At 42.9% G+C, this 1153433-nt stretch overlaps 1 non-coding gene and 1 pseudogene across 1 annotated transcript; one reads left to right on the top strand and one right to left on the bottom strand.

Annotated features, from left to right (window-relative positions):
• Window positions 1-464765: 464765 nt before the first annotated feature.
• Trnat-cgu (transfer RNA threonine (anticodon CGU)) lies at window positions 464766-464838 on the bottom strand. The gene has a single exon. It is a non-coding gene; the product is annotated as a tRNA-Thr (tRNA).
• Window positions 464839-615773: 150935 nt separating this feature from the next.
• Window positions 615774-615891, top strand: LOC126089973 (5S ribosomal RNA; annotated as a pseudogene).
• Window positions 615892-1153433: the final 537542 nt, after the last annotated feature.

Genomic DNA, 1153433 nt, shown 5'->3' with positions numbered 1-1153433 from the left:
TCTGGGGAACGCGATGGATACTCCACAGCACCTCTACGGCCTATCCATCTTCCTGGTAGATTTTCGTCGAGATACGTCTTAACACGATTTTGGTAGTGGGCTGGGGCAACATCTTGTTGAAAGTAAACTCTTCCGTCTCCATACAAGTCTCGGATGGCAGGTAAAATGGATGTCTGAAGCTTCTGAAGGTACACCTCACCGGTAAATAATCTACCAGGAAGATGGATAAGCCGTAGAGGTGCTGTGGAGTATCCATCACGTTCCCCAGACCAAAGTCCTCTGGACTTATACCTGTGGGGAATTCTAAAGGACGTCGTTTATCGACAAAAGCCACACACATTGGATGAACTTCGAGAATCCATCGTACATTCATGTGTAAATATCCAACTGAACACGTTGCTGTCAGTAGTTCGTGCTGCAGTTCGGCGGCATCGTTTGTGTGTAGATGTTAATGGTGACCATTTCGAACACCTACAGTGATATCTTAAATTTGGACTTTAAGCTACACTTTCATAAAAAATGAGACAATTCCGTCAATTAGTTTGCAAGTTAGGGAGTTTTAAACAGTGGATAAAATTTTTTGGACCCCTCTCTCTCTATATATATTTGCAACAACTATCTTTTACTACATAGTAAACAATAAAATTTTGAAAGCATTTGTTCAGTGCCTTTTACAAGTCCTCTGTCCATCTGCCAGCCCCGCTAGTAAGTCTCAGAAGAAACGCGATCTAACGTGGTTGGCTACCTTGAGCTTCCACCTAACAAGCCAGTGATTGATAGCGCTGTTGCGACGCGACGAGAATGATGGTCGTGCTGGCCTACGTGAGCGATTACTTTGCTCGGCGGCGAGGAAGGCGGACCTCCTCACTGAAGTAAATAGCGTCGCCTTTGCAGAGTTCTCGGCTCTCCCAAGGCGAGGTCGAGTGTCGGAGTGGCGCAGATAAACGCTAATGGGCGGCAGGAGTCACGACGCGCCATCCAGGAGGCGGCGGGCACCGAGGAACCCAGCCAGCGCCTCGCGATGCGACGCGGCGCGGCGCGACCCCCGACATCGGGCCATAACGCAGTCTGCGGCCGCGATAGTCACGGGCCTCGAGCGACTAATTAATTGCGTAACCGACTGCGGAGTGTGCCAGCTCCCCTACCACCGTGCGTGCTGGCGCTTCTGTCGTAGCGCCGCGGAAGAGCGACGCGGAAGAAGAGTCGGCCGGAGTCAAAGGTAAGCCGGCCCCGGCAGAAACGTGACGTCGCGCTTAGGCCGCCCCCGGGTCACGGAAAGCCGCGCAGGGTTCCGCAATCTCTAGCCGCGTAAGGGAGGCCGGCGGGCGCCGACGTCCTGCCTGCTGCAACATCGATTTCCGTATGTATTTCCGTCCAAAGGCGATTTACTCGTAAAGGAAGAACAGTCAAGCAGTTTTAATCATCATCTCTAATAAATAAAAGTTACGGTCAGTATCAGACACGTAAGCTTTCTCGACATTCATATATTTACCGAAAGTTGTAATGGGAAACTCTTTCACACTGAACAATACCCTAATACATTACCTTAATCTCTCTATATAAAAGACCGTGAAGAGTTTGACAGAGAACTGAAAGACCTAAGTCGAAACAACGCCCCGGGAGTAGACAACATTCCATTAGGACTACTGACAGCCTTGGGAGAGGCAGCCCTGACAAAACTCTACCATCTGGTGAGCAAGATGTATGAGACAGGCGAAATACCCTCAGACTTCAAAAAGAATATAATAATTCCAATCCCAAAGAAAGCAGGGGCTCACAGATGTGAAAATTACCGAACTATAAGTTTAATAAGCCACGGCTGCAAAATACTAACACGGATTCTTTACAGACGAATGGAAAAACTGGTAGAAGCCGACCTCGTGGAAGATCACTTTGGATTCCATAGAAATGTTGGAACACGTGAGGCAATACTGAACCTACGACTTATCTTATAAAGTAGATTAAGGTAAGGCAAACCTACGTTTCTAGCATTTGTAGACTTAGAGAAAGCTTTTGACAATGTTGACTGGAATACTCTCTTTCAAATTCTAAAGGTGGCATGGGTAAAATACAGGGAGCGACAGGCTATTTACAATTTGTACAGAAACCAGATGGCAGTTATAATTGTCGGGGGCATGAAAGGGAAGCCGTGGTTAGGAAGAGAGTGAGACAGGGTTGTAGCCTGTCCCTGACGTTATTCAATCTATATATTGAGCAAGCAATAAAGGAAACAAAGGAAAAATTCGGAGTAGGAATTAAAATCCACGGAGAAGAAATAAAAACTTTGAGGTTCGCCGATGACATTGTAATTCTGTCAGAGACAGCAAAGGACCTGGAAGAGCAGTTGAACGGAATGGACTGTGTCTTGAAAGGACATAAAATGAACATCAACAAAAGCGAAACGAGGATAATGGAATGTAGTCGAATTAAATCGGGTGATGCTGCGGGAATTAGATTAGGAAATGAGACGCATAAAGTAGTAAATGAGTTTTGCTATTTGCGGAGTAAAATAACTGATGATGGTCGAAGTAGAGAGGATATAAAAATGTAGACTGGCAATGGCAAGAAAAGCGTTTCTGGAGAACAGAAATTTGTTAACATCAAGTATAGATTTAAGTGCCAGGAAGTCTTTTCTGAAAGTATTTGTATGGGGTGTAGCCATGTATGAAAGTGAAACGTGGACGATAAATAGTTTAGACAAAAGGAGAATAGAAGCTTTCGAAATGTGGTGCTACAGAAGAATGTTGAAGATTAGATGGGTAGATCACATAACTAATGAGGAGGTATTGAATAGAATTGGGGAAAAGATAAATTTGTGGCACAACTTGACTAGAAGAAGGGATCGGTTGGTAGGACATGTTCTGAGGCATAAAGAGATCACCAATTGGAGGGCAGCGTGGAGGGTAAAAATCATAGAGGGAGACCAAGAGATGAATACACTAAACAGATTCAGAAGGATGTAGGTTGCAGTAGCTACTGGGAGATGAAGAAGCTTGCACAGGATAGAGTAGCATGGAGAGCTGCATCAAACCAGTCTCTGGAATGAGGACCACAACAACAACATAAAAGACCATTACATAAATCTCTATATACACTGAAGAACCAAAGAAACTGGTACACCTACCTAATATCGTGTAGGGCTCCCGAAAGCATGCAAAAGTGCCGCACACGACGTGGTATGGATTCGACTAATGTCTGAAGTAGTGCTGGAGGGAACTGACATCATAAATCTGTTAGAGTACGACGGGATGGAAAACTCTTCTGAACATAGTACGACGGGATGGAGAACTCTTCTGAACAGTGCGGTCCATGGCATCCCAGATATACTCAATAATGCTCATGTCTGGGAAGTGTGGTGGGCAACGGAAAAGTGTAAACTCAGAAGAGTGTTCGTGGAGCCATTCTGTGGCAATTCTGGACGTGTGGGGTCTCGCGTTGCGTGCTGGAATTGTCCAAGTGCGTCGGAATGCACAATGGACGTGAATGGATGCAGGTGATCAGACAGGATGCTTACGCACGTGTCACCTGTCAGAGTCGTATCCAGACGTGTGGTGGGTCTCATATCACTCAAACTGCACACGTCCCACATCATTACAGAGCCGCCTCCTTCTTGAGCCTTCTGGCATGCAGGATCCACGGATTTATGAGGTTCTCTCCATACCCGCACGCGTCCATCCGCTCAATACAATTTGAACGAGACTCGTCCGACCAGGCAACATGTTTCCAGTCATCAAGAGTCCAATGTCGGTGTTGACGGGCCCAGACGACGTGTGAAGCTTTGTGTCGTGCAATCATCAAGGACACACGAGAGGAGCTTCGGCTCCGAAAACCGATATCGATGATGTTTCGTTGAATGGTTCGCACGCTGGCGCTTGTTGATGGCCCAGCATTGCAGGGTATTTTTCCAGCAGCAGCGAAGTCGGAGATTTGATGTTTTACCGGATTCCTGATATTCACAGTACACTCGTGAAACAGTCGAACGGGAAAATGCCCACTTCATAGCTACCTCGGAGATTCTGTGTCCCACCGCTCTTGCGCCGACTATAACTCCCCGTTCACACTCATTTAGATCTTGATAACCTGCCACTGTAGCAGCAGTAACCGATCTAACATCTGCGCCAGACACTTGTTGTCTTATATAGGCACTGCCGATCGCATCACCGTATTCTGCCTGTATACATATCTCTATATTTGAATATGCATGGCTATGCTAGTTTCTTTGGCGCTCCAGCAATGTCACTGGCTGACTCAAGTCACTTACTCGCCCAGTCCAAACCGCTGAGGATAGATACTTGAAATTTCGAGAGCCTGTTGAGTTTATACTGTAGGCATCGTGTAAGAGGGGATTTTTTGAAATTCCACCGCTAAGGGGGTGAAATTGTGGATGAAGAACTTTTTGAAAATATGTCGCCATTGAGGCAATTTTGAAGCCAGACCTACGAAAATTGGAATTTGGCTTCTCAATCAGAAATAAAGAAACACGTGTTTCAGCTATTTTGGAAATTTAACTCCTGTGGAGGTGGAATAATGAGTGGAAGGTTTTTTTGTGAAAGAACTGCTAAAGCATTTTTAAAGCTGCAACACTGAAAATTGTTATTTCACTTCTCAGTTACAAATAAAAGAAGGTTTTGGAAATTCAGCCCCTAACGGGGTGAAATAGAGCGATGAAGTGTTTTCTGAAAATATTTCAATATGAAAGCATTTTTGAAGCTAAATCTGTAAAAATCTGAATTTGGATTCTCAGCAAGATACGGAAAAGAAGCATTTTTAAAGCTACAACACTGAAAATTGTTATTTCACTTCTCAGTTACAAATAAAAGAAGGTTTTGGAAATTCAGCCCCTAACGGGGTGAAATAGAGCGATGAAGTGTTTTCTGAAAATATTTCAATATGAAAGCATTTTTGAAGCTAAATCTGTAAAAATCTGAATTTGGATTCTCAGCAAGATACGAAATAGAAATTTTATTATTTTTGGATATTCAATACATTAGGAGGAAAAATAGGGGATGAACGTATTCACGAAAATGTTTCTCTCTATGCAATCGTTTTTGAAGCTTAATACATGAAAATGTGTTTTGATTTCTCTCTTAGAAATAAAAAAAACGCAATTCACTGCGTTTGGAAATTCGACCCCTAAGTGAGTTTGAAAGGTGGCTGAAATGTTTTATGAAAATATTTCATCGTGAAAACATTTCTAAAACTAAATCTTTGAAAATTACTGTTTAGCTTCTTGAATGGATATGAAAAAATATGTGTTTCTGGAAACTCAGGCAATAACGGGGTGAATAGGACCAGACCTCACTGACTCTTCAACGCCTAGCCAAAACCGCTAAGGTGAGAAACTTGAAATTTTGATAGGGTGTGGATTTTATGCAGTAGGCCTCGATTAAGAATGGATTTACGAAATTCCACTTCTAAGTGGGTGAAATAGGGGATGAAAGCCTTTCTGAAAATGTGTCGCTATTAAGGCTATTCTGGAGCTAGAACTACGAAAACTGGTATTTGGTTTCTGACACAGAAATAATAAAAAAAGTGTTTCAGCATTTTTTGAAATTGAGCCCCTATGGGGGTGAAACAGTGAATGAAGAGTTTTATGAAAATATTTCATTACGAAAGCATTTTTAAGGCTAAATCTATGAAAATTTGAATTTGGCTCCTCAGCTGGAAGTAAAAAAGGGTTTTACTGTTTCTGGGAATTAGACACTTAAGGAGGCGAAATAGGGGATTAAGATTCTTAATAAAATATTTATTTACATTAAAAAATTTGAAGCTAAATCTGTAAAAAAATCTGTAAAAAATAATATTACACTTCTCAATTAGATACAAAGAAAGTGTTTTAGGGGATGAAAGATCCTATGGAAATACCTCCACAAGAACTCAAAAGGCTTGACGAAGAAAAGCTTCGGACTCCAGGTACTAGAATCGCCTTTTAGTCAAAACTACATTCGCGAAAGACCTTGCTTCTATGGCCTTAATTAGCGAAAGACCTTGCTTCTATGGCCTTAATTAGCGTGAAAAGCTTAAAAGGTGTTGCAATTTGAAAACGACATAAAAATTCGATTTTAAAAAAATAAGCAAAACATAAAAAAATCTATGCTGGCCATACAGTCTAAGCGAGTGAAGAAGAAGGTGCTAAGCTAGTCTCTATGTACAACTAGATTAAATTTGCTAGAAGAAGGGTCGTGCTCATTTTCCTGTAGGACTAATAGCTTGCGGATGGCGAGAGGGACAATATGAAACTCTTCATTCGAAACCATTGCAGGTTGCTTAAAACCCATTTATAGTGGCAGCTGAACAACCCTGCATAAAAAAAATTAATGGATGTGTGTGTGTGTGTGTGTGTGTTTTCCACATCTCCTCGTAGATCATTCATCAGTTTAAAATGAATCTGACACACATACCACTTATTGTCTGGAAGGCAATACTGTGGGGGTAAGAACCACTTACCATTCGAGTGGGGGTGGGGGTAGAAATGGGGTGACATAAGAGATGGAAGACAGAGAGAAGGGGTAGAAAGAGATGGATAGAGAGAGGGGGAGTAGGAGCTGGACTGAGGGAAGGGGAAGGACTTTATCTTATTCAGCTGGTAATTGATTTTTAGTTGCTATGCTTATTTGTACATTACATTTAAGAACTCATCTTTGATAAGACGCATACCGGCAATCTAAATGTTCAGCATTATCCTGCAATATACTATTCATCGTTAAATGTTCTCTTGAAAAAATTGTTGTTTCCTGAAACAGATTTGACGGCCGCATCTTTATTAAGCCTGTCAGTTAATGCAGTCTTGCAATTGAATATTTCTCTTTCGCTTGCCTTACTGTCGTTTCTAGAAGTCTGAGTCCTTCTACGGCTTCCTTCCCCTTATTTTCATCCCATTTACATCCCATTTGTTGTTACAGAAAAAACGGAAAAAATTAAGTTTAATGCTATTAGTTTTTTACTGTATAACTTTAAACTGTTTGGTATGATAAAACCCGAACGTACCGCTGTGGTAGTTTAACATTTCCATTATTATTACTTAGGTTAGACATCAAGAAAGAAGTGCTCCCATTAAAAAGGGGGACTCCCATGCAATGGTACCAGAGGGAGCTGTAGAGGGCAAAAACTGTAGAGGAAGACAGAGATTGGAATACATCCAGCAAATAATTGACGACGTAGGTCTCAGGTACTACCTGCGAGATGAAGAGGTAGGGCACTGGAGAGGAATTCGTTGCTAGCCGCACCAATCAGAAGACTGGTGACTCAAAAGTTTGACATTGTCACCGCCTGCAGCACAGGGAATAACATCAATCAAGTTCCCTCCAGATACACAACTATTGTCACTTGCTTTCATAGTGTAGCTGATAGCACACGAGATGGCTCAGCCTTTGGCTCGGGTTCGAGCCTTACTACTATTCCATGTCCAATTTTTGTGTTGCTCTTTTGTTCAGTTTTGGAAACCAAACGAAGACCCCTACTCTGGCGAGTCGCTTGAACGGCCCGATTGGCTAACTTCAGTGCTAATTAACTGGGAAACGGTGCAAACTATCGAATTTTTTTCTTAACAATTATTTTTAGAGCAACCTATCCTGCAACACCCTTACAAGCTTTTCAGACTGTTTCTAAGCGCCCTGTATATCCCATTCTGGGCCTCCAGATGTCACACCCAGCACGTTAAATGGGATACCCTGAAACGTTTTGACACATATATTCATAACATATTTATCTATCAAGATAATTTTTAAAAAATGTAACCATGTTCTGTTTCGAGCGGCGTTTGACTGATCCCGCTTATTCAAATAACTTTTCTGCTTTACTTCAGTTATTTATTTCTTACAATAACATATCACACATGCCACAGTGGGACGCTTTCAGTATTCTACATCCTTAACTCTGTTGCAGACATTAATTAATATCAATATATAGTAAGATTTTTACAAAGGTATCATTTGTTGTTGTCAGCCTAACTGCATGTGATTATATCTTCGTTCTTCAGAGGCAACAGCTTTTAGTTCTGATTTAAACTCGTGTGAAGTATTTCTAATGCTTAATACGAAGTTATATAAAATTGATGTATTTAAGGTGAAAATTAAAGATATAAACTCAATTAAAAATAAATTATGAAAGGGAAGAAAAATTATGAAAGGTAAATATATTGATAAAAATTACTTGAAATGAACTTATTGGCAAAAGTACACCTAAAAATTATAATTATCACTGTCGCAACAGCGGAGCTTTTCTTACATTGTCGTGTAAACGTTGGATATGGGGGCTATGTGTACAGACTTTTTCGACCTCAGATTTATCAGATTTTTCTGTTATTTCAGTCAATCGTTTCACTACGAACAAACAAGTATTACATTAATACACTTCTTCCATTAAAAGTTATGGTTCAAATGGCTCTGAGCACTATGCGACTTAACTTCTGAGGTCATCATCGCCTCGAACATAGAACTAATTAAACCTAACTAACCTAAGGACATCACACACATCCATGCCCTAGGCAGGATTCGAACCTGCGACCGTAGCGGTCGCTCGGCTCTAGACTGTAGCGCCTAGAACCGCACGGCCACTCCGGCCGGCATTAAGAGTTATAGACAGACAGCTATAGACAGACACAGAGTTTCACTTTAAAAAAAAGTCGTAGGTGCTTTGGTTTAGTACAGGTAAGTTAGTTATACTTACTACAAAAACAGTGCGAAACGCTAGTCATGTCACTTGCAGAAAAATTTCTTTCGTTATCATAGTCTGCTTAAAAATTGAGTAGTGAACATTCTTTCCTCTGGATTAATTCAGTCATGTCTTCCTATCGTGTGTCAATATTTACTCACCACTTACTTGTAAACCTAATAATGAGAAAGAGGATTCTCAAACGAGATTGTCTGATTGATATCATGTTTAACGGGAAACACAGTATTTGTGTGTAATATCAGCTTCTGTAATAAGTATCAAACGACTATTTTTCCTCCTGTTCTGTTTACTGTGTCGGTTGTCAATCAGTTTATCACCTGAAAACGTGTCTTGTGATAAGATTTGGTAGTCAGTTACCGGTCCAACAGAAAACTGTAAGCAGTCGCACAAAAGGTTGTTTGGATAATGGAAATCTGAATTCCCGTAATTCATATCCACTTTCTTGAGTGTGCTATTCATGCTGAAATTCTGAATAGTACCTCAAGCTAGTCGGCTGGTCGCTACAACAGCCAAGTGCACAGGAAAGCACGCGAACCCTGTCTGAATTAAGCTTTTGTCTATATTTGGTAAAGTAGTCAGATGTTTGTTGAACCTCTTCTTCTGACCAGAAGCGTGGGAAGGGAGGGGAAGGGGAGGCTGTTTTCCAATTCCATAAGTTAGTCGTCGAAGTCTCTGCGTACGTCAGAATCCTCGCCAAATGATACCTCTGTACATATTTTTACTCGCTCCGGAAATATTTGCGTTGACCTATAGACCTATTTTAGGTGCCTCAGGCTGTATACAATAAGTCCTGGTAGGTCAGATGACGGTTTACTTTGTTTTGATAATGTGTGCTACGTACATTTCTTTTATGCAGTATATGAAGTTGCTGTGCTGAAACATGTAATTGATAGGTATCATCTGAACGATCTAGACGGAACATATCCATTGACACGCAATACGATCTCAGTCTTATATGGAATCCGTTTCCTTCGGTGAAATGTAACATAAGTGTTAGAGGCACCTTCAGTTCCATCTTAATAACACATGATGTGGCGCTTGTTACCTCATGGAAACACTGTGTACTGTAGCCCCAACTTGTCGCGGAGCAAAGTAGGATCTTACACTGTAAATACATCTGGTACCACTTGTTTATTTTGGCATAGGAAGTGTCACAGCTTTTTAAAGAATCGTCTCTGTGCCATGAGATGCATAACTCGATTTTCAAGGGGTAATCATTGGATATTGCATAACTACAAACTGAGTGATAGTAGTAGTTAACTTATTGCTCGTTCGTAAAGGCCGTTTGCTTTTAAGTTGCACGCCAGAGATGTGCTGTTCTTAATAGGCATATCATTTCACTTGTTTCTTCTTTTGTTTCATTGCGGGCGAACTTGAAATGTGTGAAATTAAGCTGCAAGATTTTTTTCCACAAGGATTACATTACCAAGTAACTTTACAGTGCTGTTCAGTGTTATGCGCTACCTCCACATGTCTTGCGTTACTGATCCAATCGAATGTATGATGTGTTGGCTATTCCTATATGGAAATGAGCTGCCGAACAACTACAAGAAATTCTTTGTCTTAAAAGCCTTTGTCATCGTCGATTATTGCTCGCTCTGTTTTTCTTTGTCTCAGCTCATTTGAACTCATTTTTTCGTAGCTCGCAGATAAAACTGACATATTTATGCTTGTTAAGTTTGTTATTACTAACAAGAATTATCATTCACTTTTCTCTATGCTACATCCACAAAGTGCAACAGGTGGCAAAGGTGGGTGGATTAGAAACGAAATTGTTGAAAAGTTCGTCTAGAAAGTTCAAAGGGATGAACCGGGCATCATGTATTCCCCACTAGGCTTTTAACTGAGTTTATTCTATTACTTGTTCCTCAGGTATTCAGTCTGGAGGCGACAAACGTTCTTGTAGAGAAATGGCTCGTCTAAATTTCAGACATTAATGCCGTAAATCACGTTGACAGCACTAATTACACTCAGAATGATACATTGTGTATTAAGCAGATAATGATGGCTGTAGCTTATGCGCACTGAAGTTTATCAGAGATTTTATCGAGATATCAGCTAAAAGTCTCGTCCGTAGGCAACTCACATACCACAGCGTTTAATAGCAAAGGTTTGAAAATCAGATAATGAGCAGGTTAAAGCTTGTTACACTGTGTTGTAAGGTAGTGGACAGCCAGCGACGAGGAAAGGTGAAGGTTTCCGCCACGAAAGATAAACGGCGGACAATGGAAGCAACAACGGCTCCCTCCTCACTGCCGCATTGTTGCAGTCATTGTCATCATTTCGACGGCAGCTGTTCACTCCAGTACTTGGAACTAAGTAACACTGTAATTCAGCCCACGTTGAACCCTGAATTATACACCATATGTAACTGACAAGGTTGTTGTTGTTTAGTTATTTTGTACATAAGCGTTGTATATAGTTCTTGTCACGTACTTGTTTGCTGTTCTTAGATTAGGAAAATACACTGAAAGTGGCAAAACGGATATTTCTGCAGTGGTACCGGATAGCAGTCTGTCCGCCTAACGGAGAGTGACGAGTGTGTTAACTGATGAAATTGTTACGAATAACGTTGTAAGCCTGTAACTAGCCACTACTGGCTGTTGTATGCCAATTAGAAAACATTTCTGTTAGCACAGCCTCTAGGTATGGCGCTAGCTCTGCTGTTATATGTAAGTTTTACTGAAAACCATATTTCCTTTACATTTTAGTGATGTGCACTTCGCTGCGTTTAAGACCCCTTGTTCACTCTGAGCTATGACTGTGAAATGAAAGACATGATGAAATATGTTTCGTTTTATATAGTCGCAGCTCTGCCAAATGTCACACTATGAAATCAAGCCACACAATAGCGTAAGAGAGAGATAGGCGGAAATACAAAGAAAGGGAATTAAAGATCATGATATTTTGTTGAAAACTGACATATCTGAGACCGTGGCTATGTACAAAAATGGTTCAAATGGCTCTGAAAACTATGGGACTTAGCATCTAAGGTCATCAGTCCCCTAGACTTAGAAGTACTTAAACCTAACTAACCTAAGGACATCACACACATCCATGCCCGAGGCAGGATTCGAAACTGCGGTTCTGGACTGAAACGCCTAGAGCCGCTCGGCCACAACGGCCGGCTGTGTACAAAATACAAGCTGATTTTTGCAAAGAAGAAAACAGCAACCAGCTCATGTTACCGATGCTCTTTATTTATGCAAACAGCGCCGGTTACCGATTTGGAATCGACAGGTTCATCTTCAGTGCGTGTTCGCGTTTGGATTACATTTTTTGTTGTTGTTTATATTTGTTTTCGGCTGTTAATTCGCCCCTTGTGGTGAAACTTTCTTTGGTGGGGTGAGATAGAGCAAAATGATGTGAGAGATGGTCTATTTAAAAATTTAAAACATTACACTAGACTATAACAGCCTGTTTAGTCATACATTAATACCACAGTTAAATTAAACTTTCAGCTAGCTATCACATGTTAATATAATGTACATTGTCGTAATATTTATGTAAGTACAATAGTTTTATCATTTACTTTGTTCCTTTCGTGCACCATAATGTTTACATAATATTTATTTCAATAACATTCTATAACAATGTTTTCTTTATTCGTTTAATTTAATTGAAACTGATGCTTATTTAATGTAAGTGGTATGTAATGCAGCGTTTATATTTTGTAAATTCTCTTCTGTCGGCTGAATGTATCTGCTGTCAGCTCAATGTACGTATCGTAACATCTCCGAGAGAGAAATTCTTTGGTGCTGTATCTGTGATATCGCCATCTTTGTATACAAAACAATTCGTTGTGTGTGTGTGTGTGTGTGTGTGTGTGTGTGTGTGTGTGTGTGTGTGTGGTGCTGTACATTATGTGCACATAAATATGTGTTTCATATACTTTTTACATTTTTTGGACAAAAGCTGTGAACAATGCAACATAACGACGCAGGAATCTCGACGTTAGCCAAAAAATAATCTAGTTTCTATTTTTTCCCATTTGTTATTAGCAACAGCTATAGTTGAAAAGACCACTCCTCACATTGTTTACTTCCGTAGCGCACCACCATGATGAGCAGTTTTCACCACAAGAGAGAAAGAAACAGTCAACAGATAATGCAAACACAACCACAAATGCCTACGTAAACATGAACAGCCGTCTGGAGATAAAACTACCAGTTCGATACTTGTAATGGCGCTATTTGTATAAATAAATAGCATCAACAGTGGCCTGTTGCTGTTTTCTCCTTTGCAAGAGTAACTTACTGTTAAATTTCAGATTAAACTGCAAGAACAGCAGCCAGACTGTAAACCATGCGTCCTTGAAACAGTCGAAGATATGAAGCAGGTGATTCTCCCTACGGAAGTTGTTCTCCGATAACAAGCTCCCACTGAAATATATGTGCACTGAAAGACTTCCAAGATGTAGTCCGTAGCTGTGTGTTAATGCAATGCATAACGTAAGAACACTAGGCTACAGGAGTACTGCAGGTTGCTTCGTTTGCTCGTCTCATATCTTCTTTAAGTCTGCGTTATTGGCCACTGAACGGGTTACACGTGCAGATTTTTACTTTTCTAGAGTGGACTCATCTCCGCTTAGTGTGTCCAACTTCAAGGTACAGAGTCCTGCTGACATAAGAACGTTACATACGTCGAACAGCTGCAATACACGTTAGAAATTGTCCGCAGCTCGTGGTCTAGTGGCTAGAGTTTCTGCCGCTGGATCACGGGGTCCCGGGTTCGATTCCCGGCCGGGTTGGGGTTTTTCCCTGCCCGAGGACTGTATGTTGTCCTCATCATTCATGACAGTGGATAGATTGGATTGTGAAAAAAATTGGACTGTGTCAAAATTGGGACCTTGTATGGGCTCCGATGACCGCGCAGTTGAGCGCCCCACAAACCAAACATTATCATCACATTAGAAATGATATCCATTAGCTCATAACTGAGAATCGGCAAACTGAAAGAAAAAAAAATAATGTTACAATTTATCGTCCTGTATACATTGAAAGCTAATTGTTGTCTTTTTTTTAAAAAAAATTCAGTACTCAACCAAAATAAATCTCAATCACATGTAACTGATAAAAATGCATCTGGCTATAAATTATGTATCACCAACAGTTAACTTTCGCAAGTGTAACGGAAAACAGACGCGTTTGTCTCAGTTAGAAATAATATAATGCTGCCAGGGGAATAAATGTAATTCAGGGAGGTCTCAGAGGACTGTTGCGTATCGCTTTTCGATTTGTTTCACATTACTCATGACTACTCAATACTTAATTTTCTGAGCTTTGCGCATTTTCTTGGGAGTGGAAACTATTCAGTTTCTCGTCAGAAGTGAGGCTCGATGGTCCTATAACGTAGGCAGAAGGCTTTTCACGGTGTCTCAATATCGGGGAACAGGCGCCTTCCGGGTAACCGACAGTTTTCTCAGACATGGTCTTGTTTCACGAAATGCTTATTGTGGACGGTTGTTGGTAGCAATCCGGTTTCCACAGACACAGATGCCACCGAACACCACAGCTTTTCCCTGCGGGTGCTTGAGCGTCAAATTGTTCGTCTGCAGAAAATTTGGTTTCTTTCGTCGAAAAATTATTTAGTGTCCAGTTCCAAACTGACACCCCCGCCATCAGACGCAGTGCAGTCGATCCCGGCCAAATACTTGTTCAAAACCAGTACCAAAATCGCGAATCGTATTAATGCTTTTTGCAAAGTTTGAGTGGAAAATATCCGTTGGCCTCCTCAGTTTCTACGTAGGAAATATAACATTTCGTTCATCGCACTGACAGCAGCATTCAGTCTCCCCTCCACGTGGAGCTTGTACTGGTGAGGGTTCTCGACAGAAATTTTTTGAAGAGAGAGGGTTCTCTTCTCAGCTCCCTTCTGGTGCTGAACGGCGCCCTCTCGAGCTGTACTGGAAAAATGTAGGTTTCACCCACGTAGTAGGGCAACCCATCTTCTTAGTAGCTCGTATGTAACTTATTTGGATATACAGGGTGATCAAAAATTCAGTATAAATTTGAAAACTTAATAAACCACGGAATTATATAAATGGAGAGGTAAAAATTAACACACATGGTTTGAATGACATGGGGTTTATTAGAACAAAAAAAGTTCACAAAATGTTCGACAGATGGCGCTTGTAACGGAACATATTTAAGGCTTTACTGTACCGAAGTATGCGATACCCTCCAAATTCAACCAGTTTAACGAGTATTTATGATTATAGAAAAGTTATTGTGTATGTTAACAATGATTGCATAACATGTCTGCATAAACAGTCAACACATTAAATTATACTGAATAACTGACCCACACAAAAGTTTATATCACTTGATCACTGATACAGCAAATGTCATCATGTAAAAACACTAAGTTCATCTTAAATAATTAGTATGAAGTATGAAAAATAGTGGCCAACTTAGGTATTTTGGATCTCCTTAAATAAAAATCACCCAGTGAAACCTATTTGTTCACTAGGAGCGTTTTCACTCAGTATTCACGAAATCAATCATATTTTAGACGAAAACCAATGTAATTCTGAATAATTCATGTTATTTACTTATTTATGCAAATTAGAGGAGTCAATTGACAAACTTCTAAAAAACAGCCTTTTTGTAACAAAGAATTATTCTGTCAAGTCAACAAATCTGTCTGTCATTTTAAAAACATGTTAAATTATGTCACTCGATGCAAATTAATAACTTTTCTGCACAAATTATGATAACAGATGTACATGTGACTTATAAACTATATCTCTTTTTAGTAGTTCTTTGACAATGTTATAAATACAAGCAGCAAGAACGGTCGAAAGGCAGTCGGAATGTCACTTTGGTAAAGTGTGTTTGTGTGTTATTGTTTGAGGTGGATAAACAATGCAAAGAACATGTAACGGAAGTTCTACTTTGTGTTGAGTCATGGTCTTTGGTGGACAGTGGAATTAAGATGGCCACCAGAGTAATAAATAATTGATGTTTACATATTTGTTGGTTTCGCTCGCTCTTTATCATCAAAAGCACATAAAAATCACGGGACCTCATGTTTTTAACCCTAGACAACCAGATTTAGAGCCAGCATCAACATCGAGACACAGCAGCGATCCAGCAAGCAGCAGTGATTACTACAATGCATTTTAATGGCGCCAACCTAACATCAAGTGTTAACAAGCTCCGTAAATGGGAGTGAAATAGTGCGATTATAGCAATTAGCAACATCTACGACCAGGCGACCGTTACACGCTGGACAGCAAAACTGCTGCCGTGACGGGTGAGAGGTACGCCGATATGTTACAGAATCGCATCATCCCCAGCCTGGCTGTTAAACGCCTGCTGGAACGTACGATGTTTTGCAGGATGGCGCTCCACCCCATATTGCTAGACGCGTGAAAGATCTCTTGCGCGCGTCGTTTGGTGATGGTCGTGTGCTCAGCTGCCACTTTCGTCATGTTTGGCCTCCGAGGTCCCCAGACCTCAGTCCGTGAGATTATTGGCTTTGGGGTTACCTGAAGTCGCAAGTGTATCGTGATCGACCGACCTCTCTAGGGATGCTGAAAGACAACATGCGACGCCAATGCCTCACTCCGGACATGCTTTACACTGCTGTTCACAACATTATTTCTCGACTACAGCTATTGTTGGAGAATGATGGTGGACATATTGAGCATTTCCTGTAAAGAACATCATCTTTGCTTTGTCTTACTTTGTTATGCTAATTATTGTTATTCTGATCAGATGAAGCGCCATCCGTCGGACATTTTTTGAACGTTTGTATTTTTTTGGTTCTAATAAAACCCCATGTCATTCCAAGCATGTGTGTCAATTTGTACCTCTCTATCTACATTATTCCGTGATTTATTCAGTTTTCAAATTTATACTGACTTTTTGATCACCCGGTATATCTTGGATGCTAGATTAGTTATGCTGAATATCTGTCTTTGTGAGCTGGCCGGACGTGGAGGTCTTACACCGTTCGCTTCCTACAGTCTCCCAATTGACAGTGAGTGGACAAAGTTTAGAGTCATTTTATTTTATTCCATGAAATTTCGGGACAACTGCCAGTTGTCTGCAATTTCCTGTCATGATATTTAGGCGCAAGGTCTTCTGGCCATCGTTTGGTGAATACTTACGAAAATGCTCTGAACTCACGTGTTTACTTTTTTGAGATTCTTAACGTCCCACAGTTTCCCCATGATTAGGCGACCCTTAATTACTAAATAGAATCAGCTGCATTTCCAGGAGGTTTGCATCATTGTGACGAGTTCCCGTTGCTTGCAGTGGCCAACTATTATTTTTAGGGTTATAAGAAATACAGAGGTGGTAACGACTGTCTTTTGTGTTATATATAAGTGGAGCCCCTCGACGCCCGCACAAGGATGGTGACCACATTAAAAGATCGCCCGTCACCTCTGCAATTTGTTACTATTTATATCGAGGAGATCACAGGACTGGCATCTGTGATGTTGTGCGTACATCTGGATAGGATTACACACTATGCAAGCTTTCTATAAAAATGTATCTATAATTGAAAATACTGAACATCATTTTTCAAAAACATTCTCCTCGTGTAAGTGTGCTTTAGATATTGTATGCAACTGTTGACCAATACTGGCTGTTGGTTGGCCCTTTGTTGCACACGTGAACAGATTTGTGATACTAAACTTTAAACGCAGTGAAATAATGAATTTGATATAATGAAACTAATCTAATGAAATGTCAGAAATAACTAATTGAGTGCTTAGTGAAAACTATTTGGCTGCATCTCAACAGTGAAGTTCATTACTAAAGCTGCGTAACATGAAGTGCGATTTCTGACTTGAGATATCGACAAAAATAAAATACTGCTCTACTCAGAAGAAAAACAGCTGTTTAAGATTACCTACAGTGTTCACTGAAAATTAATCTGCTTACTTAGCGCAACAACTGATAAGTCTGACTGCGAACTGTTTATTCATAAGAATGCAAAGTGAGATCTGCCCTGAAATAAAAGTAACTTACTTCATTCTCCGCATGTTGCTTTGTGTCTGGTGTACTGACGTTCTCGACAGCAACCAGAAATCAGCAAATAAAGCAACTAAAGAAAAATAAACAAACCGCTCACTAAAAAGTTCGTTTTTTCATAACTTTCGACAACATTGTCCATGCAGTACAGGGATCTGGTGCTATATTTAGGTTAAAATCAACAGTTGAGATCGCAACAATATTTGTTTATTTACCGGTTTCGTCTTATGTTGAAGCCATCTTCAGAATTTTTGCCCCCTATGGCTGGTGCTGGTGGCTCCTCGGTTTTCTCGTGATACCTCGGTCGTACACTGTTTTGCTTGTCAGGAATAATCTGTGGCTTCGTGTGACGTAAGATACAATGCGCACACGACAAAATATGCAAAGCTTTATTAAGAATGAGGGAAGAGCGTTTTACTTAAAGTAAAGTCGCTCTCAAAAAATTAAATTCTGTTGATTGTCAAAGAAGACTGTACAACATAAGAAGACCCTAAAATTACGAAATTCTATCAGTACCAAAATTACAGACATTCCAGACAACTATGTTATTTGTGGCATAAGAAAAACAGAGTTAAAATTAACATTAACCATGAATTTTTCAGTTACCTGAGGGACAAAGATTTCCTTCAGTTATTAATTCTGACGAACATACATTTCATTCTTGCTCTTGCATTGGTTACCTTGAAAAATTCCTCCAAAATCTCTTCTCATCAGTGGAATCAAAAACATATGTTTACAAACAAGTTTTCATCTCCATAATAAAGTGTGCCAGATAATTTCTCTCAGATTCACAGATACGAAACCGCCTTCTCTGAAAACTTAATGCTTGCTGATCTGCCTCAGATAAGACTGCTCCAGCGCTGCACAACTGACTGGCAAGCAAGCGAACCACAGATAATATTAAAAACAATCAATGATCTTATTCACTACTCGTGCAGCGCTTATCCATCTTTTCTTTTTCACAGTACAGTAGAAATAAATTATTTACAATGACAGAAAACATATGAATACCTTACAACTAATATGGGTACATGGGGAGACCGTAAGTGGTCGAAAAGCCTGAAAGAAGAACAGGTTTAAGAGCAGAGCGAAAAAAGTGCTAAGGTAAGCAAAAAGAAAAAAAAACACTGCGATATTCTGGATTGACAGTAAGAACAATAGCAGATTTCTTGCTATCGGCGACAGACCATCCAAAGATAGTTCTGTTAGTAACGGGAATCATGGAGCTGGATACCGTGTCAATGCCCTCTGTACGTTGTAGTGAGGTCGGCCAGCGCTCCTTTGCAGCCCTTCTATTTCAATTTGTCTGTACTCGGTAGCGAGTGTCAAGCGCTCACAGGTTTTTTATAACAGGAATCGTTAATGCCAACCTAGTGAGCCTTATTTAGTCTTCTCACAGGTCTGTTTATTGTGTCAGTATTTATGATAATTGTGTCCAGCCGGGCGGAATTTTTGAGTAAATTACGGAGTTCATTAATAAGGAGCTTTCTGGACCTTAGACGATAGCTAAGGCAGAGAAAATGAAGGAAATAATGCTCCTTTTGGGCAACTCAACAAGCTACCGTAATGGGGAGATTACAGCAAATTGAACGAGAAAATGAGTGTCAGAAAGCCGACGGGGGAGGGGGAGGGAGGGAGGGAGGGAGCGAGAGAGAGAGAGAACATCTTACGCCAGTCTAGCGGTTAGACAATCCAGTGCAGCAAAGGAAACGGTAAATATGACCAACAAATTAACGTAGCAGTTAAGAAACATAGCAATGATATTTTTATGAGCTCTACTACAAACGAGGATGCAAAGTGGTGCAGCGGAAAGATTCTTTTATCGTGGAAACAACGTCAGAAGAAGATACTGCAAAATTAGTGAATAATACTAAACTACCACGAAAGAGGGAACCTTTAGTCGTAAGGTACAGTTTCCCTTCTGACTTAGAGGTGCAGCAACTGGAGATCATGCACGAGAAAAATCTTAGAGGGGAACTAGAAAGGCATCTTTTTGACTCACAGTTTATTCAAAAATTTGAGAGTGTGTCGCAAAAAAGGAATGTAGTTCATCACGTAGTGGAGGTAAAAGCTAACAAGAAGAACGCTCTTCTCCACAAGCAGGAGGTATTTGTAGGCTTCGAAGCTATACAAGTGAAGGACTACTTAGTAGTATCCCGCTGCCACACGTGGCAGGATTATGATAAAGAACTGCGCCAGATTAGAAATCACTCGTACTCACCGCTGGGAAAGCGGGCATAGGAAAGCAGACTGTGGAAATAACAAACAGAGCCCAACGTATGTACCGTATTGCAGAAGGGGAGCCGGCAGAGGTGGCCGAGCGGTTCTAGGCGCTACAGTCTCAAACCGCGCGACCGCTACGGTCGCAGGCTCGAATCCAGCCTCGGGCATGAATGTGTGTGATGTCCTTAGGTTAGTTAGGTTTAAGCAGTTCTAAGTTCTAGGGGACCTCAGAAGTTAAGTCCCATAGTGCTCAGAGCCATTTGAAAAATTTTCAGAAGGGGAACGGCTTGGAATATAAATCGAAGTGACTGTCCGAAGTGTCAGATGTTCCTAGGTAGACTTATCATCCACATCGATTATGGGTAAAAGATCAATGATACTTGATATACTTCATGACAGAGCACTACCGGATGAGAAGATAACTTGCCGAGTATTCTGTAAGCAGAAATTTCCGCCCAAGAGAAAGTGAAATGCTGTGAGAGCACGGAATTTTTCGGCAGAAAATATAAAAACAGGGGTTATAGTAGAGATACAGCTACTCAGAATGAGAACCACTCATAAGCAAACTATAGCAACGACTGTAATACGTACAGAATTTGGCATGGTTGGAAACGTGTGTTGCACATCGGGAAAGGGTACAATAACGCTCCAACAAGTGAAGGTACTGAAATTAAGTACAATGAGGTATCGAACACAAATAGTAAATACGAAAAACACCGCGCAGCAGAATTCCACTGCAGCCAAGCACTATTAAATGAATAGAACCACCCATGACGAGAAATGGCAATTTACAAAGAAGAGAAGCCGTAGCGCTTTAAAGTCACGAGTCTGTACAGTCAATAATTCGTAACACAAGCACTGAGACAGAGATGTACAGCCGGACGGTGTGGCCGTGCGGTTCTAGGCGCTTCAGTCTGGAACCGCGTGACCGCTACGGTCGCAGGTTCGAATCCTACGTCGGGCATGGATGTATGTGATGTCTTTAGGTTAGTTAGGTTTAAGTGGTTCTAAGTTCTAGGGGACTGATGACCACAGATGTTAAGTCCCATAGTGGTCAGAGCCATTTGAACCATTTGAACAGAGATGTACAACTTTAACTGAGAGAAAAATGGGCACATATCTGCGACGGATCTGTCAAGGATGTGAAGATGCACTCCGCCTTGTCAGACTGGAAGAACTTCAAACCTACTAACAGCACTGAGACTAATAAGAAGAACCAAACAACCGAAAGGAAAATCTACAATGTTTCCTCTACCCGATGCACTTGGAATCGAATAACAATCCGTCTACTTAGACCCAGTTTCTGGAGAACTTACTGCTTCAGGTTATTCATAGAAGAAATAGAGCATGTGATACTGAGAAGCTGCATAAGCACTTCTTTATGACGTATGGTAGAACAGCATTTGACCCTTAGTAACGGTGCCCACCTTGCCATTTCCACATACATTATCCATAGATGAGCGCAAGGTGTTTAAAAATAGCCGAGCTAAGTTATATGAGAAGTCATGATGTCAATCATGAAATTCGCAGAGCAGCTGAGGAAATAAAGTTCGACATTCTACGATTACAGAAACAATATACAAAACGAGGATAAATCCTTGGAAAACGTATCGCAGCTCAGGTCGTCGTACACGGTCCAAAATCGATGGCAACCATTGTCATATTTGATAAGAATATCTTATCTATAAAAATAGGACAAAACTGTAATGAACACGAAAATTGTGTTGGAGTTCAGACATTCACGGAAGTTTGATTTTTGTCTCAATGTATTTCCTGTGCAGTGACGTCATAGATGACTACGTACAGCAATTTGAAGACACCATTTACCTCACACAAAGGAAGCCACTAATCTATACCATGGATGCGAACGATAAGTCACCATTATACATTAGTTCAGTGCAGAATAAAAGACATTATACCACAGAAAGCCATAACGGAATTAAATATGGAAGTGGCACACGGAAGAGGAAATCTATCGACGTATCAAAGGAGGGCTGGTGTGCAGTCCAGTAAAGATGTCACAATAGTTAACGAACATGCTGTCAGAAAAATCAGAACCCGGAAAGCTCAAATTGGTCTGACCAAAATATTCAAATGGTTCAAAATGGCTCTGAGCACTATGGGGCTCAACTTCTGAGGTCATTAGTCCCCTAGAACTTAGAACTAGTTAAACCTAACTAACCTAAGGACATCATACACATCCATGCCAGAGGCAGGATTCGAACCTGCGACCGTAGCGGTCTCGCGGTTCCAGACTGCAGCGCTTAGAACCGTACGGCCACTTCGGCCGGCTCCAAAATGTTATTCACTGACAAAAGTCATGGCGCAGCGATATGCACATATACCGGGTGTCCCAGCTATCTTGTCCACCCAAAATATCTCTGGAACAATAACAGCTATTGGGAAACGACTTTCACCGGTATCAATGTAGGGCTGGGGCCCATGAATGTACATATATGGAAACATTCTAAAACGAGAGCATATGTGTTTTTTAGCACAAACTTATGTTTTTTTAAATGGACCTCCTGTATTTTATCTTCAGCAATCCCTAGCATGACAAAGTACATACACAATGGCGTTGATTGCATCGCATTATTGCCATTATATTCCGAGATATTGAGACGCGAAGTTGACGCTTGAAACACCCGACATGCGCTGCTATCGCACGTCCTGAGGCTCAGGCGTGAACCCCATGCTGGCCGTAATCGCAGCAGGATGGCAGCAGATCGTATTATTCGTTTCGGACCTCTTGATAGGTATGGAAGTGTGATTACGCATAACAATCACTTCGCGATTACGGGCAGCATGGGGTTCACGCCTGAGCCTCAGGACGTGCGCTAGCAGCGCATGTCGGGTGTTTCAAGGGTCAACTTCGCGTCTTAATATCTCGGGATGTAATGGGAATATTGCGACGCAATCAACGCCATTGTGTATGTGCTTTGTCATGCTATGGATTGCTGAAGAAAAAATATAGGAGGTCCATTTAAAAAAAACATAAGTTTGTGTTAAAAAACACATATGCTTTCGTTTTAGAATGTTTCCAAATATGTACATTCATGGACCCCAGCCCTACATTGATACCGGTGCAAGTCGTTTTCCAATAGCTGTTATTGTTCCAGAGATATTTTGGGTGGACAAGATAGCTGCGACACCCTGTACAGGCGGCTGTAGTATCGCATACACAAGGTGTAAAAGAGAAGTGCATTGGGGGGAGCTGTCTTTTGTATGTGAAAATGTTTCCGACATCATTATGAACGCATGACGGGGATTAGCAGACTTTGAACGCGAAAGTTTGAGCTAGTCGCGTGGAACAGTATATTTGGGAAATCGTTAGGGAATTCAGTATTCCGAGATCAACAGTGTGAAGAGCGTGCCGAAAGTACAGAAATTCAGGCATCTTATCCCACCACGAACAGCGCAGTGGCCGACGGCCTTCACTTAACGACCGAGAGCAGAGTAGAGTTGTCAGTGCTAAAAGACAAGCAAGACAGCGTGAAATAACGGCATAAATTTGTAAGTAGGCTGTTTATATTTTCTTATTGGCAACGTTACGTAGCGCTCTGTATGAAAATCACTGGCTGTGCTGTGTGCAGTCTGTGGCTAGTTTGCATTGTTGTCTGCCATTGTAGTGTTGGGCAGCGATAGCTGGATGTGAACAGCGCGTAGCGTTGCGCAGTTGGAGGTGAGCCGCCAGCAGTGGTGGATGTGGGGAGAGAAATGGCGGAGTTTTGAAATTTGTAAAAATGGATGTCATGAACTGCTGTATATATTATGATTTTTCAACACTATTAAGGTAAATACATTGTTTGTTCTCTATCAAAATCTTTCATTTGCTAACTATGCCTATCAGTAGTTAGTGCCTTCCGTAGTTTGAACCTTTTATTTAGCTGGCAGTAGCGGCGCTCGATGTATTGCAGTAGTTCGAGTAACCAAGATTTTTGGGAGGTAAGCGATTTGTGAAATGCATAGGTTAATGTAAGTCAGGGCCATTCTTTTGTAGGGATTTCTGAAAGTCAGATTGCGTTGTGCTAAAAATATTGTGTGTCACTTTAGTGAATGTTTGAGTACGTTCAGTTTTGCTCAACTGTTTGAAAAGCAAATAGTGTAAGAGGTTTATCAGCACAGTCGTGTATAATTGTTCTAAGGGGACGTTTCATATGGCGACCCTGCCAGGATACCTCACTGGAATCTTCTGATTTTTTCTTGTAGTTTGTGTAATTAGTGTAGCTTTTGTTTATTGCTAGTGCGTAATTGTAGAGAGAATTTCCTTTGTAGTTGCTGTTTTTCATTGTTGTACAGTAAAACACTTGTGGCATGCCTGCAGATTTGCACCAAGTATTTCGCAGCTGCGCTTGCAATTAACTAGATATTATTTTCAGTGCTATGTTAATGTGTTCCCCTATTTTTGCTCTTCAAATTGTGTTTTTCTGTGTTTTCATGTGAAATATTGTGACAATAATGGCGTGTGAAAAACGTAATACTAGGCTCCAAAGTAAACTGAGAAATGACTGTGAAGACGAAAGCAGTGTGTTAGCGCCACCGTGTAATGAATTAACTAATGTTCAACATAGTAATTTGGTAATTGTGCATAGGGAAATGGAGCGGGCGGCAAACAATGGCGTAGGCAGTGAAACAATTTGTTTACAGAGAAGCATTATCGATCGAACGGTCGGCAACAGCTCGCCTCAGGAATCCGAAATGACAGAACACAATATTGCAAATACTGTAGATTCAGGTTTTGCGTCCTCACCGTTTTCTCAAATAAGTCAAGACACATTTTCTGCTTGTCAAAATGTGAATGTTGCCGGTGCAACCGCACTGCCGAAAAGCGTAGAGGAACAGATTCCAGACACTAATGCATTGTTATTACAGCTAATGCAACAAATGGAACAAAATCAGAGACAAACACAGCAAAAGCTTCAAAAGTTAGACACAATGGAACAAAATCTTCAAAAGTTAGACACAATGGAACAACACCAGAGACAAACACAGCAACAGTTAGACACAATGGAACAAAATCTTCAAAAGTTAGACACCACGCTTGAACAAACACGTGAAGATTTAACTACTGAGTTACATAACATCGAATCGAAATGTCAAAAAGTCTGTAATGACGTAAAAACACAAATTTGTGAGCATTTTCAACCTATTTTTTCGCGTCATGAAATTGCATTACAGAATCACGAAGCAGCCATAAAAGAACTGCAGACTATTGTTCATGAAAATCATGAGACCTTGCAAGCTAAAATGGACTCTGTTGCATCTACCGATTCGGTTACGCAACTTGCAAAAACTCAGGAAAACTTAAAGGACACAGTAGAAAGACACATGGAGGAAATTAGTTCATTATCAGAGAAAGTAGTTGAACTTTCGGATCAGCTAAATAATTTATCTACGAAGGTAGTTGATAATCTGAATGACACAAAACCAGTAGTCTTTAATGACACAGAAGAGTGCGAACAAATTAGGAAACTGAAACAAAATCTGAATCCAATTAATACGCAACACCAAAGAGAAATCCGCGAAGTACAAGATCAGCTGACACAGGTAACACAAGAATTACGTATTTCAGAGGACACTCGCGCTCCAATACGGGAAGAGGGACATAGAAATACGGAACAGCCACAAAATAATAACACACTTCGGAAATTATGAAAGAAATTGGCAAGGTACACCGAATTTTGAGATGGAACCGCCGAAACGAAGTAACAATGACCGACATGCAACTCGCCGACATGATGATTTTGACTATAAGCTGTTCATTACTACACGTAAATTCAAAACGTTTAAGAATTCTGCCAACGACATTCATCCACAAGTGTGGCTCCATCAATTCTCTCATTGTTTTCCTCCCAACTGGTCATTAGAACACAGATTAGAATTTATGTGTGGCTACTTAGAGAATGAACCAGCTGTAAGAATGCGATCGGTCATTCACGATTGCCACAGTGAAGGAGAATTTTATCATGCCTTCCTCCCAGCATATTGGTCTCAAGCCACACAAGACTGAGTAAAACATGGCATCATAATGATGAAACATTTCGAACAATCTGAATTTTCCAGTCTTGTGAAATACTTTGAAGACATGTTGCACAAGAATCAGTACCTGTCAAACCCATACAGCCCCTCAGAACTCATCCGCATTTGCTTAATCAAATTACCTGAACATTTACAACATATTATTTTAGCAGGACGTTGCAAAGACGACATTGAAGCTTTTCAGGGACTCTTACAAGAATTAGAAATTGATACTGACAATCGCGGAACGCGAAAACAGGAACACAACAATTACAGATCATATCCGTCACATTTCCGTGATGAAAGAAATAATAAGTGGACACGACAAGGCTTTTCTTATAATGCAAATTGTGACCAAAACAGACACCACCTGTATGACAACCACTGGCAGAGTAATAGCTACAGAGGAAGATCGCATTTCTGTAGTAATGAACATGACAGAGATAACAATAGAAACAGACAATATGGGAACCAAAACAATTATTATCAAGGGAGACAGAATAACTTCAGACGCAACGGTCCACCACGCAGTTACGATTCTGGGAGAAATTCTCCACCACATGACCGACAAACAAGAAACTATGTAAACTACCGACAAAACGACAGACCTGAATTCCATCAGAACTGGCGAGCTTCAAACAGGGCAGGACCCTCTCGGCAGGGTGAATTTGTAGAAGTTAGGTCTCCAAATCCCAATAACGACGCGCGCCAACAAAGAGATAGCAGACAATGACTCGCAACGCAGGCAGCCACGTGCGCCGGCTGGGTCAGGGAAAAATAACATTGACGCTAACCTTGAGAAAAATTCCAGTATTCTTTACCAACGTATACCGCATGATAAGTGCATTCAAATTCAAACTCTGAGAACTATGAAGAGTAAAGAATTGCACCACATTTCACTTGTAAAACCGTTTATTGAGAGATAATCTGTTTTTTTTATTTAGTCATTGTATAAAATTTTTCACTTCACGTTACTAGTACTCTTTGTCACACTTACAAACTGTTAATATGCAACTATGTTTTAAAGCTAACTAACTATCCAGTCAAGAACATAGGTAACTTAAAAAAGTAATTGCAAATGCATTGTTATAGTGAACAGACGACACAGTGGTTAGTTTATGTGACAGCTACACGATTTTATCACGACATTACTAATGAGTGACAATTTATAATGTTGCTTTTGTGGTGTTTCTGTTTTATATCTGCACAGTTTTTCTGAATTATTGTGGAAAATAAAACATGTTTTAGTAGTAACTTTTGTAGTATAGCTACAATGAGACAGACTTTCCGTAGCACAACAATACGTTACAGCACAGTACTTTCTTCATCACAGCAACAAGCGTAATAACTGAGATATCTATACGCAAAGCATTTCACTTTTGTTTATCATGAGGTAAGTACATTGACTTCTGCAGAACTTAGCTTTCGGAGGACGATAACTACGACACTTCCACAGAGATTATCTTACAACAAGATGCACAGTTTAGCGCTACAGCACACGTATTTGAGTGATTAATTTTGTACTTAAAACATTTATCTTTAGAGATATTTGAAGTACAATGATAAAAGGTTTTCCGTGATACATTTCGTTCCATTGCTGTAATCTGTAACACCTGAGGGTATAACTACATTCATCCTCAGGGGGTACACGCTTACTTTGTGTACCATGTGTTTGGCAAGCACAAGGAGCCCTAGCTAATATGGTATTTGCTTACACAACTTTACACATCGGTACCATATTTCTCTGACACATAATTACACAGCTATCTGATCATTTAACTGAGAGAGACAAACTTTTTTACTACATCAGTGACAGATTTTTACGTAATTACACCGTTGTATAACTTCACACTTACGAAATTGTATTTTGTCTGTACTTTGTGAACTGTTCATATTTTTTCAGACCCATTGTGATATTATGAGAACTTTGAATGATATATTTGGTATGGGATCACGACTTTTAAAGTACGTTTGAGGCAGATGACACTTTTGACGTGAGCAGAGAATTTTTTTTAATTATTGAAGGAAGCTACGACAATTTTGAGAGTTGACTGAGGTGTTATGATGTTATTATTACGATAACTATGTGTATTATGCTGTTGCGGTATGTTTATGATCAATAAGCTGATGCTATATGAGTTATTTGATTATGCTATGCATCTTTTATGGTGAAATATTGAAGACATGTCGACAAATATATATATATGTGTAATAAGGTAAGGAGTAATGAATAGTGGTTAGGGACTCTGACTTGTGAAAAAGGATGTTGGAAACCAAGAATCGTGCTTTAAGAGTTATGAAATGTGTGTAAATGTGTGAATGTATCTCAATGATGGCGAAAATTTTTTGGACACTGTTATATTCATAAGATTTTGTTTCTACACATTTGCAACGCAAATTCTCGACCCGTGAAATTTTGTATATGAGAATGTCACTGTAGCGGAAACTGCTGTCGTAAATATTTCGGTAAGAAAGTTAAGTGACCACCTTCACGTAATGTGTCGTGGGCACCCAGCTGCGCGAAAGACGCCTGGAAAAAAGCCATTAGTGTGTGCTTTTCAGAGGCACACGTAGAAAAAAAAAGGGAGGCCATTATCCTCGCTATTGACATTCCTTTGTAGAAAGCATCGTAAATACGACACTCTCAAACTTGAAAACATGATTATACTGTGGAGCTCTTAATTCATGATATTTACTAAAATTCCTAATGAAACGATGAGAAACATTTCACAGCTATTGTCTTGCTAGTTGAGAGAAATGCCATATGGCTAATGAATGAAGTTTCATGCCTTCATTTGTACATATTTTCATTTTTTTAATATCTAGTTTCTAGCTGCACTGCAGCATTGGTTAAAATAAAATTTAATAGATGTACTAATATAAATATTTTATGCCTACAGATCCAGTAAATAATTTTATGATCTATTCAAAAAAACGAAGGAGCATAAAAAGACATTTCCCTTCACAGGAATTGCATATGGAATTTTCTTTTCAACTACTTGGTAATTTTTTTGGTAGAATAACTTCTTGTGGTGCACCACTTTAATTACATAGACATTAAGATGTTTAGACATAAGTTATTTAATTTGCTGCTGCTGTTTGCCAGGCATAATGTTACTGAATTTGACTGTTTATTACTCTGTTAAGCTAGTTTTACTACTGATTTATTTTTCTTGTTTGCTGCACAGTGCTTTATATTAGTTGTAATATTGTGACTGCTTTGCCTATTTAAATTTTTTGTCATTGATGTTTGTGTTAATTGTTTTGTGCTGCTGCATTGCCTCGTCCCTTAGTTTAGCATCTGAGCTCAGTAGATTTAAGTTAGCTTAAGAGGGGGTAGCCTATAAGAGAATGAGTTGCGATGAATTTGAAGAAATGCACTGACAGGCTATACGAGAAAAGTACAGAAAGCAGGTATAGATAGGACTTTTGGAAATAATGAAGAACGAAGGGAGATCTCCGAGAAGTAAAGAAAGTTTTGTTTGCAAAATACTGCAGTAAAACAAACCCGGTCCTTTTGTAACACCACAGCTCTTATGCTGTATAGATTTATTTATTGTATTTTTTTTCGCTTTATTTATTGTTACATTGTTGATCGTCTGTAAATGTGTTTAAATCGATAACATAAAATTGTGTACTCTTTTATTTGTTAAAAACTTTGGTGTCTTGATTTAATTCTATGCAAAGTAGTGTATCTGCAATTTATATTCTTTGTCCCATTTGGAGGGAACAAAACTTGCTGTATATGATTGTAATTTTGTGTGAATAATTTTTTGTAGAAGTTTCAATATGTGAAAATGTTCTGTTTTATTTAATGCATTTGTTTGCTGTTATGTAAACTGCTGACCTTCACTTAGGGTTCTTAGTTAATTTGTATGTAAATGGTGTAGTAGTTCCCCTCGGGAACGGAACTGTGTAGCGTGCGCAAATTGTGGTTGGCCTAGGTGGAAAAGGTGGAACTGATAGTCAGTCGGGAACGAGCAATCAGTCGGGGACGAGCAACCAGTCAGAGACGAGCTACGAGTCTGTGCACTGCTATTGTAAAGGTGCATATTGTGCTGATTCAGAGAGAGGCTTTTCCTGCTTCTTTCCAATGCCTCGGATGGGTGGATAAACCGCTGGAACTATTCTGGAATTTGTATTTATCATCGCCACCAAGAAATGACAAGAGTCCAGCAATTCTACCTGCAATTCCACCTACCAACATGCAGTTGCCACCACATTGCGCAATCATTGTATCGGAATACTGCATTGATGTACAGTGAAGGATCAGCCTAATGGATGTGTTAGTGTGCTGAAATATAAGGTAATTCATATCTGAATTTATGTACCTACCTTGATTTTTTCCTTATCATAACACCTCTCAGGTTCCTCTCCTTTTGAACTAAAATGATTACCGAGTGTCCCTACTGAAAGAACATTAATAACCAGTGTTTTCTTTTTTTAATTAATACCTTTGAACATAGTAGTGAGAAAGTTAAAGTCAATGATGCTTGCTGAAAACAATTTTCCTAGTAAAACTGCTCATTAAAGTACTGTTGCTAACTGCAAAATTAAAAGTCCTTAAGACTGAGGCTTATAAAGTAAATGAACACATTGTTGACTGTAGTAAATTCTAAAAGGTGAGTCAGTTTTTTGCAATCTGGTCAGCATTGTGTTTCGCTGTAGTAAAAGTGAGAAAACTGCAGTCGTGAAACAATATATATATTCATGTTTGCTAAGTGTTTGTGTCTGTTGTGTATTAGAAGTGCATATTAATAATAATGTTATAAAGACCATTCACTTTGTGTAAACCCTGAAAGTAATATTGTGTTTCGGTATCTGTTATAATTTTGAAAATAGTTCCTGCTGCTCTAACTGTTAGCTTCAATCTTAAAACATATGTGTGTCAGAGTTCATTGCACTCAGGTGTGGCTGTCTAGGTTGTGTTGTCCGTTTTAGTTACTTATACCTGCTTTCTTAAACGAGAACGTTAATCTTTCTCTTGCCTAATTAGGTTGGCGACCGTTTCCTTTATTTTATAAACAGTATAGCTAGGCAAAATTTTGTTTGTTACTATACAAATATTTACGTAATTCTGACTTTCATTTCCGATAAGCCACCTCCATTAGGAACAACACAGTCAACATAACAAAATTCCTCTCAGAGGGTAACACTGCTCTGTTGCTTTGTGCCATAGTTGCTTTTACAAATTGGTTTTATGTCACAACCTGTTTCTGGCATTGAGGTTATGGTACAGTAGTAGCAGGTAGGAGTGTTATACTTTCCTTGTATTATTCCGCTATATGTTTGTGTACCCTTGTGTATTTATGTTCTTCCTGTATTTATATGTGTATCTGATAAGATTTATGTTGTAGAATTTTTCTGGTACTAAGCTACATTCACTAATGACGAGGAATACTGTTATCCTCAAATATAATTTGCATTTATAATATGTAATTTTCTTTGTAAAGATGTTTACACATTATTAATTCTGTTCTGTTTCAATTCTCATGTGTGAAATTAATGTTTCGAAAACTATTCTCATTATCTTATTTATTTACTTATGTCATAATTCCTGTAACACTGATGTATATGTTATTTCTATTCTTTTGTAAAGCTTGTACTACAAATGTTATCTGTATTGTTATGTTCTTTAATGATGTATTTTCTACCTTTGTTATTGTATTCTTATGTTATAAAATTGTAATTGACACCAGTTCATCAAATTAAGTAACTTGTAAGCTACATTTCACTGCACACGTTTCTGTTGGTCATAGTATACGGACAATATGTGAGAAGCAGAGACTGTTAGTGTTTGCATGTGTGTTGATAATTCAGCAAGGGACTGGATAACAGCATTGCTGGTTCTAAGGACAATTCCAAAAACTTTGTGAGTGCACAAGTGGTGGTTATGGACTTGCTATATTATCCGCAAGACTCTTCAATGGTGATTGTGCACCTGCCCAATCACAACAGATGGTTGCTGGCCATCTCTACAAGGACTACAGTGGGTCTGCATCTTTGATGACCCACCAGTACCATTATTTCTACAAGGACTACAGTGGGTCTACACCTTTGCTGACTCACCAGTACCATCATTTCTACAAGGACTGCAATGGGTCTGCACCTCTGGTGGCCCACCAATACCACAATCTCTACCAGGACTACAGTGGGTCTACTCTGTGATGACCTACCTACCAATCTTCTTCAAAGCGTCGAATGACTCTGCTGTGGGTTTACTCTGTTGTGGTCCATTACCTGTCTGCATGTCAAGAGTCAGCACTGTCTTTCCGTTGGAAAGACAACACGACTTCTTCAAGACTGCATGGAAATCCACTATTTCTGTGTGCAATTTCTTTTACTATTGAGACTTTGTGAAAAAAAACTGTAATTACTGTTATGATGAATGATCAGGATTGTCTTTATGCACTGTGAGCAAATTTTAGCTTTTGACCAACATTGTATTAATAAGTGTGTGCATTTGATATCTTTGTTATTGTAATTATGAAAAATTTTATCAAATCATTATTGGCCACTGCCCAAAACAATTTGTAAAATTTTTTGTGGGGAGCATGTGGGCTATGTAAGTAGGCTGTTTATATTTTCTTATTGGCAACGTTACGTAGCGCTCTGTATGAAAATCACTTGCAGTGCTGTGTGGAGTCTGTGGCTAGTTTTCATTGTTGTCTGCCATTGTAGTGTTGGGCAGCGGTAGCTGGATGTGAACAGCGCGTAGCGTTGCGCAGTTGGAGGTGAGCCGCCAGCAGTGGTGGATGTGGGGAGAGAAATGGCGGAGTTTTGAAATTTGTAAAAATGGATGTCATGAACTGCTGTATATATTATGATTTTTCAACACTATTAAGGTAAATACATTGTTTGTTCTCTATCAAAATCTTTCATTTGCTAACTATGCCTATCAGTAGTTAGTGCCTTCCGTAGTTTGAATCTTTTATTTAGCTGGCAGTAGTGGCGCTCGCTGTATTGCAGTAGTTCGAGTAACCAAGATTTTTGTGAGGTAAGCGATTCGTGAAACGCATAGGTTAGTGTTAGTCAGGGCCATTCTTTTGTAGGGATTTCTGAAAGTCAGATTGCGTTGCGCTAAAAATATTGTGTGTCACTTTAGTGAATGTTTGAGTACGTTCAGTTTTGCTCAGCTGTTTGAAAAGCAAATAGTGTAAGAGTTTTATCAGCACAGTCGTGTATAATTGTTCTAAGGGGACGTTTCAAATTTATCTGGGTCGTACGACGAACATATCTGCTAGGAAAGTTGGAAGAAATTTGGCGTTAATGGGCTATGGCAGCAGACGATCTGCGCGAGTGCGTTTGGTATCAGCACGACATCGCCCGCAGCGCCCCTGCTGAGCTCGTGACCATGTGGCTTGGACCCTAGGGGACAATAAAACCGTGGTCTGGTCAGTTGAGTTCCAGTTTTAGTTGTTAAGAACTGTTGGTAGGTTTCAAGTACGGCGTAGACCCCACGAAGCCATGGACCTATGTTGTCAACAAGGCACTGTGCAAGCTGGTGGTGGCTCCATAATGCTGCGAGCTGTGTTTACAGGGAACTGATCATTGACTGGAAATGGTTATGTTCGGCTACTTGGGAATCATTTGCAGCCATTCATGGACTTCACTTTCCCAAACAACGATGGAATTTTTATGGATGATAAGGCACCATGTCGCCGGCCACCGTTGTTTGCGATTGTCTTGAAAAACATTCAGGACCATTCCAGCGAATGATTTGGCCATCCATATCGCCTGACATGAATCCCATTAAATATTTTTGAGACATGTTCGAGAGGTGAGCTAGTGCACAAAACACTGAACCGGCAACACTTTCACAATATTATGGAAGGCTATTGATGATATTAGGGATATATCACGACTTTTATCACTTCAGCGTAATCTTCACAACTGACTCCTGCAGAAATGAAATCGGAGATGACGATGCCTTAAATACCTTAAAATCACGGTACACGAGCTACGTCGATTCGAACTATCTGAGAAGTAAGGTGGGAACAGATGACATCGTGCACACAAATGCTTCGAGAGCTCGTCACTGCAGTGCAAGAGGCCATGTAATGTGTAACACCAGCCGTAAGATAAACGGGTTGGAGTTCACAAGTGTCATAGAAAAAGGGTCCCCAAAGACTGAGGACAGAAGTCACAAAGGCAATAAGATTCTGCCAGGAAGGCTGCACTGCGGAAGAAAGATCCCGCGGACTTGGTATACATAGAGACTTGAGCAGAAATTTAAAGACCGCCTGAAGCAGGCAAGAACAGAGAGCTGGTACCGATTTGTGACACATAATCCACATCTTGACCCATAGAGTACGCCGTATAAAATGGTCGTCAAAAGATAACGGCTCTGACAATGTTGTCAAATATAAAACGAGCCGATGGAGCATGACAGAAATCTGGAAGCATTCTCCTCAGTTACTGAATGACTTTTTTTTTCAGGCGACACTGCAGAAGGCGACTTGGATGAGCACAGAGGAATGAGGAATAAACGTAGGGCAGCATACTTTGGAGACGGGACAGTTTCTCCGTTTTCGGTTGAGGAGGTGAGAAAGAAGTCCTAAAACTGAAAGGTATAAATCACATGTTCCTGACTGCACTCCTGCTGAGGTTATGCATGTTTTTCATACGCAAATAACTTCATATTTGTGCCAACTCTATAACGTGTGTGTATTGTACGAGGGCTATTCGAAAAGTAAGGAACGATAGGTCGCGAAATGGAAAACACAGTGAAAATCAAAACTATTTTATTTGCTACAGTTAGCTACAACTTCCAGCTACTTATCTCCGTTGTCGCCGATCCGACTTAGAAGTTTGCGTAGCGTTGTACCAACTTTCCAATACCCTCGTTATAGAAGGCAGCCGCCAGTGCTTTCCGCCAATTCTCTACGCTGGCCTACAACTCGTTGTCTGTGCCAAAATGTTGTCTTCATAACCAGATGTTCAAGTGAGCAGAGATGAAACTCAGAGGGAGACAATTATCGGCTGTACTGTGGGTAATCAAACATTTCAAACTGAAAACGATGCAGGAGCACCTTCATTGCCCCTGCAGAATGTGGCTGAGAATTGTCCTGAAGAAGAAAACGCACGACAGTTATGTAATGTTGGCTGCATCGCTTCAGGCGCAATTTCTCACCAGGGCCTCGTACTTGGCGGGAGACACTATTGTTCTAGGTATCTTTATGTGCCCCATGTGTGCTCAGAACTAAAAAGACGACGTAACGCGATCGACGGGTATACTAGAGATACTTCCCAACTCACCTGTGCAAAACTTCATTGGATTTTCGTTGTAGTTTCCATTTCGTGACCGATCGTCCTTACTTTCCGAACAACCCTCGTAGATAAATATATATAGACGATATATAGAAGAAAGCAAATGTCAGCATCTTGAAGCATGGTGAAGACAAGTATCCCTTAGCTGCAAAGTCGTACAAACCAATTTGTCTATTCGATACTTTAGTGAAAGTCCTGAAGAACCTTCTATGTGGTAGACTATGAACTCCTAACAATACGGATTCATAAGTCGTAGGTCAGCAGAAGATGCTGAAAACGACGCGAGTAGACTTGTAAAAAAGCTCCTCATAAATCTCTGAGTGTCTACGAGCGCCATACATCTGTTTCAAGAAGTAAAATAATAGAATTTGTGCCTCGCAGAGCTATGAATGAAATTAACTGGTTGCATCTTTCTAGCCTGAGGGCTATGAAGGCGTTCAAGAAAGTGCGTTTCAAAAGAAAATGTTTATCTTACAGTGTTACAGTTAACTAAGAAAACTTAAGAGGAAAAATTGTTCAGCAAAGTTTCATAAGATAATACATAGGTGTGAAGTGGCTCTCGTCAAAGGTAAGCTTCCCAATGGTTACAGGATAGAAGCCATAATGATTCAGAAAGCGTTCTATCTTCAGTGTTGTTTAGAGCATTTGATTCCTTAGGCAGACTTCTCTAAGGTTTTTAATTCGTCACCTGACGCTATTGAGTATGAAAAAGAGAAGGTTTTTCATAGATAGGAACGTAAACTGTCCAGACTGTGTGATTACTACAGGTATGATGCTTGACACACCACGAGTGTTCATAAATTTGCAGATCTTGTAGGTAATCTTTATAAAGTTATATTTTTCCCAAATGAATTACATATCTTGAATAAAGGTCTCAAACATAACGTCGTTCCTCGTATGAATAGACAGACTGTAAAAAATACAATTGCGGAGGTTGAAACAGTATGAGTATGCTAAGATTTCAAAGGGTCAACAAGCCGAAGTTGCGGTAGCGCCAGATAGGGCACTCAGGTTTCAACGCTTTACCCAAGTATACATTAGACTGCAGACGCATTTTAAAACAGCTTAATAAAAGCTCGATGACGAGCATGTTATTGTCACGAAATCAGCTAATGGTAATTCTGTGATTCTTCCTTCTGACATATATTACGTAAGAAAAATTGAAAATTTCTTCAAGGACACAGAAATAGTTGAGATCAAACGCAGTCCAGTGCATAGATTTCGCTATGAGGTAAATGTAATTATCAGAAGCTGTAACTTCTTGTTTCAAACTGGTTTTGAGAAGAAAAGCGTTATTATGGTGAACCCAAAAATACCAAATTTTGGTTCTCAAGTGTGAAGTTACGTAAGTAACTTTTCCTATATGGGCAATTGTTAATATTTATTCCAGCCCCAGTCATAAAGAAGCTTACTCTCCTCCAAAGACGTTCTGCATAAAAAGAAATTCCTATGAACTGATGGACAAAATCAAAACCCTTCATGTCCCAAATGTCACCCGTTTAGCTTGAAAGGATACTGTCAACTTGAACTCACGTATACCAATTAATAAAACTCTTGATGTAGTTAGAAATAATTTATAGGCCCATAATATGGTTTCTCATGGTGAGGTTGTTGATCTGACTGAGTTACTGGAGCCGTCTTTATCTTTCAATGCCTTTACCTTTAGTAATAAATCCTACTCACTGCCAAATGGCTCACCTATGGGTAATTCATTTGCTGGTACTCTGGCAGACATTTTTGGCAATCACTTGGAACACACATCCCGTTCAGAATTCATGCCAAAAATTAAAATATGTCATCGTTATGTAAATGACATTATTATTCTATGAAGGATGTGATGAGGATATTTACAAATTTTGTGGCCACTTCAGGTCCATGTATCATAACATTAAATTCACTTTTGTAGAGGAAGTGAATGATTCATTAAATTAGTTAGATCTCTTTATTACTAGGAAAGTCAATAACCTTCTGAAACGTCCCCTTAGAAAAATTATACATGACTGTGCATAATCTGACACACAATATTTTTTTTAGCGCAACGCAATCTGACTTTCAATAATCCCTACAAAAGAATGGCCCTGACTAACATTAACCTATACCTTTCACAAATCACTTACCTCACAAAAATCTTCATTACTCGAACTACTGCAATACAGTGAGCGCCACTACTGCCAGCTAAGTAAAAGGTTCAAACTACAGAAGGCACTAACTACTGATAGGGATAGTTAGCAAATGAAAGATTTTAATAGAGAACAAACAATGTATTTACCTTAATAGTGTCGAAAAATCATAATATGCATAGCAGTTCATGACATCCAGTCTTACAAATTTCAAAACTCCGCCATTTCTCTCCCCACATCCACCACTGCTGGCGGCTCACCTCCAACTGTGCAACGCTACGCGCTGTTCACATCCAGCTGCCCAACACTACAATGGCAGACAACAATGCAAACTAACCACAGACTGCACACAGCACAGACAGTGATTTTCATACAGGGCGCTACGTAACTTTGCCAATAAGAAAACATAAACAGCCTACTTACATAGACCCCATGCTTCCCACAAAAAATTTTACAAATTGTTTTGGGCAGTGGCCGTAATGATTTGATAAAAGTCCGCCGCTCCTGGTCTCGCGGTAGCGTTCTCGCTTCCCGAGCACGGGGTCCCGGGTTCGATTCCCGGCGGGGTCAGGGATTTTCACCTGCCTCGAGATGACTGGGTGTTTGTGTTGTCCTCATCATTTCATCATCATCCAGGAAAGTGGCGAAATTGGACTGAGCAAAGGTTGGGAAATTGTACGGGCGCTGATAACCACGCAGTTGAGCGCCCTGCAAACCAAACATCATCATCATCAGATTTGATAAAATTTTTCATAATTACAATAACAAAGATATCAAATGCACACCCTTATTGATACAATGTTGGTCAAAAGCTAAAATTTTCTCACAGTCCATAAAGACAATTCTGATCATTCATTGTGGCAAAATTGCAGTGTTTTTCTCAAAGTCTGAGCAGAAAAAGAAAATGCACACGGAAGTAGTGGATTTCCATGCCATCTTGAAGAAGTAGTGTTGTCCTTCCAACGGAAAGACGGTGCTGACTCTTGACATGCACACAGGTAATGGGCCACAACAGAGCAAACCCACAGCAGAGTCAGTCGAAGTTTTGAAGAATATTGGTAGGTAGGTCATCACAGAGCAGACCACTGTAGTCCTGTTAGAGATTACGGTATTGGTGGGCCACCAGAGGTGCAGAGCCACTGCAGTCCTTGTAGAAATAATGGTATTGGTAGACCATCAAAGATGCAGACCCACTGTAGTCCTTGTAGAGACGTCCAGCAGCCATTTGTTGCGACTGTGCAGGTGCCACAATCACCATCGAAGAGTCTTGTGAACAATATAGCAAGTCCATGAACCACCACTTGTGCACTCACAAAATTTTTTTTGAAATGTCCTTAGAACCAGCAATGCTGTTATCCAGTCCCTTGCAGAATTATTAACACACGTGCAAACACTAACAGTCCCAACTTCTCACATATTGTGTATTACTATGACCAACAGAAACGTGTGCAGTGAAATGTAACTCAATTTGAAGAACTGGTGTCTATATTATTATAAATTTACAACATAAGAATACAATCACAAAGGTACAAAAAACATCATTAAAGAACATAATAGTACAGATAACATTTGTAGTAATACAGGCTTTACAAAAGAATAGAAATAGACATATACATCAGTGTTACAGGAAGTATGACATAAGTAAATAAATAAAATAATGAGAATAGTTCTTGAAACATTAATTTCACACATGATCATTAAAACAAAACAGAATAAATAATGTCTAAACATCTTTACAAAGAAAATAACATAGTATTTGAAAAATTCTACAACATAAATCTTATTAGCTAAACACATAAAGACAGGAAAAACATAAATATACAAGAGTACACAAACACATAGCAGAATAACACAGGGGGAAGGACAGGGTTTGTTTTCAGTGTAACATTTGGTACTGCAGTCCAACCCAAAACTTCATTCCATAGATCTTTCATCTTATTTCAACATTTGTTTCCACAAAAAAAAAAATCCTATCCAAGCATGCTTTTTGTATTTATATGTTCACATATATCTCACCTCATTATTTTTTTTCCAATATCTTATCTCATCATTTATTTCCAAGAAAATCCTACCTATACCTGCTTTCTGTACTTTTTTCGTATAACTTCTCAATGCATTTCTTCCAATGCATCGCAACTCATTCTCTTATATAGTCTACTCCCTCTTAAGCTAACTTAAATCTACTGAGCTCAGATGCTAAACTAAGAGACGAGGTAATGCAGCAGCGCAAACCAATTAACACAAACAGCAATGATAAAAAATGCAAATTGGCAAAGCAAGCAGCATAAATTAGCAAAGCAAATGCAATATTACAACTAATATAAGGCAATGCGCAGCAAACAAGAAAAATAAGTCAGTAGTAAAATTAGCTTAACAGAGTAATACAAAGTGAAATTTAGTAGCACTATGGCTGGCAAACAGCAGCAGCAAATGCAATAACTTATATCTAAACATGACAAAGCTCAAGTAGAAAAAAATATTACACTAAAGATGCCCATGTCTGATACCTATGTCACATCTTAACACTAGAGTGATGCATCACAATTTATTGTACAAAAGAAATTACCAAGTACTTGAAAAGAAAATTCTGTATGCAATTCCTGTTAAGGGAAATGTCTTTTTGTGATCCTTCGTTTTTTTTAAGTACATCATAATGTTATTCTTTACTGGATCTGTAGGCATAAAATATTTATATTAGTACATCTATAAAATTTTATTTTAACCAATGCTGCAGGGCAGCTAGAAACTAGATATTAAACAAATTGAGCAATCTCTCAACTAGAAAGACAACAGATGTAAAAATGTTTCTCATCATTTCATTAGGCATTTTAGTAAATATCATAAATTAAGAGCTCCACAGTGTAATCATATGTTTTCAAGTTTGAGCGTGTCGTATTTGCGATGCTTTCGACAAAGAAATGTCAGCCGGCCGCGGTGGCCGTGTGGTTCTAGGCACGTCAGTCCGGAACCGCGTGACTGCTACGGTCGCAGGTTCGAATCCTGCCTCGGGCATGGATGTGTGTGATGTCCTTAGGTTAGTTAGATTTAATTAGTTCTAAGTTCTAGGGGACTGATGACCTCAGATGTTGAGTCCCATAGTGCTCAGAGCCATTTGAACCATTTTTGAAAGAAATGTCAATAGCGAGTATAATGGCCTCTTTTTTTTTTCTACCTGTGCCTCTGACAAGGCACACACTAATGGCTTTTTCTCCAGGCATCTGACACACCTGGCCGCTCTAGACGCATTACGTCAAGGTCACTTGGCTTTCTTACCGAAATATTTACGACACCAGTTTGCACTACAGTAACAGTCTCATATAAAAAATTTCACAGGTCTAGAATTTGCGTTACAAATCTGTAGAAACAAAATCCTGTAAATATAACAGTGTCCAAAAAATTTTCGTCGGCATTGTGGTACATTCACGCATTTACACACATTTCATAATTCTTAACGTACGATTCTTGGTTTCCAACATCCTTCTTCACAAGTCAGAGTCCCTAACCACTACTCATTATTCCTTACCTTATTACACATATAAATATTCGTTGACACTTCTTCAATATTTTATCATAATAAATATGTAGCATAATCAAATTCCTCATATAGCATCAGCTTATTGATCATAAACATACCTCAGCACCATAATACACATCGTCATCGTAATAATAAGATCATAACACCTCAGTCAAATCTCAAAATCGTTGTAGCTTCCTCCAATAATTTCAAAACCTAAAAAAAATTCTCTGCTCATTTCAATAGTGTCATCTACCTCAATCGCACTTTAAAAATCGTGCTCCCATACCAAATACATCATTCAAAGCTCTCATAATACCACAATGGTTCCAAAAAAATATGAACAGTTCACAAAGTACAGACAACATACAATTTCGTAAGTGTGAAGCTATCCAACAGTGTAATTACGTAAACATGTGTCACTGATGTAAAATAAATGTTTGTGTCTCTCAGTTAAATGATGAGATATCTGTGCAATTTATGTGTTAGAGAAATATGGTACCGATGTCTAAAGTTGTATAAGCAAATACCATATTAGCTAGGGCTCCTTGTGCTTGCCAGACACATGGTACACAAAGTAAGCGTGTACCCCCCTGAGGATTAATGTAATTATACCCTCAGGTGTACAGATTACAGCAATGGAATGAAATGTATCACGGAAAACCTTTGTATCATTGTCCTTCAAATATCTTTAAAAATAAATGTTTTAAGTACAAAATTAATCACTCAAATACGTGTCCTTTAGCGCTAAATGTGCGTCTTGCTGTAAGATAATCTTTATGGAAGTGTCGTAGTTATCGTCCTCCGAAAGCTAAGTTCTGCAGAAGTCAATGTACTTACCTCATGATAAACAACAGTGAAATGCTTTGCGTATACATATCTTAGTTATTACGCTTATTGCCGTGATGAAGAAAGTACTGTGCTGTAACGTATTGTTGTGCTACGGAAAAGGCTGTCTCATTGTAGCTATACCACAAAAGTTACTACTAAAACATGTTTTACTTTCCAGAAGAATTCAGAAAAACTGTGCAGATATAAAACAGATACACTGCAAAAGCAACATTGTAAATTGTCACTCATTAGTAGCGTCGTGATAAAATCGTGTAGCTGTCACATAAACTAACCACTGTGTCATCTGGTATCTCACAGAAAGTACTTTAAATTAAGAATGTATTTTCAAGTAAACCAAAATGTTGCATTAAAATCTCATTAGCAGTCTATGTTCTACGTATGTGAGCCTTATAGTCGTTACGTAATCGTGCAACTAACAAGCAAGAATGTACACACACAATAACACTGTGTCGTCTATTCACAATAACAATGCATACGTAATTTCTGTTTAAATAAGTTCTCTTGGTTCTTGACTGGGTATTTAACTTCAAACATTGTTGCATGTTAACAGATTCTAAGTCTGACAAAGCATACTAGTAATGTAAAGTGAAAAGTTATATGGCAAAGACAAAGTTAAAAAGCAAATTATCTTTCAAGAAACGATTTTACATGTGAAGTGTGGTGTAAACCTTTACTCTTCCTAGTATGCAGAGTTTCAACTTCAACGCAATTATCATGTGGTATACGTCGGATTCTGTAAGGTCCATTGTAAACTAGAAAGAATTTGTGACTCAAGTGTTTCTTCTTATGTGACAATGAATGAGCTTTAATGAGAACTTTCTGACCAATATATAATTTCTTCGCATTTGTTTTACCGTGTAGTTTTCTCCTTTTGTCTGCTGCAGATTTTATATTTTTAAGAGCCAAATCAATTATGTCTTTGTGTCGAAGTTTACGTGTATTCGGGAAAGGTACAAGCTCTCTGATTCTGTTCGGTGGTTCTTCATTCTTCAGTACAAGAGTAGGTGGTAAAGCAGTGGAGTCATGAGGCATTTCATTCAGCACGTTTTGAAAGAAGTGTAAATATCTGTCCCAATGCTGATGCTTTCTGTGACAATAAAGTCTACAAAGCTTATTGATTTCTTTCATAATCCGTTCGGAGGGGTTACAGTGTGGTGAGTACAATGAAATAAAAACAGGCTTTATTTTATGATTCCGAAGCATACGTGACTAAACAACAGATCTGAAATGACTTTACTAACGTGTCCAACTTCACGTAAGAAATTTTTAACAAATGCGTTGGATACAGACCGTCCAGTGGCTTTACGCAACGGTGTGAAAGAAACAAATTTTGAAGTAAGTTCAACAGCGACTAGAACGTACGAAAATCCATTCGATGTTCTGACAATCGGTCCCAAGAGATCAACAGCAGCAAATTCTTTTAATTTAGACGGGATGATAGGAAACAGCGGAGCACGATGTGAGATAGTAGATGGTTTCGCCTTTTGACAAAGTTTACAAATAGACAAGACTCTTCGAAATCTCTTTTCCATATTGTTGAAATAACAAGTCGTTCGAAGAATATGATAACATTTTTGTGGGCCAAAATGTGCATAGCTGAAATGAATGTACCAAATGAGCTTATTAACAAAATCGTCAGGAATGCAAAGTACCCATAGCTTGTCATCAACAGTGCAGCGTTTGAAGAGTATGTTGTATCTAACCAGGTAATAATGCCGAATCTGAGTGTGTGTCTTTTCATGCCATTTACTTTTGATGTCTTTCCAAATCGGATCTTTATCTTGTTCATGAGCAATGTTCTTTAAAGATTTGGTGATGAAGTTTTCAAAGGCGACTTTCTGTATATAAAGAATACTGAAATTTTTCTCGAGGTTGCCTTCTGTGTTACTTTTCTCAAGCCCAGCCAGTGCGCGTGACAGTGCGTCCGCAACAATGTTCTCCTTGCCGGGAATGAAGACTATTGTGAAGTGGAATTCTTGCAGAAACAATGCCCAACGTTTTAACCTGTCATGATTTAATTTTGAAGACATAAGAAATTGTAATGCACGATGATCACTGTATACTTTTACGTGCTTACCAGAAAGAAAGAAACGGAATTTGTTAAATGCCCAAACGATAGTTAAAGCTTCTAATTCAGTAACGGAATAATTTTTTTCAGATTTTGTTAGCACTCGGCTAGCTAAAGCAATGGTTTTCTGAACGGTACTGTCATTTTCTATGGCTTCTTGAAATAAATGGGCACTAAGACCGACTTTAGAAGAATCCGTGCTAAGGCAGAAATCTTGTCACAGATCTGGATGAGCTAGTATTGGCGCGTTAAGTAGCGATTCTTTCAAAGAATTGAATGCCAACTGTGCTTGTTCGTCCCAGTTCCAAATAGTATTTTTTCCAGTGAGAGAACAAAGTTTTGGTGTAACAAGAATTGCGTATTCAGAAAACGACGGTAAAAATTTACGAGACCTAGAAAACTGCGGACTTGTTTTTATGTGGATGGAACTGGAATGGCTCTGATTGCTTCTAACTTTTCAGGATCCGGTTGAATGCCTTCAGAAGATATAATATGTCCCAAAAACCTCACTTTTGACCTATCGAATTCAGACTTTTCCAAGTTAACTGTAATTCCAGATTCTGCGAAAATACGTAACGAACTGTTGAGGATGCGATTATGTTGTTCCCATGAAGCTTCTGCTATTAGAATATCGTCCACATATAAGGTGCTGTGACGTTTTAAGAACTCAGGTAATATGGAATATATCCCACGAATGAATGCTGCGTAAGAAATGTTCAAACCAAAAGGAAGTTTCCGAAACTGATAACAAATGCCGAAACAAAGGAAAGCTGTGTATTTTCTACATTCTGGATGAAGTTCGATGTGATAAAAGCTGGATCTGAGATCAATGGAAGACAACACTTTTACACCATTAAAATTTTGAAGAAGTTCTTCCAACGTATGCGGCCTGTCTGTTTCAGGAATAATGATAGTATTGATTTGTCTCGAATCTAAGACAAGCCTGATCGATCCATTTTTCTTTTCAACAACATGTAATGGATTGTTGTATGAGCTTACTGCCGGCTCAATAATGCCCTCGTCAAGCATAGATTGTATTTCTGTTCTAACACGGTCCCTATAATGTGCTGGAATTACGTATGGTCTAACACAAAACTTAGTATGCTCACGAACACGAAATTGGTATTGAAATCCCTTGATTTTTTATGTTTTGTGAGTAAAAACTGTGGAATGTACTTGTAAAATCTCAAAAAGGTCCTGCCTATCAGTGTCATTACAATTCTCAATTTTTTGAATTTTATTCTGAATTAAATCATTAGTTTCAAATATGCCGTCAATATCATCCCTGTCAGTACTTGCAGAGTGATTGTTAGTGTCTAGTTCCGTAGAAAATTCCGAACTGTTGTCTAACAGAAGGTAAAGCCGATTAATTTCCTCGTCATGGTTTGAGAGCCAATCTTCAAATTTCAAAGCTATTGACTTACCTTCTTTCTCTAAACTTATTTCAGCGTCGTGAAAGTTTAAGATTGCTCTGTATTCATTCAAAACGTCTACTCCCACTATAATTTCCGTCGACAATGACGGAATAATAAGAAAGTTCATAGAGAAGCTGTGGCTTTGACAAAAGAATTGGTTTGTTGGCGTATCTACACTTTTTCCAAAGATTGCACCTTGTAATTTAATTTTACGTAACGGAAGTGTGGGACAATCGTTCGATTTATTGCATTTTCTAATAGCTGTATCACTAATTACTGAAATGGGACTGCCAGAGTCAAGTACTGCCGTAAATTTTACGTCATTTACAGTAATGTGTATCACAGGATATGCAATATTGTTATGTTTTACATCGTGTTCCTGGAGTAAGATGTCCCTAATGTCTTCCATTTTTACGTAATTACTAGCTACGGCAGCTGTGTCGTCAGTTTCATAAGTACGTTTTGTGGCTGCCAGCGGTATGAGTCATTGCCTATTGTGCCTTTGTTGGCGCGCGTCGTTATTGGGATTTGGAGACCTAACTTCTACAAATTCACCTTGTCGAGAGGGCCCTGCTCTGTTTGAATCCCGCCAGTCCTGATGCAATTCAGGTCTGTCATCACGATCATATCGTCTGTCGTCATGTCATTAGATTACATAGTTTCTTTCTTGTCGGTCACATGGTGGAGAAGTTCTCCCTGAATCGTAACTGCACGCTGAACCGTTGCGCCTAAAGTTATTCTGTCTCTCTTGATAATTATTTTGGTTCCCAAATTGTCTGTTTCTCTGATTGTCTCTGTGATAGTTACTACCGCGGAGAGGTGATCTTTCCCTATAATCACTACTCCTCTGCCAACGGTTGTCATACAGGTGGTGTCTCTTTTGGTCACGATTTACGTTGTAAGAATAGCCTTGTCGTGTATTATTTCTGTCATCGCGGAATTGTGACGGATGTGACCTGTAATTGTTGTGTTCCTGTTTTCGCGTTCCGCAATTGTCAGTGCCGATTTCCAGTTCTTGTAAGAGTCCCTGAAAAGCTTCAATGTCGTCTTTGCAACGTCCTGCCAAAATAATATGTCGTAAATGTTCAGGCAATTTGATTAAGCAAATGCGGATGAGTTCTGAGGGGCTGTATGGGTTTGAAAGATACTGATTCTTGTGCAACATGTCTTCAAAATATTTGACAAGACTGGAAAAGTCAGATTGTTCGAAATGTGTCATCATTATGATGCTATGTTTTACTCGGTCTTGTGTAGTTTGCGACCAATATGCTGAGAGGAAGGCATGATAAGATTCTCCTTCACTGTGGCAATCGTGAATGACCGATCGCATTCTTACAGCTGGTTCATTCTCTAAATAGCCACACATAAATTCTAATCTGTGCTCTAATGACCAGTTGGGAGGAAAACAATGAGAGAATTGATGAAGCCACGCTTGTGGATGAATGTCGTTGCCGGAATTCTTAAATGTTTTGAATTTACGTGTAGTAATAAACAGCTTATAGTCAAATTCATCATGTCGGCGAGTCGCATGTCGGTCATTGTTACTTCGTTTCGGCGGTTCCATTTCAAAATTCGGTGCACCTTGCCAATTTCTTTCATAATTTCCGAAATGTCCTGTATTATTATTTTGTGGTTGTTCCGTATTTCTATGTCCATCTTCCCGTACTGGAGCGCGAGTGTCCTCTGAAATATGTAATTCTTGTATTACTTGTGCCAACTGATCTTGTACTTCCCGGATTTCTCTTTTGTACTGTGTATTGATTTGAGTTTGATTTTGTTTGAATTTTCTAATTTGTCCATACTCTTCAGTGTCCGTGAAGGCTACAGGTCCAGTGTCATTCAGATCATCATCTGCCTTTGTAGATAAGTTAGTGAACTGATCTGAAAGTTCGGCTACTTTATCCGATAGTGAAATTATTTCCTCTGTGTGTTTTTCTGAACCAAGTTTCAGAGTGTCCATTTGTGTTGAAATCGTATCTACTGTGTCCTTTAAGTTTTCCTGAGTTTTTGCAAGTTACGTAACCTAATCGGTAGATGCAACTGAGTCAATTTTAGCTTGCAAGGTGTCGTGATTTTCATGAACAACAGTTTGCAGTTCTTTTATGGCTGCTTCGTGATTCTGTAATGCATTTTCATGACGCGAAAAAATATGTTGGAAATGCTCACAAATTTGTGTTTTTACGTCATTACAGACTTTTTGACATTTCGATTCGATGTTATGTAACTGAGTAGTTAAATCTTCACGTGTTTGTTCAAGTGTGATGTCTAACTTCCGATGATTTTGTTCCATTGTGTCTATCTTTTTAAGATTTTGTTCCACTGTGTCTAACTTTTGAAGATTTTGTTCCATTGTGTCTAACTGTTGCTGTGTTTGTCTCTGATTTTGTTTCATTTGTTGCATTAATTGCAATAATAATGTATTTGTGTCTGGAATCTGTTCCTCTATGATTTTCGGCAGTGAATTTGCACCGGCAACTTAAACATTTTGACAAGCGGGAAATGTGTCTTGACTCATTTGAGAAAACGGTGAGAACCCAAAACCTGAGTCTACAGTATTTGCAATAATGTGTTCTGTCATTCCCGATTCCTGAGGCGAGCTGTTGCCGACCGATCGATCGATAACGCTTCCCTGTTCACTACCTGTTTCACTGTCTACACCATTATTTGACGCCCGCTCCATTTCCCTATGCACAATTACCAAATTACTACTTTGAATGTATGTTAATTCATTAGACAGTGGTGCTGGTAAGCTACGCTCGTCGTCACTATTATTTCTCAGTTTACTTTGGAGCCTAGTGTTACGTTTTTCACACGCCATTATTGAAACAATATTTCACACGATAACACAGAAAAGCACAATTTGAAGAGCAAAAATAAGAGAACACATTAACATAGCACTGAAAATAATATGTAGTTAATTGCAAGCGCAGCTGCGAAATACTTGGTGCAAATCTACATGCATGCCACAACTGTTTTACTGTACAACAATGAAAGACTGCAACTACAAAAGAGATTCTCTCTACAATTACGCGCTAGCAATAAACAAAAGCTACACTAATTACACAAACTACAAGAAAAAATCAAAAGATTCCAGTGAGGTATCCTCGGCTAAGAGTCGACATATGAAACGTCCCCTTAGAAAAATTATACATGACTGTAACCTATACCTTTCACAAATCACTTACCTCACAAAAATCTTCGTTACTCGAACTACTGCAATACAGCGGGCGCCACTACTGCCAGCTAAATAAAAGATTCAGACTACTGAAGGTACTAACTACTGATAGGCATAGTTAGCAAATGAAAGATTTTAACAGAGAACGAACAATGCATTTACCTTAATAATGTTGAAAAATGATAATATACATAGCAGTTCATGACATCCAGTCTTACAAATTTCAAAACTCCGCCATTTCTCTCCCCACATCCACCACTGCTGGCGGCTCACCTCCAACTGCGCAACGCTACGCGCTGTTAACATCCAGCTGCCCAACACTACAATGGCGGACAACAATGAAAACTAGCCACAGACTGCACACAGCACTGCAAGTGATTTTCATACAGAGCGCTACGTAACGTTGCCAATAAGAAAACATAAACAGCCTATTTACACTTCTTTTCGGAGTATTTCGTAAATTTGCTTGCACCGATGTTATAATTAAAGATTCATGTCATTCGAGCACCTAGGATGAGGCGTATCTTCGCTCCATGATACACAGAATTTTGAAGTTAGATATAAGTCAGGAGGAAAGATACAAGGACTAGCAAATGACTGTAAGCTAATTGTGTTCGTAAACTGTTTTGTTCTATACAGAAAATGAAATCATAAATGATTAAAAAAAGAATAAAAAGGTCTTATTGTTAGTCTAATCTACAATGCTCCCGACTGTGACAGAATTGAGAAAGTTTTGAAAAAGGCTAATATCAACGTTTTGTTTAAAACCAGAGGTAATTTACACATGCGATTAAGGGGTGACATGGGACAGAAACCATGAAGTTTTTTTGGTAAACCAGGTATATAAAGGGTGAAGGTCAACAAAAGCGACAAGCAGCAGGGAGGATTACTGACTGAAAATGGAGGAAAGGATATCCTATGAACATGTCTCCAGAAATGCATCGTTGACACGTGAGATGTGGCTGATGAATAACAGTTCCTCTGTCCACGTGCTGCGTTCCTTGTGTGTTGCAGGCTGTGAGATTGACGCAGCGTACTGTAAGCAGGAGAATGGTTCGGAATTCATGTCGGGAACAAGCCGAGATGGTGTTTGTGTACGACCAAGCAGAGGGAAACGGTCGAGAGGCACCACGGCTCTACCAAAACAGGTACCCTCACAGACACCAACCACATCACACAACATTTCAAGCCCTTTTTGGACGTTTGTGTGATCATGGATCATTTCAGACAGGCGAATGTACGGGGAGGCGGTGGACTGTGCGTTCACCATATTTGGTGGACCGGGTTCTACGAGGTGCATTCAAGTTCTAAGGCCTCCGATTTTTTTTTCTCCGGACTGGAAAGAGATAGAAACATGCGCATTGTTTTAAAATGAGGCCGCGTTCATTATCAATACGTTCCAGAGATGGCAGCACCGTACGGCAGATGAAATTTTACCGCCAGCGGCGAGAATGAGAACTGTTTTAAATACTTAAAATGAAGACGTTTTCCTTACTTGAACAGCGTGCAATCATTCGTTTTCTGAATTTGCATGGTGTGAAACCAACTGAAATTCATCGACAGTTGAAGGAGACATGTGGTGATGGAGTTATGGATGTGTCGAAAGTGCGTTCGTGGGTGCGACAGTTTAATGAAGGCAGAACATCGTGTGACAACAAACCGAAACAACCTCGGGCTCGCACAAGCCGGTCTGACGACATGCTCGAGAAAGTGGAGAGAATTGTTTTGGGGGATCGCCGAATGACTGTTGAACAGATCGCCTCCACAGTTGGCATTTCTGTGGGTTCTGTGCACACAATCCTGCATGACGACCTGAATATGCGAAAAGTGTCATCCAGGTGGGTGCCACGAATGCTGACGGACGACCACACGGCTGCCCGTGTGGCATGTTGCCAAGCAATGTTGACGCGCAACGACAGCATGAATGGGACTTTCTTTTCGTCGGTTATGACAATGGATGAGACGTGGATGCCATTTTTCAATCCAGAAACAAAGCGCCAGTCAGCTCAATGGTAGCACACAGATTCACCGCCACCAAAAAAATTTCGGGTAACCGCCAGTGCTGCAAAATGATGGTGTCCATGTTCTGGGACAGCGAGGGCCTAATCCTTACCCATTGCGTTCCAAATGGCACTACGGTAACAGGTGCATCCTACGAAAATGTTTTGAAGAACAAATTCCTTCCTGCACTGCAGCAAAAACATCCGGGAAGGGCTGCGCGTGTGCTGTTTCACCAAGACAACGCACCCGCACATCGAGCTAACGTTACGCAATAGTTTCTTCGTGATAACAACTTTGAAGTGATTCCTCATGCTCCCTACTCACCTGACCTGGCTTCTAGTGACTTTTGGCTTTTTTCAACAATGAAAGACACTCTACGTGGCCGCACATTCACCAGCCGTGCTGCTATTGCCTCAGCGATTTTCCAGTGGTCAAAACAGACTCCTAAAGCAGCCTTCGCCGCTGCCATGGAATCATGGCGTCAGTATTGTGAAAAATGTGTACGTCTGCAGGGTGATTACGTCGAGAAGTAACGCCAGTTTCATCGATTTCGGGTGAGCAGTTAATTAGAAAAAAAATCGGAGGCCTTAGAACTTTAATGCACCTCGTGTAGCATGTTTTGACGAACCCTAGCACAAGCTCCAGGCAGGTGACCTGCCAACATGGTGTAAGCCAAAGTTGGATTATCGTGTATCCTGCATGACATCCACCACTATCCCTGTCACGGACGTCACTTTGAACATTTCTTGTGACGTCCTGTCGTTCCAAGCACACCGTCCATTTCCAGACATAAGTCTATATTACCTTTTTCCCTCCAATTCTAGTCAGGAATCCGTCCCTGCAGTTTGTCGGTTTTATTAATGTTCACCCTGTATAAGAAACAGTGTGGTAATTGCGATAATTTCTATATCGGTAAGAGGGGGAGGGATTTCACTACTAAATAGACGGATCAGTCATGTCCTATTAATGCTAGTGCTCTGGGACAACATTTAAAAACTAAGGAGGATACTGTGTTCCCGACAGCTGATGGGCTTGAGGTTTCGCACGTCGCCCTCGTAGTCTTGTTTTAGACACGCTGGAAGAATTTGACATACGTATATACGTACTGAATTTTCCAATCACATCGATTACTTAATGAGCAGGAGTGTTTCAGTAGGAACTGGTTCTTGAATTTATTTGAAGACACTATACGGAATTTATGTTGGACTAGACCTAGTTGTTCTGTTACAGGTTAGATTAGCCATAATCATCTCGTTTTCGTGAGCTGTATGTGATGCAACCATTACAGCTGTATGTTCGTTGGTTATCTTCCGCCCTGTTAGAAGGTGCCACAGTGTTTATGGGCCGTACTGATGTGGCTATCTCGCCAGGCTTCCTCTGTAGATTCAGTCCGCCCCAAGTAATGGAAACACAGTTCTGGCAGGCCGCCAGGATTTACCTGCCTCGCTGTGCAGCTCCATTAAGTACAGACGATGCGTATCCATCGGCACTTTGCATCCTGCCAACGCTGGTACTTCATACTATTAATTTGACTTACTTTACAGTTTTACCGCTATATGTGTATGCGATGTGAACGTCGCCTTGCAGGGAGTCGGTAAACGGATGCCACCGCTGGAGTTTGCGGCGGATCTACTAAGGGTATTGAAGTCTGCAGCAATCATATAGACGCGAAAGGTACGATTTATGTGAGTGGGGAAGTCATAGACGATACGGTGATGAGGCTGAATGTAGATGGTGGGACAGATAATGTTTAGGGTTTGGTGAAGAGGGTAAGATGTTCAGTGGGAGTGTTGTGTAAGGGTTGTCGCCGAAGGAGGATGTTCTTGTTGTGGCCAATTGCAACCCCACCTCTGGCTTGAGGAAGGGGGTTATCTCTGTGGCGGACGATATAGGGAGAGGTTTTGATGGTGTGATAGGATTGGAAGAACGTTTCATTCAGGATAAATGTAAGGATGTTGTGTTGGAATAGGGTATGCATCAAAAGATATTTATTGGAAGGGAGGTTGCGGGTGTTGTGAGACAGGATTTTGTACTGTTGTCACATCTTTATAATGATTTAGATTAGTTTGTGTGGATGAGGCCTGAGGAGACAAGAGTGTCAAGATTTGTGAAGACGATGAGCATCTGGTTGTGAGTGTAGGTAGCTTGAGTGTTGACATGGAAGATGGAGTGGGCAGCAAAGGAGGTTTGTTGGAGGCGGTGTGGACACTGGAATGAACGGATGTTTTAGAGGACAACTGTAACGATAATATCTTCAGTAGTGGGAGTTGGACGAGGAGAATTGTTGAGGTGTGTGGGGTTACCAATGGGATGGATTGGGACAGTGAGCTCAGGTTTGGTAGGTTGTGGCTGTAGGAGTAACAAGATGAAAACGCTTACGGCGGGGCCGACTGAGTTTCAGTAAAAGGGCGACACTAACGTCATCTGTTGAATGTGGGCGTCCATGCCCGGCCAAGTACAGTGCCGGAGCGCTGACTGTTTTGTGCGTACAATTCCCCATTGTCCTTGGCGGAGCAATCGCAACACATCTTTTTGCAACGCTTTAGGAATAAGCACACGCGACTGTCCAGAGTCATTTCGCAATAAAATTACAGCCTGCTGGACGGAGAGGCTATGCTGACGAGCAAAATATCGGGGCACAAAAGAATTCTGAATATTTTTCCCTGAGCGAAACCAAGCAGTATGGCTGTAGTGCAACGAAAGATTAAAGCCAGGGTCCGTTTCTATGGCCTGTGCAATTTTCCTATAGTTCAGTGGAAAAGTCTATAAAAGTTAAGTGTCCTGCGCATCGATCTGATAACAAGATGCGGCAGTAGCATCGAATTCAGAACAGGACCGGCAGGAAGGCGAGAAAAGGGCTTCAGGATGTACGTACTTCGACGTGGCACTGCTACTGTGACAATAACACAGCCCAACGTTGCAGCTTCTGAGCCGTGCGTGGCGAAACAGTGAAACGACGACAGAAGTGGCTTACAGTCCGTCACTAGGTAAAACTTCCGACCAAACAGATCAAGGTGAAACTTCGTCACACCGTAAATAATCCTGAGTGCTTCCTTCTCGATTTGGGAATAGTTGCAATGAGTCATTGTCAATAATTGGAAGCGAAGGGAACTGGCCTGTCCTGCTAACCAAATCTGTGCGGGAGCGCAGCTCCGGTTCCGAACGAAGAAGCGCCAACTGCCATAACCACAGGCTTAGCGGGGTCGAAATGAACAAAGCATCTGTCACTCAGCAAGGCATTTTTAAGTTTGTGGAATGCATTCTGACATCCTTTGGTCGAAACAAAATGCACATTTTTCTGGTGCAAACGATGAAACGAAGCCGTGATCAGGGCTGCGTTGTGTATAAACCGGATATAATATGTCAATTTCCCGAGAAATAACTTCAATTCCGTCACGTTCCGTGGCGCAGGGAGGTCCCGGATGGCCAGTAAATGTGACTGAAGTGGATGAACACCTTGGCTATAAAGAAAATGGCCTAAGTACTGAATTTTAATCCGAAAATGGTTTATGTGAGACATCAAATCTGCAGTTGAAAGTACTTGAAAAAGTGTACGAAGGTTACTGACGTGTTCATCCAGCGTACGTCCTGACACCACAATATCGTCTAAGTAGTTTGAACGGACTGGATCTTTTGCAGTGAGCTGTTGGTAGCGTTGGAATACGGAAGGCGTGGAATCGCTCCCAAAGGGTAAGCGTAAAAATTTGAACAACCCTTGTGTTTGTTGAGACTCCTCGTCTAGCGGAATCTGCAAATACACATCGCCTAAGAAAATTTTTCAAAACATGGTTCAAATGGCTCTAAGCACTATGGTACTTAAGATCTGAGGTCATCAGTCCCCTAGAACTTACAACTACTTAAACCTAACTAACCTAAGGACATCACACACAGCCATGCCCGAGGCAGGATTCGAACCTGCAACAGCAGCAGCAGCGCGGTTCCGGACTGAAGCGCCTAGAGCCTCTCGGCCACAGCGGCCTGCCAATTTTTGAAAAATAGCGCTCTACACCAAGCCTGTCCATTAATTCCTCGGTGTGAGGTAATAGGTAAGTATCAGTTATTGTTTGTGAATTCACAGAGAATTTTAAGTCAACACAAAGATGAAGTCTTCCAGAAGGCTTTGTTAAGATTCATAAGGGAGAAACCCATTGGCTAGCCTGCGTAGGAGCAAACACCATTATCTTCACATTCTTTAAGTTCACTTGCAACTTTGTCTCTAAGTGCATGAGGGACAGGATGCGCCCGAAAAATGTTAGGTCACACATTGTCTTTCATCGTAACGTGCCCTAAAAAGTTATTAGCTCTGCCAAGCCCTTCAGAAAATAAATCAGGAAACTCCTCAGTCAAATGCGTAACTCTGTCTTTTGAGTTGAAATCAGAAACATTGTCCTGCATACGAAGATCGAACAAACCAAATGAATCTAATCCGAAAATATTTTGACAGTCTAGCGAATGCAAAATTGTAAATGTCACTGTTCTCGTGTGGGACTGGAATGTGAGAGACAAACTACATGTAACAAGCACTGGCGTGTCCTAACCATTATACGCAGTAAGTTTCATTCAAGATTTTGGCAACTGTGACAAGCCCTGCTGTTCATAAGTGGCTCGATTAAGCAATGTAACGGAAGCGCGAGCGTCTAACTGAAGTTGCACACAGTGTCTGGCAATGACTAAGTTCACAAACAATTTGATTGACTGTCGGTGCACGGCACATGGGTGGGTTGAAGACACCTACTGAATTTGGCCATTACTAGTACCAATAGGCGGTTTCGAAGAAACTACAATCGTGTGAGAAGATGCTCCGCACTTACGAGAGGAAATGTGGGTAGAGTTCTTGTTTTGTTGCAAGAAATCAGACTGTACATCACCTGGCTTTCCACAAGCAAGGCAAGTCGCGTTGCAAGAAGGGCAGTTTCGTCTTTCATGCGTGAATAAGCAGCGGAGACACGATTTCACAGCAGACATGCGGTGACACTTGTTTATTGTGGCCGCGGCGCGGAGGCCTATTTGCGCGTGGTGGTTGGTCACATAGTCATACCTGTTCATCAGTCTGCGTTACACTGCCAATGGGAGCTACATCAAAATTTTCCATGGCACTGTCACATGAGTCCTGATGTTCGATAATTTATAACACTTGCTTCAAAATAGGATCAGAATATTTAGAAATTTGGTCACGAATCCTACTGTCTGACACATTGTACATAATGGAGTTACAAATCATTGCATATTGTAGTACTTCCCACAGCTACATTGAAAGCGACACTGTCATGTGAAACCCTGAAGTACAGCGACCCAATGACGGTTGTCTGTTCTTGCTTTTTCAGCAATCGAGAGAACTTGTAACCTGCTGCAGCATCCAGGACATGGTCCTCGTAATACTTAGTGAGGGCGTAAACTAAATCTTCAAAAACTAGAAACTCCGACCTACTAGTCGGGAAAAACTTCCGAGCAAAGCGGTAAACTTCTGTGCCATCCGTCGACAAGAAATAAGGAAGTTTCACATTACCTTGCACTTGATGTGTTGCACACTGAGCGTCGAACTGAACCTAGTACTCGTTCCACTCCTCTTGCTGTGCATCGAAGGCTCCGGGCGGTGGAGTGCAGGGAGCCGGTGCTGTGGATGTGGCTGTCTGTTGTTGATGCATCAGCGGCTTGAGCAATAAAGAGCTGCTGGACGGCCAGGATCAACTGCGACATTTGTTGCTTCTGAAACTGAATAAGCTGCCTTAGGACAAAGCCAACAGATGTAGGAACAGCTGGTGTAGGAGGTGGGTTACAAGCCATTTTAATGAGAGGGGCACCGCAACAAATTACACTTCTGGCCATTGAAATTGCTACACCAAGAAAAAATGCAGATGATAAACGGGTATTCATTGGACAAATATATTATACTAGAACTAACATGTGATTACATTTTCACGCAATTTGGATGCATAGATCCTTAGAAATCAGTACCCAGAACAACCACCTCTGGCCGCAATAACGGCCTTGATATGCCTCGGCATTGAGTCAAACAGAGCTTGGATGGCGTGTACAGGTACAGCTGCCCATGCAGCTTAAACGCGATACCAGAGTTCATGAAGAGTAGTGACTGACGTATTGTGACGAGCCAGTTGCTCGGCCACCACTGACCAGACGTTTTCAGTTGGAGAGAGATCTGGAGAATGTGCTGGCCAGGGCAGCAGTCGACCATTTTCTGTATACAGAAAGGCCCGTACAGGACCTGCAACATGCGGTCGTGCATTAGCCTGTTGAAATGTAGGGTTTCGTAGGAATCGAATGAAGGGTAGAGCCACGGGTCGTAACACGTCTGAAATGTGACGTCCACTGTTCAAAGTGCCGTCAATGCGAACAAGAGGTGACCGAGACGTGTAACCAATGGCACCCCATACCATCACGCCGGGTGATTAGCCAGTCTGGCGATGACGAATACACGCTTTCAATGTGCGTTCACCGTGATGTCGTCAAACACGGATGAGACCATAATGATGCTGTAAGCAGAACCTGGATTCATCCGAAAAAATGACGTTTTGCTATTCGTGCAACCAGGTTCGTCGTTGAGTACATCATCGCAGGCGCTCCTGTCTGTAATGCAGCGTCAAGGGCAACCACAGCCATCGTCTCCTAGCTGATAGTCCATGCTGCTGCAAACGTCATCGAACTGTTCGTGCAGATGATTGTTGTCTTGCAAACGTCCCCATCTGTTGACTCAGGGATCGAGACATGGCTGCATGATCCGTTACAGCCATGCGGATGAGATGCCTGTCATCTTGACTGCTAGTGATTCGAGGCCGTTGGAATCCAGCACGGCGTTCCGTATTACCCTCCTGAACCCACCGATTACATATTCTGCTAACAGTCATTGGATCTCGGCCAACGCGAGCAGCAATGTCGCGATACGATTAACCGCAATCGCGACAGGCTACAATCCGACCTTTATCAAAGTCGGAAACGTGATGGTACGCATTTCTTCTCCTTTCACGAGGCATCACAACAGCGTTTCACCAGGCAACGCCGGTCAACTGCTGTATGTGTATGAGAAATCGGTTGGAAACTTTCCTCATGTCAGCACGTTGTAGGTGTCGCTACCGGCGCCAACCTTGTGTGAATGCTCTGAAAAGCTAATCATTTGCATATCACAGCATCTTCTTCCTGTCGGTTAAATTGTCGCATCTGTAGCGCGTCATCTTCGTGGTGTAGCAATTTTAATGGCCAGTAGGGTACATAAGTAAGGGCAAGGCAAAAGAAAAAGTAGTTATTAACAATGCACCTCTGAAATGAGAAATATTCGTGACAAGCTGTGACTGAGTGACGTGGAGAGAAGAAAGTGTTCGTTCCGGAATCCGGATGTTTTGACTGCTATTGTACGAGTCAGCACTGCCACAAACAAGGAGAGTAGTTGCCATGGCTGGCGGCAGGATCCAAAAAATGACCTAGGCATTAAACTTTCAAATTATAAGGACGCTTTTTTTTTCTAGAAAGAAAGTAAACAAAACCTTTCCTTATGAAGTGGCTTCTGTGCCTCCTTCTGTCAGGTACTTTAGCTACTATTACCATTCACAGAACGGAGGCTAAGTATCATCTTCCTATTAATACTGATGCGACCGAACTGGGCCGACAAGCGATTGGGGGACTGATTATGTCACTGTTGACAGAGGGCGCTGTCTTCCTGGAGCTGCGGCAATGCCTACTCTTTCCATTAGTACACGGGTTAGCTAGCCTTCCTGATGCCGCTTCGCGGCACTGTGCTGGTTGGTGTTCAGTCTATGCTTTAGGACTGCAGAACTACAATAACAGAAGAATAAGTGACATTCATTACTCCACATTAAGGTTGTCTTGGTTCGCGCGGCTAACCCCGTCGGAGGTTCGTCTTCCCTCGGGCATGGGTGTGTCTTGTCCTTAGCGTAAGTTAATTTAAGTTAGACTAAGTAGTGTGTAAGACTAGGGACCGATGACCTTTACAATTTGGTCCCATAGGAACGTACCACAAATTTCCAAATTTTCCGAAAAGGAGCACATAGTAGCCACCAAAATTTTTGATCACTTACCCAATGATATAAAAGGACTGACAGTCAGCAAAATCAAATTTAAAATCTAGCTGAAAAAGTTTCTCCTTGATAACTTCTTATAATCCGTAGAATAACTTCTACTCTTGTAATGTGTAGAAGGTCATGGGTAGCAATAAGTAAGTCACCTTATTACAGGTAAGCATGTAGCCATATTTACATATGAATGTGTAATGTGAACGTAGAATGACTCGTCCCACGCAATTTCGATTGATCGTGCAAATGATACATATAATATGTAAGTAGCGACCTGACATATTCTCACAAAAGTTTCCTTGCACCTATTTTAATGACATTAATTCTATAATATTTGTATTACCGTTTCATTTGGACATTATTGAAGTTTTCTCAACTTTCACTGAAATTTTCTTTTAGTCTACTTAAACTCCTTGATTCCTGCAATGTTTCATGTGTGTAGGGATTATATGGTTTAACGATAAGGTGCTTAGTGTCCTCCAGATAAATTCTGCCTAGCAGCAGAGCATTGCGACGGTGATGTTTTATGATGTCTGGAAACATTTTTTGTAGCCTGGAAAGTCGGCTTCACTTCAGTTGACTGCCCCCGAATTAATATTTATTTTGGCATTGCTGATGTTATGGTGATAAACGGGTAGAGAGTATTGATTTCACGCGATTTCAGTAAAAGGTCAAGTTCGTAGGCCCTAATTAGACTAACTCGCAATAACGGAGAGAGACTATTTTTTTACTATTAATTCGGCCAGATATGTCTCCGAAGAAGGCAGCACCTGTATTCTGGTTCCACAGTCGCGACTGGTGGCCAGGAAACAGGTGCGTGTGCTGGCGTGTAGCGTGTAGCCGGGCAGCTTGCCCACATGATCCGTCGCGAGTCACAGAGCTATGCTGAAGCTGGCAGATAATTTCTACAAATGGGCTGTATTTGTAAGTGCCAGAGATTGGCTCGAAGCCCTCCGTTTGTTGTTCTGCTAGTTCTGTGCACAGAGATCAATGAGTCTTACCGAAATTAAATCGCCCTTATAATGGCTGACACCATGCTCTGCGAGTGGCTTACGAAGCATTGTCCATGTTTATAGAACCGCTTACAACAGTAATTTGTCTTTTAATTCTCCTTTCCTCTTACAGATACTAAGTCATAGCATTCGTTCCTGAATTTTTCATCGCATATTAAAGGAATAAGGATGTTTCTGGTCGTTAAGAATACACAGATACCTGTCACCATCATTGATGGCTTTTACATGGGTTTCTAGAGATAACGTTTGAATGAATTAAAAAAATTTTTACGTTTTCCCAAGCTTAAAGTATTTTCAGAAATTTCAAAGAGTTGCTGAAAGAATATAGCACTTCAAAGGAATCAACATTGATGGCAGAGCAGCGAACTAAGTGTGTGATCTGCAAACAAAAGAGGAAGAGACATAGGGTGTGCGCCGGCCGTAGTGGCCGAGCGGTTCTAGGCGCTACAGTCTGGAGCCGCGCGACCGCTACGGTCGCAGGTTCGAATCCTGCTTTGGGCATGGATGTGTGTGATGTCCTTAGGTTAGTTACGTTTAAGTAGTTCTAAGTTCTAGGGGACTGATGACGTAAGAAGTAAAGTCAAATAGCGCTCAGAGCCATTTGAACCATAGGGTGTGCAGGACTTAATATGGAACTACTGATAAAATTAGAATTACTTGCTGTACACGTGTACTTTCGAATTAGAAAAGAGAAGACAGAAAAAGAAGAAGAAAGTAGATTATGAGGAAGACAACAACACAAGCTCGTATTGGTTTTGGATGGAGAAGGAAGGAAGAAAGACTGGGTTTAACGTCCCATCGACATCGAGATCATCAGAGACGGAGCACAAGCTCGGATTGTGTCGAGGATGCGGAAGGAAATAGGCCGTGCCCGTTCAAAAGAACCATCCCAGCATTTGTCTGGAGTGAGTTAGGGTAATCACGGAAAACGTAAATTGAATGGCTGGTTGCGAGTTTTAACCGCCGTCTTCCCTAATGCCATTCCAGCGTGCTGACTACTGAGCCACTTCGCTCGGTTTTGGGTGGAGACGACAAGTGACATCGTTCCTTGACTCCTGAAGGCGTTCGACACACCGGCCTGACACAAAATACAAGCGTCGGAATATGAGACTAGCTCTGTGGTTGGACTGAAGAGTTCTTAGAAAATGAAACGCAGCATGTCATTCTTAACGGAGATAAATCTTCAGACGTAAAAGTAACTTCGTGCGAACGGCAAGGAAGTATTTTAGGGCAATTACGAGGTGCATTCAAGTTCTAAGGCCTCCGATTGTTTTTCTCCGGACTGGAAAGAGATAGAAACATGCGCATTGTTTTAAAATGAAGCCGCGTTCATTGTCAATACGTCCCAGAGATGGCAGCACCGTACGGCAGAGGGAATTTTACCGCCAGCGGCGAGAATGAGAACTGTTTTAAATACTTAAAATGGCGACGTTTTCCTTACTTGAACAGCGTGCAATCATTCGTTTTCTGAATTTGCGTGGTGTGAAACCAATTGAAATTCATCGACAGTTGAAGGAGACATGTGGTGATAGAGTTATGGATATGTAGAAAATGCGTTCGTGGGTGCGACAGTTTAATGAAGGCAGAACATCGTGTGACAACAAACCGAAACAACCTCGGGCTCGTACAAGCCGGTCTGAGGACGTGATCGAGAAAGTGGAGAGAATTGTTTTGGGGGATCGCCGAATGACTGTTGAACAGATCACCTCCAGAGTTGGCATTTCTGTGGGTTCTGTGCACACAATCCTGCATGACGACCTGAAAATGCGAAAAGTGTCATCCAGGTGGGTGCCACGAATGCTGACGGATGACCACATGGCTGTCCGTGTGGCATGTTGCCAAGCAATGTTGACGCGCAACGACAGCATGAATGGGGCTTCCTTTTCGTCGGTTGTGACAATGGATGACGCTCTCCGTGGCCTCACATTCACTAGCCGTGCTGCTATTGCCTCAGCGATTCTCCAGTGGTCAAAACAGACTCCTAAAGAAGCCTTCGCCGGTGCCATGGAATCATGGCGTCAGCGTTCTGAAAAATGTGTACGTCTGCAGGGTGATTACGTCGAGAAGTAACGCCAGTTTCATCGATTTCGGGTGAGTAGTTAATAAGAAAAAAAATCGGAGGCCTTAGAACTTGAATGCGCCTCGTACTGTTCACAATATACAGGGGCTGTACAGTGACATGGAAACACAGCGAGAAATGCATGTCTGAACATATACGCAGATGGTAGCCAAGCCTGAAGGCTGCGCTGTTGTATTCGAGCACGAGCGGCGCCTGTGCAATGTTCTCAACAGCCACGCGGTCTCAGGCGCCTTGTCACGGCCCACGCGGCTTCCCCCGTCCGAGGTTCGAGTCCTCCCTCGGGCATGGGTGTGTGTGTCATCCTTAGCGTATGTTACTTTAAGTTAGATTAAGTAGTGAGTAAGCTTAGGGACTGATGACTTCAGCAGTTTGGTCCCATAAGACCTTACCACAAATTTCCAAAAAAATGTTCTCAATACGTTGCAAGTGTCATTCGTGGTCAGAACATTATACTGTGTAGGTGCGTATGCATTCTGTCTGAGCTAAGTGAATTCGAAAGTGAGAAAATTATTGGTGCTCGTATGGGGGGTGCTACCGTAACTATGGTAGCTGTAGTTTTTGGTACCTCAAAAGGCAAGGTACCGAATATTGACACCGCGTACAGGGAGAGCGGAAAAACATCATCCGCTAAGTCACAATGCGGACGATAGTGTGTGTTGAGTGGTCACTACAGACGGTCATTGAAGAGGATTGTGAGGAAAGATACACTCCTGGAAATTGAAATAAGAACACCGTGAATTCATTGTCCCAGGAAGGGGAAACTTTATTGACACATTCCTGGGGTCAATTACATCACATGATCACACTGACAGAACCACAGGCACATAGACACAGGCAACAGAGCATGCACAATGTCGGCACTAGTACAATGTATATCCACCTTTCGCAGCAATGCAGGCTGCTATTCTCCCATGGAGACGATCGTAGAGATGCTGGATGTAGTCCTGTGGAACGGCTTGCCATGCCATTTCCACCTGGCGCCTCAGTTGGACCAGCGTTCGTGCTGGACGTGCAGACCGCGTGAGACGACGCTTCATCCAGTCCCAAACATGCTCAATGGGGGACAGATCCGGAGATCTTGCTGGCCAGGGTAGTTGACTTCTAGAGCACGTTGGGTGGCACGGGATACATGCGGACGTGCATTGTCCTGTTGGAACAGCAAGTTCCCTTGCCGGTCTAGGAATGGTAGAACGATGGGTTCGATGACGGTTTGGATGTACCGTGCACTATTCAGTGTCCCCTCGACGATCACCAGTGGTGTACGGCCAGTGTAGGAGATCGCTCCCCACACCATGATGCCGGGTGTTGGCCCTGTGTGCCTCGGTCGTATGCAGTCCTGATTGTGGCGCTCACCTGCACGGCGCCAAACACGCATACGACCATCATTGGCACCAAGGCACAAGCGACTCTCATCGCTGAAGACGACACGTCTCCATTCGTCCCTCCATTCACGCCTGTCGCGACACCACTGGAAGCGGGCTGCACGATGTTGGGGCGTGAGCGGAAGACGGCCTAACGGTGTGCGGGACCGTAGCCCAGCTTCATGGAGACGGTTGCGAATGGTCCTCGCCGATACCCCAGGAGCAACAGTGTCCCTAATTTGCTGGGAAGTGGCGGTGCGGCCCCCTACGGCACTGCGTAGGATCCTACGGTCTTGGCGTGCATCCGTGCGTCGCTGCGGTCCGGTCCCAGGTCGACGGGCACGTGCACCTTCCGCCGACCACTGGCGACAACATCGATGTACTGTGGAGACCTCACGCCCCACGTGTTGAGCAATTCGGCGGTACGTCCACCCGGCCTCCCGCATGCCCACTATACGCCCTCGCTCAAAGTCCGTCAACTGCACATACGGTTCACGTCCACGCTGTCGCGGCGTGCTACCAGTGTTAAAGACTGCGATGGAGCTCCGTATGCCATGGCAAACTGGCTGACACTGACGGCGCCGGTGCACAAATGCTGCGCAGCTAGCGCCATTCGACGGCCAACACCGCGGTTCCTGGTGTGTCCGCTGTGCCGTGCGTGTGATCATTGCTTGTACAGCCCTCTCGCAGTGTCCGGAGCAAGTATGGTGGGTCTGACACACCGGTGTCAATGTGTTCTTTTTTCCATTTCCAGGAGTGTATAAAGACGTCGGCTGAAAAGTCACTGCAGACCGGAACGTCGCGCTCGAGGATCCTGACACCATCAAAATAACACGAAGGGAACTCCATAAACATGGAATAGCGTAGCGAGCTAAATTCCAAAACCACACGTCGGTGATGCAAATGCACGTAACAAGAAAAGGTGGTGCCGATACCATAAAACATGGTCTGTGGAGCAATGGAAGAATTTCATCTGGTCGGATGAGTCTTGTTTTACAACGCCTACAACTTCGGGCCAAGTTCATTTCCCAAGAGTGAAACATGGCGAGCGTTCGGAAATGGTATGGGTAGCCGTACTCTGGTACGGCAGGCACCATGGTAACTCTGCAAGGTCGCATTATTGCAAAGGATTCTGTGACCATTCCGTGTGATCATGTCCATTCTATGCTACATTGTCTGTTCCCCAACGGTGATGCTGTGTTTCAAGCCGACAGGAGCCACTGTGCACGTAGCTCGGATGGCGTGGACTGCTTTTGTGGGCAGGAGATTGAACTGTTGCGTTTCTCCAAGCCACCACGGTCAGCAGATCTCAATTTTATTGAGCCTTTAGAGAGAAGTGAGCGTAATCGCTATTCACCCCCATCGTCATTACCTGAACTTGTCACTATTTTCCAGGAAGAAAATAGTAACCGTATTAGGCGCGGTAATTTGTTGAGTTTTGCTGTATTTTTGTCCAATCCCTGTATGTAAACGACCTGATGGAATTTCAGTGAGGCTGTTAGCGGATACTAGTGTTGTATAGGCCCATACAAGAGTGACAACGCTAGAAAACTGTAGCAAAAATGCAGGATGACCTGCAAATAACCAACGCTTAATGCAGGGATTACCAGTTAACCCTCAAAACAAACAAATATATTGTGTTGCACATAAATAGCTACAAAGAGTTGTTATTGCCAGACAGTCTCTGGAGACAGCTAGGTCCATTGAATATATGGGAGCATGTGAACGGAGCGATTTAAAGTGATACAATCACACAAAATTAACCTCAGGAAAGGTAGATGCCAGAGAGATTCCTTGGAAGAAAGTGTTGCCCACTTACGAAACACTCATTTCACCAATACTTGAACATTGCTCCTCAGTTTGTGACCGTACCATGTAGGACTGACAAGCGAAATAGAGAAAATTCGAAGAAGAGGAGCACGTTTAGGCTCAAGTTTGCTTGCTAAGAGTGAAAGCGTTACTGAGATGGTCATCCAACTCTACTGGCAGCTGTTACAAAACAGGCGTCATGCAACACTATATGATTTACCTTCAAAATTCCGGGTGCATGTGTTCCTAGTAGAGTTAACGAACTTATTACTTTCGCCTACGTATATCTCGAAAAAAGTCAACGAAGAAACGGTTAGACATCAGCTCCCACGGACCCTAACCAACTATTCTCCTCCCCGCTCACCGTTTCTATCTGGAACAGGCTCGGGCGAAAGTGACGTCTGGGCGAAAGGTTTCGCTCTTGCAATACAAGGCAAAGTTCATGAATCACGTCATAAACATTCCTTTGAAGCAAGTAGTTCATGCTATTGTATTATGTTCGAATGAATTTGTGATTGCAGTCCGACCTCGTCTCTAGTGTCCTGCAGCGTGAAGTAAGTTGTTAATCGCAGGAAATTGTGATTTCTACATAAGCTTCGGAACCAGAGTATTACGGACACAGAGCGTCATGCTTTCAATATAACGCTGATTTCTTTCTTCCAAAATAAATGTATATCATCGAGTCTTCAACGCAGAACAAGTTATAGAGAATCAATATCATAAGAGTGCTCTTGACTGCAAGCATCAGCCCGCAACATGCTAGCAACTGGATATGTGATGCCTTTGGGAAAGTTCTGTCTAGTAATTCAGCGAATGTTTCTGAAGGTCTTGCAAAGCTCCAAGAGAGTAGTAAACAGTGTTTTCTGAATTTTTTTTCTCTCAAATGTGAAGCAACAGATATCGTCTGAACAATCTCAGAACTTATTCCTTGACATAGGTTACTGTTTCTCTCTTTAGTAATGACTGAAAAGCATTTATTTGAAAGAAAATGCTAAAAGAACAATTGTATGAAGAAAATAAGAGTAGAAATACTTCTTTATATGCAACTTGAGTCACCCAGCATCATTTTCTATTGTTAGCTCTTGTTCGTCTGCCAGTTTTGACGAGCTGCCAGTATTCCTGGAGCCCTTCACTCAGTGCCATCTTCCAGTCTCCTGAGGGAGGCCACTTTCAAGTTCTTCTCCCAGCTTAAAACCTCGGTAGTGTTACATCATTCGCTAAATTCTTTCGTATCTTTGATTTTGTACTCTGGGATATGTATTCCTATAAGATCTTCATCACGTTTTGGAACCATTCCAGTCTTTTCGTCTTTAGCCTTATGAAATTCGAGATTTTCTTTGTTAGACGATCATCGAACGTTCTAAAAATGTGCCCGCAGAACAACAACCTTTTCCTTTCAACCGTTGGTGTTACTAGTTCTATCATTCTGTGCAGTCCCTTCTTTTCTCTCAAACATGTGTCCCCATTAATGAATATGTTGCCTAAATTCGTCCTGAATATTATGCGTTCTCTTTTGACTACTACATCGATCAGTCTCGACTGTTTACAGTCAGAGTCTCTGAGCACATAATCCTTACGATATGACAACCGTATCATAGTTTCTTAAGTTCGCTCTAATGGTCAGCGATTTCCTATTACAGAAGTTTTTCGCCAGGTGACGCTCTCGATCCACTTTCCTTATCCTAAGTTTGATCTTTTCCAGTTCTACGCTATTCCGTCGAATTACCTACCGTAGGTATCTGAATTTCTTCAAACGATTGTTCTTCCTTTGGTTTAAAATCGTCCAGTCTGGTCCATCGTTGATGTTTGTCATGTATTTTGTCTTCCCAAAGAAGACCTGTACTCGTACTTTCTCACAATCTTCGTCAATCCATCAATCTCTATGAATGCTGCGATAATATTGTCGCCAAATATTACTAGGTCGTCCGTACAGGACGAGCAGTCTGCGTACACCCCTTTCAGTTTCGACCATACTCTGAACGATTGTTCATTCCCGTCTTTTTTTACTCAATATGTTCCTTCACTCTCGAATGACATTTTCCAAGACACAGTTAAAAGAGTGGCGAGTCTCCGTCACATTGTCTGACACAAGTTTTGATTTTACAATGGGGTCCAATATCTCGCCAACGAATTTCACTTTTAACACTGTGTCGGTTAGGGTCTCTTTTATCAGGTACCAGGCTGCATCAGGCATCCCAGCTTCTCTCAGAGCATTCAATTACGACTCATGGTCAGCTGAGTCGTACACTTTGTGAAAGCCAATTTTAATATAGCCACACATCATTACCTACCACCGTCTTGTACCTGATTATATGTTTCAGGTCAGAAATATGCTCTGGGCAGGAACGTCCTTCTCTGAAACCGGCCAGGTACTTACCAGTCTGCTTACTGAGACGATCTTCAGTTCTGCTCTGGAGTGCTTTGGACAGGATCTTGAAGACAGTAATAAAACGCTGCCCTAATTATCGACGCGTACACTACCATCTTGCAGTCCTTGCACTACTTGATGTATGTACAAAGTGCGTTGTCCTATGAGTAACTGCGGGAAACAAAAAATTACGTTGTTTTTTTACGTAAGACGCAGACCTTATCTGAAAGATTAATATGTTTTTTCTTGCCCTCTTATTGCGTGCGTCGCACATGTGAAGGAACCGCACATGAAGAGCTAATAGTTGGGACTAACGAAAAGTTGCAGTGGAAACGGCATAGATGGTTCAGATGGCTCTGAGCACTATGGGACTTAACTTCTGAGGTCATCAGTCCCCTAGAACTTAGAACTACTTAAATCTAACTAACCTAAGGACATCACACACATCCATGCCCGAGGCAGGATTCGAACCTGCGACCGTAGCGGTCGCGCGGTTCCAGACTGTAGCGCCTAGAACCGCTCGGCCACTCCGGCCGGCGAAACGGCATAGAGGTCAGGCATCTAACAACTGGTTAAAAAGCTTCGGAACAGTTGGCAGGACTCGTATAAGGTATTCTGAATACCAAATGTGTTTTCTACACTGAGCCTGAATGGAAAGAGGATAGCATCTGTGAGAGAACTATGCAGTTATGCTTGTCAACTTCCAGAAAAAATGGGATAAATTACTAGAGAGCGAAAAAGGGCTAGATGCCGAGGAAGGGGGAATGAGAGAGATGGAGTGGGGCTCGGATGGCGAGGCTGAGATATGCCCCCGGAAGAAGCCCAGATCGTAGAGCCGGATCGTAAAGCCGTGGCGGGGCATCTTCCGATCGCCTCTCCGGTACCTCACGGCAGGGCAGGGCTGTAAATAACGGCGGCCCTTCCTGCTCGCTTACCGAAATTCCTGCGCCGTGTCGCGACAAAGTGGCCCGCGACGTACGACCCTGTCGGACACTTCCTTACAACACGCCACTCGGGGCCGGGCCGAGCGGGCTTCCTCAGGCACGGAGCTCGCCGGTTGCGCAACTGTGTGGAGACTCGTTGGGAGATCTTCATCTGTGACGTCCACAAATCGTACGCGACACTCTTGATGCCCTCTTCCGTAGGTATTCTTTCTATTCATCCGCTTACTCTGTACGTTGACTCTGTTATTACCGTAACACTAGCTCCATGTTCTCATTCAACAGCTCATTAATAATATTAACTCACTTTTTCCGTTGTTACACTACTGGCCATTAAAATTGCTACACCAAGAAGAAATGCAGATGATAAACGGGTATTCTTTGCACAATATATTATACTAGAACTGACAAGTGTTTACATTTTCACGCAATTTGGGTGGTGCATAGATCCTGAGAAATCAGTACCCAGAACAACCACCTCTGGACGTAATAACGGCCTTGATACGCCTGGGCTTGGACGGCGTGTACAGGTACAGCTGCCTATGCAGCTTCAACACGATACCACAGTTCAACAATAGTAGTGACTGGCCCATTGTGACGAGCCAGTTGCTCGGCCACCATTGACCAGATGTTTTCAATTGGTGAGACATCTGGAGAATGTGCTGGCCAGGGCAGCAGTCGAACATTTTCTGTATCCAGAAAGGTCCGTACAGAACCTGTAACATTCGATCGTGCATTATCCTTCTGAAATGTGGGGTTTCGCAGGGATCGAATGAAGGGTAGAGCCACGGGTCGTAACACATCTAAAATGTAACGTCCACTGTTCAAAGTGCCGTCAATGAGAACAAGAGGTGACCGAGACGTCTAACCAATGGCACCCCATAAATTCACGCCGGATGATACGCCAGTATGGCGTTGACGAATACACGCTTCCAATGTGCGTTCACAGCGATGTCGCCAAACACGGATGCGACCATCATGAGGCTGTAAACAGAACCTGGATTCATCCGAAAAAATGACGTTTTTCCATTCGTGCACCCAGGTTCGTAGTTGAGTACACCATCGCAGGCGCTCCCGTCTGTGATGCAGCGACAAGGGTAACCGCAGCCATGGTCTCCGAGCTGATAGTCCATGCTGCTGCAAACGTCGTTGAACTGTTCGTGCAGATGGTTGTTGTCTTGCAAACGTCCTCATCTGTTGACTCAGGGATCGACACGTGGCTGCACGATCTGTTACAGCTATGCGGGTAAGATGGCTGTCATCTCGACTGCTAGTGATACGAGGCCGTTGGGATCCAGCACGGCGTTCTGTATTACCCTCCTGAACCCACCGATTCCATTTATGCTAACAGTCATTGGATGTTGACCAACGCAAGCAGCAATGTCGCGATACGATTAACCGCAATCCCGACAGGCTACTATCCGACCTTTATCAAACTCGGAAACGTGATGGTACGCATTTCTCCTCCTTACACGAGGCATCAAAACGACGTTTCACCCGGCAACACCGGTCAACTGCTGTTTGTGTATGAGAAATCGGTTGGAAACTGTCCTCATGTCAGCACGTTGTAGGTGTCGCCACTGGCACCAACCTTGTGTGAATGCTCTGATACGCGAATCATTTGCATATAACAGCATCTTCTTCCTGTAGGCTAAATTTCGCGTCTGTAGCACGTCATCTTCGTGGTGTAGCAATTTTAATGGCCAGTAGTGTACTTGATAGAACATGACGACAGCATTAAATAGAAAACACTTTCCCAATGTTGCGAAAAAATTATTTTTATTTGGTCACCTACCAGCGAGTCCTTAGTCCCTCGTGAGATGGCAACAGCAAATATGTATGCGACATACAAATTTACTTATACAGAAGATACGAAACATACCAAACGATGAATATGTAGTTTGTAAAGTAATTACAGATGGACAAAAAGTGGACTTTAGAATTGTAATGTAATTTTTGTGCAGCTAAAACTTAATTTAATGGAAGGTAAAAACGTGGCTTCAAGCACCGTATCATTTTCTCTTCTATTACCAATCCCCGTACGCTACGATACATACACCTGCACGTCTACATCTAAGTACATACGCTGCAAACCAACACACGGAGCATGACGGAGGGTATCTTCTACCACTTCTAGTCATTTCTTTTAGTGTTCCACTCACAGATAGAGCGAGGGAAAAACAAGTCCAGGATCCTCCATACGACCCGCAACTCCTCGCACCTTGTCTTCATGGTACTTCCGCTAAGTGTACCTAGACGGTAATAGAATCGTTCTGCAGTCAGCCTCAAGTGCCGGTTCAATAAATTTGCCCAATAGTGGCTTGCGGAAAGGGTGTCGTCTTTCCGCCAAGGACTCGCATTAGACATCACGGAGAATCTCCCTAATAGTTGTGTGCTGATCGAAAATAACGGTAACAAATCTAGTAGCACGCCTCTGAGTTGCTTTGAATGTCGCCCTTTAAACACACCTGGCAGGGATCCCAAACACTCGAGCAGTACTCAATAACATGTCGCACTAGCGTTCCATACGCCGTCTCTTTCAACGATGAGCTGTACGTTACCAAAACTCTTCCAATAAAACGAAGCCGAGCATTCGCCTTCCTTCCTGCTGATCCGACAAGCTCATTCCGCTTCACATAGCTCTGTATCGTTACATCTAGATTTTTAATCGAATTGACTGTGTCAAGCTGCACCCTAGTAATGCTGTATTCGAACATTACAGGTCTCCCTTGCCTACTCATTCGCGTTAACTTACAGTTTTCAACATTTACAACAAGTTGCCATTCATCATACCGAACAGAAATTTTGACTCAACTACGCCACCTGACGGTACAATTCACCGTCGTCAACAATCAGCCGCACATTGCTGTTCTCCCTGCCCTTATAAGGTCATTTGCGTTTATAAAGATTAAAAGCAGTCTTGCCACACCTTCCTGGGACCTCCTCACGATGCCATTGTCTCTCATCAACACTCGCTGTCGAGCACCACGTACTGGGTTCTATTACTCACAACGTTTTCGAGCTACTCACATATCTGGGAATCTAAACGATGCTCGGACCTTCGCCAACGGTCTGTAGTGGGGCACCGCGTCAAATGCTTCCCGAAAATTTAGGAATATGGAACATGCCTGTTGTCATCCATCAACGATCCGTAAGATATAATGTGACAAAATGTCAAGCTAACACCGATAATTTCTAAATACACGCCGATTTATGGACGGAAGCTTTTCTGTCTCAAGGTAATGTACAATATTGGAACTCAGAGCGTGTTCAGGAATTCTGCAGAAAACCGATGTTAAGGATATTGAAACCTGGTAGTCAAGGAAGGCAGGATTCGGTTACGATAGTGGATGCGGCAGTAATCAGTTACTATTGGTTCCCTTTTGTAATTACACATATTTATTTTAAAACGCCAATCCGAGACTCAGCAATAAATAAAGATATCACATGTCGTTAATGTAAGAATAAACAACTGTGTAATTAATAGTGCTTTCAGTGGCTACAATTTACCAAATGAGCATAAAATACAGACACAGCAAATAATGTTTTAAAAACAAGCCAATGTGATCCCAATTAGAATTTTAAGGCAAATAAACACAGTCAAGGCTGAAGGCCTTTAACGCCAAGAACGGCAGTTATTAAAAATTTAACAAACACACTGTAAAACAGCAATACAATAGCAAAGGTTAATTTAAAAAGACAGGCAACTGATCAGCAAACGGATGAGACAAAAATGATGGTAAACTTGGTAGCACAATCATTTAAACCTGCTGTAACGCCAAGAATGGCAATTATATAAAACATTTTAGAAACATACAATAAAACAGCAAATGCAATAATAAAACACAAGGGCCAGTCACAGATGGTGCACCAGGAATCGACCTCTCAGTGCGGCAAAACACTTTCGCGAGCGATGAGATAGGCAGCCAAGAGGTGCATTCACTTCACAAGATGGTAATTCATACTAGTGGCAGTCTAACGAATGACTAATGATAATCTTGCTGAGGCTACTTGACGTCCAATGAAACAAATGCAAAGATGTAAAAATATGCCAAAGCCGGAACCGGTGGTATGGTCCCCGTCCACAGAATACTGTGCTTAGAGGGCCCGGAACGAGAATGGAATCACTACCACCAGAGTAGAAGAATCACCAACCAACCTACAATCAAGAAAGCTGTCAAAAAAACACGCCTCACCGGACAGCAGTGGCAAGGAGAGGAAACGTATAAATGTATACTGCCATCACATACTAACCGCCGGCCGGTGTGGCCGAGCGCTTCTAGGCGCTTCAATCTGGAACCGCGCGACCACTACGGTCGCAGGTTCGAATCCTGCCTCGCGCATGGATGTGTGTGATGTCATTAGGTTAGTTAGGTTTAAGTAGCTCTAAGTTCTAGGGGGACTGATGACCTCAGATGTTAAGTACCATAGTGCTCAGAGCCACTTGAACCATTTTTTTGAACATACACTAACCCCAGTGCAGGTAACTGGGGCGTTAGCGGCCACGAGGCAGGAAAAATATCGCTGGTTGACTCAACAAATAGTAACAAACTGAATGCAGTGAATAGCAATTAGAAGTCCAGGAAAGCTAATCAGATCCGCCTTCCGCAAGCACTGCACTCGCGGGTCTTCGCGTCGGCAACACGACGAGCAGTAACACGAACCCAAGTCACTGGAGAATCGGAAGATCTCACAATGTTGGAGGTTTCTCTACTTGGATTGAAATGCACTCATCTTAAAGCTTGCAGGATCCGGTTTACGACGAGGTCGTACACCCTCGTAAACACAGGCCTTCGATCTGGCAGTCCATGCGAGCCGCCAGCGGTCCCGGCATGTTCTCTCACTGCGCGGACCTGGCTCCTCCTGAGTCCCCAACCGAACTGCACACTGACACGACCCGGAAGAACCACAGTTGATACACACCGATAACCGCCGCTGCTGCCACTAGCGGACAAGCAACGCTTGTGAAACCAAGTGGCGCCAGTCAACACGAGAATAACCGACCATGTCAACTAAGCCATACGGTCTGGCCTCCAACAAAGAACGGAAACCTACAAACAGCACCAACACTAGCAGCAGCGTGGCTCAGTTACTGGACTGTAATTATGAGGCCGAGTTCTTTTACCTTTCTTGTATACAGGAATCACCGGTGCTTTTCTCCATTCACTTGGGGCTTCTCGCTTGGCGAAAGATTCCCGATAAATGCAGGCTAAGTAACATATTTTCGACATTCGACGGCTGGTTAACTGTCATCCATTACGTGACAATAAAATGAGGAGAGACTTGTGTATCTGTTATGATGTAACAGGACCCTTCGTTTCCTCTGCGTGTCAGATTTCCTCTGCTACTCACTGCTCTCCTTACAAAATTTGGATCAGGGTTCGTTTTGTGATCATATCAGCCCCTTCATTTTCGCAACACTGCGCCCCCCCACGAAAACCGAAAGCACTTCTCTCTTTCACCAAACTTAAGGTAAGGTCGGTTAAGACTAGGCGTCTGGTAAGAGTTCGCAATGGCATTTTCTCTACGTTGGCAATACTGACCGACAGTGATACACTACATTCAGTTGTTGGTTCTATAGAGACGCCGTAACAAGTAATCTTGAAGAGCTCCGCCAGATTTGTTGGCTGTAGCTGGTACACATAAATTGTAGTTTTAAAATAATGTAATCTTAAAGTTGTATGTCGTAAGTAATCAGCACTATCTGGGTATGCACTAGAAAATAAATTTATTAGCCAAAAGAATCACCGTTCTGTGAGGCGTGACAAACAGCGGAACCAACCAATGAGTGCGATTTGTGATATTTTTTAAACCATGTGGTGCGTCGGTTAAGAGTAGCTTTAAGATAGCGGGAAAGACTACGTGCGTACTGCTAACCCTCCACCCTCTTCGCTTCTAACGGTTGCTAATACACCCATTAGGCAGACAGATGTGAATGTTTTGTTTCGAGTTGCACACTCTAGAGTAGCTGCAATTCAAACAGCTGAGAAATCCTTCTAGTCGTTGTATTTCCGTTCAATCTGGGTGTCTCCATCAGAAATCACTGAGAGAACAGAATTTCCAACAACTGAAGAACGCAAAGTAGTTGAACAGAAGCCCAAGGACAATTGCTGCTCCTTAGTGACAAATTATTTGTCTGTGCAGTCACCAGGAAAAAATGAAGTACGTGACAAAATGAAGTTCAGAGAGCTGATGTACGAACATGTGTGAACCTATCCATTATTTATCTACTGCCAAAATATGATCGACCCACAACAAAGAAGAAAATGGCAAAAAAATCCGATACTTTGTATAGGTCACCGTACAAAAATACATTGGTAGATACACAAGATGAACCAGACAAAACCAAGAAGAGACAAAATACCAGTACCAACAATGTAGAATCTCTTGCGCTAATCCGGACTTAACCTAGCCGTCATCTTCAGAAGCAACCAGGTACAAATCCAAGAACGGATCTGATGTTTTTAATTGCCCAGGGTGTGGTGAAGTCTACAAGGAACGTAACAAGGAAGACTGGATTAAGTGTGATAATTGCTCCCAATGGAGGCACGAAGAATGCACAGGTTATGGAGCACATGGTGAATTTTCTTGTGATTATGTTAGAGCGTTCTCTTTGACTATATTTCACGTGCTCTTACCAGACGACGCAGCTATGAGTGCGAAAGAGCAATGTCTTACATGTGTTGACATTTAACATTTGCTTTAAAAGTTAGGCAGGTGTGCCTGATGTATGTTGCTCCCAAAAAAAAACAACAATAATTTATTATAAGAAAAGTTTTTTTTAACCTTTACATCTGCAAGATGTCAGCGGTTAAATATTAAGTGCGTACCCTGTCCGGACTTTCCCCTGTACTTACTACGCACCTCATCTTCAAATCCTAGAAATTCCCACTGCTTATTTCTTTAAAATTAGTTTCGTTGTCGAGCGGATGTAAATTTTACTGCTTCCACTAGCCCCCAAACCCCCCCCCCCCCATCTCCTACTCCCCTCTCACATATGTAAAAAGATTTGCAATAGTGTGGGGAATGAAAATACAACTAACTGAAAGAAACCCAGTCTTTACAGGTTGTGGCTGAATTGACGTCTTGTAGGCGATATTTGCCGCACATCAGAGAGAAGGAAGTTCGAGAGAATAAATTACAACATTTTCAAACGGGCATTCCTCTGGAATCCCTCAGAATAGATTCTAACATGGCAGGTGCCATCGCACATGTCTTTACGGCATTTCATATGCTTTCCCCGACAGGTTGAAAGTACTATACGAAGGGGCACCCAAAGAAATCGGAATAACATTGCCGTAGGAGGAACTTGTGTAATACCCATTTCTGCTGCTATGCCTGTATGGCGGAAATCATTGCCCATTTCAGTACTGCCTGTGTTATAGACCTGACTTTTTCTGTTCATCTACAGTGATTGTTTTTACTAGCGCTGTTTTCTTCTCGTTTCGTTTTTATGATGACAAGTTTATGTGAACAATGTGCAGCTATGAAAAGTTGTTTTCGGCTCGGTAAGAATGCTGCTGTAACTGTTTTATTTAATGTTGCCGTCCGCGGTGGCCGAGCGGTTCTAAGTGCTTCAGTCCGGAACCACACGACTGCTACGGTCGCAGTTTCGAATCCTGCCTCGGACATGTATGTGTGTGATTTCCTTAGGTTAGTTAGGTTTAATTAGTTCCAAGTTCTAGGGGACTGATGACCCCAGATGTTAAGTCCCATAGTGCTCAGAGCCCATTCTTTAATGTTGAAAATAGCTTACTAAGATGGCGCTATGGGAAAAACTCAAGAGTACGAATACGAGTGGTTTGCTCGAATTAGAAATGGCGACATGTCGATTGTTGACAAACCTCGTTCTGGTCGTCCATCGACTGCCCAAATCGACGAAAATGTTGAAAAATTTCGAGAGCTTGCGCTCACAGACCATCGACAGACAATTGATCAACTGTCAGAGATTAGTGGGCTATCCTGAAGCTCGGTTCAGCGAAGTTTAACGGATGATTTGGAAATGAAAAGAGTCGCTACCAAGTCTGTTCCTCCGGTTCTGTCTGACAATCAAAAGCAACATTTAGTTGAAACATGTCGTGCTTCGAAACAACAGCTTGAAACTGATCCAGATTTTCTGTCAAAGGTCATCTATTGATGGTGAGTCGTGGTGCTATGGTTACGATGGACAAACAAAGCAACAGTCAAGCCATCGTCATCGAATCCATAAAAAATGTCAAGTCAAACCAAGCATCAAACTGTGCTGACTTGCTTTTTTGATGCTAAGAGAGCAGTTCATTCAGTTTGTTCCCCCACGTCCCACCGTCAATCAGACATTTTATTTTGAAGCTTAATAATATTGCGTAACAGTGTTCGTCAAAAAAGAGCCGATTTGTGGCAGACTGGTTCTTCCACAACGACAACGCACTTGCACACGCAGCCACCTCTGTTACACAGTTTGTGGATAAAAATGGCATGGTTCTGCTGCCCCACGGACCTTACTCACCTGACCTGGTTCCGTGCGACATTTTCTTATTTCAAAAAAATGGTTCAAATGGCTCTGAGCACTATGGTACTTAACTGCTGAGGTCATCAGTCCCCTAGAACTTAGAACTACTTAAACCTAACTAACCTAAGGACATCACACACATCCATGCCCGAGGCAGGATTCGAACCAGCGACCGTAGCGGTCACGCGGTTCCAGACTGTAGCGCCCAGAACCGCTCGGCCACACCGGCCGGCTTTTCTTATTTCCACACATGACAAGAGCTATGGAAGGACAACAGTGAAGAAGCAAGGGAGGAGCCGTCAGCCATTTCTAAGGGTGAGTAAAAAAAAAAAAAAAAAAAATACTTCGAACAGTGGAAGCACTGGAGGGACAAACGTATCAGTTGTAATAGAGAGCATTTCGAAGGGGATAAGGTTGCTTTGTCAACAATTTAGAAAATATATCTACAGGGCTATTACAAATGATTGAAGCGATTTCATAAATTCACTGTAGCTCCATTCATTGACATATGGTCACGACACTACAGATACGTAGAAAAACTCATTAAGTTTTGTACGGCTGAAGCCGCACTTCAGGTTTCTGCCGTCAGAGCGCTCGAGAGCGCAGTGAGACAAAATGGCGACAGGAGCCGAGAAAGCGTATGTCGTGCTTGAAATGCACTCACATCAGTCAGTCATAACAGTGCAACGACACTTCAGGACGAAGTTCAACAGAGATCCACCAACTGCTAAGTCCATTCGGCGATGGTATGCGCAGTTTAAAGCTTCTGGATGCCTCTGTAAGGAGAAATCAACGGGTCGGCCTGCAGTGAGCGAAGAAACGGTTGAACGCGTGCAGGGAAGTTTCACGCGTAGCCCTCGGAAAATTGGCTCATGCCACAACTGGAGACCGACAGCGCCGACTTCATCTTTCAACAGGATGGTGCTTCACCGCAGTTCCATCATGATGTTCGGCATTTCTTAAACAGGAGATTGGAAAACCAATGGATCGGTCGTGATGGAGATCATGATCAGCAATTCATGTCATGGCCTCCACGCTCTCCCGACTTAACCCCATGCGATTTCTTTCTGTGGGGTTATGTGAATGATTCAGTGTTTAAACCTCCTCTACCAAGAAACGTGCCAGAACTGCGAGCTTGCATCAACGATGCTTTGGAACTCATTGATGGGGACATGCTGCGCCGAGTGTGGGAGGAACTTGATTATCGGCTTGATGTCTGCCGAATCACTAAAGGGGCACATATCGAACATTTGTGAATGCCTAAAAGAACTTTTTGAGTTTTTGTATGTGTGTGCAAAGCATTGTGAAAATATCTCAAATAATAAAATTATTGTAGAGCTGTGAAATCGCTTCAATCATTTGTAATAACCCTGTACATCTACATGGATACTCTGCAAATCGCATTTAAGTGCCTGGCAGAGGGTTCATAGAACCACCTTCACTATTCTCTATTATTCCAAGCGTCGTATAGCTCGCGGAAATAATGAACACTTATGTCTTTCCGTACGAGCTCTGATTTCCCTTATTTTATGGTGCTGATCGTTCCGCCCTATGTAGGTCGGTGTCAACAAAATATTTTCGCATTCGGAGGAGAAAGTTGATGATTGGAATTTAGTGAGAAGATTCCGTCGCAACGAAAAACGCCATTCTTTTAATTACGTTCATCCCAAATCACGTATCATTTCCGTGACACTGTCTCCCACATTTCGCGATAATACAAAACGTGGTGCCTTTCTTTGAACTTTTTCGATATACTCCGTCGTTCCTATCTGGTAAGGATCCCACACCACGCAGCAGTATTCTAAAAGAGGACGGACAAGCGTAGTGTAGGCAGTCTCCTTGGTAGGTCTGTTACATTTTCTAAGTGTCCTCCAATAAAACGCAGTGTTCGGTTAGCCTTCCCCACAACATAGTCTGTGTGTTCCTTCCAATTTAAGTTGTTCGTTATTGTAATACCTAGGTATTTAGTTGAATTTATGGATTTTAGATTAGACTGATTTATCGTATAACCGAAGTTTAACGAGTTCCTTTTAGCAATCATGTGGATGATCTCGCACTTTTCGTTATTTAAGGTCAACTGCCACTTTTCGCACCATTCCGATATTTCTTCTAAATCCCTTTGCGGTTTGTTTTGATCTTCTGATGACTTTATTAGTCGATAAACGACAGCGTCATCTGCAAACAACCGAAGACGGTTGCTCAGATTGTCTCCCAAATCGTTTATATGGATAAGGAACAGTATAGGGCCTATGAAACTACCTTAGGGAACGCCTGAAATTCCTTTTGTTTTACTCGATGACTTTCCGTCAATTACTACGAACTGTGACCTCTGTGACAGGAAATCGCAAATCCAGTCACATAACTGAGAGGATATTCCAATAGCACGCAATTTCACTACGAGCCGCTTGTGTGGTACAGTGTCAAAAGCCTTATATAGCTTTTAAAAAATAATTCCGGCCCTTTTTCGTTACCCCCTCCAACACTGAATGATCCGTTGCAACGAGTGGAAGGTGGCTAGAGAGGTCAGCTCGCCTTAGATGTCGCGCCACGCCTCGCAGCGTACCTGCGGGACACGGTCCCGTAGCCGCCACCAGATGCTGAACTCGTGTGTAACGCCGGCAGCTTTCTATGGCGGCTAATCGAGTCGCAAAGCAGCTGGTCACGGAGGAGGCGGGTCGTGAAAACGCCGTCACGCGAGGAGCGGCCGCTGGGATGACGCGGATGCAAATTGGAGCGCAGATTGGCACAGCTTACAGATTCGCCACGGACGCCGGCCACCGCTACCGGCGGAGGATCCGCGCGTGCGCGCTAAAGCGACGCCGTCAGGCCGCAGCGATCGGTTAATCACCGGGCCGTGTGACCGCTCCGCTGCGTGTTTTTGGAAACACGGCTCTCCACTGAGTATCGCCGAATCAAAACGGGAAACGCATACAGTGTGACAGCAAAAATGGGAATGGCTCCACACCAGCTATGAAATTATAATACCAAGCTATTTTTTATTAGTTATTTAATTGTAGTGGATAGAAATGATACAGGCCAAAATGTTTACAAACTATTTTTTTGCACCATACAACATGAACAGTTTCCAAACGAAACGGTCACCAGTTCATTTTGACAGAATCGAATAGTGGCGCACGTGTCCTATAATCCCATGTGCATTAAAATTACGAAAAATTTTAGCACGCTTTCTGGCACAGATTGTTAATAATGAACAGCAATTGCACTGAATCACCTTACCTAAGAATCTGAAACTCAAACTTGTGTCTGATAATGCAATGACGTTGGAATAAACAATCACTCACAGAGTGACAATTATTGAACAACGAGGGTCACTCCAAAAGAAATGCACATTATTTTGGTAAAAATATAGCTTTCATTCTACACGTGTGAAAGTTTTACAGTGTGTAGATACATTCTTCCCACTTGTTTTCAAACTTAGTTCAACCTGTTCCCGTGAGTGGCGCCGTCACAGCATGTCTTCAAAATGGCTGATACACTTAGCGTTCGTCAGAAGCAACCTGCTGTCGTAGAATTCCTATGCTGTGAAAACGAGACAGTGGGAAACATCCATAAGAGGTTGAAAATGGTATATGGAGGTGCTGCTGTCGATCGCAGTACAGTTAGTCGGTGGACAAGCAGGTTACGTGACGAAAGTGGGCACGGCAATATTGAGGATTGTCCTCGCAGCGGCAGGCCCCGTACTGCACACACTCCAGACAATGTGTAGAGTGTTAACGAAATGGTGACTGCTGACAGACGAATCACAGTGAACGAATTGTCACGCTACGTTGGGATAGGGGAAGGAAGTGTTTGCAGAATACTGAAAGTGTTGGCGTTAAGAAAGGTTTGTGCCAGGTGGGTTCCCAGGGAGTTGAGAGTGACTCACAAAGAAACAAGAAAAACGGTATGCAGCGAACTTTTGGAACAGTACGAGAATGGTGGAGGTGAATTTCTTGTAAGAATTGTGACAGGTGATGAAACATGGCTCCATCATTTTTCACCAAAGACGAAGAGGCAATCAATGGAGTGGGATCATGCAAATTCACCCAAGAAAAAAAAAATTCAGAACCACACCTTCTATTGTAAAAGTTAGGGCCAGGGTGTTTTTCGATTCCAAAGGACTCTTGCTTGTGGACATCATGCTAAGTGGAACCACCATAAATTCTGATGCATATGTGATGACACTGAAGAAACTTCAAGCAACTTCAAGCTAGACTGAGTCGTGTTCGGCCACATCGGCAAAAACAGGATGTTTTGCTGTTGCACGACAATGCACAGCACATGTCAGTCAAAAAACCATGGAAGCGATCACAAAACTCGGATGGACAACACTGAAACACCCGCCTTACAGTCCTGACCTGGCTCCATGTGACTATCATCTCTTCGGGAAACTGAAAGACTCTCTTCGTGGAACAAGGTTTGAAGATGATGACTCCCTTCTGTATGCTGCCAAACAGTGGCTCCAACAGGTTAGTCCAGAATTTTTCCGTGCGGGTATACAGGCGCTGGTTCCAAGATGGCGTAAGGCAGTTGAGAGGGATGGAAATTATGTGGAGAAATGAAAATATTGGTCCTAAAGGATGTATCTAAACACTGTAAAACTTTCAAACATGTAGAATAAAAGATGGATTTAAAAAAAATAGTGTGCATTTCTTTTGGAGTGACCCCCGCATATTAAAAAAGCATAAATTAGTTACAAACTACGGCCGACACTCACTTTATTCAAAATATAAACGTCACTACAGATATTCGGATTTGGGTTATGATATGTTCGATTGCCTGTCATCGTTGGCGATAATGTGGCGTAGACGAATAGCGAGCTTCTGCATGACCTGCTGAAGTGTCGCAACATCGATGTTGTCGATGACCTCCTGAATGGCTGTTTCCAGCTCAGCAATGGTTTGGGGTTATTGCTGTGCGCCTTGTCTTTAATATAGCCCCACAAAAAGGAGTCGCACATGTTCAGATCCAGAGAATATGGCGGCCGATCGAGGCCTATTCCAGTGGCCTCCGAGTACTCCAGAGCCAGAATGCGGTCCCCAAAGTGCTCCTCCAGGACATCAAACACTCACCAATGGGGTCGAGCTCCGTCTTGCGAGAATCGCATCTTGTCTAAATCAGGGTCACTTTCTATAATGGGGATGAAATTATCTTACTAAGCCTTGACGTACCGTTCGGTAGTCACCGTGCCATCAAGGAATATCGCACCGATTATTCCGTGACTGGACCTTGCACATCACATAGTTACCTGTGTAAGTAGGCTGTTTATGTTTTCTTATTGGCAACGTTACGTAGCGCTCTGTATGAAAATCACTGGCTGTGCTGTGTGCAGTCTGTGGCTAGTTTGCATTGTTGTGTGCCATTGTAGTGTTGGGTAGCTGGATGTGAACAGCGCGTAGCGTTGCGCAGTTGGAGGTGAGCCGCCAGCAGTGGTGGATGTGGGGAGAGAAATGGCGGAGTTTTGAAATTTGTAATACTGGATATCATGAACTGCTATATACATTATGACTTTTGAACTCTATTGAGGTAAATACATTGTTTGTTCTCTATTAAAGTCTTTCATTTGCTAACTATGCCTATCAGTAGTTAGTGCCTTCCGTAGTTTGAATCTTTTATTTAGCTGGCAGTAGTGGCGCTCGCTGTATTGCGGTAGCTTGAGTAACGAAGATTTTTGTGAGGTAAGTGATTTGTGAAAGGTATAGGTTAATGTTAGTCAGGGCCATTCTTTTGTAGGGATTTTTGAAAGTCAGATTGCGTTGCGCTAAAAATATTGTGTGTCACCTTAGTGAATGTTTGAGTACGTTCAGTTTTGCTCAGCTGTTTTAAAAGCAAATAGTGTAAGAGGTTTATCAGCACAGTAATTCAGAAATTGTTCTAAGGGGGACATTTCACATGTTGAGGGTGAAGAGATTTCTCGATCGCGAAATGCGGATTCTCAGTGCCCCAAATGCGGCAATTTTGCTTTCTGACGAACCCATCCAAATGAAAGTGGGCTTCGTCGCTAAAACAAACCATACAGCGCATACTAATTCCCGTCATGCCCCGCGGCCAACCGTGCAATTTGAACGTCCTAACGCAAACTGTTCAGAAGTTATGACGATTTTATTTCATGTAGTTCAATAATTACAACCCTGTATTTTCACAGATTTAATCCTCCCCAGATGAACGATAACTTTTAATTCTCATTCGGAGTATTATTTGAAAAGGCTTAAAACGCTTGATGACATAGAAATGATGAAGCAACCCTGACAAACTGCACAGCAATTGAGAAACAAACCACTGTACAGCGCAAAATATAGATAGACCCATGAAGTATGCAAGTAGTTTAAAAAATACTGACACATCCTTGATTTAGAACTGAAGTCATATTTAATATCCTTTATTCATTGGTCCAGCAGGCTAACTGTGTTTTACTCCTGGAAACTGAACTCTAACTTGTGTTCAGTGGTTTACATCTCTCGATATCGTTTTCGTTTTCCTTCTGGGACTCTCCTCCTTACTTTATTTAGTCATCTATTATCATCCTTTCATTCATTCTAAATGGCCATACCATAGCATCCTGTTCTACTGAAGACGCGCGGAGTGGCCGCGTGGTTTGAGGCGCCATGTCACGGATTGCCCTGCCCCTCCCGCCGGAGGTTCGAGTCCTCCCTCGGGCATGGATGTGTGTGTTGTCCTTAGCATAAGTTAGTGTAAGTAGTGTGTAAGCCTAGGCACCGATGACCTCAGCAGATTGGTCCCTTAGGAATTCACACATATTTGAACATTTTTGTTCTGCTGAGGAGCTTCCACGTTATTGCTTTCGACGTTCATAATTTTTCTAATTTCTTCGTTACTGATGTGGTCTACTATTGAGACACCAGAAATCATCACATATATACATAAACTTTTTGCTTCTGGTTTATATGTAATACTTCTACATTTATTTGCTTCAAAAATTATTTTTTAAGCATTTTCTTTCAAATAAATGTTTCTCGGCAATGTAAATAGCAGAGAGGAAAACGGGAACCTATTCCAAGTAATAATTCCTGAGTTAAATTAGAGGGTGAGTTGTTAATTTACGTTTGGGCGAAAACACGATTTACTACTGTGTTGGAGCTTCATATGACCACCAGCAACAGTTGCTAAATCACCGGACAGAACTTTTCCAAAGCTGTCTCGCTCTATGCACTTATGGGCGTCGTGCACGACACTGTCACTGACGTATCACTTCTGCCTCAATTCTGTTTTTTCTCCCTCCTACAGCTTGCGTCTGTATGCCCCACTGGATGAGTCTTAATGGCTTGACTAGCACACCACATGGTCTACCGGACCAGGCGCTCCGTTTCCCCTGAGTCCTGCAAACGTTTAGTCGCACCATTTTGTTTGGCAGCTTTTTATGATAGACTTCCTCTGCAGCTCGTATAACAGCTGAAAAAGCATGATAACGGGAAAGAAGAGGAATAATTAAATAACAAAAAAATACAATATCGTTTTTTTTTTTTTTTTTTTGAGTCATCAGTCTTCCGACTGGTTTGATGCAGCCCACCACCGTGCCACCGATTCCTCTCCTGTGCCAATCTCTTGATCTCAGAGCAGCACTTGCAACTTATGTTCTCAATTATTTGCTGGATGTAGTCCAGTTTCTGTCTTCCTCTACATTTTTTCCCTCTACAGCTCCCTCTAGTACCATGAAAGTCATTTCCTGATGTCTTAACAGATGCCCTATCTTCTTCTAGTCAGTGTTTTTCACATATTCCTTTCCCCTCCGATTCTGCGTAGAACCTCCTAATTCTTTACCTTATCAGTCCCCCTAATTTTCAACATTCGGCTGCAGCATCACATCTCAAATTCTTCGATTCTCTGTTCCAGTTTTCCCACAGTACATGTTTCACTACCATATAATACTGTACTCTAGACGTACGTTCTCAGACATTTCTTTCTCAAATTAAGGCCTGTGTTTGATACTTGTAAACTGTTCTTGTCCTCCTTGCTCCGTCCGTCATTGGTCATATTAATGCCTAGGTTGCTGAATTCCTTAACTTCATCAACGTACTTCGTGACTATCAATCCTGATGTTAAGTTTTTCGTTGTTCTTATTTCTGCTATTTCTCATTACTTTCGTCTTTCTTCGATTTACTCTCAATCCATATTGTGTACTCATTAGATTGTTCATCCCGTTCAGCAGATCACGAAATTCTTCTTCTCTTTCACTCAGGATAGCAATGAAATCAGCGAATCATATCACTGGAATCCTTTATTTCACCTTAAATTTTAATTCCACTCCTGACTCTGTCTTTTATTTCCATCATTGCTTCTTCGATGTACAGATTGAACAGTAGGGAGAAAGACTACATCCCTGTCTTACACCCTTTTTAATACGAACACTTCCTTCTTGGTCGTCCACTCTTATTAGTCCCTCTAGGCTCTTGTGCATATTGTATATCACCCATCTCTCCCTATAGCTTACCACTATTTTCGTCAGAATTTCGAACGTCTTGCACCATTTTACATTGTAAAAAGCTTTTTCCAGGTCGACAGATCCTATGAGCGTGTCTCGATTTTTCTTTAGTCTCGCTTCCATTATCAACTGCAACTGCCTCTCTCGTGCTTTTACCTTTTCTAAAGCCAAAATGATCGTCATATGGCACATCCTCAATTTTCTTTTCTATTCTTATATGTATTATTATTATCAGCAGCTTCGATGCAAGAGCTGTTAAGCTGATTGTGCGGTATTCTCGCACATGTCAGCTCTTGCCGTCTTCGGAATTATGTGGATGATTCTTTTCCGAAAGTCAGATAGTATGTCGCCAGAGTCATACATTCTACACACCAACGTGAATAGTCGTTTTGTTACACTTCCCACAATGATTTTAGAAATTCTGATGGAATGTTATCAATCGCTTCTGCCTTATCTGATCTTGAGTCCTCCAAAGCTCTTTAAATTCTGATTCTAATACTGGATCCCCTATCTCTTCTAAATCGACTCCTGTTTCCTCTTCTAACACAACATACAAATCATCCTCCTCATAGAGGCTTTCAGTGTATTCTTTCCACCTATCCGCTCTCTGCTCTGCATTTAGCAGAGGAATTCCCGTTGCACTCTTAATGCTGCCGCCCTTGCTTTTAAAGTCACCGAAGGTTGTTTTGACTTTCCTGTATGCTGAATCTGTCCTTCCAACAATCATTTTTCTTACAATTTCTTTACATTTTTGATGCAGCTATTTCGTCTTAACTTCCCTGCAGTTCTATTTACAGGGTGTCCGAAAAGTCTTTCCCTGATTATATAAATTGATAACTCAGGCTAGAAGTAAGATACAAATATGAAACTGGTGTCTAATTGTTTACAAACTATCAAAGTTTTTTTCACACATCAGTAATCTTCCACATGAGCGCTCTTGGTAGCAGGTAGCACATCTAGGCGATATTCAATTTCCGTCCACACATTAGCCAACATCACTGGAGGGATCGATTCAACGACTGTGGTTATCCGTTGCCGCAGGGTTTCAAGATCTGGTTCAAGTGTTCGGTAGACCTCGTCCTTGACATAATCCCCTAAAAAAGAAGTATAATGGGGTTATGTCAGGAGAGCGTGGAGACCAAACCGTTGGCCCATCACGACCAATCCATCGCCCAGGAAAGGTCATATCGATATAGGCACTGACGTCCAAACCCCAATGAGGCGGTGCACCGTCTTGCTGAAACAAGACATCGGGGTGATACTGAAGCAGCTGTCGAACAGCATACAGTTGCAACATGTCCAAATACACTGCAGATGTGTTGGTAGCCTTGGCGAAGAAGAATGGCCCGACAATTCGATCGTGCAATAGCGCGCACCAAACATTCACCTTTGGACTGCCTCTGGTGCTCTCCATGACCTCGCCAGGGGGTTGTGAACCCCAAATCGCACATTATGGCGATTCACTACTCCACTGACAAAAAAGGTCGCTTCGTCGGAAAAGGCAATTCGTCTGAGATAACTATCATCGTCCTCAATACGTGATAGCATTTCGACCCCAAAGTCATATCGACGTGTACTGTCATTGGGCAACAAGGCCTTAACGATTTGCACATTGTATGCACGAAACAATAAACATTTGTGTAAAATGTCATGGAGAGAGCTTTTTGGCATCTGTAATTCAATGAGGCCCTGCGCACCGATTTCCTCGGACTTTGCAGAAAAGACTGCCTTACAGCTTCCACCCTGTCTGCTGAGGTTCTTGGTCGACCAGACCTCGGAAGGTCAGCAACCGATCCTGTGTTCTTGAACCTCTCATACCAGGTTTTAATGCTCTTGACATCAGGTGGATTCCTTCCAAATGTTGTCTGGAAGTGTCTCTGCACTGTGGTTGGTGGTCATGTCTTATGGTACCACAGGACACACTGTGCCTTCTCCTGATTGGTTAACATGGCTTCTTGGGCACTGCACCTCATCCACTACTTACGTACTGCGAACCTAAAACAGAAAAAAACTTTGATAGTTTGTAAACAATTCGACAGAAGTTTCATATTTGTATCTCACTTCTAGCCTAACTTATCAATTTATGTAATCAGGGAAAGACTTTTCGGACACCCTGTATTTCATTCCTCGGTGACTTGAATTTCTATATTCCTGAGTTCCCCTGAACATTTTTGGACTGCCTTCTTTCATCAATCAACGGAATTATTTCCTATAGTTTCTTCACAGTTACCTTCTTTGTACCAATGTTTTTCTTTCCAACTTCTGTGATGGCTGTTTTTAGACATGTATATTCCTCTTCAATTGTACTGACTAGTGAGCTATTCTTTATTGCTGTATCTATAGCCTTAGAGAACTTCAAGAGTATCTCGTCATTCCTCAGTACTTCTGTATCCCACTTCTTTGCGTGTTCATTCTTCCTGACTAATGTCTTAAACTTCAGCCTACTTTTCATCACTACCACATTGTGATCTGAGTCCATATTTGCTCCTAGTTACGCCTTACAATTCAGTATCTGATTTCGGAAGCTCTTTCTGACCACTATGTGATCTAACTGAAATCTTCCCGTATAACCCGGCCTTTTCCAAGTATACCTTCTCCTCTTGTGATTCGCTATTACTAGCTGAAACTTGTTACAGTACTCAATTAGTCTTTCACCTCTCTCATTCCTTGTACCAACCCCATATTCTCCAGTAATCTCTTTTTTCTACTCCTTCCCCTACAACTGCAGCCGACAGCTTGTCTCCCTTTCTCTCGGTCCCGTAGTACAGGTGTCAAGAAACTGTTACACTGGAAGACGACGGATTCGCGCCCTCCCATCTGCATGATGGAGAAGGTGTGGGGATTCATCAGACCATGCAACGCTCTGCCACTGCGACAATATCCAGTGTCGATGGTCATGTGCCCATTTCAGTCGTATTTGCCGATGTCGTGGTGTTACTATTGGCACATGCGTGGGTCGTCGGCTGTGGAAACCCATCGTTAGGAGTGTTCGGTGCACTGTGTGTTCAGACACGCTTTCACTGTGTCCAGAATTAAAGTCTGATGTTAGTTTCGCCACAGTCCTCCAGCTGTACTGTTTTACAAATCTTCCCTGCCATCTGTAATGAAGGGTGGCAGCCCACTCCCACGACGTCTGGACATGGTTTCACTTGGTTTTGCCACATGCTGCAGACACTCACCACAGCACTCCTCGAACACCCGACAAGTTGTGCAGCTTCCGAAATGCTCGTGGCGATCCTCAGGACCATCGCAATCTCATACAGATCGCGCGCCTGTGCCATTCTACACACGGACAGCACACTCTCTGATACGACATGCACCGTGCGTGTGTCTGACCAACAGTCATTCCTCGCCAGGTGGCGCTCCTATATCCTGGACGGGTTTATATCGATAGTAGGTCATTGGTCATAATGTTCTGGTTGATCAGTATTTGTAAGTTAAACGTGTTTACTCTTGAAATGGTTAGTCAAAAGACAACGCAATGTCCTCTGTGATACAACGCTGTTTGGTGCTTTCAGTGTTTTATCCACTGCATGTTCGTTAAATATTTTAAGTTAATTAATGCAGCATTTTATATGCATACTATAAGCGCATCTCTTTCTCTATTGTTTACCGTGCAGTTGTGCCTAAATTTGTCCAGAAAGTGAGAAATCCACAGGTGCAACGAATTTCTTTGGCAATTTAACGTCGAGAACGTCTATTAAAATTACCCCACCTGTGGTCCCAACAGAAAGTTGTCATAAATTTTTGCGTGACAGCGGCAAGTCGTGCCTTCTCTCTACGCACAAATCGTGAAATCTCCCATCAACGACCTTTTGTTCTCAGGTTTCGTCATAACCACTTGCACTGTCTCCGTTGGCAATAGCACCGAACGGGCACAACTTTGTCGACAGTACGAACGACAGATTACCGTTGACATGGACATTTCATAATATGCGTGTGTTCCGTAAACTATATTCTAGAGAATCATGTATCACTTTGGATGAGTTTAGCATTGAATGGTACGTTTCCGTCGATAGTGATGACGTAGTCATCAACTTCCTAAAATGTCTCACGTCAACTAAACGCACAAGTTAACTCCACTGTCTTGCCTCCATAGGTTAACAACGCGTCTACGTAGCCGAATAATACATCACCTAGGTTTTTGAAACAGCTAAGACTACTGCGTCTTGTAGTATTGCATCAAGTTTATCTAACAACAACACCAACCAAAGATAGTACTAGGATGAGCGGCGAAAGACTGATTCCACCCCGAAAGAAATTTCGTTTCCCTAGTACTTACAATGTCCTACATTTGATAATGCATTACCTTTTGGCCGACCCATAATCTTCAAAGGCATGCACCTAGATACTAAATATAAAAGGCCAGTGGTGAGCAAAAGCGATGATAACTTGAAACCAATTAAAGATAATATTACGTTCATCCCTTGTCAGCAAAGATTTTTACCTCTGTAGAGGAAGGTAAAAGATAAAACTTTTTAAAAAATGGTTCAAATGGCTCTGAGCAGTATGGGACTCAACTTCTGAGGTCATTAGTCGCCTAGAACTTAGAACTAGTTAAACCTAACTAACCTAAGGACATCACACACATCCATGCCCGAGGCAGGATTCGAACCTGCGACCGTAGCGGTCTCGCGGTTCCAGACTGCAACGCCTAGAACCGCACGACCACTTCGGCCGGCAACTTTCAAAACAACGCGGTTTTGCAGGATAGGTAAATCCACAGAATTACTTGTAACATAGGAATAATCGATGTCATCGGTACTCCAGACACAGAAGAAACAGTCCTGGTTGTTTAGGGTATGCCTACAAAAATGGCAGCACTAAGAGTGATGATGTTGTATCTCGCTAAAGCACACTACGGACTCCTCCGTTCAATTAATGGAATCTCATTTCTGTCACTGTCTTTTAACTGAATGTGAGAAAAGGAACCTGAAGTTCTAACTTAGGTAAAGCTGCCGTATAAATCAATATTTACTACCTCACCATGCAAACTTTCTGGATTATGTAAAAATTAGCTACGCATTACATAATTAGGGTAATTAAGTATTACTGAAATTATGACCCCATATTCTAACTATAATAAACAGCCAAATTATGATGGTGCGTTAAATAACTAAACAATAGTCTACACAAGTGAAACTTACGACGCTTCCTACTAATAATCGAGCGAGGTGGTGTAATTGTAGGCACTGTATTCATGTTCAAGAGTACGGTGGCGCAAGGCCCCACCCGAACATCTAGACAGGTATTTTTATGATTTCTCAAAATCAGGGCGTATACCGCAACGGTTTTTTGAAAGGTCATGGCCGATCAGAGGGTATGTAAGGGCTTTCCAGCGAAACTTCTTCAGCGTAGTCCAAACAACCTGCCAGGAAAATCGTCGCTCACATGTTGTTCGCTGCACACGTTTTGCTACGAAGCCCGTACACATGCTCCTTACACTCTCGATCTCTCGCCATACGATTTCCATATTTTTTGAGTCCTTCAGAAAGACATCCGTGGCCGTTGATTTGCTGCGGACGAAGAGGTCCACGCCTTTGTCAATCAAGTTTCTGGAGGTCATAGCAAACATTTTTTTTTATGAAGACACTGACCGTCTTGTCCACAGTGGGATAAATTTATTAACAGCTATAGCGATTGCTTTTGAAATAATAAACAGTTTACTTACTTTTCTTCTGCCTGACTCGTTTTCATTTGAGTGTCCCTTACATTACTCGGACGAGCTGTAAGAATAGTGTCCCAATAAAATGCAGGAGCGGAAACTAACGACTAACCGATTTTCTAAAGTGTTTAAACAGCACCGTTGGTTGTCTGAGCGACAGGAAAAGTCAGTTACTGAATATTACGACAATTTTTTGAGAGTAGCCAAAGGAAGCAATTTTCCTTTCTTTACCGTTGAGAGTTATTAATAAGTACCTCCAGGTTTTCTGAAGTTGACTGAGCGCCAACTACAACACACAGAGAAAAATGACACATATCAGTGAATAGAATATGTCTCCAATTTTCGATTCGCAATACCCACCGGGCCACAGTTGAACTAGAGATCAGGCATGTCAAAACGTGTAGACGAATCACCCGCTTCGTATTGCTGCGACGAATTAGTTCACACCTGCCAAGAAGCAAACCAATGAACAGATTGTCAAAGCCGGCTGTCGTCCCACCCCAATATCATCGACTTAAATGAATTACACGCACATTCTGATGTCATTAACGGTGCCCATATCGAGCACTGTGATTTGAATTATACAAGTTCTGTTCAAACAATTCTGGAACATTCGTAATTTCGCGCCAGTGGTGTGTTGAAGCGAAATGCGCTCGGCATCCCTGCACACGTCCGTGTTTGATGTGTAACTGCCGGAAGTTTCATTGTTGTGTGTCTGTGTTTTATTGTTCAATGCCGTATTGAGTAGAATGTTGTGTTGTACAGTTTGCGAATTTCGAGATGGCAGAGTTAGGGGAACAAAGCGACTCCATTAATTTTGTGTGAAACACAAGAATACGTTTACAGAGACATACCAAATTATGCAGGAACCGTACAGGGATGTGTGCGAACACCGTACTCAGTGTTACGAATGGTTCCAACCAGAATGAGTTTCCACTCTGCAGCGGAGTGTGCGCTGATATGAAACTTCCTGGCAGATCAGAACTGTGTGCCGGACCGAGACTCGAAGTCGGGACCTTTGCCTTTCGCGGGCAAGTGCTCTACCATCTGAGCTACCCAAGCACGACTCACGCCCCGTCCTCGCACAAGAGCTTCTGTGAAGTATGGAAGGTAGGAGACGAGATACTGGCAGAAGTATAGCTGTGAGGACGGGGCGTGAGTCGTGCTTGGGTAGCTCAGATGGTAGAGCACTTGCCCGCGAAAGGCAAAGGTCCCGACTTCGAGTCTCGGTCCGGCACACAGTTTTAATCTGCGAGGAAGTTTCGAATGTTTCTCACGTTTTAAAAATGGACGGACGGAAATTAAAGATGATCCTCTTTCAGGAGACCCTACGTCTACCTACGACGCTCATGTCAGGAATGTCAACGAAATTGCGCGTACCAGTCGAAAAGTGACTGTCCGGGAGATTACAGGAGAAAGTAACATTTTACTTGAATCATGTTATGAACTGCTGACACACCACCTTGGAATGCATCGTGTTGCCGCCAAGTTCGTCCCACGGCTCAAGAGTCAAGACCAGAAAGACTTTTGGTTTGCAATCTGTGAAGAGCTTTTCGATCTCACAAATGAGAACGAGATGTTCCTTAAGAGAATCATAACTAGTGATGAGACGTGGGTCTATGGATATGACGTTGAGACCAAAATTCAATCTCCACAACGTATTAGAAAAGGTTACCCAAGACCAAACAGCACTCGTCAGGAATTCGTACCACAGGGACAAACTCTTAATCTATGGTACTATCGGGACGCCTTGAGAAAAAAATGGTTCAAATGGCTCTGAGCACTATGGGACTTAACATATATGGTCATCAGTCCCCTAGAACTTAGAAGTACTTAAACCTAACTAACCTAAGGACATCACACAACACCCAGCCATCACGAGGCAGAGAAAATCCCTGACCCCGCCGGGAATCGAACCCGGGAACCCGGGCGTGGGAAGCGAGAACGCTACCGCACGACCACGAGATGCGGGCGACGCCTTGAGACGCCTGCGAGAAAATGTGAGAAGGAAACGACCTGAAATGTGGCGACATGCGTCCAGCATCACGATAACGCACCCGCGCATACATCCCTGTTGGTGCGTGACTATTGCACAAAAAACGAAATCACTTTGCTGCCCCATCCTTCGAAATCTTCATACCTGGCCCCTGCGGACTTGACGAGATAGAAAGTTCGCAGGCTGCGCTTCACGCGATCCATCGACAGGCGTACCAAGACTGCTTCCGAGGTGGAAACGGCTTTGGGAGCGGTGTATCTATTGTTGAGGAAAGTGTTTCGAAGGAGATCAAGCACAACAAATACACTACTGGCCATTAAAATTGCTACACCAAGAAGAAATGCAGATGCTAAATCGGTATTCATTGGACAAACATATTATACTAGAACTGACATGTGATCACATTTTCACGCAATTTCGATGCATAGATCCTGAGAAATCAGTACCCAGAACAATAACCTCTGGCCGTAATAACGGCCTTGATACGCCTGGGCAATGAGTCAAAAAGACCTTGGATGGAGTGTTCAGGTTCAGCTGCCCATGCAGCTTCAACACGATACCACAGTTGATCAAGAGTAGTGACTGGCGTATTGAGACGAGCCAGTTGGTCAGCCACCATTGACCAGACGTTTTCAGTTGGTGTGAGATATTGAGGATGTGCTGGCCAGGGCAGCAGTCGAACATTTTCTGTATCCAGAAAGGCCCGTATAGGACGAGCAACATGCGGTCGTGCGTTATCCTGCTGAAATGTAGGGTTTCGCAGGGATCGAATGAAGGGTAGAGCCACGGGTCGTAACACATCTGAAACGTAACATCCACTGTTCAAAGTGCCGTCAATGCTAACAAGAGGTGACGGAGACGTCTAACCAATGGCACCCCATACCATCACGCCGGGTTATAAGCCAGTCTGGCGATGACGAATACACGCTTCCAATGTGCGTTCACCGCGATGTCGCCATCACGGATGTGACCATCATGCTGCTGTAAACAGAACCTGGATCCATCCGAAAAAAATGACGTTTTGCCATTCGTGCAACCAGGTTCGTCATTGAGTACACCATCGCAGGCGCTTCTGTCTGTGATGCAGCGTCAAGGGATACCGCAGCCATGGTCTCCGAGCCGATAGTCCATGCTGCTGCAAACGTCGTCGAACTGTTCGTGCAGATGGTTGTTGTTTTGCAAACGTCCCCATCTGTTGACTCAGGGATCGACACGTGGCTGCACGATCCGTTACAGCCATGCAAATAAGATGCCTGTCATTTCGATTGCTAGTGATATGAGGCCGTTGGGATCCAGCACGGCGTTCCGTATTACCATCCTAAACCCACCGATTCCATATTCTGCTAACAGTCATTGTATCTCGACCAACGCGAGCAGCAATGTCGCGATACGATAAACCGCGCGATAGGCTACAATCCGACCTTTATCAAAGTCGGAAACGTGATGGTACTCATTTCTCCTCCGTACACGAGGTATCACAACAACGTTTCACCATGCAACACCGGTCAACTGCTGTTTGTGTATGAGAAATCGGTTGGAAACGTTCCTCATGTCAGCACGTTGCAGGTGTCGCCATCGGCGCCAACCTTGTGTGAATGGTCTGAAAAGCTAATCATTTCCATATCATAGCATCTTCTTCGTGCCGGTTAAATTTCGCGTCTCTAGCACGTCATCTTCGTGGTGTAGCAATTTTAATGGCCAGTAGTGTAAAAGGTAAGAGTAGAAAAATTTTGTGGACAAAGTTCCAGAATTTTTTGAACAGACCTCGGACTCCTGACATGTGTTCTTCTTTCCGTAAGCTTTGTGTTGTAGTTTTGCGCATCCGTCTTCTTCCCAGAGGTTCCTCAAATGAGGTGAACCTTCAAATATTCACGAAATTAACTGCCTATAGTCAAATTTTACCGACTATCAGACGAAGTTGCTGTGGTGTGAGGACGGCACGCTGTCATAACATCTTAAACAACATTCTTGACCATCGTTTGGTTTTCGAAAGGGACCTCTTACCAGACTGCAGACGGCCACCACAAACTGGTCCACAGAGAGTGAGTACGAGGGCAGCTCGGATAAGAGGTTCGCCACCCGCTGGCAGCTGTAGCGATCTCGCGTGTCTCGCACCCAATGAGGAAGTCACGCAGCGGTTTGGCTCGCCGCCGTATCCCAAACGGCCGGAACCGCCCGCCCGCCGCAATTACGTGGAGCGCGCGTGCCGCGCTGGCCGGCCCCGCACCAAATAACGGTCGCCCGAGGACGCCGCAGGAGCGCCGAAACTGGCGATTAAAACGGCGGCCGGAGAATAAATTCATTAATAAAGATTCGGCGTCCGGGAATGTGGAGAGCAGGCGCGCGCGCCCCAAAAGGCGGCCTGGGCTGCGGCTGCGCGGCGCGGCACGGCGAGATACGATCTATAATAAATATAATCACGTCCGCCGGCCGTAATGGAGGGCGCGGCCGATCGCCGGCCGGCATCTGCGGATAGCGTTAATTAGATTATCTCGCGCGGCACGCCGGCCCGCACCGGCCGCCCGAGATCTGGCGGGCTGCGCCGATTCCGCCCAACACTCGCCTCCAGTCTCCACCGCCAGCTCGCTTGCACCAGAGGTCGCTGGTATCCTAATGTCGACACATGTAGCAGCAAGTAGGACACAGCGAGTCAGTCTTAACATTAAGACGTACGAGTAACTTCGGTCGTACCACAAAGGGGTGTAGGTCCTCACAATATACACAGGACTTCTATAAATGATTCATTCGTTCTATATATTCTAAAGTACGAGGGTTGTTTTTTAAGTAAGGGCCGTTTGTATTTTTAAAAAAAAGATACAAATACTTTTGTAAAAAAACTTTTATTTTCTGATTCTACACACTTTTACCTATTTTTCTACATAGTTGCCTTGTTTATTTACGCACTTGTCATACCGTACAACTAAGTTTTTAATTCCCTCTTCAAAGAATTCGGCCGCCTGCTCCGACAGCCAAGAGTTCATGGCTGCTTTCACTTCATCGTCGTCATTGAAGCGCTGCCCGCCAAGATGGTGTTTCAGGTACCGGAAAAGGTGAAAATCGCAGGAGCAAGGTCGGGGCTGTATGGTGCATGGTCCAAAACTTCCCAGCCAAAAGAATCAATCAAATCCCGAGTCTTTTGAGCGGTGTGAGGCCTAGCGTTATCGTGCAGGAGCAAAACTCCTTTTGTCAGCATGCCGCGCCTTTTGTTTTGAATTGCTCTGCGGAGCTTCTTTAGAGTTGCACAGTAGGCATCTGAGTTGATTGTCGTTCCTCGTAGCATAAAGTCCATTAGCAAAACACCGCGCCGGTCCCAGAACACAGTTGCCATAATCTTGCGCTTTGACAGCGTCTGTTTGGCTTTGACCTTGACGGGTGAGGTTGTGCGTCGCCATTCCATCGATTGTCGCTTGCTTTCGGGAGTGATATGGGATACCCATGTTTCATCTCCAGTGACAATTTGACTCAGCATGTCATCCCCTTCTTCCTCGTAACGAATCAAAAAGTCCAATGAAGTGGCAAATCTCTTCCCTTTGTGATCCTCTGTGAGGAGTCTGGGTACCCACCGACAACACAGTTTCCTAAAGTTTAGGTTTTCAGACACAATTTTCTACAAAACCGATCTTCAAACTTGTGGAAATTCCAAAGAAAGAGTGGAAATTGTGAATCTTCTATCCTCACGAATCTTTGTTTCGACTGCAGCCACCAAATCATCAGTCATCACAGAGAGCCAGCCTGAGCGTTCTTCGTCATGGACGTTTTGACGGCCATTTTTGAACTCTCTAACCCATTGACGCACTTAACCTGCACTCATTGCATTCAAGCCATAAACTTCTATTAACTGACGATGAATTTCTGCAGCTGATAGGCTTCTCGCGATAAAAAAACGTATCACTGACCGTATTTCACACGCGGCGGGCGATTCAATAATCGTAAACATTATAATGTAGCACAGCGAGGCGTACACGTCAGCTACAGAGCTGAGACTGGCATCAGTGTGAACGGGAAGGATGCCGGCAAGTGGCGCGGTGGCTTGTTGCGGCGTCCGCGCGAACTACCGGACTATACGCGCGAACGGCCCTTACTTAAAAAAACAACCCTCGTATTTCATGCGCAAATACCCCTATGGAAACTGAAAATAGCGCACCCAGAGGGAACAAAGGTACAATGGCGAAACTTTGCAGATAAGCGCAGAAATTTACGATATACAAATAATCGGAGTTTGCTGCCAATTTTGACGGTACAAACCCCCGTTACTAGATGAATATTTCTAGTATGCAAGGATTGTTTGGTGGAGAGCGACCGCGCTACATGGTGCGTGATTCGCGGAATCGCGTGGTGCGCCCACGCGAGGTTTGCAACGGTCGGTGTGATGTCTCCGCGACCGGGCGACCACGTGGCCCGCAGCTTGGGGCATTGTTTGGTTTTTCTCACATTACACTAAAACTATGTAACTTACGGTGAAGAGCGATGGGGCAGTGGATTGTGGTCAGCAATATGCACCTTCTGAAAGATCGATCTTTATTTCAAGTCACGAGACGCCACAGTTATAATAACCTCAAAATCGGTTAATACCACGAATATTGAAAGATTAATAAAAATAGTAAATAACAACTTACAGGGATACGTGAGCACTCATTAAAAACGTTTCGTCATAGCGGATCGAGTGCCGTAGTCATATGTGAAGATCATAAATAATTAATCCCGTAAAGAGCAGTAAACAAAGTTTGAGGGAAAATTGTTTGTAAAATTCAATAGAAAATTCATGACGTGAAGAACGGCAATATATAATATTTTGGGTGGCATCACACGTATTTTAAACTAGTTAAGTAATACTATACACTTAACTTGCAATAGTTTACATTGTTTGCAAATTATTATTAACATTTATCGCCCATGATTAATTAGTTATTATAGATATGAAGATTTTGAGCACCGAAATGTGTAGACCGCTACAGATTACGTCTAAAAACGGTGCTATATTAAAACTTTGCAGCACAGATGTAAACAAACAAATTTGGGCTAAGTGGCGAAACTTGCAAAAACTAAAACTTAATTTGCGGGCGATACAATAATCCTAGAAATTAATGTGACATAGTAAATAAGATGTACTTTTTAGCGCGGTTCCGATGTCGAGGGATGTATGTATCAAAATTTGTAACCTTAACTCGTTCGATTCGTACTTGCATAACCAGGGGGTTGACGTCCGAGCCTATACAAGCGAGCGGCCATCTTGGCCAGGGGTCAGTCGTTGGTCTGTCGTTTTGGAGAGTGGGTGGCGAGCGAGCCCCACTTGAGGGTGGCCCATGTGGTCGTTTGAGAATTCTTTTTCGCGCCGATTTATTTCGACAAAGAGTATTGTTTAATAGTGCAAGTGTGCAAGCATATATTTGGTGAACTGGAAGTGCTACGATTATTTGTGTGAGTGCGATTTACGAGGTATACATCGTCGTAAGTGAAAATGGGGCGTACTGTGATTTCGCGGCAAAACTGTTAGAACAAAGAGGACAGTGGGACTTGTGGTTCTGTTCGAATTGATTGAATAACTTTCGATTGTAGCAGCCTACATTACTGCTATTGGGGGCTCGGAGTCAAATTATTATTAAAGTAAAACTGTAAACCGTCTCACCAGTTAAATTTCTTGTGTGAAAGGAATGGACAACGCCAATAAATAGTGATTGAACTGTGTCGTGAAAAACTGATTTTAATATAATGATCACCTAATTCTTGTTCCCTAGCATAAACTTTACTTATGTCTGAGTGAATAATTAATTTAAAACTATAATAAATGCACGGGTGTGGAAGTGTATTAATGCACCAAGTGTGGAAATCATTCCTCGAGACTCACGTGAGAGCCAAAATTTGCAGTAACATTTTTAACCAACATTTGTATATGCACATTCTTGTGAAAACGCTGCAACCGCACTTCTTCTTTTTATTTTTACCGCCCCGTCGCGCAATGCACATGCACACAGACCCCGCAGTGGCGCTGCAATCGGGCGAAGGACTCTGTAATGGCGCATAGTGGACCAGCCATACACGTGACGATCACATCCAGACTCAGGTGCAGAATGCTAAGTAGGGGTGTCAGGCGACATTGGTCACAGATAAGACAGTATGAGAGGCGCCTAACTATCGGCATGAACCTCCCGCCGGAGGTTCGAGTCCTCCCTCGGACATGGGTGTGTGTTTTGTCCTTAGCGTAAGTTAGTTTAAGTAGTGTGTAAGTCTAGGGAACGATGACCTAAGCAGTCCGGTCCCTTAGGAATTCACACACATTTGAACATTTTGAACATCGGCATGAAAACCACAGGCTGGTCGACACGGCCTGTGGTTCGCCGGGTCGATCGGTCGGAGTGTTCCGTCAGAAGAAGTTTGGAGCAGCGGGTACGAGATGACACCCACGTGCGATGTACCAGGTCTGGAGCGACTAGGTGAGGGGATCGAAGGTTCGTGCAGTAAGCGATCAGAGATCACACAGTGACTCGCTCTACGACACAAGCAGACCTACGGGTCCCAGTTGTTTGAAAACCCATTTCCAGACAGTTTGCTGATGTGAATTTGCGGTCCAGGCACGCTTCTCGTATAGTGCAGCGCGGACGTCAATATGAAATACGTATTATAGCTTCCACAACGAAACGTTGTCTTGAAACCTGCAGAAAACCAACAGAAATTCTCTTCGTATGTAAAGTATATTAGCGGCAAGACACAATCAGTGCCTTCTCTGTGCGATAGCAATGGAAATACTATCGACGACAGTGCTGCCAAAGTATAGTTCCGAAATTCCTTCACCAAAGAAGACCAACTAAACATTCCAGAATTCGAATCGAGAACAGCTGCCAACACGAGTAGCTTAGAAGTAGATATCCTCAGAGTAGTGAAGCAACTTAAATCACTTTACAAAAACAAGTCTTCCGGTTCAGACTGTATACTAGATATGTTCCTTTCAGAGTATGCTGATACACTGGCTCATTCGTTAGATGTAAGATGCGTACCCAAAGACTGGAAAGTGGCACAGGTCACACCAATATTCAAGACAGTAGTAGGAGTAATCCACTAAATTACAGGCCCGTATCATTAACGTAGATATGCAGTAGGATCTTGGAACATATATTGTATTAGAACATTATGAATTACCTCGAGCAGAACGGTCTATTGACACACAGTCGTTCTTGTGAAACAGAACTAGTTCTATTTATGGATGTCCATCCTATTGCATGGACGATGGACTTCTGCTGATGATATGTACGAGAAAAAGTACCACCACAGCCATATCTTGAGCATGTCGTTATTGCCCCACACGACCAGTTTTGGCGGCACGTTACCGCCACCCTCACGCTCTATCACTACTAGAGTACTAGATTTCCTGGGCACATTTATTGTAGAGTCCTTGTTACTAGCGCACGTGGGCTAACGTTCCTCAGGAGTCTCTACACCCAAAGGCGTTTTTCGCTGCAGCGGGATCTTCTCACGAAATTCCAATTACCAACTTTCTCTTCCTAATGCGTAAATATTTTGTTGGCGCTGACCTATATAGGGAGAAATAAACTTCATAATAAAATAAGAGTAATCAGAGCTCGCATTGAAAGATGTGGGTGTTCGTTTTCCCGCGCGCTGTTCGAAATTTGAATAACAGAGAATTATTGTGAAGGTAGTTCGATGAACCCTCTGCCAGTGTGATTTGCAGAGTATCTTTGTAGATGTAGATGCAGTTAACACCAAGACATCGCCGACACCGTCTACAGTGGTACCAAAACAGAGCGACATGAATTGACGCGGACAGGCAAAACGTGTTGCTTAGTAACGATTCACCATTCATTTTGGGGACAGATGATAACCGCATACGGGTGTGAGAGCAGCTTGGTGAACGGTTCAGTTCCAAACACGCTGCGCGCCTTATACCACCCGCCTACATGGCGTAATGGTCTGGGGGCATGGCCTACGATAGCAGACACCTCTAATTGTGGTACGTGTGTCCTCAATGGACCAGCGTTATTCTTCGACACCATGATGGATCTTTCCTACTGGTGTACCAGGGGCACTTTTCCAGCAAAATAATACTCGTCTGCATACAGCTCGAGTTCCTCAAGACTTCCTACGTCATATTCCTACTCTTCCATGACCGGCCTGCTAACCAGAATTGTCTCCTAAAGAGCTTGTGTGGGACCAGCGGAAAAAGCAGAACCCTCCGTGTTACTCTGTACGTTGTTCGGAGGTGGCTGTTCAGGATTGGTGGGAAAATCTGCCTCAGGACATCAGACTCCAAGCAACTCGATGCCGAAACGTGTTGCGCGTGTATTGCAGAAAAAAGTGGTGAAACGCCTTATTGATGTACTGTATCTGTCTACTTGTACTCAGTGTACTTGTTTCATGTCTTGATTTTGGGATCAAGTGAATCTCTTATCTGTATTGTTATGTCTAATAAATTTCATTTCCATCCAATGCTCCCCTCTGGGTACGCTATTTCCAATGCTCCTGAGTGTATGACTGATGCTTGAATAGAGCGACAAACTCACCAAGTTTGCAACGTGTTCACCAGTTGGTGTTACGACTGCATTGCCTTGACAAAACGGCGACAAAGCAAGAAAAGAGCTTTTGTGTGTTTGAGTTTGCGTGGCGAGAGTGAAGTAAAGTGTAGTACGCAGTTCAAAAAATCAACGTCCCATGTAGACCACGAACAAGGAATAGGGCTGCAAGTACTGTGGAACATTTTGTGATTGCAGTTAAGTTTCAAACGGTACTGTCTGCAACTTGTGCAACAATTAAAACGGGAACATTACGTCCGGCGCTTTCAATTTCGCATCACAATACAGAAAGCATTCAACGTACAGTTCGCAGCTCGTGGTCTCGCGGTCGCGTTGTCGCTTCCCGAGCACGGGGTCCCGGGTTCGATGCCCAGCGGGGTCAGGGATTTTCACCTGCCTCGAGGTGACTGGGTGTTTGTGTTGTCCTCATCATTTCATTATCATTCATGAAAGTTGCGAGAAAGGTTGGGAATTTGTACGGGCGCTGATAACCGCGCAGTTGAGTGCCCAACAAACTAGACATCATCATTATCATTCGATGAACATTTTGTCTCCCTGCAGATATTCAGGGACGAAGCAAACTTCCAGTTATCTGAAGAAATTAATCGAGGACAATGAACACACACATGAAATTGTGGCGTATTGTGAAAAAAATGGTTCAAATGGCTCTGAGCACTATGGGACTTAACATCTGTGGTCATCAGTCCCCTAGAACTTAGAACTTCTTAAACCTAACTAACCTAAGGACATCACACACATCCATGCCCGAGGCAGGATTCGAACCTGCGACCGTAGCAGTCGCGCGGTTCCGGACTGAGCGCCTAGAACCGCTAGACCACCGCCGCCGGCCGTATTGTGAAGCTGTGTTTGTGTGGGCAATTTTTCTGCTCCAAGAAGGCTGTAGCGGATACCTCTTATCTTTATACGTTGCAACTGTGGTTGTTTCTACAACAGAATGCTGATTCCGAGAATTTCATCTTCCAACAAGACGGGGCACGCCGTTATTGGAGCATCGATGTTCGTCGCCCCCTAAACGACGAATTTACCCATCGCTGGTCTGACAGTAGTTGTGAAGCGGATGTGCTTCTTTTTCCTCGGCTCCCTATCTCGCCTGACCTAACGCGCTCTGAGTTTGTCCTTTGGGGATACATTAAGAACTGTGATTACGCGCTCCCGCTGCCAAGAACACCGGAACAGCTCAGAGAATGCGCCAGTGCTGCTGTGGTGGCCATTTACAGGATGTTGCTGTGTTGCTACACGACGAAAGGAACGAACGTCACTGCTGCTTGGACGTGTGTCGTGTAACCAGAGGGGCACTCACAGAACATTCGTAGTGTGTAAAATGCAAACTTGGCGGTTTTACTCATGCAACAATCTTATTTATACATGCAATATTTTTGAAAATGTAGAGTTTTGGAAACCATGCATCGTTTACTGGAGCCCTGCATATGAATGACTCAGTCGACAACATTAGAAGCTCCGTGAGGCTCTCCACAGATGGTACTGTTGCATACAGAGAAACTTCAGCTCTCCGAAGTCGTGCTATAATGCTGCAACAAGGGTCGATGCTTGCTGGAGGGATTGGTAGTTTACCTTCAAAGTAAAAAAAAAAAAAAAAAATTGACGTATTGCTCATAAATAGGAGGAATAGGCCGAAAGACCCAACTGCAGAACAATCGCTGGAAACTGTCATATCCATAAAATACCTAGGAGTATGAGTAAGGGGCGATTTAAAGTAGGACGACGTCATAAAATTAATCGCAGGTAAGGTAATGCCAGACAGATTCCTTGGTAGAATCCTCAGGATTTGTAGTCCGACCAGAAAGGATTCACGTTACAAAACTCCCATTCGACCAACGTTTGAACTTTGCTCGTCAGTCTGCGATCATAATGTGGTTTACTGTTGAAATTATGAGAGGATACAGTCTTAGAACAGTGTATGCATACATTGCTTCATCCAACGTAAATCGCGAGAAAAGACCAAGAACGTAAAAGCAGAGTGATTCTTCGGATTACCAATAACCGTACTTCCTGCGATCTACTCGCGACTGGAGCAGGGGAAAAGGGTGAAGGGCTGTGGTACACTCCACCACACACCGCAAGGTGACTCATGGATGATAGATACAGATATACACTCCTGGAAATTGAAATAAGAACATCGTGAATTCATTATCCCAGGAAGGGGAAACTTTATTGACACATTCCTGGGGTCAGATACATCACATGATCACACTGACAGAACCACAGGCACATAGACACAGGCAACAGTGCATGCACAATGTCGGCACTAGTACAGTGTATATCCACCTTTCGCAGCAATGCAGGCTGCTATTCTCCCATGGAGACGATCGTAGAGATGCTGGATGTAGTCCTGTGGAACGGCTTGCCATGCCATTTCCACCTGGCGCCTCAGTTGGACCAGCGTTCGTGCTGGACGTGCAGACCGCGTGAGACGACGCTTCATCCAGTCACAAACATGCTCAATGGGGGACAGATCCGGAGATCTTGCTGGCCAGGGTAGTTGACTTACACCTTCTAGAGCACGTTGGGTGGCACGGGATACATGCGGACGAGCATTGTCCTGTTGGAACAGCAAGTTCCCTAGCCGGTCTAGGAATGGTAGAACGATGGGTTCGATGACGGTTTGGATGTACCGTGCACTATTCAGTGTCCCCTCGACGATCACCAGTGGTGTACGGCCAGTGTAGGAGATCGCTCCCCACACCATGATGCCGGGTGTTGGCCCTGTGTGCCTCGGTCGTATGCAGTCCTGATTGTGGCGCTCACCTGCACGGCGCCAAACACGCATACGACCATCATTGGCACCAAGGCAGAAGCGACTCTCATCGCTGAAGACGACACGTCTCCATTCGTCCCTCCATTCACGCCTGTCGCGACACCACTGGAGGCGGGCTGCACGATGTTGGGGCGTGAGCGGAAGACGGCCTAACGGTGTGCGGGACCGTAGCCCAGCTTCATGGAGACGGTTGCGAATGGTCCTCGCCGATACCCCAGGAGCAACAGTGTCCCTAATTTGCTGGGAAGTGGCGGTGCGGTCCCCTACGGCACTGCGTAGGATCCTACGGTCTTGGCGTGCATCCGTGCGTCGCTGCGGTCCGGTCCCAGGTCGACGGGCACGTGTACCTTCCGCCGACCACTGGCGACAACATCGATGTAATGTGGAGACCTCATGCCCCACGTGTTGAGCAATTCGGCGGTACGTCCACCCGGCCTCCCGCATGCCCACTATACGCCCTCGCTCAAAGTCCGTCAACTGCACATACGGTTCACGTCCACGCTGTCGCGGCATGCTACCAGTGTTAAAGACTGCGATGGAGCTCCGTATGCCACGGCAAACTGGCTGACACTGACGGCGGCGGTGCACAAATGCTGCGCAGCTAGCGCCATTCGACGGCCAACACCGCGGTTCCTGGTGTGTCCGCTGTGCCGTGCGTGTGATCATTGCTTGTACAGCCCTCTCGCAGTGTCCGGAGCAAGTATGGTGGGTCTGACACACCGGTGTCAATGTGGTCTTTTTTCCATTTCCAGGAGTGTAGATGTAAACGGCAACTGCTCGGGTGAAGTGCAGCTGATAGCTGTTTTGTGCAGCCTGCTACCCACTGGCGGGAAACAGTAAAACAACAAGCAAACAAAACACTCGTGACTCAAGTTGACACCCGCATCTTCTTTAGAGAGCAAGAGAAATGGGGTTTGTCTGCAACTCGAAGTCGAGCGAACATTTTGTTTCTTTCGCACTATCAGGGAGACCCGACAGTTCGTATAGAGCCAACTATTTGAAAAGGCTTGGTCCCTAAGTGGAATATTTGTGTATAATTTAAAAAAAAAGGGAGCGGCTCTGGTGAAACTGTGGAACAAGGCGTACACATCCCTCTAAATCACCAGTCTATGGAATTGGAGAGGATTTCGAGGCCGTTTACTGACGTACTGCCTATTGGCTTCCGTCTTACGATCTTCCCAACATTAATTTGTCGGTTTTCCCGTAAAATTTTTTTATGTTTCCTGTTCGATACTTTTATAGGTGTTGTGTACATGTGTGGTCCGCGGTTCTGCAGTGATAACTGCAAGCTGTCTGCCTTGCTTGCAAATCATCACACTGTATGTAATACGAGGGATATTCGGAAAGTAAGGTCCGATGGGGTGCGAAATGCAAATCACAGTGAAAATCAGATGAAGCTTTGCACAGATGTGTTGGTCAGTATTTCTAGTATGCCCGTCGATCTCGTCACGTCGCTCTTTTCAGTTCAGAACGCAAAGTGAGCACATACAGAGGCTTAGAACAAAAGTGTCTCCCGCCACATACAAGTGCCTGGTGTGAGATTTCACCTGATGTCATGCAGCCCAGATGACATAACTGTCATGCGTTTCCTTCTGCATGACAATTGTCGGCCGCACTCTGAAGGGGCAATGAACATGCTCCTGCAGCGTTTTCTATGGGAAGTGTTTGATCACCCAAAATCATCCTTTCTGGCCGGACTGCAAATCCTGAGGATTCTACCAATGAATCTCTCTGGTATCACCTTACCTGTGATTAATTTCTTGACGTCGTCCCACTTTAAATCACCCCGTACGCATACTCCTAAGTATTTTATGGATATATCGGTTTCCCGTGATTGTTCTGCAGTTGGGTTTTTCCGCCTATAAACTGTGATATTATTGTGACGCTATTTTTCCCTTGTAAAATAGATACCATTATTAGGAAATAATGGTATCCGTTTTACAAGGGAAAAGTAGCGTCATAATAACACCACAGTTTAGAAATATAGAAATCAATTTGTAATGTTTGTAAACTATCGGATCTACTCATAAATTAGTTGCAAGGAAGAAAAGATGATACCAAAGCCACTCATATTCAATTAAAATATCGCTTGGAGGGAAGGACTTGTAAATTTTGCATCACTGACAATCGAGATCGAAATACCCGGAAATTAACGCAGAATTTTCTCAGTAGTGAAATGTAGTATATTCGTAAAGTCACTAGGGGTAGGCACTGTACGAGGCTCTCGCCGTCACTGGCTGAGAATTTTCCTGAACAAGGAGGCAGCTGTTTTGCCACGATGTGTATAGATGACTGATATATGTTCTGATGTGCATATTCAAGTGGGGGAGTCCTTGGCCCGTTCTTCCGTCTCTAAGGGCCTCTCCACGGTCCTCGTGCCTTTTTGAACCACAGTTCCTATCCCCGGCTTAGCGACGCCACCCCATTAAGCGAGAACATTCAAGTCGTTCGGTCACGGAAGCACGCGTATCCTTTCCCGTAGTCCTTGCCATGTATGAGCGTTACCCGAATGAATGCCGTCAGCTACTTCCGCGTCGCACCACCAGTGGATAAATTCTACTCTCACATTCCAAACTTGACAGACTTTGCTCTTTTTCCCAGGTAAGTCACACGTAAAACCATAGCAATCAATTTATCTGCTGGATCACTGCGACATGTGACTAAACAGTTACGTCAGCAAACATTCACCGTCCATCCGCCACGAGCAGTAGAGAGTGCTTCATTGACAATACCAGCCACTCATGTTGGTGAAATGCCAGAAAAAATCGTCATACGTCGGCCAGAAATCCAGATTTGCGACGGACAAAACATCAACCTATGAAATTCCCATGGCTGAGGGGAGACAGCTTCTACAGAATTGACACATTCACGACATATTGTACACCGCTCGTCCAAAGAGGTCCGAGACTGATTTTATTCCTGGCGCACAAGCAACATCAGCGCAGTAACTACCTCAGCAGATTGCATTAACAACTGGAAACAACAGATGTTCATTCGGTTCTGAAAAGGGCAGCGTCAAGCAGAGCACTTGCGACCATAGTGTGTTAACGTTGCTGTGTCGCAAATCGCTATGGAGTAACGAACTGAACATCTCCAAATCAAGAGTTCAAGACATTATTCAGAATCTTTTTAAGAAGTGAAAAGTGTGTGTAAAGAGTCTCCTTCACACCTTAACTCCCGAACAAAACGCATGGGCGCCTGCTGCGACTTGTCTGAAAAGAAAAACGTGGACAATTCTTTCCTGGAAAAAAAATCATCACGGGTGACGAGAGTTGGTGTTATCGATACGAACTTACCACAAAACAACACAGTGCAGAATGGGACTCTGATACCTCGCAAAGGCCCAAGCTGGCAGTTCATGTGTTGTAGTCAGGTGGGGGAAGGGGAGGGGGGGGGACTATGTAGAACACCAAAAGCATCGATACCACCATCTTAACTTTCCTCTCGAAACTTTCTGGACATACATGATATGATGGGTAGAAATTTAGCTTCGTAAGATCAAGATGTACAGTATAAACCAATAAATGTTCCATTGGTTTTTATGTGGAGGTGCAACGTGGAAGTTTACCCAAAGAATGGAGAGAACTCTGAAGGTCTTCAAAAATGTTGACTTAGACGTTGAGAATCAGCAAAAACGGAGAGGTGTGGAAAAAGAAAGTAGCACCGAACATAACAACCAAACTGAAACAAAACTTATGAACTTGAAAACGTAGTGAAATGAGACGAGGAAATTGTACGAGAAGTGTTGATAAGAAATATTGATTCGATAAGACGATAGGGGAACACCAACACAATGATTGCTAACTAACGATAGAAAGTACGTAAGGTGGCAGTAGATGAAGAGGAGCAGACTGGCAAGAGAAAATGCCGGAGAGTTGTTGGCGAGGCAAGGGACGACTTACACTCCTGGAAATGGAAAAAAGAACACATTGACACCGGTGTGTCAGACCCACCACACTTGCTCCGGACACTGCGAGAGGGCTGTACAAGCAATGATCACACGCACGGCACAGCGGACACACCAGGAACCGCGGTGTTGGCCGTCGAATGGCGCTAGCTGCGCAGCATTTGTGCACCGCCGCCGTCAGTGTCAGCCCGTTTGCCGTGGCATAAGGAGCTCCATCGCAGTCTTTAACACTGGTAGCATGCCGCGACAGCGTGGACGTGAACCGTATGTGCAGTTGACGGACTTTGAGCGAGGGCGTATAGTGGGCATGCGGGAGGCCGGGTGGACGTACCGCCGAATTGCTCAACACGTGGGGCGTGAGGTCTCCACAGTACATCGATGTTGTCGCCAGTGGTCGGCGGAAGGTGCACGTGCCCGTCGACCTGGGACCGGACCGCAGCGACGCACGGATGCACGCCAAGACCGTAGGATCCTACGCAGTGCCGGAGGGGACCGCACCGCCACTTCCCAGCAAATTAGGGACACTGTTGCTCATGGGCTATCAGCGAGGACCATTCGCAACCGTCTCCATGAAGCTGGGCTACGGTCCCGCACACCGTTAGGCCGTCTTCCGCTCACGCCCCAACATCGTGCAGCCCGCCTCCAGTGGTGTCGCGACAGGCGTGAATGGAGGGACGAATGGAGACGTGTCGTCATCAGCGATGAGAGTCGCTTCTGCCTTGGTGCCAATGATGGTAGTATGCGTGTTTGGCGCCGTGCAGGTGAGCGCCACAATCAGGACTGCATACGACCGAGGCACACAGGGCCAACACCCGGCATCATGGTGTGGGGAGCGATCTCCTACACTGGCCGTACACCACTGGTGATCGTCGAGGGGACACTGAATAGTGCACGGTACATCCAAACCGTCATCGAACCCATCGTTCTACCATTCCTAGACCGGCAAGGGAACTTGCTGTTCCAACAGGACAATGCACGTCCGCATGTATCCCGTGTCACCCAACGTGCTCTAGAAGGTGTAAGTCAACTACCCTGGCCAGCAAGATCTCCGGATCTGTCCCCCATTGAGAATGTTTGTGACTGGATGAAGCGTCGTCTCACGCGGTCTGCACGTCCAGCACGAACGCTGGTCCAACTGAGGCGCCAGGTGGAAATGGCATGGCAAGCCGTTCCACAGGACTACATCCAGCATCTCTACGATCGTCTCCATGGGAGAATAGCAGCCTGCATGCTGCGAAAGGTGGATATACACTGTACTAGTGCCGACATTGTGCATGCTCTGTTGCCTGCGTCCATGTGCCTGTGGTTCTGTCAGTGTGATCATGTGATGTATCTGACCCCAGGAATGTGTCAATAAAGTTTCCCCTTCCTGGGACAATTAATTCACGGTGTTCTTATTTCAATTTCCAGGAGTGTAGTTTCACTGGTCACAGCAGGAAATATTACAATATTAGGGAGTATAAGGCTATATAAATACATATTCATCCTTGTTGTCAGATATAACTACATCCTTAGTTAGTAAAATATTTATATTCACTTCCTGTATTATTATTACTGTCCACACGTTTTCTGTTAACGATATTGACTGAATAACGTTTCGCCAAAGCATAGTCGACCGTACTCGGTAATAAGTAAAAGAGCTTCTGAACAGTGAAGATTAATATTGGCAATACCACCCAACATTTATTTCCATCCGAATAACAGTAATTTCCATTTTTATGGCCAAGAATTAATTACATAATACTCTTAATTTCCTAAAACATTATTCCTAGGTACAAAATTTATGTTACTCCACGAAAATTCCGAAGGTTAAAAAAATGTGCCAAGCTCCTTGTGCATCAATCTTTCTTCATTGTTTGTTACTCTTACGAGCTTTATTGTATTAGAAGTTTCCCATGGTCTATAGAATATTTTAATTTTACGGATCACAACCACTTCGTCCACGACAACTCTTGCCTTAGATCCAAAATTATCAGCTCTGAGAGTCACCTTGAGATCGTTACATGTGCTCATGTAGCCTATTCTAGGCTGTAACTCGAAATGTTTGGAAGACTTTCAATGTAATTACGTGAACCACTGATTATGCCTTCAACATCAGGAGACAAAAGCGCTAGGTCGACAACAGTTTGAATTTCAGATTGCTGCCTATCAGCTCTCCTATGTAACGCACACTGGACTCGTATTCCAGAGAGCAGTGGTTCTACTCCTCCTCCACGCATTCAGGTTTTTCGTGACTTCTCTAAGTCGCTGAAGGCGAGTGCCTTTGAAACGGCACAATCCAAGGTTTCGGACCGTCTGTAATGATCTCATCGTCGAAGGAATGTTAAATCTTAATCTTCATTTCTTCCTTTCAAATGTAATGCAAATAATATCACACATGAAGTGCGCTACAGAAAGTATGCATATGCGAAGGAAAAAATATTTGCAGGCGAAAGCCATCTGAGGAGCCTCTTTTTAAAATGCTACAAGCAAAATATGAGTTACTATTCCTTTCAGCGCTTATTTTTTCCTTTAAAAGTAGAGAGAGTAGCGTCCATTTTACTTATACCATCCAACCAGTATACTGAGCAAGACAAAACGAAATAAGTGGAGCTTGCTGGAAGGACACAGCGATTTATTGAAGTTGAGGAAGTGTGAATTTTTTCCTGAGGTGGTGAGAGGAAATAGCAGTCAGAAGTTTTACGAAGTAGCATGAATAGAAATAGGTTGTCAAACATGAGAAGAACGCGGTTCTTCCAAGTGCGGCAGTCCGCCATGGGCTGTTAGATGCTTCGTTAAGAACCTACAGATGAAGTTTTATTCTCATTCCTTCAGCTCCGACAGCAAACGGCGCCATTAAGTCACGTTAGCGGCGTAGTATCATTTGGCCTTCCGTACGTCTGTTCTTCCTGTCAAACAAGCGGCAGTTACTCGAGAACCAGAGGCACGTCTCGAGGCATCTGCGCTGATTTATGGAGACATCTGAGTGATTCGACACCTGTATATTTTACTTCCTCTTACTCATTATCTTTACTGCTTGTGTGAGGGCACTTGCGTGACTACCACTTGTTCATTGAACGAATTGGACGCCAGGAATTCTGATACTAACACTTACTCAAAAACAAGAGCTAGATCTCGTCATACGTTTCTTATTCCCAGTTATCTTTATATCTGTATGCTACTAAAAATACGTGTCCAGCACTGCAAATGTCGATAGTATGCGCTGTGTACCTTGTTTGGAAACAAACTCGTTCCATTCAGTAGCCGTAACTGCTCTGGACGACAGTAATCCGCACTTTACTCACCAGATTCAAGCTTTGATTCAGTAACTCTAGATTCTGTCTCGGAATTTTATTTTATTTTATTTTATTTTATTTATTTATTTATATTTTTTTGCGGCGTTCTTAGTACTACAGTAATTGTGACAGTCAGCAGTATTGATAGTTTTACTGATGAAGAATTTGCCGATATTTCCCTCGTGTATGGCTTCACTGAGTATCATCATGCTAAGCTTTTTCCCGCCGCGAAGGCGACCACACCGCAGTAATTTTGCATCAGTAGATAAGTTGTACGTTTTGATGACAGCATATTGCAGGACTTTTCACTGCTTCAAAAGAGTATGCAATGCTCCGTCCCCTATATGTACCACTAAAATCAGGTTAATTGCTATTGAAAGCCTTTCATATCCACTCTCCCGTCACCGATAATTCTAATTATTGTGGGTTGCCAGCCTCACTATAAAAGGTTCACCGCGGCAGAAAATGGGAATTATTCTAAACGGAAATCGCTGCCTCGTCTGACAGTCGCAAGGACTCAACGTCCATTCGTACGGTTTGTCGAATCGATGGGAAATCAATGCAGTAATATATACAAACATAGCTTAACATCACACACAGATTACGGCAGACACTGAGAAAGTAATGGTGGAAAATAGGAAACATAACACTTACTGATGAGAGACTAAATGTTAAAAAGACTTGCCAATGTAATTTAAACACGATATCCTTAAGTAACCGTTCCCATCCTTTCACACTTCGACGAGTAAGGTTCCATCTAATCTCTGTATTTATCCTGCTTGACAAATAAGATTTAATCTAGCCTCTATTATACCCATAGGTACTTCTAGCTCTTCCTGAAAACTAGTGAAACCCACAACTACCTGTCCCGACGGATCAGAAAAAAATTAATACATCCTTTTAGAGTTTTATAATTCACTCAAGATTTATTGTTGCAGCAGTACATACGGAATACATGAAACGATAACGCTTACAGATTAGTAGCACAAGCGGTTCTGAGGTACCAGTTTACGACCCGTGCTAAAACAGCCATATTAGGTCGTGGTGTCGCAAGCGGTTACTCTGGCATCAAGCTGTGGCGAAACAAGCGCTGTAACATTTGATACAGAGGCGAGACTTCTAGTAGCGCCACGCCACCACAACGCGTCTGTGCGTAGCACATAAGTACTGCACCATAATTTAAGAATGAAATTAATAGCAAAATTTGCTCTTCCAAACTTTGTCAACATATGCTTCGGTGTATTAACGTTTAAATTGCCAAATCTCAGATTGATCAGATGAATATCTTTCCCTGAATACATAGTTTTCAGAAAAAAATAAGTGGCGCTAGATAATAAAGCTAGGAAGACAAAAACTGGTCATAATGTGCAAATGTAAGTCAAAATTAACTGTTACAAGTTCCGGCTTGATTAGAGGAATATTTTGGTCAGAATCCACGTATTTCAGAAAATTTGAAGGCGCTAAATATTAGACTTGGAAATATTTAAATTTTTATGACGCTCCAGTTCAACAGGAAAAGAGTAACTAGGTGTCCCCATTGAGCTATCACTAATAGTTTTCGCGTAATGTACTGAAAACTAAATTTAGAACAAAATGTCCTTGTTTGTAGTAGATTAAGTATCAGTTATATTAATGCTAGAAAGTTCTGGTTACAGCACGTGATGAAATCTATTAAACAAATTTCTAGGTCTCTTAAAGTTGTAGTTCAGAGGTCATGTTCAGCTGTCAGTTACGTTCTAAAAATTCTAGACGGCAAAGTTTACATGTAGGCGAGCTAAAACATTTTCTGTGATTAAAACCTACTCACCTACAGTCAAACAAAAATTAAGAAGATTCTAAATTGATTCATGACATTGTTATAAAACATTGTGTGTCTGAGAAAGCGACCGTTTAGACGCTACTACCGTGGGCATACAGCGGATAACAGCAAGTTTTCCCTTGGTCGTCCGCTGCGTCCGTATATAAAGACGGCCGGAGAGGCAACACTTCGCACCCAGCTAACGTACGGTCCACGTCAGTCAAACGCTGGAGTACGCGATGCCTCGGATGACGTCACAGCCAGACCGCAACTAAACTCATGTTTTCAGTACAAATAGGAAATGAAATCGCGAGGACTCTACACCGACCTGGATCTCTTAGATTTTGTGGAAGTAACTGTAACGGTGCCGCCCGTAATGCTGACAGATCCGTGTGGCAAGAGGCGACAATTATTTTCCACTTTATATTATTTAGATTATCTGAAGTCAGGGCGAAAGACAATTTAATGGGGACTTACCATAGAGGTCGCCTCTGAACTGCTCATAGTGCTGTTTAGGATAGAGAGCTTTATTATTAGTGTTAACATAATGAGTATTACAATGTTGTGCATGTGAAAATTTACGAAATCTATCTATCATTTAGAACTAAAAATCTTTATTTATACTCATAGTCCTGATCCTAGTGAGTAAACAGAGAATAGAAACATTTCTTTGCGTGGTCTGGACAATACGAGTACTGTGGACTTGCAGACTGGGAACTATGGTCAGTATGTTCTTCATCGCATTCTGGCTGACCACAGAAATAGTTTACAGGTTCTCGTAAAAGAAAAAAATTGTTCAAATGGCTCTAAGCGCTATGGGACTTAACATCTGGGGTCATCACTCCCCTAGACTTAGAACTACTTAAACCTAACTAACCTAAGGATATCACACACATCCATGCCCGAGGCAGGATTCGAACCTGCGACCGTAGCAGCAGCGCGGTTCCGGACTGAATCGCCTAGAACCGCTCGGTCACAACGGCCGGCTCTCGTAAAAGAAGGCGAACAATATTCTAATATTTCCTATTACTTATGATTTATTAATGTTATTGCCGCGCGGGATTAGCCGAGCGGTCTCAGGCGCTGCAGTCATGGCCTGAGAGGCTGGTCCCGGCGGAGGTTCGAGTCCTCCCTCGGGCATAGGTGTGTGTGTGTGTGTGTGTGTGTGTGTGTGTGTGTGTGTGTCCTTAGCATAATTAGGTTAAGTAGTGTGTAAGCTTAGGGAATGATGACCTTAGCAGTTAAGTCCCATAAGATTTCACTCACATTTGAACATTTTTTTTATTAATGTTATTAATCCACCGCTCTACTCATTCGATCGAATAGATGGCGGATACTGTCCTGAGATATGTTCCGCCACGTCCTCTCGAACTGTAAGAGTTGTTGGATAACCAGTCGCACGAGTCACTTATCGTACCATCATATCCCACGCGTTCTCGGCTGTAAACATATCCGGAGATCGTGTTGGCTGGGATAAGTTGCTGCACGTCTTACAGAGCACATAGGGTTTCACGAACAGTGCGTGTACAACCATTATCCTTTTGGAACATCACATCACCTTCCGTTTGCAAGAACAGCTAAAGAGTCGGGACACAACGTTCTGCAGGTACCGAACGCTGGGTACAGTCACCTCCAGAACACCAAAGTTGAACGAGAGTTGTAGCTTATCGCACTCAACGAGACATAGCTCACCAAGTCCACGTCGAACGCGTAAACCACCATCGCTTACGTGCAGGCAGGATCTGTTTCGATCACTGAAGACCACGGCGCTCCATTCCACCTGGCAAGTGCTCTTCTGACGGGAGCAGTTGAGCCGTGCGGCTACGCCGCGGCGTGAATGAAAGGCGGGCTAGAGGTGTGCGTGCCAGTAGTCCCAGTGCCAATTACCCGTTCGTAGAGTTCGTGCTGACACGTCTGGACTCACAAGCCCTCTTACCTGTGCTGTGGTTGCTGTACGATTAGCCACTGCTGCCCTTACAATAAGGCGGTCCTGGCAGCCGTCTGCGGTGCTGCGTGGACGTCCAGAACCTCGTCTACTGATGTTAGGATGTTCACGTGACCACTGATACCATCATCGCTGTACAAATGACGCACCACGTCCAATTTGCGTCGCAATTCTCGGAAAGGTCCATCCCACCACTCTGAAGGCCACAATTTGACCCCTTTCACATTCACTCAGTTGGCTGTAGAAAGCACGAGTGCGTCTCATTGGCATGGTTGCCTGCTTGCTTCATACGTCTGCACCACACTGAGTCTTCTGGCTGTCAGAATTCCCTATTAAAGAGTAGACTCAGATGGCGCCCCAGTAGCGAAACCACTACACTATCTGTTGGTGAACGACGTTGAAACCATTACCAGTACATCTACTATCCTCCAGATGTCATATACCAGCATCGGATCAAAATCAACGTCATCTTTCCAGGTGTAATATTTGTTTCCAGCAGTGTATTTGGTTCCACCCTTAAATGAAAGAACAGAAAGTTTGCTACCGTGCTTCACATTTGTCAGTGAGCGCCGTGCCACACCGTTCTCCAGCGGCCTTTGTCGAACTGCTATCCTCGTCCTCCCGCGGCTACTTCCAACCCCTCACAGCCTGTCATCACTTCACAATTACAGTACGGGCACCGTCTCTGACCCCTGACCAAGACTTCTATACGCTGTACACAAATCTTGGTCTCTGCCCTTTTTCGAATGGCTGTCTCACAAACAACCACAATGACGAGCTGACCACTCAGTTTCCTGCAACCCTCACTGCCTCTCTTTATCCTCCCAGGTAAATTTCCTGGTACAACGGAGCCATGTGAAACAGATTTTACTGTCAACGGAACGTAACACTTGTCAGCTGCCGGCACACCTCCATTCTGGCTTGCAAAATAGCCTCGGAATTCCCAGTGCCACTATGGTTCCATAATAACCCCCGGGGTCGCAAGGCATCGTCCCAAATACTTTCGGGAGCAGTTTAACTTGGCTGTGTCTGGTGTTTGGCAGCTCCCAGGAGATCTCCGTGTTATGTATGCAAAACAGCTTCGGAGTTCTCTCATTCGCTACGGTTCCGTAGCGACTGCAGGGTCGCAAGGAATCTTCACAAACATTTCCGAGAATGGAATTAATTCTCTGCGTCAAGCGTTCCCAGGTCTCTCGTCACCGAGCGAGCGACCAGCCACCCTCTCCATCGCAGGCAGTCGTTATCTAACCAGGTATTCTCCACACGGTCGAAGCAGCAGGTATTCCACCTGCTCCTTCTGACTGAAGCATGATCTATATCGGGCTTAACTACATCTCCAGACTAGTTCCACTGAAAGAGCTTTCACAGGTTCTCATAGAAACGTTGGTAACCGGGGTAATTAACCAATCTAAGGCGCTGCAGTCATGAACTGTGAGGCTGGTCCCGGTGGAGGTTCGAGGCCTCCCTCGGGCATGGGTGTGTGTGTTTGTCCTTAGGATAATTTATGTTAAGTAGTGTGTAAGCTTACGGACTGATGACTTTAGCAGTTAAGTCCCATACTATTTCACACACATTTGAACACAATAAACCGAATTAATCATAATTACATGACTAATCTGTAGCGATCCACGGGAGACCACAGGCTCTTATACCAAATAATCAGAAAAGAAGAATGTCCGAAATTTTGTCGGTGAAATTGGTGTTCATCTTGTATACAAACTTGTCTTATCCTCTTATTCGTAGGAACATTCCCCCTGACGTTACCATCTTGTATCCCACATCTTGACATGCAAACACAAGTCAAATACAAAATTCGTACCACAATATTTCAGATTCAGCATAAAATTAGAAATTTGTGGTAAGGTCTTATGGACCGAACTGCTGAGGTCATCGGTCCCTAAGCCTACACACTACTTCATCTAACATAAACCAACTTACGCTACGGACACACACCCATGCCCGAGGCAGGGACTCGAACCTCCGACGGGGGGGGGGGGGGGGGGGGGGGCGCGGGAGCGGGGATCGGGACAAGGCGCCACAGACGGCATTGCTACCCCGCTCGGCAAACTCAGTATAAATAAGATTTGTGTGTGTTGAGATATTCGTTAATCTACCGAATATTGATTGCCCTGTGCGTGTGCCATTTAGCGAAAAACGTCTGCGCGTTGTAATTGGTTTTAAGTTCGCATTTATCTGGACGGTAATGGCCGACCGGACCTCGAGCCGCAGTTCCCGTGGGCAGCGCCCAGCGGGGGTTCCCCTGCTGCCTCCCCGGCAGGAAACCGCGCGACGCCCGGCCGATCGCCAGATACGAGTGCGCCGAGATTTACGGCGCCGGCCGTGGCTAATTTGTGCTCTTCAATTGGCTGCTGCCGAGCGGCTCGGTCGCCCAATTAAGGAAACAAACGGCCAGATTATCAGCGGATTTGTATTCAATTGGACCTAAATGATTCACCAGATACGAGTGCGCGCTCGGTGCGCGCGTGGTCGCCCCAGGCGACAACGCCCGTCTGCTCCGTGGAACCACAGCCGGTGCCAGCCCGACCTCACGTGTGAGCGCTGCAGACAGCGGTGGAACAGGCTTGAAGCTGGAATCATGTGCCAGGTGTATCTTCGTCACTTAGTCTGGACGAATTTCATGGATGTGTGTAATCAGGCGTCAGTTCCTAAACACACACTTGCTCGTACAGTAGTGAAAATCGGTAGGAATGCATGGATATTTGTAGGAAAACTAACATTGTCGCTTGGAGTAGTTGTGCACAGTGTATATGTAATAATACGAGATCCAGTATACTGATCCAGTCAAATGGTATCAGATTCGAAGTCAGTATCACAGTATATATCAACATACCAACGATTCACATACACTACTAGCCATTAAAACTGCTACACCACGAAGATGACGTGCTACAGACGCGAAATTTAACCGTCAGATGCTGTGATATGCAAATGATTAGCTTTTCAGATCATTCACACAAGGGTGGCACCGGTAGCGACACCTACACCGTGCTGACATGAGGAAAATTTCCAGCCGATTTCTCATACACAAACAGCAGTTGACCGGCGTTGCCTGCGGAAACGTTGTTGTGATGCCTCGTGTAAGGAGGAGAAATGCGTACCATCGCGTTTCCGACTTTGATAAAGGTCGGATTGTAGCCTATAGCGATTGCGGTTTATCGTATCGCGACATTGCTGCTCGCGTTGGTCGAGATCCAATGACTGTTACCAGAAAATGCAATCGATGGGTTCAGGAGGGTAATACGGAACTCTGTGCTGGATCCCAACGGCCTCGTATCACTAGCAGTCAAGATGACAGGCATCTTATTCGCATGGCTGTAAAAGATCGTGCAGCCACGTCTCGATCTCTGAATCAACAGATGGGGACGTTTGCAAGACAACAACCATCTGCACGAACAGTTCGACGACGTTTGCAGCAGGGTGGACTGTCAACTCGAAGACCATGGTTGAGGGCACCCTTGGCGCTGCATCACAGACAGAAGCGCCTGTGATGGTGTACTCAACGACGAACCTCGGTGCACAAATGGCAAAACGTCATTTTTCCGGATGAATCCAGGTTCTGTTTACAGCATCATGATGGTCGCATCCGTGTTTGGCGACATCGATTGAACGCACATTGGAAGCGTGTATTCGTCATCGCCATACTAGCGTATCACCCGGCGTGATGGTATCGGATGCCATTGGTTACACGTCTCGGTCACCTCTTGATCGCATTGACGGCACTTTGAAGAGTGGACGTTACATTTAAGATGTGTTACGACCCGTGGCTCTACCCTTCATTCGATCCCCGTAAAATCCTAAATTTCAGCAGGATAATGCACGACCGCATGTTGCAGGTCCTGTACGGGCGTTTCTGGACACAGAAAATGTTCGACTGCTGCCCTGGCCAGCACATTCTCCCGACCTCTCACCAACTGAAAACGTCTGGCCAATGGTGGCCGACAAACTGGCTCGTCACGATACACCAGTCACTTGTCTTGATGAACTGTGGTATCGTGTTGAAGCTGCATGGGCAGCTGTACCTGTACACGCCATCCAAGCTCCGTTTGAGTCAATGCCCAGGCGTATCAAGGCCGTTATTACGGCCATAGGTGGTTGTTCTGGGTACTGATTTCTCAGTATCTATCCACCCAAATTGCGTGAAAATGTAATCACATGTCAGTTGTAGTATAATATATTTGTCCAATGAATATCCGTTTATCATCTGTATTTTTTCTTTTTCTTCATCTGTATTTTAATTGCCAGTAGTGTAATAGAGGGCGGAACTCAGTACAAAGGCAGTCGGCTCTGCGTGGTGTTAGTGTGTGAGTGTATGCCTTTACTGCAGGTGGGAAACAGACACCATTAGTGGCAGCGTGTGTTGTGTACATAAACAATGTTTGTGACAGCGCCACGCGGAAAAACAGTTATCGTCAGATGAGAAAGCAAAAACTGGTGAGTACAACGAAATTATACTTTGTAATTGTCAAATTGCGAAGAAGTTGAACCGTTCAAGTTCAGTGATTGATAATTTCTTTAGACTGGGCGAGAAAATCAATTGAGGCATCGAGACGGTTCGTTTTGCTCAAAGCAATGTCCACAAAACGTTATTCTTCTCAGCTTGTTGCTGATTACAGTTGTCAGTAACTGCACGACGTGTACGACACATTTTGTCAAATGACAAACATTTTGCACTCAAGAAACGGTGGCAGAAACGTGCTTTAACACCCACAAATAAATAGTCTGTGTTGGAATCTGCTGAAAAACATACAGGGTAAACATTAATAAAACAGCCAAACTGCAGGATCTGATTCCTGACTGCAAATGGAGGAAAAAAAGTCCTATGAACATATGCCCAGAAACGCATAGTTGCCGGGGTAGATCGCTCTGACGAATGAAGGTTCCTCTGACCGCTGCACTTGTTGCAGGTGACAGGGGTTGTGGCGATCGTCATTGCAGGATACACGTAATCATACTTTGGCTTGCACCACGTTGGCAGGCCACTTGCCTGAACCTTGTACGAGGGTTATTCCAAAAGTAAGGTCCGATCGGTCGCGAAATGGAAACGACTATGAAAATCCGATAAAGCTTTGCACAGATGTGTTGGGTAGTGTCTCTAGTACAACCCCAGTTAGCATCACGTCGCTCTTCTCATTTCTGAGCTCGCAGTGAGTGCGTAAAGATGTCTAGAAAATAGTGTCTGCCGCCAAGTACGAGGGCCTGGTGAGAAATTTCGCCTGAAGCTATGCAGCCAACATTACATAACTGTCGTGCTGTTTCGTCTTCACGACAATTCTCAGCCGCATTCTGCAGGGGCAATGAAGATGCTCCTGCATCGTTTTCAAATGGAAATGTTAGATTAACCACAATACAGTCCGCAATTGTCTCCCCCTGAGTTTCATCTCTGGTCACATGAACCGCTGTCTTTGAAGACAACATTTTGACACAGACAACGAGGTGTAGGCCAGCGTGGAGAATTGGCGGAAAGCACTGGCGGCTGCCTTCTATGATGAGGCTATTGAAACGTTGGTACAACGCTATGACAAAAGTCTACGTCAGAACGGCGACTACGTAGAGAAGTAGCTGAAAGGTGTAGCTAATTGTTACAAGTAAAACATTTCTGATGTTCACTGTGGTTTCAATTTGGCAATCAATCGGACCTTACTTTTGGAATAACCCTCGTACTTGGATTCGTCTCAAAATCCTGTAGAAGCCGGTCCTCCAAATCTGGCGCACTCACAGTTTACCTCTTCCCTGCGAGCGAGTGATTTTACACCAATTTCCACCCAGGAAATTTAACGCCATATTCCGTTACTTGTGTTTCGAAATAAATGGCTCTGAGCACTATGGGACTTAACATCTGATGTCATCAGTCCCTTAGAACTACTTAAACCTAACTAACTTAAGGACATCACACACATCCATGCCCGAGGCAGGATTCGAACCTGCGACCATAGCGGTCGCGCGGTTCCAGACTGTAGCGCCTAGAACCGCTCGGCCACACCGGACGGCGTTTCGAAATAAACTACGTAATTCCGTCATGATCGTTTATGTCTTAGATGTATCTACTACTTCCATAATAAATTCGATACAATATACTGTAAAGATTTTACTATTTCTTTCGTGGGAAACTTGCCTTTACACTTATTTCTGCTACTGTAAACGTCTTGGAAAGTTTTCACGGCGTGTCAGCGCAGCAAAAGCGTCACGTAGTTTTTTTCTCATACGTTTCAGAAAGACTGCTCTCTGTTTCCATCCCCTGACATGGATCGGTATATCATCGTTATATAGAGTGGTCAGAAACAGATGGAAAATTGCAGGATAGGTTGTACTGAGAAATAATTGTTAAGAAAAATATTCGATATATTGCACTGTTTCAGATTTAATTAGAGTTGAGGTTAGCCAGTTCGGTCACTACACGCGTAAATTTAAGCAGCCTGCCACAGATAGTGTCGCCAAACGTGTTCTTCGTTTGGTTCCCTGACACCGAACACACGTAGCTTTTGCTCACCTGGCTTAAATTTATCACTTCCGAAAAAGGCACATTTTAACTGGTAATGAGCATTTTACCCACAGATATCTGTGCATTACCCCTTTTTAGCGCGTGCAAGTGCACGAAATTGGGCTCGCAACGACCTGATTGGCTATCAATGCCAAACGGAAACAGCGCAATGTATCGAATTTTTTTCTAAACAGTTGTTTCTCAGCATAACCTACCCTCTAGCATCCTAACAAGCTTTCCACACTATTTCTGACGACTCTGCATAGACACTGGAGTGGGACATTTAAATCTCACAACGTCTGCTCCACGGCAGTTTTACAGTGGCCCGACTAATTGTTTAATATCTTTCGCAATTCGAGTTCACCGTCGACCACTTCCCTAAGAAAAGCAGTCTGCGACCCCTCCAGACTAATTGCTACAAAGGCTGCTTGCCTAAGGCGCCGAGGCCAAAGCCCACATCTCGATTAATAAGATACGTCGACACTCGCGTCTCGATTGTCTCCTTAATAACACTATCCTGGAAACAATTAGGTGAGCAGATGACAGACGTCTTTCCGAAATCGAAATCTCTTACATCTGTCGTTGACCAGACCAGATTTATCTTCGTACCCCAGTTTTACGTTGCGTATGTGTTGAGCGTTGTGCGTGGATATACAACGCTCCGTTTGTCCGACGTAAGATTTTCCCCTTTCGCGCGGAATGTGAGAAACCTGGTGGCGAAGTTCGAAGATACTTCTCACGCTGCCCACCGGGGCTTGATAAATTTCTCAGACAGAGCTCTACTGGTTCTTTTGGAAGCTGCGCTAACATACGGTAGGAAAACAATATTCTGTTCCCGTTCATTGTTTTACCCTTGGAGCCTGCTATTGCGTCTATGTGCCCCCAGCGTCTTCTTATTTTAAACATTTCTATAGCTGTTGGAAAGAAAGTCTCTTTTAGATGGTCTATATCCTTCAGTAAGTTGTTATAATCACTTACGGTCTGCGACCTACGAATTAGCACCATCCGACTAGAGTATCTCTGTCCTGGATGTTGACAGCTAGTCGCTAGAAGATACATGACTAGTCGTTTGCTTTGCTATGTAGTCCATGTCTCAGAGTGCCGTCATGGACATCCAGAAACGGGAGATAATTGCTCTCCTCTAGCGAGATGGTAAATTTAATGTTTTGATGAATCTTGTTGAGCTGGTCGAGGATTTCGTCTAGAAAGTCCCTACCATATTGCCACATTATGAGCATGCATGTCGCCCACGTTTGTACAGAAGGGCTTCGATTGGCGACGCGCTACCCTTAGGCAAGCTTTTCAGATTCTTCCAGGGTAAAGTTCGCCAACAACAGGTGACAGAGGTGGGCCCATCGGAACACCGTTTACTTGTTAGTTTCCGCTATTCAAGAAGTATGGGACTTTATTTATAAATTTATTTATTTATTCGTATGGCGTACGTGGTCATTTTACAGGATTATTTAAGAACTTCATATATAAAACATTAAATACACTACTGGCCATTAAAATTGCTACACCATGAAGATGACGTGCTACAGACGCGAAATGTAACCAACAGGAAGAAGATGCCGTGATATGCAAATGATTAGCTTCTCAGAGCATTCACACAAGATTGGCGCCGGTGGCGACACCTACAACGTGCTCACATGAGGAAAGTTTCCAACCGATTTCTCATACACAAATAGCAGTTGACCGGCGTAGCCTGGTGAAACGTCGTGATGCCTCGTGTAAGGAGGAGAAATGCGTACCATCACGTTTCCGACTTTGATAAAGCTCGGATTGTTACCTATCGCGATTGCGATTTATCGTATCGTGACATTGGACATTGCTGCTCGCGTTGGTCGAGATACAATGACTGTTAGGAGAATATGAAATCGATTGGTTCAGGAGGGTAATACGGAACGCCGTGCTGGATCCCAACGGCTTCGTAGCACTAGCAGTCGAGATGACAGGCATCTTATCCGCATGGCTGTAACGGATCGTGAGCCACGTCTCGATCCCTGAGTCAACAGATGGGGACGTTTGCAAGACAACAACCATCTGCACGAACAGTTCGACGACGTTTGCAGCAGCATGGACCATCAGCTCGGAGACCATGGCTGCGGTTACGATTGACGCTGCATCGCAGACAGGAGCGCCTGCGATAGTGTACTCAACGACGAACCTGGGTGCACGAATGGCAAAACGTCATTTTTTCGGATGAATCCAGGTTCTGTTTACAGCATCATGATGGTCGCATCCGTGTTTGGCGACACCGCAGTGAACGCACATTGGAAGCGTGTATTCGTCATCGCCATATTGGCGTAGCACCCGGCGTGATGGTGGGGTGCCATTGGTTGCACGTCTCGGTCACCTCTTGTTCGCATTGACGGCACTTTAAACAGTGGACGTTTCATTTCAAATGTGTTACGACCCGTGGCTCTACCCTTCATTCGATCCCTGCGAAACGCTACATTTCAGCAGGATAATGCACGACCGCATGTTGCATGTCCTGTACGGGCCTTTCTCGATACAGAAAATGTTTGACTGCTGTCCTGGCCAGCACATTCTCAAGATCTCTCACCAATTGAAAACGTCTGGTCAATGGTGGCCGAGCAACTGGCTCGTCACAATACGCCAGTCACTAGTCTTGATGAACTATGGTATCGTGTTGAAGCTGCATGGGCAGCTGTACCTGTACACGCCATCCAAGCTCTGTTTGACTCAATTCCCAGGCATATCAAGGCCGTTATTATAGTCAGAGGTGGATGTTCTGGGTACTGATTACTCAGGATCTATGCACCCAAATTGCTTGAAAATGTAATCAAATGTCAGTTCTAGTATAATATATTGGTCCAATGAATACCCGTTTATCATCTGCATTTTTTCCTGGTTTAGCAATTTTAAAGGCCAGTAGTGTATATTCATAAATGTACCTAATATCAAGAAGCAAACAAACTATCCAGGGCAAATATCTCTTAACCACTCTACAATTCTTTGTGTCGTCAAATACAGCTCGCTGCATCCACCAGGAAATTTTCGTTGTATACACTTTTCAACCAGGTGCTGCATAGTTTGTACAGGGTCACTACAGTCAAAAGCCGATACATTTCATTCATACAAACAGGCACCATATCTTCCATGCCTCGTATGGATTAGATTCAGGGGTGTCCATAGTTTTCTGGGAAGACCACCTCGATTTACACGTTTATTAGGGTCAGTTTTAATATCGTAATTAGTCGGGGAACTTCTATAGGGGGAACTACTCCCAAACCTCTGTCCATTCTCCACGAACATCATATACAAGATTCGTATCTTGAGTTGACCAGGGTGGTTTTCCAGTTTTGAGTCTGCTAGCAAGTTTATTATGTAGCTGACGATATAGAAATGAGTTCTGTTGAGCGGACCCCTTTTGGAACACTCTTATAGCTGCTGCTTCTCGCCTTATTGATGGAGGTACAGTATTACATAATAGAGGCAGCCATGGAATTGCTGCAGATTTAGTAGTGCCACTGATTATTCTCATTGTTTGATGCAATTCGACGTCAAGTATGTGTACAAGTCAACTATTTTTCCATACAGGAGCAGAGTATTCTGCAGTGGAGTAAACTAATGCCAATGCAACAGTACGAAGACTTCTGAAACTGTACCCCATCCTGGCGCAGCCTATTTTGTCACAATATCAAGTCTTTTTTGCTACGTTTTCTAAATGGTTCTTAAAGGTAAGAACCAGGTCTAAAATGATCGCCAAGTATTTTGGGATTGGGTTATGTTCCAGGGGGCCGTTTTACAAGATCACATTTCATATGCGATTTGCCTCACGGTTATTAAGATGGTAACCATTTACCTCCATTTTATATGGAATTGACTTCAACATCCAGTTCCTGAAATAGTTGCCCATTATGTGAAAATTTGCGGTCGAAGATCCTTCACACTCTTCCAGCTTTCTTGCTTGATAAGTAAGTGCTATGTCCTCATCAAATTCTATCTTTTTAGCACTAGTTGGGCATATCGCTGGTATAGAGATTAAAAAGGATTAGTGATAATATAGAACCATGCAGTGAGCGCATCAATATGCCTTCGCCATCTGCTCCCTCTGTCTCCAAGGAATACTTCCGAAATCGTTGTTGCTTAGCATCCTACCCATCATATTAACTAACTTTTTTACATGATATGATTTCTGCAAATTTCAGTAGCAGGCCATGACGCCATACGGTGTCAAATGCGGCCGTAAGGTCAACAAATGCTACTGTAGTCTTTAATTTGCATTGGTACCCTGCTTCGATGAAAGATGTTTTGAACCCAAAAATTGCGATCCTTTCGAAAACCGGCTTGACTGATTGGATTCAGTTTAGCAACATTCTTTCTAGTAGTTTATAAACTACGCTAAGTAGTGATATCGGTCGGGGATTTAATTCTTCGTTGCCATCTTTACCATGTCTTTGGCAGCTAATACCTTTGCTGTCCTAAGTTTAGTTGGAAATTTTCCAGTAATCAGTATCATAGTATATAGCCAATGTTTAGTTTTCGGGCGGCGTTTTTCAGGAACTGAGGATACATTTCATGGGAACCAGCCGCTTTGTTTCTACGCACACTTGCCAAAGCTTCCTCCAGCTCATCGGTTGTGAACTCACGCGCGACTCTGGGTGGGGGACTTGCTGAGAGCGTTTTGATCGTAACTGTGTCTTAACAAGCCCAGTGCGGTTCTTGTTCATAGCTGCTATAGAGTTCTGCAATAAACGTGTCGCGACTTCGTTTCGTGTGATGTTGTGTTGGCATCTCTCAGGCTTAGAATCTGCAACCAATTTCTTCGTTACCTGCCACGATTTACGACTCGAGTGAGTGAAGTCAAGGAACTCTGTAGCTTCTTCCCATTTCCTTCTTCTGTTGCCATTAAGAGCTTGAAGAATTTTGTCTCCTATTTTATTTGAATTGTGGAATAGGCACCGATTTTTGTAAGTTATCGACGTGCACGTCAGAGTGAGAGCAAGTTACGCTATTGTTAAGGGGAGCCGGAACGATCCATCTCCTCCATGTTAATTTTAGCAAATAGAAGGAACATTTTTTCTAAAACCATTAAACATATTGCTCTGAAATTTGGACTACATGTTCAGTGAATATTTTCTACAAACTTATAATGCCATGTTAAGAAATATTTATTGGTTTTTGTTTTACAATTTTTTAAAACAGATGCTTATTTTTTACTCTAAAATTTTGCAGTTTTCCTTCTATAACTCCTGAATTATACAATATTTTTTTACAATTTGTAATAAAAATTAAGGAAAAGAAGTAAACAATGTTGTGTACAAATTTCATTGATATAATATTAGCAGTTTTTAAGAAAATGTTCCCCAAAGATGAAAATTTTAAAGTTAGGGGAAATGTTTCCAAAGTTTTTTAATACATTCCTGCCCCATATGATGGATTATCAGCATCCTCTTCTTTTTCCAGTGTTAGTTTCCTTTTCACTGGTCTTTTCTTCGCTTTTGCTGCATGTTGTAGGCTTTTGTCTCTTCTTCCTGCACCTCTTAGTCTTTCTTCATCAATAGGCGCATTGTGGAAATGGTGTTGTGTCCTGGGTGGAAACCTAAATGTTTCAGCACATCACATATGTTTCCACTGCATCATACACTCCAAAATGCAATGTTTTATCTGTACTGACACTCTTTTGGAAATCCTAATCCAATTTAAATTATTTACACTTTCATTTGAATTTTGTGTTTTCCCATGTAAACACTTTTCCAATACACTTGGCTGTGATAAATCTCTGAATATGGGCTTAATTACATCAATTACAGCATTTGGCAACTGTTTTATGGGCATATTCCTTTCCTGATTGGTACTTACACCATGAGTCATCACCTGTGGGGCAGAGTGCATGTTGTGGGTGCTCATTTGTTGATGCAGTATGAAAAAATAATGCCAATACTGCTCTCTTCATATGCTCAAAGCTTTTCTTATTTTGCCTAATTACATACCTATAATACCTCTGCAATCTATCAATTGCTTCATCTGTCAATCTTCCTCTTCCTCCAAGGGTCTTATCATCATTAAGCTTCTGGGATCCTAATGTCTGCTTTAGTTTGCGCAAGCGAGCCCCCACGCGCTTCTGCACATGTCCAGTGCACTCCTATTTTTTAATGTGAGTTTCACTGCCATAAGGTTTGAGTTCCTCTACAGCTTTATATCCCTTACAATCACCATCTTCTAGATAGTCAGTGTATCGTACATTATACCACTTCAATGATCTAAAAAAAATTGATTTCACTCCCTCTACTTCCATCGCTCCACACATTCCGTGAAAATTTGCTTCACAACTTTCACTATGTTCGTCCTTAGTATTGCCCCTACATCTACAATGTTTAGAGATAACAGCAACATCAATTACTTTGCAACTGTCTCTACTGGTAGCTGTCATAACTCCATTCAGAGATTTATGACCTCTACGTTGCCATAATCCATTTAAAGCACCAGTTAAATCTCTACAATTCCCATTATCTGTCATAGTTTCTTCAACTGCCTTCTTCACTGTTGCTTGAATAATATCTTCAGAAGAAGATCCCATCAATTGATTATAAAATCCAAACTTTGTTGGTGGTTTTGGGAAGTTCATAATTCCACATAACATTGTCCCTGCAGCACTGCCCTGGCCAATGCAACGCAAGCCATACACTAGCCTAACATATATATCATACACTTTATTTCCGCAATTACCACTACGAGGAATACTGTTAGAATTAGTAAACGAAACTTCTGTAGCACATTGTTACACTTCAATAACATTTTACGTGCCAAACCAATGTGTGAAGTTTTTTTTAAATTCCAGTCCTCTTTCTTTGCAAACTTGGCATAATACGTTATGTTTCAAAATATTAGAGAGGAAGGAAATGTTGATTCTTTCATTCACATCATTACTGTCACATTCATAGTTCTCAAATTTTTCTTTGCTGTCACAAAGTTTCTTGCTGGAAGAAGTTCTATCACATTCATTTGGAGTAGTCGGTGAAGCAGTCTGATCAGCATCTCCCTTCTTCCACTCATTTGTACCTTTTCTTAAACACTCGATTGCTGAAACGGGGCATATTGATATCCAAAAACCAAATAAGTAAAACAGGTACTAGCAAAATTCGTTAAATACGCAAAATTGAACAGCTAAACAACACAAAGCCAACTCCACAAGTCAACACACACGGTATAGCGTTTATGTTTACCGATATGAACAGTCACTTGTCACAGAGATAAAGCCATACAACGTTGGAAAACAAAACACTGACTAATTCCACAAAGATACCCTGCTTGCTGCCAGCGAGCGGCCGTCAGAGGTGACACACCAAGTCGCTACAACCATTTACCGTGCGCGTAAACTTTGCAGCGATAAAAAACACACTTAGAATTCAGTTAGAAAGGTGAAACTTGATTTGTTTTATTCAGAAAACACCAAATAACTTTATAAGGAAAAAAGCAGAAAACGTTAATTTTGTCATTTTCATCGTTCCGGCTCCCCTTAAACGATCTTTGGTGTTGTTGTGGCACAGTCTTTGCCTCTGAGGAGTCTTATACTTTCTTAGTTGAAGTGTGGCAGCTGATCGACTTATTCAGCAGTGCCGTGATGACGTGTGGTTGTACCTGTTAGGTGAAGAAAGATTTGTTGTAAAGGACAACGATGAAGATAATGCATATACTGGAAGGCGAAAATGATGTAAATTTCGAGTAACGTTATTATTTTCAAAGAGAAGGAGTTTGAGGTAAGACAGCAGCACTGCGCAGCTAGGAATGGTTACTGTCAGCTAGTTAACTTGGTGAGAGCTGAGGGAGAGACGATCCCACTACCCTGAAGCATGCATTAACATATCACCTGATTAAACTGCTTGGTTTATATAGAAATTTTATGTTGGCAATATACCCTTTTCAGATCATTGTTCACTTTGTTAAACATAGTACTGTTCAGACCAATGTTATGTGTGAACATCACGCGAAATTTTACTCTGTCTCTTTGAATCCATACTTCATACTAAAATCTTTGGCTTGGAAAATCATTTCATAGAGATGGTTACTCTCCCGATCCCACAGTTTAAAGAAGGTTTATCATTACGCATTACCACACTGCACCACGTGGTACGCAACAGTTTGAATATTTATCTAGAAATAGAAGTCTATCTTAACCGCTGTCTGCTTGCTGTTTGCAGATGTGCTTTCGAGAAATCTGAAACAATGTTGTCAAGACGCGAGGTAAGTGGAATTTTTGATTAGGGCCAGAGAATTGTTTTACTTCAGTTGCGCATTTCATATAAAGACGAGCTGTATTCAGACCAATTACAGTTCAACTCCAGGTTCTGTTTAGTGAACGGTCAGCATACGACTTAAAGTTGGATAACAGATTGTGGGTATATAGTTTTGATAATACGTATGTTTTTGTAGGATGTGAGGTAAATGTGGTCTAAATTTCATACAGAAACGTGTAGTGAGGTTACAGGACGTGTGAACTGATATTCCTCATAATCTCATCACACTCTTATGAGCATTCTGGAACGTACTGTGACTCCGGGTATCGATCGTTTTGTACCTCTTTGACAGCATTAATAACTCTGTCATAGTTCTTAATTTGCACGGAATGAAATAAAGAATCTCGTCGAGTTTGTCAGAATATTGTTGTCAGCTCGCTTTTTTTAATAATTCCGGCGAGCTTTAGCAGTTGAATTTACTAACGGTATCTGTATGCCATAATCAAAGAGAATGGGCCTAATTTGGCTGTATGGGAAAGAGTCTAAATTTTCCTGTTTGCCAGTTCATTTCCAAAAGTTTCATCGGTAGCGATAAAGCACAGGTCTTGTAATGCGTCTTTCTGCCATATTGCCGATCGGAACGTTCCTTTGTCCTTTACGCTAAATACCAAATAAGAGGTTACTCAAGGACAGCCGATCGCGTAAGATGTTGCCATTCATGTCATTATCCTTATATCCCCAAGCATGGTGGTGGCTATTAAAGTCTCCAACATAGACAGTGAAAAGTCTGAATGGGGATATGGGCTAGATTAAACTATTGGAGGTTTGTAGATGTTGATACCTCTACTGTGGAGATCACTGTCGTCTTTTGCTTGTGTGTATATTATAGCCACATTGTTCTCACAGCACGGACCTGAGAGATATTCACATTTGCTTCTAGAGATTCCTTCGAATTTCAGGCCACAGATCTTCAAAACTGTACCCAGTGTCAGAATTTTGAGGTCTTGAGGAAGACCATTTGACTTTAATGTTGTAGAGACCATGCCTGCTGTGTTGCAGAGACGGCTGGAAGGATTAGCCAGTGAACCACTGTTGCCCAGGGAAGCCCGAATATGATAACGATGTCTAGCACACTCTTCGGAGAGGCTCCTTCCTTGTCCCCCAGTATGTGGCTGTATATGTTCTCTTTCAGTATGTTGCCGTTAACCAGTGACGGAAAATGTTTAATATGCAGAGTTCAAAACTTCGTTCCAGTAAAAATGCAGTTAGCACTTGCCTCAGCCCTGTGTGTGAGAGTAGTAGAATTGCTGGATTTGGAAATGTTAGTAAATGGCCTTAGTTTTTTTCCTTTCTGTTGCTTGACTGTTCTGATTCCTACTGACGTAAAAGGGTCACGGCTGGTTGATTTTTTATTCAGATGTTGTTTTGTAATGATCCTGACGGATATTAAATAACATCGTGTAACTGTTCTCATTCGCAGTAGAAAACTAGTTTCGGAATTTTAAAAATACTTTTTTAACTCAAATTGAAGAAGGAAGGAAGTTGAGACCTTAACGTCCTGTCGACGACATGGTCTTCAGAGACGGAGCACAAGATAGGAAACGGCCAATATTCTTGCCAAATGAAGCACATCCGTGTTGTTCCTTAAGTATTTTAAGGGAATCCGTGTAAACTGAATCCGGATGGCCATAGAAATGATGAAATCTCTGTAAAGTAATTTTTTTGTAATTCCCACTTAACAAGGAATTTGCTGAATCATGACAAAATTGTCTAAAATTTCAAGAAGCTTTATTCTCTATACTGAACCTTCGTATCCATCCAAGCGCGCTCGTATATCATTTGTAAGCAAGGAGGAATATGGCATGGAAAAAATGCAGACTTTCAGTTAAGGCTATCACGAGTTTAACTTGTTTCTGTTTGGTACATTCTGTTTCAAGCCAAATGTAGTGCACATTTGAGATTTACATGAAATATTTTGGATGTGATCAATAGCCAACAAATATTCGAAATTTATGCTAAGGTTGTTGTCACGCTCTAAAATCAGTGCGAAGATGTACGAAACAGAAACGAGAATAAAAGCAAACAGACAATGGTAAAAACAAAAGCACTGTGCAATGCTGAAAACAGGAATACGCGAGTGTGTTGAAGAGAGAGATATAAAAGACCAAATACACTCCTGGAAATGGAAAAAAGAACACATTGACACCGGTGTGTCAGACCCACCATACTTGCTCCCGACACTGCGAGAGGGCTGTACAAGCAATGATCACACGCACGGCACAGCGGACACACCAGGAACCGCGGTGTTGGCCGTCGAATGGCGCTAGCTGCGCAGCATTTGTGCACCGCCGCCGTCAGTGTCAGCCAGTTTGCCGTGGCATACGGAGCTCCATCGCAGTCTTTAACACTGGTAGCATGCCGCGACAGCGTGGACGTGAACCGTATGTGCAGTTGACGGACTTTGAGCGAGGGCGTATAGTGGGCATGCGGGAGGCCGGGTGGACGTACCGCCGAATTGCTCAACACGTGGGGCGTGAGGTCTCCACAGTACATCGATGTTGTCGCCAGTGGTCGGCGGAAGGTGCACGGGCCCGTCGACCTGGGACCGGACCGCAGCGGCGCACGGATGCACGCCAAGACCGTAGGATCCTACGCAGTGCCGTAGGGGACCGCACCGCCACTTCCCAGCAAATTAGGGACACTGTTGCTCCTGGGGTATCGGCGAGGACCATTTGCAACCGTCTCCATGAAGCTGGGCTACGGTCCCGCACACCGTTAGGCCGTCTTCCGCTCACGCCCCAACATCGTGCAGCCCGCCTCCAGTGGTGTCGCGACAGGCGTGAATGGAGGGACGAATGGAGACGTGCCGTCTTCAGCGATGAGAGTCGCTTCTGCCTTGGTGTCAATGATGGTCGTACGCGTGTTTGGCGCCGTGCAGGTGAGCGCCACAATCAGGACTGCATACGACCGAGGCACACAGGGCCAACACCCGGCATCATGGTGTGGGGAGCGATCTCCTACACTGGCCGTACACCACTGGTGATCGTCGAGGGGACACTGAATAGTGCACGGTACATCCAAACCGTCATCGAACCCATCGTTCTACCATTCCTAGACCGGCAAGGGAACTTGGTGTTCCAACAGGACAATGCACGTCCGCATGTATCCCGTGCCACCCAACGTGCTCTAGAAGGTGTACGTCAACTACCCTGGCCAGCAAGATCTCCGAATCTGTCCCCCATTGAGCATGTTTGGGACTGGATGAAGCGTCGTCTCACGCGGTCTGCACGTCCAGCACGAACGCTGGTCCAACTGAGGCGCCAGGTGGAAATGGCATGGCAAGCCGTTCCACAGGACTACATCCAGCATCTCTACGATCGTCTCCATGGGAGAATAGCAGCCTGCATTGCTGCGAAAGGTGGATATACACTGTACTAGTGCCGACATTGTGCATGCTCTGTTGCCTGTGTCTATGTGCCTGTGGTTCTGTCAGTGTGATCATGTGATGTATCTGACCCCAGGAATGTGTCAATAAAGTTTCCCCTTCCTGGGACAATGAATTCACGGTGTTCTTATTTCAATTTCCAGGAGTGTAGTTCATGAAAAAGAACGTTTCTTCAACATATGTATGACAATCAAGAAGCGTAACTCCGTCTAACGGAGAAATATGGACTGTCATTTGACAGTACTAGAGAGCGCATGAAACAGTTCACTTGGAGTGCGTGCTATCCTTCAGACGCTGGCGTAGTTCAAGCGATTATTTTTTTCTAGTTCCTTCCTTGTGCTAATCGCATAGTCAAGATTAGTTCAGACTTCAGCTCCTCTTATCGTACGTGTATAAGAATAAAATGTGTATAAACAGTTCATCAGTGCTTCTATAAGAAAAATGGTTGCTCTACACGTTCCATTTAGAATCCTATTTGGTAGCCAAAGCCTGAAATCCGCTACCCAGCCAAGCAGTGACTACCCTCCTCCCTGCTGTGTCAACGTCAGTTTTTTAATATGACTTGAGTTTGCTGTGACCAGACGAAATTACATGCATCCGGCCACAGCTGTGGGTTCTTTGATTGCTCTGGGAGAAGTCTCATCAAATTAGAACATATATTAGTTCACTTTATTACACAAATGAATAGTAGATTTACTTACGCTGGCACAGTTATTTGCCACAGGAGTGCTGATACTTTACAACTGACATTTACTATTACAGCATTACTTTAAGCACTAATTAATAAGCTGTTGTCTTGACATACAATGTTCCACATTTCGAAAGTACATCTAAAACTTCAGCAACTCTTTGGTCCTGCACTATCGTGCTGGCTCCTTCACACGAGGCCACGAACTGGGATGAGCTTTTTGCATGCTCGACACTATACTGAAATCAGTCAGCTGCTATGCTGAGAGGAATGTGCGGTATTCTGGAGTGCTTTCCACCGCCTGTTGCGGATTGCAGCGTGTCCTCGCTAGTGCCTGTGGTATCGATTCTCGTTGCCGACTTTCCTGTAGTATTACGACCTCAGGACGATACCACAGAGCAGTATAGAACTTTGCTCTCTTTTAATGTCATTTTGATTTGTTTCAATCATTAGAGCAAACAAATAACAGTTAGCCAAAGTCTTGGCCTTGATGTCAAGATCCTTTAACTTATTCTACAACTTTTCTTGGTTATCTGACTCATTAAAAAACAAATACGAGGTATTTCCACGAATTAAGTTCCGTTTGGTTATATAAAACAAACCTGTACAGATACATAAAAAATATTTACTGTACAAAAATTTACAACTGTTAAACTACTTTCCTACATAGCTTCCGAAATTTTGGAGGCACTTGTCATAGCGTGGCACATGTTTTTGTATGCCTTCTTCATAGAAGGTTGCCACCAGTGTATTTAACCATGTGGTAACATGTTCTTTCAGCTCAACATCATCGTTGAAGTGTTGACTACCAAGGACAAGAACAGGGCTCTGAGCACTATGGGACATAACATCTTAGGTAATCAGTCCCCTAGAACTTAGAACTACTTAAACCTAACTAACCCAAGGACATCACACACATCCATGCCCGAGGCAGGATTCGAACCTGCGACCGTAGCAGTCACGCGGTTCCGGACTGAAGCGCCTAGAACCGCTCGGCCAAGGCGGCCGGCCACCAAGGACAGACTTTACGTGTAAGAAGAGATGAAAGTCGCTAGGAGCGAGGTCCGGACTGTACAGAGGATGATCAAACGCCTCCGAGTGAAATTCCCGTGAAAGTTCTTTGGTCACTTTCGCCGTGTGAGGTTGGGCATTGTCGTGGATAAAAACACCACCTTTTGACGGTAATCCTAGGCGTTTGTTCTGTATTGCGCGGCGCAGTATCTTAATGGCCTCGCAGTAACCATGTGCATTGATTGTTTGGGCTTTTGGTAAGAAATCAATCAACAAAATGCCTTTTCTCTCCCAAAAAACGGTGCACATGATTTTTTAGGCTTAACCTTCGTTGGGGATGAAGTGTGCCTCCATTCCATTGATTGCCGTTTTGTTACAGGGGTGTCGTACTATACCCAAGTTTCATACCGCGTGACTATCCGAGAAAGAAAACCATCGCCTTCTTCATTTTACCCTGTCAAAAACTGAAGTGCACTGCCCATCCGTTGTTTCTTGTGTTGTTCAGTAAGAATTTTGGGTACCAACATGAGCAAAGTTTTCGAAATTTGTTTTTCAGTAACAATTTCATGAATTAGTGATCGTGAGATTTGCGGAACTTCCATAGCTAGGGCACCAAGTGTAAACTTACGGTTGTGCTTAATCTTCTCTTCAATCGTGTGAACCAGTTCATCAGTAACCACAGACGGGCGTCCACGTCGTTCTTCATCGTGTACTTGATCACGTCCTTCATTGGACAGTCTGACCCATCTTCTAACCGTTGTATCACCCATAGCATTTTGTCCGTAAGCCTCGCAGATTTTCCGATGAATTACCTTTGGTTTAACTTTCTTTGCATTTAGAAAGCGAATCACAGATCTGATTTCACACGCGGTAGCATTTCCAATTACGGCTGACATTATAAAGAAGCACTATAAAGCACATGTCGGCAGCAGCGATCTGAAAATGGCGTACATGTCTTCTCCTTGTGTCAGAGTAACTGCCGCGCATGCTCCGACCCGCGACCGTAGTGCTGCCGCGGATAGAAATAGAAACGGAACTTACTTTGTGGACGACCCTCGTATAACGTGTTTCATATCCAAATGGTTCACATCACTGTGTTAGGGTTGTCATTGCGCACAGTGGCCACATAAAAGATGATTTACTTGCTAAGTTGTGAAGCCAATGAGTACTGCATTCGCTCGACTTACATCAGTACGATGTAGTTTTACGTGTTGACATGTGCCAGCATTTCTCGTCTTGTTTTTGTTAACAAATGGAGTAGGACTTGCATTTATAACTAAAAAAAAACTCCATCTGTTTCACTCCTAAAGACAATACGATAGAGTATATTAGTCTCCTCTCTATCAAGTAAATATTTCCCTTGATCGAACTGTATTTGTTTTTTAGGATTCCTGTAACTGTGCACTACATGGTCGTTTATTGTTATCTTCTGTTTATCATTTGATTTCAGTATGATCATAGTCAACATATATTCCTGGGACCGCGTGGGGTAGCGACGCGGTTTAGAGCGCCTTGTCACGGCCCTCGCGGCTCCCTCCTTCGGAGGTTCTAGTCCTCCCTCGGGAATGGGTGTCTGTGGTGTCCTTAGCGCCGGCCGGAGTGGCCGAGTGGTTCTAGGCGCTACAGTCTGGAACCACGCGACCGCTACTGTCGCAGGTTCGAATCCTGCCTCGGGTATGGATGTGTGTGATGTCCTTAGGTTAGTTAGGTTTAAGTAGTTGTAAGTCTAGGGGACTGATGACTTCAGATGTTAAGTCTCACAGTGCTTAGAGCCATTTGAACATGGGGTGAGTTGCCCGACACTGTTCCTCTCCTTGCCTGCTGGAGTTGTACTTCTTTACATGAAATGTATTCTCAGTTGCGAATGTGGACAAGCACCAGATGTATAATATGAAGTCCGCAGCTCGTGGGCTAGTGGCTAGCGTTGCTGCCTCTGGATCCCGGGTTCGAGTCCCGGCCGGGTCGGGGATTTTATCCTCCTGGGGACTGAGTGTTTGTGTTGTCCTCTTCATCTCATCAGCATTCGGGAAGAGACGAGACTGGAAAATGGAAGGATTGGGTAGTTGTAAGGGCGCTGATGACCACGATTCTGAGCGCCCCACAAACCGACACCATCATCATCATCACCATCATCAGCTGCACAATGGAATGACGACATGAAAATCTGTGCCGAAGTGGGAATCGAACCCGGATTTCCCGCTTATCACGAGCGGTCGCCGTACAATTAGGCTAGCGGAGCACACTTCGCATCTGCCATATATCACCAAACATGCGTCTACAACCCGCCCTCGTACATCCATTATGTGTATTCCCGTACAGGGGAGACAATTTAACTGAAAGTAGCTTGCGCAGTGTTGGCGGATAAATGTCGTATCCGGGTTCGAGTCCCGTTCAGCACATATTTTCATTGTCGTCATTTCATTACACAGCTGATGGTTGTTCATATTCGCAAGTGCGAATGCATTTCATGTATTTCATAACGGCTGTTCCTTCGGACACACTCTTACGGTGGTAGTGTTGTATACCGGCATTTGCAGGCATATAAACTGCAGATGGATTCGTTGGGCGCTCTAGCCACTCATCGCTCCCTGACGGGGCACGGCGGGTGCAGCAGGAAGCAGACAACTGCTGTAATGAACTCATAACGTCAGAGCCGGCTGCACGCCCGCTGCGGCTGCTCCGGTAGGCAGTGAAGGACGAAGTACCACGGCGCAGTGCAGTGCAGTGCTGGGCCTCCCTGCGGATGAAGCCATTATGCATCTGAGAGCTAGCGGGCCGCGGAACTGATGGGGGTGCTGTGTGATTCGTTACAACTGCCGCCGATTCAGACTGCATTAATGCGCAGTGAGAATGCTTTGCACGGAGCAGGCTCGGAACGGAATGCTGCAGGGTTCGCGAATGGGGCATAATAACATAAAGAACCCGTTACAGCATCTGCGGCAGCCATTCGTTACGGGATGAATTGTAATTTGCCGATGTGATTAATACGATGTCTTACAGCCAATAAAGCAGTGACGTGCAGCGGTGAGCACAAGAATGGAGGCATTTAGACGTCTAATTTTCCTCTCAAGAATATTAACTGTTCCTGGTGAAAGTAGTTTTCCACCTCTTGTCTGTTAACGACTGCAAGAGAAGAATTAGTCTGGTACATACTTAAACTCTAAGACCAAAGACACGACGCACAACGAAGGAATTATCCGAATGGGAAGAAGTCGATGTATGTGATGTACATGAGCCGGCCGGTGTGGCCGAACGGCTCTAGGCGCTACAGTCTGGAACCGCGCGACCGCTACGGTCGCAGGTTCGAATCCTGCCTCGGGCATGGATGTGTGTGTTGTCCTTAGGTTAGTTAGGTTTAAGTAGTTCTAAGTTCTAGGGGACTGATGACCTCAGACGTTGAGTCCCATAGTACTCAGAGCCATTTTTTTTGTGATGTAGATGTACAGACAAACAAATTATTACAGTTTCAGAAAAACTGGACGATTTATTCAAGAGAAAGAGCTTCCTGAACTGAACAAGTTAATAACGCGTTGGTCCAACTCTGGCTCTTATGCAAGCAGTTATTCAGCTCGGCATCGTTTGACACAGTTGTTGGATGTCCCCCTGAGAGACATCATGCCAAAATCTGTCCAGTTGGCAATATATCGAATACAAAAAATTTCTAGGATAGGTGTAAAATGTGTCTTATTTAATATTTGCCTAGGAATTTAACAGAACCAATTTAAATATTTTGACAGTTACGAGATCGACAGGTATCATAGTTGTAACAGTTTCAATCCAGTTCGAGTTCAGTTGTCTCAGAGCGTCACTTCCGCTAAAATGGAGACGGCGCGTGATGATTGTCAAAATGTGGCTGATGAACGTGCAAACGCAATGAAATAATGATTCTGTAGACAGTTACAGACAATTAGCAGCAATTCTGCAAAAAAATAGCGTTTTTGCAACGCTATAAGGAAATACTAATGGAAGTAAATACTTCACAGTTCACGGCATGCAAGAAATCTCCTGAGCTTTGAAGATGTTCCAGTGAAAAAATAAGTATTTCTCATATCAGCTGCATCTCAGCAATTTACCGGGACTGAACAAGAATTTGTGAAGTACATGTGCAAAAATTAATGACAGAATAACAAAGGAGTGTGTGTAAAAAGAAAAGTTATTTGAAATTCAAAATGTCACTTCAGATCTGCTTGCTGCAACAAAATAAATTGTTACAGAAGTGCAGTTTCGAAGTACATGAAAACTGGAAGTTTACATTCAGTTATTGTTCATTATACATTTGTAATAATTATTAGAACATGTTTTTGTCAATTGTTTATTACATATTAGTAATTATTAAAAACTATTAAAACACATCTATTTCAGGATAAGCCAGTTTTCAGACAAATACATTTCTGATAATATCAGTATTTTAATTTCTATCTCTCTCTATTCGTTTAGTCTGTTCTGACTCTTCGTGACCACATGAACCAAATCACGCCACTTTTTCCTGTCTTGCACTTTCTCCCGTAGACCTTCCAGGTTGGAATACATTGTTTCTGTGATGCCATCGATCCATCTCATCCTCTGACGTCCTCTTCTTCTAGTTCCTTCAATCTTCCCCAGCATTAATGTTTTTTCCAGCGAGGCATGCCTTCGCATTGTGTGTCCAAAGTAGGTCAGCTTTTGTTTTAACATTAGACCTTCCAGGGAGAAATCTGGTTTTATTTGCTCCAATATTGATCTGTTGGTTCTCTTTGCAGTCCATGGAACTCTAAGAAGTTTCCTCCAACACCACAATTCGAAGGAGTCAATTCTTCGCCGTTCAGCCTTTCTAATGGTCCAGGTCTCACATCCATACATCACAACTGGAAAGACCATAGCCCTCACAATACGGGTCTTTGTTGCTAGTGTTATATCTCTGGACCTTATAACCTTGCCAAGGTTTGACATCGCCTGTCTACCGAGCAACAGGCGTCTCCGGATTTCATGGCTGCAGTCGCCATCAGCAGAGATCTGGGAACCAAGATAACTGAATGAGGTCACTACCTCCATCGTTTCTGCTGCTATATCCCACGAATTTGTAGGTGTACTTGCCATAATTTTCGTTTGGCAACTACACCTACCAATTCGTGGGATATAGCAGGAGAAACCATGGAGGTAGCGACCTCATTCAGTTATGTTGGTATTTTAATTTAACTTTCACTAAATATATAAATTTCTAATTTGATCATATTATTTCGTTGTAATTTAATACTTTGCCTGTATTCATTTTGCATTTTATAAAACACCTAATCATTTTATACATTCCCTAGGATAATTTTCAAGGTAAAATGAAATTAAACATCTTGCCACGAAGTTCTACGCATTCTATATATTGCCTAGGCATTCTACACAATGGCTTGATTTGACACTTTGCCGGTAGCATATACGCAGTGAGATTATGGTACTGTGCGACGACTTTAGGAAAGAAAGGCCATAATTTTGTTTTCAGTATTCCACGAATCACACAATGAAGTAAAACCCATATTAGATGATATACCACATATGGGATGCGGAAAGTTCGACATGGAAGTTTGGTTTGCGTTGCAAATCTCCAGAAAATTGGTAAGTTAGTACTGAATGAAAAACCGATTTAGCAAAAAATTCAACAGAATCTAGGTGTTTACTGGTAATACTATAATCTGAAATGCTGTGTACAATGCGCTTACGGATTAAAGTAGATTTTGGTCGGTAATTAGACTGACAGAAAACACTGCAGTCTTGTTCTACAATGCATATTGTATAACGCAAATTGTTACCATATTAATAATGAGTTCACAATACCATTACCAAGTGTTGAATTTCTTTATTACAGCTAGAGTGATATATCCTAAGAATTCATCATTTAAGCGCTTGAAAAAATATCAAATGGTTCAAATGGCTCTGAGCACTATGGGACTTAACATCTGTGGTCATCAGTCCCCTAGAACTTAGAACTACTTAAACCTAACTAACCTAAGGACATCACACACAGCCATGCCCGAGGCAGGATTCGAACCTGCGACCGTAGCAGTCACGCGGTACCGGACTGAGCGCCTAGAACCGCGAGACCACCGCGGCCGGCAAAAAATATCAGTTTTATGTTAAGTAGCTTTAAGTAGACATGCCTTGCTGCAAAAGCATTCCGACCCGGTGTTCCTAGAGGTAACAGTGCTCCGTACTAACATATTCACTAAAATTGTAGAGTACATTACTACAGTGAGGCTACTGTCATATTTCTCTTTTCCATGTTACAGTATGAAGTCCACTGAAAGTGGATCAGCCTCAAACTCTGTTTCATTCTTTGAGTGTCGGATAACCACCTCGTGATAAGGAAAATTTTCTTGGTATCAGTAATAACAATAACTCCGTGTGGCTCAACGGGATGGTGCAGTTCTTTTCTGGACGCCACTTCGAAACTTGTGTGATCCTAAACTACCGCAGTATCCTTAGTGAGGTAAGGGGACCTACAGTTTGGCGTGGAATCCGAAGCACTTGCATTTACCAGGGATTCTTCACATTAGTGAAAGGCGAGCGATAGCTTAAAGGCAGGCTGAAATATTTCACAGCCTGACCGCGATTAAATCCTAAAACTGCCTCATAGGTCTAAGAGGGGCACGGTGGCATCTAAAACATAATTCACACCAGAGTCCTCAAGAACTGGCTTTTGTGTGAGTTACTGTCGTCTGATTTCTATGAATCCTGCGATCGTCGCAAATACTACTTGAATACCCAGTAGTGCTCCAGCTGCCGAAAAGGAAGCAGGGCTGTGAGTAGCAGCAACAGCAGCATTGTTTGTGCCGCTTGGCCACACATTCCAGTTGTCACGGGGATGTCTCGCGCTGTGCAGTGGCGCCACAGGTATGCTGTGACTGGGGAGACTGCCTACTCCCCAGAAGTACGAGGAGCATTCAAGTTCTAAGGCCTCCGATTTTTTTTCTAATTAACTACTCATCCGAAATCGATGAAACTGGCGTTACTTCTCGACGTAATCACCCTGCAGACGTACACATTTTTCACAACGCTGACGCCATGATTCCATGGCAGCGGCGAAGGCTTCTTTAGGAGTCTGTTTTGACCACTGGAAAATCGCTGAGGCAATTTGTTGCTGCCATCTCTGGGACGTATTGACAATGAATGCGGCCTCATTTTAAAACAATGCGCATGTTTCTATCTCTTTCCAGTCTGGAGAAAAAAATCGGAGGCCTTAGAACATGAATGCACCTCTTATTTGTAGACATCCAGCAGTCGGTTAAATACATGAAGTGCGCCGTGATAGTCATCTGGCTTTTGGCCACGTTTTCGGCAGCACGTTGTTGTGTTGCATTTGCGTTGGAATTCGGACTAGCGCCCAGCACTGTATGAACTGTAATTATTTACTATACCCTGGAGTATGATATGAGTACAGCTGAACTTCCAGGATGAGGAAATCTTTCGTCATTAGATTCATGACACTGCAAGTATTATAAAATTCCACTTGTACGTGTCTTCTGTTAAGTGATTTGTTTTCTCTAGACTGTGTTCGGGTGTATTACCTCTCTGGGATTATGGATCAATACTGGGGGCTCTGAGGTTTCATTTCCAAACGCAAATAACGAAATTTGTTCCGAGGTTGCAGACGGCGCCACCGTTTTGGTAATAGCTGTTAGTGACATAACTAACTAGGCACTGGGGCTTCCATTTGCACTGCGGGGATTGGTCTTTAATATTTTATGGCCCAGTTGTAAGTAGTTGTACCTTGATATAAGTTTTACCCTGGTGCTTGTGTATTTAACTGGTTCAGTAGTGTGGACCACATGTGGTGACCAGGGAATGTGATGTAAAAGTTGGTGAATTATATTTAAGAAGTATCTTACAGTTGTCAGTAGTTCGGTTTTCTAAGATATTTTATATCTACTTCGTTGCATTGGTGTTTTAGAATGTAAGTGAAGCTCCTCATGATAGTAATTTGCTGAAATGTTTTATTTTATGGTTCGAATGGCTCTAAGCACAATGGGACTTAACATCGGAGGTCATCAGTCCCCTAGACTTAGAACTACTTAAAACCTAACTAACCTAAGGACATCACACACATCCATGCCCGAGGCAGGATTCGAACCTGCGACCGCAGCAGTAGGGCCTAGAACCGCTCGGCCACAACGGCCGGGTAGTGTTCTTATGGACATGTTTGTTAAATTTTAATCTGTGATGAAGAAGCTTTGTTTTAAGTCATATTCTCCTGTATATAATAATTATTTTATGGAATATTGTTTGTGGATTTGTTAACGTTTCCTTAAGACCTTAACTGCGAGTTGGAACTGAGTTACAATATCTGTATCTGGGTTGGGACTGGGAGGAAGCTAATAGTTACACGTGCAAGTTAGCTGGATAAGAATTTTAACCTTCCGTCTTGAACAATGCCAGTATCGTATATTTGTCAAATGATAGTCATTTTCTTCTAGAACCTGCAACTTAATGCCCAATATACAACTTAAGTAGCGACGACTTGTATCCTGTGGACGCACCCTCCAACAAAGAAGTATTTATGTAAATTGTTTTACTATATTCCTTGCCACATAACCATTGTTTTTCTAAAATTTTATTTGACAAATCGTAAGTCCTTAGTTAATAAATGTTTGAGTTGTCATTCTGCATTTTAAAAACCCAGACAGTACAGGGCTCTTAGATTAGCGTTTTCTCACAAGTCTGTTCGAAGAAGTGACAATATCTGTGGGTTTATCTGGGCTGATTAGTGTTCAATTAAATTTTCTAGATGCTTGCATATTTTTTAATGCGTTTGTTTTCGTGTGCGTTGTCTTTCTAGAGAAAATTAATAGTTTCTATATCTTTATTCATTAGTGTGATTTATTTTTGTCTCAAAAATTTTCGGATTTCGCTGTTTTAATGTAGAGTGAGCACTTTATACATCGGATTTTACTTCTTGTTCTTTTACTTTTCTCATATGCACTTCGTGCGCATCGCAACATTAGTAGCGTCCCATTTGGGTAATTTTGTCTCTTTTTTTAAGTCCGTTTGTTAGTTCTCAGTTAGTCCTGACTAACTGTATTTCTCGTGATTTTATAAAGCTTTAGTACGAAATCGAAAGGGACTGGGCTTATGTGCAGACACATTGAGAACTGGCCACTGTCCGAAAACGGTTGGAAGCTGATTTGCCCACTGTCGACGGCTTCAGGCCATGGCTCTAAGCTGCAACGACACTGAGGCACCAGTAGCGAATGCTGCAGCACCCTAGGTGACGTTGGTGCCTCTTGGACACCGCAGTGTCACTGCGCTTTGTGATGTGTGGCACATGACCGCTCCGTCTTCGTACTTCGCCCGTTGATCCCAGTGATTAACATACCTGCTCTCTGCAGTTGTCCCAACTGGGCAGGAAAATCTTCGTGCCCAGTACGGAAAAGGGCGGGTATGTAAGTCACTGGGATCCCAGTGTTAAGCGGACAATGAAACCATACAGGGAAATAGCTGGCACGTCGAGGTAGAAGGACAGTGTACACTCGGTACGATCACAAGGCGTTTTCGTCCGAAATTTGAACGAGACCCTGACAGCGGCTGTTGAGTACATTGGGTGCAACCGGCTGCAAATTGTGACTCATGTCGGCAGGTATGACAACTACTGCTTGGGTTCTCAGACCGACCTCATTCGGTGGTTGGCTGTGTTACTGAAGGCAGCTATCAGCGCATGTGGGATGCAAACACGGCTTACTATTTGTAGCATCGTAGCCAAGTAGACAGTGGTCCTCTGGTTTGCAGCATATGCGAATTTCTCAACATACATTATCAGGTGCGGAACTGTACAGCCCACCTCAGTATGCCAAGCGTGAACTGCACGCAGGAAGCACCTACCAGTACTAAAGTAGTGGATTACCTGTCGCGTATACGTGGGTGTGTTTTAGGTTAAGTTACACCCCTCTTCTTAGATTGAGTGATGAAGTGCCTCGCGAAACGCAAGATACACCTTAGTTACATTAGAAGACGTTCTTCTTCTTAGATAAGAAATAAGAAAAAACTTTAATATAATATTAGTAAACTGCAGGAGCGTCCATGGTCAGGTCCAGAATAAGTATCGCTTATTGAGCCTAATAACTTTCGAATTAGTATTGCTTATTAAAGGCAATAATGCCCAGATAGCATTCGGAATAGTAAGCTGAATGAAACTGAAAGCAAATGGTAACGAAATCCATACTTTATGTATATGGTAAGGACAGGTTAGACGCCAGTGGCGGCGTGCTTATTTCAATGAAGTATTCGATAATATCTGGTGAGTTTATTATGGATTTGGAATGTGAAAGAGTATGAGTGAAGTGAAGCAGCAAAGATGGGTCAAATATAGTAATCGGATACTTTTGCAGACCACCTGCGTCAGGCGCTGTAGTGGCTGAATGCTTTAGAGAGAAACTGCGGAATGTCGTGAGTAAGTTTCTTAATCACGCTATTGTAATAGGGGGAGACTTCTATTTCACAGCTAAATTCTGGGAGAGTCATACGATCAAAACTGGTGCCATTCGTGTCTTGTGCGAAAATTACTACTAGCAGACAATTAGAGAATCAGCTGATGAGGATAACGCCTTAGCCATCCTAGCAACAAACAAAAATGGTTCAAATTCCTCTCAGCACTATGGGACTTAACATCTCAGGTCATCAGTCCCCTAGAACTTAAAACTACTTAAACCTAACTAACCTAAGGACATCACACACATCCATGCCCGAGGCAGAATTCGAACCTGCGACCGTAGCGGTCGCGCGGTTCCAGACTGAAGCGCCTAGAACCGCTCGGCCACCGGCGGCTGGCTAGCAACAAACAGACCTGAACTTTTCGAATCAGTTAACATAGAGGAAATCATCAGTAATCACAAGTCTGTAACAACATCAGTGACTGTGAGTGTCACATGAAATGTTAATAAAGGTACGAAAATATATTTGCTTAGCAATAGTGCCAGGTTACAAATCGCTGACTATCCGTGTAGTCAACATCAAATATCAGGTCTGAGGCCGAAGATGCGGAGAACAAATGGATCAAATTCAGATCAGCGTTCAATACACTCTACACAAGTATGTTCCGAACAAAGTCTTAAGGATCGAAAGAGATTAATGGCCATGTTACAATCTTTCTGCAATACTAGCGACAGATTCACCACAGATTCAAGAGAAGTCAACACCTATCTGACAAACAAATGCTTAACAATACGGAAATGAGCGTAAGGAGAGCAGTGACAGAGGCAATTAATGAGTTGGAGAGTAAAATTATATCATCCTATCTGACTAAAAACTCTATGAAGTTTCGGTCTGATATAAAATTACTAAGCGGATCGAAACCATATGTTCAGTCGCTCAGTGATTGCACTGGCAGAAAAAGGTAAGATGACAGAGACAAGGGCGAAATACTGAACTCGGTCTTTCAGAACTGTTTCACTGCGGGAGATCGTAACACAGTTCCTGCTTTCAATCATCGGACAAACGCAGAAAATTTAGATATTGAAATAGGTGATTGCGGAATAGAAAGGCAACTACAATCTCGCAGACGCCAGGCTGAGATTCATAGAAGGATTCTCAAGAAAATATAATAAAAGCATGAAATACGTGGCTTACAAATCACATGTGCGACCAGCTCTTGAGTATTTCTCATCAGAGAGGAAATGGACAAGATCCAACAAAGAGCGGCGTGTTTCGTTACGGCATCATTTAGTCGGAGCGTGATCATTACGGAGATGGTCAGCATATTCCAATGGCAGAGGCTGCAAGAGAGGTGTTGCGCATTACGAAGAGATATGCTGTTTAATTTCCTACAGAGTATGTTCCGAGAAGACTCGGGAAACAAATTGCTTCCTCCCACAAACGTCTCGCGAAGTGACCACAACGAGAAAATGCGAGAAATTACAGCTAATGTGGAGCTTTACTTACGCCGTTCGCGCCGAGGATGAGATAGTGGTACGAATAGTACCCTCCATCATATGCCGTCAGGTGGTTTGCGGAGTGTAGATGTAGACGTTGACGTAGATGTAGCCATTTAGACGGAATTAATCAAGAAAACCCTACATCGAACGTCTGGTCCTGGCTCCTCGAAGAGGCTCACAAAAATCCTGTTATATTACACTGAAGACCCAAATAAATTGGTACACCTGCCTAATATCGTGCAGTCCGCAGCTCGTGGTCGTGCGGTAACGTTCTCGTTTCCCGCGCCCGTGTTCCCGGGTTCGATTCCCGGCGGGGTCAGGGATTTTCTCTGCCTCGTGATGACTGGGTGTTGTGTGATGTCCTTAGGTTAGTTAGGTTTAAGTAGTTCTAAGTTCTAGGGGACTGATGACCATAGATGTTAAGTCCCATAGTGCTCAGAGCCATTTAATATCGTGCAGGGCCCCCGCGAGCACGCAGAAGTGCCACAACACGAGTGGCATGGACTCGACTAATGTCTGAAGTAGTACTGGAGGGAATTGACACCATGAATCCTGCAGCGCTGATCATAAATCCGTAAGAGTGCGAGGGGTGAAGATCTCATCTGAACAGCACATTGCAAGGCATCCCAGATATGCTCAATAATGTTCATGTCTGGGGACTTTGGTGGCCAGCGGAAGTATTTAAGATCAGAAGAGCGTTCCTGGTGCCACTCTGTAGCAACTCAGGACGTGTGGGGTGTCGCACAGTTCTGCTGAAATTGCTCAAGTCCGTCGAAATGCACAGTGGACATGAATGGACGCACGTTTTCAGACAGGATGCTTATGTACGTGTCACCAGTCACAGTCGTATGTAGACGTCTCAGGAGTCCCATATCACTCCAACTGCGCACGACCAACACCATTACAGAGCCTCCACCAAATTGAACAGTCCCCTGTTGACACAGAGGGTCAACTGATTCTTGAAGTTGTCTCCATACCCGTACACGTCCATCCGTTCGATACATTTTGAAACGAGGCTCGTCCTACGAGGCAACATGTTTCCAGTCATCAACAGTCCAATTTTGGTGTTGCCGGGCCCAGGGAGGCGTAAAGCTTTGTGTCGTGCAGTCGTCAAGGGTATACGAGTGGGCCTTCGGCTCCGAAAGCCCAAATCGATGGTGTTTCGTTAAATGGTTCGCACGCTGGCGCTTGTTGATGGCCCAGCAATGAAATCTGTAGCATTTTGCGAAAGGGCTGCACTTCTGTCACGTTGAACGATTCTCTTCAGTCCTCGTTGGTCCCGTTCTTGCACGATCTTTTTCCGGTCGCAGCGATGTCAGAGATTTAATGTTTTACCGGATTCCTGATATTCACGGTATTGGAGGTAGCACCTCATCGCTACCTCGGAGATGCTGTGTCCCATTGCTCGTGCGCCGTCTATAACACCACGTTCAAACTCACTTAAATCTTGATAACCTGCCATAGTAGCAGCAGTAATCGACCTAACAACTGTGCCAGACACTTGCTTTTTTATATAGGCGTTGCCGACAGCGGCACCGTATTCTGCCTGTTTAGCTACCTCTGTATTTGAATACGCGTTCCTATACTAGTTTCTTTGGCACTTCAGTTTAATAGTTATTCGTCACTGGTCTTCCATAAGCAACGATGTTGTCTGAAAGGGCACGTCCTGATCTTGTCGTAACACCTAGTGATGTTATTCCTACTGCAGCGATCGTTAAAACTTGTTAGTCTGTTATTCTCAATAAACTCTTTTGACCTCACGTTCTTTCTGGAGAGTTCTAATGCCTACCTAATTTAGTGTTAAGTTGGCTCCTTTCATCTCATAAGGAACTGAAACACATTCACGATGAGAGATCATGTCTACTCCCCGTCAAGATTCAGAATGTTTGTCAAATTCAAATAACGTATGTTCAGGGGAGTGTTTGAGGAACAGGGGAGTATTTATGATTTGGATAAAATTTCGGTGGACTAAGGGGAGTCATAGGTGAACGGCGTCTTCCATCTTCAACAACGGCCGTAGAGGGTGCTTCAGAACCTGACCGACAAACCCTCAAAAACGGTGGAACACATAAAAGGATTCTTTTTTTCTCTTCGCGGATGATAACTCTCTTCATACCGTCGTGAATGAGATAGACACTGCGTTGTCCATAATGTTCTGAGGCTGGATAACGTCGTACCCAAACTATACGTTATTAAAGGCATGGTGGAATCAATTTACAAGAGGTAGTCAAGCAGTCTGTGCTGAGAATAATTAAATGCATTATAGCTTCGCCGCTTCTCTGTCGAGTACCGCAATACTCATATTCGTTTAGGGAAACACTTTATTGATTTTTGCAATCTGCTCTCCTCTGGTGGCTATCGTAGTAATGTACGCTACACCTTTGACCAATCATCAAACGGAAAAATAAAAAAGTTGAACCAACTACAACAAGTGTTAAATCAAACGACATCACGACTGTGCGATCTGACCCAACTTCCCGGAAATCGACAAATGGGTGTGCTCGCAATATGACATGTGCTGGGTCTCCGTACCGAAGCTGTCCTACGCAGTTCTGTAAGCGTTTTCAGAGCAAATCGACAACAAATAGCTTATGCTAAACAAGCTTTCAGTGGTACGACGATTACGAACAATTCCAGTCCAGATGTTCACGGAAGACCTTTGCTAAAGTGTAATAGCGATTAAATTTGCGACTATTGCAGTAAGGGACAGTCTGTGAACAGTACGTGTGTGTGTGAAGACATCATTGCATAAATTCCATATGTACAGAACTGAATCGTCCTCAAACCTACAGCATGTTCTGAAAAGCTGCCATACCTGCCTATCTGTCGGCTGTACTCTTGCGAGACTCTTCAGTCGGTTCATGGTTTGTACTCATAACACGTTCCACACAGGTAGCAGAGTTTTTGAGAACCCATAGCTAAAACCATCATAACCTCCTGAAAATTAGTTTTCCTCGTGGCACGCCTTCCACCGTCAAAATTTTCACTAAGATTTCTTCCTGTTCCTCCAAGGTGTCGATAAAATGCAGCAAAGGTACACTGGCCTGAAATCGTTACGCGGTTTATAAACGACTGTGGTGGTTCAAAAGGCTCTCTCAGTTTTTTTCTCACGTCCACTGCGGCCTGCGGTCGCAAAGTATATTCTCACTGACCAATATGTCTATATGTTGAGAAGAGCGTGCCACCTGAATCGCAAAGGCTGCCCGTTATGCCAACGAGTTTTTAACACTCTTCTGGATGTATGGTATGTCTTACCAGAAGCCTGTACAATTGTTCGCTTTGCTGTTAGACGTCAGACGACCATGTTTAAGGAAGTATCTTGATGAGGTAGTTTCCTGTTATTCCTGTTGCCGATTCAAAATAAATGGGGAGGTGATCGGTGGCGTTCTACGCAAACAGTCGTCATTAGAATACGATCGTTTACGCAACTGTATGTCCTCTGTATTGCTCAGTCGCGCTACGTGAGCAGTTGTTATTACGGTTCTTAATCTGAAGGTATCAATCATTTTAGATGAACCTGTAAAATGTTTTTTCAAAATGGTTCAAATGGCTCTGAGCACTATGGGACTTAACTTATGAGGTCATCAGTCCCCTAGAACTTAGAACTAGTTAAACCTAACTAATCTAAGGACATCACACACATCCATGCCCGAGGCAGGATTCGAACCTGCGACCGTAGTGGTCGCGCGGTTCCAGACTGCAGCGCCTAGAACCGCTCGGCCACTCCGGCCGGCAAAATGTTTTTTGAGTATTTCGTTGCCGAAGGGAATGGTGCGTAATTTACTCCTTTAGTAGTGTGTACTATAAGCCATTATGGGATACTACTTGTCTATTCTGTGTAACTGAAAATTTGCAAAGTTTCTCTGAAAATTAACTCAGCTATAGAGCAACATGTTCAGAATGCTGATACTCTACAGTTTACATAAGAAAGCATTTTTTCGTTTTTCCATGCAGTCTTGTATATGCGTATTACTTATTGTACATATGCAGTAATACCGAGCACTTGCAATTACTAACATGGTGCAGTATCTTTTCAGTACCTTCCTTCTATAGGTAATCTTTATTTACACTTGACACACGGCTGCAAACGGCCGATTATGCACTACAAGAGTTAGATTTACGTAACATTCCAACTGATGATGAAGTTTGTTGTGGACAAAATGAATTAGTAACTGTCGTAAAATACAGGGTGTATCAAAAAGAATCATCCGATATGGCACGTCTATATTTCTGAACCTAATAAACATATACAATGAAATACATTTTTGGATGAACGGGAAAGTCAAACAGTTTTTTCTCCATACCTTTTCATAAGTGTTCAGTATGCCTCCTTGAGATGCACGGCATATGTCAATGAGGTATTCAAGTTGGTCCCACACAGGACCGAGCGTGTCTTGAGTTACAGCTTCCACAGCTGCTGCTATGCGATGTCTCAGTTCATTCATTGTTGATGACGGAGGCACATAAACGGGGTCTTCTACAAATCCCTACAAGAAATAATCACATACAGTCAGGTCCGCTGACCTTGGAGACCAGTAGTGTAAAGGCTGAATCATTTGGTCCAGTACGCCCGATCCATCGTTCAGTAAGTAATCCTTTGACTCAAAAATTTCGGCACTTCCTGATGTCGGTATGGCGGTGCCCAATCCTGTTGGTAAATGAAGTCGTTCTAATCAGTCTATAAATGTGGAAAAAGAAAGTTCTCAAGCACATCGAGATGTGTGCTTCTTGTAACAGTGGCGCATCCGTTCGACGTCTATATCAGACACTTGCGATCGCCCCGGCGATTTTATTTACACAAACAACCTGTTCCTCGGAATTGTTCATGCCATCGTCTAATGCTCTGTGCTGTAGAAGGATCCACACCATACGTAGTACGAAAGTTATTACTGACCCTCACTGCGCAAAACGTAGAACAAAAAACACTTTGTGTTGTTCCGACACCATTTTCACTAGAACTGAAGTGGGCACTCACTGCTGCTGCCTAGCGGGAACCATGTAATATTCCACATTTTGCTATTTCCAATAGTATGTTGTTCACTCACATATCTCAAATAACATAATACACTCCTGGAAATGGAAAAAAGAACACATTGACACCGGTGTGTCAGACCAACCATACTTGCTCCGGACACTGCGAGAGGGCTGTACAAGCAATGATCACACGCACGGCACAGCGGACACACCAGGAACCGCGGTGTTGGCCGTCGAATGGCGCTAGCTGCGCAGCATTTGTGCACCGCCGCCGTCAGTGGCAGCCAGTTTGCCGTGGCATACGGAGCTCCATCGCAGTCTTTAACACTGGTAGCATGCCGCGACAGCGTGGACGTGAACCGTATGTGCAGTTGACGGACTTTGAGCGAGGCGTATAGTGGGCATGCGGGAGGCCGGGTGGACGTACCGCCGAATTGCTCAACACGTGGGGCGTGAGGTCTCCACAGTACATCGATGTTGTCGCCAGTGGTCGGCGGAAGGTGCACGTGCCCGTCGACCTGGGACCGGACCGCAGCGACGCACGGATGCACGCCAAGACCGTAGGATCCTACGCAGTGCCGTAGGGGACCGCACCGCCACTTCCCAGCAAATTAGGGACACTGTTGCTCCTGGGGTATCGGCGAGGACCATTCGCAACCGTCTCCATGAAGCTGGGCTACGGTCCCGCACACCGTTAGGCCGTCTTCCGCTCACGCCCCAACATCGTGCAGCCCGCCTCCAGTGGTGTCGCGACAGGCGTGAATGGAGGGACGAATGGAGACGTGTTGTCTTCAGCGATGAGAGTCGCTTCTGCCTTGGTGCCAATGATGGTCGTATGCGTGTTTGGCGCCGTGCAGGTGAGCGCCACAATCAGGACTGCATACGACCGAGGCACACAGGGCCAACACCCGGCATCATGGTGTGGGGAGCGATCTCCTACACTGGCCGTACACCACTGGTGATCGTCGAGGGGACACTGAATAGTGCACGGTACATCCAAACCGTCATCGAACCCATCGTTCTACCATTCCTAGACCGGCAAGGGAACTTGCTGTTCCAACAGGACAATGCACGTCCGCATGTATCCCGTGCCACCCAACGTGCTCTAGAGGGTGTAAGTCAACTATCCTGGCCAGCAAGATCTCCGGATCTGTCCCCCATTGAGCATGTTTGGGACTGGATGAAGCGTCGTCTCACGCGGTCTGCACGTCCAGCACGAACGCTGGTCCAACTGAGGCGCCAGGTGGAAATGGCATGGCAAGCCGTTCCACAGGACTACATCCAGCATCTCTACGATCGTCTCCATGGGAGAATAGCAGCCTGCATTGCTGCGAAAGGTGGATATACACTGTACTAGTGCCGACATTGTGCATGCTCTGTTGCCTGTGTCTATGTGCCTGTGGTTCTGTCAGTGTGATCATGTGATGTATCTGACCCCAGGAATGTGTCAATAAAGTTTCTCCTTCCTGGGACAATGGATTCACGGTGTTCTTATTTCAATTTCCAGGAGTGTAGTTATGATTTTTTTAAATCGAATGCTTTTTTTATACACCTTCTATTACTTTCATGGTTTGATTATGAATCACAGCCTCAAAGCGGACTAGAGAAATAGATTAAACTGTCATTCGGATGCTTATGTTCACCACATCGCTAGCTGTAGATTGCGTTTTACTGAAAGTATTGAACCATTTTTCTGAGTATAGCAGAATAACGCTTCATTCTAGAGTGGATGTCGTGACGGTATCACCGACTGAACGTGTGTCCACTACCGACGTGGCAGTACTTCAGATACACAGAACACGCAGACAGTTTGAAGTTTTAAACTGCAGAAGTTTATAACGCCGCCCCTTGGGTTTCCCTGGACAGAATCCAAGAGAGCGAAGCTCAAGTTCTGAGTTCTTTCCCCCTCTAGCACTCATTTCGCCACGAGTACCATTTCAGCGCTGTAAAGCGGGAGTCCATATATCTTTCATACCTCGTGTCAACGTCATGGCGTATACGAGCTTGCACTCCACAACATCCAGTTTTATTTTTATTCATGTTCACTTATTTTTATTCCGCTATACCCGTGTGTCAAAGAAATGAAAACACAGATTACGTAGGGGAGAGTGCTGTACCTTAGACTGTAGCCTCTAGCTAGCTCTGTAATAGAAGTTTAATACATTTTCTTAATCAGTTTGAAATGATAACATTCACTTTATGTGTGCCGCAGTAATTTTCTGAAATAACAAAAATGAAACCGTAAACATGTTTCTAGGTACAACGTGGCCATACACCTAGGAACAAATATTCTGTTGAACTTTAAATGCGTTACAATCGAGGAAATCTTGACAATAATGTATTTAGTTGTCTATTTGCTACATTATTACTCTCCTACACACTAATAATGAGTAAATGAAATGAAATGAAGCATAACTTTTATATAGAGCCAGTTACAAGTTAAATATGTCTTGAAACAGAAGCTATTGGAAACTAACAAATATAACACACTTAATTTGCAAATATCCCATGCTCCACAATAAAAGACTTTGTTCTGTTTGAAGATAGGACTTACATATGCACGACCACACGTTGTATAACTCGTTTCAAAAATGTATAGAATTTTACTTGCCACAAAATTCTGTAACTGAAAAATTAACGGTATATTACAAATAGATTTAATGTAGTGTACAGCACATAAACGTATAGACCACGAAATTTACAAGTCCTTCAAAAACACGATCTCATCTCTAGCAACAATAAAAACTGTGAAAATGGCAGAAACTGCTTATGGCGATCTCAAGTGCCCATTTCTTCGTGTGATTCAAAAACCAGTCACTACATTGAAACACTGGCCAATAAACATCATGTGTTCCGAAGTATACTATCCTCTAGGTACAACAATCTCCCCTACGTTATCACATCTGTAACCATTATTAACAGAAAATGATCAGAATAGTAAAACTGTGAATTAAAGAGTAAAAACACGTTCACGGTGAACATTTTTGTAATATATTTGGTCGTACTCGTCTACGACTGTACCCATCATCATTATCAGCGACTTGACACCCAATGTAGACAAAGCCCCCAATAGACTTCATCCATACGATTCCACATTGCACCTACTTTTTTACCTACGTCATCTATTTACTTTCCATTATTGCATGGTTTCTTGTCTCTTGGAATCAGCGAATAACTTACTTGGTCCATTTATCATACATTCTTATGTACGTCTCCATTTCACTTTCATTACAACCGTCATTACTTCCATTCTATTCTTTATCCTCCTTCATCTGTTTGTCTTTCTGTTCCTTTCCTAATAATTTACAGCGTACATCTATCCATTATTCTCTAGCTGATAACTCACCAACTGTTCCAAGGGATTTATTATTAACTTTTTGCAGTTTCTTCTTGAAATGTTCATTGTACACTATTATGATCATATTATAATCTGTTTTCAAGCATACTTTCAAACTGCCGCCGTTAAGTTCTTTTTCTTGTTTAACTCCACTGTAGGCAAACAGTACAACGTCATCAGCAAAACGAGCCTAGTTCAAATGTCTTGAGTTTAACATGTACGTACTTTTTGTTTCCATGGTTAAAATATCTTAACACTTTTACGTTATTTATGGAATCCGTTTAACTGACTTTCTTTCAGTTCTGAAGCTCTCATTAACCCACAAGTTCCCAGTTTATTGCAATGTTAATTTTTTGCAATTATTAGTTTAACCTTGTTGGTTATCCTGAAAACAACCATTTAAGTTGAAAACGCTATTTTTATCGTTCTATGTTTAATGTGTCATGGGTGACTGCAATTCGGCATTAGGAAAAGGGAGAGAAGGAAACGTAGTAGGTGAATATGGATTGGGGGTAAGAAATGAAAGAGGAAGCCGTCTGGTAGAATTTTGCACAGAGCACAACTTAATCATAGCTAGCACTTGGTTCAAGAATCATAAAAGAATGTTGTATACATGGAGGAAGCCTGGAGATAATAACAGGTTTCAAATAGATTACATAATGGTAAGACAGAGATTTAGGAACGAGGTTTTAAATTGTAAGACATTTCCAGGGGCAGATGTGGACTCTGACCACAATCTACTGGTTATGAACTGTAGATTAAAACTGAAGAAACTGCAAAAAGGTGGGAATTTAAGAAGATGGAACCAGGATAAACTGAAAGAACCAGAGGTTGTACAGAGTTTCAAGGGAGAGCATAAGGGAACAATTCACAGAAATGGAGGAAAGAAATACAGTAGAAGAAGAATGGGTAGCTTCGAGGGATGAAATAGTGAAGGCAGCAGAGGGTCAAGTAGGCAAAAAGACGAGGGCTAGTAGAAATCCTTAGGTAACAGAAGAAATATTGAATTTAATTGATGAAAAGAGAAAATATAAAAATGCAGTAAATGAAGCAGGTAAAAAGGAATACAAATGTCTCAAAAATGAGATCGACAGGAAGTGCAAAATGGCTTAGGAGGGATGGCTAGAGGACAAATGTAAGGATGTAGAGGCTTATCTCACTAGGGGTGAGATAGATACTGCCTACAGGAAAATTAAAGAGACCTTTGGAGAAAAGAGATCAACTTGTATGGATATCAAGAGCTCAGATGGAAACCCAGTTCTAAGAAAAGAACGGAAAACAGAAAGGTGGGAGGAATATATACAGCGTCTATGCAAGGGCGATGTACTTGAGGGCAATATTATGGGAATGGAAGAGGATGTAGATGAAGATGAAATGGGAGATATGATACTGCGTGAAAAGTTTGACAAAGCACTGAAAGATCTAAGTCGAAACAAGGAACCCGGAGTAGACAACATTCCATGAGAACTACTAACAGCCTTGGGAGAGCCAGACCTGACAAAACTCTACCATCTGGTGAGCAAGATGTATGAAACAGGCGAAATACCCTCAGACTTCAGGAAAAATATAATAATTCCAATCCCAAAGAAAGCAGGTTTTGACAGATGTGAAAATTACCGAACTTTCAGTTTAATAAGTCACGGCTGCAAAATACTAACGCGAATTCCTTACAGATGAATGGAAAAACTAGTAGAAGCCGACCTCGGCGAAGATCAGTTTGGATTCCGTAGAAATATTGGAACACGAGAGACAATACTGACCCTACGACTTATCTTAGAAGCTAGATTAAGGAAAGACAAACCTACGTTTCTAGCATTTGTAGACTTAGAGAAAGCTTTTGACGATGTTGACTGGAATACTCTCTTTCAAATTCTGAAGGTGGCAGGGGTAAAATACAGGGAGCGAAAGGCTATTTACAATTTGTACAGAAACCAGATGGCAGTTATAAGAGTCGAGGGGCAGTGTTTGGGAAGGGAGTGAGACAGGGTTGTAGCCTATCCCCGATGTTATTCAATCTGTATACTGAGCAAGCAGTGAAGGAAACCAAAGAAAAATTCGGAGTAGGTATTAAAATCCATGGAGAAGAAATAAAAACTTTGAGGTTCGCCGATGACACTGTAATTCTGTCAGAGACAGCAAAGGACTTGGAAGAGCAATTGAACGGAATGGATAGTTGTTAGAAAGGAGGATGTAAGATGACCATCAACAAAAGCAAAACGAGGATAATGGAATGTAGTCGAATTAAGTCGGGTGATGCTGAGGGAATTTGATTAGAAAATGAGACACTTAAAGTAGTAGATGAGTTTTTCTATTTGGGTAGCAAAATAACTGCTAATGGTCGAAGTAGAGAGGATGCAGACGCAATGGCAAGGAAAGCGTTTCTAAAGTAGAGAAATTTGTTAGCATCGAGTATAGATTTAAGCGTCAGGAAGTCGTTTCTGAAAGTATTTGTACGTAGTGTAGCAATGTATGGAAGTGAAACATGGACAATAAATAGTTTGGACGAGAAGGGAATAGATGCATTCGAAATGTGGAGGAAGAATGCTGAAGATTAGATGGAGAGATCACATAACTAATGTAGAGTTATTGAATAGAATTGGGGAGAAGAGGAGTTTGTGGCACAACTTGACTAGAAGAAGGGATCGGTTGGTAGGACATGTTCTGATGCATCAAGGGATCACCAATTTAGTATTGGAGGGCAGCGTGGAGGGTAAAAATCGTAGAGGGAGACCAAGATATTAATACACTAAGCAGATTCAGAGGGGTGTAGGTTGCAGTAGGTACTGGGAGATAAGGAAGCTTGCACAGGATACAGTAGCATGGAGAACTGTATCAAACCAGTTTCAGGACTGAAGACCACAACAACAACAACAACATGTTTAATATAATATATCGTACCATAATGTAACGCTCAGCACAAATGAGTACAAAGCAGACATTTTTATGAAAACGTGACTCTTTTTTGTAGGTGATGAAACAAAAAAAAAACATGACCACATATGGCAAACAAAAAAAGGAAATAAAAATTACCTGCTATGATATGCGGCAAAACACTCAACACACAGACTCACTTTACGTTTCCTGTACTCATGGCTCAAATGGCTCTGAGCACTATGGGCCTTAACATCTGAGGTCATCAGTCTCCTAGAACTTGGAACTACTTAAACCTAACTAATCTAAAGTCATCACACACATCCATGTCCCAGGCAGAAATCGAACCTGCGACCGTAGCAGTCGCACGGTTCCGGACTGGGGCGCGTAGAACCGCTCGGCCACCACGGCCAGCCTTTCCTGTACTAAGTACGTGCTGATTCCCTGCTGTTTATTCCAGCACATTGTCCTCTTTTGAGTTCCTGTATATTCAGAATAAGATGATTCATTTCATTAACTGGAGTTGATCTGCTATAGTACTGGTGTTTGCTCAAGTCCTTTCGGTGGCGTCACATATCTCCTCAGGTATACCTGCAGAACTTCTCATCGAAAATTTACATCAGCGAATGTATTTCCATTCCTGCGGTAGAGAATCCAGACTTTTGTACAGTGACATCCAAAAACCACGTGGAAAGATCCCATTACCATTTCCTGTTACAGGTATTGACCCACATTTTGGTCCATTCGATTAGTTCTACGGACATGCTTGCTGTATACTATAACGATGGTGGGTTGAGGAACATCAACATGATACCTTGATCGCTGAGGATACCTTTTAACATAAGTTACTTGGCGCACGCCACTTGTATTTGATACTGCAGAAACAACGTTGTTGTCATGCCGTTTACACAGAAACAGGCCGTGTTTTTAAAGTAAGGCGGAATGAGTAGTACCACTTTCATCTTTTTCTGTTCCCCTCTTCTTTCGAAGGATACAGTTTTCTGTCCCAGCGACCCCAAAACCTTGTCCTCTACGAAAAATCATAACAACGGCAGTCATAGTAGGATGAAGCATAAAAATTATTAAAACGCTGTCATGAGTGCTTAGCGTTTCTTTTATTTAACGCTGAAAAATTAGCACGCGCCCCTGTGACACAAATAACGTTGCGTAAATTTAAATGAATGGCATGTGATTGTTGGGTTATTCATAAACTATTTACAGTTTTTGAACCTGAATGAAAGATTATTTTACTAGGTATAGTATTCCAAATCCAAGATGTGATGAGATTCAGGCTTTAGAAATAATGTGTGAATTCAATTGCCAAATGTTCCTAGTAATGTACTGCTTCTCGCAAGTATTATCACAGAAATGAAAGAAAAGAGGTTCAACAGTCAGCAAACGAACAGAACGAGATTATAGACGTTCATTGTTGTCTAAAAAATGAGTAAAAGTGCAGTCCTGTTGTGTTTACCAATAATGTAACGCTGGGGATTAAGGGGCTAACGTAATAAAAGAGGAGCATTCTTCAGTATACTAACATTAGTTTAATCACCGCCTTAATATGTCATTGGCTTTCGTACAAAATTTATTGTGAACCGGAGGCAAATGCTTCCTAAAAACATTTCATTCTCAGACAAAGTAATAATTCAGTACACTAAAATTAGTTTAATCACTGCCTTAACATGTCAATGGCTTTTGTACAATATTTATTGAACTGGAGCCAAAGCTTGCTCAAAATGTATCATTCTCAAAGTAGTAACTCATGCACGTTGCTGACTTCTCCGCGATCTGCAAATGTTCTGTGGTGTTAGATCCACTTTTTAGGTCATCCTAATCCTCTGCCTGTTTAAAAGCAAGAAGACGCTTATATGTCCGTAGTTTTTTGTTAAATACTGCCTGTGTGTGTCACACATATAGTCACCTGTATTCCCTGTCGTTCATGATACCTGCATAAGGTAGGACTTTCGTCCAAACGGTTTTTGGTTACACGATGTCGCTTATCGTGACCCCAAGTAATATATGATTGAAAGCTTAACGTAGATGCATTTATAGTACGTGAAGATAAGATTCGCATCTCGAAATGGGAATTGTAATAAATTATGTGAGCATGTTATTAGTGAGTTGTACCTCTTATCAGACATAACACATTTAAAAGTAAATATACTATCACAACGAGGGGTAGAAGTTCATGTGATCATACGTAAAATGAACGTATGTGAACACACACGTGTATATCAGATGCAACAACAGCTGGTGTGTGCTCATATCCATTCATTCCCCGTCTACTGCTGCGAGTGCAGTGGAGTGCAGATGTAAGTATAAAGATGTCGTGCTGGTCCCGTAATGAACTCATAAAGTTACGTCGCTTCGCGGCAGGCGCATTCCTATGCAGCTGCGTAACGAAGTAATGAAGTCTCGCAGGCTGGAGGAACGCCACCTCGTACCAATAACGCCCAGCTGCTACGTGACATTTTGGTGTGTCTGCAACGACATAGTAACTAAAATGATCAATCAGTTCTGTACAAGCAGCAATGATTCCAAGTATTTCGACGAAGTCGTACGCTTCATGACAGAAGCGGAGCCTCGCGAAACAGTTTGACTTAATGTGGTCGAGTAGAATTTTACCGTTGAGAAGAAGACTGTTCATTTTTGTCCGTACACGGCTGAACATGTGTTTAGTGTTTGTAGCTTTGCACATTAATTCGGGTACGGTAATTTTATGTTGCGCAGGATATCTAAACAATATTGTGTTTCTACCTGCATGCACTATGCAGCAAACCACGTCATTCAAATGGCCTCAGAAAAATATTCCAACGATATGCAGTTTAGTACCTACGTAAAATATTGTATTCTAAGACTTCATCACTGGGAAAACTTGTCAGTAAGAACATTTCTGAGTTCCCGTTGAAAAGCTATTGTAAGGCATAGTGTTGAAAAATATTTGACTCTATTGTTATTTGACTTATGCAAATCAAACAATGGTAGCTCAGCTCGATAATTATGATTTATAACAGTTTTTGTCTGCGAAAAGCCGATTGCACACTTGGACTTCAAGCGGATAGCGAACGTAGTTTCCTATTTCTTTTCATAGCTGCGAAACTCAAATGCACCCGTTGTGCCGATTTGACTTACCACGAGCGTGAAAACTACGTTGTAATGTTGCCTAACAAATTTCCAAACTGAACTTGTATTATAAGAGGAGGCTCAACCATTTTTTGACGTTGTTCCATTTTGTGATGTGTAATGACACTAGCTTGCGCATTACATCACGGAAAGTCGTTAAGTCATGGAAAGTTGGTTTAGAATTATGAAGCTGAAGCCTAAATTCTACGACTTATTATTTTGGGCATTGGATTTATAACTGTGCAAAGTGCTGCACAGTCTCTTCTAGTGCGTCATTGTTAATAACTTTCTCGTGACAGCCTTCCAGCTTCATGAACTGCGGCAAACAATCACCCCTGTGCGAGAGGTGCGTGGAACACACTAACCATACCTATCATCATCAATGGCGCTCTGCGATCATACCAAACATCTTGTCTACGAGTACTAGTAGGGCTAGAGAGGCAGAGGCAAGGATAATAACTTCCCACTAGTGTGAACACTTTTATTAGCAGCTACTTATGTGGCGGTCTACGAGACATGTCTTCAACCTTTTAGCAGCTGGGCAGCTGGGTATCTGAAGTGTCATATCCTATATCTTAGATCATTAAGCATGTGTTTTGTGCCTGCGTGTAGGTCTGTGTGTATGCCTGTAGGTGTGTGTATGTGTGAGTTTGTATGTGCGAGTGCGTGTGAGCAAATGTGCCACTTATAATGTGACTTAACGGGTGGTTAAAATTAAACTTTACCTGTTTAACACGTTACTATCTTATGAGTATCTAACTTGGTAGCATTAATGGTTCAAATGGTTCAAATGGCTCTGAGCACTATGGGACTTAACTACTGAGGTCATCAGTCCCCTAGAACTTAGAACTACTTAAACCTAACTAACGTAAGGACATCACACACATCCATGCCCGAGGCAGGATTCGAACCTGCGACCGTAGCGGTCACGCGGTTCCAAACTGACGCGCTTAGAACCGCACGGCCACACCGGCCGGCGGTAGCATTAATGTCCAGAGTATGGAGTACAGGATTTTCATGCGTCACAACGTCACCGTCCAGTTCCAACTATGGCTACCGGGTGCCGTTGTTAGTCACCGTGATTCATACTCTCATACACCTGACCAATCGCAGTGCACTTGTTGATGTGTCAATGTGAGCTTGGACGAAAGTGATCTCACTCCCTGTGATTTTTGGTTATGGGGCTACCTGAAGGACGGGATTTACCAGGGCAACATTCACACATGTGCTGAACTGAAGCGCAGAATATCAAGAGATGTAGCCAGCATACCTATGGACATGCTTCGTTCTACTGTGCAGAACGGAATCCTGGACACTGATGGACGCCATATTGAACCAATTTTGTAGCAGTAATAGTACCAGTATGCAATTATTGGTTAAACTCTGTTATCAAAACAGTTGTAGTTGCACTTCGAGAATATCGCCAGCTGAAAGGATTGCGGAAGGGACCTCTTTCTCCACGTGCTGTGCAAAGCATGATGAAGAAGTTCGAATCAACTGGAGAACTGGGCGTCGCTCCGGGAAGAGGCTGACGACCGATTGCAGCACAGGTGGTTGATTGAATCACCGTTGGTATGGCAGACAACGCTGCGAGTAATTCCCGGTCGTCAGGCAGTGCGCGTGCTGTGTCACGACAGTCGAACATCCCGTGGTGCACTGTACGGAAGGTGTTTCGAACCATTCTCAAATGGTATCCGTACAAGATCCATATCGTACAGGACGTACAGCGAGGTGCTGACTTCGCTCTCCACTTCCTCGCAAGCACTTGAGTCGATGAGGGTTGGTCCCAGACCATCCTATGGACACACGAAGCTATTTTTTCACTGACAGGTGAGATGCACACACAGAGTTGCCGAGTGTAGCGATCTTCAGCTCCAGTCACTGGTGAAAGTGTCACCGTAGGGTGTGGCTTCACGGCTATGTTCATCACTGGCCCATTCTTTTTTGAGCAGGTTGGAGCTCAAAGACCAAAGACGTGCAGTGTGACTGGCTAGCGTTACTGCGATATGCTTCGCAGCATGTCATCCCGCCTTACGGGACAGAGACGCATTTAACTCAATAGTTTTCATGTAAGATGGGGCACCACCGCACATCGACCGTGAAGTTCACTTGTACATTTGGAAGCGATTGAATTATCAGCCGATCGTTTCCAAATGCTTGGCCAGCACGATCACCTGGTCTCATTCCCTGTGATTTCTGATTGTGGGGCTACCAGAAGGACAGGCTTTACCTGGGCGACATTCACACATATGCTGCTCTGAAGCGCAGCATATCAAGAGAGGTAGCCAGCATACCTACTGACATGTTTCATTCTACTGTGCAGAATGTAATCCTGCGCTTTCAGACTCTTCTGGATACTGATGGCGCCATATTGAACTCCTTTTGTAGCAGTAATGGTACCGGTATGTAATGGTACGATGTACCGTAGCAGCACATTAAAAGTTTTTCAATTGAACTGATTCTGCATTATTTGTCTTCCCCATGTCCTTGACATTAATGCTACCATGTTTGGTCCTCGTACTGTAATTAGTTTCCGTATTATAACATGTAATATAGGGAAAGTTTAATTATAACCACCCAGTATATAATAAGTTATTTTCAGTTTTGATATATTAGAGGGTGGTTGAATGTATGTTGCCTGGTGGGAAGAGAGGATGGGGCAGGATTTTTTTTTTCAGTCTTTTACTCCAAGGGATAGAGAGAGTTACTTGAGGTGCAGCCCGTCCTACATCCTCGGTTTGCTTCACTCAAACACCAAGTGAGCTGTTACTGGGACACAGCGACTCCCAGTCACTTGGGAATAAATTTGGGGGAGGGAGAAATTATCAGTTGCGGCATTTGCCTCGTATCCCAGGGCAAGTTCCCAGAAACCTTGGTCGGAACTGAGGGACTGGAATTATTTTTACTTCATTTCTTCGACAATGTTGTCAGACTTACCAGACAAAAATTAAAACTGTGTGTGTGTGTGTGTGTGTGTGTGTGTGTGTGTGTGTGTGTCATCGACCTTTTCCAACGTTACAGATTCCGAAATTGTCATAATAAAGTTTCTGAAGAGTACAGCTGTTACGTGGCAGATTATTCCCAAACTGTCACGAAACCTGTTTTATAATGTAATACGCAGGTCCCGATAGTCAGGGTAGTACAGTCAGTATATTCGCTACTGTCAATGATTCCACTGTTGATTCCTCCTTTCCTTTTATTATAGTGAGCGAGATCTATTTTTTTCTGTGGCCTTGGGCACTTTCTTTAGCTGGCTCGCAACAGGGAAGTTAACTTAGAAAGACTGAAGTCCCCTACACTTGCGTTGAAAGCCACCTCCAAGCAGGTATAGAACACGGAAGTCAAAGTTTCCCATATCCAAACAGCAGGCGCTTGGAAGTGTGGTCTGTGTTCTATAAAAACTTCGTTGTGAGAGACGCTAGAACGATTCTTTTGTAGTGAGATCTGAAAGCCAGACGAAGAACTCAGAGCTTGAGATCATGGAACTGGCCATTCATCACAGTCATTCCATGCAGGAATTTAAACCAACATGCAGGAATGTTGGTTTAAATTTTAGACAGATAGTCTTTCGTTGATTGACAGTAATTGTTTCGGTAGGCGGCCCATTTTCCCATCAAAGACTATGTGCAAGGGTTTCCGAAGCTAATTGAGAGTTCTTCGCCTGGCTTTCAGATCTCACTACAAAAGATTCTTTCTAGCGTCTCACACAACGAAGTTTTTATAGAACAGGCCACTCTTCCAAGTACGGCAGCCTTACAGCACAGCAGTACATCGACGATACGCCATGTTCCGTTGTCCCTGATAGCAAGCCATCCTGGACTTACATTTCAGCAAGACAATGCCCGCCCGCACAGGGGGAGAGTTTCTAGTGCCTATCTTCATACTTGCCAAACCTTACCTAGTCCAGCAAGATCTCGGGACCCCTCCCCAGTGGTGAACGTTTCGAGCATTATGGGCAGACCCTCGAACCAGCTCGGGATTTTGACGATCTAACATGCCAGTTGCACACAATTTGATACGATTCCTTCAGGAAGACATCCAGTAACTCTGTCAATCAATGCCAAGCCGAACAGCTGCTTGTATAAGGGCAGAGGTGGACTACTGCATGACAGATATGGTCAAATCGTGATGTAGCGCAAGAGATTCTCTGCCTTCCTACACATGCCGGCCGGAGTGGCCATGCGGTTCTAGGCGCTACAGTCTGGAGCCGAGCGACCGCTACGGTCGCAGGTTCGAATCCTGCCTCGGGCAGTTAGGTTTAATTAGTTCTAAGTTCTAGGCGACTGATGACCTCATAAGTTAAGTCGCATAGTGCTCAGAGCCATTTTTGAACCTTACTACATTATTTGTTACTCCCAAAACTTAGCTGGCACTGGCAGCATAAGAATCTCGTCGGTCAGTTGTAACAGAGCTTGTGATTTCCAGCCCATAATAATTTCATAAACAAGTTTAATTCCTACTCTCTACTTAGAAAGACTGAAGTGCCCTACACTTGCTTGCGTTGAAAGCCGCCTCCAAGCAGTTACAGAACACGGGAGTCAAAGTGTCCCATATCCACCCACCTGTGCCAAGGCTATAATTCATAATTACCATAATTACAATCTTTTTATTTTGAGTAAATAATTTTGTTTGATCACATATGGCAATATACCAAATTAGTATCGTGACCGCTAGTTTCCGTTTGAATTAGACAAGTCCCTTCATTAATGTATCCATATGAGGTGTAGTACATGTATTTGCATGCCTAAATGGGCCACTGCTCATAATTGCTGTTATCCCATTCCGCGACATTGTTTCTCACAAATCTTCACGATCTCATGGGGAGCTTCCCTTCCCTGTAGGTCGCCGGGGACCAGACTTGTGGCAGCTTAGGGGTATGCTAATCAGTTGAACTGACACGTCACATATGCTATAGATATTCATCCGAAGCATAAACAAATCAGTCATCCGTCGAAGTTTGCAGCTGTACAGTTCGAAACCTGGCAGCTCGAAGACATGCGTCGTTGATAAGCGTTCTCACTGCTCTATAACAGGTATACGTAAGTTCGCGCTGACCTGTAACAACAGGCAAGAGGTTACATCAAGTATAAGATGCGCAGGCTACTTATTTCCGGCCGGTCGTGGTGGCCGAGCGGTTCTAGGCGCTACAGTCTGGAACCGCGCGACCGCTACGGTCGCAGGTTCGAATCGTGCCTCGGACATGGATGTGTGTGATGTCCTTAGGTTAGTTAGGTTTAAGTAGTTCTAAGTTCTAGGGGACTGATGATCTCAGAAGTTAAGTCCCATAGTACTCTGAACCATTTGAAGTTATTTCCACGAATTCTGTGTTGAAATACACATTCCTGGCTACATATACCGAGTGGCATTATTCGGATGACGCACGTACATTTCCGCCACACACAGCAGCCAGGCGAGCTGCAAGTAACAGTCGGGCGCTGTTGGTGTCGGGAGCAATGCTTTGCATTCTACTAGAGGCGGTACGTGACAAACGGCAGCGCTCCTGCCAAGAGCGCAAGGGTGAAAGGCTGCCAACAGCGCCGGGCACGTTAGATCACCGAAAAAACGTCGGTTCTCGTAAGCTGTTTGTCTCCTTACAACATACGCGCATGAAAGTACACTACTGCCCACGAAAATTTCTACACCAAGAAGAAATGCAGATGATAAACGTTTATTCATTGGACAAATATATAATACTAAAACTGACATGTGATTACATTTTCACGCAATTTGGGTGCATCGATCCTGAGAAATCGGTTCCCAGAACAAACACCTCTGGCCGTAATAACGGCCTTGATACGCCTGGGCACTGAGTCAATCAGGCCTTGGATGGCGTGTACAGGTACAGCTGCCCATGCAGCTTCAACACGATATCCAGTTCATCAAGAGTAGTGACTGGCGTATTGTGACGAGCCAGTTGCTCGGCCACCATTGGCCAGACATTTTCAATTGGTGAGAGATCTGGAGATTGTGCTGGCCAGGGCAGCAGTCGAACATTTGTGTATCCAGAAAGGCCCGTACTGGACCTGCAACATGCGGTCGTGCATTATCCTGCTGAAATGTAGGGTTTCGCAGGGATCGAATGAAGGGTAGAGCCACAGGTTGTAACACATCTGAAATGTAACGTCCACTGTCCAAAGTGCCGTCAATGCGAACAAGTGGTGACCGAGACGTGTAACCAATGGCAACCCATACCATCACGCCGGGTTATAAGCCAGTATGGCGATGACGAATACACGCTTCCAATGTGCGTTCACAGCGATGTTGCCAAACTCGGATGCGACCATCATGATGCTGTAAACAGTACCTGGATTCATCCGAAAAAATGACGTTTTGCCATTCGTGCACGCACGTTCGTCGTCGTGTACACCATCGCAGGCGCTCCTGTCTGTGATGCAGCGTCAAGGGTAACCGCAGCCATGGTCTCCGAGCTGATAATCCATGCTGCTGGAAACGTCGTCTAACTGTTCGTACAGATGGTTGTATTGCAAACGTCCCCATCTGTTGACTCATGGATCCAGACGTGGCTGCACGATCCGTTACAGCCATGATGATAAGATGCCTGTCATCTCGACTGCTAGTGATACGAGGCCGTTGGGATCCAGCACGGCTTTCCGTATTACCCTCCTGAACCCACCGATTCCATATTCTGCTAACAGTCATTGGATCTCGACCAACACGAGCAGCAGTGTCGCGATACGATAAACCGCAATCGCGATAGGCTACAATCCGACCTTTATCAAAGTCGGGAACGTGATGGTACGCATTTCTCCTCCTTACACGAGGCATCACAACAACGTTTCACCAGCCAACGCCGGTCAACTGGTGTTTGTGTATAAGAAATCGGTTGGAAACTTTCCTCATGTCAGCACGTTGTAGGTGTCGCCACCGGCGCCAACCTTGTGTGAATGCTCTGAAAAGCTAATCATCTGCATATCACAGCATCTTCTTCCTGTCGGTTAAATTTCGCGTCTGTTGCACGTCATCTTCGTGGTGTAGCAATTTTAATGGCCAGTAGTGTAGCTTTTCAGTACTTAAGGAGAACAGCCAGAAGCACAAGCATTACGTACAAAATATCGAATTTTCGATATTATCTTTAATATTTTTTTAAGGGAACGGAAAATCAAGTTCGTCATCATCTTACTGCTATTCGCTCGTCATGACTGTAGTGACTCAGCTGTCTTCGATTCTGTTGTCCTTATCGTCTGAGAAACAAATATACTTTGCCTGCCAAAAGAAGTGGAGCACCTAGAAGGGGAAGATCAAACGACATGAAACATTACCGGTTGAGAAGGTATGCAAAGTTGTTTCAGTGATTACGAAATCGAGTCAAATTTACAAGGAACTTTGCAGTATATGCCCACTTATCAGGATGATATTGCACCATGTCTGACCTGGATGGATGCAATAATTTGGATGGGAAGGGCGTCAAAAGCCGTGGTATCCTTTCCTGACGGAAGCTGTCCCACTACTGTTGCTAACTCATCCTTGATATGCTGGGACGAAGATGACTTCCGATCTGGTCTCTCTCCATATTCTATCGGGTACAGATCTAGAGTTCTCAAGGGTCACGGTAGTACCTCAGTACTTTATAGAGACAAGTCCCATGCGGACGAGCATTGTCCGGTCGAAAAATAGCACCGCAAAACTATCACGTGAGAGGCAACACTTAAAGAAACTGTACGTCTCCGACATGCCGTTGTGCCGTCAGAATGCCCTCAATCACTATCAACCGTTATCTGAAGCAAAATCCGACGACTCCACACACCACGACATCAGGAATAACCTCTTCAAATATTGGAAGAACAGAACCTCTTCCCAAAATGCCGCCATACTCGCTGACGATGTCTTATGAGATACTGCAGAACCGCTGTTTATCGCTGACCTCACTGCAATGCCATTCATCGGCTGTCCATGCTTCCCAATCACGGCAACATTCCAAACACAGTCCTTTGTGCGGTGGTGTTAACGGCGGGCTACACATAAGGCGATGGTTGAGTCCCTAGTAATGCTGTTAGTCTGCGACTTGAAACGTCCCCTTTGGAAAATTATGAATTACTGTGCTGGTAAACCTCTTACGTTATTTGATTTTCAAACAGCTCAGAAAAACTGAACGTTCTCAGACAGTTCTCTTTTTACTTATTCTGATCATCACTAAACTGACACACAATATTTTTAGCGCAACGCAGTCTGACTTCCAAAAATCCCTACAAAAGAATGGCCCTGACTAACAATAACCTATACCTTTCATGAATCAATTACCTCACAAAAATCTTCGTTACTCGAGCTACTGCAGTACAGCGTGCGCCAATACTGCCAGCTAAATAAAAGGTTCTAACTACTGAAGGCACTAACTACGGATAGGCATAGTTATAAAATGAAAGATTTTGACAGAGAACAAACAATGTATTTACCCTAATAATGTTCAAAAGACATCATATCAATTTATGACCTCCATCTTTACAAATTTCCTTTTTCTGGCGGACACATGGCCAGATCGTCCGCTTATCAAAACTCTGGGCTCTCTCTCTCCACATCCACCACTGCTGGCGTCTCACCTCCAACTGCCCAACGCTACGCGCTGTTCACATCCAACCACCCAACACTACACAAGCGAATGAATATTCCAACAGTGAGTCCAACCAGCCACAGACTGCACACAGCACAGTCACTGATTTTCATACAGAGCGCTACGTGGGTTACCAACATAAAAACCTAAACAGCTTGCTTACAGACTAATCGGCGGGATGTCACAGAATTTTGCAGCGATTGTTTTACTTCTCGGATGGCAGGCACATATGTGAAAGGGCTACGACTTGATTCGTGCACAATATAGCGATCCAACCTTGCGGCCGCGATTATGATGTTTAGTTTGTTGGGCGCTCAACTGCGCGGTCATCAGCGCCTGTACAAAGTCCCAATTTTTATGCAGTCCAATTATTTCACAATCCATTCTAGCCACTGTCATGAATGATGATGGTGATGATGAAATGATGAGGACAATACAAACACCCAGTCTCTAGGTAGAGAAAAATCCCCAACCCGGCCGGGAATCGAACGCGGGACCCCGTGATCCAGAGGCAGCAACGCTAGCCACTAGACCACGAGCTGCGGACCTTGCAGTCGTAAGATCGGAAACTTTATGGTGAGTATGCTGCCCTAATGCTCCTAATGCAGTCCAGCATCGGGCCACTGCCACATCCAAATGCATCACAGATCTCTACCAGACATCCAAGCAGAGACCTACAGTGATGCTCCTTTCAAACTCTGTCATGTGCTCATAACGCTGTCTCACATGCGTACGCAGCAAATGCGTGTCCTTCACAGTGACCCCACAACTTCAGACGCTGTCCATGCCCCTTCTGTACCATACCGCGCCTTGTAACAATACTCTAACGCAAGTGCGCTCTAGTGACCATTCTGCCTGTGAGAGAACTGTAATTCGAACCATTTACATTCCCATCGATCATGTGTACGTGTACCCAGTTGCACTGAGGTCCTACATCGTCTTCTTGGTGGTTTCTTTTCCTTCTTCGAACTTTCGATATCAATCGTTGCATGGTTCGCTGTTATTCTTTCATATATCTGAGTTTATTCATGTTACGACCTGAGTCACCCGTCTCCATTGTATCGGAATGTAAACGTTTTATTTCGTTCCACATTTCTGCTTTAATCTGACCTCAGACCAGTTCGATAATACTGAGGTTAGAGCCATACGTTTCCGGCCGTGTTTCTGTGTTAATGAATAAACTACGCCTTACATTTGATGTGATTCGCACCTTTTCACTAGAAGTTCAGACTCTTTCATATTCAGTTCAAGCTTTAGTCTTTCTTTGTAGAAACAGGAGACGGTTTGTGTGATCGTACGTAATGCAGTGACGCATTGTCAAATACAGCTGATATTTGGTTGGAATGGAGGAAGCAGTTTATCTTTAAATGCATCAGCTTTGATTTATTCGTTTCACCTAAGACTTTTTATTTCAAAATTACCGTAGCGCAGTAAACAGAGTCTATCATACAGCCCCATGAACAAAAAAAAGTTGCTCGCACTTTGCTCTCCGCACATCCATTGTGTCGTGGTGAGTGTTACTACATCATCAAGTGACAACGTCAACGCGTTTCACTAATGTCTTTCTTCGTGAGAACCTTTGCCGCCTGAAGGCAATAAAGCTCAAAACAATGCAGGAGGTTTGTTGCACTTTCTGTGAACAAAACACTTTCCGACAGTGAAATAATCGTTATTATTTGAGACTCTCTTTCCTACCGTATACACATAATTATATATCTTATTTGGTTGCCTTTTCGTGATAGTTGGCAATACCTGCCACACAGGATGAATTTTTCCTTTATTTTCCAGGCATCGCAAGGCCAGATGTTCCAACTCAATATCCGGTTCTTACTGGTTCGTCAGTTTCTTTGAAAGGGTACAGTACCGCCCGACATTGAATATAGGTACAACATACTTCAGTATTTTTGTCAGAACAACACTTTTTTTTTGTAAAATAACTCAATTTCAATTGATACAGCGAAGCCGGATACCAGTGTAGGAAATGAATGACAATTTATTTATTTAATTTATCATATGTGCACTCCCACAAAATAAATCCCTACATCCAGTTTGGTGAGATCTTTTGAAATGAATGAATGTATGGTCGTCTGCTAACCGCAGATAGTGAATGTGAATATATGATCATCTTTGAGTCGATCCTTTGGCCACCTTTGGTGGGACCAAAGACATGAAATTTGCCAGAGCTTTGAGCGCCTGAAATGTGGCTGACCAATAAGGTAGCAAGGTGCTTCTCCCACTTCGACAGAGGTGCGAGAGAACCTGAATACGGCCATGTTTCAGCACTCTGCCGCTGGATCCTGTGCTGTTAACACCTGTTTTAGTTGTGCTACGTAAAGACGAAAGAATGGAGGCATGGTATGCATGTGGAATATTTAAGAGTAGTTTGAAATAATAATTTCTCTATTTCAGGATCTTTTGTGGGGAGAATTAAATGTCAGGCAGGTAATATTAATGGGAGTGTAGTAATCTTCGGAAGTGACCAACGGTCACAAAGAAACCACGTGTAGCAATAAGTTGAAATACTTCCGTGTGCTTAAGCTAAGCTGAATTACTAGCGTGTGTACAATAAGTTGAAATATTTAAGAAATAGCGTGTGTACCATAAGTTGAAATATTTAAGAAATGGCGTGTGGAGGACTTGAAATTAGAGACGAGTACTTCCACGTGGTGAGTACTGTGTGAGTCTCAATCTGTGTATGAGACAAAGGATAAAGAGAAGTACTCGTCCATGGCATCAGTTCGCGTGTGTGATGAATATCTTAATACTACATTGCGTGTGACGCTAAATTCAAACTCTGAGAGAGAAGTAAGGTGAGTCGGCCGTCTATCCAGCAACGCCACATGGCTTGCATTGCACAGGAAGACGTGCATTTATCTCCAGAGTTCACAGTAGGAAAGTAGAATTACAAAGTGGGGCAGTGTCGTGTGAAACTGGGATCAATATTAATTGAAGTGGGAAAGCGGAAAGTGATAATGTTGTAACCATTCTCTGTGTAGTATTTCATATTGTTGTGTAGTGTATGTCATGTAATTTGGGTATGTGTGGTTTCCATGGGTGTGTAGCGAAGTAGTTTCAAAAGATTAGCGGGTTATGCTTGTTCCTTCTGTACCGCTCGGTCTGGAGGAAAGTTTCGTGATGATGATTGTGAGAGTCGAAGTGTGAGGTATAATAAAAGATCCACCAACCTATCCAGAAAGTGCACTGTAGCGTTAAATAAATTACGAGACCATAATATAGAGATTCACTAATGTAAAGCCATGCCCACTGGGCGGAATTTCTCATATGTTATTGTTGTAGGTTATAGAATTTGTGTGTTTAGGTTAGGGAATTTATCAGAATAAATCAGTTAGTGAAAAGAAAGATTGGTAGACTATTCCTTCAAATTGTATGTTGTCATAATGTCCCGAATTTATAAAGTGTGCGCCATTCATATTCAGTGGGATGGCCACATGTTAATAAAAGCCGTCAAATAAAAGACAAAAAGAAAATGTGGTACTGCCAGTGCGTAGTGTACAGTCAGAGTTCTGTAAATCACTGATAGTCAGATATGCGTTTCCGTTGCGTAGTAATCATATAGGAGGATAACTTGTAACGAAGTGTGAGTACTAGAGTTCATGTTACTCGTTAAATTAAGAAAGAATCCACTCGCTTGGCAGACCACTCATCTTGCAGGCCTGACTGCTTGATGCCACAGTATGAGCAAGGCATGTGGGTGCCTCTCATAATTTCGACCCTGCCAGGATATTTTGCTGTTAGAATTTCCTGTTAATTTTTTTTTTATTTTTTGGTGGAATATATTGTGATAGCGCTAAGAAGTAAATTTTTTTTCTGTTTGCGATTTCTTTCTGGATTGGTGAGGATCTTTTATTTTTTATGTAATTAATTGCTATATCGTCCTAGGCTGGAAGATCGTGGTATAATTTTTTTGCGTAATGTCCGTAGTAACTAGGTCAGGTATGCAGTGAAAGTGCAGCTACCCTTAGCGAAGCTATGGTTTCTCAGACGAACCGAGGTGAGCTCACCGAAAGTAGCAAATGACAGTGTGCTACTGCAGTTGTTACAGCAGATGAATAGAGACAATAAGGAGAGAGATAGGGAGAATAAGGAAAGATTTGAAGCAACTAAGGAAAGATTGGAAGCAAATAAGGAAAGATTGGAGGCAATGGATAAGGGGAATAAAGAGGCAATGAGGAAGCTACACACAGTTATCGATGAGCGTCTGTCCGCAGTTAATAATCGGTTAGATGAGGGGGAGAAGAATCTGGGTGCGTTGAGGCAAGTATGTGATGGCGTGAAAGAAAAAGCCAATAATTTGGAGGTACGAATAATTGCAATAGAGAGCGATATTACAGAACATAGGGGCGTGTGGGCGGATGAGCGAATCAAAGAGATAGTGGAGGAATTACTTGCAGATAAACAAGGGGCATTAGACAGCGTGGAAGCTCAAGTCACACGGCAGGAAGTGGCGCTAAATAAACACAGGGATAAAGTTGCGGAGGTAGTGGTCAGAATGAATGCGATTAGCGCAGATGTGGAAAAGATCAGTATGAGAGGGGAAACAGGCTCTGACAGTACGCAGCGAGAGGTTTATGCCGACCAGGAGGAGATACAGTCACTATTACAGTTTAGAGAGGCACAATTAGAAACAAATAGGAAACATAGGGAAGAACTTGCACAGTTGCAATTAGCGTGCAGAAGTGAAGGAGAAACACCACCAGGTAGACTGCAGAGGGAGAGTGAGATAAATTCAAAAAACGAAAATAGACAGAAAGAGGAAGACGAACTCAGAGATTTAGAAGAACGGTTGTGTCGGATAAAACAGGTGGCAAACCCGACTGGGTATGGTCCAAGGTCGGAAAACATAAGTGCGGAAGAAGAATGTAGGAGGCACTTCGTGTCGGTACAAACGTACACTTGTTTTCCGGATCCTGATAATTACCAACATCCATGCCTGTGGCTGTCTCAGTTTCAAGATTCATTACCTTCATCGTGGGGACCGCTCCTCAAAATGAAGTTTGTGTGTAACCATTTGAGGGACGAGGCTAGAGCGAAAATGCAGGAAGTTATTAAAGATTGTAGTAGCTACAAGATATTTTGTGACAAGTTTTTAAATGAATTCTGGTCGAAAAGTAAGCAGGACCAGGTTAAGCAAAGCATATTGATGATGCCAAATTGTAATGAAGGTGGTATAAGAGATCCAGTGTCGTGCTATCAGGAAATGCTGAGACGAAATAGGTATTTGGATGTGCCATACGAAACTGGGGAGCTCATTAGGATCTGTATAACGAAGTTGCCAGTGAGATTGCGCAGAGATATAGTGATAGCAGGCAGAGGCATAGACGATTCCGCGTCATTTCAGCACTTGTTACAGGAACTGGGTAATGAGAGCAACATTGTGAACGGCGACACGACTCATAGGTCAGACAGAGTTGAGGATAGGAACGGCAGAAACTATCATAATGACAGGAGAGCATGGAATCAGAGGAATGACGGAAATGGAAGATGGCGAGGAAATAGGGGGCAGAATTCATGGGGACATCGACCGGCAAACCGGGAAAATAGAAGATGGGACAGAGATGGAAGAAGAAGGGAAAATGAAAATGATGGGCGAAGAGAGGATAGGCAGTCATTGGGTTCACGAGAGGACAGTCACTCTCACAATGACGGAGGGACAAGAAGGTGACTACATGATAGACGGGTAAAAACCAGGGCTATAAATGACGTAAATATTAGGTATATCGATTACGGAAAACTAAGGGAGAATCTGTTAGAGGAGGTAGGAGATGTGGGGAGTGAAGTCCACCCAATAATTAGCGTAGAAATAAATAATATAATCGTACCTTGTGTCATCGACACAGGCAGTGTAATGAGTGTTTTGAGGGAAGATGTGTTTAAGTGTTGTAGTCTTACAAAACCATGGCCAACGTTGCCATTGCAAAGGACAACAGTGAGAGGGGCAATTACAGGAAAGGGAATTGAGGTGAAGTTACAAGCGCAGGTAGACTTTGTGTGCCAAGCGAAGAGGTTTAGTACAGTGTTCATGATTGTGTCGTCTCTAACTGTTGAAGGGATATTAGGCGTTAATTTTTTGAACCAATATAAAGCAGTCGTTAACATGAGAAATGGTTCGATGGAGTTGAAACGAGATTCGGAGGAAATTACATTAAGATTCGACGATTGCTTATATGCTAAAGATAACGCACACTTAGCGTTATGTCTGGCGGTAAAGTCCGGTAGACAGGCACAGAATACGGGGTTCGAACAAGAGGAGAAGGAAATTCATAAATGTTTGGAGGAGGAGATCAGGGAGAAAATCTGGCATTTACGAGGGACCACGGTCTACGGGGAATTGCAGAAAATTTTATACGAGAATAGAAAGGTATTTAAACATGCTGCGGGTACAATAAGAAATTTTGTGTATAGATTCAAGGTCAAGCCACATAAACAGTTTAGGGCCCAAGTGTACCCGATACCCGTTGTGTACAAAGAAAGAGTGGAAGCTGAGATCGAAAGCATGCTACAACAAGGGATTATCGAACCAGCATCCAGTCCGTACAACAGCCCTTTAGTTTGTGTTGAAAAAAAGGATGGGTCAATTAGATTAGTTTTGGACGCAAGAAGGATTAATAAGATAATAGAGCCAGAGACAGATCGGCCGCTGACACTTGACGAATTGCTACAAAAGTTCCACGGGATCAGAGTCCTCAGCTCAGTTGATTTGAGAATGAGTTTCTGGCAGGTGGAGTTAGATAGGGGGTGTAGAAAATACACTGCTTTCTTGTGCTACGGGAAATCATATCAATTTCGGAAACTACCATTTGGGTTAAATGTATCATCCGCGGCATTTATCAGGGCGCTAAGTACGGTCATTCCTAATGAAATAAAAGATAAGGTAACACAGTACGTGGATGATGTCCTGATAGCCGAAAGAAACTGGGAAGACCACAATAGAACGTTAAGCATATTGCTCGGTGCATTGGAGAAACATGGGGTAACCGTGAATTTGGGAAAGTCAGAATTTGGACGAAAAGAAATCGAGTTTTTAGGTCACATTGTGACACCAGAGGGAATAAGACCAAATCCAGACAAACTCGAAGCAATCAGGGATTTTCCGGTGCCAAGAACAAAACGTCAGCTACGGGGTTATTTAGGATTAATCAACTTTTACAGGAGGTTCATTAAGATTGGGGGTGCAGCGACACCCAGACTATGTCAGCTGACTGGAAAGAAAACGGTATGGAATTGGGACTCTGTCGCGCAGAAAGAGTATGAGGCGTTAAAGAAGGCACTGCTATCGGCACCTCTTCTCGGGCATCCAGACCTAGGGAAAGAGTTTTGTATGGCCACGGACAGTTCCCGTAGTGGACTTGGGGTAACATTGTTCCAAGAGCAAGAGCAAGGAGGAGAAGTAATACAACAACCTATTGCATTTGCGAGCCGAGTGCTTAGCAAAGCTGAGAGAAATTACACGGTAACTGAGCTTGAAGCTTTGGCAATAGTATGGGGTTTTAGTAAGTTTAGATACTATTTGTATGGGAGGCATACTAAAATCTATACTGACCACAAGTCACTACAGTTTCTGATGTCGGCCAAACTTAATCATAGACGACTCGCTAGGTGGGCACTCTATTTACAGGAGTTTCAGTTTTCGGTCATGTATATTCCTGGGCCACAGAATATAGTGGCAGATGCGTTGTCAAGGAGCCCAGTAGGTCATGGTCAATGCTTTGATGAGGAGGTAAACGAGAACAGATATGATATATTGTATATGCAGGGCGTGCCGTTCGAGAAATACATAGGGGCGGTACTCACAAATATCGCGAAAGAGCAGGATAAAGACGCGTCATGGAGAATGGTGAAGGACAGAGTTAGAGCGAACTCAGATGCCAATATAGCGCGCTTTTATACAATTCAGAACGGGGTCCTTTTCTACCGTAGAAATCCGAACACACAGGACTGGGTGTTGTGTATACCAAATGAAATAGTCAACAAGTTGATCTGGTACACACACCTAAGTTACGGGCATTACGGGGCAAGGAAATGTTGTAAGAAGTTAAGGGAATCAGTTTATTTCATTAGTATGGAGAGGAGGATCAAGAACGTGCTTGGTAGTTGCAAATTGTGCCAGAAGGCAAAATCGTTAACTATCTCATGCAAAGCACCGCTTTTTCCGATAGTGCCAGGTAGATTGAGGGAATTCGGAGCAACAGATTTGTTTGGCCCGCTACCTAAGTCAGTGCAGGGATATAGATATGTTTTAGTAGCAGTAGAATTGGTGTCAAAGTATGTGACATTTACCGCATTGAAACGTGCGACGGGAAGGACAGTAGCAGCAGCGATCGTTAAAAACTTTTTGCGAGAAGTAGGAACTGTAGAAAAGTTCATAGCTGACAATGGACCACAATATAGATCCAGACAATGGCTAACCACACTGAAGAGAAGAAGGATAAAACCGGTGTTCATATCCCGATACCATGCTGCGAGTAACCCCAGTGAAAGAGTAGTAAAAGAACTGGGAAAGTTGTGTAAGATCTATTGCCATAGGCAACATAGAAGTTGGAGTATTTTTCTCAAAGATTTTCAGGACATCCTCAATGAGCTACCACATGGAGCAACTGGTTTATCACCAATTACGGTACTAAAGAATGAACCACCACCAGATCGAGTCAGGGAGCTGGTAGATTTTCCGCGATCAGGAAAGCAGAGGCACACAGAAATTGTCAAGGTTGCGATAGAGCGTATTAAGAAAGCAGCTAAGGATAGGCAGGAGAAGCAGAAAGGAAAGATCCGTAAGATCGAATTGGCAGTAGGAGACAAGGTTCTAATTAAAACTCATCGATTATCAAAGAAGCACAGATTCCTAACTAGCAAATTCTTTACGGTGTATAGTGGACCATTCAGAGTGAGGCGGATTGTCCATGAAAATGCTGTACTGATTGAGACGATCAAGGGAAAACAATCTCGTGGGCTTCATCACATTTCTAACATCAAATTATGGAAAAGTTAAGGATAGATCTAAAATAGGCAATTTATGGTAGCTAGTCAGTGTATTTATTTGTGGTGTGTAACGTTGTGCAGGGTCAAATCGAACATAAGAATTTTCAGGCGGGATGTCAGGAAGTATGACGGAATAGACTGGTCGAATGAGTCATGAACAGGAGTCGACAGAGTGGTGTATGTACGTATTTTTTTGTCATATGAATAAGGATCAAGCAGAAACGACGTGATGATTAATGAGTGGATAAAGATGGTAGATAGAGAAGCGACGTGATAAATAGTAGTAGATAAAGGTGATATTTAAGGAAAGAAGCGACGTGAAGCAGTGTGATTAATAAAAAGAGATTCGACGGGATGAAACAGTGGTAAATAAAGGTGAGTAGAATTAATAATGTCGAGATGTCTTAGATGTATGTTACAGAGAGGCCTGGGTATGCTGCAATAGAGATTGATGTCAATGGCGAAGGAAGACCAGGAAATGATGGAGTAATGGACGGACGGAGAGCCGAAATACGAATGAAGAGATGAGGACAACTGCACAATGTGAAGGGACATGAAGGGAGTATGAGATTCAGATGGTGAACGTTGTGGAATACTGACGTAAGATGTAATATAAGTGTAGATCTAATTCTTACCATAAGATTTGCAATTTGGTGAAAATAATATTTTTTGTTGTGGTTGAAGCCTGGTACCAGTATAACTAATTAAAACGGTACCAAGAATGTGTACAGTTATTTTGCAGGATGAGTAATTTGTGTATTTTTTGTTCTTAGATGAAATGTCGCAATTCTAAGTGATATTTAGCAGGAGGAATGCAGAGGTAAGCCGATGGAGAGAGGTGCCAGAGTGAAAGGACGAATTTGGAGACTGGAAAGCTATCTCCGAAACAGCTTCATGTGTTATGTGGTTGAGTATAAGGGAGCGAAGGTATGGTATGTTGTCGTGAGAGTGGTGGTGTTATGAGTATAAGGGAGCGAAGGTATGGTATGTTGTCGTGAGTGTGGTGGTGTTAAGGTTAGCTGACTTCTAGACCTATTCTGTTAGTGTATTAATGGATTGAATGAGAAGGAAAATGTGATGTCTGGCGAGTGAGAGTCGTAGAATTTAGTGTGATCAATGCCCACACTCCTGTAAAGGGGATGCTACCGATCCATAACCAAAACATTATTGTGTTTTATTGTTTGATTGGGATGAACCTCGATGGCAGGTCAGGATCTGATATGTGGATGGTACATACGTGTCCTAGAAATGTTGTTATATATAATAAAATGTAAAATATATAAAGAGATACTAATATCAGTCTGTCACAGGCACAAAGGTGCATTGTATGTTGTAGATTTAGAGTCATCAGTTTCTGAAATGTTTATTGTGTTAGGATGTTAAAGTAGTTTACCACTTAATAACATGTGATGGGTAATTGTGAGCTGTGTAGATGATTTCTTATTTTTTTTGTTGGAACATTTTCAAGGGGTATTAATTTCAGTCTGTCACAAGCACAAAGGTGCGTTGTATATTGTAGTATTAGGAGAACAGTTTCTAATATTTTCACTATGATAGGATGTTAAAGTAGTCTACTATTTGATATTGTAATTATGAGCTGTATAGATTGTTTCTTATTCCTTTTTTTTAACACTTTCATGTTTTGTATGAAGGACGACAGGTACAATCAGTAGCACAAGTATGGGCTGTATATAGAAAAGAGATAAATGTTGATGTTGTATGTGTAGAAAACTAGGGTGTATAATTTTATGTTTTTTTAGAACAAAGATTCTTTTATTACCAATGTATCTAATAGATCATACATGTAATCAATGAGTATTTAAATAATGTAACAATATCCTTTTGTCTGTAATGTTGCGAGATGCACGGAAGGGTCTGACTGATTGGGTGTCGTAGCGCTGAGAGGCTACACAGAACACGCCCGTACCACATAAGCCAAGCAGGCGACGGGCGACAGAGCCGCGGCACTCCCCACTCCACTGCTGGTCGAGGTACCCTCCACGCGCCCGCTACAGCAGGTCAACGGCCTGGGGCGACACGCACGTACCACTGGCCATTCATAAGTTCCGCCACCCTTTCGACTAGGGAAAGTATCCCGCGGAGGCAACAGCGGGTGGTTTCTTCTGCTCAACGGGGCGCGCGCGGCGGCGCCACGGCAGAATGGACGACGCGCGGCAGAGCCCGGCGGGCATTTTTTACCAGCAACTATTAACTAGTACTGGACTGTGGAGCCGTGAAACAAGATGACTGCCCGTATGTCTCCATAAGGTGGAAAGTGAAGGACTGGTGTTTCCACGTTGTGAGTGGTGGAAAAGATTTTGTCTTTAGCAGACAGGACGATCGTTTTGTTTTGTCTTGACCACTGAACGGTGGGATCCATAAACTTTTGGCAGTGACTTGTTAAATGTGCTTTGTGAATTGCATGTGGGACGCTTGGTATTCTTGAAGAGGACAGTTGTCGTTTGGTGACTAATTATTGTATGAAAGCAAGAAACTAGAGTGGGACATTGACATTTGCGTCTGTAGTAGGAGTTATTTCTTGAATTGGTGCGGGAATAAGTGCTGTTTGTTGGAACTTACGACTTTTAATTACACCATGAACTGAAAGGACAGAACCGTGGGTAATAGTAGTTGTAGGGCCATTTCTGGACGACCAGATTCGTGTGGATGGTACGCTGAGTGTGACTATGACACTTGTGTTTATGTGAGATACAGTTTACTGTTCAGTGCGTGTTCAAAATGCTGATTTGAGTGACTTAAAGACTTTCGTCCGGGTAACCATGGGAGAGCTTTGACACCGAGACAGTGTTTCTAGGGACCCTGTCAGCAACTTTTTTGACCCCAAGAAAATCACAGAATGAAATGATTCCGTGTGACTCGCAAGATAGGGAATAATGTACTTGTAATTGTGTAAATTTTTTTTATATGTTTCATTCCTGAAGGGACAGCAAGTGTAATTGTATTTCATTAACATTTGTGTTTAGAATAGATAGTGTGTTTTTTTTGTTTGTTCTGGGTTATCAAGTACACGTAACATGTTTATTAGAATATTTGGTACAATGATGCTTTCATTATTAGCCAGTGGCGTAATACTAACGTAGCGGCTCTTGTTGCATTGGTCAGTAAGGTTGTCACAGGGGACAAGAATTTGCATTGCACAACAAATATCGGAATTAACTGATGCATTTTGATGTCGTGGACAGTATTGATCTTGTTGGTGTGTTGACTGAAGCCACTTATTTGCATTATCACAGTGGTGATATTTCCCATTAAAGTGTAACAAAGGCTAGTCGAAATGCAAGTTCTTGTCGTCTAAATGTGTAACAACAGAGAAATGAGCAGTAGAGTAAGATACGAGAGCTACTGGTGGATTCAAGTACTTATTGCTAACTATTTATTGCGTGTATTGATCAAAGTTGATGGACTGACTGGCTCAGCAGCAGGTATTTGTACTGGTGGATAAGGATAAGGTTAAACTCACTGTCGAGTAGTTGTGGCAATTGCTTAAGTGATGATAGTTAACGAGGTATGACATGATGTCTTAGGTTGACTATATTACGTAACCAGTATGTAACTTGCGGTATATTTCATTGTTTTTCTTCTCAGTTTTATTTCTCTGTAGGTTTGATGTATATTTTAGAGTAATGGTATGGAGCCTGACATTCTACATGTAACTAGTGTACGAAATTTTTTCTTTTGTTGATTTTGTTTTGCATTTAGACTTTGCTGAGTAAAGGGTTTTACCCCGCAATTTATGAATGTCAGATTACTTGCTCTGTGTTTGGACGGTGAGCTATTTAAAATTTCATGAGTACAATTAGTATTTTTTTTTATTTGTCATAGAATTAGTGAAGTTTGGATTACTCATAAAACTAAGCAAATTTTTATCTCACCATTATTTTTTTATTTGTATGATGTAATGTTTTATTTGTCATGTGGATTGTTGTAAATTTGTATGTGTACGTTACTCCGGATTGTGGAGAGTACAATAATGCAACAACAGTGTCAACAGTTTGGTATAGTAACGACATTTGGTCGTCTATTTGAGGTCACCAGGGGCTAAGGTCTCCTCCTGGTTACTTTGATGACTTGCTATGTTTGTTCTAATACAGTTTTCTTAAAAAAATGTTCGGAACTACCCTCGCATTGCAAGGATAGTACCGTGCCATTTTTTTCTGCATGGGTAGCCGGTGGTGAAAGGGTACAGTACCGCCCGACATTGAATATAGGTACAACATACTTCAGTATTTTTGTCAGAACAACACTTTTTTTTGTAAAATAACTCAATTTCAATTGATACAGCGAAGCCGGATACCAGTGTAGGAAATGAATGACAATTTATTTATTTAATTTATCATATGTGCACTCCCACAAAATAAATCCCTACATCCAGTTTGGTGAGATCTTTTGAAATGAATGAATGTATGGTCGTCTGCTAACCGCAGATAGTGAATGTGAATATATGATCATCTTTGAGTCGATCCTTTGGCCACCTTTGGTGGGACCAAAGACATGAAATTTGCCAGAGCTTTGAGCGCCTGAAATGTGGCTGACCAATAAGGTAGCAAGGTGCTTCTCCCACTTCGACAGAGGTGCGAGAGAACCTGAATACGGCCATGTTTCAGCACTCTGCCGCTGGATCCTGTGCTGTTAACACCTGTTTTAGTTGTGCTACGTAAAGACGAAAGAATGGAGGCATGGTATGCATGTGGAATATTTAAGAGTAGTTTGAAATAATAATTTCTCTATTTCAGGATCTTTTGTGGGGAGAATTAAATGTCAGGCAGGTAATATTAATGGGAGTGTAGTAATCTTCGGAAGTGACCAACGGTCACAAAGAAACCACGTGTAGCAATAAGTTGAAATACTTCCGTGTGCTTAAGCTAAGCTGAATTACTAGCGTGTGTACAATAAGTTGAAATATTTAAGAAATAGCGTGTGTACCATAAGTTGAAATATTTAAGAAATGGCGTGTGGAGGACTTGAAATTAGAGACGAGTACTTCCACGTGGTGAGTACTGTGTGAGTCTCAATCTGTGTATGAGACAAAGGATAAAGAGAAGTACTCGTCCATGGCATCAGTTCGCGTGTGTGATGAATATCTTAATACTACATTGCGTGTGACGCTAAATTCAAACTCTGAGAGAGAAGTAAGGTGAGTCGGCCGTCTATCCAGCAACGCCACATGGCTTGCATTGCACAGGAAGACGTGCATTTATCTCCAGAGTTCACAGTAGGAAAGTAGAATTACAAAGTGGGGCAGTGTCGTGTGAAACTGGGATCAATATTAATTGAAGTGGGAAAGCGGAAAGTGATAATGTTGTAACCATTCTCTGTGTAGTATTTCATATTGTTGTGTAGTGTATGTCATGTAATTTGGGTATGTGTGGTTTCCATGGGTGTGTAGCGAAGTAGTTTCAAAAGATTAGCGGGTTATGCTTGTTCCTTCTGTACCGCTCGGTCTGGAGGAAAGTTTCGTGATGATGATTGTGAGAGTCGAAGTGTGAGGTATAATAAAAGATCCACCAACCTATCCAGAAAGTGCACTGTAGCGTTAAATAAATTACGAGACCATAATATAGAGATTCACTAATGTAAAGCCATGCCCACTGGGCGGAATTTCTCATATGTTATTGTTGTAGGTTATAGAATTTGTGTGTTTAGGTTAGGGAATTTATCAGAATAAATCAGTTAGTGAAAAGAAAGATTGGTAGACTATTCCTTCAAATTGTATGTTGTCATAATGTCCCGAATTTATAAAGTGTGCGCCATTCATATTCAGTGGGATGGCCACATGTTAATAAAAGCCGTCAAATAAAAGACAAAAAGAAAATGTGGTACTGCCAGTGCGTAGTGTACAGTCAGAGTTCTGTAAATCACTGATAGTCAGATATGCGTTTCCGTTGCGTAGTAATCATATAGGAGGATAACTTGTAACGAAGTGTGAGTACTAGAGTTCATGTTACTCGTTAAATTAAGAAAGAATCCACTCGCTTGGCAGACCACTCATCTTGCAGGCCTGACTGCTTGATGCCACAGTATGAGCAAGGCATGTGGGTGCCTCTCATCTTAACTATAACTACAAAGATATTCAAGTCTTCTATCATTCTGTGTGTTACTTTACTGACTAGTTTCATAGGATAATTTCGTCCTTTCCCCTCTACAAACAAACACATAATCAATATAGAAAATAGTAATTCTGTTAGTTCTTTTTTTTCTTAAACTGCTCTTCGCTGCTTCACAAAAGCCGTTTTCTGCTTACATGACAAGAAATTCTACCACATAAGTATAGGAGATGTAAGTATATTCTCAAACTCATGTACATATACCACAAAATGGCAAGAACAGTCGCCCAGAACAGACTCGTTTTCAAATGAAAGTAAACAAAATCTCTTTTCATCACTGGTCGTGGTAGACACACAAACCCCCGCTACGAAAACGATTGTCGCGAGACTCTGATTTGGCATAAACAGGGGTATCCAACCCGCGGGCCGCGTGTGGCCCAATGTATGTATTAATTCTGCCGAAGAAGTGAGCATCTATTGCATTATCGGCCCAGAAATACTCGTCTTCTTCCAATGATGTGGGCCAAGTACGCTAAAGGGTTGAACACTTTTGGCCTATAGCAATATCTCATATCACTCTTTAAGCATGCAGTGCGAGGGAATCGCACAACAGACGAAACGATCTGATGGTTCCGTAATTATTCCCTAATAGTTCCGCATACATTCGTTCTTATTTGACCTTATAGATAGTTTCATACAGCTGTTGAAATATGCATGGCGAGGGAATTAGACACAAGAAGAGACGGTCTAATGGTCACACAGATACTTTGGGGGATACTGATGGATCATTTGGGTGTCGGTGAGGAAGCCTACACCGGTAACCTGATTTTGGTTACCTTTTTTCTTTCTTGCACGTGGGACTCTGACACGTGACGTGTTTTCAGAACTTGACCTTCCATAATCGATCACTCCTTTTTACCATAATAACAGTGGGCGTAATCATACAATGAAGGCTTTCACGACCGGATGGTACTATTGTATTATCAACAACAGTGGACGTAATATGTACATATACCTCTAACCTCTAATTCATATCGCAGAAATACCACTGGACTATGTTCATCAGGCTTGCTGTTGATCTTAAATAAATTTTAGGTTGTTTGTAATCTTAATCGTCGTGAAACCGTATTCCTCACGGTGTCTAATCTGGGACAGTGTGGTAGGTGTTGAGCCTTATCGAATGATATAATATAAGGAATGGAATGGAAGCTTTCGCAGAGATATTTTATGACTTACATTTGATGACATCATAGAAGGATGGTTATCCAGACCTCAAATACTGTATAGGTTCTTGATACACACCCTACGCCGTCGGCAATAGCGGGCAAGTTACTGCTTTGCAATTGAAACTTATTTTGTGTGTATACCTTGCCTTGAACAGCTATAGGCTTCAGTATTACAATTTTATTTCTCATTTTAACAATTCTATGTTTCAAGTGTTCATAAAATGTGCGCAGACAACAGGTAAAGAACCTCACACAGGTCTAGAGGCGAGTTAATATGTCACATAAAATTAACTGTATTATGTACTTTTGGAATTCGACATTAAATACTATTAATTATGTCGATACAGCATGCATATATTTTAATATGGACTCTAAAAGTTTTTGTGGTACTTCTGAAAGTAAAGCAGCTACATTTTTTCAGTTGCAACTACACTTTTTATTAAACTTGTGTATGTGTAGAAACGCACGAGATGAAATTTGGACATGCAAGCCGTACGACAACCGTGCCAAACAGCTATCACGCGAACCCCCAGGCTAACACAAGGGGACGAACGTTCACTGTGCACAGTAATTCGAAAACGAGAGATTCTCTAGGAATGTGTGTATGCATCAATCATTGTATAATTACATGAATTATGAATGTTTCCTATATCTTCATTATTTTCTAAATGAAAAATCTTTAAAATATGCTGGAAATAAGACAGATATAGGCACGTTTTGCATTGCATTATTACAGTAACTAAGGCTGAGAAAAACTGAATCAATAACCAGCGAACAGGCGAGCCGAAGGATTGTTTTGTTACTCGCAGGATGCAATTTTTCTGTTGGTGTTGAGGCCAGAACATCTGAAAACGAACGGAGAACATATTCTTTTCGGACGTTGCACTGTCCTACGTTTGATCAATGAGTGGCCACTAACGTGAAAGAACGACAGCATTACTGGCTTCGAATAGAATCGCCTCGGCCTGCACTACTTTCGTTAAATCTGACCTGCTTGAGACTATAAACATTTTTTTACCCATAATTCTTGTCGTCGGGCACGTAAATCGGCCAGTTCATTATTCCACTGTCACATGAAACATAAATAATTGCACATTATTAAATTTACATGTAGTAAAAGCTCAACATCGTAACTGCCAGTACTAAATTAACTCTTTTTTCTTACAGCTAGCCGATGATCCACTGCTATGCACAAAACCTGCGTGAGTAATACTTTGAAACGGGATAAAAATTATCGAGTGCAGTATCAATGATGACACATTACACTGTCGAGATTTATGTAGCCAGTGATTACACTCAATACAGTTTGTTCTTAAGTGTGTCTAAACTGTGAAAGTGCTGTGTATTTGTAATTTATGTTCAACCTTGTTCCAGATTCTACGGCAAAGGTGGCACAGTGGTTAACAAACTAGACTCGTATTCGGGACGGTGGCGGTTCAAATCCTAGTCTGGACATTCACATTTAGATTTCTCGTGCTTTCCTTAAATCGCTTAAGGTAAGTGGAAGGACTGGTCCTTTAAAAAGGCACTGCCGATTGCCTTCTACCGCTTTCGTGAATCTGAACATGTTCTCCATCTCCTGACCACGTCATAGACGAGACGTTAATTAGTAACCTTCGTACCTTCTTTTTGTTCCTAATTCTTGCCGTAGTACCCTGCTTCTATCTGCGTTGCCGATCATTATGAAACTGTGAGGTAGGAGAGATTCGATAATTTTCTGTGTAGTGAATCTCAGATGTGGCTAGACTTTTTGAGATATTTGTAGCAAACAGATTGGCTGGTTTCCTAGCATGCATGAATATCTGAGAGTCTTGACCTTCTTGTAAACCAGACAAACTATAATATTTCGCGCTACTACTTTGCAGATTACAGGAAAGCATGAAGTACCATGTGTACGTTTCTCTGTAGACCTGCCAAGTTAGTTATTCATTAATCTCAGCACTACGCTACGAAATCAGCTTCACCATTCTTTTAAATGTGCTTTGTGTTATCGGTCATTTCTCGCACGCTTCGTACGAAGTGCCCTGTCTTACCAAAGACACCCTTATATTCCAGAATGTAAATTTCATTCTGCCGCGGAGTGTGCACTGATGTGAAACTTCCTGGCAGTTTGAAACTGTGTCCCGGACCGAGACTCGAACTCGGGACCCTTTCCTTTGGCGGCCAAGTGCTCTACCATCCGAACTACCCAAGCGCGATTCACGGTCCGTCCTCACAGCTTCAGTTCCGCCAATACCTCGTCACCTACCTTCCAAACTTCACAGAAGTTCTCCTGCATTATCTAAGGAGATGATCCGCTGGTTGTAAATAAGCAGTTCCAACTAGTGTAGTGTGAAGTTTGTTTCTGTCTGAGCGTCCTTCAAAGTATCTGAGCTCTACGATTGAGTGCTACTGTTTATTAGACGAGCAATATACACTGGTTGGCACAAAAAAGGAAGCACCCACATGACATGAACGAATATGGGTTGGGTTTTGATTCTTTAGTTTCTCCCGGCGTATTTCTTGCTTGAACAGTCCACGGGTGTACTGTCGGTGCATAGTGTCCAACGGGCGACTAGGGCGGACGAGGCAACTGCACCGACGCCACCACCCACAGCTGACACGCGGGCGCGGACCGCGGAGAGAACGCCTCGCGGGAGGAGGGGATTTAAGACGGCTAAAAAATGGCTCTGAGCACTATGGGACTCAACATCTTAGGTCATAAGTCCCCTAGAACTTAGAACTACTTAAACCTAACTAACCTAAGGACATCACACACACCCATGCCCGAGGCAGAATTCGAACCTGCGACCGTAGCAGTCCCGCGGTTCCGGACTGCAGCGCCAGAACCGCTAGACCACCGCGGCCGGCCTTAAGACGGCCGCCCGCCCTCAGGATCTCAGTTCGTCAGCGCATGCCTGATCGTCGAAATATTGTGCCCGTTGAACACTATGGACCGGCAGAACACCCGTGGACTGTTCGGGCATGGTTTGGGTTGTTTTGGGGAGGAGACCAAACAGTGATGTCATCAGTCTCATCGGATTAGGGAAGAATGGGGAAGGAATTCCGCCATACCCTTTGAAAGCAACCATCCCAGCATTTTCTTGGATCGGATTAGGGAAATCACGGAAAACCTAAATCAGGATGTCCAGACACGGGACTGAACTGTCGTCCTCCCGGATGTGAGTCCAGTGTGCTAGCCATTACGCCACCCCGCTCGGTGAACGAATATCAATGTAAGTTTATACACGTACACGCCATTGGCGGCATTGTAAATGATCAGAGTTGCAGTTCCATGTGAGGGGTAGAGCGGTCACCAGAGTGCATTATCGTTGTTACCAGACTCAGTAAGGTATGTAAGGGGCGTGAACTGCGTCAGATGTCGAGTGATCGCTGTGAGGGACATGGAGATGCAGGATATTCGTGCGACACAGCGTTATCAGGACACTGACAGAGTTTGCTAGGGACCTCATTGTGAGTCTCCATTTGACCAGGTGGTCAAACTGTCCAGTAACGGGATTTGTGAGACGCTCGGGTGTGACAGTTGGTTGGTTGGTTGGTTGGGGAAGGAGACCAGACAGCGAGGTCATCGGTCTCATCGGATTAGGGAAGGACGGGGAAGGAAGTCGGCCGTGCCCTTTGAAAGGAACCATCCCGGCATTTGCCTGGAGCGATTTAGCGAAATCACGGAAAACCTAAATCAGGATGGCCGGACGCGGGATTGAACCGTCGTCCTCCCGAATGCGAGTCCAGTGTCTAACCACTGCGCCACCTCGCTCGGTGATGTGACAGTGATCCAATGTTGGACTGCATGGGAACATAAGGCCAGGCATACCGTCGTCAGGTTTCCGGTCGACCATGTCCGACCACCATGTGGGAGGACAGGATCTCCATATTCCTACTGTGCACCCAGCACATCGTAGAATAAGTCATGGCCTTCCTGCAACATTCTGCGTCGTACTGCACCACTGGTTGCAGAGTACTAGCAGCCTGATCAGGAAATGAACGGCCCATCGGTAGGCTGCTGTTAACGGCACAAAACAAATGGCTGCGTTTGGAGTGCTGCTGTGGCTGGGAGGCATGGACTGCTGATGAACGACACCACAGCGTATTCAGCGATGACATGCCGTATGACCATCGCCGGAGACTGTAGTGGCATTCTGGGGAGAGGACCCATTCTTCCAATTATTTGGAGAGGCACAGCGATAATGTTCCTCGCGCCATTGTGCGACAAGCCTTGTTCCAGGAAACGCTGGCAGTACAGCGGACGCCCTGTGCCCTCACGACGCGACAGCATCGTCATGCCAGGTTTTAACAGGGCAACCTCGTGTCTCCATCTGGCTGTGTAATATTAGGGTACTGTCGCATAAAGCAAGATCCCCTGATCTCGTTCCGATAGAACATGTTGTGCCATTAGCAACTCCACTGCAGCCCAGTATCCGGGATATCGAGGAACACTTCCAATGGTGAAACACTTATATCGATTAGATGTTGGTTTATATTATGTAAATCCGCGAGGTGCCGGGGTGCAGAAGAGTTTGTACCTCTTTCATTCTGACGAATGTTGCATGAGAACGAGACATGCACTCGACTCCCTCCTCATCTACCACCTAATTAATTGTACGCACTGTGGTAAAGAAAGGAAATGATGGTGGAACCTGCTAGTTGGTAAAATAAGGAGTGCACACCCACAATTATTTAATAAAAATCGTACTCTACTCAGAGATAAAAAAAATATAAGTTTATCGTAATAAACAACAGGAAATCGGATTCTGCATATATCTAAGAAATAACATGGAGATTAAATATTACAATGACATTTACTATACATTAGAACATAAAGGCAAATGATTATCGACACAAACAGTAGGTTAAAGGATAGGGTATACTGAACTGTTACGAATAAGAATTGGCTCAAGAACAAGGGGATACTACTCTCTGTGATGCAATACATTGACGATAGTGACTGGAGGTCCTAATGAATCAAATATTACTCTCCCGACTATATAGCAGGATCGTAATTAGTAGTGAGAGCTCAAATGGGATCACATGGAGAAACACAAGCAAGGTGGACTTGTAGCAAAGCGAGCGCGTGTGCTTCTGAGGGATTCAGTATAAAAATGATACGTCCTACAATACCGAAGCAGCAAAACACTGTACCAGACCTGAACTCTGCAACGTCGTCGGTAGGCAGCGTTCTAATGATGTAGGCGCCGACTTCTACTGTGCAGCAACGCTATTTCAAACCCTGGCCTCGAAGGCTGTCCGAGAATTCTAAGTTCTGCCGAAAAAGTACAACTAAGTCGCAAGACCATCCGATTCCGACGAAAATCGGATCCCGAATCCCTGTGCCCACGCAACGCAAGAGCAAGCCAACATTGCTCAGCTCCCTAATATCCTCGAAAACCGCGAATCAGCATTCAGTGTTGTTGTTGTTGTGGTCTTCAGTCCTGAGACTGGTTTGATGCAGCTCTCCATGCTACTCTATCCTGTGCAAGCTTCTTCATCTCCCAGTACCTACTGCAACCGACATCCTTCTGAATCTGCTTAGTGTATTCATCTCTTGGTCTCCCTCTACGATTTTCACCCTCCACGCTGCCCTCCAATACTAAATTGGTGATCCCTTGATGCCTCATAACATGTCCTACCAACCAATCCCTTCTTCTAGTCAAGTTGTGCCACAAACTCCTCTTCCTCCTTTCAAGACACTGTCCATTCCATTCAACTGCTCTTCCAAGTCCTTTGCTGTCTCTGACAGAATTACAATGTCATCGGCGAACCTCAAAGTTTTTATTTCTTCTCCATGGATTTTAATACCTACTCCGAATTTTTCTTTTGTTTCCCTTACTGCTTGCCCAATATACAGATTGAATAGAATCGGGGAGAGGCTACAACCCAGTCTTACTCCCTTCCCAACCACTGCTTCCCTTTCATGTCCCTCGACTCTTATAACTGCCATCTGGTTTCTGTACAAATTGTAAATAGCCTTTCGCTCCCTGTATTTTACCCCTGCCACCTTTAGAATTTGAAAGAGAGTATTCCAGTCAACATTGTCAAAAGCTTTCTCTAAGTCTACAAATGCTAGAAACGTAGGTTTGCCTTTCCTCAATCTTTCTTCTAAGGTAAGCATTCAGTGCTGATTCCAAAATTCCCCCCACACTGTCTGAGAACATCTTTCACGCCAATAGCCACCGTTCCCTCCAATTTCGAGCAGGGCTTTATGACGTAACTAGCCTCAATTTAAGTTGACTAATCATGCTTCTCCTACTCATCTGTGGGCACTGAACTTGCCGTTTGACCGGTTACGACAACAGCCTAGACCACCGGCCATCCGGCGCCAGACAGTCACGCCCAGCAGGGCACAGTCCACAAGTATTCTCAGAATCATGAGGACAATGCAGTCAGTCAGTGCCAGGAATCTTCGTTCCGGACGCGCCGGAACGGTAAACACATAAACTGCGGCGGCACTCAGACGTCTCGCAGGTCGTTTCGGCCTGCATACAATAGGCGAGACTCGACCGACGTCAGTCGTTCCGCCAGGCGCTTAAGTCCGTCGACGTATGACCCGCTCAGTATTCGCAGAAGTGCAGCCTATAACCGGAAACGCAGTGTGCCGCGTCCTCCGTCGCTCGCTTCGCACAGGCCACCCAGGGAAGTAAAACATGCATAGCAATCAAGTGCCGGCCGCGGTGGTCTAGCGGTTCTAGGCGCTCAGTCCCGAACTGCGCGACTGCTATGGTCGCAGGTTCGAAACCTGCCTCGTGCATGGATGTGTGTAGTGTCCTTAGGTTAGTTAGGTTTAAGTAGTTCTAAGTTCTAGGGGACTGATGACCACAGATGTTAAGTCCCATAGTGCCCAGAGCCATTTGAACCATAGCAATCAAGTGAAAAATGTTTTGAGCTCTCAGTACAAATACTCTCATTACAATAACCTTATTCGGCCTCCTACGACCGTGCCATGACACAAAACGTGAATAAAATTTATGAAAATGAGAGGCGACATGCAAAAGAGGGCATGGAACCTCTCAACTGTATATCTGTAATTCTGAAGTGTTTATTCTTTGTTAGTTAAGGTCATTGGTTTGTGACAGGAAATTTCAAGTTTGTGATGTTTATATGGAAAGAGAAAATTGGCTGTTTAAAATAATGTTTTATAATATGTGTATATTTATAAGAAAAACAATGTATATTGGAAGCTGGTTCATGCTTAGGACACTTGAATCGTAAAATGTAAAAGATTTAGTGAAGTCCCTCCACAACGGAAGTGGCATGGCGCGATGTAAAAGGTGGTTTTGGCGATCGAACTGGCCTGCTCCTTGGTGTGAACAGAACGCAGTCAGTGGGTAACCATTGCACGGTACACATCGACGGTGCCAAGGGAGGCAATTGCAAGCCGCTTTGCAAGGAATTTTGCCTCGGATGTGGATTTGGATGTTGAATGGTACTCTCCGCAATAAGGAATCGATCTGACACATTAAAAATCCGTCGCTAAGAAGAAATTTGATAGAGTATACAAACATCAAGAGCCGTGAGTACAGTTAGCCGCCATGTCGCTTGCCACCACAACTTCGTCACTGCTCCACTTACTTCATAAACACAGCATGTACCAGTTAATTTGTGTGAGTGATTTAATAATAATCCAAATGCTATAAATCTGTGGTTGGAACCATATCTTCTTTCATGATCATGAACCTGTGCAGCCTCCTCTCCTAATTGTTTATGAAACCGAGTATCCTGTTTCAAATGAACTAGTGACTTATTTATGTTGGTCAAATGTGTAAAGATTAGCAGGAGTTGCAGTTAAAACCACAAAGGTGAAGTTAGTTAGAAATTTGCCAAGTGAATCTAAGAATTAACTTTGGATGAACTAACTTTTGCTACTGAAATAATCATAGTTTAACTACTGATACTATACCAGTTTATGGGTTCCCATCAATTCTTCTCATATTAGGAAGATAATTGGAATATTATTGCTACTAAGGAAATCTGATATACGAGGGTAAATCAATAATTATCCGCAATTTAGTTATATTTTTGTTTATTTTGATAGTACTGTCGTTTTACGTTGATGACGCATGCTTTGCTTATTTGTTGTTATATCTTTGCAATTTTCAAGCTGCTAGGTTAATTTCGTTATCGCTGCCGTGCTGCTAATCATGCCTGCTCCACTGTCTATTTGCACCAAAGAAGAGCAACGTTCAGTGATCCGTTTTTTTGTGGTCGGAAGGCGTATCAGGGGCCGAAATTCATAGAAGACTTTCGGTACGGTACGGAAACAATGTTTTGCGATAACGGAGTGTCTACGAATTGATTAAAAAATTCCGAAATGGACGCACAAGCTTTACGCACGATGAAGGAGCCGGACGACCGTTTACCGCCACAATTGAGCCTTCACCTGAAATTATTCTCTTAGAAAGACGATTAACTATTGAAACTGGCACATCGTCTGCAAATTAGTCACGGTTCTGCCTACGGAATCATCCACAACAAACCTGGGTTTCATAAAGTTTGTACCAGTTGGGTCCCAAAACAACTCACACAGTTGCATAAACAAACGCGCTTGGAGATCTGCAAAAAACACATTTGGATCGCTGTGGTAACGATGGGGACAACTTCTTAGACAGAATCATTAATGATGACGAAATATGGGTCCATCATTACGAGCCGGAGAGTAAACGGCAGAATATGGAATGGAAAAATCCAAATTCACCATGAAAGAAAAAGTTAAAGACCCAACAGTCCGCAGGAAAACTGATGCTTACGGTTTTTTGGGACGCACAAGATCCAGTACAGGAACATTATGGTGAAAGGGCCACAACGGTAAACAGTGTACGTAACAATGAGATGCCTATTGCCAGGATAAAGCCTGCAATTCGAAGCAAACGCCGAGGATTGCTGTCAAATGATGTCGTGTTGTTGCACGACAATGCCCGTCCGCATACGGCTGCCCACACTGCTGAAACGCTCCAGAAACTCAAATTTGAAGTACTGGATCATCCTCCATATAGTCCCGATCTTGCCCCTGCTGACTATCACTTGTTTGGTCCACTCAAACAGGCATTAAGGTGCCTTCGATTTCTCTCGGACGAAGCAGTGAAAGAAGCGGTGCATTCCTGGCTCGCAGCTCAACCAAGAACCTTCTTTTATGAGAGCATCAAGAGGCTTGTACAACGATGGACCAAGTGCGTTGAAACGTAAGGTGCCTATGTCAAAAAATGATGTTCTTATAAGTTTCCTGTTTGAATACAATAAAATTTTATAACAACTTTGCGTGTAATAATTGACTTACCCTCGTATTTCTTTAAATGGGGGTATAAACAATGTAATTGTGATATTATTATTTTTTGGTGGTTGTTACATGTCAGTTAAGTTAGAAGCGTCCCCATGTCAAACTTAAGTTCTGTACGTCCTGCAGTAACATCTCAGTACTGAGTCAAGTAATGATCTTGATTGTAGCTGTTATTTGTATGAGTTTGGTACATGTTTGCTTTCTATGGTTTGTGCATTATTGGTAACTACTGTTACCCATAGCTCAGAGTGCCCTGTGTCCATTTGTATCCTGTGTGCTATTCAAAGGTAATACTAATGAAAGTAACTTCAATAACTGATATTCAATTTTTTTAACTTATATTTCCAAATTAATATGTCTAATTAGGCTGGCGACCGTTCGTTTTTTTTTCAATCACGTATGAATTTTACTACACTTATTAACCCCCAACGTTAAAGTCTGTTTAGTTTTTCTGTTAACTGTATCATATTCAAAATTATAGTCCGATATCTTCATCCATTAGACACACGCACGTTCAAAATTCAAAATTATAAATACTCTCAGAGGGTAACATTAGCTTATGTCGCGGCAAGTTAGTGTTATACGTGGCTTTTCCCGTGACATGACTTAAGGTTAGGTTGTCAGGGAAGAGTGGCGTATAACGAAGCTAGTGTTATAACGGGGCCTGAAGATCGCAAGCACTGAAACTGGCTGCACAGATGAAATAACAACTGAAAATTTAGACGCTTCGACGTGTTTTGATTCGACATTTTCTACTGAACAGTAGAGGTCCCGCAACTATCTTTGTAAATCAAATTAGTGAAAAGCAGTGTAGATCTCAATGGCCATTTTACAGGTCCGTACTACGAGTGTGACTACCTCTTTGCTGGCAGCTTATAGAAAAATGAATTGTACTGGCGCCACTTCAGAAGGCACCATACTGATTATCTCCGACATCTGCGATTGACGTCGGTCGTTATAGTAACACATGGCGTCCTTGATATTCGCTGACCATCTTATGACGACGTCTCCATGGCAACGGCGTCCGTACGTGTCATTTTCAGGCCAGAAAAGTGCGTCAATGTTCTACTAAATTTTGTATTATTCAGAACATAGTGTAATTTCTATATAATTATCACAGATGATAATTATTTTACATAAATTCATTTCTTTATTCGATGCACACGTTCTGTTGATTAAGTATTCGTTAATTATTTCCGTCAGATGGTACTACAAGAAATAAGAGAAATAATTTTTAAATGATCTTATTGCAGTTACTCTCTATCTTTAACAACTTGTTCTGTCCTAAAAACACTACTTTTTTATAACTATTCACTTTTAGATAAACTGTATCTTCAAATGATACGTAATTTGTGTAAACGGTTCCTTATCAGCTGACGTCATACAACACAAACAGTCCCTCGCCAGATGTATATAAAGCAGTGCTGCCAAACCAGCAGCGGCAGTTTCAGCGACTGAACCACTGACTGTTTCGGACATCGTCAAAAAAAAAAAAAAAGAAAAAAAAAGAAATTGGTTCAAATGGCTCTGAGCATTATGGGACTTAACATCTATGGTCATCAGTCCCCTAGAACTTAGAACTACTTAAACCTAAGTAACCTAACGACATCGTCAACCTCGGCTGATGGGTAGTGATTCTTCGATTTCAGTAAGAGTAAATTAATTTTAAGTCACTGATTTCTTTATGTAACTAGTACGATTTCTACCCATCAGAGCGCTGTTCTGAAGATAGCCTAAGACTATGCCGAAACCGGTCTTTTAAATAAAATAACCATTGCGAAGTAGACTGTTTTTCACTAATTTTATACAGCTTACAGGTCTGCGGTGCTTCGAAAATGTTGCCAAAAATTCATCTGTACAAAAATGAACTTACAGAGATTTAAGGCGGTTGAATTGCTATTTATTTATTTAATGGATTATAATAATTATTAAAAGGTGGCAATTCTATTTAAGCACCGTTTTGTCTCTTTCGATTGTTGCGAGTCAGCGATAGTGCAATGCTGCTCGCTTTGGAGAATACACATTTTATAAGAATTATTTGGTCCAGGAAACACTTTTGCGATCACGGTTGCGATTTGGACGGTATTCGCGTTATTGTACTGATTAAAAGTTATCGTTTCCGAAAGACGCAGGTTCGATTAAAGCTGTGTGCACTTTTGCGCGTATAATGAAAATATTCATAACACGTCGCGTAACAAAAAGAAACATGCGAATCACAACCGTGATCAAACGAAGAAAATATATGATAACATAAATGTTCTTCGCTGTTATTCAGGACAGGCTCAGATTAGACCTTGCAATTTTTATTTATAGGAAATGACGAGACGTTACACTCAGGAGATATTTGTTTTGAATAACTTGTATTTACCTTCTCTCTCTCTCTTTTTTACAGCCTTTATACCTTCACATCGATTAAGGAACTTTTCCTTCTCTATCGACCAGTACGAGAACAAAATTCAGGCTCAATAAAATGTCTTCCATCTAATTATTACATGTTTAACCCTTAACAGTCACATATAGTTTCGTAGTAAAAACAATGCTAATTTATTTCGTGCACTAGAAAGTCTTTGATACGCTGAGCACAAAAATGAAAATAATAAAATTATAATTACATTTTTAATATCATGAATACTTAGTTAAATCATGAGAATAAGGTTTGACATCGTCGTAATATTAATTTTCATCGTTGTAGCACTACACGGTTGTGGACCATCTACCCTCCGGAGAGGATGCTACGACTTTGTGACGCACATTCTAGCCGAATTAGTGCACGCATTCATGCCGCCTGAACTGTAGCGTCACACTGATGCGTTGACCCACAGCGGCAAGGTCATTATAAATCTGACTAGATATTGTAATAATCGAAACTTCGTTACATACCCTCTCAACCCATGAAGTTTTATTTCATTTCGTTCTTCTCCTCTTGGTGCTTCATGTTTTTCTGGCAGTGTTGTGGGACGTAGTGCGGGAAAGAAAGTAAAGTCATGTCACATTGTTGCCAGGGAATCGCTGAGTAGTAGGTTCGGATGTCTATTTGGAGAGGTTGCCTTTCTTCGCGCACAATGGCAACAATCCTTCGCGAGATGTGAGAGTAGTTTCTAAAGTGTATCTATAGCAGGGTGACAATGATGAGTGCGTGTAAAAGGTACATTAGGTTTAACATCATTAGAGGCGCAGTGTCGTGTAATGGATGCTGAAGGCAAGTCTCACTATTAACATTAGGCACTCGAAAGGCAGAGAGTTCGTGCCATGCTGTCGGATATCGTGCGAAGCTGAGAAGGACTTCCTTTCGACTGATGAAGTCACCCATTTTTTAACGTACGTAAGCATTCAGACTTGGCATGTAGTAATTCCTCACTCAATATTGTAAGTACTTAGCGTCCATGTGTATTTTCGCTCCTGATATTGCATTGTTCTTGTAGTACTTATATACAAGCTTTTCTATTTTTGTCTTTAGTGTTAATTTTGGCCACGATGACGATTACTATAAACGCGTCGTAAGTCAAGTTGTAGCGATCAAGACGTTCCCAAGGCATTAATACAAGCCAGGTGAGAAGGACTGTTTCGTTTCGCCGGCCGGGGTGGCTGAGCGATTCTAGGCGCTACAGTCTGGAACCGCGCGACCGCTACGGTCGCAGGTTCGAATCCTGCCTCGGCCATGGATGTGTGTGATGTCCTTAGGTTAGTTAAGTCCTATAGTGCTCAGAGCCATTTGTTTCCTTTTAATGAAAGCAGGAGTGTTAGTAGGAAGTGTGAAGATAAAAGTAAGTGCGCTTGCTCGAAATTCTGGGATCAGTTTAGCGGATATAATGTTTATTGAATAGAAAATCTCACAGGATCATGGGTGGCAAATGCATTGAGTTGCAGTTTGTTCCGGCTTCCATACAAAATATTTACAGCACAAAATATACTAATTCAGCCGGTACCTAGTCAGCATGCCTCAGCATGTCGCCGCTTCTATTGATGTCCATCAGTGGATGAAAATTTCCCGCAACTGTCATAGCTGCGTACAGTATAGCCCACTGTCTGCACTTGCTCCGTCATTTGCCTACGTCCACAGGCTACAATATTCTCCTGGCCCTAACTTAATTCGATTGCACGAGATTACACTACCAACAGCTAATAATGCCAGTGACCGTGATCAGTACAGACAATACTCTCTCTCTCTTTTAATTTGAGGTGGGCCCTTTTGTACCTTTCGCATGACGTGGGACCTTCCCCTTCAAGTATGATGTGAACATTCTGGTGATTTCGAAAGGTTATAAGCCACCTGCCTTGCTTCCTCCCAACAACAAGTTCCTTGTCATGACTGGAGATATGTGGGACACATGATTTTCATCGTTTTTTTATCTACACTCCTGGAAATGGAAAATAGAACACATTGACACCGGTGTGTCAGACCCACCATACTTGCTCCAGACACTGCGAGAGGGCTGTACAAGCTATGATCACACGCACGGCACAGCGGACACACCAGGAACCGCGGTGTTGGCCGTCGAATGGCGCTAGCTGCGCAGCATTTGTGCACCGCCGCCGTCAGTGTCAGCCAGTTTGCCGTGGCATACGGAGCTCAATCGCAGTCTTTAACACTGGTAGCATGCCGCGACTGCGTGGACGTGAATTATGTGCAGTGCAATTATGTGCAGTTGACGGACTTTGAGCGAGGGCGTATAGTGGGCATGCGGGAGGCCGGGTGGACGTACCGCCGAATTGCTCAACACGTGGGGCGTGAGGTCTCCACAGTACATCGATGTTGTCGCCAGTGGTCGGCGGAAGGTGCACGTGCCCGTCGACCTGGGACCGGACCGCAGCGACGCACGGATGCACGCCAAGACCATAGGATCCTACGCAGTGCCGTAGGGGACCGCACCGCCACTTCCCAGCAAATTAGGGACACTGTTGCTCCTGGGGTATCGGCGAGGACCATTCGCAACCGTCTCCATGAAGCTGGGCTACGGTCCCGCACACCGATAGACCGTCTTCCGCTCACGCCCCAACATCGTGCAGCCCGCCTCCAGTGGTGTCGCGACAGGCGTGAATGGAGGGACGAATGGAGACGTGTCGTCTTCAGCGATGAGAGTCGCTTCTGCCTTGGTGCCAATGATGGTCGTATGCGTGTTTGGCGCCGTGCAGGTGAGCGCCACAATCAGGACTGCATACGACCGAGGCACACAGGGCCAACACCCGGCATCATGGTGTGGGGAGCGATCTCCTACACTGGCCGTACACCACTGGTGATCGTCGAGGGGACACTGAATAGTGCACGGTACATCCAAACCGTCATCGAACCCATCGTTCTACCATTCCTAGACCGGCAAGGGAACTTGCTGTTCCAACAGGACAATGCACGTCCGCATGTATCCCGTGCCACCCAATGTGCTCTAGAAGGTGTAAGTCAGCTACCCTGGCCAGCAAGATCTCCGGATCTGTCCCCCATTGAGCATGTTTGGGACTGGATGAAGCGTCGTCTCACGCGGTCTGCACGTCCAGCACGAACGCTGGTCCAACTGAGGCGCCAGGTGGAAATGGCATGGCAAGCCGTTCCACAGGACTACATCCAGCATCTCTACGATCGTCTCCATGGGAGAATAGCAGCCTGCATTGCTGCGAAAGGTGGATATACACTGTACTAGTGCCGACATTGTGCATGCTCTGTTGCCTGTGTCTATGTGCCTGCGGTTCTGTCAGTGTGATCATGTGATGTATCTGACCCCAGGAATGTGTCAAACTTTCCCCTTCCTGGGACAATGAATTCATGGTGTTCTTATTTCAATTTCCAGGAGTGTAACTCTGATTATCACACTTGATTCTGAGTACTGTATTCGATAAAAGTGCGGGATTTGTCCCTCTGAACTTAAGTCGCTTCGTCCAAGAGAGTCCATGGGGGCCTTTGCAGTTCGTTTCTCCAGCATTAGGGGAACGGCCGATGTACTCAACACTGAGAGTGACGGGGCAGTGCGCTCGCTTAGAGGATTAAGTCGCTGGCTTACGAGGGCGCTAGAGCAACGTGGGTGAGACTTGCCTGACTCTCACGTCACTCAAAAAGGGACGGGATTTTCGGTGTCGTGGCGTACGGCACTGTCCGGTGCCCGGCTAGCGGGTTTGAGTCTTAAGGGCTGGCCCGCCACCTGGTAACATCTGCAGAGAACTCACTAGACCAGGCCTGCTGCTGAGGGAACGGGACCTGGTGGATTCCCCATCGCGTTCGCTTTGCGTGTTAAAAATTATGAGACGTTTAAACAGCGCTCTGATTCGACTATCCGTGTCTAGATCTACATACATACTCCGCAAGCCACCGTGTGGTATAAGGCGGAGGGTACTCTGTACAACAACTAGCCGCTTCCTTTACTGTTCCACTCGCAGACCGGTAGAGGAAAAAGCGACTCACTATATGCCTCCGTGTCAGCCCTAATTTCTCGTACCTTATCTTCGTAGCCCCTACGCGAAACGTATGTTGCCGACAATAGGATCGTACTGCAGTCAGCTTCAAATGCCGGTTCCCTAAACTTTCTCAGTAGTGTTCTTGGAAATGAATGTCTTCTTCCCTCCAGGGAATTCCCATTTGAATTCCCGCAGTACATCTGTAGCACTTGCATGCTGAACGAACCTACCGGTAAAAAATCCAGCAGCTCGCTCTGAATTGCTTCAATGTTTTCTTTCAATCTGACCTGATGCGGGTCTCAAATGATTAAAATGGCTCTGAGCACTATGGGACTTAACATCTGAGGTCATCAGTCCCCTAGAACTCAGTACTTAAACCTAAATAACCTAAGGAAATCACACACATCCATGCTCGAGGCAGGATTCGAACCTGCGACCGTAGCGGTCGAGCGATTGCAGACTGAAGCGCCTAGAACCCCTCGGAGACTCCGGCCGGCCTATGCGAGTCCCAAACACTCGAGCAGTACTCAAGAACAGGTCGCACTAGCGTCCTATATGCGGTCTCCTTTAAGGGTGAACCACTCTTTCCTGGAAATCGAAGTCGACCATTCGCCTTCCATACCAAAATTCTCACATCCTCGTCCCATTTCAGATCGCTTCGCAACGTTACGCCAGGTATTTATACGAAGTGACTGTGTCAAGCACAACACTACTAATGTGGTATCCGAACATTACGTATTTTTTTTTCCTACTCATCCGCATAAACTTACATTTTTCTAATTGAAGAGCCAGTTGTAATTCATCGCCTCTTGAAGTAGGCGGGAATTTCCGCAATAAACTTTGAGAAGAGAGTGTGCCCCAACTGGCCTACTACTTGATATATTCAGAGGTGGGAAATTCTTTAACATGATTGTTTCTCAAAATGTACGGGAGTAAATAACGTTTTGTCTGGTTAGTGCTTCATGCTGTGCCGGCGCAGATGGCGGTGTCAGGTGAAGAGATACATAATCGAAAACACTCTTGGATCGGTAGTCTTAGAGCAGACTTCACGTGGTCGATCTCTCGACGACTTAGCGCTGCCGGCGGATTCCGCGGCGATGCAGATTTCAAGCTGACCCACGTCTTCACGTCTGTCGAGACAAGAGACTGGGCAGCATATTGTGAGGCACTGGCTCGTTAGGCAGAAGTTCGCCATTTTATAATGGTACACTGACGCCACAGTACCGTTAGATTACACTTATAAAGATAGGTTCTATCCATTTCAGTTCGGCAACCAACCACTGCTTACAAGGGAACCTCCCCATCGCACCCCCCCCCCCCCCCCCCAGATTTAGTTATAAGTTGGCACAGTGGATAAACCTTGAAAAACTGAACACAGATCAATCGAGAAAACAGGAAGAAGTTGTGTAGAACTATGAAAAAATAAGCAAAATATACAAACTGAGTAGTCCATGCGCAAGATAGGCAACATCAAGGATACTCTGAGCTTAGGAGCTCCGTGGTCCCGTGGTTAGCGTGAGCAGCTCCGGAACGACAAGTCCGTGGTTCAAGTCTTCCCTCAAGTGGAAAGTTTAGTTTCTTTATTTTCGCAAAGTTATGATCTGTCCGTTGGCTCATTGACGTCTCTGTTCACTGTAATAAGTTTAGTGTCTGTGTTTTGCGACCGCACCGCAAAACCCCACGGAATACATCTCACGTATTTAATGCACTCTCGTCCAAAGTAGCGAACAGTCAACTGCCAGCCAGGGAGCCTCGTTAGCAGGAATACTCTCTCTTCCGTTCGCTTTAGTTGACTGACGTCGTGTGTTTCGAAGTTTGTTTAGGTGTAGCGTCCCCATACTACGGCGCAGTTACCTCGCATCGGACGGACAGATAATAATTGTCTGAAAATAAAAAAACTAAACTTTTCGCTTGAGGGAAGACTTGAACCAAGAACCTCTCATCCCGCAGCTGCTCACGCTAACCATGGGACCACGACACTCCCGAGCTCAGACTATCCTTGATGTTGACTACGTTGCACATTCCCTACTCAGTTCGCATATTTTACTTATTTTTTTCATAGTTCCACACAACTTCTTCCTGTTTTCTCGACTGATCTGTGTTTAGCTTTTCAAGGCCTATCCACTGTGCCAACTTATAACTAAATCTGAGGGGGGTGCGATGGGAAGGTTCCCTTGTTAGTAAAATTCAGATTCTTGGCGTTCATTCACATAATTGAGGTAATGTGCACCTTGAATCCATTATCGTTCCCTGGATGTCATACTGGTGCTAATTAATTGTCTATCATGTTAGATTCAGACTGTCAGTATGTTCGGTTTCATTATGTATGAAGACGAAATTTTGTAATAAATCACCAGTTTATTTTGATTTGAATTTTATTTAAAGTAGGTTGTGTTTCCATCATCTTAGTTTCATTATCAGTTGATTTGAAAATATAGTTATGAACGATTTTATAGTAATTCTCCACCTTGTGGTCTCATGCTGAGATAAATAACGGAGCCTACATAACAGAGAGATTTAAATAATGTTAATCGAACAAATGTAATTCCAACACTTACGTCCTCTCAGTTTGAGGTCCAAATGATAAAAAATGAAACTAAAAGGAGAATATAAAAGAACAGTGTTCTTTCATTTATTCTCAGTGGCTTCACATTCACCAGTTTTACAACTTATGAAAGTTTCGACTTGTTACACGCAGTCTTTGAACCTATGTCAAACTCATAACGCCTTTATCAGTAAAATACAGCATTCCTTTTCACACAACTTCACATTATCAATTATGAGGAAAAAAATGAAACATTTTAGAGATTTGTATGAGCACTTCTATGGAGGTTGGAAGGTAGGAGATGAGGTACTGGAGGAAGTAAAGCTGTGAGGGCAGGTCGTGAGCTGTGTTTGGATAAAGCACCTGCCCGCGAAAGGCAAAGGTCCTCTGTTCGAATCGCACACAGTTTCAATCCGCCACGAAGTTCCAGCAGTCCAACTGGCTACCTAGGAAGTGAGCGCCGCTGTACCAACGTGCATTAGCTAGCACGGCTGCGAAACTTACTAACAAGAGTTCACTGTAGGCCGAGTATGAGAGCGACGACAATTCCGATCGTCTGAGTTACACATGCGTTACTTTACTGTAGGCCTGTTTATAAAATATCGATATACAGATATTTTATCAAAAAAACAACGTTATAATATACTTTTTTCTCGATAAATCAATCTACCGATATCGAAATGGCAATATCGACTGCCGATATTTTTACTTTATATTTTTTCACAGTCTTCGGTAAATATGTGAAGTTGTTCCTTTGAAATTTTAAAAGCACATAATTTGAGCTTTCATTGTCTCCAAACATTATGACTCACCTCGAAGGGAACGATCTATTGGTACGTAATCAGCATGGTTTCAGAAAACATCGTTCTTGTGCAACGCAGCTAGCTCTTTATTCGCACGAAGTAATGGCCGCTATCGACAAGGGATCTCAAGTTGATTCCGTATTTCTAGATTTCCGGAAAGCTTTTGACACCGTTCCTCACAAGCGACTTCTAATCAAGCTGCGGGCCTATTGGGTATCGTCTCAGTTGTGCAACTGGATTAGTGATTTCCTGACAGGAAGGTCGCAGTTCGTAGTAATAGACGGCAAATCATCGAGTAAAACTGAACTGATATCAGGTGTTCCCCAGGGAAGCGTCCTGGGACCTCTGCTGTTCCTGATCAGTTCTCTTAGGTTGTTCGCAGATGATGCTGTAATTTGCCGTCTAGTAAGGTCATCCGAAGACCAGTATCAGTTGCAAAGCGATTTAGAAAAGATTGCTAAATAACGAAAAGTGTGAGGTGATCCACATGAGTTCCAAAAGAAATCCGTTGGAATTCGATTACTCGATAAATAGTACAATTCTCAAGGCTGTCAATTCAACTAAGTACCTGGGTGTTAAAATTACGAACAACTTCAGTTGGAAAGACCACATAGATAATATTATGGGGAAGGCGAGCCAAAGGTTGCGCTTCATTGGCAGGACACTTAGAAGATGCAACAAGTCCACTGAAGAGACAGCTTACACTATACTCGTGCGTCCTCTGTTAGAATATTGCTGCGCGGTGTGGGATCCTTACCAGGTGGGATTGACGGAGGACATCGAAAGGGTGCAAAAAAGGGCAGCTCGTTTTTTATTATCACGTAATAGGGGAGAGAGTGTGGCAGATATGATACGCGAGTTGGGATGGAAGACATTAAAGCAAAGACGTTTTTCGTCGCGGCGAGATCTATTTACAAAATTTCAGTCACCAACTTTCTCTTCCGAATGCGAAAATATTTTGTTGAGCCCAACCTACATAGGTAGGAATGATCATCAAAATAAAATAAGAGAAATCAGAGCTCGAACAGAAAGGTTTAGGTGTTCGTATTTCCCGCGCGCTGTTCGGGAGTGGAATGGTGGAGAGATAGTATGAGTGTAGTTCGATGAACCCTCTGCCAAGCACTTAAATGTGAATTGCAGAGTAATCATGTAGATGTAGATGTAGAAATCTTTCTTTTTGTGTGAAGCAAGTGTATCTGGTACAAAAGGAGTCCGATTGTCCTGGAGGGAGGGGGGGGGGCGGTGTGAATGGAATAATAAGATTTCCGATGTGAAGAAATACCATACCAGTTGCGTTAAAGTCAGTTTCTAACGCAACTACTGTACTGTTTCTTCACATCTGCATTCATCAAAAACGATTGTTGAATGATGAACAAAAATCTAAATGACAAGATTCGTCTTTACGGTTGGTAGCGAAATGCTGACGTAATAGGCGCTAGGGGCTACAAATAGAAACTGCAACGTTCAGCTTCACAACGCAAATGTGAGAGAACTACTGCTAGATCACTTGCGTTGACAGAAAAAAAAACAAGGAAGTCACTTGAAGTATTCCGGACATATCCGACATGTGACGAAACCGAACGACGCACCCATAGGATACCTTTTATTGTGCCTCCCATATGCAGTTACTAGTGTTAGCAAAGTGGTTATCACCAAGCACAAATCTGCATCGTTTCCCTTTCAATTTTTGCTCAAAAAGGGGATAGACTAGCTGCTAGCTTGTTGATGCACAGATCTAATAATAAATTCATACTTAAACGTACAGTTCTAAAACCGGCAGTGTATTTAAAATGTGAAGCCGATATTTTTATAGGCATGTACACTATGTGACGAAAAGTATCCGGATACTCCAAAAAACATACGTTTTTCATATTAGGTGCATTGTGCTGCCACCTACTAGCAGATACTCTATATCAGCGACCTCAGTCGTTACTAGAAATCGTGAGAGAGCAGAATGGGGCGCTCCGCAGAACTCACGGACTTCGAACATGGTTAGGTGATGGGGTGTCACTTGCGTCATACGTCTGTACGCGAGATTTCCACAGTCCTAAACAGCGCCAGGTCAACTGTTTCCGATGTGATAGTGAAGTGTAAGCGTGAAGGGACACGTACACCACAAAAGCCTACAGACCTATCTAGTCTGTTGACTGACAGAGACTGCCGACAGTTGAAGAGGGCGTAATAATGTAATAGGCAGACATCTATCCAGACCATCACACAGGAGTTCCAAACTGCATCAGGTCTACTGCAAGTACTACGACAGTTAGGCAGGAGGTGAGAAAACCTGGATTTCATGGTCGAGAGGCTGCTCATAAGCCACACATCACGCCGGTAAATGCCTCGCTTCTTGTAAGGAGCGTAAACGTTAGAGTACTGAATAGTGGAAAAACGTTATGTGGAGTGACGAATCACGGTAGAAAAAAAAGGCTCAGAGCGCTATGGGACTCAACATCTGAGGTCATCAGTCCCCTAGAACTTAGAACTACTTAAACGTAACTAACCTAAGGACATCACACACATCCATGCCCGAGGCAGGATTCGAACCTGCGACCGTAGCAGTCACGCGGTTCCGGACTGAAGTGCGTAGAACCGCACGGCCACCGCGGCCGGTGAATGATGGTACAAAATGAGGCGATCCGATGGCAGGATGTGGGTATGACGAATGTCCAGTGATCGTCATCTGCCAGCGTGTGTAGTGCCAACAGTAAAATTCGGAGCCAATGGTGTTATGGTGGGGCCGTGTTTTTCGTGGAGGGGGCTTGCAGCCCTTGTTTTGCGTGGCACTATCGCAGCACAGGCCTACATTGATATTTTAAGCACCTTCTTGCTTCCCACTGTTGAAGAGCAATTCGGGGATGGCGATTGCATCTTTCAACACGACCGAGCAGCTGTTCATAATGCACGGCCTGTGGCGGAGTGGTTACACGACAATAACATCTCTGTAATGCTGTAATGGACTGTCCTGCACAGAGTCCTGACCTGAATGCTATGGAACACCTTTTGGACGTTTTAGAATGCCGACTTCGTGCCAGGCGTCACTGGCCGACATCGATACGTCTCTTGAGTGCAGCACTCGGTGAAGAAAGGGCTGCCATTCCCCTAGAAATCTTCCAGCACCTGATTGAACGCCTGCGAGAGTGGAAACTGTTATCAAGGCTAAGGATGGGCCAAGAGCATACTGAATTCTCGCATTACCGATGGGGGGTGCCACGAACTTGTAAATGATTTTGAGCCAGATATGCCGCGCGGTTTGGCCGCGCAGTTTGAGGCGCCATGTCACGGAGTGCATGGCAGCTCCCGCCGGTAGTTCGAGTCCTCACTTGGGCATAGGTGTGTGTGTTGCTCTTAGCCTAAGTTAGTTTAAGTAGTTTGTAAGTGTAGGGACCGATGACCTCAGCAGTTTGATCCCTTAGAAATTCACACACGTTTGAACATTGGAACAGCCAGGTGTCCGGATACTTTTTGATCACATAGTGCATGTCGATATTTCCTCCTTCGATATACGGATATATAGAAACATTTTTCCTACATATCGAGAGCCGATAGTGATACAGTTTCAAAATCTGTATATCGGATTCGCCATATTTTTAAAAATATCAACGGTATTAAGTTTACACTCCAAACACTGTCTTTCCTTTCCGGGAACACCGTGCTATATGCGGCTGCCAGCGTGGGCGGACGACTGCTTCGTATTTTGGACGGAGGGCCGGGCAGGAGTCCGCTGGCGGTAATTGGTGCAGCGGCAGCTCTGCGGCCAGCAGCGATAGGTATCGATAGCGGGAGCGCTCGCGGCGGCCGAGCCACGGTACGGTGCGACCGGCTCGCCAATTAGGCGCGGAAAAAAGCGCGGATGTATAATTTATCTGCGGTAATTGCGGCACTTAGCGTCATTATGCGTGACACGGCGGGCCAGCCATTGTGCGCGGGAATGCAGCGCGGCCGCCGTAATAGGACCGGGGGCGGGCCGCGCCGCGCTGCGGTCTTCGCCGGCCATTCATCTGCTGCGAGCCCGCGACTAATTAACTGGCACCGGCCGCTGCCCGGCCCGCTCCCGCTACTTGCGCCGTAATAGCGCGCGTTTCGGCCGCGCCTAGACTCGGAACCAATCAGCACCGCGAGTGGTACAGAAAACTCTCAGCTATGTTACTGGATATGAATACCTCAATTAGTTTTGTCGGCAGCTACTGAACAAATCTTACATTCTCTCCCTTAGGCCTTCCCTCTCCTAGTAGTGTCTGCTTCCCTGCTCGACGTTGGCAATGAACGAAGCCGGTTCGAATCCTGGTGGCTGCATAGACTCTGACGGAAAAAAATCGCAACACCAAAAATTAATTAATATACACTAATGAAATTTCGGGGATACATTTGTTTGAATAACATACACTCCTGGTAATGGAAAAAAGAACACACTGACACCGGTGTGTCAGACCCACCATACTTGCTCCGGACACTACGAGAGGGCTGTACAAGCTATGATCACACGCACGGCACAGCGGACACACCAGGAACCGCGGTGTTGGCCGTCGAATGGCGCTAGCTGCGCAGCATTTGTGCACCGCCGCCGTCAGTGTCAGCCAGTTTGCCGTGGCATACGGAGCTCCATCGCAGTCTTTAACACTGGTAGCATGCCGCGACAGCGTGGACGTGAACCGTATGTGCAGTTGACGGACTTTGAGCGAGGGCGTATAGTGGGCATGCGGGAGGCCGGGTGGACGTACCGCCGAATTGCTCAACACGTGGGGCGTGAGGTCTCCACAGTACATCGATGTTGTCGCCAGTGGTCGGCGGAAGGTGCACGTGCCCGTCGACCTGGGACCGGACCGCAGCGACGCACGGATGCACGCCAAGACCGTAGGATCCTACGCAGTGCCGTAGGGGACCGCACCGCCACTTCCCAGCAAATTAGGGACACTGTTGCTCCTGGGGTATCGGCGAGGACCATTCGCAACCGTCTCCATGAAGCTGGGCTACGGTCCCGCACACCGTTAGGCCGTCTTCCGCTCACGCCCCAACATCGTGCAGCCCGCCTCCAGTGGTGTCGCGACAGGCGTGTATGGAGGGACGAATGGAGACGTGTCGTCTTCAGCGATGAGAGTCGCTTCTGCCTTGGTGCCAATGATGGTCGTATGCGTGTTTGGCGCCGTGCAGGTGAGCGCCACAATCAGGACTGCATACGACCGAGGCACACAGGGCCAGCACCAGGCATCATGGTGTGGGGAGCGATCTCCTATACTGGCCGTACACCACTGGTGATCGTCGAGGGGACACTGAATAGTGCACGGTACATCCAAATCGTCATCGAACCCATTGTTCTACCATTCCAAGACCGGCAAGGGAACTTGCTGTTCCAACAGGACAATGCACGTCCGCATGTATCCCGTGCCACCCAACGTGCTCTAGAAGGTGTAATTCAACTACCCTGGCCAGCAAGATCTCCGGATCTGTCCCCCATTGAGCATGTTTGGGACTGGATGAAGCGTCGTCTCACGCGGTCTGCACGTCCAGCACGAACGCTGGTCCAACTGAGGCGCCAGGTGGAAATGGCATGGCAAGCCGTTCCACAGGACTACATCCAGCATCTCTACGATCGTCTCCATGGGAGAATAGCAGCCTGCATTGCTGCGAAAGGTGGATTATACACTGTACTAGTGCCGACATTGTGCATGCTCTGTTTGCTGTGTCTATGTGCCTGTGGTTCTGTCAGTGTGATCATGTGATGTATCTGACCCCAGGAATGTGTCAATAAAGTTTCCCCTTCCTGGGACGATGAATTCACGGTGTTCTTATTTCAATTTCCAGGAGTGTATTTAAGTGATTAACATTGCAAGATCACGAATTAAAGTAACCGCCAGGTAAGCCGTTGCAAATGTGAAATGGTGGTACATTAATAACCGCTGTAACAGCCACAGTATTGAATACAACCATGCAAACGTACAAGCGCACGTGCTGGACGTCAGTCTGTGCGCTGGAGTTCCATGCCTATTGCACTTGCTCGGTCAATAATAGGATGGTTAATGTGCTTTGTAGATGACACTACACTTTTCGTCCGTTGATGTCCTATATGTGCTCAATTAGAGACAGATCTGCTGATCGAGCAGGCCAGGGCAACATGTCAGCAATCTGTAGAGCATGTTGGCTTACAACAGAAGCATGTGGGTGAGCGTTAGCCTGCTGGAAAACATCCCTTGCAATGTTGTTCATGAATGACAGCACAAGAGATCAAAATCACCAGACTGATGTGCAGTTTTGCATTTTGGGTGCATGGGATAAGCATGAGAGTGGTCCTGCTGTCATACGAAATCGCAACCCAGGCCATAACTCCAGTGTAGGTCCAGTGTGTCTAGCACGCAGACAGGATCATTTCAGGCTATCAACTGGCCTCCTTCTAACCAACACACGACCATCACTGGCACTGAGGAAGAACCAGATTTCCACCCTGCCCTCCAATGAGCTCTCACTTGATACCACAGAAGTCGCAAATGGCGGCCGTTTTGGATCAGTGGAATTCGGCTGGCTCAGAGTTGTTCTTGAGTTTGTAACAGTTCGTTGTGTCACTGTGGTGCCTACTGCTACTCACATTCCTACTGCAGAGGCAATACAATGCGCCAGAGCTATACACGGAACACAGTGGTCTTCCCTCTAGGCAGTGCGTCCGGAATTCGGTCTTCTTGCAACTGTATATTCTCGCGACTGCTGCTGCCATTAGTCATGTACAGTGGTTACAATCCTGCCATGTCTTGCAGCATCTAACAACCCAACCACAACAAAGGTCAAAATTTAATAATGATTGTGGTGTTGCCCACGCTGCTAAATACTGCATTTTAGGGTAACAACAAAGTTATTAAGTGGCAGGTGTCATTAGAGCACAGTTAATAAAGTCATTTCATGTAATAATGAATAAACTAGGCACTCATCTTTTCGTGTTTCCCACGCTGGTCTCGTTGTAAAATCATGGCTCAATCGTCGAAAATCTAGGTGGTGATGATTCCAAGCTCGGATGCAAAGAGGCCTAGGTTTTATTATGCGATATTCAAAAGTTTTAAGATGTGTTTCACAAACCATGCTTGAAGATTACACTTTTGCAGGGCAATGGTGATGTAAAAAATAATCAATTTAAGTTACACCTCCGTTTTATTGCTTTTGTTGCAGTATCACGTAGCACACAAAACATCACTTCACAATACAAAACATACTTGAAAACATCTTCCTCACTGTTAAAGTTCACATTTTATAAGCTGACTACAATATGTGTCTTTCCAACATGACATCCAAGACTTGACTTTCTCAAGGTCCGACTCTCTAACAAACTAACAATCGCTTACGCGCCAAAAAATCAGAGTTACAAGTACGTCAAAGATCATAGTAACAAAAGAAAGAATACACATACGAACAATATCATTGCAATAGAAACACATCGATGTATCGAAGTACCTCTGCATTAATGAAATCAAATCTGAATGTTGTCTCAGAAATATGTCAACTACTTCACAGAAACACAGTAGAATATTGCTGGTATCGAGAGGTTCAGGTGAGTTGCCGTAATGGTTACGTAATTCGAGTACCATTACAAGCAGTATCACAAAAAGAACATCCAGCTTGTCCTAGCCCTGTCACATGACCTCATTCAAACTCAGCAAGGTGTTGTTAATGGCGTCTTTGTCGCCTTAAAAGCTTTCTTCATTAACATCACCTCACCACGACCAATCTGAAAGGTAACTAATGATCACTACTGTTACACCATATACGAGGGTTGTTCAAAAAGTAAGTTCCAATCGGTCGCGGAATGGACACCACAGTGAAAACCCCATGAAGCTTTGCACAGATGTGGTGGTTAGTGTCTCTAGTATGACCGTCGATCGCATCAAGACGCTCTTTTCAGTTGTGAGCGGGTAAAGATGCCTAGAACAAAGATGTCTCCTGCCAAGTAGGAGGGCCCACTAAGAGGCTTCGCCTTAACGAATGCAGCCCTCATAACACAACTGCTGCGCACTTCTTTCTTCGTGGCAATTCTCAGCTGCTCTCTGCAGGGGAAATGAAGATGCTCCTGCAGCGTTTTCGATGGGAAGTGTTCGATCACCCACAACACAGCCCTAACTGGCTCGATCTACATCTACATCTACATCTACATCTACATCCATACTCCGCAAGCCACCTGACGGTGTGTGGCGGAGGGTACCTTGAGTACCTCTATCGGTTCTCCCTTCTATTCCAGTCTCGTATTGTTCGTGGAAAGAAGGATTGTCGGTATACCTCTGTGTGGGCTCTAATCTCTCTGATTTTATCCTCATGGTCTCTTCGCGAGATATACGTAGCAGGGAGCAATATACTGCTTGACTCTTCGGTGAAGGTATGTTCTCGAAACTTTGACAAAAGCCCGTACCGAGCTACTGAGCGTCTCTCCTGCAGAGTCTTCCACTGGAGTTTATCTATCATCTCCGTAACGCTTTCGCGATTACTACATGATCCTGTAACGAAGCGCGCTGCTCTCCGTTGGATCTTCTCTATCTCTTCTATCAACCCTATCTGGTACGGATCCCACACTGCTGAGCAGTATTCAAGCAGTGGGCGAACGAGCGTACTGTAACCTACTTCCTTTGTTTTCGGATTGCATTTCCTTAGGATTCTTCCACTGAATCTCAGTCTGGCATCTGCTTTACCGACGATCAACATTATATGATCATTCCATTTTAAATCACTCCTAATGCGTACTCCCAGATAATTTATGGTATTAACTGCTTCCAGTTGCTGACCTGCTATTTTGTAGCTAAATGATAAAGGATCTATCTTTCTGTGTATTCGCAGCACATTACACTTGTCTACAATGAGATTCAATTGCCATTCCCTGCACCATGCGTCAATTCGCTGCAGATCCTCCTACATTTCAGTACAATTTTCCATTGTTACAACCTCTCGATATACTACAGCATCATCTGCAAAAAGTCTCAGTGAACTTCCGATGTCATCCACCAGGTCATTTATGTATATTGTGAATAGCAACGGTCTATCATATCTGTTCACGTGAAACGCTGGATACGAGGGCAACACTTGGGCACAGGCTACGCGCTATAGACCAGCGTAGAGAATTATCGGAAAGCACAGGCGGCTGCCTTCTATTTTAAAGGTGCCAGTGGAACAATGATGCCAATGCAGCCAGCAGCTGTGGCCGAGTGGTTCTAGGTGCTTCAGTCCGGAACCGCGCTGCTGCAGCGATCGCAGGTTCGAATCTTGCCTTGGGCATGGATGTGTGTGATGTCCTTAGGTTAGTTAGGTTTAGTAGTTCTAAGTCTAGGGGACTGATGACCTCAGATGTTAAGTCCGACAGTGCTTAGAGCCATTTGAACCATTTGTCAATGCAACAGTTTGACATCTCCAAATATAGTATGACCAAAGTGACTCATACTCATCCATGTCATTACTCTTCTTGCTCTGAAAGACAGTCATGGCAAAATGTCACAGTTTTCAAAAGAGGGAGGGTCATAGCTGATGTATGACATGTCACACTTCATCTGAAAGATCAACCATACCTGCCAGCTGTAAAACAGAAAGATCTGTTGATGGCATTTCCTTTTTCCTGAACAGCACATGGCTTTTACAGCAAATTTTGCAACATCTGAAGCCAAAAATTTAATTGTGTTGTAAGGGATCTGGATTTGATAAACCTTACATGAGCTTAAGCCCTAACGACAGTATAATATGGTATGAAATCCTCAGAAAATAATTATTATATCAACAAAAGGCAATTGCAGTAATTGCATGTACCAAAAACAAACAAAACAATATCTACAAAGATATGGACAGGGGCATGAATAAACTAGTTCAAGTGAAATGCATTTTGGAGATGAACCGAGCAAGTGGTTGGTGGCATCAGAAACTCCACCTAACAAGAGAATGACGAGCTTCAGCACAGAAATGGATGAGGCCACAACAATATATTATTCCTTTTAATGTCAATACGGCTATAACCAATGGTAAGTGGCTGCACGGCTTTAACAGGGCTAGGCTGTGCCAAGAAAAATAAAAATCGGCTCTAACGAGACAGTGATTGGCTGAAGCCGATCCCTATTATATAAAAGCATTTTGAGAACTAGAATTTCTAGATATCTCTCTCGTCTCACAGTCGACTGCACAAGTGTGTGTAAAATAGCGAGGGCATTAAGAGCTTTGCTTTCTGTGAAGTGTGAATGATATGCTTCACGTATCGTAATGATAGACAGCAAAGAGTTAGTTAATTATTCCTATGGGTATTTTTGTGGGCAGAGAAATTGTGCATGTAACTCCAACCCTTAGCAAGTGTGCAATAGCCATTACTTCAACTAGGGAAAAATTAACGTTCTACGGAATGCAGGAAAGTTTGAGTGAATTCATTTAAAGCCAGAGTAGGGAAATAGCGTTTGAGATCCAGCAAGGAGACAATGTCATTGCAGATGCCACTTGGTAAAGTACCATTGCACATTAGGCCACAGTAAATGTTGCGTCCAGATTTTGCTCACTCCAACTTGACTATGCTTTGACCACTGAATATCAAAAACTAGGTATGGCTCTAATGGTTCAAATGGCTCTGAGCACTATGGGACTTAACTTCTGAGGTCATCAGTCCCCTAGAACGTAGAACTACTTAAACCTAACTAACCTAAGGACATCACACACATCCATGCCCGAAGCAGGATTCGAACCTGCGACCGTAGCGGTCGCGCGGTTCCATACTGTAGCGCCCAGAACCGCTCGGCCACTCCGGCCGGCGACCACTGAGTGTGCCGCAGCAGCCACTGGTTTCCGCGACGCTGTGTGCCGCCCAGCGGCTGAAGGAAAAAACTAGGTACTAACCTACCCACACATTGAGTACATGAGAGCATTTTCAAAAGTAAATTTACTCTCTACCCACACAGTGCATTGACCAGCTACGACATCGTAGATGTAAATGAGCTAATGAAGATTTTAATCAGTCTTTCCTGTGAAAAAAATTTTCATATATAGAGATAAAGATTTTAATAATAGTCAATTTGAAACGTCCCCTTTGAACAATTTATACAGGACTGTGCTTAACCTGACACACAATATTTTTAGCGCAACGCAATCTGACTTTCAAAAATCCCTACAAAAGAATGTAAAGAATGTCCCTGACTAACATTAACCTACACCTTTCACAAATCACTTACCTCACAAAAATCTGCATTACTCGAACTACTGCAATACAGCGAGAGCCACTACTGCCAGCTAAATAACAGATTCAAACTACGGAAGGCACTAACTACTGATAGGCATAGTTAGAAAATGAAAGATTTTAATAGAGAACAAGCAATGTATTTACCTTAATAGTCATAATATATATAGCAGTTCATGACAAATTTCAAAACTCCGCCATCTCTCTCCCAACATCTACCACTGCTGGCAGCTCATCTCCAACTGCGCAACGCTACGCGCTGTTCACATCCAGCTGCTGCTGCCCAACACTACAATGGCAGACAACAATGCAAACTAGCCACAGACTGTGCACAGCACAGCCAGTGATTATTCATACAGAGCGCTACGTAACGTTGCCGATAAGAAAACATAAACAGCCTACTTACATAGCCCCCATGCTCCCCAAAAAAAATTTTACAAATTGTTTTGGGCACTGACCAATAATGATTTGATAAAATTTTTCATAATTACAATACCAAAGATATCAAATGCACACACTTATTGATACAATGTTGGTCAAAAGCTAAAATTTTCTCACAGTCCATAAATTACAGTTTTTTTTTCACAAAGTCTCATTAGTAAAAGAAATTGCACACAGAAGTAGTGGATTTCCATGCAGGCTTGAAGAAGTAGTGTTGTCCTTCCAACGGAAAGACAGTGCTGACTCTTGACATGCAGACAGGTAATGGGCCACAACAGAGCAAACCCACAGCAGAGTCATTCGACGTTTTGAAGAATATTGGTAGGTAGGTCATCACAGAGCAGACCCACTGTGCCACAACTGTTTTACTGTACAACAATGAAAAACTACAACTACAATGGAAATTCTCTCTATAATTACGCGCTGGCAATAAACAAAAGCTACACTAATCACACAAACTACAAGAAAAAAATCCGAAGATTCCAGTGAGGTATCCTCGGCTAAGGGTCGACATATGAAACGTCCCCTTTGAACAATTTATACAGGACTGTGCTTAACCTGACACACAATATTTTTAGCGCAACGCAATCTGACTTTCAAAAATCCCTACAAAAGAATGGCCCTGACTAACATTAACCTATACCTTTCACAAATCACTTACCTCACAAAAATCTTCATTACTCGAACTACTGCAATACAGCGAGCGCCACTACTGCCAGCTAAATAACAGATTCTAACTACGGAAGGCACTAACTACTGATAGGCATAGTTAGCAAATGAAAGATTTTAATAGAGAACAAGCAATGTATTTACTTTAATAGTCATGATATATATAGCAGTTCATGGACAAATTTCAAAACTCCGCCATCTCTCTCCCCACATCCACCACTGCTGGCGGCTCACCTCCAACTGCGCAACGCTACGCGCTGTTCACATCCAGCTGCCGCTGCCCAACACTACAATGGCAGACAACAATGCAAACTAGCCACAGACTGTGCACAGCACAGACAGTGATTTTTCATACAGAGCGCTACGTAACGTTGCCGATAAGAAAACATAAACAGCCTACTTACAAATTCAGTATATCAAAGATTTAAAAATTTTGTTATTGAGTGTCAAAAGTAATTGAACATGATTGTTGCGTATCACCTGATACCTGAAAGCACAGTTGATAAATTATATGTAGCAAGACAAGGGAATAGCTGTTTTGTATTTCTAGAATAGATCCCAAACTTTCACTTTTATTAGCTCATGCTTTCTAGTTGCCATGGCAGCAGAATTTCTAATAAATTTTATTACGATCCACACCTGATATTAGCTTCCTTACAGGGCCATATTTATATAGAATGTCTGTTTAACACCCTGGGCTTGAGAAGACAGTCCAGATATTTTATCCATTTGTGCGCTAAGTGGTACGCTAAATTTGCACACATTAGGCCACCTTCTGTGCAGATACAAAGTGCGGACAATCTCACAGAGTAAGAAACAAAAGCCAATACCGAGAGATTTTTTCTTGGACTTAATTTTGTTTTTCTCTCGTGATACACTTTGAAAGATATGAGAAACGGCTTTTAGTGATTGCATTTCTATTGGTTAAAACATTACTGCTGTATTTCTTTACTTACATTAACACAAATAAAGCATGTGTCTCAATACTAATGGTACTTGAAGCAAAAACTTTCTTATTGGCACTTAGAACAAGTCACTTCCCTGGTATGTCACTTAGAACGTTTCTAATTTACATTGTAATTTGGCTCATTATTTATCACACTGATGAAATGAACACAATAATTCTGTGTTACCAGAATATCTTCCCATTTTTAAGCACACTAAGTTACAAAGCAAAGAAGATACATTGTTACATGATTCTCCTGACAAAAACGAGATTTGGCGCTTAGAACGTTTGACAGTTTTATTCTTTACATCAGTATTGCCTTACATTTCACTATTTTAAGAGTTAATTGCTAATTTTTGCTTCAATTTTATATTTTGAGAGGTTGTAAGGGGATATCGTTTTGATTTTAGGAACCAGTCATTACTAGTAGTACAAAAAGTTTCTCCAGCATATTTAAAAGAATAAAAATACCTAAATTAGTTTATTAGTAAAGTTTTCTTTACAGCTACATTCTGGTGCTTTTCCTCTCAGTTTCCTCCTAATATCAATCTCGGTAGATGAGGTTGCTGGTTCTAAACTTGTGGTTGAATGTGCAGGTTATACCATAGTTAACAGCGGAAACCGACGCGAACGTAAGTATGCGATCATCATTATTCTCTTGCGCCTTTGTCCTGCATTGACGCAGGGTTCGCATCGTTATTAACAGATGTAACATGGTCAGTGTAAGGGCTGGCTGTGTAACACAACAACGGTCTAGATTAATAACTTCTTTCTTTCAATTTTGCTGTTACGAGGTGTTCTTTTTTCTCTGTGAAACGAAGGTTGTAAATACTTGTACAAATATTTTTCTCATGAAATGTTATACTGTTTTTCTATCGTAAAACTGAATGGATATTAAATGTAAACTAGCTATATGTAGAGCCTGTGGCTTATTCAGGGCTATACGTTGTTGTCAAAGAGTGTAATGAAGTTGCAATCGTGTTATCACTAGGCGTCCGAGCGCCCCGGCAGTGTAATTTTGAAAGGTGACCGATGTTCAGATGTCTGCAGTCGAATTTACTCGTGCACAGAAGGTGGTGGAGATTTATTTATTTCATTAACATTACTGAGTAACCCACCGCGTTTAAGTGTAAAGTGGGTCGGATGCTTCTGAATCTAATAGGAAAGATTTCTTATTATTGCAATCTCTGGTATGCAGTTGTAATGCTTTCTTTAATAATATAAAGAACATACTATAAAAAATGTGTCTGACGTCACAGAGAATTGAATGCTCAACAATTGTCAGAGTGATTCTACACATACTGTTTCTACAAAGTTAACCAGAATATAATGTATATAACGCAAATGCAGAAGAAAGCAATGCAGTAAGCGTGGTGAGAATAAGCTGCAGTATATAGGAGGAAGTGGTATATTATATTTGGATGTGTAATATAGTCTAAGTAGCTTGTTGGTTGACAAAGCCTCTTTTTACCTATTTCAGATGAGAAGGTCTTGGTTGAACCTCGAGCTATTCTCATCTGCAATGGTTTGTGTTAATTGTTGTTTTTGTGGACTGTTGCAAGTCAAGACACTACATATACTCAATAGTTGTTTGTTTGTCTGATTGTTGGTAGTTGTGGTATATTTTGTGTGACACCTCACATACATACACAACTGGTTTTATACAAATTATATACTGATTGAGGATCTGATACATGGATTAAATTAATTTTAGCTTTACATGAAGAATACATTAATGGTTATAAAGTTATCAGTAGAAATAGAATATTGTCCATTTCTACTTGAGTTCAGTATTCCTAAAATAACTTAATATACACTCCTGGAAATTGAAATAAGAACACCGTGAATTCATTGTCCCAGGAAGGGGAAACTTTATTGACACATTCCTGGGGTCAGATACATCACATGATCACACTGACAGAACCACAGGCACATAGACACAGGCAACAGAGCATGCACAATGTCGGCACTAGTACAGTGTATAATCCACCTTTCGCAGCAATGCAGGCTGCTATTCTCCCATGGAGACGATCGTAGAGATGCTGGATGTAGTCCTGTGGAACGGCTTGCCATGCCATTTCCACCTGGCGCCTCAGTTGGACCAGCGTTCGTGCTGGACGTGCAGACCGCGTGAGACGACGCTTCATCCAGTCCCAAACATGCTCAATGGGGGACAGATCCGGAGATCTTGCTGGCCAGGGTAGTTGACTTACACCTTCTAGAGCACGTTGGGTGGCACGGGATACATGCGGACGTGCATTGTCCTGTTGGAACAGCAAGTTCCCTTGCCGGTCTAGGAATGGTAGAACGATGGGTTCGATGACGGTTTGGATGTACCGTGCACTATTCAGTGTCCCCTCGACGATCACCAGTAGTGTACGGCCAGTGTAGGAGATCGCTCCCCACACCATGATGCCGGGTGTTGGCCCTGTGTGCTTCGGTCGTATGCAGTCCTGATTGTGGCGCTCACCTGGACGGCGCCAAACACGCATACGACCATCATTGGCACCAAGGCAGAAGCGACTCTCATCGCTGAAGACGACACGTCTCCATTCGTCCCTCCATTCACGCCTGTCGCGACACCACTGGAGGCGGGCTGCACGATGTCGGGGCGTGAGCGGAAGACGGCCTAACGGTGTGCGGGACCGTAGCCCAGCTTCATGGAGACGGTTGCGAATGGTCCTCGCCGATACCCCAGGAGCAACAGTGTCCCTAATTTGCTGGGAAGTGGCGGTGCGGTCCCCTACGGCACTGCATAGGATCCTACGGTCTTGGCGTGCATCCTTGCGTCGCTGGGGTCCGGGTCCCAGGTCGACGGGCACGTGCACCTTCCGCCGACCACTGGCGACAACATCGATGTACTGTGGAGACCTCACGCCCCACGTGTTGAGCAATTCGGCGGTACGTCCACCCGGCCTCCCGCATGCCCACTATACGCCCTCGCTCAAAGTCCGTCAACTGCACATACGGTTCACGTCCACGCTGTCGCGGCATGCTACCAGCGTTAAAGACTGCGATGGAGCTCCGTATGCCACGGCAAACTGGCTGACACTGACGGCGGCGGTGCACAAATGCTGCGCAGCTAGCGCCATTCGACGGCCAACACCGCGGTTCCTGGTGTGTCCGCTGTGCCGTGCGTGTGATCATAGCTTGTACAGCCCTCTCGCAGTGTCTGGAGCAAGTATGGTGGGTCTGACACACTGGTGTCAATGTGTTCTTTTTTCCATTTCCAGGAGTGTATTTTTAGTTTTATACATAGTTTATACAGCAGATACATTTGATATATAAAATACATTGATTGTAGCTGTACATGAAGAAGAGAATATGCTTCTGGCTACATGTATCAAGATGAATAATACATTATTGCTTGTGTACAGTATACTTTAAACAACATGCAGTGTGTCGTTGGGGAAGAGGAGCCTCGGAACAATAGTTCGTCGAGCCTTCTCCAGCCGAGCGACGTTACCTTACTACTAGAGTCTTAGTATGTGGTGTCACAGCTACTGCCGGTGTTCCTTTGTTTTAAGCTTGTTACTGTCTGTTGTGCTGTTTGTCAGTGTGTGATGACATGCAGTGTCATGTGTTCTTGGTTTGAGTCTCTTACGTGTTGATCCCCTCTGAGTCACGTTCGCTTATCGTGTTCGTTGCTTCCTCGGTTTGATGCGTTGCTCGTGCTTGTCTACGCCTCCTTCCATATGGATTATGACGCGTTTATTCTTGGTGCCGAATGTACGGTACAATATCGGCTACCTTATTTATTATGGTCCAATCATCGGCATTACGTATTATTCCGTCGATGTCACTGTCTAACATGTGTTAACGTGTTGTGCAGTAATGTGACATTTTTGGCGTCCCAGTTTTTCCGCAAATGCCTATTCATCGACAGTCAGAGTCATGCGGTTTAGTTGTCTTTTGCGCACCTCTCGTCAGGAAAGCAAGAGTGTACTCTGCAACCATTGTCGAACGCCGCCATCTCTCTGTGCCACATTTGAATCCACCATTGTTTCATTTTTGTTTTTTTTTTAATAATATTGGCTCTTGTAAACTCGGTGATTTTGTCGAGCCTGTCCCTCGTAAGCCAGTAAAGTGAAGCTCTACAACGTACTTTTGTAGGGCAGGTCCTCATCACAACGCATAGTGCCTCTAGTGATGTGGTGCTGAAGGCTCCACCCATTCTCAGGAGTACACTACGTTGACCTTGTCTTGCAATTGTCTTGCTAGTCTGCATGTTCAGTCTGTGGACCCAAGCACTTGCAGCGAAGCATGCGATGGATTCAGATATCGCAATGTGGTAGGTCCTTATCGTCTTAATAGGTAGTTTGTACTGAGTTGTGTTGAGGCTTGCTGGTTTCTGCATAATTTTGGGGCCTTTGTCAATTACACTGTTCGACAAGGGTTCTATTTCTGATATTAAAGTATGTGCTTCTAAACCAGTTTACCTTGGTAAATTCAAATATGTAAACAAAATATAGTTGTCAGGGATACTTTTTATATACATATCCACAATTCCTGGCAAACACTGGGACGTTATAGAGAAATACAGGTAAGTTGCCGAATCCAGTAGTGATGGAATGTGACAATTTCTTGTTCACCAGCAGGTGGGAATAATCAGACGTCATTGGGTTATCCTCCGCCACACCTACGTCATTAAGACCACCTGCAATAGCTCATTAGCTCGAACGGCGACAGCCGGTTGCTGCTTCGGCAGTAAACCTTCACGCTTCCCTGTGGCAGGTGCATCGAGTTTGCAACAGTGGTGTCAGTCGTAATTAGTGTCAGTATTAACGAGTGGGTGATTTGGCTGACAAGTAACCGCCTCTGTCATATTTCTGAGCACAGTTGAACTTATAAGTTCCTGTGTTTAAACTGATTTAGCCTGGTGCTGAAGGTAGATTGACTGCTTATTTTTACATTTCTCTAGTTTTCTACTACTAATGTAGTACAGGTGTATTACTGAAGAGGTATTTTTTAAATTTTCAGAAATGCCACGTCGTCGTGGATGTTCATATAAGCCAGACAACTTCTGCTATATATGTGGGAAGTTCACATTTGTCAGAAATAGGAAGAAAATTTCAACAGTCATAAACATTACTTTGTAGGAAGCCAAGATAAAGAATGGGCACCACATTTATGTTGTGCTACATGTTACTCCAAACTAATTCAGTGGTGGAAAGGTAAAGAGAATGTGGCGTTGTTGCCGGCCGCTGTGGCCGAGCTGTTCTAGGCGCGCGACCGCTGTGGTCGCAGGTTCGGATCCTGCCTCAGGCATGGATGTGTGTGATGTCCTTAGGTTAGTTAGGCTTAAGTAGTTCTAAGTTCTAGGGGACCGATGACCTCAGATGTTAAGTCTCATAGTGCTCAGAGCCATTTGAACCTCCTTTTTTTGCGTTGTTCGCTGTGTCCATGGCGTGGAGAGAGCCCAAGGACCACGTTACTCATAGTTATTTCTGTCCAACCAAAGTTCAGGGTTTTACAAACAAAAAATCGAATAGGCACATTGTTTACCCAGATCTGCCTCCAGCGAGAATGCCAGTGCAGCATTCTGACAGCCTTCCACTACCTTCAAGAACTCCAGGTCAAATTCGGAGTGAGAGTGAAGTAAGTAGCACTGAAGAAATCACAGATGATGATCCTTTACGTCACTGCACAAGTGAATCATCGCCGCATTTGTTGACACAAGCGGATAAATGACTTAGTGCGTGATCTACGACTAAATAAACTAAAGCTGCAGCTACTTGGTTCAAGATAACAAGAGTATAATCTATTCCACTGAAGTACTAAAAGCAGTGTGGTCAGGCACGGAGAACATACCTTTATTTCCTATTTTGCAACTGACAGAGCACTGAGATTTTGCAATGACGTTGCTGGCCTAATGAAAGTGTTGCTATATTTCACAGAAGTGGAGACTTTCCATAGATGCTTGGAAAACAAATCTCAAGGGTGTTTTGCTCCATAACGGAAATGAAATACCCTCTGTTCCAGTAGCGTAGGCCAGCATGACCAAAGAGAATTACGGATTCGTAAAAAGTATGCTAAATTCATTACAATGCAATGAATACAAACGGAAAATAAGTGCAGATTTCAAAGTAATTGCTATGGTAGTGGGAATGCGACAAGGCTACACGAAATATGCCTGTTTTCTTTGCGAGTGGAATAATCGAGATAGATTCCCTTGTCTTTCAGCTGCAAAAATAAAGAGAGGTGTATCTGGTGGCCCACAAATCAAGGAGCTGCAGAAAGATGCAAATTTTGAAGCACGTTTAACTGACAAAGGAAAGACAGCATGAGACTGTTTCAAGATGGTGTCAGAGAACTTACTCGGAAGAAGAAGAACTAGTAACTACAAAGCAACGGTGAATGACATGATCAAATCATACCAAGATCTGGGGTGCAATATGTCTTTGAAGGTACATATGATACACTCTCATCTGGACTACTTCAGAGAGGGTTGTAGGGACGTATCAGATAAACATGGCCAAAGATTCCATAAAGACATTTCTACTATAGAAAGGCTTTATGAAGGGAAGTGGGTACCTTTTATGTTAGCAGATTATTGCTGGAATATCATTCGAGAGAAGGAAGGTTCATAATACAAGAGAAAAAAGTGACGTGCATTACAATACAGTGGACCATTTTTTGTCAATTTTCTGTAATTTCTAATGTCAAATAACTGCTACAAAGCGTATACACAAAGATTACTGTGTTATATGTTAGATATCACCATCCATTAATGTGATGAACTTATTACATCATAAAAACGTGAATTTGTTTATCGAATTTCACGTCATGTTTGCTGCACTATATCAGAAACAGAAAAGAGAAATAAAAATGCGATTACTCATAAACTATCCCTGACAGAAAAAAACTAAAAACATTTTTGAATTCAGCACTCGAAATACAACTACGATCACAACGTATTTTTTCAGAAATAGATAAAAAGTTTTTTTTTTTTTTAGAACAGTGTTATCAGTATGACGTGATCGTTGAAAGTCAGTTTCTTGTCAAGATGCTGTCTAAGATAGCGTGTGACTTTCTTCCTCCCGTATGCTAGTATTGCCTAATCTTAGAACTGGGTTCCTCTGTAGTGTCACTCTGACCAATAAATAAACAGTTTTGTTCGACTATATTTTTAGTTTATTTTCTGTGCACCAATTGTACATGTTCCTGAATTCGTTACGTGCCTTTTATCTCTTGTGCTGTTCTCGAGTTGGCTGGTGGAGTGTGGCGGCGCTGCGTGTGTGTTCAGAGATGATCGTAAGGCAAAGCTGCTAAAATATGTAATGTCTCGGCGGTAGTTTGGTGTGGCCAGGCACAGTATAAGTCATTAAGCGTACATAGCACAATCACTCTCAGAGGATATCAATTAACATGAAAAGTACTGTGCGTCTAGTTTTATTTATTGTGGAGCTTCAAGAAGAAGAGCCTGTGCCATACATTGTCTATGAACAATGCCTTACATGCACCGATGACGACTAGACACAAAGTAAGGCTGACAAATTATTTGATTAGACTTGTTAACCGCTATCCAGCGTCGTGGTTAAATTTTGTGAGTGAATAATAGCAAGATATTCCAAAGCGTTTATTATCAGTTCTAACTAAGACAATTTACCAAAGTACGTTCCATCCCATCCATTACTTTTAACCCTTGAAAATCCTGATGAATGAGAAGCAATTGCAATGTTCAAACTTTTTGCTATGCTGAAAGAAGTAACAGTAAAGTTTCATTTGTTTGCAAGAAAGTAATCAATCAAAGTGTTAAAGGCTAGTAATTTGAAAAGTGATTTGAAACACATGGCTTAACAAAGCAAAACTCAGTAAAATATGTTTTTGTGTATTTTTTCACTGATAAATAAGTTTCCGTTTTACGCAACTGCAGTCAATAAGAAGTGTTTTTAAGTCTTCAGCAAATAGCGGTAGTAATTTTCTGTAACTATTTACGAATAATAGTGAAAGTTGAGTTTATTTGAGGTCAACAAGCCAGAAAAATCGTTTCTTGTGGTGTGACATACTTTTGTAATTAATACTTAGCTTTGCACATCATTCAATTACTCAAAAGTGATTATTAAAAATGGCTCTCTTCATTACGATGTCTTTCAGCTTAAATGACAGCATTTGGGACAAATATGTATAAATGCATTTTGCACAAAATCCACCGACAATAAGCATTACAGTGAATGACATCACAATTTTTGTATTTTACGTAGCCATTCCCAGTTAACGAAATTTTTTTCTTCTCCATTCGTTACTAAATTGTTTCCATGCTTTATGATATAATAGAAAAGTGTTTGGCCACTGTGACGTATCTGTTTGAAGCTAACGTAATGTGTAACAATTATGTACTATTTTTGCCTGGTAGTAGACCAGTCCTTACATGAATTTACATTGATACAAATCAGCAAATACAGAAAGAGTAATTCTGCTTACGTGTTGGGCTGGCGAGCATTTTTTCATTTTTTTCTTTATTCATTAACTAAATTCATAACATTTTTCCAAAGTTTTCTAACTACCGTGATTCCACTCGTTCTTTATTTTCATTTTACTTGAAACAAAATTAATTTTCGTATTGGCATTGCTAAAAGCACTGGGCATTACCGTTTCGGTTATCGGTTATAGCAGCACTTTCATTTCACGGATTTATTTATTCTTCGGAGTAGACGCCTTACCCGCAGAACAGGAGACTTTACCAGCACGATTCATTTAAACCCTCATTAATCGGTAACGTAATGGACTGTTATGCCCAGATGTCCTTCCAGTCACCACACAGTTCCCCACGGGACGGAGTACATGACCCAATAGCCTGCATGTAGTGTTATCCATGTGAATGGGAGCGAGAGCTTTCTAAATGTTTGAGAATTGTGTAACTGAGGCGGGAGAAGGGTAGCAGCCAGGTATTGATCTGCTGGGGTTTGGAAAACCGCCTAAAAACCGCATCCAGTCGGGCCAGCATACCGATCCCCGTGGTTAATCCACTGTTCAGGTTCTGTCAGCGGACGGCGCATCTCCCTGTCGCGGAAACGGCGCTTTAGCACGCACAGCTATCTGGGCGGGAAGAATGTTAAGTATACAACAACACAAGCAAAACAGATCCAGTATAAATGTGTCCGCAAACAAGCCGTTTGAGAGTAAACTGTGAATATGTGGTTAAAGGCAGTGATTAGTTGGTACAAATGTATACTACTGGCCATTAAAATTGCTACACCACGAATAAGACGTGCTACAGACGCGAAATTTAACCGACAGGAAGAAGATGCTGTGATATGCAAATGATTAGCTATTCAGAGCATTCACACAAGTTTGGCGCCGGTGGCGACACCTACAACGTGCTGACATGAGGAAAGTTTCCAACCGATTTCTCATACACAAATAGCAGTTGACTGGTGTTCCCTGGTGAAATGTTGTTGCGATGCCTCGTGTAAGGAGGAGAAATGCGTACCCGTTTGCGACTTTGATAAAGGTCGGATTGTAGCCTATCGCGATTGCGGTTTATCGTATCACGACATTACTGCTCACGTTGGTCGATATCCAATGACTGTTATGGAATCGATGGGTTCAGGAGAGTAATACGGAATGCCGTGCTGGATCCCAACGGCCTCGTATCACTAGCAGTCGAGATGACAGGAATCTTATCCGTATGGCTGTAACGGATCGTGCAGCCACGGCTCGATCCCTGAGTCAACAGATGGGGACATTTGCAACATAATAACCATTTGCACGAACAGTTCGACGACGTTTGCAGCAGCATAGACTATCAGCTCGGAGACCATGGCTGCGGTTACCCTTGACGCTGCATCACAGACAGGAGCGCATGTGATGGTGTATCAACGACTAACCTGGGTGCACGAATGGCAAAACGTCATTTTTTCGGATGAATCCAGGTTCTGTTTACAGCATCATGATGGTCGCATCCGTGTTTGGCGACATCGCGGTGAACGCACATTGTAAGCGTGTATTCGTCATCGCCATACTGGCCTATCACCCGGCGTGATGTTATGAGGTGTACACGTCTCGGTCACCTCTTGTTCCATTGACGGCACTTTGAACAGTCGACGTTACATTTCAGATGTGTTACGACCCGTGGCTCTACCCTTCATTCGATCCCTGCGGAATCCTACATTTCAGCAGGATAATGCACGACCGCATGTTGCAGGCCCTGTACGGGCCTTTCTGGATACAGAAAACGTTCGACTGCTGCCCTGGCCAGCACAGTCTCTTGATCTCTCACCAACTGAAAACGCCTGGTCAGTGGTGGCCGGAGCAACTGGCTCGTCACAATACGCCAATCACTACTCTTGATGAACTGGGTATCGTGTTGAAGCTGCATGATCAGCTGTACCTGTACACGGCATCCAAACTCTGTTTGACTCAATGCCCAGGCGTATCAAGGCCGTTATTACGGCCAGAGGTGGTTGTTCTGTGTACCGATTTCTTAGGATCTATGCACCCAAATTGCGTGAAAATGTAATCACGTGACAGTTCTAGTATAATATATTTGTCCAATGAATACCCGTTTATCATCTGCATTTCTTCTTGGTGTAGCAATTTTAATGGCCAGTAGTGTACATTGTTTGGAGACTGTGGTAGATGCATGACAGGGAACTGGTACCTTTTTTCGTTGTTGTGCTGATGTAAGACGACACCCAACATACTCAAAGACAGATGGGTAGAACAGGCCTGTACCTTAACCTGCTGGATAAATTGAGCTGAATCCTCTGGACGTTTTGGTCTGCGATCATCTCAGATGTAAAGTGTACTGTACTCCTGTCATTGCGATTGAAGAATTAGAGCATCAGTTTGTGCAGCCTTTTCAAGAATTGAGAGTTTATCCGGGGCTGTTTGAAAGAATTCGTAGCTCACTGTGAGACGAGAGCAGCATTGAATCCAAATGAGGGGACGAGACGTAGTACGTTTTTAGCAGGTGTGAGTATGTTGTAAATAGTAACATGTAATGTACTGAAGCAGCATCGCAACTCTTGTAAAGACAGACCATGGGTGAAGTTTCAGCCCAGTTAGATGAGGTCTTGATCGAAAAGCTTACATTTGAAGTACATTTATGCCAACTAGGACAATGTCATACTGAAGTCAGTGGTGGTCCTTAACTACGTATTCGCGGACTTAACTACGTATTTGCGGACCCATATTTACTTGGATTTCTGTCCTTGTATTGTCGTATACTTTTACCTCTGTCATTTTTCTCTGCTGATTACGGCACACCGTGTGTTATCAGCTTCCGCATTTAGTCAACAGGGCGATTACTCCTTAAAGCGTACGTTTCTTGATCAGCAGGTTATACATCAATGGTAGTAGTAGTTGTTGCTATCAACTATTATGGTGCCACTGGTAGACAAACAGCTTCTCCCAAATTCTTTTAGCTGTCTCTGTCCCGTGCTGTCTTTCGAAACACGCTCCTCGTGTGGCGGCAGTTCTCTCCTTCTGTTTTGTCTTTCCCTTACCTTCCTTTCTTCTAGAGGCAGCCATTCTGTAGTCGATTTGCTCCAACTATAATCGTATCTCCTCATTACATATGCTGTCCACTACCACTTTTTTTATTTTCCTCTTTAAGTGTGTTCAAATGTGTGTGAAATCTTATGGGACTTAACTGCTAAGGCCATCAGTCCCTAAGCTTACACACTACTTAACCTAAATTATCCTAAGGACAAACACACACACCCTTGCCCGAGGGAGGACTCGAACCTCCGCCTGGACCAGCCGCACAGTTCATGACTGCAGCGCCCTAGACCGCTCGGCGAATCCCGCGCGGCTCCTCTTTAAGTGCCTTCATAAGTGATCTCAATCTCGAGTACTGATCCCGTGTATTCTTACAGCAGGTTTTAATGTCCAGTTGTAGATAGTCGCTTAAGGATAGCTCCTGTCTAAGGTTCGTACACTGCTGTGTGTATTCACGTCGAGTTTTCTTTACCAGCACCAATGATTCAGCCAGTTAGTTAGTCACGATCATTATTTTTAATAGGTTAATACGCAGACCAGCTTGGTTACTCAATTCACTTAGTGCCCAAGGTTAAATTCCACACTTTACATCAGGGTCTTGCGAAGCGAGAGTATCTGACAAGGATGGTGACCAAATCATCACAACGTGATATGAGACTCGGTGATCCTTTAGCGTTATTCTGGTCCGTTAGATCCTCTCTCTTTTGCCTCGTCATAACCAAAACACAAAGCGACCGTATACTTTAGGAGCATGCATCTCAGACATCATAATTAATCACCTGCTCACGTGCCAGTATATGTACACAAGTACTCCACAAGCAATCTTATGAATTGTGGCTCAAGTGCATCATTTCCATTCTCTTTCTCGGATGGTGAGCAAAAAGAAATATTGTTGACATTCCTTTGTAATTGCCAGACTTCTGCAATTTTAACGTCGTGCGCACTACGCAAGATATTGGTAGAGTTAAAATGTTCTCTCACTACGTAGTATTGGCACATGTGCTCTCGTGATTTCGAGAGTAAGATTTCTGGTAGAGTTCGCCCTGACTAAACAAACTTGTGTCGAATCACGCAGCTCTTCTTTGAATCTTCCGTCTCTTCGATTAATCCAAACCGTCGAACAATACTCAGGAATTAGAGGAACAGGGATTTCGTAAGCATCATCATCCGTCACAGGTAAGCATCATCCATCACAGGGAAATTCAGCTTCTAAGAAATTCAGCTTCTAAGTCTTGTGCATACATTCCTCACAACTATATTTTATATGGTCTTTTTCGCCACTAAATGTAAATGTCGTGTGACTAGGGCCTCCCGTCGGGTAGACCGTTCGCCGGGTGCAGGTATTTCGATTTGACGCCACTTCGGCGACTTGCACGTCGATGGGGATGAAATGATGATGATTAGAACAACACAACACCCAGTCCCTTAGCGGAGAAAATCTCCGACTCAGCCGGGAATCGAACCCGGGCCCTTAATATTGACGTTTTATCGTGCTGAGCACTAAGCTACCGGGGGCGGACTTCGCCACTAAATTGCCCCAAATAGATCTTCTCAGTTTCTTGACGGATGTTCGCTGATCACGTAGTCAAACGATACAGAGACATACACGACAAAAATTCATCTTCATTTACCATTAATATGAGAACAAACCCATCAAATGGTTACATCTATGGATCTTGCATGGAACGTACTTGTAAGTAATTGAATTATCTTATATGTAATTTTAGTTTGCAGCTTTGCGGGAAAATATGAAACTTAAAAGTAAATAATGTAATGCTAAAAGCGTTAAGCGGTAAAACATACTGTAACTACGATGTAACATATACTATGACATAACGGAAGTACTACAGTGAAGGAAATGTAGAAAGCTTCCTGTCTGAGTACACGAAATACTTCGTCAGCCCAAAAAGTTTCGACACTAGATTAACAAAAACTAGGTGGTAGTTTTAATGCTTCATATGTTGTACATAATCTCCGCCTCCCCCCCCCCCCCCTTGACTACAATGCACACAAAGCTCATGCAAGCATGTGAAACTGGCAGAAAAATTCTCATTTGGGATGTTGCTCAACTTGCACGTCACATTGGCTTGAATGTCGGTTATGACGTCAAAGCGTTGACACTTCATGTAAATTTCTACTCTTCGGCGTTTTGTGATTGGTCCGTCACTCGTGAGGATTTTCCAGTGAAAAAAATTGTCCACACTTTTAGTGTAAATCAAGTCGAGGCAGGCATTCATACGTCCTTCTTTTTGTTCGGGTCTCACGATGTGCGGCGCAAACTTTGCCCAAACTTTTCTCTTCTTTAAAACATGTCTTTAACACTTGATTTAGAGATGTTCCACCACTGCGATTTGTGGTACAACAACGTTGACACATTACGGCCGCACGTCCATTACGTAACACTGCCTGTTCACAACTGGCTGGTCGAATTCACATCTGTTGTTTACAGTTATTAGTTCTTGCTGGTGACGTCGTTACTCCGTTGACGCCGCCAGGAATAAAACTAGTCACGGAACGTTTTTTGACAGACATTGTATGTGGCTTGAAAAAAATGTCCTGAAAAAGGGTCCCTTTTATAGAAAATATTGTCCCAAGACTGAATGAGATGCTTTCAATGCACAGTACGAAAGAAACAGGGGCATGAACAAATCTACGACTGAATCTAATATCATGATTACACACAGTACTGACCCACCATGACTGAGAAGTGCGGATGTGCTCTCCCTCTCTCCCTTATAGGCAGTCACGTGCAATGAGGATGTATAGACACACCGTGCAAGGCTAACGTCTATCCCTCCCCCCCCCCCCCCCCCCCCGAAAAAAAAAACAACGAAATGTAACAGTGACATCGAACATGATCTCGAACAGTACGACGTCTCCTAATCTCGGCAATACAGGTTTACTTTTATAAGCTGTAAATGCACGCAAAGAATTCTAATCTTTCCTGCTGATATCAGATGCTTGCACCTTCACTCATAATTCCACTGACGGAATAATTCATAGTTCAGATCGTGCTCAAATCAAGTAGAATCGCAAGAACAAATATTAGAACACGTGCACCATCTAAATATTGTGCTAATTTCATAAATGTTTGGGGAAGGAAAATGTATCAAAGATGCTTTAGAGAAACTCCTGATTATTAATAAGCAAATCTATGATTAATGACAGACAATGAATTACACTTGCCCTATGTGGATCACGTTATATACAAGTTAAAGGTATATGAAAATGGGAGCAAATGAAAGCTCCATTCACACCGGAATACTTTAAGCAATATTAAATCAGTGGAGGTGTAACGAAGCAGGTACACAAACCTCACAGATGGACGACTGCAATACCGACTTGTACCACGAGCGAGGAACAGGATCTATATCTTTGAACAATGGAAGTCTCAACATGACTGGAGGTATATCTACAGACTTGTTAGCATTGCAAACAAAATATGACACCAAGCAGCTAGACCACACCGTGATCTGACCGTAATCCTTGTACTATAGTCCGATCCACGAACACTTGTAGTATAGTCCGATCCTCGAATGTTGACGATTCCAAGCGATAGTTCCGGTACGCTCATGCGTGTGCTTTCCGCTTGAAGCAAGCGTATTTCTTGAAATTATGTCTCTCGCTTCCTTATTCACAATTTATCACCTAACGTCAAAATCAGCGATAACAACTTGCAACAAATGAAATAGAAAGTCACTAAAAAACTCGCTACGATCACGTCTAGTGCTCGCATTACCTAAGGCACTCAGAGTAGAGCGCTCAGAACACTACTGAACGCTCATTGGCTGCCGGAGTATGAGTGACGCATGTGCGCAGAGCCATCCTAAACTCGACCGCCATCGTTCGTGACTCCAACTATAGTCGACCAAAACAGTATTGCACCTGGGCGAGAGCGCGATTCGGTCGGCTGATCGTGAACATGCGCATAATCTGGTTTCATGGTATATGTGGTGTTACCGCCAGACACCACACTTGCTAGGTGATAGCCTTTAAATCGGCCGCGGTCCGTTAGTATACGTCGGACCCGCGTGTCGCCACTGTCAGTGATTGCAGACCGAGCGCCGCCACACGGCAGGTCTAGAGACACTTCCTAGCACTCGCCCCAGTTGTACAGCCGACTTTGCTAGCGATGGTTCACTGACAAATTACGCTCTCATTTGCCGAGACGATAGTTAGCATAGCCTTCAGCTACGTCATTTGCTACGACCTAGCAAGGTGCCATTATCATTTGCTATTTATCTTGTGATGCATGTACCGTCAGACCGATGTTCACCAATTATGAATTAAAGTTAAGTATTCCAGTAGTTACTTACGTTCTTTGCTACTATAAATTCCCTTAACTGTTCCAGACCTCACGCCAGCCTGCGTGAGCTTAAACGCGTGCCTTTCGGCTTCCTCAGAGTGGCTTGGTTGTCTTGCCAAGTCACAACAGTATATGCGCAACTAAAAATAAATGTCATGTGACTAGGGCCTCCCGTCGGGAAGACCGTTCGCCGGGTGCAAGTCTTTCGATTTTTTTAACGCCACTTCGGCGACTTGCGCAACTGACCTGAAAGCATTGACACTGTCATGCGTTTTGCTTAGTTATCGCTGGACGTGTTTCCTGTAATGTCATCGTGTGTTTCCGGTATCGGCCAAGTGCAATAATATCGTGGTCGAGTAGAAGACTGTAGCATGAGGATGGCCATCGGAAAATACCCTTAAGTCAGGTATACATATTCCATAAACCAGCTCCTACAAGTGCCGAGAAGCAGGAAAACTAGTCGTCCGTAGCAGTGAACTGAAACTGAATGATTAAAGCCTTATCTCGCATTGAATAGGGCACGCCAACATGCCACTCTGCCCGTGGTCGGTTTGCTAGTTCGCTCTAGCTTCAAAGTATCGCCTAGATGATGATGATGATGTTTGGTTTGTGGGGCGCTCAACTGCGTGGTTATCAGCGCCCGTACAATTACCCAATCTTTGCTCAGTCCAATTTCGCCACTTTCCGGGATGATGATGAAATGATGAGGACAACACAAACACCTAGTCATCTCGAGGCAGGTGAAAAATCCCTGACCCCGCCGGGAATCGAACCCGGGACCCCGTGCTCGGGAAGCGAGAACGCTACCGCGAGACCACGAGCGGCGGACGTATCGCCTAGAGACGTACCTTCACTGTACCACCCAGAGACCGCAATATGCTCAGCAATCGATAACTCGTGTATAGAATGTCTCTGCATCAGCTTAGCAACTCAGAACTCTCGTAAAATGAATAATTTTCAGTATGACTGTTCAATGAATGTCTCTCATAGTTAGCAGAGAAAGACTTAAAATGTATCTATAGTTAGTTCCGATCCAGTTTCATATCCTACACCACTTGCCCTCTCTCGTGGAAACTTTCTCAGCAAAACCATTCCTCTCTTACACTCTTTTTTGTAAACCTAACCTACTGTTATTATAGCTTACTGAAACAACTAAATGCTCCCACAGGTTTTTCACTACTTAGGAGAACAACAAGTACGTTGTTTCTGCTGAGATATAGTATTAAAAACAAATTTCAGTCTGTCGAAATTTTGTTTCTTCTTAACTGGTTAATGATGTCTTAGGAGGCGAGTTTTATGATGTAATAGTTCACGTCCTCGGCAAAGCCAATCGCTGAGTGATGGTGGCAGCGCCTTACTACCCTCCCGGTAGTGCACGACACAATTCATGTTACACTATTGTACATCCAGTCCTCACTCACACACACTCACACACATAGTCCACATTCAGTCCTAGGTCGACACTATCTCTTTGAGCCCACTGCAACGTTCTACTCACCGTGAGAGCTGGTGGAGTATAAACGTGATCAAGATGAGTGTATACTTTTGCAACCCTATGTTATTAACACTTTTTTTTCATCCAGGTGGTTCAGAAAACTAGCAGAGTTCACAAGTTATTAATTAACTTTTTCCCATAACTGTAAGAATCTCTTCATCATCTCTGAAAAACTGCTCATAACCTTTTCAGGATCTTTAACTTCATGCTTTTTTGATGCAAGAACACAGATCAAACCAAAGCATTGTTTGCTGTTTGGATTACGGTGTGAAGTGATGGATATAAATCTCACTAAAGGTAACAAATGGGCGAAGAGAATGAGTTTCATTTTCTGTTAAAGCAGTGCACACATTACTTAGAAATTCTAGTTTGCTTTCGCTCACATTCACGTGACAACCCACATGTTAGAAAGCTTTCCATTGCTCATTCCTCGCGTATAATCTATCTTCCTGAATACATACAGTATCAAGCACATTATTTATGTTTTATCGCTAATCGTCCGATACTACGATGCGCTTTTCTCTATGACTGCAACCGTGCTGGTAGTTTTAAGAAGACCGTCATGTGGGTCATCAGCAAAAGAAGTACAGCCACGTTTGAACTCTATTGCCCATTTCTCAGCTGCTGAAAATGAAGGATCAGACGTCATATAAGCCTTCGCCACCTTTTGATGGATTTCAGTTGGTGGTAATTAAAACCGGGAAATAACACAGACTTAAGACGGTACGGTATTCCACTCTGTAAACGTTCAAAATTAGTGGTGCGTCTAATCGCTAGCTTAGACCACACTACTAATACTTCTTTATTACAGGCGTCGTCAACTCTGTACATAGAAACTGTTATTACATGTATTTGCTTCTTATTAGTATTGTAGAGTTTAGTTAAGATATACAGTGTTTCATATATTTTATTTTCAACTATTTAGTTTAGATCCATTTTCGTAGCATTTCTGTTAAGAAACGCGAAATATCTAAACTAGAAGACTAAAAATATTTACAGCAAGAAAAGAAATACAATAATCATTAGCATTGTAAACCAACGAGGGTCCTTAGAAAACTGAGAGAAATATGTTTGGTTAAGAATAAAAGTCCATTTGCAAAATACGAGTAATAATTGTTACTATCGACAAGATAAACAGCAATAAACCAGCATGAGAAGAAATATTATCACGATAACAGTTAATAACTAGTATCAAAAAAGCTTGACAACAACCATCAGAAAATATACGCGTTCGTGACTAGTTAAACTACAAAAGCAGAAGACTGCCAAATATTAATCAACTAAAATCTCAGACAAACTTTTCATTTATATATAGTTTTGTGGTTGCCTTAACTACACCAAACAGCATACACGAAAATTTTGTGAGACAAATGAGTACAGGGCTGTAAAACCAATAAACATGTAGCTACGAATTTTCATCTCGAACTAAGGAAAAGACTACTTCTTCCTCCCGCATACTGAGAATTAGCACTAAGAGATGCAAAGAACATGTGTAATATAGAAGATATCTATTCCTGTTCCAATTAGGATATGTTGTGCGAATGTACAGCGTAATGCTGTGTTTCTGTCATGGTCGACTATACTTCAACACTTAAACGGAGGCCGAGAAGGAAATATGATTCACAGTTTCAGAGCGTGCCCTGCCACGATCGCCGACAGTGGCTCGTAAAGCCGAGAGTGGATGGCCGGACTTGATATGGCGTGAGCAATGCGCACGACAAGCGTCGGGGAAACGATGCAGCACAAGGAATAAAAATGAAAAAAAAAACGAAGATTACAGGGCCGTGAGGTGATAAAAAAAGCAAGAAAGGAGGACGCGTTCAGGGTTTGCACGACCATATGCAGCAGAATCCTTCGGCAGCCCACGTCTGCCTCTTACGGGCGGCTAATTGGGAAATATCGATGGTTATTTACCGCTCCGGCGAGCAGCACCACATGTCGCGGTGACAGCAGCGAGCAATCAATTTGGCCGAATATTAGTACAACACGAGCGCCGCCTATACATCTCCCTCTGTGCGGCATTAAGGAAGGGATTTGTTACCGCGAGCCAACAGCGGAAACTTCATTTCGGCACCTTAGATTTACGAGCGGGCATGTAAAAGCCGCTGAACGTTTATAGAAATGAGTCACGCGATCACGACTGACGCCATACACAGAAAGTAAACGTGTTAAGTCGCACGACCCTAACGAAGACTACCGTGACATATTTTTCATGGTCACGGGCACTCAACAAAACATGTACTACCAACTACTTTTGTTGAAACTGCTCTTAACCCTAGGACGTCCAAGCCTTTTTTTCTAACTTGGATGCCTAAGGGGAGGGGTTCGTCGAGCCCATAGGTATTACATAAGTTTACTGACGAAAAATTACAACTTTCAACATGGTTTATGTATTTTAACTAAGGCATCGGTTTAATAATGTTGTTAATTGTTATAAATACTGGATTGAGTGAATAAAAAATTGACAAATTACAATACAAAATACAGATGTGTTCATATACAATAGACTACTCTGAGTCCTCAACTTCAATGCAAGAGACACACTTCACAATTTTTTCTGAATGTGTGTTACACACATGTTTATGACACTGTCCACAATACTGTTTTGGTTTACTTAGAATATTGAACTTCTGCTTCTTTGTTTTAGCTTTTCTTACACAAATATGGCACCGACCTTTCCCTGCAGGAGGCTGACGTGCTTCTGTTGTCACTTCTTTGATTTTCTTTTGTAGAATAGTCTTTGATTGAACAATTTGGTTAGATAACCCTCTTGCATTTGCACTTCTTTCTTCTACCTGCAATTTCACTAGTTCCATCCCAGCTTGCAGAAGATAAAGTTTCCGTTTGTTGTGTTTCTTCTCATCCCATCTTGGATGTTGCTGGATGAGTATGGTGGTTGCACTGATAGCACAAATGTCGATGAGAGAGTAAAATACAGATAGAGGCCATCTCTTTGTTCCCCTCTTGCAGGTGTATATACGCACCATTTGATCAATGGCATCAATTCCACCTTTAGTGGAATTATAATATGCATTTATCTCGGTTTTATTCTTCTCTCCTCCAACAGTGCCTTTATCTTGGTGCATTGTTGACATCAGCAAGTTTTTACTTGGTTCCGTTTTTGCTGTGTAGGACACCAAAGTTACTGGAGACCTACGTGTTGGGAACTGCACTAACTCACTGCACGTTTACAAGATAAATAACAGCTGACTGACATCAACAATCACTTCCTCTGAAAGTAAACCTATTGTTGTCAATATCAAGGATACCAACCAACAAGAAACTAACTTGCATTGTTGTAGAGATGAGAAACACGAAATCCTACGAAGGGTCATTTTCTATAGCATGAAAGCCTAAGGGGGGGGGGGGGGGGTTGTTGGACCCATAATAAGTTTATTTATTTTTTCTTTCAAAGCAGGAATTTTCTATAAAATATATTGACACTAACGTTTCATAAAATACCCAACAAAGAATAACTCAAAGGGAATATCTAGTATGAAACTTACTTGGGCAAAAGCAGGGGACATAAAAAAATTATGGGTTCAATGAACCCCCCCCCCCTTAGGCGTCCTAGGGTTAAAAAAGTATTTCGCAAAACTGTAGTAACTTTGGCGTAATTGGTACAACAATGTATGAAATTGGATCACCTTTGACAGCACAAAAAAGTACTGTTCTTCGGTGAACACAGCGCGCACACAAACACTTACAAATAGAAATAATTCTTCCCCTCCCTACAATATACAGTTTACTCGATTTCGATGTAAGGCCACAACATATACCAAATTTCTCTGAAGAATACTGGTACCAACAGGGCTCTGAATTATTCTCATCACATTTAGGTATAGAAAGTCCACTGTCTGTATCATCCCGTCGTTAACTGAAAATAAGCCGTGGGAGGTGGGGGGGGGGGGGGCGGGTGGGGGGAGGATAGGGAAGGAACTCGTCCGGTAATTTTCAGAGGAATTGTCACACATATTCCTTAGTGACTTTGGGAAACCATCCGCTGTGTTCGACAAAAATTTCAACAAGAAATGCCATAAAAATATTTCCACGTCCTGAATGAAACGAAATAGGGTGTTTCTGGACATTTGTAATGAACAATATGGGAGAAATTCTAGGATCAAAAGAAGACAAAATGCAACCAATAATTTTGTGTCTACATCTACTTTTACATCTACAATTTGCGAATCACCATGAGCAGCATGGCGGAGGGTCCATTCCATTGTACCAGTTATAAGAGTTTCTTCCCTTTCCATTCACGTATGGAGCGTGGAAAGAATGAATATCTGAATGCCTCTGTGCGTGGTGTAATTATTCTAATCTCATCCTTACGATCCCTATGTGAGTGATTCGTATGCGGTTGTAGCATATTCCTGCAGTCATCATTTAAAACCGGTTCTTGAAACTTTGTTAATAGACTTTCTCGCGATAGTTTCATCTATCTTCAAGAGCCTGCCAGCTCCGTTCAGATGTTCAAATGTGTGTGAATCCCTAAGGGACCAAACTGCTTAGGTCATCGGTCCCTAGACTTACACACTATTTAAACTAACTTAAAATATCTTATGCTAAGAACAACACACACACCCATGCCCGAGGGAGGACTCGAACCTCCGGCGGGAGGGTCGCGCAGTCCGTGACATGACGCCACAAACCGCGCGACCACTCCGCGCGGCGCCAGCTTAGTTCCTTCAGTATCTCTGCGACACTCTCCCATGGATCAAACAGACCTGTGACCATTGGTCCTGTCCTTCTCTGTATACGTTCAATATCTCCTGTTAGTCCTCTTTGGCACAAGTCCCACACACTTGACCAATATTCTAGAATGATTCGCACGAGCGATTTGTAAGCAGTCTCCTTTGTAGGCTGATTGCACTTCCTTAGTATTCTACCGATAAACCGAAGTCTACCACCTGCTTCTCCCACAACTGTGTCTTTGTGATGATATCATTTCACATCCTTACAACGTGTTACATCCAGGTATTGGTATGAATTGGCCAATTCCAGCAGTGAGTCACTGTTATTATACGCATAGTATATTATGTTTTTTACTTTCTGAACATTTAAAACAACTTGCCAATCTTTGCACCACTTTGAAATCTTCTCAAGATCTGACTGGATATTTATGCAGCTTCTTTCAGACAGTACTTCATCGCAGACAAGTGAATCACCTGCAAAAAGCCTGATGTTATTGTTAATATTGTCTGCAAGGTCATTAGTATACAACATGAACAGCAAGGCTCCCAACACACACCTGAAGTTACTTCTACACCTGACGATGACCCTCCATCCAATATAACATGTTGCGTCCCGCCTACTAAAAAGTCCTCAATCTGGTCACAAATTTCACTTGATACCCCGAATCGTAGGTGTGGTACTGAGTGAAATGCTTTTCGGAAATCAAGAAATACTGCCTCTACCTGACTGCCTCGATCCAAAGTATTCAGTACGTCATGTGAGAAAAGTCTGAGTTGTGTTTCATACGATCGATGTTTTCGGAATCCGTACTGGCTGGCATAGAGGAAGTCATTCTGTTCAAGATAACTCATTACGTTCAAGCTCAGAAGATTCTACAACAAATCGATGTCAGGGATACTGGATGGTAGTTTTGCAGATCACTTCTGCTACCCTTCATATAGACAGGTGTGACCTGTGGTTTCTTCCAAGAATCTGGCACGTTTTTGTTCAAGGCATCTACGATAGATTATAGTTAAAAGAGTTGCTAGCTCAGTCACTAATTCAGTACAGAATCTGATAGGAATTTCATCGGGCCCTGTATATTTGTAGAGTTCTAACGGTTTCAGTTGATTCTCAACGCCACTGACACTAATACTTATTTCATTCACCTTTTCACTTGTACGAGTATTGAATTGGGGCAATTCTGCTAGGTATTACTTTTTAAAGAAATATTTGTAAACGGAGTTAAGCATTTCTCCTTTTGCTTTTGCTTCTTGTCGCATTCGCTAGGGACTCGACACTAACTTTGCTGCTACGAACAGCCTTTACATGGGACCAGAATTTCTTTGGGTTTTGTGAAAGATCATTCGACAATATTCTGCCACAGTAGTCACTGAAGGCGCCACGCGTTGCTCTCCTGACAGCCAAACGCGTTTCATTCGGCATCGCCGGCCGGGGTGGCAAAGCGGTTCTAGGCGCTTCAGTCTGGAACTGTGCGACTGCTACGGTCGCAGGTTCGAATCCTGCCTCGGGCATGGATGTGTGTGATGTCCTTAGGTTAGTTAGGTTTAAGTAGTTTTAAGTTCTAGGGGACTGATGACCTCAGATGTTAAGTCCCATAGTGCTCAGAGCCATTTGAACCACATAATCCCCATCGATGATTGGAGAATATGTGTACAAGAAAACTGTATTTTCTCTAAAGTTTTCGGTTACATTACGAGATGAGTGGATGGCAATAAATGGATCCGATTATCGTTTTGTGCTCACCCCTGAGTCTTGCAGTCTCACATGCAGCTTTAATTTCTATCTCGGGGCATCTCAGTTTCTCGTCTACTGCGACAAATACGCCCCCTCCTTTTCCCATTTGCCTATCCTTTCGATATACATTAAATTTTTCCCCAAAAATCACACTGCTATCAATTTCAGGTTTCAACTAACTTTCTGTACCCATTATTATGTGAGCTTCAGTGCTTTCCAACAGCCCTTCAAACTCTGTCATAACGTTGTAATGCTTCGGCAGTTAACCGTTAGGATTTTAACACTATTGCCTTTGGGAGGCATTTATTTCGATCTCACACTGATACTTTTGAGTTTCCTACTGCTCTCGTTATTTGGATTGCATGGAGGATCGCCTAATCTAGAAAACCCTTGTGTGCACCCCACACAGAGTCAGCTACCTGTGTAACAGTCTCTGACGTGTAGCGCACAACTGACTCACTTAGGGGTACCCTACACTTCTCAACCCTATGGTGAAAGTCCAGGAAGCTTTCCACAGAATATACGACGTCTTTGGTTCAGTCATTCCACTCGACCCACAAAGGGACAATGCTGAAAATTGTGAGCTTCGCGAAACTCCATGCACAGGGTTGGTCTTCTCAATCTTCTCTGCCAGTCGCTCAAATCACTCACGTATGAGCTCGGAGCCCAGACGACAGGCGTCATTTGTTCCAACGTGCGCACAATCAACAGTCGGTCGCACATCGTTCCCGCAATGGCTGCTAGGATAGCCGCTTCAGCAAGCTGAATGAGGTCCCAAGGCATACACTTGGTGTCATTTCCTGTCTCTTGCTGCCATTTCCGTAAGGGGTACCATCATTCGCCGTACGTTCGACCTGCTAACGATTAGTAGACCCCTATCGTTTTCCTTTTGCGTACTCTTACACCCGACAGAAGAGGTCTCCCCAAAACAGATGAGGTGGGTGCCAACGGCTCAGCTTCAGTTTCAGTGAAAGACACCACCTCTAGCTTGTTGGTTAGCGGGATCGGTACGTCACCCTGAGTCTTCCCTATTCGCTGTCCACCCTCTACAGGACGCCCAGGACGTTTAGATCCACCACTGAGACGCCACTTGCATTCAAGTGAACGAGTAATGACGGATATTGCAGGTTCGGCAGGGGAGACAGGATCCACAGAAGAGGATAATACTTCAGGTACAGTCGTGCTCAAACGTATCCGAACGACCTGAATTGCATTTCGCCTGATTCGCATGCAACCCACATAACGCAGCTGTCTAGCAGGTCCTCTAATCGCTCCTTGGTACAACCGTTTGAATATTGAAAATGGCTCCAACAAGTCACCACTAGAAAACTCGGCTATGTATCGCAATAACTCAAGATGTAAGTAATACCACGATACTACAAATATCAGGGAACACCTTGTCACAGATAAGACTGTCTTGTAAGCTCACATTTATTGCAATAAATGACATACCTGAAATGTTACCACTCTCATTATTACGTCAGATAGGTAATGCACATAGTAAGTTCGTCGTATTCATGATTTCCTTTTCAAAGTAACATACCGTACTTGTTATTTAACACAAAATGACATTAAAAATTTAAGTTATTCACGAGCAGCTCGTTCAGAATATGTATGAGCTTCAAATGACACGACGAACCGTCTCGTTCTGCATTTGGATTCAAACCCAGGTCATACAGACTAAGATTTCGTGACTGAGGGAAACTAACAGTCACTCCTGACTAGGCATACAGACAGTGACATACCTCGATTTTAGACAGTATCAGTTAGCAAATATCGCCGGCCGAAGTGGCCGTGCGGTTAAAGGCGCTGCAGTCTGGAACCGCAAGACCGCTACGGTCGCAGGTTCGAATCCTGCCTCGGGCATGGATGTTGTGATGTCCTTAGGTTAGTTAAGTTTAACTAGTTCTAAGTTCTAGGGGACTAATGACCTCAGCAGTTGAGTCCCATAGTGCTCAGAGCCATTTGAACCATTTTTAGTTAGCAAATATCAACTTTAAAATACATAACGTAAACATTTTTAACGGACGCGAATTCCTACCCAGCATCTATTGTCCTTGCTAACGAACTACGAGCGATGTTAAACATTGCTTCTTCACAAGTAACTTACTTGAAATGCCGTGATGTAAAGCTTTGTGTTGGACAGGGATTCGAACCCAGAACCTCATCGGATTGTTATCGAAGCACAATCAACTGTGACATATCGGATTTTCTCGGCAGTAGCTGGATGTTTTAACTGAAATGACGAGACGAAACATTAATTTTTTCCTTCCCAGGACTCCAACCCGTAACCTATCGCTGTTATATTCTAGAGAAAACGAACGATAAATTCGGGTTTGTTACATCAGCAACGACATGTGAGCATGTTTGAACTAGAAATAATATGACGAAGAGTTCAGTGCAGACTGGGAATCGAACCCCACACATACCGTTGTTGACTACACACAAAGAGACGTCAGCTACAGAATTTTTCTCCACCAGAAGCTCGGAATAACATCCTTGAACTTACAGTGATCTCTGAAATAGTTCTCACTGGGAGTCAAAAACGTCAGATATCGTTAGTGTTGACAACGAATGAAAATGCATTAAAAATCAAAATTATTATACACCAGCAGATAGTTGTTCTCATGCTAGAGCTTGATAATACATAATGAAAACTTTAGTGCTGGGCCAGCATACGAACCCATTCACGTGCAATATGTGGAGATGTTGAGGAATCTGCAGTTTTGAACAAACAACAAATTGTAGTCGAGCTGTATTGTCACGAAGGGATCAAATTCCGCGTTAAGGGCAGTCTGAGTTGCATTCCAAGTTCAGAACCAATTTTATCGGCATACAGAAGCTCAAATAAAAGATGGAATAGGGGTCCTGTGACCCTACATAGCGTTTTTTTCGTCACTAGAAATAAATAACTAGCATAAGAAACGTTTCTGGTGATAGAATTCCCACATTTCGCCACTCCTGACTTTATTGTGGTTCAACCTAACATCTATATGGTAGAGAAGGAATATCATGTTTAATGGGAATTTCAGACCACAATGCCATTATACCTTCTTCACTTGGCGTAACCAGAAGAGAATAGAATCTGTCTCTCCCTATTAAAAATCATCGTCAGAAGTTGGAATCGAACCCGGACCAGCACCAAATGACACTATCATCAATCCAACAGATCACTAAACCGTCCCCTGTATGACTCATTTTTCTATCATAACAGCGTTGCGGCACACTCGATGAGAATTCTGACACACAGGCTGCCTGTAGTGGTTTTTAGCATGTTCAGTACATTCATTTACTTGGTTGACCGAATGGCCATGAACTAGCTGCCTCGGCTACCCAGTGCATATATTCGACTCTATTTTGTAATCACTGAAATAAAATCATGTAACTGGCACCTACACAGAACTGCCAACAGTGTAGGATGCAGAAATTTAAATAGGAAGTGTTCCTTTCCATTTGAGCTACTCTATTGCGCTATCTGTTTGTCTAAAACGTCCAGCAGTGCAAAAGAAAAGCTGTACCTGTCTGCCTCTCAGAAGTCTAGATCCGGCCATATGCATTATCTCGGAGCACTGTGGAATGCGAAAGTTCTGGAGGAACTGTTGTTGACTACTGGAGGTGCTGTACGTAAATGACAGCTAGTAGCGTCACGGTAAGTGTCACGTACAGTAGATAAGACGTCACGAGGTCTATTACATTCGCTGCTACATTTCTTACAACGCAATTCTGCTGTCTGCTGAAGTTACCAATTTCATGGAACTTTGAACATAATTCCCTTCACTTCTCAACCAAAAATAGCCACATGTGGAAAAAGGGCTAACTTCTGCGACATTTTGTTCTTTTCAGGTTTAATAGACGGCCTGGCAGCAGTTGCATCTCGAAGCTTTTGTATTATGTATGGGGAGAACGCATAGTGCCAAAATAGTCAGAAAAGTATTTACGACATTAGCTATCGTCTGGTAGTGGCATTTTATTTTTCTTCAAACCCATTTTGACAGCTTTAACTCAGAACATGTAATCAATAAACTGCATGTGCAATGTCAGACTGTTATAAATAACATCAGAGAATTAGCATATATCGTTGATGGTTAATTTCTCTCTCATTTCTTGCGATTTCCTTATCGATCTACATCTACATCTACATTTATACTCCGCAAGCCACCCAATGGTGTGTGGCGGAGGGCACTTTACGTGCCACTGTCATTACCTCTCTTTTCTGTTCCAGTCGCGTATGGTTCGCGGGAAGTACGACTGTCTGAAAGCCTCCGTGCGCGCTCTAATCTCTCTAATTTTACATTCTTGATCTCCTCGGGAGGTATAAGTAGGGGGAAGCAATATATTCGATACCTCATCCAGAAACGCACCCTCTCGAAACCTGGCGAGCAAGCTACACCGCGATGCAGAGCGCCTCTCTTGCAGAGTCTGCCACTTGAGTTTGCTAAACATCTCCGTAACGCTATCACGATTCCCAAATAACCCTGTGACGAAACGCGCTGCTCTTCTTTGGATCTTCTCTATCTCCTCCGTCAACCCGATCTGGTACGGATCCCACACTGATGAGCAATACTCAAGTATAGGTCGAACGAGTGTTTTGTAAGCCATCTCCTTTGTTAATGGACTACATTTTCAAAGGACTCTCCCAATGAATCTCAACCTGGTACCCGCCTTACCAACAATTAATTTTATGTGATCATTCCACTTCAAATCGTTCCGCACGCATACTCCCAGATATTTTACAGAAGTAACTGCTATCAGTGTTTGTTCCGCTATCATTGTTATTGTAAAATCCTGAAGTTTAATTTATCCTAGTATATGGTACTCTCTCTATTATTATTATTATTATTATTATTATACAACACTCTTACATAATTCCTGTTCCGCTGAGATGTCTCGCTGCACGCCGCTATAGACGACAGTGATGTGTGCGCCGTACGACATGGCCTCCGAGTTCTCACTACGCCTCACTGAAACTCCAGAGACTGGGTTAGCCACTATATAAGACAATAAATTTATAGTTGCAACTTCTTTTTTTATGTTATGCAGTATTCGCGATCAAAGCACACTTTTCCAGAGGCAATGTAATATGACCAAGCCAGGACTGGTTCCTGTTGAGGATTCCGTCGCCCACCACACATCAGCTACACAGTATGTCACGAATTTCCAAGTATAATTCCTTGGTTATTCATCTGTGACAGTCACAAGCAGCACGCTAAATCCCCAACCAGCATATTGGCATGGTAGGCTTTATGCCCTCATTTCTACCGTCTAGGCCCTAGGGCACCATTGGAGTCAAACGCTCACAGGTTCACCCCGACTTGCAAGACAACGATGCTGGCGCATCACTGTAAAAACTATACTGCACATGTTCATCCTCGAAATCACGCAATATACCACAATCTTGCAGTGAACTGGCGCGTGCCTGCAAGCATTGGTATGAATGTCTCCCGAACTGGTTGTGGCCGCTATGGAGCGTATCACGACTTCTCAGAACGCTTCTAAGAGCACGTTCTTGTATGCGCCCGTTTGTGCGACATCTCCTCACTCATCATTATCCCTCAACATGGACACCAGACAGGAAAGGACTAAAACATTGCATCATGGAAAGATAGTGTCTCCAACTCCACCGACATTGGAAGTCGCGAACAGAAAAAAAAAAGGATAGCAGCAGCAAATTCTTGTGCGAGACAACGCAGCGTGTTAATACTTTAGCAATCTTAATCTATTAATGCAACGATTATTGTTCCCCGAAGGAAGGTTCATATATTTGCCTATTCTACTATGTACACGACTTAAACTACTATTATTCCACGAACTTCTTTGTGTAAGAGAAGTGGGGGAGTCCTATGGACTAGCGCCAATCCCTTCTTAGACTCCCCCTCTTCTGATGTGCATTAGGATTTGGAGGTCTAATTTCAATCTCCTGGTTCTCCTGTTGTCCTTGATTTCGCTCTCTCCAATTACGGTCGCTTTGCCGTTCGTCATTCCTCCTGTCCCAGATTGCTTGTCTAGATTGACCCTGTTCCCTGACGTTCTGGTTTCCGTATCTCTGGTTTCCATAACCTTGAATAGCGTAACCTTGATTTCCGTAACCCTGGTTTCCTAACTGACCAGTGCGATTATGCGATCTGTTGTCGTCTTCCCTTGCTGGCCCGTGGTATTTGTTATTTTGCGCCTTCTTCCTGTCCTTAGCGTCTTGTTTATCGAAGACTACTTCGAGTTCGCGCAGTAGACTCTTGAATGCATCTACGTCAGACCCACACTTCCCGACAAGTGTCTGTTGATACCTAACTGGCAATTTGGAAAAGCAAAATTTAATGATTTCTCCGTTGCTAAATGGACTATCTAAAAACTGATTCTTCTTGAGTAAATCATCAAAACATTTGGTTGCGCTTCTATGCCCGGACACTTCCAGTTCAGGACAAAATATTATTTCCTCTTTAATCCTGTCTTGCGTTTCCTTTGACCAGTAGGTCCGCAGGAATGCACCAACAAATTCCTGATAAGTCCGACACGTCGCTGCCACGCCCCGCATCTTTTCCGCAGCTTGGCCTTCGATATGTCCACACATGAATTCTAATTTGGCCTGGGTTGGCCATGACGACGGTAATGAATTTGTAAACTGCATCACCCAGCTCTTCGGATGCTTCGACCCTCCATTATCTTTGAACTTCTGGAATTTTAGTATCGACAGGAAGTGATTGTGATCAAAATCCTGTCTGATCCTCGCACTGGTGTTGTCACTCGTTTCCGATACTTGCACGTCTGCTGAGTGTCCTGATCTATCTTGCTGATAACTGTGATTTGCTACCTCTGTATCACAGTGGCACTCAGAATTCACTCTCCTAAGTGGGCTACAATTATTGGATCTATTATTCGCTGTTTCTGCGTGTGCATTGTTAGTTCCGTACTCGGTCATTGGGCTAGAGCACGGCGGGCTTTTCCTCGGAGACACAATTCTGTGTACTCCATCATTGGTATCCGAACGCGCAGTGCTCGTGTGCCCGTTTTGCTCTAGTTTTGCTATCCGACTCTCTACTTCTTCCATTCGTTTCGTGTTGTTCGCAACCGCGATATTACCCTGAGTTTTTAAGAACGCTAGGGATTTTGAGTGGGATTGTGTTGTACGTCGCAAGCGCCCTGCGAGTTTAGAAGTTGCTTCCGCGACTTTCATTGCCCCTGTTGCTGTCGTTTTGGCTAGGCCTGCTACTTTTTGTGCTACCAGTGACGTTTGTTTTGCTTCTCCACATTCTTTCTTCATTGTTAGTAATTTCCCACGAATTTTCCCTACATGCGAAATTATTGCCTGAGTGTCCTTCTTACGCTGTTCGTCAGCTTCTTCCTTCTCCTTCTTATGTTACGTTGTTTGTCAGCTTCTTCTTTCATTGATCGTAGGAAGCTCAGTATTGGGTTAATGTCATCATTTTGATCCTCGTCACACATGGGTGATGTAACTCTGGACACCTGGGCGCTAGAGCTCTGACGTGGCCGAGCTGGCCCCTGTCTGCTCTCGTTCGTTTGATTATAAACATCTGCTACCGTCTCGGCCTGTGTGCCTGTCTCTGTTTCATCCTCTACCTCACTATCATAATCACGGCCGCAACGCTGCTCTAAGATCGCGTCCAAATCACCTTCCTCATCAATGACCCTGGCGTCCTGTCCTGCTAAAAATGTGCCCATCTCATCTCCGAACCTATTCCCGTCGGTAAACTGCCCCTTATCCATTATGCTATCCTCTTTTGTTTTAGCGTCGCTCGATAATAGTCGTACCTCACTTCTCGTTATCATTCATGAAAAACAAATTTATCTAAAATGCACAATAAAATTAATCTACTCCATATATTTTTTACACATAGACATAAAGTTTCAACAACGCCGCTCCAACGCTGTAATTATACGCACGATTTGTTGTGGTACAGAAACCGCACACAAACCCAACAAAGTGTGATGTGATACGGACGCACCATCAAAGGAACACAAAAACAATGAACAAAAAATATATATACACTGAAAACAAAAACTGTAATCATGCGCCGCTACTTAAAACTAAACGCCGAACTACCAGAAAAAAACTTGGGTATTAATCAATAAAAAAATTAGAGAAAAAAATTTGAATGTTCGTACTAAGAATACTGTTTGTTAATCAGTGATTCTCAGGAAAGATCCGAGGCTAAGGGTCGCCATTTTATGCGAGGTGCCGGAGCTAGCAGTGTATTTAACACTCAATTCTTCTAGAATCTACATATGTACTTGATGCTCTAAGCCCCCCCCCCCATTTCTAACTCCAACTTTTGCTGTTGCACAAGGATAAAAAAAATACGCGAACTGACTCTAATCAACCCTGCCAGTGGAGTAGAAGAGAGTTTGGCACCTGCAATAATTTAATTTGATAAATAAGTTAAATAAACGAAGGTTTCATTAACATAGTGAGGAATGATGGGGTTGCTCTACCGATTAACAGAATGAAAGTTCTGTCCAAAATAACAATATGATTTATTAAGACTAAACACAAAATAATAAACAAAAACACATGAAACATTTACAATACATCAAATTGGCTCAAATTTGATACTCAAACAAACACTGTGAATGTGAAGTTGTCCCTAAACTAGATTGTGAGGATTATGACGAAGTGGTATGTGCAGCCAATCCCTTGCAACTCAAATCTTAGAGAAAACACATAGCCAACCCAACATTAATTGCTGCTACCCAAGACAGAACAAAGTTAGAAAAAAGACGAACAGGCGCGCTCTGCTGAGCTCTGATTATCACCTAGGAAAATTCCTATCTGCCGGTGCTGCGGACATACATTACCAAACTGTCTTCTTGACTGCCAGGACACGATCTGGCATACCGGAGCCATTGGCTGGTTGCTTCGACGTCCTCGACCGAAAGGCCAGAGCCGACTACTTACAAGAGCACCCATACAAAACCGAACACAGAACATTCCCGCCCCCACGACAGTGGCCGTGGTTAAACGTTCCAATCAGCAACTCGAAAACCGGCGGAAAATTCACTCCATTGCCGGAACGCTACCATTCCACCAATGGAGATTCTTGGCGCCAATTTCTGCGCCGATCTTGCTACGTCACGGAGCTATGCCCTGAGCAAGCCAATCACAGCTACTATTTTGCAGAAAGCGCGGGAATTTTCCCGCCACAGCTGCCTGGGTACACAAGTCATTCCCACGCCTCGCTGGTAGCCCGCCAGAAAGTGTTTTCGCTAAGTTTCTGCGAAGTAACGGAACCTCTAGCCCAGCCGCTACTTCAGGCCCTGCGGGCGTGCCTCTTGACAATGTCGGCGTCTGGAAAGCATTCACTCGACTCCCTCACACCTGTCGGCTTACCCTTTCAAAGTCAAACAGAGCCCGCCTGTCACTGAACCACCCGGGTGACGAGAGACGCTGCGTGGGAAGTCCGCGTGTGAAGGAATAGCAACTTTCCACCGCATGCAATTAGAGAGGAGAATCGTAAGATAGAAATATGAGAGGGGGCTCATGCCACCTCTCATCCTTGATGTCCATTTTTATGTTGTTCATGGTAAACCAAGATCCCAAGTATTTGAAGTGGTCTACTCTCTTGAACCTCTTGCCATCTATCTCAAGAAGCCTCGTGTTGACTGGGTGTTGTGTGATGTCCTTAGGTTAGTTAGGTTTAAGTAGTTCTAAGTTCTAGGGGATTGATGACCATAGCTGTTAAGTCCCATAGTGCTCAGAGCCATTTGAACCATTTTATCTCAAGAAATTCTAACTGCTCTTGTCTTCGTCCTAATTGCATGAACTCTGTTTTGTCTCGATTCACTTTGAGCCCTACCTTCTGTGCATTATTGTCCATTTCCTGGTACATTTCTTTCAACTCGTCCTTTGATTCACTTAATAGTACTATGTCATCTGCATATGCGAACAATTGAAGTTACCGTACATCTCTACTCCAGCCCACTCCTGTTGCCTGCACTGTTTTATTACTTTCTCTAAGATGACATTGAATAGAACACGTGAGAGAGCATCCCCTTGTCTGAGGCCTGTCTCAATCTCGAATGTTTCTCATGTGGCTCCTCGGAATTAGGAAAAGCAGAAACGAAACGAGTAAAAAAAAGATTTCTGGCACAACTTGGATAAAAGAAGGGATCGGTTGACAGGACACATCTTGAAGTATCAAGAAATCTTCAATTTAGTAGTGGAGGGATGCGTGGGTGGTAAAAATTGTAGAGGGAGACCAAGTGACGAGTACAGTCAGCAGATTCAAACGGATGTAGGTTGCAGTAGTTATTCGGACAAGATGAGGCTTGCACAGATGCCATGCACCTCACGGTGGTTCGTAGAGTATAGATGTCGACAGATGTAGGACAGAGTGAGTGTGGAGTCTTTGGACTTACGACCACAACAACAAGAATAACAACACCAACAACAGCTACAACAACAACACCTGCACTTAGAGTTGTTATTTTTTCTGCAGATTCCTTGCGTGAAACCTCTCTCTTTTTTTTTTTTTTTTACATGCAGGATGTTACAATGTCATAGTTGCCGTTTCGACGACTGCCTAGAAACCCCCGTCGCATTACGGCTAATCTGGTGAGGCTGTCGCACAGAGAGCACCCGGCTCGCGTCCGCGGCCGCTCTCCGTACCTGGTCGTCCGTCACGGCGGCGCGGCGCGGCGTGCCACCAGCTTCCAGAATTTTGACCAGCCGCAGGCGCGACAAATGGCGGCCGTGAGGCGACACCGCGAGCAGCTGACGTCACGGCGCGGGAATGGCCACCTGCCGCTGGCGGACAGGCCGTCCTTCTTCGCTCGTCTGCTTCCTTTTTGCCGCCGTTTCCAAAAGCATTGGAAGCTTATGGCCCCGCGACGTGATGGAAATAACCGTTCGGCTTCGAGTATAAGGAGCTGGCGGCATCGGCTGAGGTCTGCGTCATCTTCTCCACTGCCGCTCCTACATTGGATTGTAATCCTGTTCACTTCTCCTTTCGGCGTTGCCGATGCTTTTTTTTTAGCTTTTACTGACAATGTTTTCAACTAAAGGCGAGGAAGTTTGCGTCTGAAACAACTATCCAAAGATGACGCTATGTCACATGAGAAAAAGAAACTCAGAATTAACGAAATTTTCTGAAACCAAATTTTTGTTTGTATTCGTGGGTTCGTCTTAGTTTCGTTTTTCTTTATTTTTATCCAACAGAATATCTTCAACAGAATCATAAGATCTTAGGCTGCGTCATGAAATAAGTGTTCTGAAAGAGAATAAATCGCATTAAAAATAGAGGATTAAACTACGAAACTGCATGATAAAAACAGCAGTGAACACAACCACGTTGATAATATTAGTGAACAAATTTCTCAAAAAAAAAAAAAAAAAGGAAGTTCAAATGGCTCTGAGCACTATGGGACTTAACGTCTGAGGTCATCAATCCCCTAGAACTTAGAACTACTTAAACGTAATTAACCTAAGGACATCACAAACATCCATACCCGAGGCAGGATTCGAACCTGCGAGCGTAGCGATCGCGCGGTTCCAGACTGAAGCGCCTAGAACCGCTTTTTTTTTTTTTTGAAGAAACCGAAACCTTTATTATTCACAAAATAAACATAGTACATCCTGACACATGATAACTGTCCTGGAAGGAACCTCGCTGCCTTCCTACCATGCAGCATGAAATAACAACAAAATCAAAGTGGGGCCACCTCCGGCACCCTAAAGAAAAGTATTTGTAGATATGAAAACAAAATTTGAAGGACATCCATTTGCTAACTGTGCAAGCGTTAGTTTTTCCTAGGTCGCATACTCGCATAGTGTTCTTAGTCGATCACATTACTTGGTCGGTTTCACAACGAAAGCACCGCCGCTCATCTTTGCGCACCCAGCACACCCCAAGTATATGGCGGGTCCGCGAAAACAGTTACTAGGAAATTGGCATACTAATCCTTGTACTTTTGTAGTCGTAATAGTTTTGTGTGTCCATCTTGCAAGTATTGCCAGTAATCCAGGACGTTCAGTAAGTTCGTACGGATTACTCTATAGCTATAATGGACCGTCATACCAGTGATCCACGCCACTGCGTTCGTCTTATGACGCGGAAAATACGTTTCCTCTGGAAAAAATACTATGTCAGAACAGACTGCCGTATAGATAGTGCGCAGCATGAGCGTTATTATCTTTCTTGCGAGAGTCCAGACAGCCAATGCCTCGCCGCAGACCAGCCAACGGTCGTCCGTATCCAGCACGCCGCATTGCTGACACAAGGGCGAATCCGCCAAATGTATTGCGTACTTTTTATCATTTGTATGGTATTTTCGGTTGACGACAATGTGCCATGTTGATCTGACTGTTGTAGGTAGGTGGGGGTGGTGGACCGTGCGCCACACCACGTGCCAATTAACAGCTGGATGTTTCCGTTCCACCTTATTCCGGGCGATCTGTCGAAGAAGCAGATGGTACACGTCCTTCGATGTCAACTGTCGGGTCGTCGGTAAACGCTTTCGAACGTAACTGTGTTCCACGATGAACGTGCGCACATACGTTAAAAGGGGCGATATATGGCCGACACTGACTGGAGGAAGATGAGATGTTGGTACTAGTTCTTCCATGATCGTCCCCGTAAGCGAGTGATTCCTGTTGCGCCACCGTTTGAGCATAGTATTAATATACACTCCTGGAAATGGAAAAAAGAACACATTGACACCGGTGTGTCAGACCCACCATACTTGCTCCGGACACTGCGAGAGGGCTGTACAAGCAATGATCACACGCACGGCACAGCGGACACACCAGGAACCGCGGTGTTGGCCGTTGAATGGCGCTAGCTGCGCAGCATTTGTGCACCGCCGCCGTCAGTGTCAGCCAGTTTGCCGTGGCATACGGAGCTCCATCGCATTCTTTAACACTGGTAGCATGCCGCGACAGCGTGGACGTGAACCGTATGTGCAGTTGACGGACTTTGAGCGAGGGCGTATAGTGGCATGCGGGAGGCCGTGTGGACGTACCGCCGAATTGCTCAACACGTGGGGCGTGAGGTCTCCACAGTACATCGATGTTGTCGCCAGTGGTCGGCGGAAGGTGCACGTGCCCGTCGACCTGGGACCGGACCGCAGCGACGCACGGATGCACGCTAAGACCGTAGGATCCTACGCAGTGCCGTAGGGGACCGCACCGCCACTTCACAGCAAATTAGGGACACTGTTGCTCCTGGGGTATCGGCGAGGACCATTCGCAACCGTCTCCATGAAGCTGGGCTACGGTCCCGCACACCGTTAGGCCGTCTTCCGCTCACGCCCCAACATCGTGCAGCCCGCCTCCAGTGGTGTCGCGACAGGCGTGAATGGAGGGACGAGTGGAGACGTGTCGTCTTCAACGATGAGAGTCGCTTCTGCCTTGGTGCCAATGATGGTCGTATGTGTGTTTGGCGCCGTGCAGGTGAGCGCCACAATCAGGACTGCATACGACCGAGGCACACAGGGCCAACACCCGGCATCATGGTGTGGGGAGCGATCTCCTACACTGGCCGTACACCACTGGTGATCGTCGAGGGGACACTGAATAGTGCACGGTACATCCAAACCGTCATCGAACCCATCGTTCTACCATTCCTAGACCGGCAAGGGAACTTGCTGTTCCAACAGGACAATGCACGTCCGCATGTATCCCGTGCCACCCAACGTGCTCTAGAAGGTGTAAGTCAACTACCCTGGCCAGCAAGATCTCCGGATCTGTCCCCCATTGAGCATGTTTGGGACTGGATGAAGCGTCGTCTCACGCGGTCTGCACGTCCAGCACGAACGCTGGTCCAACTGAGGCGCCAGGTGGAAATGGCATGGCACGCCGTTCCACAGGACTACATCCAGCATCTCTACGATCGTCTCCATGGGAGAATAGCAGCCTGCATTGCTGCGAAAGGTGGATATACACTGTACTAGTGCCGACATTGTGCATGCTCTGTTGCCTGTGTCTATGTGCATGTGGTTCTGTCAGTGTGATCATGTGATGTATCTGACCCCAGGAATGTGTCAATAAAGTTTCCCCTTCCTGGGACAATGAATTTACGGTGTTCTTATTTCAATTTCCAGGAGTGTACATGGCACGCGCCTTCTCGTGCACGTTCACTAAACCAACGCCCCCCTCTCGCGCTGGGAGGGTAAGCGTGTTGTACTGTACCTTAAAGAGTGGTCCCAGGCACACATAGTACCCAAAAGCCGCCTGAATCCTCATAGCTACCGTGCGCGTCAAGGGGAGAAGGTGTGTCAGGTTGCACATCATGGGCGCGAGATAAAGGTTGACGAGTAACACTCGCTGCAGCATATCCATCGACCGTAGGCCGTTTAGTCGTACTGCCGTGCGGACTCTGAGTAACAGCCTTCGGTAGTTGTCCGCAGCCGTTCCCGCTGTCTCTTTATGAAAGGTGATACCCAAACAGCGGAGGGTTTGCACCGCAGGTAAGGGTCCTTCCGTTCCTGGTTCTAGTCCACGCCCCACATGCATGAATTGCGATTTTCGGTAGTTGACCACACTTCCAGCTGCCATCCCATACGTCTATAGTCAATCCAGTGCTGTTTGAGTCTCCCACTCATTCCGTACGAGGAACACAATGCCATCCGCGTATGCTCTGCATTTGAATGTTAAATGCCGTAGGGAGATCCCGGTAAGACGGCGGCGAAGGCCTGCGAGGCACGGTTCTAAGGCGATCGCATAAAGGAGGATCGACAAGCGGCAACCCTGTCTCATTGATCTTAAGATCTTAAAATGCTCAGTCCTCCCTCCGTTGACCACCATCGCTGATCTGGCGCCATGCAACAGCCGCATCACAGCAGTGGTCAATAATGGCGAGACACCCATCCTGTTCATCACCGCCGCGAGGTATACATGATCCACGCGATCAAAAGCATGATCGAAATCTACTGCAACCATCGCCCCGCGGAGGCGGCATGCAGCCGCGAGGGCGACGACGTCACGATAGTCTCCCAAGGCTGTGTGGATATTACTGATGCCGCCAAGACAAGTCTGTTCGGCATGTATTCGATTCTCCAGCGACTGCCCAGGATGCGCATCAAGATCTTGTAGTCACTATTAAGGAGGGTCAAGGAGCGATAATCACAAGGCCGTTTGCCACCACGGGGCTTCGGTATCGGTATCATGAGCCCTTCCGTGAACTGAATGTGAACCGGTACTTCTTGCCGCAGAAGCTCATTAAACATGCATAGCCACATCGTTGTCATAATGGTCACAAAGGCACGGTAAAATTCCAACGGGAATCCGTCTGGACCTGGGGACTTGTTGCAGGCACCTCGTGTAATCGCTGCCTCCAGCTCTTCACACGTAATTTCAGATAACCCGTCCGCTTCCGCGTTCACACTCGTCGCGTCTGGGATCTCTTCCAGGACGTTCCCCAGCTCCCTCTGACCCTCCCCGTTGCTCGCATAGAATCTGCTGAAATGATCCGTGAACGCCTGTGCTATGCCCCTTTGTGATGTAAAACGACGGCCATCGCCGAGATCGATCTCATGTATTAAATTCCTGCGTCTTCTTCGTCTTTCGTTTAACACATAATGCATCGAGGGAACCTCGTTGGGCAGGAAATCCTGCGACCTCGCGCGTATCATCGTACCTGCCATTCTGAGCGTCGCAAGTTGTACCAGCTTCGCCTTAACTCGGTGGGCGGCCGTCTGGTGCAGGTGGCTGAGCTAACAGTTCCCGGAGAGCCGTAAAGTAAAACTCAGTGGTCGTGCGCTGCCATTGAGAAACCTCCTTCCCGTAACCTATTAACGTCCTCCGTAAAGCCGGCTTTGCGCACTCGATCCACCACTGCAGCACAGAACCGAAAGAATTTCGTCGACGGAGGCATCCATGCCACGCGTCCTCCACCAAGCGTCGGCATTCTGCATCTCGCAGGTGGGAGACGTTCATCTTCCAATTACCCCTCCGTCTCCATACCTGCTGTCTATCAAGGTTAACCGTACAAATATATGCCTCGTGGTCTGTAAACACTGTCGGCCATATTTCTGCGTCCACCGTCGACATTGCTAACGCCCTTGAAACGTAGATCCGATCCAAACGGCTCGCGAAGTGGCTAGTAAAAAATGTATATCCTGGTTGGTTGCGATACTTCAGGTCCCATGTATCGACTAATTCCATCCCATTGACCAGCTTCCTAAGTTCTTGGCTAGTAGTGTAGTTAGGCTGTTGGTCCTTTCTGTCGAGCACACAATTAAAATCTCCGCCGAGTATGCAACCATTGTATCGTCCCTGGAACAACGGTGTAACCTCATGGGCGAAAAAATCTGCTCTGTCCCTTCTCTTATCCGAGCCTGACGGTGCATATATGTTGATCAAACGTATTCCACCTATGGACACGGCTGTACCACGGACAGAAGGCAAATACTCTACTTCGTCTGCACGTATCCCTTCCTTAAATAGTATAGCTGTGCCAACGCCTCTCTCGTCACACGGGGAACAGTAAATGTCGTAACCGTAAAAGTCCGCGGGGGGGAAGTACCCGAACTTCCTGTAATAGTGCTATGTCTAAATCCGCAGCCTTTATAATGTCACTGAGCATCTTGATTTTTACCGGCGTCCCAATGCTATTGATGTTAAAAGACCCTATCCGATAAGCTTGTTGCATGGCGGTCAACGTAGACAGGGTACCGTACGGTCGCTAATTTTTCCGTACATAGGCTGCTGTCGTACTCCCCCTCCGCCCCCTCATACGGTCTGCCGTTATTCCGTGCACTTACACCGGGAGAGTGCTTGGGAGCAGTTCCTCCGGCATCATCCGTTCCCCACGGGGGTGGGTCTTCTGACCAGTCCCCTAGTGTCCCATCGTTGTCGTGCGGTGCAGGCGCCGTAGCCTCCTCAGTAGCTCGTTGCCGTCGATCGAGCTCCTTCGCTGCGTCTGGAGCATCGTGTCGCCGTCCCGCTGGCCACCGTTACATCCACGCTAGGCAGTTCTGCTGTATCCATGGTCGTCTGTTCTGTACCCGTAAACGTCTCAGAATCGTCTGCTAGATCAGAGTGGTCGTTCTCCACCGTGAGGCGGCGCTTCTTCCGGCGTTTTGGTGATCGCTGTTTACGTTGCCGGGCCTCGGAATCAGAGGCCAGCATGGTCTCCAGTTGTTCGTGGAGGACGTCGGAATCGTGCGCCGTCATATTATCGACATCTCCAAGTGCCTTATCTGATGGGGCCGCAAGCGGCACCGAAGAGAGGGCGTCCTGTGGCTGCTGCAGGCGATCCAGCGCAACGTCGTCCTGCCATGGCTCGCCACGATCCGCCGCTGTCTGTGTGTTATGGTAAGCGTCTGTCTCGAGGCCCACGTCATCGCGTAATGCGGTGACATAAGTCATGCGGAGCAGAGTCGGATGCTCGGCCACACGGGCCGGCCAAATTTCTCATTTTCTCTCACAATATACACTTAACAACAATAGAGATATATTACTCATTTTAATTCAGTTAGCACTTCCTGAGTTGCCACTGAATTCTTGTTCAAGTAAACCATAGACATACGAGGGGTGTCCAGAAAGTAAGTTCCGATCGATCGCGAAATGGAAACCACTATGAAAATCCGATAAAGCTTTGCACAGGTGTGTTGGGCAGTGTCTCTAGTATGGCCCTAGATAGCATCACGTCGCTCTTCTCATTTCTGATCTCACAGGGAGCACATAAAGATACATAGAACGATATTGTCTCCCGCCCAGTAGGAGGGTCTGGTGAGAAACTTCGCCTGAAGCTATGCAGCCAACATTACATAACTGTCGTGCGGTTTCTTCTTCGAGACAATTCATAGCCACATTCTGCAGGGGCAATGAAGATGCTCCTATATCGTTTGGCGGCTGCCTTCTATGATGAGGGTATTGGGAAGTTGGTACAACGCTACGAAAAATGTGTAAGACAGAACGGCGACTACGTAGAGAAGTAGCTGGAAGGTGTAGCTAACTGTTACAAGTAAAACATATCTGATTTTCACTGCGGTTTCCGTCTCGCGATCAATCGGAACTTACTTTCTGGACAGCCCTCGTATATATGAGACCTGAGTTTCTCCTGGCGTGTACAACTTTCAAATAACTTCCGGGAATTCAGCCAGGTTACTATTTCGGCGGGAGAACACCCCGCCATTTTCAAGGCAAACTGCAACGGACCGGCGACGTACATGCAAATTTAAAACCTCAGTTCTCGGACTGAAGCAGGAAAGATAACACACACACACTGAACACTACTGCCACCAAAGATGACCAAAGTCAGAGCTATCGATAGTGAGACTACGAATTCGCAGGTGAGGTAGCATTGACTATGTCCCTCTGTTTTTTGGCAAGGGAGAGATCCGGATTCCAAACAGAGTTTAAACAGAAACCTCCATCCCTGTTAACGAGGTTGCTCGCTAATTTAATCTCAACTGCCTTCTTAATAACACTGTCCCAATAGCTGGACGTGCATACCAATATCTCGGTGTTATTATATAACATGGGGTGACCAGTATCCAAGCAATGTTCGGCAATAGCAGATCTACTTGGCTGCTGTAATCGTGTGTGCCGTTTATGCTCAGTACATCGGTCTTCCACGGTCCTGGTAGTTTGACCAATATATGCCATGCTGCAACTACGAGAAATATGATTCACACCCGCCTTACGCAGACTAAGATCATCCTTAACAGAACTCAAAAGCGCTCTAATTTTAGATGGAGTTCGGAAAACATATTTCACATCTTATTTCCGTAAAATACGACCGATCTTGTTGGAAGTGTATCCTACGTAAGGCAAAGAGGCAGTAAACTTAGGTGTTGACTCGGAATTATCATCAATCACCCGGTGTACAGTTGGTCGATAGCGCAAGGCACGTTCAATCCGTCTATCACCATAACCATTTTGACGAAATGTAACTTCAAGATGGGACAGCTCAGCTGGCAAAGTCTCAGCATCGGAAACGACTTGTGCCCTATGTACTAAGGTACGAAGTACCCCTTAACGCTGTGCCGGATGGTGACAACTATTAGCCTGTAAGTACAAGTCGGTGTGAGTACTTTTCCTGTAGACTGCATGTTCCAATGATCCATCGTCCTTCCTCCTAACCAACACGTCAAGAAAACAAATGTTCGGGTGGATCGAGATCAGCTGTTCTAGAAAGGCATCTTAGACATATATAGTTCACTTCGCCACGCGGTTTGAGGCTCCATGTCACGGATTGTGCGGCCTCTCCCGCCGGAGGTTCGACTCCTCCCTCGGGCATGGGTGTGTGTTGTTCTTAGCGTAGGTTAGTTTAAGTTTGTTTAAGTAGTGTGTAAGTCTAGGGACCGATGACTTCGGCAGTTTGGTACCTTAGGAATTCACACGCAGTTGAACACAATTCGTTTCCTGTTCTCGCGAATAGCTCAGTATGTATCCCTGGGGACCTCATTTGACGAGACAAAGGGACAGTTCTGGCATCCATTGAGGAAAGACGACGCCCGTCATCATCACTCTGGAATTTCAAAGAACCCCACAATGTGCAGCACTGCCCCCATAATTAATACTGTCCACTGCTTCGCAATCGAGTGGGACACGGGGTGAATGGGACAAGTTTGATTGGAAACAGCCCATAACGTCGAAATTTGCACTGTTGTACAAATACTTTGACTGTAACAGATGTACAGAGATAAATGGGAACAGAAAATCAAACGAACTGGAACTGCGCTGGAACGAGCCACCGGAGAACAGAAAGTATCCCTGAACACTCCCGAAGTTTTGTCGGTGTCGTTACGGTTCAGCTTGTGTGTTCATCATCTTTACCGTGATTCCCTCGTTATCGAATGCAACAAACTACCACCCTTATAAAAATTTAGTAATGATTCATTATGAATCAAACTGCATGCTATCACTACACGCAGATTCACTTTTATGAACTTCGTTCTCTATTCCTCTAAACTCTTGCAGCTGTCGAAGAACGAAATTACAATGAAATCCAGACCATTAGTTGCTTACAGGCGTTGATAAATATCAACAGGGACAGTTGAACATGTGTGCCCTGACCGGGACTCGATCCCGGGATCTCCTGCTTATATGGCAGACGCTCTATACGACTGAGCCATCGAGGACACAGAGGATAGTGCGACTGCAGGGACTTACCTCTGGAAAGCTCCCCGCGAGACCCACATTTCCAGCTTACTGTCCACACAGTACATTTGTAGTGCCCTTGCCCACTACAATCATTACTCGCGCTAGTCAATCTACCGATTCCCGTCATCCGCACTGTTATGTTTGTCGAGATATTCTGATGATAAGGACCTTATTTTTTCTCCATTGCCAGTAATGAATGGCGACTTCTTTACAATTCTAGACACTTCTGACGACAAGAGAATATACACAACGTGCTGGTGCACCCTTACAGGTAAAAACAAAGGAAATTAATGAGCGTCCTCCAGTTTCTCTCACAAGTGAATCCACAAGTAATTTACACTGCCATTAACGTATAACAATGAAAATCTAGCCCGCGTTATCCCATTTAAACGTATCAATTATTTATGAAATCCTCCTTCGGTTCTTGAACGAACAAGGACACATTAAAAACTTGAATACACAGCGTTAATGTTCGATAATAATATTTATTTAATGGTAGGTCATGAATCGGCTTTCGGCTTCATCGGCCATTGTCAGATAACTTAATAGTAAACAGATAGATTTCTACAGCTTCTCCATCCAAAAACACGCGAACAGTTTCAACAAGAAAGAGGAAAGCCTTAAGGTAAACGGATCCTGGCTTCCCGTACTGCAGCGAACGACCGTCGCAGGTAGCAAGAGGAGAACCGCACCGGAAATGACCGCGGAGAAGCCCTCGGACGTTGGCGCGCCAGGTACACATAGTCTGCGGCTGCGAGCTCGCCTCCAGTTCACCACCGGCAATGGAGGGTGAAGCTTTGACAATGCCAGCCACTCGTGCTGGCGAAACGTCAGAAAAATCATTAGATGAACGTCGGCCGAAGAACCCGAGACAGAAGCCAATAGGCAGTTTGTCAACAAGTGGCCACGAAAGCCTTAACAATTTTGTAATAGAACTGTGTTTGGTAATTAAGGATGAGGTCAGGATTATTCCGTTGGTTGTTATTAATAGACATAATTTCGCGTGATGTTAGTTTTCCACATTCTGTTCCTTTATAAAGAAGATCAAATTTTGTATCATATGAATGAGATTCATTCAGAGCATGTTCAGCAAAGGTGTAATTTTTCTCTGAATGAAAGTCATTAATGTGACATGAAATATGTTGCTCGAAATTCTGTCGATGAATAAACACCGATCAAAGAATCCTGACCTGATACTTATACTTACTAACGTAGCAGCAGCCAGTTATTATTCCTCTAATCGATAAATAATAAGCCGGTTATAGCAGTTGTAATGTTGTTGCATTAATTTGTTCTGATAGCGGTGCTGATATTCGAGACCATAAAAGTGGGTTAAAAGCTGTGAGTTATGTGAGGAAGTTAACCTTGCACTACTGCGCAACTGTTTCACCAGGTATCCAGTCTAGCTTGCCAAATTCCCAACCAGACTAACACTAATTATAATCTTTTAGTACTCATCTTACGATAACCGGTGGACAATTTAAATAGAAGAAATAAATCAGTTTATATTTGGACATTTATTTTAACATTGATCATTGTTCCGTTAAAATTTCAGCATATCAAACTTGATTCATAACTAAACTGGTGCCTTATTTAGGATTGTGAAAATGTGAGTTTGTAATCTTACGGAACACATCAAATAGGGAGCCAAGATTGGGAGACTACATACAACACTGCATTCATAAAATAACACACGAAGAATGTTGAAACATATCCAAGTGGAAATCACCCAACCGATTCAATTTTCACCCAAAGAAGTTACGTTCGTAGCGCAATCCTGTCCGCCATAAAATTACCACACACCGGTATACTAAATTCATACTAACTCTCTGTGAAATCTTCCCGAAAAGAATATCAGAGGGCTACTTTGATGCTTACACCACATGCTTCACGTGGTCAACTTGGTTTACACAAAGAGTGTAACTCCACAATAATTTTGATAATTAAAATAAATTACATCGAAACGCAATTTACAAAAGAAAAACCTGTAACTGGTTACTATCGTCTTACTATTAACCTGATGGGTCAAACAATTGTATAAGCACGTGGTACTATTCTCACAAAGTACACCCCACGTGGGTTGAACATAAAGAAAAGTTGATATATTGAAAAATATTGTCGAGACGAGATGTTATAATCTCACGCACATTCCCATTTAAGACTGATGATCTTAGTTAGAGTTACTGATCAACACGTGGTTCCACTTTACTCACAAAGTAGTGACAAAGCAACTACCGGAAGATATTCTGAACTTCACACTCGAATTACACTGCGTTGCAATTTAAGATAACATTAGATATTTTAGAGCTAAACCTGAAATAAAGGTGATTAAATTTTCAGTTAGGCTGAACTTAAGAAATCCATTGTCCTACGGACTTAGCAGACACGCGCTTAGCTGGAGATGTTACCACTTCAGACACTCGCCGCGGACAGACTGACCTGGGCCCCTACCGAGCGTGCTTAACAGATACAAACGGAAGTGACCAGAGAGGCAGCTTCCTATACCAACATGACAAGGGACGGACAGGACCATACTACGAATAGAAACCTCTCTGCTTTTAGAAATCGTAGCTACCTGTTCCGACATTGGTCCTACTGTTCTCTAGCAGACAGGCTTGTCTGCTACCATCAAGCATGCAACTAGAAATACATTTGTTCATTCATTCTCTCACACAGAAGGGAAGGGGGATGACAGTATCTTATAATATACAGTATATAAAAGAAAGTGGATGTAGGTTCCGTATGAGACTGTGTGACATGAATTACTTATAAACTGTGTTTTAAAGTGTAGTAGTGTGACAGATCGTTCTTGTTTATGTGTAAAAGTAACACGTTTCATTGCTCAGTCTCCTCCCAGATAGTCAGAAACACCACAGTAAATTTAGAAGAGGAATTTATGCCGTAAATGACAACAGATTTAAGAAATTAACATGAAAGGAATCTAACAGAGACGTTTCACAGTTCAACACCCACCCAACCCTCTTTTTCGTCCTGTTCATCACCACATTCACCAGTTTGTTCCTATAACATAGTAGCCTGTGCTATTATTCGCTTGTACAACATATTTGACTTACACATTCGTATAGTTCTAGTATTTGAATATACTGCAAAATAAGATACATTTGTGCAGAGTCTCTTTGGGTACTGCTTTATGCTTGTGTTTTGTGTCGTAAACATTAGATGTCATATATCTTCACACAACAACGTTTGTACGGGTATGAAGTCTCGCTGAAGTTGTGTGGACTGTTTGGTTAGTATTAACTTATCTGACGATGGTGTAAGAACCTGAAAGCCGGTTCATAATGAACTATTAGATAAGTATTAGTGTGGCATATTAATACTGTGTATTCGTGTTTGTAATATATCAGTTACTCTCTGTGATTTTACAAATTAACGTCTTCACCCAACTGAAAAAGAGCTTCTCAAAATCAACTCTTGTGGACGGACCGAAATTCGCGTCACCTGATCTAGGGGCGTCGTTTGTGTTACACGGCGAAGTGAGTTTTGAAAGAAATGTCCCATAACAGGGTCAAACTGATTTATTGCTGTGAGAGGATCAACACCAAGATCACGAGTAACCATGTGTCGCCAGGAAGTATTCAAGTTGTCTGTTGAGATTTTTGAGGTCAGTAGACGATAAAAATAACAGTTAAGCTTTTTATCGTCAGGTTTACTTTACCTTGGTTTCGTCTGTATCTGAGTATCGAAAATTTTGGTGTGGACAGTAAGCCTATTACTGTATGTTAACGTCAAGTGCACGCGCTGAAAGGAGTTCCATCTTATCCACACTCAAAAAGGCTGTGATCTGCTAACACATTCACTTGCATAATGAAATAACTACAGGTTCAAATGTTCAAATGTGTGTGAAACCTTACGGGACTTAACTGCTAAGGTCATCAGTCCCTAAGCTTACACACTACTTAACCTAAATTAACCTAAGGACAAACACACACAGCCATGCCCGAGGGAGGACTCGAACCTCCGCCGGGACCAGCCGCACAGTGCAGGACTGCAGCTCCCCCAGACCGATTTTTTTTTTTTTACATTCTGTTCGTTGTTGATCGTTGTCTTTAGTCGTTACGGACGTCATGTGACATCCGTTCAAGTTCGTTTGTTGATCCTTCCACTCAGGTTTTTTATTACAGAGGCCAACCAGCTCTCTGACCGAACACGCTGAGCTACCGTGACGGCTAGGCCGCTCGGCTAATCCCGCGCGGCAACTACGAGTACCTTGAACTCCATTTTGGAACAAAGTAGATTCGTAGCCCTGAGGTAACGGTAAAATGATAGACATATGCAGTCGTCGCAACATAACAGGATTCCTCGTCTAGACGGATTAAGATTTAAACTCAAGTTCTCCTAAATTACTTGTCCCGTATAATGGTTATGTTTTGCTGAGATAACTTTCAAAACTCAGTTCGGGATAGGAGTGTACGCGACACTAATTTCACCACAAAGCAGTTCTCCTTCGCGTGGGGAAGAGCAAAAAAATACGGGAAAATAGAAGAAAGGCGGTGATTCCTGTTCTGTGGACACGTGAAATATTTGCCGTAGGCCACAAAAAGATGCCGTTGTGCGCAGGCTAGTAAACAAGCCACCAGGGCCGGGGGCTCGCGCAGACAGCGCAGCGCAGCGAAGCGACCCACGACGGGGTTTGGTCTCGGGTTTCGCACGCCGGGACCCCGTCTCCGACTCTGGGACGGGTTTGGGAGGGAGCTAAGTGTGCCGAGTGCCGGCCGGTCCCCGTAAATCACGCGGCGCCCGGTCGGCCATCGCGTCGCCGGCTCCGGACTCGGCTGCAGGGCGACGTGGCCACGAGGCTCGCCACGGCTGTCTACCCACTTACGTAGGGTCTGAACAGGCCGCGAGGATGGCTTCAGCAGCTGAGGCCGACCGCTCTGTGACACATCTCGACGCGGCTCTCACCGTCGGCAGCTGCAGTGAATGATCTAGCCCTCCATTTTTTAAACGCACTAAGCAGGTATGGTGATCGTCTCAGTAAAGTCAACTAGGTCACAGACGTCGACAAATTCCCTGTCCGGTTCAACGAGATAATTGCTTCTATTCTTAATAACAATTTATGCAAGAACCCTTAAACAGATAAATATTTCCTGACACTGAAAGTATTATTAACTAATTTTTAACATGTTCATGCAGTGACAGAAACTGATATTGTTCACATAGGAATATACAGCCTACAGTTGCAGGTAAACTTTATCGTTTACCTAGGTTTCAACGTTAGTAATAACGTCTTCTTCAGAATCTGCAATAAGTTAATATTATAATGTGCTAGTAAATTACACTCCTGGAAATTGAAATAAGAACACCGTGAATTCATTGTCCCAGGAAGGGGAAACTTTAGTGACACATTCCTGGGGTCAGATACATCACATGATCACACTGACAGAACCACAGGGACATAGACACAGGCAACAGAGCATGCACAATGTCGGCACTAGTACAGTGTATATCCACCTTTCGCAGCAATGCAGGCTGCTATTCTCCCATGGAGACGATCGTAGAGATGCTGGATGTAGTCCTGTGGAACGGCTTGCCATGCCATTTCCACCTGGCGCCTCAGTTGCACCAGCGTTCGTGCTGGACGTGCAGACCGCGTGAGACGACGCTTCATCCAGTCCCAAACATGCTCAATGGGGGACAGATCCGGAGATCTTGCTGGCCAGGGTAGTTGACTTACACCTTCTAGAACACGTTGGGTGGCACGGGATACATGCGGACGTGCATTGTCCTGTTGGAACAGCAAGTTCCCCTGCCGGTCTAGGAATGGTAGAACGATGGGTTCGATGACGGTTTGGATGTACCGTGAACTATTCAGTGTCCCCTCGACGATCACCAGTGGTGTACGGCCAGTGTAGGAGATCGCTCCCCACACCATGTGCCGGGTGTTGGCCCTGTGTGCCTCGGTCGTATGCAGTCCTGATTGTGGCGCTCACCTGCACGGCGCCAAACACGCATACGACCATCATTGGCACCAAGGCAGAAGCTACTCTCATCGCTGAAGACGACACGTCTCCACTTGTCCCTCCATTCACGCCTGTCGCGACACCACTGGAGGCGGGCTGCACGATGTTGGGGCGTGAGCGGAAGATGCGCAGCTAGCGCCATTCGACGGCCAACACCGCGGTTCCTGGTGTGTCCGCTGTGCCGTGCGTGTGATCATTGCTTGTACAGCCCTCTCGCAGTGTCCGGAGCAAGTATGGTGGGTCTGACACACCGGTGTCAATGTGTTCTTTTTTCCATTTCCAAGGGTGTATATTAGATATGGTCATCCTACAGGATGCAACGTGTACTACTTACATAAAATATTATTTAAATGTTTGCCTAAAACAAACCATGTCCTAAGTCAACTTTACAAAACTTGGATAACGATAAGGTTTTGTCACTTCTATCAAACAAGCTGTAGAAAATTCACTTTAAGCCCGTTGTATGGGCCTCGTCGTGTGACTAGAGACTGCGGACCACAACGGCTTCGCGGTCTTCTCACAGAGGGCGGCGCGCATGCGCGAGACGTATAGAATAAAACACTTACTACGCACGCGTCAGATAACATTTTTACTATGAATTAATTTTATACTTTACTATTTTAAGTTAATTACAGTATCCAGCATGACTACGTTTTACATTCTACTACAGAGTCTTATAAACTGACTAACAAATCTCGTATGAACATCTGTAGGAAAGGTTCTTTTATTACAGAAACTGTAATGGTCACATGCATTATGAATTATTGTAAACCTATAAGATTATGTGTGATGATTACCCATGTTAGTACATAGGTCAAACAGGCAGAGCTATAGCAGTAAGGTTTAAAGAACATCTTCCAATAAAGGGCGTAGGAACACGGGGGTCAGCCTTTGCGGAAGATCTGGCGCAAATAGCTCACACACCTAAACCTTTACGTGACATAGAGCTACTACATCATGAAGTTAAGGGATATAGACTCGACACGCTTGAGAAACTACAAATTTATGCACACCTAATTACAGATAGAGGCAATTTTCTGATCGATCAACTGACCTAAAAAATAGGGCATACTTCGAAGACTTCCAGCCTACATTAGGTTTTCAATAATTCATAATTCATGTGACCATTACAGTTTCTGTAATAAAACAACCTTTCCTACAGATGTTCATACGAGATTTGTTAGTCAGTTTACAAGGCTCTGTAGTGGAATGTAAAACGTAGTCATGCTGGATACTGTAATTAACTTAAAATAGTAAAGTATAACATTAATTCATAGCAAAAACGTTATCTGATGCGTGCGTAATAAGAGTTTGATTCTATACGTCTCGCACATGCGCGCCGCCCTCTGTGAGGCAGACCGCGAAGCCCTCGCGGTCCGCCGTCTCTAGTCACACGACGAGGCCCATACAACGGGCTTAAAGTGAATTTGCTACAGCTTCTTTAATAGAAGTGACAAAACCTTATGGATATGCATCAAGTTTTATAAAGTTGACTTAGGACGTGGCTTGTTTTAGGCAAACATTTAAATAATATTTTATGTAAGTACTACACGTTGCATCCTGTAGGATGACCATATCTAATATAATTTACTAGCACATTATAATATTAACTATTTGCAGGTTCTGAAGAAGACGTTATTACCAACGTTGAAACCTAGGTAAACAATAAAGTTAACCTGCAACTGTAGGCTGTATATTCTTATATAGTATTATTAACGTTTGGACCCTACTGCACCACGAGGGTCACTCCAAAAGAAATGCACGCTATTTTTGTAAAACTACAGTTTTCATTCTGCATAAGTGAAAGTTTTACAGTGTGTAGATACATCCTTCCCGCTTGTTTTCAAACTTAGTTCAACCTGTTCCCGTGAGTGGCGCCGTCACAGCATGTCTTCAAGGTGGCTGCTACACTTGAAGTTCGTCAGAAGCAACGTGCTGTCGTAGAATTCTTGTGCTGTGAAAACGAGACAGTGGGAAATATCCACAAGAGGTTGAAAATGGTATATGGAGATGCTGCTGTCGATCGCAGTACAGTTAGTCGGTGGACAAGCAGGTTACGTGACGAAAGTGGGCACGGCAATATTGAGGATTGTCCTCGCAGCGGCAGGCCTCGTACTGCACACACTCCAGACAATGTGCAGAGAGTTAACGAATTGGTGACTGCTGACAGACGCATCGCAGTGAACGAATTGTCACGCTACGTTGGGATAGGGGAAGGAAGTGTTTGCAGAATACTGAAAGTGCTGGCGTTAAAAAAAGTTTGTGCCCGGTGGCTTCCCAGTATGTTGACAGTGGCTCACAAAGAAACAAGAAAAACGGTATGCAGCGAACTTTTGGAACAGTACGAGAATGGTGGAGATGAATTTCTTGGAAGAATTGTGACAGGTGATGAAACATGGTTCCATCATTTTTCACCAGAGACGAAGAGGCAATCACTGGAATAGCATCATGCAAATTCACCCAAGAAAAAAAATTTCAAAACCACACCTTCTGCTGGAAAAGATATGGCTACGGTGTTTTTCCATTCCAAAGGACTCTTACTTGGGGACAGCATGCCAAGTGGAACCACCATAAATTCTAATGTATATATGACGACACTGAAGAAACTCGACTGAGTCGTGTTCCACAACATCGGCAAAAACAGGGTGTTTTGCTGTTGCACGACAGTGCACGGCCACACGTCAGTCAAAAACCATGGAAGCGATCACAGAACTCGGATGGACAACACTGAAACACCCGCCTTACAGTCCTGACCTGGCTCCATGTGACTATCATCTCTTTTGGAAACTGAAAGACTCTCTTCGTGGATCAAGGTTCGAAGATGATGACTCCCTTGTGCACGCTGCCAAACAGTGGCTCCAACAGGTTGGTCCAGAATTTTACCGTGCGGGTATACAGGCGCTGGTTCCAAGATGGCGAAAGGCAGTTGAGTGGGATGGAAATTATGTGGAGAAATGAAAATATTGTTCCTAAAGGATGTATCTACACACTGTAAAACTTTCAAACATGTAGAATAAAAGATGGATTTTTTTTTAAAAAAAATAGTGTGCATTTCTTTTGGAGTGACCCTCGTACTACAAGGGAAATGTTTCGAGTTTTGTTTTAGCCGTCCTTAGTGCCCTCAATACCTTCGTTCTCTCAGAACAGGTTCTCTTCTGCCTGTTCCTGTTTTCTTGGGTTTCTCCGGCTGGTCAGAAGTCCAGTCGTAAATTTTCTGTCTAAATACGCTGTAATATACACACACACAAACAAATAAACAAAAGACGCACCATAAAGGAATTATCAGAATGGGACAAAAATCGGTAGAAGTGATGTACGTGCACAGATAAACAAACGTTTACAGTTTCAGAAAAATTGGATGATCAATTCAAGAGAAAGAACTTCACAAATTGAGCAAGTCAGGAACGCGTTCCGCATCTCGTCCTTAATGCAAGCAGTTATCCAGCTTGGCCTTGATTAACAGAGTTACTGAGTGTCCTCCTGAGGGATATCGTGTCGAATTCCGCCCAGTTGGTGCGTGAGATAGTCAAAATCCAGAGCTGCTTGGAAGACTCTGCCCGTAATGCTCCCAGTGTTCTCCATTGTGATGAGATCTGGACAAGCAGCAGAAACTCTCGCCGCGTGCGGTCGAGCATTATCTTGCTGAAATGTAAGCCCAGGATGGCTTGCCATGAAGGGCAATAAAACGGGACGTAGAATATCGTCGTCGTACAGCTGCGCTGTTTGGGTGCGGTGGATGACAACCGAAAGGGTTCTGCTGTGAAAAGAAATGTCGCCCCTGACCTCAGTCCTGGCTGTCGAGCGGTACGGCGGGCGACTGTCAGATTGGTATGCCACCGCTGTCCATGGTATCACCAGACACGCCTTCGCTGGTCGTCGGGGCTCAGTTCGAAGGGGGTCTCATCACTGTAGACCTACTCCAGTCAACGAGATTCCAGGCTGGAGACGTTGTCCGTTGGGCAAGATATCAAGTTTGAAAGGATGACGCCACTATCTCAGACCCCATGGAAGCCCGCCTAACTGTCCCCCTTAGCATAATACTGTCCCCAGTGATCTGCGTCAGTGTCACGTTGCACGTTGTGAGCAGCCGTTCGCCTAGATGGTGGCGTTCTCACACAAAATGGCTCACCCGACCATCAGACGCGTTTCCACTGACCCACGGCCGGTGTCCACATCTACATACATCTACATACATACTCCACAATCCACCATACGGTGCGTGGCGGAGGGTACCTCGTACCACAACTAGCATCTTCTCTCCCTGTTCCACTCCCAAACAGAACGAGGGAAAAATGACTGCCTGTATGCCTCCGTACGAGCCCCAATCTCTCTTATCTTATCTTTGTGGTCTTTCCGTGAAATGTGAGTTGGCGGCAGTAAAATTGTACTGCAGTCAGCCTCAGATGCTGGTTCTTTAAATTTCCTCAGTAGCGATTCACGAAAAGAACGCCTCCTTTCCTCTAGAGACTACCACCCGAGTTCCTGAAGCATTTCCGTAACACTCGCGTGATGGTCAAAACTACCAGTAACAAATCTAGCAGCCCGCCTCTGAATTGCTTCTATGTCCTCCCTCAATCCGACCTGATAGGGATCCCAAACGCTCGAGCAGTACTCAAGAATAGGTCGTATTAGTGTTTTATAAGCGGTCTCCTTTACAGATGAACCACATCTTCCCAAAATTCTACCAATGAACCGAAGACGACTATCCGCCTTCCCCACAACTGCCATTACATGCTCGTCCCACTTCAGATCGCTCTGCAATGTTACGCCCAAATATTTAATCGACGTGACTGTGTCAAGCGCGACACTACTAATGGAGTATTCAAACATTACGGGATTCTTTTTCCTATTCATCTGCATTAATTTACATTTATCTATATTTAGAGTTAGTTGCCATTCTTTACACCAATCACAAATCCTGTCCAAGTCATCTTGTATCCTCCTACAGTCACTCAACGACGACACCTTCCCGTACACCACAGCATCATCAGCAAACAGCCGCACATTGCTATCCACCCAATCCAAAAGATCATTTTATGTAGATAGAAAACAACAGCGGACCTACCACACTTTCCTGGGGCACTCCAGATGATACCCTCACCTCCGATGAACACTCACCACCGATGACGTCGTGCCTACTACAATCCTAAATGACGATGTCGGGTCAACATGGGAACACTTAGGGGTCTTCTGCTGTGCAGCCCAACGTTCGAGAATGTGCACTGAACGGTGTGCCCCGAAAGAATTCTGATTGCAACTGCACCGTACTCTTTCGTCAGGTCAGCCACACATCAATCCCTTTCCCGATTTACAGATCGGGCAGTATTATGATGAAGAGTGGACGTCCAACACACTGACGCCTACTCGCTTTTCCACCGTCCTTAACCACTATCCGTAGACGCTCATGGCAGCTGCAAGCTAACAGCCGTGTTTACAGCTCTGTTCTGAGTTGGAAATTCGTCGATCGCGTCTCGAGGTTACAGTATTCTCAGGGATCCGAGCTTTTCGGGGAGTCGCGTGGTATCTGGAGCAGAGTTTTGACATCAGAGTGAACGCTGAAGCCGGCGGAAGTGCAACATTCACGTAGACAAGTGTTATGATGGTGAGGATAATGACATCATGAGGGCACTTAAAGAGAAGTTACGGTGTATGACTGGGATTTATTAGTACGTTGGTTAATAACGTTCAGCAGAGTGTAACGGCCACAGCAACATTGTAGTCAACAACTGTACTGGAAAGTGGCTTAAACTGGACTTCGCCTTCACCCCCGCCCCTAAAGCCAACCCTCCTGCTCTCTTGGTTCTGTATTCTCCTGAATGCTAGTGGTACCAAATGTGAACAGTAGTTTAGGCTTCTACCATTCTCTAGCAGAATACGTAGGTCGCCCCATTCACTTGTTACTTATCAGTTCGCCATTGGATGTTTTAACAACGGATCCAGTTTTATCAGTGTGCTATATTTTTCTCTGTTTCTCATACACATTGGTAGGTAAGCCTTTCAAATTATATCTACTGTTGAATAGTAAGATGTAAGGTTAATGGGCCGCGCGGAGTGGCTGCGCTGTTTGAGGCACAATGTCACGGATTGCGCGACCACTCCCACCGGAGGTTCGAGTCCTCCCTCGGGCATGAGTGAGTGTGTTGTTCTTAGCATAAGTCAGTTTAAGTTAGTTTAAGTAGTGTGTAAGTCTAGGGACCGATGTCCTCAGCAGTTTGGTCTCTTAGAAATTCACACACGTTTAAATATTTCTGTGATTAAACCGTTTCGTTTAGATGTATGGTTAAAACATATTTGGTCAGCAAAATTTGCGTGAACTAGACCCCCTTCAGTTGCTTAAACCGGAACTTCTACTTTTTTATTTTTAAAGTCTGCCTGTTTTAGTACACACTCTGCCTGGAATTTTATTTCAGATACCAAGAGGATAACTGGGAAAGTTGGTGAAACAAAGTAGAGTCATTCTATAATGAATAATTCTATAATGAATGACGCAGTTCAGAAAAAGATGGGGTGGAGGAAGTTAGCAAACGGTTTAATGTCGCAAAAAAAAAGTACTTACGAAGTTGTCTAACGTAGACGTACGCTATACCAGGGAAAACAGCAACACCAAAAAGTAGCCGACCTACAATTTTGGAAAAGACCTTGAAGAAGAGCTTGTTTACAATTTTCTTGCTATGAAAGCTACTTTCTTTGGAGCTACTCGTGTTGACTTGTGGAAGATGGCTGTATAGCTGGCAGAGAGAAATAACTTTGAACACCCTTAAAGCCGGAATTGCTGGTAAGACGTGGGTTAGTCTCCTTGTTAAAGGCGACAAAATCAAACTCTCAGAAATGAAGCCTACAGGAACATCCTATTGCAGGGGTCTTGAGTTCAGCAAAGAAAACACAGAGAAATTCTGTATTCTGATGGAAGATGTTATACTATTCCTGCTTTTAAACTAGATTATTTCCCTTGATTTAATACCTTTTTCTTATTTTGCTTAGTACTATTTTGATATTTGTATAAGCGGTCTCATCCTGAAAACTATTTTTCAAACTCGCCAAGTGTAAGGAGAGCCACGATTGCTGCGTCAGCAACAGGTTTTTATGTATCACATTGGTATCGTATGGTCCGTTCATATATGATGAGTTACTTTGCCGTGTTGAGGCTGCTTACCAGCTACATCGATGAGTTACTTGGTCACTAGAGTAGAAATGAAAATGGATGGCTGGTGTTGTGCAATTGGTAATATTTGAATAGACTTCGCGATGCCAAAGTGTAATGAGCTGCTGAAGAAAAATTAATAGTATTACACGCATTGTAGTGAAAGCGCTGTGACTCAGTGTAGCCACCTTTCAGTAGTTTTGGGGCACGCAACGTAACCAAACGCGGAGGAGTGATAGGTTGAAGGCTTCAAAATTCTGCTACTGTCTTCAGCAGTAAACTCTTTCACTCTATAGAACTGGGGTACTGCAAGTAATGTTAACAAATCTCTATCTACTCGCTTGCCCATAATTCTGCATTGTTTAAATATTTAACTACTGTTGTTATTTATTCTCATCAGTCTCAGAAGAATAAAATACCGACACTGCTTGTAACAGATGCACTGACGTCAAAGAGGACTGCTTCAGACCAAATCCAGCAAAAGAAATCCTGTGCCGTCAAAAAATTCCTGTTAGTATTGTTTATAGTTAACGGAAATACATTCAAAGCTGGTGACGGTTTATTAGGAAGGTATGTCTCTATTTTCACCAACTAAGAAATGGGTATCAACGTTCAATGGTGGCTGTACTTTCTATTAGAATAATCCACGTGAAGGATGTAACAAATTAACAGCCACACAATAAAAGCTAAAGTACTCTGTGTGATACTGAACGTAAGCAATGAAACATGTATGAAATGGGTGACGTCAAAGACTTATCAGACAAGTTTTATGCAATATGGATGTACATACTTTCAGTGTTGACTGAAAGTCATGCAAAACTGAATTCGTTAACAGTATTTAGATTGTTTGATGAAAAGATTAGGCTACAATCTATTATTTCAAACTATTTATTTTTCTGGCTCAGAAATGGATCTATCACTTCTTCTCAGAAATGAAAGGGCAGTCAAAACCGTAAGCGGCAGATACTGTTCCCATATCAAAAACGCGAAATTGACTTCATCTGCTGGAAAATGGAACGAAAGATGATCTTTCTTACTGATTACCATAGTATATTACGTAAATATTCTTTAGCAACGAGATAATAAAAAAGAAACATAAGGACAGTGTATCTCTTCAAAAAGGTGCTTTAATGATGAGAAAATGAACGGTTTGAAATAGGATTAGTGTTACATGCACTCTGTTCTTCATCTTTGACACTCTCCTACTTCCACCAGTCCCGAAAACTAACGAGATTTCCTGCGATAATATTTTTAGCTCTACTAAGAGGTTATGTCAGCCATTACGTGTATTTTTGCAGATCTTCCAGAATAGCATTTCTGAGAGGGAATCAGCATCCTGTCGAAACAACGGACAAAGTTCAGACACGTATTCGACAGTTAAGTACATTTACAATCTAAAAACTTAAGTTTTTGATTGCTAGGTCGAGATTTTTGCACCTCGTAACTTTCCCCATTTTATGCAACAAGAGTGAAACATCCACTGCCAGTGGTGAAAATCGCGTTTAAGAATCAATATAAAGCCGTAGGATCAACTGTGATAAAACATCCAACATTTGAATTTATGAACTGACTATTACTTCGCAAAATATGACATCTTTTAACTCCTAATTGCAGTCAATTGCTGTACTGCTGCGAGCAATATTCTTTCGAATATTGCTTGCTCAACAATACGGAGGTGTAACACATCTTCCAAGGGCTCGAGTAACCTTCGCTTCGATGCCAGAATAAGATCGGCGTATCAGTCATCTCTGCTGGGCAGTAAGAAAGGCGAAGTACCCAATCACGAGCAACTGAAGCTCGCAATGTGTGCCAAATGCATAATTACCTGTGACTGGCCACGGCTTCGTTCGAGCAGAACTTATCGTAGTCCAGTTATCCGAGGTCACCAACGGCGGCGCTCCACAGAATCTTGACGACTTCCAGTCCCGTCGTAGTAAGCAGTTTCTTCAAACGGGAAAATTTGAGAGGCTCGCCAGATTGCTCAGCCACGTCCTGAAACAAATACCAAACTGTTTCATAGGTTATATTGTAAAAAGGGCCTTAATTTAGAGAGCAAATGTGTGACTACAACAAGGGAAAGTGCCAGACTACATGCCGAAACATGCACTGTAATTTTTTCGCAGGAAGAATACAGCTAAAGGAAAGCAAATTCAGAATTGCAGCTGCTAAGATAGGTATTTTTAAAAAAATATTTAAAATTGCCAAGTTCATAGCTCGCTCGGCAGCTGGAGGAATGTAACATCCCTGCTGTACTTGTAACAGACAGAGCATGTGCCACAAGCAGGGCACATATCCTTGGTTGATGGCACATCGGTAAACAGATAACACGGCACAACGCGATCGTAATTTCTAAAGCGAATTTCAGTTTCCGTTGGTAGTTTCTCTGACACAGTTGTTCGGTTACTGTTAGTTCGAAACTGCAGTTCATTTAATATCCGTAATAATTAGCAGTTGCCACTGAAAACTGGCTAAAGTCGGATATAAACTCAGGCGAAATTTTTGCCAAGAACCTAACGGTGTTAAGAAAAGATAGGCTAAACAGGATTGGCGGTGGCCTGTTTGTTGCTGTTAGATGTAGTTTAACTTGTCGCTAAATTGAAGTAGATACTTCCTGTGAGTTAATATGGGCAGAGGTCATTGTTGGCAACCGGAATAAAATAATAATTGGATCCTTTTACCGACCTCCGAGTATAGATGATACAGTTGCTGAAAGGTTTAAAGAAAACTTGAGTTTGATTTCAAACACGTACCCGACTCATACGATAATTGTTGGTGGTGACTTTAATTTACCCTCGATATGTTGGCGAAAATACATGTATAATTCCGGAGGTACGCATAAAATATCATCCGAAATTGTGCTAAACGCATTCTCTTAAAATTATTTCCAGCAGTTAGTTCATGAGCCCACACGAATAGTAAACGGTTGTGAACACACACTTGACATCTTAGCAACAAACAATCCTGAGTTAATAACCAGCATCATAACCGATATAGGCGTTAGTGAACACAGAGTTGTCGTAGCGAGACTGAGTATTGTAATCCCCAAATCCTCGAAAATTAAGCGAAAAATATACCTACTCAAAAAACAGATAAAAATTCACTTGACGCCTTACTGAGAGACAATCTCCACTCATTCCAAATTTATAATATAAGTGTAGACCAGATGTGGCTTAAATTCAAAGAAATAGTATCGGCAGCAATTGAAATGTTTATACCAAATAAACTAACAAACGACGGAACTGATCCTCCCTGGTACAGCAAACGGGTTAGAACACTGTTGCAGAAACAACGAACAAACATGCCAAATTTAAACAGACGCAAAATCCCCAACATTGGCGATCCTTTTCAGAAGCTCGAAACTTAGCGTGGAATTCTATGCGAGACGCCTATAACAGTTTTCACAACTAAACTTTGTCTGGAAACCTGACAGAAAATCCAAAGAGATTCTGGTCTTATGTGAAGTTTGTTAGCGTCAAGAAACAATCAATGCCTTCTCTGCGCAATAACAATGGAGATACTATCGAAGACAGTGATGCCATAGCAGATTTACTAAACACAGCCTTCCGAAATGCCTTCACAAAAGAACACGAAGTAAATATTCCAGAATTCGAATAGAGAACAGCTGCCAACATGAGTAACGTAGAAGTAAATAGCCTCGGAGTAGTGAAGCAACTCAAATCATTTAATAAAATCAAGTCTTTTGGTCCAGACTGTATACCAATTAGGTTCCTTTCGGAGTATGCTGATGCATTAGCTCCATACTTAACAATCATATACAACCGTTCGCTCGACGAAAGATCAGTACCGAAAGACTGGAGAGTTGCACAGTTCACACCAATATTCAAGAAAGTTAGTAGGAGTAATCCACTAAATTACAGGCCCATATCGTTAACGTCGATATGCAGCAGGATTTTAGAACACATATTGTGTTCGAACATTATGAACTACCTCGAAGGAAACGGTCTATTGACATACAGTCAACATTTGTTTAGAAAACATCGTTCCTGTGGAACACAACTAGTTCTTTATTCACATGAAGTGCTGAGCGCTATTGACAAGGGATTTCAGATAGATTCCGTATTCCTGGATCTCCGGAAGGCTTTTGACACTGTACCAGACAAGCGGCTCGTAGTGAAATTGCGTGCTTATGGAATATCGTCTCAGTTATGCGACTGGATTCGCAATTTCCTGTTAGATAGGTCACAGTTCGTAGTAACTGACAGAAAGTCATCGAGTAAAACAGAAGCGATTTCAGGCGTTCCCCAAGGTAGTGTTATAGGCCCTTTGCTGTTCCTTATCTGTATAAACGATTTGGGAGACAATCTGAGCAGCCGTCTTGGGTTGTTTGCAGATGACAGCCGTCTTGGGTTGTTTGCAGATGACGCTGACGTTTATCGACTAAGAAAGCCATCAGAAGATCAAAACAAACTGCAAAACGATTTAGAAAAAATATCTGAATGGTGCGAAAAGTGGCAGTTGACACTAAATAACGAAAAGTGTGAGGTCATCCATATGAGTGCTAAAAGGAACTCATTAAACTTCGGTTACACGATAAATCAGTCTAATCTAAAAGCCGTAAATTCAACTAAATACCTAGGTATTACAATTACGAACGAACAACTTAAATTGGAAAGAACACATAGAAAATGTTGTGGGGAAGACTAACCAAAGGCTGCGTTTTATTGCAGGACACTTAGAAAATGTAACAGACCTACTAAGGAGACTGCCTACACTACGCTTGTCCGTCCTCTTTTAGAATACTGCTGCATGGTGTGGGATCCTTACCAGGTAGGACTGACGGAGTACATCGAAAAAGTTCAAAGAAAGGCAGAACGTTTTGTATTATCGCGAAATATGGGAGATAGTGTCACAGAAATGATACAGGATTTGGGCTGGAAATCATTAAAAGAAAGGCGTTTTTCGTTGCAGCGGAATCTTCTCACTAAATTCCAATCATCAACTTTCTCCTCCGATTGCGAAAATATTTTGTTGACACCAACTTACATAGGGAGGAACGATCAGCAAGATAAAATAAGGGAAATCAGAACTCGTACGGAAAGCTATAGGTGTTCATTCTTTCCGCGCGCTATACGAGATTGGAATAATAGAGAATTGTGAAGGTGGTTCGATGAACCCTCTGCCAGGGACTTAAATGTGATTTGCCGAGTATCCATGTAGATGTTGCTGTAGATGAGGTATCGCTAGATATTGAGAATGAAGATAACAGTGAAATGATTTTCTTTGTGATTTCTTCGTACGCGCTCGCCAATAGCATCTTTGTGCAGGATGCGGAGTTTCACAGTCATGTGGAATCCAAATTAAAAGCGTAGAGGAGTTGTCATAAACAGAGAACACTACAGAAACTTTCTCAGCTGACGTGAAGACGAAGTCTCTTGCTATCCCCCAAAACCCTCTGCAGAAAGCCAATTAGGTTTCGTGTAAGAATTCCTCTTAATCATTTCAAGAGAAAAAAGACAGTTGCTTGTGCAGTCTGTGAACGCTAAGACACATTCATATAAATTAATGTCAGTGATAAGTATTAATGGATTACTGTTCCTGGACATTTAAGTCCGTTTTCAGGGCATCAAGACAAGCTAAGAAAAATGATTAAAACAGGACTGTTAACGTGCAAAAAATCCTTTAATCGATGTACCAAAACCTGAAGAAAAAGGGAAAGAATAGTTTTCCGAAACGTCTTCCTATCATCTGTAGAAAATAATTCATTGCTTTTGTTGGACTCTTGATCTGACCATAACGACACATCTGTCTGTAGCAGGACGACGAAATGACATAATGTAATTCGGAACCCACACGGAACTAATAGTGTAATTCAGCCTCTCGATAAAAATAATTTCAACAGTGTAAAGCATTTTTCAGAAAACTGTCGTACGATGTAATTTCAGAGAGCTCTTCGTCATTTTAGGTTAATCAGCGGAACAGCATTGTTAAACTTCAGCTTTTTCTACATCCTCAGTCTGCATCGCCACACTTTGCAAATTGCATCAAGTGTGTCCGGCACTCTGCACAGTATTCAGGACAACGGCCACGACCGTGACAAACTCCATTACAGTTCTGTATAAATAAAACTAAAAATTGCTGTAAATTACTGAATGCATTAAGGTTTCTTTTGTCAGGTGTGCTTGGCCTAAGGCAAATGTTGCCTTCGTTATTCACTAGATACTTCGCATTTTTGTGACGATTACAGGGGGAATAAACAAGGAACTGTTTACTTTTTAATAAACTATACATTATAGAAAAATTATAAGACCTGTGTAATAAGAATTGTGATAAAATATTTAATGTCAACAAATTAAAGTCCCAAATGATGAAAAGCGTCTGTAATGTAACATTATGCATCGCCTCTATTTGCTTTCCTCTGCTAGTCACTTGGGGAACAATTACATCTGCAAAAGTTAAGCTGTCGTTATAACCTACAAGTTATTAAAGAAAGTTAATGATTTGAGAAGTTTTTAGTGTGCCTTAAGTGCTTAAAATTCGCAGCCTGCTCTTTGGACTTGGCGTTACGCGGCGGTACGTTCTCTTGTCACGGCCGCGTCTGCTTGTCTACTGATTCGCGTACTAGGCAGGATGGGCTACACAAACCACTGTAATGAGCGGTTCCACGTGCGGCAAAAATGAGGAACATAAAAAAAATAGTTGCAGTGTGCCTTAGCAGATATAATTTTGACAATGCGTTTCTTTCGGTGTATTACTGCTCTGTGAAAATTTTCAGGGTTGATTTCGGCTTACCGGATTTCACCATTCCCTTGCAAGTCCCTGTGTCAATTGTAAACAAGTAATCCAATTCTCTGCTACGCTTTCCTCTAAACAAAAAAAAAAAATTAATGCGTCCAGACTGCGATGACTGTTTTGAACAGCGCACTGTGCTAATAGGTACCACGTGTTTTCTTTTTTGAAACAATTACCTATAAATTGGCTCCTATAGGGGTATCTACAGTTTATCGTGAACTCTTGAAACACGCTGCATTCTGGCGTTTCCCGCGATAAACACTCATTCCCTACGGTGAAAGAAGAGGTAAGTGTCAGAAATAATCGTATGATCTAATGGGGATAGAAACTCAGAATTAAAGACTCGCACATAACAACAGTCATCGCACCCTCCAAACTATACGCCAATTATTTGTTGCCTTCTGCATCATATGATTACCATTTTTCAGTGTCTGAAAGAGTACTGAACAATTTATGATTCTACCTTACTCCAAAAATCTCAGTTATGAGACCGACCGTATATCCCAACAGCTTGAAGAATTTTGCAGTAACGCGTTTTACTTCGTGTTGACGAAATTGCCGAGCGATGCTTTAAAGAATATATGAGGATGCTCGAGTCTGTTCATCGAAACTAATCAGTACATCAAATAATACGCGAGCCGTGGCAGCTTATCTGGATGCTACACACAGCAAAAAAAGTTTTGCGTCACCTCGGTTCCGAGAGTTCCGGAGCCTGTACGGAAAATTGGAATACATATCAACATAAACATCATTTCCGCCCATTTTATTTCTCATGAAAACCACACATTGCATGTTGTACCACCATACAGCGAGACCTTCAGAGGTGGTGGTCCACATTGCTGTACACATCGGTACCTCTAACACCCAGTAGCACGTCCTCTCGCATTGATGCATGCATGTATTCGTTGTGGGATACTATCCACAAGTTCATCAACGCACTGTTGGTCCAGACTGTCCCACTCCTCAACGGCGATTCGGCGTAGATCCCTCAGAGTGGTTAGTGAATCACGTGGTCCATAAACAGCCCTTTTCAGTATATCCCAGGCATGTTTGATACGGTTCATGTTTCGAGAACATGCTGACCACTGTAGTCGAGCGATGTCGTTATCCTGAAGGAACTCAATCACAAGATGTGCACGATGGGGGCGCGAATTGTCGTCCATGTAGAATAATGCCTCGCCAATGTGCTGCCGATGTGGTTGCACTATCGGCCGGAGGATGGCATTCACTTATCGTGCAGCCGATACGGCGCCTTCCATGACCACCAGCGGCGTACGTCGTCCCCACATAATGCCACCCCACAACAGCAGGGAACCTCCACCTTGCTGCACTCGCTGGACAGTGTGTCTAAGGCGTTCAGCCTGACCGAGTTGCCTCCAGACACGTCTCCGACGATTGTCTGGTTGAAGGCATACGCGACACTCATCGATGAAGAGAACGTGATGCCAATCCTGGTCCATTTGCTATGTTGTTGGGCCCCTATGTACCGCGCTGCATGGTGTCGTGGTTGCAAAGATGGACCTCGCCATGGACATCGGGAGTAAAGTTGCGCATTATGCAGCCTATTGCGCACAGTTTGACTCGCATCACGACGTCTTGTGGCTTCACGAGAAGCATTATTCAACATGGTGGCGTTGCTGTCAGGGTTCCTCCGAGCCATAAACCGTAGGTAGTGGTCATCCACTGCAGTAGTTTACCTTGGGCGAGGAATGTCATCGACAGTTCCTGTCTCTCTGTGTCTTCTACATGTCCGAACAACATTGCTTTGTTTCACTCCGAGAGGCCTGGACTCATCCCTTGTTGAGAGCCCTTCCCGTCGCAAATTAACAATGCGGACGCGATTGAACAACTTATAGCACAGATGAAGCAAGGAGCTACCAGCGGTGTCTCGTTAACGACCGTTTACGAACGTTGCTGCGTATGGATGTCCGCAGTATGCATCAATGCTGACTGCTGTTCATAGGCGACGAAGGCTGGATTTCGCACGCCAGTACTGCCGCTGGACGCCCACTGAGTACCGACAGATGGCCTTCTGAGATGTATCGCGTTATGCTCCATCGGCATGAAACTTCTGGAAGCAAACCACCCTACGCATATTTTCCTCGGCACGATGGCATTTACCAGCAGGACAGTGCAACGTATCACACAGTTTGAGCGTATGTGCGTTTTTTGAAGTGTACTAGGATGATTTTACCGTACTCTTCTGGCCAACAACTAAACTAAACTCCGCCAGAAGCTCACGGGATTTCACCTTCATCGAAAATCTGTGGGATCACCTCGATCGGGCTTTAAGCGCCATGGATCCTCAACCGAGAAACCTAGAGCAGCTGGCCACAGCAAGTGGAGTCGGCGTGGCTCCACATCCCTGTGGGTGCCTCTCAGAACGCCATTGACACCCTCCCTGCTCGTCTGGCAGCGGCCCGCGCTGCAAAAGGTGATTATCCAGGCTTCTGACAGGTGGTCACGTCAACGTGACTGGACGGTGTAATAACTTACGTCTGTAACGAGATTCGACCATAAAAACGTTCGTTATGCTATCAAGGCGAATACAAACTGTGTTACCACACTTGTTCAGTTAGTTGCAAACAAGAAAGGGAAAAGTAGTTGCATATCAACTTTTGTCAGAAACTGCATTTTTTAATGATTAGCAGAACTTTAAAGTCATGGAACTCACTGCCGGAAATGAATGCACTTTACAGGAAAAAGCTGTTCAATCCACAACAACCAGTCAGTTGCATGATCTGTTGATATTGTCTGTTTACGTTCTTATATTGGTAACGCCATGTAGCGCTCTGTATGAACATCACTGGCTATGCTGTGTGCAATCTGCGGCTGGTTTGCATTGTTGGAATTTGCTGTTGTAGTGTTGGGCAGTTGGCTGTTAGAGCGTAGCGTTGCGCAGTTGGAGGTGAGCCGCCAGCAGTGGTGGATGTGGGGTGAGAGATGGCGGAATTTTGAGAGCGCATGATCTGGACGTGTGTCCGTCAGAAAAAAGAAATTTGTAAGACTGGATGTCATGAACTCATATACATGACTTTTGAACACTATTAAGGTAAATACATTGTTTGTTCTCTATCAAAATTTTTCATTTGCTAACTATGCCTATCAGTAGTTAGTGCCTTCAGTAGTTAGAATCTTTTATTTAGCTGGCAGTAGGTGCGCTCGCTGCGTTGCAGTAGTTCGAGTAACGAATATTTTTGTGAGGTAAGTGATTCATGAAACGTATAGATTATTGTTAGTCAGGGCCATTCTTTTGTAGGGATTTTTTAAAGTCAAATTGCATTGCGCTACAAATATTGTTTGTCAGTTTAAGCACAGTCATTTATAATTTTGCTAAGGGGATGTTTCAATATCATGTGACCGTGACGTCGTCAAATGGCAGCCGGGTCAGTGAGATATGCGGATGCTGTGGCGTTAATCACAGCGACAGGTCACGTGGCACTACTAGTCTTACGACTTCTAGCTACCGTCTACGGCGTGCGTATTTAAATGCACGCAAGCTCTCGATAACGCAGGACAAAGTTAATCCCTTTAGTGGGTTCCTTAAATTTCGATGACATATTGGTTACAGGAGCGTAGTAAGCCTTCTATTAATGCAAACTGTATTTCAATACTGACTCTTGTATATTTTCTGCCTGCAATAAAAAGGATCAAAAGTATAAACTTACCTTCTGAATTGCTTCCCGATAGAACACATTTCCAACGCCAGTCATTCAATGTACACTGTATGCAGTTCATTATATATAACGGCTCTCTTTTTAAATGAAAGTTATGGTCAATAGATACAAAATTAAACAAAAAATTATATAAATCAATGACGTAGCGAGTAAATATCAGAAAACTGACTTCCACGTCACTCAGATAGTTGTTTCCACACCAGTACATAAGCATACTATACTTAAATACTGTACTGTTATACAAAGTCATATCGATAACAACTTCAGACTTTATAGAAATTGCACGAACCCTTGTAAAAACAGATACAGTGTCATCTTCAGGTAATTTACGTTTACGGTGAGTAGGTACACCCAACAGTTTATGAACAAAAAAAAAATCCCTGCAATATTAGATGTAGTCGCCTCTTATGGTTGAGTAACCATAAAATTTTGCTATGCAATAAAATAAAGTGGCAGAAAACTTTCTAAACTTCTATCACATGAACGTAATACAGAACATCAATATCAGTAATCAATCAGTAATCACTGAATTCACAGAGAAATCCGGAGGACAGGATACTGAGGTGAGGTGAGGTGCAAGGAAGTCTAAACAGAGAAAGGAAGAAATCTCTTCTCGACTATTGACAAGATCTATACGTAGTTCAGTTAATGATTTGTTACTTCTCTAACTTCTTGGACTATACTTAAATACTACGATACAGAGTCATATCACCACTTCATAGAACTTCCACGACTCCTGATACAAACAGATACTGTACCATCTTTAGATAATTTACACATACGATGAGTTCGTACGCACATAGATTTATCAATAAATATTTCCCTGAAACATTAGTTCCAGTCGCCACTTCAGACTGGGTAATATGAATGTTGGTACTGCAAATGTGCAAATGTTGTTGATGTTCCATATGATTCAACTGTGCTTCGAAGTGGGAGTGTTGATTTGGCATTAACTGGTGTTGATATTCAATCTGGTCAAGTTTAGCTTACTGTCACTATTGTTCGTGTGAATTCTGCATTACGTTCAAGTACTACCAGCTTGGAAATTTTTCACCTCGTGATTCGGTTACTTCCCGAACCTTTTTGGTTACTGAATCTGAAGCGGCGACTGGAATTCATGTTTCGTACACGTCGTTCACTGAAAAATTCAAATACTACTGGCCTGTGGAGTGCAGCTCAGTTCAGTGGTCCAGACAAGCCAACCAACGTGTTGTCATAAGCTTGTTGCGAAACCCGCCTCAACAGCAGCTCTCAACGTGAACGCCGTCTTTTGCCTCACGGGGACTGTAAAGCTCGATGAAAACTCGGTGGCGCGACTTCACTTTCCATCCCCAGTCACTGCAAGTGTCCAACAGGCCGCACATGTTTATCGACAGGCCACAGACACTATCGCCCAGCCGTCGAAAACATCGCGCACTTGTGGCATGACGACTAATGGCGTCGACTGCAGATCCTCACAAGTAGAAAGTTCTCCCTGAATTAAGTATCTCTTCAAGAAGTAAGAACAGGGGTGCACTCGCCTCGATGTGACTTGGATTCTTTCGGGTTCTCTGCCGAAGAGATTAAACGACATTACGGAGAAAACATAATTCTGCGTTTTTTAAAAATATTTTGTAGACTTGTACGAATACGTATTAACAAAAGCTTTTCTGTGCGAACAAACGTAATTCATTTTGGTTTCATTAAAACTTTTGTTTCGTTGATGCTTGTTTAGAGCATTTTCAAGCAAATGTCTTGGCTTTGTGAAAAGCGTGATTTAGAATGATGTGTAACAGAAGATTCCAGTGTTGGAGACATGAGTACTTATATCCATGTTTGTGTTAAGGCTTTATATGGGTCCCAATGATATTGTACTGACTGCTACGGTTCATTAAACTAATGAGCCGAGTAAGTTATTAAAGAAATTAATAATCAAAATACAGAAATCATCACAAATTAACAATAAGGTCATAGAATCTGTTAATGCAGTTTTGCGTTTAGGGCAGTTAAGGACAACGGGCAATAAAGACAGCTGTAAAAATGGTCTTGAATGCCACGCGGGGTAGCCGCGTGGTCTAGGACGCCTTGCCGTGGTTCGCGCGGCTTCCCCCGTAAGAGATTCGAGTCATTCCTCTGGCATGGGTGTGTGTGTTGTCCTTAGCGTAAGTTAGCTTAAGTTAGGTTAAGTAGTGTATAAGCATAGGGACCGATGACCTGAGCAGTTTGGTCCCATAATAACTTACCACAAATTTACAAAAATTTCTTGCATGTGTGCGGTAAAATAAAACGAGGTTCCAAAACCAATCTTCCAGCTTGTCTGAAATGGAGAGTTGACTGTCAGTGTGTGATATCAGTTTTTACACAGGCATTCAATCAGAAAACCAGTTAAGATCTGAAGGCTGATCAGCAAACAATGGAGAGATGCATGATGGAACTTACTGGACAAGACAAGAAACCAAACAAATGGATCAGGATTAAAACTGGAGTGTTCGACGCAAGTGTGTGTGTCATGAAACTAAAATATTGTTAAGTAGCATGTACAGTGGGATGAATCGATGGTAGCCGACTGAGGAAGTTCTCTGCTCGATCCAAGAGGTGAGAAAACCGAGAGGACGGAAAAATAGAAGGTGAGGAGAAGGCAGTTGAAAACACGCAGTGCCAAAAGAGACCATATCGCTGGAGAATGAAATTCCTGAAAGCCCTGTAGCACATCTTCTTGCAATGAAAGTCGATTGGCTGTTGAGGATGAAGAAGGGTCCTCATCTACATCTACACCTATACTTCCCAAGTCACCTTACAGTGTGTGGCCCAGGGGTATTTCTGGTACAATTCTCTGCTCCCCCTTCCCTGTTCCATTCGAGAATGGCATGTGGGAAAAACGATTGCCGGCAAACCTCCATATTAGCAATAATTTGTCGGATATTCTCGTTGGGTCATTTGGCGAGACGTATATAAAACAAAGCAATACGTTGCCTAGTGTTGGTGGAACGCACTCTGTCGAAATTTCAACAGTAAAACTCTGCGTCATGCACAAATCCTTTCTTGTAACGTCTTGTAGCGTTTTTCGAGCCTCACCGTAGCGTTCTCGCACTGATTAAATGATCCCGTGCCGACGCGCTGCATTTCGTTCGATATCATCTATCTCTTTCATTAATCCAACCTGGTAGGGGTCAAAGAGTAAACAACAATTCTGAGGAATAAGTCGACCTAGTGTTTAGTGAGAGTACGAAACGTCTAAACATTATTCATTGGGAATTACCTTGGTGTTTTTTTAACAACACGAATGGAACTAACTTTTGCCGGCATCGACAATGTGCAGAATCGTGTTTGGAAGAAATTCTCTAATATACAATTATGCGATATCTAGCTTCGAAAGTGACTTATATTTGCAGCTTGGCCGGCCGGTGTGGCCGAGCGATTCTAGGCGCTTCAGTCCGTAACAGCGCGACTGCTACGGTCGCAGGTTTGAATCATGCCTCGGCATGGATGTGTGTGCTGTCCTTGGGTTAGTTAGGTTTAAGTAGTTCTAAGTTCTGGGGGACTGATGACCTCAGATGTTAAGTCCCATAGTGCTCAGAGCCAACTGAGTCATTTGCAGCCGCCGCAGTTGAGTGGACAGCGCGCCGGCTTGTCAAACCGAGAGGGCCCCGGGTTCGATCCTGGCTGGGTCGGAGATATTCTCCGCTCAGGGAATGGGTGCTTGTGTCATCTTCATCATCAGCATTTCATCCTCATCGATGTGCAAGTCGCCAGTAGTAGTAAAAGGGTTTTTGTAACATTTTTGATATGAAATCGATATGAAATTAATTAAATTGATCAATTAATCACTCCCCCAAACCACCCCCGCCCCCCCACCACGTCCACTCCCACCCCCAGATGACGTCTCGTGTTTTCTCAGCTGCATGTGATCCCCGGCTCCCTACTGCCCCCCCCCTCCCCGCCCCCACCACATCTCTCACAAACCTACCCTATTGGTGGGAACTACGAATTTTGGCGGCAATTTCGAATTTTGGTGGGAATTTCTAATTTTGGCGGAAATTCATTGTCCCAGGGCTGTGCTGAATTCCAGCCCCACCCAGGAACTGATGATAAATTAAAATTGGTGGTACCCTTTCCGAGACTCGAACCCTGGTCCACCTGGGCCGAAAGCCCAAGTGTATCCCCCTAACACAACTAAACCTCCAGAGGCGCTTGGAATTGATGGGAAATTAAAATTGGCAGTACCCTTTCTAGGACTCGAACTCTGGTGCTCCTGGATGCAGCACCAGAGTTCGAGTCCCAGAAAGGGTACTGCCAATTTTAATTTTCCGTCAATTCCTGGGTTCTGGGTTGAGAGGGATGCCGGCAGAGCCCTGGGACAAAGAAATTCCCGCCAAAATTCGAAATTCCCACCAAAATTCGAAATTCCCACCAAAATTCGAAGTTCCCGCTAAAATTCCTGCCAATTGGGTAGGTTGCTCAGAGGGGGTGGGGAGGGGGGTAGGAGGGGGCTGGGGCACACATGCAACTGAGGAAACACATGACATCATGTGGGGGTGGAAGTGGGCGGGTTTGGTTGGGGGTGGGCGGGGGGCGGTGTGATTAAATGATCAATTTATTTGATTTTCATATCAATTTGATATCAAAAGTGTGCTACAAACGCCTTTATACTACTACTACTGTCGCCGAAGTGGCGTCCCCTCAAAGTACTTGCACCAGACGCTCAGGCCTACACGCCGGGAGGCCCTCGCCACACGACATTTCATTTCATCGTTTATTATTCAAATAGCGTTGCAATCCACAACTAGGAATGACTTACGTCGACTGAAACACACTATTTGGGATTATGAAGTTATTTAGGATAAAACATAAGAAGCGAAAGACTGTCTAGAACTTTAATGGAAACCAAACTGCAGTCAGCTGAGAGAAGGGGCAATAACTGAGAAGGGAGTAGACAGGGTTGTACCCCGCCCCCTCCCCCCATGTAATACAGTCTGTCCATTAAGCAAGCAGTAAAGGAAATTAAATAGAAGTTTCTAAAGGGAACCAGAATTAATGGAAGAGAAATGAAATACTCAAAGTGATATCTCAGATTTTCTCGGAACAAGTGATTAATAGTGTGTTTCAGATGTTATGCTGATTTGTTATTTCCACTTCATGCACAATATCCACAAAATGGGAACAAAAACTCAGCATAACACAGAAGCACACTATTAGAAGTTTTAAATGTTTGCCAACGATATAGTAAATCTGGCAGTGACGGCCAAGGCCTTGAGAGATCAGTTGACTTGAATGTATTGGTTTCTTGAAAATGAGTTACAACAAGAATAGCGACAAAATTATAACAATAGTAATGGATTGTAAGTGGATTAAATCGGGTGATGCTGAAGGAATTAAATTACTAAAGAGATGCTAAAAGTAGTCGATCAGTTTTGTTATTTGGGTGATGGCCGTAACAGAGAGGATATACAGGGCTATTACAAATGATTGAAGCGATTTCATAAATTCACTGTAGCTCCATTCATTGACATATGGTCACGACACACTACAGATACATAGAAAAACTCATAAAGGTTTGTTCGGCTGAAGCCGCGTTTCAGGTTTCTGCCGCCAGAGCGCTCGAGAGCGCAGTGAGACAAAATGGCAGGAGCCGAGAAAGCGTATGTCGTGCTTGAAATGCACTCACATCAGTCAGTCATAACAGTGCAACGACACTTCAGGAAGAAGTTCAACAAAGATCCACCAACTGCTAACTCCATTCGGCGATGGTATGCGCAGTTTAAAGCTTCTGGATGCCTCTGTAAGGGGAAATCAACGGGTCGGCCTGCAGTGAGCGCCGAGTGTGCGAGGCTTGATGTCTGCCGAATCACTAAAGGGGCACATAGCGAACATTTGTGAATGCCTAAAAAAACTTTTTGAGTTTTTGTATGTGTGTGCAAAGCATTGTGAAAATATCTCAAATAATAAAGTTATTGTAGAGCTGTGAAATCGCTTCAATCATTTGTAATAACCCTGTAAAATCCAGACTGGCAACAGCAGAAAAATGTTTCTGAAAAAGAGACATTTATTAAGAAACAATATAAATTTAAGTATATGTTGACTGGTACAGAGAGCACAACAGCAACCAGCCACTATTTACAATGCTATTTATTTATTTAAATAGTACCGTTGCCGGTTTAGACCCGAAAGGTTCATCTTCAACGGCTAGTTCACGTTAAGATACATTTTACATCAGCTTTCACTTTTTTTTTTTCCCAAGTGATGAAATATCCTTTGGGTGGTGGTGTCCTACAACCAAAACAAGCTGTGAGACAATGTCTTTTTAACTGTAATCATGCCTCACAACTCTTTTAAATGACGCAAACAAATTATTCTAGTGGGGATGTTTTGGTTACTTACGTTGAAAGAAACCGCATCATTACGTTCCAGGTTCCAGTGCTGACTACCTGTGATCATGCAGCAGGGAATAGTGTATACACACTTTCTTAAGCGTACTTGTACACATAATCTGAAGCACCAGTCATACCAACCAAGAAATTTCACCTCAAGGAAGTATGTACACAAAGATGGCGACATCGCAACGATAACAATGCCAAATACTTCCACTTTCGTATGTATATTGTGTGTGTGTGTGTGTGTGTGTGTGTGTGCGTGTGTGTGTGTGTGTGTGTGTGTGTGTGTGTGTGTGACAGTAGGAATTTGCAAATTACTGATGTTCCATTACTTATTACTGATATTAAAAGAAACTGATTAAAATTAAGATAAATAAATAAATCATCCAGTTTGTTGTTAAGTGATACAGTAGTATTATGGTGTACATTGGAACCATAAATCATAAGGGATAGATGAAATTTATTGGTGTGTGAATGGTCCTTCAGATTATTTGTATAAATATACTTAAAAAGTGCATCATACAGTCTTCGCTGTTGCATGATCATAGGCAGTCAGCACTGGAACGTAATGACGCAGTTTTTTCAACATACGTAACCAAACCATCTGCACTAGAATAATTTGTTTACATCATTAAAATCGTTGTGAGGCACAATTACAGTTGAAAAGACATAGTCTCACATCTTGTTTTGGTTGTAGGACACCACCACTCCACGGAAATTTAGTCATTTGGAAAAATAATAAGTGAAAGCTAATGTAAAAAGTGTCTTAAAGTCAACTAGCCGTCTGAAGATAAACCTTTTGGTTCGAAACCGGTAACGGCGCTATTTAAATAAATAAATAGCATCGTAAAAACTGGATGGTTGCTGTTGTCTTCTCTGTAAAAGTCAGCCTATATTTTGTACACAGCCACGGGCTCAGAACGTCAGTTTTCGACAAAGTAGCATAAAGTTGAGTGTTAGGAAGTCTTTTCTGAAGATATCTGGAGTGTAGCCTTGCTCAGGAGTGAAATTTTGACGATAAGGATTCCAGACAAGAAGAGAATAGTAGCTTCTGAAGTGTGATGTTACAAAGGAATGCTGAATATAAGAATTGTAAGATAGAATAATTACTGAAGGGTTAATTAATCGAGTTGGGGGGGGGGGAAGGTGGAGGGAAGCGAAGAGCTTTGAGGTTCAATTTAACAAGGGAAACGATAGGTTCATAGAACATTTCCTGCGGCATCTAGGAGTCACTAATTTGGTCATGGAAGGAAGCTGGAAGGGAAGGGGGGCACAGAAGTTGGAGAGGGAGGCAAAGACTCGGTAATAAGTTCAAATGGATGTGGGAAGCAGTAGCTACGAAGAGACTTCCGCAGTACAGACTACGGAGCTGCTTCAAAGCAGTCTTCCGACCAAGGACCACGACAACACGAACTGGTTCAAAAGGGACATAACTGCACTGAGGCTGCAAGCGCTACTGCCCGTTATTGTTTCACATGAGGGTGCGTAGCAGTCATGAGTCTTGTATTAATGCCCTGAAAACATTACCATTTGTATAAAAATTGATCCAAGGATGAAAAACAGTGTTATCCGACTGCTATTAATGAAATATGAGGTAGTAAACATACGTGCTTAGTGCAACAAAATATGTAAAGGGAGATCTTTAACATGAATTACAGGAAACCAGTTCATATCTAATATCTTCAACGCTTCTAGTACATCCTAAAAGTGTAACTGCATCTCCTGCTGAAGAAAGGACTCGTGGAACGTCGATGTGATTGCACCCTGTAAGCTTTAATTCCTAACGACAAGAAGCACAAATCAAACAAACACAAAACGTCTATGTATCGAGGACTGCAATACGTGTTTTGAAGTTCTCTGCAACTCACACCGACCTTGTTTGGCTGAAAAATTACATATAAAGAAGAAAATAATTTGTGTGATGCAGGCAGTTTAAAGAACTTTTAATTCTGCTGAAGGCAGATCATTTGCATTAAGCTTTGCTCGCACTAGCTACTAACGCGAAAAAAGGCTAGACGAGCACATATTCAAATGAACATAAAAGATCGTAAGACTGAGAAATGACTTCAGGAGGAAAATAATTCAAGAGAGATTTGAAGTTAACTTCACTTATTATTCTACAAACGGGCATGAAAGTTCTCGAACAGGTACACATATACTCCAAGGGATATACATGTATATACAAAGCAAACCTTAACGAAAGCATAAAACTAATCCCACATGCTTTCAAACCAAAAAGCAGCTGATACGTGCAGATGAGTGAAGCAAGAATATATACGAATCCTCGCAAAATCAGGCAAAAACGCGAATCGAAAGAAAGGCTGACTTTGCTTGCGTAAAATCACATTTGCAAACCTGAAAATTACGTAACAAAGAATTATGCCAATGCAACGACAAAAAGCAACGCTCTCACCATAAAGCTTTAACGCTGCAACTTTTAAACGCCCATATTAGTAATAAACAAGACAAAATGTCTGAAGTTAACAAACCGTCTGCAGACGGCGTCTCCACATGACAGTATTCGAGCTCGAAACTCGGTGTCGAGCAACATAAATGGCTGACATAGTTTTGAACTCAGACTACAGCTTGCAGATATGCTTATCACCATACAACAAGAGGCACGAGTTCTGTAACGAGATCATGGACTGTATAATCTTTGAACCATGTGAGTAACTCGCAACTCACTAAATGAAACGTAATATGAAATACGATTCTAACTGATGGTTTTCGAGGCATACGGCTATAAAAATTTTCGTGGATGTGTACCCTTTGTAAACGCTACCATCCTTAACACCAGAAAGCCATGACAAAACTATGAAGAAAAATTGTAGTCAGACAAAAGGGATGAAAAGCTACAGTATGTAAGCTCAGACGCAGTCGAGAGCGAAATAAATACACAAATTAGTGTAAGCCAGTAAACAGAAGTTCCCTCTTCAAAACTTCAGAGAATCTGAAGGAGAAAATCACTACCGTTATTTGTGTGTAAATCATGGTTTCTAAAACAATTCCGCGGGGATTGAATAAGTGCCCCGCGAAGAACTTTTAATGACACGATTTTTTGACGTCACTAATTATTTTTTGAAAATTTTAGTATTGTTTTTGTATAATTAATTATGGTTTATAACTGAAGTAATCATTTTACAAAATATGTTTTTCTGGTTTTTTAAATATTAACCTTCAAAATAAACAAGGTGTTCAGAGTACCAGAATTTTCAGTGTTCCGTGAGATGAAACACTAGGGATATCCATGGTGTACATGAAAATACCATAAACCTCATTAGCCTAAGATCGCTCTAGTGATCAACTAGGTGGTGTTAATAGTCCAGTAGGATTATGATTTGGGTTTGCGACTGGTAATTATGTAAAAAAAAATCAAATTAAAACACTTATCTATGTTAGATACTTTCATTTTCTTACACAACTCTTTTCCAGGGCGTTATTGTTTATAATGTATGAACTTCGTACCATAGTATATAAAGAAGTTGTGAAAGGAAGTGCAATGTGGACAACTGGCTATATCCAGAAAACGAAATTCTCATGTACTCGGCTATTCGACAAGAAGATGAGGGTGTAAGCCGTCGAAACGCATCATCGAAGAAAATAAGTGACTGACACTCAAATAAGCGTTTCAATTTGCCTTTCACGGTAGGTAGTGTTCTAGTGGCATCACATTTGTAGTTCCTGCGAGCAGGACTGACCGGCTTTGCCCGTTGTAACCACCGGGGCAGACTCTCAGACGCTGAAAGAAACGCAGAGTACCGTAAGCCCTTGTGCTAGACTGGTACAGTACCAGAGCGTTACGTCGGAGCTGGTTGAACGAGGCCGTGCTCCAACGAAAGCAAGAAATATGAAAGGAAAGTGGCTGTTCTTATTTGAGTGCGCTCAAAGGAAATACCTAGAAGATATTTCGAGGATGTTACTGCAGCTTTTGAGTAGCAACTGTATCCGTTAGTTGGCGCGAAGGTCGTAAAAGTGTCGACAGCGCGTAACAGATGACGGCAAATTGTCTAGCACAAAGCTGGGCCCGTTTTCCTTTTTTGCGGCGGCTGGTCGGACGCCTCGGTTCAGGGCTGCGACCTCTGGCCGCGCACGTATTGTGCACGTGCACGTGAACGAGAGCGGAGGAGCGCTGGAAATGCAGGCTGGAGCCTCTATGCGGCGAGTTCTCTGCTTATGCTCGTTTGTGACTCTTCTCGTCCACGTGATCTTGGGAAATGTAACGGTACAGAATATATCTTTCTACGTTTCACCTGCATTCTTAGCTTTGGTAACCATTCTCCTTGGAATAGTCTCATCGTCGCCGACAAGAGGATGTCCTCAAAGAGGTCTATTTGTAGCCATTATATCTTATGTATTTCTGTCATGTGTGTGCTTTTGCATTATCTGCTCTAAATGGAGACAATATGTTTTTTACATACCCTTTACACTAAATTTTGCACTAGTGATCTTGCACGCACCTCAGCTTCTGTCTCGGTGGACCTGGGTTTCTTATCATTAGCAACGAACACACCTACCCTTTAGTCACCCTTAAGATACGCTTGTACGCATAATTAAAATCTCGCTGACGATCAGTTCCAGGTGTTACTCAACTTGCTACAACAAATATTATGACGAGAGGTCTATTACTATTTTGCAGTGCTTCGAACTCTGATAGCTTTTGAAGACTATGTCAGCAGCTTAACACTAGGATTTTAATAGTCTGATGGAATTTCCTTGTGTCTTACACTAAAACAAAGGGGACTTCAGTAATGGACGGAGACTCTAATCAGAAAAACCTTTGTGTGGACTTCACACATAGTCAGCTACATACGTAGCAGCGTTGCGCGGGGAATTTTTACCCCTGTGAGTTGCCATTCCTGCCAGACGCAACGGTGACTGAAGATAAGGGATGGGCAAATCTACCGTGGATGAAGAACTAGTATGTCCGGCTGCAAGACATTCGACTTGGGTTCACGGCGCTGATGCCACCACTAATAGCCAATGCGTGTACTCTCACAACCGCAGTCTCTAAGGAAGTTAACCTTTTTTATCATTTTCATTTACTAAGAAAACACTGACTATCTTTGCCTTATCATGTCTACCTTTGCGTTACAATCTTTGGAATCAGTAACATACTTGAACGTGGGCTTCTCAACCGAAACCTAGGTTGTGCAGTAACCATAATAAAATTTGTGAAACAAGGAAAAAACTGTGTTTTTAGTGAATTAAACCATTCTCCCAACAATGTGATTTTTTTCTAGACCTTTCTCATTCCTTTTTCGGCACCGCGACAAACAGAAGTTACGATGTCAGAGCAACTGAAACCACTAGCGTGGCAATTACAACGAAATATGAGCAGTGATGCAGGGAGTTAAAAGCATTACATATGCAACAACGCAAGGTACCTCAGCTTTTAATAGTTTCGGATTCGAATGATTACTTCAACTGCTCTACTCCCAGCTGCTTGTTGGTTGTTATGAAATGAAGCAATGTTAATGTTTTAGCGGAATCATGACAAAAAGAAAATGTGTTTTTAGTGGCGAATTACAAAAACAAATTCCTGACTTTAGGCCGGGAAAATCAGCTTCAAGGCAGAGTTCATATTTTCCTATCTGGTACTGAAACGACCCTTTAGAAAAATTATGAATGACTGTGCTAGTAAACTTCTACATTATTTGATTTTCAAACAGCTGAGCAAAACTCACCGTACTCAAACAATTGTATCTTTACTTATTCTGATCATCACTAAACTGACACACAATATTTTTAGCGCAACGCAATCTGACTTTCAAAAATCCCCACAAAAGAATGGCCCTCCAGCTACTGCAATACAGTGAGCACCAATACTGCCAGCTAAATAACAGATTCTAACTGCTGAAGGCACTAACTATGGATAGGCATAGTTAGCAAATGAAAGATTTTGATAGAGAACAAACAGTTTTTAGTGGACACACGTCCAGATCGTGCGATTATAGCAACCTCTCAAAACTCTGGCATCTCTCTCTCCACATCCACCACTGCTGGCGGCTCACCTCCAACTGCCCAACGCTACGCGCTGTTCACATCCCACTGCCCAACACTACACAAGCGAATATACCAACAATGAGTACAACCAGCCACAGACTGCACACAGCGCAGTCAGCGATTTTCATACAGAGCACTACGCGGCGTTACCAACATAAAAACCTAAACAGCCTACTTACAGTACATTCGTTTGAGTTCCTAATAAAGATAAGGTTTATTACTGAATTAGCCTTTAGTAGTTCAGTTTTTATTATGCTAGATAATTCATAATACGAAGTGTAATTATTATTTAGCAGGAAGGGGGGAGGGAGGATGTTAGACCGAGAAGCTCACCAGAAGACTGGTAAACACAAAACGCAGTTTAGTACTGCTGTATCTTCGTCTAAAGTTGAGACTTTTTCTGATAAAAAGGATTTCAGATTTAGTAATCTCGCCCATGCAGATGGAGGCACCCCACTTTTCACACTGTCAAACATCATCAGAGTTTTAAATCCATGGAATGTGCAGGAAAACTGCAGGAAGTGTTATTCAAAGACTCAAATGTATTGAAACAATTAGTATGTCTTCGCACAAAAATAGAAGCAGTTATTAATTCTGTATGGTCACCTTACCCTGTTAATGTGTCTGTTGTCATTTTAGAGTTTGTTTCATGTTTTGGTGTTGCAACAGGCAGCAGTAACCACGGTTCTGTGAAACTATTTCTTATTCTAATTCAATACTGTGACTTTAAATCTGGGGGGAATTCATACAAACGTGATAGAACGCAAAAGCACTCCAAATGAAAAAGGATTGCATCTTACATATGTGGACTCTTAGAAGTAGAGGTATTGACAGCAAATGTATTGCTTTTTCTGGGAAAAATACCAATACAAATTTTGGTAGAAATAGTGGAATTGTTAAGAGGTCTTGCAATATTGTTTCTGCCCAACTGAAAAATAATTTAAATGAGAGGTTAGTAGGAGTAGGCTGCCCATTCAAGTTTTTTCATAACTATATTCAGCACGATATTGATGCAGGTCTTACATCATATATTGATTCCTTAGTATTAAAAATATATAATTATTTTTCTATGTACACAGGATGCACTGAAAGTCTTAAGGACTTCCATGAATTTGTAGATGTACAATATAGACAACTGTTGAGTCATTCTAAGACTATGTGCTAGGTGGCTGTCTCTTGTCCCTTGTGTCACAAGACTAATTGAAATGTATCCTGCACTGAAATCATATTTCGTTACTCAGGATGAAATTCCAATTTTTATTAAAATGGTTTTTCAACACGAGCTTAGTGAAATGTGATTATGGTTCGCTCATTCTCTTATGTTATTTTCTTCACCATAACATTATAGCCCTAGTACCAGAGAAAAATTCACTTGTGGAAATGATATATATTCTTCAGAGTGTGCTGAATGTTCTTCAAGAAAGGGAAATCTTGACTTTCAAATCTTTGAAACTAAAAGAAATTTTGAGAAAAAAGAGGTATGAAGGGCATAGTTCTAATGTGATACTCTAAAAGGAGAAACAGCGCATGTGTATTATGCTACAATTAAATAAAGAAATGTTTAGTTCAATATCGAAAGTTTTTTGTATTTACATGGATGGGGGGGAAGAATTTTCCAAATTGGTAAGTGTAACAAAGAGTTCTATATCTAAATGATAAACTTAATATTAAAACAGATGATATAAAGTTATTTGACCAGTTCTACAATTCTCAGAAGTTTTTGATGAACCAGGCTAATGATAATGGAGGAGATAAGTAGACAAGTTGTTGTCAAATGATATATGGTGTAACTATTGCCAAGAGACAAAAATGCTGCTTGTTTCTCAGACCTACTAACAACTGCAGAGCTTTTCTTTGCTATCCCTAGTCAGGATGCTAGTATAGAACTGATCTTTTTCGTTAGTAAATACTCAGTGGACCAAGAGTGCAATATAATTATAAGGATTTCTCTTGAGCATATTTTTTATAATTATTTGTTACAAAACAAGAAATTACATTCACAAATTTGGTATGAGTACTTGAGAAAATAATGATATAGAAGAAAATGACTAGTTACTAATGATGACTTTTTTATAGTTTATATTAAAGTCGTCCACAAATTATTGTAACATTGCATTATTAAATAAACTGACATGAAATTCGACTTGTTGAATTCTACATGATACGAAATTCTACCTGTCTCGGTTGCAAATCACATGGTGTGGTATATTTTCATGATGTAAGAGTGTAATTGTAAAATATGTAATTCATCTCAATGCCACTTAGTTAAATGTCGAATAAACAATAGCACTTTTGCAAATTTTTGTATCAGTCTAGAAAATCCCTCTTTCTTGAAGACTGTCATCTGGTAACCTTAAATCATTCAATGACTTATGTATGAACCTGTGGCCAAGAGGCATACAATACGAAAAAATCCGTCTTGTGGTAACTGTCCAACAATTGATGAGCATGTACCCCCAACTTCAACCATGTGACATGGATTGCATTTAGTCTACACCATGTTTGCGAAAGTATCAGGGAGAATTACTGCAGAGTAAATGACTTTATTTCTGCTCTGAAGAAAGTTCTGTTAAAAGCTCCTAGTCGTCAAGTTTTATATCACAAATGACAGGACTCCACCTTCCACAGTTTCCTGTCATCACAAGATGCTTCAAGGTTACTTTGACAAAATTGAACACTTCATATGTACCCTAGACTCATTGGACACAGCAGCCATCAAGCAAGCCCAACAATTAGTCAACAACAAAGACCTAGAGTTGGAACGTTTCTGCAGTGTATAGCTACAAGTATGTACCTGATGTGATTCAGAGTTTGGAAGAAGGTATGGAGAAGGAGAAACAGTGGAAGAAATTGATGTGTGTAAGAGACATCTTTGATGGATTTACTAAAGACAACTTCGAATTAAATTTGAAGAACAATTCAGATCCGGAAACCTTTGCAGCTTTGACTGAATTTTCTTTATTGGTGCCCACAATGGTCCATTGGTTTCTGTAGATGTTGAGAGGAGTTTCTCCGAGTCTAAGGGGCTATTGATTTCAAAACGCCAGCGACTTAGTGTCAAAAACACTGAAATTATTTGTGTAACCCAGTAAAACAAAACTCTGTAAATTGGACAAAGTAAGTTAAAATCAAATAACTTAATTTCATCACTACTTTTTTGCACCTTTTGTACTCTCCTTTTTTTAACCATAACATGCAGCTTAAAATCCTTTCGCTAGTGATAATGCAAATGATAATCTCAATGTTTCACTGTCAGTTTATTTGAGTTAGGCAGCATGAGAGTTGTTAATTTGCAGAAAAAACCTTCAGAATAGAACTCGCGATATCATTTGCGCGCACCCATTTCTACGACAACAGTTGTACAGCCTGTATCCGTCGGCAACTTTTCTGCAGTATCAAAATAATGAAGCATTTACATGTCACTGTTGTTGTGAATTAGTTCAACTACTCTGTCTTAAAAATAAAATAAAAGTTCTTGGACGTGCCTAAAACGTTTATGTTGCGAAATGATACACACTTAGCCCGCGTAGATTGCACAGATGAGGTTTTGACTGTTTGAACAAGAAGAGTTGCAATTTTTGCAACAGTCGTAGAAACCTATTCCCGCCCTAAAGATGAGGGAAAGAATAAAACGAGATCGTAATTACATGAATAAATGACGTTAACGCCTGGTTCGTATGACCATTAGAGTTTCAGAACAATATGCCGAACACCATCGACTTATTATATGTCGAGACTAGGAAGCCTCACACATAAACGAAAAATTACGTTTGATTAACTTTGCTCCAACCCAAAACAGCGAGCTATTGGAATGAAACAGGCGGAATACAAAACTAATACCTTTGTATTTGCTGACGATGACAACTTCATGAAGCTAACCGGCACTCCGTTACAAAAATACAAGCAAAACATTGAGCAACATTTTTAAAACGTCTCACAAATGCTCTCAAAAAACAAAATTATTGTTGGTGTTGTAGTTGTTGTTGTTCTTGTGGTCTTAAGTCCGAAGACCGGTTTGGTGCAGCTCTCTATGTTACTCTATCCTGTGCAAGCCTCTTCACCCTTGAATAACTACCGCAACCTACACCCATCTGAATCTGCTTACTGTATTCATGTCTTGGCCTCCATATACGAGTTTCACCCCCCACACCTCCAATACCAAATTTGTGAGTCCTGTCAACCAACCCTTCTATTATCCAAGTTATGCCACATATTTCTTGTCTTTCCAATTGTATTCTGTACCTCCTCATTAGTTACGTGATCTACAATGTAATCATCATAATTCTTCTGTAGCACCACATTTCAAAACTTCTATACTCTAATTGTCTGAACTGTTTATCGTCCACGTTTCACTTCCATACAAGGCTGCACTTCAAACAAATACTTTCAGGACAGACTTCCTAATACTTAAGTCTATATTTGATGTTAACAAATTTCTCTTGAGGAACACTTTTCTTGCCATTGCCAGCCTACATTTTATATCCTCTCTTCTTCAGCAATCATCAGTTATTCTGCTGGCCAAACAGCAAAACTCAATTACCACTTTAATATCTCGTTCTCTAATCTAATCCCCTCAGCATCACCTGATTTAATTCGACTACGTTCCATTATCTTTGTTTTGATTTTGTTGATTTTCATCTATTATTATTTTATCCTCCTTTCAAGACTCAAGACACTGTTCATTCCGTTCAGCTGCTCTTCCAAATCCTTTGCTGTCTCTCACAGAATAAAAATGTCATCGGCAAACTTCAAAGGTTTTATGTCTTCGCCTTGAACTGTAACTCCTACTTCAAATTTCTCTTTAGTTTTCTTTACTCCTTGTTCAATGTACAGATTGAATACATCGGGGATAGGTCAACCCTGTCTCACTCTTTTCAACAACTGCTTCCCTTTCATGCTCCTCGATTCTTACAACTGCCACCTGGTTTCTGTACAAATTGTAAATAGCCGTTCCCTCTCTGTATTTTACCCATGTTACCTTCAGAATTTCGAAGAGAGTATTCCAGTCAGCATAGTCAAAAGCTTTCTCTAACCGTACAGATGTTATAAACGTAGTTTTGTCTTTCCTTGACCTATCTTCTAAGATAAGACGTAGGGTCAGTACTGCCTCGCGTGTTCCTACATTCCTCCGAAATTGAAAAAGATCTACGGCGAGGTACGCTGCTTTTCCAGTCTTCTCTACAGAACTCGTGTTAGTATTTTCCGTGACTTACTAAATTGATAATCCGGTAGTTTAGAACCTGTCAGTAAGTTTGAAACTGGAAGTATTACATTCTTCCTTAAGTCTGAAGGTATTTCGCCTGTCTCATGTATCTTGCACACCAGAAGAAGAGGCTATCAGTAGTTCTGACAGAATGTTGCCTACTCCTGGAGCTTGTTTCGGCCTAGGTCTTTCAGTGCCCTGTCCAATTCTTCTCCCATCTCAACTTCATTACGTCCTCTTCCATTTCTATAATTGCATTCAAGATTATCTTCTTTGTATAGACCCTCTCTACACTCCTTCCACATTTCAGCTTTCGCTTCTCTGCTTAGGACTGGTTTGCCATCTGGGCTCTCGATGTTCACATGCCTGCGACTCTTTCGGCCAAAGACCTCTTTAGTTTTCCAGTGGATGACATCTGTCTTTCCCCTAGCGAAATATACTTCTATATCCGTATATTCGTTCTCTAGCCCTCCCCGTTTAGCCATTTTAGTCTCATTTTTAGTTGTTTGTATTTCCTTTTACCCGCTTCATTTGTTGCATTCGTTGCTTAAAATCAGTATCACGTGTGTCATCCAAGGATTTCTACCATGCCTCATCTTTTTATCTGTTTGATCCTCTACTGCCTTCACTATTTCGTCTCTTAAAGCTAGCCATTTATCTTCTACTGCATTCTTTTCCCCTGGTCTAGCTGGCTAATGCTCCCTTTGAAATTCTCAACAATCTCTGGTTCTTTCAAATTATGAAGGTCCCATCTCCTTAATTTCCTACGAGTACATTTTTGCAGTTTCTTTGGCTTTAATCTACAGTTCGTAACCAATAAATTGCGGTCAGAGTCCACATCTGCCCTTGGAAATGTCTTATAGTTTAAAATCTGGTTCCGAAATCTCTGTCTTACTATTATATAATCAGTCTGAAACCTTCTGGTGCCTCCAGCTCTCTTCCACGTATACAACCTTCTTTTATGATTCTTAAACCTAGTGTTAGCGATGATTAGATTATGGTCTGTGCAAGATCCTACTAGTCGGCTTCCTCTATCATTCCTTCCCCCTCCCTCCCCGTCCAAATTCATGTACTATTTTTCATCTCTCCCTTTTCCTATTATCGAATTCCAGTCCTCCACTACAATTAAATTTTCGTCTCTCTTAACTATCTGAATAATTTCTTTTATCTCATCATACTTTTCTTCGATGTCTTCATCTGCGGAGCTAGTTGGCGTATAAACTGATACTACTGTGGCAGGTGTGAGCTACGATAATACGTTCACAATGCTGTTCATAGTAGCTTACCGGCATTTCTATTTTCCTTTTCGTTATTAAACCCACTCCTTCGTTACCCCTGTTTGACTTTGTATTTATAACCCTGAATTCCACCTGACCAAAACACCTGCTCCTCCTACCGCCAAACTACACTAATTCCCATTGTATCTAACTCGAATCTACTCATTTCCGTTTTTTAGTTTTATAACCTACCTGCCCGATTAAGGGATCTAACATTCTGCGCTGCGATTCGTAGAACGCCAGTTTTGCTTCTCCTGATGACGACATCCTCCTGAGTAGTCCCCACCCGAGATCCGAATGGGAGACATTTTACCTTCGGGGTATTTTATCCAAGATGACGCCGTCATCATTGAACCATAAAACAGAGCTGCATGCCCCAGAGAATAATTACGGGTGTAGTTTTCCCCTTGCTTTCAGCAGTTCGCAGTACCAGCACACCAAGGCCGTGTTGGTTGCGTCACAAGACCAGGTCAGTCAATCATCCACACTGTTTCTCCTGCAACTACTGAAAAGGAAGCTGCTCCTCTTCAGGAACCACACTATTGTACGACATCTCAATAGATGCCCCTCTGTTGTCATTGCACCTACGATACGGCTAAGAGGGGGGCAGGTGCGGGGGGCGGGGGGGGGAATTAAATCGCTAATATAAAACCAGGCCTGTTAAAAACTTCAGTAGTGAATCTAATAATCAGCTAACTGGAAAATTACATTCATATTTACATATGGAAACGCTGTGCATTCAGACAAAGCCTAACTCTGGTATATCTTGAGAAACTTTTACTTAAGGGAGTAGGCATCAAATGCACGTTCAGTTTTTAACTTCCATTCGGCTGTTCCTGTATTAGATTTGCATCGACAGTATTGTACCGAACGTGTTTCTTAGACGCTGCGACTGCAGAGGTACAAGGTGCGATATGTGAGTGTGCGAGCTCTACAGCGTCCTCGCATTAGTGCTTCTTGGTAGGTGAACTGTCCGCGCGGGGCGCTAATGCTTCGTTATCGCGTTGAGCTGGCCCCTAGCTGTAAAGAACACCGATTCAATTAGTCCTCGTAAGCACCCGGTGTAAGGCGACACCTCGCAGTTTCATAACTGACCTCGGGGGCATTAAATTGCAATTAGCTTCAGCCAACGTCGATAAGCACTCGAGGAGGTTGCTCGCCCCTGTAACAGCCACGGTGGCGAGGCTAAAATACCCTCCAACGAAAGACAAGCAGGGAAACACACAAAGCACCATCTTGCCTCAACTGCTCAATACTCAAAGTAACTTAAGGAACGAATATAAATCAGATAATGCCAAAAAAATTGAAGGTGTAGATATACTTGCAACCAAGATAACTCTATCAATACGTACGAAGAACGACAAAATACAGATCTCGCTCGGAAAATAATGCTTAAAATCCTTCTGTCCAACGAGGGGATTGTGAAAGAGGCGACCTACTATGAGTACTGAAGTATCACCGATTTCAATAAATCTGCTCATATCCCTGAAGTTAAAAATGAGGATATGCAGCGTAAGGAAATACAATGATAGAGACGTTGCCAGTACCATAACATGTAGCCTGCTCTCTCAGAAACACAACACGGCGTCTAGCTTCAGTAATACACTCCTGGAAATGGAAAAAAAAAACACATTGACACCGGTGTGTCAGACCCACCATACTTGCTCCGGACACTGCGAGAGGGCTGTACAAGCAATGATCACACGCACGGCACAGCGGACACACCAGGAACCGCGGTGTTGGCCGTCGAATGGCGCTAGCTGCGCAGCATTTGTGCACCGCCGCCGTCAGTGTCAGCCAGTTTGCCGTGGCATACGGAGCTCCATCGCAGTCTTTAACACTGGTAGCATGCCGCGACAGCGTGGACGTGAACCGTATGTGCAGTTGACGGACTTTGAGCGAGGGCGTATAGTGGGCATGCGGGAGGCCGGGTGGACGTACCGCCGAATTGCTCAACACGTGGGGCGTGAGGTCTCCACAGTACATCGATGTTGTCGCCAGTGGTCGGCGGAAGGTGCACGTGCCCGTCGACCTGGGACCGGACCGCAGCGACGCACGGATGCACGCCAAGACCGTAGGATCCTACGTAGTGCCGTAGGGGACAGCACCGCCACTTCCCAGCAAACTAGGGACACTGTTGCTCCTGGGGTATCGGCGAGGACCATTCGCAACCGTCTCCATGAAGCTGGGCTACGGTCCTGCACACCGTTAGGCCGTCTTCCGCTCACGCCCCAACATCGTGCAGCCCGCCTCCAGTGGTGTCGCGACAGGCGTGAATGGAGGGACGAATGGAGACGTGTCGTCTTCAGCGATGAGAGTCGCTTCTGCCTTGGTGCCAATGATGGTCGTATGCGTGTTTGGCGCCGTGCACGTGAGCGCCACAATCAGGACTGCATACGACCGAGGCACACAGGGCCAACACCCGGCATTATGGTGTGGGGAGCGATCTCCTACACTGGCCGTACACCACTGGTGATCGTCGAGGGGACACTGAATAGTGCACGGTACATCCAAACCGTCATCGAACCCATCGTTCTACCATTCCTAGACCGGCAAGGGAACTTGCTGTTCCAACAGGACAATGCACGTCCGCATGTATCCCGTGCCACCCAACGTGCTCTAGAAGGTGTAAGTCAACTACCCTGGCCAGCAAGATCTCCGGATCTGTCCCCCATTGAGCATGTTTGGGACTGGATGAAGCGTCGTCTCACGCGGTCTGCACGTCCAGCACGAACGCTGGTCCAACTGAGGCGCCAGGTGGAAATGGCATGGCAAGCCGTTCCACAGGACTACATCCAGCATCTCTACGATCGTCTCCATGGGAGAATAGCAGCCTGCATTGCTGCGAAAGGTGGATATACACTGTACTAGTGCCGACATTGTGCATGCTCTGTTGCGTGTGTCTATGTGCCTGTGGTTCTGTCAGTGTGATCATGTGATGTATCTGACCCCAGGAATGTGTCAATAAAGTTTCCCCTTCCTGGGACAATGAATTCACGGTGTTCTTATTTCAATTTCCAGTAGTGTAAAAATGCGTTTCCATCATGCAAATTTATCCAACACCTTCATATGATAGATGTTAGAAAGTATATAGCTTGTTTTGCGACACAACACTGGAAAGCGATTAATGGAAATATTCGTTTCATGTTACTGGTATGGACATTAGCAAGTAATTTTGTGCAAAAGATTAATCAAATTGAAAAGCTAATTTCCCTCTAACATCACCACTTTCCTTCCGTCAGGAAATAATAACTACCTTTTCAACGCATATATGATACCGAGTGTATGTTCACCTGCATGACGTCTGTACCATATTACCGATAGTCTGTTAAATGATAAGTGTTATATCTACGTATTGCCTTTTGGGAACCATTGCCCAGTCTGATGATAACGTCGTAGTAATAGTGCAGAACAATCTAAGCGTGTTAGTGCTGTACTTCATTTCCTCAACGAATCGTATTTGTTGCCCATTACCTTGATGTATCATATGTTAGCAACCTCTATGTTGTAACCATCAGAAGTACTACTACGTAATATGGTGCCGGCTGCATGTTATGTACACCAAGAAAGAATAAAATAAATTTAAAAATGTGTTAATAATATTTTACTACGAATTCACTAATTTGATGAGTATAAACAACATCGTGCGACACTGGCCGCTGTTACAGACTGTACGACATCACTCTAAAGTTACGTTGTGCAAGACGCGACAATTGGCTGCGACTGCGACGCTGCCCCCTCCTCTTTTCCCACCCTGGCAGACGGCGACACGGCCGCAACACGACTGGAGTCGTCGCTGTTTCCCAAGCTGCGGTCGGCGGCGGCGGATTCAAATACATAAGAAAAATAAGAATTCCGATTTTCTTGCTGTAAAAAATACTGTATGTTAATGCAACAAAGTTACATCGGCTCCCAGAGGTAGTTTTTCGATACAGATTCTCCTTTTACTTTAAAAAATTGAAAAGTATCTCTTTCGGTTTTGCGTGTTTTTTTTTTTTCGCTGTATATTACTTCTCTATCAATTGCGAGGAAAGTAAATGGCACAAAAAATTGATGTTTGCGTATCTTACAGTTTCACATCACAGCTTGATAATGAGGTGTCTATTTTTCCGATATTCGTCACAGTTATTCCGATACTTAATTTACAAGTAACCTACTGCATAAAATTTGAATTGTGTACAGTGAAAAATGTGGTCGCTGGCTACTTTACGTATGGTTCACGTTAGGTCACACATCGTTGCCGATGAAAAGAAGCTAACATATCGAAATTATTTTTAAAGTTGAGATCAGAATGATATCGATCTCCGTTTCCGAGATTTGGGCTCATATATCTCCGGGAGCGTCCCGACTACCCGCCAGTTCTGTCGACGCGCAACGAGAATCGTGTGGTCATTACACGATAGAGAATGCATTTGTTTTGTTTCGCTGACACATTTGGACCTAATGAAACCATTTTATGTCATATATTTCTGCGGTATGAATTACTAATATTTCTCCATATGCTCTTGACAATTTCATTTAAAATGCCACGAAATGTAGGTTTCTTAAAGCCAAGTGATCAAGCAGAACCCATTTTCTTGGTTTTGCTGAGGCATCTGAACCTGTTCCAAGCTTTCTTTCTCGTTTATTTCTCTGATACTAGTCCCGAATATTCCTCCATCTGTTTTTGCACATTTCACCTAAAATTCCAATGAAAGATAAGTTTATTAACAATACGCGCACGCTAGCGTCATTGCATTGTTTCAAGTTCTTGACAACAAGATAGGGTTACACCTTAAACATCTCTAGAATTTTCATTCTGGACGTCTACAGTATACACTGGCAGAAATGTGGAAGAAATAATGTCTGTGCTTGTTCACAAAATTTCCCCAAATTATACTTGTCAGTTTCTCCCATGCAGAAACTTTTGGAACAAGCTAAGGCAACTTTCATAGCCGACTGACTCTTTATTCCCATCCTAATGAACTTCTATATTCTTATATTCTGACAGCATACATCGTTATGGATGACATGAACATTTAATCTTGCCAAGCTGCACTCAAAAGATGACTCCAGGATTTACAAAAGACGAATTTCAATTGTGAACTGTGTCAGACCAGAAGGGCCTTGTAAAACAGTAGTGCACTTTTGGCACAAGTTTTTTGAGCACCATCTTCTACCAATGAATTGAAGTGAATGTCACAAATTACTTATTGCAGCATACTGTTTGCGCAATCTGTTGAGAAACGCCTTCCTCAAAAACGAACATCTATTGATTACAGAAAGCTGTACAACAATCTGGAGGTGGTTTTTCACAACTAGAAGGTATCATCAAGACACCAATCTACCGTTTACTTTCAAAGTGAAGGTACTGTAAAATGTAACTTTCTCGTTGTACTTTAGATTGTTCATTTTATAATGTACTTGCCGTTTTCAATTTTTATCGTCACAAAAAAAGAGTAATGCGAAAATTGACCTTCAAGTTCATTTTCATCATTCTAATTCTACATCTGCATAGATTATACTGATTTTCATAACAGGCCTGAAAAATTTGCATGTGCCAGCAGGCAACTTCTCACGTCACGTAGCGACCCGTCGCAGTCGCTAGTGTGCGTCGCGCCTTGGACAACGCACCTTAAGACTGCAGCCTCGACTTTTGAGACAATTTCGCTGTCGCTACAGGGTACGTGGAGAGAGGAAAGACGTACAGCCGATCGAGGTGATGCGTTGGTTGAAACCTACTATTCGCACTCTGAGAGACTGAGTTCGTATTGAGTTTTCTTTTTTTCCCCTTAATCTGTTAACGAAAATGCTTGCATGACTTCATACAAAAGAACACAATCTATTTCCTACCCAAAACTGTGTAATGTCTCTAATAACTTCGTTAAATTATCTTCAGTACTCCTAACAAATTTTTCTCTATCCATATTTGATACACCACCTGAGCTGAAGATTTTATATAATTAACGTATTGTTAAAATATGCGTGTCAGACAAAGATCATAAAGTAGATATGACAAACAGCAGATATACCATAATACGAGAGGGAGGTCCTCTGTGGTGCAACCCTCAGTCTTCGATTAGGAACCTCATGGTACCAGCCTGGAGATCCATTTAGGGCAATTTTACTAATACAGGTTGACTGGTAGGTGACGTCACTTCCTATCACAATCACTTTTTAAATTAATTCTATTGTGTTATGAAACTACGATTTCCGCTCTGTCAATCGGGAATAACTTTCCGAATCAATCAATCGATCGATATTCCACTCACTGGGTGTCGAAGCCAGGGCCTCGAGTCCAAGCCTAGGTCTGAGAACAGCGAAATGCTGTCAGCTGCAGCGTGCTATAGAACAGGGGTAGTGCACAACGAACACACACCTCAACACAGGTCTGAAAATCTCTCATTTATGTTGCAACTCTACAGAAAATTTGCAGAGAACATATTGTAAGTAGGCTGTTTAGGTTTCTTTATTGGTAACGCCACGTAGCGCTCTGTATGAAAATCACTGGCTGTGCTGTGTGCAGTCTGTGGCTGGTTGGCATTGTTGCAATAGTCGCTATTGTAGTGTTGGGCAGTTGGCTGTTAACAGCGCGTAGCGTTGTGCAGTTGGAGGTGAGCCGCCAGCAGTGGTGGATGTGGGGAAGTGAGATGAGGGATTTTTGAGAATGGATAATCTGGAGGTGTGTCCATCAGAAACAGTACATTTGTAAGAATGGATGTCATGAACTGCTATATATATTATGACTATTAAGGTAAATACATTGTTTGTTATCTATCGAAATCTTTCATTTGCTAACCATGCCTATGAGTAGTTAGTGCCTTCTGTAGTTTGAATCTTTTATTTAGCTGGCAGTATTGGTGCTCGCTGTATTGCAGTAGTTTGAGTAACGAAGATTTTTGTGAGGTAAGTGATTTGTGATACATATAGGTTAATTTAGTCAGGGCCATTCTCTTGTAGGGATTGTTGAAAGTCAGATTGCGTTGCGCTAAAAAATATTGTGTGTCAGTTTAGTGTTGATCAGAATAGGTAAAGAGCGAAATGTCTGAGTAAGTTCAGTTTTGCTCAGCTGTTTGAAAATCAAATAACGAAAGGGATTTACCAGCACAGTAATTCAATAATTTTTCTAAGGGGACGTTTCAATATGTGAGCTTGGTAGCGAAGAGTAATTATTATTTTTCTCTCTCTGTAGGTGATTGGGCGCTCTTCCTTATGAAAGAATTCACATAATAAATCATACATCCAGTGAAGGATGACTTTACCTCGACAGAAAAGAAGTCATACCGTATGACTCCCCACATCATGGCGCCATGGAACACCGCTGTGCCTCTCCCAAAACTTTGGAAGAATTGGATCCCTTCCCACGTTGCTGCCATACTTACTGTCAATGGTCATCCGCGGTACTGCAGAACAGCGATTCATCGCTGAGCGCAATTCGATGCCATTATGAATTAAGTCCAAAAAGATGCTTCTTTTTTTGAGGTGTTTATTTAATCACGACAGGCCTGTTTCAGCACTATTCCCATCACCAGACGTTCTGAAAGTAATGGTTGTATTATATACTATTTTCTAGGACAGACGGTATCCTAAGGTCGTATATGAGATTGATAACCATACATTTATGGAATTCTTAACTTACCCATAACATCACTGGTTAGTCACCTAAGCGTTTTTCTTGTGTTGTTGTTGTGGTCTTCAGTCCAGAGACTGGTTTCATGCGGCTATCCATGCTACTCTATCCTGTGCAAGCTTCTTCATCTCCCAGTACCTACTGCAACCTACATCCTTCTAAATCTGTTTAGCGTATTCACTCTTGGTCTCCCTCTGCGATTTTTACCCTCCACGCTGCCCTCCAATACAATCTCTGACGCTGTTCACATCTCTTATGAACCTTAGCTTGCTTAGTAACAACACTAAACTCGAACAACACAAATGCACTCCAGTGGTATCTCTACCTACCACAGAGAATAGCAGCTCTAATCGCTTACATACCCGCCTACGGCGTGTTTGACTACGAATTTACGTTAACACCTTCTGGATACCTTACTTTTCTTTTTCAGGTACTCTACACTCACATTGCACCGTCTGGATAGGCTTGAATCTGCCACACATAATTCATATGACGGTAGACAGTAGCTGGTGTGGGAAGTGTTTACATCTGCAGCGCGAAGTCCAAAGCAGAGGAAAATTAGCGAGGAGTGAAATATTTGTGAACAGACTGGAGTTTGGGTACACTTCAAATGCAATGAAAATTTGTTGATCGGAGCACGCCTACGGCTGCTATGTAGTTGATGTGGGTGGGGAGAGGTCTGTCTTGCTATTGTAGACTAAAATTGTAGTTTGTTACTTCTGCTGTCAGCAGACCTGTTGCAGACTGCGTAGTGAAATAGAACACTCCTACAAACATTCACTCACCAGCCTCCAAATTGTGCCTTCACTCTTCCCAGAAAGCTAATTCAACCGAGGTGTCTTAAATACTAGTTAGCTCCATTCTGAAGGGACCCATCTTGTGGTGTAGGCTAACTGCTAAAAACCAAAACCGCCGTGGACCGATCTAATTAACTATTTACATAGAGCGCTACTTGAACTCTAAGATTTCCTTCTCTCTTCGCCATAATCTCACTGATATACTGTTGTCACTATGGACGATCAAATAAATGCTGCACTGAGCGACGCTGAATTCCAAACCATTTACATGAGTCCACAAACACATAACCCCTGGATTGTTTAAATGACTATTAGGCCTGCTTGTACACAATACCTATAATTCATTGGCAATAGCGCGTATAGGCCTCTAATTTTGAAAAGTGACTAATCTGAATTATGACAAAGATAATTGAACGTTAGTATATATGATGGAACACTATACAACAGTGTGTATTTGTGTGCAGCATCACAAATCTCACATTAATGGAAATAAATTTTGTGCAGGCCGGTGTGGCCTTGCGGTTCTAGGGGCTTCAGTCCGTAACCGCGCGACTGCTACGGTCGCAGGTTCGAATCCTGCCTCGGCATGGATGTGTGTGCTGTCCTTGGGTTAGTTAGGTTTAACTAGTTATAAGTTCTAGGGGACTGATGACCTCCGATGTTAAGCCCCATAGTGCTCAGAGCCATTTGAACCATTTTTGAAATAAATTTTGTAACTCATTTCCAACTACATCGAGAGATATTGCAGAATATTATTATTTACCAAAAGTTTTGCCCTAAACCCTGAGCGAGATAGTGAAGTAGCGTGTTTCGCTCTTTGACTACTCTATTGAAACAATGTGCACATAACTTAACTTTGCTTCTATCTTTTTAGAGAAAATGTTAAGTTATTACCGTTCTGTGCTTTTCAGAATCTAGACTACAGCTTTGTTCTTTGTTTATTTCTTAGATGGAATAGATAAATTACGACGTCAACGTGTAATCTGCAGTCTTATTGCTATCTGCCTTCCCCCAACGACGACGATCAAAGATGGCGAGTGGCAGTCCACTGTTTTACCCTATGTTATTAGGACTCGCCATCCTTTCTGAATTTAAAAGCGAAAATCTCCACAGTTTAGTTAATTATTTCGCTGGATAATCTTCATTTGAGACTGAAGACCTTTGTCTTTCGTAAAAACGTTTCTGTAAATTCAAAAGTCTGCACAACGGAAGACGAAATACAGAAGTAGAATAAGTTACAGGCTTTCCGTACGCTCGATTGTTATACACTGTGCAAGATGGTCATGTCATTTGGTTTTTGTATGCCATCGATGTGCACATCAGAGATATAGAGAGCAAGTTACTTTACTGTTAAGCAATCTGTGGTCTTGCCGTGGCACAGCCTTTGCCTCTGCGCAATCTGTATCATTCTTACTCGAAGTGTGGCAGGTGAAGGATGTATTTAGTAGTACTGTGTCACTTGTGATTGTATCTGATAGATGAAGAAAGGACAGTAAGGACGAATAGACGAATATGGTGTGTACATTGAAAGGAGAAATGGATATACGTTTTTATAATGTTATTATTTTTGAAACGGAGAAGTTTGTGGTAAGATTGCAGCATTGTGCAGCTAGGAAACTTTGTCAGCTAATTAACTTGCTCAGAGCTGAGAGAAAGACACCGCACTTCCGTGTGTCACGCAATAACATGCATTAACTGATTAGCCGGTTTGGTTTTCATAGATGAATTCAGATTAGCTACAGTTCAGTTCATATTAGGTTCTGTTTAGTCCAAGTTTAGCATACGAGTTTAAGTTGGATAACTGTTTGTGGGTACATAGTTCTAGTGATATGTAGACTTTTATATAGCGGGAGGTAAAGTTGGACTGTATTTCAGACAGTTACAAATATAGTGGGGAGGTTACAACTGCCTGACAAGAGAAGTGAAGCACATAGAAGATATGATCGGATATCAGTGGAAGTTCGTATACTTTTACACCATCAACAGACTGCAAAAGGTTAGAGTTGAAAATCCCTGTTACAGGTAGAACGGCCACCTGTGCCAGAATGGAGCATATCAAGGACGAGTTAAACGACAGTTGTGGACAACCATACCTCACGAGGGGATACAGTGGCTTTATAATAACACAAGCTGCGACATGGTCGCGAATTGAACAGTGACTCGAATATAGAATAAATTTCCGTTACTTCACGTCTATGGTCACAAATTTTTTGTCATCAGACTACCGGTTTCGTTCCATAATGACAAAAGATATTTATATTAGGACATGTTTTTTGTAAAACAGATCTGAAGATGGTCATTATAGACCGAAACCGATAGTCTGATCAAAAAATTTGTGACCAAAGACTTGAAGTAAAGGAAATTTCATTTATGATATCATTGCCAACCGAATCTGCGCATGCATCCAGACGGAGTGCAGCTTCAAATACTACAGGAAAATGGGATCACACAGGTAAGTTCTCGGTAAATTTGAATCGCTTTTAGTAATGACTGGAATAATATCACGTACCGTCTTAATTTGCGAAGTTTCGTTTCGTCTCGTCTCTCCTGAGCGCATCACTTCTTTTGTCAACCATGTCAACCACTTTAGTTCGAGCAAGTTAGGAATTTTTTAAATGAGAAGCGGACACTCAAAAAGTTCTGCCTTTTAAGGTAAACTATTAAACTCGGTACGATTGCTTCTTCCATCACTCTAGAATCTCGTACTCCAATGCGTACACTCTCTATATCGCACTATGCTTTCGTTGGTCTTCACTCTTACCCCTTTTAATGCTTCTGTAAGGCATGAAGCTTTTTGTGCAAGTATTACGTTGGTACATAAGTTCGTGGCGTTTTTGTTTTGCGTATTGATATTCCGTTTACTGTGGGTTTATTTATCCGTTGTCAGTTTTTATTTGTATTCCACTGTTGCTATATGAGTTTATCATATTGCCATTCTGTTAATTGGAGATAGTGAGTGAAGCTGTGGACGCTAGAAAATGGAGAGCCAAGTCGAGAAATCGCATCATTTCTTCTGTTTGAGTTCAGTAAAGCGGTAACAGCAACGAAGGCAGCTAGAAGCGTTTGCTGTAGGCTGTGTGGGGATAATGCTACTGGGCACAGCACGGCAAGAAAATGATTTTGTCATTTTAAGGAGGAGTGTTTTGATATTAGTGACTCTCCACAATGAGGAATACGTTCAGGGTTAGATAAAGATCATTTAAACTTGTTAATTCACAATGATCTACATCGGTTGTATTCCAGTACTGGCAGATGTGGTGAACTGTGATCTTTCCACCATCGCGCGACATTTGCATGCAATGGGGAAGGTTCAAACATCGGGTGTGTGGGTACGGCGTGCTGTATGTCAAAATCACAGAAATCTGTGGGTGACCGTATGTGTATCTCTGCTTGCTTTTCATCAGTTGGCTCGTGAACAACACCGACCATTCCTATCCTGTATCATTACTGGTGACGAGAAGTGGTGTCTTTATGCTAACATAACGAAAAGAAAGGGGTGGTTGAGCCCAAACAAAGCAGCAACTCCCCGTATAAAGGCTTCACAAAACATAATGTTATGCATGTGGTGAACAGAGACCGAGTGGCGATGTGAAGGTAATCCACGACAACGCCCTCCCGCTTTCTACTAGACAGACAAAAAACACCATACAGGAATTGGATTGGGAAGTCATTCCACACCCACCTTATTCACCTGATCTTGCACCCTCAAATTTTTCCTCTCTTCTGCTCTCTACGAACAGCTTTCAAGGAACTTGCTTTCCGGATGAAAATGCGCTCTGAACATGGCTCGCGAAATTCTTCGGCTCAAAACCACATCATTTCTACAGTCGCAGAGTCGAAAAGCTACTCCAGGGTTGACAGACTATTGTAGATACTGGAGAATATATTATTGGTGACTAAAGTCTCTGCTATGTGTATCTGTTGTGTTTATTAAACTTATACAAAACACTACGAACTTAAGCACCAACGCTAATTCACCTCCCATATAGGCTTTCTTCCACCAAGGAACAAGTTTCTCAAAACTCTTAGACATTAGTCAGAACAACTGTAAGGGCGTCAGAGATGAGCGTCGGATTGCAGCAATGAATTGACAGATTGCCGGCCAGATCGTAGATCGCAAGTGTGCGTAAGGGCGCGTCGGATTTGAGCGATAGATCGTTGATCACTGGTGATCCCCACGGAACCCGACGAATTGCCGTCGATGACGATATCTCTGGCTCTCTAAGATAGTTTATTTAGCTATTTTTCCGCAGTGTGGCTTTCATTATAGATCATGCTACATACAACATAAATATAATATTCACTCCGATACACTCCCAGCGTATCTCAGCAACAAACTTTTTAAACTGACTATGTCAGAAACTGCTCTCAGAGCTGTTTTTGAATCAGTGGCTCATACTGACTTCCTTAAGGACTATCGTCTGACATACAATCCTTTTCTGAAGTTCGGAGTGAATAACGAGTTTGAGGATTGAGCTGTCATCGTGTCTCCCAGGAATGAATAACTCTACCTCTCCAGAAGATGCTCGGTATGGTATTTCGCAGCCATAAGTGAACTTGGCCGTGTCTGGATTTGAGGCTGTCTTTCTCATATTGAGGAAATCAGTGCTCACCCCTCAACTGTGGTTATTCATCCATTTACCTTACAAATTCATCCCGTACAGTTGTTGTAAATATGTCTTAGAAAGGTATTAATTACAGTGAATTATTGTGTTTCACATACAGGTAATATTAGGGTTTTCTTCAGGATTTCGAATAAAAATAAGTAATAACGTGTAAAATGAGGAGATCAGTTCGTAATGACTACCACTTCAGTGAGATACTGTTCTGCACAACAAATGTGACATGCAGTTACATTGGATTCCGAAAAAGGAAGCAGCTGCAAAACGCCCTGATGCCGGTATCAAATTCAGTAAAGCGTTAACCTGCATAAGCGGAACAGCCAGTTAAGGAACGGAGTACAGTTCTCGTTAATGCGTTTTCTGCATTTAGAGCTCCATCCAGTGATACGCGTCGCAGTTTCCGGCGGCACACACTTACCAGTTTCCATCGTAAAACAGCACGAAATATTGAGTAACAGCTAAGCATACGCTAGAAATCAGGACAAAAATTCTCAGTAATCAGGGAACGCCCAATATTTCGCAAGTCAATGTGGACGCAATAATCGTATGTCTGTAGTCACCGAGGGCAGTGTAAATTGTAGAAGCGATTCAGTATTAAGTATGCAACAATAGTAAACCGCAACACGTTTCATCGAGAGCGTGGAACATAAATTTTGCCATACTTTAAGATGCACGACCTTGTAACACACCCCACCCATGTAATTAAACACCAGAAAAAATGACAACAAAGATACGAATCCGTTGAACACCTTGCTATCCATTTGGATACCTTGAAATAATAGGTTTACTAGGTGAAAAGTACAGTTGCCCTCGTCCTGAAGCCTCATTTGAATGATCCTTTTCTACCTTCCTCCGACTTTTGAACTGACAATTACGCAGCTATAGGGAATCTATAATTTGACGTAGATTCCGAAACACAGACAAATTTATCGTTTTTCCCGTTAACAGTTCATTACCTAAGACGAAAAAATTGACAGCAAGCAATCCTAGGATAACCGAAGATTGAACTCCGGGTTTGTAGCCTCCGTCTTTATTTCTTTGTTCCTTTTTTTTTATTTATTTATTTTTTCACACCGTGATTTCAACATGTCTTTAATATTTATTGTTGTGGGTCTGTGTCCGCTGACTGGAGTTTGCATTCAGTGCCTTGGGAAATTACACGATCTGCTTGAATTCACTAGCAGCCAAGGGATAAAAAGGAAATCGGAATATTAGACATCAGATTTTATCAGTTACTTAGTGAACATGCATCAGGCATCGTAAACAACAGGGCGGTATTAACACCTTATCCTTAACTATATTTTGAAGCATAAATAAAACAGATACTTTTGGTTGCGAGGATTAACAGCAGCGAGAAAAAAGTATAATTACATCTACGTATGGACTTCAGGAGGTTACAAATGTCGCCCTGCGCCAAGGCTATTGTCCAGCGTTGTCTGACGGAAGTACAAGTTCCGGGTGTCCCGCAGAAACAGTTAGTTCTGCTGCGGTGTGTATAACAGGTGTATCGTAAGTATACGACTGAAATGGCACAGCAGCTGCGAACATAAACGAAAGTTGAAGTACGCGGGACAGTATGATTCGTGTGGTCAAAACGTCTAAACTGCACACAGATCCACGGCGAAATTACGGCGGTGTATGGACCAAATACAATTTCGCTTCTAGCCGTGGTGAATTGGTGCCAACAATTTGCCCAAGGCCGGACAGACGTGGCTGACGTCGATGGGAAAGTCCAGGTCTTGCACCATTCGATTTCCATGTTTTTGGAAAGCTGAAATAACGTGTGGAGGAAAGAGATTTTCCAACGATGAGTACGTTCGCGCAGTGATCCTCGAATGGCTTCGTGACCAAGGAGCGCGTTTCGGTTATCCGGGAACTGAACGATTGGTAAAACGTTCCGGCCGTTTTTCGCAGAGACTTGGTGGCTATGTTGGAAAACAGTATCACGTGTCTGTGCTACTTGGAAGTGTAGCGCAACATTTAATAAAAATGACTCAACCTGCCACGATAATGTGTAACGTACTTTTTTAACCACCCTTGTAAAGTGCCCAGACACAGATTCATAAGAGAAATATTTATCTGACAGCAAGCGAATCGAATACTGCGAAAAAATCTTTACGGCTGTTATGGATTGCACGAAACACACTACGAATTAAAGTGAATTTTGAGATACTAGCTTCGATTCAGCCATGTAGCTCGAGTAACTACTGTGATACGCAGTTTCGAATGTATTAACCTGAAGTAAATTGAAAGGTTTACCACAAGAAAATTTGAAGGAAGGAAACAAATCGAGTGACGTAAAATTAATTCCGTAGTGCGAATAAAAAATATTTAGCTGAAAGGAAAAATACTGATAAATGAATTTAATATTCGAATTACAGCCGAAACAGAAAAAAAATGTTCAAATGTGTGTGAAATCTTATGGGACTTAACTGCTAAGGTCATCAGTCCCGCCGGCCGCTGTGGCCGTGCGGTTCTAGGCGCTTCAGTCGGGAACCGCGCGACCGCTACGGTCGCAGGTTCGAATCCTGCCTCGGGCATGGATGTGTGTGATGTCCTTAGGTTAGTTAGGTTTAAGTAGTTCTAAGTTCTAGGGGACTGATGACCTCAGATGTTAAGTCCCATAGTCCTCAGAGCCATTTGAACCATCATCAGTCCCCAAGCTTACACACTACTTAACCTAAATGATCCTAAGGACAAACACATACACCCATGCCTGAGAGAGCCGAAACAGAAGAGACAATATTCTATTTCTTATATGCAGCAGACATCAAGAAAATAATTTCTCTCACAGCACGAACAACGCTATAATGAAATTCAAATCAGAATACGCACAAAGAAATGACGCCACAGGAGCCATTGCCTACCAAGTCCTTTATTCACTTATTTTTTGGCAGAATGAGATTATCTGCGTTAGAAGTATAGAACTCGTCCTCGGTAGCGAACGTTAATTGTGGTTAGAGTGATGAATATCAAGCGCTGGCTCTAGGCCACATGCTGCGGTACTTTGTTGGTGCAGCAGTCAGAGATGTTGGACGACGAGTGAGATTCACTAGCATCCGTTTTTCCTTCAGGTACACGTTGTCGCTCCTAGGCGGCTGTTGTGGAAGGTTAAATCCCTTGCACATAGAGGTACACAAACAGAAAAGAAGTGCGGCAGAGATAACGCACAAGCACCACAGTGACTCATCAAACCTGGAAAGAGAAATCACATCAACGTCAGTAGTTACACACTGATGTTCCTAACTTAAGGACGAAAGTAACATTCGCGTCGCATGTCACTGCCAAATAACATAGCCCCACGAAACTTGGGCCACACAGAGAAAGAACTGCTATATATAGTACAAAAGGTAACTGAAAGAAATCCGCTGTGAGACGAACAGCGATTTATCCCCTTGGCATTACAAAACGTTGGACGTCGTTTTTATTGGGGTATGTCGTCACCACGGACGGCATTGCAACGTGTCCATGCTGGTCTCAAGGTTGTAAGCAGTTCTTGTGGTAGAGCGTACCATTCCTATATCAGCGCGGTTGACAACTTTTGGGCGATCGTTGGTAGGCGCTATGCTGCAGTACGTCTCCTGAAGGCATCCAACACATGCTCCATGGTATTTAACTCTGGGAGGTGGGGGGAGGGGGTGGAGAGGGGGGGGGGGAAGGCGGGAAGGGGGGAAGGGCAGGCCAGTCAATTCGCCGAATATCCCTCCACCTGCGATTTTCAATGTGGTCAAGCACTATCAACAACAAACATGAAATAGGGCCAAATACACCCCTGAAAAGATGCACGTGGGGAAAGAGTACAGAGTCAAAATAACGTTCTCCAGTGAGGATATCGTATTCAAAGGTTTGGAGATCAGTACTTCCACTTCATGCCTCCCCACACCATAACAACTGGATCACCAAGACGATCATGGTCGACGATCCTAGACTTACAGATATTTCCTCGTATGGCCATAGTTGTGAGTGTTGCAAGAAAACTATGAATTCCGGCGTTTTGTGGAATACCTAGCCAACACATCTGATATGTGTGTGAGTGGTTCTGATCTATCTTCCTACCACAGTTGCGCAAGGACGCTCTGTGAGTGTTTCAGGTATTTGGTATTGAACTTACGGTCTGCAAGGTAGGAAAATACCATCTCACGCATGCAGAGTTCGGAAGAGTGCAGTAGTACCGACAGTGACGAAACCAGACAGTGATATCAATGTCGGTTCCACTACACTCCCTGTTAATGAAACGTTATAGCTAATAGAAGTTAGTGTACGGGTTCAGGCTTAACTATATGTTAGCAAAAATGAAAATCTTAGATTTTCGTTATTAAGGTTTATTTTTCCTCTAAGTATGACTTCATGACACAGAAATTTACGCACAGGATGGTAAAATATTGATATTTGGTGCTCACAATTGTAAAGCGAAATTCCTAACTACTCGTATTATAAGGTTCTTTAATGGTAAGATGGTTGACGGCCATGTCTGGGGGTCAATAAAAAATAAATTAAATACAATTCGGGCCAGAGATATCAATTACGATAAAATGCACAATGAAAATGCCCAAAATTGAGTGTGGGTCTGTAAAGAGCGATCAAAAAGAAGTACACAATTAAAACAACTCAACAAATCCATAGTACAAAGCACTGTGCAGTGGCTGATCAATCCTTTTCGTTACAACGGATATCTTGCGTTTCTGCTTCAAATAAGTCCAACAGTCGTGAATATGTTTAACTACAGGTCATGGTTGAATGTAAAAAAATTTAGGAGAGGCGGAGACGACCGCAGTTCTGAGTGTCAGTTGGATATCACTTGCTGGTGAAGCGCAAACGCGCGTGTTTACCTTTTGTCAGAGGCAGCAGTGGCTGTTGTCGGCGCGAGCTGTGAACCTGAGAACCTTTTCTAAATCTCTCTCGACTGTTAAACACCAGTTGGCTACATTTCCTACACCTTTGGTGAGAGTCTGCAGCTCGTGGTCTACTGGCTCTGGATCACGGGGTCCCGGATTCGATTCCTGGCTGGGGCTGGGGATGTGCTCTGCCCAGGGACTGGGTGTTTGTGTTGTCCTCATCATTTCATCCTCATCGTCATCATTGTGATTCGACTGTGTAAAAACTGGGACTTTGTACAGGCGCTTATGACCGCGCAGTTGAGCACCCCACAAACCAGACATCATCATCGTCACATCTTTGGTAAGGTCGATAATCCTAGTTATTCCCTAGCTAAGTTAACTGGCATGGTACACACAATTTGGCCGGAAAAGCGCATACGCCGTTGCCCTCAGAGCTCTGACAGGCGTTAACTCTCAGCGCTCCGTGCGATTCTCCATAATAGGAGACTTTGCAGTTTAACTTCTTAAAAGTTAAGACGAGCCTGTGAACTGTGCTTCTCGCAATCGTCTCAGCGCGGCGCGAGTCGCCTTGCCCAGACACTCGATGACTTTTTGCAACAGAAGAAGCGAATTACTCTCTCTGATAGTTTACTATATCAAAGTTGGTGCCCAAGTGTTTCCTTTCTGGCCAATCAGAGAGTTTGCACTCGTTATAACTCCACCCACAACAGATTTTGTAGCGTATCACAGGCGTCGTTTCTTTCGTAGGCAGAGCTTAACTTCTGCTACGTAATACTGAGATAAACAGCTTTTTCTTTCATGTGAGTTTTAACACATGTGGCTACAGTGAGTCACCAATGTTTTGAGATGGGTTTCTCCAGACATTTATCTTCCATCTCTGGCCGTGTTCCTGTACAAAGGCTTTCTGAAGGGTCGTTGTTAAAAGTAGGGATAAGGGGAGACTTTTGCCGACGGCCTACACAGTGGCTCCAGCGTCTCATTATATCCCATAGAGCCGGCCGCTGTGACCGAGCGTTTCTAGGTGCTTCATTCCAGAACCACGCTTCTGCTACGGTCGCAGGTTCACGTCCTGCCTCGGGCATGGATGTGTGTGATGTCCTTAGGTTAGTTAGGTTTAAGTAGTTCTAAGACTAGGGGATTGGTGACCTCAGATGTTAAGTCCCATAGTGCTTAGAGCCATTTGACCCTCTGAAAACGATCCTAATTTCGTGGAAACAGTGATAACATGTGACGACTCCGGAGTCCAGAAACTAAGCGCCAATCCATGCACTGGAATTTGTTGAGGGAACTTGGATTCAACAATGGGCACGTTGCTGCAGCTGGGTCCTGCTGCCTTCGACGAAATGCAGTTATATGCAGTCATCGCTGTACCGAGTCCGAAACGGGATGACGAGGCGTCACCCTTCATCTCCGCGCGTTTCCCATGGCAGTGGCTCCAGCTGCGAGCTTTCTGGTGCAGTGACGAAGTGTGTTCCTCGAAATGGAAGGTCCGTTCCATATTAAGAGGTAATTTTTCCTCGCACCATTACATCTGGCTGTGTGTAGCTCTGGTGGCAGATGTCAACAGGGACATAGTTATTTACGAAGAATGCCGTAATAAACTTAGAATTGCGAATGTGACAGGACTGTATAGAAGTGTAAATGATACAGGCATACGAGCCCATAATTCCATTCTTCTCTTTCCACTTCTCTGTTCCACACTTTCATCGGCAGTTTTTGCCGTTGGTTACTTCGAATTCCAAATTATAGAATATTTATGCTGATACTGTTCATTGCAATAACAATATAGAGATTCTTTAAATTAAATTCTAGTTCCTATTGTATAAACTAGTTTTAAAGAAGATATCAATATCTCAACATTGGAAGATATTCAGTTTCTACCTCACTCTATATCGGCATATCAGCAACCATCCGCTGCTCTACCTTAGAGGGACGACTCAAAGACAGTTGATACAGTCATTTCGAGGCAGTGTTAGACGGAGAACATACCCAGATGAAATAGGCGGAACGCTCACTTGTAGGATAAGGAAGCCCAGCTGTTTATCTTTAAATGAGACATCAATATCCGACCCATCAAATACAGTTTACGTTGTTTTAAGCTGTTTTTCAATCAACCATCCATGATTTTGACACTGTGACATATCCATCACTAGTCTCGCTTCAGCCTCGAGATTATTGTAACTTCTTTAGGTGACTTAGCTCAGTTCAGTTGGAATAAACTCAGAGGAACCGGTTCGATTTCAGGTTCTTAGAAAGCCTTCGGGTGTCCTGTGTTTCTAGCGTGTAGAACTAATACTGTAGTGATGTCCTATTGTTTTGACTTCCGTGAAAGATTATAACGTGAAACGGAAATTAAATGAGATGCGACAGTCAAACAGTTAAAAGTTATTGGATAAGGTTATCATCTTCCGCTATCTTTATTGAGTCGATTACATGAGAATTAATCATACAGAATTGGATCGTTACTGCAGGTGACTGCACTATACATTACTGTACTAAAAAGCGGATCTCTTATAATTGTAGGAATATACGTGAGCCTGGCGGGGATGAGTCGTGAGTTAAATCACTTAGTAAATCACAGTAGACACAAAATGTACGTGTAATCCATATGCGTCCGAGCTTATCAGTAGCTATGTTGACATGACGGAAATCTGACGCTCGTTTTCAAATCGCTCCTTTAGAAATCAACTTACAACGCTCGTTAACGCTGTGTTTAGACAAAAATCCTGAGACGCAGAAAAACGCTCGTTCACGCTCGGTTAGAAGGACAAATTGCGCCCCTGTGCCGTTCAGTTGACCATGCGGATCCGTGGTGACCAGATGTATTTTCTGTGTTTCTATTACGTTTGTTTGTTGGATGTTGCGATAAATGAGTGAAACTGAAGGCGAGAATATTCACATCGAGCTACTAACTAATTCATGAACTGGAAAAATAGCATCGGAATCTTATAAAAATTAAATTTTGAAACGGCGAACTTGGGAGGATATCCCTGTGAAGGAAATGACTCAAGAAAATAATATAGGTAAGAAATAAAACGCTATCGTTAACAAGCATATTTTCGTTCATATCATACGATCTGCATATTCAAGTCCGCCGACCGGAATGTAGGTTTAAGTAGTTCTAAGTTCTAGGGAACTCATGATCTCAGAAGTTAAGTCCCATAGTGTTCAGAGCCATTTGAACCATTTTATTCAAGTCTACCATCATTGCCAAAATAGTTGGTAAATTTATCTCGAACCTTATCCGCTGATGAAGTGAGTACCATTTATGCTTGTAAGGGTAGCTTCTGAGATATCTTCGTGTTTAATCCATCTCTCATTCTAACATATTCTTGAAGTACTGTCTGTAAGCGCTTTTTCAGTGTGTTCGACACAATCCACACTGATATCTAATGACCAAAGTAGAATTATCCACTTATTACGCAGTATACCGATAGTACCTCAGCATACCTAGGTGCTGAAGTTAGCCGCTAGTTCATAATAGTTCCTTCATAAGTCGCTTGGTTACCCCGTAGAATCTCATTAAATTTTCCGTCAGCCAAAATACATCACCTACGGTCACGTAAGGAAGTGCCATGCCGTGGTTTTCTGTTAAAGGTTTTTGTTTCGGTACGTCCCAGAATTTTTCCAGTGCATTTTTCATATAGAACAGATTCTCTGAAAATTCCGGAACTGCTGTCTTTTCCGTAAGCGCAAATGTCTACCCAGCTAAAGCGACAGTCAGGGATATACAAAGGCAATAGCAGCAGTGGAAAATATTTGTAAGTGAATTATAGGAAAAATGTTCTGGATTTTGTATTCTGACATGCTTACCATTGAGAGTTCCGATGCGATGATGAAGAAACATTGTGTACTGTTCAAATCTTTGAGATATTTTAATCCATTTTTCTTCATCTCATGTTAGCATCACAATCTCTTTTAATTTCTCAATATTAAATAAATGGTGTAGCTCCTCCGCTGAACAACCGCTTGCAAAACTCCGCGACTTAAAAATACTGCATCTAACACACTCTACCGCTCGTAATCCGATGTCCTCTTGTAATTCAGTCGCACGTTGGCGTGCGTCAACGCGCATTACATATGAAGTTAGCCTTAAACTAGTGACTGATACGGTTGATTCTAGCGCGGGCAGCCGTCAACACCGCTAAACTCAAAACCCAGTTGTCGGTGAGAAAAAGATTTCCCCAACTGGAGGAACAAAACTACTGAAATTTTTCTCAGACACTACGTTTCAGGGTACAGGGTCATCAAATTTTGTACTTAGAAATGTTGATTTCCTTTTGGCTAAGCGTTGAGAAGAATTAGGTGACTACTTCTTGTTCGATTTACTGATAGAGTATTTTCGTTTTGTTCGTGGTTTATTGAAGGATATTTTCATACAACGTTATAGCGGTATCACCATGTTATCACGTCGTTCAGTGTTTCATCCATTTATCCTTATTCAGGTCTAGTATTAATTTCAGGTGCTGCATCGTCTATCGATCTGAAGTTGTCCATCAGCTTTTATCAGCAGGAACTCTTCTCGTTTTCATCAAACTACCAACATTCCAACGAGTCTCTTCTGAGTTCGACCAACGGTATATACGGAGGAATAGTAAATTGTACTTGTGATTTAAGGTGAATTTTGCTGTCGCGTCGCATGTGAGTATACCAATTTGGTGTATGTGAAAGGATTTTGTAACGGAATCGTTATTGTTGCTTGAAGAGAATGCGACAGACAGTTTCCTAACCGCAGAGTACCAGATTCAAGAGTGTTAACTCGTGTTTTCACTAAACTGTGCTACACCGGTGCAATGCCCAGCCGTCACATTTCAGCTGAAATGAACGGAGTGTGAATGAAGTAGGAGACATTATTCATTTCACAGAAAGTAGTACTTTCACAAGCAGACGCCGAGTTTTTAGACGTATTGGCGTCCCAGAAACAAGCATTTGGTGAGCATTATGTATGCATGGCGTCCATCCTAATCATTTACTGTGGATTCAACGCCTTCGAGAAGGAGATGGTGGAAAATAGGTATTTTGTCGTAGGATAACTGTGATTGTATCAATAGCATTCGTAACTCCCATCGGCGATCCGACGAAAACCGACATGCCTTTGTGTCAACAAATTATCAAGAAAGCTACTCTGTAAATGTGTAGTGTGGTGTGATTAACACCGCCTGGTGTCTTCTGTGTTCATGCATCGTCTTTCGGAGCCCAGTTATTGAAACTTTCTTGGAAAAAATTTCCGGAGTTTTTGGAAGAGGTTCCTTTGGCTACAGGGAGCGTAGGTATTTCAGTTTGACGAGGCCCCTCTACATTCTGGACATCAGGTGACACATCATCTACATCTTACACTCCCCGGAGATGAATAGTCAGAAATGGTCACGTTTCTTCGCTACTGAGATTCCAGGACCTTACCCTATAGATTTTAGCCTATATTGATGGTTTAACGACTAAGTCCACAAAGAAAAAAAATCACAAGACACGAATTGGCAGTACGGATTATGAATAGTGTCGCTTCATAAAAGAACGCCAGGACGATCTTAGAAGATCTACACGTGGTATTGTCAAGAGAAATGGGAAGTGCACTGAAGTCGGAGGTGTAATTTATGAAAATCAAGTCTGAACTTAATCATTTTCGTTTGGTTAATACCGTCTGTCAGTGTTTGTTTGGTTACATTCCAACAGCATTATCCCTAAAACCACTAAAAATTGGAAGCGTGCTGTATGGAAAGTTTCATTCGAATTGTTGTTGTTGTGGTCTTCAGTCATGAGACTGGTTTGATGCACCTCTCCATGCTACTCTATCCTGTGCAAGCTTCTTCATTTCCCAGTACCTACTGCAGCCTACGTCCTTCTGAATCTGCTTAGTGTATTCATCTCTTGGTCTCCCTCTACGATTTTTACCCTCCACGCTGCCCTCCAATGCTAAATTTGTAATCCCTTGATGCCTCAAAACATGTCCTACCAACCGGTCCCTTGTTTTTGTCAAGTTGTGCCACAAACTCCTCTTCTCCCCAATCCTATTCAATACCTCCTCATTAGTTATGTGATCTGCCCATCTAATCTTCAGCATTCTTCTGTAGCACCACATTTCGAAAGCTTCTATTCTCTTCTTGTCCAAACTATTTATCGTCCACGTTTCACTGCCATACATGGCTACACTCCATACAAATACTTTCAGAAACGGCATCCTGACATTTAAATCTATACTCGATGTTAACAAATTTTTCTTATTCAGAAACGCTTTCCTTGCCATTGCCAGTCACATTTTATATCCTCTCTACTTCGACCATCATCAGTTATTTTGCTCCCCAAATAGCAAAACTCATTTACTACTTTAAGTGTCTCATTTCCTAATCTAATTCCCTCAGCATCACCCGACTTAATTCGACTACATTCCATTATCCTTGTTTTGCTTTTGTTGATGTTCATCTTATATCCTCCTTTAAAGACACTGTCCATTCCGTTCAACTGCTCTTCCAAGTCCTTTGCTGTCTCTGACAGAATTACAATGTCGTCGGCGAACCTCAAAGTTTTTATTTCTTCTCCACGGATTTTAATACCTACTCCGAATTTTTCTTTTGTTTCCTTTACTGATTGCTCAATATACAGATTGAATAACATCGGGGAGAGGCTACAACCCTGTCTCACTCCCTTCCCAACCACTGCTTCTCTTTCATGCCCCTCGACTCTTATAATTGCCATCTGGTTTCTGTACAAATTGTAAATAGCCTTACGCTCCCTGTATTTTACCCCTGCCACCTTCAGAATTTGAAAGAGAGTATTCTAGTTAACATTGTCAAAAGCTTTCTCTAAGTCTACAAATGCTAGAAACGTAGGTTTGCCTTTTCTTAATATTTCTTCTAAGATAAGTCTTAAGGTTAGTATTGCCTCATGTGTTCCAACATTTCTACGGAATCCAAACTGATCTTCGCCGAGATTGGCTTCTACCAGTTTTTCCATTCGTCTGTAAAGAATTCGCGTTAGTATTTTGCAGCTGTGACTTATTAAACTGATAGTTCGGTAATTTTCACATTTGTCAACACCTGCTTTCTTTGGGATTGGAATTATTATATTCTTCTTGAAGTCTGAGGGTATTTCGCCTGTCTCATACATCTTGCTTACCAGATGGTAGAGTTTTGCCAGGATTGGCTCTCCCAAGGCTATCAGTAGTTCTAATGGAATGTTGTCTACTTCTGGGGCCTTGTTTCGACTCAGGTCTTTCAATGCTCTGTCAAACTCTTCACGCAATATCATATCTCCCATTTCATCTTCATCTACATCCTCTTCCATTTCCATAATATTGTCCTCACGTACATCACCCTTGTATAGACCCTCTATATACTCCTTCCACCTTTCTGCTTTCCCTTCTTTGCTTAGAACTGAGTTTCCATCAAAGCTCTTGATATTCATGCAAGTGGTTCTCCTTCCTCCAAAGGTCTCTTTAATTTTGCTGTAGGCAGTATCTATCTTACCCCTAGTGAGGTAAGAAAAATATTGTATTCTAGTCATAAGAGCACCTTGTCGTGTAAACCATTTTTGTTTAAAATTATATATAAGAAGGAAGAATATTTTTGGAAGAAAGAATTGCCTCATGGTTTAAGTGTCCTGATATCTAAGTTAAAACGGACTACGAGAAAGGAAATTAAATCGCACATTTGCACAGGAAAGCATTATATTTCTCGCAGCTGGTTTTAACAGAAAATCTGTACATTATTGTTTAAAACTATTGTGCCGTAATTTGAAGTAAACGTATCAGAATATTTTCGAGATACATGTTGATAATGATTTTCTTTTGGGTACTCTATATATACATTTATGTATTACACGTATTTGCAAATTACACAGCTAGTGTCTGTTCAACGATATGAAGTAAAACTATGAGAACCTTTTAGAGATACCTGTTGACAATGTTTTTCTTTTGGGTACTATATACCATGAACCATGGACCTTGCCGTTGGTGGGGAGGCTTGCGTGCCTCAGCGATACAGATGGCCGTACCGTAGGTACAACCACAACGGAGGGGTATCTGTTGAGAGGCCAGACAAACGTGTGGTTCCTGACGAGGGGCAGCAGCCTTTTCAGTAGTTGCAAGGGCAACAGTCTGGATGATTGACTGATCTGGCCTTGTAACAATAACCAAAACTGCATTGCTGTGCTGGTACTGCGAACGGCTGAAAGCAAGGGGAAACTACGGCCGTAATCTTTCCCGAGGGCATGCAGCTTTACTGTATGGTTAAATGATTATGGCGTCCTCTTGGGTAAAATATTCCGGAGGTAAAATAGTCCCCCATTCGGATCTCCGGGCGGGGACTACTCAAGAGGATGTCGTTATCAGGAGAAAGAAAACTGGCGTACTACGGATCGGAGCGTGGAATGTCAGATCCCTTAATCGGGCAGGTAGGTTAGAAAATTTAAAAAGGGAAATGGATAGGTTAAAGTTAGATATAGTGGGAACTGGTGAAGTTCGGTGGCAGGAGGAACAAGACTTCTGGTCAGGTGACTACAGGGTTATAAACACAAAGTCAAATAGGGGTAATGCAGGAGTAGGTTTAATAATGAATAGGAAAATAGGAATGAGGGTAAGCTACTACAAACAGCATAGTGAACGCATTATTGTGGCCAAGATAGATACGAAGCCCACGCCTACTACAGTAGTACATGTTTATATGCCAACTAGTTCTGCAGATGACGAAGAAATTGAAGAAATGTATGATGATATAAAAGAAATTATTCAGATAGTGAAGGGAGACGAAAATTTAATAGTCATGGGTGACTGGAATTCGAGTGTAGGAAAAGGGAGAGAAGGAAACGTAGTAGGTGAATATGGATTGGGGCTAAGAAATGAAAGAGGAAGCCGCCTGGTAGAATTTTGCACAGAGCACAACTTAATTATAGCTAACATTTGGTTTAAGAATCATGATAGAAGGTTGTATACATGGAAGAACCCTGGAGATACTAGAAGGTATCAGATAGATTATATAATGGTAAGACAGAGATTTAGGAACCAGGTTTTAAATTGTAAGACATTTCCAGGGGCAGATGTGGACTCTGACCACAATCTATTGGTTATGACCTGTAGATTAAAACTGAAGAAACTGCAAAAAGGTGGGAATTTAAGGAGATGGGACCTGGATAAACTGAAAGAACCAGAGGTTGTACAGAGTTTTAGGGAGAGCATAAGGGAACAATTGACAGGAATGGGAGAAAGAAATACAGTAGAAGAAGAATGGGTAGCTTTGAGGGATGAAGTAGTGAAGGCAGCAGAGGATCAAGTAGGTAAAAAGACCAGGGCTCTTAGAAATGCTTGGGTAACAGAAGAAATATTGAATTTAATTGATGAAAGGAGAAAATATAAAAATGCAGTTAATGAAGCAGGCAAAAAGGAATACAAACGTCTCAAAAATGAGATCGACAGGAAATGCAAAATGGCTAAGCAGGGATGGCTAGAGGACAAATGTAAGGATGTAGAGGCTTATTTCACTAGGGGATAGATAGATACTGCCTACAGGAAAATTAAAGAGACCTTTGGAGATAAGAGAACCACTTGTATGAACATCAAGAGCTCAGATGGAAACCCAGTTCTCCGCAACGAAGGGAAAGCAGAAAGGTGGAAGGAGAATATAGAGAGTCTATACAAGGACGATGTACTTGAGGACAATATTATGGAAATGGAAGAGGATGTAGATGAAGATGAAATGGGAGATACGATACTGCGTGAAGAGTTTGACAGAGCACTGAAAGACCTGAGTCGATACAAGGCCCCCGGAGTAGACAACATTCCATTGGAACTACTGACGGCCTTGGGAGAGCCAGTCCTGACAAAACTCTACCATCTGGTGAGCAAGATGTATGAAACAGGCGAAATACCCTCAGACTTCAAGAAGAATATAATAATTCCAATCCCAAAGAAAGCAGGTGTTGACAGATGTGAAAATTATCGAACAATCAGTTTAATAAGTCACAGCTGCAAAATACTAACACGAATTCTTTACAGACGAATGGAAAAACTAGTAGAAGCCGACCTCGGGGAAGATCAGTTTGGATTCCGTAGAAATACTGGAACACGTGAGGCAATACTGACCTTACGACTTATCTTAGAAGAAAGATTAAGAAAAGGCAATCCTACGTTTCTAGCATTTGTAGACTTAGAGAAAGCTTTTGACAATGTTGACTGGAATACTCTCTTTCAAATTCTAAAGGTGGCAGGGGTAAAATACAGAGAGCGAAAGGCTATTTACAATTTGTACAGAAACCAGATGGCAGTTATAAGAGTCGAGGGACATGAAAGGGAAGCAGTGGTTGGGAAGGGAGTGAGACAGGGGTGTAGCCTCTCCCCGATGTTATTCAATCTGTATATCGAGCAAGCAGTAAAGGAAACAAAAGAGAAATTCGGAGTAGGTATTAAAATCCATGGAGAAGAAATAAAAACCTTGAGGTTTGCCGATGACATTGTAATTCTGTCAGAGACAGCAAAGGACCTGGAAGTGCAGTTGAACGGAATGGACAGTGTCTTGAAAGGAGGATATCAGATGAACATCAACAAAAGCGAAACGAGGATAATGGAATGTAGTCGAATTAAGTCGGGTGATGTTGAGGGTATTAGATTAGGAAATGAGACACTTAAAGTAGTAAAGGAGTTTTGCTATTTGGGGAGCAAAATAACTGATGATGGTCGAAGTAGAGAGGATATAAAATGTAGACTGGCAATGGCAAGGAAAGCGTTTCTGAAGAAGAGAAATTTGTTAACATCGAGTATAGATTTAAGTGTCAGGAAGTCATTTCTGAAAGTATTTGTATGGAGTGTAGCCATGTATGGAAGTGAAACATGGACGGTAAATAGTTTTTACAAGAAGAGAATAGAAGCTTTCGAAATGTGGTGCTACAGAAGAATGCTGAAGATTAGATGGGTAGATCACATAACTAATGAGGAAGTATTGAATAGGATTGGGGAGAAGAGAAGTTTGTGGAACAACTTGACCAGAAGAATGGATCGGTTAGTAGGACATGTTCTGAGGCATCAAGGGATCACCAATTTAGTATTGGAGGGCAGCGTGGAGGGTAAAAATCGTAGGGGGAGACCAAGAGATGAATACATTAAGCAGATTCAGAAGGATGTAGGTTGCAGTAGGTACTGGGAGATGAAGAAGCTTGCACAGGATAGAGTAGCATGGAGAACTGCATCAAACCAGTCTCAGGACTGAAGACCACAACAACTAACAAAAAAAAAAAATGGTTCAAATGGCTCTGAGCACTATGGGACTCAACTGCTGTGGTCATAAGTCCCCTAGAACTTAGAACTACTTAAACCTAACTAACCTAAGGACAGCACACAACACCCAGCCATCACGAGGCAGAGAAAATCCCTGACCCCGCCGGGAATCGAACCCGGGAACCCGGGCGTGGGAAGCGAGAACGCTACCGCACGACCACGAGATGCGGGCAACAACAACTAACAACATATATATTACACGTATTTAAAAATTACACAGCCAGTTTCTGTTTAATCGTTTATTGGAGTATCGTGTAAAATTTGAAGTAAATCAGCCAAGAACTTTCCGAAATTTTTGGTAACAACAATAAACTCTGACTTCTTTTTACATAGCAATATAGATCGTTGCAGCCTTACTGATTTCTATTTTTAATTCTTACCTTCATTTGTTTTCCGGAAATGTGGAAAGTAATTACGCTCTAATACATGTTTTACTCAGTGGTTGTGGTGCTCTTTCATGGCAATGAATATTTCAAAACGCCTCCAGAGCCGAAGAGTTAGGCCACACTTCAAATAGAAAATCTACTGCTCTCGTACCCTCTCCGTCAAGCAAGAATATTACTTGCGGCATACGGGAAAGGAAGAACTGTGTGCATCTGTTAAGGACCGTCACACGTAACGGCAAACCGAGTATGTTTTATTAAGGAAAATATTAAAGAATCCCCCTTCCCCTGCCTCTTTGTCTTTGTCCCGAGTTCAGCTTACACCCACGTACTCGCTGAGCGGAAAATTTGCTCCGCCGGTCCCTGGCGCCATAAACAGTAGCGTTCCGTTTAATTCCAGCCGGCCCTGGACGCAAGCGATAGCTCGCGGTTTTGCAACCGGCGACATGGCAGCTACCTTAAATTACGCTTTCGCAGTTTTCCTTGCATTTATAACACAAACTGTCAGCGTGGCTTTCGCCTTGATATCGTTTAGAGCCGCAACGCGACCTAATTAAATCTGTTTCTAATGCTCGGTTCCACTTGTGCGACCAGAGTGTGGGCGCACCCTATGGCATTGCGCACACTTGGTACACACACAGCCGACGCCTACACAGCAGATGATATCGGGGGCGATTCCCGCCGACATCTTTACAAGTTTCACTATTCAGCTTGACCGTCCTCGTTAGAGCGTGTTTTTGCGGAGACTAACAACTGTGCTAATAGAGCAGTGTGCATTACTGTTATTCATTCGGACTGTTAGGAAGGACCTTAACGTATTTCCGTTCATTCTTCACATACAGCACGGTTTATGTTCTCTCGGCTTCCGATGACGTGCAAACAAATGGCACTGTACCTTGCTCCACTTAGGAGGTATAGCTCGTTTGCGTAGCATTACCGCAAGTGTTTGTTGACATAGTGGTCTCTCCACAGCTAAGGCAGAGGGGATTTTAGCTACACTCCTTGTCTACCCATTACTGACAGTGGAGAAATATTAGTGTAATATCGCAATCTTGTAAGTCGTAGGAGCAAACATTTTACATAGCGAAAGTGCTGCTTATTGAGTACTGCACGCAGTCGTAAATCCTGTAGGAAGTGGCAAGACTTTTAATAGTGCCTTCCCCATCATTGTAAGCAGATTCAGTTACCTTATCGGCATAACTTCGTTCCTTTGCTGAAGTCTACTGGCTGTCCTAGACCTCGTCAACTTCAGATAATGCTATTCTGAAGATGGCCTAAGACTAGGCCGAAACCGGTCATTTTAATAAAAGAATCATCGCGATCTAGATTGATTTTTCACTGATCTGGATTTGTAGATGTTTGTATTATAATTTCTATGTACAAGGCTATAGCGTTCACTTCATCCGTTTCAACACATGAATGCCATCTTCAGATGTGATTAATTCACTATCAGCTTCGTCAAGATATATTACAATTCCAGTTAAGCGTTCTGAACATATGAAGTTTAACAATACATGTCACTGAATACATTAAATCGACACATATTAATAGAGACTGAGGTCCCATGTTTCACAAAGTCGCCAAGGAAGCGTAACCCGTGGCTAACAGGGACGAATAGAGACCCTCTTTAGGAATAAGAAACCTGTATAGGACAATTTGTAACACATTACCAGCGTCATTGTCTAGTACAAATTTTCAGCTCGTCACAAATGCCCATCACCGTTATAGTCCACTAAAGAGTCGTCTTAATCCAGTCTCTTAAAAACTACAGTTCCAGTATGACGGAGCAACGCCCCAGTACCATGAAACAGTTGTATTTTCCGCACACTTATTTGGAAGAAAAAAACTCTGTTGTCTGTACTCTTCAGTTCGTAAGATCTTAATCTTATGCATTATTTCCTACAAAGCTACCTATTGTGCACTATTTCTGATGTCTCATTTCACAGAAGTACGAGTTTAGTTACAGTACTTATGGTACCTCGTCGTGAGATTCGAAACACGTCAGAGTTATTTAAAAGAATGCCGCGCCTCTATCATCTGCTTTCCTGAAACTCGGTTCCAGTTGCGTGAAGTAACGTAGGATCACTAAATCTTTATTTTGAGTAATGTGCAACTAATTTTCTCATGTAAATAACTGTGTGTCATAATGTAATTATGCGTGCGGAAACGCTAATATGTCCAGGTGAAAACTCTTGGGCTCTCGTACAGGCGGTGTTAATGTCAAAGAATGTTTGCTTTCGTTTCGTTGGTACGTGCTGCACAACAGCGTAACGTTGAACAGCTTTGGAAATATGGCTGTTTAATGCAGCCGCGTTGTGTATACTTCGATCCAGAGGAGAACCTGTGTTCCAGAACGTCATAAAATTTTTAATTTGGACTGCTCATCTGCAAAGTAAATTCATCTAACGTTGGTAAAACTTTGTAAGCAGTCTGTTCTTTCTTTTTTGAGGTTTAATAAATCGTTTACTAAAATCAAACTTATCATACTTACCTTGGAAATGATGCATGTGTAGGACGTTGCTAAAGAAGAATTAACTAAGAGGAAGCTTTGTTCGATGTGTGGCGTATTTACTGACAGCTGACCAACATTAATTACGTGAAGTTATTTCTCATTTCTGAAAAAGATTCCGACTCATTTTGCTCCCAGATTTGTTAAAGGGGTGAGATCATGTCTCTACGGCGGAAATGTTACAGCAATCAAAGCGGTGGGCCGATGCCCTTCACCAAAACCGCGTGGGTGGCACAGTGATTAAGGCTCTGGAACGGAATTCAACTCAAAGTCCAAATAATCAACTTTACAGATTCTTCTTCTTGATACTTTTCAATTGACAAAACAATGGCAGATGGAGGGTTTAAGAAACCGCAATAGCCGACGAGTGGTATGCATATCTTGTGCAGCCAGTGGATGAAAAATTCGCGACAAGAAGCCTGAATTGCAAAAGAAGGAAACAAGTTGGCAACACTACAAAGCAAAAACCACAGTCCACACTTAGAAGTATACAAATAGAGAGAAAACAGTGGTGTGCGAAAAAGTGTGCCATGTAAAACATAAGAAATGCATAGCCCTTCAGAGTAACTAAAAACTGCAAGTATAAGAGTCTAATGAAAAACATCAAAGACATGGTATCAGACAGCATTTCCCGATGTAGGCGAGGAACCAAGCTGAAATCACCGTAAGTAAAAAGCAACATATTGTTAACAAAATGTTTCTCGATCTTAAAAAATCGAAATGTAAATATCTTTAATTGCAGACCACTGTGATGCTTTACCTCAATAAAGAGAGCGTAACCCGTCTGGTGAAAAAAACACACATTTTCTTGAAGCTGCAACGACAGAGCGAAAACAACCTCGGGGACGTCATCCGCAAATAGGCCTACCCACAAATATACATCTGTACTGCGAGACTGAGAAATTTGACGTGCCATTAGTTAAATCGTCCAGCTCATTCACCGGATTTTACCATCGTACCTTTGCCCACATCTACAGAAATTTTTGGCTGGAAGACTCATCGAGTCCAATGAGCAGGTTATGGCAATTATGGCCGCCGAAATCGCAACTCATGGATGCAGTTCACTCACTCTAAAGGTTTTGTACAAACCGTATTGCCCTGGAAAAATACGCTTTTTTAACTGAGATGCCATGCACATTCATGCTGGGAAACTTTGTCACTTGCTACTTCATATATAGTTTCTATCGTGAAGCGTTGTTGGCCAAGTTTAGAGAACCAGTATTGTATACTTACTGTGAAAAGACTGTGCCGTCAGTATCAACAAAAGAAGAAGATAGGGTACTCCGAGATAATCTCATTTTTTATTTTCTCCTGCATTTCCTTCTATAGGAAAGCAGAAAAACTGAGAAATAATAGGACGAAGTAGTCTCCACTAAGAAGCGTACAATGAAGTCTCGTGTGCGTACGTGGATGTAGAAATAATTAATGAACCGGATGCGCCAGAATCAGCCCCAGCAGCATATAATTTATCAGTGGCATGACACAGGAAAAAGGGGGTAGTACAGGCGCCGACAGGGATAACATTACAGCAACACCGCGAAACGTCGTCCCAGCTGAGAGAGCTTCCCGGTATTTCCCGGTGGACGCTCCACGTCGTGAAGTCAATTAGTTGATATCGTCCGATCGGCTTCGTCACGTAAAGATGGGTCCGGATCGTGGGACGCTGCTGGCTAATTGGGCTCTAATGACGGTGCCAGAAGTTCCGTGCAGCTTCTTTTGCTGGGACGGGAGGCTTTTCCTGCAGTGGACGCCGGCAGCACCGGCTGTATGCAACTTCCTCTTGACGCTGGCCATAGGAGGGGCTCTAATCACTACCTTGCAAACTCCCGGCCATTCTGTCTGTCTTTAGTTACTGTTCATTCGGTTCACCTATTATTTGCTGCCGTATTGATTCGGCATCGAACTAATTGTTGACAGCATTAATGGATAAACCTGCTCCCAAGATTCATGTATCACTGTAATAACTCCCATAACGCTGTTGGTACATGTCCTCAGGAATAAGATCTGTCTCGGAACTGTTTGGGCGGACGATATATTCATATATTGTCGCTCTTGTTGGGAATTACACTTAATATTCCATACTGTCGTCAATAATGAAGAATATACTGATTCACGTTTCGCAAAATTAACCGCAAAACGAATACTTCACGCCCCTGCTCGCGCCTGGAGGGGCCAAGTCCGAACTCGTACATCTTCATTTCATGAGACGAGCTGAATAATTACTTACCCAGCTTTGCTGCTGGCGCCAAGAACTTATCCTCCTCATCCTGCATCACGTGTGATCTTCGGTGCAGCAGATTGGTAAAGGTAACATTCGATACATCGTGACGGTATCGATACCTGTACCCTTGCAAGGTTTTTATTCAAGTTAACGCAAGCTACGGAGGTTTTCGACAGCGCGAGGAACGTAGCCAGGAATTTAAGACATCTACTTCAATACTCCACAAGCCACCTAACTTTGAGTGGTGGATGGTTGATTGGTTGATTCGGGGGAAGGGCCTAAAGAGCGCGGTCATCGGTCCCATGGGATTAGGGAAGGATTGAGAAGGAAGTCGGCCGTGTCCCTTTCAAGGAACCGTCCCGGCATTTGCCTGAAGCAATTTAGGGAAATCACGGAAAACCTAAATCAGGATACCCGGACAGAGGTTTGAACCGTCGTCCTCCCGAATGCGAGTCCAGTGCGTTAAGCACTGCGCCAACTCGCTCGGTAACTATAACTGTTCTCGAACTCCAAAAGCCGGCCGGGGTGGCCGAGCGGTTCTAGGCGCTACAGTCTGGAACCGCGCGACCGCTACGGTCGCAGGTTCGAATCCTGCCTCGGGCATGGTTGTGTGTGACGTCCTTAGGTTAGTTAGGTTTAAATAGTTTTAAGTTCTAGGGGACTGGTGACTTCAGAAGTTAAGTCCCATAGTGCTCAGAGCCATTTGAGCTCCAAAAATCCCAATATGTCAACTCTATTGGTAGGGTAAAACGTGGAAACCATACAAATTTTCCGGAATTCTTCATTGAAAATTGGGCTGGACTCACCACCTTACGAACCTGTTTCAGCGAGAACCGCTCCCGATTTCTTACGTGGTACATACGGTTTGATTATGTAAAAACTAGGAAAGTCCAAATAAATATTGATAAACTAGCATCATTTTATGGAAATGTTCACTGCACTGATCGATAACTGTCAAAAATCTTACTCTCTTGGCGAATCTATGAGAATAGACGAGATGTTGGTTTCCTTCAGAGTGAGATGCAGCTTCATTCAGTGTACGGCAAAGAAACATGCTACATACGGAATCAAAATGTACGCCCTGAGGGACGGGCCAAAACATTATGACCACCTGCTTAATAGCTTGTTTGTCCGTCCGTGGAACGAAATACATCGTTGATTCTGCGTATCAGCGATCCGACAATTTTTTGCTAGGTTTGTGGAGATACGTGGCATTAGGTTCCTAAGCCCAGGTCATGTGTAAATAACGGCTCGCTGATTTGCTACGCGGTGGAGCCGCCCGACAACTTCATCTGCTTCTTGACCATCACTGTTAAGTTTTCCACTATTCTCATTTCTGCTACTTCTCATTACTTTCGTATTTCTTAAGTTTATTCTCAGTCCATATCCTGTACTCATTAGACTTTTCATCCCATTCAGCGTATCCTGTAATTCTTCTTCACTTTCACTGAGGATAGCAACGTCATCAGCAAATTTTATACTGATATCCGTTCACATTGAATTTCTGTTCCACTCTTGAACCTCTCTTTTATTTCCATCATTGCTTCTTCGAAGTACAGATTGAACAGTAGGAGCGAAAGACTACATCCCTGTTTTACAACCTTTTTAATTCGAATTCTTCCAACACTGTCTATTAAAAGTATCTGGACCCCTATTAGTGGACATTGATGTGGACTGTGTCCACCATTCGCTTTTATGACGGCTTGAACTCTGCTGGGGACACTTTCAATGAGGCGTCTGAATGTCTGTGGAAGAATGACAGTCTATTCTCTCTCAACGGCCGATCCAGAGAAGGTAACGATGATGGATGCTGGGGTCTGGAGCAAGCTGACGCTCTAACTCATCCCAAAGACGTTCCACTGGGTTCAAATCGGGAGTCCATCCAGGTATGTTATTGTCCACAAACCATTAACTTACAGATGCTGATTTTGTCATGTTGATACGGTCATTTTCTCCAGACTGTTCCTCTAATGCATGCGGCACACAATGCCGAGAAATGTTTTCATATCCTTCTACACTAGCCCAATTAGCCGATCATGCGCTAACCGCAAAGAACACCTTCCCCCCCCCCCCCCAAACCGTAGCACCACCTATTCTATACTTTAATTTGGGCACTAGACATGATGGCACGTTATGTTCTTCAGACATCCGCCAAACCCAAATCCTTCGATCGGACTGCAGCAAGGCATAGCGTGACTCATTACTGCAGTCACTCGTTCTCAATCATTCACTATCCAGTTTCGTCGCTCATTACATCATCTCAAGCACCTATTAGCATTCACTACAGAAATATGGCGCTTAAGAGGAGCTGCTGGGCCATTTGACCCCATTATTTTTAACTCTCTATGCGCGGTCATTGTGCTAGCTAAACTGCTCTTAGCATTTTGTAATTCACGCGTGATTCCTTCCACTGATTTCATGCAATTTTTACAACCAACCTCCGCAATGGTCTGCGATCTCTGTCCGTGAGGACATGAGGTCCGCCTGATCTTGCTTTAGGTGTGCTTATTCCGTCGCGTTTCCACTTCACAATCACATACGAACAGTCGACTTGGGCAGCTTTACAAGGGATGGATTTGTTACACAAGTGGTATCCAGTGACCGGTAGATTTTCGATGTCCCTGACGTCTCCTGACCCACCCATTCTGCTGTTACTGTTATTTTACTCATAACGCAATGCTCGCTGCATCGTTTTGTACCGATGGATCCGCCTGTCGTGACGTCTAGTGGTCAATTCCACATTAGATAGGTGTGGCCAGATACTATTGATCAGTTAGTTTATCTGGGGCAGGTGGAATGTTTTGGTACTGGCCCAGCAGCTTGCTAGAACTCATTACTAGGAAGGAAACAAAGGGTTTATTATCCTGGTTTTTTTTTTTCAGGATGAACAGTAAATAGGAGAGTTACGGTATGGAAGAGGCGGGTGAGGGATTTGATGAGCTGATAAATGATTCCAATAGAAGAGGATCAGGCGGAGGAGGAAAGCAACGTCGTGTGACTGACATTCAAGAATTTGTAGGGACTGATAAAAACCGTGGTGGATCAAGACTTTGTAATTGTGGTGAATGGTGAAGGTATGAAATCCGCATATTCCGACGGTTAGTAGTTTAAGAGCATTTTAACCTTTCTGTTGAATGATTCGTAGGTAGAAGTTTGCTTATTGGAGTATAGAAGGGGTTATTCCGTAGTAGGACAATGAATATCAACTGTTTATTACAATTACAAGTGAGAGTTTCTTCTCTCAAACGATCAGATCCGTCTTCTGACATACACTGTCAAGATCCACTTCGACATTTTATGTGTCCATATTCTTCCAGGGGCACAGATTCAGTTTCTTTCAAGAGACATCTTTTAGTGATTCCTGCAGTTGCTGTACAGCCGTTGTTTCCTGAGTACGTGTGTGAAGTACCGCGTCTTCTTTGATCGTCATTGTCCCGTTTTAACACTGGGCTGGCCCAAAGACAGCAGGTGGAAGGAGCAGAGTTCGAATCCAGCCGTTCTGAGATAGCTTCCTTGTGTTTCACTCAAACCCCTTCTGGTGAATGCCAATGTCTTTCCTAATACAAAGCCACGATCCCGTGCGTTCCAATCCTTGGCCAATATGAATTAATGATCCGCCGCTAACCAGCGAGACATCGACAGAACGTACAAACGGTACACTTTGTTCCTTTCATGTCAACGTAATACAAGCTCACTTCAATTTTTTTTAAGAAATAGTGGCCTCTCATTCTTCTTGTATATCGTCAAGAATTTGGAAACAAGCAAGAAACTACCACAAAATTTTTATAACTTATCCGGAATTTGTATTTATCTAAACCACACCCCTCGTTCATAGGATCTGTCGACCTGGAAAAGGCGTTCGACAGTGTAAAATGGTGCAATATGTTCTAAATTGTGAGGAAAATGGGGATAAGTTATAGGGAAAGACGAGTAGTAGACAATATGTCCAAGAACCAAGAAGGAACGGAAGACAGGAAGAACTAGAACGAAGTGCTCGGATTAAAAAGGGTGTAAGACAGGGATGTGGTCTTCCACCTCTGTTTTTCAATCTATATATCGAAAAAGAAATGACGAAAACAAAAGAAACATTCATGGCTGGGATTAAAATTCAAAGTGAAAGGACATCAATGATAAGATTCGCTGATAACATTGCTGTCCTCGGTGAAAGTGAAGAGGAATTAGAGAATCTCTTGAACTGAATGCGCAATATAATGGTATACAATACGGATTAAGAGTAAATCGAAGAAAGGCGAAAATAATGAGAAGTAGCAAAATGAGAAGAGTGAGAGAGTTAACAGCAGGATCGCTCATCATAAAGTAGATGAAGTTAAGGAATTCTCCTACTTAGGTAGCAAAATAATCAATGAAGGACGAAGCAAAGAGGAAATAAAAAACAGGCTAGCACAGGTAAAAAGGGCATTCCTGGTCAATATCAAACATACCCTTAATTTGAGGAAGAGATTTCTGAAAATGTTCGTATGGACACAGAAGTGTATGGTAGTGAAACGTAAACTGTGTTAAAACAGGAAGAGAAGAGAATCGAGGCATTTGAGACTTGGTGCTACAGAAGAACGTTGAAAATTAGGTTACTGATAAGGTAAGGAATGAGGAGGTTCTTCACAAAATCGTCGTGAAAAGAAATACATGGAAAACACTGACAAGAAGAAGGGACAGGATAATAGAATACCTGTTAAGATACAGGGAATAATTTCCTTGGTGCTAGACGAAGCTGTAGAGTGTAAAAACTGTAGAGGAAGACAGGAACTGGAATACATCTAGTAAATAAATGAGGACGTAGGTTGCAAGTGCTACATTGAGATGAGAAAATTATTACGCACACACACACACACACACACACACACACACACACATACACACACACACACACACACACACACATACACACATGAAAAAAAAAGGTTGTCGAAGTCAACTGGAACCCTAAACCATACTAAGAAAGGTATATCTTCCTTTGGGCGGTTTTCCACAGATTGCCTTTCTAGCGCCCTCCGTCTTTCTCCTCCACCCCCTCCAAATTCAGATACACTAAATGATACATACAATCTCGCAGTTACAAAGTACTGATGTCTCTAGTTGCTGCTAGTACTGATCCTCCTCAAGCTATTGAGAGTCATACTGTTGAACGATTTCTCAGAGGATCGATAAAAACTGAGAGTAGTAACTAATCACGCGTCCGCAGCTCGTGGTCGTGCGATAGCGTTCTCGCTTCCCACGCCCGGGTTCCCGGGTTCGATTCCCGGCGGGGCCAGGGATTTTCTCTGCCTCGTGATGACTGGGTGTTGTGTGATGTCCTTAGGTTAGTTAGGTTTGAGCAGTTCTAAGTTCTAGGGCACTGATGACCATAGATGTTAAGTCCCATAGTGCTCAGAGCCATTTGAACCGTTTTTGAACTAATCACGTCTTCCTTGCTCTAGAGTTCATACATAAGAATAAAGTGTGCCGTGCACTCCCTTTGAAGATTTTCCCAGCAAATCTTGATTTACTTCCTGCGTACTGGACACACAATTTTGTGCAACGTATATTACAAAGTCGCCTAGAGATGCACACACGGCTAGTTCACATTACAGCTCGTGAGAACCTGTGGCAGACTTGACTGAGCTTTCCTTTCTTATAAACAATAAGCAACGCTTTTTACAAAAGTACATGCGTATAAGAGAATAAATGTCCAACGTAGCATTTTTATCACGTAGAGAGTTGTTCATGGGAACGAAAGTGACATTCACATAAATCCAGATCAAGGAACATATTGATATATCTCATTATCTCTACTACCCTCCAAATTCATAAGTTTTAGCAGACTCAAGCACAAAAATGGCAACTCAACAAATGTTTCACCTGCACTGTGGTAATAAGGGTCACATTCTGTGCAACGTTATCGGCCACTAACAGTCGCTTTCGCAGGGATCATCATCTTCATTATCATTTAAGAGTAACAGGGTACAGTTCTGTATGATATGAAAACGAAGATCCACAGGGTATTGTGTGAATATCAACAGCAACGGTGTCGATGCATTTTGCCCAAAGCGCACTCTATCTCAAAAGTGCTGTGCCCGGGTATTAACAGCACTCTAAAATTCACAGTCGTACAACCACTAACTACAACCCAGCGCTATAGTTCGCGCAGAAAGCCTCTGACCTCAAACACTTGACGTACACTTTCCTAGCAGGCACGGGAAAGTATCCCACGACAACGCCTTAAATAACCCAAGTTATTCTGCTTTAGCCGAAAGTGGTGTAGACATTTGGAGGTGTTTCTAGTAAACAAATGACTGAAGTAAACAAAGTGCATTAGTTTTCTATAGCAGGCACGCGAAAGTATCCCACGACAACGCCTTAAATAACCCAAGTTATTCTGCTTTAGCCGAAAGTGGTGTAGACATTTGGAGGTGTTTCTAGTAAACAAATGACTGAAGTAAACAAAGTGCATTAGTTTTCTATGTCACAATAAATAACATCGAATGATTCTGTCTTGCGCGATATGCATGTGTACAGCTCAAAAACATCCGATCACCGAGGAGATGTGCACACGGCGAACAGTATTTCTAGAGGAACTGGAAATTCTATATGAACCGCCTTTGGAAAGTATAATTTGGTTATTGCATTGGAGAATTACTGTTTAACGGTCAGTCCTCTGTTTATTTTCTGCATCGTTCTGCTTTGCGCATATACGGTATTCACGCGCCTTTCTGTTATTTAAAGAAGTACATGTAATAATTTATCGAGGCTGTAGGGCCCATCGAGAATAAATTGACCTTGGTGGTACGACAATATTAATATATTAATGATAATAGTTCTAAAAATTAGAACTGGTTTAGGCTGGATATTGTTTTTCCCAGTGAAATTTCGTATGCCAAAAAATGATCACGAAGTAAAACTTTCCGTAATCAGGAACTATTCAATAAAGACGTTAATAAAGAGAAGAAATTACGTTTACCTAGCATATGATCACTAGTGTGGTAAAGTAGTTCAAATGTTCAAATGGCTCTGAGCACTATGGGACTTAACATCCATGGTCATCAGTTCCCTAGAACTTAGAACTACTTAAGCCTAACTAACCTAAGGACATCACACAACACCCAGTCATCACGAGGCAGAGAAAAGCCCTGACCCCGCCGGGAATCGAACCCGGGAACCCGGGCGCGGGAGGTAAAGTAGTTTTCTTTTTTAGAAATAGCATAATTCAAAATTTTGCAAGAGTAAGACAAACTGTTTGCTGTGAAGTAGTGGTAGGCGTGTTCATTAATGGTTCGCTTGAGAGTTCACTTAGCAATTAGCACTGATTGCAGTTTTTGACTGGTACGTATCTGAAAAGTCGCTTCTATAGATCAAGAACGGAAACAAACCCAACACAATATGTTTATTATGAACTCTAATATATTATGTTATTGATGAGCTAGTGTATCTCTTACCCGTGACAGCTATTACTGGTTCAGAAAACCTGGAGTTATTAGTAAAAACGTTCCTAAATTTGTCTGTAAAAAAGGTAAATTTGTAATTATTATGTAAGCAAGTAATAGCCCTTAAATTAAAAGAATTTTCCATATGTTGTGAAAGTAACATCTCTGATCTGTCGAAAAACTGTAAAACTATATCTCTGTATTTCGTTTGTTTACGCTTTTGTTTTTAACGTGTATGCTGTATCTCTGGGTCTTGATTTTATATTCTTCGATATTCAGTGACACAGATGATGATTAGCACGTAAAGTTTCTACGTAACAGAAGAGACAAAATTCAGTAACTAAAATTACATTGTACAGTTTCTACCAGTAGTATTAGAAACTGAAAGTCCCTTTAAAACAGATTTTCCTTTTTCCTATTAGGCCTAATTGAAGATTCCATAACATCACAGTAGCTCACGCACAAGTAACATATTTAAGCCTTTAGTATTATTAAAAACATAAAAACGTAATTGCCAATGATACTTACTTCCTAAAACATGTCATGCGCAAAAGAAAATAACACGTACTCGTGACTGGCTGCAACTAATGTACTGAAAATGAAAATGAAACGATTGGTTTACATTCCAAAGCTTTCGCAACAGTTTTATGACGGATAAAATAAAGCAATTGTTTATATTGCTGTTGTAATGTTATCGTCCAAACCAGCTTTGCAAATAATTAGAAACATTGACACTATGTGCGTGCAATAGTTGTTACACAACAGAAAGCTATAATTATATACATATTATATCGATCGCGCGACCCTCTTGGCGGCAAATATGGATGCTATTCATTGTGGTGACTAGAACGATGATAAAAGACAAACGTTTATTAAGTTATCATTAATTATAAAGGTAGCTATTAATTTTCAGATTTCGACAAGCGCTCTGTATTGCGTGTGTGGACAGTTGGATCGTCCGGAGAAACAAATTCCACAGAATAATTTTCAAATTCGTGTTGTTGGAATTCTTCTTTCTTCAAGCTGTTGTAGGATTTAAAGCTGTCTGTTATAACTTCGGTCTCTGGCAAGATGAAGTGCTTCGTGAGAGAGACACTAAAGTTTTCTTGCATCTCGACTACACTCCAGCTATGAAGCATTTCCAGGGGGTTCACTTTCAGTGCCTCCGAAAATCCATATATTTTAAATTTGGTTTTTTAGTGATAGTCCTTTCTCGTATTTCCAAGTGGCTTTATGCGATTCGTCCATTCAACTATCTTGTTTTGTCCACCGATAGGAACACTGTCATTCGTGACTGACACTTCTCGGCAGAACCCTTAGTAGTCACGAATAGTGTTTGTCGATAACTCAGTTTCGGAAGCGGTCGCTTGTAGGGGATAGCGTCTTACCCAGCACGAGACTAAAATAAGGCTCTTTTTGATGATCAACTTTTAGTTGTCGAACCATGTGTTTCTCCTTATCGACATCCTTTTCTAACTCCCCCGCGCAGTACAACGTAAATAGAAAATCAACATTGGCGCCTTTCTTACGAATTTTCACATAGATGTCTCCATGAAAAATCACACAATTCCGGAAACCGTCATTTGGCAGCAATTATTGTTCCCAACAGAAATCCAAACAATATTTCACACTACACAATCGAAGAATTAAGTTTCGCCAGGTACGAGTGCCGGGACTCGAAATTACGACGGCTTCATTCATTCGTATTCACAACGCTAAACGTTACACGATGTCCCTTGACAACGCTCTAAACACTTCCCATATATCCCGCCACGACACCCGTGTTGCTTAAATCGTCATACCACTTGAGAATATATATACAGGGTGTTACAAAAAGGTACGGCCAAACTTTCAGGAAACATTCCTCACACACAAAGAAAGAAAATACGTTATTTGGATATGTGTCCGGAAACGCTTACTTTCCATGTTAGAGCTCATTTTATTACTTCTCTTCAAATCACATTAATCATGGAATGGAAACACACAGCAACAGAACGTACCAGCGTGACTTCAAACACTTTGTTACAGGAAATGTTCAAAATGTCCTCCGTCAGCGAGGATACATGCATCCACCCTCCGTCGCATGGAATCCCTGATGCGCTGATGCAGCCCTGGAGAATGGCGTATTGTATCACAGCCGTCCACAATACGAGCTCGAAGAGTCTCTATACTTGGTACCGGGGTTGCGTAGACAAGAGCTTTCAAATGCCCCCATAAATGAAAGTCAGGAGGGTTGAGGTCAGGAGAGCGTGGAGGCCATGGACCGAATCTGTTGTTGAGAAGCGTACGAACACTTCGACTGAAATGTGCAGGAGCTCCATCGTGCATGAACCACATGTTGTGTCGTACTTGTAGAGGCTCATGTTCTAGCAGCACAGGTAGAGTATCCCGTATGAAATCATGGCGGTGAATCGAGGCAGTACAGTAGATACTGACGAAACTAAAATGAGCTCTAACATGGAAATTAAGCGTTTCCGGACACATGTCCACATAACATCTTTTCTTTATTTGTGTGTGAGGAATGTTTCCTGAAAGTTTGGCCGTACCTTTTTGTAACACGAGAACGCGCGTTCGATAGCAAACGCTTTTGGAAATTACCGGTGAAGCTAAGTAACTTGATGAAATTCTAAACCATATTCAGGTATGTAATCGACAGGGTGAATACCGTATTTATTTGTATCACGAAAGCACTACACACCAATTTTGTTGCATCATAAGAACAACGCAATTACGTATGTTCCTTTTATTTAAAGCCGCGCGGAGTAACCGCGCCGTCTGAGGGCATTTTGTCATGATCCGAGCGGCTTCCCCCATCGGAGGTTCGAGACCTACCTCGGGCAAGGGCGTGTGTGTGTCGTCCTTACTGTAAGTTAGTTTATGTTAGGTTAAGCAGAGGACCGATGACCTCTGCAGTTCGGTCCCATAAGACTTTACCACAAATTTCCAAAATTTTTTATTTAAGTGATTTGTAGTATATGTTACAAAGAAATTGAGTTTATGTCATTTACAGAGCGCACGCGCAAGTACTGTGGAAAAATATATTAAAATACGTGAAGGTGAACCTAAATGTTAGCTCTGGTGTTGCATTAATCGTCATAACACTTGAGAATTCCGATACTAGACTCTTTCCACGTAAAGCGAGAAGGCTGAATACTAGTACTTAGTAACTGTTCTAAATTTTGAGCATAGCAGTTAACATATTTCGTTGCCATTGCTTAGCATAGATGAACAGGTCCGAAGCCTTACTTCATGCTACACATGGCTTACTTATTATTAAGCTAATCTACAGAATGAAAATGATTTAAACTGACAAACTGTGGGAGGTTGCACGGGGCACGTAAGCAAATATTTTTGTCTCATGTCATATTTTCTTGTGAGGATTTTTGAAACCGATACAGAGAGTTTTCCTGGATAGATTCTGGACAGACTCTGGGAGGTTGCGTGGACAATGAATACAGTTTTTCTAATGCTTTTTTCCTGTCAAGACAAAGTGTAACATAAACAAGTTTCGCCGGCCGAAGTGGCCGTGCGGTTAAAGGCGCTGCAGTCTGGAACCGCAAGACCGCTACGGTCGCAGGTTCGATTCCTGCCTCGGGCATGGATGTTTGTGATGTCCTTAGGTTAGTTAGGTTTAACTAGTTCTAAGTTCTAGGGGACTAATGACCTCAGCAGTTGAGTCCCATAGTGCTCAGAGCCATAAACAAGTTTCAACTCTTTATTACCCAGAGACAACAACATCAACACAACTTAACTTCAGCGACAGAATAGGTTTAAAAACGCCTCCGTTCCCTTGTAAACAGAAGTTACACTAGTGGGTCATGTTCTATCTAACAAGGTCAGATTACTAAAATGTCCTTCGTCACTACTGCGGCTGCTGCTATCCAGGCAACTAGATCACATTCAACAGAGGTTTTGTAAACAAGACTCTTGTCACACAAAAAGGTCCAAAGTGGTGAAATCAGGAAATCGGGTAGGTCGTGATACAGGGCTACCACTGCCAGCCGGTTCAAGAATCGACACACAGGGCGACTGCTAGCACCCCGTCGTGATGGAATCACATAGCAGCTATCTTGTAGCGAGTGGCACACCATCCAGCAACTCTGCCGATGCTCTGGCGAGGATACTGTATTAATGCTTGTCATTTAACGACTTAGACAGCAGACATGGTTCAATTAAACTGTTACCAGCAACATGTGCCCACACATTCACGGAGAACCGTAACTGATGTGCGCGAGTAAATGAGGCATATGGATTAACCTCAGTCGAAACATGCGAACTGTGGATATTGAAGACCCCATCAACGCCGAGTGTTGCTTCATCTGTAAACTGCACAGAGCACAGAAATGTGGGATGCATTTGGCACTGTTCCAGGTACCATTGCATAAACTGTGCTCTGAGTGGATCATCATCTGGTTCCAGGTTGTGCAGACGCTATAAGTGAAATGAATTAACAATTGCGCATGAAGGACGTCTTTTACATTCATCTGATTCGTCCCCTCGTTATGCGTAACTGTACGAGTGGTGAGAGCGATTATGCCCTTTACCGGATTAAACAATGATCACAGGTAATTATGACAATAGAGAAAAACATGTCTCTTTTGGTGTCCCGTGCAACTTCCCATAGTTGGTTTAAATTATTTTCTCCCTGTATACTTGAAATTTCCTGGTACATTGCACCACTATAAGTAGTAATCCCTGTGCTATGGTAGGAGCTGTGCAGGAGTGGTAAGGTACCGAGCTAATATGAATTCAGTCGTCCTTTGGAACAACTTTATTAACAAACAGTTCTCACTAAACAGTTATTAGAAAACACATTCTCCGAGCCCTTTATATTTTGTTGTTAAAGGGTACCCATTACATGGCTTACTTTTAATAATATTTACACTTAAACACCATCAAGGGTAAAATACTAGTAATACAGTAGCGGCAAATTTGTGGCCATAGTTATAACATCAATTAAAAGTTTCAACTCAAGTTCGATAACTATTTATGTCAAAAGGTTTAAAATGCTCTAGGCTATTTCAAAAATGCATGTAGTAACCTTTAAACAAATTTATAATAACAAACTAACAGCAATTCAAACCTAAAAACAGTATTCAGATAAATCCAAAAAAAATGGTTCAAATGGCTCTAAGCACTATGGGACTTAACGTCTGGGGTAATCAGTCCCCTAGACTTAGAACTACTTAAACCTAACTAACCTAAGGACACCACACACAGCCATACCCGTGGCAGGATTCGAACGTGCGACTGTAGCAGAAGCGCGGTTACGGACTGAAGCGCCTAGAACCGCTAGGCCACAGCGGCCGGCAGATAAATCCAATTTAACGAATCACTTGAAATATACAACACATTACAGCGGGACCACCTTATCACAAGTTTTTTACACGCCAGTTTTTCTCGTGCCACCGTTTAAAATTCGCCCATTTACTGTAAAGGAGTACCGAACAATTTCAACCAAGTCTAGGTGCAAACTTCTTCAGATGAACGACAAATTAAAAGGCGTGAATAGCTAAATTACAAAAGGCAATTACTTATCTCCAGAACAAATTTGTAGCAGTAGAATTCATCCGCTGCTACCTCAGTGGGTTTACAGAGCCGTAATCTTGCCATCTTTTTTTATTTCATACGTCAGTCTTGTGCACACTTGTATGTATGTATGTACTGAACTAGAAACGAAGTAGAGGCTTCGTCCCCGCCGTAGCCCAGAGTGGTACACAACCTCACAACAGGCTACAGCAGTCCACTCACCCCACCGCCGCCCCTCACCGAACCCAGGGTTATTGCGCGGTTCGGGACCCAGTGGATCCCTTGGGAATGTCTCACACCAGACGAGCGTAACCCCAATGTTTGCGTGGTAGAGTAATTATGGTATACGGGTACGTGGTGACAACGATAAGAGGAACCAGCCCGTATTCGCCTTAAAAACCAGCCACAAGCTGACCGGCTGCGGCCGGGCGGATTCGTGCCGGGGACCGGCATGCCTTCACGACGCCGTGTGGGCATTGCGCACACTTTCTGGCAATACATTACACACATCACTAAATTGACATGATAAGACCTGGAACATAAAGCAGTTACCATGTGCATACAAATAATGGGCCGCACCAGGGCAAGGTCAATGTCGACCTTGTAACACGAACAGTTAAAACAAGAAATGACCAGTCACGAAATAATGGAACTAATGGCGCCCCATAAGAGCAGACTCAGTTACAATTTCGCAAGACGAACAAGTAAAACACGCAGATAGGCAAGTATTCAATAACAAGGTTACTCAGCTTCAAGTGGATTTATCCAGGAACCGTGTATGAACGCAGCCAGAGCGAAGCGACAGTGCAGTGACAACTGCACAGACCACCAACCGTTGCTTTAACTCCGATCTCCTTCGGGCAACACCACTATTGCGCAACCGAAAGACTCTTTCAAGCAAAGTGGAGCTTCTTTCCAAATTACAGCTTCCCAAACGACGGCTCTCAACTACAACTAGGCCGCGTTATCACTCTAGGCGCGCCCACAGCATTTCCCGGCACATGCACAGGCTGCTCCCAGCACAGGACTCCCCTTGCCAACTTCCTCGTGCCGCTGCTAACTCCAGAATTCTTCGCACCACAAGCCATTCTGGCAAAGAGATTCTACACAACCAGAGATTCCATCAGAGAGGCACAAAGTCGACAAATACCAAACATTGAGGGAGGTTTCGACGCACGGCTCAACCTGGTTAGATAATTGTTTGTTGACAGGCTTCATTAGGTCTACCGAATGTGACTATAGGTTTCGTAGCTCTGATGTAATGGTTATTTCAGTAACTTTTATAAATTTCTGTCGGAAAGGCCATCGAACTAGGAACCTTGTCTTTCGAGGGCGCCACTCTACTAACTGAGCTATCCAGGTGCGATTCACTACTCGCTATCACAGCTTCAGTTTCTCCAGACCCTCTCTTCTACAGGGTTATTACAAATGATTGAAGCGATTTCACAGCTCTACAGTAACTTTATTGTTTGAGATATTTTCACAATGCTTTGCACACACATACAAAAACTCAAAAAGTTTTTTTAGGCATTCACAAATGTTCGATATGTGCCCCTTTAGTGATTCGGCAGACATCAAGCCGATAATCAAGTTCCTCCCACACTCGGCGCTCACTGCAGGCCGACCCGTTGATTTCCTCTTACAGAGGCATCCAGAAGCTTTAAACTGCGCATACCATCGCCGAATGGAGTTAGCAGTTGGTGGATCTTTGTTGAACTTCGTCCTGAAGCGTCGTTGCACTCTTATGACTGACTGATGTGAGTGCATTTCAAGCACGACATACGCTTTCTCGGCTCCTGTCGCCATTTTGTCTCACTGCGCTCTCGAGCGCTCTGGCGGCAGAAACCTGAAGTGCGGCTTCAGCCGGGCAAAACTTTATGAGTTTTTCTACGTATCTGTAGTGTGTCGTGACCATATGTCAATGAATGGAGCTACAGTCAATTTATGAAATCGCTTCAATCATTTGTAATAGTCCTGTACTTGCTAAGCTCGTCGGAGGTCATCGGCATATCACTATTGACAGAAAGAATATGGCGGAGAACTGCCTTAGTCACGTCGTAGTGATCGTTTCCCGAGTGAATATTTGTAAAAGATTCATTTCAGCTGAGAGTACACCGTTTCTGAGGTGCCTCGCAGACTGAAATTGTAGACCTTGAACAGGACTCGAACCCCACAAGCCGCCTAAGACGGGCAATGCGTTTCCCGATTGAGCTATGCAGGCAAAGCTCTGGACCACATGGAGAGCGAAAGAATAGTTCTACAAACAATTGCTAAGCCGTGGGTAGCTCATTTCTCTGCGATATTGGCTCAAAAGGCTCTGACCACTATGTGACTTAACATCTGAAGTCATCAGTCCCCCAGAACTTAGAACTACTTAAACCTAACCAACCTAAGGACATCTCACACATCCATGCCCGAGGCAGGATTCGAACCTGCGACCGTAGTGGTCGCGCGGTTCCAGACTGAAGCGCCTAGAACCGGCTCTGCGATATTCTTTCTTACAAATTCACAGGGTGGCAAGAGGACTTCTGTGAAGTTTTGGAAGTAACAAAGAAATAACAGTCGAATGTAATCTGTGACTCCTCCATCGCGAAGAGGTTTGCCGGTAAAGGGAAGGGTCCGGATCCGAGCCCCGATTTAGAGCGTAATTTTAATGCGCCCGCAGTTCGTAAACATTGCACAATAAACTGCAGCGTGAAAGACTCATCCTATAATATGCATGGTATAGCGCTGCAAACTGATTGGGCAGTGTGAGTCAGGAGGGAACGTACATGCTTTGAGAGATGAAACTATTAGTGATTCTGAATGGAAAACTTCACATGAAGATATGCACTTTTGCCGGCCGCGGTGGACCGGGACTACTACGGTCACAGGTTCGAATCCTGCCTCGGGCATGGGTGTGTGTGATGTCCTTAGGTTAGTTAGGTTTAAGTAGTTCTAAGTTCTAGGGGACTTATGACCTAACATGTTGAGTCCCGCAGTGCTCAGAGCCATTTGAACCATTTTTTACGCACTTTTCTTAACCGTATCCGACGTATGTCTGTTTGAAAATAACGTGCATCAGTCGCATTTCCTTCACCAGCACTGACATGCCAATACACCCAAATCGACATCAGGCTACGCAGTTTCGTCTTTACTAACGATTTCAATGCACGCTTCACCTGCGCATTGATCGGCGAGGAGTCTGAGGAGTCATTTCTTGACCAACGAGGTTACTCGATCTTACTCTTTTGGATTACTGTTTGTGGGGTTGGCTTAAAAGCGAAGTCAACCGGCGCAGAATGGACACAAAGGAGGGACTCCAGCTTATGTTTTACATGCGTGTGCTCAAGTAAAGGATAATTCTATCCCGAAAGGCTCGCCTCCGCGAATGAGTTCTGATTAATAACACAGCAGCTGTCTACAAGAGCTGCAAAATGCATTGCAGTTGACGGTGGAGTTTTTGAACGTCTTTTGTGAGGAAATTTACCAATTAGACAAAACATTTACATCACAACGTTTCACTTACTACCACCTGCATATGTCCTGTTCCCCACTGTTTTCATCAGTTTCCTCCGAAACTTTTAAGAACAGGACATACGTTCACGTGACGTTTCTTGCTCATAATCACAAGTATTAACCACACTCCCCAAAGCATGTCCCTTTCCTTATGACTTAGCTGTACAACTTAATTCAAACGATTGTCTGTAGGCCGGGCGGGCAGACAAGACAGTCAAGAGTATATTGCTCATGTTGCCAATTCGTAATAGCACTGAACTGTTTGATTACACCATGTTCTGAGTCCGCATCACTTCTCTGGCGCATTTTCTTAATGTGAGCCTCGCTATTCTCTTATGACGGTAACACTCCGTACATGCACAAGGAATGGCACTAATCCCACATTTCACCTCACCACAGTCTCGAGTACTGCTACTAACGACCTAGCTTTCATAACCGGCCTCTATAGTGCACACAGTGGAGGTGTACGCACATTACGCACAAAAAGAATCGGAATAAAATCAGATAACGTGAAACATTTAAGCCCAGAGCAAAAACGGACGGGATAGCGTTCTCAAACGTCGTCTCGGGTAATGACATTGGCGGTAAGGGGAGCGTAATTAGTCAACTGTGAGGTCGCAGAGCGGGAGCAGAATGTTGTAAGTGCGCCGTATCGCGTACCTCGGGCAAAAAAGGAAAGGACGGAACCTGCGGCGGCGGCAGCGCGCCGGCCGTCCAGATAACCGCAAATGGTCGCGCCGCTACACGGCTCCTGGAGGCGGCGCATGCGCCCTCAGGTATGTGGCCGCACGCGCTGCGGAAAAACTCGGCAACACGAGCTGCCACTCGAATGTTGTGCTCGCCAGAAGTCTGTCGAGTAACTTCCGGACAGTGCAAGCTTTTGAGAAAAACACGGAGACGGGGAATGTATCACATAAAGCAGACAGCACCTTAAAACTTTGTGTTTCAGCACAGCGCCATGAAATTTGGAAGAGCTATAGCTTACGCAGAGGACATGTTCTCTCATGGAATATACAGGGTGGTCCACTGATAGTGACCGGGCCAAATATCTCACGAAATAAGCGCCAAACGAAAAAACTACAAAGAACGAAACTTGTCTAGCTTGAAGAGGGAAACCAGATGGCGCTATGGTTGGCCCGCTAGATGGCGCTGCCATAGGTCAAACGGATATCAATTGCGTTTTTTTTATTTTTTTAATAGGAACCCCCATTTTTATTACATATTCTTGTAGTACGTAAAGAAATATGAATGTTTTAGTTGGACCACTTTTTTCGCTTTGTGATAGATGGACCTGTAATAGTCACAAACATATGGCTCACAATTTTAGACGAATAGTTGGTTTTTTAAATTAAAATACAGAGCGTAGGTACGTTTGAACATTTTATTTCGGTTGTTCCAATGTGATACATGTACCTTTCTAAATTTATCATTTCTGAGAACGCATGCTGTTACAGCGTGATTAACTGTAAATACCACATTAATGCAATAAATGTTCAGAACGATGTCCGTCAACCTCAATGCATTGGGCAATACGTGTAACGACATTCCTCTCAACAGCGGGTAGTTCGCCTTCCGTAATGTTCGCACATGCATTGACAATGCGCTGACGCATGTTGTCAGGCGCTGTCGGTGGGTCAAGATAGCAAATATCCTACAACTTTCCCCACAGAAAGAAATCCGGGGACGTCAGATCCGGAGAACGTGCGGGCCATGGTATGGTGATTCGATGACCAATCCACCTGTCATGAAATATGCTATTCAATACCGCTTCAACCGCACGCGAGCTATGTGCCGGACATCCATGATGTTGGAAGTACATCGCCATTCTGTCATGCAGTGAAACATCTTGTAGTAACATCGGCCGAACATTACGTAAGAAATCAGCATACACTGCACCATTTAGATTGCCATCGATAAAATGGGGGCCAATTGTCCTTCCTCCCATAATGCCGCACCATACATTAACCCGCCAAGGTCGCTGATGTTCCACTTGTCGCAGTCATCGTGGATTTCCGTTGCCCAAAAGTGCATATTATGCCGGTTTACGTTACCGCTGTTGGTGGATGACGCTTCGTCGCTAAATAGAACGCGTGCAAAAAATATGTCATCGTCCCGTAATTTCTCTTGTGCCCAGTGACAGAACTGTACCCGACGTTCAAAGTCGTCGCCACGCAACTCCTGGTGCATAGAAATAAGGGACCGGTGCAATCGATGTTGATGTACCATTCTCAACACCGACGTTTTTGAGAGTCCCGATTCTCGTGCAGTTTGTCTGCTACTGATGTGCGGATTAGCCGCGACAGCAGATAAAACACTGTAAGTAGGCTGTTTAGGTTTTCTTATTGGTAACGCCACGTAGCGCTCTGTATGAAAATCACTGCTCTGGCTGTGCTGTGTGCAGTCTGTGGCTAGTTTGCATTGTTGTTGGCTATTGTAGTGTTGGGCAGCTGGATGTTAACAGCGCATAGCGTTTCGCAGTTGGAGGTGAGCCGCCAGCAGTGGTGGATGTGGGGAGAGAGATGGCGGAGTTTTGAAATTTGTAATACTGGATGGCATGAACTGCTATATATATTATGATTATTAAGGTAAATACATTGTTTGTTCTCTATTAAAATCTTTCATTTGCTAACTATGCCTATCAGTAGTTAGTGCCTTCTGTAGTTTGAATCTTTTATTTAGCTGGCAGTAGTGGCGCTTGCTGTATTGCAGTAGTTCGAGTAATGATGATTTTTGTGAGGTAAGTGATTTGTGAAAGGTATAGGTTAATGTTAGTCAGGGCCATCCTTTTGTAGGGATTTTTGAAAGTCAGATTGCGTTGCGCTAAAAATATTATGTGTCAGTTTAAGCTCAGTCCTGTACAATTGTTCAAAGGGGACGTTTCATATGTCGACCCTTAGCCGAGGATACCTCACTGGAATCTTCTGATTTTTTCTTGTAGTTTGTGTAATTAGTGTAGATTTTGTTTATTGCTAGCGCGTAATTGTAGAGAGAATCTCCTTTGTAGTTGCAGTCTTTCATTGTTGTACAGTAAAGCAGTTGTGGCATGCATGTAGATTTGCACCAAGTATTTCGCAGCTGCGCTTGCAATTACTAGATATTATTTTCAGTGCTATGTTAATGTGTTCTCTTATTTTTGCTCTTCAAATTGTGCTTTTCTGTGTTGTCGTGTGAAATATTGTGACAATAATGGCGTGTGAAAAACGTAATACTAGGCTCCAAAGTAAACTGAGAAATGACAGTGAAGACGAAAGCAGTGTGTTAGCGCCACTGTGTAATGAATTAACTAATATTCAAAGTAGTAATTTGGTAACTGTGCATAGGGAAATGGAGCGGGCGTCAAATAATGGAGTAGACAGTGAAACAGGTAGTGAACAGGGGAGCATTATCGATCGATCGGCCGGCAACAGCTCGCCTCAGGAATCGGGAATGACAGAACACAATATTGCAAACACTGTAGACTTAGGTTTTGGGTCCTCACTGTTTTCTCAAATAAGTCAAGACAAATTTTCTGCTTTTCAAACTGCGAATATTGCCGGTTCAAATGCATTGCCGAATAGCACTGAGGAACATGTTTCAGACACCAGTGCATTGTTATTACAATTAATGCAATAAATGGGACAAAAGCTTCAAAAGTTAGACACAATGGAACAAAATCTTCAAACGTTAGACACAATGGAACAAAATCTTCAAAAGTTAGACACAATGGAACAAAATCTTCAAAAGTTAGACACAATGGAACAAAATCAGAGACAAACACAGCAACAGTTAGACACAATGGAACAAAATCAGAGACAAACACAGCAAAAGCTTCAAAAGTTAGACACCACACTTGAACAAACACGTGAAGATTTAACTACTGAGTTACATAACATTGAATCGAAATGTCAAAAAGTCTGTAATGACGTAAAAACACAAATTTGTGAGCATTTTCAACCTATTTTTTCGCGGCATGAAAATGTATTACAGAATCACGAAGCGGCCATAAAAGAACTGCAAACTATTGTTCATCAAAATCATGAGACCCTGCAAGCTAAAATTGACTCAGTTGCATCTACCGATTCGGTTACGCAACTTGCAAAAACTCAAGAAAACTTAAAGGACACAGTAGATACTCTGAAAATTGGTTCAGAGAGACACATGGAGGAAATTAGTTCATTATCAGAGAAAGTAGTTGAACTTTCGGATCAGCTAAATAATTTATCTACGAAGGTAGATGATAATCTGAATGACACAAAACCGGTAGTCTTTAATGACACAGAAGAGTGCGAACAAATTAGGAAACTGAAACAAAATCTGAATCAAATTAATACGCAACACCAAAGAGAAATTCAGGAAGTACAAGATCAGCTGACACAGGTAATACAAGAATTACGTATTTCAGAGGACACTCGCGCTCCAATACGGGAAGAGGGACATAGAAATACGGAACAGCCACAAAATAATAACACAGGGCACTTCGGAAATTATGAAATAAATTGGCAAGATACACCGAATTTTGAGATGGAACCGCCGAAACGACGTAACATTGACCGACATGCGACTCGCCGACATGATGATTTTGACTATAAGCTGTTCATTACTACACGTAAATTCAAAACGTTTAAGAATTCTGCCAACGACATTCATCCACAAGCGTGGCTCCATCAATTCTCTCATTGTTTTCCTCCCAACTGGTCATTAGAACACAGATTAGAATTTATGTGAGGCTACTTAGAGAATGAACCAGCTGTAAGAATGCGATCGGTCATTCACGATTGCCACAGTGAAGGAGAATTTTATCATGCCTTCCTCTCAGCATATTGGTCTCAATCCACACAAGACCGAGTAAAACATGGCATCATAATGATGAAACATTTCGAACAATCTGAATCTTCCAGTTTTGTGAAATATTTTGAAGACATGTTGCATAAGAATCAGTATCTTTCAAACCCATACAGCCCCTCAGAACTCATCCACATTTGCTTAATGAAATTACCTGAACATTTACAAGATTATTTTGGCAGGACGTTGCAAAGACGACATTGAAGCTTTTCAGGGACTGTTACAAGAATTGGAAATTGACAGTGACAATCGCGGAACAGGAAAACAGGAGCACAACAATTACAGGTCACATCCATCACAATTCCACGATGACAGAAATAATACCTGGACATGACAAGGCTATTCTTACAACGTAAATCGTGACCAAAACAGACACCACCCCTATGACAACCGTTGGCAGAGTAATAATAATTACAAAGAAAGATCGCATTTCCGTAGTCATGAATGTGACAGAGACAACCATAGAAACAGACAATATGGGAACCAAAACAATTATTATCAAGGGAGACAGAATAACTTTAGACGCAACGGTCCAGCGCACAGTTACGATTCAGGGAGAAATTCTCCACCACGTGACCGACAAGAAAGAAACTATGGAACCTACCGACATGACGACAGACGATATGATCATAACGACAGAGCTGAATTGCATCAGAAATGGCGAGCTTCAAATAGGGCAGGGCCTTGTCGTCAAGGAGAATTTGTAGAAGTTAGGTCTCCTAATCCCAATAACGACGCACGCCAACAAAGAGATAGCAGACAATGACTCGCACCGCAGGCACCCACGTGCGCCGGCTGGCTCAGAGAAAAATAACATAGACGCTAACATTGAGAAAAATTCCAGTATTCTTTACCGACGTATACCATATGATAATTGCGTTCAAGTTGAAACTCTGTGTACTAGGAAGAGTAAAGGTTTAACACCACATTTCACATGTAAAACCGTTTATTGAAAGATAATCTGCTTTTTAACTTTGTCTTTGCCATATAACTTTTCACTTTACATTGCTAGTATGCTTTGTCAGACTTAGAATCTGTTAAGATGCTACAATGTTTGAAGTTAAATATCCAGTCAAGAACCAAGAGAACTTATTTAAACTGAAATTACGAATGCATTGTTATTGTGAACAGACGACACAGTGTTATTGTGTGTGTGCATTCTTGCTTGTTAGTTGCACAATTACATAACGACTATAAGGCTCACATACTTAGAACATTTACCAGTACTGCTAATGAGATTTTAATGCAACATTTTGGTTTACTTGAAAATACATTCTGGATTTTAAGTACTTTCTGTGAGATACCAGATGACACAGTGGTTAGTTTATTTGACAGCTACACGACTATATCACGATCCTACTAATGTGTGAGACAATTTACATTGTTGCTTTTGCGGTGTATCTGTTTTATATCTGCACAGTTTTTCTGAATTCTTCTGGAAAGGAAAACATGTTTTAGTAGTAACGTTTGTGGTATAGCTACAATGAGACAGACTTTTCTGTGGCACAACAATACGTTACAGTACAGTACTTACTTCATCACGGCAGTAAGCGTAACAACTACGATGTCTATAAGCATAGCAATTCACTTTTGTTTATCATGAGGTAAGTACATTGGCTTCTGCAGAACTTAGCTTTCGGAGGACGATAACTACGACACTTCCATGGAGATTATCTTACAGCAAGACGCACATTTAGCGCTACAGGACACGTATTTGAGTGATTAATTTTGTACTTAAATCATTTATTTTTAAAGATATTTGAAGTACAATGATACAAAGGTTTTCCATAATACATTTCATTCCATTGTTGTAATCTGTAACACTGATGTATATGTTATTTAGATCCTCAGGGGGGTACACGCCTACTTTGTGTACCATGTGTTTGGCAAGCACAAGGAGCCCTAGCTAATATGGTATTTGCTTATACAACTTTACACATCGATACCATATTTCTCTAACACATAAATTACACAGCTATCTGATCATTTAACTGAGAGATAAACTTTTTTTACATCAGTTACACATTTTTACACAATTACACAGTTGGATAACTTCACACTTATAAAACTGTATTTTGTCTGTACTGTGTGAATTGTTCATATTTTTTCGGAACCATTGTGATACTATGAGAGCTTTGAATGATGTATTTGGTATCAGGGGGGTACACGCCTACATTGTGTACTATGTGTTTGGCAAGCACAAGGAGCCCTAGCTAATATGGTATTTGCTTATACAACTTTACACATCGGTACCATATTTCTCTAACACACAAATTACACACCTATCTAATCATTTAACTAAGAGATAAACATTTTTTTTACTACATCAGTGACACATGTTTACGTAATTACACAGTTGAATAACTTCACACTTATGAAACTGTACTTTGTCTGTACTTTGTGAACTGTTCATATTTTTTCGGAACCATTGTGATACTATGAGAGCTTTGAATGATGTATTTGGTATGAGATCATGATTTTTAAAGTACGTTTGAGGTAGATGACACTACTGAAATGAGCAGAGAATTTTCTTTAGGTTTTGAAATTATTGCAGAAAGCTACGAAGTTTTTGAGACTTGACTGAGGTGTTATGATGTTATTTTTATGACGACGATGTGTATTATGCTGTTGAGGTATGTTTATGATCAATAAGCCGATGTTATATGAGGAATTTGATTATGCTACATATTTATTAAGTTGAAATATTGAAGAAGTGTCGACGAATATGTATATGTGTAGTAAGGTAAGGAATAAGGAGTAGTGTTTAGGGACCCTGATTTATGAAAAGGATGTTGGAAACCAAGAATCATACTTTAAGAGTTATGAAATGTATGTAAATGCGTGAATGTATTACAATACCGACAAAATTTTTTTGGAAAATGTTATATTCATAGGATTTTGTTTCTACACATTTGCAACGCAAATTCTTGACCTGTGAAATATTTTTATATGAGACTGTCACTGTAGCAGAAACTGCTGTCGTAAATATTTCCGTAAGAAAGTTAAGTGATCACCTGCACGTAATGTGTCATGGGCACCCAGCTGTGTCAGACGCCTGGAGAACAAGCCATTAGTGTGTGACTTTTCAGAGGCGCAGGTAAAAAAAAAGGGGAGGCCATTATCCTCGCTATTGACATTTCCTTGTTGAAAGCATACTGTGGAGCTCGTAATTTATGATATTTACTAAAATGCCTAATGAAATGATGAGAAACATTTTACATCTATTGTCTTTGTAGTTGAGAGATTGCTCATTTTGTTTAATATCTGGTATCCAGCTGTGTTGCAGCATTAGTTTTATAAAATAAACTTAGATGCATTTGCTAATGTGAACACTTTCTGTCAACAGATCTATTAAATAATTATTTTATAATCCACACTCTTAGAAAAAGGAGCTCTTGGAATGGAAAGAACAATAAGAAGGGACTGATAACAATAACTGCATATATAATTTTCTTTTCAAGTACTTGGTAATTTTTTGTAGAATTAGTTTTTGTGGTGCACCACTTTAATTACATAGACATTAAGATGTGAATATACATTTCCCTTGTCTGCACTGTTGTCTTTAGTGTAATGTTTTTTTCTGCTTGAGCTATGTCATGTTTAGATATAAGTTATTTCATTTGCTGCTGCTGTTTGCCAGGCATAGTGTTACTGAATTTGACTTTGTGTTACTCTTCTAAACCAGTTTACTACTGATTTATTTTTCTTGTTTGCTGCACATTGACTTATATTAGTTGTAATATTGCAATTGCTTTGCTAATTTCTATAATGCTGCTTGCGTCGCAAATCTACATTTTTTTATTGCTGTTTGCGTTAATTGTTTTGTGCTGCTGCATTGCCTCGTCCCTTAGTTTAGCATCTGGGCTCAGTAGATTTAAGTTAGCTTAAGGGGGGTAGACTATATAAGAAACTGACTATGGAGAATAGGTAAAGAATGCATTGCGAAGTTATATGAAAAAGATTTGGGCCAAAATGAGTATTGTACAATCAGAAATAATTATTTTGAAATAAATATGAATAGAATACAGGAAGGAGGTATAGATAGGACTTTTTGGGAATAATGATGAATGAAGGGAGATCTCCAAGAAGCAAAGGAAGTTTTGTTTGCAAAATACTGCAATAAAACAAAACCTGTCCTTTCCTTGTGTTATCCCACTATGTGTTTATGTACCCTTGTTTATTTGTCTTTTTCCTGTCTTTATGTGTTTAGCTGATGAGAGCTATGTTGTGGAATCTTTCTGATAATATCTTATTTTCTTTGTAAAGATGTTTAGACATTATGTATTCTGTTCTGTTTTAATGCTCATGTGTGAAGTTGATGTTTCGAAAGTTATTCTGATCTTTTATGTATCTACTTATCTCATAATTCCTGTAACACTGGTGTATATGTTTATTTCTATTGTTTGGTAAAGCCTGTATTACTACAAATGTTATCTGTATTATTATGTTTTTAATGATGTATTTTCTACCTTTGTTATTGTATTCTTATGTTATAAAATTGTAATTGACACCAGTTCATCAAATTAAGTAACTTGTATGTTACATTTCACTGCACACATTTCTATTGGTCATAGTGTATGGACAATATATTTGAAGTAGGGACTGATAGTGTTTGCACGTGTGTTAATAATTCAGCAAGGGACTGGATAACAGCATTGCTGGTTCAAAGGACATTTCAAAAAAAAATTTGTGAGTGCACAGGTGGTGGTTATGGACTTGCTATATTATCCACAAGACTTGTCAATGGTGATTGTGCACCTGCACAGTCACAACAAATGGCTGCTGGCCATCTCTACAAGGACTACAGTGGGTCTGCACCTCTGGTGGCCCACCAATACCATTATTTCTACAAGGACTACAGTGGGTCTACACCTCTGGTGGCCCACCAATACCATAATCTCTACCAGGACTACAGTGGGTCTACTTTGTGATGACCTACCTACCAATATTCTTCAAAACGTCGAATGACTCTGCTGTGGGTTTTCTCTGTTGTGGCCCATTACCTGCCTGCATGTCAAGAGTCAGCACTGTCTTTCCGTTTGAAGGACAACACTACTTCTTCAAGACTGCATGGAAATCCACTACTTCCGTGTGCATTTTCTTTTACTGCTCAGACTTTGAGAAAAACACTGCAATTTTACTGTGATGAATGATCAGGACTGTCTTTATGGACTGTGAGAAAATTTTAGCTTTTGACCAACATTGTATCAATAAGTGTGTGCATTTGATATCTTTCTTATTGTAATTATGAAAAATTTTATCAAATCATTATTGGCCATTGCACAAAACAATTTGTAAAATTTTTTGTGGGTAGCATGGGGGCTATGTAAGTAGGCTGTTTAGGTTTTCTTATTGGTAACGCCACGTAGCGCTCTGTATGAAAATCACTGCACTGGCTGTGCTGTGTGCAGTCTGTGGCTAGTTTGCATTGTTGTTGGCTATGTGTTGGGCAGCTGGATGTTAACAGCGCATAGCGTTGCACAGTTGGAGGTGAGCCGCCAGCAGTGGTGGATGTGGGGAGAGAGATGGCGGAGTTTTAAAATTTGTAATACTGGATGGCATGAACTGCTATATATATTATGATTATTAAGGTAAATACATTGTTTGTTCTCTATTAAAGTCTTTCATTTGCTAACTATGCCTATCAGTAGTTAGTGCCTTCCGTAGTTTGAATCTTTTATTTAGCTGGCAGTAGTGGCGCTCGCTGTATTGCAGTAGTTCGAGTAATGAAGATTTTTGTGAGGTAAGTGATTTGTGAAAGGTATAGGTTAATGTTAGTCAGGGCCATTCTTTTGTAGGGATTTTTGAAAGTCAGATTGCGTTGCGCTAAAAATATTATGTGTCAGTTTAAGCTGAGTCCTGTACAATTGTTCAAAGGGGACGTTTCAACACCTACTTGGGCATCATCATTTGTTTGAGGTCGTGGGTGACGTTTCACATGTGGCTAAACACTTCCTGTTTCCTTAAATAACGGAACTATCCGGCGAACGGTTCGGACACTTGGATGATGTCGTCCAGGATACCGAGCAGCATACATAGAACATGCCCATTGGGCATTTTGATCCCAATAGCCATACATCAACACGATATCGACCTTTTCTGCAATTGGTAAACGGTCCATTTTAACACGGTTCATGTATCACGAAGCAAATACCGTTCGCACTGGCTGAGTGTTACGTGATACCTCGTACTTGTACGTTTGTGACTACTATAGCGCCATTTATTACAAAGTGAAAAAAGTGGTCCAACTAAAACATTCATATTATTTTACGTACTACACGAATATGTAATAAAAATCGGGATTCCTATTTAAAAAACACATTTGATATTTGTTTGACCCGTGGCAGTGTCATCTAGGGGGCCAACCATAGCGCCATCTGGTTTCCCCCTTCAAGCTAGAGGAGTTTCGTTCTTTGTAGTTTTTTTGTTTGATGCTTATTTCGTGAGATATTTGGCCCGGTCACTATCAATGGACCTCCCTGTATAGTGTATATTACACACTCTGAGACAGAAAAACGACGCATCACGAAGGAGTTACGTAAACTGGTCAAGAACTGATATTCATACAGGTATTGACAGAAAATGCAAAATTGTAAACTTTGCCGGGTGCCTGATGAATGTGCGGCGCTGCAGCGCAATTCCACCGCGCAGATGGCAATATTAGTAAACTAGGGACATGTCGATACCAGAGCATAAAATATTTGCAAATTTCATTCCGTGTACTCGGTTGGACAGTGACTTTGTCTCGCACATAGGCGCTTGAACAATACAAGCATGTATCAGCGTGTGAGAGAGGACGTGTGTTTAGGCTCAAAGAAGCCGGTTTGAGTAAGCGGCGAATTGTGCGACATCTGAACAGGAGCGATGCCGCTATTCGACGAATGTGTGAACCATGGTCCAACACAGCGTCAAGAAGGATGCGGTCGAGCTAGAGAGACGGCAGAAAGACAGGATCGAGCAACGGTCAGATAGGCACCCAGAGCGCCGGAATCATCATTATCAGCGATCCGACGTGCAAGAGGTGCTTCAGGCGGCTGACAGAAAGGAGGTGAGCTCACCTTGCCGCTTGCGCCGCCAGCCACTGACTTGTGTACACGAACAATCCCCTTTAGTGTCGGACACATTAGGCTTTGAATCTCATTGACTGGAGTGTAATTGTCTTCAGCGATGAATCCCGCTTCGAAATAAGATGCCCCGGACAGCGGTGGGTTAGCAACTTGTCTGTCGCCCATCATACGGCCCGACTATCAGCTGTGATGGTCTGGGCTGGTATTTCTCTCCATAGCAGGACCCCTTTGGTTGTCATCCGTGAGACCCTCACAGCACAATGGTAAGTCGACGATACTGTACGCTCCGTTTTGTTGCCCTGCATGGCAAGCCCTCCTGGGTTTACGTTTCTGCAATATAATGGTCGCCCACACTCGGCGAGAGTTACTACTGCTGTCTTCGTGCTTGCCAAACCGTACATTGACCGACAAGGCACCAGATCTCTTGCCAATTGAGAACGTTCGGAGCGTTATCGGTAGGGCAGTCCAACCATCTTGAGGTTTTGACGATCTAACCTGAAAATTGGACAGAACTTGGCATGATATCCGCAAGGGGACATCCAAAACTTCTATCAATGCAAAGCCAAATAAATATTTGGATAAGAGTCAGAGGTCGACCAATGCGTTATTGACTTGATCAATTTGTCACATCAGAGATGACCAATGTGTCATTGACTTGCTCAATCTGTGATATTCTTTCTCCTTGAATAAATCATCCAAATTTTCTGAAATTGGAATTATTTGCTTGTCTGTACATATACATTACGTCAACGGTTTTCCGCCCCATTCGAATTAATCCTTCGTAGTGCGTCATTTTTGTTTGTCTTAGCGTGTATTATTTTTAACCCCAGTGTACAAGAGTTACATGCCTAGAACGTTCATGTGGTTCTGAGAACGAATAATAAAAACTGTATACGGATTATTGTCGTGGTCTTCAATACGTAGACTCATTTAATACGGCACTCCGTCCTGAGTAGTCCTCTTCATCTCTGGGTAACTACAGCAACCTACATTCTCGCCTTGGTCTCCATCCACAAATTTACCCCCCCCCCACTCCCCCATGGTGCTCTTTACTGTTTGCTCAGTGTTCAGATATAAAAAAAGTCGGGCTTGGGCTACAACTTGGTCTCATTCCCTTCCCAACTACAGCTCCCCTTTCGTGTCCTTCGACTCTTGTAACAGCAGTCTGGTTTCTGTACGAGTTGTATATGAACTTAAGCTCCTTTTATTTTACCCACACTACTTTTACAATTTGAAAGAGTGTTGTCCGATCAACACTGTGAAACGCTTTATCTAAATCTACAAATGCTATAAACGTAGGTTTGTCTTTCTTCAGTTTATCTTCTACAATAAGTCGTAGGGTCATTACTGCCTCGCGTATTCCAGCATTTCTCTGGAACCCAAACTGCTCTTCCGCTACGTTGGCTTCTAACAGTTTACTCATTCTGTTGTAAGTAATTCATGTCAATATTTTGCCATTATAATTTATTAAAGTGATGGTTTGTTAGTATTAACACGTGTTACCGCCTTCCTTCTTTGGAACTGGTACTTTCACATTTTTTCTAAAGTTTGAAGGTATTTCGACTGTCCCATATTTCTTGCTCAACCAAAAATTTCAGTCGTTCTGAAAGAATGTTGTCTTTTTCAAGGGTCTTGTTTCCACTTAGATCATTCGGTGGTCTTACATATCCAGTATCACACCTCCCGTCTCATTTTCACATATTTTCTCTTCTCTTTCTATAACATTGTCTTTAAGTTTGTTTCCTTATATAGATACTGTACATATTCCTTCCACAACGTTGACAGTGTTGAATGGAATACACTCTTTGAAACTTTGAAAGTAGCAGGGATAAAATACAGGGTGGGAAAAGCATCTACAGTTCGTGCGGAAACCAGATTAAAGTTAAAAGAGTCGATGGACATGAGAGGGAAGCAGTAATTAAGAAGGGAGTGATATCTTGTTTTACCTTGTACCCGATGTTATTTAGTCTGTAGATTGAGAAACGAAACTAATGAAAAATTTGGAAAGGGAACTAATGTTCATGGAAAACAGATTTACCAGTGACACTTTAATTCTGCCAAAGACGGAAAAGGACTTATAAAGCAGATGAACGGAATGGATAGCGTCTGGAAAAGGGGCTATAAAATGAACATCAACGAAAGTAAAACGACTATAATCGACTATAATTAAGTACATTCTGTCCACACGTCCTGGTGGGCCAAACGGTAACGACCGACCGCCGTGTCTTCCCCTGCCAATGGCATCATTGGATGCAGTATGAAAGAGCTTGGTGTCAGCACACAGCTCTGTCGGCCGTTTTCAATTTCCGTGATTTGCAGGCGCTATTGCTCGAAGTAGCTCCTCAGCTGGCCTCACGGTGCTGAGACCACCTCTTTCCAGTCCTCCCACCAAGGACAAATCCCTAGCAGTACCGATAATCGAACCCAGGTCCTCGTCATGGCAGTCAGCCGCACTGACCAATCAACTGTGAAAGTGAACTTTAATGGAATATAGTCCAGTTGAATCAGAAGATATTTAAGAAATTAGATTAAGAAATAAGACATGAAAAGTAATAGATGAGCAAAATATGTATTATGAGTGAAGTAGGAAGGGTATAAAATACTGATTAGCAACAAGCAGAGAAGCGCCTCTGAAAAATAAAAATTTTTTGACATCAGGTACCGTTTTAAGATTAGATGGTTAGTTTGAGTAACTAATGAAGTGGTACTGAATCGAATTGCGAAGAAAAATAATTTATGTTAAAACTTAACTAAAGAATGCTTCGGATGATAGGATACATGTTGAGACATCAAAGAATTGTCAGTTTCATAATGGACAAAAGCGTGTGGGGAGGGAGGGGCGGAGGGTAAAATTAAAATTATAGAGGTATATTAAGGCTTGATCATAGTATGTATGTTCCAGTGGATGTAGGCTACAGTAGTTAATGCAGAAATGTAGAAGATTCATCATATTAGACTAGTGTGGAGTTCCGCGTCCAACCAGTTCGCGAATAATAAAAACAGTAACAACAGTGGTTACTTTTGCACACCCCACGTCGGACGGCAATTATGGCGTGACCCTCCTGTGATATAGGCTGTATTTGATAAACGATATCTTGGCTCTACACGCTAAAAGAGAAAAAAAAGAGAAAACTTTTACATTTAGAGAACTGCATACATTACGACAAACAAGAGCACTATTAATTTTTATCTTTTAATGCAACATAAATATAAACCAATTGTTCAGTACACATCAAAGTGCTTGGCCGATGTGGAAGACCTTTTATATGTTAATTATTATACGCTTTCCGAATGCAGTTGCACGTGTACTTTACAAACATCCTTAGAGTTGCTGAGTGAGGTGTCGTTACCGGCTAAACAGGCAAATTTCTCCCTCTAGATGTGTAGCAGTGACTAGTATCGTCCAGGGGAAGGGCGTTGCTAATGTGTCGGACAAATGATGCTAGTCACGCTGTATCTCAGTGTTGTGTGAATCAGTGCACCGTGGCAGAAACTTACATGGCGAATGACTGTCAGTAGGCGAAGCCAAGGCGAAGTCAAGCAAGTGCTGCAAAACCTTCTTGTGCCTTTAGCCCTTTTCAGTTGATCGGTTTTCCCTTTTCTCTATCTTCTGGGACACTAACATTACTACACATATCAAAAAAGGTTTGCATCACCTCGGTTCCGAGAGTTCCGAAACCTGTACTGGAAATTGGAATAGAGATCAACATAAACATCATTTCCGCCCTTTTTATAGCTCATCAAAACCACACATTGCATGTTGTACCACCATACAGCGAGACCTTCAGAGGTGGTGGTCCAGATTGTTGTACACACTGGTACCTCTAATATCCAGTAGAACACCCTCTTGCATTGATGCATGCCTTTCTTCATCGTGGCATACTATCCATAAGTTCATCATCGCACTGTTGGTCCAGATTGTCCCACTCCTCAATGGAGATTAGGCGTAGATCCCTCAGAGTGGTTGGTCGGTCACGTCGTCCATAAACAGCCCGTTTCAATCTATTCCAGGCATGTTCGAAATGGTTCATGTCTGAAAAACATGCTGGCCACTCTAGTCGAGCGATGTCGTTGTCCTGAAGGCACTCATTCACAAGATGTGCATGATGGGGGCGCGAATTGTCGTCCATGAAGACGAATGCCTCGCCAATATGCTGCCGATATGGTTGCGCTATCCGTCGGAGGATGGCATTCACGTATCGTACAGCCGTTACGACGCCTTCCATGACAATCAGTGGCGTACGTCGCCCCCCGCCCCCCATAATGCCACCCCAAAACAGCAGAGAACCTCCACCTTGATGCGCTCGCTGGTCAGTGTGTCTAAGGCGTACAGCCTGACCGGATTGCCTCCAAACACGGCTCCGACGATTGTCTGGTTGAAGGCATATGCGACACTCATCGGTGAAGAGAACGTGATGCCAATCCTGAGCGGTCCATTCGGTATGTTGCTGGGCCCATCTGTACCCCGCTGTATAGTGTCATGGTTGCAAAGATGGACCTCACCGCGGACATCGGGATTGAAGTTGCGCATCATACAGCCTATTGCGCACAGTTTGAGTCGTAACACGACGTCCTGTGGCTGCACGAAAAGCATTATTCAACATGGCGTTGAGGTCAGGGTTCCTCCTAGCTATAATCGTTAAGCAGCGGTCATCCACTGCAGTAGTAGCCCTCGAGCGGCCTGAGCGACGCATGTCATTGACAGTTCCTGTCTCTCTGTCTCTCCTCCATGTCCGAACACCATCGCTTTGCTTCACTCCGAGACGCCTGGACATTTCCCTTGTTGAGAGCCCTTCCTGGTACAAAGTAACAATGCGGGCGCGATCAAACAGCGGTATTGACCGTCTTGGCATGGTTGAACTACAGACAACAAAAGCTGTGTACCTCCTTCCTGGTGGAATGACTGAAACTGACCGGCCGTCGGACCCCCTCCGTCAATGGGCGATGATCATGCATGGTTGTTTACATCTTTGGGCAGGTTTTGTGACATCTCTGGGCAGTCAAAGAGACTGCGATACAATATCCACGGTCAACGTCTATCTTCAGGGGTTATGGAAACCGGGGTGATGCAATACTTTTTATGATGTGTGTAGAACGAACCACTCACTCTGCAGAGGAGAACGTGCTGGTTTGAAACTTCGTGGCAGAATAAAAGTGTGTGAGTGCCGGGAAGCGAGGTTTAGAGGGTAAGAGAGAGACACTGGCGGAAGCGAAACTGTGAGCGTTCTTCGCGCGTTGAACGCCGATAGCTCAGTCTGTAGAGCAGTGGCCGCAAAAGACGAAGTACCGTGTTCGAATTCTGGTCCAGAAAACATATTTAATTTGCTGGCAAGTTTCACACCAGTACTGGACTTACCAGGAATACATTTGTCTTGCAAATGTTGGAAGTATTTACGTCATTTGCGTCATTTGCAGACTGATGATTGTAGTTATCACGAGTTGTATGTTTTTAGGTTCATTAGTACCACCAAGTACATGTGGCAAGTGCAAGTCGTTAATGCTTATTTTCCCTTTGGCAGTTGTTCAGGTGTCGAAGAGTGGAACGACTGTACCCAAAACGTTTAGTCTATACTGACCGGTGTAGTCCACTTATAGGTGCAGTACGACTGCGCGGAAAACATCAGGTCGTAAAGCTTGTGATATATTTGTGGGAAGATTGTTCGACGTAGAGAAAAACAACCAGCAGATTGATGTGTATACGTATTAAGGTACCGCATACAAAAATGTCTTCACTTATACCCGTTACCCCTGTGTAGCACTCAAAATGGTGGTCTGGGCTTAAACTGAACGTTAGGTTATTAGTCACCAATCCATATCATTTGGTGTCCTGATACTTGCTCACGCTAAACGAAGCTGCAAAAGGGTGAGGAACGCTGCAGGTATTGCTACCGTCCTTTATTCCAAAAACTCGGTGGAAACAATATCGATTTGCTGATGGACAGTGATTTTACGGGTGTCCTTTGGAAGGATTTTTAGATGGAAGGTTATAAAGCAGACATCACAAGCAGGGCAGGCATTGCAAAATATTGAAATAAATTTGCTGGAATTGTTCCAGTAGTCTGGCCTGGGTTTCACTCATGGTTGGCCAAATAATCGAGTGTGTAAGGATTCTGTTTCTCGTTGTCAAACGCATCATTTACACATTAGCCTTGGTCTTAGATGCTATAATGTGCACCATTTTCTTGACACACGCTCTGGAACAAATTCAGGTGGAGTTAACTCAGACGAACACACCGGCCACGCAACAAGTCTTGTTCGAAATACCCAGCATGCTGAGAAGTTGGAATTACAGGATATACAAGATGATTAGCAGCCTTTCCAGTACAATATTCAAGCGAAACGATTTTTCGTGGTATCTAACCGCAAAAAGTGTAAGTTATCTTAGTTTCAAAGACGATTAGCGAACTTTGACAATAACTAGAAGTGCGGAGTAGGCTTCATACGTCGGTGTGAAAGGAAGCATAGTAACTGTTTAATGCAGAAATACCTGGAAACACCCTTCTTACTATCAATATACCCCAACAGTCTTCGAAATAAGCCAGACATTTTTCTCCAAGTGTCTGAGGACGACTGATCATATTTGTAGTCTCACGTCTAGAGCAGATCTTCATCGTTGAACATCGAGTCGCAGGTTGTACTTTTAAAAATTCATACCACTACTGTAGCTAGGAAGTCAGTACTTGTATCTAACGTGCTCGAGCTTTATTGTCGTTGAGTCTCGATCACGACAGATGACGGACAGTTTTGAACGCTGTTAGGAATTTACCATTTTGTTCCACGCTCCACTACACAATAACACTTATATTTATTCTGTTTCTTTTTTAAAAATCGAGTGCAACACGTTTCCCACACATATAACTGCATAAAGTTTCCGGATTTTAGCTTCATTCCCCATTGCGACGAAGCGAAATATAAATGCAATTAGTCATATTTCTGAATAGTTACTGTATGACTGTTGCAGTAACTGCGTTTGAATGGGCAATCACAAATACCTTTCACGCTGAGAGCTATTTTAGACCTGATTATAAAATTCAGCAGAATCAATAATTGTAGCAGAATTGGCACGGAAGGAACACAAGCTGTAAGCAATATTTGTTAAGTGATACGTTCATTTGCTTGAATGGTATGTTTTACGGCTTCTAGCTGAATTAGCCCAGACTCCTATGGAAACAAGCTTCCAGTGGAATTCATCATCATCAGTTATCTGCTATATTAGCAGGTCCTTTGCCTCTCCATTTTCTGCAATCCATTGCTTCCTTCTTAAGGCTGCTGTATGTTGTGCCGTCCATCATGTCATCCAGTATCTGGAATCTCTTCCTTCCTCGCTTCCTTTTCCCTTCTACATAACCTTCTACAACTGTTTTTACCAGTCCGTCATTCTTTCTTAACATATGCCCAATCCAATTTCTTTTTCTTCTCTTTATTACATCTAGTAACTGTCTTTTCTCTCCCACTATTCTCAGTACCTCTTCATTTTTTACTCTGTCCATCCAACTTATTCTTTCCATCTTCCGCCATGTCCAGATCTCAAAAGCCTCCAGCCTTTCTCTGTCTTTTTTCCTCATAGTCCATGTTTCAGCGCCATATAGAAGAACACTCCATACAAGACATTTTATGAGTCTCTTTCTGAGTTCTCTGTCCAGACCGCTGCAGAAGATTCTCCTTTTCTTATAAAACGCCTCTTTTGCCATTGCTATCCTTGTTTTAATTTCTGTGGTGCACTTCCAGTCGGTGTCTATCCTGCTTCCAAGATACTTAAAATTTTGCACCTGTTCCAGTGTTTCTCCATTCAGCACAATTTTTATTTCCTTATTTCCTCCTATTGCCAGTACTTTTGTTTTATTTGTGTTAATTTTCATTCCATATTTTTTTCCGTTAGTTGCAATGGTGTCCACCAAATCCTGTAATTCTTTTTCCCCTGTGGCTAGAAGGACCATGTCATCAGCAAATCTCAAGCACCCTACTCTTCTTCCTCCAATTTCTACTCCTTTGTCATCTAATGAGCATTGGTCAATCATATTTTCCAAGTACAGGTTGAAAAGAGTAGGTGATAAACAGCATCCTTGTCTTACTCCTTTCCCTAGTCTGATCCAGTTTGTACTTTCTCCTCTCACTTTAATTGAAACTTTTTGATTAAGGTATAATGAGTTTATAAGTCTTCTGGTTTTCCAGTCCACTCTCTTTTCCCTCATAATAGTCGCCAGCTTGTCCCAAACCACATTGTCAAATGCCTTTTCTAAATCGATGAAGCACATATATAGGTCTCTTCCTTTTTCAATAAACCTTTCTCCCAAGATTCGTAGGAGCCCTATTGCATCTCTGGTGCCCGTATTCCGTCTAAAACCAAACTGCTCCTCGCCGAGATTCTCCTCTATTACTTTTTCAAGTCTTTTATTAATTATTCTTAACATCACTTTGGCTGCATGTGAAATGAGGTTGATTGTCCTGTGCTCGCTGCATTTCTTGGTTCCTTGTTTTTTCGGTAATGGAATCATTACTGTTGTCAAAAAGTCCTCAGGCCATTAACCACTGTCATATATTTTATTACATAATCTCAATATTTCTCTTATTCCATTATGGTTCAAGCATTTTAGTATTTCTCCCGGTATTGTATCTGTACCTACTGTTTTGCCATTTTTCATTGCAGCAATGGCAGTCTTTACTTCTTCCATTATGATGGTCGGTCCTTTCTCTTCATCACTTACACTGTTGTGTGATTCAAGCTCCAGAGTTTCTGGTTTGCTACTTGTGTCATATAGCTCTTTTATATATTCTTCCCATCTCTGGAGGACATCGTCACGATCTTTGTACACTACCTCTTCGTCTTTACTCAAAATTTCCATAGTAGCGCTTCCTGCTCTGTTTTGTTCCCATGTCATAGTCTTTACTCTGTCGTATAGTAAGTCGTATCTTCCCTTCCTGTCCAGTTCTTCAATTTCATCACATTCCTCTTTTAGCCATTTTTTCCTAGCCTGCTCTGTTTCTCTTCGCAGTTCGTTATTTAACCTTCGGTATACCTTTCTTGCATCTTCAGTGTTCTTGTTTTATAATTTTCTTCTCTCCTCCATCTTGGAAATCATTTCTTGTGTGACCCATGGTTTTTTGACCTTTTCCCTTTTACATATCCTACATTTTGCTGTCCTGCTTTAATGATTCCTTCTTTCAGCATATTCCAGTACTCGTTGGCATTGTCAGGTGCTTCTTTGTCTCGTAATGTGTTTAGAAAGTCCCGAGACAGCATTTCTGTAATTTGTTCTTTGTTGGACCTTATCTCCTTTAAATCCCACTTCTTCACCATTGTCGCCTTTTTCAGTTTTTTCATTCTTATTTCTATTTCTGCCATTAGTAAGTTGTGGTCACTGTTAATATCTGCACCTGGTAATGTGTGCACCTTCTTGATTCCATTCCTGTATCTTTCTTCTACCAGTATAAAATCGATTTGGTTTCTGTATTTATCCCCTGGTGATATCCAAGTGTATAGCCTCCTCTTATGGTTCTTGAACCATGTGTTTGCTGCTATCAGCTGCCTTTCCCTGCAGAAGTCAATTAACCATTCACCTCTGTCATTTCTCTTTCCAAGACCATGACTGCCTACTATGTTTCCCTCTTTCCCTTCTCCCACAATGGCGTTCCAGTCTCCCATTACTATTTTGCAGCATTTTTTATTTTCGTCCATTATTCTCTCTATTACATTGTACGTTTCCTCTACAATTTGGTCATCATGTTCTGAAGTTGGCATATACACCTGGACAATCAGTAAATCTTTTTGTGCTCCTTTCAGCCTTACACCAATAACCCGGTCATTTGCATAGTCTACATATTCCACACATTTAGCCAATTCCTTTGTCATAATCATTCCTACTCCATTAATTCCTTTTACTTCTCCTCCTGAGTAGTAGAATATATATTCATCTGACTGCAACTCTCCATGTCCATTCCATCTTACCTCAGCAACTCCTACGAGGTCCATATGATTCTTTTCCATCTCTCTTTTAAGGTTTTCTAGTTTTCCTGCTTGTAGCAGAGTTCTGACGTTCCAGGTACCAATTCTCGTTTTGATTTTTTGCCTCCTTTCAAGTTGTCCCCCCCGGAGATCCGAATGGGGGACTATTTTACCTCCGGTCACTGATTTAACATGACAGTAAGCCATTTTTGTGCATAAAATGGAGACTGCATTATGCAGGGAAGATAATCTGCGGTGGTATTCCGTTGCCTTCCGCAGTTCTGGAGGCCGCCCCTAACATGGGATACAGACGCCTTTTGCAGCCGCACGCTCCAGGTCAGACGCTGCATGAGAAGTATAGGTTGGAAAATGAAAGACCCCTAGCCCTCGAAACCTAATAGCGTCAGGGTCGGAAAAGAACAAGAGCTGGCCGAGGGTGGCCAGATAGGAAAGATAAAAGTGAGGAGCCTGGCATAAGTAAGTGGAAGCAATGCCAGGACTCAGCTCGGGGCCCCGTGGTCGCCAGCCACGTATCACTAGGTGTGACTCCCTGAGGAGTGGAATTCACAGCCATCAAAAACCATGTCTCGTTAAAAATTAAAGGCTTTATAGAATCAAGCTGTAGGTTCCAAATTTCTAGAATAGCGTAATGAAGAAGTCTAGAGAAGTAAGTATGCCAGAGCCTCCAACAAACAAGGGCAGAAATTTCAATTTAAGCGAGGCTTCAGATCCAGTACCCAATTTATGAAGATCTATCCGCTTATTCCGAACGGTAGATCTCGGAAACACCTGGGAGATGGTCGTATCGTTGAATAGGGGCACGAGAACAGGAAGAGAAATGCTCAATAAGAGGCAGTCGAACCTGGAAATAAGTAAGAGCTCGACGCCTTACAGTAACTAAAAATGTCTGGAATCCAAGTAGTGAGCACACACATGGTTAATGCTAAGAGCACCCCAACAAGGTTGTAGCTACATCTGTAGTAGCGTCAAAACTGAACCGTCTACTCGTCTACTACCAATCAATTACTCCTAGAAAACCTCTAATTATTCTGGTCTTCTTTCCTTTCTTCCTGAAATGACTGCTCTAAAACCTTATTTCTAGCATACGTCATAAACAACTATTTGTATTTTCCGTCGAATGGCCATTGCTGCAGTGATCAGTCTCAATCGCATTTTTATTAATACTCCCACTCCCACATATGAAGTGGCTGTCATGTCTACTACTTGTTCAACAGCTCTGTGTTTACCAGTGAGACAATGTCATGGAGGAACGGTCACTGGACAATGGCAGCAATTGTCGAGCACAGAAGTGGGTCCGTTATTCGTATTAAAGACACAATTGTGATAAATAAATAAAAGTAAAGATGTGGCTTACGAGCTGAATTCGAATGCAGGACAACTTTGGGGAGTTTGGAGGTTTCGGAAGATGCTGTGGTATCCCAATGAGAAACAGCTTATATCTTGGGATAGTAGACTCTGTAATCCCGCACCAGTGACGTGTGAATGGGTCGAGTTAGAATTATATACTCAACGCAAGAAGGAAGTCAGGAGTCTAAACGGAAACTGGGAACCACTACAACTGAAACATTTAAATCTGAGGGGAATTAGAACTGAAGGTTAACGAGCTTAAATGTTCAAGAGATGGAAGTTAATTACCACATTTCTCATTCGAAGCTGTGAAATTTAGTGCAGCTCTAAAGATTAAAGTGAATTTGAAGCCATGAGTACAGGTTTGACGTCTAATTCTGGAGGGGACTGGAAAACGAAAAGAATTATGAAAGCGAGAACGATATTTACTGTGGACTGCTGTAATTATTGGACTTGATAATGGCTGCAAAGTCGAAATCGGTAATCACTTTTAATAAAGCAACATGTGACAAAGACAGCGAGTTACAATCTATTTCTTTATTTTGTAAAACTGTCAGTGTTACGTGTGACAGATCTGATACCTTTATAATGACTGATACAAGTATGATAAGCTTGAAATTTGAGCTTTCGGCGATGTCATAGATACACACCTATCTACGCAATACTTTAGGGCTCTGCTAAACGTGAAGTGTCCCCAAAAAGCAATAAACTTTATTTAGTTGTCAGCATACTGCACAGTTGATATCGTGAATGAACGAAACGTCGGTGTTGTAAAACAAAACCACGTTTTCTCGAATTGTTTCAAGTCGTACTGGCTGAAGGTACACCTTCCACCAACATTTACGTCTCTGAACGTTAACGAGCTTCCGACTGTGTGCCACTGGAAGTACCCGAAAGCAGAACCGGTTCCTCTGCTGATACTGAAATACGAGCTGCCGCTTCAGCACGTATAATCCAATTAGGCGAATTTTCCGGTTTGCGAAAATCTGCAGCTTCCATCATTTGAATGGATGGCCTGACATCGTGATCACTTAGCTGGTTCGTACCCAGAGGAACGTCTTATTAGTGCGAGCGCTGCGTGCGGCAGAAAAGCCATCCTAAATCGCAGCGACGAATACGAAGGCACGCATTCGCCCTCTGTAACATCGTAATCAAAACATGCGTGACAGTATTTTTGTGTGGAAATTGATCTACTCAAGGCGAAAGGGAATTTATTACTAACAGGAATATTTCTTCTGTGCGGGTGTATAAATAGGGCCAGTATCACTTATCATCATTTTGAACCTCAAAATAGACAAGTCCACTATGAATAAGATTTCATCGTTTACTGAACGATCCTCAATAACTGATGCCGAAGTAGATTTACAAATCGGAAGAAGTCCTGTAGGATCTTGCCTAGTAAAGCACTGTGGCACTCCACACATCTTAAACGTTGAACACTTCGCTATTTCTACTTCAATTTCAATGAGAAACACGGTAAACAGAAGAGTTGCAGGAAGTTTTTCCGTGATACGAAAGAGAGGAAATTCTACTTTTCATCACATTTAGCTTAGTTTCTTTAAGGGCTTTTGTTTATAACTGAACAACAAACAGATTTTGACTGTATTAGAGCTTTTACTTTATTTATTGTCTATTGAATTTGTGAGAAGAAGAATCATGTTCAATTTTCACCAATAAATCTGGCTTGCGATTATGGTCCTGCAGGCTCTTGACGGAAGGTTTCACTGCTGTTACTGAAGTTGATGGAAGGTTTCCCTGCCTTTGCTGAACACATGATAACTACGTTGGCAGTTACGGCTAAGCTTCATATAGTCGCTCTGTATTTCGCCAGAGATAGAGTGCCGCCGGCCGGGGTGGCCGAGCGGTTCTAGGCGCTACAGTCTGGAACCGCGCGACCGCTCCTGTCGTAAGGTTCGAATCCTGCCTCGGCATGGATGTGTGTGATGTTCTTAGGTTAGTTAGGTTTAAATAGTTCTAAGTTCTAGGGGACTGATGACCTCAGAAGTTAAGTCCCATAGTGCTCAGAGCCATTTGAACCATTTTTGATAGAGTGCGTCACTGGATTGCAGTTCTCTAAAACGGCTTGCAGGGTTTCCCAGTTGCCGACGCGACCTGCAGAGAACTCCGATCTAGGACTTATTGGCGATCGTTTGATTACGACTGGTGGGACGCGCCCAGATCTGGAGCTGTTTCACAGGGAAGACTGTGTCTGCCAAATGACTGAAAGCGTAGCCATCCTCAAACCCCCAATAAATAGATTCTATCCATTCATTGCCTCTCACTGATACTGCCGTATAGTCAGCTGGACTTGTCTCTTTTATTTGAGTAGCGGCCTGTCGTTTGTCAACGTCTGCGTGGTCACAGAGGGGAATGAAAGTTACGTTAACAGCAGGTAGAACAAATGTTAGCCGCGTCGTTGCCTTAGGGGTAGCGTCACGGAATGGTGCTAACCCAATGTGCTCTCCGTCCACCAGGTAGTACTGACTGTCCTAGGAGAAATCGAAAGAGCAGGATACGATTTGCTGAACACCATCGCCCGCGTCTGAACGAAGAATCTCTGTCACCTAGGGTCTATGTGGAGACTGAAGGACTCAGCGAAAACTATTGACCTCAATCGTGGGATGTCAGACAGCAGTCGATTTGCAGCAGCGTTTCAAGGACAGGTTGGATCGCTCTGGTATCGAACTGACTTGGTCTACACCAGGGACTACGTCATTGAGCTATAAACAACACCTTGTAAACACTGCTGAAAAAGTCAGAACTAGAAACAACATTGTCCAAAAGCTTTGTGGCACTAGTTGGGGGTCCACTGCCTCCGTTCTGCGTAGCTCTGCGCTAGGACTTGTCTATTCTGCAGCAGAGTACTGTTCCCCAATATGGTTAAATAGTGCTCACATCAAGAAGGTAGATGCAGTCTTGAACCAAACGATGAGGATTATCTCTGGAACGATCAGGTCAACTCCTGTCCAATGGCTGCCTGTATTGAGCCATATCCCGCCGCCACATTTGCGCAGAGAACACGCACTTGTCAGGGAGTGTCGAAAAATCCAAAATAGCCCAGATCTTCCTATCCACACCCTGAGTAATGGAATTGAGCAAAATAGATTGAAATCCAGACACCCCCCTCTCGCAAGTGCCAAAGATCTGGTAAAGAACGCTTTTATTCTTGAGGACCGCTGGAGAGAAGAATGGGAGGAAAAGACACCGCCTCAGGTTAACACCTTATTGGGAACATCTAACAGACCTCGGGGCTTTGACTTGCCCCGCAAAATCTGGTCTACCCTTAACAGGATCAGGACGAGCCACGGCCGCTGTGCGGACTCCTTGTATAAATGGAGCATAGTGCCATCACCACAGTGCGACTACGGCGCCGACAGGCAGACAATTCACCATATCGTGGTAGAATGCCCTCTGAGGGCCTACCCTGGGCCAACAAGGGACTTCATGGATGCGACTAACAGTGCAATCGATTATATTTCTAACCTAGATGTTTGTTTGTGATATTGTAACTGTTTTGTGTGTTATGTACTTTTAGATTTTTCGTACGTGATTTGTACTTGCCATACGCTAAATAAATAAAAAAAAATAACTACGTCTCGTATATGAGGTACTCAGCTGTAGATTCCTCGACCTGTAGTACAGAGGGAAGACTTGTCGTGTGAATCTGTATTGGTCACATGTGCAATAAAAACTATTAGTATGACACAAATGTGGCATAAAGTCATACAGGTGGCAGGAGACATTATTATAATAATTAGTAGTTCTGCATTCCGCCGGACTGGGTCGCAATGGTAAAACTCAGGCATCAGGCAAGGAATGACTTTATTGCACACATGACGCGTTTCGGAATTTATCCATCATCAGACATCTAGGAGCGACTGCTGCACATAGATATAACGTTTCCAGTTGTATGTGACTGGACTCAGCGCAGGATACAGTGGCCGATGCGCAAGGACTAATTTTCGTCCAAAATCGCTCAGCGAGTTAAGTCGTTTGAACGGAACGGTTAGGCCGACAGTGTTTGCCCTCGTTCGATCGGTCGGTGGTGATAGATTTGAGGCGCAAGCCCTGCAACCTTCCTCAAACAATTTTACAGGAACTATACGGTAAAAAATTTTATTTTTGCGTTACTTATACGTAGCTTTATAAGTCAGCTTCGTGATAATACGCCCATAATTTCGTTAATTGTCATAGCTGTTGTGATATTCGCATAGAAATGAGGCACTGCACGAAATTCGAAAAAGTTCGCAATGAAAAATAAGGGTCGCTATGATTTTGCGTCTAGTTCACATTGCATAATATGTTGCTATGTATGAAATTAAGCTAAGATATTTAGCTTTTCTTAGACTTATTTGGAGGTTTCTATCTGCCACCAATCTAGAGAAAGTTCATCTGATATAGTACACTCATTTACAATCGCAAACGCCAGCGATAAAGCCAGAGTGAAATATCCACAACATTCCTCATTTTGCTAAACGGTTTGGGATATCGAAATGAGGTTTTGGCAAATGATAGCACGCAAATTACAGAGTATTTTTCCATGTGGTTATTATGAAAACTTCATTGTCTACCATGTTAATCCACTAATTACAGACTTTTTCCATGACAGAATGCGATTTTTAAAGGCCACCGGTAGAAATGCTATGGGTTTTAGAACAACATAAGTTATTGTTGTACCGAGGTTTACTTTTTCATAAGCTGCTGACCTTACTTTTTCTCAGCACCTCACTTAATAAATCACTGTTTCAGAATTCCCTCTCAATTACATCTGCACAACACGTTAGTGAGGTGGCACTACGCAAACAACGACGTGTGTTGGCAGAAGAAGCAAATTTTAAAATGGGAACAAAAGAAAAGCGTAGATTTTAGTCAAAATTCGCCACTCATGACGGTTTTCTGAAGGTTACAAACGGTTATAAGGCCAGGCGAAAATAAATGGCTGCTTTTGTTAAATTTTCAGTGGAATGTTTTTAGATAGTAACCAAAGCAGAGGTGACAGATCTTTTGGAACAGTTCCCATGCAAATGTGGCCACAGAGCAGCTCCACTTAATACTTACAAGAAATGTGAGCATAGGCTTCAGAATAGAACGGCACTTCCCTCCAGCACTCGGCATTTCCCCTGCAGCGCCTGCCTGTAGCCCTCACCATTGCCGCTCTCCTCACGCCTGTCCTTGTGCATCTACCGGCCACGTTAATCTGCTTGGACTCTACTGAGTAGTCTGCGAATATTTGTTTCACATATAACTGGAAATGCAACATCTACATGCAGGAATTGCTCCTGGATATCTGATGATGGATAAGTTCTGAAACACATCATATGTGCCATAAAGTCATTCCTCCTAGCCTGATGTATGATTTTAATCATTGCACCCCAATCAACCAGAATGCAGAACTACCGATTACTACCAGTACGGCAGACTTAAGGCTGGAATACACATGCTTAGCCTTTTCCGTTTTTTTTTTTTTTTTCAAACGTATTTCCAAGATACCCAGATGAAAAGCTGGCCATCTGAGAAAAAGCCGTGAACGTTGGCAGAATATAAAATACCAATAAACTCCCAAACCCGAGTTTTAAGGAATCGAACTCCCGGCGTATAAAACGTCATATCTCCTGAATTATGTATCGTCCAAAGATGTAATTTTGCAGGTACATTTAGTGACATAAGTGGATACTGTCTGCAAAATGTGTTGTGAATAGATTTAGTAGCAAAGCAGTAATATATTAAAATGTAATGCCTGATGTTGATCTTTCACTGCAACGTGAGTACACCATTGGGCTGTCGAAGCAAAGTTCGAGCTGTTTCTTGACACTCTGGACCTAGTTTTGCAGGGAGCAACGCAGCAACATAAACTTAGTGCTTAATTACTGTTTTCCGTGAACAAAAGCTAATAAATCCCTACTTGCATACAATTAAGGAAGCGGCCGCGACAAATAAATTAATGTGGTGGGTTCCCTAGTATAGTGAAGGTGGTCACACTATGTACGAAATGAAAATCAGTGATATACACTCCTGGAAATGGAAAAAAGAACACATTGACACCGGTGTGTCAGACCCACCATACTTGCTCCGGACACTGCGAGAGGGCTGTACAAGCAATGATCACACGCACGGCACAGCGGACACACCAGGAACCGCGGTGTTGGCCGTCGAATGGCGCTAGCTGCGCAGCATTTGTGCACCGCCGCCGTCAGTGTCAGCCAGTTTGCCGTGGCATACGGAGCTCCATCGCAGTCTTTAACACTGGTAGCATGCCGCGACAGCGTGGACGTGAACCGTATGTGCAGTTGACGGACTTTGAGCGATGGCGTATAGTGGGCATGCGGGAGGCCGGGTGGACGTACCGCCGAATTGCTCTACACGTGGGGCGTGAGGTCTCCACAGTACATCGATGTTGTCGCCAGTGGTCGGCGGAAGGTGCACGTGCCCGTCGACCTGGGACCGGACCGCAGCGACGCACGGATGCACGCCAAGACCGTAGGATCCTACGCAGTGCCGTAGGGGACCGCACCGCCACTTCCCAGCAAATTAGGGACACTGTTGCTCCTGGGGTATCGGCGAGGACCATTCGCAACCGTCTCCATGAAGCTGGGCTACGGTCCCGCACACCGTTAGGCCGTCTTCCGCTCACGCCCCAACATCGTGCAGCCCACCTCCAGTGGTGTCGCGACAGGCGTGAATGGAGGGACGAATGGAGACGTGTCGTCTTCAGCGATGAGAGTCGCTTCTGCCTTGGTGCCAATGATGGTCGTATGCGTGTTTGGCGCCGTGCAGGTGAGCGCCACAATCAGGACTGCATACGACCGAGGCACACAGGGCCAACACCCGGCATCATGGTGTGGGGAGCGATCTCCTACACTGGCCGTACACCACTGGTGATCGTCGAGGGGACACTGAATAGTGCACGGTACATCCAAACCGTCATCGAACCCATCGTTCTACCATTCCTAGACCGGCAAGGGAACTTGCTGTTCCAACAGGACAATGCACGTCCGCATGTATCCCGTGCCACCCAACGTGCTCTAGAAGGTGTAAGTCAACTACCCTGGCCAGCAAGATCTCCGGATCTGTCCCCCATTGAGCATGTTTGGGACTGGATGAAGCGTCGTCTCATGCGGTCTGCACGTCCAGCACGAACGCTGGTCCAACTGAGGCGCCAGGTGGAAATGGCATGGCAAGCCGTTCCACAGGACTACATCCAGCATCTCTACGATCGTCTCCATGGGAGAATAGCAGCCAGCATTGCTGCGAAAGGTGGATATACACTGTACTAGTGCCGACATTGTGCAGCTCTGTTGCCTGTGTCTATGTGCCTGTGGTTCTGTCAGTGTGATCATGTGATGTATCTGACCCCAGGAATGTGTCAATAAAGTTTCCCCTTCCTGGGACAATGAATTCACGGTGTTCTTATTTCAATTTCCAGGAGTGTAGTATTAGCAATTTGTTTGCAAATACACAAGAAAAACAGAGTTGCCACAAGCAAAAGACGATTGAAAACAATGAACTATACTGAAACCTCTGATACAAGAAACACATAACCTACATTTATCTTAAATCTGTGAGATGCAAGACTGTGGTTGTTATGGTTAAGGAAAGAAATGCAGTTATCTTTCCCATGTCGGGACAATACCTATTCCCACGACTTTAACTGTCAAAAATGAGAATTTACTCGATTCAAACAATACAAGGAGAAAAGTGTGTCTGCACAAACTCATATAAGTGTTAATCTAACCCCCACGTCGTATAATCTGAAGTCTAGCCATCCTGCCCCCCGCTTCCAGCATAAACTTCAAAGCTTCGCATCGTATGCGGTTCTTAAGTTTAAGCCAGCCTTTCGCAGACCGACCAGTCAGCCAACCCCCTCTGCCGAGCGGGTCTGTCCCGACCTGTTCACACGAACTCCGCAACTTTTACCTGGTCAGCAGAGCAATTCAGCAAAAAGTATTAAAATGTTCAAATGCGTGTGAATTCCTATGGGACCAAACTGCTGAGGTCATCGGTCCCTAGACTTACACACTACTTAAACTAACTAAGAACAACACACACGTCAATGCCCGAGGGAGGACTCGAACCTCCGGCGGGAAGGGCCGCGCAGTCCGTGACATGGCGCCTCAAACCTCGCGGCCACTCAGCGCGGCGGAATTCAGCAACTTGGCAAAAACGGTCCTCACCACCAGTACATGAAGTCTGCAACTAACCTGCAGACTCGCAGTTTTCCCTTGGTCATTAGTAACCCACATAGAATAAGTGTAACAACTTTATTACATTTTGCTATAAAATGTGCACAACGGTAAAACATGAAAGGTGTCAGAATAAAGTATATAATAAAGAGCTTGAGTTACAAATAATTTTATTCAGTAAATATTTTAAAGCTAAAGAAAATATTTAATTTTGTATAAAACGCACTTCAAAAAGGGCAAACCATCAATTTCACCATATTGCAATTGCACAGTTTCTCTCTGGATGAAGTGTTGGCCGTCTTTGGTTTTCTTGTCCGTTTCTTGTAAGAAAAAAATCCGCCACTATTTAGTCAAACGTAAGAGTATGTTTGTAGTCTTCTCAAACTACTAACAAAAATGTAAATCTTAGGGTGAGTGGATTCAAAGAAAAAGTGAAAACGAGAACGAACTCTCACATGCCTATGTCGTTCTCCAAAGCGCCGAAGGCTCCTCTATCCACACAGGTGAAAAAAAGGCATTTTCCTCTCAATATAATTTTCCAATCAGAAAAAGTGCCTTGACACTAGATTCATCACTACTACTACGCTCTTCCCTGCCAGCAGATGTAAGCTTACTATATCTAAAGCGACGTTGTTGGTCGCACCCGTTAGGCGGAAAACCCTTCTGCCTGAAGGTTCAAATGGCTCTGAGCACTATGGAACTTAACTGCTGTGGTCATCAGTCCCCTAGAACTTAGAACTACTTAAACCTAACTAACCTAAGGACATCACACACATCCACGCCCGAGGCAGGATTCGAACCTGCGACCGTTGCGGTCACGCGGTTCCAGACTGTAGCGCCTAGAACCGCACGGCCACTCCGGCCGGCCTGCCTCAAGGGAAAGTTGCGAAACTCGAGTACGGGGATTAGTGAGGCCTATCTCGACCTAATCGACCTAATTCGGTATAATTCAGGGACAAACGAGTAGCTAAATTCCAATCTTCTCCTGTAGCTTTGGCATTCAGTAGCTTCTGAAAGGGTTTCTACGTTCATTGTTGCAAAGCAATAATTCGAAGGTGAAGTAAATTTATTGATGAATGCTCTGCAGATCTTTATTTATAATAAACTAACAAATTAATGACATTTAATTCTTATTCGACTAGTGACTCACTCCCTTGTCGTTTGAAATGTATTTAATAGCAAAATTGTGATTCCCCACCTTAAGTGACGGCCGCGGTGGTCTAGCGGTTCTGGCGCTGCAGTCCGGAACCGCGGGACTGCTACGGTCGCAGGTTCGAATCCTGCCTCGGGCATGGGTGTGTGTGATGTCCTTAGGTTAGTTAGGTTTAAGTAGTTCTAAGTTCTAGGGGACTTATGACCTAAGATGTTGAGTCCCATAGTGCTCAGAGCCATTTGAACCATTTTGAACCCACCTTAAGTTTTGATTGTAGTGCCGCGTCTTTCTTTACGTTTTTAGATACATTTCACCAGCTTTTAATCTTAAGTTTGTGTTTGAATTATGACTACCTCTGATTCAATTAACAGTAACAACTCATACAAGTGGTGTTTTGCGTAAATTGGCGGACGCTGCCGCTATCAAGTTTTTGGATTTTCTGGGAAGCCGTCAGGTCAATAACATTGAAATAATGGTATGCATTAAGTAGGGTATATTGAGCCAAGGTCATTAATAAATTACTACGCAATCAGATAATTTTTTTCTCATTTTTGTTGTGCTGACTTTCGTTGTTTTAATAACTTAAGTTTTGTTTTAAAAACAAAATTAACAGCACTTAAACCCGCGGTAGCACACAGGAGGCTACGAGTCGTGAATGTAATCTTGTATGGTATTGTAAGTCGTGTTTAGAATTTTCATAGAAGTGTTTTAAAATTTTTTTTTTAAATCGATTTTTCAATGGAGGTTCGTTTTTTGTTTTGAGTGTCACGGTGAAATAAACTTAAGAATTATTTATATGGCGTTGTCCGCACTTACTTTGAAAGGGATCGGTGGCACTGAGCCACCCCTCTCATATATGACACACATCGTCCTGTTGAACCGAGGAGTGAACACTACGGTGGCAGAATACGTTGGTCTAATTTTCGGATACTCGATTTGCGAGCTTATCATATGCGTAACGCGTTATTATATCCTCAATAAAGCTGGACACCTTGACGTACATGAGGCGTACTGTCCAGATGAGAGCCTGGCGGAGGATGAACGGAAGGAAAGGAAGTTATTGCGAATTAGCAGTCAGAATTGCGCAGCTCAAGAGACTGCCAGTCAGGCAGAGGATGAGCTGGTAGATCACTCGGAGAGAATGTTCGATGACGAAAATAATGAAGAAAAGCAGAATGAAGAAGAAGACGAGGCCGCTTAAGGACCCACTGAAGATACGATAGAAAATCAAAATTCTCAAGTGCAAGAATTGCGGCACATGTGATTCGCCGTTAAGAGGAGATGCTCCAATGAATCCGAGGCTCCGTCATCAGAGAGAAGAACGAACATGAGAAATCAAAACTTTATGATACTAAAACTTACAAAAGAAATGGGCGTACAAGCACAAAAGGGGGCAGAAGAGGCAGAGAGGAGGGACAAGGAAACACAGGGTAGCACTGCTGAATATAGTTACGACGTAAAAGAAATGACGAAAGAAATAAAAGACAAGGTAGAAAGCTCGAAAATAGTGTAGGACAAGCGATAGATTTGGCTAATGCAGTGTGTGATTTAGCGAAAGAAGGGTTGGAGGAAGCAAGAGAAATAACGAAGAAATAACAGGACGAATTGAAGGAAATGCTCCGCAGAATGAGTGACGGAAAACAGAAAAAGGAACTGTCGGGTGTGCATCGAGAACAAACGCAGTCAGTAAAGTGACAGGAGGGTATAGATGAAGGAATTGATCACATAGAGGAGCAGACTGAGAGAAAAGTAAATGAAATGACAGAACTGTTAGCATACCGGAATCAGAAAGTCGTGTGAGAAGCAATAAGTAAATCTGGAAAGTATTTCGTACCAGCATCAATACGAGAAACCAATGAGACACAGTCGCTACCTACGACTGATCAGCCTCAGTATACCATGAATCCCATTTAGAATTAGGGCAGAAAACTGGCGGTGAGAGGATAGAAGATCGTGGGCAAGCCTTGTATCAGAATGAGCCATACTTCGGAGAAGATTAACATGGGACAGTAGACAGTTGTTAACGAAGGTGTGAAGGAAGAGGTAGTGATTTATACCGGCAACAAGATAAGCACGGCGAGAAGGAAAGAAAAGATGGATCAGTGACTTTATGAGAATATATATGCGTTTAAAGACTTCGAAGATGTCATGATACATGGAACATCCGATGGTATGGCTTCACCAGTTTGACAATTCACTTCCCACTCTTGATCAGAACGACGGTGGCTCGATTTTATGCGACCTTCGCATGAAGTCGTATAGAAGAGTCTACAGTACCATTCAGAGACATCAAACGGTCGCGGCATTTGGGGAGAAATTTTTGGCAATATACTGCTCTCATATGGATCGGGACAAGATCAAGTAGCTGATAATTATTTTACCAGGTGTAATGGAGAGACAATCGGAGGTGTTAGGTGAATGGGAGAAGAATGATGTTCGTCATGAATCATTCTCCGAATCAGACACCATGTAATTGTTTAGTGACAAACTGCCATTGGAGTTTAGAGACGTTTTTATCATTGAGAAACCAGATAAAGTGAAAAAATTCAGACAATTATTGGAAGAGTCATGAATATATGATTCTCAAGAGAGAGAAGAGAGTAAAAAATAGGAACGACGTACGTATCTCTATCGTCCCAGTTCTAGGAATAACATGTAATTTGTACAGCAGAACAATTGACAGAACATGTGTTGCTGGAGGAGACATGAGGAAACACATGGAGGAAGCACGGGGACCTGGCATCCTAATCCTCGATGGAAGACGAGACGAGCAAATCGGGACGCTGGGGAGAGGTGTTTATATTAAGGCAGAAGATGGTTACAGCGTAGAGACAGTGTAAATTTGTAGTATCTAAATTCATAAAAATATATGTTTTTGACCGTTATAGAGCAGCTCTAATGTGGTATGGAAGAATGTGTTATATTCGGGATAGAGACCTTAGCGCATCGTTAACGAATGGTTGACATAATGTATGACGATGATTATGTCGTAAGTAAGTTAATCGTGGCCATGATATATTTCTTTTTCTTTCCTTGCTCCCACGTAACTTTATACTAATGTCTTGCTTCATTAAACTTGGGCATATTTTTATGTTTAGAGCTAAGTATATGAGTGTATAAGAACAAAGGAACAAGGCAGATTTGTCTCAGTATATAAAGAAGCGTCGTTGAGTCGAGTATGAGGTAAACCTGACCGTGTAAAACGTAATACATGGGAGTACGGTCCATGTCTCTAATGAAAGTGGAAAATCACTTTAAGGAAGAAAGTTTAAGTGAATTAAGACGCACCGTCGTCGACATGAGATGTTGATACATCAAGAGACGGTCAAGAGTTCTAAGATGCACCGTCGCTAACATGAAGTTTCATGTTCATGTTATAAGAGTGTCACAAGTTCGTGACTAAGCTGGGTTACATCCGTTAAGGCGTTTTGTTTCGATTTTGATGTTATTTAGATTATTCAACGGAACAGAGATATGAGAAGGGACAAATGTCATGAAGGCATGAGAGTTTATAGACACTATAAAATGAAGCAAGGACGACCAGCCACTAAAAGATAAACGATAAGTCAAAAGAACTGAATTTGAATTAAGGAGACTGTAAAAAATAAATGAGTAAGTAGACTTCTTGACATATATAACTGATTAATGTTCTATGAGAATATCGAAAGCTCTACTGTTAATATAACGTACGGTTCATGTGGGCAATATATAGTTGTTTGGAAATAGTAATGTTCGCAGACGCAGTGTATGACAACGTATATGGTCAAACATAATAAGAGCTTATTTATTCGCGTGTGAAGGATGTTGGATAACGGACAGACATATGTGCCTCAAAGAAAAATAAAAGAAAACAAAATACGGGCAACAGTAAGAATGATATGATGCGGGAATTTGTTGTGACGGCTTTGCATCTTTATTTCATGTAACCTTAATAGAATTGGTGAAAGCGGACAGTTTTTGATAACATGGTGTGCATGTAAATAATCTAACCGTAAAAGGGTTGATTATCTGGATAACTAATTAACCTAACCTGCCTAGCAAAATTAACCAGTAACACATCCGTTAAGAACGTGTGTGTATGTGTATGTTTGTGTGTGTGTGTGTGTGTGTGTGTGTGTGTGTGTGTGTGAAACTGTTGTCACTATCTTATAATTGTGTACAAATTTCTCTATGTCAAAAAAGTGCAGTTATAATTGGATTATATTGGCGTTATGTAAAGTTAAACTGAGTCCAAATTTTAAAAATAAATCATCATACAGTAATTGCTCTTTAAGGAAACTAATGTTGTTTATGCATGTGATTTCGTATTGGGGTTGGTTTTTTTGTAGTTGAAGGAATAGGTTAAGCACTGAGCAGATCACGACGATGGATGAGACACCACAACAAGACACGAAAGCAACGCGTGGGCAGGCGACATACAATAAATGGTTCAAATGGCTCTTAGCACTATGGCACTTAACATCTGAAGTCATCAGTCTCCTAGAACTTAGAACTACTTAAACCTAACTAACCTAAGGACATCACACACATCCAAGCCCGAGGCAGGATTCGAACCTGCGACCGTAGCAGCAGCGCGGTTCCAGACTGAAGCGCCTAGAACCGCTCGGTCACAGAGGCCGGTGACACACAATAGGCGTAGGTGGAGACAGCCCAGCCGGCCTACTGCCAAGTGGCACACGAACGCCACAGGGGGTGACCACATGACTATGGCAAGTGGCTGGTGAGCGACAAGCACATTACAACACCGGGCGGTTACCATGTCTGAGGCCGGTCCCGGGAGAACTCTCAGGCTGATACATTGGAGAACACAAGCTTGGCCCCACACCAAAACATGATGGAATTCTGTGTTTACATAGGGAACCTAGTGTTTCCAGTGTAACAACAACTTGCTTGCATGGGCCAGTGTACAGCAGGTAATGAACATTACACGACAGATCTGCTTGTACAGAAGGATTAAGAGGTATGCCAGTCTGTACATCATCACAATATAGTGATAGGCATCGGTTAGACGACCATAATTTATCCCTCAGGGATCAGTCTATTGCAATGACCCGTGACAGGAGGTACTGGTCAGCTAACCACTTTATTAGCACCCCCTGAGATAGTAAAAAGGAGCCTGTTCCAGATACTCTACAACTGTAACCCGTTCAGCTCCTGTCGAGCAACTAGCACCGCGCTGCCATAGTACAGTTGAGATGACAATACGTCACTCTAAAGATTCAGCGAATAACATATCAGAGGGAAATTTGTTGCTCCATGACCTGCAAACTCATGCTGTCCATGAGCACAGGAGAAGGATAAGAGTGGCTTCCTTGTCACTGTCTGACTGCGCGGTACCACAACACTTCATGAATCTTTTAGGCACCTTGTTCTGAACAGGTCTCGTCCAAGAAGAATATGGTCTAACGTTCTGCCTCTGGCCACAGATACATAGACCAGACATGCTTCGAGCAGTCCACAAACTTCGAGCCATACTTGAACGCCGAGACTCGTTTCACTTTGTCGCCAAAGCAACTGTGCTAGTGCAGCAAGCCCCCTTCGCGTGTAACAGTGAAATGCCCCCTTCACATGTAACACTCAAACGCCTCCTTCTCATGTAACAGTGATGACAATTTTCTGCATTGTTTATAGAATAGATCACTACCATTTAACGTCTGTTTATTGCCGTGATTATTACAATCTTTTTTGTTCATTTATGTATATGTCTATATAGTACTTGTTTACATTTCCAATTGATGCAATTTTCTTATTGGTTAACTTTTCACTTTTTTCAATTATTATCACTTTTTTATACTTGAAATAATCTTTGATGACAATTTCATGTACGGCGTGTATACTGGTGTCAATCATGGTGTGAAATCTAACGTAAGTGTGTATTGACCTTAAACCAGTTTGCCCCTTGTCTCTATCAAGAATTATTAGGAAGCCACACATGTGAATAAAGACAGAATATAATTGACAATTTTTTTACTGATTATAACTCCAGCCTATGTTAAAGAGAATAGTTTGACAAGCTGGACATTCGAGACAGCATTTTGATAACTTATTAGTATCACAGTCTTCAGTGGCAGCAACAAAGTTGCCTTCAGCCATATGACCAGCCTTAAATAATGTAGACGAGAGTTCTGAGATTAATTGAGTGTTGTGTGAGATTTTTAGTAAATATCAATAAGCCATCCTTTTTCCAGCTCTTTACTTTCAACGGCATAAGGTCAGACATGTAACGATCAGCAAGGACATGTAACCTAATCAATTTTGCTCGTAGATGACCCACTATCCTTCTTTAGTGTGACATCTCCCATCCAAAATTTTGCTGGAGGTGAGATGTAATAAAAAGCGGCAAGCCATCTCCCCCCCTCTCGTTTCATAATTATTCAGTTGCGTAATGAGATTTGGAAGAAGTAGCTGATATGAAATTAAAGGAAAGATTGCTACTCGCCGTATAGTGGACATGTTGAGTCGCAGATAGGCACAGCAAAGATACTGTCAAACAAATAAGCTTGCTGCCAAAAGGCCTTCTTCTGTATTGTTGTCTAATCCAGAAGAAGGCCTTCTTGCCAAAAATTTACTTGTTTGATAGTCATTTTGTTGTGCTTATCTGCGACTCAACATCTCCGCTCTTTGGTGAATAACAATCTGTTCTTTTCATAATATTGTCATTATTTCAGGATGGATTTTCCTTTGCTTAACTAAATGAAAAATTTATTTCCATTACAGTGGTTGGTCGGAAGGATTTTCATTTTCTAATTAACACTTCAAAACATTTGGTGTTGGTAACTTGTTCTTCTGAATTTGAAAGCGTGCTATGACCTGTGTTGGTGCTGAGGACAGACTATTGGTATGGATAGGACGGTTTGGAGGAAGCGCCCCCCCCCCCCCCCCTCGTCAAGAAAATCCCTCTGGAACCTGCAGCATGAAGAGCAGGGAAATAACCATTTCCGACCAGGCACTCTGTATTGAAACTCGCGACCATCGAACAGCTTTCTCTTTGGGGACCGAAGTGGCAATACGCCTGATTTAAGGGTTTGCGGTTTCTCAAAGTCGCCCCTGTGATAAAAATCGACCAACTGTCGGAATTCTTCTGCAGATGCGCAACACAGAATACGAGTTAGGGAAGAGCAGTGAGTGTGAGGAGCTAGCCTCTCGTCCAGCCCCTCCGCTTTCTCGCAGAATGTGTGGCGAGGCTAGATATTTTTACAGAAGGCACCGATTGGTCAACTGCTCTATTTCGTCGGATGGAGATCTCTTGAACATACGGTTAGCTCTTGTAACGCTTGGTGGGAAGTAACAGGAAGGCTGTTTAAGGACAATCTAGAAAAAAACACTTGATTGTGGGGGGAAGAGGTGTACTGGTTCGCATCCCGTCACCTCGACACCTCTCAATTCATACGGCAGCGAATGTTATGGTGAGCATGAATGCAGCACCGGAATGTTAGAGAAGTTATGATATTAGAATCACATCAGCGGTTGGGGCGAGAGTTTTCAGTCTAGCAGCGCACGCTAACATCCATGACTCTCTTTCATAACTTCTAGCAGATGGTCACCCAATGTAATCAACATGTAGGCAGGGCAAACATGCGGTATAGTGTAGTGACAAACGAGCTGCTACGTTTCAATATCCTTCCGTAACTTGGCCATTCAGTAGCTTCTAGAATGATTTTTATATTCGTTATTCCACAGTCAAGTACATTTGATTAATGAATGTTCTGCAGATCTTTGTTTACAACAAACCAACAAATTAATTGCATTTGATTCATATTCAAGTAATTAGTCACTGCCTCCTCATTTGCGAAGAATTTTATAGCATAATTGTGATTCCTTTCCTTACGTTTCAATGCCAGAGCCGCGTTCTTCTTTGCGTTTTTAAATCGGTCGTGCACATTTTTACCAGCATCATATCTTAAGCGTGTAACTAAATTATGACTATGCATGATTCAGTTAACAGTACCAATTCTCATAAGATGGATTTCGAAGCATTGGCTTAAATACTGTCTAACATCCTACGCTGATTTCTCAAACGCTGTTAGTATACATTTTGTTGGAGCTGAAGCAACAGCTTTTCCAGAAACTATCAATCTCGGAGAGTGTGGTGTTTCGTACTCTTTTTTCAATTTCTTTTATTTTCATTCACGGCGTTTCAGTGGTCGTTTGTTCCATATCCACTTTTAAAGCCAATTTGCTGAAATGCTTGATTGAGGTGTAGTGGCTCGTAAATTTGTTAATATTTTTATAAATATCTTGTACGATACAGAGAGGTCGCTGTTATATCTATGATTTTTTCAGCCATATAGATGTCGTTATTACTGGAGTGCGCCATGAGCATTTTTTTCACGGCTGATAATTGCGCTTTTTGACATAAATGGCATAGTTATGACTCCCGTTTTTAGTAATGAAGGAAATCTTTTACCAGTGAGAAAAGTGGGGCAGCGGTGGGGCACTGGAAACTTGTTATGAATGAGCAAGCTTCAAGTCTCCGTCCTGCCACACGGGTTTAGGTTTCTCTGTGAGCTCCCAAAATCAATTAAGGCGACTGCCGTGATAGTTTCTTAGAAACGAACAAGGCTCTTCCTTGCCCAGTCGCTTCACGAAATGTTTGATGAGAAGTTAACCCCTAAATAAGCATCATTGTTTTCGTCTTTTGTTCTAGAGATAAATAAAACCACGTTTTATTTAAACTGTAAGTAGCTTCAGTATTTTTCTTGCTCACATTCATATTTTACATTAATTTGGAATTAATTGGTGTGTATTAACGATGAAGCGAACATTGAGCTACTTCTAACTTAAATAATTTTTTTTTAATTTCACGGTACATTTTTTACGTATTGTGTAAAAAGCATCATACTGCCACATTAATACACCCGTTTAACAACCTCATTCGATAACATAATCCTTTCCACACTTCTTAGAAATATAATAACGTCGTCGCAACATTTATATCTTGGTAGTTTACTCCTTTCGTCAATAGAGTGTCCGGTGAATAGCTGTGATACCAGTACATTTAATCGGCTTTAGAAATACTATCTGCGCTGCGGGAGCAAGAATAGGAAACGTGAAACAACAAGAGAGAACCTTGTCGTTTCTGTGAAGGCAAGACATAACTATACGAAGAGTGACTATACAATCATTTTCTCGCCATTACAGTATTGAAGAATTTACGCATGTAACCAAGGGACGCACAAGAGTGAGTGTAGCACGATGGCTTAAAATATTACTTAATCGTGTGTTCCATATAATTTAGGAATGCGACGTGTGTCCTCAGTGCTAAAAAGAGACCTGCGTGTTCCCGAGCAGGTTTTCTGGCAATTTCCACAAGGAAGGCGACACGTCAGCACCATAAAATAAAACTTGTTTCCATTTGGAGCAAATGATTCAACTCGGCCGAGATCGTGAGGTTTCGTGAACACGTATAAGATGCGACCTTCGGTACACAGCAAAAGGAAACTCGTGTTAACACAAGTGACTTGGAAGCAAGGCCGAGAAATATCCGGCGGAGAACTGGTAGGCCACGAGTGGTCCTGTCGCGCGTGGTTGTTCCAGTTGGAGACCTAACGAACGCTGCGTTATCGCTTAGTGGCCGTGTTCGCCACAACAACGATTGCTCTGCAAGAATATAAAACCGTATCAACGTCGAAGAAGACATGTCGTATCTCACCCGTCTCCTTCCAGATCAACTTCAGCATTATGAATGGTACGGACAAAAGAAAGTTATTACGGAAACCAACCGTTATGTTATCAACGTGGAAACTTTCACTGACCACCAATCTGCAATCAAATCAGGAGATATTTCATTATCCAAAGGATGTTCAAACAGATACATAGGAATAATTTTAATAAAAACTAATCTTGAATGCCCATGTTGTTGTTGTTATGGTCGTCAGTCCAGAGACTGGTTTTATGCAGCTCTCCATTCTACTCTATCCTGTGCAAGCTTCTTCATCGCCCAGTACCTACTGCAACCTACATCCTTCTGAACCTGCTTAGTGTACTCATCTATTGGTCTCACTCTACAATTGTTACCCTCCACGCTGCCCTCCAATACTAAATTGGTGATCCCTTTATGCCCACAACATGTCCCTTCTTCTAGTCAAGTTGTGACATAAATTTCTCTTCTGCCCAATTCTATTCAGTACCTCCTCATTAGTTATGTAATTTACCCACGTAATCTTCAGCATTCTTCTGTAGCACCGCATTTCGAAAGCTTCTATTCTCTTCTTGTCCAAACTGTTTATCGTCCATGTTAAATTTCACTTCCATACATGGCTACACTGCATACGAATACTTTCAGAAATCACTTCATGACACTTAAATCTATACTCGATGTTACCAAATTTCTTTTCTTCAGGAACGCTTTCTTGCCATTGCTAGTCTACATTTTACATCCTCTCTTCGACCATCATCAGTTATTTTGTTCCCCAAATAGCAAAACTCCTTTACTACTTTAAGTGTCTCGTTTCCTAATCTACTTCCCTCAGCATCACCCGAGTTAACTCGACTACATTCCATTATCTTCGTTTTGCTTTTGTTGATGTTCATCTTATATCCTCCTGTAAAGACATTGTCCATTCCATTCAACTGCTCTTCCAGGCACTTTGCTGTCTCTGACAGAATTACAATGACATCGGCGAACCTCAAAATTTTTATTTCTTCTCCATGGATTTTAATTCCTACGCCAAATTTTTCTTTTGTTTCCTTTACTGCTTGCTCAATATACAGATTGAATAACATCGGGGATAGGCTACAACCCTATCTCACTCCCTTTCCAACCACTGCTTCCCTTTCATGCCCCTCGACTCTTATGACTGCCATCTGGTTTCTGTACAAATTGTAAATAGCGTTTCGCTCCCTGTATTTTATCCCCGCCACTTTCAGAATTTGAAAGAGAGTATTCCAGTCAACAGTCACATTAATACCTGAATTCCGTCATCGTTATTTTATTTACTGAAACGTCTACTTTTACCGAAATAATCTCGCCATCAACAGCCAGACTTTTCGTAGAAAGCGAAGTTCGTGTGTAAGTGCTCTTAATACACTACAGCTGTGATAAAAACTTTTAACACACAGTTCGAGTGCTACAAACAGCAATGGTAGATCTTAAAAATACCGGTGTTTAAATACAGATATACGGTGCGAATGCTTCCCTCGACTGAAACTTAAGGAAATTTAGTCTATCCTAGATGAAGGAAGAGGTCATAAGAGACAGAGAAAAGGCTTCGGATGGGGACAGGATGGGGAAGAAAATTGATCATCTCCTTTGAAAGGAAGCGTTCCAGCATTCACTTTAAGAGATCTGGGGAAATAGGGGAAGAACTAAATCTAGTCTAGCGTGTTACCACTGCCTCACCTCAATGGGTCTAGCTGACACTGATGCTCCACGCGGTCCAGTCACGTTAATGTGACCACCGCATGTGTTAATAGCCAACGCCCAAATAACCATTCACAGACGGCAGGTGGCAGCACTAGCAGTGGAGGGAATATAAACCGTGACGGGGGACGCGGAAAACAGTGCAGTCGTCGACATAATGCAGAAACGGAGTGATTTATCTGGTTTCCGAAAGGGCATGGTCATTGTTTTTCGGGGCAAGGCTAAGTCTGTAAACTGTTAGCTTGCCTCTGTGCTTGAGTTATACCACGAGTGGGAAAATAGCGCTAGCCAAAACCAACACCAAGGAAAACTATGCTGCACCACGGGCTATAAATGATAGGGTCGAACGACGGCTGTGGAGATGGGTAGGGGCGAACAGGCGAGCAACTGTTGAGCAACTGACCGCCAGATGAACCAAGGGGCTACCAACGAATCCCCTCAACGAACGTTTAGCGAACATGGCAGCTTATGGACCTCCACCATAGGTGCCTGTTTCATGAGCTCATCCTGATTGCTGTTCATCGTCAACGAAGGCTGCATTTTGAACGTCACTACCAAAACTGGACATCCACTGAGCGGACTTCCCAGATGGCGCATTGCCGTTAGCATGGACGGAGTGAAAGCGAACACCCTGCAACAATCGTAGGAAGGGTCCAGGCCGGAGCAGGAAGCTTATGGTCTGGGGAATGTTTTTGTGACATACCTTATGTGATCCCGTGGTTCTGGATGGCATAACGGAATCAGCATAAGTATGCATTAATTTTTGGGGACCGTGTCTCCCACATACGAAGTTTGTTTTTTCTCGGCAAGGTGGCATCTACCGCAGGACAATGCAACGTGTTACATGCAACTTGTATGTGCGTGGGTCGAAGAGCACCAACATGAGTTTACCGTACTCCCCTGGCCACAAAAGTCCCCGGATTTAAGCCCAATCGAGAATCTGTGGAGACACCTGGATGGAGCTGTTCGTCGTGCCACGGATCCTCAACCGATAAACCTAGCGCAGCTACCCACGGCAATGGAGTTGGCGTGGCTCCACATCCCTGTTGGTACCTTCCAGAACCTCACTGACTCCCTTTCTGCACGTCTCGTAGCGGTCTGTAGTGCGAAATGTAATTACTCAGCCTTTCGACAGATGGTCACATTAATGTGGCTGGACAGTGTAAAAACAGTGTGTCACCTTGACTAACACCAGACAGTTTGCCACATATTAGCGTACGTATGTTCAGTAATTAGTAATGTAGGGATCTCACGAACACTCAATTATGTTACCGCGCCTCGAAAACCGCGCTAAACCACCCGATGTTATTCGTATAGAAAATGTCTGAGACTGTTTGGAGCAGCATTTTGGTTGCTCTGCGAGATTTAATCATGAATAAGTGGCTTCATCTCAATGTGGCATACCCCAAGAAATTTATGGACATTCTCCCTAACCTCATTGAGACCGTTATCAAGGTTATAGGAGATGTTACTTGATGTAAGCATGATGTCACTTACGGGGACTAATTTTTTACCTGGTGTGTTCGAAACAGATGAGCTTCTCATATTAGTGAAGGATAATACCAATCAATGCACAAGAAAACATATTTATTTATTTATTTATCGTATGGCAACAACGGCAAACATTGACAAGTACATAAAGTTTAATTTTACATTCATGTCTAGTTAAGTATTTACATATACTTTAGTTTTACTTTTTGACACTAATTTTACACAAATTTTTAAATTGTGAAAATTACAAATATAATATTACTGACTACTTTGACTGATGTAATTGTAAGTTAAAAAAGGCAGATACAGTTATTCATAGTTCAATATCTAATGATTGAAGCCAACTAACAGGAGAGGGAGTAGCATAAATAAACTCACTATATGGTCCAGGATACTTCCTCTGAGAACATTCTCTAACAATATGTTGAACAGTTTGTTCTTCGGTCCCACAATCACAGGCTGGAGAATGTCGGAGTCCCCACTTGTGCATCATAGCGTTACACCTGGCGTGGCCAATTCTTATTCTGTTCAGCCTTGTCCACTCACTTCTCTGTAGATGAAATCCTGGTAGGCTGGCAGTTGGGTCTTGGAAAGCTCGATGTGCTATTGTGGCAGTATTGCACTTCTTGCGCCACTCTTCTTTAATGTCGAACTTCTTATCGTTCCTTCCACTACGCCACAGTGGATTGCGAGCTTTTAAGCGATCTGGGGGAGGGTTGTTTAAGACTGTATGAACTGGGAGATCTTGTGGGTATTCGGGGTGATGTAGTTTCCTCCATTCTCAATCGATTGTTTCTTGGCGTCGTAAGTCAGGTGGTGGGATGTTGCTGATTGTATACAGCCAGGAGATCGGGGTGGATTTGTATGTGCCCCTAATAATCCTCATTCACTCGTTCAGGTGTTCGTCTAGCTTCCTCGTATGGGCACTATGATGCCACACTGGAGCACACTATTCAGCAGCTGCGTACACAAGCGTTAGTAGTGTGGTACGTAGAGTCGATGCGTTGGCACCCCATGTTGTACCAGCTAATTTCTTTACGATGTTGTTTCGGGTCTTTAGTTTTAGGCTTGTTTTTTCCAAGTGTTTTTATAGGTCAGAGACCGATCTAGTGTGACACCAAGGTATTTAGGCTGGAAATTATGTCTAACCTTTTGTTGGCAGAAGCTCACATTCAATTGCTGGTTTTCAGTTCTGTTGTTTGGATGGAATGCGCAGACTTCTGTCTTTGCTGCATTTGGATGGAGTCTCCATGCTTTGTAGTATGTGTTGAGAGTTTCTAGGTCCCTAGATGACATATCTTCTCCTTCCTCCAGTGTGCTGGTCTGTACGGCTATGGCAAGGTCGTCGGCATAGAAAAACTTTGCGCTAGCAGTGTTTGGCATGTCACTGGTGAACAGATTGAAGAGTAGGGGTGCTGGGACGGACCCTTTGGGGAGCCCATTTTTCAAGGTAAATGACTTGCTCTGTTTTTGTCCAATGCTAACCTTAAAGTAGCGGTTGGTTAACATATTTCCCAGAAGTGTCGTCAGTTTCTTACTTGGGACATGCTTTTTTAACTTCAGCAGGAGTCCATCTAGCCACACAGTGTCATATGCTGCTGACAGATCAACAAAGTCCACTGATGTCTTTAGTTTCTTTTGGAATCCAGCCTCGATGTAGGATTTCAAGACTAGGACCTGCTCACAGCAACTCCGCTTGCTCATGAATCCAGCCTGATATGTTGGGGTTATGTTGTTTATTATTCCTTGTATTCTGTTATGGATAAGTCGTTCCAGTAGTTTGAAGCACATGCTCAGCAGTGCAATTGGTCGGTAACTTGAGGGGTCATGTACTGGCTTTCCAGATTTGAGGATTGCTAATGTGTGTGCGATCTTGAACTGTTGAGGCACCCTTCCGGTCTTGAGTATATCGTTATAGAACTTCTTCAGCCAAGCTCTTCCATGTTCCCCTATGTGTTTTATAAATTCAGGGAATATGCCATCCAGCCCTGCGCCTTTTCTCATTTTCAATATTTTGATGGCTCCATTTATATCTGTTTCAGAAAAGGGGTCCGATAGTGTGGTGTTGTCATGTACGTGCCTATTGACTTCATTGAGTTCGTTCTTTACTTTTTCTTTCATTGTTGTGTCTACAGGGACCTTCTCAGCTCTTGATTTTATGTGTAGTGCCAGTTCTGATGGTGTTATCTGGTTACTGATTTCAGACGTTGTTTGCAATGCAAAGTTTTCTTAATAATGCCCATGCCTTTCTGTTTGAATGGGTGAAATTTACACTAGACGTCAGGTTCATCCATTTCTGCTTTCTTGCTTCATTTAGCTGTTCTAGTATTATTTTACCAGTATCAGGGTTCGGTGGTTTGTAGACTGACACCACAGTTAAGCCACTCAGCTCCAGGGTTATCACTGCTGTGTCACTGAACACCTGGCATTACACTCCTTTAATATCAGAAACGCTGTTTTTGGCGTACGTGATAGAGCCATGTGTAGATGATGGCAAGTATGCTATCATTTTGTAACCTGTAACCTTTCCCTTTGCTATATTGTCTTCGTTTAGATGGGATTTCTGGAGGGCTATGACATCAGTGCCATGGTCTGGCCAGTTTGCTCAAGTAGTCACTTTTCTCTTTTGTCAATCGTTCTACATTGATTTGTAAAACACTAACACTTTGTACAAAATTCTTCATACGCTTTGCCTGGCTCTGAGAAGAGTCTTTGTTGTAGTTTGTTTTCTTGTGCTGTTGACAACAAAACATAATTTAGAAGTCACAGAAATTGAACAGTTGCACCTAGGCGGATACAAAGTAGTGTCACATTACTGTGTCCTTAATATAAGCAATTCTATTTAATCCTCTATGACCTGCAGCAGTCGATACAAAGATTCCACACTAATTCTTGAGAAATTGAAAAACTTAACATTTTATGTAACTTTTGTAAATCGTCACAGAGCAGTCGAAACGCAAATTTTTTGCCAAGTTCCAGTACCGTCGACTGTCTTTTTGGTTTTCTTTACGATGACAAACAAGATGAGTAACAGAGTTTCTACCTCCGCAGCCTCCATTGCGAAACTTCCAGCACTCTTACTGTGCACAGTCGTTTGTAATAATTCGCGCAGCGGGCCGGAGTGGCCGAGCGGTTCTAGGCGCTACAGCCTGGAACCGCGCGGTTCGAATCCTGCCTCGGGCATGGATGTGTGTGATATCTTTAGGTTAGTTAGGTTTAAGTATTCTAAGTTCTATGGGACTGATGACCTCAGATGTTAAGTCCCATAGTGCTCAGAGCCATTTGAACCATTTAACTCGTGCAATGAAAGTCGCACTTGATCAGCTCAGTTGTATCAGACTCGCGATGTTAAAAATATTTCTCAAACCATGACAACTTGAATGGTGATGGATCAAACTTTTATTTTTGTTTGATTTTATTTTTAATTATTATTTCAATACTTTTTTATCCTTGAACTCAACTGAGGAAAGCGACTGAACATACACTGAAGGGCCAAAGAAACTGGTACACCTGCCTAACATCGTATGCAGCGTCTCCGTGAGCACGCAGAAGTGCCGCTACTTGACATGGCATGGACTCGACTAATGTCTGAAGTAGTGCTGGAGGGAACTGACATCATGGATCCTGCGGGGCTGTCCATAAATCCGTAAGAGTACGAGGGGGTGGACATGTCTTCTGAACAGCACGTTGCAAGCCATCACAGATATGCTCAATAATGTTCATGTCTGGGGAGTTTGGTGCCCAACGGAAGCGTTTAAAATCAGAAGGGTGTTTCTGTAGCCACTCTGTAGCAATTATGGATGTGTGAGGTGTTGCACTATCCTGCTGGAATTGCCCAAGTCCGTTGGAATGCACAGTGGACATGAATGGATGCAGGTGATCAGACAGGATGCTTACGTGTCACTTCTCAGATTCGTATCTAGACGCATCAGGGGTTCCAATCACTCCAGCTGCACATGCTTCACACCATTACAGAGCCTCCACCAGCTTGATCAGTCCCCTGCTGAAATGCAGGGTCCAAGATTCATGAGGATGTGTCCATAACCGTATACGTCCATGCGCTCGATACAATTTGAAACGAGACTCGTCCTACCATGCAACATGTTTCCTGTCATCAACAGTCCAATATCGGTGTTGATGGGCCCAGGAGATACGTAAAGCTTTGTATTGTGTTCAGCTCCGAAAGCCGATATCGATGATGTTTCATTGACTGGTTCGCACGCTGACACTTTTGATGGCATTGAAATCTGCAGCAATTTGCGGAAGGGTTGCGCTTCTGTCACTTTGAATAGTTCTGTTCAGTCGTCGTTGGCCCCAGTCTCGAAGGATCTCTTTCCGGCAGCAGCGATGTCGGAGATTTCATGTTCTACTGGATTCCTGATAATCGTGGTACGCTTGTGATACGGCCGTAAAGGAAAACCCCAAATTCATGGTTACCTCAGAGGTGCTGTGTCCCATCGCTCGTGCGTCGACTATAACACCACGTTCAAACTCATTTATATCTTGACAGTCTGCCTTTTCAGCAGCAGTAACCGATCTAACAACTGCGTCAGACACTTGTTGTCATATACAGGGTGTTACAAAAGGTACGGCCAAACTTTCAGGAAACATTCCTCACACACAAAGAAAGAAAATATGTTATGTCGACATGTGTCCAGAAACTCTTACTTTTCATGTTAGAGCTCATTTTATTACTTCTCTTCAAATCACATTAATCATTGAATGGAAACACACAGCAACAGAACGTACCAGCGTGACTTCAAAGAATTTGTTACAGGAAATGTTCAAAATGTCCTCCGTTAGCGAGGATACATGCATCCACCCTCCGTCGCATGGAATCCCTGATGCGCTGATGCAGCCCTGGAGAATGGCGTATTGTATCACAGCCGTCCACAATACGAGCACGAAGAGTCTCTACATTTGGTACCGTGGTTGCGTAGACAGGAGCTTTCAAATGCCCCCATAAATGAAAGTCAAGAGGGTTGAGGTCAGGAGAGCGTGGAGGCCATGGAATTGGTCCGTGTCTACCAATCCATCGGTCACCGAATCTGTTGTTGAGAAGCGTACGAACACTTCGACTGAAATGTGCAGGAGCTCCATCGTGCATGAACCACATGTTGTGTCGTACTTGTAAAGGCACATGTTCTAGCAGCACAGGTAGAGTATCCCGTATGAAATGATGGCGGTGAATCGAGGAAGTACAGTACATACTGACGAAACTAAAATGAGCTCTAACATGGAAATTAAGCGTTTCCAGACACATGTCCACGTAACATCTTTTCTTTATTTGTGTGTTTCCTGAAAGTTTGGCCGTACCTTTTTGTAACACCCTGTATAGGTGTTGCCGACCAGCGCCGTATTCTGCCTGTTTACATATCTTTGTATTTGAATATGAATGCGTATACCAGTTTCTTTGACGCTTCGGTATAATTAGCCTGTAACTTGGCTTTCTTCTTCATCTCTCTCAAGATTCTGTTCCGTTATTCTGTCCAAGGTCTCTTCGCCTCAGTTTTCAGTTTGTCTGTAAACTGATTATTCTCGACAACCATTTGGAACTCAGATCTATCCTTTGCTGTGCCATCTGTGACGCCGATGAAAATCTTTTTCATATCAGGTGACTACTCGCTGTTGACTTCTATTGAGCTGGGGAGGTTAAGGATTCTGCTGGCCATCCTATTGTCATTCATTCTGAGCATGTAACCGCAAAAATTTTAATCGTCTCTTCCCGAAAATGTGAAAGCTTTTCTCACTATGTTCTGCCTTCATACATACTTCGCAAGCCACCGTATGGTGGATGGCAAGAGTAGGTTGTACTGTTGTTAGAACCCTTTCCTGTTCCATTATGAAATGGTGCGACGAATAAACCTCTGTACTAACTGTAATTTCTCTTATTTTTGTGCGGTTCATAAGCGAAATGTACGTTGACGGAAATAGAATCGTTCTGCAGTCAGACGCAAAAGCCGGCTTTCTAGATGTTCTCAACAGTGTTTCGCGAAAGGAAAGTCACCTTCCCACCAGGGCTTCCCATTTGAGATCACGAAGCATTTCCGTAATACCAACATGTTGATCGAACGTTCCGGTAAAAATATAGGAACACGCCTCTGAATTTATTCTACGTTTTCCTTTGATCCGATACTGTGGGATCCTAAACTCTCGAGCAGTACTCAAAAATGAATCTCCTTTATAGAGGAGCGACACTTTCCTACAGTTCTCCCAATAAATTCAAATGATCCATGAGCCTTTCCTGCTACCGAACTTCTTTGCTCGTTCCATTTCATATTGTTTTGAATTGTTGCGCCTAGATGTTTAGAGGATGTGACTGTGTAAAGATCTAATCGGTATTCGAACGTCAAAGGATTGTTTTTTCTATTTAACTGCTTAACTTACATTTTTCTACATTTACAGCAAGTTAGAATTCAGCTCAACAAATACTAACTCTAAGTCATTCTGAATCCTCCTCCCATCATTCTACGACGGTTCTCTTCCGTTCACCACAGCGTCAGCCGCAAACAGCCGCAGAATGCGGTTCACCTTACGCATCAAATCGTTTTTGTACGAGTATATATCGAACAAAATTGGTCCTGTCACGCTTCCCTGAGGCACTCCTAACGATACTTTTGTGTCTCATTCACCGTCCAAGACAACGTACTTTTTTGAGCCATTCACGTATGTGTGTTCCTATTCCGTATACTCGAGCCTTCGTTCACAGTCTTCAGTTGGGCACCGTGTTAAACACTTTCCGGAAATCTAGGCATATGGAAATAGCCCGTTGCGATCCGTGCATGGTTCGCAGGGTACCAGGTGAGAAAAGGGCAAGCTGAGTTTCGCAAGGGCGATGCTTTCTAAAGGCGTTTTGACTTGTGGACAGGTTTTCCGTCTGAAGGAAATTTATTGTATTCGAACTCAGAATATGTTCGAGAATTCTGCAGCAAACTCATGTTAAGCGTACTGACCTGTAGTTTGTTACCCTTCCTGTGTACAGGATTCTTGTATATAGGAGTCACCGAAGTTTTTATCCAGTCTCTTCCTATTTTACGTCGAGCCGAAAATTGGCGTGATATTTAAGCAAAGTAAGCGGCCAATGCGAAGAATTCTGTCTGTAAAATCAAACTGAGATTGCATCCGGACCTGGTCTGTTTTCAAATCTTTCAGTTGCTTCTTAACGCCAAGATGCTTGTTTCTATGTCTTCCATGTTTGAGTCCGTGCGACGGTCAACCAGTGGTATGTCTATACGGTACTCCCGTGTGAATGCTTTTTTAAACACCAAATTTAAACGTCAGCTCTCATTTTCTGACTTTTATTGCCACACCCGACTGAATAAAATCTTTGACCAGCTTTTGCTGACATAATTTCTGAGTTTCTCTTTAACCCAAGTTTCACCTACGCACTTACTTGTGTCTAGCACCTGATATGCAATTACGGCTCCGCAGATCCGTTCTAACAAGGGAAGAGATGACACTGTACGAGACAGCAGACGGAAGACACGCACCACACAGTGGTTTGTTGCCTGACTTCGATAACTTTCATGCTGTTAATAACGCAACCCACGAATGCACGAAGAAGGGAATAAGTAGATGAGAATATTGTGTCTTCGGATTTAAATCAATAGGAGGAGGAAACGAAGCAATAAATTGCTGATCTTATCGCCGCAATATTTTCTCCAAAGCAACTGAAGGGTTTAAAACGCCCCATGCTTTTACTGTTATGGTGCAATCTCACTAATGTATTTTGTTGACTCTTTATCTGGATAAATTATGTTTTATATTTTGTAATGAAACATGCTAGTGTCCTGTTCGTATCATTATGTGAAATAATTGTGTCTGGTGAAATCGGCTCTGCCTGAAACCAAATAACATAAATTCAAAAAAATTACAAATATACAGCCTCAAAGTAACATTAGCTAGTGGCAATTACAACGGACATCATGGACGGCTAGCCCCCGGATTGCTGCACCAAGAAAACAAAGTACACAGGGACAGAGAAGGCTGTTCGCTACACAGAAGAGGAGAAAGATGCAGTGGTACAGCAGTGACTTTTGGAGAACCCATGTACAACTGAGGCACAAGACATTACTGCGGCTGTATTGCAAGGTTGTTACCAGACACGACGACGTTTGTACATTGCAGATGTGTTTCTCACATACTTTTTCGTAAAATTTCATAGTGCTTCGCAATACTCGTCACGATTCGGCGCTTGCTATTATATTTCATTAAGTAACGCAAAACGTGAATATTTTCCGTTAGTGGGTTTAAAAAACTTGAATTTGTGCTTTGCTCTCTGAAGGACGATGTTGTATTTTCTTTTCTTTCTTAAAAGTTCTGATTTTACGCTGTGTTCTTAACTGAAACGGTAACAACACCTTCAGCGGCTCGAGTGTCAAGAATACGAAAGAAGAAGCGACTTTGTGTACCACTATTCTGTAGTCAGCTGCTGTCGTCAGCAAAGATAAAATACATAAAGCAGTCAGTAGCAAACCTTTCTTTTGCAAGTTAACTTCACTTTGTCCATAAATTATTCGAATGATCTTACAGTATAGTAGTCATATATCAAAATCAGGTTACTTTCGTGCTCCACAACACTAAATCACTGAAACTCGTACGTCCTGCCGAAGCTCGACTCGCTTCGAGAGCCTGAAGACGCCATCGCTCACCAGAGCTAGACACAAGTTACACGAACTGGTCCAAAATTATTATAGACGTTTTGTTCTAGTTTTAAATGTCTGGAATAAATCATCTGCTTCCAGTTATTAATGTTTCCGATTGGTATAATACTTGCGGTCTGAGTACTCTGTTGTAGTGTCTTAGTTTTACGATCCAGGATACTGTTTTTTTGTTATATTTGTTCCAAGTTATTCTGTAGGCTTTTCTTTAAATTTAGAGATTCTCTCTTCGTTTGCTCCATCATTCAATCTTGAACGTTGGGTGACTTAGCCTAGTATATGATTTAGGTTTCTCAGATATTTTGCCGACTTGCGGTGATATAGTTGTTCATCAAGGAAGCAGACCTCCGTGCATCTTCTGAGTTTTTATGTATGAGATTTAGGATCCAGTATTGTATGTAAATTAGCGGTGGTTTTTTTAAGGCGTGAATGGGCTCTTTCTTATTGTTCAAGAGAATTGCTCAGTCGTGTGCGAACAGTCAGTCGTCTGTACAGGATCTGCCTATCCTGAATCCAGCTTGATATTTACCAGTCAGATGGTCTGTCCTTCAAGTATCTTAAAACATTTGACATAAATTTGTAAGTAACTGCCAGCACGCATTTCCTGTGTAGTTATTGATTACTTTTTATCCTTTATATAGAAAAGAGTCAATTAGGGCACATTTTCAGTCATAAGACTTTTTTCCCTCAGCTTGATATCTGTGATAATCGAGGAAAGGGACATATATTTTCCTCACTTCGGCAATTACACCATTTCCTATAACACTTAGTTATGTTTCAGTTCACATATGGTTTGCTCAGTTTCCTCTGATGTGGAAGAATCTGTGTTTGCTTCAGGTTTTGCGACGGTGAGTCGGTTTTTAAGTGATTCACAATTTAAAAGTCTTTGAAGTAATCTGTATAATCATTTTTAGATCTTCTGTGTAAATTGCATTGCTTCTTTTTTAAATTTTATTCAGTTTATATCAGTCTGTTTTGATCGTAGTGGTGTGTTTCTGATGTGGTTATGTCTGATGACTGTTTCCGGATTTTAATGAACTCTTGTCACTTTTTAGTTGTCTCATGTGAATGCCAGATTAGCCCGTTTCCATTTGAAGTTCTGTGTGTCAGGTAATGTGTTATATTTACATTTTTCTCAGGAATTATCTTCAACTTGTAACCAGTTGAAGGGATAAGTGCCAGTTTTGTTTAAGAAATTCTATGTCAATTCGTGAGTTTCGGCTAGTTCTACGTTTGTTCCTGTTACGTTGAAACTTCACGGTAATTAAACTGGTTGTGGTCGGGATGAATTACTCTTTTGTCGACCAATATATTCATATTTTTTCTAAATTTATCTTGGAAATGCCTACAGGATCAATTTTCAATTCTCCAAAGTGAATGATTCTTCCTTGTGTAGACGTACTCGAAAATGAGTTCAAATTGATTTTAAATAAAAGGCATCACATAAACGAATTTATCTTTCATTACTTTCTATTGGTTCGTTTGTGGGTAGAGTACAGTCCTACTGTAGTTCTGTAGACCTATATATTTTTTCACATTGTTTAGTTTTTTTGAGGAAGTATGGCATAGCAAGCAAGTAAGAAGAAGCAATATATATGGTCAAAACACTGAACTGTAGCAGAAGATGTATACTTCCATAAACCTCATCACCTGTAGCTTAATACCCGAACTCTAGTTATACAATGACGGAAAAAGGCGGAACAACAACAAAAAATTGATGCAGAGTAATGAAATTGCGGGAATACATCTGTCTAGGTAACATATTTAAATGATTAACATTGTAAGATCATAGCTTAATGCAAGTGCGAGATGAGCCTTTGGAAATGTGAAATGTTGACACATTAACAACAGGTGTAACCACTAGAACGTTGAATGCAAGCATGCAAACGTGCTTGGATTGTGTTGTACGGGTGCCGGATGTCACTTTTTGGGATGGGGTTCCATGCCTGTTGCACTTGGCCGTTCAATACAGGGACAGCTAATGCTGGTTGTCGTCCGATTGTGTCCGGTATGTGCTCTATTGGAGACAGATCTGATGACTGAGCAGGCCAATGTGATATGTTGACACTCTGTAGCAAATGTTGGGTTGCAACAGCGGTATGTGGGCGAGCGTTATCCTGTTGGACAACACCCCCTGGAATGCTGTTCATGTATGGCAGCACAACAGATCGAATTACCATATTGACGTACAGATTTGCAGCCATGGTGCGTGGGATAACCACGAGAGTGGTCCTGCTCCCATACGAAATCGCTTCCCAGACCATAATTCCAGGTGTAGGTACGGTGTCTCCAGAACGCAGATAGGTTGCTTGCAGGCTCTCAACTGGCCTCCTCCTATCCAACACACGGCCATCACCGACACCGAGGCAGAACCAGCTTTCATCAGAAAATACAACACACCCCCATTCTGCTCTCCAATGAGCTCTCGCTTGACACCACAGAAGTCGCAAATGGCGGTGTTTTAGTGTTGGTGGAATGCGCGCGACAGGGCGTCTGTCTCAGAGGGAAATGAAGAGTTTTAAAATACAACTGAAAGGCAGTACATTCGTGGCATTGTGTTGTAATAAGAAAATTTATATAAGATTTTCATACCAATCTTTACGAGAGTGCAGCAGAATGGGTGCAGTATCTCACAAGACAATACACGGAAGACGACTCTTATAAGATTATTCGAAACATCAGGAGAACAAAAATAGCGGACGTACAAAATTAGTCCATCGTTTACATTTTTCTTGTAGACATGAAGTTTTAGAGATTGATAAACTAAAATAAGTGAGTAAATTCAGAATAAGTGCACAGGTGCATCGTTTACATAGTTATTGTATGAACAATTCATACAAATTCTGGTAGACAAAATCTAATAGTGCAAGCTTTGTGCCGAGGTAAACGTAGGTGATAAACGACTTAGACTAGAGGAGAACAGTGGTTTTTTCATCATGAATGCTGAATTTTAGATGGATTGATCGAATAACTAATGAGGAGGTGCTAAATCAAATTGGGGACAAAAGAAATTTATGGCACAACTTGAGTAACAAGCGTTCAATTGGTAGGACACATCCTACGATCAAGAAATCGTCTGTTTCATAATGGAAGAGGACGTAAATTGTGGAGGAAGACCAAAGCTTGACTGCAGTGAGCATCTTCAGGTGGATGCAGGTTGGGTTAGCTACGTTGAGATGAAGAGGCTTGCACAGAATAGACTATCATGTTGAGCTGCATCACACTGGTCTTCGAGTTGAAACCGTGACGACAACAGGTTATTCTTTTTTTTTTAAATGTCATACCCCTTTCTGCTATAATGAGATATTTTCATAATGCGGTTGATAATGCTTTTTGAATTAAAAAATAATGACATTCATCCGATCGTTTTCGAATGCCATACGTAACCAGAAAAATAATTCCCATTGTTGTAAAGACAGAGTAAAGCAAAAAAGGAATTTTGTGTTTAAAACTAAAGAGACATAGCTCTTCAGTCTTGACAATATGTGACGAAAGACAAGCGCTGCCAAGTAAAGGCATTGTTTCCGATCTCCGTTGTAATCTGTGCAGTGATTTCCTCAGCAGGGTGTTCGTGATGCATACTTCCACATACACGTCTTACTGTCAGATGAGGCATACGCGCCAGTAATTTACTCAGTGAGATCCCACGTACCATAGCAATTAGAGCCCTCAAACAAACGTTATTCGCAAACCCTTGAACGTGGAGTGATTGGTAATAACTTCCTAGAATATGTGCTTCTGCCATTGTGCTTACGTGGAGCTTTCTACACTCAGCTTTTTTGTACCCATTAATGTCCTGCAACTTCCATTACTGCTAGCTGTTCGCAGCATTCTCTGACTACGGTAGGCTACAGCTAATCGAAATTTCTGTGTTGATATACGAGCACAGCTTAACTGTCGACTACTGAGTATCATTCGATACATCAAGCAAGAGCTCCTGCGTACCCCGCGCGTGTGCTTCATTTAGCGCTCGTTGAATTTTTTCTCTGAGGCAGTAAATCAAACGTGTAGTTTACAAAGGGAGAAAATCTGGGAGATTGCACAGCAAAACAATCATTTTCCTCTAATGTCAGAAATGTCTGTGAGCTCTTTTTAATCCGATAGAGGGCGTAATCGCTCTCAACAGTCTTGCAATTGCGCATAACATGAGAAGTGATCAGATAAATGTAATAAACGTCCCTCATGAGCAATTTTTAATGCATTTCATTTACGGCGTGTGCACAACCTGGAACCAGATGATTATCCACTCAGAGCACAGTTTTTGCAGTGGTACCTGGGACAGTGTCAAATGCATCCTCCACTTCCGTCGTATGTGCTGTTTACAGATAAAGCAACGTTTTGGCGTGATGGGGTCTTCAACATCCCCAATTCGCATGTTTTGAGCGAGATTAATCCACATACCTCACTTGCTCGCGCTCATCCGGTGCGGATGTGTGAGCAGATGTTGTTGGTGGCTATTCAGTTGAACCATACCTTCTACCTATGCCATTAAATGACAGGCATTATTACAATTTACTCGCCAGAGCATTGCCAGAGTTGCTGGATGATGTGCCAATCGCTACATGACACCGCATACGGTTCCAGCATGACGGGGCGCCAGCACATTTCGGTCGTAGTGTGCGTCTATTCTTGAACGACAGATTTCAGAAAAGTGAGCTGGCAGTGGTACCTTGGCCTACTCGAGTCCCGATTTGAGCGCTCTTGACTTCTCAGAGTGACGCATTTTTGAATGCCTACTCTAATTGAAGAAATTCTGTTGTGTTAATATTGTTATCCCTAGGAAATAAAAAATTAAAACTTTTTTGTGTTGCATTTTGTCCTCATAGGAAAACACAATAGAAAAATTGTTTTCATTGCCCCATGCAATCTCCCAGAGTTTGTCGATTTACATAATTTTCACCCTATAAAACTCCATTCTCCACAGGAACTGAGCTAAGGGCGTGAATCAGCGATGCAATTTGCGATGTGGAACAGAACCCTGCCATGTACAACCGAGATGGACGAACATAGGTGCGTATTTGTCAATCACGTACTGAGGTTTAGAGAAGACTGTTTCAGCACCTGTAATAGATATGTTTACTCATTGCTTTAAAAATTGATTTTTTGTACAACAGATGTTACCCACTCCAATAACTACATCAAAGTCTCAAGCTCACAACTCGAAGACAATCGTTTAAGAAGTGTGTATGCCTCAACAAAAGCTCTGTGCCCAATAGTGCATCAAAATTTGTTACTGGTGAGCCGCGCGTGGCTCGTGTTCCCGCCACCACGTATTTTACACCCTGTTTTTAACGTACTTCTACTTCACTATATTAATTTAAATTACTACTGTCACTGAGTTGCTGCTCTGCCTGACAGTGACCGTGTATCGATATATCCCCTCTCGTAGTATCTTTGCTTGACTGCTATTACTTCCCGGTCGTTGTCTGTCGTAAGCCAGTTCGGGTCGCGAGTTCGGGCTGCCAGTCAGTTGGAACGCGTCTGAAACGCAGTCGGGGAGTTGCAATGCGACACTAGCGCAAGCCGGGTTGGAGCAGTGAAGTCTGCGTCGACATGGCTCGCCCGACCATTGCCGCCACGCATCACATTAGCCGGCCCACGGCCTTGGTGGATCGGCAGTCGGTCGTCCTACCAGTCGACGTGCTTTGGCTCACCGATCGTTCATGAGTCGGGTGTGTGTGTGTGTGTGTGTGTGTGTGTGTGTGTGTATCGACTGCCGATTTGTCTTAGTGCGTGCTTAGTTACTGTTGCGTATCGTTCAGGTCTTCGTGCAAGTGTTTGTCAGGTTGTGTGTGTAGTTGGCGTTGTTTCCACTGACGACTATTTTAGATGTTGTCGGTATTCTAAGGGCAGTCGGTCGGTTGGTGCGGACCAGGGAGGATATCTCCGTGCGGCGCAGTCGCCTGGGTCTTCTGGCAGTCCCTGTGCAGTGCCGGAGCGTGTGTGGAGCTGTCCGATCGCTACGAGCTTCGTGGCTCACCGACCCAGGACGTCAAAGTTGAGTGGTGTCTTAAGAACCCAAGCCACGTCCGTTCATGTTGTGTCGTTCGTTTCTGTGGTTCGTTGTTGGGGACTTTTCCTGTGAGCAACACAGAGTGCTTGCAGATGTGAAATCGAGCTGCCCGTGCAGCAATTCAAGTGCACCAGCGGAATTTTCTGCCTTGTGGCCGTTAGTGTTCTGGTTACCTGCCCTGGCCACTGACGTAAATTCAGACAGTGTCCTTTCCTCGCCTGTTGTCGCTGTCCAACACAGTGTGTAGTTTTGACAGCTTAATACATATTTCATTTTGGATAATCAGGTCCGTAACATTTTGGTCTTTGAGTTTTCATGTACCGATTGGTGGCTAGCAAGTTGTTTTGTTGGTCGGTCCGTGACTGTCTCTTGGTTGGACCAAGTGTAGTTGGGCCCACCACCTGTATCACCTCGCCCCCACCCCACCCGCCCTCCCCCCGGTGGGGTCAGAGTGCCGTAGTCCATACTGTCCTTTTTGTGGATGTTTAATGGTCTGTTGGTAATCTATTATAGCCATTGCCTTAAAAGAAAAAAAATTATTGTGTTTTATGTAAATCAAGGGACTTCAGCCCGTATAAGTAAGTTTGAATTTTGGAAAGTGGATATTTTGCTATCTTTTCACTTAGTGCGCTGTCAGTCACTCGAAACTCAAAGGTTTAAGGTATTTTGAAATTTTGGAAAATCATTTGTGGGCCTGCAGCCGCTTAAAGCCTCATTCTCATAATTTCCCCTTATGCGAAAACATTGCGGCCTTCTGCCTTAAAAGATTATGGTAATATATTTTTAAATTTTGAAATTTAATTGTGGCCTTCAGCCGATTGTATTGCACCTTGTATACGTTTATTGTATCCACTTTTGCTTTGAGGCGTTGACCCTAGCTGATATATATGTATGAAATTTATCTTGTTGATTTTTAAGATTTCTTGTTTGAAGGCCTTCAGCGGTGAAAGAATTGGGTTTTGAAACTCGTAGTTGTAAAGGCTCGGCTATGTGCCGTTTTGGTTTAAATGTGTTATTAAATTATAATAGATTACAATTTTGAACTGAAACTGATTGCCACCGTATTTGGCCCTTTCCACAGTCCTAATCACCTGTTCTGCCCAGAGGGTTAAGCGGGCGTTTCAACGGATGTCCTCAGTATTTCGTGAGAGCCCTTGTGAACAGAACAATGTCTATCAGATCAGTGCATATCGAGCATAGAAATAGTGCATTTGTAGATAGGCAGTAATTTATGCAATGTATACAGCAATCCTAGTGTGTTAACAGAATGAGATTTTCACTCTGCAGCGGAGTGTGCACTGATATGAAACTTCCTGGCAGATTAAAACTCTGTGCCGGAGCGAGACTCGAACTCGGGACCTTTGCCCTTCGCGGGAAACTGCTGTCCCTCAGCTGTGGCGAAGCCATGTCTCCGCAATATCTATTCTTCCAGGAGTGCTAGTCCTGCAAGGATCGCAGGAGAGCTTCTGTGAAGTTTGGAAGGTAGGAGACGAGGTACTGGCAGAAGTGAAGCTGTGAGGACGGGTCGTGAGTCGTGCTTTGGGAGCTCATTCGGCGCCAGCACGGCAGCTCAGCGTGTTCGGTCAGAGGGTTGGTTACATTACACAGGTTTTATGAATTGTAGAAATATTTCGCGTGAAACGTTGAGTTACTGTTCAATTTATCCTATATTGTGCTACGTTTTCGGTCAAATGAAAATAACCAGACAGATTTTTGTCAATAGCAGGAGCACATAAGTAGAAAATAATATTAAAACTACAACATTTGTAAATAATGTTTAGTCATGCAGCAATGAATGACATTCCATCCAATAGCTCAGCATGACTAAACTTTATTTATAAATATTATCTCCTCGAAATTAGGTGTTTTGATGTGTGTATCATTTGCTGTTAACAAAAATGTGATCTGACTAGTTTCTGGCCGAAATCGGTCTTATAATAAAAAATTAACTAAACCGCGGCTTAATGTGTGACAAGATGTAAATTCTACAATACAGGGTGATTCAAAAAGAATACCACAACTTTAGGAATTTAAAACTCTGCAACGACAAAAGGCAGAGCTAAGCACTATCTGTCGGCGAATTAAGGGAGCTATAAAGTTTCATTTAGTTGTACATTTGTTCGCTTGAGGCGCTGTTGACTAGGCGTCAGCGTCAGTTGATGCTAAGATGGCGACCGCTCAACAGAAAGCTTTTCGTGTTATTGAGTACGGCAGAAGTGAATCGACGACAGTTGTTCAGCGTGAATTTCGAACGAAGTATGGTGTTAAACCTCCTGATAGGTGGTGTATTAAACGTTGGTATAAACAGTTTACAGAGAATGGGTGTTTGTGCAAAGGGAAAAGTTCTGGACGGCCTAGAACGAGTGATGAAAATGTTGCACACATCCAGCAAGCATTTGTTCGCAGCCCAGGAAAATCGACTCGCAGAGCTAGCAGAGAGCTGCAAATTCCACAATCAACTGTATGTAGAGTCCTACGAAAAAGGTTAGTTATGAAACGTCAACTACCCGAGGCGATGGATCGGCCGCCAGGCAGCCCGTGACTGAGCACTTCATCACTGGCCTCCAAGAAGCCCTGATCTTACCCCCTGCGATTTTTTCTTATGGGGGTATGTTAAGGATATGGTGTTTCGGCCACCTCTCCCAGCCACCATTGATGATTTGAAACGAGAAATAACAGCAGCTATCCAAACTGTTACGCCTGATATGCTACAGAGAGTGTGGAACGAGTTGGAGTATCGGGTTGATATTGCTCGAATGTCTGGAGGGGGCCATATTGAACATCTCTGAACTTGTTTTTGAGTGAAGAAAAACCTTTTTAAATACTCTTTGTAATTATGTATAACAGAAGGTTATATTATGTTTCTTTCATTAAATACACATTTTTAAAGTTGCGGTATTCTTTTTGAATCACCCTGTATAATATTATTGGTGGAAGAGTATATATCCCGAAATAATTGAAAGAAATTAAGTACACTGACCAAACTGAAGACCGTAATGTGTAGCTGTGGAATTTGTATCTTGAAAAACAGGCACGTGATAGCGCTAACCCTGAATTCGCTGTGCCATTCTGAGCCCTGTGCCTCTGAGAAAGGAGCTGTCGACCTGCGCTGTCGGACGCCTGCATCCCGCGAGTTGTGCTGTCAGCTGTTTATGGTGAGCGCAACGGCAGCGCCGCGACTTCGTCAGAACCCTTCTGTAATAAAAAATGAAGAAAACTGAGTTCCCGGGTCAACGTCGGACTTGGACGGTTGTCATGGGACGTCCGCAGCGAACAAATGAAACGACCAAAATCAGATTTTTTAAAAGAATCGGTAGAGCAGTTGCCCGCGAAAGGAAAAGGTCCCGAGTTCGAGTCTCGGTGCGGTACACAGTTTTAATTTGGCCGAAAGTTTCATACTAGTGTGTTCAAATGGTTCAAATGGCTCCAAACACTATGGGACTTAACATCTGAGGTCATCAGTCCCCTAGACTTAGAACTACTGAAACCTAACTAACCTAAGGACATCACACACATCCATGCCCGAGGCAGCATTGGAACCTGCGACCGCAGCAGGAGCGCGGTTCCGGACTGAAGCGCCTAGAGCCGCTTAGTAGTGTGTTAACTCTGACACAACATAATAAGTGAGAAAATTTTATCAAGGGAAAGGGACTAACATTACCGCACAGGCTGTGTGAGGTGTAGTGTAAGTAGGCTGTTTATGTTTTCTTATTGGCAACGTTACGTAGCGCTCTGTATGAAAATCACTGGCTGTGCTGTGTGCAGTCTGTGGCTAGTTTGCATTGTTGTCTGCCATTGTAGTGTTGGGCAGCGGCAGCTGGATGTGAACAGCGCGTAGCGTTGCGCAGTTACAGGTGAGCCGCCAGCAGTGGTGGATGTGTGGAAGGAAATGGCGGAGTTTTGAAATTACATATATTATGACTTTTGATGATATTAAGGTAAATACATTGTTTGTTCTCTATTAAAATCTTTCATTTGCTAACAATGCCTACTAGTAGTTAGTGCCTTCCGTAGTTTGAATCTTTTATTTAGCTGGCAGTAGTGGCGCTCGCTGTATTGCAGTAGTTCGAGTAACCAAGATTTTTATGAGGTAAGCGATTTGTGAAACACATAGGTTAATGTTAGTCAGGGCCATTCTTTTGTAGGGATTTGTGAAAGTCAGATTGCGTTGCGCTAAAAATATTGTGTGTCAGTTTAAGCACAGTCATGTATAAATTGTTCTAAGGGGATGTTTCAGTAGGTATAGACATCGTATCATATCAAAATTTGTAATGAAGTTGCAGATACACAAAATGTTCTAATTACGTCAGGGGTACGGTCGCCAAGACAAAGTAGACACTTAATAAATGATTTTGGCAGCGATGCCCCTTCGTACTAAGGGATTTATTATTGTTGCACCTGCAAAAGAAACCATTGTCTCGGCGATGGCGGAACGTAACAGTGTAGAGCGGAATCTGAGGATTGGGTGCGGCGCCGCATACCCCACGTCGGCGCAGCGCGCAGCTTGGCAGCCGTCCCCCGGCCTGGCTTGCCAGAGGTGAGCAGGGCTGCGGCTGCGGCTGCGGCTCCGAGCGCGTGCTGCCTGCTATCTTCAGCGAGCGAGCGAGCAGCTATCCCGGTTCTCTGTGGGTCCGTGGCAGCTGACGCTGCGGGAGTCGCGAGGCTTCAAAGTGTGGTATTTAAAGCTGAAACATTCTCTCTCTCGTACGGAATATATTGGTACAAGCATCCCTGGCTACAACTGAACACTGCATGTGGCTATAATTCAGTACTCCACCAGACTGTAACTGCACATTGCATCTGCGTCAAGTTGATTACGTAAGCGCAACGGAAAACAAATTTATCTAGTTACAGATGAAGCAGTCAAACCTACTTCTTACATACAAAAGATAAAATTATTACCCGTAATGGAATTAATTTACCATTTATAGCTATATTACGAAAAGACTTAAAAAAACGGTGTTCATAAAGAAGAGACATTTAAAACTTGAATGATACAGATTTTTTATAATGTACCCGTAAAATAATAATTTCTCTGTGTAAGTTTCAAGTGCAAAGAAATATAACAAAATGATCTAAAGAGACAAGATATGCTCTTTTGTTAGTTTTTTAGTCGTCTTCACTTCTTCTCTTGTGTTGATTGCGTGTAGACGGACATCTTGCGTGTGCTGACAAATGTAAGCATATTTGTACTAATTAAGCAGATAATATATTCATTTAATATTATTGTGCACTTTTAATTTGTAAGAGGTGATCCCAATTTCATGTCCGCCTTCCTTGAATTAACCTGCATTCAAGTAATTTACAGTTCAACAATAGCAGCGACCGATGCAGCCAACGACGCCATTACGTGGCGATATTAACTTATTAGCGGAGGCGAAAAACTCGCCTCCTATTAACATAATATTCATTTTTCTCCACAGCCGCACGAAGTTGCAGAAAATACGTAGCTTTAAGGTTCTTATTTTCAGTACCACAGCCGAGAGCCAGAGCCAGGACTCCGACTACGAGGCAATGGTTAATGGAGGTAAGAAAAAACACTCTTGCGCGTGTGTGGGCCGCAATTGTAATTAATAACTTAAGATTCTTTGCTTTAAAGTGAACTGACTAGCCGAGGAAATTAATATGAAAAGTTTATTCCATTGTTCAACTTATATGCTCATGTCTTAAGATTCAGCGAGTTTAACATTCATTAACGTAACAAATAATTTAAGATTAGTATTGTTAAAAAGGAGAACTTCACAAAAGCATTTAATCGTAAATCAAAATTGAATGAAATATCATTTTTATTAAGGCCCACCACGTAAGTCGGCAACAATCAAAATAAAGAAATAATAATATATTAAATTACGACGGCCGATGGTCGCGACACATTATTTAACCAAAAGTGCACAACGGCTAACATTTATGGCTACAGAAAGACAACCAATACTGTCTGTTCCATTATCCTGTACCTAACCACAACTGAAATATCGTAGAAGCTCTATGGAATTAGAGAACAACCAGCAAACTACAGATTTTTTTAAAGAATCGAACTCCCATGTATAAAACAGCTTAAGACCTACTTTATAAACTACGCTACTGGTCATCACATATTACAGCCGAATTGATTTGGAAGATAACACGTTGTACAAAGATTACATGATTGAAAATACAGCGCCATGTGAAGTGAGGAAGATGATCAATTCACTATTATGTGTTGTCGCCATTACTGCCTACAGCCGCATTGAATCAAAGAAGCTCTGGATTCGTTGCTGCGGTATAGCAGTCCATGCTGTTCCACTTATTGTCGCCAACGTTTGTCTTGTGTAGCAGCGGGTGGTGTACCCATGGCCAGTCGTTCTGAAATCATCGACCAGACATTTTCAAAACGTGAGAGATGGGGACAACAGGAAGCCAAAGCAGCAATGCAATCCGAAGGGCGACGAGGAAGTCTTGAACATTGCGCTCCCCATGTGGTCGCGTGTTATTCTGTTGCAATGTGGATTTCGGTAAGCTCCGAAAGTATGGGACGACAACAGGCTCCAATACCTCAGAGACCTGACGCTGGCTGGTTAGTGTTCCGCCAACACGTACTTGGTAGGTGCGAGAGTGGAATCCAATACCACCCCAAACCACAATACCGAGTGCAGGACCAGTATGGCGATGCGTAAGACAACATTCAACAGTCTCTCATCATATTGTCTCTGGACTCTAAACAGACCATCATGGTGGTACAGGCAAAATCGAGATTCGTCTGTAAGAACAATGTCGTTCCATTCAGCAGAGCGACCCATCGCAGCCATGTGCTCAGTATGCCTGTCATCACGTATAGTGGTACAACAAGGTGGGTGCAATCGGTCCCGTCAGACTATCGTTCTTTCCTGCATCCAGCGATTACAGATCCGTATCACAGGCGCTTGATTCCGTCCGACACGATCACTGATTTCTCTGAAGGACAATCCGCAATCTCTATAGACAACTATTCTTACTCGGTAGAAATCAGAAACGTGCTCGAAAGACACTCCTTATCTCCTACGAGGCATACTGAAGCTGCTGCAAAACAACAGCACGAAAGAACAATTCCAGTATTACGTCCACTCGGCTCTGTCGCCCCCCCCCCCCACCCCCCCACCGCTCTTGCATGTGCCGCTGCTGGTGCCCGCAATATGCGCCTGCGCTGAAATCCTAATCATGTGCACCTCTCTTCACCGCAAATGCATGCTGGAAATTTCATCTGATTTGGTTGCTTCCTTCAGCCTGTGGCATTTCGGGTGGCCAGCAGTGTATTTTAAAAACGAGTTAACTTATTAAACATTTGACTTTAAGTAGATAAGCGAGAAAAAGTTTAGGGAACTTGAAATTATACCTAAAGTTTGTTGGACGTTGCTAACTGCTCTTATTATGCAATACTCGATGCATATAGTCTGGATAATTTGCGCGTCATTCCAAGCAAAATCTATTTTTTCACGCATGTAAATGTTTAAGAAGTCATATTTCTTACACTATGCGTAGAACAATTATATAATTTTCAGGTTCATTCAGTGGTATATGCGAATAAGTGTCTGCAAACTGTGTTGCGAATACAGTCTCTACCAAAGACGTAATAAGTTAAAACATCGTGCCTGATCCTGAAATTTGACCGCATGAACAGCGAAAATGTAGTAGATGCTAAACTTTTTATCCTTTAATTGTTTTGTGGGGAGTGTCAGCCAGAAAAAGTTTTGAAACTATTTCAGATTATGTGTAAAGTTTGCTGGAAGCCGCTAAATGACCTCATTCTCAAATACTGGATGCTAAGTCCTCTCATTCTCAAATACTGGTTGAATAAAGTCCAGGTATTTGCACACCGTCAATTACTCTGCCACAAGACAAACACACTATGGTGCTTGTCTCATCGTGTTAAACTTTTAGCTAACGATTATTTATCTTAATGAGTACGTTTGCGACAGAACTTTACATTTTTAATTTCTGTCGATAATCGTCCGAAATACTGAAAATCATTTATTTTTTTGTTGCCCGTAGAAGCCGTTAGACCGGTATCCTGCAACTGGTATGGGCTTCTGCGATAGCGGTTTAGTAATATAGATCTGCCATCTATTCGATCTCTTGTTCGAAGGCAGCTGCACACCAGAACAGAAAGCTGAAAGGAAAGCGGTGCAGTGCTGTGTTGTAACAAGTGATAGCGCAAAGGACTAGTTTGGTACTGACCGCACGATTTCTAAAACTTTGCATTTTTCACTGTAAATCTCTTGCTAAATCTCTGGCGTAAATTAATTTTCAGACAGAAGATCCGGAGAAACAAAAAGGGTCTAATCTGCGCACAAAACTTGGAGTGGATGTTGAAGGTGTCTTGAGGAACAAATCGAGGATAGCAACCCATGTCCCGAAACGCCATCCGCAGACGCTACAGAGTGTCGCAGTTGTAGGTGGTGGCGCCTGCCGCTGGGCATCCCCTCCGGCAGCAAATGTGGCGCTGTACGCCAGCGGAAAGCGGGCAGGACGAGACGTGTGGTTTCTTTGATATGAGGTGTACGTGACTCTCTCGATCGCCGGTGGAGCAGACGGCGCTAGGTGATGCATAGACAGGCCTTGTCTCCTACGAATGGGATGCCGTGTTGCCGTGATGGCTTACGGCGTCGGACACATGTTTTTATCCGCAGTGTATTGCCTCCTGGAACCCTCTATACCATCTCCGATGTTCTGCGATTTAGTATATAAGATGTAACAGACAGAGAACGGCAGTGGACGTCGGACTTCGCAGCTTCCACCGCCGTCTGCTCCACTGGAGTTAGCGACAATCAGTAGCATTGCGTGAACAATGGCAGATATATCTAGACGTCGGCGCCTTTATTGAATTTAACGGACAGGAAGCATGAATGCAAGGAAACAGGAAGAGCTATGCATGCAGACACTGTGGCAGGCATCAGATAACAGAACGTTATTAGTACAGGAAATTAAATACGATGTACAAAGCATACAACACTTGAAACAAATGTTAAAAACTAAATATTTCATCAGATGTTTTCTTCACTCTGATCGCTGGTACTCCTTGTAACAATGCTTTCACCACGTACGAATTAAATACAATTATAATAGGTGCTCAAAATGCCTGTCTGCAGTTTCGGATCATGCCTGACATCTGCATATCATTGACTGCCGCACGCGCTCAAAGATACTGGGCATGGTACGAATAACCTCACACGCTGCATATAGCCTCGCCTCTAGGTGTACCACTGACTCCACCGGGGTTTCGTACACCTCATTCTTCAGGTGGCCACGCGGGAAGAAGTCTAGCGGGTTGAGGTCAGGTGACCGAGGGGGCCACGTCACCAGGCCACATCGTTCAATCCAACGATCCCCAGACATTCTTCCGATATTACTTCTGGCAGCTCGACAGAAGTGTGCGGTTTTCAGTCGTGCTCGAACCACATACGTTGACGGCCCGCAAGTGGCACCTCCTCCAGTAAGTGCAACAGCACCTCGAGGATGAGCGTTACATAGCTGTCACCTGAGAGTCGAGGGGAAAGCATGCAGGCGCCAGTCAAGTAACCTTGGACCAGGCCAGCCCATACACTGATGGTGAATATTTCCTGATAAGTTGGTTTGTGGCTGGCATGGGGATTCGCCGCAGCCCACAGTCGTGGGCGTCGAACATAGTCTTACAAGTGAAGGCCACTTCGTCCGGGAGTAACACATATGCAGCATAATATGGCTGCCTGACGCAACGCTGCAGGAACCACTGTCCGAACTCATGTGGAGCAAAATCGTGGGTCAAAGCACCTCTGCATTTTGAAGAGCGGATGGGAGGTTTCTCTCCTTATGTAGCACCCGCCAAACCACTAACAGGGAAGTTTGAACTACTTGTGCCACAGTACGGGTGCTTGCGGATGGATCTGCGCCGAACGTCGCCAGTACGTCCTCCTCAAATCGTGGCTTGCGCATGCTTAGCGCCTGACCACTGTCGTGTCGGAGCCTCACGAAACCACACGTTTCACACAGACGCCGATGGATGACTTCAAACATAGAGTGGTGCGGCGGACGCCTACAGCGATATCGTTGCTCCTAGATGCCTACGGGAGGTGCCAATTGGCTCTCGACTCACCAAACGCGAAACGCGTGCCTCACTGCTCGACCCAGGTGATCGTCTCCGTGACGCACTATGAACTGTCGTTTTCGACCGTGAAATGTATGGGAATCAACGTCCCAGGGAAAGAGGTGACTCATTGACGACATTTTTGCCACCCCATGAGGCTTTTATGTGTCTATTGTGAGCGGCAGGGTGTCTGAAATGTTTATCTCGGACACTCATAAGGAAACCGTGGGATTTCAACCCCGAGTGTCGCGATAGTGACCTGCATCGCAGAGACATCAAAAGATGAGCTGAAATGTTGATAAGAAGGCCTTTCATGACCTTCTTATCGTGTGACACGTCCAAGGCGGCAATGGGAAAAACTGTAGTGAAATATGGTCCCAATATGGCAGCATTAACCCATCTCACAGCTTACATGAACTTTCGATCCGTGCCCTTTTTGCCGGCCGATGTGGCCGTGCGGTTCTAGGCGCTTCAGTCTGGAACCGCGTGACCGCTACGGTCGCAGGTTCGAATCCTGCCTCGGGCATGGATATGTGTGATGTCCTTAGGTTAGTTAGGTTTAAGTAGTTCTAAGTTCTAGGGGACTGATGACCTCAGAAGTTAAGTCCCATAGTGCTCAGAGCCATTTGAACCATTTTTTTTTTTGCCCTTTTTTCCGCATGTGTCGACACCTTGCTTTCTGCTGACCTTATCCGAGGGTGATGACGAAGGACGCCACGCTTTTGCAGCATTATAGAGGAAGGCTGTAGGCACGCTAAAGGTAAATTTCAAATTGGTACGTCACAGTGGGAAGCAGTCACGGGGTTTCTAAAAACTGATCCTTTAATTCTATTGTGCAGTGATTCAGCTGCCCATACGTATGGATTTTATGCAACATGCAACGCTTACAAATATCACGAGCAAGTTTGCGTATTCTCTCACTCACTACGCACAAACTGTCATCCCTCCAGAAAATATGAACAGTCCCTTTTAGTAGGAAATTTAATGCAACTAAATTCTGTACTGGGATACGTTTTCGCTAGAGGCCGCAGTTTACGAATTATTTAAGTAAAACGTACAAAAGCGACCTCCAAAACTTTATTCTTGAATAACTCGAAAACCTATGAAAATCTCACTCGTAGTTTTTGAGGTGTTGCACATCGCACAGAACCCATAGGTAGGGGCAACTGGATAACCCTGTAAATACAAGCTGTGTCAGTAATATTGCGATAAAATTGGAGGGGCTGTGGAGGATGTCTTGAGGAGCAAATCGAGTATAGAAACTCGTGTCCGGAAACGTCATCCTACGGCGCTACAGAACGTCGAAGTCATAGGGGCCAGCGCCTCCCTCTAAGCCACTCCTTGGGCAGCGAACGTCACTTCGTTCGCTGACGGACCCTAGGAGGACCGTCTCTCAGTGTTGTTTCTTATTCAGTGAACCCGACTGATTGCCACCATCGCTATTGGAGAAGATGAAGCTAGCTGCTGCATAATAAGGCCTTGTCTCCTATGAATGCAATGCACTGTTTCCAAGGTGGATGACGGTTTCGGACACGGGTTTACATCTGCAGTTTATTTTTCTCCTGTGTACCGAAAAATGTTGGAGATCTTACACTGAAGTGCCAAAGAAACTGGTACAACTGTCTAATATTGTGTAGCCCCCCCCCCCCCCTCCGAGCACGCAGAAGTACCGCAACTCAACGTGGCATGAACTCGACTAATGTCTGAGTAGTGCTGGAGGGAACTGACACCATGAATCCTGCCGGGCTGTCCAAAAATCCGTAAGAGTACGAGCAGCGGAGATCTCATCTGAAGAGTACTTTGAAAGGCATCCCACATAAGCTCAATAATGTTCATGTCTAGGGAGTTTGGTGGCCAGCGGAAGTGTTCAAACTGAGAAGAGTGTTCCTGGAGCCACTCTGTAGTAATTATGGACGTGTGAGGTGTTGCATTCTCCTGCTGGAATTGCCCAAGTCCGTCGGAATGCACAATGGACATGAATGGATGCAGGTGATCAGACAGGATGCTTATGTACGTGTCACTTGTCAGAGTCGTATCCACACGTATCGGGGGGTGCCATATTACTCCAAATGCACATGCCTCACACCGTTACAGAGCTTCCACCAGCTTGAACAGTCCCCCACTCACATACAGGGGCCACGGATTCATGAGTTGTCTCCATACCTGTATACGTCCACCCGCTCGATACAATTTGAAACGAGACTCGTCCGACCAGGTAGCATCTTTCCAGTCATCAACAGTCGAATGTCGGTGTTGACGGGCCCAGGAGAGGCGTAAAGCTTTCTGCAATCATCAAGGGTACACGAGTGGGCCTTCGGCTCCGGAAGCCCCTATCGATGATGTTTCGTTGAATGGCTGCCGCTCAGGGTTAGCCGAGCGGTCTAAGGCGCTGCAGTCATGGGCTGTGCGGCTTGTCCAGACGGAGGTTCGAGTCCTCCCTCGGGCATGGGTGTGTGTGTTTGTCCTTAGGATAATTTAGATTAAGTAGTGTGTAAGCTTATGGACTGATAACCGTAGCAGTTAAGTCCCGTAAGATTTAACTTCGTTGAATGGTTCGCACGCTGACACTTGTTGAAGGCCCAGCACTGAAATCTGCAGCAATTTGGGGAAGGGTTGCACTTGTGTGATGTTGAACGATTCTCTTCAGTCGCCGTTAGTTCCGTTCTTGCAGGATCTCTTTCCTATCGTAGCGATGTCGGAGATTTGATGTTATACCGGATTCCTGATATTCACGGTACTATCGCAAAATGGTCGTACGGGAAAATCCCCACTTCATCGCTACCTCGGAGATTCTTTGTCCATCGCTCGTGCGCCGACTACAACACCAAGTTCAAACTGACTTAAATCTTGATAACCTGCCATTGTAGCAGCAGCGACCGACCTAACAACTACGCCAGACACTTGTGGTCTTATATAAGCGTTACCGACCGCAGCGCCTATTCTGCCTGTTTACATATCTCTGTATTTGAATACGCATGCCTATACCGGTTTCTTTGGCGATTTAGTGTAGATCATGTCTTATTATCAGCCCCGGTATGGCATGTTCCAAACTGTATTGCTAAAGCGAGGTTTTTTGGATGTGGTATGAATCATCCCGTGATCATGGCTATGAGCGTAGGGAGTACAGCCCCAGAGTCAGCACAGAGCGTGACGGGTGTGGAGGAATTTCCTTCGTTGCTGACACACTAGAGGACACCCCCGCGGCCTGTACCACATCATGCTACTCTTAATTCGCGCCGGCGTGATGCAAGGTGGACATAAATAGTGCGTCGTGCTGGCAGCCGCGCTGTGGCCGAGGACAGGCGAGGCCACGTCACGTCGAGTGCTCGGCGCCCTGCTGACGGACGCACGCCACGCGCGCCTGCTGCGTGACTCGCGCCGCCGCGCCGCCGCCAGGCGCTGCGCAACGCCCTGGCACGTCACGCGGGGGAAACCCCGAGCGCCCCCGTCTCGCAGCCGCCTGTCACACGTAACCGACCGTTTTAAATTAATGTCCCTCGTATCGAAACGTGTATTCGGTCTCGTCCTCGGAGTTTCCGTGATTTCGCGTCAATCTCGAGGACGCGCCCGAAATCCACGCATTCATTTCGATATGCGGCGTACGAGACAAATTACGCGACGTATTGCATCGAAGAGTAACTAGGAATCGTTCACTGGTGCTCCCAGATTAATTCTCTGCAGTGCTGCGCTTTTAAATCAGTCTAAATAAGTGTCGCGAGCCTAAGAACGACCCATGAGACACGGTTCAAATACCCACTAACGAACGACGTTTCAGACGCTTTCAGATCCGACCACTGTTCTGGAAAACGAGCTCAGCAGACACACACTATTCCATATATAACTGATTTCTAGCAACAACCGCCGATAATTTCCTCATTAAGCAAAACAGCGCAAATCTAGAGTTAAAAAGTAGGACATACATGAAAGCACCGCACTTTAAATTTACACGGGAATAAACGGATTTATTGCCTTCTATTAATGTCGCCAAGTTCAGTTCCACCATTAAACAACACCTCGACCTATGTAATCGCTCCACACTTTGCAAAGCTGCCATTCCTACTGAATACGTGTACGCCCATTATGCTGTAGCACCCGCCTGCAAAACGGGCAATTTAACCAGAATAAATTTAGGTTAGTTAATTCAGCTGAGCACGACTCGTGACTATTCAAGTTATCACCCCAGCCTCTGGTAGTCGGAAACCGGTCTTAAAAAAGGGTCTATAGTTTTAAATATCTGGGAGTACTCTTTGCAGAGAACGCATCGTGTGAGGCAGAAGTCAAAAACTGTGATCCAAGCCGCAAATCGATCGTACATCAGTCTGACACAGCTTTTTAAGTCGCACGTTCTCGTAAGAAATTTCAAACTCCAACTGTACAAAACAGTGATCCAACCTGTTGGCAATATGGCTGTTGTGCTATCTTCCAAAGATCGCGGTCCCACACCACAACTGCCAACGCGCATCGATATCGAAGACATTAGCGATGTTTTGTTGCAATGTGCAACGATGAATGGGATTGGCCAAAGAAGACACGCCCTCTCTCTCAGCCAGCAGCCCCCTCGCACGGAGGTCAATATAGAGCCGAGCATGGCAATACTCTGATCCAGTTTCTGACCTCGGCTGAAGCACTCGACATCAGCGAGTACGACTAAAGAGTTATTAAAGTCTCAGATGGAAATGCATTCTTCTGAAGGTTGAACATTGTACTTCAAGAGCACAGGTCGTTAATTAGTGCATCGAATGATACTCTAATTGTTGAAACGTCCCCTTAGAACAATTATACATGACTGTGCTTAAACTGACACACAATATTTTTTTTTAGCGCAACGCAATCTGACTTTCAGAAATCCCTACAAAGGAATGGCCCTAACTAACATTAAACTGTACCTGTCACAAATCACTTACCTCACCAAAAATCTTCGTTACTCGAACTATTGCAATACAGCGAGCGCCACTACTGCCAGCTAAATAAATGATTCAAACTACGGAAGTCACTAACTACTGATAGGGATAGTTAGCAAATGAAAGATTTTAATAGAGAACAAACAATGTATTTACCTTAATAGTCATAATATATATATTAGTTCGTGACATCCAGTGTTACAAATTTCAAAACTCCGCCATTTCTCTCCCCACATCCACCACTGCTGGCGGCTCACCTCCAACTGCGCAACGCTACGCGCTGTTCACATCCAGCTGCCGCTGCCCAACACTACAATGGCAGACAACAATGCAAACTAGCCACAGACTGCACACAGCACAGCCAGTGATTTTCATACCGAGCGCTACGTGACGTTGCCGATAAGAAAACATAAACAGCCTACTTACATAATACCACAATCTCTACCAGAACTACAGTGGGTCTACTCTGTGATGACCTACCTACCAATATTCATCAACTTCGACTGACTCTGCGGTGGGTTTGCTCTGTTGTGGCCCATTACCTGTCAGCATGTCAAGAGTCAGCACTGTCTTTCCGTTGGAAGGACACCACTACTTCTTCAAGTCTGCATGGAAATCCACTACTTCTGTGTGCAATTTCTTTTACTAATGAGACTTTGTGAAAAAAAAACTGTAATTATTATTATGATGAATGATTAGGACTATCTTTATGGACTATGAGAAAATTTTAGCTTTTGACCAACATTTATCAATAAGTGTGTGCATTTGATATCTTTGTTACTGTAATTATGAAAAATTTTATCAAATCATTATTGGCCTCTGCCCAAAACAATTTGTAAAATTTTTTGTGGGGAGCATGGGGGCTATGTAAGTAGGCTGTTTATGTTTTCTTATTGGCAACGTTACGTAGCGCTCTGTATGAAAATCACTGGCTGTGCTGTGTGCAGTCTGTGGCTAGTTTGCATTGTTGTCTGCCATTGTAGTGTTGGGCAGCAGCAGCTGGATGTGAACAGCGCGTAGCGTTGCGCAGTTGGAGGTGAGCCGCCAGCAGTGGTGAATGTGGGGAGAGAAATGGCGGAGTTTTGAAATTTGTAACACTGGATGTCACGAACTAATATATATATTATGACTATTAAGGTAAATACATTGTTTGTTCTCTATTAAAATCTTTCATTTTCTAACTATCCCTATCAGTAGTTAGTGACTTCCGTAGTTTGAATCATTTATTTAGCTGGCAGTAGTGGCGCTCGCTGTATTGCAGTAGTTCGAGTAACGAAGATTTTTGGTGAGGTAAGTGATTTGTGAAAGGTACAGGTTAATGTTAGTTAGGGCCATTCCTTTGTAGGGATTTCTGAAAGTCAGATTGCGTTGCGCTAAAAAAAATATGGTTGTCAGTTTAAGCACAGTCATGTATAATTGTTCTAAGGGGACGTTTCATAGTCAGTGACACTTGTAAACTATCAAGCGCTGTTGTGGTAAAGGACTGTATCAAGTTAAGTAAATCTTTGTACCATCCATGTAATAAAGTGAACTAATATCTCATAGTTTGTAGGTTCAATGAGCCATCTCAAATAGCAGTCAAACCCACACTTTTTGCTGGACAATTGTAGTGTCGTCTGGTCATAACAGTTACCAAACTTGGAGTGTCCGGAAAAAAGACTCGAATAATCTCCCCATTTTCTAGCGAAAAGTCTTATGTAAGATGAGACCTACAACAGACCAAACAATGTAGATCTGATGAGAACTAAACGGCTTGTATGGACAGGACATTTCGCTGGGATCGATGGACACAAATGGCCTTTGAAATCTGAGGATTTTACGTCGGAGAAAAACCACTAGGCAGACCAAAGAAAAAGTGAAGAGATGGAATCCCTGAGGGCTTGCTGCAGATCAGCTTAGAGGGTATTGGTGACAGAAAGCAGCAAACATAATCCAGTCGAAGAGGATTCCTGTGGCTGTGTGCAGTCAGGTAAAGGAAATGACTTGCTTGGGTACACAGAATACGTTAACGCGCCGCTTCCAACATTCGGGAAGGCCAGCCTGCTCCGTGTCGAATACACCTTTCACTTTAACATGAGGACTGTTGAACCTGCCTGTCAGCCTTGATGTGGTTTTCAGGCGGTTTCTCATATCTAACTGGATGAATAGGAGGCTGGTGGCCACTTCCCGCTTCAGGTAAACGCTACTCATCATTTAGCAAACGTCCTCACTCTATGACGTGAGTTTTATCCTGGACGCAGACAGATGGGGTACACGACTTCCGTCTGGAGGGGAGTGTGGTGTCAGGAAAGCCATCCAGCCACCAACTGTTCTAACGTTGCCAACCGTATACCAATGGCGACTCTATAGAGAAACCGGTAAAGGCAATGTAGAAAAGAAGAAACGCGTTTAGGCAAATAGCAGGATGGCTCACCTAAAAGGTATGTGGCTGAACTCCTTCACTGACCTTGCCCTGACCGAACAGTATTCGGGCAGTAATGAGCACACCATCGGCGAGACGCCAAAACCTGATCTTCTTTCAGCCCAACTGCGCAACAACTTCTTTTCACGAATGGTGAGGCCCCACAGCATTACAACGTTAATGCACGAGCCCAGATAAGTTCGTTGGTTGATTTTGGGAGACGGGAACAAAAATCCCGGATAAGTGGGTAATCAACTGGGACCTAGTGTGTTTGCCTCATTTAGTGCCGCTTAACAATTTTTCTCCAGCAGCTTGTCAGTAGTATGGTGCACATTAATCCATTTGCAACTGGAGCCGGCACTTACCAGCGGGAGACAATTTTGTGGGGATCTACTGTGCAGGGCAGACACTGTTGCGAAATTAGCATCCTAGTAAGGAGGCTCGGAATAGGCTGTTCCAAAACTTGCTGTAATTTTTTTCGAAAAGTCGTTTGCAAACAACTGTCGTTTTCCATTCTGAGAATCTCTGTCTTGTACCTGCATCATTACTGCGATCCGAATAGTGAGCTGGAACGAACGGCAGGTGGGGTAGCAGTGGACTGTTTGTGTCTCATGCTCTTCGCAGCACTTCTTCGTCTGACACTCTCAGTTCATGGTATTTTCAACTTTCTCCTCCGACACATCATCACGAAAGCTTTCAGTAATTTCTTTTCCATCTTCCTCAGTTACCAAGTTCATCTCCCATACCTACATATACTCATGGTATTTGAGAATCATTTCCTTGGGATCAAGAACGTCAGTAACGTTCTTTTCTGGGTAGCTGATTATTTCAGTTGGGCTGGTCCAGATTAAACATTCACTTCTTCTGTGATACCGGGTGGCTATAATTTAGCTGACAACTTTCCGAGTGCTGCAGTACACGCTGTATACATCGCAGTATGCTGAAACATCGTAGGTGTACTCATTAATCGATGCACTTGCAGAGTATGCTGAATAAATGCCCGCCGGCTAGCCAGGCGGCCTTTCCGGGATGGGTGGGTGCCGGTCCCTGGCACGAATCCGCCCGGCTGATTAGTGTCGAGGTCCGGTGTGCCGGCCAGTCTGTGAATGGTTTTTAAGGCGGTTTTCCATCTGCGGACTATTTCCCCTTATTCCGACTCAGTTAACTATGTCGGCGATTGCTGCACAAACGCTGCCTCCACGTACGGGTACACCATCATTACTCTACCACGCATTGGGGTTACACTCGTCTGGTGTGAGACGTTACCGGGGGGTTCACTAGGGGGACCGAACAGCACAATCACCCTGGGTTCGGCGTGGGGCGGCGGTGGGGTGAGTGGACTGCTGTAGCCTGTTGTGGGGTTGTGAACCACTGCGGGCTACGGCGGGGACGAAGCCTCTCCGTCGTTTCTAGGTCCCCAGTTAAATACAATGCTGAATAAAATAGTAATTCCACTAGGTGAAAATACGGTTAAACACACAAGGGTATGTTGCATGTTTTGCATTCGTATTTCGTTTCTCGGTGCACATTCTGTTTGGAGCAGACTGTACATCTACGTCATAGTCCGCGTTTCTTGGAATGGTCACTTGGAATGACATTTGGAAAGTGCCTTCCAGTAATCTGCAGAGTATTCTCGTCATCAGAAAGTATTCCTTTCCTACCTCTTCTCCGTTTTGTAGCTAATTTTTCCACAAGTGCTCGAACCGGACATGAACGAAAATCTCCTAATGGTATTTTCCCGACGATCTGTGAAGAGTGTCAGCATTCAGAACACAATGGTCCATAACATGAAAAAAATTTTTTGTTCCATTTAACAGAGTTATGCACAGATCCACCTGAGCTCAACAGCATGTTAGAGCGGTCTACTGCGCTCATACTTGCATTTTAGTCGACAACACACTCCGGCTTCATTTCTTTCTCGCCAGTCTTCCTGTTTGTCTTTGCTGTGTTACGCATTTCCGTATTGTTACAAGTAGTCAACGTCTCTCTTGTTGCACCACTTGATGGCAATCATTTTATCAGCTGACATAAATTCCACTTCTCCTCGTTTTAGTTTCTTCTGTAGCTTCGGAAAATTGCTCCTCTTCCTACTTACAGAACCTCATGCTGCTGTTGTATGGATGTGAAGCCAGAGGAGCAAGTCTGAACTGAATACCAATTGTCGACATACAAGGTATGTCCACGTTCACAGTATGACTTCATTAGTGTTGCCACTATATCGCCGGATTTCCCCAATTTACGAACTTCAATTTCTGCTGTTGTGCCTGTGTGTACAACGAAATCTAAGACGTATACAGTTTTACAGTTGCACAACACGTCTTGATTCTAAATCGGTTCGAAGAATGAATTGTTTAAAAAATAAGCGACATTTGAACATAGAGCTTCTTGTATGGATTAAACGCAGTACGGAACGCCATACGAACTGTATCAATTATTTTCCTAATTTTAAACAATTTGTCATCTCCACGTTCGCCAGTGTTGTCACTAACATACAACATTCTCAAAAGTAACATAAAACGACCACGGCAGATAACTTCGCCGGAAATTGGAGTGTTCAGAGGTACATCTCTGGACCGATATTCCCTTATTCTCAACCTTTTAACACGGGCCATGAGAAGCCAAATACCAGTGAAGAAATATAGTTAACCAAAACCAGTGTCTTTCCAGGTGGACAGTCGAGAATGAACTGATTTTGTTTGTGGAACTCAAAAGTGATACTACACTAAAAATCCTGATGAGTAAGAAGAAAGATAAACGACACCACAGAAGCAGAATGCATGTGGTCACACGAACCAACTAGCATAAATGTCGAACAGCAACTGTGAATTCCCAAGGAAATACCGCTGAGCGGCTATAGACGTCCACAGGACCACAGGTAGTGGAACGGTCTGACGGTAAAAGACGTTATTAGGACTACCGGCTAGGCCGCGACGGTCTGCAGCTCCCTCGGGAAATACGACTACAGCTGCTAACAACGTCTGCAGCCCCTGCGGGAGGTGCAGAGCGGCGGGATTCCACGTCTCCAGCGCTCAAAGGGTTAACTGGCAATCTGTGGAGGGTGAAGTGCGTGCTGCAGGTGGTTGTTCTACTATTGAGGGTGCGTTTCGCCTCATGAGATATCCCCACTCTTTCAGGTTATCGTAAACATGAACCACGATGCTGCTGTACGTCAATACAACGATAAAGGGTCCCTATGAGACCCAGAGTTCGGCGACATCTTCGGTGCTACCCACGCACCTTTGTTGAGCATGTTCAAAATAAATACTATGTGATCAAAAGTATCCGGACGCCTGACTGAAAATGACTTACAAGTTCGTGGCTCCCTCCATCGGTAATGCTGGAATTCAGTATGGTGTTGGCCCACCCTTAGCCTTGATGACAGCTTCTACTCTCTCAGGCATACGTTCAATCAGGTGCTCGAAGGTTTGATGGAGAATGGCAGCTTATTCTTCACGGAGTGCTGCACTGAGAAGAGGTATCGATGTCGGTCGGTGAGATCAGGCACGAAGTCTGCGTTACAAAACATCCCAAAGGTGTTTTATAGGATTCAGGTCAGGACTCTGCGCAGGACACTCCATTGCAGGGAAGTTATTATCGTCTAATCACTCCGCCACAGGCCGTGCATTATGAACAGGTGCTCGATCGTGTTGAAAGATGCAATCGCCATCCCCGCATTGCTCTTCAACAGTGGGAAGCAAGAAGGTGCTTAAGATATCAGTGTAGACCTGTGCTATGATACTTCCACGCGAAACAACAAGGGTTGCAAGCCCCATCCACGAAAACCACGACCACACCATAACACTACCGCCTCCGATTTTACTGTTGGCATTACACACGCTGCCAGATGCCACACCAGCACCCTGTCGGGCATGGGTGTGTGTGTTGTCCATAGCATAAGTTAGTTTAAGTTAGATTAAGTGGCGTGTAGGCTTAGGGACCGATGACCTCAGCAGTTTGATCCCATGAGACCTTACCGCAAATTTCCAAAAAAAATTCCAACACCCTCCCATCGGATCGCCACATTGTGTAGCGTGATTCGTCACTCCACACAACTTTATTCCACTGTTCAATCGTCCAATGTTTACGCTCCTTGCACCAAGCGAAGAGTCGTTTGGTATTTACCGGCAAGATGGGTGGCTTACGATCAGCCGCTCCATCATGAAATCCAAGTTTTCGGACCTCCCGCCTATCTGTTATAGTACTTGCAGCGGATCCTCATGCAGTTTGGAATTCCTGTGTGATGGTCTGGATAGATGTCTGCATATTACACATTACGACGCTCTTCAACTGTCGGCGGTCTCTGTCATTCAACAGACGAGGTCGTCCTGTACTATTTTGTGCTGTACGTTTCCACTTCACTATCACATCGGAAACACTGGACATAGGGATGTTTAGGAGTGTGGCAATCTCACGTAGAGACGTATGACATAAGTGACACTCAATCACCTGACCATGTTCGAAGTCCGTGAGTTCTGCGGAGCGTCCCATTCTGTTCTCTCACGATGTTGCTGAGGGAATACCTGGCAGTGGGTGGCAGCAAATGCGCCTAATATGAGAAATGTATATCTTGAGAGGGTGTTCGGATACTTTTGATCATATAGTTTACGTGTCAAAATTTCTACACCAGTCAGTCTCGAAGCTGCCCTAGCGGCTTTAGGCAGGCAAACCCTACCTGAGGAGTGTCGAGAGGTTGCCTAACCATCAGGCGCTAGAGCAGCCGCGAGACTGAATTGGTGTCGAAGTTCTGACGGGTATATTTCCAACACGCTCAGCAGAGGTGTGTGAGTGGCACCGAAGTTGTGGCCGAACTGAAATCTCTAAGAGGGACGTTTTAGCGTTTTATTCACGCACAGATTAATGTAGCAGCCCCCTGTGATCACGCCACAGGAGACCACGAAACAGCAGTGCTGAAAAAGCATAAAATCACTTTGCAGCTTTGGATCACATTCAGGTTTTGTCGAATGGTTCTGAATTGTTCTTAGCGTTTCCACCCTGTATACTAGAGCAAAAGTTGCAGTCGTACTACACTCCTAAGAGATCAGATCATTTTCAATAAGATTGCAGCTCCATCCAATTGGAGCTCCACTTTGTCCTTAGAGTCAGGTTAAATCGTCGAGGTGGTGACAGCAGTGTCTAATGTTGTCAGGAATGTCGTCCTATTGTTCATCGCACAACACACTGTCGTTTTAGACAGCGAAATGTGTGGGAATCAACGCCACTCGGGGAGGGGTGGTTTCATTGTCGCCCTTTATGCAACACTCTGAGGCTTTTTCGAGGCGATTCTGAGCGGCATTCTGTCTGAAACGTTTCCCTCGGCCACCCTTAACAAAAAGACTTGATTTCAACGCTGGTGTCATGGGTGCTACCTGCATTGCAAGTGTCGACACCTTGCTATGTGAAGCGTCGTCGAGCTTGAGGGTGACGTCACAGGGTGTCTCGCTTTTGCACCATTACAGAGGAAGGTTGTAGGCACCTTCGGGACAAAAATGAACCAATGCGTCGAAATGAGAGAGAATTACGGGGTTTCAAAAAAAGAGATCCTATGTTGTGCAGTACGTATTCCTTGCTCTGCAGTTTCAGTAATCCTTCATCCGGTAAGCAACATCACTGAGAAGACGTGCACCCGCGGAGAATGTGTACTGTGGTTAGGACGCCTCCTCGTGTCGCGGGAACGTGATTCGCCGTCGTCACGGCTAGGATTTATGTGGTCGGCCGGCGAGCTGAGAGCCCGGCGCCAGCGACAGCTGACGCGCTCTCCAACTGGAACGCTCTGCCTGCCCTTCTGATTTACTGCCCCTCTCGCCAGGCTCCTCTCGCTCCCAACAAACTGACGAGAACGCTCTTCCCTTCCAACTCGTTACGAGTTTCACCAGGCCGCATGGAATACGAGCCCGGCTTTTACAGCTCGCCGCAGTACCGCTCCGCTTATTAAACTCGCGTCAGCCGGTATGGTCGCCAGCCGGAAGGACTCTCTAAAAGCGTCTGTACGAGATGTGATAATTACTTTCGATTACGTGGCCGACAACCCCGCGTAGTTATGGCTACTAAATACACTCCAAGACAAAGAAAACCACTCACCATTAAGAAATTATACGAATGGGACGGAAATCCGCAATGTGATGTACACGTACAGACAAAAAATGATAACAATTTCAGAAAACTTGGATGATTTATTCGGAGAAAGAGCTTCACAAATTGAGCAAGTCAATAACGCGTTGGTCCACTTCTGGGACTTACGCAAGCTATTAATCGGCCTCGCATTGATTGATAGAATTCTTGCCGTCCTCCTGAGGGATATCATGCCAAATTCTGTCCAGTTGGTGCATTAGATCGTCAAAATCGTGAGCTGATTGGAGAACTCTAACCATAGGGCAAAAAACGTTCTCAGCAGGTAGAGAGATCTAGCAACCTGTACGCACTGGTAGCTGAGTTGTCAGCGCGACGGAATGTCATACCTAACGGCCCGGGTTCGATTCCCGGCTGGGTCGGAGATTTTCTCCGCTCAGGGACTGGGTGTTGTGTTGTCCTTATCATCAGTTCATCCCCATCGACACGCAAGTCGCCGAAGTGGCGCCAACTCGAAACACTTGCACCAGGCGAACGGTCTACCCCACGGGAGGCCCTAGCCACACGGCCTCTCTCTCTGTATCTGGCAACCTTTCTGGACAAGGTAGTATTTGACAACCACGAAGAAAAGCAGAAGACACTCTCGCCGTGTGCAGGCGGGTATTATCGTGAAGATGTTGTAAGCCCAGAATGACTTTCCATGAAAGGCAACAAAACGAGGTGTAGAATATCTTCGACCAACCGCTGTGCTGTAAGGATGCCATGGATGACAACCGAATGGGTCCTGTTATGAAGAAAATGGCACCATCACTCCTGGTTGTCAGGCCGTATGCCAGGCGATGCTAAGGTTGTTATCCCACCGCTGTCCGCCGAATCTCCAGATACATCTTCGGTCTGGGATGTCATTGACTGAAGTAGAATTGTCTTCAGTGACGAGCTGAGCCCCGATGACCTGTGAAGACGTGTCTGGGAACGATCTGGACAGCAATTGGATACCAACTTGGCTGTCGGTGCAAACAATACTGTCAGCTGTGAAATGGTAATGCTAGTAGATGTTACTTCCCAGCTATAAGTAGTGCAGGAGAAAACTGAAAATAAAGTGAAAGCAGGGCAGAAGGAGGTGGGGTCGAATCGAGCAACGTTTGCCTCTTAACCACAGGTCGCAAGTTGTAGAGCTACCGTCACAAAAGAGGAAGCTGATTCTACGGCCCATCCCGTGCTCTAATGTTAACGCACCCCGTAACCGCACAGCAGTTTTATCCAGGTGAGTGCCTGAATTAAAATATACTGCGCAACACAGTTAAAGGGTCACTTCTTGAAACCCATAATTGTCTCCCATTGCAGTGACGAAGATAGGGGGAGCTTAGAAGGACGCTTTGCAATTTTATTCACTCACCTGTTAATGTCGCAGCCCCCCATGATCATGTCATAGGATCGCCTGAAACAGGAGGCCTGAAAAAGCATTAAGACCCTGAGCTGCCTCGGATCACGTTCAAATTTCGTCAAATGGTTTTGAATGGTGCCTAGTGCTTCTACTATGCATGCCAGAACAAAAGTTGCCGTCACACTGGGCTCCAAAGGCGTAAGATCACGTTCAACGGGGTCGTAGCCCCACAGTGTTCTAGGAGAAGGTTGACTCGTCCGGGGGGGGGGGGGGGGATGTTACTAGTGTCTAGTGTTGTCAAGAACGTCGTTGTATTGACATCGTACTGCGAAACTCTCCTTTTCAATCTCGAGATGTGTGTAAATGAAAGTCCTAATGGAGAGGGTGGTTTCATTGACGCCCTTCATGCCACATCCTGAGGCCTTTTCGTGTCAATTCTGAGCGTTAGTGTTTCTGAAATATTTTCTTTGGTCATTTTCCCTACAAAAAAAAAATGTCGCACATGTTGGACATATTTTTTGTACGGAAACATATTGTCTGCAATTTGTTTTCAGCATGTTGTTTTTGTCTGTGGTCAGTACAAATATATCATGTTAAAAAAGAAGTAGCCCAATATGTAGGACACATGTCTTTGTAAGAAAAATACGTATTTCTTGTAGTTTATATTCATGCAGAAGTAATTGTAGTTCTTGAAGTCTAGTCATCCGTTTTCCTTCAAAAATGGTTCAAATGGCTCTGAGCACTGTGGGACTTAACATCTGAGGTCATCAGTCCCCTAGAACTTAGAACTACTTAAACCTAACTAACCTAAGGACATCAGACACATCCATGCCCGAGGCAGGATTCGAACCTGCGACTGTAGCGCCTAGAACCGCTCGGCCACTCCGGCCGTCCCTTATCAGTAATCAACTTTTTAACGCAGGTAGCTACTCTGAGGAAGACCAGTCATACTGGTGGAAACTGGTCAGTAATTAAATGTCTTACTCTATCCTTGTTTTCTTTCATATATAATACACATAAGAAAACAGACACGCAATGGTACTATGTGTAGCCATTTCAGTGTCACTGGGATGTGAACATACTAACCTTCTCATTTTCGTCCTCCATTTCCACTGATAAATAATCAACACTATTCATTGTAAACACATTTTTCGTAAACAGTAATGGGAATAGCGTGTCTGGTAGCTGTGTCGGCTGGCCGCAGCGGTGCGCCGTGCCAGGTGCGCTGTCGCCGGATAAGCGAGCTACGGTCATTTATCTTTGATTGGAGAGATGATAACACGTCATGGGCACACCTCGGTACCTCGGAAGCCGTACCGACCCGCTACCGAACGGCTTACAGAATTGCACAGAGGCTCAGTTGCAGTAACTCTACCGTTATGTGCGCTCATCTAGCGAATCGATCGGCAGAACGACGAAACGTTGCAGAATAGAACTGCTGGCACAGCACGTCGGCCTGCTTCTGACCTGAGGCTGCAGCGACCGGTGCTGTCCCGCAGCAGGTCCGGGCATGCCGTGCTCTGTCGCACCCCGCGGAACCGTGTGGTGCACACGAACGTAGGGGAGGGAGGGTGGAGGGGGGGGGGGGGGAGCAGCGTGGCGGCGGCCGTGCGGGACGATGCAGGGGGGCGGCCCCAGGGCCACTGTTCCACAACTTGGGTTCTGATCTCAGAGCCGGGGCCACTATCCTAGGCCTTATATTCTGACATCATAGAGCCTGTCGCAGTATTCCAAGTCAGTCATCTTGGATCCTGACGTAATGGAGCCAGGGCCAGGATCACAGGTCTTCTGACGTCATAGAGCAATATCCAAAGATCGCCATCCTGATTTCCAGCATTTTTTAATTTCCTGTCAATTTACACTTTGGACAACAGTCCTACTTGCACTGGAGTAGGGAAAAGCGCTATAATTTTTTAATTTCTCGGCAAAATTTGAAATTCCCATTATTTTATACATAGAGCAGTTGGCCTTTGTCAGACGGTAATGGGGAAACCCAATGATTCATCGATAACATCATCAGTGACATGCTTTGCACCAGAGTTGTCCTTACTTATCTACTAACGAAGAAGAGCTAAAGAACTGTTTGGGGCCGTACGTTTTCAGAATCTGCCTGGAGTAAGCAGTAGCTGGGGCTCGTGAGCAGTACTGGTACCCAGAAAGCCGGAACCATCGCTGTTTCCACTTCCTCCGACATTGGACTTCGTGCTGTGGAACACAACAAGCTTACTGTGATCCGACTCTGAGGGCTACTGCTCATCTGCTCTTGTAATCGGTGCTTTTTTGCACATGCACAGCTTCAGTGGCTGTTTCTAAGCTAATAAAGCCCAACTCCAACCGTTAGGCAAATACATTATTTTCATACTTTAAACTATTCCAGAGTACTACCATGTACATTTTTCCTACTATTAGTAGAAGAAATTGGATGCGATTTTAACAGAGCAGCCCTCTAAACTAGTGTCACACATTGCAGCAAACGCTCTGCGAGGTGTTGGAATCATTCTGGAGAGATGTTGATCCACACATCTTTTAGTGCCATCTCCACGTGTTCTTGTGCTGCAAGCATCGAGCGTACGCGGGTATAGTCAGTACTTCATTAATGCTCCACTGTATTACGGCTGGGCAACCTGAGCGCCAAGCTATGGTCGATTCGATTCGAGTTTGTGACACCTTCACGGAGTGTCAGATTCACAGAGTTGGAATGTGTTGATTTTTCCACGGAGCCCAAGGCAATTCTATCGATACAAGTACCTTTATAACCACCAGTTTTTCCGTAATAACACTGCATCGTAACAGTTGGCATAGCTTAAGCACTTGGCTGCTGTCATGAGTAAGGAGGCAGGGCACAGAGCACCCCTAACTACACGCATATGCCATCTAGCGGATGTAACGATAACTAATGTTGCGGAGATGACTACGTAGGCTTCATCGGCCAGTGTAATGATGATTAAAATTCTTATGGATGCTTTATCGCGTCATTTTGCAAAAAACTTTAATTATAAACTTAAAATCAACGTTTCAAACATATTAGAACGGCCTTCCTTTTGGCAAGACTGGTTTTCGTGGAGGAAAGGTGCCTCTATTTAATGTAGGCGAATGGTGTCAATACGTCATACTTTAGAAACTTTTTTGACCATAGGGTATAATAGGCTAGTTATAAAGGAAACTAAGTATGACCTGGTTTCTTTCCCACATCTGCTCCTATTCCTCGAACATATCCGCATCCTCTACACCTCCCGCCACCTTGATCCCCCTCACCCCCTGGTTGCTCCTCTCCTCTCCCATCCCCGCCCCCTGCCACGCCTTCACTGTTGTCGCCCCCCCCCCCCTACCCTCCATCTCTATACCCTTCATATCTTTTCCCAAGGTGGCTTCCATCAACTCCCCCTCCCGGATGATGCCCTCTCTCCCTCAATTTATCCCTCCTATGAACTCCGATCCTCACGTCCGCCTCCTTTCTTTGTCCTTTCCCCAGGCTCCCTCCTCCTCCCCCCCCCCTTCCATCCTGTTTTTCCCCGCCTTCCCTCTCTCTGCCTCCCTTCTCTCCCCTTTGTGCTCTCTCCTGCACTGCCTTTTCCCACACCTTCTCGTGTCCGCCCGGCCACCTCTTTCCTATGTCCACTCGTGCGAACAGAAACCAGACTGTCGCCGTGTTTTTTAATTATGCCTGTCTAATTCTTCATCTGCATCGTCACCGCAGAGTTTTTATATTTTAAATTCCATACCTTACCGCCATTACCTGTTTTTCTTGTTTGTTCCTATTCTCATTATGTTTTTAACTTTTCTGTAGGCTGTAGAGCAGCTTATTACACTGATGCCAGCTCCTCCCCTCTGGGGGAGGGGGATTGAAATCCAATAAAGATAACAAAAGTAAATCGAGCAAGGTGGTGCAGTGGTTGCACCCTGGACTCGCATTCGGAAGGACGACGGTTCAGATCCGGGTCTGGCCATGGTGTTATTCAGCTATCGCCAACTGATTATGCTGTGGTGATCACAGATAGCGTTCTTCTGCTACTCGTGTGATAACTGGTATCCAAGTCTCCCCTATGTAGACAGTTCCGCACCCACAACGTAGTTCATATACTCCTGGAGTATTTAGTTTGTTGACTGCATCCTTGGCGGAATCTATCATGTTATGAAATCTTTGGCTACTGCGATAAATAGGTTTGAAATCTCGTCGCCAGAGGACGTTGCCTAGCAGTTCATTTTCGTCCTTCACATTTGGTAAGTGCACTAGTGGAAGCTTCTCTTCCTTTCCCTCTTCTCTTGTTCCATTTCGGTTGGCCATGGTCGCCTTTCTTATAACGACGCTGCCATAATCGATGATGGCACGAAATGTGTGGTGCAGCTCCCTTAATTCTTCCGTGATGTTTTTAGTGTCATTTATGTGGCAGGTACGGGCAGTCAGGGTGTGCAGAACTGAACACTTCTGAGCTGTGTGATGGCGTGGCTTTCCCACGTACAGGTACCGATCAGTGTGGGAAGGAAGAAGAGGCCAGTGGTTAACGTCCCATCGACAACGAGGCCTTTAGAGACGGAGCACAAGCTCGGATTAGGGAAGAATGGAGAAGAAAATTGGCCAAGACCTTCGTCAAAGGAACCATCCCGGCATTTGCCTGAAGCGATTTAGGGAAATCAAGGAAAACCTAAATCAGGATCGCCGGACCCGAGTTCTAGCCGTCGTCCTTCCGAATACGAGACCAGTGAGCTAAGATTTGCGCAGGATGGCTTCTTGTACACTTCGTGTCCCAGCGTACCATTCGCAATTCTATATACTTCCACGTCCAAAAATGGAAACACTCTGTTGTCTTCAGTTTCGTGGCTGAACTGTATGTTCTTATGCAGGCTGTAAGCTTCCCAATTCCGCCTCCCCGTATGGCCAGATAACGAATGTGGGCTACATAGGGCAGCCAACAACAGGGGCGTTTGCTCTGAAGCTTCCATGAAGATTTCCGCAGCGATTGGGGAGAGGGGCGGAGTCCACTGCCGCTCCATCTAATTGCTCGTAATATTTTCCTAACCACGTAAAGTACGCTGTGATAGGCATAAGTGCACCAAATCACATACATTATCTGGGATCCGCTCATGAAGGATGCGCATCGTCTCCTCAGTAGGTGTATTGATAAAGAGAGACTTCATATCTAAACTAGCCATAATACCAGGTGCTGTATCGGTTCCTCCTCAATTAGCTGTGCAAAGTGGAAAGAATTTTTCACATACGAGTCTGTTTGTCCTGCAAGACGGCGCAGTTTAGATGCCACACTTTTCGCTGCGTAATAAGTAGGTGAGTCGCTTCCGTTGACTACAGGCCTCAATAGTGTAACCCTCGTTATTCCGCTTAGGTCTTCCATTAATTCTAGGAGGCACGAGATTTTTGGTGCTTAACCTCTTGGCTGTGTCAGCATCAATCCTCGAGTCCTTCACGACGGCCTTCGATCTCTTGACTGTCCTCACCGTCGGGCCACTCCATACTTCTCTGTAAATGAAGTCGCCCAGTAGTTCATACGTTTTCTTTTCATATTCAGAGGTGTCCATAAAAACTGCAGCATTTCCTTAGTGCGCATGTAATACCGTAATATCCTTGTTGTATCTGAGCTCTTTTATGATTTGTAATGTTGTGCCTCGGTAGCTTTGCTCATTGTAATATTCTGGCAGTTTCTTGTCTTATCTTTTCTGCTTCGACATGTAGTACCAGATAAGTGCCTACCAGATAACTGAACTAACAACATCAAGGAAGAATTGAGGGAGCTACACCACACGTTTCATGCCAACTGTTATGGCAACGTTGTTATAAGAGAGGCGACCAAGGCCAACCGAAATGAAACAAGAGACGAGGGCAAGGAATAGAAGCTTCCGCTAGTGCGCTTAGGATATGTGAAGGACGTCAGTGAACGGCTAGGCAGCGTCCTCAAACGACTTGGTTTCAAATCGATTTTCCGGAGCAGCCACAGATTTCACAACACGATAGGTTCCACCAAGGATGCAGTCAACAAACCAAATACTGCACGTATGTATGAAACACGTTGTGATTGCGCAGCTGTCTACATGGGGGAGACTGGGAGACCCGTTAGCATACTAGTAGCAGAACATGAACGCTATGTGCGATTAGCCAGACGTAATAAATCGGCGACAGCGGAACACCACCGTGACTGTGGAAAACCCACCGTATTCCAGCAAGCCGGTGAAGTGGCGAAAGTGTCGTGGATGCACCAGCGCTAAATACGAGAGGCGTTTGACTTTATTAAGTAGTCTGACGACATCAATAGAGAGGACGGCTATGAACTTCCGCGGTCCTGGCTGTCCGCTATTCCTATCCAAGGAGCTGCAAGCCGTCACGGGACAGAAATCCCCTCACCGGTCATGGATGCGAAAGCGTAAACAAACAGCTGTATGGGATCTGTCAGTGCGTTTCCGCACACACCAAGAAGAAGACATGCCCACCAGAAGCCAAGCGCTGATTTCCAGACTGACGCCAAGCATTGGCAAATCGGATATTCGACGAATAGCTTCGTTCCTAACTATTGGTCAACACTTTCGTCATGAGTAGCCTATTAAATTCTAGTGCAAATAAAGTTTCAAACGTAGGATGTATTGACACCGTTCGTCTACAATAAGTAGAGTCAACTTTCCTACATGAAACCATTCTTGCCCTCAGGAAGGCCCTTGTAATACGTCCAAAACGTCGGTTTTAATTTTATAATCAAGGTATTTTATACAACGACGCACTACAACACCAAGGAGAATTTTAATCATAATGTTGTGGAGTGACGGTAACATAGAAAGTCACTGTAATGTGCTGCCACCTTGTGGTTCAAGTTTCAACTAATGATGCTGTTGACCGTCATAAACCATATTTGTGAAATATGCAAATGTACATTGATTTATTTATTTTTCAAAAAGGATTACGTTTTTAAGAATAGTGTAACGTTATGTATTTCTCAATGCACAGAGACGTGACTTCAGTATTAGTAACAATCTGCAGGGAATCCCCGAGAATGTATTGGCGCGTCTACACCACGCCTTTTTCAGTAACTAGTTCCAGAACAGTACAATATGTAGGGTCCTAGATCAGACCTTTTGACGTGAAGACGTAATGTATCTGTGTGGTGTTAACTGAGATAATTATCAATGAGAGCCTCGGAAGGCCATGCAAGAAGAGCAGCTAAACAAATACGTGTAATTATCTAAGGAGAAGCTACCTCTGATTTATTACAAAATGTATGGGTAGATATGCCGTGGAGTCGTGGGCTCTGTAAACGTTTAAGATACATGGTACTGGCTATTACTACAAAGGAGGAAGCAGTTTTATTCAGAGCCACAGAAATATCAGCCGCTAAGTGCATTTTGTAGTAGCATTTTCGTCGGAGGCTTGGATATAGCTCACCACACAGGTGAAAGACTTTGTATGTCCTCTTGTGTAATTCGGACTCCATACAGGGGAGCCATATTCGTGTTTTGAAAGCCACGCTCTGTTCTGCTTTTCAAGTTAAGTAATAATTATTTGAGTATTCTAAACCAAACGCTTTTACTATGTCATTATTCGTGTAAATAGGGAATGTTTCCTTTTTCCTTTGACTATGTGCGTTAAATTGGTTACGTTCTGCAGTCATAAAGATTTGCAGAAATCTGAATATAAATATTTGTCAGTTTCTTAAATGAAGCTAATAAGTAAATTATGAAGCGGCTAGATACTCTTAAAAATGTTACGTGTTGCTAAGGCTGAATTTAAGAAAACTGCACTGCAAGGTAATGTTAAACTTTTATTGTTCTTGTTAAAAGCATTCTGGTGGCTTTTACGTTAGGGAAAGCCTCAGTTAGTGTAAGTGTGACTAAATAATACTCTGTATATTCAGAATTAGACTCAAGGGATAGCTTAAACAAAAGGTGTAATTTGTTGCCAGACGTTGAGAAGTGATTTAAATAATTTCAGCTTTGGTATGAAACAAATCTTCATTGTCGTACAGTAAAAACATCTGCCATCAGAGTAAGCTAAGAATCTTCTGTGCTTTGCATGGTAGTTAATATAATATTTCTATGATTAGTGTCCATACCATCTCTTACACTTAAAGCATTTATTTGGGTGTGAGTATATACAAATGACCGCTAGACATTGATCCACATAAAGTGATCATCTTAGTTAACTATTTCCCGTCTTCGTCACCTGAAAGGCAGTTCGTGTAAAGTTAGTTAGGTTTCCCCTACTTTCAGTGTTCAGTAACTATCTATTCATTTATAATTTATCGTGGGGTAGTGTGCAAGCTCTGTCTAATACAGAGAGCGTTCAGTGGTTTAATTGCTACAGATACTGCACGCTACTGCACGCGATCGTTTCCCGTTTTTTCGAGTCCGATAGCCAAACACGGCCATTAGAGCAATTAACATTCCTAATTAGGATATAATTTAAACGAACTGACACAGCCCACACTCCAGGTAGTAGCGCCTCGGAGCAGGCTTTTCCAGAAGTAGGATACACCGGCCTGTCAGCCGCTACCTGCTACTTACTACTCGTAAAGTCCACTTCTTGCTCTAAGAGCCCTACCCGCGAGGCGGTTTATCGACAGACTAGGCCGGCTGTGGTCCCTAGCTTTCTTTCAGAATTCAGTATTGCAGTTGATCTCTGGCAAGTAGTGTTCCGTGTTCTCAGTGTCGTGGGTATGTAGGTCACCGAGACCACCAAAGTGAGACCTGTACTGATTACAACAAGCATCAGTATTTCGTGGACTATACCAACAAAGAACACGTAACATACTGCCGTTGTTTATACTATAGAAAGAATAAGAGCAAAGGAAAACTATCCACTAAAAATACCATACTTTTAGGCGAAGGTACCCACGGTTGTATTCCAGATGAAGCAGAAAATGAAGTGTGAATATATTTTTTAAGTACAAAAAGCATGCAAAAGAAACAGATACTGCGGTTTCATGAATTTATGCTGAAGAATTAGGTCAGATGTTCAGTCGAGGCTACAGGTGAGTAGCATCGTTACCGTCACATAGAAGTACGAAACAATTGCTGCATCGCATTAGGGGAAAATACACGTCTGGAAATGGAAAAAAGAACACATTGACACCGGTGTGTCAGACCCACCATACTTGCTCCGGACACTGCGAGAGGGCTGTACAAGCAATGATCACACGCACGGCACAGCGGACACACCAGGAACCGCGGTGTTGGCCGTCGAATGGCGCTAGCTGCGCAGCATTTGTGCACCGCCGCCGTCAGTGTCAGCCAGTTTGCCGTGGCATACGGAGCTCCATCGCAGTCTTTAACACTGGTAGCATGCCGCGACAGCGTGGACGTGAACCGTATGTGCAGTTGCCGGACTTTGAGCGAGGGCGTATAGTGGGCATGCGGGAGGCCGGGTGGACGTACCGCCGAATTGCTCAACACGTGGGGCGTGAGGTCTACACAGTACATCGATGTTGTCGCCAATGGTCGGCGGGAGGTGCACGTGCCCGTCGACCTGGGACCGGACCGCAGCGACGCACGGATGCACGCCAAGACCGTAGGATCCTACGCAGTGCCGTAGGGGACCGCACCGCCACTTCCCAGCAAATTAGGGACACTGTTGCTCCTGGGGTATCGGCGAGGACCATTCGCAACCGTCTCCATGAAGCTGGGCTACGGTCCCGCACACCGTTAGGCCGTCTTCCGCTCACGCCCCAACATCGTGCAGCCCGCCTCCAGTGGTGTCGCGACAGGCGTGAATGGAGGGACGAATGGAGACGTGTCGTCTTCAGCGATGAGAGTCGCTTCTGCCTTGGCGCCAATGATGGTCATATGCGTGTTTGGCGCCGTGCAGGTGAGCGCCACAATCAGGACTGCATACGACCGAGGCACACAGGGCCAACACCCGGCATCATGGTGTGGGGAGCGATCTCCTACACTGGCCGTACACCACTGGTGATCGCCGAGGGGACACTGAATAGTGCACGGTACATCCAAACCGTCATCGAACCCATCGTTCTACCATTCCTAGACCGGCAAGGGAACTTGCTGTTACAACAGGACAATGCACGTCCGCATGTATCCCGTGCCACCCAACGTGCTCTAGAAGGTGTAAGTCAACTACCCTGGCCAGCAAGATCTCCGGATCTGTCCCCCATTGAGCATGTTTGGGACTGGATGAAGCGTCGTCTCACGCGGTCTGCACGTCCAGCACGAACGCTGGTCCAACTGAGGCGCCAGGTGGAAATGGCATGGCAAGCCGTTCCACAGGACTACATCCAGCATCTCTACGATCGTCTCCATGGGAGAATAGCAGCCTGCATTGCTGCGGAAGTTGGATATACACTGTACTAGTGCCGACAATTTGCATGCTCTGTTGCCTGTGTCTATGTGCCTGTGGTTCTGTCAGTGTGATCATGTGATGTATCTGACCCCAGGAATGTGTCAATAAAGTTTCCCCTTCCTGGGACAATGAATTCACGGTGTTCTTATTTCAATTTCCAGGAATGTATATGTGACGTACCCAAGATCCAATTGATGCCGAAGGAATATTCTTTCAAGCAAACAGTTTACTGATGAACGTCGGCAGCAAATTTTTACTTGCAGATGAAAACAGATGACTGAATGACAGACCACTCGTGACTGCCAGCGAAAAGGGAAAATCATGTTTAAGCTGCCACTCATTCTTTGTATACGGAACATTCTAGAGTTCAAGCAACCTGTTTGGACTGTTGTTTATACTTCACGCTGATCTTAGAAGTATGTAGGGGGATACAAAAACTTTTCCAGCCGAACAAAAGCTAGAAATGCACGATCGTTTCTTTAAATCTATTAAATCTCAGATGCCTGGATGGAACCTTGCATCTCTCATGATGGATTACGAAATTAAAATCGTTTAATCACCAATAAGTTTGTTTCCTGAAATAGAAACTACTGGTTGCAATTATCATTTTAATCAGTCTTTGTGGACACAAGTTCACTGCAGCGACCTTGTTCATTCCCATAAGGGAAATGAAAAGATTCGTTGTTACATAAAAATGGCTTCAGCTCAAGCACATCTTCCTCCGGGGAAATGTTGGACGATGGTTGGATGTGTATTCAGTAGAGACCACTGGAACGGAATATGTTCACTGCTAACACTTTCACAGGTCACCTTCAACAAACTGTTAGCACTTGCCGTTGAATATATTGCATTCAGCTGTTGGCGGTGACCGTATTCCAGTTCAGTAGTCGAAGCTCGGAATCTTTCTCAAAGTAGCTACAGGGCTTTTAATTATTGACATGGCACTGTGAAATTTAACCCTGTCTCGCGGACCAAAAAGTGTCTGGCGGCCCTTGTTTACAATGATTTGGTAGTGTAGCAGTGCAAACAAATCAACCAGTTCCGCCAACAGACGTTTCCGATTAAACCCGCGCAGCAGTACGTCACCTATTCGCCTCGCGCGCGGCACGTGGCCAGCAGTACGTCGCTTCAGACCACCACCGCTGGTGCGACGTCGGGCGTCGCCACGGAAGCTCCGACGCAGGGAGCAAGGGAACGTTTCACATATACCGACGGTAAAACGTGGGTCACGTGCACAGCGAGTTGAAATAACGTGCTACAAATTTGCTTCCAACATTAAAAAAATTAAGTAAGTTTATTTCCTTCTCAAATATAGGTTGTATGTCAAGTTAAGTAATTAAAACATTACCAGATCAAATAAAAATGCTACCTCGTGAAAATCTGCGGTATTGCCAAAAATGTCTATCCCGTATTCAAATTCCATCCAGGACCGCTGCAACAAGTCCGGAGGAATGATGCCGATGACTTCCACAATCCGAATAATCGACACTCATCATTTTCTAGATCTTGCTCTAGGGTTATGGACGTGTCAAATACCGCGTCTACAAAATCTGAATTTCATATCTTCAGTATCATTGTCGTCCAATTGTTATGATTGTGATTATTGCTTCTACCGGTCTTGAAGGTCCTTCACTGCAGTGACGTACGCCTTGTCTTTCACGTAGCTCCAGAGAAGGAAAATCCAGTGGTGTGATGTCAGGAAAACGTGGAGGCCAAGTCATGGGTCCATCACGTCCAATCCAGAGTCCTGGAAGTGTTTAGTTCAGAGGTTTCCAGACATTCAACAACCAGTGATGTGGAGCACGATCTTGTTAAAACCAAAGGTTTGGTTGCAATTCTTCAAACTGCGGAAAGACAAACATCACGAACATGTCTAGGTACAGCGTTCCCGTGACAAAGAAGATCGGTCCAATTATCTAGTCGCTTATGAAATCACACCAGAGGTTCAAAAAAATGTGTGAATTCCTAAGGGACCAAACAGCTGAGGTCATCAGTCCCTAGGCTTACTCACTTCTTAAACTAACAACAGACACACACACACACACACACATTCCCGAGGGAGGACTCGAATCACCGGCGGGAGTGGCCGCGCAATCCGAGACATGGCGCCTCTAATCGCGCGGCACCAAAGGTTCACTTTGGATCTATCTCGCACCTTTTCCCTGACACCGTGTGGACTCTGTGACTCCCCTCCCCCCCCCCCCCCTGCCCGTCAATCCAAATGCGAAAATTATGCTTATTCATAGGTCCAGAGACATGGAATATAGAGTCATGAGGAAACATTGCACTTGACAAGGAAGCAGGATTTCGGACCATTCGGTTAAGCATTTCGCGTGAAAATCCATACCGTTGCTTTTCGTCAAACTTTATGTCCTGCAGACGCGACAGCTCTTCCAGGACCTTACGAACAGTTGCAGGTGGCATCTGAACCTCCTGTCAAACCTGATGAACTAATTCGCAAGGGCTTTGTTGGAACTCTTGGTGGACATTATCAAGCTGTTCTTCAGAGACATACCGACCCCTGGCATGTCGCTTCAGAATGCTGGCAGCGCCCAGAAACTGCCTGTACCATGCGTCTTCTCTTAGCGTCTGGTGCTACTTTCTTGTAAACAGAAAAAAACTGCCTTTCCCTTCCCGGAGTTATCACTCCGGATCAAAGCTCGGCTCGTTCCTTGTCTTCGAGCCACGCCATTTTCGCTTGGACGGACAACAATGAAACAATGAAAACGGACAAAAGTTGCAGAAGTATGCAGCAACTACAGGTCCTTCTTCGCCCAACGGGCAAGTCAGACTTGAAATAAATAAAGATTTGCTACTTTTAAACCGTGCCAAAAATTGGGCACTTTGGAGTAGACATCCTGAATTTTAAATGGAAAGATCCTTTTTACACTACTGCCCATTAAAATTGTTACACCACGAAGATTACGTGCTACAGACGCGAAATTTAACCGACAGGAAGAAGATGCTGTGATATGCAAATGATTAGCTTTTCAGAGCATCCACACAAGGATGGCGCCGGTGGCGACACATACAACGTACTGACATCAGGAAAGTTTCCAACCGATTTCTCATAGACAAACAGCAGTTGACCGGCGTTACCTGGTGAAACGTTGCTGTGATGCCTCGTGTAAGGAGGAGAAATGTGTACCATCACGTTTCCGACTTTCATAAAGGTCTGATTGTAGCCCATCGCGATTGTGATTTATCGTATCGCGACATTGCTGCTCGCGTTGGTCGAGATCCAATGACTGTTAGTAAAATATGGAATCGGTGGGTTCACGAGGGTAATACGGAACGCCGTACTGGATCCCAACGGCCTCGTATCAGTAGCACTCGAGATGACAGGCATCTTATCCGCATGGCTGTAACGGATCGTGCAGCCACGTCTCGATCCCTCAGTCAACAGATGGGGACGTTTTCAAGACAACAACCATATGCACGAACAGTTCGACGACGTTTACAGCAGCATGGACAGTCAGCTCGGAGACCATGGCTGCGGTTACCCTTGACGCTGCATCACAGACAGGAGCGCCTGAGATGGTGTACTCAGCGACGAACCTGGGTGCACGAAATGGCAAAACGTCATTTTTTCGGATGAATGCAGGTTTACAGTATCATGATGGTCGCATCCGTGTTTGGCGACAACGCGATGAACGCACATTGGAAGCATGTATTCGTCATCGCCATACTGGCGCATCACCCGGCGTGATGGTATAGGGTGCCATTGGTTACACGTCTCGGTCACATCTTGTTCGCATTGACGGTACTTTGAACAGTGGACGTTACATTTCAGATGTGTTACGACTCGTGGCTCTACCCTTCATTCGATCGCTGCGAAATCCTACATTTCATAGGATAATGCACGACCGCATGTTGCAGGTCCTGTACGTGCCTTTCTGGGTACAGAAAATGTTCTACTGCTGCCCTGGCCAGCACATTCTCCAGATCTCTCACCAACTGAAAACGTCTGATCAATGGTGGCCGAGCAACTGGCTCGTCACAATACGCCAGTCACTACTCTTGATGAACTGTGGTATCGTGTTGAAACTGCGTGGCAGCTGTACCTGTACACGCTATCCAAGCTCCGTTTGCCTCAAGGCCCAGATGTATCAAGGCCGTTATTACGGCCAGAGGTGGTTGTTCTAGCTACTGATTTCTCAGGATCTATGCACCCAAATTGCGTGAAAATGTAATCACATGGCAGTTCTAGTATAATATATTTGTCCAATGAATAGCCGTTTATCATCTGCATTTCTTCTTGGTGTAGCAACTTTAATGTCCAGTAGTGTAATAATAACGGAATACTTTATGCTTGTGGTTCATCGTTTTCCAAAAATCGCCGAGCAATGCAAGCATAATGCGCAAACGGGATAATCGAGAGCTTGCTGATTTCTGTAGCACAAAGCGGATCAAAGTTGCTCTACAGACAGTTTTGCAAAGAAAGTGATGGGCGGCTGCGCGGAGGGAATCCCGAGGTGGTTGGTGCCGAGTAAACAGGGAGGTCGGCCGGCGGCTGCGCGCTATCGCCGGGCCGCATCGCTTCGCGCTCGCTCTCGCCCTGGAGGCCACTTCCGCTCTCCGGCCGTCACGAGCGCCGCGGAGGAGTCGGACGGACCTTGCCCTCGCCCCACAGCCCTTCACCGGGCCACCCTACCGCCCTCCGCCCTCCGGCCTCACCTGTTGCTCCACACAGTGAAAGGCCGCCTTTGCTCCGCCGGGTTCTCACGTGTCGCTGCCCCAGATGGCTGTTCTGGGTGTTATTAAGGGTAATTCAGGCTGTGTTTGCTTTGTAAACCGTTCTCTCACCTCTCTGATCGCGATACAGCTCCGGTCCCGTTTATCCCTCTTTCGACACCTCGTGAACTTTTGGAGCATATACTGTATTCAAACATTGTGAATCACCTCGAAGGGAACGATCTATTGATACGTAATGAGCATGGTTTCAGAAAGCAACGTTCTTGTGCAACGCAGGTAGCTCTTTATTCGCACGAAGTAATGACCGCTATCGACAGGTGATCTCAAGTTGATTCCGTATTTGTAGATTTCCGGAAAGCTTTTGACACCGTTCCTCACAAGCGACTTCTAATCAAGCTGCGGGCCTATGGGGTATCGTCTCAGGTGTGCGACTGGATTCGTGATTTCCTGTCAGGAAGGGCGTTGTTCGTAGTAATAGACGGCAAATCATCGAGTAAAACTGAGATGATATCAGGTGTTTTCCAGGGAAGCGTCCTGGTACCTCTGCTGTTCCTGATCTATATAAATGACCTGGGTGACAATCTGAGCAGTTCTCTTAGGTTGTTCGCAGATGATGCTGTAATTTACCGTCTAGTAAGGTCATCCGAAAACCAGTATCAGTTGCAAAGCGATTTAGAAAAGATTGCTGTATGGTGTGGCGGGTGGCAGTTGACGCTAAATAACGAAAAGTGTGAGGTGATCCACATGAGTTACAAAAGAAATCCGTTGGAATTCGATTACTCGATAAATAGTACAATTCTCAAGGCTGCCAATTCAGCTAAGTACCTGGGTGTTAAAATTACTAACAACTTCATTTGGAAAGACCACATAGACAATATTGCGGGGAAGGCGAGCCAAAGGTTGCGTTTCATTGGCAGGACAGTTAGAAGATGCAACAAGTCCACTAAAGAGACAGCTTACACTACACTCGTTCGTCCTCTGTTAGAATATTGCTGCGCGGTGTGGGATCCTTACCAGGTGGGATTGACGGAGGACATCGAAAGGGTGCAAAAAAGGGCAGCTCGTTTTGTATTATCACGTAATTGGGGAGAGAGTGTGGCAGATATGATACGCGAGTTGGGATGGAAGTCATTAAAGCAAAGACGTTTTTCGTCGCGGCGAGATCTATTTACGAAGTTTCAGTCACCAACTTTCTCTTCCGAATGCGAAAATATTTTGTTGAGCCCAACCTACATAGGTAGGAATGATCATACAAATAAAATAAGAGAAATCAGAGCTCGAACAGAAAGGTTTAGGTGTTCGTTTTTCCCGCGCGCTGTTCGGGAGTGGAATGGTCGAGAGATAGTATGATTGTGGTTCGATGAACCCTCTGCCAAGCACTTAAATGTGAATTGCAGAGCAATCATGTAGATGTGGACGTAGATGTAACTGTAGCGATCCCTCAGTTTTGCGCAAACTTCCCACAAGCGCTGGTATCACTTCTCCGAATGAGTTGTTTTTTTTTTTTTTTTTTTTTTTTTTTTTTTTTTTTTTGTCAAGGTCTGGTCGGTCCTGAAATGGAAACCACAGTATAAATCAAAACTGCTTTAACTGCATCTTTTAGTTACACTTTGCAGCTACTTCTCTACGTAATCAACACTTCGACTTAGACATTTGTAACAGTGTGGTACCAGCTTTCCAGTACCATCGTTAGAGAGGCAGCTGCCTGTGCTTTCTTCGATTCTCTTCGCTGGTCTGCAGCCCGTTGTCTGCGCCAAAATGCTGTCCTCATATCCAGCGTTTGCTGTGAGCACAGAGATGAAAATCAGAGGGAGCCAAATCGAAAACCCTGCAGGACGTCGCAACTTTATTGCAACTGCAGTGTGTGGCCGAGCACTGTCATGAAGAAAGACAATGACTGATGACAACATTCCTTTTCACTTGTTGTAAATCGCCCTTCGTAGATGATTTTCTGGAATCGCTAATACACTCGTTGAACAACATCTTCGGTTGACACTCGCTATCTTCCCTGAACGCCTCTCTGTAAGTTCTGCTTCAAAGTTCCTGCACCATTGCTGCTCTTTGCTATCACACATGACAGTTACGTTATGAGGGGTGCTGTATGGAAATCAGACAGAACTCCTCGGCACGAAGCAAGCAAATCACAACACGCACTTCACACTTGGCCGGAGGCTCCATTGTTCAAAACATCTTTATGGGCTCTCCACGCACTCCTTACTGAAAAGTGCGACGTGCATACTATAGACATGGCGCAGCACATTTGCGCAAAGCTTCATCGATTTTTCACTGTGGTTTTAATTTCGCAACCAGTCGGACCATGAAAAAAGTAGCCCCAGTATTTTCTCCCTTTTATTCAGTGGAACCCCCACCTGAGGTATGGATGGCCAATCATCCATTCGTCATTTGGTAGTTACTTTTATTTTTACGCCGTTGTTGAATGGTCATAATTAAAATTTATACCTTGGTATGAAGATGTGGAGTACCAACAGATACCTTGCAGAAGTCTTGTTTCCGCGAAAGTTTCAAGTGTCACAGCAAAGCTAAGAACCTACAACTATACCCGTAGCGAATGTGAGGACAAGATCGGACTAGCTTGCAATGTGCTCGGAAGACTTTCAGTAGTTTTATATATATATATATATATATATATATATATATATATATATATATATATATATATATATATATATATATATATATATATAGTTAAGGCTCACCGGCCATTTGACCATCTTCTTCTGTGCGGATGCACCAACAGTGCCAGAACTCTTACGGGAATCGGCAGTAAAGCCGCGTGTAATGAGTATAATGGGCAGGGGTCTCACGGGAGGCGTGCCAGAGATAATTCCCTGTAGTCTCACTATCGTCTGTGTCTTCGGTGGCTCAGATGGATAGAGCGTCTGCAATGTAAGCTGGAGATCCCGGTTCGAGTCCCGGTCGGGACACGTATTTTCAACTGTCCCCGTTGACTTATATCAAAGACTGTATGCAGCTAGGGGTATTCATTCCATTGTACTTTCATAAGTAGTCATTCTTCCGGCATCTGTACGGGAATGGAACAGAGAGAAACCCTAATAACTGATATAGTAGGACGCACCCTCTGCCGTACACTTCGCAGAGGTTTGCTGAGTGTGAATGTAGATGAAGAATACGCAATTCACATGAACCTCTTGGAAAATGTTGTCACGTATGGGAAAGACCCGCAGTGGATGAATAACCGTGTTAGGAATTTGCAACGGAAAGGAAAGACAGCTTTAAAAGCAGTCAGTGCCTCGATTACAAGCAAAATCTGATCGGAGCCAGATGATCGAAAGAAGTCCACAGCGAGCATGAATTTGAAAGTAATAGTTTGCTTAGCGATCTTTCGAAAATCAGTAGTTTTGGTCCTACATAAGAGCACAAAAAAAATCACCTGTACAGTCGCTGAGTGACTATAATTGTACTGCAACGGAAGATAAAGGAGAGAAGGCAGAAAAAACTTTCCGAAAATTACAAGGGCATGGTGAAAAGTAATGTCCGTCCGAATTTATTATGTGAAAACTATTAAAGTTTTTTTAAATAAAACAAACGTTATTAAAAGCTACACCGTTATTCTCGATGTTTATATACGAGTATTTATTTCCCAACATATTCACCCTTCCGACGAACGCATGTCTCCCAACGACCGACCAGTGTGTTGATCCCCTCACTGTAGAATGTCTGTGTTTGTTGACGGAGCCTCAGCCTCGCCTCTGTTTGCGGCACTTCATCACTATCAAAGTGAAGTCCTCGAAGATGTTCTTTAGGTTTTGGAAGCAGATGAAAATACGATGGGGCCAAGTTGGGGCTGTGTGGGGGATGATCGATGATAGCGAACCCAAGGAGTCAGATTGTTGCAGATGTCGCCGCGCTCGTGCATGGTCTGGCATTGCTGTGCTGAAGGGCTGGGCGCTCCATGTGTGGAGGAACTCTTCGAATTCGAAACTCGATTACAGCACGCTGTTCCTGCTGGGCCAGCATGGTTACGTTACACACGGCCTTGTTACACGCTACAATTGTGAACCCTCTAGTGGCAGAGATCTGCAAATATGTAAACATGAAGAATAAATATGTACAAAGTTAATAGCGTTTACTTTATTTAGAAAGCTTTAACAGTTTTCACATAAAAAATACGGAGGTAATACTTTCAGCATGCCCTTGTACTGGGTGGTTATAATTAAATTATAGCTGCCAGTGTGGGCTCCAATTGTATTATGATAGGGAAACTTAGTAGATATTCTAATGCCTTAATGTGAAACCGATTTACCTTGCCAGGTGCAGATGTGGGACTGAACAGCATCTCCCAGACGTTTCCGGTGCACATACTGAACAAATTGTGCAGCAGTGGTTGATAGTAACATCAACATTGTGCCTTTCTCACTCACTTGACCTTTCCCGCCCACGTCCCTTTGCTAATCCATTTCATAAGGAAATATTTCCTTATGTCTTTCTTGCATTCACAGCGCCAGCTTTGCACCTGATGGCCAAAATTGAAACTAATTTCTTCCAGCATAAATCGATTCCGCATTAACGCATTACAATATCAGCCAAGTTTCACTGCCACACAGTGATTACACCTACATAGCACGTCTGTGATGAGCTACACTTTAATTACACCACCGTGACAGAGGTCGTGGGATACATCCTAATATCTTATTGGACCCCCTTCTCCCTGGCATAGTGCAGCAACTCGCAGTGGCATAGCCTCAGCAAGTCGTTGGAAGTAGTTTTCAGGAGCAGGAGCACTGAGCCATGGTGGTTCTATTGCCGTTTTGTACACGAACTGACCTCTCCGTTATGTCCCATAAATGTTCGACGGGATACATGTCGGATGACCTGGGTGGCCAGATCATTCGCTCGAATTGTTCAGAATGTTCATCTAACCAATCAAGAGTGGTTGTGGCTCAGTGCCCTGGCGCATTGTCATCCATAAAAATTCCACGAATGCCTGCAAACGGTCTCCAAGTAGTTAGACATAACCATTTCTAGTCAATGATCGAATCAATTCGATCAGAGGACCCAGTCCATTCCACGTAAACACAGCCCACGCAATTATGGAGCCATCACCAGCTTGCAGCCGGGCGGGATTAGCCGAGCGGTCTGAGGCGCTGCAGTCATGGACTGTGCGGCTGGTCTCGGCGGAGGTTCGAGTCCTCCCTCGGGCATGGGTGTGTGTGTTTGTCCTTAGGATGATTTAGGTTAAGTAGTTTGTAAGCTTAGAGACTGATAACCTTAGCAGTTAAAAGTCCCATAAGACTTCACACACACACACACCAGCTTGCACAGTGTCTTGTTGACAACCAGGGTCCTTGGTGTCGTGGGATCTGCGCCACATTCGAACCCTACCATCACCTCTTAACAACTGAAACTGGGACTGATCTGACCAGGACACGGTTCTCCAGTCCTCAAGGGTCCAACCGACATTGCCACGAGCCCGGAAGAGACTCGTGCTATTAGCAAAGTCACTCTCGTCGGTTGTCTGCTGCCATAGCCCATTAACGCCAAACTTGGCCCTACTGTCCTAACGGGTTCGTTCGTCGTACGTCCCACATTGATTTCTGCGGTTATTTCACGCAGTACTGCTTGTTTCTTAGCGCAGACAAACCTACGCAAACGCCGATGCTCTCGATCGTTAAGTGATGACCATCGGCCACTGCTTTGTCCATGGTGAGAGGTAATGACTGAAATTTAGTATTCTCGGCACACACTCTTGACACTGTTGATCTCGGAATGTTGAATTCCCTAAGATTTTCGAGATAGAGAGTCCGATGCGTCTAGTTCCAAGTACCATTCCGAGTTAGTTCGTTAATGCCCCTCGTGCGGCCATAATTACGTCGGAAACCTGTTTACATGAACCACCTGAATACAAATGGCAGCCCCGACACTGCACTGCCTGTGTAAACCTTGTGTACACGGTACTACCGCCATCTGTACATGTGCATATCGCTATTTCAAGACTTTCGTGACCTGGTATTTCACTGCGGAATATCATAATACGCTCCCTCCTTTTAGGGGTCACACACGAACGCAGAAATAATAGGGACTAAGATAAATCGTCACAGAATTGTAAATCAGCTCAATCTGGGGCGATACCATTACGAATCTGTATAGGTCAAGTCGTAGAAAATGTTCAAATGTGTGTCAATTTCTGAGAGACCAAATTGCTGAGGTCATCGGTCCCTACACTTACACACTACTTAAACTAACTTATGCTAAGAACAACACACACACCCGTGCCCGAGGGGGGAGTGAAACCTCCGACGGGAGAGGCGGCGCAGTCAGTGACATGGCGCCTCTAACCGCGCGGCCACTCCGCGATGCCACGTCGTAGATCTTGTCCCATTTCAGCAGCAGTTCACCACAGGTCACTAGAGCAACGGGCGTCCCTTGTGATTAGGAAACTTGCAGGTCATTCCCGCCTTCCAGAAAAGTCGTCGCACACAAGTATTTAGTAACAGACCTGTGGTGCAACATAAGTCTAATGTAGATTAATGAAACACGTTTCATGCTACTGTATTATGACCTGTTTGAGAAAGAAAGAAAAACAACTAAGACGTAGCGAACTGTAGTCTTACGAAACTCAGTACGTTCTGTACGTATGTGAGAGCCACATGGGCGTAGACGACGTCGCCCAGGTTGATGTCGCGTTTCTTGATTTCTGCAAGGCATTCAGTACAGTTCCACACAATCGTCTAGTGTGTAACATACTACATCACCCAAATATCAGACCAGCTTTGAGACAGTATTCAGCAATTACTAGTAGATAAGAACTAAAGCTGTCGTTATTTACACGGGCTTCAACATCAGTAATAAAAATGATTTCAAAGCTCCGTAAGGCAGTCTGTGGACAATGCTGCTGTCTCTCGGAAAGTGATGTACTGCGCTTAAGTAAGCAGAAAGATACATTTTTGTTCGGTTACACTATTTTGGTGACAACTCACTGGGACAACCCGCCCCCCCCCCCCCCCCCAACTCACTGGGAAGCAGATGCGAGACAGTTTCATAGGAGGAATTCTAAGAGGAGTTATATGTCCTTTCTGTAGCCATAATCGCCAGATATCCTAAGGGAAAGAGAAAAAGAAGTATGGATTATCTGTCTCTAAATCGTGAGAATTTTGTTCAATGGCTTCTCGTGTCCTGGTGAGTTTGTGTGGTGTGTTTATGAGGCGGAGCTGTGGAACGAGCTTGTCATTTCCTTAAAGCTGCATCCAAACTGGCCTGTCCAGCCAAATTAACTGTCATTTACGGAGGTCAAGACGCATAATTGGGTGTACCAACAGGTTTTTACCAGAACTCGTTGTGCTGCAATGCCCTTTCATAGACTGCCGCATAGAGTCAAACAGAAATGCTCTAAACTTGCACCGAACTGTAATGGTCTTGCCAGGTAGCTTGCAGCCTAAATTATTCATCGTGCCCTTCAAAGAGCACATTTGTTGTTTTGGAGCATAGCAAAAGGCGAAGAATTAGTACCACCCAGTTATGAGACCCTCCACCACTGATGAAAGTCATTGCAGTGAAGCGACGTGTGCCTGTGTTCAACAGTGCTGGAACCAGCCTACACAGGGAGGTCAGTCTGAAAAGTTCGTAGGGGTGTTGCAGGGTGGATTATGCTGACAGATAACTATTAAAAAAATTCGTTACGTTGCACCGTTTCCGAGTTACTTAGATTGAACTTAACCATTCATGCCGTTGCGAGTGCGGATTCAGCGTTTCCGAGTTAATTAGATTGTTGTTAGTGAATGATGCCGTAGAAGCAGCCCCCCAGATGCAATGTGTCATTTGTTTTCATAACATAGATGGTAGCTGCTCAGCCTATGACTCGAGTTGGATCCTTGCTACCATCTTAGGTCCAATTTTTGTGTCGCTCTCTTTTTCGGTTTTGGGAAACCACACGACGCACACACACCTGGCGACACCGTCTGTGGCGAGTCGCTTGAATTAGCGCGCGCAACGGCCTGATTGGCTAACTTCATTGTTAATTAACTTGGAAACGGCGCAACGTATCACATTTTTTCTTAACAATTATTTCTCAGCGCAACCTACACATCAACAGCCTTACAAGCTTCTCAAACTGTTTCCGACTACATTGAAAAGAACTCTGTCCGTGTTTGACATATTTTATTATTGATAATGCAATATATATTACTACTTGACAACAGAAAGCTCTGATGGCTTTTACGCTATTTGATTTTGGTTGCAGCATTTTGCACCCCGTTTTGTGCTGAAGACTACCTTAATGTGCAATTATTAATGTTTTTTATTCTTCTGATATTGTAAATATGTACACCATTGTTCCTTTTGAACTGCAGTGAATTATTTACAACAAACTTCATGTGGGAATAAATATACCTTGCAGCAACAGCCAGAGTACACAGGTCTTTAAACAGATATCTGCAAATGGTCGCTGGTGAGCACCACACATTTACTCTTACAGTACGTTTTTGAGCACTTAACATTTTCTTAATTAAAAGTCAGTTACTCCGGAACATTATTCCCTATGACATTACTGAATGAAAATATGCAGCCGGCCGGAGTGGCCGAGCGGTTTTTTTTTTTTTTTTTTTTATTTCATTTTGTTCGCTATTGTCCGTTGGATCTGCTCGGGGCGGACGTCGTAAGACATCCATTTATGTTCGTTGTTGATCGATGGACTCAGTTTTTTTATTACAGAGAGCACGTAACTCTCTGGCCGAACACGCTGAGCTACCGTGCCGGCAAAAAAAAAAAAAAAAAAAAGCGGTTCCAGGCGCTAAAGTCTGGAACCGAGCGACCGCTACGGTCGGAGGTTCGAATCCTGCCTCGGGCATGGATGTGTGTGATATTTTTCGGTTAGTTAGGTTTAAGTAGTTCTCAGTTCTAGGGGACGGATGACCTCAGAAGTTAAGTCCGATAGTGCTCAGAGCCATTTGAATCATTTTGAAAATATGCAAAACATGTCAACTTATTGAGTTGTCTCTCCCCAAGATTTGCAATGAATCTAAGTGCCGATGTGACTGAAGTGAGTTGTTTTAGGAGTTTGAAAATGTGGTTTTTCCAGTTTAAATTCACATCAACGTGGACACCTAATAATTTCGAAGTTTCCGACCTATCTATTATTTCCTCAACGTGTGTTAAGATTATCACTGGCATACGACCTCTAGATATGCACAACTGAATATGTTGCGCCTTTTTATAATAGAAAGTGAGACTACTCGAAGAAAACCAGTCAATGATATTTTAAGAACATTGCTTGCCATTTCTTCTGTTGCCGTACGTATGCTTAAATCGATTACTAGTGTCATCCTCAAAATGAATTAATTCTCCTTGTTGTATGTTAGACAGGAATTCGTTTACACCAATGAGAAAGAATTGCAGAACTAAGACTGACCCTTGGGAAACCGCATATGTGATTCTTGCCCACTCAGAATAATCTCACTAAGTACAACCTTCTCCATTCTTTTGATTAGATATGACTTTATCCATTGGTTGACTGTGCTATCATTGTCATAAAACCTCAGTTTATCTAGGAGAATATTGTGGTTCTAACAGTCAAAAGCTTTAGGTAGAGTGATGATGATGTTTGGTTTGTGGGGCGCTCAACGGCGTGGTTATCAGCGCCCGTACAATTATCCAATCTTTGCTCAGTCCAATTTCGCCACTTTCCTGGATGATGATGAAATGATGAGGACAACACAAACACCCAGTCATCTCGAGGCAGGTGAAAATCCCTGACCCCGCCGGGAATCGAACCCGGGACCCCGTGCTCGGGAAGCGAGAACGCTACCGCGAGACCACGAGCGGCGGACTTTAGGTAGAGTGCCGAAAATACCAACCAGTGCTATTTTGTTATTTAATGCTTATAAAATTTGGTGAGTGAATGATAAATAGCATACTCGGCAGAGCAAGTCTCCTGAAACCAAAACTGTGGTTTATTGAGGGCGTTATTATTCCCCGGGTGGGATACTAATTTCGAATACATCACCTCAAAAATGTTGTAAAATGATGTCAGTAGTGAAATCTAAATCGGATTTTATGCAAATATGTATTCTGAAATGTTCCATGAATAAAATGCCCTCTTACATACGTAATTTAGAACCATGAAATCAAATGATAATGCTACTCGACTGCTCCCTTAAGGGAGGAAATATGATAAAATAAGAACAAAAGTAGCTTATGACAGAAAGGAATTAATGAATTTAAATGCCAGTAGGAGAATCGATAATTTGTGTGCCAAACTGGGATTCGAACCCGGGTCTTCTGCTTACGAGGCAGATGCACTAACCACTACGCCATCCAGACACATTGGCCAGTACAACTACATGGACTATCCTAGCGCGACCCCCGTTAGATCGAAATTCTCGACTTATCTATACACTACTGATGTTGTGCCCCTGGCCCCTTATCCTAATTACTCGCGGCATCTCGCTGTGTGCACCCGTACTGAAGTGATCATTGGTCAGCCTCGCCTGAATTATACACATGTGGTGTCTGTTCTTTCGGACATATCTGAAAAGCGAATACTGCCATTTAAAAATAGAACAAGAAAATATTTTAAACATCTATTAAAGGCCTGACTACAAGCGAAGGTCTGATAAGTGTTCCGAGATACAACACTCTTCGTATTCTACACGACTGTCTTTGGTCACATTGGCAACATTTGACGGTGATAATTAATTCACGTCACAGATTCTCAAGCAAATAAACAGATATCCACAAGAGCGCATTAGAAATAGGTTTTTGATTCCTGGAATTGTTTTCGACAGAAGAGGCACATACGCAATATCTTTCACATAACCACACGATGAAAAAAACCATGTGTGTCAAGGCCGGAGATCTAGAGGGCCAATAGCATAAATCAACGTCGTTATGTCCAGAACGACCGATCTAACGTAGTGCGAACTTCCTTATCGCATCGTGGGGGAGCTTCGTCATGCTGCAAGATGTAATCTATGGAATGCGTATCAAACTGTGGCGACAGTCTTTGTTCACGCACATAATGGTAAATGTTGGTTGAAACATTTAGCCCAGTGATGAAAAATGGAAGGTACAATCGCACAGAATGCATTAACTTCCGGCGAATGACGCTGATGTTCAGCTATTCACGAAGACTTTTTTGCACCTCATATTGGAATGCTGAGTCTGTTAACCTTGCCACTTAGGCGGAAGGTTGCTTTACCGCTAATATTTCCACCTATGTATCAACGCGCATGCGTCGGCTTCCAATCAGCTGCCTTGCACAACGATCGAAACTTTGAACTTTCTTTAACGTTATCTATATTTCTTATCGATCTGTCGATATGCACTACGTAGTTACAGGAGCCTATAACGCTATATTCACTTTGAATTGTGATTTATTTATGTGTACGTAAAAGTACAGCGTCGGTTACTAAATCTCTCCCTTTGATTCTAGTGCATCGCAAAATCCTCTTACTTCTTCAGAATAATTACGTAAATCGCGTCAGCATGACGGAAAATTACTCTCAGTAACAGAGGAGAATGTCAGCATTTAATGCCTGTAACGCTCTTGAGCGGTAATTCAGTTAACTTTCTAATACCGGAACAGTCTCGGAAATGCGGTGATAAAAGTTTGATGCCTTGCTGCAACGGGAGACCACATATCGTTCCTCTGGCGCTCCTTTTCTTCAACACGGTCGTAATGATGCTGTGCCCAGTGGAAATACGGAAACGTTTTATCCTCGTTTTCTGCTTTCTCCGCTCCGAGATCGCACACTATCCGTTGTGACTTGGACATCTACGAGATGATTAACTCTGCTTTACCTTCTCTCTCAGATATTTATCTAGGAATGAAGAACGTGGGTTTGGGCTTCATAAATTATTTAACGATGGACACAGTCTGTAATACTATATAATGAAAAGTCGTAGTTTAACGTTGTTACCAAAAACTTTGAAAAATTCGTGATTCATTTGCCTCAAATTTTTGCATGATAGTGTATTGAGCTTTTGGACGGACGTGGGCTATATATTTTTGATATTTAATTATGTATGTAATATATAAAGGGAAAAAGTTCCAAAAAATCTCGAAACATCTTGATCGGTTTACTTCAGAGTTTTACACAATACCCTAATAAACAATTAGACAAATATAGGAAATATATTTCCTTAACATATGTAAATATATATGTAACATACATATGGGAAAAGCTGTTACCAAAAATCTCGAAAATTTCTTGACCAATTTACTTCAAATTTTTACAGAATACTTTAATGAAGATTCAGATGGAGATGGCAATATATTTTTTTTGGCTCAAATGGCTCTGAGCACTATGGGACTCAACATCTTAGGTCATAAGTCCCCTAGAACTTAGAACTACTTAAACCTAACTAACCTAAGGACATCACACACACCCATGCCCGAGGCAGGATTCGAACCTGCGACCGTAGCAGTCCCGCGGTTCCGGACTGCAGCGCCAGAACCGCTAGACCACCGCGGCCGGCTATTTTTTTTTTTTTTTTTTTTTTAATTTATACAATATATAAATATATATGTAAAACATAAAAGGAAACCTTATTACCAAAAATGTCGAAAAGTTCTTGACCGACTTACTTCAAATTATTGCACTATAGTTAACGAATATTCGGACGGACGTGTACTGTATATTTGTAATATATAAACGTATATGTAATATATAAAGGTGAAGTTTTGTTACTAAAAATGTCGAGAAGTTCTTGACCGATTTATTTCAGATTTTTACACGATACTCTAATGAACATTCGGACGGACATAAACTACATATATATGAATATAAATGTAATACATGGAGGGGAAATGTTGTTGCCAAAATTCTCTAAAAGTTCTTGACAGATGTACTTTAAATTTTACACGAATGTAACAGACATTCGACTGGACATGGGCTATATACATTTTGAACAACAATGTACAGATATTCAGTTAGTACCGAGGCCGAAAAAATAAAATCCTGTGTTGTACACTGCTTTGAAAATGTGCGGTTTTGTTTTCTTTCTCAGCGTCAGACGAACTGTTTCTGATACATACAGTGTCGGCAAAAGATCGCAGCACCAAGGAATAATTAATACAGAGTACCGAAATTTCAGGAATACATTTGCCTAGGTAACATATTTAAGTGATTAACATTGGAAGATCACAGATTAAAGTGAAAGGAGATATGCCATTACAAAAGTGAAACGCTGGTAGATTAATAACCGGCCAAACAGCCCAAATGTTAATGCAAGCATGCAGACGTGCATGCATTGTGTTGTACAGGTGCTAGATGTCAGTTTGTGGGATAGAGGTTTTTTTGTTGTTGTTGTACATCATCGGTCAGTAATGATGTTTGTGAATGACGCTGGAGTTGTCGTCCGATGGTGTCCCACATGATCGGAGACAGATTTGGTGATCGAGCAGGCCAAGACAACACGTCGACTCTCTGTAGAGCATGTCAGGTTACAACAGTGATACGTGGGCAAGCGTTATCCTGTTGGAAAACACCCTCTAGAATGCCGTTCACGAATGGCTGCACAACACGTCGAATCACCAGACTGACGTACAATTTTCTATTCAATGTCAGTGCGATAACCACAAGAGTACTCCTGCTGTCATACAAAATCGCACCCCAGACCATAACTTCAGGTGTGGATCCACTATGTCTAGCACGCAGACGGGTTGTTTGCAGTCTCACAACTCGCCTCCTCGTAATCAACGCACGACCGTCACTGGCACCGAGACAGAACCAGTTCCCATCATAATACACGACAGACCTCCACGCTGCCCTCCAATGAGGTATCGCCTGACGCCGATGAAGTCACCAACAGCTGCGGTATGAAGAAATCTTTCACGTAGGAGGATGTTACAGACATACAGTCATTTGAACATCGGACAGACTTTCGTATGGACTACATAGTAATAAGCATTCGTGGCGCAGAGAAACAATTGGAAGATTTGAATGCAAGTAAATCACCAGGTACGGATGGAATTCCAAGTCGGTTTTACAAAGAGTAATCTACGTCACTGGGCCCTTACCTAGCTTGCATTTATCGCGAATCTCCCGTTCATCACGAAGTCCTAAGCGACTGGCCAGAATGGCAGGTGGCTCCTGTATATTACAAGGGTAAAAGAACGCACCGCAGAATGACAGAAAAATATCCCTAACTTTTGTTTGCTGCAGAATCGTTTAACACAGTCTCAGTTCGAATATAATAAATTTCCTTGAGACCGAGAAGCTTGTCTTGGAATAAGTATGGTTTTAGAAAGCATCGCTCGTGTGAAACTTAGCTTTTCCTTTTCTCAAATGATATACTATACGAGGTGTGGCTAGAAAAAAACTGGACTAGTACTGGCGAAACAATAAAACGAATGCAATAAGGCTGAAAGTCGCGTGGACTGTCACGTGTCTCTCGCTCCGCCTACTGCTCGAGTTTCATCTGCCTCCTGCACTCAGTCTGCCTGTGGCGTCTGTTTTAAGTAGTTGACGTTTTGTCTGTGCGTCGGAAAATGTTGAGTGTACAGAAAGAACAGCGTGTTAACATCAAATTTTGTTTCAAACTAGGAAAATCTGCAAGTGAAACGTTTGTAATGTTACAACAAGTGTACAGCAATGATTGTTTATCGCGAACACAAGTGTTTGAGTGGTTTAAACGATTTAAAGATGGCCGCGAAGACACCAGTGATGACACTCGCACTGGCAGACCATTGTCAGCAAAAACTGATGCAAACATTGAAAAAATCGGTAAACTTGTTCGACAAGATCGCAGTTTAACAATCAGAGCAGTGTCTGAGTTAACAGGAGTTGACAAGGAAAGTGTTAGGCAGATTCTTCATGAAAGTTTCAACATGAACAAAGTGTGTTCAAAAATGGTTCCAAAGTGTCTCACAATTGAACAGAAGGAACGCCGAAGAATGATTTGTTCTGACATCCTGGAAAACATTGAAAGTGGATCCCACCTTCTTACAAAATGTTATTACTTGCGATGAATCGTGGTTTTTTACTTACGATCCCGAAACTAAACGCCAATCGATGCATTGGAAAACTCCTGGTTCTCCACGACAAAAAAAAGCATGAATGTCAAAATCGAAATTCAAGGCAATGATGATTGTTTTTTTTTTTTGACATCAAAGGGATTGTGCACATTGATTGGGTACCAGAGGGACAAACAGTGAATCAGCATTACTACATTAGCGTCCTGGCTACCCTACTTGAGCGAGTACGGAGAAAACGGAACGATTTGTGGAGAAAAAAGTCATGGATCCTTCACCAAGACAATGCCCCAGCTCACAGTGCGTTGTCAATGAAGACGTTTTTGGCAAAACACAACATTCCCATCTTAAATCATCCATCCTACTCACCTGATTTGGCCCCCTGTGACTTTTTTCTTTTCCCTAAAGTCAAGTCAGCTTTGAAAGGAACTAGATTTGAAACTGTTGAAGCAGTAAAAGAAAAAGCGAGGGAAATAATGTATGGACTTACCGAAAATGATCTGCAGCATTGCTATGAACACTGGAAAATTCGTATGGAGCGGTGTAGAGACCGAGGAGGAGAGTACATTGAAGGAGATAACATGAAATTGTAAATAATTGTAAATAAATGTTTTTTCCAGCATCAGTCCGGTTTTTTTCTAGCCGCACCTCGTAAACTATGGATGAAGAGCAACAGGCAGATTCCATATTTATACGTTTCCGAAAAGCATTTGACACGGTGTCCGATTGCACGCCGTTAACAAAAGGAACGGGCGTATGGAATAAGTTCACAGACATGTGAGTGCCTCGAAGACTTCTTAATTAACAGAACCCAGTATGCTGTTCTCTATGGCGATTGTTCATTAGAGACAAGGGTATCTGAGAGTTCGGGATCAGCACCAGGTCGGATTAAAGGAAGACATCGAACCAGTTCTGAAGCACGCTGCTAGATTTGTTACTGGCAGGTTCGAACAACAAACAAGTGTTACGAAGAAATTTCGGGGACTCGAATGGGAATACCTGGAAGGAAGGCGACGTTCATTTCGAGGAACGCTACTGAGTAAATTTAAAGAACCGGCATTCGAATCTGACTGCCGAACGTTTCTGCTACCGCTCACATATACTGCGCGTAAGGGCCATGTTGATAAGGTACGTGAAATTAGGGCTCATATAGAGGGATACAGACAGTCGTTTTACCCTCGCTCTGTTTGCTAGTGAAACAGGACAGGAAATGACTAGTAGTGGTGCAGGGTACATTCTGCCACGTGCAGTACGTTGGCTTGAGGAGTAGCTACACTACGAGATCAAATGTATCCGAACATTCACAAAAACATACGTTTTTCATATTAGATGCATTGTGGTGCCACCTACTGCCACGTACTCCCACCGACCTCAGTAGTCATCAGACATCAGAAAGAGCAGAACTCAGCAGCGGAACTCACGGACTTCGAACGTGGTTCAAATGGTTCAAATGGCTCTGAGCACTATGGGACTTAACTTCTGAGGTCATCAGTCCCCTAGAACTTAGAACTACTTAAACCTAACTAACCTAAGGACATCACACACATCCATGCCCGAGGCTGGATTCGAACCTGCGACCGTAGCGGTCGCGCGGTTCCAGACTGTAGCGCCTAGAACCGCTCGGCCACCCCGTCGGCTCGAAAGTGGTCAGATGACCGGGTGTCACTTGTGTCATACATCTGTACCGGATATTTCCACACTCCTAAATATTCCTAGGTCCCCTGTTTCCGATGTGATAGTGAAGCGGAAACGTGAAGGGACATGTACAGCACAAAACCGTACAGACCGACCTCGTGGTTGACTGACAGAGACCACCGTCAGTTGAAGAGGGTCGTCGTAATGTGTAATAGGCAGACGTCTGTCCTGAGCATCACACAGGAATTCCAAACTGCATCAGGATCCGCTGCAAGTACTATGACTACATCACGCAGGTAAACGCCAAACGACGCCTCGCTTGGTATAAGGAGCGTAAACATTGGACGATTGAACAGTGGAAAAACGTTGTGCGGAGTGATGAATCACGGTACACAATGTGGCTATCCGATGGCAGGGTGTGGGTATGGCGAATGCCCGATGAACGTCATCTGCCAGCGTGTGTGGTGCAAACAGTAAAATTCGGAGGCGGTGGTGTAATGGTGTGGTCATGTTTTTCATGGAGGGGGCTTGCACCCCTTGTTGTTTTGCGTGGCAGTATCACACCACAGGCCTACAATGATGTTTTAAGCACCTTCTTTCTTCCCACTGTTGAAGAGCAATTCGGGGATGGCGATTGCATCTTTCAACACGATCGAGCACCTGTTCATAATGCATGGCCTGTGGCGGAGTGGTTACGCGACAATAATATCCCTGTAATGGACTGGCCCGCACACAGTACTGACCTGAATCCTATAGAAGACCAGGTCTCACCGACCGACCTCGATACTACATCTCAGTGTAGCACTCCGTGAAGAATGGGCTGCCATTCCCCAAGAAACCTTCCAGCACCTCATTGAATGTATGCGAGACTGGAAGCTGTCATCAAGGCTAAGGGTGGGCCAACCAGCACCGTATTAAATTCCAGCATTACCCACTGAGGGTGCCACGAACATGAAACTCATTTTCGGCCAGGTGTCCGGATACTTTTGATCACATAGTGTATGTAGACATCAGTCGAATGCAAGATGTAGGGCGTCTGTCTCGGGGCTGTCTTTGAAGTAAGCGTTATGTAGCAGTTCGTTGTGCCACAGTGGTGCCAACTGCTGCCCAAATTCCTGCTGCGGGTGGAGTACGACGTAGCAGAGCCACACGCCTAACCCAGTGGCTTTCCCTCTCGGTAAGGCCACGTGGCCGTCCGCAGCCCGGTCTTCTTGCGACCGTACATTCTCGTGACCACCGCTGCCAGCATTCATCCACAGTGGCTACATTCCTGACAAATCTTCCTGAAATATCCAAAAGGAACATCGAGCTTCACGTATCACCATTACACGTCGCTCAAACTCAGTGAGATGTTAATAATGGTGTTTTTGTCGTCTTAAAAGCATTCATGACTGTCAAGTCGCTGAGGAATGAAATAAGTAGGAAGTGCAGGGAAGCTAAGACGAAATGGCTGCAGGAAAAATGTGAAGACATCGAAAAAGATATGATTGTCGGAAGGACAGACTCAGCATACAGTAAAGTCAAAACAACCTTTGGTGACATTAAAAGCAACGGTGGTAACATTAAGAGTGCAACGGGAATTCCACTGTTAAATGCACAGGATAGAGCAGATAGGTGGAAAGAATACATTGAAAGCCTCTATGAGGGTGAAGATTTGTCTGATGTGATAGAAGAAGAAACAGGAGTCGATTTAGAAGAGATAGGGGATCCAGTATTAGAATCGGAATTTAAAAGAGCTTTGAAGGACTTACATTCAAATGAGGCAGAAGAGATAGATAACATTCCATTAGAATTTCTAAAATCATTGCGGGAAGTGGCAACAAAACGACTATTCACGTTGGTGTGTAGAATATATGAGTCTGGCGATATACCATCTGACTTTCGGAGAAGCATCATCCACACAATTCCGAAGACGGCAAGAGCTGACAAGTGCGAGAATTATCGCACAATCAGCTTAACAGCTCATGCATCGAAGCCGCTTACAAGAATAATATACAGAAGAATGGAAAAGAAAATTGAGAATGCGCTAGGTCACGATCAGTTTGGCTTTAGGAAAAGTAAAGGGACGAGAGAGGCAATTCTGACGTTACGGCTAATAATGGAAGCAAGGCTACAGAAAAATCAAGACACTTTCATAGGATTTGTCGACCTGGAAAAAGCGTTCGACAATATAAAATGGTGCAAGCTGTTCGAGATTCTGAAAAAAGTAGGGGTAAGCTATAGGGAGAGACGGGTCATATACAATATGTACAACAACCAAGAGGGAATAATAAGAGTGGACGATCAAGAACGAAGTGCTCGTATTAAGAAGGGTGTAAGACAAGGCTGTAGCCTTTCGCCCCTACTCTTCAATCTGTACATCGAGGAAGCAATGATGGAAATAAAAGAAAGGTTCAGGAGTGGAATTAAAATACAAGGTGAAAGGATATCAATGATACGATTCGCTGATGACATTGCCATCCTGAGTGAAAGTGAAGAAGAATTAAATGATCTGCTGAACGGAATGAACAGTCTAATGAGTACACAGTATGGTTTGAGAGTAAATCGGAGAAAGACGAAGGAAATGAGAAGTAGTAGAAATGAGAACAGCGAGAAACTTAACATCAGGATTGATGGTCACGAAGCCAATGAAGTTAAGGAATGCTGCTACCTAGGCAGTAAAATAACCAATGACGGACGGAGCAAGGAGGACATCAAAAGCAGACTCGCTATGGCAAAAAAGGCATTTCTGGCCAAGATAAGTCTTCTAATATCAAATACCGGCCTTAATTTGAGGAAGAAGTTTCTGAGGATGTACTTCTGGAGTACAGCATTGTATGGTAGTGAAACATGGACTGTGGGAAAACTGGAACAGAAGAGAATCGAAGCATTTGAGATGTGGTGCTATAGACGAATGTTGAAAATTAGGTGGACTGATAAGGTAAGGAATGAGGAGGTTCTACGCAGCAGAATTGGAGAGGAAAGGAATATGTGGAAAACACTGATAAGGAGAAGGGACAGGATGATAGGACATCTGCTAAGACATGAGAGAATGACTTCCATGGTACTAGAGGGAGCTGTAGAGGGCAAAAACTGTAGAGGAAGACAGAGATTGGAATACGTCAAGCAAATAATTGAGGACGTAGGTTGCAAGTGCTACTCTGAGATGAAGAGGTTAGCACAGGAAAGGAATTCGTGGCGGGCCGCATCAAACCAGTCAGTAGACTGATGATCAAAAAATAAAAAATAAAAAGAAAAGGACTGTCATCAACTCACCACACCCAGTTTCAAAGGTAACTAACGCTCACGACCGTTACCGCGTGTATTTAAAGGAAACTCGGCTTTCATTCTTACAGTGGTGCCACTCTGATGCGAAATTTGAATAGACATTATCTTTCAGATGTAGAGACACGCCTACCAACTTTCGTTTATGTTGCACAAATCTTTCTTATTTTCCGATTTTTTTGTCAGTGTATATTCTTCCTCATTGATTTTTTTAATTGTATCCACAGCGATGTATAATGTTGTTCTCTTCCTCGCAGTCGGTTCCACCAGAAAATAAAAAAAATGTGTGTTCTGATCAATAAAATTTCTGGCGTGCATCCGCATAAATTTCCCTTCTTATGCACCTGCTCGTCTGAAATTTGATGGAATAGTCATTGCGCCGCGAAAATATGGTGATGCACATCAAGTTGTGTTTTATGTCTTAACGGCTTATGATTAAAACAGCAATGCGGATTACGAATTTGCAATAACAATAAACGAGGCGGAGGAAGGAGGGAAGAGCAGGACAAAGAAGCGGTGGGGGGCGGAGGGGGGGGGGGGTAGTGGTAGCAATCGGATTTAGAGACGGCAGAGGAGGAGATGGAGAGGGGAAAGAAGGACATTAGGTATTAGGATGTATACCCAATTTCCTTACATATTTAGCATTTGTGGAGCATTCAATGTTCAATGTGTGTGAATTCCTAAGGGACCAAATTGCTGAGGTCATCGGTCCCTAGACTTACACACTACTTAAACTACCTTATGCTAAGAACAACACACACATGCGCGACCTAGAACTCGAACCTCCGGCGGGAGAATCCACGCAATCTGTGACTTGGGGCCTCGAACCGCGCGGCCTCTCCGCGCGGCTGTGGAGCATTACCAGATTCGCTAGTGAAATATATTTACATTTGGTTGCTATATAGATGTAAGTTATTCAGACATTTCAAGTAAGGATAAAACATGAAAATCTCCTCAAGCCGCCCCACGGTGTATGAGGAAGTATACTCATGGTAAAACTGTCATTTACCTCATCCCGATTTCATTTGCAAATGGTGTGGAGGAGTTCACTGTCTGTAACGCCTTCTTACGCAAGCGACTTCCTGGTTAAAATCGACTACTCGAAGAGCTTGCGCCCTTCGTGCCTGCCTGTAAATCAACTACCAACCACTACGCGAGTATGTCTGTGGCGTCAATGATTTATAGGTTGTGCCGACTTTGAAATTCTAAATTTCCGAGTAAGGTGGTCACTGCGCAAGCGCATACACAGGTGGACTGTAGCAGCGTCTACTTATATCGGAAGCTAACCTATTCAGTTCTAGCTCATTCCCATTATAGAAACGGATTTTGTGCTTTCGTGCCTCCTTAATCTTTACTGTGTTGTTTGCTTTCTTTTTGTGGCACAATGAAAAGGTTGCACGAGTGTTGGCACTTATCCTCCTAGTGTTCGCCTACAAGAGAGACGAAACAACTGAAAGGTATTTTCGTTTCACTGAGCAAAAAGCTACATTATGCTACACTATTTGTAAATAAAATATAGTAAATAGATAAACGTGGATAACGAAAATGATTTCATTAGTGAGAAAGTCAGAATTATTTGCTAAGAAATATAATGTTTCATGTTATTTGGCACTTAACAAGAAACTGAGAAACAATTACTAAAGTAAAGCGGATCTGTCTCCTGTTGAAATTCAGAAAACAGCTGCGCTTTACTTTAGTCTCGTGTTGAAATTCCGAAACCCGCTAGAATCGTTTTCCCTAGCGGGTTTTTAATTTATTAGTGGCGTGAAGGACGAATGGAGGCTCAGGACAGCATGAAATAATGTTGTAGACAAAATTTGCATCACCCGAGGAAATGCCTAAATTGGCGTCAAATCGGTGGTGGTTTTAATAAAGAAAACTTTCTACAGCAAGAGTGGTTCGTTGCCTTCATATAAAAATATGGACATTTGGCTGCGATTGCCCACAATTGCACTCTCCCCCCAGCCTCTGTCTTTTTTCTATCCAGTCACTAGTCTGCTTTTGTTCACTTCAGTTCTCTTGAGGTCCTTCCTTACTTCTTTGAACCATTTATCAGATATATTAAAAAATCTGCTCCATTAGTCAGGTTTCTTACATTCTGTATAGATGTCTACAGAACTTATTGATTCCATCAGCAGCTCATTACCCCCGTATAACTCTTCCCTTCCTCGAAATCTGTACAGTCCGTCTAGTATCCTAGGACCCATTACCTTGCGATGGATTTTGCACTCAAACATCTCGGATTCTCTCAGTCCACCCTTTCCTGTCATTTTGAGGCATTCACTTGCGTACAGATGTTCTGTTTTGATCACTGTGTTATAGTGTCAGAGTTTACTTTTCCCTGAGATTGCTTTTCTGTCATACAAGACACGCGTCTTACGGAAATTACCAGCCATGTTCTCTCCCCTGCTGTCGTTGACTCCTTACTCGCTGGTTCTCGTCTGCACTATCTCACCAAAAGTATCTGAATCCGTGCACTTTTTCTGTTTTACCATTCTCTGTCGTTAGCTCATGAGGTGTTCGGATGTTGGTTACCTGCTTCGTTTTCTCGAAGGAAATTTGTAGGCCAGCTTTTTATGCCTGTTCGCTCACCATGGTTACCTCTTCCGTAGTTGTTTCCGCGTTTCGTAACAGGATCACCAGGTCATAGATGAAGGTAGGGCTATTGACTCTAACACAGTTCTCTGAGCCTACAACGTGAACTTTCTTCACTAGCTCCTTTGTGTTTAATTCCTTTTCTATTCTCGGATGACTTTCTCTGACACACACAATCGAAGAGTACTGGGGACAGTCCAATATCCTGCCCGACTCTGGTTTTAATTAAAAACTCATTGAAGAACTCTCCCATGAATTTACTTTCGAATGTGTTTGTATCAGAGTTTGCTTGATGAATTCCATTCTTTTATATCCACTCCAGATTTTATTAAGATGTCAAACAATACTTTCCGGTCGACCGAAGACCACTGCCAGATTGTTAGAGACATAATTTTCCAATGTCCCTTTCAGGCTGCAAATCTACTACTGTCATTTCTGTGTCCACCTTGATGTTTGCCAAGTTGTTTATCTACGTGCTCGACCAGTCTACCCTGCAGTGCTTTGGAGAGTACACGTGAGAGTACACGTGAGATACGATAGAAATGCCACGATGATTGTTGACGTCAGTTCTGTCACCCTTTTTGTATGAGAGTTGACTCCACTTCACTTTTCATTCACCAGGTATTATTCCAGTTGCCCAGATCTGTTCCTTCTCTTGACTTAGGGCATTAATGGTGATTTGCTCTCCTCTTTTAAACATTTTCTTTGTGATCCAGAATTCCCCAGAGGCTTTGCTGTTCTTCAGTTCCGCGATAATCTTTCGAAGAGCGTCAGAAGTAGAAGCAGCCGAATTTTTGTTTCTTTATTCTAGAATGATTCTTGGTCATTTTTGCAGGGCTCTGAGGACTGAAGGAATGTCGCAAACTACTTGTCTGGGATCTCACAGTTTTGTTTACTGTCCACTGTCATATTTCCATCGTTTCTGTTGAAGTTAATAGCCATTTACAAGATGTGTGAAGGTCCTGTAAAAGTACCTGCTATTTTCTCTTTTGAATTCTGACTCAATGATTTCTATTTCTTTCATGACTTTGGGATTTTTGGCATCACGAAGACTTTTTTCAGTCTGCTTTCGCACTTCTTTGTAGTCTAAGATATTGTTTTGTCACAGTACCATGTTTTAGAGGCTGTTACTCTTTGATCGACAGCCTTTACACGTCTCCAGTCCACCGTGAGTGTTTACGCCCTCTTTATAAGATCGTAGTGTGTGCCACATTCTTTGCGGATATCCTGTAAGATCTATGTTTGTCTTTGCTGTAATACCTCTTGAAAATTAGCTTTGTTTTGCTTTAGCTCGGGGTTGATCATTATAACTTTATTCTGAGGCAGATTTTTTCCTTATTTAATGGAAGAAGTTCAACTTTTACGTGGGTCAGGAAGTGATCTGAGTCAAGTCTGGCTCCTTTCCTCTTTTCTACATTCATAATTTCCTTAACACACCTTTTTGATATTGCACCGTGATCCAACTGAAATTCAGAAAGATCTTCTCAAGAAAGTTTTCCTTTTTCCTGAGATGTCTTTTAAAAAGAGTAGACATAAATTGAAGGTCAAAGGTGTCTCACGCGTCAGTAAGTTTTCTGTCATTTTTATTTGTTCTATTGTGGGCAGCGTTGTTGCCAATAATATTCTAAAGTCGCTGTTCCATCCCAACTTGCCCATTGAAACCGCACATTAGAATTTTGGCATTGCCAGTTGGGGTACTTTTTATTTCGCTCTCTATCTGGTCCCAGAACGCGTTTACCTTTTCAGGTTTCTTCTGCTGTCATCAATTATGGGTGCATGGGCACTGCATCAGTTCTACCTTTTGTTTGCATGTTTGAATATTAGAGAAGAGAAACTGTTAGAATGGGAGTTGAAGTCTGTTATGGACTCAATTATTTGTTTGTGAACACAGAACACTGTGCAGAAAGCTGTAGATTTGCTCCGATCATTTGCCGGTATTTACGCAAGCGCCTCTAAGTAAAGGTGTTAGAATCTCTGAATCTGGCCTTTGGTAACGCAAGTAACAGAATGTTCTGTTCTTCCATCTCACCTAGAGGTCGTTTCAATTTCCCAGATTGAAATAGAGTTTGTGTGTTGACCGTTGCAAAGCGACTCTTTTTTGCTAGTAAATTAGACCCTGTTACATTGACTAGTGTATTAATTTTTTTTAAATGGCTTCTAGGTGGTTCCCATTCCATCTTGCATGCTGGTACAACTGCCCAGAATCCGAAGGCCTGTGTGCGTCGCATAAAGGGATGGTCGGTTAGTTCTTTGTAAAAGTGTTTCCATCATGCTTACTGTTACTTCTCAGTACGTTTGGGAAGAACTACGGTTGTAAGCCGAAAAGCCATTTCTTCCTCAAATGGTTCAAACGGCTGTGAGCACTATGGGACTTAACTTCTGAGGTCATCAGTCCCCTAGAACTTAAACCTAACTAACCTAAGGACATCACACACATCCATGCCCGAGACAGGATTCGAACCTGCGACCGTAGCGGTCGCGCGGCTCCAGACTGTAGCGCCTAGAACCGCTCGGCCACCCCGACCGGAACATTTCGTCCTCCCTCTTTCCTGTTAGCAATGTTCCTCTTCTACCGTCGAGGCCGTCCAGTGGTTCCTTTTCTTCCTCAATTGACACGCAGCTGCTTATTTGGCCAAGTCTTAGCTACACGTACCCTGTATATCTGCAGAAGCATTTCCCATCAGACACTGGGACGCGGCGATCGGGGTTGAGGGCCTCCATCCCAGTATCTCGCGTAGGGTTAAGTCCAACCCTTAGTTCAGAGCTAAACCCCGACGTAAGCTAACTGGACGCGGATAGTTATAAAAGAAAGGGAAAGAATACAAAACTCAGCACTGTTTAAGAACGGCATGGAAGTACTACTGAACAGATATGCGACAGTGAACAAACCTGAGTTCGACCACCAAGACAGAACAAGTCCGTAAAAGTATAATAAATCAGATCCTTGAATATTATCAGCTTAGATAAAGAAACTGTGCGGGACAGTAAGATTAGGGATTTTCAAAACCGGTGGTCACCAAATTCTAAGTGGTGAAATTATCAGCTGTAACTTGGAAAAAACTAGTCCGCCGCTCGTGGTCTCGCGGTAGCGTTCTCGCTTCCCGAGCACGGGGTCCCGGGTTCGATTCCCGGCTGGGTCAGGGATTTTCACCTGCCTCGAGATGACTGGGTGTTTGTGTTGTCCTCATCCTTTCATCATCATCCAGGATAGTGGCGAAATTGGACTGAGCAAAGATTGGGTAATTGTACGGGCGCTGATAACCACGCAGTTGAGCGCCCCACAAACCAAACATCATCATCATCATCATCATCATGGAAAAAACTAGTGATTACTTAGAATTTTATGTTAAATAAAAGACAGGCACTTCTACTGAGAAAGTTAAGCAAGGAATGACAAGCGACGACCGCTGTAAGACAAAGTGCGCTCGCTGAATCCATATAATAGCATCTTTATAGCATGTTAATTAGATGAATTTGAAATCTCACCAAAACGAGAGCACATCTCTTGATTGACTCGAAGCAATAATTCTATCTGGGAAAACGACGCCAACTCGAAGACAAAAAAATGGTTGACAGCTAGCAGAATTTTAGAAACTGTGATAATTCTCCGCATCATGCTTTCTTCGGTGCACTTCCATTTATGTCATAAATTGAATGAAGATATAAGGAAACGGTTCCTGTTTTGACACCGTACCCATCACGACGTGGGAAGAACCCCAGATCATCCTGCCAGGAGAAACTTTCAGTCATGGCTAACCAGAGTATTACTGGCCTGCAAACGCTACCGCCATTCATCCCAGAATGTAAGAGACAAAGTTAGCTTCTCTTGAGGGATACGTCATACGTCACGAGGCGGCGGAGAGACTTCAACCAGTGGTAGTTGGTGTTTGACACAGCGTGCTGGAACGGTCAGTTAACCGCCAAGTTAATCGCAAGCGCGAGCACACGACGCAAAACAGACATACGCAGTCGTTTACCCTCGGCGCTGTGTGTGAGTCGATAGTACGCGGGCGAAGTAAAAAACTGGAATAGCAGTCTCTAGCAACCGTTACGGTACAGTGAATTTTTTTCGTATTGGTTGCATGAGTTCTGGCGCAGTTATCGTCTGAATTGTTGCTATCATATTTACTTGTGGTTGTTTCTGCTGATGTAGTTTTATTTAAGCACACAGTAGTTCTAAGTATGGTTCTGTTCTGGATTTTTCTTTTATTCACATCAGGTATTACAAAGCCTCCAAGTACGAGAGGTTTTAGTTTATTACAGACTTGCTGGCTCATCCCTTTTTAGCCCGGTGATCAGGCAGTCACGATTTATGTTGTATTGTTATGCATGTTTCATTGTACATTTCTTCTTTCAATTGACTGTTTTAGAATTGCTGACAGAATTGACTTTCGTGTATCCGTATATGTGAGAATGTGATCTTGATTTTTAAGAAACGGGTTCGGTTTAACTCATGATGAAACTTTTATGGAACTCTTTTAAGTACACCCGTCTCGAAGATTTTCGTAAGGGCGATGAAGACCCTGATATTGAGCACCGAACAATCACCAGCAGCATCATCGTCATTGTCTAGAATTTGTGACGAATTCCACGTCCGTAGGATTCTACCGATAATTCTGTCCAGCATTTTCCTTCACGTGGCTATATTTATGTGATCGCCTCTCAAATCTATCCACACGCATATTCACAGATACTCGAATGTTGTTCACTATTATGACTGAATAGAGTGGCTGATATCCAATCATGCTCTCACTATAGCAGGTCTTTTTTTCAATTCCAAACGCCATTTTGCACATTTCTCCTCAGCTGCTAAAGTTTTCACCAAATACAGTCCTCTTCAAGCTATCCCGTATTTTGTAACAATTTCCCAAGTTACCACGCTGTATGGAACGGAAACACCTACAAACAGCCTCACAGTGGTCCATTTATCACACTTCCTTGAGACAGTGTTCTGCCGACTATGATTTCAATGTATTAGCTATTACGCAACCTCTGTAGACAAAACTTGCTATTCCGACAGGATTAAGTAGGTCTACACATCAGTTAACTGTAGTCTGACATAGGGACTGATGACCTGAGCAGTTTGGTCCCATAAGATCTTACCACTAATTTCCAAAAGATTTTCTTGTAGTCTGACAGCATCAGATTTTCCTACTGTGCTGTTTTGCTAGAGTTCAATTCACCTTAATTGATTAAGGGACCAGTATTTCGAGAGCGATTCCGGTGAAGTTTGACCTTTGCTAGTTGGTCTGCGTACACGCAGGGGCTGGCCCACATGCAGGAGCAAACCCATGGCATCAGAAGCCATGTCTCTCTTATCTGTCACGTGACAAGCTATGCCTCTCTCATATGTCATACGAGACACCGTGTCCCTCCTCTCCCTTTCCTCTTCTCTTCAGCCCATCAAAACATAAGATGGCAGAACGTAGACTAGTTGTGGTTTGTAGTCCCGACTACCGCTGCCTACCAACTCCTCCGATCACATCCCCGTACTTTACGATTCACTAAAATGAAACAACCAATTATAATGGAGCACCGAAGGACAGAAATCTATAATGTGCTGAAAAGTACACAAACATTCAGATTTTTTTCACCATGCTCAAAAGCATCTGAATGATCTGAATCAGTTATCAAAAACAGGGCCAGATTAAGGGAAATATTGCTCACTATGTTTTCAGCCAACATTAAGTAAAATCGGTTTTCAGAAATTACTGCAACCAGTCGCCTTTTATGTAGATGTATTTTATGGTTAAATACATCTACATAAAAGGCGACTGGTTGCAGTAATTTCTGAAAACCTTTTCACACCACAGTCGCAGTGTTCCACATCCACAATGGATAAAAGTCTTATTAAGTAAAATCACCATTCACATCCGTAAATTTCATCACAATCTATAACACAATCATTGTGGTAATAACGAATTATAAATATGAAGGTGTTGCTTCAGATACCATCCCACAAAAATTCAAAATGGAAGACAAAATCATCTGCCGCTTTACACACCTGTCGCCTGTCACAAACAGAAGGCAGCGTTCATACTCCGAATTTCTTGAGGTTGGATTCCACTATCGCTGTGCTCAATGACTGCGAAATAATTACAATAAGGAATGAACAGTGCAAACAGTTGAATATCAATCTTTATTTTATTGCAGATCTAGCTACATTTCACCTATAGCATAGCCATCATCAGTATTTAGCGCGAGAGTTTTTTGAAATGTGTGCCCTATTAAAACTGATATGCTGGATTATGACTCCAAGTCTGTCCCTAAAATCCTTATTTTTTAAATTATATCACAAGCCCAACTATGCAGGATTTTTACATCTCGCAAATATAACAATTTTATGCTCATATAAGAATTTTAGGTTTACTCTTGCGGTCACCATGCAGCTCAGCAATTTTAATATGGCTTGCATTTCAGTAAATGTCATGCCAAGCACTGATGGTGGCTATACCACAGCTGAAATCTAGCTTCATTGGCAGTCATATTCAGACTGATACAAGACTGTCTGTTATGTTCCTCCTTGATTATAACATTCGATCTGCATGGCACACTTGGTGTTAGGCTCAGGGGACCCTCAAACAAATTAATTCACACTTATAAATTGTTGTATGGTGCTTGTAAGAGTCAAAATGTTAAAACATGTCCATTAAGACATGTCAGCAACAAAAAATCGCGATGTTCACATCAACTACCACAATGTTATTTTGCACAGACGGACACACACAGAGGAGCATGTGTGCATGTGCAGATACACACACCCATCAAACTGCTGACTGAAACATGATTGTGAACTAAACCTTATTCTTTTTTCACGCCTAAATATTTACAGAAGACAAGTTTGGCCTAAAAGATCGTTACTAGCCTCACCAGGTAAAAATACACGTTAGGCAAGATACTACCCTAAATATGGCACTCCGTCTTCAGGCCACGAGTGGCCTGCCGGGACCATCCGACCGCCGTGTCATCCTCAGTCGAGGATGCGGATAGGAGGGGCGTGGGGTCAGCACACCGCTCTCCCGGTCGTTATGATGATATTCTTGACCGAAGCCGCTACTAATCGGTCGAGTAGCTCCTCAATTGGCATCACGAGGCTGAGTGCACCCCGAAAAATGGCAACACCCTAAGCAGGCACAAAATGTATGCTAGAAGAATGTTATTATTTAGGTCTACTCTTGATGAGATATACAATGCATCCTCAAATTATATATTTCCACGTTATTTTGTTCTATGAGTGTTACAATGACGTCTAAATATGTGGAGGATGTTGAAATTTCAATCTGATTCTGAGGCATACAATGTACTGCCCTCACCCACCCTTATACAAGTTTTCCAACAATGTTTCGCCACCAGTTTATGGGAGGTAAACATAATGTAACACTATAAAAATAATCTACGTTATTAACAGATTACTGTTGCTTTTTATTTGCGTTTGTGCGAGCTACAGTAGAGATGACACACAAAACGAACTTAAGGTAAGCAGCAGTACTTACCATTGGGAACTGTGATGCCGGGCCTCTCTGAACCTCTATTCCTATAGTCGACTACTAAATAACACCAACATCTAATAAAATATGCAGTGCAAAAATACCACAAATAACATAACTATACACCATTTTATGTTTTATGACTTAAGCTGCAGTACCCAAGGAGAATATCTGTTTTGTATACACACAAAACAACAAAAGACAACAACAGTGTTGAAACGTCACTAGTGACAATGGTGCAATAAGACAGAGTCGACATCTCGAAAATATTATTATTTGTCGACATACACAGGTTGCAGTCAACGAACTTAGGAGCGAAATGAAATTGTAATATTTGTGATATTTTGGGCGCAAATCACACTTTGCAGGCAGAGTGACCTTTCAGATTAAATACATCAATAACTAAATTGTCTTGCTTACTAAAATACACACATCTTGCATAGTGGCACTCCCGCTAAACATTAGAACAAAAAAAGTTCAAATGCGTGTGAAATATTATGGGACTTAATTGCTAAGGTCATCAGTCCCTAAGCTTACACACTACTTAACCTAAATTACCCTAAGGACAAACACAGACACCCATGGCCGAGAGAGGACTCGGGCCTCCGCCGGGACCAGCCGCACAGTCCATGACTGCAGCACCCGCTCGGCTAATCGCGCACGGCAACACGAACATATGAACGCAAATCTAGAATGTGTGTTATGTGAATATTTTCACTCACTTTCTGAGTTTGAGTGATTTCACTTACGTGTAACACGTATATTTTTGAGTATTTTGCTTCCCAGGAACGTGGCACAACCACTGGCAGCTGCACCAGTGTGAAGAGGCGGCCGCGCCACCTCCTCGCTCCTGCCAGCACCAGGAGGCTGCAGTGGACTACAGGCTGTTTGAGAACGCTGGATTCGGTTTTAAAGTAATGGATGGCGTACCACTTTTTCAGTAAACTGGAATGCAAACAGTAACATCACTTAAATTTTTCAGAGTTCCTTTCTTCTTCTCACACCATTAAGGGAACTTTTATGCTCAGCCTTGTGCCCTCAACAGTACACAGCATAATTAGTTATGAGGTAACTGCATCTGAAACCACTTAATCCACAGCAATATTTCAATCAGTTTTTAATGAAAAAAAGAAGCACATATTTAAATGAATATGTATAATGTTTATTTTAACTTTGATGTACCTCCTGTGATATCTTTACGTATCCTTGGTGGTAGGGCTAACCTCTGCTGGTTTGTGTACCCTAGCTGTATACCACTGGTCAAGTTCAACTAACGAAACTACTACAGACTGGATTCACTTGGCAGCATGAATTTATAGCTGAGTCAACTGAAACACTAAAGAGTGGTTTCAGCTGAAACAACTAGTACAAAGTTCAACCCACAGAAACACGACAGGATGGTTTCACTTGAAACGAAAGAATGAATAAATCATTCAGTATGCAAAAATACATCTGACTGTGCTGACTCTTTCCATATGGCTGCTCCCACGGACTTGTTCCACTAGAAAGAAATGAATGAATCATAATCCAACCGATATACACTCATGCTCATAAATTAAGGATAATGCTGATACATGGTGGGTGATTGGCGGGTTTAAATCACTTCGGGGTATGACCACGCGGTGCATTTGACATGCGGTCGTCGCACGGTGGCGCTGGTAGCAGTCCACATACGCAGACGTGTGTTGGTGCATGTCAGAGTATGGTGCAGCGAGTAAGTGTGCAGACTTTTTCAGACGTTCTAATGGTGACTTTCTGTTGAAAATGGCTCAAAGAATACATATTGATGACGTTATGAGGGGTAGAATACTAGGGCGACTGCAGGCTGCACAAACACAGCAGGTCGTAGCACGGGCCCTCCCTGTGCCACAAAGTGTGATCTCAAGATTATGGTAAAGATTCCAGCAGACAGGAAACGCGTCGAGGCGCTACAGTACAGGACGTCCACAGTGTACAACACCCCAAGAAGACCGATATCTCCGCATTAGTGCCCGCAGACGGTCACGGAGTACTGCAGGTAGCCTTGTTCGGGACCTCAATGCAGCCACTGGAACAGTTGTCTCCAGACACACAGTCTACAGACAACTGAACATACATGAAGACCTGTGAGGTGCATTCCACTGACCCGTGGTCACAGGAGAGCCCATAAAGCCTGGTATCAAGAACACAGTACATGCTCGTTGGAGAAGGGTCCCAGTCTATGTTCACGGACGAGTCCAGGTATAGTCTGAACAGTGATTCTCGCCGGGTTTTCATCTGGCATGAACCAGGAACCAGATGAAATGGAAATGAAGTCCCATGCTTCTTTACAGAGCGTAGGGGAACGATGCGGGAGACCCGCACCGCCTTACTAGGCAAGGTCCTAATGGAGGTGGTTTGCCGTTGCCTTCCTCCGACCGTAATGGGGATTAATGATACCAAACCCTTAATGTCATTGAATGGGACCTGTATGGAGGTCGTGGTTTGATGGTATGGGGTGAGAATATGGTTGGTGCACATACACCCCTGCATGTCTTTAACAGAGGAACTGTAACAGGTCAGGTGTGTCGGGACGTCGTTTTGCACCAGTATGTCCGCCAGTATGTCAGGGGTGCAGTGGGTCCCACCTTCCTCCTTATGCAGGATAACGGACGACCCCACCGAACTGCCATCATGGAGGAGTTCCTTGAAACAGAAGATATCAGGTGAATGGAATGGCCTGCCTGTTCTCCAGACCCAAATACCATCGAGCACGTCTGGGTTGCTCTCGGTCGACTTATCGCTGCACGTCTTAAAACCCCTACAACACTTCAGGAGCTCCGACAGGCACTGGTGCAAGAATGGGAGGCTATATCCCAGCAGTTGCTCGACTACCTGATCCAGAGTATGCCAACCCGTTGTGCGGCCTGTGTACGTGTGCATGGCGATCATATCCCATGCTGATGTCGGGGTACAAGGGCAACGTATCGCCAATACCGTGGACTTATAGATCTGCGTCGTGCGTGTTCCCTATGTGTCCATGTTATTAGTGCCAGTTTTGTGTAGTGCCACGTTGTGTAGCACCACGTTCTGCAGTTATCCTTAATTTATGAGCATGAGTGATTAAATATACAACTGACTGCCGAGACTGTTTTCATTCTGTTGCTACCATAAAGTGCTTCAAAGGAATGAACGGGTAATTCAACCGATAGATAAAACTGTAACTGAATAAATAAACTGTTTTCCAGCAAGTGATAGAATTGATTGTTGTCATTCGATTGTTCCCGTCATTATTTTTCACATCTGCCTCATCTACTGTACTGCCTCATCACTAAATTTCATCTCACATGTGTCCACACAACATCAAATAAAATGTACGTTGACTGTTATACTCTGCTAACCACCATTCTATACTAACCATTATTCTCTACTGGCGATCATCTTCCAATGACCATCATTCTCCGTCTTGTACACTGAGTATCATCCCAACAGCGTACTTTATTTGACCACTGTCTCCTCCACCCTCTGGTACGAAGTGTAATGCTAATAGTGGTCAGATATTTCCACATCTACTTCATCTACTGTACTGCGTCATCATTAAATTTCTTCTCACATATGTGAGGCCTCATCATCATAGTTAGTAAGTTTCTTCTTTACCCATATTGCTTACTTTAGTGTGGCAATAACATTATAATATATTACAGAAGGAATGAAAGCAATGCCCGGTAGCTGACACCATATTTAGCTGACATCCATCAGTTGTTGACATTTTCTTGTAGACTTTCACGATGGATGTATACTGAACAAGTTTCCAGAAAGCTATGTAAAACTATGTTATGCAGAAACTGATAGCTTAATTCATCACATCAAAAATTTAATACATTTACGAGGATTTCAGAGTGATGTCCACAAGTGGTTCGGTAATTCAGGTTCCCTGTAAGTAACGGACAGTATATTCTGATGGTGAGTAAAAAGAAGTTGTATTAATGAGCCGGCCGGTGTGGCCGATCGGTTCTAGGCGCTTCAGTTTGGAACCGCGCGACCGTTACGGTCGCAGGTGCGTTCCTGCCTCGGGCATGGATATGTGTGATGTCCTTAGGTTAGTTAGGTTTAAGTAGTTCTAAGTTCTAGGGGACTGATGACCTCAGATGTTAAGTCCCATAGTGCTCAGAGCAATTTTTTTTTTTTTTTTGTATTAATGAAAGACGAAACGAGTGGTGAACCTATTATGGAATTTGTCAGTCTCTGATGAAAAATGTATGCCCTCGATACCGAGTACGGGCACATATTTCACAGCGAAATGGGTATAAATCAGTTGTCCATTAACAGATTGAACATTAATGATCGGAGGCAATGCATATTATTTGCGTAAGTTCAGAAATCTGTGCAGCATATAATTCAATCGAAACAGAACGTTGTTTCTATTACTAGCCAACACCAACTAGCTTTGGCTGCACGAGACAATAAATAAGGCAAATACCTTGGCTTACATTGTTCTTATTTGGCCTAACGAGGCTGAATGGAAATTTTGTTCCAGATCTCCTTTCCATAGAAAAATCTGAGGTACCAGGAATCTAATTCGGGTCCTACTTCACTGAAGCATTGACGCTAAACATTTAGCCATTTAGATGATCGATGTCATTGTGCATACCTGAAAATGTAACAACCGTGACAATGATGATGAATAATCCCCTTTGCTCTCTCTCCCTCTCTCCCTCCCTCCCTCTCTCTCTCTCTCTCCCTCTCTCTCTCTCTCTCTCTCTCTCTCCCTCTCTCCCTCTCTCTTGTGCTTACTACAGTGAGGCAACAACGTTATATTATATCACAGAGGGAGCGAAAAGGTATACAGCTTTCCCCAGTATCTGAGATTGTCTCGCTGATGTATAAACTTCTGTAAATTTTCAGGCAGCAACATTATAGCATATTACGAAGGCAATGAAAGAAATAAAGTTTTCCCCAGTACCAGTAGCTGACATCATCTCTCTGCTTTATATACCATACAAAACTTTCAGGGAACAACAGTATAACGCATTATAGAGGGATTTAAAGGAACGTTATTCTCTACCTGACGTCATATATCTGATTTATACACGACAGTAAACGTCCAGGCAAAAACATAATAATATATTACAGAAGAATAAAAGAAATACAATTTCCTCCAGTAACTGCCAAGTCTCTTTGATTTATACACCTCTGCAAATTCTCTCCCTCTCTCTCTCTCCATTATTTATTTTAATGAGGCTGAGGCAGCAACACTATATTACAGGTGACATGAACGGAATACAGTTTTCACTTTCAGTTTCCACTGTGTAACAGAAGAAGATGACAACGATTTGAACACCAATATGAAATAAATATCTTACCATGGGGTCACTATAATGTCTGGCTTTGATGTCCGATGAGTTTATGATCTGGAAATAATATTGTTAATTTTGTTAATTCTTGTCCAAACGTGCACTGGAAGTTAGATCAGCAGTAGTGTTTATATGTGTTTTGCAACCAGTTTTTATTTGTTTAGAAGATTTAAATATGTGGTACTGAGATCGAACTATGGTCGTCTAACCTATAATTTATTTCAGTAGTGCCAATTAAGTGAGCTGCACGCATTTTAATAAGATGTGTAGACAGTTTATATGTGGAAATATTTCTTTTGAAGGTCCATTCTGCTTTCAAAGTTTGGAACTGAATCTTGTTGTTAACAAGTGCAGTATGTGTGGAACTACTCAAACGTCGATGGTGAGTGAAAAAAATACATGTACCTGATGTGCCACAGAGACAAGTTGTTTCGTTCGACTGCAAGAACCAGCTAATCTAAAAAACAGTCGAATGATCGAGTGACTGTTGAAATCTGTCAGTTGTCCCATTTGTTGTTGTTGTGGTCTTCAGTCCTGAGACTGGTTTGATGCAGCTCTCCATGCTACTCTATCCTGTGCAAGCTTCTTCATCTCCCAGTACTTACTGCAACCTACATCCTTCTGAATCTGAATCTGCTTAGTGTTTTCATTTCTTGGTCTCCCTCTACGATTTTTACCCTCCACGCTGCCCTCCAATGCTAAATTTGTGATCCCTTGATGCCTCAGAACATGTCCTACCAACCGGTCCCTTCTTCTTGTCAAGTTGTGCCACAAACTCCTCTTCTCCCCTATTCTATTCAATTCCTCCTCATTAGTTATGTGATCTACCCATCTAATCTTCAGCATTCTTCTGTAGCACAACATTTCGAAAGCTTCTGTTCTCTTCTTGTCCAGACTATTTATCGTCCACGTTTCACTTCCATACATGGCTACACTCCATACAAATACTTTCAGAAACGACTTCCTGACATTTAAATCAATACTCGATGTTAACAAATTTCTCTCCTTCAGAAACGCTTTCCTTGCCATTGGCAGTCTACATTTTATATCCTCTCTACTTCGACCATCATTAGTTATTTTGCTCCCCAAATAGCAAAACTCCTGTACTACTTTAAGTGTCTCATTTCCTAATCTAATTCCCGCAGCATCACCCGACTTAATTCGACTAGATTCCATTATCCTCGTTTTGCTTTTATTGATGTTCATCTTATATCCTCCTTTCAAGACACTGTCCATTCCGTTCAACTTGTCTTCCAAGTCCTTTGCTGTCTCTGACAGAATTACAATGTCATCGGCGAACCTCAAAGTTTTTATTTCTTCTCCATGGATTGTAATACCTACTCCGAATTTTTCTTTTGTTTCCTTTACTGCTTGCTCAATATACAGATTGAATAACATCGGGGAGAGGTTACAACCCTGTCTCAATCCCTTCCCAAACACTGCTTCCCTTTCATGCCCCTCGACTTTTATAACTGCCATCTGGTTTCTGTACAAATTGTAAATAGTCTTTCGCTCCCTGTATTTTACCCCTGCCACCTTCACAATTTGAAAGAGAGTATTCCAGTCAACATTGTCAAAAGCTTTCTCTAAGTCTACAAATGCTAGAAACGTAGGTTTGCCTTTTCTTAACCTTTCTTCTAAGATAAGTCGTAAGGTCAGTATTGCTTCACGTGTTCCAACATTTCTACGGAATCCAAACTGATCTTCTCCGAGGTCGGCTTCTACCAGTTTTTCCATTCGTCTGTAAAGAATTCGCGTTAGTATTTTGTAGCTGTGACTTATTAAACTGATAGTTCGGTAATTTTCACATCTGTCAACACCTGCTTTCTTTGGGATTGAAATTATTCTTCTTGAAATCTGAGGGTATTTCGCCTGTCTCATACATCTTGCTTACCAGATGGTAGAGTTTTGTCAGGGCTGGCTCTCCCAAGGCCGTTAGTAGTTCTAATGGAATGTTGTCTACTCCCGGGGCCTAGTTTCGACTCAGGTCTTTCAGTGCTCTGTCAAACTCTTCACGCAATGTCGTATCTCCCATTTCATCTTCATCTACATCCTCTTCAATTTCCATAATATTGTCCTCAAGTACATCGCCCTTGTATAGACCCTCTATATACTCCTTCCACCTTTCTGCTTTCCCTTCTTTGCGTAGAACTGGGTTTCCATCTGAGCTCCTGATATTCATACAAGCGGCTCTCTTTTCCCCAAAGGTCTCTTTAATTTACCTGTAGGCAGTATCTATCTTACCCCTTCTGAGATCTCTAAATCCTTACATTTGTCCTCTAGCCATCCGATTAGTAGTGGAAGTATCTGATCACCAGTTACCCTGCATATTGTTGGGTTGAGAATGATGGTCAGTGGAAAATGACAGACAATGTACGTAATTTTTTGATGTTGTTTGCACACACGTGAAATGAAATTTAATGGCGATCGTCAGTGAAGAATGATGGTTAATGAAGAACGATGGTCATTGGAGATGGATTGTGGAGAATCATGGTCAGCAGAAAATTTACAGGGTGATACAATACAGTTTTGTGATCCATTAGCTGACATCCCCCAGTATCTGATATCCACCAGAATTCGACATCATCTCTCTGATTTATACCTCTATGCAAAAGGCAGACTAGCATTTGCAAACAGGGAATTCCTCGCCAAAAGGATTCTACTAGTATCAAACATAGGCCTTAATTTCAGGAACAAATTTCTGAGAAAGAACGTTTGTATGACAGTGAATCATGGACAGTGGCACAGCCATAATAGAGCAGAATCGAAGCGTTCGAGATGTGGCGCTACAGAAGAATCTTGAAAATTAGCTGGTCTGATAACATGAGGGATGAGGAAGCTCCTCACAGAATCGGTGAAGAAAGGAACACGTGGAAAATACTGACAAGAAGGAGGGACCGGATGATAGGACTTGTGTTAAGACATCAAGGACATACTTCTATGGTACTAAAGGGAACTGGGGAGAGTAGAAACTGTAGAGTGCAATGTGTCACCTTTATTCCCCTGTATGGGTTTTGTTATTTTAAATTTGTTCCTGATAGTAAAATGCTCTCGAAGGAAGGGTACTTTGCATTGCCAATAAGAAAAGAAAAGATGTAATCATAAAACTGACAAGAAAGTATTAGCTTTGGTAGTCTTTTCTTATGGCGTAAAATGATTTTTACTCATATGAGTTTACTTTCATTCTCGTGCAAGAATTTGCTTCAGGCCAAGCAGTCGTCGCCGGAAAGCAGCGAGTTTGGTGATGAGAAACCGTGTTGTCGCTAACCAATAATGCAAAGAGATAGTCTTGCAGAGTAACATTAATCACAAACGGATTTCGTTTAGAACATCGGCTGCAGGTGCGACTTGGACATGTTGAATTGAGAAAACGATAACAGGCTTATGGCACGTGATCATCGCTCACCGATATGACTACTTCCAACTAATTTACAGTCAAAAAATTATAGAAAACGAACTTCACTTCTACAGAAATAGAGGGTTTTGCACTATGCTGCCGAAATAAAGAGGAAATAATTCAAACAGCATTATTATTTAACACAGAACGCAAGTTACAGGAATGGTACAACGTTAATTTTCTGGGACGTAATCTTATCTCTAATGCCGAAATGTCATGTTCAGTAGCGGTATCTGTTTTAAATGATGTGTGTTGTGATAAGAAGACAGAGATTGTAAAAAATCCAACAGATAATTGAGAATGTATCTTGCAGGTAATACTCTGAGGTGAAGAGGTTCGTCCAGGAGAGAAATTCGTGGTGGACTACATCAATCCAGTCATAAAAAAAAAAAAAAAAAAAAAAAAAAAGAGAGAGAAAGATTCATCTTTCTGTCTCTCTCTCCAACACTTACTTAAATTAATGAGGCAACAATATTACAATATGCTACAGGATGAATGAAAGGAATAGAGTTTTCCCCATTAGTTTCCCTTGTGTAACAGTAGAAGATGATAATTTACCATTCCCAGTTGCAAACTGAAGTTGATATCCTAAATGTTTTATTGTCTTTAATATCGGATGAGGTACGGATGTAGGAATAAAACTTGTTGCCTTGCTAGTTCTCGAACTTCAGGTTGGAAATTAGATCAGTCGAAGTGATAATGTGTGTTGTTTTTGCTCGAACTAGAAACTATGGCCATCCACTAACTTATAATTTATTTCCGTAGTGACAAGTGAGCTGTTGAAATTTAATAACTTATACAGACAGTTTAGATGTGGAAGTATTTAATTTGAAGTACTATTCCGATTGCAAAGTACGTTTTGCGCTCGAAATCTTACAAGTAATACAATTTTGTTTTGTTACCAAATTCGAAATTTCGAGACCTGCAGTTATACTTGTGTGCAACCTGCGTGTGATCCGATAAATCAGTTTATTTCTTACAAATCATTTTATTTTCGAAACGTTGACTCTGCCTTCTTTCAGCATTGTCTTTGATGATGTTTCATCTCTATCACCATCTTTGATCAGTATGTATCTAGACAAAATAGACATCCTCCTTGTGGTTTGCAGTTTGAATGACATAGCGCAATAAAAACACCTTCTACCTTTTTTCCTTAAACGGTGTTAGAGTACGGCGTGTGTAGTTTTCTTACATTACACAGTACTTTTAGATGTTGGTGTTATTTAGTATTTGATGATAGGAAATAGTTTTAAAGAGGCCTGGCAACCATAGCTCTGATAGGTAAGTATTGCTGCTCTCCTTGAGAGTTCATTTGTGCTTAACTTCCACTACCCCTCTTTTAAACGTGAATAATATCCAGTATTAGGCTGTTAATAACTCTGATTATATTTTATAATAATACAGTATCTTCTCCTCCCATAAACAGGTTATGGAACATCACTTGAAACATTGTAGAACTATTTACAGAAGTGACTAATGAGTCAGTCCATAAAAATTTTTTATAGTGAAGAATAAAAAAATAGCTGACAATATTTCTTTAGCCTGGCACAATTTTATGCAATTCAGATGGAGGTCGCGTGTTTTTTATGTGTGCGTGTGACGTGCGCGTCCATGTGTGTGTGTGTGTGTGTGTGTGTGTGTGTGTGTGTGTGTGTGTGTGTGTGTGTTTATGCGCATGGTGGACGTGAGGGTGTCTTTATGATGAATTTTAGATGAAATGCTGTAGGAGTAAATTTTAACAAATGATTGAGTTTGCTCAGATAGTTTTGAGCATGGTTCAAAAATTAAGATCGTTTGCATACTTTTAGAGCACAGCTAGAGCAGAGCAGAGCTACAACGTGATTGGTTGTTTTATTTTACTGGAGTGCAAAGAACTGGAATGTGGTTGGAGGAGATGAGTGGTGGAGGCGAAGTGTGAGGAGAGGGGAAGAGAAGGGTTACAAACCATTACTGGACTAGTTCCATTTTCTTGAATTTTTAAAATTTGGATTAGTTCTGCCCTCTTGGATTTTTATTGGGGGAGGGGAGGGGTGGAGAGGGGGGGAGGGCAGGGTAGGGGAGGGGTGAGTAGCAGAGGAGATGGAATGGGATGTGAAGTGGCATGTCATGTGATGGATAAGGGAGGAGTGGCTTGCCTTATGCTAGATATAAGGGGTGTGGCTTGTGACATCGTTGTTTGCGCCTGCTTGTAGGCCAGCCCTTGTCCCTGCATATAGGCAACCTGACGACCATAGGTCAAACTGCACTAGAGTTGGTCTAGATGTACTACTAAGGGACACATGGGAAATCTACATCTAGATGCCAGTGACTTGTCACCTGCGTTACCTCGCTTGAGGACTCCACAAGACGTAGCCAAGGAATCACGTAATAAGTTGTGGTCACCACTGCTCTTGTAACGTTCTAGGGATTCCTGTTAGCATTATCCGTCAGACACTCTACGTTAGGTGGCAACCCAAGTCCCAAGCTTCCCATGAACAGTCGGGCCGCTGTCCTGTCACTTACTAGTTTAACACTGTTGTTCAGTCCACCGATCGAGATCAACGATGACCGAACCTTTGGAAACCCTTGTCGCCAGTTTTGTAAAGGCCGCGTCACTGCTGCTGGGGTGGCCGAGTCGCCACGGTTATTACGGTAGGCCGAGTTTGTGAACTCGAGGAACGGCTTCTGGTACAAAACACCGCTAAGACAACTTCTCCCTGCCACTATTACACAGCTGTGCCCCAGGGTCAGTTAACAGAATAGGAGATCGAAGGTTCTACAACGCTCCAACGAATTAGTAACAATGTCACACAAATGGGCAACGGCCTTGCCGCAGTGGATACATCGGTTCCCGTCAGATCACCGAAGCGCTGTCGGGTGTGGCCGGCACTTGGATGGGTGACCATCCGGGCCGCCACGCGATGTTGACGTTTTTCGGGGTGCACTCAGCCTCGTGATGCCAACTGAGGAGCTACCCGACGGAATAGTAGCGGCTCCGGTCACAGAAAACCATCGTAACGACCGGGAGAGCGGTGTGCTGACCACACGCCCCTCCTACCCGCATCCTCAACTGAGGACGACACGGCGGTCGGATGGTCCCGATGGACCACTTGTGGCCTGAAGACGGAGTGGTTTTGCTTCACACAAATGAGTTAAAAGGTTTACTTACCTTTGTGACTAGTTGAATAGTAAAGTCTGCAACGCAAAAAAGGCCCTCAATGGCTAAATGCAAACTTCACAGTATATAGCAAATGCAATTTACAGCAGCTGTCTGTTCACTTCTAAGAGTTCACTAAACGACTTTCCCTGTCTAAGTCAGCCCTGGGCGATAATCTATAACCAAGTGGGCGACAGCTGCTCTTCTGTCTTCCGAATAAGCTTCTGTCCGTTGTCGCCCGGTCATTGGTAGATTGCACTCGGCCAGCAATTGGCCGTGGCGAAGTCGTTATCTTCATCCTCAGCAACGCCCGTGGCGCTGGTGGAACCCTCGCAAGTGGCGAGTCTCTATGGCACTGGCAGCAGCTCGCATCTTTGCGCCTGTGGTGCTTTTGTCCTGACCGCGTCTTGTTCGGACGCCACAGCAAAACCCCCTGAGCCCTCTGATGAACGTTCACTGTGCAAAGCCTGAGGAAGGAAGCAACTTCCCCAACATGTGTCAGCGACGACTAGCATCGCTCCATAAAACTTGTACCATATACAGGGTGAGTCACCTAACATTACTGCTGGATGTATTTCGTAAACCACATCAAATACTGACGAATCGATTCCACAGACCGAACGTGAGGAGAGGGGCTAGTGTAATTGGTTAATACAAACCATAAAAAAATGCACGGAAGTATGTTTTTTAACACAAACCTACGTTTTTTTTAAATGGAACCCCGTCAGTTTTGTTAGCACATCTGAACATATAAACAAATACGTAATCAGTGCCGTTTGTTGCATTTCAAAATGCAGATTTGAGAGGAGCGATGATTACAATAAACTTTCAAGTTTACTTAGCTTGTCATGTTCAGATGGCTCTAGTTCTTATTGTATAGGGGCTGGTTCTTGAAGCTGAAAATCTAACATCAGGTCGTCACTATTGGTTTGAACTATATAAATTGGAAGGTTGTTGTTGCAGAACTTTTTACCTAAATATATTTTCTCACATTTTAGTATATCATACAGTATTTTGATTTTTCACATTAACAAAGCCAAAATTACATTGTTCGCACCTATTACACAAAAATTCGTTCGACCACGTAAGAGGCGAGCTTACGACCCACACACTCTGCGGAAATATTCCAAAGGGTTTACAATTTTTCGTAACGAATGAATTCCTACTAGTTTTCGTTACATTATTATTTTCCATTATTATTTCATAAATGAATCCAGAAATAAACATAGTAAACAGTACAGGATTTCGTAACTGGTAAAAGAAATTTTAGGTGTGCAAATATTTCGTAATTTCAAATGTTTCTAAAAAAATTATTTTAACTGTACATTCAGAACTAGTACTTCTCGATTATATCATCGAAACTAAAATATTTTATAACGTAATTCCCTTTCATAAATTTTAGCTTGAAATATAACATACTGTGTATAAAATTATATGAAAGTTTTCAGATAAGCAACTGAGATAATATTGAGCTGTACAAAATTCGAAAAATAATACTGGTATGGACAACTAATGTCGTGGAAAAGTAATGCTAGATGAGGATGTCCCGTTACACAGTCACACATGATGCGAAACTTATATTCTTCCTTAAGTTTCGTACACGAGGCAAAACTGCCGAATAATGCGGTACCTTATGATATTAGAGTAACCTGCTTAACCTACAAGTTTCGAAACTTGATATACCACGATTTGCGTCATTACCCTTTTATTAGTCTAGAGGAACAAATTGTGTATATTATCAGTGAGTGGTTCGTAACCGTCAACAATTATTTTCCCTCTGTGAAAGGCTTCAATTTACCCAAACGATAACACCTTTTCTTCAGTTTTGTGGAGGTTGTTGCAAAAATAAATCTTCTTCGTACGCTCTTCCTGGGTCTGAAATGAATCCAGAAGACCCCATTCCTTAACAGCTGAAAAAGAAGGAATAGATTCCGTGGGAACCATATCTAACTTTGAATTTCCGTCGGCAGTAACTCATTCAAACCAAAGAGTTTTATGTCAAAAAAGCACTTTAATTTATCAGTTACAACTAAATACACACAACTTAGCACTTTTAAAAATAGTTGAACAAATTAATCGCACGGTTTGCTTTATTAGCATGCACAAACATAAAACAATTTGTTTAGGTCAGTACCATTTACATATTGAGCTGAGAACTTTTTACGTTACCCTCGAATTAAAAGTAAAATGCATTTAATGCAAAACTGGAAAGAGGCCGTGCTTTTATTATTATTATGATTAATTATCTGTTGCCAGGAGTAGAGCGAGCTGTTTGCCCATTAAGAGTCGCGGTTCTTCTCAGCCAAGCATCCCAGCAGGTTGGGAGTGGGCCATAGGGAATCCCAATATGGAATGGGCTGTGCTCGTAAATATTTCATATATATATAAATTAAATGCACTCTGCCTGAAGGAAACTTCGTTTTTTTTGTTTTTCGTTATTTATTTATTTATTTTTATTTACGAAGTGTATGGCGTTTCCAGTTTTGAGAACTGTACGCAGCGTCACACAAAGCTTAACATCCTCTCAGTTGCGAAGTAAGCAAAATGAGCCAACAGTTATTTCACTTGCTAATTATGTGTTCTTAAACACATTTTTTCCAGAATGAGACGATTATTTCCTTCTTCTTTTTCAGCGTAAAGCAGTGTCGTTTCATTTGCCTCAGTGGCCTCTATAGCGCAGTAACGAGGAACTGGTGATCGCTGCAACAGCAGTTAAATAAAGCCTAGCACCTAACAGCTTCCGCCATCCCTGGCGAACTATAGTGATAATGACGACTTTAAATGCATCCAGACATTTCTAACGAGTAAGGATGATACATACTGTCCAATTCACTTCCATTTACACGAACGCCCTTGTACTACCATTCGCTACAAACTCGCGTTCGAAGCTCGTCAGCGAGAAGTGAAACGAATTGCGGTTCTTAACACCCTTATTACCAGGTTTTAAAGGCGGCCCCTGCTGTCATTACGAGTCGTAATCCAGTTCCGATGTGTGCCTCACTAACTCGAAGTTACCAGCAACATCGTTCGCTGCACTATGCAAGCGAGCAGAGCATTAGCAAACAGTTATCCATTCAGAATCGTGCAACACAACTTGGAAAGTAAGGTATCGTACTTTTTCGCCTTTATGTTGTGAAAGGCTTGTCGAATCGCTACTTGCGCAGGTTCTCGTTATCCATTTGCACAATCATGGGTGGCGCAGTTCACTAACTTCGAGAACTGACGATTCGGAAACACACTAATATTCGTGAAATTTGCAACAGAAGGAAGGATATGTAGCAAAAATAAACTGACAGACTTCGACGAAATGTAGATGATGTTTTAAGGAACATATTGAGAACAGAAGCGCATGACCAAAAACGTCGTCTAACGACATGGAGCATAGTTGGAACTATGATGGTTAGCACATACTGCTAGGACACCCAGTCGATATCAAAATAATGTCAGTTTCTATGCTGACGCAGTTTTTCTGTCACAGGCTAGGACATGTTGGACGTACTCTATCTAATGTCTTGAATGAATGGTGACAGGCCGTGTACAGGAGTTCAGCTTGCGTTATGTCATTGTAATAGCTCTCGATTGTTGTCGAAGAGGTATTACCTGGAGACGGCTTTGGCTTCTTAAATTCGATCTTTAGCGACGTTGGATGATGTTTTTCGAAATGCGTTCCTGTCCTTTCTTTGTCCTCAAGGTACCTTCTAAAACTCCTCTGAGTTCGTCATTATCGTGGGTGACGATAGACACTGAAATGACTGGCAATTGGGATTTGTTAAAGATTTCTGATACAAGGTCCTCAAGAACTGAAAAATAGACACCTCAGTGTAGCGCCTCCCTCCAAAATGAATGTCCATAAAACATTGCTTCAAGACGGTGACAAATGAGTTTCCGGGCAACTAGATACTAGGCATTTCTGATGGGCCATATGTGGGGTAAACGCATAACATAGGGAGGGTGTAGTACCAACTCTTCGAAGAGGTCCTGCACATTTCTCTTGACATCTGCCTGGATGCTGTCCTGCTGACAAATGTCACGCCGTTTTGTTTGTGTTAGGGGCGGTAAAACTAGTTCTAGAACCTTCGCGACGTAGCAGTTTCTCGACAGATCTCCCTCAGTATGTATGAGCCAATATTACGAGTTGTATCCCCAAAATGTCGTATTTGCCGTTTGTTCACAATGCAGCTCAGCAATGCAAGTTAAAGCATTTAGATTAGAATGCTGGCGTCTAACGCACATGCATCCATGACTACACCGAAGTGCAACTCAAACAAAAATTCAGAACGCAGAGATGGTATACACGAGTCTATAGCGGTCTGACGCGATCGTGATTTCTGGACAGTGGAAACCGATGTCCAGTCCGTTGCAGACGCCACCCAGCCACAATCGATAATGTGGATAAAGCTGTACGGTCTGTTACAACCAGGCAGACAATAAGGCAGTCATCTTGTGCTGCGGTCCCCCTTGTCTTCGCGTACAACCCCATCCTTGCGTGCATCACCTCAACGAGCCAAAACATCAGGGTCTGACAAACTCATTGGATGGAGACCAGTCATTCTGTCGTGTTCAAAATCCATGCTAGCGCACACTCAGTACACAACACCGCACTTGACATTCATTAAATTAATTTTACTGAACAAGCGCCTACAATTAGTGTTAGAATGCGTTAGACTCCATACAGAACGTGTGTGATGGCACTCTCTCAGGAGGTGAGGATAGCATGCTAAAATTGTATTATACAAAGAAACAAGTAGAAGATGTGATCAAACCTAAAAATTAATAGCAAATCATTATTATTTATTAACTACTAAAATTTTGAAATTAATTTTATGAATGTTATTGAGTCGAGAGTGAGATCACTATAACTTGTTCTTCAGTTATAGTGGTATTTTCCACTATTTTTGCGGCTCAGTAAGTACTGCCATAATTAGCTACAAATCATTGCCGTCGTGGTGACTTCCCTTAAAATGAAGCCTTTCTTAGTAGAGCACGTCTCCACGCGCAGGGATATTCCTGAAGGGGAAACTGGCGGCAGAAGCTGCTACAGCCTAAAAACCTAACATTATAGAGCAGATCCCTTAGAACTTCATACAAAAAAGCCGTTGTAGATGGGACTCTAAAAGTACTTCCACGTTAGTCAGTCGACCGTTTTTCGTTTTTCTCGGGATAGGATTCTTAAATTAGGACCAGTGACAAAAGTCACTTTCCCTTTTCAGCTGGGCTTCTGAAGACAATACGCACTTCCGTAATCTGTCGCCAGACCACGTGCAGCTGCGATTTATGCGTATATTGGCAGAAGGTTTCGCTGAGTGCCAGAGCCTCAGATGAATGAGGAACGCAGCTACTTCGACGAGCAATCATTTCGGTCGTTTACTTCTTGCGAGTTGCGATAACCCACTGGGCAATTTAATGATGGTTGCGCGAACGCACGACCATCAGCGAGTCTCGAAATTAACCACGCTCAGATGACGACAGAATATTCTATTGCCACTTTATCGGTGCTTCTCACTGTCAGTCAGTTCTTCACCTCATAATCTAATACTTCTCGTTACTAGTAAACTGTTTTTTATTTAGTTGTATGACGGCTGGTCCCGGCGGAGGTTCGAGTCCTCCCTCGGGCATGGGTGTGTGTGTTTGTCCTTAGGATAATTTAGGTTAAGTAGTGTGTAAGCTTAGGGACTGATGACCTTAGCAGTTAAGTCCCATAAGATTTCACACACATTTGAACATTTTTTCAATTATATGAGCAATTTCTGCCGGACTGATTGTTGTATTTGTGCTTACATAGGTAAGCTCTCTCTGCCGCCTTTTCATTGCTATTACTGTTATTCAGTTGGTGTGCTTTATCTACATCTACATCTACACTCCACAAGCCACCTTACGGCGTGTGTGCATATGTTTGAAGAGGACAATATATTTGGTTTGTTCGAGTCTAAGTTCGACTCCCTTCTGAATTGTGTTGGTGAAGTCCATCTCCCGTGATAAATTTAGCTGCAATCACGCCAAATGTGATTTGGCGGAAAGACTGTGCAAAAGATCAGCATTACACTAGGGAAAGAAAGGTGACGCTTTGGTATAATGGTCCAGACAGGAAGTGTCAGGCAGGTCCCACCTCAGAACTTAGGTGAGGGCGGAGGATACTTGAGACACTATCTTGTCTTATCGGAGACAGTGTTTTTACAAGAGCAGACTGTGATAAATTAAGATACAAGAAATCTTACTCACTCTTGAATGTTAAAAACTGACTTCAAAATATACTGAAAACACCAAGAAGGAGCTATGAGACGTGACGAAAGTTGGTAGGCGTGTTTCTACATCTGAAAGATAACGTCTATTCAGATTTTGCGCCACTCGCATAAGAATGACGCTAACAGCGCCAATACTAGGATGAAAATCAGGTTTGCTTCGAATACACGCAGTAACGTTCGTGAGCGTTAGTTCCCTTGACCTTGGTTCTGGTGAGTTGATGTTAGACAAGAATGCTTTAGATGCGACAAGACGCCATTATCAACACTCACTGAGTTTGAACGTGGTTGTGTGACCGGGCTATGAGAAGTTGGGTGTTCCTTCCGTGAAACTGCAGAAAAACTGGGCAGAAACGTAGCCATTGTAGACGATTGCTGACAGTGGTGGTCATGAGACCCTACGGTCGCAGGAAGACCGGGCTCCGGGAAGCCACGTGGCAGTGCCGAGAGGGAAGACCATCGTTTTCGGCTGGTGTGGCGCACCGCGCTGCATCTGCAGGAGCAATTTGAGCGGCAGCAGTTGGCACCACAGTGACACAATGAACTGTCACAAATCGATTACTTCAAGGAAAGCTCCGAGCCAGACGCCCTATAGGCTGCAACTTCAGTGGTGCCAATTGAGAGATCATTGGAGGGAACGGTGGAAGGCTGCTGTGTTTTCCGCTGAAAGCTGGCTCTGCCTCGGTACCAGTGACGACCGTGTGTTGGTTAGCAGTAGGCCAGTTGAGGACCTCCAGCCATTCTATCTGTGTGCTCACACACTGGACCTACACTTGGACGTACGGTCTGGGTTGCGATTCTACATCTACATCTACATTTATACTCCGCAAGCCACCCAACGGTGTGTGGCGGAGGGCACTTTACGTGCCACTGTCATTACCTCCCTTTCCTGTTCCAGTCGCGTATGGTTCGCGGGAAGAACGACTGTCTGAAAGCCTCTGTGCGCGCTCTAATCTCTCAATTCGTGATCTCCTCGGGAGGTGTAAGTAGGGGGAACCAATATATTCGATACCTCATCCAGAAACGCACCCTCTCGAAACCTGGCGAGCAAGCTACACCGCGATGCAGAGCACCTCTCTTGCAGAGTCTGCCACTTGAGTTTGTTAAACATCTCCGTAACGCTATCACGGTTACCAAATAACCCTGTGACGAAACGCGCCGCTCTTCTTTGGATCTTCTCTATCTCCTCAGTCAACCCGATCTGGTACGGATCCCACATTGATGAGCAATACTCAAGTATAGGTCGAACGAGTGTTTTGTAAGCCACCTCCTTTGTTGATGGACTACATTTTCTAAGGACTCTCCCAACGAATCTCAACCCGGTACCCGCCTTACCAACATTTAATTTTATATGATCATTCCACTTCAAATCGTTCCGCACGCATACTCCCAGATATTTTACAGAAGTAACTGCTACCAGTGTTTGTTCCGCTATCATATAATCATACAATAAAGGATCCTTCTTTCTATGTATTCGCAATACATTACATTTGTCTATGTTAAGGATCAGTTGCCACTCCCTGCACCAAGTGCCTATCCGCTGCAGATCTTCCTGCATTTCGCTACAATTTTCTAATGCTGCAACTTCTCTGTATACTACAGCATCATCCGCGAAAAGCCGCATGGAACTTCCGACACTATCTACTAGGTCATTTATATATAGTGTGAAAAGCAATGGTCCCATAACACTCCCCTGTGGCACGCCAGAGGTTACTTTAACGTCTGTAGACGTCTTTCCATTGATAACAATATGCTGTGTTCTGTTTGCTAAAAACTCTTCAATCCAGCCACACAGGTGGTCTGATATTCCATAGGCTCTTACTTTGTTTATCAGGCGACAGTGCGGAACTGTATCGAACGCCTTCCGGAAGTCAAGAAAAATAGCATCTACCTGGGATCCTGTATCTAATATTTTCTGGGTCTCATGAACAAATAAAGCGAGTTGGGTCTCACACGATCGCTGTTTCCGGAATCCATGTTGATTCCTACATAGTAGATTCTGGGCTTCCAAAAACGACATGATACTCGAGCAAAAAGAATGTTCTAAAATTCTACAACAGATCGACGTCTGAGATATAGGTCTATAGTTTTGCGCATCTGCTCGACGACCCTTCTTGAAGACTGGGACTACCTGTGCCCTTCTCCAATCATTTGGAACCTTCCGTTCCTCTAGAGACTTGCGGTACACGGCTGTTAGAAGGGGGCAAGTTCTTTCGCGTACTCTGTGTAGAATCGACTTGGTATCCCGTCAGGTCCAGTGGACTTTCCTCTGTGAGTGATTCCAGTTGCTTTTCTATTCCTTGGACACTTATTTCGATGTCAGCCATTTTTTCGTTTGTGCGAGGATTTAGAGAAGGAACTGCAGTGCGGTCTTCCTCTGTGAAACAGCTTTGGAAAAAGGTGTCTAGTATTTCAGCTTTACGCGTGTCATCCTCTGTTTCAATCCCTTCATCATCCCGGGGTGTCTGGATATGCTGTTTCGAGCCACTTACTGATTTAACGTAAGAACAGAACTTCCTAGGATTTTCTGTCAAGTCGGTACATAGAATTTTACTTTCGAATTCACTGAACGCTTCACGCATAGCCCTCCTTACGCTAACTTTGACATCGTTTAGCTTCTGTTTGTCTGAGAGGTTTTGGCTGCGTTTAAACTTGGAGTTAAGCTCTCTTTGCTTTCGCAGTAGTTTCCTAACTTTGTTGTTGTACCACGGTTGGTTTTTCCCGTCCCTCACAGTTTTACTCGGCACGTACCTGTCTAAAACGCATTTTACGATTGCCTTGAACTTTTTCCATAAACACTCAACATTGTCAGTGTCGGAACAGAAATTTTCGTTTTGATCTGTTAGGTAGTCTGAAATCTGCCTTCTATTACTCTTGCTAAACAGATAAACCTCCCTCCCTTTTTTTATATTCCTATTAACTTCCTTATTCAGGGACAGCAGGGGCACTTCCATGGTTATCCTGCGCACGCTGAGTAAAAAGTTGACCGTCAATATGGTGATTCGACCGACTGTGCTGACATTCGCGACCAACATTCCAGGGGAGTATTTTCCAACAGGTTAATGCTCGTCCACATGCCAATGCTGTAACCGAACATGCTCTACTGAGTGCTGACATGTTGGCTTCCCTGCTCGATCACCAGATCTGTCTACAGTCGAGCGCATAGGGACATCATCGGATGACAACTCCAGAGTCATCCACAAACAGCATTAACGGTCGCTATATTGACCGACCATGTGGAATATTCATTGAACTCCGTCCCACAAACTGATATCCGGCATCTGTACAACACAATGCATGAGCGTTTACATGCTTGCATTTAACGTTCTGGCTGTTGCACCGCTTATTAATGCATCAGCATTTCACATTTGCAATGGCATATCTCGCGATTGCATAAACCTGTGATCTTGCAGTGTTAATCACTAAAATACGTTACATAAACAACAGCATTCCGGAAATTTCATTATTCTACATTAATTATTTTTTGGTGTTGAGATCTTTTTCCGTCAGCGTGCATTGTATTCTTTAGTGTTTTCTATTTTTTATGGAATAACTGCGAGTGGCTCCCACCACAGATTATCGGTTATGATACAGGGCGGGCAAAATAAAGTTGCCTCAGAAAATACTTCATGTTCTTTAAGAGAGGCAACCCAACCTTCATTATCAACCCTAAGTGTGGGTGTTGTAAGCTGGGTTGCCTTCCTGAAGGAACATGAAATTTTTTCTTGTCTAACTATATTTTAATTCGCCTCCGTAGCTCAGCGGTTAGAGTGTAGGCCCTTGGTCGATTCCCGCTACTGTCAGAGATTTTTCTTTGTGTGAGGACTGGAATGTGGTGCCCTCAGCTTCGTAACGCCAGCTGACCATCTAGTTGGGTGAGAAGTAGCGGCTACACGTTCAGGAAAGCCTACAACATCAGGGAGAGCATTGTGCTGATCCCACGACTCCCCGTACTGCATGTACTGACGCCACTGGGAGAGGATGACACGACGATTGGTCGGCTACTATTGGCCCATTAGGGGCACAACGTGGAGCTTTGCTTGCTTTTGCAGTTCTTTTTGCCCCTTTCCCCCTCCCCCACCCCCATATATACTTCGTAGCAGTACTGTATCCTTGATAACCATGACAGGGCCGGCCGGTGTGGGCGAGCGATTCTAGGCGCTACAGTCTGGAACCACGCGACCGCTACGGTCGCAGGTTCGAATCCTGCCTCGGGCATGGGTGTGTGTGATGTCCTTAGGTTAGTTAGGTTTAAGTAGTTCTAAGTTCTAGGGGACTGATGGCCTCAGAAGTTAAGTCCCATAGTGCTCAGAGCCATTTGAACAATTTTGAACCATGGCAGGATGGGTAGGATTTTAGTGTTCGTACTCTGGTGCATTCCTGATTTTTTTCATTTAGGCATGGAGAGAAAAGGTAACGCCATCAAAATCGTTAAGTTTCTCTAACTTTGGACGAGATACACTCCTGGAAATGGAAAAAAGAACACATTGACACCGGTGTGTCAGACCCACCATACTTGCTCCGGACACTGCGAGAGGGCTGTATAAGCAATGATCACACGCACGGCACAGCGGACACACCAGGAACCGCGGTGTTGGCCGTCGAATGGCGCTAGCTGCGCAGCATATGTGCACCGCCGCCGTCAGTGTCAGCCAGTTTGCCATGACATACGGAGCTCCATCGCAGTCTTTAACACTGGTAGCATGCCGCGACAGCGTGGACGTGAACCGTATGTGCAGTTGACGGACTTTGAGCGAGGGCGTATAGTGGGCATGCGGGAGGCCGGGTGGACGTACCGCCGAATTGCTCAACACGTGGGGCGTGAGGTCTCCACAGTACATCGATGTTGTCGCCAGTGGTCGGCGGAAGGTGCGCGTGCCCGTCGACCTGGGACCAGACCGCAGCGACACACGGATGCACGCCAAGACCGTAGGATCCTACGCAGTGCCGTAGGGGACCGCACCACCACTTCCCAGCAAATTAGGGACACTGTTGCTCCTGGGGTATCGGCGAGGACCATTCGCAACCGTCTCCATGAAGCTGGGCTACGGTCCCGCACACCGTTAGGCCGTCTTCCGCTCACGCCCCAACATCGTGCAGCCCGCCTCCAGTGGTGTCGCGACAGGCGTGAATGGAGGGACGAATGGAGACGTGTCGTCTTCAGCGATGAGAGTCGCTTCTGCCTTGGTGCCAATGATGGTCGTATGCGTGTTTGGCGCCGTGCAGGTGAGCGCCACAATCAGGACTGCATACGACCGAGGCACACAGGGCCAACACCCGGCATCATGGTGTGGGGAGCGATCTCCTACACTGGCCGTACACCACTGGTGATCGTCGAGGGGACACTGAATAGTGCACGGTACATCCAAATCGTCATCGAACCCATCGTTCTACCATTCGTAGACCGGCAAGGGAACTTGCTGTTCCAACAGGACAATGCACGTCCGCATGTATCCCGTGCCACCCAACGTGCTCTAGAAGGTGTAAGTCAACTACCCTGGCCAGCAAGATCTCCGGATCTGTCCCCCATTGAGCATGTTTGGGACTGGATGAAGCGTCGTCTCACGCGGTCTGCACGTCCAGCACGAACGCTGGTCCAACTGAGGCGCCAGGTGGAAATGGCATGGCAAGCCGTTCCACAGGACTACATCCAGCATCTCTACGATCGTCTCCATGGGAGAATAGCAGCCTGCATTGCTGCGAAAGGTGGATATACACTGTACTAGTGCCGACATTGTGCATGCTCTGTTGCCTGTGTCTATGTGCCTGTGGTTCTGTCAGTGTGATCATGTGATGTATCTGACCCCAGGAATGTGTCAATAAAGTTTCCCCTTCCTGGGACAATGAATTCACGGTGTTCTTATTTCAATTTCCAGGAGTGTATTTGCAAAAAATGCATACAAAGAAGTCAGTCCTTAACGGCCTTTGTTTTTTTAGTCTTAGGTCGCTAAAGGTCCATTGCAGGACCTATCTGCACAGCACTGCTGCACGCTTTGTGGTTCTTTAGTGGTTACATGAGTGAGGAACAGATGCGGTCGCGGACAGAGAATTCTGATATTAATTTATTCTACATATAATATCAATTAGTAAAAAAAATACATAACTTTGTTTGCTGTAGTTGCAGCGTCAGTTGCTAACACTACATTTAAATATTGAAACGTATACAGGTACAAAGGTTTACAATTCAGTCAGTCTTCAATACAATGACCATTCCGTAGATGACGAGTCCTGATTGCTATGAAAGTCTGTAAATGTTATGAAATGGCAAACACACGAAATAGGGCTCTGTGCATTGATGTTTTAAATTAAGTAGGCCCGCCGCTGGAGCTCAGGAGGGGAGACGCTTGCAAATCATTCGCAGCGGCGCAAGCGTTCGTGGCAGCGTCCTCGTGGCGTGACTCGCGGCGTGCGTATTTTAAAAATGCAGCCGACCGGATGGCGGCCGATACCGCAAGCACAACGCAATGAAGGTGCCGTTTTCTCACGCATTTCAGTCAACACAACTTATTACTCTGAATACACTGATCAACAGCCGTGAACGACAGTAAAAACCATTTTTTTTAGTCATCTGTCTTCTTACTGGTTTGATGCGGCCGGCCAAGAATTCTTCTTATGTGCCAACCTCTTCATCACAGAGTAACACTTGCAATCTATGTTCTCAATTATTTTCTGGCTGTATTCAAGTCTCTGTCTTCCTCTACAGTTTTTGCCCTCTAAAGCTCCCTCTACGACCATGGAAGTCATTCCCTAATGTCTTAACAGATGTCCTATCATCCTGTCCCTTCTCCTTGTCAATATTTGCCACATATTCATTTCCTCTCCGATTATGCGCAGAACCTCCTCATTCGTTACCTTATCAGTCCACCTAATTTTCAACATTCCTCTGTAGCACCACATCTCAAATGCTTCTATTCTCTTCTGTTCCGGTTTTCTCACAGTCCATCTTTCACTATCACACAATGCCGTGCTCCAAACGTACATTCTCAGAAATTTCTTTCTCAAATTAAGGCCTATGTTTGATACTAGTAGGCTTCTCTTGGCCAAAGATGCCCTTTTTGCCAGTGCTGGTCTGCTTTTGATGTCTTCCTTGCTCCGTCCGCCGTTGGTGATTCTGCTGCCTAGGTAGAAAACTTCCTTAACTTCATCAACTTTGTGATCATCAATCCTGATGTTAAGTTTCTCGCTGTTCTCATTTCTGCTACTTCTCATTACTTTCGTCTTTCTTCGATTTACTTTCAGTCATTAGACTGTTCATCTCATACAGCAGGTCATGTAAATATTCTTCACTTTCACACAGAATAGCAATGTCATCAGCGAATCGTATGATTGGTATCCTTTCACTAGGAATTTTCATTCCACTCCTGAACCTTCCTTTTATTACCATAATTGCTTCTTCGATGTACAGATTGAACAGTAGGTCCGAAAGGTTGTATCCCTGACTTACACCCTTTCTAAATCGATCACTTCGATCTTGGTTCCTCATACTTATTCTTCCCTCCTGGCTCTTGTGCATATCGTATATTACCCGTCTCTCCCTACAGTTTACCCCAATGTTTCTCGGAATTTCGAACATCTTGCACCATTTTACATTCTCGAACGCTTTTTCCAGGTTGATATTTCTATGAACATGTCTTGATTTTTCTTTAGTCTTCCTTCCATTATCAACCGCAATGACAGAATTGCCTCTCTGGTGTCTTCACCTTTCCTAAAGCAAAACCTGCTGTGTCGTCCGAACAGGTCACAATCAGGACAAAAGCTCCACAGGCGCAAAGATGCGGTGGTGCGACTGACATAGAGACTCGTCACTTGCGCCTAGCGCCACGGCCGTTGCTGAGGATGAAGGTATCGACTTCACCTCGGCCAATTGCCCGCCGAGTACAATCCGCCAATGACTGGACAACAACGGACAGAAGCCTACTTGGAAAACAGAACAGCAACTTTCGCCCACTTGGCTATAGATCATCGTCCAGGACTGACTTAAACAGGGAACGTCGATTGGTGAATTCTGTTTGCGACATACAGTTGTCTGCAAACAGACAGCTGTTGTCTGCAAACAGACAAATATAAATTGCATTTGCCATGTACGGTAAAGTGAGGGCTTTTTTTATTATATTACATGCAGTGTCGCAGACTTAATTATTTAACAAATGTCAATGACAAGTAAACCTTTTTAAATCACTTGTGTGAAATTTTAACCATTCTTTTATTGGCTGAGTTCCAGCAACCGTACGTTATATTGTTACAGGCTGTATATATGGCCACATCGGTTGCGCAAGATTTATGTCAGATTGAACATGGTTTCGAATGGACTAGGGCAATCTTCATCAGAATAAAAAAAATTACATGGATTACCTAGAAAATGTAATATTGCTTGAAATACAATACACTTTATAGGATTACTTGTATAGATTACGTACAACAGAATGTACTTACATGTAACCACACAATGGGTAAAAATGCCTGAGCAAAAGAGCTCTCGTCAAACAAAAATTGTCACAGGAATAAAACCTAAAATGTAACAATATAACAAGTTTTTCAGTCTTTTTTACAGAAGAGAATACAGTTCGAGTAATGTACAGAGAAAACATGAAAAGGAAGGGAAAACGATGTTTAAGAGACTACATTTAGGAGATTATCGCCAGTCAGACAATTTTAATTAACGACTCTATACTTAGAAAAAAGTTTTTGTTGCATAATTGCAACTGTTCGTTAAGAATGAGACCGTCCTTCAGGGATAGGTGTTTAAAAATTTCTAGCTCTTCTAAGATGTTAAGCCTAAAGCCTTTTTTCTCCGAGTGCAAGTTCTGGACGTCTTTTACATCTTTAGGATTGTGCCCTGTTACTAACAAACGGTCAGCGTAAGGTGAATTGTGGACATCGTTGCCTTTTTTGCCTAGAAGGTGTTCCTTGGATCTTATCGAAAAGCTCGGCCTGTTTGCCCTACGTAATAGGCGGGACAGTTGCCGTAAATAACTTTATAAACACCAGAATTTTGCAAAGCGGAAAGCGTAGGTTTCAAGTTATGTTTGATGTTACTTCTTAAAGAATTATTAGCGGAGAAGACTACTCTACAGTTATACATATTTTGAAGCAGACTCTGTAATCTGTAAGAAACTGGACCCAGAAATGGTACAGAGAAGAATTTTTTCTTTTCATTAGGTTCATTATTAGACAGACCCAGGATGGTGATTCTCTTATTGGTTTTACTACTAATGATATTACCTACTATGGAAAAGTCACAGCCATTATTGACTGCAATACTTTTAATCAGATTGATTTCAGAATTAAGATTTTCACTAGAAAGGGGGATGAAGGTGGCTTTATGAATAGCTGAATGAAAACAGGCCTTCTCGTGAGAATGCCGGTGTACTGAAGTGAAAGGTACAATTTGATCAGAACCAGTTTCTTTACGGAAGATAATGAAGTTAATTTAGTTTAGAAATTTTAACTACCGGAACCCGGTTTCACGCTCACAAGTGAAAGAAATGTTTTCGTGAAACTCGTTAAACATGCTGAAACGTCGTTCAGTGCCGTCGTTAGGCCCTTTGTAAATGATCAAGATGTCGTCGACGTATCTAGCGTACGAAAGAATGCCTACACCTGATGCTGAGAAATTACCGAAAAATTTTACTTCAAGGAATTAATGAACACATCTTGCAAGGATTCCTGCTAAGGGGTTCCCCATTGTAAGGCCATCTAGTTGTTGATATAGTTTTCCATTAAACTCAAAATAATTGTATTTCACTACAATACGAAGTAAATTCATAAGCTCGGTGATTTGCTTATCAGGTAAGTGTTTTTTGAATGAACGTAAACCTTTTTCTACTATGTCTAAGGTTGCAAGTACTGGCACATTTGTGTAAAGATTTTTAATGTCAAAAGAAAGTAATTTCGTATCCCTATCACAGTGAACCTCTTTAATTTTACTAACTAAATCATGACTGTTGGAAACAGAATAATTATTGTGGAAAACAAACCATTTTTTTTCAATATATTTTGCAGGAATATGACTAAGTAATGAGAGGCACTGTTCATACTGTTGGAAATTCGGCGGATCGGTTGGTCTTTTTTATGGACTTTAAACTGAGCTCGTAACTTAAGCGGTTGAGGATTAATGTTCATTAGCTGCTTTTTTTGAAAAGGTTTAAGAAGAGATTGGGCAATGTTAATGGTGGTTCTGACTTCTTTCTGCAAAGTTGGTGTGGGGTCCTCACGTAGCTCGAAAATATCGTTTTCCTCAAAGAACTGTAGAGGTTTGTAGCATATTCTTGTTTACTAGCAATGAAAATCATATTCCCCTATCAGCCTTCGATACCAAAGCATCTTTTTCTACAAGCTTGGTATTTATGGTTTTAATTAGTTTTTTTGACGGGATTAACAATATTACCAGAATTGGTTAGGTTTTTGCTGACAATATTACAAACGTCACGTGCTACTCTAGTCTCACGGGAACTATCCCTTTTTACACTGTCTAGGCCTGATTTTAAATTAACAAATAAATTTTGAAGTACATTTTGGTTAGATAACTGAGGCATGTCGTTATACTTTTAGTCTTTCTTCAGGAGCGACATCTCAACTTTTGTACAATTAATGTCTGTCTTATTTAAAACCCTGTCATAGTATTTATGATACTTTTTTTAAACTACGCGGATTATTTGATTTTGCAGGTACAAGGCATTGCAGCTTGCTTAGTTTCTTTTCATGTGCAACGAGAATGTTTTGTCTACAGTTGTCTAAGCTTTCGTTAATGTGGAACCAAAAATCATCAATTTGAATATTATGAGTATAATGAACCCTAAATTTTTTTTTAAATTCTAAATATATATATTAAGCTTTTTAATTTAAAACATCCTGCTTAGTTTACAGGGCACTTATTTTTTCAGACATGCTTTTTTGCACTAAATATTTGAAAGCTTTACGGTTCTTTTTTGCTCTGCTTAAAGTTCAGATAACACTTCACATAATTAGGTACAAGGCCCCTTGCTTCACACTGTTTATTGAAATAATTGCCATACCTGTATTCAGAATTTTCGTTTTCAAGTATTCGTATTTCGTAACAGCCTTCGATACCTCAGCAGGTAGGAATCTCGAAATTTTAAACATTCTTTATTGGCTGAGATCCAGAAAACATACGTTTATTTGTTACAGGATGCATATATAGCCACATTTGTTTTACTTCGTTACTGATTTGTTGGAGTGTTGTAGAACCTTCGTTCTCCCACCCTGTTACGTGACCCTGGAGCATAGCTGGGAAATAGTAGCAGGGTGAAATTGTCTTAGCGGTGTACTGCGTCAGACGCCGTTTCACGAACCCACAGACTCGACCTACCGCAACTACTGTGGCAACTTGGCCTCCACAGGAGTAGCGACGAGGCTTTTACAAAACTGGCTACGAGGCTTTACAAAACTGGCGACGAGGGTTTACAAAAAAACTGATGGTCATCTAATACATCCCCTGCTTTGTTTTCCATTATTCTGTGTGTTATTCTTGTCACCAATTTGGATGCATGAGCTGTTAAGGTGATTGTGCGATAATTCTCGCAATTGTCAGCTCTTGCAATGTTTGGAACTGTGTGCATGATGTTTTTCCGAAAGTCAGATGGTATGTCGCCAGATTCACACATTCTACACACCAACTTGAATAGTCTTTTTGTTGCCACATCCCCCAATGACTTTAAAAGTTCTGATGGAATGTTATCTATACCTTTTGCCTTATTTGATCTTAAGTCCTCCAAAGCTCTCTTAAATTCTGATCCTAATACTGGATCCTCTATCTCTTCTGAATTGACTCCAGTTTCTTCTGTCACATCAGACAAATCTTCCCCGTCATACAGGCCTTCAATGTACGCTTTCCACGTAACCGCTCTCTCCGCTGCATTTAACAGCGTGATTCCCGTTGCGCTCTTAATATTACCACCCTTGCTTTTAATTTCACCGAAGGTTGTTTTGACTTTCCTATATACTGAGTCAGTCCTTCCGGCAATCAGTTCTCTTTCGATTTCTTCACGTTTTTCATGCAGCTATTTCGCTTTAGCTTCTCTCCACTTTCTGTTTATTTCATTCCTCGGCGACTTTATTTCTGTGTTCCTGAATTTCCCTGAATATTTTTGTACTTCCTTCTTTCATCGATCAACTGTTACCCATGGTTTCTTCGCAGTTACCTTCTTTGTACCTATGTTTTTCTTTCCAAATTCTGTGATTGCCGTTTTTAGCGATGCCCATTCCTCTTCAACTGCACTGCCTATTGAGATATTCCTTATTACTGTATCTATAGCCTTAGAGAACTTCAAGCGTATTTCCTCATTCCTTAACCATATTAAAAACAAGTAAAACCGGGGATCATTTAAGAAATTATGTAGATCTTCAGCATCTAACAACTTTTACTCTATGACCTACAGATCAAAATATAATCCTAAAGCATTCAACTGTTCGACAATTCTTGTTATAGCAATGTGTACTGGTAACTGTCGAGTCTGAGACGAAAGAACAATTTTGTGATTAGTGTAGAGTGAGAAGGTACTGGAGCTTTCACACTGCTGTATTTCCTGTATAAGCGATTAGTGATTAGAAGGCTTAATAGTAATATAATATATATTAAAGCGATTTAATTGGTATCTAACAACCTCATTTACGTTATGACGTGTAACACATCATTCCTGTTTCAAGTCGCGCGCACGAGTGACCAAAATTCTTTTGAATTCAATTCCATTTTCTGTCACAATGCGTAGACCTGCTATCTGTATCCGAAATAACTGGTTGACTAATATGTGTGATATAGCATGTCATGTTTCCTTGTCAGACTTACTCAAGACCAGACGCATTGATTTATTACGTGCAATATATGGATCTCTTTACAAAGTAGAAGTAATAAACGACGCGCATTGACAACATTTACTTCTAATGACTGAACTTCATATTTCAAGATTTAAACTCAGTATAGCGAAGAAAAACAGTATAACACACAAGACATTCGTAAAGTATTAAAGAAATATATACTGAATAAAATTTTATTGTAAAGAAAAGCAAACATAATGAGTGTATACCATCTCGAAGAAAATCTCTGACGAAATTTAATAACGAATATCAGGAAGTGTAGGCTTTTCGTTGGTTCCACATATACGACATAAAAATTAACCTTTTTTTATTCTTATTACGACGGTCTTGCAAAATAGACGATCTACTAAGTAATTATTCAAAGAAAATATTATACACAGTTCCGTCGAGAGTATAAGAGGAAGAAATATTATGGTCTTCCTCCTGGAAGAAGAGGGTACTCTAAGCTAATATTCCTAACGCAGTGGAGACAAGAAAAATAATATTCAGAGTTCCCGAGATTGCCCCTAAGGTGATAGCTCAACAAACGACTGGAATTCGTATAATTGTGCCTGTCTTGTCGCGCTAGCACTACTCCGAAAATTATCAGAAATCCAAGATATCATAGAGATTGCTTAAAAGAACATGCTCAGGATTTAATACAGTCACGATACACAAACCTACAAACATGTGATGCACTTCTCGTCACCACTCAAGAATCTAGGAGGCAAACGTTTAAGACGTGTAGCGGACCCTAGAAAGTTTTGGAGCCTGACAATATCGGAACAGCCACCGAAGTCCAGAGAATTGGTGGAACATCTTGAAAATACAGATGAAAACATTCGAAACAATTAGACAAATTCAACACGAGTACTAGTTTAATAGATTTGAGGGAACTGATAATGACTTCAGCCGCGTGCAGTGACAGCGCGGTTTGAGGCGCCATGTCACGGATTGCGCGGCCCCTCCCGCCGCAGGTTCGAGTCCTCCCTTGGACATGGGTGTGTGTGTGTGTGTGTGTTGTTCTTAGCATAAGTTAGTTTCAGTCAGTTTAAGTAGTGTGTAAGTCTAGGGACCGATGACCTCAGCAGTTTGGTCCCTTAGGAATTCACGCAGATTCGAACATTTGAGAATGACTTCAGAGCAATTACCGAAATTTCTACAAAACTTTTACAAAAGAAATTGCAAGCTACAATCCATCCAGTATTTATTTCCGTCATTCAGACGGAGCACGCGAGACGAACGCAAAGACTAATTGTGATAATCTGGACCATTACATTACTTCGAGGAACTGCAGAACTGTTACAGTCGATAGATCCATCAAAACCCAAGATTCATTTCCATCGGTACTCTATGAGCTATTATACATCGTAAACAACAAAGCACTGGAGGAACGCAGTGTAATTGATGAGATACTCAAGACTGGAAGCAAACTCCTGATGGACAGACTACAAGACATCATTGTAAAAATATGATAGAGTGTAACTGTACGAGGTGCATTCAAGTTCTAAGGCCTCCGATTTTTTTTCTCCGGACTGGAAAGGGATAGAAACATGCGCATTGTTTTAAAATGAGGCCGCGTTCATTGTCAATACGTCCCAGAGATGGCAGCACTGTATGGCAGATGGAATTTTACCGCCAGCGGCGAGAATGAGAACTGTTTTAAATACTTAAAATGGCGACGTTTTCCTTACTTGAACAGCGTGCAATCATTCGTTTTCTGAATTTGCGTGGTGTGAAACCAATTGAAATTCATCGACAGTTGAAGGAGACATGTAGTGATGAAGTTATGGATGTGTCGAAAGTGCGTTCGTGGGTGCGACAGTTTAATGAAGGCAGAACATTGTGTGACAACAAACCGAAACAACCTCGGGCTCGCACAAGCCGGTCTGACGACATGATCAAGAAAGTGGAGAGAATTGTTTTGGGGGATCGCCGAATGACTGTTGAACAGATCACTTCCAGAGTTAGCATTTGTGTGGGTTCTGTGCACACAATCCTGCATGACGACCTGAAAATGCGAAAAGTGTCATCCAGGTGGGTGCCACGAATGCTGACGGACGACCACATGGCTGCCCGTGTGGCATGTTGCCAAGCAATGTTGACGCGCAATGACAGCGTGAATGGGACTTTCTTTTCGTCGGTTGTGACAATGGATGAGACGTGGATGCCATTTTTCAATCCAGAAACAAAGCGCCAGTCAGCTCAATGGAAGCACACAGATTCACCGCCACCAAAAAAATTTCGGGTAACCGCCAGTGCTGAAAAAATGATGGTGTCCATGTTCTGGGAAAGCGAGGGCGTAATCCTTACCCATTGAGTTCCAAAGGGCACTACGGTAACAGGTGCATCCTACGAAAATGTTTTGAAGAACAAATTCCTTCCTGCACTGCAACAAAAACGTCCGGGAAGGGCTGCGCGTGTGCCGTTTCACCAAGACAACGCACCCGCACATCGAGCTAACGTTACGCAACAGTTTCTTCGTGATAACAACTTTGAAGTGATTCCTCATGCTCACTACTCACCTGACCTAGCTCCTAGTGACTTTTGGCTTTTTCCAACAATGAAAGACACTCTCCGTGGCCGCACATTCACCAGCCGTGCTGCTATTGCCTCAGCGATTTTCCAGTGGTCAAAACAGACTCCTAAAGAAGTCTTCGCCGCTGCCATGGAATCAAGGCGTCAGCGTTGTGAAAAATGTGTACGTCTGCAGGGCGATTACGTCGAGAAGTAACGCCAGTTTCATCGATTTCGGGTGAGTAGTTAATTAGAAAAAAATCGGAGGCCTTAGAACTTGAATGCACCTCGTACATATAAATCAGAAAATGCTTTAACTCAATCTCTCCACACAAAAAAAAAACCATGGGTGACAAGAGGATTCAGTTACCGAGACACTGCTCTTGTGCCAGTCGCCTACAAAGTACTCTCTCTCGTGCACACCCTACAAATCAGAACAGCAGATGGAAGACAGGTGAATGCCAGCGTGTTTTCGACAAGGCTGATTTGGTGCACGACAGCAGTGGAACCTCAATACGATACTGCAGCACGTTCTGCAGATTCACTCTTCGTTCAGTGATCACATTTATAGATTTTTTAAAAAAAGTATACTCATTCACCGTACTGCCCTATTTAATGTCGTGCTGGTAACAAAAAAGTATCTTAACCGACACTTTGACAAATACGACGTCCAAAGTAAAATACATGGGTGAAATACCCGAATTTTGATACAAAAACAGATATAGTCTAGGCGATGAGGTATCTGCATTCATTCAGACTGGTGCAAGATGAAATTATCGAAATATGGAACAAATATGAGAACAAAAAGAAAAGAATCAGTATGAAATGTCTTGCCTTTGTCGATACGTAGCAATAATTACCAGGATGGCAACTGAAGCATGACGTGCCCTAGAGAAGCCTCCTGAGATTGTTGTTTAGGCTGGCCAGATGACGAGACGCAGTAATATATGTACTTCGACCACACAGATCTGGGGCTCGTCATGGGGAGACGTGCCAACATCACTCAGGTTCAGCACTTCAAGTACATAGGTGGAATTACCCGGAACAATGGCAATGAGAAATTGAGTAAGAAAACTTATGCAAAAAAATGTGTAAAGCCTGAACAACTATCTGGAACATTTATAACAATAAATCCTTTTCCTCCAAAGCCAAACTACGCCGGTACTAAACAGCTGCTCTTTCAGAACCAGTTTCGTAGTTGAGATATCAATTAACAACGAATGTCAGCGTTATCGAGTAAACGACCGATATTTCGGAAAATATTCGGAACCAAGATCCAAGGCAGTATCTGGAGACACATTAATTCGTAGAATTTAAAATATTTTTTGGTGATTGTGTTCTAGAGCTTCTCCAAACTGTAGCAATGACGTCGCGAAACTCCTTAAGTTGCTATTCATTTCATTCTTTACAGTGTGACCGGTTTCGATGAGAAACTATTCCATACCATCTGTTGTATGCACGTCATGGATACAAAAAACTTTCAGGCTAATGGCTCCTCATGGTTATTTGCCGCTTTAATTTTGTGTGCTGCTTGGATAGTTTATAACTGATACTCCATGCTTATATTTCTGCGTTACTAAACATTATTTATAAATATTGAGGTTCTGATATTGTGTTTTATGTGTTTATTTAACTCTTGCTGCTAACAAAAATATGTAATTATTGGTTGGATTTATACTGCAATTTTCGGACATAAATATCTCCTGAAATTTACCTGTATCCATGAAGTGCACATAACAGGTGCTGGATAATGAGCAAAACACAATAAACTTGGAAGCCGGGGCGCTGTTCTAAATCTGAATGAAGAAATGTAAGTGCAGTGCTCGCAAAACAAATCGTTGATCGTACAAGACAAGCGATTGCAATGCCTGTTCTTTTCTCTGAATTCTTAATATAACTGATCGTTGAATCTGGTCATTGTGCGCAATAACATCGTTATTGTGAAAACAACAAGCTTAGGTGTGCATCAAGTTATATTTACTGTTAGAGGGTCGCTTAACCATAGAAAAAGCAAATTAAAAATTAACAGCAAGGAATGTGTCTAAAATTCAAATCAAGTTACAAAATGACGCTATCACTAATGGGATGCACTAAAAAGTGTTGAAGACTCTATGAAGAAAGCGCAATAATACCTGCTGATCTGGGCAGTTAATGATACAAGATACCAAAAATTTTAGCCAAATTAAGCACCACAATTTGCATGGCAAAGTAAGCAAGTAACGAGTTGCTCAGAATAATGATCGCACTACCAAAATTGCGACACATTAATTTCCCCCAACTCAGCAGACTGCGTGCACATCATTCCGAATGGTGTCTGGAAGAGAAGTGACCCTCACGGCAGTGGGCGATCGGATGATCGTGAAACACTGATCACCCTCCACAACTTGCTACTTTTTAAAAAAAGTCGCTTTATGAAGGGGATGACTTAATGCTGTTGCCAATGTGATAGCCGAAAATATCATTTATTTCATGAGAAACAGAGGAACGCTGTGGAAACTTCTTGATGTACAAAATACACCTTCACAAACGAGGAGTTGGTACTGGGATGAAGCAGAGTCCCATCGTTTGGTTGGCTTTTTTTGCCAGACGTGGTATTGGAGCAACTCAGTTCGAATGAGTACACCAAATTTTGGAGCAAAAGTAATGGGCATTCCCACGTCGTGTCTTGTCTTTTGATGTGAAGAACTACATATCACTGCCTTGAGCTGCTGTTAAAATACTTTATGAATACTTTTATGGACCTGATGATGGTCGGAAGACTGAAACTGGTTGTATAAATAAAGTATTTTGCCAGCAGCTTAGTCGGTAATATGACTTTTCTCAAATACTTAAGAGCTGCGGGGCACGAGCTCCTGAAAATATATTGTCCTGTGGTGTGCGAACAGTACAGGCAAAAATTTTGTGCTCCCTTATTCCCTGGGGATGGCTGTGGCAGCACAAAACCTTCCGCTCGGGGCTATGAGACGCACATACTCTGCCAACTAAATCACGAATCAGGCCACAGCCTTACGCCAGTGAAATCTGTGCATCCCCCAGGTGACAAACGCCCTTCCTAATAAAATTTACTGAGTGCCTCCTGCCAACAAAGAGGACCCAGAGACTGCGCAAGGAGAACACATCCCCAGTGGAATGGAGGCACGCTTTCTTTATACCAAATGTGATCAGTACGTTCTCAGTAAAATTGACCACGAAACAGTGGAAAAAATGAATCAACATGAAGTAGCGATACGTGAAAGCAATGCCACAAACTTAACCGAAGCTAAAATATTATATGACATTATTGCTACGATTCAGAAGATTTGTATTCCCTACTGGAATGATTTAGTTGCATTGTACCAAAAATACGTCTAAAATTTAATGGACATCTAGCCGCAATGAGATAATCCTCGATCAACCAAGAAACTCCTCAACATCATAAATGAAACCTGTAAAACTAAAGTACGATAGCTAGCTGCTACGCAAAGATGTCTTCGTGGGCTACTGCCAACTAAAAGAAATACATGCAGACTGAAGATCGACTTAAAGAAGTTAACAAAAAACTAACAGCTCAGAAACCAAAAAAACCGCGCAGACCCTAGAATGCCGATAGATACTTCATGAACGGATGCAGTTTTGGAAAGATGAGGAGAACAATAAGAAAGATTGCAAGGGACTGCTTGCTTTAATCATAGATATATGTCAAAGTGATAGTAAATGTTATAGTTTTTACATAAAGAAAAGTATTATCTTCTCAACAAACAAGTCGTGAGCTACACCCTTAATGAAATTAGTGAATTTACTCACGCCACTTTTGCTGCCTATGTCTGCGGTCAGTTTCAGAACTCAAATTAATCATCAGATTAACTAATTTAGTACGATCGCATCCTGAATTGTTGGTGTATCCCTGTATCACTACAATAAAAGAAAAGCAGTGAATGGTGGGAAGAGTACGAATGAGAACAGTGGCGTATTTAAGTTTACAAAATAATGACAAGTTTTTATTCATCCTTTCATAACTATAATCGAGCTGATAAAACGTAAAAAAAAAAAAAAGACAAAGATAAATCAGGAAAGGTATGGTGCTTGATTGCAAACCATTCATTGGGGTGTAAACTATACAAATTCTACCCTGAATTAATCCCCTTTCCAATGCAATCAGACTTTGTTTACGTGGATTCACTGTGAGGCCGAGTTCTATTCAACTGGAATCAGCTACGCCCAAGCACCCCACAAATTATAGGCTGGCTCAAATGGTTCAAATGGCTCTGAGCACTATGGGACTTAACATCTGTGGTCATCAGTCCCCTAGAACTTAGAACTACTTAAACCTAACTAACCTAAGGACATCACACACATCCATGCCCGAGGCAGGATTCGAACCTGCGACCGTAGCAGTCGCGCGGTTCCAGACTGAGCGCCGAGAACCGCTAGACCACCGCGGCCGGCACAAATTATAGTTAGCGGAGGACAGGGAGCTGTGAATATCATTTAACAACCCCATGCCGGTGCAGCAATACTTGACCTTTTCACCTTGATTTAGGCGGCAGCAGAAAACGGTACGCTGTGGGCCAGTAGCGCAGCGCGGCGGCAGCTGTAATGTTCTGATGCCTTCACGAAAACTTGCAAATTACGAGGACTTGCTTTCAGATTATAAGAGCGCGGAAAACTTCCCTATCAGAGTCCTAAAATCCCAGCAGATTTCAGTGTGAGGTGCACCCTTCGCTTGTCTGTGCAACCAATTTGACTCACAGGCACGACGGCGCATGCTGGAATTGTCAAATCTCAGAGTGTCCACTCAGGATGAATAAGTCACGCACTAGATATGTACGAGGTGATACGTAGTTCCACTGGTGATACAGCTGGAAACTGCCACTGGCCCTTAGTCCACCAAAATATTAGCTTATTCCCAAGAATAAGCAGCTTTCACTCAGTTAATAATCGGCAGAAATCAAACCTGCATTTGAATCGGACTTCCTTAACTCTTGTGCTTAAAGGTGTGCAGTAAAGTGCTGCATCCATTTTCAATAATCTACCACCAGAGTTCAAAAAGCTTAGCAGTAATCTACGTGCTCTCAAATAGAAAGTAAAGATTTTTCTCGTGGGTCAATCCTTCCATTCTGTGGAGGAGTTCCTTGAAATATTTTGCTGATTCTTGTTGTATTGTTGATAGCGTTTACTTAAATTTATGGTTTGACTTTTTCGGCTTCATAAACATTTTATTTTTATCTGTTATTACTTTTATGTTGTAATTTCATGTACTGACACGTTCCATGACCTTGGAGATTTGCTCATCTATTGGGTCCTACGAAACTTGACGTGTAAATAAATAACAAGTTGCAGACCACAAGTCTCACCCACTAGGGGAGCACCAGAAGATGAAGAAGGCAAAGAAATCACAATCACTTTCCACCAAGCCTCCGTACTGAGTCGAAATAGCAGAAAAAACCTGCCTCCAAATTGCATAACCCAATCGAACTATCCTCCACTCACTGAATTTCCCCTCTTGACTTTTCTGCTAGTCTGGTAGCCAATTCGGACACAGCACCAGGCTTCCCACGCTGGCGGAGCAAGCCTTTGCTTTTCACATCCTGACGAAAGCCAATCAGTGACACAAAACCTCTCTTTTCTGTAAAAAGAAGATTTTAGACTAGGGAAGCACCGTTCTCACGGTAAGCGCCATGTTTTGGCAAAAAACGTCTAACTAGACGGGACTACAGTCCTCATTTATGGATGATCTAATCCTTCCAGGCCGACCATTTCCAGTTTCTGAGAAAAGGCTGTTAAGCTTCCCAGACAGTCGGGCCCATGAAATACATGTTTTTCTCACTCGCTATAGGAACCTGGCGAATTCCTGACATCAGAGGAATTACAGTCTTGCCTCCACTAAACATGGAGACCAGCCGCACTGTTCTTTATCGTCCCAGCTTCTAACAGGGGCATGCTTGTAGTTTTATGACCGTCCTCGCCGTTTGCACAGAATCTGAGATTACAGCAGTCTCTCTTAAATGGCTTCCTCCACTCACTTTCTGCCAGCTGGCCACCTTTGCAATGGTCTGTTGCCCGGCCCAGGGAGAATGTTAAGTGATCCGGTGCTCTCCTGCTCCAACTTAAGTGGGAAGAGTAGAGTGACAAGGCCCAAAGTCCTTCTGTAGGTATAATTCACAGCGCGCTGCTTTCAAGAATCACTAGCACAGCCAGGTCACTGGACGCATCATTTATGGCCTGTAATCGATCATTATCCATGTTCTCTGTCACTTCCATTATGGCCCCTATGGCACAAGTTCTGTACAGGCTACATATGCAGTTATATGAACATTGTGCCCACAATTTCCTCGTGCAAAAGTCGTAAACCACACATACCAAATGTAGTACTGGGGAACACGGAGATCATGATCTAAAATATGAATATTAATCTGACCGACAGTGTAGTTGAAGCGAGAGAGTGGTGTCCCACCTCTCACTACCCCCCCCCCCCCATTATAAGTTTTGCATGGGGAGTACCACAATTCAATAAAGAAGTTAGTGTGACATGAAGTAGAAGAAAGTACGACATTCTGGATGGGTCTTTCAAAATAACATGCTGGACCATGGCAGCTTTGCAAACCAAAAAATAAAAAGTAAACCTTATCCTGTCTTTTCCTCATTGAACCAGGGTTCATACACTCACTGCTGCATGCCTGCAAAAGTTTTGTGATTTGCTGGGTGTTGGAATTGTACCTGTGGACCCTCAGATCTTTGACATACACCTTTGACCATAAATACAATGACTGAACAGTTAAAAGGTGATGCAGACATTTAACTTAACCATCCTCCCGAATCTGAGGTCAGATGTGATTGGTTCACCTAACAACAATAAAATATCATTGAGCATTGAGCATTCTCTTTCTCAGAAATTTTGTTACCCCTGCCCAAGCATTCACTGTGACTCAATCTTCCAAAGAGACAATAAGATGGCAGATTCCATCCAAGTATTCAGCAAAACTAGTTCTTTTAGTACAACAAAGTAAATGGTGTTAACACAAAATAAACAAAATATAAAAAACAAGAGTTATATAGTGAAACTTCGCGCAGATGACAAAGACAAAAGTCCTGGCGGAGGTTCGAGTCCTCCTTCGGGCATTGGTGTGTGTGTTTGTCCTTAGGATAATTTAGGTTAAGTATTGTGTAAGCTTAGGGACTGATGACCTTATCAGTTAAGTCCCATAAGATTTCACACACATTTGAACATTTTTGAACAAAGACAAAATAAACACACTGGTCAGTTTCAAAGTGTGGTATGAGTATCAGTGTAAGTTGTGTGCGATCTAAAACATCTAAAATGGTGTTGTCCCTTAAAAGATTACCTTTAACCTAATAAAATAAAGACAGCAAGGCACAAAAAAATAAGAATTAAAAACACAATCATTGTTTAAGTCTCCTACTGCTTCCTTCTCAAGGGTTTTTAGGGAGTCAAAAATGAATTTTAGAATTAGATGGAGGTATAGATACAGAACTATACTCAAGAGGTGAATAACAGGTTGGATGTGGCAGGTGTAGTGGGTGAGCTGGTGTTAAGAGAGGGGTCAACCCTCTACTTATCATCAGTAATGGCAGCAGGGTTGGGCCAGAACCTGTCTCCAGTCTATGGCAGCAACAGGTAGGCATCCAGACTGTTGACAGACCAGAGATGGAGCAGAAGTTGACACACGGTTGCTCTTGTTGAAAACAGTCCTACAACAGCAGTTGTCAGTGTTGTGGCAAGTGCCCAGAGACGTCAATCGCTTGGTCTGGCGATCTCCAGTCTATCCTTTCTGGTCGACAGCGTCGTTCTCGCGGTATGCACCACGTTTTGGCAAAAAATCTACTACATGGAATCATAATCCCTCATTTATCAAGCGACCTAATATTTCCTGGCTGACCATTTCCAACTTCTCAATAATGCCTGTTAAGCTTCTCAGACAGTCGTGCCCACCCGCTAAAAGAACCTGGTAACTTCCTGGTGTCAGGAGAGTGACAGTCTTGCCTCCACTGAACACGTGCACCAGCCACTCTAAAGTGAGAATGCTTGTAGTTTTATGACCGTCCCTCCGTTTGCACAAAAGCTCAGATTACGACAGTTTTCCTTAAATGGTTTCCTGCACCCTCTTGCTGCCAACTGGCCGCCTTGGCGACAGTCTGTCGCCTGGCCCAGGAAAAAGGTTTTGTGAGCCAGCGCCCTCCTGCTGCATCCCTAAGTGGGAAGAGTGGAGTCCCACAGCATGAAGTCCTTGAGCAGGTATTATTCACAGTGCGCTGCTTCTCTGAATCACTCGCACAACCAGGTCTCTGGACACAACACTTAGGGCCCACAATCCATCCTTCTCCCTGTTCTTGTTGCCTCCACTACGGCCCCTCAGATATTTGTTCTCTCCTGGCTACACATGCAGTTATGTGAAAAAAAATGGTTCAAATGGCTCTGAGCACTATGGGACTTAACAGCTATGGTCATCAGTCCCCTGGAACTTAGAACTACTTAAACCTAACTAACCTAAGGACACCACACAACACCCAGTCATCACGAGGCAGAGAAAATCCCTGACCCCGCCAGGAATCGAACCCGGGAACCCGGGCGCGGGAAGCAAGAACGCTACCGCACGACCACGAGCTGCGGACAGTTATGTGAACATGCCGCCCACAATTTCCTCATGTAAAAAAATTATAAGGCACACATACCAAATATAGTACTGGGGAACACGGAGATTATGACCTAAAATATGAATATTAATCTGACCAACAATGTAGTCAAAGTGAGAGAGTGGCATGCCACCTTTCAAGATCCAAACGTGGTAATAATAACCCCATTGTAGATTGTCTGTAATTATTTTGTTCAGGTATATAATCTATTTAGCTCTTAGAACTAAACTCATATTAAAAATTTGTAATCGTACAGTATTTGTCTGGATATAAAAAAATGAAATATGGACGATGAGCTTTACAGACAAGAAAAGAGAGGAAGCTTTTAAAATGTGGTGTTGGAGGAGAATAAGTGGCAGATCGGACAACTAATGAAAAGATACTGAACTGAATGAGAGGGAGAAGGAAAAAGCTCTTTGCCAGAATTTATCTTAAAGGAAGGATCTGTTGATAGGACACATCCTGAAGAAGCAACCAATAGTTGATTTGGTATTGGAGGGAAAATGTTGGGCATAAAATTTATAGGGGGAGATAAGGCCAAGCTACAGAGATCTAGGTTACAGTAGTTATCGAAAAATGAAGAGGACTGCAAAGGATAGACTAGCATAATAGTCTTCAGACTGAAGAAAACAACAATCATAAAACGGGTTATAGATTATTACAAATAAAGGAAAGAAAAGAAACCGTAAAATGACATCAACATTATTAAAACGATGGATCGCTACTCACTGTGAGGATGACACTCTGAGTTGCAGATAGTCACAATGAAAAGACTTTTCGTCTTGCCTGTCTCGAACTCACGTGTCGCCTTTATGGTGAGTAACTGTCTATCCTTGTAATAATATTGTTGACATTCTGACACAAACTATAAAATAACAATCATGAAAAAGCAAATTGCAATGTCTTTTGTTACAAAAAGTGTGGGAGTGTTTATCGCATCATTGACGGGTCCTTAGGGTACTGGAAGCTTTCATGTTGGTGGGTAGCTATACAGTTGGATGACATGTTAAAAGGAAAGTAATTGATTTCTTCACTGAGGCATATGTAGTAGTATGCTGAGGATGGTGACAGTATCCTCGACTGCATAGTTACTGCCAATGAAACGTGGATACTGCAGTTGGCAGCGGAATCGAAGCAGCAGAACATGGTACGGAATCATCTGGATTCACCTGCGACCAAAAAGATTGCGTTCAGTGGCATCTGTTGGGAAAATGACGCTAACGCTGTTCGGGATCGCTGTGGACAACTCCTGTTGGATTTGTTGCCGCTAGGTCCAACTATCATTACCGACAGTTATTGTTACACACTGTCACACATGCCGGGTGTCATCAAGAAGAAGCACGGAGAGATTCTCGGCGTGGACGATGTGGTTACCCTCCACAGTGCGAAGCTACTTTTGGCAATCGTAACTGCCGACAACGTCCGGTCATTTCAGTGGAAGAGTCTGCTGGACCACCCTCCATACAGTCTGGACCTCGATTCTGGTGATTTCTACGCTTTCGATCAGCTGAAGACGTTGCTAGCAGGACAGTGACATGGTTCCACAGTCGGACGAATTGTACTGTAGATGCATCTCAAATTTAGTGCCCAGATGGAACAAATGTTTGAATCAGTGAGGGGACCATGAAGGAAAACAGGCTAAGGTACGTTCAACACTTAATATTCACTGGCGGAATGTAAAATAGCAACACCGAAAAGGAGTTGTGCGATATAAACTAAAGTTGGTAGACCTATTCCTACATCTGAAAGATTATGTCTCTTGAAATTTTGTGCAGTCGCATAAAAGTGGGGCTAGTACCGCCACTATGAAGATGCAGATCAGGTTCGTTTTAAATACATGCTGTAACGGTCGTGGGCATTAGTTACATTTGAGACCAGATGTGGTGAGCTGATGTTAGTCAAGAATGCCTTTAAGGCGACAAAGCCACCATCACCAACGCCTCATTGAGTTTGAACGAGATCGCGTAATAGGGCTAAGAGAAGCTGGATGTTCCTTCTGTGATACTGTAGAAAGCCTTGCCAGGAATCAAGCAGCTGCACATGACTGCTGGCAGTGGTGATACGAGAACGTACAGTCTTAAGAAGACCAGGCTCCGGACGGCCACGTGGCACTACCGAGAGGGAAGACCATCGTGCTCGGCGAATGACTCTGGGGCATCGTACTGCATCTGCAGCAGCAGTCTGAGCAGCATTTGGCACCACAGCGACACGACGAACCGTTACAGATCGGTTACTGCTCCTAGTCAGACACCCTTTAGTGTGCATTCCAGTGACATCCAACCATCGCCATTTGCGATTTCAGTGGTGCAAGCTGTAAGTAGGCTGTTTATGTTTTCTTATTGGCAAAGTTACGTAGCGCTCTATATGAAAATCACTGGCTGTGCTGTGTGCAGTCTGTGGCTAGTTTTGCATTGTTGTCTGCCATTGTAGTGTTGGGCAGCGGCAGCTGGATGTGAACAGCGCGTAGCGTTGCGCAGTTGGAGGTGAGCCGCCAGCAGTGGTGGATGTGGGGAGAGAGATGGCGGAGTTTTGTAATTTGTCATGAACTGCTATATACACTCCTGGAAATGGAAAAAAGAACACATTGACACCGGTGTGTCAGACCCACCATACTTGCTCCGGACACTGCGAGAGGGCTGTACAAGCAATGATCACACGCACGGCACAGCGGACACACCAGGAACCGCGGTGTTGGCCGTCGAATGGCGCTAGCTGCGCAGCATTTGTGCACCGCCGCCGTCAGTGTCAGCCAGTTTGTCGTGGCATACGGAGCTCCATCGCAGTCTTTAACACTGGTAGCATGCCGCGACAGCGTGGACGTGAACCGTATGTGCAGTTGACGGACTTTGAGCGAGGGCGTATAGTGGGCATGCGGGAGGCCGGGTGGACGTACTGCCGAATTGCTCAACACGTGGGGCGTGAGGTCTCCACAGTACATCGATGTTGTCGCCAGTGGTCGGCGGAAGGTGCACGTGCCCGTCGACCTGGGACCGGACCGCAGCGACGCACGAATGCACGCCAAGACCGTAGGATCCTACGCAGTGCCGTAAGGGACCGCACTGCCACTTCCCAGCAAATTAGGGACACTGTTGCTCCTGGGGTATCGGCGAGGACCATTCGCAACCGTCTCCATGAAGCTGGGCTACGGTCCCGCACACCGTTAGGCCGTCTTCCGCTCACGCCCCTACATCGTGCAGCCCGCCTCCAGTGGTGTCGCGACAGGCGCGAATGGAGGGACGAATGGAGACGTGTCGGCTTCAGCGATGAGAGTCGCTTCTGCCTTGGTGCCAATGATGGTCGTGTGCGTGTTTGGCGCCGTGCAGGTGAGCGCCACAATCAGGACTGCATACGACCGAGGCACACAGGGCCAACACCCGGCATCATGGTGTGGGGAGCGATCTCCTACACTGGCCGTACACCACTGGTGATCGTCGAGGGGACACTAAATAGTGTACGGTACATCCAAACCGTCATCGAACCCATCGTTCTACCATTCCTAGACCGGCAAGGGAACTTGCTGTTCCAACAGGACAATGCACGTCCGCATGTATCCCGTGCCACCCAACGTGCTCTAGAAGGTGTAAGTCAACTACCCTGGCCAGCAAAATCTCCGGATCTGTCCCCCATTGAGCATGTTTGGGACTGGATGAAGCGTCGTCTCACGCGGTCTGCACGTCCAGCACGAACGCTGGTCCAACTGAGGCGCCAGGTGGAAATGGCATGGCAAGCCGTTCCACAGGACTACATCCAGCATCTCTACGATCGTCTCCATGGGAGAATAGCAGCCTGCATTGCTGCGAAAGGTGGATATACACTGTACTAGTGCCGACATTGTGCATGCTCTGTTGCCTGTGTCTATGTGCCTGTGGTTCTGTCAGTGTGATCATGTGATGTATCTGACCCCAGGAATGTGTCAATAAAGTTTCCCCTTCCTGGGACAATGAATTCACGGTGTTCTTATTTCAATTTCCAGGAGTGTATATATATTATGACTATTAAGGTAAATGCATTGTTTGTTCTCTATTAATATCTTTCATTTGCAAACTATAACTATCAGTAGTTAGTGCCTTCCGTAGTTTGAATCTTTTATTTAGCTGGCAGTAGTGGCGCTCGCTGTATTGCAGTAGTTCGAGTTTTAATGCTCATGTGTAAAGTTGATGTTTCAAAAGTTATTCTGATCTTTTATGTATGTACTCATGTCATAATTCCTGCAACACTGATGTATATGTTATTTCTATTCTGTTGTAAAGCCTGTACTACAAATGTTATCTGAATTGTTATGTTCTTTAATGATGTATTTTTTACCTTTGTAATTGTATTCTCATGTTATAATATTGTAATTGACACCAGTTCATCAAATTAAGTAACTTGTAAGTTACATTTCACTGCACACATTTCTGTTGGCCAGAGTAATGCACAATATGTGAGAAGTTGGGGCTGTTAGTGTTTGCACGTGTGTTACTAATTCAGCAAGGGACTGGATAACAGCATTGCTGGTTCTAAGGCAATTCCAAAAACTTTGTGAGTGCACAAGTGGTGGTTTATGGACTTGCTATCTTCTCTGCAAGACCCTTCGATGGTGGTTGTGCACCTGCACAGTCGCAGCAGATGGCTGCTGGCCATCTCTACAAGGACTGTAGTGGGTCTGCATCTTTGATGACTCACCAATACCATTATTTCTACAAGGACTACAGTGGGTCTACATCTTTGCTGACTCACCAATACCATTATTTCTACAAGGATTGCAGTGGGTCTGCACCTCTGGTGGCCCACCAATACCACAATCTCTACCAGGACTACAGTGGGTCTGCTCTGTGATGACCTACCTACCAATCTTCTTCAAAACGTCGAATGACTCTGCTGTGGGTTTGCTCTGTTGTGGCCCATTACCTGTCTGCATGTCAAGAGTCAGCACAGTCTTTCCGTTGGAAGGACAACACTACTTCTTCACGACTGCATGGATATCCACTACTTCCGTGTGCATTGTCTTTTACTGCACAGACTTTGAGAAAACAAACTGCAGGTTTACTCTTATGATGAATGATCAGGACTGTCTTTATGGACTGTGAGAAAATTTTAGCTTTTGACCAACATTGTATAAATAAGTGTGTGCATTTGATATCTTTGTTATTGTAATTATGAAAAATTTTTTCAAATCATTATTGGCCACTGCTCAAAAATATTTTGTAAAATTTTTTGTGGGGAGCATGGGGGCTATGTAAGTAGGCTGTTTATGTTTTCTTATTGGCAAAGTTACGTAGCGCTCTATATGAAAATCACTGGCTGTGCTGTGTGCAGTCTGTGGCTAGTTTTGCATTGTTGTCTGCCATTGTAGCGTTGGGCAGCGGCAGCTGGATGTGAACAGCGCGTAGCGTTGCGCAGTTAGAGGTGAGCCGCCAGCAGTGGTGGATGTGGGGAGAGAGATGGCGGAGTTTTGTAATTTGTCATGAACTGCTATATATATTATGACTATTAAGGTAAATACATTGTTTGTTCTCTATTAATATCTTTCATTTGCTAACTAACCCTATCAGTAGTTAGTGCCTTCCGTAGTTTGAATCTTTTATTTAGCTGGCAGTAGTGGCGCTCGCTGTATTGCAGTAGTTCGAGTAATGAAGATTTTTGTGAGGTAAGTGATTTCTGAAAGGTATAGTTTAATGTTACTCAGCGCCATTCTTTTGCAGGGATCTTTGATAGTCAGATTGCGTTGCGCTAAAAATATTGTGTGTCAGTTTAAGCACAGTCTTGTACAATTGTTGAAAGGGGAAGTTTCAAAGCGAGATCTCATGGTTCTGCTTCGGCTCCAGTGGTGGCGCCTGTTGGATAGAAGGAGGCTGGCTGGGGACCTGCAACCGACATGTCTGCGTGCTAGACACACTGCAGCTATAGCTGGAGTTATGGTCTGAGGTGCCACTTCGTATGGCAGCAGGAACAATCTAGTGGATATCCCACGCAACCTGACTGCAAATTTGTACGTCAGTCTTGTGATTCGACCTGGTGTGCTACCATTCATGAACAATATTCAAGAGGGTGTTTTCCAACAGCATAACGCTCGCCCACATTCTGCTGTTGTAACCCAACATACTCAACGGAGTGTCGACATGTTGTCTTGTCCTGCTCGATCACCAGATCCGTCTTCAATTGAGCACATAGTTGATATCCTCGGAAACTCCAGCTTCATCCAACAACAGCATTAACCGCACCCGTATTTACCTAGCAAGTGCTACAGGCATGGGACTCCATCTAAAAAACTGACATCCGGCACCTGTACGAAACAGTGCAGGCACGTTTGCTTGCTCGCATTCAACATTCTGGCGGTTACACTGGTTATCAGCGTAGCAGCATGTCACATTTGGAATGGCTTATCTCGCGGCTACGTTGTAACCTCCCTGCAGATAAATTCCGAAACCTACCAGTAATACAATGTGACAAAATTGTGGCTCATTTATAACCTTTCAATAATTGACTGTGAATTTAAACTGGTAAATTTTGGACGTCAGCAGTGCTGCGTCATGGACCTGAAAGATCATACTGAATAAATCGAAAATTCTTACCTCAATGAAGTCGCCGGATAACGCGTATATATCTGCTCCTATAACAAATTTTTTTGCCACAGCCCAGTGCAATGCTGGCCGATAGATTTTGTAAGGTGTCAGGCAAATCCAACACCTTCCATGAAAACCCTGACATGATAAGCAAATCCAGTAATATGTCACATAGCTCCGAATAAATCGTGACATTAAATCAACCAAAGTAATACGAGTAACGAGTGAGCAAATCGAATACCACAGACTAACACAAGAATGCCTAAATGCATGTCATACCTTCCCACCGTGAGACAGACGCAGTTCCGAGGGGAGAAACGAGAACAGAAGCCGAGAGCAGAACCGTGTTAAGCTGGAAGGCCCTACGATAAGGGACGGACACCCACGTCGCCAGCTAACCGCTAGGACCACCCCCCAGCCCATGTTAAAAGCTAGAGCCCTCCAGAAAAACAGTATAGATCTTACGATAACACTAAAAGGACCACCCCAGCTGCAAGTTTTAGCGTGAGACTTTTTCGCGTCTCTGTTACGTCAGGACCACCCCCCAGCCCATGTTAAAAGATAGAGCCCTCCAAAAGAACAGTATAGATCTTACGATAACACTAAAAGGACCACACCAGCTGCAAGTTTTAGCGTGAGACTTTTTCGCGTCTCTGTTACGTTGCAAACTTTTAAAACATTGCCCCACCACGAAAAGTATAACGTTTCTCATTGGATAGACAGAATTTTTGTAGGCAGAGCTTAACGTTAACATTGAGACCCTGATTGGTCAGATGAAAACACAGCCAGATAGTTTTTTTAAACCAACTTCGGTAAATTGTAGCAAGGAGAAGTTAGAGGAGTTGCTTCCGAGACGGCGAGGTGAGCGGAGCTGTGCTTCCCACTGCCCCCTGACGAACACCGACAAGGTAATGAACGCACGCGATGCCGCATAACAGCGCATAAAGCTTCACTCAGAACTGCAGAAGTCTCATCTGTTACACCCTCTTTTTGCGTAATACTAGTGTCGATCGTCAATTAAAGCTCATGGTGTTCACATTTGCCACTTGAAGTAAAAATCTGAAACGCGATGATTTTTCTGTTATATAGTTACAGAGAAGCCACATCAGCCACTGTAATTTACGACAAGTTAGATAAGTAATTAAAGATAACTGACGGTCACTGTAGACCATTTAGATAGTTTTCTCTTTTGTGAAACTTAATTTAAACCTAGATTATAGATGTGATATGGCATAGGTCATCCTTCGACCCATTGTAGAACTTGGAAACCCATTCAGGGAATATTCGTTCACATTTTTGTTGAACGCAGTTGGTTTTTACCATCCTGTATAAAAACATTTCCTTTTATCAATAGTGCAATTTATAAACAATGTTTTGTGAGTAGAATAAAATTTCCAATGGTAAACTTAACTGCTTTTTCGACGTTATTTTACCAGCTAACGAAAAATAGGAAGGCCTTGAACCCCTTCCACTAAATTTAGTTAGTATTAAGATTCTTTTACAGGGAGTGCAGTGGAGCTGACGCTGAAATCATTAAGTATTTGGTTATATCATCGCTAGTCTCACTGAACTCTTCTGAACTCTACATGTCATGCGTGGTCCTTCGTCTCCTTACCAGCAACAGTTCCCAGGTTCAAACTAGTCAATTCCCTAAAAAACACGCTCAGAGCGTCGTTGCGCGAAAGTGGTAGGGAGACACGATATAGAACAACAGACACCACGCAGAATGTTAGAATGTTAGAATTTGTCATGTATAAAAAGAAACAACTGATTTTTCTTTACAATAATCAGGATGACCATGGATTGGAGAAATTAGTAAAGTCTTTAAATTGAGTTGAATGATTGTTAAAAGCTAATTTTTTAGAAGAAAGATTATTATTAAGAGATTTATTTTTAAAAGCATTTACATGGGACTTGATATAACGATACTACATATGCGCGAGGCTGCTTTTACCTTATACTACAACGCTCAGGCACCGCCATCACTCCCTCACGATCGGCCCAGCCAACTCCATACACACGACTGCTCGCTACTACTTACTCCTACTGACACACAGTTCCTACTGCTGACAACACTGCTCTCTGGTCTGAGATTCTCTTATAGCTTACATATCGCAGGCAGCGCATGAGCAATCCATCGAAATTACATCTGCCCGAGTGCACTAGCAACAAATTCCTTAATCATGGAACTCTTACAACATTAATCTGTGATCTTGCAATTTTAATCACTTAAATATGGTGCCTAGGCAAATGTGTCCCGCGATTTCTTTACTCTAAACTAATTATTTTTTGGTGATGTGATTCTTCCGAGCAGCGTATTTTTGTAATTACCTGTATGTACCTCATGGGCATAGACTTTCTAATTCGCCCTCCTATGTGTGAGACTTTATAAAGACCAGTTCGCGTGTTATTTCGGCACACAACTTTCACAGTCACTGAATGACATAGTCCTGCCGATGACGGGGAGCCCCTCAGACACGAAATTCCGTCTTGCTGATAACAAACAGGTGCGGGCAGATAGAGCAGCGCTGCACGCTTTTTCCGGCCCGCTCTCGCGGCCGTCGCGCCCTGAGATTTACTCCGCTGTCGTCGCGGCGCCGGCGGCGTGTCGGCTGGCGTGTTCTGCGCCGACCGGCCGTGTACGTACAGCGGGCGCCTCGCGGCCCGTACACCTGCGGGAATTCGAGTGCCGCCGAGAACAAGCCCCGCGCTGCGACTTGGAAATGAGAGTATAAATCTGCACTCGCCGTCTCACCCGACACTCGACCCTTGCTTTAATTCTGGAATGGGGACACATTTCCCGTCAGAAATGAGATATTTCATCCGCCCTCTCGATCGAGGTCAGCTACTGACGTCATCGAAGCATTGATTTCCCGAGTGTACTGCACCGAGCGAGGCTGCAACAGGTACTGAAACAGCTGAAGCTGAAGAGAAGGGAGAAGCACTTGCTACAAGTACGAGGGTCGCTCAGTAAATAATGCAAAACAATTTTCTTCTCAGCCAGCTTCGGAAGAAAAATGCGGAATTTGTTGTGGAACATAGTGGAATATTTCCACTTCAGCCGCTATAGTTTCAAGAAGTTCAGAAAGCTTGATGTGCTATACGTAGCCTCTCTTACGGAGGTGCGTTCCAAGCACAGAGCTATCATATACACTGTTGTGACTTGGCAAGACAGCCAAGCCACTAGGAGAGGAAGCCGAAAGGCACGCGTTTAAGCTCACGCAAGCTGGCGTGAGGTCTGGAACAGTTATAGGAGTTGAGGCTAGTAAAAAAGGTACGTAGCTTCTGGAATACTTAACTTTAATCCATAATTAGTGAACATCGGTCTGACGGTACATGCATCACAAGATAAATAGCAAATGATAATGGCGCCTTGCTAGGTCGTAGCATTTGACGTAGCTGAAGGCTATGCTAACTATCGTCTCGGCAAATGAGAGCGTAATTTGTCAGTGAACCATCGCTAGCAAAGTCGGCTGTACAACTGGGACGAGTGCTAGGAAGTCTCTCTAGACCTGCCGTGTGGCGGCGCTCGGTCTGCAATCACTGATAGTGGCGACACGCGGGTCCGACGTATACTAACGGACCGCGGCCGATTTAAAGGCTACCACCTAGCAAGTGTGGTGTCTGTCGGTGACACCACATACACTACTGGCCACTAAAATTGCTATACCAAGAAGAAATGCAGATGATAAACGGGTATTCTTTGGACAAATATATTATACTAGAACTGACATGTGATTACATTTTCACGCAATTTGGGTGCATTCCTGAGAAATCAGTACCCAGAACAGCAACATAGGGCCGTAATAACGGCCTTGATACGCCTGCGCATTGAGTCAAACAGAGCTTGGATGGCGTATACAAGTACAGCTGCCCATGCAGCTTCAACACGATACCACAGTTCATCAAGAGTAGTGACTAGCGTATTGTGACGAGGCAGTTGCTCGGCCACTATTGACCTGACGGTTTCATTTGGTGAGAGATCTGGAGAATGTGCTGGCCAGGGCAGCAGTCGAACATTTTCTGTATCCAGAAAGGCCCCTACAGGACCTGCAACATGCGGTCGTGCATTATCCTGCTGAAATGTAGGGTTTCGCAGGGATCGAAGCCAGGGGTCGTAACTCATCTGAAATGTAACGTCCACTGTTCAAAGTGCTGTCAATATCAAACAAGAGATGACCGAGACGTGTAACCAATGGCACCCCATACCATCACGCCGGGTGATACGCCAGTATGGCGATGACGAATACACGCTTCCAATGTGGTGTTCACCGCGATGTCGCCAAACACGAATGCGACCATCATGATGCTGTAAACAGAACCTGGATTCATCCGAAAAAGCGACGTTTTGCCATTCGTGCACCCAGGTTCTTCGTTGAGTACACCATCGCAGGCGCTCATGCCTGTGATGAAGCGTCAAGGGTAACCGCAGACATGGTCTCCGAGCTGATAGTCCATGCTGCTGCAAACGTCGTCGAACTGTTCGTGCAGATGGTTGTTGTCTTGCAAACGTCCCCATCTGTTGACTCAGGGATCGAGACGTGGCTGCACGATCCGTTACAGCCATGCGGATAAGATGCCTGTCATCTCGACTGTTAGTGATACGAGGCCGTTGGGATCCAGCACGGCGTTCCGTATTACTCTCCTGAACCCAAAAATTCCATATTCTGCTAATAGTCATTGGATCTCGACTAACGAAAGCAGAATGTCGCGATACGATAAACCGCAATCGCGATGGGCCAAATCCGACCTTTATCAAAGTCGGAAACGTGATGGTACGCATTTCTCCACCTTACACGAGGCATCACAGCAACGTTTCACCAGGCAACGCCGGTCAACTGCTGTTTCTGTATGAGAAATAGATTGGAAACTTTCCTCATGTCAGCACGTTATAGGTGTCGCCACCGGCGCCATCCTTGTGTGAATGCTCTGAAAAGCTAATCATTTGCATATCACACCATCTTCTTCCTGTCGGTTAAATTTCGCGTCTGTAGCACGTGATCTTCGTGGTGCAGCAATTTTAACGGCCAGTAGTGTAGTTTAGACGGAAATCCAGAGCATCGCAGATATTTATAAGCGTTTGCAGAATGTCTGTGGAGACCTGGCAGTAAACAAAAGCACGGTGAGTTGTTGAGCGACGCTTCTGTCGTCATCGCAACAAGGTCGCGCAAACCTGTCCGATCTCCGGCGTGCCGGCCGGCCGCACGCGACTATGACCCTTGCAATGTCGTAACGTGTGGACACTGTCATTCAAGGTGACCGACTGCTCACAATCAAACACCTCACTCTTCAGCTGGACGTCTCTATTGATGGTGTTGGCACACCCGTCCACCAATTGGTGTACTCAAAGGTGTGGGCTGCTAGATTCGTTGCAGCCTAACGAAGGACCACCTACGGGGAAATTTTTGCGCGTTACCAGGCTGATCCTGACAAGTTTTTGTCTAATATCGTCACAAGCCATGAAACATGGGTTCACCGATTCGCTTCAGAAGCAAAACGACAATCCATGAAGCGGCGCCACATCACCCCTCACAAACAAAAAAGTTCAAAGCCACACCCGCATCCTCAACCAGTAAAATTTTGGCGACGGTCTTCTGGGACTCTCAAGGGGCTATTCTGTTTGATGTCTTCCCTCGTGGTGCAACGATAAACTCTGAAGTGTATTGTGCTACCCTCAGGAAACTCAAGAAACGACTTGAGCTGGTTCGTCGCCACAAAAATGCAGACGAACTGTTCCTTCTCCACGACAACGCAAGGCCTCACACAAGTCTGCACACACGAAAGGAGCACACAAAACTTCACTGGACTGAGCTTCCTCATCCTCCCTACAGCCCGGATCCCGCACCTTCCGACTTCCAACCGGCCGCGGTGGTCTAGCGGTTCTCGGCGCTCAGTCTGGAACCGCGCGACTGCTACGCTCGCAGCTTCGAATCCTGCCTCGGGCATGGATGTGTGTGATGTCCTTAAGTTAGTGAGGTTTAAGTAGTTCTAAGTTCTAGGGGACTGATGACCACAGATGTTAAGTCCCATAGTGCTCAGAGCCATTTGAACCATTTTTTTCCGACTTCCAAATCTTTGGCCCAATGGACGATGCACTGTGCACGGACAGTAGGTCGACGACGCGAGGTTACTGGTGCAGCAAGATGTTGGCTTCGACGTCGACCAACAGAGTGGTGCTATGCGGGCGACTTAACGCCGTCACACTGAACAGAGATTATGTTGAAAAATAGTGTTTTGTGGCCTAAAGAGTGGGGAATTAATATGGTGTATTGGAGTGCAGAATAAAACAAACCTGCTTTCACAAAAAATATATTGCATTAATTATTCAAGTCCCCTCGAATAAAGAAGTAATGAGCAGCGAACAAATAAAAAAATGACATAACTTGCTCTGAGTTAATAACCATATCAAATAATTGGATTAATGTGTAAATAATGTAGACTCTTCAAGCGTTCTGAAATCAGTTTAACAACCTGAAGTTCTCCAAGTTCATTAGTATTAATGTTTTATGGGTTATAATTACCTGTAACTCTTTCCCTATCCACACACTATAATGAGCTATATTGAGATGAGGTTACTGGACGAGGCTAGGACAGTGGATTCACATCCACAAGAACCTGGGTTCTGTTCTTTACCCTATCATTCAGATTTAGGTTTTCTGTAGCTGCCCTTAACCGCTTAAGGGATGAATCCTTTGAAAATGAAACGGGCAATCTCCTTCCCTACCCTTTTCCAATCCAAGATTGTGCTTCATCTCTAATAACCCTTTCACTGACGGAAACTTAAACTGTTATATTATTTCCTACTTTCTGAGGGTACCTGGTTAGCTTTAACAGAACCTCTGAAAGTCTTAATCTCGCTAATTAAAAATTAAGGAATAAATAAATATTTCCAAGGAAACCAGAGTTGCAAATTATTCAGATTTGTCTAACCGCACAGACGTTTTCGGTAGTCCATCCAATTATCAAGTGGATTGCAACATGGAATCCGCGGCACATATTTCGATCTATCTTCATAGTTTTATCAATTACACAATAGAAATTACCCAGCTCAGAGTAAAGAAGGACACCAATAACCATGAGACATTAACACTTGTGCATCAAAACAAATAAATATTCAGTTAATAATACCATACTGTGACGACGATTAACGTAATTGGAGCTGACATCGTATGTGCTACTATCCACTTGATACTGGGATCCGGAAACATTAGTCGTTAATGTATTCTTCTATCACCATATGGTCTTCAGTGACAGCTGTATGTTAGATCCTTTATTTTTATTTCAAATTGCTTCCTGTATCGTAAAAAAAAAACACTTACCCAGCGCGCCGACGACAAAGGAGCCACTTTGGAAAATAATTCAGAACGGTCCGTAACATGTGTGCCATGGGGTTTGCTGCTGTCTACAGTTCGTGAATGGTTCCGAAGAAGAACTTGAAGGCATGTGTTTAGCGCACGATAAACAAAGATAAAGGCTGCAGAAAGACGAATGAATAGATAGAAAAAGTTTCACGTAAGGCGTTACCTGAACTGGAAAAGCCTGGCACTGAAACTTACGAGAGACTATTTCCTTCTAACCACAGAAAGTTGGCAAGCGTGCTAAAAGGAGAAGGGTTCGCGTAGCATAATTTATTTGAGGACATTATACTGAAACGTGGGTGGGGGGGTGGGAGAGGGGGAGGGAGGTAGAAGGAAATGAATAAAGATGTATCTGCTTGCCTCTGCTTGCCCGTAAGAATCCCGAAAAAAATATATACTGTGTGCTACAGACAAAAAGCGCATAGGCCGAATGATTTAGAACCTCCAATCTAGTTTTGACAGTGGAATATCCAGCACTATCCTAAAATTACGAACGTTTTTCATTTTTTATTGCGAGAGAAAATGGAATATCCTACCACCGCTTTCTTAAAGAATAAGTACCTGTTCTTGGGGTTACGAAGCGGGTTACGGACATTGAGATGAAGTCGCAGTAGCGAACTGCCGTCTGCGAAATCCAGGGTCTTGTTTCAGTTTATTAAGAACGTCACAGACCTTTTAGGAAACATCTTTGGAAAACAGAATATCAATGTGGTATACAAATCTACAGGCAAAGTACAGGGTTGCTTAAGGTCGGCCCAGGATGCTCGTTACCCGCTAGAAAGATCAGGAGTACACAGAATTTTGTGTGGTTGCGCGCCGGCCACAGTAAAAGATCCAGGATTCGCCCATGGTTATTAGGCAACTAAAAGAGTAATTCGTGCTGGCCTGACATAGTTGCAACGTTTCCGCTGCTATTCAGGCAACTAGTGACTGAAACAGAGGAAAGGAGTACAACAGAAGACAAAAGTGTAGCTTCGAGAGATGAAATAGTGAAGGCAAGGAAAATCAAATACGCAAAAAGACAAGACAAGGTAGAAAACATTAGATGTTTTACAGGATATCGGATTTAGTTGATGAAAAAAGAAGTACATAACAACGCAGCTATTTGTAACTGTTATTTATGTTGTTCTAGCAGGTTGGTACTGGTTTCCTGATCTTAAAACTTCCATGTGTGTTTGTGCTGAATGTTAACTTGAACAATGCAAGTGGAATGTTTACATAATCACTACCTCATAACCGTCGCCAAATCAATCTGATACTATATAAATGTATCTGAATTAACTTTTACCAAAATAATCAGAAACCTAAAATTGTAACCTAAATGAGCTGTGCTGTGAAATTCTATATTACGCAACGCAAAAAAACAGTGCTACAATGAGTGACGTCACAGTACAGCACACAAAACTAACAGAATAAAAGTTCTAAATAAAATTACAAAACGAATTTTGATAGACTAACTGTGCAAAATGCTTCTATTAAAATGCCTTGTAAACTAATACAAGCAAACTCACTGAGTAAAATTACAAATGTCAAATGATGCACACGCGAATGTAACATTGCACTGTAAGAATAAGAATGTCTTATAAAGAAATGAAATTTGAACTAAACTTTACCTAAACTGACTGATAATAATTTTGAAACGCAAAGCTTAACTCTAAATGATGTGACTCTAATATTAAAGTGCCCCTAACAACTTTGGTGACATACCTTGTGGCAACGCCAACGCGGTACTGCCCGAAAGTGGTAAAAAAAAAAACAAGGCAGCAACAAACCAGTTAAAGGAAAGAAACTTTGCCCAGTACTCAGTACTATGCAAGAAAAGGCAGCTATGCTAGGTACATCATGCTGCACAGCAACGCGGCGACACACAATCAGAAAATAAAACTTTCGTGAGGAGACGGTGGTCAATACTCGACTTATTAAATGATTGAAAAGGAGGCTATCATTCAAAAACCGTAATGCGAAACTCTGGTTCCTTAGCAATTACAAGATGTTTACAAAAATCACTTCTTATTAAAAAATATTAATCTGCCGTATAAGACGTTACTGAAATGGTAAGGGAGTGGTGAAATCATAACTCTGAGTGCGAGCCATGTCACCAGATATCTTTGTTTAATCGCCTCTGGACAATCAAACTAACCGACCCGAAACAATAAAGAGAAAACTGCTAAGTATTCGTCTTTCTCTAACATTTGATAAACTACGCGCGAGCAAGCAGTGCAGGGACAACATTACCTGAAAATCTTCACACTTTTCAAAGCAGTCTTTTTAAATCACATTTCCAAAATGCAACATCCTCTCCACTTGAGTCTGTGTTAATCTGCTAGTTATTTCGAGACCACTGAGCAGCGTAACAAACACCCGACTCACTCATTTACGTCTCACTTAATGCTACTGGCAACGACAATGCTGCTCGCAACCAAAGATCACATTGCTTGTACTCAGAATCTCTGCGGCGTAACATATCGACTATCGAGGATTTTTGTTTGAAAAATATCCGGTGGAAAATATGGAGGATGGCACATCGAATGAAAATAGAGCTCGCATCACTTTCACTGAATCCCAAAAACACACTAGAAACCTTACACATTGAAACAAGAAAAAGGGTGTATAGATGTCTGCAAATTACATGAAAGTATTTGGGTTTGGCGCCGCGAAATACTGTAAATAACTGACACAGATGAAACCAACGTTTCGGCCACAGTTACAGTGATCTTTTTCGGTCAACGGAGACCTACAAGCAGAGCACTCTAATCTTGCCTGAAATTTTGGTTTTATCAGTTATTTGCAGTAGGAGGCTGTAGCGTACCCATGTGATTTTTAGACAAAAAACATGAAATCCTTTGTACACGGATGTGTGATTGTTTATGGGAAGATGTTACTGCTATTAGTTCCAGAGGTTTGCAATAAGGTTTGCCAGATAAATAAAAAAAAACGTTATAGAGCGAAGGTGTGTGCCGAGACGACATAGGTATTTTGCAGTTATTTACTTGTGTTCCTTTTTCAGCCAAAGCCCTGCTCTGTTGCATATGTTAACGGCATTCAAATGAAGAAGAGACAGATGGAAAAAAGTGAGTAAACTGTTTATCATTTCAAAAGTAATCGCCATAATTATTAATACCTTTATCCCACTGAGACAAGACGATTAATGCCTTCACAGAAAAAAGTTTGCGTTAGCCTACGAAACGACTAATCTACTCGGACGTGCACTTCTTCGTCCGACGCAAATCGGCATCAAGACGTTCTTTTTTCAGGACTCCAAAACAATGGAAATCGCATTAGGGGCGGTCGGGGCTGTATGGAGCGAAACTTCTGTACCATTGTCGAAGCAACATGTAGGCGGGCGTCATGCTGCAATAGAGCATTTGTGGGCGTTTGGCCTTGACGGCGCGCTTCAATTTTTGCCAAGTGTCCATGTGGATTGTAGCGCGCCATGAAGTCCAAACGGCAGGGACTGTTGACGGACGGCGTCATTCTGTTGGATGATAATGCCTGCCAGCATGTTGCCAAGGTTGTTTCGATAATGCTGCAGAAGTTTCGAGGGGAATCCTTTACACATCTCCATACTCTCCCAATCTCTCTCCATGCGAGTTTGCAGTTTTGGAGCCCCGATGGATATTCGTAACGTCGATTTCCTTCGGATGAAGAAATGCAAACATCTGTACAATCATGATTCCGTAAGCGACCGTAAACATTTCCCCATGAACACATTCACCATGTTCTCTCACAGTGGGACAAATGTACTAACAGTTATGTCGATTACTTTTGAAATTATAGACAGTTTACTTACTTTGTTTCCATCTGTATCTCGTTTTCATTTGACTCTACCTTATAAGTAACATCGGCAATTTGTTGAGAGTTAACGCCACCGACGACCTCAGAAACATATTGCAGCCGCCAACAAGAAGAAAAAAGTAGTTCCCTGACAGGCTGAAAGAAAGGCTGTTCAGAAGAGAGACAACTGCATAGCGTAAAATAAGACGACGTAGACCTCTTAGTAACAGTTAACTCATTAACTGCCTTTTTTTCTTAAAATTCCTGTGCAATTCAGTTCATCTTCATAAGAGATTTGGGACCTGACATTCCAGTTTTGTCTACGGAATACTCTTTTCAAGAATTTAACAGTTTTTCCAAAAAGTCCCAAACGGGCATCGTGACAGATGCCATGAAAATAAAATGAATTACTTAATCGGAATATATTTTGTTTGTGATAATATTGTAGCAGTTCCGTTTGTTTTTAAATATTTGGAAACAACTACACTGTATTTCGTTTGAATACATGTTTTACATTTGTGTCTGTAAAACAAATTACTGACGCCACTGTTCCATACATTCCATATGTTAGCCGACGTTACCTTTGCTACGTTGTTTTCTTACATTCCTCTTGCATATTGCACATCATCTTTGTTTTCCTTGGCACGTTCTGTCTAGATAATATCCCAAAGGACTCTTTGTCACTGTCTCTGGAACGCGTTTCTGAGCCTTTTTCTGCAGTGAAGCTCTTCCGAGACTGTTAGGATTAGAAATACACTCTGTTTGCAGGTAGCCTCCAGGTATTCGTCTCCTAAAGTCCAAAAAACGTGTATCACCAGTAGCATGACAGTATAATACATAAGCATCACTACTATAGTATCAGTTATGTTTATGAGTATTGGAAAATACCATTTCTTTCCAAGGGATTTTTATTCTCCATTTATTTATGTACCAATCAAGTTTGTCTAATCCACCCATGACTTTATTGTACGGACGCTGGAGAATTTTTCCTTGTCTGGAACATCTGCGTACTTTGTTCTGCGCACATGTTCCTTAATGTTTTGATAAAACTCGTACACATCTATTATCTTTCCTTGCAACACAGAATATTTCAATTTTGACGTCAAATCTGTAATCATAGCCCCACGAGGTGCTCTATTGAGTTCATTATCTGTTCTGATAGCACAGTTATTTATCTAGTTGTATCGAAATATTCCTGTTGTTGCTACGTTCCGATCTTTCAAGGTTTTCAGTAGATAGAAACTAGCGAAAAAATTGTCAAAATAAAAATTGTGATTAGGATTACCGACCACAGATATGTTATTCCTTATGACGATGCAGCCAAATCTTGCACCTCATTGCCATCGTTCCTTTTCCCAGTGTACAATTCTATATGAAGGCAGTATCCTGTTTCGGCGCAGTACATTGTCCACTGTTTGAACCCAAACCGTAAGAGTTTACCCCTAATAAATTGTTTGAAATAACTATGGCCATAATATCTGACCATCTACTCGTCATTGCTTACATATTTGGGAAAAACACCAAACTTCATATGGATTTTATTCATTTTGCCAATGAGTGAGCGTATGTTGAAATTTGAGGCTGCCAAATTATTATTTGTCAAATTAGCATTATCATTGAATTGCACGTTTTTCTTTGTTTCTAAATTTTTGTTTCTGGAGAAACGTTTTCTGACACTTCTAATGCTGAAGCCTCCATCATCACCGAGCGAGGTGGTGCAGTGGTTAGACACTGGACTCGCATTTTGGAGGACGACGGTTCCCTAAATCGCTCCAGGCAAATGCCGGGATGATTCCTTTGAAAGGGCACTGCCGACTTCCTTCCCCATCCTTCTCTAATCCGATTAGACCGATGACCTCGCTGTCTGGTCTCCTTCCCCAAAACAACCAACCTCCATCATCACACTAGTACATTTGTTCTGTGGCAAGAAATATCAGCCTGCAGGGCATAAAAAGCCTACAAATTAGAGAAGACAGTCTACTGAAGACGTAAATCTACGTCTGTTATTTCCTTCAGCATATTTGACGCTTTCTTTGAAATTGAAATTAATTATTTCTGCATCAGACAGCGTTTCGAACACTTCGATCGCTGATTTCTGAGAGAAATTACTTGTTCCATAGCGCTCTTGATGTCCACAATATGCCGAAAAGTCTTTTCGTAATCGAGTTGAACTCTCTGACAAAACAGAAACTAACTTTTTCCTTTTCAAGTCACTCTTCTTTTATCGTTTGGGCTCCTAAGTATTAGGATCGTTTTCGCCCAAAGGTGTTCTACTGGTAACAGCAACTGGAATTGCACTTGAATCAACTTCCAGCCTACCGTGAACATCATTAGGATAAGTGTCTTCCAATATGTCAAGATCGAATTCTCCAGCGTCAGAAACAACATCCAAACTGTGGGAGGGAAATCCAACAATCTCTATCTTATCTCCATCACCATGATCTTGGATCAGAGAACTGGAATCGTTTACCATATGCTGTAGCTCAGTTGTTGCGTAGAATTTTCTAGTTCCCATATCTAAAAAAAAAAGATGCAATAATTGAAATATGAAAATATGTTTCGTATCAGAGACGATCCCAAAAAGGGTATCGTTTTAAAACACGTATTAAAACAATATTCATTGATACTAAGTGATGGAATGAACATTTTTGAGCTACTGTAATTTAAAATTTTACTGTATGATCTCATTATTTGACGAAATTACGGAAACAATGCGAAAATTAACGCAGTTGAAAATCCATGATACTCCTGTGCTTAATTTACTATCCAATATATAGTTCATTCGTCTGTACACAAGAAACTGAACGCAGTGTTCCGATTCTGCTGTGTCATTTAACTCAGCTGAACTGTCCTCGATGTTGCTGAGCTACTCAGCACTACCACAATGACTCTGATGCCAACTGACAGATCTAAAGCTATGTGGTTCCCAAATGGTGACCGTGGTAGTTAATCGTTTTGAACAATCGAAATGGGAAACGCTGGAAGTACCGAAATTGGATATTTTAGTTTGCTTCCTGTAAGCCTTTGAACGGACCATGGCTAGTAATCTGAGAAAGGTTAGAGGTATCAAAGGTATCAGAATATTTCAAAATACCGCTACTAGATTTAGCAGTGTGTAAGTTCCTTTGATCTGCGTGACCTGAAGAAATGTTGCGGGCTTGTCAGACCACGGTAGTAAACATGTAATAATTTGTTTCTCACTAGCTCTCCAACAAGTAACAAGCAGTAGCACATGATTTCCGTTATTTTCGAGTTGAGTGTTTTGTGTCCAGAGCATTATGATGAAAAGGCAAGATTAGAAAGATAATGAAAAATACTGAGCTAAAAATTCAAAGAAAGCCGTACGTAACAAAGGACGGATGTTGCTCAGAAAGAACCGTCCCAATGCGATGTGAACTGAAATAATCACAATTTAGCTGCATACTGAGAACGTAGGGTGCGAGTGGCATTCTGAGGAGAAGAGATTGCCGCAGCAGAGGTACCCATGGCGGGCCGCACCAAAGAAAATGTCGTTTAATTTTGGGGTTTTTAGTGAATGATATTCTCATACTAGGAAATATCCCTCGTCTTCCATTGACCAACAAACTAAGCGCTGAAATCAACAGGGACCTGTTATTCATGCTCGATTTTCTTGAGTTTTATTACTCGTCAGTGACGTAAATACTGTGTGCTGCGTTACCACTCAGAAATATTTTAGGTGATTCCGTGTGTAAGCAGTGTTCCCTTGAAAGTGGAACGAAGCACTTAGATCTTTGCCTAAATTTTCATTTATATGTGGTTTTTAATTCCTTTTGCAACACTTTTCCGCTCAGACGTTACAGAGGATGTGAAAATATCACAAACTGCGTTCCTGTTAACAAAATGATTTGTAATGTGACTATGTCATGGTTTTACCCCGCTTTCTTACATTTTGACACTGAAGTTTCCCATTCGTGTGTACAGTTGATAAAATTGACGAGACGGGCAATTAGGACTATATCTCATTACAGCGAGAGAAATGAAAACACGCAGTTCAAACTCACAGTTCTGCGCCTTCCAAGAATTCAACTATCGGAACCTTAAGGGGGGTAGGACGTCAAATGGGCCGACTTGGAACAGGAGAGGCATCTCAAGACATTTTAATTTCCAGTGTCTATTCTTTTACAAATAAATTCATAAAACTTTGTCAGCATCACCAGGAAGGATTCACCATGAAGTTCGAAAACATAACAAAATAAATTTTTTTACGTGCGAAATTTCATCATTTTCTTCACTTACTAATGGCAGGATTTGTTGCTATAGGTACACTTTTCTTCATAAGTTAGAGAGATTCTTCAATGAATTTTGCACAGCATACATACCATACTCACAGGTGTATGAAACTCTAGAATTTATTTAATTTATGAAAAAACGAATGAACTATTGTATTTTAAACTTCATGTTTAGTTAGAAAAAACACAAATTTTATAGTTAATTACCTCAATTTTTACCACAGTTTTTGATAGATTTGGAATATTCTAGAGTTTCATACACCTTTAAGTATGGTTTGTATGCTGTGCAAAATTCATCGAAGAATCTCTCTTACTTATGAAGAAATGTGTACCTATAGCAACAAATCCAGCCATTAGTAAGTGAAAAAAATGATGAAATTTCACACGTAAAAAAAATTACTTCGTTATGTTTTAGAACTTCCACTGCTATGAGTGTAAATTCTGAATCCTTCCTGGTCATGCTAACAAAGTTTTATGAATTTATTTGTAAAAGTATAGACAGTGGAAATTGAAATGTCCTGTGGTGCCTCTCCTGCACCAAGTGGGCCCGTTTGACGTCCTAACCCCCTTAAGAAAAAATTTGAATGTTCAGATTTTTTTCCACGCTGTGCGATTGGCATGTAGGAACGTCTCTTCAGGGTGGTCATCTTTGTGTATCAGGAAAAGTATACAGCAAATAAAACTTACTTTCCATTTTTCGAAGTTTAAATATTGGTTTGATTGAGTTATTCCAATCAGCAGGCGCGAAACTGTCTCAGTCACTATTCGCACAAGATAAAGGAAGGGAAAAGAGGAACAACATTTTATGGATTACGGAATAAAGCAAGAGCCATTTGTCATTCGTTATAAATTCAGGAGTGTCGTAAATTGGCAGCGAAAACTGGTGTCACACAAGCTGGCGAGCAGGACGCAGGTGTGCGCCGACAAAATTCCTTCAGCACCGGCGGGAGGTGTGAAGTTTGCTAAGCCTGTGTGACACGCGGAACTAACGGCGTGTCACTGTGGCTCCCTCCCCCCCCCCTCCCTCCGAAGGTCCTTTTATTTCGGGGCGCCGGATAGCGGACGATCCACGTGCGAACAATGCGTTAGGCGGGCATGCGTGAGTCCCCGACGGGAGACGCGCGTCTAATTCCAGAGCCGTAAATCCGTCCGCGCGTGGTGATCGCTTTATTCTGGGCGGGGCGTGCCAGCTGACACTCCGTGTTGCCGCCTAACACGGCTGCACTAAGAGCACAGGCGCTCAGGGGAGTGGCCGTCTACCGTCCTTGTCCTAGTATTCCTAAAAGACGACAACTTGCCAGACTTTCAGACGTCGTCCAAATGTGGAAGGGTCGATATCGAAGACTTGCTTCGTCTGTCTGCCACTCTCGGCAAGTTTTCTCTTTTACTTGTGGGTTTTCAGTCCATTAAACTCTCTGCTTCGTTCCGGTCTCTTCGTCTCTAACTACACTGATGGAGATGGAACGTGTTAGTTCTTCAAGCAGTGTCTGATATTTTCAAACTTTGTGGAGCTTTTCATCACATTATGGGTATTAAATGATTGAATTTTTATTCTATTCGGACGATGTTCATCATCGACATCAGTATGAGTTGCGACCCCCACAGGAAGTAATACATCTACATCTACGTGATTACTCTGCTATTCACAATAAGGTGCCTGGCAGATAGTTCAGTGGACCACCTTCATTCTGTCTCTCTACCGTTCCACTCTCAGACGGCACGCGGGAAAAACGAACACTTAAATTTTTCCGTGCGAGCCCTGATTTCTCTTATTTTATCGTGATGATCATTTCTCTCTATGTAGGTGGGTGCCAACAGAATGTTTTCACAATCGGAGGAGAAATCTGGTGATTGAAATTTCATGAGAAGATCCCGTCGCAGCGAAAAACGCCTTTGTTTTAATGATTGCCACTCCAATTCACTTACCATGTCTGTGACACTATCTTCCCTATTTCGCGATAATACAAAACGAGCTGCTCTTCTTTGTACTTTTTCGATGTAATCCGTCAGTTCCACCTGATGCGGTTCCAACACTGCACAGCACTTCTCCAGAATAGGGCGGACAAGCATAGAGTAAGCAGTCTCTTTGGTAGACCTGTTGCACCTTCTAAGTATTCTGCCAATGAATCGCAGTCTTTGGTTTGCTCTACCCACAGTATTATCTATGTGATCGTTCCAATTTAGGTTATTCGTAATTGTAATCCCTAAGTATTTAGTTGAATTTATATCCCTCAGATTTCTGTGACTTATCGGATAATCGAAATTTAGCTGATTTCTTTTAGTACTCATGTGAATAACTTCTCACTTTTCATTATTCAGGGTCAACTGACACTTTTCGCACCATACAGATATCTTATCTAAATCATTTTACAAGTCGTTTTGAACATCTGATGACTTTACAAGACGGTAAATGACAGCATCATCTGCAAACAATTGAAAGGTGGCTACACTGAGTCACAGCGCCAGAGATTGCGCCAAAGATTATTATTCCGCCGCCTCCACTGGTGCAGTGGTAGTTCAGAGGATGTCGTGGGCAGTAGTAGTTCAGAGGATGTCGAGTGCAGTTGTTGTTCTGTTGGGCGAGAGAGTAGATGCTGTTCGGTTGGTGTAATGTATAGATGGAAGATGTTGCAAGTATTACAGATTTCATTAATGACAATGCCTCTTGGTCACAGGTTCAGTCAACAAAGCAGCTGGCTCGTGTTCATGTATTAGACTTGTAATTCTCGTTTCTATGTGGCATTATAGTATTTCTCGTTTTTCAATTAGTTCGTAACCGCACACACAGCTACTAAAATTATTGCATTTATCTTTTCTTTTTAATTAAGCCCCCACGCACAATCTAAGACGGCTACTCAGATTGTCTCCTATGCTGTTAATATAGGTCAGGAACAATAGAGGGCCTATAACACTTCCTTGCGGAACGCCGGATATTACTTCTGTTTTGCTCGATGACTTTCCGTCTATTACTACGAACTGTGACCTTCCTGACAGGAAGTCACGAATCCATTCCGTTGGCACACAGTCTTGTACTTGTGACATGGAAGCAGAAGCCTCCGAATGTCATCTTGAGGAATTTCTTGCCATGCCTGAAACATACATTGAGGTGGCAAAAGTCATACGATAGCGATATGCACATATGCAGATGCGGCAGTATCGTGTGCACAAGGTATGAAACAGCAGCGCTTTGACGGAGCTGTCATTTGTACTCAGGTGATTCACATGGAAAGGTTCCGACGTGATTATGGCCACACGACGGGAATTAAGAGATCTCAACGCGGAACGGTAGTTGGATCTAGACGCATAGGACATACCATATCGGAAATCGTTAGCGAATTGAAAACACCGAGAGCCACAGTAAGAAGAGTGTTGCGATAATACCAAATTTCAGGCATTACCACTCACAATGGACAACGCAGTGGCCGAACGGCTTCACCTAACGACCGAGAGCAGCGACGTATGTGTAGCGTTAGTGCTAAAATACAAGCAACGCTGCCTGAAATAACAGCAGTTATCAATGTGGCACGTACGACGAACGTATCAGTTACAAGAGTGCTTCGAAATTTGGTGTTAATGGGCTATGGCAGCACACACTGACGTCAGTGCCTTTGCTAACAGCACGACATCGCCTACAGCGCCTCTCCTCGGCTAAGTGACCATATCGGTGGGACCCTAGACTACTGGAAAACCGTGGCCTGGTCAGACGTGTCCTAAGTCCACTTGGTAAGAGCTGGCGGTAGGGTCAGAGTATGGCGCAGACTCCGTGCATCTATGGACCCAAGTTGTCAACAAGACACTGTGTAAGCTGGTGGGGGCTCCATACTGGTGTCAGCTGTGTTTATGTAGAACTGACTGGGTCTTCTGGCCAAACTGAATCGATCACTAAGTGGAAATAGTTATGTTCGGCTAATTGGAGATGATACCTGAAGAGTGGCAGGAGTCGATTCTGATTCCAATTTTTAAGAAGGGTGACAAAATGGATTGTAGTAATTATAGAGGGATATCGCTATTACCAGTATGTTCTAAAACTTTCTCGAATATTCTGCTAAGCAGGCTTACACCATATGGAGATGAAAAATTGTGGGGGATTACCACGCTGGCTTTCGGAGGAACAGATCAACTATAGACCAAATATTCACCCTGCGTCAAATTTTGGGAAAAAATGGGAATACAATAAACCAATTCATAAACTTTTCATAGATTTTACAAAAGCATATGATTCAGTATTGGCAATCAAAATTGTACAAAATTCTTTTGGAACTTGGGATGCCAAAGCAGTATATTAGACTTACAGAAGCGAGTTTGAAAAACACAAAAGGTAGAGTACGTGTGGGGAAATTGGAGTCAGAAGAATTTGTAATAAAGAACGGACTTAAGCAGGGAGATGCCCTGTCTCAGCTACTTTTTAATTTAGTCCTGTAATATATTGTACGAATGGCAGCAGATAATTCAGAGGGTGTGGAGTTAAAGGTAAATATTAAGAATTTGGGGTATGCAGATTATCTAAACATCATTAGCGATAGGAAAGAATCTGTAACAGCAAATGCGAATGCGTTAATCAAGGCTAGTGATGATGCAGATCTAACGATAAGTGAAAACAAAACTAAATACCTGGTTACTACTAGAATGCCAACAACAGTAGATCAGGAAATGTTAAGAGTTGGAGACATTGGACACATTTAAGTATCTAGGCGTGGACATCACTTCGAGAAATGAGATTGAATCCGAACTGAAGAAGAGATTACGGTGGGAAATGCGCGCTACTTCCCTCTGAATAGATTACTTTCATCACGGATATTGTCTAGGAATTTGAAGATTAGAATACAGAAAACTGTTATTCTACCAGTTATGCTGTATGGGTGTGAGACTTGGTCTCTCACTGTGCAAAATGAAAAGCCGTTTCGAGTATTTAAAAACATAATTTTGAGGAAAATTTTCGGAGCAAAAAGGGATGACATTAGCAGAGAGTGGCGAAAACTGCATAACGAAGAGGTTCACGAACTCTATTCAAGCCCTGACATAATCAGTATTATTAAATCACATAAGCTGCGATGGGCGGTTCACGTAGCTCGAATGGATGAGGGCAGGGCAGCGCGCAAGAGTACTGGTAGGGCACTTAGAGGGAAAACGTCCTGTGGGGAGACCGAGGAGTAGATGGGAGGACAATGTGAAGGCTGATTTGAGGAACCTAGGTATTGAAGGTGAATGGAAGGAAATAGCCCAAGACAGGGACAGATGGCGAAAATAAGTTGCTGCGGTAATGGACACTCGAGTCCAGTATGACCAGTGAGTGAGTGAGTGTGTGTGTGTGTGTGTGTGTGTAATTGGAGACCACCTACGGACTTCATCTTCCCAAACGAAGACGGAATTGTCACTGGGCCACAACTGTTCATGACTGGTTTCAAGAACGTTCTGGACAATTCGGGCGAATGATTTGGCCACCGAGATCACCCGCCACGAATTCCATCGGAAATTTATGGGACGTCATCGAGAGGTCAGTTCGTGCAGAAAACACTGCACAGGCAGCACTTTGGGAACTGTGGACGGCTATAGAGGCAGCCTGGCTCAGTATTTCTGCAGGGGACTTCCAACGATTTGTAGAGCCACGCTACGTTGAGCTGCTGCACTACGCCGGAAAAAGGAAGTTCGACACGATACTAGGAGGGGGCCCACGATTTTTGTCCCTCAGTACATAGTGTGTCAGTTCATCAAGAATCCTGGCTGGAGGATGGTGTGAAAGTACTCACCTTTCCATCACATCCCACATGATGCTATATGGATGACAAGTCACGGGACGGGACATGGCAGTCAAGAACCCTTTACTCTTCAAGGTATTTGTATTGTGAAATGCAGTGTGGCATCTTGCATTATCCTGCTGGAATATGCCATTTGGTAACTTGGTCATGAATCACAGGACAATACGGTTCTTAACACATACCATCGAGCGTTCAGCTTCCCTTCAACGACTAGCAGATCTGTACTTGTACGACCTGACGTCGTAGGTGAGGGACACAGAGACTATTTATTATAAACTTTAATGGTATCGATCGCAATAAAATGTAATAACAAGTCCATGATAATAGTTTTCAGTTGACTAAGAACTGTAATCAGATATTATAATGAGCACCTAAGTGCAGGGTGTAAACACAGCAGCATCGTTACTAAGAGCAAGTTGTCTACATCTACATCTACATCCATACTCCGCAAGCCACCTGACGGCTTGTGGCGGAGGGTACCTTGACTACGTCTATCGGTTCTCCATTCTATTCCAGTCTCGTATTGTTCTTGGAAAGAAAGATTGTCGCTATGCCTCTGTGCGGGCTCTAATCTCTCTGACTTTACCCTCATGGTCTCTTCGCGACTTATACGTAGGGGAGAGCAATATACTGCTTGACTCCTCGGTCAAGGTATGTTCTCGAAACTTCAACAAAAGCCCGTAAAGAGCTACTGAGCGTCTCTCTTGCAGGGTCTTCCACTGGAGTTTATCTATCATCTCCGTAACGCTTTCACGATTACTAAATGATCCTGTAACGAAGTGCGCTGCTCTACGTTGGATCTTCTCTAACTCGAATAACAACCCTATCTGTCAATATCAAAAGGTTGGTCAAAGCACGACTGTCAACATAAAAAGAAATAAGGAAACTCCTAGTTTTACACACTAACGGTAAAGCTTCGACCAGTCTTTAGATACTGACAAGTTTCGCTTACGAGGGGTTCTTGCAAAGAAATTTTCCTCGTCCAACGTACGGTAGAATAACATGTTTGAACAATTCTTCGTGATGCACAGTTACATTTTTCAGTTTATGACTCACCTCATCATCGCTTTTTTGAAAAATCCGACCAAATTTCCCCCAATGGTTCTTTCATACATGAGAAAACATAATGCAATACCTTTCCTGAGGCAGTTACAGCAAATTGTGTTGCGAAGGAATGACTAATATTGTTCAAACGATCGCTGTGTTAAGAAGAAATCTACTGATTCCAGTGACTGAATGCTTGCCCATTTTTCGACTGTACGAGAGCTAGGATTCATCCTACAATCCAGTGAAGGAGCCTGAGTGTGGCGTAAGTAACGCTGAAACTGCTTACGCAAATAGAATAAAACTGGAAATTTAGACCGCTGAAGGTGTTTTGATTTGATGTTTACATTGAACAGCCGAGGTCCCGCAACCATTTTGAATAAAGATGGGCTTACAGAGACTTAATACACACGGCGTTTTACTGAAAGCCAATACTGCGTCTCGCGACTCTGTACTGAAGAGGGGCGGTCGTGCGTGTGACGTAGGTGGTGTTCTGCCATCTCTTTGGTCTACGTTCAAACGCGGGTTCAGAATATCTGACGAGCTAGATATTGCTCTACACGTTCGGGAAGACTCTCCGGCGTGGTTTTCCGAAGCTATCACATCAGATGTTCGGCACATTCAACGCACAACGTTCGACTGCACGGCACATGTGGCGACGGCTTTACGGATATAAAAGGTAACGGTAAAATTTTCACGTAGTTTTCTCGGCAAGTAGGGGCCGTCAAATGAAAAGCTGTTAGCCAGATACTCAGGACAGGTTCCCGACGAACATCTCTAAGACACACCACAATCCATGACTGAAAGGTCTGATGGTCCCCTTGTTAGTAACGATGTTCTTATGGCTAAATTGTACTTAGTTACCAGTTATGATGCCTGAGGATGGTTGTTAGTCAACCAGCTATCATCTACTTGTTATTAAATTTCATTGTGATCAAGACCATTAAAATTCAAATTCGTAACACTGTTGTCATGTCGAATACATCCACACGTCATACGTCATTGCAGGACTTGGAGAAGTGCTCCCTGTCACCTTTCACCTGGTTGTTTACGAAAACGTTAACATCGGTCTGATCGCCACAAACAGAAGAGAGACTCGTCCCCAAAAGCCACAGAACGCCGCGCAGCGTCCCATTTGACTGTGGCTCGTCGCCATGATATAGTGTCTGTTGTTTGTGGTACGGTATCAGCGATAAACGAAGCATGGCGACGCGATATCTCAATCCCGCTTCACGCAGTTGTCCTCAGTCAATCTGAGCACCAGTCTTTATGCAGCTATTGGACTACAACAATTTTCTGTCCGATCTGTCGCTACGATGGTCCCTGACCCTCCTACCAATGCTTCCGCTATTCTCAATGCGATAAGCTGAATGTGCACGTCCGCCGGGCGTGCTGTGTTGCGACTTCCAGTATCGCTAAAGTCACCTCAACAGCCACCATATACTCACACTACTCGTCACCTGTAGTACCAACTTTTTCTGTACTCAGATTACTGAAAAAACCTCGCAAAAGCACGAAATTTAAAATCCTCATATCTCACAGGTATAAAAATAGTGAAGTATTGATTTGCTAGACTCCAGTTAAGGGGTTCATGGTGCAACACTATCCATTTCTGTCAATGTACTTGCTATAATCAATTTTCTTGATACTCTGTATTGCATCATGTTGGTCTCTGCTATAATTTTGCCTCACACACTGTTCATACAATTTGCCAAATTAAACATACATAGGTGTCACATCACGTGCTATTTCGTTATTCGTTTTCCTCGTCTGTAATGTCGCAGCTATCATTTTTTATGAAGACTGGATAAATAGCCTGACTGCAGAGTTATTCTCTCTCCTTACAGGTTGGTATTTTCAATTCGCGAAGTCTTTCTGTTGAACATCCCACTGCAACCTCTCGGTTTGCGTTGTGAAATGCGTTTAAATGAACTCCCAAAGGATGTCGGCAGATGATTTTTGAACAGATCTCTCTATCAAACATCTACAAATACCAGTCTTTGGATGCTGGCCCTATTTTGACCGGAACCGAGGTTGAAATCTCCCTACACGTCGGTCTGGGGGCTGAAGAGTCCGTAATATATCGTCGAAACTGGTAGCCCAATGAAATAACAATTCGGAAATTTAGATGACTGAAAGGTATTTGATTTGACATTCTGTCCCAAAGGAAGAGGTGGCTTCGTTGACGCTCTTAATGTCAACTCACGACGCCTTTTCGTGTAGATTCTGAACAGCGGTATATCTGAAATATTTTCCTCGGCCAGTCATAAGAAAAACACGTGATTTCTCGATTCAGCATCCGCCGCAGAGACGTCAAGAGAGAAGGGGTGAGATGTGGGTAAGGGGAGGTGCGGCAACATTCGTGTGGCGCGTCCACAGTAGTGCTGGGCAGAATTCTGGTGCAATTTAGTGCCAATGCGATATCATTAACCCACCCTACAACACACGCGAGCTTCTGAACTGTGGATCTTTTCTCCGCACGTGTCGACACCTTGCTGCCTGAATAGTCGCCGATCCCTAGGATGACGTCTCAGGGTCCCACGCTTCTGCATAACTACAGAGGAATGTTGTAGGCACTGTTGAGCCAAATTTGAAACATCTGCATCCTAACGGGGGCGGGGGGGGGGGGGGGGGAAGACGGGGTTTCTAAAAAGTAAATCTTTGATCCGATTCCGCGGTGTGTAAAACACAAAAGAATAGCAACACATTAAAGAGGCACAGGATGGAATTTAGTCTGATTTCACAGAAGATAAGATACCGGAGAAAAAATTCTGACGTAGTGATTTGTAATAGAATGACGCTACCTTCAATGCATTCGTGATCCGAAAAAAAGTCATCTAAAATGTAGGGTGAATTACGATTTCCAAAGTGCCGAAAAGAATGTAGATGACGTGCACAGACCACAAATATCCTACAAAATCGATAGAAGCCAGTTGGGAACAGTAAAAATGAAAAATTAAGGCCATAAGCTGGAACTAAAACGCCAGTTGGACATTTTTACAGATTATTGCTGCGGTTATTTAACTTGTATGAGGAACAGGTAAGGAACCTTGTGAGAGAAAATTTCAATACAGAAATCAAGTGTGAGGGGAAGGCAAGAAACAGGGACCTGATAAATAGTATAGTATAGTCGCTTAATCATTAATTTAGGTTAAGGACAGTTAAGCCAAACACGAAAGGAAGAAAGAGAAGTAGAAAATAAGTAGTTGGTAAATATGTAAATTGCTGAAGTCAAAGAAAATTTGGAAGAATGTTGCTATCTACTAAGCAAGGCTTTCTAAAAAACGACGAACCTTGCAGCAGTGGGGAAACTTGGGTGCCTCATTGATACAGATGGTCGTATCATTGGTGAAATCACAAGAGAGAAGTATCTGTGGAGAGACCAGACTAACCTATGGTTTCTGAACAGGAGCAGGAGGTTTTCAGTACTTGGAGGCCCAATAGTCTGAATTAAAGATTACTCTGGCCTAGTAATTTCAGCCATCTTGTCTTGCTGTGTTGGTACTGCAGTACGACTGACAGCAAGGGAAACTACGGCCAATGTGTCCCATAAAAACATACATCTCTACCATCAATTAAACGTTGATGATATCCAGTTGGGTAAAAAATTCAGACCTAAAATTCTCCCCCATTTGGATCTCCGAACATTGATTACTCAGTGGGAAGTCATAAGCAAAAACTAATCTGGTCTCTTGTAGATAGGAGCGTGGAATGTTAGATCACTTAAAAGTTTGGGTTCTTTTATTTATTTATTTTTCCCCATGCGGCCCGCCGTGAATTCCTTTCCTGTGCCAACCTTTCATCTCAGAGTAGCACTTACAATCCTTGTCCTCTATTACTTCCTGGATGTATTCCAGTCTCTGTCTTCCTCTACAGTTTTTGCCCTCTAAAACTCCCTCTAGGACCATGGAAATCGTTCCCTAATGTCTTAACAGATGTCCTATCATCCTGTCCCTTCTCCTTGTCAATGTTTGCCACTTATTCCTTTCCTTTCCGATTCTGCGCAGAATCTCCTCATCCCTTACCTTATCAGCCCACCTAATTTTCAACGTTCTTGGATAACACTACGTCTCAAATGCTTCCATTCTCTCTTGTTCCGGTTTTCCTACAGTCCATGTTTCACTGCCATATAATGTTGTACTCTAAACGTACATTCTCGGAAATTTCTTCCTCAGATTAATGACTATTTTGGATACTAGTAGACTGCTCTTGGCCAGGAATGCCCTTTTTGCCAGTGCTAGTCTTCTTCTGATGTCCTCCTTACTCCGTCCGTCATTGATTATTTTGCTGCCAAGGTAGTAGAATTCCGTAACTTCATCTACTTCGAGACTGTCAGTACTGATGTTAAGTTTGTCGCTGTTCTCATTTCTGCTACTTCTCATTGCTTTCATCTTTCTTCGGTTTAGTCACAATCCATATTCTGTACTCATTAAACTGTTCATTCCATTCAGCAGATCATGTAACTCTTTTTAATCCTAGTGCTTCCTTCTTGGTCATCCACTCTTATTATTACCTCTTGGCTCTCGTACATGTGGTATATAACCAATCTCTTCCTATAGCTTACCCCTATTTTTCTCAAAATTTGGAACATATTACACAACTTTACATTGTCGAACATTTATCCAAGTCGACAAATGCTATGAACGTGCTTGATTTTTCTTTAGTCTTGCATCCATTATCAACCGCAACGTCAGAATTGCCTCTGTGGTCCCTTTACCTTTCCTAAAGCCAAACTGATCTTCGTCTAACGCATCCTCAGTTTTCTTTTCCATTCTTCTGTATATTATTCTCGTAAGCAACTTGGATTCAGGAACTGTTAAGCTGATTGTGTGATAATTCTAGCACTTCTCAGTTCTTGAGTCTTCTGAATTGCGTGGATGATATTTTTCCCAAAAGTCAGATGGTACGTCGCCAGACTCATACATTCTACACACCAACGTGAATAATCGTTTTGTTGCCACTTCCCCCAATGATTTTAGAATATGGGATGTTCGGAATGTTATCTATCCCTTTTGCCTTATTTGATCTTAAGTCCTCCAAAGCTCTCTTAAATTCCGATTCTAATACTGGGTCCTCTATCTCTTCTAAATGGACTCCAGTTTTTCCTTCTATCACATCAGACTAATCTTCCACCTCATAGAGGCCTTCAATGTACTCTTTGCACGTAACCGCTCTCTCCGCTGCATTTAAATGCGTGATTCCAGTTGCGCTCTTAATGTTACCACCCTTGCTTTTAATTTCACCGAAGGTTGTTTTGATTTTCTTGTATGCTGAGTCAGTCCTTCTAACTATCATTTCTGCAGCCATTTCGTCTTAGCTTCCCTGCGCTTCCTGTTTATTTCATTCCTCAGTGACTTGCACTTCTGTATTCCTGAATTTTCCTAATCATTTTTCTACCTCCTTCTTTCATCTATCAACTGAACTATTTCTTGTGTTACCCATGGTTTCTTCGCAGTTACCTTCTTTGTACCTATGTGTTTCTTTCCAACTTCTGTGATTGCCCTTTTTAGAGATGTCCATTCCTCTCCATCTGTAGTCCCTACTGAGCTATTCCTTACTGCCGTATCCATAGCCTCAGAGAACTTCATGCGTATCTCGTCATTCCTTAGTACTTCCGTATCCCACTTCTTTGCGCATTGAGTCTTCCTGACTAATCTCTTAAGCTTCAGTCTAATCGCGTTGTAAGATTACAGATGTTAAAAAGACAAGTAGATGGTCTGTAGTTACACGTAATAGGAGTAAGTGAAATGTGGTGACAAGAAGATCAGAGTTAATAGTTATCAACAAAAAGTCAAGCACGGGTAACGCAGAAGTAGGTGCAGTTGTGGTATTAGATTACTATGAAAAGCACAGTGATTGTATTATCAAGGCCAGACATACACAGAGCCTGGACCCAAATAAGTAAAATTTATGAGTAGAAAAGAAACTATTCAGTACGTGACAGGAGATGAAATTTTAATTGTCACGGAGGAGCGCAGCTTGATAGCGGAAAAAGTAGTAGTCAAAGCAGAGGAAAGGAATGTCATTTCAGACATTTGCTTTAAGAGCCCTACGAGAGAATAATATACGTGGGAGCGACCCGAAGACACAGAAAGGTTTCAAATAGATTATGCAGAGGTAAGATATTTGCGAACCAGAGTTTAAACTGTAATACACTTCCGGGTGGTGATGTGAACTCTGACTGTAATTTATTAGTTGTGAAAATCGGATTAAAGCGAAAAACAATGAAAACGGTAATAAATTAAGGGGAAGGGTTTTGGATGAGATATTGTAACCTGCCGCCTACTCGACAACACAAACAGCTGCGTTTCGAGTGGTCCCGTGACCAGGATGCGTGAACCGTTCACGAATGGAGTCGCATTGCGTTCAGCGATGAATCACACAGTTCTGCACAACTCCAAAACATGTCATACTACTGTCAAATCCCATCAATCTGTAAATTTCCCGTATCAATCTGTAAATTTCCCGTAATAGATCATTTTCCATAATGCGTTACTAGAAACTGCATATAACAGTAAAATTAATATGAGAAATATATCTTAATTTATTATATATAATGAAAAATCGTAAAAGTCATAATTCAATACAATTTGTACTTAGATCTAAGCAAATTTCTGCTCCAAGTGGGACTAGCTCGAAGTTGTGCCGATGCCCTCCCACCTAGAACAGCTAGGTAGTGGGACACCTTCTTCTGCTAAAAACTTCTATCATTCGTTAGCTTCTTCTTAGATAAACAAATTGTTCCTGCTTTCTTTTCCTCAAATTACGTTTATTTTATATAATTAACTCATTATTGTTACTCTTGTTTTATTGCTAAAAACAAATTTTGTTAGAGATATTGAACAATGTACTGTAGTACGTAAAACTGTAAATTGTACGACCTCCTTTTTGAAACAGGCAGCAGGTTTTGAAATACGCCATGAATGAAATGAAAAACCCTCAAATGACTGTAGTGCGCGAGTATGGCGTAGGTCATTCTTCTAATGTTTTGGAGAGGCACAATATTGTTGGCTGGCAGTGACTGATTGAACTCTGACGGGGCAACGGTACGTCAAGCGCTGCTGCGCTCTCATGTGTCGTGCGACGGCATCGTGGTGCCACTTTTCAACAGGCCAGTGCTCGTCCACACACGACTTGTCTCTCTCACATCTGTGCGACACTGAGGTATTCCCATGGCGTTCAGTAGCCCCAGATCTGACCTCGGTAGGACATCTGTGGGACCATCACGGATGTAAACTCTGAGCCAGTGTCAGTATCCGGAATATCAAGGACCATCTACAACACTTGTGGCCCGGCTTGCCTGAGGAGAGGACACAAAGAGTTTATGACACGCTTTACTACCGCATCAGCACATGCATCCAGGCCAGAGAGGATGCAACGTCGTAGTGTTGAGTGACCCCGTACAGCCAGGTACTCTGTATACTGATATTGTAATCACTGAGGTAACATCACTTGTAAGTAGACTGTATAGGTTTTTTTTATTGGTAACGCCACATAGCGCTCTGTATGAAAATCACTGACTGTGCTGTGTGCAGTCTGTGGCTACTTTGCATTGTTGTCTGCCATTGTAGTGTTGGGCAGTTGGATGTGAACAGCGCGTAGCGTTGCGCAGTTGGAGGTGAGCCGCCAGCAGTGGTGGATGTGGGGAGAGAAATGGCGGAGTTTTGAAATTTGTAAGACCGGATGTCATGAACTGCTATATATATTATGACTTTTGATGACTATTAAGGTAAATACATTGTTTGTTCTCTATTAATATCTTTCATTTGCTAACTATGCCTATCAGTAGTTAGTGCCTTCAGTAGTTTGAATCTTTTATTTAGCTGGCAGTAGTGGCGCTCGCTGTATTGCAGTAGCTTGAGTAACGAAGATTTTTGTGAGGTAAGTGATTTGTGAAAGGTATAGGTTAATGTTAGTCAGGGCCATTCTTTTGTAGGGATTTTTGAAAGTCAGATTGCGTTGCGCTAAAAATATTGTGTGTCACTTTAGTGAATGTTTGAGTACGTTCAGTTTTGCTCAGCTATTTGAAAAGGAAATAATGTAAGAGGTTTATCAGCACAGTAATTCTAAAATTGTTCTAAGGGGACGTTTCACACTTAGCCTCTCAACGGGTGAAGTTTCATTTCACTTCCTATTCTCTTTGAGGCTGCTTCACTCTTCTTCCAGACAGTGTGTTTGTAGCACCTATTTTCGACCTATTTTGTATCTGTATCGATAACTCTATGTCAATTTGTAGTGTTGCCTGTGTAGCATGTTGTATCTATCATGGAAATTCTTTGACTTTGTATACATATTTCACTTATGTGAACTTTTTAACGATGTTGTTTAAATTACACTTGTGAATTTAAATAACTACTGAAGTGACTGCTATTAAATGTACTGTAAATGACTTGGTCCATAGTTAGGGAACGTAAGGTTTATGAAACGTCCCCTTAGAAAAATTTATACAAGACTGTGCTTAAACTGACACACAATATTTTTTAGCGCAACGCAATCTGACTTTCAGAAATCCCTACAAAGGAATGGCCCTGACTAACATTAACCTATACCTTTCACAAATCACTTACCTCATCAAAAATCTTCGTTACTCGAACTACTGCAATACAGCGAGCGCCACTACTGCCAGCTAAATAAAAGATTCAAACTACTGAAGGCACTAACTACTGATAGGCATAGTTAGCAAATGAAAGATTTTAATAGAGAACAAACAATGTATTTACCTTAATAGTCATCAAAAGTCATAATTATACAGCAGCTCATGACATCCATTTTTACAAATTTCAAAACTCCGCCATTTCTCTCCCCACATCCACCACTGCTGGCGGCTCACCTCCAACTGCGCAACGCTACGCGCTGTTCACATCCAGCTGCCCAACAATACAATGGCAGACAACAATGCAAACTACCCACAGACTGCACACAGCACAGCCAGTGATTTTCATATAGAGCGCTACGTAACGTTGCCAATAAGAAAACATAAACAGCCTACTTACATAGCCCCCATGCTCCCCACAAAAAATTTTACAAATAGTTTTGGGCAGTGGTCAATAATGATTTGATAAAATTTTTCATAATTACAATAACAAAGATATCAAATGCACACACTTATTGATACAATGTTGGTCAAAAGCTAAAATTTTCTCACAGTCCATAAAGACAGTCCAGATTGTTCATCACAGTAAAATTTCAGTGTTTTTTTTTTCAAAGTCTGAGCAGTAAAAGACAATGCACACGGAAGTAGTGGATTTCCATGCAGTCTTGAAGAAGTAGTGTTGTCCTTCCAACTGAAAGACACTGCTGACTCTTGACATGCTGACAGGTAATGGGCCACAACAGAGCAAACCCACAGCAGAGTCATTCGACGTTTTAGGTTGAATGTAAAAGATGTGGGCAAGCCCCAAAGTTACGGAAGTAGCCTGGCGGAGTGGAAAAGATGTGGTTGGGGCGCAAGTGGCGACTCGTCGTTTGTGACCGGTTAGGAGTCTGGGCTGAGCAGCGCTGTCGTTAACGTATCGCTAGTAGTAATATCATTGTGGCTCATTATTTTTGGAATTTTGGGCCAGAAGAGATTAAGGGCAGTATTTATGGGCCTCTGACGCTGCATTTGGTGATTCCATCATCATGGCATGTTTTTTGACCCTATAAAAATATATTTTTGATATGTAACAGGGCGAGGCCAACAGTATTGCCACGACTGAATCGCTGCCAGGTTAATAGCCACTGAAAATTAAGGCCACTGGTGCCACCAACCTTCAACTAAACTACTTATATTTGGCACTCTGTAAATGTACCAGGCATTTGTGACATGTGGTTGATTTTATAATAATAATCGTGGTGTTGCTAATAACTCTATCTTACACCCGCGATTATCCCAAATCACAAACCTGGACAGGAATCCTATCCTAGTGGATTTCTGAGTGTCCTAATTTATTATGAGAAAGTGGTTGAACTTTAATTTAATGTCGTGTTGTCGGTGGCACAGTCAATTATATTTTTGATTAGATCAAAAGACTGCTTATGAAAGCACATTTGTTATTTAAAGAGTTATAGTTTGTTGCGCTTTACTTAATTAATAATTAATGATAAGAATATTTACCATTTCTCATACATATTGCTGTAGTTTTGTTAACGAGCATGGTTCTTCAGACCATGAAAGTAGGGCCCTGATGTACTAGGCTAGTTAGCTAATGAAGCAATGCAAAGGCTCCTTCAGAGCAAGTGTAGTTAGATTTACATTCTGTTTAGCTGTTCAAACAGAGTTTAAAATTCAAATGGCACTGAGCACTATGGGACTTAACATCTGAGGTCATCGGTCCCTTAGAACGTAGAACAACTTAAACCTAACTAACCTAAGGACATCACACACATCAATGCCCGAGGCAGGAATCGAACCTGCGACCGTAGCGGTCGCGCGGCTGCAGACTGTAGCGCCTAGAACCGCTCGGCCACCCCGGCCGGCAAACCGAGTTTACGAAGGAACTATTTACTGTGTTATCTATTCTAGTGCAAGTTGGTTGATGCACTGGCAGAGAGACCCTTCACTAAGCAATGAAGTAAGAGTATGATCATTAGCAGACCCACTTATTTAAATTCAGAATCATTACAAGCTTTTTCCTGTTCGGTATTGCTACTAGTTTCATGTGTGTCGGTAATTGGTTTTATAAACTGTTGCACCTAGCTCATTTAGGGTAAGTGTTGTTGAGAGGCATATATTACTCCTTACTATTTCATCGGCCATTTGTTTGTTAGTAACGCATTTATCTGCAAGGTTAGGTTACCGTGTTGTAATATGAACAGATAAGAGGAAAGAGTTTAGTGTGTGTGTCAAGGAAGGTTAGGTTAACATTAACACTGCCTTTTTTTTATAATTTTGTTTGACACAACAATACCTAATTAGGCTGGCCACCGGTTTTAATATGTAATGTTGCAACCTGCAACACCGTTTACTATTTTCTATACTCTACTGGAGTGTTTCGGGAACGATTCCCAGTTATCACACGGTCACAAGTTTCAAAAATTCCTCGCACAGGTATAACGTTAGCATCGAATGCCATTAAAGATGATCGGTGGTAGCGTTACACGTTCTTCCCTCAGAACCTTCATCATTAGCATCATCAACATAAACCGTGCTGTACACCGTACACCTATACTAAACAGCTACAGTTCAAGACTTCGTACAAAATCTGGTGACATGTTAAAACGTAGAAACGCTTTCACCATACGATTAAAGGTAAAATACAATGATTTTCCTTCGTATTTTATTTAGTGCTATGGATACCGTACTGAATAACGTGTAAGTGGGAAACTTAACAGAATTTCTGGACACAGTAAACGGGTAAACACTGCCGGCACAAGTATGTAGAATCGCCACTTTATTTCGAGCTTGTTAAGCTGGTAACGTGCCAAGGAACACCCGGCATTGTCTGCACAGCAGTTTCGTGGAACATGAGCAATGCCTATCGTGCAGGGAATATCTCGAATTGTTGGCAGCCGGCGACCGCGGCATGCTGGGAAGAGCACACAAGTTGCTGACGTCAGCCCAGGAGTACCCTAGGTCAGGGCAGCCAACGCCCCCCCGTCTCTGTGTTAACACCAACGGCCTCGTCGGCATTTGGGAAACCTTGAAAAAGCGACGCAGACGGCGCAATTGTCTGCCGCTTGGGGTAGGCAAGTGTGAGTCTGAAATAACTTCAGAGGAGCTGCTTCTCCGGTGTTGCAGACCTTAACGGCAGCCTTACGTGCCAAATATTTAAGGAATTTTGTGAGAAACGAGGACGGAAACGATATCTATCTCGACAGACCAGAGGATCGGTATACGACTCGCGGAGGTCTATATACTTGCAAAAAGTGCTTCGGTAGCTTATTTAATTGTGTGCCAAGTTATCAATTACCCGTTCACAAAGTTTCCTGCGCGAGTTGCTAGTTGTGGCTTCAGGTACTCCGCCACATGGACTTCTTTGCAAATCTGACACCTGGTTTAACCTCTGTGACGCAACACACTGATCCGAAAACAAGTTCCTGAGAACCAGACACATTAACACGTGGCATCACTGAAGGGTCGCCACAAGAGTGAAAGTAATATAACTGATATCAACGAGAAGAGATGACTCGTTTCTTTATTTTATTTCTCAGAGTAATAAAAACCAAGCGTTTGCGTTGATCGTCGGTTTATTTGCCGGCCTGGTTGGGGACGTGCATCACTCCGAGAATACACCACACCCAGTTACACAATGAAGTGACAAAAGTCATAGGATAGCGATATCTACATGTGCAGATGGCAGTAGTATCGAGTATACAAGGTATGAAAGGTGCATTGGTGGAGCTGTCATTTGCACTCAGGTGGTTCAAGTGAGAAGGTTCCCGACTTGATTATGGTCACACGACGGGAATTAGCATATCTTGAACGCGGAAAGATAGATGGAGCTAGACACATGGGACATTCCATTTCGGAAATCTTTATGGAATTCAATATTCCGAGATACAGAGTATCCAAAGTGTCCTCAGAACATCAAATTTCGGGTATTACCTCACACGATGGACAACGCAGTGGCCGACGGCCTGTACTTAACGACCGAGAGCAGCAGTCTTTGCGTAGATTTGTCAATGCTAACAGACCAGCAGCACTGCTTGAAAGAACCTCACAGATCAATGGGAAACGTACGGCGAATGTATCCGTTAGGACAGGGCGGTAAATTTTGGCGTTAATGGGCTATGGCAGCAGACGACCGACGCGAGCATCTTTGCTAACAGTATGACACCGTCTGACGCGCCGCTCATGGGATACGTGACAATATCAGTTGGATCCTAGGCGACCAGAAGATCGTGGTCTGGTCTGATGAGTCCTGACTTCAGTTAGAGCTGGTAGTAGGGGTCGAATGTGGCGCAGACCCCACGAAGCCACGGATCCAAGTTGTCAAAATGTTCAAATGTGTGTGAAATCTTATGGGACTTAACTGCTGTCATCAGTCCCTTACACACTATTTAACCTAAATGTGCTAAGGACCAACACACACACCCATTCCCGAGGGAGGACTCGAACCTCCGCCGGGACCAGCCGCACAGTCCTTGACTGCAGCGCCTTCCATCCAAGTTGTCAACAAGGCAGACTGCAGCGCCCTCCATCCAAGTTGTCAACAAGGCACTGTGCAAGCTGGTGGTGGCTGCATAACGGTGTGGACTGGTCCAACTGAACCGATCATTGACTGGATATGGTGAAAGGGTCCTGTAGCCACCTTTCATTAGTCCGGTAGCCCAATTTCACAAGTATTTCTCTTTCTTTTCCTTGTTTCTCTTTTCTCTTTACTCTCATAGTGGAGTGATTGAATGAATGTGGTTGTGTGTCACGTTGCTAGACGGTGGCGTAGTCTGCTGCAGAAAGTCTGCGATAGTCGTACGGATTCAGCAGCACTGGTACAGAATAGCCAACTCTCGTAGTGGTCAAGCAGGCAAAGAGGTTTGCGCTACTTGTGAGAAATCCACCTGCGTTAGGTTGGTGGCGGAAATGGCATCTTTGGGCTTTCCGGTCCACGCGGAGCGTGGAGGAGGCTGGAGAGGAAAAAGGGGGCAGTCTGCCGCCGGTACGGGAAGCGTCCACAGCTGTGCTCCAGTCGAAGAAGGGTGAGTTAGACTGACCGCGTGGCGCGTTGTTACTTGGCGAGGGGAGAGCTGTTAGCTTTTGGTCTCGCTTTTCAAATCTGGAAGATTGCTTTGCCTTGTCGCAGCAAGGAATGCAAAACTTTGGCAGATTTTTCTTTTAGCAAATTTCTGTAGCAGACTTGGATCCGCCGGAAGAGCGCCACACAAAGGTGTCGATAAGAAGTGAGCACTCGCTTCTGTATGAATGTCTGTTTGCCTTCAGCTGTGCCTGCATAAGCTTTCATTTTTCTAAATATTTAGAGCCTTGCCTCCTCGTAAATTTTCCTTGCTTTATGTGTCTTTCGTCCGTGGGGAGCCGACCACGTGGTTAGTTACAATGGTTACGTTCGGCTACTTGGAGACCATTCGCAACCATTCATGGACTTCATGTTCCCAAGCAACGATGGAACTTTTATGGATAGCAATGCGTCCTGTCTGGACAATCCGAACGAATGATTTGGCCACCCAGATCGCCCCACGTGAATCGCAACCATCATTCATGGGACATAATCGAGAGATGAGTTCGTGCACAAAACCCTGCGGCGGCAACACTTTCGCAGTTATGGACTGCTATTTGAGGCAGCATGGCTCATTATTGCTGCCAGGGGCTTCCAACAAATGCCGGCCGGAGTGGCCGAGCGGTTCTAGGCGCTACAGTCTGGAACCGCGCGGCCGCTACGGTCGCAGGTTCGGATCCTGCCTCGGGCATGGATGTGTGTGATGTCCTTACGTTAGTTAGGTTTAAGTAGATCTAAGTTCTAGGGGACTGATGACCTCAGAAGTTAAGTCCCATAGTGCTCAGAGCCATTTTTGAATTTCCAACAAATCGTTGAGTCCATGCCACGTCGAGTTGCTACACTCCTCCGCACAAAAGGAGATCCGACACGATATAAGAGGTATCCCATGACTCTTGTCATTCCAGTGCAAACTGGTGTCTAGCAATCAACAGTGCTCACATTGTTAACAAAAGGCAGTTAGATATCGTCATCTTAGAGAAATTTTATTTCAGGCTTGATCTTGCAGTATGCTTTCTGTCATTCTTCTATCTCGCTTCGTCTTTTCGTCTCTGCGACAGTACCACTCCGATGTCGGTACAAATTTTCATTTTTGTGTGCCGTACCCTTTTTCCTACCCGCTTCTTCTTCTTCCAGTAACCTTGTTTCCTTGTCCGATATCCCACTAACCTGCCCGTCCTTCGGGTTTCTCATTTTTTCTCCCCACGTCGACTCGTTCTGGTATCACTCCATTTCATGCTTTACTCGCATTCTTAATTTTCACCAACAGCACACTTCTTTGGGTGTAGCATGGCTTTCGTTTCACATCCACACAATGTCGTGGGCAGCAAGCAGTTTCATATACGTCTCCTCCACTTATACACTCCTGGAAATTGAAATAAGAACACCGTGAATTCATTGTCCCAGGAAGGGGAAACTTTATTGACACATTCCTGGGGTCAGATACATCACATGATCACACTGACAGAACCACAGGCACATAGACACAGGCAACAGAGCATGCACAATGTCGGCACTAGTACAGTGTATATCCACCTTTCGCAGCAATGCAGGCTGCTATTCTCCCATGGAGACGATCGTAGAGATGCTGGATGTAGTCCTGTGGAACGGCTTGCCATGCCATTTCCACCTGGCGCCTCAGTTGGACCAGCGTTCGTGCTGGACGTGCAGACCGCGTGAGACGACGCTTCATCCAGTCCCAAACATGCTCAATGGGGGACAGATCCGGAGATCTTGCTGGCCAGGGTAGTTGACTTACACCTTCTAGAGCACGTTGGGTGGCACGGGATACATGCGGACGTGCATTGTCCTGTTGGAATAGCAAGTTCCCTTGCCGGTCTAGGAATGGTAGAACGATGGGTTCGATGACGGTTTGGATGTACCGTGCACTATTCAGTGTCCCCTCGACGATCACCAGTGGTGTACGGCCAGTGTAGGAGATCGCTCCCCACACCATGATGCCGGGTGTTGGCCCTGTGTGCCTCGGTCGTATGCAGTCCTGATTGTGGCGCTCACCTGCACGGCGCCAAACACGCATACGACCATCACTGGCACCAAGGCAGAAGTGACTCTCATCGCTGAAGACGACACGTCACCATTCGTCCCTCCACTCACGCCTGTCGCGACACCACTGGAGGCGGGCTGCACGATGTTGGGGCGTGAGCGGAAGACGGCCTAACGGTGTGCGGGACCGTAGCCCAGCTTCATGGAGACGGTTGCGAATGGTCCTCGCCGATACCCCAGGAGCAACAGTGTCCCTAATTTGCTGGGAAGTGGCGGTGCGGTCCCCTACGGCACTGCGTAGGATCCTACGGTCTTGGCGTGCATCCGTGCGTCGCTGCGGTCCGGTCCCAGGTCGACGGGCACGTGCACCTTCCGTCGACCACTGGCGACAACATCGATGTACTGTGGAGACCTCACGCCCCACGTGTTGAGCAATTCGGCGGTACGTCCACCCGGCCTCCCGCATGCCCACTATACGCCCTCGCTCAAAGTCCGTCAACTGCACATACGGTTCACGTCCACGCTGTCGCGGCATGCTACCAGTGTTAAAGACTGCGATGGAGCTCCGTATGCCACGGCAAACTGGCTGACACTGACGGCGGCGGTGCACAAATGCTGCGCAGCTAGCGCCATTCGACGGCCAACACCGCGGTTCCTGGTGTGTCCGCTGTGCCGTGCGTGTGATCATTGCTTGTACAGCCCTCTCGCAGTGTCCGGAGCAAGTATGGTGGGTCTGACACACCGGTGTCAATGTGTTCTTTTTTCCATTTCCAGGAGTGTAGACCAATTTCCGCTACCAGTAGGCATCGTTTGTCATGTAAGCATTATTCGCGAGCACCAGCTCGGTTTTGATGTTTTCCTTGCTTTAGTTATCTCATGTAACCTCCTTTAGTGTTACTGTGTTCTTTAGTCCGGAAACCTTTTTGATGCAGCTCTGCACGGCGGATGTCACTTCATCTCTGAATAACTACTGCAACCAACACTTGAACCTGTTCACTGTATCAAACCCATGGTCTCGCTCTACGAATTTATTTCTTCCATCTCCGTTCATTACAAAATTTACTACCCTCTGATGCCTCAGGAATTGTCTTCTGGAAAACCACGTATCAAAAACGTATATTCCATCCCTATCTGCACTGTTTGTCGTCCACATTTCACTTCAGTATAAAATTGCAAGCCACAGATCTATTATCAGAAAAGCTTTGTAACACATAAATTTAAATTTGATATTGACTAACTGGCTCTTCATATTGATGCAGCTGCTTCTCTTTACTCCAAAGGTTAGCTTAACTTTCAAATACATGGTACCTACGCTATCGGGTCAGCAGTATATGGACACCGCTACTTAAAATGGAAATGACCACAAGATGTCACGAGATGTACCCTAGACCAGGCACACCTCTTGTAGTAGCAGACAAGAACTACCGAGTATCGCAGAAAGCAGTTGTAAAAAATCGCATGAGACCTGCGGAAGAAATCACTTGTGAATTCCAAAGTGCTATCAACAGTCCAGCCAGTACAATGACTGCGTAGGATAACTTTAAATGCGAACATTTTAGGTTAGGCCTTACCGTGGATGACTGGGTGTTGTGTGCTGTCCTTAGGTTAGTTAGGTTTAAGTAGTTCTAAGTTCTAGGGGACTGATGACCTCAGAAGTTAAGTCCCATAGTGCTCAGAGCCAGCCTTACCGTGACTGTTATTGACACTGAATGAAATAACTAATTTACTGTTACCAGCCACTGTTTATTTATCTCCACGACACGTTTCAAAGGATTAAACCTCCACCATCAGCTGGATATACATTTGTTAGTGTGTGTGTGTGAGTGTGTGTGTGTGTGTGTGTGTGTGTGTGTGTGTGTGTGTGTGTGTTGTCTTACGATTTTTGGAGGAACTTGTGGCCCTGTCTATTGGAGCAACAGAACACTATTTCAGAACATGCATTTGGGTTTCCTTTGACAAAAGACTTAACATATATCTAACCGTGAAAATAAAATAAGTAAAACAGCGTACCTCCAGTGATCGTAGGTGCCTTTTACTGTCGTAACACATCACATCTATACCGTCATAATTTGTAAAAAATATGGCGTCTGGAAACTATTAGGTGCAAGGATCACATAGCAGAAGAGAAACATTATCACAAAGCGGTACGAGGCGCCTTGCCACGCTTCGCGCAGCTCCCCCCCTCCCCCTTACCATCGTCGGAGGTTCGAGTCCTCCCTCGGGCATGGGTATGTGTGTTGTCCTTAGCGTAAGTCAGTTTAAGTTAGATTTTGTAGATTTTGGAGATATTTGTTTCGAGGTGTTGAATACATGCTTTGGAATAAATATTTCAGGTGGTATATAAATACGTTTTTGTCAAGTTAATATAGCTTAAACTTAACACTCTTTTATATAATCAGGTAATATGTTACAATCTTTAAGTACAGTATTTATGTTGGCTACAGTGGTAAAATAATACAGAAATAACAATTGTGTTTGGGATTCATAGATAGAAATGAAAAGCTGGAGACAGAGGGAGAGGGGGAGGAAGAGAAAGAGAAAGTGAGAGAGAGTGAGGGTGGAAGGAGTAATTGGATGGAGGCTGGTGGTTCTCACCCCTGCGGCACTTCTTTCCAGGTTGAAACTATTTATGTGTCCAAAATTTGGTTGAAATCGCTCCACGGATTTAGGATGAACTTCTTCCCCTTGGCATTGTTCTCATACGCACATTTAAAATATATTTCACCCATATTGAACATATTTCACCCATATTTGTACACATATTTCACCTTTATGTCTAGCGAACTGCGCCCTACAGTTTCATTTCACGGAGTTTAATGTCTATGACGTCGTGTCTCCTCAAATATGTGCTGTATAATGACATACGTTTGTAAGTACATTCAGTCTTATATGTGCCTGCTATCTACGAAATGTGAACAAAGTTAGTAGTAAAGAGGTAATAAATTAAAAATTCATGTATGATGCGGCAGTTTCCCACGCATCTCAGTGTTTACTGCGTCTTATCTCCTGAGCTATGTGTCGTACAACGATATATGTTTTCTATGTACATTCAGCGGAATATTTGGATAACGTCTGAGAAATTTGCTGCGAACAGAATTAGTAGTAAAGAAATAATAAATTAAAACACCATGCTTCATGTGGCAGATTTAATGCATGAACAACGAAAATGTACTGAGAGAAGAAGTTTCCCCCTTCCGTTATTTGTTGGGGGTCGTCAGTGAGATAAAGTTCCGTTTATGTTCGAAATTACGGGTAAAGTTGGTAGCAAGTCTCTAAGCGCTCTCATTCTGACATACTGGGTGACTAAAGTATGGGTATTCTCGCGCCGTGGGCTACACTCCTTTTCATCCCCACCCTTTTGATGGGTGGTGGTTCCTCTCGCCGCAATCAATCTTTGCAGACAGTATATGATATCTGTACCTAACCTGGTTGAAATCTTTCCATTGGTTTAGGAAGAGGTGTGGAACATACATACATACATTCATTTTTATAATTTGTACGGATTCGGGTTTAATTCTGAGTGTTTGTCGAAGTAGAATTTAAAAATTGAAAGACTTTTTGTGTGTTTCAGGCAGTGTCTTATTGCTTATGGGTCGTGGCGTTATAAGGAATTTAAAATCTTAGGACGTAGTCCAGAGGAGGCCCTTATTTGCTGTAGTCTTCTGTTCAAGAGCCTCTTTCTAAGTTTTGGTAACCATCTGAAACGTAGTTGGCCACTCCAGCCTGACATTTAAATTCTGACGTTCTTTGTTTAGTAATTCAATCTAACTGTTGCCATAGCTAGTTGCCAAATACTATTTGTTTGGATTTTGCTTATTTTAGTTGTCAACAAGCTACTAACTGTAATTGTTTCGAAACTGTATTTAATGACATTGGTCGGCGTGAAGCAGCTCAATTAGTTATTCTGTTTCTTTATTCTATTAACTTCTAAGATGGCTAATAGTTGCAACTTTTCTTATATTTTAGTCCTTGTGCCCTCTTTATTCTGAGTGTTTACCACAGCAGAAAGGTTAATGCGGTGTAAACTGCTTTTCTAAAGTGTCCGCCTGGAATATTAGGAGAGCTAATACTTTTTGCTGTCTTGATGTATGATCTTGACACTAAGAGGTGTAGTGCACTTGGTGCACTTACGGCTCTGCAGTAAACATCAGGTCGCACAGTTTGTGATGTGGTTGTGTGAAGACTGTCCGAAACAGAGAAAAAGCCACCAACACACGATTGTGTGTATATATTAAGGAACCACGCTTAAAAATATCTGCACCTACAGCCGTTACACCCTTTATAATATAGGACAACTCGCGGTGTGATAGAATAGGTGCGTAAAATTATTGAGCAAACCACATTAGCTTTATAGGTAAATCAGAATGTGGGAAATTACAGACAACATTAGCTGGTGTTAATGAAATATCTGAAAAATATGATAAGAAGGTAACGCGCATACTTACTGGAAAGTGGACATCACAGTCCCAGTTTTCAAGAAAAGTGATAGAAAGAAATGTTGTAACTATAGGGGTATCACTTTAACATCTCAAGTGGATAAACATTACGAAAGAATTATAGAGCCTAAGATCAGACTGTTCATTAAAGAAAATATCTCAGACAAACAATATACACTCCTGGAAATTGAAATAAGAACACCGTGAATTCATTGTCCCAGGAAGGATAAACTTTATTGACACATTCCTGGGGTCAGATACATCACATGATCACACTGACAGAACCACAGGCACATAGACACAGGCAACAGAGCATGCACAATGTCGGCACTAGTACAGTGTATATCCACCTTTCGCAGCAATGCAGGCTGCTATTCTCCCATGGAGACGATCGTAGAGATGCTGGATGTAGTCCTGTGGAACGGCTTGCCATGCCATTTCCACCTGGCGCCTCAGTTGGACCAGCGTTCGTGCTGGACGTGCAGACCGCGTGAGACGACGCTTCATCCAGTCCCAAACGTGCTCAATGGGGGACAGATCCGGAGATCTTGCTGGCCAGGGTAGTTGACTTACACCTTCTAGAGCACGTTGGGTGGCACGGGATACATGCGGACGTGCATTGTCCTGTTGGAACAGCAAGTTCCCTTGCCGGTCTAGGAATGGTAGAACGATGGGTTCGATGACGGTTTGGATGTACCATGCACTATTCAGTGTCCCCTCGACGATCTCCAGTGGTGTACGGCCAGTGTAGGAGATCGCCCCCCACACCATGATGCCGGGTGTTGGCCCTGTGTGCCTCGGTCGTATGCAGTCCTGATTGTGGCGCTCACCTGCACGGCGCCAAACACGCATACGACCATCATTGGCACCAAGGCAGAAGCGACTCTCATCGCTGAAGACGACACGTCTCCATTCGTCCCTCCATTCACGCCTGTCGCGACACCACTGGAGGCGGGCTGCACGATGTTGGGGCGTGAGCGGAAGACGGCCTAACGGTGTGCGGGACCGTAGCCCAGCTTCATGGAGACGGTTGCGAATGGTCCTCGCCGATACCCCAGGAGCAACAGTGTCCCTAATTTGCTGGGAAGTGGCGGTGCGGTCCCCTACGGCACTGCGTAGGATCCTACGGTCTTGGCGTGCATCCGTGCGTCGCTGCGGTCCGGTCCCAGGTCGACGGGCACGTGCACCTTCCGCCGACCACTGGCGACAACATCGATGTACTGTGGAGAACTCACGCCCCACGTGTTGAGCAATTCGGCGGTACGTCCACCCGGCCTCCCGCATGCCCACTATACGCCCTCGCTCAAAGTCCGTCAACTGCACATACGGTTCACGTCCACGCTGTCGCGGCATGCTACCAGTGTTAAAGACTGCGATGGAGCTCCGTATGCGACGGCAAACTGGCTGACACTGACGGCGGCGGTGCACAAATGCTGCGCAGCTAGCGCCATTCGACGGCCAACACCGCGGTTCCTGGTGTGTCCGCTGTGCCGTGCGTGTGATCATTGCTTGTACAGCCCTCTCGCAGTGTCCGGAGCAAGTATGGTGGGTCTGACACACCGGTGTCAATGTGTTCTTTTTTCCATTTCCAGGAGTGTAGATTCAGCAAGGGAATATTAACAACTGATGTAATTTTTGCTGGTCTCATCTTCAGCCAGAAGAAAACTGAAGTGACGGTCATAAGAAGATATGCACAACAAATGTACACATCGAAATTGATGTCAGAAAGCTGCAGATGACCCATCTTTTCAAATATTTTGGCATATTCCGATACTTTTTCTATAGATAAAGAAACCACTCATATAATTCAGGCAGTTATAAACGTCTATTAAACAGTTACGGATCTAATATGGAACAAGAAAGTAACATTAAAATGTAAGAGAATCTATGTAATGTCTCTATGAAACCAATTACATCCCCATTTTTACTTATAATTGTGAATAACTGTCGGAAAGATACAGTAAAACAGAATGCGGAATAAGGAAATCCGAAAACAGGGTCAAGTTGTAAGACTGCAAGACACAAGAAGCTCGCGGCTACTGAGATGATATGAACATGTGCGAAGCATTGCTGCTAAATGGCTACCAAGACTAATGTATGATCTGAAACTTTGACACAAAACACCGAGAGGAGACCAAGACTCAGGTACAACGATGTGGGTGAAATCTGACTGTGAACACAGAGGACGTACCTGGGACAGCATCGAAGAGGGAGAGAAGTTTGATGACCGTAACTGTTGAAGAAGCCTCGTCTGTCGATGGTCGAATGAGATGGAATGATGTGTGCTGATGACGATGGTTATGATGATGATGACTGGCCAGTACAATTACCGACTCATTTTTTCGTCCATATGAAACGTCAATGATATTTCTATGACATACTTCCTTCTATGAAATAATTTTACATATTGCCAGCAACTGTACGCCTTCTTTCCCCTTAACTTTTCATCATCTCCTTGGCTTAGTTCACGTACTTCCTCGATTGTTCTATATCTAGTACCCTGTTTTATCAGACATTCTGTTCTTGTTCAACACCTAGCCTCTATTAGTTTACATGTACATTTTTATTGTACCATCGAGGTGCTTTACTAATATGCATAATGTTGTGCATGCATTTTATGGGTTTAAGCACAACCTACGAACTCCACACTTCCCTTTCTTTTCCCACAGCTCCATTCTGTGACCTGCTTACTTTGTGACTTAGATTCCTTCATTGCTACATTTCCCCCATGTTTCAGTAAGTTGCACCTAATGAAACGGTTAGCGTTTGGTTATGTATACTCTATCACATTGTAATGGATATATTTCTGATGTATACTCTTTCTGTTTCGATAAAACGTTCCATAATATGTGCCAGTAATGTAACCATGGACCTTGCCGTTGGTGGGGAGGCTTGCGTGCCTCAGCGATACAGATGGCCGTACCGTAGGTGCAACCACAACGGAGGGGTATCTGTTGAGAGGCCAGACAAACATGTGGTTCCTGAAGAGGGGCAGCAGCCTTTTCAGTAGTTGCAGGGGCAACAGTCTGGATGATTGACTGATCTGGCCTTGTAACATTAACCAAAACGGCCTTGCTGTGCTGGTACTGCGAACGGCTGAAAGCAAGGGGAAACTACAGCCGTAATTTTTCCCGAGGACATGCAGCTCTACTGTATGATTAAATGATGATGGCGTCCTCTTGGGTAAAATATTCCGGAGGTAAAATAGTCCCCCATTCGGATCTCCGGGCGGGGACTACTCAGGAGGACGTCGTTATCAGGAGAAAGAAAACTGGCGTTCTACGGATCGGAGCGTGGAATGTCAGATCCCTTAATCGGGCAGGTAGGTTAGAAAATTTAAAAAGGGAGATGGATAGGTTAAAGTTAGATATAGTGGGAATTAGTGAAGTTCGGTGGCAGGAGGAACAAGACTTTTGGTCAGGTGATTACAGGGTTATAAATACAAAATCAAATAGGGGTAATGCAGGAGTAGGTTTAATAATGAATAAAAAAATAGGAGTGCGGGTAAGCTTCTACAAACAGCATAGTGAACGCATTATTGTTGCCAAGATAGACACAAAGCCCATGCCTACTACAGTAGTACAAGTTTATATGCCAACTAGCTCTGCAGATGATGAAGAAATAGATGAAATGTATGACGAGATAAAAGAAATTATTCAGGTAGTGAAGGGAGACGAAAATTTAATAGTCATGGGTGACTGGAATTCGTCAGTAGGAAAAGGGAGAGAAGGAAACATAGTAGGTGAATATGGATTGGGGGGAAGGAATGAAAGAGGAAGCCGCCTTGTAGAATTTTGCACAGAGCATAACTTAATCATAGCTAACACTTGGTTCAAGAATCATGAAAGGAGGCTGTATACATGGAAGAAGCCTGGAGATACTGACAGGTTTCAGATAGATTATATAATGGTAAGACAGAGATTTAGGAACCAGGTTTTAAATTGTAAGACATTTCCTGGGGCAGATGTAGATTCTGACCACAATCTATTGGTTATGAACTGCAGATTGAAACTGAAGAAACTGCAAAAAGGTGGGAATTTAAGGAGATGGGACCTGGATAAACTGAAAGAACCAGAGGTTGTAGAGAGTTTCAGGGAGAGCATTAGGGAACAATTGACAGGAATGGGGGAAAGAAATACAGTAGAAGAAGAATGGGTAACTCTGAGGGATGAAGTAGTGAAGGCAGCAGAGGATCAAGTAGGTAAAAAGACGAGGGCTAATAGAAATCCTTGGGTAACAGAAGAAATATTGAATTTAATTGATGAAAGGAGAAAATATAAAAATGCAGTAAATGAAGCAGGCGAAAAGGAATACAAACGTCTCAAAAATGAAATCGACAGGAAGTGCAAAATGGCTAAGCAGGGATGGCTAGAGGACAAATGTAAGGATGTAGAGGCTTGTCTCACTAGGGGTAAGATAGATACTGCCTACAGGAAAATTAAAGAGACCTTTGGAGAGAAGAGAACCACTTGTATGAATATCAAGAGCTCAGATGGCAACCCAGTTCTAAGCAAAGAAGGGAAAGCAGAAAGGTGGAAGGAGTATATAGAGGGTTTATACAAGGGCGATGTACTTGAGGACAATATTATGGAAATGGAAGAGGATGTAGATGAAGATGAAATGGGAGATAAGATACTGCGTGAAGAGTTTGACAGAGCACTGAAAGACCTGAGTCAAAACAAGGCCCCGGGAGTAGACAACATTCCATTAGAACTATTGATGGCCTCGGGAGAGCCAGTCCTGACAAAACTCTACCATCTGGTGAGCATGATGTATGAGACAGGCGAAATACCCTCAGACTTCAAGAAGAATATAATAATTCCAATCCCAAAGAAAGCAGGTGTTGACAGATGTGAAAATTACCGAACAATCAGTTTAATAAGTCACAGCTGCAAAATACTAACGCGAATTCTTTACAGACGAATGGAAAAACTGGTAGAAGCCGACCTCGGGGAAGATCAGTTTGGATTCCGTAGAAATGTTGGAACACGTGAGGCAATACTGACCTTACGACTTATCTTGGAAGAAAGATTAAGAAAAGGCAAACCTACGTTTCTAGCATTTGTAGACTTAGAGAAAGCTTTTGACAATGTTGACTGGAATACTCTCTTTCAAATTCTGAAGGTGGCAGGGGTAAAATACAGGGAGCGAAAGGCTATTTACAATTTGTACAGAAACCAGATGGCAGTTATAAGAGTCGAGGGGCATGAAAGGGAAGCAGTGGTTGGGAAAGGAGTGAGACAGGGTTGTAGCCTCTCCCCGATGTTATTCAATCTGTATATTGAGCAAGCAGTAAAGGAAACAAAAGAAAAATTCGGAGTAGGTATTAAAATTCATGGAGAAGAAGTAAAAACTTTGAGGTTCGCCGATGACATTGTAATTCTGTCAGAGACAGCAAAGGACTTGGAAGAGCAGTTGAACGGAATGGACCGTGTCTTGAAAGGAGGATATAAGATGAACATCAACAAAAGCAAAACGAGGATAATGGAATGTAGTCAAATTCAGTCAGGTGATGCTGAGGGAATTAGATTAGGAAATGAGACACTTAAAGTAGTAAAGGAGTTTTGCTATTTAGGGAGTAAAATAACCGATGATGGTCGAAGTAGAGAGGATATAAAATGTAGACTGGCAATGGCAAGGAAAGCGTTTCTCAAGAAGAGAAATTTGTTAACATCGAATATAGATTTAGGTGTCAGGAAGTCGTTTCTGAAAGTATTTGTATGGAGTGTAGCCATGTATGGAAGTGAGTCATGGACGATAACTAGTTTGGACAAGAAGAGAATAGAAGCTTTCGAAATGTGGTGCTACAGGAGAATGCTGAAGATAAGGTGGGTAGATCACGTAGCTAATGAGGAGGTATTGAATAGGATTGGGGAGAAGAGAAGGTTGTGGCACAACTTGACTAGAAGAAGGGATCGGTTGGTAGGACATGTTCTGAGGCATCGAGGGATCACAATTTTAGCATTGGAGGGCAGCGTGGAGGGTAAAAATCGTAGAGGGAGACCAAGAGATCAATACACTAAGCAGATTCAGAAGGATGTAGGTTGCAGTAGGTACTGGGAGATGAAGAAGCTTGCACAGGATAGAGTAGCATGGAGAGCTGCATCAAACCAGTCTCAGGACTGAAGACCACAACAACAACAATGTAATATATCAGATTATTCATTATTAAGGTCACTAAATGCACACCTATTCACTTTAAACTGACATATTAAACATTCAAGACTGTAAACGCCTTATTCTTCACTTCTTTATCGTTCATTGTCCTTCATACAATAACTCATGACTGTTGGAATCAAGTTGGTGAATCTGTACATTACACTACATTAGAGAATTTTATCCTCCTTTTAGAAATATGGTTTGTTTTCATGCGTACAGATCTTCATTTAACTTCCACGTTATCCACAGATCCCATATTTTACATTCATATGAAGAAAACACTGCATTCCTTTGTACCTCCATATATTTCTTGTCATTTCTCATGTTTAATTTCGTGATGTATGATTATATTGAGACTGTGTGTAAGTACTAATATATTTTCCCATTTACTGGAATATATTTCTTGCTTGTTATCATTTCATACGTCTGATTCAGAGTATTATCCTCTTCATTTTTATTATAATTCTCTTATGTTGTTTTATTAATGCTAATCAGTATCTGCTACTATGTCTGTATTATTTAGGTTATATGAATACTCGTATTTAATTCTATATATCTGTTCATGTATACGTTGCTTACGTTTTAACAACTTTTAAGCTTTTTATTGACTTTACTGTATCGTTATATTATTGATAGTTGTATATTGGACTTGCAGTGTATTGTATATTTGTTGATTTCTCATGTGCAGCGGACCGAAGATGACGCTAATGTAGCGTCGAAACTGGTTGCTTAAACAATAAAATTTTTAGGAAGAATTACGGCTGTTGGTATCCTTTTTCTACAAGTTTGTAAACTGTTCGCGTGCCCCCGATGTTAAATTATTTTGTGCATGGCAAAATGATGCTATCCAAAACCGGAGCTGAGGCAACTGCGTTGCACCACGGGCCATCGATGACAGGGGGACACGACGACTACGGAGATGTGTGCGGGGTAACAAGACGTGCAATTGAAACTTCCTGGCAGATTAAAACTGTGTGCCGGACCAAGACTCGAAATCGAGACCCTTGCTTCTGTGAAGTTTGGAAGGTAGGAGACGAGGTACTAGCAGAATTGAAGCTGTGAGGACGGGTTGTGAGTCGTTCTTGGTTAGCTCAGACGGTAGAGCACTTGCCCGGGAAAGGTAAAGGTCCCGAGTTCGTGTCTCGGTCCGGCACACAGTTTTAATCCACCAGGGAGTTTCATATCAGCGCACAATCCGCTGCAGAGTGAAAATCTCATTCTGTAGACGTGCATTTGTCGAGCAACTAAGCACCCAGATGAACCTACGAGCTACCAACAGTCTCCTCAACGACAGTTCAGTGAACCTCGATCGGGCTGCTCGCTCCATGGATACTCAACGGAGAAACCCAGTGCAAACTGCAACGGTATTGGAGTGGGCGTAGTTCACGTCCCTGTCTTTATCTTCCAGAACGCCACTGACCCTCGTCCTGGACGTCTCGCAGCGGTTATCGTGCTTTTCACAGCTGATCACATTAATATGGTCATCGATAGAACAAAACAAAAAAAACAAAAGAAGCACAGAATACTTCTCCATCCCATTTCTCTGCGTCTGGACCAAACTATACAACACTGTGAGCATGATTCAATGCTCAGTTGCATTTTTAAAAAGCTGATGCACTTCCACTTGTCAAATCGAAACTTTCCCCTCGAAAATATAATATATACCCGTTTTTCTGTCATACAGTGAAGCAAATGTTAATTTCGTTCCCAAATAATGCTTCTTTCTTTCTGCTCACATGTTTGAACAGAGCGAAAACAAGACTTCCTAGAAATTACACGATGGGTTTTTGTGTGAATTTTTATAACCAAGTGAATAGCGGCAAATGGACAGATAGGGTATTAACTTAACCAGCGTGAGATCTTGTTTTGCAAAAATGTGTATTTGCTTGAATGTTACATGTAATTAAGAGAAACCTAAACAGTGATTCGAAGGAAAATTTACATATTTCATGAACATCTGCTGCAAAGTATGTAAAATTAAGTGTCAAAAACTATCAGCACAGGATAAATTGAAATTTCTCTGCTTCCTCTTCATCTAACTACTCTCAACGATAATAGAATACCGATCGTTATTTATATATATTCCATGCTTTCTGAACAGAAGTTGAAACAATAAATTTTTAAGAAAAAAAGTTGAGATGTTTCTGTGAAATGATTTGTCTAAAAATAAGAAATAAAATAGATTAGAGTGCGCCTTTGCATGATGCACGAAATCATGTCTAGCAAATTAGGGGCGGAATGAGAATTTAAAGTTCAATGTTTAACTTAGAATCTTAGAATTTTAAGGAATGTTAGTAGATATCTGTCTGGTGAAATTTCACTAATTTGTCTCCTTATGTCACTGACGTATGAACATGTCAGCTGCTGTGCGCGATTTCGAGCATCATTTAAGGGCGCGTCAAATGTTTCTCTAATCTACTTCATATTTTACTCCGAGACAAATCATTGCACAAAACATTTTAAACTTTTTTCCATCAGTAATGCAACTTTCTTTGCCCTCTCCTCATTACCTGCATTCCATCACGTTCCTCTCTCCCACCCCTTCTGACATGTCAGACTCATCCAGTGCCCACAGTTTAAATCTACCTGCATGTAATTTTTTTTTATTATTCTACTTTTCAAAAAAATACGAACTGTATTTTTTCTCCTGTAGATATTATTTCTGTACTGTTTTCGTCCCAATTATTTGCAACTGTTGGATTCCATTCTAGGTGGACTGCCTTTTATACGAAATGAATCATTAACTATTGCCACCAAGAATAGCTCTGAAGGTATGATAGGAGCTGAAAAGTTCGTGAGACAAACGTTACATGGACAACGGGGGCCATAAAATGACGTTGGTTTTTTGTTGCAATGTGAGATCGCGTCAGAGATAAGGTCAACTTTTTTTTATTTTATTTTTTATTTTTTTTAATGGGGTGCTATAATTTGGTATTCATTTTTTGATAGAGGCTATCGAGACGAATTTAGTGAAGTGTTAAGTCTTTGAAGGGCAACGGGGTGAAAAAAGTGGCATGGACTTCCATTTACAGAAGGTGTTCGAGGCGATGACCATTGATATCAACGCAGTGCTGCAATCTTCTTATCATGGACTGAGTGGCATTCCTTACCACTTCGAAGCACATGCTCTGACAATTCTCTCTCGTATATCGTGTAAATAGTAAATATTCGCCGAATACAACATTATTAGGAACGGTAAGACTAGTATCGTCAAATCAAGCGAATGTTAATGATGTATTTCTTCGAAGAACAAGTCAATGTGCTTCTCATTTACGGAGAACGCCAATGAAATTGAGTGAGAGCTAGAGGCTTATACGCTGGAAGATATCCTCAACGTACTCACCCTACACGTCGTACATTTGAATATGTGTATGATAAATTGAGAACAACTGAATCTTTAACGCATCGGAAACATATCCGGAAAAGGAAAGTTACTAACGAGCAAACAGAAATTGGTACTCTTGTTTCTGTGGTTCAAGATCCTTGTGATAGTTCGGTCAAATCGCAAGGGAATCTGGCATGAGCCAGAGTAGTGTTCTTCATGTTCTGCATCGCCATAAATATCATCCTTATCATATCCGTCTCCACCACGAATTAGCTGGTACAGATTGTATGCGTCGTATTGAATTCTGCCGATGGGCTCAACTTTAGATTCAGAGGGATGACCCATTTAATAACTTCTGAGGAGGCTAAATTCACGAACCATGGAAATGTTAATTTGCATATCATGCATTATTGAGCGACTGAAAATCCATGTTGGGTGCGGCGAGTTGCATACCAAAAACCGTGGTCAGTGTATGTATGGTGTGGGTTTCTGGAGGACAGAATTATAGGCCCCTGTTTCACCGAAGGAAATCTTAATGGAAGGAAGTACACGACATTCCTGCAGGAAACATTAGGTATGTTATTGGAAGAAATACCTCTGCGAACAAGGAACCGAATGTGGTATCAACACGATGGGTATCCGGCACATTTCTCGCTGATTGCTAGAAATGAGTTGCAGAGAGAATTCCCAAATCGTTGGATTAGACGCGTAGGAGATGTGTCGTGGCCGGCTCGTTCGCCAGACTTGACGCCTCCGGATTTTTTCTTGAGGAGATTCGTAAAAGACGTTGTTTATAAAGACGTTCCAACTACAGCTGAAGATATGCGAGAGAGAATTGTCAGAGCATGTGCTTCGATAAGTGCCAATGTGATAAGAAATACCACTGAATCCACGATAAGAAGCTTGCAGCACTGCATTGATACCAATGGTCATCTCTTCGAACACCTTCTGTAAATGGACGTTCATGCCAGCTATGTGACCTTCGTTGACCGTAATAGACCCTACTGTTACACATCATTGGATTCGTCTCGATAGCCGCTATCAGAAAGTAAGAACCAAACTATAGCATCCCACTTAAAGAAAAAAAGTTGACCTTCATATCACTGACGCGACCCTACCTTGCAACAAAAAACCAACGTCGTATTATGGCCCGCGTTGTCCGATGTAACTTTTGTCCCACAAACTTTTCAGCTCCTATCATACTTTCGGAGTTATTCTTGCTGGAAATAGTTAATGACTCACACTGTATAATGTACACAGTAATGAATGTTATGTAAAACAGGAAGAATATTTGGCTACATGTAAGGGAGGGCATTATGGTCCTAATTAAGCTAGGGTAAAAAATACCAGCATTTCGCCTTATCCCATATGACGAATGGTGAGACCAGTTGTGAAACGATGCGCTAACGTTGACATCGTTTACGGCTGTTGTTTAAATGTGTGTCTACGAGACGTTGGGTGCATAACCATCAGGTGCTGTTGCTGATCCGTTCTGTAGATACAGGTAGTGGACAAAAATATGAATGCATAAAGAGAAATGTACGCTTGAATATAAATGCAGAAGCTAGCCAAGTCTTAGGGTTTCACTGTTCTATGTGACCATGAACGACATATGTGTTATGTCCGGTACATGTTGCAAGTGTCAGTCATCTTCAGCACAGTGTTCTGTGTAGCTGTGAGTCTACTATGTCGGAGCTAAGTTCATTCGAACGAGGGGAATTGTTGGTGCTCGTAAGATGGCCGAAGTGATCTGGTGTTTCAAGAGGCACTGTGTCGAAGATTTATGCCGTATGCAAGGAAAGCCGGAAAACATCATCCGTTAAGTCACAAAGCGGGCGAAAAAGTGTTTTGAGTGATTTTGACGGACGGACGGTCACTGAAGAGGATTGTGACGAAAAGTCACTGCAGAACTGAATGTCGCACTTGCGAACCCTGTCGGCACCAAAAGATCACGAAGGGAGCCCCAAAAGGAGGGAATTGGAGAGCGAGCTGGAATCCCAAAAACACTCAGCAGTATGGAAATGCCCCTAGCAGGAAAAGGTGGTGCCGAAGCGATACAACGTGCTACTGAGCAACTGAGGAATTTCATTTGGCTGAATAATTCTCGTTTCACACTGTTTCCAACTTCTTGTCGAATTTACGCCGCAAGCACGAAATAGGGCGAGATTTAGGCGATGAGCTGGGCAGCTATATCGTGGTATTCCATGGGCTCCATGGTTACTTTGCAAGGTGACATTAGTGCCAAAAATTCTGTGGTCATTTCGGCTGCTCTTCCATCCCATGAAACAATGTTTGTTCCCGGACGGTGATGCCGTGTTCCAAGGCGAGAGGCTCCTGTTCACACAGATCTAAAAGTCGAGGTTTGATTTTGTGAGCACGAGGATGCTTTGTCGTACCTTCCCTGGCCGCCACAGTCACCAGATCTCAATGTTGCGGAGCCTTTGTGGTCTACTTTGGAGAGAAGGGCACCTGATCATCATTCTCCGTCATTATTCTGGAGGAATAGTAGTCTAAGATTCTGTTGAAAACCATACAGAATCTGCAGTTATCCATACTGGGACGACTGGAAGTTGTCTTGCGTGCCAACGGATTCCACACACCTTTTAACATAGCAATGGGTTACTTTTGTGGTGTTTCCAAATTTGTATCCACCCAGTGTACACCTGGAAGTGTTTGTGCAATGTTTGTTGTTCCAATAGACTGACAGTTCGGAGAAATATTATGGACTGTCACGTCCGTACTGTACTGCCGTTCTCAGTGAAGAGCAGTGGCGTCGGAACAGACGTCCATTCACATGGAAGACTGTTCCGTTTCGCTTGTCTGCTGGCGGAATCGCGTAGGGCAAGGAGGTCAGGTGCTGTGGCCTAACCTGAGCGACACACACACACACACACACCACAGGCCTCGTTAGTGCCCTGCTCGGCCATTAGATGCCCCCATTAGCATCGGCCGCTATTAGTGGAGCACGACGCCGTAACTCTGCCAGATAAGACGCCCGCCAGCGCTGGACTGGATCGGCGGACTGAGACGCCGCTGGAGTGTGCGCCAGTCTGGAGGGACACCTCGCGCGGCCATCTGTCCGCCCTCACGAGCGTGCAGCAACAGCAGGGGGCGCCAGGCGCGACAACGTCATTAGTGAGCAGTTCGCAGACGAGGCGGCAGCAGTCCTGTGCAGTTCCAGTTCCGAACTGTGCAGATACCAGAGTGGTTATGTGCATCCGAAGGCAACGTCGGGCTTCGCGGACGGCTGGGACCGGAGAAAACGAGTGTCTCCCCAAGGAAACTCTTGCCGCCTCCTAAGACCAAGACATAACTCTCCTCCCACGCTCTCTATCGGATAGTCGAGCGTGGATCGGGGAAATTTAGCCCGTCAGCATTTTACAAGTACAGACTTCTTTTATGCTAAGATGATGGTGTGGCCCAGTTCGTCGTCCGTGACAACTATCACTGGCACTGGCACCGAGAAAAAGCACGAATTTTTTTTTAATTGACGATAACATTCTCCCGATACCGCCATGACTGGTCATAGATGTCGTATCTCTCATAATGTGGTCCACACTGTGCGTTCGCGGCGTTCTCGTTACTCTCTAACAACTCAGATATTCCTCTACATCTACATCTGCATCTACATGGATACTCTACAAATCACATTTAAGTTCCTGGCAGAGGGTTTATCGAACCACCTTCACCATTCTCTGTTATTCCAATCTCGTGTAGCGCGTGGAAAGAACGAACACCTATATCTTTCCGTACGAGCTCTGATTTCCCTTTGTGTCTTTGTGATCGTTCCGCCCTATGTAGGTCGGTGTCAACAAAATATTTTCGCATTTGGAGGAGGAAGCTGGTGATTGGAATTTCGTGAGAAGATTCCGTCGCAACGAAAAACGTCTTTCTTTTAATGATGTCCATCCCAAATACTGTATCATTTCTGTGGCACTCTCTCCCATATTTCACGATAATACAAAACGTGTTGCCTTTCTTTGAACTTTTCCGATGTACTCCGTCACTCCTATCTGTTAAAGGTCCCACACTGCGCAGCAGTATTCTAAAAGAGGACGGACAAGTGTAGTGTACGCAGTCTCCTTAGTAGATCTGTTACATTTTCTGTCCTGGCCAATAAAACGCAGTCTTTAGTTAGCCTTCCCCAACACATTTTCTATGTGTTCCTTCCAATTTAAGTTGTTCGTAATTGTAATACCTAGGTATTTAGTTGAATTTACGGCTTTTAGATTAGACTCTTTTATCGTGTAACCGTTTTTGGTGCTCCATCATTCCTCGTCAAGTAATCAATAATTTCTATCTTAGCCCATTTCCGGTTGATCGACTGACTGCAGCATAGTAGGTTATGACGTATAAATGCGACTGATTGAAGAAGGTAGGCTCTGAGTTTCGTTCATTTCCACCAGCCGTCTGTGCAAACCAAAACAGTAGCCAGTGAGCTGCACGCTCGTTAGGCTGCAAGTCAGCGGAGGCTGACAGACGTGCAGCTCATCCGTATTGCTATTCAACTTGTAGGAAGAAGCACTTGAAGCAAATGAAAGAAATCTGGAAAAGACGAATAAAAGTTCCATGGGAGTAGCTAATAAGTACTGCAGACCACTGGTCGGAAGTGAGAAAAATTTAGAAGAACTGCAAAAAGGAACGACTACACACTACGGAAAAATGAAGATGAAGGCGGTGAACACAAGCGAAAAGGAGAATAACGAATTACTTGACTTCTAATATGCAAACGATTCAGTAGCGTAAGAAGTGAGACAATTCTCCGAGGGTACACAAGATGGCAGAAGCAAGAAAAATATAGGAAATATATCACAGGCGAAGAAAGTTCTCTTCAGTAAAAGAGATCTGCTGGTATCATACACTGAGGCGACAAAAATCGTGGGACACCTCTTAATGTCGTGTCGGACCAGTAGAGTAGTTGCAGCAACTCGTCGTGGCGTGCGTGGTGTCACCGCCAGGCACCACACTTGCTAGGTGGTAGCCTTTAAATCGGCCGCGGTCCGTTAGTATACGTCGGACCCGCGTGTCGCCACTGTCAGTGATTGCAGACCGACCGCCGCCACACGGCAGGTCTACAGAGTCTTCCTAGCACTCGCCCAGTCGTACAGCCGACTTTGCTAACGATGGTTCACTGACAAATTACGCTCTCATTTGCCGAGACGATAGTTAGCATAGCCTTCAGCTACGTCATTTTCTACGACCTAGCAAGGCGCCATTACCAGTTACTATTGATGCTGTAAAACATGTACCGTCAAGAGCGACGTTCACCTATTATGGATTAAAGTTAAGTATTCCAGCAGCTACGTTTTTTTTTGCTAGTATAAATTCCGTGTCCTGTTCCAGACCTCACGCCAGCCTGCGTGAGCTTAAACGCGTGCCTTTCGGCTTCCTCATAGTGGGTTGGCTGTCTTGCCAATCCACAACAGCGTGGATCAACAAGTCGCTGGAAGTCCTCTGCAGAAATACTGGGCCATGCTGCCTCCATAATTGTGAAAGTGATGCCAGTGCAGGATTTCATGCACGAACTGATCTCTCGATTTTGTCCCATAAACGTTCGACGGGATTTGTGACGATCAGGGTCGCCACATCATTCGCTCGAATTGTCCGAACAGTTGTGGCGCGGTGACATTGAGCATTGTCATCCATAAAAATTCCGTCCACGAATGGCTGCAAATGGACTCCAAGTAGTTGAGCATAACCATTTCCAGTCAATGACAGGTTTGGCTGTACCTGAGGACCCAGTTCATTCCACGTAAACACAGCTCACACCTTTATGGAGCCACCACCAGCTTGCAGAGTGTCCTGTTCACACCCTGGATTCATAGCTTCGTGGGGTCTGCGGCACACTCGAACCCCTCCACCTGAAATCTGGACTCATCTGACTACGCAACGGTTATCCTGCGGTCTAGGGTCCAACCGATATGGTTACGAGCCCAGGAAAGGCGTTGCAGGCGGTGTCGTGATGTTAGGAAGGGCACTCGCGTTGACCGTCTGCTGTCATATCCCGTTAACGCCAAATTTTGCCGCACTGTCCTAACGGATACGCTCGTCGTAAGTGTCACATTGATTTCTGCCGTTATTTCACGCAGTGTCGATTGTCTATTAGAACTGACAACTCTTCGCAAACGCGGCCACAGTCACGTGGGAAGCCTTTTCACATGAGTCGACTGAGTACAAATCACAGCTCCGCTAATGCACTGCCCTTTCATACGTTGTGTACCAGACATTACCGCCATGTGAATATGTGTACATCGCTTTTCCAGGACTTTAGTCACCTCGATATACATCGAAATCGTACGCCTGGAGCGCATTGTTGAATGGAAATGAAATGTGGACGAAAGGAAGAAGAAACTGAAGGCATTTGAAATGTGGTGCTGTAGAAGAATGTTACAAATTAAGTGGACAGATAAAGTACAAAATGAAGAAGTACTGTTAGGAAAGGAAAGAAATCTATGGAAGAGCCTTGCCACAAGAAGGGGCAGGTCAGTGAGACATAGGCTGTGGCACCCAGGTATAGTTGACATGGCGCAGGAAGGATCAGCAAAGGAGAAACATAATTCAGGGCAGACCAAGACTAGAGTACAAAATCCGTATTATAAGATTCTAGAATACATAGGGTGGACACGGAAAGATAGGAAAACATGTTGGACTGTTTGAAACCAGTTGATAAACAGACTGTGAGTTTACAAGTACAGATGGCTCTCAGCTTTGACCTTATAAAACCCCCCAAAAAATGTTTTTCAGCACTTCTCGTTCCAAAACCAAGCAACGGATTGCAAGACGGCTGAGCACAGAAACGGCTCAAATTTTTACGATATATTCCTCAGATTCCGATCAACAATCTCGAAAATTTTCTTGATATCCTTATCCGTTTCCGAGACACAGGAGTTCAAAGCTACCCTACCTGCACACGTAAAATAAGCACTTAAAATCCGATGGGAGACGAAAACTTAAAGTGACGTAGCATGGAGAAATGTGCCTTTGTTATCATCAGAACGGTTCTGGGAGCTCCACGTTGTTGTACTGAAGCATACGCAAAATTCGGTCTTAGGTATAAAGTTAGTTTTGCGTTATTTCAGTTTCACAAAAGTAAGCTTTCAAATTTTACTGAGTTATACAGTTCTTTTTGTATGAGTGACATGTCCTAATGTCGCACAGGAAAGAAGGGACCCAGCGGGAAAATCTCCTACCGGTGCACAAAAAATGCGAATACACTCCTGTATAAAAAAAACTCTGAAAATTAGGGTACCAGCTGGCTCATTCGACCTTACTGAGCATCTTCAAAAAATTTCCAAAAATTTTGGCAAGCGAACATACTCGCGCTTTTTTTATTCTGAGAGAAAAGAAGACACTGGGAAAGCGACGGAAAAGTAATAAGTACTGGAATATGGAACACAGTATTTGTGGTATGCAGAGAGCGAAGGAGACAGTATCAGTGTGAGAGAACGAGAGGGACACAGTGGCAGTGGAACAGAGTTGACAGTGAAAGAACAGTGCTAGGAAAAGAGGGAAGGAAACAGTGCCAGGCGGGGGAGGGAGAATAAAGAGACGGAGAAAGTGGAAGTGGGTGACAGCAAGTGATATGAGGGACAGAGTCTATGACAATGGCAATGAGGAAGGCAGAGGTAATAACAGTGAGAAGAGACAGCAGTAGTTGGAAGCAATAAATGAGACAGTAGCAATAAAAGAGAAAAGAAGGAGACAGACAGTGAGAACAGACTATAGCAGGACAGAACGAAGGAGACTGCAGCTGCGAGACAGGAAGCAGTGACAATTGGAGAGCCATGAAGGGATAATGACAAGGACTTGGCCTGAATGAGTGAATGAGAATGAGGAAGTGGGAATGGGTGGGTATTAGCGACTTACAGCGATAGACTAGCAAGTATGAACGAGTTACAGTTAGGGGAGCTTGTGGGCGTGTGAAGTGAGTTGCATGTTAAAAAGAGCGCAGTTATGTTCGGTGGCCAACATTTTTGGGAAAACTTCTAAAGATGTTGAGGAAGGCAAAATGAGGCAGCTGGTCTCCACTTCTGAGTCAGAGTATTTTAAACAGGAGCATATTCGCCTTTTTTGTGCTACGATAGGAGCATTTTACCGCTGTGACTCTCTGGTTGAGGAAATGTTTATCTCCCGGTACGGATGGTGGGAGGAGGGAGAACAAAACTTTGAGTAGAGCGAGCAGGCTTCACGGTATTGGTCGGTCGAAGGCAGAAGGGTTGCGGCAAGCCGAGAACAGGGCTTGTTCGTGTGAGGTCGCCACATGTACAACAGCGATTGTGGGTCGGCTCAGCCAAGCAGACTTGAGCCGTCCGTCAGTGTTCCTCCCACGTCAGACACACTGAGGATATCACGTACACGCTGTGTACATGGCCAGTTCTGCTAGTCAGCATTCCTTCTGAAGAGGTACCGTAATCCGGTTTTTGTTAAATCGGCATTACCCGACAGCTAACAGCTAACAGTGCATCCGCAGACTGTGTTTACAATTGATGACATAAGGGTGGCTGCCAACACTGTACTACGTTTGCTGAATATGGTACAGATTTCTCACTGATTGTGTGTAATCAGATGAACAGTCGATTGGTTAGATATTTTTTATACATTATGATTAATGGTGCTGTAAGACTGGTCGTGGGCACTAGGAACAGCTTATGTTACTAACTGAATAAGTCAAAGTTGTGTCTCGTTTCTAATACTGAACTATTTCAGGTGAGACGGTGGTATTTCCTTATATATTGTATGTGCTGACGCGGACTGATGTTCAAGTACCAAAGCACATGTTTATCTGAGGATGCAACAAAACAGGGGTCCATGTACCACACAAGGGAATCTACTTAATGTTCTCGTGTGTAGGGTAATCACTTGATCGTGTAAGCTCAGATATTTCTAAAGTTGCTTTGAACCAACTTGTCTTCTGATCATTGTGGTTTTGTACAATAATTGTAAAGTCATACTAAATTTCAATTAATTTGACTCATCAGTAAACAAATCAATATTGTATAAACCCTTTTTTGTTACAGTAACTAGGATAAACATTTGATCGTAAAGTTCAGTATAGGTTGGAAGTTGCTTGCACCAACTTGTTTTTGTATGCTTACAATTATTTTATTACGGTACTAAATTCCTTTAAATTTTATGGAATTTGAGTTTTTATTAATAACTGATTGCTTTGCTAAATTACGAATCCAGTTATTGCGGCTTTTTGTTTTTATCAAGCAAACCTGTATCTCCTCTTCATGGACTACCACCTTAACGTTGGTGGGGAGGTCTGTGTGTCTCAGTGATCCACTGAGTTATACTGGCAGGACGATGCTCCTGGTAGGTTCATCCACACTAGACTGGTCAGCTGGTGAGATTCCAGATAAAGGACAGTCCCCACAGCGGGCTCCCTTATTGGGAGTACGGGGATGGCAACCACATGAGACCTTAGTTAAGTCTGATATTACTTCCACTTACTTGTGTCAGGCTTTTCTTTTCTATCCGCCTCCCTTAGTGAACTCTTCCCTTATTTTTTTTTCAACTGCAAGAGTATTAGGTTTCGAAGTGCAAGGTTATCTTTCATCTTCCTATTCTGTCTCCAGCGGCGGTGACAGCAGAGAAGATGTACCTCGGTATCGTGGAGCCGGCGGAATTCTGGGTGGACCAAGCCCTCAAGTACGGAACGACAATAGGGACAGAGGAAGAAAAACATGATTAAAAATTATTTGGTCCTCGAAGTTGGGGGGTTGAGGCGCTGGGCCTGCGCCCCATCACTCTGAAAACTTCAATATGGATAAATTCCAAGAGTAAAGCCTCGGAACCAGATCGGAATTAAACAGAATCGACCCAATAAAAGAAGATGATATATGAATTTTGGCATATGGATTATCCAGGACATCGCAATAAGAAAACAGAAGTATTCAAACAAGTCCATCGGAACAGCGTAGGTGTAATAGCACTGTTGTTGTGGTCTTCAGTCCTGAGACTGGTTTGCTGCAGTTCTCCATGCTACTCTATCCTGTTCAAATTTGTCCATCTCCCAGTACCTACTGCAACCTACATCCTTCTGAATCTGTTTAGCGTATTCATCTCTTGGTCTCCCTCTACGGTTTTTACCCTCCACGCTACCCTCCAATACTAAATTGGTGATCCCTTGATGCCTCAGAGTATGTCCTACCAACCGATCCCTTCTTCTAGTCAAGTTGTGCCACAAATTTCTCTTCTCCCCAGTTCTGTTCAAGACCTCCTCATTAGTTATGTGATCTACCCATCTAATCTTCAGCATTCTTCTGTAGCACCACATTCCGAAAGCTTCTATTCTCCTCTTGTCTAAACTATTTATCGTCCACGTTTCACTTCCATACATGGCTACACTCCATACAAATACTTTAAGAAACGACTTCCTGACATTTAAATCTATACTCGATGTTAACAAATTTCTCTTCTTCAGAAACGCTTTCCCTGCCATTGCCAGTCTACATTTTATATCCTCTCTACTTCGACCATCATTAGTTATTTTACTCCCCAAATAGCAAAACTCCTTTACTACTTTAAGTGTCTCATTTCCTAATCTAATTCCCTCAGCATCACCCGACTTAATTCGACTACATTCCATTATCCTCGTTTTGCTTTTTTTGATGTTCATCTTATATCCTTCTTTCAAGACACTGTCCATTCCGTTCAGCTGCTCTTCCAGGTCCTTTGCTGTCTCTGACAGAATTACAATGTCATCGGCGAACCTCAAAGTTTTTATTTCTTCTCCGTGGATTGTAGTTCCTACTCCGAAATTTTCTTTTGTTTCCTTTACTGCTTGCTCAATACACAGACTGAATAACATCGGGTATAGGCTACAACCCCGTCTCACTCCCTTCCCAACCACTGCTTCCCTTTCATACCCCTCGACTCTTATAACTGCCATCTGGTTTCTGTAAAAATTGTAGATAGCCTTTCGATCCCTGTATTTTACCCCTACCACCATCAGAATTTGAAAGAGTACTTTGTAATAGCACTAATAGAAGCAAAAAAGAAAAGTAAAGCAGTACAGAAAATAGATGATTACGTTCATATTTACAGTGGAGTGAACAAAGAGGGTTGAGCAAAGAAGGGGATATCTGTTGCTGTACATAAAAACTGGAAACTCTGCATTAAGAAGTGGAACTGTGTAAATGAATGTCTGATGCATGTGGACATGAAGCTAAAAAGATACGATGTGGTGATCACTGCAGCATACGCACCCACAAGTAATGCTACTGACACTGAGAAGTGTAATTTCTTTAATGATTCGACAAACTGCCTAGATGACATTAGCAATAGGAAGGAAATGTATCTTTCAGGAGATTTTAATGGGCGAGTGGGTAAGCAGGATGCTAGAAAAGCTGTAGACAAGTTTGGGGAGGATATTGTAAATGATAATGGAGAGAGGCTATTAGTAATGTGTGAACAGTACAGTCTCAAGACATGGAATGGCTTTTTTCAACACAAAGAGATCCATAAACATACTTGGACACAGCCTACAAGGAAGTTACAATCTATAATTGATTATTCTAAGAGGAAAGAAAGTAATTGTACAAAGGCAGAGGACTGCAAAGTCTATAGGGGAGCTAAATTTTTATCGGACAATTTCCTGCTTTGGTGTGCACTTTGGTTGCCTTTCAGAAAATTAGTACGTACCAAGACAATTGTAATGAGAATGGAGACAAACTGGAGCAACCACAGCATAAGTTAAATCTACTGCAGGGTCCTTCAATTGCCTTTTTATACAAGCTTAGACTTAGTGGGAAGCTATATCAGACTGATGAAACAACAGTGGAAGTAGCGCATAAGACAACTGTGAGGGCTATTTATGAAGCTGCATTTGAAAGTCTCGGAGAAGTTGAGAACACGTCTGGCAAATTTAAATGTAATTGATGGAATGATGACACTGCCGCAAAGGTGAAGAAGAGAAAGGAGGCCTATAACAGATGGCGTATGAGCAGTAAGATAGATGACAGAAGTAGGTAGGTAAGGTTGAGGGAAGAGGTAAAGAAAGCAGTAATTACAGCAAAACGTGCTGTTTGGACTTTAAATGTGAAGAAATTAATAACATCATGGGTACTCAAAAGAAGGATGGAAGGTGATAAAACAGCTGCGAACAAATGACAGAATTAGTATAAATTTACACCTGATAATCTAGATATATGGAATACATACAATGAAGATCTGTTAAAAGAGGATCAATCCGAATTTCAGGATATATGCTCATTTGCAGACAATGAACATGACACAGATATCCTGGAGATACAACAACGGAAGTAGAGGATACAGTTAAGTAATTCAAAAATGGCAAAGCGCCAGGACCTGGTGCTGTATATATGGAGTTGTTGAAGGAGTTGGAGTTGTTATTTCAGTGTCTCGCAAAGATATTTAACCGCTGTCCTAGTGGAAAGGAAATCCCTGCCGAGTTTAAAGAAGGGTACATCAGAAACACATTTAAAAAGGGAAGTAAAGACGACTGCGCAAATTATCGAGGCATCGCATTCTCAGTTCTACATTTAGACTACATGGTAAGATACTTAAAACTAGAACTGAGAGAGAGATTGAGGAAGTAGAACAGACTGTCTTTTGGGCATTAAAGTAGTGTATCGACAATATCTGCATCATTATACAGGTGACGAACAAGAGACTGGCACATAACTTGGGGCACACATAGGTTTTATAGACTTTCAGAATGCCTATGACAGTGCATTTTTTTTCTAGGATCTGAAACCAATGTAAAACCAGAGCATCCAGAAATGTTTTGTACAAGCCATTAGAAATCTGTATTCAGGTATTACTTGTCGTGTTAAAGTAGGGGAGTTACTATCACAGAAACTTAAGGTTAGCAAAGGACCGAGACAAGGACGCTGCTTAGCGCCTAACTTCTTTAAAATGTTTTTTAACGAAGCACTGAAAACCTGGAAAAGAAAGTGTAAAAATATAAGATTTAGAGTGGGTGATGACATCCTGTTCTCCCTAAATTTCGCCCACAGGCCACGTGCATGGTCGTCGATTGCCCGCCGTATTCTCCGGAACTGAACACATGCGACTTTTTTTTGCGGGGCTACGTTAAAGACAAGCAATAACACCAAAACCGTTGCTGAGCTGAAAACAGGCATTCAGGAGATCATCGACAGAATCGATGTTCCGGCACTTCAGCGGATCAGATCATCTTCGGCGAGGAAGACGAGGATGTGACTTATATGTTCAGAAAGCTTAATAAAGAATATGAGCATTGGAGCATGTAAGTTAACTTCACAAAGACTGAAAACTAAGTTGTCGGAGGTACAGGAAGGGCTCTTGTTATCGATTATGTGTAGTCGTTCATATAAGTATTTAGGCACAGTTCACTCGGATAAAGGCGGAAGCAACGAGGAAATAAAGCACAGAATAGGAAAGGGAAAGGTGACAATAAAGCAGTTACACTCCATTGTTTGTAATAAAACGACGTCAAAAAATTTGAAAATGATATACGAAACTGGGTTAACGGGAAGAAATTAGAGGCAATGCAAATGTAATTTTGGAGACAAAGTTGTGAAGAAACAAGAAGATGCATAATTAGAAATGATGTGGTAAGAGAACAGATCGGAGTTACCAAACATATTGTAGACACAATTGAAAATAAACAGCTAACATGTTATGGATACTTTAGAAGAATACCACAGGAAAGGTGGCAGTTTAAAATACGGCCCTGGAGATCTCCAAGACACAGAAAAAGAGGAAGACCCGGGCTAAATTGCAACGATGGAGTGAGGCGTGAGATGCAGGACAGGGCCACGAGAGAAGAAACTGGTAGGACAGAAGGGGATGGAAACTTGGATGCGACAGAAGCCGCATAGCATACAAAACTCGCAGAAAAAAAAGAAGAACAGAAATCTGTATCTCTATGGTCTCTTCGCTCAAGTTGTCAATAAATGTATAAATACATGAAATTTATTCGCAGTTGCAAATATGGTCAACATTCAGCTGTATAATGGAGTGACGCAATTGAAAATTTGGCCGGACGAGGACTCGAGGCCAGATTTCCCGCTTACGCGAGCGTCCGCCTTACCGTAGGCTACCCAAGCACGCTTCACGGCCAGACTCAAACTTCATATGTCATCAATCATGTGTCTACAATCTGCACTCGTACATCAGTTATGCATATTCCTCTGCAGGGGAGACAGTTAATTGAAACTCGCTTGCCCGGTTTTGGTAGATAAATACAGGGTTACAATTATTTAACTGTGTGAAACTAACGTAAATTAATTACAAACTGTGACGTGCACACACCTTATTCAACACGTAAACGTCACAACAGATATTCGGATTTAGGTTATAACACGTTCGATATGCCTGCCATTATTGACGATGATGTGGGGCAGACGAATAGCGAAATTCTTCATGACCCGCTGAAGTGTCGGAACATCGGTGCTGTCGTTGATCTCCTGAATGGCTGTTCTCAGCTGAGCAATGGTTTTGGGGTTATTGCAGTACACCTTGTCTTTAATACAGCCCCACAAAAAAGACTCGCATTTGTTCAGATCCGGAGAATATGGCGGCCAATCGAGGCGCATGCCAGTAGCTTTCTTTTTAATTCTTATTGCACCGTGCTAAAGAGACACTAACGGGGCAGCTGCAACAATCGATTGCGGCGACGGCCAGAAAGCTTCGGAAGAGAGAGACTGGCCGGAGAGGCGACAGCGGGAATGTGTGCTCAGAACTGACAAAGGTATACGACTCTAAAAATCGTATCACTGGTACTAAAGAGGCACGAGTATCATGAGTCAGTTTTAAGGACAGTACTGCGTTCTTGGCAATGTTCACAAGTGTCTAACATGAGTGACAAAGATGATGCAATCGGTACTATATCTGTATGTTAACAATTTGTTGGTTTGTTGATTTGGGGAGGGAACCAAACGGCGAGGTCATCGGTCCCATCGGATGAGGGAATTACCCCGGCATTTGCCTGAAGCGATTTAGGGAAATAACGGCAAACCTAAATCAGGATGGCCGGACGCAGGTTTGAACCGTCGTCCTCCCGAATGCGAGTCCATTGTGCTAACCACAGCGCCACGTCACTCGGTAGAGTAACAGTTGGTACTGAGAATCTAAATGATTAATAATAATGTGTAAAAACGAATATAGCTACGTGATTCTTGTTTAACTTGAGCATCTTCCCACAAATATCATGACAAAAATTTACAGTAATGTCACCATTGTGGGAGTGATGCACTCAGCCAAGATAAAGCTCATACAGGTTAAACAGGGCACGTTACTAGCACGCTCGGGAGAACATTGCTTCATCCATGGAGACACACGTTTCAAGATCTCCTCGTGGTAGCAAATCTCCATAAATGTTTCCCAGTGTAACTGCGATTTGCAGAAAGGAGTATAGGTGACGTACAGTACAACTGAACATTCCTTCATACTCGAGAGTGCAGAACTTAAGTTAACCATTTCCTGGAATACCTTAACGGACCGGTTCATAGGACTTTCCTCCCTCGGGCATGTGTTGTCCATATAGTAAGTTAGTTTAAGTTGGATTAAGTAATGTGTAGGCTTAGGGACCGATGACCTCAGCAGTTTGGTCCCGTAAGACCTTACCACAAATTCCCAATATCCATAGGACTTTCTCCTACCTTTTCACTCTGGACCTTTCATTGAGGTAGTTCCTTAAAGCCGTACATTGGATTCGTGTGGAGATACGAGCAGGTGACCTGTACGGCTATAATTTGGGAGTGTGAGCAGCTAATCTATTTGAAATAAACCCTGGGATGCCATTACGGTGCGTTTATTAACGAATACTATAAAACGTATCTGATTAAATAGCTGAAACAATGCAGCACAAATAACCTACCTTTGTAGCAGCAGTAAACGATCTAAGAACGGCGCCAGACACTTGTCTTATATAGGCGTTGCCCACAACAGCGCTGTATTCTGCCTGTTTACATATCTCTGTATTTGTGTAAAAATCGAGACCATGATTAAGACGGCTAGTACAGAGAACACACTGAAGTTACAAACTATCGCCGATTGACTACATTCGTCCGCAGCAAAGATCTCATAAGCTCTTTTTAAAATTTTTTAGCTATTTGTGTGTGATTGAGAGCTGAGTACTTCTGTTTTCGTATGTAATGAGTCTACTGTGTTGTGATAGAGTAGTATCAAGGCTTTAACAAGTGATATTGTAGTACTGAAGGTTTAACGACAATTAGGTTCCTCCTAGCATCTGTTATGCTTGGGGTGGACTCTAGTAATAATTACTTATTAAACAAAAGTTTTAGATTTCGTGCCTGGGTATTGCTGGGTCCCCGACGTACAGATCGCAAGGCAAGTTTCGTTCTTATGGCTCGCTTACATCTCCTCACTACACTGACTCACTACCGAGTCGTAGGATACATCCGCTACCTATGCCTGCGCAAGAAACAGCTTCTCTGTGATTGCCTCGTATTCTGCAGTGCCACTTAAGGTCATAAATAGGAAAAAAGACAGTTTTATACTGTAGACTAAATATTCAGTAGTAGTGAAATTAAGGCTTTTATTTCAGTATTATCACACGTGACTTTCAGCGTCCATGTCTCAATAAAATGTAAAATTTAGAAAGTAAAATGGCGTCCAGAATAAGAGAAACCTCGCACCTCTCAAGATGAGAACAATGGGATACGTATTCAAGAATAGACATTGCATGTCACATATTCTTTTAGCAATATTATGCAATCGTGCTGTAACAAAATGAAACTCTGCCGTAAGAAAGCACTTAAATGGTTCAAATGGCTCTGAGCACTATGGGACTTAACATCTGAGGTCATCAGTTCCCTAGAACTTAGAACTACTCAAACCTAACTAACCTAAGGACATCACACACATCCATGCCCGAGGCAGGATTCGAACCTGCGACCGTAGCGGTCGCGCCGTTCCAGACTGAAGCGCCTAGAACCGCTCGGCCACAACGGCAGGCAGCCTTAAATGAGTAGTGCATGGTCATGAATAGGAAAAAGGACAGTTTTATACAATAGACTAAATATTCAGCAGTAGTGAAATTAAGGCTTTTGTTTCAGTATTATTACACGTGGCTTTTAGTGTCTACCTCACGTTCAGTAGCTACATAAGTGCTCTGTGAGCTAGGGTTTCGACCCGATAGGTAGTGTCAGTACAAGGACGTGATGCATATGTTGATGAATCGTACATGGGAATCTTTGAAAGAGAGATAACGTTCTTCTCTTAAACTTGTAAAAGCTAGGCTTAGATGAACAATATTTAATACAGACAAAAAAAGATTTTACTGCTTCCATTGTAACGATCTTAATAACAAAATTGTGGTATCATCCTAAGATCGTGGCTCCACACCAAAGTCGTCAGCGCACGTCGATACCACAGACATATGCGATATCTCGCTGCAGTCCTCAACAACAAATGGGAGAAACTAAAGGAGACACCAGCTCTCTTACCACTGTGGCGCCATGGCACGGAGGTCAATATAGAGCCAAGCATGGAAGTGCTCTGCCCCAGTTGGTGCTCAGGTGGGGCAGTCAGCGTCATCAAGTACGACTAAGGACTTGCTCAAGCGTCAGACGGGAATGTGCTTTTGTTAATTTTGAACATTGTAGCCGGCCGCGGTGGCCGAGCAGCTCTAGGCGCTTCAGTCCGGAACCGCGCGACTGCTGCGGTCGCAGGTTCGAATCCTGCCTCGGGCATGGATGTGTATGATGTCCTTAGGTTAGTTAGGTTTAAGTAGTTCTAAGTTCTAAAGGACTGATGACCTCTGATGTTAAGTCTCGTAGTGCTCAGAGCTATTTGAACCATATTTTTGAACACTGTATTTCACGAGATGAGTTTGGTAAACAATGCATAAAGTAAAGCTTTAACAGTCAATGACAGCTGCAAATTATCAACCACTCCTGTGGCAAAGGATGATATCAAGTTAACTGATAACTAATATTTCATCTCCACAATGAGAATTTCACTCTGCAGCGGAGTGTGCGCTGATATGAAACTTCCTGGCAGATTAAAACAGTGTGCTGGGCCAAGCCTCGAACTCGGTACCTTTGCCTTTCGCGGGAAGTGCTCTACCAAGTGAGCTACCCAAGTACGACTCATGCCGCGTCCTCATAGCTTTACTTCTGCCAGTACCTCGTCTCCTACCTTCCAAACTTGACAGAAGCTCTCCTGCGTACCTTGCAGAACTAGCACTCCTGAAAGAGGAGTGCTTTCTTTCAGGAGTGCTAGTTCTGCAAGGTTCGAACGAGAACTTCTTCAAAGTTTGGAAGGTAGGAGACGAGGTACTGCAAGAAGTAAATCTGTGAGGACGGGGCGTGAGTTATGCTTGGGTAGCTCAGTTGGTAGAGCACTTGCCCGCGAAAGGCAAAGGTACCGATTTCGAGTCTCGGCCCGGCACCCAGTTTTAATCTTCCTGGAAGTTTAATATTTCATCTGTTGTATTTCCATTGTGCCATCTCCCACAGCTATTAAAGAACCTACAGTTAAGGCCTGACGATTTAATTTTGTTAGTTCTTAATAAAAATAAAAGAAATTAGCCCTCATATGAAGTTACACAGAGAGAAATATCACCCAACTCTAGTTGTTGGGGGGAACGAGGAGGGGTGATCTACGATTGTAAGAAGTATCTTCATCTTATACTGTTTAGTGAGTTGCAGACCATGCATGTAACGTGGGCACAGTACATTAAGATTTGCGTGCGACTGAAATGGAAACGCCGAGTTAAGAAGCGTTCTGCCTCGCATCTTCTTACCATTGCCTCGCGTCTAAGCTCCACCATTTCTCTCTCTCTCTGCGAGATTTACGGATCACCGGAACAGTGAATTTAAAGCTACGGCCTGGGAACGCGTATAAAAGCGCCGTTCGGCTGCCCGCTGGAGTCGCAGGACGTTTACGACTGAAGACCGCAAACAAACGCTGCGCCGGCGCGTGCGCGCGAGGGCCCGTGTGCGCTTTCGCCGCCGAGTCCGCGGGCGAGATCAAACGCGGGCGCCGCCGCACGACGACGCGTTTATGCCAGCCGGATGGTCTAATTGATTCATCATACGTTCGTGCGCAGTAACTTAACTGGCGAAAGCGCCCGACAGCGTCATAAGGCGGTTTCGAAAGCAGCCTTCCCTTCACGACGCTGACCGAAACACTGCCCGCCGACGTAAATCCGACGCGGCGGCGGCTGGCGACCGCGTCTTATTCGCGACGGGTCGCCGCATCGATACCCGCGCTTGTTACGTTAATTGGGCGCACAGTTTATAGCCCGCCATTGTCGATATAGTGGACAGCTGTGAGCCGCGCGCCGGCCATTAGAAATAAATGGCCCGGAGAAAATGAGCGGTACGTCGGCGGGCATGATCGGTGTCTCGTCTCGTCGCGGCCTACCGTATCAGCTTACTGCTGTTGTAATTACGCCGATGGGGCGTTACCACGCCCATACGGGCTGCATCTGAACCAGCAGCCATATCTCCAGATCCACGCCTTGGGTTTTACTCCGGCATAAATACCCGCAGAAACTGTTTCACCCACAGCAGCCGGAAGGAGAACAGGAGCACTGAAACCAGAACACGTCGTAGGGGTGTTACGAAGGAAATGGCCAGAATTACACTTCTGGCCATTAAAATTGCTACACCAAGAAGAAATGCAGATGATAAACGGGTATTCATTGGACAAATACATTATACTAGAACTGACATGTGATTACATTTTCATGCAATTTGGGTGCATAGATCCTGAGAAATCAGTACCCAGAACAACCACCTCTGGCCGTAATAACGGCCTTGATACGCCTGGGCATTGAGTCAAACAGAGCTTGGATGGCGTGTACAGGTACAACTGCCCATGCAGCTTCAACACGATACCACAGTTCATCAAGAGTAGTGACTGGCCTATTGTGACGAGCTAGTTGCTCGCCCACCATTGGCTAGACGTTTTCAATTGGTGAGAGATCTGGAGAATGTGCTGGCCAGGGCAGCAGTCGAACATTTTCTGTATCCAGAAAGGCCCGTACAGGACCTGCAACATGCGGTCGTGCATTATCCTGCCGAAATGTAGGGTTTCGCATGGATCGAATGAAGGTAGATCCACGGGTCGTAACTCATCTGAAATGTAACGTCCACTGTTCAAAGTGCCGTCAATATCAAACAAGAGGTGACCGAGACGTGTAACCAATGGCACCCCATACCATCACGACGGGTGATAACGCCAGTATGGCGATGACGAATACACGCTTCCAATGTGCGTTCACCGCGATGTCGCCAAACACCGATGCGACCATCATGATGCTGTAAACAGAAATTGGATTCATCCGAAAAAATGACGTTTTGCCATTCTTGCACCCAGGTTCGTCGTTGAGTACACCATCGCATGCGCCCCTGTCTGTGATGCACCGTCAAGGGTAACCGCAGCCATGGTCTCCGAGCTGGTAGTCCATGCTGCTGCAAACGTCGTCGAACTGTTCGTACAGATGGTTGTTGTCCTGCAAACGTCCCCATCTGTTGACTCAGGGATCGAGACGTGGCTTCACGATCCGCTACAGCCATGCGGATAAGATGCCTGTCATCTCGACTGCTATTGATACGAGGCCGTTGGGATCCAGCACGGCGTTCCGTATTACCCCCCTGAAGGCTGGAGGCTAGTTTATCCTAGGGAAGTATTCATAGTTGACCGTGGCCAGGTGGCGGCGCGCAGCTGGGGAGTGGCGAAGGGAAGCGACAATAGACAGCTCAGGGCCGCTCAAACTCTGAGAAAGCGGTAACGCACCACGGCCTCCAGCTGCCTTAAGATGAGTGACAGTGAGGGGGTGGTTGACCCCATGTTGGTGTGCCAGGAAGCAGACAGAGAACTTGTACACCTGTTGATAAATGTCTGTCGTCCCATTTTCAGTGAAACATGGGAGAAATCCGCATAAAGCTACAGTGGAGCGGTCAACAGCGGCTGAAATCTGCGTGTTCGTGACTATAGCAACTTCCCACTGAATTCACGGTCCACAGAGTCTGAAGTAAATCAGGTAAAGAGTGAAAGAATGAAATACGCCGGCCTCCCATGTGAATGTAGGACCAAGGAATTTGAAGTACTCTCCTGGGAGTCAGAATTTTGGGAAAATGGTGTTTTATGCAGATGCTAACCTTGATGGGTGGCCTGGGAGGAGCCAAATAGCAGAAGTTGAGAGGAAGGGAAATTTTGTGGGAATTTGTTCAGTTCCCAGAGCACGCATTGGTCGGCACTGGAAGGCGACGCGTAATTAACGTGACTTGCACTGCAATTGGCGTAAGTGATTTTGCTGGAGGGGAAACCGAGGCGAAGAGTGGACTGGCAGAAATCTCCGTAAAGGTTTTTCCATTCCCAGTTTGCCTAGAGTGCGGACGTGACGCTCTTTACTCAGCTTGCCTGAGAGAGAGTGAGCATCTCTGCAGTTTAGGACTTAGCAAATGGAACGATTGAGCTTGGAGATAGAAAGTTTTCGTTCAGCTATGTACTGAGCAAGATAGCTAGGAGTGTATAGATGAGTGCAGCATTGTAGCACCACGAGGCCGGCCTACGCCCTCATAACGACGACGCCCCGCCAAACTGAATTCAGTGATATTGCACCTGCTCCGGCTTGAGTTAGGCCACTGATTAATTTGTTGGATCACGTCAGCAAAGTTTCCTTGAGGGTTTCATGGGCCGCGTATTGTAGAATTCTTCTCGCACTTCGCATTACGCCTTGGTCAGCCAATAGGAATTAATTTTGATTTATCACGCTTTACTCCACATAAACGCAATTTATTCCCACTGCCTGTTAGGAGAATCATGTAAAGTGATGATTGAAGGTCGTGAGTTAAAATAAATTTGTGCTAATCGACTGCATCTGTTTTCATTCAACTAGTTGAAATCCCAAGTCACTTTCTTAATTAATTTTATGTTCAACATTTGCATCTGGTGTTCAATAGCTGAATATAACATCAATCTGCACCCCTTTTTAACTAAAAGGGATCAATTCTGAATCAAATGGCTCTGAGCATTATGTGACTTAACTTCTGAGGTCATCAGTCACCTAGAACTTAGAACTAATTAAACGTAACTAACCTAAGGACATCACAAACATCCATGCCCGAGGCACGATTCGAACCTGCGACCGTAGCGGTCGCTCGGCTCAAGACTGTAGTGCCTAGAACCGCACGGCCCCTCCGGCCGGCTATTCTGAATAAATTAATGTCAACACTGCCACCACAGTTCAAGCTGGAGTCACAGGGCCTTATCACTTTCTATGCGTTATCCGATATTGCGGCAGTTTTGCATTCTCTGTTGATCTGTTAGTCAATTAACTGGGGTGAGCACACGCCAAAACCAGATAAGTGACGGGTGGGGTGTTACAACTTGTACGACCCTGGAATAAGCGTCAGAAGGGTCGAGGGCAGCGGAGGAAGCGTTATGGTCTGAGGAATGTTTTAGAGGGATTCCCTGGGTGATTTCGTTATTCTGGAAGGCGCAATGGATCAACGCAAGAATGCATCTGTCGTTGGGGACCATGTCCACCTCTAATCGCAGTTTGTTTTCCCCTCGTCACGATGGCATCCACCAGCAAGACAACAAAATGTGTCACACAGTTCGCAGTGTACGTGCTTGGTTGGAAAGACACCAGAACCAGTTTACCGTACCTTCCTGGCCACGAGACTCCCCGAATTCAAATCCAATTGAGAATCTGTGGGACCGCCTTGATCGGGCTATTCGCGCCATGGATTGTCAGCCAAGAAATTTAGCGCAACTGAGCACGACACTGGAAACGCCATGGCTCCGCATCCCCGTCGGAATCTTCCAGAACCTCACTCACTCTGTTTCTGCACGTCCGCGCTAAAATGGTGGTTATTCAGGCGTTTGGCACGCAGTCACATTAATGTGACTGGACCGTGTAGCATATTCATCTGAGGAAAGAGGAAGAAGTCACCTGGTGCCAATTCAGGAAACTCTGTGACGTGAGGCAAAACTCAGTACCCCAAGGACGCAGCAAGTGAGCCCGTGTTCTGGGCACAATGGCTTGAGTAGCAGTGCATTTCCCAATCCTGTAGATGTTTAAACAGATCGTCCGTCTTTGGTCGACAGCCGAATCGCCCAGCGTCGTTATTCCTGCTTCCGCAGCCCAAGTCTTCCTCACTTCAAACCGGAAGATAGTAAGCAGTGTGAAAATCTTAGTATTACACTACTGGCCATTAAAATTGCTACACCACGAAGATGACGTGCTATAGACGCGAAATTTAACCGACAGGAAGAAGATGCAGTGATATGCAAATGATTAGCTTTTCAGAGCATTCACACCAGGTTGGCGCCGGTGGCGACAGCTACAACGTACTGACATGAGGAAAGTTTCCAACCGATTTCTCATACACCAACAGCAGTTGACCGGCGTTGCCTGGTGAAACGTTGTTGTGATGCCTCGTGTAAGGAGGAGAAATGCCTACCATCACGTTTCCGACTTTGATAAAGGTCGGATTGTAGCCCATCGCGATTGCGGTTTATCGTATCGCGACTTTCCTGCTCACGTTGGTCGAGATCCAATGATTGTTAGCATAATATGGAATCGGTGGATTCAGGAGGGTAATACGGAACGCCGTGCTGGATCCCAACGGCCTCGTATCAATAGCAGTCGAGATGACAGGCATCTTATCCGCATGGCTGTAGCGGATCGTGAAGCCACGTCTCGATCCCTGAGTCAACAGATGGGGACGTTTGCAGGACAACAACCATCTGTACGAACAGTTCGACGACGTTTGCAGCAGCATGGACTACCAGCTCGGAGACCATGGCTGCGGTTACCCTTGACGGTGCATCACAGACAGGGGCGCATGCGATGGTGTACTCAACGACGAACCTGGGTGCAAGAATGGCAAAACGTCATTTTTTCGGATGAATCCAGGTTTAGTTTACAGCATTATGATGGTCGCATCCGTGTTTGGCGACATCGCGGTGAACGCACATCGGAAGCGTGTATTCGTCATCGCCATACTGGCGTATCACCCGGCGTGATGGTATAGGGTGCCATTAGTTACACGTCTCGATCACCTCTTGTTCGCATTGACGGCACTTTGAACAGTCGACGTTACATTTCAGATGTGTTACGACCCGTGGTTCTACCCTTCATTCGATCCCTGCGAAACCCTACATTTCAGCAGGATAATGCACTACCACATGTTGCAGGTCCTGTATGGGCCTTTCTGGATACAGAAAATGTTCGACTGCTTCCCTGGCCAGCACATTCTCCAGATCTCTCACCAATTGAAAACGTGTGGTCAATGGTGGCCGAGCAACTGGCTCGTCACAATACGCCAGTCACTACCCTTGATGAACTGTGGTATCGTGTTGAAACTGCATGGGCAGCTGTACATGTACACGCCATCCAAGCTTTGTTTGACTCAATGCCCAGGCGTACCAAGGCCGTTATTACGGTCATAGGTGGTTGTTCTGTGTACTGATTTCTCAGGATCTATGCACCCAAATTGCGTAAAAATGTAATCACATGTCAGTTCTAGTATAATATATTTGTCCAATGAATACCCGTTTATCTACTGCATTTCTTCTTGGTGTAAAAATTTTAATGGCCAGTAGTGTAGTATCTGTTTCCTTCCCACTTTTATTCTTGTTCTGAAACAGTTTCCCATTGTCTTTATTGGATGGTCAGAGGCAGATTATTCCATAAATGGAACACCAGAGATTACGGAAAGTGGGTCCTTCTCTGGAGCGCACTGGGTTTTCATGGGACGGACAATAGGTGTTGAGGTAAAACAGACGCTAGGCGTTAGGCAACTCCGCGGAGGTTCGCCGTATCCGGTAGTCGGCCAGCTGCGGCCGCAGGAACTGGTCGGCCGCGTGCCACGGCATTAATCTTCGTTACGGCGCATCTCCGCGGAGCCGGCGAATATTTCAGCGGGTCGCGATGCCCGGACCGCGCGGGCCCCTTCTGGGCCGGCCGGCCTGACTTATCGCCACGCGCCAGCCCCGGCCAGACCCCCTGCTCCCCGCTGGGCGAACCAGCCTCATATTTTGGCCGCCCGTTAGCCTAACGTAACGTAACGTAACGCCCCGGCGTCGAAGTCCCCGCACTATTTGTCACATCGGATTAGGGCGGACCGGTCGCACACGCAACGACGCTCTCTCTCTCTCTCTCTCTCTCTCTCTCTCTCTCTCCCTCTCTCTGTCTCTCTCTTTCTCCACCAGAAGAATGCGCACCTCTCTCGTAAAATCCAGCATTCGCACATCTGCCGCCAGGGGTCATGGGTCGTGCCCGAAGAGCGGGCTTTCTAGCGGCTGCCGGAACACAGACAGGACGCGACAGTATCTCACCACGGAGAGCTCCTCGCAGTTTATGCTTCTCTGGGAATTCCTGTAAACCTTTAAATCGTAACTGTAGAAGTTAGCTTCGTGTGTGTGTGTGTGTGTGTGTGTGTGTGTGTGTGTGTGCGTGTGTCGTAAGTGGGTATATACTCTCGGAAAGAAAATAGTACACCCTTTTAGAGGGTTCCAATTCACTCATGATTTACTGCTGCAACAGTGCAGCTGGATTAGGCTTACATGAAATGATTACATTTACAGATCAGCGGTTCTGAGGTACGAGGTATCAAAAAAATGGCTCTGAGCACTATGGGACTTAACTTCTGAGGTCATCAGTCCCCTAGAACATAGAACTACTTAAACCTAACTAACCTAAGGACAGCACACACATCCATGCCCGAGGCAGGATTCGAACCTGCGACCGTAGCGGTCGCGCGGTTCAAGACTGTAGCGCCTAGAACCGCTCGGCCACCCCGGCCGGCCGTACCAGGTATCGACTCAAGCTGAAACACACGTATTAGTACGTGTGCTACTCTACGGGCAGCAGTGCAGGAACTAACTCTAGCATCCAGTTGACGAATACTGTCCTGGGATACGTTACGCGATGCCTGCTCGACCTGGTCACGTAGTTGTGTAAGAGTTGTTGGATGACGAGTAGCACAAGTCACTTCTTGTCCCGTCAAATGCCACACGTGCTGAATTGGAGACATGTCAGCGGAGTTGCTACACGTCTTGCAGAACACGTTGAGTTTCTCGGGTAGTGTGTGGGTCAGCATTATCCTGCCAGAGCAACATATCACCTTCTTGTCGCATGATCAGCGAAAGAACGGGCCTAACAACATTCTACACGTTCCGAGAGCTGTTTACTGTACCCTTCAAAAACAACAAATGTGGACGAGAACTGTAGCGTATCACACTGCGGACCATAAGGCCGGGGTTAGGGACAGTGTGTCTTGGACATATGCACTCTGCTAGATAGCACTCTGTATGTCTACATTGTGCGCAAACGACCATCACTTGCGTGCAGGCAGAACCTGCTCTCAGCCCTGAAGACCATGGAGCGCCATTCTATTTTCTAAGTGATTCTCTGACGTCACCAATCGAACCGTGCATGACCATGCTGTGGTGTGAGTGGAGGCGGGCCAAAAGTGCGCGTGCCCGTAGTCCCATTGCTAATAAACGGTTTACAACAGTTCGTATTGACATATTTGGGCTCACAACCCCTCTTATCTGTGCCGTGGTAGCTGTACGATCTGCCACTGCTGCTCTTACGTTACAACTACCCTGACGGGCAACTGTGCTGCATGAACGTCCAGAGCTTCTTATATGGCTGTGAGAATGTTCACGTGATCACTAATACCAGCATCTTTGCACGACTGATGCAGCACGTCCAATCAGTATGGCATTTCTCCGGAAGGACCATCCCACCACTCGGAAGGCCACAAGCTGACCCTTTCAAACTCGGTCAGTTGGCTATAGGAAGTACGAGTGCATCTCCGTGGAATGATTGCTTTCTTGCTTCACATGTTTGCACCACACTGAGCCTTCTAGCTGTGAGTATTTCCTATTAAAGGGTAGACACAGATGGCGCTCTGGCAGCTATACTACTATGCTATGTTGGCGGACTATGTTGAAACCACCTACTACCTGCCAGGTGGCATATAGCATAATCGGATCAAAATCAATATCGTCTTTCCAGGTGTACAATTTTTTTCTGGTAGTGTAGATTGTCTGACAAAAAACGTAAAGCATCCACAAGCAGAAGAGGAAACGAAATGAAACTTCATTCGTTGACAGGGTATGTGATTTCACTGTAGCGATTACAAAATAAAGTCAGATTTACAAGAACTTGGCAGTTTGAGCCCAGTTATCAGCATGAACCTCCACACCCTCTGTACTAGATGCATGTACTGATTCGATTACGAACGGTTTCAGAAAGCTGCTCTTGAGGCAAGCTCAAATACAACTGTCTTAACTGGTCATGATATCCTGGGCATTGGCCATGGGCAGAGTTGACTTCCCAGCATGTCCCACACATATTCATATGATACGTGTGCACGAGCATTGTCCTGTTGAAAACTGTCTTTACGATAATATCACATGAGTGTTAGCATATGAGGATGCAAGATCTTCGTGACGGACCATTAAGCCATCAGAGCTCCTTCAGTCATAGCCATCTGTGATCTGCCCCACAGCATGACACCATTAGTAATATCGCTATGTCTCTCCAAAACATTGGAAGAATGGGACGGCCCTCCAGGTCTCCGCCATATTCTCTGGTGATTCTTTGCTGAACACAGTATGACAGCATTCATCAGTGGTCAGTACTTCCTGGTGACATCACCACTCCATATGCAATTCTTTGTGTTCTGATTTTAACAGCAGGGTACGAATGGGACGGTAATTATCTAGTGAGGCTGCTGCTAATCTCCCACTAGTGGTGTGAGATGATAGAAGTGTTGCAGGCAGTCATCTACTTGTCCTTGGATGGCAGGCACAGATGTGAAGTGGTTAGAATGTGCTGGGTCCGCAACCCAGCGATCCTCCCTTGTGATGGTCGGACATGATCGACTGGCATCTTCACTACGAGTGTGCTTGACCCCGCATTTTTCATGTAGTCCAAAACTTGTTCACTATCACATCCAAATGCCCCAAAATTCTGGATAGCGTACAATTCTACCACAGCTGGGCGAAGTGGGCAGTTTTCGAACTCTGTGTTCTCACACGAGTACGCTGCATCTCCTGCACAGTGCTAATTCAACATCTAACGCTGTTCACAGTCCGTATGTACCCTACCAGCACTGGTAACAACACTAAATATGAACAACACTAATGTACTCGACTCCTTCACCTGTCATAGGGAATTTTAGTCTAATTGTGTGTGTGTGAAATCTTATGGGACTTAACTGCTAAGGTCATCAGTCCCTAAGCTTACACACTACTTAACCTAAATTATCCTAAGGACAAACACACACACCCATGCCCGAGGGAGGACTCGAACCTCCGCCGGGACCAGCCGCACAGTCCATGAGTACAGCGCCTTAAACCGCTCGGCTAATTCCGCGCGGCTTAGTCTAATTATTTACATACCTGTCGAAGATGTCATAGAACTACCAAAGAGCGGGGATGTTGATTGCTGTGTTCCACCCACTGTTCCAAATACTTCCGCACATTTCCTAAGGCATCCATGTCAGACCAGTCGAGGTACTATAGGATGCCTAATGTTCGTCAAACAAGGAACGTTTGTGGAGCACTGTGAAAAAGACTGTCCTCATCGTGCAAGACAGGAGTGTCCACAGCACATTCATCATAAAGATGTGGAGGAAAGGGCAACATTTAATCACCTACAATGTTGAATTAAACATCCTGAATTACGTCACAGTAACCTAACTGAATGAACGAGTAACACTCCCAAAAAATCGCAAACTATCTCTGGCCTGAACTACACCCTCGACTCACTGTGGGTTAAATGCCTCATTGGACCGTAGATGTATTCGAAGCCTTATATTCGAAGCCTCACATCATTTCAGGATATTCTAAATCGCAACTCGTTGGATCACATTAGACGCCTCCAGTCAGTCACCTCCAGTTTCTGCGTTGTTTGGCTCATTAGAGTCCTACAGTTTTATGTGCCACTGTGAACAACGTCCTTTCGAGATACCCGTCGCTGATTGTCCATATCCAATCAGTTCCTTCAGAACGTTCGCTCGGAAATTCATTCTATGGACATGCATTCAATGAGTGCAGCAGTTTTTGTCGAGTTTGAAACTAATTGTTCAAAAATGGTTCAAATGGCTCTGAGCACTATGGAACTTAACTTCTGAGGTCATCAGTCCCCTAGAACTTAGAACTACTTAAACCTAACTAATCTAAGGACATCACACACATCCATGGCCGAGGCAGGATTCGAACCTGCGACCGGAGCGGTCACGCGGTTCCAGACTGAAGCGCCTAGAACCGCACGGCCACACTGGCCGGCTATCTAATTGTTATCAAGAAGGTACGACACTCGTCCACAGTTGCTCTCCATTAGAATATTTTTACGACTACTGTTCTCACGTCATATTATAAGGCTGCATGTTGGACTGCCCGCCACGATACACCAGTAAGTCCGGCAACTCCCTTCATGGTGTGGTCATGGACAAGTCCAAACACGGCAACTATTTTCTACTACTATGTCAAGTCTTCACTTCGACCTGTCTCATTGGGCCGACTCCATACAACCGACTGGCACAAGCACATCACTTCCATGACTTCCATCAGGATTGGAGGATCATATGATCAGGATCATATGATCATTTTTGCAAAGCCAATAGCGATATCTATCTAATCAGTGTGCTATTTTGAGAGCGTTTTAAAGCGCCAAGCTGCTTTGGCTCTGAGCACTATGGTACTTAACATCTGAGATCATCAGTCCTCTAGAACTTAGAACTACTTAAACCTAAGTAACCTAAGGACATCACACACATCCATGCCCGAGGCAGGATTCGAACCTGCGGCCGTAGCGGTCGCACGGTTCCAGACTGAAGCGCCTAGAACGGCTCAGCCACAGCGGCTGGCCCAAGCCGCTTCGCCTTGTCACTTTTCATTCAGTTAGATATGTAAATTCGACTAAATTTATGCAGATCGCGCGAACACATTTTTTGTTGGATAAAATGGTGATTTCATTTCCTCCTCTTCACCATACGACATCTAACCTTTCGGTAGGTTTTATAATTATTCCTTAGGGTGAACTTTCAAGCTGTGGCCTGCTGCAGTTCATGGGACAAAACATTCTGAGTGAAATGCTAACGAAACGGAACCATTGCATATAAGGGACTAGGTGTTCTGAGAGTTGGCAGCTGGCCAGCACAAGCAGAAGTGGCTGGGGTCACAGCACTGCCAGCGTGAAAGCGGAGGGGCAGACATAGGCTCAGCAGCGCCCCAGTGGCAGTGCCAGTGACTCTGGGACAATGTGTGCCATGGTGGCAGACACATCAAAAAAGGGGAGGGCCAGTTGAGGAAAATTGCTTTCTATGGCCTGTAGTATGACGTCAGTCATGACACAGTGTTTAGGATGATTTTCGTTTCTATTTTTTTTTTCTTTTGAGAACAGAGGGGCAGAAATCGATCTTATCGGACTTGACTTCTTTGCCAGCTTCTGATGAGTAATTTTTAACAACAAAATAACTGCATCATTGGCGGAAAAAGAGTAACATTTAAGGATTCACAGATGAAATTTTCTAGGCGCTAACACATAGAGGCTTTGTTCTAACTTCTAAAAAGCATAGCATCTCGAGCTTCTGAAGTCTTATGAGATGGTAGAGACTTAGATGTATTTGCAATCAGGACGGCGAGACTTCAGACGCAGCTCTCCTCTCCAGCAGGGACCAGTAGAGTCCGATGACTGAGTTCAAAGCAGAGTACACCTAGGTGGGCAGCTACATTATCTGCAATCTGCTCAAGCCTCATCAACGACAATGGTGAGGGTAACTTTCAGCACCAGCATGTTGGGAAGCAGGGAACTTAGGGATTCAATATCACTTTCGGTTTAGCCTATCATGTTCGACGAGACAGCCACAACTGCATGGGTAACGTAAGTTTCTCTTTCAAGCCACACAATCACCCTTACTGATGAGTAGTTAGTTTGTAGTAAATTCATTAGGAAAGGGAGACAGTGTTCAGCAAGTTACAGTTTGCCAACCATTATTTGGGCACCGGCCTTGCCGCAGTGCATACACCGGTTCCCGTGAGATCACCGAAGTTAAGCGCTGCCGGGCGTGGTCGGCACTTGGATGGGTGACCATCCAGGCCGCCATGCGCTGTTGCCATTTTTCGGAGTGCACTCAGCCTTGTGATGCCAATTGAGGAGCAACTCGACTGAATAGTAGCGGCTTCGGTCAAGAAGACCATCATAACGACTGGGAGAGCAGTGTGCTGACCACACGCCCCTCCTATCCGCATCTTCCACTGAGGATGACGCTGCTGTCGGATGGTCCCGGTAGGCCACTCGTGGCCTGAAGACGGAGTGCTAACTATTATTTGGATTACTCAGTTTCACCATAACCAACGCTTGACTGTGCATCAAGTAAGATGGCGTTAAGCCTTTTTTCATTTATTTTGTCTCTGCATTTAAACTTTTGTAATACACTCCGAGTTCACACAGATCATGCTTTTGATTAAAGAAGTTAGCAAATTTTCATTCATGATAAATATTTTTTAATAAAAAAAATTATGAATATCCCAATTTACACTGTTATGGCCATAATTTCTAAGTGTTAAGTTGAATATTGGCCAATCTACTCTCAAGAATATTTTATTAATTAATGAACATTTTGTGTGCAACTGTGGGAAACATGTACGATTACAGGCAGCATTTAGTTGAACAGAAGTGTTAGGTACAGAAACTTATTGCAGAGTGTAGAAAAAAATAAGTTATGTTTTTCTTCACAAGAAAAACTCTTTTCATAAATCCAGCAGTTGCTGTATTCGTGTGTGCTGGTATTATTTGCGTAGTAACATTAAGCTGGTCCCACTCATAACTGTTTAAAATTTTGTTCATTCATTTAACAGAAAAGGTAGGACCTTTGGAAGCTATGGATGTTAATAAGTTTAGTTCAGTTAATTGATGCTTCTTGTGTTCAGTCTGTTAGTAAGTGGTTAGGAAAATGATTTTGCATTTCTGCTGTTGTTTTTGACATAATTAGTGAATACTTAAAGTGTTTTGAAAAAATATAGGTGTAGATAACACTTTGCCTGTAACTCACTAAATGGAAATTGGGACCGTTTCTAAGAAGTTTATGAATAATGATCTTGAATTTTAGTCTTTTTTACCGATAAATTACTAGTATACTGTGAGTATACACCACTGAGCTTTTACTTCCTTTTATCTTAGTTTTGTGTTTCCATAACTTCAGAGGTCAATGACTGAAACATCATCTACTGACATATTTCTCAGTGAATGCTTGCCTTACCCTTGATACACACATATACATTTTCATGGCTCTTACGCTCATTACATTTTGTGCAGACATGCTATGGAAACTGTTACATTCACACATAACTATATGGAACTGCATGGGTTATATGTCTTTGGGGAACAATTTCAAGTGCTACAAGAGTGCCATGATCTATACATGATGTCCTCCTCGCCGTGTCCGGCGACAGCGACTCCGTCAGTCTTCTCTGTCCTTGTTGTGGTAGGTTCGGATGTGGCTCGCGAATCCGAATTTCGCTTTGAATATCCTGTTGCATGAAGCACAGTGAAGTTGACCAGCAGAGTTGTAAGTATACGTGTAGACAGGCTTGAGCTGAGATTTTCGGAGCTCTCTCTTAGCATCCACGTTGATTAGACGCTTTTGCTCGAATTGTTCGATGCTCTTATGTACAGTTGATCGCCACTCCGATCGGCGCAATGCTAGCTCCCCCCAACGGTTGCTTGGAATGCCACAGGCTGCAAGGTGGCGTTTAATGGTGTCTTTATATCGCAGGTGTTGACCACCTTTCCTCCTCTTCCCGCACGAGAGCTGCGAGTAGAACACCGCTTTAGGTACCATTGAAACTTTGCCGGAGTCATCTGCGCGTGAAGGTATTTAAAGTGGACAAGCAGTTGCGCAGATGCAGATCCACTCTCTCGTCCTCTGCCTCTGGTTGGCAGTGGATCGTAGGGCCGATACGAGTGGCAAGAGGCAGGGGATGCAGTGAATGGTCATATGCCACTGGAAGTATCCTGACATACGCCCTTAAGGCACATCACAGGTGCCTTGCTTCGTCGGTACAGAAGCCGTGAGTGTTTACCTATCGATATTACCCGCCTCCTACACCGATGAAGAGACTGACAGAAGGGAAGGAGGAAAGGGAAGGGACTGGAAGGGAAAGGGAGGAAAGGACGGTAGGTCGTTGTGAGGCACACTTCGTCTGGCTCCTCTGCTGAGACCTGACCGGCTAGGTTGAACCTGCCAGTAGCTACGCTACCACCGGTATAGCGCTCAGCATCACAGGAACACGCAAACTCTCCCACCCGCACGGAAAGTGCTACGATAAGGTGGTGCCTCCAGGGAGAGATCTATACATATACAGTTGTTGGCGTGATTTTCTCAAACTGGACTTATTTGTTAAGATATTGTAGGATAATTAGTTGCAACGGCATCTTTTTGTGCTTGTCTTCTTGAGATAAATTGGAATTAGTAACTTTTATGTGGTTTTGGTACAAAAGGAATTGGTATTGATCAGATGCCAGTTGAAGATTCTGTGAATTCATGTTCAGATTTCTTTGCCAGTTTAAGTGGAATTCAAGGTATATATTGATGTTCTTTGTAGAAGTGTAATACTAATCAAGATGGAACGGTTTGAGGATTTAAAACGTTGGTCTTGCATGAACAGTCATATTAGAAGAATTGTCATTACTGTGGGGAAGGCTAATCTTTTAGAAAATTATAGTGATGTGTAATATTTTCTGGTCTTCTCGAATGAACATTAATTTAATTTTGAACTGAAACGATATTTTTGCATTTTGAGTGGGAAAAGGAGATGTTACTTTGTTGTTGGGAGTGTTGTGTTGAGGTCTATATTGAATATTGAAGCTTCTCTGCAAGTTATTATTTCTTTATTTGAGTTTATAAAACACTATTTGGGATTCAATTACATTTTGCGTGGTACCTTGCACTGAAAATTTAATTGATAGTTAATTGGAATTGTGTCTGTGTTATAGAATATGCACGTGGAAAAGCAGTGTATCTGTTGCTTGTTGGTGGTTTGAATATCTTTAAGGACTTGTGTTTGGCTGTGGTGAGAAATGGTTGTTTAGGGCAGTGTCAGAAACTAATCCGTAAATCACCCCTCGCAGACCCTCGTCCTCTCCTTGTTGGTTTTGGGTGTGAATATTCTTCAGTAGGGTGTACATTCGTTTTCACACAGCTCGAGGGCGAACCGGCCAGATAGCCGCGTGCATATGCACGCAGCTTCCGGGAGTAAAAATCCTCCACGAAATTGGCAATTGGCCTCTTCTCCTCCCCCCCCCCCCCCCCCCGACCACATTTCCAGGCGTCCGGTAATGCTATTACCACGTACTTTGCGGGAGAACCTCTGCTTATAGTGTTCGGAAATAATAGAAGTAAAAGAGAGTGAGAATAAAAGTCTGAATGAAGCCTGGAGGTGTGCTCAAATACCCTAATGGTTCTACATCTGTACGATTACTCTGCATTTTACACGTAAGCACATGAGAAAAGTGAACACTTAAATCTATCTGTGCAAGCTCTGATTCATCGTGTTTTATTACGATTGTCATTTTTTTTATATAAGTAAGTGTCAACAAAATATTTTCGTAATTGGGAGAGAAAGTTGGTGATGGAAGTGACGAAAGTCACTTTCTATTTCATTTTTGGTACCCCAACTCGCTTATCGCATCCATGACACTGTCTCTTCTATTTCGCAATAGTAAAAACGAGCAGTCTTCGCTGATGTCCTCTGATGTCCTCCATCAATCCCATCTGGTAACCATGCCATACTGCACAGCAGTACTCCACATCATAATGAACAAGCGTAGTTTATTCATCAATTTTAGTATATTTAATGCATCTCCTAAGTGTTCTGCCAATCAAACAACATTATGTTTTGGTTCCAATATATGTTGCTCATAATTGTAATCCTTAAGTGTGTAGTTGAATCACTACCTTCAAATGTGTGTAATTTGTCATGTCACCGAATATTTAATGGATTTTTAGTACTCCTGTGGAGAACGTAACACTCTTGAAGAAATTGTTTTATAAAGCCTCGTCGCCAGTTTTGTAAAGACTTCGTCGCTGTTGCTGTGGAGGCCGAGTTGCCACTGCTGTTACGGAAGGCCGAGTTTGTGAGTTCGTGAAACGGCTTCTGGTGCAGTACACTGCTAAGACAATTTCTCCCTGCCACTATTACACAGCTATGCCTCAGGGTCGGTAGCTTGATAGGGGAACGGAGGTTCTACAACACTCCAACAAATTAGTAACAAAGTCAAACAAATGAGCTAAAAAGGCTTACTTATCTTTGTGACCAGTTGAATATTAAAGGCTGCAACACTACTTGTAATTAACACAAAAATGGCCCTGATGGCTAATTGCAAATAATACTGGGTAAACTTCACAGTACATATAAAATGCAGTTTACAACAACAGTCTGTACACTTCTAAGAGTTCACCGAACGACTTTCCCTGTTTAAGTCAGCCCTGGATGAAGATCTATAACAAAGTGGGCGAGAGATGCTCTCTTTCTTCCGAGTAGGCTTCTGTGCTTTGTCATCCGGTCATTGATGGACTGCACTCGGCCGGCAATCGGCCGAGGCGAAATCGATATCTTCATTGTCAGCGCCGCCCGTGGCGCTGGCAGAACTCGCGCAAGTGGCGAGTCTCTACGGCACTGGCAGCAGCTCGCATCTTTGCGGCTGTGGTGCTTTTGCCCTGGCTGTGTCTTGTTCGGACAACACAGCATTTTGCCCATGGAAAGCAAGAAATGCGGATCGTGTTCCGATTTGGAACAAATTTTCATTTCTTACTGTAACGATCATGCTTCATTTGTCAGACGACGAAAATTTATCTGAATTTTATATCACTGAAAAATGATTGCAAAGTATGGTGGCTCAGAGGCCAGTCTTTGTCGTGGCGTCAGTGTGATAACGTGAAGCCAAAATGGGAGAACGCTTCTAGCAAGCCCGCTTATTGGTCGAAGCGCCGAGAACGATAGCTCTAAGTTTTAAATTTAAGTCTATAGAAATTATAAAAACGGCTTAAAAGAACCAAACCAAAACGAGTATTAGGAAGAAAAAAAATTAGGTCAGGTGTGTGTGAGCACAGAACGAAATCTATTGAAATAAACGTGCAAAAGTGAGCCAGGGTTGCTAAAATGAACAGTCAACAGGTAGACGCCTTATGGATCTGTGAAAGGGAGTCTTCTGAGATCGGGGAGGGCTCCGTGAGAGACAGACACGAGTCGCCTCGCGAGTGCGGAAAAGAGTGTTGGGGCATAAACTTGATTCATTTTTTTTACCAAATTCCGATGCACAGAGTGATGAAAGTGCAGTAATTCTTGCAAATGTTTTTGTAGCGAACTATCTTAATCTTGTGAAATGGCGCTGAGTCGCGATAACGAACGATAAGTCAGTAATGTGCACGCTGTAAGTAGCCTGTTTGTATGTTTGTATGTTGGCAGCGCTAAAGACTTTATTAATATCGCTGACAGCGCTCTGCGCCCTCGGCAAGAGATTCTGTGGTTGGACGGACTTGCAGTTAGCGAGCGGATAGAGAAGGGTTTGGACATGAGTTTCTTTGTGGAGACTCAGAGTTCGTAGGACATGCATTGTAAAATGAGGATGGATGTAGTTGATAATGTTTGGGTAATGGAATTATTGACAACTATATAATCTTTGGAACTGGATGTCACGTGAATAAGGTAATCTTTGCTCCTCAACAAAATCTTTCTTTTGCTAACCGTATGCCTCCAAGTAGTTAGAGTCTATAATAGTTACAATCATTTTATTTAGCTTGTTGTAGTTCCTGCTTGCTGCAATTTCTGTAGTTCGTGTTATGAAGATTTTCTGTGAGGTAAGTGACTTATGAAACAGTATGGGTTATTGTTTGCATTTCTTGCAATTCAGGGCCATTCATATGTGTTAATTATTTGAAGCCATCTTGTCACTGTATGGTAGTCAAATTGCGTTGGGCTTGTATATTGTGGGTAATAAATAAATAGGTTAAAAAATGGCTCCAAGCACTATGGGACTTAACATCTGAGGTCATCAGTCCCCTAGAATTTAGAACTACTTAAACCTAACTAACCTAAGGACATCACACACATCCATGCCCGAGGCAGGATTCGAACCTGCGACCGTAGCAGCAGTGCTGTTCCGGACTGAAGTGCCTAGAACCCCTCGGCCACAGCGGCCGGCTGAATAATTTAAGTCTGAGTTGTCTTTGTCAGGGAAAATTCTATACGTCAGTATTTGAAATGATAAAAATAAGTAAAGCTCAGTAGTTTCACCAACTCAGTAATTTCACCAGTAGTTTCACCTCTTCAATAGTTTCACTCAGTAGTTTCAACGCTAACGCAGTAAGGCAAAAGTGAGAACCTGGTCGAGACTGATTTGAGTGATTTCGATGTTAATTGTGGCTGGTATTGAGACTGTGTTCGCTACCAAACATTCATGCGCAAACATTTGGTGAAAACAATGCCAGCTCGCCTTACTACGTCTTTGGGCCGATATTCTTCTGTACTGACGGCATCAACATACTTATTCAAGAAATTGAAGTAGTTTGTTACTCGCCGCAAACATTACTCCCGTGTTGCCCAAAAACATCAAAATGTTATTCAGACGTCAAAATGTTTTTCAGTCCCCAAAACCGCTAAGAGAGCCGTTTTTGACAGAGACCGACAGTGAAAGAGAGGAATTCCGAGCGATTCCGCCAGCTGTTTCTGCCAAAGACGATGGGTGCAACATCGTCAAGCTGTGAGTACCCACGAAATGACTGTCTAGTGCACGGTGACACTATACTGAGTGAATCACTTCTGGGTGAGAAATAGTAAACGTTAGTTGACTTAATATTCAGAACTTCAGTTGAAGTACTGGTACCTTCTAAATCGCTTACTTTAACGGACCAGTAGTCCGTTGACTTTCGTTCAATGTCCATATCAGAGAATTCCACTGAAAATGTTGCTACTTGTGAAAACTCTTGACCGTAGGAGCATTTTTCATTTAGTTTTAGCATAATTACTGTGTTGTAGTGAGTTGCACATATTTAGGTCTAACCTTCCGAGTTCGGAATTTAGTTTCCGGCGTTGTGGTTTCTGAGGTGAAGGCAGGCACGCAGGAGAGAGTGGTGACAGTACCGTTCCATAGTGGGAGACTATTAACTGCCGGTACGTCAAAGCTTAGAGGACCAAGCCGTGTCCTCGGACTGAGTCGTGAGCGCAGGCAATACGAGAAAATTACAAGTGAGAGTTTAGGCCGATAATAAACAGCACAGGACAACCCAGATGTGCCGGCTACGCCCTGGAAGCACTATTGGCTTATGCAGAGCGTGGAAGAGAATTTACTCGAGTGAACACGAAACAATTACTTGATTGTTTCAGTTCACTGCATTCGCCATTCAGTTCACACCAAGTAATCCCACAATTCTTTTCAGGCGCTACCTCCCATCCATAAAACAGCTTCAAGTTACTGATTACTATTCAGATGGGTTAGAGTGTTAAATGTGTGACGTTAGCATTTACGGGAGTGAAGTTTGGAAAAGGTTTCGAATTGTGTTTAAACTTTGTTGCAACTAAGCGCTCTCATTATCAAACACCTGGTCAACACAGAGAGGGTAATTTAGGCTCCGTTTTAAGCAAAATCTGGTTTTTCACGCATCTCAAGTTTTATGACGTCATTTCTCTGGAATTACGGTCGTACCACATAATTTTGCAAATTAGAAATTTGTGGTAAGTTCGTGTGGGACGAAACTGCTGAAATCATCGGTCCTTAAGCTTACATACTACTTAATCTAACTTACGATAAGGACAACACACACACCGATGCCAGAGGCAGGACTCTAACCTCCGACGAGGGAAGCCGCGCGAACCGTGGCAAGGTGCACCAGACCGCGCGGCCGTAATTTTTGGAGGTATATTCAGTGCGATATACGAAATCTGACTGCAGAATGTGTTGTGAATAGAGTCAGTAGTAAATAATGACAATATCACCTAGGGAATGCCACGAAAACATTGCACTAGACCATAACGCTGCCTCTTATGGCTTGGACCTTCCCGAATATTGTTGCAAGGCCGTCCCCGAAAACGTGTCTGTCCGGTGGAGGATAAAACGTGATTCAGCTGACTAGGCCACCTGCCGCCACTCAGTGGACCTCCATTTGCGCTGCTGGCGTGCAAATTCCATTCTTCCTCGACGATGGACAGCTTTCCCCATGGCAGCATGAACTCGGCAACTATTTCGCAGGCCAGTACGCAGCAATATTCGTTAAGGGGACAATGTTGGTAGCCCCTTTGATCATCTGGTCAATCAGTTGCTCAACGGTTGCGCGTCTGTTCACCTGCACACGTCTCCGCAGCCGTCGTTCACAGCTGTCACCTAAGGCCCTTGGTGCACCACAGTTGCTTCGGCGCCGTTTTGAAGAGCTCCATTTTGCCGTGCACGGTATCCGCAGTACACGAACAGTTTACAACCTTAGCCGTTTCCTTGATTGGCGACTCCATGGAGTGTTCTGTGCACCACGACCAAGTATTATATAGAATTGGAAAGAGAATCAGCATTGGTCGGTTTTTTTGTACTTTTTTTTTGTTTTTTTGTTTTATTATCCGCAAAATCGATTTTCGGTCACTTAGTGACCATCTTCAGTGCTGTAATATACAACTAAAATTAGTAGGCACTGGTATCAACAAGCTTAGAGCGATCACATTATGTGATTCTCCTTCCAATTAGCCGTTTCCAAAATGCTAACACCTTTGCCCCGAAAGCTAATGATCATGCGATTTTGGATGTTAGATAAATCGCTCCGTTCCCGCATAACAACAATGACTCTTTTCTGCATCGCCTTATCACACTTTTTATACCCTCCACTGCTAGTGCCGCCACCTGCTGTCTATGAGTGATTATTGCACGCTGAGGACGAAAATAGGCGGTGGCCTCATTAACGTGATTGGATCGTATACATGCTTGCCGCTGTAGTCGATTTCAGAGGGCAGACCCAGATAATCAGTCTGAACAGATTGTAAGGATGTTGCAGGGTAGGTTGTGCACAGAAGTAATTGTTAAGAACAAAATTCGATACGTTGTGTCGTTTCCGAGTTAATTAGTATTGAAATTATCCAATCAGGCCGTCGCACGCGCTAATTCAAGGGGCCCGCCAGATACAAATAGTGTCAGCTGTTCTCAAAGCGTAGATGACAGCGCACGAGATTGTTGACGAACAGAAGACGGCAAAGACCATAACCTGATTTCCCAGAAGCTTCGTTCAGTGGAAGAGGAGCCAAAATAAGCGAACAAGTGCGTCTTTTTATCCGTAGATACTGGATCGTTTCTGAGAAAATGACGGTGAAAGCTTTCGACGTAATTCGGGTGCTTTTTCAAAGAGTAAACCGCCATTTGAATGAGTATTTCGGCTTTTATGCCATTACCAAGTACAATGCTAAAACTTGTTAGACCATTATTAAGTCATATCTGTTAAGACAGGCCTTAACAAATGATAATGGTTTAATAAATTTTAGCATTGTACTTGATAATGGCATAAAAGGCGATGGCCGCATATTAAAAAGATAAATATAAGAATACACAGTCAAATGGCGGTTTACCCTTTTAAAAAGTATTGCCTGACTGTGGCTCAATGCCAACGAAATCTTTTTACTTTACATGTCTTTTAGCGCACAGTTAACTCGGCCCAAACGCAGGTGTAGCGACTAGCGTCGCGGTCTGTCAGTTTTGCGTCCCGTGTTCGAAGTCTCCTTATTATTTTTATTTATTTTATTTTATTTTTTCATTTATCTATCCGTGTCCCTAGAAGGTTACTACACGAATGTGTCTTATCAAGTTACGGGGCACAAGGGCGTTGTATTAATTGTAAAATTACAACTGGATTTCACAATAAGTGTCATAAAATTTATTATATAATATGTATGTGTATGGCATTTTCACAATCTTTTTAAATTTTCATATTCTTATATTTCATTCTTGCATCAGTTCTTAATTGTATCAATTCTTATATTTTACTCTTATGTTTATTCTGCAGGGAGATTTGGTGCATACGCTTGGATGATACAGCACGAAGAAACATTCTAAACGTAGAATTACGAATAGTACGAACATCGCGTGATGGCAGGTGTCCCACAGCGACATTTTTTCGTGTAAATCACACTCTGGAAAGAAAAGTCTTTAACATTGCCGAAGATTTCAGGTATTGACAATACCTCGCGGCAAACCACGCATAAAGGATCTCCTTTCCGAAAACTGGCACTTACAACTGATTATGAATCAAGATACACTACACGAATGTCACAATTTAAACTGATTATCACATTCATTTATTGTTTTTTTTTCTTGTTCTAAATTCATCGACCAGGCATACAATTATTAGATGAATAAGCACAATGTTATTCCATTATACGCAGTAAAATATTCGTTTAGTTAACTTCTACCGACATGGGTAGATAAACCAAAAACAAAAATAAAAATAAAAACAGTGGTCGGGTTTTCGAAAACGGGTCGGAAAGGTGACATACCGCGATGGTAGCCACTGTGGCACCGCTTCGTTTGGACTGCCTACTCCCCAAAAGTCACTTAAAGTATCTCGAAAACTTCGATCGTCGTTTCCTCGGAAACGGTATAATGTCTACGGGTAAGCCAAGACACGTCTTCGCTTATTTTGACCCCTCTTCCACTGAGCGAAGTTTCTGGGAAATCGGTTTATGGCACTTGGCGCGTTCTGCTCCTGAGTCATTGGCTCAGGTTCCATGCTCACTACCGTCCCATGTCCTTTTTTTTTTTTGTATGACTGTCTTGTTCGGTCTTAGGAAAACAAACGAAGAACATATTTGGCCGGGTGCTTGACTCTGTGCACACAACGTCCTCATTGGTTAACTTCAACGCAAATTAACTCGGAAACGGCGCAGTGTATCGATTTCTTTTTCAACAGTTATTTCACAACACACCCTCTCCTGCGACGCCCTTACAAGCTTCTCAGACTGATTCTGAGTTCCCGGTATGTGCAGCAGAGAAGCGACTAATCGTGCTGTACGGCAGATGTGCGCAAATACGAGGGTTGTCCAGAAAGTAAGTTCCGATCGGTCGCGAAACGGAAACCACAGTGAAAACCAGAAACGTTTTATTTGCAACAGTTAGGTACACGTTCCATCTACTTCTCTACATAGTCGCCGCTCCAACTTCGAGTGTTGTCGTAGTGTTGTATCAACGTTCCAACATCCTCGTCATAAAAAGCGGCCGCCTGTGCTTTTGCCACATATCTGCACTGGTCTGCAGCTCGTTGTCTGTGGAAAATTTTTTTCTTCATAGCCAGCGATTCTTGTGAGCAGAGATCAGACTCAGAGGGAGCCAATTACCGACTGTATTCTGAGTGATCAAACACTTCTCATCGGAAACGCTGCAGGAACGTCTTCATTGCCCCTGCAGGGTGCGGCCGAGAATTGCCATGAATAAGGAACTGCTCGACAGTTGTGTTATGTGGGCTGCATGACACAGGCGAAATCTCTAACCAGGCTTTCATACTTGGCGGCAGACGCTATTCCCTACGCATCTTTACGCGCTCACTGTTCACTCAAACTGAAAAGAGCGACGCGACACTATCGACGGGCATAGTAGAGACTCTGCCCAACACATCTGTGTAAAGCTTTACCGGATTTTCGCAGTGGTTTCCATTTCGCAACCGGTAGAACTTACTTTCTGGACAACCCTCGTATTACCGAGCGAGGTGGCGCAGTGGTTAGCACACTGAACTCGCATTCAGGAGAACGACGGCTCAATCCCGCGTCCGGTCATCCTGATTTAGGTTTTCCGTGATTTCCCTAAATCGCTCCAGGCAAATGCCGGGATGGTTCCTTTGAAAGGGCACGGCCGACTTCCTTCCCCGTCCTTCCCTAATACGATGAGACCGATGACCTCGCTGTCTGGTCTCCTTCCCTAAACAAGCCAACCCCAACCCCCGACCCTCGTATTACACATATGCTGAGGGTAGGTTGTGGAATACACAACCACCTTTAAATTTGCGTAAACGAGCTTGGGAAACTTCCTAAAACGATACTCAGGCTGGCCGTTGTATCAGACCAACGGTCGTGAACATGCCGATGGATACGTTACGGTCTCGCTCACCTCCCTATGTTACAAGGTCTGTATCAGCGCGTGAAGGTAGTTGAGCAGGTCGGAAACTATTTGGACTACAAAATAATATTTTAATTGCTGTTTTTTAAAAAAAAAGAAACCATAAGTCCACGTAGCATTTGACTCTACAGACGTAGAGAGAGACAAGGGAAAAATTGTGCCACGCAGTGTAATCCATTTACGTGAGAATCAAGCTAAGTACGTAAAAGTAACATTCTCACGGATGGTCGCAGTCTGACAGTGTTCCGTTGCGCCTTACGCCGATTGTAATTACACGCTCCTCGTAAGTAACGGATGACGTTGTGTTTTTGTTTTGAGGAGATAGGTTAAGTGATCACGCAGTGTGATAGGCAGCTACGAGTACGTCGGCCAGAGGGCAGATAGCTGTCTGTCCGTCCGAGAGGGACGAGCGAGCGACGGGATGTGGAACGAAGGCAGCCTTGACACGGTTGGGTGCCCGGGGCGAAACGGAGGCAGAGCATCGCAGCAGCCACATCTGGAGGGAGAGAGGAAGAGAGATGGACCGACAGACAGGCGAATACGGCGACGCCCCAAGGCCGGCGCAGCGCCGCCTGCCGATTAATTGGCGACGGACTGCGCTGCGCCGCCTTTCCCAGCCTTGGGCGCCGCGTCCGCCGGCACTGGCATCTGTGCCATCACCCGCGTCCATCCGTGACGTCCCTCTCCAGCAACAGTGGCCGCCCTTAGATCCGTATTATGTCTCTCTGCCACGACATACTGCGTGATTTATGGTCGACATCCTAAACGTAGAGTGTAGAGTGGATTTTGGAACCTATAGAGGGGTCCAAAAAAAGTATTCACTGTTTAAAAGTCCATAACTTGCAAACTAATTGACGGAATTGTCTCATTTTTGGTGAAAGTGTAACTTAAAGTCCAACTTAAAGATATCACTGTAGGTGTTCGAAGTGGTCACCATTAACATCCACACACAAACGATGCCGCCGAACTGCAGCACGAACTAATGACTGCAACGTGTTCAGTTGGATATTTGCACATGAATGTACGATGGATTCTCGAAGTTTATCCTATTTGCGTGGCTTTTGTCGATAAACGACGTCCTTTAGTGTTCGCCACAGCTGAAAGTCCAGAGGAGTTAGGTCTGGGGAACGAGGTGGATACTCCACAGCACCTCTATGGCCTATCTATCTTCCTGGTAGATTTTGGTAGTGGGCTGGGGCACCATCTTGTTGAATGTAAACTCTTTCGTCTCCATACATGTCTCGAACGGCAGGTAAAATGGATGTCTGAAGCTTCTGAAGGTACACCTCACCGGTAACTGTGCCGTCAAAGAAGAATGGCCCAATCCAGCCTCCGTAAGAGAACCCACACCACACATTTACTCGTGACAAATTCACGGCTTTGTCTACATGGACGTTCGGATTTTCGCCGGCCCAGTAGATGCAATTGTGGCGATTTACTGTACCATTGAGTTTAAACTGTGCCTCATCAGACGACACAATCATCTCTGCAAACTCTTCACCGTTGCGCACCTTAGTAAACCACTTGCAGTACTCCATTCTACACTCTGGGTCGTTCATTGCATGTGGCAATCGTGGGATGTAGCACTTCCACTTTGCTGTCTTCGAAATTCGCCGAAAACTTGAGCGACTCACTCCAGTTTCACGGGCACACTGTCTCACAGACTTCTGTGGTGAGAGAGTGAATTGTTGTAACACACGACGGGAGTTATCTGGACTTGTTACTGTTACAGGTAGTCCAGATCGTTGTCTGTGTACATCTGTAACACAGCCTTCGGCTTCAAATTTGTCTCGAATGCGACGAATCGTTAAACGCGTCTGTGGCTCTGTTTGATACTCATATCGCCATGGCCGTTGAACCTCATTAACGTTTTCGTACTTAAAATACCACTTCAAAACTGACTTCCTTTCATCGAATGTAAGCCTTGCGCCGGCCATGTTTACTCGAGTAACTAGGTGCAACTAAGAACAAAACACTGAATATCTGGCGACTGTCATCTGACAAAACAAAACAACGCAATACAACGCTTGTATGGCGATTGCCGGAACTACAAACTATTACGCTACCAAAGATGAGACAACTCTGTCAATTAGTTTGCCAGTTATGGACTTTCAAACAGTGGATACATTTTTTTGGATCCCTCCGAATATTGTGTTCGAACATTATGAATTACCTCGAAGAAAACGGTCTATTGACACATAGTCAACATGGGTTTGGAAAACATCGTTCCTGTGAAACACAACTAGCTCTTTATTCACAGGAAGTGTTGAGTGCTATTGAAATGTGATTTCAGATCGATTCCGTATTCCTGGATTTCCGAAAGGTTTTTGACACTGTACCACACAAACGGCTCGTAGTGAAATTATGTGCTTATGGAATATCGTCTCAGTTATGTGACGGGATTTGTGATTTCCTATCAGAGAGGTCACAATTCGTAGTAATTGACGGAAAGTCGTCGAGTAAAACAGAAGTGATTTCTGGCGTCCCCCAAGGTAGTGTTATAGGGCCTTTGCGGTTCCTTATCTATATAAACGATTTGGGAGACAATATGAGCAGCCGTTTTCGGTTGTTTGCAGATGACGCTGTCGTTTATCGACTAACAAAGTCATCAGAAGATCAAAACAAAGTGCAAAGCAATTTAGAAGAAATATCGGAATGGTGCGAAAAGTGGCAGTTGGCCCTAAATAACGAAAAGTGTGAGGTCATCCACATGAGCGCTAAAAGGAACTCGCTAAACTTCAGTTACACGATAAATCAGTCTAATCTAAAAGCCGTAAACTCAACTAAATACCTAGGTATTACAATAACGAACAACTTAAGTTGGAAAGAACACATAGAAAATGTTGTGGGGAAGGCTAACCAAAGGCTGCGTTTTATTGGCAGGACACTTAGAAAATGTAACAGACCTACTAAGGAGACTGCCTACACTACGCTTGTCCGTCCTCTTTTAGAATACTGCTGCGCGGTGTGGGATCCTTACCAGATAGGACTGACGGAGTACATCGAAAAAGTTCAAAGAAAGGCAGTACGTTTTGTATTATCGTGAAATATGGAAGAGAGTGTCACTCAAATGATACAGGATTTGGGCTGGACATCATTAAAAGAAAGCGTTTTTCGTTGCGACGGAATCTTCTCACGAAATTCCAATCACCATCTTTCTCCTCAGAATGCGAAAATATTTTTTTGACACTGACCTACATAGGGAGGAACGATCACCACGATAAAATAAGGGAAATCAGAACTCGTACGGAAAGACATAGGTGTTCGTTCTTTCCGCGCGCTATACGAGATTGGTATAATAGAGAATTTTGAAGGTGGTTCGATGAACCCTCTGCCAGGTACTTAAATGTGATTTGCAGAGTATCGATGTAGATGTAGATGCAGAGCTTAAAAATAAATTTGGCAACTGTCGAAAGCTGGACAACTCACACGCAACACTGAAATATTGAAGCTTTCTTGCCCAATTTTTGAGTCCGCAACCAGCAATAATCGGAGAATCTTTAACGACACTATCCTCTCGTGTCGGAGAAACGCCACAAAAGCCACTAAACGACCGCCTGATAAAGATTCGAAATGAGCTCCAGGCAGACGTGCATTATACGACTGCCCCCCACACACTGGAACAGTGACTCTTTAGTGACCAAGCTCTGCAATAATACGTATTCATATAAAACGAACATTCACAGCAATGGCGCACTACTGTATAGTTACTTGCTGAGCAGGCATACAATAAACGTTGGCACTGTCCTGTTATAGACTGTCCACGCGATTTTTATTCTTTGCCTTCGTCCAAAATCAGGCTGTGTAGATATCAGATTGGTTTTGTTTTGGACGAATATAAGTTTGAGTTGAATTCTGTCTGTAAGAATATTGATTTCTGTAATAAGTTGTACGTTAAATCGTGGAAAGATGTTGTAAGAAAGCGAATGAAGAACAATGCCAGTGTTGATACGGAATTATTTGGACGCAAGAATTGAAGGACCACTAAAACGTCTCCATCGCTCCACTTCTGTTGAGGCTAAATTTAAATTCTACGCCTATTCGTTTCACCAGTTAGTAGGGAACAGATTAACACGCGCTAAAAAACTTAAAAATATTTTTTTATGTAGGAAACATGTAAAAAATAGTTATAAAAATGCAAAAATATCTTGTTTCAATATCACAAACCTGTAGATACATACGTTAAAAAGTCACTCCCCAATCACGCTGACGCATTGCTGGATTGAAACAATTCGCTGTTGCAGTGAATCACGAAAACTTCCTCCACGTGTTCCACGAAAAACCGATGTCGGTTGTCTCGAAACAACGAGCGATACTAGAAAAGGACCTTCCAACATCACATGCTGATAGTCTTGCATATTGTATAAAACGAATGTCACTGACACACACATTTTAGATTTCACCAACGTCTACTTCCCCTTCCAGAAGCCTGACAATTTTACGCGTAGTATGAAATCCATCTTTTTTCGAACACTCTTTTAAATTTCTGTTTAATATCTTCCGCTTCTGGACCTTTGAGTAAATTAATTTTTTCTCAGTGTCATTCTCTTTATTAACCATCTCATTTAACAGGCTGGTTGATGTTTCTAATTTTTTGATTAAGTAAAACAAAAAACTCAAGTTTGCAGATGTCAAAGACGACTCGTTGAGTAAGGCGAGTAAGTTTCAATTGAAGAAGCACCATCCTTATTTGGCTCATGAATCACCAACTTAAAATTTCCAAAACTGTTTGCATAGCACGAGGGTCGGAGCTTTAATAGTGGCAACTATTTACTTACAGCTCGTACAAAATAGATATGTGTTTCAAAGTTTTACTGACATTCGAAGTAGTCACCGGCAGTGTGTATAACCCGTTGCCAGCGATGTGAAAGTCGTGGGATACTCTTAGCAGTGCCAGTTACATTGACAGTTCGAGCGGCGCGGTCTATTGCCCGACAAATTTGTAGCAGTTCTGAAGCGAATGCCGTTAAGTGTTTCCTTCAGTTTAGAAATATAGTTGAACTTACAAGGGCTTAAGTCAGGGGAGTGCAGTAGGTGGTATAGCACTTAGCAACCTCATCAGTCAAACAAATCAATAACAGCTTGCACTGTACATGCTTGAGCATTGTCCTGCAAAATGATGATCAGGTCCTGCAGAAAGTGTCATCACTTCTGTCTCTATGCTGTTAATTTTTCGAACACAACCTACGACCAGCTTAGAGAACTGTCAACACAACTGGCACTGCTAAGAGTATCCTATTACTTCCACATCGCTGGCAACGGGTCATACACAATGCTCGTGACTACTTTGAAGGTCAGTGAAACCTTGAAGCACGTATCTATTTTGTACGAGTTGTAAGTAAATAGTTGCCACTATTAAAGTTCCCAACCTCGTATACTGTTACTTTCAACCACGTCCCCCAACAACTATCTGTGGGTTCGAGTGGAAGTGTAATATCTGGATTTTTGGCTCTGTATAAATCAATTCTTACAAGAGCTTTCACTAACAACTTTCTGCCAGTTGAGATAAGTTCGTTCAGTTTAGAATATAACGTACGTATCTGCTCACGTACTCTATGCGAAGGCCTCGGCTGCCTTCTTCATATATGGAGCGACTCTCAACTTGAGTAATTTGTGCAGCAATGTTAACCATAGTGCTGTGCTGGTGTAACTGTTAACATTTCTGCTTACAACTCAAGGAGACCTGGATTCGAATCGCGGCCTCCAAACAAATTTTAATCGATTTCTTCTGCTTCAATCATTATCGCAGACATTAGAATAGGCTTCTCTTTCTTTTGGTAGCTATAGCATCGAAGAGAGACACGTTCGTTGCTACAGCCTCAACCAGAGATAAGTTTTTCTTTTAGTCGCCGCCTACCATTCTATTCAATTTAAATATCCGTTTAATTGGTTCTTTAATTGTTATAGATTCATAATTTGTATATCATTTCTGGCTTTCACTTAACCAAACTTCTAATTTTTAGAAAGCATTTAATTACTGTGCACATTAAATATTTCCGAGTTAATGGTACAGCGATTTATTCCTTCGGAGTACATCGTTTCTCGTAAATAATATATTTCAAATCATTCCCCAGTCTTTTAAAGCTTCCAATGAGACATGGAAAAACTTCGAAATAAAGCTTTTCAGACAGCATAGTTTTTTTGCACTTGAACAATGACATATTTATTTTCCCTTTTTATAGTAACAGAACTTCCCAATAACATACGTGTTGCTTTCGAAGTCTTTAGAAAGCTATCAACCAAATAACCTTTCGTTATACAAGAAGTCTGAACATTATAAAGGTTAAATTCATGTAGATTTGACGCCTAACTCCATTTCATCTTTTTCACAACTAAAACCATACTAGTTATTGGAAACGGGGGTACCTTCTCGTGGCCAGTCGGCAGCGGGTAGATGTGTCGATCTGACCCTCGCACGGATGGTCCCTTCCCAATCAAGCAGCATACGCGGCCGTGTTGTTCGGATTCCCTCTCGTTCAACATGAAGCATAACGAAAGAAAAATTCTGTAACTTTTTGCTAAAATCATAATGGATGAAATCTCCTTAGTCCTGTTTTAAAAAGAAATGCACATATTTGCCTTACGTCGCTCAGGAGGCAAAGACAGCAGTGTGGTCGAAAATTCTGTCTTAGTGCACAGAGTAAAACTTCCCTTCTGAACTTAACGGTAGCTGTATAGAGTATCACGAACCTCATGTACCAATGCTTTTGCGAAAAAAGGGTAAGTTCTTACTTTTTCTGATAAAAATCTTTTAGGCAAACCATTAAGTCCGAACTAAATGGTGAAGCACACACTGCCTGGAATCTTTTGGAATCTGGAGGAAACATGGTCAGTTTCAGAATTTCAATGGGAAAATGGTCTAAACTCAAAAAGCATTATGTTTGAATATAACTCTGAAAATAACTTTTTTTTTGTTCTTTTGGAAGCTTTTTGGTGCAAGTCGACTCGGTGATATCATCAAAAGAATCTTCTAGTGCTCACAACTCAGATATAGAAAAATTTTGTCAGTTAATGGATCAGCTAAAGTACGTTCACAATGGTGAGACGGGGAAAAAATATTTGTTTGGACTTCTAAAAACATTTTCTCCATCGTTCTAAAACTTAAATAAGGCCAATTTTCAAATAATTAACTTCTTATTTATAAATTGTTATAAATGAACACTATTTACTGTAACAAATATTGAAAACAGGTTTCGCTTTCAGCTGAGTACATCTGCACTTCGTTTTCGTATACTCTGAAAATCCAAAAGGATACGAGCGTACTTGGCAGTGAGATCTATGCTTTCCGAATTTGGTCTATCCTTTCTTCTTTTTCTATTGGAGGCTGTCGACAGGATGTGTTTGTTAAACGATTATAGAAAAGCTATAAAGGCAAGTTAAATCTGACCATATCTTCCAATCCATTGACGAGACAAATTCTTATTACGAGAATGCCTGACAATTAAGGGAAAATAACCTGAGGGCAACTTGGCAAAGTAAGTAACTCTATTGTAGTGTCTGTAAATAAACAACTATTTCCAATTTAGAAGTCTCATTTTTCACTGTTGCAAGTGAGAAACTATACTTATCCAATATACGAAATCTAATAGAAAGATCTTTCCTTACAATAACATTAATAAACGATTCTTTAGGATATTCACTATCGTCCAGACTTCATGTTTCTTGTGTAAAGTCTAGTTCAGTCCCTAACTAAAGCACTTTCCATACAGGAAACGTATAGTTTCAGAAAGTCTATTGAACATGTTCCACCATAGTAACACTGTCCAGCCACAGTAACGTGACCACCTTTCAAAAATCTAAATGAACACCCTTTGCAGCGCTGACCGCACAGGTACAGTATCAGTAAGGTTCTGGATGGTGCCGATAGGAATGTAGGAATGTGGGACAACGCTGACTCCAGTGCCGTGCCCAGCCAAGCTTTGCTTCTCGGCTGAGGATCCATGGGGCGAACAGCCCGATCTAGGTGCTCCTATGGATTATCCATTGGGTTTAAATCCGGAGAGTTTGGTGGCCAGGGGAGTACGGTAAACTCATCCTGGTAACGTTTTAACCAAGTCCGTACATTGCGGTCTGTATGATACGTCGCATTGCCCTGCTGGTAGATGCCATCGTGCTGAGGATAAAAAAACTGCAGGTAAGGGTGGACATCGTTCCCAAGTATAGGTGCATACTTGTGTTGATCCATTTTTGGCTTTCAGGCCGACGAGATCACCCACATGGAATGCCAGGAAAACACTCCCTGGACCATAACACTCCCTCCTGCTTGCAGGATGTTTCCTTTCAAATGTTTTACGCCACACACGCCAACGACTATCTGTCCGATGGAGCATAAAACGCGATTAATCTGTAAAGGCCACGCGTCGCAACCCAGTGGAAGTTCAGTTGCGGTGTTCGCGTGCAAATTCCAGCCTTCGTCGCCGATAAACAGCTGTTAGCACGGGCGCATGAATCTTGCGCTTCCTGCAGAGGTCCGTATGCAGCACCGTTCGCGGAATGGCCGTTGAGGAGACACTGATCACCGAGGGAATGCCACAAAAACATTTCCGAGACCTTAACGCTCCCTCCTTTTTTACTTTCAGACGTTTCACGTCGTGTGCGCCAACAGTCGTAGAGCAAACACTGTTGGTACCTCTTGCTTCATCTGGGCGGTCAGTTTCTCTACAGTTGCACATCTGTTCGCTCATACTCATCTCCGCAGCCGTCATTCGGAACCACACTTATCTCGGCGCCGGTTTGGGATAGCGCCATTCTGCTATGCACGGTGTCCTTTATCCACAGCGGCAAGCTAACAGTTTACAAACTTAGCCCTTTTTCTGTTTTTCACATAAACCGCACATTTTCAGCATTACGAAAAGATTTCACTGTTTCTCTGTGTCCACCAGCCACACTTTATATATCCTCTACTACTAGAGCTGCCACTTACCGCCTGTGACTGATTACTGCACGTTGTCGTTTAACATAGGCGGTGGTCATATTCATGTCGCTGGACTATGTAAATTGATACTACACTGAAGAGCCAAAGAAACTGTTACACCTGCCTAATATCGAAAAATGGTTCAAATGGCTCTGAGCACTATGGGACATAATATCTGAGGTCAGCAGTCCCCTAGAACTTAGAACTACTTAAACCTAATCAACCTAAGGACATCACACACATCCATGCCCGAGGCAGGATTCGAAACTGCCTAATATCGTGATGATGGGACACAGCACCTCCAAGGTAGCGATTAAATGCTGATTTTCCCGTACAACCACTTCACGAGTGTACTGTGAATATCAGGAATCCTGTAAAATATCAAATCTCCAACTTCGCTGCACCCAGAAAAATATCCTGCAAGAACCGGACCAACAATGACTGAAGAGAATCGTTCAGAGTGACACAAGTGCAATTCTTCTGCAAATTGCTGCAGATTTCAATGTGGGCCATCAACAAGGGTCAGCGTGCAAACCACTCAAGGAAATGGGCTTTCAGAGCTGAAGGCCCACTCGTGTAACCTTGATGACTGCATGACACAAAGCTTTAAGCCTCGCCTGTGCTCATCAACACCGACATTGGACTGTTGATGACTGGAAACAGGTTGCTGGATCGGACGAGTCTCATTTCAAATTATATTGAGCAGATGGACATGTACGGGTATAGAGACCTCCTCATGAATCCATGGACCCTGCACGTCAGCACAGCTTGTGAGGCCGCCTGCATTGCCACCCAATCCACCCCTGCCAGGCAGTCAGTCGACTCGACTGAATCGAGTTACTTTCCAAGGGTAGCACGCGCATCCACGTCATCGTATTCTATATGTTCCTGTATGGCACATAAGTGGTGGAACAAGGCCGTTTCTGGCGCATTTCGTTAGTGTGGGTTCCCTACATCAGGGGCAGCTATGTACTCAGGGGCAAATTTGTTAAGTGCTTTTCCATGTCAGCCTATTGTTCTCCTTTGATTGACAGGTACTTAACCTATTGTCCTGCTAAGTGTTTTTTCATGTCACTGCAGTTAACCTATTGTTACTCCTCCACACACTCCCCCTCCCCCAAGCCTCCCCCCTTGATGCTACAGGAACACTATCACATCTGAGTTAACCTATTGTTCTGTTAAGTACTTTTCCATGTCACACCCATTTCCTTCTGATAGACAGGCACTTAACATATTGTCCCCTAACCCCCTCCCCCTGCCCCCTCGCTGGTACAAGTACACTTTCAGGTCTTAGTTATTGGAATAAGGCCCCCTCTCACTATTATCAATTTGATTGTCTACTTAATAGATAAATTAGTTAACCTCTCTGGTAGGAAAGTGCCACGCCCCCTGCCATGCCCCCTAGCAGGAAGTTTACATTCAATCAGAACAATGCAACCTCTACTAACCTAAGAAAATGGTGGGAAAAAAGAGCACCTCCACTAACCTAAGTCATCCGACCACCATCTCTTCCTAGGAATTAGCGGGGAAAAGACTCAATTCATCGATGGATTTCTCTTGCTCATCATTCTCTGCTGTTTGGAAACAACTAAGCCTTGCAAGAAGCAATTACATGGGGAAAACGTGTGTCATAACCTACTGTTCAGCACTGTAGTCTGGGTCTTAGCCTAATGTTTGGCCCACTGTCGGCACTTAACCTATTATTCTGTTAAGTGATTTTCCATGTCGCCACACTTAAACTACTGTACCGCCTTTGATACGAAATTAAGTAATTAGTTATCTCCCCCCACCATTTTCTGGTACACTTTTGCGAATTTTACATGCCTTTGAATGTCATTTCTGATGCATTCTTCTCTGTCACACACCCACTTAAACTATTGTACTTCATTTTACATAAAAATTATGCGAATTAACGTAGTGTTCTGCACATAACCTGTTGTTCTGCTCCATGTCATACATTCACGCACTCCTTCCCATTAACTACTGTACCGCTAACACTACAATGATATAAAAAAAATTCCAAATTAATTAAATCCATATTCTTCACATGTATGGGCAGTTTTTCTTAATTTGCAGCAATCCTATTGGTTGGTGAAATCGATGGAATATAGTTTAAACAAAGGATTGCTAGTAAAAAAAGCACATCCCATCACTCAACGCCCGATGCCCCCGCCGCCCCCGGCCGCAGCTGCCGCTGCCGCTGCCGCCGCAAACCACAGCCGGATGCAAGCCAGCACGAGCAGTCACTCTCACGCAGCTGCAGGTGAGAGTTGCCTTTTTCTGTTTTCGTATACACAGTTAGAATTCTTCGAGTGTTATACTGACGTCACAGAACTCCAAGGTGCAGTCACGCTGGTCCCATACGTGATGAGGCATAGCCACAATGCAGGTCCAGCGCCAAGTGATGTTGCAATGCTTTCCAGAATAGTACAGGGAGCATTCTTCCCAGCGATCGTCACTGAATTTACCCATCAAACTGTGGCTGCTAGCAGTGTGGGAGCAGCGTCTCAAATTACACTATTTTTTGCTGAAGACAAGTGCTATAAAGTAGGTGAACTTTAAGATGTAAAATAGCAAAATATATATAATGATTGCATGGAATTACGCCTATCATGCAGCACAAATTGGGTTATGGCAGCTGGAGGCACATGACCGTGTCCACTTCCAAAGATATATAGCGGATATATCTAAAATTATATCTCCTCTACTTGGAGAAAACCACAGCCACAGTGTATGGTTAAAAAACTGTACACTGTCACAGCGGTAGCAGGATTGAGAAAAAAGAACATAGAACTTGTGAAGTAAAAATTCATTTATTTCTGGTCCAACTTACAAGTAATTTTACATTTTCATAAGCAGACAAAGCAACACTTTTTTCATACATGTTCTTGAGTCGATGGAGAGAAGGACACCTATAGAATTCCAGGTCTTGAATTGCAGGAAACTTAAAGATTCGATGCATCCATGAGATCTTCTCATTCCCCTTCACGTAGATGATGGTATCTGTGTGATCGAATCGATGCATCCATGAGATCTTCTCATTCCCCTTCACGTAGATGATGGTATCTGTGTGATCGAATAATTTAAGTGCCATCACCATATCTTTATAGGGTATTGCAGGGTCATACCAGTGAATTCCGTGGTAGAAATGTGTTAATCACTTTGCAGTGTTAGCATACTTCACGTACTTGAAAGACCTCGGTGATGCAATGTTTGCAGAGAATGTCTCTAATACTCCAGCATTTTGTGTGTATGCTACAAACGCAACATCTTTAAATATGAACTGTCTACTTTCTCCATCATAAAAACCTTGAGTGTATACAATCATGTTCACACCTTGAGACACCACTGTGAAATGCTCTAGGTATGGAACAGTACCAATTCATTTATACAGCTCGCTGCACAACACCTGTGAGCAGACAGTAGTTGATCACATGGTCATATCGAACCAAAACATACGCTTTATTTTATTTATCACTAACAAACTTCGGTAATGTATCCCGCATAAACACACCACGGAATCTTAGTATTTTGTCTTTATTTCTAACAAACTTAACAAGGTCTGTATTAGTTAGTGGTCGATCTGATAGGACAGCTAATCGCCCTTTTTATTATTTATTAATAGATCAAGCACTTTCCTGTACAGTTTCAAGTGTAGTCTTTTCCGATGGCTGCGGCTTCCATCATGCAGTTATGTCCTCTCACCTCTTCTGTGCTTGGGAGTTTTGCTAGTTCTTGACCATTCAAGTGATAGCTGCACCACCAGCGAGGGAACCTACTGCCAAGTCCATGGAGAGGGCCGGGATGAGAAATGGGAGAAAACCACCAGATGTCTTTGGTATTGATAGAACTCGAGGTGCCATAACCGATACTCTTCTTCCCGCATCTTTCTGCTTCAGTGCGTTTTTAGCTGCATACATCGCTGTCAGGATACAGTTCTTAAAATAGCTCTGCTTCCTTCCCCCCTTGTCCTTCTTCTTCTTCTTCTTCTTCTTATTGTTGTTTAGTGCACAACGTGCAGCATTCATAACTCGCTTGAAATTCATCACTGCTAAACCCAACTTAATTTTTCCTTGTGTGGTTTTAGCAACTGCAACTTCTGTGATGCGTTGACCTATACCAATATCATTTCTTCTCTGTATCGCATTAGCCTTACCAGCTAAAATCCTATCTGCAATGTGACGACTTGGTAGATCTTTATTTGCGGCATATGTAAGGTCGTGTTCCATACATGCTCCGTCGAGCAGATTATCTCCTTATTGCATCTTGCGAAGCGTTTCTGAAGCTTTGTCCCAGGTCCACAGTAGTTATATCCAGGTATGTGTAATTCCACTAGTAGTTTGTCTAGAATACCACCACCTCCTCTAATGCATCTCCTAGCTCACATTATGCTACTGCAGTGGTTGTGGACTATGTGCTCCCATTATATAGCAAATCATTGGCATCAATCCAACTGTTGTGTGTAGCAGGAAAACCAAGCCATTTGACTAATGCTTTAGTTCCATGACGTCTTATGACTAGCCATGAGAAAAACATCTGGTCATGAGCTTTTCTGCAATTCCTCGGTGTAGAAGCACCCTGCAATTTCTTCACCTTTACTATCCTTCAATACATAAGCACCAGGATTCGTTGTTTGCATCTTTGAAACTGTAAATATCTCAGTTGGCCAGTTTGGTAGGTATTTCTCAAATGCCGTCTTGTGTTTTGAGATATGCACCAAATCACCCATATTAAATTTCTGTTTGCATGGATCCAGCATTTTAATGTGAAAGTACATGGTGAAAGTACATGGTAGTGGTTCATGGTGTGGGTTCCTGTAGTCATGTCCTAGTTCATGAACCACGGGCAACGTATGAGTGGCCAAGTAAGTGGTCCCGTCAGTCGGGATACCAGTTACTTCGGAATAAGGCTGGGCATCTCGTACATATTCTGAGTCGTGGTCACCTTTGTGCTCATACGGCAAAGACTACCAAATCCACCAGTTAGTCCCTCAGCTGTTAGGGGTAAAACCCAATGGGACTCGAGGCAAGTAAGGCTAGCAACCTGCTTCCCTGGTACTTTAAATATGATGCTGGCAACAATCAGAGCAAAATGCCTCGGACCTTTGGAGGTGACAGAGTCCCACCTCTAACTGACAAACCAGGGACTCCTAAGATACGACTTGGCAAACAAATGGTAATGAGATGGGGAGCTATTAATATTAATGGGGGCTACTCTGGGAAGAAGGTAGAGCTGGCAGAGGCTGCAAGTAAGATGGGGCTGGATGTTTTAGCTGTTAGTGACATTCGGGTAAGGGGTGAGAAAGAAGAGGAAGTGGGAGAATACAAGGTCTACCTGTCAGGAGTCAAAGCAGGAATAGCACAATGGGGTGTAGGGCTTTACATCAGGAAAGAAATGGAACCCAGCGTAGTTGCAATAAGGTATGTAAACGAACGACTGATGTGGATAGATTTGACAGTGGCTAGCAAGAAAATTAGGATTGTATCAGTCTATTCGCATTGTGAAGGGGCAAATCAAGATAAGATGGATAGTTTTTATGAGGCACTCAGTGATGTAGTTGTTAGAGTAAAGGACAAGGATAGTGTTCTGCTCATGGGTGATTTTAACGCCAGGATTGGAAATCGAACAGAAGGGTATGAAAAGGTTATGGGTAAATTTGGAGAGGATATGGAGGCCAACAGGAACAGGAAACAACTCTTGAATTTCTGTGCCAGTATGGGCTTAGTAATCACAAACTCCTTTTTTAAACATAAGAACATTCACCGGTATACTTGGGAAGGCAGGGGAACCAGATCCGTCATTGACTATACAATAACAGATCAGGAATTCAGGAAGGCTGTGAGGGACACACGTATTTTCAGGGGATTCTTTGATGTCACTGATCATTATTTAATCTGCAGTGAAATTGGGATTGTGAGGCCGAAAGTGCAGGAGATCAGGTCCATATGTAGGAGGATAAGAGTGGAGAAACTTCAGGATAAGGAAATCAGGGACAAGTACATAACAGCGATCTCAGAAAGGTACCAGTTAGTTGAATGTACTCAATTACAGTCATTGGAAAAGGAATGGACAAGGTACAGGGACACAATACTAGAAGTGGCTAAAGAATGTCTTGGGACAGTAGTGTGTAAAAGTAGGATGAAGCAAACAGCTTGGTGGAATGATACAGTCAAGGCAGCCTGTAAAAGGAAAAAGAAGGCGTATCGAAAATGGCTACATACCAGAACCCAGGTAGACAGAGAAAGTTATGTTGAAGAAAGAAACAAAGCCAAACAGATAATTGCAGCATCGAAGAAGAAATCGTGGGAAGACTTTGGAAACAGGTTGGAGACTATGGGTCAAGCTGCTGGAAAACCATTCTGGAGTGTAATTAACAGTCTTCGAAAGGGAGGTAAGAAGGAAATGACAAGTATTTTGGACAGGTCAGGAAAACTGCTGGAGAATCCTGTGGATGCCTTGGGCAGATGGAGGGAATATTTTGAAGAGTTGCTCAATGTAGGTGAAAATGCGATCAGTAATGTTTCAGATTTCGAGGTAGAATGGGATAGGAATGATGATGGAAATAGGATCACATTTGAGGAAGTGGAAAAAATGGTCAACAGATTGCAGTGCAATAAAGCGGCTGGGGTGGATGAAATTAAGTCGGAACTCATCAAATACAGTGGAATTTCAGGTCTTAAATGGCTACACAGGGTAATTGAAATGGCCTGGGAGTCGGGACAGGTTCCATCAGACTGGACAAAAGCAGTAATCACACCAATCTTTAAACATGGAAACAGAAAAGATTGTAACAACTACAGAGGTATCTCTTTAATCAGCGTTGTGGGTAAAATCTTCTCAGGTATTGTTGAAAGGAAAGTGCGAGTATTAGTTGAGGACCAATTGGATGAAATTCAGTGTGGGTTTAGGCCTCTTAGAGGTTGTCAGGACTAGATCTTTAGCTTACGGCAAATAATGGAGAAGTGTTATGAGTGGAACAGGGAATTGTATCTATGCTTTATAGATATAGAAAAGGCATATGACCGGGTCCCTAGGAGGAAGTTATTGTGTGTTCTACAAGATTATGGAATAGGAGGCAAACTTTTGCAAGCGATTAAAGGTCTTTACATGGATAGTCAGGCAGCAGTTAGAGTTGACGGTAAATTGAGTTCATGGTTCAGAGTAGTTTCAGGGGTAAGACAAGGCTGCAACCTGTCTCCACTGTTGTTCATATTATTTATGGATCATATGTTGAAAACAATAGACTGGCTGGGTGAGATTAAGATATGTGAACACAAAATAAGCAGTCTTGCATATGCCGATGACTTAGTTGTGATGGCAGATTCGATTGAAAGTTTGCAAAGTAATATTTCAGAGCTAGATCAGAAATGTAAGGACTATGGTATGAAGATTAGCATCTCCAAAACGAAAGTAATGCAAGTGGGAAAGAAATATAAACGGATTGAGTGCCAAATAGGAGGAACAAAGTTAGAACCGGTGGACGGTTTCAAGTACTTAGGATGCATATTCTCACAGGATGGCAACATGGTGAAAGAACTGGAAGCGAGGTGTAGCAAAGCTAATGTAGTGAGCGCTCAGCTACGATCTACTCTCTTCTGCAAGAAGGAAGTCAGTACCAAGACTAAGTTATCTGTGCACCGTTCAATCTTTCGACCAACTTTGTTGTATGGGAGCAAAAGCTGGGTGGATTCAGGCTACCTTATCAACAAGGTTGAGGTTACGGATATGAAAGTAGCTAGGATGATTGCAGGTACTAGTAGATGGGAACAATGGCAGGAGGGTGTCCACAATGAGGAAATCAAAGAAAAACTGGGAATGAACTCTATAGATGTAGCGGTCAGGGCGAACAGGCTTAGATGGTGGGGTCGTGTTACACGCATGGGAGAAGTAAGGTTACCCAAGAGACTCATGGATTCAGCAGTAGAGGGTAGGAGGAGTCGGGGCAGACCGAGGAGAAGATACCTGGATTCGGTTAAGAATGATTTTGAAGTAATAGGTTTAACATCAGAAGAGGCAACAAAGTTAGCATTGAATAGGGGATCATGGAGGAACTGTATAAGGGGGGCTATGCTCCAGACTGAACGCTGAAAGGCATAATCAGTCTTAAATGATGATGATGATGATGATGATGATGATGATGATGATGAGTACATGGTATCCATGAGTCCATTATCATGAACATCAATTGGTCTCATTTTTATTGTGCTATGTTTGGTTCTATTAAATTGATCAGTTATTTCTGAGAGGATATCTGTCCATTTGTATGAGCCGCAAAGGTTAAAATGCATCCACATTTGACCTTTTATTGTTCTGTTCAGGCGCTCCACGATACTTGCCTTCAGGTGAGCGAATGTCGAGTAGTAATGTGGCTTGGTTCAAATGGCTCTGAGCACTGTGGGACTTAACATCTGTGGTCATCAGTCCCCTAGAACTTAGAAATACTTAAACCTAACTAACCTAAGGACATCACACACATCCTTGCCCGAGGCAGGATTCGAACCTGCGACCGTAGCAGTCACGCGTTTCCGGACTGAGCACCTAGAACCGCTAGACCACCGCGGCTGGCAGTAGTGATGTAATCCATACCTGTGCATCACTGTCTTGAAATGCCTATTGTAGAACTCCCCACCATGATCAGTTTGGTGGTTGTCTGGGCATCAATTCATCCCTGTCGGCAGCAAATGCTCAAAAACATTGGTGACATTTCTACCCGTTTTTGTTTTGACAGGTAATGCCCAGGCAAATTTGGAGTATGAATCAATAACCATTAAAATATATTTGAATCCATTATTCTCATGTGAGTATCTCCTCATATCTACAAGATCAGCTTGCCACAAGTCATCCAGCCATTTAATCATTACATGCCTATGATGGTAGAGGGTATGTTTTGTGTGCTTGTTTGTGCAGTTCTTGAACTGCTGTTTCCATACTTATTTGAAGATACCTCTCTCCCTAAGCTCAGAGATTATTGAAACAACCTCATTCGAATGAGCTGTATTACCTGCAGCAGCTGATGCCATGAGCAGCCATAGTCCATCTATTAGCTCGTTGAGGTCGTCATAATACATATACTGAGGGATTCAACCACATTTAACAAGAATGATGAAATCAGGATTGTCATCCAGCACCAAGACGCACTCACACTTCCGTGCATAAGTTTCATATATCTAGAGGGGTCATTCAAGAAAACTAATGGCAGCGATACAGTGGGATCCAAGAATTCCTCTTCCAAGAGATATGCTATGAACTCAGTGGCTCTGAGATCGACCGTACACGCAATGTAGGCATAACATCAGCCCTTAAAACATATGTCTCAGCATCACTAGCAGATCTGCATAGTTTAGAAAATGCAGGATGGTTCACAGACGAGCCAGAGGATAGAGCAGTTGAACAGTACAAGCGATTTACTGCATGCATACCTCTAAAAATGCTTATGGGATACTTTGAGAACATGAGGCAGATTATTATGAACGCTAAACCAGAACTCATTCTGGTGTGGAGTGCGACAGACAATAGCTCTTACATTCGAGGGGCTCAAGAGGAGAGTATGATCACAATCAACAAGATAATATGGAAAATACCTCACATCAGTGTATCCAACGAGGATCGCTTGAAGCTTTTAAAACTCCTGAATTCACTTATATTTCTGTCACTGACATTTCACTTGTGGGGGATTTTCGAGTACCCAGTGTTACGAATGGCGAGCAGTCACACATAGGCTATTAAAACCTCGAACCATCTAGAAACACCTAGATTCATCATACTTGCATTTCAGACTGCTAGAAGAGGCAATATAGCAAATGATTCCACCGTGTTCAACAACTGCAAGCTAACTAATGCCAAAGTCTACCTCAGTTCAGAATTCTACCCATATGACAATCTACATCTGCAGTGGAATAAAATGTATACAGTCTAGCTTATGACATTTGTGCAAGGTTTCATGCTTCTTACTATGAAATTGCCAAAGGAGGGGGAGGAGGGTGTCTAGTCAGTCCATGTGAGTTCAAAGAGCTTTCACGAATCATCTTAATAGACTGCTCAAAACAGAACAAGATAATTAAGTCTGTACCTATAGATGTGCAAATTGAATTTGAATCATAAACAAATTTCCCAGAACACACTGCCAAGTATGCTTTAGTTCTACATGACCATGTGATCAACTACTGTCCACTCACAGGTGTTGCGCAGCGAGCTGTATAAATGAATAGGTACTGCTCCATACCTAGAGCATTTCACAATGGCGTCTCAAGGTGTGAACATGATTGTGGACACACAAGCTTTCTATGACGGAGAGCGTAGACAGTTCATATTTAAAGATGTTGCTTTTTTAGCATACACACAAGATGCTGGAATAATAGAGACATTCTCTGCAAACATTGCTTCACTGAGGTCTTTCAAGTACATGAAGTGTGCTAAGATTACAAAGTGGTTAACGCATTTTTACCCTGGAATTCACTGGTATGATCCTAGAATAGCCTATAAAGATATGGTGACGGTGCTTAAATTATTTGATCACATGGATACCATCATCTACGTGAAGGGGAATGAGAAGATCTCATGGATGCATCGAATCTTTTAGTTTCCTGCAATGCAAGACCTGGAATTCTATAGGTGTCCTTCTCTCCATCGACTCAAGAACATGTATGAAAAAAGTGTTGCTTTGTCTGCTTATGAAAATGTAAAATTACTTGTAAGTTGGACCAGAAATAAATGAATTTTTACTTCACAAGTTCTATGTTCTTTTTTCTCAATCCTGCTACCGCTGTGACAGTGTACAGTTTTTTAACCATACACTGTGGCTGTGGTTTTCTCCAAGTAGAGGAGATATAATTTTAGATATATCCGCTATATATCTTTGGAAGTGGACACGGTCATGTGCCTCCAGCTGCCATAACCCAATTTGTGCTGCATGATAGGCGTAATTCCATGCAATCATTATATATATTTTGCTATCTTACATCTTAAACTTCACCTCCTTAACAGCACTCATCTTCAGCAAAAAATAGTGTAATTTGAGACACTGCTCCCACACTGGTAGCAGCCACAATTTGACGGGTAAATTCAGTGATGATCGCTGGGAAGAATGCACCCAGTACTATTCTGAAAAGCATTGAAACATCACTTGGTGCTGGTCCCGCATCGTGGATATGCCTCATCACGTATGGGACCAGCGTGACTGCACCTTGGAGTTCTGTGACGTCAGTATAACACTCGAAGAATTCTAACTGTGTATACGAAAACAGAAGAAGGCAACTCTCACCTGCAGCTGCGTGAGAGTGACTGCTCGTGCTGGCTTGCATCCGGCTGTGGTTTGCGGCGGCAGCGGCAGCGGCAGCTGCGGCCGGGGGCGGCGGGGGCATCGGGCGTTGAGTGATGGGATGTGCTTTTTTTACTAGCAATCCTTTGTTTAAACTATATTCCATCGATTTCACCAACCAATAGGATTGCTGCAAATTAAGAAAAACTGCCCATACATGTGAAGAATATGGATTTAATTAATTTGGAATTTTTTTTATATCATTGTAGTGTTAGCGGTACAGTAGTTAATGGGAAGGAGTGCGTGAATGTGTGACATGGAGCAGAACAACAGGCTATGTGCAGAACACTACGTTAATTCGCATAATTTTTATGTAAAATGCAGTACAATAGTTTAAGGGGATGTGTGACAGAGAAGAATGCATCAGAAATGACGTTCAAAGGCATGTAAAAATCGCAAAAGTGTACCAGAAAATGGTGGGAGGAGATAACTAATTACTTAATTTCGTATCAAAGGCGGTACAACAGTTTAAGTATGGTGACATGGAAAATCACTTAACAGAATAATAGGTTAAGTGCCGACAAAGGGCCAAACATTAGGTTACGACACCCAGAGTACAGTGCTGAACACTAGGTTATGACACATGTTTGCCCCATGTAATTGCTTCTTGCAAGGCTTAGTTGTTTCCAAACAGCAGAGAATGATGAGCAAGAGAAATCCAACCCACACAAACTGAATTTTTTATAAATAAACAATTATCCCTTTCCATGTATTCCATACATTGTCTTGGATCCTCTAAAACAATATTCCATACAGAGCAATCGAATACCCTCCAAATGATCGATCATTTGAGTCTTTTCCTCGCCAATTCCTAGGGAGAGATGGCGGTCGGATGACTTAGGTTAGCGGAGGTTCTCTTTTTTCTCGCCATTTTCTTAGGTTGGCAGAGGTCGCATAGTTCTGATTGAATTTGATCTTCCTGCCAGGGGGGTGTGGCACTTTCCTATTAGAGAGGTTAACAAATTGATCAATTTAATTAAGTAGTTAATCAAATTGATTAGAGTGGGAGGGGGGCCTATTCCAATAACTCAGACCTGAAAGTGTACCTGTAGCAGCGAGGGGGACGTGAGGGGGGGGGGACAACATGTTAAGTGCCTGTCTATCAAAAGGAAATGGAGGTGACATGGAGAAGCACTAAACAGAACAAAAGGTTATAATTCAGATCTGATAGTGTTCCTGTAGTACCGAGGGGGGAGGGGCATCGCAGAGCGGGATGGGGGAGGGGACAATACTTTATGTGCAGCGACATGGAAAAGCTCTTAGCAGAACAATAGGTTAAGTACCTGTCAATCAAAAGAGAACAATAGGCTGATATGGATAAGCACATAACAGGTTTGCCCCTGGGTGCATACCTACCCCTGATGTAGGCAACCCACACTAACAAAATGCGCCAGAAACGCCTTGTTCCACTACTCACATAGGGATCGACTTACTGCCTTAGCTATGTTGAACACTCACCCTGACATTAATTATCCTTATTGACGATGTAATTAAACAATTTGCCATGAAGAATAGGTGCATAGAATTCATCATTTAAGGAAGAGAACCACAATCGTAATTTTTTCGTATCGTAAGGTGGCATTGTCTTGTACGTGTGAATTTTTTTTTTTGTCATCAGTCTACTGACTGGTTTGATGCGGCCCGCCACGAATTCCTTTCCTGTGCTAACCTCTTCATCTCAGAGTAGCACTTGCAACCTACGTCCTCAATTATTTGCTTGACGTATTCCAATCTCTGTCTTCCTCTACAGTTTTTGCCCTCTACAGTTCCCTCTAGCACCATGGAAGTCATTCCCTCATGTCTTAGCAGATGTCCTATCATTCTGTCCCTTCTCCTTATCAGTGTTTTCCACATATTCCTTTCCTCTCCGATTCTGCGTAGAACCTCCTCATTCCTTACCTTATCTTTCCACCTAATTTTCAACATTCGTCTATAGCACCACATCTCAAATGCTTCGATTCTCTTCTGTTCCGGTTTTCCCACAGTCCTTGTTTCACTACCATACAATGCTGTACTCCAGATGTACATCCTCAGAAATTTTTTCCTCAAATTAAGGCCGGTATTTGATATTAGGAGACTTCTCTTGGCCAGAAATGCCTTTTTTGCCATAGCGAGTCTGCTTTTGATGTCCTCCTTGCTCCGTCCGTCATTGGTTATTTTACTGCCTAGGTAGCAGAATTCCTTAACTTTATTGACTTCGTGACCATCAATCCTGATGATAAGTTTCTCGCTGTTCTCATTACTACTACTTCTCATTACCTTCGTCTTTCTCCGATTTACTCTCAAACCATACTGTGTACTCATTAGACTGTTCATTCCGTTCAGCAGATCATTTAATTCTTCTTCACTTTCACTCAGGATAGCAATGTCATCAGCGAATCGTATCATTGATATCCTTTCACCTTGTATTTTAATTCCACTCCTGAACCTTTCTTTTATTTCCATCATTGCTTCCTCGATGTACAGATTGAAGAGTAGGGGCGAAAGGCTACAGCCTTGTCTTACACCCTTCTTAATACGAGCACTTCGTTCTTGATCGTCCACTCTTATTATTCCCTCTTGGTTGTTGTACATATTGTATATGACCCGTCTCTCCCTATAGCTTACCCCTACTTTTTTCAGAATCTCGAATAGCTTGTACCATTTTATATTGTCGAACGCTTTTTCCAGGTCGACAAATCCTATGAAAGTGTCTTGATTTTTCTTTAGCCTTGCTTCCATTATTAGCCGTAACGTCAGAATTGCCTCTCTCGTCCCTTTACTTTTCCTAAAGCCAAACTGATCGTCACCAAGCGCATTCTCAATTTTCTTTTCCATTCTTCTGTATATTATTCTTGTAAGCAGCTTCGATGCATGAGCTGTTAAGCTGATTGTGCGATAATTCTCGCACTTGTCAGCTCTTGCCATCTTCGGAATTGTGTGGATGATGCTTTTCCGAAAGTCAGATGGTATATCACCAGACTCATATATTCTACACACCAACGTGAATAGTCGTTTTGTTTCCACTTCCCCCAATGATTTTAAAAATTCTGATGGAATGTTATCTATCCCTTCTGCCTTATTTGACCGTAAGTCCTCCAAAGGTCTTTTAAATTCCGATTCTAATACTGGATCCCCTATCCTAAATCGACTCCTGTTTCTTCTTTTATCACATCAGACAAATCTTCACCCTCATAGAGGTTTTCAATATGTGTATAATGAGTTTAAATAGAACTTTCTTAAACTTCGCATGTTACTTGATTATTTTTTATTACGGTAAAAGTAAAGGTATCTCAAGAATTCTTTAGCGCCTCCTCATGAGGTTTTCCTGTATCCGCCACTGCGTCAGCAGGATATTGTTCAAGCTGATAAAGGCTCTGTAATGGTGTGGGACGTGTGCAGTTGGAGTGATATGGGACCCCTAATAGGTCTAGATATTTCTCTAACGGGAGACACCTTCGTAAGCATCCTGTCCGATCACCTGCACCCGTTCATATGCATTGTACATTTCAATGGAACTGGGCAATTCCAGAAGGACAATACGACACCTCACACGTCCACAATTGCTACAGAGTGGTTCCAGAAACGCTCTTCTTAGTTTAAGCACTTTCGCTGGCCACCAAACTCCCTAGACATGAACATTATCTGGGATGCCTTGCAACGTGCTGTTCAGAAGAGATCTCCAACCTCTCGTATTCTTACAGATTTATGGACAGCTTTTCAGGATTCATGGTGTCAGTGCCCTCCAGCACTACTTCAGACATTAATCGAGTGCATGCCTTGTCGTGTTGCGGGACTTGCGTGTTCACGGGTGCCCTACACAATATTAGGCAGGTATGCCAGTTTCTTTGGCTCTTCAGTGTATGTTTAGCTTATGTGGTGACTACTTTGTTATTCACATAGTAGTTATTCAAGTTGTTACTGCTGTATTGGCTTCATTTAAATTTTTCATGGTTATGACATTTTTTTCCGTTTCTGGGATTCCTGTAGGGTCCTGGTCTGGAAGATTACATGGAACAAAATAGTTTCCTCATAGTGTCTGTGTTTTGTTTCTCAAAACTTTTTTGCCACTTGCTTCTGCCCATCAAGTTACTTTCCCAAGTAAACCAGTTCATCTAACCTACAACTAAGTAACGTGATAGCAGATGGAATACTTGCAGTTAGTAAACAAATAGTTATTTTTTATTCCAGTTCTCTAAGCCCGTTCTGTGCAGTAATTGGATCGCACTTGTACTATCTACGTTACTTCAGTATTGCTTATTTTGCGTCGTGCTATTTCTGTTAAGAACGCATTTCCTGTTTCGCAGTAGGTACTGTAGCTCGTATTAACTCTGTCACTGAAACTGTGCACAATACACAATATGGCGTGGAAGATACGAGTACAGCAAGGGCTATCAGCGAAAAAATATGCTCCACGTTTTGGATGTAATGCATCAGTCATCGACGGCTAGTCTGTCTAGTAAAGTAGTTGCCCGCGAGCGAACAGTCCGTAAATAGCGGCGTTCGCGGGGATAGCGCGCCTCGGTCGGTTGGCACACCGGTGACCCCTGTCATCTCTGCTCGCCCGGAGTGATCCGGCCGAGTTGCCTCACGGGCGAGTGGGGTCGCGACACGGCGGCAGACAATGGGGTCGCGGCGCAGCCATCGGCTCCTCCGATAAACAGAGCGCCCGTTGGCAGGCCGGCCGCCATTGTCGAGGGCGGGGATGGGCTGTTTTCCGCGCTTTCTGTCTCTCGTCGGCGACCGCCGCTGCCGTCCAATTAGCGCTGAGTCAGCGGCGCTGCCTCGCCTTCCGCGTGTCGCCTTTGTCCGCTAATGAAGTGCGCTGTTTACCCGCGGCACAAAGGCAGTTACCTCACGCGTGCTAATCCTGTGCGGCTCGCGGGACGCGGCCGGAATTTCTGAATGGCCGCCATTCCTGGCAGGCGCGGTCGCGCCGTGTTGCGGTAGGGAATGACCGCGGCCAACTGGGCGCCCGCGCCGCGACAGCAGTCAGAGGTGGCTGTCCGACGGGAACGGGGAATGAACGACGTTGGCAAGCCGTCCGTGTTGATCTAGATGTCGTCGATGGCCGATGATAACCGATCTCAAATCGATGGTTTTAATACCGATGTTCAGTGACGAATTTATAGAATGATGTGAAAAGCGTTACACAAATATTGGGTTGATGCATACGTTCGTAGCGTCTTGCCATAACGCGACAGATACACACAACAGAGACTTCAGTCACCAATAGTATATTCTCCTCCACTATTTACGACAGTCTCGTAACGCTGTTGTTTTCGATTCCGCGACCGTAGAACTCACGTTGTTCTGGGGCGAGAACTCGTCGAGCCATGTTCGAAGAGCGTTTACATTCGGAAAGGAAGTTCCTTGAAGGTTGGTATGTAGAGAGAGGAAAAGGTGAAATCTGACGTCGCAAGATCAGTTGAATAGGGTGGACACGGAATGGCTTCACAACCCAATTCCTGTATAGCGTTTCTACATCTACATCTACATCCATACTCTGCAAGCCACCTAACGGTGTGTGGCGGAGGGTACCTTGAGTACCTCTATCGGTTCTCCCTTCCATTCAAGTCTCGTATTGTTCGTGGAAAGAAGGATTGTCGGTATGCCCTTGTGTGGGCTCTAATCTGATTTTATACTCATGGTCTCTTCGCGAGATATACGTAGGAGGGAGTAATATACTGCTTGACTCTTCGGTGAAGTTATGTTCTCGAAACTTCAATAAAAGCCCGTACCGAGCTACTGAGCGTCTCTCCTGCAGAGTCTTCCACTGGAGTTTATCTATCATCTCCGTAATGCTTTCGCGATTACTAAATGATCCTGTAACGAGCGCGCTGCTCTCCGTTGGATCTACTCTATCTCTTCTATCAACCCTATCTGGTACGGATCCCACACTGCTGCGCAGTATTCAAGCAGCGGGCGAACAAGCGCACTGTAACCTACATCCTTTGTTTTCGGATTGCATTTCCTTAGGATTCTTCCAATGTGTCTCAGTCTGGCATCTGCTTTAGCGAGGATCAACTTTATATGATCATTCCATTTTAAGTCACTCCTAATGCGTACTCCCACATAATTTATGGAATTAACTGCTTCCAGTTACTGACCTGCTATATTGTAGCTAAATGATAAGGGATCTTTCTTTTTATGTATTCGCAGCACATTACACTTGTCTACATAGAGATTCAACTGCCATTCCCTGCACCATGCGTTAATTCGCCGCAGATTCTCCTACATTTCAGTACAATTTTCCATTGTTACAACCTCTCGATATACCACACCACCATCCGCAAAAAGCCTCTGTGAACTTCTGGTGTTATCCACAAGGTCATTTATGTATATTGTGAATAACAACGGTCCTACGACACTTCCCTGCGGCACACCTGAAATCACTCTTACTTCGGAAGACTTCTCTCAATTGAGAATGACATGCTGCGTTCTGTTATCTAGGAACTCTTCAATCCAATCACACAATTGGTCTGATAGTCCATATGCTCTTACTTTGTTCATTAAACGACTGTGGGGAACTGTATCGAACGCCTTGCGGAAGTCAAGAAACACGGCATCTACCTGTGAACCCGTGTCTATGGCCCTCTGAGTCTCGTGGACGAATAGCGGGAGCTGGGTTTCACACGAACGTCTTTTTCGAAACCCATGCTGAATCCTACAGAGTAGATTTCTACTCTCCAGAAAAGTCATTATACTCGAACATAATACGTGTTCCAAAATTCTACAACTTCAAAAATGGCTCTGAGCACTATGGGACTTAACATCTATGGTCATCAGTCCCCTAGAACTTAGAACTACTTAAACCTAACTAACCTAAGGACAGCACACAACACCCAGTCATCACGAGGCAGAGAAAATCCCTGACCTCGCCGGGAATCGAACCCGGGAACCCGGGCGTGTGAAGCGAGAACGCTACCGCACAACCACGAGATGCGGACAATTCTACAACTGATCGACGTTAGAGATATAGGTCTATAGTTCTGCACATCTGTTCCCTACCTGAAAACGGGGATGGCCTGTGCCCTTTTCCAATCCTTTGGAACGCTACGCTCTTCTAGAGACCTACGGTACACCGCTGCAAGAAGGGCGGCAAGTTCCTTCGCGTACTCTGTGTAAAATCGAACTGGTATCCCATCAGGTCCAGCGGCCTTTCCTCATTTGAGCGATTTTAATTGTTTCCCTATCCCTCAGTCGTCTATTTCGATATCTACCATTTTGTCATCTGTGCGACAATCTAGAGAAGGAACTACAGTGCAGTCTTCCCCTGTGAAACAGCTTTGGAAAAAGACATTTAGTATTTCGGCCTTTAGTATGTCATCCTCTGTTTCAGTACCATTTTGGTCACAGAGTGTCTGAACATTTTGTTTTGATCCACCTACCGCTTTGACATAAGACCAAAATTTCTTAGGATTTTCTGCCAAGTCAGTACATAGGACTTTACTTTCGAATTCATTGAACGCCTCTCGCATAGCCCTCCTCACACTACATTTCGCTTCGCGTAATTTTTGTTTGTCTGCAAGGCTTTGGCTATGTTTATGTTTGCTGTGAAGTTCCTTTTGCTTCCGCAGCAGTTTTCTAACTCGGTTGTTGTACAACGGTGGCTCTTTTCCATCTCTTACGATCTTGCTTGGCACATACTCATCTAACGCATATTGTACGATGGTTTTGAACTTTGTCCACTGATCCTCAACACTATCTGTACTTGAGACAAAAACTTTTGTGTTGAGCCGTCAGGTACTCTGCTTTTTGTCACTTTTGCTAAACAGAAAAAACTGCCTACCTTTTTTAATATTTCTATTTACGGCTGAAATCATCGATGCAGTAACCGCTTTATGATCGGTGATTCCCTGTTCTGCGTTAACTATTTCAAATAGTTCGGGTCTGTTTGTGTAACAATGGAGAGTAATGTAGTGTAATTTTGAGTATTAAACCATTTTCAGTGGAAACTCAAATGAGAAGGTCTTGATGAAACAGCAATAAGTAAATTTCCACAGAAAATAGTTGCAACGGTCAGCATATCAACGCATGACCATTCCTTTCAGGGGCGAATTTCACTGAAAAGCGACAGCAAGTATTTATTTTATTTCACAAGCCAGAACCACACATAAGTCACCATAAATTTGTGAGAGGGGAGTCCTTCGATGAGGTGGTACCGGATTGTACTCCTCGTACGCGCGACTGTGCGGATCTATATACGTGGAGTTTTAATATTTAGGAACATTCTTTGGACAGTCTATAACTGCATCATCAAAGCACAGCTTCCATTTCATGTATATGCACACTATTGGGTACCCAAGACCCAGAACAACCATATAACTGTACAAATTGTCTCGAGTTCTTTCCCCTGTGAGAACGCTTCAAAAATAATTTGTTTCGTTAAATACGAGAACGAAGTCTGCAAACAGTGTACTGGTTCTTGTTAAGTACAAGTGACTGTTTCTGTTCACTTTCTCGATGCCCAAGTATATTTGCAGAAAAATCTTTCCTACCTTGTGACCCATCACGTACGAAGCCAGCGCATGATGCTGCAATCTCTGAATGCACTGATTTTGCTAAAATTGCTTGTCGCCCGTCTTGATTTTATACGAATATACACTAATGTGATTATTTGTGACAAATTGGCTTGAATCAAACAGATGTTCTGAAAAGCACAAAGAAAATCGGAAATGAAAGAACGTCCAGGTGGGACAAATATTTTCAATTTATTAACATTCGCCAATATTCAGTCATATTTGATCGCAACGCCTGGTTTATAAAAATTGAGGGACGTGATCATTGACTATTCCTAGATTACTTGACCCTCGAAAAATTTACGATTGCAGTAGGATAAAAAACAGAACATTTCGTACTAAATGTGGCATGCAACATATCGTTGGGAATCTAATACCGGTTTACCATACCAATTTGCTATTGGAGATTTAATAATTGTAATTAACTAATGCATAGCCTATATATTATGACTTCCTTTGAATAAAATTGCAGTAGTAAAATTTATGATTGTTTAGTATCAACATAACATTTTCCATGTCACAGATTTTACGTAAAAATTGCACATTTTTGTGATCCATATTCTCATACTGAGCGACTCACATAATTTTAGCTTTCAAATGAATAGACATTCCTTTGCAGTTTGACATGTTAGATCCTATACAGTGAATAGAGTTAAAGAGATAACCAACAGATTAAGAACACAATATTCGTGCGTAGAAACGATCGACTTCAGAGTACGCAAAAATAAGAATGAAATACGTAGATGTAAAGCCATCCAAAGAAGGCAGGTGGCGACAGATGAAAATAATAGCTAACTACCAGTTTAATACTGATCACAGCAAAATCTGATGTATTACGTAAGGTACACATGCTGTCCTGTTGAGCGATCTGTGTGGCTGAAACTGAATACACTTTGTACGCTGCGATCTACAGATTTTAGATGGAGCATAAGCTCTTGAAAATTTTATATTTATGGTCAGCTGGTCTCCTAATTGTTACATCGGGCACTTTGAAAAATCCACCTTCCTTTCCGGTGCACTGCTATTCATTGCTTGTAACCACAGCAGGTGATTATTTAGCATGTACTTCACACGCCATCCAGCGGCAAGATGGATAACTTCGTAGTGGGTCTGCCGCCTCTGTATCAACACTCCGCAGTACGGTCCAGCAAGCTCGTGAGAATAATGTTCGCCACTAACATGTATGGACAATACGAATATTTTAAGGTGTGCATTTCATCAACTGTGTGCATTTTATAAACTGAATTTTTACCAAGACATGTATACGTGCCTTTTATGCTTTGACTTCGTGTAATGTGAGGTGGCAATTGTATTACAATTTCCGTAAAGTTCGTGAAATTTTATGTAATCCGTGATATGAATTGTAGTCACCCCTCTGTCCACTTTATATCTTTATGTTTCCACTTAGATCAGATGACGGTAGAATGGAACCGGTCATCTTGGAACAACAAAAGTGTCTACAATGCTACCTCGGCTTACAAAGTGTGTTCATTTTTTGTTTACAGTATGACGGAGAGACTGGTAGCAGCCGACTTTGGTGAAAATCAGGATGTCAAATCAAACACCAAATCAAACACCTTTCAGAGTTATTTTATTTGGCTACCAGTTTCGGCGATTTACTACGCCAGCTTCAGACCCCTGACCGAAGTGCAGGAAGATTCTACCTTGGTTCAGGTCAAAACAGGGGGTAGCACTCAAACACTGGTGTCTGTAGATTTCTGCTTGCTATAGCGCTCACTTCAACCATCATTTGCTGACTGTTAACGACTATAGCGAACAGCCGAGTTCCGCAACCATCTCTGAAATGATGAACATACAGAGACTTGGTGAAGACCAGTTCGGGTTCTGGAGAAATGTAAGAACACGCAAAGCAGTAATGATCCTGAGACTTCTCTTAGAAGACAGATTACGAAAGGCAAACTTACATTTTAGCATCTTTGGGTAGAGAGGGATCTGGTGACAGTGGTTACTGGAATACGCTCTTTAAAATTTTTCAGCTAGCAGGGTTAAACTATAGGTAGCGGAAGTATGACAAAAATTTGTACAGGAATCAGACCGCAGTTAGAAGAGTCAGAGGAAAGGAAGCAGTAGTCGAGAAGGAAGTGAGACATTGTTGTAGTCTGTCCTCTGTGTTATTCATCTTATAGTGTGAGCAGTCAGTAAAGGAAACCAACGAGAAATTAGGAAAATGAATCAAAATTCAGGGAGAAGAAATAAAAATTTTGAGTTTTGCCGGTGACAATGTAACTCCGTCAGAGAAAGCAAAGGACTTGGAAAGCAGCTGAATGCAATGTTTAGTGTCTTGAAAGGAGGATATAAGATGAAAATTAACAAAAGCGAGACATGAGTAACGGAATGTAGTCGAATTAAATCAGCTGTTGCTGAAGAAATTAAGTTGGAAAAGAGACACTAAAAAAGAGCAGATTAGTTTTGCTATTTGGGACGGAAAATAAGTTCAAATGGTTCAAATGGCTCTCAGCACTATGGGACTAGACATCTGAGGTCATCAGTCCCCTAGAACTTAGAACTACTTGAACCTAACTAGCCTAAGGACATCACACACATCCATGCCCGAGGCAGGATTCGAACCTGCGACCGTAGCAGCAGCGCGTTTCCAGACTGAAGCGCCTAGAACCACTCTGCCACAGTTGCCGGCAAGAAATTTGTGGTGAACTTGATTAAAAGAAGGCATGAGTTCATGGAACACATCTCTAACATTCTGCGTGGTGTCTGTTCTAAGTTGTGTCTCCCTACCACTTTCGCGCAACGACGCTCTGAGCGTGTTTTTTAGGGAAATGACTAGTTTGAACCTGGGACCTGTTGCTGGTAAGGAGACGCCAGACCACACATGACATGTAGAGTTCAGAAGAGTTCAGTGAGACTAACGATGATATAATCAAATACTTTATGATTTCAGCGTCAGCTCCACTGCACTCCCTGTAAAAGAATCTTAGTACTAACTAAATTTAGTGGAAGGGGTTCAAGGCTTTCCTATTTTTAGTTAGCTGGTAAAATAACGTCGAAAAGGCAGTTAAGTCTACCATTGTAATTTTTATTCTACTCACAAAACATAGTTTATAAATTGCGCTATTGATGAAAAGAAATATTTTAATACAGGATGATAAAAACCAACTACCTTCAACAAAAATGTGAACGAATATTCCCTGAATGAGTTTCCAAGTTCTACAATGAATCGAAGGATGACCTATGCCATATCACATCTATGATCTAGGTTTAAATTAAGTTTCTTGAAAGAGAAAACTATCAAAAATTGTCTCCAGTGACCCTCAATTATCTTTAATTACTTATTAAACTTGTCTTAAATTACAGTGGCTGATGTGGCTTCTCAATAATTGTTGTTGTTGTTGTGGTCTTCAGTCCTGAGACTGGTTTGATGCAGCGCTCCATGCTACTCTATCCTGTGCAAGCTTCTTCATCTCCCAGTACCTACTGCAACCTACATCCTTCTGAATCTGCTTAGTGTATTGATCTCTTGGTCTCCCTCTACGATTTTTACCCTCCACGCTGCCCTCCAATGCTAAATTTGTGATCCCTCGATGCCTCAGAACATGTCCTACCAACCGATCCCTTCTTCTAGTCAAGTTGTGCCACAAACTTCTCTTCTCCCCAATCCTATTCAATACCTCCTCATTAGATACGTGATCTACCCACCTTATCTTCAGCATTCTTCTGTAGCACCACATTTCGAAAGCTTCTATTCTCTTCTTGTCCAAACTAGTTATCGTCCATGTCTCACTTCCATACATGGCTACACTCCATACAAATACTTTCAGAAACGACTTCCTGACACCTAAATCTATATTCGATGTTAACAAATTTCTCCTCTTGCGAAACGCTTTCCTTGCCATTGCCAGTCTACATTTTATATCCTCTCTACTTCGACCATCATCGGTTATTTTACTCCCTAAATAGTAAAACTCCTTTGCTACTTTAAGTGTCTCATTTCCTAATCTAATTCCCTCAGCATCACCCGACTTAATTTGACTACATTCCATTATCCTCGTTTTGCTTTTGTTGATGTTCATCTTATATCCTCCTTTCAAGACACTGTCCATTCCGTTCAACTGCTCTTCCAAGTCCTTTGCTGTCTCTGACAGAATTACAATGTCATCGGCGAACCTCAAAGTTTTTACTTCTTTCCATGAATTTTAATACCTACTCCGAATTTTTCTTTTGTTTCCTTTACTGCTTGCTCAATATACAGATTGAATAACATCGGGTAGAGGCTACAACCCTGTCTCACTCCTTTCCCAACCACTGCTTCCCTTTCGTGCCCCTCGACTCTTATAACTGCCATCTGGTTTCTGTACAAATTGTAAATAGCATTTCGCTCCCTGTATTTTACCCCTGCCACCTTCTGAATTTGAAAGAGAGTATTCCAGTCAACATTGTCAAAAGCTTTCTCTAAGTCTACAAATGCTAGAAACGTAGGTTTGCCTTTTCTTAATCTTTCTTCCAAGATAAGTCGTAAGGTCAGTATTGCCTCACGTGTTCCAACATTTCTACGGAATCCAAACTGATCTTCCCCGAGGTCGGCTTCTACCAGTTTTTCCATTCGTCTGTAAAGAATTCGCGTTAGTATTTTGCAGCTGTGACTTATTAAACTGATAGTTCGGTAACTTTCACATCTGTCAACACCTGCTTTCTTTGGGATTGGAATTATTATATTCTTCTTAAAATCTGAGGGTATTTCGCCTGTCTCATACATCTTGCTCACCAGATGGTAGAGTTTTGTCATGACTGGCTCTCCCGAGGCCATCAGTAGTTCTAATGGAATGTTGTCTACTCCCGGGGCCTTGTTTTGACTCAGGTCTTTCAGTGCTCTGTCAAACTCTTCACGCAGTATCTTATCTCCCATTTCATCTTCATCTACATCCTCTTCCATTTCCATAATATTGTCCTCAAGTACATCGCCCTTGTATAAACCCTCTATATACTCCTTCCACCTTTCTGCTTTCCCTTCTTTGCTTAGAACTGGGTTGCCATCTGAGCTCATCATACAAGTGGTTCTCTTCTCTCCAAAGGTCTCTTTAATTTTCCTGTAGGCAGTATCTATCTTACCCCTAGTGAGACAAGCCTCTACATCCTTACATTTGTCCTCTAGCCATCCCTGGTTAGCCATTTTGCACTTCCTGTCGATTTCATTTTTGAGACGTTTGTATTCCTTTTTGCCTGCTTCATTTACTGCATTTTTATATTTTCTCCTTTCATCAATTAAATTCAATATTTCTTATGTTACCCAAGGATTTCTATTAGCCCGCGTCTTTTTACCTACTTGATCGTCTGCTGCCTTCACCACTTCATCCCTCAGAGCTACCCATTCTTCTTCTACTCTATTTCTTTCCCCCATTCCTGTCAATTGTTCCCTAATGCTCTCCCTGAAACTCTCTACAACCTCTGGTTCTTTCAGTTTATCCAGGTCCCATCTCCTTAAATTCCCACCTTTTTGCAGTTTCTTCAGTTTCAATCTGCAGTTCATAACCAATAGATTGTGGTCAGAATCTACATCTGCCCCAGGAAATGTCTTACAATTTAAAACCTGGTTCCTAAATCTCTGTCTTACCATTATATAATCTATCTGAAACCTGTCAGTATCTCCAGGCTTCTTCCATGTATACAACCTCCTTTCATGATTCTTGAACCAAGTGTTAGCTATGATTAAGTTATGCTCTATGCAAAATTCTACAAGGCGGCTTCCTCTTTCATTCCTTCCCCCCAATCCATATTCACCTACTATGTTTCCTTCTCTCGCTTTTCCTACTGACGAATTCCAGTCACCCATGACTATTAAATTTTCGTCTCCCTTCACTACCTGAATAATTTCTTTTATCTCGTCATACATTTCATCTATTTCTTCATCATCTGCAGAGCTAGTTGGCATATAAACTTGTACTACTGTAGTAGGCATGGGCTTTGTGTCTATCTTGGCCACAATAATGCGTTCCCTATGCTGTTTGTAGTAGCTAACCCGCACTCCTATTTTTTTATTAATTATTAAACCTACTCCTGCATTACCCCTATTTGATTTTGTATTTATAACCCTGTAATCACCTGACCAAAAGTCTTGTTCCTCCTGCCACCGAACTTCACTAATTCCCACTATATCTAACTTTAACCTATCCATCTCCCTTTTTAAATTTTCTAACCTACCTGCCCGATTAAGTGATCTGACATTCCACGCTCCGATCCGTAGAACGCCAGTTTTCTTTCTCCTGATAACGACGTCCTCTTGAGTATTCCCGCCCGGAGATCCGAATGGGGGACTATTTTACCTCCGGAATATTTTACCCAAGAGGACGCCATCATCATTTAATCATACAGTAGACCTGCATGTCCTCGGGAAAAATTAGGACTGTAGTTTCCCCTTGCTTTCAGCCGTTCGCAGTACCAGCACAGCAAGGCCGTTTTGGTTAATGTTACAAGGCCAGATAAGTCAATCATCCAGACTGTTGCCCCTGCAACTACTGAAAAGGCTGCTGCCCCTCTTCAGGAACCACATGTTTGTCTGGCCTCTCAACAGATACCCCTCCGTTGTGGTTGCACCTACGGTACGGCCATCTGTATCGCTGAGGCACGCAAGCCTCCCCACCAACGGCAAGGTCCATGGTTCATGGGGGGGGGGGGGGGGGGGTCTCAATAATTATATAACAGAAAAATCATCGCGTTTCAGTTTTTAGCTTCAAGTAGCAAATGTGAATACCATGACCTTTCATTGACGATCGACACTAGTATTACGCAAAAAGGGGATGTAACAGATGAGACTTCTGCAGTTCTGAGTGGAGCCTTTTGCGCTCTTATGCAGCATCGCGTGCGTTCATTACCTTGTCGGTGGTTAGTCAGTGTCAGGGGGCGGCGGGTGGCGCACCTCCACACAGCGTCTCAGTAGAAACTCTCTAACTTCACTTCACTACAATTTACTGAAGTGGGATTAAGAAAAGGTATCTGGCTGTGTTTTCAACTGACAAATCAGGGTCTCAATGTTAACCTTAAGCTTCGCCTACAAAAATTCTGTCTATCCAATGAGAAACGTTATACTTTTCGTGGTGGGGCAATGTTTTCAATGTCTACAACGTAACAGAGACGCATATAGTCTCACGCTAAAACTTGCAGCTGGTGTGGTCCTTTTAGTGTTATCATAAGATCTATACTCTTCTTCTGGAGGGCTCTATCTTTTAACATAGACTGGGGGTTGCTCTTGGCAGTTGGCCGGCGATGTGGGTGTCCGTCCCTTATCGTAGGGCCTTCTAGCTTACACGACTCTGCTCTCAGCTTCTGTTCTCGTGTCTCCCATCGGAACTGCGTCTGTTTCACGGTGGGAAGGTATGACATGCATTTAGGCGTTCTTGTGTTAGTCTGTGGTATTTCATTTGCTCACTCGTTGATCGTATTACTTTGGTTGATTTAATGTCAGGATTTATTCGGAGCGTTGTGACATACTGCGGGATTTGCTATCATGTCAGGGTTTTCATGGAAGGTGTCGGATTTGCCTGACAGCTTACACATCCTGTGTCATCAAAGAAGCGTTAGTTTGGTAATGTAGAAAAGTGTGGGAGGGACACAAATTATAAAGGCAGACGAAGGCTTGATTGCAGTAAGTAGAATCAGGTGGATGTAGATGAAGTAACCATGTAGAGATAAAGGGGCTTGTAGAGGGTAGACTAGCGTGGAGAGCTGCTTCAATGAGTTTCGGACTGAAGACACTGACAAGAACATATCCACGTTGTAATAACATGTATTTTCTATATTAGTAAAACAAGTCTCCAATCCAAATATTGATCTGACCATTGTAGCGCTTCACCAGGAACGCTTCTATAGCAGGTGGTACACTCTTAACAGTATAGCAGGACCTACAGTTTAACATGGGTTCTAAACCACAGTGTGACTTGGGATTTTTCACATTAACAAAAAGGGTGGTAACAATTCTAGGACTAAATGAGGAGACCTTTGGACATAAGTTTATTTAGAGTGTCACACTCGAGGGCGATGGCTTACTTTCAGGTAACTTCTTTCCCTGCAGTAGTGTCGTGTGATTCGCTCTTTTGTTAAATTCACGCTCAATTTTTATGTTTAGTAGGTCGGTGCATAAGCTCGTATCATTTTTGTTTTGCATGTTGGTATTCTGGTTACTATGGGTTTATTTATCGATTGTCGTTTTTTATCTGTAGTCGATTATTGCTGTTTGGGATTACATGTTGTCATTTCCAGATTGTGCGTGGAGCTGCAAACCCAAGAAAATGCAGTGCCAAGTGTAGAAATCGGAACATTTCCGACATATTTTTCTGTTTGTGTTCAGTAGAGGGGTGACAGCAGCGGAGGCAGACAGAACTATTTGCGCCGTGTGTGGGGATAATGTCACTGGGCAGAGCACGCCAAGAAAATAGGTTTCTTATTTTGAGGAGCATCGTTTTGACATTAGGAACGCTTCACATTCAGGAAGACATTCGCGATTTGATGAAGATCGATTAGACGCATTAATCGACAATGATTCACGTCAGTATTGTAATATACCGACCGCAGCCACTTCCTCCAAGGCGCCGCGAGCGGCCGAGCCGGACACCCCGGCGTGAGCCCCCGGGTGCACTCATTCTGCGGGAAGCGGGAAGCCGGACACCCTCGCCTCGCTCAAGGAGGGAGACGTTGCGAAAGCCGTCGGCACACGGACCGAGCTGTCGAACGTGAACGTTGAGCGTGCCAAGTTCAACATGATGCCGAACGCTCAGAAACGATGTGACTTGTGCACACCGTACGTGGGCCCCAACGTGCTATACGCGATCACAACGCACTCCAGCGGCAGGTGCAGGATGTTTCTAGTTCGTAAATCACACTGTTTACTAAACTGGCGCGCATAAAATTCCCATGTTAGCTCTATTAAAACGCACATTTCCTCCATTGTCCACGAAAAGGAAAGCACCACGTCCAGGCAATAAGGACACAGGCTTATAAAAGTTCCATTACAAACAGTGAGATACAAATTTGCAATACTTCTCCACATAAGGTAAACATTATTTCATCATTTCCACATTTTAGCAAAACCCCAAGGTCAGTCTTCCTCGATCACTGGTCCTACCCAGTGGCAGAATCTTTGCAACATGTGAATTCGGAAGCGTAAAAGAAAAAGGAGCAAAATATATTTATACAAGTAGCGCAAGCTGTTCTGTAGATTAAGTTAATCGAACGTTCAACTCAGCCATCAAAAAAATGTGAACTTACATTTACATAACATCAAATATTATAGTATATACTTATATTAAACTGCCGGCCGGGGTGGCCAAGCGGTTAAAGGCGCTACAGTCTGGAACCGCGCGACCGCTACGGCCGCAGGTTCGAATCCTGCCCCGGAGATGGATGTTCAAAAATGGTTCAAATGGCTCTGAGCACTATGGGACTTAACTGCTGTGGTCATCAATCCCCTAGAACTTAGAACTACTTAAACCTAACTAACCTAAGGACATCACACACATCCATGCCCGAGGCAGGATTCGAACCTGCGACCGTAGCAGTCGCGCAGTTCCGGACTGAGCGCCTAGAACCGCGAGACCACCGCGGCCGGCTGGCGTGGATGTGTGTGATGTCCTTAGGTTAGTTAGGTTTAAGTAGTTCTAAGTTCTAGGGGACTGATGACCTTAGAAGTTGAGTCCCATAGTGCTCAGAGCCATTTGGACCATTTTTTTTTTATATTAAACAAAATAAGAAAGTATCAGAACCTAATAAAAAGGCAAATGTTAGGGAAAAAATTCCAAATTCCCGGGACGCGAACCACCGCCCTAGGTTAAAATCTTCATGCAGATTACTGACGCTACTCACTACGCTTTTTTTTATTTTGTTTGTTGTTGATCGTTGCCTTTGGTCGTTGCGGACGTCACAGTGACATCCGTTCAAGTTCGTTTGTTGATCCTGCCACTCATTTTTTTTTTTTTTTTTTATTACAGAGGCCAACCGGCTCTCTGACCGAACACGCTAAGCTACCGTGCCGGATGCTAAACCTACAACACACTGCTAATAACCAATCATAGCATATTACCACGTGCTGAAAACTTTAATCATAGATATGTTACTGATTGAAATTTAATTGTAACAAATTGTACCAAGAACAATGGGTTTTGGTTGGATCTTCAGTGTGTCGCTGCCTTCAAATAGCATACTCTCATAATACGCTAGTTACAATAATTCTTTTGCCACAAATATGATGTTTCTCATTATTTTATCGGAACAAATCACACAGTTAACAACGAGTTTTCCAGTGATTCTCAATTTGCTGGTGCTCAGAAACGGCATATATACGTATAGGCTTGAAATCATGGAGGTAAGAATAAGGGGAGATGGCGCTACGTATCCCAGCCGTACTACGTTTTGAAGCCATGGGGGCGTGGCTCACTGCCATGACACTCTGACCAAAACATTGCCAGTGTGCTACAGCGCTGCGTGTATTACAGTAGCTAATTGCACCATATACGCATGTAACGTCATCAGATTGATTGTTTCAAAGTTTTTGTTTAAAATAAAATCTCGTAAAGGCGAAATTCCGCGTTTCTTCTGATTAAAAATAGTTTTTAATGTAATATTACGAATAGCTAGCCTTCAATGTAAACGATACAATTTTGTTAATTCAGTAATAAACGTGTATCACGAACTAAATAATAGAAACTGAAAACTAAGTTAGCTATTCCCTCCCTCCAAAGCCCCATAAATACATCTTGTTTGTAATACGCACTGGGACATTTCAGTTACGTTACAGTACTGGGAAACACTGTTCATTACCACCAATATTTACTGAAATACGGTACATAGAACGGCAAATCTACACATTGTCCTGTTTAGGCCTATACTTTACGCCAGTTAATGTAGTGTTAGCTTTTAATTTGGTACATGATGGAGACAAAGTGAGTTACTCAACACTTCGATTATCGACGATACGTACGTATTATACTGAAACGTGAACTTGAAAACTAAGAATTTAATTCTTTGAATTAACATACCTTTTGCAAATGTTTTGGGTGTGTAGGGAAAACTGATGGTACAGCATTTTCTCGCAGCCTTACTGTTGAAAGGGAAGTTCGGTCTATGTCCTCTTCTCGAAAGTGCTGAAAACATATAGTGCTCCATTTAGACGCACGCCAATTCTTCCTCCTCACGGCATTCTCCCACAGAGCTTTCCGACTTTCATTTTTAGGAAATCTAAAATCATACAGGAGAAAAACACGCTATAGTACAAGTACCGATGTAGCACACGTTCATTCACAATGAGACAACTTACAGATGGAATGTTATTCCCTTCGATTTAGCACCACAATCAGAACGATTCGTACATCCGAACACCACACAAGTCACCATAATAGCGCAAAATCCTTCCAAAAGCGAGCGACAAGCCTATGCACACAAGCTTACAGCAGCAATGTTTTGGTCGGATTGAGACGGCTACCCTCGGCTTCACATAGCTTCACAGCTGTGACGTCACAGCGTCTCCCTCTATTCTTACCTCCATGCTTGAAATGATTGCCAATATGACGCCTCACAACTCTGTGCTGAAGGGAGATGGCGTGCATGTGACGTGGGCAGCGTTGTGCCATCTCATTGGTCAACGCTCAGACGCACGCTCAGAATATCTGACATGCTACAGGGTGTTTCAAAAATGACCGGTGTATTTGAAACGGCAATAAAAACTAAACGAGCAGCGATAGAAATACACCGTTTGTTGCAATATGCTTGGGATAACAGTACATTTTCAGGCAGACAAACTTTCGAAATTACAGTAGTTACAATTTTCAACAACAGATGGCGCTGCGGTCTGGGAAACTCTATAGTACGATATTTTCCACATATCCACCATGCGTAGCAATAATATAGCGTAGTCTCTGAATGAAATTACCCGAAACCTTTGACAACATGTCTGGCGGAATGGCTTCACATGCAGATGAGATGTACTGCTTCAGCTGTTCAATTGTTTCTGGATTCTGACGGTACACCTGGTCTTTCAAGTGTCCGCACAGAAAGAAGTCACAGGGGTTCATGTCTGGCGAATAGGGAGGCCAATCCACGCCGCCTCCTGTATGTTTCGGATAGCCCAAAGCAATCACACGATCATCGAAATATTCATTCAGGAAATTAAAGACGTCGGCCGTGCGATGTGGCCGGGCACCATCTTGCATAAACCACGAGGTGTTCGCAGTGTCGTCTAAGGCAGTTTGTACCGCCACAAATTCACGAAGACTGTCTAGATAGCGTGATGCAGTAATAGTTTCGGATCTGAAAAATGGGCCAATGATTCCTTTGGAAGAAATGGCGGCCCAGACCAATACTTTTTGAGGATGCAGGGACGATGGGACTGCAACATGGGGCTTTTCGGTTCCCCATATGCGCCAGTTCTGTTTATTGACGAAGCCGTCCAGGTAAAAATAAGCTTCGTCAGTAAACCAAATGCTGCCCACATGCATATCGCCGTCATCAATCCTGTGCACTATATCGTTAGCGAATGTCTCTCGTGCAGCAATGGTAGCGGCGCTGAGGGGTTGCCGCGTTTGAATTTTGTATGGACAGAGGTGTAAACTCTGGCGCGTGAGACGATACGTGGACGTTGGCGTCATTTGGACCGCAGCTGCAACACAGCGAACGGAAACCCGAGGCCGCTGTTGGATCACCTGCTGCACTAGCTGCACGTTGCCCTCTGTGGTTGCCGTACGCGGTCGCACTACCTTTCCAGCACGTTCATCCATCACGTTCCCAGTCCGTTGAAATTTTTCAAACAGATCCTTTATTGTATCGCTTTTCGGTCCTTTGGTTACATTAAACCTCCGTTGAAAACTTCGTCTTGTTGCAACAACACTGTGTTCTAGGCGGTGGAATTCCAACACCAGAAAAATCCTCTGTTCTAAGGAATAAACCATGTTGTCTACAGCACACTTGCACGTTGTGAACAGCACACGCTTACAGCAGAAAGACGACGTACAGAATGGCGCACCCACAGACTGCGTTGTCTTCTATATCTTTCACATCACTTGCAGCGCCATCTGTTGTTGAAAATTGTAACTACTGTAATTTCGAAAGTTTGTCCGCCTGAAAATGTACTGTTGTCCCAAGCATATTGCAACAAACGGTGTATTTCTATCGCTGCTCGTTTAGTTTTTATTGCCGTTTCAAATATACCGGACATTTTTGAAACACCCTGTAGATATTGATCCGCACGTTCGGAAAGACTCCCGAACGTGCTGTTCCACGCTATGATGTCAGAAACTCGGCACGCTCAACGCTCAATGTTCTGTTGCACGGACCGTGTGCCGCCGGCTGAAGGGCCTGTCTGACAACGAGAAGCGTGCTGAGAGCTGATGGACCCCTGCAGCCATTGTGACGGAACACCAAGAATCTACGCGCTAAACCGTCTGAGTTCTTCTGGCCTAGCGGCAGTCATTTTGCCTGCCTTAGAAAGCAGGGATGTGCCGACAACTTCCAGCACCCCACAGGCACAGCGAGGAGCGTACAAAAAGCGCGGGGAATCGGCGCACGGAAGTTTATGAAAGAGGCCAGCATTCTTAAGAAGATGCTTTTCTCGAAAGTGAGGACATTCCTTGTAAATGACGGACGCCAGCAGATTTTGAGACGGAGGCCAAAATGAGTCTGTCCAGTGCTACCGCAGAGAGAGCGGTTATAAAGAAGCGTTGTGTAGCTGCTCTCTCAACAGCCTCGGAATGCAGGGAAACATCTTAAGAATGTGAAATCGTGTGAAATATGTCGATTCACGAGCCATTCGCCAGCCCATGCCAGACAGAAACTTTGCCCCATGCACAGAGAGGCGTGGTGATGAAACTGGGCTGGGCTACATTGGTTTCGTTCGCCAATGACAACGCTGAAAGGAAGAATATTTCGACGAGGAGTTGAGATGAGAGTTGGATGAGAAGCGAGAAGAGGGGGTCGTGGAGACACCGTGGAAGCGAGAGGACGTGGACGCTCTTCCACCGACCGCCAACAACCGCCTTCCGACACCACGCTAGCACGGCTTCAGCCACGTAACCGACAGCGGGCAGACAACGCGGAGATCGTACCTGGGACCCGCTGCAAAGCCGCGATTGCTGATGAGGGCAGCCAACCCGTGCAGCACAGCTCCGACGCGAGTGCCGTACCGATGCAGCGCCTGCCGCCGACAGCAGTATATGACGAATGATTACGAAGAATGGTGAGACGATTCGTTCTCTCCTCCTTCCCCTTAATAACTGAGCCGTGTCTACGCCCAGTCAATCGGCACTGACATTTGTAATTTTGTTTTCTTTTGTGTAAACAGCACGAAAATAAATACATTTCTTTCGTGGTTTGATCATACGAGGTGCATTCAAGTTCTACGGCCTCCGAATTTTTTTCTAATTAACTACTCACCCGAAATAGATGAAACTGGCGTTATTTCTCGACGTAATCGCCCTGCAGACGCACACATTTTTCACAACAGTGACGCCATGATTCCATGGCAGCGGCGAAGGCTTCTTTAGGAGTCTGTTTTGACCACTGGAAAATCGCTGAGGCAATAGCAGCACGGCTGGTGAATGTGCGGCCACGGAGAGTGTCTTTCATTGTTGGAAAAAGCCAAAAGTCACTAGGAGCCAGGTCAGGTGAGTAGGGAGCATGAGGAATCACTTCAAAGTTGTTATCACGAATAAACTGTTGCGTAACGTTAGCTCGATGTGCGGGTGCGTTGTCTTGGTGAAACAGCGCACGTGCAGCCCTTCCCGGACGTTTTTGTTGCAGTGCAGGAAGGAATTTGTACTTCAAAACATTTTCGTATGATGCACCTGTTACCGTAGTGCCCTTTGGAACGCAATAGGTAAGGATTGCGCCCTCGCTGTCCCAGAACATGGACACCATCATTTTTTCAGCACTGGCGGTTACCCGAAATTTTTTTGGTGGCGGTGAATCTGTGTGCTTCCATTGAGCTGACTGGCGCTTTATTTCTGGATTGAAAAATGGCATCCACGTCTCATCCATTGTCGCAACCGACGAAAAGAAAGTCCCATTCATGCTGTTGTTGTGCGTCAGCATTGCTTGGCAACATGCCACACGAGCAGCCATGTGGTCGTCCGTCAGCATTCGTGGCACCCACCTGAATGACAGCTTTCCCATTTTCAGGTCGTCATGCAGGATTGTGTGCACAGAACCCATAGAAATGCCAACTCTGGAGGCGATCTGTTCAACAGTCATTCGGCGATCCCCCAAAACAATTCTCTCCACTTTCTCGATCATGTCGTCAGACCCGCTTGTACGAACCCGAGGTTGTTTCGGTTTGTTGTCACACGATGTTCTGCCTTCATTAAACTGTCGCACCCACGAACGCACTTTCGACACATCCATAACTCCATCACCATATGTCTCCTTCAACTGTCAATGAATTTCAATTGGTTTCACACCACACAAATTCAGAAAACGAATGATTGCACGCTGTTCAAGTAAGGAAAATTCGCCATTTTAAGTATTTAAAACAGTTGTCATTCTCGCCGCTGGCGGTAAAATTCCATCTGCCGTACGGTGCTGCCATCTCTGGGACGTATTGACAATGAACGCGGCCTCATTTTAAAACAATGTGCATGTTTCTATCTCTTTCCAGTCCGGAGAAAAAAAATCGGAGGCCTTAGAACTTGAATGCACCTCGTATAAGCAATCTTTTGCATTCATACATGAACCACTTAATTTTGTACCCTTCATGTTTTATTTCATTTAATTTCTCGAGTTCACCACATTTTTGGCGCCCAATATGGGGCATCCAGTATCTAATGTCACAAAATAATTTCCCAAGTTCACTACATTTTTGGCGCCCAATGTAGGGCAACCAGTATCTGATGTCACAGAATAATTTCTCGAGTTCACTGCATTCTTGGAGTCCAACGTAGGGTGACCTCATGGGTAATGTTCACGATATCTGATGTCACAATATAATTTCTCGAGTTCACAACAGTATATTCGAGAACAAGTAAATATGATGAACTGTGACCATTCTGGCATCGTGCTGCATACTGTAGGGAAGGTTAAAAAATCGGGTGTAAAGGTATCGCATACTCTAAGCCAAAATCACAAAAATCAGCAGATGGCTGTGCTTGCTCGTCCTGAACGGGCTTGTGAGAAACACCGAGTATTTCTATCCTGTATTATTACTGCTGACGAGAAACTGAGTCCTTATGCTACCATATGCAAAACAAATGAACAGTTGAGTCCAAAAAAAGCAGGAACTTCCCGAACAAGGACCTGCGAGCATCCATAAAAAATAATGTTATGCCTGTGATGGATCAGCGACCTTGTGGTGTACTATGAATTGCTCCCCCGATGTGTAACTATCACTGCTGGAATTTATTGTCAACAATATATATTGCATACACAGTCCAAAAACAACGACCCGAAGACTGCGTGAAGTGACCCTACTCCATTACAATTCCCGCACGCATTCTGCTAGACTGACAAAAAACATTATACGGGAGTTGGGTTCGGAAGTCATTCTGCGCCCACCTTATCCATTTGATCTTGCGCCGTCAGATTTTCACCTTTTCCACTCTGTGTCGTACGATCTTCAAGGAACTTCCTTCCCGGATGAAAATGCGCTCCAAACAAGACTCGAAGAGTTCTTCGCCTCTAAACCATTTGATTTATACAGACGCGTAATCGAAAAGTTATCCCAGCGTTGGCAGACTGTTGCAAATACTGAAGCAGAATATAGACTGAAGAGCCAAAGAAACTGGTACACCTGCCTAATTTCGTGTAAGGCCCACGCGAGCACGCAGAAGTGTCTCAACACATCGTGGCATGGATTCGACTAATGTGTCAAGTAGCGCTGCAGGGAATTGACACAATCAACCCTGACAGGCTGTCCACAAATCCGTAAGAGTACGAGTGGGTGGAGATCTCTTCTGAAGAGCACGTTGCAAGGCATCCCAGATATGCTCAATAATGTTCATGTCAGAAGAGTTTGGCGGCCAGCGGGAATGTTTAATCTCAGAAGAGTGTTCTTGGAGCCACTCTGTAGCAATTCTGGACGTGTGGGGTGTTGCATCGTCCTGCTGGAATTGCCCAAGTTAGTCGGAATGCACAATGGGCATGAATGGATGAAAGTCATCAGATAGGATGCTTACGTACGTGTCACCTGTCAATAGTCGTATCTAGACGTATGAAGGGGCCGCATGTCACTCCAATTGCTCACGCCCCATACCATTACAGAGCCTCCACCAGCTTGAACAGTCCCCTGCTGACATGAGATTGTCTCAACACTCGTACACGTCCATCCGCTCGATATAATTTGAAACGAGACTCGTCCGACCAGTCAACATGTTTCCAGTCACAACATCCCAATGTCGGTGTCGACGAGCCCAGGCGAGGCGTAAAACTTCGTGTCGTGCAGTCAACAAGGGTACAAGAGTGGCCCTTCGGCTCCGAAAGCGCATATCGATGATGTATCGTCGAATGGTTCGCACGCTGAGAGCATAGAAATCTGCGGCAATTTGCGAAAGGGTTGCACTTCTGACACGTTGAACGATTCTCTTCAGTCGTCGTTGGTCCCGTTGTTGTAGGATGCTTTTGCGGCCGCAGCGACGTCGGAGATTTCGTGTTTTAACGGATTCCCGATGTTCACGGTACATGGTGAATGGTCGTACGGCAAAATCCCCATTTCATCGCTACCTCGGAAATGCTGTGTCCCATAGCTCGTGCGCCAACTATAACACCACGTTCAAATTCACTTAAATCTTGCTAACCTGCCATTGCAGCAGCAGTAACAGATCTAACAATTGCGCCAGACATTTTTTGTCTTATATAGGCGTCGGCGACCGCAGCGCCGTATATTGCCTGTTTACATATCGCTGTATTTGAATATACATTCTTATACCAGTTTCTTTGGCGCTTCAGTGTATAAGTGATGACTAACGTTTCTGTTATGTGTATCTGTCGTGTTTATTAAACTTACGGAAAAACAATACGGACTTGTACATCAACCAAATGTCATCATTCTTACGTTAATCCACGAGTAACAATAAACATTGAAGTAACAGAGCCATAACACGGCCAGTTCTGAAACTGTGTGCTTTGTCCACACTACAACTCTGCTTCCTGAGTTGGTGGCGGGCAGTTGGGTCAGCACTTTTCAGAGAAGAGGAGAGGGAAAGATAGTCCTCAGCGCGGAGCCTTCGATGCGGGCGGTTTCGGCTTCGTGACGGGCGGGCACGACTCTGTGGAGGCACCGCCCAGCGCGTTGCATTATGGGGGAGCCACAGGGTGACTGGCGGGAATCCTCACGGCCCACCGGAACACAAAAGTGAATCCGACAATGGTCGTAATTTCACGCGCCGCGTGTCTTATAATGGCGGCCGGACTTGGCGGCGAATCCGGCGGCGGACGCACAAAGTGCAGAGCCCTACGTCAGCAGCGCTTCACACCGCGCAACGGCGGCCAACGAAACGAGAGAGAAAGAAAATAAACGACCGAGTTCTAAACCAGAGGTAGCCGTTCGCGTAGGCTGCCATTGCAACATCCCAAGATGAAAGGCGGTAGAACTGTCAGTACCACGCTGCAATAAATCAACTACAGGCGCAAGGAATCAGCTAATTATTAAGCATCCACTATGTGGCGCTGTACGAAATAGCATTAGTGACCTCTGGATAATCGGTGTAGTTATAAACGTACGCCTAATAATCGATATTTTAATTTTCATAATTATGTTTGAATACAATATAGGAGTTTTACGAATAAAATATTTTTGTTGCTTAACATGCATCATAATGACAATTTTTGTAAAATGGACATTTCGAGCGTCTTTGCAGGAGCCCGATACAGAATGAGAAAGCTGAATCCCGTGGATGGTCTTTCCTATTATACTATCTCTCTATTATTATCAAATACCAAATTCCTTTACTTTTAAAATGACCTTTTATATGTTACAATATGCACGCACGTAATAGAGTGACGCATCAGCAGTTGCAAAAATGGAAGAAAAATTTAATTGTTCCATCTTTTAATTGTGTTCAAAATCAAAATTCTTAATGAAATTATTTTCATCGTTACGTAAGTACAGATCACAGACTATTGCAGAAATACTCATTAAGAAACTGAGAACAACTTCAACTTATGTCAGTCACTGTCATTCATTATTATACTGAAAATGTACTTTCCGTAGAACTGCGTGCCCGTCTCACACTTTAAAGAAAAGTATATCTGCCCCGTAATGGCGTCATATTGTTGCGCGCAACGATGTTATTTCTCGAAGTTGCAGTCTTCAAATAAAATTTAAAAATGCTTAAATCTTTGACGTGGAGGATGCTACCGTCACACAAACAACCACAAAACTAATGCTTAATGGATCTATTATCAACCTGTATTACGTTTCAAGCGCATATGCAATAACGCTAATATTAAGCGTCTACTCTCAGCTAAGTCCAGAGAATAAGCAGTACGGTACTGTAATATCCACTCTTGTTCAACATTTTACCAAGAAGATCTCAGTGTTTATTGCACAATTTACTATTCACAGACATTACGGCACATTGTTTATTCTTTGCTCAGGTAATTATATTGTATTGCAAAATTAAACTGTAGGAATACTAAAACCAGCCACAAATTTTTTAATGATTTTTTTCTTCCATTACTAGTTTCGGGCCTAAGCCCATCGGCAGATGGTAGAGTTAACTTCTTTTCAATTTTTACGTTTAGGTCCTTAGGTATATGTAAAAAAGTTTTTGTGAAGCTTAGTTTACAAAAGGTTTTACATTTGCATCCTAAATTTTAACTAAGCTTTTTTGATTACATAGTTTTACATTTATATATGCTCTCTATATTGTACTTACTTCATGAAAAATTCTCCTTTAAATATTATAAGACAGACACTTTATTTTCTTTTAGAGTCCATCCTGATCAATGATCTGAACTAAATACAAAATGGCGGATACATTGACTTACATCGGCTGTCAATGTAAACAAATGCATCCGCCATCAGTTCATTGATCGGTATTGACTGTAAAAGAGAATCAAACCTCTGTCTGGTCATATGTAAAGTAGAGCTTTTCAGGAAGTAAGTACAATGTATAGAGCATATATAACTATAAAACCATACATCACAAAACTTTGTTATGTTCTAGGACACAAATGTAATACTTGCAAAGAAGTCAACGCTACCATCTGACTATGGAGCCCGGGCCTGAAACTAGTACTGGTACAATAAAATTGTCTCAAAAAAAACTTGTGGGTGGTTGGAATATTTCCTACAGTTTAATCTACGAAAACAGCTGCAGTGTTCTCCATCCGAAATGGATAAAATTATTCCCAATTATTCTCACATAAATAGCATTTGTCACGTTTTCGTTGTAACACAAAATCTCGTTAGGGAACTCTTCACAATTGCATTACTCACCCGACTGTGGCGCTGCTGTGAACAAACTGCGAACTATATGGCTCAGTATAAAGGTCGGTGCAATGCGATCAGACGTCACTTCACTTTCAGATTGTGAACCGTAAACATCAACTGACGAAAGTAAATGATTCTTTAGCGGAACATGGCTTACTTTCCTCCTACAGAGATTGTTGATATGATATTAACTTTAGGTGAATGCCATAACAATCACGTTGCAGCTGCGCAATTGTATGCGGATCGTTTCACAGAGGACATCCAAGAGAAAACATTATTCGAAATTGCACTCAACGAGCTCGAAATGGACATCTCGTCATCGCGAATACAATGAAAATGACGCTCCTACCCTTACCGTTCTCGTCTGTGTTCAACTGGATCCCAAAATGAGTAGTCGTGCGATTCAGAGACAAACTGGAATACCGAAATCAACTGTTTTGAGGATTTTGAAGACACATAAATATCATGCGTATCATATCACACTGACACGAGCATTAACGCCGAAAGATATGCAAATACGGATGCATTTCTGCCAATGGGCCTCAGAAATGATAAGAGGTGACAATGATTATTTAGATACGTTATGTTCACTGATGAAGCCACATTCAAAAACAGTGGCGAATTAAATCGTCATGATTGTCATTATTGGTCCCCTGTCAATCCACACTGGCACAGGCCCGTTGACAATCAACACTCATGGTTGTTAATGGTCTGGTGTGGAATTTTAAACGGTTACTTGATGGGACCGTATTTTTTTGACCGAAATGTTCCTGGTGAATCTTATTTACAACTTCTCCGCGATGATTTGTTGGAGCTAATGGAAGATGTTGATTCAGAAACTAGGCAACGAAACTAGGCAACAGGGCGGAGCAGCTCCCCATTATGGTAAAAATGTGCGGAACGTTTTACATTTACGGTACCTGGTCAGTGGATAGGACGCGGCGGACCTATTCAGTGGCCTCCACGTTCACCAGACCTAACATCTCCTGATTTTTTCTTGTACGGTTATTTAAAAAATATTATTTATGAAAGACAGTCCACAACCCGAAACGATATGGAGCAATGCATTCGAAGAGTGTATGCAGTCATACCACAGGATGTGCTGCTCAAAACTGTGGACAACTTTCGCAGACGATTGACCTTATGCATTGAAGCAAATGGGGATAATTTTGAACAATTTCTTCGTGGCTAATTTCATTAATTAAACACCCCAAATTGTGAGAGGCAAGGAGACTCACACTAATGAAGCATCCAAACATATGAGATGTAAGGGGACTCACACTAATGAAGCACCCCGTGGGAACATCATTCTATTATGTCCCTGTCATTGTTCCTGGGTAACGGTAAAAGTAGGATACTGTACATTTTGTACAAAAATAACTTACTTTGGCGTAAGGAAGGAATTGGTGTACGTTTATTTTCGATTTGATAAGTATTTATCGGACAATTCTAAATAAATCTGAGTTCTTCCCCAATTTTACTTTTTTCTCGATTTGAGCGCCATCTGTAAATGGTTTAAAAATGTTTCAGACATAACTTGATTACTTTTTTGTGGAGAATCCGAATCTGCAATAAATAATGGGAATTTCCATTTAAGATCTGAAAGTCACGTGTAGTATCATGTGATGTCCCCCATGAGGTTACGAACTTGTCTTACCCACTATTTTTACTCAATGTATAGTTTACGAGATAATCTCATCCGAAACTTCAGATGGACCACCCTCTACAAGATAACCAGGAGGAATGGTCAGTATTCAGGGATATAACAAGAGAACGATCATTTGGAGCAAAACAGTGTAGTCAACGGTGGCTCTAAAACTGCATACCTTAACAGCTGATTTCTTGTTCAGTAGAAGAGATGTGGTTCACAGTAGGGAAGCTGATCATGTGGTCATAGGTCTAAAGGCAAACACTTTTAGAGTCCGTGTTTACTGGACATATTTTCTTGTTTTGGTCCATATTACCACCTCTTCAAATATGGAAAGCAGAGAACTTGCGGTAGAATAAAAACTGTTTCATAGTATCGAAGATGAAGAAGTGCTTACACACTCCTGGAAATTGAAATAAGAACACCGTGAATTCATTGTCCCAGGAAGGGGAAACTTTATTGACACATTCCTGGGGTCAGATACATCACATGATCACACTGACAGAACCACAGGCACATAGACACAGGCATAAGAGCATGCACTATGTCGGCACTAGTACAGTGTATATCCACCTTTCGCAGCAATGCAGGCTGCTATTCTCCCATGGAGACGATCGTAGAGATGCTGGATGTAGTCCTGTGGAACAGCTTGCCATGCCATTTCCACCTGGCGCCTCAGTTGGACCAGCGCTCGTGCTGGACGTGCAGACCGCGTGAGACGACGCTTCATCCAGTCCCAAACATGCTCAATGGGGGACAGATCCGGAGATCTTGCTGGCCAGGGTAGTTGACTTACACCTTCTAAAACACGTTGGGTGGCACGGGATACATGCGGACGTGCATTGACCTGTTGGAACAGCAAGTTCCCTTGCCGGTCTATGAATGGTAGAACGATGGGTTCGATGACGGTTTGGATGTACCGTGCACTATTCAGTGTCCCCTCGACGATCACCAGTGGTGTACGGCCAGTGTAGGAGATCGCTCCCCACACCATGATGCCGGGTGTTGGCCCTGTGTGCCTCGGTCGTATGCAGTCCTGATTGTGGCGCTCACCTGCACGGCGCCAAACACGCATACGACCATCATTGGCACCAAGGCAGAAGCGACTCTCATCGCTGAAGACGACACGTCTCCATTCGTCCCTCCATTCACGCCTGTCGCGACACCACTGGAGGCGGGCTGCACGATGTTGGGGCGTGAGCGGAAGACGGCCTAACGGTGTGCGGGACCGTAGCCCAGCTTCATGGAGACGGTTGCGAATGGTCCTCGCCGATACCCCAGGAGCAACAGTGTCCCTAATTTGCTGGGAAGTGGCGGTGCGGTCCCCTACGGCACTGCGTAGGATCCTACGGTCTTGGCGTGCATCCGTGCGTCGCTGCGGTCCGGTCCCAGGTCGACGGGCACGTGCACCTTCCGCCGACCACTGGCGACAACATCGATGTACTGTGGAGACCTCACGCCCCACGTGTTGAGCAATACGGCGGTACGTCCACCCGGCCTCCCGCATGCCCACTATACGCCCTCGCTCAAAGTCCGTCAACTGCACATACGGTTCACGTCCACGCTGTCGCGGCATGCTACCAGTGTTAAAGACTGCGATGGAGCTCCGTATGCCACGGCAAACTGGCTGACACTGACGGCGGCGGTGCACAAATGCTGCGCAGCTAGCGCCATTCGACGGCCAACACCGCGGTTCCTGGTGTGTCCGCTGTGCCGTGCGTGTGATCATTGCTTGTACAGCCCTCTCGCAGTGTCCGGAGCAAGTATGGTGGGTCTGACACACCGGTGTCAATGTGTTCTTTTTTCCATTTCCAGGAGTGTAGTTCTTAAGTATTCATTCCTAGACTTTTTACTTCGCATGATCGTTCCTGTCGTATGCTTGAATGTTGACCGTTCACGCTGTGACAACCTGGTTACCGCCCTACTCATGTTATCATGATATCACATTCTAGTAAACCTAGGAGTTCGAGCCAAGACGCCTGTGAACTGGGGGGGGGGGGGGGTGTGTGTTGCTATACGCTAGGGCAGTGTTCCGCAACCGGTGTGCCATGGCACACTGGTGTGCCGCCACGGAGTGAAGGGTGTGACGCTAAATTTGCATATTACTGTAAGAAATTAGGATATTTCGATTTTTGACATAATGCGAATTTTTATGCTTTCTGAACAAATTAAATGTTTTAAGTAAGAAGGTGTTGGATTATTCTTTAATTGTTTAACGCATGCTATTAACTTATACAGGGCTATTACAAATGATTGAAGCGATTTCATAAATTCACTGTAGCTCCATTCATTGACATATGGTCACGACACACTACAGATACGTAGAAAAACTCATAAAGTTTTGTTCGGCTGAAGCCGCACTTCAGGTTTCTGCCGTCAGAGCGCTCGAGAGCGCAGTGAGACAAAATGGCGACAGGAGCCGAGAAAGCGTATGTCGTGCTTGAAATGCACTCACATCAGTCAGTCATAACAGTGCAACGACACTTCAGGACGAAGTTCAACAAAGATCCACCAACTGCTAACTCCATTCGGCGATGGTATGCGCAGTTTAAAGCTTCTGGATGCCTCTGTAAGGGGAAATCAATGGGTCGGCCTGCAGTGAGCGAAGAAACGGTTGAACGCGTGCGGGCAAGTTTCACGCGTAGCCCGCGGAAAATTGGCTCATGCCAGAACTGGAGACAGACAGCGCCGACTTCATCTTTCAACAGGATGGTGCTCCACCGCACTTCCATCATGATATTCGGCATTTCTTAAACAGGAGATTGGAAACCCGATGGATCGGTCGTGGTGGAGATCATGATCAGCAATTCATGTCATGGCCTCCACGCTCTCCCGACTTAACCCCATGCGATTCCTTTCTGTGGGGTTATGTGAAAGATTCAGTGTTTAAACCTCCTCTACCAAGAAACGTGCCAGAACTGTGAGCTCGCATCGACGATGCTTTCGAACTCATTGATGTGGACATGCTGCGCCGAGTGTGGGAGGAACTTGATTATCGGCTTGATGTCTGCCGAATCACTAAAGGGGCACATATCGAACATTTTTGAATGCCTAAAAAAACATTTTGAGTTTTTGTATGTGTGTGCAAAGCATTGTGAAAATATCTCAAATAATAAAGTTATTGTAGAGCTGTGAAATCGCTTCAGTCATTTGTAATAACCCTGTATTTTCATAGAAATTAAATGCAATTTATTTACTTATTCTTGTTATACTTTGCTCATATTTAGTTAACTGTATTCTCGCCTGTACCACTGCACTGGCTATGCCGCTAGGGTGAGATTACCTCGTACAACAGCATCTTTTGTGTAAGGCTGGCTGTACGTGCTGTTCCCTAAAGTTTTGAGGATTAGCCAAAACAGCCCTCTCTTAATAGTTTTGTTGCCTTGTTTTGATATTTGTTCCAGTTTTTTAGCCGCTTCTAACTTCGTTGCTCTTTGTGTTCGCCACCAAAGTACCCTGACACATCAGGCAACAATACAATACAATGTTCAACGACACTGGTGTTATTCCATCCTTGACTTCGAAATTGTTTGATTATTACAGTTCAGGTTTATCTCAGCTGTGCTCTGCAGTAGTGTGACTGTTGTTATTGCAACGCCAGAATTTACTGTTATAATGTTATTAAACTTTATTTCCGTTACGAATAAATACATTCTATGTTGTAGTCCGTCCTCGAGTGCAAGCAGTGAAACCATCGATCTCGAAAGGGAGTAGTTAAACGGCAACATAGTGATAATGATTTATTTTATGGTTTTTTTTGATGTGGTGACAAAACATGTCCCATCCCTGAGCGTGTTGTTTGTGTTGAAAAGCTCAGTAATGCTGCTATGGCTCCCAGTAAACTGAAATGACATCTGGCAACAAAATATTCCTCTTATTTTAATTGAATCAACTGTGGATTCTTGGTGAAACATTGTAAATTGACTAAACAAACACTGTTTTTGGCCTTGTTTCACAATTTTATTTTTAATGTTATTGCACAACCTAGGTTTCGGACTATAAGCCTATTTGTAAAGTAATGTACTTGAAAATGGATTTATAACCAGGAACCTAGGTTGTGCAATAACATTGGTAATAAAATTGTGAAAGAAGGCCAAAAACAGTGTTTGTTTACTTAAAATATTCGTCTGTTTAGTTTAGATGTAAATTATTTTCGTCACTTGTTGGAAGAAAATAAAAAAATAAAAAATAGCAAGTGAAGCTGATGACTAAGTCGGTACGTGTACTACCATAAGAAGTAATGGTAGCCGAAATTATCGTAAAGGCCAAAAAACCACACACAATAGCAGAAACGTTATTACCACCAGCGTGTAAAGATATGGTATGAGTAGTCATTGGTTCAGAAGCTGCTACTGAAATTTCAAAAATTCCTCACTGTCTTCACACAATTGACCGTCGAGTTACTGACATGTTCAGCGATATGGAACACACTGTAAGTGAGAAAATAATGAGCAGTCGTTAGTTTTCACTTCAGGGTGATGAGCGACACTGGTGGTCACGCACAACTTCTTTCCTACATAAGATATGTCGTCGAGAACGTAATTGCAATTTTTTTTGCTATTTTTTTTTTTTTTTTTTTTTTTTTTTTGCTTTTTGAGCAACCGGTGAACAAATATTTGTGCGACTAATGAGTATTTGGTCAGCACCAATTAACGTGAGTGTATAAGTTCGTGTTTGTACAGATGGAGCCACTTCTATGAGAGAAAGGATTCTCGGTTTAAGTATGGGAAGTAAATCCTAGCTTACGAATTGATCATTGTCTCATTCACGCGAAGTCATTGTTGCTAAGTCTTTATTACCCCTTAACTCACGAGGTGTAGTCCCTCAAACAGCGTGAAAATTTGCGAACTCGTTCTCCACGGTCAGCTCTGGGGGAATACTGCTGTTCTTCGCCCTACCCTATTTAAATTGCCCGCAGAACAATGTATTGTTGTTGGTTGCACTGTCGTCTTCTTTGTTCGTTACTAACACGTGTCACTGACATGTGTTGAAGTCTCGTGAATTATGTACCTGTTTTCTTCAGCAGAGTACAAAATGTGTTCACAGGAACGTGTCAGTTTTGACAATCCTAAGTTTGATTAACTTGTTAATCGGCGGAGAGAGGAAGATGTCAGTGATATAGCTCAAAAAAATAGATGAAAAAGACGACGATTTTACAGTAGTTATGCTAGTGGAGGATCATTCAGAGGAAGAAATTCAGGTCAACTGTGATGTGAACCTTTCTGTTTCTCCAACAAAATGCGTAAAGTGTTAGTTAAAATCAAATGTGTTCTGAGTGGTGACAAAGAAAAATATACATCTCATGATTGAATGTCAATTCTGCACACTGTCATTTTTACCTATGGAGAGCAATTTTTTGTGTAAGTTTGAACCCTGGAATTTGGTTTTATGTTAGAGTTTACTTGCCACAGAGACTTTACAATTTTTCAAAATGTAAAATTCAGTCCTCTAACAGTTCGTTTATGTGTATTATCTTTCAAAAAGGCACACAAGTATGCGATTCTGTGTGTTTAAAGTAAATTACTGCAGGATTTATTTTGTGCAATAAAACCAACAAGGAGTGTTTAAACAACACTTAAATAAATGTAAAAAATAATGTTGTGTAATCTAAATTAAAATTTTCAAATGATTTGCGCCTTAATCTCCGTTTAAATACAGCGTTCCCAGAGACCCCACCTCGTGAGTTAAGGGTTATGTCCTCTGAAAATAGTGATGGACGGAGTAATAAACCTATAAACTTTATCATATTGCTACCTTTAAACACACAGCGTTTTAACGTTTGTGTCAAGAAATGGGACCACAGCACACTACACTTCTATTACATGTGAAAATACGATGATTATCTCCCGGTAAAGCATTAATGCGAATGTTTGAACTTACGAGATGAGGTACAAGCATATTTCACAATTGAGGGGCGCAAGTTTGCAGATCTATTTGCAGCTGATGAATAAGTATCTAAGTTGGCATTTTCAAAATCAAATGGTTCAAATGGCTCTGAGCAGTATGGGACTTAACATCTGAGGTCATCAGTCCCTTAGAACTTAGAACTACTTAAATCTAACTAACCTAAGGACATCACACACATCCATGCCCGGGGCAGGATTCAAATCTGCGACAGTAGCGGTCGCGCGGTTCCAGACTGAAGCGCTTAGAACCGCTCCGCCACACCGGTCGGCTGGCTTTTTCGTACACTTTAAATGAACTAAATTGAAAAATGCAAGGTATAGTCGAAAATATTCTGACTAGTATGGATAATATTCAAGGATTTATTAATAACTTAAATTTGTGGGCACACATAATTGAGAATGAATCGCTTGACAAGTTCCCAACTATATGGCGCCTTACTGACAATAATGTGCTGATGGACTGAATTAAAGAACATTCAGTACTCTTGCAGCAGAACTGAATTCTGTTGTACGGAACTGGGGAATCAGAAATGATGGAGAGGCTTCGTCCCCGCCGTAACCCTCAGCGGTTCACAACCCCACAACAGGCTACAGCAGTCCACTCACCCCACCGCCGCCCCAAGCCGAAATTAGGGTTATTGTGCGGTTCGGCCCCAAGTGGACCTTCCCGGAAACGTCTCATACCAGACGACAGTAACCCCAATGTTTGCGTGGTAGAGTAATTACGGTGTACGCGTACGTGGAGAAAGTGTTTGCGCAGCAATCGCCGACATAGTGTAACTGAGGCGGAATTAAGGGGAACCAGCCCGCAATCGTCGAGGCAAATGGAAACCCGCCTTAAAAACCATTCACAGACTGGCCGGTATACCGGACCTCCACACTAATCCGCCGGGCAGATTCGTACCGGGGAACGGCACGCTTTCCCGCCCAGAAGGCAGTGCGTTAGACCGCACGACTAACCGGGTAGGCCTTGCAGCAGAACTCAAAAAATATTTTGGAGGAAGTGTTGAAGATTTTGACTAGTTTCGCGAACCATTTGTGAATTCGAAACGTCTTCTCCATAATTTTGGATTGGGCTTACATGAGAAACTGGCAGATTTGAAAGCAGAGAGAACACTGGAATCAAAATTTTTATAAGTGCCTTTGGACACATTTTGGTTGTCAAAAAACAGTGAGCACCCCTCTATCTCCGAGATGACAGTTAACCTATTATTACAATTTTCAACTACATATTTGTTTGAGCTGGGCTTCTCGACGTTGACAAATTAAAACATCGAAGGAAGAGAGGCAAAATCAAGCATGAGAAATGAAGTTTGCTTTGTCAACGATTCCGCACGAATCAGGCGTCTGTGCGCAGATAAGCAGTCTGAAGTATCACATTGAAGATGTGAGTGGAGTTATTTACTTTAAAAATCGTATTAGAAAAGTCTGTTTCCTGTGGTTGATTAAAATTAATAAGTTATTAATAAATGTATGCGTCTATTCTTGTTTTACAATAATAATGATAACAGTAATAATGATAAGGATAACTGGTTACATAACGACATAATAATTCGTAATTATATTAAGATTCACACGATTTTGAGGGGACAGACACTTTTGTGTGCCACGTTGAGTCTAGGCCCGTCTCGATCCGTGTCGTCGTACGGTGAGTAATAAAAGGTTGCGGAACATTGAGATAAGCAGGGCTACATTAACTCCAGCAGTTGGTTGACAGGCAATAGGGAATCGTCAGTTTGTAGCCACAGACTGCGTTTCCCTGCGGTATGGTGGCGATGTCGCGCGTCTGGTCACTTGCTTATACTACTGAGCTCTTGTCTTGTGCAGCTGATGGCTGGCGAACATAAGCGACATGTGTCAAATGGATACTCTGCACGACCTTCCAGGTTTAGGTTTTCCGTTATTTCCCTAAATCCCTTAAGGTGAATGTTGGGATGGTTCCTTCGAAATGGTACGGCGATCTGTCCATGCTTCCCCATTCCGACCTTCCGCTCTGTCTCTAATGATCTCCTCGTCGACGGGACGTTCAGTCCCTGTCCAACGAGCTGTGTGTGTTGTCTAGCCACCAGCTCCAGAAGACTGAAGATCAGCAGCGTAAACAAGTGGCCACCAGACTCTGTCGCGCGGCGTCAACGTCTTTCTGCTGATCCACTGTTGCCTGCCAGTCACCTTCTATAGTAGCACAGGTAACAGCCAACCTTATACCCACCCCTCCATAGCCTTAGAATTACTTGACTTACTGCCTATTGGCTTCTGTCTCGGGTTCTTCGGCCGACGTTCATATAATGATTTTTCTGACGTTTCGCCAGCACGAGTGGCTGCCATTGTCAAAGCTTCACCCTCCATTGCCGGTGGTAAACTGGAGCCGAGCTCGCGGCCGCAGACTATATGTACCTGGCGTGCCAACGTCCGAGGGCTTCTCTGCGGTCATTTCCGGTGCGGTTCTCCTCTTGCTACCTGCGACGGTCGTTCGCTGCAGTACGGGAAGCCAGGATCCGTTTACCTTAAGGCTTTCTTCTTTCTTGTTCAAACTGTTCGCGTATTTTTGTATTTCTACAGCTACTCTGAACAAGCGCGTGTGATAGTACTTCTCTACAGCCAGAACTTCCCTGTCGGCGAATTTTATTACGTGGTCGGTCTCATTCAGTGCGAGCTCTGCCACGGCCGATTTCTCCACCTGCCCCAACCTGCAATGTCGCTTATGCTCTTTGATCCTGGTGTTGACGAATCGTCCAGTCATTCCGACATAAACTTTTCCGCATTTGCATGGTATACGGTATATCCCCGACATTGCAAGTGGGTCTCTTTTCTCCTTCGCCGATCTAAGACACTCTTTGATCTTCCTTGTCGGTTTGAAAATTGTCTTTACGCCATGTTTTCTGCCATTGTAGTGTTGGGCAGCGGCAGCTGGATGTGAACAGCGCGTACCGTTGCGCAGTTAGAGGTGAGCCGCCAGCAGTGGTGGATGTGTGGAAGGAAATGGCGGAGTTTTGAAATTACATATATTATGACTTTTGATGATATTAAGTAGTGGCGCTCGCCGTATTGCAGTAGTTCGAGTAAGGAAGATTTTTGGTGAGGTAAGCGCTCGCCGTATTGCAGTAGTTCGAGTAACGAAGATTGTTGTGAGGTAAGTGATTTGTGAAAGGTATAGTTTAATGTTTGTCTGCGCCATTCTTTTGTAGGGATTTTTGATAGTCAGATTGCGTTGCGCTAAAATTATTGTGTGTCAGTTTAAGCACAGTCGTGTATAGTTTGTTCTAAGGGGACGTTTCATATGTCGACCCTTAGCCAAGGATATCTCACTGGAATCTTCTGATTTTTTTCTTGTAGATTGTGTAAGTAGTGTAGCGTTTGTTTATTGCTAGCGCGTAATTATAGAGAGAATTTCCTTTGTAGTTGTAGTTTTTCATTGTTGTACAGTAAAACAGTTGTGGCATGCATGTAGATTTGCACCAAGTATTTCGCAGCTGCGCTTGCAATTAACTAGATATTATTTTCAGTTCTATGTTAATGTGTTCTCTTATTTTTGCTCTTCAAATTGTGTCTTTTTGTGTTATCGTGTGAAATATTGTGACAATAACGGCGTGTGAAAAACGTAATACTAGGCTCCAAAGTAAACTGAGAAATGACAGTGAAGACGAAAGCAGTGTGTTAGCGCCACCGTGTAATGAAGTAACTAATATTCAAAGTAGTAATTTGGTAACTGTGCATAGGGAAATGGAGCGGGCGGCAAATAATGGTGTAGACAGTGAAACAGGTAGTGAACAGGGAAGCATTATCGATCGATCGGTCGGCAACAGCTCGCCTCAGGAATCCGAAATGACAGAACACAATACTGCAAATACTGTAGACTTCGGTTTTGGGTCCTCACCGTTTTCTCAAATGAGTCAAGACACATTTTCTGCTTGTCAAAATGTGAATGTTGCCGGTGAAAATGCACTGCCAAAAAGCATAGAGAAACAGATTCCAGACACTAATACATTACTATTGCAATTAATGCAACAAATGGAACAAAATCGGAGACAAATGGGACAAAATCTTCAAAAGTTAGACACAATGGAACAAAATCAGAGACAAACACAGCAAAAGCTTCAAAAGTTAGACACAATGGAACAAAATCTTAAAAAGTTAGACACAGTGGAACAAAATCTTAAAAAGTTAGACACAATCGAACAAAATCTTCAAAAGTTAGACACCACACTTGAACAAACACGTGAAGATTTAACTACTGAATTACATAACATTGAATCGAAATGTCAAAAAGTCTGTAATGACGTAAAAACACAAATTTGTGAGCATTTTCAACCTATTTTTTCGCGGCATGAAAATGCATTACAGAATCACGAAGCAGCCATAAAAGAACTGCAAACCATTGTTCATGAAAATCATGAGACCTTGTGGGCTAAAATTGACTCAGTTGCATCTACCGATTCGGTTACGCAACTTGCAAAAACTCAGGAAAACTTAAAGGACACAGTAGATACGATTTCAACACAAATGGACACTCTGAAACTTGGTTCAGAAAAGCACACTGAGGAAATAAGTACACTATCGGAGAAAGTAGCCGAACTTTCGGATCAGTTCACTAACTTATCTGCAAAGGTAGATGATGATCTGAATGACACAAGACCTGTAGCCATCACTGACACAGAAGAGTGCGAACAAATTAGGAAATTCAAACAAAATCAGAATCAAATTAATACGCAACACCAAAGAGAAATCCGGGAAGTACAAGATCAGCTGACACAGGTAATACAAGAATTACGTATTTCAGAGGACACTCACGCTCCAATACAGGAAGAGGGACATAGAAATACGGAACAGCCACAAAATAATAACTCAGGGCAATTATGAAATTATGAAAGAAATTGGCAAGGTACACCGAATTTTGAGATGGAACCGCCGACACGACGAACCAATGACCGATATGCGACTTGCCGACACGCTGATTTTGACTATAAGCTGTTCATTACTACACGTAAATTCAAAACATTTAAGAAATCTGCCAACGACATTCATCCACAAGCATGGCTCCATCAATTCTCTCATTGTTTTCCTCCCAACTGGTCATTGGAGCACAGGTTAGAATTTATGTGTGGCTACTTGGAGAATGAACCAGCTGTAAGAATGCGATCAGTCATTCACGATTGTCACAGTGAAGGAGAATTTTACCATGCGTTCCTCTCAGCATATTGGTCACAAGCTACACAAGACCGAGTAAAACATAGCATCATGATGATGAAACACTTTGAACAATCTGAATTTTCCATTCTTGTCAAATATTTTGAAGACATGTTGCACAAGAATCAGTACCTGTCAAACCCATACAGCCCCTCAGAACTCATCCGCATTTGCTTAATCAAATTACCTGAACATTTACGGCATATTATTTTGGCAGGACGTTGCAAAGACGACATTGAAGCTTTTCAGGGACTCTTACAAGAATTAGAAATTGACACAGACAGTCGCGGGATGCGAAAACACGAAAACAATCACTACAGGTCACATCCGTCACAATTCTGTGACGACAGAAACAATAAATGGCCACGACAAGCCTATTCTTACAACGTAAATCGTGACCAAAACAGACACCACCCGTATGACAACCACTGGCAGAGTAATAGTTACAGAGAAAGATCGCATTTCCGTAGTAATGAATATGACAGAGACAATCATAGAAACAGACAATTTGGCAACCAGAACTATTATGGGAGACAGAATAATTTCAGACGCAACGGTCCAGCGTGCAGTTACGATTCAGGGAGAAATTCTCCACCACATGACCGACATGAAAGAAACTGTGTAAACTACCGACAAAACGACAGACCTGAATTCCATCAGAAATGGCGAGCTTTAAACAGAGCTGGGCCCTCTCGGCAAGGCGAATTTGTGGAAGTTAGGCCTCCTAATCCCAGTAATGGCGCGTGGCAACAAAGAGACAGACAATGACTCGCACCGCAGGCATACGCGTGCGCCGGCTGGCTCCGAGAAAAATAACATTATATCTGGTACTGCTAATGAGATTTTAATGCAACATTTTGGTTCACTTGAAAATACATTCTGGACTTAAAGTACTTTCTGTGAGATACCAGATGAGACAGTAGTTATTTTATGTGACAGATGCACGATTTTATCACGACACTACTAACGAGTGACAATTTACAATGTTGCTTTTGCGGTGTTTCTGTTTTATATCTGCACTGTTTTTCTGAATTATTCTGGAAAGTAAAACATGTTTTAGTAGTAACTTTTGTGGTATAGCTACAAGGAGACAGCCTTTTCTGTAGCACAACAATACGTTACAGCACAGTACTTTCATCATCACAACAGTAAGCGTAATAACTAAGATATCTATACGCAAAGCATTTCACTTTTGTTTGTCATGAGGTAAGTACATTGACTTCTGCAGAACTTAGCTTTTGGAGGACAATAACTACGACACTTCCACAGAGATTATCTTACAACAAGATGAACATTTAGCGCTACAGGACACGCATTTGAGTGCTTAATTTTGTACTTAAACCATTTATTTTTCAAGATTTTTGAAATACAAAGAAAGTTTTCTGTGATACATTTCATTCCATTGCTGTAATCTGTAACACCTGAGGGTATAATTACATTAATCCTCAGGGGGGTACACGCCTACTTTGTGTACCATGTGTTTGGCAAGCACAAGGAGCCCTAGCTAATATGGTATTTGCTTATACAACTTTACACATCGGTACCATATTCCTCTAACACATAAATTACATAGCTATCTGATCATTTAACTGAGTGAGACCAACTTTTTTATTACGTCAGTGACACATGTTTACGCAATTACAGAGTTGGATTACTTCACACTTACGAAATTGTATTTTGTCTGTACTGTGTGAACTGTTCATATTTTTTCGGACCCATTGTGATACTATGAGAGCTTTGATTGATGTATTTGGTATGAGATCTTGATTTTTAAAGTACGTTTGATGTAGATGACACTACTGAAATGAGCAGAGAATTTTCTTTAGGTTTTGAAATTATTGCAGAAAGCTACGACGTTTTTGAGATTTGACTGAGGTGTTATGATGTTATTTTTACGACGACGATGTGTATTATGCTGTTGAGGTATGTTTATGATCAATAAGCCGATGATATATGAGGAATTTGATTATGCTACATACTTATTAAGATGAAATATTGAAAAAGTGTCGACGAATATGTATATGTGTAGTAAGGTAAGGAGTAATGAATAGTGGTTAGGGACTCTGATTTATGAAAAGGATGTTGGAAACCAAGAAACGTACTTCAAGAGTTATGAAATGTATGTAAATGCGTCAATGTATCACAATGCTGACAAAAATTTTTTTGGACACTCTTATATCAATAGCATTTGGTTTCTACAGATTTGTAACGCAAATTCTTGACCTGTGAAATATTTTTATATGAGACTGTCACTGTAGCGGAAACTGCTGTCGTAAATATTTCCGTAAGAAAGTTAAGTGACCACCTGCACGTAATGCGTCGTGGGCACCCAGCTGTGCGACAGACGCCCAAAAGAAAAAGCCTTTCAGAGGCACAAAGAAAAAAAAAGGGAGGCCATTATCCTCGTTTTTGACACACCTTTGTAGAAAGCACTGCAAATACGACACGCTTACATCTGCACACCTGATTATGACAAGCGTCTTTCTCTAGAATTGAGGGAATTTTTACTGCGTTATTAAATGTCATATGGCTAATGAATGATGTTTCAAGCCGTCCTTTGTACATATTTGCTCATTTCCTTTAATATCTAGTTCCTAGCTGCACTGCAGCATTGGTTAAAATAAAATTTAATATATGTACTAATATAGTTATTTTATGCCTACAGATACAGTCAATAAGAAATTTATGATCTACTTCCAAGAAAACGAGGGCACATAAATAGACATTTCCCTTCACAGGAATTGCATAAATAATTTCTTTACGATTTGGTAACTTATCTGCTAGTGTAAGTTCTCGTGATGCATCACTCTAGTGTTAAGATGTGACATAGGTATTAAACATGGCCATTTTTACTGTAATATTTTTTCTGCTTGAGCTTTGTCATGTATAGATATAAGTTTTATATTTTTTATATTTTTTATATTTGCTGCTGCTGTTTGCCAGGCATAGTGTTACTGAATTGGACTTTGTGTTACTCTTCTAAGCTAGTTTTACTACTGTTTTATTTTTCTTGTTTGCTGCACAGTGCCTTATATTAGTTGTAGTACTGCAATTGCTTTGCCTATTTAAAATTTTTGTCCTTGATGTTTGTGTTAATTGTTTTATGCTTCTGCATTGCCTTGTCCCTTTGTTTAGCATCTGAGCTCAGTAGATTTAAGTTAGCTTAAAAGGGGGTAGCCTCTAAGAGAATGATTTGCAATGAATTTGAAGAAATGCACTGAGAAGTTATACGAACAAAGTATAGGTATAGGTAGGATTTTCTTGGAAATAAATAATGAGGTAAGACATATGTGAAATAAATACAGAAAGCATGCTTGGATAGGATTTTTTTGGTGGAAGCAAAGGTTGAAATAAGACGAAAGATCTATGGAATGAAGTTTTGGGATGGACTGCAGTACCAAATGTTACACTGAAAACGAACCCTGTCCTTTCCTTTTGTGTTATCCCACTATGTGTTTTTGTACCTTTGTGTAGTTGTTTTCTTCCTGTCTCTGTGTAGTTTCATAGAATTTTTTCTTCTTCTAATACTAAGCTATATTCACTATGATGAGGAATACTGTTATCCTCAAATATAATTGGCCTTAATAATATGTTATTTACCCTGTAAAGATGCTTAGACATTATTTATTCTGTTTTGTTTTAATGCTCATGTGTAAAGTTGATGTTTCAAAAGTTATTCTGATCGTTTATGTATCTACTTATCTCATAATTCCTGTAACATTGATGTATATGTTGATTTCTATTCTGTTGTAAAGCCTGTACTACAAATTTTATCTGTATTGTTATGTTCTTTAATGATGTATTTTGTACCTTTGTAATTATATTCTAATGTTATAATATTGTAATTGACACCAGTTCATCAATTTAAGTAAATTGTACGTTACATTTCACTGCACACGTTTCTGTTGGTCACAGTAATGCACAATATGTGAGAAGTTGGGACTGTTGTGTTTGCATGTGTGTTAATAATTCAGCAAGGGACTGGATAACAGCATTGCTGGTTCTAAGGACAATTCCAAAAACTTTGTGAGTGCACAAGTGGTGATTATGGACTTGCTATATTAACTGCAAGACTCTTCAATGGTGATTGTGCACCCGCACAGTCACAACAGATGGCTGCTGGCCATCTCTACAAGGACTGCAGTTGGTCTGCATCTTTGATGACTCACCAATACCATTATTTCTACAAGGACTGCAGTGGGTCTGCACCTCTGGTGGCCCACCAATACCACAATCTCTACCAGGACTATGGTGGGTCTACTCTGTGATGACCTACCTACTAATATTCATCAACTTCGACTGACTCTGCTGTGGGTTTGCTCTGTTGTGGCCCATTACCTGTCAGCATGTCAAGAGTCAGCACTGTCTTTCTGTTGGAAGGACAACACTACTTCTTCAAGACTGCATGGACATCCATTACTTCCGTGTGCATTGTCTTTTACTGCTCAGACTTTGATAAAAGAAACGGCAGTTTTACTGTGATGAATGATCAGGACTGTCTTTATGGACTGTGAGAAAATTTTAGCTTTTGACCACCATTGTATTAATAAGTGTGTGCATTTGATATCTTTGTTATTGTAATTATGAAAAATTTTATCAATTCATTATTGGCCACTGGCCAAAACAATTTGTAAAATTTTTTGTGGGGAGCATGGGGGCTATGTATGTAGGCTGTTTATGTTTTCTTTATGTAAGTAGGCTGTTTATGTTTTCTTATTGGCAACGTTACGTAGCGCTCTATATGAAAATCACTGGCTGTGCTGTGTGCAGTCTGTCGCTAGTTTGCATTGTTGTCTGCCATTGTAGTGTTGGGCAGCGGCAGCTGGATGTGAACAGCGCTTAGCGTTGCGCAGTTAGAGGTGAGCCGGCAGCAGTGGTGGATGTGTGGAAGGAAATGGCGGAGTTTTGAAATTACATATATTATGACTTTTGATGATATTAAGTAGTGGCGCTCGCCGTATTGTAGTAGTTCGAGTAAGGAAGATTTTTGGTGAGGTAAGCGCTCGCCGTATTGCAGTAGTTCGAGTAACGAAGATTGTTGTGAGGTAAGTGATTGATGAAAGGTATAGTTTAATGTTTGTCTGCGCCATTCTTTTGTAGGGATTTTTGATAGTCAGATTGCGTTGCGCTAAAATTATTGTGTGTCAGTTTAAGCACAGTCGTGTATAAATTGTTCTAAGGGGACGTTTCAAAGTGTCTGATTTCCTAACCTAATTCCCTCAGTATCACCTGATTTAATTCGACTGCATTCTATTATCCTCGTTGTGATTTTTTTATGCTCATCTTATATCGTCCTTTCAAGATTCTGTTCATTTCGTTCAATTGCTCTTCCAAGTACTTTGCTGTCTCTGACAGAATTGCAATGTCATCGGCAAACCTCAAAGTTTCTTTTTCTTCTCCCTGGATTTTAATTCCTACTGCAAATTTTTCATTTGTTTCTTTACAGCTTGCTCAATATACAGACTGAATAACACTGGGGATAGGCTACAACTCTGCCTCACTCCCTTCTCATCCACAGCTTCTCTTTCGTGCCTCTCAACTCTTATAACTGCCATCTGGTTTCTATAGAAATTGTAAAAAGCCTTTCGTACTCTGGATTTTACCCAAACCATCTTTAGAATTTGAAAGGGATTATTCCAGTTGAAAGGGATTATTCCAGTCAACATTATCAAAAGCTTTCTCTAAACGTACAAATGCTTTAAACGTGGGTTTGCCTTTCCTTAACCTATCTTCTACGAGAAGTCGTAGGGTCAGTATTTCAGTATTGCATTTCTCCGGAAATCAAACTGATCTTCTCCTAAGGTCTGCTTCTACCAGTTTTTTTCATTCTTCTGTAAAGGAGTTCTGTTAGTATTTAGCAACCGTGGCTTATTAAACAGATAGTTCGGTAATATTCACACCGGTAAGCACCTGCTTTTTTGGAATTGGAATTATTATATTCTTCTTGTAACCAGAGGGTACTTCACCTGCCTCATATATCTTGCTCACCAGATGGAAGATTTCTGTCATGGCTGGCTCTCCCAAGGCTATCTGTAGTTCTAAAGGAATGTTGTCTACTCCCGCTGTCTTGTTTCGACTTAAGTCTTTCAGTGCTCCGTCAAATTCTTCACGCATTATTTCCCTTCTAATCTTCATCTAAGTCCTCTTCCATTTCCATAATATTGTCCTCAAGTACATCTCATTTGTATAGGTCCTCTATATATTCCTTCCACCTTTCTGCTTTCTCTTCTTTCCTTACGACTGATTTTCCATCTGAGTTCTTGATGTACATACAGGTGGTTGTCTTTTCTCCAAGGGTGTCTTTATCTTGCTTGTATGCAGCACGTAACCTAACCCTAATGATATATGCTTCTAAATTCTTACAGTTGACCTCTAGCCATTGCTGATTAGTCATTTTGCACTTCCTGTCGTTCTCATTTTTAGTCGATTGTATTCCCTTTCGTCTGGTTCATTTATTGCATTTTTATATTTTCTCCTTTCAATGATTAAATTCAGTATTTCTTGTGTTATCCAAGGATTTCTACTAGCGCTCCTCTTGTTACCTACTTGATCCCCTGCTGCCTTCAGTATTTCATCTCTCAAAGCTACTGTATTCCTTCCCTTGTTATTGTCAATCGTTCCCAAAGGCTCCCTCTGAAACACTCTACAGCCTCTGATTCTTTCTCCAGGTGCCATATTTTTAAATTCCCTCCTTTTGGCAATTTCTTCAGTTTTAATCTGCAGTTCATCACCAATAAATTGTGGTCAGAGTCCACATATGCCCTTGGAAATGTCTTAAAATTTAAAACCTGGTTCCGAAATCCCTGTCTTACCATTACATAACCAATGTGAAACCTTCCGGTGCCTCTAGGTCTCTTCCACGTATACAACTTTCTTTCGTGATTCTTAAACCAAGTGTTAGCTTTCATTAAATTAAGCTCTGTGCAAAATTCTACCAGACGGCTTCGTCTTTCATTTCCTTCTCCCAGTCCATATTCACCTACTACTTTTCTTTGTCTTCCTTTTCCTACTATCGAATTCCAGTCCCCCATGATTATTAAATTTTCGTCTCCCGTAACTATCTGAATAATTTCTTTTATCTCATCATAGATTTCCTCAAATTCCTCCTCATCTGCGGAGCTAGTTGACATATAAACTTGTATACTGTGATGTGTTTGGGTTTCGAATGGTTCAAATGGCTCTGAGAACTATGGGACTTAACATCTGAGGTCATCTGTCCCCTAGAACTTAGAACTACTTAAACCTAACTTACCTAAGGACATCACACACATCCATGCCGGAGGCAGCATTCGAACGTGCGACCGTAGCGGTCGCACGGTTCCACACTGAAGCGCCTAGAACCGCTCGGCCATTGCGGCCGGCGTTTGGGCTTCGTGTCTGTCTTGGTTAAAATAATGCGTTCACTATTCTGTTCATAGTAGCTTATCCGCGTTCCTATTATATTATTCATTATTAACCTACTCCTACATTACCCCTGTTTGATTTTGTATTTATAACCCTGTATTCACCTGACCAGAAATCCTGTTCCTCCTGCCATCGAACTTTACTAATTCCCACTATATCTAACTTTACCCTGTCCATTTCCCTTTTTAAATTTCTAACCTACCTGCCCGATTAAGGGATCTGATATTTCACGTTCCGATCGTAGAACGCCAGTTTTGTTTCTCCTGATAACAACGTCGTCCGGAGTAGCCCCCGCCCGGAGATCCGAATGGGGGACTACCTTACATCCTGAATATTTTACCCAAGGGGACGCCATCATCATTCAACCATACAGCAAAGCTAGATGCCCTCAGGCAAAATTACGGCTGTAGTTTCCCGTTGCTTTCAGCTGTTCGCAGTACCAGCGCAAGCAATGCTGTTTTGGTTGATGTTACAAGGCCAGATCAGTCAATCATCCAGACTACAAATCCTGAAAAGGCTGCTGCAGGAACCACACTTTTGTCTGGCCTCTCAACTGATACCTCTCCGTTATCGTTGCACGCACGGTGAGGCTACCTATATTGCTGAGGCACGCTGGCCTCCCCACTAACGGCAAGGTCCACGGTTCACGGGGAGTACCTCTGTGCGTAACCTGATAAATCAGGGATTACGAAGCATGACAAATGCACTGAATGAATGAGAGCATGTGCAGGTATCATTTTACTAAATAAGTGAAGCACTGTAGCGTAGGATGTCGAGCAAACATTGTATTTATATGTCGTTATTGCTGCAATGACCTTGTTGTTGTAAATTAACAAATTACAATATTACGGCTGGAACAACATTTTATCTTAAAGAGAAAACCGATATTACATTAATTCTGCGAATGAGAGCCTGATCTTCAAAAATCACAGCTCTGCCTGCGCCTCACATTGTTTCAGGATTCCAGGATAGTGTGGGTGTGGCGACGCGCAGTGCTGATATTTGACGACATTTCTTTTTTAATAATGTCTCCTCCAGGTCTGTTGTATATCAGTTGAAGGTAATGATAGGACTCCTGTGCTTTCGCAGCTGTCGTGGTGAGCCTTATGTCGAGGACTGAAGTTCCATAGTGGGAAAGATTCGAAGTACGCGGCACTCAAGTGTTTACAAAGTAGGTCTACATTCCTTCTAGACAACGCCCTGCTCAATGATTGATAAAACGCAGTTCAAGTCCTCGAAATATGAAAACCTGATACCGTGCACACGCATTGTTTCACCAGCCACCCACCGATTTGCATCCGTTGCACATCAACACAAAAAGCAGAGTGAATTTTCCCATTTCACTAAGTAATGATCACGAAAACCAATACACATGCCTCTTATAGCAAGGAAATATACCAATACACTGAAACCTTTATGTACAGGGAGTTGCATTATTAGAATTTGTTGACATTTACCACCAAATAAAACGAACAAAACAAAATAATAAGGGAAAAACATTTATTTAGTCTCCCTACAGCTATAGCTTTAAATCCAGTTTCTGATTCATTAAAATGTGGTCTATGACATCAGTTTCTATACATCTGGTTGTTATTTGCTTGTCATCCATACAGACATAGGATATACTACACAGTTATTTGAAAGTTACAGAATCATAAATAGTATGACGCATGGAATCGCAGTATTTCGAAACTTTAAGAAGAAATTAAACGACGATATAAAACATACAGAATCACATCGTTACTCTCTGGCAGTGCAATGGTCAGACTTACTCTAGAGCCTGACTCCCCCATGTTGTAAGTGTCTTCAGCTGCCTGTATAACATATCATTACTAGCTTTGTTTGGGACCTCATCAGCTTGGCTCTTGCGGACGACAAATCTGCTTTCCAGTGCGTGGAGTAAGTGGGCTCTGTGAAGCCTTGAGGTGGTCGGCCACTCTTCCCATCATCTTTCTGAAAGGGTTGCGGTTGGTGCCCATTGCGATGGGTAAAGTGACGGTGACCTTCCTATAAGGGCCAGTCTTTTCGAGCATTTGTTGGAAATGAACTTCTGAAATGGTTGGTCACGAAACTGCTCTTTGTCGAGGGGTGCTAATAGTGGGAACAGGAAATAGCCAATAGAATTACCTGCCTTCTGCTTGTAACGTTAATGGCTTGAGCAGTGTGGATATAAAAAACAGTTAAATGGAGTATTTGGAATCGACTGACTGCCCTCTCTGGTCTAGGAGGTGATATTTTAAGTGTCGATAGTATGCCACATGCGAGCGTAGAATACACTTTAATTTTCCGGTTTTCTAGGCGAGTGTTGCAGTCTAGTCAGTGTTTGTACTCGGTAGGGAGAGACAGTGTAGCAGAGCATGGAGTCTTTATGGATGTGGATGTGGATGTGGTTGTTTAATGAACGAGATGGACTTGGTGAGGTTCAATAGGAGGAAATAAATTCCATTTGTTCCTCTGGAAACTTGTTTGTGTAACTTTCACATGCTGACATCGAACTACCATCCTGTTGGGTCTTCGTGGAGATTATTAGAGGAAACTGCCACGAGCCAGGTGGAGCTATTGCATGGTTTCGTGGAGCTCGGAATCTTTCAGAAAAGAGATTTCTGCACAGCATTAATTCTTGATTATCGAGTTGTGACAAATTTAACCCTGGCTCGTGGGTCAATGCAACCTTTGTTTATTGAACATAAAAGCAGATAATTAATCCAAATCCGCCAATAAACGTTTCCGAATAAATTTGCGGAGCAAGACGTCGCATAATTTGCCCAGTGTGCTGCGCGTCATGAAAGAGTGTGCGGATTGTGACTGCTGCCGTAAGAGGGCTTTCACGCTATGCCGTGGAAGCTACGAGTAAGATACAACGCGCCCAGCGAGGTGGCGTAGTGGTTAGCACATTGGACTCCCATTTGGGAGGACGACGGTTCAAACCCGCGTCCAGCCATCTTGATTTAGGTTGTCCGTGATTTCCCTAAACCGTTTCAGCCAAATACCGGGATGATTCCTTTGAGAGGGCACGGCCGACTTCCTTCCCCATCCATCCCTAATCTGATGTGACCGATGACCTCGCTGTTTGGTCCCCTCCCCCAAATCAGTCAATATAAGATGTAACGCAGTGACTTTGTCAAGCACAATACGCACCTGGCTAGGCCACAGTGAGAGTTGGCAATACTAGTTAGGATTTAAAGGTTGGCTACAGCGCACGTACACAAGCTCTGGAATCTAAGATATTGTTGTCGCGCCTCGCAGCGTACGGATTAACTAGTGGCAGTTTTGAAGCCAGTGTAGGAGCCCGCCTGCTGTGGTGCGCACGTGTGTTGGGCGAGGGGTCGTCGCCGAGTTGCCGTCTACATCTACATGATTACTCTGCACAATCATACTACCTCTCTACCATACCACTCCCGAACAGCGTGCGGGAAAAACGAACACCTGAACCTTTCTGTTCGAGCCCTGATTTCTGTTATTTTGATGATTATTCCTACCTATGTAGGTTGGGCTCAACAAAATATTTTCGCATTCGGAAGACAAAGTTGCTGACTGAAATTTCGTAAATAGATCTCGCCGCGACGAAAAACGCCTTTGCTGTAATGACTTCCATCCCAATTCGCTTATCATATCTGCCACATTCTCTCCCCTATTACGTGATAATACAAAACGAGCTGCCCTTTTTTGCACCCTTTCGATGTCCTCCGTCAATCCCACCTGGTAAGGATCCAACACCGCGCAGCAATATTCTAACAGAGGACGAACGAGTGTAGTGTAAGCTGTCTCTTTAGTGGACTTGTTGCATCTTCTAAGTGTCCTGCCAATGAAACGCAACCTTTGGCTCGCCTTCCCCACAATATTATCTATGTGGTCTTTCCAACTGAAGTTGTTCGTAATTTTAACACCCAAGTACTTAGTTGCATTGACATCCTTCAGAATAGTACTATTTATCGAGTAATCGAATTCCAACGGATTTCTTTTGGAACTCATGTGGATCACCTCACACTTTTCGTTATTTAGCGTCAACTGCCACCTGCCACACCATACAGCAATCTTTTCTAAATCGCTTTGCAACTGATACTGGTCTTCGGATGACCTTACTAGACGGTAAATTACAGCATCATCTGCGAACAACCTAAGAGAACTGCTCAGATTGTCACCAGGTCATTTATATAGATCAGGAACAGCAGAGGTCCCAGGACGCTTCCCTGGGGAACACCTGATATCACTTCAGTTTTACCCGATGATTTGCCGTCTATTACTACGAACTGCGACCTTCCTGACAGGAAATCACGAATCCAGTCGCACAACTGAGACGATACCCCATAGGCCCGCAGCTTGATTAGAAGTCGCTTGTGAGAAACGGTGTCAAAAGCTTTCCGGAAATCTAGAAATACGGAATCAACTTGAGATCCCCTGTCGATAGCGGCCATTACTTCGTGCGCACAAGAACGATGTTTTCTGAAACCATGCTGATTACGTATCAATAGATCGTTAGATGGATTACTCCTACTGCCCTTCTTAAACACTGGTGAGACCTGCGCAATTTTCCAGTTGTAGGTACAGATCTATCGGTGAGCGAGCGGTTGTATATGAGTGCTAAGTAGGTAGCTATTGTATCAGCGTAATCTGAAAGGAACCTAATCGGTATACAATCTGGACCTGAAGACTTGCCCGTATCAAGCGATTTGAGTTGCTTCGCAACCCCTACGGTATCTACTTCTAAGAAACTCATGCTAGCAGCTGTTCGTGTTTCAAATTCTGGAATATTCCATTCGTCTTCCCTGGTGAAGGAATTTCGGAAAACTGCGTTCAATAACTCCGCTTTAGCGGCACAATCGGCGGTAACAGTACCATCGGCACTGCGCAGCGAAGGTGTTGACTGCGTCTTGCCGCTTGTGTACTTTACGTACGACCAGAATTTCTTCGGATTTTCTACCAAATTTCGAGACAATGTTTCGTTGTGGAATCTATTAAAGGCATCTCGCATTGAAGTCCGTGCCAAATTTCGCGCGTCTGTAAATTTTAGCCAATCTTCGGGATTTCGAATTCTTCTGAACTTCGCATGCTTTTTCTGTTGCCTCTGCAACAGCGTCCGGACCTGTTTTGTGTACCACGGGGCATCAGTTCCATCTCTTAGCAATTTATGACGTATGAATCTCTCAATTGCTGTTGCTACTATATCTTTGAATTTGAGCCACATCTCGTCTACATTTGCATAGTCAGTTCGGAAGGAATGGAGATTGTCTCTTAGGAAGGCTTCTAGTGACACTTTATCTGCTTTCTTAAATAAAATTATTTTGCGTTTGTTTCTGGTGGATTTGGAAGAAACGGTATTGAGCCTAGCTACAACGACCTTGTGATCACTAATCCCTGTATCAGTCATGATGCTCTCTATCAGCTCTGGATTGTTTGTGGCTAAGAGGTCAAGTGTGTTTTCGCAACCATTTACAATTCGCGTGGGTTCGTAGACTAACTGCTCGAAATAATTTTCGGAGAAAGAATTTAGGACAATCTCGGAAGATGTTTTTCTGCCTACCACCGGTTTTGAACAAGTATTTTTGCCAACATATCGAGGGAAGGTTGAAGTCCCCATCAACTATAACCGTATGAGTGTGGTATTTATTTGTTACGAGACTCAAATTTTCTCTGAACTGTTCAGCAACTATATCATCGGAGTCTGGGGGTCGGTACAAGGAGCTAATTATTAACTTAGTTCGGCTGTTAAGTATAACCTCCCCCCATACCAATTCGCACGGAGTATCTACTTCGACTTCACTACAAGATAAACCACTACTGACAGACACAAACACTCCACCACCAATTCTGCCTAATCTATCTTTCCTGAACACCGTCTGAGACTTCGTAAAAATTTCTGCAGAATTTATTTCAGGCTTTAGCCAGCTTTCTGTACCTATAACAATTTCAGGTTCTGTGCTTTCTATTAGCGCTTGAAGCTCAGGGACTTTCCCAGCACAACTACAACAATTTACAACTACAATTCCGACTGTTCCTTGATCCAATCACGTCCTGTATTTGCCATGCACCCTTTGAGATTGCAGCCCACCCCGTACTTTCCCGAGGCCTTCTAACCTAAAAAAACGCCCAGTCCACGCCACACAGCCTCCGCTACGCGTGTAGCCGCCAGCTGAGTGTAGTGAACTTCTGACCTATTCAGCGGAACCCGAAACCCCACCACCCTATGGCGCAGTTCAAGGAATTTTCAGCCAACACGCTCGCAAAACCGTCTCAGCCTCTGATTCAGACCCTCCACCCGGCTCTGCACCAAAGGTCCGCAGTCGGTTCTGTCAACGATGCTGCAGATGGTGAACTCTGCCTTCATCTCGTAAGCAAGAGCGGCAGTCTTCACCAAATCAGATAGCCGCTGGAATCCAGAGAGAATATCCTCAGATCCAAAGCGACACACGTCATTAGTGCCGACATGTGCCACCACCTGCAGCTGGCTGCACCCTGTGCTCTTCATGGCTTCCGGAAGGACCCTTTCCACATCAGGAATGACTCCACCTGGAATGCACACGGAGTGCACACTGGATTTCTTCCCTTCCTTAGCCGCCATATCCCTAAGGGGCCCCATTACGCGCCTAACATTGGAGCTCCCAACTACCAATAAGCCCACCCTCTGTGATTGCCCGGACCTTGAAGGCTGAGAATCATCCTCTGAAACAGGGCAGGCAGCTGCATCTGGCTCAGCCAGAGACAGTGCCTGAAACCTGTTTGTCAGACGCACCGGGGAGGCTTTCTGATCAGCCTCCGTGGACGTCTTTCGCTGCTGCCACGCCTTGGAACGACCTCCCAATCAACCACAGGCGAGGGCTCAGCCCCACTGCGGGCAGCAACCGGGGCAACCACAGCGGCAGACCGATCTGGGGACAGACGGGACGAGGTTGACATCCCCGTGATACCCAAGTCCGGCTCCCCACAGTGCTGCCCATTGGCAACAGCCTCAAGCTGCGCGACCGAAGTCAGCGCCGCTTGCAGCTGTGAGCGAAGGGATGCCAAATGGTTCAAATGGCTCTGAGCACTATGGGACTTAACATCTGATGTCATCAGTCCCATAGAACTTAGAACTACTTAAACCTAACTAACCTAAGGACATCACACACATCCATGCCCGAGGCAGGATTCGAACCTGTGACGTAGCGGTCTCGCGGTTCCAGACTGACGCGCCTAGAACCGCTTGGCCACACAGGCCGGCGAAGGGATGCCAACTCAACCCTCATCCGAACACAGCAATCACAGTCCCTGTCCCTTCTAATCGATGTTGAACAACAGTTACTGAAACACGAGTCCGTGCCTAGATAACGCAAGGGAATCACGCAAAGAATGTATTAACTAACCTGTACAAATGCCTAACGACTGCGTTACAATCTGCCTGAATTTACGATTACAGTAACTAAAACTCGAAATTACACCTCCTATACGAAACTCACACGCAATTTAAGTAAGAATCTACGAAGTAAACACTAAAGCGCGATCCTACATCTCTCAAATACTATAATACGCCCGAAATTTATGAATTAAGCAATGCAAGTACCCAAAAACACGCAAAGAAATTAAGATTTAAACTATGTAACAAATAAGTAAGCTAGGGGTATACGACTTGCTGCTGCAGCTGCTTATCCAACGGCTGCAGGGAGCACATTGCCGTGTCCGCCAGCAGCGACACATGATTTGGTACTTAGTTGATTTTTTTTATAATTTGCAGCGCGCTTATTAATTTAAAGAAAAGGATTTGCGTATGTGCGTAGCAGCGGAGGGTAATTTTGATAATGATAGGAGTTGAATTCTTAAGGGGAAACCATTGTTAGATTAAGTATTGATTTTTGTCATTGATTTCTTTTGTAATTGTCAGGGAGTTGTTTCACTATGTATTCAATTGAGAAGTGTTTCAGTCTGTCTCAAGAGTTTGATTAATTTGTAATATTGCTTTAATGCTACTGGAGGCAGATTTACAAACGATGCGATTGTTCAAATAGCTTCTAGCGTTTTGTTAATTGAATGAGAAAGAATCGCTTTCAGAATATAGTTTTTTTTTGGGTTATCATTTATCGAGTTTAGTTTGACCAAACCCTTTCTCTTGAATGATATGTAGTTGTAGTAAGCAGCAGCAGCCGCAGCAACAGCAGGAGCCGCCATACAGAACATGCATTGCACTCAGCATGAATAATAGTTTTTTATGTTTTTGTTAAATAAGGAATGCAGCAGATCAAGCAGTGGCAGCAGAAAGACCAAGTAAGTTATTTGTTGCGCACAGGACCATTAAAAAAAATAAAGTTTAGGCGATCTCTGTAATAGTAAAGTTAACAAGAGTACAAGCACGAGATTTTCAGTAGAAAACACGAGATAAGAAGATAGAGCTCGCAACTTTCACCTGTCGACATGCCTGCCAGGATACTTTTTTTTTTTTTTTTTTTAGATATGCTTCGTCTTTCTACTGCCAACTGCAAGCTTACGCAACAGTAATCACAGCATTTTGACCGCTTGCGCACTGCTTTGTATTAACACAAAATTTTATTTCAGCAGTATTGTCTTTGAATTTGTTGGTGCATTGTGTAATAGTTAATTGAACAGTGGAATTTTTAGATAGCGGTGTATTTTAGTGACCATGTTTTCGTTCGTATTGCGACAACGAAGACGCGAGCACAAAAGAAAACGGAAAATAATGCAGAAATTTGGAACAGAGAGTAGAAAATTCTTTTGGGAATATTGAGATCCGGGAATTTTTGACCAATACTGCGGAGAATCGGAATGTAGGCGATCATTTGCCAACAATGCGTGATGAACAACTTTGTGCTACACGCAACCTAGGACATGACAATACAGTGACGCAAACAGAGCGCATTATGAGAAATTCCAGCGTTGCTTCCGCCTCAAAAGTGCAGAGTAATTTTGTTTTCCCCACTTTCGGTGGAAATTCAGGTCTGGTTGCCACTCGGATAGAGCGGAGTAATTTTGCCTTTCCTTCTGTTAGTGGAAATGCAGGTACTGCTTCTGCTGTAACAGAGAAGAGTAACGGTGTACTCCCTCCCCCCAGTAATGATGTTTTACAATTATTACTGAGTAAATTCACTGAATTTAATGACAGACAGGTGAGTAAACTCACTGAATTTAATGACAGACAGGAGAGTAAACTCACTGAATTTAATAACAGACAGGAGAGTAAACTCACTGAATTTAATAACAGACAGGAGAGTAAACTCACTGAAGTTAAGAGTAAACTCACTGAATTTAATGACAATAATGCAAAGAATTTCAAATCGCTTCGGAGCGAATTTAACGATAATCTCACATTGTTTCAGGGTGAGGTGAATGACAATTTAAATAGTAAATTTGAAGAAATGACCAGTCAGTTGAAAAGTCAGCTACGTGAAGAATTCAAATCAGATATTAAAAATCTTGTATCCCGACTTGATCACGTACAAAATGTTGATATTGTTGAAGTGAAACGACAGACGTCACAACAATAACTGCAAGTAGAGGAATTAGCGAAAAATGTTGAGTAATTGCAATTACAGACCACCAATGAAGTTTCAAAGATAGAAACTCAATTAACGTCAGTAGCTAAACAGGTAGACGAATTATCCATGAATGTGACGGAACTGAGTAGCGGGCTAGATAGGAGGTCAGATGACACTCAGCCAGTACCGCTCGCGGCTACCGAAGAATTTCAGTCTCTGCAACGTTTTAAACAAGGGCAGATGACAATTAATCAGCAAAACAAAAGTGATGTAAAAAAAATACAGGAACAGCTTGCCAGCATCGAAGAAAAGATCGATCGCAGCAATGACACGGGTAGATCCTATAATTACCAAATTGGTAACGACAATGAGCGCGTTAATTATGGAAATGCCGACCACTTTTCTCGTGGATATGTCACGTCTGCGGGACGTAATGAAGGAAACATGAGTCATGCTGTAAAAGAAAACTCATCCGCTAAGAAAAATGACGAGTTTGACTACAAGCATTTTCTCACAGTTAGGAAATTAAAATTTTTCGGAATGCTAGTCACGAAATCCACCCTCGAGAGTGGTTACAACAATTTGACTATTCTTTACCACCAACATGGCCAATTGGCCACAAACTGGAATTCATTTGCAGTTATCTTGAAGGAGAGCCTGCAACAAGAATGCGCTCAATAGTACGTGAATGTCACACATATGGTGATTTTTTATCACGCATTCTTATCTGCTTACTGGTCAGAGACTGCACAAGATCGTGTAAAACATTACATCATTATGATGCAAAGTTATGAGCAGTCGAAATTTTCAACTCCAGTGCAATATTTTGAAAACATGATGCGCAAGAACAGATATTTAACGAATCCGTACAGTCAGTCGGAATTAATTCGTATCTGTTTGACAAAACTGCCGATCAGATTACGCCACATAGTTTTGGCAGGTAGGTGCAAAGATGACTTGGAGGCATTCTAAGCTCTTTTGCAAGAATTAGAATTTGACAACTATGAAAACACACAAAGAGATAATAGTAATCAGTATTGGGAAAATAATAATCCGCGGCGTGACCGTAAACGCGTATGGAACTCGGACGAACCTCACGCGTACAGGGCGGAAGAAGATAGGCGCGATATGCGGCATCAACCGTATAACACAGATCATAGACACCAGAGACATGATTTTTATGATCATATGAAATCTCAGTACAGTAATAGAGTTCGTGGACCGCGAGAGCATAGGCGTTATGGAAATGAAAATTATTTTAGAAGGAATGGTCGCGGTAGGGCCAACCGAAATTGGCGCGGACACGCAAATTACAATTCGGAACGCGGTGCTCATGCAGAATACAGAGCATCGAGCCCACGTGATAATTATGGTCATAACAATTATGAGAACCAAAACAGTTATGATGAGGGGACAAATCAAAATTGGCAGGATCACAGAAATTCCAATTTAGAGCGCGGGGACAACGTAGAAATCAGACCACCCAACCCAAGCAATAATTCGCGGCAATAAAGCCGACACACAAATTACGTTAACTTTGTTGGACAGGAAGACATTAGAGACACATTATCACAAGAAAATGATAACAGCGAAATTATGTATGCTCATCCAACTATAAAAATCTCGGTAGGAAATATCCTACTTTCAGCTGTACTTGATTCTGGCAGCCCTGTGAATGTAATTAACGAGGCAATGTTTAAGAAGTGTGAACAGGCATCTGCTTGTCCAACCTTGCCATTATTAAAGACCAAATTAAAGGGAGTCATTCAAGGAAAGAGTGTAGACGTACGCAATCAGACTTCTTTAGTTTTCAGGTGTCAAGGACACGAGTTTTCTGCAAATTTCTTAGTAGTCCCTCATTTATCAACAGAAATAATTTTGGGTGTGTAATTCCTACGTGAATATAAAGCAATGTTAAAATTTTGTAGTGCTGAAGTCATGTTATGAGTAAATCAAATGCTAGTTAGGCTTAAATTTCAAGGATGGTTAACAAAGGAGGATGAGGAAGTGACTTATCTGCATTTTCTCTTTCCACTTGAGGCACAACAATCAATGAATTTGTCTAATACACTCCTGGAAATTGAAATAAGAACACCGTGAATTCATTGTCCCAGGAAGGGGAAACTTTATTGACACATTCCTGGGGTCAGATACATCACATGATCACACTGACAGAACCACAGGCACATAGACACAGGCAACAGAGCATGCACAATGTCGGCACTAGTACAGTGTATATCCACCTTTCGCAGCAATGCAGGCTGCTATTCTCCCATGGAGACGATCGTAGAGATGCTGGATGTAGTCCTGTGGAACGGCTTGCCATGCCATTTCCACCTGGCGCCTCAGTTGGACCAGCGTTCGTGCTGGACGTGCAGACCGCGTGAGACGACGCTTCATCCAGTCCCAAACATGCTCAATGGGGGACAGATCCGGAGATCTTGCTGGCCAGGGTAGTTGACTTACACCTTCTAGAGCACGTTGGGTGGCACGGGATACATGCGGACGTGCATTGTCCTGTTGGAACAGCAAGTTCCCTTGCCGGTCTAGGAATGGTAGAACGATGGGTTCGATGACGGTTTGGATGTACCGTGCACTATTCAGTGTCCCCTCGACGATCACCAGTGGTGTACGGCCAGCGTAGGAGATCGCTCCCCACACCATGATGCCGGGTGTTGGCCCTGTGTGCCTCGGTCGTATGCAGTCCTGATTGTGGAGCTCACCTGCACGGCGCCAAACACACATACGACCATCATTGGCACCAAGGCAGAAGCGACTCTCATCGCTGAAGACGACACGTCTCCATTCGTCCCTCCATTCACGCCTGTCGCGACACCACTGGAGGTGGGCTGCACGATGTTGGGGCGTGAGCGGAAGACGGCCTAACGGTGTGCGGGACCGTAGCCCAGCTTCATGGAGACGGTTGCGAATGGTCCTCGCCGATACTACTGTGGAGACCTCACGCCCCACGTGTTGAGCAATTCGGCGGTACGTCCACCCGGCCTCCCGCATGCCCACTATACGCCCTCGCTCAAAGTCCGTCAACTGCACATACGGTTCACGTCCACGCTGTCGCGGCATGCTATCAGTGTTAAAGACTGCGATGGAGCTCCGTATGCCACGGCAAACTGGCTGACACTGACGGCGGCGGTGCACAAATGCTGCGCAGCTAGCGCCATTCGACGGCCAACACCGCGGTTCCTGGTGTGTCCGCTGTGCCGTGCGTGTGATCATTGCTTGTACAGCCCTCTCGCAGTGTCCGGAGCAAGTATGGTGGGTCTGACACACCGGTGTCAATGTGTTCTGTTTTCCATTTCCAGGAGTGTAGTTGCACAGATAACATCACTACGTTTTACTGTGAAACAGAACAACCCAATAGTGCAGAACAATTAATTAAAAGGAAAGTTTACCGAGACGAAGTAGATCCTAATGCAGGCACTGATGAGTTATTTGAAATATTACAAAAAATTGTGAAGTTTTTTCTCAAAAGACAGGAACAATACGTAACTTTCTTTATGAATTCAAGGTCAAGGAACATAATACATTTTTTGTACCACTATACGTCATCCCATTGACATACAGAGACAAAGTCAAAAAGGAAATACAATCCATGTTAGAGCAGGGAATCATCGAACCTGCTGTGAGTTCATATAACAGCCCATTACACGTGGTTAAGAAAAGGGATAATTCCATTAGACCGGTTCTTGATTCCAGACAAATTAACACAGTAATCCAACCTGAAACCGATGAACTAGATGAACTATTGCAAAAATTCCATGGAGTGAAGGTGATGTCATCTTTGGATTTACGAAGTAGTTTTTGGCAAATAGAATTAAATCCGAGATGTAGGAAATACACAGCTTTCCTCTGTTTTGGAAACTGTTACCAATTTCAGAAATTGCTAGTTGGTCTCAACGTTTCGTCAGCTGCATTTATCCGTGGTTTGAATACAATATTACCGACACACTTAAAAGACAGGATCACCACTTATGTTGACGACATTTTGATCGCAGAAAATTCATGGACAAAACACAACCAAGTATTAAGTGAATTATTACAAACATTTCGGGAACATGGCATTACAGTCAATTTAGAGAAATCAGACTTCGGTAGGACACAAATCAAATTTCTTGGCCACATTGTTAGAACAAAAGGCATTCTACCTGATCCAGAAAAATTAAATGCAATCAAAGAAATGCCCCTACCAACAAACAAGCGACAATTAAGAGGATTTTTGGGACTAATAAATTTTTATCATCGTTTTATTGGCCTACAGAGCTTGTCAACACCTAGAGTATGTCAACTAACAGGTAAGAACACAGTTTGGGACTGGGATCATGATGCTCAGAGTACCACGATTTGAAAACTGCACTACTGAATGCACCTTTATTGTCACATCCTGATTTATCCCTTGATTTTTGCCTTTCGACAGGTAGCTCAAGATCTGGGCTTGGTGTCCATTTGTTCCAAGAAGTTTTTGAAAATGGAATTCTTACTCAGAAAACTATAGCTTTTGCCAGTCGAGTATTAACAAAATCAGAGCGCAACTATTCAGTCACGGAGCTGGAAGCATTAGCCATAGTATGGGCGTTTGATAAATTTCGTTACTATCTGCAAGGCAAGCACACAAAAGTATACACCGACCGTCGGGCGTTACAATTTCTCATGTCAGCCACATTAAATCACGAGCGTTTAAAACGTTGGGCTTTGTTTCTTCAGAAATTTAACTTCACTGTTAAATATATTCCAGGTTCACAAAACATCATTGCTGATGCGCTTTAACGAGCACCTGTTGGTTTAGCTCAAAGTAACGAGGAACATTGCCTAGAAAATAATTAAAGCTTACTCTACATGCAGAAGGTTGCTTTTGAAAACTTCATTTCATCCTCATTAAGTGACATTGCTCGTGAACAAGAAAAGCATTCGATTTGGAAGGATATAAAAAGGAAGTGGGAGAGTAAGTCGCATCCTGCTATAAGACAGTTTTATATCATACGTGATAACATCTTATTCAGGCGCAGACGTCCTGACAGTCCTTCTTGGGTTTTAAGCATACCAGACAAACTTGTAAATAAACTCATTTGGTACGCACATCTCAGTTATGCCCACTTTGGTGCGAAGAAATGTTTTCAAAAATTACGAGACACACGTTATCTTTACAATATGGAAAAGAGAATCCGTAAAGTCCTGGCAATATGCAAGTTATGTCAGAAAGCAAAACCACCAACAGTGACACACAGAACACCACTATTTCCAATCATCCCAGTCAAATTAAAAGAGATGGCTGCCGTGGACATCTTCGGACCAGTAATAAGATCTAGACAAGGCCAATCATATGTTTTCGTAGCTGTTGAGCTTACTTCGAAATTTGTCTCATTCACACCTTTACGAAAAGCTATAGCAAAATCAGTTTCTACAGCATTCGTCAAGAATTTCTTGAAGGAAGTAGGGCACGTTGACAAGGTGATTTCTGACAATGGCCCACAATTCCGTTCCAACAGTTGGCTGAAAACCTTGCGACGCAGGAAAATTAAACCAGTATTTATATCGCGTTTTATGCCAACATGTAACACATCAGAACGTATCATGAAGGAGTTAGGTAAACTTTGCAGATTGTACTGCCATCGCCAACATAGAAACTGGGACGTACATTTATCCGATTTCCAAAACATTATTAATGAACTACCTAATGATTTCACTACCCTGCCTCCACTGCTTGTGTTAAAAAATAAACAGCCACCAGATAAGATAAAACAATTAGTAGCCTTCCCTGCACATTGACGTTTAAGACACCGTCAAGAATTTACAAGTAGGTCAAAAAGTATTGCTTGGATCACATCAACTACCTCATAAGGGAAAATATTTGAGTAGGAAGTTTTTCTTGGTGTATGAAGGACCCTTCCGTATACGACGCATTGCACACACAAACGCTGTGAAACTTGAAACAATACGAACACATAAATCGCGAGGTCTTCATCACTTATCACACATTAAAATTTTCAAGGAATAAGGCCTAGGGGGTTTACTGATCTTTAGTAAATAAATGTTTGGCAAGCATAGGTGCCCCAGCCGTTACAGTATATTCTTCCGATTTTAGTTTTCAGTACTGTTTCATAATCTTTGACTAACCTGTTTATCCATTAATCTTTTACTATCAATCTATCCTGTGTGAAAGACCAAGAATGAATGATTATGAATGATTTGTATTGTTTGAGAGAATGAGAACTTTGCAAAGGACATTTCTGACGAGAGGATTATACCAGCTGTTGACATCTTGCGATTGTTCACTTATTTGAAGGAAAATGCAAGAAATAACTATGTACGTTTTTAGGGAGAAATAATATGAAATAACAGAAATTGTTGACATTATCTTCAGGTAAAATATAGTGTATAAATGGCTCTGAATTGAGAAGGTATACTTGATGGGCAATAGTATAATTAGGAAAGATTCGAACTGACAGTTGTTCTGATTTATGAGGTAGTTTGAAGAGTGATGATTTATGTGGATGTGGATTTATTAGTTTGCCAGGTAAGGCGTATTAGGATTTATGGACCACTCATGATTAGTGTGACACAATGAGGGAGCACTTTGCAGACATTTATAGAACAAGAAAAGGTAAGAAAGATACACTTCTAAACGAAGAAACCCACAACGGTATTCTATGAAGGAAGATACAGCTTATACACATTTGCGTAAAATTTAAGTCACAGTAATGTTAAGGTAGAGTACACACTTACTTAAAATCTAAGTCACAGTAAAGTTAAGACATAGCTATGAGTCACGAAAGGAGTTCTAATGCAAATACACAGCAAAGTGTTGAATTTTGTGATGAATGAGTGCCAAGAATATATATATATATATATATATATATATATATATTTTTTTTTTGCTCTGTGAAATTGTGGAATGGTAAGAATGATAGTGTTGTTTCTCTTCTTATTGTTGTTAAGGTTGACTTTATTGCATTTCTTACAGGAAACATGATCGCAACTCAAGTTTTCTCCATTGCAGAAACGAAAGCACTTAACGTGACGTAATTTTGTGTAGTAGACGATATTTTCAGATCGGAGCGTAGCACGCTTACCGTTAAGGGTCGCGAGAAGAAAGACGTTCAAGAAACAGTCGGCCGTGACAAAAACACCGAGCTATGAGCTAGATAATTATGTCGTGCATTAAACGATTTCTTTTCTCTTTCCAGAGCGAAATGACTCTTACGCCAAGAGGCGAGAGTATCTGCCATATTTTATGAATGTGTAAATAGTTGTGTAACATAAGTCAATTTAATATTTATCTTGTGTTTTTCTATTTCAGGATTGTAATTTAGTGATGCAGTGCCGATTCCAGCACGAGGTTAATTGGAAGGTGATGATTTTTCTCTTGTCATGTCATAAATTTATTTCTTGTCACCTTGATGAATAAACCATTTCTTTCAGTTTCTACTGCACAGATGGAGGGGTTTTGTGTGTTGTATTTTTCAAACAATTTTTTTTATTATGTACTTTGTAGGTTGTTTCTTATTCTTGTTCTTTGTGACAGTCCAAGGTATGGCCACACAGATTCATACAAAGACTAGAGAGGCCTCCAAACAGAGACAATGAGGACTCCATATAAAAACAACTGAGACGCTATGCCAAAGACATTGACGTTTGACATAAGAAATATTGACAGTCATTACAGACTAATAATTATAAATTTGGTATATCTTAGTAATCAGAGAGTAAAAATTCTGACGCAAAGTCACGTAATTATTTACTAAATTTTGTACATATTCATGAACTGATTTGGCGAGCCATTAAGTAGACTTTTTCTAAATGATTCTGTAACTTTTATTATATATAATAGCATCACTATGGAATTACTTTTCTATTTGTAGGATTATTTAAATATTTTATAACCAAAATGTACATAACAATTATTGTAACAAATATTATAACATTCTTTTTCAACATCACTAGTAATGTAAAAATAGTAGGTAATTAGAGTTCGATGGCACAGGATTTATGCCTTGAAATTAAAATGATATTTTTTTGTGTGGTGCCACATTTGTAATGATTCGTGGTCACAATCAAAACTTTGTCACTGTTATTGGTCAAACTAATCGTAAGAAAATTAACTTGCCACCGTGTGGTGAGCCTCACATTATTCATGACTTGAGATATATGCCACAAATCTATAATTGCTGTGGCAGTAGAGTTAAAGAAAACATTTAAATGAGCTCAGAGCTCACATGCCTATTTATATGATATAATATTATTCCTTGCTTAACTTCTGTAATTATGTTACAGATATCGTATTTTAAAGAGAGAATCTATTTTCTATAAAATATGACGTTTCCAGGATACAGAAATACTCGACCGAGACTTGTACTACATAAGTTTGAGGAGGTACTTATGCAATAACGCAGTGACGTGTGGTTGTCAGTGGACACGACGTCCCTGAGTCTGCCAACACTGTCAAACTGTGTCATCCTGGGAGAATGGACGTTTCGTATGGTTGTCAGTGGACACAAGGTCCCTGAGTCTGCTTACGTTGTCAAACTGTCTCACCACAGGAAAATTTGACGTCAGGTGTGGTTGTCAGTGTATATGAAGTCCCTGAGTCTGCCTACACTGTAAATTAGCTGATGTCGGAATATTAGTGTGGTTGTCAGTGGATATGAGGTCCCCAAGTCTGCTGCACTTAAAACATGTAGACCTGTTTTCTTTTGACCAGAGGGAACTGCGAGCATAAAAACATAAAATATCATGTAGTCAGACCACTACTGATAAATGTCATGGAAACGTAAGTGCCCAAATGCAAAAAATAAAATATTACTTTTTTACTAGTTATTAGGTTATGTTAGCTTATTGAAGACTATTCAATGCTTAAGTAGCTACACATCCGTTACACATCTGTTAAAACTTATATGATCTTTTTTATCTACTTATGTAAGAAACTTGTTATATTTCCTTTGATGTTTTCTTATTACATACATACTAGGCTAGCAACATTTTCATATTACTTTTGTAAAAGGAGCCATGTTTTCTCCTTTCCAATCAATTAGGCAAGCAACATTTCTGCCATTTTGTATAAAATTTTAACATTTTTCTCTTGCCTATATGCCATGCAAGAAAATTTTCGTCTTTTTTTTAAAAAAAAGTTTACTTAGATGCTAAGCAAGAAATACTTTTAGTCATTGGACATAAATTGTAACATTTTTTTTCTCTTTGCCTAATTTTATCGTCGTTTTGTAAAAAATTTTACTGTTTGTTCCTTGCCAATATGTTAGGCAAGAATCACCCCGCAAAATTTTCAAAAATGAGGTTGGGGGTTATGAGAGTTGGCAATACTCTCTTAGGATTTAAAGGTTGGCTACAGCGCGCATACACAAGCTCTGGAATCTAAGATATTGTTGTCGTGCCTCGCACCGCACGGATTAACTAGTGGCAGTTTGGAAGCCAGTGTAGGAGCCCGCCTGCGGTGGTGCGCACGTGTGTTGGGCGAGGGGTCGACGTCGAGCTGCCGTACTGCCGTGTCCGCCAGCAGCGACACAAGATTTGGTATTTAGTTGATATTTTTTATAATTTGCAGCGCGCTTATTAATTTAAAGAAAAGGGTTTGTGTATGTGCGTAGCAGCAGACGGTAATTTTGATAATGATAGGAGTTGAATTCTTAAGGGGAAACCATTGTTAGATTACGTATTAATTTTTGTCATTGATTTCTTTTGTAATTGCCAGGGAATTGTTTCACTATGTATTCAATTGAGATGTATTTCAGTCTGTCTCAAGAGTTTGATTAATTCGTAATATTGCTTTAATGCTACTGGAGGTAGATTTACAAACGATGTGATTGTTCAAATAGCTTCTAGCGTTTTGTTAATTGAATGAGAAAGAATCGCTTTCATAATATAGTTTTTTGCTTGGGTTATCATTTATCGAGTTTAGATTTGACCAAACCCTTTCTCTTGAATGATATGTAGTTGTAGTAAGCAGCGGCAGCCGCAGCAACAGCAGGAGCCGCCATACAGAACATGCATTGCACTCAGCATGAATAATAAGTTTTTTTATGTTTTTGTTAAATAAGGAATGCAGCAGATCAAGCAGTGGCAGCAGAAAGACCAAGTAAGTTATTTGTTGCGCACAGGACCAATAAAAGAAAAGAATAAAGTTTTGGCAATCTCTGTAATAGTAAAGTTAACAAGAGTATAAGCACGAGATTTTCAGTAGAAAACACGAGATAAGAAGATAGAGCTCACAACTTTCAACAGCATCTGTCCGGACTCTTCCCAACCACAAAGGAAGAGAGAGTAATCCTCTAATTCTGTTCACAGATTCGAGCTCCCCATGAACCATGGACCTTGCCGTTGGTGGGGAGGCTTGCGTGCCTTAGTGATACAGATGGCCGTACCGTAGGTACAACCACAATGGAGGGGTATCTGTTGAGAGGCCAGACAAACGTGTGGTTCCTGAAGAGGGGCAGCAGCCTTTTCAGTAGTTGCAAGGGCAACAGTCTGGATGATTGACTGATCTGGACTTGTAACAATAACCAAAACGGCATTGCTGTGCTGGTACTGCGAACGGCTGAAAGCAAGGGGAAACTACGGCCGTAATTTTTCCCGAGGGCATGCAGCTTTACTGTATGATTAAATGATGATGGCGTCCTCTTGGGTAAAATATTCCGGAGGTAAAATACTCCCCCATTCGGATCTCCGGGCGGGGACTACTCAAGAGGATGGCGTTATCAGGAGAAAGAAAACTGGCGTCCTACGGATCGGAGCGTGGAATGTCAGATCCCTTAATCGGGCAGGTAGATTAGAAAATTTAAAAAGGGAAATGTATAGGTTAAAGTTAGATATAGTGGGAATTAGTGAAGTTCTGTGGCAGGAGGAACAAAACTTCTGGTCAGGTGACCACAGGGTTATAAACACAAAGTCAAATAAGGGTAATGCAGGAGTAGGTTTAATAATGAATAGGAAAATACGAATGCGGGTAAGCTACTACAAACAGCATAGTGAACGCATTATTGTGGCCAAGATAGACACGAAGCCCACGCCTACTACAGTAGTACAAGTTTATATGCCAACTAGCTCTGCAGAAGACGAAGAAAATGAAGAAATGTATGATGATATAAAAGAAATTATTCAGATAGTGAAGGGAGACGAAAATTTAATAGTCATGGGTGACTGGAATTCGAGTGTAGGAAAAGGGAGAGAAGGAGACGTAGTAGGTGAATATGGATTGGGGCTAAGAAATGAAAGAGCAAGCCCCCTGGTAGAACTTTGCACAGAGCACAACTTAACCATAGCTAACACTTGGTTTAAGAATCGCGATAGAAGGTTGTATACATGGAAGAACCCTGGAGATACTAAAAGGTATCAGATAGATTATATAATGGTAAGACAGAGATTTAGGAACCAGGTTTTAAATTGTAAGACATTTCCAGGGGCAGATGTGGCTCACAATCTATTGGTTATGACCTGTAGATTAAAACTGAAGAAACTGCAAAAAGGTGGGAATTTAAGGAGATGGGACCTGGATAAACTGACTAAACCAGAGGTTGTACAGAGTTTTAGGGATAGCATAAGGGAACAATTGACAGGAATGGGGGAAAGAAATACAGTAGAAGAAGAATGGGTAGCTTTGAGGGATGAAGTAGTGAAGGCAGCAGAGGATCAAGTAGGTAAAAAGACCAGGGCTCTTAGAAATCCTTGGGTAACAGAAGAAATATTGAATTTAATTGATGAAAGGAGAAAATATAAAAATGCAGTTAATGAAGCAGGCAAAAAGGAATACAAACGTCTCAAGAATGAGATCGACAGGAAGTGCAAAATGGCTAAGCAGGGATGGTTAGAGGACAAATGTAAGGATGTAGAGGCTTATCTCACTAGGGGTAAGATAGATACTGCCTACAGGAAAATTAAGGAAACCTTTGGAGATAAGAGAACCACTTGCATGAACATCAAGAGCTCAGATGGAAACCCAGTTCTAAGCAAGGAAGGGAAAGCAGAAAGGTGGAAGGAGTATATAGAGGGTCTATACAAGGGCGATGTACTTGAGGACAATATTATGGAAATGGAAGAGGATGTAGATGAAGATGAAATGGGAGATACGATACTGCGTGAAGAGTTTGACAGAGCACTGAAAGACCTGAGTCGAAACAAGGCCCCCGGAGTAGACAACATTCCATTGGAACTACTGAAGGCCTTGGGAGAGCAAGTCCTGACAAAAATCTACCATCTGGTGAGCAAGATGTATGAAACAGGCGAAATACCCTCAGACTTCAAGAAGAATATAATAATTCCAATCCCAAAGAAAGCAGGTGTTGACAGATGTGAAAATTACTGAACAATCCGTTTAATAAGCCACAGCTGCAAAATACTAACACGAATTGTTTACAGACGAATGGAAAAACTGGTAGAAGCCGACCTCGGGGAAGATCAGTTTGGATTCCGTAGAAATACTGGAACACGTGAGGCAATACTGACCTTACGACTTATCTTAGAAGAAAGATTAAGGAAAGGCAAACCTACGTTTCTAGCATTTGTAGATTTAGAGAAAGCTTTTGACAATGTTGACTGGAATACTCTCTTTCAAATACTAAAGGTGGCGGGGGTAAAATACAGGGAGCGAAAGGCTATTTACAATTTGTACAGAAACCAGATGGCAGTTATAAGAGTCGAGGGACATGAAAGGGAAGCAGTGGTTGGGAAGGGAGTAATACAAGGTTGTAGCCTCTCCCCGATGTTATTCAATCTGTATATTGAGCAAGCAGTAAAGGAAACAAAAGAAAAATTCGGAGTAGGTATTAAAATCCATGGAGAAGAAATAAAAACCTTGAGGTTTGCCGATGACATTGTAATTCTGTTAGAGACAGCAAAGGACCTGGAAGAGCAGTTGAACGGAATGGACAGTGTCTTGAAAGGAGGATATAAGATGAAAATCAACAAAAGCAAAACGAGGATAATGGAATGTAGTCGAATTAAGTCGGGTGATGCTGAGGGAATTAGATTAGGAAATGAGACACTTAAAGTAGTAAAGGAGTTTTGCTATTTGGGGAGCAAAATCACTGATGATGGTCGAAGTAGAGAGGATATAAAATATAGACTGGCAATGGCAAGGAAAGCATTTCTGAAGAAGAGAAATTTGTTAACATCGAGTATAGTTTTAAATGTCAGGAAGTCGTTTCTGAAAGTATTTGTATGGAGCGTAGCCATGTATGGAAGTGAAACATGGACGATAAGTAGTTGAGACAGGAAGAGAATAGAAGCTATCGAAATGTGGTGCAACAGAAGAATGCTGAAGATTAGATGGGTAGATCACATAACTAATGAGGAAGTATTGAATAGGATTGGGGAGAAGAGAAGTTTGTGGCATAACTTGACCAGAAGAAGGGATCGGTTGGTAGGACATGTTCTGAGGCATCAAGGGATCACCAATTTAGTATTGGAGGGCAGCGTGGAGGGTAAAAATCGTAGGGGGAGACCAAGAGATGAATACACTAAGCAGATTCAGAAGGATGTAGGTTGCAGTAGGTACTGGGAGATGAAGAAGCTTGCACAGGATAGAGTAGCATGGAGAGCTGCATCAAACCAGTCTCAGGACTGAAGACCACAACAACAATATCAAATTCCAAGTAATTGGTGTTAAACAGAGAAAGAGAAGTCAATTAATTAAAAAGTCATCAATCTTAGCTACTCAATTAACGCTACGAAATTAATGTTCTCAAGTCCACAGACACTCCCGAGGTGTTTTCTACATAGAGGATCATCGATTGGAAGGAGCAGGATAATTTCAGTATTTCCCGTTTATTCAATGCCTAAAACGCCTAAGATGCCGAGGTATAGCTGGTTCCTTGGCCGTTATTTCGAATCTCGTTGAGGCATACAAGGTCTTCAGTGTTCTAGGAATTTGTGCCAGTTCATGCCACGCAACTTGAAGGCAAGAATTCGGCGTCTCCAGGGGTCCAGAACAGCGGGAAAGGTTACAGCTCCAACTTTTGTTAGGTTGGTTACAAGAAACTTTTCGTATACTGTTGAGGTGCACTGTAGCCCGTCGACGAGTCTTTAAATACAAGGGTTGTTCAGAAAGTAAGGAACGATTGATCGCGAAACGGAAACCACAGTGAAAATCAAAACTGTTCTCTTTGCACATTTAGCTACACTTTCCAGATATTTCTCTACATAGTCGCCGCTCCGACTTAGACATTTGTCGGGGCGTTATACCAAAATTTCCAACACCATCGTCATAGAATGCAGCAGTCTGTGCTTTCTGGTAATTCTCTACGCTGGTCTATAGCGCGTAACCTGAGCCCAAGTGTGGTCTAAGTATCCAGCGTTTCATGTGAACAGAGATGATACTCAGGGCGAGCCAATTAGAGCTGTGTTGTGGGTGATCGAACACTTCCCATCGAAAAGGCTGCAGGAGCGTCTTCACTGCCCTTGCAGAGTGCGGCTGAGAATCGCCATGAAGAAGGAAGTGCATGGCAGTTGTGTTAGGTGGGCTGCATTCATTAAGGCGAAGCCTCTCCGCGGGCCCTCCTACTTGGCGGGAAACATTGTTTTTCTGCCTAGAAACACAGTGCGCTCACAATTGAAAAGAGCGGCTTGAGGCGATCGACGGACATAATAGAGACACTACCCAAACTGTCTGTGAAAAGCTTCTTCAGATTTTCACAATGGTTTCCATTTCGCAACCGATCGTTCCTCACTCTCCGAATAGCCCTCGTAGTTGAGAGCGCATCTCTCCAGCCCATTGCATAACAGTAATTTAAAGGTACCGGTATGGCGAGTTTCATCGTGCAGCAGCGGTAAGACAGTAGGTCTGGTGGCAAGCCGTTTTGTTTTCCCCATTTACATGTTTAATTAGAGTATTAAAGGAGGTCTCTAGCAAAGGAATTCACTGTGTCAAGACTCGTAATTACAGAGACTGGGCGTACTACTTTAGAAAGCGTGATTCCTTTTTCTGTCTTAACTGCTGACGGCTTGCTTGTTTTCCTAAGTCTCTGGTGTCTGGGAAACGCAGAGCATGGTGGATTTGGGAGGGGGGTCGGACAGGCAGGAAAATACAGCTACGAAAAAGGTAGCTCTTTGTGGAAAACTCGGTCCGGCCTGCGAGCAGCTCTTTGTAACGTCGGTCTGGCGCCGAGGTGGTAAGGAGCTACGTGGTGTATTGTGCACTTTTACTGCAAGGGACTTGTAAGGTGTCAGGCAAATCCAACACCTTCCATGGAAACCCTGACATGATAAGCAAATCCAGTAGTATGTCACATAGCTCCGAATAAATCGTGGCATTAAATTAACCAAAGTAATACGAGTAACGAGTGAGCAAATGGAATACCACAGACTAACACAAGAATGCCTAAATGCATGTCATACCTTCCCACCATGAGACAGACGCAGTTCCGAGGGGAGAAACGAGAACAGAAGCCGAGAGCAGAACCGTGTTAAGCTGGAAGGCCCTATGATAAGGGACGGACGGACACCTACGTCGCCAGCTAACTGCTAGGACCACACCACCCGCAAGTTTTAGCGTGAGATTTTTTCGTGTCTCTGTTACGTCAAGACCACCCCCCAGCCAATGTTACAAGCTAGATCCCTCCAGAAGAACAGTATAGATCTTACAATAACACAAAAAGGGCTACACCACCTGCAAGTTTTAGCGTGAGACATTTTCGTGTCTCTGTTACGTTAGGACTACCCCCCAGCCCATGTTAAAAGATAGAGCCCTCCAGAAGAACAGTATAGATCTTACGATAACGCTAAAAGGACCACAGCAGCTGCAAGTTTTAGCGTGAGACTTTTTCGCGTCCCTGTTACGTTGCAAACTTTAAAAATCATTGCCCCACAACGAAAAGTATAACGTTTCTCATTGGATAGACAGAATTTTTGTAGGCGGAGCTTAAGGTTAACATTGAGACCCTGATTGCTCAGATGAAAACACAGCCAGATAGTTTTTTTTAAACCAGCTTCGGTAAATTGTAGTAAGGAGAAGTTAAGGGGAGTTGCTTCCGAGATGGTGAGGTGAGCGGAGCTATGCTGCCCGTCGCCCCCTGACGAACACCGACAAGGTAATGAACGCACGTGATGCCGCATTTTTGAGCGCATAAGGCTTCACTCAGAACTCTCATCTGTTACATCCCCTTTTTGCGTAATACTAGTGTCGATCGTCAATTAAAGCTCATGGTGTTCACATTTGCCACTGGAAGTAAAAATCTGAAACTCGATGATTTTTCTCTTATATTATTATTGAGAAGCCACATCAGCCACTGTAATTTAAGACAAGTTAAATAAGTAATTAAAGATAATTGAGGGTCACTGTAAACCATTTTGATAGTTTTCTCTCTTGTGAAACTTAATTTAAACCTAGATTATAGATGTGATATGGCATAGGTCATCCTTCGATCCATTGTAGAACTTGGAAACCCATTCAGGGAATATTCGTTCACATTTTTGTTGAACGCAGTTGGTTTTTACCATCCTGTATTAAAACATTTCCTTTTATCAATAGTGCAATTTATAAACGATGTTTTGTGAGTAGAATAAAATTTCCAATGGTAAACTTAACTGCTTTTTCGACGTTATTTTACCAGCTAACTAAAAATAGGAAAGCCTTGAACCCCTTCCACTAAATTTAGTTAGTATTAAGATTCCTTTACAGGGAGTGCAGTGGAGCTGACGCTGAAATCACTAAGTATTTGGTTATATCATCGCTAGTCTCACTGAACTCTTCTGAATTCTACATGTCATGTGTGGTCTGACGTCTCCTTACCAGCAACAGGTCCCAGGTTCAAACTAGTCAATTCCCTCAATTCCTCAGAGCGTCGTTACGCGAAAGTGGTAGGGAGACACTATATAGAACAAACAGACAGCACGCAGAATGTTTAGAGACTGACCGAAGGGCAAAACTCTGACTTGATCAGCTTTCTAACGACTGGAGAGAACCACATTCAGCTGTTTTTGAAAGCGCCTTTGCAAGTAGCCATCAGCCGTTTTCTCAAAGAACATAGTGAGCTGAAATAACGGCCCTAGCCTCGTAACTCTGTCGGTGTAAATTCTCAGCACCTCTGTAATAACGTTGGGAGGTAACGCAAAAAGTTGCTAATGGCAGAGCAGTCTGTAAGTTCAAAGTGATGGTACTGAAACTCCTGTTTCTTAGAAGTAGGGATTGCGCCGTGGTAAAAATTGCTGTTTGGAAGAGCGCACCGCAGCGCGTAGTGTGAAGCAGTCGCCCTCCCTTTCTGGCGGTGGCGCCGCTGTGGAAATCGCAGCTTTGGTGTCTTCCTCTGGTGGGAAAGGGGAAAGGTTGCCTGTTCACGTGCATTTAAGGGGCGCTATGAGCCCGCCAGTCGGTCAGTCTGGGGTCAGTCTCTCGTCCGCAGTTGTGAGGCAGTTAGTGTTTTATCTGTCGTCCGGAGTGCTAGTATGTCTTTCGTTCGGATCAGCCTTTAAAGCCGGCAAAATGAGAGTCCTTCCACTCCGCCAGTAAGAGAACTCAGCGAGTGGTCGCTCGGTCGGGGCTTAGTTCCTGCATCTGACTCTGCGCGTTAGGCCGCCAGTCTGCTCGAGTTTGCTCAGGCAATGGTCAAGGCGGCTGGATCGATTGGTCGGTCGGTCGCGCACTTAGACACAAGATGACTTGTCCGGCTTGAGCATCGGCGCATGTGAGGTCGCCACGTGAGTCCAGTGGGCCGCGCCGTACAGCGAGGGGGTAGTGGCTTCGCGGCCGAGACGAGAGCAACAGGAGTCAACCCACGACATCGGTCTGGCCGGTGCGAGCTGCGACGCCGTGAGACGGGAGATCGGCGCGCCTTCCTGCGTCCGTTGAAGCGGCTAGCAGCGGACGGTTCGGGAGAGCGATCTGGGGGTGCTGCGCCAGGTCTTCTCCAGAAATCACTGTTTATTAGAAGTTAAGTGATTGATGATATGTTGTTTTATTAACTTGTTAAATTCTACTTGTTTTCTTGGTGAGGTCACCAGCCGTTTGGTTTTGGGATCGTCCCACCATTCTTCTCCGTTTGCCCAACCGCGGGAAGGTGGTTGTTTATGAATTGGGTGGTCCGTTTTTCCTTTGTGGAGTAGGGGCGGGTTAGAGCAACCTGTGGTTCGGATTGTTCGGTTATCTCCCTATTAATATACCGTACGTTGGTAGCTGCCTCTGTCATATTTGTCGGATTTTGTGTTAACGAATTTATTGCTTGGAGTGTAACGGCCTAATTCCTGAAATATGTTTTGATCTTGCCTATCATCTTGAGAGGCGGTATCTGTGTACTGTAGAGCACGTTAACTTGTTTGGCCAACCTTTTACAATTTTATATAAGATTGCATTTCATGGGCTTTTATTTAAACGGCCATTTTAGTATATAAAGTTGCCACCCTTTCACCGTAAGACTTTTCTTAGAAGTTAAAATCAAGTTTCACCTTCGATGGCAAAGTTAGTATTTTAATTTTAGTGTTTTGTACCATTTCCATCCCTCCTACGGGGTGCATAGTTTGTGTGCTTGTGTGAATTGTTAAAACTTTTAGTTTAAAGTAATCTGTGTTGCCGATTTGCATCAGTGTAGTCTTTCAAAGGTTGTTGTGAGCGGTCGTAAGTACGGCCGTGTCAAAAGGGAGCGGCAAGGTTCTCAAAGCTCATACAGTCAAAAATTTGTTTCTCTCTGCCTCTGAATAAATTGTAACTTTATATTTAGAGGGCGCTTTATGATTATAATTTTAAATCTGTTTCTTTACAAAAAAAGGGTTTAGGCACCATTAAAGTGAATAAATTACCATTTGTTTAAAAGGAATTTGCTTATGATTTCATCTGGCAACTACTTCCATTCTTACTTAGTGTGATTAAATGTGTTAATGTTCTTGATGAATCGCTAGTAAACAAAATAAATTCTTACGAATATTTTTTGAAAATTCCGAATCTCCATTGGATTTGTTCAGAGACTCGTTGTCTGGCAAGATTTTCGGTGACAAGGGGCTGCACGCGGTTGGAGCTGCGGTCTCCGCACTTTTTACAATTGGTGTACGTTGGCGGGAGGCTGTAAGAGCCTGAAAATGTGCGTGGAGGGGGCGGATCGACCTCCAGGCTCCACGGAGAGAGGTTGAGCTTGGCCCTGTGGGGTTGAGTTAGACATCTGAGATTGAGTGTAACGCTGTGTCTTGTCGGACACATTCCACGTTTCGAACGTCGGTTTGAGACGATGTCCGGAGTTGGCTCCTGCACAGATATCCAGTGTTCGAAGCCGAGACGGCGGCATCGTCTTATGCGGCAGAGCCAGTAACACATCAGCAGCGTCATTTCATCTCACGATGAGCGCAATTCGCAGCAATAGCGCGTAGAGCAACTCTGAGTCGTCCACTAAGTTTTATGTCACAGACGAGTTTCTGTCTCAAATCCACAGTAGCTCTGTTGGATGCATGTGGTTTACCTGTTATTCATTAGATATCCAGGGCCTGTAACTAATCGTTATATTTAGTGTAGTTGATCTAAAGATCACAGGGTTTGCAGTGAGTCAGTATTCTGTTACAAGGGCCTAGTTATTCAAGAGAGAGATAACTGAGTGAGCAGTGAACACACAGTCACTTTGTACACTCCTGGAAATTGAAATAAGAACACCGTGAATTCATTGTCCCAGGAAGGGGAAACTTTATTGACACATTCCTGGGGTCAGATACATCACATGATCACACTGACAGAACCACAGGCACATAGACACAGGCAACAGAGCATGCACAATGTCGGCACTAGTACAGTGTATATCCACCTTTCGCAGCAATGCAGGCTGCTATTCTCCCATGGAGACGATCGTAGAGATGCTGGATGTAGTCCTGTGGAACGGCTTGCCATGCCATTTCCACCTGGCGCCTCAGTTGGACCAGCGTTCGTGCTGGACGTGCAGACCGCGTGAGACGACGCTTCATCCAGTCCCAAACATGCTCAATGGGGGACAGATCCGGCGATCTTGCTGGCCAGGGTAGTTGACTTACACCTTCTAGAGCACGTTGGGTGGCACGGGATACATGCGGACGTGCATTGTCCTGTTGGAACAGCAAGTTCCCTTGCCGGTCTAGGAATGGTAGAACGATGGGTTCGATGACGGTTTGGATGTACCGTGCACTATTCAGTGTCCCCTCGACGATCACCAGTGGTGTACGGCCAGTGTAGGAGATCGCTCCCCACACCATGATGCCGGGTGTTGGCCCTGTGTGCCTCGGTCGTATGCAGCCCTGATTGTGGCGCTCACCTGCACGGCGCCAAACACGCATACGACCATCATTGACACCAAGGCAGAAGCAACTCTCATCGCTGAAGACGACACGTCTCCATTCGTCCCTCCATTCACGCCTGTCGCGACACCACTGGAGGCGGGCTGCACGATGTTGGGGCGTGAGCGGAAGACGGCCTAAAGGTGTGCGGGACCGTAGCCCAGCTTCATGGAGACGGTTGCGAATGGTCCTCGCCGATACCCCAGGAGCAACAGTGTCCCTAATTTGCTGGGAAGTGTCGGTGCGGTCCCCTACGGCACTGCGTAGGATCCTACGGTCTTGGCGTGCATCCGTGCGTCGCTGCGGTCCGGTCCCAGGTCGACGGGCACGTGCACCTTCCGCCGACCACTGGCGACAACATCGATGTACTGTGGAGACCTCACGCCCCACGTGTTGAGCAATTCGGCGGTACGTCCACCCGGCCTCCCGCATGCCCACTATACGCCCTCGCTCAAAGTCCGTCAACTGCACATACGGTTCACGTCCACGCTGTCGCGGCATGCTACCAGTGTTAAAGACTGCGATGGAGCTCCGTATGCCACGGCAAACTGGCTGACACTGACGGCGGCAGTGCACAAATGCTGCGCAGCTAGCGCCATTCGACGGCCAACACCGCGGTTCCTGGTGTGTCCGCTGTGCCGTGCGTGTGATCATTGCTTGTACAGCCCTCTCGCAGTGTCCGGAGCAAGTATGGTGGGTCTGACACACCGGTGTCAATGTGTTCTTTTTTCCATTTCCAGGAGTGTATTTCAATATTGTTACCTCACTACAGACTTGATTTATGTATTATATGAATATCGACTTTCCATATGAATAAATTAAGGTTCAGTTACTCGATGTTTATATTTAGCACCTATCACTGACATTAGAGTGGATTTTATGACATATTGCTTGTGAAGAGTGATAGCTTTAGGGGGCTACAGATAGCGTTACTGAATTGTACTCTGTATGTTGATTACAGGACTTTTATTGAAAGGAAATGGAAGGATTTAATGTAAATTTCTGGACCAGATAGTCAACCTCACGCATACATGTCATTTTGCACAGTGACCTCTATTTTGTGACAAGTGTTGTCTTCCATTACCTTGGGAGCAACCTTTTGTTAACCATTCTCGAGTTGCTCAGATGTTTACAATTACGATGCACGCTGAAACTGCTCTGATTGCGTCTATGCTGTAGTTACGGTTGCAGGGCAAGAGACCAGCGCAGCAAATCGGCATATGGCGCCCGTAAGCTCTATTGTCTGCTGTTACAGTGACGGAATCCTTGCTCCATGACTAGCCTCTTTGTTACAGCGATTCATATTATTGTACTTTGCGATCCCTCTAGGTACCGGTCTTTATACTGAAGACATTATTATTCGTCCAAGCTTTTGTTATTTTGATTTGTCCTACAGCAAGTCCATTACTCGTCTATCGACTGCTTTATTGTGAGTGATACGTCAGGAAAGTTGTGAAAGGGCCACCTCTCATGTGTCCATTTCTGAGTACATGCATTGACAGACGATACTGACTTTCACTGCTTTGTAGGGCCCTGCTGTACCTTTAATTAATTCTTTACTAGAAGACGAAACACCTGCTGTTAGAAACGAAGTCCTTGGTATAGAAGATCATCAGGTGACCTGCTAGGGAACAAAGACACGCGATATAATTAATTCAGACTCTTTGACCGAGCGAGGTGGCGCAGTGGTTAGACACTGGACTCGCATTCGGGAGGACGACGGTTCAATCCCGCGTCCGGCCATCCTGATTTAGGTTTTCCGTGATTTCCCTAAATCACTCCAGGCAAATGCCGGGATGGTTCCTCTGAAAGGGCACGGCCGACTTCCTTCCCCATCCTTTCCTAATCCGATGAGACCGATGACCTCGCTGTCTGGTCTCCTTCCCCGAAAACCACCACCATCAGACTCTTAAGAGGAGAGATCAAAGAGACAGCCGCCATAGCCACAGCTGTTCATCTAATGAACCAACACACACGCTACAAAGAGATGGAAGGAATGTTGCACTTTCTAGTGAAGCATCTGCGAATGCCTGGAGTCGTCATTAATTAGATACATTTGTTAATGTTGTTAGTTTCAGTTTTAGTCTTATTAGTATTTGTGTATAGGTTTATTTTGTGTAAGCACACGCATTACACACAAACAGAAATTTCTTTAGCAGTGGTCAGCGTGTCTGCCTGCTAAGCAGAGGACCGTGGTTCCATTGCGGGTACTACCACGGATTTTTCCTTGCTGGGAAGACTGGAGCGGCTGCAGTCGCCCGGCCAGTTGAGAAGCTACTTGACTGCGAAGTGGTGGCTCCAAGACCGAGAAAGCCGACAACGGCCTCGAGGGCAGTGTGCTGAATCCACGCCCCTCCACAGCGCATTCAATGAAGCCATTGGCAAAAGATGGTACGGCGGTCGGTCGGTCACGATAGGCAAGTCAGGCTCAGAGTGCGGAGTTAAGCTTGCTTGTCTGAGACAGTAGGCAATGTTGTTCCAGCAAAGAATTTAAAACATTTCCAGGCTTGTGGTCCTGAACAAAGTTTTCGTGAGGTTGCCCTGGTTTTTTAAGTCAAATGCCGGAACTTGTAACTCACTTCCAATTATTGCCAATTGGGAAACCCCTTGACCCACTACCAGCTCGCCTGGTACTGGCTTAAACTATCGGATACTCTATAACGGGCCAGAATTCCTTGGAGTAGAGAATGACAAATATACCGGGTGATCAAAAAGTCAGTATAAATTTGAAAACTGAATAAATCACGGAATAATGTAGATAGAGAGGTAAAAATTGACACACTTGCTTGGAATGAAATGGGGTTTTATTAGAACCAAAAAAAATACAAACGTTCAAAAAATGTCCGACAGATGGCGCTTCATCTGATCAGAATAGCAATAATTAGCGTTACGAAGTAAGAAAAAGCAAAGATGATGTTCTTTACAGGAAATGCTCAATATGTCCACCATCATTCCTCAACAATAGCTGTAGTCGAGGAATAATGTTGTGAACAGCACTGTAAAGCACGTCCGGAATTATGGTGAGGCATTGGCGTCGGATGTTGTCTTTCAGCATCCCTAGAGATGTCGGTCGATCACGATACACTTGCTACTTCAGGTAGCCCCAAAGCCAATAATCGCACGGACTGAGGTCTGGGGACCTGGGAGGCCAAGCATGACGAAAGTGGCGGCTGAGCACACGATCACCACCAAACGACGCCCGCAAGAGATCTTCCACGCGTCTAGCAATACGGGGTGGAGCGCCATCCTGCATAAACATCGTACGTTCCAGCAGGTGATTATCAGCCAGACTGGGGATGATGCGATTCTGTAACATATCGGCGTACCTCTCACCCGTCGCGGTAGCAGTTTTGCTGTCCAGCACCATCTGTCGGACATTTTGTGAACTTTTTTTTGGTTCTCATAAACCCCATGTCATTCCAAGCATGAGTGTCCATTTTTACCTCTCTATCTACATTATTCCGTGGTTTATTAAGTTTGCAAGTTTATACTGACTTTTTGATCACCCGGTAGAACAAAATGTACAGTGCTATCGTCTGAAGTACCTGCTATGTAAAGTTAGTAGCCACAGATTCATTTAATTACGCCGAGAGGAAAAAAAAACCAGGAGCCACAGCACGGTCGTCTGTGTTTTCTCGCTATTGTCCCTCGGAAGCGCCGCCGTTTTCCCAGCAGGCGGCTCACAAGTTGTTCCTGGCTGCTGGTCACGTGGGCGGCGTTAGCAGCACGCGCCACGTGTGTTTTCCCACGCTGCGGCAGAGACGTTAACATTCGGCGTGGCCGGCCGCTGGCGGCTGGTAGCAGCAGCCCACGTGTCAGAGGCGGTCCCTCAGAAGCTGGAATACCAAGAGCCGCGCCGGGTTGCGCAACTCGGCGGCAGACAGCGCCATCCCGACACCACGCTGCTTTGTCTCACCACTTTGCGTGGGGCAGGCGCTGCCGCATGCGCACGCTCTGTGCTGTGGTCGCGCCCCATGCTCACCGCATTACATTCATCTGAAGAATGATCACGACGTGAGCAAACACCTGGACGGCGAATGGTCGGCGGACACGTTCTCGTGTGTTGTTACGCCACTGCAAGCAGACCCTAATTATTCATCAGATATTTTATGTTATACTACGGCTAATGAAACTTTAAGACGTCCTGAGGCATAAACGGCCAGCGATGGTTTTGTTCACTAATATGATAAATGCTTAATCGTGTACATGGGGTATCAAAAAGAATCATCCGATTTGATACGTCTATATTTCTGAAAATAATAAGCATTGAAACGTCCCCTTAGAAAAATTAGTGAATTACTGTGCTGGTAAACGCCTTACGTTATTTGATTTTCAAACAGGTGAGCAAAACTGAACGTACTCAGACATTTCTCTCTTTACTTATGCTGATCATCAGTAAACTAACACACAATATTTTTAGCGCAACGTAATCTGACTTTTAATAATCCCTACAAAATAATGGTCCCGACTAACAATAACCTATACCTTTCATGAATCACTTACCTCACAAAAATTTTCGTTACTCGAAGTACTGCAATACAGCGAGCGCCAATACTGCCAGCTAAATAAAAGATTCTAACTACTGAAGCCAGTAACTACTGATAGGCATAGTTAGCAAATCAAAGATTTTGATAAAGAACAAACAATGTATTTACCTTAATAGTGTTCAAAAAGAATATAATAATTCCAATCCCAAAGAAAGCAGGTGTTGACAGATGTGAAAATTACCGAACAATCAGTTTAATAAGCCACAGCTGCAAAATACTAACACGAATTCTTTACAGACGAATGGAAAAAACTAGTAGAAGCCGACCTCGGGGAAGATCAGTTTGGATTCCGTAGAAATACTGGAACACGTGAGGCAATACTGACCCTACGGCTTATCTTAGAAGCTAGATTAAGGAAAGGCAAACCTACGTTTCTAGCATTTGTAGACTTAGAGAAAGCTTTTGACAATGTTGACTGGAATACTCTCTTTCAAATTCTAAAGGTGGCAGGGGTAAAATACAGGGAGCGAAAGGCTATTTACAATTTGTACAGAAACCAGATGGCAGTTATAAGAGTCGAGGGACATGAAAGGGAAGCAGTGGTTGGGAAGGGAGTAAGACAGGGTTGTAGCCTCTCCCCGATGTTATTCAATCTGTATATTGAGCAAGCAGTAAAGGAAACAAAAGAAAAATTCGGAGTAGGTATTAAAATCCATGGAGAAGAAATAAAAACTTTGAGGTTCGCCGATGACATTGTAATTCTGTCAGAGACAGCAAAGGACTTGGAAGAGCAGTTGAACGGAATGGATGGTGTCTTGAAGGGAGGATATAAGATGAACATCAACAAAAGCAAAACAAGGATAATGGAATGTAGCCAAATTAAGTCGGGTGATGTTGAGGGTATTAGATTAGGAAATGAGACACTTAAAGTAGTAAAGGAGTTTTGCTATTTGGGGAGCAAAATAACTGATGATGGTCGAAGTATAGAGGATATAAAATGTAGACTGGCAATGGCAAGGAAATCGTTTCTGAAGAAGAGAAATTTGTTAACATCGAGTATAGATTTAAGTGTCAGGAAGTCATTTCTGAAAGTATTTGTATGGAGTGTAGCCATGTATGGAAGTGAAACATGGACAGTAAATAGTTTGGACAAGAAGAGAATAGAAGCTTTCGAAATGTGGTGCTACAGAAGAATGCTGAAGATTAGATGGGTAGATCACGAAACTAATGAGGAAGTATTGAATAGGATTGGGGAGAAGAGAAGTTTGTGGCACAACTTGACCACAAGAAGGGATCGGTTGGTAGGACATGTTCTGAGGCATCAAGGGATCACCAATTTAGTATTGGAGGGCAGCGTGGAGGGTAAAAATCGTAGGGGGAGACCAAGAGATGAATACACTAAGCAGATTCAGAAGGATGTAGGTTGCAGTAGGTACTGGGAGATGAAGAAGCTTGCACAGGATAGAGTAGCATGGAGAGCTGCATCAAACCAGTCTCAGGACTGAAGACCACAACAACAACAACAACAAGTGTTCAAAAGTCATAATATATATATCAGTTCACGACATCTAGTCTTACAAATTTACTGTCTCTGATGGACACACGTCCAGATCATCCGCTCTCAAAATTCCGCCCTCTCTCTCCCCACATCCACCACTGCTGACGGCTCACCTCCAACTGCGCAACGCTACGCGCTGTTCACATCCAACTGCCCAACACCAGAATAGTAAACAACAATGCAAACCAGCCACAGACGGCACACAGCGCAGCCAGTGATTTTCATACAGAGCGGTACGTGGCGTTACCAAAAAAAAAAAGAACCTAAACAGCCTACTTACAGCATATACAATAAATTTTGTTTCTTGATGAACGGGAAACTCGAAAAGATTTTTTTCATGCCTTTCATAGGTGTTCAATATGCCCCCCTTGAGATTCACAGCATACGTCAATGCGATGTTCAGACTGTTCTCGCGCTGCATCGAGCATGTCTTGAGTTGCTGCTCCCACACACAGCTGCTGTTAGGCGATGTCTCAGTTCATTCATTGTTGTCAGTAACGGAGGAGAACAAAAGAGTTTTTTATAACTCCCCCTCCTACACAGGAAATGTTCACCTACAGTCAGATCCAGTGACCTTGTAGGATAGTAGTGTAAGTCTGAACATTTGGTCCAGTGCCACCTATCCATCGTTTAGTAATCCTTCGATTTAAAAATTCCCGCACTTCCAGATGCCAGCGTGGCGATGCCCTATCCTGCTGGTAAATGAAGTCGTTCGAATCAGTCTCCAACTGCGGGAAAAGAAAGCATATCGAGATATGTACTTCTCAGCGAAGAAAAATGGACCATACACCTTTTCCTGTGAAACTGCACGAAACTCCCTCTCACGTTGTACAACTTCATGTGGCTGAAATTCAGATGGCTCCAAGCACTATGGGACTTAACATCTGAGGTCATCAGTCCCCTAGACTTAGAACTACTTAAATCTAACTAACTTAAGCACATCACACACTCATCCATGCCCGAGGCAGGATTCGAACCTGCGACACCGTAGCAGCAGCGCGTTTCCGGACTGAAGCGCCTAGAACCGCTCGGTCACAGCGGCCGGTCATGTGGTTGTTCCGTGCCCCATATTCTCACACTATGACGGTTCGCCTTTCCATTTAAATGGCATGTTGCCTTGTCACTAAACACTAAGCGTGAAAGAAAACTGTCATCCTCCATCTTGCCAAGAACGAATTTACAGAACTCCAGACTTTTTGATTGTCTCAGCGAACAGATTTCCGCGATCTCCTTATGGAATCTGTCGTGGATGCGTTCGAGGTTTGCGTCAGACACTCGGGGACGGCCCGGCGATTTTCCTTTACACAAACGACCTGATTCTCTGTGCTGTAGGAGGATCCACACCATACCTAGTACGCTGAACAGTCACGCTGAACAGTTATTACTGACCCCTACTGCGCAAAATGTAGAACACAAAATGCTGTCTGTTGTCCCGACACCATTTTTACTAGAACTGAAGTGGGCGCACACTGCTGCTACCTAGTGGGAACCATGTAAAACTTGAGAATTTGCTCTTTCCAACAACACACCGTCAGGTGGCTTGCGGGATATGGATGTGGATGTAGATGTAGAGTACGTTGTTCACGCACATATCTCAAGTAACATAATAGTTACGATTTTTTTAAAATCAGATGATTCTTTTTGATACGGCCTGTATTTATTATTTCAAATCTGTGTTCAGTAGCATTTCACTGAACGATTCTGTGCACGTTATGATAGTTCTGATCGGTACATGTCGGTTTCGTTTGTAAAAACTCCCTCTATTTCTTCTTTGAACATGAAATGCCGAAAGGCTTAAGCTTCCATCATATTTTGCGTAAATTTAGAAAACGTGGTATAATATCGGTATAAAAATATCGCTGAATGTACACAGTAGTGGTCGGAGGGTGGATAGTGCTTTGTGATCTTGAACAGGAGTGTTCAGTTGTACACGTTGGCGGAAAACTGATAGTTATCTATGTTTATGAGAACACATCCGTCACTACCGGTAAAGCAACTTGCATCCGAGTTTAGTAGTTTCTAAGCTAAAAGATGGTTTTTGCGTGGTCCCTTGAGGAACGTATTATTACCTGAGTATTAATGTATATTAATTTATCACTTTTAAAATTTAAATGGCATTTTAAGTTTTATTATTTATCTGCTGTTTGTCGAGATTATTAATTATCTGCAGGTGTCATGCATGGTTAGTGTGATCTGCTTCCGAATGTTTTATTTGAATACTTTTGATCCGAATGATTTCAGTGCTTGAGCATTTTCAAATACCTCTCTGTGAGAAGTGTTAAAGCAATTGGAAATAGGTTAAACGAAATATTACTAACATTCAGTTGTGTAATGTCGAACAGAAACAAGTAAGCTTCCACACGATTATCGGCTGTTGTTCACATCACTGCGGGCTTGATGCAACGGCCTCCCTTTTTGCATGATCCGATAAAGCGTTGTGCGTTGGGTTATCACATCAGGGTTGTTTTTAAGATAAATAGACTAGACTACAGATCCGATCTCTTCGTGTAGCTGAGGCCAGCAGTATTAAAAATGTTTCAGCATCTAGACACTGATCCAACAAAAATGAATCGGTTATCACTTCCTAATAATCGCAATAATTGCCGCTGTCATACAATAGCAAAAGCACAGTTATTGGAGATAAAAAGTAAAGCAAAGGAAAAGAGCAATATGGCAACTAAACTCCATTGTCTGGAACAGCAATATAAAAACAGCAGGAAGCAAATAGCGTTTTAATCTACAGGGCTATTACAAATGATTGAAGCGATTTCATAAATTCACTGTAGCTCCATTCATTGACATATGGTCACGACAGATACGTAGAAAAACTCATAAAGTTTTGATGTGACTTCTGAAATATCGTGGCAGAATGTCGACGGGATCCGGCTGCATACCCGGAAATTATTAGAAAAAGTCATAAAGTTTTGTTCGGCTGAAGCCGCACTTCAGGTTTCTGCCGCCAGAGCGCTCGAGAGCGCAGTGAGACAAAATGACGACAGGAGCCGAGAAAACGTATGTCGTGCTTGAAATGCACTCACATCAGTCAGTCATAACAGTGCAACGACACTTCAGGACGAAGTTCAACAAAGATCCACCAACTGCTAACTCCATTCGGCCATGGTATGCGCAGTTTAAAGCTTCTGGATGCCTCTGTAAGGGGAAATCAACGGGTCGGCCTGCAGTGAGCGAAGAAACGGTTGAACGGCGTGCGGGGAAGTTTCACACGTAGCCCGCGGAAGTCGACGAATAAAGCAAGCAGGGAGCTCAACGTACCACAGCCGACGGTTTGGAAAATCTTACGGAAAAGGTTAAAGCAGAAGCCTTACCATTTACAATTGCTACAAGCCCTGACACCCGATGGCTTTGAATTTTCGGCGCGGTTGCAACAGCTCATGGAAGAGGATGCGTTCAGTGCGAAACTTGTTTTCAGTGATGAAGCAACATTTTTTCTTAATGGTGAAGTAAACAGACACAATGTGCGAATCTGGGCGGTAGAGAATCCTCACGCATTCGTGCAGCAAATTCGCAATTCACCAAAAGTTAACGTGTTTTGTGCAATCTCACGGTTTAAAGTTTGCGGCCCCTTTTTCTTCTGCGAAAAGAACGTTACAGGACACGTGTATCTGGACATGCTGGAAAATTGGCTCATGCCACAACTGGAGACCGACGGCGCCGACTTCATCTTTCAACAGGATGGTGCTCCACCGCACTTCCACCATGATGTTCGGCATTTCTTAAACAGGAGATTGGAAAACCGATGGATCGGTCGTGGTGGAGATCATGATCAGCAATTCATGTCATGGCCTCCACGCTCTCCCGACTTAACCCTATGCGATTTCTTTCTGTGGGGTTATCTGAAAGATTCAGTATTTAAACCTCCTCTACCAAGAAACGTGCCAGAACTGCGAGCTCGCATCAACGATGCTTTCGAACTCATTGATGGGGATATGCTGCGCCGAGTGTGGGAGGAACTTGATTATCGGCTTGATGTCTGCCGAATCACTAAAGGGGCACATATCGAACATTTTTGAATGCCTAAAAAAACATTTTGAGTTTTTGTATGTGTGTGCAAAGCATTGTGAAAATATCTCAAATAATAAAGTTATTGTAGAGCTGTGAAATCGCTTCAATCATTTGTAATAACCCTGTATTTTTGAGACTATAGTTGCATATGGTGTCTCGTGGTAACTGAGTGAGAGAAGGGCAGATAGAGACTATTGGCACTGGAGATGAAGTTTGGGAAAAGAAACTGTGGCATTTCGAGAATGTACCAGCTGAAGAATAATAAATGGAGTGGCCCAAGTCAAGGGAGGGGTTGCGGTTAGATCAAGCGTACGTTGCGAGTATCTGAGCACCCTGTTACAGACGGATATGTACTGAACATGGCAGCAATTCACACCGTAACCGACTTCAAACAGGGGAAGATAATCTGTGCTTGACGCATGGATCATAGCAGTTCGGTGATTACTAAGATTTCAGGTTTCAGAGATACAAAGCGTCGACGGCACATCCTCCATATCGAAGAGACAATGTTTCCATACGCATAAACCGCCGCCCAGGATGCCTACAGATATCTGACTAACGGACATCACTCTGCCTCGACAGAAACACAAGGGGCGAGTGACGTTCTGCTGCGAGCCGCATCGCCGCAGATCTGTGTGCAGCCAGGAGCCCATTTCTAGCAGGGCTAATTGGAGACGGAATACACAGCGAAGGCGTCAACAGCCTTCGACCGACATCGTACAAAGTGCGTCCCCGTGACTTACGACCACTCAGCGTACAATAAGAGAAATTAGGAGAGTCAGTAACACAATAAGCGGTACCTTTCTTCAGTTTCAACATTTCGTTGACAGGGAACGGCAACTTCATTTGAATTCATTAAAGCGTTTATTAATGGTTCTCTCAGTTTCATTTCGGCTTGTAGCAGACATGTGTGGATTGTAGCATTCTTCTGGCTAACATTTATAGAGCATGTATTGTCGCTCTATGTTTATTTTTAAGATCAGGCACTGTCAGTGGAAACTCAGTGGGCCAGGCTTTAAAATGTACCTATTAGGGTTCGAAATGCGCCGCCTAATAAAAAAATTACAACTGTTGACAGAACCATTAATAAACGCTTTAAGGAATGAGGGTTACAATAGCAACTAGTGCGGGTCAGTCATCCAGAAGTGACGGCAGCAGCAGACAACACCACTCACTATGAGATGATAGTATGTCAATCATTGCTGACCTGTTTCGCTTTTGAATTAATATTGTAAAATTCAGAAGAAAGAAAAGCACTCAAACATACTCTCCTACTTTGGTAATAACAATACACATAATAAGTCATCATTCGGATTTCAAAAGTGCTGCCGAATGGATGATGCTGTTTACACTTTTACAGGGATTAGGTTTAAAGAGAGCACTATAATCCGTTCATCATAAGAATAAACCTGATGTAAACATTGCACTATGTATTCTTCAGCGTTTGCTGGAACCTCATTGGATTTCCATTCACGTGGGACTGCTACCACGCTGTCTCGAGTCCTGTCAAGTACGATAATAAAGGTGCATTTTGTGTTGTGCGTTACGCGCACATCGACTTAGCGATAACACGGGACAACAGCTTTACCGGCGTATTTAACTTGGACTGCACTGGCCGGCCAGGGTGGCCGAGCGGTTCTAGGCGCTACAGTCTGGAACCGCGCGACCGCTATGGTCGCAGGTTCGAATCCTGCCTCGGGCATGGATGTGTGTGATGTCCTTAGGTTAGTTAGGTTTAAGTAGTTCTAAGTTCTAGGGGACTGGTGACCTTAGAAGTTAAGTCCCATCGTGCTCAGAGCCATTTTTATTGGACAGCTCTGGCCGGTCAGCTGCTACAGCTAGCCGGTAGTGACGTGGCCAGCTGCAGTTCATACGTAAAAAGAAACGAGCAAGACAACTTCGATTGTCTTTTAATTTTCAACCCTCCATCGGTCGCATCCTTTTCGTAACTTCGTTCAGTCGCAATGCGCCAAGAAATCTCACATTTCAAATTGCAATAATTCCCATCTCGTTTTGGATAGGGTGGATATCCCTTTGTATTAATCTTCTTTAGATCTAGATTAAGAGATTAAAAAAATAATTGAAGGAATGAAGATTTTTATTGCCTAAAACATACGATTTTGAAAACAACCATTTTTTAGCCCTCCACTGTACTTGAGTCAAAATTTTGACTGAATGGTGACATAAACATTAAAAGAAAACACACAAAACCACGTAGGCACTTCAGTCTGTTCCTAGTGACCTCACTCCTCCTCAGATTCGCTGGATTTAGCCTCCTCAGAAAAAGTTGGAAGAATGGCAACTTTGCACTCGTCGCAGACGTCGTTTGCGTGTTTATTGCATATCGGTTTGGCGCAACACAGACACCTAGACACATTAAGCCTCCGCAAACTAGTTAGAGTCGTGCAAGGCACAAACCTACGTCTCTTGAAGGGTGGTTCGTCTTTATGGTCATCATTATGAAAATTCATTTTGGGGTTGAAGTTCCTCAGGCGGATTTGAAGACTGGAGGGGATTCCGTGCCTCTTCTGGCTCCTTCTCTGCAGCTCTGGGAGAGTAATCTCGTGGGCCAGCTTTTTGAGAAACACCCTCCTGAGTAATGGTTCAAGATGATTGCCAAAATAGACGAGGAAAGAGTTTATCCCAGCCAATTCATCATCGAATAAAAGATTACCATTTTCCAACGCTTGTCGTTTCTACATACATCATAAGTTGAACACATGTGGTCTGCAGTATCCACTCCACCTTTTGTGGAGTTGTAAAATGTTATGATCTCTGGCTTCTTGACCTGTCCAGATGAAGGATCAACAGCATCGTCGTTATGAAGGGAAGAAACGAGGAGAACATTTTTTTTCTCTCTTGGAATGTACGAGACCAGAGTTTTCCCATCGCTGAACCCGAACATACTGTCATACTGTTTCCTTCCTTTCACATTCACAAAGGCTGGAGGCAACTCTCTCATGTTTTTCCTTGCCGTACCAACATAGGTGAGCTTATGGCTTTTGAGTTCATCAAAAAACGCAAAGTCGGTAAACCAGTTGTGACATTTCGTCCACTTCCCAGTAAGGGCTGAACCATTCGTTTGACGACGTCAGGTAGTTTGTTGCTCACCCTGAAAGGACCTTCAGGCTGCATAACAGTGAACACCTCCAAGTTGTATGTGTAGGTCATCTTTGCATCCACGAGGGCGAACAGTTTGATCCCATAGTTGTTGGGTTTCTAAGGAATGTACTGACGAAAAGGGCATCTTCCTCTGAAACCTGGGAGCATTTCGTCGATGGTGACGTTCTCTCCAATAGAACAGTTCTTTTGACAATTCTCGACAAATAGTTGTAAGATTTCACGAATAGGACAGAGCCTGCCAATCTTTTTCCTTTGCTCTCGAGAATTGCGATCATCAAACCGAAGGCAGCTGATCAAGGTTTTAAAGCGTCTTAGGCTCATAACCAGGCAAAATTTCTCAATTCCATCGTTTTCACGATCCCAAAGTTCTTCTAAACTTTGACGATTGGCTTTATGGACTCCTGCAAGGTACAGTAAACCAATAAACGCCCGAACTTCAATCGTATCTGTTGACGTAATGTCTCTCGCTCGAGCAAAATTCCCCTTGATGCTCTCGATATACTGATTGGTGTATTTCACCATCATTTCAAGCATGGCATCAGTGATTCCAACACTCAGCTGGAGTTTTCGCCAGTCTAGCTGCTCCTACGACTCCTGGAAGGTGAGTGATAGTATTTCCTGGTCCTCTGCGCCTTCCTCTATTCGATTGCTTCTTGGTCCATTTGGTCTGCTTATCCTTCCCTAATAGTGCCTCTTCTTCTTCAGTATCACAAGCCTCTTCATCGTCAGGACTGTCAGTAAACTCTTGCTCAGAAGCCGTATTATCTTTTCCTTCTTCATCCCCATCTTCTGACGCAATATCGCTTTCTTCACCTAAATCTTCTGTTAGCATTGGATCTTCATCATTATCAGCTGTCAAAAGTCTTATTACCTCCTCGACATCTTTCTCGTTACTCAGATCGAACGTTCTCTTCGTCATATTGTCCAAAAATCTGGAACAGATGACAAACAAAATAAATTAATTACGACATAACGAGTTCAGTCACAATGTGCAACTTTCGCTCACCTCATGGAACGCCATTGTTATCTAGAAATACAACAAAATAACCTTATAAAGTCATGAAATATAAGGAATAAAGATGAATGCAAGGAAAAAAATTCAAAATACGAACCTCAGAAAGTGTGACGTCTTCGGTCGCTATGTGCTTTTCTGGCCACTTTCTCTGGCTCAGACTCCCGTGATGACGTAGCGAAGACAACGATGGGAGGTCGGTGAGACCTTCCCGAGCCAGGAGGGTACTGGGGAGGGGGCGCCACTGTTCGCCTTTAAGCAGGAGAGCCAACCAAGAAACCGTAGCTGTGCTTTTTTCGCACAGGTGCGACCGACGGAGGATTAAGCAGAATGAAATAGTACACTACCAATCTCCCACAAGACGCTTCTTAGACGACTAGACTAAAACCGCAACACGTTATCGTTTGTAGCTAACGTACTATTGTAATTAAAAACAAGAATGATGAAAATTCCTGACTTAACAACAAGCTAATTTTTCTGCGTAAGCTGTGTGTAACGTAAGAGAGTATTGAAGGATTTCACCGTATAGGTAAATATTGAAGCCACTTAACTCCTTTCTTATCCGAATCCGAGAAATACATTTCAGTTCTGGAAGTCTCACCTGCTACGTTGATAACGAGCCTATTAACAACAGAATCCACAAAGCCAACCAGGCGCATCATTTTCTTCTCTTCTTTTGTGACGAGCCGTTCTATGTCCCGCCAGCGTTCGGTAGTGACGTGTGAAAAAACTGCGTGCGTTAGTTCCAGTATATCTGGCAGCTTAACTATCTTGTTACTTCTCGAACCAAATCCCGCAGCTTGGCTCCAGAGCAGTTCTGCTGGGTTCATATTGTAATGGTATAGTAGCAAATGTAAAAATGCAGCATTTTATGATGTGCTCGAATTGTGAAAACGATTGTTTTTCATGTTTCTACGATACTTATCTACCTCTGTGGTGTAAAACGATGGACATAGTCCTAATAAACGGGATTTGGTCTTTCATTTTTGCCTTAAAAATTTAACTGTTATGTTTTCTTAATTTAAACAACTTTTGTGAACAGTCTTTTTTTTTTGTCATCAGTCTACTGACTGGTTTGATGCGGCCCGCCACGAATTCCTTTCCTGTGCTAACCTCTTCATCTCAGAGTAGCACTTGCAACCTAGGTCCTCAATTATTTGCTTGACGTATTCCAATCTCTGTCTTCCTCTACAGTTTTTGCCCTCTACAGCTCCCTCTAGTACCATGGAAGTCATTCCCTCATGTCTTAGCAGATGTCCTATCATCCTGTCCCTTCTCCTTATCAGTGTTTTCCACATATTCCTTTCCTCTCCGATTCTGCTGCGTAGAACCTCCTCATTCCTTACCTTATCAGTCCACCTAATTGTCAACATTCGTCTATAGCACCACATCTCAAATGCTTCGATTCTCTTCTGTTCCGGTTTTCCCACAGTCCATGTTTCACTACCATACAATGCTGTACTCCAGACGTACATCCTCAGAAATTTCTTCCTCAAATTAAGGCCGGTATTTAATATTAGTAGACTTCTCTTGGCCAGAAATGCCTTTTTTGCCATAGCGAGTCTGCTTTTGATGTCCTCCTTGCTCCGTCCGTCACTGGTTATTTTACTGCCTAGGTAGCAGAATTCCTTAACTTCATTGAGTTCGTGACCATCAATCCTAATGTTAAGTTTCTCGCTGTTCTCATTTCTACTACTTCTCATTACCTTCGTCTTTCTCCGATTTACTCTCAAACCATACTGTGTACTCATTAGACTGTTCATTCCGTTCAGCAGATCAGTCTTTCATAAAACATAGATAATTAAGAATTTGTATGTTAAATGGAAACAGGAATTTCGCGCCCATATGTAATTAGAAACAAGAAGACGTGCATTATTCATAAAAAAATGATGATGAGTTTTATAACTACCAGATGTAGGTATTTCAAATTGAACGAGAAAAAAAACGATACTGTGGAGATTTGAACCAACGCGCGATAGGTTCACCTTTCAGTGCGTTACAGACTGCGCTAAACGTTCAGTGAAGTGTTAGTGTCTGTACTGCACTGTATTCAACAGCGAGAAAACTTCAAAGCCGATTATCTCCGTTTATATATGAAAAACATTAAGAACAGCCTATTTATCGGCACTTATAACCGTGTTCCAGACGCGTGTTTCACTATGGCACAGAAAGCAGCCCAGCCATTTTCATACTGCGCATTAACAGCCCCACTATCAGATCACAGCGCTGCAGAGGCTGTTGTGACTACACGATTTTTGAAATGAAAACTACGAAGCTAAAGCGTGATTAAGAAAAACGTTGATGGCTGTTAATACATTTGAATGTCTTAAAGTTTCATTTAACATAACTTAGTAATGAGATATCTCATACATAGGTAGGACCTACTTCCAAGAGCGTAACAACACCAGTGTACATGCGCTACAGCTTCTGACCGATCATCGCGTTTGTGTTTCTTTACATCAGGTTTATTCTTACGATGTACGGATTATAGTGTATGTTTTCTGTAACTTACCCATGGCATCTGATCGTACAAACTACAACGTTTTGTTAGGCAAACTGACACTTTCTAGAAATTATAACTAAAGAATGGCTAATCGTATACATAACAAAAGAAATGCAGAAACTTGTACGTAAGTCAACAAAAGTAAACAGAGCATATTTTTCTGAAGTTGGAGAAATGATTGATAACCTTCCACAACATCCAATATTAGGTCCTCATTTTGCTGTTGTTTCTTACATGTGTAATTGTAAATAATGTTGTTTTTAAACAGTTATTGACTGGTTTGCTGCAAATTATCCCCTTCTTGTGTTTTTTTCAATGCAGCGCGTACAAGTCTGAAGATCACAGTATACAACATCAAAAATAAAATTTTAATTCTCAGGCAGTATAACCACGTAAGGCACAATATTTCAATTTTTTCGGTGTACCCGTACATCTCAGCGAGAATTTACCAGTAAAAGCTAAAGTTCTTAAATAACTGATCTCACTACCTCTACAAGTCTCGCACAGAAAAAAATAGTAAGTTAAGAAGCTTCGCTTAATTTTACTCAGTAGTATGCTATGGAATTATATTGTGAATTAATTAATGCTTACAACAGAAAGATTTCAATGCACAATAGCAGACTACAAGAATATCTAGCACTTAAGCGTAATCGACGCTAAGCGCGACATGATTTAAGAACACTGGAATGTGAGGTAGAGATGTCTTTAGGCATATGGAAGATCGCAGTACTTACTACTCGTATTTTCCAAAAACAACGTTCTGCACTATTTGACCGAAGCCCAAAACGTTCGAAAGGAAATGCAAAACCTGTATACAACACAGTAACGGAAGACTGTACATGGATATATTCGAAGGAATCAGAAACTAAGAAGCAGTGTGCTGTTTGGGTGATCACGAAACACTTACCAGAAAATGAACGCTTTTTGGTTACAATGCACATGCCTCGACCACTGTTTTAGTTGACCAAAGACCAAGTAATGACTAATGGTATACAAAAATTTGTTTGCCACTAGTCATGAAATCAACAACAACAATCAAAGACGTCGCATCATTCGTCATCCTGTCAGTGTCAGCTACCACACATCATTCAGTTGATCGCCGGCCGGCGTGGCCGAGCGGTTCTAGGCGCTACAGTCTGGAACCGCGTGACCGCTACGGTCGCAGGTTCGAATCCTGCCTCGGGCAAGGATTGTGTGATGTCCTTAGCTTAGTTAGGTTTAAGTAGTTCTAAGTTCTAGGGGACTGATGACCACAGCAGATAAGTCCCATAGTGCTCAGAGCCATTTGAACCATTCAGCTGATCACCAGTAAAGCTCCACCTCTGACTCTACAAACTATCGAACTCCCGTGTACAGCACAGCTTCAAACGTTAATGTTGGAAATATTCGACGTTAAACATCTAAACGACAAAATTTTTAGGAGTGGACACATAGTGCGTAGTGGGGCGATCACTCTGTTGTAGAAATAATTCAAAAGCCAAGATCACTTATATACTGTTTACTGGATAACCGGCTTCAACACACTAAAGGTACCATCATCTGATCTGAATGTAGATTAACATTTATAAACCATTTGGATATAACGATACACGAGGCAGACCAGCTGATATAAAATCATTGTCACCAAAAATAAAAAAACCAACTGCTCTCATGGTCATTCTTTTCCATAAGATATGTAAAACCGAAGTCACAAGATAAAACTATTTGGTACATGACCGCTGCTCGACTAACAACGGTCGGCATCACACAGTGATGTAATTGTTTGGAAGTCGCTAAGTTCTACCATTCCTAAACACACGATGACTACAGGCTGGGTAATTCACCCGCCTTCAGTTATGCTGCCTCAAGAGATAAACAGCTTGTAATATTTGTGTTACTGTGTTTAACCTCTAACGTAATGTTATACCTCTTAATTAGTAGATTATCAGGGCATTTTAAATTTTTAAATTGGGTCAATAATTATATGAAAAATGGAAATCAAGTTTCTGTTACTCCTGGAAGCCATTAGATAGGGAGCTTGTAAACGTGTTCGTGCACTGTGAACCAGGAGAGCAGTTTAGTAATTCAGATTTGACGGAGAGTAAAAAAATAACTGAATGTCTCACTGTCCGCAGCCAGCTGCTTCCCTTGCCAGCACCTTCTTTTTGTTCCCATATATCTTTAAAAAAAATATGCCTGGACAATCATCTTGATCTCTTCAAGGAACTGTACAGTCCTTCTCTAACCACGTTTTTGGGTACCAATATCAGAGTACAAAAACACTGTTTTCAGAAAGGGTTCGAACGCTTGCAGAAGTATAGGAATTTTACAAGATGGTATTCTGTGAAACAATAAAACGATATACACCAAAAAAACTTTCTTTCATTCTTAAAATGTGGCTTCTTATGGGGGAATTTCTAACGCAGGTGTTGACACGTGCAATATGAGGTGAGGCTTCACTACCTTGAAACCAAGTACGTGTATCTGCGGTACCTTCCAACAACGTGGGAACTATGTCTCTCAGAAACAGTGTCCATACTGATGCAGGTGGATGGGGAAGAGTCAGACACATGCCTATTGAGTAATCATTCTCTATGTCCGCCAGCAAGTTCACTGCAATTTTGCTGGGATGGCTCTTCATGTCCGTAGCGTGTGCATTCTGTATGGGCCTTACAAGAGAGTCGTGAGTAGTGATGATTTGATCTCCGGCGAAAAATGAGAAAAGTATACACGGAAGAGACACGACAGACCTTACAACGCCACACTCTCTCTCTCTCTATGGTAGGGTTGTACCTGCTGTCCCCTTATTAATTTCCACTTAGTACTGTGCGCGGAATGCATTGCATGTGCAACTGAACGACGCTCCTCGTCCTTGATACCAAGTACTACCTACTTCTTCCAAGTCATAGATCCGCACAGTCTATTAACCTGCTCGGTATTAGCGTAGCGCCATTACCCCTTTATCCCTTAATCGTTGGGACCATCTTGGAAACACGGTCTGTGTCGGGTGTCTCATATGTAGATATTGTCTCAATACAACCTAGCAGCCGCCCTACAGTTTCCGTTTGATGAGCCTCATACACAAATACACACATCAAAACAAGGTTTGCATCACCTGATTTGCGAGAGTTCAGGAACCTGTACCGAATATTGGAATAGAGATCAACATAAACATCATTTCTGCCCTTTTTATTGCTCATGGAAACCACACATTTCACATTGTACCACCATACAGTGAGACCTACAGAGGTGGTGGTCCAGATTGCTGTACACACCGTTACCTCTAACACCAAGTAGCACATCCTCTTGCACTGTTGCATGGCTGTATCCGTCGTGGCATACTGTCCACAAGTTCATCGAGGCACTGTTGGTCCAGATTGTCCTCTTCCTCAGCGGCGATTCGGCGTTGATCACTCAGAGTGGTTGGTGCGTCACGTCGTCCATAAACAGCCCTTTTCAATATATCCCAGGCATGTTCGATAGGGTTCATGTCTGGAGAACATGCTGGCCACTCTAGTCGCCCAATGTCGTTATCCTGAAGGAAGTCATTCACAAAATGTGCACGATGGGGACGCGAATTGTCGTCCATGAAGACGAATGCCTCGCCAATATGCTGCCGATATGGTTGCACTGTCGGTCGGAGGATGGCATTCACGTATCGTACAGCTGTTACGCCACCTTCCATGACCACATGACCACCAGCGGCGTACGTCGGCCGCACATAATGCCACCCCAAAACAGCACGGAACCTCCACCTTGCTGCACTCGCTGGACAGTGTGTCTAAAGCGTCAGCCTGGGCGGGTTGCCTCCAAACACGTCTCCGACGATTGTCTGGTTGAAGGCATATGCGACACTCATCGGGTGAAGAGAACGTGGTGCCAATCCTGAGCGGTCCATTCGGCATGTTCTTGGACCCATCTGTACCACGCTGCATGGTGTCGTGGTTGCAAAGATGGACCTGGCCGTGGGCGTCGGGAGTGAAGCTGTGCATCATGCAGCCTATTGCCCACAGTTTGAGTCGAAACAGGACGTCCAGTGGCTGCACGAAAAGCATTATCCAACAAGGTGGCGTTGCTGTCGGGATTCCTACGAGCCATAATCGGTAGGTAGCGGTCAACCACTGCAGTAGCAGCCCTTGGGCGGCCTGAGAGAGGCAACAAAAATCTTTGATCATTTGCTCGACAACTTAAAGTGTCTGCCAGGTAGCAGATCAAGTTTTAAATCTGGCTTAAAATCATTTCTTTTGGACAACACCTTCTACTCCATGGACGAGATTTTGTTTCAGAAATGGTAAAACAAAAATTGTACCTCTAAATGTAGTTGCATGTGTAGAACTAAAAATTTCAGTAATATTAAAATTAGCACTATACATGTGTGTATATATATCTTGTAATCTCACTTGTTCCACATCATATCGATAAAATAAGCGGGAAAATTATCTACGGAACATGACATAACTAAAACTAAACTAAAACTAAGACAATTCCTGTTTCTGTATCTCCTCCATGTCCGAACAACATCGCTTTGGTTCACTCTGAGACGACTCGACACTTCCCTTGTTGAGAGCCCTTCCTGGCACACTGACTGTAGTATTACAGTTCTCTACATCAGGACTGACTATGACAGCTTAACAGCACACCATCTGCAACGGATTAGCAGATTTTTCTGCCAACCTTCATCATGTCGGATTTGACTACCTTATAATGACAACAAGTGTGTACTCAATTTTGGAGGTTACTTCATCGTAAAAACAACAATTGGTAGGTCACAGATATTCCGCTGACTGCGGTAGTCCATAATATGCTCGGCTTGTTGCATTAGAATCAGTCGTTTCTGACCAAGATGCTCCCCCCCCCCCTCGCCTTAAAGTGACGCACTTGACCTCCACCATCGTCCTTGAAAATCTGCATTAACACCAAGGTAACACTGTGTAGAGGTAATGATTCAACTATACTTGTTTTACATAAGACCAGATTTTTTTTCGGGTTCTTTGCCAGATCTTTTCCCAAGGTATGACGGTGGTGGCTGCTGTATGTTTCGAGCATAGATCTTTTCCCAGACGCACGAATCTCTACTAATCTTCGCTTGTCGTCATTTGTGTGTTCCCTTTTGAACAGAGAGTCCAACAGCCTCTGCTTCCTCAGCATCTTATGAGTTTCGTTACTAAACCATGGTGGGTCTTTTCCATCCCTTATCCACTTACTAGGCATATATAACTCTCCAGACCACCTTCTGCAATCTGCTTAAACTTTGTCCATAATTCCTCTACGTCTTACTGGAACAAAGTGATGTCAATGCACGATCTAAATGTGATGCTAATAACTGCTTATCTGCTCTGTTTACCAGAAACATTGTCATAGCTTTCGTGACTGATTTATTAACTTTCGTAATAATATTTACTATAATGACGTCATGGTCGCTAATCCCTATTTCTGTGCTGAAATTGTCGATAAGGTCGAGGCCTATTTGAAGCTACAAGGTCTAAAATATTTCCACTGCGTGTGGGCTGCCGACCTAGCTCTCAAGACAGTTCTCAGAAAACGTGTTTAGAAGTATTTCGCATGACTGTCTGTCTGTACTCCTCGCAACGAATCGATACACATCCCAGTCTGTACTCGATAGATTGAAGTCACCTCCAAATGTTATTGCCTGATCTGGGTATTTATGCGCTAGACCGTAGACTTTCTTTGAATGGCTCTAGGACGGTCGCAGCTGAATCGGGTGGCCGGTAAAAACAACCAACAATGATCCTGGTTTCACCTACACCAGTTATACGCGACGAGATAACTTCACTGTCAAACTCAACTTCGACCTCAAAAAAGACTATATTTTTGTCAACTGCAATGAACACCCCCCTCCCCCCTCCCCCCTCCTATGACATCTAATCCGTCCTTTAGATATGCGTTTCACGTCTCGCTAAATATCTCATAAATTTCCCCTTCGGGTTTCAGCCAGCTTTCGGTCCCAAGAATAATGTGAGAGCGAGAACTTTCCTGGAGAGCAGCAAATTCAGGAACTTTATTACGAATATTACAACAGTTTACTGATAAAATTACGACAGTCGAAGAGTCTTTATTCTGAACGCTGTTTGACTGCCCTTGCTGCATATCGACTGGCGAGTGTCATCAATAATGCTTTGGATTATTTTAAGAAGAATACAAACTATTTTGTGCCTGGAAAACGTTTTGCGTTCAAAAAAGATTGTGGAGCTCGCTGGTGGGTGTTATGGAGATCTTCAGGAGTCATTGTATTGTATGTTGTATTGTATGTTAACCGGGGACCTAGAAACGACGGAGAGGCTCCGTCCCCGCCGCAGCCGCAGTGGTCCACAACCCCACGACGACTACCGCAGTCCATTTTACCTCTGCCACCCCACACCGAACCCAGGATTATTGTGCGGTTCGGCCCCCGGTGGACCCCCCAGGGAACGTCTCACACCAGACGAGTGTAACCCCTATGTTTGCGTGGTAGAGAAATGGTGGTGTACGTGTACGTGGAGAACTTGTTTGCGCAGCAATCGCCGACATAGTGTAACTGAGGCGGAATAAGTGGAACCAGCCCGAATTCGCCGAGGCAGATGGAAAACCATCCACAGACTGGCCGATTCACCGGACCTCGACACATTCAGGAGTCAATCTTCGGGTCGGGAATCTAATCACTGAGAAACAAATTGACTTAAATGATGACTATGTCAAAGTGTAACAACATTTGTGTTACAGAATACTTTTCCCTGTAATCTCATATCTTCTTTTTTCTGATTATTGTTATCGATCTATGTTCACCTAACCAGTTTCTTTTGTGATTTAGGTTCATTTTGCAGTAATAGAGCAAGTAGTAAAGTATGACGATTTCGAACCGTTGACTTACAACATAATACCCTATAAAGTGAAATGTAGTTAGGAACGGACCGTAGCACACATATCTCGTCTACTAGGGCAACAAATAAAATGTTAAGTAAAGAATCTGAGCGTATCCTCGGAGTAAAGCGCACCGGGGAAGCTGGAAGGACGTGTTTGGGAGAGGGGCAGCCGTGCGTGGGCCCAGCACAGAGCATTCTGGTATCCGCTGTCCAGCCTCGTAAGTCATACAGGGACACAAGTAATGCTGCACTGGATCGCACGCCCAGGAACACGCCTCCTTTGTATCACGCCTTAGGGCCCAGCTAGAATGTCCTTACTGACGGCATTGTGCTTGCTAACCCGGCATTACAGGGGCGAGGTCCAGTTTATAAATTCTGGGCGGCGTGGGTGGCCGTGAGACAGGTGCGGGCCACCACAGCAGCCGGTGATTAAGTTCCGCAGCCCCGAATTACACACTGGCACTCCACTCAGGCTACACACACACAGTGGCGCAAACATTTCTTACTAGTCGCCGTTCATACTCGTGCATAAGCAGCTGGGCACTCTGTGAGGTCTCGAGTTCCTTGGTGCTACAGAAACCAGCTGTTAACTCTTGGTTGTACACTGAATCTGCGACAGATTTAAGATTCGTTAGACTGCGTCTGTTCTCGTCTTCTCGTATTGTTACAAGAATTCGCTCGCAGCCGTCTTCCACGCGGCAATGTGCGAAGATCGATTCTCGTTCGTAAAGTAATTATACCGCTGTCGATGCTGGAGACCTAGTTTTAGGTTACTCGGATAGACTTCCTGCACTACTGAAGTAGCAATATTACTTATTAAGTAATAAACGTATAACAACATTCTAAAACCAAGATCGCATATATATTTTTTATTTAAAACAACGGGTTTCGGCAGACTTTGTTGTCGTCTTCAGGTGTTTCTGCAGTGGAACGTGATCATTTGAAGTTGGACCTCTGGCCAAGGTGTCATCTGAGTAAAAGACAGCACATCCACATGACAACTTGGTATGAGGTCCAACACGTTTAATAACAAAAAGATTTTTTAAGACCTGAAAATACATCAAAGTCAGTCGAAACCGCCTGCTTTAAATAAAGAAATGTTTATGTGATCTTGGCTTTAAAATTTTTTAGCAAGAAAATGAGAAAATTCAGTAAAATGTATAATGCTATTGTGAGAGGAACAAACTGTAGGGAAAGGAAAATATGATAACAGAACTGAGCTGTGAAGAAGAAACGGTAAGGTGATTGAATAACTGAAAAAACGTACGGAGATAAGGAGAATTAACTGCGGGATCAGAAGAAGAAAAAAGAAGTAACAGTTTAATGATCTGTCGACGCAGAGGAAAAAAGAGACGAGCAGAAAACTCGGCCCAACAAATATAAGAAGGAATTAGTCATACTCTCATTACTGAGATGTACACTGGTGTGATAAAAACCATGGGATAGCGACATACACACATAGTAGTATCGCGTACATAAGGTACAAAATGGCAGAGCATTGGCGGAGCTGTCATTTGTACCCAGATGATTCATGTGAAGAGGTTTCCGACGTGATTATGGCCGAACAACGGACATTAACAGACTTTCACGCGGAATGGTAGTTGGAGTAGACGCATAGGACATCCCGTTTCAGAAATCGTTAGGGAACTTCATATTCCGCGATCCACACTATCAAGAGTGTGCCGAAAATATCAAATATCAGGCATTACCTCACACCACAGACAAAGCAGTGGCCGACGGCCTTCACTTAACGACCGAGAGCAGCGGCGTCTGCGCAGAATTTGTCAGTGCTAACAGACAAGCAACACTGAGTGAAATCAGAGTGGGGCGCACGACGAACGTATCACTTAGAGCAGTGCGGCGATATCTGGCGTTTAACGGCTACGACAGCAGACGACCGACAGGAGTGCCTTTTACTGACAACACGACATCGCCTGCAGCGCCCCTCCTGGGCTCGTTACCATATCGGCTAGACCCTAGACCACCGTAAAACCGTGGCCTGGTCAGATGAGTCCCGATTTCAGTTGCTAGGAGCCAATGGTAGGGTTCAAGTGTGGCACAGACCCGACGAAACCATGGCCCCAAGTTTTCAACGAGGGACTACGCAAGCTGGTGATGGCTCCATAATGGTATGGGCTGTGTTTACATGAAACGAACTTGTTCCTCTGGTTCAAATGAACCGATCACTGACTGGAATTGTTGTGCTGTTTGGAGTCCATTTGCAGCTGTTCATGGACTTCATGTTCCCAAAAAACGACAGAATTTTTATGGATGACAGCGCACAATGTCATCGGGCCACAATTATTGGCGATTGGTTTGCAGAACATTCTCGACAAATCGAGCGAATGATTTGGCCACCCAGATCGCCAGACATGAAGCCTATCGAACATTTATGGATCATAAACGAGAGGTTCATTCGTGCAAAAAATCGGGCGCGGACAACATTTTCGCAGTTTTGGACGGTTATTGGGACAGCAATGAGTTGTTAAGTCCGCGCCACGTCGAGTTACTGCACTACACCCGGCAAAAGGCGGTCTGACACTATAATTAGAAGGTATACCAATGCTTTTGTCACAGCGTATGACAGACGTGGGATGTGAGTATGTGCAGCGGGTGAGGTACGACTTTAACAGAAAGGACACAGATGTACAACTCCTTGTAGACGTACTTGAGCAGTGGACAGTCTGGATACTGGGTTAGTGTGGGATGCAGTGCTCAGAAGCACACGGAGCTTCTAACTGATGTCAACATATTGCTGTTCTTTCAGCATGGGACTTTGCCAGACACAACGAGGTGAATAATCAATGACTCAGTCGACAGTTCAACGACGGCTACGTCCTGATACCAATTTATACGAGAGAAATTTCTATCTGTAGGAGTTCGACTCAGTGATATAATCTTTTAACTACTGACTCTGGTGCAGGATATGTTCTGGTGTCTCCTAATAGTTTTCCGCTACCACGTTCTCTCTGTTGCTGACGTATAGGGTTACTCTCTTCTGCAAAACATCAGAAACATTTACTTATGGAGGAAATTTAGTGTCGTGTATTTATTAAAGTGAAGATGTTTACAGGTCCGTGGCGTTATGTCGGCATATCCCTTGTCATAGCCTATCCCTCTTATATCGCAGGGTGATATTATTTGGTAGCTAGTGCTTACATTGCTTATTCGATCGACAACCTTCGTTACTTGCTTTGAACAGAAAGTTTCATCTTTCCTCTGTTATAAAGATTTCGACAATTTGGTGCCGCCGCTAGGTCGGATGAAGTTGATAGTTTCTCTGCGACACATTTGAGTAGAGTGTGGTGCGTTCGTCCAAGAGAGTGGGGTGGGTCACATTTGCACACTGCAGGCCACACCGTCTTCTTGAGCGAGGCGCCTATTGTCTGTTGAATGTAGCCCTCACCCATTCGTGGTAGGGATGTTCACACAGATGTTGTGTTGGCTTTCTAGCGCCAACGAATTAAAATTGTTACGTTATGACAGCTAGTATCCACCTAGTATGTGAAGTCAGGTTTCTTCCTCAAATATTGTTCCCGATACTTTCACGTAAGTGATGTTGCCTGCGGACCCAAAATTTTTTCGACACCTTATGAATTTACATAGCTCCATTCTGGAAGACCGAAGGCCGTGAAGTCTGCACTTTCTTAATGCACTTTGGGGTGAGAATTGTCTATGCTTGTCAAATACCCTTCTATTTGTTGATAGTCTTATTATACACACAAGTCATATTCAATGTTGTGATTGTATGATACCATTAAAGCAGTATCGGCACGCAGTGCAGTAAATGAGACATCGGGTAGCAAAGTGGATAGAAGCGGTACCAAGGATCCAGATGCGATCATACCGCATCCAGAGGATGCCTAGTCATAATCAGGGAGGAGAAGTGTGAGAGTACACCTAACACAACCCCAGGAAAGATGCGCGAGAATTCACTAATTACATCGTCGTCCATTTTAGCATTTGGAGGTGATCTTCTAGCAGAATCCACAAGATGTTTAAAACGACTCAGGATTCGATAAAATTAACTGAAGCCAGTAATTTTGCAATGGTACAGGCTGATACTGGCCGGTAGCTCGGCAAGTCAGGAAGCGATAAAAAGGATGGACACAAAATTTGAAAAAATTGGGGCTGCTGCTTCCGCTACGCAGGAACAGATTAAAAAGTTAGATGTCAAGATAGAAGCCAGTTAATCTGCCATTCAGGCCATGCAGCAGGAATTAAAGACAAGCAGGAGCGAATAGTCAAATTTATATGCAAGGACTAATGACGTCAATAAAACGGTGGAGCAAGTGCCCACGCACAAGAATCAAGTAGGTGGACCGATGCGAGGCTGACACAAGCGAAAGCCAAGCGAAGGAAACAGGGAAATGGATAACAACTTGGAAGACAAAGTACAACAAACTTCAGAACAAATTGAACACCATCTGCGTGCAGTCACTGAGCAATTAAAGATTAGTAACATGCTCTAGTAAGAGACGAAATCCAGACCATGCATCATGTAGTCTGTAGAAACTTGTGCATTGCTCATAGGCGAAATTCTGAAAGTTTGTCAACTTCATGCGTTTAAGGCATGGCAAGAGAGCTTTAACGGCCAACAGTAGGACAAGACTGCAAAATTAGAGTCAGACATAGGAGTAGTACAGGAGTGATAAGTGAGGTATTGGCGGGAGGAGAGGGGACGAGGTTGCAATATTCGCAAAAATCCCGATAACTGTGCACCAATTAGTCATTTACGAGGGTGTCAATTAGTGTACAATGTGCAGGGATCAGTAGGACAGAGTACAGCCTTGACAGATGTAAGTATGGTTACCGTTGGGCAACGGTCAGATGTCGGTGGTCAAGAAATGTTAGCGGCTGTGGCCCACTTCGACTACAAACTTTACTTGACAGTACAGAAATTTCAAATGTTTAGGAACAACGGTAACTCGCTCCAGCCTAAAGCTTGGATTGAACAATTTAATCATATTTCCCATCGTTATTGTCATTAACGTAACGCCTTGAATTTCTTTGTGGTCTCTTGGAAGGCTTCCAATTACACAACGGCGTACGGTGTACAAAGTGTTCCGTGATACTTTCTTAAGCAATTACTGGTCTAAGCCAGTCGAAGAAACGGTGCAGGTGGAAATCATTAAGGGACATATTTCGAGGGATCTGGCTCACAAAATGTGATGAAGTTCCTGGAAACTCTGTTGAAGAAGAATCAATTTCTGGACGCACTGTACAGCTCTGCTGAAGTTATCTGTTTCTGCTACCAGCAGATGCAACCACATTTCCAACACATTCTTGCAGGTAGAACCAGAGATGATCTGAAGATTTCAAGAGCCTACTGCAGGAACTTGAGCTCGTGATTTCGGCTGGCAAGCAAAATCCGCCTGATGATAGGCAGAATGATCAGAATGGTCGTGGCTATCCCAGGCAGCCCCACCCGCATCGTAACGGTTGACATAGTTTCCAATGGCACATTAATAGCTACAATGGGATCAGTGCAGATGAAAGTAATACAGAGCCAGTGAGACAGGGTGTGGACATCGTGGTGATACAGCAACTCGAATTACACCCGAATCCAGCTGCGGCACCGCATCAGAACAATGATTGGGAGGCTCCCTCAGATCTGACTGAATACATATCCATGGCCAATCTTGGAATGATAGAGTGAATGTCTTGAGGTATGGAGATTTTTAATGTTTAATAAATCTGTGTCTGTTTAGAGTATAAGTATACTACTTTTGTTATGACGTACATTGCATCCACTAATATCACTGAACTCGAATCCATAAAGGCACACTGATTTCGTCGTTCACACCACTTGAGTAATATAAAACTCTTCCTAGAATAATGTCTTAGGCATAAGCAATAAGCATTTCACATTGGTTATATGAAGTTAGATTACAAGTTAATTTGCTGAGGAACTAGTGATTTTGCTCTTTGTATAGAGTAAGGTAGATACTGAATTTCGCGATGATGTGGAGAACATTTTTCATGAGGCATGAAATGATGCATTGTCGCGAGTAACTGTGGTGAATTTAGAGTCTGTTGCTTTCAGGAGCTATTTAGATAGCAGTCCCAGAGGTTTAGCTTCCAGAAATGGTAAAACGCAATGTTGATGTATCTGATGTTGTATGAATAGAATAAATCAAGGTAATTTTTATGGAGCACTACGTGCTGTATGAACTAATGTCATAGGAGGTGAATGCAATACAGAATTTAAGCAGGATACGTAACGTAAGTGGAACCTGTTGTTCGAAGGAGTCCTCATAACGTTATCACTCAGGATTTCAAATCTAATTTTGTAATTTCCAGAAGTTGTTGATGGTTCAGTGTAGTGGTATAGTGAGTGATGTTCAACCAGCGCAAAATTGGTTATGGTTAAATGTGAGTTTATGTTGATTTTTGGCTGTCTCCAAGAGATTTGTAAACCACATTGAAGTTTTAGTGGTTTTATATAGAATTCTCACAAAGCCAGTGAGACGACGAGGTGCAAGGTAATGAAGTAGTCGGAAATATGGATGAGTGAGACGATCCATGTGGTTTGTGAGTCACAAAGCTGCCAATCACAGATGTAAATGCATAGTACCCACAGCAAAATAATATTCTCTTTTGTCTATTGGTAGTAGAAGATGGAGGTCAGTAGTGGGGCAACAGAAGTAGCATCCCACATTGCACTGTCACCAAATTTATTCAAGATGGCGGATCCAATATGGCGGCGATAGTGTGGCAACATCGGAATGATGTCTTGGCAGGAAGTTCAAATTTTTGCTGGAAAAATAGGACAGTGGGCTACCTCCACTAGAATAAGAAAAATTATGCAAACAGAATTCCAAGCACTGTGCTGCACAAGAGAAAAATGGCTGCAATTTTCAGTGTCCTACAGCTGCAGGAAATGTCCTAATGCCACAATAGCAGATGAGGGAGAGCATCCCACCGTAGATACCTTGCCCCCATTTTGTTATAACCAGTCCATAGAGTCTCCTATGTCCCAGCACGAAGGATGTCTTGTGAATGAATGGAGGATTCTGATTGGCTCTTACTGAATATACCAGCCAAACTACTGATGCTGCCAGTGGGGAGCACTGTCAGCCTTTTTTTCTGCAGACGAGACTTTCAGTGGCAAAACTATTTTGTACAGATCACCATATTGCGCTGATAGTCAAATATTGCAAAAGTGGTCAATAGATTGTCAAATACAGGAAGCCAGTTCCTCAATTACACTGCTCTGCTGCTGACGACGGAAGCTTGAATATTTCAGCATGAAACCAATCTCCAACCCGGCTATATATCACCACATACTGTATCGATGTAGTAAACATGCAATTCGTATCCTGCGTCATACAAAATCATCACTTCTGCATCCTACACCCCTCGGCACAAACGTGTCACTGTTTCTGTCCCGACCTGCTTGCTTGCTTGCTTTCTATATCCACCTCTAGATTCTGGGATTACAAGAACACAAGTATTTTCACATGGTTTGCCAGACTATTATACCACTCATGCAACACTTCTTGATATCAGACACATAGTAAATTCCAAAGATATAGACTGGAAATTAACTCTCGAGAAACCTGAAATTTTACGAGGCGCAGTATGCTGTAAGCCGCAGAGCACTAGAACCTTACCCCATCCTCGAAGATCTTTAAGCGAAAACTCGAAAAAAAATAGAGGAAACTGATACTTCCACTCTCAAATACCAATGATGGTGATATAACAGCTTTCAAATAATTCCTATAATTTACAAAGTCAGCTAAGTTTCTTTTCATGTGTAGAGAACCAGCGAATGTGTCTTCCAACCATTTTTCACCTGTTAGATGCACACACCACTGGCGATGTTCTCTCAACCAAATAAAGGCGGGAAATGTGCAGAAGTAGTCAACCAGACAATTTACATGGGAGGGAATAGTGGTCCAGTGCAAACACACGTCCACGTTGGATCTTCCCAAATTTCCACACAGAACACACGCGATCACGAAAGCTATCCAACACGTACCAAGTATTGGTCCACTATCTTTCCATTCGGATGGCTCCTGCCATGAGCTGGAGACGTGAATCATTCCCTGCACAGGCCACTGCCGCCACGTACTCCTCGCACACAAGACAGAATCGTCCTAGGATCGCTATTCGTACAATGAAATGTGACGATTGTGGTCTCAAGGGGATGACATTCGACAATGAGCGGTGTTGGAAATACCCCCTCCTGATGGCTGTGAGTCTGGAAATAGAAATTTCTGTACCATTCTTATGACTTGACGAATTTTCCAAGTAAACAAATCTTCGTTTCCCTTCGCTACCGCAGTGGAATTTTCCAAGTAAACAAATCTTCGTTTCCCTTCGCTACCGCAGTGTTCCACGTCAAATCCATTCCTTGCTTGCTACTGGATGTTGTCATTTTCTTTGCTCATGTGAGAACACACACACACAAACACACACACACACAGACACACATACTTTATAAGCCTGATGTTCAAGGCATACCTATCACGCATCCCCTACAACTAAGCGTAATACTTCGCCATTAGGACATGTCCCATAAGTTTTTCCTGAGAGTGGTAGCACTGTGTCTTAGAAAGAGAGGCACAATAGACCCACAAACCACCAGATGTTAAAAACACGATTGCAACGACCATATTACTATCACTATTGGTCTTGGTTCTATGGGTTCTCACAAGTATCGCAAACGATATCCATGTTAAAAACTATACAAGTTGTATAAATCGAGTATGGCATTACCTCCGAATGAAGTGGTTTTTCCAGACACATATCACGACACTGAATATAGACGGTGATCGCCTGAGTGTAGATTATTAGACCAACAGTGTGGTTACACATCGCCAATGGGTTTAAGCTCGTAATAAAATCACCGACTTTAGAAAGTGATTCGGCTAAGGAACGTGGTGCAAAGCCAGTATTGGCAACTCCCTCATGCTGCCACTACATATTTCTCCAGTGTTTGTAATGCATTCTGTCCCAGTGCCACATCAGATGATCTGCGATATATCCACTGGGTTACAGGCGATGGTTGATTGAGAAGGATCACAGGCAGTTGATGGTTTGTTGATTGAGGTCATAAGAATTGTACAGAAGCTTTTCAAATCTCTAGTGCTACGCTTTCTGGTAGAAATACTGTCTGTGATTTGATATAAAGTCCTTCCACTCAACCACATACCTGCATTGGATCATATGGAGAAGTCTCTTAATGATTACAGCCACTAGCGAATTATATTTCTAGCACTCTCATATCTCGAAACGAGTCACCTTTTTCGAACATATCTCCTACAGCAAAATTTCAGATGGTGCCTATGCATCTTACAACTGCTCCTCAGACTCTGCAATGCCACCCTGCACCTTTCCGCATGTGATCGTTCCAATTTAAGTGAAAACTGAGCAGAAGATGGAGAGAGCTATATCTACAACATTCTGCAGCCCACGTAGAAACAGGCTAAGCTCAGTTAGTGGGACAGGGCCGTATTTTGATCATTCGATGGAAATGGGAAAATGTTGTCATATCTTCGCCAAGAGTGTATGATGTATAAGGTCAGCGCCAAAGGAAACTGCTTCTGCAACACAAGGTATTATAAAACAGTACAAACGGTTACAGTAGTGTTTCTTATGGGGAAATTAGGAAGACTCATACAGGTACCGCAGTCCGAATCAGAACCGTGACCCTCAAGGTGCAATCACGCCAATCACTCCAACATTCTAACATCATTATTCTGTACCATCCAACAGAGAGAAAATTACGAACTATAAAAGCTCTTGTAACTTCATCCAATAGAGAACTTGACAAGACTTTTACAGCATCTCTCTGTTCCCATATATCCAAAATAAATACCGTCTGCATGCTGGCATCAAGCTATTAAATATAGCTGGCAGGCGTCCAGTGATCAAAGTTGATTGCACAGATCAGTGTAAAATGTCAACGCCTGTACTATAGAAGGATGACCGTGTCTGTATCCCACAGACTGTACTGCCAGTTGAAAGACAGGCTCCCTGTGTCGCTGTTTGAAACACTGTTATTTTCTACTGTAACACACTTTGTACCCTGCCATACATTTTGTTTTTAGCGCCTCGACTTCAAGGTCTGTGTCAGGTTCTAAACTGACATTAACACGCTCTGATCCATTGCCTCTCACAGAAAACTAGACATTGCAAAGTGTAAATCATGTTATTGCTGCTGCTACCACAACATACCTACCCACCCACCCATCCACACACACACACACACACACATACACACACACACACACACACACACACACACACACACACACCAGATGATTTTAAATAAAAGACAGTCGCAAAATAAGGAAACAGTAAGTGTTTTGCAGTGTTGTGGAACGTTTCCAAACTGCTGTCCGAAGACGATTGACGACTTCTACGTTTAAACTCATCTGTCACAGTGACAGGATAGCTGATGACTCTGTGTTCCATTTCGATTGATTCCTCATATTGCAGTCATGTATGTGATCATTGTGTTGGTGCTAGCCACCCACAGAAGGAGTTGCACCCCCACCAAGACTCTTTCTCCATCTCAAACAAGCGATGTCAGTCAGTCATTACGTGGTAATCAACAGCGTACCAGTGGAAAATGGAGTGGAAAAGACATATTCTGCGTCTCGTGAATGAATGGAGCTTGCCAAGTCTGCACCCATCCAAGTGTACAAGAAATCTCGAGATGCGCGCATGTCGAGGAGGTTAGCATCCCTTATCGATGTATAGTAGTAGAAGATCTGAAAGTGTTGTGATGTAATAGCATACAGTTAAGAAGAACAAGAAACGGGTGATGTTTATGCATGACGGAGTTCGAAGCATTTTACGTAAATCAACTACACTATCAATTATAAAGTACTGTTCTAGTGTCTGGGATCAGTACCAGGAGGGTATTGGTAAGAGAGAACATAAACATAAGCGCTCCTAAGGATACACGATTCTGCACTTAAAACATGCTATAATGTCAGATAACTGCATTTTCCGCTGTTAGTATTCCAATGTAAGAAATATATTTCCATTGCATGACACACATCCTTCTTGCAGCCGGCAGCTGTGGCCGAGTGGTTCTAGGCGCTTCAGTCCGGAACCGCGCTGCTGCTGCGGTCACAGGTTCGAATCCTGCCTCAGGAATGGCTGTGTGTGATGTCATTAGGTTGGTTAGTTTAAAGTAGTTCTAAGTCTAGGGGACTGATGACCTCAGATGTCAAGTCCCACAGTGCTAAGAGCCATTTGAACCTTCTTGCAGGTTTCTCTACGATAAACTATGGTACAAAACTGTAAAATGAAAAAACTCTTAAAACATCAGTTCTCCGTGATACATGCAAAACATAGATACCCGAGATGTGTGTGCGTGTGTGTGTGTGTGTGTGTATGTGTGCGTGTGTGTGTTTGTTGTGACATGTGCTCAAAATGGTTCAAATGGCTCTGAGCGCTATGGGTCTTAACATATGAGGTCATAAGTCCCGTAGAACTTAGAACTACTTAAACCTAACTAACCTAAGGACATCACACACATTCATGCCCACCTCTGAGGTCATCAGTACCCTAGAACTTAGAACTCTATGATCGTCTCCATGGGAGAATAGCAGCCTGCATTGCTGCGAAAGGTGGATATACACTGTACTAGTGCCGACATTGTGCATGCTCTGTTGCCTGTGTCTATGTGCCTGTGGTTCTGTCAGTGTGATCATGTGATGTATCTGACCCCAGGAATGTGTTAATAAAGTTTCCCCTTCCTGGGACAATGAATTCACGGTGTTCTTATTTCAATTTCCAGGAGTCTAAGTTACATGAAATCCATCTCTAACTAAATTGCTCCAACTTCACACTGAAAATAAATAAAGAACACTCCTTCCTCTGTCTAGCAGCTGGACACAGACTGAGTCTGTTTCATACCATTTTTCCCCCACCATGAGATGACAGCACCTTTTGGTGGCAGTACTATGTACTAGGTCAGTTGGACTCCAGACCTCATGTTGAACACACTGGGTGGAACTACTGCCTATGACAACTCAAATCACTTACATAAATACTGCTGCAAAATAAAGACTTATGTCCACACCCTATCCACCATTCCAGCACACACTGACTCCTTTTCCCGCCAGGTCCTATTTTTCCTGCGAAAATTTGAACAACTTCCTGCCACGACGTCATTGCGATGCTACCACATCTATCGTCGCCATCTTGGATCCGCCATCTCCAATAAATTTGGCAACAATACGATGTTGAGTAATGCCCCTGTTGCCCCACTACTGAGGTCCATCATAAAGAAGAAGGAGGCTAGTGATGACACAATTGAAGGACACAATGAGGAACAAAAAATTATGTGTGAGAAGCAGCATCAGATGTCCACTTCAAATTGGGTAAGGGAAATAAGATGCAAATGGTAACTGAGGCATCACGCCAAAAGAGAGGGGTAAAAAGTTGTTATAGAATCCTTCAGGTAATTCTACAAAGTATGGTAACATAGTCTGATACAGAAAAAGAACGAGAATTAAGCTTATAGCTACAACAAGTTAAATAGATGAAGAGACGCATTTAATTTTTGGGGATGCATGTGTTTTATTAGTGTGTTGTAGGTGAAAAGGATGATGACGAAATGCAAGTGCGGTATTCCAGGAGATAAAGCTGACCTGGACATTTTAAGAGAATTTCGGGATGTCACACTTCATTGTTGGGGACAATATATGGATACATGTGTAAATAATCGAGTTGGTATTGACCACAGCCTATGTGCAAAGGAAAGAGGTGGACTGTATTGTAAATTTATTATAAATTAACAGACTAACTTTAGTAGTAATGTTATTAATCATGTTATTTCCACCTTACAGATATCATTTGAGTCACTTGCCTTTCAGTAATATACTACATTAGTCATATTTAGCATCGCATAAGGACGAATGTGGATTTATTATTTCTTATGAACGGGACCACTTGATGGTGGTAGTCATCTAAAATTGCTTCATTAATTTATACTACTCATGTTGTGAGTACCGTAAGGGCAAATGTGGTTGTACAACTTCTTATGAGTGGGATCCCTCAAGGACGGTGGTAATGTATGAGGATTATTTACCAAAAGTTATGTTGAGTTACAGTTGCTTAGGGAATTACATCACTCTACGTTTGTAGAGATTGATTTTCATTTTTTGTTCTGTAAATATTTAAAATGAACTGTTGTGATGTAAATATGTATGAATCTTGTATTGATAGAAGTGTGTAATGTCTATGCAGATGATGTCGTCGGTCGGTCATCTTGGAGATCAACGGCAACAGGGCGCACAGTGTGCAACTTCTGACGCGATCGGGCATGCGGGAACCGCTCCAGCCGACGCGCACGAGTATGTCCACCCAGTCAGCTGTAGTGGCAGCTAGAAGGAAGCGAGTGGAGGCCACTAAAGTGCCGAAGACTGGCAGACAGTGTGAGTCAGGGGTGGCGGCGCGAGGCGCGGCCCACGTGAGTCCTGTAAGCCGGTCCACCAGCTGTCAACACACCGGCCAGCTGGTCCGGTACGGGAGCGACTGCTAGCTCCGACAACAATTCTTGCAGGATAATCCAGCACATAAGGAACGCTACGATTTGCATCTGCGTATGGTAACGAGTTACATCAGACGTCGGCCACTGCAGGGATAGATCTCTTATGATCGAGCCAATGACACTCGCCGTAACTGAGCCTAATACTCAAACGTACGATTCTTCTCTGAGTGAGAAGCTGTAAACTTCCTGTGCCAAGGCGTCTTAGTTCGAGCGAAGACTACTTCTAATCCCTCAGGGACGGAGCACCACATCAGTTGTCTCCGATCCCACATGACAGTACAGATCGCTTGCGTGCAGTAAATTGTGAACCTCTGTGGTCACAGAAACTGATCCCTGGAGACCCACAGCGCTATCTGGTCTACTGTCAGTTGGTGGAGCCGGCAAGCAAGTCTCTCCCTCGCGATATCTCTTGAATGAAGCTGGGTGGAGCGAGCTGGAACCTTTTAATCTCGTGCTCTGCTGAGACCCCTGGTACTGCCTTGTCACTGGAGAGCAGTGACCTACAGCGCTCCATCCCGTCACCGTGGCAACTGACAGGCGTACCTGCACGTAAGTGGATGCTACGGCGCTCACATCGACAGACCTCGGATGCAGGCATCGACAGCCCCGACCCTTTTGACCAAACGAAATGTCCAGACCCCGCAGCTCGTCGTGTAACAGCGTTGTGTATCAGTGCTGTGTAACCAGAAGTGACGCCACAGGATTTGTACTAGGTCATATGCGTAGATTCTCAAGTGTTTTTTGTACGAAAATGATTTATGTGGCCGGCCGGTGTCGCCGACCGGTTCTAGGCGCTTCAGTCTGGAACCGCGCGACCGCTACGGTCGCAGGTTCGAATCCTACCTCGGGCATGGATGTGTGTGATGTCCTTAGGTTAGTTAGGTTTAAGTAGTTCTAAGTTCTAGAGGACTGATGACCTCAGATGTTAAGTCCCATAGTGCTCAGAGTCATTTGAACCATTTTTTTATTTATGTGTGTATTCAGTCTAGTTATGTTTGTCATATGTAAACGTGTAATATTCTGCACGATGCTCTACCTTCATAAAAATTTTGTGGAGGTTTAGTAGACGCCATAAACTTGGGCTTTGCTTTTAATAACTTAAGAGTTTTTCGTGTTTATACGGACGGTCATTTTCTGAGTAATCTCACTAACTTCGGTCGCCGCCTTCTATGACTGACATCTCATAAAATAGCCCTTTGCTAGTAATAACGGATCAATTTTGTGTGGTTATTTGGGGACACCCAACGTTCATTTTTTGAGTAATCTCAGTAATTTTGGTCCTCACCTTGAAAGAGGTACATATAATGAAAACTTTAAATTTTAACGTATTATCCAAGAGAATATATCGATTACAAAGATGTACGTGAGAGAGAAAGCTGCGAGGCAGCTGTTGCTGAGGCAGAGTACGAATATGTGCAACAAAGAGCTTATGTTAGATCACGCGGTAATAGGCAGTAGTTGCTCAGGAGTAGCAGGAGTAGCGTTCCAGAGGCTGGCAGTGTCTGTTGCGATGTTCCAGAGTGGGCAGTCGCTTGCTATTAAATATTCACTGTAATAAATTCAGTGTTGTGTATTAATGATTCATGGGAGAAATAAGATTTGAAGTAATATTAATTAAGAAATGGTACAAACATTATTCTGAAGTTTCGATGAAGAATCTTTATACATATTGTTACATAGCTCTACAATAAGATAAGAAGTATTCATGTATTTACGCGGTTTTGCTGTACAACGAATTGCCATACATATGAATCACAGTGGGGTGATTTGCGTTTCGAGAAGGGATATTCGTTGCTTTTCAGAGGCATATAGCCGACCCCAGTGGCTCCTTGCAGCTATACTTCTGCTCTACTAGAGTACTGCCGTGTGCCAGGGGATCCTTAGCAGGTAGGTTTCACGGAGGACATCAAAAAAGTCCAAAGAAGGGCAGCTCGTTTCGTATTATCGCGAAATGTGGGAAAGAGCGTCACAGATATCGTGAGTTGAGGCGGCAACTATTAAAACAAAAGCAGTTTTCGTCGCGCCGCGATCTTTTTTACGAAATTTCAATCATTCTCCACTGAATGCGAAAATATTTTATCGTCGGCATCCTACATAGGGAGAAATGATCATCGTAGTAAAAGAAAGGAAATTAGAGCTTTCACAGAAAGAGCTAAGTGTTCGTTTTTCCCACGTGCTGTTTGAGTAGAACGGTAAAGAAATAGTCTGAAGGAGGTTTGAAGAACCCTCTGCCAGGCACTTAAGTGTGAACTCATAGTAGATGTAGACATTGAGAGGCACAGGCAGGGAGAGTGTGTGACTTTGAGACGTTGAGGGAGATGACTGACATTGAGCTGTTCTTGAACCAGCTTAAAACCCTGCTGTTTATTGTTAAAATTTTCATAGCACATAAGGAGTCCCCTCCATGTAAACATCGTGGAATGACCACAACCGGAACACTGTAGATCATATAGATTCTTACAAACAATTGTTCCTCCCTCTCCAATCCACTTCGGTAAGGTGGCTATCAGAACTATTGATGTAACTGCAGAATTATTTAGTATTGTAGTAGATAACACTTAAGAGATGCTCTCACCCTATGATCAGTGGTAGAGTGTCATTTCATGGTGAACTATAAAATGCCTTCTTCGTAGAATTTTTACCCTCTTTACTCATTTAATAGCAGTCTTTGCGTTCATTTCTTTGTTCATATAACTTGTGCTGTGAGCATAAATGTATTGCAGTGCTGAAAATGTAGTCCCCCACTGAAAGTAAACTGGACTCTTGAATTTATTATCTGATTGTTGTTACGGAGTTTAGCTGTCATAATTGTGTTCTTTATAAGTAACTAATTGTACTAAGGATCCGCCTGCACAGCCGAGTGGCCAGCATGGCTGACTCCCATAGGGAGGACTGGGGTTCAAATTCCGATACAGTAATGGAGTTTTCCCTGGTGGGAGGTCTGGAACGGGGTGCACTCAGCCTCGTGGTGCCATTTCTGGAGCTACTCGAATGACAAGTATCGGATGCAGGATCTGGAAAAATCGACAACGGCCGGGAGAGCGGCGCGCCGACCCCATGCTACTCCACAGCACATCCGCATCACGTCACATGGCAGAAGATGACACCGCGGCCGGTCGACATCGCGTGGTCGTCAGGACAGTTACGAGACAGAGGGTCCATACCTGATGATGAAATTTTTTTAGGGGCACTAATGGAAACAAACGCATTCTTCTTCTTCTTCTTCTTCTTAGCGCTTCGATGAAGGTCTTCCAAATGAAGTCTAGCGCCTCGGCAAGATGCACTGCTTTTGGGCTTCCTGATGGTAGATCCTCTTACACAACGATGCTTGGGGAGATGGTGTAGACACGACAGTGAAGGAAGTGGATCATCGTCTGCCCAACACCACACGCACAGGACACACCTCGGTTATCGCAGAGTCCCCATTTTAACATGGCAGTTTTACTTTGGTCAATGCCAACGAGAAGACGACTAAGTGATCTCCACGTTGGCCATGACAGGCTGTTTCTTGGGGGTAGATCCTCTTTTGGTGCCATCCAATCACTTTGAGCTCTCTTCCACTTTTGGCTTCACTAGGGGGGAGGGGGCGGGGAGGGAACTTAAGATGAAGCCTTTTCTGCTGCGAAGACACCCAGCAGAGGCTTCATGCCCCTGAGCTGGGAGCCTCCCATCAGTGTTGACTTTGCTCCTTTCAAGTTCCGCTGTTACTATCCGTCTGATTTCGAGTGGAATTATTCCGGCCAGAACCTGGACCTTCTCTGTTTGGATTGGTATCAAGCATACATGTGGCATGTTTGGTGAAAAGCAATATCAATCTGTTTCGAGTGGCAGAAGTGGTACCACACAGGGGAAGCATATTCTCCTGTCGATTAGCACAAGGCTTTCGTTTTGAGTTTTTTTAAAGATATTATTTCGTTCAGTGACCTTCATTCTGACACGGTCACAATGTTCCGTGAATGTCAGACTCCTATCAAGAATAACCATCAGGTATTTAGGTGTAGAGCTGCGAGTGAGAGGAGTTCCCAGCCATAAGACTTTTAACCTGCAGTTGGCATATTTGTTACTGAGATGGGAAGCGCCGACTGCTGTTTTGCCTGGATTTGGCTTCACGCTGTTAACCTCGTAATACTTTCCTATGTAGTCAATTGCAGACAGAAGTTGTCTTTCAACTCCTTCGAATTTCTTATACTGGGTGGAGATGGCTAAATCGCCGGCATAAATAAACGAGATGCAAGCCTCAGAGCCTGTGGACGGTGGCATTCCTGGGGTCTACGATCAGAGAAACAGGTTAGTCCCCAGAGAGGTCAGGACATGTGTACACAATAAGATGTTTCATATGTCTACATGTTATTGTTTACTGTTATGCACAAACCTATTCTGCTGCCACAGTTTCTAGGTAGTGATTCACTTACACTGACGTAACAAAAGTCATGGGATACTGATATGCACATGTACCACATGTACAGATAGTGGTAGTATCTCGCACACAGGTATAAAAGGGCAGAGCATTGGCAGAGCTGTCGTTTGTACTCAGCTGATTCGTGTGAGAAGGTTACCGAAGTGATTATGGCCGCACGACGTGAATGAACGAAGTTTGAACGCGTAATAGTAGTTGGAGAAAGACGCAGTGGACATTCCATTTCGGAAATCGTTAGGGAATTTAATATTCCGCGATCCACAGTAGAGTGTACCGAGAATATAAAATTTCAGGCATTACCTCTCACCACAGACAACACACTGGCCCACGGCCTTCACTCAACGACCGAAGACAGCGGCGTTTGCTTAGAGTGGTCAGTGCTAACAGACAAGCAACACCGCATGAAATAACAGCCGAAATCAATGGGGAAGTACGACGAACGTACGCGTTAGTAGTGTGCGGCGAAATTTGGCGTTAATAGGCTATAGCAGCAGACGACCGACACGAGTGCCTTAGCTAATACGAGGTGCATTCAAGTTCTAAGGCCTCCGATTTTTTTTTCTAATCAACTTCTCAACGAAATCGATGAAACAGGCGTTACTTCTCGACGAAATCGCCCTGCAGACTTACACATTTTTCACAACGCTGACGCCATGACTCCATGGCAGCGGCGAAGGCTTCTTTAGAAGTCTGTTTTGACCACTGGAAAATCGCTGAGGCAATAGCAGCACGGCTGGTGAATGTGCGGCCACGGAGAGTGTCTTTCATTGTTGGAGAAAGCCAAAAGTCACTAGGAGCCAGGTCAGGTGAGTAGGGAGCATGACGAATCACCTCAAAGTTGTTATCACGAAGAAACTGTTGCGTAACGTTAGCTCGATGTGCGGGTGCGTTGTCTCGGTGAAACAGCACACGCGCAGCCCTTCCCGGACGTTTTTGTTGCAGTGCAGCAAGGAATTTGTTCTTCAAAACATTTTCGTAGGATGCACCTGTTAACGTAGTGGCCTTTGGAACGCAATGGGTAAGGATTAGGCCCTCGCTGTCCCAGAACATGGACACCATCATTTTTTCAGCACTGGCGGTTACCCGAAATTTTTTTGGTGGCGGTGAATCTGTGTGCTTCCATTGAGCTGACTGGCGCTTTGTTTCTGGATTGAAAAATGGCATCCACGTCTCATCCATTGTCACAACGAACGAAAAGAAAGTCCCATTCATGTTGTCGTTACGCGTCAACATTGCTTGGCAACATGCCACAAGGGCAGCCGTGTGGTCGTCCGTCAGCATTCGTGGCACCCACCTGGATGACACTTTTTGCATTTTCAGGTCGTCATGCAGGATTGTGTGCACAGAACCCACAGAAATGCCAACTCTGGAGGCGATCTGTTCAACAGTCATTCAGCGATCCCCCAAAACAATTGTGCGAGCCCGAGGTTGTTTCGGTTTGTTGTCACACGATGTTCTGCCTTCATTAAACTGTCGCACCCACGAACGCACTTTCGACACACCCATAACTCCATCACCACATGTCTCCTTCAACTGTCGATGAATTTCAACTGGTTTCACACCACCCAAATTCAGAAAACGAATGATTGCACGCTGTTCAAGTAAGGAAAACGTCGCCATTTTAAGTATTTAAAACAGTTCTCATTCTCGCCGCTGGCGGTAAAATTCCATCTGCCGTATGGTGCTGCCATCTCTGGGACGTATTGACAATGAACGCGGCCTCATTTTAAAACAATGCGCATGTTTCTATCTCTTTCCAGTCTGGAGAAAAAAAATCGGAGGCCTTAGAACTTGAATGCACCTCGTAGCACGACGTCGCCTGCAGCGCCTCTCTTGGGCTAGTGACCGTATCGCTTGCACCCTAGACTACAGGAAAAACGTGGCCTGGTCAGATGAGTCTCCTGATGTCAGTTGGTAAGACCTGATGGTAGGGTTAGACTGTGGCGCAGACTCCACGAAGCCATGGACGCAGGTTGTCAACAAGGCACTGTGCAAGCTGGTGGTGGCTCCATAGTGGTGTGGACAATGTTGACAAGGAAAGGACTGGGTCATCTGGTCCAGGTGAACCGACCATTGATTGTATATAGTTATGTAATATAGTTATGTTCGGCTACTTGGAGACCATTTTCGCCCATTCATGGATTTCTTGTTCCCAAATAATGGTGGAATTTTTATGGATGACATTGCGCCATGACACGGGGCCACAATTGTTCGCGATTGCTTCGAAGGAGATTCTGGACATTTCGAACGAATAATATGGTGACACTCATCACCCAAGACGAATTCCATCGAACATTATGCGTGTTAATTAAGAAGTCAGGTGGCACACAAAATACTGCAGCAGCAACACTTTCGCAAATATGGACGGCTCTGGAGGCGGCACGACTCAACATTTCTGTAGGGGACTACCAACGATTCGTTGAATCCATGCCACATCGAGATGCTTCAAGACGCCCACAAAAAGTAGGTTCGAGACAGTATTACGAGATGTCCTATGACTTCTGTCACCTCGGTGTGTGTAATAATTCCATATGGACGGTATGCTGAAAGTGAACCAACGCGGGTTTGTATTTGAGGGTGGCACAGAGAAAGAGAGAGAGGGAAGGAGGGAGAGGCGGGGGTGAAGGGGAGGAGGGAAACGGTGGGAGAAGGTGGGGAAGGGGTGTCGCAGAAATTTTGTAAGCGGCAGGACTGATGTGTTCGTCGGGCAGCGTTTCCTCTCGGTGGACGGACGGCCTCCTGCCGCAGTAGAGTGAGCCATCAGCAGCGGTCATTACCGCCGCCGCCACTTTAGGGGGATGCGGGCCCGCAGCGGCGTGAATAACCCTGGTGACGGGTGGGTGCAGCCCCGGAGTCTGTGGTAAACGGCACACGGGCCGTGTCCCCGTGTTCCGGATGAACGAGCACTTGCTCAGGAATTAACGCGGGGCTGCGTAGTTTATGTTGCGCGACAGGGAACAGCTCGCCGTATACCACGACACGGCAAGTAGACTCGGCAGTCGATGCGCAGGGGAAAGCCCGAAGCCCGCCTGTATCTCTAACACGAGGACTTCCAGAGACGTACGACCTAGACAGATCATCCGGTATCCAAGAAATTCTACAGAATGCAGCTTCCCTCTCGTCTCACACTTTTTATTGCAAGATCATCGGGCAAATAATAAACTGCTACTCCTAGTGACAGCTAGTACGTAGTAGCACATCTCACTCCTTATGTGTTCCGTAGCTAAAATGTGGAGGGATGATTGCTCCACACTATGAACAGCTGCACAGAGCTATTTTCTTTTAATGAATAGGAACTACAGGGTGGCGCAGGGAACGGGAAATTTTGAACGTTACAGTTGGCGCCACTGTAGCGCCGGCAGATGTTCGAAACATTGCACAATTGATGTGAACGCATTGCCATTTAGTAATCATGGAGAATTGGACTGGTGCGGAACGTGCAGTAGCTGTGAGAGTGTTTTACAAAAATGGTGATAGTGCGACTGCCGCGCAGAGAACATTTCGACAGCATTACCAGCTTGGACGTCATGGACGTGTCCCATCTGCGCATGCGATTACAACGTGGGTGCGTAATTTTGAAGAAACAGGATCTGCCTTGAAAAAGAAATCTTCAGGTGTCATTACAACGGTACGTACCCCAGAGAACATTGCAGCTGCTAGAGCTGCAATCGAGAGAAGTCCTCGCCGCTCCGTTCGACAGCATGCATCTTCGCTAGGGATTAAGCGACGAAGCTTACAAAGAATACTGCACGAATTAGACTTCCATCCCTATAAGTTGCAGATTGTGCAATACGTACATGAACGAGATCCAGCGTCACGTATGGAGTTTAGTAGCCCGATATTGGCTAAAATCAACGAGGGCGCGAATTTCCTTGGTAACTTATGGATATCAGACGAAGCCCATTTCCACCTGAACGGATTCGTGAACAAACAGAATTTTCGTTATTGGGCACAGGACAATCCTTGTGAGTTTTACCAGCGACCACTACATAGCGCCAAGGTCACAATATGGTGTGCTGTATCATGTCATGGTGTTATCAGCCCTTATTTTTTTGAACGTGAGGATGGTAGTGCAGTGACAGTAACATCCGCTCGAAATGTTGAAATGCTTCAAACATTCTTTACACCGAGGCTGTACGAGCTTAATCTTAACGTCGAAAACATGTGGTTTCAGCAGGACGGAGCCACGTCACGCACTGCTCGACAATCGATGGCAGCAGTTCGTCAATTGTTTGGAAGACGCATTATTTCACGTAACGGTGACATTGCATGGCCTGCGAGATCCCCTGATCTTAGTGTGCGCGACTTCTTCCTGTGGGGGTATCTTAAAGGCAGGGTGTACCGTACACGTCCTGCAACAATCCATGAACTGAAGGAGAACATTGAAAACGAAACCACTGCCATTCTCCAAGATTTGCTACACCGCGCATTCCAGAGTTTTCATAACAGGCTGTTAGAGTGTGAACGCCGAATGGGAGCACATCTTTCCGATGTCATCTTTAAAAAGTAAAGAGACACTTTTGGACATTTTGATTGTAAAGACATACTGAATAATGGCATGCTGAACACATTCACTTTCGTTAATAAATTACTAGTTTTATGAATTTATTCATGGAAATGACGTTATTTCGAAATTTCCCGTTTCCCTGCGCCGCCCTGTACTTTTTTTTATTCCTTAAATTTTTTACAAGGCGGGTGCAGCACATTCCAGTGCATATCAAACAGGTAAAATAAATGGTCAGTGTATACAGATTATTCTGCTAAACGCATATTCAGTAACGAATTGAATTTTTTTCTTTATTATATTAATCTTTACGTCGTCATCGCAAACACAACATATAGATAATACTGCTGTTTAAAATATAAAGAATATGTTCATGCAAATGAATAGTGCAGATTAGATAGTTAGCTAGATAAAAAATTTCCTTACTCATTCCTTCTCCTTTCTTCTAGTCAGTTGCTTTTATCATTCCGCCTTTTCCTTTCAGGACAATGACATTCAACAGTCTCAGTTCGAAAAACATATTTATGTGATATTGCTTTTAAATTTATTTTAAGTTCCCAATGCTTTTTTAGCATTTTTTAAAATCATTCATCGATCATGTGTCTATTCCTTACGCTGCTACAAGTCTTTTATTTCCCAAACAAATCTCTGTCTTCCTTACGACGTGTCTATAGAAATTTCTAACTTACATATTGTCTACTATGTTCTCCGTCCATCTGTACAAACCATTTCTGTTCGTATTACTCTGCATACTATCATTTTTCTAAGCATGGTAGGAACTTTCTTAAGCTTTTCGTCTGTTTTATACTGATCGCATTCGTCTTTCTTTTTCTGTATCAGGCATTCTCAACTTCACAATAGCGTCATCTGTGCCAACTGCTGTGGAGTAATGTTTTATCCTCGTTCAGTAGAAGGTAGCCTATTTGGACACGCTAGTTTCACTTTCTTCTCTGGACGCTACTCATTTTTTGTGTAAGCCTCTTCATCTCTTGCTAGCTACTGTAGCCTACATCCATTTGAAACTGCTTACTGTATTCATTCTTTGGCCCCCGTCTTTGCAAACTGACGATTTCTGCATGTCCCGAGCATATGTCCGATTAACCAACCCCCTATTTGAGTGAAACTGAGCCATACCCTTCTCTCCCCAGTTGGTTTCAGTTCCTCATCATTATTAACTCAGTCTACCCATCCAATTTTTGGCATTCTTCTACAGTACCACATTTCAAATACTTTTATTCCCATCTTGTGTGAACTGTTTGTCGTTCACTTCGTGTAAGGCTACACTACAGTCAAATACGTTCAGAAAAGACTTCCTAAAAGCCTAAATTTTTATTTGATACAAATATATTCCTATTCTTCAGGAATGATTTTCTAACTATTAGTAGTTCTGCACTTTAGACCCTTTTGCTGCCCAATAGTAAATCGTAACTATTAGTTTTAGTGTCTCATTTCCCAATATAATTCCTTCAGAATGATATGATTTAATTCGATTTCATTCCGTCCCCTAGTTTTGCTTTTGTTGATTTTCATCTTATAACCTCTTTTCAATACGCTATCCATCCCAGTCAACTTCTCTTCCAAGCCCTTTGCCGTCTCTGAGACAATTACAAAGTAAGCGGCATACGTCTAATTTTCTATTTCTTCTCCCGGAACTTTAGTTCCCTTTTCAAATTTCTCCTTGGTCTTCTTCACAGCTTGCTTAGCGTACAGACTGAGTAATATCAGGGATAGGCTAGAACCCTGTGCCACTCCTCTCTCAACCACTGCTTCCCTTCCGCGTTCTTCAACTTGTAACGTATCATACCCGCACCTGCCTGCCGGGTAGCGCCGGCCGCTATTTCGAGTGGCGAGTAAAGTTCTCCGGTTTCCGCCAGACGGGAGAACTTTCCTAGCAGGTGGTTAGCCCTCCACTCGTAATATTAGCCTTAAATGATGTTTATTACTTTATTTACTACAAACAATCGTTTGTATTGGCTGGTTCAAATGGCTCTGAGCGCTATGGGACTTAACATCTGAGGTCATCAGTCCCCTATAACTTAGAACTACTTAAACCTAACTAGCCTAAAGACATCACACACATCCATGCCCGAGGCAGGACTCGAACCTGCGACCGTAACGGTCGCGCGGTTCTAGACTGAAGCGCCTAGAACCACTAGGCCACACCGGCCGGCTTTGATTGGCATTAATACATTCACAATAGCTTCTCTCGATAAGTGTCGATACCATTTTTGGGTTTCTAAGTCGTTGGGCTTGAGCGGACAAGTGCCTAATTGTTTCAGTACTTACCAATGGTCTCTGAGGCACTCGTCTTCAGAGTTCGTTTTGTGTTCGGCTAGCAGTTGTCACTTGCGGATTTACTCTTTCCGTATAAATGGCGGTATGTTTAATTCATAGAAACATTTCCTACATCACAAAGTATAATATGAGTACGGAAATAGTTTGCAAGAAACTTTACAACCAGTTTTCCTCCGCGAACAGGGACAAGCCGCCTCAGACGGCCACTTGTAGTTCACTATTGTTACTTGAGTTTACATATCGTCGTTTTGTTACTTCGAGATAGTGAGTGGAGCTGTGGACGCTAGAAGTGGAGTGCCAAGCGGAGAAATCGGAACATTTCCGACATGTTCTTCTGTTTGAGTTCGGTAGAGCGGTGACAGCAGCAGAGGCAGCCAGAGACATTTGCGCCGTTTCTGGGGTCAATGTCGCTGGACACAGCACGGCAAGATAATGGCGCATTGGGGAGGACGACGGTTAAAGTGTGCGTCCGGCCATCCTAATTTAGGTTTTCCGTGATTTCCTTAATCGCTTCAGACAAATGCCGGACTGGTTCCTTTGAAAGCGCACAGCCGACTTCCTTCCCCATCCTACCCTAATCCGATGGGACCGATGACCTCGTTGTTTGGTTCCCTCCCCCAAACCAACCAACCAACCACTTGCACATTATGTTTTCCTCGTTTTAAGAAGGCTTATTTTAATTTTTTTTATATTTTTTTTTTACATTAGTCTCTCCACGTTCAGTAAGACCTTCGGGGTTTAATAAAGAGCGTTTAAACGCTTTAATCCGCAATTAACCACGTCACTGTACTCGAGAACTGACAGATGTGATGAACTGTGATCATACCACCATCCTTCGTCATTTGCATGCAGTGCGGAAGATTCAAGCTCTAAGAAATATAGTATTCATTACAATTTGTACAGTGCATGATCCGTTTGTAATGATAATAATAACGAAATGACTTGGAGCAAGTGACATTGTGGTCAGCTTCTACATCCCAACAGTGCTGAACTATAGCTATGAACCACGGACATTGAAATAATTCAGCCATGAAAGTTCAAAACGATCTAGTCAGCAGTGGAAAGATCCGTGTAAAGCTTCACAAAAAAAAAAGAAAGAAAGTAGACAGCATGTGAATAGTCACTACGTCAATGACATCCTGGAACTGGCAGGTTCACTGATATAGAGCAGACCTCGGAACCAGGGACAAATCAGGTGCTGCAGTGGAGTTCGAGAAACACAAGAAGATCTAGGGGAAGACAGACTCCTTCCTGGAAAGTCGCTGGAATCACCTATCAGTAGAACAGTTCCAGGTCATACTAACTGGAGGCAAATGCGTTAAACGCTTCGACGAAAGACTTGAAGAGGTCTCATCATGTTGTCATAGAAATGACTGATTATGATAATGGAGGTAGTGGTGGTGAAACGAAAGTGACAGTGGGCTAAGTGGACAACTGATTTACTCTATTGTGTATCATGCATCAGAATAACAAAGACATCAACAAAATTTCAGGGTCATCTAGCCGTTGTACTTTTTTAGCCTTCAGAGTCCCGTGCCAAGGACAGATTAAGAGCGCTAGGGGCCATCTCATTCGTCAAGCGTGGACGCCAGGTGGCGTTGCAAACGGACATTGGCTGTGGCGCCCACTCTCGGGAGGGTGGCTACAACTGGCGCTACACCGCAGCAAAAACAGAGAAACACAGAGAGAGAGGCCTCGGATCGCTATTTCGGCGGTGGGTGCTTTGTTCTGGGAGGGCGATAAAACACCGGATAAAGCGCCGCCTGGCAGTCGCCATTAATCTCCCCGGCCATTAGCAGACAGAGCGAAATGCCTCAAACACTTGGGTGAGGAAGGGGGGGGGGGGGGAGAAAGTTTGGCAGGTGGCCCTGCCGCGGGTGCCGACCTGCCCCAAGGACAGCCGGCCACAGCCGGACACCCAGAAAGTCGCGAACCCCCCGGCACTGACCTACCCTCGCGCCAGAATAATGGCGCAGGACGCCCGTCTGGCTCCATCTGGGCGCGAGGTCGGGACCTGCGGCCGGCGACGACGACAGGCAGACGACCGTCCCAGGGGTAACGACCTCCACTGGCGGCGTCCGTGCGGTCGCCCGTGGAGTCCGCCGCGATTCCGCTTTTAACCCACCGTGTTATGTGTTGCGATTCCTAACCACTCCGTTCCGTTTTTCAAGGGAAGATGAGATAGCAACTATGTGAAACGTCCCCTTAAAAAAATTATACATGACTGTGCTTAAACTGACACACAATATTTTTTTAGCGCAACGCAATCTGACTTTCAAAAATCCCTGCAAAAGAATAGCCCTGACTAACATTAATCTATACCTTTCACAAATCACTTACCTCACCAAAAATCTCCGTTACTCGAACTACTGCAATACAGCGAGCGCCACTACTGCCAGCTAAATAAAAGATTCAAACTACGGAAGGCACTAACTACTGATAGGCATAGTTCGCAAATGAAAGATTTTGATAGAGAACAAACAATGTATTTACCTTAATAGCGTTGAAAAATCATAATATACATAGCAATTCATAATATCCAGTATTACAAATTTCAAAACTCCGCCATCTCTCTCCCCACATCCACCACTGCTGGCGGCTCACCTCCAACTGCGCAACGCTACACGCTGTTAACATCCAGCTGCCCAATACTACAATGGCAGACAACAATGCTAACTAGCCACAGACTGCACACAGCACAGCCAGTGATTTTCATACAGAGCGCTATGTAACGTTGCCAATAAGAAAACATAAAGAGCCTACTTACATATGTTACAATTTCACAGAGAACTGTAAGACCTAGGTTTTCTCCCGAATTGACAACATTCCCTCAGACTTACTGAGATCGTTCGGTGAGCCAGCCATGATACACTGTATAAAGCGATGAGGGTAACATAACGTTGGGCGTCCGCCACACTCCACTGAGCAAAAATTGAGGGCTAGATATGTTGCCAAATTACACCTTTGTCTTTTGTCTTTAAGATCATCGCAGTCCTGAAAACTGGTAAACCAGGTGATAGACCAGAGGGTTACCGCCCCATTGCCCTTCTCAGTATGGTCTGTAAATTACTAGAAAGACTGCTCCTCAACAGAATAGGCCAAACTATACTAAAAAAAATCCCTATCGAACAAGCAGGATTCCGTCCCTATCGCTGCTGTACAGATCAAGTCCTATCACTGACAACATATATAGAGGCGGGGTTGCAGAAGAAACATGAGGTAGCTGCAGCATTCATAGACCTAAGAGCAGCCTATGATACAGTTAGGAAACAGGGACTCATGTACAAATTAATCTGTGCCGTCCCCTGCAAAAAGATAACCAACCTCATTGACGATATGTTGTCAAATAGAACCTTCCAAGAAATAATGGGGAATGACAGAAGTAAACAGATGAAACTCAATAATGGACTTCCACAAGGCTCTGTCCTTGCGCCCCTTCTTTTCAGCCTTTACATCCTGACATGCCTGCAACCAGACCGCGCAAATTTGGTTATGCTGACGACTGGGCTCTGGCAACAGCCCACAGAAACATAGAAACTGCCGAAGATATCCTTACGAGTGACCAAGGGATTCTCAGCGAGTACTTTAGAGAATGGAGGCTACAACCTAGTGCTACAAAGACGGAAGTATCTGCCTTCCATTTGAACAACAAAATGGCCGACAGAGAACTACATGTATATCTAGACGAGAAAACACTAAATCACAACAAACACCCAAATTACCTTGGGGTTACCCTAGATAGGACACTAACATTCAAAGAACACCTGACGAAAACTGCAGTGAAACTTAAAACACGGAACAACATATTGCAGAAGCTCTGTGGCACCACTTGGGGCTCCACGGCATCTACCTTATGAACATCCGCACTTGGCTTGGTGTATCCAGTGGCAGAATACTGTGCTCCAGTGTGGCTCAACAGCAAACACACACACATGGTAGATAGCTAACTTAATGCAACAATGCGTTTTATATCAGGCACAATCAGACCAACTCCTACAGTGTGGCTGCCCGTTCTCAGTAACATAGCCCCTCCTAACCTACTCCGAGAACACGCTCTGGTTAGAGAATTTCAAAAAATCATGACCAACCCTCAATTACAAATCCATGAAGATACTCACGACATCCACGGAAACCGACTCCGGTCTAGGCATCCTCCACTAAAGACCGCACGGGCGCTGCACCAAACCAACTTCAAAATAAATGACCGATGGAAAGGGGAATGGGAGAGCAGAACAGCAGTAAACTGCAACAGTATGCCATGCATCTTTAGTAAACCAAAAGGATTTGATTGCCCTCGCAAAGTTTGGTCAACTCTTAATCGCATCAGAACCAACTGTGGGAGATGCGCCGACTCCTTTCACAGATGCGGTTAACTTCCTTCGGCCGCTTGCGACTATGGCGCAGAGAGACAGTCGGTCAAACACATCGTGCAGGAATGCGCACTAAGGGCATATGAGGGTGACCCACAGGATTTCCTAACGGCGACCCAAGAGGCAATCGACTATATATTATCTAAGCTGGACGTTTGTTTGTGATTACTCTTCTGTGAGTGTAAATTTGCAATTGGTGGTGTCCGTATATACAAACTGTTATTTATTGCTCTGTTTATACATATATGATTTTCTTTAACTCGCGTTGTTTCTGTAATTTTTACTGTGATGTTATGAGCCATACGCTAAATAAAATAATAACATTTGTCTTCCAAAAATTAAGTATACAACAAAACACCATTACACCTTCAATCGTTTACATAGAAGGTGTTGTGACTTGGCAAGACAGCCAAGCCACTATGATTGGTAGCCGAAAGGCACGCGTTTAAGCTCACGCAGGCTGGCGTGAGGTCTGGAACAGTTAAGGGAATTTATAGTAGTAAAGAACGTAATTAACTACTGGAATACTTAACTTTAATTCATAATTGGTGAACATCGGTCTGACGGTACATGCATCACAAGATAAATAGCAAATGATAATGGCGCCTTGTTAGGTCGTAGCAAATGACGTAGCTGAAGGCTATGCTAACTATCGTCTAGGCAAATGAGAGCTAGCAAAGTCGGCTGTACAACTGGGGCGAGTGCTAGGAAGTGTCTCTAGACCTGCCATGTGGCGGCGCTCGGTCTGCAATCACTGACAGTGGCGACACGGGGGTCCGTCGTATACTAGCGGACCGCGGCCGATTTAAAGGCTACCACCTAGCAAGTGTGGTGTCTGGCGGTGACACCACAGAAGGAACTGAAATGCCCGACAGGTGTCAAAAACAAAGTGGAAATAATCATTCATCCAGTCATACTGGGTAATTTTCATTGGACTTTGAGAACTTCAGTAACGAGTACCACCGCCTGACACCTATGTGGCATGCTCCGTATAAGTCTACAGAGATCGCCCTATGGTATCCGTTCCCATTCCTCAATGAGAGCCCCTGAAAGTTCTTTGTGAGTCTTTGGTGGAACAGGAGGACCATGAACACGTCCGTCAAGCATGTCCAACATAAGCACGAGAGGGCTTAAGTCGGGACTCACCGCCAGCCATTCCATTACTTCAACGTCCAGGCTTCGCAAAACATCCCTGCTGATGACCGCCACATAGGTCCTGGCATTACAAGGAGCTCAGAGCTACTACCGTATGCAGTAGCCACCACATGGTCCTGCAGGATCTGTTCGATGTACTGTCTGGCGGTAAGGTGACCTTGGACAACGACAAGATCCATGTGCCTGTCAACACGGAGGCCTCTCCACAACATCTCGGAACCTTGGAAATATATCGATTTCCTGGACAACATTTGCCACGCACCAACGATCGCCACACACGAACACTGCCATCACCTTGCGTCAAATGTTATCTGTACTCGTCTGTGAGGCCGGCCGGTGTGGCCGAGCGGTTCTAGGCGCTTCAATCTGGAACCGCGCGACCGCTACGGTCGCAGGTTCGAATCCTGCCTCGGGCATGGATGTGTGTGATGTCCTTAGGCTAGTTAGGTTTAAGTAGTTCTAAGTTCTAGGGGACTGATGACCTCAGATGTTAAGTCCCATAGTGCTCAGAGCCATTTTTTTACTCGTCAGTGAATAACACGTTTCGCCAATGACGAAGTTGCCTGTTGACATGCGAACAGCAGAACTGAAGGCCAGTTGCAAGATGTTGAGATGTTGTCGTGTCACGCGGTGTAGATTAGAAAAATGTACTGAAAGTAATAGACTAATTTTGCTGTTTATCCAGCAAATTGGATGACGCTCGCAGGATTTAAAAAGATATAAAAGATACAGTTGCTGTAGGAAGCAAAGCATTTATGAAAAAGAAGAATTTGTTAAAACAAAATGTAAATTTACAATTTTCTTTTGAGAAAGTATTCGTATGAAGTGTAGCACTGTATGCGAATGAAACATGGACAGACAAGAAGAGAATAGAAACCTCTGAAATGTGGTGCTACGAAAGAATGCTGAACATTAGATGGGTAGATCGAGTAGCTATTGACGACGTACTGAGACGAGCCGGGGAGAAGGGAGATTCATGGTTCAACTTGACTAAGGGAAGGAATCAGTTGATCGGACACATACTGGGGCCCGAAGAAATCGTTAGTTCCATAATGAAGGGAACTTTTTCCGCAGCCGGGTTGGGGGTTCCAATTGTAGACGGAAACGAAAGAGCGAATACAAGAAGTAGGTTCAAATGGAACGAGGGAGACAAAAGATATCGTCTCAATTATGTGACTGGATTTGTGATTTCCTGTCAGACAGGTCACAGTCCGTAGTAACTGACGGAAAGCCATCGGGTAAAACAGAAGTGATTTCTGGCGTTCCCCAAGGTAGTATTACAGGCCATTTGCTGTTTCTTATCTATATAAACAATTTGAGAGACAATCTGAGCAGCCGTCTTAGGTTGTTTGCAGATGACGCTGTCGTTTATCAACTAATAAAATCATCAGAAGAAATTGCAAAACGATTTAGAAAAGATATCTGAATGGTGCGAAAATTGGCAGTTGACCCTAAATAACGAAAAGTGTGAGGTCATCCACATGAGTGCTAAAAGGAGTTCCTTAAATTTCGGTTACACGATAAATCAGTCAGATCTAAAGGCCGTAAATTCAACTAAATAACTAGCAATTACAATTACGAACAACTTAAATTGGAAGGAACACACAGAAAATGTTGTGAGGAAGGCTAACCAAAGACTGCGTTTATTGGCAGGACACTTAGAAAATGTAACAGATCTATTAACGACACTGCCTACACTACGCTTGGTCATTCTCATTTAAAATACTGCTGCGCTGTGTGGGGTCCTTACCAGGTAGGACTAACGAAGTACATCGAAGGAGTTCAAAGAAGGGCAGCACGCTTTGTATTATCGCGAAATAGGAGAGAGAATGTCAATGAAATGATTCATTATTTGGGCTGGACATCACTAAAAGAAAGGCGTTTCTCATTGCGACGGAATCTTCTCACGAAATTCCAATCACCAACTTTCTCCTCCGAATGCGAAAATATTTTGTTGACACCGATCTACATAGGGAGAAACGATCACGTCGATAAAATAAGGGAAATCACAGCTCTTACGGAAAGGTATAGGTGATCGTTCTTTCCGCGCTCTGTACGAGATTAGAATAATAGAGAATTGTGAAGGTGGTTCGAAGAACCCTCTGTCAGGCACTTAAATGTATTTTGCAGAGTATCCATGTAGATGTAGATGCAAATGTAGAAATAAATCAAGAATCAGACGGATGTAGGCTTGCACAGCATAGACTTGCGTACAGAGCTGCATCAAACCAATCTCCGATCTGAAGACCAAACAACAACGATACTTGAAGCCAATCCTGCAAAGGGATCCTTCTAGACAGTTCTCAGGCAATAGGGATCTGCGTGGGTACGAAGAGTGATCTCCCTCTAAACAGTGTGTAACGCGTGAATGTCGTTCTTAGGGACATTTCAGTTAAAAAAAACCCGTCTCGAATCATTTTCATATACTATTTATTGTAAAATGCTTTTCGAAGCCTGTGTCTTCGTCATGAGGTGTATTTTAGTGCAAGTTACAAGATCGTTCAGTGAAAGAACGAGCTGGTTAACTCACAATACGGTTTTTTGCATGAAATAAGATACAAATGCCACATACAAAAAGCTTTGTACCTGTGGGTCGAAGTTAAACATGTTTATGTCATTTACCGTTCTGTTTGTTGGATTTCGTTAACTATTTTCTTTTGTATCACAATTTACTGGCCACAAAATGTGCATTTTATCACTGGCACACTTATAATCCAAGTAAGTGTACAATAACAAGCCAGAAAAACTTTTTTTGTGCCAATACTATACGTTATTCTCAGTTCGTATCGTAACTGTGTGGCACATAGCTTGAAGAGATGTTTGTGGTTATTGAAAAAGCAGAGCAACTGCATAACAAAACTAATTGCTCTGGAGTTTAGCTGAAACACTTCGCAAATATTGTTGAAGTAGTTGTGGCTGTGAACGTTTGCTCGTTGAGTAAGTGATCGCTGGATTTCATCTTGTGAAGGCATATTTACAGTTGTTGTGACACATCTAAATTACTCTCACTGCTGTATGTATGCACAACGTTGAGATGGTCTGTTAAGTCCCGCATTGTATGCAGCAATAAAATTTTAATGAGAGACATCAGTATCAGTTTTCAGTATTTTTAATGGGTACACACGCTTTCTCCTAGCACTGAATGGTTGTTTCTTTATGTTTGTGTCAGTCCGTTCAACATTTTTAGTGAAAGAGAGCTGATTTTTATTGCCGATATTTTTTTGTTTAATTGTGTGTCAAACCGGTTCGACCGCTTTAGTCTGGTGTGTGTTTGATAGCCGAAAAAGAGTTCCAGAAATTAAGCTTCCAATGTGACTCAAAATGAAAATATACAATTACTGTGTAGTAAGTTACCAGTTTTGGCTTATGGCTGTGAGACATGGATTTTAAACACAAAAACCATTCAAAAATTAAAAATTGTGTGTTTCTCAGCGATCAATGGAGAAAATCATGATGGGAGTAATTAGGAGAAACAGCAAACAAATAAAGGAAAAACAGTAAACAAATAAATTGAACTATGCACAGACTAGATTGGAAGATGTAATAAAGTTTATCACCATGTGGTACACGCTCATACGCAGTTACGCCATATCAAAGCCCACAATCAATCCACGAAACTGAGCTACCGCATGCAGTACGTAGATTTCAAAGTAGCGTTACATACCGTCTAAATACTATGCATTTTCTGGAACTACTGACTTTCCGCCGTTCATTTAGGAGAAAATGGAGAACAGTGTGTAGCTAAAAAAATCATTGTTTTGATACATTCATAAGAAGTAACTTAAAATCAACTGCTCGTAAGATCAACGTAGTTAAACTACTTCTTGTTCAGTACTACATCAATTTAAATCCAGTACAACGAATTTTAACTGCAAATATCACGAAGATGCTATTACACATGGTTACACACCCCATGGAATAAGTATCAACAGTAGTTGAAGAATTGTGCGCTTGAGAAGGGAAGCCTTTATGAAATACATATGATTGAAAATGATTGGTAATTGATTTATTTGCCAATTTCTGAAAGTAAATTAACTGATATGTATTTAAACAATAGCAAGGGATGTGTAATTACTTTCATTTCCACGTTTCAACAGTGTTTAGAATGCTCATTTCAGTTATCACAGACTTAGTCTCGGGGTCTCTCTTCTCCCGCGCAAGCAGCATGATTCCAAGCAGAGCGCCCAACACACCTGTAACTCAGTTTTTGCCTTTATTTGCTTCTCCACAGATGCCACATAGCTCATTCTTTACTACGAGTAGGTAGTGATTTCAGTATGTCAGTCAACTTGTTGTTGTAATCATCGTCATCTTCATCATTACAGATGCTGGTAACAACTGATACCTCTGATGATTCTGGTGTTTTCGCCTTACTTCTGGTCTTCTTTCTCTTCTTTTCTGGCTGCTCAGTAAAGCACCCACTTAAAGCTTTCTCATTCTTGCTCTTCAACACAGTCTGTTTTTTCTTTTCATTCCTTACTTTCTTCTTCATTTCAGCTTCTTCCAGTTTCTGTTTCACAAAAATGCGCACCGTTACCCCAGTCTGCTATTAGATATTAAAGCGATCAGATTCTATATGTTAAACAGTTATATTTAGAAAGCAAAACCATGCAATGATGCAGTGGCTTAAAGGCCTTAGTAACATATTTAGACAGAAATAAATCAGTAATACATAACTGTAAATTTATCTTTCTGTTTCTCTCTGCGTATGATTAACCACGAAGTTTTTTTAGATGGACTCTACCAGGCGTAAACATTTATGCATTTTCATTTGAAGAAATATGTAAGAAATAAAACTGATAGTCTATCTCTGTAATTAAAATCTCTAGGTACTATACTATACGCTATTTGATCAAAAGTATCCGAACACACACCAGTGCACACAAATATGAGGAGCGTTCAGCCTTCGCCTTCATGATGGCTTCCACTCTATTGGTGACACTGAGGTGAAACAAGCACTATATTGTTGTAAGACGTACAGTTGCGAGAGAGCTTACCCCAGTTCACTACAATCAGCATCACCTCATCATAACGTTCCTGTACTTGGCTTACAAAGGACTCCATCATCATTGTCCGCCCCGATAGCTGAGTGGTCAGCGCGACGGGCTGTTATGCAAACGGGCCCGTGTTCGATTCGGGCTGAAGTGGAGATTTTCTCCGCTCAGGGACTGGCTGTTGTCTCTATCATCATCACCTCATCCCCATCACACGCAACTCGCAGAAGGGGGTCAACTCAAAAGACCAGGTGACAGGTCCATATGACGGGAGACCCTAGCCACACGACATTTCATCATTATTTAAAAGTGAACTTAAATATTAAAATAACTTTTCCAAATTTCGTCAGTGTGTGCTTAAGTATATTAATGTTAAAATTGTAAAGTCTCGGAAAGTTCAGAGAAATATTTTGGTTAAAACTGGCGTTTTTACGAAAAATTGAAGCCGCTAAATGTTAGACTCGGAAAACCGAAAATTCGTATGTAGACTCAGTTTCATGTAAAAACATAAACTATGTGACACCAATAAGCTACCTCTATTAGTTTTCAAGTTATGTACTAAAAACCAAATTTGGAACGAAAACGTCCTTATTAATGGTAGATTAAGTATCATTTGTACTGGTAATAGAAAGTTCTAATTACAACACTCGATTACACTCATGCAGTTATACAGCTGTATCAAATTTCAAGACTGCATTATAAATAACAGTGGTTACGAGAAATCTTAAAGGGGCAGGTCAGAGGTACGTTTTACAGTCTGTTCCGCTCTAAACATTATAGCCAGCGAAGTTTAAATGCAGTCAAATTATAACTTTTTCAGTAACCAAAGCAAACTCAGCTCTAGTTATACAAAAATTGAGAAGATTATAAGCTGTTAAACGACAGACCTATTATTTAATGAGCGTCCGAAATGAGGCCATTTACATTGAAGCGCCTATGAAACTGGTATAGACATGCGTATTCAACTACAGATATGTAAACAGTCATAACACGGCGCGGCGGTCGGCAACGATTATATAAGACAACAAGTGTCTGGCGCAGTTGTTAGATCGGTTACTGCTGATGCAATGGCAAGTTATCAAGATTTTGAGTGGGTTTGAACATGGTATTATAGACGGCGCACAAGCGATGGGACTGTCTCCGAGGTAGCGATGAAGTGGGGATTTTCCCGAACGACCATTTCACGACTGTGCCGTGAATATCAGGAATCCAGTAAAACATCAAATCTTCGACATCGCTGCGGCAGGGAAAATATCCTGCAAAAACGGGTCAACGACTACTGAAGAGAATCGTTCAACGTGACAGAAGAACAACCCTTTCGCAAATTGCTGCAGCTTTCAATGCTGGTCCATCAACAAGGGTCAGCGTGCCAACCATTCAAGGAAACATCATCAATATCAGCTTTCGGAGCCGAAGGCCCATTCCTGTACCTTTGATGACTGCACGACACACAGCTTTACGCCTCGCCTGGGCCCGTCAACACCGACATTGGACTGTTGATGACTGGAAACACGTTGCCTGGTCGGACGAGTCTCGTTTCAAAATGTATCGACGGAGTGGAAGTGTATGGGTACGGAGACAGCTTCATGAATCCATGGACTCTTCATGTCAGCAGGGGAGTGTTGAAGCTGGTGGAGGCTCTATGGTGGTGTTGGAGTGAGGAGTTGGAGCGATACGGGACTCCTGACACTCCTACATACGACTCTGACAGGCGACACTTACGTAAGCATCATGTCTGAGCACCTGCATCCATTCATGTCCATTGTGCATTCCGACGGACTTGGATTCCACCAGGACAATGAGACACCCCACACGTCCAGAACTGCTACAGAGTGGCTCCATGAACACTCTTCTGAGCTTAACCACTTCAGCTGGCTACCAAGCTCCCCAGACATGAACATTATTGAGCATACCTTGCAACGTGCTGTTCAGAAGAGATCTCCACCCACTCGTACTATTACGGATTTATGGATAGCCCTGCAGTATTCAAGGTGTCAGTTCCCTCCAGCAGCCGGCCGATATGGCCGAGCGGTTCTAGGCGCTTCAGTCTGGAACCACGCGACCGCTGCGGTCGCAGGTTCGAATCCTGCCTCGGGCATGGATGTGTGTGATGTCCTTACGTTAGTTAGGTTTAAGTAGTTCTAGGGGACTGATGACCTCAGACGTTGACTCCCATAGCGCTCAGAGCCATTTGAACCATTTTTTGTTACTGAGGTGATATCCTCTGACCAGTCCACGTTCGATGTCGCTGAGCTGTCCTCATCTGTTACTGCTGAAGAAAGAATTGCTGAAATAAAGCAGAAATGAGGAAATCGGAAATGACACTTTTATTCAATCAGAATAATTACACTGATAGCATCATGATTTGTGGTCGTTCTCTGACATTACAAAATTCGGAACGGGGTTCTCAACAAGGCGTGTGATCAGCGCAGATAGCAACGCGTGCGCTGCAACGTGTTTGCCTGCTGGGTACAAGTCTGGCAAGCCGTTGTTGTGGTAGGGCCGTTCCATTCGTCCACTGGCGCGCTTGACGACTGTTGGATGGTCAATAACGAGTTGGTGCACTTCTGGCCTTTGTGCAAGCAGTTATTATGCTTGGAATTGGTTGACAGAGTTGTTGGATGTCCTCCTAAGGCATACCGTGCCAAATTCCGTCCAACTGGCGCGTTAGATCGTCAGAATCTCGAGATGGTTGGACGGTCTTGCCCATAATGCTCCAAACGTATTGGGAAGACATCCGGCGACCTAGCTGGCCAAGGTAGGGTCTGGCAAGCTCGAACACAAGAAGTAAGACCAGGGAGCCTCACCAGGAAGGGCAACAAACCTGGGCGTGGAATATCGTCGACGTATTGCTGTGCTGTAATGGTACCGCTGATGACGACCAGAGGGGTCTTGATTTGAAATGAAGTGACACTCCACACCATCACTCCTGGTTGTCGAGCGTCCCCAGACATTAATTTCAATTTTAAACCAACAGCCTCAGTTTCAAGGATTACCTAGATTTACCTAGGTTTCAGTCGGGATAACCCAACCTTCTTCAGAATAAAAGTAACTACCGTTTCTCCATAGTGGACATCGTCTAGCTAAAACTACAAATCCATAAATTATCGTCAGATTGTAAGAAGTTAACTGAAACTGCCTCGGCCCCACTTCGCGACCGCGATGCGGCAGCCGCAATTGCTGTACTGGAACTGACCGTATTGTCATGAGACCCTCCCAGGCGGACACACTACCTTGCGCTTGCGTATAAACTGTGTGATGGGTACTTGTTGGGACAAGACGCGAACCTAACTCCTGACCTTGAATTTACTAGTAAAGTGAAATACAAGTAAGGTACAGCTGAGGAAAAGGGCGTATATGTTATCCTGTGCAGAACGTACTTATATCGACTGTCATAACATTTATGAAGTATTCGTTGGTCATGATATGAGGAAAACATCACGTGCTCACAACTTGTGGCATGTCTAGGAAAATTTTGTGCTTAAGCACGAAGTTCAATGACCTTAAGAACTTAGGACTGGAAAGGATAATATAAACCATAGCTAAGCAAATGCTTAACATTTACGTCTCAAAAAAATTTTTAGACCTAGTCATAATAATGACGATGCTCGGTTATCTCCACTGAAACCTAGGTAAATCTAGGTAATCCTTGGAACTGAGGCTGTTGGTTTAAAATTAAAGCCGCGCGGGATTAGCCGAGCGGTCAGAGGTGCTGCAGTCATGGACTGTGCGGCTGGTCCCGGCGGAGGTTCGAGTCCTCCCTCGGGCATGGGTGTGTGTGTTTGTCCTTAGGACAAGTTAGGTTAAGTGGTGTGTAAGCTTAGGGACTGATGACCTTAGCAGTTAAGTCCCATAAGATTTCACTCACATTTGAACATATTTTTAAAATTAAAATTAATATTTATACAGTTGCTGACAGGGCCACGAAATGTTGAAAATATTTACGTCTCCAAACACGTCTTCGGCCTGGAATTTGATTGGTTGCAGTAGAATTGTCTTCAGTGACGAGCCCCGTTCCAAATGATCAACGACAACCAGCGGAAACGTGTCTACAGACGCCTGTAAAGCCGTCAGATACCAACCTGATCGTCGCCCGCGATACGCCCCGAGAACCAGGAATCTGAGATCCGTTTCATTTGACAGCCGGACTCTTCTTGATTTCATCCACGGCATCCTTATACCGCAGAGGTACGTCGACGATATTCTATTCTGCGTTTTGTTACCCTTCATGGCAAGTGATCCTGGGTTTACATTTCAGCAAGATAATGCCCGCCCGCACACGACTAGAGTTTCTACTGCATGTTTTCGTGCTTGCTAGTCCCTGCCTTGTTCAGAAAGGACGCCGGATCTCTTCCCAATTGAGAACGTTTGGAGGGTTATGGGCAGAGGCCTCCAACCAACACGGGATTTTGACGATCTTAATGGACTGGCCTTCCCGTTACCCGGCCTTATATCCCATCGAGAACGTGTGGGATGCATTGGAGCGATGTACGCACCAACGACCGTCGAACAGTTGTTAAACGCGCCAGTGTAGGAATGGAATAGTGCAATGTTATTGCATTAATTTGTTCCGAAAGCGGTGCTGATATTCAAGACCATAAAAGTGGGTTAATAGCTGTGAGCTATCTGAGGAAGTTAACCTTGCATTACTGCGCAACTGTTTCACCAGATATCCAGTCTAGCTTACCAAATTCCCAACCACACTAACATTAATTATAATCTTTTAGTACTCATCTTACGATAACCGTTCATATATATATAAAAAGACAATTTAAATAAAAAGAAATAAATCAGTTTATATTTGGAAATTTATTTTAACATTGATCATTGAAATTTGAGCATATTAAACTTGATTCATAACTAAACTGGTGCCTTATTTAGGATTGTGTAAATGTGAGTTTGTAATCTTACGGAACACATCACATAGGGAGCCAAGATTGGGAGACTACATACAACACTGCATTCATAAAATAACACACGAAGAACGTTGACACATATGCAAGAGGAAATTAACCACAACCAACCGATTCAATTTTCACCCAAAGAAGTTACGTTCGTAGCGCAATCCTGTCCATCATGAAATTACCACACACTGGTATACTAAATTCATACTAACTCTCTGTGAAATCTTCCCGAAAAGAATAGCTGAGGGCTACTTTGATGCTTACACCACATGCTTCACGTGGTCAACTTGGTTTACACAAAGAGTGTAACTCCACAATCATTTTGATAATTAAAATAAATTAGATCGAAAAGCAATTTACAAAAGAAAAACCTCGGACTGGTTACTATCGTCTTACTATTAACCTGATGGGTCAAACAATTGTATAAGCACGTGGTACTGGTCTCACAAAGGACACACCACGTGGGTTGAACATAAAGAAAAGTTGCTATATTGAAACATATTGTCAAGACGAGACGTTATAATCTCACGCACATTCGCATTTAAGATTGATGATCTTAGTTACAGTTACTGATCAACAAATGGTTCCACTTTACTCACAAAGTAGTGACGAAGTAACTACTGGAGGATATTCTGAACTTCACCCTCGAAATACACTGCGTTGCAATTTAAGATAACATTAGATATTTTAGATCCAAACCTGAAATAAAGGTGATTAAATTTTCAGTTAGGCTGAACTTAAGAAATCCATTGTCCTACGGACTTAGCAGACACGCGTTTAGCCGGAGATCTTACTACTGCAGACGCTCGTCGCGGACAGACTGACCTGGGCTCTTACCAAGCGTGCTTCACAAATACAAACGGTAGTGACCAGAGAGGCAGCTTCCTATACCAACATGACAAGGGACGGACAGGACCATACTAAGAATAGAAACCTCTTTGTGATGTTTAAAGCTTTCCCGGCGTACTGATTGTTCCATGGAAGAAGCCTCTTTGCTTCTAGAAAGCGTAGCTACCTGTTCCGACGTTGGTCCTACTGTTCTCTAGCAGACAGGCTTGTTTGCTACCATCAAGCATGCAACTAGAAATACATTTGCTCATTCATTCTTTCACACAGAAGGGAAGGGGGATGACAGTATCTTATCATATACAGCATATAAAAGAAAGCGGATGTAGGTTCCATATGAGACTGTGTGATATGAATTACATACGAGGGCGGTTCAATAAGTAATGCAACACATTTTTTTTCTCGGCCAATTTTGGTTGAAAAAACCGGAAATTTCTTGTGGAATGTTTTCAAACATTCCCGCTTCGTCTCGTATAGTTTCATTGTCTTCCGACAGGTGGCAGCGCTGTACGGAGCTGTTAAAATGGCGTCTGTAACGGATGTGCGTTGCAAACAACGGGCAGTGATCGAGTTTCTTTTGGCGGAAAACCAGGGCATCTCAGATATTCATAGGCGCTTGCAGAATGTCTACGGTGATCTGGCAGTGGACAAAAGCACGGTGAGTCGTTGGGCAAAGCGTGTGTCATCATCGCCGCAAGGTCAAGCAAGACTGTCTGATCTCCCGCGTGCGGGCCGGCCGTGCACAGCTGTGACTCCTGCAATGGCGGAGCGTGCGAACACACTCGTTCGAGATGATCGACGGATCACCATCAAACAACTCAGTGCTCAACTTGACATCTCTGTTGGTAGTGCTGTCACAATTGTTCACCAGTTGGGATATGCAAAGGTTTGTTCCCGCTGGGTCCCTCGTTGTCTAACCGAACACCATAAAGAGCAAAGGAGAACCATCTGTGCGGAATTGCTTGCTCGTCATGTGGCTGAGGGTGACAATTTCTTGTCAAAGATTGTTACAGGCGATGAAACATTGGTTCATCACTTCGAACCTGAAACAAAACGGCAATCAATGGAGTGGCGCCCCACCCACTCCCCTACCAAGAAAAAGTTTAAAGCCATACCCTCAGCCGGTAAAGTCATGGTTACAGTCTTCTGGGACGCTGAAGGGGTTATTCTGTTTTATGTCCTTCCCCATGGTCAAACGATCAACTCTGAAGTGTATTGTGCTACTCTTCAGAAATTGAAGAAACGACTTCAGCGTGTTCGTAGGCACAAAAATCTGAACGAACTTCTCCTTCTTCATGACAACGCAAGGCCTCACACAAGTCTTCGCACCCGAGAGGAGCTCACAAAACTTCAGTGGACTGTTCTTCCTCATGCACCCTACAGCCCCGATCTCGCACCGTCGGATTTCCATATGTTTGGCCCAATGAAGGACGTAATCCGTGGGAGGCACTACGCGGATGATGAAGAAGTTATTGATACAGTACGATGTTGGCTCCGACATCGACCAGTGGAATGGTACCGTGCAGGCATACGGGCCCTCATTTCAAGGTGGCGTAAGGTCGTAGCATTGAATGGAGATTACGTAGAAAAATAGTGTTGTGTAGCTAAAAGATTGGGGAATAACCTGGTGTATTTCAATGCTGAATAAAACAACCCCTGTTTCAGAAAAAAAATGTGTTGCATTACTTATTGAACTGCCTTCGTATAAACTGTGTTTTAAAGTTTAGTAGTGGGACAGATCGTTCTTGTTTATGTGTGAAAGTAACACGTTCCACTGCTCAGTCTCCTCCCAAATAGTCAGAAACACCACAGTAAATTTAGAAGAGGAATTTATGCCGTAAATGACAACATATTTAAGAAATTAACATGAAAGGAATCCAACAGAGACCTTTCATAACCCAACGCTCCGGGAAAAGACTGCAGGGAATTTTCTGGCCATGCTAGGACATTCCCAAGCAGGCTTCTCACACCCAACTTCAACCAAAAATGTATAGAAAAGGGAGAAGGTCACCAGCTACTTGCTAAAACACAATAATTTCAACACATCTTTAGAATCTACCAACTTCAATAGAAAAAATCAATCTGTGACACCTATTTAAAAGATAGTGTAGATATAATTCGGTCAGCAAGTAAAAACAATGGTTCCTGTTTCATTAATATGAAAACAATTTATGGTTGTTACCCTTATGGAGTTCACCAGTATTTGCTCATTGCAAGAGCCAACTGATCACAGTAAAATTTATGACTGTTTATTAACAAGTAAAATTTATGAAAAAAGCAAAGGTGCCACAGCAATAAAAAAACATGAAAATAACATCAGTATTATAAAGCAGAACATTACAATGCACAATCCGCAAAAGCAAAAAAAAAAAAGATAAGAGAAAAAACATGTTTTACAAAGTGGTTATCGCAAAAAATTCTATATCTTATAAAACCAATAATTTGTAGAATTAAAATAACTTTGTGGCACTAATTTAATCACTCTACTATATTTCAGTTAGTTAGCAAACAATGGTCACTGTGTCATTATACTGAAACTACAATTAATTATGTGATTGTTACTCTTACGGGGTTCCTCACTATAAATATGCCCCATGCAAAGGCTAATCGAACACAGACCAATGAGAATGACTAGCTATCTGACTGATAAACGAAGCAATGCCACAGGAATGAATTTACGAAACAAAATATCACAAATCTAATACATCTCACAAGAACAAACATTGATCAATAATACTGCTCTGAAAGTACAATAGTTAGCATCTAAAAAAAAAGCACCAATAAATAAAAACACCTGAAAAATACAAGAGTCAAAGTCTAAAAAAAACAATAAATAGAACACCTGCAAAATACAAGAGTTAGTCTAATAAACACCAATAAATCGAACCCCTGCAAAACACACGAGTCAAAGTTTCTCTGACAGAAGCACACGTATATGCACTGGACTAAGAACCGCATAATCACTGTTCACTGACACACTCAGTAGTTCCACTGTTCCGAAGCAGAATATAAGGGGAGGGGGGGGGGGTTCGTCGCTGCAGCTGTCAGTAGGGATTTTTGTCCATCTGTTGCGTGCAATCCCGTCGTCTCTGCCCTCTCATGAAGTTTCTCTTGGTGGCCCGTGTCACGTACATACATCTCGATTTGGTTCCATGTTTGTGTTGTCAAATTAATGCGGTATCCTCGTTTGACATGCCAGGTTGATATTCCTGGGCAAGGATGACACTTAGTGGCTCTTCTTTGTGCCACCCTTAGCAACCAGAGAACACCGAACCATGATTTACTGTCGCTTGACAATGGGCTTCCGCCAAGAAATGTTGATTGTCGTCGTTGACGCCTGCAAGTTTCTCTGGACAGTACTTGTCAAAAGGTTCCACGCCCCTTTATCCCCTGTCTTCTGTCGTTTCACCGCAGCAGTCTCGTCACGGTCGCGTGCGTGTGGTGCGTTGACAGCAGATGGATTTCCGCGCGGTGGACCGCTCGCTCATTTCAGGTCATCGCCTCCACGAAGGGGCGCACTGTTGCGGCCGGCCATTAGCTCCAGGTGCAAGGGAAAGTGTTTGCCGCGTCCCTTCTTTTGTTGTCGACCGCGCTCCCGAAGTGGCCCGGTTGACAGTGTGTCCTGCTGGGAAACCCGCCTGTTTACAACTAGTCCTTCTCCTCGCTGCTCCCGCTGTCTCGTAAGAGTTTAGCCGGTTCGTTTTCACGTTCTCAACTGCAGTCACAGAAATTGTTCCTCATAGTTATGTGATTACAAAATGTCATACATAATACCACTTAGTATTGTCTTTCACAATTTTTAACAACAAAAGTGAGACTTAATTCTTTTTTAATAAAAAAGTTAGATGAATCGACAATATAAAAATAAAAGTTAAATGACTTGACAATATAAAAAATAAAAGTGAAATGACTTGACAGTATAAAAATAAAAATTAAATGAACTGACAATATAATATCTAAATCCACATCACTAATGTGGTTCACTTGCATTTTAATAAATCAAATGCTACTTATTAATTCACTAAAATAAATAGGATTATGCCTTGTGCAAGTATAGGTCAGGGCAGCATAGGGTTCACATAATATTTACACACACACACATGCATACCTGTTGTCTATACTACAAACTAACTACCCATAAACATGTATTACTCAAAATTCTACTTCAATCCACTACTAGTTGATCCAACAAGCTACTTCAATGCTACTTCAACACCGTGTTTATACCACTACAACATTGTTCTAATTCGTCCTCTTCTTGACGCTCGCGGCATATGTCTTGTCACATGATAAATATGGAGAAACTTTCCTTAAAGATACATAGTAAAAAGAACAATGGTTTTTTACATGCCAAAACATTTATACCAGTTGACACACCTGATAAGAGACTCTCAATTATACATTTATCATACTCATATGTTTATACATAAAACAGTAAGACAATTTCATCTAAAATTACGTTATCACAATAACTAATAACATAGATGACTCTGAGAAGGGTAAAAATATTTTCATCCTACAGGTTATATTACATTTTCTTACCCATTTTGCTCCATTTTCGTTCCTTCTTTAAGTTACCTTTCGCTTCCAAATCAGTTATTTCGCCTGTGGTGAATATTCTGGATTCATTTCTCATGAATGGCAAAATTGTGGTCTCCTCTATTCTGTAAAACAGTTTCATTTTAACATACTGAACTTACAACAGACACAAAAGATCTGAATCCTCCTGTAGTTTAAATGACAAATGTTTTGCTTCATCCTTATTACATTAAACCAAGCTTTCCTTCGGTCCCATAATCATAATTATTTAATCTTCCTCTACCTTCAAGGGGGAAATTTCTTCAGTTCAACTCATATAGGCTGCAGTGCATCCCGCACCAGCGAAAGCAGTAAGCTGTAATGCCCACAGCATCAGCAAAACACATAAACTTCTCATTTCTAGGACAAGTATTAACACAGAATAATTTTTCAGGCTCTGACTCAACATCAATCAAGACTTCAAAAAGGACCCATATTTCTGTTCAATTCTCCATTTGCTGGAAAACTGCTCGTCATTTGACTACCACAATAATATTTCAGGGCCACGTAAATTACACAAACCACAATTCTTCTTTCACCTTGAAGGGAATCAATCTACTTACGAAATCCACAGACAGCACTTTATGTACTCAGCTATAAAGAACAAAAAGACATATATCAACAATATTAACATATTAGCGCATATTGGGAAGCCATTGGTTAAACAATCGCATTATTGCATCCTGTTTTCAAAATTCTAAACTTACTCATTCCTTTCTCAGAGTTCTCCTATCTTAAAATATTCGTACAGGACGCATACTATAGTAAGAGATCCTCATTTATACTGACAGATATAGAATAGTAATAGATAGATAGTAGCACTGAAAGCAGAAAATCGGAAACAAGGCTACTAACAGCTGGGAACCTGGGTTTGCCAGACCCATAATACCCACAGATCGGATATTCCCCTGAGCTTTACATTAATTCAACACAGATCTTGCTTCTCTCAGGAGCGACTCTTTCAAATTACACAAAAAAACCATAAACAGCATTTCACTCGTTCACAAAGAAACCTTTTATCTTCACATTTGAACCAACCTAAATCCTAATTGCACAAGGAAAGAAAAAAAAAACTAAAAACATCACTTTAATCAATCACATAGAAACATCTTTATCATTATTATTACCAACATATTATTCAAAATGCATATTTCACAAATGTAAACCAAGCAATTCATTCTCCTCTCTATACAACCTATGTACTCATTTGCCATGTCACTCATTTGTTCCGATTGGGCGCCTTCTGCGCTGCTCATTTGTCATTGCCGGTTTTGACCATTTCCATTTGCTGGGTTATGTCTTGGGTTAGCCGGCCGAATTTCAACATCATGTGGTGCTCCGCCTACAATCATATTCCCACCGTGTTCACCGTAGTATCGATTCTGGTTGTCGTACCTGTAGCGTTCACGATCTTGTCCACGTCCTCGATCATTTCCGTTGTTCCACCTGTGTTCGCGACTGTTACCCCATTTTCTATACGGCCGGTACCGATTATTGTTCCGTTCGCGTCGCGACGACCAGTTACGCCGTTGATTAGTACTACGGCCACGACTGCGATCGCGCTGCTGTGCCCCGTAATAACTTTGTGCCTCATTAGGCGGGCATTCTGCTGTATTATATTCCAACTCTTGGAGAAGTGTCTTAAATGTTTCCACGTCCTCTTTGCATCGTCCCGCAAGAATGACGTGGCGCAAGTGCATCGGCAATTTGGTGATGCATATCCTAATTAGTTCCGCAGGCCCGTATGGGTCGTATTGAAATTGATTTGCCTGCAGCATGTGGTCGAATAGGCGTGCTGGGCTGCTGAAACCAGACTGGTTTAAATTTGGCAGCATAATTATGCCATTCTTGACCCTATCTTGTGCCGCTTCCGACCAATAGGCGGACAGAAAGGCTTGTCGAAACTTCCGAGTGGAGTTGCAGTGACGCGCTGCCGACCTCATGCAAATCGCCGGTTCGCCTTCCAAATAGCCACACATATATCCTATCTTATGTGAACTTGCCCAGTCTGGGGGAAGACAGAACTCAAATTGCTCGAGCCATGCTCGTGGATGTATTCCTTTTTGCGAATTTCGAAATATCTCAAACTTTCTCACTGTAAAGAAATGTTTGAAATCAAATCCCCGCATGCCCTCCCGGTGAGGCCCTTGAATTTTTCTATTTTTCTCATGCCTGCCCCTCAAAATAAATTCTTCCCTGTCGCCAAAATCTCTCTCGTGGCCGGAGTACCTCTCTGCACTGTTAGTATGGCTATTTTTAGTGCTATTGGCGAGTTCGGAATCACACCCCATGCGGCTTTCCAGATGCGCCACGCGTTCTTGTAATTCGCCTGTTACAGCTTTGTGTCGCCTGTTCACTTCGAACTGTCCCTTCTGAAATCTAAGAAGCGAACGCACTTCTTCGGTCTCTGCGACCGCTGCCGGTGTAGTATTGTTATCGCTCTCCGTCACCTTCATCGTGCCTGCGATGTCCGCTAATGCCGCAATCTTATCATGTATTTGTCTGTTGTCCTCCGCCCCAGTCTGCTTCAATTGTTCTACTTGCTGTTCGAGTGCGTGAATCGCTTGACTGTTGTCCGCTACTGTGTTGCTAACGGACGCGGGACAATGCGTTTCCATCTCCTGAACCCTGGAGAGTACCTGCTGGCCTTCCCTTTGGCATTCTCCTCTCAGCGCTTGGAAATTCCTAAGTCACTGTTCCTCGCTCTCTTTCGATTCCGCATCGCGCCTCCGCTTGCCCTGTTCTAAGGCCTGCACACGATCATCGATTTGTTCAAATGCCCGGCCTAATTCTTTCATAATATCACTTTTTATTTCACTTGTCGACTTTATTTGTCTGCTGCATTAGTTTTTCGTCTATTTGTTCACCTAGCTCGCGGATCGATTTTTCAGATTTCTGCGTCATTTGTTCGCCTAGCTCTCGGATCGATTTTTCAGATTTTTGCGTCATTTGATCGCCTAGCTCTCGGATCGATTTTTCAGATTTTTGCGTCATTTGATCGCCTAGCTCTCGGATCGATTTTTCAGATTTCTCTGCGTTTTCTTTATTTTGTTGCAATAAGGCTTTCATGAGTTCTGCCAAATCAATTTGGTTAGTTGGAGGCAAATTAATTTCTGGCTCTGATGTGAGCCCGTTCGTCCTGTTTTGCATTTCCTCTGAAGTATTCCCCATTGCACTTTCGGAACCGTCCGACGCGTTAATATTCGAAATCAAATTATCCCCTTGGTCCATGTTGCTTAAGTTGTTGGACCGCCTACTTTTAGCTTGGTTACATGTCTGCATTAGTTCAATTTATACCCGGTACGCAACACACTAATCAGAATAAAAATTAACATGAAAGGAATCCAACAGAGACCTTTCAACAGCCCTACCACAAGAACGTCTTACTAACCTTGTGGGTAGCATGAGAGCAAGTTACAGAGCACTGAGTGTCATCAGAGGTGATCACACACCGTATTAAACACCGTGCGCCGTCTTTTGTATTGCCAAGGACACTATAAAAATCGCGGTGACTCCAGTGTAATGATTATCTTTGAATAAAAGTCTTATTTCTACCCGCCTCATTGCTTATTTCTTTCAGTTACCTCCGATACTTTACTGTACCAGTTCTTTCTACTTATAGGCCTCGTTTCGTCGAGCTGTGTTAGTTGTAGTGACACTGCATGCGAAATTTAGTTTCTTCCTTACTTTTTGCACACACACACACACACACACACACACACACACACACACACACACACACATACACTCTAGACGCCCGTACAGTTTGTCTGCTGTGGCTGGAGCTGTACCAGAGACCGTGACAGCCAGAGCGCAGTCGCATCTGCTGAGAAACGGCTATTCCAGTCACGTCTGCCCAAGCAGAGCCGGCCACATAACGTGAATTGCTGGCGCACTGCACACGCCATCTACTGTGCCTCCTAATTTCTCTTCTTCTTCTACAGAGCGTTCCCGGTCGTTTCACCATCTTCATAGCCGCGTATTTCACGTCCTGGAGGTCGCCCTAGCGTAGAGACCTCGGTAACTCTGGTCGGCGACGATTGAAGGGCAGCAAGAGCGAGTAGGCTTTGTGGAAGAGGCCCTGGGGCGGGGCAGTGGTGGTGCCCGCTTCATACCTCACGGTGCCCAGCGGAACGGCCAGATGGAGGGGGGACAGCTTCGCCGCACGCACTCGTGTCTAATTAACTGCAGGCGGCCAGCGCAGCGTATAAATAGAGAGCGTCTCTGTAGCGCTACGTGCTAGTGCCAAATACTTTTAAAGCCTTTTTTTGTCTGGCTGCAACAAAAGTCATCGCACCAATCGACAAGAAGTCCTGTGGATAGTGTACTAAATAGAAATCCAGTCGATTGGGTGATAATGATCTAGAAATGAAGTAGCCTCAGCCTGGGCGCCAGATATGTAATGAATTTATCTTGACCGATAAATTGAAAAACAGGTCGACCCACTTTCGGCGCCAAAACATAGTGAAACAAAATATTTAAGTACCGCAACTGAAATGTTGATGGCCCCCTGATGGGCTCCAATATGTTGTAGAGAACCGAAATCGGTTTGATTAATGGAGAATGAGGATGCACCCCGCCGAGCACCAGAATGTAGTGAACTGGAATTAACTGAAGAAATTCTTGAGTCCACATCAGGCTGCAGTGGAAGCAAACTGCCGGCCGTGGTGACCGAGTAGTTCTAGGCGCTTCAGTCCGGAACCGCGCGACTGCTATGGTCGCAAATTCGAATCCTCCCTCGGGCATGGATGTGTCTCATGTCCTTAGGTTAGTAAGGTTTAAGTAGTTCTAAGTCTAGGGGACTGATGACCTCAGATGCTAAGTCCCATAGTGCTCAGAGCTATTTGAACCATTTTTTATAAACAAACTGACGAAGTTATTAACACATCGAAACATTAACGTTTATTATTGAATCAGCAAACAGATACAGTATATTGTCAGGGCTGTTTTGACTGGGCATAGGCACAACTCAGTAACTGGACAAGTAGGTAGTGTGGGTTAACTCTTCATCTCACCACATGCAGGTATGGACGGCTATTGCAAAGGCGACACGATACGTGGATCGTCTCTGGTGTCGCATAGTTGCTTGTTGACAGCCAGTAGCTTTTATCTTCGGTTTCCTGTGGCTCTGAGGCAGGGCCCTGAGCGGCGTTAACTTCTCCCTTCTACCACTGGGTGACCACTGGCGGAGCTTGGCTTCGTCGCCTGGCGCTGTGTTACATGAATGTGTGGTGTCTGTTCTTCCTGTCACGTCCGAAAGAACAGAGACCACGCGGAATCCGCAGCTGTCACATGTATTATGTAAATTGAAGGTGGAGAGAGGGGGGAGTAAGGCAAGAAACTATTGATGTCAGATGCGTCGGGACTTGATGCAGAACCAGCAGCGACGAGCGAAAATGTGTGCTAGGCCGGGATTCGAACCCGGGATCTCCTGATGACCAGGCAGGTCCGTTAACCACTGCGCCACCCGGAAACAGTGTTCATCGCAATCGCACGGACTGCCTGGGGACTCTTCCGGCCGACCCCGAACTGTTTCACCTCCTCGTCTGAAGAGATTCGTCGGCCTCCTACGTGCTCCCACAAGTGAAGGAAAACCTGAAAGTCTCTTGGAGAGAAATCCAGGCTGCAGGGAGGGTGGTTGATGATGTTCCAGCACCACAGCTCCAACAACGTGGTGATCTTCTTGGCTGTAGGAGGTCGCGTGTTGCCGTGGAGCAAGATGACGCTTCCGGTAAGAAGCGTTACCGACGAACTTAAGCGCTGTTGTATGCTTCGCCCACAGAAATCTAATAACTGAGCGGATTTCTTCGCAAGACCAGCTTTCGAAACGAGTCGACATTTGTGTTTACGTACAGCTAGCGATGCAGGTGGCGGCACAGCTACCAACCACATGTGTCAGAATTACCGCATACTACTAACTTTTCTATCTACATGAACACTCCGCATGCCACCGTACCCTGTACCACTACTTGTCAGTTCCCCTCCTGTTCCACTCGCAAATAGACCGAGGGTATAACGACTGTCTGTATGCCTCTGTATGAAGCCTAATTCCTCAAATCTTATCTTCATGGTCCTGACGCGCAATGTATACTGGCGGCAGTAGAATCGTCCGGCAGTCAGCTTCAAATGCCGGTTCTCAAAATTTTTTCAATAGTATTTCACGAAAAGAACGTCGCGTTCCCTCCAGGGATTATTATTTGACTTCCCGAAGCATATCCGTTGTAAGACGTCCGAGCAGATGTAATTTTATGTAAGAGGTCCGAGCAGATGTAATGCAGATGTAATTTTATGTAAGACGTCCGAGCAGATGTAATTTCGATGTATTGCTCATGCGCTGCCTGCGATATGCAAAGTATAAGAGAATCGCTGACCAGAGAGCAGTGTTGACTGGAACTGTGTAGCTGTAGCAGTAAGTTGTTGCTAGTCTGGAGTCTGCTCTGGTCTGGTATGGTGTATCGTGTTGGCTGGCCTGTCGCGGTGCAGCGATGCCGGAGCCTGAGTATTATTGTATAAGGTAAAAAGCAGCCTCGCGCATATCTAGTAATGTTATCTGAACTCCCAAGTAAATCTTTTAAAAATGTCCTAATAATAATCTTTGTCATATAAAGTAATTTCTAACAAGCATTCATTTCAATTTAAAGAATTTACTAATTTCTCCAATCCATAATCATTCCGATTGTTGCAAAAGAAAAATCAGTTGCTTCCTTTCATAAATGACCAATCTATCGGCCAGCATTGCACAGAGCTGTGCCGGAAAAATTTATTGTAAGAGCAGATATATTCGACAATTTTATTGAGGTAAGAATTTTTCCTTTTTTATTCAGAATGATCTTACAGGACCATGACGCAGCACTGCTGTCGTCCAAAATTTACCAGGTTACTGAATTTATTTTTTATTACGAGGTTTAGGAATTTTTCTGTTTCGAGCTTACATTAGATGAGAGAAGAATTTTGTGGGTACATTAAATGGGAAACAAATTTTGTGTGGAGGTTAAATGTGAATGAATTTCTGTAGGGAGGTTATAAATGGGAACCAATTTTGTTCTGAGGTTACACAAAAATTAGAATCATATTCATTATTATTATTTATTTAATATTGTGTGGCGAGGTTACACTAAAATTAGAATCATTATCCATAATATTTATTTAATTATTTTTATTCAATTTTGTGGGGAGGCTACAGCGTATCTCTTAAGTGTTGCTCGAAACTAAAGGTAACATATCTAGCAGCCCGCCTCTGAATTGCTTCGACGTCTTACTTCAATCGGACCTAGTACGGATCCCAAACGCTCGAACAGTAATCAAGAACAGGTCGCACCAATGTCCTATACGACATCTTCCTTACAGATGAACCACTCTTTGCAAATAAATCGATATCGACCATTCGCCTTCCGTACCACAATCCTCACATGCTCGTTCCAGCTCATATCACTTTGCAATGTTACGCCCAGATATTTAAACGAAGTGAAACTAGCAATACTGTATCCGAACATCAGAGGTTCGATCTTGCTACTCATCCGCATTAACTTACATTTTCCATATTTAGGGCTTGCTGCCGCTCATCACACTAACTGTAAATTTTGTCTTTGTAGTCTTGTGTCTTCCTACAGTAACTCTACTTCGACACCTTACCGTTCACCACGGCATCATCAGCAAACAACCGCAGATTGCCTCCTACCCTGTCCGCCAAATCATTGATGTATGTAGAGAACAACAGCGGGCCCATTCCACTTCATTGAGGCACTCCTGACCATACCCTTGTCTCTGATGAACACTCGCCATAGAGGGCAACATACTGGCTTCTATTATTTAAAAAGTCTTCGAGCTGCTCACATATTTGTAAACTTATTTCATACACTCGTACCTTCCTTAACTGCCTGCAATTTGGCACCGTGCCAAATACTTTCCGGAAATTTAGAAATATGGAGTCTGCCTGTTGCCTTTCATCTATAGTTCTCAGTATATCAAGTGAGAAAAGGGCAAGCTGAGTTTCGCGCGAGCAATGTCTTCTAAAACTATGCTGATTCGTGGAGATAAGTTTCTCAGTCTCAAGAAAGTTTATTACATTGAAAGGTCTCTGTTGGATTCCTTTCATGTTAATTTCTTAAATATGTTGTCATTTACGGCATAAATTCCTCTTCTAATTTTACTGTGGTGTTTCTAACTATCTGGGAGGATACTGAGCAGTGAAAGTGTTACTTTTACACATAAACAAGAACGATCTGTCTCACTACTACACTTTAAATTCATGTCACACAGTCTCATACGGAACCTACATCCGCTTTCTTTTATATACTGTATATGATAAAATACTGTCATCCCCCTTCCCTTCTGTGTGAAAGAATGAATGAGCAAATGTGTTTCTAGTTGCATGCTTGATGGTAGCAGACAAGCCGGTCTGCTAGAGAACAGTAGGACCAACGTCGAAACAGGTAGCTACGCTTTCTAGAAGCAAAGAGGATTCTATTCTTAGTATGGTCCTGTCCGTCCCTTGTCATGTTGGTATAGTGAGCTGCCTCTCTGGTCACTTCCGTTTGTATTTGTGAAGCACGCTCGGGAGGAGCCCAGGTCAGTCTGTCCGCGGCGAGCGTCTGAAGTAGTAAGATCTCCGGCTAAGCGCGTGTCTGCTAAGTCCGTAGGACAATGGATTTCTTAAGTTCAGCCTAACTGAAAATTTAATCTCGTTTATTTCAGGTTTGGATCTAAAATATCTAATGTTATCTTAAATTGCAATACACTGTATTTTGAGTGTGAAGTTCAGAATATCTTCCGGTAGTTACTTTGTCACTACTTTGTGGGAAAAGTGGAACCACGTGTTGATCAGTAACTGTAACTAAGATCATCAATCTTAAATGCGAATGTCCGTGAGATTATAACGTCTCGTCTCGACAATATTTTTCAATATAGCAACTTTTCTTTATGTTCAACCCACGTGGGGTGTCCTTTGTGAGACCAGTACCACGTGCTTATACAATTGTTTGACCCATCAGGTTAATAGTAAGACGATAGTAACCAGTCCGAGGTTTTTCTTTTGTAAATTGCCTTTCGATCTAATCTATTTTAATTATCAAAATTATTGTGGTGTTACACTCTTTGTGTAAACCAAGTTGACCACGTGAAGCATGTGGTGTAATCATCAAAGTAGCCCTCAGCTATTCTTTTCGGTAAGATTTCACAGAGAGTTGGTATGAATTTAGTATACCAGTGTGTGGTAATTTCATGACGGACAGGATTGCGCTACGAACGTAACTTCTTTGGGTGAAAATTGAATCGGTTGGTTGTGGTTAATTTCCTCTTGCATATGTTTCAACGTTCTTCGTGTGTTATTTTATGAATGCAGTGTTGTATGCAGTCTCCCAATCTTGGCTCCCTATTTGATGCGTTCTGTAAGATTACAAACTCACATTTACACAATCCTAAATAAGGCACCAGTTTAGTTATGAATCAAGTTTAATTTGCTCAAATTTCAATGATCAATGTTAAAATAAATTTCCAAATATAAACTGATTTATTTCTTTTTATTTATATTCTCTTTTCAAGGTTAACTTCCCCAGATAGCTCACAGCTTTTAACCCGCTTTTATTGTCTATCAGCACCGCTTTCATAACAAGTTAATGCAACAACATTACAACATTCGAATTGAGAATATGTTCAATGATTCTGAAACAAACAGAAGTTAAGGCTATTGGTCTGTAATTTGGTGGGTCCGTTCTTTTACGCTTCTTATATACTGGAGTCACCTGTTGTTTTTTCCAGTGTGTTGGGCGAGAGATCCAGAATAAATGCAAGCTAGGTAAGGGCCAATGCTGTAGAGTACTTTTTGTAAAATCGAACTGGGATTCCATCCATACCAGGCGATTCACCTGCTTTCGAATCTTTCAGTTGTTTCTCTACGCCAGGGATGCTTATTACTATGTCGTCCATACGGGAGTCTGCCCGATGGTCACATGATGGTATGTTTGTACGATTCTCCTGTGTGAGTGATTTCTTCAACGTGAAATTCAAAACTTCGGCTTCGTTTTGTTATCTTCAACTGCCACACCAGACTGGTCAACAAGGAACTGAAGGGAAGCCTTAGACCCGCCTAGCGACGGACGAGACTACAGGAATATCGGTCTTATAACATTAGTTTCTGATCACCACACGTATATACTCTCTAGAGGAGTTGAATTAAAGACAGCTAAGGCGCCTACGTCTATATCTGCAATGTAAACCCGATCTCCTCCTAAAACATTGCGGAGCTATCTGAAGACATTTTCTGAGTATTTTCGTTAAGGGACCGTGGTCCCTCGAGGCTCGCAACGGGAAAATTGCATTTCGTTTCCTTTCTTACCCCCATTTATCTTTTAAATCACACGAGGGTTAGAACTTTAATAGGGGCAACTATTTATTTACAGCTGTTACAAAATATATACGTGTTTCAAACTCTTACTGACGTTCAGAGTAGTCACCAGCATTGAGAATAACCCGTTGCCAGTGATGTGGAAGTCGTAGGATACTCATAGCAGTGTCAGTTGTGATGGCAGTTGGAGAGGCGCGGTCTATTGCCCGACGAATTCCTTCAGTTTGGAAATAGAGTTAAACTTAAGAGGGGAGTGCAGGAGGTCGTATAGAACTCAGCAGCCCCATCAGTCAAAGAAATCAGTAACAGCTTGCACTGTACGTGCTTGAGCATTGTCCTGCAAAATAATGGTCAGGTCCTGCAGAATGTGTCATCACTTCTATGATGTTCATTTTTGGAACACTACCTACGACCAGCTTAGAGACAGAAGTGATGACACTTTCTGCAAGACCTGACCATCATTTTTTAGGACAATGCTCAAGTACGTACAGTGCAAGCTGTTACTGATTTGTTTGACTGATGGGGCTGCTAAGTGCTGTACCTCCTACTGGACTCCCCTCGCTTAAGCCCTCTTGAGTTCAACTCGATTTCTAAACTGAAGGTAACACTTCACGTCATTCGTCGGGCAATAGATCGCGCCGCACGAACTGTCAACACAACTGGCACTTCTAAGAGTATCCTACGACTTCCACATCGCTGGCAACGGGTAATAGACAATGCTGGTGACTACTTTGAAAGTCTGTATCTATCTTAAAGTAGTAAATGAGTTTTGCTATTTGGGGAGCAAAATAACTCACAATGGTCGAAGTAGAGAGGATATAAAATGTAGACTGGCAATGGCGAGGAAAGCGTTTCTGAAGAACAGAGATTTGTTAACATCGAGTATAGATTAAGTGACAGGAAGTCGTTTCTAAAGGTATTTGTATGGAGTGTAGCCATGTATGGAAGTGAAACGTGAACGATAAATAGTTTACACAAGAAGAGAATAGAAGCTTTCGAAATGCGGTGCTACAGAATAATGTTGAAGATTAGATTTGTAGATCACATAGCTAATGAGGAGGTATTGAACATAATTAAGGAGAAGAGAAATTTGTTGCGTAACTTGACTAGAAGAAGGGATCGGTTGGTAGGACATATTATGAGACATCAAGGGAGCACCAATTTACTACTGGAGGGCAGCGTGGAGGGTAAAAATCGTAGAGGGAGACCAAGAGATGAATACACTAAACAGATTCAGAAGGATGTAGGTTGCAGTAGGTACTGGGAGATGAAGAAGCTTGCACAGGATAGAGTAGCATAGAGAGCTACATCAAACCAGTCTCTGTACTGAAGACCACAACAACAACAACAACATCAATTTTTCTATTTTGTAACAGCTGTAAATAAATAGTTGCCACTATTAAAGTTCCAGCCCTCGCAAAACACTGAAAATACACTCTTAGAATCGACACACCACGAAGGAATTATCCGAATCGGTAAATGTGATGTACATGTACAGACAATCAAATGATTAGAGTTTCAGGTAAACTGGATGATTCATCCAAGAGGAAGAGCTTGAGAAACTGAGCAAGTCAATAATGTGTTGGTCCATCTCTGGCCCTTATGCAAGCAGTTATTTGCCTTAGTATTCAAAAATGGCTCTGAGCACTATGGGACTTAACATCTATGTTCATCAGTCCCCTAGAACTTAGAACTACTTAAACCTAACTAACCTAAGGACAGCACACAACACCCAGCCATCACGAGGCAGAGAAAATCCCTGACCCCACCGGGAATCGAACCCGGGAACCCGGGCGTGGGAAGCGAGAACGCTACCGCACGACCACGAGATGCGGGCTGCCTTAGTATTGATTGATAGTGTTGTTCGATATCTTCCTGAGAGATACCGTTCCAAATTCTGTCCAACTGGCGCGTTAGATCGTCAAATTCCAGAGCTGGTCAGAGATCCCTGCCCTTAACGCTCCAAACATTCTCAGTTGGGAAGAGATCCGGCGTCCATTTTGGACAAGGCAGCGACTGCAAAGCACGAAGACAGGCAGTAGAAACTCTCTCCGTGTGCGGGCGGGCATTGTCTTACTGAAATGTTAAGCCTAGGATGGTTTGCCATGAAGGGCAACGAAACGCAGAATAGAATGTCGTCGACGTACCGCTGTGGTATAAGGGGGTGAAGCTACTGGTGTGGTGGTGAGCGTACCGCAGGTGACAATCAAAAGAGTCCTGCTGTGAAATGAAACGGCACCCTAGACTCCTGGTGCTCGGGCCGTACGACGGGCGCGGTCAGGATGGTATCCCACAGCTTTCTGGGGCGTCTGCATACACGTTTAAGCTGGTCATCGATGCTCAGTTCCAAGCGGGACTTATCACTGAAGACAGCTGTATTGCTTTCAATGAGATTCCAGACCGAAGACGTGTCTGAAGACGCCCGACAACCAGGAATAATGGTCTGTGGTGTCATTTCATTTCATTTCCTAGCGGAACCCCTTTGTCGTCATCCGCGGTGCCCTTACAGCGCAGCGGGTAAGTCGACGATATTCTACGCCCAGTTTTGTTGCCCTTCGTGGCGAGCCATCCTGGGCTCACTGCTTGTATTCGTGTTCGCCAAACCGCACCTTGGCCAGCAGGGTCGCCGGATCTCTCCCCAATTGAGAACGTCTGGAGCATTATGGGCAGGGCCCTCCACCATCTCGGCATTTTGACGATCTGACGCACCAGTTAGACGGAATTTGGCACGATATAGCTCAGGAGGACATCCAGCCACTCTGTCAATCAATGTCAAGTGGAATAACTGCTTGCATAAAGCACAGAGGTGGACTAACTCGCTATTTACCAGCTCAATATGTGAAGGTCTCTCTCTTGGTGAAATCATCTAATTTTTCTGAAACTGTAATCACTTGTTTTTCTGTGCATGTATATCACATCTATCGATTTACGTCCCATTCGTGGTATATCACTTTTTATTTTTTTTAATTTTTTCCTTAGAGTGTATATGCATATTTCGACGGTGTGTGCTGTGTGTTGTTTGGAAACAGACTTGTTTTGGAAACAGACTTGTTCCATTTACTCAAAATACTTGTTTCTGAAAACAGTAATGCCAACTTTACTCCTCGTCCTGGAGTGTACTTTCTGTGGTGTCATTGCCAGACACCACACTTGCTAGGTGGTAGCTTTTAAATCGGCCGCGGTCCGCTAGTATACGACGGACCCGCGTGTCGCCACTGTCAGTGATGGCAGACCGAGCGCCGCCACACGGCAGGTCTAGAGAGACGTACTAGCACTCGCCCCAGTTGTACAGCCGACTTTGCTAGAGATGGAACTGACACATAGCGCTCTCATTTGCCGAGACGATAGTTGGCATAGCCTTCAGCTACGTCAATTGCTACGACCTAGCAAGGCGCCAGTATCATTTAATATTTATCTATGGATGCCTGTACCGTCAGACCGATGTTCTCCAATTGTGGATTAAAGGTAAGTATTCAAGCAACTACGTACTTTATTTACTAGACTCAACTCCTTTAACTGTTCCAAACCTCACGCCCTCCTGCGTGAGCTTATAGCGTGCATTTCGGCTTCCTCCAAACTCCGTGAATTGGCTCCTGCCAATACACAACACTTTCAGTACTGCTCGGTTCTGTCTCGGATTTGTTTTTCCAGCAGTGATAGTTGTAGGTTAATAGTGATATATGGCAGTATTGATTGGGTATTATGCGCTATGTACGTCGCCTCACTGAATGCTATATAATAACAGTACGGCGACACTACGCTTATGTGCTCCTGCAGCGACAGTGCTAAAAGTGTACGTATTTAGTCTGAGGTTTAGTGCATTAGCTTGTGATTCGTGTTCTAAATTTTGATTATTACAGTTGTGGATTGGCAAGACAGCCAACCCACTATGACAGGAAGCCGAAAGGGACGCGTTTTAGCTCACGCAGGCTGGCGTGAGGTCTGGAACAGTTAAAGGAATTGAGACTAGTAAAAATAGTACGTAACTGCTGGAATACTTAACTTTAATCCATAATTGGTGAACATCGCTCTTGACGGTACATGTTTTACAGCATGAATAGTAACTGGTAATGGCGCCTTGCTAGGTCGTAGCAAATGACGTAGCTGAAGGCTATGCTAACTATCGTCTCGGCAAATGAGAGCGTAATTTGTCAGTGAACCATCGCTAGCAAAGTTGGCTGTACAACTGGGGCGAGTGCTAGGAAGTGTCTCTAGACCTGCCGTGTGGCGGCGCTCGGTCTGCAATCACTGATAGTGGCGACACGCGGGTCCGACGTATACTAACAGACCGCGGCCGATTTAAAGGCTATCACCTAGCAAGTGAGGTGTCTGGCGATGACACCACAATTACAAATTTACAGGTTGTTTCACTGTTGCGAAAGTATTTTCACAGAAGCAATGCTATCTGGATAACAAACCGTTAAATTATAATTACATTATTACTTTGCAACGAGTCTCTCAAGAATACGACCACCATACAGCAAAACACTAAGAACATATTCCTGAATTAATTCGAAATATTGTCGGTGAGTTCGAGTTCACACTGCATACTCTGGAAACCACTGTGACGTGCATGGCGCAAGGTTGTTCCCACTGTGCTGCGCACTGGCGTTCCATTAACGTGTGAAATGTGGGCAGCATGACTGTTTATACATCATTGTGTACGGTTTAGTTAATCTAACCTTGCCTTCGCAATCCTTACGGGAACGTTACGTAGGAGCAATCTCCCGTCGCTCGGAGAAATCTGTGAACATTCGTGCTCCCTTCTTTTTGGATATGTTCAATGTCCTCTGCTGGCTTATTTCGTATGGGTCTCATAACCAATGTCTTAGGATAAGTCGCGCCAATATCTTGTACGCAGACTCCTTGGAGGTAGAGCGCTCGTGTCAGCGCGGCCTGCGGAATACTTTCGTATGTCACGTGACTGGAAAATCGTCAGATTTTATATCGCTCGTCGACGAGACAGACAAGTACTGGATGTGCCCGTTCAACAGTCACACTGTATCGTGGCCAGATTGTGGTGACCTGACGCATAGGACACTGCTTGTCGCGTAACGTCTTTCCATGCGTGTCCCACCCGCGTCCATTCGGGGAAGACAGTCGCCACCAGAGTCAGCTAGCATGACCGACAACATGTTAATGACAAGGGATGCTCTTCACTGTCACGAATTGAGAGCGTGGATAGATGCGCCACACTACAGAACATCACTCGCCGTCCAGTGGCTGCCAATAACAGCCGGTGGGCAGCCGCGTAATCTAGTACAACCTCCTCCACGTGGGCCGCTGAAGCCGCCGCCTCACGAGTGTGCTTGTGCTCATAGCATTTCACAAGTGTTGCGTCGCATATTCTTGAGAATATAAAAAACAGTCTGAGCCTTCACTTGTAGCACAAGTACTCCACAAATCCAGCTTGTGGACTTCATCAGTGTAATTTCATAGCTACGGTTCATTCCACATCTCAGGTCCCGCTTGTTATGTAAAGTTTTATATGTATGTTCAACGTAAATGTTGGTAAATGAAATACGCTTTCATAGCTCAGCATTTATTTTGTGAACAACTGATCGCAGTAGGGAATGACTGAAACTGGGCATGTCTGTAGACCGTTTGCCAACCTACATTTGCTTAGATATCACTGGAATTGAAGTATGGCAGTCCCACTTCACCTACTACAACATCAGCTCACCCTCAACTCATGCTTGTAAGAGGTATGCGCTGCCTGAGATATGTAAGCTATAAGAGAATCTGAGACCAAAGAGAGTGTTGACTGCAGTACGAACTGTGTAGCAGTAGCAGTAAGTTGTTGCTAGCGAGCAGTCGTCAGTCTGCGCTTGTCAGTCCTGTCTGGTGTATCATGTTGGGTGGGCCGGTCGCGGTGCAGCGATGCCGGAGCCTGAGTATTATTGTATAAGGTAAAAAAGGCAGCCTTGCGCATATCTAGTAATATTATGTAAACTCCCATGTATATCTTTTTAAAATGTCCTAATAATAACAAGCATTCATTTCAATTTAAAGAATTTAATATTTTTTTCAATGCATGATCATTCCGATTGTTGCAAAAAAAAAATCATTTGCTTCCTTTCATAAGCAACAAATGTATAGGCCAGCATTGCACAGAGCTGTGCCGAAAAATGTTTAGGTAAGAGCAGATATATTCGCCGTTTGTATTGAGGTAAGAATTTTGCTTTTTTATTCAGAATGATCTTACAGGGCCATGACGCAGCACTGCGGTCGTCCAAAAATTTACCAGGTTACTGAATTTATTTTTTTATTAAGAGGTTTAGGAATTTTTCTGTTTCGAGCTTACATTAAATGAGAAAAGAATTTTGTGGGTACATTAAATGGGAACCAGTTTTGTTCTGAGGTTACACAAAAATTAGAATCGCTATCCATAATATTATTCTTTTTAAGTGGTGTGACCTCACAAAACGATGTATAAGAATGTATATAATACTAAAAACATGCTGCGTTTCTTTTATTGTATAAAAAGTAACTCACAAGAATTTCTCTTTTGCGTGTTACTTCTGTTTGAATGTATGTTAATTTGGTAGTGACAATACTTTATCCCACTATTATATTCTGAAACCTGTCTGTCACGTTAGAAAATACAAATACGTATTTTTTTTTTTACGAAATTTAAAGTGACAGAATTTGTGTAAAGTGTCTCAACTTTGTGAAATTTCCGTGCTGATTCCAAAATGGCTGTTAAATTTTTCTAGTCTGTAACATTTCGTAATATTAATTCATCTTATGAGTTTGCATTACAACTGCATGTGTAAACCACGATCTTTTATAGAATAAATATTACTTTTCTCAAACGATAACTTCATTTGTTCATACACGATAAAATTTTTGAATTACCCAAAGGAGTTGGTTCCACATGAAATCATTTAAACTACCATGGTTGCTACTGATCCTCAGTTCATGGTATCAAAATATGGGGTGACGAATTAAACTGGTTTCAACATTCGAAATATGAATTTCTTGTACAGGTTCGTCGAAAACCACATGAAGTGATGTATCTCTCTTGCCTTCAGGGAGACTTCAATCTGCTGGTTGGTGTATTTTTGAAATGGGGTGAAATGGGCCATCTGACACGTCTGCTATCGTTTCCCACCGGCAAATAATCATATCCGTCCTTCTGTTCATCCACCGCACGTCACAAGAGACCAGTAATTTGAACGAGACCCATCACTCTGCAGCTGTCTAAGAATTCCCTCCTCCAGGAGGAGCGAGAATTGCACTGTCGCGTTTACGGTTGGAGATAGCGCGCGTACCACTGAACGGGACAACCAGAGAATGCACAGAGAATAAAGGTCTGCTTCTACCAACATGAAACATGTTTCCCGTAATCACTGTAATCAAAACAGTACTGAGAAAGATGCTCCAGATTTCCAAAAAAAGCCTAAAAATCTGTGCAAGTCAAGACAATGAGTATTTTTTCCCATCACTGTATGAATCTGTGCGATGCAGTCGTTAAACAAATACGATATTTTAATTCTCATTCAATGGAAGAGAGGCACAAAAGGTCTCATCCGTTAGGAAAAAGAAAATAAATGCTGCACATTGCTGATATGCTCCACCAGATATTTGTTTATATTGTAAGAGGCCCATGATTAAAGAATTTGTTGCTAGCGCAGTCGAGCAGATGTAATTTCGATGGATTGCTCACGCGCTGCCTGCGATATGTAAGCTATAAGAGAATCTCAGACCAGAGAGCAGTGTTGTATGCAGTAAGAGCAGTAGCAGTAAGTAGTTGCTAGCGAGCAGTCGTGTGTATCGAGTTGGCTGGGCCGGTCGTGGTGGAGCGATGGCGGAGCCTGAGCGTTGTAGTATAAGGTAAAAGCAGCCTCGTGCATATGTAGTATTGTTATATCATGTCCCAAGTAAATGTTTCTAAAAAAATCTCTTAATAATAATCTCTCTTATAAAAAGTAACTTTTGACAATCACTCATCTCAATTTAAAGAATTTACTAATTTCCCCAATCCATGGTCATCCAGATTATTGCTAAGAAAAATCAGTTGTTCTTTTTATACATGACAAATCTATCGGCCAGCATTGCACTGGGCTGTGCCACAAAAATTTATTGTAAGAGCAGATATATATGCGTTATCCGGCGACTTCATTGAGGTAAGAATTTTCAACTTATTCAGAATGATCTTTCAGGGCCATGACGCAGCACTGCTGACGCCCAAAATTTACCAGTTTAAATTCACAGTCAGTTATTGAAAAGTTATAAGTGAGTCACATTTTTATTATTCCTAGGTTACGGAATAATAAACTATTGGAAGGTTACGCTGAATGTGAATGAAATAAATAATTATATTGTTTTTACTGTTTGGAGGTTACGGAATTTATTTTGTGAGGAGGTTACAATATGAAGATGGTATCTGTCCTTTCAGACATGTCCGAAAGAACAAAATGGCTCTGAGCACTATGGGACTTAACTTCTGAGGTCGTCAGTCCCCTAGAACTTAGAACTACTTAAACCTAACTAACCTAAGGACATCATACACATCCATGCTCGAGGCAGGATTCGAACCTGCGACCATAGGGGTCGCACGATTCCTGACTATAGTGCCTAGAACCGCTCGGCCACCGCGGCCGGCCCGAAGGAACAGATACCATCTTCATATAGGTAAGGTTTACCGGCCATTGATCTTCTTCAGTGTGGATGCACTCAAATTGAACGAACTCTTACGGGAATTGGTAGACTGACTGCCGCGAGTAATGAGTATAGTGCGCAGGGGCACTACAAATGTACTGTGTGGACAGTAAGTTGGAGATGTGGGTTTCACGGGGAGCGTGCCAAAGATAAGTCCCTGCAGTCGCACTATCTTACGCGTCCTCGGTAGCTCAGACAGAGGCTAGAGCGTCTGCCAGGTAGACAGGAGATGCCGGGTTCGAGTTTTGCTCGGGGCACACATTTTCATCTGTCCCCGGTGGACATTTGTCAACGCCTGCTAGCAGCTAGAGGTCTGGATTTCATTGTAATTTCAGATATTTGGTTTGTTATGACTACTCTGTTGACGTCTTACTGTGCCAATAAGACAATAGAGTAAAATCAACCTCTGCTAGCGTTAATGTTGTCATTCACCATCTGCGCGTCACAGGCAAGACAAATGTGGGTCAGGTCTCATAAAAATAATTTGGACAGAATCTCGAACACAACTTTAATTGGGGGTACTATTATTTGTGAAATGATAACATAAATGTTTTATAAACTTTTTTTCTCCAAGACTCGCAACAATAACGCTTGAGTATGCGACGTCTAATTGTTAAATCACATTTATAATATCTCCAGATCTTCTTACTCCGAAGTAAGAGTGATTTCAGGTGTGCCGCATGGGAGTGTCATAGGACCGTTGCTATTCACAATATACATAAATGACCTGGTGGATGACATCAGAAGTTCACTGAGGCTCTTTGCAGATGATGCTGTGGTGTATCGAGAGGTTGTAACAATGGAAAATTGTACTGAAATGCAGGAGGATCTGCAGCGAATTGACGCATGGTGCAGGGACTGGCAATTGAATCTTAATGTAGACAAGTGTAATCTGCTGCGAATACACAGAAAAATAGATCCTTTATCATTTAGCTACAAAATAGCAGGTCAGCAACTGGAAGCAGTTAATACCATAAATTATCTGGGAGTACGCATTAGGAGTGATTTAAAATGGAATGATCATATAATGTTGATCGTCGGTAAAGCAGATGCCAGACTGAGATTCATTGGAAGAATCCTAAGGAAATGCAATCCGAAAACAAAGGAAGTAGGTTACAGTACGCTTGTTCGCCCACTGCTTGAATACTGCTCAGCAGTGTGGGATCCGTACCAGATAGGGTTGATAGAAGAGATAGAGAAGATCCAACGGAGAGCAGCGCGCTTCGTTACAGGATCATTTAGTAATCGCGAAAGCGTTACGGAGATGATAGATAAACTCCAGTGGAAGACTCTGCAGGAGAGACGCTCAGTAGCTCGGTACGGGCTTTTGTCAAAGTTTCGAGAACATACCTTCACCGAAGAGTCAAGCAGTATATTGCTCCCTCCTACGTATATCTCGCGAAGAGACCATGAGGATAAAATCAGAGAGATTAGAGCCCACACAGAGGCATACAAACAATCCTTCTTTCCACGAACAATACGAGACTGGAATAGAAGGGAGAACCGATAGAGGTACTCAAGGTACCCTCCGCCATACACCGTCAGGTGGCTTGCGGAGTATGGATGTAGATGTAGATAGTTAATTTGCAGTAGATCAGTTTCAATGCGTAGTTTGAGTCAATCGCGACTATAGAAATTTTGCGTGCTCTATCACGTCGGAATTGAACTATAAAAATGGATACATATTGTCTTCCTTTACGGTAGGGAAAACATAAGAACGTAAGCAGAGATCCACTTTGATCCTTACATGCGATTTTACGTAATCTCAGATCGAGATTGGAAATGGAAATGAAGTCCCATGCTTCTTTACAGAGCGTAGGAGAACGATGCGGGAGACCCGCAACGCTTTTACTCGGCAAGGTCCTAGTGAAGGTGGTTTGCCATTGCCTTCCTCCGACCGTGATGGGGATGAATGACGATGATGAAGACGACACAACAACATCCAGTCATCTCGAGGCAGGAAAAGTCCCTGATCCCGCCGGGAATCGAACCCGGGACCCCACGCTCGGGAAGCGAGAAAGCTACCGCGAGACCACGAGCAGCGGAGCAGATCGAGATTACTCATTGAATTACCTCTTAATACGAGGTGCATTCAAGTTCTAAGGCCTCAGATTTTTTTTCTCCGGACTGGAAAGAGATAGAAACATGCGCATTGTTTTAAAATGAGGCCGTGTTCATTGTCAATACGTCCCAGAGATGGCAACAACGTACGGCAATAATTTTACCGCCAGCGGCGAGAATGAGAACTGTTTTAAATACTTAAAATGGCGACGTTTTCCTGACTTGAACGGCGTGCAATCATTCGTTTTCTGAATTTGCGTGGTGTGAAACCAATTGAAATTCATCGACAGTTGAAGGAGACATGTGGTGATGGAGTTATGGATGTGTCGAAAGTGCGTTCGTGGGTGCGACAGTTTAATGAAGGCAGAACATCGTGTGACAACAAACCGAAACAACCTCGGGCTCGCACAAGCCGGTCTGACGACATGATCGAGAAAGTGGAGAGAATTGTTTTGGGGGATCGCCGTATGACTGGCATTTCTGTGGGTTCTGTGCACACAATCCTGCATGACGACCTGAAAATGCGAAAAGTGTCATCCAGGTGGGTGCCACGAATGCTGACGGACGACCACATGGCTGCCCGTGTGGCATGTTGCCAAGCAATGTTGACGCCCAACGACAGCATGAATGGGACTTTCTTTTCGTCGGTTGTGACAATGGATGAGACGTGGATGCCATTTTTCAATCCAGAAACAAAGCGCCAGTCAGCTCAATGGAAGCACACAGATTCACCGCCACCAAAAAAATTTCTGGTAACCGCCAGTACTGAAAAAATGATGGTGTCCATGTTCTGGGACAGCGAGGGCGTAATCCTCACCCATTGCGTTCCAAAGGGCACTACGGTAATAGGTGCATACTACTAAAATGTTCTGAAGAACAAATTCCTTCCTGCACTGCAACAAAAACGGCCGGGAAGGGCTGCGCGTGTGCTGTTTCACCAAGACAACGCACCCGCACATCGAGCTAACGTTACGCAACAGTTTCTTCGTGATAACAACTTTGAAGATGCTCCCTACTCACCTGACCTGGCTCCTAGTAACTTTTGGCTTTTTCCAACATGAAAGACTCTCTCCGTGGCCGCACATTCACCAGCCGTGCTGCTACTGCCTCAGCGATTTTTCAGTGGTCAAAACAGACTCCTAAAGAAGCCTTCGCCGCTGCCATGGAATCATGGCGTCAACGTTGTGAAAAATGTGTACGTCTGCAGGGCGATTACGTCGAAAAGTAACGCCAGTTTCATCGATTTCGGGTGAGTAGTTAATTAGAAAAAAAATCGGAGGCCTTAGAACTTGAATGCACCTCGTACTTCTTTAATTATGGTACGATGTCTACCTACGATGGAAGATGGAAAACGTACGAGATATTAAAATTACACTGCAAATTCCACGGTTTTTGTTGAGTTGTTACAGCGTGTAGTGGCATGTTAGTTTTGAACTTCGATTCTCAAAACTCCCGACTAACTGAGAGTTCACAGAGTAGTCTGTACGGCGTCCTTCCCAACACGTGGCTCGCACGGTTGAGGTTTACGTGCGGCAGCGTGTTTCCGACGGATCCCCACAAAGAGCGCGTCTCACGTGTGATGCACGCGAAGCCTCACGACTTTGCGCGGCCGAGTCCTGCGGCGTCGTGACCTGCGGCTTGCGGTGTGTTCTCCACTGTGCGACGTGACCGCCTTCTCCCAGCAGGAGGCCGGGCTCCACCGCGCCTTTGCCCTGAACAGGCCTTCCGACCGGTGTAAGGCGTGTAAACACATCCCGCTCCGAAGCACGTGAGCGGCTGGTCTACAGGTGCTTCAGCGAAGCAGTACTTCCGTGCAGGCACGTACGAGCACTATGTGACTATTGCGAAGTAATTATCATAATTTATGTTACGCACTATCGACTGAATATTACAAACCAGAGGAGGACATACGTGACTCAGTCTTACCTCATAATAAAAATTAAATAGGGCACAATACATTATGGTTATCATTAAATAGTTCAAATGGCTCGAAGCACTACGGGACTTAAACATCTGAGATCATCAGTGCCCTAGACTTAGAACTACCTAAACCTAACTATCCTAAGGACATCACAAACATCCATGCCCGAGGCAGGATTCGAACCTGCGACCGTAGCAGCAGGGCGGGTCCGGACTGAAGCGCCTAGAACCGCTCGGCCACAGCGGACGGCTGGCTATCCAGTATAATGATCAGACATGTTCCAGATACGTTCAACGTGTGGAATCAATGCTCATCCTGGAGCACATACTAGTCGATTAGATGCCACCAATGTTTCGCCAACCTTGCCACTGAAGGTCAAGCATAAGTCGTCAAATGTGGTACTAAATGTCATCCTCTCTGTGTGAAACGGACTGCAAAGAGTCTGAATTAGTTGTACAGATACTGTCATCGAATTTATGGACTTGTTATCTTCTCTGCAAGACTCTTCGATGGTGATTGTGCACCTGCACAGTCGCAACAGATGGCTGCTGGCCATCTCTACTAGGACTACAGTGGGTCTGCATCTCTGATGACCCACCAATACCATTATTTCTACAAGGACTACAGTGGGTCTACACCTTTGATGATTCACCAATACCATTATTTCTACAAGGACTGCAGTGGGTCTGCGCCTCTGGTGGCCCACCAATACCGTAATCTCTACCAGGATTACAGTGGGTCTGCTCTGTGATGACCTACCTACCAATATTCTTCAAAACGTCGAATGACTCTGCTGTGGGTTTGCTCTGTTGTGGCCCATTACCTGTCAGCATGTCAAGAGTCAGCACTGTCTTTCCGCTGGAAGGACAACACTACTTCTTCAAGACTGCATGGAAATCCACTACTTCTGTGTGCAATTTTTTTTACTAATGAGAATTTGTGAAAAAAAACTGTAATTACTATTATGATGAATGATCAGGACTGTCTTTATGGACTGTGAGAAAATTTTAGCTTTTGACCAACATTGTATAAATAAGTGTGTGCATTTGATATCTTTGTTAGTGTAATTATAAAAAAATTTTATCAAATCATTATTGGCCACTGGCCAAAAAAAAATTTGTAAAATTTTTTGTGGGGAGCATGGGGGCTATGTAAGTAGGCTGTTTAGATTTTTATATTGGTAATGCCACGTAGCGCTCTGTATGAAAATCACTGGCTGTGCTGTGTGCAGTATGTGGCTAGTTTGCATTGTTGTCTGCCATTGTAGTGTTGGGCAGCGGCAGCTGGATGTGAATAGCGCGTAGCGTTGCGCAGTTGGAGGTGAGCCGCCAGCAGTGGTGGATGTGAGGAGAGAGATGGCGGAGTTTTGTAATTTATCATGAACTGCTATATATATTATGACTATTAAGGTAAATACATTGTTTGTTCTCTATTAATTTCTTTCATTTGCTAACTATCCCTATCAGTAGTTAGTGCCTTCAGTAGTTTGAATCTTTTATTTAGCTGGCAGTAGTGGCGCTCGCCGTATTGCAGTAGTTCGAGTAACGAAGATTTTTGTGAGGTAAGTGATTTGTGAAAGGTTTAGGTTAATGTTAATCAGGGCCATTCTTTTGTAGGGATTTTTGAAAGTCAGATTGCGTTGCGCTAAAATATATTGTGTCAGTTTAACCACAGTCATATACAATTGTTCTAAGGGGACGTTTCATTGGCAGTAAACCGTAAATTTACGTACAATATTCAGAAAACCATCTGTATGTACATGATGCTGCCGTCTGGCAACACACACAGTCTGGCTGCATCGAGCAGGACTGAGTTTAGCGTCATTATGTAGGCAGAACAGTTGAAAATCGATTACATTTGCCGGAGGTCGTGCGTACCTAAACACTCGCAAAAGCAGCTGAAAGGGTGAATTATTTCTACCACTTAGATCACATCTAGTTAGGTTTTGAAGGTATGTAAAATTATACTTAATGATACCATAGATTATGTTTTCATGTATCTGTAACCGAACTATTAATAATTAATAAAATATTTAATAAATCAAAATTAAATCAAAATTTCTAAGTTCAGCGAGTTACATTGTATTGTGTGTGTCAGAGCCTATCACCAGATATTTCTTTCATTGGAATTCGTTTCCTACAAAAGGTCATGCAGTAGGGGTTAAGTACATGGTAAAATATGAACTATGATCACTGAAATGTTGATGCAGTAGCTTCTTGTGGGAAAATAGGTAAGGTGTGTGTATGTTTGAGGAGAGTGATAAAATGACGTTCCATTGCGTTATCTGCTGAGGACTACATCGCAACATCAAGTGTTAACACACACATCTCCTAGTCTACCGCAAGAACCGCCTGCGTCAATATTGTCGGTATTATAGTCGCCTTAGTTCATGAACAAACTTTTTTGTCATATTTATACAATAAAATGGTCTCATTATGAGTCAGCTGGTCACAATGTGTTACATTAAACCAAATAACGTGACTGGTGGCGCTATCAAACAAGTAATTCAAAAAAGCACTGTTACTCTCAATTACTAGCTCAAAGCTTGTAAATTTTAATGTACACTGCAGTGTATTAAAACTTTCCGATAATAACCTAGGTTCTGTTACCGGAAGTATATTCTGTTTCATACGGATACGAAGGTACCGATGAAAAATGTCACACCCATTAGCTGTATTGAAAACAGTGCATATGAACGGAAGTGATTGGTGATGTAACGGCTAACCCAGAGGGTGACATGTTTGCACCATGTAATGGGTGGAAGGGGCTGCTCTTGTCAATTTAGAATAAAGAGTTTTTTCATGGGTGTTCTTTCAGTGAAACTGCTGAACGCAGAAGAATATGTTGAACTCAATACGCCTGCAGTCATTTTATATCCTTGTGTAAATAGCTGACAGAGTACCACAAGATTTTAAATTATGTTGCTGTTGTGCTACATGCCATTTAATTTGAGTAATTATGGGAAAGTTAAACACTTTTTTCCTTTTTGGTACATATCTGATAGCGGCTACAATAACCAAGAATAGCAATCCTGCAAAATTGTTAACTGTGAACGAGACTGATTAAAAATTTAAAAAAAGTTTACGTCAGTTACTGACAGCATGGATAATTTGTATTAATTCATAATTTGAAACAATAAGAAATTCTGTATCCAGAGGAAGTGACCTACTTAAACCCTCATTGCAGCCATATGCTAGTGAACACAATAATTCTGTGGTAGAACGTTGCGTACTAGAACTAGGAATTTTCTTTGTAAATTTGAAATTTAACCCTGGAATGCTACGAGGGGTACTTATGAAGCTTAAATTATCTATTTTCCAACAATTACAGTGGACAACTGAAAATTATCGGTAAACTGACTTTTCGTAGGCGAAAGAAAAGACATCTCCAGTACAGACTTTCGACCTTACAAAGGAGAAGGTTATTATGGAAATACTTCGTATGCTCTTCAGTTCAGGTTCCGAAGGCCTTCATTCTGAAATCGATGAAAAGGATTGTGTCATTCCAGATTTTAAAAACAGAGAAACCTGAAAATGAAGAAGAACAATCAGATGCTCTTGCTCGTGAAATTCAGTGTCCAGCTGTGCCAGTTTTCGATCCTGATAGTCCAACAGAGCGTCTTAAGAGTTCCGATTCATCGAAGGTGAATATCGTAAAGCCTCAAAATAAACACTACAGGAAAAACAAATTAGAGAGGAACCGGCGAAAGAGTTCTTCATCGCACTCCTAAAAGGAATCTCCTAGTGCGGTTAACAGTGAAGATAAAAGAAGCAACACATGTGAAGAGCGCAGCGGATGGTTTGCAGCTGTGCTTTACGTAAGGAAATGTAGATATTGTTACAAAGCGCACTAACAAAGAAATTGAAACTCAGAGATCTAAAAACAACTAAAACAAGGATTATAAAAATTACAGTGATATAGCACCTAAAGACAATGAAAGCCTTCACACACTGAAAACACCGACTGTATTGACATCCAGGCTCTTGTAGGATTGATCTACTACGCTGGAGCAATTAAAATGGGAGTTGTGTTTACAAAAGACCTTCTTCACCCAAATAGTGGAATAGGAATATTCCGTGCAACCTTGCCTGTAGCACGTTCCCGATTCTTAGTAAATTGTCTCAGATTTGATGACACAGATACTTTGATGACACAGATACTGGGGTGCAGAGATGACTGAGTGGTAAACTGGCTCCTTCTCGGTAAGTGCCTGAGCGCTCCATAATCATAATGAAATAACTATAATTATCTTCCGAATACACCAATATAGACGAACAATTAGTTGAGATTAGAGACCGGCGTCCATTTAAAATGTATATTCCTTCCTAACCAGAGAGGTTCGGGATCAAACTAGTGATGTGCTGCGATGCAAAAACATTTTATTTGCTCAATGCCGAAGTGTATACAAGTACATCAGACAATATATCTGTGGCTCGATATTATTATGGAAAACTCACTTCCTCTTTTCATGGAACAAACAGAAACTTAACTGTGGACAACAGGTTTACAGCTAAAGAAACAGCGAACCGCCTTTTAGTGAAGAAAATTACCGTAGGTCAGCTGAGAAAAAGATATATTCCATAATTATTCCTCAGCATCAAGGAGAGGGAGCTAAATGCTGCAATGTTCTGTTTCAGTGATCACCTTACCCTGTTATCATACATCTACATCTACTACATCTACATCTATACTCCGCGAGCCACCTTACGGTGTGTGGCGGAGGGTACTTATTGTACCACTATCTGATCCCCCCTTCCCTGTTCCATTCACGAATTGTGCGTGGGAAGAACGACTGCTTGTAAGTCTCCGTATTTGCTCTAATTTCTCGGATCTTTTCGTTGTGATCATTACGCGAGATATATGTGGGCGGTAGTAATATGTTGCCCATCTCTTCCCGGAATGTGCTCTCTCGTAATTTCGATAATAAACCTCTCCGTATTGCGTAACGCCTGTCTTGAAGTGTCCGCCACTGGAGCTTGTTCAGCATCTCCGTAACGCTCTCGCGCTGACTAAATGTCCCCATGACGAATCGCGCTGCTTTTCGCTGGATCATGTCTATCTCTTCTATTAATCCAACCTGGTAAGGGTCCCATACTGATGAGCAATACTCAAGAATCGGACGAACAAGCGTTTTGTAAGCTACTTCTTTCGTCGATGAGTCACATTTTCTTAGAATTCTTCCTATGAATCTCAACCTGGCGCCTGCTTTTCCCACTATTTGTTTTATGTGATCATTCCACTTCAGATCGCTCCGGATAGTAACTCCTAAGTATTTTACGGTCGTTACCGCTTCCAATGATTTACCACCTATGGCATAATCGTACTGGAATGGATTTCTGCCCCTATGTATGCGCATTATATTACATTTATCTACGTTTAGGGAAAGCTGCCAGCTGTCGCACCATGCATTAATCCTCTGCAGGTCTTCCTGGAGTACGTACGAGTCTTCTGATGTTGCTACTTTCTTGTAGACAACCGTGTCATCTGCAAATAGCCTCACGGAGCTACCGATGTTGTCAACTAAGTCATTTATGTATATTGTAAACAATAAAGGTCCTATCACGCTTCCTTGCGGTACTCCCGAAATTACCTCTACATCTGCAGATTTTGAACCGTTAAGAATGGCATGTTGTGTTCTTTCTTCTAGGAAATCCTGAATCCAATCACAAACCTGGTCCAATATTCCGTAAGCTCGTATTTTTTTCACTAAACGTAAGTGCGGAACCGTATCAAATGCCTTCCTGAAGTCCAGGAATACGGCATCAATCTGCTCGCCAGTGTCTACGGCACTGTGAATTTCTTGGGCAAATAGGGCGAGCTGAGTTTCACATGATCTCTGTTTGCGGAATCCATGTTGGTTATGATGAAGGAGATTTGTATTATCTAAGAACGTCATAATACGAGAACACAAAACATGTTCCATTATTCTACAACAGATTGACGTAAGCGAAATAGGCCTATAATTATTCGCATCTGATTTATGACCCTTCTTGAAACCGCCCTCCGAAACAAAAGAAAAAGAATGATATTATGCTGTCAACTACGTATGAAAATCGGCATGAACTAAGTACAGTTGAACTCCCTGAAACTATTCAGTTCTACAACTCAACCAAAGGAGTACTGACACGCGAGAGCAGTTATGTCATTCGTATTCTTGTGCTACGAAAACTCGTCGTTGGCCCCTATGCCTATTTTATAACTATTAAACGTGACTGGAAACAACTCTATGTTACTGTTGAGGGAGCTCCGCAGATGACAAGGAAATATTTCGGAACTGAAGTTCTTACCTAAAGAGATTGGCTGTAGATATGTTGCGACCACACATGTTAGGACGTTTGGAAAAGCCAACTTTAAGGAGAGAACTCCGTCAAAGCATCAGTCGTATTTTAGATCTACCAAAGAACCGAAGAAAGAAGCAGCTCAAGGGGTTCCAAAATCCCCAACAGGGTGGTGTATTTTCTGCCCTAGGGCTCCAGAACGAAAATCCAGTGTTAAATGTGTTATTTGTAAAAAACTTGTTTAGACCATCTACGAAAATTGTGTGCTACGTGTCTTCAGTAGCGTAATTTTTCTCTTTGGGTATTTTTTCCTTTTTTCTTAATTATGATTTAAGTGTTTATATATTATTTTGAAATAAAAAATAAAACTTTTACAAGTCAGTTTTTATTTGGGGTACACCTGCACACCAGTGTAGCACACCCATCGATCAAAATAATACAGTGTAGCACTATTGGGTTAAAAGGCGTAAAAGAGCACCCATCTTTCAGGCGAAAATGATGCCTACGTTATCGTTGAAAGTTGATGAACATTTGATTGCCTTTGTTTTTACTACCAAGCAACTTTCCAGTAACATGTTGCTCTTTCAAAACAGACCACGGTGTTCCTTCCTCAGAAAACTTCTCCTTCAATGTTGTCACATCGTTTTCAAGAAACATTGCACTTGATAACCTTATACTTGACCTACTTTGCAAGTGATGAATAATTTCAGAAAGCGCCTATAAAAACTTAGGGCATATCAGTTACGGGCAATTTAATTGCATGAATATTTATAGTGCAGAGCCTGAAATTCTTATCTGTTCTAATCACTTGCGTAAGAACTACTGTGTCTGATTGCCATCCTCTGCGTTGAATATCAGTCTTCAATATCTCCTCTTGTTTGAGGTAGAACCTCATTTAATGATAGATACATGTCATTCAATGTAGGCAGTTAAGTCCTGAAGCGAGTAACAGTACACTTGATTTAGTTTAGGTTTATTTCTCTCGGATAGCAATGTTAGCTCTAATTTTTCGTCGGTTCCTATGTCTCTGTTTGTTCCTTGCGAAACTTCTCAACGAACAGGGTTATCGGAAACTCAACTGCGAACTTCTATTACAAACAGAAGTGAGAGTTGAAAATCGAAAAGCCTGGGTGAAAGTGATGAAATGGGTCATATGTTCATGACTTTCAACGACCCTTCGATTCCTGCGATGCGGCGATGCTTACTAATGAAAATAAATTCATACGAAATATTTTACGAGTTCTATGACAAGAAAAATGATTTATGAAAAGAATAACGCAACTCAGTGCCGCAAGGATAGTGCTGGAACAGATGTAACTTACAGTTGCACGAGTGAAGACAGGTGGATTTGAATCTTATTATATGTGGTAACATCTTCATTGCCTACGTCAATGTTTTCCGCCTTTGACACCATTACCCACGACGAAAAGTTACCCAATAGAAAGCTTTACTAATATCGTACCTGACGTTCACAATATTTGAGCTTGGTACAAGGATGGTTGCACTGATGAAACGTCTTTGACTAAAACAGTAATGAACTGTAACTGGAGTTAGTAGCATTACACAAATGTTTTCAGTAACAGTGCCTGGATCTTTTAAACGGAATAGTTAGAGACATTTAATCGTCGATAAGAAAAGTCGCTGGTTTATGTTTTTTTGGAACGTTGTTGGGAAACTGCAGTTTCATCTAACAAAAATATAGCTCACAAAATCATTGTGTGGCCTAGACTGCAATACTGGATAAACGCGTGCAATCGATAAAGATTGTGGGAACAGAATTTCCGCGCAATAATGTCCAGTATAGATGGTCATCGATATGTTTCACTTAAGGGAGAATGTCACAGAAGCTTTGAATATATTCTTTATCAGTCCAGTGGGAAAAAATTGCAATTGTACAGCCAGAAACTACTCAGAAAATATCGCGGAACCGCTGTCAGTGATTAATCTTATGTTCTGCCGCTCTCGAATTATCGTTCTCGAGAAACGATAGATATCTTAAATATCTATTGCAATATTTAGGTTTTATTTTATCCATCTGGATAACTTATTATAGCTGACTGGGCATTGGTTGATGTGCCCGCGCAAGTAATTTTTAATATGGGTGCCCGCGAAGACCACAGCTAAGTTCTGAGACGTTCGCTATGTGGCTGCCCGCGACATCTGTTGGTACAACAGCTGAACTACTGCCGCGGCGGGCAGAGAGTACGCAATAATCCGTGCAGTGGAGGCAAAGACCTTGTAAAAAATAACTAGACTCACTGATGGCGCTGCAGTCGCGGGATAATTTGAACCTTCGGCTGGACGCCATTATAGTGGTTGTAGTCTGATGTGTTGTGTAGTACTGTTGTTTATGAAGACCCTGATTCAACGTTGTATATTTGTTGGGGCGTACATACACTATTTGTTACTCGTAAGTCTACTGTCTGTACGTTCCAATCAATAGAAGTACAATGGTAAAGAGTTGTGCAGCGATGAATTGTACAAATAAATTCGAGAAAGGAACGAATATTACATTTCACAGGTATGTGGATATTTTAAGTTGTTTTGTATGTCAGTGCACTTGCTTAGTAAATGTTTTTGTAACACGGTATTAGTATAATGTCTGTGCATATATTTGCAGGTTTCCTTTCTCAAAACCACAGCTGTTATAAAAATGGTTACACGCTGTCAGGAGGCAAGATTTCCGACCGACAGAATACCATTTTATATGTTCCGATCATTTTGAAGAAAGTTGTTTCCTTGAAAATTACGTAAATCGCAGAAAGCTGAAAGATGATGCTGTTCCAGCCATCTTTCGTTTTCCAGACCATATACAGCAGAAGATAAATTTTTCTTTGTGAACCACATTTTATTTTGACTATAAAAGTTGAGTTGCAAGTAACACGAAATTTGAGTTAGCAGGCTTTTTATCGTTATAAAATGCAACTGAATGTGTGTAATTGTAATCTGATTTCACAACTTCTCTCGATGGAACAGTTGTTGAGTTTTATTTATTATATGAAAAAAACCACACATACAAACTGAAGTGTACATCTTCGAAAGTAAATATTGTGACTAATGCGATACTGGATGCCTGCCTGAAGTCTTGTTTCTTGTAACTGGCTGATCGGTAGTGTTTTCATGGTGAAAACAGAACTTAGGTTGAAACTTGATAATTTGGTCGTGAGTTGCCAACGCACTACGCCATATATAACGCACTTTCCGTCATAAAATCTAAAGCAAGGTAGAGTCAGAAAATATCTATTAACATAGTGGGCAAATCTTCGAGTATTTTGATGCATTTTGCGTACATCTATCGTAAATGAACTACGAAAAATGCTAGGGGTCCAGTGCATAACTTTTAGCTACGGCAGATTCCATGTACTACGTAACATAAATCCATAAACAGTGACTAGTTGCTGTTTGTTCATAAATTAAAAACTATATTGTAGTAACGTATTTAAATGAGGCATTATGTTTGTGACCTAACTCTAGGGAAGGCATTTTATAACCAAAAGCGATGTATAAACATTCGAAATCCGTGCGTCAGTTTACCACTCTAATGGCCGCCGGCCAGATATTCAATTTGTCCGCTCTTCACAGTCGACCACTCGTGCGGTTGTAGGGGCCTGAGTGGAGGCCGTCCACTACTCGCAGCTGGCGCAGCGCGACGATCGACATGCCGGCAACAGAAAATCTCAGTGCCATTTCACAATTGTTGTTTAGTATGGTGCTGTTCAAGGGTGCGGATAATGATAACATCCAGTATATACTACAGAAAACGTGACAAATCTTGGCAAGTGCCCTGAAACAACTTTGTTGCTTCGTTCCACGTTCTTTTAAGAACTCTTTAGCAGTATAACATTCGTGAACGATAACTTAAATGAGCTTCCAGTAGTCACTGTTCTTAACTAGTTAGTTTATTGAAGCCTCGATCTGCGGCACAGATTAGACCTCTAAGGTGAACGGTTGATACTCATCCTCTCTTTGATGTTTTCTGACGACCGTGTGCAAATTTCAGTTCGTACATTCCACCGTTATCTCACGCTTTCCATCCAGCACTCCTTCATCCTCGCCCTGTGTTATTCATTGTTCTAGTCGAACATTTTGAAATAGCTTTCTTCTCCTTCTTGTCTTAGAATCCTTCCATTCGTAACACTTCTTATCCAGAACCTATCTGAAGTTGTTGTGTTGTTGTTTTTTCTTCTCTTATGGGGTTTCATTGAAAATCTTCTTCACCTCTTGAATCCAGCTTATTTAGATATCTGCTAATCTGCCAACATCCATTCTGCACAAAACATATTATTTTCCACCGACTGTTTTTCGTAACGGCGATGAATCTTTAATGTGCGATGCACTGAAAAATCGTATATCAAAACGTCTGTATTTGCTTTACTTTCAAGGAACGGCAGGCATTACGGGCCTCTGAGCTAACAATACGAAGTGCATCAGTTGCTTCCAGAGTGCTGATATTGCGATTTCATGTTGAGATTAAAATCTCACGAGTTAATTTTTGCACTTTTTGTGCTGAAAACTTCATTCAAACATGAGATCAAAAATAGAGATGTAAAAAACTTGCAGTTGTATTCTACAAGCCCGCATCTCGTGGTCGTGCGGTAGCGTTCTCGCTTCCCACGCCCGGGTTCGATTCCCGGCGGGGTCAGGGATTTTCTCTGCCTCGTGATGGCTGGGTGTTGTGTGCTGTCCTTAGGTTAGTTAGGTTTAAGTAGTTCTAAGTTCTAAGGGACTGATGACCATAGATGTTAAGTCCCATAGTGCTCAGAGCCATTTGAACCATTTTTTGTCTTCTACAACACAGGAAAATTTACAGTAACAGAACCACACAAGCGTGCTCATGGAATATCGTCTCAGTTACGTGACTGGATTCGTGATTTCCTGTCAGAGAGGTCACGGTTGGAGTAACACACAGAAAGTCATCGAGTAAAACTGAAGTGATTTTTGATGTTCCTCGTGCTAGTGTTATAGGCTCTCTGCTGTTCATCATCTACATAAATGGTGTAGCAACTGTCTTAACATTGTTTGCAGATGATTCTGTCATTTAACGTCAACTCATCAGAAGGTCAAAACTAATTGCAAAACGATTTAGACAAGATATCTGAATGGTGCAAAAATTGGCAATTGACCCTAAATATTTAAAAGTGAGGGCTCATCCACATGAGTGCTAAAAGGAATCCGTTAAACTTCGGTTACACGATATCAATCTACTCTAAAAGCCGCAAATTCGTCTAAGTAGCTAGGAATTACAATTACGAACAATTTAAATTGAGATAGCACGTAAAAAATTTGTGTGGAAGGCTAACCAAAGACTGTGTTTTATTGGCAGAACACAGAAAATGTAACAGATATACTAAGGCGACTGCCTACACTAAACTTATCCGTCCTCTTTTGGAGTACAGCTGCTGATGCGGGATCTTCAGCAGATAGCATTAACGGAGCACATCGAGAAAGTGGACAGAAGAGGGGCATGTTTTGTATTATCGCGAAATACGGGAGAGTGTGTCACTGACGTGATACAGGATTTGGGATGGACATCATTAAAACAAAAGCGTTTTTTGGTTGAGGTGGAATCTTCTCACGAAATTTCAGTCACCAACTTTCTCCTCCGAATGCGAAAATATTTTATTGACGCCAACGTACATACGGAGATACGATAACATTATAAAATATGGGGAAATCAGAGCTCGCACGCAAAGGTATAGGTGTTCGTTTTTCCCGCGCGCTGTTCGAGATTGTCATACTAGTAACGAAGCGTAACTTTACAGTGAATACCGCGGCAAGCTCTTAATTTCTGCGTTTTCCGTTATATCCTCTACCATTTCTTTCAGTCTAAAGATTCGAAAGTGGAAGGAGAAGACAGTCACGCACGGGCGCGAGCGCGCTGGTGTGTGTGTGTGTGTGTGTGTGTGTGTGTGTGTGTGTGTGTGTGTGTGCGCGCGCGTTCTTTCGGAGCTTATGGGCGCTCAACGGCGAGTTTATCAACGGCGAAGAAAACTGCGGTCTAAGTTTATCGTCAATGAAGAAAGTCTGTAACATGTCGATGAAAATTCATCAGAGACCTTCAAACTAATGCTTTCATCACGTTATCAGAGAAATCGTCCTAGAAAGATAAAAAGTAACCTTTGTAAAAGATAAAAATAACAATTTGTGTTTTTTATAAGGCATGGTGAAAGTGCTATTTGCATTTCTGTCTCAAATTCTGCGTAAGAGTGGTCCATGAGCTTCTCAAAGACTTCATCGGCTTTTTAAAGTATCGAGACAGAGCACACATTCGAATAGGACAAGGATTAGAGAGGAATATGGCTGAGTCAAAATAACCCCTCCAACATTGGCTCTAACATCTTTAGGAAGAGCATGGTAAGGTAAGCTAAAACACGAAAGGCTGGCAAAGAAAATGAAACCCAGCATGTGAGTCCAGAGTCTTGTCCATTGTCCGTATCGGTACCCACAGACGCGCAGCACGCGCGGGGGTGGCTGCTCCTTTTTTTTAGTTTCTGACTTGTATTACCAAATCTCCCAGTATTCGTTCCTCAGCATTACTCGACATCAGCAGCCACTTCACATCCACAGCCGGATAAAGACTGCCGCCAGATTTTTCTGTGCACCACGGCCTCTATGCTCCCTTTCTGCATCCATCAATATCACTCCTGTTGGTTTCTAAAGTTACCCGCCCATCTCCCATTACATCATCGCTTTAGTGCTTTGGAAGCCAGTAAAAAAAATGATAACTGCCAGCTAGCTCTAAATGTGGATGAATGTAAGTTAATGCTAATGAGTACCAAGATCGAACCTATAATGTTGGGTTACAGTATCACTAGTTGTTTAAATATCAAGGCGTAACGTTGCAAAGCGATATGAGAAGGAACGAACATTTAAGAACTGTGTTAGGGAAGACGAATGGCCGACTTCAGATTATTGGGAGAGTTCTAGGAAAGAGTGGTTCACCTGTGAAGGAGACCGCATATGGGACGCTAGTGCGACCTATTCTTGAATTCTGCTCGAGTGTTTGGGATCCGTACCAGGTCGGAATTGAAGAAAGGCATCGAGCATTTCAGAGGCGGGCTGCTAGATTTGTTACCGGTAGATTTCAGCAACAAGTGAGTGTTACGGAGATGCTTCAGGAACTCAAATGGGAATCCCTGGCGGGATTCTCTTTTCGAGAAACACTACTGAGAAAATTTTGAGAACCGGTATTTGAAGCTGTCCGCCAAACGGTTCTACTGCTACCAATATACCGGGTGATCAAAAAGTCAGTAAAAATTTGAAAACTCAATAAATCACGGAATAATGTAGATAGAGAGGTAAAAATTGACACACATGCTTGGAATGACATGGGATTTTATTAGAAGCAAAAAAAAACCAAAGTTCACAAAATGTCCGACAGATGGCGCTGGACAGCAAAACGTCACTGACTGCGCATGACAATCGTGTATAAAAGGAGCTGTAATAAGAGAGAGAATCAGATGCGCCAGCAGTCGCAGCATGTCGACGTTACGTGAAAAGGCGCTTTTAGTGAAGCTGTATTATCAGAATGGGGAATGTGCGAGTTCAGCGTTATGATCCTATCGCCATAGGAAGAGGATTCGAACGGGTAAAGGTCCGCTGACAAATGCAGCTGTGGCGAGAATGATTTCGAAGTTCGAAGCCACGGGTTGTTTATACGATAGACCACGTAGTGGCCGACCGAGCACAAGGCGTAATGCTGCTGAGTCAGGTCAGGAAGAAATGGAGACTGTAGCGGGTTCGTCTATGCACGGGGAAGTCAGCGCTCGTGCAGTCGCACATCGCACCGGCATTCCATACACTACCGTTTGGTTGGCACTTTGTCTTACTTTGTTATGCTAATTATTGCTGTTCTGATCAGATGAAGCGCCATCTGTCGGACGTTTTTTAAACTTTTGTATGTTTTTGGCAGGGAAACGGGAAATTTCGAAATAACGTCATTTCCATGAATAAATTCATAAAACTAGTAATTTATTAACGAAAGTGAATGTATTCAGTATGCCATTATTCAGTATGTCTTTACAATCAAAGTGTCCAAAAGTGTCTCTTTCCTTTTTAAAAATGACATCGGACAGATGTGCTCCCATTCGGCGTTCACACTCTAACAGCCTGTTATGAAAACTCTGGAATGCGCGGTGTAGCAAATCTTGGGGAATGGCAGTGATTTCGTTTTCAATGTCCTCCTTCAGTTCATGGATTGTTGCAGGACGTGTACGGTACACCTTGCCTTTAAGATATCCCCACAGGAAGAAGTCGCACACACTAAGATCAGAGGATCTCGCAGGCCATGCAATGTCACCGTTACGTGAAAATATGCGTCTTCCAAACAATTGACGAACTGCTGCCATCGATTGTCGAGCAGTGTGTGACGTGGCTCCGTCCTGCTGAAACCACATGTTTTCGACGTTAAGATTAAGCTCGTACAGTCTCGGTGTAAAGAATGTTTGAAGCATTTCAACATATCGAGCGGATGTTACTGTCACTGCACTACCATCCTCACGTTCAAAAAAATAAGGGCCGATAACACCATGATATGATACAGCACACCATATTGTGACCTTGGCGCTATGTAGTGGTCGCTGGTAAAACTCACAAGGATTGTCCTGTGCCCAATAACGAAAATTCTGTTTGTTCACGAATCCGTTCAGGTGGAAATGGGCTTCGTCTGACATCCATAAGTTACCAAGAAAATTCGCGTCCTCGTTGATTTTAACCAACATCTGGCTACTAAACTCCATACGTGACGCTGGGTCTCGTTCATGTAAGTGTTGCACAATCTGCAACTTATAGGGATGGAAGTCTAATTCGTGCAGTATTCTTTGTAACCTTCGTCACTTAATCCCTAGCGAAGATGCATGCTGTCGAACGGAGTGGCGAGGACTTCTCTCGATTGCAGCTCTAGCAGCTGCAATGTTCTCTGGGGTACGTACCGTTGGAATGCCACCTGGAGGTTTCTTTTTCAAGGCAGATCCTGTTTCTTCAAAATTACGCACCCACGTTGTAATCGCATGCGCAGATGAGACACGTCCATGAAGTCCAAGCTGGTAATGCTGTCGAAATGTTCTCTGCGCGGCAGTCGCACTATCACCATTTTTGTAAAACGCTCTCACAGCTACTGCACGTTCCACACCTGTCCAGTTCTCCATCATTACTAAATGGCAATGCGTTCACATCAATTGTGCAATGTTTCGAACATCTGCCGGCGCTACAGTGCCGCCAACTGTAACGTTCAAGATTTCCCGTTCTCCTGCGCCACCCTGTACCTCTCTATCTACATTATTCCGTGATTTATTCAGTTTTCAAATTTATACTGACTTTTTGATCACCCGGTACATTGCGCATAAGGGCTACGAAGGTAAAATTCGAGGAATTAGGGCTCATACAGAGGTTACAGACGGTCAATTTTGCCTCGCTCTGTTTGCTTGTGGAACAAGTGGTGGTACAGGGTACTCCGCCACTTACCGTACGGTGCGTTGCGGAGCATCTTTGTAGATGTAGATGTAATTGTAAAGTGAAAACGCAAAGGAACAACCACGGCTAAACCAACAGTAGGCAAATCATATATACTGACAGACGGGGACAGACGAGCAATGCGGAGGGTAGCTGTAAAATAATCGCATCGAATCACCGGCCGGATCACTCGTGAGTTCCAAAACACTACGAGCAGTCCAGCGAGCGCGATAACTGTGCATAGGGAGTTAAAAAGAATGGGGTACAATTGCCGAGAGGTCCTCATAAGCCAGACATTGTGCAGTCAGTGTACAACGACGCTTACAGTGGAATCACACCACTGGACAGTGGATGACTTGAAACGAGTGATTCGGAGTTGTCAATCGTACGATATCCGTTGGCAATCGGATGGACGGGTCTGGGTTTGGGAAATGCCAGGAAAATGTTAACTGCGATCATGTGTTGTACCAACTGTGAAGTGCAGAGGAAATGCGTTATGGTATGGTATGGGGGCGTTTTTCGTGGTTAGGGAGGTTAAGAAAGCGATAAATGAGGAAGCATATGAATGCATCTTACAGCATTGTGTACTACGTGCAGTATAGGAGCTGTTCGGAGATGACTATAGTTTGTATCAACGTGACAATGCAACCTGTCATGTAGCAGCCTCTGTGAGGCAATGTTTGTGGACAATAACATTCCTGAAATGTGTTGGCCTGCGCAGAGTTCCGAACCGAAACCGATGGAACGCCTCTGGGATGAGTTGGGATGAGTTAGAACGCCTGCTTCGATCGAGACCGCTGCGTCCCACATCACTGTCTTTTCTGGTTTCAACTCCTAACAAATAACGGGCTGCCATTTCTTCACAGACATGCAGACACCTCACTCTAAGTGTCCCCAGCAGAGTTCAAGGCGCCATAAAGGCGAAGGTGCACACACCCCATGTTGATGTCCACTAATAGGTATCCGGATACTTTTGGTCAGATAGTATACGTAAATAGCTAGCTTAGAGTGGTTGAATTACACTGAAGCGCCAAATAAACTGGTACATGCATGTGAATTCAAATACAGAGACATGTAAACAGGCAGAATAAGCTGCTACGGTCGGCAACGCCATATAAGACCACAAGTGTCTGGCGGTGTTGTTAGATTGGTCACTGCTGCTACCCTGGCAGGTTATCAAGATTTTAGTGAATTCAACGTGGTGTTAAAGTCGGCGCACGAGTGGTGGGACGCAGCATCTCCTAGGGAGCGATGAGGTGGGGATTTTCCCATACGACCATTTCACGAGTGTATCGTGAATATCGGGAGACCGGTAAAAATTCAAATCTCCGACTTCACTGCAGCTGGAAAAACGTCCTGCAAGAACGGGACCAACGACGACTGTCGAGGATCGTTCAGCGTGACAGAAGTGTAATCTGTCCGCAGATTGCTGCAGATTTTTATGCTGGGCCATCAACAAATGTCTGCGTGCGAACCGTTGAACGAAACATCGTCGATATGGTCCTTCGGAGCCGAAGGCCCAGTCGTTTACCCTTGATGACTGCACCACACAAAGCTTTACGCCTCGCCTGACCCCGTCAACACTGACATTGAACTTTGATGACTGGAAACATGTTGCCTGGTCGGACGAGTCTCGTTTCAAATTGTATCGGGCGGATTGACGTGTATGGGTATGGAGACAACCTCATGAGTCCATGGACCCTGTATGTTACCAGGGAACTGTCCAAGCTGGTGGAGGCTCTGTAATCATTTGGAATGATATGGGACCCCTGATACGTCTAGACACTGACACGTGACACGTGCGTAAGCATCCGGTCTGATCATCTGCATTCATTCATGTCCATTGAGGATTTCGACGGACTTGGTAATTCCAGCAGGAAAATGAAACACCCCACACATCCGGAATTGGTACAGAGTGGCTCCAGGAACACCCTTCTGAGTTAAAACACTTATGCTGGTCACCAAACTCCCCAGACGTGAACATTATTGAGCGTGTCTGGGACGCCTTGCAACGTACTGATCAGAAGAGATCTCCACCCCCTCGCACTCTTAAGAATTTATGGACAGCTCTGCAAGATTCGTGGTGTCAATTCCCTCCAGCACTACTTCAGACGTTAGTCGAGTGCATGCCACGTCGTGTTGCGGCACTTCTACGTGTTCTCGGGGGCCCTACACGATATTAGGCAGTTGTACCAGTTTCTTTGGCTCTTCGGTGTATATTTCAAATCCATCTGCCGACCCGCGTGGAATTTTCACACTTTTATTGTTTTAAATAATGACAGTATTTCGGGTAAGTGTAGTCGCTGGGATGAGGGTAGTTGTGGAAATGAAGAGAAATATTTAAAAAAACGTGAAGTGATAATCATGAATTTATGATACGTCCTTCTATATACATGTGTACGCACATAATTTTGAACAGAATTCTTTCAGAGCGTTAGAATACTTCGATGTAAACGGTTCCTGACCTAAAATGTACACATACTTTTTGTTTTTCATTTTCTTTGAGGAATACAGAAATGTTAGTTGATTTAATTATCCTTGAAAAGGCCACACAGAGCTGTTCTTGAGTAAAGATAGGATTTAGTAAATATAATACCTCTCTCTGAAGTTTTTGTCCTGCGACTTGTTTATAGGATCGCCAAAGCCATTTTAAAAAGCAACTGTCTTCTTGTAAATTGAAAAGGCGTTCGTGGATCGAATGGAATAAAGTTTACCCGTGGTATTAGACCTGTTTTTCTGGTATCAATCAGTTAAACGTTAAATTGTTTACTTGGGGACCCGTGCGAAACTTTCTCACTTTTGTAGTTATAAATAATGACAGTATTTGGAATAAGTATAGCCGATGGGATAAGTGTAGTTGGAGACCAATGTTTGTCGTTGGAGAGAGTATACTCATTTAGAAAAATGAACTTACACGATAGAGATATATAATGGTCTACCGCAGTAGTCACAGTTATTGTCTGTGGCAATGCTGAATACAGATTGTCCAGTTAATAAGTACTTTCAAACGAATAAAACGGCATTTGTAATAAGCTAAAATGAAAAGGGAGTGTCTTATTCGTGATTAATAAATTAGCTTCGCAAAATATTGATATGAAGCTAGGTATCCATGATGCCCTTCTGTTTATGATAGTTAAAAGTCTCTTTTATGTAAATTTTTTCCAAAAGTAGTAAGTTTTAGCGCAAAACCGGTATGGAATATCAGAAGCCGGTTAGAAAACCTTTCTAACGATACGTCATCCATCCCTGAACGATTAGTACATTTCGAGAAATTATACATATACAGGGTGTTACAAAAAGGTACGGCCAAACTTTCAGGAAACATTCCTCACACACAAAGAAAGAAAATATGTTATTTGGATATGTGTCCGGAAACGCTTACTTTCCATGTTAGAGCTCATTTTATTACTTCTCTTCAAATCACATTAATCATGGAATGGAAACACACAGCAACAGAACGTACCAGCGTGACTTCAAACACTTTATTACAGGAAATGTTCAAAATGTCCTCCGTCAGCGAGGATACATGCATCCACCCTCCGTCGCATGGAATCCATGATACGCTGATGCAGCCCTGGAGAATGGCGTATTGTATCACAGCCGTCCACAATACGAGCACGAAGAGTCTCTACATTTGGTACCGGGGTTGCGTAGACAAGAGCTTTCAAATGCTCCCATAAATGAAAGTGAAGAGGGTTGAGGTCAGGAGAGCGTGGAGGCCATGGAATTGGTCCGCCTCTACCAATCCATCTGTCACCGAATCTGTTGTTGAGAAGCGTATGAATACTTCGACTGAAATGTGCAGGAGCTCCATCGTGCATGAACCACATGTTGTGTCGTACTTGTAAAGGTACATGTTCTAGCAGCACAGGTAGAGTATCCCGTATGAAATCATGTTAACGTGCTCCATTGAGCGTAGGTGGAAGAACATGGGGCCCAATCAAGACATCACCAACAATGCCTGCCCTAACGTTCACAGAAAATCTGTGTTGATGACGTGATTGCACAATTGCGTGCAGATTCTCGTCAGCCCACACATGTTGATTGTGAAAATTTACAATTTGATCACGTTGGAATGAAGCCTCATCCGTAGAGAGAACATTTGCACTGAAATGAGGATTGACACATTGTTGGATGAACCATTTGCAGAAGTGTACCCGTGGAGGCCAATCAGCTGCTGATATTGGCTGCACACGCTGTACACGGTACGGAAACAACTGGTTCTCCCGTAGCACTCTCCATACAGTGACGTGGTCAACGTTACCTTGTACAGCAGCAACTTCTCTGACTCTGACATTAGGGTTATCGTCAACTGCACGAAGAATTGCCTCGTCCATTGCAGGTGTCCTCGTCGTTCTAGGTCTTCCCCAGTCGCGAGTCATAGGCTGGAATGTTCCGTGCTCCCTAAGACGCCGATCAATTGCTTCGAACATCTTCCTGTTGGGACCACCTTCGTTCTGGAAATCTGTCTCGATACAAACGTGCCGCGCCACGGCTATTGCCCCGTGCTAATCCATACATCAAATGGGCATCTGCCAACTCCGCATTTGTATACATTGCACTGACTGCAAAACCACGTTCGTGATGAACACTAACTTGTTGATGCTACGTACTGATGTGCTTGATGCTAGTACTGTAGAGCAATGAGTCGCATGTCAACACAAACACGGAAGTCAACATTACCTTCCTTCAATTGGGCCAACTGGCGGTGAATCGGGGAATTACAGTACATACTGACGAAACTAAAATGAGCTCTAACATGGAAATTAAGCGTTTCCGGACACATGTCCACATAACACCTTTTCTTTATTTGTGTGTGAGGAATGTTTCCTGAAAGTTTGGCCGTACCTTTTTGCAACACCCTGTATAAGATTACCGATGTAGTAGACAGATAGTAATGCCATCTGTAAGACGCACTCCGAATGCCCAGGCGTATCGACGCACGCTCTTTGGGATCCAGCGCCGCTGGCTCGATACTACGTGCGGCAGCAGGCGGTTTGTCGCGGCTCCACAAATAACAAGCATCCCTGGCCACAGCACTGCGTCCATTGTCGCCGCACGCGGCAGAGCGGCCGAGGCCGGCGCGGCCATTACTTACGCAGGTGGCATGTTTAGTGCTGCCGAAGCGCCATGCCGTGCGTCGCAACGGCCGCCGCAGCACTGTAGAGCATGGAGAGCAGCCGCGCTCGAGTCCACGCAGGACTTCCGCGCCTACTGGCTTCCCTGTAAATGAGACGCGGACCTCTAGGAACAGCAGTCAGAGTCAGTGAAGGGCACCGCAGAGCAGCTCCCCATCCCAACTAAAACTTCGCAAACCGAACTTGCATACTGTCCCGCCAAATGGGCGTATCAGTCTTGTAATGGTACTTGAACGACGTAACCATTGCGGCACCGCACCCCAATCTCTCGATACCAGCAATATTCTACTGTGTTTCTGTAAAATAGTTAACATATTTCTGTGACAACATTCAGATTTGATTTCATTAATGTAGTAGTACTTTGGTACATCGATATGTTTATATTGCAATGATATTAGTCTTATGTGTATTCTTTCTTTTGTCACTATGATCTTTGACGTACTTGTAACTCTGATTTTTGGGCGCGTATGCGGTTATTAGAGAGTCAAGTCTTGGTCGTCATGTTGAAAATACGCAAATTGTAGTCAGTTTATGAAATGTGAACTTTAACAGTGAGGAAGAAATTTTCAAGTATGTTTTATCTTGTGAAGTGATGTTGCAACAAAAGTAGTAAAAAAGAAGTGTAACTTAAATTCGGAGAGCTGATTACTTTTTTTACATCACCATTGTCCTAACTTGCAAAAGATTAATCTTCAAGAATGGTTTATGAAACACATCTATAAAACTTTCGAATATCGCAGAATAATACCTAGGCCTCTTTGCATCCGAGCTTCGAATCATCACTACCTAGATTTTCGACGATTGAGCCGTGAGTTCACAACGAGACCAGCGTGGGAATCACGAAAAGATGAGTGCCTAGTTTATCCATTATTTCATGAAATGACTTTATTAACTGTGCTCTAATGACACCTGCCACATAATATAACTTTGTTGTTGCCCGAAAAAGCAATATTTAGCAGCGTGAGCAACACTACAATCATAATTAATTTTTGACCTTTGTTGTGGTAGGGTTGTTAAGAGTCTGAAGAAAACCAGGACGTGCAATGGATAGTGACCTAGAGCAAGTGAACCAAATACAAATCTCAAAACCATTCCGCCATTCACGGCGGAACTAATTTTGAGTTACCTCCTCGACCCCTTCAAGTTCGGATCCTGAGTGTAAGCTTGCTCTTAACTACGAAGTTACAAGACGCACAGAGAGAAAAATGTTGAGGATCAGTAGCGATTACGTCAACAAAACACTGAACATCAAAAGTACATAAAATAAAATAGCCGAAGGGAAAAATTTCGCTATCTAAAAAATTAGATCAAGCGTCACATCAGCAAAGAATATTAGTTCATGTAAAAAACAGAAGCGTTCTTAGATAAAATATTGCCATTCATCTTGTTCTTTGTTTCAAACAGAGGAAGATGTTATTGAAACTGTGGGTCCTGAGATAAGCGCCGTGTCAAGTACTCTTTACATCTCAAACGGATTCATAAATTCGTTCTTTGATTCATTCATTCATTCTTCGTCTGTAGCTCTCACCATGAAGGGGATCCATCAGGGATTCGGAGAAAGATTCTTATTAACTAAAGCCATTGTTAAAAACTATTAGAAGCTAAGTATCGCTGAAACCTTATAAACTAGGTAAACTTAACACTGTAGAATTAATACTTAATCTGCTGCCTTGAAAGAAAAAGTTGCTGTTTCCTCGCATACTGCTGTTGTTTATCTTGTCTTAATATCTAAATGACCACATGGATACTTTTCATAGACGATCAGTTATTTATTCGCCGTAAAAATGGACACCCGGAACATTCCTACTTCTCATGCAGCTAAAAGGAACTTTCGAGCTTAAACCTACATAATCAGATCTTAAAGGAACGATTAGTAAGTCACGTTTTGTTTTAAACTCTACTTCTGATTTTTAGGGCTCTAAGTTTCTTGCTTTAGGCCAAATCGGAGAATTCCAAAGGTCTTCGCACCAGAAAATGGAATCTCACACAAGAAATCAACGTCTACATGGAAATTATTTTTGTTCCACGTATTCTCATAGGAATAACTGTAACGGATTTTCAGGCAAGAATGTACTATAAAGGAACAGTGTGAAAAAGCTTCGTAGTCAGATTTGTAGACTTATTAAAGCATATAAAAAGAAAGAAATGTCGCAGTTGTAACGTTTGCTCTCTAGGGGTGCTAGAGTGGTTTGACGCTGCACTACCCTTATTATGTTAGTAGTCTCCAAATTTTTTGCTCTTCGGGACGCGAAAGTACCGAACCTATTATTACTTTGTAAGCTACATAAATGCATATATTACGAGTCCCAATAGACTAGCTGCATAGTAAGGACGCTACACGTTAGCTGCCGGCGCCCAAGCACGGAACGCTAAAAGTCGGCGCCATTTTGAACACTTCGTGTCCACTGTTCTGTGTTTCACATTGCTCCACCCTCAGCGACCCCAAACTAGTGTCACTGTAACTGCCTGATGAAGTGTTAATGTGTTGTCTGTGTGAGCCAATGATTAATAACAGTAACTGTACCTATATTTAAATTCATTACGTAATAAGAGACACGATCACAAACGTTTAATAAAGGTTTGGAATGTCGTTTCTTGTACTCATTGTGTTGTTTTACTAGCTACAAATATGAACCGCATTTGAACCGGACTGCCTCTATGAACGTGCATTCATGAATCAATGTTACTTTCGTATCAAAATATACACCATTGCAACCGATTGGTACGAGACGTGATTTCTTGCGAGTTATCGCCACTGGAAGCCAAGGACACTGAAGCGCCAACGTCCGCCGCTCGTTTCCCGAGCACGGGGTCCCGGGTTCGATTCCCGGCGGGGTCAGGGATTTTCACCTGCCTCGAGATGACTGGGTGTTTGTGTTGTCCTCATCATTTCATCATCATCCAGGAAAGTGGCGAAATTGGACTGAGCAAAAGATTGGGTAATTGTACGGGCGCTGATAACCACGCAGTTGAGCGCCCCACAAACCAAACATCATCACCACACTGAAGCGCCAAAGAAACTGTTATAGGCCCGAGTATTCAAATACAGAGATACGTGAACAGGTAGAATATGGCGCGGCGGTCGGCAACGCCTATATAAAACAAGTGTCTGGCGCAGTTTTTAGATCGATTACTGCTTCTAGATGAGGTTGAACGTGGTGTTATAGTCAGCGCACGAGCGATGGGACACAGCATCTCCGAGGTAGCAATGAAGTGCAGATTTCCCTGTACTACCATTTCACGATTGTACCTTGAATATCAGGAATCTGGTAAAACATCAAATCTCCGACATGGCTGCGGCCGTAAAAAGCTCCTCCAAGAACGGGACCAACGACGACTGAAAAAAATCCTTCAACGTGACAGAACTGCAACCCTTCCGCAAATTGCTGAAGATTTCAGTGCTGGGCCATCGACCGGTGTCAGCGTGCGAACCATTCAAGGAAACATCGTAGATATAAGCTTTCGGAGCCAAAGGTCCACTTGTGTACTCTTGATTACTCCATCACACAAAGCTTTACGCTTGGCTTGGGCCTGTCAACACCGACATTGGACTGTTGATGACAGGAAACACGTTGCCTGGTCGAACGAGTCTCGTTTAAAATTGTATCGAGTGGATGGACAGTTATGGAGACAACCTCATGAATCCAAGGACCCTGCATTTCAGCGGGGTGACTGTTCGGGCTGGTTGAGGCCCTGTAATGATGTGGGGCGTGTGCAGTTGGAGTGGTATGAGAATCCTGATACGTCTAGATACAACTCTGACAGGTGACACGTACGTAAGCATCCTGTCTGATCACCTGCATCCATTCATGTCCATTATGCATTCCGACGGACTTGGACCATTCCAGCAGGACAACGCGATATCTCACACGACTAGAATTGCAACAGGAATATTCTTCTGAGTTTAAACATCTCCGCTGGCCACCAAACTCCCCAGACATGAACATTATTGAGCATAACTGGGATGCCTTCCAACGTGCTGTTCAGAAGAGATCTCCACCGCCTCCCCCCCCCCCCCCCTCGTTCTCCGATTGCGAAAAGATTCAGTTGGCACCCACCTACGTAGGGATAAATGATCATTACCACAAAGTTAGAGAAATCAGGGCTCGCACAGAAAAATTTAATTGCTCGTTTTTCCCGCTCGCCGTTCGAGAGTGGAACGGTAGAGAGACAGCTTGAAGGTGGTTCATTGAACACTCTGCCAGGCACTTTATTGAGAAAAGCAGAGTAATCAGGTAGATGGTAGATAGTGTCTTACGGATTTATGGTGTCAATTCCTTGCACCACTACTTCAGATATTGGTCGAGTCCATGTCACGTCGTGTTGCGACAGATCTGCGTGTTTGCAGAGACCCTACACGATATTAGTCAGCTGTACCAGTTTCTTTGAGTCTTCAGTGTATTAAAACATTCCCCCTCTAACATCCTCTAATTCGAAATGGCCGCGCTCTTTACAACCTCTGTCCCATAGGTAAGCGGCCAGTCATAGGTAGCCCACAGTCGAATGTGTTAACGTCAGTTAAAATTAAGCACGTCTTAAAATGCCTCCGAAGGTTTTATTTGAAAACTCTTATAGCTTTTTAAACAAAGCAGACGTTTTATTAAGATCCTACATCTGTATTCTTCATGTCCACCTATTTCTTTCTGAACGTAGTCACCCTGGCAACGAACACATTTCTCCCAAACAAAGACCATTTTGTTGTTACTGTCACTGTGGAATGTCTGACCGTGACTGTTGATAGCGCCACAACCTCACCTCTGCTTGCATCGCTTCGTCACTATCAGACTGAAGTCTTCGAAGAAGTTCCCGAAGTTTTCGAACCAGATGAAAATCGGATGGGGCCACGTCGCAACTGTATGGAGAATGATCGATGACAATGAACCCAAGGAGTCGGATTATTGCAGATGTCTCAGCACTCGTGTGTCATATGACATTGTCATGCTAAATGAGAGGGTACTCCATGTGTGAACGAACTCATGGAATTCGAAACTCGACTGCAGTACGCTGTTCCTCACACATGGACATAACTGCATTGCACACTGCCTCGTTACCCTCTACACTGCAGAGCCCTTTAGCGGCAGAGGGCTGCAAATATTTAGTCATAGAGAACAAAGGTATGGAATTTTAATAACGTTTGTTTGATTTACCAAATTTTAAATGTTTTCATATAAAAAATTCAGAGGCATTACTGTTCAGCACGCCCTAGTATTATTGTCTCTGTAAGTATTTATGTTTGCAAACGAGCAGGAAAACAGATTTGTTAAGAGACTCTTATCATTAACTGATGTGCCTGGTTCAAATGGCTCTGAGCACTATGGGACTTAACTTCTGAGGTCATCAGTCTCCTAGAACTCAGAAATACTTAAACCTAACAACCCAAGGACATCACACACATCCATGCCCGAAGCAGGATTCGAACCTGCGACCGTAGCGGTCGGGCGGTTCCAGACTGTAGCGCCTAGAACCGCTCGGCCACCCTGGCCGGCGATGTCTCTGGATTCGGTTGTTAGTTGTTAGATGCATGTTGTTAAAAAATATGCCTGACAATAGCGAGCTGCGTGCGGCCCGCTGTTCTCAGCAGTTGGCTGAAGTTTTTTGATTACGCTCTTAAGAGTCCGCACAAGACACGGTGACCAATGCACAGCGACCAGCTTCCGTCCAAAGCGCTGGGCGAGTTCATTCGTTCTTTCCATAGGGGAGGCCGTCATTGTTTGCAAGCTTACAGCCGGTCAGCGACGCACTGCTTTTACAGAATTCAGTCGCACCCCCTACAGTCTTTCCCGAGCGATGTTACAGAAACTACTTGGTAAAAAAATTTCATTTTTCCTTTACTTACAGCTTTATACGTCAGTTTCATAACGGTGTGACGATCATTTCTTTAATGGTGATAGCTACTGTGATATTTGCAATGAAGTAACAAATTGCCCAAATTTCGAAAAAGCTTACAATGAAAAATGGAGGCTGCTATGATTTTGCGTTTGGTCCGTGTTACATAACATGCCTCCTGAGTACGAAATTTAAGTAACATATTGAAGTTTTCTTTAGACTTGGGCAAATGTCTTTATCTGTCATCAATCTAGAGAAAACTGATCTGATGTAGCACAATCATTTGCGCTCTTGTGTACCATCGACAAAGCCGGAATGAAATATCTAAGACATTCCTCATATTTCATAAACGGTTTGAGATATCGAAATGCGATTTTGGCAAATGTTAGCATACAAAGAGGACAGTATTTTGACATATGAATATTCTGCAAATCTTCATTATATGCCACGTTATTCTGCTAACTATAGATGTAATATTTTTAAGGGTCTTCAATACCTGGTGAAATGAGAAATGCTGTAGGTTTTGGAACAACGTGAGTGAAGACATTAAACAGTTTTAATTTTTTTTTTTTTTTTTTTGCCCTGAGGATATGCTTTTTCATAAGCTACTGTCCTTACTTGTCCTCAGTTGCCCGAATAAACTTAATAAACCATTGTTGAGAAGTCTCTTGCAGTTGTGTCCGTACAACATGTTAGTGATGTGACATTGTGTAAACTACGCTGTGTTTCGGCAAGAGAAGCAGACTTTAACGTGGCAAAAAGAAAAATGTAGGTTTTACTCAAAATTCGCCATTCATGATGCTTCTCTGAAAGTTACAACTTGTTAACAGACTAGGCAAAAATAAATCGGTGCCTTTGTTGCATTTTCAGTGGAATAACTGTTAGATACTAACAAAAGAAGAGGCGACAGTAGATCTGTTTCAATGGTCACCACGCCAGCAAGCACGTTTAGGAGTTCTAATTAATATTTACAAAAAAAAAAAAATAATGTAGCCTTCAGTTTAGAATGGCTTGCCCCCCCTCCCCCCAGCGTTTCCCTCGATACACCCTACCACCCTCCCCACGCATGCCGTGCTGAGCACGTTATTCTGTGCACGCTCTAGTTGCTGGATGCATGTTAGAAAATACGGGTGGGAACAGCGGGCTGCGCAGATACTCGATTCGGACTGCGCGTGGCCCAGGGTTGTGATATCCAGACAGAGCGATTCTCGTACCAACCTCATGAAATTCTCGTATTTTAGTAAAAATTCTCGTACGTTTTGAAAACTTTATATATATATTACAAAACCTCATTTACAAATGAATAAAACTATGAACAAGAATTTGTAATTATGAAACAAATTCGATGTCTACATCTTCTTTCTGTTTCGTTTTATAAAGAGTGTCCGACGTCATTTTCCCGTACATTTCGTGTGTTGGCTCAAAAGTTACACATGTTCCGTTGTTTCCTGGTTGTTCTTTAATGCATTCAGAGGCAAGAAGTGCTCCATTCAGTGTACTGGTTTGGAGTCTGTTCCTAATTTTGGTTTTCATGAGGTTTACCTGAAGTTGAACATGAAACTTCAATAACCTGACAAGTATGAAATCGTATTATTAACTAGTTATTAGCTTCATTGCTTTATATACCTCAGAAAAAACTCTTTCGCAGTCTGCATTTGAATGAGGTAAACTCAAAATTGAGAGAGCGAAAACGCTCAATTCCTTAAATTCTTCGGATTCGTTATTTAATATATTCCACATTTTATCCCGTGATTGTTCCTTTTGTAGTGAGTCTGGGAGACAAGCCAAAACCAGAGGGAGACGCCTCCACTGCTCATCTGTAGTTTGTGATAAATCGAGATCTGAGGGAGGAATTATACGTGGCAACAGTTCCATTAAAGGCATGAGTAAAGGTGTTGTATCTCGGAAACTTTGTGACAGGGCATTTGTAGGTTTGAGTGCCGCTAGTTTGGACAGCACTTTATCTTCCATATCATACCGTAATTTGATCTGGCACGAAGCTGTCTGTAATATTTGAGAATTAATAGCTCTCATTAGGTATGCCACACATAAACACACAAATGTATAGAAAACAATAAAACACAAATTATATATGATTTCATGCAAACGACGTGTACTCACCACAAAAAAGTTCCTGCATCGATGATAAAAATCCTTGATAAGATGTGGGTGATTCTTTATCTCTGGTGTGCCAACGTTCTTCAGAATTTTCACACCCAACCAAATACAGTTGTGAATCTTCCAGATGATGAGATGCATTTTTTGGGTCAACATCACGGAGATTTTTTCCCATGACATAAGTGCGTTTCATGAAATACAGAAGTATTTCTGTATAGAGATCTCTAATCTTGTCATGAAGGTCAACAATTACTACTGCCCTAGAGTGGAAATACTCGTTGAAAGTAGTAAATTTTGGTAGAATCCACTCTAAGAACATATAATACATTTTTGCAAAGTAGTCATGTAAACAGTTAAAAACTTGTTCAGCACTTATAGAACTCGCTCAGAAAACCATTTTTGGTTAAAAAACAGCATTAGAGCATTTTTTCCAGCATTGTCCTAACAACCGCGATCATTGACAGCCAACGTGTCTGTGAAGGATGTAGTAATTTGTGTGGTTCCAAGTTTAAAAATACCTGGAATAAAACATATTGTTTAGCCTATTTCCACACGATCTGACGTAAAATAAAGTCTATGAGATATAAAATGCTACAATACCTGAAATTCCTTGAACTCTGCCTGCCTCTTCGCACTGAGTTTGAAAAAACCATAAATATTCCTCGCGAGGTCCTCACAAGCTCTTGGAAGGTTCTTGCACGCCTCGCTTGCGCATATATGCACCGAATGACAAACACACTTCATTACAAAAATTCCCGGGTAGCTATTTCGGAATCTGCTTGCTACACAATTACGAACTCCCATCATAGTATTGCAACCATCTGCTCCAAAGCCAATAGTATTGGCAAATGGAATGTTATGCTGTTGAAACGTTTTTACTACACCATTGTAGTGATTTTCTGCAGTAGAAGCTTTCTCAACATTTAAGTCTCCATCTTCATAAACTTTATATAGCTCCCAAAACTTACTTTCCATACAACCTGTAAAAGGAGAAGTGATACAAAGCGGTAACTTAACAGGGAAATTTATTTTAGAATTAATTTGGTTATTATTTCAAAACTAGCTCTTATTATTACTCACCTGAATCTTTGTCATAAAAGCGGATCGCCACGCAGGAATTTTTCACAGTTCCGATATCGGTGGACTCGTCCGTCATTATGCTAAATTTGGCATGTTGTAGTTTTTTCGCCAACACTTCTTTATGTGACGTCCCAATAACATTAAAAACAATGGCACGTGCTTTGTGCCGTTTAAGAGTCATTCCCCTTGCAATATCCGAGTCTGGAAAAATATCTTTTAACAAACCGGATAAATGTTCAGCAGCTAAAAATGCCACATTGTGTTCTGCTAAGATTGCTGATAATTTGATTTCAGCTTTAGCAACCTTCCCCTTAACTGTTTGTGCGTTTGTGACAAATTTAGCAACTGAAGGCTGTCGCACGGTAGCAGACTGCACCATGTTTAGGTGCTTCTTACTTCTGGAATGGTTTTTAATATTCTGGATTTCGGAAACCATGCTGGTATTGCAATATCTGCATCGCGCCCTGAGCGGATCACTATCGCGCACCAGCCAATTACGTAAACCTGGCATATGTAACCACTCATCACGAAATTTTTGTTGTCGATGGACAGGCCGTTCTGTCTTCGAGATTTCACCTCTTTTTAGACGTTTTTTCTCCGGCGTGCACGAAAGTTTCGTGCTTGTGCTTTCATATTCACTGTCACTTCCCATTTCTCCACACACAGTAACCCGAAACACTTACAAAAAGAAACTACACAGTAAATGAATTCAGCTAAACGTACTCGTAATGACTATAAGCCAAATACGCATTGTTAAGAGTATCGTTTGTTGAAGACGAAACGATACCGTCTGATAAAATGTCTTTCGTTTGTACTTAACAATTCCACAGTATTGTAGGGTAATTAGGTCTACTGTTAATTGCTTTCCAATAATATTCGATTAAAGTTCCATTTAGTGCTTTGAGATTCGTTGGCCGCTCTATTTCTGAAATCTAACAATTCGAACTGAGTGAAATATGTCATGCAAAGCAAAGTGATTCGTTATTGTTAGCTTATTTAATTTATTTTCCAGGGCCAGGCTTTGAACTAAGCCTCATTCTCGACTTTAATCGTTTGTCATGTCGGTAGTTTGGCGCTGTCTCTCCTGCCTGAAATTTGTTGCTTGGTTGGTTGTTTGGGGAAGGAGACCAGACAGCGTGGTCATCCGCCTCATCGGATTAGGGAAGGATGGGGAAGGAAGTCGGCCGTGCCCTTTCAGAGGAACCATCCCGGCATTTGCCTGGAGTGATTTAGGGAAATCACGGAAAATCTAAATCAGGATGGCCGGACGCGGGATTGAACCGTCGTCCTCCCGAATGCGAGTCCAGTGTCTAAGAAATTTGTTGATTGACAGAGACTGCATGGATTCGTAACAGTTTCTAATCATTTTTAAAATATAACAGATGAACTGATTATTTTCCAAACAAATGTGTATAACGTATATTTGGTAAAAAATTTGGACCCGCCTCCATAGCCACACGACGTGGTGTGGTGTCACGAGCCACGAGCCCGCAACTACTAAGGTTAGAGTTCCCCCGTGGGCATGTATGTTTCTGTGACGTCTCTAGAAAAATGGTTCAAATGGCTCTGAGCACTATGGGACTTAACATCGGAGGTCATCAGTCCCCTAGAACTTAGAACTACTTAAACCTAACTAACCTAAGGACACCACACACATCCATGCCCGAGGCAGGATTCGAACCTGCGACCGTAGCGGTCGCGACGTCTGTAGACTAAGTTAGGATAGGATAGGGTAGAGTAAGTCGTCTGTAACGACTCCAGTTATCGATCGGATTAAACGCTAAAAAAAAAGTTTTAGGCAAAATTCTCGTATGTTCGTGTACGATATTCACTTTTGCCTCGTACATCGTACAAATGACGAAATTCTCGTGAGCGTACGAGAATTCTCGTACGTATCACAACCCTGGTGTGGCCCGACCACTGCCTTAGACCAATGTTCATTGTTCTGTCTGCTTCATGTGCAACACGCTGACAATGGAATCGTATTTGCAACACAATTATGTCTTACTGCTAGTAAGGGTAGACTTACGTCTAGTAACGCTAAATGTCATTGCAGACACCAACAGGCACTCGAGAAGAGCTGGTTACGTGTTTGAAGTTGGAGCTATTACTCGTGTAACACCAGGCTGGTCCAACAGGAAGTTTGCTAGACAGACATTAGCTTGCAGATACCAATTGCACAATAATGTAAATGGACATTTTCAGCAATATCTCTAAAACAATATTCATCACATGGCAGTTTCAACATGTGTCTGAACATCAGTAACTTCAAAACCTTGACGGTCCACTAGCAGGGAAATGGTGCACCTCTGACTTTTTTGTCACATAAATGCTTTATTTTGTGTGCTCTAAACACTCTGAAATTCTGTATATGTAGATTTTTTTACGTCTTATATAAATGACCTAATGGATAGCATAGAGAATGGCATGTATTTAAAATCTGTGTTGCATATACACTTTCTATTGGTGGTTGATTGTTCTCTGTTCTTCTATTGTGTCATCAGCCCGTCCAATCAGCCCACATGATAACTATGGTTCTTCAGTCCTTCTTCTTTCAGCTTTCGAAGAGTTGATAATCTTGTTGCTCAAATTATCTTATTAAATTTTCTTTCGAGCATTATATTAAATGGAACTGGAAACCGCCATTCGTCTAGTGTTAATACTATCACAGTTTGTAGATTGGGTGGTCTATTACTATTTAAATGTCATCTTTTCATTTGACACACATGAATCCAAAAGACTTGAAAGTTGTTAAGAATACAAAATTTGGTAATGTCTTGTTTAGACTGCATATGTACTGTCATAAGCCTTCTGGAAGTCAACAAAATGCAAAATAACCTTGCAATTGTATAGGCTGATTTACTTATTTATTTTTTGGAGACAGAGTAAAGAGAAGGCAAGTGTGCTACTGTAGGTTAGGGACTTCAGTGAATTATGTGAGTGGCTCGATAGTCTTCTGTTTTCTGTTGGGAAAACAGATTGTCAAGCTTTTCCTCTTAATCAATGCCAGGGATTAAAATGTGTGACGTACTCACATGTGGACACATAGGAATTAAAGACGTTAGCTGCCAATAGGCATTGACATATATCAGTGGGGAAAGTTGAAAATTTGCGCCAGACTGGGTTTCTAACCCAGGTAGATTCGCTGACCGCTACATCATCTGGACACAGTCGTTATTGCAGCTGCATGGACTATCCTAGCATTCCTCCTGTCAAAACCAAATTCTCAACTTATCCTCACACTACTGATGTAGTGGCCCTACCCATTATCCTAATTAATTGTGGGGAGATGAATGCCCATTGGCTGTTATTATCTTTTAATTCCTTTGATTAGTAATGGCTGCAGGACTAACGTGGTGTCTGTACTTTCGAACCTTTCCTAAAGAACAGATATCCGTGATATACAGAGTGGGGCAAATAAAAGTGGCCTGGAGAATAGAGTTGCAAGTTACAACGAAATACAGCAGAAGAAAGGAAATACGGTACTAACTTGACCATAGCAGATGTTGAAAGTGACTACCATTCATCTCTCTTGGCCCTTTTGGGCACTGGTCGACAAGCTCTTGAAGGCGGATCGAAGCAGGCCTGCTGGAACTGCTCACTCTCTTCTGAAATGTTTTGCTGCTGTTCTTCTATGAGGGTTATTGCGATACACCTTAAGACTCGCACACTGACAGATCAGGTGACCTGGGTGGCCAGCTAGGACCACGACCAAACTGACCTCCGTTAACAACTCCATCAGGCGTGAAGGTTGTGTAAATGTGCTCCAAGGTTCGGCCGGATGTATGGGCAGTTGAGCCATCCAGTTGGAGGTGACTCTACAGGGTGTGGTAGATAAGTAATGAGACTGGCCGCCGCGCGGCGCCCCAGTCGCTCGCAGGGCGGTCTCCACCTGTACGTCACGTGGTGGGGGATCTGAGCTAACAATAGAACCGGTTCGCAGTCGCGTCGGAGCTCTGGTGCAGTGAGGCTCGAGCTTCGCGTATTACGTTGTTTGTGTGCCCGTGACACTTGTGAAAACGCTGAAGATGGATCGCTCGATAGAACAGCGGTATGCAATCAAATTTTGCTTTCACTTGGGCAAAACTGCTTCGGAAACTTTTGCTATGATTACGGAGGCCTACAAAGAAGACTCCCTATCAAGAGCTCAAGTGTTCCGGTGGTTTAATGAATTTAAAAACGGGAGGGAATTCGTTGAAGACATGGAACGATCTGGACGCCCTTCAACGAGTCGTGTGGATGAAACGGTGGCCAAAGTGAAAGAACTCCTGGACTCCGACCGTCGTTTAAGTCTCAAAATGATCGCCGATGAGGTCTCCATGAATAAATTTACGGTTCACCAAATTGTTACGCAAGATTTGATGATGAGGAAAGTTTGCGCAAAGTTGGTTCCCCGAGTGCTCACCACCGAACAAAAGCAACAACAAGTGGACGTTTGCCGTGAGATGTTGAATGATTTGGAAAATAATCCACGCTTTTTAGACAACGTAGTAACAGGCGACGAATCGTGGACATTCCAGTACGACCCGGAGATGAAAGCCCAGAGCTCAGAGTGGCACACACCGGCATCCCCACGGCCGAAGAAAGCAAGAATGTCAAAGTCCCGCATCAAGACAATGCTGATTGTGTTTTTCGACAAGTGGGGGTTAATTCCCAAAGAGTTTGTCCCTCAGGGGAAGACTGTCAATGCCGAATTCTACAAAGAAGTCCTTCAGCGATTGCACAGAGCCGTCAAACGGAAGTGACAGGACCTTGCTCAACGCTGGCGTCTCCACCGCGACAACGCTCCGGCGCACACAGCGTTCCTCGTGACCTCCTACTTGACCCGAATTGGAGTTGTTTTGCCACAGCCACCATACAGCCCTGACTTGAGTCCTCCTGATTTCTTCCTATTTCTGAAGGTCAAAAGATGCCTGAAGGGTCATCGTTTCGACGATATTCCGAACATCCAACGTTCTGTCACGAAGGCACTAACTGGGATAACTCAAACGGACTACAGTGGGGCCTATGAAGCTTGGAAAACGCGCTGGCAACGTTGTGTCGACGCCCAAGGCGAGTACTTTGAAGAATATTAACGTTTTGTACAAATTGGATCAATAAATTTGTTTTTCTAGACTGAGTCTCATTATTTATCTACCACACCCTGTAAGTCCTTTACTCCTTCATTAATGCTCCACTCGTCCGAGCCACTTTTATTTGCCCCATCCTGTACATTCAAATGTAGTTATATGTAAGAAAAGCAGTACAAATTTCTTTTTGTAAAACAATCGAATGTTTTGGTCTAGATTAAGTTAATAGATGCGTAGCACAGTTTTCGTGAAATAATCTAGGCAAAATGAAGCTCAACTGCTTTAGGATATATTTACACCACCTCAGTCAATAACCGTCAAATAAACTGAAGTAGCTCGCGATGATCTTATGTGCACATATACCCGAAATTTCAGAAACGCAAGTTCTGATGTCTGGGTGTTGTGTGATGTCCTTAGGTTAGTTAGGTTTAAGTAGTTCTATGTTCTAGGGGACTGATGACCATAGATGTTAAGTCCCATAGTGCTCAGAGCCATTTGAACCATTTTTGAACGCAAGTTCTGTTTTCGGATATTTCTGGTCGGTATGCGGGCGACTCCAGCCGCTGCTGTACCGCGCACAGAGGCGGCACTTTTCTTTTTTCTTCCCCTCTCTTTGCGTGCCGCTGCGTCAGCAGATGTGATATCACAGCACGGCTGCAGGTGTAAAGGGCGGCGCCGCCCACGCGGATGATGGGCATTTTTGCCGCGCCGTGCGCCGCAGCCGCCTCCTTTTTGCTTTTCACGGGGCAGCGCGAATGACGCGGCGCATCCAATAAACAGGGAGCGCGACGCGGCGGGGCGGCGCCGCCCACGCACAATGCCCGGGGGACAGGGGGTTGCAATGTTTTAACGTGACAAGTCACTATAATAACGGCAAGATGACGTCGCGTTGCAGATTCTGACTTATAAACAGCCGAAGGTACTGCAATGTATGATAGCATGGCGTTTTAGGAGAGTAGTATCAGGAAGTCAATAGCCGGGTGTTTTACTGGCCGACAGACAAGATGAATTTAATGATTTTTCCTTCATGGGGAACGCCAGTCATGCAAAACATTTTGAAAGAATTTTCCGCCATTTGACTGTAAATGACCATTCATTTCATACAATCGCATTCATATAATTGATTTGTCTCGATGGTCAAGGAATCCACCCTCTTCAATGTGGTTGCACGATTACGTCTGACCATCTGCGGGAATCGCTCGCAAGGGAACCTCCCCAACGCAACGCTTTCAGTTTCAGTGGTACGAGAGCGCAGTGGAGGGCCCGTCAAAAACTGCACACAGATCAAACATGAAAACAGGAAGGTGAATGGAACAGTGAAAAAAAAATAGAAACAGTGAACTGTTCGAGAACAAGAAGTACAATGTGGAGGAGTTTGGCAGAGAAATGGCGTGGTTTAGTGGTTACGGTGGTGGACTGCGACGCGGGCAAGTAGTCCTCAAATTTCTATAGCGACAATTTTTTTTCGCTGTTCGCTTTATTAAAATTTGTGTCTGTGTCGTGGTGTAACGTCCGTTTGGAACAGCGAGGTGTAAGGAAGGGATCTATAATGGCAGTTGATTCTGCGCAACTACTCTATTAGCAGCCGAAAAGAAGTGGCTTTCGAATGAGAATCTCAAACGTTTGATGACAAGGCGACAAGTCAACCGAATCCTCCCTCGGAAAACACGTCTGATCTGTCATTCTCGGTATTAACGACAGTACGTGTGTCACATGATAGGAATCAGATACTGAAGCACTGAAATGAAATGAAATGATCTTATGGCATTGTTGGCCGGGAGGCTCCATTCGGGGAAGTTCAGCCGCCGTATCGCAAGTTCTTTCCTAGTTGATGCCACACCGGCGACTTGCGAGCCAATGATGATGGACCAACACCCAGACCCTTGCCGGGAATCGAACTCCGGCCCCCTGCGTGGTAGGCGGTAACGCTACCGCTACACTACGGAGGCGGACACTAAAGCACGTAATTGGTTCGACTGGTAAGTGAGTCAGGTACATTCGTATGGATGCGAATGTGATCAACTCCGAAGGAAATGATGAAAACATAATAGTTTGCCACATAATCTGCAACAAATGAAAACCACAGCTTTACAATTACACAGTTTCTCTGTGCTCTCTCAAAACATATGTTTTTAACGTTTGCGAAGTTCCGTTTTGGAAGTCTTGACTCTCGAATTCCTTTGTTGTAACACAGTTCACACCCGTTTATTTGTTGTTTTCATTTCTGTTGGATTTCTATGTTGTTTCTCGCCTGCTTTCACTATTCCTCACAGTTGCTTGCGACGGTAAAGTATTCTAACCACATGCCTTATATTCTATAACCAATGTGTAGTATGACAACTGCCAAGACTACGGAAAGAAAAGAAACATTTCAATGACCGGACGGACAGTTCATGATGTTAGGAAAAAGAAAGAAAAGAAAATTGCATGACGCGGTCTTGAACAGCGGCTCGCCCGCTTGGCACCCCAACACCATATCCACTTACCTACAACGCCGTTGCTTTTTCCAGCTGCTGTTAATTACAGTACTTGTTCTAGGACCTTTCACTGTTTCTCTTTTGCTGTTTTTTCACATTTCAGTATACTTTCTTCCTGTTTTCATGCTTGATCTGTGTACAGTTTCTTTGGGGCTACCTTCTGGGCCTTCTTGCCACTAAATGTGAAAGGGAGGGGGGGGGCGTGCGATGAGGAGTTTCCCTTGTCAGTAGCGAGAATGGAGGATGCGGACAGAGACAGCAGGTAGGTGACACTAGGTGGAAATGTCGGTCGGCCGAGGGGTGTGCAGAGATAGCTCGCGCAGTAGGGAGAAACGCTGGGTTTGGGTAGCGCAACGGTTAACGCAAGTGCCTAGTTAGCAGCAGAGCACGGGTTCGAATGTCAGTCAGGCACACATTTTCACTCGCCGCTGGTTCCGCATAAAGTCCTGCTGCAGCTGAAATCAATAACCGCTTTCCTCCCCTCTTCTCTTTCAATGTACATACAACAAAAGAAAACCATTCATCAACTTTCCTCCGGAATGAGATTTTCACTCTGCAGCGGAGTGTACGCTGATATGAAACTTCCTGGCAGATTAAAACTGTGTGCCGGACCGAGACTCGAACTCGGGACCTTTGCCTTTCGCGGGCAAGTGCTCTACCGATGGGGCGTGAGTCGTGCTTGGGTAGCTCAGTTGGTAGAGCACTTGCCCGCGAAAGGCAAAGGTCCCGAGTTCGAGTCTCGGTCCGGCACACAGTTTTAATCTGCCAGGAAGTTTCAACTTTCCTCCGCTTTTATTCTTAATTGCTTCTTTCAATTGGTCCAGCAGGTTGACACAATATTGTCCGGTTGTAGTAAATCCCTGAGTTCAATAGTCCACCAACGAACAGAATGCCTTCTTTGTCGCAGAAAACTGGCGCCATTACTTTGTTGGTCCATTTCTGGGTGCGGAACTGGCGCCATTCTTTTGATTGTTCCTTGGTTTCAGGATCATAAATGTGAAGTCAAGTTTTATCCTCAGTCACTAATTTTGCCGAAAAGATCTCTGGAGCTTCAAAGTGGTACTAAATGACTTTCGATGTGTCAGCGGTTCTTCTGCTGATCACGGTTCAAACATTTTGGCACTCATTTCGCTAAAATCTTGCGCAATATAGGATTGTGGTAAAACCAACATGTTCCCGTGAGTTGTCCAGTATCTCGGCTATCTTTTTGACGGATGTGCGTAGGTTTTAAATAATTAGCTCATGGACAGCAACGGATGTTGCAGTGTCTGTTACGGTTTGAAGGCGACCACTGCGGGCTCGTCTTCAACAATGAAATGGCCAGTCTTGAAACGAGGTATCCAAGTCTTCACATTCCTGTGAGGATCACGCTTCTTTCCCAGTGTTTGTGACATCTCAGTGTGATTATCCTTTGCGGAATTTTTCTAGCGTAACATAAAATTCATGACGGCCCGTAACTCCAAGGATGAGAAAGAAACTTGCTTGTGACTCCGCCAGCTCAGCTATCACCTGCAACAGAACAAGCTGGACGGACAATGAACACCAGATATCTACACTGTTACACATCAATGTTTCAGACTTTCAAATGAGCCCTCATTTGTCTTTCTTTTTATTTTGACTGTAAGGTAACAAAACCAGAAACTTGTCAGTACCCTCTTGTATATCTGATCTCGTAAACCAGTCCTCGTATTACACCATATGAGTACATACCGAAGAAACATAATATGGCTCACACAGCGAATAAACATTAACAAACTGTAATGTGTATTTGACAGTTAATACATTTCTGTAGCTTGCAGATCTGTATCTTCGAAATGTACTCATATTCTCTTATACGACGTTTGGTTTATAACATCAGATATACGTTTATTTTAACGATGACATTTTGTGACATTTCAGCTGTTACTTGAGAACGGCTCTAGAGCCAAAATCGTGATTGTGTGAAGTAAATGGATAGCGATTTACAGTCAAATGACAAAAATTTCACTCAAAAACTTAATAGACTAATTTTGAAAGTAAGAATGTTAATTAACTGTAATAAGGCTAAATGCATGTACAATCAACACGAAAAAAGGAAACTGCAATAATTCACAATGAAATCACAGAACTAGTTGAATCTTTGTATTATGGCTGCTGAAAGCGACTACATGGAGTGTACGGACAGCAAAATAAATTAAAGGAACGGTAAAAATGGCCTGAGACGCAGGAGATAAATTAAACATGGATATCGAAACTAAGTCTTACTGATGTGTGAAACGGAAACTTTAAAATCAGTTTGTATTACAAGTTTTAAGTTACGGAATTTAGAGGTGGACTTTTAATTGAAACTCATTGAAGCACTCAGGCTTGGTCAATGTGTACTGAAGATATACATGTTGGTAATTACTAAGGGAGCCAAGGAAACAAGTGAACGATCAGAGAACAGACTGAATTGTAAAATATAATTATTATGATTCTAATGGAAATACAATGGAGGTGCGTCAGATAAGCTGTTTCCCTCCTTAAATAAGAAAACAGATAATAAGTGAAAGGAATACTTACTTAGATAGGTAAACGTAACAAACGTTACTAGTTCAACGAATTTACGAACATAGTTTATTCAGATATTTTCCAGAGTGTAAAAGCAACGAATTATAACTTTTTGCACGGGCGTTATTTTCTGTCATGTGTACAAAGCGGCTTAAATCAAATTTATATCTTCTTAGTTAGAGAGCTCGAACTGTTCGAAGTTTTAAAGTGTTAAGGGTGCATTCAACGTGCTGTACATAATTCGCTCTGCTACATGTATGTTCTGGCGTCTGAGTGTTCACTTAAGTGACGTATTTAAACGAGTGCCAATTTTACCGAATGCACAACTCAGTGAAACTTTTCAGTGTCCTGCGGACGAGATATAAGTATAGTTGATAGTATCAGTGAGTGACTATCTTCCTCGAAGCGCTGTTTGAAGTCATCTTCGACTGTTCTTTCGGTGACATAAATACAGTGCCTTACATATCCCTGCAAAAAGAAATGTACTAGTATTTTTTATAAGCGGTGTTGAACAACTTTAGCAGACGTTAGGAATTCCATCATTCAGTACACAGTTGCGCTTATTTTTATTTTGACAGTCGATTTCGCTCACAATCTTACCATTCTCTGACCATAAAAGACGTATTTAACTGTGCATTTCACAACTGCAGTAATTAATTAAAAACTGGAAATGCTCAATTTTCGTATAACTTGTAACATAATTACTAATGTATTTAGGGCTTCCAATTTTGTAAGTTACAGGAAAAACACGTTCTCTGAAACACTGTGTAGCCGAGAGAATGGATGGGCGATAGAAGTAAGTTCTTTGCAGGATTCCGGGAGTGAAAAGATGGAGACGCAATAGAAGTTGTGGAAGCGATGTTAGAAATGATTCAGGAGCAACATGGGCAGATCAAGAGTTCAATGCATGGAGACGTCTGGAAGGAGGCCTATATCCAGGAATCGGTGTCCGGTGGCTGATGACCCCTGCTGGAACCCCTACAGGAACCCCTGCGACGAGCTGTGGAGTGTGGATACCTGAAATGAATGCTTGTCAATACTCAGTTTGTGATGTAATTTATGATGTATATTTCATTATTATTCAGTTATACGTCAGTGAGGCCACACATACGATTAGTGCATACAACATGCAAGAAACTAAATTATTGAATTCCACATTCAAAAACAGAAATGAACTGACGTATAAAGTCCGCACTACCGCACCAACATTTATTTAGTACCCTCAGATGATCACAAACAGGCTATATATAAAAAAAGCACAGACGCCCCTTACTATGTTGCACAGAACGGCAAACAGGTCATTTTTGAAGAGGAAACCCCTGCTCACTCTGTTAAGCATCGAAGTTTGAAAAAAACTGGCGTTAATTTGTCGTCGGATTCTGTTCTGCATCCTAATTATTTATGCTGCAATCAGCCGTCAGAATACTATGGGTGCACTGACTTCGAAGCTCCACAGCACTCAAACCATGTATTTCCGGCCAAGTTGGTCTGTCTTGAAAATCTATGCGTTTACCGTTGTGATCAACTTGCTAAAAGTTCGACAGACGCATTCCGTGTTTCCGCTTCACACTGATGGCCGATGGGCTGCATAACTAATTAGGATGCCAAACGTTAAAAAAAGAAACTTTTACTCCACAGATCTCAAGCGCAGGCGCGCCACAGCGACCAAACTATGAATTTCCGGACAGTTTACCGCCTCGCTCGATATGCTAAACGGTGTCTGCCTTTTTTTACAGGTGCATTGCCGCGCTGGATTAGCCGAGCGGTCTAAGGCGCTGCAGTCATGGACTGTGCGGCTGATCCCGGCGGAGGTTCGAGTTCTCCCTCGGGCATGGGTGTGTGTGTTTGTCCTTAGGATAATTTAGGTTAAGTAGTGTGTAAGCTTAGGGACTGATAACCTTAGATTTCACACACATTTGAACATTTGAACAAGTGCACACAGCAGAAATAAACCTTGCAGCTATTGAAAAAGCAATTGAGACTACTCAAAGAAAACGAACTCCACACTCTGACGCTACTCTTATTAGATTTTACATCGAATACTCCATTTATTAGGCTCCTTTCCTAATACACATTTATCGAGAATCTCTCGTACAGAGAATATTCCTTTGTCTCTAGAACTAAGTGTAAGCTATTCCTTTTTAAATATAAAACGACTGATACACTTAATTACAGACCGTATAAGTAACATCTTTGTCTTTTAATGTCTTAAAAGGTATTTTAGGCGAGAATATTATGACGTTCCGCAACGAAAAGAGGCTACCTTCAAAAATCGATGTAGGTTATGAGAAACCAGAAACAGAATTTGTTTCAATAATTTCATTTCAGTCCTAATTTTTGTTAAAGAGAAAATCTTAAAGATTTCTGAATGATTAACTATAGGACCACAGTTAACTGCACTAGTTATCAAGGTAGTTATATGTACAGCTAAACGAGGAACTGTGTAGGAGTTCTGTAAATATGCGGCCCAAAAAAATTATGACGGCCATATCCTTACTAATACAGAAAATATAAAAATCCTCAGTATATGAAATTTTGTGTTTACATGAGATAAGAAGAAACACTTTTTTATGTGACAAAACCGTCACAGGTGCACCGTTTCTTACTATGGCTCCATGAAGTTACTGACGCTAGCGATGTTCAGAGAAGTTGTTCAAACTACCGTGTGATGAATACTGTTTTAGATACGTTGCTGAAAATGTCTTCCGTTTATGTTATTCCACAATTGACATCTGCATGCTAATGTCTGCCTAATACGCTGAAAACAACCAGAAGTTACACGAATAATGACTACAGCTTCTGCCAAAAGGGCAAACATCTCTTGCGGAGTGCCTATCACTGTCTCCTAAAATGAACGCTTCATTTCTCTCCACAAAAAGATATCCACAAGAGTGAAGTCAGGAGAACGTGGTGGCCAGGGTATTGGTCTATCCCTCTCAATCTAATGTTTGGGGAAATCTTTGTCTGGATCTTCTCTGCCACCAAGCGTAGTAGAGCCCTGTCATGACGGAACCATAATCATTGTCTGACAGCTAACGGAACATTCTCCAACATACCGGTAGTATTTCCCGGGGAAAGATACTACACTTTACTCCACCATCCGATGGTCGTGAACAACACCAGCCCGTGCATTTATCGTTAATCTCTGTTGATAATGGAACACACGAGTTGCAAATCGGATTCCAGTGGAAAAGTGTTGTGTACGAAGCTGTCAAAACGACTGTGAAATTCTACGTTCTGTTGCTCTCGCATCGTAGTATACATCGATATAAGACATTATGGAAGTGAATGTTCCAAACCAGCTGCAATAAGGTAATATGTTTTTTAATATTCACACAACAGGCCTGTTTCAGCTTATTGCCATTATCTAGTGACCTGTGAAATAATAATAGTAAGATTATCTTTACATAAATTGCGGCTATTTTACGTTTACATGTGCGCTGGTACTTACGTCTAGTTGGAACTGATGACCATATTGCACATGCCATGTTTCGGTAAGTATAATAGTTCTTGTAGTTACCGAAACGTAAAAATATGTTTTTGTCAGATGCTTTGACAGTTCAGTATTGACAGTTCTTTACTATGATGCTATATGTTTAAAAAGTACAGTATATACAGCTTACCAGAGATGATGTTAGCTATCGTTATTCTAATTTTCCTTTACATTTTATCTAAGGTGTTCTGTGTACCATTTGACTATGTCTTTTCATGTTCTATTATGTTAATATTCCAGGAAGAATTTATGTTTAAAATCTGTGTGTTAATTTAGAATTTCGTGTGGATATTTTCGTGTGTGAATATAAATTTTCAGTTGTTCGAGAATGTTCGTAATAAGGTCTTTCGGGATTTTGTGTAATATTTCTAACGCAGTTTCAGTTTTCTCCGCTTTGAAGCACTGTTGAGTTTTCAGGTGCAAATAGAATCTTGACAGATTATTGTCACTGTTTCTAGTCTGTCCTTTAAATCTGGTGTTAAAATTCCGTCCGGTTTGGCCAATACAGAAGTTATTGTAATCGTCACAGTTGATTTTGTATATTCCAAAAGTGGCATATATTGAGATTTTGGTTGTGCGTGAACGTAATTTCGTTATGAGATTGTTGTTTGTACGGAAAGCCAGTAGTATGTGTGTGGATTTAAATAGTGCACTTATTTTATATCCATCCTAGGTAAGTTGTAGGTATGTAGGTTCTTCTATGTTTTGTTAATATTTCTTTGGTGAGATGTATGTCATTACGTATCGTGGTGAATTTCGGTTTTGTGTTTTTTATACTATTTTTTTACTATATCTGGATCAAAATCATTTTTATAGGCATTGTAACAGGCTGGTTCCAGTTCTTTTTGTATAGCTGATTATTCTATTAATCATGGAGTGGAAGAGGGCATTCTTTTGTGTTTTAGGATGGCAAGAGCTGGCATTTATTATATTACCGGTGGTAGTTGGCTTTCCATGTATGTCAAATGTGTGGCGGTTGTTATCTCTGTTAATTTTCAGATCAAGGTAGTTTACTGAATTGTCTGTTAACCAATTCCATAGTAAGTTTGATATTGGGATGGCGGTTGTTCGATGGTTGGTGGATATTATTGATGTCTGTATTGTTTCCATCAATCAGCATTTGCGTATCTTCAACATATCTATAATAGTGGGCGAAAGATCGCCTACTATACTTTGTAAGAATAAAGTATCTTCTAATGTGTAAAGAAAAATATCTGCAATTGTGTCTTCTACACAGTTTCCCATAGCTACTCCATCTACTTGGGTGTAGATTTACCCATTGAATTCAAAATAATTTTCTGATATAGTCGTTTTAAGGAGATCTAAGGTTTTGTAAGTTCCGTCGATAGAAGTTTTCCTTTACTGCAAAATATTTTGTTTTATAATTTCTATTGTTTCCTGTACTGATATGTTTGTATAGATTAAAAGAAAAGACTAGAAACAGTGATATTAATCTGTCAAGATTCTATTTACACCTGAAAGTTCAAATCACAAAGCGGAGAAACCTGAAGCTGCGTTAGAAATATTACACAAAATACCGAAAGAACTTACTACGAACATTCTCAAACAACTGACAACTTATATTCACTCAAGGAAACATCCACACGAAATTCTAAATGAACACACAGGTTTTTAACATAAATTCAAAGTGGAATGTTTACATAGTAGAAACCAAGGACCATAGATAAAATTTAAAGGAAAATAAGAATAATGACAGATAACATCATCTCTGGTAAGATACTTTGTATACTTTGTATACATATAGCTTATGAAATGTCCCCTTAGAAAAATTTATACAAGACTGTGCTTAAACTGACACAATATTTTTAGCGCAACGCAATCTGACTTTCAAAAATCCCTACAAAAGAATGGCCCTGACTAACATTAAACTATACCTTTCACAAATAACTTACCTCACAAAAATCTTCATTACTCGAACTACTGCAATACAGCGAGCGCCACTATTGCCAGCTAAATAAAAGATTAAAACTACAGAAGGCACTAACTACTGATAGGGATAGTTAGCAAATGAAAGATATTAATAGAGAACAAACAATGTATTCACCTTAATAGTCATAATATATATAGCAGTTCATGACAAATTACAAAACTCCGCCATCTCTCTCCCCACATCCACCACTGCTGGCGGCTCACCTCCAACTGCGCAACGCTACGCGCTGTTCACATCCAGCTGCCGCTGCCCAACACTACAATGGCAGACAACAATGCAAACCAGCCACAGGCTGCACACAGCACAGCCAGTGATTTTCATACAGAGCGCTACGTAACGTTGCCAATAAGAAAATATAAACAGCCTACTTACAAGCTTCGTAGTAAAGATCTGTAAATACTGAACTGTCAAAGCATCTGACAAAACATATTTTTACGTTTCGATAACTACAAGAACTTTTATACTTACCAAGAAATGGCATGAAAGACTGTACTATAGATGCAAAATGGTTGTCACTTCCAATTAGACGTAAGTGCCAGCGCAAATGTAAACGTTGAACTGTCACAATTTATGTACAGATAATCTTACTATTATTATTTCGCAGGTCACTAGATAAATGCAATAAGCTGAAACAGGCATGTCGTGTAAAATATTAAAAAAACATATTACCTTACTGCAGCTGGTTTAGAGCGTTCATTTCTATAATGTCTTATACAACTGTGAAAGCTGGCCTGAGGGAGGTAGGGCGTCAAAGCCTCCAAGGATTCCTGTCGGGCAAACGGTGGATATGTAAACTCGTGTCACATAACGAACGTGGTCCTTTTTGTGTATTCTGATAAGTCTACGCATTTGTATATGTAGTTTCTTAACATCAGAATAACGTACTGCCTTCAGAAATGAAATAAACTCTCATTCATTTGTACAACAGAACTGAACTAAGTTTGAAAGAGAGAAAAATAGAAAAATCTTTAAGGTTCTAGAGTCAATAATTTCAAATTATTTTGTAGCACTTCTTTATTTACGATATCTTACTCGTGCGAAACTTCTGTTGGTTGACATCTGGTCATAAAAGCGTGAAAGGTAAATGTGTAATGCCCGACCGATAACGAGGTCGTTAGAGTAGGTATGCTAACTCCTTTCGCCTTGTTGGTACTCGGGTTGAATCCTGGTGGTGATAGAACTGTTACCCACCAATATTTGGTCGACAGGAGGCAAAGAGATGGTGACTTACATCATCTGAACATCAGACGTTGCACCAAATTACGTAGTGTTTCACGCAATGAGAGATGCATCACTTTTGACCGAGGTCCGTCCATTCCATTCTGACGCTAAACTGTGAAGCCCTTAGGGTTTAGTGGTATTCTAGGGAGGAGGCTACGTAACAGAAGAATGTATAGAATTTATAATACATAAAGTTAATTAACAGATCTACAACTATCACATCTGCAACACTAAATAAATCACTTGCGTTGGTAGCGAACAACCTTCATTATATCTATATATCTATATCTAAAGATCTATAGAAAGGTGCTGATTGCTGCAAAAAAGTCATTTAATGACAAAATAATATATAATGCAGAGAATAAAAGCAAAGCAGTCTGGGATGTTATAAAAAAGGAAACGGGGAGAGGCAAACAAACGCAGAATAACATACTGCTAAGGGAGGGGGATGAAGTAATAAATGATCCACAGTATTTAGCAAACCACGCAAACGAGCACTTTTCAAGTATTGCAGAGAAGCTACAGCAAAAATTCCACCAAACAAATATAATATCTGTAAATAATGTTGCCCTAAATACAATGATGTTACTTTCAACCACAGAGAATGAAGTCAGTAAAACAATTCAAAAACTAAAAAATAAAAAGGCTGTAGGCTTAGATGAAGTACTAATGCGTGTACTGAAACAATGCATAGGGATTATACGAGGCCCCTTAACAAATGTAATAAATGAATCCTTCACGTCAGAGACATTTCCAGAGCAGTTAAAACAGGCAAGAGTTGTACCTTCGCTTAAGAAAGGTAATGCAGAAGACAACGAAAATTACCAGCCCATTTCCCTGCAGTCAACATTCTCAAAAATAGTAGAAGCATTTATGAAAGACAGATTAATGAATTACCCCAATAAATACAATCTTTTAAGCGAATCACAGTTTGGTTTCTAAAGTGGCAAAAATATAGAGTCAGCCGTAGTAGAATTCACAAAAGTTGTAATTGATGCTCTTGATAAAGATGAGTGTGTCACAAGCATATTTTTGGATCTTTTTAATGCGTTTGATACAGTCGACCACAAGTTTCTAGTAAATAAATTAAAATCATCAGGAATAAGAGGGATAGCTAACGACTGGTTTTGATCACACCTAACAGATATGGCACAAAGAGTAGAGATAAAACATACTTCAAATAGATCTAAACATTTAGTAAAACTTTTATCAGAACAAAAATAAATTAATATAGGGGTTCTGCAAGGTAGCATATTAGGACCAATACCGTTCCTGATACACATCAATGACATTCCCATTAGTGTTACTCATAGTGAAATAAATCCTCTTCGCTGATGACAGCAATATTATAGTCACTGAGAAAACAAGAGAACTTGCCAAGAAAGCAAATCAAACGCTCAAGGAAATTTATGATGGTCAATAACTAATAAAGTGACATTGAACATAAAGAAACTAATGCCATGAGTTTCAGTTTGAAGAGGAAAAATGACAATGTTAAATTAAATGTAGATGGCACCTCTATAGACTGTGTAACAAATGCGAAATTTCTAGGAATGAATACTAATTCTCAGTTGAAGCGGTGTGAACACACAAAGGTACTTACAAACAGAATGTCATCAGCATGTTATGCCCTTAGAATCCTATCATCAGTGTGTAACATGCAGTGCCTTTTAGTTACATACTATTCATATGTACACTCAATTCTTAGCTATGGCATTCTTTTTTGGGTAACAAATCCACAAAATATGAACACAATTTTCAAACTCCAGAAAAGAGCCATAAGAATTGTAAGTAGGCTGTTTATGTTTTCTTTATGTAAGTTTGCTGTTTATGTTTTCTTATTGGCAACGTTACGTAGCGCTCTGTATGAAAATCACTGGCTGTGCTGTGTGCAGTATGTGGCTAGTTTGCATTGTTGCCTGCCATTGTTGTCATGAACTGCTATAGCTGGATGTGAACAGCGCGTAGCGTTGCGCAGTTGGAGGTGAGCCGCCAGCAGTGGTGGATGTGGGGAGAGAGATGGCGGAGTTTTGATAATCTGTAAGACTGGATGTCAATTATGAATAGTAAGGTAAATACATTGTTTGTTCTCTATTAATATCTTTCATTTGCTAACTATCTCTATCAGTAGTTAGTGCCTTCCGTACTTTGAATCTTTTATTTAGCTGGCAGTAGTGGCGCTCGCTGTATTGCAGTAGTTCGAGTAATGAAGATTTTTGTGAGGTAAGTGATTTCTGAAAGGTATAGTTTAATGTTACTCAGGGCCATTCTTTTGCAGGGATTTTTGATAGTCAGATTGCGTTGCGCTAAAAATATTGTGTGTCAGTTTAAGCACAGTCTTGTATAATTTGTTCTAAGGGGACGTTTCAGAATAATAACCAAAAATACTAGTCGAGCTCATTGTAAAGATCTGTTCAGAACATTGGGGATTTTAAGTGCTCCATGTGAATACATTTACCAGTCAGATGTACACATAAAAAATAACATTGGTTATTACTGCACAAACAGCTGTGTCAATGACCATGCAAGAAGAGATAAACTCAACATACATTTACCAAGAAAAAATAAACATAAAACTCAGAACAGCATTTTTTACCAAGGAATAAAACTGTACAATAAATTACCAAAAGAGATTAAAGAAATTGCAAAAATACACTTATTTAAAAAGGCATCCAAAAATACCTGTTATGCAATACATTTTATATGTTGAAGGATTACTTAGCTAAAACAAAGGAGGGGTTTGATAAAAAATGTTATACAAATAAATAATAATAATAATGATTGTAAAATATCCAACATTCCACATAACACCTTCACTTTATGTTTGTTCCTTCTTTTTTTCCTTTCTAGAAATACTTACCCCAAGCTATGCATAGCACAGAACTAACATCTCTTCCTCTTTCTGAGCTAAACATCTCACTCATTTTGGAGGGATGCTGACTCAGTTTTTCAGGACAGCAAAGGGGGAGTTGCGGTACAGAAAATGTCCCAGAGATCATCAGTGTGTGTGTGTGTGTGTGTGTGTGTGTGTGTGTGTGTGTGTGCAGTGCAGTGAGTGAAGTGTTATGAAACAATGTGTGTATAGTGTGTGCAGTGACTGATAGAAATGAGTGAACAATGTGGCATTACATTATTTAATAAGTTATTCGTAAAAAAAGTATTGTATACCAGGAGTAAATCTAATAATTGTCTCTAACTAGAAGTCTGTAAATATGTGTGTATACGAATTAGCTTATTTTAAATTGATCTAAATTTGTAAATATTTTGACATGTCCTATATCCCTGTAAAAATTGATTCACAGATGAATAAAGCTACTACTACTACTACTACTACTACATATTCACACCTTATAACTCGTTTCGGAGTATTTTCATCATCAAGTCATTAATATCAACACAGAGGACCACGTCGAACGGTGATCAGTGCATTCGTGCTCTCCGTTCTGGCAGCTGAACCCAAAAGAGAATTTGCTATCAGGAGTACTTACTACACTGCATTTAAATGTTTCCTAGCTTAGGTGTAAAACAGTCCATAATGGCATCAGAAAGACATCGTCTCATCAGTCGGTTATAGCGATTTAGTGAAACCATGACCACCCTAAATGAAGGATACTTTTGACAAAAAGCACTGCACAGCTGTGAAATATTTAAGAATAGCCAAGCTGCAAACAGACACACCTGTGAAGATAAATCACTTGATTTTTTTTTACGAATTTCGAACAGAGGTGGTAAAATGTTAATCATATTCTGGTAACCCCTCTTTTTGCAAAGAAAGTTAATTTACCACTTTTATATCTTATAAATATATACGAAATAGTGACATTGGTGATATGATCTAAGAATGTGTTGTAACGAGTATAATTTTTTCCGACCATATTTGGCGTTGGTATCGTTGTTGTTGTTGTTGTATTCAGTTGGAAAACTGGTTTGATGCAGACCTGCACAGTAGTGTATCCTGTGCAGATTTTTTCATGTCAACAAACTACGGCAACCCCCCCCCCCTGCTACTCCCCCCCCCCCCCCCCACACACACGCACAGCGCATGCATACTTCCCTCCAATACCAAATTAAGTATTTCTTGACGTCTGTCTAGCTACCCCTTCTTTTACTCAGTTTCAGACATAAAAATGTTTAACGTCTAATTTGATTCAGTACAGTTTCGTTAGTTACAGGAACTACCCATCTAATCTTCAGGATTCTTTTATAACAGCGTATTTCAAAAGCTTTTATTCTTTTCTATATTGTTTCGCCTCCACTGTTCAATCTATACATCGAAGAAGCAGTGATGGAAATACACTCCTGGAAATTGAAATAAGAACACCGTGAATTCATTGTCCCAGGAAGGGGAAACTTTATTGACACATTCCTGGGGTCAGATAAATCACATGATCACACTGACAGAACCACAGGCACATAGACACAGGCAACAGAGCATGCACAATGTCGGCACTAGTACAGTGTATATCCACCTTTCGCAGCAATGCAGGCTGCTATTCTCCCATGGAAACGATCGTAGAGATGCTGGATGTAGTCCTGTGGAACGGCTTGCCATGCCATTTCCACCTGACGCCTCAGTTGGACCAGCGTTCGTGCTGGACGTGCAGACCGCGTGAGACGACGCTTCATCCAGTCCCAAACATGCTCAATGGGGGACAGATCCGGAGATCTTGCTGGCCAGGGTAGTTGACTTACACCTTCTAGAGCACGTTGGGTGACACGGGATACATGCGGACGTGCATTGTTCTGTTGGAACAGCAAGTTCCCTTGCCGGTCTAGGAATGGTAGAACGATGGGTTCGATGAAGGTTTGGATGTACCGTGCACTATTCAGTGTCCCCTCGACGATCACCAGTGGTGTACGGCCAGTGTAGGAGATCGCTCCCCACACCATGATGCCGGGTGTTGGCCCTGTGTGCCTCGGTCGTATGCAGTCCTGATTGTGGCGCTCACCTGCACGGCGCCAAACACGCATACGACCATCATTGGCACCAAGGCTGAAGCGACTCTCATCGCTGAAGACGACACGTCTCCATTCGTCCCTCCATTCACGCCTGTCGCGACACCACTGGAGGCGGGCTGCACGATGTTGGGGCGTGAGCGGAAGACGGCCTAACGGTGTGCGGGACCGTAGCCCAGCTTCATGGAGACGGTTGCGAATGGTCCTCGCCGATACCCCAGGAGCAACAGTGTCCCTAATTTGCTGGGAAGTGGCGGTGCGGTCCCCTACGGCACTGCGTAGGATCCTACGGTCTTGGCGTGCATCCGTGCGTCGCTGCGGTCCGGTCCCAGGTCGACGGGCACGTGCACCTTCCGCCGACCACTGGCGACAACATCGATGTACTGTGGAGACCTCACGCCCCACGTGTCGAGCAATTCGGCGGTACGTCCACCCGGCCTCCCGCATGCCCACTATACGCCCTCGCTCAAAGTCCGTCAACTGCACATACGGTTCACGTCCACGCTGTCGCGGCATGCTACCAGTGTTAAAGACTGCGATGGAGCTCTGTATGCCACGGCAAATTGGCTGACACAGACGGCGGCGGTGCACAAATGCTGCGCAGCTAGCGCCATTCGACGGCCAACACCGCGGTTCCTGGTGTGTCCGCTGTGCCGTGCGTGTGATCATTGCTTGTACAGCCCTCTCGGAGTGTCCGGAGCAAGTATGGTGGGTCTGACACACCGGTGTCAATGTGTTCTTTTTTCCATTTCCAGGAGTGTAAAAGAATGGGATTGAAATTGAGGGTGAAAGGAAATCAATCATAAAATTCTCTGATGACATCGCTATCCTCTGCGAAAGGGGCGAAGAATTACAGGGCATGCTGAATGAAAGCAACAGTCTGCTCAGCACAAAAAATGAACTGAAAGTAAATCGAAGAAATTTGAAAGTAATTAAAATTAGCAGAAATGAGATTAATGATAAACACAAAACTGGGTCCCACAAAGTAGATGAAGTCAAGAAATTCTGCTATCTCAAAAACAGTTGCTCCTCCCGCTGGGTTTTATGTAACCTGTAATGCTTTCAAATACCATGTTCAACATTTTCATATTCTCTCACTCGCTATGTGCAGACTCTTACAGAAAAAATGAACAGGACCTTCTTCTAGGCAATTTAACACAGTTAAATTTTGTGCTGGGGTTCATTGTCGCATAAGTTTTGAATTATTCAAGAAAAACATACAAAAGGCATTTACAACTGCTTTTTTCTTGAATAGCTCGAAAACTATGGCCTCCAGCGAAAAAGTATCCCAGTACAAAAACTAAGGACATTAAATTTCCTACAAAAAGGTCCTGTTCATTTTTTCTATGCTGTAATAGTTTGCTTGTAGCGAGACAGAGAACATAAAAATCTCTCGCATGGTTTTTAAGGCATTGCAGGCTGCATAAAACTTATCGGCAGGGGATGCTGAATCACCTTTTATATGACGCTCGAAGCAAAGAGGACATAAAAAGGAGACTAGGACAGAAAATAGGGCATTCCTGACCAAAATAACTGCCCCAATTTGAGGAAGAAATTACTGGGAATGTACATTCGGAACAGAGTACTGCATGGAAATGAACCATGAACGTAGTGAAACCGGAAAAGAAGGGAACTAAGGTTTTGACATATGGTGCTGCAGGAGAATCTTGAAAATTAAGGTAGAATGATAAGAAATGTGTAGGTTGTCTGCACACTTGGCGATAGTAGGAACATGTGGATAACTTAAACATGTGAATAAGGGAGAAGATGGGAGGACATTGTGGAACAAGTTCCATGGTACTATAGGGAGTTGCAGAGGGTAAAAGCTGTAGGGGAAGACAGAGATTGGAATATACCTAGCAAATAATTTAAGTCGATGGGTGTAAGTGCTATTCTGAGATGAAGCTACACTACTGGCCAGTAAAACTGCTACACCACGAAGATGACGTACTACAGACGCGAAATTTAACCGTCAGGAAGAAGATGCTGTGATACGCAAATGATTAGCTTTTCAGAGCATTCACACAAGGTTGGCGCCGTTGGCGTGACCTACAACGTGCTGACATGAGGAAAGTCTCCAACCGATTTCTCATACACAAACAGCAGTTGACCGGCGTTGCCTGGTGAAACGTTGTTGTGATGCCTCGTGTAAGGAGGATGCGTACCATCACGTTTTCGACTGATAAAGGTCGGATTGTAGCCTATCGCGATTGCGGTTTATCGTATCGCGACATTGCTGTTCGCATTGGTCGAGATCGAATGACTGTTAGCAGAATACGGAATCGGTGGGTTCAGGAGGGTAATACGGAACGCCGTGCTGGATCCCAACGGTCTCGTATCACTAGCAGTCGCGATGACAGGCATCTTATCCGCATGGCTGTAACGGATCGTGCAGCCACGTCTCGATCCCCGAGTCAACAGATGGGGACGTTTGTAAGACAACCATCTTCACCAACAGTTGGACGACGTTTGCAGCAGCATGGACTGTCAGCTCGGAGACCATGGCTGCGGTTACCCTTGACGCTGCATCACAGACAGGAGCACCTGTGATGGTGCACTCAACGACGAACCTGGGTGCACGAATGGCACAACGTCATTTTTTCGTATGAATCCAGGTTCTCTTTACAGCATCATGATGGTCGCGTCCGTGTTTGGCGACATCGCGGTGAAAGCACATTGGAAGCGTGTATTCGTCATCGCCATACTGGCGTATCACCCGGCGTGATGGTATGGGGTGCGATTGGTTACACGTCTGGGTCACTTCTTGTTCGCATTGACGGCACTTTGAATAGTGGACGTTACATTTCAGATGTGTTACGACCCGTGGCTCTACCCTTCATTCGATCCCTGCGAAAGCCTACATTTCAACAGGATAATGCGCGACCGCATATTGCAAGTCCTGTACGGGCCTTTCTGGATAGAGAAAATGTTCGACTGCTGCGCTGGCCAGCACATTCTGCAGATCTCTCACCAATTGAAAACGTCTGGTCAATGGTGGCCGAGCAACTGGCTCGTCACAATACGCCAGTCACTACTCTTGATGAACTGTGGTATCGTGTTGAAGCTGCATGGGCAGCTGTAATTGTACACGCCATCCAAGCTCTGTTTGACTCAATGCCCAGGCGTATCAAGGCCGTTATTACGGCGAGAGGTGGTTGTTCTGGGTACTGATTTCTCAGGATCTATGCACCGAAATTGCGTGAAAATGTAGTCACATGTCAGTCTAGTATAATATATTTGTCCAATGAATACCCGTTTATCATCTGCATTTCTTCTTGGTGTAGCAATTTTAATGGCCAGTAGTGTATTAGCACATGAGAGGAATTGTTGGTAGGCAGCATCAAACCATTCAGATCGCCGATAACCCAAAGAACAACAACAACATGAAAAGGAGATGAGTATTAATTACGCTTAGGCGTACGAGTTCACGCTCTTCAGCGCGGACCCTGCATGTTACAGATTGTCCGCTGTGGTAGGAGGCCTGCGAACTTGTGCCGGCGGCTCTCTCACGCCCTGGACACTGTGCCGGCGTCCGAGACCACACGGCCGATGCAAATTGGAAGTCGGACGATGTGTATCTCTGGTACTGGTGACCTCGCCCAGACAAACACACCACGAAGCGTGGAGAAGCACGGCACGGCACAGCCGCACACGGCGGAGAAAGCGGTTGATGTCATCCCTGCTCGACTATTCCGGTAATCAGCGAACCCCGAGCGGCAGCGGACGCCGGCGAGAGCGGAACGGCAGCAGAAATAAGCGTGAGGCAAGAGCAGCAGGGCGCAACCGGGTGTTGTGAGTGTGTGTGCTCGGGACCCCACCCCCGCGAACAAAAGCGGCGGCGTGGTGCTAAATCTTTAATTGCCGGCTCGGCGCCGCGGCGAGTGAGCCAAGGCTGCATACGATTACGGTGTCCAGGCCAGGCGGCCGCGCGCTTCCCGGATGCCGGCGGGACGGCCGCTGGAAAGCGACTCCGCGAGGACCGAAGCGACGGCAGCATCTGTCACGTCGCCGCCCGCCACGACGCCTATAACTGCGTTTTCTCTTCCGTAAATCATCCTTCTCTGTACAAACGAAAGCTCCGGCATGCGGCACGGGGCTCTGTTGCCGTTAAGACCCTATTTGTCTTTTGTCTTTGTCGTCGCGGGACGCGGTCCGTAATCTAGCGACGCGTATCCGACGCTGGAATAATAATGGTTGCACGTAACAACTGACTGCGCGCACCGCGCGGCGTAGTACATCAGTCAAAAGAACGTGGCAGCGATGGAGGAGTTGCCCAAATGAATTCGAGCTTGGAACGCAGGATACAGATACTGGCGCAAGTAAAACTGTGAGGTTGGGTCGTGAGTGGCGGCCTGACAATTCAGTCGATAAGAGAATTGCCTGCGGAATGTGAGGTTTCGGTTTCGAGCCCTGCTCTGACACACAGGACGTTTAAGAAGCAACCTCGCTCGGTTCCAGAGTGAAAGATTAATATCGTAAAATATTGTTTTTCGACAACAGGACAATGTTGTTGTTGCTATGGTCTTCAGTACAGAAACTGGTTTGATGCAGCTCTCCATGCTACTCTATCCTGTGCAAGCTTCTTCATCTCCCAGTACCTACTGCAACCTACATCCTTCTGAATCTGCTTAGTGAATCCATCTCTTGGTCTCCCTCTACAATTTTTACCCTCCACGCTGCCCTCCAATACTGAATTGGTGGTCCCTTGATGCCTCAGAACATGTCCTACCAACCGACACCTTCTTCTAGTCAAGTTGTACCACATACTCCTCCCCAATTCTATTCAATACCTCCTCATTAGTTATGTGATCTACCCATCTAATCTTCAGCATTCTTCTGTAGCACCACATTTCGAAAGCTATTCTCTTCTTGTCCAAACTATTTATCGTCCATGTTTCACTTCCATACATGACTACACTCCATACAAATTTCTCTTCTTGAGAAACGCTTTCCTTGCCATTGTCAGTCTACATTTTATATCCTCTCTACTTCGACCATCATCAGTTATTTTGCTCCCCAAATAGCAAAACTCCTTTACTACTTTAAGTGTCTCATTTCCTAATCTAATTCCCTCAGCATCACTTGATTTAATTCGACTACATTCCATTATCCTCGTTTTGGTTTTGTTGATGTTCATCTTATATCCTCCTTTCAAGACACTGTCCATTCCATTCAACTGCTCTTCCAGGTCCTTTGCTGTCCCTGACAGAATTACAATGTCATCGGCGAACCTCAAAGTTTTTATTTCTTCTCCATGGAAGTTAATTCCTACTCCGAATTTTTCTTTTGTTTGCTTTACTTCTTGCTCAATATACAGATTGAATAACATCGGAAATAGTCTACAACCCTGCCTCACTCCCTTCCCAACCACTGCTTCTCATCCATGTCCCTCGACTCTTATAACTGCCATCTTGTTTCTGTACAAATTGAAATAGCCTTCGCTCCCTGTATTTTATCCCTACCACCTTCAGAATTTGAAAGAGGGTATTCCAGTCAACATTGTCAAAAGCTTTCTGTAAGTCTACAAATGCTAGAAACGTAGGTTTGCCTTTCCTTAATCTATCTTCTAAGATGAGTCGTAGGTCAGTATTGCCTCACGTGTTCCAACATTTCTACAGAATCCAAACTGATCTTCCCCGAGGTTGACTTCTACCAGTTTTTCCATTCGTCTGTGAAGAATTCGTGTTAGTATTAACAGGAATCGTTACGCTAATTGAGATAACAATTTAATGGGATCTTACAAGGGAACATTCCCAGATGTTTCTTGTCCTCAAGTACGACCCTCAAAACAGTTTTCATTTCGCATTAACCACACCCCTTTTCATAGTTTAAAAGAAACTATTGGTCAGCTTGGACCGAGAAATAGAGAATCTCTTTTTGAAGTCCCATATGTCCTTTGGACAGCAACGATATCCGATGAAAAAAGGTATTTGAGAGTTATTTTCTTTCCCCGTGAGGGAGAAATATCTGTGCTGTTAGATTCCTGTGGTGGTCAGGGAGGAAGAAGCGTTTAGAGCATCGTACATAAGAACAAGGAACTTGTTCATCTGGTAATCCCAAAGCGCTCGACGGCACAGGTACAACCATTGATACGTATGCAGCTTTCGATGTTGGAAGAACTTTGCGAGAAGACTTCTACTGGATGATTATGACGTCAATCTCCACTTGAGAAACAATGTAATCAAGCTGCAGTCACTAGGACATAATTAATTATCTTTGCCAAGACTTACTAATGTACTGAAACATGCCTGGTACAAATAATAATATTTAAAGGATCACGCATGACAATTTCAAATCCTGTTGAATTTTGTTTATATTGTCTTCTAGGTCGTGTATATTACGTGAAGAAATTTTGTTCATTTCCTGTCCATGGTGTAAAAAAAAAGTTCTGTTTTATGCATTTCTTTACAGAATATCATTATTGTAATTATTTTCTATCATAATACTGAATTAATTATTATCTAAAATTAACGAAATACTCGCATGTGAATCGGAAAACTGAAAAACAAAAAGTTGATGAATGTAACAGTTTAAAGCGCAAAACAAATGTAAGTAAAATAATTGAATTAGTAATGATTGTTTACATATTTTAATTATGTATGTTTGAAAATATCCCGACAGAATACTGTGTGCAGCTTATTTTCGAAAAATTGCATTTCAGAAACCACCTTTATTACTCACGGATGTATGTGGCTTGAAATCTTCTTTAATTGATGTTGAAACAAAAGTTTTCAGTTTTCAAAATTAATTTATGGTGCTGGAGAATTTTGAAAAATTTTAGTTTATTGCAAGTGCTGACTGTACTGTTTTCAAAAATATTAATTACAGGTGACTTTCATAAGAAAAACATTTTTTATGTATCATCGTTTCGATGATATTCCGTCTAAACCTAAAATGCCAAATTACCTTTCGTGGCGTGTTTTAGCCCTTAAAAGTGAAATTGGACACAAACAAAAAGATACGGATTGCATTATTTTGTCCCCTCTACACACCTGCCAAGTTTCATCAAGATCTTTTATCGATACTTGTGAATGTTCCCTTGTTATTCGTCTCATTTAAATGCTTTACTTATACAGATATTCTCACGTAAGGATCAGTATGCAACTTGCTCCTATATAATTCTGCGAGATACTGCAGTTCGTAACATTAGCTATCTATTTCCCGCTACACTAACTCCTATACTGTGACAGTAGGTCGCAAGCAAGACAACTAGCTCACTCATACGAGAACACAAGGCAGTCACTTAGAGGCAAGACCTTGCAGATCGTTCTCAGCGACAGTGCCGACAGAATGACTAGAGTGCTACGCAAAGTGACGGGAGCACAGGTGGAAACGAGACCCCACAGACAATCCCAGCGAGGCAGACAGCAGTAGCACTGGTAGCAGATGAGGCGTTAGCGGCGCAGCGAAGACGCACCGACATAGCATAAGGACTAAATGCAAAGTACTGGCATAGTCTGGGCGATACGCTAAAGCTGCTGACTACCAACGGAGGTGAATCCTATATCCCAGGCATGGAACAGTGCTGAAAACTGAGTTATACAGGACCGACCCTTGTGGCCGAGCGGTTCTAGACGCTTCAGTCTGGAACCGCGGGACCGCTACGGTCGCAGGTTCGAATCCTGCCTCGGACATGGATGTGTGTGATGTCCTTAGGTTAGTTAGGGGACTGATGATGTTAAGTCCCATAGTGTTCAGAGCCATTTGAACCATTTTGAGTCATACAGGACACAATGTACACTTGCACGTACACATGTCAGAAGTCAAAAGAAACGAGAATAGTAAAATTTTAAACACGATCATAATTAAATGTGACGCATGATTGTCACCAGAGTACTATGAAAAAAAGTTTACATTAGACATTACTACTACATCGTAAGACAGCTGTAGAAACAGTGGACGCCACACGCTGCCATGTCATGCAGATGAATAATAGAACCCAACTAGATGAGGGACTGCGCCGGTCACAAAGTGAAAGTCTCAGAGTATTGCAGAGGTCCTCACCCTTGCACGGCGAGTGGTATCAGACTGGGCGAAGGCTGCCGAGGAGTGAGAGCCTCAGAGTTTTTCTGAGGTACCTCCTCCTGAGCCCCACCATTGGTGGCAGTCTACAGATCTAAACCCCTCAATACGTACACTGTTAACTTTAAGTAATTCCGTTTTAAGTTTCCCTGTATATAAAGCTACGACTTTGTTAACACACACACAGAAACCAAATAAGCTTCATTTTAAGTAAATGTGCAATTTAGTATTGTGAAAACGCAACCTGATCACTAGGCGTTAGGTGAAAACTAAATGGCAGCAAATGAAAATAAAATATCGGTTTCTACAACCTAAGGAAAATTACAATTTCGATGTTTCTATAGCAAGGGGACCTTCTGCAGCGGTGTCTAGCAGAGCTCATGCACGCCCACGCACATACCTGCTTTGGTGGAAGTGGGTACGTGGTCAGCGGCACAGGAACTCCAGAACCCACCTTCCCATCTATTATTACTGCAAAAGTTCATCACGTACTGTGCTGCTTCTGATGACACATTGTTTACTTTGAAGTAAAAGGCCAGGGAAGAGCTTGGGTAGCCTGTAAATAAGACTCATTTATTAGAAAGATATGCCAGAATAGCTGCTTACAATAACTAAGCTTTATTCACGACAGACTGTTTCGGCATTTGTCGCCATTATCTGATACCTATGAATACAATGTTGGTGGGAACATGTATAAATGTATCATTTATATTCAAGTGACTATGCCGTTCTCACGTCTAGACTGCTGTGACGTCCCTATTACGGCGTTAGTAAACTGTCTTCTAACTGTCACTGTTTTCATAAGATGGTAAAACACTTAAACATAATAAAAATGACATTAATTATGGTTTGACAGTAGTTCGGCAGTTCAGTTCTTGCGGCATTATACGTTTACAGAGATTATGCAGATGAGCAGTGGTATTATTTTATTACCTAAACTTTCTCACGATTACCTTTGGTCATTGCATATGTTATTTCCGATTTATCCATTTTCATGTCGTAAAAGTTCTATAAAGTATTTGAGTAGTACTTGCGTCTAAATTCTGACTGCATGTTTAATGTTTCTTGTGGGTATTTTCTAGTGTATATAGTCGTATAGATTTACAATTCTTCAAGAATGTTCATTGTATAACCTTTTCGTATTCTATGCAGAATCTAGAGTGTATTTTCGCTTGTGTAAGATCTTCAATATAAATTACATTCACACTTATACAGGTTGTCACGAAAACTATATTCGCGGGTACTTGACAATGGCGATAAATGCCGAAACAGTCTGTCGTGAATAAAGATTAGTTATTATAAACAAGTATTCTGGTGCATCTTTCTAATAATCATGTCATTATCGGACATATATTATGCTGCTGGCCCTAAAGAAGAAAAAAAGTCTCATCTAGTCCGGTAAAACAGACTACTAATTGAAGCCCTGTATTCTCCAGTTAAATTGGTACACGTAAGATTGACACCTAGCTCAAAGTACCATTTGCTCAACCGCCAAATCCAGGACGCCATCAATTCACGGTAATCGTCCTCCCAACCTACTCCCTGAGAACTCACGGACCCGTGAAAATTAAACACATAGCTCGAAGTTAAGTACTTGGGTCTACAAACGCTTGTCAAAATATTAGTGCCATGCTGCATTTCATTCACAAAATGGCATCAAATTGAAGCACTGTTTCGGCACCATATCAATGAAGAATTCTCCAGTTTCACAAACGACTCCGCGACCGGACAGTCATCAGTGAATATCTACTCGGCGCTGAGAATGTCGCGCAAGAAGCTACTGAACGTAGATAGCCCTACCCACAATTACAGTAGCAAAAACAAACACTGGGGCATGGTGCAACCTGTATTAATTATTGCCTTTACTACGTCACTCAGATCCGACCAACTCCGGCGACAAAATATGCTCTCCGTCGATCCCCGTCACAATCTCCTCTGAACATGGAGCTCCACACGTACAAACAAATTTTCAGCCATCCATGACACCAGTTTCTTTAGATGTCGCATCAGGAGAGTTTTGATACTACAACATGTGACGAATGCTTATTCACATGCGAATCAATAATTACGAATATTTTATTATGTCTGCTTCTCCATATCCGCATCCAGTGACATCTATCACCAGGGGAAGACACGGCGGCCTGGGCCTTACGTGCCTTTTTCGGACGTTTCAGTTCTATGACCACTTAGCTTCCAAATATTACAATTCTTGTTGAACTGTCTTGCATCCTCCTCATCTTCCCTGACTCAGGAGGTTTCCATTCACTTAAATTGCGACTTACTTCTCTTTAAGTCGAAAGTTTATGTATAAATCAGCCTTCTAGAAGTTTCGAAGAACCGCGTTGGTATTTCCGTGTGGATCCTCTTCCGCCCACGTCAGCAACTTGCGCTGGTCACTCTGACCGCTATCGCCTCTTCTCTGCAGATTGTTCTTTCCCGTGACACTTCGGTCATCTGGATTGTGTTGCTCGGCTTTGTTTAAAACTGAATAAGGCCCAAAACGAAGGTCTGATTTTGACGTGGACTGCAATGATAAACTTAAAACTTCCGGCTGTGTATTATCAAACACAAGCAACAATAATTTGCTTTTAAGTACTCCTAAGCTGTTACGATTGAGCATGATCATGGGCAGGGAAATGAGACAGCACTGTCACATCTCAAGTGGACGGCACTGACTGCGACTGTATGTCACAGGGTCAAATGACCGTTACCAGTCTTGTCAAACTACGGCAGCATCAGCGGCTACAGGAGTGAGTAGTAAATAACACACACATTCAACGAAACGCCTGTTGCCTTGTAGTTGGGACAGGGGACTGTTAAAGACTAAGGAAGGCTACCTCTAGTATCTGCATCTACATCTACATGACTAACCTGCAGTTCACACTTAAGTGTTTGGTACAGAATTCATAGAACCACTTTATGACTATTTCTCAACTGTTCCGTTATCGAATCGTATGGCGAAAAATGAACACACGTATGTCCCCATGCGAGCTCTGATTTATATTATTTTATCACGATGGTCGCTATACAGGGTGGTCCATTGATAGTGACCGGGCCAAATGTCTCACGAAATAAACGTCAAACGAAAAAATTACAAAGAACGAAACTTGTCTAGCTTGAAGGGGAAAACTAGATGGCCCTATGGTTGGCCAGCTAGATGGGGCTGCCATAGGTCAAACGGATATCAACTGCGTTTATTTAAATAGGAACCCTCATTTTTTATTACATATTCGTGTAGTACGTAAAGAAATATGAATGTTTTAGTTCGACCACATTTTTCGCTTTGTGATAGATGGCACTGTAATAGTCACAAACGTGTAAGTACGTGGTATCACGTAACATTTCGCCAGTGCGGACGGTATTTGCTTCGTGATACATTACCCGTGTTAAAATGGACGGTTTACCAATTGCGTAAAAGGTCAATATCGTGTTGACGTATGGCTATTGTGATCAAAATGCCCAACGTGCGTGGGCTATATATGCTGCTCGGTATCCTGGACGACATCATCCAAGTGTCCGGACCGTTCACAGGATAGTTACGTAATTTAAGAAAACAGGAAGTGTTCAGCTACATGTGAAACGTCAACCACAACCTGCAACAAATGATGATGCCTAAGTAGGTGTTTTAGTTGCTTTCGCGGCTAATACGCACATCAGTAGCAGACAAATTGCGCGAGAATCGGGAATCTCAAAAACGTCGGTGTTGGGAATGCTACATCAACATCGACTGCACCCGTACCATATATCTATGCACCAGGAATTGCATGGCGCCGACTTTGAACGCCGTGTACAGTTCTGCCACTGGGCACAAGAGAAATTACGTGACTATGACAGATTTTTTGCACGCGTTCTATTTAGCGACGAAGCGTCATTCATCAACAGCAGTAACGTAAACCGGCATTATATGCACTGTTGGGCAACGGAAAACTCACGATGGCTGCGACAAGTGGAACATCAGCGAACTTGGCGGGTTAATGTATGGTGCGGCATTATGGGAGGAAGGATGTTGGGCCCCCATTTTATCGATGGCAATCTAAATGGCGCAATGTATGCTGATTTCCCACGTAATGTTCTTCCGATGTTACTACAAGATGTTTCACTGTATGACAGAATGGCGATGTACTTCCAACATGATGGATGTCCGGCACATAGATCGCGTGCGGTTGAAGCGGTATTGAATAGCATATTTTATGACAGGTGGATTGGTCATCGAAGCACGTTCACCGGATCTGACGTCCCCGGATTTCTTTCTGTGGGGAAAGTTGAAGGATATTTGCTATCGTGATCCACTGACGGCGCCTGACAACATGCGTCGGCGCATTGTTAATGCATGTGCGAACATTACGGAAGGCGAACTACTCGCTGTTGAGAGGAATGTCACACGTATTGCCAAATGCATTGAGGTTGACGGACATCATTTTGAGCATTTACTGCATTAATTTTAAAAACGTACCTGTTACCAACTGTTCGTCTAAAATTGTGAGCCATATGTCTGTGAGTATTACAGCGCCATCAATCACAAAGCGAAAAAAGTGGTCCAACTAAAACATTCATATTTCTTTACGTACTACATGAATATGTAATAAGTAATGGGGGTTCCTATTTAAAAAAAACGCTGTTGATATCCGTTTGACCTATGGCAGCGCCATCTAGCGGTCCAACCGTAGTGCCATCTGGTTTCCCCCTTCAAGCTAGACAAGTTTCGTTCTTTGTAGTTTTTTGGTTTGACGCTTATTTCGTGGGATATAGGCCCGGTCACTGTCAATGGACCACCCTGTATATCTGGGAGTTAACAAAATATTTTCGCTGTCGGCGGAGGGAGTTGGTGATTTAAATTTCGTGATAACATGTCTTCAGATTGAAAAACGACTTTGTTTCAATGATTACTAACCCAAATCGATCAAATATCTGACACACTCTCCTCTACCACGCGATAATACGGAACGAGCCGCCCTTTGAAGTTTTTCAATGTCCTCCGTCAATCCTGTCTGGTAAGGATCAGCGGTAATGTACAGAACAGGACGAATCAGCGTAGTGAGGCAGTCTCCTTAGTCGTTTTGTCGCATTTTCAAAAGTGTTCTGCCAGGAAAACGCAGTCTTCGCTTCGCCTTTCCGCAATATTTTCTATATGAAGGTTCCAAAAATCCACTCCACTGTTAGGACTAGATTTTGAATTAGCTGCTTTCAAAATTAAGACGAGCCTCGGGGAGGAGGCTTGCACGTAGTACTCGGGAAACTGGATCTGTTGAATGATGCAATAATAGTGGCGTATCTGGGAAGCCTCAATAGATACAGCATATTATTAGTGATTTATCGCTAGATGCATTGGAAACTGTGTTTTAATGCTTGAAAAATCTTTTTTATTTTAGAAGTGTATTACATCTTCGAACTGCAAGGAGCTACACACGATTTGTGTTTCATACCAGCTTGGCCTACGACTGTCTTTACATGCGGGAATTTTTAGGGAAGGGGGCGGGGCACATGGGGGGGAGGCAGTTTCTGTTGTGTATGTGTGCCCATGATGACATGCTGCTCGGTGATGTCAATGCACCTTTACACTCTGGGACTTGTTATACATAAGTGTTTCTGAGTCTGTCAGTTAAATCCCCTGTCTTTTTATTTAATCTCAGGCATTTTGAAAGGGGACACTCTTATTTCCATGATGATTTTCAAGAAGTTTCGCCCGTAAATGTGAATGAAGTTGCGAATTTAATAAATGTACTCAACCTCTGTAGTATCGATATAGCCACATTCTTTGTAAGTCTGTTTTTGAGACCACAGACGTTGGTCAGAGAGATTACTTTCTTTGAAAAGAGTAGCAGGCACTGTGTGTTCGTCAGTCTGGCTACGTATGTAGTGTGAAAAGGATGAAAGCAGGGCTGCTATGTAGTGGAGACAGCGTTATTTAAAAACGATTTTATAATAATATATTCGGTGATGTCAATGCACATTTACACTCTGGGACTTGTTATACATAAGTGTTTCTGAGTCTGTCAGTTAAATCCCCTGTCTTTTTATTTAATCTCAGGCATTTTGAAAGGGGACACTCTTATTTCCATGATGATTTTCAAGAAGTTTCGCCCGTAAATATGAATGAAGTTGCGAATTTAATAAATGTACTCAACCTCTGTAGTATCGATATAGCCACATTCTTTGTAAGTCTGTTTTTGAGACCACAGACGTTGGTCAGAGAGATTACTTTCTTTGAAAAGAGTAGCAGGCACTGTGTGTTCGTCAGTCTGGCTACGTATGTAGTGTGAAAAGGATGAAAGCAGGGCTGCTATGTAGTGGAGACAGCGTTATTTAAAAACGATTTTATAATAATATATTCGGTGATGTCAATGCACATTTACACTCTGGGACTTGTTATACATAAGTGTTTCTGAGTCTGTCAGTTAAATCCCCTGTCTTTTTATTTAATCTCAGGCATTTTGAAAGGAGACACTCTTATTTGCCATGATGATTTTCAAGAAGTTTTGCCCGTAAATGTGAATGAAGTTGCGAATTTAATAAATGTACTCAACCTCTGTAGTATCGATATAGCCACATTCTTTGTAAGTCTGTTTTTGAGACCACAGACGTTGGTCAGAGAGATTACTTTCTTTGAAAAGAGTAGCAGGCACTGTGTGTTCGTCAGTCTGGCTATGTATGTAGTGAGAAAAGGATGAAAGCAGGGCTGCTATGTAGTGGAGACAGCGTTATTTAAAAACGATTTTATAATAATATATTCTGAAAAAAAGAATTTCAGGCAACGGGATGACGTAAATGCAAGAATGATAAAGCCAAATTTTAAGGTAATCCACTCTTTTCATATTTGTAACTGTGCAGTTTCTTATTGTTAGAACATTGTGTGTAGTTAAAGTTTGGTGTAGAAATTTTATAGTGAAGCTCATGGACTCGTCTGATAGTTGAACTAAATGTCGAGGAAGGCAATCATACCCAAGAAAGTTATTAAGAAATATTTTGCTAATTTGTCTAGGTGTGAGAACTTCTAGGAAAAGGTTTATTGTTGTCATGGCTTAATGAAACAAAGTTAAGCTTGGAGTTGCAGGTAGTGGGGAGCAGGCGTGGTAAATACGACGACAAATAATCACTCATACTCCCGTCACTTACTTTGAATACTTTTACTCTCGCAACGTATACACAATGCATGTAGCATAGAGCGCGCACTACAGAGAACTGATCTGGCAGAGATACAGTTGTTTTTGCTGCGCTAGAGGAGTGGTATTATTGGGGGTAGAGCCAGTGGTTCTACGTCCGTACAGAGTCTTTGTACTCTTTGAACAGTCGTTCCATGTCTTCATTTACATTCGTGACTGCAAACTCGCACAGTACATCTCGAGCTGTTCACGGGGAAGTACTTATATGAAAACTGGAGACATACTAAGTACGGTAAATGAAATCTGATTTTTGACAGTATCGTTATTATCCTAATAGTGACAGGTTGCAGAGCAGACGAGCGTTCCGTGCGCACAGGTAGGCCAATAAATTGAATTACCATCAAAGTTCATGTCCATAGTAAGGTACAGTGATTGTCAGAGTGTTTCTGTGAAAAGGTCATATCAGTTCAGAGGCTTAATATCAGAAGAAGATTTCAGTAAAATGGTATCTTGTGAATTTTCAAGCAATTTTAATAGAAAGTCAGATGGTTTAAATTTTTCGTTCCTTTGTTCTGTAAGTACAGTGACAGTTCTGGTACAGTGATTGTTTGCAAGGTTAAGATAAAGATTAGCAATATTCAGGGCCAAAATATCAATCTAAGTCATTTGTTTTGCAGTCAGATTGTTGTTGTTGTGGTCATCAGTCCGGAGACTGGTTTGATGCAGCTCTCCATGCTACTCTATCCTGTGCAAGCTTCTTCATCTCCCAGTACCTACTGCAACCTACATCCTTCTGACTCTGCTTAGTGTATTCATCTCTTGGTCTCCCTCTACGATTTTTACCCTCCACGCTGTCCTCCAATACTAAACTGGTGATCCCTTGATGCCTCAGAACATGTCCTACCAACCGATCCCTTCTTCTAGTCAAGTTGTGCCACAAACTTCTCTTCTCCCCAATCCTATTCAATATTTCCTCATTAGTTATGTGATCTACCCATCTAATCGTCAGCATTCTTCTGTAGCACCACATTTCGAAAGCTTCTATTCTCTTCTTGTCCAAACTATTTATCGTCCATGTTTCACTTCCATACATGGCTACACTCCATACAAATACTTTCAGAGACGACGTCCTGACACTTAAATCTATACTCGATGTTAACAAATTTCTCTTCTTCAGAAATACTTTCCCTGCCATTGCCCGTCTACATTTTATATCCTCTCTACTTCGGCCATTATCAGTTATTTTGCTCCCCAAATAGAAAAACTCCTTTACTACTTTAAGTGGCTCATTTCCTAATCTAATTCCCTCAGCATCACCCGATTTAATTCGACTACATTCCATTATCCTTGTTTTGCTTTTGTTGATGTTCATCTTATATCCTCCTTTCAAGACACTATCCATTCCGCTCAACTGCTCTTCCAAGTCCTTTGCTGTCTCTGACAGAATTACAATGTCATCGGCGAACCTCAAACTTTTTATTACTTCTCCATGGATTTTAATACCTACTCCGAATTTTTCATTTGTTTCCTTCACTGCTTGCTCAATATACAGATTGAATAACATCGGGGAGAAGCTACAACCCTGTCTCACTCCCTTCCCTGCCACTGCTTCCCTTTCATGTCCCTCGACTCTTGCCGGCGGCGGTGGTCTAGTGGTTCTGGCGCTGCAGTCCGGAACCGCGGGACTGCTACGGTCGCGTGTTCGAATCCTGCCTCGGGCATGGGTGTGTATGATGTCCTTAGGTTAGTTAGGTTTAAGTAGTTCTAAGTTCTAGGGGACTTATGACCTAAGATGTTGAGTCCCATAGTGCTCAGAGCCATTTGAACCCTCGAGTCTTATAACTGCCATCTGGTTTCTGTACAAATTATAAATAGCTTTTCGCTCCCTGTATTTTACCCCTGCCACCTTCATAATTTGAAAGAGAGTATTCCAGTCAACATTGTCAAAAGCTTTCTCTAAGTCTACAAATGCTAGAATCGTAGGTTTGCCTTTCCTTAATCTAGCTTCTAAGATAAGTCGTAGGGTCAGTATTGCCTCACGTGTTCCGATATTTCTACGGAATCCAAACTGATCCTCCCCGAGGTCGGCTTCTACCAGTTTTTCCTTTCGTCTGTATAGAATTCGTGTTAGTATTTTGCAGCAGTGACTTATTAAAGTGATAGTTCGGTAATTTTCACATCTGTCAACACCTGCTCTGCAGTCAGATAGCACATGCAAATTTAATTCAAAACAGATTGCTTTCTCGCAGACGAATTGTTCGATGCACCGGCTAGCCTGGATTTCGCATCGTCTAGCGTGAGCTCCACATACTGTATATCCATTCCAAATTAAATTCAAACACATTTCTGTTGTCCTGCACTGAGATATAAATATTTCGATAGCCAAATAAGTTTTATTCCATTCAGAATTAAATTTTAACACAGTCCTGTTGTCCTGCACTGAGATGTACATGTTTCGATAGCAAAATAAGTTTTATACCAAAGTGACACTTACAGACACGAGTTTAAGTTCTACAGTAAACCTTCAGTTTCCGCTCAGCCGATTGTGTTATGGATATGAAAGTGGACGCTTTTCCTTTGTAATTTATTTGCTCATTGCTTATCCCACTATAATGGTCATGGGATTCTATAGTGACTGTTACAGAAATGAGTCAAATTTTATTACCTCAGTAACGATTATTCAATATTGCCGTGATTCTGGGATTAATTCTCTGTCATTTCTAGTGATAATTATAAACCAAAGAACCCGATTTGTTTACACTAAGTGCCAGCTTCTCAACAGCCTCTCCGTACAAATGGCCGGCAACCTGTCGTGTCATGTCGTCACAAGAGTCTCGTAGAGGGTCATACGAGGTAAATTATCGTCCGCCCCATCTCGTCTTTGTCTTAAGAAAAAGTGAAATTCACTCAGTCCAGTCAGTGATCCATTACTTCCAATATCATTCGATGACGATGTTTCTGATTTGGTGCTGCAGCATGCGACTGGGTATGTCCGTGCGGCAGAACGCCTTCGTTTGCTTTGAATGGATCTGCGTAATTTTCGCATTTATCATTTTCCAACAGCGTAGCGAAGTCTTGTGTCTTTCTGAGAAGAGGCACTGCAGGGTGCCGTGATGACGTGTTTCGTCTAATAGGCGGAAGATTATTCTGCGGAAGGAATAGGAGAATGACTCATTGTTTTACCATTGTGACAAATGTCTCAAATATCATGGTGAATATATCAAAAACAGCCAACGCATTTGTGTGGTATCTGACCACACACTCTTCCTGATGTTCTGAATTTCGGTACTGTTAACTAAATACCGAGTTAGAAAGTTGCTACGAAAGCGAAGACAACTACATGACAGATTTAAACAAAGTCAAAGCCTAAGTGAAAAACAAGAACAGAGCAACACCAACCAAAACGGCCTTGCTGTGCTGGTATTGCGAACGGGTGAAAGCAAGGGGAAACTACAGCCGTAATTTTTCCCGAGGGCATGCAGCTTTACTGTATGGGTAAACGATGATGGAGTCCTCTTGAGTAAGAGGAGCAATGAGAGAAGCGTTCAGTGAGTTTAAAAGTAAAATTTTGCCAACCGATCTGACCAGAAACCCTAAGAATTTTCCGTGTCGTGTAAAGATCGCAAGCGATAGAAATCATCTATTCCGTCACTTAGTAATCATATTTTCATAGAAACAGAAGATGATAGAGAGAAGGGCGAACCTATTTTCAAGAAGGCTCGTATGACAGACGGATATAATTAAAGGCTTATATCACTGTCATCAACCTGTTGTAGAATTGTGAAACATGTTTTATGCTCAAGTATTTTGATACTTTTGAAGAAGAAAAATCTTCTTCATAAAAACCCGTACGAATTCCGCAAACGGTCATCTTGCTAAACTTAGCACAAACTGTTCGTCTGCGAGGTTCATAGCTCCTCAGGCATGGACGCCGTGGTTGATGCGTTCCGTGCCTTCACAAGGGCATTTAATACAGTTCTACCATTTCGTTTAAAACACGAGCTTACCGAGTATCGGACCAAGAGTGTGGCTGAATTCAGGACTTCCTTGGAGATAGAACTCAACACTTTGCTCTTAACAGAACAAAATCGACAAACTGAAAAACAATTTCGGGAGCATCTTAACAGAGTGTGATAGGACCATTACTGTGTACAATAAATATATATGATCCAGTGGGTACTGTTGGAAACTCCAAAATAGTATTCGCACGTGATGCGGTTGTCTACAAGAAGGTAGCGACGCCATAGTCGTGTCGAACTGCAAGAAGACGTGCAGAGGATCGATGATCGGTCCGGGAATTGACTCTGAACATTCATAAACGTCAAGTAGTGCGCATAAATACGCTACAAAGTCCACTTCAGTTCGATTAGGACATTGGTGACAAATCATTGCAAACTGCATCTACTCTAAAATACGTAGGAATAACGGTTCAGAATGACCTAAGGTAAAAAGACAACATAAAACAAACTGCAGGAAAGTAGATGCCAGTATGAGAATCATTGGAACAATTTTAAGGATTTCCAGAATGAGATTTCCACTCTGCAGCGGAGTGTGCGCTGATATGAAACATCCTGGCAGATTAAAACTGTGTGCCGGACCGAGACTCGAACTCGGGACCTTTACCTTTCGCGGGCAAGTGCTCTACCAACTGAGCCACTCACAGCTGTACATCTGCCAGTACCTCGTCTCCTACCTTCCAAACTCCGCGAAAGGCAAAGGTCCCGAGTTCGAGTCTCGATCCGGCACACAGTTTTAATCTGCCAGGAAGTTTCATATCAGCGCACTCTCCGCTGCAGAGTGAAAATCTCATTCTGGAAACATCCCCCAGGCTGTGGCTAAGCCACGTCTCCGCAATACCCTTTCTTTCAGGAGTGCTAGTTCTGCAAGGTTCGCAGGAGAGCTTCTGTAAAGTTTGGAAGGTAGGAGACGAGGCACTGGCAGAAGTAAACCTGTGAGGACGGGGCGTGAGTCGTGCTTGGGTAGCTCAGTTGGTAGAGCACTTGCCCGTAAAGGCAAAGGTCCCGAGTTCGAGTCTCGGTCCGGCACACAGTTTTAATCTGCCAGGAAGTTTCAGTTATAAGACTGATTCTTGCGTATTGCTCAGCGTTGTGCACCCAATGCTCAACAAAATCCAGTGTGAGTCGCTGCAAGACAGCCGTTGTGCATGACAGAGGGGGTCTGCTGTTGAAATTGTCAGAGAATATCTAGCGGGAGGAGTTGGGTAACGTATTACCTACTTCCACGCACTTCCGGTGAAATCACCACAAAGAGAAAATCAGAGAAATTGGAGCTAATACTGAAGTTCACCGACAAACATTCTTCCAGAAGGAAAGCGAGGGAACACTGGCTTTAACGTCCCGCCTACATCGAGATCATTAGAGACGTAGCACAAGTTCGGATTGTGTCAAGCATGGGGAAGGAAACCGGCCCTGTCTTTTCAAAGGAACCATGCTGGCATTAGTCGGAACGATTTAGGGCAATCACGGAAAAGCTAACTCTGGATGGAAGGACGCGTTTTTTAACCATCGCCCTCCAGAATGGGAGTCCAGCGTACTAACCACTTCGTCACATCGTTCAGGATCGTTCTTCCCACGCTCCATTCGCGAATGGAACAGGACAGGACGGATCAGTTAGTGTTATCACAAGTACCCTCCGCTGAACACCGTAAGGTGGCTCGCGGAGCATACACGTGGATGCAGAGAGAAGAAAACCTCATTTAACGCCACTCTGAGTATAGGCCTCCTCTCGCTGAGGTATTGGATGCTGCACAAAATGAAAGACGTTGGCTGGGGTGTTATTTCCGAAACAAGCTGTAAGCTGTGAGGAAAAGATCGTTTTGGCACTGGCGACTTTAACGCTGGCATCCCACCCAGTTATGCGACGCTCCCTGCCCTCCGAGAAACGTTTCCAGCAGTGTACACACCGAAGAGATGCTGTACTGCACTTAGGTGAGAAAAGTCATGGGAAATGCCTAATATAATGTCGGACCTCCATTTCCCCAGTGTAGTGCAGCAACCAGACGTGACATGGACTCAACAAATCTTTGGAAGTTCCCCGCAGAAATATCGACCCATGCTGGTTCTATATAGAGATGGGCAAAACTGTTCTTTTCAGAGATTGGATCAGAACTGTTCACTCCCTGAAATGAATTAGCTCTTTTTCATGACTCACCACTCATTTACAATAGAAAATAAATGGAAGGCACATTGCCCTTTAAACTTGGTTTATTCCAGTACTATACCTGTATTTTGATCTTATTTGATCCTATTTTGAAGTAACACAGATAATGAGTAAGAATTTTGTATTGTTTATTGAAATTTCCACGATATGACAAAGTTTTTGATTATTGATTTATTTTGCACTATCGTGGTTTTTTGGGTGATCGGAAAATGTTGTAACTTGAGATTTACATTAACAATATATTTGGCTATAATGTATTAAAATTTCATTAACCTCATACAAATACATCGCAAGCCATATATTTTTAAAGTGAACGTTTCCTTCCGAAGACGCCTAAAATCGCAAAATCCGTACCAGAATAAAAAAAATATATAAATTTGACTGTAAAACGAAAGTGCTGCATATCGCCTTACGCAGAATAAAACAAGGAAAATATTGGTGTATCACATTTTGCGATACGTTTATCGGTTCGCTCGTAATTAAAGCGTAAATTCGAGTGTCCATAATAAAAATCCTATAGTAAGAGGAGTCATCAGGAACCTAATCTAATCAGTTTAAACAAATAAAAATAAAATAAAAACAATTGATGTATACATAACATAATAATGTAATATACATAGCGGTATTACTACGAAGAACAATATCCAGTAGAGACGGACTCCGATGCAGAGGCGCTGAGTCGAGTAGGTCGAGCCGCGAGCTGTATTACTGCATGAGCTGAGACCGCAGAGACCAGCCGTGACACCTGAGTCGCTTTGCTCGACGCTCTGGCTAGAGTCGAGACGGTGGGGCGAGCGTTGAGCGGGCGAGTTCCGAGGGTGGGGGTAGTGGTGAACTCACCCGCTCCGAGACAAATCGTTCGTTCCCTTGCGAGCAGGTTTTTGCAAGTAGTTCCTATGTTATCCGCTAGGTGGCTCTCTGTCCTGTTGCTCGCATCAACTGCCCAGAGGGCAGGACGTGCGACTGAAACGATCGCCGACAGAGAGCGATGCGAAGTTACGCTTCGCCAGACACTGCAGGCGGCAGACGATGCACAGAGACGGCACGGCATATGTGAAACACAAAATCCAATGGGGGCACTGCACAATGCAGGCAGCCAAGGTAGAAGCAGGGCAGAGGCCGGCGCTGGCTGTGTTGTGTGGCGTGCACTGTGCTCTGACCAGTAGAGGCGCTGCTGATATGCTCCGTCTCTCTCTCTCTCTCTCTCTCTCTCTCTCTCTGCCATGGGAAACGTTGGAGCTACCGTTCTTTTTTTCTGAATCACTGATTGTTCACTCCTTTGAAAGATTGAACTCTATGAATTAGTTCAAGAGCGGATCCCCCATCTCTAGTTCTATAGCCGTCCATGATTGCAAAGGCGTTGCCGTCGCAGGATTTTGTGCACGGACTGACCTCTGGATTATGTCCCATAAAAGTTCGATGGGATTCCTGTCGGGCGATCTGGGTGGCCAAGCCATTCGCTCGAATTTTCCAGAATGTTCTTCAAACCAAATTAAATAATTGGTTGGTTGGTTGTTTTGGGGATGGAGACCAGACAGTGTGGTCATCGGTCTCATCGAATTAGGGAAGGATGGGGAAGGAAGTCGGCCGTGCTCTTTCAGAGGAACCATCCTGGCATTTGCCTGGAGTGATTTAGGGAAATCACGGAAAACCTAAATCAGGATGGCCAGACGCGGGATTGAACCGTCGTCCTCCCGAATGCGAGTCCAGTGTCTAACCACTGCGCCACCTCGCTCGGTTTTAAATAATTGTGGTTCGGTGAAATGACATTGTTGTTTGGGAACATGAAGTCTATGAAAGGCTGCAGAAGGTCTCCAAGTAACCGAAAATAACCATTTCCAGTCCATGATTGGTTCAGCTGGATCGAAGGACCAGTCCATTCCATGTGAACACAGCCGAAACCGTTATGGAGCCACCATCAGCTTGCATAGTGCCTTGTAGACAGCTTGGATCCATGGCTTCGTGGGGTCTGCGTTACACTCGAACACTACCATCAGCTCTACAAGCTGAAATCGGGATTCATCTGACTAGGACAAAGTTTCTTAGTAGTCTCGGGTTCAACCGATGCAGTCACGAGCCCAGGAGAGGCACTGCAGGCTGTGTCGTGCTGTTAACAAAGGCACTCGCGTCGTTCGTCTGTTGTCATAGCCCATTAACGTCAAATTTCGCCGCACTGGCCAACGGATACGTTCGTAGTATGCCCCACATTGATTTCTGCGGTTATTTTACATAGTTTTCCTTGTCTGTTGGGACTGACAACCGTGCGCAAACGCAACTGCTCCGTCTTTTAAGTTAAGGCCGTCGGCCGTAGCGTATCCGTGGCGATAGGTAATACCCGAGATTTGGCCCACTCTTGACAATGTAGATCTAAGAATACTGAACTGCCTAACGATTTCCTAATTGAATGTCCCATGCGTCTCACTCCAACTACCACTCCACGTTTGAAGTGTTAATTGCTGCCGTGCGGCGTTCATCACGTCGGAAACCTTTTCACATGAATCACCTGAATACAAATGACAGCTTCGCCAATGTATAGCCCTTTTGTACCTTTTGCACAGCATACTCTCCCATCTGTATATATCGCAATCCCATGACTTTTGTCACCTCAGCATTACGTGCTGATTCTAGAGAATAAGAACAGACACGCATCAAGGATTATAGGCATTTCACCGCAAATGACCTAAAATATCTTTATCCAGTTAAATTAGAGGGCAAATGAGGTTAAGGAGCGTGGCTCTTATCTGTCAAGTCAGCAGCAGCTACCAATAGAAGTTACCGATCTGATGCATCTGTCAGACAGGGAAAAAATTACTATTTAATTCTTCAATTAGAATACTCCCGAAAAAATTAAATGACAGGAAAAACTAGCAAAAATTTAAAAATCATATCAGTTTCAAGACTGCTTGTCTTATGTGTAAACTCCTAAGCAGAAAAAAACACCAAAAATGGCTGCACGCTTAAGCCACTTCACGGTGTGTGACGGAGAGAACTTCTGCCACCACTTACTGATGTCCCACTCGATAATGGCGCGTGGAAAGAATGATTGTCCGTGAACATTCGTATTGGCTGTAATCTCTCAAATTTTCTCGTTGTGGTTGTTACTCGTGATGTATGTTGAAGGAAGCAATATGTTGGCCTTCTCTTCCCGAAAAGAGCTCGCTCGAAGTTTCACCAGTAAACCTATCCGTAACGCACAGCGGCTCTCCTGGTACACCTAGCAATGGAGTTCCTTGAGAATCTCGGTACCCTCTCGCACGACTAATCGATCCCGTGACGAAAGGCGTCGCTGCTCGTTGGATTTTTTCTAATCTCTTCCATCAGTCCTACTCGGTAAGAATCCCATATTGATGAAAAAACTCAAGAATAGGTCGAACAAGCGCCTTATAAGCCACTTCTTTTATAAACTAGTTACATTTCCTCATGATTGTTCCAATGAATCTCAGCGTCGCATCTGCTTTTTCTACTGTTTATTTTATCTGGTCATTCCACTTCACGTCATTCTGGATAGTTACTCCTCGATATTCTACGGCAGATGCTGTTTCCAGCAGTTTCTCATCAATTGTGTAATTGTACAGTAGTAGCTTTCTTTTCCTAGGTATGCGAAAAATGTTGCATTTACTTACGCTCAGGATCAATTGTCAGAGCCTGCACCATTCATCAATCCTCTACAGATCGTTCTGCTGATCGATCCTGTCATCTGGCGTTGCTGCTTTGTTATAGACAGGCGCATCATTTGCTAACCGTCTTGAAACGTATCCTACGGTTTCTAGTAGATCATTTATATACTCTGTAAACAATAACGGTCCTATCACACTTCCTTGGGATACTCTAAAAATCACCTTTGCATCTGTCGATGTTTACCGTTAATGACGACGGGTTGAGTTCTATCTGAAAAAAAGTCTTGAATCCAATCCCTTATCTGGTCCGACATTCCGTAGGCTTGCATATTTTCACCAGACGGCAGTCCGGGATAGTGTCAAATTCCTTCCTGAAGTCAAGGACGAGGCCCCAACCTGAGTGCCGTTGTCTGCAGCGCTATAGATCTCATGGAGGAACAGAGAGAGCTGAGGATCGTAAGAGCAGTATTTGCGGAATCCCTTTCCAAAAACGTCATAATTCTTCAGCATAAAACATGTACCATAATTCGACAACAAACTGACGTCAACAATGTAGGTATGCAATTCTGTGCACCTGTCCCAAGTCCCTTCCTGAAAACAGCAATCAGCTGTGCTTTTTTCCAGTCGCTAGGCACCCTTCATTGTCGATCTACGATAAACTGCTTCTAGAAGGGGAGCAAGTTCTTCCGCATAATCTTTGTAGAAGTTACACTCCTGGAAATTGAAATAAGAACACCGTCAATTCATTGTCCCAGGAAGGGGAAACTTTATTGACACATCCCTGGGGTCAGATACATCACATGATCACACTGACAGAACCACAGGCACATAGACACAGGCAACAGAGCATGCACAATGTCGGCACTAGTACAGTGTATATCCACCTTTCGCAGCAATGCAGGCTGCTATTCTCCCATGGAGACGATCGTAGAGATGCTGGATGTAGTCCTGTGGAACGGCTTCGCTTCATCCAGTCCCAAACATGCTCAATGGGGGACAGATCCGGAGATCTTGCTGGCCAGGGTAGTTGACTTACACCTTCTAGAGCACGTTGGGTGGCACGGGATACATGCGGACGTGCATTGTCCTGTTGGAACAGCAAGTTCCCTTGCCGGTCTAGGAATGGTAGAACGATGGGTTCGATGACGGTTTGGATGTACCGTGCACTATTCAGTGTCCCCTCGACGATCACCAGTGGTGTACGGCCAGTGTAGGAGATCGCTCCCCACACCATGATGCCGGGTGTTGGCCCTGTGTGCCTCGGTCGTATGCAGTCCTGATTGTGGCGCTCACCTGCACGGCGCCAAACACGCATACGACCATCATTGGCACCAAGGCAGAAGGGACTCTCATCGCTGAAGACGACACGTCTCCATTCGTCCCTCCATTCACGCCTGTCGCGACACCACTGGAGGCGGGCTGCACGATGTTGGGGCGTGAGCGGAAGACGGCCTAACGGTGTGCGGGACCGTAGCCCAGCTTCATGGAGACGGTTGCGAATGGTCCTCGCCGATACCCCAGGAGCAACAGTGTCCCTAATTTGCTGGGAAGTGGCGGTGCGGTCCCCTACGGCACTGCGTAGGATCCTACGGTCTTGGCGTGCATCCGTGCGTCGCTGCGGTCCGGTCCCCGGTCGACGGGCACGTGCACCTTCCGCCGACCACTGGCGACACCATCGATGTACTGTGGAGACCTCACGCCCCACGTGTTGAGCAATTCGGCTGTACGTCCACCCGGCCTCCCGCATGCCCACTATACGCCCTCGCTCAAAGTCCGTCAGCTGCACATACGGTTCACGTCCACGCTGTCGCGGCATGCTACCAGTGTTAAAGACTGCGATGGAGCTCCGTATGCCACGGCAAACTGGCTGACACTGACGGCGGCGGTGCACAAATGCTGCGCAGCTAGCGCCATTCGACGGCCAACACCGCGGTTCCTGGTGTGTCCGCTGTGCCGTGCGTGTGATCATTGCTTGTACAGCCCTCTCGCAGTGTCCGGAGCAAGTATGGTGGGTCTGACACACCGGTGTCAATGTGTTCTTTTTTCCATTTCCAGGAGTGTATATGTATCTCATCTGGTCCTGATATCTTTCCACTACTAAGCGATTATAGTCGCTTTTCTGTTCCGCAGTCAGTTATCTCAATATCTATCATTTAAACGTTAGTGAAGTGGTTCAAAGGAGGGACTGTGTTACGACCTTCCGCGAAGAAACAATTTCGGAAGACTGAATTCAGTATTTTGGCCTTCTCTCTCTTATCTCCCGTTTCGGTGCCAGTACAGTCTCCGAGTGAATGAACAGATAATTTCGAACCGCTTACTGATTTTGTCTTACGGCCAAAACCTCTTAAAGTTTTTGCTCAGACCGGTAGACAAAATTTTACTCTCATTGAACTATCTCAACAGGCCCACTTGGGGACTCGTAACATCCGCTTGCAATAACACGACACAGTCCTTGGCAAGACCATGACATTTCATTCAGAGCTTTTACGTTTAAAATCTTTAAAAATAAGACCACTAAATGATTGCTGCATGACTCAGTTACATGTGCCTAGGAAATTTCGAAGAAAACGCTGACGTAAATACCCTTCTCCACTCTATCAGATCTATGAATGCGATACCGTGTTGAAAGCTAGCAAATGGAGCCAGTTTTCGCACTTGATGTTCAAACAACCATAAACGTGACACTGAGCGCTTTTAATAAGCTAATGACGCCATCAGGGAGAGCTGTCAATCATTCAGTGCTAATGCGGATGTCGGATGAGAGGTAAACGCTGCAGCGGTTGTGTTTTAAGCGACCGCAGAAGCTGCGCAGAGTGCAGCTAAGTGCTCCAAGCGGTTGCAGTGAGAAACTAAGGCTTTCGCAGACTACGTTTCAGGGTCTTCTCTAAGGACACACGCTAAGAAAAGCAACACTCAGGCTGAGGGAGGTTGGTTAATTAGTTATTCACTTAGTTAGTTACATGTTCCATGGATCATTTGAACACATTTTTATCAAAATTATGTGGGATGAGTCTTTTTACAGTACATGTATGAATCATTAGTGTTTTAGTCCTACTCATGCAGTTAAAAACAATTTTTTTAGGATACCAGTTTTTAAAGAGAAGTTCGTCCATGGAATAGAAAAAAATTGTTCAAGAGAAATGATTTTAGGTTAGATGTAAAACATGTGCCTTGCTACTTGTCAGACATATTCCGTTATTGGACAAATGATCATAAATTTTTGTTGCCGCATTTTTAACGCCTTTATAAGACACCAGCAGCTTTAATAATGGATAATACAGGCCATTTTTCCTCTAGTGTTGTAAGTATGGCCATCACCGTTCTTCTGAAGTTGTAATGGATTATGTCTGACGAATTTCATTAGCGAATACATTTATTGTGGCGGCGCAGCTGAAATGCCTCGCTCTTTAAAGGGGTACCTACATGACGTCCATGTTATTCTTACTGCTCGCTTTTGTCCAATCAGAACTTACTCTGTAAGTGGTAAGATACCCTAGAACATAATTTCATAAATATCAGAAGAGTAATTCGTTCGTTTCCAAGACTAGCAATTATAGAAAGAGCAAAAGTAACCGAATTTAACCGTTTAAGAATTTCAGTAATATGCTTCATCCAGTTCAAGCTTTCATCAATATCTACATCCAGAAATTTGGAGCATTCTGCCTTATTTACCCTTATTTACTGACTCCTGTTCATGTACTACATCAATTGTTGTTATGACTATTTGCTGTAAAGAACTGAATACAGTGTGTTTTTGCAAAACTTAGTGAGGGCGCTTTTTCAGAGGACCACTTGATAATTCTTTGAAAAACATTATTAACAATCTCTTCTGCTGATTTATCTCTAATGGAATTTGTTATAACACTAGTATTGTCTACTAATTACCAACTGTGCTTGTTGAATGTTAAGTGGAAAACCATATATACAACCAGAACTGAGCTCTGTTTGTTATTTCTCCCCAATCGCTAATTTTTTTTACCCATTTAACAATGTTTGAATGATTTAGCACAACTTTTTGCATTCCGTTTGATTCAAACCAGCTGTGTGCAAAGCCAAAAAATTTGAATTTTTCTGAGAGTGCAACATGATCTACACAATCAAATGTCGTAGAAAGATCACAAAAAATACCAACTGGCAATATTTTACTATTTGAGGCTTGTAATGAGTTGATACTCATGTATAAATAGCATTCCCAGTCGAGCAGTCCGTTTGAAATACGAACAGTGATGTGCTAAGTAAATTGTTTCTGCTTAAATGTGAGACTACACTTGAGTAACTTAATTTTTCGAATGTATTGGAAAAAGATATCAGTAAGAAAGTGAGGCGACAATTATTTATGTCTTTCTTGTCGCCCTTCTTATGAAAGGTTTTAACAATTGCACATTTTAATCTGCGTGGAAAAGTTTACTGCGCCATTGATGCTTTACACGTTTCACTAAGGACGTTACTCACTAAGTTAGGATAACATTCCAGATTTCTGCTTGAAGTTCCATCAATACCAGAATTTTTAGAATTCTGTTAATTTCAGTTCAGGATGCTTGTGTTACTTCCAGGTGCTTCGAGTTTTATGGAATGGCTTTTTTAATATATTCTCTTCCTTCTTCAACTGAACCATTAAGCCCTATTTTTGCTGCATCACAGCTGGAAAAGTGTATCGACTTCTAACTACGCTAACAAAAATCATCAAGAGGTTTATTATTAATTTACGTCCCTTCCCCTCCGTTCTACCATTGGCTGTTGTTGTTGTTGTGGTCTTCAGTCCTGAGACTGGTTTGATGTAGCTCTCCATGCTACCCTATCCTGTGCAAGCTTCTTCATCTCCCAGTACTTACTGCAACCCACATCCTTCTCAATCTGCTTAGCGTATTCATCTCTTGGTCTCCCTCTACGATTTTTACCCTCCACGCTGCCCTCCAATGCTAAATTTGTGATCCCTTGATACCTCAGAACATGTCCTACTAACCGGTCCCTTCTTTTTGTCGAGTTGTACCACATACTGCTCTTCTCCCCAATTCTATTCAGCACCGCCTCATTAGTTATGTGATCTACCCATCTAATCTTCAGCATTCTTCTGTAGCACCACATTTCGAAAGCTTCTATTCTCTTCTTGTCCAAACTATTTATCGTCCATGTTTCACTTCCATACATGGCTACACTCCATACAAATACTTTCAGAAACGACTTCCTGACACTAAAATCTATACTGCATGTTAACAAATTTCTCTTCTTCAGAAACGCTTTCCTTGCCATTGCCAGTTTACATTTTATATCCTCTCTACTTCGACCACCATCAGTTATTTTGCTCCCCAAATAGCAAAACTCCTTTACTACTTTAAGGGTCTCATTTCCTAATCTAATTCCCTCAGCATCACCCGACTTAATTCGACCACATTCCATTATCCTCGTTTTTCTTTTGTTGATGTTCATCTTATATCCTCCTTTCAAGACACTGTCCACTACGTTCAACTGCTCTTCCAAGTCCTTTGCTGTCTCTGATAGAATTACAATGTCATCGGCGAACTTCAATGTATTTATTTCTTCTCCATGGATTTTAATACCTACTCCGAATTTTTCCTTTGTTTCCTTTACTGCTTGCTCAATATACAGATTGAATAACATCGAGGAGAGGCTACAACCCTGTCTCACTCCCTTCCCAACTACTGCCTCCCTTTCATGCCCCTCGACTCTTATAACTGCCATCTGGTTTCTGTACAAATTGTAAATAACCTTTCGCTCCGTGTATTTTACCCCTACCACCTTTAGAATTTGAAAGAGAGTATTCCAGTCAACATTGTCAAAAGCTTTCTCTACGTCTACAAATGCTAGAAACGTAGGTTTGCCTTTCCTTAATCTTTCTTCTAAGATAAGTCGTAAGGTCAGTATTCCCTCACGTGTTCCAACATTTCTACGGAATCCAAACTGATCTTCCCCGAGGTCGGCTTCTACCAGTTTTTCCATTCGTCTGTAAAGAATACGCGTTAGTATTTGGCAGCTGTGACTTATTAAACTGATAGTTCGGTAATTTTCACATCTGTCAACACCTGCTTTCTTTGGGATTGGAATTATTATATTCTTCTTGAAGTCTGAGGGTATTTCGCCTGTCTCATACATCTTGCTCACCGGATGGTAGAGTTTTGTCAGGACTGGCTCTCCCAAGGCCGTCAGTAGTTCTAATGAAATGTTGTCTACTCCCGGGGCCTTGTTTCGACTCAGGTCTTTCAGTGCTCTGTCAAACTCATCACGCAGTATCATATCTGCCATTTCATCTTCATCTACATACTCTTCCATTTTCATAATATTATCCTCAAGTACATCGCCCTTATATAGACCCTCTATATACTCCTTCCACCTTTCTGCTTTCCCTTCTTTGCTTAGAACTGGGTTTCCGTCTGAGCTCTTGATATTCATTTTCCTGTAGGGAGTGTCTATCTTACCCTTAGTGCGATAAGCCTCTAAATCCTTAAATTTGTCCTCTAGCCATCCCTGCTTAGCCATTTTGCACTTCCTGTCGATCTCATTTTTGAGACGTTTGTATTCCTTTTTGCCTGCTTCATTTACTGCATTTTTATATTTTCTCCTTTCATCAATTAAATTCAATATTTCTTCTGTTACCCGAGGATTTCTACTAGCCCTCGTCTTTTTACCTACTTTATCCTCTGCTGCCTTCACTATTTCATTCCTCAAAGCTACCCATTCTTCTTCTACTGTATTTCTTTTCCCCATTCCTGTCAACTGTTCCCTTATGCTCTCCCTAAAACTCTGTACAACCTCTAGTTCTTTCAGTTATCCAGGTCCCATCTCCTTAAATTCCCACCTTTTTGCAGTTTCTTCAGTTTTAATCTACAGTTCATAACCAATAGATTGTGGTCAGAGTCCACATCTGCACCTGGAAATGTCTTACAATTTAAAACCTGGTTCCTAAATCTCTGTCTTACCATTATATAATCTATCTGATACCTTCTAGTATCTCCAGGATTCTTCCATGTATACAACCTTCTTTCATGATTCTTGAACCAAGTGTTAGCTATGATTAAGTTATGCTCTGTGCAAAACTCTACCAGGCGGCTTCCTCTTTCATTTCTCAGCCCCAATCCATATTCACCTACTATGTTTCCTTCTCTCCCTTTTTCTACTCTCGAATTCCAGTCACCCATGACTATTAAACTTTAGTCTCCCTTCACTACCTGAATAAGTTCTTTTATCTCATCATACATTTCTTCAATTTCTTCGTCATCTGCAGAGCTAGTTGGCATATAAACTTGTACTACAGTAGTAGGCGTGGGCTTTGTGTCTATCTTGGCCACAATAATGCGTTCACTATGCTGTTTGTAGTAGCTTACCCGCAAACCTATTTTTTTATTCATTATTAAACCTACTCCTGCATTACCCCTATTTGATTTTGTGTTTATAACCCTGTATTCACCTGACCAAAAGTCATGTTCCTTCTGCCACCGGACTTCGCTAATTCCCACTATATCTAACTAAATTATCCATTTCCCTTTTTAAATTTTCTAATCTACCTGCCCGGTTAAGGGATCTGACGTTCCACGATCCGATCCGTAGAACGCGTTTTCTTTTTCCTGATAACGACGTCCTCCTGAGTAGTCCCCGCTCGGAGATCCGAATGGGGGACTATTTTACCTCCAGAATATTTTACCCAAGAGGACGCCATCATCATTTATCCATACAGTAAAGCTGCATGGCCTCGGTAAAAATTACGGCTATAGTTTCCCCTTGCTTTCAGCCGTTCGCAGTACCAGCACAGCAAGGCCGTTTTGGTTAATGTTGCAAGGCCAGATCAGTCATCATGCAGACTGTTGCCCCTGCAACTACTGAAAAGGCTGCTGCCCCTCTTCAGGAACCACACGTCTGTCTGACCTCTCAACAGATACCCCTCCGTTGTGGTTGCACCTACAGTACGGCCATCTGTATCGCTGAGGCACGCAAGCCCTCCCCACCAACGGCAAGGTCCATGGTTCATGGGGAAGACCACTGGCTACAGAGAGATAATTACTGTACAAAGGCTTCGGTCAATGTCTTCCTTTTCTCCTCTCCATCATTTTCTCCTTTTTCTTAGCTTCACACTATGGGCAAAGGACTGTCCCAGCTTAATGCAGAGAGCTGTTCCCACATATTCCGTGGTCTTCAACGTGTCTTCGTCCACAAGTTGTGTATTCTTGTAGTTGCTCGGGATGCCTTCCCTCGTCTGTTTGTATAATCTTTTCATTTCTTCTATTTTTGGACTCACAAGTAATTAGCTGCACCGAAACTTCTACACGTGTGGGGCGATCAATCATACACAATAAACACTCGATAGTCTTGGCTGTCTATATATTATGGGATAGATTTCGTTAGTTCTATTTTAACTCTGTGCTTTAGTTATCAACAACGAAATATTCTGCCATTTGGCATGTGTGATTCGTAGAGTTTAACCATATGATGCATGGGATCTTGGAATCGCATCATCAATATTCTGTTTTTGTTCTAGTTTTCACAAAATTTAATTATGCTCTTATTTCGTTACTGCTTATATCATTCAACTTAGAGCTTTTTTTGGCTTCTATTAGAAGTCTCATTTCCGCTCTCTGGATATGGTTCAAGTCCCGCTGTTAAGAGGGCCGACGTCTCATTGCCATATGTCAGATTCGCTATTGTTGTCAGTTGTCACTATTTTATGATTTTTATGTTCTTCAATCTTTCCTCGTCCTGTTGTTCTACCTGTGGTCATTTACAGATTCGTAAGCTGGAAGCGTAGGGCCCACGTCTCATTCCCATATGTCAGAATCGCTATTGTTGTCTGTTGTCACTATTTTATAATTTTTATGTTCCTCAATCTTTCCTCGTCTTGTTGTTCTAGCTATGGTCATTTACAGATTTGTAAGCTGGAAGCGTGTACCTTTATATCTACATTTCTATCCTTGTCGTAACTTGTAATAACTTTCACTTACCAAAAGTGTATCATCTATTCAGTGGAATTCCCCCGAATAAATCTCTTTCAACGAACAGTATATTTACCTTGAAAATGATTATTTTGGGTTTGGACAGATCATTCAAGGTCGCACTCTCCTGCAATCTGTTCTGATTTTTACATAAATCATTGAACGTGAAAACGTATGAAAGGATGTTTACTACTGTGTTATCATTTTTTATTCCATAGATTACCCCTTTCTTGCATTGTTTTACGACAGCCGCCAATGATATTTCTATAAGATGTAAGCAGAAAAGGTAGATAATAATTGTAGGCATCATCACTTTATAGTCGGCATTAAATAATTTCCTTTAAATAATTTTATCTACTGATTTAAATATAATACGTCCAGTTTAGCAGTGAGTAGCGGAGTACACACAGAACAGTTCAAACAATCGTTTGTAAGCGAACACCTCTGAATGATTTATCCAGTTGTCTTATTCAGATTCTTTTTTTTTTCCTGAAGGCCGTACAGCCATCTCTCAGTGTTTTAGAAAATTCTGAAAGTATCTAGGATTTTACATGGTAAGATTACATTTATTTAAAAACTTCATAATTAGCTTTAAAATTACCATATTACTTAGATGATGGTGAGATGCTGGTTGGTAACAATTGAGACATCTGGTTAACTGTTGTATGAAATCAGTTTGCTGAAACTTCCTGGCAGATTAAAACTGTGTGCCCGACCGAGACTCGAACTCGGGACCTTTGCCTTTCGCGGGCAAGTGCTCTACCAACTGAGCTACCGAAGCACGACTCACAGCCGGTCCTCACAGCTTCGCATCTGCCAGTACCTCGTCTCCTACCTTCCAAACTTTGCAGAAGCTCTCCTGCGAACCTTGCAGAACTAGCTCTCCTGAAAGAAAGGATACTGCGGAGACATGGCTTAGCCACAGCCTGGGGGACGTTTCCAGAATGAGATTTCCACTCTGCAGCAGAGAGCTTCTGTAAAGTTTGGAAGGTAGGAGACGAGATACTGGCAGAAGTGAAGCTGTGAGGACCGGCCGTGAGTCGTGCTTTGGTAGCTCAGTTGGTAGAGCACTTCCCGCGAAAGGCAAAGGTACCGAGTTCGAGTCTCGGTCGGGCACACAGTTTTAATCTGCTAGGAAGTTTCATATCAGCGCACACTCCGCTGCAGAGTGGAAATCTCATTCTGGAATCAGTTTGATGGTTTGCGTAACAGTTTACATTCGAAAAAAAAAAAAAAGAGTTTATCGCCTGCCGTTATTCTATCACATTCGCAACTAAGACCACCCCAAGCGTGTATTTGGTGAAGATGGCTGCATAGTAATCCATGATTAACTCTCGTGCGAATTATAGAACTTTAAACTTCTTATTCGCCTTAATGGTGTGGAGCTAGGGCTTCGAGGAAATGTTTGGCAGTCTTTGTCCGTAATATTTCCTTTAACTGCGTACTGTTGACTGATAATCATCTTCCCATCTTCCATAGGCGCCTTGTTCTTCTTTATAGAGTACTCTTCCGGTCTGATGGCGGAGGTTTTAAATGTGCCGTTTTTCAGCAGCGCTCTTCACTAACAAAGAGACCGTATGAACTTCCTCTCACCAATTTGATTGATACTGAGAGGATGTATAGGCCACAACTGGAAGTTCAAAATATGTAAACAAGAAGATGCAACTCTCAACAGTTTTCGGGAAAATCAAGTTGAACATTCACAGGCCCGCCGATATCCATGGAGGCCGCTGCCGAGCGAGTAAGCTCATATTTATGAGGTCCCGGGATCGAATCTTCCTGCGAGTACTACTTTTCTTGTGAGCTGTCTGCACCAGTATCCCATGATAAGCTTCACGATAGGTGGTATACCATGAAATTCCGTTACGACAGTAAACTATTTCTGAATGTAAAATAAGTTTGTTTTCCAGTGCACACACTGAATAACTAACACATGCAACAACTTGTCGTTCATTATATGTGCTGTATTTCACAATAACGATTGTTTTTGTGTTTCTAAGATCAGTATCATCCTGGTTCGTGCAGTGTTCCACAGGTTATGCGTTATACTTGTCACAAGTGTAGATACAATAATATAAATGAAATGACTATACAGATTTGACTGAAAGTTTTCGTGTATACTTTTTGGTATTTCCTAATCTCCTTAGGAAAAACAAATTGTTCCCTCTCACACTTTTTTAGGATAAAGACTATGCGACTAAGAAATAAATTATTAACTATTGATAAATTTGCACGGTCGTAATAAATCTCTTGTTAGAATTACGAGGAATGGAAAAAAAAACTGTTGATAGCAAGATTCGATGCCAATTATGAGACTCCCTAAATAGCAGCGGCCATATAAAGTATAAAAGCACACTTAAAATTTTTAAATAATATTTTCTAGGAAACGGTTGAGAGTTGCGGATTGTTGTTTACTTACGCTGAAGTCCTAGATGGCCCTACGCACCACGTCGATATGAGTCAAATCTGTGAGGGGAAGTTCATACCATCCCCTTGTAAGTTGTCGACTATTTCATTATATTTAATGTAAGCGAGAATCTTGAGCTACATAAACTTTACCTTCTTCCCAAGATTTTCGTTTTTTTTTTTTGGTGGCTTACCAGTGGATTAGTTTCCTTGAGAAGGGCCGGTGTCTGCATGTAGTGGCGTAAAGTGGCAGGGTGACTGGGCAAATCAGTGAGGCTAGGGGCCCACACGTGGTTTTATCAGATTTGAGCACTCCGGACATAACGTCAGTTCCGCCTGGAAGCGCGCACAAGGGTATATTTATACTGTTCACGTTCACGTACTTGCAGCTAGCGCCAACTAATATGAATACAGAAAAGCACGGCATATCACGTTAAACATAGACGATTCTGTTGATGTCCAGATATGCTCTGGAGATAATTTTTGTGGGCCAGTATAGTGTCTAGCAGATTTGCTTAATTTAAAAGTAGTAAATCATTAATACATTTTACAGTTTTTTTTCACACAAAAGAGATTGGTCTATCAACATGTAGCACTTATCAATGGGCAGATGCTTTATATCGTAATTAATTAACCTATGAGAGACTTCCAATAGAAATTTTGATTAAAATCGGCATATCATTTATCCTGGATAGCCACAGTAACAGCAAGGCTGTATGTGTCGGCACATGTGACCACACACCACCTACAACGTTCAGTTTGTAAGATATAGATTTTTAGTTGTCACTGTTAACTAACTTTTTATAAATCCCATAGATTTTCGTGTAATTCGAACTTGACTAGGGCTGCATTAATTCTCAGTGGAAACACCAGGCAAATTCCTATAAGAGACAGGTGCCATACATGTCTGTACTGTAGTTAGTGAAGGCACATAGACCATGAACTATTTTGATTACTGTTGCTAAAATTTTCAGTTGTTTAAAATTAATTTGTGGGCACATAGAAAAAAGTAAAAGATATAAGTTTTGTTTAGATTTTGAGCGCACATCAAATGATGCATTCAAATGTTTAATTGCATTTGTTTACAAATAGTTGTAAGAGAGGCTCTTGATGGCATGCTGTCATTAAGTGGCGTAAAGGCTTGGTTATTCTGGGCAGTGGTGTACTGAGGGCTCCAGACAGTAGCGACCATCTCACTCTTTCCCATGGTTTAGGTCGGGTTGGTAGAGGCAAGACCTCCGCCAGTCTGAGTGGTGATCTCGCCGCATGCTTCTCGGTGCTCGTCGGTCACGACACTTCGAAATATTTCGCGTCAGTTCAGTGGGGACTTAGAGATATTCTGCAGCGATCAGGACTCTGTTTTATTTCTGCCAGATGCTCAGCAGAACTAGTATTTCTGCGAGTGAAGCCTATTTGGTCTTTGAGCTATTTGCGCTAAGTCTGTTTTTGACTCATTTCGTCACTGGATTATTTTTGTCATTGATCGGTGTTTAAGATTGCTGCATTATCTGCTATTAGAAACCATTTTTCTTAGTGTGGCGTATGACATCACTTAATTTTAGCTGTGAACACTTCCCGTGTTTTCCAGCTATTTTATTTATTTTATCTGTGTAGTGCGTTTGCCAGCCACTATTCCAGGGGCTCGAGCTAAACTTCAACTCACTTAACTGCATAGAGTTTATCACCAGAATGTGATTATTTTAAATCTGATTAGTATATCAAACACAGTTTTATTTCAAGAATGAGATTTTCACTCTGTAGCGGAGTGTGCGCTGATATGAAACTTCCTGGCAGATTAAAACTGTGTGCCGGACCGAGACTCGAACTCAGGACCTTTGCCTTTCGCCGACAAGTGCTCTACTCCGCTGCAGAGTGAAAATCTCATTCTGGGAACATCCCCCAGGCTGTGGCTAAGCCATGTTTCCGCAATATCCTTTCTCTCAGGAGTGTTAGTTCTGCAAGGTTCGCAGGAGAGTTTCTGTAAAGTTTGGAAGGCAGGAGACGAGGTACTGGCAGAAGTAAAGCTGTGAGGACGGAACGTGAGTCGTGCTTGGGTAGCTCATTTCGAAAATCAACATTACGATTCAACTTCTGCAACGAATACGCACGACCAAAGGCCTTGGAAGTGGAACGCTTCCTACGCGACGTTGCTAAGATCCCAGCTTCCGACATCTTGGGCATCCATTTGTCCATATTAAGCAGTACGGTGTACGTCAAAGTCGTCAATGACGCGGCATGTGAAAGAATACTTCGTGACACCAACCATGGATTACGCTTTGGCACGCCGACGGCAATGTCGGAGCGGTCACTGTCGACCATGCCGGCTTAGGAATGCGCACCATATGAGTTTTCGAACTCCCGTTCGAGGTTCCGGCGGAAGACGTTATCGCGGCTTTCCGTCCCTATGGCACTGTACATGGCTACACTGCCGAACGCTGGGCGCAATTCCAAACGTACCCCGTTCTTAACGGTGTACGGCAGATCACCATCGACCTCCATCGCCACGTGCCATCTTACCCGCAAATTAGCGGGTGCCGCGCGGTTGTCATATACGACGGCCAACCCGAGACCTGTTCCTGGTGCGGCAAAGAAGGCCACCTCAGATCTGAGTGTCTTCAGCGACGAATCACTCAATTGCCAGCCGCTACCGTGGCACCCCCGGCTCCGACGACGGTTTTACCGATCACCTACGCATCGGCGCTCTCTTCTCCTCCCACCGGCCGCCGCCCGTCGGATCATGTACCGGTGACGCTTCCAGCTGCTACGGATACCACCGGGGTCGAAACGTCGCGCTCAAAGCCTGACGCTACTCCGGCGCCACTACCAACAGCGACGACTTCCGACACCCACCCGCCTGAACATATGGACGCCCCTTCATTTGACGTTCCCGCGACGGCCTTCCTCTCAGAGCGACGCGACCCCCTTCCGTCTTCCGACACGGAGGGACGAACCCGCAAACAACGTTCACCTAAGAGGCGCAAGAGGAGGCGCCGTACGGTCTCGGAACGAGACGGATCACCTCCCCCTGATGCTCCAGAGGCCGCCCGACCCGACGAGGCCTCGGAGAACCTACACGACGATACGAATGACGACAACATGACGCCGACTGTGGCTGTGTCGATGCCTACTCTACCGGCTCGCCCAGGTGCTCCTGAACCAATGGACTCCACCGTTGCGACTGCCGCCGAGACGTCCTCCGCCCCTACGACCGAAGTGGAACCTACGACCATCAGAACGACAGCGCCTTCAATGGTGTGGAGTGAGGATGTCGATGAGGACCCGGACCACACGCTGGGGACAGAGTTACCCCAGACGGGAGCATCGCTACGCCGCTGATAACGCCGTCAGGTGGCGTACGGCACGACTCGCCGTTGCCTCGCCCTTCTTCATCCTCCGCCGGAGGAGTTCCCCTCCACGGCGGGGTACGGCTCCAAACCTACCGAGTAGCGACGATCAACACTAACACCATTAGCTCACCCGTGAAACTTCAACTGCTGCGAGAGATGATATGGGCGTCGGACGTCGATATCGCACTACTACAGGAAGTACACTTGGCCACACTTCCAGACGTCGCGGGATATAACACTTATCCTTCTCCTGGTGACCACCTGGGACGCGGCGTAGCCATCTACGCCAGAGAAGGCATTCCAGTGGCTGATATCACATACCTTCCATCTGCCAGAGGCATGGCCGTCATCGTCATGGGGACGCGTATCGTCAACATTTACGCTCCGTCAGGCTCCACCCGCAGACGCTGTGGGGCGGCGAGTAACTTGTGAAAATTAAAATTAATTTCTGTATAAATGTTTGCATGTTGAATCAGTTTCAGGATTTTAGAATGTTGTTAATGCTGTCTTTCGCCGTTCTCAACACTGGCTCTCTATTTACTTTTTAGCACCCAGAAAGTGATTTAACAAAACGTGGAGCCTGTAATTAGAGTTCCTAGTGCCCAATTCATCTGAGAATACCATTATAGCTGCAGCTTATAGCTCTGAGGAATTAGGAGATTGTCCGGGATTTCTAATCAAAAACGATTTTCCAAAATAGTTGAGTATATTCTGAAATTCACTGATAAAAACACAGTTATCCCTACAACCTAACTAACAGAGCAGTTCAAAGTCTAATGCGCTGATGCAACTATAAATGTCCGAATTAAATGTTAAAAAGAATGCTCGCCAAAATTAGATGAGAATAATTCATCCAACGCCACGCTAAAAATTGGTAGAATGTCTGTCCCGCGACGGCACGTGAAAATACGACAATACGCAAACTGAAGCTAGATAATGAAAATCATCCCAGAATTAACCCTTCACTTGAAATGATTTCACGGTTCCGCGTATCTCTAGTAACTTAATACGGCACCCGAGGCTGTTTGTAGCAGTGATACCGATGCGACGCGACTCCCGATACAGATGGCGTGTTATTTAGCGTCTGGAGAGAATTGGGGCCTTCCTTCCTCGCGCAGCACTCTTATATATATAGCCGCGGTGCGGACGGCTAAGGGAACGCCTGATCAAATCGGCTCTCCCGACTAGCCGCTGGGCTAGTAACGCACCACTTCAAGTTACATAACAATTTATAGCTTCTTTTGCTGATGGCCGATGAAGCTCTTAATTTAAACGTGCATTCAGCACGCAGGTAAGTATTGATAATAAAATTTTGACGTGGCTAAGCTAAATATTTTGGGCGAGAGAATTAATTAAATTACACTGCACGCAGTAGATGAGCTCTGAACTGGCCCTTTTGAGATCCGCTATCGCTATAATTTTATAGGTATTCAAAAGAAACTTTTCACATCTTCACAGTCATAGCGGACCTCCAACCTATTTAAATCTAAACATCCTAGCCTTATTTATTAGCCTACTTACTCTATCTTGCTTCCTTTAGTTTTGAGACGAAAACCAGAAAATCATGAATTTCCACTAAAGTCTTAATCTGTGAAATCCAAAGTACTGTTTTTATTAAATCATTATGAAAGATGAATCTAAATATAAATTTTGAAGTCTCTAGCTCTTTTCTGTTGCGCCAATGATTTTTTCAGAAAAACGTCCAAATTTCAAAAATGGCTGAAGTTATCGAACTGATATTTAACACACATTAATTTAGTATTATTCCTGACATGCTAGAAAAGTTTTAGGTCATTTGCTTTATTTTTAAGGTATTGCGCAACATTTATGACGTCAGAGCTAGTTACAGCAGACTGGCTAGCACACAATGGAAACTGATGTGAATTTACTACAGCGTGAGTAGGCTGCTTCCCTACAACGCGACAGGGCACTCTTCTATTCTGAAGAAATTGCTCCTTTGTTTCTTGGACGCTGCGACCGTTACTTGCCTGGGGGTGACTTTAATTGTGTCTTGCACCCTAAAGATCAAGTGCCCCACTACAAACTGCGTCTTGTCGTCCGAGATCTGTTGCTTCGCGACACTTGGGAAGTTCAGCACGACGACGCGCCTGGGCATACTTACCAGACGAGTCACTCCGCGAGCCGCCTTGATAGAATTTACGTCTCTCGGGAACTCACACCTGCAGTCCAAGGTGCAGAACTTTGGCCCCTGGCCTTTTCGGACCACTGTGCCTACATCTGCAACATTCTCTTCCCCAAGCAAGTGGTCTGGCGTAGTCGTGCATCGTGGAAGCTAATGTCTTCAACGTGTTACCGAGACATGGGCCACCTGTGAACGTCGCTTACCTAAATACTGCACGACCTTGACCTGGTGGCTGGAATGTGCCAAACCTGCCATTCGACGTACTTTGATTCAGTATGGAAAGGAAGTTGCTACGTGGCGCCGGCGCTCTACCGGCTATTTCTACGCCGTTCTCCGCGACCTGGACGCCCAACCGCCCACCCCCGACATCCAGAGGGAACGCAGCAGGATTAAGGCGCAAATTGTAACTTTGACACGCCGTAGACTGCAGGGAACTATGGTGCGAACCCGATGTCAAGATTCGGCGGAACAAGAACATCCGACCATGCATCATATCGCCTCCGATAGGAAACATCGACGACAACAACTCATCACCGAGATAACCACCTGTCGCGGCCAGCACGTCACTAGCCAGGCCGAAATAGTCAGTGCCTTTGTCGACCATTACCGCACAATGTACCAGGAGGAGACTACCAACAACCACGCACAGGAGTCTGTGTTACCGTGTAACCTCCCCCTCACTTATCGACCTTAATGACAGTGAAAAATTAAACCGCGTGTACCTAATGGAAATTTGGGAAAAGCAATCGTCACCGATATTAATTTGTCGGTAAAGAGTGAGGAAAGGGTTACATCTAAATGAAAGGAAAAATGCTAATGAAACTAGTGGAAATTAATTTTGAAATAGGGGTAAAGTTAATAAAGAAAGTAAATGTGCAGCCGTTACGTTAACAATCAACTAATTAGATATTTGAGATTTGGGGGAAATTACGGTCGCCAGTCCTAAGGACAATTACTATAGTAACTGAAAAAGAAAGATTATTACACATATAATTAGCACTAGAAGCGTGGCAACTGAAGGTTGACAAGTGTAGTGTGAAAACTGAAAGTTTGTCAGAAGTAATAAATTTCGCTACACTCTGCTTAATTTAGCAAAAGAATTAATAAAACAGGAAAATCGAAAGTTAATTTAGTGACTGAAGTTAATAGTGAGCTTTCTTTCTGAAGCACATCGAAATTCAGTAAAATACGGTTAGTCTTGGACTACCTCAACAATCATTTCAAAAGCTACTTGAATCTACGCAATTTAGAAATAAGAGATTTAACTTTGAACTTGAATTAAATGATTCTGAACAATTAACAATAGTAAAATTTAGTACGTACCAAGCTGAGCTGCAGTCACAGGTAAGCTAAAATACGGTTACAAAACTCGCACTCTTAATTTGTGCTTGTGTAATCTGAATATTGTAGCCAGCTATGAATACCTTAACTGAACTTTGAAATTAAATTAAATTAAATTAACGACACTCGGGTTCATTCTAGAAAAGGAAGGGACCCTGCTTGGTAATGCAATTGGGACAATGAGCAACAAACGTTCATGCTAAGTTGCTGTAATTTTGTGATGCAACAATTTTAAAAGTTTGAAAAGCTGAGGTCTGCCATACAGTTCTAAAACTTTACGTGCTTCCAGTCTTCCTTGTTGGTTGATTGAAGGTTCGAAGCCGTCGATCGAGGAGGTGGCGACAGTCACTCATTGTCGGCCGTCGCTGTTGCAGAAGCTGGATGTTGGCGCGCCTTCTTCTCGACACGGTCACCAGACGAAACGGGCTCTTGATGTGCGCCAGCTAATGCTTCCTGTCCGCGACACCATGTCAGAAACTATCATCGCAAGTCGAGCGCAATTACATGCTGCCAAACCCCGAAAGCGCGGCAACTCGCGGGAGCTTCACACAACACACCTGCTCCACTCGCTACTCCAGCCAGACTCTCCCTCTGCCCGCGCTCCACGCGACAGAGTTAACACTACCAAAGATCTTACACACTTTGATTCTTCACACGACCTATCGATGTAATCGTTCGATAGCAGTTTTCCCTAGGCAAGACCCAGCGTAAAAATACAAATAATATTTACGAAACAAACCAATTAGACATCGACATAAATGCATAAATATATATATACAAATAGTAAAACAATTACAATATGTAAAGACACAGAAATGTCATATATTCAGGTAACAAAAATAAGGAAAACATATTTATAGTACAATAGATGGAAATAGGAGGATATGCATTTCCGGCGTTAAAACCACACTAACTCGCACCCTCACCAGCGACGAAGCGGACGAGCTGATGGAGCCAATTACGCGTGACGAAATCCACGATGCAATCAAGAAAGGTGCTCTGAATAAGTCACCTGGTGTCGACGGATTGCCGATAGAATTTTATCGCGCTTTCTTCACACTAATGGCTTCACGGTGGACAACGATGTTTCATGAACAGCTGACGATGGGGAACGACGTACCGCCGTCCTTCGTCACGGGAATTATTATATCCATCCACAAACCGACACCAGGTGTGACGACAGCACATTACCGTCCCCTGACTCTGCTTAACGCAGACTGTAAAATTTTTACACGCCTACTGGCAACGCGATGCCGCAAGGTCCTGCCTAGTATTTTATCCCCGGAACAGACAACTCCGGGCGGCTCAGTTAATATACTAACGGCCACAGGAGAATGAAACGATTTAACTGCACTGGCAGCGGCGTGCAGACTCCACGCTGCAGTGGTTGCCATTGATTTTGACAGCGCATTCAACTAAGTACGGCATCTTTTTCTGTTCTCAGTGATGAACCGCATGGGTTTTCCACCAGCCTTTATCGACGTCATCCGGCGCCTGTACGGCACCGCCGAATCGCTGATTCAGGTTAATGGCCGTGTGGCGGGACCAGTGGCGATCCGGCGTTCCGTACGGCAAGGCTGACCACTTTCGACCCTACTCTATGCCATAAGCCTGGAGCCACTCATCGGGAGTCTGACGAGCCACCTTTCTGGTCTCACTTTGCGACAGCACAGTTTACGGTGTCGTGCGTATGCGGACGACCTCCTCCTCTTGATCCGCTCACGGAGTGAAACACACACGGTACTTGATTTGGTATGAACGTACGGCACTGCAGCGGGCAGTAACATTAATGCGGCTAAATCCGCGGCGATGCCCATTGGACGCGGCCTCTCACACGACGACTTAGCACCTCTCCCGTGTGTACAAAAACTACGATACCTTGATACCATTTTCACCTCCACAGTGCGCCGCTCCGCTGCCATCAATTTTCGGCGTGCACTCCAAACTATCCGCACGACGGTGCGACAAAATCTTCTCCGACGACTAGATTCTTTACAACGTGTCCAATACCTCAATCAACATGTGGCGTCCAGAATGGTCCACATTGCACAGGTCCTCCTGCTGCCATCAACTATTGCACGCAGCCTCCAGGCTGCCTTCGGATACTTCCTTACGGCCGGTACCCTCTTTAAGGTCAACTACGACACGCTCACCCTTCCCCTGCGAGCGGGGGGACTCGGCCTTGTCAATGTGCGACTCCGCGAGGCGTCCTTGTACATGTCCACCATGCACAAGCAGTGGCACGGGGGCACCTCCCTTACGCGCAGCTTGCTGGAAATTCATGTATTCCCGGCGGGGTCAGGGATTTTCTCTGCCTCGTGATGACTGGGTGTTGTGTGATGTCCTTAGGTTAGTTAGGTTTAAGTAGTTCTAAGTTCTAGGGGACTGATGACCATAGATGTTAAGTCCCATAGTGCTCAGAGCCATTTGAACCATTTTTTGAAATTCATGTGCCCGCGACTATAACACCACCAGTACCAGTCGGACACATTAAGCACCATCTGAGGCACATTTCTGATTTCATCGTCGACTTCAGTTATTCTCACACACACTTACCGACCAGGCGTTCCCCTCAACCTAAAGATTTTTACACCCCACTTCTTCGTTCCATATCCAGCAACAATATCGAACTGAGACATCCGTCCACGCGGTGGCCTACGGTTTGGCGTCATATCCACCAGCCTTTTCTTCCCTCCAGCGTCCGGGCAACTTGGTACCAAGTCTCAAATGAAAAATTCGCCACAAATCATCGTCTTCACGCCATCGGACTAAAGGACTCTCCACTTTGTTCCATTTGCCACCTCGTGGATGACGATGTCCATCAACTGACTTGTGCTGCCACCAGTGACGTCTGGAAAGTAGCCTGACAGTTCGTTGCCTGTTACCTCCGCGTTCCGCCGGACTCAATTGACCCATGGACTTTTATCCATCCTGAGAATACTTATTTCCCCGCCACCAAAAATCATGAGATTGTATGGGTCAAGGGATGGACGATCACCTACATGTATAATGATGGCGACAAATCACGCCTTGATTTCTGGCAGTACCTACAAACCGCCCACACTGAAGTCGAACACCGACCGCGCTACCGCGCCTTCTTCGCCAGTTACCTACATGCGATCTTTACTTCACCCCCGCTACCCCCGCTCAGTTGGATGGTGCCACACGCCGACAGCACTCCCGCGCCCCCTGCTGGCATCTGAGGCTCCCCGCGCTACTTTCTACATTGTAACTCACAGAGGAGTAGGCGCATGGACACTCGCCTCCTTCCTTTTATGCAGTATACCAGAAAACACTGGTTTTTACCTGACTCCACTGAATATTGCTTCACACCTCTTAGCTTACATCAGTATTATTATTCTTTTCTTTTTCCTGCACCTTGTTCATAAAAAAAAGCTCGCCTTGTACGAGTATAATGTCTTGTGTTATTTTCGCCGGAAGGATGGCATTTCTGTTGTATTTAAGTTTGTACCAATAAAGATCTTTTGTTCATTTACCCTGTTCCTGGTAAAAAAAAACATAATAAAAATAATAAAAAAAAAGTTGGTAGAGCACTTGCCCGCGAAAGACAAAGGTCCCAAGTTCGAGTCTGGGTCCAGCACACAGTTTTAATCTGCCAGGAAGTTTCACAGTTTTATTATTTATATTTTTATTGAAACCGATAATAACTGGAGTCAAATAACTACCACCTAAAACGATGTACCTTCCATTATCACGATATCTAGGAGTAAGCTTCTACAATCATTTAAAATCAAAAAGTTTTGTACTGTGAGGTTCAGCAAGTAATGACAGATTCAAGTATCGCTGTGGCTGCTGCAGAAAACTAGAAGTTTCATTGCAAAGGGATATCAGTTCCTTGCAACCTGCGACAGGACACAGGAATATGTAACTCACTCTGCCATTACTTTTAGTCCAACTACTCGTTTTCGTTTACGATGTTCGCCTTATTACAAAGTCCTCCCCCCTCCCTTGCTGTCGTATTAAATCATATCAGTAGTAGCGTCCGTCTGATGCGAATTAGCTGTAGAAGCGACTGGGCACATCACAGCTGTGGGAGTGCTATCAGTGGCGCCCGAGGCCGGTGACAAATACAGCACAGAGATAGGCGACCTCAGCCGGCTGCAGTGCTTTTACGTGGACCGCGGGGAAGACGTCGCACAGTTTGCACATTTTTAAACAAAGACCCCACCCTAATCCAGTGGCAGCAGCACAAGCGTCGAATATTAGTGTAATTTAGCGATCTACGTACATGCCTGTAGCAATGTTCTTATTTGGATTTCTCGTTCCGTATATATGTCCACAGTAAAGTTAAAGTGATAGTCTTCTCTCAGACTGCCTGATAGTAACATCTTCCCTTTAACCCACTAATAATACAGGGATAATTTCCTTACCGTGAGACATAGGAAGGCCATATTTGTTGCACTGTGGTGGTAATTGTGACACATTTGAAGTCTCGTATTTACATCTGTGTTTGGATGAAATGTGGGAGAAGATCGTCAAAATTGTAAATAGCAGCGATAGGTGTTGATACATTGCAGCAGTACAGAAAATAACGTCGTTAAATTATAGCAAATTAACCAATAGGATGACACCCCTCCCCCATTTGTCGCACATCTATTGTGCTGTCAAAGTGTCTGACGTCATTTTTGCTCTATAAATTGTATTCATTAAGATAATTCAGTTGGACCTGATATTTATATATCACCCAACTTCTCTACAGGAACAGGGGGCGGGGGAAGGTGGCAATTTTGGATCATAAATTATGATAATGAATATTAGACTTGCTTAAACATAGCTCGTAGTCATATTTTATGCTAATTACAGTGACAGTCATGCTATTTTTGGGTCATTAACCATGGTTATTAAGATAAGTTGAAAAACATTTGGTCATAAATTAGACTTGTTTAAACATAACTAAGAGCACACAATGGGCCCTTCAGCCAGAATAGGTGCTGCCCCATTACTCTTCTCAATGCATCATTAAGCAAATTTTAGTTGGGTCAGAGTAGTGTGTAGTGCCTGAATGGTCAGCTTCCAGTTTCCAATTGCAGCATCACCATATGTAGGAGGTGGCCGGAATTCGAAGTACGAAAATACACTGAACCGCGATTTACGTGAAAAAAAACCACCAAACTCATAAATTACTACGATGATAGGATAACCAAGCGTTTATGTCATTATTTCAAAATACAAGTCAGGAGGGCCTCGTAATGTTTCGTTCTGAAGGCACAGTGTCCGAATATGTGAACTCTTACTCTCTCGAACTAAGTTGCGTTGGTGATGAAACCGGGAGTTTATCATCGGCCAGCATATTAGCAAACAACGGGGCACAAAACCCAACGAAATGTAAAATCTGAATTGGACTAATGTATGGAAAACATGCACAAAAAATTAACAGCTGCTATTCGGTCAGTTTGCTTCGACCTGGTCCCAGAAACCTTCCGCAGAATGGAGAAACATACACAGGCCATGTAGGCGACTGAAGGCCACTGGTAACAATCAGACTTGTTTGCCAAATTCGCTGTTTCCTATTGACGGAAATGTCAAACGAGAGCGCAGGAGAACGAATAAAGTTCGTGAAATTTAACCTCACATTTGAACTAGCTGACACTGTCGCGAAGTATTTCGACACTTGTGGGGATAGCTACCAATTCAGACGAAGCATTTCTTGTGTTTGTGAGTGTGAAGTCTTACGGGACTTAGCTGCTAAGGTCATCAGTCCCTAAGCTTACACACTACTTAACCCAAATTATCCTAAGGACAAACACACACACCCGAGGAAGGACTCGAACCTCCGCCGGGACCAGCCGCACAGTCCATGACTGCAGCGCCTGAGACCGCTCGGCTAATCCCGCGCGGCCGAAGCATTACTTCCATTGACTGTAGCTCGGTGTAGTTGTGTAATTTAGCTACAAAAATATAATGAAAGTTCATCAAAATATCACTAACTGCGAACAGATACATCGTCCGTGGAAGAACAGGAGAGCTTCGACTTTTTTATTTTAGTGCACTCCCCCTTGTACAGGGCAGCGCACGAAAATCCGGCCTCATGTACTAGACTGCTCATTGTAGCCCGCCAGTTGTCATCTGTTATTTTAAAGCTGTTGCGACTACGCTTTATATTGTCAGTATTTCAGTGTTATCTAATTATTACATGTTTATCTATTTGTTGTTGTATGTGCTAGTGGCAGGCAACGATTCGTGCGTAATTGGCGAGCAGTCTGCACTTGGGGCCGGTTTTTCGTGTGCCACTCTCTATGTTGTGCACAGAAAGTCCGTTTTCTTCTCAATCTCTTCCCGCGTAATACATTGCTGGGAAAGGTACAACACTGCTACTAGTCTGATAACTGCAAGTGCTCTTTGTTTATATACTTGGTCGAGCGTTCCACAACTGTGGAAACTAACTACACGGAGAGATAAACTGTAATGGAAACTCTTTCTAGCTAAACATGCGCGGCGAAACATCTATCGGCCGTCAATCAAAATTTCTCTTAAACAAGTCCAATATTATCTATGTTTGATAAACAGTTCAAGTACAGTCTCCGACAAACACGTAAAACAAAGCCGCACACTGCCAAATAATTGACAAAATTAGTGAAGTCTGACAAATTGTTTGGTCGTTTACAAGGACATTAAGACTAAACGTCCAGTATGGGAAAACGAAGAAAACTTAAGAACAAATGATAGGTGGATCACATAAAACCAGAGCACTACCGCCAGCGAAAGGTTGCACAACTCGAAGTAACCGAAAGCCAAAAAAAAATGCTCCCGATATAATTAGAGACGCGTTCATACTAACGTGAGAGCTGGAAATGCAACTCGAATAAATCTGGCTTTTATCTCATTCCCGTCCGGGACAATAGGGTAGTTTGTCAGCATTAACTGGAGCGCAGACCAGTGAAGCATCTGTGGGCGGGGTGACAGCTGGCGGCTGCAGCGGAGCGCGTGTTTTACGGGAGGGCGCTTTTGCGAAAATGCGCTGTGCGAAGGGCGAAGGCGGCAAAAGCCGGGAGGCAGAATCTCACAACCTTTGAACCACATTTCTCGATTTTTATTTTTATATTTTTAGGACTCGTATTTCGGAGAAATCCTGGTATCAGGGCACTGATCCTGATATTGGTGACCATTTTCTTAATGCTCTGCAGTATGCTAGAACGACTCTTTTGCAATAGCCAACACGGGCGGCTTTGCCTGTTGTTCTACACATTCAGCTATAGTGATGATTACTTGGGAGACCCATGTACAGGACCTTGTGAGGTCACTGTTATAAACTTACTTTCATGTTACTTTATTTATATAAAGTTAAAGTAAATTTCAAGGCTCTATTATCCTTGTGTGACATTATCCTCAAGGTCAACTACTACTTCCTCTCTGCTTAAAGCGTCATTGGCCGGAGTTATTTTACTGTATGAGTATCGTTTCAGCGCGCTACAAGTTGTAAGTGTACTGTTCACTTTACTTTTTTTACAAAGTTGTAAAGCGCATGCTGGATGCTGGTAAAGTGTCACTGTTAAAGTGTGAACTAATATAGTTCGTGTGAAAGTGTTCTGGACATCAAAATGGAGGCAGACAGATACGAAAAAAGCCGCCTATACTGTCTCAAACCAGCACCCAGCATTATGTTACTACCAGTAATGATGTAACTTCCCGGATTCTCCCGAAATCATCTGAAGATGAACCTGAAAGGGTTCGAAAACCGGTTAATGTAATGAAGCATTATTAATGAAAAAGTGACTGGTTGCAGTTGTGTATAATTTATTTACATTAATATACAGTCACGGTTCTAAAATATCCGTAATGGATAAGCGTAATAAAATTTCTTGAAGAGAGTGGTGATGATTCTCAGCAACTGCGGGATTTAGACTGGTAATGTGATTTCGCATTTTTAGCAGATTTGATCGGAAAACAAAGCACATTAAATCTGGAATTACAAGGTAAGAATAAAATAGTAACAGAAATGATGTGTTTCATTGCAGCAATTCCAAGTCAAACAGCGCCTATGATAGTTGACATCGAGAATAAAAAATTTCAACAATTTGTAAAGATCAAGGATGTTATGGAAAAACATCATACCTACAGCTTCATTCCTGAAAAGTACACGGTAGTAATTAAGTCAGTGGTATCAGACTTCCAAATTCGCTTTAGTGATTTTAAAAAACTAAGAAGTTCGTGGAATTCATCAGTTGTCCGTTTCATAATTCCACTGATCACAGTGACATCTACGAAACTGCAAAAAAATTTGAAGATACATTTCAAATGGACCACATGATACTGCAAAACGAAATTATTACCCTCCGCTGCGATATATTTCTAAAAGAAAGTTCATCCTTTGGTCTAGATCTCTGGGCATTGGTTTAAACCGAGAAATATCCAACTTTGAAGAAAAGTGTCTAAGAAACGCATTCGTGTTTTGGTTCAACGTATTTATGTAAATCAGTTTTTTCCTACTTAAAACAAACAAAAAGTAAACACTATTCTCCCTTACAGATGCTCATATATTGGGTACTTTAAGACTGGCAGTGTCCAACTACAAACCTGACTTTGCTAATCTAGCAGGAGATGCTCAGGCGTAGTGCTCACATTAATATGAATAAGTAGTTAGTAAGAATTATTTCAATTTTATGTTTTTCCTCTTAGTAAAATAAAAAATGCGAGATATCTGTATACTGAACTGTACTATTCCATCTAAAATTTCAAGAAGTATGCAAGTGATAGCTCGCACAGAGTTTCGTCAGAAAACAGTAGATCTTGGTTATAATCAAGTTGGCCACCCCTGCTACGGACTGTTTACTTAGACGCTCAGGATTTCATCAACCTTATGACGCTGCAGCTGTGTGTAACCACAGGCATTTGTTGTCTTCCATTGTAAATAATTGTTGCAACATAGGAGGGAAACAACGAGTTTGGTTGCTTTAGCTCTTTATCATGTTCACTGACGATGCATCTTTTACACTAGCTTATTCATGAATTATACGTTCTGTAAGACCGTAATTAAAATTGATTTTTCATAATTACTTTGCGGTCATATTTTATTATTATTCATTTAATGTCAAACCTGTCGAATGACGATGCAGTTCTGTGCAAGAACTGTCATGTGTTCTCTTGTTATTGTGCGTAATTGTTTTGCTAACCTTTGTTTGTATCTATTTTGTCAGTTGTTCTGAATAATTATGCAGTGGTATTTTTGCTCTTTAATATCAGTTCTGTAACTAAAGATTTGTCATTTCTTAAAATGATTATGATCGCACAATCGATTATCGCACTTGGCAGAGGCCAAGTGCCAAGTACTATGTTTAGCTGTACGCAGCACCAAACGCAAAGGTAATCTTAATACCAAAAATGTGGACCAATGATAATTTGTTTTATTGTATGTTGTAATGTCGGTCAATGTTTTATCATATATCGTATCTTGTCTTTTCTCTTTTGTAGAAAAAATTAACCCAAATTTCAACTTTAACGTTTATATTTAAAGGCCGCTGTAGTATCCCGACAGGAAAAAACATTTCCATTAAAATGATCAATACTTTGCTTCAGTCAGGAAATAACAACAAAACAAGACATCAGCAACGAAATCACTGTGTCAACTATTACATAACAACGAAAAACGAAGCCCAGTGTATGATGACTAGTAACGTGCGTGAGATTTTGGTCACTAAACATCGATACATTTGGTGGGTGTGTAATCCTGTTATTGTTTTCATTCGTTGGGTTTCAACCTAAAGATGCTTACACCTGATTACACAAAATTTTTCTATAACTAACGTAACGTCATAATAATGGGGCAAAAAATTTACCATGTAGGTAATAAAATCCCCACAACATGACAAGTACAGATGAATATATAAACATGATTCAGGTTTTTGTGTTACAATTCAGATAGTTCGTAATTAAATTTCAAACAACGATAGGTTTACAAGGTGTCCTACACTTCAGTATTCGGTGACACGCATCATTATTAAGAAACGATATAAATAATTATTGACGCTGTTGTTTGGTCTTTTTTCGTACATGTATACGTGATTACAACGCTTTTGGAGTTGTGTGACAGCCTCACTGTGTATTACTGATGACGCAACACTACCAACTTTGGACTTTTACGGTTGTGCTGGTCGTGGGTGTCATATGTGGACGACTGAGACATCAGCGTGTCGGCCGAATAAGGAAGCGTGCTGTAAAAGATTTCAGCGAAGAAGTGAATCTCTCTTCTGAAAAAGTTCTAATTTTTAGTCGTTGTGGATTGTTGAATTTTTAACGAAAGATGTAGCATTTAATATTATTCTTTGTTTTATTTTGGACAACCTCAAGTTTGTTAATATGTGTAGAGGCACAATATCCCCAAATTGGATAGGCATGGAACATCATCGGTCTTATTGACGGTTTCTAAAGCTGGAGACAGTTTTTTTCTTTTGAGAGACAATCTATTTATTAAGGGAAGTAAGACAGCCAGCACATTGTTTTCTTTATTCACTGTGTGTGTTAGTCTTTCTTGAAGGTAAGGTATTTGTCCAAGTGATTACAAAATACTTTTACAGTTTCAGTCCAAGGAATGCTTTCATTGAGTAACATGAGAGGTGTTTGTAAATCCTATATTTTGCTTTTATAAAAAGTTGTTTGACTTTTGCTCGCATTTATCTTGACCAGCTAGTCTGTCAACTATTTGTAAAGCAATAGAATAGCTGGTTGGAGTTCATCATGAATGTTCAGTACACTATTGCCGGTGTACGAGGGCAGTTCAATAAGTAATGCAACACATTTTTTTTCTCGGCCAATTTTGGTTGAAAAAACCGGAAATTTCTTGTGGAATATTTCCAAACATTCCCGCTTCGTCTCGTATAGTTTCATTGACTTCCGACAGGTGGCAGCGCTGTACGGAGCTGTTAAAATGGAGTCTGTAACGGATGTGCGTTGCAAACAACGGGCAGTGATCGAGTTTCTTTTGGCGGAAAACCAAGGCATCTCAGATATTCATAGGCGCTTGCAGAATGTCTACGGTGATCTGGCAGTGGACAAAAGCACGGTGAGTCGTTGGGCAAAGCGTGTGTCATCATCGCCGCAAGGTCAAGCAAGACTGTCTGATCTCCCGCGTGCGGGCCGGCCGTGCACAGCTGTGACTCCTGCAATGGCGGAGCGTGCGAACACACTCGTTCGAGATGATCGACGGATCACCATCAAACTCAGTGCTCAACTTGACATCTCTGTTGGTAGTGCTGTCACAATTGTTCACCAGTTGGGATATTCAAAGGTTTGTTCCCGCTGGGTCCCTCGTTGTCTAACCGAACACCATAAAGAGCAAAGGAGAACCATCTGTGCGGAATTGCTTGCTCGTCATGTGGCTGAGGGTGACAATTTCTTGTCAAAGATTGTTACAGGCGATGAAACATGGGTTCATCACTTCGAACCTGAAACAAAACGGCAATCAATTGGGTGGCGCCACACCCACTCCCCTACCAAGAAACAGTTTAAAGCCATACCCTCAGCCGGTAAAGTCATGGTTACAGTCTTCTGGGACGCTGAAGGGGTTATTCTGTTCGATGTCCTTCCCCATGGTCAAACGATCAACTCTGAAGTGTATTGTGCTACTCTTCAGAAATTGAAGAAACGACTTCAGCGTGTTCGTAGGCACAAAAATCTGAACGAACTTCTCCTTCTTCATGACAACGCAAGACCTCACACAAGTCTTCGCACCCGAGAGGAGCTCACAAAACTTCAGTGGACTGTTCTTCCTCATGCACCCTACAGCCCCGATCTCGCACCATCGGATTTCCATATGTTTGGCCCAATGAAGGACGCAATCCGTGGGAGGCACTACGCGGATGATGAAGAAGTTATTGATGCAGTACGACGTTGGCTCCGACATCGACCAGTGGAATGGTACCGTGCAGGCATACAGGCCCTCATTTCAAAGTGGCGTAAGGCCGTAGCATTGAATGGAGATTACGTTGAAAAATAGTGTTGTGTAGCTAAAAGATTGGGGAATAACCTGGTGTATTTCAATGCTGAATAAAACAACCCCTGTTTCAGAAAAAAATGTGTTGCATTACTTATTGAACTGCCCTCGTAATATGCCTCTGTATCATCAGCGAAAGAAGTCTGGTACGTCACATAAATAATAGTTCGTGCCCTCAAATGGAGGTTACGTTCTCGAGCGAATAAGAAGCTCTACGTACAAGGAAGACAACACGGAGCAGTTGGCAAGTGAAGGAGAGGTGCACCACGAGCAGAGCAGTGATTTAGGTAGCGCTCCACCGTCTGGTTGCGAGTGGTCTGCTCCCGCGTTACGTAACTGACCCCAGCGGCCAGGAGGGAATCTCCAGCCGCACCATACGTGCAGCGCCCGCAGCGCAATCACGGAAGCCCGGCGCAATTCTGCTCGCTCTCTCCAGCTGCTGGCGTTTTGTCAGCGAGGCTAATACGAGGCCCATCTCACGGAGAAGAACGATTCGGCCCCGCTTTGAAATATTGCAGCTGCGCCGGACCCCCGCTGCGCGTGGAGATGAGATCTGATGACGCACCGGGGCGCGGGCAAAGTGAAATGCAAAGTGAAAATGCCCGGCAATGAGATGGGGCCCCGGGAAACGAGGTGAAAAATTGCCCATAACTCATGCGGACCCATTTCCCGTTACCAAGTGGCCTGGAACAACGTGTCGATGAAATAATGGGTCGGCAAATGAGAAACAATGGCACTCAAATGCTTCGCAACGGGGAGTATTGCGCTAGGTCCGACACACGACGTACGTAACTCTCAACACTGCGACGGCGAACTATACTCGCTTTCGAGACCTCCGCTGTGGGTCCTTGCATTCGCACAATTTATTAATTATTTTTCGAAATATGATAGAAGAACGGCTGATCTATGGGACGCTTCGGCATCTCAAAGACAATAGAGAGAATAACAACAGTTGAGCATAAACTACCCTTTATTAAACCACAGTGAAAGTAATGTCAGTGGGAAAGAAATATAAACGGATTGAGTGCCAAATAGGAGGAACAAAGTTAGAACATGTGGACGGTTTCAAGTACTTAGGATGCATATTCTCACAGGATGGCAACATAGTGAAAGAACTGGAAGCGAGGTGTAGTAAAGCTAATGCAGTGAGCGCTCAGCTACGATCTACTCTCTTCTGCAAGAAGGAAGTCAGTACCAAGACTAAGTTATCTGTGGACCGTTCAATCTTTCGAGCAACTTCGTTGTATGGCAGCGAAAGCTGGGTGGATTCAGGTTACCTTATCAACAAGGTTGAGGTTACGGATATGAAAGTAGCTAGGATGATTGCAGGTACTAGTAAATGGGAACAATGGCAGGAGGGTGTCCACAATGAGGAAATCAAAGAAAAACGGGGAATGAACTCTATAGATGTAGCAGTCAAGGTGAACAGGCTTAGATGGTGGGGTCATGTTACAGGCATGGGAGAAGCAAGGTTACCCAAGAGACTCATGGGTTCAGCAGTAGAGGGTAGGAGGAGTCGGGGCAGACCGAGGAGAAGGTACCTGGATTCGGTTAAGAATGATTTTGAAGTAATAGGTTTAACATCAGAAGAGGCACCAATGTTAGCACTGAATAGAGGATCATGGAGGAACTGTATAAGGGGGGCTATGCTCCAGACTGAACGCTGAAAGGCATAATCAGTCTTAAATGATGATGATGATGATGAAAGTGAGCGTACCCCATGCACTCTCTCTTAGGCTGCGTTCACAGATTCAGCGATAACGGTCGTCAGACGCCGTAGCCATTGGTTGCCCGATAACAGCAGCCGACCTCTTGGGCACGGTGCGTCCCATCTCCTTTATCACTTTCTGGCGGGGTCAAGGAGGTCACGTTAGGTTAGGTTAAGATTTATTCTATGTATGAAATAGGTTAGATTTTAATCTTCCACGATGGAATGGATACCACGACGTCTCTGTGCTTGAGGACGAGTGCTGCCTATTAAGAAGAAGGCTTTGCCTATTAAGAAGACACCAAATGCAGGTGAATGAGCTATATCTCTCTCGAAAAGAACGAAGCGAGTACTGTACATTCTGTCCTCAGTTATCGGAATAACCAGGTAAGCTTGACGAACATATGAGATGACGGGATAAACATTCTGTTACTCGAGATGATTCGTAGTGAAATTGAAAAACAAGATAACTAACACTGTTCCGCTGTTATTATTTAAAGCTGTGCACACATACGTCAATTATCCTTCAATGACTGTCATTCAGCATTTGTGCAAAAGACGAGCATGAAGTTTAGCATAAGATACTCTGAACATCTAAAGCAATGAAAAGTGGAAATACATACTGTACACTACATTTCCAAACCACTTCAATAACAGAATACCACCCCAATGGCATAAAAACTCCAGTGAGCGGTGATAATAATTTGTAGATAGCTAATACCAACCTACCGCAACCCAAAAACGATCCAGCGTAACTATAAGCATAAGATACGCCACCTTTCTCACCTGAACAAATTATTTTTTGACGTTATAATCTACTTCGAAGACTTCCAATAAAGATGTTTGCCTACTTATGGGTTTCAATAAACCTTCGATTTCAGTCCGTAGATTACGAACAATATCCCGATTACGATATTTTCAGCCTCAGGATGCCACACATCCAGACTGTGGTGGACTAAAATTATCAGTTTCCCATACAACACATTTCGTGTGTGAGAACGTCGGTCTGTCTGACCGAAGGAAACGGATTGATCTGAATTTCACCTGTTGTCATCCGAAGTCTGTATGTTCGGGCGATGAGACCGGCTACAGCGGGGCAGCGTACTGGTTTGAAAAGTTCGGCCGTCTTTCGTCGATTACTGTCGTCGGCTGAATCCACTGATATCGGTGCCTTCGTCGGGGCGGTGTACCTTTTCTTTTTTCGTCGGAGGCTCACTTCGGTCTGCCACTGGGTTAGCCTCAGTATTGGTACTGTTGTTGCGGGGAACGACAGTGAGAGCTTTCGAGATGGAAGAGCGACGTCTGTAAAGTTTAATCATATGGTATGGTCAATATTACGGAACATGCGTGTAACAAAACTGAGAAGAGCTCGTAATTTTGATAGGCGTTTAGCTTTCCACTGATGCTAGCAATTTTGAAGAATGAAAAATATCGGGAATTAATGCAGAGAAATAGGATATGTTGATTTTAATTGAGATTATTGTTGATATGCGCGAACGAAACGATAATAAAAGTGATCGCTGAGAAAAATGAACATTTACCACAGGACTTCGCGACTGGCAGCGATCTATTTAGTACAGCAAACTCCTATAAATTAATTCGGAGGAACTACTGAACGTACATCTCATATACTGTGCTTAACTTGAGTGAAAGCTGGAACTGTGACTTCTGAACTATATGTGTATGACATCAACCTTTTGGGAACATTATCTGGTTTTTTCACAGTAAATTCAAAAATAGGGAACTTTAACTCTGAATCTTTTCTTATTCCAAATTTTCGTCTTCAAATGGTACATAACTTTGCTTTTCACATTTAACCGCGATCATCCGCGTTTAGGCCACACGCTCGTCGTTAGAGATAAATATGTCCTTTGGTTACAAGACTATTTACTATTTAACTGACTCGATGCCTAAATTTTCATTCTGATAGCAAATACTGATAGGAAACCTACTTGAGGTACCAGAAATCTGCTCTTAGCCTTATTACAAGCATTTTTCTGACAGCATTGACTGTCAAATTATGTCTAGCACGTGAGGCTTCTGTTTCATGCCGGGAAATGCACGATTAGCTTAGCTTTAGTGACAGCTGCAGTAATGTTCAGCACACAGCTGACATGCCACCAAAGAGGAAAATGTCCTGCTGGACCAATGTACGTTGCTGTTGTTGTGGCCTTCAGTAGGAACACGACTTTGATGCAGCTCTCTTGCTACTTTATTCTGTGCAAGCTTCTTCGTCTATTTGGATATCGGCTAAGTTAACTAGTAAAGAGGCTCGTAACCACTGAATACTACTGCCACCTATATTCATTTTGAACCTGCTTATTGTATTCATGCGTGAGTCTCCCTCTACATTTTAACCCCCTCAGTTCCCTCCATCGAAGTGATAACTCCTTAACTGTATCCTATTAACCCAACTCTTCTGTTAGTCAAGTTGTGCAATGAACTTCCATTCTTCCCAAATCGAATGACTACTTCTTCATTAGTTGTTCCATCCATCCATACAACATTAATCATTCTTCTATAGCACCATGTTTCATAAGCTTCTATTATCTTTCTGTCTGAACTACATATCGTCCTCGTTTCGTTTATGTTCAAGACTGAGCCGTGTGAGCTCGATACTAATGGATTTCCTCCCTCTAGGATCGGCTTTGCCTCTCAGCTTTGAACCTCGGGAGTGGAGCCCTAGCTAGCGACAGAAGCACGTCGCGGAAAGTGTTCGTGATCAGTGAGATCGATGAGGAATTGGAGTTAGATTTTTTTAAAGTGCGAACGGCTCGAGGCTTTTGATGGCGCCGTGTCAACGGTCAACCCTGATGACGGTGGAGAGTCTGGTTCACAAGCGGTCACTGTCTCTCTCGCTAACTGGTTTCTGTCTGAGGCCATCCTAGCGTGGTTTGGAAACGAGAGTTACTTGGAGCTGGCGGTGGCGGCCCAGGAAGAACGACCCTTTCCTGCCCAAACTAAGTGAACTGCCTTTGCCTCTAGCCTCTTCTCCTCCTTTTTCACTTTTTGGTGGGTTTTGTGTTACCTTCACCAATGATCAATCCCGTTGCAATAACATTACTTCCTATAACTCTTTATTGAAAGTTGCTGTCTTGCTTCCCCTCCCCTCCTCTTTTAAAAATAGTTGTTTGTTGCTTGTGAAACCCTGTACTTGGTTTCAATGTATGAAAGGTGCTCTATAATTAATGGCAGCTGTGTATGAGATATTATCCTAAATTTATTCAGTGTAGTTAACTGTCTGTTATTGTCCATTTAATGGTCACTGATCTTGTCTAGAAATCCTAGGCCTTGCTGCTTAATAAGGTTACATGTTAAAACCGTTTACTGAAAGCTGCTGCCTTGCTTGTAATCATCATCATCGTTTCCCACCTCTGGCAGTGGTGTACAAGCGATCGCCGTCTGTCTTGCTTTTCTCCCTTTAAATATCATTGTCTGCTGCTTGTAAAAGTCTGTATCTCTGTTTCCAGTGTAATAACAGGTGTTTTTATAATTAACAGCAGCTGTATATGAGAAATTTTGCTAAATTCGTTCAGTGGATTCAGTGGTTGCTGATTTCCCGAAGAACTGTACATGCTTGCTTAATAAGGTAACTGGGTAAAGCTGTTTATTGAAGGCTGCTGTCTTGCCTGTCTCCCTTTATACATCGTTGTCTGTTGCTAATAAATCAGTAAATCAGTACTTCTGATTTGAGTGTAGTTACAAGTGGTTTTTGTAATTAATGGCAGATGTATATTACAAATTATCCTAAAATTCAATGCATTTAGCTTGTTGTAACTGTGCATTAAGTGATTACCGATATTGATTCGGTAAAACTGTTTATTGGAGTCTGTTGTCTTAGCTGCCTCTTGCTGTTTTTTTTTTTTCAGAAGCTATTCTTGGTTTCAGCGTAATGACAGATGTTATGATAATTAACAGCAGCTGTATATCTGAGACATTCAGCTAACTTCTCTGTTATAGCCGACTATTCCGTCACCGTTGGTTGTTTGTTGAAGGTCTGTACCATGATATTGATTTGATAGTAATTAATAAAAATCGTGTTAACTGTTAAAATAGTATTCGTTTGGCTTTGGTCTTCATTTTTTTTCTTTTTTTGCTCTAAATTTGTTGGACGCTGTAACAACCGTGTGAAAACTCCAGTCCCTCCATTTGGGGACATTTCCTGAGCCTTCCCACCCCAGTTTCACCTATCAAATGGTAACCCAGAGCGCGGATGTCTTGTCCTGTGGAAAGATTCAACAGCGTTTTTAGTACTCCTTTATCTGTGTCAACCATAAATTTTATTTGGTTCCTTCGATTAATTATGAGCTGTTTTACAGGTAACGATTGCCAGCACTGAAGTCAGCCTCTGCCCAGGGATAGGCTATCTTAAGAAAGATCAACTACTGTACGAATTACGAATCAAGTAGGAAACTGGCGAGGGCGCAGTGACTGAATTAGACGCTCGTTTACGAGGCGCTGCGAGGAAGCCCGTGGACCTCAGTCTCGCATCCACTCTTGCGGTAGGTGCTGTGCTCAGTGATGGTTCAGTGGGGTTGGCAAGGCTGCGGGAAAGTACAGACTTATTAGTAAATAGTCAGCCTATGCGTAATCAGCTCCATAGGATCCAAGTACAGGTCACACATTGGGTGACTCGAGTTGGGGTTCTAAAAGGAGACACCGTCAATAGCTTTATTAGTCAATTCAGAGGCCCAAAGGGAGACTTAAGCCTTCTCACACTGGATGACCTAACTAGTGAAAGCGAGAGTGACCGCGAAGGTGACAATCTGCGGTACCAGGAGAGTGTGCAGAAGCCAGTGGATGTCACCTCCTATAATGCCTTTGCCAGATTGTCAAACACTGTCATGCATTTACTACAAGGGATTAAAGAGCTTTCTAAAGAGCCGCTTGAACAGGTTGAATTTGTGTTGAGGTTAACCGTTCACTTTGAATTTCATGCCCATGCACTGTGCATTTCACATACTATTATCATTCTTCGGCTTCTTTATCCAGTGACCCATGGGGTTTTAAGTAATGTCTTTTCTGAAGTTATGTAGAACAAATGCTCCCTTCGTGGTTTAAAACAGCACATTATTCAGCACATTATTTTTACCCCCCCCCCCTCCCTCAGGCACGAGTTGGTGTGCAAGCACTTTTGGCGTGTGCAATACCAGCACGAGATCTGGACTAAGTACGTGGAGGGGATCCACTCTCCTATGTTAGCATTGGGCTTGCAAGTAGCACAAACTGATACTGCAACACTACAACACTACGTGGCATGGACTCGACTAATATCTGAAGTAGTGCTGGAGGGAATTGACACCATGAATCCTGTAGGGCCGCCCATAAATCCGTAAGAGTACGAGGTGGTGGAGATCTCTTCTGAGCAGCACGTTGCTAGGCATCCCAGATATGCCTTATATTGTTCATGTCTGGGGAGTTTGGCGGGCAGCAGAAGTGTTTAAACTCAAAAGAGTGTTCCTGGAGCCACTCTGTAGCAATTCGGGAAGCGTGGGTTGTCGCATTGTCCTGCTGGAATCGCCCAAGTCCATCAGAATGCACAATAGACATGAAAGGATGCAGGTGATCAGACAGGATGTTTATTTACTTGTTACTCTTCGGAGTCGTATCAAGACGTATCAGGGGTCCCATATAACTCGAACTACACACGCCCCACACCATTACAGAGCCTCCACCAGCTTCAACAGTCCCCTGCTGACATGCAGGGTCCATGGATTCATGAGACTGTCTCCATACCCGTACCCTTCCATCCGATCGATAAAATTTGAAACGAGACTCGTCCGACCAGGCAACATGTAGTCAGTCATCAGCAGTCCAATGTCGGTGTTGACAAGCCCAGGCGAGACGTAAAGCTTTGTGTTGCGCAATCATCAAGGGTACACGAGTGGGCCTTCGGCTCCGAAAGCCCATATCGATGATGTTTCGTTCAATGGTTCGCACGCTGACACTTGCTGATGGCCCAGCATTGAAATCTGCAGCAATTTGCGGAAGGGGTTCACTTCTGTCACGTTGAACGATTCTCTTCAGTCGTCGTTGGTCCCGTTCTGGCAGGATCTTTTTCCGGCCACAGCGATGTCGAAGATTTGATGTTCCACCGGATTCCTGGCATTCACGTGCACCCGCGAAATGGTCGTACGAATCACTTCATCGCTACTCGGAGATGCTGTGTTCCATCGCTTGTGCCAGATTGTAACACCACGTTCAAACTCACTTAAATCTTGATATCCTGCCATTGTAGCAGTATTAACCAATCTAACAACTGCGCCAAAAGTTGTTTTCTTATATACTGGTAGGGGAGTTTCAGGGCAAGGTAGACATATTGAATTTTACTTTACCCGTCATCTTTGTTGTTGCCAAGAATTTGTCACTTACCTTGATGCTCGGCTGTGATTTGATAGCGCAAACCGGCTTGATTGTTGTTTATCAAGCTCACGCCCTTTATTTTAAATTTTGCCCCGCTGAGAGGATAGCTTTGTGTTCCTGTCGGTATTCTCAGCCCATTAGTAATGTGCATTCTCGGTCCTCTGAGTTGGACAATGCTCATCTGAAACCTGGTCAGGTTAAGCAATTGTTGAGCTTGTTAATCCCGTTTTCCGACGTCCTCACTAATGAGTTAGGTGTCACCAGTAAAATACTATATAAGATCCGCTTGGTTGACGAAATTCCTGTTCGTCAGGCGCCTTATAGATTGTCTCCAACTAAGATGAAGATTTTGCGGGACTGATTAATAACATACTCCAGGATGGTGTTATTAGACCTTCAACTTTTCCCTATGCTTCACCAGTTTTTCTTTTTCTAAACGACAGAGTAGACGTTCCTGATTATGGGCCACTAAACCAGAAGATAGTCTTGTCCATTGCCTTACCTTCACAATTGTTTCACCTGTTTTGTAGGCGCGTGTTGATTCTCGTTACTGGACTTCAATGAAGCTTACCATCAGACACCCTCGACTGAAGACTCCAAACCTGTAACTGCCTTTTGTACGTACTGGAATATTTATGAATTTAATCGTGTTCCTTGCGGTGTCTCTACAGGGGCAGCCGTCTTGTCTCTTGGACCATGTTTTGTGAAATCTCAAGTTCAAGTCTATGTGGCTGTTTGCAGTGCCTCGTTTGCGGAGCACCTGCATCACCTCGAAGAAGTTTTGCTACATTCTAGGGAGGCCGGTGTTATGGTAAATCCTTCTAAGATCACTTTGACTCATCCGTGTATATCTTTTTTGGGTCTCTTCACTTCAGCTTAAGAGGTCAGTATTGATCAGGAGTGAACGCGTTCCTTGTGTGGCTTCTCCCTCCAAAGAACAAGAAAGGAGTGACTAGATTTATTGGAATTATTAATTTCTTTCGAAAATTTGTTCCTAATTTTGTCCAATATTCCTTTGAATAACTTGTGCAAGAGAGGGGAGCCACTCCTTTGTCGCGAGAGTCATTATGCCTCCTTTGAGGTAGTCAAGGCTGCCCTTATAAAGTCTCCCGTGTTGGCCATCCAGGATTTCGGCAAGTCCTTCATTGTCCAGACTGACGCATCTAATTCTGGGGTAGAAGCGGTGCTCCTCTAAGAGCATCAGGAGGAGTGCAGTCCATTTGTCTGTGCATCATATTGCTTACCTCCGGCTGAACTGAAATACTCATTATGCGCTTGGAAATATTTGTTTTTCCTCTTAGCGTTGCAGAAGTTCAAGTTCTATCTACAACATAGGGAATTCGTCCTTGAGACTGATAATCAGGGGTTGAGTTGGGTTTTAGGATTTCTCGTTGGCAGTATGCATCTCCGCCTTCCATTTAACGGCTCAGCATATCAGGGGTCCAGAGAATGGCGTGGCCGACCTTTGAGTCACATTTATGAAAACTACGGCGCGCCTCTATGTGCTGAGCGCGATGAACAACTTACTTCAGGCTGCACTGTCTTAACTGAGGTTCTCAAACCCTCTTGTGATTTCAGGAGAAGAAAACCGGAGCATTCCCGTATTTGTCAAATAAGGATAAGGCTTTTAAAAGGCGAGGGCATACAAGAGTATGTCCTTGATAAAGGTATTGTGTGTCAAAATGGAGGGGCGACCGTACTTTCAATGTTTGTTTGCCTCTGGTGTTGGTTCCCGCTGTTTTTATATATTTTCATGGATCTATTATGGGAGGTCATCTGGGTTTTCATAACACCTAGGCAAAAATTAGACAGCATGTAGTTTTGCCATCTATGTGTAAAGATATAAATCGGTTAGAGGGACAGTGTCAGCTGTGCAAACAAGAGAAACCTAATTCTAACTCACGTTAAGGTTTCCCGGAGTGTACTCGTGAGAACAGGCCCATGGATGACCTCTTTGTAGGCTAAGTAGGACCCCTCCCATGTACTCGTTGGTGGGGGTGGGGGGGCATGGGCAACCATTATATATTGTTGATGGTGGTAGATGGGTTTTCCCATTTTAGCTGGTTAATCCCCAGCTGTGAGGTCACTAGTGGCCAAGCTGTACAACATCGTAACAAAATGTTTGTGATCTTTGGGCCACCATGTACTCTAAAGAGTGATAATGCTCGGGCATTTACGTCTTGGGAAAACCGGAGATTTTGTTTCCATCATGGTGTTACACATATAACCGCCACTCCTTACTACCCACAACTCTCTTTCACTGAGCATGTTGTAACATTCTTTCTGGATTTGTTTGGGTACAATGGATGAATGCCTGAACTGGAAATGCATACAACACTAGAGTTATCGTGTACCATGTTGTAACTGCAAGTGGTGTGCTTACTCTGTGTTATTGTTAACAAAAACTTTGTTTTTGCCTCTGGTGTTGGTTCCCGCTGTTTTTATATATTTTCATGGATCTATTATGGGAGGTCATCTGGGTTTTCATAACACCTAGGCAAAAATTAGACAGCATGTAGTTTTGCCAATGTAACTCGCAACACCAATAAAGAAATACAGTCACTGCAAAATACTTTCAGCCCCTTAGATACTGAATCCTCTGACCCTGTTCAAAACTGATAACTTTGATCCCTGTCCACATAACAAGTAAATAAAATTGTCTTACCTCTAAAGCAGCAACGACGGGTCGCAATATATTCTGGTCTCTCATGAAGAAGAATAAAATATACTAACTACAGGCTCAGCGTTGTGCAATTCTGGCCGTAATACTTTGAAATGTACATGAAATTCTTTTGGCTGATAAATGAAAGCATTTAAGAAAAATTCAATGTCTTTGAAAAACATATGACCTGGACAGGGAGGCGGTAGTGATTTGGGTGCATTACTAACACTGACTTTTTCATTGGTGAAATTGTATTCGAAGTTAAGTTTGGCTTTCCAAAACATCTGACAATTGAAATGACATTACTCAGAAAAATTACATCCTCTTTACTAACTGAGTCACAAACAATGAGATTATATAGCAAGTGTTATCTAACCTCACTAAAAAAGCATAAAGACAAATCATCAAATTACGTATACCTGTGTTAACAAATCTTAGAAACATTACAGAAAGGAAATATCTAACTAATCTGTTTACGTACATTCTGGGGTTACTCAACATAGAATTCACTGTTACCAGTTATCAGCCAGCTCATTTCCACAAACGCGCTGGCAAAACGAATGTCATAAAAATTTAACTTCCTTATCTTGCTTGCGAGGAGACTTCTGCTTCCACATTTGTATTTCCAATAATACATGTACTAGTAATTCCTGCATTATAATCTAACACTTGGTACCTAAACAGAGCACACCACGAACTCTGCCTACTGCATCCCCTTTCGCTCACAGCGACCCACTTCTGTGTGCCAAGCGTTATCTTACTCCAACAATACAATCTCTGACCAGAAGCAGTCAGTATCTTTGGCTCTGCAGTTGTGCACAGTCAGCGATCCGCTTTATAGAGCCCATCAGAAACATACATCGTTTATAATATAATAGTTTCATTTTAGTTTATATTAGTGTTATTACAATATTCGGGTGCCACATATAAGTGTTCCCCAGTAGACTCCTTTCAATGTAAGTAGGAATCTGTAGGCTGCCTTCATAATAATTCATGCCAAGTCCCAAAAACGTTGTGATGTTTCTATCCCATGGTTAAATCTGGCCTCTAACATTGCACAACGTGAAGTCACTAAGGCCACTCTGACTTCATTAATCCTAGCCCATCAGGTTAATACTCCTTTGAGTAATCTTTGGACCACTGATGACTTAGTTCCTCAGCAAGTCACATCCCTCAGACCATCCAAGAGAACTGGGAAAGGCCAACCGCAGCACTGAGCACACGCACAGATGATAGGCAGTTAGGTATAATTATGGGAGGAGAGACTTCAGGAGCAAGATCAGGAGCCGAGTCGTCATCCACAGGTTCAATGTCAGAGCCAAGGCCGGAGCAAATCCTTTTAGTAAACTGACTAACAGTTTCACAGGATCATGTAAAATCGTAAGGTTTTAGAGTCCTGTTAATCTCTTGGTCTGTACTGAATTGAATAGGAAGACCTTTAGAGTTCGTGTCAGTCAGGTTAAGAAGAGTAGTTAGCTCAAGTGCAAACCTTCTGCCACTGGCGCTGGGCCCTGTGGAGCGTCTTTGGGTTCCGGTGAGGGAGGGTTGAGCCCAGTGCGCACGAGTTCCTCCCTCTAGGGTCGCTTTCGCCTCTTAACTTCGGACCTTACGAGTGGCGCCCTCGCTAGTGACAGTCCTGGTGCCGATGTTTTCGTAATTAATAGCAGCTGTGTCTGAGACATTCAGCTAAATTCTCTGTGCACTTACCCCTGCAGCCGACTATTCAGTCAGCGTTGGTTGTTTGCTAAAGGTCTGAACCCTTATATCTATTTGACGGTCATTAATGAAAATCGTGGCAATCGTCTTAGTAAAATTGTTTTTTGCTCTAAATCCATTCAACGCTCTAGCAACCATGCAGGGACTCCAGTCCTTCCATTTGGACACCTCCTCATATTTCCCACCCCAGTTTCTCCTATCAAACGCTATACTGCAGACAAATATCTTCAGGATTGGCTTCCTAATTTTTAAATTTATGTTAAACATTAACAAATTATTCTCTTTTTCTGAAAAAGTTTTTCTTGGTATAGCCACTCTGCATTTTATATCCTCTACTTCTGCCGTCATCATTTATTTTGGTACCCAAATAGCAAACCATTACTCTTTTAACCTCATTTTAAGACAGTATTCGTCCTTTTTAACAGAGCTCCCTTTACCATCTCTCAAAGAAGTACAATGTTATCGGCAAAGCTTAAGGCTTTTATTTTTTCTCCTTTAATCCCCTTTCCAAATCATATTTACTTTCCTCTACTGCTTGCTCAGCGTACGGATCAATCAACACTGGGACAGACTACAAGCGTGTCTCAATCCTTCCTCAACTACTGCTTCGCTTTCATGTCTTTGGACTCTTATAACTGCAGTCCGGTTTCCGTACAATTTGTAAAAAACATTTCTCTTCCTGTGTTTTACCACTATTACTTTCAGAATTTCAAATACCGTAGTTCAATCAACCATCAAAATCTTTCACTAAATCTACAAATGCTTTAAACGTAAGTTACCCCCCTTTCACCTATCTTCTGAGTCGTAGGGACAGTCTTGTCTCACGAGTTTCCTCATTTCTCTGGAATCCAAACTGATCTTCCCCAAGAAAAACTAGAAGTTTTTCTATTATTCTGTAGTTTTTCTCTAAGCCAGTCAATTGTTACTGAGACAATACTGCTCCAATCAAAAATACAAGTTTCTCATACATATTTTGTGTCATTTGTGCGACATTAAGTGAGTTCACTGGATTATACTACAGAGTAACTTTCTTTTATGCATATTTCATTCATTGTCGGAGTGAGCAGGAGTAACCACTGTAAAACGCTTCGTTCTTTACAGGCATGCGGTAGTGAACTGATGGCCCAAGTGGATTCCCAAAAAGAGAATATTTGGAAGGAGATTTGCAGCGCCGGTATTTGCCTCGCAATCAAGGAAAATCTCCCAGAAACTTTGGTTAGAACCAGAGAACCAGAGACCTATTTGTCCCACTAGAAATTACATGCAGTAAACGCAGTGTGTGTTACATTTGTTTATAGGAAAGATTAGGGCTTAACGTTACGTCGACGACGAGGACGTTAAAGACGGACTACTTGCCCAAGAAATCATTTGTGGCTTCGCTGACGTAACCATCTGAGCTTTCACCTTTAGTGATTTAAAGAACTACAGAAAATATAACTTAGGTTTCGAACCTAGCGCCTACCGAATATGTCGATTACTTTAAGCCGTTTCAGGGCACGTAAATAACAAGAGCATGTTGCTCTGAACAAAAACTGCCTCCAGCGTTCGCATGAAATCAGTTAATGAGATTCGCTGACGTAATCATCTGAGCTTTCACTTTTAGTGATTTAAAGAACTACAGAAAATATAACTTAGGTTTCGAACCTAGCGCCTACCGATTATGTCGATTACTTTAAGCCGTTTCAGGGCACGTAAATAACAAGAGCATGTTGCCCTGAACAAAAAATGACTCCAGCGTTCGCATGAAATCAGTTAATGAGATTGCAGGAAATACGAAACTGCATAATGTATCGGAATTTGAACGTGTCATCTTCTAAATATAGCTCCAAGTTTTAGAACCTCTTCACCTCATCAGCAACGTTTCACTGTTAATGTAAATGAAATAACTAGATTTAAATTGGGATGTTAAGAAGGACTTACTTTATTTTCACATGTAGGAGGTTATTTGTTCAAAAGATTATAAATGATGCACGTCCCATTGCTCAGCAGATTCGAAATGCACATTCATAAGATACTTATCCGATGAGTTGCCGTAGTGGTTAAAAAACTGGACTCATATTCGGGAGGACAGTGATTTAAACCCATATTTATCCGATGTCTGTTTTTTAGCCATGTGCTGATTTATTACGTATCTGTGCTACCTATATCTTTCCCACACTTAATTACAAAGTACTTGTATTGTATCCCTATCATTCTTTCCCATTCCTACCATCTTAGAGTAACGGAGTGAGCGAATTCTAGTGTATATTGAATCTCCACAATGATTGGTGGCGGGTAAACTGCTGTGGCAGTTTAGCCAACTTTGGTGTAAGCTTACAGAGTGGCAAAGAGGTTTCATTCCCTTGTGATTGAAGCACTACTGTGCTTAAGTTTTTAAAGAGCGCTAAGGATGTTCTATGACAGCTTCCTCTACCCGTGTGTAAATCCCGATTTGGTCAGGGTGTGGTCACTCGCTCCTGGGAATTTGGTGAGTGTGGTTGCTCTTAGGAGCCGATTTTTATTTTAATAGGTGAATATGGTAGCTGAATTTGTGTAAGTTTCACTATAGTTGTAATCTTAATCGATTTCTTTCACATCAGCCATTAATAAGCATGCAGAGTATTTTAGCCGATTTAGGGAACAATAGCTTTCGCAGTAGTTCAATTTCGTGAGTAGTGACCTTGTTCATTCAGAATTTAGAAGTGCGGGAGAATGGTGTGAGGACCCTGTCCAATTACAGTTGAGTTTCGTGTTTATCGGTATAAATGTGTGTGTGTGTGTTTGAATTTCTTGTATTGTTTTATTCATCCTTTCGGTATTTCTTATCTGTATTCAGCACTCCCTATAGTACAGTGTGTTGCACTTGTCCATTCGGTTCCACGTGTTCAGTAAATGTCTGGAGAGCCTTCATCTCTGGGTATCAGATTTAGCTTGCAACGGTCTAACAATGCTTGACTTAGGAGTGTAGTTCCTTTCGCGAGTTAACCGACTTCCTGAAATTTTGTATTTTTTTTTTTTTTTTTTTTTTTTTTTTTTTTTTTTTTTTTTTTTTTTTTTTTTTTTTTTGGTGTGGCTTTGTATGACTAGGGCCACGTGGTTCTGTGCTGTTTAGTGTTAACATCATCAGCATTGCTGTAAGTAATTTAATCTGTACGGCCGACACTAATGACATTTCGGATCGTAGCTTTCATTTAATTCTACGGACGAATTTCCTGGGTGGCGTTAGGCCGGTGGAACAAACCTATGCTGTCTCTATGCGTGTTGTAGGGTATATTATATTTCTCTAGTTTCTTCTCTTCCTTCTGCATCGCGTTAGTATTGGTATGGACAGTGTTTGTGTTTCCTTTAATACGCTATTCTCGTTGTTTACACATCTTCATTGATTTGCACGCCCATCAGGCGAGAAATATGATTAACTTTTGTGGTTACTTTACCGTCCAAGCCAGGCATCAGCCTGCTTTATTTTTCATACAGATGTGTTATGTTTTCTTTTAATTTGATTACATAAAATAAATTTTGAATGCAGTGTAAACTAAATTTCACTGTCAACGTTCTATCCCAGATATCCCAATCCCTGTTTCATAGTTTACATTCTACACCTTTTGTTCCTTGTGCAATTCATGCAGGCCTATTTATTTAATTGCTTGTTATGTAAGGATTCAATTTTATGAAGTACATTGCCTTTGAACAGATCGATTGTCTGACCGAGAACGGAATGCATACACCCGCTCGATGAGAGAGATTATCCTCCGTGTGTTAAATTAAAATCATATGATGTTCGCGGATTTTAATAGATATGGTTCATAAATTTTACCAGATACCGTCCAGGCACTCGTCCTTGTTATCGTTGCCAACTTCTTTCTTGTCTAATTCCAGATGCGTATATGTTAGTCACAAAGAAAGTAACTAGCAGTGTTGACTAACTGGTTGCACGAATTACTTGTAAGTAGGCTGTTTATATTTTCTTATTGGCAAAGTTACGTAGCGCTCTATATGAAAATCACTGGCTGTGCTGTGTGCAGTCTGTGGCTAGTTTGCATTGTTGTCTGCCATTGTAGTGTTAGGCAGCGGGGAACAGCGCGTAGCGTTGCACAGTTGGAGGTGAGCCGCCAGCAGTGGTGGATGTGGGGAGAGAGATGGCGGAAGTTTTGAAATTGAACTGCTATATATATTATGACTATTAAGGTAAATACAGTGTTTGTTCTCTATTAAAATCTTTCATTTGCTAACTATCCCTATCAGTAGTTAGTGCCTTCAGTAGTTTGAATCTTCTATTTAGCTGGCAGTAGTGGCGCTCGCTGTATTGCAGTAGTTCCAGTAACGAAGATTTTTGTGAGGTAAGTGATTTGTGAAAGGTATAGGTTAAAGTTAGTCAGGGCCATTGTTTTGTAGGGATTATTGAAAGTCAGATTGCGTTGCGCTAAAAACATTGTGTGTCAGGTTAAGCACAGTCTTGTACAAATTTTTCTAAGGGGACGTTTCATATGTCGACCCTTAGCCTAGGATACCTCACTGGAATCTTCTGATTTTTTTCTTGTAGTTTGTGTATTTAGTGTAGCTTTTGTTTATTGCTAGTGCGTAATTGTAGAGAGAATCTCCTTTGTAGTTGCAGTCTTTCATTGTTGTACTGTAAAACAGTTGTGGCATGCATGTAGATTTGCACCAAGTATTTCGCAGCTGCAATTAACTAGATATTATTTTCAGTGCTATATTAATGTGTTCTCTTATTTTTGCTCTTCAAATTGTGTTTTTCTGTGTTATCGTGTGAAATATTGTCACAATAATGGCGTGTGAAAAACGTAACACTAGGCTCCAAAGTAAACTGAGAAATAATAGTGACAACGAGCGTAGCTTATCAGCACCACTGGGTAGTGAATTAACAGACATTCGAAGTAGTAATTTGGTAACTGTGCATAGGGATATGGAGCGGGCGGCAAATAATGGTGTAGACAGTCAAACAGGTAGTGAACAGGGAAGCATTATCGATCGATCGGTCGGCAACAGCTCGCCTCAGGAATCCGAAATGACAAGACACAATTTTACAAATACTGTAGATTCAGGTTTTGGGTCCTCACCGGTTTCTCAAATGAGTCAAGACACATTTTCTGCTTGTCAAAATGTGAATGCTGCCGGTGAAAACGCACTGCCGAAAAGCATAGAGGAACAGATTCCAGACACTAATGCATTGTTATTACAACTAATGCAAGAAATGGAACAAAATCAGACACAAACACAGCAAAAGCTTCAAAAGTTAGACACAATGGAACAAAATCAGAGACAAACACAGCAAAAGCTTCAAAAGTTAGACACAATGGAACAAAATCAGAGACAAACACAGCAAAAGCTTCAAAAGTTAGACACAATGGAACAAAAGCTTCAAAAGTTAGACTCAGTGGAACATACGCTTGAACAAACACGTGAAGATTTAACTACTGAGTTACATAAAATCGAATCGAAATGTCAGAAAGTCTGTAATGACGTAAAAACACAAATTTGTGAGCATTTCCAACCTATTTTTTCGCGTCATGAGAATGCGTTACAGAATCACGAAGCAGCCATAAAAGAACTGCAGACTATGTCCATGAAAATCATGAGACCTTGCAAGCTAAAATGGACTCAGTTGCATCTACCGATTCGGTTACGCAACTTGCAAAAACTCAGGAAAACTTAAAGGACACAGTAGAAAGACACATGGGGGAAATTAGTTCATTATCAGAGAAAGTAGTTGAACTTTCGGATCAGCTAAATAATTTATCTACGAAGATAGATGATAATCTGAATGACACAAAACCAGTAGTCTTTAATGACACAGAAGAGTGCGAACAAATTAGAAAATTCAAACAAAATCAGAATCAAATTAATACGCAACACCAAAGAGAAATCCGGGAAGTACAAGATCAGCTGACACAGGTAATACAAGAATTACGTATTTCAGAGGACACTCGCGCTCCAACACGGGAAGAGGAACTTAGAAATACGCAAAAGCCACAAAATAATAACACAGGGCATTTCGGTAATTATGAAAGAAATTGGCAAGGTACACCGAATTTTGAGATGGAACCGCCGACACGATATGCAACTCGCCGACACGATGATTTTGACTATAAGCTGTTCATTACTACACGTAAATTCAAAACGTTTAAGAATTCTGCCAACGACATTCATCCACAAGCGTGGCTCCATCAATTCTCTCATTGTTTTCCTCCTAACTGGTCATTGGAGCACAGATTAGAATTTATGTGTGGCTACTTGGAGAATGAACCAGCTGTAAGAATGCGATCGGTCATTCACGATTGTCACAGTGAAGGAGAATTTTATCATGCCTTCCTCTCAGCGTATTGGTCTCAAGCTACACAAGACCATGTAAAACATAACATCATAATGATGAAACACTTCGAACAATCAGAATTTTCCAGTCTTGTGAAATATTTTGAAGACATGTTGCACAAGAATCAATACCTGTCAAACCCATACAGCCCCTCAGAACTCATCCGCATTTGCTTAATCAAACTGCCTGAACATTTACGACATATTATTTTAGCAGGACATTGCAAAGACGACATTGAAGCTTTTCAGGGACTGTTACAAGAATTAGAAATTGACACAGACAGTCGTGGGATGCGAAAACAGGAAAACAATCACTACAGGTCACATCCGTCACAATTCCGTGACGACAGAAACGATAACTGGACACGACAAGGCTATTCTCACCACACAAATCGTGACCAAAATAGACACCACCCGTATGACAACCGTTGGCAGAGTAGTAATAATTACAGGGAAAGATCACCTCTCCGCAGTAATGACTATCACAGAGACAATCAGAGAAACAGACAATATGGGAACCAAAATAATTATTATCAAGGGAGACAGAATAACTTTAGACGCAACTGTCCAGAGCGCAGTTACAACTCAGGGAGAAATTCTCCACCACTTAACCGACAAGAAAGAAACTACAGGAACTACCAACATGACGACAGACGATGTGATCGTAACGACAGACGTGAATTTCATCAGAACTGGCGGGATTTAAACAGGGCAGGGCCCAGGTCTCCAAATCCCAATAACGGCGCGCGCCAACAAAGAGGTAGCAGACAATGACTCGCACCGCAAGCACCCGTGTGCGCCGGCTGGCTCAGGGAAAAATAACATTGACGCTAACCTTGAGCAAAATTCCCGTATTCTTTACGGATGAATACCGCATGATAATTGCATTCAAGTTGAAACTCTGCGTACTAGGAAGAGTAAAGGTTTACACCACATTTCTCATGTAAAACCATTTATTGACAGACAATCTGCTTTTTAACTTAGTCTTTGCAATTTTCACTTCACGCTACTTGTACAATTTGTCACACTGAGAAACTGTTAACATGCAACTATGTTTTAAAGCTAACTAACCATCCAGTCAAGAACATAGGTAACTTAGACAAGTAATTGCGAATGCATTGTTATTGTGAACAGACGACACAGTGTTGTTATTTATACATTCCTCCTTGTTAGTTGCACGATTACATAACAAATATACGGCTTACATACTTAGAACATATACCAGCACTGCTAATGAAATTTTCATGCAACATTTTGGTTTGCTTGAGAGTGGATTCTGGATTTGAGGTGCTTTCTGTGAAATGCCAGATGACACAGTGGTTAGTTTATGTGACAGCTACACGATTTTATCACGATGCTGCTAATGCGTGACAATTTACAATGTTGCTTTTGCGGTGTATCTGTTTTATATCTGCACAGTTTTTTCTGTATTATTCTGGAAAGTAAAACATGTTTTAGTAGTAACTTTTGTGGTATAGCTACAATGAGACAGCCTTTTCTGTAGCACAACAATACATTACAGCACAGTACTTTCTTCATCACGGCAATAAGCGTAATAAGTATGATATCTATACGCAAAGCATTTCACTTTGTTTATCATGAGGTCAGTACATTGACTTCTGCAGAACTTAGCTTTTGGAGGACGATAACTACGACACTTCCACAGAGATTATCTTACAGCAAGACGCATATTTAGCGCTACAGAAAACGTATTTGAGTGATTAATTTTGTACTAAAAACATTTATTTTCAAAGATATTTGAAATACAATGATACAAAGGTTTTCCGTAATACATTTCATTCCATTCTTGTAATCTGTAACACCTGAAGGTATAATTACAATAAACCTCAGGGGGGTACACGCCTGCTTTGTGTACCATGTGTTTGGCAAGCACAAGGAGCCCTAGCTAATATGGTATTTGCTTATACAACTTTACACATCGGTACCATATTTCTCTAACACATAAATTACACAGCTATCTGATCATTTAACTGAGAGAGACAAAGCTTTTTACTACGTCAGTGATACATGTTTACGTAATTACAGCGTTGGGTAACTTCACACTTATGAAATTGTATTTTGTCTGTACTTTTTGTGAACTGTTTAATTTTTTCGGAACCATTGTGATACTATGAGAGCTTTGAATGATGTATTTGGTATGAGACCATGATTTTTAAAGTACATTTGAGGTAGATGACACTACTGAAATGAGCAGAGAATTTTCTTTAGGTTTTGAAATCATTGGAGGAAGCTACGACGTTTTTGAGATTTGACTGAGGTGTTATGATGTTATTATTGCGACGACGATGTGTATTATGCTGCTGAGGTATGTTTATGATTAATAGGCTGATGCTATATGAGTTATTTGATTATGCTACTTATCTGTTATGATGCAATATTGAAGAAGTGTCGACGAATAAGGTAAGGAGTAATGAATAGTGGTTAGGGACGCGGACTTGTGAAAAAGGATGTTGGAAACCAAGAATCGTACTTTAAGAGTTATGAAATGTGTGTGTAAATGCGTGAACGTATCACAATACCGGCGAAGAATTTTTTGGACACTGTTATATTCATAGGATTTTGTTTCTACACATTTGCAACGTAAATTCTCGACCTGTGAAATTTTTATATGAGACTGTCACTGTAGCAGAAACTTCTGTCGTAAATATTTCCGTAAGAAAGTTAAGTGACCACCTGCACGTGCGTCGTCGGCACACAGCTGTGTCAGACACCTGGAGAACAAGCCATTAGGGTGTGCCTTTCCGGAAGCACAGGTAGAAAAAAAAAAGGAGGCCTATACCCGCTAATGACATTCGTTTGTAGAAAGCATCGCAAAAACGACTTGGTCGAAATTAAAAACATATGATAACACTGTGGAGCTCGTAATTTATGATATTTACTGAAATTCCTAATGAAACGATGAGAAACATTTCACAGCTATTGTCATGCTAGTTAAGAAAAATGCCATATGGCTTGCTTTATGTATTTATTTACACATTTTGTTTAATTACAAGTTTCTAGCTGCACTGCAGCATTGGTTAAAATAAAATTTAATATATGTACTAATATAAATATTTTATGCCTACAGATCCAGTAAATAATTTTATGATCTATCAAAAAAAAATGAGGGAGCACAAAAAGACATTTCCCTTCACAGGAATTGCATAAATAATTTTTTTATGATTTGGTAACTTATCTACTAGCGTAAGTTTTTGTGATGCATTACTCTAATGTTAAGATGTGACATAGGTATTAGACATGGCCATTTTAGTGTAATATTTTTTCTGCTTGAGCTATGTCATGTCTAGGTATAAGTTGCTGCTGTTTGCCAGGCATAGTGTTATTGAATTTGACTTTGTATTACTCTGTTAAGCTAGTTTTACTACTGACTTATATTTATTGTTGCTGCACATTGGCTCATATTAGTTGTAATGTTGCATTGCTTGGTAATTTAGATTTACTGTAGCTTGCTTTGCAATTTTCCATTTTTTTGCATTGCTGTTTGTGTTAATTTGTTATGTGATGCTGCATTGCCTCGTCCCTTGGTATATATATCTGAGCTCAGTAGATTTAAGTTAGCTTAAGAGGGGGTAGACTATATAAGAAACTGACTATGGAGAATAGGTAAAGAATGCATTGCGAAGTTATATGAAAAAGATTTGGGCCCCAATGAGTATTGTACAATCAGAAATAATTATTTTGAAGGAAATATGAATAGAATACAGGAAGGAGGTATAGATAGGACTTTTTGGGAATAATGATGAATGAAGGGAGATCTCCGAGAAGTAAAGAAAGTTTTGTTTGCAAAATACTGCAGTAAAACAAACCCTGTCCTTTCCTTCTATTATTCCGCTATATGTTTGTGTACCCTTGTGTATTTGTGTTTTTCCTGTCTTTATGTGTTTAGCTGATGAGAGCTATGTTGTAGAATTTTTCTAATACTCTGTTATTTTCTTTGTAAAGATGCTCAGACATTATTTATTCTGTTTTGTTTTAATGCTCATGTGTGAAGTTGACGTTTCAAAAGTGATTCTGATCTTTTATTTTTGTACTCATGTCATCGTTCCTGTAACACTGATGTATATGTTTATTTCTATTCTTTTGTAAAGCCCCTATTACTACAAATATTATCTGTATTGTTATGTTTTTAATGATGTATTTTGTATCTTTGTAATTGTATTCTTATGTTATATAATTGTAATTGACACCAGTTTATCACATTAAGTAACTTGTATGTTACATTTCACTGCACACATTTCTGTTGGTCATAGTATATGGACAATATGTGAGAAGTAGGGACTGTTAGTGTTTGCACGTGTGTTAATAATTCAGCAAGGGACTGGATAACAGCATTGCTGGTTCTAAGGACAACTCCAAAAAGTTTGTGAGTGCACAAGTGGTGGTTATGAACTTGCTATATTATCTGCAAGACTCTTCACTGGTGATTCTGCACCCGCACAGTCACAACAGATGGCTGCTGGTAATCTCTACCAGGACTACAGTGGGCCTGTCCACAATTTCTTCAAGGACTGCAGTGGGTCTACACCTTTGATGACTCACCAATACCATACTCTCTACCAGGACTACAGTGGGTCTGCTCTGTGATGACCTACCTACCAATATTCGTCAGAACTTCGAATGACTCTGCTGTGGGTTTGCTCCATTGTGGCCCATTACCTGTCAGCATGTCAAGAGTCAGCACTGTCTTTCCGTTGGAAGGACACCACTACTACTTCAAGACTGCATGGAAATCCACTACTTCTGTGTGCAATTTTTTTACTAATGAGACTTTGTGAAAAAAAACTGTAATTACTATTATGATGAATGATCAGGACTGTCTTTATGGACTGTGAGAAAATTTTAGCTTTTGACCAACATTGTATCAATAAGTGTGTGCATTGGATATCTTTGTTAGTGTAATTATGAAAAATTTTATCAAATCATTATTGGCCACTGGCCAAAAAAAATTTGTAAAATTTTTTGTGGGGAGCATGGGGGCTATGTAAGTAGGCTGTTTATATTTTCTTATTGGCAAAGTTACGTAGCGCTCTATATGAAAATCACTGGCTGTGCTGTGTGCAGTCTGTGGCTAGTTTGCATTGTTGTCTGCCATTGTAGTGTTAGGCAGCGGGGAACAGCGCGTAGCGTTGCACAGTTGGAGGTGAGCCGCCAGCAGTGGTGGATGTGGGGAGAGAGATGGCGGAAGTTTTGAAATTGAACTGCTATATATATTATGACTATTAAGGTAAATACAGTGTTTGTTCTCTATTAAAATCTTTCATTTGCTAACTATCCCTATCAGTAGTTAGTGCCTTCAGTAGTTTGAATCTTCTATTTAGCTGGCAGTAGTGGCGCTCGCTGTATTGCAGTAGTTCCAGTAACGAAGATTTTTGTGAGGTAAGTGATTTGTGAAAGGTATAGGTTAAAGTTAGTCAGGGCCATTGTTTTGTAGGGATTATTGAAAGTCAGATTGCGTTGCGCTAAAAACATTGTGTGTCAGGTTATGCACAGTCTTGTACAAATTTTTCTAAGGGGACGTTTCATACTGTACATACTGGACTCTGTATAAGTTTTAGTTTTAACTTCCTTTCAAGTGTTTGTAGTACTTCTGGGACTTCGGCACACCAGATAGCTCTGATCTTTGTCGCTGATACCGACGCGACTGTTTCTCCAGACTTGTGTCCATGATGTCCGCGGATGTCTGACAGATTTGGGGTGACTGGGATAGTTCATTATTAAGGGTTGACGGATTAAGCCTTTGGGTAATTTGATAATTTGTGTATCGGGGTAACTCGTCTCTAAATAGGGTTCGTCTATGTAATCCGAAGAAATTTCAGGGGATTAACGCCTACCGGTGAGGAAGTGTCTGAGCGGCGATAACACAGGAGTATACCGTTGGTGGTGTTACCTTTTTCGGCCACTAGAATCCGGTATGTTTGCGTGAGGCAGACCGCGTTGCCGTGCGCTCCCAGATTCCTCGGTCCGAGTCTCCCCATTTTGTACGGTGAAGCCATTTTACAAACAGCATTTTAAATATATTTAGTCTTCGTGTGAACCATGACATTGTGGAAAAAATATGTGCATCAAATGTATTCGCAGTTGCGAATATGGACAACCATCACCTGCGCAATGGAATGACCACAATGAAAATTGCATGTCCGAAGGAACATTGCGCAGTAATTCGAATAACAGAGGCACTGCAATGTCGTATTTATTCACCGACACCGGGCAAGCGACTTTCAATCAAAATGTCTCCTCTGTACGGAAATATACATAATGAATGTACGAGTACTGGTTACAGACACATGGTCGACAGCATATGGAAGTGTGGACGTGGCTGTGAGTCGTGGTCGGATAGCCAAATGGTAGAGCGATCGCTCGCAATAAGTGGGAAATCCGTGTTCGGGTCCGGGCCCGGTCCCGGTTTGGTGCAAGTTTTCATTGCCGTCATTCCTGTATATAGCTGATGTTTGTTCATATTCGCAACTGTGAATACATTACATGTATTTCATGGCATCCGTAGTCACCGCATAACATTCCATCGTAATTCGGAATAACACAGGTACTTCAATATTGAAAAAATATACCTCGCAAGGGACCTATAGTTATTAACACATTCAATACTTCTATGGTTCAAATGGCTCTGAGCACTATGGGACTCAACATCTGAGGTCATCAGTTCCCTAGAACTTAGAACTACTTAAACCTAATTAACCTAAAGACAGTGCACACATCCAAGCCCGAGGCAGGATTCGAACCTGCGACCGTAGCGGTCGCCCGGTTCCAGACTGAAGCGCCTAGAACCGCTCGGCCACACCGGCCGGCAATACTTCTATCTCTCTTCCTCTTGGCATAGGTAAAAATGAGATTTTCTAGCACATTTAAAGAATAGTTACACGTCTAGCATCATTATAAACACTATACTTTGTATATTATGAAACGTGCTTGATTACACATAAGTTCGCATCAGTTCTAGTGTATCAATGTTGCCAAAAACATGAAAAAACTTTTCCCCGGAAAAAGTGTTGCACTTGCTCACAAAGATTTCAAGTAGAAATAAAAACAAAACAAAAAATTTCAAAAGTGCATATTATATGACATATAATTTATAGATAATTTATTCCAAACGGTAGTTTTGAAAACATTGTGGTGCACAAAGTCCACCATTGCTGTCTTTGTACCACAATCTGCTTTCTTTCCTTTTCCGTCTGCCAGTCCCTTTCTTTCCCTTGTCAGAGCATACTTCACACTAGCACTTGGAGTTTACTTTTTGGCAGTGAGGGGTACCTCAATGAAAATGGCGACCAAAATATGTGTCTAAGCCAGTGGTTGGTGTTGGTTCCAATGAGCGAATGCCTCCTCCTGTAGCTGTCAAGTAATTGATAACTTTTCTTATAAATTGCACTAGAAACACCTTTTGCTTGGTGACAATCTTGTAGGAAATAAAACCATTCACAGTGGACATTACAAAACGTGAAAGGGAAGTTTTTCGTCCACTTCATTTTTTTCTTTGTTTGCGAATGGGTAGTAGCTGTAAATCTGACTGACACGGTCTACACCAGTCGTGATTTGAAGCTTGTTGATAGGCTCTTTCTGTTCTTCACGAGATTTCCGACAGCTACTGTCTGATGTTGCTACAACATTTTCAGTAAAGACACGCTTGTAAATCAACTCCTGCTGCATCCAGTGGACAAAATATGAACTACTATGGCTCTCCTACAACCGGTAGCCGTGTAGCATGCGGATGTAAAAGCTCCGCCCGTACGCGATACGTTCGCTGTCCGAATAACCGATACTTGCCCGCCCGTATGGTATGCTGAATGTGTTAAGCAACTTCTGATTTCAATATTCTGACAGGAAACCCGAGTCTTTATTGAGTTTGGAACAGTAACGATGAGGACTAGATGACACTGTAGAGCATATGTCAACATTGCGTGTACAGATACTGGTACTACGGAAGCGTGTTATTGATGACACAGTATGTTGTCGTCACTGGGCAGAGTCTCGACCACTTCGTAGATTCGCGCTCCTTCACTCGACTGACATATTAGTATCTTGCGTCTGAAATACATCAAAAGTAATGATAATGGATTAATAGTAATTAAATCCAGAAATACGCTTCGAATAAATCCAGCTCTGAAAGTTACTGTTCCAGCGGTAAATTTCTTACACATCACACCATATGAGATCATTATGTGTGAAAGAGAGCCGACTTGATATAAGGCGCTTTAGCGAAGCTCACTTTCTGTTTGGCTCAAACGTCAAGATTCGCAGAAGATGATGTTTTTTGAATACCTTATTTGGGCACAAAGCTAATCAAGGACTGTGGTTGGCTGTAAAATCTCTTAGTACTGAAATACTAAGGAAGTAATAGTTTGCACTTCCGAGCAATGATACTCCTGTTCCTGCGTTCTTGTAGGAGAGACTGTTATTGTTGCCGACTTGGAAGACGTTATTAATTCCTAACTCAGTATCGAGAGGGTTAAGTCAGACTTGATACGAGCTAATCTGTTACTTATACAGAGCGACTAGAAACACTAAGAAAATCGTAGCTTGAATTATGGCATGATTAAGTAACCGACGAAGCCTAGAAGAAAACCCAAAGATATTCTAGTCGTATGTAACGTATGCTAGTGGCAAGACAATCAATACTTCACCTACACGAAAACAACGGATATACTATCGATGGCTATGCTTCTAAAGCACAGGTACTAAACACAGCATTCCGAAACTTCTTGACTAAAGAAAACGAAGTAAATATTCAAGAATTCCAATGAAGAATAGCTGACAACATGAGTGACTTAGAAGTAGACATCCTCGGAGTAGTAAAGCATCTTAAATCACTTAATAAAAGCAAATCTTCTTGTCCAGACTGTACACAAATTAGGTTCCTTTCAGAGTATGCTGACACAGTAACTCCTTACTTAACAATCACATACAACCGCCCGCTCAAAGGCATGTCCGTACCCAAAGACTGCACACGTCACAGCAATATTGAAGGAAGGCAGTAGGAGTAATCCATTAAATTACAGCCACTTACCATTAACGTCGACATGCAGCAGTGTTTTATAGAATATATTGTGTTCAAACATTATGAATTACCTGGCAGAGTATCATCTACTCACACACAGTCAACACGGATTCAGAAGACAACGTCCTTGTGAAACACAACTAGTTCTTTACTCACACGAAGTGTTGAGTGCTATTGACAAGGGATTTCAAATTGATTCCGTATTTCTAGATTTCCAAAAGGCTTTTGACACTGCACCTCAAAAGCAGCTTGCAATCAAATTAAGTGCTTATGGAATATCATCCCAATTACGCACAGTCTGGATTCGTGATATCCTGTCAGAGGTCACAGTTCGTGGTAAATGACGGAAAGTCATTAAGAAAAACAGAAGTGATTTCTGGCGTTCCCCAAGGTAGCGTTATAAGCCCTCTGTTGCTCGTTATCTATTTAATTGAAGTAGGAGGCATTTGAGCAGCCGTGTTAGGTTGTCTGCAGATGATAGTATCATTTATCGCCTATTAAAATCATCAGATCAAAACAAATTGCAAAACGATTTAGAAAAGATAAGTGTATGGTGCGAAAATTGCCTATTGACGCTAAATAATAAAAAGTGTGAGGTCATCCAAATGAGTGCTAAAAGAAATCCGTTAAACTTTGATTACACGATAATTCAATCATATCTAAAGGCAGTAAATTCAACTAAATACCTAGGAATTACAATGACGAACAACGTAAAGTGGAAACAAATGTTCAAATGTGTGTGAAATCTTATGGGACTTAACTGCTAAGCTCATCAGTCCCTAAGCCTACACACTATATAACCTAAATTATCCTAAGGACAAACACACACACCCATGCCCGAGGGAGGACTCGCACCTCCGCCGGGATCAGCAGCACAGTCCATGACTGCAGCGCCCTAAACCGCTCGGCTAAATCCGCGCGGCATAAAGTGGAAACAACAGGTAGAAAATGTGCAGAAGGCGAACCAAAGACTACGATTTATTGGCAGAACGCTTACAACAGAGACTGCCTACATTACGCTTCACCGTTCTCTTTTGGAGTACTGCTGCGTGTTGTGGGATCCTTACCAAATAGGATTAACGGAGTACATCGAAAAATTTCAGAGAACAGCAGAACGTTTTGTATTATCGAGAAATAGAGGAGAGAGTGTCTCGGACATGATACAGGATTTGGGGTGGACATCATTAAAACGAAGGCGTTTCTTGTTGCGGCGGGATCTTTTCACGAAATTTCAACCACCAACCTTCTCCTGCGAATGCGAAAATATTTTACTGACGCCGATCTACAGGGAGAGAAACGATCGTCATTATAAAACAAGGGAAATCAGAGCTTGCACGGAAAGGTATAGGTGTTCGTTTTTTCCGCGCGCTGTTCGGGAGTGGCAATAATAGAGAATTATTGCGAAGGTGGTTCGATGAACCCTCTGCCAGCCACTTAAGTGTGATTTGCAGAGTATCCATGTAGATGTAGATGAAGGTAGCCTGTAAGTTAGAGACGTCACATATGATGGCATTTGGTCATTCACTGATCTTAATGAAATGTAATTGTTTCCCTTATTTATTCTGGATGATTGGCACGCAGTGGCGACCCTATCGTTAGTGTGTATTCTTGTAACTGTTGCTTGCAAGTTACAGCCATTCCTCGGCCCGGAGTGTTCTGTTGCTGCAGAAGCAAATGCAGTAGCGGGGAACTACGAGAAGCAGAATCTTGCTTCGCCACTGGTTCTCACATGCCAAAGGCAACTCGCCCACCACAACCACACTACTATATTTTACGTAGCTACCTCATCCTAATGACTCAGGCACACTGATTTCTTAACTGAATTTACTGGGATTTACGAGGAACTCATAGGTCTCAAACAAGCACGGGGATTCTTGCTCTATAAAGGAAATAAGAGAGTACTGATGCGTTACCGATATCGTCTGAACTTGTGTTTCTTAGTGTTTGTTTGAACAGAATTGAGTATAAATCACTGAACGTGAAACAAAAAAGTGAAGCGCAGCTTAACGTTAAAGTAAAACACAATTTTACCCTTATTTTTCACTGTAATCGTAAACTGACTTAATCCATATCGTAGCGAGAGATCGGAGTTACTACGCATCTAACATGCAGATAACTAAGTGATATCAAATATTTTTGATTATCTGTACTGAGTCGTTCTTGCAGAGTTTCCCGATGTCACGTTTTGGCCCTCTTAAGGTATGTCTACGTCTAACAGATACTGCATAATAGTTACCTCAGACAGAAATCGTGTCTAATGTAACCAGTGAAGAATTTCTGTCAGGGATATACATTTCATGTGTCGACACATCTACACCAACAGATGTACAAATTGTTTAATTTTCAAGTTCAAACCCGTCAGTCAGATATCACAGAAGTTGGCTTCTTGACTACTTTTCTTGCACTGAGCAATAAGTGTCAAATGAACATGCGTGGCAAAAAAGGAGTGATTAAAAGCTGAAGTAGAAAAATTAATTAATATGTACCACAGTAAACATGAACCATGGGACGTTGCAAGCAAAACTTATGCCTTCGGGAGCGTATACATTTGTATAATACTTTTCGGACAATATCGAAATTGCAGATGGCCAAAACTACAGACCTCATTCATTCTGGAGCAAGGAGAAGCAGTTTTCTTAATACATACTCTAAATACGCGACTCATAATCCTACAGGTGTTTCCCATTGCCCTTCTTGTGCTAGAGTGTCTGTAGTTATAAACTGACTATTAAATGGGTATGGTTTCATTGTGCTGGCATAGGCTGTCGCCAGCACACCGGTCGGAGAAGATGTAGCAAGAAGATCGATATTAGGCGCTGGATCAAGGACGCTTATCAGGAGAGAGGCCAAAGACAGACTCGCAAGCAACGTCCCACCAACGCCCTCTCGACTGCAGGTATTTAGATCGCTGCCGCTGACCGGAGGTCTCAGTCTCAATCTCAGTCACTAGCTCAGTCTCAGTCACTAGCTCAATCACTGTCTCACTAGCTCAATCACTGTCTCACTAGCTCACTGGCGCACTAACTCACACTCGCAGGTGGCGTCTGTTGGTATATTGCGACCAGAGTATTGTTTATAGCGAGACTTGTACTTCACCAGCAGTGAGGCTAAGGAAGGTGTGCTATTATTTGAAGAGCTTGTACCACAACACACGGACTCTCTTAAAGATAAGTAGCTTCCTGTTAATGTAAATGAAGAACCCTTTTAATACAGGGTTATTACAAATGATTAAAGCGATTTCACAGCTCTACAATAACTTTATTATTGCAGATATATTCACAATGCTTTGCACACACATACAAAAACTCAAAAAGTTTTTTTACGCATTCACAGATGTTCGATATGTGCCCCTTTAGTGATTCGGCAGACATCAAATCAAGTTCCTCTCACACTCAGCGCAGCATGTCCCCATCAATGAGTTCGAAAGCATTGTTGATGCGAGCTCGCAGTTCTGGCACGTTTCTTGGTAGAGGATGTTTAAACACTGAATCTTTCATATCACTATGCGTGAAACTTGCCCGCACGCGTTCAACCGTTTCTTTGTTCACTGCAGGCCGACCCGTTGATTTCCCCTTACAGAGGCATCCAGAAGCTTTAAATTGCGCATACTATCGCCGAATGGAGTTAGCAGTTGGTGGATCTTTGTTGAACTTCGTCCTGAAGTGTCGTTGCACTGTTATGACTGACTGATGTGAGTGCATTTCAAGCACGACATACGCTTTTTCGGCTCCTGTCGCCATTTTGTCTCACTGCGCTCTCGAGTGCTCTGGCGGCAGAAACCTGAAGTGCAGCTTCAGTCGAACAAAACTTTATGAGTTTTTCTACGTATCTGTAGTGTGTCATGACCATATGTCACTGTGAATTTATGAAATCGCTTCAATCATTTGTAATAGCCCTGTACATGTGTGCAGTTGTGTTGCAGAAAGAATATACCAGCCACCAAACAACATCCTCTCTCTTGAGCCCTATGGTACAAGACTCTACAGTGGCGACGAGGGCACAACATTCATAATATGAGACTGTAAAGGAAACACATCGTCTGCTACAAAAAAATGTTCACGTACCATCTTCTTCCTGGAAAGGCGTCTTCTGACAACCGTCACTGAGGTGTCTATGAAATCTGCAATTCCAATGGCTCGAAAACTCCCCCATCTGATACTTTTCCATTGCCATCAACTATGACGATGAGGAATTCGTCGGAGGCATCAACAACTTCACATGAAGACAACATCATGCTGTCCTTTACAGGTAAAATAATAACTGCCATTATTCTGTGCAGCTTGGATAAAAACATGTTTCCCGTAGAACCTAAACATTTGGGGAAGTTCCGCAACAATTCGAATTTATTGGCAACACTTTGCCAATCTTCTGATGTAGACGATGCCTGTAACAAAAATGACAAAATAATTGCATTTGTTACAAGCCATACCTAACGTAACTAACGTATTTCTTTTATTACATTCTGATAGGATACTACAGTGCAGGAGGCAGCAAATGAAAACAAGACGCTAACTGACAATCAGTATGTATCGGAACAGAGTGAGGAAGTGAATCGTTCTATCTTGGCACCCATATCACAAATAAATAAATAAAATTAATCCAAAGAAGAAGAGAAAAATTGTTTCAAGAAATTATTTACTCATGCAAAAAGCTGTACACATATTGAATGAATAAGACGATAGGTATGATGTTTTTGTAAATATCTAAAGAAGAAGAGGAAAATTGTTGCAACAAATTATTTACTCATGCAAAAAACTGTATGCATATTGACCGAAGAAGACGATAGGTATGATGTTTTGGTAAATATGTTGGTGCCGAAATGAAAAGTCTCTCTTCTGAATATTTACATCAAAAAATGAGAAGAAAATTTCTGATAGTTATACTAGAAATAAATGAGGAGGATAAGCTTCTGCCAAATCCTGCTTCTCACAGCTACTGTAATGTGAATTCGGTTCCTTCGGATAGTGGTTTATTTGAATTGTCAAGCAATTCTGAACAATAAACAAATCTACAACCACCAGAAATCTTAGCATCTTATGTACTGATTGAAACTGAAAGTACTTTTTCACTTATTCAATAACAGTTACCTCAATGAAATATTCTTATAAAGCAGACATAATTGCTCTGCAAACTTTAGAAATGAGGAGGCTTATTGTACATTTTGCTGTTCTGAATAAATTACTTGGCTCATGAAGAATCAGATGTAAACAAATAATTATGAATGAAAACACACAGAACATTCATGTGATATTCTACCATATTTATTATTTATTCTACAAACCAGCTTTAGGCTGTTACACTATCATTAGATAGAAAGGTAAGTATGTGGTGTGGTGAAATTTTATTGGATCAAAGAGCCTAACTAGTGCATTTTCAAAGCATCTCCATTTACAAAGATGAAAAATGTTTATATTAGGTTTAGGAATAAGACAGGGATTATCTCAGTGTAAATTTGATGTAAGATTATTTAACTAAGATAAAATACATGAGATTAACTAATGAACTACATAAAAATTACAATAGTTGTTTACAGAAGAAAATAAATTGAACATAAATTGAACAATATTGAACATTCAGAGGATAAACAAAATTCAAAAGTTAAAATTTGCAGATCAGATTGTGTAACTGATCTTTCAAACTTAAAGATGACCAATGAAGAGCTCGCTGTTCTGGAAAAAGGCTTCAAATATGCTCCATCACAAAAAGCTTCTGAAAAAAACACTGAAAATAATAAAAATATCTACAATGTGCATTAAATGCTGGCATCTTCACTAAACGTCTCATAGGCCACAAACTGGAAATTCTATCCTCAGTGTCCATGAAATGCAGCAGCTGCTGTGTAACTTAAGATATTATTTTATTTCATTTGAAGGCTACCAGTTTCAGAACGTCGCTATGCATAGTGAATGCTGAAACTGGTAGCCTTCAAAATAAAATAAAATAACATCTTAAGTTACACATCTGTTGGTGAATGCATAGTGAAATGCTGAAATTGGTAGCCTTCAAAGCAAAATAAAATAAAATAACATGTGAAGTTACACAGCTGTTATGAATTTCATTGCATTGACAATTACTTAACCAGCTGATGTCATCTGTCCATGATGGACCAAAAGAGATATCTATCCTCGTTTCTAGTGCCTCACCAGCTGAAGAACAACAAGTATTAAAGAATTTCAAGAAGAAAGTGAATGACAGTAATGTTATAACAATCCGATCAAACTAAGGAACTGCTGTTGTCTTAATGAATAAATGTGATTATGTTAACAAATTGGAAGATTTCCTAACTCCACCAACTTACAACAGATACAGAAAGACTACACAAAATCCTATAATGTTAAAATTAAAGTGTTATTAAACTGTGTAAAAGTATAATATTGGACTCCGATGCCTAATTTCTAATCAACGTGAATCCTATAGCACCCAGACATTATGGCCTCCGTAAACTACATAAAGGTAATGTCTCAAAATCTTCAATCTTAGCTCCATGTTACAAATCGGCAAGAGGGTTAAATGATCTGATCAAGATCAAAACTAAGCTTAAACCTAGTCATGGTTTTCTTAATTCAGTTTACTTAGTGAAAAAGTTAAAAGACATGCAATTACCCCTGGTGTGAAACTAGTTTCTTTTGATGTTAGCAACTCATTCACTAACATACCTATTCAGGAATGCCTAAACATTCCCACAGACTTATTGGATAAATGAGGAATAATACAGTTGTCGCAGATGTCATAAGATTAGCTACGCAAACTTGCCTACCACAAAATTATTTCAGTTTCAGTGGCAGATATACAAACAGTTGGATGGTCTCAGTCCAATTCTTGCTGAAATCGTCACAGACAATTTTGAAAAAAGTTTTTGGAAAAAAACTCTGTTTCAAGATTAGCTACTGGTTTAGGTATGGTGATGGTGTTTTGTGTTTATGAGTAGTAGCCACTACCAGACAACTTAAAAAATTCTTCAAGCAACAAAATTCTAAACACAACAGTACAAAATTTACAATGATGTTGGGGGCAACTATATAAAGTATTTAGATCTAACCATAGACATCAGTGACCAAAATCATACTTTCAAGATTTATAGAAAACCTGCCACCACAGATATTGCAATATCTGCCAATTCTCCATTCCCAGTGACCAACAAACATGCTGCTTTTCAATAAATGGTACGTCGCCTAACATCTGTCCCCATGAGTGAAGACAATTTCCAAATGGAATTAAATGCAATCAAATAAACAACAACAAACAGTGGCTACTCTGCTACTTTAGTGGACTCCGTAATGCAAAAAAAGCAGACGCAACTGGTTTACTTTCTTATTTATCCCATTATCGACCATCTACTTAAAGAAGGCTATAGTTACAAGGTGAAACATGAACTATTACATCACATCTATAAAGGAAGGAAGTTGAACCATCTTTAACTAACTGAAGTCGATAAACGTATGTCCATTGGACCAAGCTTAGTACTGAATGACCAGACACAGTTCCCCTACTCGTCACTTCTAACTATAGATACTACTCACAATATCATCCAGGTGGTGTTGTAAATTATCCCTCTTACTCACATGTCCCATTTTCCTTTATTTCAGGAATTACAATTTATCTTGTTAAAAAATTTTACTTTGCGTAATCACAGTTGCTTCACTTATTTGTTACTCACACAAGTATATTTTACCTGTTTACAGTTCAGGATCTATTAAAGATAAGATTATTTTCTTCAGCCACAACTTTGGAACATGTCACCAAAGTTTACTACTCAATTTATTTTCTTCTGTGAACAACTATTGTAATTTGTGCGTAGTTCATTAGTTAATGTGCAACATATTTTATCTTAGTTAAATAATCTTACATCGTATTTACACTAAAATAATCCCTCTTGTTTTATTTCTAAATAAAACATTAACACTTTTCGTCTCTGGAGATGGAGATATTCTGTTGATGCACTAGTTTAAGATATTTGATACAGCAAAATTTCACCGCACCACATACTTATCTTTGTGCCTGATGATAGCATAACAGCCGAAAACCTATTTGTGAAATAAATAATAAATGTAGTAGAATATCACACGAATGCTGTGTCTGTTTTCGTTCATAATTGATAAAATATTCTACCAAGAACCGACGAACAGTCATCCAATGTAAACATACAATGTTTAGTTTTAAACAATGTACTTTTAATAAATATTTCATGAAATAAAATACTATTTCGTCAAGTTATGTTAGTACCTACTTACCTGACTCTAAAATTCGAAAAGTTACAGCAAGTTGTTAAGTTAACAGCTTCTCTGAGTACGGTATCTTGCTTTGATATAAGTGGACCAAATATACAAGCAAGCTTTTCGAAATCAGCTGGTTTCATTCTTTAACGTGTCAAAAAATGTATTGGGTCCTCAATAAAGAACTAAGGCATTGACTGACTGTAGGCACCAAAGTTTTCACCTCTCAAACCCTGTTCTCTATCCCACATAGAACGTTTTTTATTCTTTATGACATATTTAGAATAATTAAATAGGCCGCGACATTGCGTTTCGACGTTTTCAACATGGCAAGAAAAATGGAAAAAATGTCCCATACAGTACACATCTGTGTTTATCATGTAATAACTGTTAAGTGAACCATACGTTAATTACCAATTACAGCATTTCGGGAACTGTCAAAGACATAAATCTCTAGTGATTGATGTCAGTATGAGAACAGCGAGTTTCTGTCCAACAGTCGAGATATATTTCCAGAAATAAGTGTCAGATCGAGGCGTCGCAGCTTGGGCGCGATCGCCAATTTGTCTATTAAAGCTTTCTTGAATGAATGTATGTGGGCTCCAGTGTAAGCAGTCAGAATCTTATACTATCTGCAACGGGCGAGCTGTCTCCTGCAGACGTGCGTCATGACCATATAGCGTGACTGTGCAGCATGTGAAAGTAGCGAGAGGTGCTTACAGAGTAGTTACATTTTCTGGAAGTATAAAAATTAATAACAGATCTATAAACAGCCTGAGGAACTTCATATTAGGTACATAACCTTATGTTGTGTAAAGGAACAATCTGTCAAAATCTATCGGACACTTAAAAAAAAAAAAAAATATATATATATATATATATATATATATGTCAATAGCTCACCAACTGTGACTATTTGAAAAGATATGATAACACCTTCAGTGTTTAGATTCAAATTTGGAAAGTTCTCATTTTAGAAAACCTTTCGTAATTTTGCTGTAGTAATAACGTTAAGAATTTCAAGTAGATATGTATGTTTTGTGTAGGGTGAGTGTGAAAGAGAGTGCTTGTGTGAGTGTATGTGGGACATTCGCCAATATTAAATTTTGACTTTGTAATTATCTATAGGAACTTGCAAGTGTTCCAGCTTTGTATCATGGGAACGAAACCACCAGTGGTTCCCCTACTAGTGGATGACGGACGTCCAAGTATGTTTGAATATGTAAGAGACAGCCAGAATGTTCGCGGCTGTATAGTTAAATTCCAGACGTAAAGTACAGCTTAAAGTTTATTTCATTTTATTTGTTCAACAAGAGAGTTTTGAGTTGCTTATTTTAATGACGTCAATGAGCCTGAGAGCAGTGGTTGATTGTTGCTAGATTTTGGCGCGAGCCGCGCCTTGAAAGTCAGTTCTGATTGGCCGTAATTCTGTACAGCCAATAATAAGTGGGACGGTATGCCATGTAACTCATGAGAGAGAGGTGCTTGTAGAGGCAGAGAGAGAAGAAGGGAGTGGTGGACTAGCTTTCGAAGGAGCCAGTCATGCTGAAAGTGTTCAAACGCATTATGTGTGAAATGCAGTGATATTGTGACTTCGGCGTTTCGGTACAGTGATAAAGGTAGCTGGTGTTTACCATTAACTATTTGTGAAATTTTAAGAGTCGAGAGATATTTTGTTCTGGAGAAAATCGCGTGTGTAAACATTGAACTAAAAGCGTGGCGATACTAAGTAAATTTTTTTTTACTGAGTATTTAAGGCGAGTAAAAACTTTATTTAAAGGCTACCACTGAATGCCGAGTGCAAAAGGAAATGGCAGTTTACTGATTGTGTTACTCTCGTAAATGATTTCATAATTGTATAGGAAAAGTTCTGGCTGTTTGAGTGTGACGAGGGCAGTGAACAGGAACTTTAATGATTTGAACACATGTGGGCTGATGATCTTGCTTAATAGCAATAAAAAAATCCTAATGCAATTTTAAAAGGACCTTTGAACTTAGAAATTTGAACAGAAACCCATTTCCTATTTATTCTTTAGAGTTCACAAGACTATTTTCAGCTTTTTGTACTTATAGCGGCCGCCGACATGTAGTTATGAAATATCAGTTTCTTCAACACTGCTTTTCTGAGATCTCTTAAGTAGCTGCACTCAGGAGTTACGTGTACAGATCTGCAGCAGTGGGCAGAGGTAGGTGGGCAATTTTTGTTGCAGAACCGCCGTCGATGTGCGAAAGAGTGCGGCGTCGCAAAATGTAAACGCACCTTACTGAGGCCTTCCTTCGGGAACTGGTTGCACGCTGCGCGCAGTATCAGACTGTCGCACATTTGAGAGCAGTATTCCCCGCATTTTATCGCCGTAGGTATTCAGTGACGTTGAAGTGATTGGTCACCGGTGTACTACTTGGCAGTGCGAACAGTGTACACCAGGCCGAAGCGAGAACTAGATGGCTCAGGTGTCAAGGTAAGCCCCGTTCCAGTTGAGAGTAGAGCAAAGAGGGACTGCGGAATTGTTGTCGTGGGCAGGCGCGACGGTTTGCTGTTGGCGTCTGTACTGACGAGGAGAAGGAGCAAAGAATGTCTGCTGAGGCTGCAGGGAACGGAAAGTGCAAGCACAGCGTTGACAAGCAACGCGTGAGTAGGCCAATGGAGTACGAATAATGGAAGGACAGACATGAGACTAAGCGGAGACGTATTCAGGCGTCTACCCCAATACCCCAAGGCAGAATGCACACAATAAATATCCTACTGACGATGTAGGTACGTTTGATATTAGGCAGCATTTTTCACGATTTTATGAACAAAACAAGAAAATATGAAACATGCCAAAACTTAAGCTTTCACCGTACAGAAATTTACTTCCAGGTTTCAAAAGAAATTGTGACAAACACTGCTTAGGTTTAAAAGGTGCCAGAATAAGCGAGTCATTATGTGCGCAAGAAAGAACATATTTGCCAAAAAAGAGCATATACTACATTCGATTTAAGTGAAAATGTGTTGGGAGTGTTGCCACACAATAGCACAAATCTACGTCTCATTGCTGTGCACCCCTACAATGATGGAGTTTTGTTTCGTGTTAACTTCCCCGATATGACTGTAACAGCAAAACTCTGGACATCCACTAAAGAAACTGGGATAACATTCTTTTCAGATATGAAGAGATAAGGAGAGCCAAACTTCTGGCATTAAGGAGCACCAACCAACTTTCTCCTGTTTATTCCACTGATAAAAAATTTGTAAAAATATTGTTCTCCGCCTACTGCCGCCATATCATCTTATACAACTGGTCAGTAATCTTGCATAGAATAAGGTTAATAGTCGCAATACCTCAAGCATCTCGCTCTCGAAACTGGAAAAAATAACAGATGATACCTCTGGTGTCAATAAATAAACATGTTTCACCCACTGAAGTACTTCGGTGAGACGGCTGTTCGGCGAATTGTGCACCTGTTTCGCTAGTTTTGTATTCAAACAGCATTTCATTTGGCCTCGCGAGATTAAGTGCACCTCATTCCAGATATTTGCACCGGAGAAATACCTGAGTTAGTTCTGAGAATCAAAGCTATGGCTTCCAAACCACTAACCAGGAACACTAACCACTAGACATCCAAGACAACCTGCTTTCGCTACTGTGTCATTAGAATATTAGAAAAGCCACAAATCACGTCAAAAAAAGTGATGACTAATGCAGGAGATGTATTTTGACGGACGAGCACTCTGAAAATAAAACAATAACATTCGGCATAGATTCAAACAAACAATTGTCATCATCGTTCGTGATGCTGATGATGAATCGACTGATACAGTTGGAGAAAATAACGACGTCACAGGAAAGGCAGTTTTAAAGATGCTGCCGAAGAAACTTCGTTAAGCAGACAGCGTAAGATATACTGTATGTTCTTTTTTTCTTATTGTTCTGAACAGACACTTCGTTCAGTCGCATATACAGGGTGTTCAAGAAAGAGAGGTGGTACTCATCGAAACAAAAAAATAAGTCCAGTAAACATGGGTCCAGAAGTACATACTTTTTGCGATAAACACTAGTTTACAGCAGGTGTTCAATGGCGCCCCTCTGCCCTCCGGCGTAAGGAATGATGCACCCTTTGTAGTATACAAACAATGGTTGTTGTTGTACCTACTGGGATTCATTGAAGACGTGACCCTGTAGTGTCCGCACATCATTGATTGGCGCGGCGTAGACCAATGCCTTCAAGTGACCCCGTAAGCAAAAGTCTAGGTGATCGCGGTCTGGGGAACGATCAGGCCAAGATGTGCCTCCTCCCCCCCCCCCCCCCCCCTTCCCGACCAGTCAAGCGGTCCTGAAATGCTTGCATCAAATGTCTGCATACAATGTGACAGAAGTTTGCTCCTGCACCATCATGCATGAACCCTATTTGTGTTCGTTGCTGCAGGGCTACAGACCCCAGAAAGGTAGGCAATACATTAATGGGAGAGTCCAGATAATGTACCCCAGTTAATCTTTGTGGTAGCACATATGGCTCTATTAATCTATTGCCACGTACGCCTGCCCATATGTTGGTTGGGGATTTATATCTGCCTATACGTGCTGGTTGTGGAAATTCATGCCATCTCTTGTGAACCCTGCCTCACCGGTAAATAAAGTTTTGCATGTGAACATTGGATCTGCCGCACACATCTGCGACACCCATTGAGAGAACCACCATCTACCGTGATGATCCTGTTTCCTCAGGGCCTCAACACGCTGTAGATGATATGGGTACAGCAACTGTTCATGAAATACCCCCCCCCCCTCCCACAGATAAGTGTGTGAGGCACGTCTTGTGCTGAAGTTCCTTCCACCAAACGTGGCAAACGCTCCTCCATGTCAGGCCACGAGCTGTGTGTGGCCTCCGATCGTCAGTCTTCCGAGGTGCAAGGGTGCCTGTGTCCTTCTAACACTGGAAAAGTCTACCAAACGGCTTGTCAGAGGGCACTCGGCGCTGTGGAGATTTTTCAGAGTAGAGGCCACAGGCTCACAAGCTTTGTCCATTTGCTAAACCATAGCAGAATATCATATCCGTCATTTCACTTGTCGAGTAATAGGCTTCCATTGCTAACAAGCGATGGAGGAGAGAAAATGTAAATGTACTACACTATTTGTACGTACAAACAGCGCAGTAACAGTAAACACGTAAGTGAATCCGCATTTGGAAGAAGGTAAACACCATGATACGTTCCCAAGTTGACAGTAATGTTCGACAAGGCACACAAACAGGACTAACGTAGCCTACAACACTGCTCGAACCACATAACTGACTGCAGACTACCTAATGGTAGGTAGAGTACTGCGTGTAACACATCATAATACCCTGCCCACACATATGATGGAGTCCCAATCCAGCGACTGCTAATATTCACAACCAAGCGTCGCACGGCCCTTCCTACAAACACGTATTTATCTCGGAAAGTATGCCTTTCCTTACCCATGTTTATCAGGTTTATTTTTCTTGTTTCGATGAGTACTACGACATCTCAAAGTAATCAACACTCTTTTTTTGAAAACCATGTATTAGTGCATGTCCACATGTGAGAACATCAGTGTGTACGCTGTACGACGTGTGATTGGTAAGTTTTAAGAATGGATCCGCAACTGCTTACTGGTTTGGCGGGCAGGTACACGGAGGGTAGGGAGTGAGTCATTGCCTTGTCCTTGAACGCCCTCTGACAGTTTCCTTTATTCATTTCGTTGTGGCAGCTGGTTGAGTGCGGGTCCTTTAGGGCTTGTTGCCGGATTCTGTCTGCGTGAAAATGGATGCAAAAACGGAGCAACGACTTTGTGTGAAATTTTGTTTTAAAACCGGAAAATCAGCTTCTGAGACTTAAGAACTATTAAAAACAGCTTTTGAAGATAATTGTACGAGCCAGTCAAATGTTTTTGTCTGGTTCAACAGATTTAAAAATGGCAGCGAATCATTTGAAGATGAACCACGGTCCGGCCGTCCTTTCACCTCAAAAACGTATGAAAATGTTGTGAAAGTTCGCAACTTAGTGCGCTCTGAGCGTAGACTTACAAGTAGGGAGATGGCTCATGTACGTAATTTAACTTTCTATGCAATTCGGTCAATTTTAACTAAAGATCTGAACATGCGTCGAGTGTCCGCAAATTTCATTCCAAGTGTTGTCAAGTGACCAGAGACAATACCGACTTGAAGTGTGCCATGACCTGATTAATCGGACTAAAATGACCCATATTTGTTAAATAGGGTAAATACAGGTGACGAACCGTGGTTATATACACTCCTGGAAATTGAAATAAGAACACCGTGAATTCATTGTCCCAGGAAGGGGAAACTTTATTGACACATTCCTGGGGTCAGATACATCACATGATCACACTGACAGAACCACAGGCACATAGACACAGGCAACAGAGCATGCACAATGTCGGCACTAGTACAGTGTATATCCACCTTTTGCAGCAATGCAGGCTGCTATTCTCCCATGGAGACGATCGTAGAGATGCTGGATGTAGTCCTGTGGAACGGCTTGCCATGCCATTTCCACCTGGCGCCTCAGTTGGACCAGCGTTCGTGCTGGACGTGCAGACCGCGTGAGACGACGCTTCATCCAGTCCCAAACATGCTCAATGGGGGACAGATCCGGAGATCTTGCTGGCCAGGGTAGTTGACTTACACCTTCTAGAGCACGTTGGGTGGCACGGGATACATGCGGACGTGCATTGTCCTGTTGGAACAGCAAGTTCCCTTGCCGGTCTAGGAATGGTAGAACGATGGGTTCGATGACGGTTTGGATGTACCGTGCACTATTCAGTGTCCCCTCGACGATCACCAGTGGTGTACGGTCAGTGTAGGAGATCGCTCCCCACACCATGATGCCGGGTGTTGGCCCTGTGTGCCTCGGTCGTATGCAGTCCTGATTGTGGCGCTCACCTGCACGGCGCCAAACACGCATACGACCATCATTGGCACCAAGGCAGAAGCGACTCTCATCGCTGAAGACGACACGTCTCCATTCGTCCCTCCATTCACGCCTGTCGCGACACCACTGGAGGCGGGCTGCACGATGTTGGGGCGTGAGCGGAAGACGGCCTAACGGTGTGCGGGACCGTAGCCCAGCTTCATGGAGACGGTTGCGAATGGTCCTCGCCGATACCCCAGGAGCAACAGTGTCCCTAATTTGCTGGGAAGTGGCGGTGCGGTCCCCTACGGCACTGCGTAGGATCCTACGGTCTTGGCGTGCATCCGTGCGTCGCTGCGGTCCGGTCCCAGGTCGACGGGCACGTGCACCTTCCGCCGACCACTGGCGACAACATCGATGTACTGTGGAGACCTCACGCCCCACGTGTTGAGCAATTCGGCGGTACGTCCACCCGGCCTCCCGCATGCCCACTATACGCCCTCGCTCAAAGTCCGTCAACTGCACATACGGTTCACGTCCACACTGTCGCGGCATGCTACCAGTGTTAAAGACTGCGATGGAGCTCCGTATGCCACGGCAAACTGGCTGACACTGACGGCGGCGGTGCACAAATGCTGCGCAGCTAGCGCCATTCGACGGCCAACACCGCGGTTCCTGGTGTGTCCGCTGTGCCGTGCGTGTGATCATTGCTTGTACAGCAAGTATGGTGGGTCTGATACACCGGTGTCAATGTGTTCTTTTTTCCATTTCCAGGAGTGTAGATATATAAAGTAAAGGGACGAGAGAGGCAATTCTGACGTTACGGCCAATAATGGAAGCAAGGCTACAGAAAAATCAAGACACTTTCATAGGATTTGTCGACCTGGAAAAAGCGTTCGACAATATAAAATGGTGCAAGCTGTTCGAGATTCTGAAAAAAGTGGGGGTAAGCTATAGGGAGAGACGGGTCATATACAATATGTACAACAACCAAGAGGGAATAATAAGAGTGGACGATCAAGAACGAAGTGCTCCTATTAAGAAGGGTGTAAGACAAGGCTGTAGCCTTTCGCCCCTACTCTTCAATCTGTACATCGAGGAAGCAATGATGGAAATAAAAGAAAGGTTCAGGAGTGGAATTAAAATACAAGGTGAAAGGATATCAATGATACGATTCGCTGATGACATTGCTATCCTGAGTGAAAGTGAAGAAGAATTAAAAGATCTGCTGAACGGAATGAACAGTCTAATGAGTACACAGTATGGTTTGAGAGTAAATCGGGGAAAGACGAAGGTAATGAGAAGTAGTAGAAATGAGAACAACGGGAAACTTAACATCAGGATTGATGGTCACGAAGTCAATGAAGTTAAGGAATTCTGCTACCTAGGCAGTAAAATAACCAATGACGGACGGAGCAAGGAGGACATCAAAAGCAGACTCGCTATGGCAAAAAAGGCATTTCTGGCCAAGAGAAGTCTACTAATATCAAATACCGGCCTTAATTTGAGGAAGAAATTTCTGAGGATGTACGTCTGGAGTACAGCATTGTATGGTAGTGAAACATGGACAGCGGGAAAACCGGAACAGAAGAGAATCGAAGCATTTGAGATGTGGTGCTATAGACGAATGTTGAAAATTAGGTGGACTGATAAGGTAAGGAATGAGGAGGTTCTACGCAGAATCGGAGAGGAAAGGAATATGTGGAAAACACTGATAAGGAGAAGGGACAGAATGATAGGACATCTGCTAAGACATGAGGGAATGACTTCCATGGTACTAGAGGGAGCTGTAGAGGGCAAAAACTGTACAGGAAGAGCCCGCATCTCGTGGTCGTGCGGTAGCGTTCTCGCTTCCCACGCCCGGGATCCCGGGTTCGATTCCCGGCGGGGTCAGGGATTTTCTCTGCCTCGTGATGGTTGGGTGTTGTGTGCTGTCCTTAGGTTAGTTAGGTTTAAGTAGTTCTAAGTTCTAGGGGACTGATGACCATAGATGTTAAGTCCCATAGTGCTCAGAGCCATTTGAACCATTTTTTGTAGAGGAAGACAGAGATTGGAATACGTCAAGCAATTAATTGAGGACGTAGGTTGCAAGTGCTACTCTGAGATGAAGAGGTTAGCACAGGAAAGGAATTCTTGGCGGGCCGCATCAAACCAGTCAGTAGACTGATGACCAAAAAAAAAAAAAAAAATAGATGTGATACTGAAACCAAAGTGAAGTCTTCGCAGTGGAAGACTCCAGATTCACCACGACCGGAAAAGCACGGCAAAGTCGGTCGAAGATGAAGACAAAGGTATTGTGCATCATGAATTTATCCCCGGAGAACAGACAATTAACCAGGAATACTACAAATGTGTGTGTGTGTGTGTGTGTGTGTGTGTGTGTGTGTGTGTGTGTGTGTGTGAAATCTTATGGGACTTAACTGCTAAGGTCATCAGTCCCTAAGCTTACACACTACTTAACCTAAATTATTCTAAGCACAAAGACACACACCCATGCCCGAGGGAGGACTCGAACCTCCGTCGGAACGAGCTGTAAAGTTCATGACTGCAGCGCCTCAAACCGCTTGGCTAATCCCGCGCGGCTACAAATGTGTCCTTGAGCGTTTGCGCGAAAAGGTGCGGAAGAAACGGCCTGCATTGTAGAGAGACAGGAGTTGAGTGCTACACCACGACAGTGCTCCGGTCATCGTGCCTTCTCCATCGTTGAATTTTTGACCAAATTCAAAATTCCTGTGCTCCCACAAGCGGCATATTCCCCTGATTTGGCCCCTGCGGACTTCTACCTGTTTCCTAAACTAAAATTTTCACTGAAAGGGAAGCGATTTGACTCGATTGAATACATCCAGGCAAATACGGACAGTGTCCTTAACACACTTCAGGAAGAAAAAATCCAGGAATCTTTACAAAAGTGGCAACACCGTTGGAGTCGGTGTGTTCAGTCACAAGGGGACTATTTTGAAGGAGATGCATCACACTAGCGTGTAAGTAACACCATTGTACAATTACAAGCCCATTCTTAAAACTTTCCAATCACACCTCGTATATTACCTCTCCTCCTTGTTTCTCAGGCGTATAAACGACACTGCTGCCAACCTGATCAGGAAAACAGTTCGATTTTCTGGGTGATACTAATGGCTAGAGGATGGGGCTCAGTGTCGCCTCGTTTGTGTTTACGTTTATATTTCTCCTTACGACACTGAGGCAGCCACACAAGTCGCAGCCTGCCTAAAGCCTTTTCCGCAATTAATATTGTTTGTTGGTTTAGCGATCTCTACTGCCACTATGAGCTTCCGTTTGCATTCCTTCGGCGGTTTTGCTAGAATGCGAAAATTAGATTACTCGGTTGCCCGAGGAGCACATGTCGGTCATGTTCATTTGGTCGTTCTTTGACTAAACGACCTGTGTGTAACTATGTGATCAAAAGTATCCGGACACCTATTAGTGGACATTAATAAGGAGTGTGTCCGCGCTTCGCCTTTATCACGGTTTGAACGCTGCTGGGGACACTTCAATTGAGGTGCCTGAACGCCTGTGAAGAATGGCAGCCCAGTCTTCCCCACGAGCCGATACCACAGACGGTAGTAGGGTTAGGCTAGGCGCAAATTGAGACGTGTATAGCGCGTGTGGCGCGACGCAGCGCAGCGCGCGTTTATGTAACATCACAGGTTCAAATGGGACCGCGCAAATTGCGACGCGACGCGATTGGGACGCGACACGCGCCTGCGCCAGGTCGCGCGGAGTTGTGGTTGAGGCACAGTTTCTCTCGCCGCGCGTCGCGCTTGCCTCGCTAGCACCGTGGGAAATTTGAGGCGGGCAGCGGAAAAGTTGCCCGGCCATATGCTCACATCGGAACGGCGCATATCAGCAGTGGTAGTATTGCCAATACGACAAATTTTGCCTTACTGTGTACTGAATTTTATTACCTTTGGGTATTGTGTTTTTCACCATTTAAACGCTCCTGCTTTCTTCGTTAGCACGTTATACTTTTCTGTTATTTATATCTGCATAGTTTTGTTTTGTTTTTCTTCTGTCAAGAAAAATGTATACTTCAGTAACTGATGAGCCATTGGCCGCTGGAATTGCACCATATGCATCCGCGATGTTTTCAGATCGCAAGAAGGGACAGAGCGTAGTGAATAAGGAATCAAGGAATATTATAAAATCATGTGATTAAGAATCAAGGCAGGAAAGTAAAGCAAGGTTATATTCTCGCTGCCTAGTAGGCTAGCGTATCTGTACGATCTGTTACAAAAATTTAGAAAGGAATAATCTCCACAGGTGTGGTCCCTTTGTTCTTGTGGTAAAATGCCTCCAAGATCTGAAGTATAGAAGTTTCACTGTGATTACTCTGATATGGATGTAATAATGTAATACGACACACTGTACTACATGCATGTGAACAACATATTTCCACTGCAAGCTAGAAACAGTCGAAAAGCAGTCACAAATAACAATGTTTTAATTGGTTCGCTGTGATGAGAAAAAGCATTTCAGTTGTTGCAAGGACATTATCAGCATTATTAAACTAATTATACAACAACAGGCTACACAAATGAAGAAAATGGTCGGTATTATTACGAAAGTAGGAATATCCTAAAATAGTGTTATGATTAGATATATTTAATTTGTTGAAATGTGCTGCTGACAAAGGCAGATCTACTTTCATGACAATGTTTTTCGAACTCCAATTCACAAGGCACACATGGCTAGCTTGTGCATTCCTGTCGCGCGCATTATCCTCCGCTGCTGACAATACAATGACCATTGTGTTGTGCGACAGATCAATTGTTTATTTTTCTCAATAACTACTGTTTTATTCGCGATCACGCATTGTCACTTTGGCAAGCCCTAGGTGAGTAAACAGTACCTGGCATGTGCCTATCATTCTGCCTGAAGGAACGCTAGTCAATATTTTAATACTGCTCAGATCAAGAGAAGGAATAAAATCCTTAGGTAAGTTTCCATTCCCGTCGCTCAGTGTTAAGAAAATACGATGGGTTACGGGGATTCCACCAAAATTCCAATAGAATTGCCAATCTGTTTTTGTGTGAGTTGTTAACCTTTTCTCATTCGAAGGAGCATAACCATTTATGAGTAAAGGCCACATTTCTCTTGGTGACTGGTTTAACTGTACTTCCTTTGTCACAATGGTTCAAATGATTCAAATGGCTCTGAGCACTATGGGACTTAACTGCTGAGGTCATCACTCCCCTAGAACTTAGAACTACTTAAACCTAACTAACCTAAGGACATCACACACATCCATGCACGAGGCAGGATTCGAAACTGCGACCGTAGCGGTCGCGCGGTTCCAGACTGTAGCGCCTAGCACCGCTCGGCCACAGCGGCCGGCACAAATAAGGCAAAAATCATATATTTTCAGAGAATAGTTTCTGTAAAATCGTTTGAGAAAGATAAGAGGTTGCGCGCGCTTCGGTTCAGTCAGCGCAGAGCGTCGCCAGTCGGCGCGTGCGAAGTTTGGCGCACGCGTCGCAATATGCGCTGGACCCGCGCGACCCGTGCGGCACGTGCGTGTCGCGCTGTAGTGTCGTGTCACGTCACACGTGCCATACGCTTCTCAATTTGCGCCTAGCCTTAGACGCTTGCGTCCTGAGCGAATTCGACGTTCTAATTCCAATAGTATTTCATTGGGTTCGGGTCGGGACTCTGGGCAGGCCAGTCCATTTCAGAAATGTTATTACCCACGGACCACTGCCTCAGAACGCACTTTGTGACAGTGAGCATTGTTATGCTGATACAATCATCGTCTCCCAATTGTTTCTCTGTTTACGTAGTACACAATCCTATACATCGTTTTCGTATACTTCCGCATTTGACGTTTTCCGAAGTGCAGTAAGAGTAGCACACCCTAAACACGAAAAAAGCGCACATACCGTAACACCACCTTCTGCATCCCTCACTGCTGATACGACACTTGGTGGCAGGTAACACTCTATAGGGCTTCGCCAAACCCAAACCCTTCCAGCCGTTTTCCACAGGGCATAGCGTGATTGAGCAGCCCAAATCACTCGTTTCCAGTCATCCACTGTCCTGAGGTGTCATTCTTTTCACGACCTTGAGCTTCGCTTAGCATTAGCCGTTGTAATATGAGGCATATGAGAAGCTGATCGATCATTGTACTCTTTTTAACTCCCGACACACAGTTATTGTGCCAACTGGACTGCTGACAGCACTTTGGAACTCACGAGTCGTTCCTCCGCGGATTTCGTGCGATGTCTACAACCATCCTCTGTACGGCTCCACGTTCCCACTTCGTCAGTAAAAGAGGTCTGCTTGTTATTGCTCTAGCTGTGACTGTTCCTAAACATTCCACTTCACAGTCACATCACCAACAGGCGAGCTGGACGGCTTTAGAAGGGTTGAAATGTCCCTGACGAATATGTTAGTCAGGTGACACCCTTTGACTAGTCCACTTTCAAAGTCACTGACCTCCAATTGTGCTTTTACTGCTTCTCTGCTGCCCAAAGCAATAATCCCTACTTCGTTTTATACTGCTGTGTGCGCCTTCCGTGACATCTAGTGGTTAATTTCGCATTACATAGTGCTGTCCGGATACTTTTGATCAGATACTGTACTTTATCACACTTGGACAGAATTTCGTATACTCCAGTAGTACGTTTCTACCCACTAGAGCACCGGCGGATGTTAGCAACATCGTTCAACAGCCAGTCGTCAATGTTTGCGACTTTTTCTTAAATTAACAAAATCTGAAATTTTACCACAACGTGCAACCAGTTCCGTAGAAGGTCTCGATAATAAAGTCAAAACGTCGGATCAGTAGATTCTGCAAGAATAAGTCGGTACCAACAGGCAAAACTTTTTAACGTCATCAATAACAGTCGCGGAAGCCTAACTGTAAAAAAAAAGTATTCATGATGTCCTTCTCAGCGTACAAAATTGAAAATATCCGAATACCTTAAGGTTACCGCTGTCGTTATTGTCAAACGGCAGCAGTTTCCCAGGCACTAAATCACAGTTAACAAACCGTGCAGCCACTTCCTCGAAGACACTCAGACAGTTGCCTCCGGCGGCAGCGACGTGTGCTGGCGCAGTGTTACAGTCCACCATTCTCCCGGACGTCCCGGCGTTTCTAAAGCGAGACGAGAGCACAGACAGGCCGGGCTGGCTGTCGGCTAAAAGTCAGCCGGCAATTTATGTTCCATAAAGAGGCGAGCGAGACTCCTTTGCTGCTGATGGGCGCCATAAACGACTTAACGATCTCTGCTAACACACTCCGCGCGTCCTCATCCCCGATGCACCTGTGTGCGGCTGAACGCTGGCCGGTATTGCCGACGGTCAGACCATACCGTAAAATACTCGCGTCCGGGAAAAAAACGAAGATCGGAGTTTGTGCGACGGCCGACGAGGCCATTAGAGACGGAGTAGAAGCGTGGTTGCATTCTTCCTAAAAGGGACCACCCTGACACATATTAACCGATTTAGAGAAATGATGGGAAAACTATACAGTGACTATGATGTTTGGTTTGTGGGGAGCTCAACTGCGCGGTCGTCAGCGCCCGTACAAAGTCCCAATTTTTACACAGTATAATTTCTTTTTTCACACTCCATTCTAGCCACGGTCACGAATAATGATGGTGAAATGATGAGGACAACACAAACACTCAGTCCCCAGGCAGAGAAAATCCCCAACCCGGCCAGGAATCGAACCCGGGACCCCGTGATGCACAGGCAGCAACGTTAGCCACTAGACCACGAGCTACGGACAACCTGTACAGTGGAGACCCGGTTAATTGGACAAACTGTCCAGTCATTCGGATTATCGAAAATCCGGATAACTGAATGTACGAAAAAAAGCAATTTCTGTATTTTTAACTTTGTCGCCCACATATGGTTACCTTTTAGGAACGTTATCACGTGCTAATCTTTCTAGAGATAATATGCAGGGTGAAGAAAAATTCGCGCACTCGGACTTAGCAGCACGATTCCTCACATACTAGCAATACAACAATGACTGTGACAAAATTTCATCCGGTGCATATTTCGGCCAGTAAATGGACGTTAAAGACTGGCAACACTTTAATCACACAACCGATAATACCTCTTTCAGTAAACAGAGCAGTGCTGTGCAAGGCGTGCAGTGGATAATATTTTGGGTTAGTATGCAGGAGGTCGAGGGTTCGATTCTGGGTCCAGGCTCACTTGTTTTTATTTGCTAAAAGTTGTCTGCGTGGTACGGCATCTGGCGTCTTAATCGTCGTACAGCGATTACACTAGGTCTTCTACAAAATATTTGCAGTTATGAACTACGAACACAGAAATGGAAGTACCACAGTTTACACTGGTCAGCTTTTAAAGAAGCCTTTTGCGCGTCGTGAATGCAAATTGTTTCGCGCCACTGCATCTTCTAGATTCCAAACCTGTTTCCTGTGTACCCTCCCTGAATGAGCTCATCGGAATCAACAAGTCTGGAATCTAGTAGGTACAGTGGCGCAAAAGAATTCGTGCAAAAGGTTTCTTTAACGGTTGTATTTCCATTTCTGTGTTCGTAGTACATAATTGCAAATGTTTTGTAGAAGACCCACCGTAATCGCTGTATATCGATTAAGACACCAGATATCGTTCCACGCAGACTCTTTTAGCAAATAAAAACAAATGAACCTCGACCCAGACTCGAACCCTCGACTTCCCGCATCCTAACCCAAAACGCTATCCACTGCACAGCACTGTTGCTTTCTCTTAGCAGAGGTAGTTACCGTACACGTGAGTACAGTGTTGCCAGCTTTCCAATCTCTGACGTCCATGTACTGATCGAAATACGCGCAAGACGAAACTTTGTGAGAGACACTTTTGTATTGCTAGAATATGAGGAATTGCTCTGCGAAATCTGAGTGCGCGAATTTTTCCTCACCCTGTGTAATTTTACGTGTTTATTCAAAATAAATAACTCTTATAAAAACCAACAAAATCAGTGTTTATGAAGACATTACAGACACATTTTCGTATACACATACATATTTTCTTAAAATGACTAAAATACTGCAACCTTAATTATGAAATAGTTACCAAACGTCACATAGAACAGCCGCTGTCGTTTACACGAAAACAATTTTTTCTCTTCATTTCTGCTACATCACGAAATCGTTTCAGCTGTAGTAAACTCACAGTATCGCACTGTTTGTTTTTCTAACCATTTGAAAGCTGTTTCCAGGGCTTGAAATTCTTCCGCTTTGGGATGGTCCTGCACCATTTTCTGCGTCTATATTTTGTTCTATTTCATCTTCTTGTATTTCCTACTGTTAGTTTGCCTGCAATATGTTTTGAACAATTTCGTCATCCGACATGATTTGTAAACCTTGATCGTTACTAAGTTAGCCATTCTTTCATACCCTCGACATCAAATTCCTGGCATACTTTGTATGTTTGTCATTGGCTCATTTATATCTTCCTAAGCAGAATCATCGGTAACGGTGTTTGAATTTTCGTGCTCCTGTTTTAGTAATCTGTTCCAAGCTTTGTTCAGAGTCTCCCTTTCAGTCATGTACCACGCATCTGCACCCATGTAACAACACTCCTTTAAATTTATTTGCTTGAAAAATGGCTAAACAACTTCAACGTTAATTCCAGACACAGATAACAATCTATGTACAAGTTATTTTCTATAAAGTCGTTTTAATGTTTCAGTAACAATTTAATCCATTGGTTAGAGCAAGGATGTCACATTAGGAGGCAAAAATTTTACTCTAAACATTCCATTTTATCTCTCCAACAGTTCAGCCGAAGGTTGGGTTGGTACATTATCCAGGAAAAGTAGGACTTCTCCTGTTTATCAATATCGTTTTGAATTTTTTTACTTCAGGAATAAAAGTGTTGTCATACCAGTAAATGAACATTTCGGTGTTCATCCATGAGTTTTTTTGGTTTTTATGAATTAATGGAACCCTGATATTTTTGAATAAATGCATTTTGTAAGTCCCGGTAGCGTTTACGCTAATATTGTTACTTGCTCTTTGCTAGCTGGAGCTGAATTCTCTCGACAAGATGCTAAAGATTCTGACGATAATGATTTCCAATTTTTCCGATTTCATCAACATTGTAAATGAAGTCCAAGTCATAGTCATTTTCGTCCAATTGTTATTAAAAACCATCTTTGAAGCTGATATTTATTCACCGTGTAGTACCAGATTAGTAAATTACATGACGAGATTTAAATCTGCACAACCATCCGTTACTTGGCACACATGATTCATCACCAGCAATTTTTTATTTAACGGTAACGGCTTTTCACAGAGCAAATGACCAGATATCGGTTGCTCAGTTTATCGGTTTTGTAGAAACCAACAATAGAAAACTTCTTCCACAAGTTCAGATTTTTGTTTCTTCATCACTTTTCGATGTTTACTTCCATTTTCACTATCAAGCTTGCAGGTATACTTAAAAATTGAATCGGTATCCTTGTTAATATTGCTTACCACATAAGTAGGGTGATCAGATTTTACATGTGAAAAAACGGGACATCTGCGAAAAATTAGGTTAAAAAAACGAGACACAAGACGAAAAGAAAACGATCTGCATGTATGACTGCATCGCTTTACTAAAATATATACAAATTAAAAGTTATACACATAAAAAAAGCATATACAGGGTGTATCATAATTAATGGCGTTAACGCATACAGTTGAAAGTACACGATACTAGAAGCAAAAAAGTCTCAGTAAACATAGGGTCGAAAATGCATTGCAGTTGTTTAACTTGTCTATATTAACTCAGGTCCTATCAGTGAATCAGACTGTGTCTTCAGACAGTGTTTCTCGTCTATGTGAAGAATTTGCAGACATTTTTGAACCAGGCCTCGGTTGCGCTAAGAACTATAAAGCACATTTGTAACTGAAAGTAAACGCGCAACCGAAATTTTTCAGAGCGCGCAATGTTCCCACGCATTGCGTGATGAGGTCGCAAAAACATTACACGATTTGGAATCACAAGGTGTAATTGAACGTGTGCAGGCTTCTCTCTGGGCATCACCCTTAGTAATTTTGCCAAAACCTTAGGGAAAATTGAGACTTTGTCTGGAGTTCAAGGCAACAGTGAATCCACAACTAGTGATTGCAACTTTTCCTTTACCTCGCCCGGAAGATCTTTTTGACAAACTGTGCCCGGGCAAATATTTTTCGAAGTTGGACCTAGCAGATGCGTACTTGCAAATACCGGTGGACGAAGAATCCAAGCGCGTTTTGGTGGTTAACACGCATCTTGGTTTGTATCAGTTCAAACGACTGCCATTCGGGTGTGCATCCGCCCCTGCATTGTTTCAGCAATATCTACAAACTGTTTGTGCGTCGGTCGCTACTGCAGCAAACTATCTGGACGATATTGTGATCTCCGGAAAGACGGAAGAAGAACATTTAGCCAATCTCAGAACATTATTTCAGGTCTTGCGACGAAATGGTCTTCGCTTACGGAAGGACAAATGTGTGTTTTTTGCTCGTGACTTGCCATACCTGCGATATGTACTCAATGCCCAAGGCATACATCCCAGTCCTACGCACCTCCGTGCCATACAAGACTTGCCTTCGCCGCAGAATTTGAAGCAGCTGCAGAGTGTGCTGGGAAAAACCAACTATTATCACGAATATGTGCTGCATGTCTCTTCCATTTCAGCTCCGCTTCATCGCTTACGCAGTAAAGGTGTTCCGTTCGTCTGGACGACGGAATGCGAACGCGCCTTTCGCCGGTTGAAATCGGCGTTGCTTTCTAATACTTGCCTTACGCCATTCGATCCCCAGAAGCCCCTTTTGTTGATGGTGGATGCATCTGATTTAGGGATCGGTGCTGTGCTTGCGCACAAAGATCAGCACCTATTGCCTTTGCGTCCAAATTGCTCTCGTCCGCGCAAAGAAATTATTCACAGATCGAGAAAGAAGTATTGGCTCTCGTATTTGGTGTTACAAAGTTTCATGACTTCTTGCATGGTCGTCACTTTACCATAATCACAGACCACAAACCTTTGACATCGCTTTTTCATCCGAACAAGCCTGTACCTCCACGTACAGCGCAGAAATTCATACGCTGGTCTATTCTCCTCTCGCAGTACTGCTACGATATCTTGTATCGGTCCACTGCTAAGCACGGAAACGCCGATGCGTTGTACCGTTTGCCTGTTGCTGAGGATAGGGCATTCGATTCCTCCGAACTTGCTTGCATGTTCATTGATTCGGAAACCGATGACGTGGTCGAATCGTTTCCGATTGATTTTCGTCGTGTAGCTACAGCCACAACTGCAGACCCTGTCCTTGCTACCATTCTGCGTTTTGTTGCTACGCAATGGCCCTTTTCAAAGTCACGGATCGGGGACCCGTTGGTTCGCTGATTTTTTGCTCACAAGGAGAGACTTTTTGTTCGACGTGGTGTTTTGCTTTTGCGTTCTGATAATGATCAGTCCAGGGTCTTAAAGCTTCTCCACCAAGGACATTGGGGTGTAGTGAGAACGAAACAACTTGCTCGTCAGCACTGTACTTGGTTCGGAATCGATGCTGCGATTACGAAAATGTGCTCTTCTTGCATGGTGTGTGCGGAAACAACAATCAGCACCACCGCGGAAATTGTTTGCATGGCCAAAAGCCACTTTCCCTTGGCAACGCTTACACATCGATTTTGCTGGTCCATTCTGGAATGCTCGATGGTTGGTTGTGATAGATTCATTCAGTAATTTTCCTTTTGTTGTCCGGCTGTCTTCCACGACATCATCTGCCACCATCCAAGCGTTATCTGCTATCCTTTGCATTGAAGGTCTTCCACAGCCAATGTTGATGTTGAAGTTGAAAGAGTCTCATTCTCGGGAGGACGCGTTATTGCTCTTTTTGTCCTCGTATCGCTCTCAGCCCCGAGATGGTCCCTCGCCGGCTGAGTTGCTCCACGGTCGCCACCATCGCACCTTGATGTCTTTGCTGCATCCGCCGCATTAGGTTCCTGTGCAGCGGCAGACACCTGCTTTTGCCCCAGGCGACGTTGTCTACTACCGCAACTATAGAGGTTCACGGCGTTGGCTCCAAGGACGCATTCTTCGCTGCCTCTGACGCGCTATGTATCTGGTTTTGGGGGCCTCTGGTGAGGTGCGCCGGCATCTCAATCAGCTGCGCCTCTGTCGTCGCACGGGATCTGCCGCCCGCCGTCTGCTTTCAGCGACGGTGCCGTCCGGTCAGCGCCCCGGGGACCCATCTACTGGCTCGCCTCAGCCCCAGGTGTTACCGACGCTGCCTTCCATTTTGCCCCACACACATTTTTTTGTTTTTTTGTTTTTTTGAACGCGTGATATATAGCGTTACGCGAGACCACTTTCAGGATTAAGTAGTAAGCTAGACGCTTATGACATTCACACAGAATTTAACAACCATCTGTCAGGTGCCCCGACCAGCCTGGGAGCGGTGTAAGTGGTTTCTCACGCCAGTCTAGCAAATTTTCCCAGTCCCTATCACTTAGAAGCGATACATAATGATTTGAAACACGAACGTGCACAGACATGCAGTTTTTACCCGAATAGTAAAATCATAGAATCTGACATGTAATATTTGTTTTCGTATTGGTAACCTTTGTGTGTCACTTTGGCGACTTGCGTGTCAATGATGATGATGGACACACAACACCCAGTCGCCTCTTGGGAATCGAACCCGGGCCTCCTTGCGTGATAGGCGGTAACGCTACCGCTGCGCTACGGAGGCGGACTTTATTGCTCAGACTTTATTGCTCATGAAAAACACACATTGCATGTTGTACCACCATGTATATAGCCAGACCTTAAGAAGTGGTGGTCCAGATTGCTGTAAACACTAGTACCTCTAATACCCAATAGCTCGTCCTCTTGCACTGATGCATGCCTGTCTGTGTTCGTCGTGGCATGCTATCCACAAGTTCATCAAGGCACTGTTGGTCCATATTGTCCCACTCCTCACAGGCGATTCGGCGTAGATCCCTCAGAGTGGTTGGTGGGTTCAAAAATGGCTCTGAGCACTATGGGACTTAACTTTTCAGGTCATCAGTCCCTAGAACTTAGAACTACTTAAACCTAACTAACCTAAGGACATCACACACATCCATGCCAGAGGCAGGATTCGATCCTGCGACCGTAGCGGTCACGCGGTTCCAAAGTGAGGTTGGTGGGTCACGTCGTCCATAAACAGCCCTTTTCAGTCTATCCCAGGCATGTTCGATAGGGTCCATGTTTGGAGAACATACTGGCCACTCTAGTCGAGCGATGTCGTTACTCTGAAGGAACTCATTCACAAGATGTGCACGATGGGGGCGCGAATTGTCGTCCATGAAGACGAATGCCTCGCCAATATGCCACCGATATGGTTGCACTACCGGTCGGAGGTTGGCATTCACGTATCGTACAGCCGTTAAGGCGCCTTCCACGATCACCAGCGGCGTACGTCGGCCCCACATAATGCCACCCCAAAACAGCAGGGAACCTCCATCTTGCTGCACTCGCTGGACATTGTGTGTAAGGCGTTCAGACTCGTCTCCGACGATCGTCTGGTTGAAGGCAAATGCGACACTCATCGGTGAAGAGAACGTGATGCCAGTCCTGAGTGGTCCATTCGGCATGTTGTTGGGCCCACATGTACTGTGCTGCATAGTGTCGTGGTTGCAAAGATAGACCTCGCCATGGACGTCGCATGCAGCCTATTGCGCACAGTTTGAGTCGTAACACGACGTCCTGTAGCTGCACGCAAAGCATTACTCAACATGGTGGCGTTGCTGTCAGGGTCCCTCCGAGCCATAATCTGTAGGTAGCGGTCATCTACTGCAGTAGTAGCACTTGGGCGACCTGAGCAAGGCGTGTCATCGACAGTTCCTGTCTCTCTGTATCTCCTCCATGTCCGAACAACATCGCTTTGGTTCACTCCGAGACGCCTGGACAGTTCCCTTGTTGAGAGCCCTTCCTGGCACAAAGTAACAATGCGGACGCGATCGAACCGCGGTATTGACCGTCTAGGCATGGTTGAACTACAGACAGCACGAGTCGTGTACCTCCTTCCTCGCGGAATGACTGGAAGTGATCGGTTGTCGGACCCCCTCCGTCTAATAGGCACTGCTCATCCATGGTTGTTTACATCTTTGGGCGGGTTTAGTGACGTCTCTGAATAGTCGAAGGGACTGGGTCTGTGATACAATATCCAGAGTCAACGTCTGTCTTCAGGAGTTCTGTGAACCGGGATGATGCAAAACTTTTTTTATGTGTGTACGTCTCAGTAGTGTAACTATGTCCGCTCATATCTTCCATGGCTACAAATTAAAACTCTACTGGGACTGCGACTGTGAAAGATATAAACATGAAGTCCAGCAACTGATAAGAAGTAACGTAATAACATTTGGGCCGGCCGAAGTGGCCGTGCGGTTCTAGGCGCTGCAGTCTGGAACCGCGAGACCACTACGGTCGCAGGTTTGAATCCTGCCTCGGGCATGGATGTGTGTGATGTCCTTAGGTTAGTTAGGTTTAACTAGTTCTAAGTTCTAGGGGACTAATGACCTCAGAAGTTGAGTCCCATAGTGCTCAGAGCCATTTGAAGCCAATAACATTTGGTATTAAACAGGTGGTACTGGGACTTCTCGCTCACCCTGTACCTTGAGTGGCCGAAGTCAAAGGAATACTCTGGATGTGATATTAATTGCGAGTTGCTCCTTCTAGAACCCTCAGAGTTATAGTAAAACGTCGAGACATAGACACCACGAGGTGCTGGAATCGTTCCGAAGAGACAGCTACCATCCTGCAGTAACACTATAACTGTTGTGTTGGCAGAAGAGCCAACACCGTGTTACTAGAGGAGGCCGAAATGCACGCGTTTTAGCTCACGCAAGCTGGCGTGAGGAGGGAAGAACTATACTGACGTGAGGTCTGGAACATGACAAGGAATTAGAATTCAGAAAGCGGACGTAATTCGTTTGATACTTAACTTTAATCCATTAATGATGAACGTCGCTCTTGACGGTACATGATTCACAATATTATCAGTTCATAATACATTCTTCAAGAATATGGCGCCTTGCTAGGTCGTAGCAAATGACGTAGCTGAAGGCTATGCTAAACTGTCATCTCTGCAAATGAGAGCATATCTAGATAGTGAACCATCGCTAGCAAAGTCGGCTGTACCACTGGGGCAAGTGCTAGGGAGTCTCTCTAGACTAGACCTGCCGTGTGGCGGCGCTCGGTCTGCAATCACTGATAGTGGCGACACGCGGGTCCGACGTATACTAACGGACCGCGGCCGATTTAAAGGCAACCACCTAGCAAGTGTGGCGTCTGGCTGTGACACCACATTCCTTCCCCGCAAATCGGCAGACGGTTGTGGTATAAGGCTTCCGCCCGCCGTGGGGAGGACCCCATGTTGACGTATGCGACGAGGTGGGGAGCCTAACAACAGGCGAGTCTGTGCCACCAGCACCCTGACATTCGGGCCGCGGGGAGCTAGGGAACGCCTGAAAACCTACTCCAATGTGCACGCCAACATGCGGTGTATGCGCCCGTACAGAGACAGGAGGGGCCGAAGGGTCGACCTCCATCGGGCCGGGGCACCCGACGAGCGAAGACGACATATGGTCCGGAGGGGGCAAGAGTTCCATGTCGGAGGACAACTGGTCACGGGAAGCGATCGGCGGCACGTGACCCAGGGAGGCGCCCGACGGCTGGAGTGACGCGTCCACTGCGGGCGACGCCGGCGGGAGAACAGGCGGCGGCGGCGGCGGCAGAGAGACTTAATGGGACTTAACTGCTAAGGTCATCAGTCCCTAAGCTTACACACTACTTAACCTAAATTATCCCAAGGACAAACACACACACCCATGGCCGAGGGAGGACTCGAACCTCCGCCGGGATCAGCCGCACAGTATATATCAGCGTGGCTGAAGGTTGCGGGTGGATGTTGTTTCAAAGTATCCTTGTGTTAACAAAGAAAAAGTGTTTTTTTAGACCATGTGCAGTTTACATCTCTCTTACACCCTCTAAGTACGAAGGATGTAGAACTGATACTCCCGTCGGATCTTTTTAATGTCTAATCTAAATTAACAAGGTAGCCGTTAATTTCTTCGCACTAAAGAACGTATTCACTTGCCTATATGGCACTGAAAAACCATTAACAAATTCACTTATTAACGAGAGTGTTACATTTAGAAACAGATACAGGCACAAATTCATTTAGAAACAGCTCTGCCTACCGTTTCAAACTATTAACTGTAACTTCATCACGAAAAGCGTCTTCTGTGAAAATTTTACCACCCGCGTTGGAAAAGGTATACACGTTTCATATGCCTTGAGTCAGGAAGTGTTTCAGTATTTGCATCTGCTGTTCATATAAACCGCTGCCCTTTTAAAGAGTGCCGCAAAACTGTACGAAGATTTTATTAATAAATTCACTCAACAAGAAAGAGGCTGGATTTACATGGCAATAAAATGGAAGCAGAGAATGGAGGTTTAGCGTGTGAAATGCAGTGAAGTGAGATAGAAATAAACGTTATAGGGTAGCAAGGTTTTTCTCATTACGATGGACATGTTTCTGTTCCTCGTACTTTAACTACATCCTTTTTTTCTTTAGTAGTTTACGTACATTTTGTAAGGTTAAATATAACTGCTCCAGCCTTATCATCCATTTTTATGACAAGGACGCTACTAATGAGGAGCGAGAATAGTGAGTCGGCAGGCAGCTGGAGTTTCACCCGGTTCAAAAATGGTTCAAATGGCTCTGATCACTATGGGACTTAACTGCTGAGGTCATAAGTCGCCTAGAACTTAGAACTACTTAAACCTAACTAACCTAAGGACAACACACACATCCATGCCCTAGGCAGGATTCGAACCTGCGACCGTAGCGGTCGCGCGGCTCCAGATTGTAGCGCCTAGAACCGGTCGGCCACTTCGGTCGGCCACCCGATACAGGGAGAGAATCATAACCCTCAACAATGTGATATGGATGGAGAGTTATTTGCACAATGAAAACAGTGCCTACCCCAAGCTGTATCCTATGTATTGCGCCCTAGCTATTTTAATGCTACTTTAAGTCCCACGTGAGGAAGCTATTTGTATGGCGATGGATGTTTAACGCTGCTCTGCCTGGGAAGCTGATTAACATTTACAGCAATTATGTATAAACAATGTACATAAGTGCAGAATTTTCTGTCAGTATCAAATAAACTGATTAGGTGTACCAGCTGCAGGAGTCTAGTAAAAGTGCACTATAACTGCTTTTGTTTCCACAAAAGTTATGTAATATTTTTATTTACAACGAGGTCGGCAGCCAAAGCAAATTTTCTTAATAACAACAATCCAGAACACTGACAGTAGTTAGTTGGATTAATAAAGCATTTTAATGTGAATCTCCGTTATTACATAACCACGTTGAGTAGCCGTTTTCAAATGTACAAACCCTGACGAGGCAGTCTTTAGAATATTTAAGTTGCAGTGGGGTACACAGTCTAAACAAAATTTCAGAGCGGCAACATTGTGAACAGGACTTTTTTTTTCCTGTAGATCCCACTGCATCTGAAATACTGTATGGATAGCCTCACCGGGCTTTTTCACTTGAAAATGGCTACACAGTCGAAATTGGGCAATAATGGAGAATCCAGATTATAAAGATAATTTTATCCGAAAACTGCAGGCAGTGTCACGCACTGCTATCACTCAAAAAATTTATTTACCTTGGGATTCTGCTGTATTTGCGCTGTTACCGTTCACAGACCTAGGTAGTGGGCGTTTGAACTAAAACAAAACTTTACTTAATTTGTCCATTGTTGTAAGTGTTCTTGTAACTGAGAGAAAAAAATCAGTCGCATCTGATATCAACACAAAGAAACTCTGCCCCAAATAACAGCTGGGTATAGGTAAAAATGTAGCATCTTTATATTATCTTAGAAACAATATTTGTGATATATAACATCATTACATTCAGAAATTCTTTGTTTAAATAGAACACGTATAAAATTGCAGCTCTCTTATAAGTGCAAATAAAAGCAAGAAATTTACATCGTAATATAATAATATCTTCACAAGAGACGGAAGTAATGGCGTTTCTTGGACTAACTGGCGGTACGATGATCGAGAACCACAAGAAGTCACATTAAAGGCCAGTAATAATTAATTATTGGCGTGGAAAACGGTGTAAAGCGAGAACAGAAAAGTCAGAAATTGAGTTTTATCGGTAACTCTTACAGAGCGTGTTTTAAGGTGCGCTACACTTGTTCAGATAAGGAATTTAAAGAATTTCAAGCTTACGGATAATTTCCTGCTTTTAATACTCAATAGACAATCGTCAGTTCGCTAGTATATAAACTGAGTGTTCGACTATACTTACTACACTACACTCTAATAACCCTTAAGTGAAATCAGGTTGAGTTGAAGCGTTATCAAAAACCATTTATAAGTTAAAGACATTGTGAAATAGTAGTTGTTGGAAACTAACACAAATTTTCATTTTCAAGACATGTTAAATTATTAAGATATTAAACAAACTCAGTTCATTTGCAAGCGCCACATGGTCTATGCTAGAATAGCTCGTTCTGTTTCAAGGTACAAGACGATGCACGACAGAAGAACTATAATTTAATTGTAAGCACGCTGTATACCCATTTTTAAAAATGTCTGGAATTTTACTCACCATAAATTTCTGTAACTGAAAGATTAATAATATCTTTCAAATAGCTGTGATATATTATACTGCACTTCAAAATGTAGAACACAAAGAGTTTACAAATGCTGCACAAAACGTCGTGTCTCACAACAAAAGCAAAAGAAAAATCCAGCAACTGTTTATAGCAGTCCTAGTGCGCATTCCTTGATGTGATTCTGAAACCGGTTTCTAGCTTGAAACACCGACCAGGAAACATCACGTGTTCCTAGGTACATTATTCTCAAGGTACAACACTCTCTGCTACTGGAATATTGCTCAGTCTGTTTTCTGATCGGAGTCTGCAAATATTCTTCAGCCTCCTCTTGTCATTTCGATAGGGAGCTTGGAGGTAACATCAAACTGATTTTAGGCTACCTAGCCGGAAAGCATCACAGTAACTAAATTGCTAATAACGACACTGATATCTATGTTCAGTTTACTGTAATTTCCCACAACACTCACAGACCTAATCTCCATTTCCACAAAAGAGAAGATGAAGTCATTTTTCCCACGCTTCATAAATGAAAGAGCGAGAAGAAAAGTTAGTATTAGGCATATTAAGTAACCTCTGCCATTCATTACGTGGGCAAGTGAATGCATTTTATAGGGTATATTACTCCTAGGGTGTGGTCACAGAATAGGGAGTATACAGAATGGAAACACGAGTATAATCCATGAGACAAAATTTAGTGCTTATGCGCGACGTCTGCAGTACAGAAACCGAATAACAGCTGTGTTTGAAGTCAAAGGCGAACAGATACGTTTTGTTTCTTTTGGTTGTTTTATTAACTGTGCATTTTAGCTGCTGGGTTTACCTGCAAGTTAACAGTCGTCTGATGTACGACTGTTAGAAATATACACTCCTGGAAATGGAAAAAAGAACACATTGACACCGGTGTGTCAGACCCACCATACTTGCTCCGGACACTGCGAGAGGGCTGTACAAGCAATGATCACACGCACGGCACAGCGGACACACCAGGAACAGCGGTGTTTGCCGTCGAATGGCGCTAGTTGCGCAGCATTTGTGCACCGCCGCCGTCAGTGTCAGCCAGTTTGCCGTGGCATACGGAGCTCCATCGCAGTCTTTAACACTGGTAGCATGCCGCGACAGCGTGGACGTGAACCGTATGTGCAGTTGACGGACTTTGAGCGAGGGCGTATAGTGGGCATGCGGGAGGGCGGGTGGACGTACCGCCGAATTGCTCAACACGTGGGGCGTGAGGTCTCCACAGTACATCGATGTTGTCGCCAGTGGTCGGCGGAAGGTGCACGTGCCCGTCGACCTGGGACCGGACCGCAGCGACGCACGGATGCACGCCAAGACCGTAGGATCCTACGTAGTGTCGTAGGGGACCGCACCGCCACTTCCCAGCAAATTAGGGACACTGTTGCTCCTGGGGTATCGGCGAGGACCATTCGCAACCGTCTCCATGAAGCTGGGCTACGGTCCCGCACACCGTTAGGCCGTCTTCCGCTCACGCCCCAACATCGTGCAGCCCGCCTCCAGTGGTGTCGCGACAGGCGTGAATGGAGGGACGAATGGAGACGTCTCGTCTTCAGCGATGAGAGTCGCTTCTGCCTTGGTGCCAATGATGGTCGTATGCGTGTTTGGCGCCGTGCAGGTGAGCGCCACAATCAGGACTGCATACGACCGAGGCACACAGGGCCAACACCCGGCATCATGGTGTGGGGAGCGATCTCCTACACTGGCCGTACATCACTGGTGATCGTCGAGGGGACACTGAATAGTGCACGGTACATCCAAACCGTCATCGAACCCATCGTTCTACCATTCCTATACCGGCAAGGGAACTTGCTGTTCCAACAGGACAATGCACGTCCGCATGTATCCCGTGCCACCCAACGTGCTCTAGAAGGTGTAAGTCAACTACCCTGGCCAGCAAGATCTCCGGATCTGTCCCCCATTGAGCATGTTTGGGACTGGATGAAGCGTCGTCTCACGCGGTCTGCACGTCCAGCACGAACGTTGGTCCAACTGAGGCGCCAGGTGGAAATGGCATGGCAAGCCGTTCCACAGGACTACATCCAGCATCTCTACGATCGTCTCCATGGGAGAATAGCAGCCTGCATTGCTGCGAAAGGTGGATATACACTGTACTAGTGCCGACATTGTGCATGCTCTGTTGCCTGTGTCTATGTGCCTGTGGTTCTGTCAGTGTGATCATCTGACCCCAGGATTGTGTCAATAAAGTTTCCCCTTCCTGGGACAATGAATTCACGGTGTTCTTATTTCAATTTCCAGGAGTGTATAATGGGCAGAAGTAAGAGAAAAGACTACACAAGAAAGTAAACAGCGATTCCCAAGAAGCGACGGTTAGCAGTAGGCCTACATGAGAAAATGGGTTTTTCAATTGTCTTGCTGTAAACAATTAAAAGCTCATTAAACTGTTACAAAAAGTATTGTTCATAATTTAAGCAAAGCTAATCGAGGAGTTAGTTTCTCGGCAGAGGTTCTACTTTTCCTTTAAAAAATTAGAAACCAATTTTTTCGCTTTTTCACTTTACTTTCACTACTGTATAAAATACCTATCATTCGATTATGAGGAAATTAGTTGCCGCACACACTGATTTCTTTCGTATGACGTAGTGTGTATTTTTTTCGAGACTGATCATAGCTACTGTGATACTTAATTTCCTAATACTCTGCAGCATAAAATATGAGGGTTTTGCAGGGAAAAAGTCTGGAACCGCTCGACCGCTACGGTCGCAGGTTCGAATCCTGCCTCGGGCATGGATGTGTGTGATGTACTTCGGTTAGTTAGGTTTAAGTAGTTCTAAGTTCTAGGGGACTGATGACCTCAGATGTTAAGTCCCATAGTGCTCAGAGCCATTTGGACCATTTTTGCAGTGAAAAATGTGGTCATTGGCTACCTTATGTTTGATTCATTTTAGGTGATATGTAGTTGTGAACTAAATGTAGTTAACATATAGAAATTGTTATAAGTTGGAAGTGAAGTCGATTTATGTGCTCAAAGTCCTAGAAATGAAAAATTAAGAAGTAAAATACTACAATAAAAAAACCGACATTTATAAAACAAAGTAGCTTCATTGTCATCTACAGCTAAGAGCAGTTACAGTTCACAGCTTGCAAATGTTGATAGCAATGAATTAGAAGCTAATGCGATAAGTTTTTAGTTTAAGTTTTATCACAACTTATTTCATTAGCGTTTCCTTTTGTAAAAGTTTTCGTTCAGTCAGATTACTTCCATTTCGTAAGAATGCCTATTTCGAGTGTAGTAGTAAGCAGCTATCGTGTCGCGTTTACTTGGTTACAATAAGGCGTCGAGCGCAACACTTGGCACATAAATCAAAGGAGCCGCCCTCTCCCTTTTTTCTGTATACTGTCTATTCTGGGGTGTGGTGTGGCAGCTTTCGTATATCGATCTTCAGATAGACTAAGGGGACACCAGCTGCAACAGTGTATGTTTTCCTTTTTTTCTTTTGGAGTATGAATGAGACATTCAGGTGTATTTAAAGGGCTTGCTTTATTTGCTACCTATTTCGACGTTACTACGCTCTATCCTCAGGCTTGTCTATGATAAACTGGGTAGTCATACGGATAGCCAGGTACCCATCATAACATACCTTGATAGAGGACACATCCAATCGATGTCCAAGATCATGAATGCCTTGCTTACGATTTTACTCACAGCTGTTATTTTCTTAGCAACTCTGGTATCTGTTTCAGAATAAAAATCAGCCGGTAGCTGGACAGTTAGGAAATTTGTATTGCTTTACCGGTTTTTTTTCAGAAGTACAAGCAAATGATGTCATCTGTTGTACATAGGCCTTTCTTAAGGCCAAAGTTAACTATACTGACTTTTAATGTAGAGGGACTGTCATCTCCCAGACAAGAGGTTTTGGGTGAACTCTGCCAAACCAACTGCTGCGATGTTCTGTGCCTATAAGAAACTCACAAAGATGATCAAATGTGTCGCCCCAAAATACCTGGAATGAGACTTGTCGCCGAAAGACCTCATAAACAATATGGAAGTGCCTTATTTGTACGACCCGCCCTGTGATGTGCCAAGTTACTGCAGTATCCCAACCGAGAACCATTCCATTCCGTAGAAGATACAACTTCCGTAAGGCTAACTGGGAGCTTCTTAGTACCAACCTGGAAAAAATTGTAACTGATCTCGAGGCAACACCAGAAAACTACGATAAGTTTGTGGATGGACTAAAGAAGGTATCACGGTCATCGATGCCACAGGGCTGCAGAACACAACACCTCTACGGGTTAACAACCATGTCGGCAGCCCTAATGAATAAATACCTGTCGCTGGTTGAACAAGATCCATTCAGTGGGCGAACCATCTTGGCTGGTCAAGAAGTAATGTCTTCCATAGCAGAAAACAAAAGAGAAAAATGGATTAAACTTATGGAGGAAACAGATCTTTCAATTAGTAGGCAGAAGTCCTGGAAACTGCTGAGAAAACTAAATAACGATCCAACCTAACATGCCAATTACGCTAACATCACTTCAAATGAAATTGCTACACAGATTCTTAAGAATGCTGAACCAAGATCTCCTATCAAAAAATCGGACTTCAAATTAGAGTTTAAGGAACAATCTCAGAATAATAACCTGACTAGACCATTCATCCTAGGTGAATTAGAAGATGCCATTCACAAATGCAAAAATGGCAAGGCAGCAGAATTAGACGACATTTGTGTAGAGCAATTTGAACATTTTGGCACCGCAACCAAAGACTGGCTGTTAAACCTGTATAAGCACTGTCTGGTTTTTTTCAAGATCCCGAAATTATGGCGCAAGGCACGCGTCATTGCGAAAATAAAACCTGGAAAGTCACCAACGGATGCGAAGAACTACAGGCCAATATCTCTCCTTTGCCATCTTTATAAGATACTCGTACTAGAGAGCATGATTCTTCACCGCTTAACTGCGGTAGTTGATCCACTTCTTATCTCGCAGCATGCTGGCTTTAGACCAGGCAAGAATTACACCTCACAAATCCTTTATCTTTCTCAGTTCATAGAAGACGGCTTTGAGCAGAGAAAGATAACAAATGTAGCTTTTGTTGACCTTTCGGCGGCCTGTGACACCATAAACCACAGAGTGTTACTGCAAAAAATCTACAACCTGACTAACGACTAAGCGCTGACGAGGATAATTGCAACACTTCTACAGAATCGAGGTTTTTTTGTGGACTTCCAAGGAAAACACAGCCGATGGAGAACTCAAAAGAACAGTCTCCCTCAAGGAAATGTACTGTCATCTATTTTATTTAATGTGTACCGTAACGACCAACCACAGCCTCAAGGATGCAAAAGTTTCATATATGCTGATGACCTTGCTCTTGCTGCCCAGGGCAGTCGGTTTGAAGGTGTAGAGATAATGCTTACACACGGTCAACAACAACTTGGTACTTACTACGAAAAGATTCAACTTGCGCCCAGTCCTAAGAGAACGCAAGTGTGTTCATTCTATCTGAAACATAAACAAGCTGACGGGAAACTTGAAATATTCTGGAATGGAGTTGCACTAGAATACTGTTCCCGCCTCAGGTATTTGGATGTCACTCTCGACCGTACACTGACCTACAAGGAACATTGTCTCGAGCTGAAGCAGAAAGTATCCTCCAGAAACTGCCTTCTTACGGAAACTGGCGGGATCGAACTGGGGTACACATCCACAAACATTAAGAACAACAGCTCTTGCCTTATGCTACTCTGCAGAAGAGTATGCTAGCCCAGTGTCGTACAGTTCAGTACATGCAAAGCAGGTTGATGTAGCCTTAAATGACAGCTGTAGGATTGTTACAGGCTGCCTACAGCCAACCCCCAAGGACAAAATTCACTGTCTCGCTGGGATTTCTCCATGTGACATCAGAAGAGAGGTCGCCGCTAACATCGAGAGGCGTAAATCAAATCCAGTGAGCTCACATCCACCTTTTGGACATCAACCTGCCAAGCCAAGACTGAAGTCCAGGAAGGGTTTCCTAACAACTTCACAACCCTTAGAAGGTTCAGCTGCAGCTACCCGACTCACCAAGTGGAAAGAAAGAGGCCAACACCTGTCAAACTGGATGACACCACAAGAATCCCTACCGCCTGGACACATGGAAAAGTGGGTCATCTGGAAGTTCTTGAACAGACTACGGACCGAAGTCGCAAGATCGAGGGACAATCTCTTTAAACGGAACGTCCAACTGCCAAATGCCAACACAACAGTGAGCGAATGCGGTGAATTGCAGACAACCCGGCATCTCTTCAAATATAACTCATGCCCAACCAGCTGTAGCATGAAGGACTTAACGTCTGCAGCACCCAATGCTATCAAAGTTGCCCAATTCTGGGTGAATACTGTATAGTTTTCTTTGTATGTATTATATATGTGCTCATTTTAGTGTACCTCTGACACGAATAAAGAAGGCCGGTTTCATCAGATTAATCTGTCCTCCCTTACTTAATATTGGTTTAGCACATGTTATTATCTTCTTCAAAGAAGCATAATACCGTCAATGTCCAAATATGTACATAATGTCCCAGCAAGTGATATATACACAAACATTGATAATTTAAGTAAATAAAACACATTTACCTATGTAGACAAGTTGTGCTGGTAGCAAGGAACATATATAGAAGCGTATAAAAAGTATAACTAGGATATTTAAAGAACGTTATACATAATATATATGAAACACTTTCACCATTTTACAGGAGATGAAATGCAATCGAAATAGCCTACCTCTCACGTAAGCTGATCGTTCAACAAATCTTTAGAATGTAGGTGGAAATGTTTATATATTTCGAACCTATCATGTTCATTTCGTAGCCCTTGTCTACTATACGCAAAATTTCCATATTACGCAAAGATGCAGGTGGAAGAGTGCGTCTCTCGATTTTGCGACGTTCTGCAAAAATTGGCTTCTATGAATTTTCCCTGTCTTCGTTGAGTTAGTGCTCACGAAAGCAGATCTTGTATGTCCTCCCTGTCTCTCCTACATAAAAACTCTGATATATATTAGTCTGAATTTTATATGCCTCACATTTGAGACATTTGTCAGCTTTAGGCTTCTGAATATGTATAAAGAGCAGCCTGACGATATTGTTGGTGGTGAAGGACACAATGAAGTCACTTTTTTAAACAAATTAGGTGCACGAAATGAAATGTGACTAGAATGGGATTGTAGAGCATTAGGCTGGTGTATAAGTTCGTAGCGTTTTACTGTATGTTTAATAAACACAACAGACGCATATAACAGAGACTTTAGTGATGATTAATATACTCTTCTTCACTATTTACAACAGTCTTCCAACGTCGGGGTAACTTTTCGAGTCCGCGACTATAGAAATCACGTGGTTTTTACGCGAAGAAATCATCGAACCATGCTCGGAGAGCATTTTCATCCGGAATGGAAGTTCCATGAAGGCTGTTCGATACAGAGCGGAAAAGGTAAAAATCGGAGGGCGCAAGATCAGGTGAATAAGATGGGTACGCTACGGTCGCAGGTTCGAATCCTGCCTCGGGCATGGATGTGTGTGACGTCCTTAGGTTGGTTAGGTTTAATTAGTTCTAAGTTCTAGGCGACTGATGACCTCAGAAGTTAAGTCGCATAGTGCTCAGAGCCATTTTTGTGGGTACGGAATGACTTCCGAACCCAACTCCTGTATAGTGTTTTTTGTGTCTCGCAGGATGCGGGCGGGTATTATCGTGGAGTACATCTACATCTACATCTACATCCATACTCCGCAAGCCACCTGACGGTGTGTGGCGGAGGGTACCTTGAGTACCTCTAGCGGTTCTCCCTTCTATTTCAGTCTCGTATTGTGTGGGCTCTAATCTCTCTGATTTCCCTTTACGCAGTCTTCTCGGTCTTTGTTCTTCGACTGGGTCTGCCGAAGGTCTCAGTTGTTGACAATAAATGTCACGAGTTACGGTTAGACCCCGGAGTAGCAGTTCGTAGTACATCACACCATCGTTGTTCCACAGGGGATAACGTCATCTGTGGATTCACGCGGGTCAGGCACCATTTCTCGTCGCCAATAGTGATACAAGACAGGAATGATCGGTGTTCTTCACGAGCAAATTAATGACGAGCAAGTAGAGATGCACATATGTCCCCCATTCCCACTGATTTTTGTGATTTTGGCTTAGAGCCTGCAGTACCCACACACCCGATTTTTGAACCTTTCCCATCGCATGCTAATGTCGCACGATGGTGGAATGACCATAGTTCATCAAATTTGCCTGTCCTTGAGTTCACTGACACGGTTCACTGACTTGTGGATTAATGCGCTTCAACGATCTTCATCAAACCCCTAAGATCTTTCTGATTGTGGAGAGTCACTAATGTCAAAACCATTCTCCTTAAAACGAGAAAACCCTTTTCTTGCCATGCTCTGTCCAACGGCATTATCCCCATGCTCGGCGCCAATAAATGGCTCTGAGCACTATGGAACTTAACAGCTATGGTCATCAGTCCCCTAGAACTGAGAACTACTTAAACCTAACTAACCTAAGGACATCACACAACACTCAGTCATCACGAGGCAGAGAAAATCTCTGACCCCGCCGGGAATCGAACCCGGGCGCGGGAAGTGAGAACGCTACCGCACGACCACGAGCTGCGGACGCTCGGCGCCAATGTTTCTGGCTGTCTATGCTGCTGTCACCCCTCTACCGTGCTCAAAAAGAAGAATATCTGGATCATGTTCCGATTTCTCCACTTGGCACTCCATTTTCTAGCGTCCACAGCTCCACTTACTATCTCCAAATGACAAAATGACAATATATAAACTCAAATAGCAACAGTGAACTACGAATAAAAAAATGATAATCGATAAGTAAATCCATAGTATCCGTAATACCAACATGCAAAACAAATACGCTACGAACTTATGCACCAACCTAATATTTCTAAACAATAAGGCCCTTTTTAGGGTTCCGTATCTCAATCGGAAAAACGTAGCTCTTATAGGAGCGACGTGGTTGCCCGTCTGTCTGTCTCTCTGTCCGACTATTAAAAGCCCTTTTTCTCAGGAAAGAGGGTAAAAACTTCAGCTTCTAAATCAATGCAATCAAAAGACACGGCCGTTTATGTCACATATTTTGATATTCGCAAACTGACTCACTTAAACCAAAAATGAACTTCCCGTTGACGTAGAGTCATGAAATTTGCCAGAAAGAAAGTTTTCGCAGTACAAGTAAAGGAAAAAATCGGGAAAATGGTTAGTTTGTAGTTATATCATACGGAAAAAATTCTTTTGTCATTTGTTATCGGACTCGGAAGTCTTGGAATCTCTAAGACCGATGCTTACCAGTATCTTTACCGATAACAGGCAAAAATCGTCGAGGTTCTAAATTACCAGAATGGATGAACTGTCTGTGTACGCAATTAAATTTGTGCGGAACGCTCAGACTCCCAATAGCACCTGGCCAAATTTATTGAGTACTTTTGTTTTTATAAAGTTTTTGTGCAAGGCTTGGTTCATATCCGTGTTCGACCGCTATATACTAGAAGTTATTAAATTCACTAGCAATAGCAGAAGGGTTTAGCGGGGCTTCAGTCATGCGGTACATCACAGTATGACAGGACACTCATTTGTGCTTGAAGGGGTGACAGGAAGAAGCATGAATTATTTTATCTCTTGTGATGGGTTTCCTGTAAATTTGATTTTACGATGTGCACGTAGTTTCAGGTCCAAGAGTATCGGGTCCAAGAAGCTAGCTACGTTAATTGCGTTGAATTTCTGTTTCATTCGCAAATTTAATTTTAGGCTAGAAGCAAGTCAGAGACTCACTAAGTATGTTACATCGTTCACGTCTCCTTTTAGTATAATGATAGAATCATCAACGTATTGTCTGTAGAAAGCTAAAGCGGTGTAAAGATTTAAAAAATGCAGTTCAAAATGATTAATGAAGCTGTCAGCTAGAAATTGTTTTTCATATGTATCATATATAACTTCCTACACTTTTTGTATGCTTTTATATATGTTCCTTGCTGCTAGTAAAACAACTGTGTACATGAATGTAATTGATTTACTGAAAAGCATCAATCTGTGCGTATAGTTATCATATACAAACAATGTGTACATTTTTAGACATATCATGACATTATGCTTCTGTGTAGAAGATGCTGCCATCTGCTAAAACAATATTGAGTAATATTCTATAGTACATTTCTTATACTTTATATACAGGTATTGCCAAGTTCTAATGATTTGTAATATATCAAATTTTGTAGGCTTCTGAAGATGGCAGATTAGTCTGTTGAAACCGGTAAAGCGAAATAAATTCCCTACTTTTGGAGCTGAAGACTGAATTTCGTTCTGAAATTTCTTGCTTCTTGCTTGGGGTACTGACGAGCATACAAAACAGATTATCAGAAATGTGAGTGGCTCTAAGAGTTTTTAAGTAACGTACCCCCGATGGTTGTCCTGGACGGCGAGTGTTTATCAGAGACAAAGCTGTCGTCAGGTGCACTTTATGGAAATGTGGTAAAACCGCTCTCGTTCTGTACATACGTAAACGACCTGATGGCCAGAGTATGAAGCAATCTGTGCCTATTTGCTGATGGTGCTCTGAGGTGCAGTAAAGCGTCGCTGAGTAACTTTAGGAGGATAAAGGATGACTTGGATGGAGTTTCTGTGATGGATGGGGGCTCCCTCTAAATGTGAAAAAATGGAAGTTAATGCAGGTGAGTAAGAACAATAATCCTGTATCCTTACTATACATGGTTGATGATGAGCTTCTTGACACAATCATGTCGATTAAATACATAGACGTAATGTTGCAGAGCGACTTTAAATGGTAGGAGCGGGTAAGGTGGGTCGATTCTAAGGCAGACGAATGATCAGCTTCTTTTTACTGGCAGTATTCTAGGGGTGTCTGTCTCGTCTACAAAGGAGACCGCGTACACAACACTTGTGCGATCCGTTCTTGAGTTGAGGAGACCGCGACAATTTGGCCCAGTTTTCTTTCTTGATTTTTTTTCCTGCCTGTATTTTGAAGGTTTCTATTGCCCTTTTTGTGTGGAAACATTGGGACATTGTTTCTCTGTACCTTTACAACTAAGTAATTATGGCATCTCACTGACCGTCTGTTCATATAAAATAATATTTAGCATATTGGCACCAGCTGGGCCGGCCTACCCCAACCATGTGGCAAGTTATCCCAGCAGTTGGGGCAAGTTAACCCATATGATTTTCATCATTTAATTATTTAGGACATTGGTTATTTAACTGAAAATATGTCGGATCTAATACTAACAGTTTATCGTAATATAAACTGTTACAGTTTTATGACAAAAACTAAGGTCATAAACTGTGTTAACATTGTTACAATAATAGTTTCATGGAAAGGCATGTCCAGAACTTTAATCAGTCTCATTCTGACTGCCCGATATGATCTTCACCGTTCAAACATTCATAAGAGACTCCTTTCATTTCATGACATCGCTTGCAATCTGTGCAGTGAATCCATTCATCATCGGGATTGCTGTGAGAAAATAGTTTAAGGCACCTAAGACACAGGGCATCCTACATCTACATCTACATCTTCCATGGCCACTCTGCAAATCACCTTTAAGTGCCCAGCAGAGGGTTCATCGAACCACCTTCACAATTCTCTATTATTCCAATCTCGTTTAGCGCGCAGAAAGAATGAACCCCTGTATCTTTCCGTACGAGCTCAGATTTCCCTTATTTTATCTTGGAGCTCGTTCCTCTCTACGTAGGTCGGTGTCAACAAAATATTTTCGCATTCGGAAGAGAAAATTGGTGATTTGAATTTCGTGAGAAGATTCCGTCGCAAAGAAACGCCTTTCTTTTAATGATGTTATTGTTGTTGTTGTGGTCTTTAGTCCAGACACTGATACAGCTCTCCATGCTACTCTATCCTGTGCAAGCTTCTTCATCTCCCAGTGCCTACTGCAACCTACACCCCCCCTGAATCTGCTTAGTGTATTCATCTCTTGGTCTCCCTCTACGATTTTTGCCCTTCACGTTGCCCTCCATTACTAAATTGGCGATCCCTTGATGCCTCAGAATATGCCCTACCAACCGATCCCTTCTTCTAGTCAAGTTGTGCCACAAATTCCTCTTTTCCCCAATTCTATTCAGTACCTCCTCGTTAGTTATGTGATCTACCCATCTAATCTTCAAAATTCTTCTGTAGCACCACATTTCGAAGGCTTCTATTCTCTTCTTGTCTAAACTATTTATCGTCCACGTTTCACTTCTATACATGGCTACATTCCATACAAATACTTTCAGAAACGACTTCCGGACACATCTATACCCGATGTTAACAAATTTTTCTTCTTCACAAACGCTTTCCTTGCCATTGCCAGTCTACATTTTATATCCTCTCTACTTCGACCATCATCAGTTATTTTTCTCCCCAAATAGCAAAACTCATTTACTACTTTAAGCGTCTCATTTCCTTATCTAATTCCTGCAGCATCACCCGATTTAATTCGTCTACTTTCCATTATCCTCGTTTTGCTTTTGTTGATGTTCATCTTATACCCTCCTTTTAAGACACAGTCCATTCCGTTCAGCTGCTCTTCCAGGTCCCATGCCGTCTCTGACAGATTTACAATGTCATCGGCGAACCACAAAGTTTTTATTTCTTCTCCATGGATTTAAATTCCTACTCCGAATTTTTCTTTTCTTTCCTTTACTGCTTGCTCAATATAAAGATTGAATAACATCGGGGAGAGGCTACAACCCTGTCTCACTCCCTTCCCAATCACTGCTTCCCCCTCGACTCTTATAACTGCCGTCTGGTTTCTGTACAAATTGTAAATAGCCTTTCGCTCCCTATATTTTACCCCTGCCACCTTCAGAATTTGAAAGAGAGTATTCCAGTCAACATTGTCAAAAGCTTTTTCTAAGTCTACAAATGCTAGATACGTAGGTTTGCATTTCCTTAATCTATTTTCTAAGATAAGTCGTAGGGTCAGTACTGCCTCACGTGTTCCAACATTTCTATGGAATCCAAACTGATCATGCCCGAAGTCAGCTTCTACCAGTTTTTCCATTCGTTTGTAAAGAATTCGTGTTAGTATTTTGCAGCCGTGACTTATTAAACTGATAGTTCGGTAATTTTCACATCTGTCAACACCCGCTTTCTTTAGGATTGGGATTATTATATTCTTCTTGAAGTCTGAGGGTATTTCGCCTGTCTCATACATCTTGCACTCTAGATGGTAGAGTTTTGTCAGGACTGGCTCTCCCAAGGCCGTCAGTAGTTCTAATGGAATGTTGTCTACTCCTGGGGCCTTGTTTCAACTCAGGTCTTTCAGTGCTCTGTCAAACTCTTCACGCAGTCGTATCTCTCATTTCATCTTCATCTACATACTCTTCCATTTCCATAATATTGTCCTCAAGTACGTAACCCTTGTATAGACCCTCTATATACTCCTTCCACCTTTCTGCTTTCCCTTCTTTGCTTAGAACTGGGTTTCCATCTGAGCTCCTGATATTTATACAAGTGGTTCTCTTTTCTCCAAAGGTCTCTTTAATTTTCCTGTAGGCAGTATCTATCTTACCCCTAGTGAGATAAGCCTCTACATCCTTACATTTGTCCTCTAGCCATCCCTGCTTTGCCATTTTGCACTTCCTGTCGATCTCATTTTTGAGACGTTTGTATCCCTTTTTGCCTGCTTCATTTTCTGCATTTTTGTATTTTCTCCTTTTATCAATTAAATTCAATATCTCTTCTGTTACCCAAGGATTTCTATTAGCCCTCGTGTTTTTACCTACTTGATCCTCTTCTGTCTTTACTATTTCATCTCTCAAAGCTACGTATTCTTCTTCTACTGTATTTCTTTCCCCCATTCTTGTCAGTCGTTCCCTAATGCTCTCCCTGAAACTCTCTACAACCTCTGGTTTAGTCAGTTTATCCAGGTCCCATCTCCTCAAATTCCCACCTTTTTGCAGTTTCTTCAGTTTTAATCTACAGTTCATAACCAATAGATTGTGGTCCAATTCTGCCCCTGGAAATGTCTTACAATTTAAAAAAAATGGTTCAAATGGCTCTGAGCACTATGGGACTTAACGTCTGTGGTCATCAGTCCCCTAGAACTTAGAACTACTTAAACCTAAGGACATCACACACATCCATGCCCGAGGCAGGATTCGAACCTGCGACCGTAGCGGTCGCGCGGTTCCAGACTGTAGCGCCTAGAACCGCTCGGCCACCTCGGCCGGCTACAATTTAAAACCTGGTTCCTAAATCTCTGTCTTACCAATATATAATCTATCTGAAACCTTCCAGTTTCTCCAGGCTTCTTCCATGTATACAACCTTCTTTCATGATTCTTGACCACGTGTTAGCTATGATCAAGTTATGCTCTGTGCAAAATTCTACCAGACGGTTTCCTCTTTCATTCCTCATCCCCATTCTATATTCACCTACTGCGTTTGCTTCTCTTCCTTTTGCTACTATCGAATTCCAGTAACCAATGACTATATAATTTTCGTCTCCGTGCGCTATCTGAATAATTTCTTTTATCTCATCATACATTTCATCAGTCTCTTCGTCATCTGCAGAGCTATTGGCATATAAACTCGTACTACTGTTTTAGGCGTGGGCTTCGTATCTATGTTGGCCACAATAATGCGTTCCCTATGCTGTTTGTAGTAGCTTACCCGCATTCCCATTTTTTAGTCATTATTACACCTACTCCAGCATTACCTCTATTTGATTTTGTATTTATAACCCTATATTCACCTGACCAGAAGTCTTGTTCCTCCTGCCACCGAACTTCACTGATTCCCACCATATCTAACTTTAACCTGTCCATTTTCCTTTTTAAATTTTCTAACCTACCTGCCCGATTAAGGGATCTGACATTCCACACTCTGATCCGTAGAACTCCAGTTTTCTTTCTCCTGATAATGACGTCCGCCTGAGTAGTCCCCGCCCGGAGATCCGAATGGGGGACTATTTTACCTCCGGAATATTTTATCCAAGAGGACGCCATCATCATTTAACCGGCTGTCCCCTACACTGCGATAATACAAAACCAGCTGCCCTTCATTGAGCTTCTTTGATTTCCTCCATCAGTCCTATGACGGCGTGCTGAAAAGTAATGTCCCGGAATTTTTTATTCTGTTCTCGTATCGGTTGAGGTATAACATGTCACGCATATTACGCTTCCGACTCTCCCGCTTCGCTGCAAAAAGTTGCAACCCATTGCCACTAGATCGCTTCGAATTGCCGCGCGGTAAAGCCGTGCGGTCTCATGCGCGTTGTCACGGTTCGCGCGTCTGCCCCCGTCGGAGGTTCGAGTCCTCCCTCGGGCATGGGTGTGTGTGTGTTGTCCATAGCGTAAGTTAGTATCGGTTATATTAAATGGTGTTTAAGGCTAGGGACCGATGACCTCAGCAGTTTGGTCCCTTAGGCTCTATACAAATTTCGAATTTCGGAATTTCGCTTCGAATTGTAGCGTGTAACTACAGGTATGTTGGTCCATGAGAAACAACTTGCTGTATTCGAGTCTGTAACCACAGAAAACGTGCCTCCAATTGAAATCCGTAGAGGAATGGAAACTGCTTACGATGATGATTATATCGACTTAAAAAAAATGGCTCTGAGCACTATGGGACTTAACATCTTAGGTCATCAGTCCCCTAGAACTTAGAACTACTTAAACCTAACTAACCTAAGGACATCACACAACACCCAGCCATCACGAGGCAGAGAAAATCCCTGACCCCGCCGGGAATCGAACCCGGGAACCCGGGCGTGGGAAGCGAGAACGCTACCGCACAACCACGAGATGCGGGCATATCGACTTCAGTAACGTGTGACGTCTGCAACAATGCGACGCGTTCAATGTCGTCGGTCATCTTCCATACAGTACCGACTTGGTCCCATCCGATTTTCATCTGCTTCCCAAGCTTAAAGTAAACCTTCGAGGGCTTCACTTTGAGTCACGCAGCGTTGCAAACAGATGTGAAGCAGTGGCTCCGGCAACAGTCAGACACTCTACAGTGACGGTATCAACAAACTGGTCTCTCATTAGGAGAAATGGGTTCGTCGCCAGGGCGATTGTGTTGGAAAATAATTATGTAGACATGAATAATAAAGATGCAGAATCTCAGTAAAGTTTGTTTCACGTATTTACGTAATTCCGACATAGTGCTGGTATCAGGATCAGCAGATACGTATATTTGTAATTTATTAATTAAAGTTTCCGTTAGAGTTCCAAATAATATTTTATCAGTGACTAGTTTCGAACCGTTACCTATGTTGGAAGCTATGTTATTAACAAAACATGAAATACAAAAATTACAGAAATGTAATAAATCTTTTGTGGCCGACCTGCATTTTCAATGTTTCACTGTACATAATACACTTGTTCATATATCCGATCAATATAAGAAATGTTACTTAATTGTATCACGATTGTAATGATACACTCAAAATTCGATAAGCGTCTTTAGCTTTTTAGACATAAAAATTTGACAAGCGTTTTCAGCTGTTTATTATGTGTCTGTTTGCTCTCACTCTCAGAGATCATAATGTTACAATTAAATACATAGATGCCGTGTTGGTTAACGTCTCGGACGTTATCGCACTGTTTTATAAATTACTGATATGCCATGAGCTAACTGCTTTACAATATCATGAATTATTTTTAAAAAAGAACGAAATTATTGTTTTTAGATTCGGACTGTGCGTTCATCAATTTGACCGTCTCCATCTTCCGTTTATATATTTCCCATTTTTCAAGTACGGTATGTCTAACATCATTTCCCTAGCTGCAACGTGTAAAATTAACATAGTACTGTCAATACCACCCCCTGTATGTTTCATGCTTCGCAAATTATGTGCCAAAGCAGTCTTGTTGTTTGGGCTGATATGTTCCTTGTATCTAAAGTGCGTTTAAAATTAGTTGCGACTTTTGACAGTATAGTTCGGACGGAGCGTAGTTGCCAGCGCGTGATGAACGCGTCAGCATGCGACTATGACGCCACACCTGCTCGGCGCGTAACCTGTCAGCCGCGCTAGCTGGCCGATCTGCAGTCTTTCTCAAACGATTTCAAAGAAACTACGCGGTAATAAACTCCGAGTCTCGCACATTTTATAGCTTCATTCGTCAGTTTCATGATCAATCACTTATTATTTCATTAATGGTCATAGTTACTGTGATATTTCGGTATCAGCTAAAACTACACCGGGAAATTCTTGAAGTATGTAGTGAAAAATAGGTATTGCTATGAATTTGCGTTTAGTGTGTGGTAGGTCATATGTTGCTGCATATAAAATTTAGATAACATGTTGAATTATTCATTAAACCTCCTTGGATACCGCTATCTATCTCCAATGTCTAGAAAATGGAATGTGTGTAAAGGTCTCCGTCACGAACGCACACGCCAGTGAAGAAAACGGAATGAAATATTCATAAATCCCTCGTATATCATAAACGGTCTGAGATACCGAAACAAGATTTTGTCAAAGAGCAGAGTATTTTGCCATATGATTAACCGGTTAAACTTCCATATCTATCTCAATATTCAATCAACTACAGATGTTTTCAAATGGAGTAATGTAATTTTCAAGGACCATCATTAGCCTGTGAAGCGAAAATTGCTGTGGGTTTTGCAGAAATGTAAATGAAGAAGCTGCACAATTATTTTTATACTGAGAATGGGCTTCCTCGTAACTAATGATGTGATTCGCCCTCAGTTGCTAGTTTAATAATACGCTGTTTTATAGGATTCTGTCACTATTTCGCCGGCCGCGGTGGTCTCGCGGTTAAGGCGCTCAGTCCGGAACCGCGCGACTGCTACGGTCGCAGGTTCGAATCCTGCCTCGGGCATGGATGTGTGTGATGTCCTTAGGTTAGTTAGGTTTAAATAGTTCTAAGTTCTAGGGGACTGATGACCTCAGATGTTAAGTCCCATAGTGCTCAGAGCCATTTTTGTCACTATTTCAACTGCAGCAGAATTTTAGTGAGGCGTATATCTGTAAACAATGCTGTGTTTAGGCAAAAGAAGCTGTTGTTAACACAGCAACAAGAGAAGTGACGTATTACTCAAAACTCAAAACAGTCTTTCATGAATCCGTGTCTTCTTAAACACATTCTTGGTGTGGCTGACAACTAGAGACCAGTCCTGTGATGCAACATTTGCAATGACTTCTTTTGTCCGCATTTCAACTTCACTGAGCATAAATTTCTTGTTGTTTTTTTCCTCATTACCTTTCACCTACGTCTATATATTCTCAGTCGTATTTAAATGAGCATGATATGTATGAAGCCTGGTTAAACTATGCCCTTTAGCGTTAGCCAGTCCGTCGACCTGATAGCGTGGAGTTTTTGGCTTGTACAGTACTGCAAGTACCGACAACTTCGTCTTACACAGACTAGGTTCAACTTTATACAACTGAACGTTTCTTTGGACCCATAGAAAAATAGTCGTCTTCCTCCCTGCATTGTCGGAGCTTCATCCATCACAACCGAGTGGTATGGTATTGCGCATTGTCCATTACTATTGTAGAGTTCCGAGGAATATTTTGCAGTAGAACATTGTCTTCACAGTCGCAGACCGTGTTCTTGGACGACCACTTTTATTGCGAATCTCACATTCAGACGTGCTGCACTGTTATTATTAATGCAGTGCCAACACGAAACACTCGTCCACCACGGTATGGCAACAGGGGCGCTTTGCCAACCGAACTGCTGGCGGCGTGCTAGGGAAAGCCGGCTCGCCATTGTTGTTACCTGCGCAACGGCATCATGTACCCATCGGTGAGCCAAACGTCCAAAGTCGCAACTAATTTTAAACGCACTATAGTTACAAAATTCCGACCAGTTTCGCCTATATAAAAACGATCTCATGTACCACGTTTATCACGATTTACAATTTTATACCTTAGTTTAAACCTTAATTGACCTGCACTTAGAAATGCCATTACATTTCAATGTGACAAACGTGTTATTTCCTTATGTGGGTTTTTCGTTTTTCTATTTATTGAGACTTTTTCTAACTAAGCTTCTCATAAGCCTTTGGCTACTGCTACTTGTTTGAGGAAACAAGATTTTTTCAAAGAGCATTTTGCCATATGATTAACCGGTAAAACTTCCATGTCTATCTCAACATTCAATGAACTCAGATGTTTTTAAATGAAGTAATGTAATTTTTAAGGACCATCATTAGCCTGTGAAACGAAAATTACTGTGGGTTTTACAACAATGTAAATGAGGAAGCTGCACTCCCGTTATATTTCCGTTTCATCTAATGGAAGCCTACATAGGCGAGCTACCATAGCAAAGAAATGCAGATTTTTATGCTGTGATGGGTGGCTAGAGTCACTACTTATTATTGCATCGGTGTATTGGTTTTACGATAAATGGAAAATTTCAACTTATTTTCTATCCTTGTAACTGTTAAGTCTAAGAGTATTTAATATTGTGGTTCTGCTGAAAGTCAGGTGCAGGCCGTGCAGACCCTCCCAATATTATTATATCGTCTACGTAGCGTTTGTACATAACTACCTTCTGTGTCAACAGTGCGTTATTCTGGAACACCTCCGTCTCTGTATTATTGATAAATACGTGCGCTAATAACCCGGAGACGTAATTGCTTATCACCAAACCATGCTTCTGTTCATAGACTTTCTCACCAAATTAAAAGTAATTAAAACTCAGTTTGAATACCAGTAGACCAAGAAATTCTATTAGTTCGCCCTTTCCCACAGTGCCACTGCGTATTAAATTTGATCTTATTATTTTTAAAGATTCATCTGTTAGTACATTAGCGTGTAGGTTTACAATATCAGATGACGCTAGTAGCACGTCACCAGTGATTAGCAGATCTTTAGCGTCATTTGAAAAAGCTGCTCTATTTGATACGCTATAGTTAATCGGAAATCTGAATGGCCCGACAGTTTTTTTAAAAAAATCTGTTTAATTTTGTCATTGGAGCCTGTCTTATATCAGTAGTAACCCACATTCTTCTCCTCACTTTCTGAAGTTTTAATACGTCTGTTTTGTTTAAAATTTGTAGGAGTTTTCACATAAGAAATTATGAGAAACTATGTTTTTGCACTCCCTCGTGCGTAGGATGGATCCCATACTGCTCAGTACTACTCAGAAGAGGACGGACAGGCGTAGTGGAGGCAGTCGCTTTAGTAGACCTGTTGCATCTTCTAAGTGTTCTGCCATTAAAACGCAGTCTTGATGCGGCTTTCCCACGATATTTTCTATGTCGTCGTTCCAATTTCAGTTGTTCATTTTTGTCATTTATCGTGTGCGAAACTTAACGGATTCCTTTCAGTACACATGAATAACCTCACACTTTTCATTATGTTAATCGCCACTTTTTGCTCCATACAGATATTTAGTCTAAATCGTTTTGCAATTGGTTAGGATTTGTTGATGACTTTAATAGACGGTAAACAACAGCATCATCTTCATCTAACCTAAGACGCCTCTTCAGATTGTCTCCTAAATCACTTTTGTAGATCAGAAGCCGTAGAAGGCCTGTGACACTATTGGAAAACAAAATATCACTTCCGTTATTCTCGTGATCCATATCATGGAGGGACCTGACGCCGAAATCGATAACGAATACAGGAAGAGCTTTAAAATATGGGGCCGGCCTCTGTGGCTGAGCGGTTCTAAGCACTTCAGTCGGAACCGCGCTGCTGCTACGGTCGCAGGTTCGAATCCTGCCTCGGGCATGGATGTGTGTGATGTCCTTAGGTTCGTTAGGTTTAAGCAGTTCTAGGTCTAGGGGACTGATGACCTCAGAAGTTAAGTCCCTTAGTGCTAAGAGCCATATGAACCATTTTAAATACGGGGGGATTCAATAAGTAAGGCAACACATTTTTTTCCCTTAAAGCTGGTTGGTTTTATTTAGTATTCCTATACACCTTTTTATTCCCCACTATTTTGGATACAAAACCCTATTTTTCATCATAGTGTCCGTTCACCGCGGCGGCCTTATGCCACCTTACTGGCAGGTCCTGTATGCCCACGTGGTACCACTGTATTGGTCGACAACGGAACCAACGTCTTGCTGCATCAATAACGTCCTCATCATCCACGCACTGCTTCCCGCGGGGGGCATCTTTCGTTGAACTAAACAGATGGAAGCCTTCCTTCAGGTGGTGAGGAAGCCAGCGGGTACACTGGACACCCTAACTGGTGGACGAGTGTGTCACCACTACCAACAGAGGCATCAAGTTGAGCAGCGAGCTGTTTAATTCTGATCCGTCTATCACCTGAAATGAGAGTGTCCGCACGTTCCGGCATTGCAGGAGTCACAGCTGTGTGCGGCCGGCCGGCACGCAGGAATCTACATCTACGTTTACATCTACATCTACATGGATACTCTGCAAATCACATTTAAGTGCCTGGCAGAGGGTTCATGGAACCACCTTCACAATTCTCTATTATTCCAATCTCGTGTAGCGCGCGGAAGGAATGAACACCTATATCTTTCCGTACGAGCTCTGATTTCCCTTATTTTATCTTGGTGATCGTTCCTTCCTATGTAGGTCGGTGTCAACAAAATATTTTCGCATTCGGAGGAGAAAGTTTGTGATTGGAATTTCGTGAGAAGTTTCTGTCGCAATGAAAAACGCCTTTCTTCTAATGATTTCCAGCCCAAATCACGTATCATTTCTCTGACACTCTCTCCCATATTTCGCGATAATACAAAACGTGCTGCCTTTCTTTGAACTTTTTCGATGTCCTCCGCCAGTCCTACCTGGTAAGGATCCCACACCGCGCAGCAGTATTCTAAAAGAGGACGGACAAGCGTAGTGTAGGCAGTCTCCTTAGTAGGTCTGTTACTTTTTCTAAGTGTCCTGCCAATAATACCCAGCCTTTGATTAGCCTTCCCCACAACATTTTCTATGTGTTCTTTCCAATTTAAGTTGTTCGTAATTGTAATACCTAGGTATTTAGTTGAATTTACGGCTTTTAGATTTGACTGATTTATCGTGTAGCCGAAGTTTAACGACTTCCTTTTAGTAATGATGTGGATGACCTCACACTTTTCGTTATTTAGGGTCAACTGCTATTTTTCGCACCATTCAGATATCTTTTCTGAATCGTTTTGCAGTTTGTTTTGGTCTTCTGATGACTTTATTAGCCGATAAACGACAGTGTCATCTGAAAACAACCGAAGACGGCTGCTCAGATTGTCTCCCAAATCGTTTATATAGATAGGGAATCTGACAGCTTTGCGCGCCGGCCGGGGTGGCGCTACAGCCTGGAACCCCGCGACCGCTACGGTCGCAGGTCCGAATCCTGCCTCGGGCATGGATGTGTGAGATGTCCTTAGGTTAGTTAGGTTTAAGTAGCTCTAAGTTCTAGGGGACTGATGACCTTAGAAATTGAGTCCCATAGTGCTCAGAGCCATTTGCACCATTTGAACAGCTTTGCGCGACCTGATTGCTATGATGACAGACACCTCGCCCAACGACTCACCCTGCTTATGCTGACTGCCAGGTCTCCGTAGACATTCTACAAGCGCCTATGAATATCTGCGATGCTCTGGCTTTCCGGCAAAATAAACTCATTGAAAGCTCTCAGCTTGGAATGCACTTCCATTACAGACGCTATTTTGGAGGCTACGTATAGCCCTGCCACGGCCGCTTCATGGGACTAAAGAGGCTGAAGCAGGAGAATTCTACGATTCATTGCAACAAATTCCGCTTTTTTTCAACCGAAATTGGCCAAGAAAAAATTGTTTCATTACTCATTGACCGCCCCTCCCAGATTCATTGACATTCCAAAACAAAACAAAAAATGCAGAGAAGGTCTAATAACTGATCCGTGTTCGTCGCTCTCAGTCGACAAGAAGTGAGTCACGGGAGATCTTTAACAAACGCCACGCTTCCCGTGCTGTCCCGCCACAGTCTGATTCTTACAGTGAGGCCATATACACTCCTGGAAATTGAAATAAGAACACCGTGAATTCATTGTCCCAGGAAGGGGAAACTTTATTGACACATTCCTGGGGCCAGATACATCACATGATCACACTGACAGAACTACAGGCACATAGACACAGGCAACAGAGCATGCACAATGTCGGCACTAGTACAGTGTATATCCACCTTTCGCAGCAATGCAGGCTGCTATTCTCCCATGGAGACGATCGTAGAGATGCTGGATGTAGTCCTGTGGAACGGCTTGCCATGCCATTTCCACCTGGCGCCTCAGTTGGACCAGCGTTCGTGCTGGACGTGCAGACCGCGTGAGGCGACGCTTCATCCAGTCCCAAACATGCTCAATGGGGGACAGATCCGGAGATCTTGCTGGCCAGGGTAGTTGACTTACACCTTCTAGAGCACGTTGGGTGGCACGGGATACATGCGGACGTGCATTGTCCTGTTGGAACAGCAAGTTCCCTTGCCGGTCTAGGAATGGTAGAACGACGGGTTCGATGACGGTTTGGATGTACCGTGCACTATTCAGTGTCCCCTCGACGATCACCAGTGGTGTACGGCCAGTGTAGGAGATCGCTCCCCACACCATGATGCCGGGTGTTGGCCCTGTGTGCCTCGGTCGTATGCAGTCCTGATTGTGGCGCTCACCTGCACGGCGCCAAACACGCATACGACCATCATTGGCACCAAGGCAGAAGCGACTCTCATCGCTGAAGACGACACGTCTCCATTCGTCCCTCCATTCACGCCTGTCGAGACACCACTGGAGGCGGGCTGCACGATGTTGGGGCGTGAGCGGAAGACGGCCTAACGGTGTGCGGGACCGTAGCCCAGCTTCATGGAGACGGTTGCGAATGGTCCTCGCCGATACCCCAGGAGCAACAGTGTCCCTAATTTGCTGGGAAGTGGCGGTGCGGTCCCCTACGGCACTGCGTAGGATCCTACGGTCTTGGCGTGCATCCGTGCGTCGCTGCGGTCCGGTCCCAGGTCGACGGGCACGTGCACCTTCCGCCGACCACTGGCGACAACATCGATGTACTGTGGAGACCTCACGCCCCACGTGTTGAGCAATTCGGCGGTACGTCCACCCGGCCTCCCGCATGCCCACTATACGCCCTCGCTCAAAGTCCGTCAACTGCACATACGGTTCACGTCCACGCTGTCGCGGCATGCTACCAGTGTTAAAGACTGCGATGGAGCTCCGTATGCCACGGCAAACTGGCTGACACTGACGGCGGCGGTGCACAAATGCTGCGCAGCTAGCGCCATTCGACGGCCAACACCGCGGTTCCTGGTGTGTCCGCTGTGCCGTGCGTGTGATCATTGCTTGTACAGCCCTCTCGCAGTGTCCGGAGCAAGTATGGTGGGTCTGACACACCGGTGTCAATGTGTTCTTTTTTCATTTCCAGGAGTGTATTCCACGGGTCTGTAACGGCCCGCAACTTCGGGACTCGGTTGTGCTGCTACACGGAAGAGGCGCGCCCTGCCGCATTCGTCATCGTCGGCGCGCGGGCAGAGCCGGAGCGGCGCGGCGCGGCGGTCGTGTAGCCGCGGGCGCATTACGTGAGCTCGGCGCGCCACGCAGGTGCGGCCGCCGGGGCACGAAGCGCGACCCCCGTGTCACGAACCGCAGCGCCGCCTCGTTACGGTGACCGCCCACGCAATCGCGGCTGCCATCTGCGGCGCGCAGACCACGATCCGCGTTTCTTTATACGCCGGCCGTCCCGCGCGCGCCTCGCAGCTCTCGGCGCGCACACGCACGCGCAGATACCGCGGCGCAGCTTTACGGATGGAGATGCTTTCCGGCCGATAGGTGGGTAGTCGTCCGGGACCCCCGCCGCTATCTCTTAGCCTTGCACGTCATTACGAACTGGAGACACGCAAGCTCGTGTTGCAGCGACGTGTGAAGGCGGCCGAGGGTATTACCGTGCAATAAACGATACTGTCTCCCGGACAAAGTTATTCCGACTGCCGGAACGTTTCCCTTTTCTCCTGCTAAGTACCCCACACAACTTCCGTTCATCTCACCTGGACGCACACTAACATGGCTCATTACATTTCAGTTCTGAATAACAATAATAATTACAATTTTACTGTTATAACCATCTTCAGCAACTGTACTTGCCATTATTGAAATACAATAAATAACCACTAGAACTTACATTACCAGGTAGTTAATCATTTATTATTGCAGGTACTAAGCCATCTACAACCTAAAGGTGGGCCGGCCGGAGTGGCCGAGCGGTTCTAGGCGCTTCAGTCCTGAACCGCGCTGCTGCTACGGTCGCAGGTTCGAATCCTGCCTCGGGCATGGATGTGTGTGATGTCCTTAGGTTAGTTAGGTTTAAGTAGTTCTAATTTCTAGGGGACTGATGACCTCAGAAGTTACGTCCCATACTGCTCAGAGCCATTTGAACCAAACTAAAGGTGGTGATTTATTTTTGCTACAGGTGTTAGCTACATTTAAACAGTTACCTATAAACATTCTATTCTTAAAGTTACAGATGCTCTACTTTATACTTAAAAGTAGTATTTACGGTTAATAAGCACTTTTAATCATTCGCGGTCATGTAGTCAAACCTATTGCACGTATTTCATACAAATTTCGTGAATGTAGCTACTTATATTTACTTCACGAAACGTATTTAGGACTTTGTATACATTCTGAACTAGTCTTCTTTCCCCTATAGTTGTTTTTGACTCCTAATTTTACCTACTGACTAGGAACTACTGTATTTCTCCATTCACTCAGGTTATCTTTTATTGCTTGTCGCCCGCTTGGTGCATCTTGGGAGCTGTTTACGCTGTCGCGTTTTCTGCCATCTCGCTACTTCATCTCTACACCGGTTGAGCGATGTGTTCTAAACCTTAGGGTACAATATAATTGCTGAATGTCACTACTTACAGCTCTTTCACGAATCGTACTTGCAACCTGCATATATTCCAGAAACAGTTGTTTCACGGTAATACAATTGTGCCCACGCTACCTTTCGTATATAGTCACTTTCCGACACGCAATATTAGCCAATTATTGGGCCTGGTCTCTCCACTTACTCCATTATCAGTTTCCAGCCCCATGATGAACTTCGCCCTCTGTTGTTGCTGACAGATTTCCTGCTAGCGTGCTGCTGACCTGACTACGGCTTTTTGGAATTTGTTCGCACAGCCGGCACGGTAGCTCAGCGTGTTCGGTCAGCGGGATAGGTACACTCTGTAATAAAAAAACTGAGTGAACGGATCAACGAACAACCTGAGTGGGTGTCATGGGACGTCCGCCCCGAACAAATACAAATACTGAGATCAAATGGTTCAAATGGCTCTGAGCACTATGGGGCTTAACTGCTGAGGTCATCTGTCCCCCAGAACTTAGAACTACTTAAACCTAACTTGTAAGTAGGCTGTTTATGTTTTCTTTATGTAAGTTTGCTGTTTATGTTTTTTATTGGCAACGTTACATAGCACTCTGTATGAAAATCACTGGCTGTGCTGTGTGCAGTATGTGGCTAGTTTGCATTGTTGTCTGCCATTATTGTCATGAACTGCTATAGCTGGATGTGAACAGCGCATAGCGTTGGGCAGTTGGAGGTGAGCCGCCAGCAGTGGTGGACGTGGGGAGAGAGATGGCGGAGTTTTGATAATCTGTAAGACTGAATGTCAATTATGAATATTAAGGTAAATACATTGTTTGTTCTCTATTAATATCTTTCATTTGCTAACTATCCCTATCAGTAGTTAGTACCTTCAGTGGTTTGAATCTTTTATTTAGCTGGCAGTAGTGGCGCTCGCTGTTTTGCAGTAGCTTGAGTAGCGAAGATTTTTGTGAGGTAGAAAACAAACCCTGTCCTTTCCTTTTGTGTTATCCCACTATGTGTTTGGGTACCCGTGTGTATTTGTGTTTTTCCTGTCTTTATGTGTTTAGCTGATGAGAGCTATGTTGTAGAATTTTTCTAATACTCTGTTATTTACTTTGTAAAGATGCTTAGACATTATTTATTCTGTGTTGTTTTAATGCTCATGTGTGAAGTTGAATTTTTAAGAGTGATTCTGATCTTTTATGTATGTACTCATGTCATCATTCCTGTAACACTGATGTATATGTTTACTTCTATTGTTTTGTAAAGCCCCTATTACTACAAATGTTATCTGTATTATTATGTTTTTAATGATGTATTTTGTACCTTTGTAATTGTATTCTTATGTTATAATATTGTGATTGACACCAGTTCATCTAATCAAATTAAGTAACTTGTAAGCATTCATTTCACTGCACACATTTCTGTTGGTCATAGTATATGGACGATATGTGAGAAGTAGGGACTGTTAGTGTTTGCACGTGTGTTAATAATTCAGCAAGGGACTGGATAACAGCATTGCTGGTTCTAAGGACAATTCCAAAAACTTTGTGAATGCACAAGTGGTGGTTATGGACTTGCTCTATTATCCGCAAGACTCTTCAATGGTGATTGTGCACCTGCACAGTCACAACAGATGGCTGCTGGCCATCTCTACAAGGACTACAGTGGGTCTGCATCTCTGGTGGCCCATCAATACCATACTCTCTACCAGGACTGCAGTGGGTCTGCTCAGTGATGACCTACCTACCAATATTCGTCAGAACTTCGAATGACTCTGCTGTGGGTTTGCTCCATTGTGGCCCATTACCTGTCAGCATTTCAAGAGTCAGCACTGTCTTTCCGTTGGAAGGACAACACTACTTCTTCAAGACTGCATGGAAATCCACTACTTCTATGTGCAATTTCTTTTACTAATGAGACTTTGTGAAAAACAAAAACTGTAATTACTATTATGATGAACAATCTGGACTGTCTTTATTGACTGTGAAAAAAATTTTAGCTGTTGACCAACATTGTATCAATAAGTGTGTGCATTTGATATCTTTGTTATTGTAATTATGAAAAAATTTTTCAAATCTGTATTGGCCACTGGCCAAAAACATTTTGTAAAATTTTTTGTGGGGAGCATGGGGGCTATGTAAGTAGGCTGTTTATGTTTTCTTTATGTAAGTTTGCTGTTTATGTTTTTTATTGGCAACGTTACATAGCACTCTATATGAAAATCACTGGCTGTGCTGTGTGCAGTATGTGGCTAGTTTGCATTGTTGCCTGCCATTGTTGTCATGAACTGCTATAGCTGGATGTGAACAGCAGATAGCGTTGGGCAGTTGGAGGTGAGCCGCCAGCAGTGGTGGACGTGGGGAGAGAGATGGCGGAGTTTTGATAATCTGTAAGACTGAATGTCAATTATGAATATTAAGGTAAATACATTGTTTGTTCTCTATTAATATCTTTCATTTGCTAACTATCCCTATCAGTAGTTAGTACCTTCAGTGGTTTGAATCTTTTATTTAGCTGGCAATAGTGGCGCTCGCTGTTTTGCAGTAGCTTGAGTAGCGAAGATTTTTGTGAGGTAAGTGATTTGTAAAAGGTATAGGTTAAAGTTAGTCAGGGCCATTGTTTTGTAGGGGTTATTGAAAGTCAGATTGCGTTGCGCTAAATAATATTGTGTGTCAGGTTAAGCACAGGCTTGTATAATTGTTCTAAGTGGACGTTTCACATGTATAAAATTGTTCAAAGGGGACGTTTCAAACTAACCTAAGGACATCAAACACATCCACGCCCGAGGCAGGATTCGAACCTGCGACCGTAGCGGTAGCGCGGTTCGAGACTGTAGCGCCTAGAACCGCTCGCCCACTCCAAACTGAAATCAACAAACGATTTAAAAAAAGGTGGTAGCGTTCATAATCAAAACGTCGTCGTTCCCAGGTTCGAATCCCACCGCTCCTTAAATTTTGATTAATAATCAGCATTGGCAGCCGAAGACTTCCGGCATAAGAAGTCACCCTCATTCTTCCAACGGCCTTGTCAAAGAGGGCGGAGGAGCGGACAGAGGTTCAGGGCACTCTCTTGTCCTAGGGGCAGGAAACTGCCCCTAAAGCCGGAAGAATCAGCAATGATGAACGGCATGAGGATGCAGAAGGCAGTGGAAACCACTGAATTAAAGACACATAACGTGTATCCACAGGACATGTGGCTTGTCATTGAAGAAGTGCCATGATCTCTCCATTGGCAAAAGATTCCGGAATATTCCCCTACTCGGATCTCTGAGAGGGAGCTGCCAAGGGGTAGGTTACTATGAGAAAAGATTGAATAATCAACGGAAGGATAACGTTCTACGAGTCGGGGCGTGGAATGTCAGAAGCTTGAATGTGGTAGGGAAACTAGAAAATCTGAAAAGGGAAAAGCGAAGGCACAATCTAGATGTAGTAGCGGTCAGTGAAGTGAAGTGGAAAGAAGACAAAGATTTCTGGTTAGATGACTGTAGGGTAATATCAACAGCAGCATAAAATGGTATAACGGGCGTAGGGTTCGTTATGGATAGGAAGGTAGGGCTGAAAGTTTGTTACTGTGAACAGTTAAGTGATAGGGTTGTTCTTAGCAGAATCGACAGCAAACCAACACCGACAACGACAATTCAAGTATACATGCCGACGTCCCAAGCTGAAGATGAAGATATACAGAAGGTGTGTGAGGATACTGAAAGGGTAATACAGTATGTAAAGGGATATGAAAATCTAATAGTCAGGGGAGACTGGAATGCAGTTGTAGGGGAAGTAGTAGAAGAAAATGTTATAGGAGAATATGGGCGTGGGACAAGGAATGAGAGAGGAGAAACACTTATTGAGTTCTGTAACAAGTTTCAGGTAGTAATAGCGAATACTCTGTTCAAGAATCACAAGAGGAGGACGTATACTTGGAAAATGCCGGGTGATAAGGGAAGATTTCAGTTAGATTACGTCATGGTCAGACAGAGATTCCGTACAAGGCGTACCCAGGAGCAGATATAGACTCAATATAGACTCAGATCACAATATCGTCGTGATGAATAGTAGCCTGACGTTTAAGACATCAGTTTGAAGGAATCAATTCACCAAGAAGTGGGATACGGAAGTACTAAGGAATGACGAGATATGCTTGAAGTTCCCTAAGGGTATAGATACAGCAATGAGAGAGAGCTCAGTAGGCAGTACAGTTGAAGAGGAATGACATCTCTAAAAAAGGCCATCACAGTTGGGCAGGAAAACATAGGTACAAAGAAGGTAACTGCGAATAAAACATGGGTAACAGAAGAAATACTTCAGTTGATTGATGAAAGGAGGAAGTACAAAAATCTTCCGGGAAACTCAGGAATACAGAAATACAAGTCGCTGAGGAATGAAGTAAATAGGAAGTGCAGGGAAGCTAAGACGAAATGGCTGCAGGAAAAATGTGAAGACATCGAAAAAGAAATGATTGTCGGAACGACAGACTCAGCATACAGGAAAGTAAAAAAAAAACTTTCGGTGACATTAAAAGCAAGGGTGGTAACATTAAGAGTTCAACGGGAATTACACTCTTAAATTCAGAGGAGAGAGCAGATAGATGGAAAGAATACATTGAAAGTCTCTATGAGGTGGAAAATTTGTCTGAAGTGATAGAAGAAGAAACAGGAAGCGATTTGGAAGAGATAGGGGATGCAGTATTAGAATCAGAATTTAAAAGAGCTTTGTAGGAGTTAAGGTCAAATAAGGCAGAAGGGATAGACAACATTCCATCAGAATTCCTAAAATCATTGTGGGAGTGGCAACAAAACGAATATTCACAGTGGTGTGTAGAATGTATGAGTCTAGCGACATACCATCTGACTTTCGGAAAAGCATCATCCACACAATTCCGAAGATGGCAAGAGCTGACAAGTGCGAGAATTATCGCATGATCAGCTTAACAGCTCATGTATTCAAGTTGCTTACAAAAATAATATACAGAAGAATGGAAAAGAAAACTGAGGATGCGCTAGATGACGATCAGTTTGGCTTTAGGAAAAGTAAAGGGACGAGAGAGGCAATTCTGACGTTGCGGTTAATAATGGAAGCAAGACTAAAGAAAAATCAAGACACGTTCATAGAATTACATGGAAAAAGCGTTAGACAATGTAAAATGATGTAAGATGTTCGAAATTCTGAAAAAAGTAGGGGTAAGCTATAGGGAGAAACGAGTCATATACAATACGTACAACAACCAAGAGGGAATAATAAGAGTGGACGACTAAGAAGGAAGTGCTCACACTAAAAAGGGTGTAAGACAAGGATGTAGCCTTTCGCCCCTACTATTCAACCTGTACATCGAGGAAGCAATGATGGAAATAAAAGAAAGGTTCTGGAGTGGAATTACAATTCAAGGTGAAAGGATATCAATGATACGATTCGCTGATGACATTGCTGTCCTGAGTGAAAGTGAAGAAGAATTATATGATCTGCTAAACAGAGTGAATAGTCGAATGAGTACACAGTATGGACTGAGAGTAAATCGAAGAAAGACGAAGGTAATGAGAAGTAGTAGAAATGAGAACAGCGAGAAACTTAACGTCAGGGTTGATGGTCACGAAGTAGATGAAGTTAAGGAATTCTGCTACCTAGGCAGTAAAATAACCAATGACGGACGGAGCAAGGAGGACATCAAAAGCAGACTAGCTACGGCAAAAAAAGGCATTCCTGGCCAAGAGAAGTCTACTAACAACAAATATCGGCCTTAATTTGAGGAAGAAATTTCTGAGAATGTACGTCTGGAGTACAGCATTGTATGGTAGTGAAATATGGACTGTGGGAAAACGGGAACAGAAGAGAATCGAAGCATTTGAGATGTGGTGCTACAAACGAATGTTGAAAATTAGGTGGACTGATAAGGTAAGTAATGAGAAGATTCTACGCAGAATGGGAGAGGAAAGGAATATGAGGAAAACACTGATAAGGAGAAGGGACAGGATGATAGGTCATCTATTAAGACATGAGGGAATGACCACCATGGTACTAGAGGAAGCTGTAGAGGGCAAAAACTGTAGAGGAAGACAGACTGGAATACATCTAGAAAATAATTGAGGACTTAGGTTGCAAGTGCTTCTCTGAGATGAAGAGGTAAGCACAAGAGAGGAATTCGTGGCGGGCCGCATCAACCCAGTCAGAAGACTGATGAAAAAACAAAAAGCGCCACTTGTCGTTGGAGTTTACTTACTTTATTTATCATCAGCTTTTTTTTATATTTTCCATATTACGCTGCTTAGCCGCTCTTACATTTTGAAATGGCTCTGAGCACTATGGGACTTAACATCTGAGGTCATCAGTCCTCTAGAACGTAGAACCACTTAAACCTAAGGACATCACACACATCCATGCCCGAGGCAGGATTCGAACCTGCGACCGTAGCGGTCGCGCGGTTCCAGACTGAAGCGCCTAGAAGCGCTCGGCCACAGTGGCCGGCACTTACATTTTCGTTTAGGCCTTATTACAACTACAATTGTGCAACTCTTTTTAAAAATTTTATCGTATTTTTATCCCCTCCCCTCCCCCTCCCTCTCCTGAGATATTCATGTCATTTTCTGATTAATTCTAGTTCTGGCACAATGTCTGCTTCTTTATAACATTTTCATATAGGCGCTATGACCAAATGCAAGCGTTTACGAGCTCTTTTTGTATTAATGGATTCATGATTCTATTACATATTGCTCTAGTATTTTTTAGGATCACAATAACATGCTGCATGCGTTTTATGTTTGACACTCGGAAATAATAAGATAGTTGTCAATAGGTACTCTTTTGGTATCTTCAGATTTAAAAAAAAAACATAATTTTTCGTTCTTAAATTTTAATTTTCTTATCTAACTTCTACTTATTAGTGAAATATGTTTCCGTATAGCCTTCAAAAGAAGAGCACTAGGTGCCTGAAACCGGTTAAGGGAATAGAATTTCTTTTGTACAACTAGTCGCTGATTATTTCAATAAATCGCAGCTGCCTGTAGCACCCAGAAGACAGCGTTTTTAATACCTGACTGTCCGCCTGCTTAGCTGAGTGGTTACGTGCTTGCTTCCCATGCAGCAGGCCTGGGTTCGATTCCCCACCGGCTTGGAGATTTTCTCCGCTCGTGGACTGGGTGTTGTGTTGTCCTCCTCATGATTTCATCCTCATCACCGGCACGCGAGTCGCCCAGTGTAGCGTCGACTGCAACAAGACTCGCACTTGGAGGCCGAACGCTCCCAGATGGGGCCTCCCGGCCGGCAATGCCATACGATCATTTCATATTACCTGACTGGAAAATTATAATGCAAGCGAAGGATGAAGTTTACGTCAGTGTGACTAGGAAAGTGAAAGCACAAAATCACACTATCAAAACACTTTGAGGTCAAATAAGATCCTTTCTTTAGTAACATGCACGATCTTGGACATGTAAACTGAACAAGAATGAACATTCGCAATAGGAAAAATAAATAATAAATAGTGGTATCGCATGATTTGGTGGGAGTACTGCAAGACAGATGTTGAGCCCCCTGGTGCAAGCCTTTCCAATTAGTCGCTCTGCGACTTACACGGATCGGGCAGAACATTGTGATCACCGACCTACTATCGATATTAACCCGTCCAGACGATGGCGGCGTCTCTGACGAGGAATGGCTGTTAGTCAGACACACGCGTGGTGTATGTAGTGCCAGCGAGCGTGCTGTTCGTGTGCAGAACGGGGAAGGCGAGCAATCTAAATGAGTTTGAGCGAGGGCAGATTGTGATGGCCCGGAGGATCGGCACGAGCATTTCGGAAATTGCACGACTTGTCGGGTGTTCTAGTAGAGCTGTGGTATGTCTCTTCAATATGTGGCGAAACTGTTACGTCTGCCACAGACGGCCCCTGCCAGGCAGACTACACTCAAGACAGCCCTGAGTACCATATAACATACACAAGCACTTGCAGGCGCAACCAAGAGGAAAACAATTCTTCAAAACAAACAGAACTTGCTAGAGACTAATGCGAACCATTTCTGTAGAGGTCGCCTCACAGACACAGGGAAGTACTCTACCGACCTCCGCCGGCTCTATAAGGCCAGCGCAGCAGCATTACAGCCAGTTCCTCGCCGAGCTAGGACCAACTCTGATGGACCTCTTGATTAGTAGTCGTCTAAATGTTATTTGTTTTTTTGTTTGTATATAGTGATATTCCGAGAAGTGTAGTCCAGTTTCAATAAACGACATTGTACTGAGTGTTCTACAATACTGAGTATTCTTCAAAAACCAAGGTGAAACCATATCCAGACATTGTGGGGTTGGGCGGCCTCCCCTCATTACAGATGCGGACGTCGCAAGCTGGGCAAACGGATAAAACAGGACAGGCGGCGAACTGTGGCAGAACTAACAGTAGATTTTAGTGCTGGCCACATTACAAGTGTGTCTCAACACACAGTGCACCGAACACTGCTAACGAACGGCCTCAGCAGCCGACGACCCTTGCGTGTGTCAATGCTGCCACGACGACATCGGCAAATACGACTGAAATGTACATCTGACTGTCGGCACTGAACGTTGGAGCTGTGGCAGAGCGTAGCATGGTCTGATAGATCGCGATACCTTCTTCATCATGCCGATGGGAGGGCGCGAAACCGTAGCGTTCCGCGGGAACAGTTCCTTGACACCTTTACTGCGGGACGGAAACAAGCTTGCGGCGGCTACATTATGTTTCGGGGAACGTTCACGTGGGCATCTGATGATCCAGTGGAGCTTGTTCAAAAAAAAAATAGTTCAAATGGCTCTGAGCACTATGGGACAACATCTGTGGTCATCAGTCCCCTAGAACTTAGAACTACTTAAACCTAACTAACCTAAGGACAGCACACACATCCATGCCCGAGGCAGGATTCGCACCTGCGACAATAGCAGTCGCGCGGTTCCGGACTGAGCGCCTAGAACCGCTAGACCACCGCGGCCGGCTAAGCTTGTTCAAGGCACCATGTCGGCCAAGGAGTATCGTACACTGGTTGCAGACCACGTGTACCCCTACATGACGATTATGTTTCCCGTCGGCAGTGACATTTTTCAACAAGATAATGCATCATGTCGTAAGGCCAGGAGTGTGACAGAGTGGTTCGAGGAACACAGTAGTGAGTTCCATCTGACGTGCTGCCCCCCCCCCCCCCAACTCGCCACATCTGAACCCGACCGAACAAATCTGGGATATGATTAAACGTGGCGTCAGAGTTCATCGCCCCCCTCGCCGGAATTTACGGGAATTAGGTGATTTGTGTGTGCAGATTGTAATTTTTTCTCCTATCTACGTGGTTATGTAATTCTGTAGCTCTCAATTCGTTCGAGTAATCAATCATTCATGATAGGAAACACAGTCATAGCTCAGTCACTAAAAATGATTCAGAAATTTTACTTGTTAGAATGAAATCAGGCGATGATTCTTCTTCTCTGCAGGCTCGTGCTTTGCGGCAGTCTGCTATTCTGTACAAATAAAATGCCTCTTAATTTTGGGAGCGTTGTATAATCAGTCGGGAAACCTCAGATCAAGCGGATATTTGGCTTTGATGAAGTTTAACCTTCCGAAGAAGCAATGGAGCTCTTGGATTATTAAATGCAGGTTCGTATCCAGTCTTTCGGAAGTCCCTTCTGATTAACAACTACGCAATATATCGATAAATATCATTAATTCCCTAATGTCACATACACACCTTTTTTTGAAGGAGCAATATATATATATTTCCTTTTTAATCGTACAGTTCATATCAGTTATCTTCTGTAATAAATCTCAATAATCAGATTACAGTTCTTCCAAAACAAGCACAGGCTAATCGGCACGAAGACAATCTCGGAAGCCCTCATTCCTTTTTTTTTAACAACCACCAGAGAGAGTACTTCAAAGAATACTTATGCGCTCATGGCATAGCTATTGTATGAAACTATTTTGCGCATGGATTGTGCGAGTATGAAGATAGAGAATTTGTAAACGTCATTCAAGGGTAGAATTGTATCAGAATAATTCATCGAATATAAAGAGATATTACAATTACCCCTCGCAGCGAGCAAAGTTAATGATAATACACTTTGCGAGCTAACAGGAAAAATTTGTTGGGTTGTTTATTCAAAAGAGGAATATTTTGAATTAATAGAATTTTACTATAGAGAGTATGGGTATCATGTTAAGACAATAAGTTACGAGAATACCTAAGCTGTAGCTTTTACATGTACCGGGGTATACCCGCATCCCGGGTACATAACCAGGGAAGATGTAGATTGCTGTAATAACGAAAAAAGTCTACCCATTTGGGAACTGGCCTTCACAGGGAAACCCTGGAAAACCCGGAAGAACAGACCCCAGCTCAGGTATTAAAGAAGATAGGAAAGCCTAAATCCAGTAGTTTTGAAATATATAGAAGCTCTATAGATTAGATCGAAGGAAAAGTGCCTCATAGCAAAAAAAAAAAAAATTACAATATTGCTCAAAAAAAATTTTCAAAATTCTTCTTTCCACGATGTAGCCGGCGATCTCGTTGTGAAGTCGATGGAACAGGAACACTGGGTACGGACACCGGGTAGGCGACGTACAGCGTTTGGTGGACGCGGCACGGAGGACAGGCGATGGCTTATGGTACAGGATAGAAGCTGGTAACGTGCCGTAGAAACAGGAAGATGATCTCAGGAACAGATGGTCAGGTACGTGAACATGAAACAGGTTTAAAGTGGAGTAAGAAAAGGTTCTGACTGAATAAATCCCTGGAAGAGAGTGGATTAAGGCAACGAAGTCCATATTTCATCGTTGAACTCAAAATCGGAGTGGATTCTTATATTCTTCCATCTGTACTAGAGTGGAACATCCATCAGTCCTGACAATTGCGATTTTTTTGTAGTCCTCAAAACCAATTACAACTGCTGATTGTCCAAAATATTGCCAAACAGACTGTGGGCATTTAAATTTTGTTGTAGCTCATATCGAATGTATTCCTCTCAAAAAAGGTTTTTGATCTAATCTTCGTTTTGTTATAGTGCAGGTGGAAGTAGAGCATTGAATCTGTCCGAGGTTTGCTTTCAATTACGAAATTATGGATAAAATTTAAGTTTGCACCTGATGAAAAATTTTAAACATAGGCATATGACACTGACTCCACAAAAGGAATAATTTGAAAAATTTTCATTATTCTTATAATTAATTGATTTATAGATCCACTTGCAAATAAATATTATTAATGATGACGTATGTTCATTTAACAAATCATCCACTCGCAGAATCTTCTTCATCCTTTCATGAACATTCATGGAAATATATTTCAACAATTATGTCCATAATATGAAACACACAAACTGCTATTCTTAAAATGTTAATTAAAATTCTTAAATTAATTCTCCTGGTAAAGAAGGCATAATGAAAAATCTAAAAATTATAATAATTTTCTCTCGCGCAACCAGAGAGTTTCTTCAATTGTTTGCAACAGTGACATTATCGACTGTTGCTTCATTTCACAGTTCATTTGTTATCTTGCGCGAACAGCGCACATCATACACACAGCGTATTTACCTACATATCCCACACTGTTCAAGATTCACACGCAATTCTCACATAAGTGCCGTGTCTTGAGGAAATGTAGATGCATTTTCATTGTATATCACTATGGCTTCTGCTTATAGTCCACACTTACAAACACTAGTATTTAACAATTTCTTCCACCTATCTTAAAATTTTTGCTAAACTATCACAGGAGTAATCTCACTGTCTCTTAACCTATCACAAGAGTAATCTCACTGTCTCTTACCCTATCACAGGAGTAATCTCACTGTCTCTTAACCTATCACAGGAGCAATCTCACTGTCTCTTAACCTATCACAGGAGTAATCTCACTATCTCTTAACCTATCACAGGAGTAATCTCACTGTCTCTTAACCTCTAGACAACATAAACTTCTTGATATTTATATACACATTCGACTCATAGTCAAATTCCACTCTAAATTCTTCTCCATATTTGGTATCACAGATCTACGATCCTTCAAAAAATTTCTTAATATCATTATGCGGAAATAATCCCTTTATTCTTTTCGATTCGGGATATGCCAACAAGTATGATCCAGGATTTATTATTATTCACGTTTGGGCCCTACTGGACCACGCGAAGTACAATCACGGGGCATTCAGTTATTTTCTTTTAGACTTTCTCTCTGCCCAAATTGTTTTCATTCTCTCGGAATGAGCTCTTTTCCTTTCATCAGACCATGTGGTTCCAGTTTTCTTTGGTTTTTCAGCTTGACCAACTACCCAGTCATGAATTTTTTGCCTAAATAATTTTCTGTCTTGAATTTCATCTTGTTTTATATCTGCCTCTTTCATGTCCTCTTTTATAGCAGCAATCCATTTTATTGTCTCAAATTTAGCTTTACTTCGATTTTCGTAGAATTCCACTACTTGTTTAGTTAGTCTGGTAGCATCCATTCTTTTAATATGCCCATAAAATTTTAATCTGCGTTTTTTCATATCCGAATATATGCTAGTGTATTGTTGAATTTCACTATTTGCTCTTAGCCTGTATGTTCCTTCTTCAGTATATTTTGGACCTAGAATTTTTCTGATTACTTTTCTTTCTCTTTTTTGGATTTCTTGAATGTCCTTTTTTCTGTTTAAAATTAGCGTTTCAGCCCCATAAAGGCACTCTGGTTTTATGACCGTGTTGTAATGTCTCAATTTAGAGTACCTCGAGAGACATTTCTTGTTGTAGATGTCTTTTGTAAGTCTAAAAGCTGTCTCCATCTTTTGACAACGAATTTCATTTCCAATTTTTTCTAGACCAGTCTCTGAGATTGTTTCACCTAAATATTTGAATTGCGAAACTCTTTTGATTTTTCCATACTTAGTTTCCAAAAGTTTGGGTGCCAGTTTGTTGCTAGTCATATACTGTGTTTTTTCAAATGAGATTTGGAGACCTACTCTTTCTGCTGTTTCTTTAAGAATTTCTATTTGTTTCTGAGCAATTTGGATGTCCTGCGTTAGAATAACCAAGTCGTCTGCAAAGGCCAAACAGTCTATTCGAATATTTGTTCGTCCTAATTTCACTGGTTGGTCAATTTTGAACTCCAATTTTCGTTTGCGCCACTCTTGTATTACTTTTTCTAGAACGCAGTTAAACAGCAACAGAGAGAGTCCATCACCTTGCCTCACGCCTGTTTTTATTTCAAAGGATTCTGAAATTTCTCCTCTGAACTTTACTTTTGATTTTGTACCAGTTAGCGTGTCTCTGATAATTGCCGTGGTTTTAGGATCCAGGCCTTGTTCTTTCACAAATTGGAAAAGAGATTCACGATCCACTGAGTCATAAGCCTTTCTAAAATCTACAAAGGTACAAACTAGTTTTTTATTGTAAATTTTTTGATGTCTGAGAATTAGTTTGAGGACTAAAATCTGTTCTGGGCAAGATCTATTTGGCCTGAAACCTGCTTGATATTCGCCAATTTTCCATTCAAGTTGTTGTTGTGCTCGGTTCAGAAGACATTGAGAGAGGATTTTGTATGTGACTGGAAGAAGAGAAATTCCTCTGTAATTATTAACATCAGTTTTGTCTCCCTTCTTATGAAGTGGGTGAATCAAGGCGGTTTTCCATTCATCAGGAATTTTTTCAGTTTGCCAAATGTTTTGCATGATTGAAGTAATTTCTTTAACGATTTTTGGACCAGCTGCCTTTAAAAGTTCTGCAACAATTCCATCTTCACCAGATGCTTTGTTGTTTTTCAACCTATGAATTTCTTTAATGATTTCCTCTTCATTTGGTGCAAGTGAAACTGGATTGCATTGTTGGGGAATTTTTGGTGGAAATCTTTCTGTGGGCTCGGGGCAATTTAGAAGATTCTTAAAATATTTAGAAAGTTCTTTGCAATTTTCTTGGTTGTTAAGAGCCAACTGTCCATTTTCCTTCTTGAAGCAAAGATTCTGGGGTTGGTACCCCTTTATTTTGGTTTTAAAAGTTCTATAAAAATTTCTGGTATTGTATTTCTGAAAATCTTCTTCAATTTCTAAGAGTTGACTATTCTCATATTGTCTTTTTGTTTGTCTAATTAGTTTTGAAGTGTCTTTTCTAGTTGTCAGGAATGTATCATATGTGTCTTCTGTCTTGTTGCTATTCCATGCTTTAAATGTCTCTTGTCTGGCTTTGATTGCATGATCACAGTTTTCATTCCACCAAGCATGTTTCTTGTGTTTTCGTAAAGGAATTTGATCTTGAGCTGTTTTGATAATCTTGTGTTTGAGTTGTTCCCAATTTTGTGCACTTGTTTTGTCAAATTCGTCTGCTAATAATGATGGTTGGATTTTACTGGTGTCAAATTTGGGGATTAATGGTGTCCTTTTGTTGAACTTTTGGGGTTTTAGCTTTAGTTTCACACGGGTTAAGTAATGGTCTGAGTCAATATTGGCGCCTTTACGAACTTGAACATTTAAAATTTCTTTGTGACATGGATACGAGATTGCAATATGGTCAATTTGGAATTCACCTATGTCCTTGTTAGGTGATCGCCATGTTTTTTGTTTTGAAGGTTTTTTCTTAAAATGACTTGACATAATTTTGAGATTGAAATTTCTGCAAAATTCTACCAGCCTCTTTCCATTTTGATTGGTCCATTTATGTGCAGGGAATTCACCGACCGTTTTTCTAAATTTTCTCTCTTTCCCTAACTGTGCATTAAAATCACCCATTAAAATCTTTACATAATTTTGAGGAATTTTGGAGACTGTATTCTCTAACACTTCCCATGACTTATTTACTTTTTCTGGATTTGTTTTATTCTCCTGGTTCATAGGCATGTGTGCGTTAATTAAACAGTACATTTTATTTGCACATTTCATGGAAATTGTCATTAGTCTGTTGTTTACTGGATTTACTTCGATTGCGGAGCCAAGAATGTCTTGCGAAATTGCGAATGCAACACCCAGATGCGGAGTGTTTTTAAGAATTCTTTTGTCTGTTTTACTTTTAAACAATCGGTAGTTTCCAAAATCCATGGTATTCTCATCAGGCAACCTTGTTTCTTGCAGGGCTAAAATTTTGATATTTTGTTCTTTTAGTGTGTCTCCTAATTTATAGAGTTTTCCTGGTGCCAAGAGAGAGTTAATATTGATAGTTCCAAAAAATGTTTCGACCTTGGGCATGAGTCGGTCAAAAGACTTCGATTTCCTCTGGTTTGGGATATAGCGTTTCGGCCTAGTCTCCCCAGAATCCGATAGACTAGTTGCGCCACTGATGGCGGAGGATTTGTTACCACCTGGGGTAATTTTGTAATTACTAAAACGCTCCATAATAGTTCTTAGAGTCAAAGGGTTGAGCTCAGAAAAGCTCAGTGGTTAAGACTGGAGTGGTTAGTTCCAGAATTTGTATTACGGCCGCACCTCTGGTGAACAGACGCCGACCACAGTGCCGCTTGTTACAAGTCAGACGCAAGGTGGATTTATTGTATTATGTGCCTCTTCCGCTAGTTCCACCGTACCGAGATTCGTTCTCTCCGCCTTCACTACCGTTGAGGATTTGGTATATTTACAATAACATATGGTCCGGTATAAATAAGATTCCATTTCTTTATGTTCTTCATCAGTTTCGAGGAATGGATGTGTCGCCTCAATAAAACCTTTTCTCCAAGATGAAACGTCTGAATCCGGTGAATCCGTTTACCATATGTCAATTTCCGTTGTATTGCCTTTTTTGTTAAATTGACAAGTGCGAGTCGAATCTTTTCCTCCCATTTTAAATTCTGGTCTTCATACTTTGGCAGATGGTTTATCCAGAAGTTCTTTTCAATCTGACTAAACATAAGCTCTGTTGGAGTAAAGTTAGTTGAGGTATGTGTCAGATTATTAAATATTTCTTCAAATTCTGACAAATAATCAGCCCATGATGTTTGTTTACTGTGACAGTATGTACGCATAAATCGGTTTAATTCTCGGAAAACTCGTTCTATTGGACTACCTTGTGGATGGTAACATGATGTCAAAATTTGTCGAATACCAAGCTGTGTTAATGTTTGCTTCCATTTAAATCCAGTAAAAATTCTGGCATTATCTGTAATTATGGATTTCGGTAAACCTACATGCGGAAGATAGTCACGCACCAATCTCACTACAACAGCTCTGGCAGTAGCACACTTTAATGGATATAGTTTTACATATTTTGTAAACACGTCAAAGAATCCAACAATGAATTTGACTCCTCCTCTTGATCGTGGGAGAGGGCCGCAGATATCACACGAAATTAACGCCCTTGGCTCTCGTGGAATAATTGAATGCAGAACATTCTTACTACCTCTATTATCCGGTTTTGCCTTTTGACAGAGTAAACAGTTTTGTATTGTTTGGTGCACCTTTCTCCGAATATTCGGAAAATAACAGTATGCTCCTATTTTATTGGCACATTTAATTACACCAAAATGTCCCCATGATAAGTGGGTAAACCAAATTAATTTTTCCTCATATTCCTTCGGGATACATACACACCACCGTGGATTGTTGTCCTTCCCACGTCTGAAGAATAATACTCCATTTACTAATTTATAATGATCTAAACTAGCCCTTGAATTTTGTTGTTCCTTTAGCTGAATTATCTTCTTCCATCGAGGGTCTTTTCGTTGTAAATTTCCCATATCTCTACAAAGATGTACATAATAAGTCTTGTAGATATTGTCCTGCAACAGTAATACTGGAAAATCCGAAGTATTTACTGATTCTATTTCCGGCGTTAAACCTTCTGGGGATCTTGACAGCGCATCCGCAATAATATTTTCTTTGCCAGACACATGAATAATTTTAAATTGGTACTGTTGTAGTGTCATTGTCCAACGTGACAGTCTAGGATGTAATCATTTACATGTTTGCAAAAAGGTTAGTGATTGATGGTCACAATACACAATCGTTTTCGAACCATATAAATAATAGTTAAACTTCTTGAATGCCCAGATAACCGCAAGTGCTTCAAGTTCTGTGGTCGTATAGGCTCTTTCACAGGGCGATAACACTCGACTAGCAAATGCTATCGGACAGAATGTTGGTACCTCTTTTATTTTCCTTATTTGGAAGAGACAAGCACCTAATCCAACATCCGATGAATCCGTGGACAGACAGAACTCACAATTCATATCAGGGTGATATAATAAGGATGCGTTAACGAGTTGGTCTTTAATGTCTCGAAAAGCTAGTTCACATTCTTCAGTCCATTGCCATGGCACATCCTTCCGTAGAAGCCGGTTTAATGCCTCAGAATTCATGGCTTGAGTCTTTATGAAACGACGGAAGAACGATGCCATACCTATAAATACCTTCACCTGTCTTTTATTCCGTGGTGATGGAAAATTGCGAATTGCACTTATCTTCTTCTCGTAGGCAGGATACCTTTCGCATCTATCATATGTCCTAAGAACTTAATTTGTGGTAAAGCAAAATGAGACATTTGTAAGTTTACTGTAATTCCGGTTTTCTTGAAAACAGCAAAAATCCTTTCCAAAATATGCAAATGCTCTTCCCATGTTTTCGTGGCTATTAATAAGTCGTCAACAAACACAGTTATACGACTACGCAATTCTGGTCCAAGAACATAATCCAACGCTGAAATAAATATTCCGGCACTAATATTAAGTCCGAACGGGACGACTCTAAATTGGTAACTTCTCCCAGCATAGATAAATGCGGTATATTTCCTAGATTCTTCATCCATTTGGACCTGCCAGTACGAACTTCTCAAATCAACACTAGTTAAGTACGAAATATCCTGGAAATTTTGAATTAATTCGTCTATATTTTCCGGATGAGTTCTTACAGGTACTATTATTTTATTAATCTCTCTCGCATCCAGAACTAATCTTACGTTGCCTCCAGGTTTTGGAACGACTAAGAGCGGAGAACAATATGGACTAGTTGATGGCTCAATCAAGTTCCATTCTAACATTCTATTTATCTCCCTTTGAACAGATTGTTTTAAACGCCAGGGGATCGGATAGTGCGTGTAACAGTAAGTCTGATGTGGCTTCACTTGTAGGTGACAAATATACCCTTTAATAATTCCTGGTTTCACATCAAAAATCTCTTCATACGCCTCTAACAAATAATGAAGCTGCTGCCTTTGTTCTCCAGTAAGCTGATTTGATTCACTAGCTTTTATCATTGTTGTTTGGTTAAAGTCCTCCTGTTGTATCAAATCCTTCGAAAGCTCCTTCCAACAACCGTTTGTAGTGTCAATTAATTGAATTATGGCACCGCAACAATATTTCTCATGCACCATTTCCTTTCTATTTAAATCCAGTGCTATCTCTTCTCCATTTAATCTAAATTTAACTATTCCTTCCAAAAAATCAATCTGACACTCGTACTCCTGCATACTCCCAGTACCAAGAATACAGTCCACTAATAACTTCTCCACTACAAGGAACGTGCATTTTATTGCTACATTTCCCATTTTCATCTCTAATTGTGTTTGTATTTTGACATTGGGAGAGCGTGCTCCAACAGCTCCGATGATTTTGCAGTTCTGTACCGGCAAAATTGGTACCTTCTTCTTCCTACTAATTCTCCGAAAAAGAGCGCCTGAGATGACATTGGCGGAAGCGGCGGTGTCCAATATCACATTCGTTGGAACTTCCTCTATTTCAACAAATACTTCCGATACCGGAACACTCGATCTGTCATTATGACACGTTATTAAATCCTTTGTTAACTCTTCAGTCAACAGCTCACCATCATTATATCTTAACAATTGTAATTTTACTGTTTCGCCCCTAACAGATCCCCTGACCGCTCCTCCGAGGCACGATGCGGTCACGTTTAGTTTGACTGACTGTTGGTCCGATTGGTATTTGTCTCTTCAGCTACTTCAGTGATTATCGGTTGTTGTGGTGAATTCGGTCTATATTGTCTCGCTTGATTCCTGTAATTATTGTTGGTGTTTTGCTGGTGTTGGTAGAACTGTCCTGTGTTGCCATACATTGGATTATATTGATTAAAATTCCTACTGTTCTTAAAATAGCCCCTCGCTGCACCATTACTAAAGTTTCCGTTATGGTAATAATTATTGTTTGCATTTTGTCCATTGCTAAGTCTCCTCGGAGAGTGTAGTTGGTTATGATTATTGTTACTGCTACCATTACTGCCATTCCCACTCGAGTTGCAGCTCGGATTCGCTTCTGTTGCTCTTCTTTGATATGACATTTCTCTTGCCCTTTTATTGTCCTCCTCAATTATATCAATACGATCAAGCGTAGTCGTAAATGAGTCTATATCCTTATCATTTATATATAACAGCTGATTCCTTATACTGGTGGGTAGTCTGGACTTGAGTATTCTAAGTATATCCGGCAAAGGAATCGGTACATCCCAATACAAAGATTTATCAATGTATTTCTCAAAATATCTCTTTAGAGATCCTCTAGAAAATGAGAAAGGCTCAGGATATAATACTTCCTGCCTAAGTCTTTCTTGTATTCCAGCAGACCAATATTTTGCTAGAAAAGCCTGCTCAAATTCTTTGTAACATTTACAAGAAATTGTTTGTTCGGATGCCCACAATGCTCCTGATCCTTGTATATATCCAGATACAAAACTAATCTTTTGCCATTCTGTCCAAGATCGTGGAAATAGACCACTGAAACTTCGAATAAAGACTACAGGATGAACATTCTTTTTGTCAGGGTTAAAGATTTGAAATTGTCTCTGTTTAATCATCTTCTCCTCAACGCTACTACGATTCCAAAAATCATCCTGTTCGTACTTTTCCCTGTGGCTATCCGTTATATCGAATCTAACTTCTGACGTTCCAGTTCTGTCTACATCGGATCTTGACATGGACGGAATTTCACGCGCAGATTGAGAATGTTGTTTCCTACTTCTCGGTGTTTCTAAATCCTCCTGCGAGAGATTTAGTGATCTTTCGATATTTTCTTTCCAACGCGAGAATTCTTCGCCAAGTTGTTCTCGAACTTCCTTTAACCCTTTGTTGAAAAAATTATCCTCGGAACTCTCTGAAATTGACTTTAAAGCTACTTTCACAGTTTCTTCTATGGTTTCCGAAGGAAAATTTTGCCGCTCTAATGTCATTTCTGAAAACTTTCCCGCAAGTACATTCATTCTATGTTCCACTGTCTTCTGTTTGTCCTTCACTTCGTCAAATTGCTTCTTTAGATTATCTTGGGATTCTATAATTTCTGGTATCGTAGCTACGGAACACTGTATGTCCTCTTGAGCTCGTATTACTTGAGGAAACAGTTCTACTTGTTTTTGTATCGTGTCAATTTTGACGGATACATATTCGGTTAATTCCGCTTTTAATTTACTATTGTTTTCTTGGCATTGTTGGCGGACCTGCTCAATTTGAGCAATAAGATTCTGTTCGGTCCTTTCTGCCTGTTCTTTTATTTCTTGTGTCTGGGTATTTAATCTCTGATCTAATTCGGTAAAGGTTGCTCTTAACTGATTTTGTAATTCTGTTTGATTTACGGCTAATTGATTTTGGAGTTCATTTTGTATAACGGATAAGTCTCGTTTTACCTCCGCTTGGCCTTCGGCTAATAGAGACAACTGTTGCATAATAACAACTAATGTGTCAACAACAGTCTGATCAGCTGTTGTATGAATGTTTTCTGAACCTGCGGGATTATTTATATTGCTACCGCTAGCCAAAAGAGTCTCAGAGTTACTATCCGTGGCCTCTGCTTCTGCGCAAACAGCTGAAGGCTGTTGCACGTCTCGTTGCTGATTCAATGACATTTTAAATGCCGCTCTAGTCAATACCATTAAATAACTGTCAATATCAGGTTCCAGTCACTAAATACAGTTTCAAATTTACTGTCGTAGACACACTTAACTTTCAAATTACTTCACAGATGGTATAAAGTTCAATGTCCAGATACGAAAATCACACTATATACAGTTCTACAATCTAACTACTATCTGGAAAAAAGTTCTTTCTAAATTGATTTCAAACTATTTTAACTACAGGATAAAAAAATTAGATTTCTCTGGCCTTGTTCTGTAGTCTCGGTGTTGTCCAATAGTTGAAATCGTTTCTTGGTATCCGCAATCTTTTACAATGGGCACCGAATCTCTCTTCAGATTAGTTACCTCTCGTTCTCGTTGGTTTTCATGAAACAAAAAATACATATAATATATAACAATCCAAGAGAGTCCTGTCACGGTCGCCACTGTAATTTTTTCTCCTATCTACGTGGTTATGTAATTCTGTAGCTCTCAATTCGTTCGAGTAATCAATCATTCATGATAGGAAACACAGTCATAGCTCAGTCACTAAAAATGATTCAGAAATTTTACTTGTTAGAATGAAATCAGGCGATGATTCTTCTTCTCTGCAGGCTCGTGCTTTGCGGCAGTCTGCTATTCTGTACAAATAAAATGCCTCGTAATTTTGGGAGCGTTGTATAATCAGTCGGGAAACCTCAGATCAAGCGGATATTTGGCTTTGATGAAGTTTAACCTTCCGAAGAAGCAATGGAGCTCTTGGAATATTAAATGCAGGTTCGTATCCAGTCTTTCGGAAGTCCCTTCTGATTAACAACTACGCAATATATCGATAAATATCATTAATTCCCTAATGTCACATACACACCTTTTTTTGAAGGAGCAATATATATATATATATATTTCCTTTTTAATCGTACAGTTCATATCAGTTATCTTCTGTAATAAATCTCAATAATCAGATTACAGTTCTTCCAAACCAAGCACAGGCTAATCGGCACGAAGACAATCTCGGAAGCCCTCTTTCCTTTTTTTTTAACAACCACCAGAGAGAGTACTTCAAAGAATACTTATGCGCTCATGGCATAGCTATTGTATGAAACTATTTTGCGCATGGATTGTGCGAGTATGAAGACAGAAAATTTGTAAACGTCATTCAAGGGTAGAATTGTATCAGAACAATTCATCGAATATAAAGAGATATTACAAGATGTGGTACCAACTCCCTCCAGCGACCAAACAAGGCCTCATTGCTTCCATGCCACGATGGGTCGCCGATGGTATCCGTGCCAAAGGTGGTCATAGTGTTCTGGCTGATCAGTGTTCGTGCCTGTGGGTAGATCGTAGGACGTGCCAGAATTTACGATTACCATAAATAAGGAAGGAGGCGGGTGCATATGCGTCAGCTTTATTAGTCAACACAAATACATGCAACTCCCTCGGACCAAGATTCAGATCGCAGTACTCTGTCTCTCTCTGCTAGTCCAAACGTCGTTCTCTTTCTTTGACTGGAGACTACGTCGAGATCGATCCCCCCCCCCCCCCTCCGCCATTTAAAGCTTATGCACTTGTACACAGTGGTTTTCACCCTTTTGGGCCACGTTTCCCTTGTCTTGAACATAGACACTAGCAGTTCCTTTCGCTCGTGACATCCGACTCGGAATATGCGGTAAATAAGCTTAACCCCTTACCACTTACTGAGACAGATATGGCACACACCACTTTTCTAATTGTGAACTCATATTTGAGGTAAATTTGGAAACTTTGTGTTGTAACATATGGTACACAGTTATGCGTAGCTGTGAAAGTTGCAAATGCCATCTATTGAGAGAGAAGGAATTAAGTGGTGTGAATCTTTGGTTTATACTATGAGCTGATTACATCCAATTCGATCATACAGACCATTGTATTTGTTACAGTAAACATCTCATTTCAATGTTTGTATTACTTCTAAGGGGGAAAGGACATCTGTGAATATTTATAAACAGGTTAGTTTATATATTTGCCCATTAAATACACACAATACTCAAAAATAGGACTGTGATGCATATGGCACAATATGCAATCTTGGTAATCTAGAGTAAACATTCAACATAATAGAAGTTTTCCTACTCTCTTTTGAGCTGTGTTACGGTAAGTAATGTAGCGTAGTTTTACGGCTCTTTAGTTTTACGGCTCTTCAGCCACAATAAGATATATAGAGCACGGAAATGTTAGTAAGAATCCTGATCTGTCAGATGACGAAGTATTGTCTACGGGAAACACATTCACGAAATGGACTTCTTGTTTTTTGTTCGGAGTCAGATAGTGATGATGATATTATGTCCAACTGTTATAATAAAGGAAATAAAAAAAAATGTGATACCAGAAACGGAGTCAGAAACACAATGTGAGAGCCACATTAGGCCTACTGATGATTGTGACCATGAAAACATTCCTCTTGCAGACAGGATTACGTCAATGAAACGAAACTCAAAATCTTCGACTAAGGTGGAGAAAACTGCAACACATTATAATCCAGGAATTTGATTAGAGGGGGTGGTGAGACAAAATTAGCCGGAAGTAGTGTCCTTCCCCAGGAAACATTGGAAATTGACTCTGCAGCAGAATGGTTGCAATATTTCTTTGCTAAAGACATAGTGCAGTACACAGACGAACAATGTAATTTGTATTCTATACAACGCACACTCTATAAATGTGTAAATTTTAGTGCAGGAGAAACTAAAAAATTTATTGTCACGGCCTTGTTCATGTCAGTTACTCAACTTCCAGCAACAAGACATTATAGGTGTAAATACCTTGGTCACACATCTATTAGTGACATAATTAGTTGTAATCGATGCAAAGGAATAAAACATTTCATACACTTCTGCGATAGGAGTAATGTAGTCGACGCAGGTGAGACCATCTATGACAGACTTTATAAAATTCATACACTGCTAGACCAATTTCGTGAAGGATTGTCTCACGCACCAAAGAGGAATTCTCAGCTGTGGGTGAACAGATTATTTCGACGTAGTGCAGGTCTTCACTTAAGCAACACAACCCTAGTAAACCACATAAATGTGGTGGATTTGATTGAAATGGCTCTGAGCACTATGGGACTTAACTTCTGAGGCCATCAGTCCCCTAGAACGTAGAACTGCTTAAACCTAACTAACCTAAGGACATCACACACATCCATGCCCGAGGCAGGATTCGAACCTGCGACCGTAGCGCTCGCGCGGTTCCAGACTGTAGCGCCATAAATGGGGGTTCACAGCTTTTTCTCCCAGTGGGGTGTCTGAGTTCAGCGATGATTAATGAAAGCTTTGCTGGAGCTCAGACTAATGTTACAACACCTGGTGTTGTGGACCCAGGAGGTAGCAGCGATATTGCTGTGCGTCTTGCACAGACAGGCTCACAGTCGGGATCATTCGGGTACCTTATTTATTTTGGCCCAAGGAAGCAGAAATGAAGAATAATGGTCGAGACAGCATGGAGAAAAAGGTGTTGTTGTTATGGTCTTCAGTCCTGAGACTGGTTTGATGCAGCTCTCCATGCTACTCTATCCTGTGCAAGCTTCTTCATCTCCCAGTACCTACTGCAACCTACATCCTTCTGAATCTGCTTAGTGTATTCATCTATTGGTCTCCCCCTACGATTTTTACCCTCCACGCTGCCCTCCAATACTAAATTGGTGATCCCTTGATGCCTCAGAACATGCCCTACCAACCGATCCCTTCTTCTGGTCAAGTTGTGCCACAAACTTCTCTTCTCCCCAATGCCATTCAATACTTCCTCATTAGTTATGTGATCTACCCATCTAATCTTCAGCATTCTTCTGTAGCACCACATTTCGAAAGCTTCTATTCTCTTCTTGTCCAAACTATTTACCGTCCATGTTTCACTTTCATACATGGCTACACTCCATATAAATACTTTCAGAAATGACTTCCTGACACTTAAATCTATACTCGATGTTAACAAATTTCTCTTCTTCAGAAACGCTTTCCTAGCCATTGCCAGTCTACATTTTATATCCTCTCTACTTCGACCATCATCAGTTATTTTGCTCCCCAAATAGCAAAACTCCTTTACTACTTTAAGTGTCTCATTTCCTGATATAATACCCTCAACATCACCCGACTTAATTCGACTACATTCCATTATCCTCGTTTTGCTTTTGTTGATGTTCATCTTTTATCCTCCCTTCAAGACACCATCCATTCCATTCAACTGCTCTTCCAAGTCCTTTGCTGTCTCTGACAGAATTACAATGTCATCGGCGAACCTCAACGTTTTTATTTCTTTTCCATGGATTTTAATACCTACTCCGAATTTTTCTTTTGTTTCCTTTACTGCTTGCTCAATATACAGATTGAATAACATCGGGGAGAGGCTACAACCCTGTCTTACTCCCTTCTTAACCACTGCTTCCCTTTCATGTCCCTCGACTCTTATAACTGCCATCTGGTTTCTGTACAAATTGTAAATAGCCTTTCGCTCCCTGTATTTTACCCCTGCCACCTTTAGAATTTGAAAGAGAGTATTCCAGTCAACATTGTCAAAAGCTTTCTCTAAGTCTACAAATGCTAGAAACGTAGGTTTGCCTTTCCTTAATCGGAGAAAAAGGTAGTAACAGCATATTGCGTACAGCTGTCAGCAGTCTCGCCTTTTGACAACAGTGTAGTCTACACTTTGTCAACGCATGTTGGATCCAAACCAGAAGGCGAAAAGAAGACGCTTTTCAGGGCTGAAGAAGAATACAAAATCGTACCTTTTCTATACTCTTGGTGATGCTACAATGACTATATGGGGTGTTATTCTATTAGAGTCAATGCTTGGAAATTATAGAATTCAAATCAGCTCAAAAAATTGCGCTTGAAGAAATTCTTTCATCTAGTTGATCTAGCTTCAGTGAACTGCTGAGTGATATGGAGACGAAGAAATACAGACTGCATACCCCTTGTCGATTTCAGGATAGCAGTTGCAGATGCTACCTATAAAACGGGAAACCCTTATTCAAGAAACGCGGTAGGCCAGGCAGCGGAATCGAAAAACTGCTGGAAAGTAAGAAGAATAAGACAGGTCCTGTGGCAGATTTTCTGCTGCGTCAAGTGCAGCAGGATAGGATAGATGACACTTACCTGGTCGTTGCAAGTATCCAGACGGCAGAGGAAAATCTCATATATATCGTGTCTGAAGTGCAGTGCAACATTATGCTTGAACAAGTACATAAACTGCTTCATTAACTTTCATAACGAATAGAGCTAATGGAAACTGAATTAGTCCTATTTCTAATAAATGTGGACAGTAATGCGTAGTAATTGTAATTGTGTTACATAAACTCAGCTATGCTAGTACATGTATATATCTTATTGTTTATTATCAAATTTTGCATCATCCATCCCGAAACTGTTATCACAAGATGTTAGGCGTTATTGGATGTTGTCCTATATATAGCACGAACCATTCATAAAAAATAAACCACTTCCCACATAAGATTTATAATTTTTAAAAATTTTTCACGAAATCCGGACATAGTATTTGACAGGTCATATTTTTTTCAGAAAAGTAAAAAAGATCATGCAGTAAGAGATCAAGTCCCAAAAAAATGAATAAGAGTTGTTATTGTTTTATTAACTGTTGATAATACACATTTTAATCAACTTTTAATGTGACTACGTGTTATTCCTGCATTTAAATAAATGGGAAGGATGAGCTTGGTTGTTTAACATCAGTTCTTCAGATCTCGGCGCAAGAATAGAAACTGTGACTCGCATCCCTTTCTCTACATTCATTGGCGATCTATTTCGTGTTGAAGACTGTCAGTGCTGGAAAACCTGTCTCACATATGCAGGGTGTTGCGAAAGGCATCAAAACTCGTAGGGCCTTGTTACCTACTTGCGGATACTACTGCTGCATCAAGCTGCGAATCTCAAGCAGCGTGGATTCTGAAGAAATATCAATAAATTGCTGTTGTTATTTAGGGCTAAGTGTTGATCGAGGTTCTGCACTGAGAGGAGCTATAATTCAGTTGTTGATCAAGTTGTTCTGGGAAGTACACTACTGGCAATTAAAATTGCTACACCACGAAGATGACGTGCTACAGACGCAAAATTTAACCGACAGGAAGACGATGCTGTGATATGCAAATGATTAGCTTTTCAGAGCATTCACACAAGGTGGCGACTCCTACAACGTGCTGACATGAGGAAAGTTTCCAACCCATTTCTCATACACAAACAGCAGTTGACCGGCGTTGCCTGGTGAAACGTTGTTGGGATGCCTCGTGTAAGGAGGAGAAATGCATACCATCACGTTTCCAACTTTGATAAAGGTCGGATTGTAGCCTATCACGATTGCAGTTTATTGTATCGCGACATTGCTGCTCGCGTTGGTCAATATCCAATGAGTGTTAGCAGAATATGGAATCGGTGGGTTCAGGAGGGTAATACGGAACGCCGTGCTGGATCCCAACGGCCTCGTATCACTAGCAGTCGAGATGACAGGCATCTTATCCACATCGCTGTAAAGGATCGTGCAGCCACGTCTCGATCCCCGAGTCAGCAGATCAGGACGTTTGCAAGACAACAACCATCTGCACGAACAGTTCGACGACGTTTGCAGCAGCATGGACTATCAGCTCGGAGACCATGGCTGCGGTTACCGTTGACGCTGCATCCCAGACAGGAGCGGCTGCCATGGTGTACTCAACAACGAACCTGGGTACACGAATGGTAAAACGTCATTTTTTCGGATGAATCCAAGTCCTGTTTACAGCATCATGATGGTCGCATCGGTGTTAGGCGACATTGCGGTGAACGCACATTGGAAGCGTGTATTCGTAATCGTCATTCTGGCGTATCACTCGGCGTGATGGTATGGGGTACCATTGGTTACACGTCTCGGTCACCTCTTATTCGCAATGACGGCACTTTGAACAGTGGACGTTACATTTCAGATGTGTTACGACCCGTGGCTGTACCCTTCATTCGGTCCCTGCGAAACCCTACATTTCAGCAGGATAATGCACGACCGCATGTTGCAGGTCCCTTACGGGCCTTTCTGGATACATAAAATGTTCGACTGCTGCCCTGGCCAGCACATTCTCCAGATCTCTCACCAATTGAAAACGTCCGGTCAATGGTGGCCGAGCAACTGGCTCGTCACATTACGCCATTCATTACTCTTGATGAACTGTGGTATCGTGTTGAAGCTGCATGGGCAGCTGTACCTGTACACGCCATACAAGCTCTGTTTGACTCAATGCCCAGGGCTATCAAGGCCGTTATTACGGCCAGAGGTGGTAGTTCTGGGTACTGATTTCTCAGGATCTATGCACCTAAATTGCGTGAAAATGTAATCACATGTCATTTCTAGTATAATATATTTGTCCAATGAATACCCGTTTATCATCTGCATTTCTTCTTGGTGTAGCAATTTTAATGGCCAGTAGTGTACTTCCGAAGGTAATCACTGAGTACACTTCAGCGATTCACAGACACATACTTCAGTTCTTCGCTAAACTGAAGTTCAATATCTTCTAAAATCATATGAAGATAAGGGAAAACCCAATCATACATATTTTTCGTTCCCTAAACCACTCGAGACAAACGCCAGTATGATTCCTCTGAAACGGACACGACTGATTTCCTTCCGTATTTTCCCTAACTCGACAACGTGCTCCGACGGTAACAACAGAACGACAAACCTTAATCTTCCTCCCTTCTTCAGAACTTAAATTCGAGACACTGTGCCCGAGAAGCAAGAAGGGCTTCTGCTGAACTCCAGAGAGCAACAACTGCAAGCGTCGCCACAGACCACTCCGGATGGTCTGTCCCGCATTACGGGGAGCCGTCGTGCATCCTGCGTTGTCATTCGTGGGGTTCGTATCCCGTATTGCCGTTCTGTATGCCGTCGGCGAAAGGACACAGGCTATCGTGTATATCTTCTGCACTATTCAAGACGTTTATCACGTCATAACGTTTCCAGAAATCGTTTAGTGCACACGTTATCACCGTGCACCAAGCAAGTTCCTAGGTTCCCATAACTTTTGGACATCACCAGTTTTCTCCTCCGATTGCGAAAACATTCTGTTGGCACCCACCTACATAGGGAGAAATGATCATCACGATAAAATAAGAGAAATCAGGGATCGCACGGAAAAATTTAAGTGCTCGTTTTTCCTGCGTGCCGTTCAAGAGTTGAACGGTAGAGAGACAGCATGAAGGTGGTTCATTGAACACTCTGCCAGGCACTTCATTGTGAATAGCAGAGTAATCACGTAGTGTAGATGTAGATCATTTGTAAGTCCGAGGCTACGAGGAAGGTCTCCTGTGCCAACGAAACACCTCTGATCTGCATGTTCCTAAATCGCCTAATCGTCGACAGGACCTTAAATTTTGATCTGCAGGTAATTAATCGAAGTCCGAAACATATTACGTGCGCAGTACGATAGCTAAAATAATTTTCTTTGACACCTGCTAAATAGTAAGTCTACCACCACGTCACCACGCCCTGTATTCTGTTCAGGTCATTTGGAATCTCGCAGGGGATGATGTGTGTGAGCCAGAGTAGCCTACCAATCACATTGCAGGGAACAGCCCGAAAAAAAGCTGCTAAAAATCTAAAACGAATGACCAGCCACTTCATTTACGGAACGTAATTTTTCAGAGTGTATCTCAACGCACACGGGTCGACTCCAGTTATTCACATAATGAGCTGGTGAACGCTTGACATGATACCAGAACAGATTCTGATGCTCCGGTTTTAGACACAAGTTTTACAGAAATGGGCGCAGGTGTGACAGACATCTGAACGTTGGAAAGGTGAACATTATGGAATAATCCCTCTCAGAACCTCGATTTTCCCTTATGCAACAAACCAGATTTTACAGCCATGACACGTATCAGATCGAGTCATAACTGTTATCCTTCGCATTTCTAATCAATGATAATTCTGGTGCTCTCTTATCGCGAGGAATACAGAAATGAGATCGTGACCTCAGTAATGTACTACTGGGTGCTCACCATGTGATGGGCATCAGTCCAGAGTTTATAAGGCCTCAATCTGTCACTGTGTTCTTCAGTTAGTCAAGGCTCAGTTTTTTTAAAGAAACATCTGTTCATCTGTTACAACCAGCCATGGAGGTTGTACACTGATCAAATTTAAACATCTGCTTTCTAACAAGGCTATAGTTTAAACTTTTGTGATTCAGCCATAATTCATATGAGCTGCATATTCATACAATTTAAGAAGGATGTCGACACCAGAGTGTTGTGAAAATAAGATATTTTAAAAATCACTTACAGAAGACAAATTAAATCACGTAAACCCAATTAATTAACTGTAATTAAAACTACAATAATTTACACTTGCAAATGATTAGTATTTCAGCACAACGGCGCAGTGTAGGTGGGAGTAACACCATCTACACTTTGTATAAGAGCAGGGAGATTCAGCTGTCCCTATCCCTGTGCTTCATGCAGCCCACAATTCCTTCAAATACCACACGCAAGATTTTCATATTCTCTCACTCGATACGCGCGAAATATTAGTCCTACAGAAAACAAAATTGTCGGGTGGAGTGGCCGAGCGGTTCTAGGCGCTTCAGTCTGGAACCGCGCTGCCGCTACGGTCGCAGGTTCGAATCCTGCCTCGAGCATGGATGTGTGTGATGTCCTTAGATTAGTTAGGTTTAAGTAGTTCTAAGTTCTAGGGCACTGAGGACCTCAGCTGTTAAGTCCCATAGTGCTCAGAGCCATTTGAACCATTTGAACAGAAAAAATTAACTGGACCCCTTTTGTAGGAAACTTAATGTAGTTAAATTTTGTACTGGAATACGTTTAACTTGAGGCCACGGTTTTCAATTTATTCAAGAAAAACGCATTTGTAGGTCATTTTAGTACGTTTCTATTGAATAATTTGAAATCTATGGCCTCTAGCGAAAACGCATTCCAGTGCATATTTTAACTATATTAAATTTCCTACAAAAAGTCCTGTTCATTTTTTCTGTAGGACTAATAGTTTACGCAAAGCGAGTGAGATTTGCAGCTTGTTTCTCATTTACAAATAATGTTTAAACCTTGTTTGTTTATCAGAAGATCGTGTTAATCCTCGAGTAAGAAGAAGAAATGTCAATCTGCACGTATCAGAATTCTCCAGTGGCAGGATCGTCATCTGTTGATATTACAGGTTATTGCGAAATCGATTGTCCCGTTGGCAGGGATCCTGCAACTGTTATGCTAATATGGAATCAGTAGGTTCAGGAGGACCGCACTCAACGCCTTGCGGAATCTCAACGACCCCACGCACTAGCACCCGACATGATGGACACTTTGTACACCCGGCCGTGCAGGATCGTACGGCCTCGTAACGTACCACGAATCAGCAAATGGGTTTGTGTGCAGCAAGACAAATATCCACACGGACAATGCGACGACGTCTATAGCACCACGTACTGTCAGCACGGCGACGGCAGTTGCGTCTTCCCTTCGCGCAGCAGTAGACACGCGCGCTGACAACGGTGCGCCAGACTACGACACTGCACACACGAGGGGAAGTACACCGTCTTTCTAGACGAGCCCCGATAATGCGTACAGCATCGCCACGAAGGTATCCATGTGTGGAAGCTCCGAGGAGAACGAACGCTGCCAGATCTTGTTCGTTATTGCCATAAGGGCTGAGCACCTGCCATCTTTGTATATGGTGTCATTGGGCATATAATCCGATCACCTGTGGTCAGTATAGCAGGTGATTTGGAAGTTAGCCCTCAGTCGTGTCCGTAGTGTCGTATTTCAACAAGATAACGCAGAGCCGCATTTTTCCCGTGCTGTCTTGTCCTGCCTCGATGCAGAAGGAGTTTGACTGTTACTGGCGTTATCCAGATCTCTCAGCCATTGACAACATTCGGTAATAAGTAACATTGATTTGTCAGTACCATTGACGAACTCTGACGTAAAGTTGAAATAGCAGCGATTGATATACCTGTATCTGTCTTCCAAGTGCAGTTCGACTTGCGGCGGTATTGGAACCGTTTTTGCTGCTAGAAGTGGCGGCTCTGCGCACTACATTTCACACCCTGTATGCCCAGAAGTCACCTACGAATATAATCTGTCATGGCTGGCATTGGGTCACAGCATGCACCCGTCGTTTCACCATGTTGTTGTTGTTGTTGTTGTGGTCTTCAGTCCTGAGACTGGTTTGATGCAGCTCTCCACGCTGCTCTGTCCTGTGCAAGCTTCTTCATCCCCCAGTACCTACTGCAGCCTACATCCTTCTGAATCTGCTTAGCGTATTCATCTCTTGGTCTCCCTCTACGATTTTTACCCTCCACGCTGCCCTCCAGTACTAAATTGGTGATCCCTTGATGCCTCAGAACATGTCCTACCAACCGATCCCTTCTTCTAGTCAAGTTGTGCCACAAACTCCTCTTCTCCCCATCCCACACATTTTCGACTGGTGACAAATCTGGTGATCTGGCGGGACAAGGCAAAAGGCTGACATCCTGTGACACAAAGAGGGCACGTGTTCGTGCAGCAACATGTGGTAGTGCATTGTCTTGCTGAAACGGCGTCTCGGGTGTTGTGTGGAAAGGGTATGGCTGGGGGTCGCAAGATGTCATCACGTATGTCACACTGGTCGCAGTGCCCTGGACACGCACCAGTTGTGGTCTATGGTTGTACGCAAGAGCACCGCACACCATAAGGCCTTGAGTTGGCGCTGTATGTCTTGCGCGAACGCAGTCACTGTAATGTCGTTCCCCCTATCTGCGATGAGCCAAAATGGGGCCGTCGTCTGCAAACAGACAAGACCTGGATTCGTCCGAAAAGAGTATTTGATGCCATTCTGTCCCCAGTGATTTCATTCCATAGACCATTGCCGTCTAGCAAGTTTCTGAACATTCGTCAAAAGGAGACAGAAAAGTGGTCGACGCGCACGTAACTCATGCCGTAATAAACGGCGTCGGACTGTCGCCAGACCCAAGGAGGACGTAGATCTGTCCTGCAAGGTCATTCGGATGAGGTGTCCATCTTCTTGGGGGTGGTCTGGGTGGAGCGACCTGACCCATCTCGTCGTGTTCTACAGCCTTCCGTGAACCATTCTGCACACACCCGTTGCACTGTCGAAACACTTCGTCCATGCGAGTAGCAATATCCCAGATGGATGCATGATGTCAGTAATGTGCCCTCTGTATCAAACTCACTGATCTGACCGCACGGTTCGCGCATACGTCTGCGAGGCATCCTGCACATTTGCTCAAGTGTGTGATCAAATCTGTGTGAATTTCTAAGGGACCAAACTCCTGAGGTCATTGGTCACTAGACTTACACACTACTTAAACTAACTTATGCTAAGAACAACATACACCCATGCCCCAAGGAGGACTCGAACCTCCAGCGGGATCTGCTCAAGCCACACTGATCAATTAACTACGGTTTATAGCGCCAACGAGAGTCGCAGTTACATTTTACCGATAGGTGGCGTTGCGCAACGATATCGATGTTGACCTTGAACTCGCGGTTAGACATGGTTCAAATGCTAATCATTTCTGCAGAACACCCTAATGTACATGTCCTGTGAATACGAACGTCCCAACCCTAGTCGTTCAAAATGTTCTCTTTTTTCTGGAGTGTATTAAAAACGTGTCCAAGAGTGCAACCTCTCCTGTACTGCAGTACATCTAAAATCACTCTTGGCCTCTGCAGTAACCCTGGTTGCATGAAGTTAAAACCTTTGATTTGGGGTGCCCAGGGATCTACACCAAGGGACTCCAGTTCACACTTTGCTTGGATCGGGAACAGCCTCATTGTCCGTGGAAGATTGATAAAGAGGCGTTCCACTGCTGAAGGAGAAACAGTATGGTGTGCTGGTGAATTGGGACTGACGAGGAACTTATTCGTCTGATGCACCATGATGGTAAGCGACGGTTTACCAGTCAGCAAAGTGACTAGGTATGATAGGGATGGTCTACAGCACTCAAGACCAACCTGATCCCCTCCTAGTGTATAACTTCAATGATCTTCAAGGGCTCGGTGACCCGAACACTGTGCACCTATAGTCCAGCTGCGACCACATGAAGGCCCCATAAAATTGGAGCAGACGCGCCCTGTCCATTCCCCAAGACCTGTGGCTGAGACACAGTTCCTTTTGGGCCCTTGCCTTCAAGCCCTTGCGTGTTATAATCACAACACTTTCGAGTAGAAAATGAGACCCAGAAACCTCGCAGAATTTTTAAAAGTGAGAAACTTTCCCACATAAGCAATTCAGGTAAAGCAAAAAGAAGACTAGAATGATTAAAATGGGCACACACACGCTTCTCTGCAGAAAAAAAAAATAAAACTAATCTTTGCAGGCCATACCTGCATCGTCTTCACCGTAACTTGCAGCTGACGACTCGCTTATGCAGTACTGGAGGAAGAGCAGGAAGCCACAAAACCGTCCACGAATAAGAGGCATCGGACAGGTCTCCTTACTGTGGATGTTGTACTGTTAATAGCTCTAATATTTAAAACACTGTCGTGGGTAACACTATTCTCCTGCACAAAACTATCTGACGGTACGTCACCAACTCTGTACCTAAAAAGAGTCTTTGAGAGGGAGTACGGAATGAAGATGGGGATGTGGCCACGAAAGACTCATTGCTGTTGCTAAGTAACAACATTGTCCCCCCAAACAGGCACCGATGTCAAAAAAGACAACGCTTTTACGTAGGAAAGTTTGTTGGGTTTCCGCCTCTAGCAGATCCAGTTAGTCAACAGTTAATCAACATCTCGTGAAGTCACACTGTGAGCAGCTAAAGAGCTGTCTGGTCTCTAGTATGCAAACCAGACAACTGCCGGTCATGCGCCTTAGGCTCTTTCCTACACAGCTCACCAAGGCGGCGCTCCAGTAACTTCTGGGACACGTTCGGTCCTTTCCTGGTTCGAGAAGAGGTATCAAAACTGGCTCTCGCCACAAGTCGGGAAATTGGCCTGACAACCGTATCGAACTAAAACATTTAAGAGGGCCTCCTTTGACACCGTTTACAAGTGCTGCAGCACGCTTTACCCGATCTGGTCGTGGCTGGACGCCGTAAAACGAGCGTCATCTGTGCGGAATCCAGCTCGTACAAGGAGAAAGGGCAGTTGTACAATTCCGAATTGGTGGACAGAAAGTCCTATTCGATCCTTCGATCCTCTCCGTGGTGGCATGGTAACGACTGAACGCCGGATCCTGGCTGGTAGTGGCAGTAGTCAATGCAGAATGTTCTACCATTGTCTGTACGATTTCTCTAGGTGTTGTCTGAAGATATCCCTGATTCCACAACGTCGCTATAGGTTAGGTAACCGACTGCCTTTGCTGTTAATCCTTCTGATGGCCTCCCATACCTTTGTAGAACATGTGGAGCACTTTAATTATCAAAAAATGGTTCAAATGGCTCTGAGCACTATGGGACTTAACTTCTGAGGTCATCAGTCCCCTGGAACTTAGAACTACTTAAACCTAACTAACCTAAAGACATCACACACATCCATGCCCGAGGCAGGATTCGAAGCTGCGACCGTAGCGGTCGCGCGGTTCCAGACTGTAGCGCCTAGAACCGCTCTGCCACTCCGGCCGGCTTACTTTAATGAGTCCAGACACTCTCACCATGACACTTTCTTGCTCTCCTTGATGACGCATCGAGCCTTCGCCTTCGCTAATCGAACGGCTGCGAAGTTTCTCGCCGTTGGGCGACACTTAAGCCGTCGCAGAGTTGCACACCTGACCCAGACTATTAAACGGCACTCATCACTCCACGAGGGTACACGTTGCCTCCTAAGACGAGCTGAGGACTTCGGGATGGAAAAGTCAGCGGTGTGGTGGATCACTCGGGTGATGTAGTCCACCCACTTCTGGATACTGCCGCAGCGTCCAAACACAGGTGACTCGCTGAACAGCATCCAGCCATCGTGGCTGCGTCCGTTCAGGAAGAGCTCCATTCAGTGGCTCCATTCCAGAGTTGAAAGTGGTCACTCAAATTAAGGTCATCACTGACGTCCGTGAGGGCTGGAGAGCAGAAAGAGAGGTTGACGGCTGAGGACGGCCCAGCAACAGCACACAAACGAGCAGGAGTGCCTTTGTTGAGAACGCACTGCTCGTGAGACGTTGACGGCTTTACAAAATCCGACCATGAGAATAAGCAGAGGCCGAGCTCCACAATACATTATGTGTATTGAAGATATATGGAAGCTGTTCTATACAATTTATGAGAGCCTCAGCGTCTATCGCATCTTGTGGAGGTAAACACACGAACAAACAGTGATCCTTTGACACACATAAATTTCAGTTGCAGCTGCTTGCAGGTCAGTAATCAGGGGAAGAATAGAGGAGTGGTACGTATTATTGACAAGCACAGTTCCCTCTCCCTTTGCCCTTTCCGCACACAGCTCATCCTCGAGAAGGTGAGTATACCCCGTAGTACAGGGGCATCAGACACTTTAAAATTAGTTTCCTGCTAATACAAGCACAGGGGGCGTTTCTTGTCAACTTCCGGAGTACCTCAGATCTGCCTCCTATAATGGAAAGTCCAAGATATGGAAAGGATAGATGGCTATTCGTCACGTAGAGGAGACGGTCAGTCGCAGACAAATACAACGAAGAGACTTTTATATATTTAAGGTCTCGGCCAAAAACCGTGGCCAGATACAGTTGTCATGGTTGTGTGAGTTGTGCTTGCGTGAAGGTGTGTGTGCGCTTTCTGCTTCGGAAGAACGTGTTTTGATCGACAGCTTAAGTGTGTAGCAGTCTTTTCGTTGTGCCTGTGTCCAACTCAATGTCTCCTCTGCACGGTGAGTAGCAATGATCCTTTTCTTAATATTGTTAGAGATCTGCTTCCATTACTTGTACATGCAGTTATTTTTGTTTTATTTCTTGTCATCTCCTCTACTTCATTTTTGTGTTCTTTATGGAGCCATTATGAGGCAACACATTTTCTTACTGTTAGGATTACAGGGTGTAGAGCGATGGCCACTAGTAGATCTTCGGCGGGCATTATTTTGCAGATTCCAGTGAGCATTTGTACACGGCCCAGTAACATTAACGTGACCACCGCCCATGATCGACGCCAACTTGCAATAACCACTCATAGACGACAGGTGGCAGCACTAGCAGTGCTGGGTATATAAAGCATGTTGGGAGGGGGGGGGGATGCGGAAAACAGTGCAGTCGTCGTCGTCATGCGGAAACGGAGCGATTCATCAGACGTCCAAAAGGGTAGGGTCGTTGGCCTATGGCGGAAGCATTTCCAAGACGTCAACGTTTGTAAACTGTTCGCGTGCCGCTATGATTAAAGTACATATCGTGCATGCCAAAAGGCGCTTTCCTAAACTGACGCCCAGGCTGCGGTGGTGCAGCAAGGGCCATGGGTGACTGGGGTAAATGACAGCTACGTAAACATGTACCGGCAGACGTGCAACTGTTGAGCAACTGACTGCCCAGATGAACTGAGGGCCTATCAACGGTGTTTCCTGAACGACCATTCAGCGACCGTCGACTGCAGGAGGCGCCTGGTTCATGCACGCATGCTGACTGCCGTACATCGGTGACCAAGACTAAAGTTAGCACGCCTATACCCCAACAGGACAAGCACTGAGTGGCGACAGGACACCTTTTCAAATGAATCACGCTTTATGCTCCACCAGACAGATTGCCATGGTCGTGTGCGGCCTGACACGTCTGAAAGCCAAAATCCTGAAACAATCTTCGGAAGGGTCCAGGGAGGGAGCGCTATGGTCTGGGGAACGTTTTCGTGGAATCCGCTGTGCAATCTCGTCGTTTTGGAAGGTACAATGCAGGATGGCATTTACCAACAGAATTGTGCAACGTGCCGCGCAGCTCGAAGTGCACGTGCATGGTTCTTAGAGTGTCAGAATGAGTTTACCGTACTCCGCGGGCCAACAAACTCCCTGGATTTAAGCCCAGTCGAGATTCTGTGGGATGTTCGCGCCATGGGTACTCAACCGAGAAACCTAGCGCACCTGGCCAGGGCGCTGCAGTCGGCACGGCTCCACATCCCTGTCTGTACCTTCCGGAACCCTATTCTCTTCCTGGACGACTGCGGTCTGCGCTGCATAAGACGGTTATTCAGTCCGTTGACAGATGGTCACATTAATGTGACTTGATAATATTCAACTTACCACTGTAGCCTCCGTAAGGCTTAGAAGGGCGTCATTCGTCCAAGTCTATACACTCCATTCAAATAACTTAACCGTAGTGACCCTTCGATGCTGTACGTGGTACCTAAAACTGACTGGTTGTGCAGGAACTACTATGATCCGAAGATGATCTGTAACTGAACAAAATCGGTTATCATTGTAAAACATAACACTTTAATAAAAGATGTTTCACTTAGTGCATTGAGAGCTGTGCAGGATGAGCCCTCTTCGAGAGACTCAGATCAACGCAAAATCACACAACAGACCGCACAATTTCATTAAGCAAGCTGCATGTTATAAGGCCGTATTGCGGTCTAATGTGCTGCTTCTTTAAGCTTACCGAGCCAAGCAGCAGTTTTTTATTGCGACTCGGGATCAGTACTGAACAACAAAAAGAAGTGCATGCCGGACAGGCAAGTGTAGACATTGGAACTGTCTGAGACGCCTCTGTAGCGCTGCTGGGCTGGTTGTCACACAGTAAACACTCAGAGCTGCAATCACACATCGGGAACAAGAGGGGAACAACGCTCGTCCTAGCGATGACTTCACGCGGAGGTGAGGCAATCTGCGACCTGACAAAGCGAATGGCTCATAGTTCTACAACGGAGAGGTTAATTGTCTTAAAATACCGCTGCGCAACGCTACCAAACATGGTGCCTTGGTGACTTTTCAACCGCACGCGATCCCTGCAGTAGAATGTGATTAGTCGCCAGGACCAAGAGCTTGTATTTATTTATTTATGTCTGCGTACATGCCACGTGACGAGTACCATATTACGTAAGTGTTGCACATGATGATCAAACGAAATTTGTTTAGGTACATACAGAGAGGACGAACAAGAGCAGTGTAGGCAGTCTGATGATAAATTATAATATCATCGCTATAGGAAATTACTATGGTTCTTTTAAACTGTTTAGAAAAAAGGGAAAGAGCAGTAAAGAGGCACTAATTTGTTCTGATGTTATGCTGCCATATACTTCTCTGGTTAGACGATGGATCTGAAACGGTAAACAATGCGTTAACATGGCACTTTAGCCTGATAGACAATCCGTGGCATATTTCAATTTAACTTTGTGATTGTCAGATAGCTTAGGTATTCATTGTTACAGGTTAATTTGTTCCTGTAGTTTTTCATATTCAAATACGCAGTCAGATAGCTTATCCAAAAGTTAGCTTTAAGTTTTTCACGTAACGATCTTTTGAGGGCTTAAATGACGGTGAAGCTGGCACTCATACAACACCCACACAGTTTTAGGCAGGTTAGATTCCGTTTACTGATAACTCAGGTTGCTTATAGAGTCCATTTTCACTGAAAAACATAGGCATATTTGTTGTAGCTACACACATATTAGTTGCGTATTCGTTACAGACTGTCTGACAAATTGAAAAGCTTCGTGATAGCCATTGCCTCTTATTCTGGGGCAGAGAGTATAGATATTCTGCTTGGAGAGCACGACAAAAGGAGGCGCCACCCACGTCTGATTATTGATACCTTTGACTCACCAGAGAATATTCTAATCGCATATGGCCACTGCATTTGCGCTACTATCTTATGTTAATGTTTAGCGTTTCACCTTTGACGAGTAGGTGTATATTAGACGAATTGAGTAACTGAGGAAGAGGGATTTCTGATTCGTCTGGTCAACTGGATACTAAGGAAGTGTTCCTGTGAAGTAGCAGTCTCGTGCTTTTTGTTTCAATGGCGATACAGATAGCCGTACCGTAGGTTCACCCACAACGGAGGGGTATCTGTTAGGCCAGACAAACGTGTGGTTCCTAAAGAGGGGCAGCAGCCTTTTCAGTAGTTGCAGGGGCAACAATCTAGATGATTGACTGATCTGGCTTTGCAATATCAACCAAAACGGCCTTGCTGTACTGGTACTGCGAACAGCTGAAAGCAAGGGGAAACTACAGCCGTAATTTTTCCCGAGGGCATGCTGCTCTACTGTGTGGTTAAATAAAGGTGGCATTGTCTTGGGTAAAATATTCCGGAGGTAAAACAGTTTTCCATTCGGATCTCCGGCGGGGATTACTCAAGAGGATGCAGTTATCAGGAGAAACAGAACTGGCGTTCTACGATCGAACCATGGAATGTCAGATCCCTTAATTGGTCAGGTAGGTTAGAAAATTTATAAAGGAAAATAGATAGGTTAAAGTTAGATATAGCGGGAATTAGTGAAGTTTGGTGGCAGTAGCAACAGGACTTCTAGTCAAGTGAATGTAGGGTTATAAATACAAAATCAAATAGGGGTGATGCAAGAGTAGGTTTAATAATGAATAACAAGATAGAAACACGGCAGTGCTACAATGAACAGCATAGTGAACGCATTATTGTAGCCAGGTACACAAGGTCCACACTCACCACAGTACTATAAGATTATTTGCCAACAGCTGCGCAGATGATGACGAGATTGTAGAAATGAATGATGCGATAAGAGAAATTGTTCAGATAGTTAAGGGAGCCGAAAATTTAATAGTGATGGGGGACTGGAATTAGATAGTAGGAAAAGGTAGAGAAGGAAAAATAGTAGGTGAATATGGACTGGGGGAAAGAAATTAAAGAAGAAGTCTGCTAACACTTGATTTAAGAATCATAAAAGAAGGCTGTGTACTTGGAAGAGGCCTGGAGACACCGGAAGGTTTCAGATTGATTATGTAATGGTAAGACGAAGATTTCAGAACCAGATTTTAAATTGTAAGACATTTCCAGGGGCAGATGTGGAGTCTGTCCAAAACTTGTTGGTATGAACTGTAGATTAAAGCTAAAGAAATTGAAAAAAGTTAGGAAGTTAAGGAGATGAGATCTGGATAAACTGAAAGAACCAGAGCATGTTGAGAGTTCCAGAGGGAGATTTAGGGAACGATTCATAAGGGCAGGGGAAGTGAATACAGTAGAAGAAGAATGGGTAGCTTTGAGGGATGAAATAAATGAAGAAAGCAGAGGATCGTATAGATATAAAGACAAGGCCTAGTAGAAATCCTTGGGTAAGATTGATTAAAGGATAAATTAAAGGATAAATTATAAAAATGCAGTAGACGAAGCAGGCGAAAGGGGATTCAAAGGTCTAAAAATGAGATTGACAGAAACTGTAAAATGGCTAAGCTGGAATGGCTAGAGGACAAATGTAAGGATTTCGAAGCATGTATCGCTAGGGGAAAGATAGATACAGCCTGGAGGGAAATTAAGGAGGCCTTTGGAGAAAAGAGAACCACGTGAATGAATATCAAGAGCATGGATGGAAAACCGGTCCTAAACACAGAAGGGAAAGCTGAAATATGGAAAGAATATACAGAGGGTCTATACAAGTGAGATGTACGTGAAGGCAATATTATAGAAATAGAAGGGGACGTTGATGAAGATGAGGTAGAAGATAGGATACTTCGAGAAAAATTTGACAGAGCACTGAAAAGTAGACTACATTCCGTTAGAACTACTGATAGCCTTGGGAGAGCCAGCCAGAACAACACTTCCATATGGCGAGCAAGGTGTATGAAACAGGCGAAATATCCACAGACTTAAAAAAGAATATAATAATTCCAATTCCAAAGGAAGTAGGTGCCGACAATTGTGGATATTGCCGAACTGTCAGGTTAATAAGTTATGGTCGCAAAATTCTAACGTGAATTCCTTACAGAAGAATGGAAAAACTTGTAGAAGCTGACCTCATGGAAGATCAGTTTGGATTCCCGAGAAACGTAGGAATAAGCGAGGCGTACTGACCCTTCGGCTAATCATAGAAGATAGGTTAAGGAAAGGCAAACCTATGTTATAGTATTTGCAGACCTAGAGAACGCTTTTGACAATGTTGACTGGAATACTCTCTCTTAAATTCTGAGGGTAGCAATAGTAAAATTCAGGGACAAAAGGCCGTTTACAACTTGTACAGAAACCAGACGGCAGTTGTAAGAGTCGAGGGGCATGACAGGGAAGCAGTGATTAAGCAGGGAGTGAGAGAGGGTTGTGGCCTATCCCCATGGTTATCCAATCTGTGCATTGAGCAGGAAGTAAAGGAAACGAAAACACAAATTTACAGTAGGAATTAAAGACCAGGGAGAAGCAATAAAAACTTTAAGATTTGCCGACAACATTGCAGTTCTCTCAGAGACAGTAAAGAACTTGGAAAAGCAGTTGAACAGAATGAACAGGGTCTTTAAAGGAGAATATAAGATGAACATCGACAAAAGCAAAACAAGAATAATCAAATGCAATCGAATTAAATCAGGTGATACTGAAGAATTAGATTAGGAAACGAAGCAATTATAGTAGCATATGAGTTTGCTGTGTCGGTAGCAAAATAACTGGTGATGGTCGAAGTAGAGAGGATATAAAATATATACTAGCAGTGGCAAAGAAGTCATTTCTGAAGAAAATTTGTTAACATCAAGTATAGATTTAAGTGGCAGGAAGTCTTTTCTGAAAGTATTTGTATGCAGTGTATGCATTGAAAGATGGGCTATAAATAGTTTAGACAAGAAGAGAATGGAAGCTTCTGAAATATGGTGCTCCAGAAGAATGCTGAAGATTGGGTGGTAGATCACGTAACTAATGAGGAGGTATTGAATAGAATTGGAGAGAAGAGGAGTTTGTGGCACAACTTGACTAGTAGGACATATTCTGGGACATTACGGGATTAGTACCCGTCGGAAGTGTTGGGGGAAAAATCGTAGAGGGATAGCAAGAGATTTATACAGTAAGCGGATTCAGAAGGGTATAGGTTGCGGTAGTCACTCGGAGATGAAAAGCCTTGCACAGGATCGAGTAGCTTGGAGAGCTACATCAAACTAGTCTTCGGACTGGAGACCACAACAACTTATTCTGTCGAGATAACATTCTGTCACATCGCCTTACCTCCGTCTTCAACGTGCTGCACACAATACAAGTGACAGGGATCCTCCCCTTCAGTCCCGTCTGTCGAACATTCAGATGAGCAGATATGTCTCTGCAGCTACTTCTCGGTCTGTCTTCAATTTCATAATTTGTTTCATATCTACATCTACACTCCGCAAATAACTACAAAGTATCTGGCGATAATTTTTGTGGTATTGTATGTTAGGGTGACAACGGGCTTGCCTCATTGGTAACACCGGTTTCCATCAGATCATAGAAGTAAAACGCTGTCGAGCTTACCTAGCACTCGGATGGGTGACCGTCCGGGCCTGCATAGCGCTGTTGGCGATCAGGGTGCACTCATTCCTTGTGAGGCCAACTGAGGAGCTACCTGGCTGAAAAATAGCGGCTCCGGCCACGAAAATTGACACCGGCCGGGAGAGCTATGTGCTAGTTGTATGCCCCTCCGTATCCACTTTCTATGATACCCATCAGCTGAAGATGACACGGCGGTCGGTCGGTACCGTTGGGCCTCCCGAGGCCTGTTCGGAGGCAGTATATTAAGGGTTCCTCTCGGGTCACCTACGGATGGAACATGGGAACAAAGACTGCTTGTACACACCTGTGCTAGCTGTTTTAGCCTAATTACATATGCAAGTTCTCCAGGACATCCAAGCGTAGAGCCGGCCGCAGTGGCCGTGCGGTTCTAGGCGCTCCAGTCCGGAGCCGCGCTGCTGCTACGGTCGCAGGTTCGAATCCTGCCTCGGGCATGGGTGTGTGTGATGTCCTTAGGTTAGTTAGGTTTAAGTAGTTCTAAGTTCTAGGGGACTAATGACCACAACAGTTGAGTCCCATAGTGCTCAGAGCCATTTGAACCATTTGAAACAAGCGTAGAGAATTGAAGAATATTTATAGATACCAGAGTGAAATATGGTTCTTAGTGTTCTGTGAGTAAGCTTTCGCGAGACGATATTCTGTTCATTTCTTTAAGTCAGACAGTTCTTTTTTTTTTTCGGCATCACTATTCCATGCTCCTGCCATTCAGCTGTGCCTGTTACTTTCCGCGGCGTCCTCTTTTGACCTGACATAACTGCATAGACTTGAGTAGTGTGCAATATCAGTCGATCGACGGCAAAATATACTTACATACACTCCTGGAAATTGAAATAAGAACACCGTGAATTCATTGTCCCAGGAAGGGGAAACTTTATTGACACATTCCTGGGGTCAGATACATCACATGATCACACTGACAGAACCACAGGCACATAGACACAGGCAACAGAGCATGCACAATGTCGCCACTAGTACAGTGTATATCCACCTTTCGCAGCAATGCAGGCTGCTATTCTCCCATGGAGACGATCGTAGAGATGCTGGATGTAGTCCTGTGGAACGGCTTGCCATGCCATTTCCACCTGGCGCCTCAGTTGGACCAGCGTTCGTACTGGACGTGCAGACCGCGTGAGACGACGCTTCATCCAGTCCCAAACATGCTCAATGGGGGACAGATCCGGAGATCTTGCTGGCCAGGGTAGTTGACTTACACCTTCTAGAGCACGTTGGGTGGCACGGGATACATGCGGACGTGCATTGTCCTGTTGGAACAGCAAGTTCCCTTGCCGGTCTAGGAATGGTAGAACGATGGGTTCGATGACGGTTTGGATGTACCGTGCACTATTCAGTGTCCTCTCGACGATCACCAGTGGTGTACGGCCAGTGTAGGAGATCGCTCCCCACACCATGATGCCGGGTGTTGGCCCTGTGTGCCTCGGTCGTATGCAGTCCTGATTGTGGCGCTCACCTGCACAGCGCCAAACACACATACGACCATCATTGGCACCAAGGCAGAAGCGACTCTCATCGCTGAAGACGACACGTCTCCATTCGTCCCTCCATTCACGCCTGTCGCGACACCACTGGAGGCGGGCTGCACGATGTTGGGGCGTGAGCGGAAGACGGCCCAACGGTGTGCGGGACCGTAGCCCAGCTTCATGGAGACGGTTGCGAATGGTCCTCGCCGATACCCCAGGAGCAACAGTGTCCCTAATTTGCTGGGAAGTGGCGGTGCGGTCCCCTACGGCACTGCGTAGGATCCTACGGTTTTGGCGTGCATCCGTGCGTCGCTGCGGTCCGGTCCCAGGTCGATGGGCACGTGCACCTTCCGCCGACCACTGGCGACAACATCGATGTACTGTGGAGACCTCACGCCCCACGTGTTGAGCAATTCGGCGGTACGTCCACCCGGCCTCCCGCATGCTCACTATACGCCCTCGCTCAAAGTCCGTCAGCTGCACATACGGTTCACGTCCACGCTGTCGCGGCATGCTACCAGTGTTAAAGACTGCGATGGAGCTCCGTATGCCACGGCAAACTGGCTGACACTGACGGCGGCGGTGCACAAATGCTGCGCAGCTAGCGCCATTCGACGGCCAACACCGCGGTTCCTGGTGTGTCCGCTGTGCCGTGCGTGTGATCATTGCTTGTACAGCCCTCTCGCAGTGTCCGGAGCAAGTATGGTGGGTCTGACACACCGGTGTCAATGTGTTCTTTTTTCCATTTCCAGGAGTGTACGTTAATACCGCAAGAAACACAAGCAAACAAGTGAAATTACATCCGTCTTTCTGGAGAATGGGTACGTCTATTCAGAGCGCTATCAAATGGCGTGAAGTTGACCGCTGGGGCAAAGCTGACGAAAAGTTCGAAAAACATTTTATTTTAAATAACTACACACTGGTGATGAATATTCTTTTATTTTATCACTATATTTACTGTTCGAACATTCGTAATACGTGCCAATATGTAAATGTGTAGTATTCTGAACCTCTGTCTGAACACTAACCCTTTTCAGAAGGACTGATCTTTTTAACTTTTTTAATGAGCTAAAGCTTTTATTCATGTGTCTAGGTATTACGGATGACACTCCACAATGACAACTAGAGCAATAACAAACTTTTATTTGTTATATTTACATGTTTGCAGACAAGTAAAATAAATTACCAATTGGTGGAATAAAGGTGAAGCTGGCCACCTGAGAAACATGGAGTGAAGTTGATCGTCTTTTTTCGAGTGGTTCTTTCATGAATACAAAAATTCGTGAATGCGGCAAGAATATGACCTATGACGGAGCAACAATGTGACACACTGGATGCGGCGAAAACTGTCTGTACCAAGGTAGTAGTGGAGTAAAGAAGTCATTGCCGCAAGTCGATGTCTCGAAAATGCAATAGACACCAAAATACCCGTCAAATGGGGTGAACTTGACCACTGGAATGAAGTTGACCGAAGAGCTCAAAAAACATTTTTTTAAATAACTACGCATCAGTGATGAAAATCCTTTTATTTTAGTTATTATATTTACTGTTCTAAAGTGTTTACGAAATTCCAAGGACCTCTATGTGTTAAATTTATTTTAATAGAAGTCAGTCTCAGTTTGTGTGGTCTGTAATTGATGACAGACACAACCTAGGTTTCAGATGCAAAAAAAATTCCACATCCAGTAGTTGAAAGAAGGGGGAATTTTTTTTTAAGTTGACATATCAGTGTTCGATGTAGAGGGAATACGTTTTTTGTGTGTGTCTTCGGTATTTCATAGAAGAAATATGTGATCACATTTTTTTTGTCCTTGAACAAACTTTGTATAAGGGACAGTCAAATGAAAACGAGACAGATGGCAGAAAAGTCAGTAAACAGTTTATTATTTCAAAAGGAATAGCCATAATTCTAAACAGATTTATACTACTGTAAGACAAGACGGTCAGTGTATTCATAGAAAAATGTTTGCGGGTTCCTACGGAACCATGAGTGTACGCAGGCTAGTTCAAACAATCGACACACCGGCTTCGGGAAAGTCATTATAAGACTTTTCTGTGACTACGAGTGCCTGCTGCTCAGTGACTTTCTGAAATATGGCGTCACAACTGCCGCACAGCGAGGCGTTGAGATTGCAGAAACTGAAGCGTGCCATCGAGTCGAAACTCCCAGGAGTGTTAATCAACAGCATCATTCTGTTGCAAGATAATGTCGGTCCACATGCTTGTTTCGACTGTGCTACAGAAGTTTCCCTGGGAAGTTCCTTCACATACTCCGAACAGCTCCAATCTCCCCCATGCGATTGCCAGATTATCGGAGCCCTGAAGAAAGACATTCGTGGCTGTCGATTTGCTTCGGACGAGAGGGTGCACACCTGGGCACAATCATGGTTCCGTAAGCAACCGCAAACACTTTTCCACTGAGGCACTGAGTGTCTTGTCTCACAGTGGGGTAAATGTATTAACAGTTAAAATGATTACCTGTGAAATAATGAACAGTTTGCTTACTTTTCCACCTGTCGCGTTTTGAGTTGACTGTCCCTTAAATGTTACACCTAAATTAGTATTAAAATTTAATTGTTATTCCATATTTATTTTTCAAGTGTTGATAAACTTTTAGAACAATATTAATGTCATCTTAAAGTCAAAAATAATCCAAATTTCCACTTACCAAATATGAGAAAACTATTGAGAAAGAGGATTTGAAAAAGAAAATCGAAATATTGTTTAAAGGTTTAAATAATTTCTTAAGATTATTCTGGAATACATTATAGGATAAAGGAGGGGTTTCGGCTATCAGAGCAGTCACTGTAGCTAATGGAGGAAAAACCTGAACAAGAACATTTCGTTATGAATACATAGATATAAAAATAAAAATACGGTCTTACGTTCCTCCTTGAAATAATTTCTTATACCTCCTCAACGCTGTGATGACATGTTGGTGTTTCCATTATTACTGATGCCCTTGCAGGTCCTCACGATCGACCAAACATTTGTTACAATGTACTTTCATGGATTAATAAATAAATATTGAAACAACTTTTTAAAGCTGTACTAAACACACAGCCTTTATGTAATACATTCACAAGATTAATAAAACTTGGCGTGTGTACGTTTGTTAAATATGCGTCTAGTCTCTTTCAGACCTCAATACAGACAGAAACCCGTAAGTAGACTGTATAGGTTTTTATATTGGTAACGCCGCATAGCGCTCTGTATGAAAATCACTGGTTGTGCTGTGTGCAGTCTGTGGCTAGTTTGCATTGTTGTCTGCCATTGTAGTGTTGGGCAGCTGGATGTTAACAGCGCGTAGCGTTGCGCAGTTGGAGGTGAGCCGCCAGCAGTGGTGGATGTGGGGAGAGAAATGGCGGAGTTTTGAAATTTGTAAGACTGGATGTCATGAACTGCTATATATATTATGACTTTTGAACACTATTAAGGTAAATACATTGTTTGTTCTCTATCAAAATCTTTCATTTGCTAACTATGCCTATCAGTAGTTAGTGCCTTCAGTAGTTAGAATCTTTTATTTAGCTGGCAGTAGTGGCGCGCGCTGTATTACAGTAGCTTGAGTAACGAAGATTTTTGTGAGGTAAGTGATTTGTGAAAGGTGTAGGTTAAGGTTAGTCAGGGCCATTCTTTTGTAGGGATTTTTGAAAGTCAGATTGCGTTGCGCTAAAAAAATATTGTGTGTCAGTTTAGTGTTGATCAGAATAGGTAAAGAGCGAAATGTCTGAAGTTCAGTTTTGCTCAGCTGTTTGAAAATCAAATAACGTAAGGGATTTACCAGCACAGTAATTCACTAATTTTCTAAGGGGACGTTTCAAACCTACTAATTCATTATTGCACTCTGGATTGCTCGTTAATCTCTGGCCTTGCTATCTTTCTTCTTTGTCACAAATGCTATCGCTATCTAGCGGTCAGAGAGGGCGACTTTTAAACAATATAAAAATTACCGCCATATAGATAATTTGTAAAATTCACCCCCAAGTATGGCGAAGTTAACCGGCGCATTATTATTTTTTTTTCAAATCTTCCGATCTGTTAGAGCAAAAGATAATAAAGACTAACAATTTTATTATATGCTCTAAAAGAAAAACCATTATTTTATTGATTTCAGATATGTTTAAGTTGGAAGTCCCAAATTGGTCAAATTCACCTCATTTGGCGTAACTGAAGGTACCTCAAGCGTTCTGCAAAAAGGTGCCACCATTGTGCTATAGAGTGAAACGGAGGCTTACCTATAGAGCCGTATACGAAAATTGCATCAGGCTGTGATACAAATCTTAACACAAAAAACTGGTAGCCAAGATCGCAGGAATTCTTTTTATTCCATGATTACCGGTTTCGGCGAAATTAAATCCGCCATCATCGGATCTAGGGAGGACAGAAAACACCATAAAAGTGGGCTTGGATTCCACTTACATAACATGTATACATATGAATTTAGTTACATACCTTAGGACACATACAGGTTACAACATTAAGGCACACAATAGTGATATTAATAGTTACCTGTAACACGCAGGCCTTACAAAATTGTCGTGAGTGGCACATATATATAACCAGACGGGTATGTACTGTGTTACCCTGTAATGTTCTTAAAATTTGTATGTGCTCTCGGTAAATTTTGTATATCACCAGACTGATGTGCTGCAGACCCCATGGGATATCTATGTGTGGTCGTGTCTTATTGCGTATAGGACCAGACAGATGTACATTTTTGTAATTCCGCAGTTCTCATGAAATTTGTAATTGCTTTTCGATATGTCGTATTGTAAGTAGGCTGTTTATGTTTTCTTTATGTAAGTAGGCTGTTTATGTTTTCTTATTGGCAACGTTACGTAGCGCTCTATATGAAAATCACTGGCTGTGCTGTGTGCAGTCTGTGGCTAGTTTGCATTGTTGTCTGCCATTGTATTGTTGGGCAGCTGGATGTTAAGAGCGCATAGCGTTGGGCAGTTGGAGGTGAGCCGCCAGCAGTAGTGGATGTGGGGAGAGAGATGGCGGAGTTTTGTAATTTGTCATGAACTGCTATATATATTATGACTATTAAGGTAAATACATTGTTTGTTCTCTATTAATATCTTTCATTTGCTAACTATGCCTATCAGTAGTTAGTGCCTTCAGTAGTTAGAATCTTTTATTTAGCTGGCAGTAGTGGCGCTCGCTGTATTGCAGTAGTTCGAGTAACGAAGATCTTTGTGAGGTAAGTGATTTGTGAAAGGTATAGTTTAATGTTAGTCAGGGCCATTCTTTTGTAGGGAATTTTGAAAGTCAGATTGCGTTGCGCTAAAAAATATTGTGTGTCAGTTTAAGCACAGTCGTGTATAAATTGTTCTAAGGGGACGTTACAGTATATGTGACCAGGCAGTTGTGCAGTTGTGTAGGTCTGCAGCTTTCATAAGTTTTGTATATGTTTACGTGATACAGTAATATCTAGAATTACGTATAAGCCTTATGACGTAGTGTTACCACACACGCAGAGCCTGTTATGACGCGAGCTGTGACATTCATTGGTGCCTCTTCTGCTAGCGCCATCCCGCGACGCAGCCTGTAGTATAAGAACAGAGCCGGAGTTGTGGTAGTACCTAGCGTGCGCTTGTATGTGATAGAGACACTTAACATCTATAATTTCATCTCTCTTGGATGCCTATGTGCTACTCACGACAATTTTGTAAGGCCTGCGTGTTACAGGCAATTATTAATATTACCATTGTGTGCCTTGGTATTGTAACCTCTATGTGTCCTAAGGTATCTAACTAAATTTATATGTATATATGTTATATTAGTGGAATCTAAGCCTACTTTTAAAGTGTTTTCTGTCCTCCCTAGATCCTATGATGGCGGCTTTAGTTTCGCCGAAACCGGTAATCATGGAATAAAAAGAATTCCTGCGATCTTGGCTACCAGTTTGTTGTGTTACAAGCACCTAGATTGTTCCCACATGAGCACAATACGCTCCCTACAAATCTTAACCACAGTCGGCAGTCTTGTAGGTGGCAGACGCTGCTCTTGCACCGTACGTAGTCATATGCTTCCATCTGTGGAGTCTCGAGGTGGAGAAACCCTCCACTGAGAGGATTATGGATGCTTCACACGCTAGTGGTCGCGCCTCTCAAATTTATGTAACGAGTGCAGTAAATTCAGAGCGCAAGTCGTTTCTAAGGACTGTGGTCCATAGAAAGCAGCGATCGGAGCAAAGGAGCAAATTACGACTTGCAGGTGACCGTAGGAAATTACCTGCCGTTAAGCGAACGCTGCCTGTCAGGCCGAGAGGAAAGAACCCGGTTCATACGTGTTCGTCACATTCCCATTTGTCCAGTTAATACAAGACGTGAGGCAAGTGGGAAATGCTGCTGCTAAGCAGCTCAAACCTCACCACTCGGAATTTTATTGGAAACCAGGTGAGAAGAACAATAACTGCCCACCAAAAGTGTGACGGACGTCAAATTCCGAAGAGTCCTTTACTGCTTACACACTCGTTTCAAAAGGAAGGAACGAAGTAAGGAAGAAGTCATAGAGAAACAGTAAAGCACGGGACGGGATATCCGCTGTTTTCATATTACGGGGATCCTCCCGGCAGGTGCGTAAAGTTATTTAGGGAAATCACTTAAAATCTAGATCTGGATAGCTGACCAGGGCTTTACTGCACGCTACCCGGGTGTGAGTTCAGTGTTAATTCCCTTGTTCGGTGTCACGTAAATTGCGAATTGTGTCGTTATGGAATGTCAGTTCGTCTTTGAAAAAGATTAAGTAAAAGTTGCGAAGGAACTCTGTTTACCAGTAAGGAATATCAACAGAACAGTCGGTGACCCTATAGAAGGATCACTCAAAGATGTCTCGCCAAAGCTATTGCCTGTTTGTAACGCCGCTGCTGAATGTAACATGGAAAAGATTGTATCGGCCGCAAATAGCGTTCCAGACGATTCCAAGGTACAAGATTTATACACAGTTGGCATAAAGACATCGAACTAGATTTACATTAAAATACACTTGTATTTTCTCAATGACTTAGGGTATAAATTTCGTGCAAATTTAGAAAATTTTTCAGCTAAGGGCTTACGCTTTTATTGGCAAAGCATTCTGAGCAGCAATTCTGAAAACATTTGGAACAGGTAAATCTTTTCAGTATTTCAGCAACTGTAGAGTTGAAATACCGAAAACCTTCTGTTATGGAAACACCCAAACGTCCCTTCCTCCTCTCCCGCTCCAGCCCCCTGCCGGGGTGGCCGTGCGGTTCTAGGCGCTACAGTCTGGAACCTGGCGACCGCTACGGTCGCAGGTTCGAATCCTGCCTCGGGCATGGATGTGTGTGATGTCCTTAGGTTAGTTAGGTTTAATTAGTTCTAAGTTTTAGGCGACTGATGACCTCAGAACTTAAGTCGCATAGTGCTCAGAACCACTTGAACCGGTCCACCCCCTCAGTACACCTATTAGCATACTTCACTTTGACACTTCCTGGAAAATTATAACTGTGTGTTGGGCCAAAACTAGAATTCGAGACCTTTGCATTTCGCGGGTAACTGCTCTGCCAACCCAGCTACCCAATCACGATTCATGAGCCGTCCTCACAGCTGTACTTCCGACAGTATGGCATGTAGGAGGTGAGGCACTGGTGGAGGTACAGCTGTGAGGACACATCTGAAGTGTGTTCGGGTAGTTCAGTTGGTAGAACGCTTGCCCACGAAAGGCAAAGGTCCTGAGTACGTGTTTCGCTGCAACATACAGTTTTAATGTGCCACAAACTTTCATATCAGCACACAATCCGCTGAAGAGTCAAAAGTCCATTTAGAATTCTTTCCTTTGGGGTTCCAAGTAACGTCCACCTCATCCCTGGTTAATTCTTTACAAATTAAAACAGGAACCATGGAAAGTCTTATAAATTCAGAAGTGACATAGCCACAAAATACAGGAGAAACAAATTAGTATTCAACACAGCAATGACAGCAATATATGCACAATAACAATGGTTCTTGTGTGACCTTACATATAGAAAAAAATTTTCGATTAAAACTTAACAGCACAAACAAACCAATTTCAGTTTAAGAGTAAGTATGCTTCTAGAATCGGAAAAAGTTACCAGGGAATTCGCGGCGCAAGTTTTTGACTTCAACTACTCCTTATAAAGTAAAAAAAGACCAGTTATCACCACAACATATGAAGGGACAGAGTGTACGTAACCTGTAAGAAAACAACATCGCATTTTGATGTAATATTGTATTTAGATGGTGGCTAAAGTGGTCCTCGACACGAACGTTGGTTTGAACATTGCAGTGCTTTCTTCACTGGGAACAGTCCCGTTAGAAGAAGTACTCCCTTGAGTTTCTCCGATAATTGAGCTGAATTCCAGGCTGGTTATTGGCTGACCTACAACTGAACGTGGACTCCCAAGTAAGGTGCAGTCTAGCGTTTTTCACATCAATAAATCATGTCAGGAGTAAAATAACTAGTTGGTGGCATAAAAGTCCTAGGACGGACTGCGGAGAGATCTCTAAACCTTTTTATTGATAATCTGAGATTTAAATTTTCCCGAGTAATCCAAATATCAAAAACGGTTGGTTATTGAAAGTGTGTACAGTCTCAACGCTAAAGATAAACTAAAATCCAGAGGTGATAATCTTTCTCATTTAGCTTTAGGATAAGGAGGGAAAAAAGCGAAATCATAACTGTTATAACACCGACTATGAAGAGTGACCACCAAGTGGCAAAGAGAAAACATGCAAAACTTAATCTCGCCCAATGAAAAGCATTTTTCTCATTCATTTATATCTGATCTCACGCTCTTATCACATTTACTAGGGCGTATGTATTAATCAGAACGGCCTGAAAACATGGAAGCCAAAAATATTGTTCATGCACTTTCGTATAGCAGTTACAAACTTGTGTTTGCAATATGTAATCCTACTACAGTTTTCACTCCAAATTATATAGACTTGCGATGGCAATAACGAACAGCCGTCTATAAATCAGTCGGGCCCAGAGATTTATAATGAACGTTAGGAAGTTATGTAAATATTAATTGACACATATTTAATTATGTCTATTATTTAAATAATCTGCTTAAGTAGATCCTACATCCTATTTACTGTTCTCTTATTCATGTTACAGCTAGTAATATAATTGTATTCCATTATTCAAATTGAAGGTACAAAAAATTATTCTATGACTGCTCTGGTTTGAATCATAATCAGCTTCACCTTTACGCATTAACGTTTCATACATCTTGTTGTTAGGAGAAAGTACAAGTCTCATCGACATGATGAATCGTTAAAAAAAAATTAAAACGTTTGAGCGAGCAGCATAGTAATAACGTGCCTTATTTACAATAAAAAGTATTAATATACTTGTATTTAACTATTTTATGCCAGCCTGTGTGGCCGAGCGGTTCTAGGCACTTCAGTCTGGAACCGCACGACCGCTACGGTCGCACGTTCGAATCATGCCTCGGGCATGGATGTGTGTGATGTCCTTAGGTTAATTAGGTTTAAGTAGTTCTGAATTCTAGGGGACTGATGACCTCAAATGTTAAGTCCCATAGTGCTCAGAGCCATTTCAACCATTTGAACTATTTTACGATTTGTATTCTTGATGACTTCTAAATTTCGAACCCTTTCAAACAATATACACTCCTGGAAATTGAAATAAGAACACCGTGAATTCATTGTCCCAGGAAGGGGAAACTTTATTGACACATTCCTGGGGTCAGATACATCACACGATCACACTGACAGAACCACAGGCACATAGACACAGGCAACAGAGCATGCACAATGTCGCCACTAGTACAGTGTATATCCACCTTTCGCAGCAATGCAGGCTGCTATTCTCCCATGGAGACGATCGTAGAGATGCTGGATGTGGTCCTGTGGAACGGCTTGCCATGCCATTTCCACCTGGCGCCTCAGTTGGACCAGCGTTCGTGCTGGACGTGCAGACCGCGTGAGACGACGCTTCATCCAGTCCCAAACATGCTCAATGGGGGACAGATCCGGAGATCTTGCTGGCCAGGGTAGTTGACTTACACCTTCTAGAGCACGTTGGGTGGCACGGGATACATGCGGACGTGCATTGTCCTGTTGGAACAGCAAGTTCCCTTGCCGGTCTAGGAATGGTAGAACGATGGGTTCGATGACGGTTTGGATGCACCGTGCACTATTCAGTGTCCCCTCGACGATCACCAGTGGTGTACGGCCAGTGTAGGAGATCGCTCCCCACACCATGATGCCGGGTGTTGGCCCTGTGTGCCTCGGTCGTATGCAGTCCTGATTGTGGCGCTCACCTGCACGGCGCCAAACACGCATACGACCATCATTGGCACCAAGGCAGAAGCAACTCTCATCGCTGAAGACGACACGTCTCCATTCGTCCCTCCATTCACGCCTGTCGCGACACCAGATGAGACAAGAGAGGATTCCAGTGGTTTATCTGTGGCGCCTAGCTACGTTTTGCAGTTCAGTGAAAATAATCTCATTGCAGACTCTTTTGTATGCATTTATACATTCAAAGGAAGGTGGAATCAGATCAGTTAACCAATAGGAACGATTGAAGATTTAATAAATTTTATTTTCTAGTAGCTTAAAACTTCCTCGCCGTTAAAAGTAGTTATCACACTATTGACGTGGACTGTGGAAACTTAAATGCAAAATACCAAATCGAACAGCTACTACGACATATAATAGAGTAATTACGGAGTTGTTTGTTTCTCTAAATACATTCATTCACAATACATCAGGTTCTCTTGTAGTCAATGAGAACAGGATTAAAGCTATACAATATCATAGCCTATGACAGAAGGTCTGCAACAGATATTTTAAGTTTCTGTTTCGTCTTTGAGTTTTAAAATGTTATACACAAATGGTTTTACAGATTTGAACAAGACATGTTTATTTACACATCAGTGACTTTCTTCTAGTAAAATTATGTACATTTATGTGCAACCATTATTTTGACAGACAGCACTTATTATTAGCCTCATTCAGAATATCGCATAGTATACGTATTAATCAATATACATTAACAGCTCGTTTTTGTTTATATTATCTTAGTTACACACCACGTAAAGTATACACAACGACATTTTTCAGAGGAATCTAGAACAGCAGTCTACCTCTGAAGTAGTTCGTATATACATAGGGCGTCCTGATTTTATATATCTACACTCCTGGAAATGGAAAAAAGAACACATTGACACCGGTGTGTCAGACCCACCATACTTGCTCCGGACACTGCGAGAGGGCTGTACAAGCAATGATCACACGCACGGCACAGCGGACACACCAGGAACCGCGGTGTTGGCCGTCGAATGGCGCTAGCTGCGCAGCATTTGTGCACCGCCGCCGTCAGTGTCAGCCAGTTTGCCGTGGCATACGGAGCTCCATCGCAGTCTTTAACACTGGTAGCATGCCGCGACAGCGTGGACGTGAACCGTATGTGCAGTTGACGGACTTTGAGCGAGGGCGTATAGTGGGCATGCGGGAGGCCGGGTGGACGTACCGCCGAATTACTCAACACGTGGGGCGTGAGGTCTCCACAGTACATCGATGTTGTCGCCAGTGGTCGGCGGAAGGTGCACGTGCCCGTCGACCTGGGACCGGACCGCAGCGACGCACGGATGCACGCCAAGACCGTAGGATCCTACGCAGTGCCGTAGGGGACCGCACCGCCACTTCCCAGCAAATTAGGGACACTGTTGCTCCTGGGGTATCGGCGAGGACCATTCGCAACCGTCTCCATGAAGCTGGGCTACGGTCCCGCACACCGTTAGGCCGTCTTCCGCTCACGCCCCAACATCGTGCAGCCCGCCTCCAGTGGTGTCGCGACAGGCGTGAATGGAGGGACGAATGGAGACGTGTCGTCTTCAGCGATGAGAGTTGCTTCTGCCTTGGTGCCAATGATGGTCGTATGCGTGTTTGGCGCCGTGCAGGTGAGCGCCACAATCAGGACTGCATACGACCGAGGCACACAGGGCCAACACCCGGCATCATGGTGTGGGGAGCGATCTCCTACACTGGCCGTACACCACTGGTGATCGTCGAGGGGACACTGAATAGTGCACGGTGCATCCAAACCGTCATCGAACCCATCGTTCTACCATTCCTAGACCGGCAAGGGAACTTGCTGTTCCAACAGGACAATGCACGTCCGCATGTATCCCGTGCCACCCAACGTGCTCTAGAAGGTGTAAGTCAACTACCCTGGCCAGCAAGATCTCCGGATCTGTCCCCCATTGAGCATGTTTGGGACTGGATGAAGCGTCGTCTCACGCGGTCTGCACGTCCAGCACGAACGCTGGTCCAACTGAGGCGCCAGGTGGAAATGGCATGGCAAGCCGTTCCACAGGACCACATCCAGCATCTCTACGATCGTCTCCATGGGAGAATAGCAGCCTGCATTGCTGCGAAAGGTGGATATACACTGTACTAGTGGCGACATTGTGCATGCTCTGTTGCCTGTGTCTATGTGCCTGTGGTTCTGTCAGTGTGATCGTGTGATGTATCTGACCCCAGGAATGTGTCAATAAAGTTTCCCCTTCCTGGGACAATGAATTCACGGTGTTCTTATTTCAATTTCCAGGAGTGTATATTTGTTATTTTTCATGCATGTGGGATGTGAGTGTGTTACATGATCGACTTCAGACCAACGTAGAGTTGAGGATGGTAGCGAATAGATTCTACAGAAGCAGCCGCCTGCGTTAAATTATTTCGGTGAGACTAAGGCAAACTAAAGGTGTAGGAATTTGATATTCCGTTCTGACACGGAGTGATCGGCAGCAGCATTGTAGGGTGCTTACGTCCAAGCAGTTAGTAAAGTCACGCCATATTATAATCATTTTGGTTGTACTGACAGTGAAGATGTGTCATTATGATTTGTGATCACTGTCAGCAGCTACAGGCATATGTCAGAGGTATTCAAGAGCAAGAGAACAGCACAGTAGAGCGCGTAGGCAACCAGGTAGTGGCAGTAGATTACGTTATCACATCTTAATAGTAGTAATGTAACAAGAAGAATCGGGAAGCCGTTTTAACTCCATCCCTTCAGGCTCCGGCTCACCAAGTAGAGTCATGTCGGGAATCTAGTGCCAGGACGATTCTGGGGAAACGGCCCCAGCAGCCAGAGACAGCAGCCGTGTACGACCGAGTGTCGGTGACGGCGATCGCCGTCGACTGCCGCCGATTTTACCGGTGGGTTCACAGACCGCAGCAAGCTCAATTAACTGCTGGACGCGAAATACCAATGAGCAGCCGGACCATCCAAAAGAATCTCCTCTCTACGAAGTACGGAAAGCATCACCCCGCATTTGTGACGGCGACCAGCGCGGGTCACTTGCCACATGACCGCACGAGCATCGGTACTGGACTCTCGAAGGTCGGAAAAAGGTTGCGCGGTGAATCGCCGTAAGCAGTGAACGAGTACATCAAACACCTCACCATGTGACGCTCCCGCGTCCAGCAGAGGACCACTGAGGCAAGTGCTGGAGGTGTTCACGTTTAGGCCACGTTCAGATGAGAAGCAGAGTGACTTCTCATACGGTCTGTCGTGGTTTGTCACCAACGAAATATGTACAAAACCTAATGTCTAATCATGTGCATCCGTTTGGTCAACTACCCCACCCAGCGAGACAGTACCACGTTCCACACACTAACCCACTGCAGCTTTACAGTTCACTTTGTTACGTATCAAATACGTAAATATTCGTCGGATTGGAGGTTCTGTCTCTAGTTGTTATAAAAATTATTTTCTGTTGATTAACATGACTAATCCACTGTCAATTTTTGTGTGTGAGAGAGAATATATCAATCCGAACGATTGATTTGGTTGTCTCTCCCAGAGAGTCGAAGTAATACGAAATTATCCGGTTTCCAAACATGTGAGGCCCAATGGACAAGAGCGATTTATTATCGCAAGATCGCAGCGTCATTTTATCGCGCGTTTCATAGTGCACGTGAAACAACAGACCTGCGCGCGCATACTACGGCAGTGACGCTGGAAACCACACGCGAGAATGCTGCGAGAGAATGGTTGAACAGTGCCCGCTACGAAGCGCGGCAAAGCAGCAGTCATTGTGCGTGGCTGGGGCAGTGCACACGCGTACACATCTCTAGCAACAGCTGCCGTCAACCACCGTGTATGCGGCACGTTTGTACGTGGAATTTTTCTCTTAAGGGCCGAAAAAATACCCTGTAATATAAGACACATCATGATAGAATTAAGGTACCCGCTTGGTTTCAAGTGAATGCGAAGTTTTATGAGGGTTTCGCTGAAGAGATATGATATAGGTAAACATCACTGTTAAACTATTTTGTGTTTGTGTTCTAGAGGTAGCTGTTCCAGAGGTGGCCTTTTTGCTCGACTGTGGCCATTTAATATTGTCTTCAGAAACCACCCCGAAGACTCATACCAATTCCAACAGCCGAAACGCCTTTCCAGCGTGTTGGGATTGACCTCCTTGGATAATTTCCAACGTCTGCCAGTGGCAATAGATGGATTATTGTTTGCACTGATTATCTGACGCGCTATGCCACTACAAAAGCCGTGAAAACAGCCGAGGCATTCGAGGTAGCCAAATTCATCGTAGAAGACATTGTATTAAAACACGGTGCCTCAAGGTCGTTAATTACGGATCGAAGGAAGGTTTTTCAATCGAATCTTGTGACAGAGATAAACTGTCTGTGCAACATTACTCATGAATGACGACTGCCTACCATCCGCAAACTAACGGACTTACTGAACACCTTAATGAGACCTTGGCCGACATGCTATCAATGTCCGTCAATGTTGAGCAGAGCAACTGTGACGAGAAGCTACATTTCGTGACGTTTGCCTACAACACCACCAAACAAGACAACACAGGATTTTCGCCATTTTTCTGGTGCATGGGCGTGAGGCGACTACGACGATGGACACCGTGTTTCCGTTACATCCTGATGACGTGGACGACGACTACATCGGCCAGATCTTAAACAGAGTTCAGGAAGCTCAGCAGTTAGCTCGACTCTGCACGCTGCAGGCTCAAGAAAACGATCGCCGAAGGTATGACGCGAGCCACCAGCCTGTTGTCTACCAGCCTGGTGACCTCGTCTGGACCTTCACTCCTGTTCGGAGTTTCTGAGTCTCTGAGAAGCTCCTCAGGCGCTACTTTGGACCTTATAAGGTTGTAAGACAGATGTCTGATGTTAATTATGAATTTGAAGATTTCGACCCCGACACAAGACGACGAAATATCAGAGATACGGTCCACGTCCTTCGAATGAAGCCCTATAGGGATCCTGCAACCCAGGGTAAATTCGAAGCTCCAGCGACAGGCAACAAGCGGAAAGGTGACGAAGAGCGTAGCGGCAAGGGAAGTTCTAAGAAGATCACCGCCAGGGCGAACATCAGTCATCGGGAGTCGGAGTATGCAGGACCGATAACTCGTTCCCGGAGTAGAACGTAACACCGAGATGCTGTTCTCTTAAGGAGGGAGCAATGTCGCTGATCAAGCTGAGTAGCACAATAGCTATAGTGTAGTGTTTATGATACTAGACTGCTGCATGGAGGGTGGTGAGTTCGCAACTCACCTGGACTGTAAAACTTTAATTTCTATATTCGGTTCGAGTACATTCCGGAAGTATCCACAAATGGCAAGAATCATTGTACTGGAATGTTCTGTAGCTGTATATATACCGTATCTGTTGTGGCCGGAGGCAGTTCTCTCCGAGGTCTTGTATGTGCAAGTACTGAATAAACCTTCGTTAAGTGAAGTTAGTGTTCGTCATTCATCTACTCACACCTTCTTCTACGTGACAATATTTGAATTAGCGGTATGCAGCAAGTGCTTTACTCCCTGGAGAGAGCCCTTTTATCAGAAAGAACGTATCTTCAGTTAACAATAACAGTTTAAAATAAATTCTGTTACCTTGGCCCGTTCAGTGTAACCGCCACAAAACATAACTGCAAATATTTCAGTAATGATATAAACTGAAAAATCTTTCACGATCGAGATTAAATTGATTCTGTGTTCACTACGATTATCACCGACCAAATGTACATTGGTCTTGCCATGATACTTTTCCAGCATTGTCTATAAAGAACTCGCCGAAAATATTTCTTCTACTCGTAAGTGAACTTCCTCGTTGGGTTGAGAGGATTTCATTGACCAGATCACACAGCAATGTCTTTCAAATCCCCCGACATTTTCCAACCCTTTTATACTGTGAATTTCGATGTACACTCCTTATGCAAGACTTCCCACATAGATTTACACTTTCCTTACTACACTGAAACGCCAAAGGAACTGGGATGTGTATTCAAATATCAGAGATATGTAAACAGGCAGAATAAGGCGCTGTTGTCGGTAACGCCTATATAAGACAAGTGTCTGGCGCAGTTGTTAGATCTGTTACTTCTGCTGCAGTGGCAGGTTATCAAGATTTAAGTGAGGTTGAGCGTGGTGTTATAGTCGGTGCACGAGCGATGGGACACAGCATCTCCGAGGTAGCGATGTAGCGGGGATTTTCCCGAAAGACAATTTCACGAGTGTACCATGAATCGACAAAACATCAAGTCTCCGACATCGCTGCGGCCGGAAAAAGATCCTAGAAGAAACGGGTCCGACGACGACTGAAGAGAATCGTTCAAAGTGACAGAAGTGTAACCCTTTGGAAAATAACTGCAGATTTCAGTGCTGGGCCACCAACAAGTGTCAGCGTGCGAACTATTCAACGAAACATGATCGATATTGGCTTCCGGAGCTGAAGAACAACTCGTGTATCCTTGATGTCTGCAGGACGCAAAGCTTTACGCCTCTCCTGGGCCCGTCAACAGCGACATCGGACAGTTGATGAGTGGAAACGTGTTGCCTGGTCCGACGAGTCTTGTTTCACATTGTATCGAGCGGATGGACGTCTGCGGGTATGGAGACAACCTCATGAATCCATGGACCCTGTTTGTCAGTAGGGGACTGTTCAAGCTGGGGGAGGCTCTGTAATGGTGTGGGGCGTGTGCAGTGGGGTCATCTGGGACCCCTGATAACATCTAGATATGACTCTGACCGGTGACACGTACGTAAGCATACTGCCTAATCGCCTGCATTCATTTATGTTTATTGTGCTTTCCGACGGACTTGGGCAATTCCACAATACGACACCTCACACGTCCAGAATTGCTACAGAGTGGCTCCAGGAACGCTCTTCTGAGCTTAAACACTTACGCTGGCTACCAAACTCCCCAGATATGAGCATTATTGAGCACATCTGGGATGCCTTGCAAGGTGCTGTTCAGAAGGGATTTCCACCTCGTCGTACTCTCACGGATTTGTGGACATCCCTACAGGCTTAATGTTGTCAGTTCCCTCCAGCACTACTTCAGACATTAGTCGAGTACATGCCACGTCGTGTCGCGGCACTTCTGCATGATCGCGGGGCCCTACACGATATTAGGCAGGTGTACCAATTTACTCGGCTCTTCAATGTATTTTACATAATGCGCAAATTAATTAGAGCGCAGTCACTACCCAGATATCTGGGAAAGATGAACATTGGATGATTAGCCGTTCTTTTACTGTTAATTCATCAAACGACTATATACTCACTCGAAAATAAGGAGTTTACTTTCATCTTTTCTGAAATCCGTAAAAAACTGTCGCGAACCTCTTTCCAGCAGCCGTGAACTAATCATTACGTGAGTCCAAAATCTTGTGTTGAGTTTCTTAGTGTATTCATAAAGGAAATAAGCAAAAACTGCCTGCTTTCTCCTGCCTACGTGCATACTGCGTGTACTGGAACGATTTCTGACGCCACGATCTCGTTGCGAGCACGCGAAATCATTGCTCGCTCGTGTGCATCGAGCCTAAGAGCGCCATAATGGCGCGACATCTTGATGACAGAACCTACTAGCATCTTCACCGGAAGATCATGAGTACGGCACACATCGAAATAGACACCTGTAAGCACAAGATATTTATATTAAAAGGGTTAATCATAAAGTTTTCGTCCGAGGCCGTTGCTGCAGCGTATATCCAACACAGCATGACTCCGATGCGGGTATATAAGCTCTGACATGCAGGCAAGGGATTAGTGTGATATTCGTGTCTTTCCGATGTGCGTGCGGCAAATGCGGAAACGCAAACTATGGAGGTGTTATTAGAGAATTCGTGCTAATAGGGCCAACGTGCTGTTATTCATTTCTTGGCTGCAGAAGGACAAAGAGAGATAGCTACCCATTGGAGCATGAAGAACGTGTATGAGGCAGCAAGTCTGTCGAAAACCAGTGTCGTGCAATGGTGTGCCGAGTGCCGTGCTGGTCGAGACTCGACACAAGACGACGGTCGATCTGGCAGTCACATACCGCAGATGTCGTTACCCCCACCCCTTCTCGGTGTGGGGCGGCGGTTAAATCGGTAATATTTAAATTTGCTGTATAAATGTTTGCAATTCAAAATGTTTGAATGATGAATCAGTTTCAGGCTTTTAGAATGTTGTTAATGCTGTCTTTCGCCGTTCTCAACACTGGCTCTCTATTTACTTTTTGGCTCCCAGAAAGTGATTTAACAAAACGTGGAGCCTGAAATGAGAGTTCCCAGTGCCCACTTCATCTGAGAATACCATTATAGCTGCAGCTTATAGCTCTGAGGAAGTAGGAGATTGTTCGGGATTTCTAATCAAAAACGATTTTCCAAAATAGTTGAGTATATTCTGAAATTCACTGATAACAACACAAGTATCCCTACAACCTAACTAACAGAGCAGTTCAGAGTCTAATGCGCTGATGCAACTATAAATGTCCGAATTAAATGTTAAAAGAATGCTCGCCAAGATTTGATGAGAATATTTCATCAAACGCCACGCTAAATAATTGGTAGAATGTCTGTCCCGCGACGGCACGTGAAAATACGACAATACGCAACTGAAGCTAGATAATGCAAATCATCTCAGAATTAATCCTTCACTTGAAATGCTTTCACGGTTCCGCGTATCTCTAGTAACTTAATACGGCACCCGAGGCTGTTTGTAGCAGTGCTTCCGAGCGAAGCGACTCCCGACACAGCTGACGTGCTATTCAGCGTCTGGAGAGAACTGGGGCCTTTCTTCCTCGCGCAGCGCTCTTATATATATAGCCGCGGTGCGGACGGCTAAGAGAACGCCTGCTCAAATCGGCTCTCCCGACTAGCCGCTGGGCTAGTAACGCACCACTTCAAGTTACATAATAATTTATAGCTTCTTTTGCTGATGGCCGATGAAGCTCGTAATTTAAACGTGCATTCAGCACGCATGCAAGTATTGATAATAAAATTTTGACGTGGCTAAGTTAAATACTTTGGGCGAGAGAATTAATTAAATTACGCTGCACGCAGCAGATGAGCTCTGAACTGACCGTTTTGAGATCCGCTATCGCTATAATTTTATAGGTATTCAAAAGAAACTTTTCACATCTTCATAGTCATAGCGGACCTCCAACCTATTTAAATCTAAACATCCTAGCCTTATTTATTAGCCTACTTAATCTATCTTGCTTCCTTCAGTTTTGAGATGAAAACCAGAAAATCAAGAATTTCCACTAAAGTCTCAATCTGTGAAATCCAAAGTACTGTTTTTATTAAATCATTATGAAAGATGAATCTAAATATAAATTTTGAAGTCTCTAGCTCTTTTCTGTTGCGCCAATCATTTTTTCAGAAAAACGTCCAAATTTCAAAAATGGCTGAAGTTATCGAACTGATATTTAACACACATTAATTTAGTATTATTCCTGACATGCTGGAAAAGTTTTAGGTGATTTGCTTGATTTTTAAGGTATTGCGTAACATTTATGACGTCAGAGCTAGTTACAGCAGACTGGCTGGCACACAATGGAAACTGATGTGAATTTACTACAGCGTGAGTAGGCTGCTTCCCTACATCACCCTCTACTTAAATTTTTTGTTTATGAATGTTAATGAATGAAAAAAAATTTAATTACAAAAAGGGAAGCAAGAGTACAGTTTAACTCCCTATAAAAATCAAAATTGAAATATAAACATGTAGAAACATTAAAGATAACTGATTACCTACATTAATTATTTAAATTGTGGGCATGTTCACTGCCTTTTAAACAATGTCATTACTCAAAATTTTAAGCAAAGTCAATGAAATATTTTGGCATACATATTGCCTTAGACAAACAAACACATATGAATTGAAAAATTATAAAAATCTTAGATCCATTAAATACATTAAATACATTTTTACATACACAAATTCAAAGAAAATAACATGATACATAAACAGATGATTATCACTTAGCAGTCTTTTCTGAACCTGAAAGAAAAGTTCACAAATAATTTTTACACACGTGGTTGTAGCCGCTTTGGCTGGCGTCCTACACTTCCATTCACAAGGGTAGAGGAGGGGAAGTTGCTATGGTGTGCGTCCTTCACGTTCTCTCTAAATTACATGGGGGAAAGGGGAGGGGTCACTGTGAGTTGTGTCCAAGTCACTCCACGCTTTCACGCAGCTACCAGGCTGTCATTATCTGGTTTGTCCTGTAGAATAAACAAAAAGAGTGCCTCAGACTCTGTTCACTTAACATCTAAGGGTGGGTCACAATGAAATGGGTATATACATTTTATCCTTCAATATTTTGCTGGAACAAAGTTAACAGAACTTTTTCAACATTATTCTTGCGCTTACTTAAGTGTCATAAAATGGGTAAACAAATGGCTCAAAACGCCGTTAGTCACGTACTAGAGAAAATCTATGCTCAAGGCATACAATCATGAATCCTATTTAACATCAATTTATTATTTCTGGGCCGGAACACTGAACCAATGCTCGGTACATTCCTGACAAATCTGCATGTTATTTACTTAACTGACTCATCTTTGATTACCTTATTCTTAGAGATAGTATGAGTATGATTAGTGGTTGTTTTCTCAGCTTCTTTGTACATGTGAGTAACTTTTGGTAATAGTACAGTTCTGAGTGTTCAAAACACACTACGTTTAGTTGACTACAAAATCCACTTATTGGTCCTCTGCTGTTGTCAGTTCCACATCTGCAATTAGGTACTTACTTACTTTGATGTGTATTCTTGCTGAGCTAAAATTAATGTTTCACGTTTGTCAGTATGTTACTCAATTATATTGCTAGTGTATGTACTTATTTAACACTCACTCTATTAATATTTAAAGCATAGGATAGCACGTTTACTTCATATTCATAGTGTATTGCAGCTGATCAGTTTTCTCACGTGGCAATCCATTTCCACTCGATCGGACGCTGAAACCTCAGGTAGTCTCTCTCAGACCTACCACTAAACTGCATCAAGTAATTATGGACGAGCGTAACCTATAGGACACCATGAGCTGCTCTGTCTCATCTAACATAAGGGTACCTATGGTCGCATTCACGCCTCCAACTCATAACCTCAATACACGTAGGTGTATCCTGTCACACACTACACTAAAATAATGGCCAGCTCCAACCTTATAAATACTTCAGGGACGTGTTCTTCACGTCTCAACCACAAACACTGCTCAATTCTATTACACTGCCTTTCCTGGCTACATCAGGTGAGTTTAACCTTACAACTTATCTGCATATTTTTCCTAACACTAAGCAATCTCTTTTACTATTTCTTAGTTAGCTCTAATGCATACACTAGGTTTCACTACCACTTCAGATCCTGCTTGTATATGAATTCATATATGTTTTTAAATTACTGTTGGTGGACCATTTCCAATAAAACAACACTTTGTACTTACCATATTACCAGGGTTCTATACATACTTGCTACTCAAATACATTGTATCTTAATTACATCATACTTCTCTATTGTTTGTCACTATTAGGTTTGTCACATTAGGTATTTTTCTTCACTAATCGGTAGATAGAATGGTTACATAACTCATGGCTTGATAGTCATGACAGAAAATTTTCATATCTGGAAAGAAGAGGTCGAAATTTTTGAGGACAGGAAAGATGAAGAATGAGTGAGACCTGAAAGGGAAAGAAGATCTCACACAGCTGGGACTGCACAGCTGCCACACTGTGTAGAGGTTACAGAACAACCTCCTCCCTACAGCATTCATTGGCTGAATGCTGTATTGATAATCATATTACCGAGTTAACCGCCGCCCCACATAAGGTGCATCGGCCGGGAAATCAACTAAGTGAAAGTGATTTTTAACTATTCGGATTCGCGAGTGGGATGCGACACGCAGCTGAGTAATAGAACAGTGAAAGTGTTACGTGGGCATGTGGACAACGCAGTTGGATTAACAACGCATCTGGATTGACGGAGCTGGCAATGAGTCTAGCGGTGCTGCCGGCATCGCGAGAAGCCAGTTTCGCCGTACCGCAGTCGTCCGCCGCAGCAGTCAGAGCCGCGCCTGCAGTTGCGGGCCACGCAAACACACAACAGCCGTCGGAGTGCCGTCTGCAATGCAGCGAGCTGCGTCGCATCAGTAATCCTGGTACGCCGCGCCGGCAACGCCATACGTCGTGCAGAAGGAACTAAGTTAAGTGAAAAGCTGTTAAAAATTTTACTAACTTGCACTAAAAGACTGTCTGCGATGGAACCGCCAAAAGAAACTGAGGTTAAACTTAAATCAGAACCTATGTCTGTTGAAGGAACTGTAAATCCAGACAACGGTTCAAGTGTAAATATGCATGAAAGTAGTAATGTTAAAGTGAAGTATGAAGTATTGTCTCCTGACAGTAGTGTGCGAAGGGGCAATAATTCAATAATAGAGACCCCTGTAGTAAAACAGAAAGTAGAAATTGTAAATTTATCGGATGATACTTTCTCTGATGAATTAAAAATGAATCAGTCAACAGAGATGGTAGAGTTTAAGAAGGAGAAGTTAGATATGACTAATCAATCAGAAGTTTCATTTAGTTTTGATGATTCTGGTGTTGGAGCTAGTTTTTCGTCACCTGAGTGTGATAAGAAGCCAGCTAGTGAGCAACCCAAAGATGCTGGGGCTATTGATTTAAATGTTATATTACAAGCAATAGCTGCCAGTAATGCAAAAATAGCTGCCAGTAATGCTGAATTAAAATCTGAAATAAGTGAACAGGTCAAAAACAGTAATGCTGAATTAAAATCTGAAATAAGTGAACAGGTCAAAAACAGTAATGCTGAATTAAAGTCTGAGATTGTGGCCAGCCAAACAAATTTTAATAAACGATTGGAGGTAATGGACGATACCTTCAAGGCTGGTTGCAATAAGTTGAAAGAGGATCTAGACAGTTTGAATTATAAAATTGACTACAACCATGAGGATATTAAGAAAAAGGTTGCTCAACAGTTTTCTGAAATGTATAAAACAGTTAAATCCGAAGTTGCTGAGGTTCGCAAGGACTTCCAAATGGAAGATGCGAAGCTGGAGCACAAGTTAACAGACAAGATCGAAGCGGAATCTGAACTGTGCTCAGATAGATTTAAAGATGTTAATATTAAAATAAACATATGTCAAGCAGACGTAGATGCAATCAAAAGTGATGCTACTCATATTGTACAAAGAGTAGATAATGTTGAATTGAGAGTAGAAAATATCAGTACTAACATTGCTAACATTGAGAGTAAAGTAGCTTCAGTAACTTCTGGTAATGGTAGTATACAACAAGTTGTAGCTGCAAACGCCGCTTTTATCGGGTGTCGGCAGTTCTTGCGTTTTGATCCAGATAAGAATATCCACCCGCTAGATTTCTGGAACGATTTTGAAGATGTGATTCCACCAACTTGGTCTGAACGAGAGAAAATCTCATTTATTAGAAGCCATTTAGCAGGTGACGCCATGCGTTGGTCAGCTGATGTTATGTTGAAGTGTAAAACATTAGCGGAGTTTAAAACAGCTTTCATTAATGAGTATTGGTCTAGCAATAAGCAAAATGAAGTGTTGAGAGAATTTTGGAGTGGAAAACGCTTCAATGCAGGCAAGGAATCAATTAAAGAGTTTGCTAGGTCATGGATTTCACGTTTGTCACATTTGTCGGAAAAGCTGAAACCTGAAATGATAATACTGGGTCTTGAAGCCAAACTGCCATGGTATTGGCAAACTAGAATTATATCTGCCCCTAGAGACAATCTGGATCGTTTCATTGAGTATCTGGAACGTGTAGAACGTGTTGCTGCCAATGAGGAGCAAGCACGTAATAACAGAAATGCCAATAACAATAATAGTAATTTTAGGAACGAGCAAAATGGCAATGTAAACATCAGAACAGTAGGTATTCGCCATCCTAAGAGAGGTAGGAATTGGGGAAATAATTATCAGAACCCACAATGGCGTCCAAGGGATAATAATTTTGTTCCAAACAGAAATATGCATGTAAACAACAGTACGGAAAGCAATGCTATGCCAGCTAACTATAATGAAACTAAAGGAAACAGCAGTAGGCCGAGGCAGGAAAACTAGTTCCCGTCTATGAGGACACTGGCGCTCACCAGGCGGTTACTTTTCCTAAGCCAGTAGTTACGGGAATTGGTAAGACAGATCAGAATACTCAGACTGAACATGTGGATGAAGAGTCGGTAGCATCTAAGGATACAACAGAAATATTAGATCACTCACAGTATTTGATAGATACCGTGTTAGAGACGCTTTCTAAGTGGGAAGAGAAAGAGAAGGCGCAGCAGTGTAACGATAGGGAGGAGCTACAAAATACTAAATTGACAGGTGAAGAAGCAGAAGAAATTCATGCTTATATTTACGATGAAGATGATGTGCTCTTATCTAAAGTGCCTGTGCAGGATGTTGATAATGTACTAATAGATTTAGGACAGGAGATAAGTGAGAATGTAGAGGGTAGGCTGTTGAGGGTCGATGAACCCAGTAGCTGTGACCAGTTGTCACTTGAGAAGGAAACCGACGATAATGGTGAAAGTGGTTTAGCTGTAACTAGTGTTATGCCCGGTCTGGAGACGCAGAATCGCTCAGACTACAGTAATTTGGGTTATGTTCAGCAAACTAAATGTAATGAAGTCGTGCGGTGTTTCGATTTAAAATTAATAGACCGACTGGAAAAGGCAGCTGAAAATGTAATTCAGGAAACCCCTACACACTGTGACCTAAATGTAATGAAGACAGATGTCAATCACTTTAGTTGGAGACAAATCCAAAAGGAACTACTAGATGAATTTGAGGAACCACCTGTACAACCTAGAATAAGCCACCCTATAATAATAGTGAATATGTTGGGTATCAATGTACGTTCTCTCTTAGACAGTGGAAGTGAGGTGAGTGCAATATCTCAGTCCTTCTTTGATGCTTTACCTGGTAAAGACAAGCTCACAGTAATGAGGGTATCAGGACTAAGAATAATTGGTGCTACTGGCAAGGTTTCAAAAACGGTAAAGCAAGAAGCTTTACTGCCCTTTAACATTAATGGTAATTTAATTGATCATCCATGTTTAATTATAAACAATCTCAGTATTGAGGTTTTAATTGGCATAGATTTCTTGTCAAAATATCAGAGTGTTGTTGACTTTGAAAGAAGCCAATTAAAAATGGTCTTGCCAATAACCGGAATAATTACAGTCCCTTTTAGTGATAAACATGTAGTAACTGATCATGAAACTTGGGAGCTGCCTATACGAGTTCTGAAAAATAGGAGGTATTGGGACGAAGGTGTTAATCTTAGTAACAGTAAGCTGAACACAGAAAAAGAAGAAGAAGCAATTATTGTGGACAAAATAGAAGCTAAATTGCAGGAAATCAATAAAATTTCAGCTAATCAGAAGGAAGAACTGAGACAGGTTATAAAGAGGCATCATAAGGTATTTTCAGATCGACGTGGCGTGGTCAAAGGTTATGAATGAATGCTGTAGGGAGGAGGTTGTTCTGTAACCTCTACACAGTGTGGCAGCTGTGCAGTCCCAGCTGTGTGAGATCTCCTTTCCCTTTCAGGTCTCACTCATTCTTCCTCTTTCCTTCCTCAAAAATTTCGGCCTCTTCTTTCATACATTAAATTTTCCGGTATGGTTATCAATACAGCATTCAGCCAGTGAATGCTGTAGGGAGGAGGTTGTTCTGTAACCTCCACACAGTGTGGCAGCTGTGCAGTCCCAGCTGTGTGAGATCTTCTTTCCCTTTCAGGTCTCACTCATTCTTCATCTTTCCTATCCACAAAAATTTCGACCTCTTCTTTCCAGACATGAAATTTTCTGTCATGGCTATCAAGCCGTGAGTTATGTAACCATTCTATCTACCGATTAGTGAAGAAAAATACCTAATGTGGCAAACCTAATAGTGACAAACAATAGAGAAGTATGATGTAATTAAGATACAATGTATTTGAGTAGCAAGTATGTATAGAACCCTGGTAATATGGTAAGTACAAAGTGTTGTTTTATTGGAAATGGTCCACCAACAGTAATTTAAAAACATATATGAATTCATATACAAGCAGGATCTGAAGTGGTAGTGAAACCTAGTGTATGCATTAGAGCTAACTAAGAAATAGTAAAAGAGATTGCTTAGTGTTAGGAAAAATATGCAGATAAGTTGTAAGATTAAACTCACCTGGTGTAGCAAGGAAAGGCAATGTAATAGAATTGAGCAGTGTTTGTGGTTGAGACGTGAAGGACACGTCCCTGAAGTATTTATAAGGTTGGAGCTGGCCATTATTTTAGTGTAGTGTGTGACAGGATACACCTACACGTATTGGGTTATGAGTTGGAGGCGTGAATGCGACCATACGTACCCTTATGTTAGATGAGACAGAGCAGCTCATGGTGTCCTACAGGTTTAAGGAATTTAGCATTACGCTCGTCCATAATTACTTGATGCATTTTAGTGGTATGTCTGAGAGAGAGACTACCTGTGGTTTCAGCGTCCGATCGAGTGGAAATGGATTGCCACGTGAGAAAACTGATCAGCTGCAATACACTATGAATATGAAATAAAGGTGCTATCCTAAGCCTTAAAAATTAATAGAGTGAGTGTTAAATAAGTACATACACTAGCAATATAATTGAGTAACATACTGACAAACGTGAAACATTAATTTTAGCTCAGCAAGAATACACTTCAAAGTAAGTAAGTACCTAATTGCAGATGTGGAACTGACAACAGCAGAGGACCAATAAGTGGATTTTGTAGTCAACTAAACGTAGTGTGTTTTGAACACTCAGAACTGTACTATTACCAAAAGTTACTCTCATGTACAAAGAAGCTGAGAAAACTACTAATCAAATATACTCATACTATCTCTAAGAATAAGGTAATCAAAGATGAGTCAGTTAAGTAAATAACATGCAGATTTGTCAGGAATGTACCGAGCATTGGTTCAGTGTTCCGGCCCAGAAATAATAAATTGATGTTAAATAGGATTCATGATTGTATGCCTTGAGCATAGATTTTCTCTAGTACGTGACTAACGGCATTTTGAGCCATTTGTTTACCGATTTTATGACATTTAAGTAACCGCGAGAGTAATATTGAAAAAGCTCTGTTAACTCTGTTCCAGTAATATATTGAAGGATAAAATGTATATATCCCCATTTCATTGTGGCCCACCCTTAGATGTTAAGTGAACAGAGTCTGAGGCACTCTTTTTGTTTGTTCTACAGGACAAACCAGATAATGGCAGCCTGGTAGCTGTGTGAAAGCGTGGAGTGACTTGGACACAACTCACAGTGACCCCTCCCCTTTCCCCCATGTAATTTAGAGAGAACGTGAAGGACGCACACCATAGCAACTTCCCCTCCTCTACCCTTGTGAATGGAAGTGTAGGACGCCAGCCAAAGCGGCTACAACCACGTGTGTAAAAATTATTTGTGAACTTTTCTTTCAGGTTTAGAAAAGACTGCTAAGGGATAATCATCTGTTTATGTATCATGTTATTTTCTTTGAATTTGTGTATGTAAAAATGTATTTAATGTATTTAATGGATCTAAGATTTTCATAATTTTTCAATTCATATGTGTTTGTTTGTCTAAGGCAATATGTATGCCAAAATATTTCATTGACTTTGCTTAAAATTTTGAATAATAGCATTGTTTAAAAGGCAGTAAACATGCCCACAATTTAAATAATTAATGTAGGTAATCAGTTTTCTTTAATGTTTCTACATGTTTATACTTCAATTTTGATTTTTTATAGGGAGTTAAACTGTACTCTTGCTTCCCTTTTTGTAATTAAATTTTTTTTCATTCATTAACATTCATAAACAAAAAATTTAATTAGAGGGTGATGTAGGGAAGCAGCCTACTCACGATGTAGTAAATTCACATCAGTTTCCATTGTGTGCCAGCCAGTCTGCTGTAACTAGCTCTGACGTCATAAATGTTGTGCAATACCTTAAAAATCAAGCAAATCACCTAAAACTTTTCTAGCATGTCAGGAATAATACTAAATTAATGTGTGTTAAATATCAGTTGAATAACTTCAGCCATTTTTGAAATTTGGACATTTTTCTAAAAAAATCATTGGCGCAACAGAAAAGAGCTAGAGACCTCAAAATTTATATTTAGATTCATCTATCATAATGATTTAATAAAAACAGTACTTTGGATTTCACAGATTAAGACTTTAGTGGAAATTCTTGATTTTCTGGTTTTCATCTCAAAACTGAAGGAAGCAAGATAGATTAAGTAGGCTAATAAATAAGGCTAGGATGTTTAGATTTAAATAGGTTGGAGGTCCGCTATGACTATGAAGATGTGAAAAGTTTCTTTTGAATACCTATAAAATTATAGCGATAGCGGATCTCAAAAGGGCCAGTTCAGAGCTCATCTGCTGCGTGCAGCGTAATTTAATTAATTCTCTCGCCCAAAATATTTAACTTAGCCACGTCAAAATTTTATTATCAATACTTGCATGCGTGCTGAATGCACGTTTAAATTACGAGCTTCATCGGCCATCAGCAAAAGAAGCTATAAATTATTATGTAACTTGAAGTGGTGCGTTACTAGCCCAGCGGCTAGTCGGGAGAGCCGATTTGAGCAGGCGTTCTCTTAGCCGTCCGCACCGCGGCTATATATATAAGAGCGCTGCGCGAGGAAGAAAGGCCCCAGTTCTCTCCAGACGCTGAATAGCACGTCAGCTGTGTCGGGAGTCGCTTCGCTCGGAAGCACTGCTACAAACAGCCTCGGGTGCCGTATTAAGTTACTAGAGATACGCGGAACCGTGAAAGCATTTCAAGTGAAGGATTAATTCTGAGATGATTTGCATTATCTAGCTTCAGTTGCGTATTGTATTTTCACGTGCCGTCGCGGGACAGACATTCTACCAATTATTTAGCGTGGCGTTTGATGAAATATTCTCATCAAATTTTGGCGAGCATTCTTTTTGACATTTATTTCGGACATTTATAGTTGCATCAGCGCATTAGACTCTGAACTGCTCTGTTAGTTAGGTTGTTGGGATACTTGTGTTGTTATCAGTGAATTTCAGAATATACTCAACTATTTTGGAAAATCGTTTTTGATTAGTAATCCCGAACAATCTCCTATTTCCTCAGAGCTATAAGCTGCAGCTATAATGGTATTCTCAGATGAAGTGGGCACTAGGAACTCTCTTTACAGGCTCCACGTTTTATTAAATCACTTTCTGGGTGCTAAAAGGTAAATAGAGAGCCAGTGTTGAGAACGGCGAAAAGACAGCATTAGTAACATTCTAAAAGCCTGAAACTGATTCAAGATTCAAACATTTTAAATTGCAAGCATATATGCAGCAAAAAGTTAATTTTTACAACTAACTCGCTGCCCCACATCGGGTGGGAGACGCTCGAGCACATGTCCTGTGGTCCTGATATCTCCGTTTTCGGTTATCACGCCCTCCGTCCGTTATCCGTTTCAAATCATCTGGCTACAATTGTGTACATTAACTTTTACTATGCCTTAGCTGCAACAGAAGTATTTTTTTCCCAGTGGAAACCTGGGGTACACATTTCTGAATGTTAAATGTTTTCATCATGCGCAATTGCTGCCAACTGTTGGGCATCACTATAAATAGCAAGTCAATGTAGCAGTCGCAGCAGCTCCTGACCACCAGATTACACACAATTGGTTGTTCAAAATATTCAAATGTGTGTGAAATCTTATGGGACTCAACTGCTAAGGTCATCAGTCCCAAAGCTTACACTCTACTTAACCTAAATGATCCTAAAGACAAGCAGGCCAGTGTGGCAGTGCGGTTCTAGGGGCTTCATTCTGGAACCGCGCGACCTCTACGGTCGCAGGTTCGAATCCGGCCTCGGGCATGGATGTGTGTGACATCCTTAGGTTAGTTAAGTTTAAGTAGTTCTAAGTTCTAGGGGACTGATGACGTCAGATGTTAAGTCCCATAGTGCTCAGAGCCAGTTGAACCTAAAGACAAACACACACCCATGCCCGAGGGAGGACTCGAACCTCCGCCGGGACCAACCGCACAGTCCATGACTGCAGTGCGTGAGACCGCTCGGCTAATCCCGCGCGGCACACACGTGGTTGTTTCGCTGTATTCCACCGTATAACTGAGTATTGTTATTCTTGCTTTTGCATGTTAACTTTTGAATGATAATTTTACTATTTATTATAATAGAGAGTATTTCGTAATTGTTTATTGTAGTTCATAAAATATTTTGGAAACGGTAAATATTTTTGTATAAATCTTGCATCTAAAATCATAAAAAGACTCTAAGACCGTTACCACACTAAGAAAACTTATCCTTCCTCCTGAAAAATTTCAGATCTGAAGGGGTTTTAAAAGGCTTTGAAGGGTCGACGACCCCTTTCGGACTAGGATGTACAGCGGGCAGTTCCACGCAGCAGGACACGGTGTTTAACAAAACGGGTGTCTTCAGCCTGGTGCGTCCGCGGGACGATTGCCTCAATGTTCACGGTGATTTTGCCTGACTGGCATACCGGTTCTGGACTGTACAGCCTTCGAACGGAAATTTTTTGAGTGCCCCTTATAATTTGAACCGTAGGTAGAGTGAAAATTACATTCTACATCATATTCAATTATTTTGCTACGAAGATCCCTTTAGGTCAATGTAAGCTGTAGATGCGATCGCTCAGATGCGATTCTGGAAGTTCTGCGAAAATTCCATCTACGTATTGTGTCATCGTAAATTCTTCATTGGGTACAAAATGTTTCCCAATAACAAATTTCTTCAACATGTTGGAATAGATGCCTGTCCTCTTCTCACTCCTCTTTTTCATCAAGTTGCTCCACAAGACAGGTTTAGCATGTTAATATGGGGTTGTTTTCCTCTTTGGAAGGTGATCAATAAGAAGAACTAAAACGCTGACCGTAGTCTTTCCTAAACAGCAGGTCAAATTCGCTGTTTTCTGGTGCTGTGCACCGTCTACGAACCGCAGTTGTGATTGTCGTTTCGTTTCTGGCGTAACGTAGTGGGTTTGCATATCACCCATACTAACGTTGTTGTTGTGGTCTTCAGTCCGAAGACTTGTTTCATGTAGCTCTTCACGTTACTCTGTCCTGTACAAACCCCCTTCATTTGCAACCTACATCCATTTGAACTCGCTTTCTGTGTTCATCCCTTGGTTTCCTCTCCAACTTTTACCCCCTACACACCTCCCTCCAGCAATGAAATGATGAGCCCTTGAAGTCTGAGAACTGGACCTATAAACCATTTCCTTCTTTTAGTCAAGCTTTGCCACAATTTTTTTCTCTAATTCTATCCAGCACCTCCTCATTAGTTACATGATCTATCCACCTAAGCTTCAGCATTCTTCTGTAGCTTCTGTTCTCTTCTTATCTGGACTGCTTATCACCCACACACGCGACTGCTACGGTCGCAGGTTCGAATCCTGCGTCGGGCATGGATGTGTGTGATGTCTTTAGGTTAGTTAGGTTTAATTAGTTCTATGTTCTAGGGGACTGATAACCTCAGATGTTAAGTCCCATAGTGCTCAGAGCCATTTTATCATCCACATCTCACTTCCATACAAATGTACGCTCCAGACAAATACATTCAGAAAAGACTTCTTAACACTTAAACCTATATTCGATTTAGCAAATTTATCTTTTTTCGGAAGCTCTTTTCTAAACATTAGCACACTGTATTTTATATCCTCTCCACTTCGACCATTATCTATTATTTTACTACCAAAACAATAAAATTCATCTTCTACTTTTAGTATCTCATTTCCTAATCTAATTCTCTCGGCATAGGCCGATTTAATTCGACTACATTCCATTACAAATCTTTAACATATTGCAGCGTGTCAGCAACTGTGAAATGTACAGCAAATAAACAATGTTTTCAGCCTTCAGTTGCAAGGTAATTTTACTCGTTTACCTAGGTTTCGATTCCAGTAATGGAATCTTCTTCAGAACCTATAAATTAAACCACATATGGACATATATTACTCACTAAAATGCATTATCAGTCTAATGATTGAATAATGAAGAAATTGTGATACTTACAACAATGAAATTATTTTGTGAGCCAAACACTGGCCATGTCACAGATTAAAAATTAAAACATTAAAGACGCATAATCATAAGATTATGTCAGTCAAAATTAAAACCATTAGGGCGAACGTAGACGGAGCTGCGCCGGCCATAAATCAGGACCACACGTAAGCGGCTCGAAAACTAGGCGTCGCGAGCCGTTACGCGGCGAGGCTCGGCCGCGGCCAAGCGCATGCGCAAGCGCAAGCGCGAGAGACAAACTGTCTCAAAATTACTTAGAGCAAATATACATATAAACAAAATGTAACTGAAAGCTGTTTTTTTTAAATATTATAGTAAGAGGGGGTAGCCCCGCTACAGTAACTAACAATTAGTGTCAAAACCATGCGTGCTGAGCATAAAATGTCTTTAACATAAAAAGGCCTTAGCAACTATGTGTCATTACCAAGCATATAAGGAAATACAAAGACACACATGTACAATCACATTATAATAAAGGGACAAAGCAGATAGGGAAACAGCATCGGCCATTCGAGGCGGACTGTGGGTCAACTTCACTGAAGTAAAGGTTGAAATCCTTCGAAATAACTTCTATTTTTTAATTGCAGCTGATCATTAAGTAAGTTGTCCCTATCAATACTAAGATGTTTAAAAATTTGCAATTCTTCGAGGGTGTCTAGCCTGCATCCCTTTACTTCATTATGCAAAAGCTCTGCGTCTTTTAGAGGCTTAGGAGCATGCGCCTTTTGGACCAGATGTTCAGCAAATGTAGATCCTCGAGTTCCATCACCGCTTTTAGTCGGCAGGTGCTCTTTAAACCTAACAGACAGGGCCCTTCCTGTCTGGCCAATGTAATAAGAAGGACATTCAGCACACGTGATTTTATATACACCTGACAGCGATGATTTATCATTACCTTTATCCAGAGAATGAACTAGGTTCTTTTTGAGGTTGTTAGTGGTAGAGTATGAAACTTTACACCCTAGGTTTTTTAATAAACGACCTACCTTATAGGATATGTTACCTATAAAGGGAACTGATATGTATTTCGTTGCCTGGTGTTGATTGTGAGTATCTGAACTGGAAAGGGTGGTAGTCTTCTTTCGTGTTTTTTTATTGAACAACTGTCTCACTATACTGGGATTATATCCATTATTCTGAGCGATGTTTTCGAGGACTTTTAATTCGTTTTGTAAGTTGATTGGCGAAAGCGGAATGTAAAGAGCTCGATGGATACTCGAGTGAAAAAAGGCCATTTTTTGGGCCTGAGGATGGGTGGAATCAGCTGGGATGATGATGTCGGAATAGGTTGCTTTCCGAAAAATTTTGAAATCTATTTTGTTGCCAATAATGGATAGCGTCAGATCGAGATAGTCTAAGGTCCTATCAGCTGTCTGATTTTCTTGTGTGAAACTGATTTTTTCATGTAGGTTATTGAAAGTGGTAAATAACAGTTCTAGCTCTTCATGGGAACCTTCAAACACAAACAGCAAGTCATCTACATATCTCGCATAGAATATTATATTATTTGCCAAATCTGGATAATTCCGAAAAAACATCTGCTCTATTGAGTTTATAAAAATATCTGACATGATACCAGCTAACGGGCTGCCCATAGCTAGACCACAGGGTTGCGAATATATTTTATTATTGTAAGAGAAATAATTGTACTTGAGGGTGGTGCGTAACAGAACCATTAGTTCATCGATCTCAGGGGCCGATAATTTTTTATGGTGTCGCAAATTGGTTTCTATAATGTCCATCGTCTGTTCAACAGGCACATTGGTGTATAAATTTTTAATATCAAATGATACGAGTTTTGTGATGTTAGAACAGGCTAAAGTTTTAAGTTTGTTGGCCACGTCTACCGGATTTTTGACGGAGAAATTTTTTTCAAACACAAAATTCTCTTTCAATTTACGGTGCAGGAACCTAGCTAGTTTGTGGTATGCACTTTTGGTACTGTCAACGATCGGCCGGATGGGATGGGAAATTTTATGAACCTTAAACTGGCTTCTCAAAATAGGTGGTTTCGGATTCATGTTTATAAGGCATTTTTTATAAAACTTGCCGATTAACTTTTTTGTACCGCTAAGAGCCGACCTTATCTCTTTTTGGATCACGGGTGTGGGGTCCACCTTGATTGGCACGATGCCATTTTCCTCAAAAAACATTTCCGTTTTACGGATGTATTCGCTTTTGTGGGCGATAATTAGGGAATTGCCTTTATCGGCCTTAGTTATCAGTGCTTCATTATTTTTAAGCTTAAGATTAATGCTCTTCAACGTCTGATGTACAGTAGAAACAGGATTTTGAACAGAGTAATCTTTTTGGACAATTTTACAGGCGTCATAAGCTATTCTTGTTTGCGCATTTTTTGCTATTTTAGAACAATCAAGCCCAACTTTGAGGTCGACAATTAAATTTTCTACACTTTGAGAAGTACATTTAGGTTGTACATTAAACTTGAAACCTTTACATAAAAGCTCGTTCTCAGCTTTGGAGAAACAAATATTAGTCTTATTCACTACGCGTTCGTAACATTGGGTTAGGGCGGCCGCCCCTTTACATGTGTTATGAACGCTATCATCATCCCAGCTGATTCCACCCATCCTCAGGCCCAAAAAATGGCCTTTTTTCACTCGAGTATCCATCGAGCTCTTTCCATTCCGCTTTCGCCAATCAACTTACAAAACGAATTAAAAGTCCTCGAAAACATCGCTCAGAATAATGGATATAATCCCAGTATAGTGAGACAGTTGTTCAATAAAAAAACACGAAAAAAGACTACCACCCTTTCCAGTTCAGATACTCACAATCAACACCAGGCAACGAAATACATATCAGTTCCCTTTATAGGTAACATATCCTATAAGGTAGGTCGTTTATTAAAAAACCTAGGGTGTAAAGTTTCATACTCTACCACTAACAACCTCAAAAAGAACCTAGTTCATTCTCTGGATAAAGGTAATGATAAATCATCGCTGTCAGGTGTATATAAAATCACGTGTGCTGAATGTCCTTCTTATTACATTGGCCAGACAGGAAGGGCCCTGTCTGTTAGGTTTAAAGAGCAACTGCCGACAAAAAGCGGTGATGGAACTCGAGGATCTACATTTGCTGAACATCTGGTCCAAAAGGCGCATGCTCCTAAGCCTCTAAAAGACGCAGAGCTTTTGCATAATGAAGTAAAGGGATGCAGGCTAGACACCCTCGAAGAATTGCAAATTTTTAAACATCTTAGTATTGATAGGGACAACTTACTTAATGATCAGCTGCAATTAAAAAATAGAAGTTATTTCGAAGGATTTCAACCTTTACTTCAGTGAAGTTGACCCACAGTCCGCCTCGAATGGCCGATGCTGTTTCCCTATCTGCTTTGTCCCTTTATTATAATGTGATTGTACATGTGTGTCTTTGTATTTCCTTATATGCTTGGTAATGACACATAGTTGCTAAGGCCTTTTTATGTTAAAGACATTTTATGCTCAGCACGCATGGTTTTGACACTAATTGTTAGTTACTGTAGCGGGGCTACGCCCTCTTACTATAATATTAAAAAAAAAGCAGCTTTCAGTTACATTTTGTTTATATGTATATTTGCTCTAAGTAATTTTGAGACAGTTTGTCTCTCGCGCTTGCGCTTGCGCATGCGCTTGGCCGCGGCCGAGCCTCGCCGCGTAACGGCTCGCGACGCCTAGTTTTCGAGCCGCTTACGTGTGGTCCTGATTTATGGCCGGCGCAGCTCCGTCTACGTTCGCCCTAATGGTTTTAATTTTGACTGACATAATCTTATGATTATGCGTCTTTAATGTTTTAATTTTTAATCTGTGACATGGCCAGTGTTTGGCTCACAAAATAATTTCATTGTTGTAAGTATCACAATTTCTTCATTATTCAATCATTAGACTGATAATGCATTTTAGTGAGTAATATATGTCCATATGTGGTTTAATTTATAGGTTCTGAAGAAGATTCCATTACTGGAATCGAAACCTAGGTAAACGAGTAAAATTACCTTGCAACTGAAGGCTGAAAACATTGTTTATTTGCTGTACATTCCATTACCCTTTTTTTGCTCTTGATGAAGTTCATATTACACCTATCTTTCAAGACACTTTCCAATCTATTCAACTACTCTTCCAAGCCATTTGCTGCCTCCGACATAATTGCAATGTTATTAGCAAAACTCAAAGTTACTTCTTCTCCCATACCTTTAATTTCTTCTTCAAATATTTCTTTGTTTTCCTTTAATGCTTGCTCAATGTACAGACAGAATAACATCGGTAACTGGATATAAACCCTGTCTCACTCCACTCTCAACCAGTACTTTCGTTCCATGGTCCTCGACTCTTATAAGCCGGCCGGAGTGGCCGAGCGGTTAAAGGCGCTACAGTCTGGAACCGCACGACCGCTACGGTCGCAGGTTCGAATCCTGCCTCGGGCATGGATGTGTGTGATGTCCTTAGGTTAGTTAGGTTTAAGTAGTTCTAAGTTCTAGGGGACTTATGACCACAGCAGTTGAGTCCCATAGTGCTCAGAGCCATTTGAACCATTTTTTGACTCTTATAACTGCTGTCTAGTTTCTGCGCAAGCTGTAAATAACCTTTCGCTCCCCGTATTTTACCTCTGCTATGTTCAGAATTTCAAAGAGTGTAGGTTTGCCTTTCCTTATCCTTACATGCTAAGAGACGTCGTAAGATCAGTATTGTTTCGCGTGCTCCTACATTTTTGGGGTTCCAAACTGATCTCCCCCGAGGTCGTCTTCTAACAGTTTTTCCATTTTTCTGGAACTAGTTCGTGTTAGTATTTTGCAATCATAACTTTTTAAATTGATACTTCGTAATATTCAAGCCTATCAGGAACTACTTTTTTTTATTTGGAATTATTACATTCTTCTTGAAGTCTGAGAGTATTTCACCTGTATCATACATCTTGCACACCAGGTTGAATACTTTTGTCATGGCTGGCTCTCCCAGCAATATCCGTAGCTCTGAAAGAATGTCATCTACTCGACGGCCCTTGTTTCGACTCTGGTCTTTTAGGGTTCTGTCAAATTCTTCTCGCAGTATCATATATCCCATCTCATATTCATCTACGTTCCTTTCTGTGATATTTCCTTCAAGTTTATATCACTTGTCCTCCCTTTCTATACATTCCTTCCATCTTTGAGCTTTCCCTTCTTTCTTTAGCATTCGTTTTCCATCTGAGCTCTTGATATTCATATAGCTGCTTTAGTTTTCTCCAAAAACCTCTTTAATTTTCCTATAGGCGATATCTATCTTTATCCTAGTTTACTCGTATATATGCTATTATAGCCTTGCGTTTCTCTTCTAGCCATTAGCCATTTTGCAGTTTCTGTCATTCTCATTTTTTAGTCGTCTTTAGTCTCCTTCTCTTGCTTCGTCTTCAGCATTTTTATGTTTTCTGCTTGCAACTAATAAATTCAGTATCTCTTATAATATCCAGGGATTTGTAGTGGGCCTTGTCTTTTTAAATATTTGGTCTTCCTCTGCCTTCATTATTTCATCGCCCATAGCTACCCATTCGTTTTCTATTGCATCCCTTTCCTCTGTTGCCTAATACCCCTGTAAAACTCTCAACAACTGATTCTTTCGATTTATCCAGGTCTCATCTCCTTAATTTCTTATCTTTTTTGCAATTTTTAAAATTTTAATCTACAGCTCATAAACATTAAATTGTTGTCAGAGTCTACATCTGCCCTTGGGAACGTTTTGCAGTTTAAAATCTAGTGTCGAAATCTCTGATTTACCATTATATAATCAGTCTGAAACCATCCGGTGTCTCTAGGTCTCTTTCACATTTGCAGCCTTTTTTTATGATGTTTAAGCCAAGTGTTCCCGATGATAAAATTATGCTCCGTGCAAAACTCTACCAGGCGGCTTCCTCTTTCATTTCTTTCCCTCAGGCCGTATCCTCCTACTATTTTTCCTTCTGTTTCTTTTCCTGCTATCGAATTCTAGTCGCTTTAACAATTAAATTTTTCTCTCCCTAAAAGACGTTAATAATTTCTTTATTTCATCATACATTCTTTCAGTCTATTTATCATCCGCGGAGCTGGTTGGAGTATAGACTTGCACTACTATGGTGGATGTTACTTTTGTGTCTGTCTTGACTATGATAATGCGTTCACTACGCTGTCCATAGTAGTTTACCGGCGTTCCTGTTATCTTATTCATTATGAGTCTTGCTCCTGCATTAGGCCTATTTGATTTCTTATTTATAATCCTCTACTCACCTGACAAGAAGTTCTGTTCCCCGTGCCACTGAACTTCACTAATTCGCGCTATATCTAGCTTCAGCCTATCCATTTGATTTTTAAATTTTCGAACCTACCTGCTCTATTAAAGGATCTAACCATCCACGGTCCGACCTGCAGACTGCCATTTTTCGTTTCCTGGTGACGACATCGTCCTGAGCAGTTCCCACCCGGAGATCCGATTGGGATACTATTTTACCTCCCGTATACTTTACCCAATGGAATGTTGTCATCATTTAACCATATGGTAGAGCTGCATGCCCTCGCCTTGCTTCATCTGTTCGTATTACCGGCACAGCGAGGTCATATTGGCTGATGTTACAAGGCCACGTCAGTCAATCATCCTGAGTGTTCCCCCTGCAACTACTGAAAAGGCTGCTGCCCCTCTTCACTAACATACTGATGCAAAGTACCCCTTGGATCCTACTTAAAATCGTGTAAGCGTTTGCTGGGAATCTGGGCTTCGCATCTGCATTTGTTAGTGAACAATAAACACGGTACCTACTTTCCTCAGAAAACACAGTTAATTCATCAGTTTCTTTAAATACAGTGAAGGATTCAACTAGTTAATACATCTTTAACATTACAATACGGTCTAGATATTTTCATCTGTAGCGAGAGTTTTTGGACGTGCTGCTGATCGATCGTCTTCAAGAGACACACAATACGTGATATTCCTTTAACACATTTTCTAACTGCTGGAAATTTAAGGGCAGACTGCTTATAAAACATCTTCAACTTTGGGTGAATTTCCAATGGCGATACAGGACCCAAAACAAAGAACTTTATGACAGCGTGATATTCTCGTTTATTCGCTTGAACGAAATACACACGACACAACTACCTTAAATAGCCATATAAACAGACCCGTTCCGATCATCAAGTAGACAGTTTACTTACGTTATGGCACAAGACATCCCAGAGTAATACCACAGCGTTATATATATATATATATATATATATATATATATATATATATATGTGTGTGTGTGTGTGTGTGTGTGTGTGTGTGTGTGTGTGTGTGTGTGTGTGTTTGTGTGTGTGTTAGCCCAACTTGGCAGGCTGCAAAATGTTCACCTTGCGCTGCAGTCGGCCTGTAAATGGCTGAAAGAAGTCGGTCCGCAGGCCCGATTACTTAGGGCACACCGTCTCCAGATGGGCCGTGCCTAGTTTAGTATTCTAGGGCTGGCGACTGCTTCCTTTCACTGTGCCATCTAAATTATCTCTGACATACAGGACTTCTAAACTGTAATCACTAAAGACGAATTCTTAGAATCACCCCTTTTTTTTATAATTTCACATCTATAATTATGTATAAATTGCCTCTCATGTAACGGCCAAAGTTACTTTCAATCGGGCCTTCTTAATAAGCTACAATTTCAATTACTCATGGACAGTAAAATTTACGGCAGACTTGAAACACGAACTGCATAAACAGAATTCAAATATCACTAGGCTTCCCTATTCTAGAATGAGCTCGTATAATAACAACAACAAATTAATGGAATCGCTCACGTCACGTGTCTCTCTGCGCTTTCAAAGTTCATACAAGCGAGTATTGTCGACAGTTTTCCTTTCGCCTTTGTTCGTGTTCTGTTGCAGGAACTTCTGAACTTATTTTCTATCATTAGCAGATTATTTATCTTTTAGTAGCCTACAGTACACAACAAAAGCCTGCCGAAAAAAGTTTGATAAAATTAAATTTCATCTTACATTATATCTACAGATGTATCTACATTCACGTATGGAACCCCGGGAGAATCTACATCTACATCTACATGGAGACTCTGCAAATCACACTTAAGTGCCTGACAGATGGTTCATCGAACCACCTTCACAATTCTCTTTTCTTCCAATCTCGTACTGCGCGCTGAAGGAACGAACACCTATGTCGTGCTGATCGTTCCTCCCTACGTAAGTCAGTGTCAACAATATTTTTCGCATTCGGAGGAGAAAGTTTGTGATTGGAATTTCGTGAGAAGATTCTGTCGCAACGAAAAACGCCCTTATTTTAATTATGTCCTCCCCAAATCCTATATCATGTCAGTGACACTCTCTCCCATATTTCGTGATAATAGAAAACGTCCTGCCCTTCCTTGAACTTTTTTCACGCACTCTGTCAATACTATCTGGTAAGGATCACACACCGAGCAGCAGTATTCTAAAAGATGACGGACAAGCGTAGTGTAGGCAGTCTCCTTACTAGACCTGATACATTTTCTAAGTGTCCTGACAGCCTTCCTCACAACATTTTCTATGTATTCCTTCCAATTTAAGTTGCTCGTAATTGTAATTCCTAGGTATTTAGTTGAATTTACGGTCTTTAGGTTTGACTGATTTATCGTGTAACCGAAATTTAACGAGTTCCTTCTAGCACTCATGTGGATGACCTCACTCTTTTCGTTTTTTAGGGTCAGCCGCCTATTTTCACGCCATTCACATACCTTTTCTAAATCATTTTGCAATTTTTTTATCTTCTCAAGACTTTATTAGTCGATAAACGACAGCGTCATCTACAAACAACCAATACAGCTGCTCAGATTGTCTCCCAAATCGTTTATATAGATAAGGAACAGCAAAGGGGCTATAACACTACCTTCGGGAAGGCCAGAAATCACTTCTGTTTTACTCGATGACTTTCCGTCAATTACTACGAACTGTGAGCTCTCTGACAGGAAATCACAAATCCAGTCACATAACTGAGACGATATTCCATAAGCACGCAATTTCACTACGAGCCGCTTGTGTGGTACAGTGTCAAAAGCCTTCCGGAAATTCAGAAATACGGAATCGATCTGAAATCCGTTGTCAATAGCACTCAACACTTCATGTAAATAAAGAGCTAGTTGTGTTTCATAGGAACTATTTTTTCTAAGTCCATGTTGATTGTGTGTCAATAGACGGATTTATTCGAGGTAATTCACAATGTTCGAACAAAATATAAGTTCCAAAATCCTGCTACATATCGACGTTAATGATATGGGCCTGTAAATTAGTGGATTACTCCTACTACCTTTCTTGAATATTGATGTGACCGTGTAACTTTCCAGTCTTTGGGTACGGATCTTTCGTCGAGCGAACGGTTGCATATGATTGTTAAGTATGGAGCTAATGCATCAGCATACTCTGAAAGGAACCTAATTGGTATACTCTCTGGAACAGAAGACTTGCTTTTATTAAGTGATTTAAGTTGCTTCATTACTCCGAGGATATCTACTTCTACGTCACTCATGATATCAGCTGTTCTTGATTCGAATTCTGGAGTATTTACTTCGTATTCTTTTGTGAAGGCATTTCGGAAGACTGTGTCTGGTAACTCTGCTTTGGCAGCACTGTCTTCAGTAGTATCTCCATTGCTATCGCGCAGAAAAGGCGTTGATTGCCGCTAACATACTTCACATACCATCAGAATGTCTTTGGATTTTCTGCCAGGTTTCGAGACAAAGTTTCGTTGTGGAAACTATTATAAGCATCTCGCATTGAAGTCCGCGCTAAATTTCGAGCTTCTGTAAAAGTTCGCCAATCTTGGGGATTTTTCGTCTGTTTAAATTTGGCATGTTTGTTTCGTTGTTTCTGCAACAGTGTTCTGACCCGTTTTGTGTGTCATGGGGGTCAGCTCCGTCATTTGTTAATTTATTTGGTATGAATCTATCTATTGCTGCCGATACTATTTCTTTGAATTCAAGCCACATCTGGTCTACCCTTATATTATTAATTTGGAAGGATGGAGATTGTCTCTCAGGAAGGCGTCAAGTGAATTTTTATCTGCTTTTTTGAATAAGTATATATTTCATTTATTTTTGGAGGGTGTGGGGATTACAATATTCGATCTCGCTACGACAACCCTGTGTTCACTAATCCCTGTATCTGTTTTGATGCTCGTTATTAACCCAGAATTATTTGTTGCTAAGAGGTCAAGTGTGTTTTCACAACCGTTTACTATTCGCGTGGGCTCATGAACTAAGTACTCGAAATAATTTTCAGAGAATGCGTTTAGCCCAATTTCAGATGATGTTTTATGCGCACATCCGGAATTAAACATGTATTTTCGTCAACATATCGAGGCTAAATTAAAGTCCCCACCAACTATAATCGTATGAGTCGGGTACGTGTTTGAAATCAAACTCAAGTTTTCTTTGTACCTTTCAACAACTGTATCAGCTGAATTGGGAGGTCGGTAAAAGGATCCAGTTATTATTTTATTCCGGTTGACAACAATGACCTCTGCCCATACTAACTCACAGGAACTATCTGCTTCAATTTCGCGGCAAGATAAACTACTTCTAAAAGCAAGAAACACGTCACCGCCAACAGCGTTTAGCCTATCCTTTCGGAACACCGTTAGGTTCTTCGCAAAAATTTCGACTGAGCTTATCTTCGTCTTTAGCCAGCTTTCAGTGCCTATAACGAGTTGAGCGTCAGTGCTTTCTATTAGCGCTTGGAGCTCTGGTACTTTCCCAACTGTTATACGGATGGTTCCTGTATCTACGTTCTTCCTGTGTTTGGCCTGCACCCTTTGTGACTGAAGCCCTTCTTGTATTTTCCCGAGACCCTCTAACCTAAAAAACCGTCCAGTCCACACCATACAGCCCCTGCTACCCGTGCAGCCGCCTCCTGCGTGTAGTGGACACCTGACCTATTCAGCGGAAACCGAAACCCAACCACCCTTTGGCGGAAGTCGAGGAATCTGCAGCCTATACGGTCGCAGAACCGTCTGAGCCTCTGATTCTGACCCTCCATTCGGCTCTTTACCAGGGGTCCGCAATCGGCTCTGTCGACTATGCTGCAAATGGTCAGCTCTGCTTTCATCTTGCAGGCAAAACTGGCAGCCTTTGCCAATTCTGTTAGCCGCTCGAAACCAATCTTATCTGATCCAAAGTGACACACATCATTGGTACCGACGTGAGCCACCACTTGCAGTTGGCTGCACCCTGTGCTCTTCATGGTATCCGGGAGGACCCGTCCCACATCTGGAATGACTCCACCCGGTATGCACACGGAGTGCACATTGGTTTTCTTTCCGTTCCTGGTAGCCATGTCTCTAGGGGGGCCCATAACGCGCCTAATGTTGGAGCTCCGAACTATCAATAATCTGACCCTCTGTGACTGTGCGGATCTTGCAGGCTGAGAGGTTTCCTCTGAAACAGGACAGCCGACGGCATCTCGTTCAGAGATAGAGTCAGCTGCAGATAGCACCTGGAACCTGTTTGTCAGACAAACCTGGGAGGCCTTATGTGCGATCGCTTGGGAAGTCTTTCGTCGCGTGAATAAAACGTTCTCGGTTTTCCAGCCGCGTCAATTCGAATAAAATCCTCGCGAAATACTCCGAGGATACCTATCTTTCGTAGCCTGCTGCGCCTCGGGGCGACCTCATACTCGACCACAGGTGAGGGGTCGGCCTCAGTGCGAGCGGTAACTGGTCTGACCACCGGTGAGGACCGATCGGAGGACTCGGACGTGCTGGACGTCCGTTGGATCCCCACGGCCGGCCCATAACAGTGGTGCCCATCTACTGCAGCCTCAAGCTCTGCAACCGCAGCCATCACAGCCTGGAGCTGAGAGCAAAGTGTCACCAACTCGGCTCGCGTCCGCACACAACAATCGCAGTCCCTGTCCATACTAAAGACCGTGGAAAACTAAACTATGCAGATAAACGGACTATCGGCACGTGTTGCGCAACTCTACTGTAGGCACTGACGAAAACGTAGGAGCAGTGTCTAATAAATTAGATTAATACGCAGAGTTTCAAAAACGTAGCTACAAAAGCACAGGTGAAAAGTAAATAATTCGTCTCAGATTATGAATTTGTAATATGTCACAAAATCGGTTTACTTTCCGACCCAAACGAAAAGGCGACAACTGTGGCTATTATATATTAAATTAACACGCAAAAACTCAAGAAACTAAACTATTAAAGCACACAGATGATATTATAAAATTCGCTCCCGGTTAGGAACTCGTCAAAGTCACAAAATTGGTTACTTCCCTAGTGCTGCGTCTGCCTCGGTCGGCTGCTGCTGCTGACTGTCTGAATTCCTCTGTGCGTACAGTAATTATTCTAATCTTATGCTCACGATCCGTAATGAGTGATACGTCGGGGGCTCTAGTGTATTCCTACAGTCAAAATTTAAAGCTGCTTCTTGAAACTTTGTTAATAGACTGTCTCGGGATAGTTTACGTCTATCTTCAAGAGCCTGACGGGTCAGTTCTTTCAGTATCTCCTTTGGATGAAACAAATCTGTGACCATTCGTGCTGCCCTTCTCTGTATACGTTCAGTGTCCCCTGTTAGCCCCTCTGGTACGGGTCGCACACATCCCCTGAGCAACATTCTAGAACCGGTCGCACGAGTGACTTGTAAACAATCTCTTTTGTAGACTGATACTTTCCCAGTTTTTACCAATAAACGGAAGTCTCCCACCTGCTTTACCCAGGACTGAACCTGTGTGATCATTCCTTTTCACATCCTTAGAAAGTGCTACACCCTGGTATATGGCCGATTCCAACAGCGAGTCATTGATATTATAGTCATATGATACTACGTTTCTTCGTTTTGTGAAGTGCAAAATGTTACATTTCTGAGCATTTAGAGCAAATTTCTAATCTCTGTGCCATGTTGAAATCTTATCAATCCATTACAGATAACTGCATCATCTGTAAAAAACCTGATTTTACTATTATTAATGTCGTCTGCAAGGTCATTAACATACAGCATGAACAACAAGGGTCGCAACACACTTCACTGGGACACACCCGATGTTAGTTACATCTGACGATGGCTGTCCACCCAAAGACAAGTGCTGTGTCCTCCCTACCAACAAGTCTCAATCCATTTACAAATTTCACTTGATACCCCACATGATCGTCCTTTTGAAAATAAGCGTAGGTGCGGTACTGAGTCAAATGCTTTTCAGAAATCAATCTGGCTGCCTTGATCCAAAGCTTTCAGTATGTCTTGTGAGAAAATTGTGCGTTGGGTTTTACATGATCGATGTTTTCGAAATCCATGCTGGTTCACACTGAGAGGGGACATTCTGTTCAAGATACCTCACTATGTTTGAGCTCAGAATATATTCTAGGATTCTACAACAAATCGATGTCAAGGATATTGGGCAATAGTTTTGTGGATGACTTCTACTGCCCCTCTTGTAGACGGGTGTGACCTGTGCTTTTTTCCAAGAACTGGGCACGGTTTATTGTTCGAGTGATCTACGATAGTCAGAAGAGAGGATAACTCCACCACAAATTCAGTATAGAATCTGAGAGGGATCCCATCGGGGCCTGGAGCTTTGTTCGGTTTTAGCTATTTCAGCTGTTTCTCAACACCACTGACTCTAAAACTTATTTCATTCAACCTCTCAGTGGCACGTGGATTAAATTGGGGCAATTCTCCTGGGTTTTCCTTTGTAAAGGAACATTTGAAAACGGAGTTAAGAACTTCAGCTTTTGCTTTGCTACCCTCAATTTCAGTTCCTGTCTCATTCGCTAGTCACTGGACACTAACTTTGGTGCCGCTAACGGCCTTTACATACGATCAGAATTTCTTTGGGTCCTGTGAAAGATCACTTGACGGTATTCTGCTACGGTAGTCGTTGAAGACGGAGTTAAGAACTTCAGCTTTTGCTTTGCTACCCTTAATTTCAGTTCCTGTCTCATTCGCTAGTCACTGGACACTAACTTTGGTGCCGCTAACGGCCTTTACATACGATCAGAATTTCTTTGGGTCCTGTGAAAGATCACTTGACGGTATTCTGCTACGGTAGTCGTTGAAGACACCACGCATTGCTCTCTTGACAGCCAAACGCGTTCCATCTATAATACATTTGTTATAAACTCTCGTAAAAATAAATGCTCAAGTGGTTATGATGCAGCCAGTAGTGAAATAACGAAGTGTTTTTCAGCTGAACTTAGTACTATGTTGAGTTACTTAACCAACGAAATGTTTCACAGAGGTACTTCCCCAGATAGAATTAAACACGCCGTTATCAGATCGAAAGAAGAAGACAAAATATTAGTAAATCAGTATCGATTAGAGTCATAATGCCAATATTTTCCAAAATTGGCAAGAAAGTCTTGTACGACAAACTTATTAATACTTAGTACAAGAAAACATGGTCAGTAACAGACAATTTGGATTTCATAAAGGATTGTCTAATAAAGAGGCTCACAGATGATATACTAGAACCAGTGAGTCAGAAATTACTACTACGGAGAATATTTTGTGACTTGGTGAAGGCTTTCGATTGTGTAAACGTAGATATTCCCAGGACAATGTTAAAATACTCTATAACTAAAAAAAAAACGTCGCACCACGAAGAAATTATGCAAATTGATCACAAATTCATATTCATACAGTACCGACGAAAAATGGAAGGCCGCCCGCGGTGGTCTCGCGGTTCTAGGCGCGCAGTCCGGAACCGTGCGACTGCTACGGTCGCAGGTTCGAATCCTGCCTCGGGCATGGATGTGTGTGATGTCCTTAGGTTAGTTAGGTTTAAGTAGTTTTAAGTTCTAGGGGACTGATGACCACAGCTGTTAAGTCCCATAGTGCCATTTGAAAAATGGAAAATTGGAAACTTTGGCGGTCGATGGATGCGTGAGTGACTCTGCAGCGCAATTTCACCGCGCAGCTGGTAAGAGTAGTAGACAGGGGACATGTCGATAGCTCGTCATAAAGTCTTTACTAATTTCATTGCGTGTACTCAGTTGCACAGTAACCATACGCTGCATATAGGCGTGTGGACAATATACGCAGATGTCGGCTTTTGAGAGGAACGTATAGTTGGGCTCTAAGAAACCGGTCGGAGTAATCGGCAAATCGCTCGACACTTGAATAGGAGCGATGCCACTATTCGACGATGTTGCCAGGAATGGATGAACCATGGCCGAACATAGCGTCAAGAAGGACGCTGTCAACCTAGAGAGACGACAGAAATTGAGGATCGAGCAATCGTCAGAGCGGCACGCAGAGCCCCGGATTGATCATTATCTTAGACCCGTCGTGTAATTGACACTTCAGTGACCACAAGGATCATTAATAGGCGACTCACGGAAAAGGGGCTGAGCTGAATGTGCCCCTTGCGCCGACTACCATTGGTTTCTCTACACCAGCAAGCCCGTTTGCAGTGGTGTGGGGTACATTCGGCCTGTAATCTCTTTGACTGGACTATAATATTGTCTTCAGTGACGAGCTCCGCTCCGAATGGAGCGCAGACGACCAGGCGGAGGCGTGTCTCAAGGCGCCTCGGAGAGCGCCGGGAAACCAGCGTGACTGTCGTCCGCCATACTGTTCGACGAACAGGATGGTGGTCTCGGGTGGCATTTCATTTCACAGCAGCTGTCTGCGGTATCCTTACAATACAGCGACACGCCCGCGATATGCTACGCCCCTTTCGGTTGCCCTTCATCGCAAGCTGTCAAGGGCTTACATTTCAGAAAGATAATGCCTGTCCGCATACACCAATAATTTCTACTGCTTGCCTTCGTACTTGCCAGAAGCTGCCTTGGCCAGCAAGATCGACGGATCACTCCCCAGCTGTGGGCCCTCCAACAACGCGGGATTTCGACGATCTGACGGGCAAGCTGAACAGAATTTCGCACGATAACCCTCAGGAAGACACCGAACAATTCTATCAATCAATGTCAAGCCGCATTACCGCTTGCACAAAAAACAGAGGTGGACCAACACGTTAATGAAATGTTAAATTTGTGAAGCTTCTTCCTCAACTGAATCATTCAATTTTTCTGAAATTGTAATCATTTGTACGTCGGTGCCTGCCGGTGTGGCCGAGCGGTTCTAAGCGCTTCAGTCTGGAACCGCGCGACCGCTACGGTCGCAAGTTCGAATCATGCCTCGGGCATGGATGTGTGTGATGTCCTTCGGTTAGGTAGGTTTAAGTAGTTCAAAGTTCTAGGGGGCTAATGACCTCAGATGTTAAGTCCCATAGTGCTCAGAGCCATTTGAACCATTTTGTATGTCTGTACATGTACATCACATCTACCAAATCCGCCCTGTTTAGATAATTTCTTCGTGCTGCGTCGGTTTTTGTGTGTTAGGGCGTACTGTAGAATAGTAGGCACACCAAGTTCATGTCTTTTATCTTATCTGAACGACAGAAAGGAATCACACAACAACAGACACTCTGTGTTTGAATCAATCAAAGACAATGTACGACAAGGTTCTGTTTTAGGTCCTCTGTTGTTGCCTACGTACATAAATGATCTTCCACTTGCAGTTTCAGAAGACACAAATTTTCTCATTATTTCTGGTAATACAGTTAAAAGAAGAAAAAAGTATTACAAGTCCTCTTACTTAAAAGGTAGCTGATCAAACATTCGATAACATCAGCAGATGGTTCAAGGCAAATGGATCCTTACTGAATTTTGACAAGACTCAGTAGACACAGTCCAGTACGTGTCGTAGAAGTCCACATTCTTTAAAAATACGTTCCTCAAACAAGAAAATACAGGAAAAAGAAAGTGTTAGGCTTTCGGGACTACAGATAGGCGACTACTTTAAGTGGAAATTTCACTGCCTAACATTAATGGCCGCGCGGGGTAGCCGTGCGGCCTAGGGCGTCTTGTCATGGTTCGCGCGGCTCCCCCCGTCGGAGGTTCGAGTCGTTCCTCGGGCATGGGGTGTGTGTTGTCTTAAGTTAGTTTAAGTTAAGTAGTGCGTAAGCCTAGAGACCGGTGACCTCAGGAGTTTGGTCCCATAGTCCTTACCACAAATTTCCAATTTCCTACATTTATGACTCGCCTTACTGCACCTACGTTTTCAGCACTCGTCATTACTGCTGTGGGTGATCTAAAAATGAAGAAACTAGTTTATTCTGCAAATTTCCATTCACTAATGAGTTTATAACCCTTTTCTGGGAAACCCAACCTACAGGGACAGTATTTTTAGATACGGAAGAATGTTATAGGAATTATATTTTGTGTTAATAATAGAATATATTCATTACTGCCCAGTGCCATTACCCGTATTCCCTTTTTCTCAAAAAATAGCGAAAAGCGTGACTATAAGACTAAGAAAAGACCCTTGCAAGCAGTTTTTCAGCTAATCAGCAGAATTAGCACAGTAATACATTGGTCTTTCGTAATGTTCCGCAATTTCACTGTACTGCACTTAATAAAAATTAAATGTACATATTTGACTTCTTTTTAAATCCCAGAATCCACTCTCCGTGGGACCTATGAAATACGGTCAATGTAACGTAATGGCGACATGAGAATGTAACGCTCAAATTGCTGTTAGTGTCTCAAAAGAGGTCTCCGACTCTGGAAAAAGCTATCGATGAATAACTAGCAAAAATACAACAGAGCAAACGAAGGAGCAAAGGGAAGAGCTGTGTTCGCCATTTTAGTCTTCTCGGTGTATTCTGTTGGCGCCTCACGCGGCCGTGTTGCTGGAGACGGGGCGTGCGGATTCGGGGCGGCTGCTTAGTTATTCCGGCCTCGGCATGTAACGGATCCAGCGGGCTGGCTCGTGTTCACTGTTAAGTGCTTCGTTATTTTTCGCGCAATAATTCCTGCTCAGTTGACTCCCTTTCCCACCGTCACTTAGCAAACATTTATATGCGTGGTCGTAAAGGTACGCGGTCCTTCTCTAAAGCTCCAGAAGTCATTCGGAAATACTCGCTCTCTTCCTCCACCATTTTCACAGTCAACCCAACTTCCGTTGCAATATTTTTTTTAATTTTCAGTGCTATGTTTTTAGCACTTGATTTGTAGCCTAGTGGTTACAATCATGCGATCGTTTCTCCTGTAACATTTCAAAATTTCGCAGTCTGTGATGGGATCTCTACTTGCTCGGGGCACTTTGACCAAAGTCAGCGCTGTATTAGCTTCTGTGAAAAATAGTGCCTTCAGTGAGAGTTCTTCATGTGTTCATTAGTTCTGTAGCCGCTGCCGAACACACATATCGTCGTGGAACACAAACTTCCGATACTGTTTTGTGTCCTTACGAAACCTGTGTGGGAAAATATACTCGCGTTCATAACGTGAGGCACGGTGATAGTGCGTACGGCAGATGGTATCCTGGCACTACTGTGACGCATACACTGTGATCAAAAGTATCCGGACACCCCACAAACATACATTTTTCATATTAGGTGCATTGTGCTGCCACCTGCTGCCAGGTACTCCATATCAGCGACCTTAGTAGTCATTACACATCATGAGAGAGCAGAATGGGACGCCCGCGGAACTCACGGACTTCGAACGTGGTCAGGTGATTGGGTGTCACTTGTGTCATACGTCTGTACGCTAGATTTAAACACTCCTAAACATCCCTAGGTCCACTGTTTCCAATGCGATAGTGGAGTGAAAACGGGAAGGGACACGTACAGCACAAAAGTGCGGAGGCCGACATCGTCTTTTGACTGACAGAGACCGCCGACAGTTGGAGAGGGTCGTAACGCGTAATAGGCAGACATCTATCCAAACCACCACACAGGAATTCCAAACTGCATCAGGATCCACTGCAAGTACTACGACAGTTAGGTGGGAGGTGACAAAATTTGGATTTCATTGTCGAGTGGCTGCTCATAAGCCACACATCACTCGGTAAATGCCAAACGGCGTCACGCTTGGTGTAAGGAGCGTAATCATTGGACGATTGAACAGTGGAAAAATATTGACAATCTGAGCACCCGTCTTAGGTTGTTTGCAGATGACGCTGTCGTTTATCGACTAGTAAACTGATCAGAAGATCAAAACAAATAGTAAAACGATTTAGAAAAGTTATTTGTATCATGCGAAAAATTGCATTTGACCTTAAATAAAGACAAGTTTGAGGTCATCCACATGAAAGCTAAAAGGAATCCGTTAAACTTCGGCTACACGATAAATTAGTCAAATCTAAAAGCCGTAAATTCAACTAAATACCTAGGAATTACAATTACGATTAACTTAAATTGCAAACAACACAGAGAAAATGTTGGGGGGAAGGCGAACCAAAGACTGCGTCTTAATAAGAAAACTCTTAGAAAATATAAGAGATATGCCAAAGAGAGTCCCTACACTGCGCTTATCCGACCTCTTTTGGAATACTGTTGCGCGGTTTGGGATCCTTACCAGATAGAATGAACGGAGCACATCGAGAAAGTTCAAAGAAGAGGAGCACGTTTTGTCTTATCGAGAAATAGGGGAGAGTGTCACTGACAAGATGCAGGATTTGGGGTGGACATCATTAAAACAAAGGCGTTTCTCGTTACGACGGGATCTTCTCACTAAATGTCAATCAAAAACTCTCTCCTCCGACTGCGAAAATATTTTGTTGACGCCGACCTTCACAGGGAGAAACGATTATCACAATAAAATAACGGAAACAAAATCTCGCACGGGAAGATGTAGGTGTTCGTTTCTTCCGCGCGTCGTTCGAGAGTGGACTAATAGAGATTTATCGTGAAGGTCGTGTGAGGCGAGGCGACTTCCATTAATCGTCGCCCACAGACTGGGGCTGAGCTGGTGCTGATGGTTCGCTGTCGATTTATCATGGAGATTCTCCTTAACCCACAGCTGAAGACTGGCGATATCGTCTCTCGTAAAGGTAGCCTCTTCAGTGAAACAACGGATGACCGAAATCCCAGCACGGCGGTGGCCTGTGCGTCGAACCAGCGAAGGCAAGTGCATAGCTAACAAGGCCTACACGGGTTGAAAACGCGGTCCACAGTGAGGCGATAGGATATGCGACATGATCAGTTTGCAGTAAAGGTCGCGCGACGCGGTGCTTATCGCCGCGACACCCGCGATCTCGCTAGGGCGGTACGATGTGCGACAGGACAGCAACGCGAGTCAGTGACGCAAAGCGCGGCGCGTGGTCGTAGCGCCGAATTGGCGCTTCGTAGGTCATCGCGGCCAGATGCAAAAATGTATCACGCATTTACTCGAGACTGGAGTGAGGTACGGCTTTCCTTCCAGCGTTGAAAACAATTTGAATATGTTATCTACATTTCTTACGCATCAATGTGTGCCGTAAAATGCACCAACCGTAATCTGGCCAACGACCACATTTTTCACTGCAAACTTTTCAAAACGTGCAACGTGCTGTACTTTACTATGAAGTACATTAGAGTGTATATAATCTGAAACTTCGCTAGTCCGACACGTCCAGTAGTCCGACAGCTAGCCGACATCACGTGACGTGGCCGGGCGGGGTCACTTCAAGTAAAGAGTTTAGTAAACGATATGTAGTCAGCTACCAGTTTCTGATTATTGCATACATTGTGCGATTGAATTAGTACCTTCTTTCACTTGACTGTGATAGTCTTAGTGAGTGTTTCGTCTCTTTCGTTCACTATGTCTCAACCAGGTAGTGAAAAACATAAACACCTTGACTTTGGTTGAAAAATCAGAAATTATTAAAAAATTAAACGAAGGAGAAAAAACATCGATTTAGCTTCAATTTATGGTGCAGAGCATGTTACCATTTACGACGTTAAAATCGTGATAATATTGAGGGATTTGTCCACAATTTGAACTGCAAAAGCAGTGGCAGGAATGTGATAAAAACCTGTGAGTACACATAAACTGAAGACGCTTTGTACACATAGTTTTTTCAGGAATGCAGTAAACATACTAGAATTTCAGGAGATCTTATCAATGAAAAATCGAGATTTTTCTATAATGAAATGATGTAAACATGGTTTCCCCGCAAGTGCCGGATGGCTTGATAAGTTTAAAAATGGACAAAGTATCCGCTTGCTAACCACAATAGTAAATAAACTCTCCTGTGACTTCGAAGTTGTAGAGCCGTAGAAACAAAAATTCAAGAAAACTTTAGAAAAGTTAAATGTTTTTTCTGATCAGGTTTACAACCTGAACGAAAGCAGATTCTTCTAGAGACTTTTGCCCAGCGAAACATTCGTCCACAAAGCAGACGTAGTAGGGTACGGTGTCCTCTGCGCAATTTTTATATCAAAATGATATAAAAATTCATTAAATTGATCAATTAATCACCCCGCACTCGCCCAACCCCACCTCCTTCCACACCTCCGCCCAATCCCGACCACCCACAATGCCGCCCCCAGATGAAATCACGTGTTTTTCTCACACTGCATGTGGGCTCCAGCCCCTCCCCTTCCCCCACCCCCAACCTACACTATTGGTGGAAATTTTGAATTTTGATCTAAATTTCGAATTTTGGTGGGAATTTCGAATTTTAGCGGGAATTTCTTTGTCCCAGGACTGCGCTAACATCCCATCTCACCCTCCATCCAAGAATTGGTGGGAAATTAAAATTGGCGATTCCCTTTCCGAAACTCGAAACCTGGTCTTCCAGGTTGGAAAGCCCAACAACTACACCACCAGAGGCCTTGGAACTGACAGGAAATTAAATAGGCGGTACCATTTCTGGGACTCGAACCGTGGTACTCCTGGCCAGAAAGCCCAAGTGCACCCCCCAAACACCTAGAAACTGTTCAGATGCAGGAGAGGAAGGTTAGGTTAGTGTACTTTATTTATTTTGGTCGGGAAATTGACGCAAGATCGGTAAAATTACGTAATTAATCATAAAGATCGGGCCTAATTACACAAACATATGCATAGCGCTACACAAGGACGGCATAAAATCGCAAAACAACTCAAAAACTGATGATGCCATATAACTGGTGTTATCATGCTGGGGAAAAAATTCGCAATACCACTCTAAACTAGTGACTGACATACTTAAAATTTACCCCAAACCTACAATCTGGTGGGGAAAAGGTAGTGGTGTGAGGTACTATCTTTATTCTTTTAGATGGCAAATATATTCAACTGATGAGGTGTTGGTGTTCGACAGAGAGAAGTTTAAAAAGTCTGTTACCAGTAAGCATACAGTATCTCTCATCGTTTGACTTTAGAGCCACCTACTCAAAAGCTACTGTACAGCCCAGGTAATCAAAGACAACACACGTTCTCACAACTGATGGAAAAAATGCGTCACAGCTCTAATTACACTTCGAAAATGTCATGAAAAAAACCAAGAAAAGATAACCAGCACTTGTAATGAACGGATCATAATGCAACACACGTACTGGGGAAAATCGTCGTCCTAAAAGACTGCAGAGGGGGCGGTAGTTGGACGTGCGTTCTCGTCAATTTAGAATCAAAACTGCCAAAAACTGAGGCCCTCTCACCTCCCTCATGCCTTCCCCTCACCCCCTGCCTCCATCCATCCATCCATCTATGGGGAGGACAAATACTTCTTAATGGCCAGATGCTCTGCAGAGCATCTCGCTCTCCCGTTGACCACCCTATGCTGTTTTTCTGCCGGCCTGTCTACAGCCGCAGGCCCCATCATCCGCACCACAGTCAAGTCACTCGCGATACGCGGCATGCCTTGAGGTGACAGTGCTAGACAGCACAAAAAGGAAATTCACCGCCATAAACCCACCCATCCAGAGAATGGTCCAGATGGTCCGCAGCACTCAGCTTTCCACCATCAAGGCACTGCCTTATGGCGATGCTCCTACGCGAACACAATAGCATGTATAGTCAACTAAGTAATGGGAGATAAAAGGACAGCCGCCTCAACTGCAACCTGTTCGTCTAAAGTTGTAATTTTATGTATGTAACTATTATATGTTTGAAATAACTTCCGGGAATTCAGCCAGGTAACACTTTCAGCTACCGCCGATATTTCGGCGGGAGAACACCCCGCCACTTTCACGTCCAGCCATTGGGACAGTGTTATTAGGGAGGCAGTTGAGATTAAATTAGCGAGCAACCTCGTTAACAGGGATGGAGGTTTCTGTTTAAACTCTGTTTGGAATCCGGCTCTCTCCCTTGTCAAAAAACAGAGGGACAGAGTCAATGCTACCTCACCTGCGAATTCATAGTCTCATTATCGATAGCTCTGACTTTGGTCATCTTTGGTGGCGCTAGTGTTCAGTGTGTGTGTTATCTTTCCTGCTTCAGTCCGAGAACCGAGGTTTTAAATTTGCATGTACGCCGCCTGTCCGTTGCAGTTTGCCTTGAAAATGGCGGGGTGTTCTCCCGCCGAAATATCGGCGGTCGCTGAAAGTGTTACCTGGCTGAATTCCCGGAAGTGTGTTTAAATAATGAAACTTTATAAAATATGCCTGTTTATAAAAGAGAAATTGTTTGTAGAAAACTGGTTCATTCTTAGGGAAGTTGTATTATAAGGAAGGAAAAGGTGTAGGGAACCCCCTCCGCCACGGAAGGGGCTTTACGAGTGGGAAACGATGGATCTGGCGGGCAAGGTGGGCGGCAAGAGAGAGAGCACACACTACTCAGTCAGTGGCCAGTAGTTGTACAGTCAGCACCGCGGGTGCCAAATGAGGCATTCAGAAACCGATTTATGATGGAATGGCCTCGGATGTGGTTTCGGCTGTAAAATGGTGCTCTCGCATTTTGAAATGGCTCTAAAATGATTAATACGTCGCCAAGAAGATTTGAATAGGGCGTGAAACCGCCAGAGGTGAGACCAAATAGCCGCCACATGCTTACCACCACTATCGCGCCACTGCTTCACCAACTTTGGAAATCAAATATGTATATCAGTATGAACCAGTATGCTTGTGTGTGAGTGTTTTTCAAAAATAATTACAGTGATAAAAATTCGTGTTTGAACTCTGAATCTGTCCTGTTCATGAAACCAAGCAGGGTCCTGTCCTAAACGTGCTAAAGACCGATTATCCTGCTTATGAAGAACCACTAATTTGTTTCTATTTTAATGTGCCTAAGTTTCAGTGTTAAAGCATATAAATGTTGCTAGTTAAATTACGTGTTTCAGAGGCAAGGAGAGAGGCATATAATTTGGAACTTAAAAAAAAACTTTATTTTGCTTTGAATTGTTTCTTCTTCGAATGTGCCAATGTTTTAGTGCTAAAGGGCATAAACGTCGTTAGTTAAAATCACTTGCTTCACAAGTAATGAAAGAGGCACACAATTTTGAACCTACTTGAAAATTAATTTTACCTTTATATCTGAAGTTAATTAAGAATATTGTGAGTGTAAATTGCTATAAAGCATTGAAAGATAAATAACCTCAAGTGGGGTTGGAAATCAGTATTAGTGTGATGCAAATTCTTTATGAAATGTGTGCATAGTTTGCTTATAAAGGAAGTGACTGTTTATGCATCCCCACTTTAATCTTTTCTAGTATGAGAAAGTTAATCTAAATAGTAGTTTTTGCAAATGAAATATGAAACATTTCCACAGCCGAGTGAATATAAAAAGTATATGTACAGTGTCATTTCATTGTATTAGTGATGTTTGGGTGTTAGTTAAATCAGGACTCTGTTCCGGTTCAAATTGGGTCTTGTGACGCCTTTGATACAATTTGGTACTGAATCGGTTAATGGTTGAGATGATAATTATTATTAATAGATGCATAAGGCCATTTGTCTTTCTGTGATGGCCAATTAGACGAATGATAACTACTGCTATCTGGTGTTCAGTTTGTTTGGTAGTTGTGTGTGTTCATTGCACTTTACAAAGAAAGAAGTATCGAAAGTTTCCTTTCGTAAAATTATACTTAAATTCTTTGAACTTAATATTCTAAATTATTATGACTAATTAGGCTGGTGACCGTATATTCAGTCTTTTACTTGAGTTTAATTACTTTCTTAACTTCCAAAAATAAAGTCTTCCAGTTTTTCTACTAACTGCAATTTGTACGAAATCATAGTTCAATACCCTCTGTCCCCTAGATCAACATGGTCAAACTATGCAAAATTCCTCCCAGAGGGTACCGCTATTTGCAGTGAAGTGTTACACTTAACGCGGAATAGTAGAGCATGCTTTATATGCATTATACTTGGTTTCCCTGTGACAGGACTTGAAGTTCGGTTAACAGGGAACTTAAAGGTTATATACGACTTGCAGCTGTTGTGGTAGTGGATGTCTCGGTGTTCCATTTCGAAAAACATTGTTCCTTCATTTTGCAATGATGTACATGATTACTGTTCCGGTGTTGACCATCGCCAGAAAGTGCTGTTCACAACACGTATGGAGTAGTGCAAATAAAGAGGTACTGTCACCTTATTGGTGAAAAATAAAAACATGTGGAGGGCATCGCAGCATATGAAAATAGGACCAGTCTGTTGAATTGAGAAACACTACCAAACAACTGTATGGAGGCGACGACCTCTACATTTAATCCCATGCTCCACAGCAACAAGTGGTAGATATCCGGTGCTCCGCCAAGTCTCCCTCCATGTCAGCCGAGTGGTGTCAGTCAATCATTACGCGGTAATCGTCAGCCAGTGGACGGTCGGGATGAGAAAGGCACTGTTGATATGGAACTATGTACTGTAATACACACAGCTGTTGATAGAAGTCAGAAAGAGCTATATCTGCCACATTCTGCAACCCGTGTAGAAACAGAGTGAGCTGGGTTAATGCTGTAGGACCATGATGATGCATTCTAGACAGAGGAACATGTCGCTGTAGTTCATTTAATCATTTTTTCCATCATTGTGTCGTGATGCATCAGTTGTGTGACATAACCTGCATTAAAGTCGCATACAACTGCACGTTCTGTGTGTGACTTAGAACACTGTCTACTTGCGATCGTTAACACTAAACCTCTCGGTCTTCATTGGACTTCCATCCTGTTTCGACACATTCCTCAAGACGAACGAAGATTTATGCGACGTACTCCATCCCCCTGCTGCATCTTGGGCACAAAATCGAGTCGTCAGTTTCATAACTGCGGAGATTCTAAATTAGCGACAGGCGTTTGTGAGGTACAACAATCTCCGTGTATACATCTGCTTGATAGATGTTCTGTTTACGGGGTTGGTGGCGGTATTACGTGTAATTTCACATGTCAAACACCGCTGCTATGCGTTTGTCTCTCTCTTTGTAAGAGGCATTCTCCGTTACTAAGAATAATTTTATATAGGACTGATGCGAGCATGGTATAATTTCTTAACCGTGATCAGATGTGTAACAGTTGTGGTTACTAAATGTGACACTTCTGTCACTCAATGTAACTGGGTTTTCTCTTTTGATGCTGTCGATTGTCAGGATGAGCATTCTCAAGCATTCTGTCAGGGTGAAAATATTAAATAAATAAACTTTTCTCTCTTACAAAATGTGGGCAGGGTGGGTTCTTCCTTGGCTCGGGTATGAGGTCGAATGAAACATCATTTTTACATAAAATAACTTTTATTGAAAGTTTCGTACAACTGTTATCTTACTGGACGTTCTGGTTCGGAGAGCGGCAGCCGTGTCGTTTGCGTAGCCTTCTGCTGCGGCAGCGGCGGCGGCGGCGGCGGCGGCGTCTGATTACGCGTAGCGGTGTGTATCTCGTGTCGCCGTCTCGCCCAGCTGACCGGAGACGCGCAGCGCGAGGTGGCCTGTTTAATTATTGCGAGCGACGTCGTGCATCTGGTGGTGATACCTTGAATGTGGCGTCCCAGTGTTTCTCTTCTCTAAGCGGCCGCGTGTGTTGTGCGTCGTCCAGCAGAGCGGCGCGGCGGGGGAAGGCCAGTGTCCCGGACTCGAACCACGGACTCCCGCTTGCCAGTCTTCGGCTGTCAGGTCTTTATCCCAGCTCACAGGTGACTGCTGAAGTGAGGCCGTCTCCTTCCCGTCCTCACGAGTCACCCGGGTATGTAAAATCAGACTTCAAAATACCTTTTAACTTCTTCTTCTGGTACTGAGGCTGCTGCTTGCTATTCTATTACAGCGGCGGACTCGGTGCGTCTGTGCATGATGTAGTCTCTTCTTGCGTGACGATCTTTAGCACCGAAACTAACTTAAAACAACTGCTACGCTTCTTCTTCGTCTTCTTCGTCGCTCGTCTCCGTCTTCGTCTCCGTCTTCGCCTTCGTCTTCCTCTCGTCTTCATCTACATCTTCATCTACATCTGTCGGGCCCACTGCGTCTCGCGTATTTATTCACTTCAGTTTATTGGAGGTGAACGACTTCACGGCCATTGCCTCTTCTGTCACGTTGAAAAGATTCTCGAAGATTCTTCTTAACGTCGGTCATTGGCTCTTGGAATGTAGGCGAGGGGCCTTTGCTCACATACGACAACTGAGAAACACGTGAGCCGGTCATTGCCTCTTCTGTCACGTTGAAAAGCTTCTCGAAGAATCTTCTTAACGTCGGTCATTGGCTCTTGGGATGTAGGTGAGGGCCTTTGCTCACATGCGGCAACTGAGAAACACGTGAGCCGGTCGGGCGATGCCCTGACGGCTGAATCGACAGCGCCCGCTTATGTGGAACTTGCTGACTTCACGGTCATTGTCTCTGCTGTTCCGCTGTTCGGCTCGCTGAATGCCAGTATGTAACTCTCTAACTAAACCAAGTTTTCCATTTATATTCTAATTTCTAGTTCACTTTGATTTCACTAATTTATTTACTTAAGTACCACTCAACATTCCTCCACCCTTCGGAGAAATTCGCCCTCGAATTTACTACTCAACATTCCTCCACTCTTCACACGGAAAAAATACAAGCACTGAAAACTCTCGACTTACACATGCGTCACATTAAGTATGTTGAAAATACTGTATCACTTTATAAAAGCCCTGTGCGCTCATGAATCACATAGTTTACACATAAATGGTTATAATAAGTGTAACAAATCTTGATGAGAATGAATAAACAGAAATAGATTTTTCACTTAGAAAATTACATAGCAACAGCTGTTTAATCTACGCTATACTAATGCAAGAATATCTATTCTACAGTATTGTTTATTTTAACAAGAGACTGTTTAATGAAGAATGAAGTACAATAAACAAAATTAATACACTAATGCTCAAAAGTAACTACTGAAGTACACCAGTTAAGAGTGTGGTATCCAATTAACAGGGATTTGATGAAGTGGTATATTGTTATTTGGCTTATTTTTTCGTCTTAAATAAAAGAAAACTGTACAAAGCAGAAACACCAACACAAAGGTTCCAGATATACCCGTTCCTAGCATTATAATTTTAGTTTTGTGTTCACCTTTTAATTTTAAAACATGTTGCATTATAATATTGGCATCAATTTTGTCTTGCTGTGAGTTTATGAACGTATCTAATGACTTCAGAAGGGAACTATCAAGGGAGTCATTGAGGTAGGACAGGTTTTGTGCAGGAAATGCTTGCATGGCGTTTTCTGGCCAATAAATTAGAGGGAAGGATGAATTAACATTAGTTGTACCAGTGATTGTTGCGGGTAAATGAAAATTCGCTCCTGAGATGGAACATAACGTGCCGTTAATTATTAGCCCGCTTCCATGAAGTTCAAAATGTTGTAATGTTGTAGCCACACCGTTTTCGTAACATTGTGCAAAAATATCAGTTGGCTTACTGACCGCATACAACCAGTGATTTTCGACTTGCTCGAAAAAACATGATGTGGAAGTTAATATATCGCGTGGGCAATTGATGGCGTCAGATTGTTCGAAAAATAATTGAGATTCACAACTAGTGGCATGTAATTGGATTGCGCGAGATGGACATATAATAACTTGTTCGGATGTGCAACTATTTAATTCAGAAGTTGTCATTACCGTGCTCGTATTGCTTGTTTGGGAGATTAAAAATACTTGGTGTGTTCTGAACTGTACAAATTTATTTATTTTGCCCCATTTTACCGGAAATGAGTGTACTCTATAACAGTCATACATACCCATTTTATCTGTAACCGGGAAAGATATACGAACTCGTATTCTTGCATTATCTGTGTCAACTAGTACTGTAGCTAAGTGGTAATACTGTGGTAAATGTTTCTTATCCGCAGGAAATATTAACTTTAGTGAATCTGGCAATTGTTTTTCAATTTTAGCTAATAATGAGATGAATGTAACCGGCGATAGTAACGTGGGTGACAAATGTCCCTGTACTGCATAGTGGATGGCTTCCTTTAATTCCTCCGCTGCTAGCCGTGCATCTGTCACTTGATCAGTGAGTAGCCGAAGCGATCTTACTACTGCAAGTTTCTTATCCACAATATCGAGCCTTGTTTGTATGACTTTTAGGTCTTTATTCAGTGTAGCAGTAGTAGCTTGAAGATAATCGTTTAATTCTTGGGTGAGGTTCCTGATGACCTTGGTATTAGTAAAAACTGTTTGCTCCAATCCGTTTAATCTTGTCGTGTGCCATTCTATAGTACCTTTATTTAATTCCGCGGTACTCTCTATGTTCTGTAATGAATTATTTAGCTGAGTAATATCTTCGTTATCCGCTGTACCGAAAATGGTCTTTAGTAGTTTACCGCCTGCGTCCACCCATCCACGTTTAGCTCGTTTAACGGTCTGCGGAAGTATATCTTGTAACTGACGCAACTGTTCTCTCAACTGTTCGTATGAGTAGTGTAATGTTTTAAATTCACTGGATATTTCTTCAAAAATCTCTGGTGAACTTGCCCTTTCATGTAGCGTATCAAATTCTAATTCAAGGTTCTTAAGTTCATTACGTAAGGCCCATAAATTATACTCTAATGAAATAGTCCACTTGTGATTGGTCAAAATTACAGTACCCTGTTTTACAAAAATTACACCACTCATCAACTGGTTGATCTGTAATCCGTTGCTCGTATTAGTCAATAATGCAATTATGATGAGCAGTACAGTCACAATGTAGTTGTCCATTATGCTAGAGGCGTTACCTGAAAAAGCAAACAACATGGTTATGGACCTACCAACCTAGTAAAAACAAAAATAAAGAAAAGAAGGAATACATTGTTAACTACAAGATCTACATGTTTCTACGTTCAACTTTTTTTTTCTTAAAAAATAAACCATTATCATTTATTAATTATTTACATATGTATACTATCCACAGTCTACTGCGATTCCACTAGGACATTCGCAGTCTTGGTCGAAGATTGTACTCGTATGGTGGCATGTCTGTATGTTGTGCTGGCGTGGCCACTCTTTTTCCTCTTCGTGAACTTCCTCCACCCTTCGGAAAAGCAGACACTACTGTTGAAGGAATTACATCTGGAGCGCCCTTAAAAGGTTTTAAACGACTTACATGCACAACAGTAGTTCTGGTGGGCAGTTGCAATTTAACGTTGACTGGTGACGTGATCTCAATAATTTGATAAGGACCTCTGTAGTTTGTTACAAATTTCTTTGTTTTTCCTTTCGCAACGTATGGAGCTGAAAGCATAACCCACTGACCGATTTTGTAATTTGGATATTTAGCTTGGGCATTACCTAATCTTTCCTGTCGTTCCAAAGCCTTTGTATTAGATTTTTGAACCTTTTTCCATACATCTTTCATCATTCGACTGAAATCTCTTACTGTTTCTCCGACTTTTCCGTTTTTCTGCCTGATTACATCAAAAGGGGACGGCATTTTTCTCCCATAAACCACTTCATAAGGTGACATGCCAGTTGCTTCATGCGTTTTGGCGTTGTATACCGACACGATTATTGGTAAATACGTATCCCAATTAGAATGTTGTTCGTTAATATAATAACTAAGCATCTTGCCAATTGTCCGATGAACTCTTTCTGTGCGTCCGTTGCACTGAGGGTGTAACGGAGTTGTGCGTAATTTGCGTATTTTTAGTAAGTGGCATAGCTGTTTCATTAGTTCAGACATAAAATTAGATCCCTGATCTGTGATAATAGCTTCAGGTACGCCAAATTTAAGTATCCAGTTGTTAACTAAAGCTTGGGCAACTGTATTTGCTTGCTGATCTGGGAGACTCACCATAGCTAGATAGCGTGAAAAGTGATCTATAATTGTAAGAACATACTTATTACCAGCAGGTGTTTTATGAAATGGCCCGTAGAGATCCACTCCGCAGATTTGAAATGGACATGAAGCCTCGGGGAGCCTCTGTAAGGGTATTTTTGAACGAGAAAGTTCAGCTCGTTGTGCGCACGCAATGCAATTGCGAACGTACTGCGCAACATCCTGCTTTCTGGTTTGCCACCAAAATCGCTCTGCTACACGTCTTTCGGTTGTCCGTTGTCCACCGTGTCCTGCAAGGATATGATCGTGGGCCTCTACCATTATTTCTTGTCTAAGGTGTTGGGGAACAACAATTCGCGGTCCAAGTTTTGTTTTACGGCATAATACACCATCTTCAAAGCAAAATTGTTTTTGAGATGCATATTTTTTGCATTCTGTATCCTCATCTTGTGCCTTTCTCCAGTCCTCAGTATCTCGGCCTGTTGCTTCCAAAAGTGCTATTTTCCGACTTAGACAATCTGCATTCGTGTGTTTTTTGCCTGGTTTGTGGATAACTTCGAAATCCATTTCGGAAAGACATAGGGCCCAACGCGTGAGACGACTAGATGGATCCTTTAACCCAAGCAACCATTTTAAAGCTGCGTGGTCGGTAATAACCTTGAATTTCCTACCATACAAGTAGCATTTAAAGTATTTGATGCCATAAATAACACTTAACAATTCTTTCTCTGTTGTGGAATAATTTCTTTCTGCTGTTGTTAGTTGTCTCGAAGCGTAGGCTATGGGGTGTTCCGCGCCATTAATATTCTGACTCAAAACAACTCCTACTGAATGACCACTTGCGTCACAGGATAAAATAAATTCTTTATTATAATCTGGGTAGGCTAATACTGGACTGTGTGTTAACTTATCTTTAAGGGTTTGAAATGCTGATTCACAATCTTCAGACCAATGAAATTTTGCACCCTTTTTCAATAATTGGGTTAAGGGTCGGGCAATTTCAGCAAAATTTTGAACATATTTTCGGTAATACGATGCGAGACCAATGAAACTTTGTACTTCCTTAACGCGTTGTGGTGTTGGGAAGTCCTTAACTGCCGAAATTAATCGAGGATCTGTTCTAATTCCTTTTTCACTAATGACATGCCCTAGGTATGTAACCTCTGTCAATGCAAAACTACATTTTTCCATATTTAATGTTAATTTAGCTTTTCTAAGTCTCTGAAAAACATTACGCAGACGCACAGCATGTTCATTAATGTCTTTGGAGAATACAATAATATCGTCTAGATATACACAACATTGCTGAGTTTTTAGTCCTCGCAATACTCCATCGAGTAGTCTTTGAAAAGTTGCTGGTGCATTTTTCAAACCGAAAGGCATTCTTTTAAATTGCCAGTGGCCTCCAGGGGTAGAAAATGCTGTTTTATGCCTATCTTCAGGTGCAACTTCCAATTGATGATATCCGCTACGTAAATCGATTGTTGAAAAGTATTTACTGTTACCTAAACTGTCAATGATATCTGTAATGTTTGGAAGAGGATAAACATCTGAGATAGTTTGTTTGTTAAGGTGTCTGTAGTCACAACAAAATCTATATCGTTTCGTACCGTCGGGAGACTTCTTTGGAATAATTACAATATTTGAATTATAAGGCGAATCAGAATATTCTATGATTCCATCTTTTAGATGCTGTTCTAAAAATTCATCCAGTACTGGCTGTAAGTGATGCGCAACTCTATAAGGCTTTCTATAAACTGGGGGGCTATTTCCTGTTGGGATCCTATGCTGTGTGATATCTGTTGCTGGCAGTGGACCTTCTGCATTAAATAAATCTTGAAACTCAACTAAAACTGCTTCTATCGTGTCTCTATCCTTTCCTTGCAAATGCTCAATCTTCTGGCGCAATGCGGTTTTATAGGCGTCTGGTTTCTGACCATCATTAATATCTGACCAAATGAAATCTTCTTCTTCAAAAGTACTGACTGTAGCTACTAATATTCCCTTATGCAACTCTTTGTCCTCCACTCCAAAATTGTCAATATGTACCGGTACTTTTCTTTCTCCCTCAACGTCTTGAACCCGTACAACACTTCTACGTACAAAACAATGTGATACATCTAATTCCTCATTTTCCTCTAGTGGCTCTATTAGACATATTGTATCTGTAGGTACCTCGGGGTCAACGGTCATCCAGAGAAGTTTTCCTGAGCCAGATGGTATCTGATCCCGCGAATCAACCTTCAAGGACGTTGCACGCAGTGTAGTTGATTTCGCCTTCCGGTTAGGGAAATCTTGCGGCAGAGGGCCCTTTGCAGCGGTGTCACCTAGCTGAAATACTATTCCGCTAAGTTCTACAGTTTGCTGTCTGAGGTCAATTTTAGCGTGATGTTTATTCAGGAAATCCAACCCTAGGATCGCGTCGTAACCGTCAGTTACCTTTGTTACCACTTCTACATCTTCTTGAAATTGTACACCGTGAATATAGAAAATCAATGATGTACATCCTAATGACTTCACTGTACCTCCTCCTACTCCACTCAATCTATACCTTGGAGGGTCATATTTCTTTTCTCCAATACATTCATTACTCACTATTGATACGTTTGCGCCTGTATCCACCAGTATCCTTACCTCTTTATCCCGTATGGTAGCAGATAACCAGCATTCCGCCTTCACATTCGCCTTAATGGCATGAAATTTTATTGGGAACGCCTGGCGGCGGTTCCGACATTCCCGTTTGAGTTTAACTGATTTCTATTTCCAAAAACTTTCTTAGACCTGCATTCCTTGAATGTGTGACCTATTCTTTGACAATTAGTGCATTGAGGTTGTCTGCAGTTTTTTGCTATATGGCCTTGTCGATCGCACCTAAAACATCGTACTCCTGCTGAAAATACATTTCGCTTCTCCTTGTATCTGGTGGCAATGTCAATTTCTTCAAAAGCTGTCGCCACAGATATAGCTTCTGCTAAATTCTTAGGAAACTCTGCCCTGACACGACGGGACCTTTCAGGAGGTAACCCACGTAAAAATGTATCTAGAGCTCTATCTTCTGCCTCTTGTAAAATAACTTTATTTGCTTCATCACTAGTTGTCAACTGATAGGTGTTAATATTAACTTTTCTAATCCTATCTACAAAGCTTTCTAACGACTCGTTTTGCCTCTGAGTGATAGTGTTTAACTGTTCCCTATAAAATCTACAGCTGTTCTGTTTTTGAAAACGTTTAAGCAATCCTTTCTTCAATTCCTCAAATGTTGGAGCATTCCGTAATTCTTCATGGTATAATACGTGTGCTTTAGCCTCTCCTAGCAATCTTAACTTTGTCATTTGTAAGAGCTGTTCATTTGACCATGATCCTAACTTTGCAGCTGCTACTAAATCAACAAAAAAGGCTGTTATGTCTTCGCCAGGTTTACCTGAAAAAGGAGTTACCAAGGCTGCTGCTGAGGAATCTAGGGTAGGAGGGACTGAACTGGTTTGCCTAACCTCACACAACTGTTTGAATAATGCATTATTATCATTTTTAAGCTGTGCTATTTGATTAACTAAGCTCTGAATAGCTTCATCAGTAGAAACCCCTTGTGGTGCTGACTCTGACTTTGTACGATTTCGTGTCATCATTTTATAAACTGTTAGTTACACAATCTTACCACACTGAATTAAAAAGATGTTTAAAAATTTTCGACAAACTCTTAAAATCATGAGAGAATATACACTTCTAAAGAAAGAAAATATTACGACTGCTATGCAAACCTCTATCCTTTCACACATTAAACAATACTAACTGTGGATCTTTAGTGACTGTCATTCACACCTCATATTGAGCCAAGGGTTTTTTCTCTGACACCAAATGTAACAGTTACTATGGCTTCTGACATCAAATGTAACAGTTGTGGTTACTAAATGTGACACTTCTGTCACTCAATGTAACTGGGTTTTCTCTTTTGATGCTGTCGATTGTCAGGATGAGCATTCTCAAGCATTCTGTCAGGGTGAAAATATTAAATAAATAAACTTTTCTCTCTTACAAAATGTGGGCAGGGTGGGTTCTTCCTTGGCTCGGGTATGAGGTCGAATGAAACATCATTTTTACATAAAATAACTTTTATTGAAAGTTTCGTACAACTGTTATCTTACTGGACGTTCTGGTTCGGAGAGCGGCAGCCGTGTCGTTTGCGTAGCCTTCTGCTGCGGCAGCGGCGGCGGCGGCGGCGGCGGCGTCTGATTACGCGTAGCGGTGTGTATCTCGTGTCGCCGTCTCGCCCAGCTGACCGGAGACGCGCAGCGCGAGGTGGCCTGTTTAATTATTGCGAGCGACGTCGTGCATCTGGTGGTGATACCTTGAATGTGGCGTCCCAGTGTTTCTCTTCTCTAAGCGGCCGCGTGTGTTGTGCGTCGTCCAGCAGAGCGGCGCGGCGGGGGAAGGCCAGTGTCCCGGACTCGAACCACGGACTCCCGCTTGCCAGTCTTCGGCTGTCAGGTCTTTATCCCAGCTCACAGGTGACTGCTGAAGTGAGGCCGTCTCCTTCCCGTCCTCACGAGTCACCCGGGTATGTAAAATCAGACTTCAAAATACCTTTTAACTTCTTCTTCTGGTACTGAGGCTGCTGCTTGCTATTCTATTACAGCGGCGGACTCGGTGCGTCTGTGCATGATGTAGTCTCTTCTTGCGTGACGATCTTTAGCACCGAAACTAACTTAAAACAACTGCTACGCTTCTTCTTCGTCTTCTTCGTCGCTCGTCTCCGTCTTCGTCTCCGTCTTCGCCTTCGTCTTCCTCTCGTCTTCATCTACATCTTCATCTACATCTGTCGGGCCCACTGCGTCTCGCGTATTTATTCACTTCAGTTTATTGGAGGTGAACGACTTCACGGCCATTGCCTCTTCTGTCACGTTGAAAAGATTCTCGAAGATTCTTCTTAACGTCGGTCATTGGCTCTTGGAATGTAGGCGAGGGGCCTTTGCTCACATACGACAACTGAGAAACACGTGAGCCGGTCATTGCCTCTTCTGTCACGTTGAAAAGCTTCTCGAAGAATCTTCTTAACGTCGGTCATTGGCTCTTGGGATGTAGGTGAGGGCCTTTGCTCACATGCGGCAACTGAGAAACACGTGAGCCGGTCGGGCGATGCCCTGACGGCTGAATCGACAGCGCCCGCTTATGTGGAACTTGCTGACTTCACGGTCATTGTCTCTGCTGTTCCGCTGTTCGGCTCGCTGAATGCCAGTATGTAACTCTCTAACTAAACCAAGTTTTCCATTTATATTCTAATTTCTAGTTCACTTTGATTTCACTAATTTATTTACTTAAGTACCACTCAACAGATGGAATAGTACGGGGACTATACACCTACGGAAAGCTATATTGTACATGTGTCACAAGGAATCGACGTTTTAAGAAAATAGTTTTTCATTTTACTGTTTATCATCATAGTTTATCGTAGAGAAACCTAACAAGGAGAATGAATGTCATCCTCTGAAAATATATTTCTTACATTGGGATAGTAACATCGTTGCATTCCATACGACTAATAGGTCGAAAACCGCAACAATCTAATATTATAGCGTGTTTTAAGTGCAGAACATTGTAGCCTTAGGAGTGAATGTGTTTATGTTCTCTCTTACCAATACCTTCTTGGTAATAACCCCAGACAATAGAACAATACTTTAAAATTAAGAATATTGTGAGTGTAAATTGCTATAAAGCATTGAAAGATAAATAACCTCAAGTGGGGTTGGAAATCAGTATTAGTGTGATGCAAATTCTTTATTAAATGTGTGTATAGTTTGCTTATAAATGAAGTGACTGTTGATGCTCGCATCAGTCTTATATAAAATTATTGTTAGGAACGGAGAATGCCTCTTACAAAGAAAGAGACAAACGCTCCATCATGCATAAAATCCACCCGTTTCTCGTTCTTAACCGTCTGTTATATCATCACAACTGATTCATATCTACTATATACTGATAAGGGGAGCTAACCTCCTCGACATTCGCGCATCTGGAGAAATCTTGTGCTCTTGGATGGGTGCGGGACAGCAGGTTACAGCCTCGGTTCGCACTGTTTCTACACGAAACATGGAAGGTAGCAGTCCACTTTTGGTCAGCTACAAATTAAATCGCTGTCAGTACTGCAGGGGGCGTTGGTCAAAGACAATGATGAAGATCTTTCGGTCTCTAACTTTATCCAAAGGTTGCGGGAATGCTCTGTGACTCCCATCCACATAGAGAGAGGTCGTAAATTATTCACTATGATCCAAGTGCTAGAGATATGTAGGTCGCTGTCTGGTATACTTTTGTGTGTATGTTCGAGAAATAACAATGAATGTACGTACCGCACAGACATCTATTTACATTCTCGATGGTATTCGTAAAGTAGTGGAGGGGCTGTTTAACGATAATACAGAAATTGGTACGCAGGCTGCCGTGTCATTAGTCGGTGCTGAAATTATGATGGAATTGCTAAAATTGATCGCACTATCAACTACGCTGCATATTATTACAGTACATTGACGGTGTCTTTTCCATACGGTCCACTGGTATGTTTTTGATTACCACATAATGACGAATTGACATCGCTTGTTTGGGATGGAGAAAGAGTCTGGGTGCACGAGGCAACACCTTCCAGGGATGGTTAACACTGAAGCTGTGACGGCGTACGTGGCAACAATATGAGAAATCAGTCAAACGGAACACAGCACCATCACCTATCCCATCACTGTGAATGATGACTTTAAATGTAGAGGTCAATCACCATCAGACAGCAGTTTGAAAACGCTCCACAATGCCTGAAAACTCTTCCAGTTTCCTCATGTTGTCACTGTCTTTTATTTCAATCACCCAGTGTGTGGGTGTGTTGTGGGATCAGCAGCACCAACATGATTTACACCGTGCGATGTCTAGTTTTATGGGGGAGCCAATGGACCAAAACGTGACAATGTCAGTTTAGAATCTGACACAGACGTCAAAGTTGTGGCAGAAAAAAAAATGTATGGCAGTGTACAAAGCGTGTTAAAGCAGAAAAAGCGGTGTATCAAACAATGAAACTGGGATCCTCTCCTGTGACTGATGTCCTGTGGGAGATGGTTCTGGTACAGTACAGGCGATGAAACTTTACACTGGTCTGTATAAGTGACGTCGATCACTGGACACCTGCTCAAATGGATAAGTACCTGTATATTTAATAGGATAGCCGCATATGCTCGATGCCAGCATGTAGACGGTATTCGTTTTCGATATATTGGAAAAGAGGGATGCGGTAAAAATCTATCAGATGAAGTTAGCGGAGCTTTTATAGTTCGTAATTTTTCTCTGTTGGATGGTACAGAACAACGATAATAGAATGTTTGGGTGATAGATGTGAATGGACCCTGAGGGATGCAGATCTGCTTCGGACTGCAGCACCTGTATGATGTTGAGTCTTTAATTTTCCCGATAAGAAACACCACCATAACTGTTGGTACAGTCTTTTATACTATGTCGTGTTGCAGGAGCAGGCTCCGTTTGGAACTGATCTTACACATCGTACACGGGTGGCGGAGCTACGACAACATGTTCCCATTTCCACTGAGTGGTCAAAACACGGTCCTATAGCGTTAACTCAGATCACTCTAGTTTCTACATGGGCTGCAGAATGTGGTAGATACAGCTCTCTCTGACTTCTGGGTAAAACTGATCTCGCTATCAACTGTAGTGTGTTCAAATGGTTCAAATGGCTCTGAGCACTGTGAGACTTAACATCTGAGGTCATCAGTCCGCTAGAACTTAGAAATACTTAAACCTAACCGACCTAAGGACATCACACACATCCACACCCGAGGCAGGATTCTAACCTGCGATCTTAGCGGTCGCGCGGTTCCAGACTGAAGCGCCTAGAACCGCTTGGCCACACCGGCCGGCAACTGCAGTGTGTGTACTACGGTACATCATCCCATATCAACAGTGCCTTTCTGATCCCCACCGTCCACTGGGTACACCGATCATTACCGCGTAATGATTGACTGACACCACTCGGCTGACATGGAGGGAGACTTGGCAGAACACTGGAAATCTGCTACTTTTTGCTGTGGAGCATGGGATTAAATGTGGAGGTCATCACCTCCATACAGTTGTTTAGTAGCGTCCCTCAATGCAATAGATTGGTCCTATTTTCATAAGCTGCGATGCCTTATTTTTCACCAATAAGGTGACAGTACCTCTTCTTTTGTACTACCCCATACGTGTTGTGCTGTAAGAAATTGCTTAATTAATTTTTTTTTCTTTGGAGTTTATATTCTCGCTTTTTATTTACCCTGATGAGATTTTGAGATGATGAAAGCATTTTGCGGTGATCGTTAATTTTCGCAGCAAAATAGTCGAAGTTTTTTTTCCCTGATGTTGCACATGATGGACACGTGTCTACTGATCATTTTTTATTGGTGGTGGCGCACTTCGTTGGACATCACAAAATATTGAGATGCAAATTGTAGCCTGCAGTCGAACAAAAAAACTATAGTGATTTTTCTCATAAAACGAAAAGGAAATGGACTTTAATTATTTTCGTGGAAAGAGAACATTTATTATCGTCGCGCAATAGTATTTTCCTTTTTTTAATACATGCTTGATTATAGATGCACTGACGTCAAATGAAAGTGTTTTCCATCGCAGAACGAGAGTCCTATTGGAGGCAATGGGGGCCTGCCTAGTCTGTGTCAGGTCGCTGCTGCAGGTGCGCTCCCTAAACATTAGGGGCGTCTGTGTCACTATAGTTTAGACGAATAGGTTACAGCTGAGGCGGCTGTCCTTTTATCTCCTATTGTTTAGTTGACTATACGGGCTATTGTGTTTGCGTAGGAGCGCCACCTTAAGGTGGCTGCCAGATGGTGGAAAGCCGAGTGCTGCGGACCATCTGGACCATTCTCTGGATGGGTGGGGCTATGCCGATGAATTTCCCTTTTGTGTTGTCTAGGACTGTCGCCTCAAGGCATGCCATGTACTGCAAGTGACTTGACTGTCTAGGGCCGGGTGGGGCCTGGAGCTGTAGACAGGTCGGCAGAAAAACAGCAAAGGGCAGGCAGTGGGAGAGCGAAAAGCTCTACAGAAGATCTGGCCATTTGAAACAGTATGTCCCCTCCCAGCAGATGGATGGATGGAAGGAGGCAGGGGAGAAGGGGAAGGAGTGAGGCGAGGAGAGAGTGCCGCAGTTTTTGGCAGTTCGTGATTGTACATAGAGGAGAACGCAAGTCCAATTACCGCGCCCTCTGCAATCTTTTAGGACGACGATTTTCCCAAGTACATGTGTTGTATCATGACCTGTTCATTAGGAGTGCTGGTTTTCTTCCTTTTTCACGACATTTTAGTAGTGTAATTAGAACTACGGTGCATTTTTTCCATCAGTTGTGACAGCGTGTATTGTCTACGATTACCTAGGCTGTAGGGTGGGTTTTGAGTATGCTGCTATAACGAGCTCTGACGTCAAACAACGATAGATACTGTATGCTTACTGGAAATTGACTTTTTAAACTTATCTCTGTCGAACCTCAACATCTCGTCAGTTGACCGTGTTTCCTACCAAAAAAATAAAGACAGTACCTTACACCACTACCTTTTTCCCGCCAGCTTGTAGGTGTAGGGTAAAATTTGAGTGTACCAGTCACTAGCTTCGAGTAGTATTGCGAATTTTTTCCCAGCATGATAACACTGTTCTACATCTACATCCATACTCCGCAAGCCACCTGACGGTGTGTGGCGGAGGAAGAATCCCGTAACCCATCGTATTTTTAATACTGAACAACTGAAATAGAAACTTACGAAAGGATTTTCGTTTTGTTCTTCACCTGAGGAATATGAAAACAATTCGCCGCAAATAGTGTACCATATTTTTGTTCCTATCCCCCATTCAGACGCGCTGATACGACACTTCCTGGCAGGCTAAAGCTGTGTGCGGGACCGAGACTCGAACTCGGGAACTTTACCTTTTGCTGGCAAGTGCTGTACCGACTGTCAGTACACAGTTTTAATCCGCAGAAAGCCCCGTATCAGTGCACACTCCATTGCAAAGTGAACAAAAATAGGATACACGACAGTAGCACGCAAACAGCCGACCAGCTTTTCCATTTGCGAGATTCTCGTTCCCAGTTGCCGGGCCACAACAATCTGTTTTTTCTCGATGTCGCATATGTCAGGGGATTTTTCTATCAGCGGTCCGTATCGTCGCTAGAATGTTTTCCGTTCTTCACTATTAGTACATTCTCAGTTAATTCTTCACCAATAAAAGCAATTGTAGACCTTAAAAATTTGCAAATTAATTACATCACTACATGTTTTAAGAGTAGGATAAATCTACATCTACATTTATACTCCGCAAGCCACCCAACGGTGTGTGGCGGAGGGCACTTTACGTGCCACTGTCATTACCTCCCTTTTCTGTTCCAGTCGCGTATGGTTCGCGGGAAGAACGACTGTCTGAAAGCCTCCGTGCGCGCTCTAATCTCTCTAATTTTACATTCGTGATCTCCTCGGGAGGTATAAGTAGGGGAAAGCAATATATTCGATACCTCATCCTGAAACGCACCCTCTCGAAACCTGGCGAGCAAGCTACACCGCGATGCAGAGCGCCTCTCTTGCAGAGTCTGCCAATTAAGTTTGCTTAACATCTCCCTAACGCTATCACGGTTACCAAATAACCCTGTGACGAAACGCGCCGCTCTTCGGCATCGTCAGTTTTTGTGTTGTATTGTGATTTTATGCCATCCTTGTGTAGAGCTATGCATATGTTTGTGTAATTAGGCCCAATATTTATGGTTAATTATCTAATTGTACCGATCTTTGCGTCAATTTCCTGACCAAAATAAATGAAGTACAGTAATCTTACCTTCCTCTCCTGCATCTGGACAGTGTCCATGTGTTTGGGGGGTGCACATGGGCTTTCCATGCAGGAGGCCCATGGTTCCAGTCCCAGAAATCGTACCGCCTTTTTTTTTAATTTCCTGTTAATTCCAAGGCCTCTGGTGGTATAGTTGTTGGAGGGGATGCAGTTGGGCTTTTCATCCAGGAGGACCAGGGTTCGAGTGCTGGAAAGGTAATCACCAATTTTAATTTTCCTTCAATTCCTGGGCTGGCTATGGGGTGAGCTGTCAGCACAGCCCTGGGACAAAGAAATTCCCTCCAAAATTCGAAATTCCCACTGAAATTCGTAATTCCTGTCAACATTCAAAATGTCTGCCAGTAGGGTAGGTTGGGGGAGGAGGAGTGGTGGGGGAAGGGTGGGGGAGGGTGAGGGTCTGGGGCCCATGTGCAGGCTGAGACAAACATGTGACATCATCTGAGGTGGGGGTGGGCGTTGTGGGGGGTGGTAGGGGGGAGGGACAGGGGTGGGTGGCGATGGGGGTGATTAATTGATGAGTTTAATTAATTTCAATGGCAATTTGATATCAAAATTGCACCGAGGACCCCACTACCCTACTACTAGCAGAGGCAAGTGCTTCTGGCAGAAAAATGTCTAAAAGACAGGCTCACATTTATGTCATACTCAAATCCTAGTGGAATGCACAAACTTGAGCTACTTGTCATAGGAAAATCAAAGATGTAAAACATCCACCAGTCAAATATAAACAGCAAAAATCACTTCAGTCACACGGAAATTGTTTCGTGAATGGTTTTACGAGAAGTTTTTTCCATAAGTCAAAAAGACCCTCAAGAAGCAAAATTTGCCTCAGAAAGCTTTGTTGGTGTTGAATAACTGCCCAGAAATCCAGATGAAGATGAACTTAAATCCAAAGATGGTTTGATAAAAGTGATTTTTCTTCCCCCAAACGTGACCCCTTTACTACAGCCTATGTATCAGAATATTATCCAGACTGCTAAGGTTCATTACAAAATATTCCTACTGCATACTGTAATTAGCAAAGAAAAAAGTATTATTCAATCATTAAGAGAAACAAAGTCGTTGTGTACAACCTTGCTCTGGCTTCAGAAAGTGTTTCGACTACAGTATTGGTATCTACGTGTGGCAAACTGTAGTCAGATCTCCCTTTATTAAAAGAGCACAAAAAATGTTTTAAAGAAGGCAAAGTGATTGAGGAATATGTTGACCCTATAAACGACGAGGAAACCATGCAGCTACAAGACACATCTGACGATTTCTGTTCAAATGATTCTGGAACACTGTCTGTTAGCCATGTATACGACTGGAAAATTGTCAATTGACGATTGATAACGATATTATCCAAGATGTGTTAACTACAAGTGAATAACAATCGGAAACTTTGCCAGCACCGACTGTACGACATAGCAATGCTGCAGTGTATTTGACAAGTGTCACGTGGGCTGAGGAAAACGACATAGAAGCAGCTGATGTTTTATTTTTAAGGAGTCTGCAAGAGAAATCTGTAAAAATCTCTCTGATCTCGAGAAAACAAAAAAATCTCGACGACTTCTTACCACAGAAGTAGCCTGCTGATAAAGATGAACGTAAAAACGATTAGTACATTGAAAATTAAACTGTTTTTGTTTTCCAGTTAATATGTTTGGTGCCATAAATATGTACATGAAGTACTGTTAACATATGGTCTGAGTTTTACATAGTATATTTGTTTTGTTTTGTCATCAATTTCATTGAAAATCCAGGTATCCGACAATTTCTATAATCCGACATACCCTAGTCCCAAATGTGCCGAACTGCAAAGACTCTACTGTATCACAATAACTACGGGTTGTAACGAAAAGAGAAGCCAGTTCATTGTCAAGCTGTGATGTTTGGGTATGACATGTGGAAAAACGTTTTTTTTTTTTTTTTTTTTTTTCAGAACTGTTTCCTCAAAATCGAATGAGGAAAGCTGCGTAGCGGAGTGCATAGTGCATGCGCAAACCCCTGATGGTGGTTTTTATTTTTTTATGCGAAAAGGGTTACTGAGGAACTAACTACAGGGACGAATGTAGCTTTCCTTCGTCTGCATAATACGATGGTTGTTCGGAAAGTAAGGAATGATCGGTTGCGAAATGGAAACCACAGTGAAAATGAAAACTGTTTTCTTTGCATACCTTCCAGGTACTTCTCTACATAGTCGCCGCTCCGATTTAGACATTTGTCGGAGCATTATACCAAATTTCCAACACCATCGTCGTAGAAGGCAGCCACCAGTGCTTTCCGATAATTCTCTACGCTGGTCTGTAGCACGTAGCCCTGTGCCCAAGTGTTGACTTCGTATCCAGCATTTCATGTGAACAGAGATGATACTCAGGACAAACCAGTTAGGACTGAGTTGCGGGTGATCGAACACTTCCCATCGAAAAGGCTGCAGGAGCGTCTTCGCTGCCCCTGCAGAGCGCGATTGAGAATTGCCATGAAGAAAGAAGTGCGTGGCAGTTGTGTTAGGTGGGCTGCATTCATTAAGGCGAAGCCTCTCGGCGGGCCCTCCTACTTGGCGGGAGACATTGTTGTTCTCGACACCTTTACTCGCTCACAGTGTGCTCACAACTGAAAAGAGTATCTTGATGCGATCGATGGGCATACTAGAAACACTACCCAAAACGTCTGTGGAAAGTCTCGTCGGATTTTCACAGTGGTTTTCATTTCACGACCGATCGTTCCTCACTTTCCGAATAGTCCTCGTACTTTTTTTCTTTTTTGGCAAATCGGATGACTTGAATTTACACTCCCCGCGTACTGTATAGTACAAGTTGCGTGGTGCGACCAGCGACCAGGACTCCATGTTGCCCTGGATGATACTACTGAGGTATGTATTGGGGTCGAATCGCAGTCATCCCAGTGTGAACCAGTTAAGTCGCTTCCACTATATTTCTAAGTGCTCTGCCGATGCCCTCGCATGTCATATTGCCTGAGTGTGCAGTACTCCGAAGTCACACGAATGGTAGCAATTGTCATGAGGAATATTCCACATGGTCGTCTGGCTTTCCCCATTCTGACGGACAACCTGCTTAGTGGTGATATTGTTCTGACGCTCTCAGTTATCGTTTGTTCCCCATTTAGCAAAATCGCGCTGTGTATTTCGTGGTGATAACCTCATGTTTCATAGTGCCCTCTTCAGCAACGAAAGTTTAACTACAACCACCCTGTATATGGAATCAACTATATTCGAGTCATGTTTACTATTATGGACAACTGTCTCTGCTCACTCTAAGGGAGGACGGAGAATCCTAAGGGTGCTTGAGTAGCAAAAACCAGACTGTTTATGAAAATCACAGCTAACATTCTTGTAAGAAAACTTCCCATACCAAACCCTTCTTTTTGCCTACAGAATTTATTATTAAATATGTTGAGATGCCACGTAAGATATTTGTGAGCTCTATTACTTCACCAACAGGTAACTTTTAATGCCATAAGAAATTATGTTATGTTAAACTACTTAATATATTATTTCTAATGATATATATCCAGGAGACTACTCAGCTGTAAGTTGGGACACGGTATTCAGACTTATGTTGTTTTTGTCAAATAATGAGTGTTATTGAAGCTCGTCGTTAACTAGATCCACATAGATAACATACATTTATTTTTTTCTCTTCAGGTAGCAACGTTTAATAGGCACCTTCCAGATCCTTAATCTTCGACTACCATGGAAACAGGTCAAGGTTTGCTCTCGGAAAGCTGTTTAAGTCCTTATTTCTAGCGAGATGCATTAAGACTAGGATCCTCAGGACTGTGACACAACTGTTGCCCCCTTCCACCGAGATTCTCGAAGATTCGGATCTACAGGACTGCAATGCAAATCGTACGACCTGTGGTCTACTCGGAGCAGATTGGAAGAAACGTCCTGAGACAGACTTTTGGACTAGTGAAGGATGGAGACGACTGGATAAGAAGGAATAACCGCGATTTGCAGGGCCTGTACAAATCCCTGGACATTGTGGCTGTGGTTGGAGAAAGGAGACTGAAGTGATATAAGCACATAATGCGGCGAGAAGGCCAGATAACCAGGCTGGTCATGGAAGAACACATCAGAAGCAACAGATCGAGGGTTGAACCACGGCTGATACGGACTGACGGAATCAGAGAGGATGTGAGTACGATGGCACTAATCGGAGAACAATGCATGGAGGAAAGAGGATGGAGGAGACTGATTGACGTGGGCAAAAACCGACTGCGGTTTGTGTGGTCAACCTAGTAAGTGAGTAAAAGACACACAAGTGTCTGTTATTAGGACACAAGGAAATTTACAGGTAGACATAAATCTAACGGCTGTCAATTCAAATAAATACCTAGGAATTAAATTATGAACAATAAAAATTGGAATGATCACATAGACAGTGTTGTGGGCAAGGCAAACCAAAGACTGCGTTTTATTGGCAGAACACCTAACTTCTCCGTCCTCATCTGCAGCACTGATGTGCTGTATGGAATTCTTAGCAGATACAGTTGACGGAGAACCTGGGAAAAGCTCAGAGAAGGGCAGCTCGTCTTGTATTATCACGAAATAGGGGAGAGAGTGTCACCGATATGATAACCGAGTTGGGTGCCAATCATTAAAACAAAAGCGTTTTCTCTTACTGCTAGTTCTTTTCACGTAATTTCAGTCACAAAATTTCTCCTCTGAATGCGAAAATACACTCTAAAGAAAAAAAGAAAAAAAAAACGGTGCTCCATGAAGGAACAATCCGAATGGGACGAAAATCGGTAGATGCGATGTACATGTACAGAAAACAAATCATTACAATTTCAGAAAATGGGATGATTTATTCAAGAGAAAGTGCTTCACAAATTGAGCACATCAACAGCGCGCTTGTCCACCTGTGGCCCTTATACAGGCAGATATCTACTTGCTGAATTTGTGAGGCTCTTTCTCTCGAATGAATCACTCAATTTTTCTGAAATTGTAATCGTTTGTTTCTCTGTATACTCTGACCCCCCCACCCCCCCCCCCCTCTATAATTACTGACAACGGGAGGCCACGACGTTCGGATTACGGATTTACTACAAACTTTGTACACTTTCAGCAGTTCATTAGCACAAAATAACATGTAATTAGGAAGGCGTACTACTTACGCGTTTTCGAGAAAATCACAAGGCAAGTTTTGTACGTCACCGATATTCCGGTGCGTTGCGACCCTGAGTACGAGATGGTGGCGGTGATGTGGTTAGTGGTCAAGTTTTGTAACAGCTGGGTAGTTGTATCGTGTCCCGTTCATGTACCTTGTTTTTTTATTTATAATTTTTCAACATTACTCGTACTCTTTCATACATATTACATTTGAAACGTAATAAGATGAAGAGACGTGTGTTTGCATGAATTTCCAATGTTAATTGGCTGTTTGCTAATTTATATTATCATAACAAATATAATATTTATAACTATCGGCAAGTAAACAACCAAACGCATAAAGTTTTCATGAAAATGTCGCCTGTCGTGATTTCCGAAACCCCTCATACTTGCAATCGGGTAAGCTCCCGAGAACTGTTTTGCACCTGGACGCTTCAAGCTGCAGACACAAATTTCAAGGACAACGAACAGGCTTGGAAGGACCAATACGAACATCGATAAATAAGGATGTAAAAAACTTTCTTAAATAATACAACGAGTTACAATAAGGCAGAATATGAGGGTAAACCGCCTAAAACTTCTCTTGTGATTTTCTCGAAATCGACCAAGCAGTACGCCTTACTACTTGCACATTGTGTTGTCCTAATGGACTACTAAGAGTGCACAAAGCTTGAAGTGAATCCGTGATCCGAATGTCGTGGCGTTCCCTTGTGAGTCAAAAGAATTATTTAAATTCTGTCTCTGCTGATTTTCAGGAGATATACTTCGTCCTTGCTAATATCACACTGATTAAACAGGTTTGAAAATTCAGAAATATTGTTTGATCAAAATAATTGGTACTTAGCTGGTAAAGTTCTTCTTTGTTGTTTCTCGTGGTTCGCGTCTACGGGTCTTCTTTCTCATTTTCCTGTAGGATATTGATGAAACATTTAGATTTCCAGAAACTCACGGGTTTGATCTTGTTGTATCAATTCTAATCAAAACAATGAACACGTATCAGTTTTCACTTTGTTGGTGTATTCATGAAATCATTTCACAATTTTTAAATAACACTTTTCCTATGTGATACACAATTAGTTTTGAGACATAATGGGCAACACTCGGCCAAGTTTGACCACTTGAGGCCCTACACAGGTTTCTTCGGCAAAGTACTCCATAGCAACTCTGTTACGTTACTCCCTGATAGTCAACGGACTGTTAAATGCAAAGATAACAAAACATAGGTCAAAGGTAATTAAATTTCTCCATGCTTACATACCTCTCTGACATTTACATTCATCAAAAAAATCCAGACAGTCATTTTTTTACAAGAAATATTTACAAAATTTATGACATTAAAAAAGGGTATCGCAAAATGCGTGATAAAAATTCTTGTATCGAGAATTACACATGGTACATAGAACACGATGTAGTCAGACCAGTTTCTTTATAATGTGTTCATCAGATCTACCAGTTTATGTTCCCATTCACGTAATATCTTTGTGGTATGTCTTTTTTTTTCGTCCTTATAAAACAAGAAAAATCAGAGTGCGTACACAAATATTTTAGTGTTTATTTTTCCCACGCGCTGTTAGAGAATCTAACTTATAGGTGGTTTGGAGAACACTCTACCGGGCACCTACGCGTGAATTGCGGGGCGGTAGTGTACATGCATTTGTAGATGCAGGCGAGTGAAGTCCTACGAACTTGATGGGTGCCAGAGCAAACCCAATTCCGTATTTCAAAACCTTTTTTGTTGATTCGTATCCTTTCGATCCGGGCTACTTCCTTTGTGATCCACTTGGCTCAGTTATTGTTCGTCTTTGTGGTAGACTTTCCATTTCGTGCTACAGCTTGCTGCGTAATGCTGTTTGCAGCAGGAGCCGCGCGGTCTCCACTCTGATGTCGGAGCGTGCTGCGGCGTGCCTTACGGGGCCGGCAGCAGCGGGGGCGGCCGTATAAGGGGGCGGCAGATGGCTCGCAGGACGCACCGGCTCTGGACCAGGCCGCAAGCGGCGCCGAATTAATTAGCGGCTGCACACCTGCCGGGCCTTTCAAGGAGCCGACGCGCTCTGTACCGTCCCGTCCCCGTCCGTCGGTCGCTAACTGCCGACGCCGCCGTCCGCCGCCAATTTGTAATTCTAATTAGCCCGTACCCCGTTAACGACTGCGGCGATTAGTATTTATGCAAGGTCGTTCTAACTAGTCCCGGTTGCGCACATCCCCAGGCACTAGCTTTCTCAGAAATGCCGCATCTATCTTCGCCCATTCGAGTCAGTTTTTGATGGGGAAACGCTTTTTCTTTTCTTGTAGATGACGGGACGCGAGCGCATTTACACCAACGGAAACTTAAATCACCTTTACTGGTCTCAAATGGAACCAGTTTTCTCCTGGATAAGGCTAGATCACTTAACAAATACACACCCGTCCCTAAACCACTTCCCCTCAACCTCCCGCTGCTCCACATAAGAATAACGTAATAAACACTCGTTCGACCTATACTTGAGTATTGCTCATCAGTGTGGGATCCGTACCAGATCGGGTTGACAGAGGAGATAGAGAAGATCCAAAGAAGAGCGGCGCGTTTCGTCACAAGGTTATTTGGTAACCGTGATAGCGTACCGGAGATGTTGAACAAACTCAAGTGGCAGACTCTGCAAGAGAGGCGCTCTGCATCGCGGTGTAGCTTGCTCGTCAGGTTTCGAGAGGGTGCGTTTCTGGATGAGGTATCGAATATATTGCTTCCCCCTACTTATACCTCCCGAGGAGATCACGAATGTAAAATTAGAGAGATTAGAGCGCGCACGGAGGCTTTCAGACAGTCGTTCTTCCCGCGAACCATACGCGACTGGAACAGGAAAGGGAGGTAATGACAATGGCACGTAAAGTGCCCTCCGCCACACACCGTTGGGTGGCTTGCGGAGTATAAATGTAGATGCAGATGAATGTAGATGAATAAAGAATTTAACAAGAATGTAATCTGCCTGACAAGTGAGTGAAGCACCATGGGGGGGAGGAGGAAAGGATGACATTTCATTAACTAAAATACTCGGATCAAAATCCCAAAGAATTTAAAAATATGAGCCCACTCACCGGTACGACGTTACATCCCATCTGTCGAGGATCCATGCAGTGATTCGATTGGAAACGGTGTCATTAAGCTGTTGTATGCTCTCCTGAGATCAGAGCGCCCAGAATTGTTGTAACTGGCCCTTGTTGTCCTGCGTTCTGTAGGATTCCATCAGTGTTGCCACCACTCCAGCGTTACTGGATCGCTTAATTGCATCGACATTATCGTACATTTCGTTAAGGGATCGTACATATCTTGCAATGTAAAAGGGTTTTGGGTGTCTGTTCTGGACTTATTGTTGCAGGTGGCCTACCTAACGGCTTCATTATCGACATTTCGCGTAATTATTGACAGAATTTAAAAATTTAACGTGCTGTCATAATCTACGCCTTAAGAGTAAGTTAAATTTAACACGATGAGATAAGCATACTGTTAGAAACTAATTATTTGTCTTGAAGATGATAGCGCTTAAATATTCCAATTTTGTTCATCCAATTCTCGAAAATGATTGCACTTAGCGACTTCCAACAAACTTCACACATAGCTTCAAACCTCCACAAAATGTCAGCCCCCACAAAATAAGGGAACGAAAAAAGTTTATTGCTTCCTACATTTTCGCTGTTCGTGTAGTCAGACTTCAGCATCTGCCATGACGTTTTAATTTTTTACTTCTTTACTACCAGTGTTATTCGCAACGCACTTGGCAGACAGTATTTACATATATCATTGAATGCACCTGCAGAATTATGTCATAGTACAGCACATAATTCAGGGGGGTATGACGTAGTAGACAGACGTGTCAAAAACTATCTTTTCCTTACTCTGAGTCCGCAGCTCGTGGTCGTGCGGCAGCGTTCTCGCTTCCCACGCCCGGGTTCCCGGGTTCGATTCCCGGTGGGGTCAGGGATTTTCTCTGCCTCGTGATGACTGGGTGTTGTGTGATGTCCTTAGGTTAGTTAGGTTCAAGTAGTTCTAAGTTCTAGGGGAACGATGACCAGAGATGTTAAGTCCCATAGTGCTCAGAGCCATTTGAACCATCCTTACTCTGACGTGCAGTAAAACTGCAACATGAGGCGTGACGTTTTAAGTTATCACTTCTTTACCACTAAAGCTATTCGCAACACATTTTGCATGTAGTATCTACAAATATCACTGAATGCACCTGCAACGTGCTGTTCAATTAGTCTAAATTCTGGAGTTGCTGAAGAAATTGCCAACTGAATGGAATGACAGACACACCTCACAAGTATCAAATGTGGAACCTCCCTTTTGCGTATTTCATACACACCGTTATTAATGCCGACCATTGTCTCTTCCTGTTCTCTGCAATTTCTTTAAATCTAAATGAACTTCTTTCAACACCTATTTAATAGCTGATACAATAGAATCACAACTGCATTTTTCAAGTTCGGCTATTGTATGAAATGTCGATACAATCTTGTGAGATGTTCTGCTATGACAAACTATAGCTATTGATAGAACCTTAGTCAAAGATCTAGTCGGGATATTGTGAAAAGAGGGGGGAGGGTTCCCTATTGTTGTTGTTGTTGTTGTTGTTGTTGTTGTGGTCTTCAGTCCTGAGACTGGTTTGATGCAGCTCTCCATGCTACTATATCCTGTGCAAGTTTCTTCATCTCCCAGTACCTACTGCAACCTACATCCTTCTGAATCTGCTTAGTGTATTCATCTCTTGGTCTCCCTCTACGATTTTTACCCTCCACGCTAAATTTGTGATCCCTCGATGCCTCAGAACATGTCCTACCAACCGGTCCCTTCTTCTCGACAAATTGTACCACAAACTCCGCTTCTCCCCAATTCTATTCAATACCTCCTCATTAGTTATGTGATCTACCCATCTAATCTTCAGCATTCTTCTGTAGCACCACATTTCGAAAGCTTCTATTCTCTTCCTGTCCAAACTATTTATTGTCCATGTTTCACTTCCATACATGGCTACACTCCATACAAATACTTTCAGAAACGACTTCCTGACACTTAAATCTATACTCGATGTTAACAAATTTCTCTTCTTCAGAAACGCTTTTCTTGTCATTGCCAGTCTACATTTTATATCCTCTCTGCTTCGACCATCATCAGTTATTTTGCTACCCAAATAGCAAAACTCCTTTACTACTTTAAGTGTCTCATTTCCTAATCTAATTTCCTCAGCATCACCCGACTTAATTCGACTACATTCCATTATCCTCGTTTTGCTTTTGTTGATGTTCATCTTATATCTTCCTTTCAAGATACTGTCCATTCCGTTCAACTGTTCCCTATTAGTTAAAGGAAACCTTATAATTTATTTTATACTGAAAACATATATATTTACTTATTAAGTTGATGTACATAATTTGCTATCGGGAGGCCTTCATACAAACAGTATTTGGTCAAGAAAAGCTTGTATTAAAACAGTATAACATACAGTCTCAACGGCATGTATATGATGTTCGTAAAATATTCGTTCGAATTAATAAACAAGGGAGAGAACATCAATGTAAATACATAACGTATGGTCTGTGAAGTCAACTTGTATTATTAGGGAACATTTTGGTAGTGGTGCTGAATTCAGCTGTTGTGTCGGTGTCGCCGACTGGTAATGTCTGCTGATATTAAAATACCCACAAATCGCACGCAGGTGAATCCATGAGTTACTCGATCTCGTGCTCCTCAACAACGATTCGTCACTAATGTGTGGGCGGGCATTCCGGTGATAGGTTGACTGTAACATAAATTATTTCCTTACGCCTTAACAGGCAGGGATATTACATCTTCGTGGAACATGTGTCGCTAGAACTGTTTGAGGATGTATCTTTAAATGTTAGACCAGGTACGTACTTCCAGCACGACTGGGCGGCAGCCCACTTCACCAGTGCTATGAGGAAACATCTGAGAGCCACTTTCGGGAATTGATGAGTAGGCCGAGGTGGTCCTGTGGTCCGGCCACCAGGTCAGCTGACCTCACGTGTCTGCATTTCTTCCTCTGGTGGCATGTGGAGGAGCTGGTGTATGAAACCGTGGTGGGGACAGAAGAATACCTCGTCGCTAGAATTGCCGTCGCTGCTGGTACTATTGCGGACATGCCAGGAATCTTCGAACGGACACGACAATCAATGTACTGCGTACATACAGGTCAGTGCTCGCGTATTCGAACAGTTCCCGTGCCTGCCACTGCTGTAATTAGCAAGCTAAACTACCGTCTGTGAAAGTTGTCCCTAGCATCAGAAACTGCCGTCAGGGAACATTTGTGCCATAACTAAATATATTTGTTATGATGTTTTCTACCTCCTCTATTAATATGAACGAGTAGTTTCGGAACACCCTGTATGGAAGAAATACAAAATTATTACATAGATCTTTATTCGGCAACATGATAACTTCACTCCGTTGGCAAAGAATTAAAATTCAAATATGACCTATTGCCTCTTTGCTAACAATACACAGCTCAGTCTTCTGGTATAAGGATCATCACCGCAGTGCAGGAGGATCTTGACGTTGGGCTGAATAACTTATGAAGTTAAACGAGTTCAAATCTCTTTTGACAATACTTTTATTTCTCCAGCTACAATGTCGTAGCCACGCGGGATTAGCCGAGCGTCTACGGCGCTGCAGTCATGGACTGTACGGCTGGTCCCGGCGGAGGTTCGAGTCCTCCCTCGGGCATGGGTGTGTGTGTGTGTTTGTCCTTAGGGTAATTTAGGCTAAGTAGTGTGTGAGCTTGGGGACTGATAACCTTAGCAGTTAAGTCCCACACGACTTCACATACATTTGAAAATTTGAACATTTTTTAACAATGTCATATTTAAATTTACGACTTATTTGAAACAAAGTCATAATATTATTAGCACACCAAAGCATCCCCAAGTCCTCAGTTCAGTCTCAAACTTCATTAAACAACCTTCAATTTCATTAAAATTATTCAGCTTCCTTAAGTGTTCAATTTTTTTCAAAAATCAATATTTCAACAGCTAACATGAAATTATCGCAACCAAATTTACTGATAAAACAAACGGAATACACAAATACTATGAGCTATAGTTTTGAGATCTTAACATCGATTCACACATTCATTCAACCAACTTCTACGGTATGTGATCTCATAAATGAATTTTTATTTGTCCATGATAATATGATTATAGAGTATTTGATGCCAATGAACTCCTCTCCGATATACAACATACGTTGTCGTTCATATGACGTTTATTTACAAATACGTTAAAATTGTGGCAGTTGGACTCAGTGTTCCAAGGATATTTACCAATAAGACATTTCACAGTAGAACATCATTCTTGTAGTAACACTTCAGGACATGATATAATGCCGTTCTAAAAGTGAGCAATCTTTATACACAGACATATAGTACAAAATGACGATCGCTAGCAGCCTTCCAGTGTAAATATGGGTTATAGTGCCGTCAGTCGCTGAGGAGGTGTTTGGCCCTTCCTTCGATGCAGCTTTCTTCATTCAAGCAGAGAGGCTGCATCTTAAATGGAATAGAAATCTGCCAGGAAAGGAGAAGAATTCCTAAGTAACTTACTGTGACCTGTAGTAAAGGACCAATCCCGCTATTTGGCTGAATTGAAAATGGGAATCCATAGAAAATCATCTTCAAGGGTTTGAAACACCTCGCCTTCCGTATCCAGGTATTGCTAGCTCACTGCCTCAAGGTGAAAATGTACCCTGCTCGATAGAAAGTTTGGAAAAACTGGTCGCTGCTCATTGTTTCCAAACAAAATGAAATGCATCACAACAAAAGATAGAAATCCGATGTTGCATGTTTTTTTCTTTTAATTGTACAAATTTCGTCATCTGATAGTGCATGAAAGCATGCTTATTGTATGATTTAATTTATGCATGGAATTCGTGGTTTCAGCTACTATAGAATTATTAGACGTTAAATAGATTTTGGACTGATGGGGGAGAGAGGGTACCGTCTATTTGTGGCAGATTCTCGCACGTCACGTTTGACAAGAGTGCTATTAATTTGTGCGGACAACGGTTTGCCACACCCATTCATTCGCATGGCCATTTCCTGGTCCCGCTTATTTATCATTATGCCAATTTTCTTAAATAACATTCTGAATGAATCTGCATTTTCACTCATTTCAGGAATTTCCTCATTAGATACTGCTTGTACCAGTTTCGGAAATGACTGGGTTCACTTCCTCTGTTGCCGGATCGGCACTTTTGTCGGCATCGGCATCAGATTCAATATCCATTTGATTTTCAGGATCCATTGGTACGCCTTTCCCTATTTTGTTAATTATATGGAAGTATCAATATTATTTGAAACTAATTATTGTTGCAGTTCAAATGACCAATGTTACGATCATGCGAAAACGAAAATTATTTGTAATTCAATTATAGTCGGTGGTCACTTCAGTCTACCCCCGATATGCTCGAAAAATTATACGTTTAAAGACGGCAGCAGACATAAAACGTCATCCGAAATTGTACTGAATGCTTTCGCAGAAAATTAGTTTGAACAATTAGTACGTAAGCCCACTCGAAGCGTAAATGGTTGCGAAAGCATACTTGTTCTCTTAGCAACAAATAATCCTAGACAAATAGGCAATATCATGTCGGTTACAGGGATTAGCGACCACAAGGCAGTTGCTGCTGGCTGAATGCCATAAAACCCTCAACCATCAAAAAGAAAGGCAAAGTACAACTCTTTAAAAATTGATAAACATGCTCTTAACGGCTTTTTAAGAGCCAGTCTCCACTCTTTCCTTTCTGATCACGTAAGTGTAGAAAAGATGAGGAATGATTTCAAAGAGATGGTATCGACGACAATTGAGAGATATATAAAACACATAAGTTAATAAGTGATGGTACTGATCCCCCATGGTACACAATACGGGTCAGATCGCTGTTGCAGAAGCAATGAAAAAAGCATGCCAAATTCAAAAGAACGCAAAATCCCCAAGATTGGTAAAGTTTTTCAGAAGTTCGAAAGATAGCGCGTACTTCAATGCAAGATGCTTATAATAATTTCCACAACGAAACTCTGTCTCGGAATCTGGCAGAAAACCCAAAGAGATTCTGGTCATACGTAAAGCACACCAATGGCAAGACGCAATCAATACCTTCACTGCTCGATAACAACGGTGAAGTCACTGATGACAGTGCCACTAAAGCAGAGTTATTAAACACTGTTTTCCGAAACTCCTTCACCAAAGAAGACGAAGTAAATATTTCTGAATTCCAATCAATTACAATTGCCAAGATGAGAAACACAGAAGTAGATACCCCCGGTGTAGCAAAGCAACTTAAATCACTTAATAAAGCCAAGGCCTCCGGTCCATACTGTATACCAGCCAGGTTCTTCTCAGAGTACGCTGATACAATAGCTCCATATTTAGCAATTATATACAACCGCTAGCTCACAAAAAAATCCGCACTTAAAGGCTGGAAAATTGCTCAAGTCATACCTATACCCAAAAAGGGAAATAGGAGTAATCCGCTGAATTACAGGCCCATATCACTAACGATGATTTCCAGTTGGGTATTGGAACATATACTGTGTTGGAACATTATGAATTACCTAGAAGAAAACGATTTATTGACATATAGTCAGCACGGATTCAGAAAAATGGTTCTTGTGAAACCCAACTAGCTCTTTATACTCACGAAGTAATGATATCGACAGGGGATGTCAAATTGATTCCATATCTTTAGATTTCCATAAGGCTGTCGACACCGTTCCTCACAAGCGTCTTCTAACCAAACTGCATGCCTATGGAGTACCGCGATGAGTTGTACAATTGGATTCGTGATTTACTGTGTGAAAGACCCCAGTTCGTAGTAACAGATGGAAAGTCATCGAGTAAAACAGAAGTAATATCCGGCGTTGCCCAGGGAAGTGTTATAGACCCTCTATTGTTCCTGATCTATATTAACGACATAGGAGACAATCTGAGTAGCCCTCTTAGATTGTTTGCGGATGGTTTACCTTGTAAAGTCACCAGATGACTAAAACGAATTGCAAAATGATTTAGATGAGACATCTTTGTGGTGCGAAACTGGCAAGTGACTCTGAATAAATAAAAAGTGTGAAGTTATTCACATGAGTACTAAAAGAAATCCGCTAAATTTCGATTACACCATAAGTCACACAAATCTGAAGGCTGTAAATTCAACTAAATACTTAGAGATTACAATTACAAATACCATAAATTGGAACGATCACATAGATAGTGTTGTGGGTAGATTCATTGGCAGAACACCTAGATGGTGCAACAGGTCTACTAAAGAGACTGCTTACACCACGCTTGTCCACCCTCTTCTGGAGTACTGCTGTGAGGTGTGGGATCCGCATCAGGTGGGACTGACGGATGACATCGAAAAAGTACAAAGAAGGGCAGCTCGTTTTGTATTATCGCGAAATAGGGCAGATAGTGCCACAGACATGATACGTGAATTGGAGTGGCAATCATTAAAACAAGGGCGTTTTTCGTTGCGACAGGATCTTCTCATGAAATTTCAATCACCAGTTTTCTCCTCCGATTGCGAAGACATTCTGTTGGCACCCACTTACATGGGAGAAATGATCATCACGATAAAATAAGAGAAATCAGGTTTCACACAGACAGCGAAAGCTCATTGAACCCTCTGCCAGACACTTAATTGTGAATAGCAGAGTAATCACGTAGATGTAGATGTAGATTGCTGTTGAACAAGATGGACGCTGCTTTTTAAAACAGCAGAAAGTCATCTACGGTCCATTTTATCTGCGCGCTGCCGAAATGCTTCCGTATTGGTCAAGTTCTTTTACAACAATGCAGTTAACTGAATTCAGTGTCTCTCAACGTAGAACTTGTGATCATTTAATATGAGTTATGAACTGCTCAACGAAATTTGAAGAATGGAAAAGATAGTGACGAGCGAAATGCAAGTAACAGACAAGGGTATCCCTTACCTTTAATTTTTCTCTTTTCTTCGCTGATGTGTTACCGCTTCCGAATATCATGCGGTAAACTTCTTTATATATTTTTCTTAATACATGTTTCATTACATCGGTCTTTCTTCAGACATAAAACATCACTCTATCACTTTTTTTTTTACATGAAACTGAAATGACGCATAATGTAATTACAAACAATAATAGAAATTTTCTGACAATTTTTTCGTGTCCCGCGCTTTGGGCGCTAGGTGAAGCGTTTCCCCCGTCTTTAGATGAGTGCCATATGACGCATTACGCAAAGGGACGGCAAGAATTTAACATTTTACAATTGGGGCAATTTAGAACCACCGAACTGCCACGGCATGGAGGGAAACTTTATCGATGATGAATATTTTTACTAAAATGTGCACACTGTAGTGCGTCACAGGAAATCTCCCTATTTTCACACAATAGTTTACCTTGTTGAATTCCACTTTCTTTATTTTTATTTGCATATCTACCTGGTGTTAGCCCGTTGAGTAGGCTGGCAGACTTCGTTCTTCGGAAACGTAATCTGATCAGATCCGTGCCGTTTCAGCAGCCAAAGTTTGCGTACAGCCGAGAAATGATCAGGATAAATATCTCAGGTGGGTTAGGGCACTTAACTGAAAAGTAATTCACGAAAAGAAACTAATTATGTCCGATCGTTCGTGTCCGACCAATTCACCGCCAACCTCGCCTGTGTCAGCCTATAACTTGTAGAGAAAACCACATAAATGGTTAAAAGGCAAGGTAGTGGCTTCAGTTAATAACGGAGCCGACACAAAGAATAGATTTAAATAAGCTTTATCACACAGTTATTGATATATCTACGACACTTTCATCCGCTTAGGTCGAGCTCCAACAACAAAAAATTCAAATGGCTGTAAGTACTATGGGACTTAACATCTGAGGTCATTAGTCCCCTGGAACTTACAACTACTTAAATCTAACTAACCTAAGGACATCATACACATCCATGTCCGAGGGAGGATTGTACCTGCGACCGTAGCGGCAGCGCGGTTCCGGACTGAAGCGCCTAGAACCGCTCGGCCACAACGGCCGGCGCTCCAACAACGAAAAGGTGATAACACAAGAAGAAGGTAAAGGAAGAGCGCTCTATCCTTCCCTTCTCAGTGGCTTTGCATTCACCACTTTACAACTTCTGAAAGTTTCGTTATGATAAAAGCAATATTTGAACATGTGTCAAAATCGAAGATATTTTTATAACTGCAATATAGTTTTCGTTTTTTTACACATCATTAAATTATGAGTTACAAGAATAAAAATTAGAGCAAACAAAATTAAACGTGTTTGACTTCAGCAGTAACACGTATGTGCCTCTCCAAAACACTGAAAAAACGGAATATCTCCCCAAGTCGCAAACAGTTTTCTGTGATAGTCATCTGGGGGTAGTTGAGAAACACAGTTCATCGGTGCACACAACGCGACTCTCTTCATCTGCAGTCCATATTACCCGATCACAGCACCACTCCAAACAAAGCCGTCTGTACTGTGGGGTTGACGGCAGCTAAGCATAGGACGTAATTCCCCACTCCGGCTGCTCCTGCTCTCCCATCAGTGGTACATAATGTCACAGAATATTGCAGGAAATCCATTACTTGTTCTCTGATGAAGGGCGCAGACGCGAAGGGCTTCCGATGTGCCTGCTGCACAATACTGGGACCCTTCCTTGTGGACTGGAACCTTCTTTTTTCAATTTACTGGCTTTCTGCCAGTGCCCATTCATCTGTCTCTACAGTAATGTCAATTATGATGATACGAAAGTAAGGACAACACAACATCCGGTCCCTGAGCGGAGAAAATTTACGACCTGACCCAAAAATCGAAGCCGGGCCCCTTCGCTTAGCAATCCGTCGCGCTGACAGCGAGCTACTGAGGTGGACGACTGGAATCTTGATGACGATTATGCCTGAAAAAAGGTTAACGCCGGCCAACATCCAGCCATCGTCAAATCCCAGTGCCCCGCAGATCTGGACAGTATACGATTCGACCATCGGCCAAATGGAGATCCAGCAAGGAAGGTCTGTGCAAGTGGGGTTGCCATCCGTCCCGCTATATCGGCACTGTCACCCTTATGGACCTCCTCGTGCCAACAGCCCGATAAGACCCAATTTTTTAATGAAATTCACAAACAGCCGTGTAAGTGAGATGATATATATTTTTTTATTTTGACTGCCATTTTTGGCATTCCACTATTCCATCTTCGGGCTTCATATGCATTTCTCAAAAACAAATGATGTTGTCATACAGTGCCATGTATTCCTGGATGTCGTCAGTTCAAATGTATCCCAAGTGTTTCATTCGAAGACTTGATTGCAACTAAGCACACCTGCATCCAAGAACATGGCTTCGAATGAAGCGCTTGGGATACGTCTGAATCCACGACACCCAGGAATATATGGCACTGTATGACAATATAATTTATTTTTGAGAGTTACATGTGGAGCCTGAAGATGTGAAACGTCCCCTTAGAAAAATTTATGAATTACTGTGCTGATAAAACTCTTACGCTATTTGATTTTCAAACAGCTGAGCAAAACTGAACGTACTCAGACATTTCGCTCTTTACCTATTCTGATCAACACTAAACTGATACACAAATCTGTATTGGCCACTGCCCAAAACAGTTTCTAAAATTTTTTTTGTGGGGAGCATGGGGGCTATGTTAGTAGGCTGTTTAGGTTTTTATGTTGGTAACGCCATGTAGCGCTCTATATGAAAATCACTGACTGTGCTGTGTGCAGTCTGTGGCTGGTTTGCATTGTTGGAATTTGCTATTGTAGTGTTGGGCATTTGGCTGTTAACAGCGCGTAGCGTTGCGCAGTTGGAGGTGAGCCGCCGGCAGTGGTGGATGTGGGGAGAGAGAGGGCGGAGTTTTGAGAGCGGATGATCTGGACGTGTGTCCATCAGAGACAGTAAATTTGTAAGACTGGATGTCATGAACTGCTATATACATTATGACTTTTGAACACTATTAAGGTAAAAACATTGTTCTCTATCAAAATCTTTCATTTGCTAACTAAGCCTATCAGTAGTTAGTGCCTTCAGTAGTTTGAATCTTCTATTTAGCTGGCAGTAGTGGCACTCGCTGTATTTCAGTAGTTCGAGTAACGAAGATTTTTGTGAGGTAAGTGATTTATGAAACGTATAGGTTAATGTTAGTCAGGGCCATTCTTTTGTAGGGATTATTGAAAGTCAGATTGCGTTGCGCTAAAAATATTGTGTGTCAGTTTAGTGTTGATCGGAATAGGTAAAGAGCGAAATGTCTGCGTACGTTCAGTTTTGCTCAGCTGTTTGAAAATCAAATAGCGTAAGAGTTTTATCAGCACAGTAATTCATAAATTTTTCTAAGGGGACGTTTCAGATGACATAGGGGAATGCCGAACCTGGTAAAAAAAAACCTCAATTACATGGCTGTTAGCGAATTTCATTGATAATTACTTGAACAACCGATGTCTCCCGTCCACGATTCATCAACAGAGACCCAATTTTGCACCGATTTTGCAAAATACTGTTACGAGCTTGGCTCAAGTACTGAAGTAACGCCATCTGTTAGCGTAACATTAAATGTAGCCGCAGTTTTGATTATGTCCAACAATTTTATGTTGCCTAGGGCGTCTTACAGATGGTATTGCATGTTACGTATCCTGTATCGACGATGTTCCTTGTCTTACAGTGCCAGTTTAATTTCAAGCTGTCTTGCAAAGAGAAAAAAGACTTTCTGAAAGAGATGAAATCTTCCGAAAAATTTGGTGTGCCAACTACTTCTGCCGCATCAAATTCCATGTGTTCTAAATAAAAAGTATATTTATTAAATAAATTTTTTACTTCATTTCTACACGGCCGTCTCAGAGTGTCCCGATGAGGTCCCAGCTAGACATGGCAACCCTATGTGCAAGAGAATTTAAAACCTCGGTTTGCAGAGCAATTCCGGAAATGTAACACACACTCACACTCACAGTGTAAGTAGTGGCGCCATCACACAACCAAAGATGATCGACGCTAGAAGTTATCGATAGTGAAGTTCTTCAGTTTTGCCTTGAAAGTGACTGGTTGTGCACCTGTCGAAGTATCGATAGTTGTCGATGATGTCACACGTCTGCATACCCGTTAAGTTATTTCAGCTTTGTAAACGCCGGGAGATTTGTTCTCTGTTCTCAGTCGTTCTGTAACATTCTTCTCCGAACTAAATTTACTACAAGCAGTGCTTTTAGCGTGTCACGCTCTGATATCTTCCCCACTTCACAGAACTGTGTTTTAGAGGCTAACAATGAATGTTGATCAAAACATCCATCCACTCTTGCTTCACAGCGGGCGACTTCCTAGATTAAGCAGAAATACTGTTGGTACTGCATTCGAACATCTAGGCTCAGCCATATTATTTTTGCTGACTCATCATACTTCGTAATAAACAGCATAAAATTATGACGGTTTTACTTTTAAGAAGAACATATATCTCACTCTCGCTTGAGCATGCATTCGTCGGGAAGTCCTCACACGTGATGCTGTGACCTCACTGCGTCACTCAAACGCATTGGACCTCCCGTTACTCGCTGCACATGCGACGAACTGAGGCTGGAGGGAGACAAGAAAGAAGCTATTCACGACTCGTCACAGCTGTCTGTCATAGCTATCCCAACTATGACGTCACAGACCGCAAGTGGCGATGCGACATAGTATTGCGTCAGACAGTTGGCAGCTTGCAGCAAGCAGTGTCCAATGATGCTCGTAAGGAGGTAAGAAGAGGTTAAAAGTCCTGTCGACGAATGATGCACGAGGCTAAAATGATATGAACGGGTAACGTATATTTTATTAACTGATTATGCGGCCATATAAATCTGTCTTAGAGATTTATATAG

The sequence above is a fragment of the Schistocerca cancellata genome, chromosome 6 (genome assembly GCF_023864275.1).
Source record: "Schistocerca cancellata isolate TAMUIC-IGC-003103 chromosome 6, iqSchCanc2.1, whole genome shotgun sequence".
Taxonomy (NCBI): Eukaryota; Metazoa; Arthropoda; class Insecta; order Orthoptera; family Acrididae; genus Schistocerca; species Schistocerca cancellata.
The sequence above is the reverse complement of the archived record's forward strand: the minus strand, read 5'-3'. Positions and strand labels throughout refer to the sequence as shown.